Source organism: Elephas maximus, chromosome 1, assembly GCF_024166365.1.
Source record: "Elephas maximus indicus isolate mEleMax1 chromosome 1, mEleMax1 primary haplotype, whole genome shotgun sequence".
Taxonomy (NCBI): Eukaryota; Metazoa; Chordata; class Mammalia; order Proboscidea; family Elephantidae; genus Elephas; species Elephas maximus.
This window is the reverse complement of record NC_064819.1, coordinates 98,510,428-99,614,591: the sequence shown is the minus strand read 5'-3', so window position 1 is coordinate 99,614,591 and position 1,104,164 is coordinate 98,510,428. Positions and strand designations below refer to the sequence as shown.

The 1,104,164-nt window shown below is 41.2% G+C and overlaps 11 protein-coding genes and 10 pseudogenes across 20 annotated transcripts; 9 read left to right on the top strand and 12 right to left on the bottom strand.

Annotated features, from left to right (window-relative positions):
* Positions 1-37,778: 37,778 nt before the first annotated feature.
* On the top strand, positions 37,779-110,398 carry SRPK1 (SRSF protein kinase 1). 2 transcript variants are annotated; one of them, XM_049890514.1, is made up of 16 exons: positions 37,779-37,867; positions 38,396-38,456; positions 77,153-77,271; positions 78,372-78,480; positions 79,547-79,634; positions 81,003-81,090; positions 88,025-88,131; positions 89,705-89,870; positions 91,069-91,094; positions 91,525-91,735; positions 92,115-92,519; positions 92,890-92,990; positions 97,746-97,853; positions 103,538-103,607; positions 107,255-107,347; positions 109,127-110,398. In XM_049890514.1, the coding sequence occupies exons 1-16, from the start codon at positions 37,855-37,857 to the stop codon at positions 109,309-109,311; spliced, it is 1,950 nt and encodes a 649-aa protein (XP_049746471.1). In that variant the 5' UTR covers positions 37,779-37,854; the 3' UTR covers positions 109,312-110,398. The 2 variants fall into 2 exon arrangements, with proteins under 2 accessions (XP_049746471.1, XP_049746464.1); XM_049890507.1 differs by having other exon boundaries at positions 37,840-38,456.
* Positions 110,399-117,277: 6,879 nt separating this feature from the next.
* Positions 117,278-130,106, bottom strand: LHFPL5 (LHFPL tetraspan subfamily member 5). Its single transcript, XM_049871306.1, has 3 exons — positions 129,695-130,106; positions 124,725-125,001; positions 117,278-117,359 (listed from the first exon to the last, which is right to left on the bottom strand). The coding sequence occupies exons 1-3, from the start codon at positions 130,104-130,106 to the stop codon at positions 117,278-117,280; spliced, it is 771 nt and encodes a 256-aa protein (XP_049727263.1).
* Positions 130,107-170,805: 40,699 nt separating this feature from the next.
* CLPS (colipase) lies at positions 170,806-172,898 on the top strand. The gene is made up of 3 exons (XM_049894673.1): positions 170,806-170,915; positions 172,055-172,177; positions 172,625-172,898. The coding sequence occupies exons 1-3, from the start codon at positions 170,829-170,831 to the stop codon at positions 172,754-172,756; spliced, it is 342 nt and encodes a 113-aa protein (XP_049750630.1). The 5' UTR covers positions 170,806-170,828; the 3' UTR covers positions 172,757-172,898.
* Positions 172,899-193,135: 20,237 nt separating this feature from the next.
* CLPSL2 (colipase like 2) lies at positions 193,136-195,751 on the bottom strand. Its single transcript, XM_049871192.1, has 4 exons — positions 195,668-195,751; positions 194,607-194,729; positions 194,303-194,381; positions 193,136-193,311 (listed from the first exon to the last, which is right to left on the bottom strand). Exons 1-4 carry the CDS (start codon positions 195,749-195,751, stop codon positions 193,136-193,138), a joined length of 462 nt encoding a protein of 153 aa, XP_049727149.1.
* A 5,938-nt stretch (positions 195,752-201,689) lies between these two features.
* ARMC12 (armadillo repeat containing 12) lies at positions 201,690-219,847 on the bottom strand. Its single transcript, XM_049894900.1, has 7 exons — positions 216,205-219,847; positions 215,354-215,725; positions 214,338-214,483; positions 213,986-214,120; positions 206,553-206,726; positions 206,347-206,418; positions 201,690-204,422 (listed from the first exon to the last, which is right to left on the bottom strand). The coding sequence occupies exons 1-7, from the start codon at positions 216,242-216,244 to the stop codon at positions 204,093-204,095; spliced, it is 1,269 nt and encodes a 422-aa protein (XP_049750857.1). The 5' UTR covers positions 216,245-219,847; the 3' UTR covers positions 201,690-204,092.
* A 35,128-nt stretch (positions 219,848-254,975) lies between these two features.
* FKBP5 (FKBP prolyl isomerase 5) lies at positions 254,976-374,834 on the top strand. 4 transcript variants are annotated; one of them, XM_049891742.1, is made up of 11 exons: positions 254,977-255,111; positions 314,518-314,643; positions 317,729-317,873; positions 330,967-331,109; positions 332,053-332,167; positions 349,175-349,331; positions 354,439-354,529; positions 357,004-357,087; positions 363,391-363,576; positions 368,027-368,266; positions 369,067-374,834. In XM_049891742.1, exons 2-11 carry the CDS (start codon positions 314,539-314,541, stop codon positions 369,172-369,174), a joined length of 1,374 nt encoding a protein of 457 aa, XP_049747699.1. In that variant the 5' UTR covers positions 254,977-255,111; positions 314,518-314,538; the 3' UTR covers positions 369,175-374,834. The 4 variants fall into 4 exon arrangements, with proteins under 4 accessions (XP_049747887.1, XP_049747699.1, XP_049747757.1 ...); XM_049891800.1 differs by having other exon boundaries at positions 314,515-314,643; XM_049891860.1 differs by lacking the exon at positions 254,977-255,111 and adding an exon at positions 268,220-274,409.
* A 19,612-nt stretch (positions 374,835-394,446) lies between these two features.
* LOC126081159 (HLA class II histocompatibility antigen, DRB1 beta chain-like) lies at positions 394,447-683,146 on the top strand. Of its 2 annotated transcripts, none has more exons than XM_049892825.1 (7): positions 394,447-394,619; positions 403,850-404,119; positions 406,248-406,529; positions 407,230-407,340; positions 407,815-407,838; positions 496,188-496,230; positions 682,864-683,146. In XM_049892825.1, exons 1-6 carry the CDS (start codon positions 394,520-394,522, stop codon positions 496,199-496,201), a joined length of 801 nt encoding a protein of 266 aa, XP_049748782.1. In that variant the 5' UTR covers positions 394,447-394,519; the 3' UTR covers positions 496,202-496,230; positions 682,864-683,146. The 2 variants fall into 2 exon arrangements, 1 of the variants encoding a protein (XP_049748782.1); XR_007518295.1 differs by lacking the exons at positions 496,188-496,230; positions 682,864-683,146 and adding exons at positions 408,145-408,744; positions 557,943-559,521 and having other exon boundaries at positions 394,448-394,619.
* LOC126057267 (HLA class II histocompatibility antigen, DR alpha chain-like) lies at positions 434,415-443,121 on the bottom strand (annotated as a pseudogene).
* Positions 452,918-458,331, bottom strand: LOC126057263 (HLA class II histocompatibility antigen, DR alpha chain-like; annotated as a pseudogene).
* LOC126081386 (DLA class II histocompatibility antigen, DR-1 beta chain-like) lies at positions 484,038-683,146 on the top strand (annotated as a pseudogene).
* On the bottom strand, positions 514,521-516,123 carry LOC126068468 (HLA class II histocompatibility antigen, DR alpha chain-like; annotated as a pseudogene).
* On the top strand, positions 545,759-767,415 carry LOC126081476 (DLA class II histocompatibility antigen, DR-1 beta chain-like). Of its 4 annotated transcripts, XM_049893503.1 has the most exons (7): positions 545,759-545,901; positions 553,136-553,405; positions 555,458-555,739; positions 556,459-556,569; positions 557,042-557,065; positions 634,218-634,260; positions 682,864-683,146. In XM_049893503.1, the coding sequence occupies exons 1-6, from the start codon at positions 545,802-545,804 to the stop codon at positions 634,229-634,231; spliced, it is 801 nt and encodes a 266-aa protein (XP_049749460.1). In that variant the 5' UTR covers positions 545,759-545,801; the 3' UTR covers positions 634,232-634,260; positions 682,864-683,146. The 4 variants fall into 4 exon arrangements, with proteins under 4 accessions (XP_049749460.1, XP_049749560.1, XP_049749377.1 ...); XM_049893603.1 differs by lacking the exons at positions 634,218-634,260; positions 682,864-683,146 and adding an exon at positions 767,091-767,415; XM_049893420.1 differs by lacking the exon at positions 634,218-634,260 and having other exon boundaries at positions 682,821-683,146.
* LOC126057258 (HLA class II histocompatibility antigen, DR alpha chain-like) lies at positions 594,930-611,616 on the bottom strand (annotated as a pseudogene).
* On the bottom strand, positions 647,233-651,008 carry LOC126057253 (HLA class II histocompatibility antigen, DR alpha chain-like; annotated as a pseudogene).
* LOC126081427 (DLA class II histocompatibility antigen, DR-1 beta chain-like) lies at positions 670,835-683,146 on the top strand. The gene is made up of 6 exons (XM_049893283.1): positions 670,835-670,960; positions 678,155-678,424; positions 680,906-681,187; positions 681,906-682,016; positions 682,493-682,516; positions 682,821-683,146. Exons 1-6 carry the CDS (start codon positions 670,861-670,863, stop codon positions 682,832-682,834), a joined length of 801 nt encoding a protein of 266 aa, XP_049749240.1. The 5' UTR covers positions 670,835-670,860; the 3' UTR covers positions 682,835-683,146.
* On the bottom strand, positions 709,212-710,782 carry LOC126057251 (mamu class II histocompatibility antigen, DR alpha chain-like; annotated as a pseudogene).
* LOC126057247 (HLA class II histocompatibility antigen, DR alpha chain-like) lies at positions 727,856-734,320 on the bottom strand (annotated as a pseudogene).
* On the top strand, positions 754,467-999,564 carry LOC126081686 (DLA class II histocompatibility antigen, DR-1 beta chain-like). 2 transcript variants are annotated; one of them, XM_049893723.1, is made up of 7 exons: positions 754,467-754,541; positions 822,932-823,002; positions 830,177-830,446; positions 832,579-832,860; positions 833,562-833,672; positions 834,148-834,171; positions 999,235-999,564. In XM_049893723.1, exons 1-7 carry the CDS (start codon positions 754,513-754,515, stop codon positions 999,246-999,248), a joined length of 801 nt encoding a protein of 266 aa, XP_049749680.1. In that variant the 5' UTR covers positions 754,467-754,512; the 3' UTR covers positions 999,249-999,564. The 2 variants fall into 2 exon arrangements, with proteins under 2 accessions (XP_049749680.1, XP_049749763.1); XM_049893806.1 differs by lacking the exons at positions 754,467-754,541; positions 832,579-832,860; positions 833,562-833,672; positions 834,148-834,171; positions 999,235-999,564 and adding exons at positions 895,683-895,964; positions 897,153-897,263; positions 898,048-898,370 and having other exon boundaries at positions 822,838-823,002.
* LOC126057242 (HLA class II histocompatibility antigen, DR alpha chain-like) lies at positions 793,359-794,930 on the bottom strand (annotated as a pseudogene).
* A 14,432-nt stretch (positions 999,565-1,013,996) lies between the features above and the next one.
* LOC126068417 (HLA class II histocompatibility antigen, DR alpha chain-like) lies at positions 1,013,997-1,086,704 on the bottom strand (annotated as a pseudogene).
* On the top strand, positions 1,047,110-1,057,191 carry LOC126082424 (DLA class II histocompatibility antigen, DR-1 beta chain-like). The gene is made up of 5 exons (XM_049894974.1): positions 1,047,110-1,047,216; positions 1,051,919-1,052,184; positions 1,054,593-1,054,874; positions 1,056,063-1,056,173; positions 1,056,958-1,057,191. The coding sequence occupies exons 1-5, from the start codon at positions 1,047,122-1,047,124 to the stop codon at positions 1,056,969-1,056,971; spliced, it is 768 nt and encodes a 255-aa protein (XP_049750931.1). The 5' UTR covers positions 1,047,110-1,047,121; the 3' UTR covers positions 1,056,972-1,057,191.
* Positions 1,086,705-1,104,164: the final 17,460 nt, after the last annotated feature.

Genomic DNA, 1,104,164 nt, shown 5'->3' with positions numbered 1-1,104,164 from the left:
TAACTGATTAATGTGCTAAGGGTTTGTAATATTTGAGGAGGAGGAGGAATACTAGTAGTAGTGGCGGAACCTGTCTTGACTTCAGGGGGAATAACGTGAGTGAAGATCAACCCAAGGTTGACCCCTATGAGGGGGAAGTCACACATACCTCCACCCTCTAGTCCCTTTACCAATTCTGACACCAGCCGTCCCCACTTCTCTTCTGGGTTCAATAATCCATTGCAATGGCCATACAGAACTCACAAACCATACTTACAGTTAAGTGGTTTATTAAGGAAGCAACAGGGTACGACTCAGGATCAGGATCCTGAAGCTTGTAAGCAAAATTTCCCTTTTTCAGTGCAGGGCAGTTCTCTCAGCTCGTCTTGGCTCTGCAAGCAGGCAGGCCCTTCTCTCAGCTGTGCAGACCTCCTCTTGGCACCCGGGGACAAGCCTTCTCTAACCCCCTTGAGGACAGGCCTCCTCTTGGCCCTGCCTTCTGTCACCACCAACTCTGCCACAGGGCCCTTTCCTGGTGCATCACTGCCAGCTCTGCCACTGGGCTGCTTATGGGCCTGTCACTGTCTTCAGCGTTACAGCCTTTGACTGTGTTACAGCTCTTTTAGGAAGTTACTTGCCTCCTCTCTCTCTCCGCTGCTTCTCTCTTCTCTTTTCTTTCTTCTGCTTCTCTTCCTACTCTTTCTGTCTGAAAAAATTCTGTGAGGTTGGCTGACCCCTTGTCAATTTCAAGGCATGGTCCTTCCCAGCAGGGGCCACAAACTAACCAATCTCCTCTCGGTAGACCACAGACACTTCATTTGCATAGCCTATTGACCAGTCCCTGCAAGGTGCACACCAATCACAGGGAAGTCTATAGCCCAAGACCAGACAAAAAGTATCAAACAACAAGTTGTTTAGGGCTTAACCAGGAAATGTCAATCATCCTCAAGGCTCAGGGGAAAAAAAAATCCCTCAAGCCATTTTTCCAAAGAACCAAGGCAAAAGGCCACATAAAGGAACTCATTTCACCACAGGGTTCTAATGGAAAAACATGCAAGAACAGATGGATAATGTAAGCAGAGAGATGGAAACTCTAAAAATACTAGTAATAAACACTAACAGAAATGAAGAATGTCTTTATGGGCTCATCAGTAGACTGGACACAGCTGAGAAAAGAATCAGTGCACTTGAAAGTATGTCAATAGAAACTGCCCAAACTGAAAAGCAAAGAGAAAAAAAGATTGAAAAAAAAAGAAACAGAATATCTGTGAACTGTGGGACAGTTATCAAAGACGTACCAAATCAGTAATGAGAATACCGGAAGAAGAAACAGAATATTTGAAACAATAATGGCTGAGAATTTCCCCCAGAGTATGGGACCCTGCACCCAGTCTTGACACAGGTTCCACCTCCCAGGGCCCTAGATTGTAGCCGAGAAAACAAACTGTTGGGAATTTAGAGCATAGTCATTATTTTTTTAATTTTATGTATTTTGTTGTTGAGAATATACACAGCAAAACATACACCAATTCAACAATTTCTACGTGTACAATTCAGTGACATTGATTACATTCTTCAAGTTGTGCAACCATTCTCATTTTCCTTTTCTGAGTTGTTCCTCCCCCATTAACATAAACTCACCACCCTCAAAGGTTCCTATCTAGCCTTTCGAGTTGCTGTTATCAGTTTAATCCCATACAGACAGATCTTAAAGGATCACAGTGCTCAAGGCAGACATTTTTACTCATTAAACTAAACTATTGTTGGGTTTTAAGAAGAATTCAGGGGATATTTTTTGGTTTAAGGTTTAAAGATTATCTCAGGGCAATAGTTTCAGGGGTTCATCCAGCTTCCATGGCTCCAACGGAGCAGTCATTTTGACTTGGAGAAAAAAATAAATATAACATTTTATTTATCCAAATATATGGGGTTAGCAGAGGTGGAGACCCTTTCAGCTACAGAATACATCACTATAGGCCTTTAGTCTGTGTAAGTTTCCAGCAATCTCCATTTTATGCTCTGGGCTCTTCCAATGCCATGGTTGCAGACAGGAGTTGCTTAGCTTCAAAGAAATGTGCAGGAGTTGATGGATAAAAGCTTTGGGCTTCTTTTTCCTTAGGCAAACAATTACTGGAGCATTTTCAATGCATCTTCAGGAAGTCTCAGCAGAATTAAGCCCCTATTATCCACATCAGTTGGAGCCCTGGTGGCAGAGTGGCTAAGTGTTTGGCTTCAAAACAAAAAGTCAGCAGTTCGAATCCACCAACTGCTCCTTAGAAATTCTGTGGCACAGTTCTACCCTGTCCCGTAGGATTGCTGAGTCAAAGTCAACTTGTTGGCAACAGGTTCTTTTTTTTCTTTTTTTTACCCACATCAGTTACCAAATCAGCTGAAGCTTGCATGATAGAATTTTGCAAGACCAATGACTTATCAGTGGAAATACCTTTTTTCAACAACGTAAATGGTAACTATACTTGTGGACGTTGCCAGATGGAATACACAGGAATCAAATCAACTACATCTATGGAAAAATGATGGAGGAGCTCAATGTTGTCAGTTAGAACAAGGCCAGGAGCAGACCATCAATTGCTTACATGCGAGTTCAAGTTGAAGCTCAAGAAAAATTTTTTAAAAGTCCACAAAAGCCAAAGTACAACCTTGAGTATACCCCATCTGAATTTAGAGACTATCACAAGAATAGATTTGATGCATTGAACACTAATTACCAAAGACCAGATGAGTTGTGGGATAACATCAAGGGCATTTATGAAGAAAGCAAAAAGTCATTTAAAAAACAGGAAAGAAAGAAAAGACCAAAACGGATGTCAGAAGAGACTCTGAAACTTATTCTTGAACGTAGAGTAGCTAAAGCAAAAGGAAAAAATGATGAAGTAAAAGAGCTGAACAGAAGATTTCGAAGGGCAGCTCGAGAAGACAAAGTAAAGTATTATAATAAAATGTGCAAAGACCCAGAGTTAGAAAACCAAGAGGGAAGAACATGCTCAGCATTTCTCAAGCTGAAAAACTGAAAAAAAAAAAATTCAAGTATTGAGTTGTAATATTGAAAGATTATATGGGCAAAATATTAAATGACACAAGAAACATCAAAAGAAGATGGAAGGAATATACGAAGTCATTGTACCAAAAAGAATTGGTCAATGTTCAACCATTTCGGGGGGTAGCATGTGATCAAAAACCAATGGTGTTGAAGGAAGAAGTCCAAGCTACAATGAAGGCATTGGTGAAAAACAAGGCTCCAGGAATTGGTGGGATACCAACCGAGGTATTTCAACAAACAGATGCAATGCTAAAAGCACTCATTTGTCTATGCCAAGAAATTTGGAAGACAGCCACCTGGCCAACCAGTTGGAAGAGATTTATACATTTGCCCATTCCATTTGCAGAAATTATTGAACAGTATCATTAATATCACACACATGTAAAAAAAAATTTTTTTTAGTACTTTTTTTTTTAATTGAACTTTAGATGATGGTTTACAGAACAAACTGGTTTCTCATCAAACAGTTAGTACACACATTGTTGTATGACATTGGTTAACAACCCCGCGACATGTCAACACTCTCCTTTCTCAACCCTGGGTTCTCTATTACCAGCTTTCCTGTTTCCTCCTGCTTTCCAGTCCCTGCCCCAGGGCTGGTGCATCCCTTTAGTCTTGTTTTGTTCCGTGGGCCTGTTCAGTCTTTGGCTGAAAGGTGAACCTCAGGAGTGACCTCATTACTGAACTGAAAGGGTGTCCGGGGCCATACTTTCACGGTTTCTCCAGTCTCTCTCAGGCCAGCAAGTCTGATCTTTTTGAGTTAGAATTTTGTTCTACATTTTTCTCCAGCTCTGTCTGGGACCCTCTGTTGTGATCCCTGTCAGAGCAGTCAGTGGTGGTAGCCAGGCACCATCTCGTTGTACTGCACTCAGTCCGGTGGAGGCCATGGTAGATGTGGTCCATTAGTCCTTTAGACTAATCTTTCCCTTGTGCCTTTAGTTGTCTTCATTCTTCCTTGATCCCGAAGGGGTGAGACCAGTGGAGTATCCTAGACTGTTGCTCACAAGTAAAATTGTGCTGAAGGTAATTCAAAAAATAGCTGCAGCAGTACATTGACAGGGAACTGCCAGAAATTCAAGCTGGATTCAGAATAGGATGTCTGACAAGGGATATCATTGCTGTTGTTAGATGGACCTTGGCTGAAAGCAGAGAATACCAGAAAGATGTTTGCCTGTGTTTTATTGACTATGCAAAGGCATTCGACTGTGTGGATCATAACAAATTATGGATAACACTGTGAAGAATGGGAATTCCAGAACACTTAATTGTGCTTATGAGGAACCTGTCCATAGACCAAGAGATAATCATTTGAAAAGAACAAGGGGATACTGCATGGTTTAAAATCAGGAAAACTGTGTGTCAAGGCTGTTTTCTTTCACCATACTTATTCAATTTGTATGCTGAGCAAATAATCCGAAAAGGTGGACTGTATGAAGAAGAATGCGGCATCAGGATTGGAGTAAGACTCATTAGCATTCTGCGATATGCAGATGACACAACCTTGCTTGCTGAAAATGAAGAGGACTTGAAGTACTTCTGATGAAGATCAAAGACTACAGCCTTCAGTATGGATTACATCTCAACATAAGGAAAACAAAAATCCTCACAGCTGGACCAATAAGCAACATTATGTTAAAAAGAGAAAATACTGAAATTATCAAGGCTTTTATTTTACTTGCATCCACAATCAACACATATGGAAGTAGCAGTCAAGAAATCAAACAACTCACCTTTCAGCCAAAAATTAGACAGGCCCATAACACAAAACAAGACTAAATGGGCACACCAGCCCAGGGGCAAGGACAAGAAGGCAGGAGGGACAGGAAAGCTGGTAACAGGGAACCCAAGGTTGAGAAGCGGAGAATGTTGACGTGTCATGGAGTTGGCAACCAAAGTCACAAAACATAATGTGAAACTAATTTGTTCTGTAAACTTCATCTAAAGTACAATTTTTTTTTTAATGTGTATATATGTAGTAGAAATAAAAAGAATAATATATTGCATTGGGCAAATCTGCTGCAAAAGACTTCTTTAAAGTGTTCAAAAGGAAAGATGTCACTTTGAGGAAGGTGTGTTTGACCCAAGCCATGGTATTTTCAGTCACCTCATATGCATGTGAAAGCTAGACAACGAATAAGGAAAACCAAAAAAGAATCAATGCCTTTGAATTGTGGTGTTGGTAAAGAATATCAAATATACTATGGACCCCCTGGAGCCCTGGTAGCACAGTGGTTAAAAGCCACAGCCTGCTACGACTGTGAACCAAAAATGTTGGCAGTTCAGATCCACCAGCCACTCCTTGGAAACTCTGTGGAGCAGTCCTACTCTGTCCTATATGGTTGCTGAGAGTCAGAATCAACTGGCAGCAACAGGTCAGTCTATGGACTGCCAGAAGAATGAACAAATCTGTCTTGGAAGAAGTACAGCCAGAATGCTCCTTAGAGGCAAGGATGGCAAGACTTTATCTCACGTACTTTGGATATGTTATCAGGAAGGACCAGTCCCTGGAGAAGAAAGACATCAAGCTTGATAAAGTAGAGGGCCTGCAAAAAACAGAAAGACGCTCCATGAGATAGATTGACACAGTGGCTATAACGATGGGCTCAAAGCATAGCAACAATTGTGAGGATGGAGCAGGACCAGGCAGTGTTTCATTCTTTTGTGCATAGGGTCACTATGAGTCAGAACTGACTTGACGGAACCCAGCAACAATAACAGCAGCCCACTTCGGGGACACTGATTATACCCTTTCTTTCATCCCTGTGACCTTCTCCCTGTTTCTCAGGGCCACATCCCTTACACAAACAACCTGTACACTAGGTCCTTGTGTCAAGCTCTATTGTCAAGGGAATCTAGGCTAAAACAGAATTCAGACCTAATCTGATGAGGTATCAGCCTCTTACCTCAACCAAGCAGGATTTGGTTAAATATGTTTACAGCCAAGTGATGTAGGGAGTCCTTTTGGTTAAGAATCAGAGTTCTGATCTTAAGTACCATACACTGTTTGACTTAGTCAAGAAAGTCGCTTAATATTCACCTCAAATTCATTTAAGTCAACCAATTGTTGCCTACTACCACCAGGTTCTGCTACTATTCATAAGGTTTTCGCTGGCTAATTCTCTTCAGATTGAGAGATGTCAATCTGATTGAGGTTGTCAAGGATTTCATTTTACTTGGATCTATAATCAACACCCATGGAAGCAGGAGTCGAGAAATCAAAAGACACATTGCATTGAGCAAATCGGCTGCAAAAGACCTCTATAAAGTGTTGAAAAGCAAAGATGTTACCTTGAGGACTAAAGTGCACCTGACCCAAGCCATAGTGTTTTCAATCACTTCATATGCATGCAAAAGCTGGACAATGAATAAGGAAAACCAAAGAAGAACTGATGCCTTTGAGTTGTGTTGGTGAAGAATATTGAATATGCCATGGACTGAAAGAATGAACAAATCTGTCTTGGAAGAAGTACAATCAGAATGCTCCTTAGAAGCAAGGATGGCGAAACTACATCTCATATATTTTGGACATGTTATCAGGAGGGATGAGTCCCTGGAGAAGGATGTCATGCTTGGTAAAATGGAGGCTCAGCGAAAATGAGATGGATTGACACAATGGCTGCAACAACGGGCTGAAGCATAACAACAATTGTGAGGATGGTGCAGGACTGGGCAGTGTTTCCTTCTGTTGTGCATAGGGTCACTGTGAGTCAGAACTGACTCCATGGCACCTAACAACTACCACCACCCAGGTACTTGTCACATGGTAGATTACCTCATCTCAAGTATATGAAAGGAGAAAGTTCTAGGAGGATGTTGTTGTTAGGTGTCACCCAGCTGATTTCAACTAATACCTACCCCATGTGACAGAGTAGAACTTCCCCACACATCTTCTTAACTGTAATCTTTGTGGAAGCAGATCACCAGGTCTTTCTCCTGTGAAGCTGCTGGGTGTGAGTCAATTACCTGTAGCTCCTCCAGAATCAGAACACAGACAAGTTAGAGTTAATTCCAGAACTCCCCTGACTCAGGGGAAATCTAGGTCTCTCCAATTCTCTCTGGCTTCTCCCATGTCCTTCATTATTTGGCTACTAACCACTGAATAGGCTCCCAGTGTCTCATATTTTGCAGAACCAAGACCCTTTCCTCAAGAGCTCCACCTCTGTTAGGAAGCCTTTCTGGAACTTAACAGCAGGAGTGGAATGAGAGAGAGGGAAGGATTCCAATCTGTCCCCAGGAAACAGGCATTTGACAAGGGCTTGCTCACTCCCACACAGATCTCAAAAGGTATATTTTGAGGCAGATGAGGTTGTTCGTGATGCGCAAGTAGAAAAGATGGCCTAAGGCTGTTTAATTAGATGCTTCAGGGAAGAAGGTTTAGGAGAGGCACTGTATACATGTCTTAGGACTCCTGAGTCGTGTAAGCTACTATCTTAGCCTGGATTCTCTAGTGAAGCAAAACTAGTGAAGTGTATAAATATATGTGGAGAAAGATTTATATCAAGGGAATGGCTCATGCAGTTGTAAAGGCTGGACCCTGGGTCAGGCAGGAGGCTTCTTCCAACTCACGTAGCTGCAGGGGCTGGTGAACCCAAGATCAGCAGGTCGGACAGCAAGTAAGCTGCTAGCTCAAGTCCCAAGACCTAGAAGTCAGACCAACAGGAGCCAGCCACAGGATCCAGAGTGGGCAAAAGCCCATGAGCCTAGACAGAAAGTCCACCTATATTGGATGCAAACCACAGCCCCAAGGAAATTCCCTTTCAAATGACTGGCTACTTATAGCAGATCCCATCATGGAGGTGATCACATTATATCAGATCTCATCATGGAAGCGATTACATCATTGTACGACTACCAAACTACATCATGACTACCAGACCACTGAGAATCATGGCCCAGCCAAGCTGACATACAACCTTATCACAGTACGTATGTAGATATTAAGGGATTATTCAGGAAAGTTCACTTTGTGACTTTATCTGTGGAGCCACTAACCTCTAAGTGCCAACACTCAGTGGCAACATAAAATGTTCTTCAATCCTCCACTCCAGCCCACATCCTATACCATTCCATTAGAAACCTATACTTCAGAATTTCACAGCCAACCATAAGCATTTTAGAATCTTTTTTTATTGTGTTTTAAGTGAAAGTTTACAGTTCAAGTTAATTTCTCATACAAAAAATTATATATACATTGTTATGTGACCTTAGTCACTCTCCCTATAATGTGACGGCACACTCCTCCTTTCCACCTCGGATTTCCCATGTCATTCAACCAGCTCGTGTTTCTTTCTGCCTTCTCATCTCACCTCCAGGCAGGACCTGCCCATTTAATCTCATGTATCTACTTGAGCTAAGAAGCACACTCTACACGAGTATCTTTTTATGTCTTATAGTCTAGCCTAATCTTTGTCTGAAGAGTTGACTTTGGCAATGGTTTTAGTTTTGGGCTAACAGAGAGTCTGGGGGCCATGCCTTCCATGTCTCAGTCTCAGTCAGACCATTAAGTCTGGTCTTTTTACTAGAATTTGAGTTCTGTACCCCACTTTTCTCCTGCTCTGTCAGGGACTCTCTGTTGTATTCACTGTCAGGGCAGTCATTGGTGGTAGCCAGGAACCATCTAGTTCTTCTGGTCTGAGACTGATGGAGTCTCTGGTTTCTGTCTTTTGGGCTCATATTTTCCTTGTGTCTTTGGTGTTCTTCATTCTCCTTTGCTCCAGGTGGGCTGGGACAAATTGAGCATTTTGGAATCTTGCATGACCAGGTATCTGACGAATGTTCTATTTAATCACATAAGATCTTTCCCTGTAAATAACTCTGTACAGACCCTCAAGAGTAGGCATGAATAGGCATTAACAACCCAAAGTTACCCAGCACCTACGCAATTGAAGCCTTTCACTGAATACACTAGAACAATATTCAATGCTTCCCCTCAAAGTTAATTTCATATGAAAGGTAAAGCTTCACCAGTCATAAAGCTTTAATTCATAGTTAGAGCTTCTTAATATAGATCTACTCAATTACCACTTAATTATCTTGAGGCTGGTGAGTACCCCCATTAGACGTGTACATGTGCTTCTTTTGGTAAAACACTGAGTATGCCCTCAGAGGAGTCAGAATAAGTCAAGAAGGTTCTGGAAGGGTTCTCAAAAGAGAGATGGGCATTTTGCAACTTGAGCCACTTCAAGGATGCATACAAAAGACTAAGTCCAGGGTATACCCAGTTTGAAGGAGTTCATAGTTCATAGGAAAGATAGCCATCCTAAAAAATGTATCCAGATTCCTTATACAGCTGGTTTCAAGGTTTCTATTTCCCATAGTGAAGTCTCATAAGCCATGTTCAACTAATGTTACTGCAAATTATTTCTAGTTCTAAGAGCCACCTTTCTAATCTTAAAATTTCACCGAGTTTAGCTTTCCCTTTATTCATCAGATCTACTAAACAGCAGAACAGAATGGTCAGATAGAGGAAGATGGGAAATGCTGGGCAAAGGCTAAAATGTAAGGAAAGGCTAAAATCAGCAGGGACAGAAGAGGCCCGTCCCAGCAAGAGCAGAGTATTCGAACAAAAGTGGAGAGGGTGGTAGGAACCTCAGTCATTTCCTGCCCAAACCCAACTTCTCAGCAGCTCCAGGGTTTATAGAGTAGGTGTAGAGAAAGTCCCTGGTTTTCTCTGAAAAGAAAATGGTAGGTCTGGGCCTCACATCAAAGCATTTCTAACGAAATATTAGTTTCATTAATCTAAAGGTTTCCCACTAGTTTATTTCCTACACTTCTCATTTTGCAGGATCCTTTTAGCCCACCATCCCACTGTATAGCCAGTGCCAGGTAGATGAGACCTAACGGTAGGCGATGCCCTTTGGTTGTCACAGCCTATGTTGAAGCATTTGCCCTAATCTTTCAACTATATTCTGATCTGTCCAGTTCTGGTTCGTGATCTGATCCACTCTACTACTTATACCTTTGTCTTGCCTCTTCTTCCAGTGCCTGATACTGTTCCTTTGGAGAGGGCATTCCCCTTGAATAGGACAATTCATACTTGTCCCTTTAATCCCATACATGATTGTATGGTTACTTTCCTTTTGCTCATTCCGACTTTGCAGGTTTACCCAGCTACTTGTATAGAAGTTGGAACTGGATGACTCCAATAAGCCTGATCTTCTTTCTGTGAGTTTAGCAACCAAGACCTGATATTATACAGGTAAGATGGAAGATTCATTAGTTCTCTCTTCCGTGTTTCCAATCTCTACCACCACCTCTTCTTAAAAAAAAAAAAAAAATGTGATTAGCTGAGTCTCCAGCACGTAATGTCTCCCATTCTTTCAGTGAAATCAGGGCAGGTTCTACGCACATATTGCCCTTCAAGGAGGGGCATAGGCACTGCTCCCAAGCATGCTTACAGGGCTGCAGTGGTGTATAAATGTCACTGATCTACACTTACCCCAGCAGGTGGGTTTGCCATACTTCTGCCAAGCGCCATGCACATTTGTCTCTTTTCTTAACTGAATCATCTGTATCTTCATTTCTAAGTGTTTATGTAAAAGGTGTGGGTAGCTAATTAAACCAGAGGAAGAGATTGCTGCCAGCTGAGGATAAAAACAGGAATTCCCAGCTCTGGTTTGGGGGGTATCCCAAGAAAGTTTTCTCAAAGGTAATCATGAAATTCTCATGTCCATTCTTGCTTACTTTAGTGCCTGATACTTGACCCTAGCAATGGACAAGGTTAGGTGAGCATGTGCACATGAGCCCTCAGATGACAGTGATGCTCAAGAGACTGAAGTTTGGAACTGAGCTGACTCCAAGAGAGAAAGTTAAGAGTTAGGCTTCTCCTAAGAGACAGAAAGGGCCACATGAACCAGAGACCTACATCATCCTGAGACCAGAAGAACTAGTTGGTGCCGGCCACAATCGATGACTGCCCTGACAGGGAGCACGACAGAGAACCCCTGAGGGAGCAGGAGATCAGTGGGATGCAGACCCCAAATTCCCACAAAAAGACCATACTTAATGGTCTGACTGAGACTAGAGGAATCCCGGCGGTCATGGTCCCCAGACCTTCTGTTGGCACAGGACAGGAGCCATTCCCGAAGACAACTCATCAGACATGAAAGGGACTGGACAGTGGGTAGGAGAGAGATGCTGATGAAGACTGAGCTATTTGTATCAGGTGGACACTTGAGACTGTGTTGGCATCTCCTGTCTGGAGGCGGGATGGGAGGATAGAGTTGGAAGCTGGCAAAATTGTCACAAGAGACTGGAAGGGCTGACTCATTAGGAGGAAAGCAAGTGAGAGTACGGAGTAAGGTTTATATAAACTTATACGTGACAGTTTGACTTGATTTGTAAACGTTCACCTGAAGCTCAATAAAAGTTAATAAAAAAAAAAAAAGTTAGGCTTCCTGCATGCGGATACCGTAAAGATTGCCTGAGAAAGAAAGACTCTCCATTTCAGTTTGTGACAGCATTACCTGTGGCAATAGGGAATCAAACAACTTAAGTATGCATCACCAAAGGAGCATATAAGTAGGGAGATGTGCAAAACTAAACAAATAAGATCTATAGCACAATTCCACTTACGTAATTAAACATGCATCCACCATTACACTTTTTATATGAGAATACACAAACTTATTAGAATATTTGCCTATAGTGAGGAAATGAAGTAAAGAAGAATAACCTAAACAGAGGTCCTGCATGGACCAGGTGTGCTGTGAACTAATAAATATAACTACCGTGTATTCCTGAATGCCAAAAAGATTCCTCTTCTCTGAACAAAGGCAAGTATAAGAGTATCAGTGAAATCCATAACAGGAAGAAATTTAAGGTCCAGGAGACCTGTGTCTGATCCTGAGGAGCATAGGTCAAGCTCTCCATCATCCTTTGCTCCAATTAAACCCCAAGTATGAGCCACTGCAGAATCTTCAAGACAGGAACTTACCCATGAAGATAAACCACAATTGTCCTAGTGTTTTGTTGTTTTTGTTTTTAAACAATCTTAGAAGCTGAGAAATGTGGACCCTAGTCGGGGTACCTATTCTGTAGTATCTTCCATAGGATGACAAGATCACCCCCTCTTACTGATAAAAGTTCAGTGAGGATGAGTTTGGCATCTGGCCTGTTTTGTCATTCATGTGTCCGCATAATTGAGCTTTCCATTATTAGGAAGGAAGGAAGCAGTCATATCACATTTGGGACCTTTTACTTTAGTCTGAAGACTTCAACATAAATTTCTCCTCCAAGTCAAGAGGAATGTGTGCTACCTTGGTAGGTCCATCTTTGGGAAAGAGCCACTAGATGGGCAAAGGGAGAATTCCCCATTGGTTCCTTGTTAGTCTGTTAACCGGCTGATTTGTGAGCCTTGCCTAACTAGCAGCATGAGGCATTCCTAGCCAGGAAAGAAAAGAAAAAAGGCCATCACGTGTCAAACAGAGGCCTAGAGATCCTGTTGAGGGGAGGGTTGAGGTGGCAGATTAGAAACAGGATTCAAAAGTTGAACACAAGCATATTGTAGAACAGTGAGCTCTTCAAGTCCTTCCTATCCTAATATCCATCCTTTAAGCAATTGACACTTAAGGGACTTTGACTTAGATGAATTAGGAAGGCTAGAGAATCTTTTTTTTTCCGAGGGAGAGGGGTTGGGTGAGCTTTGGCCAAGTCTTGATTTTCAAGTTAATATAGGTGGCGCTCAATAACAACTCATAGCGACCCTATAGGACAGAGTAGAACTGCCCCATAGGATTTCCAAGGTGTGGCTGATGGACCTGAACTGCTGATCTTTTGGTTATCAGCTAAGGTATTAACCACTATGCCACCAGGGCCCCGGCAACAGGTTTTTGTGTTTTTTTTTAATTTTTGTTGTGCTTTAAGTGAGAGTTGACAAATCAAGCCAGTCTCTCACACAAAAACTTATATACACCTTGCTACATACTCCCAATTGCTCTCCCCCTAATGAGACAGCCCACTCCCTCACCCCACTCTCTCTTTTCCTGTCCATTTCTCCAGCTTCTAACCCCCTGTACCCTCTCATCTCCCCTCCAGGGAGGAGATGCCAACATACTTTCAAGTGTCCACCCGATCGAAGAAGCTCACTCATCACCAGCATCCCTCTCCAACCCATTGTCCAGTCCAATCCCTGTCTGAAGAGTTGGCTTCAGGAATGGTTCCTGTACTGGGCGAACAGAAGGCCTGGGGGCCATGATCACCAGGGTCCTTCTAGTCTCAGTCAGACCCTTAAGTCTGTTTTTTTTAAGAGAATTTGGGGTCTACATCCTACTGCTCTCCTGCTCCCTCAGGGGTTCTCTGCTGTGGTCCCTGTCAGGGCAGTCATTGGTTGTAGCCGGGCACCATCTAGCTCTTCTGGTCTCAGGCTGATGTAGTCTCTGGTTTATGTGGCCCTTTCTGTCTCTTGGGAAGGCTAGGGAACCTTGTTCTGAGCTGGAGTCCTTCCCAATAAAGACCCCTTTGCAGTGAACTGTTTGAATGGCAAGATCAATTAGACCATTTAGGTTGGGAGTCAGCCAAAGTTTGTTTTCCTACAAATGCACCAATCAGAAAACAATAGTTCACCTATGGCAGGGTACCAATAAACTGATGTAAGGAAACCATGCTGTCCCCCCAGAGAGCTCAAGTCTATGTAAATGACCAGGTCAGGTAGCACACAACTTCCAGTGGACTGAAACCATTTGTAAGTTGTGAGCCAGAAGGGAGAATCTGGCCTTAAAGAGTTATGAAGGGCTTTCTTTTCTAGTCACTCAGAAGATTTATATCCTACTTACTTTCTATTCAATTGCCGGACAACACATGAGCAAGCATTTGAGAAATTACTCTAGCAAACAAAGAACGGCATTTGTGAAAATCAGAAATTTCAGCTCTCCTTTCTAAGGAACAAGGGACAAGGAAGGTCTCTTGGAGAGTGACTGAAACAAGAAAATGTTAGTCCTCTCTGCCCTACGTTGATCCTGCAGGGCTGCTACTAAGGAAGGTCATTCTGGGGTAGCCCTGAAGGGTGGGTGTAGGGAACCAGAGACTGACAATAGTCAATGATTCTGAAAGAAGAATCTGAGGGATCAGAGCTGGGTTTGTTCTGACTTCAAAATTCCTGCAGAAGGACTTCCCAAAGAAAAAGAATGACAGAAGAGGCCATTTCTCCCCCCGGGCTACCTCTTAATTAGTCTGAAGCTTTCATGCAAATCCCCACACTATCCCCAATCATCTCAAGAGCTTGGGATGCTACGGTGCTGCCATCTTTGGGAAAGGTCATCAGACCAGACATGCTATGAACCAGTACAAAACTTACCCCAGGTCCATAGAGGGAGCCTGATGGCCTGGGGAGGGGAAGGAGAGCAGGAGTCAAGTCTTCAGACACCAGCCCATCTCTGGAGGAGGCTGTAGGCTACAAGTGGAGTCAGACTAAAGGGTGGGAGCCCCTACAGCTAGAGATTCCCCAAGACTGCCTCCTCTCCAAGGGCATAAAAAGGGAGGTTCCCTTATTCTTCAAGAGTAGCTTCTATTCTTCCTGCCAGAAGGCCTCAGCTTGGACAGGACCCAGCTACATAAATCTCCCTTCTCACAGCCACTCACCAACCACTGGTTCCAGAATAAGTCTGAGTTACCCAACCAAAGGCTATGCAGCTTAGTACTAAATAGGAGCACCAGGAGCCAACCTGGAAGAGGCAGATTGCTGCCCAAGTAAGGCTTCGGTGCAGCTTAAGCTCAAGGAATAGGGGTATGCAGAGAACAGGAGCCACCCTCAAATACCACACCTGGGACTGAGACCAGGTGACCTAGGCAGGGGAGGGGAGGGCTTTCAACGAGGCATTGATGACTTACTGGATTGGCCATGTGTCTGAGCTCCCTATCATTACTACTGAAGCCTCACAACCCAGAGATAGCACTTATTTTACCCATTTTAACAGGTCAGATGCTCAGAGAGCTTAAGCAACTCATCCAAGATACCAAAAGTCAGTGGCAGAATCCAGGATGAAACTACATCTGGCCCTGAAGATGTAGTGACTTCAGCCTTTAGGTTGTATGGCCCACCACACAATTTTCAGCCTTTGAGGATCGTTTAGGGAAAGCCTGGGAGCCAGCCTTTGTCACAAGCAGCTATCCTGTAGGGAATTCAGGATCTGGATTCTGCTTAGTTCTGGACCCATCACCTGCCTCCCCACTTGGACAGGAGAAGTTCTCCTGGGGCAAGTGAAGCAGGATACAGGAAGCTCAGACGAGCAATTGGATTTACCAGCCCATTATCAGCAATAGCTGACATCCCTGAGTTGGCCCTCATCACTCTTGCTCTGTAATCAGTATGCTCCTACCTGGATCCCAGCTGAGACCCTTCAGGATTATAACTCCTGATTATGTGGATTTAAGACTTATGATGTAGCACAGAGCCCAGTATTACCCAGATGAAGTTGGTCTGAGTGGCAGCCAAGATGAAGTAGCTCCTGGGCCTGTTCACACTCAGCCAAGCTGGACCTGGTTTTAAGTCACTGCCATGTGCCCACCACCTCGCTGCCCTTTCACCTGCCCAGGGACTTGCTGCCAAACTAAATGCTACAGCTGAATGTCTGTATGAGTTCCTGGGTATCTTCATGGTCCTTAACCAAAGAACAAGTTACAGCTGTGGCTACACAAGTATAAGCAAGGAATTCAGAGGTGACAGCAAGTGGCACCTGTAGACTGCAACGAGGAACAGGCAAATTTCTTGATCCGCAAGATTCTCTTCCTTCCCCTGTTTTGAGACTTTTCATTAAGGCAGCCAAGAGTTGTAAGTGAACCCTTCCAAATTCTTGGCCCAGGTCTGACATGCAAAATTCATTATCTACTTTGGACCCTGAGCAACTGACAAGCAGTTTTTCATCCATGCCTTAAAATATGCCATTTGAAGTAATTGCTTAAGACAAGAACACAGACATACAATCCAGATGCAAAGTCTGCGTGGGCAGGAGAGAGAGTGAAGTAGACATGAGATACCGTGCTGGTTTCAGAGCCTGCCAGGCTTCAGGGAGGTATAAGGAGTTTAGGTTCAAGTGACATTCTGTGACCAATAAACAACAGGAGGTTTATACTGTAGACAAAGCACAGGTGTCCAGTAAGACAAACATCCATGACAGAGCCCCACGAACTTGGCCCAGCCATCAGCTAACATTTACTGAGCACATACTATGTGATGGGCACTGCTCTACATCCAATCTTAGCTAATCTTCACAAAATTTCAGGGGAGGCCAGTTCCCAGGTTCAGTAACTTGCCCAAGTTCACAAAGCTAGTTATTGACAGAGCCAGAACAGGAACCCAGGGAGCTCAAGCTCATAGCCTCAACCACTGTCTGTTATATACTTGACTGCTATGAAAGCGTTCCCACATGAAGGACCAGGAAGTGATGCCCCTGCAAGAGTGGATCAGTTTTGCTAGTCCCAAATCCAGAACCCAACATTCCCACCTCCAATTTGAACACAAGTAACATCACTCGAAGCACTTAAAATGGCCTTCAGAAGCGATGCCTTAGGAATTTGGATTTAAGCTCTCATAAAGTTAGCCCAGAACTGACTCAGCTGGACATTCTCCACACTGACTGTCCTTGCCTGCTGTAATGTAGCAGCATCAGAAGCCATCTAAATTCACAGGAAGGAGAGAGAATCAAGATCATGATCAGCCCAAAGCTGATTCCTATGAGGCAGAGGTCAGACGTAGCTCCACTCTCCAAGCTTTTTACCAATTCTGGCACCAGTCATCCTCCCCATGGCACTCTCTACTTCTCTGCTGGGTTTGAGAATTCATTGGAATGGCCACACAGAACTCACAGACCATACTTACAATTATGGGGCTTATTAGGGAAGTAAAAGGCTACGAATGGGGATCAGGATCAACTTGGAGGTAACGGGAACAACTCAGGAGACAATATACAGTTCATCAATCAGAATGGCTTCCAGCCAAGATAGCTCTCAGCTTCTAGTCAGCTGTGCCCACAGGTAGGCCTCACTCTCACCCTGGCCTCTGCCACAGGGCTCCACTCAGGCAAGTATTACAGCTCTTGTGGCTGCGCCATCAAGTGCCTGGAGGTACCCCACTCACCAGAAAGCCTACTGCCCGAAGGCACCCAGCCTTCTTGCTGCGTGGGTCGGTAAGCCCACTGCTGCTGTCTCGCACCAGTCTCCTGGTTCTTACTGCTCATACAGCCTCATACCATCTCCAGTGTTACAACTTTTCTCTGTCTCCTGTGTCTAGGAGGTTCTCGGTGCAGGAATCCCAGGTCAAAAGATGCACTCCGCTCCTAGCTGTTCTTCTTGATGGTAGTGAGGTCCCCCTCAACTTCTGTGGGATTGGTCATTTTAAGCCCAGCAGGATGGCAAAACTGACCAATCCCCTAGGTAGGCCACAGTCAGCTAGTTTGCATAGCAGACTGTCCTATTGCTGCAAGGATTTTACACACTTTATTCGCACAGTAAACTGTTCAATCCCTGCAAGGGTTTTATACATCTTATTTGCATAGTAGACTAACCAATCCCTTTGCAAGATTGTGGCCTAGCACATCATCTTAGAGCTACAAACCCGGGGCCAGAAAGGCCAAAGATAAAGAGAAACTCATTGCCCTGCAGCCTACCCCGTGGCCTTTTTTGGCCACGGATTCTTATACGTACTTAATATTTGGAGGCTTACTTCCCTCTCCCAACATTTTACCAGTCCAAATCAGTCACAATTAGTCCTTTAGTAGGGCAAAACCTTCTTAGGGTGAGGTCACTCAGGTACCAGCCACTCAGGTCTGCTGTAGGCATCCATCTGATCTCGTCAGGTTCTCCAAAAGTCATCTCTGGTTCACCCTGTCTGGCCTCTGATAAAATTTAACTGAGGGAATATTATTCCCTTGCTCTGAGCCTCTCACGGTATCAGCATAGCAAAATCTTTAAGGGACTTTAGGCTCGGCCACTGTACTCTAGTCCAGCATTGTGCTTCCCCCTTATCTGCTTTTCAAGTAAGGTCAGCACTTCCCACTCTGTTTCCCAGGTCAGCAAGTTGGGCGGCCTCTGGGCCTCTGGTTCCCCTGCCTCTCAGGCCAGCCACAGCAAGTGGCCAGAGTTCCTCTTGTGTGCACTAGGACTTCATTTGCTTCTCCAGAGCCTTGTTCAGCCTGTTTGTGTTTGGCTTGGTACTAGACCTTCCAGACTAGACATGTTCTCTGGCCCCTAATGCACCTGGATTTCTCTGCCACCATACTGCACTAGGCCTGCACTGGGAGCTGCCAGGGAGAGCAGCCACTTACAGCTCTTGAGCAAGGAATGCTCATCTCAACAGAGGATGATGCAACACATGATTGAGACAGGCTAGTCTTTTCCTCCATAATACTGTTGATGCAGCGGTAGTCACAGCTTTAGTGTGGGCTCCCCAGGCTACTCCTCCTCCTCAGGTGAAATAGATTAGTGATAGCATCCCAACCTAGGCCAACAGGGAGCTTCCAGGAGTGTTTAGCTATGATTCTACTAGAAAAACTGCAGTCAGCAGCCCAGTTCCTACTTGGGCCCTCCTCAAGGATGGATTCCAAAGGGGAATTTGAATAGCACAACTCATAAGAGAAAATCCTCATCTTCACGGACTGATGACAATCCTACCAGTTCCGGCCGATGTTGTTATTTCTTCTCTTCGGCTAGAGGAGAGGGACATGTGGGTCTCCAGGCTCACTTTGGAAAGACTTTGTCAAATTTAGGTTCACATCTCTGTCTTAGCTTTTCCAATAGCACACCTGTCCCATTTTTGCAGAGAAATTCTGCAGTAGCTTATTCCCAAAGGAGGGCATCAGAAAGCTTAAAAGTTTAAAAGAGAAGCAAGCAAGAAGAGCTGCCATCTCCAAGATCTGGTCATAGAAACCAGACCACAGGTTTGCTCAGAACTGCAGGAGTTTGACTAAGAAAAGCAGGAAAGTCTCCAGTCTACTACCCTATGGGTGAGAAGGCAAAGGAAAAGTCACTGCCTGCCAGGCCTTGTTTGAATTTTTGGTTCATATGCTCCAATTCAGGCCCCCATCTATACAAGCTCATCCTATTAGGAAATAAAGTTGACAGCTATACAGTTTAGCAGAGGTAACTTTGTTGCCCTCTCCCACCCCTCTTTCTGAGAACACAAATGGAGCCATTACCTTCATTGAATGGCTAGTTCATAGAAAAAAGATCATTCCTCAGAGAAGGAATACCTTTCCCAAAAAAGGGAAAGTCTGTGGTCTTTCTTTTGCTACCAGAAGAGGATTTTAGGCCTTTTTCTCTAGTTTAGAGATGTAACCTCATTAAAAAGAGAGTTTTATTTATTTATTTTTTATTGTGCTTTAGGTGAAAGTTTATAGCTCAAGTTAATTTCTCATACAAAAATGTATACACATATTATTATGTGAAATTAGTGGCAGCACACTCCCCCTTTCCACCCTTGGTTCCCCATGTCTATCCAATCAGCTCCTGTCCCTTGCTGCTTTCTCATCCTGCCTCCAGACAGGAGCCACCCATTTGGTCTCCCATATCTGCTTGAACTAAGAAGTACACTCTTCACGAGTATTACTTTATGTTTTATAGTCCAGTCTAATCTTTGTCCAAAGAGTGGGTTTGGGGAATGGTTTCACTTCTGGGTTAAAAGGGCCTTGGCTTCAGGAGTTCCTCCAGTCTCAGTCAGATCATTGTCTGGTCTTTTCACGTGAATTTGAGTTCTGTTCCACACTTTTATCCTGCTCCATCAGGGACTTCCTGTTGTATTCCCTGTCAGGGTGGTCATTGGTGGTAGTCAGGCACCATCTAGTTCTTCTGGTCTCGGGCTGATGGAGTGTCTGGTTTATGTGGCCCTTTTGTGTCTTAGGCTAATATTTCCCTTGTGTCACTGGTGTTCTTCATTCTCCTTTGCTCCAAGTGGGTTGGCATCAATTCATGCATCTTAGATGGCCGCTCACAACCTTTTAAGACAATAGATGCCACTCACCAAAGTGGGATGTAGAACATTTAAAAAGAGAGGTTTTTCAGACATAAGCAAGCCGGCAGAAAAAGACTGGGAGTGGGCAGGAGCCTGTATTCTTATAACTCCAGGATATGAGCAGATACTACTCTGGTAATGGGGCCTCCTGCCTCTGGAGTTAGCCAGCTGGCCAGCCAGGACTCCAAGAGTCATGTGTATCAGGGCAAGCAGGGGGAGGTTGCTTCACCTCCCACATAGGACAAGGAGAAAAAGGACAGGAGAAAAAAATCCACACAGGAAAATGCAAAGAAAGGCTGGTTTTTACAGTTGGTTCTGTTACTGAACTCTTTCCCACTGGTAGAAAAACATTTGTTTCCTAATCAAAATACTTATCAGTTTTTCTGATTTCCTGTCTTTATTCTTGCTGTTTCTCAGCCAGGAATGTCCTTTCCCTCATCTCCACAAATTGAAATTCTAGCCATTCTTTGAGACTCAGCTGAGATACTACATCTTTGTGGATGGCTTTGCTGATCTTCCAGTTTGAATCCACCTGCTTGCCAATGTTGCCCAAACACTTTCTGAGATGTCAGGGGTTAGGCAATCAAGGTGGCTAAAGTCTGGTCTTCTCCCTAGAGAACCTCACAATCTGATTAATAAATTGGTCTTTGCTTTTGCTCTATCCTAGTATCCCTTGCACTTCCACATAACACATGCCCTGTTGTTGTTGTTGTTAGGTGCCGTCGAGTCAGTTCTGACTCATAGTGACCCTATGCACAACAGAATGAAACGCTGCCCGGTCCTGAGCCATCCTTACAGTCGTTGTAATGCTTGAGCTCATTGTTGCATCCACTGTGTCAGTCCACCTCGTTGAGGGTCTTCCTCTTTTCTGCTCACCCTGTACTCTGCCAAGCATGATGTCCTCCAGGGACTGATCCCTCCTGGCAACATGTCCAAAGTATGTAAGATGCAGTTTCGCCATCCCTGCCTCTAAGGAGCATTCTGGCTGCACTTCTTCCAAGACAGATTTGTTCGTTCTATTGGCAGTCCATGGTATATTTAATATTCTTTGCCAACACCACAACTCAAATGCGTCAATTCTTCTTCGGTCTTCCTTATTCATTGTCCAGCCTTCGCATGCATATGATGCCCCTGAAAATACTATGGCTTGGGTCAGGCGCACCTTAGTCTTCAAAGTGACATCTTTGCTCTTCAACACTTTAAAGAGGTCCTTTGCAGCACATTTACCCAATGCAATGGGTCTTTTGATTTCTTGACTGCTGCTTCCATGGCTGTTGATCGTGGATCCAAGTAAAATGAAATCCTTGACAACTTTCATCTTTTCTTAGTTTACCATGATGTTGCTCATTGGTCCAGTTGTGAGGGTTTTTCTTTTCTTTATGTTGAGTTGCAATCCATACTGAAGGCTGTGGTCTTTGATCTTCATTAGTAAGTGCTTCAAGTCCTCTTCACTTTCAGCAAGCAAGGTTGTGTCATCTGCATAACGCAGGTTATTAATAAATCTTCCTCCAATCCTGATGCCCCGTTCTTCTTCATATAGTCCAGCTTCTTGTATTATTTGCTCAGCATACAGATTGAATAGGTATGGTGAAAGAATACAACCCTGACACACACCTTTCCTGACTTTAAACCATGCAGTATCCCCTTGTTCTGTCCAAACAACTGCCTCTTGATCTATGTACAGGTTCCTCATGAGCACAATTAAGTGTTCTGGAATTCCCATTCTTTGCAATGTTATCAATAGTTTGTTACGATCTACACAGCTGAATGCCTTTGCATAGTCAATAAGACACAGGTAAACATCCTTCTGGTATTCTCTGCTTTCAGCCAGGATCCATCTGACATCAGCAATGATATCCCTGGTTCCATGTCCTCTTCTGAAACTGGCCTGAATTTCTGGCAGTTTCCTGTCGATATACTGCTATAGCCATTTTTGAATGATCTTCAGCAGAATTTTGCTTGCATGTGATATTAATGATATTGTTCTATAATTTCCACATTCAGTTGGATCACCTTTCTTGGGAATAGGCATAAATATGGATGTCTTCCAGTCAGTTGGCCAGGAAGGTGTCTTCCATATTTCTTAGCATAGACAAGTGAGCACCTCCACGCTGCATCTGTTTGTTGAAACATCTCAATTGATATTCCATCAATTCCTGGAGCCTTGTTTTTCGCCAATGCCTTCAGAGCAGCTTGGACTTCTTCCTTCAGTACCATCAGTTCCTAATCATATGCTACCTCTTGAAATGGTTGAACATCGACTAATTCTTTTTGGTATAATGACTCTGTGTATTCCTTCCATTTTCTTTTGATGCTTCCTGCATTGTTTAATGTTTTCCCCATGGAATCCTTCACTATTGCAACTCAAGGCTTGAATTTTTTCTTCAGTTCTTTCAGCTTGAGAAATGCCAAGCATGTTCTTCCCTTTTGGTTTTCCATCTTCAGCTCTTTGCACATGTCATTATAATACTTTACTTTGTCTTCTCGAGAGGCCCTTTCAAATCTTCTGTTCAGTTCTTTTACTTCACCAATTCTTCCTTTTGCTTTAGCTGCTCGACATTTGAGAGCAAGTTTCAGAGTCTCCTTTGACATCCATCTTGGTCTTTTCTTTATTTCTTGTCTTTTCAGTGACCTCTTGCTTTTTTCATGGATGATGTCCTTGATGCCATTCCACAACTCGTCTGGTCTTCAGTCACTAGTGTTCAGTGCGTCAAATCTGTTCTTGAGTTGGTCTCTAAATTCAGGTGGGATATACTCAAAGTCATATTTTGGCTCTCGTGGACTTGCTCTGATTTTCTTCAATTTCAGCTTGAACTTGCATATGAGCAATTGATGCTCTGTTCCACAGTCGGCCCCTGGCCTCGTTCTGACTGATGATATTAAGCTTTTCCATCATCACTCTCCACAGATGTGTCAGTTTGATTTCTGTGTGTTCCATCTGGTGAAGTCCATGTGTACAGACGCCATTTATGTTGGTGAAAGAAGGTATTTCAATGAAGAAGTCGTTGGTCTTGCAAAATTCTATCATCCCATCGCTGGCATTGTTTCTATCACCAAGGCCATATTTTCCAACTACTGATTCTTCTTTGTTTCCAACTTTCGCATTCCAATCACCAGTAATTATCAATGCATCTTGATTGCATGTTCGATCAATTTCAGACTGCAGCAGCTGATAAAAATCTTCTCTTTCTTCATCTTTGGTCCTAGTTGTTTGTGTGTAGATTTGAATAATAGTCGTATTAACTGTTCTTCCTTTTAGGTGTATTGATATTATCCTATCACTGACAGCGTTGTACTTCAGGGTAGATCTTGAAACGTTCTTTTTGATGATGAATGCAACACCATTCCTCTTCAAGTTGTCATTCCCAGCCTAGTAGACTATATGATTGTCTGATTCAAAATGGCCAGTGCCAGTCCATTTCAGCTCCCTAATGCCTAGGATATCGATGTTTATGCATTCCATTTAATTTTTGACAATTTCCAATTTTACTAGATTCATACTTTGTACATTCCAGGTTCCTATTATTAATGGGTGTTTGCAGCTGTTTCTTCTCATTTTGAGTCATGCCACATCAGCAAATGAAGGTCCCAAAAGCTTTACTCCATCCATGTCATTAAGGCTGACTCTACTTTGAGGAGGCAGCTCCTCCCCAGTCATCTTTTGAGTGCCTTCCAACCTGGGGGGTGCTCATCTTCCAGCACTGTATCAGACAATGTTCTGCTGCTATTCATAAGGTTTTCACTGGCTAATGTTTTTCAGAAGTAGACTGCTGGGTCCTTCTTCCTAGTCTGTCTTAGTCTGGAAGCTCAGCTGAAACCTGTCCTCCAAGGATGACCCTGCTGGTATCTGAATACCAATGGCATAGCTTCCAGCATCACAGCAATGCTCAAGCCTCCACAGTACAACAAACTGACAGACACATTGGGGACACATGCCCTATTTACTTTGTATTCGAGTTGCTATCATGTTTGTCTATATCACTATGTTGTAAACTCCTGGAGAGATGGTAGAATGACTTCAACTCTACCTAGAATGGGGTACAAGTACAGTATAGTATTCTTGAATAGTTGAATGGATGGATGAGAGAAGGAAGAAGACGAGGAGATGGCTGCACAAATATCAAATTCTGCCTTCAAGTGTTTTATCTGTTTTCCTCAAATTTGGGTCTTATAGTGACATGAGAGAAAGTTCTGGACTTCTTGGAGTATAGCAATGGCTCCAAGTCCATAAATTTGCCCTGCAGGATCAGCAAGAACAAAGGTGACCAGGATGATAGAGGAAAAAGAGACTTTAGGACAAGAACTATGGCTCCTGTCCCTTATGAGTTTAAGTCCTATCTGATACAATTATGAACAAACTTAGAGAACTGCAGAGGTGGTATAGTGTAGTGGTTAAACATGTAGACTCTAGGTTCATATACAGGCTCTGCCATTTACTAACCATGTGGCCTTATGTGACCTTATGCAAGTTACATAATATCCCTAGACTTCAGTTTCTTTATAGGTTAGATGGGGATAATCATGATTATAATAGTGCCCATGTGGCTGAGGGCTATGAGGACCATGGTCTCAGGGGGCATCTAGCTCAACTGGCATAACATAGTTTATAAAGAAAATGTTCTACATTCTACTTTGGTGAATAGCGTCTGGGGTCTTAAAAGCCTGTGAGCAGCCATCTAGAATACTCCACTGGTCTCACCTCTTCAGGAGCAAGGAAGAATGAAGGAAAGTAAAGATACAAGGGAAAGATTAGTCTAAAGGACTAATGGACCACATTTACCATGGCCTCCACCAGAACGAGTCCAGTACAATGAGATGGCGCCCGGCTACCATCACTGACAGCTCTGATGGGGATCACAATAGAGGGTCCCAGACAGAGCTGGAGAAAAGTGTAGAACAAAATTCTAACTCAAAAAGAAAGACCAGACTTGCTGGCCTGATACAGACTACAGAAACCCTGAGAGTATGGCCCCAGGACACCCTTTCAGCTCAGTAATGGGATCACTCCTGAGGTTCACCCTTCAGCCAAAGAATGAACAGGCCCATGGAACAAAACAAGACTAAAGGGGTGCACCAGCCCTGGGGCAGAAACTGGAAGGCAGGAAGGAACAGGAAAGCTGGTAATAGGGAACCCAGGGCTGAGAAGGGAGAGTGTTGACATGTCGAGGGGTTGTTAACTAATGTCATAGAACAATGTGTGTACTGTTTGATGAGAAACTAGTTTGTTCTGTAAACCTTCCTCTAAAGTACAACAAAAAAAAAAAAGTGCCCACGTCCCAAGATTATTACAAGGGTTAAATAAGTTAATAAATAGAAAGCAGTAAGTAATTCACATGCCCCAACTAAACAAAAAGTAAATTCAACACAGGTGTAGACCAAAGCCTAGGTGACCTAGACATACTGGGGATTGCTGAGGAGTTAAGGGGGTGCTTGGCAAGGACCTCTAACCCCTTAGAGGGGCACCCATACCTTTCCCATTTAGTCCATATGCTCCTGTAGGAGGCAAAGCCCTGAACATGAAGACCTTGTGTGGCTCAGGGTGGAGAGTCTAAATGATGTGTTTCTGTTCCTGCTATTGAACAAGATGACTTCTCATTCCTCTGCATTGAAATAACATAGATTATAAATGATTAATTTTGTCTGTGATGCATAATGGCATTGCATCATGGTGATTGTCATTGCCTAATAACAATAAGACAAAACAATCTTATTGGACTCTAGGTTCTGGAAGAAGATTCTGGAAGCCAAGGGAGTATATGGCCACTTTCTCCAAGGAGGACCTAACAAGCAGCTATGGGACTGGGGCAGCCACGGCAGGTGCGTACCTGTGGGGGAACAGAAGAGCAAACATCAAGCCTAAAACCAGCAGGCAGTCTGCTCCCATAAGGAAGTTCCCCAGTAAGACATCTGTGCCTGTGTGGGGGCCTTGGCAGAGACGGATAATTAGATTATTACTCACTGGTAGTGGTTGGCTGTGGTGTGTGTGAGTGTGTGGGAAGGGAGGGGTGGAAGCAGAGTAGAGAGATGAGGAGGCTGTTGTCAACAGGGCTTTGAACCTCTGCTGATAATTTGCATTTCTAACAAGTTCCCTGTTGATGCTAATGATGCTGGTTAGGAACAAATTCTGAGAACCACTAGTAGAGCAGTGGTTCTCAAAATTTATCATACATTGTTACCTGGGGATCTTGTTAAAATGTACATTCTGATTCAGTATATCTGGGGGGGGAATGCAAATTCTCAGCAGGGGTTCTAACTGGAACAAACCAGCCTGAAGCCCTGGCTCTGAAGACATTGGCTTCCTGTTGTGTCCCTGGCAGGATGGAGATAGTGGTCGCTCTCTGCCTGCTTCCAACTCTGTGCTTACCTGGAGTCTCAAGAGCATTCCTCTAAACCAGTGCCTTTTACACACTACTGTGCATATGAATCACCTAGGGATCTTGTTAAAGTCAGGTTCTGAATCAGTAGGTTGCAGTGGGGCCTAAGGTTCTGCATTTCTAACATGTTTCCAGGTGGTGCCCATGTTGCTGTCTTTGGACACACTTTGAATAGCAAGACTAAAGTATCCAGCAGTAGCTGTATCACCAGGGAACATGCTAGAAATGCAAATTCTTGGGCCCACCTCAGACCTTCTGAATCAGAACTTGTTTTAAGCTCTCCAGGTGATGCTGGTGCATGGTCAAGTTGAGAACCACTACTGTAGACTACACTTGCACTATTCTCATTGACAGGACAGATAGGGTTTGGAAAAATGGCATTCAACTAGCCAATTTGTTCCAGTTTGACCTCTGCTGAGAATTTGCTTTTCCACCCCAGGTATACTGAATCAGGATCTACAGTTTAACAAGATGCCCAGGTGATTCTTATGTATCCCCAGGTGATTCTTATGTATCCCAACCCACTCAAACTCACTGCCATCGAGTTAATTCCAACTCATAGTGACCCTAAAGGACAGAGTAGAACTGCTTCATAGGTTTCCAAGGCTGTAAATCTTTATGGAAGCAGACTGCCACATCTTTCTCCCCTGGAGCAGCTAGTGGGTTCAAACTGCAGACCTCTCAGTTAGCAGCCAAACGCTTACCCACTGGGCCACCAGCGCTTCTTTTTGTATATGGTTACATAGGTAGATACGTATGCATATATGTGTATAGTAAGGCATATGCAAGTAAATGCACATGCATGTACAGCTGTAGCTACAGGCACATGTATGTACACGCTTGTGTGTACTGCATATCTATCCATACATATAATAAAGCACATAAAAAAAAAAACCCACATAGAGGGCATAATTATGGAGACTTACTTGACATATCCAAGTAACTCATGTGATTGGTTTACTGGGTTAAAAGGCTTAGGACCATAGCCCGGTGGGACAAATTAGTCAATTGGCATAACATAGATCGTAACAATAATGTTCTACATCCTAGTTTGGTAAATAGCATCTTGGGTCTTAAAAGCTGGCGAGCAGCCATCTAAGATACAACTATTGGTCTCTACTTCTCTGGAGAAAAAGAGAATGAGGGAAACCAAAGACTCAGAGATGAAGCTAGTCCACAGAACTAAGAGCCCACATGAACCATGACCTCTTCTAACCTGAGACCAGAAGAACTAGATGGTGCCCAGCTACCACTACCGACCATTCTGACCAGGGACACAATAGAAGGTCCTGGATAGAATGGAAGAAAAATGTAGAACAAATTTCAAATTCCTAAAAAAGGCAAGCACTGGATCAAGAGAGACTAGAGGAACCTCTGAGACTATCACCCTAAGATACACTTTGAACTTGGAACTGAAACTGTTTCTGGAGGTCACCTGTCAGCCAAATAATAGATTGGCTTATAACACCCATGAGTAGTGTATCCCCTTAAACAATCAAGTATGTGAGACCAAATGGTCAACATTTACCCAAAAGGAAGATGAGAAGGCATGAAGAGGAAGGGAAGCTAGATCAATGGAAATAGAATAAACAGAATGGAAATAATGAGAATGCTGACACATTGTAAAAACCGTAACCAATGTCACAAAACAATTTGTATAAAAATTGTTAAATGGGAACCTAATTTGCTGTATAAAATTTCACCTAAAACACAATAAAATGCTAAAAAAAAAGAAAGGCGAACATAATAAAGGATAAACTTTAGCTATCTATATGGGATCAAATTGTTAACAGCCACTAGAAAGGTTAGACAAGAAGCTTAGGGGGAAGTGAGTTTATGTCAACAGGTATGGAACAAGTCAGAAAAGGAGGATGAGAATGGCTGCACAACTTGAAGAATGTAATCAATGTCACTGTATTGTACATGTAGAAATTGTTGAATTGGTATTTGTTTTGCTGTGTATATTTTCAACAACAATTAAAAAAAAAAAAAAAGGTGTGCCTTCATGGAACTATCCTTTCAAGAAGTAGTGGAGAATTTAGCTGCTATCAAGTTGGCTGCCAACTCATGGTGACCTCAGGCATCCAGGCCTTTCTTCCTAATCCGTCTTAGTCTGGAAGCTCTGCTGAAGCCTGTTCAGCATCATAGCAACACGCAAGCCTCTATGGACAGATGGGTGGTGGCTGCACGTGAGGTGTGTTGGCTGGGAATTTGACCCAGGATCTCCTCCTGCATGGAAGCCAAGAATGCTACCACTGACTGAATCACTAATGCTCTCACTCCCGGAGCGGTAGAGGCAGACAAAACAAACAAACAAAAACAAATGCCTCTTTTCCCTCCCCACTGAATCTTTCGGGAGTGCATTGCGAGGATGTGTAAAAACCTCCCAGGGGTCTAAATGAAGGCACATATTGGAATTCTGGAGGCTAGATTGAGAAAATGAGTGACTTAAATGACTGACTAATACGTCTTTTTGCAAATCAGATGGTTTCCAATTATTTGCTTTCAACAAAACCGAAGAGGGGCTCGTGGAGTTGTTAGCTGATGCGCCATTAAAATAAGCTTTGGTAATGATTACTGTGTGATCTGGGCACATGGTTCGGAAGAGGGTCAAAGAATTGGATGGTACTGCTACAGTAAAACCTTCCATTCCCATCCACTTATTTTATGTGAATGAGTTTTCTCAGCTATTATGTATGTATAGAAAAACTAACCAAAAAAAATTAGGAATAGCAGGATTCGTTGAGAAAAATCACTTACCATTGATTGCATTGAGATTCATGTGCAATAAACTTTCATTTATCAAAAATTATGCTATATATTGTTTTGATTAATCATGCAATAATAATACTTGTAACAATAGGGAAGAAATTTTTCAGAGGGTTATGGTTCCAGGAACTGTTACAAATTAAATTTCAATGTAAACGTACATTTTTGTGGTGAAGTATTATAAGATGATCAATAAAAGATTTTCAAGCACAATATTATATTACCTGAGGATAAACTTCTGTAAAGGGGAAAAAGAACTAAAATGTAAGTTCAAGGAGAAAAAGGAATAATTTAAAATTTCTCATGATTAAAAAGAGTTTTACCTTTTTTTTTTTTTTACATATATAAATGGACGATACCCACCACCCACTGCTGTCGAGTCAGTTCTAACTCCTGGTGACCCCACAGGGTTTCCAAAGCTGTAAATCTCTACGGAAGCAGACTGCCACATCTTTCTCCTGCAGAGTGGTGGTTTTGAACCACCAACCTTCCAATTAGCAGTTGATTGCTTTAACCACTGCACCCCAGGGCTCCTTAAATGGATGAAGGTGGGCATCAAATTGCTATAGGATTTAAATTCCATAGGATGGCATTCAGAACTATGATGTAACAGTTTAATTTTAAAATGTTAATTTCCTTTCCAATCCATTGCCTTTTATTTAATTTTCTTGCCTAGAACCTCCAGCACAATGTTGAGTAGACGTGGCAAGACGTTCCTGTCCTGTTCCTGATCTTAAGGGGAAAGTATTCAGTCTTTCACCCTTAAATCCTATGTTAGCTGTGGGTTTTCCATAGATGCCCTTTGTTAGGTTGAGGAAGTTCCCTTAATTCCCAGTTTATTGAGTGTTTTGTGTGGGGGCAGTTTTTTAAAAATTATTTTAGTGCATAAGGTAGCAAAAACGTTTGAAGGCTCAAGTTCAAGTTCCCTAGATGCTCTTTCCCTGCTGAACCCCCAGAACCAGGCACAGTGCCTGTACATAGAAGGGGCCCAATAATCATTTGTGGAGCAAACTATTCCCCGTTGTACTTCAGTGATACTACAGTATTTATGGTTCTCCCTACATGCCGTGCTATTTCCTCTAGCTAGTTTTCTTTTCTCCCTTTTATGCCCAGTTAATGCCTATTTATAGTTTCCAACTCTGCCGAAGTGTCATCTCATCCAGGAGATGCCTCTTTCCTCATTTATCCTCAAGACCTCAGCAGAGTGGACCTCTTTTGTGTGCATTGTGTGTGTGTGCTCCCATGGTACCGTGTGTATTTGCCATTGTGCATTGTTTAATTGTTTGCACATCCATCCCCCCAGTTAACTGGATAGGTGGCATAGTGTAGTGGTTAAGAACATGAATTCCATAGGTAGGCTGCCGAGATTCAAAACTCTGCCTAGTTTGTATGACCTTGATTGTACCTCAGTTTCCTCATCTGTCAAGCACAGATAAGTGCCTATCTCACGGGACCATTTGAGGGCTGATCGAGAAGAGTGTCTAGTAAGTAGTAAATATTAGAGAAGAGTTAACTATTAAGTCTTACAGGGCAAGGACTGTGTTTTTTCGTTATTTCTCACGGTCCTTAGTCCAATGCCTGCCACGTACTACGAGTACTCAATAAATGTTTGCCAGGAGGCCCTGAGCAGGGTGGAAATTATCCGAAGTAAGGTAAAGGAAAATGGATTCAACATTGCACAGCAACTGGAGATCAGAACTCAAATGTGTAAGCCATGTTGTCCATTTCTGTTATTTCTACATTGACTTCACTTTGCCCCTGAGCCTGCCAAGCTGCGGAAATTAAATCTTAGTCATTACTGGAGCTTTTCTCTCTAGGGTCGCACAAGAATCTGGGAGGTTTATCTACTGCTCAGAAAATAGGGAAAAACTTTTGATCTGCAGTCTATTCTCTTTATGGTCCAAGTCTGTGTGGCCTCTTGGGAACGTTGAGTGTAGCAGGGCATCTGTGCCTGACCTGGGAGCCTCCTGGGGGCACCCCATCTCATGATGTTTGTAGTTTACTGTAAAATACTTTGGCATTCATCCTTGGGATCAAGGCTGTCGTTGTTAGCTGCTGTTGAGTCAGTCCCTGACTCAAGGGAATTCCATCCATGGAACAAAACACTGCCCTGTCTTGCGCCATTCCCACGATCAGTCAGGGATTGGACCATTGTGATTCATAGTGTTTTTTTTTTTTTAAATATTATATTACGTTTTTGGTGAAAGCTTACACAACAAAATAGGTTCACATTTAACAATTTCCATACATATTGTTCAGTGACATTTGTTACATTCTTCACAATATATCAACATGCTCTTTATTTCCATTCTGGTTGTTCCCTTTCTATTACTCTAGCACTCTAGCTTTCCTGCCCCCTGCTCCCCTTACCTTCTCATCTTTGCTTTAGGGTAAGTGTTGACCATTTGGTCTCATTTAGATGATTTTCTTTCTTTTTTTTTTAAGAGCTCAATATTCACTAGGATCCATAGGGTTTTCATTGACTGATCTTTGGAAGTAGGTTGCCAGGCCTTTGGTCCTAATCTTAGACTAGAAACATCCCAGAAACCTGTTCAACATCATAGGAACTCACAATCCACCAATGACAGACTAACAAGTAGAGGCTGTGCACGAGATGCACTGGCTGGGAATCGAACCTGATTCCCACATGGAAGATGAGAATTCTACCACTGAGCCACCAATGCCTCACAGGGACCAAGGCTATGGAAGAATTTTCTAGGTGAGGGTGTTTAAGAAAGCTCTTCTGGTATTTCCAGAATCTTAGATAGGATCCAACATGTTCCTGCTTTGACAACTAACATAGAGGGGATATACTGGCTACTTAGCTATTCCCCCAACGTTGGACTTCCAGGTTGCGTTTTTTCGTTGGCATTTTAAAGAAATAACCACTTCTGCAAAAAAAGAGGCTGGCATATTAAAACTTTTGGCAAAGACAGCATGACATTTGATAGGTGCCAGTTACTTGAAGCTATACTCAGGTACTGCTTGCGTTCTCATCAGCAGTTACCAGGTCAGGAGTGGGTGGTCAGTGATTATTCTAACCAGAAAGGCCCCACTCCAGAGGTGCCTTCAACAAATTCACCAATCACAGCACTTTTCTAACATCCATTCCCAAATTAACAAGCAATTCATTTCACCAGTGAGAATCCATTTCTGTTAATATCTCTGGCATTGATCAGGATTGGAACAGCATAGTGGAGTATAAGGATTTAGGGTAGCAGGAAACTGCACCCTCAAGGTTGGCACTCAAGGATGGATCCAACTCTGGTTACCTGATGCCCACAATGAGAGAGACAGGGCCCTAACTCTGGGATATTGTTGCACCTGATTTGAGTCAACCTTTCATTCAAAAAAAAAAAATATATATTTTTTTTTTCATTCAAGCTGTCACTAAAACACCCTAAAGGACAGGGAGCTGGGGTTCTCAAAGGACTTACAAAACAGGTCATAGGAACTGTTCTGTGCCTGCCTGCTGGTGAATAAAGGTCATGTGTGTGGCAGATTTTAGTCTGAAACTTGTTTTCTCTACATCCTGGGTGTGAAGTTGTAGGTGAGGCAAATCCTCTTCCCTTCAACTTCTCTGGCAGGTATTGTCATCAACCAAAACGAAGTAAGCATTGGCCATGATCAGCTTAGGTCAGTTTGCAACACCTTGCTGCCTTTCCAGGGCACTATCAGAGAGCACAACAAGGGCACTACCTCCCTCAGGAACCATCTCAGTCACCCCGTTCTCAGAGAATCCTCTCCTCTCCCCTTTATTCTTCTATCTCCTCCTCCACTTACTCCCCACAACCTTTCACCCCGCAACACAATTTCCTTGTGAAGCTTAAAATTTTATAGAGCAAAGCCAGACAGGGGGCTATCGTCCAGCAGCTTCTGTTCTCAAGCCTCTCCAGGGATCAGAGGACCCAAGAGGCTGATTTACTCGCTTGGAAAGGGCTAGCTGGTTTGGGTGTATCCTGATTTGACTGCTCAGACAGGCTGTGCTGGATGTTCTCTGTTTGCCCCTCCACCCTTCTCCACCTTGTGGAGCCTGTGCCACGGGAAGCTGGCTCGTATAGACTGCATCACCCAGGCTTTCTTGCCTTCTAAGTTCCAGTTGGGTTCTGCCAATGGGAGGCATTAGCCTCAGAGGATGAGGAGAGAGAAGTTGCTGTAATAGAAATACCACAACTGGGTGGTTTTAAAGGACAGAAATTTATTTTCTCACAGTTTAGGAGGCTAGAAGTCAGAATCCAGGTTACTAGCTCTAGGGGAAATCTCTCTCTCTCTGCTTTCTCTGGGAGAAGATCTCTTTCAGTTTCTTAGACTCCACATTCCTTGACTCCTTGGCAATCTCCAAGTGGCATGTGTCTTTCCCTCCATTTATGCTTCTCAGGGCCTAATCTGCCCTTTTATATCTCAAAAGTAAGTAGGCTTCAGGACACACCCTACCTTGATATGGCCTTATTAACACAACAAAGAAAAACCTATTCCCCAAATGGGATTACATCCACAGGTATACCAATTGCCCTTGCCATCTAGTTGATTCATGCTCATAGCGACCCTATAGGACAGAGTTGAATCACCCCATAGGGTTTCCAAGGCTGTAATCTTCATGGAAGTGGACTGCTATGTCTTTCTCCCATGAAGTGACTGGTGGGATTTTAAGCGCTGACCGGCTTGGAGCCGAGTGCTTTAACCACTGCACCACCAGCGATCCTTCTTCACAGATATAGGGGTTAGGATTTACAAGACGTATTTTTTGGGGGACACAATTCAGTCTATAACAGCTGGGTATTTATTTCCCTGCTGGGCCATGGTTATGTCCCTTTATCAAAGGGCACAGCTGCTGTCAAGCAGCCGTTTCTTAAAGCTACACCTCTCACTGGGTTCTGGTAAAGGGTCCCCTCGATCCCCTTGTTGTTTTAGTCTTAGGGGTGGTAAAGACTCCCAGCTGTTGTTTGTCCCCAGATGCCTCACCTTCCCTTGTTGGTTCCCCTTAACACTATCCACACCTCTGTGCATACTGGTAGTCCCTTCATTAAACTCTCTTCAATTATCCTTTGTGTGTGCCATGCGTTTCCTGATACTCAAGAACAGAATGTTATTATATTTTCCTAATATACTTCACCAAGCATACGGCACCTAAGAACAACAACAATATACTTCATATAACTATCCCACATGACGACAGGATAGAGTTCCGTTGGTGTTCTCCAATTTTGCAAACATCTACTTTTTTTTTTTTTTTTTTTTACTGGGAATCTTATTTTATTTGAAATAAAGCACCTGATTAATCTTTGACTGTCTTCTGTTGTCCATTTCATCCTGAAAAACGTAGGGGAAGCCAAAAGGGAAGCGCTACTTTGGATTTGGATCAATACTTTGGACAAAGTATAAGTTTGTGATAAGCAAGGCAGGGAATGTTGCGTAATGAAACGTGTCCTAAACTTCAGAAAATCAGATTTCAAAAATTCCAAAGAAGAATTAAGGAAGCTCCTAGGACAGTCTTAAAAAGTAAGTTAAGTTCAAGAAGAATGGGATCTTTTCAGACATTAAATTCTGACAATGACAGTGAGTAGCCAAAAATACAACTGCTCATGCTCTCTGAATAATTCCACATTTAAAAGGACTCGCAGAAAAGCATTTGGGGGAGAGGGAGTGTGCCAGTAGCTGAGACTGATGGCCACCACCTTTAAGAAGGGTAAAATTCTGGAAAGGTAAAACCCAGAAGTGATTTTTAAAACTACATTTTAAAGCAAGAAGCACAAAGGAATGGATGGTTTTACAGTAGGAGGGGAAAAACTTGCTTATGCGAACAATTGAAGAGATCTTAGAAAGTGTGGAGAGCTGGAAGTATGCTAAGAGGATGAAGATAAGCAGGAAAAAAAAAAAGACAAAAAAATGATCAATTCTTGGAACTCAGTCCATCGAACTTTACATTTATTCTGGAAAAATTCTCAAGTGAGTTATTAAACAGATGGTTTGTAAGCTTTTAGAGAGAGAAGTAATAGTCACTCAGAATCAGAACAGGTATGACCGGATCCCGCCGTAACCCACCTGGATTTTAGCACGGCTCTCAGGTTGTGTCTCTCTCTCTTGTCTTGATCTTTCTCATAAACTACAGATCTGAATTCCCCAATATTTGCTAGGTGTTTCCACACGGATGCTTTGGAGAAAATTTTCATTTATTCTTTGATTAGACAAATATTTGGGCTAATAAGTACCAGACACTGTACTAGGCGCTGGGAATATACCAAGGCAAAAACAGAGCTCCTATCCTCATGAAGTTTACATTCTGGTGGGTAGTGCTTTCCTGATTTGGGACTTTTCCTCAGTCACCAGCTCTCTCCTGTCTTTTCTGAGCCACATGTAGTTTTCCTGGGTTATCAGAGTCCTCAGGCTCCAGGGCTTCACCTTCTGTCCTTACTCTCCTTTTTTTTTTTTTTTTTAATTGTGCTTTAAGTGGAAGTTTACAAATCAAATCAGTGTCTCATACAAACATTTATATCCACCTTGCTATATACTCCCAGTTGCTCTCCCCCTAATGAGACAGTACACTACCTCTCCCCACTCTCTATTTTCGTGTCCATTTGGCTAGCTTCTGTCCCCCTCTGCCCTCTTACCTCCCCTCCAGACAGGAGCTACCCACATAGTCTCATGTGTCTACTTGATCCGAGAAGCTCACTCTTCACCAGTATAATTTTCTATCCCATAGTCCAGTCCAATCCCTGTCTGAAGCGCCCTTACTCTTCTTTTGTCCTCAGTTTAGGATGATGAGGAGATGGGGCTGCAGTGTTCCTTGGTCAACAGGTACTATAAAAAATCAAGCACAAATCAAGTGTGCAGGCTTGGGTGGGACTTACTGAAAAAAATAAGTAATTTAGTCCAGCCAGGGAGGAGGCAGCTTTTGAGCTGGGTCTTGGGAATATGCCCAGAAATGCTATCATGCAGGTTCTATGCAACAGATATTAATTATCTAAGTTTCAAATTTGGCAGATGTATTGTCCAGCCTCACCTTCCAATTTAGCCCTTTAGTCATTACATGCTACAGGCCCTGCCCACAAGCTTCCAAGTCTATCTTTTTGCTCAATCGATTTTCTCAGCCAGTAATGTCTGACATGTCCTTTTCCAGCTATGGAAACCTGACACATTTCCCAAGACCCAGCTCAAAAACTGCCTCCCCCCGGCTGGACTGAATTACTTATTTTGCTTAGTAAGTGCTGCCCAAGCCCCCACACTTGATTTGTGCTGTACTGTGGTCTGTGGAGCAGATCTACTCTGTCCTATAGGGTCGCTATGAGTTGGAATTGACTGGAAAGCAATGAGTTTGGAGCCCTGGTGGCCCAGTGGTTAAGAGCTACTGCTAACCAAAAGGTTGGCAGTTCAAATCCACCAGCTGCTCCTTGGAAACCCTATGGGGCAGTTCTGCTCTGTTCTGTAGGGTTGCTATCAGTCAGAATCCACTTGGCAGCAATGGGTTTTTGGTATAGCACTTAGTTTCAACTTCCTTTCTCACAGTCAATTGATTTGTCTATCTTTCCTCATTAGAGTCTAACTTCTTTTAGGTCAAGGGTCTTCATGCACCTGCATGTAATACTTCACAATAAGTGTTGACAAATTAAGGACTAGAGCTAAGAATGGTTGAAAAAAAGATCAAAGGAAGGATAACATTTCCTATGATGTGAAAATTACATGAAATTCCTATTTCAGTACCCATAAATAAAGCCAGCCTATATTTTCTACGACAGCTTTTGAGTTCCAGTGGTAGAGTTGGGTAGTTGAGAAAGAGGTCTCATGGTGTGCAAAACCTAAACGTTTACTATATGATCCTTTACAGAAAAACTTTGTGATCTGCTTTACAATAAGGGTTTGATGACTGAGTCATTTGGTCAGGATACCGAGATTATAAGTCTTAGTTTCTTTGTGTAGTGGCAGTATTAAGTATCTTGCCTTACAAGTTGTCATGAACATCAAATAAGATAATGCATTTGAGACAGTATAAAACTATAAATGAAAGACAAGTCTGTTTACAATGTACTGAAAAGACAGAAAGTGGTAAAATGAGAAAACATTAAACGTTTTTGTTCTGCCATCGCTTTCTTTCCTTTTACAGCCTTCATTTAAACTTTAAAAATTTAAGAAAAAATTCACTTTTTAAGTTTCCGTTCTTTAGGTTACAATAGGTCACAGGTAACTTCCTTTCAGTCTTTCTTTTGTGTTCCCACTTCCTGTTCTTTCTCACATGTAATTCCCTCCCCCGCCCCCATTTTCTTTAAATAGTATCTCAACTGGCCCCTACAATAGGTCAGCGAAAGAACTGGGACACGTCTGATTAATTCCATTTTACACACCAGGAAACTGAGGCACACCCCAGTTGACTGCGGAGCTCTGACTCAGCACGCAGGGAATCCTCAAGGCCGCGCTCCTCTGCGCCTTTCCTAACCCCTCTCGGCAAACGAACCGGACCCGGCCGAGCTTTCAAGCCTAGGTGGCAAACACCTCTTTAGCGCTCAAACCCGGAGCTCCCTTTTCCCTTCCTCCTCCCACTCCCGACTGCCCCCCCTTTCTCAGGAGCAGGTGGTAGAATCCACGCTCAATACGCAGGCGCGTGGCGACGTGAGGCGGGGACGGGGCGGGGACGGGGGCGGGGACTGGGGGCGGGGTGGGCGCGGGCTCGATTTTGGGCCGCGGCGGGAGCCGGAGTCGCCGCCGCTCGAGTGCGCAGGCGCCTGGCGGTTACCGGTCTCGCCATGGAGCGGAAAGGTGAGCAGTGGAGCGGCCTTCGCCACGAGGGGCAACGGCCTCCAGGGCGAGGCCCGGGTCAGAGCCCGCAGCTGCGCCTAACCGCCGTGGTTGAGTCCCCGGGCGTGCGGCGCCCCTCCACTGAGGTGGCGACGCCCCTCACCCCCCGCTGCTGGGCTGCCGGTCCGCGCCCCCCAACCGGGGCGTCCGCCCGCGCCGGCCGTCATCGCCCCTTGTTCCCCGCCAGGCCGGCCGGAGCCTTGTGGTCACCGCGGGGCCCGGCCCTCGGCGGGCGAGGCAGACCCAAGCCTGCCGGCCCCCTTAACCGGCCCAAGCCCCCTCCGGCGCCTTCCGCCTGGTCGCTGCTCTGCGCCCCGTGGGCCGCCCGCCCCCCGGCCGACCGCCTCGCTGAAGCCGCGGCTCTCGCCCCGGAGCCGTCCCCGAGGCAGGCCCCGCAGCCGGGCCTGGCAGCCCTGCTAGGTCTCCACCCTCACCTTGGTCGCCTCCTTCCCTCCACATTCGCCCTTCATCAATCCCTCTCTCCTGCAGTGCTTGCGCTCCAGGCCCGAAAGAAAAGGACCAAGGCCAAGAAGGACAAAGCCCAAAGGAAGTGAGTCTTGTACCCCAACAACCCATTCTTTGGATTGCCTCCGGCATCTCCTGTCTAGTTTCCTATCTTGAACCTGCGCCGGGTTTGGGCACCCTGCGGCCCTAGCCACATGGCCTCGGAGCGGCCTTGGAGGGTCGCTCTCCGGTGTGGAAAGGAGCTTGTCTTTCTGAACAGCAGGCCTGGGTCTGGCCTGAGCAGCCCAAGGCCTGCAGGACAGGCCACTGGAGGGAGCAGAGCCCTCCTGGGACACAACTCCAGAGAGGAAGGCACAACCTCCTGTAGCTTGGGCCTCCCACCTGGAACTGGTAGATCATTATTAGGCTATTTGTGGACTCTGGACTGTTTTCAGTACCTGCTTCCCAGCGTCTTAACTTGCCTCCAACGTCAGCACAGTAGGCCGTCAGGAAATTCTTGAATGAATTTTCCATGTTTACTTTTGGTTCTGCCAACCACACGCTCCCTTTCATAGAGGGCATGAAGCTTTCTCCTGGCTAGTCAACTTCCTGAGCCTGCAAGGCGCATCTCGGTCCTTGCGGTGTGCAGGCAGACCACTTTGTGTACACAGGTAGCATCTGTTCTCTCTGAACCTCACACGGAATGCAGATACCCTCTGGAGGGGCCCTCACATAGTGATGGGAAGGCTCTTGAGCTAACTGACACTGTAGGTGATTCTGGTTTGGTGTATTAAGTGCCACATGTCCAGTTTTATCCGCAGGATGCGTCACAGTGGTTTAGCGCTATTGTGGGAAACACAAAGTTGGTCACAGCCTACTAGAAGCACCCGATAGAGGGCTTCTGCAAGTCAGGCTTAGTCTGAAGAACTTTTACGTGTACTAATATTTCATTGGAAAAGGTCTTGGAAACCAGCTTTTAGATAACTTGTATTCTCCATCTAATTCTTAGTTGTAGCTGCATTATGTTCTTGACACTTTGCCATTTACTCGATGTCTTGTGACTTTCTTTGCATTTCTGGTTTTTAGGTAGTCTGATTCTTTCTGTGCTGATCAAACACATTTCAAAGGCCTTCCTAGGTTACCCTACTGAATGACAATACCAGACCGTGTGTGTGTGTGTGTACATAATGACTTATTTTTCAGTAGTGCTAAAATGTAGGTGATCTCACCTCTTGCTCCATTCGTTATCTGTCTTAGGAAATTTTTTATTTTGCAATGCACTTGTTGACCAGGGCATTTAAGCATGAGTTTATATATATGTGAATATATTTACCACTCGATTATCCATATATGCATTGTTCACAATCAGTGGTTAATCCTAGATCGGTTTAATGAGAAGAGTAAGGACTTAACCCAATTCTAGTGTGCAGTGGAAATTTAGATAAGTTGCTCTTTTTTTCCATGCTTTAGTTTTGCTGTTCTTTGTGGGTCTGATAGGAACGTATTATAAAAAGTTTTGTTTTCTACTTGTGTAGAGAGGTTGTGATTTTATTATTCACTGTTATTTAGAAGTTATCTGTCCTGGACTCTCTTACTACTAGGGAATTAATCTTTATTTTAGCCTAAATCAGACTATAATTAGGGAGGTAAATGTACATAGATGATCATAAACTTTATTTTTAACACCAGACTTTCATTACTTTGGATTATCTATTTAGATCATATACTTTATTTTTAAAGCCAAATAGATGAATTTTGGATTATCTGTTACTTCTTCATTCACGAGCATCAGTAACCTACTGTTATTTGTGTTCTTAATTATTTCCATACTTGCACAAAAGGAAGGGACTAGTACAGATAATCTAGTAGTCATTTTACTGAATATTTCATCTTGCACAAGTTTGACTCCTGAAAGTATATGTGAATAAACTGCCCCGTTGACTTGTAATTAGTTGTTTTTAATTTGTTTTCAAGTAGTAGTTTTCTTTATAATTTTGACTTTTTTTTCTCCAGCCTCCATTTAAGTAGCTGAAATTATTAATTAACTTGGTTAGAGTGCTATAAAGTCAGAAGTTCAAGTCCCACCAGGCTTATGTAACTTGACTCTGTTCCATGCACTCCTGATGACTTCCAGTCATTTTACAAATGAAAGCTGCTGGTTACCAGCGATTAGTCAGGGAGAGGGTCTGGGGAAGGAACATGCCATAAAGTTTGGTCTTTGGAGTGAGACCTGTCTAAATCTTGAACTCTGGTTTTGCCACTTTTTAGCAGTCTGACCTTGGACAAGTCACTTAAGGAAACAGTCTCACATATTATAACTGGTAGCTTAGTTATAATGAAAATTGATGAGGACCTAAAGATACAAAAAGCAAGCATTTAAATGAAGAATTTTGGAAGTAAAATAAAACCTGTAAGAGCCAAATTCCATGGGACTGCCTTGTTTTCTGGGTATTACAAGTTTTCCAACTTTGACTGGGCACAGTCTTACCACTTTTCTGTTGCTCATTTTAGTGGAAAATATTTGAGTTTTACTTCTCTGACAGGTTTCCGCCTTACGTAGGTTCCGGCTTTTGCGGGTTTATGTGTAACAGTGAATGGCATCCCTAATTTATTCCCTTTTTAAAGGTAAGTGGGAGAGTAAATGGTGGGTAATTTAATCATGGTGTGGTACAGATGGAAAGAATTTTTGGTTCCTTGATTTTATAGATCTTAAAACTAGAACCCAGATACATGAAATAATGTATCCAGGGCTCCTGCCTGCCAGCTTAGTGCACTGTAGAATTTTTTTCCTTTGGGTTCTTTTCCTGTACTGAAATATTTTAGGGATTTTTAGTTGTCCTATTTGAATAATTCCTTCTCCATTTCACTTTTTGAGACGCTGTGCTTTTATTTACTGACATAAGCAAGTTGGTGATGATCTCCATTGTACTTTAAAGATTAGGAAACTGAGATATGCTAGGTCACTCCTGTAGAAAGTTGTAAAGCTGGGATTCAACCTCAGATCTCCAAAGCCCTGAGTACTAACTGTGCTGTCTCCAAGCGATAACTCCTTGTGGTGATTCTGAGAACAAAATAAGGTAGAGATTGAGTAATGAGGCTCCCTTTCATGGCCCAATGGCTTATGTCTCTGAAAGAGCACTGTGCTTTATCTCTCTTTAGTACTCAGTTTTCAATATGTATGCCAGGAGCTGTGTGTCTTTACCTGTCTGTCATAAGTTTTTATAATTTAACCCAGTTAAAATCTATTTTTTGATATTGCTTTCATGGGACATAATTTCAGAATGAATTTCATACCTGATTTTATTACTTAGCTCAGGAAATTAGTTTGGATAGTAATTTTCACCTTATTTGCAGTTAAAGACCTTTATGGGTTTAGTATAAATTTGGTAGTAAAACTATTTAATTGAGCCGGGGAAGTGCTTTTGCTCATTCTAGCAGTCACTGATCTTTGGAGTCAGGGGAGTTAGTGGTTTTACTTCGTAATTTTCAAAAAATGCAAAATGAGGATTTAGAAGGGAAAATACTTCAAAATTTTCAACATTTTTATCCAGAAGGCAATAGAAAGTGTCAACTTGGAAGAATTTTAAAAAATTAAATGGCATTGGATGTTTTTACACTTAACAGTGTGCCTTGGAAATTGGCTCTTTATCAGTTCCATTTAGTGTAGTCTTACTTAATTGTCTTAAGGTCTGCCCTTTTTCACCAAGTCTTAGGGATGGTTCCATATCAGGCCACGTGGAGTAGTCTCATCCAGCGTCAAGTGGGTGTGACATTTTTAACATTAAGTGAATGTACCGTAGTTTATCTTAGTTCCTAATAATATGTACGTATATATAGTATACATACGTACATACCGTTTAAGACAAAAATGGAATCATTGGGCCTATTTTTCCCACTTAACATTATCATAAACATTTCCCATAACATTAAATATTCTGTATCATTTTAAATGTTCCACTGTGGACTCTCCAGTTTTTCACAATTCACAGTGAAGATGAATGATGCTTTTGCACAAATCATTGCTCACACTGGTGATTATTTCCTTAGGATAAATTCTTAGAAGTATATTACTGGTGTGTACATTTTAAAGACTTTTAATATATATTTTCAAAAATTTGCTCCAGAAAGACATCCAGTTTAACTCCTATTCATTAAACAAATACAGTGAAACCTGTGAGAGCCAGAACTCAACGGGACTGCCTTGTTTTTCGGTCTTGCAAATTTTCCACGTTTGATGGTGCAGTCTTACCGCTTTTCTCTTGCTCTTTATTAGTGGAAAGTAGAGTTTTCCTTCTCTGACAGGTTTCTGCCTTACACAAGCTCTGGCTTTCACAGGCTTTACTCTAGTTTTTGAACACCTTCCATGTTCAAAGCTCTGTTCTACGTACATCAATGAAAAAAAATCCTGCCTTTGAGCTTTATTTTGGTAGAGGGAGACAGACAATAAACAATAGATATAATAAGTACATTACATAGTATACTAGGTAATGAATGTTACAGAAAAAATTTCAAAGTAGAGGATACCAGGGATTTGGGAAGAAGAGATGGGGTTACACGTTTAAATAGAGCGCTCAGGGGCACACTGAGAAGGTGACATTTGAACAAAGACTTGGACTACTTTCTGTCTCTATAGATCTGCTTATTCTAGATGTTTCATATAAAGGGAATCATACAATATGTGGTCTTCTGTGACTGACTGCTCTTTTTGATTGTTTCATCATTGGCCAGTTGGAGCCTCTTCATGATGGTTCCTGAGTCCGGTTGACTCAACTGACTTGTCTTTGCTAGCTTTTTTGCTCTCTGGTATGACAATATGTTCCGGGCTCATCTTGTACATTTTTTTGCACCTGACTAGGAAATAGCCCTTTCTCCAAGAAGTCTTAGCTTAAAAATCAGCCTAGGACCCAGGATTTTTCTTATCTTTTTTTGATTTACATCCCTGTCTCCTTTCTTCCATGCTGAAAACTCCAGTTGTCAACAGCACCAACATAGTTACTCATTTTCCTTTTCCCACAGTATACATACAACAGTCTCAGAATGACAGTGCCAATGCTCTGCTGACTATATGATTACCAAAGAAAGCTCACTACTTTTTTGTTTGTTCACAGGGATGTAGAGTCGGGTTACTGAGTTTTAAAGTTGCATGGGCTAGTTCCTGGTTCTGGGATTATGTCACCACTTTTTTTAGGTAGGAAGGAAGAGATTTGTATAATTTTGCTTTTAGTTTTATATCATCTTTGGCCTTTTTTTTTTTTTTCCCAGAATTATTTGGGTCATCTTTGTAGCTTAAAATGAATATTGTATGTAATTTTTGATTGTTGTGAGTTATTTTTTAAATATGGGTTTTGAAGCAAGCTATGAGTAAGACTAAAGAGAATGGTAGTTATTAGAATGCACAGAGTGGCCCTCTTCCTTCCTACCTAAAGTGAAAAAGGCTCTTTAGCTTCTGCTGGTTGCTCTGTGAGAGAGAAGATGAGTCCAGTGTTACTAGGTCTTCAGATTTTTTGAGAGAAACTGGATTCCTGGGTTTTTACGTGATTATCCAGATTGTTAAGTGTTTGTAATTATTTTGTCTTTTTTTTTTTTTTTTTTTTGAAGCCATTGTAAATGAAAGTTCAGGGACAGGAGTTGGTTTGTAGCCTGCCCTTTGTAATCTCAGCTCCAGGGTCTTTAGGATGAGAATTAGGCATTAATAGGCCTATTGTGTCAAGCATCCTCTCCCAAAGATATGGTAAATTGTGGAAGAGCCCTGTGGTTCTATGGGCCTCTTACTGAAGGATTAACAATGGAAATTTGAAAAAAGACCCATGAGATCAGCTGTGAAGACTAGAATATCCAGTTTTTCAACTAATTTAACAAGAAATTATTTCAGAAAGTTACCAAAAACCACAGAATAGTTTAAATATACTTTTGTTTACTTTTAGAGAGGTATAGTAGCGAAATAGTCCCACTGAACACAAAAATCAGTTGACAGGAACTAGATACATAAAAACCGTGTTGTTCATTTGTACCAGGGCTTGCCTTTAGTTGTATGGATGAAGGTTGAGTCTGGGTGTAATTCATTGCTTCATAAATTTATTGGTGGCTTAAATGCCTTGAACAAGTACTGTTGGGTATTTTAGGATAGTTTATCAAGAAAGTTTGGGATCATTTAATATGTATTTTAACTACCATATAACAATTGTCATGAATAGTGGTGAACAAACATCAGTGCCTTGAAGTTTAGTGTTGGTACCATAAGTCATGTCACTAACCTGTATGTAATATTTGATTTGCTCAATTCTTTGTTCTTAGTTTCTAGGCATATTTAACAAGGCTACCGAAAAATTTTTTTAGGTTACTGGACTTTATTTTTGAGAGCAGTTTTAGGTTTACAGAAAAATTGAGCAGAAAGTACAGAAAGTTCCCAAATACTCCCTCTCCCTACCCCCAGTTTCCCCTATTAACATTTTGCATTGATTATGGCCCATTTGTTATGATTGATGACCCAATATTGATACAGTATTATTAACTAACTGAAGACCATAGTTTACATTAGTTTCACTCTTTGTGTTGTACGGCCATATGAGTTTTGATAAATGTGTACCCCTGTGCCACACCTGTTCATTTCTCCCCTGCTTCCTCCCTCAACCTCTGGTACTTCCTCATCTTTTAAGTGTCTCTATAGTTTTGCCTTTTCTGGAATGTTATATAATTGGAATCAGACTGATTTTTTTCCCTTAGCAGTATTTATTTAAGCTTCCTTCATGCCTTTTCGTGGCTTGATAGCTCATTTCTTTTTTTGTTATTGTCAAGTAATATTCCATCGTATGGATGTACCACAGTTTATCTGTTCACCTATTGAAGAACATCTAGATTGCAAATTTTTGACAGTTATGAATAGTGTTGCTGTAAACACTTGTGTGCAGGTTTTTGTGTGGACATAAGCTTTCAACTCATTTTGGTTAAATGAAAAAAAAAATTAAATGCCTAGGATCATTTGGGGTACTTGTCCTTTTGGGGATGGTGTTTTGAATTTTTGTTTTCTGAAATCGTAGGATAGCCTCATTTTGTAGCTGACTATAAATGTAACTTATTGGGCAATGAAAATGGCTAGTATACCTCCATCCATACCTTTTCCTCATTCAGTTTGCTCTTAGTTGTGGTGTTATTCTTCGGCCTGTGACATTTCTTGAATGTCATTTCACCAAGCCGCTTGATCAAAGATGCCAAGTTCTCTACGTTCTGTCTACACATGAGATAGGTGGCAAGCTCCCTTGATACTCCTTGTCTCTTCTATGCTAATATTAAAAATGTAATGGGATAAGTTGGGTAACTAAAGGCTCATGTGGAAGAATAATACAGTTATATACTCACTGGAGTGGGCAGTCGGGGTTCAGTGGAAGAGTTCTTGTCTTTCATGTGGGTTTGCATAGAACACTTCCAAGGCTCAGCTTTGATTCCTGGCCAGTGCACCTCACGTGTAGCTACCAGCTTGCATGTAGTTATGATGCTGAACAGGTTTCAGCAGAGCTTTCAGACTAAGATGAATTAGGATGAAAGGCCTGGCAATCTACTCCCGAAAACCCAATGAAAACACAGTTGACCACGGGGATGGCACATGACCGGCAGTGTTTTGTTCCATTGTGTATGGGGTCGTCATGAGTCAGGGGCCAACTTAATTGGCAGCTAACAACAACAGCAACATACTCCCTGGGAATAGGAGCTATTTACGAAAAAGAGCCTGTCTTTTTGAATCACACAGTTGTGGGTTAAATGTGCCTCCAACACCATTGTTGGGTGAACTTAAACAGTTTCATTTGACTTTTAAGAGTCTGAGTTGGCCTTATTGCAGATGGTGAGGTTCTGAGGATGAGTGCCTAGCCCAGAGCTGAGTTGATGTGCTCTGATGACTGCTTTCTTTCACACCTTGGACCTTTATATGATATTTTTTCTTTTTTTAATTATGATTTTTTTTATTGTGCTTTAAGTGAAAGTTTACAACTCAAGTCAGTTTTTCATACAAAAACATATACACACACTGCTACGTGACCCTAATTGCTATCCCTACAGTGTGACAGCATACTCCTCCTCTCCACCCTATATTTCCTGTGTCCATTCAATCAGCTCCTGTCCCCCCTCTGACCCTCTCATCTCGCCTCCAAACAGGAGCTTCCCACACAGTCTACTTGAGCTAAGAAGCACACTCCTCACCAGTATCATTTTATGTCTTATAGTCCAGTCTAATCTTTGTCTGAAGAGTTGGCTTTAGCTTTGGGTTAACAAAGTCTGGGGGCCATGACCTCTGGGCTCCCTCCAGTCTCAGCCACACTATTGAACCTGGACTTTTTAGTAGAATTTCAAGTCTGCATCCCACTTTTCTCCTACTCCATCAGGGATTCTCTGTTGCGTTCCCTGTCAGGGCAGTCATTGGTGGCATATATGTGAAGTTTCTTAATTACTATTTGTGTATCAAACAAATAGTTTTAACTCATCTTTTGGTGTTTTCTATGTATGTGTCTGTATCAGGTCTATATTGGAGTGTATAGTCATCTAAAGATCAGGGATGGGTTATATTGAATGATTTTTATATAATACCTAATAAACTTAGGCATAAACTTATAAACTTGTTTTGATGTTGCCAAATCTTAGCTCCAGTTTAGAATTTCTGAATTGAAATTATTTGCGTATGTCTCAGAAATTAAGTTCAGATAAAATTAGCTTCATAAAGAAGTTGTAAAAGATTGTTACCTTGCAAAAGAAAGGAGTTTTCTGTCAGGAAGAATAGATGTGGAAAAAGTGTTGGTGGAAGAAATTCAGCATTTATTGAGCGCCACTGTATGCAGGTCCTGGAACTTAAAATAGTATCATATGTCATCTTTGTATCAGTTCTCAGTAGGTGTGATACTTTAGAAGGGATACAGAACCAACAACCAAAAAAAACAGAGATGACTAAAACACAGCCCTTATATTCAAGGGGCTTACAGTCTCTTAAGGGAGGTAAGGAAACCCTGGTGGCGTAATGGTTAAGTGCTACAGCTGCTAACAGAGATTGGCAGTTCATATCCACCAGGCGCTCCTTGGAAACTCTATAGTTCTACTCTGTCCTATAGGGTCGCTATGAGTCGGAATCGACTCGATGGCGGTGCGTTTTAAGGGAGGTAAATACACAAATATGATTTTCCTCCAGTTCCTAGAAGATAGCTTTCTGCATTAGGACATCCTACAATTCCCCTCTTCCCTGAGGCAGAAAGAAATAAAATATTACAGTTTACTTGTAAGTAACCTAGAGCTTCTAAGGTGCTTATTCCAGCCAGCTTTTAGTCTCTTATTTGAAGCCAGAGCAAAATCATTTCCAGGACCCTAGACACATTGTCTTCAAGTCAGTTTCTTCTCCTGAATTATTCCAGATTAAGCCCTACTGCCCCTTACCTCCGTCAAACTCAGATGTGAAAAATCGGTTCAAATGGCAACAGCATACTCTGTCTGCTTAACCCAACCTAATTTTTATTTATAGCCTGTCTTAGTCATCTCGTGCTGCTGTAACAGAAATACTACAAGTGGATGGCTTTAAGAAACAGAAATTTTATCCTCTCACAATCTAATAGGCTAGAATTGAGGGCATCAGCTCCAGCTGAAGGCTTTCTCTCTCTTTCGGCTATGGAGAGAGGTCCATGTCATCAATCTTCCCCTGGACTAGGAGCTTCTCCATGTAGGAACCCTGGGTCCAAAGGACATGCTCTGCTCCCGGCACTGCTTTCTTGGTGGCATGAGGTCCCCAACTCTTTGCTTGCTTCCGTTTCATTTTATCGCTTGTAAGATAAAAGATAGTACAGTTCACATCCCAGGGAAACTCCTTTTACATTGAATCAGGAATGTGACCTGAACAAGGGTGTTTCGTTCTCCCCTAATCCTGTTTAACCGCAGGCGAAGATTATGATTTATAACACAAGAAAATCACAAAATGGAGGACAACCACACAATACTGGGAATCATGGCCTAACAAAGTTGTCAATATTTTTGGGGGACACAATTCAATCCATGACATTCTACCCTTTGGGCCCCCAAAATTCATGACCTTGCCACATGTAAAACGTATTCACCCCATCCTATTGTTCCAGAAGTCTTAATTCAACTCCAAGTCCAAAATCCAAAAATTCCTCTTAATCTGTGAAATGTAGAATACAAGTTATCTGTTTCTAAAATACAATGGCAGAACAGGCATAAGCTACACATTGCCATTACAAAAAAGAAGAAATGGGAGGGAAAGAAGGCATAACAGGCACCAAGCAAGTCAGAACACATTACATTAGCCCTTAAGGCCTCGAAAATAATTGTTTGTTCTCTGAGACCATTTACACAATAGCCCTGCCCTCCAGACTCTAGATATTGGCCACACTCTCTAGATTCTGAGTGGAGAACCCTCGGCTTTGGGCTTCAGTTCTGCCTTCTAGGCCCACTGGGACAGCAATTCTGCTCCCTTGGCTTTAGGTTCACCATTCTCATCCATCTGAGTGGCGACTCCACCCTTAGAAACACCAGAGGCCATGGCTCCACCCTTTGAAACCCCAGTGGTCCTGGGCATACCTTTTGAAACTGAGGCAGCTCAGCTTCCTGTGTTCCTTGTCTCTTCAGCTTCTGCTTCCTGGTTCCTTGTCCTCTTGGCTCCTTGGGCCTCACACCCACATCTGCTCTGCTGGGGCAAGTGTTCCAGAGCTCTGTAGCTCCACCAGTAAGTGCCTGGAGGTACCCCACATCGCCAGTAAACTTCAGCCAGAAGGCACTCAGTGCTCTTGCTCCATGGGTCGGCAAGCCTAGCTCAACTGCTAAGTGCCCGGAGACACCCCACTCTACCAGGAAGCTGCCTGCGGCGCACAGGCAGTCAGCTCCATGCTACAGGAGTCGGCTCACTCCTGGCTCTGCTGCTGTCAGATCTCTGCTGCCGCCGGTCCTCGCCGTCTGCTTCATTTCCGCTGTTAACAGTTCTCAATTCCTTCTGAGTCCTCTATCCATTCAGTTTCAAAACCGCTTCCACATTTTAGGTATCTGTTAGAGCAGAAAGAAATAAAATATTACAGTTGACATGTAAGTAACCCAGGGTTTCTAAGCTGCTTATTCCAGTCAGCTTTTAGTCTGTTATTCGAAGCCAGAGCAAAATCATTTCTAAGACCCTAAACACGTTGTCTTCAAGTCAGTTTCTTCTGAATTATTCCAGATTGAGCCCTAGTGCCCCTTACCGCCTTCAAACCCTTACTCAGATGTGAAAACCTGATTTAAAGCGGCATCAGCACACTCTGTCCCCTTAACCCTACTTTTTTCTTTATAACTCTTCTCATAGCCTGACATTATAGAACACATATCACCTCAGAAGACATCGAGGTGTAGGACTGATAACTTTTGCTGTCCCAACTTTTGTAACTCACCAGCTAAAACTCAAGAACCAGATAAATTTGGGCTGATTGGTCACCTCATGCTAGAATGTAAACATGTTGGAGGCAGGGACTACTTTGTAGTTTATGGTTGCGTTTCCAGTGCATAGAAAAGTATCTGGCATACATATAGGCACTCAGCAAAAATTCGTTGAATGAATGAACAAGTATTTGAAGATTTATCAGACCAAGCACTGGATAAAGATATCCTCACAAGTTCCCTATGAAGTAGGTATTCCTGCCCTCATTTTACATGAGACAACTGAAGGGAATAAGGTCAGAGCTAATCGTTTGGGGGCAGTGAAGAGTCAGATCACGTAAGGTCTTGTAGGCCATTGTGAAAAATCTATTGTGATTGTAAAATGAGTCCCTAATAATTGTGCTTTATTGAAGATCTCCAGTTTTGTTAAAGTATGAAATCCAAACCCATTGCTGTTGAGTCTATTCTGACTCATAGCGACCCTATAGAACAGAGTAGAACTGCCCCATAAGGTTTCCAAGGCTGTAATCTTTATGGAAGCATACTGTCACATCTTTCCCCAGTGGAACAGTTGGTGGGTTCAAATCGACGACCTTGTGGTTAGCAGCCGAGTGCTTAACCACTGTGCCACCAGTGCCTAAAAGCATGCTGCTTGTGGAAACCCAGGCTCCAGAAATTAGGCAGTCACCAACAGGGTGCCATCTAATGGCTGTTAATCATGAATGTAGGCCGTGGAAACCCTGGTGGCCCAGCGGTTAAGAGTTCAGCTGCTAACCCGGATATCTGCAGTTTGAATATCCTCGAAGTGCTCCTTGCAAACCCTATGGGGCGGTTCTACCTGGTTCTGTAGAGTCACTCTGAGTCATAATCGACTGAACGGCAATGGGATAGAACAGGGTGCCATCTAGTGGCTGTTTATTATAAATGTAGGCTGTGAACCTTGCCGAAAATAAGGTCTCTCAAGCTTGTTGGCCAATCCAATCCTAAATGTGTAAGATGTGGATGCCAGAAAAAGCTTTGTTTTCTGAACTACTTAGAGTAAGTTACAGACATCATGCCCCTTTTTCCATAAATACTTAAGTATTTTCTTAGAACAAGGAGTTACTTACATAATCACAGTATCATCAAAATCAGCAAATGAAACATCACTTTGGCTTTATTACTTTATTACTTTGGCTTTATCTAAAGCTCCTGTTTAAATTTTGGCAATTGTCCCGATGTCCTTTATAGATAAAGGCTTTTTTTGGTCCAGAGTCCAGCACAGGATCACACATTGATTTTAGTTTTTATGTCTCTTTAAAACTTTGCACAGCCAGCTTTGTCTTTCCTGACAATGATTTCTTTGAAAAGTATGGGCCATTTCTTCTATAGGATGGCCCTCAATTTGGGTTTGTCTGTTTTCTTGTGACTTAGGTTATGCGTGTTGATACTACCTAAGTAAATTGTATCTTCCTTGTGGCATCTCCTCAGGAGGGATTCATATTTGTCCCAGTATCGGTGATGTTACCTTTGATTACTGCCAAGTTTCTCCGCCGTGACATGATGGTTTTTGTCTTTGTAATTAATGAGTAGTTTGTGGAGAGATTATTTGACCTGTATAAGTAATTTTTTCCTCATTGAAATTTCACAATTAGTTTTAGCTTTCATTGCTGGTTTTTGTCTAAATCAATTGTTAATATGATAGTTGCAAAATGATGATTATCTAATTATACTATTTCCTTATATAGTTATTGGTCAGCATAGTAGTACTAGGAAGAACTTTCCCCACTCATTTATTCATCATCATAGCCATCGTCATTGGTATGAACTAATGGAGCCTGTTTTTTTCAGTAGGCTTTAATCCATTGCTATCATTAAATTGATGTTCAAATTCTCTAATTTGGCCAGTGGGAACCCCTTCAAGCTGGCTTCTTATCTTTTTGACATGTCTCCTTCATTCTTTCAGCAGTTTTATACTTCCTGGGCAACAAGATGTCACAAATTCCTCTTGTCTTTTCCTTGCCTCATTCCTAGAATAAGCCATTTCTCTGAGGAGCCATGATTCCTTTTACTGGGATTTGGTATTTAGAAACCCAGATTCAGGCATGATTTTAAGCTCTTAAAAGTTTATGTTGGATACAAGAGAGGTTAGCACAACTGGACTAAACCAAAAGCAGAGAAGTTTCCTGAATACAACCAAACGCTTCAAAAGCCAAAGTAGTAGGGACGGGGGCTTGCAGACCATGCTTTCAGGGGAAAACTAGGTCAGTTGGCATAACAAAATGTATCAAAACATTCCGCATCCCATTTTGGTAAATGGCATCTGGGGTCATCAGCACTAACAAACAGCCATCTAAGATGCATCAATTGGCCTCAGCCTACCTGGAGCAAAGGAGAATGAAGAACACCAAAGAAATAAGGTAAAGATGCGTCCAAGAGACAGAAAGGGCCACATAAACCAGAGACTGCATCAACCTGAGATCGGAAGAACTAGATGGTACCCAGCTACCACTGATGACTGCCGACAGGGAACACAACAGAGAATCCCTGTTGGAGCAAGAGAGCAGTGGGATGCAGACCTCAAATTCTTATAAAAAGAAAAGACTTAATGGTCTGAGACTAGAGGGTCCTTAGAGGTCATGGTCCCCGGACCCTTTGTTAGCCCAAGACTGGAACCACTCCCAAAGCCAACTCTTCAGACAGGGATTGGACTGGACTATACCACAGAAAATGATACTGGTGAGGAATGGACTTCTTGACTCAAGTAGACACATGAAGACTATGTGGGTAACTCCTGTCTGGAGGCAAGATGAGAAGGCAGAGGGGGACAGGAACTGGTTGAATGGATACAGGGAATACGGGGTGGAGAGAAGGAGTATGCTGTCTCATTAGGGGGAGAGCAGCTAGGGGTACATAGCAAGGTGTGTATAAGTCTTTATATGAAAGATGGACTTGATTTGTAAACTTTCACTTAAAGCACACAAAAAAAGAAGTTTGTCGGGCAATTTGTTGCTATAGGTATAGTAATAGGTTTCCGTGATATCTCAGTCCTTTTATCTGTTGAAGATCTTAGGTGGCAGAAGCCATGATGTTATTTTTGGGCCCTTTCTTTGGGATTGCCCTACACTAAACAGAAGCTGGAACAACTAATTAATGCTTCTAGTAAAGTTCCCTATTTCCATTTTGGAAACAATTGTATTGCTGGGTGCGTATGAATAATAAGGAATCTAAAATATTTTAATACTTTGAGACGTACCCTAGTTTAGAAGACTCAGATTTACATGGCTGTTATTGAAGTTGATTCCAGCTCATGGCGACCCCATGTGTTACAGAGTACAACTGTTCCATAGGGCTTTCTTGGCTGTAATCTTAACTGAAGCAGATCGCCAGGCCTTTTCTTCCACAGTAACATAATAATTAGTTCTCCCTAAATTAATCGATATATTTTACATCCTAGTAAAAACAATATTCTGTTAAGAACTAAAGCAGATTCTCAACTTTATAGAAAAATTCAAATGTAAGAATAGCCAAGAATATTCTGGAAAAGTATAATAATAAGAATAGAGGTGGGATTCCCTACCAGATATTAAGATATACTGCAGAGTTATATTAGTTAAAATTGCTTGGTACTTGCCCTTAAGTAGACAAAGTAGTGGAACGGAATAGAGAGTCCAGAAGTAGAGCCAAACACATGGGAATTTAGTACCATAAAGGTTATATTTCAAATGAGTTCAGAAAAGAGGAATTATATAATTAGTACTTTTGGGATAATTGGGGTAAAAAAGGTAAAAAAAAATTATATCCCTACCTTGTTCTTTTTAACAAAATAAATTCCGGATGGGTCCAGAATTTAAACATTAGGGGAAAAACGAACAAAAAAGAAAAGAAACTGTGAAATATAAGAAAAAAAAAGTAAAAAGGTTAAAAATAGAAAATCTTGGTGTAGGGAAGGCCTTCTAAGCATGACCAAAAGCTGTGTGTGTGTGTGTGTATATATATACACACACACACATATATATAGAAAGATTGATGTATTTTATTACATAAGAATTTTTCAATAGGGGCAAAGAAAGAGGGGGGCATAAAGAAAGTTAAAACCAAACAAACTGGGAAAAAACTTTTCAACATATGCTGAAAATGTAATGTTCATTTGGCATAGTTCATTTGTTAGTGTTTGTATTCCATTTTGGATTCTCCTCACATCCTGGTTGGTTCTACTTGTTTATTTTGGGAGGTATAGGAAATATTACTGTAGATTTAAAGAGTCAAAATTATGCAAAAAAAAAAAGTACTCAGAAGTATACTGTATCGTCTTCATTCCTTCTACCCAGATCCCTTCCCCTCCTCTCTGCTTTCCCACTTACCCTCTAATCCCCTACTGCTTTAACCCTTTGCCTTTGACTCCATTCCAACTCATGGCGACCCCAGGTGTGTCAGTAGAATTGTGCTCCCTAGGGTTTTCAATGGCTGATTTTTTGAAAGTAGGTAACCAGGCCTTTCTTCCAAGGCACCTGTGGGTGAACTCAAACTTCCAACTTTTCTGTTAATTAACCATTTCCACCACCCAGAGAGTCTTCTATCACTTTAGTTTCTAGTTTATCCTTCTTGTATTTCTTTTTGCACAAATGAGCAGGTACATGTATTTATCTTTTTTGTATCTTCTTATTGCTTACATGAAAGGTAGCATGCTATAGATAGTTCTTTGCCCTTTGCTTTTCCATTTAGCAGCATGTCTTGGAAATCACTCCATATCTATTCTTAAAGGACTTCCTCATTATCTTTATTTATCTCTCTTATAGCGGCATAGCGCTCCATTGTGTGGATTTACCACTGTTTATTCCGCCACTGGCGCCCTGATGGTGCAGTGGTTAAGAACTCACTTGCTAACTGAAAGGTCAGCAGTTTGAATCCACCATTCGCTCCTTGGAAATCCTGTGGGACAAGTTTTACTCTGTCCTATAGGGTCACTATGAGTAGGAATCAACTCGATGGCAACAGATGTGGTTTGGTTTTATTCAGTCACTTTCCCATGTATGGACGATTAGGTTGTTTACGTTATTATCCAGTTACAGACAATGCTGCAATGAATAACTTTGTGCATATACATTTTCAGATTGTTGGAATCTTTAAGGGTAGATTTCCCAGAAGTAGGATTGCTAGGTTGAAAGGCAAGTCGTTTTATTCGGTATTGCCATATTTCCCTCCGGCAGTGTTGTACCATTTGCATTCTCACCAGCAGTGTATCAGAGTGCCTGTTTACCAACAGCCTCACAAACAGAGGAAACCCTGGTGGCATAGTGATTAAGTGCTACGGCTGCTAACCAAAGGGTCAGCAGCTCGAATCCACCAGGCGCTCCTTAGAAGCTCAATGGGGCGGTTCTACTCTGTCCTGTAGGGTCGCTATGAGTCAGAATCAACTCAACGGCATTGGGTTTGGTTTGGGTTTGGTGTGTGTAATGAGTTCATACATACTTCCTGTTCAGATAAACTTCAATTTTTCTTAACCTTCCCACATTCCATATTTGTGTATCCCTTTATAATGGATTGAATTATATCCCCTGAAAAATGTGTGTACCAGTTTGGCTAGGCCGTGATTCTCCATATTGTGTGATTTTCCTGTATGTTGTAAATCCTGCCTCTATGATGTTAATGAGGGAGGATGGGCTGTTGTGTTCCTGAGGCAGGACTCACAGGATTGGATTGTGTCTGGCTGGAGGCAGTCTCCTGAGATAGAAAGAAGAGAGCAGAGAGACAGGGGGACCTCAAAGCCACCAAGAAAGCAGTACCAAGAACAGAGTGCATCGTTTGGCCTCGGGATCCCTACACAGAGAAGCTCCTAGTCCGGGGAAAGATTGATGAGAAGGCTGACAGAGAAAGCCTTCCCCTGGAGCTGACCCCCTCAATTTGGACATTTAGACTACTTTACTGTGAGAAAATAAGTTTCTCTTTGTTAAAGCCATCCACTTGTATTTCTGTTACAGCGGCAGTAGATGACTAAGATACCCTTCTTCCTGGTTCTCAAGGACATCTATGTATTTCTTTTTCTTTCCTGTAGAATATACAAAAGAGTTTCAAGATTATTCACCAATAAAGTTCAAAATTCTTTGGTAGTTCTTTAAGTCCTCAGAATATATCCCACCTAAGGGTACACGATCAGAGAGCTGTGTCTGGTATTTCCTGAGTGTTTTTCTGTGGTTATTTTATCAATCTAATATAGCTAGGTTTATTTGTTCATCTGTTTGTATTCAGTTTTGGGCTTTTCTTTTTTTTTATGATTTTTATTTCATTTTATTTTATCAATTAAGACATGTATATAGTGCAAGAACTCTTGTTTCCACCTTATTCCCTACCTAAATAAAAATAACCGTTTCATCAATTCTGATCTATCTTCTTTTTGTAAAAGTAAGCAAATACATAGATATTATTTCTCCCTCTTTGTTATGCATAAAGCAGCAAGCATACTATATACATTCATTTGTACAGTACTTTTATTCCCCTAATCAGTAATTTCTGGATATCAGTCCATATCAGTTCTTAGCAATCTTCGTCATTCTTTTTTATGGATTCTCAGTTATTTTCAAGTTCTTACTTCACTTTAAAGAAACCACAACTTGGAAGGTATAGATGATACACATCATGGGTGTGATTGAAGCAAAAAGGGTGACTGTACGTCCACATGCCTGAGATCTGCATTAAAGATTGATGAATAACTGAATGTTCATTTGTATGTTTTAGGTTATAATATATATTTAAGGTATATATAATTTTCTCTGAGTCTCTGCTTTAACTGGCTTTTTCACTTAATCAACACAGCTACCAGTGTGATCAGCTTGAATTACAGGGCTTTTACCACACTTTGAGATTCTGTGCTTCGCTACCAGGTTGGTTTTGAAAAGGAGGTGGAGAAACAGTCAGTCATATGTTGCTGATGGGAGTGTAAATTGGCATAGCATCTATGAAGGACAATTTGACAATATGTATCAAAAAGTAAACTGCACATACCTTTGACCTGGTATTCCTCTTCTAGGAATTTGTGTCACTGATATACATGCTCATGTGTGTGGGAAAAAAAAATAAGAACAAGGTTATTCATGATTGATTGTGACATTGGAAACAACTGTCCACAGAGATTAAACTATTTTTAAAAATTGGGGTACATCCTTCCTTTGTTATGAAGCACTTCTATTAACTACTTAAGAAATGATTTCCAAATTGCTACTAAACGAAGAAAGGAATGCCTTGAACATTGTATTGTATGCTAACACTTGTTAAAAATACATGTGTGTGTGTCTGTACGTACACATATATGCACACACATACAAGTAAGCGTACATATATTAACACAGGTTGGCTGCCTGCCTCCTCCACATCAGCTCACCTTACCCTTTTTTTCTAGGTTGGCGGGACTTTGCTGTCTCTCACTATCTGTACATCTTCGTGGATTTATTTTAATTTTATTGGTTTTAAGCAAGGAGATAGTATAAATGCATAAATGATTGTGCAGTCCATCCTCTTGAAGTTTCTGTTTGTAGCTTTTTGCTGTAGTAAATGCCGTGATGAACTTCATCATATCTAAATCTTTATGTACATCTTAATTTTTAGGTTAAATACCTAGAAATGGAGTAGTTCAAAAGTTAATGTGCTTATGGCCAAACTGTATGTATGTATCTTGTTTAGAACCCTTCCTGTTCATAAATAACCAAATTGAAACTAGCTTAGTCTAGATCTAGTGGTTAGTAGGTAGGGAACTGTCCAGAATGCGGGGATCTGAATGTATCTCAGTAGATTTGCCTTTCTCTACCCCAGTCAATATGTGTTAACTTTATTTACCTATATTTGGACTTCATTCTCACAGATTCTATCCCCAAGTGGCAGCAGTAATCACCTCTGGCAACTCCTTGGTCCTCATTGCTTAAGATTTCAGAAATAGAGCTGTTCCCAGCATCCATATCAATTTCTCCAAAAAGGAATTCTAATTCTCACAAATTCTGATTGACCTTGCTTGGATCATATGGTTGGCAGCCTTGCCAGGTTATGGAGGGGCAGTTCGGGAAAGGAAATGATGCTGGGAGATGGAAAGGCTTGATATGAGAGTGGCATTCCTAGCACTTTTCCCAACCCAATAGTGAGTTGTGTTTTTAAAAGTATTTTGCCTATTTTTAAAATGATGCAAATATTTCATGAATAATTCTCATTGGGAGCGATTCCAACAATTCGTAGTTGTAATATATAGGACAAAATATGAAAACCTCCCCTTCTGTTCTCCCATATCCTTACTTCACTCTTTTCAAGGGGGAACCACTGTCAACAGTTGTCTGTATCCTTAAAATCCTCCTAAAAGTCCCCTTCTTGTGTGTTTATATACCAGTATATGTGCCTGTGTACATGTGTTTTTGGAAAATGATAAATGGATCATTATACATGTGTGTATGTCAGATTCTCATGGCAGCTATTTTCCTCATTCTATAGATGATGATAGAACAGGGATTCAGATGCAGGCTATCACCTCTAGCGCCTCTGCTCTTAACCATTCCTGTTTACTGCCTCCTGGCAGTAGGTTTACTCAGTCAAAGAACATGTGTATTTTAAAATTTAAACTACCAAATTCCCTTTCAAAAAGACTTCACCAATTTTAATCCCATCAACAGCGTATAAGAGTGCCTATCCACCCCCTCCAAACATGAGGAATTAATCCTTTTAATTCCTGCCAAGTCAGTGGACAAAAAATGATCTTTGTTTTGTTTCCCTGATTCTGTCGATGTTGAGGATCTTTTCATGGGTTCATGGACCATTTGAATCTTTTCTGTGAATTACTGTTGGTTTATGTAATGCTAGACTGCTGTATTATTTCCTGTTGTTGTCGTAAGAAACTGCTACAAACTCAGTGGCTAGAACAATACAAATTTATTATCTCACAGTTCTGGAGACCAAAAGTCTAAAATGTGTTGGCAGGGTTGCATTCCTCTGGAAACTCTAAGGGAGAATTAGTTTCTTTTCCTTTTCCAGCTTTTAGAGTCTGCCTGCATTCTTCGGCTTATGCCCCCTTTGTCATATCACTGGTCTCTGCTTCTATTGTCCTGTCATCGCATCTCCTCTGACTCTGACCTTCCCATCTCTCTCTTTTAATGACTTTTATGATTAAATTGGGTCCACCCGATGATCTAGGATGATCTCCCCATTTCAAGATCCTTTTGCCATATGGTAACATAGTCGCAGGATCCAGAGATTAGGACTTTGACGTGTTTGGGGGCCATTATTTTGTCTACCACAGTTGCTTTTATAGACCGAACAGTAATTCAGTGGCTTAGAAAAGATATTTCTCACATATTAGTAGTCCCAGGTGTCTTTACTGTCATTTGGGGACTTGAGCTCGACCATTCTTTAAAGCGTTGTCATTGTCTCAAGTCCACATTAGGATTTGGTGGATTTTAGGCAGTGGGTTAAAGAAAGCTGTATACATGGATGGATGTCGTAAGTCCCAGAACCTGAAGTGACATTCCCCATTTCTACTCAAGGTCCTTGGTAAGAAGTTAAACACAAACCCATATCCAGTGCAAAGGAGTCTAGAAAATGTAGTGTAGTTAAGTCTCTACCATAGGCTGTATATCATTGTGTTTTTAAAGAGCTCTTTGTATTCTCTGGGTACTCTTTGTTAAATATAGTCAGAAAAGGAGGGTGAAAATGGTTTCACAACTCCAATAACTTAGTGTCACTGAATTGCAGATGTAGAAATTACTGAATTTGTGTATGTTCAGCTGTGTATATTCTCAACAGCAACAAGATAAATTATATTAAAAATGTTTTGCAAATATTGTCTTGAAAGATGGCTTATCTTTTCATCTGGTTAATTGTCTGTTGGCATATAAAATTTTTTTCATCTTTATGAGGCTTCTGTGTTTTAGGTTTAGCTCCTTAGTGTATCTGAGGTTTGTATTTATGCGTGATAAGTGGTGGTGGTGATAGAGGGCATTTAACTTCTTTCCCAAATAGCCAATTTTCCCAGTGAATTAAATAAAGAGCTCTTTTTTCCCCCCATTGTTTTTAAATGGCATATTAATACTAAATTCCCGTATTTATTGTGTCAGTGTCTGGATTTCAATCTTACCCAGTACCAGTACTACAGGGTTATAATTATTATAACTGTTCATTGTATTTTGTTGTTCGTAGTTCAAATTTCCACTAATTTCTCTTTTTGAGAATTTTTTGGCAAGTTTTGCCAACTTCCTTTTCCAAAATTTAACTAGTCAGGTTCTACAAAATAACCTGTTGGTTACCATTAGATTACTTTGAATTTATAGATTACTTTAGGGAGAATTGGCCTGTTTGCAGTTTTGATTCTGCCCATTTAGAAACGTTCCATAGCTTTTCTTTCTTTTTGTTTGCTTTTTGTCTGTTTGTCTTTCTGTGTTTCTTTCATGCAAGGCTCCCTGCATGGCACAAATGGTTAATCTCTGGACAACTAGGAAAGGTTGGCGGTTCAAACCTTCAAATCCACCCAGAAGCTCCTTGGAAGGCAGGCCCAGTGACCTGCTTCTAAAGCCTTGAAAACCCTATAGAGCAGTTCTCTGCGCATAATGGGGTTGCCATAAGTTTAAAGCAACTTGACAACAACTAGCAACAACAACATACCCTTCAGACTTATGTATTTCTTGTACTTGTTCTTATATTTTAAAATTCATTTTACTACTATTGTAAATTGTCCTTTTTATCAAATTTTTTGTTGGTTATTGCTGGTGTGTGGAAACAGCATTGTATTTTTATTTTGTATGGTATCTACTCTTCTTGCTAAAGCCTTCCAGTATAGATTTCCTGTAAAACTTCGAAAAATAGCCATGAAACTGTGTTCTTGTAGTGAACATCTTTTGTCTTTTGTGGGAATGCTTCTAATATTTCACAATTAAGTATGATACTTTTATGGGTTTCTAGCCGATATCTTTAATTATGTTGAGTAAGCTTCCCTCTACTTTTTTCCTAGTTTACCAAGGGTTTCAATCTGAAATGCATTGTGAATTTTACCAAATGTCTTTATTTTTTTGTATCATTTTTCTCCTTTTGATATGTTTACGTAGTAAATAGCATTAATAGATTTCCTGAGGTTGAATTATCCTTTTGTGCCTGCTTTTATGTTATTTTCAGTAATGGTATATGTAGCTTATTAATGAGACTGACCAGTAGTTTTCTGTGTAGTGTGTGTGTATCTGAGTGTGCGTGTGTGTGTGTGTTATATTTTTCTCAAGGTTACGCAAGTGTCCTAGAATAACTGGAAAGCTTTTCCAACATTCAGGATATATTGGAACAGTTTATTAAAAAGAGGAATTATCCAGTTAACCCTTCTTTGAAAATGTAGTAGTACTTGACCTTAAAGCTCTCTAGACTTGTTCCCTTTTTAAGGGGAGGGGGGTGTATCTTCAGTTTTTGTTTTGTTTTTTATTGTGTTTTAGGTTAAAGTTTAGAGAGCAAATTAGTTTCTCGTCAAACAGTTAATGCACAAATTGCTTTGTGACATTGGTTGCCAACCCTGCAATGTGTCAGCAGTCACCCCTTCTCCACCCCAGTTTCTCTGGTTCCATTTGTCCAGTTTTCCTGTCCCATCCTGCCTTCTCATCTTTGCTTTTGGGCTGGTTTGCCCACTAGTCTCATGTACATGATTGAACTACAAAGCACATTCCTCACGTGTGTTAATGTTGGCCCTATAGACCTGTCTAATCTTTGGCTGCTGGGTGAACCTCAGGATTGACTTCAGTACTGAGTTAAAATGGTGGCCGGGGCCTATACTCTCAAGGTTTCTCTAATCTCTGGCAGACAAGCCAGCCTGATCTTTCTTTTTGTGATTTTGAATTTTGTTCTACATTTTTCTCCTGCTCTGTCCGGGATCCTCTATTGTGACCCCTGCCAGAGCAGTCAGTGGTGGTAACTTGGCACCTTCTAGTCTCGTGGAGGTTGTGGCAGTTGTGGTCCGTTAGTCCTTTGGACAAATCTTTCCCTGTGTCTTTGGATTTCTTCATTCTCCTTTACTCTAGCGAGGATGGGACCAGTAGATGTATCTTAGATGGCTGCTCTCAGGCTTTTTAAAGACCCCAGAGGCTACTAACCACAGTCAGATTTAGAACATTTTCTTTATAGACTATGTTACACCAACTGAGCTAGGTGTCTCCGTCCCTCAAAACCATGGTCCCCAGCCCTCAGCCTAGTAGCTCGTACCTCAGGGCATTTGGATGTGTCTGTGAAGCTTCTATGACTTTGCCGTGATCAAGTTGCGCTGACTTCCCCAGTTTTGGGTACTGTCTTACCCTTCACAGAAGGTACCATTTATCTATTATCTAGTTAGTATTTTTGCCTCCCCACCCTAACCTCCCTCATAACTACTGGAAGATTATTTCTTTCTGTGTGGAAACTTTTTCATGTGTTTTTATAACAGTGGCCTCATACAGTGTTTGTCTTTTTGTGATTGACTTATTTCACTCAGCATAATACCCTCCAGATTCATCCATGTTGTGAGATATTTCACAGATTCATCAGTGTTCTTTATAGTTGCATAGTATTCCACTGTGTATGTACCATAGTTTGTTTATCCATTCATCTGTTGATGGGCACTTAGTTTGTTTCCTTCTTTTGCTATTGTGAATAATGCTGCAGTGAACATGGGTGTGCATGTGTCTATTCATGTGACAGCTCTTATATCTCTAGGATATATTTCTAGGAGTGGGATTGCTGGATCATATGGTATTTCTATTACTAGCTTTTTAAAGAAGCAGCATATCATTTTTCAAAATGGTTGTACCATTTTGCATTCTCACTAGCAGTGCATAAGAGTTCCAGTCTCCCCTTAGCTTCTCCAACATTTGTTATTTTCAGTGTTTTTTTTTTTTTTTTTTTTTTATTCATGCCAGTAATGTTGGGATGAGATGGCATCTCATTGTAGTTTTCATTTGCATTTCACTAGTGGATAGTAATCGCAAGCATTTCCTTATGTGTCTGTTAGCCATCTGAATGTCTTCTTTGGTGAAGTATGTGTTCATAGTCCTTTGCCCATTTTTTAAATTGGATTATTTGTCTTCTTATTATAGAGGTATTGGTTTTTCCTATAGATTTTAGAGATGAGACATTTGTCGGATATATCATAGCCAAAATTTTTTTCCCAGCCTGTACATTCTCTTTTTATTCTTTTGGTGAAGTCTTGATGAACTTAAGGCTTAAGTTTTAGAAGATCTCATTTCTCTAACTTAACCTCTGGTATTTGTGTATTCTTAATTAAGATTTGTATCCTGCTGATGTTGTATGTTAAGGCGCATAACGCTGACCCCGTTTTTTCTTCCATGATCTTTATCGTTTTTGGTTTTACATTTGGGTCTTTGATCCATTTTTAATTAGTTTTTGTGTATGGAGGAAGGTATGGGTCCTATTTCACCTTTTTACAGATGAACATCACAGTTTTCCCAGTACCATTTGTAAAAAAGACTGTCTTTTCCCCATCTAATGGACTTTGGACCTTTGTTAAAGATCAGGTGGCTATAGGTAGATGGATTTACATCTGGGTTCTCGAATCCATTCTGCTGGTCAATGTGTCTGTCATTGCACCACTCCCAGGCTGTTTTCTCTATGGTAATTTTATAGTAGGTTCTGAGGTCAGTGCAAGGCCTCCTTTGTTCTTCTTCAGTAATGCTTTACTTATCCGAGGCCTCTTTCCTTTCCACATAAAGTTAATGATTAGTTTTTCCACCTCATTAAAGAACGCTGTTGGTATTGATTAGGATTACATTCCATTTGTAGAGTGCTTTGGGTAGAACCAGCATTTTCACATGATGAGTCTACCTATCCATGAGCATGGTATGTTTTTCCATTTATGTAGGTCTCTTGATTTCTTGCAGCACTGTTTTCTAGTTTTCTTTGTATGGGTCTTTTATGTCCCTGTTGTTGTTGCTGTTATTAGGTGCCGTTGAGCCAATTCCGACTCATGGAGACCCTGTGTACCACAGAACGAAACACTGCCTGGTCCTCTGCCATCCTTACAATCGTTGTTATGCATGAGTCCATTGTTGCGGCCGCTGTGTCAATCCATCTCATTGAGGGCCTTCCCCAGTCGTCTTTTGAGTGCTTTCCAACCTGGGGGGTGCTCATCTTCTGGCACTGTATCAGACAGTGTTCTGCTGCTATTCATAAGGTTTTCACTGGCTAATTGTTTTCAGAAGTAGACTGCCAGGTCCTTCTTCCTAGTCTGTCTTAGTCTGGAAGCTCAGCTGAAACTTGTACTCCGTTGGTGACCCTGCTGGTATCTGAATACTGGTGGCATAGCTTCCAGCATCACAGCAATATGCAAGCCCCCACAGTACGGCAAACTGACAGACATGGGGGGGTTTATGTCCCTTTGTTGTTGTTGTTGTTAGGTGCCGTTGAGTCGGTTCCGACCCATAGCAACCCTATGCACAACAGAACGAAACACTGCCCGGTCCTGCACCACCCTTAAAATCGTCGTTATGCTTGAGCTCATTGCTGTAGCCACTGTGTCGATCCACCCTGTTGAGGGTCTTCCTCTTTTCCGCTGACCCTGTACTGTGCCAAGCATGATGTCCTTCTCCAGGGACTGATCCCTCCTGACAACATGTACAAAGTCTGTAAGATGCAGTCTAGCCATCCTTGCCTGTAAGGAGCATTCTAGCCGCACTTCTTCCAAGACAGATTTGTTTGTTCTTTTGGCAGTCCATGGTATATTCAGTATTCTTCGCCAGCACCACAACTCAAAGGCATCAGCTCTTCTTCTGTCTTCCTTATTCATTGTCCAGCTTTCACATGCATGTGATGTGATTGAAAATACCATGGCTTGGGTCAGGCGCACCTTAGTCTTCAGGGTGACATCTTTGCCCTTCAACACTTTGAAGAGGTCTTTTGCAGCAGATTTGCCCAATGCAATGTGTCTTTTGATTTCTTGACTGCTGCTTCCATGGCTGTTGATTGTGGATCCAAGTAAAATGAAATCCTTGACAACTTCAGTCTTTTCCCCGTTTATCATGATGTTGCTCATTGGTCCAGTTGTGAGGATTTATGTTTTCTTTATGTTGAAGTACAATCCATTTCGGAGGCTGTGGTCTTTAATCTTCATTAGTAAGTGCTTCAAGTCCTCTTCACTTTCAGCAAGCAGGGTTGTGTCATCTGCATAACGCAGGTTGTTAATGAGTCTTCCTCCAATCCTGATGCCCCGTTCTTCTTCATATAGTCCAACTTCTCGTATTATTTGCTCAGCATACAAATTAAATAGGTGTGGTGAAAGAATACAGCCCTGACACACATCTTTCCTGACTTTAAACCATGTGGTATCCCCTTGTTCTGTCCGAACAACTGCCACTTGATGTATGTAAAGGTTCCTCGTGAGCACAATTAAGTGTTCTGGAATTCCCATTCTTCGCAGTGTTATCCATAGTTTGTTATCATCCACACAGTCGAATGCCTTCGCATAGTCAATAAAACACAGGTAAACATCCTTTTGGTCTTCTCTGCTTTCAGCCAGGATCCATCTGACATCAGCAATGATATCCCTGGTTCCACATCCTCTTCTGAAACCTGCCTGAATTTCTGACCGTTCCCTGTCGATATACTGCTGCAGCTGTTTTTGAATGATCTTCAGCAAAATTTTGCTTGTGTGTGATATTAATGATATTGTTCTATAATTTCCACATTTGGTTGGATCACCTTTCTTGGGAATAGGCATAAGTATGGATGTCTTCCAGTCAGTTGGCCAGGAAGCTGTCTTCCATATTTCTAGGCATAGACGAGTGAGCACCTTCAGCACTGCATCTGTTTGTTGAAACATCTCAATTGATATTCCATCAATTCCTGGAGCCTTGTTTTTCGCCAGTGCCTTCAGAGCAGCTTGGACTTCTTCCTTCAGTACCATCAGTTCCTGATCATATGCCACCTCTTGAAATGGTTGAATATCGACTAATTGTTTTTGGTATAATGACTCTGTGTATTCCTTCCATCTTCTGTTAATGCTTCCTGCGTCGTTTAATATTTTCCCCATGGAATCCTTCACTATTGCAACTCGAGGCTTGAATTTTTTCTTCAGTTCTTTCAGCTTGAGAAACATCGAGCATGTTCTTCCCTTTTGGTTTTCCATCTCCAGGTCTTTGCACATGTCATTATAATACTTTACTTTGTCTTCTCGAGAGGCCCTTTGAAATCTTCTGTTCGGTTCTTTTACTTCATCAATTCTTCCTTTTCCTTTAGCTGCTCAACGCTCAAGAGCAAGTTTCAGAGTCTCCTCTGACATCCATCTTGGTCTTTTCTTTCTTTCTTGTCTTTTCAGTGACCTCTTGCTTTCTTCATGGATGATGTCCTTGATGTCATTCACAACTCGTCTGGCCTGCGGTCACTAGTGTTCAATGCGTCAAATCTATTCTTCAGATGGTCTCTAAATTCAGGTGGGATATACTCAAAGTCATATTTTGGCTCTCGTGGACTTGCTCTGATTTTTTTCAATTTCAGCTTGAACTTGCATATGAGCAATTGATGGTCTCTCTGTTCCACATTGGGCCCCTGGCCTTGTTCGGACTGATGATATTGAGCTTTTCTATCGTCTCTTTCTACAGTGTAGTCAATTTGATTTCTTTGTGTTCCATCTGGCGAGGTCCATGTGTATAGTCGCCGTTTATGTTGGTGAAAGAAGGTATTCGCAATGAAGAAGTCGTTGGTCTTGCAAAATTCTATCATTTCGATCTCTGGCGTTGTTTCCATCACCAAGGCCATATTTTCAAACTGCTGATCCTTCTTCTTTGTTTCCAACTTTCGCGTTCCAATCGCCAGTGATTATCAATGCATCTTGATTGCATGTTTGATCAATTTCAGACTGCAGCAGCTGATAAAAATCTTCTATTTCTTCATCTTTGGCCCTAGTGGTTGGTGCGTAAATTTGAATAATAGTCGTATTAACTGGTCTTCCTTGGAGGCGTATGGATATTTTCCTATCACTGACAGCGTTGTACTTCAGGATAGATCTTGAAACGTTCTTGTTGACGAAGAATGCAGGACCATTCTTCTTTGAGTTGTCATTTCCAGCATAGTAGACTGTATGATTGTCCGATTCAAAATGGCCAATACCAGTCCATTTCAGCTCACTAATGCCTAGGATATCGATGTTTAATGCATTCCATTTCATTTTTGACGATTTCTAATTTTCCTAGATTGATACTTTGTACATTCCAGGTTCCTATGATTAATGGATGTTTGCAGCTGTTTCTTCTCATTGTGAGTCATGCCACATCAGCAAATGAAGGTCCCGAAAGCTTTACTCCATCTACGTCATTAAGGTCGACTCTACTTTGAGGAGGCAGCTCTTCCCCAGTCATCTTTGGAGTGCCTTCCAACCTGGGGGGGGCTCGTCTTCCAGCACTATATCAGACAGTGTTCCACTGCTATTCATAAGGTTTTCACTGGCTAATGCTTTTCAGAAGTAGACTGCCGGGTGCTTCTTCCTAGTCTGTCTTAGTCTGGAAGCTCAGCTGAAACCTGTCCTCCATGGGTGACAGACACGTGGGGGTTTACGTTCCTAGTTATATTTAATCCTAAGTTTTTGGGGTCTTTTTTAGGGGTTATTATAAATGGTACTTGCTTTCCTGATTTCCTTTTCATAGTTCTCTTTATTGATGTATAGGAATCACACTGATTTTTGTATGTTTATCTTGTATCCTGCTGCTCTGCTGAATCTTTCTGTTAAAGTAGTTTTCTTATGGAGTCTTTAAGGCTCTGTGTGTATAGTATATCATCTGTGTATAAGGGATGGTTTTACTTCTTACCAATTTCAACGCCCCTTATTTCTTTATCTTGCCTTGTTGCTGTAGCTAGGAATTCCAGTACAATGTTAAATAGGAGTGGTGATAAAGGGCACCCTTGTCTTGTTCCCATTCTCAGGGGGAATGTTTTCAGACTCTCCTTTGAGAATGATGGTGGCCGTTTGTTTTGTATATACTCAAATGAAAATCCACTGCTGTCGAGTCGATTCACTTAACCACTACGCCACCAGGGTTTTATTGTTTAGTATAGATCCCCTTTATTATGTTGAGGAATTTCCCTTCTATTCCTATCTTACTAAGAGCTTTTATCAGGAATGAGTGTTGGACTTTTTCAGATTCCTTTTCTGCATTGATATGATTTTTTTGTTTTATTTATGTGGTGGGTTATGTTGACTGATTTTTGTAATATCAAATCCTTCTTGCTTACCTAGTATGAATCTCTCTTGATCATGGGGTATTATTTTTTTTATATGGTGCTGAATTCTATTGGCTAGAATTTTGTTGAGAATTTTTACATCTATATTCATGAGAGATACTGGCCTGTAATTTTTTGGGGGGAAGCATATCTGTCTGGTTTTGGTATTAGGGTTATGCTGGCTGCATAGAATGAATTTGGAAATATTCCTTCCTTTTTTGTGTTCTGAGGTAGTTTGAATAGTACTGGTGTGAGCTCTTCTCTGAATGTTTGGTAGAGTTCTCCAGTGGAGTCATCTGGGCCAAGGCTCTTCTCTGTAGGGTTTTTTTTGTTTGTTTTAAATTACCTTTTCAGTATCTTCTTGTTGTAGATCTGTTCAGGTTTTCTACCTCAGTTTGTGTTATTTTGGGTGGATGGTGTGTTTCTGGAAATTTGTCCATTTCCTGTAGGTTTTCAAATTTGTGGAGTACAGTTTTTCATATTACCTTTCTTCTGGTGGCTATGGATTTCTTTTGCTGTTCTCTTTTTATTTGTTTGAGTTGTAAGGCTAACGTTTTGATTTTGTCTCTTTTTTGATGTGTGCACCTATTGCTATAAATTGACCTCTGAGTACTGCTTTTGCTGTGTCTCAGAGGTTTGGTATGATGTGTTTTCATTCTCATCTGATTCTAGAAATTTTTTGTTTCCACTTTTGATTTCTTCTATTACCCCAGTGGTCTTTAACCAGAGTGTTATTCAGTTTCCACGTATTTGAGCTTGTTTTTGTTTTTTTCTTGATTTTCCTGTTATTAATTTCTACTTTTATGATGTTCTGATCAGAGAAGATGGTTCGTATTATCTCAGTCTTTTGGATTTTGTTAAGGGTTGCTTTGTGGCCTAAGACGTGGTCTATTGTGGAGAACATTGCATGTGTGTTGGAAAGGAGTTATACTTTACTGCTGTTGAGTGAGCATTCTGCATATGTCTGTGAGGGTCAAGATGGTTGATTGTGGCCTTTAGCTCTTCTGTATCTTTGCTGAGTTTCTCGATGTTCTGTTCTTTACTGAGAGTGGTGTGTTGAATTCTCATACTACTTTTATTGTGGAACTGTCAGCTTCTCTTTTCATTGCTGTTAAAGTTTATGTATTTTCAAGCCCTGTCATTGGGTATATAGATGTTTATTATGATTATGTCATCACAGTGGATTGTCTCTTTAAGTATCATGTAATGTCCTTCCTTGTCTTTTATGGTGGACTTGCCTCAAAGTCTGTTTTATCTGAGATTAGTATTACCACTCCTTTTCTTGTTGGGTTGCTGTTTGCTTGATATATTTTTCCATCCTTTGATTTTTAATATATTTGTGTCTTTGTGTCTAAGATGTGTCTCTTGTAGACAGCATATTGATGGGTCATGTTTTTATATCCATTCTTTTACTTTTTGTCTCTTTGTGGGTGCATTTAAGCCATTTACATTCAGTGTGATTATTGATACGTATGAGTTGATTGCTGTCATTTTGTAGGGCTTTTTTTTTTTTTCCCCTGCAGTGCTGATGTTTTCTTTGTTTCTCTTACTCTCCTGTGCTGAGTTCCTTTAGTTTGTGAAATTTCTTTTTTTCTCTTGTTCTTGTAGATTTTGTGTTTACTGAGACTTTGTGTTTTCCTTCTTTATTTTGATGTGTAGGTTTGTTAACTTTCTTTGTGGTTACCTTGAAATTTACCCTTATCTTCCAAAGTTCAAACCAGTGTTTTATTACTTGATAACGCATTGACTTCTTTTCCATTTGAAAGTTCTATACTATACTGCATATTCCCCCTTTTATTGTTCTGACGTTGTCATCATTTATATATTGACGTCTCTAGTTCCCTGTTTTAAATCTTTTACCTAGGTTGATATTTGGCTGATAGTGACCTGTGTCCTAGATTCGGGTTGTTGGCTCTAACCGAAGGACACCCTTTAATAACTTTTGTAAAGTTTGGTTTGGTTTTTACAGATTCCCTTAACTTCTGCTTATCTGCAAATTTCCTAATTTTGCTATTATATTTGAGAGAGAGTTTTACAGGATACATTATTCTTGTTTGGCAGTTTCTTTCTTTCAGGGTTTTATATATGTCATCCCATTGCCTTCTTGCCTGCATGGTTTCTGCTGAGTAATCAAAGCTTAGTCTTATTGTTTCCCCCTTTTATGTGACTTTTTTTTTTTTTTCTCAAGCTGCCCTCCGGAGTCTTTGTCTTTGGTTTTGCCAAGTGTGGTTATGGTATGTCTTAGTGACACTCATTTGGGGTCTACCGTATATGGGGTTTGTTGAGCTTCTTGGATGGTGAGCTTTTCATCTTCCATGATATTATGGATGTTTTCTGTCAACAACTCTTCAGTGATATTCTCTATTTTCCATTTTCTCCCCTTGTTCTGGAACTCCAGCCACATGCAGATTTTTGCTCTTGGTTGTATCCCACATGGTTTTTAGATTTTCTTCATTCTTTTCTCTGGTTTTTCCTCAAACAAGTGGCATCCTTGAATTTGTCTTTAATTTCTCTGATTCTGTCTTCCATTGTTTCAAATCTGCCCCTAAAGCCTTCTATTGTGTTGTCCATTTCTGAAATTTTGTTGTTTATCTTTTGGATTTCTAATTACTGTTTTTGTATGATTCTAATTGTTTGTTTTGACATTTTGTTCTTGTATTATTTTCCTGAATCCTTCTATTGCTTTGTCTGTGTTTCCCTTAATTTGGCTATGTTTTGGTTGGTTTTGTCTGTGTTTTCCATAACTTTTTCTGCGTTGTCCTTGATCTCTTCCCTAATCTCTTGGAGAGCCCTGAATATTAGACTTTTGAATTCCTTATCAGGTAGTTCCAGGGCCTCTTCTTCTGCTGAAAGGTCACCTGGTGCTTTTTTCTGGTCACTTACTGATGCCATCTTATCTTTTTTTTTTTTTAAACAAGTTTTGATATTATCTGCTGTCTCTGAGACATTCAGGTATTATTTTCTTTATTGATTGTATGTTTGTTTGTTTCGTCCTGCTTTTTTGTTTTGTTATGTCTGGTGCAGGTGGACTGGGCATGCTTTGTTGCTTGCTTGTCTGTGAGCATGATGCTTTTCACCGCCTCGTCTAGGTGTGCAGGGTTCTTTGCACAGCTGTGGTGCAGCAGGTCAGGTCCAGTGGGGGTAAGGGGCAGAGATGGGTCATTTGTCTGCAGTGTGAAATGGCCAGGGGCTGGAGCGGGGCTGTGGTGGTCAGCAGGGATGTGGCATCCTGAGCCTGCAGGGTGGGGCCTGAGATCCAGGCTGGGTCCTCTTGGATCTGCTGTGGGCACCGGTGGTTGGTACAGAGATGGCAGAGAGGGGCCTGGGGTCTGGGTCAGCTTCCTTTGGGCCTGCGGTGGACGGCGAGAGGGGTCTGGAGCCGGCGTAGAAGGGCCTGAAGTCTGGGTCAGTTCCCCTCACAGCCAATGTAGGGGTTCAGAGCCAGAGAGGAAGGGCTTGGGGTCTGGGCTCCATCTCCTCAGGGGCGCAGCCAGCGGGGCAGAGGATGGGTAGAAAAGGGAGCAAAGGCAGGGCCAGAGGAGGTTAAATGGAGGAGGGCAATACGGTGGGTTGGTACTGTGGTTCCTAGCAGTTGGGGTTGCCGAGATGGGGTGATTATAGCTGTTGTCTGCCAGAGGGTGGGGATTGTAGGAGTGTTTCTGTGGTTACTAGGTAAGTCTGGGTTCCTACTTGAGTTGCAGCTAGCGAGCGTGGTCAGCCTTAGACCTGGGTGTGTCCATGCTGTACTTTTATCTCCTGTTGGGGATTCTGTAAAGGTGCCTTTGTTTGTGTGGGGTTGTTGGTTTTATTCCAAGTTGGCCACGCTGAGTCGTGTTGTTTAGCCAGGAACTTTTACCCTATATCTCTGTTCCTTCCCTGTTTTCTACCAGTTTCTTCTCTTCAGTAACTTCCAATCTAATAGTTTATCCCTTAATTTAAGGTTCAGGGTTCCAGGATTGATATTTGTACCTGTTTTACTTGGGTTTTTTGGTCTTTGTTGCAGCAGATGGCTCAGTGCACCTGGCTAGTCCTCCATTTTGTCTCTGCCTCGTTATCTTCAGTTTTTTAATGTCTATGACTGTGTTATATCCTTGTGGATTTATTAAAAACAATGCTGCTGTGAGCATGACCACACATGCTTCTCCTTTTGGAGTGTTCGTTAGCAGCATGAGTCATACCCAAAAAATGGAAACAGCCTGAATGTTCTGTCAGCTGCTGGGTGGATAAACAAAATGTGGTATATCAATACAATGGAATATTATTCAGCCATAAAAAGGAATGAAGTACTGTTTCATACTACAGTATGGACTTTTAATAACATCCTGTGAAAGTCAGTCAGTCATAAAAGACCACATATTATATGATTTCATTTATATAAAATGGCCAGAATGGACACCTTCATAGACAGGAAGTAGATTATTGGTTTCCAGGGACTGGAGAGAGGGGATAATGGCTAATGACTGCTAATGAGTTTGGGTTTTTTTTTTTTTTTTTTTTTTGTAGTGTGGGAGTGTTGAAAATTTTCTAAACTTAGGTCATGGTGAGATTGCACAACTCTAAAACCATTCATTGACTTGTACACTTTAAATGGGTGGGTTTATGTATACATGATGAATGTTAAGTGGGTGAATTATATCTCAATAAAGATGTTTTTAAAAAGAATTACTAGGTCAGTGTTTTTAAAAACCAATCCATTATTAGGTTATAAAACCAATGTAGTGAAGTTTTCTTAAAAAAAAAAAGGGAGGGGGAGAAAGGTGACTGGCGTAGTTAATTTGTGTATGTAGATTCATGAAACATTTAAGTGAAAACTCATAAACAGCATATTCTTTATGGTGATTGTGAATATACAGTATCTGCCCACAAAAGGTTCTTAGTAAATTCTCGTTTGATACTTTCATTTTACTATTTATTTTGGTAGTCTGGGTGAACCAAACCCAGTGCCATCGAGTCAATCCCGACTCATAGCGACCCTACAGGACAGAGTAGAACTGCCCCATAGAGTTTCCAAGGAGCACTTGGCAGATTTGAACTGCCAACCCTTTGGTTAGCAGCCGTAGCATTTAACCACTACGCCATCAGGGTTTCCGTCTGGGTGAAACATGGTTAGAAATGAGGATTATACCAGAAATGGAATCTGAGTTAAGAGAGTCCTTAAGAGATAAGAGGAAGCACTCCAACTCATTTGGCTTTTATCATCTCTCTGTTAACCTTCCAGAATGTCTGTGTCAAGTCCAGCTAGAAAATTACAAAGGCAAAACTGGCAAGCTTCTCTACCTCTTTCTTTTTCTGCCTTCCTCTCAGATTTTTGCCTTTGTTCTATTTTGTACCCTAGCTGAGTATATTACTTTTTCTTATATTACTGGTGTTTTGATCAGGTTTCAGAGGAATTAGATTCCTTTGAAAGCATACCATAATTAAAATTTGACCTGTTGTTCATTTCACATAGATGTATTGGGTTAAATTTTATACACTTTGAGAACATATATATATATATATATATATATATATATATATATATATATATATATATAATTTGTTTTGACATAGATTAGATACGAAGAGTTTAGAAACATAATTTTAGAACTCTCCTTTTATGTTTTAGGGAGAGTGATATTTATTTTAATGTTAATTAGCTGAAAATTCTTTCTGTGACATGTTTTAGATTTTTTTACGCTAACTCCTTGAAAAGATCTGGTAAACTTTCTTTTAACACCCATCATGGTTACAGTGACCTTGAATCCTTTTCTCACGTCATCTATTTACCTTCCTCATTACTTGGAGATCTAATAGTAACTGTCTCTGTTTCCTCAAATTTCTCTTTTCTGTTTTTGGTTTTTGTCTTTTTATGACAGAGGCTTTTTCTCAATTGTCTGATGTCCCTCGACTGACATCATATTTAAAGTGATGCGTTAGTAAAGAGCATGGACAGTTTGAGAAAGCCAAGACAATGCAAGGATCAGAAGGCAACTTAAAACTATAAATTGTATCCTCAAGATAAGAGAAGATCATGCATCATTGAAACAACACAGGAGTCTGTAAAAAAAAAAAAAAAAAAGGCACGTTCAAGAGCAAAAAGGTGTGGGAAATTAAAAATACGATAGAAGCTTAAAAAGAAAGATAAATCGAGAAAGTAGAAAAAAAAAAAAACCCATTGCCATCGAATCGATTCCTACTCATAGCGACCCAATAGGAGAGAGTAGAACTGCTCCAGGGGGTTTCTAAGGCTATAAATCTTTATGGAAGCAGACTGTCGCATCTTTCTCCCTAGCGGCTGGTGGGTTCAATCTGCTGACCTTTTGGTTAGCAGCCAAGTGCTTAACTACTGCGCCATCAGGGCTCCTTGAAGCAGGCCAGAGGGTACAATATTTGGGGGAGGGGGAAAAAGAAGCTCCAGAGTAGACAAAATGAAGGGAATTAAAATTTCAGTGAAACGCAGGAAATTTTCCCAGAACTTTGATTTCTTTAGTTTTTTTTTTTTAGCCTGAAGGACACACAAAGTACTTAGCAAAGTGGATTTTAAAAAAACTCATTCAGGAAATTTTTGAACTTGAGGACAAAATAAGATCCTTTAAATAAAAAAGCCCCATTTTGAGGATCAGGAATTGGAAGGCATTGATTATGTTTATCGGCAGCAGCCCTGGAAGCTAGAAGGCAACAGAGCGATTTCTTTTATACTCAGACTGGCAGTTAAGGATGAGGATAAAAAAAAGATGTGAGAGATCTGGATGAGTGTACCTCCCATGTGCGGTATGAAAATCAAGAAAAAGGAAGACTAAGGGATTAAGGAAAGAGGACACCTAAGATAGGAGAGAAATGACTGAATAGTAATGTAAACTAAAGCAATACACAGAAACTTATGACATGAAGTATTATTTAAAATTTGAAATTAAAAATGTTGGAAAAGAGGATCCCTCCACCCCACAGGTGATCTGTTTCTCCATTGATTTAGATTAAAAAGATTTTCTTTTGCATCAATACGGGACTTGTATTCCACATTGTGACGTGATTTATAGTTCAGTCTTGAATCCTGTCACTGGGAGAGATATTTAGTTGTGTTGAGTTTTATAACTCAGAACAACATTTCACAAGTATATGTGCTTCCAAAAATAGCTTCAATCTTTAAAAAATAACTTTTTTAACACAACTGCTTCCATGATACTTTTGGAATTTTAATATTCCAGCATTACGTGTTTGGCTTTCAGTACTTATTTTCACTGCTTTTCACAATTTTGTGATTGGCGTTTTTACTATCAAAATTAATTGTAAAAGGCAACAACATGCTGTCATTAAGTTTGAAACCAGAGAATCTGTTTCAGAATTCTGTCTTAATTTCAAATTTGGGAATGTTCATTCAGACACGTTATTTCTGCTTGGGAAAATGGGCCAGGTAATTCCATAGTAAATAAGTTTCAAAGCCTTGTTTTCACTAAGAATGAACACATTGACTCATGCATGCAGTTTTATAACAATTTGTTATAACGACTTGTTGTTAGTTGTCATTGAGTCAACTCCAGCTCATGGTGACCTTAACCTGTAACAGAACAAAGCATTGCCTAATCCTGCACCATCTTCATGACCATTGGTATTTTTCAGTCCATTTTTGTTGCTATTATGTCAGTCCATTTCATTGAGGGTTTCCCTAGTTTCATTGACTCTCTACTTTACCAAACATGATGTTCTTTTGTATACTTTTGTATACCCTAGGGGTGAAAAATCATACAAAGAATTAAGGCAGGTTGGAATGGCCACCAAAAGTCTAAGTCATCAGTTACACTGACCAAGGTATTTCTTATATCTCTTCAGCCTGGTAATACCATGTAAATGGTTTGCTGATAAATTTTTCTTTTGTCAAATTAAAACTTTTGGAAGAAACAATTTGATAAAAAAGTAAATAGATACTGAAAAAATGGAATGTAAAATTCCATTTCTTACAACTATTGAAAGGAATGCTGTGTACCCTGTTTTTCCTGCTTAAAGCTCTGTGAGGCAGGCAGTTAGCAGTAAGCATTAGGACCTGAACGCAAATCCAGGACTTTCTGCCTTCTGAACTTCTCAGTGTACAAAAATTATGGTATAATTAATTGATGACATGTGGAGAAAGGAATCACAAAATTATTGTTAATCATTATACCTATGAAAGAAGCTGTTTTCTGCACTTAGTAATAAGTCAATGCTGGAAGCCCATATATGGCTAGTGGAGATGTAACTCAGTACAACCTTTTGAAAAGCAGTCATACTGCATGACACTCTGTAAAATGTACATAGAGTCGCTATAAGCCAAAGCTGACTCGACAGTACCTAACAACAACAACAAAAATGTTTATGACCACAGACTAGAAGGAAATACTCAAAAAAAAATTAATAGTTGTTCAGATTATGGGTATATATGTTTTAAAATTAAGTATTTTTCAAATTTTCTACATTTAACATGCCACATTTATTAATGGGGAAAATACTTCTATCCCCATCTAATAGGGAAATAATTCTAAATACAGAGCAAGGATTATGCAGAAATACCTAACAGCTTTATTTTTAGAAGTGAAAAGTTACAAACAAGGTAAATGTCCAACTGAGGGGAATGTGCCAAAGTAAGTGGGAATACTTCCAAGGGACACATAAGATTAAAGAGATCGCATAGGAATGTAGGGAAAAAAGCTTACAATGTAATAGGAAAATCAGGATACAAATTTGTATGGTATATAATTACAGATAAGTATTTTTATAAAGATATAACAAAATACTGGAAGGTGTCCAGGGTTTATCAATGATTATGTTTGGATATTGGGATTCATGTAATTTTTCCCCTTTGTATTTTTATGTATCTTCCAGATTTTACTTAATTATCATATACTAACTTTTTATAATGCAGTCCTTTCCTTGCATAACTGGGGCCTTGGTGGTGTAGTGGTTAAGTGTTACAACTGCTAACCAAAAGGTCGGCAGTTTGAATCCATCAAGCGCTCCTTGGAAAACCTATGGGGCAGTTCTGTTCTGTCCTGTAGGGTTACCATGAGTCGGAATCAAGTTGACCGCAGTGGATTTGTTTTTTGGGGTTTTTTTCCCTAATGTGAGGTAAAGCTATACCTGATGTTTTCCTAGGCTGCCACTAGATAGCATTCCATCTATGTGATCTGAAGGCTTAGGGGGAGGAGGGCTAGAATGGATAATGACATTTTCTTGAAGTCCTATTTTCTTCAGTCCACATGGAATGAACATTTTTGTATCATTTCTTAGATCTGAAACTCAGCACCGAGGTTCTGCACCCCACTCTGAGAGTGATCTACCAGAGCAGGAAGAGGAGATCCTGGGATCTGATGATGATGAGCAGGAGGACCCCAATGATTATTGTAAAGGTGAGGCTTTCTGTAAGGCAATACTAAGTAAGACATGATCCATCTACTTGCAGGTTTCTCATTTGGTTGTTGGACCTATCAGTGTAAGCACAGTTTTGGTACTTTCTGCTTGTTGCATTCTTCTCTGTAAGGTATAGGAAATAGTATTTGCTCTTAGTTGGACTGAATTTATTAAAACCTACTTTTAGATTAAATGTCTTTACCTCCTTTAGCCTTAAAAAATGCTAAGGTATATTTATCTTTAAAAATTTCAGCAATACATTAAGCAAAAAGAAGAAAATAAAAATCCTCTGTAATCCTATCACCGAGAAGTAGGCAATGGTAACATTTTGGTGTGTAGATTAAAAAAAAAACTTCTTATTACTTTTTTCTCAGAGTTAGTTGCTAAGATAATTAAACTGGAGTTACAGATATTTAAACTGTGTCATAAAGTTGCCTGCTATCTTTTGTTTCTTTATGCGGCTTTCTAGGATCCTTGGTTAGGAACTTAAAACACTGTGCCATCTCTGAGAAGAACCTGGTCCTGATCCTCAGCAGGCAAAGATCGGTGTTAAAATACTTTGTTTCCCACCACTGTTGGTAGCCTTTTAAGGACTTGTTTGATTTTGATTTGATTTGGAGAAGCACATCCTCCTGTGTCCTTCCTCATTTTTTAAGCTAAATAAGTCGAAATTTGTTACTCTCCCTTCTGAAAAACAACCCCAGACTGCAACTATACATAGTTTTTTGTGTGTTTCGATAAATCTATTGGATTATTAAGGGGAAGAATATTGTGATACATAACCTTTGAGGATGACATTTCTGAAAGTACCTGGCTGTCCTACAGAGCAGCACTGGCTGAACATAAATAGTCTTACTGCTAAGATTTTTTTTTTTTTTTTTAATGAGCTCAGTAATACTGTGGGACTGACTTGGCTGGTAAAATTTTCTTCTGTTGAATTGATTATATAGAAGAAACAGTTTAGTTGATAAAAGGTCCATAGATGTTAAAAAACGGAATGTAAGATACCGTTCCTTACTCTTCATCATTTAAACAGTAATAGTTTCTTATCCTGCTTCTTCTCATGAAAGCTATATGTTCCTCCCGTTATTTCTTCTAGGAGGTTATCACCTGGTGAAAATTGGAGACCTATTCAACGGGAGATATCATGTGATCCGAAAACTGGGTTGGGGACACTTTTCAACAGTATGGTTGTCATGGGATATTCAGTAAGTTTTAGTTAGTAGTTCTGCAGAATACTTTGTTTAGGTGATACTTGGATGTTCTTATCTGATTTTTCCAGAAATGACTTGGGCTGCAGTCTAGCTTTAGACTGACTTCATGATCAGAATTCTTTTTTCTTTTTTAGAATTGTATTCTTGATGATAATCTTTATGTTCTTGGGCAAATTACTCTGCTGTCATGAAGAATCAGTTATATTTATCTGCCCCTCTACCTTAGCGAAAGGAAATTAATTAAATTAATATCAATAAAGCCTTTGGAACTCCCCGGTTCAAAGCATTACAGATATTCACTGGCAACATGGTGTGTGAATTAATAGTTGTCTTTTACTAGAGTTAAATTTTTAAGATAATTTCCTACACCATGCTTTGTGAAATTATTTTTTTTCTTCTATTTTCATAATAGATCTGCTCAGCCATGCTGTCTAGAGTTTTCTTCACAGTATAAATATCTGTTTAACATTGAATGTTTATCTACAAGTGTATGTTTGGTCTTTCATGCGACAGTAATTGCTATATATGCCCTTCACTTTTTATCATTTGATTTTTATGATTTTTGTCATTTTGTTTTCATCCAAATATTTCTTCCGGCTTCTTATAAGAAAGTATTGCAGCTTTTAATCTCTTAGCTTTTGCCATACAAATATACAGGATACTTCTGATTTGTGTTTGCCTTGTTTCTCCCCATTTCATGGTATCAATTGGGATTCAGGGAGACATTCAGAGGATGGATTTTAACTTAGAGAAAATGTTAGGTGACTGACATTATCTGAGAACAGATTTTCTTCCTGTAAATCAAACCTGGCTAGTTAGTATGATTAATGGTCATAGTGATCCCATAGAAATAACTTGTGTTCATGTACAGGGAAGCACAAAATCAGCATTTGTGCTGGTTCATGCTGCTTCCATTGCAGGGCGAGGAGAGTGATTAAGAAGGGCCTGTATATAACATCAGCGTTAGCCAGTGAGTATCATCTGCCAGTTAGAGCTAAATCTTAGCTTCCTAAAGTGAGGGTAGGATATTCATGCTTAATTGCCTGTGTTTGTTTCATAGAGGAAAGAAGTTTGTGGCAATGAAAGTAGTTAAAAGTGCTGAACATTATACCGAAACGGCACTAGATGAAATCCGGTTGCTGAAATCAGTGAGTATTAGATCACATGTGTGAACTGCAAAGCATTGTAATTAAAGTTTTATTGAATTAACACAAATACCAAGTGGTAGACTTTTCTAACATGGCTAATTTTGACCAGGAAACCCTGGTAATGTAGTGGTTAAGTGCTATGGCGGCTAACCAAAGGGTCGGCAGTTTGAATCTGCCAGACGCTCCTTGGAAACTCTATGGGGCAGTTCTACTCTGTCCTGTAGGGTCATTGTGAGTCGGAATCGACTCGACGGCACTGGGTTTGGTTTGGTTTGGTTTTTTTAATTTTGACCGTAAAGTCCAACATCCTTAAAAAGGCACAGGAAGACAATAACATTTACACCTTCAGTGCATGTAGTATAGAACTAGTGTGATGTGCTGTGATGGGGATTCCTCCCTCTGCCCCTCCCACACCAAACAAAACAAAACAAAAAACACCTCAAATAAACAAAAATGTTTACTGAACACATTTTATGTGCCAGGTGGCACTGCCGTACATGTTTTTCTTTCCTACTGTGGTTAAAAAGAAGGTTGTGAGAACAAATACGTAACATTTGTTTTTTAATAGATAGGTAGATATCTATCTATCTATCTATCTATATATATATAGATTAGATATATGTTATAACAAATATGCAATATAAAAATACTGTATTAATTCCACGTATACCTGGAAATTTAGGAAAATTTTATCAAGAGTTTCTTTGCCATTCTACTATAAATTAGGAAGCTGCCAGTGTGGTAACAGGAGTTTAACTCAGAGTTCAAAAAACCTGGGTTTAGGCCCAGCTGTGTCCTGGTATGTCCTGAAAGTCATCATTTTATTCCTTCTGAGCCTCAGATTTTTTACTTGTAAAGTGAGGGTGTCGGACCAGGAGAGGTCTAAGGTAGTGCTTTTCAGAGTGCCAGTCTGTGACAAGATACGGAGCTTGTAGCAAAAACTAAATCAACATATTGCTTCCTTCGTTGAGGAAGTTTTTCTATGGGAAAAAATATTGTCAGCTAAGTAAACAATGTGGTTTTTGCTGCAGCTGTTTTGCATCCTGTAAAAGCTCCTTAATTTTTCACGGCCTGGAAACCAGCAGCTTTCAATCTTCAGGCAGCACTTAAGCAGCAAAATGGTTGAATTAGGAAAAATAGTCCTTGTTAGTTGTATTTCTTCTTGTGAACTGTCTATTTAATAAATAAGTCTTTGCCTGTTGTGCTACTGAAATTTTAGTGTATCTCGTTACAAGTTTGTATGAGCTCTTTGAGCTATTAATCCTTTGTTGTATTTGCTGCAGGTGTTATCTTCAGCTGCACCCCTTTCCCCACTATTTTTATTTCCATGCTTTCCCTTTTCTGAATACTGTGTCTTCCCCATTATAGGTTCGAAATTCAGACCCTAATGATCCAAATAGAGAAATGGTTGTTCAACTACTAGATGACTTTAAAATATCAGGAGTTAATGGAACCCGTATCCTTTTATGAACCTATCTGAAAATCAGTTGTGTAATAACTTTATCCCAAGGAAAGGAACCACATCTGTGCCAATAGCATTGGTCTCTCTTCTCAAGGCCAACCATAGTAAAATCACCGTTTATTGTAAACTTCCGAACGCACACATGTGAATCATGTCTATCTTGTGTGATTTTTCAGGGCATTGCTTAGCTGTTTTCCTCCTTTCCAGGCAAATTAAACTAAAGTCAAAACATTTTTTTTAGGAAATACCTTATGTTACTAAGTAAAGGTTCTGTCACCTTTTTCAGCACAGAAATTTTAAGGGAAGCAATTTTTCATGATATATACTAGGCTAAACAAGAATCTAAGGCATGATTTTATTTCTTATCACCAGGCCTTAACGTTGAACAGCCTGTGCATGTAGATTGTGCTTAGAGTCTAAATAGGTGTGGTTGTTTATAGTCTGTCATAATGAAAAAACTGACTTGTTTTGTGTTTTTATCCAGCTTTTTAGAGCTGAAAGAAACCTTAGCTGATTTGTCTTCACAAGTCATTATCAAAGTTATGTGGCATTAATTAAAAAGTTGTTGTAACAACCATGCTTACAAAGGCCAATCAAATTTTTCAGAGTAAAAGATGAAATAGAATCTAATTTAGATTGGAGAATCCAAAATAACCTGTTCCTAAATTACTTAGAAATGTATAAGGAAAAACATGTCATTCTACTGCTCCTACATGTTTAGCTTAACACACATTTTTAATTCCAGTGGTAACTTTTCTTTTTAAGGAGACAGGCTGCAGAATAGTTTTGTAGTTTCATGTGGACTCTGGGAAGAGATTTTAACAGAGAGAAACCTGAAGAGGGGATGAAAAAGGAGGGAGAGCAGGTGATAATGTGAACTTCTTTTATCTATCATTTGAAGTTAGCTGTGAGTCAGTTGCTTGGAGAGGTACAGATCACAGATCCCTGGATTTCTAAGGAAGACTGCTATAAGAATTATCCATCTCATCTTAAAAACATCTTGTGCTTATTGTGGTCGCTTTGTAGATGGCTTACTCTTAGAGAGAGGAGAGTGTGTGTGTGTGTCTGTGTGTGTGTTTTATATTAAGAAAAAAAGTCCCTACCAAGAAATAAAAAGCTACACCGGAAGTCATGACGACCATCCGATTCTGCCGCCCTATTATTTTGTCTTGTGATATTTGTCATTAGGCGCAATTTCTTTTCTCCCATTGTCCTTAGCCATTTCTCTCCACCCTTCCTCCTACTGGTCCCGTTTGTCTCGGCTGCTGCATTATGTGCTGCTATTAGAGATTGTAAAGGGTGTAACTCGGAGTGCTGTGTTAAAGGTTAATGGAGTCTGTCATCCTCATATCTCAGGTCTCACAGGCGTGTCTGCATGGACGTATACATCCCTGGTTTTCTTTGTCTCTAGGCATCCTGCTTTTTCTGTGGAGCAGTGTGATTTCTCATATTGAAATAGAAAGGACCATGTACTACAAAGTAGCCATTGATGGCTACTGTAGACATCAATGTAAACTGGTTCATTCTACTTCCGTGGAGGGGTGAAGAATGATTAAGAAGGGACAACTAGTCTATATATGATATTGACATTAGCCAGTGAGTGTCGTTATTAGCCACCTGTGTGACCTATGGAAACCCTGGTGGCGTAGTGGTTAAGTGCTACGGCTGCTAACCAAAAGGTCGGCAGTTTGAATCCGCCAGGTGCACCTTGGAAACTCTATGGGGCAGTTCTACTCTGTCCTCCAGGGTCACTATGAGTCGGAATCGACTCGACGGCACTGGGTTTGGTTTTTTGGTTTTGGTGTGACCTATGTCTTTAGCATACTTTTTATTTCCAGTACGTACTTTGTCTCTTTTGCTAACTGTTCATAGTGCACCCTGAGTGTAGTTCTTAGTCAGTATTCAATTTCTACCCTTTTGTTTTTCTTCGCATTGTCTCCCCAAGAGTTTTATATTGCTACTTACAGTTTAACAAAGCATAAAATTGTCAAATTTTAATGCTTTTCACAAAAGTTAAGATTGAAGCTAGGCTATAAAAGAATAGCTTTAAAAAAAAATTTTTTTTTTTTTTTTTCTTAAGCAGTCTTCATTTTTTAAAAACTGGCTATGGTAAGTTTCAGACATACAAAAGTAGAATAGTTTAATAAATCCCCATATGTCTACTACTTATTTTAAGAATTATGACCTCATAGCCAATGTCTTTTTGTCTGTTCCCCCTCATAATTCTGTAGCAAATCTTATTTAATCCATAATTATTTCAGAATGTATCTCAGAAAGACAAAAACCAAAACCATTGCTGTTGAGTCTCATAGTGACCCTACAGTACAGAGTAAAACTGCCCCATAGGTTTCTAATGATTGGCTGGTGGATTTAAACTGCTGACCTTTTGGTTAGCAGCCATAGCTCTTAACCAGTGCACCACCAGGGCTCCTCTGGAAGACAAGGACTCTTTTAAAATACAACCTCAACACAATTGTTACACCTGAAGTAATTAGAACAATTTTTTAGTCATCAAGTATCTAATCAGTGTTTCAGTCTTTCCAAATGCCTCGTGGCCTTTTTTTTTTTTTTTTTTTAGTTTGTTTATTCTTATTTAAGTCAGGATCCACATAAGATCTGTACATTGCAAGTGGTTGATATGTCTCTTAAATCTCTTAATTTTTTTTTGACAGATTGATGTGTAGTTTATATACATTAAAATGCACTGCTTTTAATTGTATGGTTTGATGAGTTTTCATAAATGTTTACAGTCATATAATCACTACTTTAGTCGTGGTATAGAATATTTCCACCCCAAAAAGCTCCCTAATGCCCCTTTGGATGTCTTAATCTATGGATTCCTCTATCCTGTTCTTTCCCCACGCAGTTTATTTGAAGAAGCTAGATTCCGTGTTCATAGTCTCCCACATCAGGAGTTTGCTAATTGCATTCTTAGAGTGGCATTTAACAAGTTCTTCTGTCCCCCATATTTCCTGTAAATTAAAGGTTAGATGTAGGTCTAATAGGTGGTTAGATTCAGGTTTGGTATTTGGTTTGTTTTGCTTGCAAGGTGGTCTTTTGTACTTCTGTTAGTATCATAATGTCTGGTAGTCTGGTCTTTTTGTGAGGTTACAGCCATTGGTGATTGTTGCTTAGTTCCACTGATTTATCAAGAGTTGCAAAAGTCTGATACTCTTATTCTTTTTCTTTATTAGCTGGGATACTTCTGTGAAGAAAGCATTCCCTCTATCAACGTTTAGAGTTTTGACAAAAGTACGCACTCTCCCAAATCAAGATATAGGGGGCATTCTTTTTTGCCACCGGACTCCCTGACTCAGCTTTCCAATCCATCCCCCTTCATTGTAGATTAATTTTGCCATCATATAAATGGAGACATACAATATATATACTTTTGTGTGGCTTTTTTGCTCAACAGATTTTTGAAATTCATTCACATCATTTCCTCAACTGTAATTCATTCCTTCTTATTGCTCAAAAATACTCCATTTTTGGCTATAATAAATAAAGTTTTCATTTATCTTGGGTCCTTTTTTTCTTTTGCTATGTCCTGAGATATCTTTGACAGTTTCTTTATTATCTGGCACATAAAGATGCTCCAGACTCATCTCGTACCTTTCTTGTCCCAAACCTGGAATCAGCCATTTCTCTAAAGAGCCCTAATTCTTTTTAGTGGGAAATGATGCCCAGAATCTAAACACAGATTTAAATATGCACATTGCTTCTAGATTGGTCATTGTTTCTAGGCCTTTTCAATGCACAGAACAGATACTTTCACTTTCTTCACCCTCCACTCCCCATTTTAGGTCACTTAAAGTTATCCCAAGGAACCTTGGGGGCACATCGGTTAAGTGCTCAGCTGCTAACCGAAAGGTCAGCAAGTCAAACCTACCAGCCCTCCATGGGAGAAAGATGTGGTAGTTCGCTGCCTTAAAAGATTTACAGCCTTAGAAACCCCATGGGGGCAGTTCTGCTCTGTCTTACAGGGTCACTATGAGTTGGAATCAACTCGATGGCAATGAGTTTGGTTTCGAAAGTTATCTCACGGCTTACCGATGCTCTTTTGTAGATTTTTTTCCTCCTCTGTGTGTTTCATTTTGGATAGTTTATTGCAAATGCCTTCAAGTTCTCTAATCATCTTCTGCATTGTCTCAGTTTGCCATTAATCCCATCCATTGTATTTTTTGTATATCTTCCATGTCTCTAACTTTTTGAATGTATGGAATACGGTTATAACTATTTCATATCTTTGTCTGCCAGTTCTAATATCTGTGTCAGTTCCAGGTCGGTTTTGAATGATTGATTATACTTATTTTGGGTCATGTTTTCCTGCATCTTTACCCAGTGCCCCATGACTATGAATTTTTCCAGTCTGTTTGGTGGGAATAGGCACTGTTCCCAGCCCTGTGTGAATGTTGGGCATTGTTTCCTCTAATCCCTTTACATGGCTGTTTGCTCTGGTAATTTCCTCACATATTTATACTGGTTAGTATTCTGCTGAATACTTGAGGGAGACCCTCTACAGTTATTCATGGGTCTCTTTGTAGTTCTCTTACCTTGTTCTATGAACTCTAGCTACCTTGGTGTCTCCAGACTCTCAGCTCCATCTGTTCACCTTGAGACTGCTAGACTACTCCTTAGTCTATGTCCACCCCACCAACTTCAGCCTAGAAACTCTCTCAAGGCAGTAAGATGGGGATATTTGTAGGGCTCAACTCATTTGTTTCCCTTCTCTTCAGGATTATTGCGTTCGTTGCCTGATGTCCATGGTTTTAAAAACTGTTGTTTCATGTATTTTGTCTGTGCTTTGTTGTTGTAGTTGTTCCAGGCAAGAGGGTAGGTAAACCCAAACCCTGTTACTCCATCTTGGCTGGAAGCAGAAGTTTGTAGGTGTATGTTTAACTCTTAAGAAATCGCCAGTCAATTTTACAAAGAGGCTTACCATTTCCCACCTCCACCACCATTGTATGAGAGTTCCAGTTGCTCCACGTCCTCACCTACATTTAGCGATGTTAGTCTTTTTATCGTAGCCATTCTAGAGAGTTTGAAATGGTATCTCATTTTCATTTTGATTTGTGTTTACCTGAGGTTGTCATGTCCATTCAGTCTTCTTTAATGTAGAACAGTTCCTTTCATGACATTCACTTTTTTTTATCTTTTTTTTAAAGGAAACCAGGCCAGTTGCTTTGTTCCTTAATTTGGATTTGTCTGATTGTTTCCTCATGATTAGATTCAGGTTTGAGTCGGAAACAAATTGACAGCAATGGGTTTAGCCTTTTTTTTTTTTTTTTCTTAATATTGTATAGATGATGTTTTGTTCTTATTGTATTATATCAGAGGGCAAACCAAAACCAAACCCACTGCCTTTGAGTCGATTCCGACTCCTAGCGACCCTGTAGGACAGAGTAGAACTGCCCCATAGAGTTTCCAAGGAGCACCTGGTGGATTCAAACTGCGAACCTTTGGGTTAGTAGCCGTAGCACTTAACCACTACACCACCAGGGTTTCCACATCAGAGGGTGCATGATGGAAATTTGTCCCACCAGTGGTGGTGATAAGTTTGATCACTTGATTAAGGCAGTGTCTTTCAGATTTCCCCATTGTAAAAGTACCTTTTTTCTTTTATAATTAATAAATAATTTGTGGACTGGTATTCTGATGATCCTTTTCCCAAACAGTTTTTCGCCAAATGGTTTTAGTATTTATTGATTCTTACCTGGATCATTTATTACTATGGTGGTTATAAAATGGTGATTTTTCTATTTTTGTTATACTTTGTGTATTTATTACTTGGCTTTCTTCTCTAAAGATGACGTTTCCCTCATCTTCTCCCCCACTTATTTATTTTAGTATCAGTATGGTCTCATCCTATTTCTATATTAATGTTAACTTCACTATTTTGATGTTGAAATGTCCTTAAGTTTGGCCACTGACATTCTCTTCAAGTTGCTTCCTGTTTCCTCTTGATATGTTTTCGTACTTGCTGGCACAGCGAGGAGTTGCAGGTTCACTTTGTATTTTCCCTGTCCAGTAGTCCTGGATTTGGCCATTTCTCTAAGAGGCCCAGTTTTCTTTTAGTGGCTTTCTTTTGTCGTATTTAAAACAAAAGTCTGGATACTAGGTTATTACTATATATGTATATCTTGACTTTCTAATTTATGTAGAAGCTTCTGAGGGTGGAAGACACCAGTATTTTACTACTAAAATCTCTGCAGTACCTTACACACTAATAGGCTCAAAGATTATTCCTACTGTATGGTCTGATCAAGAAGTTCATACCTAAAGAGAACACATGGTGGCACTAGAACCAAGATTAGAAAGGCCTGGTGATCTACTTCTGAGAAATCAGCCACTGAAAACTGGAACACAGTTCTACTCTGACACATGGGGTCACCATGAGTCGGATTCGATTTGATGGCAAAGCATAAAGCAAGTCAGTTTTCTGTTTTGAAAAGATGTTGGTATTTATGGTTTCTAGGTTGTTTTTTTTTTTTTTTAGGTTTTGGTACATTATCTTCTACAGTTAAGGCAGAATATGTTTTTCCTTGCTTTGAGACTAGATTGAGACCAGTTGAGGGAGCTGTTGTTACCCTGGGTATTAGTTTAGACATCAGGGAAGAAACTGCTTTAAGCTTAGTGCTTTCACTAATTGCATTTACATGTTTCACTTTTCCTTTTAGCTCTAAGTGTTTGAATGTGCACAATTTTATCAGTAAACCAACCTCCTACCCTCTACCCCTCCGAATTTTCTGTTTTCAGTGCCTGCAGTGTTAACCTTTGGAATTTCACAATATTAACAGCTGTTTTTTCAGTTAAGTCATGTAATTTTTTATACTGAAAGAAAATAATATAAGAATTTTATTGGAGTGGAACATACCTTGTCTTGCCCTGTTCTTTGTGCCTTCCCTTTTCCTCCTTAACAAATCTCTAGATATCTGCATGGTGTTTGAAGTTTTGGGGCATCATCTCCTCAAGTGGATCATCAAGTCAAATTATCAGGGGCTTCCACTGCCTTGTGTCAAAAAAATTATTCAGCAAGTATGTATCTTAAACTCTTTCCTGTGTGGATTTTAGGCTGTTTTTTCTTTTAATACTCTTAAAGTATGAGTAGTTTCTTATTTCCATTAGAATTTTTCTTATTTTTAAAAACTGTTCTTAATTTCTAAAATTATGCATTCATGTTCAGCCCCTAGTGTTTAGTGTGTTCATTGTGTTTTAAAATGTTTAGCATAACCATTTTTCCCCAGGTTCATCTCCTATTATTAGAAGGGAAATTGTATGAGGTGTCAGACTTAGGAACACTGGAGCCCTTATTGAGAAGTTCTGATTGCAAACATTAATTATATTTTAATAGAGACTTGCTAGGTCAAATTATTACCACCTTTTTATATAACATTATTCAAGGACATGTTCTGGCTTTCTGAATAACCTTCATTTTTTTTTTTTACGATATAGAAATTACCATTAGAAAAATGAAAGTTTCAAAGGACAAATGATTTGCTTGGGTAATGCATCTTGGTAGAAGGAGCTCCAAACTGGAAAACCAGAGGCCTCGGTTTGAATTAGAAAATATCCAAATCTCTGTAATCACCTATATTTCAACACTTCAGAAGGGCATGTTGAACATTTGCTCTCTGTCTTTATAATGTACTTAGTTAGAGAATATCTCCAAATAGAATTAGCTTTGTGAAACATGGGAGAACTCTTTATTATCAGTAAATTCTGCTTTTCTGCATAGAGTTTACAGTTACAGGCAGTCCCCGATTACAAACGTCTGACTTAACGTACAGCCTGTAGTTATGAACCAACCTGTGTAAAGACTATTATATTAAAAATTCAAGGTACATACGATGGTTTGTAGTAACAAACAGGCACTACTTTGTGATGCGCATCAAAACATTATTACTATGGTAAAGATGTTCTAGCGTACAACTAGAAGTGTTTTTTTTAATGATTTTTGTGCATAGGAAGGTACACTATATACCACACCTTCTCACTTAACAACTGTCTCGTTATCCAACATTTCACATTTACAGTAGTAAATCTGTCTATTTTGCGTGGTAGTGTATGTCTGGCAGTAATGAATGTCGAGATGCGAGGGGAGAGTAACGCTGACTTTGATGGTTAAGGTTATATGTCACCTTGGCTGGGCCATGATTCACAGTGGTTTGGCGGTCATGTAATGATGTAGTTATCCTCTGTTTTGTGATCTGATGTGGTCATCCTCCATTTTGCATAACACCAATTTTACGTAACAACCCGGAACCTAAGTGTGTCAATAAGTGAGAAGAGGTGTATACAGTGAGAAAAACATTTGACTGACTAGTGTTAGATATGAATTGTACCTAACTGTTCTGACTTAAATACAAATTCTACTTAAAGACAGACTTAGGAATGGAACTCGTTTGTGATCTGGGACTGCCCGTAATACTTCTGGGAAAGTTTCTTTGTGCTTTAAAAAAAAAAAATGCTTTATTCTCTATTGAAAACTCTTACAGTATAGCTTTGGGTTTTTTTTGTTTTTGTTTTTTTTTATTTTAATGTGATGACTTCTTCCTTCTCCAGAAAGACTCGTATTGTGTGTTTGTAACACTTCTGTATTCCCATTCAGGTATTACAGGGTCTGGATTATTTACACACCAAGTGCCGTATCATCCACACTGACATTAAACCTGAAAACATCTTATTGTCAGTGAATGAGCAGTACATTCGAAGGCTGGCTGCAGAAGCAACAGAATGGCAGCGATCTGGAGCTCCTCCGCCTTCCGGATCCGCAGGTGTATTTTCTTTGGTGACTTTGCTCTTATTAGAAGAAGTTAAGAGAAATTCTTATTTTTATTCTAATTACCAGGCAGTTAAATAAAACACCATTCATTCATTTAATAATAAAATATAATAAGTGCTTATGTGTAAGAAATAGTCCCAGCCTTCAACAGGCTTGTTTTATTCTCAGTATTGTTCCCATATGGTAAAGAAAAGACTAGAGGTTTTGACTTTTAGGTACAGATAATTGTATATCACAGAAGCTGATTTGTGGCATTGTGTTAAAATGTTTTCTGTCATGTTTTGGTGGTCATTTTGATGTGTATACCTCTTACCATGATCACAGATGGTTACTGTGGATCAGCGATCTGTGCGGGGGCAAGATAACGTTGATATTAAGAACTTAGGTTTAGGCACTGGGATTGGACAGACCTGGTTTGAATCCTAGCTTCACCATTGGCTAGGTGACCTTGACCTTCATTTTCCCTTATGCAATCTACTGGGATTAAATTTCATGTTAAAGTACCTAGTGGTGTGCCACACAGTACTGTGTGCTAAATAAATGATTTATTACGGTTGTTGATCACGCTATGATTCTGGTGATATTTTTCCATTTGAGGTAATGATTTTAATTTTAGTAGTTTAATTGTATCTGACAAACTTCCCTGATACTCAGGTTGAACTATCAGTTATCACTGACTTCCTTTAAAAAGGAAGATTGAAGATTCTACCTCCTGCCTGGGCTGAACTAGCATCCATAACATGGTACAGAGCAACTTAATATAGTCCCTGGTGCTGCCTTGACTCCCCTGTGAAAACTGGCCACTTCCAAGAGGGAAGAATTGGAGATGGGGGCCCTAGAGGGGGACTTTCTACTTTAAGCAGCACAGGGGACTGGGAAATAAATTATTCTAACAGCACTAGTAGTGCAAACCAAAAAGGGAGACATGGTTCTGTGCATATATTGATGCTGTCTGGGCGAGAATTTAATCTACTCGAACTTCACTTTAAGTTTGTCAACTTTTATATACATTGTTTGTTTGTTTGTTTTAAATGATAGTGTGGCTTCTACTAAAGTTTTTTGTGCAATGTAAGTTCTGTAAGAATGAGACTTTTCATTCTGGTAGGATGTCTTATCTGAGCCTTAGTTTATATTGCCTGCTGAGTGCTGAGATTCTTACTTGGTTTTCTTTTCTTTCTCTCTTGTTTCAGTCAGTACTGCTCCCCAGCCTAAACCAGTAAGTATAAGGTGTTCCTAGATTTAATTCTGATCTGTGGGTGGCATGGGCTCTTCTGTTATGGATGATCACAGTTTGTTTAGAGATTGGAAATCAAGGAAAAAGATATTCCTGCGCTCCTGTAATTTTGTCCAATGAATTCCCATGCATCTTCAAGGAAGATTGTACTGATGAGGCGTCTATAAATTTGAGTGTGTCTTAGAGTATACCAGCCCCACAGGCTGCTCAGAAGACCAAGATTTGTTGCTAAATTGGTTTTTATTTGGTTTCATAAGAGTATCCTCATTTTTTAAGTTAATGAAAAACTGAAGTGCTTTGTTAGGGAAAGAGTGAAATTTAATAAGGAAGTAATTAAAGTTAACAGTTATCTCCAACTGGGGGTAATTGATTAGCCACCTGAAGGCTTTGTTTGTTTGTAATCTCCGCCCAGGCTGACAAAATGTCAAAGAATAAGAAGAAGAAATTGAAGAAGAAGCAGAAGCGCCAGGCAGAATTACTAGAGAAGCGAATGCAGGAAATTGAGGAAATGGAGAAAGAGTCGGGCCCTGGGCAAAAAAGACCAAACAAGCAAGAAGAATCAGAGAGTCCTGAAAGACCCTTGAAAGAGAACCCACCTAATAAAATGACCCAAGAAAAACTTGGTATAAATAGAGCATCACAAAATTTACTTTATAGCAAACTTTAACATTATTTATATTGTTACATAATATAATGGTTTCATGCATACAGTGCATCTCTGGGGGTGTCCTTACACAGTAAGAGTACAGAACTTGTGATAAATGTTAGGCAGGTAATATTCAAATGTAATTTCTAACTTTTCTCAGGAAATGGAACATAGGCTTCATTTAGCAGTTGGGTAAGGATAAGATTTTTGTCCTGTAAAAAACTTTTAGATGCTCAGTCATGTTTTACATCATTCAGTATAAATTCTAGAAAATGTTTTTAATCTTGTCAAGAAATTTTCCTGTTGTTTCACTCGCACACATACACATACATCCTTTTTGTTTGTTTGTTCCTTAGAAGAGGCAAGTACCATTGTCCAGGATCAGACACTTATGGAACATGGTGTAGAGGGTGGTGCAGCAGAAATTAATTGCAATGGAGTAATTGAAACCATTAATTATACTGAGAACAGTGATAAAGAAACATTGAGGCTTAAAGAGGATCTGCATAATGCTAATGACTCTGATGTCCAAAATTCGAAGCAGGAGCCTAGTTTCCTAAGCTCACAAAATGGAGACAGCAGCACATCTCAAGAAATAGACTCTTATATACCTGTAGCTTCTGAGACATCAGATACCATGGTTTGCCAGTCTTCCTCAAATGTAGACCAGGACATCAGCCAACTTCAAGAAAGCATTCGGGCAGAGATACCTTGTGAGGACGAACAAGAGCAGGAACATAATGGACCACTGGACAATAAAGGTACCTGTGCAGACGTACTTCCCCAACACCCCTTCCCTGAACAACATCTTCATGAATAACTAGACTAGAAATACCTTTGTTTTTATAAACGTAATTGTGCAGCAGGTGTCCGAGTCATCTTCAGTGTGTAAATCTGTAGCCACTTTGAATTTTATTGACCACTTACTGGGTGCACAGCAGTTCATTGTTGATATGAGGACAGAGGTTTTAATTCAAGAAACTCAAGGTGTTGCTATGTCCATTTTATCTTAGAAAATTTACTGTGGGTTGCCCTCTGGGAACCTGGGTGTATTACCTTGGAGAGCTTTATTAACCTTTCTATATTCGAGACTATGTTCATAGTCTTATTGATGGTACCTCTTGTCTGTAGGAAAATCCACTGCTGGAAATTTTCTTGTTAATCCCCTTGAACCAAAAAATGCAGAAAAGCTCCAAGTGAAGATTGCTGATCTTGGAAATGCCTGTTGGGTGGTAAGTTAAACTCGTCTCCTTGCTCTGTTGTGAAGTAATCTAGAATGGGTGAGAATTTGGACTTAGTTACGCTAAAAAAAGAAAGCATCTGCTATTCTACACCCAGTTGCCACTTAACATTTTAGTGAATGTTTTTGTTTTTTCCTCTCAGTATTTCTGTTTTAACCTTTTATTATGGAGAAGTTCAAATATATTTACAGAAGTAGAAAGGTATAGTGAAAACAATCCCCTCACCTTCCCACTCTGCGTACCCGGTATCACCCAGATTCATTAATGTCAACTTCTGGCCAGTCTTGTATTTATCTATATCCCCATCTGCTTTCATACTATCAACATCTGTATCCATACTATTTTCTCCCTGTTTTTAAAACTAGCATCTAACTTCACAAACTGTAACCTCCTTTTAATTTATTTAATGTGTTTTGTACACTTTGTCGACCAAAAATTTATATAACATTAAATTGATGACAATTTAGCCTGTAACCTTTATACGTATACCTTATACTTATACCTTTTTTCACAGTTCTGTGTATTAATACTATTGTTTTTTACTATGTGTGGTTATGATTGGGGGGTATTTTAAATAGACATCTTTTTAAAATCCACAGTACAGTGGTTTGCACATAAATGAGACTACTCAAGGAGCCATGTGCTTTGTCAACAGGAATGTTAAACACGGTTGAGGCAAAAACTGAGCTGCTGAAAATCCACTGTAGTAGGTTTTATGTATATTTTCATTGTGTCAAATTTCCTAATCCGTATGACATCCTGTACCTAACGGTTTATACTCCAAAAGGGTCTCACCTCCAATATTGATTCTAAAATACTGTGATGCACTTTTAGAAAAAATAAAGTTAGAGCTTGGCACTGACTGTTAAGGATGTGGAACAGCTCTCCAAGTAATTAAAATTACTTCACCACCTGGTCCCAACCACTGTATACTTTTGCCTGAATGACTGCCATAGCCTCCGCACTCTCTCCCTTCTGTGGCTTTTGCCACCTACTGACAGCACAATGATCCTGTTAAATACAAGTCAAGACAAGCGTTCTCAAAACCTTGCAGTGGGTTACCTCAGAATGAAAGTCAGAGTCCTTACCCTGGCTCACATACCACCAAGCAAAGAACACTTGCTGATTCCTCTGCCTGGGATCTTCTTCCCTGAGATATGTGTATAACTCACTCCCTCATTTTATCCAGGCTCCTATTCAGATGTCATCTTATCAGGGAGGTCTTCCCTTTACCACCTAACATAGGTGGTAAGCCACCACTCTCCAGATACATATACCGTCATCATTTTTTTTCATGTTTTTTCTCTTTCTCACCCTTATATATATATTTTTTTCTTCTGTAGCACTTACCACAATCTGATAGCCTACATTTGCTAGCTTAATGTCCATCTCCCTAGAATATAGGTTTCATCGCCACAGGAATTTTCTTGTTCACTGCTATATACATACATACAGTTCTTAGAACACAGCCTGTACATGAGTAGCTACTCAGAAAATAGGTAAATAAATTTTAGGGAAATATGTTGGCTCTTTACTAAATATAAATAGCACACTGTATAAATATCGAATGCTTGTTGGTTTACCGCCCACACCATGTTTCATGCTTCTGTGCCTTTGTGTCTGAACACCTTCCTCCATGCCTTCTTACACATCTGGAACAATTTTCTTTATTCTGGTGAAATCTTTCTAATTACTACTACTACAACAAAATTAATCACTCTTTTCAACTCTTACACTTGTTTTTTTTTTTTTTAACATGTCTCTCTCCACTAAAAGGACTTTACCTCCTTTTCACCCATTCACTCATTCAGCAAACATATTGGCACATACTCTGACCTGAGCAGTAGGACATGGTGGTGAACAGAACATGCACACTCTACCTGCTGATCCCGGCCAGAGCACACGTCTTGTTTGTATCTCCAGCACGGCAGCATTAGCGTTCAGTAATAGAACGTTACGTGATTTTTTTATATAGCTTGATTTGGGGCGGGGGGAGGGGGAACCCTGGTGGCCTAGTGGTTAAGTGCTACGGCTGCTAACCAAAGGGTCGGCAGTTTGAATCCGCCAGGCACTCCTTGGAAACTCTATGGGGCAGTTCTGCTCTGTCCTGTAGGGTCACTATGAGTCGGAATCAGCTCGACGGCACTGGGTTTGGTTTTTTTTAATATCAGACCTTTCCTTTTGCTTTTTTAAATTGAACGTTTATTTTTGCCGGTTGTGCATGTGCATAGAGACAAGTTATATAGATTTTAATTGGAAAATCTGTCCCCTTCCTTTGCCAGTTTTTCACTCCCCATGATAGTATGTCTTCATATCACTAATAGATAACGTGATTTTATTGTCCTTAATTTTTTTTTTCTTCCAATTTTAGGTATTATTTCTTCCTCCAGGAAAACAGGACTTATCTACCACCACTGCATCCGTACCCCCCACCTTTCCAATTTTAATCTGATTTGTGGTTAGAAGGTCATTTCAGGTTTACATTATTAGAACTCCGGAATGCAGTCCTCAGCTGAGCTGAGCATGTACCATGTAATGATTCCTTTTCCCTTCCTGCGTACCACTGCGTTTCATTTGCTTAGCTTTCCTTGTACTACTTATCATTTAATTCAACCCCATACCTTGACCCAGTGGTAAAAATGTTGTTTCAGTATATACAGATACATTGGGTTGTCATTTCAACTTTATCTTCTTGAAGAATTCTTTCCTGGAACCTGGAGTCTTCTGATCTGTGTTAGTCTGATTGGGTTGCCCCTGTTGGTCTGCTGCATTACTGCTGTTTGGGGTTTTCTTCACCATCTTCCTGGAGATTATTGTTTTCTGTCTTTATATCTCCTGTTTCCTATCTCTCCTGTCTTCTTCTTTCCTGGTTTTCTCTATAGTTTTTGTGGGGTAAGTACAGCCTGCAGTAGCTTCCTAAGAAAGGATGTATGTATGAGATTTTTAGGGGGACATATCTGGTAACGTCTTTATTGTGTTTTCACACTCGTTGGTTGTATGTAGAATTCTAGGTTGACAGTCAGAATGTTTTAAGGCATTGCTCCATTGTCTTCCAGTTTCCAGTCTTGTTGCTACTAAAGACTAATGATATTACGATTCTTGATTCTTTGTATGAAACCTTTTCCCCCTTCTGGAAGTCTGTAGGATCATCATCACCCCCAGCGTTTATCATTTTACGGAGATGTGCCTCACTAGGCCTGTTTTCATCTATTATGCTAGGGACACAGCGTGGACTTTGATTTTTGAAACTCTGATTCTTTGGTTTTTGACTCTTTCTTGAATTTTTTATTTTCTTCTCCTTGGTCTCAATCCTTTATTTCTGAAGTCTAGTTTTTCAAATGTCACACTTCCTATACAGTTTCTCTAGTTTTCTTACCTTTCTCCTGTTTCTGGCCACCAGGCAGAAGATTACTAGAATGATGTTCTCAGATGTCATATCAGTCTCCTTATAGCACAGTTTCCTGTTTAATAGTAATATGCAGTGGTTCTCTATTGTCTGCAGAATGGAACCTAAACTCCTTAACCTAAAGTATTTGGCTCACTTTAGCAGACTTTTTTCCATGCCTTTATTTGTGATGGTCCTTCTTCTGGAATACTTTTTGCCCTTTTGATCAATACTGGTTTTCTCTGTGAAGCTTTGTCCTGCCTCCTAATTTTCCCTTTCCACAAATATTTTACCTTTGTCTTTTAATTTCAGCAGAATTAGAGGATAGTTTTCCATACTTTTCTGTACATGTTTTAATATTATTTGAATTTTGTTTTCTGTGTATGACTCATTCTAAGCTTCTTTTTTTATTATTCATTTACTTTCTATTATATGAAAGTAGAGGTAATAGAATAATGAACTCCCATACTGTTGTCATCCAACTTCAGCAATTTTCAGCTCATTGCCAATGTTATCTCCACCCTGCCACTCACCCAGATTACTTTGAAACATATCCTAGGCATCTTCACATTTCCATTCATGAATATAGCTCTCTAACCTTGACGTCGTTATCACAGCTAAAAAAGTTGACAGTTCCCTAATACCAGATATTCAGTCAGCTTCCCCAGCTATCTCATAAACACCCTTTTAAGTTTGATTGCCAAAGCAAGATTCAAATAAAATCCATGAATGCAAAATTATACTGTGTCTCTTGAATTGCTTTTACTATAGAGATTTCTCTTTTGTCTTTTTTTTTACCCATAAAATTTATTTGTTGTAGAAACTTCAGTTGTTTTTCCGATTGCATCTCCAAGGTGCCTAACATGTTCTCTGTTCCCCCAAGAGTTCCTATATACTGGTATAGATTAAGGAGCTTGATTAGATTCAGGCTTGATATTTTTTAAGGGGCAGAGGGGAACAAGAGAGAATGAAGACAAGGATTTTTATAGGTAGTGGTGATAATAAGTTTCATGTAACTTGAAGTCTATATCTTATTTCCTCATAATGAGCACATCACAAGGAAAAGTTTAAATTGGACTCAGATTGGTGTCATTTATTTGTTGAAATGCGATTTATTAATTTTAGGCAAATGAGCAGCTTAATTTTTGTTTGAGGAGATAGTTTTCCATTTTTTAAAAAGCTACCACCATCTCCTACATCTGTGTATCTATATCACATTTAAACTCATCTGTTTGCAAAAATAATTAGGAGTAGACTGTGTAATTTGATTTGGGGGAACAACATTATTAAGCTCTCATATGAGTTGTTACATTTCAGAATAAATGAATTTTAAAGTTCTGTTTCCTTCTCCATTTATGCAGCACAAACATTTCACTGAAGATATTCAAACAAGGCAGTATCGCTCCTTGGAAGTTCTGATAGGATCTGGTTATAATACTCCTGCTGATATCTGGAGCACCGCATGCATGGTAATGTTTTTTTGCACTCGGCCTCCCCTTATTACATGGTAGTTACATACCTTTGCCTATTTGCTAATGTCAGTAGACCAGCAAATTAACAAGCAGAAAAGAAATTTGATGACTTATTATTGGCACTAAAACTCCACTGTCTGGAGAGGTCTGGCTCCAAACGCCTGTCATAAATACCTGGTGTTCCATTTGGTTCCTACCACGTTCCTGTTGGGTAAAGGAACTAAATGTTTCTTAAAATAAATTGTTGGTGAAGAAAGTTGAAAACCTCTAAGAAAAGCTCTAAGATGTTGTGTTTGATTAGGAGGTTATGAGTACCCTTGCCCTTTCAGCACTGATCTATTTTTGGACCACGGCAATCCCTGGAAACTGTTTCATTGTATATAGTTCAGCAGCTCCTCCGGCATCTTTGCAACTCACAAGAAGTCAAGCCCAGTCACTAATAGATTCATAAGCTTCTGCTTTGTCTCTGGTTATGATACTACTTGAGTGGTCAGATTTAGTTGATAATAAATAATTTCCCACAAATAGCCTCACATTGGAACGTGTTACATTGTTTCCTGAAATGGAGTATACCCTTCAAGATCTTATATCACAATTTATAATTGTGTTTGCTTACTGTTTTCTCTTCTAGTAGATTATAAGCTCCACGTGGGTAGGAATCATGTTTGTTACGTATAGCTAAGTATCTGGTTCACTGCCTATCACATTTTAAGTGGGTGCTTAATACGTATTTGTGGACCACCAAATGATGAACTAAACCAGAAACATAAAAATCTTATTGCAATTAACATTTGGTACTCACAGTCAGCTGTATTGCAGAGTTGGCACGTAAGTTCCTGCCACCCGTCTGAGAATCTGTTTTTCTCCTGAGCTGGGGAAACTTGAGACAGACTGGCAGCTCCAACTAAAACAGGTCTGAAGTAGAGTGAGGTTTGGTATCATGTGCACAAGATAAAAGAACATTGAAATAAAATCTCAAATTTATTTCTTGCCACACTTTAAAGTTTTATATTTTGAGGAATTTGAGTTGCTTTGCTAGAGGAAATCGTAAGTGATAGTGATGCAATCAGCTACAGAGTGTAGCTGGTTTATAGAGAGTCTGATGGATTCGATGTAGAGTGATTCTTAGTAGTGGATTAGTTGTTCGCTGTGAGAAAATGAGTATCTTAGTCTTTTTTTCTTTTTCCTTATTTCACTGTTTTGTTTGAGGGCAGAGGTCCTGCTTAACATGTTGTTTCCAATGTCAGGCTTAAGAAGTAAGTTAAAAAGAAAACAGGGGAATTAACCTTGCCCCCTAGTTCTGGACCACCTCATGTTTAGGAATTTTCTTGACCAAGGGATGAAAAACACTTACTGATGTGAGACAATGTCATAAAAACTTGAGCCCCATTTTCTCCAAGTTTCTCTCATTTTGCTGATAGACGCAGAAAATGTTGCTTTAGTTTGGCCGTACTCAGAAAGTAAACATAAATCCTGGAATATCAGAAGTGCCAAGAGAGATGGATCATCTTGCATCAAATGCAATTAATTGATGGAAAGATTGGGGCCCTTTCTGAGAGATAAAGAGACAAGAAGTTGAGAGATTGCCTGCCACACTAGAGACAGAGGCTACAAAGTCAGAAGGACAGCTATAAAGACAAACAGGAAAATATTTGTGAAGAACATTAAGAATTAATAAGGAATAGCTGTTTTAAAATTTTCCAAACATGTTGGACCATAGGTGGCAGGATGAGACTATATTTCTCCCTGGCTTTTGAATATCCTCCCCCTCACCTCATGGGGAAGTATATTTATAGCCCTCAGTTATATGCCTTTTTTGGCAGTTTCCTCCCTGGAGGTATTGGCTTTCTGGGACCTGTTCTTTCTTCTTTTATCTTTTTCTCTGAGATTCAGAGCAGGATTTGTACACTGGAATTTGTGGGAGGCTCTGTGAATGCAGCCACACATATTTTGAAAATTGGATAAATTGCACGTCCTTGTCCACTCCAGAAGTTGGTGCAAGGCTAATCAAGAGTGTATTTAGGGAAAATGCTAGAAAGCATAAATAATTCTTAGGCATTTTTAACAAGGAAATGGACCCTTGGGAAATAGGATCCATAACTGTTTCCTCTGTCCAGAACTCTTAAGGCTGCTAAAATGCCCTAAATCTGAATCTAAGTGCTGTAATTTATCATGCCATAGAGTTTTTTTTATCCACTGTCAGCAATCCTTATTCTGGTTTGGGGAAGAAGTATCAGATCTGAGGTACATGAAAGAACAGACAGATGTCTGCACTCGTTATAATTTCTAGCATTGTATACAATGGCCGTTTGGCTTCCACAAAGACTGTCACCTTTATTCAACAACAGTAAGCTACTGGAGATAAAGATAGAATACCATTTTAATAAATAATATTTTTAGTTCTCTTCAGTGCATTTCCTTATCCTATACAATGATGTTCACAGATTTGCTTTTGTTTTCAGTTTTATTGTTGCTGCCAGAACTTTTTGTAGGACAGAAAAGGCAACCACAAAAGAACTATAATCTTGTCTCTTTTGGAGTCAGTTTCTGTAATAAAATGGCCAGGATCCATGCCTCTGGAGTAGATTCCTACAGTTAGCATGTACGGATGATCTGAATTCCCAGACACTGCTGTCACTGAAGGGGAAGGGGAACTGAGCATTCGCTGCATGCGGTATAAACAGGGAAGGACCAGAGAGGAACTGAGAGAAGCACATGTTTGTTTCCCAAGGGCGATAGACTTGTAGCCGGTAGACTACAGGGCCTCCAGTGTAATCCCACTGGGGAGCACATAACTGGATAGCACGCAACTAACAGCAGCCTGGGGGCCGTAGATTGCTAGGGCAAAATAGTCTCTGTTTTTGGTCATGCTTATCTTCTACATGTCAGTTCACACAGCTGTGTGTTGGAGTATTGATTTTATAATGTTTCAATTACCTTTTAAAGGAAAGGATCGACTGAAGAAAGCTTTAAGTCTGTAGCAGTACCTCCTCCTTATTGTTCGTACCAGTTGGTAACGGGAACTTAGGTAGGCTCCTCCTCTTGACTGAAGAAGGACTTGCTTCTTGGCTTTCTTCTCTTTTTTTAGGGGGTCTCATTGAGTCCCAGTGCATCTCCAGCCTCAGCTTCCCTCCAGACTTCAGCCTTGTGTGTCCAGTTGTCTACTTGACAGCTCCGTTTGGATATCTGCTAAATGTCTCACATGTAACATTTTCAAAATAGAATGCTTTCCACACATACTTTCCCGTCTTTCTTGTTTTTGAAAATGACTCCACCATTCACCCAGTCACCCAGACCAAAACCTCAGGAGTCATCCTTGATTTTTATGTTTCCTTCTCACCCCCTACATGTAGTCCACCAGTAAGTTCTGTGTGTTCTACCTTCAAAATATATCCAGCATCAGCCACTTCTTACCTTTTCCATTAACCCAGTCTGGTCCATGCATTATCATTGTTCACACAGACCACTACATTGTTCTCCCAATTTATTTCTCCACTTCTCGTCTTTTCTCTTCATCGTCCATCCTCACCAGGCAGCCAGAGTGGTCTTTCTTAAATATTAATCAGATCATGTTATTCCCTATTTTAAACTCTCCAGTCGCTTTCCATTCCACTGAAAATGAAATGCAGCTTTTTTTCCTTAGCCGTGCCAAGCTCCCTCTCACCTTGGGACCTGTTTTCTTCTTTGCCTTGTGCAGGTCTCAGCTCAGATAGAACTCTTCCCAGATGCCTTCTTGACAACCCTATTTAAAGTAGGCCCCACCCTATCACTTTATTTTTCTTCATGTAACTTATTACCACCCAAATATGTGTGCATTTGGGTTGTGATAAATTACGTGAAGAAAAATATTTTCATGTTATATAATTATGTTTTATAAAATATCAGTTTTTTTCTGCATGAGGCAGGACTTTAGTCTGTGATTTTTAAATAGGGAGGGTGATGTGTGCAGTGGACAGATGCATTTTGGAAAAATTCCTCAGCAGTTGCCATGGTTGTAGACCTCTGATTAAGAACCACTTATTTGCCTCAACTGTTAAGATCACTTACACCTGTGTAAGTAAGCTCAAGGAAACTATTTAAAGCTGCAAGTGAGTGGTAGAATATATTTAGTATCCCCCCCAAAAATCATTCTTTTCAGCTGTGCAATTTGTAGTTTCCCAGCCATTCCTTTTGTTCTGTGAAATGTTTACATACGGTGCGGTTGGCTTGTTCATCTGCCTTCTGTCTGTTGTAACCGTCTTTCAGCCTCTGTACTCTCTTCCTGAGCAATTTGCTGACTGTTAAGACATCTGTCATTTGCCTCATTTTCCTGGAGTTGGTTATTTGCAGGGCAGTAAGCACGAGGTATTTAACAGTGTCATTTCTCTATATTCAATAGCAGTAAGTAGACTTTTAAACACAAATTGAACAAAACTTAGCATTCCTGGTTTGAAATGAGTGTAAAAAGCATCCTTAATTTAATGTCTTCATGATTGGAACAATGAAATATCCTTAGTAACAGAAATGAGGCAGAATAGCCACCTGATCATTCAATAAGGATAAATGCTCTTCAGATGTTTTTAGAAAGAATTCTCGTCATTGTAGTAAAAAAATTAATTTCCTTTTTTTTTTTTTCCTTAAACAGACTTTCTTCTTCCAGCCTCCAGCCCTACTCTGGAATTTTGCTTTCCTCTCTAGAGATTGTTAAAGACAGACAATTTGAGTTGTCTTTTAATCTCTTTTCTCTAAAATAGCATGTCCAGAACTTCAGTCCTTCCTCATGTCAGGCCCGAGGTCAAAATCAGGGCCCTTAAGTTGGTACATTGAGCACATCTGTAGCTCCAGGGCAGGAAACATCATGACTCTGTCCTGACTTGTCTTTTCCACCAGATAAGAGAGCAAATGGCCAGCCCATTAATACAGATGGCAGACGTGTTATCTTAGAGAAACAGCTCTAACCAGAAAGTCCTTGTTTTCTGTTTGGTGTTCCTGCACAGCACTCTGCCTGTGGGACGCTGGGCTGCCTTGTAAGCTGTGTCCGTAGTCCTTTCTGCTACATTTTTATGCCATTTTTCTCTAAGGCTGTAGGGTTGAGAAAGTTGACAAAGGATGTTACTCTGGACTTTTAAAAAAGAATTACTGTCTCTGCTTTTAACAGCTATCTTTCCATACTGTTTGGCGCTTATTTCAAAGGAAATCACTTCTTAAGATCCTCTTGAATACTGACTCCTGTTTCTAAGAGGTTTTCTTGTTGTAAGAAACACATGCTTTTCTTTTCCTGGTGAGTGAATGCAAACTTGCTGATCAAATAGTATAGGAGTGGCTCCTGACTCCGCTTAAACTTACCTCTTCTGGTTTTCTGCAGAACTAGAAAATGGGAACTCTCCATCTGAGACAATGAGGGAGTGCTTTCCACAGCAAAGGTTAAGAACGTACTATTTGCCAAACACTAAAAAGTTCTAGGTAGAAAGATATCTGAAGGTTTTAGTTTTAGCAACAGAATTGCAGTGTTTAGCCTTGTAGAATTACAACTTGGCTCTACATGATTAATCAAGACCTGCAACTCTTTTGGAATAATTTTAGACTTTTAAAAAAATGATCATTTGCAGGATTTTTGAAGAAAAAAATTAATATTGAATCAAATACCAATAAGCTCTCTGGCCTTCTTTGATGCTTTCATATGCTGTTCTTCTTTTTCTTAGGCCTTTGAACTGGCTACAGGCGACTATTTGTTTGAACCTCATTCAGGGGAAGAGTACACTCGAGACGAAGGTGAGTCCCCTGACAGAGGACACCTGTGTGTTACAGTTACACTTCCCAGATGTGGCTAACACCATGTTAGTACTGAACAGCTTTAGTCTTTTTACTGTGCTAAGTACATATAAAATCCTAGAGAAGATAGAAATATAAAAGATATTTTATAGTAGATACGCTAGATATTTAATACCCAAGCCCAGTGCCATCGGGTCAATTCCAACTTATAGCGACCCTATAGGACAGTGTAGAACTGCCCCATAGAGTTTCCAAGGAGCGCCTGGTGGATTTGAACTGCCAACCCTTTGGTTCGCAGCTGTAGCACTTAACCACTACGCCACCAGGGTTTAGATATTTAATAAGAGATATTAAAGATCTCTAGTAGACGATTAGACAAAAGGCCAAAATTGGTTAAACTAAAACTTCCGTTTGCCGGTAATTTCTTCTTCAACATCTGGTTTTCTTCTTTTCTGTAAATACCAGTGATTCATTCTTCGCCCAGCTTGAATTTCCGTGCTCATCAACTTTGTGTTCAATTACGCTTTCTTTATTTGGAAGTCACTAATTTTAATGTACAGAGACAATATACTATTTATCTTTGTAAGTTCTACAACATTCAGCATTCTTTTTTCTTCTTTCTGAAAATTGAAGCCATAATTTTTTTCTTTTTAAGTGATAACAAAAACTTAGGAATCCATGTTTTAAACAAAATGCAGTTGATTTCTATTTTGTGATTGCCAGTGGGAAAGCCCAAGCTGTCAGTTGATCTGTCTGAGAAACTGTGGAAACAGATAGCTGTATCTGTCTGATATTTCTCTGATGATGTCATTCAGATAACTAGTTACCGAGTCAGTAACTTGAATGAAAAAATGATTAAAGGAACGTTTTGCTGTCTTTACTATACAATTTCGGCAGCTTTTATTTTGTTTGCGGGATGAAAGAGAATTATTCTGAGAGAGCACTAGCAATATACCCTCTCAATGTGGAAAATATGTTCTTTACTTTCTGTGCTTTCCTCGATTCTTTGGGAAATCAGGTTTTGTGTTCCGTGGAACCAAGAATGTTCTCTGTTTCCTAATCTGTGGCTCTCTGGGATATTAATAGGCAGTGTTAGTAGTGCCTGCTAATATTCCTTTACAGTTTGGAAAATGCGGCAGTAATTCCCATAGCCAAATGCCTGTTTTGACAGGTACGTATTAGACATGTTTGCATACACCAGCCCCTTGTAAGAAGATACTGTAATTACAAGTACACACTTGTAATTACATGTACACACTTGATTTTCCATGTTCTCCGTTTGTCCTTTTTCCAAGTTACAAGTTTGGGGTTGTAGAATTTTAGAAATACCCCACTGTATCTGTGTTTGGGAAGGAGGTTAATTTTTTTCTCTTTACTTTTCTTGACCACCCCATACGTATTGGTGTGTTGTACAAAACACATATAGTGGCTAGGGTTATACTAGGTAGGCCCTTATGCTGACTGCAAATTGAAATGTGTATGAAATGTTTCAAATACACGGGCAAGGGAGAGTTATTTACCCTAGGTATTTGGGTCCTAATTTGTTTTCTCCAGTACCAGTCAGTATTAATAGTCTTTATAGCAAGCCTCAAACTCCCTGTACTGTTCTACTGTACTTTGTCCCATAAGAACAGGAAAAACCAAGCCTTGTACCTTGGCTAGAGCATACAGAGTTTGTTGCAAGTCACAGTAGGACTGGGGCCTACGTAGCATGGCCCCTGTTGTTGACCCCCTACAGCCGTGACTTTTGGAATAATACTTGATAATTTAGCCTATCAAGTACAATCCTGTGATTAAATGTTAAGCCAGAGACAGATTTCTGGAATTAAATGTAAAATAATATTTCTGAAGGAAAACTAATTCTGCAGAATAGGAAAATATTGAAACAACCAGTACTTGGAAGTTTATGGTAAGAGAAGCTATATTTGAACTTTTTTGTTGGTATTCTCACTTTGGTTGTTGTTTATGGTAATTCAAACAAAAGACATTTATTTGCAGATTCTACCTAAAACAGGCAGAAATGTCTTGACAGCCAGGTGCTTGTTACCAAACCATAAATTGAGTCAAAGCTGCCCAAAGATTAGAGTGAATTCATAAGTGTAAAGCCCTCTTAAAGTGACACCACTGAGCCCTTCACATGAGAAAGGAGTGTATGATCTGAGACCTTTAATAAATCCCCAGGTAGGTTAATGTCTCTAACATGTCATTCGCCTATAAGGCACGAAATTGGAAGGTTTTTTTTAAGTGACATCTCTTGAGTCTTAACGATTCTGTAACTAAGGGATTACAGTCATTTATAAAGCTCTTTTCCAGCTAGGAGCCATCACTTCTTAAAACTTATTTATATTGCTAGTTTCTTTCCCCTGCAGTGGAGGAGTGGGAGCTGGCTGGTCCCAGGCGCCCCTCCTGGCTAACAGACTACAAGCCATCCTGGCAGTGTACACGGTCCATGCCAGTGCTGTGACAGCTACGACTCACCATATGACTTAGCCATTCAGTGACTGACAGACAAGTAGCTGTGTTTATGCTAGTTCTTACTAAAAATGTCAGTTTTTGAGAAAGCTCTGAGCTAGACATGATAGATGTGGGTTTTCATTTGAGCTCTAGCTCTTGTTAACAGTGTAGCTTCAAGTAAACAAACAAAAAAGCTCATTGCCATCGAGTCAATGCCAACTCATAGCAACCATATAGAACAGTTTCCAGACTTATTTTTTACAGAAGCAGACTACCATATCTTTCTTCTGCAACTTCAAGTAGGCCACTTATTTATTCTCTCTGAGGCTCCATTTTCTCATCTTTAAAATGGGCCATTACTCTTTGGTGCGTTTTACAGGATGATTGTGAAAACTCAATAATATGTGAGTGCTTTAACTACTGTGAACGTTCTTATATAAGGAGTATTATTACTACTTGAAGCTCAAAGCAGTGTTATAAGTGACATTTCTAGAATGCCTAAAACATGTTGACACAGTTTTTAACCTTACCTAAAGAACCTACCTGAACTGGATATACAAAGTGCAAGTAAAGATGTAGACAAGCCTTCAAATTCCAGACTGGGATTTTCCAGTGACTGTCAGGTGACCAGCCACCTGAAATAAGTCTTGGCCTTCCCAGTCTCGCCTCGAGTATCCTTGGTTTTATTTGTAGTTACTTTTAAACAGCTAGTCTTTGAAAAAGCTATTCATAGAAAAAACCTCTTTCACAGCTTGTCCTTGATCCTGTTCTTCTTAACCCTTCTATTTTAGACCACATTGCACATATTATAGAGCTGATAGGCAGAATTCCAAGACACTCTGCCTTCAGTGGGAAATATTTACAGGACTTCTTCAGTCGCAGAGGTAGTATTGTTAACATTAGTTCTCATCTAGGCCCCAGGGATACAACTTCAGGAAGCAGAGCATTCACACTACAATTATATTTAGTTATCACTGAGATCCCACTCGAGTGAGCACCTGATTTTTATGCTTTTCTGGGTTCTCCATTAGATGGATAGAATCCCCCTCTTCCCATTTAAGACAGAAAGAAAGCCTGAGACGCTTTACAAAGAGGTGTGCATGCTACTCTTTCTGCCAGTGTCTGGAGCTACAGTTGTTACTCCTGTTATGTATGTCCTTTTTTTTCCCTCTTGAAATGTTTGAAACATACAGATCACATTGCATTGATCATAGAACTTCTGGGGAAGGTGCCTCGCAAGCTGATTGTGGCAGGAAAATATTCCAAGGAATTTTTCACCAAAAAAGGTAAAATAAATGTATTTGTTTCCTGACTTTAAGGGGGCACAGTATTTTAAAATGAACAGGTAAGTATAGTTGGGTACATTTTTCCAGCCCTTAGAGAAAGCTGGTCCTATCAGGAATGCTGCACTGTGACTTACCAAGAGAGGGGGAATAACGCAGTCAGTAGCAAACTGGAGCTAGACTGCCTGGGTTCTAATCCCAGCTGCTCCACTAGCTATATAACCTTTGACACCACCTCTCTGTGTCTCAGTTTGCTTGTCTTTGAATGGAGATAATAATAGTGTTTACCTCCTGTTGAATTAGTTAATATGTGTATAGTGCCTGGTGCACAGTTGATTGGTGATTACACCTACTATAGCACTTCTGAGAACCAAAAAAAACCAAACCTGTTGCCTTCGAGCCAACTCTGACTCGTAGTAACCCTATAGGATAGTGGACACATTTTTGCTGGTATTTGGTTTAAGAACTGCCTCAACCAAAGGTCAGATGAGTTTAAGCTTCTTAAGGGAAAGGGACTGGGACTGTGTCTCACTTATCTTTGTATCTCAGGTGACCCTAACAGTGTCACTTAAACACGCTAGTCATACAAATGAACTTTTATTGTTTTCAGCTTGATACGTTCATGTTAACCTTTTTTTTTTTTAATTTTGTCGTTGTTGAGAATATGCACAGCAAAACATACACCAGTTCAACAGTTTTTACATGTACAATTTAGTGACATTGATTACATTCTTCAAGTTGTGCAGCCATTCTCACCCTGCTTTTCTGAGTTGTTCCTCCCTCATTAACATGGTGCCCCCTAAGGTTCCTGTCTAATCTTCTGAGTTGCTGTTGTCATGTTCTCTGTTATTAATGAAGGAAACAGAAGCAAAGATAAAACTTTCATCTCAAATTTTTCGCTTGACAGTATATGCTGATACATCTAAGTATGTATTTCTTATAATTCTAAATAAAACTTAGAAGCTGAGATGTGAACTAACCACAAAAAAAAAAAAGGAGACTTCAAATAAGTGTCACATACGAAAAACCTGGAAAGCAGCATTTGCCGTAGTAAGTGTGATGCTGCTGTATCTGAAAGCTGCATAGGGTTTGTTCTTTTAGTTTTGTTGCTTTTAACATGTTTAACATGGCATTAGCATCTTATTTTTAAATGACTGCCTCATTTTGAAGCAACATTTACTAGACTATTGAGCCAAAAAAAGAATATGAGTAAATTATTCTTGGTATGTGGTGATACCAAAAAAAACCCAGATAGAGTGCCTCTAAATACTCTGGGAGACAATGTTGAGCATATAAGCACTTAGTATTCACTGTAGAGAGTACCTAGTTTCTGATAAAAAACCAGAAAACCAAACCCATTGCTATCGAGTTGATTCAAAACTCATAGTGACCCTATAGGGTAGAGGAGAGCTGCCCCGTCAGGTTTCCGGGGAGTGATTGGTAGATTCGAACTTCCACCCTTTTTGTTAGCAGCCGTAGATCGCCATAGCTCTTAACCGTTGTGTAGTTCTTGATAGGCTTGCTCAGTTTGACTGGGAAAAACATCCTAGATTGGGAGAGAAGACAAATGTTCTTAAATTTTTAGGCCCTCATGAAAAAATAGAGATACTTTTTTGCAAGGAATACATAAGAGAAGAGGTGTTTTGTGAATGGAGAAGGATTAGATTCTGATTGCAAAATTTGATTCTTTATAGACTGCCTGGATTAGTTCCTGGATTTCCACAAGAGGATCTTGTCACTTGTCAATGTTGGTCAGTTGCTTTTGTACTGTCTTCACCGCAGGTGACCTGAAACACATCACGAAGCTGAAACCCTGGGGCCTTTTTGAGGTTCTAGTGGAGAAGTATGAATGGTCTCAGGAAGAGGCAGCTGGCTTCACGGATTTCTTACTGCCTATGTTGGAGCTGATCCCCGAGAAGAGAGCCACCGCTGCCGAGTGTCTCCGGCACCCCTGGCTCAACTCCTAAGCCCAGGCCCAGCACCACAGCAGAGATCATACGCTGACCCTTCTCTCCTCCTCTCCAGGCATTTCCGTCTTCCCTTTTCAGGGTGAAGCTCTTCCTTCGAGGGTTTCTAGAATTTTTTTTTTTTTTTAATCCAACATGTTCATTTGGGTTTGCTTACTTGACCCTGTGGAGATCCCACAGCTATTGGGCATCCTAGGTGAATTTGGCCTTAGTTGGGCTCTGCCAAAGACTAATAGACTGAAATGTGAAACAGCCTCTTGCCCTGTACCCTTGCCTTTCCATTAGGACATCCTTTAAACTATAAGCATCCTTTTTAAAAAGAGCTATGAAGAAGTATGAGCCCATCCTTTTATTCACTGACTCTAAGAGTCAAATTTTCTAGTGTGTATCCAATTGCCAGCATAAGGATGAGGGGGGAACGGGTGTCAATTCTGTGTACAGCAGAGACATTAAACTTGCTGTCTCCAGGCTGCATCATCTTCCTGGATTATTTCTGTTGTTCTTCATGTTCACATTTTTTCCTGCGACTTTTAACCTATCTTCCTAGATGGGCTGAATAAATGCCAAGTTTGGGTCCCATTTTCTCACTGTTGAAAGCACTGTCAGATTCCTTTCATCCTTTAATAACTCTAAGATCCTTGAATCCTCAGTCTGATTAATAATGGAAACAAAACGGAGCCAGCGAGTAGCAGTTTCTTCAGACCACAGGTGTTCTGCAAGCAGTGCTTTCCTATATGTCCTCTTTCGCCCTGAGAGCAGAGTTACTTTGATTGGCTTTCTGTTTTTTGCTTTTTTAATTCCTGGCTGGCACTTTGCTCGTTGCACTTGAGTTTATTGCCCCTTAACTAAAGAATTCAGGATGACTCTAGAAACGAGATCTGGGTTTCAGAGCTTCCGCATCTAAGAAGAAAATGTCCCATAGCTCTTGACTCTTTTCCAAACAATCCTGGTTATTTATGGCTTTTTCTTTACCTTGCCCAAGATTGGCCTTGAAGCAGCTTTTTTCTGTGGCTTTCTTTGCCCTTCTCATTTTCTCAGAGGCTTGGGATCTTAGATGGAACCCCCGGATAAAAGAACCAAGGGGAGGGGTGGGATGGGACTTCTTTTGGGGGGTAGGGGGGTTGGTTGGTTTTTAAAATTAGCCATTCTCTGCTGCTATTTCCTTGTATAATGTAAGTTTTAACCTTAGTTTTGGAGATGATTGAGATGTACTTGAGGCTTTTTTTTTTTTTTTTTAATGAGAAAATGCTTTGTGAATTTTATTTTAGGATGGTCCTCTCCCAAACTTGCGCTAGACATTACATATTCTTTGGGTCTTGTTGAAAAGCAAAAGTCGGGCAAGATTGGGGTCACAGCCCTTTGTTCAGCATGGACCAAGCGGGCCTTGGGGATTATAGCATCTCTGGAAGTGGCTACAGAACTCTAATTTACACAGAAAGCCAAGGAGGTGCTACTTGGGGCTGTAATAGCAGAGCTCCCAGTGAGACTGTTGGGTAGTCAGTTTTCTATATGAGAGATTGGAATCTAGTTTTTATCATCCACCAACAATGGCAAAGGACAAAGTGGCGCAATTATGCAATCCATTTAACTCATAAACATATTACCCTGAGTAACTGTGGCCAGCCATTCATCTCATCCTTGATTGGGTACTCGTGAAATCAGACGTGTTCCTGTAGAAAGAATTTTAAATCGGGCTGTCTATGCACCTCTCAAGAAAAGAGAGAATAGGTCGTATCAAACAACGGCAGGGAAATACTTCAGCAATTCTAATCCACCTTGGGTTTTCAGCTGTATCTACGTCTAAAGCAATAGCACACAAGGACTGAATTCTCTTCTGCACTGTAAAATCATAATTGTGGAATTACAGGGATTCTGGTGAGGATATTAAGGTGAAATAACCAAAACAAAAACCAGGAGGCCCCATTTTAACAAACAGTTGACAAGAAAGGAAATTTTAATGAGAGAGAGAACCTATAACTTCATTTTGGAAATGTTTCTCTACCACATAAGGGCTTTTTTCCCTCTCACGTAAGGAGCCAGATGAATTTAGAAGACGTGAAAAGAGGCAGCTGTAGAACTTGGTCTTCCAAGTACCTGCGTACCTTTATTGAGCTTAATCATCGTCATGTCAAATTGCCATGATCTCACTAAAGGATTTCTATTTGCCGTCAGTTAAAAATACATCCCTGAGAGTACATTTTTATTCTTTCTACTGGGTGCATTGTCTGTTTTCTTTGTAAATTCAGTACAATAAACAAATTATTTAATAACCTACATGTTTCCAGAAGCTTTCTGTTCATTTGTTGCCCAAGTTGGTCTGACCCAGGACTCAGAGTGGGAGGAAAGGATTAGTTGAATAAACTTTTTAAATTATGCAATGAAACTATACAGCTTGAGCATATGTCATTTTGTGGTGTTGGTAGCTTTGCTTCTAACTTTAAACTGGGGGCAGGGTGGGGATATCAAAACACATTTTGGAAAGTTCTGAGGCAATTATTATTCTCTACAACCTTTTCCTATAACATTTGTAGGGGTATTTTGTTTGTTTTTCTCAGAGTACAAAACTCAGTGTGTACAAAATGCAGAAGACTTGGGAACAGACTGTTACTACAGTACTGGCACGATGACTACTACTGTACACAGGTTTTCATACACTTGTCTGATTCACTCCTTAGGGTGAATTCTTAGAAATACAATTGCTGGGCCAAAGAGTAAGCACATTTTTAAGGCTTTTAGCAAATGTTACTTATCTGGAGAACAGGTGGACTGTGTACCAACAGTGTTTGAACCAGTCTGTTGTAATCTCACTTGCTTTTTTTTCCTAATAGCCAGTTTGATTGCAAACAAAAACTAAAGCCACTTGAAAAGAGCAGATAAGCAGTTACTATCTTGTTTTAATTTGCATATAAGATTATTAGGTAAAAAACTTGTTTTATGGGTCTTTGGAAGTTTTTATTGAAGTCCAGTGTTTGTCATTTATTCATAAAAAAATTGCCATTTCAACCATTTTTAAGTCTACAACTGAGTGACATTAATTACATTTACTGTGTTGTGCGACCGTCACCACTGTTCATTGCCAACAGTTTCATATCGCCCCAAACAAACTCAGCACCCCTTAAGCAGTAACTAACCATTCCCTTCTCTTAACTAGCCTCCCCTCCCCCCAGCCCTGGTAACCTCTTAAGAAATTTTTGACTCTATGCATTGGCCTGTTCTAGGTATTTCATAGAGGTGGAATCCTACAGTATTTGCCCTTTTGTGTCTGACTTATAATGTTTACAAGGTTCATTCATGTCATAGCATGTATCAGAATTTAGTTTTTCTTTATGGCTGAATAATATTCCATTGTGCTACATTTTGTTTCATCTGTTGGACACTTGGGTTGTCTACCTTTTGGCTATTGTGAATAATGCTGCAGTGATACTAGTATACAAGTATTTTGAACCTCTGCTTTCAGTTTTTTGGGGTATATACCTATGAATGGAATTGCTGGGTCATATGGTAATTCTGTGTTTAACTTTTTGAGCAGCTGCATCATTTTACAATCCTACCAGCAATGAATGAGGGTTCCAATATCTATCTCCACATCCTCACCAACACTTGTTATTTTCTGTTTTTATGATAATAGCCATCCTAGTGGGTGTTTCCATGTGTTTTACTGGTCATGTGTATTTTTTGCTCATTTACCTAAAATTACCAGCTTTTTTTTTTTTTTTGGCATCCTTTTTTTGATGATTTTTGTCATTTTTAATTAATATACTTTACCAGTTTTTAATTTGCCTTTTTATTGGTAGTAGTCCTAGAAAGTCCTGTTGTAGTTAGTTTTAATTGTGCAGTACTTAAAGACATATATAGCATGTTTATAGTGTTGACCAAAAAAAAAAAATGGAATTCATAGAACTAGTGTTCACCAGACTGACAATCTGGGCAGTCCCACGAAGCCTTATGTTAAATATAGACCTGGAACTATGGGTTTTGGAAAACTGTAGTGCTGTTCTAGGCAAGCATATAGCTATCTCAAAAAAACCAGTGCACTGGTCTTGCTGTTACAACCCCACCTTTAACTCTGAATTTACTGGGCCCCACGTGACTGTCCACAGGGAAACCATTTAGCTGCTCCAGACAGGCCAGTTATAAATGGACTTTATTACTGCCCATTCTGTATTTTTGGTCCTGTAGAGTTCAGCCTTACTTTATCACAGAAAATTGGTGCTTTACAGATAATAGAAGCTGAACTTCTGTGCTCCAAAAATAAGGCCTTTTGACATCAGAAAAGCATAAATAGTCCTTTGAGTTTTGCCCACCAATTTGGGGCCTTTGGAGTTGGCAGGGCACTCACTGGTAACTTGAAGTCCTCAGTCTTCAAAACTTTGATATATGATTGGGACAAAAACCTTGAGGCCTGATGAGAAGGAAGTTTGTTTTTTTTTTTTAATGTCGATAAAGACCTTTTTTAAAAGTTGGGAGTTAAAAAACTATACGATAATGGATTTATCTTTAAATTCTTGTGCAAATATTAATCCACTCCAGATCCTTGTGATAGCACAGAAATATCCCAGTTTAGAAGCTAGAAAACCTGAGATCAAGGAAGTTGTTTAGGAGTTTTAAGCAAGTTTACCTTCTTACCTAGTTCTGTTTATAGACTATGACTCCCTGGTAAAGGGACCAAAAACCAAATCCATTGCCATCAAGCCAATTCCAACCCACAATAACTCCATATGTTACAGAGTACGGCTGCTCCATAGGGTCTTCTTGGCTGTAATCTTTATGAAAGCAGATTGGCAATCATTTTGTGGCACCTACCTGGGAGAGGTCAGACGGCCAACCTTTAAGTTAGGTACTGATCGCAAACCACTTGTGCCAGAGATCTTTGTGAATGGAAGAGGGTTTCTGAAACAGATGTTCAGTTTTATAGCCTCCCGAGTTCACTTTTTATCTTAATCATTCCTCCCCTTTGTCCTTAATTCAGATCTAGTTTTTGCCCATTTTTAATATGACAAGCCTTGTCCTGCAGAGGCAGAACTGGACATTGTTACAGAGATGTATCAGCTGCCTGACATTTGAGCTACATTCTTAGAAGTTGTGCCTTTAAGACAGCATTGTTGGGTTTGGTTATTTTTGGATTTACTAGATAAAGAGGAGAGTATGGTGGAGGTTGGAAATAAGTTTAGCCAACCCAGCAGTCCCTGGGTGGTGCAAACAGTTAAGCTCTAGACTGTTAGCCGAGATGTTGGTAGTTCAAATCCACCTAGAGACACCTAGAAAGACCGGCCTGGCAGTCTCCTTCAGAAGGGTCAGCCTTGAAACCTATGAAGCGGTTCTGCTCTGCACACGTGGAGTCAACATGAGTCGGAATCAACGGCAGCTAACAACTAAAAAAAAAAACAACCATACAGGGTAATTTCAGATCCGCTTTGAGGTTAAGGTAGCAAAGTGAGATGAGTTTTGGGGTCTTGTGCTTTCATCTTCAGCAACTTAATTTACTATAAAACACACATGTATCCATGAGCATGTAAGTCTACTAAAATCTAACCTTTGTCCCAATAAAGCATTCTGATAGACACTTGTTTCAGCAGAAAATTAAACTAATTTAACTATGAATAAATTGGGCTGTTTTAATGACCCCCACCCCATAGTATTCAAACACTTGGGTGATTCCCTCCCCTTGCATGTGGGCTGGACCTAGTGATCTTCTAATAAACAGGGCAAAAGTGATGGGATGGCACATCTGAGACTGGGTTAGAAAGGGGTTGTGGCTTCCGTTTATGCACCCTCTTAATTTGAGGAAGCAAGTGGCCGTGGGAGTAACTCTATAGAAAGGCCCACCTGGCAAAGAACCGGAGAAAGCCAAAAGCTGTTGAGGAATTGAAGCCCTCAGTCCAACCCATGAGAAACTAGAACTGCAAACACCCACTATGCTTGGAAGCAGATCCTCCCCCAGTTAAGCCTTCAGTTGAGACTTCTGTCCCTGCCAACACCTTGATTGCAGCCTGGTGAGAAAATGAGGCAGAGGCATTCAGCTAAGCCTTGCAGGGATTCCTAATTCACAGAAACAAATGTTTGTCATTTTAAACCACGGAGTCCTGGGGTAATTTGTTAGGCAGCAATAGGTAACACTGGGTTGTCAGATATTGAACACACACAAGAGTCCTTTCCAGTTCACTTTTCAGCTATAAGCGAGTGGTCCTTCCTCTCATCTCTTCTGGGGGCTGTTATTGTTGATGAAGTTTGGGCAGCACAACTTTCCCCGCGCCCCAGCCCAAGGCAGAGGCAAGCAAGAGGTGAGGAAGAAATATGACAAATTGGTAAGAGGAGAAAAGAGGAGGGCTGGTATTTATTTTTGTCTACGTTCAAACTTGAGATTCCAGGTGACTTTAAGAACAATTTCTTTAAAGCCGCTTGAAAAGAGCTGATAAGCAGTTGCTAGGTATCTAAACCAAAATAATTCCTGCTAATGGAAAGATTGAATTCTTAGTTTCTTTGAATATAAAGCAAAAGGTAAAGCGTTCGGTCATCTGACTCATAAACAGACTTGCAGGCTCTGCCCCAGGGCTGGTATTGGTAAACTGACTCCCGCTTTGTCGAAATCCACTCTTCCTGTGAGCTCATGGCAGATGCACCGTAAGCCCCGCAGTAGCTTCTGTGGACCGGTGTAGTTGCTATTTCAGTGAAAAACATCTTGAGGGTAAAGAAGCTTTTAGAAAATTTTCTTATACCTCTTTAGATAAAAAGTAAAATTAAGAGGAGAAATAGATGAACAAATTAGGAAAAGTCACTCAACTATAGAACTTCTCAAATTCTGTTCAGGTTCACAGAAAGCAGGTGCCTGGCTATGAATTAAATGATTTTATCACACAAAATATGAATGTGATCATTTTTATAAACCGGCTGCTGTGGGCCAAGTGACAAGATCAAATCCCATTATAATAGTCCCACCATCAACAGTCTATTAACTGGGGCAAGGCTGGAGGACTCCTCTAAGCCACCTGACTAGATGACAACATGCTGATTGGTTAGAGAAATGTGCCATACAACCCAGGAATACGAAGAAAACTATTCCCATGACGCGAATTGCTGCTTGATCAAGCAACAAGATTCATGACAGTTCTATTCAGCATTTATCCACCTTCCACCAGGTATTCCCTTTTCTGAATAACTGTAAACGGACAATGACCAGAAAAAGCACGTGTTCCCCAGGATCATTCACTGCAGTACGTTACCGTCTTCCTTAATAATAGCTGTCACTTACTGAGATCCCCGTGTCTGTGGCCCACCCCCCTGGCAGGGGCAGCCGTAAGAACCTCTCTGTGTCTTGGCATTTGCTACAATGAAGTATTACCGAAACTGAGTTCCCTGTAGAGGCTGGCAGAAGGAAGATTTACCATTTACTATGCCAAATCTAATTTTTTTTTTTTTTTTTTTTACAAGAAATGTCATCTAGTAACTGAATTTATTTGGATGTAAATAACAACTTTCTGAAGCTGGTAGGCAGTTCTGGTTGAGTCAATGTGGGCACTGTGAGGAAATGTGATTTTTTGGCCCCAAGGGAGTAGAAATCAACTTAATGTCAAGTGTTTTAGATCCTATGTTCACTCAATCTTTAAAAGACTTCCTCATGAATATTAAAGGATTCAGGTTCTCATGGCCTATCCACTCTACCGCTTCTAAACAGCAATAAGAAAACAAAATGTTAGAAGGGAGAACAAGGCTCCCTAAATCTCAGTCTGCAATGATCCAGCATGCTTACAGCCAGCTCTGCAACAGCCCACTTAGAACTGTTTCTAAATGGGGGAAGTTTGTGTGTGTGTCTTCAAAGGAGTGTATCCCCAGTTATTAGGCTGTCAGAGACAGAGCTGGGAGGCCCCTAGAGATGGACTCATTCAGCTTTCTCATTCTACAGAAGAGGGAGCCTAGAGGGTGAAGTGATTGGGGAGTTAGGGACCAGGGAGAGTACTTGGGTTCCCAGTCAGGTGAGCACCCCCACACCACTCGGCTTCTGAGTATCTTTGATGCGGTCACTGCAGTTCTGCTTCACCTGAAAGAGTTGTCTGTATGCAAGTAGGAGGTCTTGTTTCAGGAGACTGTCAGGTTCTAATCCTACAATGAAGGCTTCAAAGCTTCAGACCTATGGGAGCCAGGGTCAGGGAAGCTGGGAAGGAACAGGTTTTTATGTCTGAAGAATTAGACTCCCTAGTTTTCCATTATCTGGGAAATAGATGACCTGGAGTGTAAGAAAAACAAAACAAAGGATTGTAAGATTATAAAATCTGACATTTAAAAAGCCAACATAAAAATCACTTTCCTGTGTATACACTCATATTTTGACTTCACTGCTACCCAGACATGCAGACTTTCTCCTTGCTGTATAGGATAGTATTCACTGTCCTTCACAGTGAAAACTCAAATGTTTTGACTTCACTTCTACCCAGACATGCAGACTTTCTCCTTGCTGTACAGGATAGTATTCACTGTCCCTCACATGAAAACTCAAATGTCTTAAAATGTAGTGCCACAGAAGGGGGAAGGAGGGGCGGAATAGACGTGTAGTTATCCTTTCATTCAGCGGTTCCACTGCTGAAGTTATCAGCAGAGGCAAAAAGCTATTACCTGTGATAGCAACTATTTGTCTAATGCCCAAGGTCTGGTTTAGTAATTCAGGGTACACCAGTGTTGGGGAGTTTGTGGCGTTTTTAATCAACACTGTAGAAACATGAGAAAATGTTCATACCCAAATACTTTGCTACCCAAAGTTTGTTCCAGCAACCTATCACCAGGGATCTGGTTAGAAATGCTGCCTGTGCCCCCCGGCCCCTCCCTCAACTGAATCAGAATCTGCAGTTTAACAAGATCCCCAGAGATGCACTTTAAAGTTTGAGAAGCATGCTCTAATAAGCGTGTGTGGTGCAGGGACAGTGCTAATTTATAATTATCCAAAAAGTATATCCACGTGGTCAAAAATTGGAAGGTACTTTGCAAAAATAAAAAGACCTTGAGTAGAGATAATCCCTCCTACCCGTAAGAAGCACCTGGCTTGCTGTAGAGCCTCAATAAAAATAACAAAACCTGGTGCCCAAGTTGTTTCCAGCTCATAGTGACCCTATAGGACAAAGTAGAACTGCCCACTATGGTTTCCAAGGAGCAGCTGGTAGATTCAAACTGCTGCCCTTTTGGTTAGCAGCCGTATCTCCTTAGGCACAGCACCACCAGGGCTCCATAAGTGACAGCTATTATTAAGGAAAGGAGTCCCGGAGGCGCAGTGGTTAAGTGCTTGGCTGCTAACCTCAAAGTTGGCAGTTCTAACCCACTAGGTGCTCTGTGGATTTACAGCTCTGGAAACCTTATGGGGCAGGTCTGTTCTGTCCTATAACTCACTGTGAGTTGGACCTTGATGTCGGTGGGGTTTTGGTATCATTAAGGAAGGTGGTAGGTACTGTTGTGGGGCCTTTTTTTTTTTTTAATGTGTTCCTTAATCTTGTTAAATCACAGTTTAGAAACTTAAAAGACAATAAAATTAATACGCTGTGTTTCCTTTAGAACTAGACGTTAAAACTGGTTAACTTCTTGTGTTTTTCTTTTGCCTCAGTTATCAGGAAGCCTAGAGCTAAATTTAATACTCAGTACATTAATTCTATGAGCCTATCTTTCTGGAATATTTGCTTTCCTCTCTCTAACTTATATTTTCTATTTTATTAGGTTTTCTAGGCTGTCTCTTATAAATCACTTAAAATTCTTTCTGAAAATAAGGGTCCAAATTACAATAATGACTTTTAAAAAATCTTTTATTTGCCAGGCTCCACAAAGAGATGAGTTTATGAAACTAGCCACCTGCCTGCTTTAAATTACTTTTCTCCCTGTTTTTTTTCCACTTCTCAGGATACAAGTAAAACTAAAAGTTTCCTGGTTGCCTGCCCCTCCAGCGAAGGTCTCAGATGCCAGATAGCTCTGGAGGGTTGTTACTTCTCTTTCTTCCTTCCCAGACCACTGCAGGCCCTACAGCCCAGCCCCATGAGTCATTCCGCCTGCGGATTCGTTAAGGAAGAAGAGAGGCCACAGGCCTTTCTAAAGGCACGTAGACCACCCTCCAATAGCATTACTCACCGACCCTTCAGCTGCTTCAGACTTCCTCTGTAGTTGAAAAAGAGAGAGAAAAGTACGTGCTTACAACCACACCTCGTTTTTAGGATAATTCCTTGCATGCTACTATGTTCCCAAAGTAGATCGGATTCCTCTCCTTCAGTCTCGTGAACTTTTATCAGCCTGTAAACTCCAATTTCGGCTTCTTCACTCATATTCCTAGAGCTTAATGGTGTCTGGCCCTGGGGCTGGAGCCCAGTAGCCATTATTGGGTAGGCGGGTGGATGATGTAAAAAGGTGGAGATGCAGGAAAGATAGAAGGGGGAAGAGAACTATACTCTCTGATCACCTGTAATGTCCAGGCATTGGTAGGGCTTTATGTATGTTTAATCCTCAGCACAATCTTTATTTTTTTAATTGAGATACAATTCGCATAACAAAATTTCCCCGTTTCAAATGTACAAAACTCAGTATGTTCACAGAGTTGAACGATCATCACCACTATCTAATTCCAGAACATTTCCATTACTCTAAAAGGAAACCCATTAGCATCATTCTCACTTCTTCCCTCTTCCCAGACCCACTAATCTACTTTGTGTCTGTATGGGTTTGTATATTCTGGATATTTCATGTAAGTGAAATAATACAGCATATGGCCTTTTGTGTCTGCCTTCTTTCACTTAGCATAATGAATTCAAGGTTCATCAATATTGTAGCATGTATCAGTACTTCATTCCTTCTTATGGCCGAGCAATATTCCATTAGATAGATACATACATTTTGTTTATCCATTTTTCAGTTGCTGGGTTTTCACATTTTGACCATTATGACTAATGCTGCTATGAGCATTAATTTGCAAGTTTTTTGTCAACGTATGTTTTCAACCCCTTTGTGTATATACCGAGGAGTGGACTTGCTGGGTCATATGGTGACTATGTTTAACCATCTGAGGAACTGCCAGACTGTTTTGCAAAGCAGCTGTACCATTTTAAATTCCCACCAGCAATGCATAAAGGTTCCAGTTTGTCCATATCCTTGCCAATGCTCGTTATTGTCTATATTTTTTATTCTAGCCATCCTAGTGGTATGAAGTAGTTTCTCATTGTAGTTTTGACTTGCATTTCCCTTATGACTAATGTGCTTTTCTTTTCATGTACTTATGGTCATTTGTCTATCTTTTTTGAGAACTGTGTATTCAAATCCTTTGCCCATTTTAAAAAACAGGTTACTTTTCTTTTTATTGTTGAGTTATAAGACTTCTTTACATATTCTGGATACTAGTTGTTGTTGTTAGGTACTATTGAGTACCTAACAACAGAATGAAATGCTGCCTGGTCCTGACCATCCTTACAGTCACTGCTATGTTTGAGCCTACTGTTGCAGCAACTGTGTCGGTCCATCCTGTTGAGGACCTTCCTCTTTTTCACTGACCCTCTACTGTACAAAGCATGATGTTCTTCTCCAGGGACTGGTCCAAAGTATGTGAGACAAAGTCTCGCTATTCTTGCTTCTAAGGAGCATTCTAGCTGTGCTTCTTCCAAGACAGATCTGTTTGTTCTTCTGGCAGTCCATGGTATATTCAATATTCTTTGCCAACACCATAATTCAAATGCATCAATTCTTCTTCGGCCTTCCTTATTTGTCCAGCATTCACAAGCAAATGAGGCAATTGAAAATACCATAGTTTGAGTCAGATGAACCTTAGTCATCAAAGTGCTTTTTAACACTTTAATGAGGTCTTTTGCAGCAAATTTATTTGCCCAATTCAATATGTCATTTGATTTCTTGACTGCTGTTTCCATGGTTGTTGACGGTGGATCCAAGTAAAATGAAATCCTTGACAACTTCACTATTTTCTGTTTATATGATGACTACAACCTTCAGTACGGATTACACCTCAACATAAAACAAAAATCCTCACAACTAGATAGCTGATAAGTGATTTGCAAATATTGTCTGTCATTCTTTGAGTTGTCTTTTCACTTCATTGATAATATCCTTTAAAACACAAAAATTTTTAATTTTTACAAAGTTCAGTTTATCTATTTTTCCCTTCCTTTGTTGTACTTTAGGTATCATATCTAAGAAACCACTTCAAGGTTACAAAGATTTACACCTATGGTTTCTTATAAGAATTTTATAGTTTTAGCTCTTACACTTAAGCCTTTGATCTATCTTGAGTTAATTTTTTTTATATGGTGTGAAGCAAGGGTCCAATTTCATTCTTTTGCAGGTGAATATCTGGTTGTTCCAATACCATTTGTTAAAAGACTATTCTTTCCCCATTGAACAGTTTCGAGGCCTTTGTCAAAAATCAATTGACTGCTGGAAACAACCTAAATGTCCCTCAGCAGATGAATGGATAAACAAAATGTGGTATATACATACATGGACAATGGAATTCAAGCCTTGAAAACATCGTGCTGAGCAAAACAGATCAGTTGTAAAAGGACAAATACTGTATGATCTTCCTTATATGAAATAAGCAGACATATAGCAAACAAAGATTATTAGTGGTTAACAAGGATGGGAAGGAGAGGGAAAGGAGGAGTTTTTGCTTAGGGGCATTGAGTTTATGTTGATGGTAATAAAATGATTTGAAAAAGAATAGCAAAAATGGTTGCACACTTGAAGACATAGCCAATGTCACTGAATTTTACAAGTAGAAATTGAGTTGCCCTATGTTTTGTTACAGGAAATGCTGGTGGCTTAGTTAAGATCTACCACTGGTATCCAAAAGGTCAGCAGTCCAAAGCCACCAGGTGCTCCTTAGAAACCGTATGGGGCAGTTCTACTCTGTCCTATAGGGTCACTATGAGTTGGAATCAACTCGATGGCAATGGGTGTTGTTGTTTGTTTTGTTATGCATATTTTCACAATTAAAAAAAAGAAATTAATTGGCCATAAATGTTTGAGTGATCCAAATGAACATCCTTATCTTGTTCCTATGCGTAATCTTTTGAAGCAGCTATTTTTTACAAATGAGTAAAAATACCTGCCCCCCAGCCCTGTGGAAATGAGGCTCAGATGAGGAAATTGAGGCCCAGACAAGTAAGTAACCTGTTCAAGGTCACATAGCTAGTTAACAATGGAGCCAAAATTTAAACCCAGCTCTGACTCCACATTCCATACTTATTCCCCTCTGCCTCCTTATCCCCTAAGGAGTGGATCAGCAACTGAGAACTTCTGCAAGGTTTCTTTTCTGCTTTCATTGTCTCTTTCAAACCACGCAATAATGAGTGGTGGTAGTGTGGGGGTTAGTGTTCCTTCTTTTACAGAAAAGGACACTGAGGCCTAATGAAGTAAAGTGCCTTGGAAGAAGTGGGAGTCAAACTCAGCTCACCTGACTCAACTTTGTGGTCTGACAGAAGGAAGAGGGACCTTCACTGAGTAGTTAGATGTATTCAGAAAGGCTATGTGGGGGTTTTCTAAAAAGGAATAAATAAAAGATATAACACAAACCCTGAACAATAGTAGAGGAACAAAAGTGTGCAGAGAAAAAAGCAGAAAAGCTTGAGGACAAGGTGTATGGGATGTGAAAGGGAAGGGACAAGGAAGGAGAGGAAAATGAATTGACATTTTGATTAGTAAAGAAAATGTCAAAGGAAAAAAACCATCTCTTTACATGAAAGAACTTTTAAGAGGATTTGCATTTTTTTTTTTTTTTTTTTTTGCTAAAAGAATCTCTTCTGAAAGAGAGAGAATGCAAATAGGTAATATAAAAATACTTTGTGAATTTGCCCAGGTGGATCTAAAGGTGGCCCTGCCTTGAGGCTGAGAGCTAGAGCTAGATAGAGCACCTTCAGTATCTCCTGCTGAGCCCTCTAGAAGAAGCTCCATCACTGGAGAGGGAGCTCTTTGTGCAGATTGCAGCTGGAATCCCCAACTTTCTTCACAGGGCTGGTCTAAAAAACACCCAGTGCCGTCGAGTCAATTCCGACTCATAGCGACCCTATAGGACGGAGTAGAACTGCCCCATAGAGTTTCCAAGGAGCACCTGGCAGATTAAAACTGCCGACCCTTTGGTTAGCTGTAGCACTTAACCACTACGCCACCAGGGTTTCCACAGGGCTGGTGGAAGGATTAAATAAAAATGCCACGGAAAAAACTCACTCTTGCACGTGGAAGAGGCTCTGGAAATACTAGTTCCATTTCCCTTTCCTTTATGGGACGCTTATGAGACCCAGGCCCTAAGAGTTCCCCTGACATGAGATTCCAGGAATAGATTGTACTGCACTGGAAACAAGTGGCCCTCATCTCTCCTCTTTGGCCCAGTTCTTTCTAGCAATGTGCTTTCCATCTTTAACCAAATAACTTACATATGGAAGCCTCTCCTGCCCCCAAAGAAGGCTGAGATGGTTCAGATTCTCCCTATGGAGAAGTGGGCCCTGGACTAAGCACCTCTGGGGAGTGTCCTTCAGGCTTTCAGTCCTTCATCTGGGAAGGATAGGGGACAGTAGAGTTTGGCTGCTGCTGCCAGTGCAGGTCCAGGGGCTGATGTGAAGACAACTGGGGGGTCGGGGGAAGAAGGCCAGAGAGGCTCCTGAGGTGCAACAGGCCCCTGATGGTGGTCACCTGCTGAGAGGAGGCATTTTGGGATTCACAGAGGTGTGACACAGGTCAAGCCCCTCTGATTAGGAGATGAAAGTTACTCTTTGGGAGAGTTAGCCTCTCAAAGCAGACAGGGGAAGAGCCTAATGAAAGTGGAATAGGAATCACCCTAGGAAGAAGGGAGGTCAAGGAGAAGGCTTCCAGGAAGGGTCTGCCCGGGCCTCGAGGGTCAGCTACAGCTGAAATTTATGACAGGTGGGCAGATTTTGACAAGAGGGGATTGCAACAGGCTGGGCGTACCGAGAAACCCAAGGCTGCCTGAATCCAAGGGAGCTCAGGCTGTGTCATCTGCACTCCAGAGCTGTCACTCTGCACCCTCCCTGGCTTTTCTCAGCATATCCCACATACTAACCTGCCTTTCTCCTCTCCCACAATTCATCCTCACTCTGCTCCCTTGGTCCTACTCTCTCTGCCTAGCAAACTCCCATGCTTATTTCAAGACACAGCCCCAGTGTCTCCTTCTAGGGGAGGCCTCTCTTGGCTTCCAGGCTAGAGTAGGGCTCTTTCTTCTACAGACCTGAGAGGACAGTGGGATGGGGGGCACCTCTCTATTACAGACAGCGTCTGCCACACAGGCCTGCATGCCTGATCACCTGCTTCCTGGCAACCCTCCATTGGCTTTCAGCCTCTGGGAGGATAGGGCTGTATCTGATTGGTCTTAGTGCTCCCACCCCTTGGCCAGGGGCCAAGCCTCAGGTGACTGGCTATGAGGAACTCCCCACCCCCACCCTGAGGACCATTGGGGGCTGGGGGCTGCAGGCAGGTTACCATTTCCATCAGCCTTGTAGTCATCAGGGAGGAGCTTGTCCTGCCGGTAGCCCAGTATGAAGGCCAGGAAGGAGAGAATGAGGGCATCGCCAATGCTGAGAATGGCCAGCATGAAGGCCCAGCGGATGGTGCAGTGGCCCAGTGTATACTTGCCCGTCTGCTCCCCGCACATGCGCCGTACCTCACTTGAGTCCCAACCATCTGGGTAGACCAGGCAGCCAATCATTAGGCCTGTAGCTGAGAGGGCAAGAGGGGGTGCAGATGGTGTCAGACAAGTGAGCCCAGCCTGCTACCACCCCTCCCCTTGCACTGCTGTCTTGTCATCTCTTGTCTCCTTGTGTCAGTAGCCTGAGAGGCACAGCTCCTACCATCCTTCTTGTCGAGCATGGGTGAGAAAACTGAGGCTCCAAGAGCTACAGTCAGTGACTTGCTCCTGGGACCAGTAGTCAAGGGCAGAGGCAGAGAGTGAGCTCCTCAGCCCAGGAAGTGTTCTCCACCACACCAGGCCATCCTACCAGACCTTTAGCCACTTTCCTCCTCTTGGACTCAACCAGTCACTCTGTACCCTGGCTTCAGAGCCCTCCAGAGAACTCATTGCTCCTAAACGATGCACACCTGTTTGCATTTCAACATCTCTGAAATTAGAATTGTCTTATGCTCAGTGTAATAAGAAAGCCTCAGGTCATAATTTGGTTAATGTTTTTTCTTTTTACAGTACATAAAATAACAATGCGGCACACGAGTCAGGTATTTCATTCAACGAATGAATACAGGAGGCTTTCCAGCCCCACCACCTGTTGCTTCCTTCATGAACCTACCACTCATGCAAACCATTCGCCTCACCCTTACCCAGTACAGCACAGTGCCGCTGCCCACACTTCCCTCAATTTAAGAATCCCCTGGGATATTTGGTTAATATGCTGATTCCCAGGTGTCTTCCCTGGGAATTCAGTTTCAGAAGGTCTGGGCTGGGCTCAGGAATTTATGATTTTAAAACAGCACCAGGTAATTCAGTAAGCAAGTCTGGGAAACACTAGGCTAGACTGCTGGATTTCAAGCCTCTCCACTAACTAGCTGGGTGACTCAGAGCAAGCTACTTCAGCTTTCTTTGCTACAGTTTCCTCATCTGTGAAATTGGGATTCTAATAGAACCTACCTGTTGGAGTTACAGTGAGGCTCAAGTGAGTTAACATTGGTGAGGTGCTTAGAACAGTGCCTGCTACATACTTAACGCTTCATTATCCCATCCTATGGGTACACCTTCACTGGAGCCCCTGTGTGGTGCAGTTAACATGCTCTGCTGCTAACCAAAAGTTTGGAAGTTCAAGTCCACCCAGAGGCACCTCAGAAGAAATGCCTTGTGATCTACTTCTGAAAAATCAACCATTGAAAACCCTATGAATTACACTTCTACACTGACACACATGGGGTCACCATGAGTCAGAGCCAACTCCCTGACAACTGGTAAATGCTTTCATTGACTTGTTATTTAAAGCTAAACATTCATTTTCTCCTACCTTACCCCACTTCTCCCATCCCATCCCATTAAACCACTCTAAAGTCCATTCCTCCCACCCCCAAACTGTGACATCTCTCCAAAGGGCTGAAGGTATTTAGTGGTGATATTTCAGGCTTAGTGACAAACTGAGAGTGTTTCAAGAAAATATTTAGGGTGGGGGAGGGGAGCCCTCCCAGAGCTCTGTGGTCAAACCTATGTAGCTAGGCCCTTCCCCACTTGATGTGAGACCAGCCCTTCCGTGCCTAGCATGGCCTCAAGCTTAAAGGGGACCCCCACAAGTGCTCAGTGTATAGGCAAATGTGGAAAGGAAGCTGTCTTTCTGGACTTGCCATTCTCCCCACCACTTCTCCCCTTGGCCTCCGTTTTCCATAGCATCTCCCTATGAGAGCTCCAGAGAAGAGCCTTTTACTTGGAAATAGGTTGTGAGCACCCTACCCACCCACCTATGGCTCTGGGGTACATTGGGGATCTTCCCCGTTTTTGGTCTCGGGGCTCTAAGTAGAGGCCTGCCCAGTGTTCTTAGGCAATTTACTTACCCTTTCTGACTTCCATTCTCTCATCTGCAAAATAGGAATAACAATGCCTGTCTTATTAGGGGTTATAAAGATTAAGTGTGATCATGTATGGAAAATGCTTGCTACAGTGTCTGGCACGTGGTAAGTGGCCAATTAATCTTAGTTGTTGCTATTACTATTGGCATTGAAGTCCAATGGAAGCAACCTTGATGAATGTGGATGTCATTAGAGCTGTTCACGAATGTTCCAGGTACATATGAGTCGGAATCTACTGGACGGCGATTGGTTTGGGTTTTTTTTTTTTTTTTGGTCCTTCTTCCCCTCCCTACACTTGAAGTTAGGCAAGGCCATGTGCATCCTCTGGCCAATGAAATGTAGGCAGAAATGTGTGCACTTCCAGGCCAGAGCATTTAATTGCTGGTACAAGACCTTCCAGGGCCCCCTTTCCTTTTGTAATAAGAACAGCCAGATTGTAGCTGCTCTAGCCCAGGTCTCACAGGAGAACAGTGAGAGCAGAGCCCCCAACCAAGCTTCACTGAGCATGTACTATGAGTAGGAAATAAACCCTTGTTTGAAGCCACTAAGATTTGGAGTGTTGGTTCTTACTGTGGCATCTCCTCCTCCATCCTGACTGATAAAGTTGATTTTTCTGTGTTTCACACTTACCAAGCACATAATATGTACGCTGCTGGCATAGTGGTTAAGAGCTACAGCTGCTCGCCAAAAGGTTGGCAGTTCGAATCCACCAGGCACTTCTTGGAAACCCTATGGGGCAGTTCTGCTCTGTCCTATAGGGTTGCTATGAGTTGGAATCAACTTCATAGCAGCAGGCTTTTTTTTTTTTTTTACTATGTACCAGGCCAAGTATTTTACATGCATTATATCATGTGATTTTCACATGAACCCTGTGAAAGGGGGTACTGCTGCCACATTCTATAGATAAGGTTACCAAGGCTCAGAGAAGACAAGCCACTTGTCCTGCCTGTGTTCCTAGGGGTTGGGACCTACACTTGGCAGCCAGAAGCTCCATCAGTATTGTTAAACTGCAGCCTCACACTGCCACTGGCATCAGTCCACCTCCCTTTCTCCCTCCCTTCTCTGGTCCCAGCTCTTGGCAAGGCTAATCTCACCAGTTTTAGGCCTCTTCAAATGGCTGCATCTACCAGCGGCTGGCTGTGGGCCCACTCTCCCTGCTTCTCTCCCTTCCCCCATGCCACAGAATGGAACATGATTCCACCTTCATCTTCCTCCAACATAAATGTTTCATAGGACGGCACCTGGTCACCGCTGCTATCAGTGTCTCCAGCTCTGTGGCCCAGATGGAGCTGGACTCAGATGGCCTGTTGGCCCTCCCTACTCAACACGCCACCCCCGTCCTCTGGCAATGCCTGCTCAGCAAATGGCACCTGGGGGGGTGGGTGGAGGGCGACATAGATTTCTGGCTCCATCCTCCACCAACTCCCACACCTCCATCCCTTGTCCTGCCTCCTCCTCCACCAAAGTGCTCCACCATATGTTCTCACTCCCAGTTCAAGAGGCTCCTGACTCTTCTGCTCACCTCCAGTACCTCCCTCGTCCCCACCTGTCTGCCATTCAGCTTTCTAAAGTGCCGTCCTGACCAAGGAGCTTCAGCCGCCTAGAAAATCAAGTTCAAATTCCTCACCCTTACTTGCAAAGACCTGATCCCAGCCTATATTCACTTGAGAAAAAAGTTTACCAAGCCCCTTCTATGTGCCAGACGCTGTGCTGGAGGTACAAAGACGAGTAGACAAGGGACAAGGTTGCTCCTCACAATAGAGATCACAATAGAGGGGGAGAGAGAAATACTGATCTGAAGGCCTCAACTTCCTTCCTTCTGTCTCTCACCTATGTACACACCAACCCTAATCTTTTCAAGATCCTGATATTGCACTTAATCTCCTGCTATACAGACTCATATTTTCATGTCACAACCAACAGATTACACTGGCACATCTGCCCTAGGCATGGCAAATCAGTGTCATGCTCTACCTGGGGCAGCTATTCCTGCCCCAGTGCCTGTTCCCTTCAGAACCTTGCCCTCCCCAGCCATCCAAGGCCTGCCCTTGGCAATCTCAAAGAAAAGTAAGTGGTAAATGCATTCATCCAAATAGCCTAGGCCCCACCCTGGCATACTGGACCAGAATCTCCAGGGGTATTTCTTTTGAAAGCCCAACCAGGCTTAAGATCTAATGTGTTAGTGACACTATGTCACCTCTCCCAAGAGTAGTCACAGGAATGAGGCAATCCTAACTCAAAGGAGTGTCTCTTTGATGGTGACTCTAAGGCACTCTGAAGCCTAGTTAGCAAATATGTTTCTGGAGCATGTGTAGTGGGGGTTAGGACAGTAGAGAGAATGAAAGGGATGGTTATGTCTCCAGCATTCCATGACCTTGATATGAAGGACCGGAGTCCATTCAACTCCTCTTTGGTGCAAAGCTGCTAAATCTTCCTTTCCCCTTCTTACTTAATATGGTCTACCCTCCACCTTTCTTCCCAATGCCCACTCCAAGATTTGCCTCACCCCTCCTCCACTCTCTCCCTGATCATACAGAGAACGTGCAGAGGTGAGTGAGATAGGGGCCAGGAGGAGGCAGCTCTGAAGGCAGGCAAGTGGCCTGAGTGCAAGATTTGGCATCAAAGATTCTGTCCCTCACTACCTGTGTGCTCAAAGTCAAGTTACCTGCAGAGCCTTATCTATAAAATGAGAGGACTATTCACTTCCCTGGATAGTGGTGAGGCTCTTCCAGATGATATATGTGAAAGCACTTTGTAAATTGTTACACGTATGTAAATGTGTGCCTCATTAAAAATGTCTCTGGAACACAGTTTCTTGAGACCTGTTGCCCCCGTCTGCCCTCCCACCATCCCTGCTCACCAGCAGCCAGCTGCATCCATGCGCAGATCTTGTAGACGGTCGCTGTGTTGCAGACGAAGAACAGGCTGAAGCAGATGATGGAGCCTATGATAAGGAACATGGCCAAGGCCACAAAGAACATGGCAGTCTTGAAGGCTCTGGAGGGGATGGAGGAGAAGTCCAGCGGGCCGCCTTTACAGATAAGCTCGGAGGACAGCACGTTGCCCACGCAGTAGGAGAAAAGGCCGAAGTATCCCGCCTGGGGTGTGTTGACACTGTCACCGATCCAGTAGGGTTGGATGAAGAGAGCCATGACCAGCACAGAGAAGCAGATGGTGAGCGTGCCCCACATCACACCTATGGCCCTCGAGTTCCGCACATAGTTGGTATGGTAAATCTTGGCTGCCTCTTGGGCAGGCAGCAACTTCACCATGATGAGAGCAGAGGGCCCTGGGCTGGGGGCCCGAGGGCTGGAAGTCGCTGACTTTGTGGATGGAGGCCCAGAAGTAGGCCCGTCCTCAGCTGGGTTTAGAGAAGAAGAGGTTGAGGTCAGGACACGAGGTGAAGGTCCCTCCAAGGCAGGGGAAAGGGGATTGATAAGGCAGGGAGGACAACTTCGACCTCTTCAGGGGAAACTTGCCCGGAGCCTGGGTCCGCTGTAGCCGGGCCTGTCTTCTATCTCCTGCCTCCTCGCAGGCCCGCCAAGGTCTCAGGCCTGCCAGCGCGGCCCAGCCCCCCTTTCCAGCTCGGAGCTCCGGAGAGCTCCGCCCCCTTCGCCCGGGCCCGGCTCCTCCTCGCTCCCTCCTCGGCGAGGGAGTGTTTCAGCACCGCGGCCAGCGCCCCGGGGCTCCGGGAGGAGGGGGCAGGGCTCGGCTGCCGCTGAGAGAGGAAAGGAGCCGACCGGCCCGGGGAGGCGCGGGGAGCCACTTGAACCACCCAGACTCAACCGGAAACCGATACTCGCTTCGCCCTCCTGAACGGAGATGGCAAGAATCGGGAGGGTGAAGTTGCGGCTGCCACCTTCCTCCCGCTCAATTACTGCCACGAAACCGCTTCCCGAGCGCCATTCCCACCCCAACCCAGCCCTCCCTGCTCCCCCGTTGCTTTCCCGCAACTTCCAGCCCGCTCGGGGCCAGCTTCTCTCCTAGTTCTGGCTTCCGTCACTGGTTTCTCGTCCTCGTCATTCAGTCAGTAACTACTAAGAGCCTGTTATGTGTTAAACCCTATATTGGAGAGTATCTTCCCCAAGCAAGAACCGCAGAGATTAAAACACAGGGCTCCCGCCCTCAAGACAGTGAGGGCCTCGCCCTCAAAACGCTGTTTATGAGCTTTCTCAGACCTTAGCGTATGTTTTTTTGCTCAGTGTCTTTCTCCCCTTGTTTATGAGTGCTGCAGATTTAGTTTTTATTATTATTTAAATTTTTTTTTTCCTGATTTTATAGGTAATGTTTCTTGTAGAGAACTAGGAAAATTCAGGAAAGTATAGGCAAAGAACCGAAATCACTCATAATCCCAACATCAGGAGAGACAAGATCATCTTAAGAACATGGATTTTGGCTTCAGACAGACTTGAATTGGAGCCTGCCTTACTCCTGAGCCTCAGTTTCTTCATTTTTAAGGTGGAGAGGGGATTAGGTAAAATAGCATACGTAGAATGTTTAGAATGTTTAGCCCAGTGCCTCGTGTTGTTATTTACTAGGTAGCACTACCAACATTTTGATTTATTTCTGTTCTGTGCATACTGCTTTACACGGTTGGATAATAACGTATAAACAATTTTGTATTCAAGTTTTTCACGTAGCATTACGCCATTACTATTTTCTCACGTTACGTTTTTCCAAAAAAAAAAATAATAAAGCATGGTTTTAATGCTTATGTAATGACGCAGAATATGTATATACCACAATTATTTAGTCATTTCCCCATTTTTGGGTGTTTTGATAGGTTCCAATTTTCCACTACTAAAAACAACCCTGCCTTAATCATATTTGTGACGTTACCTATGTTTCCTCAACACCGTATGGCTGAGTTTAGAGCTTCCCCTCCCATAAGGTTCATGCCTCCCATATGGTTTATGCCAGCCATAAACTCAATTACAATTAAAAAAAAAGCAAGTAAGAAATAGTATGGCTTGTTTTATTTTTAGAACTTAACATGCTAATACTTAATTTCATGAGGAAAAACACATTTCTCAGTGAAATTTTTGCAAAAGAAGCTTAATGAGGACTAACTCAATAATATGCTAAAAGATATTGTACATCTGTTTTAATAAATTCATTTTTTGGTATTGAATCATAGTTGTTTAAATACCGTAGTGAAACAGAGTCTAGAATTAAACACCAAAACACTTAATGTTTAAGATAAATGGAGATTGATTCCTGCCTTATTAACATAACTGCCGATAATCCCACCTCATTAACATCATGGAGGCAGGATTTACAACACATAGGAAAATCACATTAGATAACAAACAAAATGGTGGACAATCACACAATACTGGGAATCATGGATTAGTCCCATTTTGGGGAGATACAATTCAACCCATAGCAATATGTCTTAATTTTCATTTTTTAAAACAATTAAGAATGTGATCCACTGTGCTTTTTCTGGACTTGGATTTTAGAACTCCTGTAACTCCTCCAGCATCCAGTGGCCTAACTGAGAGGAAGCTGGTTTCTGACAACAGTGAGGCAGTGTTGCAGTCAAAATACTCTCTGGTGTATGATAGAGCATCTAAGAAGGCACTCTCCAATCCCTGCTTACATTTCGCCATCCTCACAGCCATTATGCTTTAGACCATTTTTGTAGCCACTGTGTCAATCCATCTCATTGAGGGTTTTCTTCTATTTTGCTAACCCTCCACTTTGCTAAGCATGATGTCCTTCCCCAGGGACTGGTCCCTCCTGATAACATGTCCAAAGTATGTGAGATGATGCCTTGCCCTGCTTGCTTCTAAGGAGCATTCTGGTTGTACTTCTTCCAAGACAGATTTGTTTGTTCTTTTCGTAGTCCACGGTATATTGGATATTCTTCGCCAACACCACAATTCAAAGATGTCAGTTCTTCTTCAATTTTCCTTATTCATCGTCCAGCTTTCACGTGCATATGAGACGTTTGAAAACACCATGGCTTGGGTCAGGTGCACCTTAGTCTTCTGACATCTTTGCTCTTCAACACTTTCAAGAGGTCCTTTGTAGCAGATTTACCCAATGCAATGCATCTTTTGATTTCTTGACTGCTGCTTCCATGGCTGTTGATTGTGGATCCAAGTAAAATGAAATCCTTGACAACTTCAGTCATTTCTCCATTTATCATGATATTGCTCATTAGTCCAGTTGTGAGGATTTTTGTTTTCTTTATGTTGAGGTGCAATCCATACTGAAGGCTGTGGTCTTTGATCTTCATTAGTAAGTGCTTCAAGTTCTCTTCACTTTCAGCAAGCAAGGTTGTGTCATCTGCATAACGCAGGTTGTTAATGAGTCTTCCTCCAATCCTGATGACATGTTCTTCTTCATAAAGTCCAGCTTCTCAGATTATTTGCTCAGCATACAGATTGAGTACATATGGTGAAAAGATACAACCCTGACTCACACCTTTCCTGACTTTAAACCATGTAGTATCTGCTTGTTCTATGTGATCCATGTACAGGTTCCTCACGAGCACAATTAAGTGTTCTGAAATTCCCACTCTTCACAATGTTATTCATAATTTGTTATGATCCACACAGTCGAATAACTTTGAATAGTCAATAAAACACACATAAACATCTTTCTGGTATTCTCTGCTTTCAGCTAGGATCCAACTGACATTGGCAATGACATCCCTGGTTCCACATCCTCTTCTGAATCCAGCTTGAATCTCTGGCAGTTCCCTGTCCATATACTGCAACCACTTTTGAATGATCTTCAGCAAAATTTTACTTGTGTGTGATATTACTAATGATATCGTTCTATAATTTCCACATTTGGTTGGATCACCTGTCTTGGGAATAGACATAAATAAGTAACTCTTCCAGTTGGTTTGCCAGGAAGTTGTCTTCCAAATTTCTTGGCATAGGCCAGTGAGCACTTCCAGCACTGCATCTGTTTATTGAGCCATCTCAGTCAGTATTCCATCAATTCCTGGAGCCTTGTTTTTCGCCAGTGCCTTCAGTACATCTTAGACTTCTTCATTCAGTACCATAGATTCCTGATCATATGCTACCTCCTGAAACGGTTGAATGACAACTGATTATTTTTGGTACAGTGACTCCATGTATTTCTTCCATCTTCTTTTGATACTTCCTGCATCGTTTACTATTTTTCTTGTAGAATCCTTAAATATTGGAACTCGAGGCTTGATATTTCATGAGAATTTGAAATTTTTATTTCTCATTCCCTCTTGCCTCCCTCCTCCCTGCATTTTGGTCAGGATTTGTCTCTAGAATCATTGATCAAAAGGTTTAGTAATGGTTGCCAGGCATCATACAATTCTGGTCTCGTGGCAAAGGAAGCAGTTGTTCATAGAGGCAATTATCCACACAATCCATTTCCTCCTCCTATTACTGACTCTCCTTCTTCCTCTGTTGCTCCAGGCAAATAGAAACCAATTTTTGTGTCTTGGATGGCGCTGACAAGTTTTTTTCCTTTTTTAATTATTATTGTAATTTAGTTGAAGGTTTAGAGAAGAAACTAGCTTCTCATTAAACAATTAGTACACATTATTTTGTGACATTGGTTACCAACTCCATGACACGTCAACATTCTCCCCTTCTCTACCTCAGCTTCCCCATTACCAGCTTTCCTGTCCCTTCCTGCCTTCTCGTTCTTTCCCCTGGGCCAGTGTGTCCATTTAGTCTTATTTCTCAGAGTTTCTTAATTTTTTTCATTCTTTTCTCTGATTTTTCCTCAAACAAAGTGGTATCCAAGGATTGTCTTCAATTTCACTGATCCTGTCTTCCATCGTTTCAAACCTACTCCTCAAACTCTATGGCACTGACCATTTCTGAAATCTTGTTATCTTTTGCATTTCTAGTTGCTGTTTTTATATCATTTCTAGTTGTTTGTTTGTTTTGACATTTTGTTCCTGTATTATTTTTCCTGAATTCTTCCATTGTTTTGTCGGTCTTTTCCATGATTTTATCTATTTTTTCCTCATTTCTGTCTGCTTTTTCCTTCAACTCTTGGATAGCTCTGAATATTAGAGATCTGAATTCCCTATCAGGTAGTTCCAGTGCCTTTTGTGCTGCTGGATGGTCATCTGGTGTTTTATTTTGGATGACTACTGGAACCATCCTGTTTTTTCTTTTTTAATATTTGATATTGTTTGCTGTCTTTGGGACATTCAGAAGTTATTTTCTTTGTTTATTGATGTAGATTTGTTTGTTTCTTCCTGCTTTTTTGTTTTATTTGGTTATGTCTGAGCAGGCAGGCTGGGTGTTCTTTGTTATTTGCTCAGCTGTGGGAATGATACTTCTCACCACCTTGTCCAATGGGCAGGGTCAGTCGCTCAGCTATGGTGCAGCAGGGCATGTCCAGCAGAAGGGGAAGGGCTTGCATGGGCTGTTTGTGGCATGTACTGGGGTCAACAGGGCTGGGCCAGGGGTCAGTGCAGGGCAGGTTCCAGTAGACTGTGCCTGTGCTGCTTGGGGGTGAAATGCTCAGTGCATGGTGCAGATAGGCAAGAGGGAGGGGGAGGCTGTGGTGTGTGGAGCAAAGTGAGCATGGGAGACAAGAGAAAGAGGAGAGAGAAATGGAAAACAAAAAAAAGGTGTTGAGGGAGTCTGCCATTGGAGCGTCACAGACCCAGGGAAGCCATGGTGCCAGTGGCTCTCTAGCCAGGCAGTAAGGCACAGCCCATCAAGAAGGAACAGATATAGCACATGCTGCTAGGTGGGTGGGACAAAGGAAGGAAGGGAGAGCGAGATAAGAAACTAGATAAAAAAGAAAAGGAGAGAGAACGGCCGCTTGGCTAAAAAAAAAAAAAAAAGGCTAGGTGGTTGGAAAAAAGGAATGGAAGGAATGTAGAGAGAGAGAAGAAATTGAGAAAAAAACAGATACCAAGTGGTTGGGAGGAAGGAAAGCAAGAAGGTAGAGAGAGACATGAAACTAAGAAAAAGAATGCCCCAAGGGACCCCTGCCGGAAGCAGGTCCCCAGCCAAATGGTGCTGCACAGCCCATTGAGAAAAAGTGGAGATTGCACATGGCACCAGGTGTTCGGGAGAAGGGTAAAGAAGGAAGGTAGATAGAGACAAGAAACCAAGAAAGAAAAAAAAAGAAAGAAAGAAAAGAAAAATGCCTCAAGGGAGCCCACCTGAAGTGGGTCCCCAGCTGAGCAGTGATGCACAGCCTGTTAAGAAGAAGCAGAGATGGCACATGGTGCCAGGTGTTCAGAAGAAGGGTAATGAAGGAAAGTAGAGACAAGAAACCAAAAAAGAAAAGAAAAAAAAATGCCCCAAAGGAGCCCACCGGAAGTGGGTCCCCAGCTGAGTGGCACTGCACAGCCCATCCAGAAGGAGCGGAATGGCACATGGCACCAGGTGTTCAGAAGAAGGGTAAGGAAGGAAGGCAGAGACAGACAAGAAACTGGGAAAAGAAGAAAGAAAAAAAAAAAAAAAAACCCAAGGGAGCCCACTGGTGTGGTGGTGCAGACTGGGGATATGGCTCCCCAGGTGCATGGCACTGCACAGACCATCTAGAAGGAGCAGAGATAGCACACAGCACCAGGTTTTCAGGAGAAAAGATGGGAAAGATGTTAAAGATGAGAAATTGAGAAAACAAAAGAAAAAAATCCCTAAGGGAGCCCATTGGCTTGGCAATGTGGACTGTGTAAGTGGCTCCCAAGCCAAGCGGCAACACACAGCCCATGTAGAAAGGGTGGAGCTGGCATACAGTGCCAGGTATTCAGGAGACAGAATAAGAAGGAAAGCAGAGAGAGACGAGAAACTGAGAAATGAAGAACAGCAAAAAGGAAAAAGAAAAAAAGAATGCCCCCAGGGAGCCCACCGGCATGGCAGCTCAGACTGGGGAAGTGGATCCCCAGCCAAGAGGCACTTCACAGCCTGTCAAGAAGAAGCAGAGATGACACATGGAGCCAAGTGTTCAAGAAAAAGGAAGGGAAGGGGTTGAGAAAGAAGAAGCCAAAAGAAGCTGAGAAAAGAAACAACAGTAATAAAAAAATCACTCTGAAGGAGCTGACTGGTATGGGTAGGGCGAATCCAAGCAGCAATGAGCTGGCACCTTCTGGCCAAATGAACTTGGCCCAGTGGGAAACAGGTTCGGGGGATGGGAAAGTGTGTCTCGCTAGTTACCAGGTGCTCTGTCTCCTGCTGGGAGCTCCTTGAAGCTGTCTTCCCATACTTCCTGTCCACCATTCTTGGTGACTGAGCAGTCCAAGATGGTGAATACATGCCATGTTAGCTCCATATCTCTCCTCACCCTCTGTTCTCTGTCAGTTTCTTATTCCATTTGGTGCTACGTTGAGTTCTTTATCTCTTCATTTGACACTTAGGGTTCCAGGATTGATGTTTGTCTGCTTTACTTGTCTTTTTTAGGTTGTGAAGGGATGGCATGGTGCTTCTGTCTATAGTGCCGTGTTGGTTTCACCTATAATCACCTCTATCTATTCCTGCTTCCCAGTGGTAGAACCATTTCTGTGGCTCTAAAGATGTGAGTGCATCGAGATAGAATTGTAGAACTTCATACTCTTATTACCCCAACTATCCCATTGCTATTCCCCAATCTATCCATACTACTTTGAATCTCATTTTCTCTCAGAGTAAACAAGAATAATAACTAGCTAACATATATTGAAGGCTAAGTTCCAGTCACTGTTTTACAGATTTTAATTGCATCAATTTGCACATAACCTTAAGAGGTAAGTTACTATTATTATCTCTCTTTATAGGTGAGAAGAAAACCCTGGTGGCATAGCGGTTAAGTGCTATGGCTATTAACCGAAGGGTCGGCAGTTTGAATACAACAGGTGCTCCTTGGAAACTCTGTGGGGCAGTTCTACTCTGTCCTATAGGGTCGCTATGAGTCAGAATTGACTCGACAGCACTGGTTTTTGTTTTTTGTTTTGTTTTGTTTTTTGGTTTTATAGGTGCAAAAACTGAGGCACAGAGGAATTAAAAAAAAAAAAAAAAAAAACTCCTGGGACCATACAGTAAAAGACAGAACATGGATTTGAACCCAGCCATCCTGGCACTAGAAAGCATGCTTTTAATTAAACACTCCATGCCTTGCAAAGACTTGTAAACACTTTGACAATGAATAACGGTTTCGATTATCAAGAAAACTAGAATTTTACTCATGCCTCTCAAATCTAATGAGTTTGTGTTGTAAGGATTAAACTCAAGGCCATTACATACTGCTTACTATGGCCACAGTATCAGCTCTGAGGGAGGCCTGCCCAAGACTTGAGCCTGGGTTTGAAGAGAGACAGAAAGACAGCCAAGCAAAAGTTACTCTATCTTCCTGACTCTCCATCTTTTCTCTCCTAGTGGAGCCTGTGGTGAGTGTGTATCCAGCAAAGACTCAGCCCCTGCAGCACCACAACCTCCTGGTCTGCTCTGTGAATGGTTTCTATCCAGGCCACATTGAAGTCAGGTGGTTCCGGAATGGCCAGGAAGAGGAGGCTGGGGGTGTCTCCACAGGCCTGATCCAGAATGGAGACTGGACCTTCCAGATCCTGGTGATGCTTGAAACCATTCCTCAGGGTGGAGAGGTTTACACCTGCCAAGTGGAGCACCCAAGCCTGATGAGCCCTCTCACAGTGGAATGGAGTGAGAAGCTCTCTTACCTCATTAGTTCCTCATTCAGCAAGAAGGAGGCTTTGAGTATCCCTGACTATAGGGTTTCTCCTCTTCCAACACTGTGTTTTCATTTGGTGCATGTTCTCCTCTCCTTCAGCACAGGTCACTGAGGGTAACAGCCCTGTGATCCTTTCCACAAACACCTATTCCCCCTGCGGAGGTAATGATGCCTGTCAGGCTGTAATGAGGTTGTCCCTGTTTTGAATCTTCTCATGATATCACAGGACACAGTCACCCTCTTGGCCCTGGGTACCAGGCCCCTGCTTCCTGGGCTGGGTTTCTGCTTCTGGTGCTGTTGCTCTGAGTTGTATAGATGGTCATTGTGATCTGAGGAGAGGAGCGTCCTCTACAATGCAGGGCCCTTCCTGACCTGAGGGGAATGCAATCTCAGCTCTGCCCTTTATTAGCTCTGTCACTCTAGACAAGCTACTGAACCTCACTGAGTCCCAGGCTCCTCACACATCAGCTGTGTGGTCAAACCTCATGTCAGGGCCGTGATGTTTAATGAGTTCAGTGCCTCAACCTTGTACCTCCTCAACAAGATTGTGAAAACTTTATTGTCCTCAAGTGACCAGTTATTCTATTTTGCAGAACAGACTTCTTCCCCCATTCTCAAAGCTCTGAATCTCAGAGCCTCAAATAGAGAAGCTGGATTTGGGGTAAAAATCACTAAAGCTGGCTTCTTCTCTTAGGGGCACAATCTGGATCTACACAGAGCAAGGTGCTGAGTGGAATCAGGGGCTCGGTTCTGGGTTTGCTGTTCCTTGGGGCGGGGCTGTTCATCCACTTCAGGAACCAGAAAGGTAAGGAACCTGGTGGTAACTGGGATTCTCCATGGACTTCTCTGAGGGATGAAATATGGCTTTTTCAAGTTAGTTTTCTATATCGTGGTGATCCTGCATAAAGCTTTTGTTTTCCAGTCAATCCCAAATTTTGGGACACCCAGAAATAAAGAGCCCATGGTTCCTTTGTCAAAGTATAAGGGTCATAACCTGTGGCAGATAAAAGAAAGGCTACTGTGCATGGAGACCTTGGGTCAAGATCCTGGAGCGAACGAAAGAGGATCACAGAGGCTAATAAAATTATGCTGGATTTCTGTGGCAGAAGCTTCATAGATTGCAGACTCTCAGACTCTGCTCTCTTCTCTGCCCTCATGTGATATGGGTTGTGGTATCAGAAAAATCTCAGGTAGGAGATCTAGGACTGAGGACGTGGTATGAGTAGACAGATGTGTTTCTGTATCTTACAAACATACATCTTTCTGTCTTTTTCCTAGGACACTCTGGACTTCAGCCAACAGGTAATGACCTTTAATCCTCTTTTAGAATTAAATTTGATTCTCCTAGAATTGATAGTCGAGCTGACTAGACAGGAGACAGAAATATCAGGAAAGACTTTGGATTCAGACTTTTGATCAGGCAGTTTGTACTAAAGATTCTTCTCTCTGTTTAAAAGTCCAGTGCTATCCAGCAATCCCACTCCTTGGAATATATCCTAGAGAAATAAGAGCCTTTACACGAACAGATATATGCACACCCATGTTTATTGCAGCACTGTTTACAATAGCAAAAACATGGAAGCAACCAAAGTGCCCATCAACGGATGAATAGATAAATTATGGTATATTCACACAATGGAATACTATGCATTGATAAAGAACAGTGAGAAATCTGTGAAACATTTCATAACATGGAGGAACCTGGAAGGCATTATGCTGAGTGGAATTAGTCAGTTCCAAAAGGGCAAGACCACTATTATAAGAACTTGAGAAATAGTATAAACTGAGAAGAGAACAGTTTTTTGTGGTTACGAGAAGGGGGAGGGAGGGAGGGTAGGAAAGGGGTATTCACTAATTAGATAGTAGATAAGAACTACTTTAGGTGAAGGGAAAGACAGCACGCAATACAAGGGAGGCCAGCACAATTGAATTAAACCAAAAGCAAAGAAGTTTCCTGAATAAACTGAATGCTTCAAAGGCCAGCATAGAAGGGGCAGGGGTCTGGGGACCATGATTTCAGGGGACATCTAAGTCAATTGGCATAATAAAATCTATTAACAAAACATTCTGCATTCCACTTTGAAGAGTGGCGTCTGGGGTCTTAAACACTAGCAAGCAGCCATCTAAGATGCATCAATTGGTCTCAACCCACCTGGATCAAAGGAGAATGAAGAACACCAAGGACACAAGGCGATTACGAGCCCAAGAGACAGAAAGGACCACATGGACCAGCGACTACATCATCCTGAGACCAGAAGAACTAGATGGTCCCCAGCCACAACCAATGACTGCCCTGACAGGGAACACAACAGAGAACCCCTGAGGGAGCAGGAGAGCAGTGGGATGCAGACCCCAAATTCTCATAAGACCAGACTTAATGGTCTGACTGAGACTGGAAGGACCCTGGTGGTCATGGCCCCCAGACCTTCTGTTGCCCCAGGACAGGAACCATTCCCGAAGCCAACTCTTCAGACGTGGATTGGACTGGACAATGGGTTGGAGAAGGATGCTGGTGAGGAGTGAGTTTCTTGGATCAGGTGGACACTTGAGACTATGTTGGCATCTCCTGCCTGGAGGGGAGATGAGAGGGTGGAGGGGTTAGAAACTGGTGAAAAGGACATGAAAAGAGAGAGTGGAGGGAGACAGCGGGCTGTCTTATTAGGGGGAGAGTAATTGGGAGTGTGTAGCAAGGCGTATATGGGTTTTTGTGTGAGAGACTGACTTGATTTGTAAACTCTCACTTAAAGCACAATAAAAATTATTAAAAAAAAGTTCAGTGCTCCAGAGCAGCCTTGGGTCGCAGAGACTTAAGGCTTTTTTTTTTTTTTTTGCTTTCTTCTGACTGGGTTGCTATAATGCAAGGTTGAGAGAGGGGGGAAAGAAGTTGCTTGTAGAGATTTTTTTGGCAACAACACTCTATCTTCTTCAGGACTCCTAAGCTAAAGTGAAAATGATAACTCTCAAGGAAGAACGCTCTGTTCCAGCTTCCTCATAGATTGAGAAGATTTCATGCTTTGCTCTTATTCTCCCACAGAGAGAATGCTTCTTCAGGATCTGGCTCACTCCTGGTTCAGAGACCCTGTAGAAAACGTCCTCTTTGATGCATTTCCTCAGCCCCTGGTCTTGGCCTGGTGGTTCCCAATATTGCTTATAGAAACTTGTATTCATTTTTTCCTGGTTTCCTTTTTATTCAGCCCTTGCTCCTTCCCATTTGTCTGAACTTACCTTCTGCTCACATTGCTTTGTAAAAAGTTTTCTCAAATAAGCATGGAGTGAAAATCATCTCTTTCCTACAGCTTCAGGAAAAGAGAGGTAGAAAAAAAGGAGAAAAGGAGGATTAAAATACAATAATTGCTTTCACTTATGTTCCTGAAGTTTGGTCAGATGTGAATCTGGAAGATTTCTTTGCCTGCTTTTATTTGGTTTTCTGTATTCTGTAATAAGAAATATTTAACTGAGCTAGGAGAAAGCCCTTTAATGCGCCCAAATCATGGTGGTCTCCTTCATCCTTACCTCATCAAAGACAGTTCGCTTTGCTCCATGGGCTACAGATGGGAGACAAACATGAGAAACTGTTGTGTCTGGAAGTATTGTCAATATATTTAATTCATTTCTTCATGAAGTCCTGTATATTATTGCTGGGCAATATCAATTTATGGTTTGAGTCTTTTTGTGTGTGTGTGTGTGTGTGAACATATTGAATAATAAACACCACCCATAACCTAATTACAAAAAAAAAAGCAAATAGGCAAGAGTATCGTTTGTTAGACTTTTAGAACATTACATGCTGGTACTTAATTTTATGAGGAGAACTCTATTTTCAAGGGATTTTTTTTAAAAAAAAAGAAGCATAATGAGGAGTGACCAACTCTATAATATGCTAAAACATATTATACATCTATTTTAGTAAACACATTTTTGGTATTGATTCATTGTTGGTGAAATGCACCAGTGACAGTCTACAACTGGATGCCAAAACATTTGAGTTTTACTTTAAGAGGAGAGTTTCTAATTGTTAATAAGATCTATCCTAAACTCATTCCTTTCGACCAAATATAAAGTACAAAATTAATAAAACAGATATTATTTATTATTATTTTTATTACTATTATCATTTTTATATCTAGGCTTAAGAATTTTAAAAAATACCTTTCTAAACCCTGATGGATTGCTGGTGGAAATGTATGATATTACAACCACTTTGGAAAACTGGCAATTTCTTAAAAACTTAAACATACATCTGTTACGTTGTTATTAGGTGACATCGAGTAGGTTCTGCTGACTCATAGTGACTTTATATGTAACAGGTCAAAGCGTTGCATGATCCTGCGCCATCCTCACAATTGGTGTTGTGTTTGAGCCCACTGTTGCAGACGCTGTCTCAATCCATCTTGTTTAGGGTCTTTCTCTTTTTTACTGATCGTCTACTTTACCAAGAAATGTCTTTCTCCAGGGATTGGTCCTTCCTGATAACATGTCCAATGTAAGTGAGATGAAGTCTCGCCATTCTTGCTTCTAAGGAGCATTCTAGCTGTACTTCTTCCAAGACAGATTTTTTTGTTCTTCTGGCAGTCTATCATATTCAATATTCTCTGCCAACACCGTAATTCAAAGGCATCAATTCTTCGGTCTTCCTTATTCATTGTCCAGCTTTCACATGTACATGAGGCGATTGAAAATACCATGGTTTATGTCTGGAGCACCTTAATCCTCAAAGTAACATCTTTGTTTTTTAACACTTTAAAGAGGTCCTCTGCAGCAGACTTGCCCAATGCAATGCGTCTTTTGATTTCTTGACTGCTGCTTCCATGGGTGTTGATTGTGGGTCCAAGTAAAATGAAACCCTTGACAACTTTAATATTTTCTTCGTTTATCAAGATGTTGTCATATGACCTAGCAATTCCACTTCTTGGAACTTACCCAGTGGAAATGAAAACATATGTCTTCACAAAGTTAGATATGCAAATTTTTATAGAAGCATAAGTCATAATAGCCCCAAACTGGAAACAATCAAATATCCATCAACTAGTGAATGCTAAACAAAATGCACTATATCCAACAATGGAATACTCTTCAATAAAAAGGAAAAAATGCTGATACATGCTACAAAATGGATGAGATTCAAAGTGAAAAAAGCCAAATACAAAAGACTATTTGTCGTATGATTCTGTTTATGTGAAATGTTTAGAAAAGGCAAATTTATAGACATAGAAATCAGATTAGTGGGTGCCTAGGGCTTGGGGTGGGGCTGTGATTTAACTGTAAACAGGAAACTCTTTGGGGTGGTGAAAATGTTCTAACTCTGGATTGCGGTGATAATGGCACAAATCTATAAATTTACTAAAGTCATTGAAGTTTACACGTACAATAAATGAATTCTGTGGTACACAGTTTATATCTCAATAAACCTGTTAAAATAATCTCGAAAGAAAAAAAAGTCTAATCAAGAAAAAAAAAATCCAGAAAATATAAAGGAAAAATATATTTGAATAAAAATTTTAAATTTCTTTGCATAGAGAAATTAAAGGAATGTGCAAACTTCAGGAAAAAATTTGCAACAGATAAGGCAGATGCTAGACTACATTTCTTATTATGTAAAATTATCAACAAGTCAACAAATGAATGAACAAGAATCCAGCAGAAAATTGGGCAAAAGATATAAACTATTTCCAAAACCGAACCAAATCCACTGCTGTCCAGTTGATTCCAACTCATAACGACTCTATAGGACAGAGTAGAACTGCTCCAAAGGGTTTCTAGGGCTTTAAATCTTTATGGAAGCAGACTGCCACGTCTTTCTCTTGTGGAGTTGCTGGTTGGTTTGAACCACTGACCTTTCAGTTAGCAGCTGAGCACTTAACCACTATCCAACCAGGGTGCCTATTTACATAAAGAATATGTCAATGGCAATAGAATATATGCTCAAGATCACTAATAATCAGAAAAATGCAAATCCAAATAGCAATATGATGAAATATTTCTCACCCCAAGTGGGCAAATATAACAGGTTTTTTTTGTTTTGTTTTGTTTTGTTTTTAAATCAAGGATTTATAAGACTTCATGGGAATGGAGTCTCTCATATACTGTTATTAGTAGGATTGTGAATGGGTGGCAGCTTGGAGTTATCTATTCAAATTCAAAATGCAAATGTAACATGAATGACAACAAAAATCCACTCTTGATATCTATCCTAAAATATCAGCCCCATAATGAGTCTAAAGAGACTAAATTGAATATTTCTTGTACCAGGGTCTGGAATATTAAAGATATTTCCAAATTCTAAAAGACTGATAAATTTGCCTAATTTATAAAAATATCTACATCAAAAAATGAAAATACATGAGATGACAACATATTGCAGGATGACATTTTGGTATTGTGTTTGAGGTTGTGAGTGTAAACTGGTTTGGGTAATCCAGTATTTCCATCCTAGGTGTTTGTGCTGTAGATAAATTCTCACATGCATGCCCAAGGTTGGATATAAAAAATGGATTCAAATGCAAAGCTGGGAGTGGGGGATGGGAAGCCCAGCAAAGGAAACAGAAATTTTCAATACAGCATTGTGGGGGAGGAAGCCAGGCAAAGAAAACTTGATTTTTAGTACAGCATTGTAGGGGCTGTTGTAGGGTAAAAAATATCACAAAGTTTAGTAAAGCAAAAAGAAATTTTTTCAGCATACGTTCAAAAAGGCAAAAGTAGGGAGTGGACAAGCATGTTGCTAGAGCCATGTCTGCCCGAGTCTAAGAAAATACTACAGAATAAGCAAGAATAGGAAAATGGACAAGATTGCTGCCATAACCATGTCTGCCCTTGTCCAAAGAAAATTACAGAGTCATCAGTGTATATTAACATTACAAAATAGGCAAAACCATTGAAAGCTTCACCTTTTCACAGATTGGCTAGAAACTATGATCCTACATTTTGAATTGTCTTTCTTAACAATCATTTCAGTAACTGACAGTCAGGAGTGTCTTTATTGGTCCAATAAATTTTCTATTCACTAAATGCTAATAGAAAATATTAAGAGTAGAAGTCTTTTGTGTTCTGGATTATGTGAAAAGTTCCCTAAAATATAATTTCCAAGATTGTCCCATCTATTATCTTTAACTCAGGGCCCAGTAGGTGTGTCCTTGTGAGTCCTTATGGGCCCAGCTCCAGCTGGGTCACATTCTCTGTGCTCAAGGACAGGGAATAATGATTCCAATATTATTTTCTAAATCAGGGCTTTATCTCAAACCCACCAGTCAGGGCCCCCTGGCACAAGGGAGTGGTACTAAAGACTCCTGATGGACTCCACCCGCAACACCAAGCCACCCACCTGCGGGGCTTCATCTTTCATCAGCCTAATCCTGACTGAGGCCACACAGGGTGGAAGACACCTGCCTGTTCCCAGGTCCTTTGATCTATTCCTGCATAGATACTTGGCTGGAGACCTCCAAGTTGGAGCCAGATGAGGATTTGCCCTCCTCCCTGCTGTATACACCACCTTTTCCTGAAGGCTCCCCTCCTGTCACCTCCCACAGTACTTCAGCTGTTCTTCTAAACACTTCCTACCTCCTCCATTCTGTAGACACTTCTTTAGTCTTGACCTGTGCCAGCTCTGTGCTGCCCCCCGGGGATCCAAATGTGGGGAAAACAGATTTCTCCCAACCACTCAGGGAGCTTAAATTGTAGTGAAAGTAGGAGATAAAAGCCAAACATGTAACCGAAAGAGCATTCTTTTCCTGTCCTATTAGCTGATCAAAAGAAGATGGACGCCACACCACCAGTTGCAAGGGAAACAGAAAATGAAAATTTATTGTTTGGGCAAACAAGGAGCAACATGGGGCTTAGCAGCCGAAAGACCATGTGCTCCCTGTCTGAGGGGATTGGGGGCTTTTTATTTCCAATGGTGTCTGGGGCTTAAGTTTAGTGCCCGAAACTCTCCGTCTTAGCCCTCCCATGTCCACATTTGGAAGTCCAGATGTTGAATTGTGTCGGTGATGTTCAGGTCCAAGAACAGATTGAGGACACAGCACTTCAGGTCCTGAGCATGCTCCAAAATCCTGGTTCGCCCATGCATGGGATTCTGGCATCAAATTCAAACTGCAGTTAGGGCTGCAGCATGGTCCGGCCAAACCCCAGTTAGAAGCCGTGGCTCTGCAGGCTGCAGGAGTGGAGGAGGGAACTGCGGGGGAGAGGGGGGATGTCTCAGCAGAGGCTTCAATCCCCTCCTCTAACAGGTTCCTTTTAATCTTAAAAAGGGTTTAGGGCCAAAGGTCTCATCTGCTGTAGCTTCTTGATGGCTAGGGGCACTAGCATAGAGCTGGGCTCTAGCTGGGACCTGCTCGGGTGATATCCCTGTCGCAGCATCATCTGCAGGTGGAACTTCTGGAAGACACAAACTTTACTAAAAGTTTAGACAAACAAGGCCCAAATACAAACAGCAGGATGACCATGGCCAAGGATCTTAGAAGGGAAAGACACCATGTTAAGTCTGGGACTGCTGCCTTTACTATATCCCAGATATCCTGTGAAGTTGGATCTTGGTTGAACTTGTGTAGCCATTTATTATGGAGGGACTCAAACCCTCAACAAGGCAGCCACAGAGGGACTTGAACCCTTCCCAAGGGGCCAGGAGCCCTATTACTGCACCTGTCCCAGTTAGGATTAAACCCAGTACCCTCTTTAGTCTACAGCCTGAAGCTTGGCTGGAGGCCCAGTACGTGCAGACACTGGTGCCTGAGAGGAACAAAAATTCTAGAGAACATTGACCAGTGGTTGTGACAGGGACGATGTAAGGAGCTCACAGCCAGGGCAATGACAAGCTGGGCTGTGGTCACCCGGGCACAAGTCGGAGCCACACACTCAGACACATCCAAGTTATAGAGGAGGGGACACCTATACATAATCTCAAAAAGGCTTACCTTAAGTTGGGTTTGAGCTGCAACCCTAGTCCTGAACAGAGCCAAGTGAAGGGTCTTAGCCCATGTTAATCAGGTCTTCTTGTAAGGTTTGGCCTAGTAGGCTTCAACAGTCTAGTTTACCTTTTTCCCACAATCGTCTTCTGGAACATATTCCTGGTGCTTAGTCCCCTCTTACGCTGCTGAGAAGTTCTTATTGCCTCTTTTTTTTTTTTTTTCAAGTAGTGGTCTTTAATACTGAGAGGGGCCATACAGAGTGGCAAGCGGTGCAGAAACAGCTGTTCATAAGACTCTAAAACCTGATCCAGTAGCAGAATAAATTAATATATTTACATTTAGGTTTTTCATGGAAACCCAGGGCAGTTCAGTCAGGAGCCATCCCTCCCTTTTTTCCCTATCTTCCTACTTCCTTCTCACCTATCTTTCACTTCCTTAGTCTTTGTTCCTTTCTCTCTGTTTTTCCTTGTCTAGCTATTCTCTACTTCTTTTCTTCTCTGCCTTTTCCTTTTCTGCCTTTCTGTTTTCTCTTCATTCTTCTTGTTCTCTACCCTTTTACTCCTCCAAGGCTCCTCAGTTGTTTCTTCCCTGTCTGGACCCTATTTTTGCAACTGTTACAAATGGGCCAAATAAAGGTCTTCTATAGCTTGTGGAAAGCTAGAATCAGTCACTGCTGCTACTGGGGGTCACAGTTCTAGCCACCCACTTGGCCTCTAAGTCAGCCCTTTGATGGCCTTGGGCCACTAGTGTATCTTCCTGTTGATGTCCTTTGCAGTGTACCACAGCCAGAGTGGCAGGGAGTGACACCATCTCAAGGAGTTGTAAAATATGTTGGCTGTGTTTGATTTCTTCACTGGCCCAATTTAAAAGCTCCCATTGCTTCCACAAAGTCCTGTATACATGTAAAACTGACAACACGTGCTCCAAATCTATATAAATGGTCACTCACTTGGACTTGGCCAGCCCCAAGGCCTGGATCACTGCAACCAGCTTGGCTTTTAGGGCTGAGGTTCCATTTGGGAGAGCATTTGCCTCGAGGACCTCGGTGTGGCTGACAACTGCGTAGCCCGCTTTCCTCTGGCCACCCTCAACGAAGCTACTCCAACCTATGAAGTTCTCTAAACTGGCATCTGCTAGAGGCTGATTTTGTGGGTCTGGACAGCTGGCATGAACCAGGCCCACCATCCAGACACAGCCATGGTGGACAGAGTCTCCCAGGGACAGAGTGGGAAGAAGGATGGCCAGATCTGGAGCGGCAACAGATTGGACCGATGTGCTGGGGTTACCCACTAAAGAGGTCTAGTATTCAGTTACTTGGTACTCACTTTCTCTTGGGACTGTCTCTTTGCCAGTGGCCCTCCTGCTCACAATATGCACACTAGCTCTCTCCCAGCGGGGGTCAGGGCTGGGCTTTGCTAGGGTTCGAGGGTCTTTTCCTCCTAGGGGGCCTATACCATTTCTGTACTCTTGCTGCTGTTACCGGTAGGGCAACCTGGCACTTCCTGCCTTTGTCTCCTTCCCTGTTGCTATAGACCTTGAATGCCAACTTGACTAGGTGTTCAATACTCATAGTTACTCCTCCTTCTATTTTGTGAAGTTCGTTCTCAATATCTGGGGCACGCTGTCTTATAAAAATACTATTGACCATGTGAGCATTTGCCGGGTCCCCTGGATCCTGATCAGTATATTGTCTAAAAAAAAAATAAAGGCTCTATAAACTCTTTTGAGGAAGGGTGCATGGTCCTCATCTTTACGCTGGTTAATTTCATATACTTTGTTCCAGTCTAAGAAGTTAGGCACTCCACATCTAAGACTCACTAAAAGACAGTCCCAATATTGGGTTAGCCTACTGTATTTCGCTGTGCACTTGTGGTCCCAGTAGGGGTCTTAAAGGGGGAAGATGTCACTGACTGCATCTCTGGTTGGTCGAGCATCATGTTGTCTCTGGGCTTCCTCTTGAACCTTGTCTAGGACCATCTTCCTCTCTTCTTGGGGGAGGAAGGTGCTTAAGAGAGATTGACATCCTGCCCAGGTGGAATCAAAAGAGTTAAAGATGGCAGTAAATAGTTCATACAATTTTTTTGGTTTCTCTCGACATCCTGAGGTGTTATTCTTCCAGTTAATAAGGCCCGCTGTGCTAACGGGAACCTGGCCCCTATTCGCCACCAGAGTTGTTAGGTGGAGGGGATACTGGCCGGGGGCTAGCCCTCCCTGTTGGCTCTGTTCTGGCTTTGGGGCACCCGGGGCCACATTTGTCCCTCCATAGGATATCCCACCCCCTCATATGGGGCAATGGCAGGGGAAAATTCCCAGGGCATTTGAACTGCCTTCCCTGGTTAATTCTCCACCCTTCCTTCCCTCTCCCACCCATCCCCCGCCCCAGCACAGGTCTACGAGGTGAGTCTCACACGCTGGAGTTGTAAGGTCTATTCTTGTAAGGTCTATTCGTCACTAACCCTGGCAGCGGCATGGTGGACTTTCCCTTTTTCCCACGATCACAACCAAATTTATCCCAGTTCTCTGAAGTACACCTTATGGGTGAATGCTTTGGAATGCTTTTAGGATTATCCTTGTTCCTACACCTACACACTCTCCCAAAGACGCATGGACAAAGAACACCAGTTTTAAACACATTCAGACAGGACATCCCCCCAACCTAGAGGAGTGCCCACTAGACAGACAAAGAATACCAATGCAAAAGGACATCCCCTAAACCAAAAACCAAAACCAGGACTTAACCAAAATCAATGACTGTAAATTAAATTACCCATTTTCTGCTGTCGGAGAACAGAGATAGAAAGGGAAAGAGGAAAAGAGTGTTCAGAAACAAAGATTGTCACAATGGCAGGGCAAACTCTGGGGACTTAAATATCCTCTATCAACTACCGATTAACCTTGGGTGATAACAGACGGACAAAGATCATCGCCGATGGCAGGGTGGCCTGATACTCTTGGTTTCAGATGGGGCGAGTGACCCCATCTAGGCTGAGGATAGGTCCCAGGGACCATGACCCCACTTCCTCATTTTACAACCCACGGGATCAGGTCTTAGGACTATGCTGTTGCTACACTCTTCTTTTCCTAGCTCTCCAGGGGGAATATAACCCCCTCAGGGGGTAATTTAACCCCCCTCAGATGACCAGTAGACCAACCTGGTCCCACCTGCTGACCTTAATTCAGAGGCCTTTCCCATTCAGTTTCCAGTTTCTGAACTGAGATGGGGACCCAGTGGACCTGTCCTGGGGTGGGGATCGTGGTGGCCACCCCAAACTCGTTACCCACCAAATGGGGCAGAGGTATGCCTTAGGGAGTCGTAGGGGTCCCGGTACTCACCGCCTAGTTTTCGGAGTCCACCAGTCCCACTGAAAACCCCAATCAACACCCCCCCCACCCCTTCTTTGTCTTGCTAACCACAAGCTTGCTTTGAGCAACATTTTTCAGGAAGCTGCAGCAGGTAGTGGCTCCATCCACTGAACTAGCCCAAGCTACACCTTGAAACATGCTCAGATTGGAGAGATCACGTTCTTCAACCCACCGGGGACACCATTGTCTTCGGAAGGAAGCCCATGATTTCAGCCCGATGATTTCCCAGCCCATGATTTCACCCGATTCCATTTTAGAAGCGAGGGGTCCCACTACACACATTCGATGGAAGATGATTTAGTATCCGGACCCCCAAGTATGGGCATGGGAGGGCTAAAGGCAGAGAGTTTGGGGTACCAAACCCAACCCCAACGCCACTGGAAACAAAAAGCTCCCCAGCCCCCTTAGACGGGGAACACGTGACATTATGGTCACTAGACGCCCCCCCCCTTGTCTGCGCAAGCAATAAATTTCCTCTTTGTTTCGCTTGCAACTGGTGGTGTGGCGTCCGTCTTATTTCGATCGGCTAATAGGACAGGACACGAACCTTTGTTCGGTTATACCACCAGTCTCCAAATCGGTAACCGAACGAGGGTTCTCATCCTGTCCTGTTAGCCGATGGAAATAAGATGGACGCCACACCACCAACTGCAAGGGAAACAGAAAGTGGAAATTTATTGTCTGCGCAGACAAGGAGCAACGCAGGGTCTAGCGACCATAAGGCCACACGCTCGCTGTCTGAGGGGGTTGGGAAGCTTTTTATTTCCAATGGCATCTGGGGGTTGGGCTTGGTGCCCAGGACTCTCTGCCCTTAGCCCTCCCATGTCCACATTTGGAGGTCCGGATGTTGAATTAATGTCGGTGATGTTCAGGTCCAAGGACAGATTGAGGGCACAGCACTTCAGGTCCTGCGCAGGCTCCAAAATCCTGGTTCGCGCACACGCAGGATTCTGGCACCAAATTCATACTCCGGTTAGGGCTGCAGTGTGGTCAGGCCAAACCGCAGTTAGAAGCCCTGCCTCGGTGGGCTTGGGGTGGGGGGAGAACAGTGGCAGGGCAGGGATGCGGGGAGGGGGGGGACGGGAAATGGCTCGCAGAGGCTTCAAACACAGAAGAGTGTGACCCCAATACTCCCCAGCATGTTTTCTCCTTTTTCAAAATGGGCAAGTGAGACCTTAACATAACTAAGGCCATGACAAACATAAATTGTTCTTCCTCTGCCTGACTCCTTCACATACCTCTGTTAATGACTTTGTCTTCACCAATGTTAACGACATTGTTCTTTGTTTTAAACTGATGCAAATAACCTTTTGTTCTGTCCAGACTACCTGTGGCATACAAACCCCACAGGAAAGTTGGAGCCCAGGTATCAGATATGTATATCTTCAGCCTAATAAAGAAATGTCTGGCAGGGGACTACAAAGACACTTCTAACCCTTGTAAGATTCTATACGAGCTCTAGTGTAAAATTGATATTTGGGCCTCCACAGAGACAACTTGTGTTGCTGCTGGGTCCCCGGTGATGTATGTATGCATCTCCTTAATAAACTTTCTCACTCTTTCTGACTTGGAGTATGTTTCATTGGCTCGACTGCTCCAGGGCACAGACCCTAATTGGGTAACAAGAGTTTTTACAAGAGTGAGAAATGTCAAAAAAGAGGAAGGGTAAAGTTCTGTGTCAGGGAATAATGGTATGACCTAGATTGTCTTAGGGCGCCAGAGAAGGAAGGACTCTCTGAAAAGTGACATTTAAAATGATGCTATGGATTGATACGTGTTCCCTTAAAAAATGTGTTGTAAATTCGAATTGTTATAACTGTGGTTATAATCCCATTTGGGAATGGGTTTTCTTTGTTATGTTGAAGGTGTGTATCTTAAGTAAATCTCTTTTGAGATATAAAAAGAGCAGATTGAGCAAGCCAGAAGCAAGCAAGCAGAGATGGGAGAAGATATGTGTCAAGCCACATGAAGATCCCCAAGGAACAGAAGCTCGAAAGAGACACCGACCTTCCTCCAAAACCGACAGGGAGAGAAGGTCTTCTCCAAGGGCCAGCACCCTGAAGTCAGACTCCTAGCCTCCTAACTGTGAGAAAATAAATTTCGGTTTGTAAATTAAAGCCACCCACTTGTGGTATTTCTGTTACAGCAACACTAGATAACTAAGACATGAATAGAAGAGAGGCATATTTCAGGTAAAGGCAATAACATGTGCAAAAGCTTCAAAGAATTGAACTTCGAGAAACCAGAAGAAAAGACTTCACTGAAGCACAAATAATGAGGGAAAGGTGGAGAAAAGATTAGATGGGAGAAATCACATGGAGCCAAGTACTTAAAAGCCTTGTAGGTGATGTACACAGACCAAGAGGTAGTCGTTCGAACAGAACAAGGGAATACTGTGTGGTTTAAAATCAGGAAAGGTGCGCATCAGGGTTGCATCCTTTCACCACACTTATTCAATCTGTATGCTGAGCAAATGATCCAAGAAGCTAGACTACCTGAAGAAGAACTAGGCATCAGGATTGTAGGAACACTCATTAGCAACATTCCATATGCAAATGACAAAACCATGCTTTGCTGAAAGCAATGAGGACTTGAAGCACTTACTGATGAAGATCAAAGCCTTCAGTATGGATTGCACCTCAACATAAAACAAAAATTCTCACAACTGGACCAATAAGGAAAACATCATGATAAACGGAGAAAAGATTGAAGTTGTCAAGAATTTCATTTTACTGGCATCCACAATCAACACTCATGAAAGCAGCAGTCAAGAAATCAAATGACATATTGCATTGGGCAAATCTTCTGCAAAAGACCTCCTTAAGGTGCTGAAGAGCAAGGAGGTTGAAAAAAGATATTTGCGATGAATAAGTCGTTGATCTTGCAATGTTCTGTCATGAGATCTCTGGCCTCGTTTCTATAACCAAGGTCATATTTTCCAACTACCAATCCTTCTTTCTTTCCAGCTTTCTTATTCCAATCACCAGTAATTATCAATGCATCTTAATTGTATGTCTGATTTACTTCAGACGGCAGAAGGTAAAAATCTTCCATTTCTTCACCTTTGGCATTAGTGGTTGGTGTGTAAATTTGAATAATGGTTTATTAATTGGTCTTACTTGTAAACATATGGATTTTATCCTATCACTGACAGCGTTGCACTGCAGGACAGAACTTGAAATGTTTTGATGATGAATGTAACACCATTCCTCTTCAATTTTTCATTCCTAGCATAGTAGACCATATGATTGTCTGATTCAAAATGGCTGATACCAGTCCATTTCAGCTCACTAATGCCTAAGTTATAGATCTTCATGCACTCCATTTCATCTTTAATGACATCCATTTTCCTAGATGCATACTTCACACATTCCATGTTCTGATTATTAATGGATATTTGCAGCTGTTTCTTCTCATTTTGAGTCTTGCCACATCAGCAAATGAAGGTCCATGTCATTAAGGTCAACTCCACTTTGGGGAGGCAGCTGTCCCCCGGTCTTATCTTAAGTGCCTTCCAACCTGAGGGGCACATCTTCCTGCACTATATCAGACAATGTTCTGCTGCTATTCATAAAGTTTTCACTAATCAAATTTTTTCAGAAATAGCCAGGTCCTTCATCCTAGTCTGCCTTAGTCTGGAAGCTCTGCTGAACCCTGTGCATCACTGGTGACCCTACTGGCATTTGAAATTCAGGTGGCATAGCTTCCAGGATCACAGCAACATGTAAGCCACATGACCAACTGACAGACGTGGAGTGGGAATAAGAAGAATTGATGCCTTTGAATTATGTTGTTGGCCTAGTACGTTGAATATACCATGGGCTGCCAGAAGAACAAACAAATCTGTCTTGGAAAAAGAACAGCTAGAATGCTCCTTAGAAGAGAGGATGGAGAGACTTCATCTTGAGTACTTTGGCCATGTTATCAGGAGGGACCAGTCCCTGGAGAAGGACATTGTCTTAGCCCACATTCTTTAGAGAAGCAAAACCAGTAAAGCATATAAAAATATATGGAGAGAGATTTTTATTAAGGAAATTGCTCACACCATTGTAGAGGCTGGAAAATTTCAATTCTGTGGGTCAGGCTGGAGGCCTGATACATCCTTATTCATGTAGTTGCAGGGGCTGACAAACCCAAGATTGGCAAGTCAGACAGCAGGGCTCTGGCTCACAGGCTTCGAAGACCAACAGGCAAGTGAATTGGAAGGTGTGTGCATGTATAACATGTGAGTCTAGAACTTCTACAAGTGGCAGAGCATTAACAAGTGTTTGTAACCTTGGCTTTATTGACACTTTGGACTAAATAATTCTTCATTGTGGAGGGCTCTCCTAGGCATTGTGGGATGGTTAGCAGCATCCCTGGTCACTACTCACTAGATACCAATAGTATCTCAAGTTGTGACAAAGAAAAATGTCTCCAGACATTGCCAAGTGTCTCCTGAGGGACAAAATTGTCCCTGGGTGAGAATCACTGGTGAAAACCATCAGAAAAGTCTGTGGTGAAAAAGTCAATGTTAATTATGAAGTAGATGAAAATTACTTGGAAAATTGCGCCAAATTACATCTGATGAAAACCTTAGTGAAGAACAAATTTATTTTGCTGGAGAAAAAGATCTGTACTGGGACTGGATTCTTAAAGAAACAGAAAATTCGTAATGTCTAAGGACAGAGTAGAAAAAGCGCTGATGGATTCTAACAGCAGGTGTGCTAACACTCACTTTCTCCCCAAACACAGTGAGCAGTACTCAGTGTCACCGAACTGTTCATGCAGAGACTGTTAAATTGATGCATGTTTGTGGTGTATATTTTCACCACAATGAAAACAAAAAAGGGGGCAATCAATGGAAAAAGCCAAAATCCAGGATGTCTGAAAGGAGTATTTTACTAGCACTTAAATTTTCAAAAAGGAAAACATGGAGAACCAGAGATCTGATTTCTGTCTGGTTTATTCATCACTTTCTATCAGTGGCTTAAGTTCAGTATACCAAAAAAACCCAAACCCACTGCCATTGAGTTGATTGAAATGGGAGAAAACTATAAAATTGTATTGTCTGTGTACAACTGCTCCACACACACTCCTTCCTGAACTTTGTGTAAAAAGTAAAGTTTATGGCTTTTAATTTCTCCCAGTGACACGTCTGTATTGAAGCCTGTGTCCAAGGACTCTATTATCCCATGAGGAAACACATTGCTGTCGAGCCAATTGCAACTCATAGCAACTCTATAGCACAGAGTGGAACTGCCCCATGGGGTTTCCAAGGCTGTAATCTTTATGGAAGGAGCCCTGGTGGCATAATGGTTAAGCACTAGGCTGTTAACCAAAAGACTGACAGTTCAAACCCACCAGCTGCTCCATGAGAGAAAAGGCCTGAAGATCTTCTCCTATAAGGATTTCAGCTTGAGAAACCCTTAGGGGCAGCTCTACCCCATCATATAGGGTGGCTATGGATTGGAATTGACTCGACGGCACACAACAATAACAACCATCTTTACGGAAGCACAGCACCACATCTATCTCCCACTGAATGGTTGTGGGTTTGAATCTTTAGTGGTTGTGGTTTTGAATTTATAGCCCAGTGCTATAAACAGTTTTTGAGCTCTATGTCTGCTACAGTTTACAAATGTCTAGGAATCCAAAACTTTCTGAAAAAAGTCAATTGCTAGTGCTTGTTAACATGCTAATAATTAATAAATCAATCTTAACAAACCTCTGGCACTGAATTCAGGCCCAATTAGCATAGAAAGTCTGCCATTTATCCAAGTAGAATATTCTCAGCAGTTTTCAGGTCAGCTGCCACCGCTTATCTGTAATTTGATGTGACAAGCAGGTAACTAGTCCCTATATTGGAACCCTGGTGGAGCAGTGGTTAAGAGCTCGGCTGCTAACATGCAATCAGGATGCATTGATAATTATTGGTGATTGGAATGCAAAAGTTGGAAACAAAGAAGAAGGACTGGTAGTTGAAAAATACAGCCTTGGTGATAGAAATCATGCCAGCGATCACACGATAGAATTTTGCAAGACAAACAACTTCACTGCATATACCTTTTTTGGAAGTTGTCAAGGATTTCATTTTACTTGGATCCACAATCAACACCCATGGACACAGTAGTCAAGAAATCAAAAGATGGATTGCATTGGGCAAATCTGCTGCAAAAGATCTCTTTAAAGTGTTAAAAAGCAAATATATCACCTTGAGGACCAAATTGTGCCTGACAGTGTTTTCAGTCGCCTCCTATGCATGCAAAAGCTGGACAATGAATAAGGAAGACCGAAGAAGAATTGACGCCTTAGAATTGTAGTGTTGGTGAAGAATATTGAATATACCATGGGCTGCCAAAAGAACGAACAAACCTGCCTTGGAACAAATACATCCAGAATGCTCTTTAGAAGCAAGAATGGTGAGACTACATCTTACATACTTTGGACATGTTATCAGGGGGATCAGTCCCTGGAGAAGGACTTCATGCTTGGTAAAGTACAGGATCAGCAGAAAAGAGGAAGACCCTCAATGAGATGGATTGACACAGTGGCTGCAACAATGGGCTCAAGCATAACAACGACTGTAAAGATGGCACAGGACTGGGCAGGGCTTCGTTCAGTGATACGTAGGGTCGCTGTGAATTGGAACCAACTCGATGGCACCTAAAAACAACAACATTCTCTCTTTAACACCTTATTCTCTCCTCTAAATTTATATATTACTGTTGTTGGATATTTAATTATATATTATTTTTAAACTCTACTGGACAACATTATTATTGTTTTATACAGCTGATATAATTTTGAATGACTACATATTTACCACTCTCTTGTTCTTCATTCCTAATTTCATCTCAGACTTTCTATCTGGGGTCATTTTCCTTCTGCCTGAGGTACATCCTTCAGAATTTTCTTCAGTAAAATTTGTTGGTAGCAAATGATCTGAATTTTTGTTCATCTGAAAATGTTTTTCTCTGTATTGAAGAGATTCCAGACTGGCAGTTATTTTCATTCATCACATTGAACACATCACTGAATCTGGCTCCCATCATTGCTTCTGACAAGTCAGCAGTTATTCTAAGTTTCTTCTTTGAAGGTATTCTGCCTTACCCACTTCTGGCTACTTTTAAGGTATTCTCTTTGTCTTAGGTATTCTATGATTTCACTAGGATATTTCTAGGGTGTTTTCCTTTTTATTTATACTGATTGGAGTGTTTTGAGCTTCTTGAATATGTGAATTGGTGTTTCATCAGTTCTGGAAGCCATTTTCAGAAGAGGTAAGCTGCATGATCGGTGCTCATGAAGCGTTCTTCAACCTCTTCCAGTGCCTTGCACTAGCATCTGGCTGTCTGTCTGTGGTACAGGTTAAGCTGTTACTAGATGGTCTGTTCACCTATTAGCAGCTTATGGCTACCACAGTCACCACAGGGAAATACTGTACCCTCCGTCCAATGGTTGCTGTATGTTCCACATATGTTCCATGCAGGCTTTTCATGGCACTGGGATGGCCCATGGTCCGTACTTGGGTGATAGTGTTACAGTGATTAACGGTAACAAAATTGCTGTGGAGTTTAATGGTTGTTCTTTTCAAGTTTTCCACATCTACTCAGGTGAAAAGACCAGGACATTGTAACCCAGTTACTTTTGGTCAGCTTTATATCATACGCATTATAAAAATATATCATCTCTAGAAATCCATGTTTGAGGTACAGGTTTTCTGGCAAAATGAATTGAAGATGTTAAAAGACAGCTCCCGGTTTCAGGATTTTCTATAGGAGCTTGAAACCACAGATCCCTTGTTAGACACTTATACAAAACTTTCCAGTAACAAAATGCTTCATAACCTAGGGAACCCTTCCTTACTACTCTATTGTCAACATTAGAAAAAAAAAATTTTTTTTTTTTGGTGGGTTTGAAGACAATACAAAGTTAAGAGTACTGGTGTACTTACGAAGGATATTTTTCATCTTTTTGATCCTGATATATGGCACAGCGATGTTTACTCGCTGTTGAACCTGTGCAGAATCCACTAACAGGCACCTCATGGACACAATGGCAGCAACCTGCTTTCTACTGGACTCAGTGCATCTCTGCACAGAGATCACAGGGCCACTGAGATATAAGGTGTGTGATGTTTAAGATTGTGTGTCCACTTGGCTGGACCATGATTCTCAGTGTTTACATATGATCACTCCCACGGCGGGATCTGCTATGAGTAGCCAATCAGTTGAAAGGGAGTTTCCTTGGGGGTGTGGCCTGCATCCAAATATAAGCAGATGTTCTGGCTTTTTGCTCCCTCTGGATCCTGTAGCTGCCTCCTGTCCGTCTGACCTCCAGCTCTTGGGACTTGAGTTATCAGCTTATCTGCCGACCTTGGGATTCATGGATCTTCACCGCCTGTGAGTGCAGCCATGCAGTAGTAGTTTCTTGCAGTAGTGCTTTGTAGTTTTCTTTCCACAGCTCTTTATATCCCTGGTTAAATGTATTCCTAAGTTTTTTTGTTTTTTTTTTTAGGGGCTATTATAAGTGGTATTGTTCTCCTCATTTCCTTTTCATCATTCTCTTTATTGGTGCATAGGAATCCAACTGATTTTCGTATGTTTATCTCATATCCCGCTGCTCTGCTGAATCTTCTATTAGTTCCAGTAGTTTTCTCATGGAGTCTTTTGGGTTCTCTATTATCTGCAAATAGGACAGTATAACTTCTTCATTACTAACCTGGATTCCCTTTAGTTCTTTTTCTCACCTTATTGCTCTAGCTGGGTCTTCCAGCACAATGTTAAATAGGAGTAGTGATAAAGGGCATCCTCGTCTTGTTCCTGTTCTCATGGGGCAATGTTTTCAGCCTCCCTCCATTAAGAATTATGTTGGCTGTTGGTTTTGCATAGATGCCCTTTATTATGTTGAGAAATTTCCCTTCTATACCTATTTTATTGAGGGTTTTTTTTTTTTTAATCAGGAATGGGTGTTGGACTTTGACGACTGCCTTTTCTGCATTGATTGAGGTGACCATGTGATTCTTTCCTTTTATTTTTGTGGTGGATTACATTGATTGATTCTCTAATGTTGAACCATCCTTGCATACCTGGTATAAATCCCACTTGGTCGTGGAGTTATTTTTTTGATATGATGCTGTTGCATCTATATTCATGAGAGATATTGGTCTTCATGGTGTCTTTGCCTGGTTTTGGTATCAGGGTTCATAGAATGAATTTGGAAGTATCTCTTCCTTTTTTATGTTCTGAAATAGTTTGAGTAGTGCTGGCGTAAGCTCTTCTTTGAATGTTTGGTAGAATTCTCCAGTGAAGCCATCTGGGCCAGGGCTTTGTTTTTTTTGTTGGGAGTTTTATATATTACCTTTTCAATCTCTTCTATTGTTATGAGTCTGTTCAGATTTTCAGCACCACTTTGTGTTAGTTTGGGTAGGTAGTGTTTCTAGAAATTTGTCCATTTCTTCTAGGTTTTCAAATTTGATGGAGTATAGTTTTTTCGTAGTACTCTGTTAGATCCTTTTTGTTTCAGTTGGGTCTGTTGTAAGGTCCCCCATTTCATTTCTTATTTGGGTTATTTGCATCCTCTCCTGTTTTTCTTTTGTCAATGTGGCCAGTGGTTTGTCGATTTTGTTGATCCTTTCCAATAACCAACTTCTGGTTTTGTTGATGCTTTCTATTGTTTTTCTATTCTCTATTTCATTTATTTCTGCTCTGATCTTTATCATTTCCTTTCTTCTGGTGTCTGTGAGCTTCTTTTGCTGATCTCTTCCTATTTGTAGGTTTTGTAGGTAATGTTTTGATTTTGTTTGTTTCTTATTTTGATGTATACATCTATTGCTATAAATTGACCTCTGATCACTGTCTTGGCTGTGTTCCAAAGGTTTTGGTATGATGTGCTTTCATTATCATTTGATTCTAGGAATTTTTTTATTTCATCTCTAATTTCTTCTATTACCCGGTGGTTATTAAGCAGGTGTTATTCAGTTTCCATGTAACTGATATTTTTCCCTTGCTTTTCCTGTTGTTAATTTCTACTTTGATGGCATTGTGCTCAGAGAAGATATTTTGTATTATTTCAATGTTTTGGATTTTGTTGAGGGTTGCTTTGTGGCCTAAGATGTGGTCTATTCTGGAGAACGTTCCATGTGCGTTAGAAAAGAATGTGTACTTTGCAGCTGTTGGGTGGAGTGTTCTATATATGTCTTTGACATCTGGCTGGCTGATTGTGCTCTTTAGCACTTTCATATCTGTCATGATTGAATTATGTCCCCCCAAAAATGTGTGTATTAACTTGGTTAGGACATGATTCCCAATATTCTGTGGTTGTCTTCTATTTTGTGATTGTAATTTTATGTTAAAGAGGACCAGGTTGGGATTGTAACACCACCCTTACCCAGGTCACATCCCTGGTGCAAATTAAAGGGAGTTTCCCTGGGGTGTGGCCTGCACCACCTTTTATCTCTAAGAGATAAAAGGAAAGGGAGGCAAGCAGAGAGTTGGGGACCTCATACCACCAAGAAAGCAGCACCAGGAGCAGAGCGTGTCCTTTGGACACAGGGTCCCTGTGCCTGAGAAGCTCCTTGACCAGTGGAAGATTGAGGACAAGGACCTTTGTCCAGAGGTGACAGAGATAGAAAGCATTCCCTTGGAGCAGACATGCTAAATTTGGACTTGTAACCTACTACATGGTGAGAAAATAAATTTCTGTTTGTTAAAGCCATCCGCTTGTGCTATTTCTGTTATAGCAGCACTATTTTTTTTTTAGATGACTAAGTATCTTTGTTGAGTTTCTTTCTATATATTCTGTCCTTTACCAAGAGTGGTGTGTTGAAGTCTCCTACTATTATTGTGGAAGTGTCAATTTCTCTTTTCAGTGCTGTTAGAGTTTGTTTTATGTATTTTGTAGCCCTGTCATTGGGTGTGTAGATGTTTTTTATGGTTAAGTCTTCATGATGGATCATCCCTTTAATCATTACATAGTGCCCTTCTTTGTCTTTTATGGTGGATTTTGTTTTAAAGTGTATTTTATCTGAGACTAGTATTGCCACTCCTGCTCTTTTTTGATAGTTATTTGCTTGATATATTTCTTTCCATCCTTTGATTTTTAATACATTTACATCTTTGTTTCTAAGGTCTGTCTCTTGTAGACAGCGTATTTATGGATCTTGTTTTTTTTTTTTTAATCTATCCAGTCACTCTCTGTCTCTTTATGGGTGCATTTAGGTCATTTACATTCGATGTAATTATTGATAGGTGTGAATTTATTGCTGGCATTTTGTAGTGCCTTTTTTTTTTTGTGGTGCTGACTTTTCTTTGTTCCTCTTACTCTCCTGTGCTGAATTCTTTTTGTTTGTGGATTTCTTTTTCATTTCTTTTTTTTTTAGAGAGACTTTATGTTTTTCTTCTTTATTTTGATGAGTAGGTTTGTTAAGTTTCTTTGTGGTTACCTTGAAATTTACCCTTATCTTCCTATATTTGAACCAGTCTATTATTACTTGGTATCACCTTGCCTTCCTCTCCATTAGAAAGTTCTGTACTTACACCATTCATTCCCTCTTTTACTGTTTTGATGTTGTTGTTTACAGATTAGCCTCTCTGGGTTCCTGTTGCAATTCTTTTGGTTTTGGATAGTCCTTGAGAGTTCATTTTCTAGGTTGGTATCTGGCTGGTATAATATTGTGTCCTAGATTCAGGCTGTGGTCTGATGTTGTTTGTTCTCAGGCCGAAGTGCTCCCTTAAATAATTCTTGTAAGTTTTGGTTTGGTTTTTACATATTCCCTTAATTTCCGTTTATATGGAAATGCCCTGATTTCACCATCATATTTGAATGAGAGTTTTGTAGGATATATTATTCTTGGTTGGCAATTGATTTTCTTTCAAGATTGTGTATATGTCATCCCATTGCCTTCTTGCCTGCATGGTGTCTGCCAAATAATCAGAGCTTACTCTTATTGTTTCTCCTCCCTGTGTGACTTTTTATTTTTCTTGAGCTTCTCAGGAGTTTGTCTTTGTCTTTGGTTTTAGTGAGTGTGATTATGATATCCCTTGGTGATTTTCTTTTGGGGTCTATCCTATATTGGGTTCATTAAGCTTCTTGGATGATCAGCTTTTCATCTTTCATGATATTAGGGAAGTTTTCTGTCAGCAATTCTTCAATGATCCTCTCTGTGTTTTCCATTTTCTCCCCCTGCTCTGGAACTCTGAACACCCATAATTTTTTTCTTTTGATTGTATCCCACATAATTGTCAGAGTTTCTTAATTTTTCTTTCTTCTTTTTTCTGATTTTTCCTCAAACAGAATTGTATGCAAGTGTTTGTCTTCACTTTCACTGATCCTGTCTTCCATCATTTCAAACATGCTCCTCGTTCCTTCTGTGACACTGTCCATTTCTGAAATCTTGTTATCTTTTGGATTTCTAATTGTTGTTTTTGTATGATTTCTAGTTGTGAATTTGTTTTGGTATTTTGTTCCTGTATTATTTTCCTCAATTCTTCCATTTTTTTTTTTTTTCTGTATTTTCCACAAATTTGTGTGTCTTTTCCTTATTTTTGTCTGCTTTTTGCTTCAACTCTTGGATAACTCTGAATTTTAGAGATTTGAATTTCCTGTCAGGTAGTTATAGTGCCTTTTCTTCTACTAGAATGTCATCTGGTGTTTTATTTTGTATGCCTACTGGAACCATCCTGTCCTTTTTTTTTTTTTTTTTTTAATATGTTTTGATATTGTCTGCTGTCTTTGGGACATTCGGTAATTATAGTCTTCATTTATTGATTGTAGATCTGGTTGTTTCATCCTGCTTTTTTGTTTTACTTGGTTACGTCTGAGCAGGTGGGCTCTGTGTTCTTTGTTGTTTGCTTGTCTGTGGTCATGGTACTTTTCACCTGCTTGTTCAATGGGCAGGGCCAGTCACTCAGCTATGCTGCAGCAGGACAAGTCCAGTAGAAGGGGTGTGGCTAGGATGGGTTGTTTGTGGCATGTACTAGGGCTGAAAGGGTGGGCCGGGAATCAGTGTTGGGCAGGTTCCAGCAGCCCTTGCCTGTGCTGCTTAGGGTTGTGAAGTTCAGCACACGGTGCAGTTAGGCAGGAACGAGGGGGGGAGGTTGTGATGTATGGAGTTAATATGGGTATGGAAAAGAGGAGAGAGAAACAGGAGCCAAAAACAAACAAACAAAAAAAGAGTGCTAAGGGAGCTTGCTGTTGGAGTGGAGAGGTAAGAAACCAAGAAATGGAGAAAAACCAAAAGGAAAAAAGGGAGGAGGGGGAAGCTAGATAAAAATTTGGAAAAAAAAAGAAAGAGAAGAAAAGCCCCCAAGGGTCCTACTGGTGCTGCTGCGAAGTGGCTCCCAGGCTGCATAGTATAGCCTGGCTAGAGGGGGTATAGATGTCACACAGTGCCAGGTATTCAGGAGACAGGAAAAGAAGTTAAGTATAGAGAGACAAGAACGGAGAAATGAAAAAGACAGAAAGGAAAAAGGAGAGAAAGAAAAAAGAAATGCCCCCGGGGGCTGTGCAGACTGGGTAGTGGCTCCTAAGCTGTGCAGTGCAGCCTGGCTAGAAGAGGCTCCCATGCAGAGAAAAGAAAAAACAACAAACAAACAGAACAAAGCAAAATAAAGCCAAAAACAAAAAAAAAACCTGTGGATCCCACCAGCATGGTGTGGTGGGCCGGAGAGTTCCCCATTGAGCAGCACTTCACAGCTTTTCAAGAAGAAGCAAAGATGGCACACGGAGCAAGGTATTCAAGAGAAAGGAGGAGGAAGTGGTGGGAGGCATGGAAGAAACCATTACAAACAGAAAAAAAAAAAAACATCAGCAACAGAGAAATACCACTGAGGGAGCCAGCCATCGTGGGCGGGGTGAATTCAAGCAGCCTGGGCCGAAGCAGTTGCCTTCTGGCCAAGAGACTGTGGCCAACGTGAAGCAGAGGAGGCCTAAAGGGGGTGGAGAAGGGTGAGGGTTAGGAAAGCATATATCGCTGGTTACTGGGTGCTCTGTCTCCTGCTGGGAATTTCGTGAAGCTGCTTTCCGGCACTCCCTGTCTGCTGATCTCTGATGTAGGCAAGGTGAATCCAAGTGGCACAGATGCTGTACTTCCTGGCCAGCTGAGTCACTGCTGCCAGCCAGGAAGCACAGAGGTAGAGCAGTGGGGAGGGGATGGGGGTAATAAGAATGTGTTGCTGTTTACTGGGTGCTCTGTCTCCTACTGGGAGCTCCATGAAGCTGCTTTTCCATGCTGCCTGTCTGCTGATTTCTGACAGGAGCCCAAGATGGTGAATCCGTGCTGAGTTCGCTGATAGGTGACCTCCACACATATTTCTCCTCACTCTCTGTTCTGTGTCAGTTTCTTATTCCATTCGGTGTTTGGGTGAGCTCTTTATCTCTTCATTTGACAGTCTGGGTTCCAGGAATGATGTTTGTCTCTGTTTTACTTAATTTTTCAGGTCTTTGCTGTGGAGGGACGGTGTGGCATCATGTTACCCAGAAGTCCAGCCTTACATTTTAGATGCTTTTTTAAAAATTCCACAAAAGGTCTAATATAATGTAAAATTATAACTCTATATTTATTCATTTTGAAAAAATAAGGTGAATATTAATGAACTAATAATTCGTCCCTTGAAGTTAAGAAAAGTAAAGTCAACTTAATGAAATTAGGGAGATTTGAACACTAAAGTGAGAGTAGAAATTAAGGGCTTTAAAAATGTAAGATAATACAAAATTTTGTGCTTAAGAAGTTATATCATAGACACAGAGGTATTTTAAAGAACATAAGAAAAAATCAGACAAGACTATATACCAAAAAAATTTAAATAATGTGGATAATTTTGTGTGAAAGAAAAATCCCCTAAATTAGTAGAAGAAAATAAGAGAAATAGAATAGGAAAGTAACTATGAATTATATTTAAACATTTTTAAATTGTCCCTAATAAATGTACCAGGCCTATTTCATGTAGTTTTCTTAATTTTTTTTCCAGAGTAAGAATAATTTTCCTACCACATCAGCTATCAAAAGTTCTTCCATTGCATAGAATAGATTGATTTTATTATATAGCGCTAGAAAAGTGTTAATACCCAATCCAGAGAAAGACAGGAAAAAACACACTCATAAGCCAATCACATTTAATAATGTAGATTCTGTCTTGCTTCTCCATCTCTCTCCCTAATAAATAACTAATACAACATATTGTGTGAATTCATGGAGTCAATCCCATTGAAATCATGAATTCAGAGTGCACGTAAGCTGCTATCAAATAGTGCAGCGGCATCCCTAGGGGGTGCGGGGGTGTGGACCTCCCAGGGTGACACTGTCAGACAGAGTGACACGAAAATGACTGTCTATAAAATTTTTGTGCAGTGTTTCAGCAGAAATTTATTATTTTTTAGAAAAATATCCCCGTAGTTAATTATAACAACAAAAACATTTCTTGTAAGCCCAGTTTACATATATCAATATACTTACAAGGCTAAAACTCTATGCTCATTCACTTTTTAAACCTTCTAATGCACTGTCATTAGGAAACCCTGGTCCTATAGGGTCGCTATGAGTCAGAATCGACTCGACGGCAGCGAGAATGCACTGTCATTATTACCCAATTACAATGACGCTTTGAATTATGTGGTTTTGTCTGCATGTGCCACCACCACATACTACCAGCACACACTACCAGCTACCAGCTGCCAGCTATCGGCATGTACTACCAGCTACCAGCTACCAACACATGCTACTAACACGTGCTACCAGCACCTGCTACCGGCTACCAGCTTGTGCTACCAGCTACCAACATATGCTACTAACACGTACTACAAGCTACCAGCTACCAGCAAGTGTTAACAGCTACCATCTATCAGCATGTGCTACCAGCCACCAGCAAGTGCTACCAGCTACCAGCAGGTGTTATTAGCATATGCTACCAACTACCGGCATGTGCTACCAGCTACCAGCGCTGTTGTTTTTGTTGCTGCGGACTCTGTCTGGTCTGGTAGGGAAGGAGGTTCATGGGCATGGGGGAGGGGATGCATCATGAGTTACAACACTGGGTGTCACCAACCCTAATGCACTGGGTGACACAACCCAGCACCAAATTCTTAGGCCAGTAACTTGGTGTAAGAACCATGAGAGGTGCCCAGAACACTGCAGCTGGTTTTGTCTCAAGAACATTTGCCCAACAAGGTGAACAGAGGAGCTTTGTCTCTCTGCAAAGGCTGAGGGCCCTCACAACTGGGAAGTCAAGTGAAGATTCCCCATCAGTCTGAGTGGGGGCTGAGTGTGCACGTGGCAGGGAGGAGGTCACAGGAGGGGAAGCCTATGAGAACCTGAAATAGGCCCTTACTCGAATTTGCAGAATATCCCCTTCAAAAGAGCCGTAGTTGCTCTTGCCACTGGGGAGTTTAGGAAATTTAAATAACTTGCCCAAGGTCATGTAGCTAGTAAGAGGCAGTGCTGAGTTTTAAAGCCAGGTCTGTGTGGATCAAAGTTGCGCTCAGGCAACCCAATCTGATGCCTCCAAGTGGAGTTTTCTTCCATCTCCTAGGCTGTGGTGGTGGGTGCGGCTGAGCAAGGAGGGGGATGGTGTCTCTGGCTGCAATGACCAGTCCTTCAGAGAATGCTGCTCTGTTCCCACGCTGAGCAAACTCAGGCAGCTGTGCCCTTCCCAGGTCTCCTCAGTCTCAGCCAGGGCTAAGGACTGTTCACACTCACAGGAGGCCTTGGGGTGGGGGCAGAGTGAGGGGAGGCCTTAACCAAAGGGACGTGTCTTTAATGATGGAATTGCAGATATTAAGTGAGGAGGAAAGAAAAGGGGAGAGAGTCATTTCAGTAGGACCTGCTACTCCCCCAAAACAAAACAAAACCCATGGCCATTGAGTTGATTCCAACTCATAGCGACCTTATAGGACAAAGTAGAACTGCCCCATAGGGTTTCCAAGGCTGTGATCTTTAGGGAAGCAGACTGCCACATCTTCCTACTGTGGAGTGGCTGGTGGGTTCAAACCAACAACCTTGTGGTTAGCACCCGACTGCTTTAACCACTGCGTTACCAGGGCTCCCAGATTCTGCTAAAGAAAACCAAAAACAAACCCAAACCCATTGCTGTCAAGTCAATTTCTACTTATAGCGACCCTACAGGACAGAGTAGAACTGCCCCATAGGGTTTCCAAGGAGCACCCCATGGATTCAAACTGCCGACTTTTTGGTTGGCAGCCATAGCTCTTAACCACTATGCTGCCAGGGTTTCTAGGTCCTGCTTAAAAAAAAAAAAAAAATCACTCTTAAGGGCAGACTCCTAAGAGTGGGTAACACCTGGTATGAAAACACACCTCTCCCAGTCCCAGAGCTGCAGAACTGGCCAGCCTCAGGGACCTGGGCCCTTCCTAGAATCCCCCAAAGGGGCCTGGAAGGAAGGTTGGGGAGTGGGGAGCCTCACGGCACCTGACACTGCCAGATGCCTGGGTTTGGGTGGGCAGAAGGCAGGGCCCAGACTAGGGTGGGGCAAAAGAGGTGCCTAAGAAGCAAAATTTAAGGAGGTGCTCATTCCTTAAACTTTGTACCCTATGTACCTCTGTTGCCTCACGCTAGTCCCAGGCCTGCCCAGGAGCTCAGGGTATACAAGAGGAAAAACAACACAGTTAACAATAACAGCCAACATTTACATACCGCGTACATACACATAGGCCCTGTTCTAAGCACTATAAATATGCTCTTATATGTTGTATCTATATATACATACATTTCCTGTTAGCTGCTGTCAAGTCAGCTCATGGCAACCTCACACACAGCAGAACAAAAGTGCTGCTCACTCCTACATCATCCCATAGTTACAGATCGACCTTTGTGATCCATAGGTTTTTCACTGGCTGAGCTTCCGAAGTATATAGCCAGGCCTTTCTCCTAGTCCATCTTAGTCTGGAAGCTCCACTGAAACCTGTTCAGCATCATAGCAACACACAAGCCTCCCCTGACAGATGGGTGGAGACCGTGCATGAGATGCACTGGCCAGGAATCCAGGGCCTCCTCATGAAAGGCAAGAATTGGATCACTGAACCACCACTGCTCCCACTATATATATACAGTGAAACCTGTCAAAGCCAGAATGTGACTGGACTGCCTTGTTTTTCTGGGGCTCACAAGCTTTCAGCCTTTGACAGAGTACAGTCTTACCACCTTTCTATTGCCCGTTTAAGTGGAAAATATTTGAGTTTTCTTTTTATGACAGGTTTCTGCCTTACATAGTTTCCAAATTTCACAGGATTTTAAATATAAATATATATATATATATATATATTTACTTGGGAAACCCTGGTGGCGTAGTGGTTAAGTGCTACGGCTGCTGACCAAAGGGTCGGCAGTTCGAATCCACCAGGTGCTCCGTAGAAACTCTATGGGGCAGTTCTACTCTGTCCTATAGGGTTGCTGTGAGTCAGAATCGACTCGACGGCACTGGGTTTTTTGGGTTATATATTCACTTAACCCTAACCCTAACCCTCGTGATTCTTGAAATCATCCTCAGTTGACAGAGAAGGAAACTGAAACGTAGAACAGTTCAATAACTTGCCTAGCTAATAACTTATACAGTTAAAAGTTTTCCAGGGTCAGAGCAAGAGGAAGGAGAGTCAGGAATTAGCAATGTGTTGCTAACAGCCTCCAGGGACAACTCCTTTGCCTTGAGTCCAGAACCGGATGGTGCCCAGCTACCATTACTGGGCATTTTGATCAAAGATTTTTATAGAAGAATTCTGATCAAAATGGGGAAAATGCAAAACAGAATTTCAAATCTTCATGGAATCTGAACTTTCTGAAGCCATGGAGGCTGGATGAACCCCTGAAACTATTGTCAAGAAACAATCTTTAAACCTTAAACTAAAGAATAACCCCTGAAGTCTTTTTAAAACCAAATAATAGTTTAGCTTACCTAGTAAAGAATATCTGCCTTGGCGCCTGGGGTCTTAAAAGTAGCAAGTGCCCATCAAAAATGCATCAATTGGTCTCAACCCACCTGGAGCAAAGGAAAATGAAGAACACCAAAGACACAAGGAAAATATAAGCCCAAGAGACAGAAAGGGGCACATAAATCAGAGACTCCATCAGCCTGAGACCAGAAGAACTAGATGGTGCCCGGCTACCACCAATGACTGCCCTGACAGGGAACACAAAAAAGAATCCTTGATGGAGCAGGAAAAAGTGGGATGTAGACATCAAATTGACTGAGACTGGAGGGACTCCAGAGGTCATGGCCCCCGGACTCTCTGTTAACCCAAAACTAAAACCATTCCCGAAGCCAACTCTTCAGACAAAGATTAGACTGGACTATAAGGCATAAAATGATGCTGGTGAAGAGTATGCTTCTTAGCTCAAGTAGACACATGAGACTGTGTGGGCAGCTTTTGTCTGGAGGCGAGATGAGAAGGCGGGAGTTGGGGGACAGGAGCTGGCTGAATGGACATGGGAAATACAGGGTGGAGAGGAGGAGTGTGCTGTCACATTGTACGGAAAACAACTAGGGTCACATAACAGTGTGTGTAAATTTTCATATGAGAAATTGACTCGAATTGTAAACTTTCACTTAAAACACAATTCCAAAAAAAGTCTGCCTTGAGGATTGTATTTCTTTAAGAACTATCTATATGGGATCAAACAGACAACAGCAACCGGAAAGATTAGACAGGAAATTTATGGGGCAATGAGTTTATGTTAATGGGAGAGAAACAACTTGAAAAAGGGGAGTGAGAATGGTTGCACAACTCGAAGACTGTAATCAATGTCACTGAATTATATATGTACAAATTGTTGAACTGGTGTATGTTCTGCTGTGTATATTCTCAGCAACAAAAATAAAGTAAATTATTTAAAAAAGTGTTGCAGGGTTCACATTCTTAACCACAAGGCAGTACTGCCACCCTTCCCCCACACACACGCGCGAGAGGCTGCAGGGTGCCTGCCCAGCTGCCTTATCAGGAGCCCCCCACTCCCTCACAGCAGATTGGCCACAGCTGTGCCTCTGCTCACGGCAGGCTCTACAGGACAGGAAAGGTGGGTCACATGCGAACGGGGCCCCTTTTATAGCTCCATCACCCCAACTGGCTCTATCCTCTGCCACCTGACCTGCTGGTTACTTGCTGTGCCCACTTGTCATGGAGAAGGTCCTTGTCTTTCTGTTCATCGCCCTCTTGGCAGTTGCCTATGCGGCTCCTAACCCCCGAGGAATCATTATCAACCTGGTAAGAGGGTCTGCAGGGTAGATGTTCCTGATGTCCCCACCTGGGGCTGGCCAGGGCTGGGAGGTGCGGCATCTCTTCTCTCGCTGCCTCATGCCCTGTCCTGCGCCTCTTTCTCAGGGGCCCCCAGAAAAGGCCAGCTAGCTCCTCAAAAGCTCTGACTGGAGCATCTCAGATAAGTGCTTCATCCTGGCTATGAGGGGCTTTATAAAAATCCAGAGTCCTGGGCTCCCACCCTGGAAGCCCTGACTTAGCAGGTCCAGGAGTTTAAAAAGCTTCCCCAATGATTCTGGCTCCTGACCCAGGATGGGAGGTGGAGGAAGAGCTGGCTTAAATATCGCCTCTCCTGGGGGAATCTGACAGAGCCATTCGTCTAATACTCACGGAACACTTGCTGTGTGCTAGTCCCCATTCTAAATGCCTCAGGAATATTTACTCAGTTCGTCCCCATAATAACCATGTGAGGTGGGTACTATTTATATGAACCTGTTTTCAGATGGAGAGCTGAAATAGGGGGAGGCTAAGCAGCCTGCTTGAAGTCATCCAGCAGAAAAGTGGTTGAGCTGGGCCTGGAACCCAGGCAGTCTGGCCCTAGATCCTGCTCTCACCACTGCCCCACACTGCCTCTCCATCCCAAGTCAGCAAACCCTTTGGGGTCACCTAGTTCAAAGTTTGTTCACATAAGGCCCAGGGTCCCCCTGAAATTACGTGTAGATGCCTGTGGGAAGGGAGCTTTCCAGGGAGAAGGTACTCAATTTTCACAGGCTTCTCAAAGGAGTGTGGGGCTCCAGAGAGGTTTAGCGACCCTGTTCTTGAGCCACACACGCACATTCCAGATGGGAACATTGCCCTGGGGTGGGGCAGCGACTTGTCCAGCGTCACTTAGAGAGTTGACAGTGCAGCTGGTACTAGAACAAAGGTGTTCTGGACCTCAGCCCAGGCTGCTTCCCTGGCACCCCACTGCCTGCTTCTCATGTGGGCTGGTGATGGGCAGAAAGCCTGCCACACCCAGGGGTTGAATTCCTTCACAAACGCACCCGTGGCGGGGGGGGGGGGCACTGTCAAGGCCGTGGGTGGCAGGGTGGGGACCGTGTGGAGAAGGGGACTAGGGGAAGGCCCTGGGCTGACTAGCTGCCCTGCAGGAAAACGGCGAGCTCTGTGTGAACAGCTACCAGTGCAAGAGTCAGTGCTGCCACCATGACTCCGCGCTGAGCCTCTCCCGCTGCACTGCCAAGGCCCGCGAGAACAGCGAGTGCTCTACCAAGGTGAGTGCCTGGGGGCTGGGGGGCAGAGATATCTCAGGAAGAGGATTGGGGATGGGGGTCAGGAAGGAGGGTCGGCCTGGTGTTGAATGCTGAGGGAATGAGGTGAAGGAGGTCAACAAGCCTCAGAGCACCTTCACATTCCATCATCTCTCTTGACCTTCTCAACTGACCAGTGAGACTGGTGGGAACAGGGATTTGTTACGCCCATTTCATGGACAGGTAAATAGAGGCTTCAGAGGGATCAAGTTAGTAAGAGCGAGCGAGTCACAGAATGGAGGCCAGAGCTGGGGTCTCCCAGACCCACAGTGCTCTCTGGGGGAAGTGACCAGGAGAAGGACCATCTGAAAAAACAGACTAGCCTGCTGGTTCTTGGGGTCAGGCAGGGGCAAATGATGCCTAAGGCAGCCTCCCACAGCCCGTGATTTCATTGGCTCTGTGTCTCTGCAGTCGATCTATGAGGTTTACTACAAGTGTCCCTGTGAAAGTGGCCTAACCTGCAACGCGAACAAGACCCTTGTGGGCTCCCTCACCAATACCAACTTTGGTATCTGCCAAGATGTTGGACGCTCCAAGCAGTGAGACCACCCACACACCCCTGCACCCAGCCCAGTGTGCCCCAGGATGCTTGGCCAGGGCCACCACTGTCCTCCTTTACCCGCTTGACCAGTACCTCTGTTTTCTGATTGGGTTCTTGGCAATTAAAGCCCTTCCTGCAAACCTTTCTCAGGTTCCTGGATGTTCTTACTGTCAGTGTCCTCCTGATGTTACATCAAGCCTCTGCCCCACTGGGGCAGGCCAGAGGAAGAAGGGATGGGGCTAGGGAGGGTGTGGCCGGACAGACTGGAGACTGGGGACAAGGTTGTGAAGAAGAACCTGCTGGGTTGGGAGCCTCTCCGTTTCTGGGGAGCAGCCACACTTGCCTAGGATGTCTTTCTTGCCCTTCAAATTCTCAGAGATATATACACACTCACATACACAGCTCCCAAAAAAACCCAATGCCGTCCAGTCAATTCCGACTCATAGCAGTGAGTACACAGCTCCAGTGAGGTGTTATAATAGCTTATATTCTCTACTTGGCATCAAAACTTACCAACATGTAAAAATTATTTGTGAGATATTTTACGTTTTTTCTTTCTGTAATAAATCTTTGAAACTCAGTTTGTATTTTACACTTACCTCAATTCAGACATGCCACAGTCTAAGTACTCAACATGTACACGTGGCTGGTTAGTAGCTACTGTATTAGACAGAACAGGTCTCCAGGGCCCAGCATTAAGAATTTTTTATGAATTCAAAGCTACAAATACCTCTGCTTTTATAGCTGAATATCTATCAGATCTAGAAAGAAGACTATTGAAATGATAATGTTTTTTATATATGGATTACATGAATATTATAAAAATGGATTCCACTTGCTTCTTTTTCCTTTTTTTAAGATGGCCACTAGAAAATGTTGAATTACATATGTAGCTTGCATTTTATTTTTATTGGGCTGTGCTGTTGTAGACTCTCAATATCTGTTGCTTTTCAGATTCAGAGGCCTGCCTGCTTTTCTTCATAGCGGAGGTACAGTCTAACCACAGCCCAAAGTGCTTTTCTCCCCACAAACTTCTCTCGATTCCGGCCTTTATCAGTAACCACTTTCACATAGGCGCAGCTAAGTCTCCACAGCTTGGAACCAGTTTATTCATGTCAGCCACATATCTTTTTTCTCTTGAACTTCTAACTTCTTAAGACATTTCAGAGTCTAGAGTTGAGGAGAAGGAGAGAAGGATCAGGATTGGCAGTAGCCACTTGGACTCTTGCCACTAACTCACCCACTTCCCCCTCCTACCTGCCCTTCCCCAACCTCCCTGTCAATTCTTCCCAGAGTAGCTGCTGTTGATGTTGTTAGCTGCTGTCCAGTTGATTTCGACTCATAATGACCCCATGTGACAGAGTAGAACTGCCCCACAGGGTTTTCTAGGTTGTAATCTTTACGGGAGCAGATTGCCAGGTCTTTCTCCTGTGGAGCAGTTGGATGGGTTCAAACTGCCAATCTTTCAGTTAGCAGCTGAGCTCCTTAACCATTTTGCCACCATGGCTCCTTCCCTGAGTGGCTAGAAGAATTTTTTTTTCCAAAGGTAAATCCCATCATATCACTCTGTGTCAAAGCCTCCAAAGACTTCCCAGGGCATTTAGAAATAGAAACTCTTGACCTGGCCTGCTACAGGGCCTACACTTTTTGGAGCTGCCTGCCCCTTGCTAGATCTGATTCCCTCCTCCCCAAAACACACACATACACTCAAGCCACAGCCCTCACTACTAGAAGAATCCACCCAGCTGGCCTGGCCCTGGGGCGTTTGCACCTGCTGGTCCCCCTGCACAGAACACCCTGCCCTCTAATCTCTGTCTGACTGCCTCCCTTTCCTGCCTCAGCCTGAGGCCTTCCGGGTCACCCAGACAGAGCAGTCCCACCACCTTGCTTCACTGTGTTCACAACACTATGACTCTCTGAAATTATTTTCTTATCTATTTTGTTTTTTTTTTAGCCATCTGTCTCCCCCTGCTAAAGCCTCAACTCCAGAAGGGATGGGAATCTCTTGCTATCGTGTTTGCTGCTGTAGTTCTTAGCCCCGAGGACTAAACTCTGTGCACACAGGAGATGCTCAATGCATAAACTCTGAATAAGTGAGAATACTGTAATACTGTACTCCTTTTCTGTCTCTGACCTTATCTAGTATTTCCCCTCTCCCTCACTCCTCTTTGCTGTACCTTGGGTATGCCAGGCACATTCCCGCCTCTTGAGCTTTGCGCTGGCTGTTCCCTCCACCCAAAATGCTCTTCCCCCAAATGTCTGGAAGAAAGGCCTGATGATCTGCTTCTGTAAAGATCACAGTCAAGAAAACCTTACAGAGCAGTTTCACTCTGTAGTGCCTGGGGTCGCCATGAGTCGAAGTCAACTCAACGGCAACAGGTTTTTTGTTTTTTTTTTCAGTCATGATTGCATTGTATTTGTAAACCCTTTTGGGTAGAATTGTCATTTTCACATTGTTGAGTCTACCTATCCATAAGCATGGTGTGTTTTACCATTTATGTAGATCTCTTTTTTTTTTTTGCAATAGTGTTTTGTAGTTTTCTTTGTATAGGTCTTTTACATTCCTTGCTAGATTTATTCCTAAGTCTTTTTTTTTTTTTTTTTAGGGGCTATTATAAATGATGTTGTTTTCCTGGTTTCCTTTTCATCATCCTCTTAATTGGTGTATAAGAATTCAACTGATTTTTGTATGTTTATCTTGTATCCTGCTGCTCTGCTGAATCTATTAGCTTCAGTAGTTTTCTCATGGAGTCTTTTGGGTTTTCTGTGTATAGTATCATGCCATTCACAAATAGGGACAGTTTAACTTCTTTATTACCATTTTGGATGCCCCTTATTTCTTTTTCTTGCCTTATTGCTCTAGCTAGAACTTCCAGCACAATGTTAAATAGGAGTGGTGATAAAGGGCATCCTTGTCTTGTTCCTGTTCTCAGGGGGAATGTTTTCAGCCTCTTTCCATAAAGAATGATGTTGCCCATTCATTTTACATTGATGGCTTTTATTATGTTGAGAAATTTCCCTTCTACAGCAGAAATGGGAAACCAAAAGGGAAGAACACGCTTGGTGTTTCTCAAGCTGAAAGAATTGAAGAAAAAATTCAAGACTCGAGTTGCAATACTGAAGGATCCTATGGGGAAAATATTAAACGATGCAGGAAGCATCAAAAGAAGATGGAAGGAATACACAGAGTCATGACACTAAAAAGAATTAGTCAATGTTCAACCATTTCAAGAGGTAGCATATGATCAGGAACCGATGGTACTGAAGGAAGAAGTCCAAGTTGCTCTGAAGGCATTGGCGAAAAACAAGGCTCCAGGAATTGATGGAATATCAATTGAGATGTTTCAACAAACAGATGCAGCGCTGGAGGTGCTCACTCGTCTATGCCAAAAAATATGGAAGACAGCTTCCTGACCAACTGACTGGAAGAGATCCATATTTATGCCTATTCCCAAGAAAGGTGATCCAACCAAATGTGGAAATTATAGAACAATATCATTAATATCACATGCAAGCAAAATTTTGCTGAAGATCACAATATATGGCTGCAGCAGTGTATCGACAGGGAACTGCCAGAAATTCAGGCTGGTTTCAGAAGAGGACATGGAACCAGGGATATCATTGCTGATGTCAGATGGGTCCTGGCTTCGGACAGAACAAGGGGATACTGCATGGTTTAAAGTCAGGAGAGGTGTGCACCAGGGTTGTATTCTTTCACCATACCTATTCAATCTGTATGCTGAGCAAATAATCCGAGAAGCTGGACTATGTGAAAAACAACGGGGTATCAGGATTGGAAGAAGACTCATTAACAACCTGTGTTATGCAGATGACACAACCTTGCTTGCTGAAAGTGAAGAGGACTTGAAGCACTTACTAATGAAGATCAAAGACCACAGCCTTCAGTACGGATTGCACCTCAACATAAAGAAAACAAAAATCCTCACAACTGGACCAATGAGTAACATCATGGTAAACGGAGAAAAGATGGAAGTTGTCCAGGATTTCATTTTACTTGGATCCACAATCAACAGCCATGGAAGCAGCAGTCAAGAAATCAAAAGACCCATTGCATTGGGTAAATCTGCTTCAAAGGACCTCTTTAAAGTGTTGAAGAGCAAAGATGTTGAAGACTAAGGTGCGCCTGACTCAAGCCATGGTATTTTCAATCACATCATATGCATGTAAAAGTTGGACAATGAATAAGGAAGGCCAAAGAAGTGATGCCTTTGAATTGTGGTGTTGGCGAAGAATATTGAATATACCATTGAATATACCATGGACTGTCAGAAGAACGAATAAATCTGTCTTGGAAGAAGTACAACCAGAATGCTCTTTAGAGGCAAGGATGGCGAAACTGTGTCTTACATACTTTGGACATGTTGTCAGGAGGGATCAGTCTCTGGAGAAAGACATCATGCTTGGCAAAGTACAGGGTCAGCGGAAAAGAGGAAGACCCTCAACGAGGTGGATTGACACAGTGGTTGCAACAATGGGCTCGTGCATAATAAGGATTGTAAGGATGGCGCAGGACTGGGCAGTGTTCCGTTCTGTTGTGCATAGGGTCGCTAAGAGTCGGAACCGACTCGACAACACGTAACAACAACAACAATAGCTGTTTTATTGAGAGTTTTTATCAGGAATGGGTGTTGGACTTTGTCAAATGCCTTTTCTGCATTGATTGAGATGATCATGTGATTCTTTTTATTTACGTGGTGGATTACATTGATTGATTCTCTAATGTTGAGCCATCCTTGCATACCTGGTATGAATCCCACTTGGTCGTGGTGTATTATTTTTTTCAATATGATGTTGAATTCTATTGGCTAGAATTTTGTTGAGAATTTTTGCATCTATATTCATGAGAGATATTGGCCTGTCATTTTCTTTTTTTGTGGTGTCTTTGCCTGGTTTTTGTATCAGGGTTATGCTGGCTTCACAGAATGAATGTGGAGGTATCGCTTCCTTTTCTGCATTCTGAAATAGTTTGAGTAGTACTGGTGTAAACTCTTCTCTGAATGTTTGGTAGACTTCTCCAGTAAAGCCATCTGGGCCAGGGCTTTTTTTTTGTCGGGAGTTTTTTTTTTTTTTAATCTTTTCAATCTCTTCTCTTGTTATGGGTCCATTTAGATTTTCAACATCATTTTGTGTTAGTTTGGGTAAGTAGTGTGTTTCTAGAAAAATGTCCATTTCCTCTAGCTTTTCAAATTTGTTGGAGTATAGTTTTTCATAATGTTCTGTTATGATCCTTTTTATTTCAGTTGGATCTGTTGTAACGTCCCCCAATTCATTTCTTAGTTGGGTTATTTGCACCCTCTCCTGTTTTTCTTTTGTCAGTTTGACCAGTGGTTTGTCGATTTTGTTGATCCTTTCAAAGAACTAGCTTCTGGTTTTGTTGATTCTTCCTATTGTTTTTCTATTCCCTATTTCACTGATTTCTCTCTTATCTTTATTATTTCCTTTCTTCTGGTGGCTGTGGGCTTCTTTTGCTGTTCTCTTTCTATTCGTTCAAGTTGTGTAGCTAATGTTTTTATTTTGTCCCTTTCTTCTTTTTTGATGTGTGCATCTATTGCTATAAATTGACCCGAGCACTGTCTTGGCTGTGTCCCAAAGGTTTTGGTATAATGTGTTTTCATTCTCGTTTGATTCTAGGAATTTTTTGATTCCATCTCTGATTTCTACTATTACCCAGTGGTTTTTAAGCAGGGTGTTATTCAGTTTCCATGTAATTGATATTTTTCCCTTGCTCTTCCTGTTGTTAATTTCTACTTTGATTGCGTTGTGGTCAGAGAAGATACTTTGTATTATCTCAATGTTTTGGATTTTGTTGAGGGTTGCTCTGCAACCTAAGATATGGCCTATTCTGGAGAATGTTCCATGTGCATTAGAAAAGAATGTGTAGTTTGCAGCTGTTGGGTGGAGTGTTCTCTATATATCTATGAGGTCAAGCTGGCTGATTGTGTCCTTTAGCTCTTCTCTATCTTTACTGAGTTCCTTTTTAGATGTTCTGTCCTTTGCTGAGAGTAATGTGTTGAAGTTTCTTACTATTATTGTAGAACTGTCAATTTCTCTTTTTAGTGCTGTTAGACTTTTTTTTTTCTTTTTTTTAATGTGTTTTGGAGCCCTGTCATTAGGAGCATAGATGTTTATTATGGATAAGTCTTCTTGATGGATCGTCCCTTTAATCATTATATAGTTCCCTTCTTTGTCTTTTATGCTGGATTTTATTTTAAAGTCTATTTTATCTGAGATTAGTATTGCCACTTCTGCTCTTTCTTCGAAGTTATTTTTTGACATATTTGTTTCTATCCTTTGATTTTTAATAAATTTACATCTTTGTTTCTAAGGTGTCTCTTGTAGACAGCATATTGATGGAGCTTGTTGTTTAATCCATTCTGACACTCTCTGTCTCTATATGGGTGCATTTAGGCCATTTACAGTCAGTGTAATTATTGAGAGGTGTGAGTTTACTGCTGTCATTTTGTAGTGCTGACATTTGCTTTGTTCCTTTTACTCTCCTGTGTTGAATTCCTTTTGTTTATGGATTTTTTTTTTTTTTTGGATTTTGTTTTTATTGAGACTTTGTCTTTCTTCTTTATTTTGATGAGTAAGTTTGTTAAATGTCTTTGTGCTTACCTTGAAATTTATCTTTATCTTCCTAGATTTGAACCAGTCTATTAATAATAATTGGTATCGCCTTCCCTTCCTCTCCATTAGAAAGTTCTACGCCTACACCGTTTATCCCCTCTTTTATTGTTCTGACTTTGTTGTCATTTACAGATTAACCTCTCTAGTTCCCTGTTGTAATTCTTTTGGTTTTGGGTAGTCTTTGAGAGTTCATTTCCTAGGTTGGTATCTGGCTGGTACAACCTTGCATCCTAGATTCAGGCTGTGATCTGATGTTGTTTGTCCTCAGACCAAAGGACTCCCTTAAATAATTCTCGTAAGTTTGGTTTGTTTTTTACATATTCTCTTAATTTCTGTTTATCTGGAAATGTCCTAATTTCACCATCACATTTGAATGAAAGTTTTGTAGGATATATTACTCTTGGCTGGTAATTTTTTTCTTTCAAGGTTTTATATATGTTATTGCATTGGCTTCTCACCTGCATGGTTTCTGATGAATAATCAGAGCTTAGTCTTATTGTTTCTCCTCTGTTTGTGACTTTTTTTTTTTTTTTCCTCAAGCTGATCTCAGGAGTTTGTCTTTGGTTTTAGTGAGTGTGATTATGATATGCCTTGGTGGTTTTTTGCGGGAGGAGGTGAGTCTATCCTATATGAGGTTCATTGAGCTTCTTGGATGGTCAGCTTTTCATCTTTCATGATATTAGGGAAGTTTTCTGTCAGCGATTCTTCAACGATCCTCTCTGTGTTTTCCATTTTCTTCCTCTGTTTTGGAACTCCAATCACTCACAGATCTTTGCTTTTGATTGTGTCCTACATAACTGTCAGGGTTTCTTCATTTTTCTTCATTCTTTTTCCCTATTTTTCCTCAGAGTTGTGTCCAAGTGTTCGTCCTCAGTTTCTCTGATCCTGTCTTCTATCACTGCAAACCTTCTCCTCAGCCTTTCTGTTATGCTGTCCATTTCTGAAATCTTGTTGTTTATCTTTTGGATTTCTAGTTGGTGTTTTTGTATGATCTAGTTGTGAATTCATTTTGGCATTTTGTTCTGGTATTATTTTCCTGAATTCTTCCATTTTTTTTGGTCTGCATTTTCCATAAATTTGTCTATTTTTTCCTCGTTTTTGTCTGCTTTTTGCTTCAACTTTTGGATAGCTCTGAATGTTAGAGATTTGAATTCCCTATCAGGTAATTCTAGTATATTTTCTTCTACTGCAAAGTCATCTGGTGTTTTTATTTTGGACACCTACTGGAACCATCCTGTTCTGTTTTTTTTTTTTAATATATTTTGGTATTGTCTGCTGTCTTTGAGACATTAGTAGTTATTTTCCTCCTTTATTGATTGTAGTTCTGTTTGACTCGTCCTGCTTTTTTGTTTCATTTGGTTATGTCTTAGCAGGTGGGCTGTGTGTTCTTTGTTGTTTACTCATCTGTGGCCCTGATACTTTTCACCTTCTTGTCCGGTAGGCAGGGCCAGGCACCCAGCTATGGTGCAGCAGGGCAGGTCCAGTGGGTGCTCTGCCTCCTGCTGGGAACTTCGTGAAGCTGCTTTGCTGTACTCCCTGTCTGCCAATCACTGATGTAGGAGGGGTGAATCCAAGTGGCACAGACGCTGCTCTTCCCAGCCAGCTGAGCCACCACTGCCAGCCAGGAAGCACAGAGGTAGAGCAGAGCAGAGAGGATGAGGTGTGGGAAAGCATGTATCACTGGTTACTGGGTGTTCTGTCTCCTTCTGGGAGCTCCAAGAAGCTGCTTTCTCATGCTCCCTGTCTGCCAGTCTCTGAAAGGAGTCCAAGATGGCAAATCCATGCTGCATTAGCTGACAGGGGACCTCCACATGTAACTCTCCTTTCTCCCTGTTCTCTGTTAGTTTCTTATTCTGTTTGGTGCTTGGGTGAGTTCTTTATCTCTTCATTTGGCACTTCAGATTCCAGGATGACCTTTGTTTCTGTTTTACTTAGTTTTTTGGGTCTTTGCTGTGAAGGGATGGTGTGGTGCTTGTATGGCACCATGTTGGCTAGAAGTCTTTTATTTTTTTTTATTACTCACATGATGGGACTTTCTGGGGTAGCAGGCAGGCACAAGTAGGGTGCAAGAGCAAAGGGGGCAGGTGGTTTTAACTTTTTTTGGCTTGAGGTGAGGTCAGGGTGAGGGTTCCTTATGCAGAGTGGTGTTTTCATGGTTTGAACTTCCTACCAGGACCAAGGGAGGGAGTTCATGGGTTTTCTGCTCATGTTGCCCAGAAGTGGGGTAAGAGGAGTGGGACAAGGTGGAGCTTAAAAGCTGTCATCAACCAAAGATTAAAAATGGAGTCTTCTTTTTTGTTACATTACACTTGCTCTTCTATGCTGGGGCCCAGCAGTTACACATGCTACTTGCACCTGAGGCTCACCGGCCAGAAAATTCACACAGCCAACTACCTGAAGGAAGGCAGTCCTTCTGGGCACTGAGGAAGAAGAAAAGGAAACAGGCTTTGGTGTATTCATAGCATCGTTTCTGCCATGTGTTGAAAAAAGAAAGAAAAAATAAAGGGATAGACACCTCACCTTAGAAACGTGCATTTTCAGAGAGGGACTGGAAGCCCAGGGTTATTATACGCAGAGTCACTATGAGTCAGAATTGACTCCACAGCAATGGGTCTGGCTTGGGGCTTTTAGGGACCATAGAAATAAGTGGAGAGAGATGTGGCTAAATTAAAATGGCCTGGAACTTCTGCCCTCTCAATATTAAGATTATTCCACATCTCTAAAACTTCTGAATGAGGAACATATTAACATTTGAACATCCAGACACAGAAAAACAATGCCTCTGAATCTGCATATTAACTCCCATAGAGAAAGCAAACAAGTATTTTATTACTACAATAGGAAAGGGAGATTCTAAAAAGTTTTTCATTGTCAGGGGATAGGGAATCAGTCAGGATTTACTTGGTTACAAGTGACAGAAACCTAACCCAAGCTGGTTCAGTAAAAAAGTGAATTTACTAGCTTAACGTAGCTTAAAAGTCCAGGGGTAGAGCTGTCTGGCTTAAAGCACAGCTTGTTCTAGGGCTAAAATGAAGACAGTATAATCTAGCTCCACTCACCTCTGTGTTGGCTTCATTTTGACTCCATAAGGTGATACGATGGCTGCCAGTAGCCACAGAACTACTTCCTCCCAAACCCAAAAGAAAAGGAAGTATCTCTTCTTGGTAACTGTTATATAAATCCTGGCCTTTACTTGACTAGACAAAATGGGTCATATGCCCATTTCCAATCCTAACGCTGAGGCCTCATGACCACCTACTGAACCAATCCCTGTGTCCAGAGGATTCAGTGCTCTGATGTGGATGGAGCCCCACTCAGCCTCATGGACTGAGAATTGAGGGGGGTGAGTGGTTCCCTCAAAGAAAATTCAGGGTTACCAGAGAAAGAGAACAATGGATCTTTGGCAGGAAAAATCAGTAAATGTTCCTTATATTTAGAAATAGGAATTTATAGTGGTAGCACAGTGGTTAAGAGCTTGGGCTTCTAACCAAAATGTTGGCAGTTCAAATCCACTAGTTACTCCTTGGAAATTCTATGGGGCAGTTCTACTTTGTCCTATAGAGTTGCGATGAGTTGGAATTGACTCGACAGCAACAGGTACCCATTGCATCAAGAAGCCCTGGTAGCACAGTGGTTAAAGTGCTCAGCTGCTAACCAAAAGTTTGGTGGCTCGAATTCACCAGCCACTCAGTGGCAGAAAGATGCGGCAGTCTGCTTCCGTAAAGGTTACAGCCTTAGAAACCCTGTGGAGCAGTTCTAGTCTGTCCTATAGTGTCGCTGTGAGTTGGAATTGACTCATTGGCAATGGGTTTTGGTCTTGACCTATTGTGTCTGTTGTATGGTGAAAAATATCACAAAGTTTAGTAAAGCAAAAAGAAAGGTTTATTCAGCATATATTCAAAAAGGGAAAAGTGGGAAGCAGATGAGAATGCTGCTAAAGCCATGTCTGTCCAAGTCCACAGAATATTACAGAATAGGCAAGAATGGGAAAATGGACAAGCATGCTGCCACAGCCATGTCTGCCCGAGTCCAAAGAACAGTACAGTGTCATCAGTATACATTAACATTACAAAATGGGCAAAACCACCGAACACTTCACTTTTTCACAGATTGGCTAGAAACTGTGATCCTACATTTTGGATTGTGTTTCTTAATAATCATTGGTTCAGGCTTCAGTAAGGACAGTCATGAGGGTCTTCACAGGTCCAACAAATTTTCTATTCACTAAATGCTAATAGGAAAAGAAGAATGGAAAGTCTCCTGTTCTGTTAGATTGGCTTATGTGAAAGTTTCCATAAAAGATTTTTTCCAAGATTATCTTATCTATTTATAGCTCAGGGCCCAGGTAATGTGTCCTTTTGAGTCCTTGTGAGCCCAGCTCCAGCTAGGTCACATTCTCCATGCTCAAGGACAGAGAAGAATGATTCCAATATTATTTCCTAGATCAGTTTAATTTAAAGCAATGCAAATGCTACTGGCACAAACTTTATTTAGTGTATGGAGTCTTTATTGGTTTTAAATTTTATCGAAGTAAAAGTATTTACAAGACTTTTCATAAGTTACTACCAACTTCAGACCTCTTTCCAAAGCAACTGTTCGTTTGTGTCATAGTGTTTCGATCAAATTCTACTCATCTGGGGAAGACTTAGTGTTCTGGAGTCAACTTTACCTATACTTGGAAGGTTTCCTTCTCCATCAGTCAGTGTCTAGTCAGGAAAACAGAAACTACCTCGGTGTTTGAAATGGATACACAGGTAATGGAGGAGTTGGGAAACCAAACGGGATGGTGAGGCAACCAGGAAATTAGCAACAGCAGGAAGACATCAATGTCCCTACCTCTGGAGGGACAACATGATGAGACGGTGTGACTGGAGTCCTTGGACAGTACAGAGGGAGGGGCTAAAGGAAGGAGCTGTGGAGGAGACACTGGGGCTGCTGGAGACATCACCTGAAAGGAAGGGGAACAACTTCCTGACATCCCTCTTTCTCCATCCCCTCCAATCTTCAGCCAGTCCTGGAAGCCAGATGACAAAGGAGACTGGGAAATGTAGTTCCCAGGGATAAAGAGCACAGCAGGAAGTGGGTAAACAGGCAAATGACTGGCACACCATCCTCCCAAATCTACCCCGACCTGTCTTGCTCCTCTCCTTCCCCTACTCTTCAAGCTTGGCTTTACGGTGCTTTACTTGTAGGTGGATTTGGGAGGAGGAGGTAGTCATATCTGCTACATCATGCTTAGGGGTGGCAAGATTTAAATGTTTGGGGTACAGACCCATCACCCTGTGAAAGGACGCTCATAATTTTCCTTTGTTTTCATTCTCAATCATCGTGGAAATTTTGCCATTTTCACCTCTTGCAGAAAAGACAACTATGACTTGGTCACAGATGAAAGAGCCCTGGTGGCACAGCGGTTAAAGCGGTCCATCAAGTAAAATATGGCGCACACATAGAATAAAAATTGGTAGTCATTATCGATAAATTTTAAAATATAAATAAATGTCTTAGAGCAGAAATAGAGTAATGGTGACAAAGAATTGAAAAGATACAGGGACATAAAGAGGGCAGGAAACAGAATCAGACAAAGACAGAGAAACAGAAATGGAGAGGCAAAAAGACAGATGGAGAGAGACAGTGAGAGAAAGAAAGCACACTTTGAAATTATTAATACTGTTTCTCTTAGTTTGTCTATTTCTTATTATTTTTTCCTGCAATAAACAAGTATTATTTATGTAATACTTGAAATGAATAAATGAAATAATAAATGAAAAAAAAATTAGGCAGTCACTAATGTTTTAAAGGCATCCCCGGGTGGTGCAAATAGTTAATAGTTAATGTTATTAACCTTAAGGTTGGAGGTTCGAGTCCACCCAGAAGCACCTTGGAAGAAAGGCCTGGCAGTCTACTTGCAGATAATCAGCCGTTGAAAACCCTGTGGAGCACAGATCTACTCTGATACATATGGGGCCGCCGTGAGTCAGAATTGACTGGATGGCAAACGACTACCATATGCTGACTTAAGTACTGAGACTGTTAAACATTTTTTGCCAACCAAAGCCCACCCCCACTCCCAGGAATTTTCATAAGCGCTAGGATAATTTCTTTAACACGGTGCTGTAAAAAAAAAAAAAATTAGCCTAGCACTTACAAAAATACCTCACGGAGGGAGGGCACGGTTGGCAAAAAAATGTATAACATGTACTTTATTTGTATTAAAATACACTAATTTTAAAAAATAATTAATTTTGTTGTAGTGCTTGAGCATATACACAGCAGAACATACACCAATTCAATTTCTATGTGTACAATTCAGTGACACTGAGTACATTCTTTGAGTTGTGAAACCATTCCCACCCTCTTTTTCCAAGTTGTTCCTCCACCATTAACATAAACTCATTGCCCCGTAAGTGTCCTATCTAATCTTTCAAGTTACCATTGTCAATTCAAGCCTCGAGTTGCAGTAGTGAAGGATTCTATGGCGAAAATATTAAATGACGCAGGAAGCACCAAAAGAAGATGGAAGGAATACACAGTCATGACACTAAAAAGAATTAGTCGGTGTTCAACCATTTCAAGAGGTGGCATATGATCAGGAACCGATGGTACTGAACGAAGAAGTCCAAGCTGCTCTGAAGGCATTGGCGAAAAACAAGGCTCCAGGAATTGATGGAATATCAATTGAGACGTTTCAACAAACAGATGCAGCACTGGAGGTGCTCACTCGTCTATGCTAAGAAATATGGTAGGCAGCTTCCTGACCAACTGACTGGAAGAGGTCCATATTTATGCCTATTCCCAAGAAAGGTGATCCAACCGAATGTGGAAATTATAGAACAATATCGTTAATATCACACACAAGCAAAATTTTGCTGAGGATCATTCAAAAAGGGCTGCAGCAGTATATCGACAGGGAACTGCCAGAAATCCAGGCTGGTTTCAGAAGAGGACGTGGAAGCAGGGATATCATTGCTGATGTCAGATGGATGCTGGCTGAAAGCAGAGAATACCAGAAGGATGTTTACCTGTGTTTTATTGACTATGCAAAGGCATTCGACTGTGTGGATCATAACAAATTATGGATAACGTTGCGAAGAATGGGAATTCCAAAACACTTAATTGTGCTCATGAGGAACCTTTACATAGATCAAGAGGCAGTTGTTCAGACAGAACAAGGGGATAACTGCATGGTTTAAAGTCAGGAAAGGTGTGCGTCAGGGTTGTATTCTTTCACCATACCTATTCAATCTGTACGCTGAGCAAATAATCCGAGAAGCTGGACTATATGAAGAAGAACGGGGCATCAGGACTGGAGGAAGACTCATTAACGACCTGCGTTATGCAGATGACACAACCTTGCTTGCTGAAAGTGAAGAGGACTTGAAGATCAAAGACCACAGGCTCCAGTATGGATTGCACCTCAACATAAAGAAAACAAAAATGCTCACAACTGGACCAACGAGCAACATCATGATAACCGGAGAAAAGATTGAAGTTGTGAAGGATTTCATTTTACTTGGATCCACAATCAACAGCCATGGAAGCAGCAGTCAAGAAATCAAAAGACGCATTGCACAGGGTAAATCTGCTACAAAGGACCTCTTTAACGTGTTGAAGAGCAAAGATGTCACCCTGAAGACTTAGGTGCGCCTGACCGAAGCTGTGGTATTTTCAATCGCATCATATGCATGTGAAAGCTGGACAATGAATAAGGAAGACCGAAGAAGAATTGACGCCTTTGAAATGTGGTCTGTCTTGGAAGAAGTACAACCAGAGTGCTTCTTAGGAGCAAGGATGGCGAGACTGCATCTTACATACTTTGGACATGTTGCCAGGAGGGATCAGTGTCTGGAGAAGGACTTCATGCTTGGCAAATTACAGGGTCAGTGGAAAAGAGGAAGACCCTCAACGAGGTAGATTGACACAGTGGCTGCAACAATGGGGTCAAGCATAACAAGGATTGTAAGGATGGCGCAGGACCGGGCAGTGTTTCATTCTGTTGTGCATAGGGTCACTATGAGTCGGAGCCGACTTGATGGCACCTAACAACAACAACATTGTCGATTGATCCCAGATAGATCTTAAAAGAGCACAATGCTCAAGGCAGATATTCTTTACTAGTTGATCTAAAGTATAGTTTGGTTTTTTTCAACATTTTGTGTTTTAAAGTTTACACAGTAAATTAGTTTCCCACTCAACAAGTCATACACAAATTGTTCCCTGACATTGGTTGCTATCCTTGCAATGTGTCAGCACTCCCCCATTCCCACCCTGCCTTCCCCTTTTCCATCCCTCCGGTTTCCCTGCGCATCCTTGCCTTCTCATCTTTGCTTTTGGCCAAATGTTACGCATTTGGTCTCGTATAGTTGATTGTTCTAAGAAGCACATTCCTCACAGGTGTTATTGTTTATTTTATAGGCCAATCTATTATTTGGCTGAAAGGTGAACTCCGAGAGTGCCTTCAGTTCCAGTTTAAAAAGGTGTCTTAGGACAATAGTCTCAAGGGATCCTCCAGTCTCTATCAGTCCAGTAAGTCTGGTCTTTTTAATGAATTTTCCTTCTACATTTTTCTCCCATTCTAACCAGGACCTTCCATTGTGTCCCTAGTCAGTACTGTTGGTAGTCGTAGCCAGGCACCATTTAGTTCTTTTGGTCTCAGGCTAGAGGAGGCCATGGTTCCTGTGAGCCATTAGTCCTGTGGACTAACTCCTTCCTGGAGTCTTTGGTTTCCTTCACTCTTCTCTGCTCCAGATGGGAAAGGACCAATAGTTGTATCTTGGCCACTCGCAAGCTTTTAAGACCCCAGACTCTACTCACCAAACTAGGATGTAGACTATTACTTTTATGAACTATGTTATGCCAATTGACTTAGATGTCCCCTGAGACTATGGTCCTTAGCTTTGAAGCCCAGTAACTCAGTCCCACAAGGTGTTTGGATGTGTCTCAGAAGTTTCCATAACTGTGCTCCCTATGTGCTCTATTATATATATGAATATATATGCAGCATATACAAATATGTATATATAAATGGCCACAACTATACCTATATATGGAGCCCTGGTGGTGCAGTGGTTAAGAGCTCGTTTGCTAACCAAAAGGTCGGCAGGTGGAATCCACCAGCCAGCCTTTGGAAACCCAACAGGGCAGTACTACTCTGACCTACAGAGTCGCTATGAGTTGGAATCAACTCAGTGGCAATAGGTTTGGTTTTTTGGTTTTATACCTGTATATGCATGTGCACGTACTCCCATATGCCCTCCCACACCTATATAGCATGCATATCTACCTATGTAACCACTCACAAATTTGTGGTTGTTATTACTGTTGTTGCAGAATTGTATACGTTATAGCATTTACCATAGTTGTCCTTTACTCTTTCATGCCTCTCAGTGTCTTCATTTACCTTGGTCACATTGTGCTGACTTTCTCCATACTGTGTATTACCTTCCTGGTCACACAAATTAGTAGGTGATTCTCCTCTCCCCTCCTCCCATCCCTGGTAACCGTCAAAGAATTTTGCTTTCTGTGTCTAGACCTATTCTGGACTTTATAAAGGTGGTGTCATGCAATATTTGTCCTTTTTATTACTGACTTATTTCACTCTGCATAATGCCCTTCAGAGGAGCCCTGGTGGTGCAGTGGTTAAGTACTTGGCTGCTAACCAAAAAGGTCAGTGGTTCAAATCCACCAGCTCATGGCAGGAGAAAGATGTGGCAGTCTGCCTCCGTAAAGATTTACAGCCTTGGAAACCCTATGGGGCAGTTCTATTCTGTCCTGTAGGGTCGCTATGAGTTGGACTTGACTTTTTTTAATGTCCTGAGATTCATCCATGTTGTACGATGTTTCACCAACTCATTATTCTTTATCGTTGGATAGCATTCCATTGTAGGTATGTTCTACATTTTGCTTATCCATTCATCTGATGAACATGTAGGTTGTTTCCATCGTTTTGCTATTATGAATTACACTGCAATGAACACGGGTGTGCATATGTCTATTTGTGTCACTGCTCTTAAAATTTCTCTAGGATAAACACCTAGGAGTGGGATTGCTGGATCATATGGTATGTCTATTTCTAGCTTTTTGAGGAAGTGCCATACTGTTTTCCATAGTGGTTGTACCATTTTACAATCCCATCAGCAATGTATAAGAGTTCCAATCTCCCCATAACCTTGTCAGCATTTGTTGTTTTCTGTTTTTTTGATCAGTGCCATTTTTGCAGGGGTGAGATGGTATTTCATTGTAGTTTTGCTTTGCATCTAATGGCTAATGACTCACATTTTTTAATGGCTAATGATGGCGAGCACTCTTCATGTGTGTTAGCTGCCTGAATGTCTTCTTTGTTGAAGTGGCTGTTCATGTCTTTTGCCCCTTTTTTGATTGGATTTTTTTTGTCTTTTTGTTTTTCAGGTATTGAAGTTTTCTATATATTTTAGAGATTAGACCTTTGTCAGGTATGTCATTGCAAATTTTTTTTTCCCAGTCTGTAGATTCTCTTGGTAAAACCTTTTAATGAGCATAAATATTCAGTTTTTAGGAGATACTAGTTATCGAGTTTATCTTCTGTTGTGTATTTTTAGTTATGTTCAATAGTGTGTTTATGCCATAAATTAGGATGCCTAGCTTTGTTCCTATGTTATCTTCCAGGAATTTTATAGTTTTAGGTTTAACATTTAGGTCTTTGATCCATTTCGAGTTAGTTTTCTTGTATGGTATTGATCCTGTTTCATTTTTCTGCAAACGGATATACAGTTTTGTCAGCACCATTTGTTGAAGAGACGATCTTTTCCACATTGAAAGGACTTCAACCCTTTGTCAAAGATCAGCTGCCTACCACTGGATGGGTTTACTTCTGGGTTCTCAATTCTGTTCCTTTGGTCTATGTGTCTGTCGTTGTACCAGTACCAGGCTGTTTTGACTACCGCAGCCATGTAGTAAGTTCTGGGAAGTGCAAGGCCTCCTACTTTGCCCTTCAATAATCCTTTAGCTATTCAGGGCCTCTTTTCTTTCCATATAAAGCTGGAGATTAGTTTTTCCATTTCATTAAAGAATGTTACTGGGATTTGCATAGGGACTGCATTATATCTATAGACTACTTTGGGTAGTTATTTACATTTGCACAATGTTAAGTCTTCCTATCCAACTGCATGGTATGTTTTTCCATGTACGTAGGTCTCTTTTGGATTTTTGCAGTAGTATTTTGTAGTTTTCCTTGTATAAGGCTTTTACTTCCCTGGTTAGATTTATTCCTAGGTATTTTATCCTTTGGGGGTTATTGTAAACAGTACTGTTTTTTCAATTTCCTTTTCAGAGTTCTCCTTGTTAGTCTAGAAGAATCCAACTGATTTTTGTGTTGCTCTTGTACCCCACCACTTTGCTGAAACTTTCTTCTAGTTCCAGTAACTTCCTTGTGGAATCTCTGGGATTTTCTATGTATAGGCTCATGTCATCTGCAAATAGGGATAGTTTTACTTCTTCCTTACCAATTTGGATATCCTTTATTTCTCTTTCTTGCCTTATTGCTCTGGCTAGGACTTCCAGTACAATATTGAATAAGAGTGGTGATAATGGGTATCCTTGTCTCATTCAGGTTCTCAAGGGGAATGCTTTCAATCTCTCTCCATTGAGAATAATGTTTGCTGTTGGTTATTGTTTGGTTTTAAGAAGATGTCAGGGGATGTTTTTGGTTTAAGGCTTAAAGATTATCTCAGGGCAATAGTTTCTTGAGCTTATCCAGCCTCTATGGCTCTAAAATGTCTGGATTCCATGAGAATTTGAAATTCTGTTCTACACTTTCCCCCTTTTGATCAGGATTCTTCTATAAACTCTTTGATCAAAATGCTCAGTAGTGGTAGCCAGGCACCACCAGTTCTTCTGGTCTCATGGCAAAGGGGGCAGTTGTTCATGGAGGCAATTAGCCATGCACTCCTTTTTGTCCTCCTATTCCTAACTTTCCTTCTTCCTCTATTGTTCTGGTGAATATTTTTAAAAATACGTTGGTGACATAGAGGAAATGACCAAGAGATAATGATACAAGAGAAAAAACAAGTCCTGCCTCTGAGTGAAGCAAAGGATCTCTGAGCTACACTGAGGTTATGTCCGGTGAGGGGTGGCAAGTAGTCTGAGCTTGGGGTGATATAGGGTCTCAGGGTACCAGTGTGACCCAGGAGAGTGGGTCTAGACATCAGAGCTGAGACCAAGACACCTTCATCAGAATCTGACCAGGGAAGGAAGTAGAGTTCTGAGTTTCCACTGGAGGGGAGGACTTGCTGGTTATGGAACATGCATGTTATATCTACATCACTCGCTTCAGAATTTGGGAAGCTGGCTTCATCCCTGCACATAACCCAGCCTGAGCCAATCAGCAAAATTCCACCATAGTGATTGGCTCAGGGGGTAGCAAGCAGACTAAGCCAATCCAATCAAAACTAGTCTTAGGATGTTTGCTGAGAATTATGGGACAGAAGTATTTCCTTTCTTTAGAAGGCACAGTATGGAGATGTGAGGTGGATTTATGGTTAGGAGCCTGGCTTGTGAAGTGAGACTGCCTGGGTTCAAATCCCAGCCCTCTCCTTACTAAGAGGGAAACTTTGAACCTCAATACCCTATCTTTAAAATAGGGAAAATTATACCAGTTACTAGCTGCCATTGAGTCAGTCTTACTCATGGTGACCCCCATGGGTGTCAGAGTAGACCTGTGCTCCACAGGGTTTTCAATGGCTGATTTTCCAGAAGATCACCAGGCCTTTCTTCTGAGGCACTTCTGTGTGGATTCAAACTGACAACCTTTCCATTAGCAGCCAAGTGCCATTAACAGTTTGCATCACCCAGGGACTCGAGGGATAATTATATTACCTACAGTAGCATTCTTTCGACAATAAGATGAGTTAGTATACGTAAAGCACTTTGTGCAGTGCCTGGCATGGAGTAAGTATTCAATAAATATTACATATTATTATTAGATGACACTGAAACTTCTGCAGCTTCCTGGAGGCCACGGAGCTGCCCTGCCTCTGGACTTCCGTTTCTGACCACCAATAAACCAATTTGAGGTGGTTTTTCAGATACCCGCACAGAAAGAGTCCTCACTGAGGACTGAGTGATACGACCCAATGGTATGACCTTGGGCAAGTGTCATGTAGCTCCTCTGAGCCTCAGTTTCCTCATCTATAAAAAGGAAATGATATATCTGAGAGAGTGGAGACATTTCATACATCAGGTGCCTTCCCACCACAGGCATGGATGTGGGTGGACTCCAACCTCCAACTTTTTGGTCAGCAGCTGAGAGAGTTAACCATTTTGCATTTATGCTTCACATACATATTCTCACAAACACTCTCGCAATGACCTCCACCCTTCTGCTCCCCTCACAGACTGTTGAGATGCCCCCATTTAGTCTCTCCCCACCACACACTCAAACACCCACATCCTAGCACACATTCTCCAGGCATATTCTTTAACCCTGCCCCTCCCACACAACCCCCTCATTCCAAGACATGGCCTCTTCCTGGACCCAGCCTCACTTCACCCACAGTCCCCCTGCCCTGTTCCCTTCCTGAAGTTCCGGCCCTGAGGCCACCATGCCTTCAGACAGGGCCAAACTCCTCCATGCCTCCCTGCCTCGAGTGTCCTCTTTCTCGTGCCCCCGGACTGTGACCAGTCCCCACCAGGGCCCCTCTCCCAGGAAGTTCAGGCAGAGACCAGAGACTGGAAGTAACTTTAATATCCCAGGAGCTGGTTCAGAGCAGGGTAGGGGCACCCAAAGCCTCTGGCTCCAAGGAGGGAAGGAGAGGTGATAGTGACCAGCCTGGGTACCCCTCTAAAGCACATGACACCGGCGGGGACACAGCAAGTCCCTGGCTATGCAACTCAAGCCCAGTCGGCAGGGGCAGATGATGTTGGTGGCCCCCTTGGTCTGTGGGAAGGAGGTATGAGAGTTGAGAGTCACCAAGGTACAGGGAGAAAGGAGCCTTAAACTTCCTGGGGAGCAGGAGCAAGAGCACAAGTGCTAGGGTGAGACAGATCTGGGGTCCAATTCCAGTTCTACAGCTTATACCTGGATGATCCTGGGCAAGTTAATTAGCTTCTCTGGCTCAGTTTCCTCATCTGTCAAATTGGAATAATTACAGAACTCACCTCACAGGGTTTTTGCAAGGATTAAATGAGATGAAGTAGGTCAAGGGCCTGTAATAAAAATACCTTGGTGGTGCAGTGGTTAAGCACTCACTGCTTATAGAAAGGTCAGTAGTTAAAATCCACCAGCAGCTCCATGAGAGAAAAATGTGGCAGTCTGCTTCTGTAAAGATTACAACCTTGGAAACCCTATGGGGCAGTTCTACACTGTCCTATAGGGTTGCTACGAGTCAGAATTGATTTGATGGCAACGGGTTTGGTTTTTTTTTTTTTTTTTTCTGGCCATTTCAGGCTGGTTCCTTAAGGCAATGCCATCTCCCCAGGCAGGGACATGGAGGCCAGGCTCATCCTCCTTAGAAAGGTTTGGGCCCAGAGCCAGATGAGAGATAGCCAAGAAAAACAAGATGTATTCTGTCTTCTCCTTCTGCTCCTGCGTTTCCACAGCCAATAACAACCATGCTTGACTGAGCACCACTTATGGGCAGGAGTAGCCTGGTGATGTAGGTATGTCAGCCCATTTTACAGATGAGGAAAGTAAGGCCCAGAAAGTGGAAGTGACCTGTATGAGGTCACACAGACGGGGGTGCCAAAGCCAGGTTTTAACTCAGGTCCATCTTCAAAGCTTTAGTCCTGCCATCGCAGTGCCATGCTCCTTTCAAGAAATTAGGTTCTTATGGCAGGGAGATGGGGAGTGGTAGGGGGAAGAAGGTCTTTTTCTAACTAAAAAAAATAGTAATATTCACTCATTCGACAAACATTTGTTGAGCACCTACTATGTGCAGGCACCAGGCTGGGAGTAGGGGATTCAAAGATGAGTAAGACACCATCCCTGCCCTTGAAGAGCTCCAACCAGTAGGGGAAGCAAGGAGAAGCCATGGCTGAAGTTATGACCCAAGCAAGAGTGTGGGAGCTCCGAAACGGTGGCTGGAGTTGAGTCTTGCAAGAGTTTGCCAGGTGGAGAAGGAGGAAGGGCACTTCTAGGCAGAGGGAATGTGCAAAAGCAGGTAGGGCCTTATGTCTTCTTTTACTTCCCCCACCCTGCTTGCCAGAAGGGGCTGCCCCACCCCAGAGCCTCACCTGGGGCAAGCACATCATGGTATACCCGGCCTTGGGGGCACAGAAGGCACCACCGTTGTCAAAGTCGATGAGGCAGCAGTCACTGTGGCATTCAGAGTGGTGGGAGCATTCAGCCCCATCGATCTGTGGGGACAGGCAGGACCTCTGCCAGGCTGGGGACAGCCCCTGGATCACCAGTTCTCTGGCTGTGTATGTGCATGAGGGGTGGAGGATTGGTTCCCTGCATTGCCAAAGAGCCCTGGGGGTCCAGGAGGGAAAGCCATGAAAGGGTCACTACAAGCCCCACCTCTACTGCACCCCCCCCAGCAGGACTCAGTGGGGCAGGGGAGATGAAGGGTGGGGGCTTAGCATTTTTCCTCTGCCTTCCCTTTCCTGGGCCCCCTTTTACCTCTGTGGGTCCCAAAGGGGGCGTTTTGTTGTTAGGTGCCATGGAGTCGATTTTTGATCTTTGGCTCCTAGGGACCTCATGTGAGAGAGTAGAACTGCTCCCATAGGGTTTTCTAGGCTGTAGCCTTTATGGGAGCAGATCACCAGGTCCTTCTCCCATAGAGCCTATGGGCGGGTTGGGGGTGGGGCAAATACTCCCAAATCACACTTCAGTAAGGAGTTGGGCAGAAAGGGAGAAAGAGAAGGGGAAGGAAAGAAAGAGCCATTGTGTCTAGAGGGTCACTGTGGGGGGTAGGGGGGAGGGTGAGGAGGGAAACTAGAGCAGGTAGGGAGGATTTGGCTGGGGATCTTCCAAGAGGGTAAGTGGCTGGAGAGGGGCATTGGGTGAGGGGAGCGTGTGTCAGGACAGAGCGTGTGGGGAGGGGTGGGGTGCTGATCATAAGGGCACTTTCACCTCCGGGGCCACCGGGGGAAAGATGAGGTAGGGCTTTGAAGTCTGTTTGGGAGTCCCCTAAGCCTCCTGGGAACAAATCCCAAATTCGCGTGGTTTCTGCTCCCACTCCTCCCTCCAAACCCAACCAGTGCCTTCTAGCTCAACTGTCTGCGATCCCTGGGCCACCCCCTCTCCACCTAGTATTACAGCGTAAGGTCCCGGAAACGCTCTTTTGGCTCACCTTCAACAACACTCTTCTAAACCGCAGGGGCTCGCCCCAGCAGAGGAGCAGGACCCCTGCGAGGAGGGCGAAGGCTGTGGCCATGGGCTTGGACGGCAGAGATCAAGCGGGGCTCCTGAAAGACCGGGCAGGATAAACTCCTTTCCCCTGCCACTTGACCCTCCACCGCGGGGGCCCGCCCCCGGTGGGGGGGTGGAGGGCGAGGGAGTTAATAGGTCAAAGGCGTCCCCGCCCCGACGGGGTGAGCCTCCCAACTCCTCTTTTGCTGGAGGGGAAGCCAGACAGCTCAGCGGAAGACTCTCCAAACCTCAAGAAGGGATGGACCAGGGAAAGGTGTTCAAGGGAGACCTGGCTGGAATGTGTTCGAGCCTTGGATGTGCAGGGTGGTGGGCTGGCGGGGAGGGGCTGCAGGTGCTTTTCCAAATAAAAGCTTTTTAAACTGGAAAATAAAACTTTCTGTTAAAAAATTACACAAAACTTAACTTATATGCTGAAATGAAAAAAGCTTCCTTCTTGTTATCTTGACTCTCTCCCTCTGCCCCTGCTGTTCAGTTGTATCAAGCTCTCCCCTGCTCCCTTCATTCCTTTTTGGGACTCTCACTCAGCGCCTGACCCCCTCCTTTTACCCTCCCCAGGCCCAGTCTCCTCATCTGTGAAGAATCAGGAGGTAGGACAAGATGGCTTCTAAGACCTAGAGCTCTTCCAGTCGGGATGATTCTATTAATTGTATGAAAGTCAAGGTGTCGGGACAAAATGGCATTGCGGAGCTGGAAAACTCAGAGGAGTGGAAGGAGGATAAGGGAAACCTGCTATAGCAATCAGTGGAATTGGGGAAAAGCCGGCCTTCCTCGACTTCCTTCTAGATGAAGTCTCCACCCCTCCCCGTACCTTGCTTGCCTCCGCTTTTAAAATTTTGCTCTCAAGAAAAGATCTTAGTACCTCTCTTAGGTCTTTTCTCCAAGAATCACAGCTCCCACAGTACTCCAAGGGCTTTTTGTCCATTGTCTCAATTAGCCGTCTGCATATTAGAGGTCCCTGGGTGGCGCAAATGGTTTGCACTTGACTACTAACTGGAGGGTTGGTGGTTTGAACCCACCCAGCAGTGCCACAGAAGAAAGGTCTGATGTTCTGCTTCTGTAAAGATTATAGCCAAGAAAACCCTATAGAGCAGCTCTACCCTGTCACACATGGGGTTGCTATGAGCCAGAATTAACTTGAAGGCAATGGGTTTGGTTTTTGGTTTTGGTATTATTTAGAGTAACACTAGCCATCACAACAGATAACTCTTGAAATGTCAGTGGCTTGTCATGATGTTGCTTTACTTATCACTCAGGAAAAGTCTGATAGGGAGAAGGAGGCCCTCTTCCATCTCATTACCATGCCATCTGGAAGACTGGCCTCCTAGGTCATTATGGAAGTGGAAAGAGAGAAAATGGAGGAAGCTCCTGGACACTTAAATGTCTTAGCCCTGTGTGACACACACCTCTTCTGCTCGCAGACCACTAGCCAGAACTAGTCACATGATCTCAACCATTTGCAAGGATGTCTGGGAGACTCAAGGGAATCTTAGAATATTTATTGCTTCTGCTTCATCACTCCTACGCCCATTTTACAGATGAGGAACCTGAAGGCTCAAGGTGAAGTAACTTGCCCAAGTCACACGATTAAGTGGCAGGGCTAGGATATACATCCAGGGCATTCTAGAGCCCAAGCCCAAGCTCTTACCGTTTCTCTACACTGCCTTGGGCAGCCAGAAGACTTTGTTCCCAGGAAAGGGACTCCTGTCATCACTACATCCTCTCGCTCCAGCAGTCATGATCTGAAACTCTCCTCAGATATGTGTCCTGCTGCCTTGGTTGGCTGGTTACCTGTCTTTACATCTCATCCTGTCTCCCAGCTCCACTGCGAACTGGAGGGGAGCCCCAGGGAGTAATAATTCTTTATACAGCTTCACCACTTCCCTGAGGTATTTGGCCCATGCCCTTATGAGTGTTAGATACTTCCTTGGTAAATTTTGGCAACTGCTCAGGAAAGGGGCAGAACTGAGGGCAAGAGGCCAGCAGCTGTGTGTCAGGGCTGGCAGTAACTGGGGGTTCTTGTTCCGGGGTCCAGGGGCCCCCAAGAAGTCCACCAAAGGCTGGAAGTGGTGAATTCCCTGAAATTCTATGCAAAATAATCTGTGTATGGTTTTTTTTTTTTTTTTAAACAGAGGGCTGCAGTTTTCCTCAGAAATGACTCAAAACTGGCTCAGACTCTACTTTAAGGTGAGAAAACTGAGGCCCAGAGAGGAAAGACATTCCTCAGCTGACTGAGCTGGTGAATAACAGAGTTAGGCTAGACCCGGGCTCCCAACTCCAGGTACTGTACCCTTTCTCCTATATCAATAGCCTCTTTCCAAGATCAGCCAGCTTTGGTCACAAGCACAAGTCCAGGACGCCTCTGCAGTGTGAGAAGGTGGGGGGTCACTAAGCCACATGAACTGTGAGCACGGCCACAGCTCTGCCCTTTGCCTGAGGCCCAAACCTCACCACCCCAGTCTTTTATGAGGAGAATGGGGGTCAGTTCAGAGCAGAGGAGCGCCTTACTGGTAACATCTGATCTCCCCACCATTCCCAGCCCTTTGACTCCCTCTCCTTTAACATTCCCCAACATCTTTCTTGTCTTTCCATATCTTTGTGGTGGCCTGGAGCCATGGTTTCTATGGCGATATTCTCACTGGTCTACAGCAAAGTGAAAAAAAAAAAAAAAAGAACAATGGGGTTTTTTTGTTGTTGTTAAAGATAAATGTATTTAATTTAAAGAACTTTTCTATTATCCTGAAATTACATCCTCCTTACTGTTTCATTGTGAAAAAATGCTTTTATGGCATTGAGTTTCTGTTGATGGTGATGGAAAAATTGGCAATGGATATTGGTAATGGTTGCACAACACGGTTAATGTAATTGATGTCACTAAATCGTACATGTGAAAAATGCTAAATTGGCAAATGTGTGATATGTATTTTTACAGCAATAAGAAAAAGAGCCTTTATGGTAATAATACAATAGTAATTTTGTTTGGTTTTCATGTTCTTACTTGGCCAATAATTTTTCTTCCCTAGTTGTTGTTGTAGAAACACAACAGTGGAGCCTCCCTTAGCCTGGGTCCCTGAGTGCAGATGATATGTATATACGATATTTATATAAATTCTGTCAATCCTCAATAATTTTTGGAAGTTTTATCAGTCTTTGAAATCCAGAATAAAATTCTAGGGAAAACTGACCTGGTGGAAATCGCCCATGATTCACTTCATTCTGGAAGGAATTCTCAAAATAATCCGTAGAGAAAGATGATCAGTAGGTAGAGTTTGAGATGCTGGGATAGATCAGTAAAGCTTCCTAGGGGAGAGGACACTGCAGTGAGAAGTGTTTGGAAGTGAAGAGGTGGAGGCGCTGAGGTCTTACACAGAATACCCAGGACAGCCCAGGTCTCAGCAGGAGTGCTTTTTTGCTAAGAGAGTAGAGAGTGAGCAAGGGCTTGGAGGTGAGAATGAGTAGAGTATGTGGAGCAAGCAGCAGGAGAAGATGTCTGCTTGTGAGGGGATGCAGAGTGGAGAGACTAGGGCAGTCAGTGGATATGGTTCATGAGAGTAACCCCAGTTGAGGCGACTCCTCATGGAAAACTGGGCTAATAATGGTGGCAGTGTTGGAGTCCCCAGCCTGGGAGCAAGAGGCATAGAGCAGGGAGGTGCTGCCCTGCTCTATCTGTGAGGACAGGAGGGGTCACCTAAGAGAGACAGAAAGGCCCAGCATGACCTGAGGAAGTCAACCCATGCCCAGTGCCAGTGCTGTCATTAATGCTATTCATCAAATATTTCTAGTTCTTCCTTGGACACGCGGGAAGATTAATCTTTCCTACCTACTCCCTGGAAACCCTCGTAGCATGGTGGTTAAATGCTATGGCTGCTAACCAAAAGGTTGGCAGTTCAAATCTACCGGGCACTCCTTGGAAACTCTATGGCACAGTTCTACTCTGTCCCATGGGGTTGCTATGAGTCAGAATTGGCTTGACAGCAATGGGTTTGGGCTTGGTGTTTGGGGTTTACCTAACCCCTTCGGCCAATGACACGTGAGCAGAAGTGGTGAGTGTCATTTATGGTTGGAACTTTTAAGAGCCCGTTATCACTGCCACATTCCCTTTTTCTTCCCTAGTTGTTGTAAAAACACAACCATGGAGCCTCCCTCAGCCTGGGTCCCTGAGTATGGATGACATGGAGCAGACACCTGTACCTCTCCACCAGCAGCAGGGCTTGGAACACACAGCTCCCCTCTTGTTTCCTGCCAGAACAGATTGGGCCTTATGAGGGGGTGTGTGCTTAGCTGGGGAGGACAACAGGCCTGGAGGGAGAGCAGCCTCTTCCAGATCTAGCCAGCCCTTAAACCTTGAGGCTTCTGCTCAGAGGACAGAGATGGGCAGTCATACCTAGTACGACCAGGTATGCCACCCTGTCTTGCCCTCCACCCATGGGAGGGGATTGGGCTTCTCTCTGTAGGTTGGCCTATGACAAGGGCCTTCCCCAGAGGGGCTGGGACAACTCCCTGCAACCTCTCTGCTCAAGTCAAATATTCATATAGGAGAAAGGTTCTCAGAGAGCCTCAGGCAGCTCCAAACATAGCAGAGAGGGTGGCCGGCCCACACCGCCTAAGTGTAGGTGGCCTGAGTAGACTCACTGGCATCAGATGACTGGAGTTTCTTCCTTCTCCCACTTACTGAGCCTCCGGGCCACATTAGTACCCAGTTGCTTTGGCAACATGGGCCTCCTGTCTGCCTCAAGGAGCCATGAGGTAATCAGGACTCCTTCAGCAGCATGTAAAAGAAACCCAAGCCAAACTAATTTATTTTTAAAAATAAAAACAAAAGGGAACAGTATTGATCCAGAAACAGGGTAAAGCTGGCCTCAGGGTCCTGAGACATTACGATAAAGGCATTAGGTGTCTTTCTCCTCTGCTTCTGCCTTTGGGTGGCCTCATTCTCTCCTCCTACAGATGGACTCTCTCTTTCTCTCTCTCGGCAGTGGGAGTGTGAGGGCAAAGCTGTATAAAAGTTCGAAGTACCTCCTTTCAGCACCATATATAAAACCACCAAACCAAGCCCATTGCCTTTGAGTCAATTCTGACTTCTAGCAACCTTGTAGGACAGAGTAGGGCTGTCCCATTGGGTTGCCAAAGGTGTAAATCTTTATGGAAGCAGACTGTCACATCCTCCCCTACCCCCCAGCCCAGAAGCAGTTGGTAGTTTGAATCACCTGATCTTCTGGGTCGGTTAGCAGCTGAGTGATTTAACCACCAAGCCACCAGGGCTCCCTAAAAGAGCCCAAGCTGGGCCAATTACTGTGGCCAGGTGGACCAGGGACTGTTATTGGCAGAATCTCATTGAACCTGGGAAGAGCAGACTCCCAAAGGTGGAAGGTGGGCTGGGGAGTTGCTGGTTCCTGGGGAATGGGAAATGGATGCTGAACAAGCAGAAATACAGATGTCTATAATATCTCATTTCCCCACGCTTGTGATTACTCTGCTTAAGACCATACTTGTCTTCAGGAAGGACTCTTCCAGTGGCAGTAAAGAGCCAAGGATGTGGTTCTTTAGCTAGAGGCAATGTCAAAGGAAGGGTCCACAGAAACTTATATTTACTGCCTCCTCCCCACAAGAAGCCTTAAGCTACATTCCGTGGATTTTCCTTTTTTTTTTTTTTTACCATAATCCACAGTAAGAGATAAATTCTACACAGGTACTCAGTCGATGAATAGTCCTTGGGTGGCACAAATGGTTAAGTGTACTGTCCAAAAAGTTGGATGTTCAAACCCACCCAGAGGTACCTTGGAAGACAGGTTGGTGATCTGCTTCCAAAAGGTCACAGCCTTGAAAACCCTATGGAGCAGTTCTACACTGCAACACATGCCATGAGTCAGAATCAACTCAGCTCAAAGGCAACTATCTTAGTCATCTAGTGCTGCTGTAAGAGAAATACCACAAGTAGATGGCTTTAACAAACAGAAGTTTATTCTCTCATAGTCTAGTAGGCTAGAAGTCTGAATTCAGGGCACTAACTCCAGAAGAGGGCTTTTGTTCTGTTGGCTCTGGAGGAAAGTCCTTGTTGTCAATCTTCCCCTGGTCAGGGAGCTTCTCAGCCCAGGAACCCTGGGTCCAATGATGTGCTCTGCTCCTGGTACTACTTTCTCAGTGGTATGAGGTCCTCCTGTCTCTCTGCTTGCTTCTGTCTTTTATAGCTTAAAAGAGATTAACTCAAAAAACTCAAAATACAACCTAATCTTGTAGATTCAGTCCTGAGTCATTAACATCATAAAGGTAGGATTTACAACACATAGGAAAATCACATCGGATGACAAAATGGTGGATAATCACACAATACTGGGAATCATGGCCTAGCCAAATTGAAACACATTTTTGGGGGACACAATTCAATCCATGACAGCAACTAACAACAATTCAGATGACTGGTAGCTTATCACTGGCATCCATTCCAATGGTTAGCATCTGTATCATGCTGCTTGTTAAATATTTTATCATCACTACTGCAAATGTGTGTGCGTGTGTACAACACGAGGAAATAGCAAGAGATTTAACCTCAGTTCATGGACTTAGATCTTTTTTGCCCTCCTTCCTTTTTCTCACTCTATTGTATATAACTAGGCTACTGCATCTCAAACAATACATGACCTATTTTTTAAAATTACATTTCTTTGTTTTTCTAATGCTATTTGTTTGCTCCTTGCTTGTTCATTTTGCCATCTGTTACTCATCAGCAGATAAGCTGTGGCAGGTACCAAACATTTAGGGGAAAAAAAAATGGGAGAAAGCATCAATTTACTTAATTTATTCCTCCCAATTAAAAAAAGATAAATATCACTTAGTTTTGGTCATGGGACTCCTTGGGCCAGCTCATGGAAAGGAGGTGTTCTAAGGTGCTCTAATGCAGCCTCTGGGTGGTGCAAGTAGTTAACGTGCTCAGCTGCTAACCAAAAGGTTGGTGGTTTGAGTCAATCCAGAAGCACCTCAGAAGAAAAGCTTGGCGATCTACTTCCAAAAAATCAACCACTGAAAGCCCTGTGGGATTGTCGTGAGTATTAACTGACTCAATGGCAACAGTTGGTTTACTATTTGTCTGCCAGTAAGGACTCACAGGTAACACAACGACCAAACAAGTGGGAAATACAAATTAATGGGAAAATCTGAAAATGGATGAATGTATTTGGTTTTACAGTCTTTGTGTTTCTGGAGACTTGATGGTTATGGTTTTATATGACCTGCACAACTGTTTTGGTTTCCAAAGCTAAGATCCGGTGGTGTTTCAGAGTGCTCCATAAAGGGCCTCGGGACTCCCCAGTGCCTGTAACCCAGAAACTGGAGAAACATCAGGTTTGATGTTCTCCAGGGCCCTTTCCAGTGCTAGTCATTCATTTTCTCAATGATGATTTCATAGCTCCTCAGCCAATCTTTGATGAACACCTTCTGTGTGCATTGTGCTAAGCATCTTTCTTACATTAACTCACATAGCCCTCCCAGCAGCCTTATGGAATAAGTGCTATTATTATAGTCATTTTACAGATGATGAGGCTGAAGCTCAAATAGGGTAAAGGGCTTGCCCAAGGTCACTTAACTAGTAAGTGACAGCTAGGATTTGAACCTAGGAGTCTGATTCCAGAGCTCTCACTCTTAACCAATATGTCTGCATTGCTCTGCTCACCAAACATTTCCAGTTCTTTAATGCTGTTCACCAAATATTTCCGGTTCTTCCTTGGACACATGGGAAGATTAATCTTCCCTACCTACCCGCTTTGGCTAATGACACATGAGCAAAAGTGGTGTCATTTCTGGTTGGAACTTTTAAGAGCCCATTTTAACTGCCACATTCCCTTTTTCTTCCCTAGGAGTTCTAGAAACAGAACATGGGAGTATCCCTCAGCCTGGGTCCCTGAGTGAGGATGATGGGGAGTACACACCTATTCCTCCTTGCTCAGCTGACCTATAAATGGAATGTAGTGCAAGTAAGAAACAAAACTTTGTCATTCTAAGCCACTATGATTTTGGGGTTGCTTGTTACTGCAGCGTAGTCTAGCTCATGCTGACTATTCAATGCTATATTGCCTCCTGTCCATTATTTTTGTCCTTAGTCCTCAAACCCGCCCTCTCCCAACTCTCTGAAAGCACTGGCTCCACATTCAAACTTGAAAAGCAGCAAGAGGAGAATCTGTCCCCTTAAGAGTGTGCATAGAAGTGGGATGTGTTTGGGGACATGTGCCCATGCTGGGCCATGCTCTAGGGCAGGGGCTACACTGGATGAAATCTATACCCAGCCCTGGAAAGCCCCTGACAGACGCTACCCCTCCAGCTTCTCTCCCATACTCATTTATTGGCTCTCCTTAATTTTATTCCCCACTATTAAAGAAGGACGAACTGCGCTGGCAGGAGGGCCGGGCTCTCAAGTCCTGGGGGCATTGCAGGCTGACTATGACCTTGCAGGCCTGGATCTGAACCTCCTCCTCAGGGTGAATGACCAGAGCAAGCAATCTATCTGCCAGTCGCGACTCATCCCCAAAGAGAGCTTCATGCAGAGACTGTTCATTGTAGTGCCATTTCACTGCACGGTAGTGGGGTGAGTTCCGGCCTTCGCTCAGACGCTCAGCAAACAACAGCACCTCGAACAGCAAACTCCCAGGCTGTGTGGACTGAAACAGGGTCAAGAAGTTGGACTGCACCTGCAGTGGGGATGGGAGGAAGATGGGGATGAAATTCCAGGTAAGTATCAGGATGCCCTTCTGAGGTTACTTTCATCCCCTTACGATCTCAACTTCCCAATGAGCCTAAGTTTCAGGTTCAAATATACAGGGGCTTTTTAGTTTTCCTTTCAGTATCATCCTCCAACTTAATTGCATTGTGTTCATGAAACATGAGTGACATGATAATAATATTGATTCTGGGAAATTTGTTGAGACATTAACTTTAAGGCTTAGTGTGTGGTTAACTTTTTTTTTTTTTAATTTTTGTTGTGCTCGAAGTGAAAGTTTACAAATCAAGTCTGTCTCCCGTACGAAAATTTATATACACCTTGCTATATACTCCTAATTGCTCTCCCTGTAATGAGACAGCACAGTCCTTCCCTCCACTCTCTCTTTTCGTGTCCATTCCACCAGCTTCTGACCCCTTCTGCTCTCTCATCTCCCCTCCAGACAGGAGATTCTTCACCACTATCATTTTCTATCCCATAGTCCACTCCAATCCCTGTCTGAAGAGTTGGCTTTGGGAATGGTTCCCGCCTTGAGCTAACAGAAGGTCTGGGAACCATGATTTCCAGGGTCCTCCTAGTCTCAGTCAGACCATTAAGTCTGGTCTTTTTATGAGAATTTGAGGTCTGCATCCCACTGCTCTCCTGCTCCCTCAGGGGTTCTCTGTTGTGTTCCCTGTCAAGGCAGTCATTGGTTGTAGCTGGGCACCATCTAGTTCTTCTGGTCTCAGGCTGATGTAGTCTCTGGTTTATGTGGCCCTTTCTGTCTCTTGGGCTCGTACCTACCTTGTATCTTTGTTCTTCATTCTCCTTTGCTCCAGGTGGGTTGTGGTTAACTTTTATAAATGTTTTGTGTGTACTTGACAGGAATGCACATTTGATAATCATAGAGTGCAGGGTCCTAGGTATGGCTCAAGCTTGTTATCTGTAGCCAGTATGACCTTATAGGTCCCTGAGTGGCTCAAATAATTTGTGCTCAACTACTAACCTAAAGGTTGGCAGTTCAAATCCACCCAGCAGTGCCACAGAAGAAAGCCCCGGCAATCTGCTTCCATAAAGATTACAGCCAAGAAAACCTATGAAGCAGTTCCACTCTGTAACACAGGGGTCACCATGAGTAGGACTCAACTCCACAGCAACAGGTTAGGTTTGGTTCTTTTTATCGCCTTACTAGTTTTCGATTTTTATCAGTTGCAGAAAGAGTATTTAAATCTCCCACTATGGTGGTAGATTTGTCAATTTCTCCTTGTAATTCTATCAAGTTTTGCCATCTGTATTTTGAAGTTATGTTATTAGGTGACATACAAATTTAGAGTTACTTTAGCCTTCCAGTAAGGAGCACTGGTGACACAGTGATTAAGCACTCAGCCGCTAACCAAAAGGTTGGCTGTTCGAACCCACCAGCTGCTTCCCAGGGGAAAAGATGTAGCGGTCTGCTTCTGTAAAGATTACAGCCTTGGAAACCCTATGGGGCAGTTCTGCTCTGTCCTATAGGGTCACTGGGGATCAGAACTGACTCAATGACAACAGGTGTTTTAACTGGGTATCCTTCCAGCGAACTGAACCCCTGATGATTATGTAGTGATCCTTCCTATCCTTAATAATGCTTCTTGCCTCAAGTCATTTTTTCCTGCTCTCAAAATGTCTACCTACATTGGCTTTTGTTTTGTTTCCCTCAGAGTTCAGAAAGCCCCTCAAAAGGAGAACCCCCTCTCACCAGATGGATTCTCATTTTAGCGAGGGAAGGGAAGAGGGGATGATTTTCAATATACCTAGATCAGAAGTAGGAGGAGAAACAAGACAATCTCCTCAGGGCTAAGTGTCTGGAGAATCTATGATTCTTCCATTCCCAGTACCTGAGTTGGCATCCATCAGCCCCTCTTCAGTTCCCTCCTCACCTGGCAGTTGAGAATGTCATAGAGAAGGTCGTTCTTCTGTGCCAGATAGCTCAGCAGCCGTACAACTTGTACCTGGATAGAGGAAAACAAGAGAGGGCAGATGAGTGTGGGTTTGAGCAGGGAAGACACAATCTCTGCTCCATCCCCCAGGGTCTGTTCCCAGGGCTGCCTGGGAGGGTGGGGCCTCAGGCACGTGCTCCAGGCACCTGTGCCAGGATGTAGTCACACTGGAGAATCTCCATCAAGGCGGGCATCACCCGTCGCAGCTGTGGGTGCACAAAGTCGGGCAGTGGTAGGTTGTTGAGGAGTCTAAGGCCAGCAATGTGCAGCTCCGAGTCCCAGATGGTGGAAATCAGTTCCAGCACCTTGATGGAATGCTCCTGGAGTAGGGGGAAGAGAAGCATCTGTTCTTATGTGGTGATCCCCCACCTCCATCCCAGCTTCTGTCTTCACTCTCCACTGTCCTAATCCATGGCACCTGGGCCAAGCCCAACAGACAATTCTCACTTGAACTCTCAACATCATTTGACCCACTGGACCACTCCCACTTCACTTGGCTTCTCTTTCAGACTTCTTTTCTGGTTCTCCCGCTCAATCTCCTCTTCTCTGTCTACATCACTCCCCTCATGATATCATCCAGACTCACAGTGTTAAATGCTATCCATATGCTGACGACCTTCATGTTCACATCCCCAACCCAGACCACTCCCTTGAACTCCAGACTCATATATTCAATTGCCAGTTCCACTTCTCTCCTTGAATGTCTATTAGATGCCTCACAGTTAACCCACATTCCCCAATAAACCTGCTCCTTCCACTGCCTTTCCTGTTTCAGCTCTTGGTAACACCTTTCTTCCGGTTGCTCAGGCCAAAAACCTGCAGTCATCATCCTTGACCCCCTTCTTTCTCTCACACCCCTTTTCCTTCAGGAAATCCCATTGGTTCTACCTTCACAATGTCTCAACACTCAAGTCACTTCTCATGACCTCCACGTCTACCACCCTGTTGCCTCTCACCTAGATTTCCACAATAGCTTCCTGTCTCCCTGCTTCTACCCTTGCCCCTACAACCACAGCACAGTAGTCATCTTAGACATGTCACTCCTTTGCTCAAGAGCTTCCATTTCATTCAGAGTAAAAGCTAAAGTCTTTACAGTAGTTTACAAGGTCCATATGATCTATCCTTCTCCCCCACTATTTCTTTGACCTCATCTCCTATTCTCTCTCTTGCTCCTGCCACAGTGGCCTCCTAGCTATTCCTTGAACATGCCAGGTACACGCCTATCTTCAGGTTTTTGCACAGGCTGTTCCCTCTGCTTGGGATGCTCTCCCCCCAGATATTCATTATCTCCTTCAAGACTTTTCTTATTGTCACCTTCTCAATGAGGCCTTGCCTGACCACCTCCATCCCAGCCTTCTTTATCCCCCACCTTTATTTTTCTCCATAGCCCTGTAACACGTAACACACTCTGTAAACTTTATATTTTGAAAGAATTATAAATTCACAGGAAGTTGCAAAGACAGTACAGCGAGAGTCCATGTACTCTTCACCCAGTTTCCCCCAACAGTTACATCTTACATAATTATAGTACAACATCAAAACCAGAAAATAGATATTGGTACGATGCATCTGTGTAGCTCAATGTCATTTCATCACATGTGTAGATTTGTGTAACCACCACCACAATCAAGATACAGAACGATTCCATCACCACAAAGATCTCCATTCTACCCCTTTATAATCATACCAACATCCTTCCTGCCCCCACTCCATCCCTAACCCCTGAGAACCACTCATCTGTTTTCCATCTCTATAATTTTGTCATTTTGAGAACGTTATATAAATGGAATCATACAATATGTGTCCTTTTGAGTTTGGCTTGTTTTCACTCAGCAATGCCCTTGAGGCCCATCCAAGTTGTGTGTATCAATATTTGTTCCTTTTTATTGCTGAGTAGTATCACATGCATGAATGTACCACAGTTTGTTTAGCCACTCACCTATTGAGGGACATTTCGACTGCTTCCAGCTTTTGGCTATTACAAATAAAGCTGCTATGAACGATTGTGTAGGTTCTTACTTTTCTAGGATAAATGCCCAGGAGTGCAAATGCTAGCTTCTATGGTAAATGTATATTTCGTTTTTTTTTTTTTTAAACTGCCAAACTATTTTCCAGAGTGGCTATCCCATCAACAATGTAAAACAGATCCAGTTTCTACACATCCTCACCAGCATTTGGCATTTTCACTGTTTTTAATGTAACTGTTCTAATTGTTGTTGTTAGTTGCTGTCCAGTCGATTCTGACTCATGGCGACCCTGTGGGTGCAGAGTAGAACTGTGCTCTAGGACTTTCAAGATTTTGACCTTTCTGAAACAGATCATCAGGTCTGTCTTCTGAGGGGCCTTTGGGTGAGTTTGAACCACCAACCTTGCGGTTTGTAGTTCAGTGCTTAACCATTTGTACCACCCAGGGATTCAATAAAAATAATTCTAATAGATGCAGTAATATCTCATCATGGTCTTAATTTCCTTGTTCCCGGGTGATGCAAAGAGTTAACATGCTCATTTGCTAACCTAAAGGTTGAAGGTTTGAGTCAACCCAGAGACACTTCGGAAAAAAGTGACACCTACTTCTAAAAAAACCAGCCACTGAAAACCCTGTGGAGCACAGTTCTACTCTGACACACATGTGGTTGCCATGAGTTGGAATCAGCTCAGTGGCAATACCTGTTGCCGTCGAGTCCAACTCACAGTGATCCTATAGGACAGAGCAGAACTGCCCTATATGCTTCCCAAGGTGCACCTGGTGGATTCGAACTGCTGACCTTTTGGTTAGCAGCTGTAGGTCTTAACCATTACGCCACCAGAGTTTCCAATAGTGTTTGTTTTTTTTAATGACTAGCAAAGATGTACATCTTTTCATGTGTGAAAACGACTTGAAGCACTTACTAATGAAGATCAAAGACCACAGCCTTCAGTATGGATTGCACCTCAACATAAAGAAAACAAAAATCCTCACAACTGGGCCAATGAGCAACATCATAATAAACGGAGAAATGATTGATTTTGTCAAGGATTTCATTTTACTTGGATCCGCAATCAACAGCCATGGAAGCTGCAGTCAAGAAATCAAACAATGCATTGCATTGGGCAAATCTGCTGCATAGGAGATCTTTGAAGTGTTGAAGAGCAAAGATGTCACCTTGAAGACTAAGGTGCACTGACCCAGGCCATGGTATTTTCAATCACATCATATGCATGTGAAAGCTGGACAATGAATAAGGAACCGAAGAAGAATCGATGCCTTTGAATTGTGGTGCTGACGAAGAACATTGAATATACCATGAACTGCCAAAAGAACGAACAAATCTGTCTTAGAAGTACAACCAGAATGCTCTTTAGAAGCAAGGATGGAAAGGCTGCATCTTACATATTTTGGACATGTTGGAGAAGGACATCATGCTTGGCAAAGTACAGGGTCAGTGGAAAAGAGGAACACCCTCAACGAGGTGGATTGACACAGTGGCTGCAACAATGAGCTCAAGCATAACAACGATTGTAAAGATGGCGCAGGACCGGGCAGTGTTTCGTTCTGTTGCGCATGGGGTCACTGTGAGTTGGAACTGACTTGACGGCACCTAACATATCATCTTCAGTGAACTATTTCTTCATGTCTTTTGCCCATTTTCTAACAGAATTTTTTTTTTAGTATTGAGTTTTCAGAGTTCTTTATATAATCTAAATATGAGTCCATTGTCAGATCATTTTCAAATATTTCCTCCTAGTCTGTATCTTCTCTCTTCATCTGGTTAACTGCAATGCCACCCTCATCCCAATCTTCCTTATTCCACTTCATTATTTTCCTTTGTAGCAGCTGTCACATGGAACACACTACGTTGTTGTTAGTTGCCATCAAGTCTATTCCAACTCATGGCAACCCCATGTGCTTGTGTTACAGAGTAGAACTGAATCATAGGGTTTTCTTGGAGTCCCTAGGTGTTACAAATGGTTAAGCCCTTGACTACTAGCTGAAAGGCTGGCAGATCAAACCCACTCAGAGGCACCTGGGAAAACATGCCTAGCAATCTGTTTCTGAAAGGTCACACCCTTGAAAGCCCTATGGAGCAGTTGCACACATTGAGTTGGCGAAGAGTCAGAATCAACTCCACAGCAGCTAATGACAGCAACAGCAACCTTAACAGAAGCAGATTGCCAGGACTTTTCTTTCACAGTACTCAGTGGGTTTGAACCCCCAGCCTTCGGGTTAGCAGTCAAGCACAAACCTCAGAACACACTGTATATTTTACTTATTTGTTGATTGCCTCCCTTGCTTGCCCTGCTAGAAATAAGCTCCACCAGCACAGGGATCTTTTCTGTTTTGTTCACTGCTGTATCCTCAATGCTAGAACAGGGCCTTGGTGCATAGTAGGTGCTCAATATACTTTTGTTGAATGAATAAAGGGATCTTGGGCTTTGGAGGCAAGATGGTTGGACTGAGAGATATTACCAAAAACAGGTAACCTCACCTGTACCTTTGTGAGTCATATAAAAGCAAAGCAAGAATTCTGGAGTAGGAGCCATAATTCCATTAGTACCCTGCCCCCAGCCCCCCCGTCTGCTGAGACCTGAAGGACGGGTTGTTGTTGTCAGGTGCTGTTGAGTCTATTTCAACTCATAGTGATCCCACGTGACACAGTGGAACTGCCTCATAGGGTTTTCTAGGCTGTAATCTTTGTGGAAACACTATGGGGCAATTCTATTCTGTCCTAGAGGGTGGCTATGAGTTAGAATTGACTTCACGGCAATGGGTTTTTTTTTTTTTTTTTGTAATCTTTATGGGGGCAGTTCACCAGGTCTTTCTCCCATGGAGTGGCTGGATGGGTTCAAACCGCCAACCTTTTTTGCACCACCAGGGCTCTGTGAAGGACAGGTAGGAGTTAGCAAGTCTGGGGAGGGTTTTCAGGCAGAGGGAACAGGATGTGCAATGGCCACAAAGTGGGAGATCATGAAACATTCAGCGTTAAGTGGCTGGGGTTGGGCCAAGAGGGAGCCCTGAAGACTGAGCAGGAGGCCAGCAGAATCAGATCCCTCCGGAAAGGGTGGTCTGACTTAGCTCAGCCCCACTTTGGACGCACTGGATTAGGGAGCTTCAGGGCCATCTAAGAGAATGTGCCCAGAGGCAGTTGGTCATGCTCTGTCTCTGCAGACACCCAGGAAAGCACATACAGATGGAAACCGAGATCAAGGAGTGGGTGCTCTCACCCAGAGAGAGGAGAACAGGGTCAGGTCCTCAGGATACAGACTTTAGGGAGGGGCAAAGGGACAGTGGTGCTCAGCCAGCTGCATCAGAATTTCCTGGGTGGGGGAAGGTGTGTGAAAAACATAGTTGCCCTGTTCAGCTGGACTGTCTGGCTGTGGGGCCCAGAAATCTTCGTTTGAATCAGCTCTCCAGGCAATTCTGATATGTGAGAGAGTCACCATCTCAGGGGAACTGAGAAGGCTGAGGATGAATAGAAAAAGCCAGCAAGTGGAGACCTGGAGACCTTCCCCGTCCCCACAACGAAAAAAAAAAAAAAAAAGGTTTAATGGCAAAAATTTTAAGCGTGAAAATATCAAGTGTTGGTGAGGTTATGACACAGTAGGAATACTCATACAGGGCTGGTGGGGGCATAAATGGACACAACCCTTCTGCAAAAGTTGGGCAAACCCTTTGACCCAGCCATTCCCCTCCTGCATACATACCCTAGAGAAACTCTCGCAAGAATGTTAACAGCATAATGTGGGTGCAATGAGAACCTAGAAACGACTCAAATATCTACCAGTGGGCAAACGGATAAATAAAACTGCAGGGTATTCATACAATAGAATACTACACAACAGTGGAAAAGAAAGAACTAGTAGGTAAGTACTGGACTACTAGCCAAAAGGCTAGCAGTTCAAACCCACCCAGAGGCACCTCGGAAGACAGGCTTGGACATCTGTTTCCAAAAGGTCACAGCCTTGAGTTCTCCATGGAGCACAATTCTACTCTGCACACACAGGGCCACCAGGAGTTGGAATTGACTCAACGGCAGCTAACTGCAACAACAGAGCTACTACCTACATCAGTAAGAGTGAATCTTTCAATGTGAGGGGGCAAAATGACAAACCACAGAATGCAAACTGCATTCTTCCATATATACGAAGTTTGTATTTTATTTAGTTTATTGCCCATCTTGCCCTGTTAAAATATGCAGGGATACATGCATATGTGGTAAAACTATAAAGAAAATCCAGGAATTGATCAACAAAATGCAGGTAGGGTTGGGAGAGGAAGGAAGAAGGAAGCTGGGACTGGGAAGGGCCATATGAGACCATCTAAAGTATTGGTCATGTTCTGCTTCTTAGCCCGAGTTGTGTGCATGCAGGCTTTGTTTTATTGCTATTTTTTCTACCTTACACAGAGATTATAAATTTTTGTAGGTTTTAAATAATTTAGTTAGTTTTAACATGGGAGAGATAGACCATCTGCCAGAGGGAGACTTGGAGGTCAAGGAAGAGTTTTGGCTTTGTTTTTTTAAGACGGAAGGGATTAAAAAACCAAACCCATTGCCATTGAGTCAATTCCGACTCATAGTGACCCTATAAGACAGAGTAGAACTGTCCCATAGGGTTTCCAAGGCTGTAAATCTTTATGGAAGCAGTTTGCCACATTTTTCGCCCATGGAGCAGCTGGTGGGTTTGAACTGCCGACCTTTTGATTAGCCGCTGAGTGCTTAACCACTACTCCACCAGGGCTCCTCTGGATGAAATTACTCATTACTTGTTGCCATGGGATTACAGCATGCTAAATGCTTATGGGAAGGAGACAGGGAAGCCTTATTTGACAGACAGAATAATCAAAGAGAGGGGATGGGATCCAGGACTAAGATGGACATTGACATTAAAACAAACACACACCAGTTTCCATCAAGTTGATTCCGACTCATGGTGACCCCCTGTGTGTCAGAGTAGAACTGTGCTCCACAGGTTTTTCAATGGCTGATTTTTCAGAAGTAGATCACCAGGCCTTTCTTCCAAGGTACCTCTGGATGGACTCAAACCTCCAACCTTTCAGTTAGCAATAGAGTATGTTAACCTTTTACACCACCCGGGACTCCCAACATTGACCACAGAGAAAAAAAGCTTTTTTTCCCCCATGGCACCTGCAGGAAAGAGGAAAGGATAGGTGTGGAAACAGGTAAGCCTGGGGGCTGGATAGCAGGCAGCTGGGGAAGCTGACATTTGGTGGCTTGTATTTTCTCTACGTGGTAGTGGTGGAGGCGTCTGTGGCCCAGTCATACCTCTGACCAACACAGGCATGGGGGATTTTGGGGATTCAGAGATGCTTCTAGCATGCTAGTTCAGTTTCATCCTGAGATTCAAAGGCTTTTAGGACCCTGTTGGGAATCTGACCACCATTTCCTCACTTACTTCCAGGGAAAAATTATTTCTGGGTTATAAACCCAGACCGAAACAATCTTCTAGAAAATGACCCATTTGTCCTCTGCCAATCAACAGCCCCCCAGACTACAGCCATCCTGTGTGCTCTGCCAATTAACAGCCCCCCAGACTACGGCCATCCTGTGTGCTCTGCCCCACCACTTGTTCCTGGGCTCACCTGGATCTTCAGCCTGAATTTTCTGATGCCAGAGAAAGCTTTCAGCGTGTTCAGAGCCTGGATTTTGACACTGTTGTCCTCGTCATCCAGCATGTATCCCACCAACCTGATGTCATCCACAGTACACGCAGAGGCCTAGAGCGTGTGGGGAGAGGTGCGAGAGGCAGGAGAAGCAGGCGTCCTGGGCCCGCTGCCCATCTGTTGCCAAGACCCCTCAGCATACCCCTCCCACTATCAGTCACGGAGAAACAGGTCCAAGGACCAAATCTGACCAGTCAGGGGGTCAGGGAGGCAGCCGCAGCGACCAGAGGCCAGGCTGGCTGAGAGGGACCTCCTGACTCCCTTCCCTCACCTCAGCCTCCAGCAAGTACACACACCGCGTGATACTGTGCAGAATCATACTCTTGGCGTACTCATCCTGTTTGCACTCCAAAGAGTTGAAGAGTCTCCGGAGCTCGCCTGAGTCTCGTCCATGCCGTTCTCGCTCGATTGCCAGGCCTAGACAGCCACCCAGCCCAATTCAAGCTGTGGACTCACAGGCTATGAAAGAATGGGGTTGGGGAACTGGGGAGAGGGACTGGGGACAAAGCTGGTTGGCCTTTTCTGAAGAGAAGTCTTCTTGCTAAGTGCAGGACTACTGCGTACAGTTGAACAGGGAGTGTACTGCACAAGGGCACCATATATCATAAATGTCTTAGACTTATATATTTATTATGACAATTTTCCGTTATACGGCACTAACACATTGTGTTCCAGCGTAATCACTGTACAGCAATAATATTCCAGCAGATGGCAGTAAAGAGGATTTGCAGAAGGGGCGCCTTTTTCTAATCTGCACAAAGGCGCCATATGGATTAGTGGAGGCTGTAGTCATGTACCCAAAAAAACCAAACCCACTGCCGTCGAGTCAATTCCGACTCATAGTGACCCTATAGGACAGAGTAGAACTGCCCGATAGAGTTTCCAAGGAGCGCCTGGTGATTCGAACTGTCAACCTCTTGGTTAGCAGCCGTAGCACTTAACCACTATGCCACCAGGGTTTCCTCTAGTCATGTCCCAGCCCAGCCCATTGCCTTCGAGTTGATTTCAACTCACTAGTCATGTAGGTCCCCAAATTTTCCCTTTCCTTAAAGCCTTTAGTTTTCAGTTAGGAAAGGAGGGAGATGCTGACGTCAAGTTTCCAAGCAGTGGGCTCCTGAGAGCCAGAGTGAATGTAGTATTTGGAGAGCTGCCAGATGAGACCTGAGGATCCAGTAGAACCCACTGGGGACTGAACTAGCATCTCTAGTGGGGCCTTACCTAGGGGGCTGCAGGGTGAGGAAGACAGGGAAGAGAAAGTGGAAGGACATAGGAACTTTGAGGAGTCACCTTTGGACCCTCCCACAGAGGAGGCCTCAGAAGCGGGTGCCCCCTGGGGCAGAGCCCTCTCCCTAGGGACCGGACACTCACGGGCGATGCAGATGGGCGAGTTGGTGCAGATGGGTGGCTGGCATTTGATGCCGGCCTTGATGGCCTTGTAGAGCAGGTAGATGGCCCCCGCGCCCGTGGCCAGGCCCACTACACCCTTGCGGATGTCCAGTTGCCCCAGGCACTCGGGAATGCTCATGCCCATGTCTTCAGTGCTGCCTTGCGGGCATGAGCTGGGCCCGAGGCACCTGGGAAGGGGCCTTCTGGAACCAGAACTTTCTGGCAGGGCCAGGAGCCAGGGTACCAGAATCGGAACCCAGGCAACAAAGGGAACTAGGGAGACAGTGGGATGGAGGGTGGAGAATGGTGGTCAGGGAAAAGGGGCTGCTGGAGCACTTGGGAGGAATAAGGTTCAGCTACAGAGGCTATAGGAAATGAGGCTGGAGGCTCTCAGGGAATAAAAAGGCTGGGACAGGAGGGTCCTTTGCTTCCCCCTTTTCTTTAGGGGAGCCAGGTTGGTGGGGCCCTCCCATCCAACAGAGGGCAGCAGAGGCCCATTTCTGGGCTGGGGCCTTGGGCCTTTCAGGGAGGGGCATTTGGGGTGTGCCCACTGGGAGCCCTGTTCCCTCATGTCCCTGGCCCACCCATCTTTGATCTCTGCACCAAAGACCCATCCCTTGCTCAGGGTGTTTCTGAAGGCAGGGCTCCCCCACTGGAGAACAAATAGGAGGGGAGCACTTTTCAAGTTTTGCAGTCTTGAGGCAGACCCATCTTTTCTAGCATCTGCCTGTTCCCTTGTAGTTTGTACTTACCTGTCTGAACAAGAACTCTTGAGGGCAGTTGTCTTTGCATCCCCAGCACCAAGCACAAAATCTTGCACTCAGCAGGGACTCAAGTCAGGCTCTGCCATTCTTTGAGAGGGCAGTGACAGAGAGTCTGGGAACTGGGGTTTCAGGCCCATCCAACCAGTGCGACCCTGGAGGGGGAAGGGTCTCATTTTCTCTATTTGTATCCTGAAGGGATCCAGATTTACTTTTTTAAAACCCCAGGATTAAAATTTGGGTAGGTCTGGCCCTTTAAGCCATAACCGTTATAAAAACCCGTTGCCGTTAAGTCAATTCCGACTCCTAGTGACACCATGGGACAGAGTAGAACTGCCCCATGGAGTTTCCAAGGAGCACCTGGTGGATTTGAACTGCCGACTTTCTGATTAGCAGCTGAAGCATTTAACCACTATGCCACCACGGTTTCCCTTTAACCCATGGGAGGCCTAAATATGGAAGTACCACCTCCTAGCCTCCCTAAGCCCCACTGTGTGGGATGAGTCTTGAGGCCTCCTCTGAAATCTATAAGATGTCATCCCTGAGGAGGAGAGCCTTGCTCTCCACCCGTGGGATGGCACATGTGAAACCAGACACCACTTGCTTCTCTGGAGTCTCCTCACACCCTCTGTCCTCACCCTCTGGTACAGGACAGGTGACAAACCCTAAACCAGGGTCAGACCCAGAGCTGGTGCTGAGCAGGGTTGAGCCAGAACCTGCCTGGCTTCAAGCTCCTGCTGGGAGAGCTGGGACAGAAGGCTTTGTCCTGTACCTGGGCCAAGGGGAGGTGGGGAAACACGGAAGTGGCTGCCTGCAAGGATGCTGCAGCCAGTTAGGCCCGTCCATGCCGAGCCTTGGCTTATCACACTCCAGGCTGTGGGCAGGGGACAGTCGGCACTCCTGGGCAGCCATTCTCTTCTTTTCCTCTCTTCCATCCTTAGCCCTCCTGAAGGGTCATTCCTGGCATTCTACCCAGGCCTGAGATGGGTAACTACATGGACTCCCTCTAATAGGGGTGAGTAGAGGCCCAGGGAAGCCTCTCTACTGCCATAGGAGCACCCATCACATCCAATGAACTTTGGGCAGGAAAGAGCTGCCTGATGGGGACTGTCACTCTAAGTTCTAAGACAGCCCTGGTGGATCTGAGGATAGCTCCCTCAAGACAAGGTCCCTGCTCTGTGCTGCTTGGGGATTGGGGAGGGGGAGAGGGAGGAACCCAGAGTTACTGCCCCCTCCATCCCATGAAGTTGATTCTGCAACCCTCACATCCCAGGTAAACATAGTGCTCACCTGGTTCATAAAGACCTCCAAAGAAGAAAAGTTCTTTCTTGGGTCTAACCTAACTCCCTCCTGTTCTGCCCTCAGATGATTCAGAGAGCTCAGAAGGAGAGTCATCCATAGGGTGGCATTTTCAGCAGTCCACAGCACAATGAAAAAATAAATACAGGAACGTCTATTTGTAGGTGTGAAGTTGATGACTGTCCTTTCTTGGGAATGACTGTTCTTGATTGAGAGATGGTATCGTCCCTATTTTGAGGAAGATAAAAATGTCCTTTCTTTTATGAAAAATGGTTGTTGTGTTTTAAATGTTCTTTGTGGTTGTTGTGTGCCCTTGAATCAATTCTGACTCATAGTAACCCTATAGGACAGAGTAGAACTGCCCTATAGGGTTTCTTAGGCTATAATCTTTATGGGAGCAGATGGCCAGGTCTTTTCTTCTGCTGACCTTTCCGTTAGGCCAAACTAAAACCAAACCCATTTGCCATCGATTCCAACTAATAGCAACCCTATAGGACAGAGTACAATCTACCTTAAAGGGTTTCCAAGCAGACAGCCACAACTTTCTCCCACAGAGAGGTTGGTGGGTTCCAACTACCAACCTTTCAGTTAGCAGCAGAGTGCTTAACCATTGTGCCACCAGGGCTGCCCTTAAATTAAAAGCTAGCAACTCTATGCGGGAGCTTGATTTTTGTGTGTTTGTTTTCTTTTGCCAAATCAAAAAATCTGGAACCACTGGCCGGGGAGAAGTCTGAGAGTCCATATACACACTAGGATCTGGTCTAGTTCCTCTGAATTCCTTACCTGCCCTTCCTTACCAAGGCGAGAGGACACAGGCTGTCTTAGCATACCCCTCTCTGCCATCTGTGTCAACTTTTCACCTTCAAGGCTGATGTCATCATCATGTTAAAGGCAGTTTAATTTAGTGAATGAGAGTGTGGAATCTGGTCAGACTGCCAGAGTTCAAAATCAGTTCAGCCACTGATTTAGCTATGTGATCTTTGTGCCTCAGTTTTCCAATCTGTAAAATAGGTATAATAATAATTCCTAACCTATTTTACTTCCTTGAACAACTTGGGAAGCCCTCTTTCAAAAAAAAAAAAAAATAGACCAGGAACACTGTTCTCCCCATTCCAGTGAGCCACTTTGTCCCTAAAACCTATCCGCCCACCTGTGAAACCCTATAGCTACTTCCTCATTCTCTTTACCAGGCCCCTGGCAATGACTGTTTCAGCCTAGTCAATTAGAGAAGTACCACATCCTTCTTTGGTGCCTAAGATGGTCCTCACAGAGGGTGATGCTGGAGGGGCCCAGAGCTTTAGGGCACAAGAGAAGCAAAGGAAAACAACCTACTCTACACTCTGAGGAGTTGCTGGGTGGTGCAAATGGTTAAATGCTCAACTACTAGTCAAAAGGTTGGCAGTTTGAATCCACCCAATGTGCCACCCAAAGGCGCATCAAAAGTCAGGCCTGGCGACCTGCTTTTGAAAGGTCACAGCTATAAAGCAGTTGTACTCTGCACAGGTGAGGTCGCCATGAGTCAAAATCAACTGGACGGCAACCAACAACAACACACACCTAATGAAAGCCCGTTGAAATCCAATGGACTTGAGTTCAAATACCAGGAGTGTGGGGCTTGGGATAACTCCATAACCCGAGTCTCAGTTTCCCCATCCTGAATACAGATTTGCTAATATCTATCTGTACAGTCACTATGAGTTGGAATTGACTGGAGGGCAACCGGTTTGTTTTCCCTTTTTGTTTCAAAATATCCATCTGAATGGTGCAAACCGCTAACCCACTTGACTGCTAACCAAAAAGCTGGAGGTTAGTCCACTAGAGGTGCCTCAAAAGAAAGGCCTGGGGATCTACTTCGGAGAAATCCGTCACCGAAAACGCTATCGAGCACAGTTCTACACAGGCGGTCGCCAAGAGTGGGAATCAACTCAAAGGCAACTGGTTTAATATAGATGTACTACCTGGACGTGCTGCTGTCAGGACTGAATGAGAGCATGTGTGTTGTGACTCTCAGAGCACAGGACACGCTTCACACGTGCGAGTTTCCCCAGCAGAAATCCGAGTGCCGCAAGGCGGGGGCTGGCCCATGCCCAGATGTGGATCCCACACTCTCTGAAGCCGCCCCATCCCTGCCTACCGCTTACCCTGGCCTGGAAAACAACTTCTGGGATTTCGGGGTAGCCTGTTACTCAAGCGACAGCATAGGGAAGCGACAGCATAGGGACTAGCAGAAACCGAGCAAAAGCCGGGGGAGCGGAGGAGGCGGCGCCCCTAGAGGAGCAGGATGGGGTGGGGGGTGCGAGGCCGCGCCTTTCCCCGCCCCAAGCCTCCCTATATTGCCCGCCCTCCCCCGACTACTCCTCCCCACCCCTTTCATCCGGCGGCGGGCACAGGAAGTTCTTTTGCTCGCGCACCCCCTCCCGCCCCGCTCTCACTTTCCCTTCCCTCCCCTCCCCCGTCCCTCCGACCGGCACCTTGTTTAACTCCTTCCCTGCCGCGCTCTGTGGCGCCCGGGCGCCCCTTCGGGGTCCCCTTTCCCGCCTGCCGGGGAAGGGACGAGGCTGGACTGAGGCCGGGGATACACTGGCCTGTCAGGGGTAAGGGGTGAAGAGGGACACGGCGACCCAGGCCCGCATTCTTAGGACGCCTGCCAGTTCACCGGTGCGGGGCTCGGGGGATGCCCGCACTCAAGCGCGCTGCGTGCCCACAAGTGGGCGTCGTTAGCTCCGAGCCTGGCGACGGGCGGGTAGGCTCCACTATTCCCAACCTCATCCTCCCCCCAGGCTCGGGGAAGAAGGGGCGCAAGAGATGCCAGAGGATGGCGAGAGGCCACGCCCCTCGTGTTGACGTCACCGTTTCTACGGCAACCCGGGGGCGGGAAGCGGACTGGAGATGGAGAGACCTTAGAGAGAGGAGCATGCCAGAGGCGTTGGGCCCGGGGTGGAGTAGGGGACGGAGGGGCCCGGCATTTGAATCTATGCTTCTTCACTCACTGACACTCCAATAAGCTGAGTCTGGGCAAGGTTCTGTTCCTTCATTCAACATTTACTGAGCTCTAACTGTGCTCTGAAACCTTGGTGGCATAGTGGTTAAGAGCTACGGCTGCTAACCAAAAGATCGGCAGTTCAAATCCAACAGGCGCTCCTTGGAGGCCCTATGGGGCGGTTCTACCCTGTCCTATATGTTGCTATGTGTTGGAATCTACTCGACTGCAACGGGTTTGGTTTGGTTGTTGTTGTTAACTGTGCTGGTGCTATGCTTTTAGGCAGATACAGTTGCGCTCTATGCCAACCCTTCCCTGCCTCCCTGGTCATCCAGAGTTAGGGTAAGGTGGCCATGCCTCCCACCTTACATCTGTGGAACCGGTGTAATTATTAATAGTGCCCCTTTCACGCTTAAAAGTGTCCGGGTATGGGCTGTAATTATGGGAGAGCTTGTCCCCCAACTCAGGGAAGGCTCCAGTTTAGGGAAAAAGAAGACAACTATTGTCTGCTCACTATGCAATAGGCACTTTTCTGGTACTCTGCATTGTTTCTGCTTTCTAATCTTTGCCCCTTATTCTGCGAGGTAATATTACTAGCTCCTTTTTCAGATGAAGGAACTGGCTCAGAGAGGCTGAGACTTGCCCAAGGCCAACAGCTAAGGGTTGAAACCAGGATCCAGACCCAGGTCTACACAGCCTACGAAGCTGGAGTGCCTTATCTCATGCTTCCTTAAGAAATAGACTACACAAAATGAATTTAACAGACACTGTCCCTGCCATCAAGGAGTTTATAATCTATGTGGGTTGAAAAGATGATAGGACATAACTAAGCAATAACAGAAAAAATAGAAGGCAGCTCATAAGACTCAAAGGGTAGATGGTGATAATATGAGCAGAGTGGGGTGGAGATCATTAGAAGCTGCCTGCTGGAGGTGGATTTTCAGCTGGGTCATGAGGTGACGATGGGGCCAGGATCACTGGGTGTTTGTGTATGGGGGAAAGGGGTGGGGAGATATGGTGCCAAGGAAGAGAACAGTCTGGGGGGCATTAGACTAGGGGTCCAGAACTAAGCAGGCTACAATCTCCCAGTGGAGAGAAAATCCCTCTGTAAACCCCAAAGCCATTGGTCAAACCCACTCTCCTTACCTCTTTCCACCCTCCTCCCTGGTTTTCTGTCTCCTACAGGAGCAGAGGCTCCCAGCAGGCAGCTGCACTCATTCCACTCTGCACCCAAGGTCTTTGCAGTTGGTATGTAGCATAAACCCCCTGATAATAACCTGGATGTCAGCTTTTCCCTTCCCTAACCCCCTCTGAAGATTCTGGAGCAATTGAAAAGTGGCTTCTCAAAACAAAAGGGTCAAGTGAGCATTAGGAAGCCAATAGGATTGGAGGAATGGGGAGACCAAGTCCAGAGAAAGAACTGGAAGGATGAGAAGGGAGACCAAATGGATCATCCACTTGAGGCATATTTGCAGCTCTTGTGCTATATGCTAAGCCCTGCACCAGACTCTGCAGCCTGGACATGCCATGAATGAATCCAGGGAGCAAACAGGTTAGCAGCTGGTGTACCCAGTGTGCTTGGTTGAGGAGTCTGAATTTGATAACATACACAATAAAAGGTGTTTGAGAAAGATTATCCCAGAAGGGTGTGTAGGAGGAAGGAAAAACCTAGGTCAGAAAGGACAGTGTGGCAGCCACTGCAGGAATTTAGGCCAAAGGTGGAATCTATGAGGTTTGGAAAAGAAGGGGGGAAGGAGAAAAGTATCCAACTTAATCTATCTCGTAATAAAAGCAACAAAGCGAAGTCTGCAGAATTTGGTAACAGATTGAATATAGGATAGTGAAAGAGAGAAAGGAGTTAAAAGTTAATCCGTTTTCGTGGTGAGTTTGGAGGATGGAGGATCATGATGGGCAATTGGGAGGAGCTGGTATGAAGGACGAGGTCCTTGGGTGGTGCAAACAGTTTACACTTGACTACTAACCTCAAGTTTGGCGATTCCAACTCACCCAGCAGTGCCATGGGAGAAAGGCCTGGCAATCAGCTTCCGTGAAGATTACAGCCAAGAAAACTCTACGAAGCAGTTCTACTCTGTAACACATGCGGTCGTCATGAGTTGGAATCAACTTGATGGCAAAGGTTTGGTTTGGTTTGGTAGGAAGGACATGAGAATGACTTTGGTCACTTCCCAGCCATCTGAGGGAAGATGTCTGTAGGTGACTGGACCCAGAGAGAGGGAAGTCCTTGTCAGCTACTTCATGAGGGTGTCCCTGTCACTGTAGGTGTGCAGTCAACTTCATAGCAATCACTGACCTGGGATATCCTAGTGGATTTCACGCATCAGGCAGAAGGTTGGATGACATTAAGCTACTTTTTTTTATTAACTGGGAGATTCCATTAGGTGGTGTTGGCTAGAAGAATGTGTGGTATGACAGAATGTGTGGGAAGGTGGTCCATGGCCCACGCATGTGTTGGCCTCTATCTCCCCACCTTTGGCTACAGAGGGTGCCAGAGATGCCATCAGGTGGGCTAGAGGCCCAGCTAAGGCACTTCAGCAGCCTGGGGTCCCTCCCCCAGCTCCACCCTGAAGGCCCTGGAGCCCAGGCCTATGCTGACTGCCAGGGCCTTTCCTGGAACTCCGCAGAGGAGGAGCCCCTCCCTGCCTGCCCTGGCACTCTCCAGGCACAGCACGTCCTGGGGCACCTTGCAGACACCCCAGGAGGCTGGGGTGTGGGAAAGTTCCCCCATCCGCCAGGAAGAGCAATGCTGTGGGCTGCCTCCTGTCTAAGCTCCTTGCCCCTGGAGTTGCCATGCTCGCAATGGCCCCACCAGACCACAGAAGACAGCAGGCACAGAGGAGGAAGGAGGAGCTTTGTGGCTGGGTAGCAGGATTCTCAGGTCTTTGCTGTGGCTTTGGGTGGGAGGGTGGGTAAGGCAAAGAAGCAGGGTCTCAGGCTTCAAGGAACCTCCCCACCTGCTGCTCCCTCCCGCAGAGGAAATCTTCAGGGGCCTAGTGGTTTTGAGGGGAGGGAACAGGAAGAGACTCTGAACTCTAGGTCAGCTGAGGACAGAAATGGGGGAGATCTCACCCTATCACCCATTCCTCCCAGGCTTCTCTTCACCCACTCCCCCCCTACCCCCATCCCCACACCCACTACCCTGACTAGAACAAACCCTTTCCTTTGTCTGAACCTCTGTGACATCCCTCATACCACGACCTCTACAGGGGTGCCAGAGTGATAGGGCTTGGGGAAAACAGGGCATGTACACAAGCAGCTGTTTGCCTGGCCTCATCTGTCGGGCGGAGCGAGGAGAGTACCTCTCCCAGGTGGGCTGAGCCTGCTCTCCTTAGGCTGGGGGCTCCGAGACTCCTTAACAGAGGAACAAGAAGACAGGGGGATGCCCCAACAAGCCACGTGGAGGTCCCGCGCGGCAGGCTGGGGCGGGAGCCGAGAAGGGGCTGTGCGCCTGCCCCTCCCGCTTGAAAGAGCCGCTGAGTGTTGGGTCTTCGCTGACCGCAGGCTGCGAGAGCGGTTGATTTGGTGAGCTAGCACACCCACTTACCCAGCTGCTGAGTCAGGCTGTTCTCGCTCCCGGCTCGCCCGCCCGCCCGTCCGCCCGCTCGGGACATTGTGTTCCAGCCCCAGCGCGCTGGCACGGGGCCCAGGCGCTCACACCAGCCTCCTCGCCCTGTTTGTGCTCGCGGCTTGCGCTCGGCGCGCAGCCTCCCCGCCGCCGCCGCTGCCGCAGCCCTGCGTGTGTGCGCGCTTGGGCGGGGGCGCGGCGCCGAGCCCAGGGACAGCCCGGGCCGGGGGCTGACGTGCAACCCCCGGGCCGCGCTCCCGGGCCAGTGGCCCCGCCGCACTGCCTGGTCACCTGCCTTAGAGCTCCTAGGCCTAGCCATCCCTCGTCTGGCCCCTGGTCTGGGACCCCAGGCGCTTGTGGGACCTGGATTAACACAGTTGGGGAGGGGGCAGGTGTTCGTGGCCGTATGACGGAGGAGGACCGCCCCCGCCCAGCGCTCTGCCCAGCAGTCCGGAGGAGAATAGCTGGGAGTGCGCCAGCCCAGGAATTGTGAGACCTGGGATAGAATCACGTGACAACGAAAGCCCGTGTAGAGGGGCCAACTCAAGCCACCCCCAGGAGAAGCCTCCCCTTTCCTCGCCTCCCTTTCCTGATCTTTCCTTCACAGAAGCCTGGAACGCGGAGACTCCAGGGATTTCCAGGGGCTGGCAGACCAAGCCCGGCCTTTTTGGACAGTTTGGGAAACCCCTGGCAGGATGCCAGGAATGGGGAGCGCCCAGACACTAGCGGGTGGGAGTGTGACGGTAGAGTGGAGAAAGATGATCCCAAATTGTCCTTGGAGCCTGACCCCCTCTCCTTGTCCACTCCAAGCCCTGGTTCATTCAGAGCCACATTTTCTCCTTACCCATCCTTCCGTGGAAGGACATCACCAAGTGGTGGTCTGGAACGTTCCACCTCCAAACCAAGGAGAGAAAGAAAGCACCTACCATGTGGGCGGCTCTGCGATGAATGCGGCTAAGGATGTCATTAATAAGTGTAAGACAAATGCTAAGGTCCTTTATTCTCCCTCCTTCTTACCTCCACAGGTTGCCTGTGCCTCTTCCTGTGCCCGGAGCTTCATGTCTACCTTTCTCTGAAGCTCCTGCTCAAATCTGATTTCTCTCTCTGAACGCCCAGCACACTCCATTTGTACCTTTCTCACAGTACAGCATATGGCCTGCCTTTTGTTCTAGCGATCTGTTTACTAATCCTGTTCTTCTAACCAGATTAAAACATCTTTGAGGCAGAAACAAAGTCTGCTTCATCTTTGAGGCCTCCCCCCACCGCTCTGGTTCGTATCCCTCAGGCCGTTGGAGTTGATGTCCAATTATGTTGGGTGTACTGCAATGACTCCCTGCTTTTGGGGAGTTTGCAGGCCAGTTGAAGAGACAAACACACTGAGTGTGAGGTTAAATAATAAATAACCCAAGCCAGCAGGTGGTGAGTGGCGAATGAGTGTAACAGTTATACAGCCTCAGAAGGAAGAAGGTGATAATATGGGAGGTGGATCTCAGGAGGTTCTAGGCTTTGAGCTGTGTGGGAGACGGGAGGAGTGGAGGTGACTCATTTTGGTTGACATCACTACAAAACAGCCTCCATGCTAAGCATTTTACATGTGTTATCTCCAATATTTAAGGAGGAGTGGCAAACTTGAGAGGGGTAGAGGGGTCAGTGTGGAAGCCAGACCCGCCCGGAGCCAACTAAAGCACATAGAGGCAGCCCTGGAGCTGGGCTCCCCACCCTCAGTCCCTGGGCACTGCCTGTTCCCTGGCCTGCCACTCCCACACACTACACCCAAGAGAGCTGCCCAGCATTGCCCAACTCTGGATGCACGCGGGTCCCACCCTGGTGAACAACTGGCTGTGTGACCTTGGGCAAGGCACTTCCTTCCCTGTACCTCACCATCGTCTGTACCTCCCTTGCAGCCCTCCTATGCTCTAAGGGTGCGTCAGTGGCCCAGTGATGCTCACAACCTCCCCTGAGGTTGCTTGGGCTGCTGTGGCTGCCTGTACCCCACACCTCCCCTGCAGCATGCACACTCATTGCTCCCTCCCAGTCTGGGGCTCCTGAGAGGAACGCTGGGTACAGAGTGTGAGCAGGGATGGTAGGTTTCCTGTGGTTGCAAAAGGAACATCGGGACTTTCCCTGCGGTGCTTGAGCTGTGGGAGAAGTGGGGGAGGAGGAGGCAGAGCCAACCTCCCAGGAACCTCTGCTGTCTTCCCTCACCTCCTCAGTGCTCCCAGCTCTCAAAAAGGCTGGTACAGTTTGTTACGCTGGGGCCAGAATGTACCGTGTGTTTCGTATGGCCTCTGTCCAGTCCTACACTGGCGGCTTTATATTTATACTTCCTTCTCCAGCCTTGCATCCTGCTGTCAGCCTTCCCCGCTCACATCTGCCGGCCTCCCACCTGGGCCCCTTCCCCGTCCCACCCCACCCCTACAAAAAGCAAATTTCCTGCCCCCACAGTCATTGAGTGCTAAAGTCTTGAGAAGGGAGGGTGTGCAGAGAGAGCCCTGGAGGAGGAAAGTTGGACTCCAGAAGGGTGAAGCCCCAGCTCCCTTTCTTTCTCCCATCTCCCAGCCTGAAACTGACCCTATGGCTATTGAGTCTCCAAAGAGGGTTTTAACATCCTCTGGACTTTTGAAGTTGCCACCCCCCTCCCCCCACTTTGCCACCCTCATTTTTCTGAGCACTTCTGCAGTATTCTTGAGCTCAGCTAGACGTGTGAGCTGAGGGCTCTGTTTAAACTGCCCCCAAAAGCTTGGCAGACCTGGTTATTAAGGACCTTCATTCATTGACCACAGAGAACACGAGTGGAGGTTCACCCCCTCACCCCCAGGAGTCATACATTCCTAGCAGGAGCTCCAAAATAGAATTTGACACTTGGTGATTTCTTAGTGATTTTCTGAATTGTGACCAATTTAATTTCCTCAAGGTGGCTTAGATATTCAGAGATCAATATGTTCATTATCTGGCCCTCTTCCCCCAGGAACAGGTGATATTATTATTCCCAATAATGGCTAATATCGATTAAGTGCTTGTTTGAGGCCAAACGTTGGGCTCAGGGCTTTATACACATGAGCTCATTTACTGTACTCTTGGGAACAACTCTGGGGGATAGGTGCTATTGTTAGTCCCCTTTGACAGTTAAGGAAACGAGCTCAGCTGGGATTCACACTCAGGTCTGTCTGACGTCAAAGCCAACACTTCTAAACGGCCTGCTAGATTGCTTAGATCGTGTACCTAAACTATAAACCCTCCCTTTCTCAAGCCTCAGAGTTTTATTCCCTTTTCCTTTCAAATAATTCCAGGAACTCTGCCTCCTTAGAGCCCATACATGCCTTGAGGTGTGGTCTGACAGCCAGAAAACCATTTTCAGCCCATTTGACAGGCCGAGATCCAGAGATTAGTGCAGTCCCAGTAATGGCACTGGGTGGAGGACATGCTGAGTGGTGGGGCTGGTATGGTCAGACCTGCTGACTGTGGACAGCCCGGGCCTGTCTCTTGGCCAGCCAGCGTGCCTCCTGGCCCTCATCCCCTCACCCAGGAATAAACTTTGCCTCCTCGTATTGATCTGACACTGGGATCCAATAACTGGGATTCCAGGAGTGAGCCTGGGTGCCAGGGCTCCGAGTTTGGGTCTGTCCATGGCACCCAGTGACACAGTGACACGGCCTGTCCTAGGACCCATTCACGCCAGGGTTTTGGGGGAAATCACAGTTATGTCAATCCCTGGCATTTGTATCAGGCTGTGTACCTTTCATTTACACGTCACAGCTCAGTCTGATTTATAATGTTCCTCTAAAGTAAGGGGAGGAGGCCCTGGGTGGCACAAAGGCTTAAACACTCAGCTGCTAACTGAAAGGCTGGTGGTTTAAATCCACCCAGAGGCACCTGAGAAGAAAGGCATGGCGATCTACTTCTGAAAGGTCACAGCCATTGAAAACCCGATGTGCAGTTCTACTCTGACACACATGGGGCCGCCATGAGTCGGAATCAACTCGATGGCAATTAGTGTTTTTGTTTGTTTGTTTAAAGTAAGGGGAATAGTATCCACTTTCCTGATGAGAAAACCAAGGCATGAGCGGTTAAGTTGCTCATCTAAAGGCAAGAAACCAGGTTCGTGACCGTGATATCTAGAATGCCTTGTTCCATGTCATAGAGCCTCTCCTAAGCTAAGAGAAGATGGGTTTCCTGAAACCTCTTAATGTGGCCTTTCGCCCAGCCCTATCACCCTAGGAAGGGACCACAGCACCCCACTGCCTGTGCCATCCTTATCTACCCTAGCGGATGAAGCAAGGGCACCAGACATCCTGTATTTAGTGGCCTGTCCTGGTCTCTGGCTTCCTGTCCTCTGTGGCTCTCATGGGTACATTGTGTCCCCTCTGAGCCTGGTACTTTCTTCTTCCTCTTTTACCCTCCCTTCTCTCTTTCTCCTCGCTCACCAAGAGCCCTGTTTATAGGCCTCTATCCATCTGTGTTTGCTTTTTTCTTTTTTTTTTTTGCTCTTTATCTTTCCAGTGTCTTGGGAAGTTCCCCAAGGTCTTCTCTGCCTTCTTCCTTCTGACACCGTCTTGCTTCTGTGGCAGCATTTTCTACTCCTGCCGTAAACCCCCACTCCTCTCCTAGCCCCAAGACAATCTCACAAGCTTTTGCCAGTGGCAGATTGCTCAGGCTCATGTATTCTGTGGGTATTTAATGAGCACTTATTGTGATCCTGAGTGGCACAAACAGTTAAGCACTCGAGTACTATGAGTCAGAATCGACTCAATGGCAATGTGTTTACTAACTGAAAGGTTGGCAGTTTGTACCCAGAAGTGCCTCAGAAGAATGGCCTGGCAATCTGCTTCTGAAAGGTCACAACCTGGAATCCCCTACGGAGTACAGTTCTACTCGGCAGCACATAAGTCAACTGGTTCAGTTGTTTTGACTGTGTGTACCAGGCATTGTGCTTCGATCTGGGGACACAAAGCCCAAAAGCTAGTTGCTGTCCTCAAGACCCTTGGGCTACTCAGGAAGCAGCACCAAAAAAAAAAAAAAAAAAAAGATCATTATAATGGCCTGGGCCCTATGGGTACTCTGGGAAGTTGGGGGCTGGCTGTGGCTAGAGCAGAGGGATCAGAGAGGGACCCTCAGAGGAGGTGAGTCTGCAAGTCTAAGGGGAACTAACTAGTCAGGCAGAGCAAGGGTGCGGGGTGTTCCAGGTAGAAGGGACAGTATATATAAAGGCACACAGCCGTAAAGTAGACCCACATGTTCTCTGCCTGCCACTCGGAGTTGTTTGGTCTGGCTAGATGTGGAGTGCAGGTTGGGGAGCCTGAGGAGATGAGGCCAGAGGCAGGCAGGCCCAGACGGTACAGAACCTCATGTTCCAGCAAAGGGGTTGACCTTTATCCTGGAGCAGCCGTGGCTCACTGCAGCCTGGGAGCTGCAGGGCTGGGCCTGGGCCCAGGCCAGGGCCAAAGAGCTCTCCTGAATCCCCACCAACCCATATTTTCTGCCCTTTGGCTCAGCGAGGCCTGTGGGAGGATCAGACATTTAAATATAATGCTGTTTCCAAAGCACTTATTTATTCATTCATAAATGTTTAGCAAGCTGTGATGTTTGCCAAGTGCTTCTCTGAGCACTGGGGATGGAGCATTGAACCCCACTGACTTCCCAGCTCTCAAGAAACTTATATCCTTGGCAGCTGGTGAAGGGGACAGGCCATAAACAACCAAACAAAACAAATAAATTAGCAAGATAATTCCAAATTGTGCTAATTGATAAGAAGAAAAATAGAATGACGCAAGTAAGAGTGACAGGGTGGGTTGGGTGATCTGGGAGAGCCCTGAGGAAGGTTCGTTATGTTTGAGCTGAGACCTGGATGACAAGAACAAGCCAATCATGTGAATATCTGGGATTCTAGGCCCAGGAAACAGCAAGTGCAAAGACCCTGAGGTAGGAAGGAGCTAGGTGTTTTCCAGGTTTGGGAAAAAAAAAAAAACCCAGTGTGGTCAAGTCGATTCTGACTCATAGCGACCCTATAGGACAGAGTAGAACTGCCCTATAGAGTTCCAAGGAGCGCCTGGCGGATTCGAACTGCTGACCCTTTGATTAGCAGCTGTAGCACTTAACCACTATGCCACCAGGGAAAAAAAGCAGTATTTAAATCCATTACTCCCCAGCAATCCCATATGAGCATTATTGTACCCATTTTATAGACATGGAAACTGAGGCTCAGAATAGTTAAGTTCGTTGCTCAAGATCAAAACTGGTAGTGCAAATTTTGGCTCTAAAGTGACTCTCCTTCAGAGTATCAAGTGAGGCAACCATGTGTTCCAAATTATTTAGAACAGGCTCAGTTTCCAAAATTCTGTCTCATTCTCCCCTGAACAGTCATCCTGGACATTCTCTGTGTCCTCAGTCATGACTTGGTGCATTATCTGTCACGTACTACCCGTGAGACCCTAGACAAGAACTTCAGAAACATAAGCCTCAGTTTCTTCATCTGTAAATCACAGCGTTGCTGGGAAGATTAAATGAGATAATCCATGTAAGATTACATGGTAGTTCTTCTTTATTGTTACCTTGGGAAACTAAGGTCACCTGTAGAATGAACCTATCCCCAAGGAATCTGTTTTCTAGCTGGGGACCCCAAGACAGACACAAAGAGGGTAACAATGGGAGGTCTCTGAGGTGTGAGGCAGAGAGACTGTGGGAGGAGAGAGGGCCGCTAGGAGGGCCGCCTCTTCCTTTCCCTTTACTCAGCCTCTCCCTCCTCGGGCCGGGATCTCACATTGACACATCTTGTACTTCCCGTTTCCAGGGAAATTCCTCACCGCTGGACTGTGCCCGCCCTTGAGGACCTCCCCATCTCTTTGGGCAGAGCGGAAGCCACACAGAGAGGACACTGTGAAGCGACAATCCCTGGCGCTATGTGCCAAGAGCCCCCAGAGGCAAGCGCTGTGCTACAGGAGGGCAGAGGCCACGGAGGGGGCCTGGTGTGAGCTGCGGGGACAGAGCGTTTCTCAGAGGAGGTGGGGACCCCGTGGAGTACGTGACTCCCGCCCCTCTAGTCTGCACGCTCCACATAGCAGGACAGAGACCCCTCCCTACCCGTCCCCAACCTTCCCTGGCTTCCTGCTCTGCTCTGAGGTCCTGTCACTACATACGCACACGCGCGCGCGCGCGCGCACACACACAGACACACACCCCAGCAACCCTGAGAGGACCAGCTGTAGCTGGGGGTTGGCGGAGCAGCTGGGGAGAGTACAGCCAGGGTTCTCAGAGCCCCAGCTTCCCTCTACCACCCTTCCCTCATCCCCTCAACTGCTGAGCTGCATCTAGGTTTAAAGCAAAACACGATTCTATCCTTCCTTCCTGCGGCTCAGTGGCAGTGCTGCCTGGGGTTATTTTTAGCAGAGATGCAGGGAAGGCACATTTCTCCTTGACTTTCACTGGGGACATCCTCCCGCCTGCCCGGGGAGGCCAGTACAGAAACCCCCTCCCAGAAAGGGGAACGGGCTTGTTTTCTGTTCCCTCACCTCACCAGAAAAGGACTTGTAATCAAGCTTGGGGTTGCACTGAGGAAAAATGCCTAGGTCCTGAAGCCGTTGGGCCCCACCCCATCCCTGGTCCCTGAGTCCCCATAAATCCAGGCACTTAGTGTCTGGAATCAAGGTGCCCAGTCTGTGGATGTTGGGGCCCCACGGGGAACTGCTTGGTTATAGCCAGGTACTGTGGACACCCTGAGGGCACCAGGCATGGAGGGTGGTAGATACACAGGTACTCTCTATAATTCATTAAACTGGGCATTTTTGTTCTATGTATTTTTCTGTATGAATGTGTCTCAGATGGTAGCAGCACTTTATTGAAATACATACAGTGAAATGCACACATCTTAAGTGTACATCTTGATTAATTCTGACAAATGTTTATGTGTGTGTAACCATCAGCTAGATCAAGATTTTCAGCCTTTTCAGCACCCCTAAGAGTTCCTGGGTGGTGCAAACAATGAAGCACTCAACTATTAGCTGAAAGGTTTGTGGTTCAACACTCCCCACCCTCCTGCCCAGAGGCACCTTGGAAGACAAGCCTAGCGTCTGCTTCTGAAAGGTCACAGCCCTGAAAACTCTAAGCAGCAGCTCTCGTCTGTACACATGGGGACACCATGAGTCAGAATCAACTCCACGGCAACCAACGACAACAAAGTTCCCTCGTGCGCCCTCCCAGTCAGTCCCCACCCCAGAGGCACCGCGATTCTGAGTGCTATCACCATAGATTATTTTCGTGTGTTATTATTATTATTATTATTTTTAATAAGGTTAAAAAAAAACACGGCTGCAATGATAGGAGAGGGGAAGAGGCAATAAAAATTTCCCCGTGGAAAAGGGAATATCCCTCAAAAAAGGAGGGCTATTCAAACTTTAAAAAATGAAGGACTGGCTGGCGTGGGAAACATGAAGTTCCCGAGCCAGTCTAGCCCCTTGGGGTTGGGGCAGGAGGGCTTGGGACACTTCTTGAAACGGAGAGGCAGTGAGTAGGGACGGGAGGAGGGAGGTAGGGAGAGAGGCTGCCAGCACTCCTCCTGGGTCCAGCTGCCCCCATGTTCTGCTCCGGGTTCGAGCCCCTTCTCCAGCCACCTCATCACAGCAGCTTTCAGCAAGGCCCAGACTGCAAGGAAGCGCATCTGGCCAGAGACAGACACAGGGAGAAGTCAGGGCCCCTGTGCAGTGAGGCTATTTATCTACCCTGCCTTCCCTTTTAAGGTCTTTATGATTCAGGGCCTCCTTCACCCTTTTCTTGTCTGGAGGGAAGAGGCTGAGGTTCTCTCCGCTTGGATGACAATAGGGTGAGTAGGGGAAGGGGTAATGGAGCTCATCCTTCCTGTGTTCATTCATTCAAAAACATTTCCTTAAGCACCCACATTGTGCTGTAGCTTCTACCAAAAAAAAAAAAAAAAAGCAAAACCAAACCCGTTGCCATCAAGTCAATTCCGACTCATAGCAACCCTATAGGACAGGGTAGAGCTGCCGCATAGAGTTTCCAAGGAGCGTCTGGTGGATTTGAACTGCTGACATTTTGGGTAGCAGCCATAGCTCTTAAGCGCTATACCACCAGGGTTTCCAGCTCCTCTCAAAGCATCATGGAATTACTTGTCGTTTCTCCAACACACCGTGCTGGTGTACACCTCTGAGCCTTCGTACATGCTGTTCCTCCTGCATGGAATGCCTGTCCACTCCTTGAGCTAGCAAGGATCTCCTCATCTTTCTAGCTAGGTGCTGGGGATAGGAGGGTAAGTAAGACAAATTTTCACTACTATGGTAATGGAGCCAGAGCTGGCATCCCAGGCTGTGGTGTCACTAATGGGGTATAGGGGCTGCAGAAAGAACCAGGTAACACTGTCAGAGAGGGTGACACCAAATGACTGTCTATAAAATTTCTGTGCAGTGTTTCAGCAGAAATTTACTATTTTTTAATAAAATATCCCTGTAGTTAGCTATAAGAAGAAAAACATTTTTCATAAGTTCAGCTTACATGTATCACTATACCTACAAGGCTAAAACTCTATGCTCATCTACTTTTTGAACCTTCTAATGCTCAGAGCTGTCACTATTACCCAGTTACAATGACGCTGGAATCACGTGGTTTCATCTGCTCTCGCTATACATACACCCTGTTGTTTTCGTTGCTGTCGGTGTTCTTATGGTCACTGCTTTTGTCAGCTTTTCTGGTGTTTCAGCTACAATATTGTGGTAATTAGTATTTGTGAACCTGTATCAATAGCTTTTTTGAGAATGAAGTAGCATTTAAAGGAAACCAAAAAACCAAACCTGTTGCCACCGTGTCGATTCCAACTCATAGTGACCCTATAGGACACAGTAGAGCTGCCCCATAGCGTTTCCAAGGAGTGGCTGGTGGATTCGAACTGCTGACCTTTTGATTAGCAGCCAAGCTCTTAACCACTGCGCCACCAGGGCTCCATTAAAGGAAAAGAAGGAGTGATATATGAGAATTAAAATTTACAAGTAACATTAGTACAAAAAACATTACTAAGGATTCTGTATGGTCTGGTATGGGAGAAGGTCCATGATGGGGGGGATACCATGAGTTACTGCACTGGGTGACACCAAACCTAGTGATGCTGGTGATTCCAGGGTGAGGTGAGGCCTTATGCCTCCTTCATATTGGAGTTAAGGGGCCCAGAGAGGTAAAGCGACTTAATCTGTAGCTGCTGACAGAGGGAGGCAAAGAACTGAGAAACCTGACTTAGTTGGGGATTAGAAAGCAAAATCGACAACCTGGCACTCTCCCAGCTTTCTGGGGTAGCAGAAAGAGCACTGGCCTGGAAGTTAGGAGACCTCATTTTAGCTCCTAGGTCTTAGGAATACTTCCTCTCTCTCAGCCTTTGTTTTCTCCTACGTAGAATGAAGGAGACAGCCTCAAGAATCTTTAAGGTTCCTTTTAATTCTGACTTTCTCAGGCACATCCTGCATTTTCCTGCCTCCGTGCCTTTGCTGTTTCTGGCACCCGGAATGCTCCCCTTTCCATTCCACCTCCTACCCATGACACTCTCCCAAGCATTTGTGACCTAATTCAAGTGCTGCCTTCTCCCTAAGGCCTTGGCCCAGTCTTTGGGGATCTGTTGAGTGGTGTCACTTAGGTCTCCACTGTCAAAATAGACTGAGCTTCCCCCATCCTTGTGAACCTCCCACACTGGGCCAAGGCCTCCCACGGTGAAGGTACCTGCTCCCAGCCCATGCTTCACAGGCCCCTTTCAACTTTCAGGGTCTGTAATGGATTGTGCCTTCCTCCTGGGAAGGGCCAGCCAGCCTACCCCAGGGCATCACACTTGGGCACTTGCAGCAGAGGTGACAACTTTAAGAGGTGGCCCCAGGATGCCTGTCCCACCTCACTTGTCCTGTCCTCATGGGCAAACACCTGGGTGGAAATCTCCTCTCCCAACAAATACAAGGCTCCTGCTGCCATACCCACACTCAAACCCGCTCCTACCTCCCTGCGCACAAACAGACTAGCAAGTTGTAGACATGTGCTCCACTGTTCCCTTTGCTCCCCTGCCTCTCTGCTGGGCAGGCATCACACACACACGCACAGTCATATGCACATGTACATTCACACACGCACGCACACGGGCAACACATGGTCACACATGCATATATACACATGTGCATGCATGGGCCCCATGAGTGTGCACATGGGTATACAATCATGCCAGTCATGCCACTATGCATATCCATATGTGCATGTGGGCACACAGGCATGCCCATTAGGTACATACACCCAATACATGTATTACAAACATGCATGTACACATGGACACACAGACACACAATGCAAGCACACAGGGGTGCACATATATACACATTCGTACAGTCCCTTGCATGCTGTGGGGCTCCTCTACCCTCAGCTCTCAGATCAACCCAGCCTTATACTTGTTGAGCTGAGACCGCTTCAGGGGAATGCGGGATTAGGAAAGACCCCAGTTGCCAGCTTCTGGCTGCCTCTGGATTTATATCACATAGGGTCTTTTGTGTGAATTTACCTTGCTTGTGGCTCTATGGGAAGCAGATGAGGCCCCAAGAGCTGTGGGTTCACTCCAGGGCCGCACCCTGCTTGGGGGACTGGTAGGAATGGGTGGTAGAGTCAGGATTCCATCACTTCTGTGAACGAATGTCCCCAAGGAGCCGCCATTTTGTGAAGCCAGTGACTGCGAGGCTGGTCTTCTCTTGGCTTTCACTGTCACACTCCTCACTTCATTTCATCCATTCTTCTCATTGCTACAGAGGCCTTAGGCCCATGTTCTCTTCCTGCAGAGAAGTGGGAACGCCTTCGAAGAGGGTCCAGCCCTTAGGTTGCTGTGGCAGCACTGACAGCAGGGTCCTGGGCAGGCTAACCCCCTCAAATGAAAAGGTGGCTCCTCTCCAGGTTCCTCCAGGTCGGCACAGCAGTAAGCCAGAGACAGGCAAAGTAGAAAGGTTGAGTTTGTGACACAATTACCAGATTTAGAGGGTTGGGCAGAGTCCTTGGGTAGTGTAAACAGCTAACATGCTTGGCTGCTAACTGAAAGGTTGGAGGTACAAGCAGTAGCATATCTATGGAAAATAGCGCTATGGCAATTAGTTTTAACTTGCTGGATGATCTCTCACAGTTGGCAATGGAAACTGCAATGGCCAATAGAAGCTGCTCATCGGCGCCACCCGCCCCCCCGCACAAATGTCACCCAGGACACGTGTCCTACCTGCCATACCATAGATACACCTCTATGTAAAGCCCGCCCACAGGCACCTCAGAAGAAAGGCCTGGTGATCTACTTCTGGAAAACCAGTCATTGAAAACCCTATGGAACACAGGTCTGCTCTGACAGACATGGGGTCGCCATGAGCTGGAGTCAACTCAATGGTGACTGGATTAGAGAATTGGGCAGGGAGGAAGCCTCGGTTCCAATAAACTCAGTTGAGCTGCAGTTTTTGAGCACAGACAGACCATGTACCTGAAGTGGCGCTGGAGACATAGGGAACGTGCGGGGGAAGGTGAGGGGGAAGATACAGCAATGAGTAAGGCATACTAACCGTCTTTTAAGAGACAGTGAGTGTGTGTGAGTGTATGTGAGTGACTGTGTGTGAGCTGTGGATGTGTGTCTCGGGCAGGGGGATGGGGAACATCACACAGGCAAAACAACCCCAGACTGTGGAACTCAAACATAACATGCCCCATGCTGATGCCATCACCTCTGCTCCCCCACCCCCCAGAGTGTTAACAAATGCCACCAACTGTCTGATCCTGCTGCTGTATTTCCTATATTGGTCAATAACCCACGTGGTGGGCCAGAGCAGAAACTTGGAGGCTGCCCCAGATCCTGCCCTCTCCCACCCCATCCAGTTAGTCCCCATTCACCCTAGATTATCCTTGCTTCATCCCTCCCGTCCACTCCCTCCTCTCAGGCCTCACTGCCCAGGCATCTCTCCCCTCCTCCCTCCCAGGGCTTCTAATCAGGGGGCCCTACCTCCAGGTTTATGCCACCCCCACTCTGCATCTTCCACACTGCTTCCAGAATGATCTGTCTCAAACACACAGCTGATCTTAAAACCCTTCACTGCCTCCCCATTACCATCAGAATGAGGGCCCACATACCTGGCACAGCACAGACAGCCATCCAGAGCCTGCCCAGCCCCTGTACCTTTGGTTCCAGCATCACGGAATTACTAGTGGTTCCCTCAACTTCCCATGCTGATATATACCTCTGAGCCTTTGTACATGCTGTTCCTCTTGCCTGCAACGCCCTTCCCTTCCTTGAGCTAGTAAAGATTTCCTTATCTTTCCAGACTTAGGCTTAGGGGTCTCACTCTTGGTCTCTGTTAGAACACACTTTGTAACAGTGCTGACAATAATGATTGAAAAGCCAATACTTCTGTAGGCACATACTAGGTACAGTTCTGATTCATATATGTATTAGCACATTTGGTCCTCATAACAACCTTGATAGGAACTGTCATTATCACCTCCATTTTGTAGGTGGAAAAACTGATACATAGAGAGTTTAAGTGAGTTAGCTTAGGCTAAGGTGTCAGCTTTAACTAAGGTGACATGCCTTGCTAGTGGTAGAGTGGGATTTTAACACAGGCAGTTCAGTGCCCTGGTCTACCCTGCCTTGCTCACTGTTCTTAAATATTTGCCAATGTATTTAGTTTTGAGCAACCAGCATTGGTTAATGTCTGATGAATGAATGAATAAACTCATTAAAAATTAATGGAATAAAGAAGCACGGCTCCACCCTCATTATGCAAGATTTCTGACATGCTGAAGCTATTTTATTTTTCTAGAAAATAGAACATTTTAAAGAAAATAGATTTTGACAGGAAAATCTCATACATCATGTTTCAGCCTACCTTCTTACTTTTTAAATGGAATTTATATGGATCTCCAGGCCTAAGATTTTTCAAGCCAATGAAGGGCAATGTCCTCTTAAGACCCACTTCCCCATGGATGGGGATCAGCTACATACTGAGAGACACCAGTGGTTACGCCACCAGGGAGGACAGACCTACCAGGAAGTGACCTAATGCAAGGTGAATTCTGACCGTTGCTGAAAGAGCAGCCTATCTCAGTGCCTGGGCCAGGAGGAGAGCTGTTCCAACCAGGAATGTCTGTGAGGGTGTGTTGGGAGAGGTAAGGTTTGGGCTGAGTCTTGAAAAATTTTGATAATGGGAGAGAAGGGAGAAGGGTGGGGAAGTCTAGAGCAGATTCAGGCCCCAGCGGGGAGGAGGGCAAGGCAGGAAGATAGGACAGAGAATATGTGATGGTGGTGAGACCCAAGAGGCAGGTAACAGCTGCATGGCGGAATGGTAGGGGCTGACACTGCCTTCACTTCCACCTGGGCAGCTGTACATTTTTGGACAAGTGACTGATTTTTCATGTTCTCTGCTACCCTCCATGCAGAAAAAGCTCAAATGAGAATCCTCAGGGCTGGAGAATTTGCTGATCCCCCATTCTAACATGTTTGGCTCCCCACCTAAGCAGCCAACAGCTTCAGCCTCCCTACTCTCACTGAGCCTACCTACACTCACTTCTGAGAGGTTGTGTGGCTTAGAGGAAAAGCCACAACTCTGCTACTTGCTAACTGGGCAAGTCATTTAACTTCTCTGTGCCTCAATTTCCTTACCTGTCAAAGGGCGATAGTATCTACCTCATAAGGTTGTATTTGAAGATTAAATTAATCAAGACATTTAAAGCATCTAGAATATGGCCCAGCTTCCAGTAAGAAAAGACAGTAGACATTAGCTCCACCACCTGTCTGTCAGTTTGTCATACTATGGTGGCTTTCATGTTAGCTACTATGATGCTGGAAGCTATCCTACCAGCATTTCAAATACCTGCGCGGTCACCCATAGTAGACAGGTTTCTGTGGAGCTTTCAGACTGAGACAGGCTAGGAAGAAAGTCCTGGCAATCTACTTCTGAAAATTATCCAGTGAAAACCCTGGAGATCACAGCAGAGTATTGTCCGATATAGTGCTGGAAGATGAGCCTCCTGGGTTGGAAGACACTATACAATAGCCTCAATGGACTCAAATGTACTAATGATCATGAAGATGGCTAAGGAGTGGCCATGGCGAATGTTTTGTTGTGTTGTTGTTGTGTTATCCTGTGATGGTTAAGGTTATGTGTCAACGTGGCTAGGCCATGATTCTCATTGGTTTGGCAAATATTATGTAATCATCCTCCATTTTGTGATCTGTGAGCAGCCAGTCAATTGAAAGTGGAGTTTCTTTGGGGGTATGGCCTGCATCCAATATATATGGATGTTCTGGCAAAGTTCCCTCTCTCTCTCTCTCTCTCGATCCTGCATCTGACTCATCAACCTCTTGTTCTTGGGAAACGAGCCAGCAACCTTCTGCCTGACTTGCCAATTTTGTGTTTATCACCCCCTACAACCATGTGAGTCAGGAGAAGCCTCCAGCTGGATGCCTGTCCCGTGGATTTGGTACTTGCCCATCTCCACAACTGCATGACCCATTTCCTTGAAATAAATCTCTCTCTCTATATATTTATAGAGAGCCCTAGTGGTGCAGTGGTTAAGAACTTAGCTGGTAACCAAAACGTCGGCAGTTCAAATCCACCAGCTGCTCCCTGGAAAGCTTTTGGAGCAGTTCTACTCTGTCCAATATAGGCTTGCTATGAGTTGGAATCCACTTGATGGCAATGGGTTTGGTTTTTTTGCTTGTTTGTTTATATATATTTATATATACACTTTCTGCAAAAAAACTCTTTAAAGTGTTAAAAAGCAAAGATGTCACTTTAAGGACTAAGGTGTGCCTAACCCAAACCATGGCATTTTTAATGGCCTCATAAGCATACAAAAGCTGGGCAATGAATAAAGAAGACCAAAGAGGAATTGATGCCTCTCAATTATGGCGTTGGTGAAGAATATTGAATATACCATGGACTGGCAGAAAAACGAACAAATCTGTCCTAGAAGAAGTACAGCCAGAATGCTCCTTAGAAGCAAGGATGACGAGACTTTGTCTCACACACTTTGTACCTGGAGAAGGACATCATGCTTGGTAAAGTAGAAGGCCAGTGAAAAAGAAGAAGACCCTCAACGAGATGAATTGACACAGTGGCTACAACAGTGGGCTCAAGCATAACGATGATTGTGATAATGGCACAGGACTGGGCAGTGTTTCATTCTGTTTGCACATAGGATTGCTATGAGTCAGAATCAACTCGATGGCACCTAACAACATATATACACTATCTTAGTCATCTAGTGCTGCTATAACAGAAATACCACAAGTCGATGCTTTAACAAAGAGAAATCTATTCTCTCACAGTCCAGGAGGCTAGAAGTCCTATGTCAGGGGGCCGCTTCCAGGGGAAGGCTTTCTTTCTCTGTCAGCTCTGGGGGAAGGTCCTTGTCATCAATCTTCCCCATTCAAGGAGTTTCTCAGCACAGGGACCCCAAGGTCCAAAGGACTCCCTATTCTCCTGGCTCTTGTTTCTTGATGGTATGAAGTTCCCCTGTCTCTCTGCTCGTGTCCCTCTTTTATTTCTCGAAAGAGATTGACTCAAAATACAACCTAATCTTGTAGATTGAGTCCTGCCTCATTAATATAACTGCCTCTAATCCTGCCTCTTAACATCATAGAGGCAGGATTTACAACACATAGGAAAATCATATCAGATGACCAAATGGTGAACAATCACACAATACTGGAAATCATGGCCTAGTCAAGGGGACACAATTTAATTCATAACATGCACTTCACTGATTTTGCTCCTCTGGAGAACCCAGCCTAAGACATATACATAAGGTCACCATGAGTCAGAACCAACTTGACAGCAACTAACAACAACAGCAACAAAGACATTAGCTAATATTGTCACTGTAGTCAGGGGCTTTCATAATCATGCAAAATTTTATGAGGTTATCCCTCTGCTAGGCCACAGGATTTGGCCTTTGCTGCCACCTCTCTCTGGCCTCAGGGTTCTCCCCACAAGTGTGGTTCCTGTTGACCTGTCTACCCAACAAACGCTTCAAGTCAGTCACTCCCTCTTTTTGCTCCTGTCTGCTTACGTCCACTATTGACTTCTTGGGATAAGATTAGTTCTGCTTTGTACCCGCAGGGCCTGGACAGGGACGCAAGACTGGATGAAACCCAAGTAAATGCTTTCTGGGAATGCACAGGACACCCAGACATCTTCGGTTCCTGGGTCAGCCAGGTTCCTGACATTGGATCTAAATGGCCAGAGAGAAGGCCCTGGTGCCTCAGTGGCTCCCCAGGGGCAGCCAGCTCACAGCCCTGCATGTACCCAGATCTGGGAAATACCTGTTAGTTGTTTGCTCCATCGGCCAGAACAGCATCCAGCTATGCAAAGACAGCCCCCAGATCTCCAAGAACAAGGCTGGGATCAGATACAACTCTGCCTTGTCACAGCAGAGGGGCAGGTGGGAAATGGTGGATTGGCTTACAGAACAAAGCCCGGGCCCTTTCCCAGCTCCAGGCCCGACTGGCTGCTCCTCAGCAAATTGGGAGGGTCTTGGCAATTCTCTTTGAACTCCCAGGTTCACTTCGCCCCCGCTCCCGCCCTTCTTACCCACTCTTGGGGCTTTCTCCTAACACCCCCGTACATTGTAAAGCCTTCTCTAAGAGCTCCTAAGCCAGAGTTTCTCTTTATTGCTGGTTTTTAGCGATTTGATTATGGCGTACCTTGGTAAGGTTTGCTTTGTGTTTATCCTGCTTGGGGTTCATTCACTAAATTTAGAAAAATTTCAGTCATTATTTCTTTGAAATGTTTTCAGTATTCCTACTGTCCAACTAGTGTCCCTGGAGCAAGTGGTTAAGTGCTTGACTACTAACCGAAAGGTTATCAGTTCGAATCCACTCAGAGGAACCTCAGAAGAAGGGCCTGCCCATCTGCTTCTGAAAGGTCATAGACTTCAGAACCCTGTGAAGTACAGTTCTACTCTATGCACATGGGATCGCCATGAGTTGTAATCAATATGAAGGCACCTTTTTTTTTTTTTCTTCTTTTTTTGATGTCCAACCAGTGCCTCTGGTTATGTTTCTCAGAGATGGTCTGCACAGGTGTGCACCTGGTGTTTGCTAACAAGGCTCCACTTGAATCAAAATCTCCAAGGAGCCTAGGAGTCTGTGTTTCAAACAAGTTCCAGAAAGGGACTTAGGCCCAGTGTTCTGAGTCCAATTGGCTGGGACTGTGAGTGCCTTAATGGCAGGGCCTGGTTAATTGAATGGAACACTCAGCTGCAAGGGTGACACTTCAGTCACTGAGTCAGCAAGATTTGTGCCCTTTCCCTGCCTGGGCCCTAAAGCCTAATGCTAAAAGGATAATACTTGGACTCATGAATTTCAGACATCAGCCAGCATAGGAAAAAGATTCTTTGGGGGCTTTGAGGGGCTCCCTCAAATCCCACCAAGGAGGCCTCCAGGCTCTGCTCTCTGTAAAACGGAGATAAACATTTCTGTGGTGAGGGCCGAGGTGATCTGTTGTTGCTGTCAGGTGCTGTCGAGTTGGTTCCAACTTAGTGATCTTATGCACAACAGAACGAAATTCTGCCCAGTCCTGCGCCATCCTCACAATCGTTGTTATGCTTGAGCCTGTTGTTGCAGCCACTGTATTGATCCATCTTTTTGAGAGTCTTCCTTTGTTTCAATGACCCTCTACTTTACCAAGCATGATATCCTTCTCCAGGGACCGATCCCTCCTGATAACATGTCCAAAGTATGTGAGACATAGTCTCGCCGTCCTTGCTTCTAAGGAGCTTTCTGGCTGCATTTCTTCCAAAACAGATTTGTTCGTTCTTTTGACAGTCTGTAGTATACTCAGTACTCTTTGCGGACACCATAATTCAAAAGCCTCAGTTCTTTGGTCTTCCTTATTCATTGTTCAGCTTTCACATGCATATCAAGCAATTGAAAACACTATGGCTTGGGTCAGGTGTACCCTAGTCTTCAAGGTGACATCTTTGCTTTTCAATACTTTGAAGGGGTCCTTTGCAGCAGATTTGCCCAATGCAGTACGTCATTTGATTTCTTGACTCTTGCTTCCATGGGTGTTGATTGCAGATCCAAGTAAAATGAAATTCTTGATAACTTCAATCTTTTCTCCGTTTATCATGATGTTGCTCATTGGTCCTGTTGTGAGGATTTTTGTTTTCTTTATGTTGAGGTGTAATCCATACTGAAGGCTGTAGTCTTTGATCTTCATCAGTAAGTGCTTCAAGTCCTCTTCACTTTGAGCAAACAAGGTTGTGTCATCTACATATCACAGGTTGTTAATGAGTCTCCCTCCAATCCACATGCCCCATTCTTCTTCACATAGTCCAGCTTCTCGGATTATTTGCTCAGCATACAGATTGAATAAGTATAGTGAAGGGATACAACCCTGATGCACACCTTTCTTGGTCCAGTCATCCTTAAATGTTAGAAAATCCCTGTGACAGATTTAATTCACTTTGGGGTAGGGGATAAAAAAGAATAGAGGGGGAAAAAAAAAACTCAGCAGGTAAGAAATGACAGAGAGAAGCAGAAAGCAGAAAGGTAATATACCAGATTAGTAAATGAGCACACACATTGTGCGTGTCTTAGATCAGCTAACCTTGTTGTGGTTGTTAGTGGCCATCAAGTTGATTCCAACTCATAGCCACCCCATGTGTGCACAGTAGAACTTCTCCATAGGGTTTTTAAGGCTGTGACCTTTCAGAATTAAGCTGCCAGGTCTGTCTTCAGAGGTGCCTGTGGGTGGGTTTGAAGCACCAAGCTTTCGGCTAGTAGTTGAGTGCTTAATCATTTGTGCCACTCAAGGACTCCTTAAATATGCTTATAAAGCTAAAAATATACACAAATACATAAAAGGGGGAAATTAACCATAGTTTTACCAAATAATTATTTAAAATGTAAATCATTCTATTATTAAGTAGTTTTAATTTTTCGAGTATTTTTAAGTTAGCTTTTGAATAAGCAATATTTGCACGTGGCAAAAAATTCAAACTATACATTCTTCCAGAAAAGGTGGCTGCATACAAAAACATAGATAGAGGTACATGAATTTTTCTTTTAAAAATAGTACCACGCTGTATACGTTGCTCTGCACCTTGATTTTTTCATTTAACAATTTATATTGGAAATCATTCCGCATCATTATATATGTTAGTTAGATTAGGTTCAGTTGCGAATGACAGAAAACTCAAAATACCAGTGCCTTAAATAATTAGACCTTTTTTTTTCTCTCTCACCAAAGGAGTCCAGAGGTAAGTATCGGGGCAATACCAGGACTCTACAATCATCAGAGATCCAGGTTCCTTCTTTCTTTTGCTGTGTCATCCTTAATATGAGGGTCCAACCTCATGGTTCAAAATGGCTGCCTGAACTCCTGCTATTACATCTGCATTCTGGCCAGCAGAAAGAAGAACGAAAGAGAGGGAGCTGCTTCCTCCCATTAAGGACACTTGCTGTGACATTTCTGCTCACAGCCTGTTGATCAGAATAAATGAACATACTTAGCTGCAAGAAAGACTGGGAAATGTATTCTTTAATCCAGGTAGCCATGTACCCAGATCAAGAATCATGGGAGAAGAGAACGGATATTAGGATTGACTAACAATTTCTGCTACAGAATACGTAGATTTGTCTCATTTAAAAAAATGCTACGTAGAATTCTACTGTATGTTGCTGCTGTTAGGTGCCATCTAGCCGACTTTAGGTATAACAGAAAGAAATGTTGCCTGGTCTTGTGCGAGCCTCACAATTGTGGCTGTGTTTGGGCCCATTGTTGCCGCTACTGTTTGTCAATCCATCTTAATAAGGATCTCATTTTTTGTAAACTTTACCAACATGATGTCCTTCTCCAGTGACTGGTCCTTCCTGATTATGTGTCTATTATATTAGTGAACCATAATTTTTTTTTTCATTAATTTTTATTGTGCTTTAAGTGAAAGTTTACAAATCAGGTCAGTCTCTCATATAAAAATTTACATACACCTTGCTAAACCAAAAGCTATACACTCCTAATTGCTCTCCCCCTAATGACACAGCACAGTCCTTCCCTCCACTCTCTTTCCTCGTGTCCATTAGGGAAGCTTCTGGCTCCCTCTGCCCTCTCATCTCCCCTCCAGACAGGAGATGCCAACACAGACTCATGTGTCTACTTGATCCAAGAAGCTCATTCTTCACCAGGATCATTTTCCAGCCCATATTCTGGTCTAATCCCTGTCTGAAGAGTTGGCTTTGGGAATGATTCCTGTCTTGGGCTAATAGAAGGTCTGGGGACCATGGCCTCCAAGTTCCTTCTAGTCCCAGTCTTTTTACGGGAATTTGGGGTCTGCATCCCACTGCTGTCCTGCTCCCTCTGGGGTTCTCTGTTGTGTTCCCTTCCAGGGCAGTCATCAGTTGTAGCCAGGCACTATCTAGTTCTTCTGGTCTCAGGCTGATGTAGTCTCTGGTTTGTGTGGACCTTTCTGTCTCTTGGGCTCATAATTACCTTGTGTCTTTGGTGTTCTTCATTCTTCCTTGCCCTAGGTGGGTTGAGACCAATTGATGTGTCTTAGATGGCCACTTGCTAGTGTTTAAGACCCCAGACAACACTCTTCAAAGTGGGATGCAGAATGTTTTCTTAATAGATTTTATTATGCCAATTGACTTAGATGTCCCCTGAAACCATGGTCCCCAAACCCCTGCCCCTGCTATGCTGGCCTTCGAAGCATTCAGTTTATTCAGGAAACTTCTTTGCTTTTTGTTTAGTCCCGTCGTGTTGACCTCTCCTGTATCGTGTGTTGTCTTTCCCTTCATCGAAAATAAAACTTATCTACTATCTAATTAGTGAAAACCCCTTTCCCTCCCTCGCTCCCTCCCCATCTCGTAACCATCAAAGAGTATTTTCTTCTCTGTTTAAACTATTTCTCCAGTTCTTATAATAGTGGTCTTACACGATATTTGTCCTTTTGCAACTGACTAATTTCACTCAGCATAATGCCTTCCAGATTTCTCCATGTTATGAAATGTTTCACGGATTCATCATTGTTCTTTATTGATGCGTAGTATTCCATTGTGTGAATATATCATAGTTTATTTATCCATTCATCCGTTGATGGGCACCTTGGTTGCTTCCAACTTTTTGCTATTGTAAACAGTACTGCAATGAACATGGGTGTGCATATATCTGTTCCTGTAAAAGCTCTTATTTGTCTAGGATATATTCCAAGGAGTAGGATTGCTGGATCGTATGGTAGTTCTATTTCTAGTTTTTTAAGGAAGTGCCAAATCGATTTCCAAAGTGGTTGTACCATTTTACATTCCCACCAGCAGTGTGTAAGTGTTCTAGTCTCTCCACAGCCTCTCCAATATTTATTATTATGTGTTTTTTGGATTAATGCCAGCCTTGTTGGAATGAGATGGAATCTCATTGTATTTTTGATTTGTATCTCTCTAATGGCTAATGATCATGAACATTAGTGAACCATAATTTATTTAACCAGTTCCCAGTTGACTGACCTTAAGTTGTTTATATTCATTACAGTATTACAAAAATGCAGCAATTTCTTAGGGAGAAAATGATATCTTTGTCTGGTTAGGGGAAAATGGTTTTGATTTACATTGCTCTTATTGCAGGTTAGCTTCAGCCTGTTGTCACATGCACCAAAACCAAACCAAACCACATATTGACAGGTCTATACCTACTCATAGCAACCCTATAGGACAGAGTAGAACTGCCACACAGGGTTTCCAAGGCTGTAATCTTTACGGAAGCAGACTGCCACATCTTTCTCCCGTGGAGTGGCTGGTGGGTTCAAATGGCCAACCTTTCGATTAGCAGCCCAGTGCTTTAACCATGACTCCACCAGGGCTCCTGTCATATGTATCAGTGATTTAAATTATAAAAGTAATTCAACTATCTTGTAAAACAGTCAAACAATACAAACAGGAATACAACAAAAATCAGCTCTTCTTTCTACTCCAGACTCCCAGGTCCCCCTTTTAGGGATAACAACCATTAAGTTTCTTGTATATTTTTCTATAAATCTTCAGTGGAAAAAAAAAAATATATATATATATTCACATTTTTAAAAAATAGAAGTGGAAATGGAAATATCCTTTATGTTCTTCACTTTGCTTTTTAAATCTAATATATTTTGTACATCTTTCTATGTTAGTACATAGAGAAATATTTTCTTTTAAATTGCTGCATATATTTTATGGAAATACCATAATTTATTAAGACAATTCCCCGCTGATAATGAAATTGCCTTCAGTTTCTTGCTGTTACAAATACTGCAGTGAACATCCTTGTACATGTAGCTTTGCCAACATGTGGGAAGATAGCCATAAAACAAATTCTTGGAAGTAGAATATTGGGTCATTGAGTATGTGGGTTTTAAAGTTTGATAAATATTGCTAAATAGCCTGTCAAAGACGTTACGCAATCTTCATTCCTATCAACAGAAAATAATTGTGCTTTATTTCCTACATCCTTAGTGTCTTAGAAACCCTGGTGTTGTTGTGGTTAAGTGCTACGGCTGCTAACTAAAAGGCTGGCAGTTCGAATCCACTAGGCGCTCCTTAGAAACTCTTTGGGGTGATTCTACTGTCTATAGGGTCGCTATGAGTCAGAATCAACTCGACGGCAATTTTTTTTTTTTTTTTTAGCGTCTTAGCTATCTAGTGCTGCTATAACAGAAACACCACAAGTGGGTGGCTTTAACAAACAGAAATTAGTTTTTCCACAGTTTAGGAGGCTAGATATCCGAATTCAGATAGCTGGGTAGAGGGAAAGGCTTTCTCTCTCTGTGGACTCTGGAGAAAAGCCCTTGTTTCTTCAGCTTCTGCTTCCTGGTTCCTTGGAGATCTCCATGTGTCTTGGCATGTATCTTACCCCATCTCTGTCTCTGCTCGCTTGTTTAACCTCTTTTTATGTCTCAAAAGAGATTGACTCAAGATACACCCTACACTAATCCTGCCTCATTAACGTAACAGAGACAACCCAATCCCAAATGGGACTATAGCCACAGGCATAGAGGTAAGGGTTTACAACACATATTTCTGGGTGACATAATTCAATCCATAACACTTAGCTCCATTGTATACTATGAAACTTTTAAATAATGAAATAGATGAAAATTGTGTATCATTATTTTAAATTGCATAGTTTTTATTATGAATGAGGTTTAATATCCTTTTCTGTATCTATAAACTACTTGTTTTTCTTTCTGGAAGCTGCTTGTTCATATCCTATACCCATTTTCTTTGGAATTGTGGGTCTTACTGATTTGTAAGAGCTGTTTGTATATTAAGGAAATTTACCCTTTGTCATAAGTATTATTAACATTTTCTAAGGTTTTAATTTGTCTTTTGACTTTGTTGATGGTGTTTCACATATTTAAAAAGTCAAATTTATCTATCTTTTCCTCTATGGCCTCTTATGTCTTACTTGAAAAAGCCTTCTCCACTACAAGATTTTAAAAGTAAACTCACCCATGTTTTCTTACAGTACCTCTATAATTTCATCTTTTAGCTTAAGATCCTTGATCTATCTGAGATATTTTCGGTATAAAGAAATGAGATAAGAATCTAGCTTTATATTTTTTCCAAATGGCTAACCATTTTTCTCAACATTATTTATGAAATATTCAAATGTTTCTCTGTTGTTCTGAAATGCCTGTAGGCAGTTAGGGCTACTTCTGTATTTTGTTGATCTATCTTTTCAGATACCAGGATCAACTGTTTTAGTGGTAGTAGTTTTAATATCTGGTAGAGCAACATTGGTCCACTTCTTCAGAATTTTCTTGGCAATTTTTACACGTTAATTTTTCCAAATGAATTTTGGAATCAGTTTGTCCAGATGCTTACACAGGGGGGAGAAAAACCATATCGCTAGTGAGATTGCAAGCAATATGTATTTTTGCATCTCAATCTACAAAAACATACAATTGAGCAATTTCTAAATAAAGGCCTGTTTTTTAAGTACTATATGGTTAACTATAAATCCCAAACATCGTGATGACAAGCTATCAGCCCTTCTCCTGAGGCTCTCAATGATCTTCGTATTTCAGAGCAGCTTCCGCAATTGGGAGGTTGACCCAGGAGATAAATCCAGGCACCCAGCTATGTTCTTAGTTTTTGGAGCATTAAGGATGGGAAACCATTCTTTTCCCTTGAGATATTAGCACATTCTCAAGAACAGTCCAACCAAGTGAAAATGGCAGGTGCTACACTGGAGCTGAGCCCCCCAGAAAGCAGAGGGAAGAGCTGCTTCAGATGTGGCAATGGTCACCTGGGAAACCACAGTGGCCAACAGGCCTCTTTGGGTCCCTCCATCTATGGTCTTTGTACTCTAGACTTGAGAGCCCAAAGGACCTTTCTAGATGTCCCAATGCTTTCAGTGCACAGAGGTGGAAATTGAGGTAGGGGAAGGGACAGGAGAGGAATTTCGTAAGGTCATGCAGCTATGTAGTGAAAGATCAGGACCTAGAAGCCAGGTATATCATTAAAGGGTCTTAGTTGCAAACAAAACAGAATCTTTTCTGACCAGAGTGAGCAGAAAAGGGGCTTATCTCAGATTATTAGGTAATTTATAAAATCATTGGAAGGTCTGGAGAAACAGATTCCAGACTAAGCTTCTAGGAGCAATGCCTAAAACCACATTACAGAGAAAATGGCTGCCACCACCATTGCTGAGCACTGATGACAAGAAATTGACTTTAGCAAACTGTCACTGCCTCCCACAGGAATGCCAAGTTCTGCTTTAGGAACTTGACCTTACGACTCCTGAGAAACAACCTGTGCTATCACTGTGACCAAGAAAAATTCTAAGTTTTTACAGCTACTTGTCCAGTGAAAAATGGAAGCCCCACACTAAGCCTCATGTTGTACACTTCCAAATTGAGGTCTCCCCTGATTGTGTGATTGGTAGAGCTAGGTCACATGCCTATGTTCTAGCTGCAAGGAAGGCTGGGGATTTGAGTTCTGACTTCTAGGTTCAAGGGCAGGGGAATAGCCCCAAGTACAGAAAGAACATTCAGAATTTTGACCAATCTTCCTGTCAAAGACAGTTATTTATGCTAGATAAATAATTTTAAATTTTCTTAAAAGCATCAAAAATCTAACAAGATAGTGAGGAATTACTGGACCAAGATATAGGAAAAATAGGAGTCCAGAAAAGTTAAAGTTGCCAGATAAAATATAGGACTCCTAGTTAAATTTTAATTTCAGGGAAGTAACAAATACCTTTTTAGTATAAATGAGTCCCAGCTAAATTTGAATTTCAGATAAGCAACAAATAATTATTTTAGTACAATGAATATGCCCATGCAATATTTTCGGATCTACTCAATATTTTGTGACATGTTTTTATTTGCTGAATCTCCAACCCTACCAGAGAGATGAGTCCACCACTTAGGTCTGCTTTTGCCCAAGGGCATTTGCTATCTGAAAAGGCAGCAGAGAGGTGTTTTGGGACTAGGGACAAATTCAGAGAATGGGGCCTATCAAGGCTGGAGACTCTGATAAACCACGATTGTGGCTAACAATTACTTTCATGACCCCCAGTGAACCATGGCTCTGGGTATTCATGCCTCTTCTATGCTTTCTGACTCTGAGCTGGCCCTGTGACCTGCTTTAACCAATAGAATGTGGCAGAAGTGATGTGTCAGTTCTGGCCTCAGCCTTAAGAAGGTCTGGCAGTTGCCTTGTTTTGGCTCTGGGGGAAGCCAATTGCCATGTAAGAAGTCTGAGTATCCCGAGAACTGGAACCTAATCAAGGAACCATGCCCAGCTGGATGTCAGTATTGCTATGGACCTGTGACTGCTGTGTGCCGCCATTTCCTCTTTTTTTTTTTTTTCCTCTCTCTCTCTCCTTTTTGAATGGAGGCATCTATAGCAATTTTGGAAACCCTGGTGGCGTAGTAGTTAAGAGCTATGGCTGCTAACCAAAAGGTGGGCAGTTCGAATCCACTCCTTGGAAACTCTATGGGGCAGTTCTACTCTGTCCTGTAGGGTTGCTATGAGTCGGAATAGACACAATGGCAACAGATATAGCCATTTTCCTTTCCCCACCTCACCATCGTATGTTGGGCAAGTGGGGAGCAGATGAGTTAGTTGTCTCTTCTATTCGGAGGTCTTCAGACTGAGAGGAGCAGCACTTGAGAAACCTCATTTATACCCGCGCCTGATTTCGATGATACAATACATCAACTGTATGTTCCGTATCTAAGGAGAGAAAAGCCAACCTTGAAAATTATAGCAGGGAACTAGGAGATATAAGAAGTGACACAGCAGATGTGAAAAAGAACCTAATAGAAATTCTAGAACTAAAAAATAAAATAACCAAATTATAAGAGCTAAAAAAAGAAAAAGAAAAAGCTGAAGAGAGAAATAATGAACTGAAAAATAGAGGAAACTTACCAGAACAAAGAATCCAAAAAAAACCCAGTGCCTTTGAGTGGATTCCGACTCATAGCAACCCTATAGGACAGAGTAGAACAGCCCCACAGAGTTTTCAAGGAGCATCTGGCGGATTTGAACCGCTGACTCTTTGGTTAGCAGCCGCAGCACTTAACGACTATGCCACCAGGGTTTCCAAACAAAGGATAGAAGGACAAAATATTGAAAAAACAGACGGAGCGGATGGAGTGAGAAAGTTTTATGTGTTTCAATTGTAGCCACAGAAGGAAAGAAGGAAAGGGACAGAAACAATATTTGAACAAATGATGGCTGAGAATTTTTCAAAACTGATGAAAAGCTATTCAAAAGGTAGTAGGCAGCCATGAAATGACAGCGATCCATTCCACTAGGTGTTCTAACTCTTAAAATAGTACACACTTTGTGTACCAAGCTGCCTTTGAAAAGATTCTGAAACCAGAATGGAGTAGCTCCATAGTGAATAATAGGGCTTGCGTGCACAGTTCAAGTACAAGTTCTATCATTTTCTAGCTGTGCAGCTTTCCCAACTAGCAAATGGGAGTCTCTGGGTGGTGCAAATGGTTAATATGCTTGGCTGCTAACCGAAAAGTTGGAGGTTCGAGTCAACCCAGAGGTGCCACAGAAGAAAGGCCAGCCATTGAAACCCTATAGAGTGCAGTTCAGCTCTGCAACACATGAAGTTGCCATGTGTCAGAATGGACTCAGTAGCAACAGTTTTTGTTTTTTTTTTAATGGGACTAGTAATAATGACCTTTCGTGAGGATCAAGTGATACAATACGCGTGAACAAAATTAGTAAATGCCAAGTGCTTTAAATATGAGCTGTGGTTTGAGCAGCGCCAGGCTGGCCACAAGCATGCCCAGGGGCATGAACAGTGACGGGTAGGACTGGCTACATAATTTGTGAGGCCCAGTGCAAAATGAAAACATGGGGGCTCTTGATGAAAAATTAAGAGTTTCAAGATGGTGATTGCAGAGCATTAAACTAAGTGCAGGGTCCCTCTAAGTGCAGGGACCTGTGGGACTACACACGTCACATGCCCATGAAACCAGCCTTGAAACCAGACCCTGTGAAGAACTACGGTGTGTGGTAGGACAGGGCTGCTCGTCCCACACCCAGGTGTCTGCAGCTGTGGCCCACGTCATCTTTGGATTCTGAAGGGCAGCAATGTTTAGGGAAAATGCAAGCACACGAGTTTCTAAATGCCAAGGAGGGCAAGTGCAGTGACCGGAGTGGTTTTCTGAGGGAGTGGGTGGGGCCAGCCAGGCTGCCGTCGGAACTGTAGAACTGACTGTTCCCCACAGACTCCAGCCTAGGAACAAAAAAAAAAAAAAAAGGCTGCAGCTGTATTGACAGGGCCTGTTGTTGTTTGCTGCGGTGTGTTACAACACAGCCTGGCAGCCTCCCGGGCCTTTCTGTCTTCCTCCTGGAAGAGCCTGGTCCCCGAACATGTGACGCAGCCACACAGTCCTGCAGATTTGTCCTCGGCGTTCCCTCAACCACCAGAGCTGCCTGATTTTTCTCATACTATCCCTCCACTGCCTGGGAGTCCCTGTCCTTCCTCTCCCATGTCCCTCTATCTTCGTCTGGCAAACACCTACTCCATCTTTTAAGACTCTGCTCCAGTGTCACTTCCTCAATGAAGTCTTCTCTGGCTCCCCCAGGGAGAGCTGACTCCTCCTCCTGAGGACCCTCTACTGTATACTATATAGACATCTGTCGCAGCCCCTGTAATCTGAGGAGCACTGACATGCTATGTGGATGCCACTGTCACCTAGGCTGAAGCCCTCAGCTAGAGCAATGTCTTCTCACCTCTGTATACCCTACACGTAGCACAGTACTTAATACTTGCTGTCATAAAGCAAACTGGATGCTTAATGCACGAATGGTTACATGCTTGACTACTAGCCAAAAGGCTAGTGGTTCAAACACACCCAGAGGCGCTTCAGAAGACAGGCTTGGCCATCTGCTTCTGAAAGATCACAGCCTTGAAAACCTTATGGAGTAGTTTCACTCTGACACATATGGGGTCGCTATGAGTCGGAATCGATTTGACGGTAACTAACAACAAATGCTTAAATTGGTGTTAGTATGAAGAGTAGTTTTGTCTTGCTAAATTAATGTAAGAACAAAGTGTCCCAGGAACTCTTCCCAGCAGCTGCAGAGAGGGGAAGCTGCTAGGCACTGAAAAAAAAAGGAGACATAAAATGACTAAGACAGGGTCCTTGCCCTTGAGGAGGTTTTAGTGTTGGCCCTATGTCTTTTCTGCAGCCACCACCTTTTGAAGGCAAGGAACAACTAGGTACCACCCAGCATGGTGACTTGTAGTAAAGGCTCTTCATAAAAACTTAAATGGCCAACACCATATAGTGGAAAGAAGGCAGATTTGGAACTAGGAGGTGTGAGTTCTGACCTAGCTATGGGACAATAGCTTTCCAAAGGTAATTATTAGATCTCATAGGTATCTAAGGAGCCCTGGTGGTGCAGTGGTTAAGTGCTCAGCTGCTAACTGAAAGGTCAGCTGTTGGGACCCACCAGCCACTCTGAGGGAGAAAGATGTGGCAGTCTGCTTCCTCAAAGACTACAGCCCAGGAAACCCTGTGGGGTGGTTCTACTCTGCCCTATAGGGTTGCTATGAGTCCGAATCGACTTGATGGCAACGGGCTTGGTTATGGTATAGGCAACTAGCCGTGAGACTTTAGGGATGTTTGCTCAGAAATGAGGGACTTGAGCTATATAGTTCCTAAGGCCCAGGAACCCCTCATGACTATGGGAGCTACTGGGGAAGCCCATCTAGTTTGAGGGTGGGGTTCTCTTGAAGTTGACCTTGCTTAGCAGGCCTGCCCTTTTTTGGGGTGGGGGAAGAGGTAGAGCAATTTTTAAGGTCCCTTCCTGTCTCAGTTGCCTGGGATCTCATGTTTGAAAGGTAGAAAGCCATGGGAAAGCATGGCCCTGGCAGTCACTGGTGAGGTGCTGTGTGCTAAATTGGTTCTTGAGGTGCGGTTTCTTCAGTCTTGGCTGGGCGTCTTCGACTTCATGGGGTCATTTCCTGGGGCTGACCTGGCCTGCCCCTCTCCGTCCTCAGGGCACGCCTGGTGGTCAGATAAAAAGGACAGAGTTTTCGGAGAGGCGATATGGGTGTTAAGTCAACTAGCTTGTTTAGGCGTAATTTCTCTGGAGGTGAGGGAAAGTGTGTGTGTGTGGGGGGGTCGGTCAGCTCCCTCCATCCTGTCCCTCAGACCCCCACAAAGGTCCAGGGCCAGACACGTGGGCTGGTGAGGGGAGGCGGAGGTAGCATTAAGGCGGAGATGCAAATGAACGGGGCGGGGCCTGATTTACATGGACGGCGCACGGCCACCAATCCGGACACGCAGGGAGACAGCCCGCGCGCCTTTTGGGGGCGGACTGACAGCCCCAGGGCCCTATGGAAGGCGGGTCCTGCGGCCGGCGGGGGCGGGACAGCGCCGGGCGCTGCCCGGGGGATTGGGGCCGGCTCGCAGGCGCTGCCAGTCTCGGGTGGCGGCGTCCGGCGCGCGGGCGGGTGGCCTGCTGGGCGGGCTGAGGAGCGAGCGGCGCGCGGGTGAGGCGGAGAGCGACGGATCCGGCGAGCCACCGCAGCGACAGGTACCAGCGCCATGGCCGCAGGGATGGGGCGGGCGGCGCCCCGGGAGCCGAATTCCCTCATTCCGGGTCCCGCCACGGCCGCGCCGCCTTCTCGCCCCTCACGCAGGTCCCCAGCCCGGGAGCGGCTCGCGGGGCTCGCGGGGCCGGGGGAGCCTCGAGCCGAGGGCGCCAGGACGCCCAGCCCCCCTGCGGGCCCCTAGCGGCCCCGCCGACCTCGGGGCCGGACCTCGCTCCGGGAGGCGCGGGAGCCGCTCCGCCCCCGCTGCGCGCCCCCTGGTCCTCACCCGGCTTTTGTTTCCCGCCCGGGCTGACAGGTCCCGGCTCCCGCTCCTGTCTGCGACCCCGGCTGCCCGAAGGCAGGCGGACCCGTGACCGCGGAGCGGCGCCGCGGCCGCCGGGAGGAGCGTGAGTAGCCGCCGCCGCCGCCGCCAGCCGGAGAGAAACTTCGCCTTCCGGGGCCCGGGGCGGCGGGAGAAGTGGAGCCCGGGCTTGAGCTGCGCGCCGGGACGCTCGGCGGGCACGAGCCAGGCTCCCTCCCGCGGCGGGGCCCGTGGAGGGCGAGGATAACGGAGCGTCCCCGCGGCTGCCCTCCGCGCCAGTTCGCGCTCTCCCGGCGTAGCCAGCCCGATGGGTGTGGATGGGCGTGCCGCCTTCACCTGCCGCCCGGGAGCGGCGTCTGGAAGCAGCATCCCTGCGCCTCGGCCACTTGTTGGAGGGGCCGGTGCACGGCTCCTTGAACTCGTGATTCAGTTATGCGCTGGGCTGCTAACCTAAAGGTGGGCGGTTCGAACCCACCCAGCAGCTCCGCGCAAAACGACCTGGCCATCTGCCTCGTGAAGATTACAGCCTAGAACACCCTAGGGGCAGTTCTGCCCAGCCAGATGGGGTCGCTGTGAGTCGAAATGGACTCCACGGGCACCTAACAGCAGGGCCAGATGAAAGCCAGTTAAAAGTTGTTTTAGGATTCCTCCTTCTGTTCAGCCCTGGCGCTAAAGCCTTCTACTTTTTATCTGTCTTCTAAAGATGTGCTGGCGAGGAGTGTATGAGTCAAAACCAGGATTGAGACAAACAGTTTGAGGGTCAGGGTGTAGATTGCCTTTTCGACTCACAAGCCAGGAGGAACATTTTAGTCTCCTTTCAAAAATGGGTTTCTGCAGTGGTGGGGAAGGCGTAGTAAGGTACGAGTTGTAAGTGGAGACTGCAGGACTCCAGATCGCCTTCCGTGTGGTTCGGAACAGCGTGTACAGCCTTTGGCCGCCATTCAGTAAATTCTGCATGGAGCAGTTGGAGCTCGTGGTTTGGATTGACTCTTCAGGAGTGTGTTTTCCAGTGGACTAAGGTTTAACGTTGAATGGGAGCTTTCTTTGCCTTTCTGAGGGTAGACTCATACAGGAGTGTTTATTTTTATTGTCTTTGCATTTTGTTAGATTGTGGACTAGGGAAAAGTTAAGGCATATTTTGGTTAATTATTTTTAAGTCTGTGGGAGTTCCATTCCCATTCCCCCCCGCCTCCCCATATCAAGATTTTTACTTTAGAGAGTTATAGTAGCTGCTTCTCTTGGGGTTGAATCAAAATGCAAGGATAGACTTAAAAAAATTCTTATTCTGGTGGGATTTTTTTTTTTCCTGTCATACCCTCACTTACCATTTTCTATTTGTCTCTTTCTCAGCGGACTTCTGCCTAACAATCTGCAATTATGGCCGTGACCAGTTTAGGGCATCTATAGAAATAATCTCATATAGGGTCGCTATGAGTCGGAATCGACTTGACGGCACTGGGTTTGGCTTTTTTGTTTGTTTGTTAAAAGAAATAATACATTTTTAAAATTTGGGTTATTAATAACACTTGTCTTTCGTGAGAAACACTTTAGTTTACTCAGTTTCTTTTTCTTCAGCGTCATTGTATTGGACATGATTTACACTTTAGAGATTTAGCTTTTTAAGAACAAAGTTACTAATTTTGATTTAGATGAGTTATGCTACTTTGTTAGTGTTTTATTGAATGATAATTTTACTTATTTACCTAGGAACATCATTGTAAAATGGACACTTTTGTCAACAGGTTAGTCGTGACTATTTCAGATTTAAAAAAAGTCTATATACATTTGGTTTTTAAAATGTTTTATTTCTCTAAAACACCAGGCTTATATATTATGAGGTCTTTCTCTTTCCAGCATTTAGTTATGGGAATTTGGGGTGAATTTCTTTTTTAAAACAATATTAACCAGTTAAAAAATGAAAAGCTTAAAATACTGGATTAGACAATTAAATCTTAAATTTTCTGTTTATTTTTGGATTGGAGTAGATTACATATTTCTGGTTTTTTAGATTCCTGTAGGGTTGCTATAAGTCGGAATTGACTCAACGGCAACAAGTTTTTTTTTTTTTAAAGTCAGTTGAGGATGAATTAGTCCAGAGAAAAGAGGACGTGTTTTTCTATAACTAAACTACTGCTATAAAAAACTGAGTTGGCTTTTTAACGTTTAGTGAGGATACATTGATTGAATAGTGAGTCCTTATGTAAACTGGGTTCTGTTCTGTATAAAGAATTGTGAGGAAACTTACAAGATGGGCTGTAGTTGTTCTGAGAGATTTATATAATTGTTCTTTAAAATGTATAGGAATGTGCTACTTTAAATACAACTAAGTGTAATAGAAACTATAGTCCTTGTCCTATGATGAATAATTAAATATCATAAGTTAAAGTTATATTTTGTAGATTTATACAAAAGCATATTTTAGGTGATTTAAATATGAAGTACCTTTTAATTAAGGGCTCATCTTAAAATTCAGTTTTTAGATCATTTAATTACTGAATTTTGTCCACTTAAATTTGTGGTAGACTATATTATAAAATCACCAACACACATTTCAGTTTCAAAATTAATCGTAAGTTGGATTCTTGCATCTACACAGTAAACACTGGGAGTGTTTTAAAGTCAGTTTACCTCTAGGGTCGCTTTGAGTCAGAAATGACTCGATGGCAATGGGTTTGGGTTTTTTGTTTTTACCCTCAGATATGACTTCTTTTGAGTTGGGGTGTGTGTGAATAATTTTGAATGAGTAAAGCTACAAAAAACAAGAGCTTATATTAAAACCCTAGTGGCGTGGCGGTTAAGTGCTACGGCTGCTAACCGAAGGGTCGGCAGTTCGAATCTGCCAGGTGCTCCTTGGAAACTCTAGGGGGTCGGCAGTTCTACTCTGTCCTGTAGGGTCGCTATGAGTCCGAATCGACTCGACGGCAGTGGGTTTGGTTATTTTTGGTTATATTAAAACAGCTAAATTAGAGGAAAATCAAATGACACCGTTTCAGACATCAATACTCCTTTATTTAACGGTAATATGCGTGTTGTACCTCACCTGAAGAGTATCCTCTATAGATCCTTAATATAATTGTTCACAATTACTAAAGAAGAACCTATATCCTGGCACACTAAATCTGTAATTACGCCAAACAATTAAGGACATTTTATACTTCGGAAAGGATTTGAACTTTCTGACGTAGCTGATTAGTAATTAGATTTTGTTTTTTTGACATTTTATATTTCTGACTTTTTACAGTACATTTTTAGCGCATCTTGCCGCTTCTTGGAAATCCTATGGGGCAGTTCTACTCTGTCCTATAGGCTTGCTGTGAGTCAGAATCGACTCAACGGCAACGAGTTTGGATTTTGGTTTTTAACCTCTGGTATTATATCCCTAAAAGTGTAAAGAAAATTAAATCTATTTGCATCAGAGACTTGTTGGATATTGGTATGTAAATCACATGACTATTATTTTTAAAACAATAACCACTTATGTGTGATTTAATTTGCAAATGGGATTACTGTGCAAAAGTAAAATTTAGGGAATTAAAAAGAATTTTTGCATTTGTAAAAGTTAGGGCATATCCAGATGCTAGGGCTTTAAGCGCTTGGCAGCTAACCATTAAGAATGTAGTATATTTGAATTGTATGTTTTTAAAATTGCTTGTTTTTTGGAAGGAGGAATAAAAGATGAATAGACTAAAGAATAAGTGAGGCGTTCTCCCCCTCCCCAATTTTGTAGTTGCAAACCCTTTCTAATGAAGGCAGTGGTAAATTTCTAGAACCATTAGTAGCATCCTGCCTCTGTCTTAGCAATTTATAGATGATAAACAAGGAGCCACGCCTAGTCCCCTGGAAATGGGCATCTGATTATCAAAAGCAGAGTTGCAAATTTCAAATCGATCTCTTAAAATGTTACATTTGTGTGTGTGTTTCTCAGTGTTCCTATCTCTGGATATTAAAGATCTTCCTTTACCGTTGGCTAAAAATTTCACAGTGGAATTTGAAAGTTAAAATGTCTCTATCACAGACAAAGTGAGTCTTTATCAGAATATATTCTGAATGAGGCTGAAATATTCTTTGCCCATGTTAAATATTAACCAATGAAATTATTTCCATGTTTAACTTTTTAAAAAACCAAGACAATAAAACAATCTTGTAATCCTAACACATTTTTTTTTTTTTTTGCCCCAGCATAAAAAAATGATTATATGGTGAACTGTAGTAACAAATTTAAAAAAAAAAATGTTTTGAAATTCCTGTTTGGGAGGGATGTTTGTTAGAAGAAGACTGTGTTTCACTGAAGCAGAACAGAGTAATTTACATGGAGAGAAATTTGTTTCTCTTTTGAATTATTCTTAGATTAAAAGATAATTCTTACTAAGAAAAACTGAGGCTGTCATTCTTAGGTTGGATTTATTTTCACTATGAACTTTATAAGTTTTTCAAAAAAATATCTTTTTTGATCCTAGGTTAACTATATATATATATATATATGTGTATAGATTAATCTATCCATCTGTCTGTCCTGCATTTATTTCCCAGATTTATTTATATGTTAAACCTTTTTTTTTTTTTAATGAAAATCTTGTTGCACCAAGAGGAATATAAGTATATGTCTTCCAAAAGACTGGTATAAGAATGTTCATAGCAGCCTTACCACGATAGGAACGAACAGCTGATCACAGAACAACATACATGTATCTCAAATATTATGCAGAGCCAGAGAAGTCAGACACAAATGGGTATGTACTATATAATGTCATTTGTAAAAATGGTGTGGCAGGGACTTCTGAGCTCCTCTGACTTCACAAAGAGGAAGGAGAATCAAGATGAACAGCCCAAGGCTGATTTCTTACTAGGCGGAGGTCAGACATGCCTCCACCTCCAAACCCTTTACCAGTACTGACACCAGCCAGCCCTCCAACAGCACTCTCTACTTCCCTCCTGGGTTCGATAATTTCTTCCAGTGGCCACACAGGACTCACAGACTGTACTCACGGTTATGGGGTTTATTAGGGAAGTAACAGATTACCGTTCAGGTTCAGGAACACTCAGGATAAAGTTCTTTGATTGGGACAGCTGCTTTCCACAGACAGGTCTCTCTGATCCCTGGCCCCTTAGCCTGGCCTCTGCCCTGATGGGGCAAGTGTTACAAAGGCACCTGACTGCCTGTGAGCCTTGGCCTGAAGGCATTCAGCTCTAGCTCTGTGGGTCAGCAAACCTAGCTCCACCTAGTGCCTGGAGGTACACTACTTAGCCAGCAAGCCTCTTGCCAGAAGGTGCTCAGCTTTCTCACTGGGCTAGGAAGCCCACCATGCACTCTCCTGCAAATCCCCTGCCTCTGCTGCCATTTCTCTGCTGCCACTTCTTGCCATCTTCAGTGTTAAAGCTGTCTCTCCTGTTCTTCTGGTTCCAGGAGCTTCTCAATGGAGTGATCCCAGGTCCTAAGGACACGTTCCACTCCTAACTCTTCTTTCTGGGTGGTGGTGACATTCTCCCATCTAACCTCTAAGATGGCTCATTTTAATCCTAGTGGGATGGTGAAACTGACCAATCCCCTTGTTAGGATTTCATACACCTTATTTGCAAGGTCCCACCCCCACAAAGGTGCCACACACCTTATTTACATTATTAGCAAGTTTTCTAGTCCCTGTGGTGGGCCACAAGCACCTCATTTGCATAGTCCCATCCAGTCATTTGGTGAGAGTTACAAAGACTAAGGCTAGAAGGGCCATATTAGGTGATTCACTACGCCACACACATTTATATAAAATACAAGAACAGGCAAAGCTAATATATGGTGATAGAAATCAGGACAGTTGTTGCCTCTGGGAAGGAATTCTCATTGACTGGAAAGGGGCACAAAGGAACTTTCTGGAGTGATGGAAATATTTTAAAGCTTGATTTGGGTGATAATAATTCAAGGGTATACTTTTATGGTAACTTAATTTTGATATGACTTTTAACTGAAAAAAGTTATAAGACTAGTACAAGTAATTTCCTTATACCTTTATTCAGACTCACCAATTGTTGATGAGCTAAAACATAGTGAGCTAAATGCTTAAGATTTGCACATTTTATGGTATGTAGGTTTTATTTGGGCAAATCTGTTGCAAAAGACCTCTTTAAAGTGTTAAAAAGCAAAGATGTCACTTTGAGGACTAAGGTTTGCCTGACTCAGGCCATGGTATTTTCTGTTGCGTCATATGCATGTGAAAGCTGGACAGTGACTAAGGAAGACTGAAGAAGAATTGATGCCTTTGAATTACGGTGTTGGTGAAGAATATTGAGTATACCGTGGATTGCCAGAAGAATGAACAAATCTATCTTGGAAAAAGTACAGCCAGAATGTTCCTTAGAAGCAAGGGTGGCAAGACTTCTTCTCACATACTTTGGACATTTTATCAGGAGGGATCAGTCCCTGGAGAAGAACATCATGCTTCATAAAGTAGAGAGTCAGTGAAAGAGAGGAACACCTTCAACAAGATGAGATTGACACGCTGGCTGCAACAATGGGCTCAAACATAACGATTGTGAGGATGGCGCAGGACTGGGCGGTGTTTTGTTCTGTTGTGCATAGGGTTGCTATGAGTCGGAAGTGACTCAAGGGCACGTAACAAGTTTTATTTTAATGAAGGAAAAAAAAAACAAAACTAAAGGAATATTTATTGAAGATGAAGAGAATGATCTTGTTATCTGAATAAAGTGCAGTACCTTGATTAGGAATTAGAATTGTTGACAGTCTTTTTCTCTACATGTATATGTATGCTGTTGCTCATGAACATTTCTTGCTGATGTGTTAGTTAGAAGAAACAACTGCCAGAGAGGAAACCCTGCTTTATTTTATCATCTTGATACATATCACCTGGGAATTAGGCTGATGTCTAGCAATAACTTCTGGGAATTGAAGGTGGTGATTATTCCTATTTAAAAGAGCTCTGTACACAGAGTGCGAGGTTTTGCACAGACATGTAAAGTCTTTACTGTCCTGGAACTTTCCAGCCGAAGACGAGGGGGAAGCAAACAAATCTGGTTGTCATTTCTGGGTGGTGCTGTTTATCACAGAGAGGAAAGGTTGGTGCTTGTAAACCATACCAACTCTTCTTGATCGTCGATAAGGGGGCAGTCTGTGGCTCTCTTAATTTGAGTACTGCCGTAGCCTTAATAGATGGCTGTGATTTACATTAAATCTGTTTAAATCACAGCTTAACTTGTGATAATTGTTAAAAACTTTAGACTTTTTCTCTCATTGTTTTATGTAATTTAAAATATGTATTGTTTCCAATATAGGGTGAGGTATAATTTATGAATAATATAAACTGTATACTTATAATCATTAGTTCATTTTTCTAAATCTAATTTTTTTTGCATCTGCATGAGGAAGTCGTTTTGTTGGTTATTCACCAGAGTGGCTGCTGTTTGGAGTAGCTGGAGGGCTAACCGGCCGGTTCAACAAATTAACCACTGATATCGGGGATTGTTGTTGGCGTTAGCTGCCGTGGAGTCGGCTCTGACTCGTGGGGATTTTATGTGTGACAATGAAATGCTGCCCAGTCCTTGCTGTCTTCACAATGGGTATTGGGGATAGACATTTATTTTGCAAAATTGTAAAAGTATGCTAACCAAAACCATACATTTCTACCACCTATATATTTTTCTTCAACAAAAACATGAGTTTATTGAAGAGAAAAATCGCAGATGTCCAACGTTAGCCAACATTGACAAAAGTACTGCATTTTCCATTTAATGAACATCTTGTCCCTCTGAAATGACAAACGGAGACTTTCCTGTCTCACATATACAACTAAATTCCATTGTTCTGTCAAGAATTAAGAGGACAGGATTTGAAAAGTTTCTGCCTGCTAGAATTTTGTTTCAAGTTGTCAGCCTTTAACTGCAGATAGAATTTAAGACATATCTGTAGGCAGATTTTTTTTAGATTTTCTATTATGAAAGTTTCAAACATACCAAAAAGTGGAGAGAATAGTATAATAAACCTTCATGTAACCATTTACCAGAGTCATTAATTATCTACATTTTGGTTAATGTGCTGTTTTGAAAATTGTTAAATTCTCACAAATATTGTAAAATAGTAGTATTGGCATATGAAAAAAAATTTCTCAATTTTTTGAAAAGTTTTTTTTTTTTTTTTATGCTGTAGATAGAGAAATTTGAAAAGTAGTGTGCTTTAGCTTAGAGACTTGACTTTGGACAAATGGTAATTATGAAACTATTTTTGTCCTTGGCTTTTTTTTTTTCCTTCTTTTTCTGCTCTGGTGGTACATGAGAAAGCTTTGTTTTTCCTTGGTAGAAGGTGCAGATATGGCTGGCATAGCCCTCTCCTCTGCCTCTTCCTGCCTTGACTATAAAATGTGATGACTGGAGCTATAGCAGCTATTTTGTAATCATGAAAAAAAGGCCAAGAACCTGGTTACTCATTGTGGTCTGTGGGTCAGATTGTTAAAAATGCTAAATCTTAGGCTCCAAGCCAGACCTGCTGAATCAAAATCTACATTTTAACAGGATCCGCTTGTGACTTGTGTTTGCACATTTTTTTTTTTTAGTGTGTTTTAGGTGAAAGTTTACACAGCAGTTTAGGTTCCCATTTAACAATTTATATACAGATTGTTCTGTGACATTGGTTACAGTTTTTACGGTATGTCAGCATTCTAATTATTTCCATTGTTCTATTTCCGTTGATTTAGCTTCCCTTCCCTTCCGTGTCTTCTCATCTTTGCCTTTGGGTAAATGTTGTCCGTTTGGTCTCGTACAGTTGATTGTTTAAGGGAGCACATTACCTATGGCTGGTATTTATTTCATAAGCCCATCTTGGCTGAAGAAAGGTGACTTCTAGAAATAGCTTCATTTCTAAGTTCAAGGGTGTCTTAGGGTGATAGTCGCAGGGGCTCCTCTCTATCAGTCCAGTAGCTCTGGCCATTTTTAGGAATTTGTATTTTGTTGTACATTTTTCTTGTATTCCATCCAGAACCTTCTATCGTGTCACTGGTCACAACAGCCGGTAGTGGTAGCCAGGCACCTTCTTGTTCTTCTCGTTAGAAGAGGCCGTGGTTCGTGTGGGCTGTTAGTCCTGTGAACTAGTTTCTTCTCTGAGCTTTTGATTTCCTTCGTTCTCTTTTGCTCCATACTAGCAGAGACGAATAGTTGTGTCTTAGATGGCTGCTCACAAGCTTTTAAGACCCCAGATGCTACTCACCAAACTAGGGTGTAGAACATCATGAGATAAGTTGATGAAGTTGTCACCCGAGACTATGGTCCTAAGCTTTCTAAACCAGTAAACCAATCCCGCGAGTTATTTGTATATGTCCAGGAAGCCTCCGTAACTGTGCCCCCATGCGCTTTTTTGTGTGTATGGTATATGCAGCACGCTGTGGTGTGTATGCAGGTGCCTACAGATAACACCTATACCTGCGTGTGCATTTACTTGCATATGCCTCCGTATACACACATATGCGTACATATCTACCTGCATAAACACACACTTTTTTTGGTTTGTGTTACTGTTGTTTCGAAATTGTGTATAATATAGCATTTACTGAAATTGTCTCTTTTTCTTGTGTACTTCTTAGTGTCTTTATTTACCTTGATCAGGTTGTGCTGACTTCACTCATATTTGGTATAGCTTTTCCCATCACCAGAAGTAAGTATCTACTATGTATCAAGTCATTTCCCCTCCCTCTCATCCCTCCTAACATCAAAGAATGTTGCTTTCTGTGTATGTATCTGTTCTTGACTTTTTGTAATAATGAGACCATACAACATTTGTCCTTTTGTGATTGACTTATTGTACTCAGCATAATGTCCTCCAGATCCATCCATGTTATGTTTCATGCACTTCTCATTGTCTTTATAGTTGCGTAGTATTCCGTTGTATGTATGTACCACAATTTGTTTATGCATTCATCCGTTGATGGGCGCTTAGGTTGTTTTCCATGTTTTTGCTATTGTGAACAACGCTGCAGTGAACATGGGTGTGCATATGTTTATTCATTTCGGGGCCCTTATATCCCTTGGATATATACCTAGGGGTAGGATTGCTGAATTATAAGGTATTTCTATTTCTAGGGTTTTGAGGAAGCACCATACCATTTTCCATAGTGGTTGTACCATTTTATAATCCCATCAGCAATGTATAAGATTTACAATCTCCCAGGATTTGTTTTCTGTTTTTTTGATCTTTGCCATTTTGCTGGGGTGAGATGGTATCTCATAGTTTTAATGGCTAATGATCCTGAGCATCTTTTCATTTATTTGTTGGCTACCTGAATGTTCTCTTTGGTGAAGTGTCTGTTCATGTTCTTTGCTCATTATTTGATTGGATTGTTTGTGGTTTTGTTATTGAGTTGTTGAAGTTTTCTATATATTTTAGGGATTAGACCCTTATCGGATATGTGGTTGCCAGATACTTTTCCCAGTCTGTAGGTTCTCATTTTACTCTCTCGGTAAAGTCTTTTGATGAGCATAAGTATTTAATTTTTAGAAAGTCCCAGTTATCTAATTTATCTTCTGTTGTTCATGCATTTTTAGTTGTGTTTGATAGGCTATTTATGCCAAAAATTAGGCCCTGCAGCCTTATCCCTTTGTTACCTTAAGGAATCTTCATACTTTTAACATTTAGGTCTTTGGTCCATTTTGGGTTAGTTTTTGTGCATGGTTTGAGGTATGGATCCTGTTTCATTTTTCTGCAAATGGATATCCACTGTTGCCAGCACCATTTATTAAGCAGACTTTCCTCCCACATTGAATGACACTTTGTTGAACATCAGCTGCCTGTAGATGGATGGATTTTCTTCTGGGTTTGCAATTCTATCCCATTGGTTTATCTATGAGTTGCCATTGAACCACTGCTAGGCTGTTTTGATTACCATGACTGTATAGTAAATTTTGAAATCAGAAGTGTGAGGCCTCTTACTTTGTTCTTTGTCTTCAGCATTGCTTTAGCTATTTGGGGGCCTCTTTTCTTTCCATATAAAGTTGGAGACTAGTTTTTCCATTTCATTAAGGAATGTTGTTGGGATTTGGATCAGGATTGTGTTATATCTGTAGATTGCTTTGGGTAGTATTGACATTTTCACACGGAATATTTTTCCATTTATGTAGATCTCTTTTAGTTTCTTGCAGTAGTGTTTTATAGTTTTCATTGTATAAGTCTTTTATGTCCCTGGTTAGGTTTATCCTAGTATTTTCTCCTTTTGGGTGCTGTTGTAAATGGTGCCCTTGGCTTCTTTCTAGCAATTTATAGCCTGGAAAAGAAAATTAATTTGTTAGCTTTTCATCTAGAATACATTATTCCAAATATTCTGCATTTATAGAATTAGGTACTCTTCATCTAGAAAGTTAAAGTGTCTGTAAAATAACAGTTGTCTGAATGCTCTTTTGTTACCTTCTCTTTCTCTAAAAACTCAGCCATTGCAGTACTTTAACTGCCACTCCTTTTTAAACCCCCAAAATATATGTCTTTCTAAACTTGAGGTCCAAATTTTCACCTGTGCCTTGAAATTAAGTATGTTTAAATACCATTTCTGTAGCTGCACATGCAGACAATATGCATAGGTAATCATTATATTTAAACCAAGGCAATATGGAAGATTTCCAAATCACTTAGCTCAAATAACCTGGTCAGTGGTAGCTGGTAGGGCCCACAGTTTATCAGGGGACTTGAGCAGCAGACTTTCTTAGATCACAGAAATTGCCCAGGGATGAGTTCCTTCCACCCAAAATATCTGCAAGTGCTTTACAATAGGAGAAATGCTGAATTGAATGTATATAACACATTTTCAAACTTTGCAGTGTTTTTATTGCTACAGGTACAGGTCTGTGGCTTTACCAGGGGGCTCTTCCCGTATCCCTTGTCCCGTATTTGTTGAAAGCGACGTGATACTGTATTTCATTACTTTCCCTTCACTGCACCTCCTCCATCCCACCCCCAAAATAAGAGGTCCTAGGAATTGAAGTTCTTCAGAAAGGTAGGAACCTGAGGTTAGTTGGAAGGCTTTAAGGTAGAAAAGGGAGAATAATTGGTATGTAGTGTGCTTCCTACTAGCAGTCATCCAGCCTCCAGGGTACTTGGGCCTTATTTCTTTCCAGAGGGGTTATAGTTTGTCAGCTTAGCTGCTTTGGGTCAGCTTATGGAGATCTTTCTCTGTACTCTTCTGGGAAGTATTTGGGTTTTTTTTCCTGGTAGGAATGAAGGGAATAAGAGAATGGAATATTATATTGTCCTAGATAACTCAGATCATTTTCTTCTAAGGGAGCTAGGAATAACATGGAGATTCTGAAATGCTTGTGTAGAAATTAACTTAATGGGTATTGAAGGTGGAAAAAGGAGGAGAGAAATGTAAAAAATACATTCCTAGGAAGCTTGGTGTGCTGGAGACATTGGGATGAGATTCAGTTGCTACTGTCTGATCTTGGGCAAGGTACTTAGCCTTCCTGAGCCTCACTGTAATTGTAAAAATTGGTGAGTTGGATTAGATAGTACTTTAAATTTCCTTTGCAGCTCAGAAATTCTGAGAATGAGTGGTTTCCCAGAAAAAAAAAAAAAGCTTCCTAATTTATATACTTTTCCTACATTGTAATTACTCAGTGGCTGTTTCACATACTTACTTTTCCATTTCCGTTAGAATTTAGGGAAAGAAATAAAGGAATCATCATTCATAAAATGAATTAGATTTTAGTGTTTTCATTTATATACGTCTCTCCACTGAATTTATTCTGGAGCCTTACTTTTACCTTCCCATGTCTTTTTTTTTTTTTTTAAATCAACTTCAACTTCACATTAAAGCGTGATTTTCATATTCTTCTTTTTTCTGCTTCTTGATGCTGCTGGTTTCTCCCTACCCTTCATTTTCCATATTTCATTATGGGCGTGGAATTCATCAAGTAAACCTACATTCCTAGCTATCATTAATTTAAATTCAGAAATCTCAGTGGTTGTCAGGATTGGTGGAACCAATGCAGTACTCTATAGTATAGCAATTAGAGAGATAAGCCCTAGGGTAAAGGGAGTAGGGGAGCCTAAAGGGAGAAGGAGTGGTAATAATAGAGAATTCTCAAAGATTATTTTTATTTTACCCCTAAAATATAAGCTAAAGTTTTAAGTTTTTGTGATGGTGACTGTGCTAGCGATATCAGAGTCCCGGAGTCTCAGTGCACTGAGTTTTTTGAAGGCAGCAACTGTACCTTTAGTTCTGAATCTTCAGCCTCCAGCATAGTGCCTGCTGGAGTAAGTGCAAGTTGAAATTAATTTTTGTTAGGACTGGTTCTTTCTTCAGGATGTTTTGTGGTAGACTGGGAAGGCATAGTTCCGTAGAAATTAAAAGTATGGTGTAGATTCTGAAGTAAGACTGTTGGGGTTTGAATCTCACCTCTACCACTTGGTGATATTGGATAAGATATTTAGCTTCTGTAAGCCTGTTTCCTCATCTATGGTATGGGCGAGGGGGAACATTAATACCTATCTTAAGGTTATTGAGAGAGTTAAATGAGACAAAACATGTAAAGCACTTAGCCCAGAGCTTGATGTATGTCTTCAGTAAATATTAAATACTGCTGTAGTTTCTAGATATTGAGGTTGTCAAGGATTTCCTTTTACTTGGATCCACGGTCAATGCCCACGGAAGCAGCAGTCAGAAATCAAATGACATTCTGCATTGGGCAAACCTGCTGCAAAAGACCTTTAAAGTGTTAAAAAGCAAAGATGTGACTTTGAGGACTAAGGTGCGCCTGACTCAAGCAATGGTATTCTCATTTGCCTTATATGCATGAAAGCTGGACAGTGCATAAGGAAGACCTAAGAGGAATTGATACCTTTGAATTATGGCATTGGTGAATAGTATTGAATATAGCATGGACTGCCAAAAGAACAAACAAATCTGTCTTGGAAGAAGTACAGCCAGATGTTCCTTAGAGGCAAGGATGGCAAGACTTTGTCTCATGTACTTATGGACATGTTTTCAGGAAGGACCAGTTCCTGGAGAAGGACATCATGCTTGGTAAAGTAGAGGGTCAGCGAAAAAGAGGAAGACCTTCATAGAGATGGATTGACAAAGTGGCTCCAACAGTGGGCTCAGACGTAGCAACGATTGTGAGGATGGTGCAAGGCCAGGCAGTGTTTTGTTCTGTTGTATGGTCTCTGTTTGTTCTCTTGCTCTCTGTGAGTCAGAACCGACTCAGTGGCACCTACCAAAAACAACATTATTTTTTCATTAATAAGCACTCCCAGCAAGAGGGAGCAGCAGTGGTTTAGTGGTAGAATTCTCGCCTTCCCTACAGGAGTTTGATTTCTGGCCAGTGTACCTCAAGCACAGCCACCATTTGTCTGTCATTGGAGGCTTGCGTGTTGTGTGTTGCAGGTTTCAGTGGAGCTTCGAGACTTAAGATGAACTAGGATGAAAGGCCTGGCAATTTACTTCCAAAAGTCAGCTAGTGAAATTCCTGTGGATCACAGTGGTCCCATCCTGTTGTGCATAAAATTGGCATGAGTTGGGGGCGAGTGGACAACAGCTAACAACAACAATGTAACAGATATTTATTAAACTCTGTTAAGTTCTAAGTGATAATTGTTACAAAAGAAATAAGGCACAGACTTGCTCTCAGAAAAGCTAGAACATGTTCAGTAAAGATAACCTACCAGGCCCATGGTAAGTGGCGAAATGTGTGGTTTACTTAAGGGCTCAAGAGACAGGAGTGATTGCTGAGCAGAGGAAAACTTCAGGAAGGTGACAGAACTTGACCAGAGCTTTGAAGGATCAGTGTAGCAAGTAAGAGGACCCCTCCTTGGAGCTAGACTGCCTGTGTTAATCCTAGCTCTGCTACTGTGTAATCTTAAACAAATTACTTAACCACCTTCCTAGGATTCTTCAGAAAATTAAATGGGTAATACGTGTAAAGCACTTAGAACTGTGCCTCACACATGATTAGAACTTGATCAGTTATTATAAGTTGAGAGAAGGGAGAATTCATTTTAGGTAGAGAGAACATGGAGTGATAATAAGGGGAGATACTTAAATGTGTTTGAAATGAGGCCAAATTGGCTGGATTGGATAACCTTGGGAAAATAGTAGGTGATTACATTAGGGCCTTTCTTCAGTTAGGACTCTGGGTAGACTCTAACCTCCAACTTTTTAGTTAGTAGCTGAGCATGTGAACAGTTTGTAGCACCCAGGGCCTGGCGATCTACTTCCAAAAAATTAACCACTAAAAACCCTATGGAGGACAGTTTACTCTGACACACATGGGGTCGCCAGGAGTTGGAATTGACTGAATAGCAGCTGGTCGGTTGGTTTTGTTGGGGCAGAATTATGAATGACTAAGCCAGGGAGTATGACATCTCTTTCACAGGCACTGACAGACATTGGGAGGATTTCTTGGGTTATTTACAAGTCTTTATCTCTAGCATTTCTCACTATTTTATCTGATTTCAGTGTAACTGAAACTTCAAGCTAATTTTGAAAATGAATCTCATGATCTATCCTGAATTATTATGCTTCTTTAATTTGCTCATTTCTTCTGTAAACATGTGTTCTTGCCTTACTTTCTCTTTTTCACTCCATATTACAGTTGTTTACATAATTCTTATTCCTCTTCTCCAAAGGCTAGTGGGTGTCTGCTACTGTTTTCCTCTCTGTCCTACTGTTTTCCTTTGAAAACCTCTGTCTAGATCCTAAACCACAAAGCCATAAACATGGAAAGGGACAGTGAGAGTGAGAAAGGGAGAGAAAGGGAAGGAAATATCTCCTAGGCCAGCCATTTTGTTTTACAGATGAAGAAATTGAGGCCCAGAGAAAGTAAAGTCTTGTGCTCAAGAGCCACAGCTAATTAATGATCAGGCCTGTACCTTTCAGGGTTAATCCAGGACTGTTTTTTACTATCAGCCCAGTGTGATTCTCATCCATCTGGTTGGGAATTACAGTAGTATTCTCAATTTTGTGCTATAGCTATTTAACACCAAGATAAACAATTTTACTATCATGAGGAGACCATGATTGCCCTTCTTGGACAGCGTCTCAGGCTGAGTTCTCTAGAGAAACAAAACCAGGAAAAAGTATAAATATATATTTATATCGAGGAGATGGCTCACGCAGTTGTAGAGGCTGGAATGTCCCAAGTCCGTGGGTCAGGATAGAGGCATCTTCTGATTCATGTAGCTGCAGGGTCTGGGGAACCCAAGATTGGCAGATCGGACAGCAGAGCTGTTGCTCACAGGCTGTGAAGATTGATGAATCCCAAGATCAGCAGGCAAGACGGCAGGTAGTCAGATGAATAGGAGCCAGCTGCAGAATCTAGAGTGAGCAAAAGCCTGTGAGCATTGCCAGAAAATCCACTTAGAGTCTATGCAGGCCACACTCAAGGAAACTCTCTTTCAGCACATTGTATCAGATCTTATCATGGAAGTGATCATATCATCATATGACTGCCAGACTGCATTGTAACTGCCACACCACTGAGAATCATGGCCCAGCCAAGTTGACATATAACCTTAACAATCACAGAGTATCACTATTCTTAAAGTTATGTTTAAAACCAAGACTGCCAGATCCACTTTGAGGAGAAAAGAGTTTCTTTCTTTCCATTTTTAGAGTTGTTGTAAATTATGATAATTCAGTAAACATAAATAACATTCTCCAAGGGGTGGGGAGGGAAAAACAGTAACTAGACGATAGGTAAGTGGTACCTTTGATGAGGGGTAAGACAGTACACAATACTGGGGAAGTCAGCACAGCTTGACCAAGGCAAGGTCATGGAAGCTTCATGGACACAGCCAGACTCCCTGAGGGCCTGAATTACTGGGCTGAGGGCTGTGGACTATGGTTTCAGGGAACATCTAGCTCAATAGGCATGGCATAGTTCATAAAGAAAATATTCTACATCCTACTTTGCCAAGTAGCGTCTGGGATCTTAAAAGCTTGTCAGTGACCATCTAAGATACTCTACTGGTCCCACCCCATCTGGAGCAAGTGACAATAAAGAAAACCAAAGACACAAGGGGAAGATTAGTCCAAAGAGCTATTGGACCACAAGTACCACAGCCTCCATCAGACTGAGTCCAGCACAACTAGATGGTGCCTGGCTAGCACCTCTGACAGGGAACACAAAAGAGGGTCCTGGACAGAGCTGGAGAAAAATGTAGAACAAAATTCTAACTCACAAAAAAATTAAAAAAAAAAAAAAAAGGCCAGACTGGTCTGACAGAGACTGGAGAAGCTCCAAGAATATGGCCCCCAGACACCCTCCGTACTGAAGTCACTCCTGAGGTTCACCCTTCAACCAAAGATGAGACAGGCCCATAAAACAAAATGAGACTAAATGGGCACACCAGCCCAGGGACAAGGATGAGAAAGCAGGAGGGGACAGGAAAGCTGGTAACACGGAACCCAAGGTCGAGAATTCATGGGGTTGGCAACCATTGTCACAAAACATTATGTGTATTAATTGTTCAGTGAGAAACTAATTTGCTCTGTAAACCTTCCTCTAAAGTATAATAAATATTTATGTATTTATGATTATATACAGCACATAGGTTTATAACATTTGATAAGATGACCTTTATTAGGTGTGTGTCATGGGTAAGAGAACCCTCTTTTTTCATAAAGCAAAATGTAATTTTATTTCACACATAAAAAGTTAATTTGATATAGCAAATTCTATGTAATCGTAAATCTGAGAAATACAAAGCAGTGTTAAACCATAACTTGTTGTTGTTAAATAAAAAATAACAATAATAACATTCTGTAAAAAGTGGACTTTTTGTTTCTACTGTAGTGGAATATAGGTTCTTTTATGGAGCAATCGATGGGACAATATTAAGGCATGAAAAGCTGAGAATCGTAGTATCATCTCACAGTCTGTGGTTCTAAACTTCTGCCATTGCAGTAGCCTCTAAGCTTATATCTTCAGCTTCTTAGAATTTAATATATGCTATACATGGTTTTTTTTTTTTTTGGTTACACCCTTATTTATGTGTTGTTTTCTTCTACGTTGTTTTCCTACCTAGACGCAATGTGACACATCGTATTTAAAGCCCCAAGCTTAGTGCCTGATGCGGTGCTATGAATTACTTAACATGACCCTCCTAGCCATTTTTTTTTTTTTTTTTTTTTTTTTTTTTTTAGCCATAGTCTTCATGACTCATGATAGTTGAGTCCAAAAACAAAACCCAGTGCCGTCGAGTTGATTCCGACTCATAGCGACCCTATAGGACAGAGTAGAACTGCCCCACAGAGTTTCCAAGGAGCGCCTGGCGGATTCGAACTGCTGACCCTTTGGTTAGCAGCCATAGCACTTAACCACTACGCCACCAGGGTTTCCAGTAGTTGAGTGGGACTATGCAAATAAGGGGTATACAGCTTGTGATGATTGGGGTTATGTGTCAACTTGGGTAGGCCATGGTTCACAGTATGGTATGGTTGTCCTCACATTTTGTGATCTGATGTAATTATCCTCCATGTTGTGATGTGTTGTGAATCCTAACCTCTGTGCCTGTGGTTGTGTTAATGAGACAGGATTAGGGATGTGTCTTGAGTCCCCACCATCCTAGAGTGTGTAATTTAAGTCACCACCCTTACTCCAGTCACTACTTTTACTAAAGGGTGTGACTCAAGTCATGGCCTTCTCAAGTAGGGGGAGTTTTCTTGAGGGTGTGGTCTGCATCGAATGGATATGAATGCTCTGAGGAAGTTCTCTCTCTCTCACTCTGTGGATTCCCCATCTGGTTTGTAATCATCTGATCTCCAGATCCTGGAACTTGAGCCAGTAGCCTGCCATCTGACTACCAATTCTGGGATTCGCCAGCATCCGCAGCCTCTTGAGCCAGCAGCCTATCGTCTGACCTGCTGGTTTGGATTCAGCAAGCAGCTTGTTGTCTGACCTGCCAGTTTGGGTTCATTAGCCCCTGTAGCCATATGGGTTGGGAGAAACCTCCAGCCTGACACCTGACCCACGGATTTGGGACTTGCCAGCCTCCACAACTGCGTAAGCCATTTACTTGAGATACAGTTCATGAGTTCTGTGAGACGCTGCAATGAATTATGGAACCCAGAGACGGGAGAGAGGGTACTGAGGGGAAGAGGAGTAGTTGATGTTAGAGATGATGGAGTGGTGCAGTAGTTTGGAAAAGTTAGACATTTGAGACACCTTTAACCTCTGCCTCACAGAAACCAGCTTTGTGCTGATCTTTATAAAAGAAATTATTCATTCACCTGGCCACACTACACAGTTGCTCAATAAATACTCCTTTTTCTTTCCTGCAGGTAATTTTTTCTCATGTGTAAATAATGTCAGTTCCAAATCACCAATTCACTTATTATACCCCTTCCTTTTTCTTCCCTTGAAATGTATTGTTTTAACTGTAGCAAGATGCCCTGCTGTTGAAAATTTGCACGGTGTACAAATAAATTTTAGTCACTTTAAGCATAATTTTACCATGAAATCATTTTACTACTGGTAATCTTTTTATGTCCTGTATTCTTTCCCCATGATTAAAGAAAGAAAAGTTTCAGTGGTTACATAGAGTGTCCCAGACCTCTGCAAATCCTGCCACATTCCTTCAAGAAATCGGGCTTCTGGACTAGATTTATTTTGACTGAAATGCCAGTTTTCTTTATCATTTTTAACACTGTGAAGTTGAATTGCATAATTCACTAATGTCTATACAAAAAAAAAAAAAAGTCCACACAGTACCTTATATCAGATTGCTTATTTATATTTCCCAAAATCGTTTGGTTTCTTTTTCATGCCTTCATTTTCTGAAGAGAAAAAGTTTTTCCTCTTCTGATCTGATCTGCTTTCTATTTGGATGATTATCCTATATAACAGGTTTTAACCTCTAATTGTGCTACCGAGAGGGAAGGGAAATGCTTAAAAATTAGATTTTGGATACTTTTTTGGGACTGAATTTGTGTGTGTGTGTGTGTGTAGAAAGCCCCTTTATGTAATACAGACAATTTTCTGTTTCTATTTTGTTAATGTTTTATTATGCTGGGTGATTTTATTGCTGTTTAAAAAAATTGGTTAAATTTATATATAACATATTTATATATGATTTATTAAATTTATGTATTCAAAATATATAAACTTTATATATTTATAATATATATTTATGGGTAGTTACTAGCCCTTCTAAATTTATACAATAATAAATTTTGCTGTTAAAGTTACCTTCAGACTTAATATTTTGTAGTTGAACTTCCTTGGGTATAAGCTCCGCAATTCTCATTTTGAGAAAGGGACAATTAATCTTTGCTTTTTTTTTACTTTCATTATATGCCTTATTTGGGTACCTTGCACATTCCATTTATTATCCTTTTCTAGTTTTTATTTGTGCCTCCTAAAAATGGGGAGCTTTAATATATGTTCTGCATTTTTATAGACTATCATTTCCATTATGTATTCATTGTCCAACACGTGTTAATTTCTCTTTCTTATATTTAATATGTCTATTTCATCATTCTGTTATTAAAAAGAAAATTACCATTGGCATTTCTAAAAGTGAGTCATGAATTATGTGAAATAATTAACTTAAAAAAGAGGAAAATAAAGATAAATTCTGGAACTTACATTTTAAAAAATGGGTTAACAAATTATTCAGTTATGTGGGGATATAATCTTTTTAAGTTCAGTTTCTTTTGCTGTTTAATTTATATTCATCTATTCATTGAAAAGAAGCTCTGGTGGCACAATGGTTAAAGCACTTGGCTGCAAACTGGAAGGTCGGCAGTTCGAACCCACCAGCCGCTCCTTGGGAGAAAGATGGGGCAGTTTGCTTCCGTTAAGGTTACAGCCTTGGCAACCCTGTGGGGCAGTTCTACTGTCAAATAGGACACTATGAGTCAGAACCGACTCGATGGCGATGGGTTTTTGGGTTTTGATATTCATTGAAAAGTATTTGATAGTTATAATTAAGTTAAAAATAAAGTCAGAAAATGAGCATAAATTACATGAGAAATAATGGGGTGGATGAGAAGGTGGGAAGAAATCTTTACATCGGTAATCTAAGGCAAGGTAGTTACTACACTTGAACGTTAAATTTAGCTCTGAGCTTCCTGGCAAGCAAGAGAAAAAAGGAAACAGGATGGGTTTTATAGTTATTGCCTGAAAAAGAAAGCTTATCAGTGTTTTTAGGACAGAGAAACTTTTTCTGAGTTTTAAGTTATAAAAGCAGCTTGCTTTGTTAGTTCTTATAAAAGGGACATAATTTATATTTCCATTTTTATAAATTGTTAAGTTTTTGCTGTTGTAGTCTTGGGTTCCTTATACCATTTATATGCACTGCATATTTGGTCATATTAAGCTCATGTCTACGGTTGTCAGAATTGGAAGTACCGTGGCTGGAGTGTGTTTATGTATTGCCCCTAGAATTGTAGCCATTGACAAACAGGAAGCTGAAAGCTAAAAGTTCAGGCAATGTATTTCAACTGTGTGGAAAATATATATATGGTGGTCGTTTAAAGACTGAACATTTTATATATGTATTAAGTTAGAGATGAACTAGGGATTCTTATAACAATCTTGTCAGATGCTTAAATATAATAGATACAGTATGTGCATTGTAGGCCAGGAAGATTGTGCAATGCTAGAAAAAAATTGCAGCAGATTATTGTATGTGTTCAGCTATACTCTTTCAAGAAATAAAGCAGCTGGCACGTCAGTTGAATTCTTCAAGGATGTCTTATTTTCAGAGAATTACAGAGTTTTAGTTTAGTTCCAGGAAAGGGGAGGTCCCTGATTTACAAGATAGCTTATTTTACTCTTAGGAAGTTCTTCTCATGGTTAAGCTTTATTTTCTTAGATCGAATTAAACTTTGTTCCCCTGAAATTTATCGGTCTATAGTTTTCTTAGTGTGGTAAGAAAGAAAGTGGTTGATTGGTCAAAATTGTTTTAAAAAGTTAAACGTGTTTCAAATGTTTTCTTAGGAATTGTAGCATTTTAGGTGTTTCGTAATGTATTACCCATATTTTCTTTATTTTTGAAGTTTTAAAATATTTTTGAAGTTAAAAATAATTCTGTCAGAGGGGATATGATTAACATATAAGCCTGGTAGACCAGTGTTTTCTGTTTCTAAATGTAGCTATTTTAACAGGACAGGATTTACATTATTTATATATGCTTTGAGGCAAGCGTGAAGTTTTAATAGCTTCTTAGAAATGAGAATTTTCTAATATTTTAGTTTTATTGCTGCGCCATTGCTGTGTATTTTAGCAAAAGAGGTAACTTATGACTATTTCGCTGCCAGTTTTATGGTTTGAAATTATAGCCACATAGAAACATTAAGAGGGGACATTAAGTGAAAATTCTATTTATTACAAAGTTCTTAGATATTTTAGCTATATTATATGTCATTAATTATAATCCTTTTAATAGCTGCATAACATTAGTCTCTTTTCAGGATTGATTTTGGTTTGGGTCTCTTAGGGCCATGTGTTCACCCTTGAACTTTTGTGGCCAAGGAGATGGAAAGTGCTGGTTGGCAAAGACTGGGACCTGGACCCACCCCAGAAGAAAGTGACAGAATGCTGTTTCCAGAAGAAGGGGGAATGGGCTCTGTAATAAACAAAAACAAGAAATCTCAGCAAGGCCAGACCATAAAGGGGCTGGTATAGCAGGTTAAGTAATTGGGTTTTATCTAGTCGGTGACCACGTTTCACTCAAGGGTTCTTTTGAAGAATAACGTTACTTTACTCTTATTACAGTACGTGTTCATGGTAGAAAAATCTAGTAAACATATATAAATAGATAAAGAAAATAAAAATTTCCTGTAACCATTTTTTTTTTTGCCTCTTTGTATGTTCTCTGTTCGTTTCCTTTAAACTTCACTTAATAGCTACGTAGTTTACTTCTTTCTATTTGTTTGTTTGAAAAGGGTACTTGTTAAATTTTTTCCCACAAATTGTGCTTCTAATGATCTTCAAAGTTAATTATAAAGGAAGTGGGCATTAATTTTTAAATCCTCTTTCCTTGTTTGATACAGTGATTGTATTAATTAGTATCTGTTATGGGAAACCCTAGGCATAATATAGATCTCACATAGCATTAGGGCTTTGGCCCTAATGAAAACACAGACCTGGAAGTCAGAGTGGTTCTTACAGGGGAAACAGAAAAAATTGAGACTGAGAAGTCCTTTCTGTAAGGCCTTTCAGAACAGGACCAGATTGTTCTTATTCACTATTATATTACTGTCATCAGGCACAGTACCTGCCACACAGGAAGTATTCCTTAGTTGTTGACTGAATGGATGAATTTCTCATTAAGCAGTTTAGTTGGCTCGTATTTCCTGCCCTGTGGATTATCAAGATCAGTTATGTTCATCCAAGGTTAAGAGCCTGTGCCGTATGCACACCTTTTCTCTTTTTTCAAATTATAATTTATCAAACGGTATATTTCTTTAAAAATGTGTGTACATATACACACAAACATACAGGAAAAAACAAAACAAAAAGTGAAAAATCCCTTGTTCCCGCCCCCCCCCCCCCCCGCCCCGCCCCGGCCAAATCCCACTCTTCAGAAGTAGCTGCTATTAATGATTTGGTATATTCCTTCCTAGATATTTCTCTGCATTTACAAATGCATATATATTTTCCTCACAAATAGAATAATATTTTCTGTTCTATAACTTGCTTTTTTTCCTTCATGCCATTCTGAAACATTTTTTTTGAAGTAAATTCACACAACGTAAAATTAACCAATTTTAAGCATGCAGTTAATTAGCATTTAGTATGTTCACACTGTTGTGCAAAACCACCACCTTTATTTAGTTTCAAAACATTTTCATCACCCCAAAAGAAAGTCCTGTGCCCGTTGTGTAGTCACTCCCTAGTCTGTCTTCTCCTCAGCCTCTGGCAACCACAAATCTGCTTTCTGTCTATGGATTTACGTGTTCTGGATATCTTATAAATGAACCCATGTAATATCTGACCTTCAGTATGTGGCTGCTTTCACTCAGCGTAATGTTTCTACTGTTCGTCCACATTGTAGCATATAGAAGTACTTCATTCCATTTTATCGCTGGGTCATATTCCACTGTATGTGTATACCATATTTTGTTTTTCCATTCATAAGTTGATGGACGTTGTTGTCAGTTCTTTTGGGTATATACCTAGGAGTGGATTTGCTGGGTTGTTATGATAATTCTATGTTTAACTTTTCCTTTCATGTGCTTGTTTTGGCTGTTCGTATGTCTTCTTTGGAGAAATGCCTGTTCAAGCCCTGTGCCCATTTTTAAATGTAATTACTGTCCTTTTTGTTGAGTTGTAGGAGTTCTTTATTTATTCTGGCTATTAAACCTTTATCAGATATATGGTTCCCAAACACTCTCTTCTATTCTGTAGATTATCTCTTCACTTTCTTGATTAAGTCTTTTAATCCAAAGTCACGAAGATTTACCTCACATGTTTTCTTCTAAGAGTTTTACAGTTTTAGATTTTACATTGAGATCTCTGAATCATTTTGGATTAATTTTTGTATATGGTGTGAAGAAGGGATCCAGATTCATTCTTCTGCGTGTGGAGATTCAGTTGTCCCAGCACCATTTAGTGAAGAGACTATTCTTTCCCCCATTGAATGGTCTTGACATCTTTGTCAAAAATTAATTGGCCATAGACGTATGAGTTTATTTCTGGACTCCCAGAATTGAGAAGTTTGAGATTGTTGTGCTGAGTAACTATTTAGAGACCTTGGATTGGGGTGTGATGTGAACATACTGTATAGCAGAGGCTTTATTGGCGGTATATGTGGAATGAGTGGAAGTCAGTGAGAAGGCTGGAGGTAGGCAGGTCAGTTAGAGAACTGTGGTAATCCAGGAAGAAAAAGAAGAAAACCCACACTATGATTATAGCTATAGACTTAGAAAATAAGATAGCAGGAAGCAGGCCCTGTTGATAAAATGGAGAAGAATCGTATCAAAGTTGTAAACCTAGGAGAATTGCCAGATAATACAGGTCATGAAGTAAATAGAGAAGGGTCCAAGTTTTGAAAAATATAATTTTCTTTAAAAATGCAGGAATATGGAAGGGTTCTGAAGTTCCTACAGCCAGGCATTTAGAGAGCAAAGACTGGAGAAGGGGAGAGGGAGAAATCATGACTAGGTTTGGGAGTTATTTAAAAAGAGGTGGTAGTTTCAGTTAAGAGTAAATAGGTTATGGTATAAAGTGTTTGACAGGGAAATGCTGCTGATCGAGAACTACATTTTGAATAATGTGAGAAGAATCAGAACCAGAAATATTACTGAGACTTCACCTTTATTCTTTTACTCCGTATACAACACTATATTTATTGGATGTTTTCCAGGTAGAGTTCTTCCTTTGGAAGTAATACCTCAAAAATTTTTGATGGTTATTTTAAAGATGGAGCTAAGTTTTATTCTTGAAATTGAATATTATATTTGAAAAAGTCTTGGCAGTTTTGGTGTCACAGTGTGTTCCTTCTAGTTACATAAAATCTTTTCATCTTGTTTGGCTATCTGTGGGTCTAAAAAAGAAAAAATGCAACTAACTGTTGAACAGGTAAAAGTCCAGATACTGTGTGCATTTTAATCATATAAAAAATGTTTCCAGCCTTTTCAAACTTTGCTAATAACAAGTTATAAAAATCCATATCTTTTTAGAAGAGCATAGCATGAATTCAGGATTTTTACTCTTAGTGCCTGTCAGCATGGAGCTTGTTCACAGGAAAGGGTTTAGATTCAAAGTCAGGGACCCGTGATGCTAACAGAGAGGTAGTATGTGCAATAGTTAGAGTACAGGCTCAGGATTCATCCTGCCTCGTTCCACTATTTACTAACAATGCATCCATGGATAAACTGCTCAATTTCTCTTCTCCTTAGTTTCTCCATCTGGAAATGGCAGTAATAATAGCTCCTGTATCTCATAGGGTTATTGAGAGGATCCATCATGGAGCTTACATTCTACTAAGAGTGAAAGGCAGTGTACAAATAAATGACGTGCCAGGTGGTAAATGGAGGAAGAAAAGAGTGGAGCTGGTAGAGTTTCTTACACTTTTATATCAGGTGACACGGGAGGCCTGTCTGATAAGGAAATACTTGAACAGAGACCTGAAAGAAGTGAGGAGCAAGCTATACAGCTCTCTAGGGGAAGAGTTCCAAGCAGAGAGAACAGCAAGTGAAATGGCCCTGAGTTGGACGGTGTTTGGCATATTGGAGGGGGTAGCAGAGGAGGCCAGTGTAGCTAAAGCAGAGTGAGTGAGGGGAAGAGCAACAGGAAGAAGTAAGTTCAGAGACAGTGGCCAGAATGTAGGATTTTAAACATAAAACCATTACCCATTTCCGTCGAGTCGATTCTGACTCACAGCGACCCTATAGGACAGAGTAGAACTGCCCCATAGAGTTTACGAGGATTGCCTGGCGGATTTGAACTGCCGACTTCTTGGTTAGCAGCTGTAGCACTTAACCACTACACCACCAGGATTTTAAACATAACTGGGTTTTATTCTGTGTGGATTTTGTTTTGCATGAGATGGGAAATCATAGGAATGTTTGGATCAAGTAAGTACATGGCCTGATTTGTCTTAAGAGGATCCCTCTGACTGCTGTGAAGAGCATAGACCATAGAGGGCAAAGGCTGAATAAGAGCCAGTTAGGAGACTTAGAGTAATTCAGGGTAAGTTAGTTAATACATGCCAGTCACCTACAGTGTTAACTGGCATATTGCTCTCTGTTAGTATCACCTGTTGCTGCTCTAGTTGTTGCAGCATGCTAATTTCACCTTCTTTCATCATCATTATAGACATCATGACCTAGTGAAGAGATCCGGGATTAGCACTGTGACCAGGTCAGTAAACCAGATTCAGGTGGGCATTACACCTGGTCCAAAAATACAGGCTGAGTGAAAATAAGGAATAGCAGAATAACCATTGTGAATCAGCAGAGCAAGACTTAAAATCTGAATTCTTTTGTTTTGCTGCACTCTCTCACCTCTCAGTCCCCTGGCTCCTCTTCCTTGGCTTGTTTGTTCCTTCCAGTGCTGCCCCTTTCAGTGTTTGTATTTCCTGGGTTTAGTTCCTAGTGATTGTTGTTCCTCACTCTGTGTGCTTTTCCTTGGTGATTGCATCAAACTAACGTGTAGGCTTCAACTACCACCTATAAGCAAGTGGTGCCCAAATCTTCAGAGCTTTGCCTTTCTCTTTAGACCCAAATTTTCAACTACCTGCATCTCATAAGGAAACCCTGGTGGTGTAGTGGTTAAGTGCTACAGCTGCTAACCAAAAGGTCTGTAGTTTGAATCCACCAGGCGTTCCCTGGAATCTCTATTGGGCAGTTCTTCTCTGTCCTATAAGGTCGCTATGAGTCGGAATTGACTCGACAACAATGGACATCTCATAAATAGCTAAAACTTTAAACAGCTGTACACACACACACACACACACACACACACACACAGAGAACAGCCTGTTTTTCCTTCTGTATACATCATCATGCTGAATGATGCCCAAATCCATTTGCCACTGTGCTTTGGGAATCATTCTAGAATCTTGCCTCCTCACCTTCTCTCATCATCCCTCATAACCAAATCATTACTGTTTGATTCTCTTCCCTAAATTTTCCTGCTGTCTGTACCTTTACATCTCCGGTATCGTAGTGTAGAACCTCAGAACTTACCTCTTATATTACTGCTACAATCTTCAGATCCAGTCAGGACTCCATAGTTTGCCAAGTGACAGCAATTCACTTCCTTTACCTTAGGCAAAAAAAAAAAAAAAAAAGGAAAATATATAAGATCACAAAATCCAAAGAATAATTGAATAACTAAACCCACAGGATGGACAGGAATGCAGCTGGGCCTCAGAATGACTTGAATCAGAGACTTTGGTGCCACTATGACATCGCCTGTCTCTTAGTCGCTTTTTTTCTCTGTGCTACCACCACTCATGTGTCAGTTTGTGCTACTATGGTAGCTCGAGTGTTGCTATAATGTTGGAAGCTAAGCTGTCTGTGTTTAAAAATACCAGCAGGGTCACCCACGTTGGACAGATTTCAGCAGAACTTCTAGACTAAGAAAGGAAAGAAAGGCCTGGTAATCTACTTTGAAAATTAGCCAGTGAAAACCCTGTGGAATTACAGCAGAATATTGTCTGAGACAGTGCAGGAAGATAAGCCTCTTAGGCTGGAAGGAACTCAAAATACACAGTGGATGCAGCAATGAACTAGAACATACCAACTATTGTGAAGATGGCATAGTACAGGACAACATTTTGTCCTCTTGTACATAGGGTCACCATGGGTCAGAGCCGGCTGGAGGGCAGCTGACAACAAGCCTCATTATCTCTCACCACAGACCAGTTTCATCAAGTTCTACCCTTGTGCCTGTGTCACTGCAGAAGAGCCAACGTTCAGTTCCAGTTTGAAGAATACTGGGGAAGAACTCTGACTGATCTGGCTTGAGCTACTTTTCACTTCATCCGTTAGGGACAGGGTAAGAGGTCTTAGGAGAAAATGGCAGCTTCCAAACTAGCTACAAGAAGGAGTAATTCCCAAGGGAAGTGGCTGTTGGGTGTACGGTACCTTAGGTATCCTCTATACCTGCTGATTAGACTCCCTGTTTCCTGACTTAAGTTTCCTCTAACAGCTGACACAGAGTCAAGTATTTAGCATTGTTGGGTACCATAGAGTCGATGCCAATTAATAGAAACCCCATGTGACAGAGTAGAACTGCCCCGTAAGATTTTCTTGGCTGTAACCTTTATGGGAGCAGATCACCAGGTCTTTGTCCCACAGAGCCATTGGGTGGCTTCAAACCACCAACTTTTTAGTTAGCAGCCAAGTGCTTAACTGTTGCATCACCAGGGCTCCTTAAGTATTTAGTAGGTGCTCAGTAAATATTTGTTGAGTGAAACTTGCCACCATAAGGTCGCTGTGAGTCAGAGCCAAGTTATGGCAGCTAACAGCAATAACAGCAACAATCCTCCATGTTCTTGCCAGAGTAATTTTTTTTTTTTTAAGCCAGTCTGATTGTCTCACTTCTTTACTTAAAAATACTTCACTTGCTCTTGATTTCCTTCGGAATAAAGTTCAAATGTTTTATTCTGGCACACAAGATCCTTCACAGTCAGGCTGCCTCATCCTGTCTTTTTTTTTTTAAAGCATCATCTGCCTCTTTCCCACGTGTACCCTCCAATTTAGCCAAATTGGATTACATGCAGTTCCCTGGATGGGTCATGATGATTTGTGTCTTTGTGTCTTTCTGCAGGCCATTTGCCCTATGGGAACCCCCCCGCCCCCCGCAATTCACAAAGTACTGGCTCTGTTTTAGAGGGTCCTCTCTGTGCTCTTAGAGCATAGAGTACCTTGTTCTCCTGCCATTTCCTCTCCTAGTCACTTTGTAATCAGGCCACACAGGCTTGGAATGTGCTGTGTTCTTTCACTCAGCCTTGATTTTACACTTGCCACACCCTTGCCAGTTGAAATTATGCCCGTGCTTCAAAAACCAGCTTAAACCCTGTCATCTTTTCCCTCCTTTGAACCCTTATAAATACTTTGTAGCTCTCTTACACCTAATTATAGTGCTATCATTTTATTTTATTTTTGCCTTAACCCACAGAAAATCCTTGGGCTGACTCATTTTGGTTTCATTTTTAGCCCCCAGTAAAGGGTCTTTCGCACATTTCAGGTTTGGTAGGTATTTGTGGTGTGTAAGATTAATAGGATAATTAGCAAACGATTGAGTTTCAGTCTACAATGGACCAAAGGCAGCAAAAGTGAACAAACAAAATGAGATTACCTATTAGCAAAACAAATTTACTATAAGATAATGTCGTTGATGGCATGGTAGCCCTGAGTCTCTGGTGTATTTACTACTGAGACCAAAAATTAGTACATCTGCTCTGATATGTAGTTTGGTGAAATGTATTCAGATACATAAATGTTTGTAGTTTTTTGACTCAATCACAATACTTTTGGAAATCATCTTAAGAAAATAATACAAATAAAGATGACAATTATCAGAATAACAGCTACTAATGCTACAAATGTTGAAAGTTTATTATGTGACAGGCACCATGCAAAGCACTTTATATGCAGTACTTGATATAATCCTTAGTAATCTCAAGAGAAGGGAGTCCGGGTGGTACAGTGGTTAAGCACTGGGCTGTTAACCGAAAGGATGGCAGTTCGAATCCATCAGCCACTCTGTCGGACAAAGATGTGGCAGTCTGCTTCCCTAAAGATTTACAGCCTTGGAAACCCTATTAGGGTCGCTATGAGTTGGAATTGACTTGATGGCAATGTGTTCGGTTTTGGTTTTAACCCAATAGATGGGAATACTATTTTTTAAATAATTTATTTTATTTTAGGTGGTGGTGTTGAGAATATACGCAGTAGAACATATACCAATTCAACAATTTCTACATGAGCAATTCAGTGACATTACTTTCTTTGAGCTGTGCAACCATTCTGACTCTCCTTTTCTAAATTGTCCTTCCTCCAGTAACATAATCTCACTGGCCCCTAAGTTTCCTATCTAATCTTTCAAGTGGCTTTTGTTAACTTGATCCCATATAGATAGATCTTAAAAGAGCACAATGCTTAAGGCAGACATTCTTTGCTAGTTAAACTAAACTGTTATTTGGTTTTAAGAAGACTCCAGGGGATATTTTTGATTTAAGGTTTAAAGATTATCTCAGGGCAATAACCTTCAAGGATTCTTTTAGCCTCCATGGCTCCAGAAAGTCTGGATTCCACAGGAATTTGGAATTCTGTTTTGTATTTTTCACTTTTTAATCAGGATCCTTCTATAGAATTTTTGATCAGATCGTTCAGTAGTAGTAGCTGGGCACCATCCAGTTTTTCAGGTCTCATGGCAAAGGGGGCAGTTGTTCATACAGGCAATTAGCCACATACTCCATTTTCTTCTATTTCTGACTCTCCTCCTTCCTCTTTTGCTCCAGGAGAACAGAGACCCATTGTTGTGCCTTGGACGGCCACTTGCACCATTCTAAGACCCCAGGCATGATACAATGAACTAGGAGGTAGAACAGAAGCACTAAACATGATATTAGGGCAATTAACTGGGATGTCCCATGAAACCATGACCCTAAATCTCCAAACCAAGGAATCAAATCCCATGAGCATTTGGTTATGCATAAGGAGCTTCAGCAGCTACTCTTTTTTTCGGAGGGGTCATTGTTGTAAATGTATTTGTCGTATAGGTGTAACAACATATTGACAGCAGTTATGTTACTCGTCTGTGCAGCCCTACCCTTATCAGTGCAATTTTTTGATCACTGTGAAATTCAGTACTCCACAAACAATAACCCCCCTAACCCGTACCTCTTCCCTCTTGTTCAAAATGTGAATACTATTAACCTCATGTCATAGATGGGGAAACCGAAGCACAGAGAAGTGACTTGCCCAAGGTCATACAGCTGCTTTGTTGTCAAGCCAGCATTCACACTCAGGCAGACTGTTTCAAGAACCTGTGCTCTTAATTATATGATATGATGAGAACTTCTGCACAAAAATGTTCATGGTAAGTTTATGTAGTGTGGATAAATCAGAAGCAGTGTATATCATGAACTGTGGTACATCCATTCAATAGAATGTTTTTATAGCTGTTTTATTGAGATAACATTCACAATTTTCAATATATTCACAGAGTTGTGCAAGCATCACCACCATCCAACTTCAGAACATTTTTATCACATCAAAAAGACGTGGTGTATCCATTAGCAGTCACTACGCATTTCTCCCCATGCCCCCTAACCCCAGGCAACCACTAATCTACTTTCTGTCTCTATGAATTCACCTGTTCTGGACATTTCATATAAGTGGAATCATATAATATGTGGTCCTTTGTGGCTGGTTTCTTTCACTTAAGGTTCATCCGCGTTGTAGCATGGATGACTACTTTTTTTTTTTTTTTGCTGAATAACCCACTTGGGTCACTATGAGTCGAAATCGACTCGACAGCACTGGGGTTTAACACACTTGATGACTACCACATTTGTTCATTCGTCCATCAGTTGATGGACTTTTGGGTTGTGTCTACCCTTTGGCTATTATGAATAGTGCTACAAACATTTGTGTACAAATTTGTGGACATATTCTTTAATTTCTCTTGGGTATATACCTAGTAGTGGACTTGCTGAATCAAAAAGTAACTCTGTGTTTAACTTTTTGAGGACCTGCCATACCGTTTTCCAAATTGGTTGCACCATTTTACATTCCCACAAGCAGTGTACGAGGGTTCCAATTTCTCCCCATTCTCACCAACACTTGTTATATATTTGGGATACAAGCCCCTTGTCAGATATATGAATGGCAAATATTTTCCCCCATTCTGTGGATTGTCTTTTTCATGTTCTTGATGGTATCCTTTGAGTTCGAAATTCTTAATTTTTATGAAGTTCCATTTATTTTTTATTTTATTACTTGTACTTTTGGTGTTACATCTAAGAAGCCTTTGCCAAATCCAAGACCATGAAAATTTACCACATTTTTTTCCCTAAGGGTTTTATAGTTTTAGATCTGACATTGTGATCTTTGATCCGTTGTGAGTTAATTTTTGTATAAGATTTGAGGTAGGGGTCTATCTTCATCCTTTTGCATGTGAATATCCAGTTGTTCTAGCACCATTGTCGCAATAACTGTGTTTTCCCATTTGGTTATCTTAGCACTCTTGTTGAAAATCAATTGACCATAAATGCATGAGTTTATTTCTAGACTCTCAACTCTGTTCCATTGATCTGTAGGTCTGTCTTCATGCCATACCACACTGTGTTGATTACTGTAGCTTTGAGGTAAGTTTTGAAATTGGGAAGTGTGAGTTCTCCAACTTCGTTCTTCTTTTTAAGGTTTTTTGGTTACTCTGGTTACTTTGCATTTCTATATGAATTTTAGGATCAGCTTGACAATTTCTGTGAAAAAGCCAGTTGATCACTTCTACAAATGAGACAAATGTAGATATTCCAAGGCTCAGGCAAAAGAGGGCAAGACTAGAGAAGGAGCTGGAATATAGGTGGCCGCTCCCAGGAAAAGTAAAATGAAATAAAATAGAAAGGAAGCTGCAATTCACGAAAAAGCTTTTATATGGGAATAAGAAATGGGATGAAGGTATCAGGGTGTTGCGTTTTCAATTTGTATTCTTGAATAATTCAGCCTTTGAAACTATGCGATGGTATCATTTGATTTTAAAGTAAATATTAAACAGTCCAACAGCTCAAGAAAAAAAAATCTGATGGTAGAAATAGTTGCCCCACTTGTTTTCACTAGGAGTCACTGGGTGGTGCAAATGGTTAACGCTTGGCTGCTAACTGAAGGGTTGGTGGTTCGAGTCCACCCAGAGGCATTTTAGAAGAAAAACCTTGAGATCTGTTTCCGAAATATCAGCCATTGAAAACCCTATGGAGCACAGTTCTACTCTGACACACATGGGGTCGCCAGGAGTCAGAATCGACTTGTCAGTGGTATTGTTTTCACTGTAAATGTAAATACGGAGCTCAGTTAGTTAAATGAGAAAGTCTTTATTAAGCTCCTTATGCATTATAACTGATGTTGTGTAAGGCACTATAGGAAATAACTCCCCTGCCCCCCCCAAAATGTATCTGGATACTATTTTAAGATATTTATTTTTTTTCTTATTTATATTTTTTGTTTCTCCTCTCCTTCCAGTAAATATCCCCCACCCTAGCTCCAGTCCAATTAAGAAGAAAAGAAAAGAAAAGAAAAAAAGCCATCTGGGATTTTGTTGAATCTGTAGATCAGTTTGGGAAGTATTCAATAGCATATTATGCAACCATTTTAAATTATCATTATGAAGGCAATAACCCAAAACAAAACAAAACGGTCAAAAAAATCTGCTGCTGGCGAGTTGATTCTGACTCATAGCAACCCTATGGGACAGAGTAGAACTGCAGAGTTTCCAAGGAGTGGCTGGTGGATTCGAACTGCCGATTTTTTGGTTATCAGCCTAGTGCTTAACCACTGTACCACCAGGGCTCCATAAAGACAGTAGAAACATTTAAAAATGTGCCTAGTGTTAAGTTGGGAAGAGCAGAATATAATGTACACTGTGATTGCAGCTATATGAAAAATGCATATGAAAAAAGGCTATTTGTTAAAGTGTCCTTAAATTGTAATATTACAATTATGGTGAATTATTTTTTCTTCTGTTTCCCAAACTTTCTGTAATATGTACCTGTATTACATTTTTAATTTAAAAAATTTAAGTTTTGGCTAATCAGATAATTTGTTAAATCAATAGGCAACTTTCAAAAAGCAGAGTTACCTAATTTTCTAGGAAGACTGTGAAAAGGGGAGGAGCTGGAGCAAAAGGTTATGGTTAGAATGAAGTAGTCTCAGATTGAACACTCAGCTCCTTGAATTTCTTTCTCCAGCCAGTTTTGTTCCGCTTCTCCACCTTCTCACTATTGAAAGCCTTTCCCTGACTCCCTAATTTAGGAATTTTTTAGAACTTTTAGGTGAAATTTTGGGAATCTGGCTAGTTTATGTAATTGCCAGTGATAAGAAGAATGAATGGTGGCAAAGTAACTTTGAGAGCAAGGATCCAGACAATGTAGAATCTTAGCCACAGAAGCCGCTTTGATGGAAGGTGACTTGGGGAGGAGAGAGAGGAGGTTGCCCAAGGAGAGCTTCTCTCCTGCTGTGTTCTGTCAGTTCCTTTGAATCTTTGTATGTTATTTTCTTATGAGATCATATGCTCTTTAAAGATATGGACTGTAGACAATATCTTTGTAGGGGTTCCCCCCCCCAACTTTTTTTTGGCCCCTCTTAGTGCCTTAGTAAAGGAACCCTGGTGGCACAAAGGTTAAGGACTGGGCTGATAAACCAAGGTCAGTGGTTTGAACTCACCAGCCACCCTGCAGGAGAAAAGACCTGGCCATTGCTCCCATAAAGTATATAGCCTAAGAAACCCAATGGGGCAGTTCTACTCTATCCTGTAGGGTTGCTGTGAGTCAAAATTGACTTGATGGAATACATAACAGTGCCTGAGTAAGCATTCTGTTGAATTGCATAGATAGGACAGTGACTGGCATAACCTGCAGATGGTGCTAGGACTAGTTAAGAGTTTAAATAGCACATAGGGAAGTGAACTGTGTGGCTCAGTGATTAACTGCTGTTCACATGTTTGCAAGTGCCACAGAGTGTGTTCTCATTAGTTTGGGGGCTTTCTAGCTTAAGCAGTATTAAAATCTCAGCATATAAAAACATTGTAAGTCTTGCATATAATAAGTGGGCATCTGTGGTTTGTTCCAAAACAAAAGCAAGATTTAAAGACCTGCCAAAAACCATTCATGTCAGCATCAACCAGAAGCCAATTTTTGTAGTATTCTGACTATGTTTAAGTATATGGCTCTTTCTGTTATTTACACTGTATAAATTTTTCAGTTGATTGCATAAAAAAAAAAGAAATTTTTAACTTAGATTTTTATTTTTAAATGTTTAAATACATTACTGATTATTAATGGACTTTAAAATGTAAAAGTCACAATTTTTCATTCAGCTTTCCACGTAAGGTTTAAAATAATCATTGCTTGTATAGGTTAAAAAAATGAGAGGTTGCACTTTACCAGACTTCCAGAAATATGCACAAAACCAAAGTTTTGACTGCTATTTTAAAATAAAAGTATCTGCCATTTTAAGAAAGAGATTTGCTATCATCAGTTACAGCTTTGACTTTCCTAGCATCATGGAAAATCTATACACTTCAAATTTCAAACCATCAAGATTTCTTCTAAACAGTGTTTATTTTATAACACACTTCCCACACCCGTCCCCAACTTGAAACTCTACACATGATACCTATATCTTTCTACTATGTGTTTTTATCTTTGTGGCTTAAAAATGTACTCATGAACTTTTGATTCCAACTAAGGTGGAGTAACAGAGACCTGATTTACGCTTTTGGCTGTAACAACAACAAAAACTAGACAAAATATATGAAACAACAGTTTCAAACACTGAACAACAGGCAGCAAAGAATGATTTCTGAGAGAGTAGAAACAAACCAGGCAAGCCCTACAATTATAAAGCTTACTGCCTGGAGAAAGTTTCCAGGCTGCAGGGTAGGGAGGGAGAACACCAGCAGATCACAGCTATCTCCTTGAGTGGAGAGGACAGAGCTCTAGTCCAGGGAGGCTAAGGTGGCTAGAGTTTGAAGAGGAGAGGGCTGCACAAGGAGAGAGCTCCAGGAATCTGCACAGGGTCGCCCTTAAGGCTTCAGATGAGTACCAATCAGTGCATGTGTTGTACGGACTCTACCTAAAGCCAGAGAAGGAACCACCCGAAAGGATTAGAAGCAACAACGCTGATTCTTGCTGAGGCTTGGGAATATTTGTATTCCCACCAGTCGGAATGGAAGAATTTCGTAAGTCACAGAACATGGGTAGAATACTCAGCAACGTTCTTAAACTATTAAAAGAATTGTCAACCTACAGCTCTACACCCAGCAAAAGTATCTTTTAAAAATTAAGGCGAAATGAAAGACTTTTCTAAACATGCAAAGATGGAAATAATTCATCACTTAAAGAGGTAATTGTTAAAAGGAAAATGATGATGTATTGTGGAGTTTATACTGTATAAAGGGGCCCTGGTGGCACAGTGGTTAAAGCACTTGGATGCTAACCTGAAGGTTGGCGGTTCGAATCCACCAGCCATTCCATGGGAGAAGGACTTGGCAGTTTGCTTTTGTAAAGATTTACAGCCTTGGAAACCCTATGGGACATTTCTACACTGTCCTATAGGGTTACTATGAGTTGGAATCGACACGATGGCAGTGGGTTTTTGGGTTTATAGATGTGAAATGCATGACAACAAAAGCACAAAGATTAAGAGGGGGACATGGAAGTATATTCTTGTAAGATTTTTATATAATATATGAGGTGGTATAATATCACTTAGAGGGTGAACTGTGATGAGTTAAAGGTATATACTTAAGTAAAACAACAACTAAAAAGTTACTTTTAATAAGCCAACAAAGGAGATAGAATGGAGTTTAAATGGTACTCAATATAAACAAAGTAAGAAAAAGAACAGATGGAACAAATAGAAAACAAACAGTAAGATGGTGTATTTACACGAACCAGTACCAATTGCCGTTGAGTTGATTACAACTCATGGTGACCCCAAGTGTGTGTCAGAGTAAACTGTGCTCCATGGGGTTTTCAATAGCTGATTTTTTGGAAGTAGATTGCCAAACCTTTCTTCCAAGGTGCTGCTGAGTGGACTGGAACCACCAACCTTTCAGTTAGCAACCAAACATGTTAACCGTTTACACCGTCCAGAGGCTCCATATTTAAACCAAACCATATCAACAGTCATATTAAATAAAATTGATCTAAATGCCTCAATTAAAAGACAAGATTAGTAGATTGGATTAAAAAGAAAGACCTACCTATAGCTGTCTGCAAAACATAAAGATGCAAATAGGCTAAAAGTAAAAGGTTGGAAAAGACTATTCCACGCTGACACTAATCAAAAGGAAAGTGGAATGGCTGTATTAATTTCAGATAAAATGGACTTTAGAGTAAAGATTATTATTATAAGGAATAAAGAGGGTCATTTCATAAATAATCAGTTCAAGTGGAATTAGCAGTCCTATGTACTCCTAATAACAGAGCTTCAAAATACATGAAGCAGAAACTGATAGAACTGAAAGGAGAAGTAGATTCACAATTATAGTTGGAGATTTCTGCACCTCTTTCTCAATAATTGATAGACGTATAAGACAGAAAATCAGTAATTTATAAGATTTGAAGAACCTACAAACCAGCAAAACTAATTGACATTTACATAGCATGCTACCCAGCACAGGCAGGATACACAAGCAGGATTCACAAGCAGGATACACGTTTTCTTTTCAATTACATACAGAATATTTACTAGGATCACATTTTGGGCCATAAAACAATGTTAATAAACTTAAATGGTGATTTAAATAATACGAAGTATATCCTCTGAGCAAAAGCGAATTAAATTAGAAATCAGTAATAGGAAGATATCTGGAAAATACCTAAATATTTAGAAACTAACATATTTCTAAGAAAGGAAAAATAAAAAGTAAATTTAGAAGGTATACTTTTACCGAATGGAATGAAAACACAGCGTATCAAAACCTGTGGGGGCGTAGCTAAAGCAGTGCTCAGATTAAGTTTATAACACGAAATGCTTACATTAGAGAAAAAATAAGGTCGGAAATCAATGCCTCTCAGCTTCCACCTTAAGAAACTAGAAAAAGAAGAGGAATTTAAACCAAAAGTAAGCGGAAGAAATTAGTTAAATATAAAAGCTAAAATCGGTAAAACAGAAAAAAGTAGATAAAGTCAATGAAATAAAAAGCTAGTTCTTTGAGAATACCAATAAAATAGGTAAACCTATAGCCCGACTAATCAGGAAAAAGAGAAGATACAAATTACCAATATCAGGAATAAGATGGATGACATAGCTACAGATTCTATAGTTCTTAAAAGATTAATATGAGTTACTTTATGTCAGTATATTAGACACTGAGATGAAATGGGAAGATTCCTTGAAAGACACAAATTACTGAAGTTTGCTCAAGAAGGAGTTGATAATCCAAACAGTTCTGTATCTATTGAAGAAGTTGAATTTGTAGTTAAAAACATTCCCACAAAGAAAACTCCAGGCCTAAATGACTTCTCTGATGAATCCTACCAAACATTTGAGGAGGGCATAATACCAATTCTACATGAACTCCTCCTTGAAATTGGTGAAGAGGGAATACTTCTTAACTCATTTTGCCAGACTGGCATTACCTGGATACCCAAACCAGATAAACACATTGCAAGAAAAGAAAATTACACATCGATATCCCTCATGAACATAGTTGTAAAATTCTTAACAAAAAATTAGCAAATCAAATCCAACAATATATAAAAAAAAATTTTTTTTTTTTTTAAAGGATAAAATACATCATAACCAAGTGGGGTTTATCCCAGGAGTACAAGGGTGGTTTAGCATTTGAAAAGCAATCAATGTAATTTACTACATTAGCAAAGTTAAAAAAAAAAATACATGGTCAACTCAGTAGATGCAGAGAAAGCATTTGACAAAATTAGACATCCATTGTTGATAAAAACTCTGCACAAACTAGGAATAGAACGGAACTTCCTCAACCTAATAAAAGGGCATCTATGAAAAACCTATAGCTGACACATACTTAAGGGTGAAATACTGAATGCCTTCCTTTCAGGAAAAAGTCAAAGATGTCCATTATCACCACTTCTGTTCAACATTGTACTACTGGAAGTTCTAGCCAGTGCAATCAGGCAAGAAAAGGAAATGAAAGGCATCCACGTTGGAAAGGCAAAAGTATAACTATCTTTATTCACAGATGACGTTGCCTGTGATTTCTAAAAAAATGCAATTAGAATAATTAAGTGATCTTGGCAAAGTTGTAGGACACAGATCATATTGAAAAGTCAATTGTATAAACAATCGGAAGTTGAAATGTTAAAAGAATACAACTTATAGTAACATCAAAAATATGAAATGCTTAGGGATAAATTTTATAAAAGATGTGCAAGACTGGTATACTGAAAACTATAAAATTGCTAAGAGAAATTAAAAAAAAAAAACCTAAGTAAATAGAGAGGTATTGTGGTCAAAGTTTCGAAGACTCAATAGTTATTGTTAAGATGTAAGTTTCCCCCAAAGATACAGAGTCAGTGAATCCCAATCCAAGGGGACAAGCTAATTTTTTTTTGCATTAACAAAGAGAAATAAATTTTCTCACAGTCTAGTTAGGCTAGAAGTCCAAATTCAGGGCATCAGTTCCAGGTGAAGGCTGTCTCTCTGGCTCTGGAGGAAGTCCTTCTCATCAATCTTCCCCTGGACTAGGAACAAGTTGATTTTAAAATGTATATGGAAATGCAAAGGGCCTAGAATGGCTAAAACTTACCAAGTTATATATTTTAAATATATGCAATTTATTGTTTGTTAACTATACCTTGCTAAATCTGCAAAAAAAAAAGAAAAAGTACTTATCTATGTTCTTCAACGTTTATATCATGCTGCTCAAATCTAAGTCACTAAGGGGCTCAGAATACTTTTAAAAATAAAAATTTCAGTGAATGAGTTTGATTAGGGTGGGGAAAATGCAAGCGTTGTCTATATCAAGTTCACTTACAAACTTTTAAAAATATTTTTATTGTAAAATATATACAAAATTTGTCATTTTAGGTTAGCCATTTTCAAGTGTACAATTCAGTGGTATTAATGAAACTCACAATGTTGTGAAATCATCACCACTGTTTGTCTCCAGAACTTCTGATCACCCCAAACAGAAACTCTGTACCCATTAAGCAATTACATCCTATTCCTCCTTCCCCCCAGCTCATGGCAATACACTTCCTGTCTTTACGCATTCATCTATTCTAGATACTTCGTATAAATGGGATGGTACAATATTTGTCTTTTTGTTTCTGGCTTATTTCACTTAACATGTTTTCAAGCTTCATCCATGCCATAGCATGTATTACAACTTTGTTCCTTTTAATGGTGGAATAATATTCCATTGTATGTATATACCACATTTTGTTTATTCATTCATCAGTTGATGGATGCCTAGGCTGTTTCCACCTTTTAGCTATTGTTTTCCTCTTTTTAATTGTACTTTAGAGGAAGGTTTACAGAGTAATCTAGTTCTCGTTCAACAATAAACATACATATTGTTTTGTGACACTGGTTGCCAACCCTACGAAATGTCAACACTCCGCTTCTCTACCTTAAAAAAAAAAAAAAAAGGCAAAACATTGCCGCTAAGTCAATTCTAACTCATAGTGACTGTATAGGACAGAATAGAACTGCCCCATAGAGTTTCCATGGAGCAGCTGGTAGATTTGAACTGCTGTCCTTTTGGTTAGCTGCCGTAGCTCTTAACCACTGTACTGCCAGGTCTCGACTTTGGGTTCCCCATTACCAGCGTCCCGGTCCCCTCGTGCCGTCTAGTCCTTGCCCCTGGGCTGGAGTGTCCATTTAGTCTCCTTTTGTTTTATGGACCTAATCTTTCGCTGAAGGGTGAACTTCAGGAGTGACTTCATTACTGAGCTGTTGGGGGTGTCCAGGGCCATACTCTTGGGGTTTCTCCAATCTCTGTCAGATCAGTAAGTCTGGTCTTTTTTTCTTGTGGGTTAGAATTTTATTCTACATTTTTCTCCAGCTCTGTCTGGCACCCTCTGTTGTGATCTCTGTCAGAGCAGTCTGTGCTAGTAGCTGGGTACCATCTAGTTGTGCTGGACTCAGTCTGGTGGAGGCTGTGGTGATTGGGATCCATTAGTCCTTTAGACTAATCTTTCTTTTGTGTCTTTGTTTTCTTCATTCTCCTTGCTCCAGATGGGGTGGGACCAGTAGAGTATCTTAGATGGCCTCTCGCAAGCTTTTAAGACCCCAGATACTACTCACCAAAGTTGAACGTAGATCATTTTCTTTATAAACTGTGTTGTGCCAATTGAGCTAGATGTTCCTGGAGACCATGGTCCCCACAGCCCAGTAATTTGTTCCCCCAAGGAGTTTGGAAGTATCTGTGGTGCTTCCATGACCTTGTCTTGGGCAAGTTGTGCCGGCTTCCCCAGTATTGTGTACTGTCTTCACCAAAGTTACCACTTATTTATTGCCTATTTAGTGTTTTTCCCTTCCCACTTCTCCCCTCCTTTGTACTCATCAAAGTTTATTTCTTTTTGTGTGTAAACCTTTTCATGAATTTTTATAGTAGTGGTCTCATGCAATATTTGTCCTTGTGTGATTGACTTATTTCCCTTAGCATGATGGCCTCCAGATTCACCCATGTTGTGAGATGCTTTGAGATTCATCATTGTTCTTTATCATTGTGTAGTATTCCATTGTGTGTATGTACCGTAGTTTGTTTATCCATTCATCTGTTGATGGGCGTCTAGGTTGTTTCCATCTTTTTGCTGTTGTGAACAATGCTGCAGTGAACATGGGTATGCATATGTCTATTTGTGTGACAGCTCTTATTTCTCTAGGATCTGTTCCTAGGAGTGGGATTGCTGGATAATATGGTATTTCTATTTCTGGCTTTTTAAGGAAGTGCCATATTGTTTTCCAAAATGGCCGTACCATTTTGTATTCCCACTTGCAGTGCTTAAGAGTTCCAGTCTCCCTGCAACCTCTCCAACATTTGTTATTTTTTGTTTTTTTGATTTGTGCCAGTAATGTTGGGTTGAGATGGTATCTCATCGTGGTTTTGATTTGCATTTCTCTAATGGCTAGTGATCTCGAGCATTTCCTCCTGTGTCTATTAACCACCTACATGTCTTCTCTGGTGAAGTGTCTATTCATATCCTTTGCTCACTTTTTAACTGGATTATTTGTCTTTTTGTTGTAGAGGTGTTGGATTTTCCTGTAGATTTTAGAGATTCAACCTTTGTCGGATTTGTCATAGCCAAAAAATTTTCCCAGTCTGTAGGTTCTCTTTTTACTCTTTTGGTAAAGTCTTTTGATGAGCATGTGTTTAATTTTTAGAAGATCACGGTTATCTAGCTTGTCTTCTGGTGTTTGTGTATTGTTAGTTATGGTTTGTATACTGTTAATTCCCTTGTATGGGGCCTCTAGCATTGATCCTGGTTTTTCTTTTATGATCTTTATAGTTTTTGGTTTTATATTTAGGTCTTTGATCCATTTTGTATTACTTGTTGTGTATGGTGTGACGTATGAATCCCGTTTCATTGTTTTTCAGATGAACATCCAATTTTGCCAGCACCATTTGTTAAAGAGACTGTCTTTTCCCCATTTGATAGACTTTGGGCCTTTATCGACGATCAGGTGACTGTAGGTAGATAGGTTTACATCTGGGTTCTCAATTCTGTTCCATTGGTCAATGCATTTGTCGTTGTACCGGTATCAGCCTGTTTTGACTACTGTAGCTGTATAGTAGGTTCTGAAGTCAAGTAGTGTGAGCCCTCCTACTTTATTCTTCATTAGTGCTTTAGTTATCTGGGGCCTCTTCCCTTTCCATGTAAAGTTAATGATTAGTTTTTTCATCTCTTTAAAGAATGCTGTTGGTATTTGGATTGGGATTGCATTGTTTTTTGTAGATGGTTTGGGTACCTATCCATGAGCATGGTACATTTTTCCATTTATGTAGGCCTCTTTTGGCTATTATGAATAATGCTACAATGAACATTGGTGTACAAATATTTGTTTGAGTCCCTGCTTTAAATTCTTCTGGGCATATACCCAGGAATGGAATTGCTGGGTCATAGATATTTCTGTGTTTAACTTTTTGAGGAACCACCAGACTGTTTTCCACAGCAGCTGCACCATTTTACAATCCTACCACCAATGCACAAGGGTTCCACTTTCTCTACATCTTCACCAACATTTCTTATTTTCCATTCTTTTGATAATAGCCAACCTGGGGGTCGGGGAGTGAAGGGGTGAGAGTGAAGTAGTATCTCACTATGGTTTTGATTTATATTTCCCTATTAGGGGTATTGGCATTTTGAATTGCGCAGTCATATGGTCTACTATGCTGGGAATGACAAATTGAGGAGGAGTGGCACTGCATTTATTGTCAAAAAGAACATTTCAAGATCTAGCTGAAGTACAACATTGTCAGTGATATGGTAATATCCATATGCCAGTTAATAAGGACTATTATTCAAATTTACGTCCAACCACTAAGCCCAAAGATGAAGAAATTGAAGATTTTTTACCAACTTCTGCAGTCTGAAATTGATCTAACATACAATCAGGATGCATTGATAATTACTGGTGATTGGAATGTGAATGTTGGAAACAAAGTAAAAGGATTGGTAGTTGGAATATTAGTAGGTGACAGAAACGATGCTGGAGAGCACATGATAGGATTTTGCAAGACCAAGGACTTCTTCATCACAAATACCTTTTTTCAACAACATAAACGGCGACTGTATACATGGACCTTGCCAGATGGAGCACACAGGAATCAAATCGACTACATCTGTGGAAAGACACCATGGAAGCGCTCAATATCATCAGTCAGAACAAGGTCGGGGGTTGACTGTGGAACGGACCATCAATTGCTCATTTGCATGTTTAAGTTGAAGAAAATTAAAACAAGTTGACGGGAGCCAAAGTGCAACCTTGAGTATATCCCACCTGAATTTAGAGACCATCTCAAGAGTAGATTTGACACGTTGAACACTAATGACTGAAGACCAGATGAATTGTGGAATGACATCAAGGACATCATATGGAGAAGAAAGCAAGAGGTCATTAAAAAAACAAGAAAAAAAGAAAAGACCAAAATGGATGTCAGAAGAGACTCTGAAACTTGCTCCTGAATGTCGAGTAGCTAAAGCAAAAGGAAGAAATGATGAAATAAAAGAGCTTAACAGAAGATTTCAAAGGGCGGCTCGAGAAGACAAAGTAAAGCACTATAATGACATGTACAAAGATCTGGAGATAGAAAACCAAAAGGGAAGACCCACTCGGTGTGTCTCAAGCTGAAAGAACTGAAGAAAAAATTGAAGCCTCGAGTTGCAATATTGAAGGATTTTATGGGGAAAATATTAAATGGCTCAGGAAGCATCAAAACAAGATGGGAGGAATACACAGAGCCATTATATGAAAAAGAATTGGTCGACTTTCAACTATTTCAAGAGGTGGCATATGATCAGGAACTGATGGTACTGAAGGAAGAAGTCCAAGTGCACTGAAGGCATTGGTGAAAAACAAGGCTCCAGGAATTGACGGAATACCAATTGAGATGTTTCAGCAAATGGATGCAGCGCTGGAAGTGCTCACTCGTCTATGCCAAGAAATTTGGAAGACAGCTATCTAGCCAACCGACTGGAAGAGATGCGTATTTATGCCTATTCCCAAGAAAGGTGATCCAGCCAAATGCAGAAGTTATAGAACAATATCACTAATATCACAGGCAAGTAAACTTTTGCTGAAGATCATTCAAAAGTGGCTACAGCAATGGATCCTGGCTGAAAGCAGAGAATACCAGTGTTTTATTGACTATGCAAAGGCATTTGACTGTGTGGATCATAACAGATTATGAGTAACATTGATAACATTATGGATAACATTAACATAATGAGAATTCAAGAACACTTAATGTGCTTATGAGGAACCTGTACATAGATCTGGAGGCAGATGTTCAAACAGAACAAGAGACTATCGAACCATTTAAAGTCAGGAAAGGTATGCATTAGGGTTGTATCCTTTCACCATACCTATTCCCTGAGCAAATAATCTGAGAAGCTGGACTAAGAAGAACAGGGCATGATGATTGGAGGAGCATTCATTAACAACTTGCGTTATGCAAATGTCACAACCTTGCTTGCAGAAAGTGAAGAGGACTTGAAGCACTTACTGATGAAGATCAAAGACTGCAGCCTTCAGTATGGATTGTACTTCAACATAAAGAAAACACAAATCCTCACCACTGGACCAGTATGCTAGCAACATGATGATAAACAGAGAAAAGATTTGAAGTTGTCAAGGAGTTAATTTTACCTGGATCCACAATCAACACCCATGGAAACAGCAGTCCAGAAATCAAATGATGCGTTGCATTCAGCAGATCTGCTGTGAAAGACCTCTTTAAAGCGTTGAAGAGCAAAGATGTCACCTTGAAGACTAGGGTGCGTCTGACCCAGGCCGTGGTGTTTTTGGTTGTCTCATGTGCGTATGAAAGCTGGACAGTGAATAAGGAAGACTAAAGAAAATGCATTTGTATTGTGGTGTTGGCGAAGAATATTGAATATACCATGGACTGCCAAAAGAATGAACAAATCTGTCTTGGAATAAGTACAACCAGAATGCTCCTTAGAAGCAGGGATGGCAAGACTAAGTCTCACATACTTTGGATGTGTTATTAAGAGGGATCAGTCTCCGGACAAGGACCATCATGGTTGGTAGAGAGTTAACAAAACAGAGGAAGACCCTCAATGAGATGGATTGACACAGTGACTGCAACAGTGGGCTCAATCAAGCATTACGTCAAGTGTGAGGATGTGCAGAACCAGGCAATGTTTTGTTCTGTTGTATATAGGGTCGCTGTTAGTCAGAAGGGACTTCAAGGCACCTAACACCAATGATGAATAATTAAGTAACCTGGTTGCGCAGTAATTAAGCACTTATCTGCTAACCTGAAGGTCAGCAGTTCAAACCCACACAGCAGTTCCACGGGAGAAAAGACCTGGTGACCTGCTCCCATAAAGATTACAGCCTAGGAAACCCTATGGGCAGTTCTACTCTGTCCCATAGAGTTGCTATTTTTTGGAATTCACTTGAAGGCACACAACAGTAACTAATGTTGTTGAGCATCTTTTCATGTGCTTATTGGAGAAATGTCTGTTCGAGTCCTTTTCTGTTTTTAAATTAAGTTATAAAATTTTTTGTTGTTGATTTGTAGGAGTTCTTTATATAGTCTACTTACAGTTTTAACTCATTACACTATTGAGAAGCTGAGTAAAATGTTCCAGATTTAACCATTTTCAAGTGTACAGTTGTTTTCTGAAATTCTGTAGGAATTTGCAGAGTGACATATATCAAATTTTTATTTTGTTCTACTGTAAAATTAGAACATTGTTATCCAACTGGATGATAAAAGATAGAACCCTGAGTATGAAATGGAGGAAGTCAGTGGAATTCTAGGCTTCAGAGAAATTCTTATGATTTTGATTGGATGACTAGGTATCTGTGGTAGGTAGAATAATGGCCCCTCGAAGATATCTATGTCCTAATTCCAGGAATTTGTGAATATGTTACCTTATAGGGCAAAAGGGACTTGGCAGATATGATTAGGGTTAAGGACTTTGAGATGGGGAGATTCTCCTGAGTTACCTAGGTAGTTCCAACCTAATCACATAATTTCTTAAAAGCAGAGAAACTTTCTCAGCTGCTGTCAGAAGAAAATGTGCTGTGGAAGAACAGTCAGAGAGATGCAATGTTGCTAGCTTTGAAACTGGAGGAAGGAGGTCATGAGCCAAGGAGTACAAGTGGCCTCTAGAAGCTGGAAAAGGCAAGGAAACCGCTTCTCTTCTAGAACCTCCAGATAAGAAAGCAGCCCTGCTGACACCTTGAATTTAGCCCAGGGAGACCCATTTTGAATGTTTGATCTCCAGAACTGTAAGATAATAAATTTGTATTGTTTAAGCTGGGAAATTTGTGGTAATATGTTATGGTAGTCATAAAAAACTAATACAGTATCTGTCTTAGTCATCTAGTCCTGCTATATCGAAAATACCGCAAGTGGATGGCTTTAACAAAGAAAAATGTATTTTCTCACAGTCAGTAGGTTACAAGTCCAAATTCAGGGCGTTGGCTCCATGGTTTCTCTCTCTGTCTGCTCTGGAGGAAGGTCCTTGTCCTCAGTCTTCCCATGATTGAAGAACTTGTCAGGTGCCGGGACCCCAGGACCAAAGGATGTGCTCTGCTCCTGGTGCTGCTTTCTTGGTCGAATGAGGTCCCCAACTCTCTGCTTGCTTCCCTTCCCTTTTATCTCTTGAGAGATAAAAGTTGGTGCAGGCCACACCCCAGGGAAACTCCCTTTACCTTGGCTCAGGGGGGGTGACCTGAGTAATCCTTTTAACCACGGGCAGACGTTGTGATTTATAACACATAGGAAAATCACAAAATGGAGGACAACTAGACATGGCCTAACCAAGTTGACACATTTTGGGGGATACAATTCAATCCATTGCAGTATCTAAGAGGGAAAAGCTCAGATTTGATAATGTTTTGCCAGAGGGTTGCAAAGGAAAGTGAACCGTGAAAAACTAAATAATAATCTCCTTTCCCTAGTAATTTCTTTTCCTTCCATATATTAGCATCATTTCCCCTTAAAGTAAAATATGTATTTACTCATTAAAAATAACTTTAAATATAAAATATTAGATTTGGGAATAAACCCACCATTGTAGTCTAACCCCCTGAAATTTACAGATGGAAAAACTGAGTTGAGGGCCAAACATTCTACACCTAGGCCTCCTGGCATTGTTCAGTGTACCCTTTATTTGGGTTCCAGGATCGTGGAATATCTGAGTCACTCCTGAGGGTATTTACTTGGGGAGATGAATCTTCATCTAGTTGACAGGATTTGTTGACAGGATTAATTAACGAGATTAAGTTGTCACCTTGGGAGGCTTTAAGACCCTGACTTTGAGGAGGTGGAGTAAGTCATATTAACAACAACCTTAACTGGTCAGGAGCTGTATCTGCATACAGGAGAGGGTACCCACCCTGGGTGGAGGAGTTTAATAGATGGTAGGGACACATCAAAAACACGCTTTATTTCTTCCTGCCATGTAAATTCCATTTCCTCCCAGACTGTTTTCTTCCCAAACACTGAGTCTCCCCAGTGGTGGAATATCCACCTTTGTCAAAACCCAGTGGCTAGAGATTCTGGTCTTGAACTTGAGAGCAGTGTTCTCTCCCTTCTCTCTCCTCAGGTGGGCATTTAAGGTGGCCATGGTTTTTGTTCCTTGTATTTAAAGGTCTAAGACCCAAAATACCATTCTTGTACAGTTTTTCTCTTGGAGACATGATGGATCTTGGGAAAAATATAGTGAAGCCAAGTTTTAAATCTGCTTAATTTATATTATAGTGTTTTTATCTTATTTTAGCTCATAATTTAGACTTTTGAAACTTTTAATGAGAGAATCCTGTATAGTATAAAGGATGCAGTATTACAGAGAATAGATTATGTACAGCCAGCTTGTATCCCAGGCTTCTTTCCTCTGCAGTCCAAGTCTCTGAACCATCTCTTCCTCTAGCTGTTAGTTAATACATACTCAGTGATGGATGGCTAGGTGTAGACCCCCAGTTCTTGGCTGTCAAACCAAAATTGTTATTATGATAAATCTGCTATGTGTTTGTGTATGCAAAGGCATATCCTTAAAATGCATTTCGGGGAGAGATTAATTATGCTTAGATTTTCTTAATTACCACTCCTCCTGGTTAGAACAGAAAATTATTTTTATATTTACACTTGAAAAGTACATTATCATTCTCCAGATTAAAATTTTCAGAGTAGATTTAGAAAGGAATATAGTCAATTCGTAATGGCATTTCAGCACTGATTCCTTATATTGTCTGATATTTCCCTGACTTTATATTGACTGTTTTTGAAAATGACAATTCAACATTTACTGACTGCCAATTATATACCAATTACACTAGGTGATGGGGGTACAGAATGAGTAGGACTGAGTCTCCTTTGGAGGTGATGAAAGTGTTCTGCAACCAGATAGATGTGTTGGCTGTACAACATTGTGAATGTATGTAGTGCCACTTTAAAATGGCCGATTTCATGTTATGTGAATCTCATCTTAATGAAAAAAAAAAAAAGAAGAAAGAATGGCATGCATTCTCCACCTATTCAGTGTTTACAGACTTTATGCCATATGGTACCTTGTTGGCCTGTCTTTGAAATCGCCAGCAGATTTAGAACCAAACAGACCCTAATGAATCAACCCAAGCTAGTAATTTACCCCTGTGATACTGTATGACCCAGCAATTCCACTCTTGGGTATATATGCAAGAGAAATGAAAATATATGTTCACACAAAAACTTGTACATGAATGTTTGTAGCTGTATTATGCGTAATAGCCAGAAGGTGGAAACAACCTCAATATCCACCAGTTGAGGACTAGATAAACAAAATGTGGTATATCCATACAGTGGAGTATTATTTGGCCATAAAAAGAAATGAAGTACTGATGCATGCTACTACATGTATGAGCCTTCGAGCATGCTAATTAAAGGAAGCCAATCACAAAAGACCACATATATGATTTCATTTATATGAAATGGCTAAAATAGAGAAATTTAAAAGAGACAGTAATTTTAGTGATTGCTTAGGGCTGGAGGGCTGGGTAGCTAAAAGGTACAGGCTTTCTTCTTGCGGTGATGAAATTATAAAATTGACCGTGGCGATGGTTACACATATCTGTGAGTATACTAAAAACCACTGAATTGTGCACTTAAAAGGGTGAATTTTATGACATGTTAATTGTCTCAGTAACAATTAAAAAAATAGTGAGGGCAAATAAAGAGACTTTCAGATATATATGAACTCAGTTTATTTATGTACCTTATGAAAAAAATTAGGTAGGTAGTTCAGCAAAATGAAAAATGAATCTAAGATAGATGAGTTTTTAAAAAAGAAAAAAAGCTTAGAAGCTAAATTTCCTTTACTTTTGGTGAACTTCAGTAGACAAGATGGTGACTACCCTGTGCACCAAGGAGAGAAAGAAGCCTACGTGGCCTGACTAATCCCAGCCCTGGTCTGCTGTTTCCTCAGCCCGGGCTCTCCAGTTAATTTCCTGTGGCTCCCTCCTGCTTTCTGTGAGGCTGACCCCAGGCTCCTTTGGGAAGAGCTGTTCTTACAGTTGGTGTTAGGAAGGCAATTTGCTCTTCTTTGTTCTCTCCTTTGGTCTGACCTCATCTGCTTCCTGACTTCCAGGAATTCCCCCAAATTTTTGGCTCACCAAGGAGACACCTTATTTTCCATCTCAGAAGCTTATAAATTTAAAAAATCTTTTTTGGTCATTTCAGCATCATCTTGGAGAGAGTTGGTAACTTAGTACTCCCTTTCAACCTTCTTGAGGCCAAGTAGGGTAAAAGCATGTTAAGCGGAAAAATACTGTATTTGGGTTCATTCTGTATTGTCTAATAATATTTGGATCGTGCTAATATTTTTTAATTTTTTTTGTTTTAATACTTACATAAGTCTTTGCCTTCTGCTTGCTTGAGAACAGTAACTCACCCAATGTATGGGGTTGCCATGAGTCGGAATTGTCTCAATGGCAACTAACAACAACTCGTCAAAGGAAGCAGAGAGAGACAAAGCTAATTTTAATTTGGTCTATTACCTTTGCTTTCTTCAATAATGACTTGTACTGAGAAGAATAAGAGATACAATAAAGGAAGAAATAATTCGTAGCTAAAAGGCAGTGGTTCCATTTAGGGTTTCCTTTCCTCTCCTGGGTTAAGACTTCTAAGAGCCTTTGGTCCGTGGAGAACTAACTCGTGGCAATCAGCAATCACTGGTGGAGGCTTGACTCAGAATTTTGGGAGTGCGTTGGAAATGTGAAAGGCGTAATCGGTTAAGGGGAAGGTAGGAGGATTAAGGAGAAAAAAAGAAAGAGTTAAGTCTGGCCAACTATTCTGTTAATATAATCCTGTCTACTCTGGCCACTGGTTTCTTTTTCAAAGGGGCAAAAATAAGTGTATGAGTATGTATAGGACTATTTTTCTTCATCTCCCCATTCCTCACCCCACTGTGGAGGAAGGAAATTACCTTGGGCAAAGCAGGTGAATAAATATAATGTGCAGTTTTATATAGATGAATAGTTCATATTGAGGAGCCTTGATGGTGCAGTGGTTAAGTGCTCAGCTGCTAACTGAAGGTTGGGGTTTGAACCCCAGCTGCCCCTTGGGGAGAAGAATGTAGCAGTCTGCTTTCATAAAGATTACAGCTTTGGAAACCCTATGGGGCAGTTCTCCCCTGTCCTGTGGGGTCACTATGAGTCCGAATTGACTCGATGGCAACAGTTAAATAGTCTATATTTATTGTGTTTCCTTGCATATTTACCTTTTTAAAGATGTATATCGTATCTAAAAATAGATAACTACTCCTGTGTTATTGTATATGAAAGTTTGAGAGGGGCCTGGTGTTGAAAGTAAAGGAGGGCTTTCCAGTCCACTCCTACATGGAGATTTTCAAAGTCAAGCTCAGTTTGTGTTGCATTCTGTTATGAGCCCTAGGCATACTTCCTTCCTTGTGTTTTCTTTCTCTCTTTTGTGCGTTAGTTATAGGAAGCTGAAAGCCTGTGTGGCCCAGACAGACATCCGTGGTGCTTAGAAAGAATGCTGCTGCAGCTTTTTGGGCTTCAAACAAAGTAGCCAGCTCCTATATTCTTTTTCTTTTCTTTCTGAAAACTGTCCTGTTAGACAGTGGGATAATCTGATGCAAGAGATCTATTTTATAACAGAGAAAACAACAACACAGTAAGTAATATACACGGGGAATTAGTGGATGAGGCTTTAAAATGACCTCTCATTTGGGGGGAATCTGACAATTTAGTTACGTTAACGGAAGTGTTCAGTACACTCTTGGTGAAATATTAGGCGTTTTCTCATTTTTCTGTTATGTCTCAGGTGTTTACTGACTAGCATTTTGGAGAGTACATGCTTATCTGGCATGTCCATAACAGAAGGAACTGTGTGTTCCCTCTCTGATGACCTGGGTAGCAATTTCGTCCCTTTGGACAGTTCAACACAGCAAGCTTTATCGTAGATTAATATCCATAGCTACATAGTGATTTTAAATCCAGAATAAACCTAGGGTAGGGGAAAGAAGAAAAGGCTCTCTTAGGAAAACAGTGAAACTTTCTCAGTGTGACTTACAGGTTTTTAGGAATTGTCTGTTCTTGTTGTTGCTTTTTTTCATGTACAACTAGATCAAGGAGAAAGAAGTTTTTTAGTTACGTTTTGTTTGTTTATAAAAACCCATACCCCAAATAGCATAACTGGAATTAAGGGATAGTACTTGCAGAATTCCATTTTTTTTTATTCTTTCAGATTTATTTTTAAATAAATGTGAAAGTTCAAAAAAGTTTATTTTTGCCTTTATCTTTATTCATGCTACCACTGTTAATATGGACTCCGTACTCCTGATGAGAGCCATCCTTTGAGATTACTAAGAATAATTTCTATCCATCGAAATGTCAGAACCAGAAATGAAGAGCAAGTTCCTATTTCAGATGGGACCTATAAAACTAGCAGGTCAATTTATACAAGTTCCCCATTTATTTGAGATTACGTCATTGTCTGCAAAGCAGCATGGTTAGAACCAAAAGAAAAAGTTTGGAGTTTGTGTGTGTGTGTGTGTTTTAATTAAAAAAATTTTATTGTGGTGAAATATGTTTAACAAAACATTTCAGCCAGTTTTACGTGTACAGTTCAGTGGCATTAATTACATTCACCATGTTGTGCAACAGTCACCACTATCCATTTCCCAATTTTTTCCTTACCCTTAACCAAAACTGTGCTGTACCACTTAAGCAATATCACCTCCCCACCCCCCTTACCCCCGTTCTCCCTCCTGTCTGCCCCAGGTTACCACTAGTGAACTTTCTCTGTGCCTTTGCCTCTTCTGGATATCTCATGTAAGTAGGATCACACAGCATTCGTCCTTTTGTGTCTGACTTATTTCACTCAGCATAAATTTTGAAGGTTCATCCATGTCATAGCATTCATTAGAGTTTTATTTTCTCTTTATGACTGAATAATATTTCATTGTATGTATATACCACATTTTGTTCATTCACCCCATCGATGGACATTTGGGTTGTTTCCACCTTTCGGCTACAGTAAATAGTGCTCAGTGGACACTGGTGTTTAAGTATCAATTTGCATTTCTGCTTTCAGTTCTTTTGGGTGTGTATGCTGGGTCATAAGGTATTTCTCTTAGCTTTTTGAGGTGCCGCTGAACTGTTTTCCATAGCGGCTACACTACTTTACAATCCCATCAGCGGTGGATGAGGGTTCAGTTTCTCCACATCCTTGCCAACACTTGTTATTTTCCATTTTTCTGATAACAGCCACCTTAGTGGCACAAATGGCTAACACATTCAGCTGCTAACTGAAGGGTTGACAGTTTCAGTCTACCCAGAGGCTCCTAGGAAGAAAGGCTGTCTGCTTCCAAAAAATTAGTCATTGAAAACCAGCTACTCTGGCACACAGGGGGTCGCCAGGGGTTGGAATCAACTCTACGGCAACTAGTTTAGTAGGGGTGAAATGGTATCTCATTGTGGTTTTATTTGCATTTCCCTAATGAGTAATGGGGTTAGGCATCTTTTCATGTGCTTATTGGCTATTTGTATATCTTCTTTGATGAAATATCTATTTAAGTTCCTTGCCAATTTTTTAATTGACTTATTTGTCCTTTGTTGTTGAGCTGTGGAGTTCTTTATATATTCTGGGTATTAAACCCTTATCAGACATGTGGTTCCCAAATATTTTCTCCCAATCGGTAGGTTGTTTTTTAACTTTGCTGATAAAGTCCATTGATCCACAGAAGTTTCTAATTTTGATGAAATCCCATTTGTCTGTCTTTTATTACTCCTGCTCGTGGCGTCATACCTGAAACCCATTGTTGAAAACTAGTCTTGATGTATTACTTCTGTGTTTTGTTCTAAGAGTTTTATTTTTAGTTGTTACAATTCAGTCTTTGGTCCATTTTGAGATAATTTTTATATATGGTGTGAGGTATGGGTCCAATGTTATTTTTTTGCATGTGGGTATCCAGTTGTCCCCGTACCATTTATTGAAGACTATTATTTCCTCATTGGATAGACTTAGCACCCTTGTAAAAAGTCAGTTGGCTATAAATGTATGGGTTTATTTCTGGGTTTTCAATTCTCTTCCATTGGTCTATGTGTCTGTTATCATAGCAGTACCAGACTATTTTGATTATTGTAGCTTTATTGTATTTTTGAGATTGGGAAGTGCGAGTCCTCCAACTTTGTTCTTTTTCAAGATTGCTTTGGCTATTTGGGTCCCTTGCAGTTTCATATAAATTTGAGGATTGGCTTTTCTATTTCTGCAAAGAAAAGCTGTTGGAATTTTAATAGGGATTACACTGAATGTACAGATCACTTTGGGTAGTATTGGCATCTTAACGATATTACGGCTCCCAGTCTGTGAACATGGAATGTCTTTCCACTTATTTAGGTTTTCTTTATTTTTTTTTTCCAGCAATACTTTATAGTTTTTTAGTGTATAGGTTTTTCACCTGTAGTTAAATTTATTCCTAGGTATTTTATTCTCTTAGATGCTGTTGTAAATGGAATTATTTTCTTAATTTCTTTTTCAGATTGCTCATTGTTGGCATATAAAAACCCAACTGATTTTTGTATGTTGGCATTGTACCCTTCCACTTTGCTGACTTCATTTATTAGCTCTAGTAGCTTTCTTGTGGAGTCTTTGGAATTTTGTATATATAGGATCATGTCATCTGTAAGTAAAAAAAAAAAAAAAGTTTTTATTTATTTATTTATTTATTAAAAAATTTTTTGGATTAAAAAAACCTACTTTTTCCTTCCCAATTTGGATACCTTTTATGTTGTTTTCTCGCCTAATTGCTCTGGCTGTGATTTCCAGTACAATATTGAATGGCAGTGGTGAGAGTGAGCTTGCTTATCTTGTTCCTGATCTTAAGGGGAAAGCTCTCAGTCTTTGGCCATTGAATATGATGTTAGGTGTGGGTTTTTCCAAATGCCCTTTACCATGTTGAGAAAGAAAAAGGGTTTTGATTGACAATATTTTCATTAAAAAATTTAGCTGAATCTGTGGTCTTAAAAGCCTGTGAGTGGCCGTCTAGGTTACTCCACAGGTCTCATCCCTTTGGGAGCAATGAAGAAAACTAAAGATACAAGGGAAAGATTAGTGCAAAGGACTAATGGACCACATCTACTATGGCCTCCACCAGACTAAGTCCAGTACAGCTAGATGGTACCTGGCTACCACCACTGATTGCTCTGACAGGGATTATAATAGAGGGTCCCGGACAGAGCTGGAGAAAAGCAATAGAACAAAATTCTAACTCAAAAAGGAAAGACCAAACTTGCTGGCCTGACAGAAACTGGAGAAACCCTGAGACTATGGCCCCCAGACACCCTTTCAGCTCAGTAATGAGGTCACTCCTAAGGTTCACCCTTCAGCCAAAGTTTGTACAGGCCCATAAAACCAAATGAGACTAAAAGGGCACACCAGCCCAGGGGCAAGGACTAGAAGGCAGGAGGGAACAGGAAAGCTGGTAATAGGGAACCCAAGGCTAAGAAGAGAGAGTGTTGACATGTTGTGGAGTTGTAAACCAATGTCATAAAACAATATGTGTACTAACTGCTTAATGAGAAATTGTTCTACAAACTTCATCTAAAGTACAGTAAAAATATTTTTAAAAAATTTAGCTGAACCCCAAATGATGAGTATTCAAAAGAAATGTATCACCTTTGGATGTGTTGAGGTCATTCTTGCTCGATGCTTCGTTTTTAGTTTTTTGAGACATTTGGGTGCATACTCTCTGTCTCTTAAATGTTCTGAAAGTAAGTGGCAAACATGATGACACTTCATCCCTAAATACTCCACCATGTACCTCCTAAGAAAAGGATATTCATCTACATAAAACTACAATACCATATCACACTCCAGAAAACGAACATTATACAGAAATATTCTAATATACAATCTGCTTTTCCAAAATTTTCTAATTCTCTAAGAAATGCCCTTTTAACTTAAATTTTTTTTTATTGTGCTTTATGTGAAAGTTTACAGTACAGATTCCTCATTCAAAAATATATATGCAAATTGTTTTGTGACATTGGTTGTAATCCCTACAATGTGACAGCTGCTCTCACCTTTCCACCCCATGTTTCCCATATCCATTCATCCAGTTTTCCTGTCCCTTCCTGCTTTGGGGCAGGAGTTGCCCATTTGGTCTCTCATGTTTGATTGAACTGAGAAGGCTTTTATAACTTTTTGTCCCGCTAATCCAAGGTCCAGCCAAGGATCACACATTGCATTTGGTTGTTGTGTCTCTTCAGTCACTTCAATCGAAAATAGGCCCTCTGTATGTTTTTGGCCTTTAATGACTTCAACATTTTTGACAAAGCTAGGCCAGTTGTCTTACAGAATGTTTCACAATCTTATTTTGTCTTTTCTTCTTGATTAACTTCAGGTTAGACATTTTTGATAGGTGTATCACATAGGTGATGTTATATACTTTCCATTATATTACAATGGGAAGTTGTCTCATTATTGGTGATGCAGAAGTAAGTTATGATTGCATGTAACTTGTTAAGGGGGTATTAATCAGATCACTTCATTGGAAGGGCTTTTTGTCTTTTTAAACAATCAGTAATCTGTGGAGTGATACTTTGAGTATGTGTGGCTGTCCTGTTCCCCAAAACCCTTTCACCTGGTGGTTTTAATTTGCTCAGTGCTTTAAATCAGGGTTTGCCCAGGAGTATATTGATGGATGTCATTGTATCTGTGAAGCCCTTGGATTTTTTTTTTTTTAATGTGAGTGCATTTTTCTATTGATACCATCTGTGACCCACAAAAAATTTAAAAGATCTTTTTCCATCTGTTTTTGAAGAACCTTTTACATGTTCCTGTGCATTGGAAAAGTCTTTTATAACCTGAGGATCCACCCTGTTCATGTAATTTTCCTAATTATCTAGCCCAGCACCATGTATAGCTAGGCACTTAATTTTTGTTGTTTGTTTAAGAACGGTTTGTTCTGTCCTTTCACTTATTCTGGGCCAAGCATTTGGGGTTTTTTTTTTGTTGTTGTTGTTTGCTGGTATAAACTGTCCTAGAAATTAAAGCAAAGGGGCTTAGCCCTTGGTTTTTGGTATTCTCTCTGAAGATTTTTAGGCACAGCAAAGTTTGGTTTATGTCTTTGTTGACACTAAAGATCAACTGGAAGTGGGTTAAAACACTCATATAGTTTTAGTTGCCTAATTATTAGTTGTATCAGTAAGATATTTTTCACAAGTGCAAAATAGCTCTTTTTGACTATGTAGACAAAAGGGCCTAGCAGGTGACTTTAGGGAACCTTAAGTCTCGTATTAGACTAATGTGGAATAGCTTTAGAAGTGGTTAATTCTTGACTCCATGGTCATCTAGGAGAACAGAATAGAATTATCATGGCAGCTGGCAATGAGGCATGTTTTGTTTAGGCTATTGGTTTAACACTGGTTGCCCTTCTTGTAAAAGTGTCTCTTGGGTTACTGACAATAGCAATAAGAAATAGTATTTGAACAGTGCGCTTTTAAAATAGGCATTGTCCGCTTTAGTCTAAAAAGTAGATATTGTTTTATTTTTATCCTAGTTGCATAGGTAGGAAAAGGGCTTAGAGAGGTTAAAGTGCCAATATCAAACAGCTTGTAAGGAGCAGAGGAACAACCCCTACTTTCTTTCATTCCAGATTTTTTGCCCTTTTTGTTTTACAGTCTAAGAGGTGGAGACATTCTAAGGAATCTAGATATGAACAAAGCATGCTCCTTGTTCTCAAGGATCTTTTAAATCCAGCAGGGGATGGGATATAAGCTGTGTCTACTTATAAATATATTGTAGACGACAAATTGAAGGAAGTGCTAAGGAAGTACAGAAAAGGGCAAGACAATATCCAAATATAGGGTCAAGGCTGGTATCATGATGAAGGAAGGATTTGAGGGAGAAGAATGTTTTGGGAAGAAGGAAAAGAGTGACCAAAATCATAGCGATGGGAAAGCACAGGGCTCGTTACGGGAATGGAATTGGTCTCGTTTGGTTGGAACATAAGCTTCCTGAAGGGAAGTAGTGGGAGCTAGAACTGAAAGACAGGTTAGGGTCAGATCATGAAAGGCTTTGAATGCCCTGTGGAGGAAGAACCTCATTTTGTAGGTATTCAGAGTAGGAAATCAAAAACTGTGTCCCTGTCGAAGACCCGATAAAAATGATGATAAATGCTTACATTTTTTAAGTCATGACCCTCTGCACATCTTTTAGCATACATTATCTCATTAATGCCTCACAGTAACTCTATGAGCAGTGTACTATGTTCATTTTGCAGATGAGAAGCTGTATCCCTCAGAAGGATTAAGTAACTTTGCAAATGTCAAGCTGATATTGTGGAGCTAGGCCTCAGACTCAGGGCTGTCAGATTCTAAAGCCTGTTCTGTTTACCACTGTGGTCATTTGTCATTTCTTTTATCAGATTACCTGATAAGCTCTTAATTCTTTGTCAAGAATTCGACTGTAGGAAAAGGACATTTCAAAGTGCTAAGAGGACTACTCCTCAGTGTGTAATCATCTTCAGGCATATATATAATCACTACCAATTCTGACTTTACTGTTCTCCCCCTGGGGACCAGAGCTGAATGGGAAATTGAAGAGTTGGATGATGTTTTATTTACCGGACTGATGACATCAATACATGATCTTAGCAAATGTTTTTGTTTTTGTTTCAGCGTCTAACCTTATTGGCTCTAAGTAAATCTTAGGTTGGGTCAAGCCCAGTTCCCAGGAGCATTTAAGATGCATATAATAGTGATATTTTTCCTTACTAAAGTATGTTTCTTCTCAGCAGGTTTTCTACTTGTAAAAGACAATGACTACTGATGAAGGTGCCAAGAACAATGGAGAAAGCCCAGCAGCAGCTGTTGCTGAACGAGGAGAGGATATTACCTCCAAGAAGGACAGAGGAGTATTAAAGGTGAGGCTACAGGGATGAATGACACATACAGAAAATTGCTACTTGGAAAGATTTTTTATAAAAACATTTTGGGGGAGCTGCTAGGGGACTGGAAATCCTGGTGGCGTAGTGGTTAAGTGCTACGGCTGCTAACCAAAGGGTCGGCAGTTCAAATTCACCAGCTGCTCCTTGGAAACTGTCTGGGGCAGTTCGGGTTGCTATGAGTCTGAATCAATTCAGCAGTGGGTTTGGTTTTGGTTAGGGGACTAGTGGATAATGTTCATTGAGGCCTGCTAGGCGCCAGATTCTACAGATAGTTTCTCATTTCATCTTTATAACTCTGAGATTTGTTTTCAATCCCAGATGATAGGTAAGAAAACGGAAGTCCAGCGAGATAAAGTACCTTGCCCAGTATCATATACCTTAGTGAATACAGATCTGGGGTTCAGGCTCCGGTTGTATCTGACACAAAAGGCTGTGTCTCACTATTCTCAGAGTATAAAAATGGGATACTGTTTTAAAATCACATTTAAGTACAATAAAGCTAGGTAATGACAGTTTAAAAGGCTTTTTTTTTTTAAAGGAAAAAAGTTGTCTTGCAAAGTTGAAAAAGGATTTATTTTTACATAAAAATAGTGTTCCTCTGTACAATGAAGATATTTTTTGAAGTTTCCTCAGAGAATATAACTTGGTTTTGAAGTCTCTTTTTTCCTTATTAAAATACTATGTATGTTTTTTACACTCTGTAATCATTTTCACATGTATTTTCTTGTTTGTGTCTATAATGGTGTTGTGAGGCAAGCAGAACAGCCATTGAGTCTTTCATTTATAAGTGAATAAACTGGAGCTGAGAGAAGTTAAAGGCCTTTAGTCATAATAAGGACAAGTGCTATTTCTCCCACACTGTTGTTATACATCTAAGTTTTGTATAGTTAGTTTTTCTTTTACTGAAGAGATTATTTTACACGTGCATTCTAAATATTACTACTATCCTGAATTTTAATATCTTCTTTTGTCAGCAGTAGCAAATGAGAGTTTTTTAGTTTGCCTAATCTTGCTTATATGAAAGCCTTTTCTTTTTTTTCTGGTGCAGGAATCTCTTCAGAATATACACGTATTGCTATTAGCTTACTATGTGCCAAGCCAAACTTTAGAGACTTGCAGCTATAGAGAACAGAGCCTTTATGCTGTAGATCCGTATCATGATACCTTCTTTCAGATGGCTTCTCGACCTTGTAACTATATGAGTTGCTATGTGCGGTCGAGTCGATTCCGACTCATAGCAACTCATCCCAATCTCCATGATGCTTCTAGAAATGGTGGAAATTTTGCAGATTGTCCTCAGCATCCCCCTGCCTCTATTTATGTTTTTTCTCGTTCATCTTTTCAGAGTACCCATACTAAGAACACATTCCCCAACTTGCCTTAGACCCTGCTTTGTTCTAGGGAATAAATAATAAGAATTTTAGGCTTGTAAGAAACATTTTGAGTTTGGAAGTCTTTTAAATCATGCCATTTATCACTGTATAGAGGTTCATGTTTCATTGTGAGGCTTTTGGTTAACATTAAATAGGCCGACTAACTGTGTGACCTCGGGCAATTTAGTGAACCTCTCTGTGATTAAGTTTCCACATTGGTAAAACTGGAGTAACAACACCATCTGTCTCATAGAGTTATGAGGATTGTGGAAAGCACTTAGCACAGTGCCTAGCCTATAATAATCGCTCTTTTAACCATTACATATTTTTTAAAAAGGAAAGACCAAGGCAGGTTTGGGAAGTCAGTAATTGCCCAGGGAGATAAAATTAGAGCTTATACTTTTAAAATGAATTGCGACTGTATTGTATTCTCAAGGCAATTCCAGATTTAGACACAAATTCATCTTGCTGGGGAAACCCTAAAGTGATTCCATAGTATCACTTGTAGGTGACGGACTCTGATAGGCCCATTCGTTGTTTATTATCCTAGAAATGCAGACTCTCTCCATGTGAGGCTGCCAGTTGATTGGTCATAGGCTCTCAGATACCTCATGCAGATCTTGAACATGACTACTTTTAGACTTTGGTGTGATAAGATTACTTCTATGAAACTTTTTTTCTTTTTCTTTTAAGTCCTAGAAGGACAGTAATGATTTTTTTCTTTAAAGAATGTTTGGACTCTTGAGTAAAAACAAGGTGTGGAATCTAAAAGTTCACCTGTTTGTACGGTAATATGGGAGCGGGGCAGAGGATACATCAGAGAATTTAGGAGCAAATAACTGAATTCTTTAGATAAAAATTCAGACCCCCCCCCCCCGCCAAAAGGATGTTAATGGACATCAGCTACCATCCTCTGTTTTCTGATAAAAATTATTAATTTGGCATAGATGATTGACAGAATACATCACACCACCGTGCTCCTGGATTCGATTTTCTTTTCCCAGAACTGACCCACTGCATTAGTGGCTTGCTCTGCCAAGAACGAAATAAATATACTGGATTTAATGATAGCTAAGTATTTTTTTTTCAGCTTGGAGCTTTTTTGGCCTTTTGTTTACTGGAAAACAAGTTATTCAGTATTGTATCAAACTGTGCAATGATACTAATGTTTTTTACAGATTGAATAGTCTTCAAATGATGGGAAATATAACCTGTTGTACCAGGAAATTGGGAATTCTGAAATTAAACCATTGCAAAGCAAAAGGAGGGAAGTAAATAAAATCTGACCTTTGAAATTTTGTGTTAGGCATCTTTTTAAATGAATAAAAGCCCAACCATCTTTTTAGTCTAATTCCATTTGTATATGGACTAGCTCTCAAGTCTTTGTTTTGAGTAATTTTAGTGTCAAAGTATGGGGCATTAAACCAATTGGTTAATTCTTTTGAGGGAATAAATAATATGATCAGGGATAAAGCTAAATATAGCATAAAAGATTTAGATTTATAAAAGATAATTTTCTAGCAGTGAAGGTTATTGAGAGAAATGTGAAAGAAGCCTTTAGAAAGGACAGACGATAGTTCATTTGTAACTCTACCTAAGTGATGTTGAATGGACTTTGTGACGTTTTTTATTCCCTGATTAAAAGTAAAAAGTTCCACCTCCTTTTTCTTGATGTTGGTCTCTTCTAGATTGTCAAAAGAGCAGGGACTAGTGAGGAAACGCCAATGATTGGAGACAAAGTTTATGTCCATTACAAAGGAAAATTGTCAAATGGAAAGAAGTTTGATTCCAGTCATGATAGAAACGAGCCATTTGTCTTTAGTCTTGGCAAAGGTAAGAGTATTTTTTGAGTTATGTTTTGCTTAGACTTATTATGGTTTGTATTAACAGAAGCAACGGATCCTATCCTTGCCAGAAGTAAAGATATTTTAAAACGGTAGTTCTCAAAGTATGGTCCATGGACCCCTGGAGATTGGTGAGATTCTTCTAGGGCATCCGTGATGTCAAAATTATTAATAATACTAAGATGTTATTTGCCCTTTTACTGTGTTGATGTTTGCACTGATGATAAAAAGTTACAGTGGTTAAAATTCCTGGTGCCTTAGCATAAATCAGGACAGTGACAGCAAACTTACCTTAATTGTGGCTTTCCCACCGCCACTTATTCACTGTGTAGAAAAAAAGAAAAAAAAAAGCTAGCTTCACTTAATGTGCTTGCGATAAAGCAATAGAAATTATTAATTTTATTAAATCTCAACTCTTATTTACACATTGTTTTGATATCCTGTGATGGAAAGGGAAGCCCACATAAAGTAGAATATACTGGCTGTCTCAAGGACAGGCACTGTGCACTTGTTTTAGCCGCAAGCTGAACTAGCTGCGCCTTTTTCATGAAACACTTTTTGCTTGGAAAAACAACTGACGGGCAAACTATGATTATTCAGACTTTGGTGTTTGGCAGATATTTTCCTGAAAATGATTCAAGTGAGCCTGTCACTTCAAGGAAAACAACTAATAATATCTCTTGCCACTGATAAAATTTGAACTTTCAAGTGAAAATTACAATCTTGGAAAATTTGTATTTGCTACTGTGAGTTTGACAGCTTCCCCAAACTTAAAAGACTTCTGATGAGATCAGTAGTAGTATTAATGAATGTGATCTTTAATATTGTATATGAAATTACCAACATTTAGGAGATCTGAATAACTTAGTAACCAATATTTTCTCAGTGACCCCTATAAGATATTATAAAATTATGCATGGATAAATGATCTATTCAAAGTGCAAGATAGACCAATAGATTTTTATGTTGTTGTTAAAGTATAGTTTTTTTTTAATTATTTTATTTTTCCTTGTTGAGAATGTACGCAACAGAATATACACCAATTCAACATAGACCAACAGATTTTGATGTAACAGAGCATGAAAAGTTCATTGATATGGTTTCAGATTCCAAATGCAGCGAAACTTTATGGAATTGCCACTTGTCAGTTTTGATGTGGTATCAGATGAATTCTTTTCACAATTAACTGAAAATGCTGCCTTTTCCAACATGGTGAAACCTGTGAGCTGGAATTGCCTTGTTTTTCAGGTCTTAGTTTTCTGCCTCTGACAGGGTACAGTGTTACCACTTTTCTGTCAGTCTCAATTAGTGGAAAATACTGAAGTTCTCCTTCTCTGACAGGTTTTTTGACCTTACACACTTTCTGGTTTTCACAGGTTTTACTCTATATGTCTTTGTGGGGCTGTATTTTTTCCATGTACTTCAACCAAAGTTACAACAGATTGAATGCAAAAGTAGATTTAAAAATCCAGTTGTCTTCTGATGTTAAAGAGATTTGTAAAAATGTAAAACAGTGCCGCTTTGGAAAATATTGTTATTTTTCATCAAAATTAACTACTTATGTAACATATAATGGGGATATTGTTATTTTGAAATGAATTAGTAAGTAAATATTTTTTATTTCTAATGTGTTATATATCAGTAGTTATAAATCATATAAGCAAAAGCTCTTGTTAAGTCCTCAGGTTTTTAAGATGTAAAGAAGTTCTGAGAGATAAAGGTGAAGAAACAACTGTTCACAAGTCTTAAATGTGTTTTTTACTGATATCTTTTCTAATGCTTTTAAATGTCCAGTTAATTTAGTGTCCTTATTTTTTAATCTTGTAAGGAGAATAATAGGACATACATCAAAGTGAACTTTTTGAACCATGTGTCTTGCTGGAAGTTGATGGCTGAATGGTTGTTGTTATGTGCCGTTGAGTCAGTTCCGACTCATAACGACCCTACGTACAACAGAATTAAATCATTGTTCTACCTGAGAGCATTATTGTAGCCACTGTGTCAGTCCATCTTGTTGAGTCTCTTCCTCTTTTTTGCTGACCCTCTACTTTATCAAGCATGATGTCCTTCTCCAAGGGACTGGTTCCTCCTGATAACATGTCCAAAGTATGTGAGACGAAGTCTCGCCATCCTTGCTTCTAAGGAGCATTCTGGTTGTAATTCTTCTAAGACAGATTTGTTTGATCTTTTGGCAGTCCATGGTGTATTCACTATTCTCCGCCAACACCATAGTTCAAAGGTGTCAATTCCCAGATTAAGTATGAGAGGAAAGGGGTAATCTCCCTGTCCACCTCCATGGCTCAATGTTGACTATAAATCTCTTTTCCTAACTCAGTACCTAGTTGAGTTGCTCACTAAGCATGGATCTTGGAAAGGATATAGCAAGTGAGGAAGTAAGAAGTTAAACTGTGCCTCTCTGGCTTCCCTGGGACCTCTAGTCACTTGCATGTCATGGTGGCTTCTGTTCCCTGTCCACTGTATTCTTTCCAGTCTCTAGTGCTAGCCGGCTATACTACTGCTTTCTTGTCTTTTGGGTCCTTAGTGAGTTAATGGCTCGTGTGAGATTAATCTTGTGTCAAGTGAGATAGCAATCACAATCAAACAGACTCTTTTTCTTGACATAGCAGCTAATTATGGCAGTTAATTTTTTTCATTTTTGTTGATTTAGGGATGTGACTCCTCAGGACTACCGGCATGCCTATCATGTCATTATTTCATTTAGATGACCTCAGAGTGACAGGCCTCTTTAGACCTCTTTGTTCCTGCTGCCCCCCAGACCCTCACTGTATCTTTAGAATTTTTCTCTGAAAGAAGTTGATAGATTTGAGATGACAGGTCTTCTCTCAGCAGTTATCTTGGCAAGTGGAGTTGGAAATTTATGCTGCCACCTTCTCTACCCAGATTTTTACAGTAAAAACTTGGTGGTAAATGAGTCTTTCATGTTTATTAGAATCTTGAACAGAATGAAAAATTTTTCTGAGTTCTTTTTTTAAAATACAAGTTGAGAGAGAAAAGGGGCAATTTTTAGGTGGCTCAGTACCTTTGGCGCCTTTCTAGAGACTGTGGGAAGTACACCCAGCTAGGTGATAGGAAGCCAGAGTCCCTGTCTTCATTGCTCCCTGTGGTGTGTTAACTTGAGTAAGCCATTTAACCTTCCCTGCTCCTTGTATCCTCCTCTGTAAAGGGAAAGAATCTGTAGGAGTGCTTTAGGACTAGTCCAGAGGCTGTGATTCTATTCTTGTACCTCTGTAAAGAGTACAGGAACAAAAAAATCATGTATTTGCCCTGTTAAGATGATAATTAGAAACATTAGGATAGATACATATACTTCTGGTAAAACTTTTATAACGTAATGTGTTTAAACCAACCAAACCCAGTGCCATTGAGTCGATTCCGACTCATAGCGACCCTATAGGACAGGGTAGAACTGCCCCATAGAGTTTCTCAGGAGCACCTGGTGGATTCGAACTGCCGACCCTTTGGTTCGCAGCTGTAGCCCCTAACCAGTGCGCCACCAGGGCTTCCGTAATGTGTTTAGTTGCCTATAAAATAAGAAACATTGGTTAGGGAATTTATAGTTTTATAGTTATATTTTATAGTAGTAGTTACATCATCAGAATGCCGAAAAATAATATAAACGGACGTAGCATAAATATTGTCCTTTGAATTCTGTATATTTTACTTCTCGCAAGGGAATAAATACAAATATTTCAATGGGAAGTCATGCTAATTTGGGAATTCTTTTGTGACCTCAATATTTAAAATAGAATTTTAAGAGTATATCTATAAAAATCATATTAAGAAATACGTACATCATAGATTTTACATATATAATTTTTATCTATACCGACACATTGTTTGTGTCTGTGTCCATTTTTCTTTCTGTATCACCTTTTGAACTCTGTGCTTTAGTTTCCTCACCTATAAAATGGGAATATTATTAAGTTGAGGATTAAATAAGATAACGCACACCAGTGCTTAGCACTCAGCCTAACTCATAGTAAGCGCTGAAATGTTTGTTACTGCTGTTGTTACAGTATTAGGATTATTTGCTGCGACAAGAACTGTGTTACAGCAGTTTGGGCCCTAACGGCCCTTGTTTACCGTGCCTGCATACAAACCTTTGAAACAATGCTTAATCATCTTTTCTAACCCCAGAAAGTCTTGAAAGACAAGCACTAAATCTAAGAGAACTGATTGGTACTACTGTGGAATCTGTTTCAGAAATTAGAAAGAAGAGTTGATTGTTCCCCTCACTGGGTTTTCTTAACTACATCTTTATTGCATGTTCTGAATTACTAGAATTGTATCCATACCTCATTTTAAAATAAGTTGAAGTAAGAATGGTTTAGAATTTTCATGTATGTATATTTTTTCGTAATAGGGCTTCTGTTCTTTTCCTCCCTTCCCCTAGCAAATATGTTACCACTAAAATGGTGGGGGAGGGGGGAGATAGATTTTTGGGATGAAAGAGTTATTTCTACCCCTGTTCTTATAAGTAAATCCAGGAACACAAAAATTATACATAACATTACACACACACCCTTGCCCACCTCTGTAAAGGTCTGGTGATACCTGATAAAAGCTGCTTCACTGAAGTTGTTTTTGGTGCTTTGGCCTGTGACTAACGTGGCTGGGGATTATGAAGGTAAAAATCTAATCTATTATATTACTCCCCCAGATTTGAGGAGAAGAGAAACAATCATTTTGGATTCTTCACATTACCTATATTTCCCTCTCACTTTTAAGAGTAAACCGTAATGAAGCAAATATCAGTGATCTTCCATTAACATTAATAGAACTTTATTTGTTGCATGATGATCTGTGATCATTAGTCAAAATACCTGTTGATCTAGTCACCGTTAGCATATTGGGGTAAGAGGAGGGATATATGTGTTGGAAGGCTAATAGCCAGTGCTTTGAAGGATTTGCAATGTCAGGCCCAGGGCTTTGAACCAGCAAGTTGGTTCAAACCCCTGCTGAGAATTTGCATTTCTAACAAGTTCCTAGGTGATGCTGGTGCTGCTGCCTAGGGACCAATTCTTAGAACCGCAAGTAGAGCAGTGATTCTCAAAATTTGTTATACGTAAGAGTCACCTGCAGATTTGTTAGAATGTAGATTCTGATTTGGTATATCTGGGGTGGAAATGCAACTTCTTATCAGGGGATCGAACTAGAATGAACTAATTCGAAGCCCTGGCCAGGCCAAGGGTGTTTACATGGATTATCTCATTCAATCCTCATACCAGTCCTATTAGATACTACTATTCTTGTTTTTTAAAGATTCTTTGTACAATTTATTTAGGATCGTTAGGTAGCAATTAGTGATATTACCATTTGTTTCTAAGTCTCTTTGAATTTTTATTGAGGTATTACTTACATATAATAAGATTCACCCGTTTTAAGTGTACAATTTGATGTACCACCACCACACCAAGTACATCGAAGTCCAGAATAGTTCCCTCACCCTAAAACGTTTTCTTGTGCTCTATTGCAGTCATTCTTTTCCAGGCAATCACTAATCTGCTTTCTGTCAACTACAGTTTTGCCTTTTGTAGAATTTCATAAAATGAAACCATATGTTGTCTTTGGTGTTTGACTTCTTTCACTTACCGGAATGATTCTGAGATTCATGCACATTGAAGAGCTGAGTAGTATTCCGCAGTAGAGATACCCCAATTTGTGCATCCACTCAAATCGGACATTGGGATTGTCTCCAGTTTGTGGCTATAGTGAATAATATTGCCCTGAACATTCACATACGAGTCTGTGTGAATATATGTTTTCATTTGTTTTGAGTAAATAAATACCTAGAAATGGACGTGCTGGTCATATAGTTAGGTATATGTTTATCTTTACAAGATATTGCCGTACTGGTTTTCAAAGTGGCTGTGCCATTTTCCATTCCCACCAGCCATTTTTATTTTTTTTAGTTGTGCTTTAGATGATGTTACAGAGCAAACTAGTTTCTCATTAGACAATTAATACATATATTGTTTGGTGACATTGGTTACCAACCCTGTGACTTGTCAACACTCTCCCCTTCTCGACCTTGGGTTCCCCATTTCCATTTGTCCAGCTTTCATGTCCCGTCCTGCCCTCTCATCCTTGTCCCTGGGCTGGTGTGCCCATTTTGTCTCATATACATGGTTGAGCTACGTGTATTATCATTTGTTTTGTGGGCTTGGCTAATCTTTGGCTGAAGGGTGAACCTCAGGAATTACTTCAGTACTGAGTTAAAAGGGTGTCCAGGGGGCATACTCTTGGGGTTTCTTCAGTCTCTGTCAGACCAGTAAACTGGCCTTTTTTTGTGAGTTTGAATTTCCTTCTACATTTTTCTCTAGGTCTGTCTGGGACCCTCTATTGTGATCCCTGTCAGAACAGTCGAATATTGTCAGTTTTTTTTAACTTCAGCCATTCCCATGCATAGGAAGTGGTATCTCAATGTGGTTTTAGTGTCTTTTGCTCATTAAAAAAAAATCATTTGTCTTCTTCTTGAGTTGTATTCAATAAGACAAGCCCTTGTTAGATATGTTTTGTAAATATATTCTCCCAGTCTCTGGCTTGCCTTTTCATTTCCTTAATTGGTCTTTCAAGGAGGAAAAGTTTCTAATTTTCAATTTATAGCTACTATAATTAACCTTTTTTTGGTCTACATATAAGGAAACTAAGGTACAGAGAAATTAAGTAATTTGCCCAAAGATAGATAGTAAGTGGCAGAGTTAGGATTCAAATTCAGGCCGTGCCAAGTTACGATAGTCCCAAAAGGTTTAAAACACAGCCTGAGCAAGGTATAAAAACAAAGTAGGTCCTTGTCCAGCAGTATTTACTGAGAATCTGCTCTACACCAGACATTTTCCTTAGAGGAATGATATATGAGGTTTACCAAAAGCAAAATGATTGCTGCTACGTGCTTGACATTGTGGGCCTAGTTCCTATTTTTAGTGTTTTGTTGGGTTTTTCTTTTCTTTTGATTTTTTTAATAGAGATATTTTATTTTTGTCATGTACCTTTAAGCCTTGGCAAAATTTATAATTAGTAAAATACACTAGAGGAATGGGCTCAAACGTATCTATGAGTGTGAGGATGGTTTAGGACCCGGCAACATTTCATTCTCTTGTACGTAGGGTCACAATGAGCTGACTGGACAGCACCTAACAACAAACTAACAGTAGTAATGTGTAACTTGTAGCCAACTTCATATGAATTGTTTGTGGTTTAGCTGTGCGTTCCATTTTAATTTCTATTGATACTTTCAGCTGTTGTGTTCTTGTTATGTGCCACTGAGTGGGTTCCGACTCATAGTGACCCTGTGTACAACAGAACGAGACACTGTCAGGTCCTGTGCCATCCTCACAATCATTGCTATGCTTTAGCCCATCGTTGCAGCCACTGTGTCAGTCCACCTCATTGAGGGGACTCTTTTCACTGACCCTTTACTTTATCAAGCATGATGTCTTTCTTCAGGGACTGGTCCCTCCTGATCACATATCCAAAGTACGTGAGACAAAGTGTCTTCAATTCTTGCCTCCGAGGAGCATTCTGGTTGTACTTCTTCCAAGACAGATATGTTTCTTCTTTTGGCAGTCCATGGTATATTCAATATTCTTTGCCAGCACTGTAATTCAAATGAATCAATTCTTCTTCCATCTACTTTATTTGTTGTCCAGCTTTTGCATGTGTATGAACCAATTGAAAATACCATGGCTTGGGTCAGGTGCACCTTAGTCCTCAAAGTGACATCTTTGCTTTTCACCTATTCCCACTTCAATGTATTCTTAAGGTCTTTTTACTTAACTTTTAGGAGCATGCAGAATTTGGAAGGGTGATTTTTAAAACCAAAATACTTAATTTTTCTAGTTCTCCCCAAAAGTGTGAGCCAGATAGACAGCAAACTTTAAGAAGTACTTTGGCTTTTGCTGGTACTTTGCAACAGACACGAATACTTCCCATTTCTGTTGCTGTGTGGGGATCAGAGAGAACCACGTTAGGCAGGGGCTGAGAGCAGAATGGGGGAATCTAAGCAAATTTATGGCTCCATTTGAATTAGATATCGCAGCATAACTGTTCCTTTATTGAGTACAATATTGTGGTGTTACAGGTCTTTGGGAAATAGAAAATAACGAAGACATGATATCTGTCTTCAAGTGCCTAATGGTTTAGCCTGTCAGAGTAGATCATGAAAAGCTTGCAGCTTTGAAAACCCTATGCAGTACATACAGTTCTACTGTGCACAAATGGGATTGCCATGAGTTGGAATCAGCTCTGTGGCAATTAGTTAAACAAATGGAATAGGACCCCCAAAATTGATAAAATAGTATTTGAGCTAATAAAGCTTTGATTAGCTGTAAGAATAAATTGCATTTATATATTCTGGTGTATTATACCTACTACCTTTGATCCTAAAGATCAAGAATCTTAAAAATGTTTATGCTCTTTGACCCCATAATTCTACTTCTGGGAATTTAACTTAAGGATTTATGGTAGAAGCTCACCTAACCAACTCCAGACTGATACTCTCCATTTTGTTAGTAAACATACAGAGTGATACCACTTGTTTATTGTTTTGTGGTGTGGTCCCACACTGCTCCCACCATTTAGTGGCCTTGTCGATGCTTTCCAGCCAGAGACCACCAGGAACACACCTATAGTTGAACAAGTTGGAATTATTACTTGTTGAGGCTAGGGAGAATGTGCAGCATTTGGGAACCATTGGGTATCTCAGGAAGAGAAAGTTAGAAAGGAGTTATTATAGGGTTTAGGCTTGTGTTAGGTGGTTTGGGGAGAGTTGAAGAAGTGTGATCTTGCTCAGGATTGGATGCTGTTGAGGATGTGGGGAGATTCAGTGCTTGAGTATCTGAAATTTTCTCCAAGAGGAGGGCAGACTAGAGTGGTACTCAAGCAGAACTGCTAGAGAAGCAGCAGTCACTCACGTGAGCCAGGAGAGGGGGGTGTTTGGTATTTTGTCGGTTGCACAGTGACCTTGTTTTTGTCTGTGCTTAGACAGTATTTTGAAGTGGTCTTGTTTTGTCTCACTTTTATGTGGTCTCGGAGTGACCTTATCTTATGTTGATGTTTTGTGAGATTGTTGATGTCCAACAGGAGTATAACTCTAACTTTGAGCCCTAGGGCAGCCGCAAACAACACTGAGGCCTTGCTGTAAGTGTCCAGCCAGTTTCCAGATGCAGGAGCTGCTTTTTTTCTTTCTCAGATTCTTACTAAGAGTTGGTTAAAACTTTCTTATGCCCTTTGTATTTTTTGTAATTTTGTGATTTCATTAGATATTAGATAAAAGACTGAATGAGTGTAAAAAGAAAGAGGAATTACTCCTATGAAAACTAGGTTGAATGCTTTGGAAAGACTTATTAACGTGAGTTGCTGAAAGCATTTTTTAAAATGGCTGTTGAATTAGGGGTAGGTGTAGGGTCGCAGTGAGTCAGCATACGCTCCACGGCACAACAACAACAACAACAAAAATATAGGTGAAATAACTAGGCCTTTCAGAACAGATTTTCACCAGAAGAATTCTGCTCATCGATTGCTTTACAAGTGTCTTCTGGTCCTGGCTCCACTTAAAAGAAGCTCACATTGTAAATTGTAGATAATACATCGTGAACGTGATTTAAGTAGTGGAGCTGATAGGGCACTCTTATCACTGAAGCCGCTTAGAGACAAGGCCTTTGCCTTCCAACACAAGGCTAGTGAATTAAGATACTATTCTTATGTGTATTAGGTTAAAAAAAAGTTTGAGGTATGTATACAGTGATTCCTCCCTTAGAGTAGCATTTTTGATTAACCTACCAACCATAGTTCTGATTATGTCAGGTATGAGGCTTTTATAGTATAAAGAAATTCACATAAAGATTTAGGTGAAACTTTATAATAGTAAAAAAAAAAAAAAAAGAATTGAACAACCTAAATGTTTGTTAATGGGGAGTGATGAAATTATGGTATATTCATAAGGTGGAATAATATATAGTTATTAAAAGTCATGCTTTCAGTTATTTATCAACAAGAAAAATTCTCATATACTGTGAAATACAAAGAGCAGGCTACAAAACCAAATAAAGTATGATCCCAGTTTTAAGATTGTATATATAAACATTCAATATGCAAATAATGTGTACATACATAATTGGAAGAAAATGAATTAAAAAAATAGATAATAGTTGTTCCCAGATGCTGGAATTTTGGAGGTTTTTAATTGTGTTCTTTATGCTTTTCTATATTTCCAAGTGTTCTATAATGAATATTGTTACTTTTTAAAATCAAGGGAAATGCTTTTTAAGAGAGCCCCAAGGTTGGCAGGGCTTTTTGCTCAGTGAGTTTCATTCAGTACCTGAAGCTCTGTGTAAAAGAACCTTTAATGTTTCCAATTGAGAAGAAAAGCAAAGGCACAGGCCTGATTTATTTAGCCTGGGGCTCCTGTGGATTTAATTGACAGGCTGATGTTTCCAACTTCAAAGGCTTAGCATAGATATCATCTATGAATTAAGCTTTTGCTGACTGCCCCCATCCTCACCCCTAGGCAGAATTATTCATTCCCTCTTCCATTCCCCTTGTTTACACTCTATTTTAGTGTTTGCCGGTGAAAGACCTGAAAATCTGCTCCTGTAAAGATTACAGCCAAGAAAACCCTACGGGGCAGTTTTTCTCTGTCACAGGGGGTCTCTAAGAGTTGGAATCGACTTGAAGGCACCCAACAATAGCCACCCTACACCGTGTGTTCCTTGGAAGGAAAAATGGAATGGTTACTTTTATAGTCGTAGTACCTAGCACAAAGCATTGTTCCTCAGAAATTGGCTGAATGTCTTGAACAATGTACAGTAGTACCTTCACAATATAAAAATATTTTTGAAGAGGCATGTAAGGTATTTGCCTTAAGATATCAGAGTTGACAGTAAATATTACACACACACATATTCTGAATGGCTCACATTAATCATGGCGTGGTCCTTTAAGAGAAGCCTGTCAATAGCAGACTTTGAATTTCTTCTGATGATTCTGGACTGTTTTCACAGTATAACCATGTGTGGAGGGAATATAAATTCTTTTAGCCATTTTGGAAGGGCACTGGGTAATATCTGTCAAATTTAAAATGCATATCACTTTTGTTTTTCTAGAAATTTACTTTCCAAATATACTTACCTCTCCAAACCAAACTCACTGCTGTTGAGTCAATTCTGACTCATAGTGTCCCTATAGGACAGCGTGGATCTGACCCATGGGGTTTCCAAGGAGTGGCTGGTGGATTTGACCTGCCAACCTTGCAGTTTGCCACCCAACTCTTAACCACTGTACCCCCAGCTCTCCACAGGGACTGTTTGGTTTACAGCCATGGCTCCATCAGGGCTCCAAATACACTCACACAAGTAGGCAAGCACATATGAATATGCATCCTCGTTTGAGCACTGTTGCTAATGTTTCTCAATAGGGCATTGACTGGAATATTATGTAGCCATTAAGAATGAGGTAGATCTATTGTATTGAGGTGACAACCATGATGATGATGATGGTGACGGCTGAGGTTTGTTAAATACATATTATATGCCAGGCACTGTGCCAGGCATTTGACATATCAAATAATTCTTATAACTCTCTATGAAAGGTACTGTTATTATCTTCATTTTGTAGATGAGGAAACTGAGGCACAGAGATTAAATAACTTGCCCCAGTTCACACAGCTAGTGAGGGGCAGACCAAGTGGTCAAATCCAGTTAGTCTGAGTTCAGAGCAGACTGCACTTCTAAACACTAAGCTGCACATCCTCCTTTCTGCTGATAGAAAAGAATGATCCAGATATATAGTAAATGGAAAAAAAAAGATATATATTAAGTGAAAACACAGTTCAGAACAAAGTATAATATGCTGTCATTTGTGTTTAAAAAATATTTTTTTTTAAGTGACAGCTCATTCTAGAAGAATACAAAAGAACAACAGTGGTTTTGTCTGGATGACCTTTCACTTTATATCCTCGTGTGTTTTTAAATAATAGGCATGTATTATATAAATTTTTAACTAAGATAAGTATAGCTGATGTTTTGAAAAGTTGTAATAACTTAATGAAGACTAAGCTGAAGTCATTGGCCACAAATGCCTTATCTACCCCTACCTACATCCCTTTACGCAGGGCTTCCCTAATCCCAGTGTTCTTGTACCAGTGTTTAGAACACTAATCCCAGTGTTCTCTCAACCCAAGACAACAGCTGTCTTCCAAATTTACTTCCTCTGGGGTTCCTTGTTTACCTGATACCACTTTGAATGCTTAAGCTTTTGTTCGACACAGCACTTCAAGTTTGTGCTTTATCCCTTTAAATTGCCTAGATTTTCTGTTCTGTTTCCCAAAGAATTTAAGGCTGCTTTTACAATAAGGTATACTTAAGGATATATATAAGAGGAACTGTAATTAAATAGGCTAATATAGTTCTGCAATTGAGCAGTAAATTTAACTTTTAGTTTCCTGGAAGTAGGGCAAAAAATAAAATATTCTGAGCTCTAAAGTTCTTGTGATTTGACAAAAGGATACATTACCATTTGGTTTAGAAAAAAGTGTTTTTTTCTGATACTAAATTTTGTGAAGAAATTTGTTTCATGGACCCTTTAATGCAATTTATATTTTTCTAGTTGTTTTTGTTTGTTGGTTTTCTCTACCCAACTAAATCATAAGCTTCCTTATGACAAATTTCATTTTCTGTAGTACTTTGGTTCTGCCTCTGCCTAGAAAACATGCCTTATTATTATGGTTGAAATTATGAATTAAGTAACAACTACAACCTAGCCACATTTGATGGATTATGTTACTGCCCCTTTTCAAAGACCATTAATCTTTGAGAAACTGATTTAAATATGTTTTGGAAATTGATACTGCTTTCGCCTTCCTCAGCAGAGAATCTTCTCTGATACCCCTCAAAGAATCATAATTTACTTCTCATGTGTAGCTTTTACTGAATTCTGTCATTTTGTAGCCCATACTTTCTAGTGTAGTATGAGAAGTTAGAAATTGGTTTGAATTTTTGTTTTATGGAAGTTAAGTCCTTTAAAATATGGTTTATAGCTTCCAACTGTCTTTTCCTTTCTCTTAGGCCAAGTTATCAAGGCTTGGGACATTGGAGTGGCTACCATGAAGAAAGGAGAGATCTGCCACTTACTGTGTAAACCAGAATACGCATATGGCTCAGCTGGCAGTGTCCCCAAAATTCCCTCGAATGCTACTCTCTTTTTTGAGGTACGTATGTGTTGTGATGCTGTCTTGTCAGCATCTGCCCTACTATGGCCCTGCCTTTGAGACAACAGTCAGTGAAACAAGGAACTAAGTTTGCTCTTTAGAATCAGATCCAACTTATTTATTTTGGAGCTTGGGTTCTTGAATTATTTCCCACAAACCCAAAGGGTGTCTGCCAGTGCTTTCTTAGAAACTGTCTCTGGCATAAAAAGATCATATCCAAATAAACAATACCAGACTTGGAAATAAAGGTTCTGGTCAGTGGTGTGAGTATGACATGCTCAAAATTGACCAGAAGACAGGATGGAAAGGTTGGAGATAATATTGAAATATGCCCAAACCAGCTTGTAAGGTGTTTGCATATTATAAAGGTTTACAGATTGTCACAGATCTCACTTCTTCATTAGAAGTGGTAGATGGTAATAATATGTATTCATCCTGTGTTGAATTACACGTATTTGGCAAAACCTGATTTAAAAAATAATTGAGAAAATGCTTGGACCATCCTAACTAGATAAAATAAACCTGTTTCGTAGGCCTGATTTATAGGATTTGTTCTTACATTTTAAGATGAGAACTCCAAGAATCCGGGGTGGAAAAGTGGTGGCTTCAGAGTCAGACAAAATAGTTCTGTGCCAGCACCTCGTAGCTCTGGCTTTTTGCCCACAAAGCAGTTTTCCTAGTATTTCCTGTCTGTCTTTGCGCCACAGCCCCACAGGATGTAGTCCTAGACATTATCATTACATGAAGGCTCTTTCCAGGTATTCAAAAGTGCAGTGTTTTTTTTTTTTTTTCCCTACTTTTCCACTAACTAAGATGTATAGATAAATATTTTAATAGATTTTTTTATTTCATAAAATGAAAGAATAGGGTTGCCCTTGCTTTTACCTATATTAAATTGACTTTGTTTGGTCTTTTCTCAGTCAAATCCCTTTTTCCTTTCTAGATTGAGCTCCTCGATTTCAAAGGAGAGGATTTATTTGAAGATGGAGGCATTATCCGGAGAATCAAACAGAAGGGAGAGGGATACTCAAACCCAAACGAAGGAGCAACAGTAGAAAGTAAGTACTGCTATGAGAGAGAATAAGTCCTTAAAAGTTGGATTCCACTTATATGGATGAAATAGAGATTTAAAAAATATATATATATTTATAGAAATAAGCATATTGAGTATATCAAGAATAGCCTTAAACATTTATTTAATAATGACTTCATTTGGTAATATTAACATGTTATGTGCCAGGCACCATACCAGCCTCTACAGACTCAAAGATAAATAAAAGATAATCCCATACCTCGAGGAATTCTCAGTCTGTTGACTCCTGTGGTGTGCCAGCAACTGCATTAATCACTTCACATATTTATGTATATCTTTTTCACAGTAGCCTTATGAGGTATTATCTCCAGTGGGAAGGTTCAGAGAAGTTATATAAATTGGCCCAGGTTACAGAATTACTTAACAGAACAAACAGTAGATTGTAATCACCTCCAAGACTCTCCAGCCCATCGCACTGCTGTCATCAAGATAAAAAACAGTTTATCACACGAGCTTAATGAAAATTAGATAATAGTGTTCATTCTAGTCTACATCAGGAGGGCTAGGTTCAAGTCCTGCTTTGTTGTTTACCGCGTGATCTGAAGCTATTCCATTTCTTCATTTGCCAAGTGGGAGAATGGACAGCTCTGAAGACTGGTATTCCCTCCCAGAGCACTTTGCATGTAGCGCTGAGTACACTGTTGTCGCTTTGTATCATAATCAGTGTTTGCCCGCTTTCCTCAGTATAGAGGGAGAGCACGGGGAACAGTCTTTCCTCACCTTTATGTTTCCAGTATCACCTACAGTGCCTGACACACATTTGGTATTTAGTTGGAGGCTTTCTGCATGGGTAAATGTTTAGAAGGTGCCATTACTGAGCGAAAGTCTTTCTAGAAAGAGAATTGTGAGAAAACAGAGAAAGAGAGAAAAGCTTTTATTAAGAAAAAAGTCAGATCACTAAATAAGGATGGATGGGAACATGAACTTTTAGATAAAAAACAAAAAACCCCTTGCTGTCGAGTCAATGCTGACTCTCACAGTGACCGTATAGGGCCACTTAGATAAAAGACCTATTTAAGATATAAAGAGATCATTTAAAACAGTAAACTAAAGTAGTTGCTTATTTTTAATGTTGTATATATTACTGGACCCATATTTCATTTTCGTGAATCTGGCAGATTAATTTGAATTTAGTTGGTAATTTTATTGTAAGTGTCTATAAATACTGTTATTATATTATTGCAGTTGAAATGTTTAGACAATTGTTCACGATAAGTTTTAGGATAAAGAGGAGCTCATATACCTAATGTGGGAGAAGTAACTGCAGACCAAGCGTCAGGAGATCGGGGTTCCAGGCTCAGCCCTGGCCTCTGCTGACTCTAATTAGACCTCCCCTCCCTGGGATTCACTGGATGGCACAAATGATGAAGCACTTGGCTGCTAACCAAAAGGTTGGGGGTTCAAACCCACCCAGAGATGCCTAGCAATTAGTTTCTGAAAGATCACAGCCATGAAAATTCTGTAGAGCGCAGTTCTACTCTGCAACACGTAGGTTGCAGAATCAACTCAACTGCTACTGGTTGGTTTCTCTGGGTTTTAGTTTCCTTCCTATCCAGTGGGGCAGGGTTGGACCTCTTGATTTCTGAGTTAACTACTAGCCTTAAAAATTCTATGATGTAATTTGAAATGTTTATGGAAGTTATAGGGTTGATAGAAAGTTATCTTTAGTATATTAATAAGCCCTTAAGCAGTTTGCCTACAAGTATTTTTTTCTACAAGTATTTAAAATTTTTATTACGAAAATTATCAAATTTATACAAAAATTTTTTTGTTATGATATAGTGACCCCCAAATTAAATAGTTTATAATATATATTTTTAAACTGGTTGTTTTTGTAGATTAAAATTAAAAGGAAAAACTTTTTCTCAATTATAGACACTACCACAAAACAACCACCATAGAAGTAGGGGACTTTGAATTGAAGCAAACTAAGTTAATATTTTCGATGGGAGTCTTTTTTTTAACTTTTTGTTTTGAAATAATTTTAGACTTACAGAAGTTACAAAACTAGTACAGAGAGTTCCCTTATCCCCTTCACGGAGCTTCCGCTAGTGTTAACATTTTGCCTACCATAGAACATTTACGAAAATCAGGAATTAACATAGATACAATACTGTTAACAAATCTGGAGATCTTATTTGAATTTCACTAATTGTCACATTAATTTCCTTTTTCTGGTCCAGGATCCAACATTGTGTTTACTTGGCATGTCTCCTTAGTCCTCTCCAATCTATGACAGCTCCTCTGGCCGTGCCACATTTGAAGACAACTGGCCAGTTATATTCTAGAATGTCCCTCAGTATGGGTTTGTGTGATGTTTCCCCATGATTAGCTTGAAATTATGCAGGTTTTGAAAAATGCCATGTATTGTGCCTTCCTCGGTTAATCATTATCAGGTGGTACATGATGGTTGCCATCTCAGTGTTAACTTAGTTAACTGATGTTAACTTGGATCAGTTGGTTAAGGAGGGGGTCTGCCAGGTTACTATTTTTCTCTTTATAATTACTAAGTGTCTGGTTGGGAGATACTAGGAGACTATACAAATATCCTGTTTTACATTACACCTTCACACACTAATTTTAACACCCATTAATGATTTTTACATGCAACATTTATTACCATGGTATTTGCCTAATGGTAATTTTTCTATTTCCATCATTCCTTCTGCGTTTATTAATTGGAATTTTACTCTAAAGAAAATCTGTCCCTTCTCCCCAGCCTATTTATCCAGTAATTTATATCAGTATGAATCCATGGATATTTATTTTGTAGATTATTAGTCATTACTATTCTTTTTATTGTGCTGCTCCAATTGTCCTAGATTTGGCTTTTGGAAACTCCTTCAGGTTGGTTCTTGTGTCCTTTCAACCTGCCCTTACTGTTTTTAAGCACTTTCTTACTTTCTGGCACCAAAGATGTCCTAGGATCAACTTGTAACTTCCCTACCCTAACCCTGGAATCGATGATTTATGTAAGAAGTGCTGATTTCTTTTATTGGAGAGTAGTATTTAGAAGCTGACATCTGGATGTTTGGTGTGCTCGTGCCATGGGATGTCATTGTTTCTAGATCCTGGTAGTTGACAGCTAGGAAAATCAATGTGACTCAACATGCATTCACACACATCTGTGACATATTTTTATATTCATATATTTTATATCTTTATATGCTAAAAACTTAAGTTCATACCGACACTTCCAATTCCAGTCCAACACCACAGGTTTGTTCTAGACTTCTCTCTTTGTTCATTTGAAACTCCTTTCTCTGACAGTGAGAAACATGGCTCTCATTATCCACAATTATCCTTTTATTTGCTCAGTCCTAGTATATACATAAGGAGCCCTGGTGGCACAGTGGTTAAGTGCTCAGCTGCCAACCAAAAGGTTGGTGGTTTGAACCCATCAGATGTGGCAGTTTGCGTCCGTAAAGACCCTGTGGGGCAGTTCTACTCTGACCTATAGGGTTGCTATGAGTTGGAACTGACTCTGTGGCAATGGGTTTAATATAAACAAATATATATATATATACACACACACACACACACACACATATAAAGTGCTCCTGGTGGTACAATGGTTAACCACTTGGCTGCTAATGGAAAGATCAGCAGTTTGAACCCACCAGCTGCTCTTGTGGGAGAAAAGACCTGGCAATCTCCTCCTGTAAAGATTACAGCCTAGGAGACCCTATGGGGCAGTTCCACTCTGTCATATAGGGTTGCTATGATTTGGAAGAGGAGCCCTGGTGGTGCATTGGTTAAAGTTCTTGGCTGCTATCCAAAAGGTTGGTAGTTTGAACCCACCAGCTGCTCCATGGGAGAAAGATATGGCAGTCTGCTTACTTAAAGATTACAGCCTTGGAAACCTTATGGGGCAGTTCTGCTCTGTCCTTAGCGTTGCTATGAGTCGAAATCAGCTCCACAGCAATGGGTTTGGTTTATGAGTTAGAGTCTATTCGACAGCAAACAACAACCGTACATGAAGTAGTTTCAGAATTCTAAACCATACCCCTATAAAAAACAAACTTCTGAAGTAGGAAATATTTTTGTAAAGTTGTTTTTTGTCATTAGCCTTACAGTGTACTTAAAACACTGTTTGCCAACTTAGGTTAGTTTTTTTCTTCCTTACTGCTTTCAGTGTGGTTATGAGATTCATTTGTAATACAATTAGGTTCATTTGTTACTATCTGTTTTCCATTTTGGGTTCCCCTCACACTCTGATTTTATTTATTTACTTATTTGTATTTGAAGTGTGGGAACTGTTATCATAGTTCTAAACTGTACACAGAGGTATATTGAGAAGTACTATTCTCCTCTCATCCCCTCTACCCCATTTCCGTTTCCCCATTTTTTTCTCACCTCGTTCCTACCTACCCCCTGTAGGTAGCCAGCCTCATTAGTTTCTGGTTTATTCTTCTGTTTCTCTTTTGCAGAAATGAGCAGATGCCTGTATGTATATATATTTTTCTCTTATGTCTACTTTCTTTTTGCTTGGAGGGTAGTGTATTATGGATGGAATTTTTTAAATGTATTTGAATAATCCTTCATGTAACTGTATTTTTTTTTTTTTTTCTGTTTCCAAGTATATTAAAGGGCAGTGACTGATCTTTTGTTTCTCATTTTGTTAGCATGCTGTTTTCTGGGGAATTTTAGAGTAAAAGATTAATTTTATTTTTTCTCCCAAAAGCCCTTTTTGGTTTTCTGGAACAAATCAATTTTATGAAAATGGAAATTTATTGTACTGTATTTTCCTTTATCAAGGTTTAGGTGACCGGCTTTCACTCTTTGAAACAAGTTAGCTATGTGGGAGAGGAGGACAGAGGGTGCCTTAAAGGTGGTCCCTGTCAGAAACCAAGATCACATTGTTCTTTTTGAGATCCCAGTTTTACTAGTTTACCTTTCTTTGTAGCATCACCCATATTAGATTCAAAACAAAGTATAAATTATAGTGAAAGAGAACAATAGACACTGATCATTCATTACAATATACCATCGTAGATACATAAGAGTTACTATGTTTCTGTCACTTTCTGTAAAGGTACAGTGAAGTAGTTGGGGTAAACACAGACTTTGCACGTAATAGACTTGAATTGTGAATCTTGGAATCACTACTTAATATTTTTATGACTTTAGACAAGTTACTTGACCACAATGAGCATCCAGTTTTCTCATCTGTAAAATGGGAGTAGTGGTCTTTTACTCCCACAGAGGTGTGAGAGTTAAATGGAGAAGAGTGCCTAGCACAAGGTAGACACTTAATTTCATTTTTTCTACCCTCTGTTTACCCTGGAGACCCTGGTGGCGTAGTGGTTAAGTGCTACAGCTGCTAACCAAAAGGTCGGCAGTTCAAATCTACCAGGCACTCCTTGGAAACTGTATGGGGCAGTTCTACTCTGTCCTGTAGGGTTGCTATGAGTCAATATCGACTCAATGGCAACAGGTTTGGTTTTTTTGGGGGGGTTCTGTTTATCCTGGGTGGCGTAAACAGTTAAGCACTCAACTACTAACTGAAAGGTTGGTGGTTTGAACCCACCCAGGGGTGCCTCAGAAGAAAAGCCTGGAGATCTGCTTCCAAAATGTTGCAACCTTGAAAACTTCATGGGCAGTTCTTTTATGCAACACATAGGGTCACTATGAGTCTGAATGGAATGGACGGCAGCTGGTTTGGTTTTATCTTGTGTTTGTATAATCTGCTTTTCTTCTCTCAAATTCATTTAAGGGGAGAAATCCTTGACTCCTTTCTCTTATATTCTATATCTAATCTATCAGCAAATCTTTTTGGTTCTATCAGGGTTGACCTACAACCCATTGTTAGTTTGTCTTTGTCTTTAATAACAGACTTCAAATGAATTATATATATTCTCAATAGTAATCTCATCTAGATCATATTTCTCCAGTTTTTTGGAGGGTGAGTAGGGGCGTAACATTATGTACTGAATCAAAAGACTTACTGTATTATGATCTTTTGCCTTTTTTCCCATAATTTGTTTGCTTCTGTGTGAAAGAGAGAACTTAGGTTAGTTTGACAGGATTGATTTTTTTCTCAAAGGTGTTGATTTTTTACTGTCTTATGTCAGAATCCTAGTGCTTTCAAATCAATTTTTAGATTGTGTTCCAGTATGCTTTTTCACTTGTGTCAAATTAAGATGACAATCTTGTAATTTTTATTCAATATTGTCCTTTTTCTATAAAAAAGAAAAGGTTACTGTGTTCTAAGGTATTCTAACGGACAGTATTATGATGACTGATACTTCAGTCATCACGCTTCAGTTTAATTGCCAGTAGTGGCTACATCATTATTTTCAAGCTTTGTTTTCTTAGAAAATCCTGACTGACATAAAGCTCTAAATAGCTACCAGTTTCTCTTCCCCCCACTCTCAGTCTCCCACATCTGATTTCTAATTGTTAGAGTAAGTACAGCAAAATGCTGGCTGTGTGTGGCTCTCTCAGCTGCAGTGCTTTCAGCCACATTTGAATGCAAAGAATGCAGACAATCAGCAGTATAGTCATGTGTCCCTTGGGCAACGCCCGACCCATATATGTACGTAGTCCCATAAGGCCATAATAAACCCAAAACTCACTGCTATTGAGTCGGTTCTGACGCAGTGACCCTGTAGGACAGAGTAGAACTGCCCCATAGGGATTCCAAGGCTGTGATCTTTATGAGGGTAGACTGCCGCAGGTTTCTCCCACGGAGTAGCTGGTGGTTTGAACGGCCGACCTTTTGGTTAGTAGCCGAGCACTTAACCACTGTGCCATAAGAGAGTTCAGAAATCCTGATCAGAGAACAGGACGTAAATCTGATGTAGCGAATGCAACAGCTTCCCACACACAACCGTGTATCTCATGTCTCCTGTATACAAAGCATTTGCACTGCCAGGAGTATAATGGTACCAAAACCAAATCAAACTCATTGCCATCAAGTGGATTCCAACTCACACTGTTGTTGTTAGGTGCCTTCAAGTCAATTCCGACCCATAGCAACCCTACGTACAACAGAACGAAACACAGCCCAGTCCTGCACCATCCTCACAATCGTTGTTATGCTTGAGCTTGTTGTGCAGCCACTGTGTTAATTCATCTCATTGAGGGTCTTCCTCTCTTTTGTTGACCCTCTACTTTACCAACCAAAAGGTTGGCAGTTTGAATGCACCAGCTGCTCCTTGGAAGTCTTATGGGGCAGTTCTACTCTGCCCTGTAGGGTTACTGTGAGTTGGAATTGATTCGATGGCAGCGGGTCTGCTTTACCAAGCATGTTGTCCTTCTCCAGGGACTGATCCCTCCTGATAACATGTCTAAAGTATGTGAGACGTAGTCTCGCCATCCTTGCTTCTAGGGAGCATTCTGGCTGTACTTCTTCCAAGACGGATTTGTTCGTTCTTCTGGCAGTCCATGGTATATTCAGTATTCTTCGCCAGCACCATAGTTCAAACATGTCAACTCTTAGGCCTTCCTTATTCGTTGTCCAGCTTTTGCATGCCTATGAGGCAATTGAAAATGCCATGGCTTGAGTCAGGTGCACCTTAGTCTTCAAGGTGACATCTTTGCTTTTTTAACACTTTAAAGAGGTCTTTTGCAGCAGATTTGCCCAGTGCAGTACTGCATACGTTGTTTGATTTCTTGACTGCTGCTTCCATTGGTGTTGATTGTGGATCCAAATAAAATTAAATCCTTGACAACTTCAGTCTTTTCTCCATTTATCATGATGCTGCTTGTTGATCCAGTTGTGAGGATTTTTGTTTTATGTTCAAGTGTAATCCATACTGAAGGCTTTAGTCTCTGATCTTCATCAGTAAATGCTTCAAATTCTGTTCACTTTCAGCAAGTAAGGTTGCTGAAAGGTTGATTCCGACTCATAGCGACCCTATAGGACAGAGCAGAACTGCCCCGTAAGATTTCTGAGGAGCAGCTGGTAGATTCAAACTGCCGACCTTTTGGATAGCAGCCAGATGCTTAACCACGGTGCTACATATAACGGTATAGTACATATATAACCTATAATACATATATCTTGATAGTCATAATAAACGCCTATGTTACTATCTTATATATGTACTGTACTTTCCATCCACATAAAAAGTTTACCATTTAACAGTGTATGTTTCGACTTGTAGGCAGCAGCATCCAATTTCATTCTTGAGTGTTGTAGCATTATTCTGTCTGTTTAGTTTTCTTTTGAAAATACTTCCTTGAAGTGCATCATGGCTTCCAAATGCAGCAAAACCAGTGCTAGTGATAGCAGCAGCAAGAGGCAAAGGAGAAGTATCAGTTCGGAAGTGAAACAAAAGGTTATTTACACAACAGAAGGTGGAAAATCAGTGAATGCTATTGCTTGTGATTTAGGCATGTTCACACAACATCCAGATCACAGTGTCCTATTTCACAGAATGTGGATGTTAAGTGACACATGATTGCATTTTCAAATGTGAAAATTTCAACAGAGTGATCTGCAGAGTCAAGTTGTTAGAGCACTTTCCTTCCCTCTCACCTAGAAAATAATCTTAAAAAGAGAAATAAGTCCATAATAGTGCTGGAAAATAGGGAGAATACAAGAAGTGGGTCAGAAATTATGAAGAATTTCTGGAATATATGAAGTAGGTGAAATTGGACTGATGGAAAACGTAGTGAGGAAACCCAACCCAAAGCAGGTGTAGAGAAGACCTCTGCAGAGGTACATACTGTTCTCAACAAGCTCGGGCAGAACTCCAAGCTCAGTCAGCTGGTGCAAGGGAGCCAAAGCAGTCTATGGGGCAATCACCCGGGTTGTTATAAAACAATATGGAACAGCTGGACCAGTAAACCTCTAGTGCAGTAGTTCTCAACTTTGGAGGCATTTAGAATCACCTGGGGAGCTTTAAAAAATCCTGACGCCCAGGCCTCAGCCCAGACCAGTTAAATAAGAATCTCAGAGGTTGGAACTCTAGGAGTAGTTTTTAAATCTCTCCACGTGATTCTAGTTTGCACCCAAGGATTGAGAATTACTTCTCTTGGGCCTGGCTGTTGACTTTTGCCCCCAAGCTAAAGCCACCAGGAATACTGGGTTTCTAAATAAAATAGGGATCTTCCTCAGAAGACTCCAAGTGTTGGCAAGGCCATTGTGTGTGTTGTCAAGTGGATTCCAACTCATAGTGACTCTACAGGACAGAGCAGAACTGCTCTTTGGGCTGTAATCTTTATGGGAGTAGATTGCCAGGTCTTTTCTCCCATGGAGAATTTGAATCTAAAGTATCTTTGAACCTTTAAACTGGATTTGGAGAAGAAAAAAAAAAGTGAAAGGCAGCTGTGCAGAGCAGTAAATATTCTAAAGTACTCTGCTCCTGAAGTAAAACTTTTTCATGCCTGAGCAGTGGGGAAGGGTGCCCCCATCCATCTTGTGCACGTCATCCTTAGCATAATAAGCACTCAGTAAATATTTGTGACATTTTCACCCATGGATCCCCACCATCAGCACTCCTTTTTGGGAAAAGATCTGCTACGGAAACACATCCAACTGTTTAGAAAATCTGTGCCATGTAACTATAATCATTTGGTCATTCTCAATCTCCTTTTATAATATGATCAGACCACAAAGAATCATTAGACAAATATCATGAAAAAGAAATGCCAAGATGGATTAAGAGAAGAAATAGGAGGGAACTAATTACTGTCTTCAGAGATATTTAACAGGATATTAAATTCATAAGTCAAAATATCAGAGTCTTAGTTATCTAGTGCTGCTATAACAGAAATACCTCAAATGGATGGCTTTAACAAAGAGAAATTTATTCTTGCACAGTCCAGGAGGATAGAAGTCCAAATTCAGGGCACTAGCTCCAGGGGAAGGCTTTCTCTCTCTGTTAGTTCTGGGAGAAGGTCCTTGTCATCAATCTTTCCCTGGTTTATGGGCTTCTCAGCATAGGGACCCTGGGCCCAAAGGACGTATCCCTTTCCCAGCTCTTCTTTCTTGGTGGTATGAGGTCCCTATCTCTCTGCATGCTTCTTCTACTTTGATCTCTTGTGCGATGCAGGCCACACCCCAGGGAAACTCCCACTACATTGGATCAGGGCTATGACCTGAGTTAAGGATGTTGCATCCCACCCTAATCCTCCTTAACATAGCCTGATCTTGCCTAATTAACCACAGGCAGAGATTAAAATGTACAGCACATAGGAAAATTACATCAGACCACAAAATGGAAGACAGTCACACAATACTGGGAATCATGACCTAGCCAAATTGACACACATTTTGGGGGAACACAATTCAATCCATAACAATCAGCTTCTCTGAAATACCAAAGGAAAGACCAGAAAGGTTCTGAAAAGTAAGAATATGATCATCGAAATTGAAACTCAGGTTGAGAGCAAAATGGATCGTCCTTGCCATCTGAATTGATGATCTGAATGGTCTGAATGATAGTCCAGGATATCTCAGAACACAGAGCAAAAGACAGAGATGAAAGGTGAAAGAAGAACTAGAAGACATGGATGATAAATCCAGGAGAGGCCATCACATCTAATCAAACGTGTGATAGAAGAAAATTTCCTAGCGAAGACAGAAAGATTGAAAGGGCCAGTTGATAACTGGCAAGTAGAAATGGGAATGCTTTTTCATCACGATATATCCTGGTGAAATGTCTGAATTTCAAAGTTAAAAAGAAAATTCTGAAGTCTTCCAGAGAGGAACAAGCTATGTGCAAAGTAATGTGATTCAGACTGCATCAGACTTCTCATCTGTGACACTAAACACTAAAAGACAATACTCTGAGCACTGTCTATAGCTATGAGTATTTAGAATGTAGAATTCTATACTTAGTAAAGCTATCATTTAAATATGAGAACAAAATTAAATTTTTTAAATGTATAGACTCATACCATTTCTGGAAAAAAATACTGGAGGATATTTCTAAAGCATCACAAAAAATAAAGCCAAGAAGGAAAAACTTCAGGAATAAGAAATAGCAAAAATGATAATTTCTGTAATGACAGTGAAGTTGGATACATTTATTCTGGAAGATTCCTGAAATGGTAGAGCTGTAATGTTAAAAGTAATATTAATAGTTTAACAGTCCAGACCTACAGTTCTGGGTCATTTTAACAAAATATGGTAGGGGTGGGTAGTGATAAGGGGAGGCAAAATTGTCTGAAATTATTTTCTTATTCCAGGGGAGATTAATTCTTGATACCAATAGAAATATATCTACCTTTAAATAAATTGTTAAAAATGTAATAGAAGGTACTAATAAGAATGGCATATAGAACTTGGAAACCATCTGGTGTGGGTTAGGGAAGTAGAGTAACAAGGAAAACTTGATCAATCTAGCAAAAGTCATAGAAGAAAAAGAACGGAAAACATTGTACAGAAAACCTAAAATAAGATGGTAGGAATAAAACCAGTCATATCAGTGATATATATATATATATGATAAAGTCACTTATTAAAGGCAGACATTCTCATAAGGTTAAAACAACAATGATAACAACAAGATCTAGCTATATGCTCTTCATGAATGAAATGCCAAAAAATGGTGCCAACATTTGAAAACAGAGTAAAGATTTCATGTACGCCCATGTTGAGATCTGGTCAGGGTCAGGCTGTAAGGGTTTGCTTGTTTGTTTTTCACATGTTTTTGAAGTATTTATGAATGGCAAATAAGTTGAGGAAGAGAGAGCAAATTCTTGAGATCATTTTATTATATGTTTTCCACATAATAATGTAGTATGCCACTTGGTCTAAAATGGACACACAGTGTTATTCTATTGAGTATTTGGGATTTATGTAGCCCCTTTCTACTAAGAAAGTATTTTCAAGGCAGAGTAAAATCTTGGTAGAGAATAGTCTTGTTTTGTTCCATAAAACCTACCTAGTGGATCACTTTTTTTTAGAATAGTATGTTAAAAAAAAAAAAAAAGTTCCATATCAGAAAAGAATTTCAGTAGCCTCCTAGAATTTATTAAAATAAGAGAACTAATAGATTCAAAAAGGAAAATTTCCATAAATTAGTGGGAATTACTACCCTTTTTCTTAATGCCCTGTTTTCGGATTAGTCATTAAATAAATATTTATTTTCTGGCCCTGAACTGTGATGGGCACTGTGAAGTACAAAAGAAGTGTAAGACATTGCTTTTGCCCACTGGAAATTTTATTCATACTTTCATAGCTTTCTCTGTGGAGCCATTAAGTATTTTTCTTATACAGAGTTCTAAAACATGTTTAATCTGGTATAATTTACCACTGATTGCAGGAAAATAATCATAGCTAACATCCATTGAGTTTACCCCTGTATATCCACACATGACAAGGTGTTTTCGTATGGTAGATGCCCCAACATATGAATGCAGGAATTCCAGGTACTGGGCTAAAAGCCTGAAGTCAGTACCTAATTTAATCCACTCAACAATTATTACTTAGCTAACATTATCATCTGTATTTTATAATGAAGAAATTGAATTTCATCTGATTTAAATTACCATGCCCAAAGCTACAATTGTTAGTGGCAGAATGGGACTGGAATCCAGGTCCATACCCTTAAGTGCTGTACTGGTGTGAGGAGAGGAATGTGAGGATTTGTGTTGGTGTAGGAATTTATTGCTGGGTCTATTCTTCCTGTTTAGATTAAAGAATGTAAGTCATTTGCATATGTGTTTTTCTATTGAAGAAGCCAGGTTCCTTTGGTGCCCTCAGTTTGCATGTGACCCTCAGTTCCAGAAGCCATCTTACAGTGGTGGTTGTTCATCTCAAACGGTGTGACATGGGTACAGCGGAGGAAGGGGGGCAGTTTCGGGTTTGGCCACCTTGCTGGGAACTGTTTCTCTTTTACTCTTCGAGTGCAGTATGCATCTGCTGCTTTTAGAAATCCATTTCTGCTTCCTCATTTGCTTTTTCAGGGGGTTATTGAGATTCCACTATCTCCTGGATACTCTTATTAGGCAGGAAATACAAGGGGAGAGAAAGTCATTTGGCCGGAATTAGGCAGCAGAGAGAAAACTTGCCGAGTGGGAGTAACCTGTCACAACCTGGTTTTCTCTGGCCAAATGACCGGTCTTGTCTGGTAGTAATGCCATTACAACATTCCCATTCAAATCCCCATGACCCAGTAATTGTTTTGGGAATGAGTGCAAAGCTATCAGACACCAACTACTATAATTAGAAAAGGGAAAAACAGACACTTACCAGACCAAACGTCTTTAGGCTGGAGCGCCTACAGCACTTTTTTTTTAAATTTTAAGTTAAGGAGCCTCTTTCTCAGTTTTGCTTCCTACAACACAAATTGTACAGTTTTTGGGTTCTTGCATTCCAGTTTTTGTTACTGCTGTGCATTCTCTTTCCTTTTTCCCCCTATTTTAATCGGAGTACAAATTGCTGTCAGCACATCGAGTTCATGTGCCAGCCACATTCAGAACAGGGTGTTCTGTGCTCTTCAAAACAAAATTGCTCTAGGGCAGTAAGAGAACAATAAGTCAGAGCTCCAGTTTAAGTGATGTTTTGCAGGCAGACGGAGCTCACTTGATGTGGTTACACTCGGATTGCACAGTTAAACTAGGATAATTTGGTTTGGTTCAGCTTTAGGGTTTGGACGACCCCCCCTCCCTTTAAGTTACCCAGACTTTAAGAAGAAAAAATGTTGTCTCTTTTTAACTTGTTTATTTCTTTCTCTACCCAAAAAGCCCTAAGTAGAAGCATCCTGTATGTACTTTTATTCTCCTTGGGCACGTCATAGATCATTTATTTCCCGTAAATCATGTTGGTTGGGATTAGCAACAGACCTCCTGAGCCCTAGAGGCCGAGCTCCCAATGAGTCATGATGGTTATTATTAAATATTTATTAAGTGAGTATTTGCACTGAGAGATGCAAGGTCAAAAGCAACCACAGGTCTTCCACAGCCAGAACTGCCACGGCTCTTTGGTAGCAGTTGTTGGGACAGTATAAAGAGAAATAACTGAATCTAATAAGCTTGTCTGCATCTATCACCAAGAGGGAGGGCCCTACTGTGGCAACTGCAGGCGTTTCTGTGGCTCCAAGGTGATGTGTGAGTTCTTGTCAGCAGTCTTGTAGAACTTGTCACACCAGTGTTCCAAGTTTAGAAACCAGTTAACGGAGTGATAGTCTTTGCTACTTGAGGATGTAAAGACTCAATGGGCTGTATTCACCCTGAGGCTATACCTCCTCTTGCTTTGACATTCCAGATAAGTCAGTATTGAAAGATTTTATAAATACATATGTGTTTGTGTCTAAGATTTTATGTTACTGTAGGTAGTGCTTGTTCAGGTCCAATTTGGAAGAGTTAGATTTACCAGGAAAAAAAAAAAATTAGTCCGTATATGAGGTAGCAAGTATTTTATAAGAGCTATTGCAAAATTTTACCTTTTTACTGGGTGGCCACAAGCATTGGCTCTATCATTTATTGTCTGTGTGAGATCAGCTGCAATGAATGTTTTGTTTTGCTGTCTGAATTATGCCTTCATTGTAGTAGTTTGACTTGCTTTTTATTTTTTTTTTTGCTTGTTATTTTTGACAGCATGCTTGTTTTTTTTTTTAACATGATGGGTTATCACTTCTAAAGAGCACTTCTGAAATTACTCGTGTATAATTTTAATATCAAATACATGCATAAAGTGTAAAACCAGCCTAGGAAACTGACACACAGGCAGGAATCCTTTCCGAGTCTCTGGATTTCCTGTTTTGAAAACATATTCAAAGTTGATCAACCAGAAGCCGCAACGAATGTACTGATAGTTTCCTCCCCCACTAAATGTACTCTCCTCTAGGGAGGAAGATGATACTTCTAACAATAAACCTCAGACAAAAAGACCGTGTTAACTAGTTGTGAGCTGTTAGAATAGTAAGTATCATTACTTGAGATATTCCACATAACGTGGGCTGAAATTCACTTTGCTGAGCACATCGTTTTTCATGAAAAGTGTCACCTGTTAGTCTAAATTAAATTTCTTGGGCAGCTTTTAAAATATTTAGGAACACAAACTTTTTTAAGAACTCTCAACCCCTTTAGAAACATGAGCTTTTACTCTAGTAAAAATATCTTAAGCCTTAGGCTCCCTGGAGAACCTGTCTACTATGCATGTATTTAAAAAAATAAAGTTGAATTTATTTTTTAAGTATTTTCCAATTCAGAAGAACTTTCGGTTTGTTGCAAATTAAGTTTTTATTTTATCTAGAGTATTCTAGAAGTGAGCGTAACAAAGGGAATCATCTGTACTTAGGACTATGGGACATGGAACAAAATGCCTATAAGCCAGCTCCACCCGGAGAGCCAGCCTAGCCCTAGCGCTCATTTGGAGGTGCTGACTCTGGAGTTTGGCCCAAGCTTCCTAGACTCCACCTATGTCTTTAATGGGGACCAACCAAGACAATATTAATCCTAGTGAATTAGAAAAGGGTAGAGAGCTTCAAAGCATAAATGTTCAGGTGACATTTTGGTCCCTAGTGTCTACACTGCTGCTGTTTACTCTTCAAAGTTTCTCTCCTTCTCCAGGCCTAGGCTAAAGGTAATCTGATCAAATGATTAACTACAGTAATTAGCTTTGAAGCTGTTTTCGGGCCTATATCAAGAGTTATATTACTGGGTCATAGAAGCATAGAATTTTAGAGCTCCAGGGGACCTTTGAGATCATGTAGTTCAAAAGTAGAGTGAGTTGGAATTGAATTTGTATTTGGTCAGCAGTAATTGTCTTATTGGACATGAAATGAGTTTACCAGAACAAGTGAGTTTTTAGTTTCTTTAAAGCAAGTTATTGATCTAAAAGTAGATCAACCAGTCTTAGGAAAAAGAGGCATTTTAGGAAATGAGGCCATTACATTATAGAAGTAGGAGTAAAAACTTTTTTGTGAAAGACAAATTATTTTATTGCTTGGTGAGTGTTATGCTAGCATACAAGCCATATATTTTACTTACTGAGTCAAAGACCTAAATAAAAAGGAATAAATATCCCTAATATTAAAAGTATTTCGACATTTCAGAGAACTGTTTGTCCTAGAAAAAAAGAGAGTAACTGATCAAGAAAAAAATATATCTGTATGCATTTTTCCTATCTTGGTCTTGAAATAAAAGTCCCTTATTTAACATGAAATCACCCTGGGAATGAGCCGAGTGAGTTTGAGTGAGGTGGGGAATTAGGCCCCAAGAAGTTGACCCCCTCACTTTAACATTTGAGAGATTACTGAGAAATTTGACTTATGAGGGTTTAAGAAACTATCGGTCCCTTCACACTTAATATTTGTTACTTCTGCTACCAGCTGTAGCTAAGTTGCTTATTGATGACGTTGCCTCTGGATTTTCTAGTTTTATTCTAATAAACTTTGGAATGAGATTAGGACTCTTGAAGAAAAGAGCTTCGGTATTCAGTTAAACTTTATTTATTATTGGGAAAATAGCCACTCAATTGTTTTTTCACTCAAGCATCTGAAGCCAAGATGCAGATATAGATAGATGTCTAAGCCAGTATATACTTGATGTAAAATTTTGACATTTTGATAATTATCTATTAAATAATGTAGTATTTCTTGACCCTATTCTGGGTGAGAAAACCAATGTCATAAAGTGTTGTTAGGTGCTGTTGAGTCAGTTCCGACACATAGTGAGCGACCCTACAGGACAGGGTCCAACTCCCCCATAGGGTTTTCAGTGAGCTGCTGGTAGATTTGAACTGCCCACCTTCTGGTTAGCAGCCAAGCTCTTAACCACTACACCACCAGGGCTCCCATGTCATATAGTAGGCCTATATTAAACCTATGTTTCCAGTTTGTTTCATTAGCTGCTAAGCTATCTTATTGATACGGTTATCAGTAATATGGCTATTCTTAACTTTTATAACCGGGCACACTAAGCTTCAACAAGACATACCAAGCCTGTCTCTTAATGAAATGGGAAAGGGAAAATGCTATTTGCTACATTGTCAGCAACTTATTTATTACTTCACTGACTTAGCCAGTCCTAAGGAGCAGCTTTATTGACTGTCCTGTCTCCTCTCCTTTAGTCCACCTGATTGGCCACTGTGGTGGACGGCTGTTTGATTGCAGAGATGTGACATTCATTGTTGGTGAAGGAGAAGATCACGACATTCCAATTGGAATCGACAAAGCCCTGGAGAAGATGCAGCGGGAAGAACAATGTATTTTATATCTTGGACCACGGTAAGCAGGATGCCAGTTCAGTACACAGTGAAGTCATCTGTAGAACTCGCATTTTCAGCATTCAACATTTTCAGTGAAGTTAAGGCTAACAGTGGAAACAATGAATGAAATCAGGCTACAGTTAGTCATCGAGTGAATTCATAGGTCGTACAATCACAAAGGTTGCAAATTGTGAGCATGTTTACTTGACTGATGTGTGTTGAGAGTAGGAATGACAGGCAAGTTTTGCTTTTTTGTTTGCTTTGCTTCCCGTATTGCCAGGACAAGCAGCTATTGGCCCTTGTCACATGGTTCTCTGGCCCTCTCTTCCTTTTTCTGTAAATTAGGCAGGAGGCAATAAAACATGTGGGGGGTGGGAATAGAAGAAGCATTTAGATGATTTATTGCCACTTAAATTTGTGCCATCTGTTCTTATACAGAGCCCTTAAAAGAAATGTGTTCTTCCTGGATCTAAAGATGGCCGAAGCGACTCATTTGCGCCTAAATTTTTCTCCTGAGAAGGATATCCATTAGCACTTCCAAGCTTAGAACTATCAAACCCGAACAGCCTCTCTTTATGAAAACATGTTTGGTATTATTATTATTATTTTTTTTGGTATTATTTTTAGATCTAAAATTATACCATGAATCCAACCCTTCTATCTTGAGAAATGGACCCTAGAGAGGAAGCAGGGTGTTTTGGTTTTGTTTGCATGAAAGTTCATTGTTGTATCTAGTGTATTCTCCTGTTGGCTCCATGATGGAGTTCAGTCAGGATTTTGAGTTACTGGAAATCTTGGTGACCTGTACTTGCCAAAAGGTAATGTTGTGCCTTTTGTACAGTCTTTTACCTTTGTGTAGCCTTTGTAGTAATCCAGTGCCTTATGCTTGAGTCATAATCATATTTCTCAGATGATGTTTTAGCCATGTTAAAGTCCTTCCAGAATGCTGTCTTGAACTCTCTAAAGGCTTCACTGAGCCACCTTTTATATAATACCTTCTTTTTCTCTCCCCATCCCGTTTTCCATTCTTACGTTCTCCACTTCAGTATGTTTTGTTTATATATACTGCATATTTGAAGTTCATTCTTACCTAAACCTCTCTCTGTCTGTAAGGAACTTTTTGTTTTTTCCAAGTACAGCGTCAATAAAGCTATCTTCTTCTTATCCAAATAGTCTCTAATTATTTTTAATATGGCATTCCAGAATTATAGTACTTTTAAACTCATATAAAGAGAGCAGTATTTGTATGTTTAATGTATGTTTTCATATTTAAGCTCCTTGAAGATAAGTTCTATATACATTGTGAGTATATAGTATTAATACAAATCAGGTCATTACATTTTAACCTAGCTGACAAGGCAACCATGGAGGCAGATACCTCAAGCTTAATGGAAAAGAGAATCAGACATTGTTCTGCTGCTGCCCCTCATTTGTCCTTACATTTACGATTGCAGGTAGTTCCTTGCAAGTTTAAATCGTTGTCTCGTTAGTGGTTAAAGGAGAATGTAAGAGTGGAAAATGGAATAGGGGAGAGAAAAAGAAGAAGATATTATATCAAAGATGGCTTGGTGAAGCCTTCAGAGAGTTCAAGGTAGAGCATTTTGGAAGGATTTTAAAGAGGACAATGGCATAGCTAAACCCTGCTATGCAACTTACCAGCTGTGTGTGCTTGGGCACTCACTTAACTCTCCTGAGTTTCACTTTCCCCTTCTCTAAAATGGGAATGACAGTATCTACCTCATAAAGTTGTGGGGGACTAAATAAGACAATGCATGTGAAGCATTTAGCAAAGTGTCTGACACAGATAAGCCCTCAATATGTTAGCTGTTATCGTTTTTGCGATGACATTATCCTTCTCTTCCATTTTACCCTCAGACCACAAAAAAAAGGGAAATCCTATTTTAACATACAGTAGAGTTTTCAGGTCTTTCTTGGGAAATTTTCAGTCATAAAAGTAGCCAACATGTTTTCCTAAGTTTCTAGGTTTAAAAGTTTTTCATAGGTTTTGTGGAAATAATTTAGCATAGTAAGAAAGGAGTAAGTTACGTTCTGTTTACAGTGTTGGTTAGTATGTTTAGGAGTTACGTAAAGTGCCTACGCTGCAGTAGGAGATGGTCCACATAAGCACCGTGTAACGTTATGCACAGATGCAGAAAATCCCTACACATTGGGCATGTTTTGAATGCGTGCAATGAATGTGCTTGTCTTATTCAGACTCCCACTTTCCACAGAATGTAGTATCTGAGAGTGACTGTAAATACGGCTGTTGCGTATACAGGCTCTGTATTACTCTTAGTGTCATTTTTATTTTCTTCTCCAAAAGATGTTCCAGGCATTCCTTCTTTTTGCCTCTTTGATTCTGATGAGTCTCTTTCAGACTCATTCTCCTTGGCAGAATGTTTTCATTGTAAGAAATTCATAAACACATCCAAAAGCAGCAGAAATCACCAAGAACCCATTTTCTCTCCCTCATCAGAACAGTGTTTTCTCTTTTTATTGTTTCAAATACCGTGACTCATTAATCTTTTTCATTTTAGGTAAAGTGTGGCTTGTTCTAACTTTTCTCTTTTTCCTCTCCTTATGTTTCTGTCCTGCACTGACCCTAAACAACAACAAAAAAACACAGGATGCCAAGAACCATGGTATCTAATTATGAGGCAGCATGGGTCAAAAAAACTAAGCCATTTCCTGGGAACATACAGGATCTGGATTTAAATCCTTGCTTTACTACTGCCTCTTTGTGTGACTCCCAGGAAGCACTTCTTTCTGAGCCTCAGTTTCTTCATATCTAAAAAGGAAGTAATTGGTATAGACTTATGGTACAAGTGCTTCTTGTATGCCTGTAAAGGCTTAATGGTCATTAATAGTTGTTACTATTTGTATCTCTACTGCCTGGAGACAACTGTTAGTTCAAGGACATTCATACTGTAGTCTAGCTTGTCTTTTGGTTAAGTCCTGGAATTCCATTTGTGGTGTTTTATATTTCAGTCAGGTGAATTTGCGTGCGGTGGTCCTTGCCCAGGCTGATCTCGCGTACGTCATACAACTTCCTGTATCACATGGCAGTTGAGTTAGATGCTCCCTCACAGTTCGGGCGGGCTTATACCTGCCCCAGGATGATGTGCTCTGCAGACATCTGGACAGAGCCTCTTCCAGGAGAGATTTTAGAAGCAATGCCCTTCTTCCGTCGTCTTTAGCTCGTTGATAATCAGGATGCTTTGGCATCTTCCTCGACTCAACGCCTATACCACCACCATCACCACTGCTGCCACCACTGCTGGCCTGCCACTGTCCCACTAAGGTGGGATTTCTCATTTTTGGCACTATTGACATATTACAAGAACCAAACCAGTTGCTGTCGGTCGATTCATTGACGTATTAGGCCAGATAATTCTTTGTTGTGGGACTGTCCTGTGCATTGTCAGATGTTTAGTAGTATCCCTGGCCTCCACTCACTAGATGCCTGCCATGATAATCAAAAATGTCTCTAGACATTGCCAAGTGTCCCCGGAGGAGCGGGAGGCAAAGCATTCCAGTTGAGAACCACTGGTCTAAAGCACATGCCAAATCATCTGTCACGTTTCTGTCTGCGTAGCACAGGGCTCCAAATATTACTTGCTCTCAGTAACCATGTGCTTATCTACCTACCTTCTTCCTCAGTGGTTAAGGAATGCTGTTTGTTTACCAGGTGGGCAGAAACAAAATAGGAGATACGTAGACCTAAGAGCTCAAAGTAGAAAACTAGTTACCACTTCCTAAAACTGGCCACTGGTAATTATGTCCTCTTTCTTCTCTTTCCTTGCTGAAGATACCCTTTGCCCTGCTATTAAAACCACCACACCCCATTCCTACCAGCTCTCATTGTATCTCTATGTCTCTCTGTGGCTCCAGCTTATGTTTTCTTGTGTAACAGTGGAGGTGAGTGAGTAAGCATTTTGTTCCTGAAAGAGTCAAGCAAGGGGTAAAGAATGCAGTGCAAGCAACAAGATATGAGTGTTCATGTTCCCGCTCTGGTCTTTTTGCCCCAGAGAAAATCAGAAGTATGAGCATCAACCTGGTTTTGATATCTTTTTAACTTATACCTCGAAAGTTTGGGAAAGAGAAAGAGAAAGACATGTATGTCCCAAGTTTTTTGTAATGCCATTTCCTGTATTAAAGAGTAGTTTGGATGGAAACAAATGGGAACAAAATGTATTCGGGTGAACACTACTCTCTGCTGGTCGTTCTTCTAGATGCTGGGACACCACTGAACAAGACAGACAGAGCTCTCTCTACTGGAGCTTCCATTCTAGTACATGGATGCTCCTCTAATGCACTTAATGTGTTAAATATCTTACATACCCTAAACAGATTTCTATATCCCTAGTTATTTTATTCCATAAGTTTTGGCTAAAAGGTGTAGTGTTCTACAGTGTTGATAGCTGCAGAGCTGTAGGAGTATTTCTCTTGATGAGGTGTTGGAGTTTGCTGTGACTGTTATTTTTTATTATGTATTTGTTATATCATTTACGTTCTCTGATGGTCTTTTTAAAAACCTTGGAGAAATACTGTGAGAACATATTCTTCTCTGATGTGTCAGCCTTTCCTCCATTTGTCTGCCTGGAAGTGGTACCACTGGAAAGTGACACCACTTTAAAATTAAAACATGCCTCTAACAAACACTGTTAAAACAGTTACAGTAGCTGTGTCTTTCTCTGTCCTCCCTGCTGATAAAACCCGGGGAAAAAGTCCAAATAGCCAGTCAATGGCCATCATTTTATATATATATATATAGTGGCCACTATAGATATGACGTATATACAAAGAAGTCGATATAAAATGAAGCAGAAAAAAAGGCAGCGACATTTAAAATCACATTAAGCAAGCTGTCCCAAGGAGTACAGGTGTTGCATTGCATATGAATGTGGAGAAGAAAGGAAAACTAAAAAGAGCCCAGTGTCCAAAAAAAAAATTTGCGGCAGTGATACTTGACACCTCTGATCAACATCTGGTTTGTCTTTAGGGTCTCTGATGTGTGATAGATGCGGATGATAGTTCAGTGGTAATGTGATGCCTCAGAATCCCAAAGGGAGTGCCTGGAAATACACCAGTTCTTTTAAAGTTTTGTTTTTTACTCTCCATTTCAGATATGGTTTTGGAGAGGCAGGCAAGCCTAAATTTGGCATTGAACCTAATGCTGAGCTTATATATGAAGTTACACTTAAGAGCTTCGAAAAGGTGAGAAAATACCAACTTCTCTGAAATCATGGTAGATTTCTACTCCACCTACTTCCTATAAACCAGTATCTTGTATTAGTAGGTGTTATAGATAGTGTTTATTTGTATGTTGTGCTTTTCATCATCAAGTTTGTCTTGTCTCTGAGGCTGCTAGAGCACAGGACAACTGATGCAGCACAGCTGATACACAACGAAAGAGCTCCGTGTTCTTATTTTGTTCCTATGTGTCAGCCTTTTTTTTTTTTAACTTTTTGGGTAGAATCCAAGACTTGTTCCCTTATTTGTTCCTAGACTTGTTCTTTTTGTACTTTTATTTTTTTCCTGAGTTGAGGACAAAAAGGTTCGTGATCTGCCAAGCAGCTCCTTGAGGGGGTGGAGTGCAGTTTTTTTTGTGCTGAACGGATTGTCCCCTTTATAGAAGTCATGAAGTGGCCTTCACTATGGCTGCAAGTTATTATCCAGTATGCAAGACCTCACGGGCCACCAGGCTCTGTGTAAAGGACACAAGAGACAAACCTGCTAGCCCTAGGCCTTGTCTTTACATACCTGTCCAAATGGAGAAAAGGCAGAGTTTGCCAGTTGCCTTGGGTTCCAGAAACATTATGCCTAATTGAGCATATTTCCATCTCAGGCCCACCTCTGGAGGCTCCCAGCAGCGGTTTAACTGGAGAAGCACAAAGCATATGCCTGAGCTAGGTATGCTGTCGTCTTCAGCTAAATCCCCACTTGCATCACCAAAGCCCCACCTTCCCGGAGCCCCCCAAGGACTGCATTTTGCATTCCTTTTTTTATTCCCTCAGTGCTTACATCCATTTTCTGTACATTAAGCTTTTGACTGGAAACATGACCATTTATATTTTATTAGACTCAGAAGTGGAATCATTGTCCTGTGAACCTAAGAAAGTGAGGGAAGGACTGCTTTGGGTTTGCCCCCAACAGTGACGTTGCTAATCACACACCTCATGTTCCCCAAAACAAATATATGCTCTTGACGTGTCATCGCTGAAGGCCTGCTTGCTCAACACTGATCCTCTAATGCTGTCTTCATAGCTCATAGTTTTTTTTTTTTTTAATTACTGTTAAGAAGAGAGAAAATAATCATTGACATATGGTTATTTAGACCTTTGGCCTCCCTATTTCCATTTTTATAAAGTAACCCTCTGCCCCTTCCCAGCCATGGCCAGTGGACACTGCTTATTTATGAGCATTCTCACTGTGGTGTGCCATGAGCCTGCTCTCTGTCATCGTGCTCAGAACATATCCCACCCCTGTTTGGTGTACTTGAAACCATGTGAAGGTGTGTGATGTTATTGGGGACCATGAGATTTAATTTGCTGCCTTGTAGTATTAAGAATATATTTATACTCTGTGAAGATTGAAGCCAATATGAAAAATGGAAAGGGTTCGTGTTTCTCAGTTTTTAAATAATTAAGCTAAGTCGTTAGGGAGCAACATGGGGTTGCCAAAAAGACTAGTAACTTTCTCTTTATTCCTTTGAAAAAGAAAGGAAGGAAAGAAGAATGGAAGGATGAAGGAAGAAAAGGCTCTGACACAGAAGTACACCACTATATACCTTTTGAATAGAAAGAATTTTAGTTGCCCACTTAAACTTCATAATCCATAGACAGTAAATAGCACTGGCCACGCCCATTGTCACTTTTTAAAGGATCCCAGATTGTTCTGCTGACTCTGATCCTTCTGAATCCAGCTGGTCATATGGAAAGTGTAGTTGCCTCTGGATTTGTATCTATAATGGTAGAGACTAATGATACACAAAACAGAAACTAGCAGGTGATAATGAAATCATTTATCAATGGCCCTAAATTGGTGTTTCTGTATCAGCTTTACCCTGCTAATTATATTTTACTTGAAATTCCCCACATAGACATCTGCAAATTAGTACAGTTAGGAGGCCTTGGTATATCAGGTTGTTTCGGGGGTGGGAAGACAACCTCATGACCTAGCATTTTGAAAATTCTGTATGAAAATACAACTGTAACTTGACTAAAATAGTGTTCCCATTTTAGAGTTAAAAAACTGAGGCTTGAGAGACACAGCTTGGTAAAACTACAATAGTAGCTTAGTGGAGAGACTTGCAAGAGGAAAATAAGAGGGGTCGCTATAAGTCGTAATCGACTCAACGGCACTGGATTCTGGGAGCTTTCATTATATGGCCTTACCTTGTAATTCTGAGGACACACTCTTCAACAATTCTCAACCGTTTATGTTCCTTACTATAGTTTTGCCTGCTCCTCTCACTTTGGCAATAGCTTTGTTATCACGGAAAATGAGTTCTTGAAACAATATAAAGAACACTAGCCTATCAGTGAATTAGCAGTGGCACATAATTTGAAAAGCCAACGTGTTTTGAGGTGGGGTTATTTTCTAAATGTAGCTACTGTTTGTTCTTAAGGACATCAGCTGATGCTTTTCCTTCTCTGTTCAGCTAACCATTGTCACAAATTTACACACAGGCCAAAGAATCCTGGGAGATGGATACCAAAGAAAAATTGGAGCAGGCTGCCATTGTCAAAGAGAAGGGAACCGTGTACTTCAAGGTGTGTTAGTCCCTGTACAGTCCTTTCCATCTCAGAAAATTTACTCAAGTGTCAATGAATTGTGCTGATTTTCCCTACTCTGAATTCTATCAATACCCTCCTTGGTAAGAATGAGCCTGAATTTTTACAAGTCTGTCATCTCAGTATAAGAGATGATGGGAAAGAATGAATAAATGTGACTAAAAACACAAATACCTCTTACATATTCTACTCTAGATTGTAACCTTCCATTAAAGGCAGACCACCCATCACTATATCATTCAAGGCCTATAGTGTCTTGCTTGGCACATAGTCGGTACAAGTACTTGTGGAGTGAAAGAATGAATAGAATAATTATTAGCAAGTAATAGAATTCACTGGGATAAGTTTCACATCATTTTTCTTTGCACACTGTCTTGGTGAAATCACCAAGACACATGACAAAAGAAAAGAGAACATGCCCAATTTCAAAAGAACCTGACAAGAGGAGGAGAGTATTAGTTTCTTCTAATGGCCAGGATGATCCCTGCCATACGTGCTTTTGTCAGGAATCCTCAGAAAACCCCCACGAATGTTCATCATAGATTGCTTCTCTGAAACCCTTTTCGTAGTATCTAGGAATATATTTTCTACTTAGATCTTAAACCCTCATGTGTAAGGAAAAAAGAAATAGCACTTTGTTCAGTTTTATCAGTGCTGTATCCTTCGCTTCCCGCCCCCAAATATGTGCTATTTTTCTCTTTGTGAACCAGAAAGTCTTAGTGAGAAGGAGAGTTAGAAAGAGGAGGAGAGCTTTGTCGGGGTGGGTTTCTTTCTTTCTTTTCCCATGGTAGTTCATGATCAGAAATTAGATGACGTTTTTCAACAGCGTAAAGCAGTGATGTATAAATGCCCTTCAAGTCCTCATGGAGCATCTTATCTGAAGGTTGGGGAGGCAGCATTATCCCAGCTGAACCAACTAAAGCGTTAGGAAAAAAAGTATAATCAGCACAAAATTAACACAGCCAGAGGGCAACATGTATGGTTATTGTTTTTGAAACTTTGAGTTGAGACCCATTATTGGGTCCTGAAATCATTTTAGTGGAAGTGTATTGTATTATATATTAAGGATAAGTTTGACTTCATAAAACTTCTGTTTGTTCAGTTGTGTGTGAATGGGTAGTGGATGGTGATTTAAATTTAGTATTGCTTACTGTGGGCAAGGTCAAGTAAGTTTGAAATCCATTGATGTAGATAATATATTTATTTATTTATAGTTACTTATTATAGGGTCCCCATGAGTCGCAATTGGCTTGACAGCAAGAGGTTTTTTGGTTTTTATTGTAGCCACTAAAATAATGTATGGCTCACCAGAAAGCACTGGGGTGTGATAGAATGAGCTCTGATTGGGAAACTGGGTTCTGTGGCTTTCCAAATGATTTAAAGTCCAAAGAGGTTATTTTTTCATGTGAAAAGTGAAGGGAGTTAGACTAGATGATCCCCAGATTTCTTTCCAGCCCTACAATTCTGTTGGTTTCCAAACTCTTGAGAGTAAGTTTGACTTAATTCTAGTGGAGGTATACTGGATAAAAAAAAAAAAGATACTTCTTTTCAATTAAGATTCCAAGTGGGTTGTGTTGTATACCCATGTGTACACTACAGTAGGAAAACCTGGTGACGTAGTGGTTAAGAGCTACGGCTGCTGACCAAAGGCTGGCAGTTCAAATCTATCAGGTGCTTCTTGGAAACTATGGGGCAGTTCTACTCTGTCCTATAGGGTTGCTATGAGTTGAAATCGACTCAACAGCAACGGATTTGGTTTTTTAGTTTGGACGTTACAATAAAATGAAAATGTTTTGTAAAATCCCATAACACCTTAAGTCATGAATTGTGTTTCCTCTATTCATCTTTACCTATATATATTTCCCAAAACTGCTACATAGAATATTAACAATTTGGGGGGTTTGAAGCTTTTGGCATTTGACTAGAATTATTATCAACTCCGTGTAGTAAGGAAGCTGACCTATTCAGAAGCTCCTATTGGTTGCTGAAGATGAAGAACTCCGGAGAACATTACTGGTAATGAAATAATGTCACGAAGCCGTGTGTCATAGAACTGTGTCCTGGATATGTACAGAGAGATGGCCAGAATTAGGTGATTAGCAATGGAAGGCAGTGTGTAAGTGTCTGTACAATTACTTAACTTTATTGCTTGTTAGCCTCACAACTGCAACACTGATTTGCGTATTTCATAATATTAGGAACCTTCTAAAAATTACTGACCTTTGGATAAAATCTAGGTTAGCAGTCATACTTATGGAGCAAATTATTTTTAACATGTAATTTGATAGACAAAATCTTTCAAAACTTCAGTCCATTGGGGAAAAATTAATGAAAAGTTCAAAACCACTGATCTAAAACTTTTCTCCCAGAATGTCTCTGAACATTTTGTACTATTAAAAACTCCCCTGGGGGCACCTTCATAACTATAGGTAAAAGATCCCAGCACTGATCTTAGTTTCCACTGTAAGATTTTTCAAAATGGTAGGTAGGTAGTTCCCGAACACATTCCCTTTTTAAATTTCAGGGCAGGTTTCTATCTGCCACAGGGCCCTCCCGGGCCTCATCTTTCCAGGGTGTTTGACTTGGCACCTTGAACACATGCAGAGTCCAGATGTGTGGGTGGGGGGAAGGGGGAAGTGCAAATCTATGTTTTATGCCAGCAGCACATTGGAGCTCCATTTCCTTTGACCTGACAGTGTGGTTTACACCTAAGTGGGTAGATCTCTGCCCTTGTTGTTGGTGTTTGCCACCAAATGGATTCCAGCTCATAGCAACCCTACAGGACAGAGTAGAGGCGCCCATAGGGTTTCCCAGGAGCAGATCACTTGGTCTTTTCTCCTGTTGCTGAGGGGTTTGAACCTCCAACCTTTTGGTTAGCAGCAGAGCACTTTAACCATTGTGCCACCAGGGCTCCTTATCTCTCCTCTCAGTGGTGCTGAATTATACTTTTTTTTTTTTGAATGGGAATGATTTTGCTCTTTAGACTGTAAAATCCTCATTTCAACCTCTAAACACTAACAAGAAAAGTAGGAAAGGACTCTTGGTTTGGCTGTGAAAATAATTACTAAGCACAGATAAGAACATGATATTATGCCAGACATTGTGTGAGCCAGTCAGGCAGATGAGGGTTTTGCCGTCATAGCTGACAGTATTTTGCAGGACAAGAGCATTCGTTGTCACAACTCCTTGGTGCTTTGCTTTTCTGACTTGGAGGAAGGCTGAGGACACTGCTGAGCTTTCCTTCATGATATGGAGTTTTTGCGCCACCTTGTGGTCGTCGGCAGAAAGCATTCTGTTCTTACCCCTAAGCCGTTGCTGAGTGGTTTCCAACTCATAATGACCCTGTAGGACAGAGTAGAACTGCTCCATAGGGTTCCCAAGGCTGTAAATCTTTATAGGAGCAGACTACCACATCTTTCACCTGTGGAGCAGCTGGTGAGTTCAAACCATCCACCTTTCAGTTAGCATAGAACTTAACCACTACACCACCAAAGCCCCTGTTCTTAAGATCCCTAAAATAACCACTGAGCCCTTTTCAGACAAACCAAGCTTTGCTAAGTTTTCACCACTTTGCTGAACCAAGAGATTTAGAAACAAGTCATCTGCGACACTAGTTTAAAAAAAAATAGGTTTGAAAAACCTCATAAGAACAGAGTCCACAATGCCTTTTTTCTCTTTCCTTCATTCTTTTGGTATAGGGTTTCTCAACCCTTACACTATGGACATTTGGGGCCAGATAATTCTGTGTTGTGGGCTGTCCTGTGAATCATAGGATGTTTAGCAGCATCCCTAGCCCCTACCCATTTGATACCAGTAGCACCCTCCCCCCACCCCATTGTGACAACCACAGATTTCTCCAAACACTGCCAAATGTCCCCTGGGCAACAAAATCATCCCTATTTGGGAATTACTGTTTTAGTACATCAGCAGCAGGAATACTGCAAAGCAAGGACTTTTGCTCATTGGAAGTTGCTGTCTGATTAAAATGATATTCAATAGATAGATGAATGAGCTTTCTAAAAGTAATAATACTCTACCATGTGAGGAAACTATTATGAAGTCTTTTTTTTTAAGAAATCATAGCCTTACCGTTCTGATCATTCAGAGCCTACTGAACTGATAATGTGATAAGCTCTGGGTCTTTGTGCTCTCTCCTCCTCTTCTTTTTCTTTTCCTAAAGCAGTATATTAGAAAATAGTCAGAAAATTTAATAAGTATATTAAACATGAAGGAGTAGGGAGGAAGAACAAACTAGATATGAGAGGGAAAATGGTTGTCTTTCTTACCTAATCTAAATGAAACGACCTTTCATTTCTACCCACACCTCCATATCTAATCTCAATGATAGAAAAAGTGCATCTTATTTGCTTTGATTCCATAATTATATTCCTTTGACCGTAATATTTATCCAGCAGACCTTTATTAAGGGCCTCTGTGTGCTAAACCCTGTATATTCCAAAAGGGACATGTTTTCTGTCCTCAAAGAGCTCAAAGTCCAGTGGGAGAAAAACCAGTGACAGAGAGAAAACGCCAAACCCTGACATTGGTAAGATCTTTGTTCTTGTTCTTTTGTAGTGCCCAAAAAAGGAGTGGTAGGCCTAAGGCTATGACAAAAATATTAGTATTATAAAATTTCGTCAAGAATCTCAGCATTTATTATGAAAGGGCCTGGTTTCTATTTTTTAATTCCTGAGCAGAAAGGGTAATAAACTCGTTTCTGGTGCCCTTTTCCTTCATAACACCTCAGAATCCTTTTGCATTGGCTTCCTGCAGAAGGACTGGTGAACCCTGTAAGTCTTCCCTTACTTAAACAAGTGATTGGAGAAGATGGGTGGGGTAGGAGGAGGCAGGTAGCATCGTCCTGATTCAGACCCAGACCCCCAGTTGGAGCAGGTCTACCTCATCCTCATCACCAGAATATTGACACTGGGGCTTCTTTTCTCCAGGAAGAGCTCATTTCTTATGCCAGCTACTTGAGGTCCTCTACAACAGGAACACTCTCTTAGATCTCTGATTTTTCTCTTCTTACTCAAAGTCATTGGATGGGGGGTGTACATGGGGAGACATAACTCTACCCTGAGATGTTTTGATGGCTTTGACTGTGGTAAATCCTAGTATCATTGGTCAAACATTGAACTTACTGTCTTAATGGTCTGGCTGCTCTTCTGCCCTCTGGTAAGATATGTCATCTATGTGTTCAAGTTTATGGTCATCTCCTGCAAAGGAGAGCCCTTACCTGTACTCCCATTTTATTTGTGTTTTTACCAACTATCACTCCTGTCTTTCATTCATTTTTAAATGGCAGTGAACACATTTTCTCTGCCGAAGCATTTCTTATATAGAGCATATATGTAATTCATGTGATCATTCACAGCTTTTAGAATTTCGCCAACCACGTGAAAGAGCAAAAATATGATTCAGAGGAAGATTTTTCTCACATAGTTAGCTGACTGATACCTATGTGATTTATGTTGCTTTATAATTATTATTTACATCAGATGCTGCTGTTCAACTATTTATATTCCCATGGCCTATAGTTTAGATCACGGGTTGGCATACTGCAGCCTGTGGGTCACATTTGGCCTGCAGCCTGTTTCTGTAAATGAAGTTTTACTGGAACACAGGCACACCCATTCATTTATCTGTTCTCTGTAGTTTTTCTTGTGCCACAAACGATGAAGTTGAGTGGTTACAACAGAGACTGTTTGGCCACCAAAGCCTAAAATATGTATTATGTGCCCCTTTACAGAAAAAGTTTACCAACTTCTGGCTTAGGTAACTATGGTGTTTCTGTGTTTCAAACTGGCACTTGCCAGAATGCAGTGCTGAATGTCAGGAGAAAAGAGAGTCATCTACTAGTTACCATTCAAAGAAAAGTAACTTCCCCTTCAAGTAAACTGGTGACGTAATAAACTGCTTACCATTCTTTTGAAAGAATGATAAATGTTAGCACCAAAAATGTAGCCCAAAAGCCTTGATTCCCTTCTGCTGAAAGAACTGCCCATCTGAAAAGGATGGAATGGTAAATGCGAGCAAACAACATTATATATAGTGCACGTCCTGATCCAGCTTGTAGGTCACTGGGACTTCAAAAAAGAATGGGAAAAGGTGCCTGCATGGCCACCTCTGGAGAGCAGAAAGAAATGATCAAGCACCATGGTAGAAGGAGGGGATTGTTTTATTCTGAGGACTTGGTTTTCTGAGGGAAGGCTGTGACTTATACTTCTTTTGTTCCCCTACAGAGTCTAGTACAACAAATAAATGTTTGTGTTTTTATCCTAGGGAGGCAAGTACATGCAGGCGGTGATTCAGTATGGAAAGATAGTGTCCTGGCTAGAGATGGAGTATGGTTTATCCGAAAAAGAATCGAAAGCTTCTGAGTCGTTTCTGCTCGCTGCCTTTCTGAACCTGGCCATGTGCTACCTGAAGCTTAGAGAGTACCCCAAAGCTGTGGAATGCTGCGATAAGGTAAAGAGCCTCCTGGGCGATGGGCGCTAGAGATTCCAGAGCCCTCTCCCCGTCCCCACACGTAGTCATCTCTTGCTGCTTCTCAACCAAAGGTTGGACAGTTTTTTATTTTCCTCTGCTTTATTTCTATGTTTGGGGATCGTTTCTCAATACAAAATGGGAATTTTTTTTTAAAAAGATTTTGTTTATAGTCAGACTTTTCTGATGCCTACACTATTTGTAATGATCCATTATGAATGAAAATTTTGATAGAGTTAAACTGTTCTTAGAGTTAACTGTTCTTATCTTTAGCCTTCCTTAAACCTGTGACATTTGGTATCAGATGAGACACTTAACTCCTCAGGTTCAGATTAATAAGAATAGATTTAACTTAAGCCTTTCAGGACTTTAATAGGCTGCAACTGTTTACACAAAGGGTATATACAGGTCATTTTTTATTATAGTCATATTTATTCACTGATTAAGAGTACATGTAAATAAAGGCCCATGAAGCATCAGTAGCCTGCTCCCTATTCACAAATGTATTATTAATACTGTTACTGGTCTTTTAGTACTTTTGTATGTCTCCAGGACAATGGTTTATTATATGTACTACTCTGGTATTTCTGTATACCAGCAGATGCTGACAAGTATTTTAGGTGTTTGGTCTCAGGGTGAGCAGTGTATATTACATTATGAGTAAAATCTAATAATTAGATACATCTTAAAGATAGACATGAAAGGATAAGAAAAGGAAGAAGCCATTCTGTTTCTTACATTCTTTGTAAGATTCTTTTTGAATTTTGCCTGAGAAAGGGATGTTATTGTTAATTACCTTTTTAAAATTTTATGCTTCTTTATTATTATTGCTCTGAAACATGTTCTTGAGTGTAGGGTAGCTAAAGCAAAAGTAAGAAATGATGAAGTCAAAGAGCTGAACAGAAGATCTCAAAGAGCGGCACAAGAAGTAAAGTTCTGTAATAAAGTGTACAGAGACCTGGAGTTAGAAAACCAAAAGGGCAGAACAGGCTCAGCATTTCTCAAGCTGAAAAAACAACTGAAGAAAAAATTCAAGCCTTGAGTTGCAATATTGAAGGATTCTATGGGTGCATCAAAAGAAGATGGGAAGAATATACAGAGTCACCCTATCAAAAAGAATTGGTTGACATTCAGCGATTTCAAACCAAAAACTCACTGTCATCGAGTTAATTCTGACTCATAGTGACGCTATGGAACACAGTAGAACTGCCCATAGGGCTTCCAAGCTTGTAAATCTTTATGGAAGCAGACAGTCACATCTTTCTCCTGCAGAGCGGCTGGCGGGTTTGAACTGCTGACCTTTCGGCTGGCAACCGAATGCTTTAACCACTGTGTCACCAGGGCTCCTGACTCAACCATTTCAGGAGGTAGCTATGATCAAGAACCGATAGTACTGAAGGCATTTGCAAAAAACAAGGCTCTAGGAATTGACGGAATACCAGTTGAAGTGTTTTAAGAAACAGACGCAACGCCGGAAGTGCTCACTCTTCAATGCCAAGAAGTTTGAAAGAAGCTACCTGGTCAGCCAACTGGAAGAGATGCATATTTGTGCCCATAAAGTGCTCATGAACCAGAAAGATGTTTACCTGTGTTTTATTGACTACACAAAGGCATTTGACTGTGTTAGCCAAAATTATGGATAACACTGCGAAGAATGGGAATTCCAGAACACTTAATTGTGCACATGCAGAACCTGTACATAGACCAAGAGGCAGTTTTTCCAACAGAACAAAGGGATACTGCATGGTTTAAAATCATGAAAAATGTACATCAGGGTTGTATCCTTTCACCGTACTTATTCAATCTTTATGCTGCGCAGATAATGCGAGAAGCTGGACTGTATAAGGAAGAACACGGCATCAAGATTGGAGGAAGACTCATTAATAGCCTGCGATATGCAGATGACACAAATATCCTTGCTGTAAGTGAAGAGGACTTGAAGCACTTAACTGATGAAGATCAAAGACTACAGTCTACAGTATGCATTACACCTGAACATAAAACAAAAATCCTCACAACTGGACCAATAAGCAACATCACGATAAATGAGAAAAGGTTGAAGTTGTCAAGGATTTCGTTTTACTTAGACCCATAATCAACGCCCATGGAAGCAGCAGTCAAGAAATCAAACAATATATTGCATTAGGGATGTCTGCTGCAAAAGACCTCTTTTAAGTATTAAAAAGCAAAGATATCACTTTGAGGACTAAAAAAAAAAAAGCATGCCTGATCAAGCAATGGTGTTTTTAGTCGCCTCATATGCATGCAAAAGCTGGACAATGAATAAGGAAAACCACGGAAGAACTGATGCCTTTGAATGTGGTGTTGGCGAGGAAAATTGAATATACAACGGACTGTCAGAAGAAGGAACAAATCTGTCTTGGAAGAAACACAGCTAGAATGCTCTTCAGAAGCCAAGACGGCAAGACTGTGTCTCACTACTTTGGAAATGTTATCAGGAGGGACCAGTTCCTGGAGAAGGACATCATGCTTCATAAAGTAAGAAGATGAGTGAAAAAGAGGAATATCCTCGATGGGATGAATTAACACAGTGGTTGCAACAGTGGGCTCAAACTAATGACCATTGTGAAGACGGTGCAGGACCAGGCAGCGTTTTGTTCTGTTGTACATAGGGCCGCTATGAGTCAGAACCAACTCAAAGTACAGCGCCTAACAACAACAGTATTATGAAAGTAATATAAAATTATTTAAAACTCACACATTACAGAAATACACAAAAAAGTGAAAGTCCACTCAAAATTTTGTTGGCCCTCTCTCCTAAGCCCGCAGTCATCACTTCATATACACATTCACATTCCTTCTGTTTTTTCCATACATATAATAGCACATATGTGAATATATTTTTTAGATGAGAATATATATAGGTTTAAATTGAGATGTATAGTTTTAGAAAACAAGGACATCTTTCTGCATCTCATCAGCCCATATAGCACCCCCTCATTCTCTTTAACAGCTATATAGCACCCCTTGTATGCAGCTATCATCCACTTTGGTACATTTCCCGGTTTTTGATTATACAGCATCTCTCTTGCACACCTGTGAGATCGTTTCTATGGGATAAATTCCTAGAAGTGGAAATATTGGGTCAAAAGGCATGAACATTTTCAATTTAAATACATAAAATGTTATCCTTGAGTATTGTTAGTGCTTTTCCTTTTTTGTCATTGTTGTTGGGAAAAAAAATTCCTGATTTCCATTTTTACTTCTTGGTCGCTAGTGAAGCTGCACATCTTTTTGTTATTTACTAGCCATTTATATTTCTTCTCTAAATTGCCCTTTCACATCCTTTGACTAGATTCTTTGTCTCTTTTCTGTTGATTGACATAGTCCTTATCAACCCTTTGTCTGACAGATAGGGAGCCTGTTCTCATTTGTCTTTTAACTTTATTGATGGTATCTTTCTCTGTTAAGAAAGCTTTAACATTTATGTAGTTAGAACTGTCCTCTCCTTTCTATTTAGAAAGATCTTCCCTATCATGTTGTTGTGTGCCATTAAGTTGATTCCAGTTTGTAGTGACCCTACTATAAGATTATAAAAATAACCCTGTTGTATTTTATGAGTTCTTTTACATATGACTATGTCGTTGTTGTTGTTACGTACTGTCAAGTCGGTTCCGACTCATAGCGATCCTATGCACAACAGAACGAAACAGTGCCCGGTCCTGCACCAGCCTGACAATCGTTGTTATGCTTAAGCCCATTGTTGCAGCCAGTGTATCAGTCCACATTGTTGAGGGTCTTCCTCTTTTCTGCTGACCCTGTACTTTACCGAGCATGATGTCCTTCTCCACATAATTGGTTGAAAATTTATTTTTGTTGTTATGATATAAAGTAGATGTTTAACTCTTTTATTTTCTATGTTAGTAGCCACCATCTCGACCCCATTTATTGCAAAGTTAATCCTTTCCCCACTGACTTGTATTACCTTTGTCGTTACTAAATTTGTTTATACACGTTTGTGACTGTTTCTAAAATCTTTGTTCTGTTCCAATGACCTGTTTCCATGTGCCAGCAACTGAACTGTTTTAATTTCAGTAGTTTTATAGTGTGTTTTTTCCTCTGATAGGACTAGTCTCTTCTCGTTATTTTCCTTTTTTATTTTTTCCCTGCAAAATTTTCTCAGCCATCCTTGGGCATTTGCTGGTTCTGATAAACTTTCAAATGTACTTCGCAGGAGCCTCCTTCCCAGGTCCTCTTGGGAGTCTTTATAAGAATTGCATTAAATACAGAAATTAATTTGGGGAGTTTTTTTTTTTTTTTGTATTTTGGTAAGTAGTATATAATTATTTTGTACACTGTCTTTTCAGTATGCCTCTTCTAACTCCCTTGGCCAAAGAGTTTTGATAAGTTATTTAGAAAGATAAGAAGAGTTACATTCTATCTTCCTAAAATGTAGACCATCTATTCATAGGCCCTTGGACTGGACAGTGCCAATGAGAAGGGCTTGTACAGGAGGGGTGAAGCCCAGCTGCTTATGAATGAGTTCGAGTCAGCCAAGGGTGACTTTGAGAAGGTGTTGGAAGTGAATCCCCAGAATAAGGCTGCAAAGCTGCAGATTTCCACGTGCCGGAAGAAGGCTAAGGAGCACAATGAGCGGGACCGCCGGATATATGCCAACATGTTCAAGAAGTTTGCAGAGCAGGATGCAAAGGTATGTGCAGGAGCCACCTGCCTTCCGGTAGATCAGTAACTGACCTTCCCCCTTTGATTTTTTGTTCTAAGAAGGTTAAGGGTAGGGCAGGGGGACAGGTGGACAACCCTAGAAACACCAGAACAGGGAAAATGACTTGTGATATGAAGCCGGTTTGGATTCAGAGGTTTAATACAGCTGTTTCCACTCATCAAGGGCACATACTTGTGAGGCCTTGGCATGTCCATGCGAGAGATGAAGAAAATAAAGTCCCTAAAGAAGTACTAAAGCTTTTGTCATTTTAAAAAATCATAAATGCATTTCATACACCACCCCCACCCCCCAAACTAATACCTCCTTGTTGAGACTTCTGATTTTCCCAGGAAATGGTCTATTATATGGAAGCCCCATCATCATGCCCTCTGCCTTGAGGTTCTGGGGCCAGCCTGGCAAATGTGATAGGAAAGGTCTGCGTAGAGAGAGGTCAGCCTCCCCTTGCGGCATGGTTGTAGCCTGGTCCTGAGTGCTTCCTCAACTCCCCAACCCCCTTTGTCACGTGGACTTGACTGTTAAACAGCAGCAAGACAGTCATTTTAACTAGGGAAAAGTGAAAGCTCCCACTGTCACTATTGGGAGCACAGCCCTGGCTTACCCAAATGGACAAACCTAGATAAAGTTATTGTAATGCACTCTCTTGTGTTTTTATTTTATTTTTTAATGCACTCTCTTGTACTTGATAAACAGTTTGGAGGAGCCAGAAGTTAATTGAACATCTCACTTCTTTCATCTTTAACCCTCTCAATTTCTTATTCCATCTTCAGGAAGAAGCCAGTAAAGCAATGGGCAAGAAAACTTTAGAAGGAGTCACCGATGAAAAAGGAACAGAAGGTCAAGTGATGGAAGAAGAGAAACCTGAAGGCCGTGTATGACCCCACGCTAAGGAGGGAAGAGAGGCCTAATGAACTCAGCCCCCTCCTCAATAGGCTTTCACCCAACTCAGGACTAAGCAGTGTTTAATGTAAAGTTTGTTATAGTCTATGTGATTCTGGAAGCAAATGGCAAAACCAGTAGCTTCCCCAAAACAACCACCCTGCTGCTGCCCAGTGCACTCATCGAGGGGTGGCATGGGACCACTCTAGGTGGCGCAAAACATGGAAATGACTGTTGGTGTGGAGAGAGTGAACCAACAGACCAAGTCCGGCTCATTTCAGTTTGTCAACTTTCAGTATCCAGTTCAGGGTCCCTCGAGATAATCATAAGTTGGGGCTGTCTGTTGTGTTTTACATTTGATTGCATTTGATTGAACTTTAATAGCACTGCCGAAACCTGAAAAAAAAAAAAAAAATGCTCAATGAATTTCTCCTTTACTGTAGTTGGGTGGGGTGGGGGAAGGGGGGTGAGGCTTTGTTTTTTAAATGAGTGAAGTGCTACAAATGCAACCTGTTGCATTTTTAACCAACAGAATCCACAGTAAAGGGTCCGATCTCCCCTCAGGTACACAGTGGTGTCACAGACTTGGAAGCCAGAACTGCAGAGGCCACTCGCTCGCTGCCTTAACCTCCTCCTAACCCCCCTCGTTAGCACAGCCTCCTTGTGAAGTGGGTTTCTACCAGGCCCCGCTTGTCCCTCGGGGAGGAATTCTGTCATTCCCAAAGCACTTCTGCAATGATAGTGAGCAGACGGGTGTTTCTGGATTGGCTTTCCCTGTTTTGTATGAGGTTCTGAGTTGCTGAAATGTGAAAGTAGCAATTAGAATTGTGCTTTCCCCCCTTCTCTATTCCTTTTAAATAATGAGTACAGTCCTGCCTGCTTGCATTGCTACTGTTCAGTTTCTTGTTTCCATTCTAATTTTTGTTACTAAGAACTTCAGACTTGTTCTTATAATATCTGAGACCTGGAGTGGATTTATTTACATATCCATTTAGGATTGATGCAGCTTTTTTGTCTTCTTTTTTAAATTACTGGCACATAGACATATATATACTGGTTTATGGAACTTCATTTACACTCCTATATCATGCCAAAAACATTGACTTCTTACTAAGTAGTTTAATTTTTAAAAACAGAATCTGTGGGGCCGGGGAAAAAAGTAGTTCCTCTTCTACATTAAGGGTTTTACTTGCAGGTTTGACACGCAGTTGCTTTTGCCCCTGCGCTGATAGCTTCTTTGTTCTGGTGTAAGTTGTGGAAAGAAGGATGGAAAACAGTTTCCCATGCAGGTACATCTAACCCAAATCTCCAGTACTTGGGCATTGAATTAGGGCAAGTCTTAAATATGTACGTGTAGCTGAATTTTAGTCCTTACGGGTAAATGAGATTGAGCATGGCTTTCCGTTTCCACAGCCTAAGAAATGCTCATGGGACTGCATTTGGTAACCCATGGAACGGTTCACTTAAACCTGGGACATCTCAGTTTTCTAAACCTTAAAGGAACACTGGCAGTTATGTTTTAGATTATTTTTTTATTTTTCTGGTGGTTTTAACCAAACGCTTTCATTGTTAGGTTAGGACACACCTTAAAACCTAAAGATGAAGTTGTTTCCTTTTATACCAGTTTTTTTCTCCATGAACAAATGGAATTAAGTTTTGAGTTTTTTCCTTTCATTGTAACTAAAACCCCTCTAGTTTCCAATTTATGCTTTTGTCTCTTTTGTGAACTATTTCTTATAAAGTCCCAATCTTACCTAAGAAATACGAAAAGCAAAAATTGATTTTGCTTATTTTCTTAACTGTTTGATATTTGTAGCTCTGTTGACTAGAGCATGATTCCAAGGAGGCCAAGAGTGAGATTTGATCCCCAAAAGGCCGGTTAGCTTTTAGCAGGTAACAGATAAAAATACTATTCCAAAAATCAGAGTATCGCAGCTAGCTGTCTCCCAAGTGTGTGTTATGGGTCAGAAGAGGGGCCTGGGTAAGACTGTGGAGGAGGGAGGGAGTTGGGGGAGAAAGTGTGTGAGTGGCTCTCAGCAGGTGATTAAGATGTGCCCATCACCACTCAAGAAAAAGCAAGTTCACATATTCTTGTATCAAATTCAATAATCTTAAAACAGTTTGTGGAGAAATCGCTGATACCTTTGAACCGTCTTTTTAGACTGCACACAGAGTGAGGAGTCAGCATATGATGAATTAAAAACAAATTCTTTTGTTTTTTAAACCATCATTTAGATGTACTTTTTTGTGTCCCCTAAATAAATTGGAAAAAAAAAGGTGATTTCCCATTGTTCTTTGTTTTGCTTAAATAGCCTTCAGGGAAAGTTGTTTTGGTTGGAAAGCTGTGGTGGGGCAAAGTTGAAGAAATGAGACATCAGAAAAATTGGAAAGAGACAATATTTTCATGCTCTTTAATATACAACCTGAAATCACTATTGGGGTAGAGGCAGGGGAATTATGCATCCTTGTTAAAATGAACCAAATAATTGGGAAAATAAGATTTTGTTTTTTTTATTAGCTGGTGGATAACTCTACCTTTTAAACTGATTTTAAGGTAGGTTCAGTTTTTTTTTTTGTGCCCTTTAGTAAATATGTGAATTAGCATATAAATAAGCATATTTGAGGCAATGTTCTATGTTAAGTGTCCTTTCTTAAGTAGCATATTTCATCAGATACTCACTGGTAATAGACTCCGAAGGCCTAAGGAGATGATGCCTCCTACACTTCAATCCTAATTGACACTGCAAAGGCAAGGTGTGAGGTGCTGGGAGGGTGCGGGCCTTTCACAAATGGGAGGGGAAAAAAGTAACCATTTTGAAATAGTGCTCAAGGGAAACTCCTTTACCAGGGCCTAACCAAAAAAGAGGAAGGACCCCAGTGGTGCATTGGTTAAGAGTTCGGCTGCTAATCAAAAGATTGGCAGTTCGAATCCACCAGCTGCTCGTTGGAAACCCTATGGGACAGTTCTACGCTGTCCTATAAGCTTGCTATGAGTTGGAATCGACTAGAAGGCAGCAGGTCTGGTTTTCCTTTTTGTTTTACCACTGAGGCCTTACAGACTGGTTGACACAGGTTCAAAGCCCCCTTTGGTCTCAGAGTTCGTTGCTTCATCTCTGCATTTGAATTAAACTCTTCCCTCCTTAAATTATTTGGCAATGAAATAATTTCCTTTATTTGCATATTTTTTCTAAACACATAGTGGTTATACAAGGGACCTGGAGGATGAGCAAGGGAAAATTTTCTAGCTGTCAATTCGTGATGTCAGTAATCCAGAGGCAGCCTGCACCGCGTTCAAGGACAAGGAGCACTGCCAAGAGCTTTGCCTGTGCTTCTTGGGCTTGTTCTTGATTTTTTGTTTCGTTTTTTTGTTTTTCTGGCAGCACTTTGAACTCCCTTCTTTGGTGTGGTGCTTTGGAACCCTAACCCTAACCCAACCCGGGGAGACTGTCACCACCACTGGTGACAAAATGCGTTGAACTTGAGCTGGTTTGTCAAAATCCCAGAACTCTGAACTCCCCTACCTAGCTGGACCTTTTTTCTATCTCCTGGCTGCTTAGGCATTTGAATAGCAGTGACTGACAAGTGTGCATATAAGGGCATCCTCTAATGGTTGGAAAAAGCTTCTGGGACCTTCAGTGTTACTCTTCAGATTTCCGCTCTTACATGTCTGACATAGAGGATTTCTGTGGGAGGTAGGAGGGATGTATGAAAAGAAGACACTGTCATCCTGACACTGCTACTTGCATAATTTTCTGTTGACCCGTAATTGTGCATAATCTACATGTGTGACCCTAATAATGCATTACAAGAAAGGGTGTCACTGAAAGTAACTCCCAAGGCCTTTGACAGCCTTCTGTTGCAGCTGACTTCTGCCTCCTGATGGAACAACTCCAGCATAGCCCAGAATGCAGGGGTTCTGTGTCAGCCGCAAGTGAGGGGACCCAGGAAGGGGAGGCAGCCAGCCCATGGTCATCCAGTGTCCCGAGCCCATACACAATTCCAACATAGTTTTTCATTTTTGTTTTTTCCTAGTCTGAGGCATGATTCTCTTGACATACGGATTGAGATGTTGGTAGTTCCTTAAAATCTCCAAGCATTTGGTAGAATTGAAATGACAGCAGAGCCACAGGCCTCTTATTCTACTTTGGAATTGAGCTAATGTGGGAAATTCACCCAAGTGTAATAAGGACAGGTAGTGGATTTGTTTTTTAAAGCATGCGCTGGGTAAAGAAACTTCTGTGTTTGGGGTTCTTGTCTTTTCAGGTCCTTTATAACTCCTCACCACCCATCACCGTGGAATCCTGATTAGAGCAAGAAAAAAGAAAAGGTTTTCCTCTGCACTCTGCCAGTTTGAGCACACACTTGGATACCCATGCCTGAAGGGATGCCACTTTTTTCCTAACATAAGCTCAAGGGCAAGTAGTGAAATCCTTAGTGATCTGTGCCCACCAGCCAGGCATCGACAAGGGTAGGGTAGGTATGAGCTGCTGCAGACAATGCAGAGGACAATGCCCTGCAGCAGCAGATGAAAACTGGTCACAGCTTCCATTTGCTGAGTACTCGCTAGATGCCAGGCACTTAAGTCCTCTTTCCACTCACCTTCCAAATACAAAAAGAAGGTGGCTGCTGCATTTCCACCTTCCGAAGGAATTCTGAGGCACATATTTCCAATTTGGCTTAGCTGACAACATAGGCCATAGTCTCTAAGCCTTTCCTGACATGTTAAATACTTCCAACCTGTGTCTTCTTTGGGATAATGAGTTTTCATAAGGTAACGCCTTGCTGTGATGTGTGCTGTCGAGTCAACTCAGATTCACAGCGACCCTATAGGACAGAGTAGAACTGCAGCAAATGTTTTCAAGGCTGTAAATCTTTACAGGAGCAGATCTCCAGGTCTTTTCTCCTGCAGAGCAGCTGCTGGGTTTGAACCGCTGACATTTCTTTTGCTTAGCAGCTGAGTGCTTAACCATTGTGTCACCAGGGATTCTTCACCTTGCTGTCAGCCTTACGATTTGGCCTGCAGTTATCTCCTTAAAGTTTCTGACCAAAGAGGGAAAGTGAGAACAGGAAGTTAATGGTTAATGTCTTAGTTATCTACTGCTGGGGCTATAACAAAATTACCACAAGTGGATGGCTTTAATAAAGAGAAATTTATTCTCTCACAGTCTAGTAGGCTAGATGTTCAAATTCAGGGAGTCAGCTCCAGGGGAAAGCTTTCTCTCTCTGTTGGCTCTGGAAGAAGGTCCTTATCATCAATCTTTTCTTGGTCCAGGAACTTCTCAGTGCAGGAACCCTAGGTCCAAAGGATGTGCTCTGCTCTGGGCATTGCTTTCTTGGTGGTACGAGGTCCCCCTGTCTCTGCTAGATTCTCTTTTATGTCTCAGAAGAGATTGACTTTAGACACAACCTGATCTTTAGATTGAATCCTGCCTCATTAACATAACTGCCTGTAATTCTGCCTCCTTAACATCATAGAGGCAGGATTTACAACACAGGAAAATCATATCAGATGACAAAATGGTGGCTAATCACACAACACTAGGAATCATGGCCTAGCTAAGTTGGCATTCTTGGGGGACACAGTTCACCCCATAGCAGTATTTGAGGATACGATGATTAATTCTAGTCACTCTAGTCCTACCTACTAAGTTATCTATGACTTTGTATCAAATCTGCATAACCATGTTTCCATACTGAAGACTCCAGATCTTTTTCCACAGTCCAGAAACTTAAGCCCACGTGTGTACTGTAGGTCTCTGTTGATACCAGTCTTCCTACAGCCTGAACACTTAGAGTGGTTTCTAAAATCATGTGCTCCCATCCCCCCACTGAAAGGCATGGGAACTCCTTCATTCCTTTACTCCTCACCATCCCCAGGACCTAGAACATAGTAAACGAAGAAAAGAAAGACCAAACCCATTGTTGTTGAGTCTGTTCCAATTCACGGTGACTCTGACTACCCCATAGGGTTTCCAAGGAGCGCCTGATGGATTTGACCTGCCGACCTTTTGGTTAGCAATAGATCTCAACACTACACCACCAGGGTTTCCAAAGTAGATAATAAATGAGGGTTCTTGAGCTTTCTCGTAAAGCAGCCTCTCATCTCAACCTCAGTGGCCCGTCTACATCCTTGTGACTGACTTTTTTTGAGATGTGGAGGCCAGAACCACACAGTCCTCCAGCTATCCCTGCAACATGCTTTTGTGTCTTCAATTTCTTTCCAGGTGATGAACCAGCAACAACTTGACTTTTGGAGGGGCCATAACTGCAAAGTTCATGATCTTAGGGCCACAATGATCCTAAATCTATTTCTAGGTCACAAAACTAAAGAGTTCATCAGCCTAAACAGATCAAATGTGAAGAGATTTTTCCTTACAAGTGTTTCTAGGACCATACTCCTGGCCCTGGTGCCCTGGTCAGCCAGCCAGGTAGACCCCAAACATTTATGGCCACTGTTGCAAACTAGGAAACCCTGGTGGTGTAGTGGTTAAGGGCTATCTATGGCTGCTAACCAAAAGGTAGGCAGTTCGGATTGACCAGGCACTCCTTGGAAACTCTGTGGGGCAGTTCTGCTCTGTCCTACAGGGTGGCTATGAGTCGGAATTGACTCCATGGCAACTTTTTTTTTTTGGTTGCAAACTAGGCACTGTTCCACATGCCAGGGACACAGAGGTGAAGGCCACGGTCGCTTGCACTTACGCAGCTCACTGACAAGTGAGAAATGAGGCACGCGGATGGCTTGCCCCTGCAGATCATCTGCTACTGATACCTACAAAACCTGGGGAACACAGCAGACAGCTCCATGCTGCCGCTTCTGCTTCCCTGCTCAGTCTGTCTTGCTGGGGGCTGGTCAAGCTGGGGCCCACCCACAGCTCTTGTCAGACCCTTATTTGGCATGTGACCTTCCGCAGTCCCCTCTCCAGCCGGCCACTGTTCCCCTTCATGCTCCTTTCCTGGGGTCTGGGCTGCAAAAAATGCTCTGATACGAAATACCCCCAGGCCCACCCTGGGCTCCACTGGGCCCTCTGGTGCTGGGCTCAGCCTGAGTGGCTTCTCCTGGGGGCAGAATCTTAATCTCCTCCTCAGAGCAGGCCCTCACTTTTACAAGGTACTCCAGGCAGAAGTCTGGGGAACAGTGAGCAACTATGCCCTTAGGTCCATTTTTCAGTTATCTGCCCGCTGGACTGCAGCTGCAAAAGACCCAGAAGCTTCCTTTATTTTCAAAGCAACAGGACAGGCACACCAGGCCTAATGTTTACTACACAGCATTGGGTTTCAGGAAAACATGTTTTTCATATGTCTTAATTAGAGCTAGAACTAAGCCCCTCAGAGGGGTGTCATTTCCTGACTATCCCTGGGAAGCACCACACCCCTGGCTGCCAACATGCTCTGCACAGAAAGCTGCTCTGTTCTTCCTCTTCCCTTTCTCTCTCTCTCACATATACACAAAGTCACTCATGGTGTAAGTTACTGTATGGGTTTCTAAGCTTTCTCTGAGCCCAGCTATGTCTTGTTGACAGAGTGAGTTGTGAATATGAGTGTACAGTGAGGCTCTGCACCCTTTAGTTGTTACCAAACATGATATTAAATAAACAAGCCATGCCACTTCTGGGCTGTGAGTCTTGACACTGGGGCACCCTGAGTCGGCTAGTTGATGGCCAAGACCAGACTTCCTGTAGATGGTGCTACTCACCTCTGTGATGTGATCTCCTGGTCCCAGCTCCAACATGGCTGTCCCTCAGAGGGTCCTCAATTTGAGGAACCCAAAAGTATTGCCTACAGGCCTCTGATGCGGTGGCAGGAACACTGGATGAGGTTCCAACTCTGTGTTGACAGGAAGTGATTTTGGCCAAGTCACTCCCTCCTTCATAAGACCTCGGTTTCCTCACCTGTAAAATAGTAATAGCTGATATGTATTAGGAAACCTTGGTGATATAGTGGTTAAGACCTACGGCTGCTAACCCAAAGGTTGGCAGTTCGAATCCACCAGGCGCTCCTTGGAAACCGTATGGGATAGTTTTACTCTGTCCTATAGGGTCGCTCCGAGTCAGAATCGACTCGATGGCAACAGGTTTAGTAGGATTATTTATTAAGGTAACAACACCATATGCCAGGAACTATGCTCAGGGCCAAACAGACACATGGTAACCCTGGCAGGCTAACAATGTGGTGCCTTATCAAACCCATAGCCTTCAAATGTTTGTTCAATGTTTATTTGATAGAGGGAGCAGTGAGAACTTGATTTCCTGTTACTAAAAATTATAGACAGAAAGATGCACTCATTCACTTTTACTGGCCACAGTAGAGTCAGTTGTCTGAACAAAAGTGGATTTTTTTTTTTAAACAAAATATTGCCCTTTTTTTTTTTTTTAAGATTTTTTTTCCTTCAGTTTTTGGCTCTGCTTTTCCAAACCAGGTAACTTCTTGGGAGGCATATTGAAAAAACTCAGCATTTCAATAATGAAATGAGTCACTCCTTCCCTGAGCATTATTCAGGCTCCCAATTTCAGCCGAGCACCCCCGCCAACTTTCAGCAGACGGAGAGGGAGCCTGCACGGGAGCACTGGAAAACACTCAAAAGATAGGTGGGCGCTATTTGATCAAGCAAAGCTTTCATACTTCGCTGGCTGCACAGGATCCATTTACATTTCAATAGTTACATAAGGAGACATCTGCAGAGATCTGAGTTAACTGACACATACTTTGATTTATTGAAGTGATTTTGAAAAAAAAAAAAATTAGGGAATATTTCTAACGTGCAGATGAGTAGAGAAAATAATGATGCCCATGTACCCGTCACCAAGATTAAACATGGTCACATTTTTGCTATCTTTGCTTAAAAAAGGATTTATTTTTAAGAAATAAAATGTTACAGATACAACTGAAGCAAGTCCCACGTCTTTTCCCCCACCCACCCCTCATCGGAGGAGCTGGTGGGTGTCATTCCCGTGAACGATTTTGCACTTTTACTGCCCGTGCGTGAATCCGCAAACAATCTGGTCTATTGCTTTGGGTGTTTGTAGGTTTTACATGCATGATAGTTATACAGTCATCTGTCATTCTTTTGGCTGCTGAGCGTGTGAGTCTGCCTTGTATGTAGGAGGCAGAGAACACTAGAGAAGCTAAAAGGCCAGCTCCACTCTTGCAGCCAAGGAATGGCATGTGACCTAGGCTCTGCCAATCAGACCCACTACCCCTAGTGTAACAAGCCCTGGTGGAGCAAATGGTTAAGTGCTCAGCTGCTAACCAAAAGGTTGGCATTTTGAACCCATCCAGGGGCTCCACGGGAGAAAAGACCTGTTGGCCTGCTCTCATAGAGATTACAGCCTGGAAAACCCAATGGGGCAGTTATACTTGGTCACATGGAGTTGCTATGAATTGAAAATGGACTCGTGGGCACCTCATAAAAACCCCTAAGGTGGAATCCTGCACAAGTGCTGCAGAGAAGCAGGGGTCACTCAGAGGCAGAGCAGTTGTGGAATAGATGATTTCCAGGAAGCACAGGAAATAGTTCCAGAGGCAGCTTTTACTGTCTGAATCCAACAGTGACGGTGGTGGGACCTGGGGTTTGACTGCAGTCCCAGGGTTTAGTCTCGGCGCTTTGTTCTTTGGCGTCCCTGGGTGGTGCAAATGGTTAATGTGCTCAGCTACTAACTGAGAGGCTGGTGGTTCAAGTCCACCCGGAGGCACCTTGGAAGAAAGGCCTGGTGATCTACTTCCAAAAAATCAGCCACTGGAAACCCGATGGAGCACAGTTCCACCCTGACACACATGGGGTCACGTAAGTAGGAACTGAGTCAGCAGCAACTGGTTTCTCCATCCGTCAGCTCTCCTGGTGGTTCTGTGAACTGCCCAGTATACCTCCAATCAATCCTTTTTCTTTGTAAATCAGAAGAATTTTCTGTTGCTTACAGTTAAAAACCTGCTTGAAAAAGTGTTATCCTTTTGCAACTTGCCGTTTTCATTCAACATTATGTTTTTTCATATTCAAATTGACATATGTGTTTTATTCATTTTAACTGCTGTTACTAATTTCACGTTGTTGTTGTTAGGTGACGTTGAGTTGGTTCTAACTCATAGCGACACTATGTACAACAGAACAGAACACTGCCCGGTCTTTCGCCATCCTCACAACTGTTTCTGTGTTTGAGCCCATTGTTGCAGTCGCTGTGTCAGTCCAGTTCATTGAGGGTCTTCCTTTTCAGTGACCCTCTCTTTTACCAAGCATGATGTCCTTCTACAGGGGCTTTTCCCTCTTGATAACATATTCAAAGTACATGACACAAAGTCTTGCCACCCTGGCTTCTGAGGACCATTTTGGCTGTACTTCTTCCAAGACAGGTTTGTTCGTCTTTCTGGCACTCTATGGTATGTATAGTCGATATTCCTCGCCAACACCACATTCAAATGCATTAATTCTTCTTCAGTCTTGCTTATTCATTGTCCAGCTTTTGTGTGCATTTGGGAGATTGAAAACACCATGGCTTGGGTCAGGTGCCCTGTAGTCCTCAAAGTGACGTCTTTGCTTTTTAACACTTTAAAGAGGTCCTTTGCAGCAGATTTACCTACTGCAATGCATCTTATGATTTCTTGACTGCTGCTTCCATGGCTGTTGATTGTGGATCCAAGTAAAATGAAATCCTTGACAACTTTAATCTTTTTCTCCATTTATCATGATGTTGCTTCTTGGTCCAGTTGTGAGGATTTTTTTTTTTTTTTATGTGGAGGTGTAATCCATACTGAAGGCTGTGGTCTTTGATCTTCATCAGTAAGTGCTTCAAGTCCTCTTCCTTTTCAGCAAGCAAGGTTGTGCGTCCGCATATCGTAAGTTGCTATTGAGTCTTTCTCCAATCCTGATGCCCTGTTCTTTTTCATATAGTCCAGCATCTCGAATTATTTTTTCAGCATACAGATCTAATAAGTATGGTGAAAAGATACAACCCTGAAGCACACCTTTCCTGATTTTAAACCACACAGAATCCCCTTGTTCTGCAAACAACTGCCTCCTGGTCTATGTACAGGTTCCTCATGAGCACAATTAAGTGTTCTGGAATTTCTATTATTTGCAGTGTTATCCATAATTTGTTATGCTCTACGCAGTCGAATGCCTTTGTAGAGTCAATAAAACACAGTTAAACATCTTTCTGGTATTCTCTGCTTTCAGCCAGGATCCAGCTGACATCAGCAGTGATATTCCTCGTTCTACGTCCCCTTCTGAATCGGGCCTGAGTCCTGTAGATGTACTGCTGCAAATGCTTCTGTGTTACCTTCAGCAAAATTTTACTTGTGTGTGATATTAATGATGTTGTTGGACAATTTCTGCATCCTATTGTATCACCTTTCTTTGAAATGGGCACAAATATGAATCACTTCCAGTCAGTTGGCCAGGTAGCTATCTTCCAAATTTCTTGGCACAGACGAGTAAGCGCGTCAAGTGCTGCATCCGTTTGTTGAAACATCTCAATTGGTATTCTGTCATTTCTTGAAGCTTTGTTTTTTTACAGTGCATTTTTTTTTTTTTTTCAGTGCAGCTCGGACTTCTTCCTTTAGTACCGTCAGTTCTTGATCATATGTTACCTCCTGAAATGTCTGAATGTTGACCAATTCTTTTTGGTACAGTGACTCTGTATATTCCTTCCGTCTTCCCCACCCCTCCATCTTCTTTTGATGCATCCTGTGTCATTCAGTTTTTTGCCCATAGAATCCTTCAGTATTGCAGCTGGAGACTTGAATTTTTTCTTTAGTTCTTTCTACTTGAGAAATGCCAAGCGTGCTCTTCCCTTTTGGTTTTCTAACTCCAGGTCTTTGCACATCTCATTATAATACTTTACTTTGTCTTCTCTAGCCACCCTTTGAAATCTTCTGTTCAGCTCTTTTTACTTCATCATTTCTTCCATTTGCTTTAGGTACTCTGTGTTCAGCAGCAAGTTTCAGAGTCTCTTCCGACCTCCAACACTTACTATACTGTACTACAATTTGTTTATGTCTGTCCTTCCACTTGAGTATAATAACTTGAGGACCTTGATTATATTTTTACATATTGCTGAATTTCAATTTCCTTATGTCGTACATGCTCAACAAATGATTGTTGAATGAATAAAGTAGAGGTGAACTCTAAAATAATGAATGTGGCGTTTGGAGAAGCTGTTACTAAATCTAAATAAGGAACATAGAATGCACCCATCAAATTCATGAGGTTTATATCTTCAAAATCCAGCTGCAGTGAGATTTTAAAAAGTAACATGTTCTGATAATTTTTAAAGCAGCAAGATACCAACATTGGTGCGATTTCAGTTTCCCCCACAAATTCACTTTAAAAATCAGATACGTAGTTCTTATTCACTGAAGAAAAAATTTTAAATATATAAAAAGCAAAAAGGAGGAAAAATCACCCATAACCCCATGACAGGTATCTGTCCCATGGATCCAAAATTAATTGATACTTCTTTCATCCAATGCTTCACAGCTTCAGAGTTGTGCTCTACTACCTCAGGCTACCCCCATAATAAGTAACATGTATTATCTAGTGTCAATGAATGGAAGAAGTAAGAGCAGGATAACATATCCCTGGTCCATAATGTCCTTGAGTCTGGGCTGCCTCGGTATTTGAAGTGTCAGTCTCCAATATGTATGGATATATCAAGTTGGCTTGTATTAAGACATTCCTTCCATTTCACAACACTCAGGGCATGGCTGGAGTTCAGGTGAATTCTGACCCTTCATCAGGAGATTGATGGGGGCTGGTTAGACTAATTGTTGAGGTTCAAAATAAAAAGACATTAGTCATCACTGGAATGAATACCTACGATATTTTTGAGAGGCTGTGAGCTGCGGAGGTTTCACTTCAGCACCCCTAGATGGCGCAGTGGTGAGTTTTTGTTAAGTGGAGCAAAGCCTGGGCAAGAGACTTATTGAAATATATAACCCAGATTAAAGTAAGCATGTCAATTAAGTACATCACATTCTTTCCCTTAGCTCTGCCCAACCTAATCCCCTCCTCCCTGACTCTAGGAGATCATACAAGTTGTAAATAATGGGATTTTGGAGTACAGTGAGGTTGTGAATAGCCCCATTAGCCTGAATTCCATTAAAAAGATGGTTGTGAAATGACTGCTTGTGTAATACGCGATTTGTTATTGTTCTCTAGTTTCGTAAAATGTTACCATTTAAGAAAACAAGATAAAGGGTACAAGGATCTCTATTATTTCTTGAACTACATGTGAATTTGCAATTATCTTGAAATAAAAGGTTTAATTAAAAAATGATCCCCACTATAGTAATAAATTATGGCAGACGAAATGATGGTACATACTTTCATGGATAATTATTTAGCCCTTAAAAATATTATTTATAGACGTACAATAAAGACATGGGTAAAATTACTTAAAATATATAGTGTTAAGCTACCTGTGCAAGATCAAAACATTCCTATGTGATAAAGATGTTTTATAAAAAACAGATGTATTGTTTTAGAAAAAAAGACTAAAAAAAATACACCAAAATGGTCATAATCATTTTTTAAGATGGAGCAAAAAGAGATTAGTTTGTCTTTTTTACTAAATTTATGGACGTCTACATCTTCAGTGAGCAGGATTTACTAATATAATAAGAAAATATATCTTAATTTTCACTTTTTAAAACAATTAAGAATGTGATCCACTGTACTTTTTCTGGACTTGGATTTTGAAAGTCCTGGAACTCCTCCAGCTGCCAATGGTCTAACTGAGAGAAAGCTGGATTCTGACAACAGTGAGGCACTGTTGGCAGTCAAAATACTTTGTTATACATGATAGAGCCTCTAAGAAGGCATTGTCCAATCCTTAATGGTTTCATTCTGGGTCGAGTCTTAAGTCACAAAGTAGAACTCCATTACATGGCAACTGATATTTTCTTTCCAACACTGAAGATGGTAGACCACTTGGTCATTTCTCTTCTGCCTTGACAGACGTCCCTATATTCTAGGGAGAGCTACGGTTACACTCAAATAATTCAATTAATCGATCTCTGGTTTCACACGTGGTATGATCCATATTTCCAACCCCTAGTTCATACATAAAAGCAGGATTTCCAGTTTTTCACCCTTGTCTAAGAACTGGAGAGTCTAGAATATTTTGAAGTCATGCATCTGTGATAGAAACACAAGTACCCATGCCAGACTTTCAGAGAAGTATTTACATGGAGTTACCAAGAAGGCGACCAATAATTCTACTAACCAATAGTTCATTTAATCAGAGAGTAGATTGGAATGTTGGTTGACTACATAATTATGAAACCTAAGCTACAAAGTTTCTTGTCTAATTTGTGAGACTTGCATTTTACACCCATAATTCTACATTAAGTGACAAAGAGTGCTGGTTTAACTCCTGAATTCCAGTTACTCCAAGAATGACTTAAACAAATAATGTCCTCATCTTGCCTCTAAGGGAATGATTAAATAAGAATCCCAAAAGGACTATTATTTTTATTAGTTAATATTATTTCAGCCATTTTGAGGAATAAATTTTCTCTGGCCTGATTAAAAAAATAGATCTTTATTTTTGTTGTTGAAGTTGGTTTTCAGATCATTCTCTTTCCGTTTCTAGAACTATTTCCAGCTACTGAAATAGCCATGACATTGGAATGAAAATTAAATATTTATTAGTAGTTATGTTCCAGGAACTCAACTGGGTGGTAACGTGAGCGATTATGTAACGTATCCTTCATTCTAGTGATGAGGAAAGAGAAGCTCAAAAGAGTAAATCATTTGACCAAGCTATGGAGCAAGTGTCCCACGACTCTGAACACAATGCTGTTTCCACTCTACCACGTAACTATGTTCATTAACTGAGATCCAGAGTATGTCTGATTAAGTGAAATATTGTTTTGTGTTGGGGGGTTGTTGGAAGGGAAGATAGTAAATTGAAGTGTGTGGAATTCATGGAATGAAAATTCACTTCACTTTTATTCTAGACCCTCTGCTGATCTCAGATAAACTAATACTTTTAATTCCTGGACTTTGGATTTAGGCAAAACTGGACTTTAATGCTAATAATATGTTAATAATTACTACCTCGGGCCTCTTAAAAGCACTACTGCTTAGTCTCCTACCTATTTATTAATTAATTTGACAAATATGTGCTGAGTGCCTAGAACTGTTCTAGGAGGTAAAGCCTTAAGTTCGTTATGACGATTAAATGAAATACTACATCTGGAAGCGCTGCTTGGTGAGAGAAAGATAATCAGTGCGTGATAATAGGGTTTTCTCTCAAGTCGTCTTAGGAAAATCAGCAGGTGGGCTCATGAACTTCTTCACAATGTCTGTATTCCCACCACAGGTGCTCGTGCGTCACTAGCAGGGAGAGTACAGCGTTAAAACCATTTCTTGTTCTTTGCAAACTGACCAGGGACTTCCCACAGATGCATGAAAAATTTCAGGTACTCTCACCCCAAACAGTAAATACTTAGATCCTCACTCCCTAACCTGCTTCACAACTGCAAAATGTGGTCTCTTAGCTCTCCATACAACCACATCTTGTTTCCTTCCATGAAAGGAGGTTGTCAGATGTTCCTCTTGACCAAACATACGTCAATCATCCCGCGCCTCCTCCACCGCCTGGGACCGAACCGTCTCAGTAAATATACCTGCTGGAAACAAGTGATGCTGCTTCACTCTCTATCCCCATTGGTTGAAGAAAATGTCCGTGGGAGCAGACCTTCTTGGTAGTACATCTGCTGGAGACAAGTGATGCTACTTCATTCTCTATCCCCATTGGTTGAAGGAAATGTCAATGACTGGATGGGGATTTCCATTAATGCTTTTCTTCCTTAAAATGCCTCAGTGCAAAAAGCTTAATTCCAAAATGGAATTAAGTTGGACAGAGACTGATGAGAAAGATTTGGGGTTTGAGAACTGAACTTGTGGGTGCTGCTTCCGAAAAGAGATGAGGCATTCCTTCCAAAAGGAATGACACATCAGTCCTTCTGTTATCAAATGACGTTTCCTAGGGCAATTATGGGAATAGTGAAATTGCCCCATAAATCCAAACTCTCCATTCTAACTGTCACTTCCTAGTTTGTAACTATACTCGGGCTACCAAAGAAAACATTTTCCTGGCTGATTTCCCTTTCTATCTCCAGCTAACCAATTCTTTTGCCTTTGTTGGTATGGCTTCACTCTGCATACCCCTCCCAGTTTTTAAGAAGGACTTTCCCTCACATCAGACAGGACTTCTCTGTAATCACCACTTCCTGCCCTCATCCTCCATGCATTGTCCCTGCCTGTAATTTCATTATTCCTTGCCCCTTCTGTTGTCTTAATCAATCTGAAGCATACTCCCTTTCTCTTTTTTATAAATCTTGTGTTCTCACCACACTGAGAACTCCAATCTTTAATTTTTAATGTATTCATAGGCTGGTACAACATTTTAAAATTTGCCCACTTTTGAAAACTAACGTCCCCATCAGTTTGTGTTTCCATTGTACTTTATGAACAAATCTATCACCGCTCTTGCTGCACTGATTATAGCAGTTTTACATAGGCTCTGAACTCTTAGGACACAAGATCTGGAGACCCCATTAATTTGTATAATGCCAGCACCTTGAAGAACACTTGGTACAAGAGGAGCACTAATACATTTAAATCAATATATATTCCCCAAAAGGCGTAAATACTTTTTCTTTTGGAAGTTAGGATGTATTTCCCATCTTCCCACTGTCACCTCCCAAAGTGGTGTAAAATGTTATTTGCAGAGAAGATTAAAGGAGATAACCGGAAAATGCCTAAGCAAGACCTAAACTGTGATTTCATTTCCCAATATTGTCCCTGCACTTTCCTGTCATAACCAGCAGGTGGGGAGATGGCCCTCAATCAGTCTCTGTCTGTCTTTTCTGTCTTCTCTTTCTTTCTTCAATCTTCTGATCTGCATCAAAGAGATTAATTTGCTGCCAGCAATGAGATACCAGCATCATGGCAATTTTCTTTCCATTTAATTCTGGTCAGAGGCTTTGTACTGACGCCTGAAAAGGAACAAATATCCTTATTCCAGCATTCAACAACCATCGAAGCCATGCTTAAAAACTGGAAAGGGGAGAGTTCTTGACAACCCACATAGCCACATCCTGTTTCTTTCCACAACTCCGGGTATTTGACCATCTCAGCCTGACTCATAATCTGCCGCTTTCCCACCTTCTCACAGAGGCTTGGAGCCAGGCTAAGGCTAGTACTAATGCTATAGAATCATTTGCTGGAGACAAATGTACTTTACTCCTTGGTTGTATAGGAAGGCAGCTGATAAGTAATGAGGATTTCCAGAAAGGCCTTTGTCCAGCAAACTGGTCTGCTTCATCCTGAAAGACAGAGCCTAGAACTCAGAATAGAGAGGCAACACGGTGTTCAAGGACAGAGTCTTTGGCTACCTCTGCAAAAAGAAAAGAGACAGTTCTAAAAAGCTCCACATTTTCTTTCACTACTTATCCAATAGTACCTCACATAATTTTTGGAAGGCTCAAGACTCTCAGTACTACTAGCCTTCCAGTCTTACTGTCCTTTCCCTAATCTTGAAGCTGTTCCTGCAACTGTGGGACAGCTGGGTTACCAACAGTTCATATTGCTGCTTTACATGTCAATTCAGTAGAGAAGTAACTGCTCTGCCCAGCACCTAAGGCCTTTCCTGCAGCTGGTCCTCTCCGTTCTTTAATGTGGACTTTCAATCTGGTCAATAGGTCTTCTCCCTAATGCACGTCCTCTTCTAACTCCACCCAGTACTGCTCTTACTTATGTGGTTCGTGACTGTTCCTTTTCCCCTGATGTTTTTCTGAATCATCTTCCTTCCTTTTTGCTTCAGGTCTCACTTCTGCAAATGAACTACATTTTCTAGTTTCCTCTAAATATGCCCACCTATATGGGATTCTCTCTTCTCTGATATTCCTAAATTTTGTTACTTTCAAATTAATACCCTTTTGTATTTTCATTGTAATTTATACATGTCTATATTTATTCTCTGGATATTGTGTATTAAGTCAACAACTATTAACAATTACTCTGAACCAGGTTTTATTCTAGGAACTGAGGAGAGAAGAGTACACAAAGGATATAACTTCTCTGACTCATGGATTTAATGTTTTATGCATGTTTTTTTCTTTCCTAGTGGGTATTGATCTTCCTGAGATTTTCATCCTGGTATTCCCAGCCCCTAGCACATTCTTTTGAACATAGGAGGTGTTCAAATAAGTGTTTGCTTTTGAAATTTTACTTGTTATATACCATGGTTCTATAGTCCACACAGGACTTATAATGCTGGACATTTGTAGGTAACCAGTTAAAATGTGCTATTTAGTTGATATCTTTTCATCAAGAGGAAAGTGAGATGACCATTAAGGAACATTTTCCTTTTCTGACTTTGAAAGTGATGATCAGGCAGGTAAATTTCTGCCGCCACTCTCCCCTCCCCACTTTGCATTTGCATATTTCAGTTTATCAGCTGTTTTTTAAGGAAATCCAATAAGGGTGAAACCTGCTTAATTTATGGAAAGGAATAGTTTAGTGACCAAAAATTTTGACTGGACCTGTATGCTAGAAAATACTGAACTTACTTAATTGTCAATCAAGAAATATTCCTTGAGCCTTCTGAGTATCCTTCACTCATTCCTTTTCTTCAACTTTAATTAAAAAAAAAAAATTCATCAACGTCTGTGCTGATGTTCCTCAGATTTACCTGCCCCTTTCCTTTCTGCGATTTCCAAAATATCTGAGGGGGCATTCCTCTGTCGTCTTTATTTCTCTTTTTCCTAATCACAAATATTGGAGCCCAGGCAGGTGAGAGGCTCCTAGCATCAGCATTACACAGTCATTTTAGGTTCTCATCAGGAGCTCCGAGTACACCACGTGGCACTCACTGGTCTTTCCTGGTCATTTCTCAGTGTCCTGATTTAAATATATTATACTTGTGACCACTGGATAATCATTGGTTGTTTTCTTTATGATTAATTAATTTTGGATCTTATTTTAAGACTCTTTTTCTACTTCAGGGTCATGCAGATATTCGCTAATGTAATCTTTTAGAAGTTTTATTATAATTTTTTATATAGAGTTATACAAGGAATTATTTTTGTGTATCATGTCAGATAATTGTTAAAATTCCTTTTTTCCCAGTAAAGACATCCCACTAATCCAGCAGCATTTATTGACAAGACCATCCTTTCCTGGCTGCTCAACTGAAAACAATTAGATCATAAAAGAGAACATACTGTACGATTCATTTCACGTAATGTCATTAATCATGTTAAGAGATGAGTATTAGTTTGTAAAGGTACACAGAAAAGCAAGGAAGTAATTGCTATACAAGTCTGGATGGAGGGTTATCTCGGGGCAGGCGGGGGAGGCAGGGGAGTGTGGATAGGAAGGAGCACGTGAAGGGCTTCTGGGGTGTTGTCCCAGTGCTCTGTTTCTTGATCTGGGTGGTGGTTCTGTGGATGTTGGCATGATAATAATTGATTAAGTAGTACATTCATGCTTTATATTTTTTGTGTGTGTGTTGTATTTCATCACAACGTGTTAAAAATATAAAATATTTAACTTCTCGATCAGTCCTTTGTTATCAGTATTTATTGACTACTACAAAGTTATTAGCATATTTCAAGGCCCTGGGGATGTATCAGTTAACTGAAAACATAGTGATACAATATGCCCATTGCAAAGCTCTACTGAGAATTCAATAAAATAAAGTATCTGGAAGTGCATAACTCAAAGCCTGGCAGAGAATAGGGATAATTCATTTTTTGATTTCCCCTTAGTTTGTCCCATGACAACCAGAGTTGGGGTAATACATCTCTTTCACAGTCTCCATCTCGTTGCTTATAAGACTAACATAGCTTTTTATTTGTACTTTTAATCGTAGCCAAGGAATTCCCATAGAGGCATGCAAAGTCAGACATCATGTCTCATCGGTCTAGATGCCTAGCTCCTCCAAACCTCCTTCCACACTTTGCTTCACTCTGCAGAGTGTGGTTTACAAGCTAACCACCTAACCAAGTCTAAATTCAGTCCTTTTTTTCCTCATTTAACCTAGTCATCATGCCCTCCCCCACCTTCTCCCCAAGGCTTCAAATAAGACCTTCTGAGCATATGTATCTGCTGGAGACAAGTGATGCTACCTCACTCTTTATCCTCATTGGTTACAGCAAAAAGAAAATAGTTATCTGAAAAGGGGTGGGGATTTCCAGTAAAGCTCTCTCTTTTTCCTCCAAAGTGATTCACCTAGAAAAAAAGAAAAAGTCCAGCGCTGATATGAGGACAGAGCCTCTGGTTGCTACCTTCAAAAGGAAAGAAAATGTATTTCTTTTAAATACCTCATGCTCCGCCCTTATTCATCAAATACCAGTTTCAAATGCACATCTGGGAATCCAAATTGTGCATAGTAAATACCCACCTTCCATTCCCATTGTCACCCCACTAATCTTTATGCCCAACCCCTCACAAATAACCTTGGGTTGCTAGAAGTTTCCCTAGTTAATATCGTTTTCAGTTGCCATTCTCATCTTTCTAGCTGTAACTTTTTTGCCAATTTTTCAATACCTTTACTAGTATAGTTCAACTCTGCATATCCATTCCGGTCCCCCACCACTATTTAACAAGAAATTCCAGTGCCAGTCAAACAAGACTCCTCTCTATCTACCACCTCCAGACCGTACCCTCCAGACCCTAATGTGTTTTTCATTATTGTTATTTTCCCAGCTGGTCTCTTATCAACCTGAAACATAACCTCTTCCTCTAAGTTTCACTTCCTCTGGGAACTCACAGCTATACAAATGTTTCCTTTTTGTTATAAATATAAGTTCATCACTAAGCTTAAACATTTTGTTCTGTCTTTAAAATGAATGACTTCAATTTGTGTTTTGATTGTATTTTTTAGATGCTTACGTTGTAGATCTTGCCACACTGTTTTGTATTAACTGCGTAGGTCTGTGTTTACTGTGGGCTCTAGTTTCCCAAACAGCAGGATCGAAACCCTATGTATCTTTGTGTCCTCATGTTAGAAGAGTCCTTTGCACATAGGAAGCACTTAATAAACTTTTTGTAGATTGAATATCCCCAAGTAGATTGTATTATGTCGATACACTTATGGTGGGTTCTCAGTTAAAATGGTAAATGATTAAAATATATGAGAAATAGATATCAAGAATATTTTTCTGTGTGAGGGTATTAGATTCAGAAATACACAAAAGAGATACAATTCCTTCTGCAAAACTCTTTTCACCGAATTACTGTTCACTGTTGCTGTCCCGTGTGGCTCCAACAACAACTTCTGCTCTGTGGAAATGAATAACTATTCCTTCCTAGAAACAAAGAATGGACTGACTAGTGGCCAGAGATTAATCAGCCCCAGAATCATATCCTGAATGATACTCCATACTCCTCATTTCATCATTCAAGTATCAGTACAAAAAGTCTTCTAGATGCTGGTGGTTTGGATCGTCTAAAAAACCCACCTGCTGTCGAGCCGATCCCATATGTGTCAGACTAGACCTGTGCTCCAAAAGGGTTTTCAGTGGCTTACTAAAAGTGAGTCCCATTCTGTGACAACTAACTGAACTCAGAAATTCTAGCGCTACAGAATTCAACCTGCCTGTTTTCAATAGAAAGTTTATGCTTCTGATTTCACCTGTTTGTTCCTAAAGGTGTTGGAAATTTCCTGCAAATTTCCCATCAATTAACAAACTAACAGTCTTATGTATCATTTTCAAAATGAATTTAAATGGTTTGTGAAATGTATGTCTAATTTATATGAACAAATTTTGTTAGAGTTCTCTTTAACTGTACTTCAGCATGTTCTTGATATAGAATTACTTTTCTTTCCACTAGGGTGAACTTTATCTTTGTTTTCCCAGATTGTCACATGTTACAATTAGCACAAATTATAATTTTCTGCTTGTGAAATGATGTAATATCTTCCTAGTTGCAATTACACCCTTGCCAACAATCCTGATTTATCATTGCGGTCCAGGGACATAGTTTCTTCTCGAATACGGGGACAATAGTGACTTATACACAATCTTTCCAAGAAATTTTGAACCTTCTACCTTAACAGAAATATATTTTTCCAGAGTGAGACACTCTTTCTATTCTGAGATGGTCAGCCTGCATCTGAAGTATTGTACTACATTATGGTAAGAAATCTGAAATAATGACTGAGAATAGGTTGGATTTAAGAATTTTGAGGTCACTGTTAATTTTTAATAACAAAGAGAATATGGACATCATTACATAAGATAAGTTCAAATTTTGCCCATTTCCAGAGAAGAGTAATGATAGCGACAAGGGGAATCTTTTGAAGAAACTAGATTACTATAAAGAAGCTGCCCTAAATTATATAAGATGCTGCCATTCATTAAAAGGAATAGTCTTACTGACTACTCAAATTCATGAACTGAAGTGATAAAAATACTTTTAATATAAAAGACACCATTGTCTTCAGACATTGAATGTGAGGTAGTATGATACAATGACTGAGCTCATTGGGTTTGGAATCACATATAACTTAATTGAACCTGGAATGTACAATTTGTTAGCCTTGTATCCTTGCAAAAATTGTTTAATCTCTATCATTTTATTCTTTTTTGCCTGTAGGGATTATAATGGTACTCATCTCACCGGGCTGATGTGAGAATTAAATAAAAATATGATGCATAAAAACCTCTCAGTACCATTCTTAGTACAAAATAAAATACTCAAGAATCTCTCAACAAAGTATAATCAGTTTTTATTGCAGGATATTAAGTCCCCTATCACTAGAATATCAAGGCCCATAAAGAAAGACTGCTTGTCAGAAGCGTTGTAGACAGGAATTAATGCATAACTTTATTACTTATTTATTTTCATTGTGCTTTAGGGGTAAGTTTACAGAGCAAATTAGTTTCTTATTAAATAATTAATACACAATTGTTTTGTGACATTGGTTGCCAACCTCGTGACGTGTCAACACTCTCCCCTTCTCGACCTCCGGTGCCTCATTTCCATTCATCCAGTTTTCCTGTCCCTTCCTGCCTTCTCGTCTTTGCTTTTGGGCTGGTGTGTCCATTTAGTCTACATGGTTGAACTATGTGTGCTATTGTTTCTTTTATAGGTCTGTCTAATCTTTGACCGAAGAGTGAACTTCAGGAGTGACTTCAGTATTGACTTAAAAGGGTGTTGGGGGCCATACTCTCTGGATTTCTCCAGTCTCTGTCAGGCCAGTAAGTCTGGTCTTTTTTTGTGATTTTGAATTTTGTTCTACAATTTTTTTCCAGCTCTGTCTGGGACTATCTACTGTGATCCCTGTCAGAGTAGTTGGTTGTGGTAGCTGGACACCATCCAATTGTGCTAGACTCAGCCTGGTGGAGGCTGTGGTAGCTGTGGTCCATTAGTCCTTTGAATTAATCTTTCCCTAGTGTCTTTGATTTTCTTCATTCTCCCTTGCTCCAGATGGGGTGGGACCCATGAAGTATCTTAGATGGCCAGTCACAAACTTTTAAGACCCCAGACACTACTCACCAAAGTAGGATGTGGAACATTTTCTTTATAAGCTATGTTATGCCAATTGAGCTAGATGTCCCCTGGAACTTTAGTCCCCAGTCCTCAGCCTAGTAACTTGGTCCCTCAGGGAGTTTCAACGTGTCCATCAAGCTTCTATGACTTGGTTTTGGTCATGTCGTGCTGACTTCCCCAGTATTGTGTACTATCTTACCCTTTACCAAAGTTACCGCTTACCTGTGGTCTAGTTAGCATTTTTCCTTCCACACCTCATCCCCTCCCTTGTAAAGATCAAAGATTGTTTCTTTCTTTGTGTAAACCTTTTCATGAGTTTTTATAACAGCGATCTTATATAGCATTTGTCCTTTTGTGATTGACTTATTTCACTCAGCATAATGCCTCCAGGTTCACCCACATTGTGAGATGTTTTTCGGATTCATCATTGTATCATTGAGTGGTATTCCATTGTGTGTATGTGTGTATGTACCAGGGTTTGTTTATCCATTCATATGTTGAAGGGCACTTAGGTTGTTTCCATCTTTTTGCTATGAATGCCAAACTTTAGTTGCAGTGGTTGTTATCTAAAGTTTATTCTGAATCTGAGATGACACATTTATTTTAATATCTTTGATAATTATCTCAAGGTAAAATGATGTGTTTAAAAATCTATGATTACATCAAAGGATGCAATTCATAGTTTTCCCATAGTTTTCTATTTCCTGTGTATTCTGTAACATATTCATTAGCAAAGTCTTCTTATATCATTCTCTAGGGTAAAGCAAGGGAAGAGGATCAATTCAAAAAACATCCCTAGGTAAGTGAGAAAATCATAATGGGAACTGAGAGCAAGGGACTGAACACTTTCCCACACAAATATTAATTATTCTAAAGCAGACGTGTGCCAAAGGCTGACTTTGAGTCCCTTATTGATCTTTCAGCCCCTTGCTTCCTTTGATTTGAACCGTTTACCTTATTACATTGTTAGGTTAAGTGCTGTGCAAAGGTGCCTTTGAGACCCTCCATTCCACACCGATTGCCTCCCATGTATTCTGGAGGTGCCACTAAACTCAGTGATGGTATCAAGAAACAAACCTGAAAAAACTTTTCACTCAGGTTAAATTATTGACTAACTTTCAATTTCCTTTTGTTTGTCAGAGACACCTTATCTCTAAGGAGGCACAGACTATGCTCTCCAATCAAAAGCTGTAATTCTGTTACATCATCAGTTACCAGGCAATGCTGCTTCTTGAGGAGCCTCCTAAGTTTTCCAAGGATCACAGCATTTTCAAGTATTGAGATTCCTGAAAAAATCACAATGTCTTCATTGCGCCTGTGAAAAGTTAATTTTCCCAAATCTACAGCACTAAGTGATGCTGATTAAGATTAAAGATCTCCTGACTTGCAGGCATCTTTCCTCCACCACCTCTCCTCCCAAACACACTCCCATTCACTCGACCAAACAGCTCTGTCTCCAACCATAGGAGAGACTAAGGCTCCTAAAGGGCTTAAACTTGTGTGTACACATCACTGACCAGCACAGGCTGCCTCACAACAGGGGCCAATTGAAAGGTTTTAGATGCAGTTGGATCAAATCTTTAAAGTGCAAAATTGAAATAATCCTTTTAATGAAGTAAATCTAAGTTTCAGAAGAGGACCTTCATACTAAGTAGCTGACCAGCAACTGATGATGCTATTCCTGTCAAATGCTGATTGGTTCTCAATACCGAGGTTACCCAATCCAGAGGCAATGCAATGAGTTCCTTGGCTCCTGTTATTTGGAATGTGGGTGGAGGGTCATAGGCCTCATTGAGGGAGACTTGCCTGCTCCTCTCTTACCCTGTGCTCTCCTGTTCTCCAGCATGGTGTGCTTATGGTTCCCCAGGGGCACCAGGATGGCAGCTCTGACTCTGATACTGATGGTGCTGAGCCCTCCTCTGGCTTTGTCCAGGGACACCCGATGTAAGTGCACACTTTGGGTGGTAGCTATTATGGGGTGGGATGAGTAGGAAAAGAGTTAACTTTTGTCCAGGCTATGTGAAGTCAAGTTCTTTAAAAAAAAAATTGTGGGATTTTCTTCAATGATTATCTATCGTATGAATCCAAAATTCTTTCGACAAGTGACTGGGGAACGGTCCCTGAGAAAATCACGTTTTGCTGAGGCATGAATGATGAGAAGAAGCCAGCCATGTGAAGATCTAAGGGACAAGTGCTCAAGGGAGAGGAAACTACAGGAAAAAGGTCTAAATGTGGTAGGATGTTTGCTACGTTTAAGGGAGAGGAAGAAGGCTAGAGTGACTGAGCATAGCGAGCAAGGGGGAGAGTAGCATAAGATGAGGTTGCAGAGGGAGTCAGAAGCCAAATCATTAAAGCCCTGACAGCCATGGTAAGAAATCTGAATTTTGCTTAAAGAGATATGTGAAGCCACTGGAGGGGTATATGGAGAGGTAATTTATATTTATTTTTAAAAATAATTTTAGCTACTATGTTGAAAATAGATTGTAGGGTTCACAAATGGAGGCAAGTAAACAGTTAAGGAACATTGTAGAATTCTACAGGGAAGTCATGCTTGTGGCTTCATTTACTGCTCTAGTGATAAAGACAGACAAGTGGACAATTTTAAGATATATTTGGGATGACTTATGGATGGATAAAATGTGAGTGGGGAGGGAAAGCAGAAAATCAAACTTATCTCTAAGGATTTTGTCTTGAATAACTAGGTAGATGTCCATGCTCTTTATTGAGCCAGGGCACATCAAGGGAGGAAATTATTTGAAGTGGGAGGCTATAAATAAATGTTTTGTTTAAGCGAGGTTTGATATGTCATTGTGACATTCATGAGAAGTTATCAAGAGGTCAATTAAATATATGAGACTTGAACTTAGGGAGAGTGCAGGACTGGAGATATACAAGTTGGTGTCTGTCTTAGTTATCTAGCCCTGCCATAACAGAAATACCACAAGTGGATGGCTTTAACAAAGAGAAATTTATTTTCTCACAGTCTAGTAGGTTACGAGTCCAAATTCAGGGCATCGGCTCCAGGGTGAGGCTTCCTCTCTCTGTCGGCTCTGGAGGAAGGTCCTTGTCCTCAGTCTTCCCCCAGTTGAGTAGCTTTCTCAGGTACAGGAACCCTGGGTCCAAAGGGCGCTCTCTGTTCCTGGTGCTGTTTTCTTGGTGGTACAAAGTCCCTAACTCTCTGCTTGCTTTCCTTTCCTTTTTAACTCTTGAGAGATAAAACGTGGTGCAGGCCACACCCCAAGGAAATTCCCTTCACATTGGATCAAGGATGTGACCTGGGTAAGGGTGGTGTCACAATCCCACCCTAATCCTTTTAATGTAATTAACAAAATTACGATCACAAAATGGAGGACAACCACACAATGCTGGAAATCACGGCCCAACCAAATTGATACACGCATTTCTTGGGGAACATAATTCAATCCGTGACATTCTACCCTTTGGCCCCCAAAAAATCACATCCTTGCACCATGCAAAACATACCTTGTCATATCATAGTGAAAGTCTTAACTCCAAGTCCAAAATAAAAAAAATTCCTCTTCATTTGTGAAATCTAAAGAATATAAGTTACCTGCTTCCAATGGTACAATGGCAGAACAGGCACAAGCTAGACATTTCCATTACCAGTGGGAGAAACTGGAGGAAAAGAAGGGACAACAGACACCAAGCAAGTCAGCAGAACACATTACATTAGCCCTCAAGGCTTTGAAAATAATCCTCTGTTCTCTGAGATGATTTATACAATGGACCTGCCCTCCAGCCTCTACGTATTGGCCACACTCTCCAGATTCTGAGTGGAGGCCCCTGGGCCCTGGGCTTCAGTTCTGCCTTCCAGGCCCACTGGGACAGCAACTCTGCTCCCTCAGCTTTAGGGTCACCATTCTCCTAGTCCATCTGAGTGGCAACTCCACCCTTAGAAACACCAGAGGCCGTGGCTCCAACCTTTGTAACCCCTGAGGTCATGGCCATACCTTTTGAGACTGAGGCAGCTTGGCTTCTTGTATTGTCTCTCCAGCTTCTGCTTCTTGTGTTCTTGACCTTTCTGCTTCTCGGGCCTCACACCCGCATCTGCCCTGCTGGGGCAAGTGTTCCAAAGCTCTGTAGCTCCACTGATAAGTGCCCGGAGGCACCCCACTCCGCCAGGAAGCATCCTGCTCACAGGCACTCAGCTCTTTCGCTCTGTGAGATGCTTGCGCTGGTCTCCTGGTTCTGCTGCTGTTGGTTCTCTGCTGTTGCCGCTTCTTTGCTGCTGCAGGTTCTCTGTTGCGCTGGTCCTCTGCTGCTGTCACAACTCTGTCCATCACAACTCTGTCCATTCACAGTTTCAAAACTGCTTTCACATTTTAGGTATCTGTTAGAGCAGTACCCCACTCTCGCAGTACCAAATTCTGCCTTAGTCAACTAGTGCTGCTATAACAGAAATACCACATGTGGATGGTTTTAACAAAGAGAAGCTTATTTTTGCGCAGTAATGTAGGCTGAAAGTCTAAATTCAGGGTGTCAGCTCCAGGGGAAGACTTCCTCTCTCTGTCGGCTCTGGAGGAAGGTCTTTCTCTTAAATCTTCCCCTGGACTAGGAGCTTCTCTGCGCAGGAACCCCTGGTCTAAAAGATGCGCTCTGCTCCTGGTGCTTCTTTCTTGGTGGCATGAGGTCCCCAGCTCTCTGCTTGCTTCCCTTTCCTTTTATCTCTTGAGAGATAAAAGGTGGTGCAGGCCACACCCCAGGGAAACTCCCTTCACAATGAATCAGGGATGTGGCCTGGGTAAGGGTAGTGCTACAATTCCACCCTAATATTTTAATATAAAATTATGATCACAAGACGGAGGACAGCCACGCAATGCTGGAAATCACGGCCCAGCCAAATTGACACACACATTTTTGGGGGGACATAATTCAATCAGTGACAGTGTCATCAATACATGGATTGTATTAAGTGCAAGAAAGTAGAGGAGGTCACATATGGAGAGACAATATGGATAGAAAACAAGAAGAGGGTCAAGGGCCAAACACAGAGGCATCTTCACGTTAAAAGTTGACCTAAGAAGAATGAGTCAGCCAGGGACACTGAGAAGGAGAACAGTGGTGTTTGTTGGAGGAAAGCTAAGAGAATGTGATGATGCACAGAAGCCAAGGAAAGAAAATTGGTGACAAGAAGGGGGGAGTGGTCAGCTCTGGTGGATACCACTAAGAAGTGGCTGAGGTGAGAACATGACAGAGAAGTGAGCACTGGGTTTGGTGGACTTGACATTGGCAGACTCAGTGGTACATCCAGGCTGGGGACTGAACTGTTCGAAGAGAGAGTGGGGGGTTAAGAAGTGAACCCAGGATTATAGATGACTCTTTTGAGTATGTGGTCTCAGGGAAGGACTGTGCTCTGGAATCAGAAAATCAACAGCACTTAAAATATAAAAGGGCCTGAAGAGAAGCTGGGAGGAACTGAGAACCAGAAATGTTTAGAGAATAGCAAGGAAGCGCTAAAGTGTCTTTGTATGTGATGTTGACTGGTTAGGCACAAAATCAGTAACTCGCACAACAAGCATTTATTATTAGTGACCTAAAATGCACCAATCGCTGCCCTAGGTGAAAAGGACAGGGTGATGAGCAAAGCAAATCTGGTCTCTGTTAGCACAAAGCATAGTAATATATGACACTTACTAGGTACAAGGCCTATAACAAGGCCTATAAATGGAAGGGTTGAAAATTCAGATATAGGTGTGTAGAGTGAAATTAGCAGAGTTCCTGTGTGACACTTGTGTCCTGACTACATTATGGTTTGGGAGAACGTGGGATGAAAAACAGGGAGTGAAAAAGTCTCAGTATTTGAAAAGTTTGCCAAGTTTAGAAGATGTGGTGGTCAGTACTGTTGAAAGCTGTTGATAAATTGATTGAGAACCATCTATTGAATTTAGGAACTGTGAGGTCACTGTCAGTCTTCACTAAGGAGGACGCTGGCACAGCAGCTGTGGTACAAGGCACAGAACATGTAATTAATCACTTGCAGGAAGTTAGAATAGTGTCCTGGTGAAGTGCTAGGATGCTGGAGCCAGATTCCCTGAGTTCTAATCCTTGCTTCACCTGCCATGAAATATTTGACTACGATCAAGTCATTTAGCCCCTCTGGGCTTTCGTTGCTTCAATTGTAAAATGAGGAGAATTGTATCTCCTTCATGGAATTGTTCTGAGGATTAAAAGATATGACCTATGTAAAGCATTAGAAATAGTTCCTGCTACACCTTTTTTTTACACTCTAGTCTTACATCAATGCAAGCTATGATTTTTCTCTCCATCCACATATCCATGGATGCTATGCACAAAATAGCCCTCAAGTCTGCCCACCACCTTCTAGGTACCAGTCTACCACCATTGTTCAGGCCGCTGTCATCCTGTGCCTGGATTATTCTAGTAGCCCCCAAACTCGTCTCTTTTCTTCCATTCTTGCCTTTTTCCATGTCCACTTCACTGTTTACTCTGTTGTCAGTGATGTCTGAAAACATGTACAGATCTAGAATTCTATTTCTGAAATTCTTAGAGCCAGATGACCTTTAGAAGTTAGAAGTCTGGATTTTAAAAATTAATTTTCCCAACAAATTACAAACACCTGCAGTGCAATAAAAGAGAAATAACCTATAACCAAACACAACAATATTTCTACACCCAAACCTCTGAGTACTCACACTTATGGAAGAATAACAATATGTGGTATTGGAGATGATTTTCATAATAAGAAATAGCAAATGAAACAGTGAGGTAAATACAGAATAAATATTCCAATACGTTTTTCTTAGAGAAAATATTCAGTAACACTTCCAACTTACCTATGACTCGCATTAAGCTAAATATTAAGCTAATACGTATCCATGCTTATTACATCCTATTGCTTGAGGATCTCGGAGTAGTAGGTAAATCAGGGTCATTATTCTCTTCATCATCAAGTTGGGTTGGACAATTCATTTTTTCCAGGAATGAAATTCACAAAGGATGAAGCAGCACTCCCTAGACTGTCATTTTAAAGCTCCTTGCAGCACCATCGCAGCTCTGTGTCAGCAGTGTCTCCCTCACTGAGGAAGCTGCGACACTCAGGCTCTGTAGTGAATGCCCCTGTTCAAGGCTGTTAATTAACTGATCCCCTGTTCTCACCATATCACCTTTGGGGACCTTTCCACCTGAGCTCTCCATGTCACCACTGCCATGCTCCTGTCACCCCAGGAAAGCCCAGCAGGGGCCTCATTGTCAGTGCTCAGTAATTTTGATGGCAGCTTCCTCTGACTTATTGAAACTTTTCCCTGAAAAACTGCCATCATATATTGAAGTTTGATATCAGTTTCTTCTCCTTAGTGACGTGACAGTTTTTCAAACCGTCATCTGCTAGGTCATTTGCAAAGTCAGGACAGCTCAAAGTCTGTGCCAAATATTTGTAAAGGTTAATTGATTAATCTTAGCATGTTAGCAATTGACTTTCTCCAGAAAGTTTTGGATTCTTCGGCATCTGCAAACTCCGGCAATATAGAGTTTAAAAACTGTTTATAGCTCTGGGCTGCTAGCCTAAAGGTCGGTGGTTCAAACCCACTAACTGCCCTGCAGGAGATAGATGTGACAATCTACTTCCATAATTGTTGTTGTTGTGTGCCGCTGAGTCAATTCAGATTCATAGCGACCCTAAATGACACAGTAGAACTGCCCCAAAGGGTTTCCTAGGCTGAAATCTTTGCAGGAGAAGATCCCCAGGTATTTTCTCGCATGCAGCGGCTGGATGGTTTGAACTGCCAGCCTTTTGATTAGAAGCTTATTTCCTCACCATTGTGCAACACGGGCTCCAAGATTCCAGCCTTGGAAACCCCATGGGGCAGTTCCACACTGTCCTATAGTGTCGCTGTAAGTTGTAATTGACTCGACGGCAAGAGGTTTCTTCATGGGACAAAAGAGTCCTCGGACACAGGCTTCAATACAGATGTGTCACTGGGAGAAATTAAAAGCCATAAACTTTACTTTTCACACAAAGTTCAGGAAGGAGTGTGTGTGGAGCAGTTGTACACAGACAATACAATTTTATACTTTTCTCCCATTTCAATCAACTCGATGGCAGTGGGTTTGGTGTTTTTGGTTTACTGAACTTAAGCCACTGCTAGAAAGTGATTAATAAACCAGACAGAAATCAGGTCTCTGTTTCTCCGTGTTTTTCTTTTTGAAAATTAAAGCACAAGTATAATACTTAGTCCTTTCAGACATCCCGGATTTTGGCTTTTCCATTGATTGCCCCCTTTGTTTTCACTGTGATGAAAATATGCACCACAAAACAGGCACCCATGTCACAGTCTCTGCGTGTACAATTCAGTGACACTGAGCTCTGCTCACTGTGTTTGGGGAGAGCGTGAGCGTTAGCACACCTGCTGTGAGAATCCATCGGAGCTTTTTCTACTCTCCTTAGACATCATGAATTTTCTGTTTCTTTAAGAATCCAGTCCCAGTAAAATAAATTCTTTTTCCAGCGAAATGAATTTGTTCTCCGCTAAGGTTTTCATCAGATGTAATTTGGCACAACTTTCCATGTAATTTTCATCTACTTCATAATGAACATGGACTTCTTCACCACAGACTTCAGATGGTTTTCACCAGTGATTCTCACCCAGGGACAATTTGTCCCTCAGGAGGCACTTGGCAATGTCTGGAGGATTTTTTTTTTTGTCACAACTGAAGATGCTATTGGTATCCAGTGGGTGAGACCAGGGATGCTGCTGAACATCCACAATGCGTAGGAGAGCCCTCCACAACGAGGAATTATTCAGTCCAAAATGTCAATAGGTTGTAAACACTGGCTCACACTGTGCTGCTTCTGAAAGTTCTAGGCTCATAGGTTAGACATACACACACCTCCTAACTCACTTTTTCATGGTTTATTTTAGCTTGTTTCCCTGCAAAAACATTAGAAAATTTACCACTTTGTAGTTGCATTTATTCAATCAATGCAAGTTCAAGATTTTAGCTTTTTTCTGCCTTATGCAATGCTTTTCAATATTTCCTGAGTTCTTGGTCATCAGCATCTCTGCTAACTTTCAACAACTTGCCTTTATGCTGTTAAGTCATCCATGGGGGTGACTGGCACGAGTATTTTTAACTCTAATGCCTCAAAGGCCTGCAGTGATTCTATATTCCATACTTTAACATCTGACGTGTCCTTTTATTTTTATCATTTTAAACTATGAGGTTATTCTTTAATTTTTTTTTTTTTTGACGTTTACCAGTTCATAGTCAATTAAACTTAGAAACAAACCCCAGAAGAATGTACAGAAGCATGTATGGTACATCAGAGCTCTGACACACATCTCACGCCTTATCTCATCAGGTCAGATTTGCCAAATGAGTTTTGGCACCAAAGCTAAAAAATGTTTTTTGCTTTTCATTTTCAGAAATTTTTGGATTTTGAAATGTAGATAAGGGATAGCTTACCTGTATTAGATCATGGTATTAATCTGCTCAAAATGATAGTTTCTCAGTTCCTATTGCATTCGATATAAATCCCAAATCCTAACATCACCTACAAGGCTTTAAGTACCTGGCTCCATGTGATTTCTCCAACCGGATCTTTTCTGTCCCTTTCCCTTCACTCTCTGTGCTTCAGTGAGGTCTTTTCTTCTGGTTTCTTGAAGAAGTTCATTGGATCTTTCGAGGTTTTGACATGGTATTTTTTTTATTACCTTTACCAGCAATGTGCCTCCCTTTTAGCTCAAACTCCACACATGCTCCACTCTTCCCCTAGCTCACATCAGCTTAGTATTTCATGGCATCTGCCTTAGTTATCTAGTGCTGCTATAACAGACATACCACAAGTGGGTGGCTTTAACAAACAAAAATCTATTTTCTCACAGTTTAGGAGACTACCAAGAAACCAAACCTGTTGCTATCCAGTCGATTCTGACATAGTGACCCTGTAGGACAGAGTAGAACTGCCCCATAGGGTTTCCAAGGAGCACCTGGTGGATTCGAGCTACCAACCTTTTGGTTGGCAGCCATAGCTCTTGACCACTGTGCCACTAGGGTTTCCATTTAGGGGACTAAAAAAAAGCCATCTGAAATCTGGGTGCTGACTCCTGGGGAAGGGTTTCTCTCTCTGTTGGCTCTGGAGAGAAGTTCTTTTCTCTTTGAATTTCTCTTCCTGGGAGATCTAAATGTGGCTTGGCATTTGTCTTCCCCCATGTCTGCTTGTTGTTCAATCTGCTCTTTTTATATCTCAAAAGGGATTGACTTAAGACACACCCTACAGTCATACTGAGCCATTAACATAACAAAGAAAACTCATTAGGGTTTACAACACATGTTTTGGGGGACACAATTGAATCCCTAAAATCATCTTAAATGTCACTTTTCAGAGCGTCCTTCCTTCCCTGGCACCCTAAGGTAATCTAGATCACACGATTATCCTCTGTATAGAAGGCCACACTTCTCCTTTTTTGACAGTTCTCACTCCTGTGTAATGTCTTGTGTGTTTGGTTTTTATGTGGCACTTTCACTACAATTTCAGCTCCCTGAGTGGAGGACAGAAATTCTGATTTTCCCTCCTTTGGATTCCCAGGGGCAGCACAGGGGGCACAGGTCAGGACTAAAGAAGTGTCTACAGAATGGAGGAAGTGGGAAGTGTTCAGGGAAACATGTGAAGAACTGTGGGAGGTGAGAGGACGGGAGGCTTCAGGAATGGGTGGTGTAGACCCGAAACCAAAAATCAAACCCGTTGCGGTCCAGTGGATCACGACGCATAGCGACCCTATAAGACAGAGTAGCACTGCCCGGTAGGGTTTCCAAGGAGCACCTGGTGGATTTGAACTGCCGACCTTCTGGTTAGTAGCCTAGCTGTTAACCACTAGCCACCAGGTTTTCCGTAGACGGCAGGGATGGGGGCAAATCCTCATCTGGCCCCGACCTGGAGGTCTCCAGCCCAGTGTCTAAGCAGGAGAGGATCACAGAACCTGGGACCAGGCGGGCGCCCTCCGCCCTGCGAGGCCTCCGTCAGGATCAGGCGGGTGAAAGAAGAAGCCGCACAGGCCGGTGGCTTGGTGTTGCGGGTGGAGCCCCTCAGGGGTCTTTAGTGCCGCCACCTCGGGCCAGGGGCCCCTGACTGGTGGCTTCCCCGTCAGTTTCTTCCCGAGAGGCCGCCGGTGACCGGATGTTTCCTGTCCCCACAGCACGTTTCCTGCGGCAGTATAAGGCTGAGTGTCACTTCACCAACGGGACGGAGCGGGTGCGGTTTGTGGACAGAAGAGTCCATAACCGGGAGGAGGTCCTGCGCTTCGACAGCGACTTGGGGGAGTTCGTGGCGGTGACGGAGCTGGGGCGGCCGGAAGCCGAGGCCTGGAACCGCCAGAAGGAGATCCTGGATAAGAGGCGGGCCGCGGTGGACACTTACTGCAGACACAACTACAGGGTTGTTGAGAGCTTCACGGTGCAGCGGAGAGGTGAGCGCTGGGGGGGGGGGGGGGGGGGACTGTGTGTGTGTGTGTGGGTGTGGGTGTGTGTGTCTGTGGTGTAGGCTGGGGTGTGAGGGGCAGAGGGAGGCAGAGTGTGGTGTGAGGGGCAGAGGGAGGCAGAGTGTGGTGTGTGGGGTGCGGGTGCAGGAGGGGGTCCCTCAGGTTGTCCTGGGGCCACTGTGGGGAGAGCTGAGGGGGAGGGGAGATGGGAGAGTCAACATCTGGGATAAAGTGAGGCTCCTCCCAGGGGTCCTTAGCACAGGACCTTCTCAGCCATGAATCCCTGAAATAAAAAGTGTGCGCTGTTTGTTCCTTTCCGTAAGTATTTCACTGAGGAGAAAGTACCAGAGTAGTTTATTTATTTATCTTTTGTGGAGTGGAGGAGAAGGACATTCTGAAGCACCTCTGACCTTTCTGAGGCTTCTTTTAGGCCTAAATTTCTTGCTATTTTTGCCGTTTTTTTAATGTATATATTTTAACATGGTTGAAATAATTCCAAAACTAGCTTTTTTGAAGTATAATTTTTTACTAGCATACTGATGTTCCAATTTTTATAATACTATCATTCAACTAGCTTCATATTATTGTTTTGTAGTAGTCTCCTTTCTTAGGTCTTTTTTTTTTTTTTAATATTGCTGAATATTCAGTTGAAATTTTCTTTTTTATTTTTAATTTCTATTTCTTTATTTCTCAGGCTCTTAAATGTTTTTTCATATATTTATTGGCCAATTTTAATTACTACTCTAAGACTTATTTATTGACTATTATCTCTAGGGTTCTAGCTTTTTTTCAGAGAAATGGGTTCTCTAGGAAGTAAGATTACTAACCTATTGCTGCTATTTGATTCCGCATTTTCTTCACTTGCTTGTTTATACTTTGACTGTTGTTTTCAACGTTAAGAATTTAAACATTTTGATTGAATGAAATGCTTTGCAAAATTGTTGGTAATGATTTACTATCAATCTTAAATCTACTACTTTGTGGTATCATGAAAAAGTTGTCTCCCAAGTTTCTCCTTCTTTTGAAAAAATAGTTGTATTTACTGAGGATCTGCTAGTCTCCAAGATTGTCCAAAACCTTAAGCACATATATTAATGAGCCCCAGACACTGCCCTGACCTCAAATGTCAGTTTGGAAAGAGAGACAGTTGTAAAAGGGAAACAATTCCAATACTAAATATGTTTGTTTTGAAAAAGGAGAGACATTGAACAGAGGACAGTACATATTAGAACTTTTTTGAATGAATGACTTCCCTTATGATTTTATCCCACCAGACCCGCCTGCTTTCCTTGGGACTCAACTCACAGAGATAGAGAATCACCTCTGTCTATTCCTGCCTCCTAGTGGCAGAACCTTTTCTATGGCTCTAAAGGTGTGAGCGCATCCAGACAGCATTCTAGGACTTCATGCTCTTATCTCCCCACCTGTCCCACTGCTGTTCCCCAATCTCTCCACACTGCTTTGAATCACCTTTTCTCTCAGAGTAAGCAAGGATAATAAGTAACAAACATATATAGAATACTAAGTCCAGTCACTGTTTTATGTATTTTAATTGCATCAATTCTCACATAACATTAAGACATAAGTTAATATTATTATTCCTCACTACAGGTGAGAAAGTTGAAGCACCAAGGAATTAAAAAACCCTCCCAGGAACATCCAGTAAGAGGCAGAGCCTCGATTTGAACCCAGCCACCTTGGCACTTAAAGCCACGCTTTTCATTAAACACTACATGCTTTACGAAGATTGTAACAGTGAATAACTTTTTCAATTATCTAAAAACCTACAATGTCGCCAATGTCTCTCAAATTTAACAGATTAAATTCAAGACCCATGAAATACTGACTGATCTGGCCAGAAGGCCAGCTTGAGGGAGGCCTGGCCGAGCCTTGGTGGCGTAGTGGTTAAGAGCTCAGCTGCTAACCAAAAGATTGACAGTTCGAATCTACCAGCCTCTCCTGGGAAACCCTGTAGGGTTGCTATGAATCAAAATCCACTAGACAGCAATTAAAAAAAAAAAAAATATGTCGGACTAGGCTTGAAGAGAGACACAAAGACAGCCAAGAAGACTTACTATGACTTCCTCACTTACTCTCTCTGCCTTATCTCTCCTAGTTGAGCCTGTGGTGACTGTGTATCTGGCAAAGACTCAGCCCCTGCAGCACCACAACCTCCTGGTCTGCTCTGTGAATGGTTTCTATCCAGGCCGCATTGAAGTCAGATGGTTCCGGAACGGCCAGGAAGAGGAGGCTGGGGTTGTCTCCACAGGCCTGATCCAGAATGGAGACTGGACCTTCCAGATCCTGGTGATGCTTGAAACCGTTCCTCAGAGTGGAGAGGTTTACACCTGCCAAGTGGAGCACCCAAGCCTGATGAGCCCTCTCACAGTGGAATGGAGTGAGAAGCTCTCTGACCTCATTAGTTCCTTACTCACCAAGAAGGGAGCTTTGCTTATTCTCTTCCCACACCATGTTTTCATTTTTTCCATGTTCTCCTCTCCTTCAGCACAGGTCACTGAGGGTAGCAGCTCTGTGATCCTTCCCACAAATACCTATACCCCCTGGGGAGGTAATTATGCCTAGCAGGCAGTAATGAAATAGTGCCTGTTTGAATGTTCTCATGATATCACAGGACACAGTCACCCTCTTGGCCCTGGGTACCAGGACCCTGCTTCCTGGGCTGGGCTTCTGCTTCCTGTGCTGTTGCTCTGAGTTGTACAGATGGTCATTGTGATCTGAGGAGAGAAGCGTCCTCTACAATGCAGGGCCCTTCCTGACCTGAGGGGAATGCAATCTCAGCTCTGCCCTTTATTAGCTCTGTCACTCTAGACAAGCTACTGAGCCTCACTGAGTCCCAGGCTCCTCTCACATCAGCTGTGTGGTCAAACTTCATGTCAGGGTGTGATATTAATGAGTTCAGTACCTCAACCTTGTACCTCCTCAGTGAGATTGTTAAAACTTTGTCGTCCTCAGGCACCAGTTATTCTATTTTACAGAGCAGACTTCTTCCCCCCATTTTCAAAGCTCTGAATCTCAGAGTCTCAATTAGAGAAGTTGGATTTGGGGTAAAAATCACTAAAGCTGGCTTCTTCTCTTAGGGGCACAATCGGGATCTGCACAGAGTAAGATGCTGAGTGGAATCGGGGGCTTGGTTCTGGGTCTGCTGTTCCTTGGCGCGGGGCTGTTCATCCACTTCAGGAACCAGAAGGGTAAGGAAGCTGGTGGGAGCTGGGGTTCCCCATGGACTCCGCTGAGGAGGAAATAGGGCTTTGGTCAACTTATTTTTCTATAAGGCAATGATCTTGTATAATGCTTTTGTTTTCCTGTCAATCCCAAATTTTGGGGCATTCAGAAATAAAGAGCCCATGGTTCTTTTGTCAAAGCACAGGGGTCATAACCTGTGGCAGGTAAAAGAAAGGCTACTGAGCATGGAGATCTTGGGTCAGGGTCCTGGGGCAGATGAAGGAGGAACTACTGAAGCTAAATAAATGATACTGGATTTGGGTGGCAGAAGCTTCACAGATGGCGGGCTCTCAGACTCGGCCCTCTTCTCTGCCGTTATGTGATATGGGTTGTGGTGTTAGAGAAATCTCAGGTGGGAGACCTAGACCTGAGGACGTGGTGTGTGGGGACAGATGTGCCTCTATACCTTATAAACATACATCTTCTTCTCTCTTCCCCAGCACGCTCTGGACTTCAACCAACAGGTAACACACTTTCATTCCCTGTTAGAATGAGATTTAGTTCTCCTACAATTATAGTGGAGGAGACAAGACAAGAGACAGAAATATCAGGAAAGACTGAATTCAGACTTCTGATCAGGCAGTTTGTACTGAGATTCTTCTTTCTGCTTAAAAGCCCTGTGCTCTAGAGTAGCATTGGGTCACGGAGACTTAAGGCATTTGTTTCTTTCTTCTGACTGCATTGCTATAACCTGAGGGTCTGAGAGAGGGGAAAAAGCATTTGTTCATAGAGTTAGGTTTGGAAACCACACTGTTCTCTGTCTTCTTCAGGATTCCTGAGCTGAAGTGAAGATGGTGACACTCAAGGAAGAACCTTCTCTCCCAGCTTCTTCACAGCACGAAAAGATTGAGCTTCACTCTTATTCTTCCACGAAGAGAATGCTTCTTCAGGATCTGGCTCACTCCTGGTTCACTGGCCCTGTAGAAAATGTTGTCATTGATGAGTTTCCTCAGCCCCTGGCCTTGGCCTGTAGGTCCCCGATGTTGCTTAGAGCACCTTGTGTTCCTTTTTCCCCAGTTTCCTTTTTATTCATCCTTACTCTCCCCCATGTATCTGAACTCATTGCTCACATTGCTTCATAAAAGTTTTCTCAAATCAACATGGAGTGAAAATCATCTTTTTCCTACAGCTTTAAGTAAAAGAAGTAGAAATAAGAGAGAAAATGAGGATTGCATTGTAATACAGTAATTGCTTTCACTTATATTCCTGAATTTTGGACACATGTAGATTCAGAAGATTTCCTTGCCTGCTATTTCTTGGGTTTTCTGTGTCCTCTAAGGAACATTTCACTGTGCTAGGAGAAGGCCCTTTAAGGCACCCAGATCATGGTGGTCTCCTTCACCTTTGCGTCATCAAAGATAAATACACAGGTCCCTTTCTACCATGGGCTACAGATGAGAGAGGACAAACATGAGAAACTGTGGTGTCTGGAACTATTAGGTTGCCAGTATTTTTACTTCATTTCTGCATGAAGGCGTATATATTCTTGCCAGGCAGCCTCAATTCATGTTTTGAATCTTTTTTTTTTTTTTGGTGAACATATCGAGTATGGAACACCAGCCATAAACCCAATTACAATTTTAAAACAAGCACACAATGGTATTCCTTCTTTGTTTTATTTTTAGAACTGAAAGTGCTGATACGTAATTTTATGGGAAAAACTATATTTTCCAAGGGAATTTTATTAAAAAGAAGCACAATGAGGAGTGATCAACTCCATAGTATGTTAAAACGTATTATACATCGATTGTAGTAAACACGCCTTTGGTATTGATTCATTGTTGGTTAAATGCTCCAGTGACATGGAGATGAATAGAAATTAGATGCCAAAACATTTGAGGTTTACTTTAAGATAAATAGAGAGTTTTAGAAAAGTCCATGCTAAACTTATTCCTTTCAACAAAATATAAAGAAAGTATAAAATTAATAAACAAATATTATTTTTATTATTATTATCACCATTTGTATATCTAAACCTTTCTAAACACCGATGCATTCTGGTCGAAATATATGATGTTACAACCCCTTAGGAAAACAGTTTGTCAAATTCTTAAAAACTTATACAACTGTCATGTTGTTTTGTTAGGCAACATGGAGTTGCTTCTGACTCATAGTGACCTTATGTATAACAGATCAAAACGTTGTCTGGTCCTGCACCATCCTCGCTATTGGTGCTACTTCGGAGCCCATTGCTGCAGACACTAGGCCACTGTCAATCCGTCTTGTTGAGGGTTTTCTTCTTTTTATTGACCCTCTACTCTAACAAGTACAATGCCCTTTTCGAGGGATTGGCCCCTCCTGATAACATGTCCAATTAAGTGAGATGAAGTCTTACCTCCTCGCTTCTAATGAGCATTCTGTCTGTACTTTTTCCAAGACAGCTTTGTTGGTTCTTCTGGTAGTCCATGGTGTATTCAATATACTTTGCCAGGGCCATAATTCAAAAGAGTCAATTCTTCTTCTGTATTCCTTATTCAGTGTTCAGCTTTCACATGCACATGAGGCGACTGAAAATACCTTGGCTTGGTCAGGTGCACCTTAATATTCAAAGTGATATCTTTGCATTTTAACACTTCAAAAAACTCTTTTGCAATAGATTTTCCAAATGGAATACTTTATTTGTTTTCTAGACTGCTGCTTCCATTGGTGTTGATCGCGGATCCACGCAAAGGAAATCCTTGACAACTTGCATATTTTCTCAGTTTATCATGATGTTCTCCCATGACCCAGCAATGCCAGTCCTTGACATATATGTTGACTACAGCCAATAGCTACAGAATATATTTAGAACTGCTAATTGCACAATGAATACTCATGAGATAAACCCTATGGTAGGCTGTAAAAGAAGTGTCAATAAATTTCACAGGATTGAATTCCTACAGAATATATATTCTGGCCACAAACTTATTCAATTACAAATCAATAAGACTAAGAAAATACTTAAACTTTTGGAAGTGAAGCAACACACTTGTAAATAACCCATAGTGTACTGGAGAAGAAATCAAAAGGGAAATTAGAAAATATTTTAAAATAAAGGAATATTCAGTTTTTTCACCAAAGTTTTTGGAGAATACGTAAAGCAGTTCTTCCAGGGAAATTTATGGCTTAAATGCTTATACTGTAAAAGAAGAAATCTATAAAAATCAGAAAGCTAAGCTTAATCTAGGAAAAGAGTGGATTTAACTAAAAACAAGTAGAAGAAAGGAAGTAGTAGAAGTAAGTGAGGAAACTAATAAAATTGAAAAGAGAGGTATAATAAAGAAAATCAGCAGAACCAGAAGTTTTATTTTAGTTTGTTTATTTGATAAACCACTTGCAAGACTTAAAAGGAAAAAGAAAAAAAATCCAAATTACAAATTTATCAACATCTGGAATGGAAAAAAAAAAAAAAAAAAGACATTCCTGCAGATCCTACAGACATTATAAGGATACTAAGATGATATTATATTTTTGTGTCAATAGATTTCACATCTTAGGTGAAACTCCTTGAATACTACAATGTTTCATTTTATAAATCTTTGTAACAAATAATCAGAAAGCTTAGTGGTTTAAAACTACAGCCATTGCATGATTTCTCACAGCTCTGGGAGTTGATTAAGCTCAGCTGAGTGATTCTCATTGTCTCTCATGTGGTTGCAGAAAGGTAGCAGGTGGGGCTGGGATCCTTGGAGGCTGAACTGGGACGCTGACACACTCTCCATGTGCATTGCAGATCCAGGCCTCTAGCGTGGCCTGTGTGGTCTCACCAGCAGGGAAGACAGGCTTCTTAGCTGATGGCTCAGGACTTAGAAGAGCATGTTTTCCAGGAGGAAAGTAAAAGCTGCAAAGACCTAGCTCAGAAATTTTGTGGCATAATTTCCACAACATTTCATAGGAGCTCTAGTGGCACAATGGTCAAGCGCACAGCTGCTAACTGAAAGATTGGCATTTGATCCGAGCCACCCAATCTGCCTCCTCAAGATTACAGCAAAGGAAACCAACCCTGTGGGGCAATGCTGTTCTGCAATGCATGGGGTCAACATGAGCTGGAATTAACTCCATGGCAACTGATTCAGTGAGGGTTTTTTGGACTCCATGAGTTGAATGGCAAATATTTTGCACCCTTTTTGAATCTCCCCCACATAATTTATCAAAACTGAAAGAGACACAAAAGATAGAGAATCTGTATAGCCCTACATCTGATAAAGCAATTATAACTATTAATAAAATCATCTCTCAAAAGGAAGTTCAAGCTGTAATTAGCTTTAATGTTAAATAATAATACCTATTTTCAATTCATGTGGAATTGATTTTTATTGCTGGTTTGAATAGGTGTCACAGTAAATTTTCTCAAATGGATATCCAAGTGACCTAGCAACATTTATTGAAAAGATCATCTCTTCCCACAATGCTCTGCAGCACCACCACAGACCAGGGCACTATATTTGAGAAGGGATCTGTTTCTAGAATTTCTATTCTGTTCCCTTGTCTTGTTTGCCACACTTGAGCCAATATCATGCCATATTAAGTAGTATAGCTTTATAGTAGGTCTTTTTTTCTTGGACTGAGTTTCCTTATTTTTCAAAATTTCCTTAACTAATCTAAGACCTTGCCATTTACATATGAATTTGAAACTCACCTTGACAATTTCCTCTGCCACCCAAAATAAGAAAGAGAAGAAATATAATGAATTAAACAAAACAAGCACGCAAGAAAGCAAACAAAACACCTTGCGATGATTGTCAGCAGAATTTTCCAAAATATAGATTTGGAGAGAAAGAATATGTTTTAAAATATTTAGTCATAAAATTCTTATATTGGGTATTCCCTCCATTTATTCAGTTATGTTAATGTCTCCCAATGATATTTTATAGTTTTTCAATACAGAACTCTCAATCATTTTGGTGGATTTATTCCTAGATGTTTGATATAATTGGATGCTATTGTGAATGGTTATCATTATCTTGACTTTGTTTTCTATTCATTTCTGGTAGAGCAGAATATCATTACTTCATGTATATTAGCATGTACCCAAGAACATTGGTAAATTTACTTATTAAATCTATTAGTGTGTCTATAATTTTTATATTCTAAGGACATGATCATTTACAAGACATTTAAAAGAGTAAGTGATTGCAAATTTCCCCTCCTTTGTAGAGTCGCTATGAGTTGGAATCGACTCGACGGCAGTGGGTTTGGTTTGGTTTGGTTGCAACCCATATAATATTTATTTATTTTTCTTGACATTTTTCATTGCCTACAACTTCCACTACTCCAGATATCAAGGAAAAAGTTTTAAACATTTAACCATTGAGTCTGATGCATACAGTAGGGTAGTTATCTTTTCTCAGATTGAGAAAATTCCTTTATAATACCAGTTTCCAAATATACATATTTTTTAAAATCAAGAACATGTGCTGACTTCTATCAAGATGGTTTTATGGCTTTTCTCCTTCCTTTAGTTAATGTGGTGAATTGCATTGATTCTCGAATGTTTAAACAACCTTGAATTTCTGGAATAAAACCAACTTGGTCATGATGTATTATTCTTTTTATATATAGTTGGCGGTGTCCCCCTCACCTGGGCTTTGAGTATATGTGACTAATAAACTCTCAATCTCATCTGTCAATATCAGATTTTGTGTGCTGGGCCATCTTGTACTATTACAATGGGATTGTTCGCCCATGGGGCGAATAGTAGGTGGTCTGAAAATATGCAGACCAGAAAGAAAGAAAGAGTACTATCCTATTCTCAGCTGACATGAAGATCTACATGAAAATTCCCAAAGAATCTGTGAAAAAGAAATTTCCTAGAATAAGGGAGTTTGGACATTTGCAGGATTCAAGATTAACAAAAAAATCTATTTCATTCTATACACAGCAATGAAGACATAAAAATTTTTAGATATAATACCATTCGTAATCAAGCAAAAGCAAAAAAAAACTTAAGTATAACTCTAACAAAACATGTAGGGAACTTGTATGCTGAAGTGCTGATGAAAGAAATCAAACAATACCTAAATAAGTAGAAAGACATGTTGTGTTCATCATCTAGAAAACAGAACACAGTAGAGATACCAATTCTCCCCCAATTGCCCAAACTCATATCCAGGTTTAATGCAATTTCTGTCTAAATCCCAGCAAAAATTTTAGTAGATGTAGACAAAGTTATTCTAATATATATATATATATATATATATGGAAAAGCAAAGGAACTAGAATATCTAAAACAAATTTGGTAATATAAAATAAAGTTGGAAGAATCGCTCTAACCATACTTACATAGGTACAGCAATCAAGGCTGACTGGTACTTGCAGAGGAACAGACATTCAGATCCATGGAACAGTATAGAGAACCCAGAAGAAGCCCAGCACCAGTATGCCTATTTGTGACAAAAGCGCAACACAATTCAATAGAGGACGGATAGTCTTTTCAAACGAAGGTGCTGGAGCAAATGAATATCTGTAGGCAAAAAAGAGAGAAAGAAAAAGAAAAAAAAACCACAACTAACTCAACCTAATTATCACAGCTTATACAAATTTCACTTAAAATAGATTACAGATTTAAATGCAAAACTTTCACACACACACAAAAAAAAAAACAGGAGAAAATCTTGAGAACCTAGGGTTTCGTGAAGAGTTCTTAGACATGTCACCAAAAGCACAATCCATAAAAGTAAAACATCAATAGATTGGGCTTTATCAAAATTGAAAACTTTTGTTCTGCAAGATAGCCTATTGAGGGGATGAAAAAAGTAGCTACGGACACAGAGAAAATATTTGCAACCCACATAACTCACCAAGGACACGTATCTAGAAAACATAAAGAACTGTCAAAACTGTACATGTGAAGATGGTAGAAATGACAAATTTTCCCCCATTAGTTTATCACAATAAGAATAAAGACTATAAGAAGGTGACCCTATAATAGCGGTATATACTAGTAACAATATTAGTTAAAAGGTATGACACTTACTATAGATGGCATTCATATGTACTTTTTCATATCTATCATAGAAAGTTATGAAAATCTGATTTTTAACATAAATAAAACACAAGTTTGTTCCAAAAAAATTTCAATAGAAAAAGAATCCAATTTAAACATGGGCAAAAGTCATAAAGATGCATTTTATCAAAGAGAATGAAAAGATAGTCAATGCCATTAGCGATTAGAGAAATGCAGATTGAAAACATGGTACCACTAAACAGCTAAAAAACAACAAAAAAAAAAAGCCGTGATAATGACAAATAGTGACGAGGGTGTGGAGAGACTGGATCACCCTCACACTGATGGTTGGAATATAACCTGTAAAGGCACTCTGGAAAGCAGTTTCTTAAAAAGTAAAATACACTTACCATACAACCCAGCAATCACAGTCCTGACATTTGTGCCTGAGAAACGAAAACTTCTATTCGCACAAAAACCTCACATGAATGTTCACAGCAGTTTTATTTCTTGCTGTTTTTGTTAGATGCCGTTGCACAGGCCTGACTCATAGCGACCCTACGCACCACAGAACGAAACCCTGCCCTGTGCCGTCCTCACAAGTACTGTTACGCTTGAGCCTGTTGTTGCAGCCACTGTGTCAATACGTCTCACTGAGGGTCTTCTTTTTCGCTGATCCTCTACTTTACCAAGCAGGATGTCCTTTTCCCGAGACTGATCCCTCCCGTTACATGTCCAAAGACTGTGACACGAAGTCTCGCCATCCTTAAGGGAATTCTGGTTGTACTTCTTCCAAGACCTGTTTGTTCGTTCTTTTGGCAGTCCGTGGTACTTTCAATATTCTTCCCCAGAACCACAGTTCAAAGGCATCAATTCTTCTTTGGTTTTCCTTATTCATAGTCCAGCTGTTACAGCATATGAGGCTATTTCACTTCTAATAGCCCCTAATTAGAAATAACTAAAATGCCCTCCAGTAGGTGAATAGGCAAACGAACCATGGTACACCGGTCCCACGGGATACTACTCTGCAGTAAAAAAAGAACTAACTATCGATGCACGCAGAAGCTTAGATAGACTCAAGGGAGTTTTACGGAGGGAAAAAGGCCAATCACAACACATCACATACAGTAGGATTCCATTTATATAACAGCCTCAGAATGACAAAATTATAGGCGGAGAGCGGATTAGTGGTGGTCAGGTGTTAGGTGGAAGTGTGAGGAGGGCGGTGGTGTGACTACACAGGGGGAGCATGAGAGACCTGTGTGGGGAGGGGATAGTTCTGTGCTTGATTGTGGTGGTGGTTACACACACTGCACGTGGAATAAAATGACATAGAACTACATACACACATTGCACCAATGTCAGTTTTCTAATTTTGATAAAGATTACAACCTTGGAAACCCTATGGGGCAGTTCTACTCTGTCCTGTAGGGTCGCTACGAGTCAGAATCGACTTGATGGCAGCGGGTATAACCTTCTGGAAAAACTGGGGAAGAGTTCACAGGATCTCTCTGTACCATCTTTGTAACTTCCCCTGAATCTCTAATTACTTCAAAATACAAGGTTTTAGTAAAGTGCCTTTCTGGCTGAAATTCTAAGCACTGACAGCACCAAATGCTGGAAAGGCCGTGAAATAATAGAACTGTCCTTCATTGCTAGTGGAAATGCAAACTGATCAGCTAGTCTGGAAGAGAGTCCAATGATTTTTTACAAAGCTAAGCAAAGGCTTACCATATAATCCAGTAAATACCATACTCCTAGGTATTCACCCAAATGAGCTGAAAACTTAAGTCCACACAAAAACCTGCACACAAATGTTTATAGAAGTTTTATTCATAATTACCAAAACTTGGGAACAGCCAAGATGTTCTTCAGTGGGTGAATGGATAAAAAATTTCATACAATGGAGTATTACCTAATGATGGAATGAGCTATCACACTATGAAAGACATGGAAGAACCTTAAATGCAAATTATGAAGCAAAAAAGCCAATCTGAAAAGCTACATACTCTGTGATTCCAACTATATGACTTTGTGGTAAAGACAAGGTTATAGAGATAGCAAAAAGATCAATAGTGGCTAGGATCCAGGGGGTGAAGGGGGGATTAATAGGTGGAGCACAGGGCATTTTTTTAAAAAATATTTTTTATTGAGCTTTAAGTGAACGTTTACAAATCAAGTCAGTCTGTCATATATAAGCTTATATACACCTTACTCCATACTCCCACTTACTCTCCCCCTAATGAGTCAGCCCTTCCAGTCTCTCCTTTCCTGACAATTTTGCCAGTTTCTAACCCTCTCTACCCTCCTATCTCCCCTCCAGACAGTAGATGCCAACACAGTCTCAAGTGTCCACCTGATACAAGTAGCTCACTCTTCATCAGCATCTCTCTCCTACCCATTGTCCAGTCCCTTCCATGTCTGATGAGTTGTCTTCAGGAATGGTTCCTGTCCTGGGCCAACAGAAGGTTTGGGGACCATGACCACTGGGATTCCTCTAGTCTCAGTCAGACCATTAAGTCTGGTCTTTTTATGAGAATTTGGGGTCTGCATCCCACTGTTCTCCTGCTCCCTCAGGGGTTCTCTTTTGTGCTCCCTGTCAGGGCAGTCATCTGTTGTGGCCGGACACCATCTAGTTCTTCTGGTCTCAGGATGATGTAAGTCTCTGGTTCATGTGGCCCTTTCTGTCTCTTGGGCTCACAGTTATAATGGACCTTGGTATTCTTCATTCTCCTTTGATCCAGGTGGGTTGAGACCAATTGATGCATCTTAGATGGCCGCTTGTTACCATTTAAGACCCCAGATGCCACATTTCAAAGTTGGATGCAGAATATTTTCATAATAGAATTATTTTGCCAATTGACTTAGAAGTTCCCTTAAGCCATAGTCCCCAAACCCCCTGCCCTTGCTCCGCTGACCTTTGAAGCATTCAGTTTATCCCAGAAACTTCTTTGCTTTTGGTCCAGTCCAGTTGAGCTGACCTTCCGTGTATTGAGTATTGTCCTTTCCTTCACCTAAAGTAGTTCTTATCTACTAACTAATCAGTAAATAACCCTCTCCCACCTTCCCTCCCAACCCCCCTCGTAACCAGAAAAGTATGTGTTCTTCTCAGTTTATACTGTTTCTCAAGATCTTGTAATAGTGATCTTATACAATATTTGTCCTTTTGCCTCTGACTAATGTCGCTCAGCATAATGCCTTCCAGGTTCCTCCATGTTATGAAATGCTTCACAGATTCATCACCGTTCTTTATCGATTCGTAGTATTCCATTGTGTGAATATACCACCATTTATTTAACCATTCATCTGTTGATGGACACCTTGGTTGCTTCCAGCTTTTTGCAATTGTAAACAGAGCTGCAATAAACATGGGAGTGCATATATCAGTTCGTGTAAAGGCTCTTATTTCTCTAGGGTATGTTCTGAGGAGTGGGATTTCTGGGTTGTATGGTAGTTCTATTTCTAACTTTTTAAGAAAACACCAGATAGATTTCGAAAGTGATTGTACCATTTTACATTCCCACCAGCAGTGTATAAGAGTTCCAATCCCTCCGCAGCCTCTCCAACATTTATTATTTTGTGTTTTTTGGATTAATGCCAGCCTTGTTGGAGTGAGATGGAATCTCATCGTAGTTTTAATTCGCATTTCTCTAATGGCAAATGATCAAGAGCATTTTCTCATGTATCTGTTAGCTGCCTGAATATCTTCTTTAGTGAAGTGCGTGTTCATATCCTTTGCCCACTTCTTGATTGGATTGTTTGTCTTTTTGTGGTTGAGATTTAACAGAATCATATAAATTTTAGAGATCAGATGCTGGTCGGGGATGTCATAAATGAAAATTCTTTCCCAGTCTGTAGATGGTCTTTTTACTCTTTTGGTGAAGTCTTTAGATGAACATAGGTGTTTGATTTTTAGGAGCTCCCAGTCATCTGGTTTCTCTTCGTCATTTTTGGTAATATTTTGTATTCTGTTTATGCATTGTATTAGGGCTCCTAACGTTGTCCCTATTTTTTCTTCCGTGATCTTTATCGTTTTAGTCTTTATGTTCAGGTCTTTGATCCACTTGGAGTTAGTTTTTGTGCATGGTGTGAGGTATGGGTCCTGTTTCATTTTTTTGCAAATGGATATCCAGTTACGCCAGCACCATTTGTTAAAAAGACTATCTTTTCTGCAGTTAACTGACACTGGGCCTTTGTCAAATATCAGCTGCTCATATGTGGATGGATTTATATCTGGGTTATCAATTCTGTTCCATTGGTCTATGTGCCTGTTGTTGTACCAGTATCAGGCTGTTTTGACTACTGTGGTGGTATAATAGCTTCTGAAATCAGGTAGAGTGAGGCCTCCCACTTTCTTCTTCTTTTTCAGTAATGCTTTAATTATCTGAGGCTTCTTTCCCTTCCATATGAATGAAGTTGGTGATTTGTTTCTCCATCACATTAAAAAATGTCATTGGAATTTGGATAGGTAGTGCATTGTATGTATAGATGGCTTTTGGTAGAATAGACATTTTTACTATGTTAAGTCTTCCTATCCATGAGCAAGGTATGTTTTTCCACTTAAGTAGGTCCTTTTTAGTTTCTTGTAGTAGTACTTTGTAGTTTTCTTTATATAGGTCTTTTACATCTTTGGTAAGATTTATTCCTAAGTATTTTATCTTCTTGGGGGCTACTGTGAATGGTATTGATTTGGTTATTTCCTCTTCGATATTCTTTTTGTTGATGTAGAGGAATCCAAGTGATTTTTGTATGTTTATCTTGTAACCTGAGACTCTGCCGAACTCTTCTATTAGTTTCAGTAGTTTTCTGGAGGATTCCTTAGGGTTTTCTGTGTATAAGATCATGTCATCTGCAAATAGAGATATTTTTAATTCCTTCTTGCAATCCAATGCCCTTTCTTTCTTTGTCTAGCCTAATTGCTCTGGCTAGGACCTCCAGCACAATGTTGAATAAGAGCAGTGATAAAGGGCATCCTTGTCTGGTTCCCATTCTCAAGGGAAATGCTTTCAGGCTCTCTCCATTTAGAGTGATGTTGGTTGTTGGCTTTGTATAGATGCCCTTTATTATGTTGAGGAATTTTCCTTCAATTCCTATTTTGCTGAGAGTTTTTATCATGAATGGGTGTTGAACTTTGTCAAATGCCTTTTCAGCATCAATTGATAAGATCATGTGGTTTTTGTCTTTTGTTTTATTTAAATGATGGATTACATTAATGGCTTTTCTAATATTAAACCAGCCTTGCATAAAAAAAAAAAAAAAACCTGGTATAAATCACACTTGGTCGTGGTGAATTATTGTTTTGATATGTTGTTGAATTCTATTGGCTAGAATTTTGTTGAGGATTTTTGCATCTATGTTCACGAGGGATATAGGTCTGTAATTTTCTTTTTTTGTGATGTCTTTTACCTGGTTTTGGTATCAGGGATATGGTGGCTTCATAGAATGAGTTAGGTAGTATTCCATCATTTTCTATGCTTTGAAATACCTTTAGTAGTAGTGGTGTTAACTCTTCTCTGAAAGTTCGGTAGAACTCTGCATTAAAGCCATCTGGGCCAGGGCTGTTTTTTTTGTTGGGAGTTTTTTGATTACCTTTTCAATCTCTTTTTTTGTTATGGGTCTATTTAGTTGTTCTACTTCTGATTGTGTTAGTTTAGGTAGGTAGTGTTTTTCTAGGAATTCATCCATTTCTTCTAGGTTTGCAAATTTGTTAGAGTACAATTTTTCATAATAATCTGATATGATTCTTTTAATTTCAGTTGGGTCTGTTGTGATGTGGCCCACCTCGTTTCTTATTCGGGTTATTTATTTCCTTTCCTGTATTTCTTTAGTCAGTCTGGCCAATGGTTTATCAATTTTGTTAATTTTTTCAAAGAAACATCTTTTGGCTTTGTTAATTCTTTCAGTTGTTTTTCTGTTCTCTAATTCATTTAATTCAGCTCTAATTTTTATTCTTTGTTTTCTTCTGGTGCCTGATGGATTCTTTTGTTGCTCACTTTCTATTTGTTCAAGTTGTAGGGACAGTTCTCTGATTTTGGCTCTTTCTTCTTTTTGTATGTGTGCATTTATCAATATAAATTGGCCTCTGAGCACTGCTTTTGCTGTGACCCAGAGGTTTTGATAGGAAGTATTTTCATTCTCGTTGCATTCTATGAATTTCCTTATTCCCTCCTTGATGTCATCTATAACCCAGTCTTTTTTCAGGAGGGTATTGTTCAGTTTCCAAGTATTTGATTTCTTTTCCCTAGTTTTTGTGTTATTGATTTCCACTTTTATGGGCTTGTGGTCTGAGAAGATGCTTTGTAATATCTCAGTGTTTTGGATTCTGCAAAGCTTTGTTTTATGACCTCATATGTGGTCTATTCTAGAGAATGTTCCATGTGCACTAGAAAAAAAAGTATACTTTGCAGCAGTTGGGTGGATTGTTCTATATAAGTCAATGAGGTCAAGTTGGTTGATTGTAGCAATTAGGTCTTCCGTGTCTCTATTCAGCTTCTTACTGGATGTCCTGTCCTTCTCCGAAAGTGGTGTGTTGAAGTCTCCTACTATAATTGTGGAGGTGTCTATCTCACTTTTCAGTTCTGTTAAAGTTTGTTTTATGTATCTTGCAGCCATGTCATTGGGTGCATAAATATTTAATATGGTTATATCTTCCTGGTCAATTGTCTCTTTAATCATTATGTAGTCTCCTTCTTTATCCTTGTGGTGGATTTAACTTTAAAGTCTATTTTGTCAGAAATTAATATTGCTACTCCTCTTCTTTTTTGCTTATTGTTTGCCTGATATATTTTTTTCCATCCTTTGAGTTTTAGTTTTTTTGTGTCTCTAAGTCTAAGGTGTATCTCTTGTAGGCAGCATATAGACAGAGCCTGAGACTCTCTGTCTCTTTATTGGTGCGTTTAGTCCATTTACATTCAGCGTAATTATAGATAAGTTTGTGTTTAGTGCTGTCATTTTGATGCCTTTTTATATGTGTTGTTGACGATTTCATTTTTCCACTTACTTTTTTGTGCTGAGATGTTTTTCTTTGTAAATTGTGTGTTCCTCAGTTTCATAGTATTTGACTTTATGTTTGCTGAGTTGTTATGTTTTTCTTGGTTTTTATTTTGAGTTATGGAGTTGTTATACCTCTTTGTGGTTACTTTAATATTTACCCCTATTTTTCTAAGTAAAAACCTAACTTGTATTGTCCTATATCGCCTTGTATCCCTCTCCATATGGCAGTTCTATGCCACCTGTATTTAGTCCCTCTTTTTGGTTATTGTGATCTTTTACATATTGACTTCAATGATTCCCTGTTTTGGGCGTTTTGTTTTTTTTAATTAATCTTACTTTGTTTTTGTGATTTCCCTATTTGAGTTGATATCAGGATGCTCTGTTCTGTGACCTTGTGTTGTGCTGGTATCTGATATTATTGGTTCTCTGACCAAACAATTGTCTTTAGTATTTCTTGTAGTTTTGGTTTGGTTTTTGCAAATTCTCTAAGCTTGTGTTTATCTGTAAATGTCTTAATTTCGCCTTCATATTTCAGAGAGAGTTTTGCTGGATATATGATCCTTGGCTGGCAGTTTTTGTCCTTCAGTGCTCTATATATGTCATCCCATTGCTTTTTTGAGTGCGTGGTTTCTGCTGAGTAGTCTGAACTTATTCTTATTGATTCTCCCTTGAAGGAGACCTTTTTTTTATCCCTGGCTGCTTTTAAAATTTTCTCTTTATCTTTGGTTTTGGCAAGTTTGATGATAATATGTCTTGGTGATTTTCTTTTTGGATGAATCTTAAATGGGGTTCGATGAGCATCTTGGATAGATATCCCTTCGTCTTTCATGATGTCAGGGAAGTTTTCTGCCAACAGATCTTCAACTATTCTCTCTGTGTTTTCTGTTATCCCTCCCTGTTCTGGGACTCCAATCACATGCAAGTTATTCTTCTTGATAGAGTCCCACATGATTCTTACGGTTTCTTCAATTTTTAAAATTCTTTTATCTGATTTTTTTTCAGCAATATTGGTGTCAATTCCCCGGTCCTCCAGATCTCCCGCTCTGCATTCTAATTGCTTGAGTCTGCTCCTCTGACTTCTTATTGCGTTGTCTAATTCTGTAATTTTATTGTTAATCTTTTGGATTTCTGAATGCTGTCTCTCTATGGATTCTTGCAACTTATTAATTTTTCCACTATGTTCTTGAATAATCTTTTTGAGTTCTTCAACTGCTTTATCAGTGTGTTCCTTGGCTTTTTGTGTAGATTGCCTTATTTCATTTCTGAAGTCATCCCTGATGTCTTGAACCATTCTGTAAATTAGTGTTTTATATTCTGTATCTGGCAATTCCAGGATTGTATCTTCATTTGGGAAAGATTTTGATTCTTTAGTTTGGGGAGTTGTAGAGCAGTCATGGTCTGCTTCTTTATGTGGTTTGATATCGACTGCTGTCTCCGAGCCATCACTAAGATATAGTAGTGATTTATTCTATATTTGCTCACTGAGTCTTGTTTTGTTTTCTTTCAATATATGTAGATGGGCTACTAGATTCCATTGTCTTGATTGTTGTAGCCCTTGAATCACTTATGTCCTATTACCAGCTGGTTTGGGCTGTTACCAGATATATAAGCCTGAGTCCATTCACTATTCTTGAGTAGAATCTGATTTTGTGTCATCAAGTGCGTGGTGCAGCCTGTCACCTATCCACCTAGAGAAGTAGTGGTGAGAGTTGTGTGCACCAGATTCTAGTAGCAGCTGGGGTTCACACTCCGGGAGGGGGGGCAGGATGCTGACAGGCTTCCCCCAAGTGTCAGTGAGGTAGGTGTGTCTCTATTCCTAAAGCACCTTGGTGGGTGGGCTCTGCAGCTGTACCTTAGGCCCCCAATGCAAGTACCTCTACAGATTGGTAAGTGCCACCCTCCTTAGACCCCTAAGGCAGGATGCTAGGTGGTCTGGGGGGAGCTTCAGCCCTCAGTTCCCTGTTTTGGGTCAGTGAGGGCTCTGCTGAATACGCAGAGATATCAGACCTGGGAAACTTGTCTTTCCAGTAATCTGCTAAAACAATTACAGTCAGATCCCTATCAGAAATGCCTTTGCATTATATTAGCCACCTTGTTCCCTGTAGGGATGAAAGCCCAAGACTGTGGATCACATATCCTTAGCTTGAGCTGGTTCTGTGTTTTTAGTCCAATTAGGGAAGGATTTTTGGTCCCTGGGTTTTTTGTAGCTGCTTCTCTCAGGCCAGGAGAATGGGTTAGGAAAAGACCAAAAAAAAAAAAGAAGAAGAAAGAAAAACCGCAGAGCAGTTCACTCTCTGGCTCAGGAAATTCCAATGTTAATGAAGCCACCTGGGAAGGGGAGGGAACGGTTCAGAAAAATAGGAGAGAGTGGCACCCCGGAATATAGACAAAGTTACTTATCTTGCTTCGGATGACTGTTTTATCTGAGATTCCTGAGGGGCGCCTCGACTGTGTGCGCTGGCTGGGTAGAGATTGCCCCCGAGGGTCAGGCCCACGTCCGGTGCTTGTGCTGTCTCAGAAGCCGCGGTTAGTTCCTCCACTCCCAGTCCAAAGCCCAGCGCCAAGGTTCCCTGGCTGGGACGCCACACTCCTGGCTCCAAAACCAGTTGCTGCCTCCCGGTGACTTCTCCTCCCATCAGCCGCGTCACTGCACTGCCTGTGTGCACTGGCTGGGCTTTCCCCGAGGTCAGTTCAGGGGGCTGGGGCTGCGCACCGTGTTTTTGCCGTCTCAGGATGCCGTGCTCAGCTCCCCTGTGCCCAGTCCAGAGCCCAGCGCCAAGGATTCCTGACTGGGACGCTGGCTTCAGGCTCCGAAAACAGTCGCTGCTGCCCCGTGGTTGTTCGTTCTCAGTCTCTGTCACTCAGGTCAACTCTTTGGATCTGTGTTTGATGGTCAGGGTTCGTAGATTGTCACGTATGAGATCGATTCACTTGTGTTTCCGTGTCTTTGTTGCAAGAGGGATCTGAGGTAGCGTCTTCCTAGTCACCCGTCTTGGCACCACCCCCTCTGCACAAGTCATTTTTAGGGCAGTGAAACTATTCTACTTGATACTGCCGTGGTGAATACAGGACATGATGTATTTGTCAAAACCCTTAGGATTTTACAATACAAAGAGGAAACCCAAATGGGAATTGTGGACTTCAGTAAGCAATAATGTATCAATATTGGTTCATCAGTTGTAACAAACAGATGACACTAATGTGAGATGCTAGTAACAGGAGAAACTGTGTGCTGTGTGTTGGGGGAGGGTTTGGATCTCTGTATTGTTTGCAGAGGTCCCTGGGTGGTGTGAACAATTTGTGCTTGGCTACTCACCAAAGTGTTGGCAGTTCAAATCAACTCAGCAGCACCACAGGAGAAAGGCATGGCAATCTACTTCCAAAAGGTCACAGGCATTGAAAATCCTATGGGATGCAGCTCTATTCATGGGGCATCCAAGGGACGAATCAACCTGATAATGATAGGGTTTGTTTTTTGGTTTGTATTTTCCGTAGCATTTTTCTGTGAACCTGAAACTGTTCTGAAAAATAAAGTTTATTTAAAAAATAAAACAAAAAACAGACTTTCCCACATTGGAGGATCTGATTTAGTTTTTGCTTTTTTTTATTCCATACTTGTCTGAGTTTTAGTGTATTCTCTATTGTACATCTATTTATTTTACAATCAGAAAAAATGTAGCTACGCATATGAAACACCAGTGCGTGATGTGTCTCCATTTTTCTCAAGAGTCTACTCTGAATCTCTAAACCAGAGGTACAGAAACTTGCTATTTACTGGTAAGGTCGTGCCCTCTGAAGTTGTGCTTGTTTTGTTTTGCTTCGCTCTGTTTTACAGGGCGGCTGAAAGTCAGAATCAACTAGATGGCAACGGTTGTCTTTTTCTTCTTTTTTTAATTTTAACACAAAGCTGCAGAAATTTTGAAGAACAGCAAAATTAATAATTTTTGCAACATCGTTACTGCTAAGCATGGTATCTGACAGCTCTGTTTGCATATTCTTTTTTTAATTCCCACAATAGCTAAATGTAGTAAATATTAACATCAGTATTTTCATAAGAGGAAGCAGAGGCCAAGTTGTGGTAAGTAAAGTCCCAGTGAATACATAGCCAGTAAGTAAATGATGGAGCCAAGCTGAAGTCTAAGTCTAACTCATTCCAGCAGCACGTATTTGTTAGTCTACCACATTGTCATGGATAATTCACCTTTGTGGTTTGGGGTAGGTTCTAGTAAACACTTTAGACATCAGTATTCAGCTATTGTTTCATATTCAAATGAGCAACAGCTCACTGAGTCTCAAATATTCTTTCCTCTCTTTTTTATGCCATAGCCTCCTCTTTTCACAGTTTCTCCACTCAAGGGAACATCTTCAAATATAAGATGGTTCCAAGAAATAAACTGGGATATTCTGCTGGTGATGACACAGGCATCAGAGACTATGTCTAATGAAATGGATAATTCCAATTTTAGTGTCCAGTTCTTAAGTCTGAAATGAGTGATGTTGATATATATAAATCCTGGAACATACGTGGATCCTTCTCTCATTTCTCTCCCCATCTGACTTCTATCTTATCCTCATCACCTGTCTCACCCATTATCGGAGGCCAAAACATGGAGCCTGAGATTCAATCTACTGAAGATCCAGATATCTCATTGAATTGGAGGCTCAAGAACCAAAAACCAATCCTGAACCTATTGCTCAAGAGAGATTCCCCAACAAACAAACCACACTCTAGGGTTTTCCAGAAGACTGGACCACAGCAACTGGTTTGCCTATATAGATACTCAGAATTATACCAAGTCCTAATGAAAATGGATATTTATGACTAATTCCAAAACTTAAAATATACTTTGAATATTCGGACATTTCAGGATGGAGGAATAACATATATTCCCAGCCTCTGTGAAGAACTGGATCAGACACTGAAAACTCCACTGAAGAGCTATCCAATAGTTTATAATATTAAAAAAAAAATTATTTTGGAGAAACCTCAAGCGGTAAGTATACTAGAGGTGACCTTGTGAAAGGTTCAGAAGATTCCGTGGCAGAGAAAGGATCCTATGGGGTCTATTCCAGATGCATCGCACAGTGGTAAAGTGATGGTGGGAAGTGGAAGAACAAAGATACAGGAAGGGGTAATAGACATAAGTGCAATACATATTAGAGCATGGAGATATTGGGGAAGGCATCGTTGCTCATGGGGTGGATGTTAGAGCTGGAAAGTGCTGAAGAATGACTGTCTTCACAGAGGTGAACGATTGGAGTTCTGCTGACATTGTAAAGCTATTAAAGCAGAAAATTTGCAAAATGGCAGACTAGACAGACACTTCCAAAGAGCCCTCTTTACCACAAAGACCAAAAAAAACAAGTGAAACGAGTATGTTTATGACAAGCTAGGAGCCCTGAGCATCAAAGGCAAGCTTAGAAAATGAACTGAGGGGCAGGTGGAGGAAGAGGCTGTTCAGAAGCGAAGAGCAGTTACCAGACCTGAATCGCAGGGAGCCCTCAGGCACCATTCCCAGAGCGGTGGTGGTGGGCTGGTACTAGCGTTAGGCTGCAGTTTCCTCAGGGAGAAGCAGCCAGCCGCAGAGCCTACTCACATCTCCGGAACCAGAGAAGAACGGCCATCTCAGCAAAAGCTAAGTACTTGCGTATACTTTACTGTGCCCACACACCCAAGCTGGCTTCAGTGGCTGAATTCCCTCGTCCTGAGACAGGCCCTGTTGAGCACCTAGAGTCATCTTCGCAGCCTTGGAGAAGGAATACATTTGCAATTGGGGGAAAAGATAATTTGCCACCTCCACTAACCAGGGGAGCTCAGGACAGAAGTGGCTCCTTTCTAGGCATAAACAGTCTGTGGACTTTGAGTACCTTTCCCCTCTGCATGGACCTGTGTGGGCCTATTTCAGAAGAATAGGCACTTGTTGGCAGACTGCAACTGTTTTAGTTGTGCAGTGGAGAGGTGGGTGTTTTTTGTTTGATGTTGCTTTGCCTATTAAATACCACCCTCACCTACCCTCATCAGGGGCCAAAGCTCCACTCAGGTCCCTCGGCCACCCACGACAGGGGTACAAGGATAACTGGTACCTCCCAGTCCTTACAACCAAAAACATTGGGTGCCCATGGTCCATCTGCAGAGCTCACCTACCTCTACACTTTAGGGAACAGGGACACGCTTTCCTCAGAGACATGTGGGGGATGATTCACAGTTCTCTGCCTTGTCCAGAGTGTGACCCCTGGCTGCAACCAGATACTGGTAGCTACACCAATCACCTATGCCCTTCTAAGGCTGTAGGACAGAGCCTGAACCACACACTTGATGAGCAGCTACCTGGACACCCGAGCTGAACTTATACAAGAAAAGTGAATGGTCTCCCAGACTGATATACATGATAACAGCTCTAGCCATCTGGGGACAGGACGTCAGAGCTCCAAAGGTGAAAATAATCAAGCTAGCTACTCAAGCAACCCATTTAGGCATATGAAAACAAAACAAAGCAAGAAGCTACGACACAGTAAACAAACATAAAATAAACTAATAAAATAACTTATAGATGGCTCAGAGACAACACTCAATATCAAGTCACATAAAGAAACAGACCATGATCGTCTCTTTGTTCTTTGTGCAAAGAACAAAGAACCCGGGATCTTAAGATGAAAGTGAATTCCTGGAATTACCAGAGGCAGAATACAAAAGATTAATATATAGAACCCTTCAAGACATCAGGAGGGAAATGAGGCAATAAGCAGAATGAGCCAAGGAACACAGAGATAAAGCAATTGAAAAAATTAAAAAGATTATTCAGGAGTGTAATGAGAAATTTAATAAGCTGGAAAAATCCATAGACAGCAATCAGAAATTCAGAAGATTAACAATCAAATTACAGAAGTAGACAACTCAATAGAAAGTCAGAGAAGCAGATTTGAACAAGTGGAAGGCAGAATTGGTGAAATTGAAGATAAAGCACTTGGCACTAATATATTTGAAGAAAAATCATACAAAAGAATTAAAACAAAAAAAAAACCCCAAAGAAACCTTAAGAATCACGTGGGACTCTATCAAGAGAAATAACCTACGAGTGATTAGAGTAAAAGAACAAGAAAAGATAACAGAAATACAGAGAGAATTGTTCAAGATTTGTTGGCAGAAAACTTCCCTGATATCGTGAAAGATGAGAAGATATCTATCCACGACGCTCATTGAATTCCACATAAGGTAGATGTTAAAAGAAATTCACCAAGACATATTATAACGAAGCTTGCCAAAACCAAAGATGAAGAGAGAATTTTAAGAGGGGCTAGGGATAAACAAAAAGTCACCTACAAAGGAGAGCCAATAAGAATAAGCTCGGACTATTTGGCAGAAACCATGCAGGGAAGAAGGTAATGGGATGACTGATAAAAAAAATTGAAGGAAAAAAATGGCCAGCCAAGAATCATATGTCTCTCAAATATGAAGGTGAAATTAGGACATTTCCAGACAAACAGAAGTTTAGGGAATTTGTAAAAATGAAACCAAAACTACAAGAAATGCTAAAGGGAGTTCTTTTTTAGAAAATCAGTAGTATCAGGTATCAACCCAAGACTAGAACACTGGGCAGAGCAATCAAAAGTTAACCGAGACAGGGAAATAAAAAAAATAAATCAAGACAAAAAAAAAAAAACGCTCAAAACAGGGAAACAGCGATGCTATTACATAAAAGAAGACAACACTAAAACAAAGAAGAGGGACTAAGAAATGCAGTCATAGATCTTCCATATGGAGAGGAAGATAAGGCGATATGAAGAAATAAATGTTAGGCTTAAATTTAGAAAAATAGGGGTAAATAATAAGGTAACCACAAAGGAGACAAACCATCCTACACATCAAAATCAAATACAAGAAAAAATAGAGACTGAGCAGAAACAAAATCAACAAAAACAAATATGAGGAAAGGACAATATATAAACTTAATCTACTCAGCACATAAAATTAAGTGGGAAGAAGAAACAGTCAACAACACACACAAAAAGACATCAAAGTGATAGCACTAAATTCATACCTATCCATAATTACCCTGACTGTAATTGGACTAAATGCACCAATAAAGAGACAAAGAGTGGCAGAATGGATTAAAAAATAAGATCCATCTACATGCTGCCTACAAGAGACACACCTTAGACTTAGAGACACAAACAAACTAGAACTGGAAGGATGGAAAAAAAAACATATCATGCAAACAACAATCAAAAAAGAGCGGGAGTGGCAATATTAATTTCTGACGAAACAGACTTTAAAGTAACATCCATCATAAAGGATAAGGAAGGGCACTATATAATTATTAAAGGGACAATATACCAAGAAGATATAACCACATTAAATATTTATGCACCCAATGACAGGGCTGCAAGATACAGAAAACAAACTGTTTCAGTATTGAAAACTGAGATAGACAGCTCCACATTCATGGGAGGAGATGTCAACACACCACTTTCGATGAAGGACAGGGCATCCAGAAAGAAGTTCAAGAAAGACACAGAGGATCTAAATGCCACGATCAACCAACCTGACGTCATAGACATATACAGAACACTCCATCCAACAGCAACCAAGTATACTTTCTTTTCTAGTGCGTGTGGAATTTTCTCTAGAATAGACCACATATTAGGTCATAAAGCAAGCCTTAGCAGAATCCAAAACATTGAAATATTGCAAAGCATCTTCTCTGACCATAAGGCCATAAAAGTGGAAATCAATAATAGAAAAAGCAGGGAAAAGAAATTAAACGCTTGGAAACTGAACAATAAATACCCTGCTCAAAAAAGACTGGATTATAGAAGACATTAAGGATGGAATAAAGAAATTCAGAGAATCCAATGAGAATGAAGACACTTCCTATCAGAACCTTTGGGATACAGTGAAAGCAGTGTTCAGGGGTCAATTTATATCCATAAATGCACACATACAAAAAGAAGAAAGGGCCAAAACCAAAGAATTATCTCTACAACTTGAAAAAATAGAAAGAGAACAAGAAAAGAAACCCTCAGGCACCAGAAGAAAACAAAGAATAAAAATTAGAGTAGAACTAAATGAAATAGCAGAAAAACAACTGAAAGAATTAACAAGACCAAAAGCTGGTTCTTTAAAAACAATCAACAAAACTGATAAACCATAGGCCAAACAGACAAAAGAAAAACTGGAGAGGAAACAAATCACCCAAATAAGAAATGAGATGGGCGGTATTACAACAGACCCAACTGAAATTAAAAGAATCATAGCAGATTACTGTGAAAAATTGTACTGTAACAAATTTGAAAACCTAGAAATGGATGAATTCCTAGAAACACACTACCTACCTAAACTAACACAAACAGAGGTACGACAACTAAATATACCCATAACAGAAGAAGAGATTGAAAAGGTAATCAAAAAACTCCCAACAAAAAAAAGCCCTGGCCCAGACGGCTTCACTGCCGAGTTCCACCAAACTTTCAGAGAGGAGTTAACATCACTACTACTCAAGGTATTTCAGTGCATAGAAAAGGCTGGAATACTCCCAAGCTCATTCTATGAAGCTACCATATCCCTGATAGTAAAGACACCATAAAAAAAGAAAAAAACAAACCTATATCCCTCATGAACACAGATGTAAAAATCCTCAAAATTCTAGCCAATGGAATTCAACAACATGTCAGAAAAATAATTCACCATGACCAAGTGGGATTCATACCAGGTATGCAGGGATGGTTCAACATTAGAAAAACAATTAAAGTAATCCCTCATATAAATGAAACAAAAGACAAGAATCACATGATTTTATCAATTGATACAGAAAAGGCATTTGAGAAAGTTCAACACCCATTCATGATAAGAACACTCAGCAAAATAGGGATAAAAGGAAAATTCCTCAGCATAATAAAGGGCATTTATACAAAGCCCATAGCCAACATCATCCTAAATGGAGAGAGTCTGAAAGCATTCCCCTTGAGATAGGGAACCAGACAAGGATGCCCGTTATCACCACTCTTATTCAACATTGTGCTGGAGGTCCTAGCCAGAGCAATTAGGCTAGATAAAGAAATAAAGGGCATCCAGATCGGCAAAGAAGAAGTCAAAGTATCTCTATGTGCAGATGACATGATCTTATACACAGCAAACCCTAAGGAATCGTCCAGAAAACTACTGAAACTAATAGAAGAGTTCAGCAGAGTATCCGAACACAAGAGAAACATGCAAAAATCAGTTGGATTCCTCTACAGCAACAAAAAGAACATCTAAGAGGAAATCACCAAATCAATACCATTTACAGTAGTCCGGAAGAAGATAAAATATTAGGAATAAATCTTACCAGAGCTGTAAAAGACTTATACAAAGAAAACTACAAAATGCTTCTGCAAGAAACCAAAAGAGACCTACGTAAGTGGAAAAGCATACCTTGCTCATGGACAGGAAGACTTAACATAGTAAAAATGTCCATTCTACAAAAAGTGATCTATAGATTTAATGCAATTCCGATCCAATTTCCAATGACATTTTTTTATGAGATGGAGAAACAAATTACCAACTTCAAATGGAAGGGAAAGAGGCCCCGGATAAATATAGCATTACTGAAAAAGAAGAGCAAAGTGGAAGGCCTTACTCTACCTGATTTTAAAACCTATTATACCGCCACAGTAGTCAAAACAGCCTGGTACTGGTACAACAACAGATACATAGACCAAAGGAACAGAATCAAGAATCCAGACATAAATCCATCCACATATGAGCAGTTGATATTTGACAAAGGCCCCAAAACTGTTAAATGGGGAAAAGACAGTCTTTTTTACAAACAGTGCTGACATAACTGGGTAGTCATCTGCAAAAAAATGAAAAAAGACCCATACCTCACTCCATGCACAAGAAGAAGCTCAAAATGGATCAAAGACCTAAACATAAAATCTAAAACGATAAAGATCATGGAGGAAAAAATAGGGACAACGTTAGGAGCCCTACTACATGGCAAAAACTGTACACAAAACATTACTAACAATGCAGAAGAAAACTAGACAACTGGGAGCTCCTAAAAATCAAACACCTATGCTCATCCAAGGACGTCACCAAAAGAGTAAAAAGATTACCTACAGACTGGGAAAAACTTTTTAGCTATGATATTTCCGATCAGCGCCAGATCTCTGAAATCTACATGATATTGCAAAAAGACAAATAACCCAATTAAAAAATGGGCAAAAGATATGAATAGACACTTGACTAAAGAAGACATTCACGTAGCTAACAGATACATGAGGAAATGCTCACGATCATTAGCCATTAGAGAGACGCAAATCAAAACTACAATGAGATTCCATGTCACTCCAACAAGGCTGGCGTTAATAAAAAAAACACAAAATAAGAAATGTTGGAGAGGTTATGGAGAGAGTGGAACACTTATACACTGCTGGTGGGAATGTAAAATGTTACAACCACTTTGGAAATTGACTTGGCACTTCCTTAAAAAGCTAGAAATAGAACTACCATATGATCTAGGAATCCCACTCCTTGAAATATATCCTAGAGAAATAAGACCCTTTATAGAAACAGATATATACACACCCATATTTATTGCAGCACTGTTTGCAATAGCAAAAAGATGGAAGCAACCAAGGTGCTCATCAACAGATGAATGGATAAATAAATTATGGTACATTCACACAATGGAATACTACGCATCTGTAAAGAACAGTGAGGTATCTACGAAACATTTCATAACATGGAGGAACTTGAAAGGCATTACGGTGAGTGAAATTAGTCAGTTGCAAAAGGACAAATATTGTATAAGACAACTATTATGAGAACTCGAGAAATCTTTTAAACAGAGAAGAAAATACTCTTTGATGGTTACGACAGTGGGGAGGGAGGGAAGGTGGGAGAGGGGTATCCCCTAATTAGACAGTAGATAAGAATTACTTTAGGTGATGGGCAAGACAACACACAATACAGGCAAGGTCAGCACAACTGGACGAAGCCAAAAGCAAAGAAGATTCCTGAACAAACTGAAAGCTTTGAAGGCCAGCGTAGCAGGGGCAGGGGCTTCGGGACCATGCTTTCAGGGGACATCTAAGTCAATTGGCATAACGAAATGTATTAAGAAAACACTCTGCATCCCACTTTGGAGAGTGTTGTCTGGGGTCTGAAATACTAGCAAGCGGCCACCTAAGGTGGATCAATTGGTCTCAACCCACCTGGATTGAAGGAGAATGAAGAACACCTAGGAAACAAGGTAATTATAAGCTCAAGAGATAGGAAGGGCCACATAAACCAGTGACTACATCAGCCTGAGACCAGAAGAACTAGATGGTGTCCGGCTACAACCGATGACTGTCCTGACAGGGAACACAACAAAGGACCTCTGAGGGAGCAGGAGAGCAGTGGGATGCAGACCCCAAATTCTTGTAAAAAGACCAGACTCAACGGTCTGACTGAGACTAGAAGGACCCCAGTGGTCATGCCCCCAGACCTTCTGTTGGCCCATAACAGGAACCATTCCTGAAGCCAACTATTCAGACAGGGATTGGACTGGACAATGGGTTGGAGAGGGACGCTGGTTAGGAGTGAGCTTCTTGGACAATGTGGACACTTAAGACTTTGTTGACATCTCCTGCCTGGAGGGGAGAAGAGAGGGTGGAGGGTATTAGAAGCTGGCAAAATGGACACTACAAGAGAGAGTGGAGGGAGAGAGTGGGCTGTCTCATTAGGCGGAGAGCAATTGGAAGTATGTAGCAAGGTGTATATAAGTTTTTGTGTGAGAGACTGACTTGATTTGTGAACTTTCACTTAAAGCACAATAAATGTTAAAAATAATAATAATAAAAGTTCAAATCGGAAAAAAAAAAAGCAGAAATTTCTTCATTGGTCTTCTCTAAGAAAGTCCATAACCTGTAGTAGGACACACAGAGTTACTAAAGAGTTTAAAATGACTCTTTTGAGCTCCCTTCGTCAGATTCCTTCCTCTCTTCCCTTAAGTTTTTTACTTTGGAAAAGTCTCTTAAGATCATCAGACCACTAGTAAACATAACTCCTCTGACATGAACTGCTGTACCATACTCTCCAGGGGAGCATGAATGAACTGGCCACGTGCTACCTTCTTTTAGAGCATCTAACACCACTTGTCAGACTGCAGAAGCTGAAACAGGCATTGGACTCCATGAGATTTCTACTGCATGAAATGAATCTATGCCAACACCAATGGAGCCAGCTCTGGAAATGCTGCCCAACTGACAGCCTGCTTTAGGAAACAGGTTCTCTGTTGTCTCTGGGAGGAATTTGGCATTTCAAACTCTTGGAAAAAAATAAAACAGAACACAGGGTAATGAATGATGGTAGGGAAAGCACTTAGTAGCAAATGTAAGTTACTTAGTCAAGACAACAGTTATTAATACATTAAAGAAGAGGAATATAAAATAAATTACTCAAGGAATTGCAGAGTAGTGAGGAAGCTGATTAATGGCAGAAGACAAGGTATATGGATTTTACCAAATGGTACAAAGCAGTTATGGCACTCTGGGTCCCAAGGGACCAGACACATGCATCATCTGAGGAAACCATGAAACAAAGGAGATTGAAGGATGGTTCATACCCCAGTGCTTGAGGAGCACCTTGTCGAGTCCCCAGTGATCCACTTGGCAGTCACAGAAGTCCTCTTTTGAGGGTAGGAAGGAGAGACAGTAGAACTTGGAGAAAAAGTGGTCTTCCCTGGGCAGGAAGACTGTCTCTGAAACTCCTGTGATAACAGGTTTTCCATTTTTAAGCCTTGTGACTTTGAGCATTGGTGGGGAGAATTTGTCAACAAAACAGATGAGGATGTTGGGCTGTAGAAATTCTGCAGGGCTGTTCAAAATCGGTGTCCCTTCTGGAGATTCTGGGGGAGTCGGCACATGACAGAAATTAGACTTGCATGCTGAGACTTGTCCCTTCCTCTCCCTCCCTGAAATGTGGTCCAAAGGACATTAAAAGAGCAGTTGAAGTTGTGTCCTGAGGACTCTATGCCATGGACTCAGATACCAATCTCTGACTCTGTCAGCCTGGAACTTGAACCAAAATTGAGGTGTAAGATATCCAAGGACCTACTTCTGGCTCCTTTCACAAGCCATGGATTCAGGGTTGTGACTTTTGTGAGTGGCTGTGCATGACAGAGACAAGACATGCATACATAAAGGAGGAAACAAACTCATTGGGCGCGTAATGCTGGGCTGGCTTATAACAAGTTTTTTGTTGTTGTTAGTTGCCATCAAGTCAATTCCAACTCATGGCGACCCCACGTGGCCCCTTGTAACTCCACGGGGAAATTCAGTCACAATAATGACATAAAGAGCTGAAGCATTTATTTTAAAGCTACAGATCCCATGCCTAGGAAAGCAGTAGAGAGAGGTACCATTGATGCTCGGTGTGTGGTTGGACCATTTCATCACGACATACAGGTTGGCTTTGTCCACAGCTATATTGGCCCAATGCACTCTGAGCCTCAAAGCTGGCAAAATGTTCAAATTCTTTAAGCCACCAGACTGTCTCCTTCTTTTCCACAGTGGCATGGAAAATCTCATCACCATCAAATTCAAGCATAAAGTCAGCTGATTGGGGCTGAGATAGAACTCAGCCTGGATGGTCACGTGCTCCTCTGAAATGGCAAGAAAGGGAGTTAGGGTGAGAATGAGGAGAGACAGGTGAAGAAGAACCCAGGGCATGAGACACATACATGTGGGCAGGAGGTGATGGAGAGGTTTAGGGCCCAGTGGAACGGAGCAGTGAGGGACACTAGGAGTGAGCTTGGAAAGCTGAGGCCTGAGTGAAGGATATGCTTGTTGAACAGTGCTGGAGAAGACATAGAAGGGGGCAGAGTCAGAGAAGGTGGATTGAAGGCGATGAAGGCTAAAAAGCTCAGAGACTTGTGAAGTTGTTTTTTGGCTCCATGTTACTAGCTGAGAAATAAAACCCTTTTAAGAAATGCAGCATGGGTCCCCAAAAGAGAAATGTTCTTTCACTCTTTTCACAGCTTTTACAGAGGCTTTAAATACACGAACAGGTCAGAGATCCTGGCATGTCTTTCTGGGGACACTGTACTCTAAGAAGCAAACACCGTTTAGAAAGAGGGAAACACGGGTTAAAAGGTTGAGTTCTGAGTTTTGGAGTCAAGTCAAATCTGGAATTCTTATTCAGCTACTTACTTGTTGAGCAATCTTAAGGAAAATATTCTACCTATTGATGTATAGTTTTCTAATTACAGTTCTGTTGTGGTTTTACTTCCTCCGTAGGAGTGTTTTAAAGGTTAAATGAAACAAGGTAAGTAAATTACTAGTATACATCAGGTCTGCAGCAAGCACTGTTGACTATTTACGGTTGGAGGCTGCTTTGTATCTCAGAAAAATACAACTGGGGCCTGGAATACCCAGAAAGCTAAGATCAAGACCATGTGGTGGTATAGATCACCCATTTACCTAGGTCTACACCACACCACAGACACATCTATGAGAAGCATTATGTTTGCATTGACCTTAACAATGCACTTTTGTATCTTGATGCTCCTTAGATTGGGACTATCGTTATTGGACCTACTGTATTCTATATGGTTGATACTGAGAATAATCAACACCAAGGGGATAATCTACCTGAAAATGGAAACCTACACTTGGAGAGAACGCATGCTGTATGGTGTGTGTACGTGGGATGGGAACTGTTTCAGTACTCTGTCTTCAGAAACACGTGAGGTTTTTTAAGGTTTGACTGTATATTAATAAACCTAGGGATTGATTTAACATTTGTAACTCTACACACACACACAAATATTCTAGCTTCCCTTTCCAAACTAAGAGCCTTGATCTTTCCAGGTGAGCATCCTCATTCGCCGCTCTTTGTGGGCAATGGAAACTACAATTGCCACCAGGGGTGTTAAGCCTCGGACACTACTTTGCTTATTTCCAGTGTTCACGTTACCTTCTGTGGGAGTCACTCCGAATGAAGAATACTTCTTCACAACACCTCTTCTCAATAGGACAAATGTTTGCTGTGCAGATGGCAGAGAAAAAAATCAGATCCCTCAATTCCTTATTCATTTTTCTACTCTCTGGAAAATATCACTATATATCCATGACTTCAGATCACTGTAAGAGCCACTGCATTGTGGATTATCACTGTCATAATACAAACCAAAACGAAAAATAATGTCGAGGTCTAGTGAATTCCGACTCATAGCGAACGTATAGGACAGGGTAGAACTGCCCCAGAGGATTTCTAGGGAGCACTTGGTTGATTTGAACTGCTGACCTTTTGGTTAGCAACAGAGCTCTTAACAACTGCACCACCAAGGCTCCAACATCACTGTTCTAGGAAGGAGTAATTCGGTGCAATTGACATCAGCATTCCTTTGCTCCCAGTCTCTCTTGGGTTCATTGTTGCTCTTTGTTGACCTTCCCTTCTAGTGATCTTCAGTACAATGTCTGTGCTCACAATATGTTGACATAATTCACATGCCAAAAGAAATTACCATCAAGTGAATTCCATCTCATGGAAACCCTGTGTGTCAGAATAGAACTGTACCCCATAGGGTTGTCGAATATTGTGACCTTCGGAAGTAGATTGCCAGGCCTTTCTTCCAAGGTGCCTCCAGGCACTTATTGGCAGAGCTAAAAGAGCTTTGTAACACTTGCCTGAGAAGGGCAAAGGCTGAGTCAGCCCAAGAGGACTAAGATGTAGGGGCTGAAGGCCAGAGAGAAGCCCGTCTGTGGCACAGCTGGAAAGAGGCCGTGCTGATCAAAGAACAGTATCCTGAGTGTTCCTGAACCAGGACTGTAACCTCTTACTTCCCTAATAATCCACTTAACTGTAAGTACAGTTTGTGAGTTCCGAGCGGCCATTGCAAGGAGTTATTGAACCCAGCACAGAAGTAGAGAGAGCCGTGGGAGGGAAGGTTGGTGTCAGAAGTGTGAAAAGTTTGGAAGGAGGGAGTGTCTGGCCTTCACCTCATAGGAATCAGCCCTGAGCTGTTGGTACCGATAATAATTCTACTCCCTCCTGTGAATATAGAGGAGGTCACACGTCCCCACCACCGCGCCATTTTTACACATGTGATCCAGCAATCCCACTCGTGGGCATATCCCCCAAAGAATTAACAGCAGAATGAAAGCAGATCTTTGTAAAACCGTGTTCATTGCAGCCGTAGTCACAATAGCCAAAATGTGGAAATAGTGGAAATGTCCACCAACAGATGAGTGGATGAACAAAATGTGGTACACACATACAGTGGAATATTACTCCGCCATAAAGAGAAAGGAAGTTGATACTCACCACCACATGCATGAACCTTGAAAAGATTTTGCTGAGTGGGATAAGTCATTCACAAAAGGACAAACACTGTATTATCCCACTTATAGGAAATATCTGGAATAGGCAAATGTATAGAGATCAAAATTTATTAGTGATTACCAGGGGCAGGATGGAGGGAGGGGGAAAGGAAGACACAACACTTAGGGGACATTGAGCTTCTTCTGTTCAGGGTGATGGAAATACGTGGGAATGATGATGGTTGACCAACATGGTGAACATATTTAATGTCACTCGATTGTACCTGTGAAGATTGTTGAAACGGAAAACGGTTTGTTACCATATATTTTCCACAATCCTAAATGAATGAATGACAATTAAAATCTAGTATCTAGTAATCTCCGAAAAGACTGAGAATGTCCCTTTCCCTTACCCTAATAAATGGCTGCAGGATCCTCTAAGGAAAGCTCGGCAGACAGTTAACAGGACATGTTTATGCAATTTTGCAAGGTCCCGCCTCAAGGGAAACCTGGTCTTGATTCAATCAAAGGGACTCTGGGTCTACGAATGAACTTAGGCCCAGAAACTGGGTGAGAGGCTGCAACAGCTTTTGTGGCAACTACCTTGGGGGTCTGGCTACCAGACCTGAAGCTTTTCTGTTCTACAGATCAAGTCATATTTTATTTAGTTTATTTTTTTCCTTTTCTTAAAAATTGAATTTTAGATGAAGGTTTATAGAACAAACTAGTTTCTCATCAAAGAGGTAGTACACCCTGGGTTCCCTATTACCAGCTTTCCTGTTCCTTCCTGCCTTCCAGTCCTTGCTCCAGGGCTGGTGCACCCCTTTAGTTTTGTTTCGTTCCGTGGGCCTGTTCAATCTTTGGCTGAAGGATGAACCCCAGGAGTGACCTGTTTTCTGAGCTGAAAGGGTGTCCAGGGGCCATGCTCTCAGGGTTTCTCCAGCCTCTGTATGAGGCCAGCAAGTCTGGTCCTTCTTTTGAGTTATAATTTTGTTTTACATTTTTCTGCAGCTCTGTCCAGGGCCCTCTATTGTGATCCCCGTCAGAGCAGTCAGTGGTGGTAGCCGGACACTATCTAGTTGTGCTGAACTCAGTCTGGTGGAGGCCGTGGTAGATGTGGTCCTTTAGTCCTTTGTACTAATCTTTCCCTTGTGTCTTTAGTTTTCTTCATTCATCCTTGCTCCTGAAGGGCTGAAAAGAGTGGCATATCCTAGATGGCCATTCACAAGCTTTTAAGGCTCCAGACGCTATTCACCGAAGTAGAATATAGAGCATTATCTTTATAAGCTATGTTATGCCAGTTGAGTTAGATGTTCCCTGAGACCATGGTCCCCACAGCCCTCAGCCCAGCAATTTGGTCCCTCAGGGAGTTTGGATGTGTCTATGGAGCTACCATGACCTTGCCTTGTATAGGTTGTGGTGGCTTCTCCAGTATTGTGTACTGCCTTACTTTTCACCAAAGTTGCCACTTATCTATTGTCGAGTTTTTCCATCCCACACCTCCCGCCCCGTAAACATCAGAGAGTGTTTCTTTTTGTGAGTAAAACTTTTTGTGAGTTTTTACAGTAGTAGTCTCATACAATCAAGGAATATTTTAGTAGGTTGTCCATCTACTTTATTTCTAGGATCACCATGGTGCATTATTAAAAAAAAAAAACCCTGTTGCTGTTGAGTCAATCTGAACTCATAGCGACCCTATAGGACAGAGTAGAGCTGTCGCATAGGGTTTCCAAGGAACACCTAGTGGATTTGAACTGCTGACCTTTTGGTTAGCATGCGTACCTCTTAACCACTTTGCCTCCAGGGTTCTAATCATTCATCAGCCACCATCAAAATCCCTGCAGGTTAAAATATTTTGTAGGCTTTTTCTGATTACCATTCCCCAACGCCCATTATGTCTGTGGGGGTGAATGCTGACACTTGGCCTCTGCCACTCCAGGATTCCAAGGAGCCCTGATCGCACCATGGTTAAGAGCTCAGCTGTTAACAGGAAAGTTGGCGTTTGGAACCCACCCAGCTGCTCCGTGGGAGGAAGACTTGGTGATCTGCTTCTGTGAAGATCACAGCCGAAAAAACACTATGGGGCAGTTCCACTCTGTCACATGGGGTCACGAGGAGTAGGACTCAACTTGATGGCACCCAACAACTCCAGGATTCTAGCATTTCCAGAATGTATAGTGCCCATCTCACTGGTGGCTCTCCCACTTTGACCCTAGGCCAATGGAAACAGTCAGGACAGAGCTTCTCAAGGACACTGGTTCTCCCCTAACTAAGGTTGGCTGCGCCTTCAGGGACTTCTCAGGGGGTGTAATGTGGAGTGGATGTCCGGATCACACTTAATATATTCACATCAAAGTTTCTACCTTCCTTAATGTTTGGGCCCCTTCTTCTATGTTATTTCAGGGAGTTCCAGCATCTCAGCCTCCCTGACTGTAGGTTATTGCTGAGTTCAAGTTTTAGTCAATCAACCAGGCAAATTGCTAACCCCTCTACCAGCATCACAGGCTAACATACTGCAGTAGATTGAGAAAAAAAAAAAAAAAAAACTAACCTAGAAATTCTTCCCATCCCTGTGTGTGCACCGCTTTGCCATGTAACTTTACTGCTCTTCCCATCAAGAGGCGGAATCTATTTATTTCTTCTTTTTTACTGTAGTAAAATATATACAACAAAAAAGTGTCATTTTAACCATTTCAAGTGTACACTTCAGTGACATTAATTGCAGTCACAATGTGACTGCAACCCTCACCACTATCTCCAAAAGCTTTTCATCACCTCAAACAAAAACTCAGTTTCCCTTAAGCAGTAAGTCCCCATTTCCCCTCCCCCAGCTGCTCGTAACCACTAACCAATTTTGTCTCTATGCATTTGCCTGTTCTAGATATTTTATACAAATCGGATTATACAATATTTGTTTTTTTGTGACTGACTTTTGTCACTCAGTGTAATGTTTTCAACGTTCATCCATATAGCAGCATGCATCAGAACGTCATTTTTACGGCTGAATCAAGCTCTATTGTATCTATGTACTGCATTTTGTTTATCCATTCACCTGGTGGTGGACGCTTGGCTGTTAGGAGTAATGCTGCAGTGGACATTGGTGTGTAAGTATCTGTTTGACTCCCTGCTTCAATTCTCTGGGTAAACACGTAGTAGTGGAATTGCTGAAAAAAATAAAAAAATAAAAAATAAATTTTTTTTTTAATGGTAATTCTGTGTTTATCTATTTCAGGAACCACCAAACTGTTTTCCACAGCATGTAGGCCATTCTTGAGTCCAAGTTTTAGCCACTCAATCATATGAATTCCTAGAAGCTAGCACACTGCAGTAGATTGCAAAAACAACAACAACAACAACAACAACAAAAAACCCCACATAATCCTCCCATCCCGGAATGCACACCCCTTTGCAGTGTGACTACTGTTCCTCACATCAAGAGGTGGAGTCTATTTCTCAACTCCTTAAATCTGAGTAGTAATGTGGCATGCTGTGACCAATAGACTGGGGCAGAAGTGGCTTTGTGGGAGTTCTGAGCCCAAGTCACCAGAGGTCTGAGGCTTCCACTCTTTCTCTTGCTGCCCTGAAACACCCTGGCCTACATCCTTGAGCACAGGAGAGCACATAGACAGCCAGGCCCAACTGATGGCCAGTACCAACTGGCCAACTATCTTAGGTCATCCACCTCCAGATGAGCTACCAGATGAAGATGAGTTCTACTGCATGAAAACGACCACGAGGTCATACCTGACCATGAGATCATACCTGACCATGAAGTCACACCTGACATGAGGTCATACCTGACCATGAGGTCATATCTGACCGTGAAGTCATACCTGATGTAAGATGAAGTGCAGGATCACTGGAGGAGAGTGGTCAGGGGACTGAGGGTCCAGGGCGTGGAAAGAATCATCTATGTGACACTGACAGCATTGACAATTATGGCAAGAGTGGTGCTAGTGAAAATGGTGGTGAGTCAGGTGCTATAATCCTCAAGGAATGAGGAGTGGCCCAACTGAAAACTAAACTCCTTGCTGTCAAGCTGATTTCAACTCCTGGCGATGCCACGTGTTAAAGAATAGAGTTGCTCCATAGGGTTTTCTTGGCTGTAACCTTTACAGCAGCAGAGAACCAGGCCTTTCTTCCACAGTGCCACTGGATGGGTTCAAACCACCAACCTTTAGGTTAGTAGAGGAGTGCAAACAATTTGCACCACTCAGGGGCCTGAGGTCCTTAAATGTCTGCGACAATGGTATTGTCAAATAGCAGGAAACTCAAAGCTGGAAGTTTAGGGGGAGAGGAAAGACGATATTCTGGAAGAGATAATGAGGAGTAAGGAGGTCACTGACCCCCCTTCCCGGCCAGTGGCAGGAGAGCGAGGGGGGAAAACAGCCACCATTTGCAGCAGTGGTAGAGGAAGCAGTGTCCTTGGGGAGAGCCAGGCTTCCAGAAGAGCTAGAAGGCGAAGGAAATGTTCAAAGACAGGAAATTCTGGGGCCCCTCCCATGCCCGGGTCCTTGGGTGCTGCAATGGTTAATGGGCTCATCTGCGAACTGAAAGGCTGCAGGCTGAAGTTCACCTAGAGGCACCTCAGAAGAAAGGCCTGGTGACCTGCTTCCAAATAATCAGCCACTGAAAACCCTACAGAGCACAGTTCTACTCTGACACACACTGGGTTGCTGTGAGTTGGAATCTACTCAATAGCAACTAGGTTTTTTCCCCCATCCCTGAGTTCTAGGCAGCACGGTGGAGCTCTAGGAGGCTGAGTTCTGAGGAGGAGTGGGAGATGTGATCAGAGTCCGGGAACTCTTGTGGGGATGGAATAAACATATTAAAGGGTGTAATGGGATTAGTCCTGCTGGTCTGCAGCAGAGGGGGGAACTGTGAGTGGCTGGAAGGCTGTTAGGGAGAAAAGCAACAATCCCATCTTTGCACTCGGAGGGCCTTGCTAGGAGCCTGCCTTAATCTGGGCCACTTGTCCTTCAAGTCTGGCCAATGACACGGGGAGGGGCGGGTCTATCCAGAACTGTTCCTCCTGCCACATCTGTCCACCAATGTTCAAGAAAATGATGAAGAAGTCAGTGAGACAGAATAAAGTACACAACAGGTCCCAACATATATTTAATGTATAACAACAGTGGAATTTCAATTCAGTGAGAACCCCCAACCTCTTACCAAAAAAACCAAAAAACCAAATCCATTGCCGTCCACTAGATTCTGACCCACAGTGACCCTACAGGACAGAGTAGAACTGCCCACACAAAGCCTTTCCAAGGAACTGCAGGTGGATTAGAACTGCTGACCTTTTGGATAGCAGCCAGGCTCTTAACTCAGCACAACAGGGCTCCTACGTCTTACCGTGATCATATAAAAACTAAATTCCAGATGGTTTGAACACATAAAGGTAATCAACGTTCAGGAAATACAAACATATATTCAGAAAGACCTTTTATAACAAAGAACAGAAAGCCAGAGCTGTAAGAAAAAGATTTCAGTACCAGTTGCTGTTCAATGGATTCTGACTCAAGGCAACTCAGGTGTGTCAGAGTAGAACTGTGCTCCACGGGGCTTTCAATGGCTGAGTTTTCGGCAGCAAATCGACAGGTCTTTATTTGAGGCACCTCTGGGTGGACTACACTCTGTAACCTTTCAGTTAGTAGGTCAGCAGGTAACAGTCTGTGCCATCCAGGGGCGGGGTGAAAGAAAAAATGTAGGATGAAATCCTCAGGGTAGAGAAAGATTTCTTTTCATGACACTAAATCACCAACCGTGAATGAAAATGTTGACAAATTTAGCGTCGTTAAGATTAATGGCCACCCGTCTGTTACTTTGTCATAGTGTGGTGACTTGCATGTCTCTGATGTGCTGGAACCTATGGCACCTGTACTTCAAATACCAGCAGGGTCACCCATGGTGGACAGGTTTCAGTGGAGCCTCCAGACTAAGACAGACCGGGAAGAAAGGCCTGGTGATCTACGTCCGAAAATCAGCCACTGAGAAGTTTATGACCAACAACAGAACATTGTCCGACACAGGGCTGGGAGATGAGGCCTTCAGGCTGGAAGTCACCAGAATATGACTGGCGAACAGCTCACTCCTTAAAGTAACCTTGACCTTAAAGACAAAGACGGAGTAAGGCTTCAAGACTTTGTGCCATTCAGGTGCGTTTGTGTTATTTACTGATATTGAACAACTGAAAATGAGACCAGCTGCAAACATCCATTATCCAACATACCAACAATCATGAAGATGGGCAGGACTGGGCCATGTTGCTTTCTGTTACACACAAGGTCCCCATGAGGTGGAGCCTACCCCATGGCAACAAACAACAACAATAAGATTAATAAATAGTTTCAATTCATAAATCTCCATAAAAACCCCATTGCCTTCAACTCAATTCCGATTCATAGCGACTCTATAGGACAAAGTAGAGCAGCCCCATAGGGTTTTCTAGGCTGAAATCATGACGGAAGCAGACTGCCACATCTTTCTCCCATGGAGCAGCTGGTGGCTTCAAACCTCTGACTTCTTAGTTAGCAGCTGAGTGCTTCACTGCTGCACCACAGGACTTCTAAAACCCCATAACAGGCAAAATTAATCCATAGTGTTCAGGGAAGCACACTTAGGTTGAAAGTATCTAGAAAATCAAGGAAGTGACTACAATAAATGTCAGGGTGGTGGTTCCCTTTAAAGGGGGTCCGGGGCTTGTGCCAGGAAAGGAGCAGGTGGGGGGCTTTTGGAGCCTGACAATGTTCTCTTTCTTGACCTAGATAGGATTACAGGAGAGATTGCTTTATAATAATGCATTAAGTTGTACACATATTGCTCTGTATGTGTTATATTTCACATAAAGATTTTAAGGGAAAAAAATCTTTCCACGTGACTGTGTTGAACCACCATGTTTAGGGAACCCTTGTCTAGTGCTGTAGGGGGACACTATATGTGTCATGTCAGTTTCAAACAACAGAAGCCAACCCAGACTCGCATATCTCAGAGTGAGTCATGTATTTGATAAATCTAGAGAATAGTTTCAGGAATGGCTGGATCCAGGTGTTACATCAAGATCATTAGGAATCTGTCTCTCTTTGTGTCTATGCTCAGCTTTTCTCATCCTGGAGGCACTCCTCCCAGGACAGGCCCCAGTGAGGTCAGGCATATGTCCCTCTGGTGAGTCACCTGAGCAGAAAGAAAACGTCTCCTTCTCTGGAGTCTCAGCAACAGTTGTAGGGTTGGCTCTTACTGGAGCCCCACCCATCCCTGACCAATTGCTGTGGCCAGAGGCTTGAAATACGATTACTGTCCAGATGTGGGTCACGGGCCTGGCCCTGGAGTTGGGTAGGGTGGAGTCAGCTGAAATAGAATCACAAGGATTATCCAAGTGGGGAAAAAATGAATAAACCCTAAAGGAAAACATGGGTTCCCCTACCAAAAGAAAGAGGGAAAGATGCTTGGGTAGAAGAATTGGGACTGATGGGCTGGAAGTCTCAAAGGAGTGAAAGGAAAGTGTTGTGCAGCTGAATGAGTAAGGCCCAGAGGGCAGAGACTGTCATCAGAGAGTGGGATGTCGGAGTTGTCATCTCAGGTGGAGCAGTTTCAGGTGATGAGAGCATGTAGGGTGTGACCACGGCATTGGGAGACGAGGATGTCAGGGAACCAAGACACCAGGGTGTTAGGGGCTCAAGAGCCGTGTGTCCAAGTCTCCGTTAATACGAGTGTAGCCTAATAAAGCTCAGTCCCATGGGATTCAGTCTGAGAATAGTATCTGATTCCAGAAATGCTGCTCAATAAACTAATTAAAAAAGAATTTCACTCTTTACTCATGTCACTCAAAGGACTTTAAAGAGATTCTTACACATAGTTCACCCGCACTTGTCTGTCAGTTGGTTGTATTGTGGGGGCTTGCGTGTTGCTGTGACGCTGGAAGCAATGTCACCAGTATTCAGATACCAGCAGGGTCACCCATGAAGGACAGGTTTCAGCTGAGCTTTCAGACTAAGACAGACAAGGAAGAAGGACCCAGCAGTCTACTTCTGAAAAGAGTTAGCCAGTGAAAACCTTATGAATAGCGGTGGAACATTGTCTGATATGGTGCCGGAAGATGAGCGCCCCCCCCCCCCAGTTGCAATAGTGAAGGATTCTATGGGAAAATATTAAACAGTGCAGGAAGCATCAAAACAAGATGGAAGGAATACACAGAGCCATTATACGAAAAAGAATAGGTCAACTTTCAACCATTTCAAGAGGTAGCATATGATCAGGAACTGATGCTACTTAAGGAAGAAGTCCACTGAAGGCACTGGTGAAAAACAAGGCTCCAGGATTGGACGGAATATCAACTGAGATGTTTCAACAAAGGGATGCAGCACTGGAGGTGCTCACTCGTCTATGCCCAGAAATATGGAAGACAGCTTCCTGGCCAACTGACTGGGAGAGATCAATATTTATGCCTATTCCCAAGAAAGGTGATCCGACCAAATGCGGAAATTATCAAACAATGTCATTAATATCACCCGCAATCAAAATTTTGCTGAAAGTCTTTCAAAAGTGGCTGCAGCAGTATATTGACAGGAAACTGTCAGAAATTCAGGCTGGATTTAGAAGAGAACGTGGAACCAGGGATATCATTGCTGATGTCAGATGGATCCTGGCTGAAAGCAGAGAATACCTGAAGGATATTACCTATGTTTTATTGACTATACAAAGGCACTCGACTGTGTAGATTATAACAAATTATGGATAACATTGAAAAGAATGGGAATTCCAGAAGACTTAATTGTGCTCATGAGGAACCTGTACATAGATCAAGAGGCAGTTGCTCGGACAAAACAAGGGGATACTGAGTGGTTTAAAGTCAGGAAAGGTGTGTGTCAGGTTTGTATCCTTTCACCATACCTATTCAATCTGTATGCTTAGCAAACAATCTGGGAAGCTGGACTATACGAAGAAGAATGGGGCATCAGGACTGGAGGAAGAATCCATAACAACCTTGTTATACAGATGACACAGCCTTGCTTGCTGAAAGTGAAGAGTACTTGAAGCGCTTACTGATGAAGATCAAAGACCACAGCCTTCGGTATGGATTACACCTCAACATAAAGAAAACAAAAATCCTCACAACTGGATAAATAAGCAACATCATATTAAATGAAGGAAAGATTGAAGTTGTCAAGGATTTCATTTTACTTGGATCCATAATCAACAGCCACGGAAGCAGCAGTCGAGAAATCAAAAGACACATTACATTGGGCAAGTCTGCTGCAAAGGACCTCTTTAAAGTGTTGAAAAGCAAAAATGTCACCTTGCAGATTAAGGTGTGCCTGACCCAAGCCATGGCATTTTCAGGTGCATCATATGCTTGTGAAAGCCCGGCAATAAATAATTGATGCCTTTGAACTGTGGTGCTGGCGAAGAATATTGAATACATCATGGGCTGCCAAAAGAACAAATATGTCTCGGAAGAAGTACAACCAGAATGCTCCTTAGAAGCAAGGACATTGAGACTGCATCTTACATACTTTGGACATGTTGTCAGGAGGGATCAGTCTCTGGAGAAGGCCACCATGCTTGGTAAAGTACAGGGTCAGCAGAAAAGAGGAAGACCCTCAAGGAGGTGGATTGACACAATGGGTGCAACAACGGGCTCAAGCATAACAACAACTTTAAGGATCGCGCAGGACCGAGCAGTGTTTTGTTCCTTTGTGCCTAGGGTCACTATGAGTCGGAACTGACTCGATGGCACCTAACAACAACAACAACATACATAGTTCACAGGCAAACTAATTAAAATTTCGTGTCTTTTCCTCTTTTTCTCCCTCTTACTCCGAAGCTGCTCTGATCCTCTCATTTCCGTCTCCATCTCCCAGCAAGAAAACTCTCCTCTTCCACACCCAGCTCAGTCTGGTCACTTGTACTGCATGGGAATCTCAGTCTTCTTTAGGTAGGGAGGAAGGGTGGAGGAGAAATTGGACCCGCAATTACAGGGCTCTTTTTGGTGGGCCAGGGAAGGGAAAAGTCTGTGCCCAGCCTCTCCTAACCATTTTTGTCCCATCACAAGGGGAGTGACCCTAGAGTTACATGGGCACAGCCACTGGGGGACCAGTAGGGGGCACAGCAAAAAGATATGAGTCTGAAATGAACAGCGGTTCCATCTCTCCACCTTGAGACCAAGGAGCCCTGGTGGTGCAGTGGTTAAACATGGTTGATCTTTTGGCTGCTAACTGCAAGGTCAGCGGTTCTAACCCATCAGTTGTTCCAGGGGAGAAAGATGTGGCAGTTGGTTCTGTAAAGTGTCCTATAGGGTCACTATGAGTCAGAATCGACTTGATGGCAACTAGCTGTACCTCAAGAGCCTCCATTTGAGAACCTGGAATTTCTCCCTTCCTCTGCCACTGAGGCAGGAGAACAAAGCTTATGCTGAATAAACAGGAACAATCAGGTAAAAGCTCAAAGAAGAGCTATTTTCTCTTCCTCGAAAATAGACCTGGTAGTTTTACTAATTACTAGAACAGTAAACATGAATTTGTTTTATTTGGTATAATAAATTGGGAGTGGAAAGGCTTTATACTGTTTGAGTCATAACAAATTATGGATAATATTGTGAAGAATGGAAATTTCAGAACTCTTAACTGTGTACGTGTAGAACCTGTGCATAGACCAAGAGGCAGTCATTTAAACACAAAAAGGGGATACTGCATGGTTTAAAATCAAGAAAGGTATGTGTCAGACTTGTGTCTTTTCACTATACATATTCAGTCTGTATGCTGAGCGAGTAATCAGAGAAGCTGGGCTCTATGAAGAAGAATGCGGCATCAGGATTGGAGGAAGACTCATTAACAACCTGCGGGACCCAGAGGACACAACCTTGGTTGCTGAAGACAAAGAGGGCTTGAGGCATTTACTGAAGAAGAGCAAAGATTTCAGCCTTTAGTGTGGATTACATCTCAACATAATCAAAAATAATTCTCACAACTGGACCGAAAAGCAACATCATGATACATGGAGAAAAGAGTGCAGTTGCCCAGGATTTCATTTTACTTGATCCACAATCTACACCCATCGAAACAACAGTCAAGAAATCAAATGACATATTTCATTGGGCAAATCTGAGGCTTCTTTAAAGTGTAAAGAGCAGAAATCTTACTTTGAGGACGAAGATGCACCTGACTCAGGCCATGGTGTTTTGAATCGCCTCACATGTCTGTGAAAGCTGAACAATGAAGCTGAAGAAGAACTGACACCTTTGAACTATGGTGTTGGCAAAGAATATTGAATATACTGTGGACTGCCAGAAGAACGACAAATCTGTCTTGGATGAAGTACAGCCAGAATGCTCATTAGAAGCAAGGATGGCAAGAATTTGTCTCACTTATTTTAGACATGTTATCAGGAGGGACCAGTCCCTGGAGAAGGACATCATGCTTGGTAAAGTAGAGGTCAGAGAAAAAGATGAAGACCCTCAATGTGATTAACAGTGAGCTCAAACATGGCAACAACTGTGATCTTATAAATTTTAAGGCAAACTTAAATACCTACCAAATTAAAAAAAAATAACCTATTAAATAGACAAAATAAGGAAACTAATGAAACCTAAATTTGGCAGTCACTGGGAAAAAGTATATTCATAAATTATGAGTACAACTCTGTCGTGGGGGGGAATTGGCGATATTAATCAAATACCACACAATATGTATTCACAAAGTCTCTGAAAAGATAAAGAAAGACACATTTCCCTCCTTGCTGCCACCACCCTCCAGGGCTGGGCAGACACTGTGTCATCTTTCTTTTGGGGCCTGGCTTCTAGATCAGAGGGTATTCAGAGTTTGGTGGGATTCGCTCTGTGACCTTGAGGAAGTCACCCTCTGGCTCCGGAAGCAGATCCATGTTTTCAAAACAGGGGCTCTTGTTAACCACATACATTCCCAGGTCTCTTTTCCTGGGAGATTCTAATTTGGTGCCCGGCCTGGGGACTGGGAATTTGGAATTCTCCTTAAAAGAGCCTCAGGTGATTTGTAGAGTCAGACAGCTTTAGGAACCACAGGACTGGATTTCCACAGGGCCTTGCAGCTCTGACCTTCTGTGACCTCAGGAGTTAAGAGACTAATCTGGAGCCAAACTGAAAAGAAATCAGACTCCATGTGGTGCGTATTCTGACTCCAAGAGACCCTGTAGGACAGAGTACAAGTGCTTCATAGGGTTCTCAAGGGTGTAAATCTTCACGGAAGCTGACTGCCACGTCTTTCTGCCCTGTAGCACTGAGAGGGTGGTGGGTTCCAGTAGAAGACCTTTTGGTTAGCAGCTGAGCGCTTTAACCACTGCCCACCAGGGCTCTGGAGTCAGACTGACTGGGTTCAAATCCTAGTGCTGCCAGTTACTAGCTGCACCACCTCCGTTTCTTCACCTTCTGAAGAGACTAATGGCACCTAGAAACGAAATGAAATATGTAAAGAACTTAGCATATACCGACTACTGAGGGGAAAAAAAGGTTTTTGTTAAACCTTTGTATTATTCCCAAATAACGTGTATTCCCCTTAGGCCTGGCTGGTGTCCTCTCCCAGACAGTGGGTTTCTCGCCATCTTGTGGTCAATATATGTCATTGCGCTCGTGCGTTCACAGTGCCACTTGCCCCTCCCTCAATCAACCTGCCCATCACAAGCCCCTTTCAGAAATGTCAAGTCCCATGAGAAAAGTTCAAGGCAGAAGAGACTGGGATGGAGCACCTGACAGCCTTGCCCATACAGGACTCCCCAAACCAAACCCATTGCCATCGAGTTGATGCTGACCCTGTAGGACAGCATAGACCTCCCCCACAGGGCTTCCAAGGCTGAATCTTTATGGAAGCAGAGTGCCATGTATTTCTGCCATGGAGTGGCTGGTGGGTTTGATACGCTGACCATTGGCTTAGGAGATGAGCGCTATAACCAGTGCACCACCAGGGCTCCTACAGGACTCCCAGCAACCCAAGAGTCCATTCCAGAAATGGTGAGTTGTCAGGGCCTCTCTGCCTCCCTGGTAGCCCTGCTCAGACCTGAGCCTGTGGCTAGGGCCTAGATGGTCCCACCTCCTCTTTCATAGTAAGGATGTGTGCCAGCTCTGTGCTCAGACTGAACTATAGCAACTGGTTTGCCTATAGATACTCAGAAGTATACCGAGCCCTAACGAAAGTGGATATTTATGACTAATTCCAAAGCTTATAATATATATTCAACATTCAAACATTTCAGGATGGAAGAATAACAGATATTTCCCGCCTCTGGGAAGAACTGGATCAGACACCTAAAACTCCACCTAAGACCCACCCAATAGTTTATAATATTCAGAAAAAAATCAGTTTGGAGAAACGTCAAGCAGTAAGTTTACAAGAGGTGACCTTGTGAAATGTTCAGAAGATTCCATGGCAGAGAAAGGATCCTATGGGGTTTATTCCAGGTACATTGCATGGTGCAAAATGATGGTAGGAAATGAAGGGAAAATAGATACAAGAAGGAGTAATAGACAGACAAGTCCAATAGATGTTAGAGCATGGGGATATCAAGGGAAGGCATCATTGCTCTTGGGGTGGATGTTTGGGCTGGAAAGTGCTGAAGAACGCTTGTCTTCACAGAGGTGAAAAATTGGAGTCCTGCTGACATCGTAAAGCTATTAAAGCAGAAATTTCTTCATTGATCTTCTCTAAGAAAGCCCATAACCTGTAGTAGGATGCACAGAATTACTAAAAAGCTTAACATGACTCTTTTGAGCTCTCTTCTTCAGATTCCTTCCTCTCCTCCCTTAATTTTTTGACTTTGGGAAAGTCTCTTAAGATCATCAGGCCACTAGTAAATATAAGTCCTCTGACATGAACTGCTGTACCATACTGTCCAGGTGAGCATGAATGAACAGGCCATGTGCGACCTTCTTTCAGAGCATCCAACACCACTTCTATGACGGCAGAAGCTAACACAGGCATTGGATTCCATGAGGTTTCTATGGCATGAAGTGAATCTATGCTAACACCGAAGAACCAATCTCAGGAAATGCTGTCAAACTGGCAGCTCCCTTTAGGAAACAAGCCAGGAAGTGCCCAAATCTTGCTGCTGGCTTTCCTAGATCACTGACTTGGTATTCTAATGTGAAACAATGCTATTAGGCACTGGAGAGAATTTCCAGTGCTTAATTTGGGATGAGGGACCCTGGAGTTTTGGGATGCCAGATGATACCCATGTCTGACTCTGTCCTAGGAAAGCAAATCAAGAACCACATTCTCTTAAAGGCACAACATATCCTCTTGCCCACTCTGCTTAACACACTCAGAAAACTCCGTATGTGTCTTCCTATGACCACATCAAAGCCACCTCCAGTTGCCTCACAGAAGCCCAAAGCATTCAACGGCATTGCTTTTGCACATGTCCTTGATGATGAAGATGGTACCAGCGATGATGCCCACCACACCCACAACCAGGCCCAGGATGCACACACCAGATTCTCTGTTGTCTCTGGGAGGGATTTGACATTTCAAACACTCGGGAACAAATAAAAGAGAATAGAGGGTAATGAAGGATGTTAGGGAGAAGCACTTAGTAGAAAATGTAAGTTACTTAGTCAAGAGAACAGCTATTAATTGATTAAAGAAGAAAATAGAATGACAGATTCAAGGAATTGCAGACTGGAAGGGGGAAGTTGAATAATGGCAGAAGACAAGGTAAACAGATTTTACCAAATGGTACAAAGCAGTTATGGCACTCTGGGTCCGAAGGGACCAGACACATGCATCATCTGAGGAAACCATGAAACAAAGGAGATTGAAGAATGGGTCATACCCCAGTGCTTGAGGAGCAGCTTGTTGAGTCCCCAGTGATCCACCTGGCAGTCACAGAAGTCCTCTGTTGAGGGTAGGAAGGGGAGATAGTAGAAGTTGCAGAAAAAGTGGTCTTCCCTGGGCAGGAAGAGTGTCTCTGAAACTCCTGTGATAATAGGTTTTCCATTTTTAAGCCTTGTGACTTTGAGCATTTGTGGGGAGAATTTGTCAACAAAACAGATGAGGATGTTGGGTTGTACAAATTCTGCAGGGCTGTTCTAAAGCAGTGTCCCTTCCAGAGATTCTGGGGGAGTGGGCACATGACAGAAATTAGGCTTCTGTGCTGAGACTTGTCCCTTCCCTTCCCTCACTGAAATGTGGTCCAAAGTATGTTAAAAGAGCAGTTGAAATTGTGTCATGGGGACTCTATGCCATGGTCTCAGATAACAATCTCTGACACTGTCACCTTGGAACTTGAACCAAAATTGAGGTGTAAGATATCCAAGAACCTTCTTTCTGGCTTCCTCCACAGCCCATGGATTCAGGGTTGTGACTTTTGTGAGTGACTGTGGATGGCATAGACAAGACACGTGCAGATAAAGGAAGAAACAAACCCATTGGGCTTGTGGCATGGTAATGTTGGGCTTGCTTATGACAAGTTTCTTGTTGTTGTTGATGACAGGTTGTTGTTAGTTGCCATTAAATCAATTCCAACTCATGGCAACCCCATGTGACCCTATGTAACTCCATGGGAAAAGTCAGTCACAATGATATGACACAAAGAGCTGAAGCATTTATTTTAAAGCTACAGATCTGAAATCTAGGAAAGCAGAACAGAGAGGTACCACTGATGTTCGGTGTGTAGTTGAAGAGTTTCATCATGGCGTCCAGACTGGCTTTGTGCACAGTTATACTGGCCAATGCACTCTGAGCCTCAAAGCTGGCAAAACGATCAAACCCTTTAAGCCATCAGGCCGTCTCCTTCTTTTCCATATTCATATGGAAAATCTCATCACCATCAAAGTCAAGCATAAACTCACCTGGTTGATTGGGGCTCAGAGAGAGCTTGGCGTGGATGGTCACATGTTTCTCTGAAAAGACAAGAAAGGGAGCTAGGGTGAGAATGAGGAGAGATAGGTGAAGAAGAACCCAGGGCATGAGACACATACATGTGGGCAGAAGGTGATGGAGAGGCTTAGGGCCCCATGAAACTGAGGAGTGAGGGACACTGGGAGTGAACTTGGAAAGCTGAGGCCTGAGTAAAGGATACGCTTGTTGAACAGTGCTGGAGAAGACATAGAAGGGGGCAGAATCAGAGAAGGTGGATTGTAGGTGATGAAGGCTAAAAAGCCCAGAGACTTGTGAAGCTGTTTTTTGGCTCCATGTTACTATTTGAGAAACAAAGCCTTGTTAAGAAATGCAGCATGGGTCCCCAAAAGAAAACTGTTCTTTCACTATTTTTACCCAGGCTTTAAAAACACGAATAGGTCAAGTTCTTGGGCATGTGTTTCTCAGGACACTGTGTTCTAGGAAGAGGGAAACACTGTTTACTCTAGGAAGAGGGAAACAAGGTTTACTCTAGGAAGAGGGAAACACTGTTCACTGTATGAAGATGGAAACACTGTTCACTCTAGGAAGAGGGAAACACTGCTTACTCTGTTGTTGTTGTTAAGTGCCGTGGAGTCGGTTCCGACTCATAGCGACCCTACGCACAACAGAACGAAACACTGCCTGTTCCTGCGCCATCCTTACAATCATTGTTATGCTTGAGCTCATTGTTGCAGCCTTTGTGTCAATCCACCTCGTTGAGTGTCTTCCTCTTTTCCATTGACCCTGTACTCTGTCAAGCATGATGTCCTTCTCCAGGAACTGATCCCTCCTGACAACATGTCCAAAGTATGTAAGATTCAGTCTCGCCATCCTTGCCTCTGAGGAGCATTCTGGCCGCACTTCTTCCAAGACAGATTTGTTCGTTCTTTGGCAGTCCAGGGTATATGCGATATTCTTTGCCAACACCACAATTCAAAGGCTTCAACTCTTCTTCGGTCTTCCTCATTCATTGTCCAGCTGCACACGATGTGATTGAAAATACCATGGCTTGATCAGGCGAACCTTAGTCTTCAGGGTGACATCTTTGCTCTTCAACACTTTAAAGAGGTCCTCTGCAGCAGACTTGCCCAATGCAATGTGTCTTTTGATTTCTTGACTGCTGCTTCCATGGCTGTTGATTGTGGATCCAAGCAAAACGAAATCCTTGACAACTTCAATCTTTTCTCCATTTGTCATGATGTTGCTCGTTGGTCCAGTTGTGAGGATTTTTGTTTTCTTTATGTTGAGGTGTAATCCATACTGAAGGCTGTGGTCTATGATCTTCATTAGTAAGTGCTTCAAGTCCTCTTCACTTTCAGCCAGCAAGGTTGTGTCATCTGTATAACGCAGGTTGTTAATGAGTCTTCCTCCAATCCTGATGCCCCATTCTTCTTCATATACTCCAGCTTCTCGGATTATTTGTTCAACATACAGATTAAATAGGTATGTTTAAAAAATACAACCCTGACCTTAGTGACGTAGATGGAGTAAAGCTCTCAGGACCTTCATTTGCTGATGTGGCATGACTCAAAATGAGAAGAAACAGCTGCAAACATCCATTAATAATCGGAACCTGGAATGTAAGAAGTATGAATCTACGAAAATTGGAAATTGTCAAAAATGAAATGGAACGCATAAACACTGATATCCTAGGCATTAGTGAGCTGAAATGGACTGGTATTGGCCATTTTGAATCAGACAATCATATAGTCTACTATGCTGCGAATGACAACTCAAAGAGGAATGGTGTTACATGCATCGTCAAAAAGAACATTTCAAGATCTATGCTGAAGTACAATGCTGTCAGTGATAGGATAATATCCATATGCCTACAAGGAAGACCAGTTAATACGACTATTATTCAAATTTACACACCAACCACGAGGGCCAAAGATGAAGAAATAGAAGATTTTTATCAGCTGCTGCAGTCCGAAATTGATCGAACATGCAATCAAGATGCACTGAAAATTACTGGCGATTGGAATGGGAAAGTTGGAAACAAAGAAGAAGGATCAGTAGTTGGAAAATATGGCCTTGGTGACAGAAACAATGCTGGAGATCGAATGATAGAATTTTGCAAGACCAACGACTTCTTCATTGCAAATACCTTCTTTCACCAACATAAACGGATACTATACACATGGACCTTGCCAGATGGAACACACAGAAATCAAATTGACTACATCTGTGAAAAGAGACAATGGAAAAGCTCAATATCATCAGTCAGAACAAGGCCAGGGGCTGACTGTGAAACAGACCATCAATTGCTCATATGCAAGTTCAAGCTGAAACTGAAGAAAATCAGAGCAAGTCCACGAGAGCCAAAAATATGACCTTGAATATACCCCACCTGAATTTAGAGACCATCTCAAGAATAGATTTGACGCATTGAACACTAGTGACTGAAGACCAGATGAGTTGTGGAATGACATCAAGGACATCATCCCTGAAGAAAGCAAGAGGTTACTGAAAAGACAGGAAAGAAAGACTACTCTAGGAATAGGGAAACAAGGTTTACTCTAGGAAGAGGGAAACGAGGTTTACTCCAGGAAGAGGGAAACACTGTTCACTCTAGGAATAGGGAAACAAGGTTTACTCTAGGAAGGGGGAAACAAGGTTTACTCTAGGAAGAGGGAAACAGCGTTTACTCTAGGAAGAAGGAAACACTGTTCACTCTAAGAAGAGGGACACACTGTTTACTCTAGGAAGGGGGAAACAAGGTTTACTCTAGGAAGAGGGAAACACTGTTCACTCTAGGAAAAGGGAAACACTGTTTACTCTAAAAAGAGGGAAACAGTATTTACTCTAGGAAGAGGGAAACACTGTTTACTCTTGGAAGAGGGAAATACTGTTTACTCCAAGAAGAGGGAAATGCTGTTTATCTAGGAAGAGGGAAACACTGTTAGGAAGAAGGAAACACTGTTTACTCTAGGAAATGGGAAACAGTGTTTACTCTAGGAAGAGGGAAATTCTGTTTACTCTAGGAAGAGGGAAACATCGCTTAACAGGTTGAGCTCCGAATTCTGGGATCAAGTCATATCTTGGACTGTTATTCGGCTACCTACTTGCTGAGCAGTCTTGAGCAAAATATTCTACCTATTCGTGTACAGTTTTCTAATAATACTTCTGTTGTGGTTTTGCTTCTTCCATAGGTTTGTTTTGAACGTTAAATGAGACAAGGTAAGTAAATTACTAGTATACATCAGGTCTACAGCAAGCACTATTCATTATTTAGGGTCAGAGTCTGCTTTGTACCTAAGAAAAATACAGCTGGAGCCTGGAATACCCAGAAAGCTGAGATTGAGATCTTGTGCTGGTGTAGATCACGTGTTTACCTACTCTGTATCACACCATAGACATCTCTCTGAGAAGCATTATGTTTGCATTGACCTTAGCAATGCACTTTTGTATCTTAATGCTCCTTAGATTGGAAATATCATTATAGGACCCGCTGTATCCTAAATAATTGATACTGACAATAATCAACACCAAGTGAAAAATCTACCTGAAAATGGAAACCTGTAATTGGAGAGTATGCATACTCTATGGTTTGTGTATGTGGGATAGGAATTGTTTCTTTACTCAGCCTTCAGAGACACATGAGTTTTTTTAAGGTTTGGCTGTCTATTAAAAAACCTGGGGATTAATTTAACATTTGTAACTCTAAACACACACACACACACACACACACACAAATATTCTAGCTCCCCTTTCCAACCTAAGAGCCTCTATCTTTTCAGGTGAGCATCCCCATATGCAGCTATTCCTGGGCAATGGAAACTACAGTTGCAACCATGGGTGTAAAGGCTGGGACACTACTTCGCTTATTTCCAGTATTCAGGTAACCTTCTGTGGGAGTCACTCTGGATGAAGAATACTTCTTCAAAACACATCTTCGCAATAGCACAAATGTTTGTTGTGCAGATGGCAGAAAAAAATACCAGATTCCTCAAATCTTTATTCATTTTTCTACTTTCCGGGAAATATTACTATATAACGGTGACTTCAGATCACTGTAAGAGCACCACAGGGTGGATTATCACTGTTACAAAACAAAACAAAAGTTGAGGTCTAGTCAATTCCGACTTATAGTGAACGTATAGGACAGGTAGAACTGCCCCAGAGGATTTCCAGGAGCACCTGGTAGATTCGAGTTGCTGGCCTTTTGGTTAGCAAACTTTTGGTCTTAGCCACTGCAACACCAGGGCTCCAACATCACTGTTGTAAGAAGGAGTAATTAGGTGGAATTGACATCAGCATTCCTGTGTTCCCAGTCTCTCTTGGGTTCATTGTTGCTCTTTGTTGACCGTCCTTTCTAGTGATCTTCAATACAATGTCTGTGCTCACAATATGTTGACATAATTCACATGCCAAAAGAAATTACCATCAAGGGAATTCCAACTCATGGAAACCCTATGTGTCAGAATAGAACCTTATCCCATAGGGTTTTCAATTGTTATAACCTCTGGAAGTAGATTTCCAGGCCTTTCTCCCGAGGTGCCTCCAGGCACTTATTGGCAGAGCTAAAACACCTTTGTAACACTTGCCTGAGAAGGGCAGAGGCTGAGGCAGCCCAAGAGGTCTAAGATGTAGGAGCCAAAGGCCAGAGAGAAGGCTGTCTGTGGCACAGCTGGAAAGAGGCCATGCTGATCAAAGAACAGTATCCGGAGTGTTCCTGAACATGGAGTGTAACCTCTTACTTCCCTAATAATCCACTTAACTGTAAGTACAGTTTGTGAGTTCTGTGTGGCCATTGCAGGAGCTATTGAACCCGGCACAGAAGTAGGGAGAGCGGTGGGAGGGAAGGTTGGTGTGAGAAGTATAAAAAGTTTGGAAGGAGGGAGTGTCTGGCCTCCACCTCATAGGAGTCAGCCGTGGGCTGTTGGTGCTGATAATGATTCTCCTCCCCCCTGTGAAGTTAGAGGAGGTCAGACCCCCCATGCCGCCATTTTTACACATGTGGCCCAGCAATCCCACTAGTGGGCATATGCCCCAAAGAATTAACAGCAGGAATGCAAGCAGATATTTGTAAAACCATATTCATTGCAGCAGTAGTCACAATAGCCAAAAGGTGGAAATGGTCTAAACATCCACCAACAGAGGAATGTGGTACACACATACAAGGGAAGAGTACTCCAACATAAAGAAAAATAAAGTTGATATTTGCCATGACATGCATGAACCTTGAAAAGATTATGCTGAGTGAGATAAGTCAGTCACAAAAGGACAGATATTATATGGTCCCACTTATGGAAAATATCTAGAATAGGTTAATGTATCCAAAGAAAGAAAAGAAAACAACCAAACCCAGTGCCGTTGAGTTGATTCTGACTCATAGCGACCCTATAGGACAGAGTAGAACTGCCCCCTAGAGTTTCCAAGGAGCGCCTGGTGGATTCCAACTGCTGGCCCTTTGGTTAGCAGCCGTAGCACTTAACCACTACTCCACCAGGGTTTCCATGGCTAATGTATATATATATATATATATAAAAAAAAAGTGTATAGAGAACAAAATTTATTAGTGGCTATCAGGGGCAGGAGGGAGGGAGGGGGAAAGGAAGACACAAACAACACTGTGGGGACATTGAGCTTCTGTTAAGGGTGATGGAAAATTTTGGGAATGATGATGGCTGACTAACATGGTGAACATATTTAATGTTACTAGACTGTACCTGTGAAGATTAGTGAAATGGAAAATGGTTTGTTACCTTATATTTTCCACAATCATAAATGAATGAATGACAGTTAAAATCCAGTTATCTAGTACACTCCAAAAATCCTGAGAATGTCCCTTTCCCTTACCCTAATAAATGGCTGCAGGGTCCTTTAAGGCAAGCATGGCAAAAGGTTTACAGGACATGTTTGTGGAATTGTACAAGGTCCTGCCTCAAGGGAAACCTGGCCTCGATTCAATCAAATGGGCTCTAGGTCTATGAACAAAATTAGGCCCAGAAACTGGGTAGGAGGCTGCAACTGTTATCGTGGCAACTAACTCAGGGGTCTGGCTACCAGACTTGAAGCTTTTCTGTTCTATAGATCAAGTAATATTGTAGTAGGCTGACCATCTATTTTATTCCTAGGATGACTATGGTCCCTTAGCCACCATCGAAATCCCTGTAGGTTAAAACATTTCATAGGCTTTTTCTGATAACCATTTCCCAACGCCCATTATGTCTCTGGAGGTGAATGCTGACACTTGGCCTCTGCTTCTCCAGGATTCCAAGGAGCCCTGATGGCACCATGGTTAAGAGCTCAGCTGCTAACCGGAAAGTTGGCGTTTGGAATCCACCCAGCCGCTCTGTGGGAGAAAGACTTGGTGATCTGCTTCCATGAAGATTCCAGCCAAGAAAACACTATGGGGCAGTTCTACTCTGTCACACGTAATCACTATGAGGAGGAATCAACTTGATGGCACCCAGCAACGACTCCAGGATTCCAGCATTTCTACAGATGTATGGGGCCCATCTCACTGGTGGCTCTCCCACCATTACCCCTGGCCAATGGAAACAGCCAGCACAGAGCTTTTCAAGGACACTGGTACTCTCCTTCCTAAGGTATTTCCAATGCCATAGGATTGGCTGTGTCCTCAGGGACTTCTCAGGGGGTGTAATGTGGAGGGGATGTGCAGGTTGCATTTAATATACTCACTTCAATGTTTCTATCTTCCTACATGTTTGGACCTTTTCTTCTATGTTATTCCAGAAGTTCTAGCACCTCAACCTCCCAGACTGTAGGTCATTGTTGAATTCAAGTTTTAGTCAATCAACCAGGTCAAATGCTGACCCCTCTACCAGCAGCACAGGCTAACATACTGTGGTAGATTGAGAAAAACAAAACAAAAAAAACCAAGAAATTCTCCCAAACCCTGTGTGTGCGCCATCAAAACGTGGAATCTGTTTCCTTCTTTCTTTTTCATTGTAGTAAAATATATAACAAAAATGTATCATTTTAACCATTTTAAGTGTACAATTCAGTGACATGAATTGTAGTCACCACATGACTGCAACCATCACCACTATCTATGTCCAAAAGCTTTTCATCACCCCAAACAGAACTCAGTTTTCCTGAAGCAATATCTCCCCATCTCCCCTGAACCCAGCTGCTTGTAACCACTAACCAATTTTTGACTCTATGCATTTGCCCATTCTACATATTTCGTTAGATATTTCATTCTAGATATTTCATTAGATATTTCATATAAATTGGATCATACAATATTTGTTTTTTTGTGACTGACTTTTGTCACTCAGCGTAATGTTTTCAACATTCATCCATTTGGCAGCATGCATCAGAACTTCATTTTTATGGCTGAGCAATACTCTATTGTATCTATGTACTGCGTTTTGTTTATCCAGTCCCCTGGTGAAGGACACTTGGCTGTTAGGAGTAATGCTGCAGTGAACACTGGTGTACAAGCATCTGTTTGAGTCTCTGCTTCAATTCTCTGGGTATACACTTAGGAGTGGTTGCTGGGCCATATGGTAATTCTGCGCTTATCTATTTCAGGAACCACCAGTCTGTTTTCCCGAGACTGTAGGCCATTATTGAGTGCAAGTTTTAGTCACTCAATGAAGTAAATTGCTACAAGCTAACACACTGCAGTAGATTGCAAAGGAAAAAAAAAATGTCCACAAATTCCTCCCATCCCTGAAAGCACACCCCTTTGCAGAGTGACTACTGCTGCTCCCATCAAGAGCTGGATTCTACTTCTCAATCCCTTAAATCTGAGTTGTAATGTGGCATGCTGTGACCAACAGAATGTGGCAGAAGTGGCTTTGTGGGAGTTCTGAGCCCAAGTCACCAGAGGTCTGAGGCTTCCACAGTTTCTTTTTCTGCCCTGAAACACCCTGGCCTACGTCCTTGAGCACAGAAGAGCACATGGACAGCCAGGCCCAACTGATGGCCAGCACCAACTGGCCAACTATCTTAGGTCATCCACCTCCAGATGAGCTACCAGATGAAGATGACTTCTACTGCATGAAAATGACCACGAGGTCATACCTGACCATAAGGCCATACCTAATCATGACATCGTACATTATGTCAGGTGACAGGCAGGATAACCAGAGGACAGCAGTCAGGGGACTGAGAGGCCAGGACGTGGGAAGGATCGTCTATGTGATCACTGACAGCATCGAAAATTATGGCAGGAATCGTGCAAGTGAAAAGTGCAGTGAGTCCAGTGCTATAATCCTCAAGGAATGAGGAGTGATCCAACTAAAAACTAAACTCCTTGCTGTCAAGCTGATTTCAACTCCTGGCGATGCCACGTGTTAAAGAATAGAGTTGCTCCATAGGGTTTTCTTGGCTGTAACCTTTACAGCAGCAGAGAACCAGGCCTTTCTTCCACAGTGCCACTGGATGGGTTCAAACCACCAACCTTTAGGTTAGGAAAAGAGTGCAAACAATTTGCACCACTCAGGGGCCTGAGGTCCTTAAATGTCTGCGACAATGGTATTGTCAAATAGCAGGAAACTCAAAGCTGGGAGTTTTGGGGGAAGAGGAAAGATGATATTCTGGAAGAGATAATGAGGAGTAAGGAGGTCACTGACCCCCTTCCCGGCCAGTGGCAGGAGAGCGAGGGGGGAAAACAGCCACCACTTGCAGTAGTGGGAGAGGAAGCAGTGTCCTTGGGGAGAGCCAGGCTTCCAGAAGAGCTAGAAGGCGAAGGAAATGTTCAAAGACAGGAAATTCTGGGGCCCCTCCCATGCCTGGGTCCTGGGGTGCTGCAGTGGTTAATGGGCTCATCTGCGAACTGAAAGGCTGCAGGCTGAAGTTCACCTAGAGGCACCTCAGAAGAAAGGCCTGGTGATCTGCTTCCAAATAATCAGCCACTGAAAACCCTATGGAGCACAGCTCTACTCTGACACACACGGGGTTGCCGTGAGTTGGAATCTACTCAATAGCAACTAGTTTTTTTCCCCCATCCCTGAGTTCTAGGCAGCACAGTGGAGTTCTAGGAGGCTGAGTTCTCAGGAGGGGTGGGAGATGGGATCAGAGAGGGGAACAGGGCCAGATGGGGATTAGATGCAGGGAAGAGGGCTGACCTGGAAGTCCGGGAACTCTTGTGGGGACTGACATAAACAGGATAAAAGTTGTAATGATATTAGCCCTCCTGGCCGGAAGCAGAGTTGGGAACTGTGAGTGGCTGGAAGGCTGTTAGGGAGAAAAGCAACAATCCCATCTCTGCACTCGGAGGGCCTTGCTAGGAGCCTGCCGTAATCTGGGCCACCAGCCCTTCAATTCTGGCCAATGACACGGGGAGGGGAGGGTCTATCCAGAATTCTGACTCCTGCCAACACCTGTCCACCAACGTTCAAGAAAATGATGAAGTCAGTGAGACAGAATGGAGTACAGAACAGATCCCAACATATATTTAATGTATAACAACAGTGGAATTTCAATTCAGTGAGAACCCCCAACCTCTTACCAAAAAAACCAAAAAACCAAATCCATTGCCGTCCACTAGGTTCTGACCCATAGTGACCCTACAGGACAGAGTAGAAGTGCCCTGTCCATAGCCTTTCCAAGGAGCGGCAGGTGGATTTGAACTACAGACCTTTTGGACAGCAGCCAGGCTCTTAAGTCTGTGCCACCAGGGCCCCTACATCTTACCATGACTACATAAAAAGTAAATTCCAGATGGTTTGGACACAGAAATGTAACCAATATTCAGGAAATATAAGCTATATATTCAGAAAGACCATTTATAACAAAGACCAGAAAGCCAGAGCTGTAAGAACAAAGATATAAGTACCGGTTGCTCTTGAACGGATTCTGACTCAAGGCGACCGCGAGTGTGTCCGAGCAGAACTGCTCCACAGGGTTTTTAGTGGCTGATTTTTCAGCAGCAGATTGTCAGGTCTTTATTTGAGGCGCCTCTGGGTGGACTACACTCTGTAACCTTTCAGTTAGTAGGTCAGCAGGTAACAGTCTGTGCCATCCAGGGACGGGGTGAAAGAAAAAATGCAGGATGAAAGCCTCAGGGTAGTGAAAGATTTCTTTTCATGACACAGAAGCACCAACCGTGAATGAAATTGCTGACAAATTTGGCTTCGTTAAGATTAGTAGCCACTTGTCTGTCACTTTGTCATAGTGTGGTGACCTGCATGTCTCTGAGATGTTGGAAACTATGGCACCTGTACTTCAAATACCAGCAGGATCACCGACGGTGGACAGGTTTCAGTGGAGCCTCCAGACTAAGACAGACCAGGAAGAAAGGCCTGGTGACCTACTTCCGAAAATCAGCCACTGGGAAGTTTATGAACAACAACAGGACATTGTCCGACACAGGGCTGGGAGAGGAGTCCTTCAGGCTGGAAGTCACCAGAATATGACTGGTGAACAGCTCACTCCTTAAAGTCACCTTGACCTTAAAGACAAAGACGGAGTAAAGGCTTCAAGACTTTGTGTCATTCACGTGCTTTTGTGTTATTTGCTGATACGGAACGACTGAAAATGAGACCAGCTGCAAACATCCATTATCCAACATACCAGCAATCGTGAAGATGGGCAGGACCGGGCCATGTTGCTTTCTGTTACACACAAGGTCCCCATGAGGTGCAGCCTACCCCATGGCAACAAACAACAACAACAATATTAGTTATTAGTTTCATTTCATAAATATCCATAAAAAAAGAAAATCCTTGCTGTGGAGTCAATTCCGATTCATGGCGACTCTATAGGACAAAGTAGAGCAGCCCCACAGGGTTTTCTAGGCTGGAATCTTTACGGAAGCAGACTGCCACATCTTTCTCCCATGGAGCAGCTGTTGGCTTCAAGCCTCCGACTTCTTGGTTAGCAGCTGAGTGCTTAACCACTGCACCACCAAACCAAAAACCCAAACCCACTGCCGTCGAGTCGATTCTGACTCCTAGTGACCCCAGGGGACAGAGTTGAACTGCCCCATAGAGTTTCCAAGGAGTGCCTGGCGGATTCAAACTGCCGACCTCTTGGTTAGCAGCCATAGCACTTAACCACTATGCCAACGGGGCTCCTAAATCTGCATAACAGGAAAAATTAAACCATAGTGTTCAGGGAAGCATATTTAGGTTGAAATTATCTAGAAAAGCAAGGAAGTGACTCCAATAAAGGTCAAGGTGGTGGTTCCCTTTAAAGGGAGGCGGGTCTTGTGCCAGGAGAGGAGCTCGTTGGGGGCTTTTGGAGCCTGATAATGTTCTCTTTCTTGACCCAGATAGGATTACAGGAGTCATTGCTTTGTAATAATGCATTAAGTTGTACACATTTTGTTCTGTATGGGTTATACTTCACATGAAGATTTTAAGGGAAAAAAATCTTTCCACATGACTGTTGAACAACCATATTTAGGGAAACCTTGTCTAGCACTGTAGAGGGAAACTGTATGACTCATGTCAGTTTCAAACAACAGAAGCCAACGCAGACTGGCACATCTCAGAAAGTGAGTCATGTATCAGATAACCCCAGGGAATAGTTTCAGGAATGGCTGGATCCAGGTGGTACATCAACAATATGTGGGTTCTCCTGTGTAAAGAAAGGCGGAAAGATGTTTGGCTAGAAGAACTGGGATCGATGAGCTGAAAGTCCAAATGGGGTCAAAGGAGAAGTGTGGTGGAGGTGAGTGAGTAAGGCCAGAGGGCGGAGACTGTAATCAGAGAGTGGGATGCCTGAATTGTCATCTCAGGTGGAGCAGTTTCAGGTGATGACAGTGTGCAGGGTGTGACCATGGTGTTGGGTGGCAAGAATGTCAGGAAACCAAGACAGCAGGGTGTCAGATGCCTGATAGCCACATGCCCAAGTCTAAATTAATAAGAGTGTAACCCTAATACAGCTCAGTCCCATGTGATTCAGTCTAAGAATAGTGTCTGATTCAAGAAGTGCAGCTCAATAAGCTAAAGTAATTAAAAAAGAATTTCATTCTTTACTCATGTTACTCAAAGGACTTAAAACAGTTCTTATACACAGTCCACAGGCAAACTAATTACAATTCCATTTCCTCTCCTGTCTTTTTCTCTCTCACCCTGAGGCTGCTCTGGGCCACTTATTTCAGTCTCCATCTCACACCAAGAACTCTCCTCTTCCACACCCTGCTCAGCGTGGCAACTTCTCCTGAAGGGGAGACTCAGTCTTCATTAAGGAAGGGAGGAGGAGTGGAGGAGAAATTGGAGCAGCAGTTACAGGGCTCTTTTTGGTGGGCCAGGAAAGGGGGAAAGTTTGTGCCCAGCCTCTCACTGATCCTTTTTGTCCCATCACAAGGAGAGTGACCCTAGAGTTATATGGTCACAGCCACTGAAGGACCAGTAGGGGGCACAGCAAAAAGATATGAGTCTGAAATGAACAGCGGTTTTTACATGATCGGGCCCCAATTCCATCCCTCCGCCTTGAGAAGAAGGAGCCCTGGTGATGCAGAGGTTAAACATGGTTGACACTTTGGCTGTTAACTGAAGGTCAATGATTCAAGCCCACCAGTTGCTCCATGGGAGGAAGATGTGGCAGTGTGCTTCTGTGAGGATTACAGCCTTGGAAACCCTGTGGGGAAGCTCTATTCTGTCCTATAGGGTTACTACGAGTTAGAATCAACTTGACAGCAACAGGTTGTACCTTGAGAGCCTCCATTTGAGAACCTGGAGTTTCTTCCTTCCTCTGCCACAGAGGCAGGAGAACAAAGCTTATGGTGAATAAACAGAAACAATCAAGGCAGAAGCTCAAAAAAGAGCTATTTTTTCTTCCTCAAAAATAGACCTACCAATTGTACTGATTACTGTAACAATAAACATTAATTTGTCTTATTTGGTAAAATAAATTGGGAATGCAAAGGCATTCTACTGTGTGAGTTATAACACGTTATGGATAACATCGTGAAGAAGGGAAATTCTAGAACACTTAATTGTGCTCATGTGGAACCTGTGCATAGACCAAGAGGCAGTCATTCAAACAATAAAAGGGGACACTGCATGGTTTAAAATCAGGAAAGGTATGCAGCAGAGTTGTGTCTTTTCGCTATACATATTCAATCTGTATTCCGAGCAATTAATCAGAGAAGCTGGTCTCTGTGAAGAAGAAGGTGGCATCAGGATTGGAGGAAGTCTCCTTAACAACCTGCATCACCAAGATGACACAACCTTGCTTGCTGAAAACAAAGAGGACTTCAAGCACTTACTGATGAAGATCAAAGACTACAGCCTTCAGTAAGGATTACATCTCAACATAAGGAAAAAAATCCTCACAACTGGATCGATAAGCAACATCATGATACACCGAGAAAAGAGTGAAGTTGTCAAGGATTTCATTTTACTTGATCCACAATCAATGCCCATGGAAACGGCAGTCAAGAAATCAAATGACATATTTCATTAGGCAAATCTGTGGCAAAAGTCTTCTTTAAAGTGTAAAGAGCAGAAATCTTCCTTTGAGGAGGAAGATGCACCTGACTCAGGCCATGGTGTTTTCAGTGGCCTCACATGCCTGCAAAAGCTGAACAATGAATAAAGAAGACTGAAGAAGAACTGACACCTCTGAACTACGGTGTTGGCGAAGAACATTGAATACACCATGGACTGCCAGAAGAACAACAAATCTGTCTTGGATGAAGTACAGCCAGAATGCTCATTAGAAGCAAGGATGGCAAGACTTTGTCTCACTTATTTTGGACATGTTATCAGGAGGGACCGGTCCCTGGACAAGGACATCTTGCTTGGTAAAGCAGAGGTCAGAGAAAAAGATGAAGACCCTCAACGTGATGGATTGACACAGTGGCTACAGCAATGGGCTGAAACATAGCAACAACTGTGATCTAATAAATTTTAATACAAACTTAAACACCTATCAAATTAAAAAAAAAAATTAAGTAGAAAAAATAAGTAAAATAATAAAACTTAAATTGAGTACACTTACTGGGGAAAAGCATATTCATAAATTATTAGTATAATTCTGTTGTTGGGGGGAGTTGGCAAAGTTAATCAAATCCACACAATATGTATTCACAAAGTCACTGAAAAGATGAAGAAAGACACATCTCCCTCCTTGCTGCTACCACTGTCCGGGGCTGGGCAGGCACTGTCTCATCTTTCTTCTGGGGCCTGGCTTCTAGATCAGAGGGTATTAAGAGATTGGAGGGATTAGCTCTCTGACCTTAGGCCAGTCACCCTCTGGCTCTGGGAGCAGATCCATGTTTCCAAAACAGGGACTCTTTTAACCACATATATTCAGAAGTCTCTTTTCCTGGGAGATTCTAATTTTGTGCCTGACCTGGGGACTGGGTATTTAGAATTCTCCTTAAAAGAACCTCAGGTCACCTTTACACGAACAGATACAGGCACACCCATGTTTATTGCAGCACTGTTTACAATAGAAAAAAGCTGGAAGCAGCCAAGGTGTCCATCAACAGATGAATGGTTAAATAAATTGTGGTATATTCACACAATGGAATACTACGCATCGATAAAGAACAGTGACGAATCTCTGAAACATTTCATAACATGGAGGAACCTGGAAGGCATTATGCTGAGTGAAATTAGTCAGAAGCAAAAGGACAAATATTGTATAAGACCACTATTATAAGATCTTGAGAAATAGTACAAACTGAGAAGAACACATTCTTTTGTCCTTACGAGGTGGGGAGGGAGGGAGGGTGGGAGAGGGTTATTTACTGATTAGTTAGTAGATAAGAACTACTTTAGGTGAAGGGAACGACAATACTCAATACACGGAAGGTCAGCTCAACTGGACTGGACCAAAAGCAAAGAAGTTTCCGGGATAAAGTGAATGCTTCAAGGTCAGCGGAGCTAGGGCAGGGGTTCGGGGACTATGGCTTAAGGGGACTTCTAAGTCAATTGGCAAAATAATTCTATTATGAAAACATTCTGCATCCCGCTTTGAAAGGTGGCGTCTGGGGTCTTAAAGGCTAACAAGTGCCCATCTAAGATGCATCAATTGGTCTCAACCCACCTGGATCAAAGGAGAATGAAGAACACCAAGGTCACACGATAACTATGAGCCCCAGAGACAGAAAGGGCCACATGACCCAGGGACTTACATCATCCCGAGACCAGAAGAACTAGATGGTGCCCGGCCACAACCACTGACTGCCCTGGCAGGGAGCACAACAGAGAACCCCTGAGGGAGCAGGAGAACAGTGGGATGCAGACCCCAAATTCTCATAAAAAGACCAGACTTAATGGTCTGACTGAGTCTAGACGAATCCCGGCGGTCATGGTACCCAGACCTTTTGTTGGCCCAGGAGAGGAACCATTCTTGAAGACAACTCATCAGACATGGAAAGGACTGGACAATGGGTTGGAGAGAGATGCTGATGAAGAGTGAGCTACTTGTATCTGGTGCACACTTGAGACTGTTTTGGCATTTCCTGCCTGGAGGGGAGATGAGAGGGTAGGCGGGAGTAGAAGCTGACAAAATGGACACTAAAATAGAGAGTGGAAGGAGGGAGTGGGTTGACTCATTAGGGGGAGAGTAAGTGGGAGTATGGAGTAAGGTGTATATAAGCTTATAGGTGACAGACTGATTTAATTTGTAAACTTTCAATTAAAGCACAATAAAAATTATTAAAAAAAAAAAAAAAAAAGAGCCTCAGGTGATTTGTAGAGTCAGACAGGTTTAGGAACCACAAGAATGGATTTCCACAGGGCCTTGCAGCTCTGACCTTCTGTGACCTCAGAAGTTAAGAGACTAATCTAGAGCCAAACTGAAAAGAAACCAAACCCACTGAGGTGCATCGATTCTGACTCAAAGAGACCCTGTAGGACAGAGTAGAAGTGCTTTGTAGGGTTCCCAAGGCTGAAAAGCTTTAGGGAAGCTGACTGCCACATCCTGCTACATCTGTCTCCCCTGTAGTGTTGAGCGGGTGGCAGGTGCCAACAGAAGACCTTTTCGTTAGCAGCTGAGCGCTTTAACCACTGCGCACCAGGAGTCTGGAGTCAGGCTGACTGGGTTCAAATCCAGTGCTGCCAGTTACTAGCTGCACCACCTCCATTTCTTCACCTTCTAAAGGAGGCTGATGGTGCCCACCACAGGACTGTTGCAAGAAATGAAATGAAATAATGTAAAGAACTTAGCATATACCAAGTACTGAGGGGAAAAAAAGTCCTTGTTAAATCTTTATATTATTCCCAAATAACTTGTATTCGCCTTAGGCCTGGCTGGTGTCCTCCCCAGGTGAGTGGGGTTCTCGCCATCTTGTGGTGAGTGTATGTCATTGTGCTCCTGCGCTCACAAGGCCACTTATCCCTCCCCCAATCGCCTGCCCATCACAAGCCCCCTTCAGAAATGTCAAGTCCCTTGAAAAGAGTTCAAGTCAGAAGGGGCTGGGATGGGGCACCAGGCAGCCTTGCCCCTACAGGACTCCCCAAATCAAACCCATTACCGTCGAGCTGATTCTGACTCATACTGACCCTACAGGAGAGCATAGAACACCCCATAGGGTTTCCAAGGCTGAAATCTTTATGGAAGCAGACTGGCACGTATTTCTTCCATGGAGTAGCGGGTGAGTTGGAACTGCTGACCTTTGGGTTAACAGATGAGCACTATATCCACTGCACCACCAGGGCTCCTGCAGGACTCCAAACAGCCGGAGAATCCATTCCAGTGATGGCCGCTCTGCCTCCGTGGTGGCCCTGCTCAGACCTGAGCCTGTGGTCAGGGCCTAGTTGGCTTCACCTCCTCTTTCATTGTCAGGATGTGTGCCAGCTCTGCGATCAGGGCCTTAGGGACATCGCCTTATTGGGCCCTCTCAACTCCTTCGTAAGTTAAGGGAACTTACTATACCTTTCCACAGATGGGGAAATTGAGGCTCAGAGAAGTTAAGTGACTGGTACAAAGCCACACAGCTCAAACCCAGGCTAATATTAACCCACAGCTCCTTCTACTAAGTCACAGGCCTCTGAACTAGTAGCCCCTCACCTTGGCTGGATGCTGAATTTACCTGGGGAGCTTTAAATAATACTGAGGCCTGGGCCCCACCCCAGAGATTCCGGTTTAACCGGTCTGGGTGGTGGCCTGGGCATCAGGACTTTGTAAAGCTCAGGAGGGATTCTAATGTGCAGCCAGGCTGAGAAACACTGCTCCCAACTCGCCCTTCCTGTTCCCGCTTTTGGGGCTCTGCCCTCACTATGGGCTGGTGTCCTGTCCCAGACTCAGTCTACACCAGGAGGCCTGGGTTTCCTGCATGAAGTATGGTGGGCTAGGATGTGCTCCACAGCCAACCAGCACCGCCCCTAAGTGAGGTCATGGATGTGGGAGCCTAGGGTCCTGCTGCATATTAGCTGTGTGGCCTTGGGCAAGTGACTACACCTCTCTGTGAAATTTCCACATATATAAAATAGGGATGAAAGTAGCATCTACCCCATAAGATTGTTGTATTAAACATACATGTTTGAACTATGTACAAAACACTTAGAACAATGGCCAGAACACAGCAAGCACTCAATAAATGTTACAACTACTGCTGCTGTTATTATTACTCCTGGCTCTATCAATAGCTCCCTGCGTGGACTACTGTCAGGTGATCTGAAGTAGGGAATTCCTCTGTTCCTATTTAGAACTACCATTCTCCCAGGGTGAGGGTATCCATCAAAGACAGCCCCGCCCAGGATAGGCACATGACTCGAGCTGGCCAATCAGAGTATCCCCTCCACTGGGCAGAAACCAATTAAGCCAAGGGAAGACAAGTGAGCCCTGTTGGGGGACTTGAGAGAGAGAGAGACCAGAGAACACCTTTTGAGCCCCTGTGTGTACCCATTCCTGAAGGTGACAGTGCATGCAGACATCCCAGTATGAGGCCAATCAATTCCCTCCCCCCCCTTTTTTGGGGAGTGAAAGGATACCCACCAAATCATCAGCCAACACAACAACTTCTTCACTGACAATTCAGTGACACTGATTGTATGTCTCATGTTGTGCCACCATTATCTCTATCCTAACCCAAAACGTCACACCACCATTAACATAGATTCAAAGCCTCCCCCAAACAAAAACTCTCCTTTCTCCCCCACACATAACTCTGCTAACTATTAATAACCTTTGGTTTCTATAAATTTGCTTATTTCATTTAAGGGAGATTATGCAATATTTGTCCTTTTGAGACTGACTTATTTCACTTAGCATGTTTTCAAGGTTCATTCATGTTGTGGCGTGCATCACAACTTCATTTCTCTTTATGGCTACTGAATATATACACCACATTTTGCCCACCCATTCTACTGTTGATGGATATTTCCAGGGTTTCCACATTTTGGCTATTGCAAAAATTGCTGTAATGAACATTGGTGCACAGGTTTCTGTTTTGCATTCCTTCCTTTACTTCTTCTGGGTATATTCCTAGAATGGGATTGCTGAGTCATACAGTAATTCTGTGTTCAACTTTTTGAGGAACCACCAAACGGTTTTCCAAAGGGACGACACCATTTTACAAATCCACTGTATGGATTAGGGTTCCAGTTTCTCCATAACCTCACCACCATTTTCTGATTTCTGTTTCTGTGATCACTGCCATTCTAATGGAGGTGAGGTGATAACTCATTGTGGTTTTGATTTGCATCTCCTGAGGAACCCTAGTAGAGCCCTGGTGGTGCAGTAGTTAAGTGTTTGGCTGCTTACCAAAAGGTCAGCAGTTGCAATCCACCAGCTGCTCCTTGGAAACCCTATGGGGCAGTTCTACTCTGTCCTATAGGGTCACTGTGACTCAGAATGGATGCAACGGCGATGGGGGTTAAGGAGCCTTAAGGGCCCTGGTGGTACAATGGTTAAGAGCTCAGCTGCTAAGCAAAAGGTAAGCAGTTGAAATGCACCAGCCATTGTCTGGAAGACAAGACCTGACAGTCTTCTCTCATAAAGATTTCAGCCTAGAAAACCCTATGGGGGAGTTCTACTCTGTCATGTTGTGTCGCTGTGAGTCACAATTGACTCAACAGCACACAACAGCAATGACTAATGATGTTGAGCATCATTTTATGTGCTTGTTGGCCATTCAAATATCCCTTTTGGTGAACTATCTGTTGAAGTTCTGTGCCCATTTTTTGAGTGGGCTATTTCTATTACTGTTGTCAATTCCCATTTGAGCTTATGCTGAATTTATGTTGGACTTCTGTCAAAGACACCTGCCTGGTGTAACATGGTGTTCACAGTCCCTGCTCATCCCCAGGGCCACTGGGATTCAGGTGAGATGATGTCCAGGGAGTGGTGTCTTATGTGAAATTTAGCTTGTGAAGGCAGCTCACAAATTGTATTAACTGTCCATAATTGATAATCACATGCAGCAAAATGACCGTGACAATCCCTCATAGTTTGAAGAGGACTGAAGAGACATGGAGCCCTGGTGGCACAGTGATTAAGAGCTCGGCTACTAACCAAAATATTTGCACTTCAAATCCACCAGCTTTAGAAACCCTATGGGGTAGTTGTACTCTATCCTGTAAGTTCCCTGTGAGTCAGAATCGACTCAGTGGCAATGGATTTTTTTTTTTTTTCCCCTGGTTGGAGGGCTGAGGGGGTGAATAGGGGACAACACAAACACAGGCCTTCAGCCTCCCTGGGGATTGGAGGAAGGATGAGTGTGTTGGAAGGTGGACTTTAGCTCCATTAGGTCCTTTCTTTTTCTACCAACCACCACCCATTTCCAGGGGACCTGGGGATTCCTGTCCCCACACTGAAACCTCTTCAAATTAAGAAGAAGGGGGCTTCAGCAGCAGAAGGGACAAATATGAGAAAGGCAAAGAAGGAAGGTGAGCCTGGTCTGTGAAGGAGCAGGGGACCCTGGATGTGGGGTATTGGGACCCTTTCCCATCCATACATGCAGGGCATGGTGAGGTTGACAAGGACCCCTCAGTGAGCCCAGCTAGAGTGAGGAAGAAGACCCGAGTAGCCAAGTTTATGGTCAGGGAAGGTGGCCAAGCACAGAAGGCTTAGAGGAAGAAAATGGGGTGGCGTTGACCTCTCTTGCCTGACTTGGTGAGGCAGTCCTTGGGGGTGGAGATCTGGGGGACCCACACATCATGTGGTGCAGTGCAGGGTAAAAACTGTGGGATCTAAAGTCAGAAGCAGAGTTCAGGCACCAATCAGCATAAGCTGAAGGGAGCAGGAGAGAAGGGTCCAAATGGGGAGAGAAAATGACAAGTCTTTGAGAAACAAGTTTCCAACAGAGGAGATGTCACCATGTGAGCAGGGCTCAGGTCCTAGCTTTGTAGGTTTATTAATTTGTGCAGTAGTAGTCAGGTCTTGGTGGGTTGATACACATTAACCAAGATCACCAGATGCTGATGTATAAACTGAAAGGCCAGTTTATTATCTCCCAGAAGGAATATAACAGCAGAGTAGCGTTCATACAGTAGGCCCTCGAGATTCACAGCCATGGAAGTGTTTGAGTAAGCTCTGCTTTCTCCATATCACAGCCCAAACATAGCTTAAAGTTATCCAAGTTTTTTTCTGGAGGAGCCTACAGTGGAGAGTGGACACGCTGGGCATGATGACTAAGGGCCTGCTCCCCACACCAGCCTCGCCTCACACACAGGGCAGACCTACACTCCGCAAAAACGACCAACCACAACACAGCAAGGCTTCCTGGAGGCTCACAATTAGCACTTAATTCTCCAATGCACATATGCAGGTTGGCAGTCTGTTCTCTCCCTGTGGGAAAGATGGACTTAGAATCTTGGTTCTCCTTCTGGTGAGGGATACGACATGAGGGCAAAGGGCACAGGTTTGTGAGAAGAGAAGGGGAGTCATGAGGTTCCCAGTCCAGGCCAGGCAACCCAACAGTCTTAGTCAACAAGATTGTTACTAGGGGTTTCTCAATGAGCAAACCAAAACCAAACCCATTGCCGTCAAGTTGATTCTGACTCATCGAGACTCTAAGTGTTACAGAGTGGAACTGCAGCAGAGGGTTTTCTTGGGTGTAATCTTTTTTTTTTCCTTTATAGCCAGAAATGCTCCTAAGAAAGGAGGATGATGAGAACTTTGTCTCACATACTTTGAACATGTTATCAGGACAAACCAGTCCCTGGAGAAGGACATCATCCTTGATAAAGTAGAAGGTCAGTGAAAAAGAGGAAGACCCTCAATGTGATGGATTGCCACAGTGGCTGCAACAGTGGGCTCAAGCATAGCAACAATTGTGAGGATGGTGTAGGACTAGGCAGTGTTTTGTCCTGCTGTGCATGGGGATGTTCTGAGTTGGAGTCGAGTCAACAATAGCTAACAGCAACAACAACTAGAAATGACAACATGCATAATTAAGTCCAAATGGAATCATTTTCTTTCCCAAATATTAGATAACATGAAGATCATAGAATCCTCATAATCTATCTTCTCATTTTCATCTAAGAGCTTATTCTTTCCTCTAAATTTATATATTATTATGTTGGTGATAGACTTATGTATTATTTTTAAACTTTATCAGACAATATTATTATTGTCTTATACAGTTGATATAATTTGGAATGACCACATATTCACCACTCTCTTTGTTCTTCATTCCTCATTTCATCTCAGAGTTTCTATCTCGGGTCATTTTCCTTCTGTCTGAAGTGCATCCTTTAGAATTTGCTTCAGTAAAAATTTTTGGTTGCAAATGATCTGGCTTTATGTTCATCTGAAAATGTTTTCTCAGTACTGAGGGGATTCCAGACTTGCAGTTATTTTTATTCAGCACATTGAACATATCACTGGGCTATTTCTGGCTCCCGTCATTGCTTCTGAAAAGTTAGCATTTGGAATAACCCACCTCTGGCTGCTTTTAAGATATTCTTATGTGTTCTATGGTTACACTATGATATAGCTGGGATGTTTTCCTTTTTATTTATACTGATTGGGGTATTTTTTGCTTGTTGAATATGTAAACTGATGATTCATCAGTTCTGGAAACTATTTCCAGAAGAGGTAGGCGGCATCATCAGTGCTCATGAAGCATTCTTCAACCTTTTCCAGTATCTTTCACTGGCATCTGGCTGGCTGGCTGGCTGTGGTACAGGCTAAGCTTTTACTAGAGGGCCAATTGACTTATTACCAGCTCATGGCTACCACATTCACCTCAGGGAAATTCTACATCCTCCATCCAATGGTTGCTGCATGTTCCTGGGTGTATCTAGACAGAAAACTTTTCATGCCATTGAGATGGACGATAACACCTGCTTGGGGGATGGTGTTATGAGGATTGTTGTTGTTATTGTGCTTTCAAGTCGGTTCCAACTCATAGTGATTCTATGTACAACAGAATGAAACACTGCCTGGCCCTGCACCATCCTACAATCCTTGCTAGATTTGAGCCCATTGTTGCAGCCATTGTGTCAATCTATCTTGTTAAAGGTCTTCATCTTCTTCTCTGACCCCTCCACTTTACTGAGCCTGATGTCCTTCTCCAGGGACTGGTCCTTACAGATAATATGTCCAAAGAATGTGAGACAAAGTCTTGCTGGTCTCCCTTCTTAGGAGCATTCCAGCTGTATTTCTTCCAGGGCAGATTTGCTTGTTCTTCTGGTAGTCCATGGCATATTCAATACCCTTTGACAACACCGTAATTCAAATGCATCAATACATCCTTGGTCTTCCTTATTCATCTTGCACATGCACATGAGGCAATTGAAAATACCATGGCTTGGGTCAGGTGCACCTTAGTCCTCTAAGTGAAATCTTTGCTTTTTCACACTGTAAAGACGTCTTTTGCAGCAGATTTGCCCAATGCAATGCCTGGTTTGATTTCTTGGCTGCTGCTTCCATGGCTGTTGATTGCGGATCCAAGTAAAATGAAATTCTTGACAACTTCAGTCTTTTCTGCATTTCTTATGGTGTTGTTTATTGGTTCAGTTGTGAGGATTTTTGTTTTGTTCATACTGAGGTGTACTCCGTACAGAAGACTGTAGTCTTTAGTCTTTATCAGTAACTGCTTCAAGAAGTCTTCACTTTCAGCACGCAAGGTTATGTCACCTGCAGAACTTAGGCTGTTAATGAGTTTTCCTCCAATCTTGATGGCAAGTTCGTCTTTATATAGTCCAGCTTCTCAGATGATTTGCTCAGCATACAGATTGAATAAGAATGTTGAAAGGATACAACGCTGATGTACACCTTTCTTGATTTTAAACCATGCAGTATTCCCAAGTTCTGTTCAAAAGACTACCTCTTAGTCTATGTTTCCATGAGCAAAGTAAAGGGTTCTGGTATTCCAATTCTTCACAATGTTATCTATAATTTTTTTATACTCCACACAATCGAATACCTTTGCATAGTCAATAAAACACAGGTAAACATCTTTCTTGTATCTCTATAATGAAGAATGGTACCAAAATTGCTGTGGAGTTTAGTAGCTTTATTTCAATTTTTCCACATCTTCTAAGGTGAAAAGACCAGAATATTATGACAGAGGAACCTTTAGCCGGCTTTATACCATAAACATTATCAATATATATGCTCTCCAGCAATTCTTGATTGATATACTGGTTTTCTGGCAAAATGAATTGAAGATGTTGCTGAAAGACAACTGTCGGTTTCAGAATTTTTCACAGAAGCTGGGAACCAGTGATGCCTCGTTAGGCATTTATTCAAAGATTTCTCGTTTCAAAATGCTTCATAATCTAGTGAACCCTCCATTAGTATTCTACTGTCAAGCTTAGGGAGCCCTGTTGATGCAGTGGTGAAGAGCTTGTCTGCTAACCTAAAGGTCAAAACTTTGAATCCACAGCCGCTCCTTGGAAACCTTATGGGGCATTTCTACTCTGTCCTATAGGGTAGCTATGAGTCAGAATCAGCTTGATGGCAATGGTCTATGTGTGTGTGTGTGTGTTTATTTTGCACAGGCTTAGAGACTTTTGTCTTATTTTGGTGGGTTTGGAGACAATACGAAGACATAGTTAAGAGTAATTGTGTTCCTACCAAGGCTATTTTTCATCTTTCTGATCAGGGTTATGGCACAATGATGTTTACTCGCTGTCGAACCTGTGCAGAGACCACTAACAGGCATCTTATGGACACACTGACAGCAGCCTGCTTTCCAGTGAATTCAGTGCATGTCTGCACAAGGATCACTGCACAAGGTCACTGAGTTATATGGTGTTTAGCATTTTAAGAACGATGTGACTGCACACTTTGGAGGCTATTTGGACATCCATTATGGGATTCTTCCCAGTTTCCAGCTGGGTTTCATTGCAACTCTTGCCACTCAATATACAGAGAAGATTCTCAGCCTTGGTCCCATGTTATCAGCCTGAATCATGCCAAGTCTCCTGATTTCTCTGGGAGGAAATTTCACAACTTAGAAAAGTTATACAGATTCACAACTGTCCTAAGACTCTTGGTTTAGGAAGCCTGTGGAGAGGCTGAGCATATCTCCTCACCTTCCCAAGTAGTTTATGCTGAGACCTTATAGGTGATATTATGCAGTGATGTGCCAAGATTGTGCAAAGATTCCTGCATGCCTCCAATTTCTCCCAACATCTTCATGGCCTGCCTGACCATTCTTTAGCTCATTTGGAATTTTACAAGTCACTTGGCAGTTAAATTCTTGAGCGTGATAATGACTCGCTTTTAAACTTAAAAAAATAATAATAAAAAAAAGAAGTTACCATCAAGTGATTCTGACTCATAGCAACCCTAAATAAAGACAGAGAAAAACTGCCCCATAGGGTTTCTAAGGAGCAGTTGGTGGATTCAAATTGCCAACCTGTTTGTTAGCAGCCAAGGTCTTAATAACTGAGATACCCTTAGAAGCCTGTTTCTTCTATTTAATCCATTGCACAGAAATAACCTTTAAACCATGAATCAAACCTATCCCACAAAGGCATCTTTAAACTAAACAACTTTTCAGCTCCATTAATAAAGAATGCCTGCTTTTATCATTGAACTCTTTTAAAGAATTATCTGTATGAGATCAAATTGGCAAGAGCAGCTCTGAAACACAGATGAGAACCTTAAGGGGCAGCTAGTGTAAGTAATTGGTAGTGAAGCCATCTGGGTAGAGATGGTGAGAATAGTGACAGAATGTGAGGAATGTAACCCATTTTCATTGAGCTGCACGTGTACGAATTGTTGAATGGGTGTATGTTTTGTTGTGTGCATTTTCATCAAAAATAAAAATAAAAAAACCTTTCTAGATGAACACACCAGTAAATGGCAAGTATGGGAGCACAACAAGGAGTTTGAGTTTGATGGTCTGAAGTCACATGGCCATAGGTGGGAAGACTATGAACAAGATTAAAGAGATCACAAGTTGGCAATAACACAGAGGGAAATGTTGGCAGTTAAAACACTTCAGGGTTTAACATTTCCTCTGGAAGAAAAATAAACCAAAGACTATACATTTTCCCTAGGTGGTAGAACTTATTGCCTCCCCTAAAGTCTTTTAATTCTTGTACTGACCCTTGTGCTTTTTTATTTTTCATAGCTTTCAAAACTGTAAAAGCAATAAGGATTCCTCACTTCTTGAGAAGCTTAAAATGTCTAATAGATATTCTGCTGTGGTTGTTAGAACCTATTTTCCCTTTGGTTAATAATGGAGCCATGGTTTGGATGTATATATATATATATATATATATATATATATATATATATATTTTTTTTTTTCTAGTTAACTGGAACCTTTATTTTGTCTTTAACATCTGACCGGACAACTCTAGTAGCACTTTTTTTTTAAGGTCAGGCCCCCAATTTTGAACTTCAGAGACTAACAGGTTATTTTTTTGCACCCAGACCATCTTTAGCATCTGTAGGTGGCTCTGTAGTACCATCAAGTTTTGCTCCTTTATCTTGTTTGTGTAAACTTATGAAATTGCACATAGAAAAAAAATAGGAATACTACCAAAAATTAATGAGACTGGTATGCTTCAAGTTTCTTTAAATGGTTCTACAATATTGAAAGAGTTGATTTGTTTGACAGGCACAACATGTCAAAGGACTTGTCCAGACAAGTCTTCTCCCCCTTGGGGAACCTTTTATAAATATTAAAGTTGATTTCATTTAGGTAGTTTGGCTTTGGAGGATGGGTAGAAGTTTTCCATCTACAGGGGTGAACTCTCAGCAAAATAAGTCCTAAATGATATTATTTGTTTTGGAGAAAACAAACAGCAACATTCCAGGTATACACTTTACAAGGAGCCCTACAAAACAGATGGTAAAGAAGTTGGTACAGCTCAACAGATTGATCAATTTCTTCATTGGTGAAAGCACCTCAAATTATTAGATTGTGGCCTAGAGGAACGCCAAACTGGATTTTGAAAAATAACAGTCAGTTCTGTGCTGGATAAAGAGGCAGACGCCTTGTCGTAGCATAATGAACCCAAGCTCCAGGGCAAAGAGAAAAAAATGAACTCTTCCTGCATACAACGTGAATGGCAGGTCTATGATAATTCTAGTTGCTCTCTGTATGACTACTGTATGGCAAACTTTCTGGTGCAAAAGAAAAACGCCGTGAGAAATTATTATAAAACAATGACAATTTGAGTCAAAGAATGACATTCACGATGGCAGAAGCCCTGTCACCTGACTTAGACAATGATGGAAGACATCACTGAGCTACCACTGGAAATGGCCTTACCAAGCCTGTCACATGGCGCAGTCTTCTGTTGAAAAAGATGGTTTTTCCATGCAAAGAAGAAATTGGCTTGTTTATCCATTTCTTATTATTCATATTTATTTTTTCCTTAAACATAGGGACTAATGGCCTGCTTCTCACTTCAGGTTGACCTGAAAATTCCTGAGAATATCCTACTGTGACAAGTGACAGACTTTCTATGCTAGTTGTGCCTTACTGATATCTAAAACAGCCCACTTTCCAATATTTACTGCAACCCCTCAGGTTTACTAAAAGTGAGTCCCATTGTATGACAACTTATTGGACTTAGAAATTCTAATAATACAAAATTCATTCTGCCTCTTTTCAGTAGAAAGTTTATGTTTCTGATTTTACTTATTTGTCCCCAAATGTATTGGGACTTACCTCCCATAACTGCAAACCTACAGTCTCATGTATCGAGATCACAGACTGTAGAACTTCTGTACTGAGAACCACTTTCCTCCAGGACCGAATTTAACTGCCTTCTCCTCAGAAATAAACCCTTAAATGACACCTCTCATACATGGCCAGAGTGGAGCAGAAGAGCTTCTCCTCTCACTTCCATCAAAAAAGTTCAGCCTGGTGATCACCACTGGGATGGATAGTTTGCTGATAGTTACTATAATGTTTTACTAAGCTATGTTTACTTTGAATATATATTGAAAAGCATATGAGGTATCATTTTGAAAGGAGTACGTTTTTATTACTTATAAAGGTATACAACATACAGAATTTAGATATTAGTTGGTGTCCCTTTCTTTTTCAAAATAAATTCAAATGGTTTGTAAATTGTGTGTCAAATTCATAGGAACACGTTTTGTTAGAGTTCTCTTTAACTATGTAACACTAAGGTGAACTTTAGCTTGGCTTTCCCAGATTATCACACATTACAATGAGCACAAAGTACAGTTTTCAGCTTGTGAAATGAAATGTAATACCCCCTGGCTGCATCTGCACCCTTACCAACAATCCTGAATTATCCTTGGGGTCTAGAGACACAGTTTCTTCTCTAATACAGGGATAGTTGTGGCCTCTATGCAATCTCTGCAGGATATTTTGAACCATCCATATTGACAGAAATATACTTCTCCAAAATGAGACTCTATTTCTATTCAATTCTGAGATGGATAAACTGCACTTGAGGTGTTCCACTGCATTGTGGTGAGAAAGCTGAAATAATGGCTGAGAACAACAGTCTGGATTTAAGAATGTTGAGGTCACTGTTAATCTTTAATAACAAAGAGACTATGGATGTCACTACATAAGTTCAAATTTTGTCATTTCTAGAGGAGAGTAAGGATGGTGATAAGGGGAATCTTTTAAAGAAAGTAGAATTGCTATGAAGAAGCTCCCCTAAATGATAGAAAATGCTGCCATTCATTAAAAGGAATAGCCTTACTGACTAGTCAAATCCATGAATTAAGGTGATAAAAATATTTTTAATATAAGGGACACTTTTGCCTTCAGACATTGAATGTAAGGTGGTATAATGACTGAGCTCGTGGAGTTTGGAATCACGTATAACTTGATTCAACCTGGAATGTACCATTCATTAGCCTTGTATCTTTACAAAACTTTTTTAATGTCCATCATTTTTTTCTTTTCATCTGCAGGGATAAAAAGGGTATCAACTCAAGTGAGAATTAAATAAAAATATGATGCCTAAAAAGCTCTCAGTACAACTCTTAATAGAAAGTAAAATGCTCAGAAATTGCTCAATAAAGTTTTACCAGCTTTTATTGTAGAATATTGAATATCTTGTCACTAGAATATTAATTAAGTCACACAAAGACTGCTTGTCAGAAGTGTGGTAGATGTGAATTACTGCAGAACTTTCGATGTAGTAGTTGTTATCTAAAGTTTATTCTGAGCCACAGTTGTTGCACTTATTTTGATGTCTTTAATAGTTACCTAAAAGTCGAATGACGTGTTTCAAATTATATGATGACATCAAAGGATGCAATTCCTAGTTTTTCCACTGTTTTCTATTTCCTGACTGTTCTATGAGGTATTAATTAGCAAAGTCTCCTTATCTCATTCCCTAGGATTAAGCAAGGGAAGAGGGTTAATTCGGAAAAATATCCCCAGGTAAAGGAGAAAATCATAATGGGAGCTGAGAGCAAGGGACTGAACGCTTCCCACACAAATATTAATTATTCTCAAGCAGGCTTCTTGTGCCAGAGGCTGACCCTGAGTCCTTTATTGATGTCTCAGCCCCTTGCAGCCTTTGATTTGAACCATTTACCTTATTACATTATTAGGTTCAGTGCTGTGCAAAGGTGCCTTCAAGACCCTCCATTGCACATAGATTGTCTCCCATGTATTCTGGAGGTGCCTCTAAACAGTGACAGTATCACGAGAAAAACATGAAAAATCTTTTCACCCAGGTTAGATTATGGAGAGACTTTCAATTTCCTTTTGTTTATCAGAGGCATCCCTACCTCTAAGGAGGTACAGACTATACTCTCCAATCAAAAACTATAATTGTGTCAGCTCCTCAGTTACCAGGGAATGCTGCTTCTTGAGGGGGCTCCCAAGGGCTCAAAGAACCACAGCATTTTCTAGTATTGAGATTCCTGAAGAAAAATCACCATGTCTTTATTTGTCCTGTGAAAAGTGAATTTTCCCAAATCTACAGCACAAAGTTATGTTGACCAAGATTAAAGGTCTCCTAACTTGCAGTCATCTTTCCTCCACCACCTCTCCTCCTAAACACACACACATATGCTTGTCCAAACAGTTCCTTCTCCAACCATAGGAGAGATGAAGGCTTCTAAAGGGCTTAAACTTGTGTGTACACATGGCTGACCAGCACAGGCTGCCTCACAACAGGGGCCAATTAAAAGGCTTTAGATGTAGTTGGATCAAATCTTTAAAGTACTAACTTGAAAAAACCCTCTGAATGAAGGAAAGTCCAAGCTTCAGAAGAGGACCTTCATACTAAGTAGCTGACCAGCAACTAATGATGCTTCTCTTCTCGAACGCTGATTGGTTGTCAATGCTGAGGCTACCCAATCCAAAGGGAATACAATGACTTCTTTGGGATGTGAGTGGAGGAGGGTCACAGGTCTCCTTGAGGGGACTTGCCTGTTCCTCTCTTATCCTGTGCTCTCCTGTTCTCGAGCATGGTGTGCTTGTGGTTCCCCACGGGCACCTGGATGGCAGCTCTGACTCTGATACTGATGATGCTGAGTCCTCCTCTGGCTTTGTCCAGGGACACCCCACGTAAGTGCTGACTTTGGCTGGTAGCTGTTATGGGGTGGGAGGAGTAGGGAAAGAGTTAACTTTGTCACTCTGTCCAGGCTATGTGAAGTCAAGTTCTTTAAAAAATATTGTGAGATTTTCTTTAGTGATTATCTATGTCTATTGTATGGATCCCAAAATCTTTCTACAATCAGTGAATAGGGAATTCTCCCCGAGAAAGTCACCTTAGGCTAAGATATGAATGCTGAGAAGAAGCCAGCCATGTGAAGATCTAAGGGACAAGTGCTCCAGGGAGAGGGGACTACAGGATAAAGATCTAAATGAGGTAGGATGTTTGCTGTGTTTAAAGGTCAGAAAGCAGTCTAAAGTGACTGGAGCATAATGAGCAAGGGGGAGTGTGGCATAAGATGAGGTTGGAGAAGAAGTCAGGAGCCAAATCATTTAAGGCCCTGACAGCCATGGTAAGAAATTTCATTTTTATTTATAAATAGATTGGTGAAGCCACTGGAGGGTTATATGAAGAGGTAATTTATATATATATATATATATATATATATATATATATATATACATATATATATATATATTCTATTTGTGGAATGGATTGTAGGGTACACAAATGGAGGCAAGTAAACAGTTAAGGAAGGTTGTAGAATTCTACAGGGAAGTCATGCTTGTGACTTCATTTAGTGCTCTAGTGATAAAGACAGAAAAGTGGACAATTTTAGGATATATTTGGGATGACTTAGTCTTGAATAACTAGGTGGATGTTGGTGCCCTTTACTGAGCCAGGGAACACTGAGGGAGGAAATGATTTGAAGTGGGAGGCTATAAATAAAAATTTTGTTTAAGTGAGGTTGGATATGTCATTTTGACATTCATGAGAAATTATCAAGAGGTCGGTTAAATATAAGAGACTTGAACTTAGGGAGAGTCGAGGGCTGGAGATACACAAGTTGGTGTCATCAATACACGGATTCTATTAAATGCAGGAAGGTGGAAGAGGTCACATAGGGAGAGACAATATAGATAGAAAATAAGAATAGGGCCAAAGGCCAAACACAGAGGCATCTTCGCATTAAACATTGACCTAAGAAGAATGAGTCAGCCAGGGACACTGAAAAGAAGTACCAGTGATGTTTGTTGGAGGAAAACTAAGAGAATGTGATGATGCACAGAAGCCAAGGAAAGGAAATTGGTTACAAGAAGGGGGGAGCGGCCAGCTCTGGTGGATACCACTAAGAAGTGAGTGAGGCGAGAACATGACAGAGAAGTGAGCACTGGGTTTGGTGGACTTGACATTGGCAGATTCAGTGGTATATTTAGGTTGGAGACTGAACTGTTTGAAGAGAGAGTGGGAGTTAAGAAGTGAACTCAGGATTAAAGATGAATCATTTCAGCAGGTGGCCTCAAGAAAGGACTATGTTCTGGGATCAGAGAGTCAGCTGGACTTAAAATATAAGAATAAAAGGAACTGAAGAAAAGCTGGGAGGAACTGAGATATTCGGACAATAGCAAGGAAGCACTAGAGTGTCTTATTATTCAGTGTTGACTAGTTAGGCACAAAATCAGTAATTCTCACAAGAAACGATTATTATTAGTGACCGAAAATACACAAATCATTGCCCCTAGGTGAAGAGGACAGGGTGATGAGCAAAACAAATCTGGTCTCTGTCAGCATAAAGCATAGTGACATTTTATAGTTACTGAGTACAAGATGTATAAATGGAAGGATTGAAAATTCACATATGGGTGTGTAGAGTGAAATTAGCAGAGTTCCTGTGTGACGCCTATGTACCGACTACATTATGGTTATGAGAACCTGGGATGAAAAAGGGGAAGTGAAAAAGTCTAAGTATTTGAACAGTTTGGTAAGTTTCGAAGATGTGGTGGCCAGTGTTGAAAGCTGCTGAGAAATTGAAATGATGACTGAGAACCATCTATTGAATTTGGAATAATGAGGTCACTGTCAATCTTTACGAAGAAGAACACTGGCACAGAAGCTGTGGCAGAAGGCACAGAACATGTAAATGATGACTTTCAGGGAGTTAGAATCTTGTCCTGGTGAAGTGCTAGGACGCAGGAGCCAGATTTCCGGAGTTCTAATCCTTGCTTCACCTGCCATGAAATACTTGGCTATGGGCAAGTCATTTAGCCCCTCAGGGGTTTTGTTGCTTCAATTGTAAAATGAGGAAAATACTACCTCCTTCAAGGAGTTGTTCTGAGGATTTATAGAGGCGGTGTATGTAAAGCATTGGAAATACTTCCTGATGCACTGTACTCTTAATTCAGCGCAGGCTATGATTTTTCTCTCCATCCACATATCCATGAATGTGACATCCAAAATAAGTCTCGAGTCTGCCCACCACCTCTAGGTCCCCGTCTATTGCCATTGTTCAGGCCGCTGTCATCTTGTGCCTGGATTATTCTAGAAGCCCCCAAACTCATCTCTTTTCTTCCACTCTTGCCTTTGTCCATATCTGCTTCACTTTTTACTGTGTTGTCAGTGATGTCTGAAAATATATACAGATCTAGAATTTCATTTCTGAAATTCTTAGAGCCAGATGTCCTGCGGAAATTAGAATTTTGGATTTTAAAAATTAACTTTCCCAATTAATTACAAACATCTTCACTGGAATAAAGAGGAGTGACCTATAACTAAACACATCAATATTTCTACACCCAAAGCTCTGAATACTCAGGTTTATGGAAGAATAGCACTATGTAGTATTGGAGATGATTTTCACAGTAAGAAAAAGCAAATGAAATAGGTAAATATAGAATATTCCAATATGTTTTTCTTAGAGAAAATATCTAGTAACGCTTCCAACTTACATATGACTTGCGTTAAGCTAAATATTAAGCTAATATTTATCCATATTTATTACATCCTGTTACTTGAGGATCTCAGAGAGGTAAGTAAATCAGGTCATTATTCTCTTTATCATCAAGTTGGGTTGGACAATTCATTTTTTCCAGGAAGGAAATTCACAAAGGATGAAGCAGCACTCACTAGATTGTCATTTTAAAGCTCCTTGCAGCACCATTGCAGCTCTGTGTCAGCAGCGTCTCCCTCACTGAGGAAGCTGCGACACTCAGGCTCTGTAGTTGTTCAAGGCTGTTAATTAACTGATCCCCTGTTCTCACCATATCACCTTTGGGGACCTTTCCACCTGAGCTCTCCATGTCACCACTGCCATGCTCCTGTCACCCCAGGGATGCCCAGCAGGGGCCACATTGTCAGTGCTCAGTAATTTTGATGGCAGCGTCCTCAGACTTATTGAAACTTTTCCCTGTTGAACTTCCATCATATATTGAAGTTTGATATCATTTTCTTCTCCTTAGTGACGTGACAGTTTTTCTAACCTTCATCTGCTAGCTCATTTGCAAAGTCAGGACAGCTCAAAGTCTGTGCCAAACATTTGTAAAGGTTGATTTCTTAATTTTAGCATCTTAACAAGCACCAGCAGTTGACTTTTTCCGGAAAGTTTTGGATCCCTTGACATCTGTCGACTGCAGCAATACAGAGTTTAAAAACTGTTTATAGCTCTGGGCTGCTAGCCTAAAGGTCGGCGGTCCAAACCCACCAACTGCCCTGCAGGAGATGGATGTGACAAACTACTTCCATAATTGTTGTTGTTGTGTGCCGCTGAGTCAATTCAGATTCATAGCGACCCTATATGACACTATAGAACTGCCCCAAAGGGTTTCCTAGGCTGAAATCTTTACGGGAAAAGATCACCAGGTATTTTCTCCCGTGGAGGCTAGAAGGTTTGAACTGCCAGACTTTCAATTAGCAGCTTATTGCTTAACCATTGTGCAACCAGGGCCCCTTGCATAAATATTACAGCCTTGGAAACCCTATGGGGCAGTTCTATAGAGTCGCTGTAAGTTGTAATTGACTCAAGGGCAGCAGCTTTCTTCGTGGGACAAAAGAGTCCTCGAACACAGGCTTCAATACAGATGTGTCAGTGGGAGAAATTAAAAGCCATAAAGTTTACTTTTTACACAAAGTTCAGGAAGGAGCGTGTGTGGAGCAGTTGTACACAGACAATAAAATTTTATACTTTTCTCCCATTTCAATCGACTCAAGGGCAGCGGGTTTGGTGTCTTTTTTTTTTTGGTATACTGAATTTAAGCCACCGCTAAAAAAAAAAAAAAAAGCCACTGCTAGAGAGCGGTTAATAAACGAGACAGAAATCAGGTCTCTGGTTCTCCATGTTTTTCTTTTTGAAAATTAAAGCACAAGTATAATACTTACTCCTTTCAGACATCCCAGATTTTTGCTTTTTCCATTGATTGCCCTCTTTTTGTTTTCATTGTGGTGAAAATATGCACCACAAACATGCACCCATCTCACAGTCTCCGCATGGACAATTCAGTGACACTGAGCCCTGCTCACTGTGTTTGGGGAGAACGTGAGCGTTAGCACACCTGCTGTGAGAATCCATAGGAGCTTTTTCTACTCTCTCCTTAGACATCAGGAATTTTCTGTTTCTTTAAGAATCCAGTCCCAGTAAAATAAATTTTTTTTTCCAGCAAAATAAATTTGTTCTCCACTAAGGTTTTCATCAGATGTAATTTGGCACAATTTTCCATGTAATTTTCATCTACTTCATAATGAACATGGACTTCTTCACCACAGACTTTTCAGATGGTTTTCACCAGTGATTCTCACCCAGGGACAATTTGTCCCTCAGGAGGCACTTGGCAATGTCTGGAGAGATTTTCTTTGTCACAACTGAAGATGCTATCGGTATCTAGTGGGTGAGACCAGGGATGCTGCTGAACATCCACAATGCGTAGGAGAGCCCTCCACAACGAGGAATTATTCAGTCCAAAATGTCAATAGAGTTACACACACTGGCTCACACTGTGCTGCTTCTGAAAGTCCTAGGCTCATAGGTTAGACAGACACACACCTCCCAACTCACTTTTTCATGGTTTATTTTAGCTTGTTTCCCTGCCGAAAGTTTAGAAAATTTACCACTTTGTAGTTGCATTTACTCAGTCAAAGCAAGTTCAAGGTTTTAACTTTTTTTTCTGCCTTATGCAATGGTTTTCAATATTTTATGAGTTCTTGGTCATCAGCATCTCTGCTAACTTTCAACAACTTGCCTTTATGTTGTCAAGTCATACATGGGGGTGACTGGCACAAGTATTTTTAACTCTAATGCCTCAAAGGCCTGCAGTGATTCTATATTCTATACTTTAACGTCTGATGTGTCCTTTTATTTTTATCATTTTAAGGTACGAGGTTATTCTTTAACTTTTTTTTTTTTTTCACAGTTTCACAGTTCATAGTCAATTAAACTTAAAAACAAAACCCAGAAGAATGTACAGAAGCATGTACGGTACATCAGAGCTCTGACACACATCTCACCCCTTATCTCATCAGGTCAGATTTGCCAAATGAGTTTTGGCACCAAAGTTAAAAAATGTTTTTTTCTTTTTGTTTTCAGAGATGTAGATAAGGGATAGGGTACCTGTATTAGATCATGGTATTAATCTGCTCAAAATGATAGTTTCTCAGTTCCTATTACATTTGATATAAATCCACAATCCTAACATCACCTACAAGGCTTTAAATACCTGGCTCCATGTGATTTCTCCAACCGGATCTTTTCTGTCCCTTTCCCTTCACTCTCTGTGTTCCAGTTAAGTCTTTTCTTCTGGTTTCTTGAAGAAGTTCATTGATTCTTTCGAGCTTTGGGGCATGGTATTACCTTTACCTGCAATGTGCCTCCCTTTTAGCCCAAACTCCACACGGGCCCCACTCTTCCCCTACCTCACATAGCTTAGTATTTCATGTCGTCTGTCTTGGTTATCTAGTGCTGGTATAACAGACATAGCACAAGTGGGTGGCTTTAACAAACAGAGATCTATTTTCTCACAGTTTAGGAAACTACCAAAAAACCAAACCTGTTGCTATCCAGTCGATTGTGACATAGTGACCCTGTAGGACAGAGTACAACTGCCCCATAGGGTTTCCGAGGAGCACCTGGTAGATTCAAGCTACCAACCTTTTGGTTGGCAGCCATAGTTCTTGACCACTGTGCCACTAGGGTTTCCATTTAGGGGACTAGACATCTGAAATCTGGGTGCTGACTCTTGGGGAAGGGTTTCTGTCTCTGTTGGCCCTGGAGGGAAGTTCTTGTGTCTTTGAATTTCTCTTTGGGGAGATATAAATGTGGCTTGGCATCTGTCTTCCCCCATGTCTGCTTGTTGTTCAATCCGCTCTTTTTATATCTCAAAAGGGATTGACTTAAGACACACCCTACAGTCATACTGAGTCATTAACATAACAAAGAAAACTCATTAGGATTTACAACACATATTTCGGGGGGGGGGGACACAATTGAATCCCTAACATCATCTTAAATGTCACTTTTCAGAGTGTCCTTCCTTCTCTGGCACCCTAAGACAATGTAGATCCCACCATTATCCTCTGTACAGAAGGCCACACTTTTCCTTTTTTGACAGTTCTCACTCCTGTATAATGTCTTGTGTGTTTGGGTTTTATGTGGCACTTTCACTACAATTTCAGCTCCCTGAGTGGAGGAGAGAAATCTGATTTTCCTTCCCTTGGATTTCCAGGGGGCAGCACAGGGGTCACAGGTCAGGACTACAGAAGTGTCTACAGAATGGAGGAGATGGGAAGTGTTCAGGGAAACAGGTGAAGAGCCGTGGGAAGTGTGAGGACGGGAGGCTTCAGGATTGGGTGGTGTAGACCTGAAACCAAAAATCAAACCCGTTGCCATCCAGTGGATGCGGACATATAGCGACCCTATTTTTTTTTTATCAGACATAGTAGAACTGCCCCATAGGGCTTCCAGGGAGCGCCTGGTGGATTTGAACTGCCGACCTTCTGGCTAGTAGCCTAGCTGTTAACCAGGGTTTCCGTAGACATCAGGGATGGGGGCAAATCCTCATCTGGCCCCGACCTGGAGGTCTCCCGCCCAGTGTCTAAGCAGGAGAGGATCACAGGACCTGGGACCAGGCGGGCGCCCTCCGCCCTGCTCGGCCTCAGTCAGGATCAGGCGGGTGAAAGATGAAGCCGCACAGGCCGGTGGCTTGGTGTTGCGGGTGGAGCCCCTCAGGGGTCGTTAGTGCCGCCACCTCGCACCGGGGGCCCCTGACTGGTGGCTTCGCCCTCAGTTTCTTCCCGAGAGGCTGCCGGTGACCGGATGTTTCCTGTCCGCACAGCACGTTTCCTGGAGCAGTTTAAGGGTGAGTGTCACTTCACCAACGGGACGGAGCGGGTGCGGTTTTTCCAGAGACTCATCTACAACCGGGAGGAGTATGCGCGCTACGACAGCGACGTGGGGGAGTACAGGGCGGTGACGGAGCTGGGGCGGCCGGACGCCGAGGCCTGGAACGGCCAGAAGGAGCTTCTGGATAAGAGGCGGGCTGAGGTGGACACTTACTGCAGACACAACTACAGGGTTGGTGAGAGCTTCACGGTGCAGCGGAGAGGTGAGCGCTGGGGGGGGGGGGGAGACTTTGTGTGTGTGGGTGTGTGTGTGTGAGTGTGTGGTGCAGGCTAGGGTGTGAGGGGCAGAGGGAGGTAGACTGTGGGTGTGTGTGTGTGAGTGTGTGCTGCAGGCTGGGGTGTGAGGGGCAGAGGGAGGCAGAGTGTGGGTGTGTGTGTGTCAGTGTGTGGTGCAGGCTGGGGTGTGAGGGGCAGAGTGTGTGTGTGTGTCAGTGTGTGGTGCAGGCTGGGGTGTGAGGGGCAGAGGGAGGCAGAGTGTGGGTGTGTGTGTGTGAGTTGTGGTGCAGGCTGGGGTGTGAGGGGCAGAGTGTGTGTGTGTGTGTGTGGTGCAGGCTGGGGTGTGAGGGGCAGAGGGAGGCAGAGTGTGGGTGTGTGTGTGTGAGTGTGTGGTGCAGGCTGGGGTGTGAGGGGCAGAGTGTGTGTGTGTGTGTGTGTGTGTGTGTGTGGTGCAGGCTGGGGTGTGAGGGGCAGAGGGAGGCAGAGTGTGGGTGTGTGTGAGTGGTGCAGGCTGGGGTGTGAGAGGCAGAGGGAGGCAGAGTGTCGGGTTGTGTGTGTGTGTGTGAGTGTGTGGTGCAGGCTGGGGTGTGAGGGGCAGAGGGAGCAGAGTGTGTGTGTGGGGTGTGGGTGCAGGAGGGAGACCCTCAGGTTGTCCTGGGTCCACTGGGGGCAGAGCTGAGGGGGACAGGAGATGGGAGAGTCAACATGTGGGATAATGTGGGGCTCCTCCCAGGCTGTCCTTAGCACAGGACCTTCTCAGCCAGGAATCCCTGAAATAAAAGGTGTGTGTTGTTTGTTTCCGTAAGTATTTCATTGAGGAAAAAGTGCCAGAGTACTTTATTCATTTATCTTTTGGGGGGTGGATGAGAAGGAAATTCTGAGGCACCTCTGACCTTTCTGAGGCTTCTTTTAGGCCTAAATTTCTTGCTATTTTTGCTGTTTCTTTAATGTATATATTTTTACATGGTCGAAATAACTCCAAAACTAGGTTTTTTGAACTATAATTTTTTGCTAACATACTGATGTTGCAATTTTTATAATACTATTATTGAACTAGCTTCATATTATTGTTTTGTATGGTTGTAACACAATTTACCCTGTAGTCTCCTTTGTTAGGTCTTTTTTTTTTTTTTTTTAATACTGCTGAATATTCAGTTGAATTTTCCTTTTTTTATTTTTAATTTCTGTTTCTTTATTTCTGAGGCTATTAAATGTTTTTTCATGTATTGTTTGGCCAATTTTAATTACTACTCTAAGAATTATTTATTGACTATTATCTCTAGGGCTCTAGCTTTTTTTCAGAGAAATGGGTTCTCTAGGAAGTAAGATTACTAACCTATTGCTGCTATTTGATTCCGCATTTTCTTCACTTTCTGGTTTATACTTTGACTCTCTTATTTTCAATGTTAAGAATTTAAACATTTGGATTAAATGAAATGCTTTGCAAAATTGTTGGTAATGATTTACTATCAATCTTAAATCTATTACTTTGTGATACTGTGAAAAAGTTGTCTCCCAAGTTTCTCCTTCTTTTTAAAAAATAGTTGTATTTACTGAGGATCTGCTAGTCTCCGAGATTGTCCAAAGCCTTAAGCACATATATTAATGAGCCCCAGACCCTGCCCTGACCCCAAATGTCAGTCTGGAAAGAGAGACAGTTGTAAAAGAGTAAAAATTCCAAAACTAGATATGTTTGCTTTGAAAAAGGAGAGACACTGAAGAGAGGACAGTACATATTAGAACTTCTTTGAATGAATGATTTCCCTTATGACTTTATCCCACAAGACCCCCTGCTTTCCTTGGGACTCAACTCACAGAGTTAGAGAATCACCTCTGTCTATTCCTGCCTCCCAGTAGTAGAACTAATTCTATGGCTGTAAAGGTGTGAGCGCATCAAGACAGCATTCCAGGACTTCATGCTCTTATCTCCCCACCTATCCCACTGCTGTTCCCCAATCTCTCCACACTACTTTGAATCACCTTTTCTCTCAGAGTAAACAAGGATAATAAGTAACAAACATATATAGAATACTAAGTCCAGTCACTGTTTTGCGTATTTTAATTGCATCAATTCTCACATAACACTAAGAGATAAGTTAATATTATTATTCCTCACTACAGGTGAGAAACTTGAGGCACCAAGGAATTAAAAAACCCTCCCAGGAACATCCAGTAAGAGGCAGAGCCTGGATTTGAGCCCAGCCACCTTGGCACTTAAAGCCACGCTTTTCATTAAACACTAAATGCTTTACGAAGATTATAACAGTGAATAACTGTTTCAATTATCTAAAAACGCACAATGTTACCAATGTCTCTCAAATCTAATGGTTTAAGTTCAGGGCCCACGACATACTGACTCATATGGCCACATGGCCAACATGAGGGAGACCTGAGCAAGACTTGGGAGCCTTGGTGGCGTAGTGGTTAAGAGCTCAGCTGCTAACCAAAAGATTGACAGTTCGAGTCCACCAGCTGCTCCTGGGAAACCATGTAGGGTTGCTATGAGTCAAAATCCACTAGATAGCAATTTTTTTAAAAAATATGTCAGACTAGGTTTGAAGAGAGACAAAAAGACAGACAAGAAGACTTACTATGATTTCCTTACTTATTCTCTCTGCCTTTTCTGTCCTAGTTGAGCCTGTGGTGACTGTGTATCTGGCAAAGACTCAGCCCCTGCAGCACCACAACCTCCTGGTCTGCTCTGTGAATGGTTTCTATCCAGGCCACATTGAAGTCAGATGATTCCGGAATGGCCAGGAAGAGGAGGCTGGAGTTGTCTCCACAGGCCTGATCCAGAATGGAGACTGGACCTTCCAGATCCTGGTGATGCTTGAAACCATTCCTCAGAGTGGAGAGGTTTACTCCTGCCAAGTGGAGCACCCAAGCCTGATGAGCCCTGTCACAGTGGAATGGAGTGAGAAGCTCTCTGACCCCATTCTCTCACCAAGAAGGGGGCTTTTCTTATCCTTGACTGTAGGTTTTCCCCTCTTCCCACACAGTGTTTTCATTTCTTCTATGTTCTCCTCTCCTTCAGCACAGGTCACTGAGGGTAGCAGCCCTGTGATCCTTTCCACAAATACCTATACCCCCTGGGGAGGTAATTATGCCTAGGAGGCAGTAATGAAATAGTCCCTGTTTGAATCTTCTCATGATATCACAGGACACAGTCACCCTCTTGGCTCTGGGTACCAGGTCCCTGCTTCCTCGGCTGGGCTTCTGCTTTCTGTGCTGTTGCTCTGAGTTGTATAGATGGTCATTGTGATCTGAGGAGAGGAGCGTCCTCTACAATGCAGGGCCCTTCCTGACCTGAGGGGAATGCCATCTCAGCTCTGCCCTTTATTAGCCCTGTCACTCTAGACAAGCTACTGAGCCTCACTGAGTCCCAGGCTCCTCACACATCAGCTGTGTGGTCAAACCTCATGTCAGGGATGTGATGTTTAATGAGTTCAGTGCCTGAACCTTGTACCTCCTCAGTGAGATTGTGAAAACTTTGTCGTCCTCAAGTGACCAGTTATTCTATTTTGCAGAACAGACTTCTTCCCCTATTCTCAAAGCTCTGAGTCTCAGAGTCTCAATTAGAGAAGTTGGATTTGGGGTAAAAACCACTAAAGCTGGCTTCTTCTCTTAGGGGCACAATCTGGATCTGCACAGAGCAAGATGCTGAGTGGAATCGGGGGCTTGGTTCTGGGTCTGCTGTTCCTTGGGGCGGGGCTGTTCATCCACTTCAGGAACCAGAAGGGTAAGGAAGCTGGTGGGAGCTGGGACTCCCCATGGACTCTGCTGCGGAGAAAATAGGGCTTTGTTTAACTTATTTTTCTATATACCAATGGTCTTGTATAATGCTTTTGTTTTCTGTCAATCCCAAATTTGGGGGCATTCAGAAATAAAGAGCCCATTGCTCTTTTGTCAAAGCACAGAGGTCATGACCTGTGGCAGATAAAAGAAAGGCTACTGTGCATGGAGATCTTGGGTCAGGATCCTGGGGTAGATGAAAGAGGAACTACTGAAGCTAAATAAAATGATACTGGATTTGTGTGGCAGAAGCTTCACAGATTGCAGGCTCTCAGGCTCTGCCCACTTTTCTGCCGTTATGTAATATGGGTTGTCGTGTTAGAGAAATCTCAGGTGGGAGATCTAGAACTGAGGACATGGTGTGTGGGGACAGATGTGCCTCTATATCTTATAAACATACATCTTCTTCTCTCTTCCCCAGCACGCTCTGGACTTCAACCAACAGGTAATACACTTTCATTACCTTTTACAATGAGATTTGGTCCTCCTAGAATTATAGTAGAGGAGATAAGACAGAGACAGAAATATCAGGAAAGACTGAATTCAGACTTCTGATCAGGCAGTTTGTACTGAGATTCTTCTTTCTGCTTAAAAGCCCTGCTCTAGAATAGCACTGGGTCAGGGAGACTTAAGGCATTTGTTTCTTTCTTCTGGCTGCATTCTGAGGGTCTGAGAGAGGGGAAACAGCATTTGTTTATAGAGTTAGTTTCAGAAACCACACTGTTTTCTGTCTTCTTCAGGATTCCTGAGCTGAAGTGAAGATGGTGACACTCAAGGAAGAACCTTCTCTCCCAGCTTCGTCACAGCAAGAAAAGATTTGTGTTTCACTCTTATTCTTCCGTGAAGAGAATGCTTCTTCAGGATCTGGCTCACTCCTGGTTCACTGACCCTATAGAAAATGTTGTCATTGATGAGTTTCCTCAGCCCCTGGCCTTGGCCTGTAGGTCCCCGATGTTGCTTAGAGCACCTTGTGTTCCTTTTTCCCCAGTTTCCTTTTTATTCATCCTTACTCCTTCCCATATATCTGAATTCATTGCTCACACTGCTTCATAAAAGTTTTCTCAAATAAACGTGGAGTGAAAATCATCTTTTTCCTATAGCTTTAAGAAAAAGTAGTAGAAATAAGAGAGAAAATGAGGATTGCATTGAAGTACAGTAATTGCTTTCACTTGTATTCCTGAATTTTGGACATATGTAGATCCAGAAGATTTCCTTGCCTGCTATTTCTTGGGTTTTCTGTGTCCTGTAAGGAACATTTCACTGGGCTAGGAGAAGGCCCTTTAATGCACCCGGATCATGGTGGTCTCCTTCACCTTTGCATCATCATAGATAAATACACAGGTCCCTTTCTACCATGGGCTACACACGGGAGAGAACAAACATAAGAAACTGTGGTGTCTGAAACTATTAGGTTGCCAGTATTTTTAATTCATTTCTGCAAGAAGGCGTATATATTCTTGCCAGGTGGCAACAATTCATGTTTTGAATCTTTTTTTTTTTGGTGAACATATCGAGTATGGAATGCCAGCCATAAACCCAATTACAATTTTAAAATGAGCAAACAAGAGTATGGCTTCTTTGTTTTATTTTTAGAACTGAAAGTGCTGATACGTAATTTTATGAGAATAACTATATTTTCCAAGGGAATTTTATTAAAAAGAAGCACAATGAGGAGTGACCAACTCTATGTTAAAACATTTTATACATCGGTTTTAGTAAACATGCTTTTGGTATTGATTCATTGTTGGGTAAATGCACCAGTGACATAGAGATGAACAGAAATTAGATGCCAAAACATTTGAGGTTTACTTTAAGATAAGTAGAGAGTTTTAGAAAAGCCCATGCTAAACTCATTCCTTTCAACAAAATTAAAGAAAGTATAAAATTAATAAGCAGAAATATTATTTTTATTACTATTATCATCATTTGTATATCTAAACCTTTCTAAACTCTGATGCATCGCTGGTCGAAATGTATGATGTTACAACCCCTTAAGGAAACAGTTTGTCAAATTCTTGAAAACATACATCTGTCATGTTGTTTTGTTAGGCGACATGGAGTTACTTCTGACTCATAGTGACCTTGTGTGTAACAGATCAAAACGTTGTCTGGTCCTGTACCATCCTCACTATTGGTGCTATTTCGGAGCCCATTGCTGCAGACACTAGGCCACTGTCGATCTGTCTTGTTGAGGGTCTTCTTTTTATTGACCCTCTACTCTACCAAGTACGATGCCCTTTTGCAGGGATTGGCCCCTCCTGATAACATGTCCAATTAAGTGAGATGAAGTCTTACCTCCTCGCTTCTATTGAGCATTCTGTCTGTACTTTTTCTAAGACAGCTTTGTTGGTTCTTCTGGTAGTCCATGGCATATTCAATATTCTTTGCCAATGCCATAATTCAAAAGCGTCAATTCTTCTTCTGTATTCCCTATTCATTGTTCAGCTTTCACATAAACATGAGGTAATTGAAAATACCTTGGCTTGGTCAGGCACACCTTAATATTCAAAGTGATATCTTTGCATTTTAACACTTCAAAAAGAGCTTCTGCAATAGATTTTCCAAATGGAATACTTTATTTGTTTTCTAGACTGCTGCTTCCATTGGTGTTGATTGTGGATCCAAACAAAGGAAATCCTTGACAACTTGCATATTTTCTCAGTTTATCATGATGTTCTCCCATGACCCAGCAATGTCACTCCTTGACTTATATGTTGACTACAGCCGATAGCTACAGAATATATTTATAACTGCTAATTGCACAATGAATATTCATGAAATAAACCCTATGTTAGGCCATAAAACAAGTGTCAATAACTTTCACAGGATTGAATTCCTACAGAATACATTTTCTGGCCACAAACTTATTCAATTACAAATCAGTGAGACTAAGAATATACTTAAAATTTTAGAGGTGAAACAACACACTTGCAAATACCCCATAGTGTGTGGAAGAAGAAATCAAAAGGGAAATTAGAAAATATTTTAAAATAAAGGAATATTCAGTTTTTTCACCAAAGTTTGTGGGGAATAAGTAAAGCAGTTCTTCCAGGGAAATTTATGGCTTAAATGCTTATATTATAAAAGAAGAAATCTATAAAAATCAGAAAGCTAACCTTAACCTAGGAAAAGAGTAGATTTAACTACAAACAAGTAGAAGAAAGGAAGTAGTAGAAGTAAGGAAACTAATAAAATTGAAAAGAGAGGTATAATAAAGAAAATCAGCAGAACCAGAAGTTTTCTTTTAGTTTGTTTATTTGATAAACCACTTGCAAGACTTAAAAGGAAAAAGAAAAAAAAAATCCAAATTACGAATTTATCAACATCTGGAATGGAAAAAAAAAAAAGGCATTCCTGCAGATCCTACAGACATTATAAAGATACTAAGATGATACTATATTTTTGCGTGAGTAGATTTCTCATCTTAGATGAAATTCCTTGAATAATACAATGTTTCAAATGTTTCATTTTGTATTTCTTTGTAACAAATAACCCGAAAGCTTAGTGGTTTAAAACTACAGCCATTGCATGATTTCTCACAGCTCTGGGAGTTGATTAAGCTCAGCTGGGTGGTTCTCACTGTGTCTCACGTGGTTGCAGAAAGGTAGCAGGTGGGGCTGGGATCCTTGGAGGCTGAACTGGGACACTGACACACTCTCCATGTGCATTGCAGTTCCAGGCCTCTAACGTGGCCTCTGTGGTCTCATCAGCAGGGAAGACAGGCTTCTTAGCTGATGACTCAGGACTTAGAAGAGCATGTTTTCCAGGAGGAAAGTAAAAGCTGCAAAGACCTAGCTCAGAAATTTTGTGGCATAATTTCCACAACATTTCATAGGAGCTCTGGTGGCACAATGGTCAAGTGCACAGCTGCTGACTGAAAGATTGGCATTTGATCCCAACCAGCCAATCTGCTTCCTCAAGATGACAGCAAAGAAAACCAACCCTGTGGGGCAATGCTGTTCTGCAATGCATGGGGTCAGTGAGGGTTTTTTGGACTCCAAGAGATGAATGGCAAATATTTTGCACCCTTTTTGAATCTCCCTCACATAATTTCTCAAAACTGAAAGAGACACAAAAGATAGACAATCTGTATAGCCCCTACATCTGATAAAGCAATTATAACTATTAATAAAATCATCTCTCAAAAGGAAATTCAAGCTGTAATTTGCTTCAGTGTTAAATAATAATACCAATTTTCAATTCATGTGGAATTGATTCTTATTGTTGGTTTGAATAGGTGTCACAGTAAATTTTCTCAAATGGATATCCAAGTGACCTAGCAACATTTATTGAAAAGATCATCTCTTCCCACAATGCTCTGCAGCACCACCACAGACCAGGGCACTGTATTTGAGAAGGGATCTGTTTCTAGGATTTCTATTCTGTTCCCTTGTCTTGTTTGCTACACTTGAGCTAATATCATGCCATATTAAGTAGTATAGCTTTATAGTAGGTGTTTTTTTCTTGGACTGAATTTCCTTATTTTTCAAAATTTCCTTAACTAATCTAAGACCTTGCCATTTACATCTGAATTTGAAACTTACCTTGTCAATTTCCTCTGCCACGCAATGTAAGAAAAGAGAAGAAATATAATGAATCAAAACAAAACCAGCATGCAAGAAAGCAAACAAAACGCCTTGCTATGATTGTCAGCAGAGTTTTCCAAAATATAGATTTGAAGAGAAAGAATATGTTTTAAAATATTTAGTCATGAAATTCTCATATTGGGTATTCTCTCCATTTATTCAGTTATGTTAATGTATCCCAATGATATTTTATAGTTTTCAATACAGAACTCTTGGTCATTTTGGTAGATTTATTCCTAGATGTTTGATATAATTGGATGTCATTGCGAATGGTTATCATTATCTTGACTTTGTTTTCTATTCATTTCTGGTAGAGCAGAATATCATTACTTCATGTATATTAGCTTGTATCCAGCAACATTGGTAAATTTACTTATTAAATCTATTTGTTTGTCTATAACTTTTATATTCTAAGGACATGATCATTTAAACTTTTATATTCTAAGGACATGATCATTTACAAGACATTTTAAAGAGTAAGTGATTGCAAATTCCCCCTCCTTTGTAGGGTCGATATCAGTCAGAATCGACTCGACGGCAGTGGGTTTGGTTTGGTTTGGTTGCAACCCATATAATATTTATTTATTTTTCTCAACATTTTTCATTGCCTACAACTTCCACTACTCCAGATATCAAGGAAAAGTTTTAAACATTTAACCATTGAGTCTGATGCATACAGTAGAGTAGATATCTTTTCCCAGACTGAGAAAATTCCTTTATAATACCAGTTTGCAAATATACATATTTTTAAAAATCAAGAACATGTGCTGACTTCTATCAAGATGGTCTTATGGCTTTTCTCCTTCCTTTAGTTAATGTGGTGAATTGCATTGATTCTCAAATGTTTAAACAACCTTGAATTTCTGGAATAAAACCAACTTGGTCATGATGTATTATCCTTTTTATATATGGTTGGCGGTGTCCCCCTCACCTGGGCTTTGAGTATATGTGACTAATAAACTCTCAATCTCGTGTGTCAATACCAGGTGTTGTGTGTTGGGCCATCTTCTACAACTGAAAAAAAATTACAATGGGGTTATTCACCAATGGGGTGAATAGTAGGTGGTCTGAAAATATGCAGACCCAGAAAGAAAGAAAGAGTACTATGCCATTGTCAGCTGACATGAAGATCTACATAAAAATTCCCACAGAATCCATGAAAAATAAATTTCCTAGAATAAGGGAGTTCAGACACTTGCAGGATTCAAGATTAACAAAAAATCTATTGCATTCTATACACAACAATGAAGACATAAAAATTTTAAAATATAATACCATTTGTAATCAAGCCAAAGCAAAAAGAAACTTAAGTATAACTCTAACAAAACATGTACGGGACTTGTATGCTGAAGTGCTGATGAAAGAAATCAAACAAGATATAAATAAGTAGAAAGACATGTTGTGTTCATCATCTACAAAACAGAACACAGTAAAGATACCAATTCTCCCCCAATTGCCCAAACTTGTACCCAGGTTTAATGCAATTTCTATCTAAATCCCAGCAAAAATTTTAGTAGAGGTAGACAAAGTTATTCTAATATATATATATACACATATATATATGGAAAACAAAGGAACTAGAATATCTAAAACAAATTTGATAATATAAAATAAAGTTGGAAGAATCACTCTAACCATACTTATATAGGTATAGCAATCAAGGCTGACTGGTACTTGCAGAGGAATAGACATTCAGATCCATGGAACAGTATAGAGAACCCAGAAGAAGACCCGCACCAGTATGCCTATTTGTGACAAAAGTGCAACACAATTCAATGGAGGACAGATAGTCTTTTCAAACGAAGGTGCTGGAGCGAATGAATATCTGTAGGCAAAAAAAAGAGAAAGAAAAAAAAACTAACTCAACCTAATTTTCACAGCTTATACAAATTTCACTTAAAATAGATTATAAATTTAAATGCAAAACTTTCAGAAAAAAAAAAAAAACAGGAGAAAATCTTCAGAAGCTAGGGTTTGGTGAAGAGTTTTTAGATATGTCACCAAAAGCACAATCCATAAAAGTAAAACATCAATAAATTGGGCTTTATCAAAATTGAAAACTTTTGTTCTGCAAGATAGCCTATTGAGAGGATGAAAAAAGTAGCTACGGACACGGAGAAAATATTTGCAACCCACATAACTCACCAAGGACACATATCTAGAAAACATATAAAACTCTCAAAACTGTACATGTGGAGATTGTAGAAATGACAAATTTTCCCCCATTAGTTTATCACAATAAGAATAAAAACTATAAGAAGGTGATCCTATAATAGCGGTATATACTAGTAATATTATTAGTTAAAAGATATGACACTTAGTACAGATTGCATTCATATGTACTTTTTCATATCTATCACACAAAGTTATGAAAATCTGATTTTTAATATAAATTTGTTCCCAAAAAATTTCAATAGAAAAAGAATCCAATTTAACCATGGGCAAAAGTCATAAAGAGGCATTTTATCAAAGAGAATGAAAAGTCAATGCCATCAATGATTAGAGAAATGCAGATTGAAAACATGGTATCACTAAACAGCTAAAAAAAAAAAAAAAAAGCCCTGATAATGACAAATGGTGACGAGAGTGTGGAGAGACTGGATCACCCTCACACTGATGGTTGGAATATAACCTGTAAAGACACTCTGGAAAACAGTTTCTTAAAAAATAAAATACACTTACCATACAACCCAGCAATCACAATCCTGACATTTGTTCTTGAGAAATGAAAACTTCTATTCACACAAAAACCTCACATGAATGTTCAGAGCAGTTTTATTTCTTGTTGTTTTTGTTAGATGCTGCTGAACAGGTCTGACTCATAGCGACCCTATGCACAACAGAACGAAACCCTGCCCTGCCCTGCACCGTCCTCACAAACACTGTTATGCTTGAGCCTATTGTTGCACCACTGTGTCAATACGTCTCATTGAGGGTCTTCTTTTTCGCTGATCCTCTACTTTACCAAGCAGGATGTCCTTTTCCTGAGACTGAGCCCTCCTGTTACATGTCCAAAGACTGTGACACGAAGTCTCGCCATCCTTAAGGGAATTCTGGTTGTACTTCTTCCAAGACTCATTTGTTTGTTCTTTTGGCAGTCCGTGGTACTTTCAATATTCTTCCCCAGAACCACAATTCAAAGGCATCAATTCTTCTTTGGATTTCCTTGTTCATAATCCAGCTGTTGCATGCATATGAGGCTATTTTACTTGTAATAGCCCCTAAATAGAAATAACTAAAATGCCCTTCAGTAGGTGAATAGGCATACGAACCGTTGTACACCCATACCACGGGATACTACTCTGCAATCAAAAAGAACAAACTATTGATGCACGCAGAAACTTAGATAGATTCAAGGGAGTTTTACGGAGGGAAAAAGGCCAATCACAACACATCACATATAGTAGGATTCCATTTATATAACACCCTCAGAATGACAAAATTATACACGGAGAGCAGGTTAGTGGGAGTCAGGTGTTAGGTGGGAGTGTGAGGAGGGCGATGCTGTGACTACACAGGGGGAGCATGAGGGACCTGTGTGGGGAGGGGATAGCTCTGTGCTTGATTGTGATGGTGGTTACACAAACTGCACGTGGAATAAAATGACATAGAACTACATACACACATTGTACCAACGTCAGTCTTCTAATTCTGATAAAGATTACAACCTTGGAAACCCTATGGGGCAGTTCTACTCTGTCCTGTAGGGTTCCTATGAGTCAGCATCGACTTGATGGCAGAGGGTATAACAGTTTGGAAAAACTGGGGAAGAGTTCACAGGATCTCTCTGTACCATCTTTGTAACTTCCCCTGAATCTCTAATTACTTCAAAATACAAGGTTTTAGTGAAGTGGCTTTCTGGCTAAAATTCGAAGCACGGACAGCACCAAATGCTGGAAAGGCTGTGAAATAAAAGAACTGTCCTTCAGTGCTAGTGGAAATGCAAATTAATCAGCTAGTTTAGAAGAGAGTCTAACGATTTTTTACAAAGCTAAGCAAAGGCTTACCATATAATCCAGGAAATACCATACTCCTAGGTATTCACCCAAATGAGCTGAAAACTTAAGTCCACACAAAAACCTGCCCACAAATGTTTATAGAAGTTTTATTCATAATTACCAAAACTTGGGAACAACCAAGATGTTCTTCAGTGAGTGAATGGATACAAAATTTCATACAATGGAGTATTACCTAATGATGAAATGAGCTATCAAGGTATGAAAGACATGGAAGAACCTTAAATGCAAATTATGAAGCAAAAGAAGCCAGTCTGAAAAGCTACATACTCTGTGATTCCAACTATAGGACATTGTGGTAAAGGCAAGGTTATAGAGATAGCAAAAAGATCAACAGTGGCTAGGATCCAGGGGGTGAAGGGGGGATTAATAGGTGGGGCACAGGGCATTTTTAGGGCAGTGAAACTACTCTCTACAGGATACTGCCATGGTGAATACAGGACATGATGTATTTGTCAAAACCCATAGGATTATACAACACGAAGAGGAAACCCAAATGGGAATTGTGGACTTCAGTAAGCAATAATGTATCAATATTGTTTCATCAGTTGTAACAAACAGGTCACACTAATGTGAGATGCTAATAACAGGAGAAACTGTGTGCTGTGTGTTGGGGGAGGGTTTGTATCTCTGTATTGTCTGCAGAGGTCCTTGGGTGGTGTGAACGATTTGTGCTTGGCTACTCACCAAAGGGTTGGCAGTTCAAATCAACTCAGCAGCACCACAGGAGAAAGGCATGGCAATCTACTTCCAAAAGGTCACAGGCATTGAAGATCCTATGGAATGTGGTTCTATTCATGGGGTGTCCAAGGGACGAATCAACCTGATAATAATGGTTTTGCTTTTTTGGTTTGTATATTCTGCAGCATTTTTCTGTGAATCTAAAAGAGTTCTGAAAAATAAAGTTTATTAAAAAAAAAAAAAGGACTTTCCTACATGGGAGGATCTGGTTTAGTTTTTGCTTTTTTTTTTTAATTCCATACTTGTCTGAGTTTTAGTGTATTCTCTATTGTACAACTATTTATTTTACAATCAGAAAAAACATAGCTACATAAATGAAACACCAGTGCATGATGTGTCTACATTTTTCTCAAGGTTTTACTCTCAATCTCTAAACCAGAGGTACAGAAACTTGCTATTTACTGGCAAGGTCATGCTGTCTGGAGTTGTGTTTGTTTTGTTTTGCTTCATTCTGTTTTACAGGGCGGCTATAAGTCAGAATCAACTAGATGGCAACAGTTTTTTCTTTTTTTAAATTTTAACCCAAAGATGCAGAAATTTTGAAGAACAGCAAAATTAATAATTTTTGCAACATCATTACTGCTAAGCATGGTATCTAACAGCTCTGTTTGCATGTTTTTTTTTAATTCTCACAATAGCTAAATGTAGTAAATATTAACATCAGTATTTTCATAAGAGGAATCAGACGCCAAGTTGCGAGAAGTAAAGTACCAGTGAATACATAGCCAGTAAGTGAGTGATGGAGCCAAGCTGAAGTCCAAGTCTAACTCATTTCAGCAGCACACAGTTGTCAGTCTACCACATTGTCATCGATAATTTACCTTTGTGGTTTGGGGTAGGTCCTGCTAACCATTTTAGACATCGGTATTAAGCTATTGTTTCATATTGAAATGAGCAACAGCTCACTGTGTCTCAAATATTCTTTCCTCTCTTTTTTATGCAACAGCCTCCTCTTTTCACAGTTTCTCCACTCAGGGGAACATCTTCAAATATAAGATGATTCCAGGAAATAAATTGGAATATTCTTGTGATGACACAGGCATCAGGGACTATGTCTAATGAAATGGATAATTCCAATTTTAGTGTCCAATTCTTAAGTCTGAAATGGGTGATGTTGATATATGTAAATCCTGGAATATATGTGGATCCTTCTCTCATTTCTCTCCCCACCTGACCTCTATCTTATCCTCATCACCTGTCTCACCCATTATCGGAGGCCAAAACATGGAGCCTGAGATTCGATCTACTGAAGATCAGGATACCTCATGGAATTGGAGGATCAAGAGCCAAAAACCAATTCTGAACCCATTGCTCAACAGAGATCCCCAAACAAAACAAACCATACTCTAGGGTTTTCCAGAAGACTGGACCACAGCAACTGGTTTGCCTATAAATACTCAGAATTATACCAAGTCCTAATGAAAAGGGATATATATGACTAATTCTAAAACTTATAATATACATTGAATATTAGGACATTTCGGGATGGAGGAATAACATGTATTCCCAGCCTCTGTGAAGACATGGATCAGACACTGAAAACTCCACTGAAGATCTATCCAATAGTTTATAATATTCAGAAAAAAATTGGTTTGGAGAAACCTCAAGCAGTAAGTATACTAGAGGTGACCTTGTGAAACATTCAGAAGATTCCATGGCAGAGAAAGGATCCTATGGGGTCTATTCCAGATGCATTGCATGGTGGTAAAATGATGGTAGGAAATGGAAGGACAAAGATACAGGAAGGGGTAATAGGCAGAAGTCCAATAGATGTTAGAGCATGGAGATGTCAGGGGAAGGCATCATCGCTCATGGGGTGGATGTTAGAGCTGGAAAGTGCTGAAGAATGACTTTCTTCACTGAGGTGAACAATTGGAGTCCTACTGACATCGTAAAGCTATTAAAGCAGAAATTTTGCCAAATCATTAGGCAGAGCCAAGATGGTGGACTAGACACACACTTCCAGGGAGCCCTTTTTACAACAAAGACCTGAGAAAACTAGTGAAACGAGTATGTTTATGACAAGCTAGGAGCCCTGAGTATCAAAGGCAAGCTTAGAAAATGAACTGAGGGGTGGGGGAGGAAGAGACCATTCAGAAGCAGAGAGGAGTTACTGGACCTGAATTGCGGGGAGCCCTTAGTCACCATTCCCAGAGCGGCAGCAGTGGGCTGGTACTAGTGTTAGGCTGCAGTTTACTCAGGGAGAAGTAGCTAGCCACACAGCCTGAACCTCCAGAACCACAGAAGAACGGCCATCTCCGAAAAACCTAAGTACCTTGTATATTTTACCATGCCCCCCATCCCCAAGCCGGCTTCACCAACTTAATTCCCTGATCCTGAGATCGGCACTGTTGAGGGCCTAGAGCCATCCTCGCAGCCTTGGAGAATGAATACATTTGCAATTTGGGGAAAAGATAATTTGCCACCTCCGGGGAGCTCAGGACAGAAGTGGCTCCTGTCCAGGCACGAATGGCCTTTGGAATCTGAGTACCTTTCCCCTCTTCATTGACCTGTGTGGGCCTATTTCAGAAAAATAGGCACCTCTTCACAAACTCCAACCATTTCAGCTGTGTGGCAGAGAGATGGGTGTTTTTTGTTTGTCTTTGCTTTGCCTATTAAACACAGTCCTTAACTACCCACATCAGGGGCCTAAGGACCGGTAGCTCCACTCAGGTCACTCAGCCACCTGTGACAGGGGTACAAGGATAACTGGTACCTCCCAGTCCTTACAACCCAAAACATTGGGTGTTCATGGTCCGTCTACAGAACTCACCTACGTCTACACTCTAGGGAACAGGGTCACACTTTCCTCAGAGACACTTGGCAGATAATTCACAGCCCTCTGCCTTGTTCAGAGAGTGACTCCTGGCTGCAACCAGATACTGGTACCTACACCAATCACCCCTGCCCCTCTAAGACTGTAGGACAGAGCCTGTACCACACACTTGATGATGAGCTACCTGTGCACCTGAGCTGAATTCATACAAGAAAAGTGAATGGTCTCCCAGACTGATAGACCTGGTAACAGCTCCAGTCATCTGGGGACAGGATGTCAGAGCTCCAAAGGTGAAAATAATCAAGCTAGCTCATTCAAGCAACCCATTTAGGCATATCAAAACAAAACAAAGCAAGAAGCTAGGACATAGTAAGCAAACATAAAATAAACTAATAAAATAACTTATAGATGGCTCAGAGATGACAGTCAATATCAAGTCACATAGAGAAACAGAATATGATTGCCTCAACAAGCTCTCCAAACAAAGAATCCAGGGATCTTCTAGATGAAAGCGCCTTCCTGGAATTACCAGAGGCAGAATACAAAAGATTGATATATAGAACCCTTCAAGACATCAGGAGGGAAATGAGGCAATAAGCAGAAAAAGCCAAGGCACACAGAGATAAAGCAATTGAGGAAATTGAAAAGCTTATTCAGGAATGTAATGAAAAAATTAATAAGCTGGGAAAATCCATAGACAGACAGCAATCCAAAATTCAGAAGATTAACAATAAAATTACAGAAGTGGAAAACTCAATAAAAGTCAGAGAAGCACATTTGAGAAAGTGGAAAGCAGAATTGGTGAAATAGAAGATAAAGCACTTGGCACTAATATATTTGAAGAAAAATCAGAAAAAAATTAAAAAAAAAAAAACAAAGAAACCTTAAGAATCATATGGGACTCTATCAAGAGAAATAACCTACCAGTGATTGGAGTACCAGAAGAAGGAGGGATAACAGAAAATACAGAGAGAATTGTTGAAGATTTGTTGGCAGAAAACTTCCCTGATATTGTGAAAGATGAGAAGATATCTATCCAACATGCACATTGAACTCCACATAAGGTAGATGTTAAGGAAAGTCACCAAGACATATTATCATCAAGCTTGCCAAAACCAAAGATAAAGAGAGAATTTTAAGAGCTGCTAGGGATAAATGAAAAGACGCCTACAAAGGAGAGGCAATAAGAATAAGCTCGGACTACTCGGCAGAAACCATGCAGGGAAGAAGGCAATGGGATGACTTATATAAAAAATTGAAGGAAAAAAATTGCCAACCAAGAATCATATATCCAGCAAAACTGCCTCTCATATATGAAGGTGAAATTAGGACATTTCCAGATAAACAGAAGTTTAGGGAATTTGTAAAAACCAAACCAAAACTACAAGAAATACCAAAGGGAGTTCTTTGCTTAGAAAATTAATAGTATCAGGTATCAATCCAAGACTAGAACACTGTGCAGAGCAATCAGAAGTTAACCCCGACAGGGAAATAAAAAAAAGAAATCAAGGCAAAAAAAAAAACCTCAAAACAAGGAAAAAAAGATGTTATGATATAAAAGAAGACAACACTAAAACAATGAAGAGGGACAAAGAAATGTAGTCATAGATCTTCCATATGGAGAGGAAGATAAGGCGATATGAACAAATAAGTTAGGTCTAAATTTTAAAAAATAGGGGTAAATAATAAGGTAACCACAAAGTAGACAAACTATCCTACACATCCAGTTAAAATACAAGAAAAAAATCGAGACTCAGCAGAAATAAAATCAATAAAAACGAATATGAGGAAAGGACAATATATAAAGGTAATTTACTCAGCACATAAAATTAAGTAGGAAAACGAAACTGTCAACAACACAGAAAAAAAGACATCAAAACAATAGCACTAAATTCATACCTATGCATAATTACACTGAATGTAAATGGACTAAATGCACCAATAAGGAGACAGAGAGTGGCAAAATGGAATAAAAAAAAACATGATCCATCTGTATGCTGGCTACAAGAGACACACCTTAGAAACACAAACTAAAACTCAAAGGATGGAAAAAAATATATCAAGCAAACAACAATCAAAAAAGAGCAGGAGTGGCAGTATTAATTTCTGACAAATTAGACTTTAAAGTTACATCCATCATAAAGGATAAGGAAGGACACTATATAATTATTAAAGGGACAATATACCAAGAAGATATAGCCATAAATATTTATGCACCCAATGACAGGGCTGCAAGATACATAAAACAAACTCTATCAGTATTGAAAACTGAGATAGACAGCTTCGCATTAATAGTAGGAGATGTCAACACACCACTTTTGATGAAGGACAGGACATCCAGAAAGAAGTTCAAGAAAGACAAGGAAGATCTAAATGCCACAATCAAACAACTTCACCTCATAGACATATACAGAACATTCCACCCAACAGCAACCAAGTATACTTTTTTTTCTAGCGCAGGTGGAACATTCTCTAGAATAGACCACATATTAGGTCATAAAGCAAGCCTTAGCAGAATCCAAAACATTGAAATATTACGAAGCATCTTCTCTGACCATAAGGCCATAAAAGTGGAAATCAATAATAGAAAAAGCAGGGAAAAGAAATAAAACACTTGGAAACTGAACAATAAATACCCAGCTCAAAAAAGACTGGATTATAGAAGACATTAAGGATGGAATAAATAGAATCCAGTGAGAATGAAAACACTTCCTATCAGAACCTTTGGGATACAGTGAAAGCGGTGCTCAGAGGTCAATTTATATCCATAAATGCACACATACAAAAAGAAAAAAGGGCCAAAATCAAAGAATTATCTCTACAACTTGAATAGAAAGAGAAGAAGAAAAGAAACCCTCAGGCACAAGAAGAAAACAAAGAATAAAAACTAGAGCAGAAATAAATGAAATAGAAAACAGAAAGACAATTGAAAGAATTAACAAGACCAAAAGCTGGTTCTTTAAAAACATCAACAAAATTGATAAACCATTGGCCAAACAGACAAAAGAAAAACTAGAGAGGAAGCAAATTACCTGAATAAGAAATGAGATGGGCAATATTACAACAGACCCAACTGAAATTAAAAGAATCATATCAGATTACTATGAAAAATTGTACTGTAACAAATTTGAATACCTAGAGGAAATGGATGAATTCCTAGAAACACACAACCTACCTAAACTAACACAAACAGAGGTAGAACAACTAACAGAAAAGAGATTGAAAAGGTAATCAAAAAACTCCCAACAAAAAAAAAGCCCTGGCCCGGACGGCTTCACTGCCGAGTTCTACCAAACTTTCAGAGAAGAGTTAACACCACCATACTAGAGGTATTTCAGAGCATACAAAAAGTTGGAATACTCCCAAACTAATTCTATGAAGCTACCATATCCCTGACACCAAAACCAGGTAAAGACACCATAAAAAAAGGAAAAAACAGACCTATATCCCTCATGAATATAGATGCAAAAATCCTCAACAAAATTATAGCCAATAGAATTCAACCACACATGAAAAAAATAATTCATCATGACCAAGTGGAATTCATACCAGGTATGCAGGGATGGTTCAACATTAGAAAAACAATTAAAGTAATCCATCATATAAATAAAACAAAAGACAAGAATCACATGATTTTATCAATTGATGCAGAAAAGGCATTTGACAAAGTTCAACACCCATTAATGATAAAAAACTCTCAGCAAAATAGAAATAGAAGGGAAATTCCTCAGCATAATAAAGGGCATTCATACAAACCCAATAGCCGACATCATCCTAAATGGAGAGAGCCTGAAAGCATTCCCCTTGAGATTGGGAACCAGACAAGGATGCCCTTTATCACCACTCTTACTCAACATTGTGCTGGAGGTCCTAGCCAGAGAAATTCGGCTAGATAAAGAAATAAAGGGCATCCAGATTGGCAAAGAAGAAGTCAAAGTATCTCTATTTGCAGATGACATGGTCTTATACACAGAAAATCCCAAGGAATCCTCCAGAAAACTACTGAAACTAATAGAAGAGCTCAGCAGAGTATGGGAACACAAGATAAACATGCAAAAATCAGTTGGATTCCTCTACACCAAAAAAAAGAACATGGAAGATGAAATCACCAGATCAATACAATTTACAGTAGTCTGGAAGAAGATAAAATATTAGGAATAAATCTTACCAGAGATGTAGAAGACTTATACAAAGAAAACTACAAAACTCTTCTGCAGGAAACCAAATAGACTTACATAAGTAGAAAAACATACCTTGCTCATGGACAAGAAGACTTAACACTGCAAAAATGGCTATTCTACAAAAAGTGATCTATAGACTCAATGCAATTCCGATCCAAATTCCAATGACATTTTTCAATAAGATGGAGAAACAAATCATCAACTTCAAATGGAAGGGAAAGAGGCCCCAGATAAATATAAAAAAAAATTTTTTTTTTTTTTTTTACTAGCATTACTGAAAAAGAAGAACAAAGTGGAAGGCCTTACTCTACCTGATTTTAAAACCTATTATGCCGCCACAGTAGTCAAAACAGCCTGGTACTGGTACAACAACAGATACGTAGACCAATGGGACAAAATTGAGAATCCAGACATAAATCCATCCACATATGAGCGGTTGATATTTGACAAAGGCCCCAAAACTGTTAAATGGGGAAAAGACAGTCTTTTTAACAAACGGTACTGGCATAACTGGGTAGCCATCTGCAAAAAAATGAAAAAAGACCCATACCTCACTCCATGCACAAAAACAAGCTCAAAATGCATTGAAGACCTAAACATAAAACCTGAAAAGATAAAGATCATGGAGGAAAAATAGGGACAAAGTTAGTAGCCCTAATACATGGCAACAACTGTATATGAAACATTACCAACAATGCAGAAGGAAAACTAGATAAGTGGGAGCTCCTACAACTCAAACACCTGCGCTCATCCAAAGACGTGACCAAAAGAGTACAAAGGTTACCTACAGACTGGGAAAAAGTTTTTAGCTATGTTATTTCCGATCAGCGCCAGATCTCTGAAATCCACATGATATTGCAAAAGCTCAACTGCAAAAAGACAAATAACCCAATTAAAAAATGGGCAAAAGATATGAATAGACACTTCACTAAAGAAGACATTCAGGTAGCTAACAGATACATGAGGAAATGCTCACAATCATTAGCCATTAGAGAAACGCAAATCAAAACTACAATGAGATTTCATGGCTCTCCAACAAGGCTGGCGTTAATCAAAAAAACACAAAATAAGAAATGTTGGAGAGGTTATGGAGAGAGTGGAACACTTATACACTGCTGGTGGGAATGTAAAATGGTACAACCACTTGGTAAATTGACACTTCTTTAAAGAGCTAGAAATAGAACTACCGTATGATCTAGCAATCCCACTCCTTGAAATATATCCTAGAGAAATAAGACCCTTTACACAAACAGATATATACACACCCATATTTATTGCAGCACTGTTTACAATAGCAAAAAGATGGAAGCAACCAAGGTGCCCATCAACAGATGAAAGGATAAATAAATTATGGTACATTCACATAATGGAATACTACTCACCCATAAAGAACAGTGATGAATCTGCGAAACATTTCATAAGATGGAGGAAGCTGGAAGGCATTATGGTGAGTGAAACTAGTCAGTTGCAAAAGGACAAATATTGTATAACACAACTTTTATGAGAACTCGAGAAATAGTTTAAATAGAGAAGAAAATATTCTTTGATGGTTATGAGAGGGGAGAAGGGGGTGGGAGAGGTGTATCCCCTAATTAGATAGTCGATAAGAACTGCTTTAGGTGACAGGCAAGACAACACACAATACAGGCAGGGTCAGCACAACTGGACTGAGCCAAAGACAGAGAAGATTCCTGAATAAACTGAAAGCTTCGAAGGCCAGCGTAGCAGGGCCAGGGGTTTGGGGACCATGGTTTCAGGAGACATCTAAGTCAATTGGCACAATGAAATGTATTAAGAAAACATTCTGCATCCCACTTTGGAGAGTGTTGTCTGGGGTCTGAAACACTAGCAAGCGGCCATCTAAGATGCATCAATTGGTCTCAACCCACCTGGATTGAATGAGAATGAAGAACACCAAGGACACAAGGTAATTATGATCCCAAGAGACAGAAAGGGCCACATAAACCAGAGACTACATCAGCCTGAGACCAGAAGAACTAGATGGTACCCAGTTACAGCCGATGACTGTCCTGACAGGGAACTCAACACAGAACCCCTGAGAGAGCAGGAGAGCAGTGGGATGCAGACCCGAAATGCTTGCAAAGAGACCAGACTTAATGGTCTGACTGAGACTAGAAGGACCGCAGTGGTAATGCCCCCAGGACTTCTGTTGGCCCATAACAGGAGCCGTTCCTGAAGCCAACTATTCAGACAGGGATTGGACTAGACAATGGGTTGGAGAGGGACGCTGGTTAGGAGTGAGCCTCTTGGATCAGGTGGACACTTGAGACTATGTTGGCATCTCTTGCCTGCAGGGGAGATAAGAGGATAGAGGGGAGTAGAAGCTGGCAAAATGGACACTTAAAGAGAGAGTAGAGGGAGAGAGTAGGCTGTCTCATTAGGGGAAGAGCAATTGGGAGTATGTAGCAAGGCGTATATAAGTTTTTGTGTGAGAGACTGACTTGATTTGTAAACTTTCACTTAAAGCACAATAAATATTAAAAAAATAATAATAAAAGTTCAAATCAGAAAAAAAAATAGCAGAAATTTCTTCATTGATCTTCTCTAAGAAAGCCCATAACCTGTAGTAGGACACACAGAGTTCAAAATGACTTTTTTGAGCTCCCTTCGTCAGATTCCTTCCTCTCTTCCCTTAAGGTTTTTATTTTTGGAAAAGTCTCTTAAGATCATCAGACCACTAGTAAACGTAACTCCTCTGACATGAACTGCTGTACCATACTCTCCAGGTGAACATGAATGAACAGGCCACGTGCTACCTTGTTTTAGAGCATCCAACACCACTTGTCAGACTGCAGAAGCTAAAACAGGCATTGGACTCCATGAGATTTTCTACTGCATGAAATGAATCTATGCTAACGCCAAAGGAGCCAGCTCTGGAAATGCTGCCCAACTGACAGCCTGCTTTAGGAAACAGGTTCTCTGTTGTCTCTGGGAGGAATTTGGCATTTCAAACTCTTGGAAAAAAATAAAACAGAACACAGGGTAATGAATGATGGTAGGGAAAGCACTTAGTAGCAAATGTAGGTTACTTAGTCAAGACAATAGTTATTAATAGATTAAAGAAGAGGAACATAGAATGACATATTCAAGGAATTGCAGAAGAGTGAGGAATCTGATTAATGCCAGAAGACAAGGTATATGGATTTTACCAAATGGTACAAAGCATTTATGGCACTCTGGGTCTCAAGGGACCAGACACATGCATCATCTGAGGAAACCATGAAACAAAGGAGATTGAAGGATGGTTCATACCCCAGTGCTTGAGGAGCGGCTTGTCGAGTCCCCACTGATCCACTTGGCAGTCACAGAAGTCCTCTGTTGAGGGTAGGAAGGGGAGATAGTAGAACTTGGAGGAAAAGTGGTCTTCCCTGGGCAGGAAGACTGTCTCTGAAACTCCTGTGATAACAGGTTTTCCATTTTTAAGCCTTGTGACATTGAGCATTGGTGGAGAGAATTTGTCGACAAAAGAGATAGGATGTTGGGCTTTAGAAATTCTGCAGGGCTGTTCAAAAGCAGTGTCTCTTCTGAAGATTCTGGGGGAGTGGGCACATGACAGATATTAGACTTGCATGCTGAGACTTGTCCCTTCCTCTCCCTCATTGAAATGCGGTCCAAAGCACATTAAAAGAGCAGTTGAAGTTGTGTCCTGAGGACTCTATGCCATGGTCACAGATACCAATCTCTGACTCTGTCAACCTGGAACTTGAACCGAATTTCAGGTGTAAGATATCCAAGGACCTACTTCTGGCTCCTTCCACAAACCATGGATTCAGGGTTGTGACTTTTGTGAGTGGCTGTGCATGACAAAGACAAGACATGCATACGTAAAGGCGGAAACAAACTCATTGGGCGTGTAATGCTGGGCTGGCTTATAACAAGTTTCTTGTTGTTGTTAGTTGCCATCAAGTCAATTCCAACTCATGGCGACCTCACGTGGCCCCATGAAACTCCACGGGGAAAGTCAGTCACGATAATGACATAAAGAGGTGAAGCATTCATTTTAAAGCTACAGATCCCATGCCTAGGAAAGCAGCAGAGAGAGGTACCACTGATGTTCGGTGTGTGGTTGGACTGTTTCACCATGACATCCAGGTTGGCTTTGTCCACAGCTATATTGGCCAATCCGCTCTAAGCCTCAAAGCTGGCAAAATGTTCAAAGTCTTTAAGCCACCAGACTGTCTCCTTCTTTTCCATACTCACATGGAAAATCTCATCACCATCAAAGTCAAGCATAAACTCACCTGTTTGGGACTCAGATAGAACTCGGCCTGGATGGTCACGTGCTCCTCTGAAATGGCAAGAAAGGGAGTTAGGGTGAGAATGAGGAGAGAGAGATGAAGAAGAACCCAGGACATGAGACACATACATGTGGGCAGGAGGTGATGGAGAGGCTTAGGGCCCAGTGGAACTGAGGAGTGAGGGACACTAGGAGTGAGCTTGGAAAGCTGAGGCCTAAGTGAAGGATATGCTTGTTGAACAGTGTTGGAGAAGACATAGAAGGGGGCAGAGTCAGAGAAGGTGGACTGAAGTTGATGAAGGCTAAAAAGCTCAGAGACTTGTGAAGTTGTTTTTTGGCTCCATGTTACTAAAAAATACTAGCTGAGAAATAAAACCCTTTTAAGAAATGCAGCATGGGTCCCCAAAAGAGAAATGTTTTTCACAGCTTTTACAGAGGCTTTAAATACACGAATAGGTCAGAGTTCCTGGCATGTCTTTCCGGGGACACTGTATTATCAGACGCAAACACCGTTTACTCTAGGAAGAGGGAAACACTGCTTAAAAGGTTGAGTTCTGAGTTCTGGAATCAAGTCAAATCTGGAATTCTTATTCAGCTACTTACTTGCTGAGCAATCTTAAGCAAATATTCTACCTATTGATGTATAGTTTTCTAATTATAGTTCTGTTGTGGTTTTACTTCCTCCATAGGTGGGTTTTGAATGTTAAATGAGACAAGGTAAGTAAATTACTAGTATACATCAGGTCTACAGCAAGCACTGTTGACTATTTATGGTTGGAGGCTGCTTTGTATCTTAGAAAAATACAACTGGAGCCTGGATTACCCAGAAAGCTGAGATCGAGACCTTGTGGTGTTGTAGATTACACATTTACCTGGTCTGCACCACACCACAGACACATCTATGAGAAGCATTATGTTTGCATTGACCTTAGCAATGCATTTTTGTGTCTTAATGCTCCTTAGATTGGGACTATCGTTATTGGACATACTGTATTCTATATGGTTGATACTGAGAATAATCAACACCAAGGGGATAATCTACCTGAAAATGGAAACCTACACTTGGAGAGTATGCATGCTGTATGGTGTGTGTATGTGGGATGGGGATTGTTTTCTTCGCTCTGTCTTCAGAAACACATGAGGTTTTTTAAGGTTTGGCTGTATATTAATAAACCTAGGGATTAATTTAACATTTACAACTCTAAACACACACACACACACACACAAATATTCTAGCTTCCCGTTCCAACCTAAGAGCCTCTAACTTTCCAGGTGAGCATCCTCATACACCGCTCTTCCTGGGCAATGGAAACTACATTTGCCACCATGGGTGTAAAGGCTGGGACACTACTTTGCTTATTTCCAGTGTTCACGTGACCTTCTGTGGGAGTCACTCTGGATGAAGAATACTTCTTCACAACACCTCTTCACAATAGCACAAATGTTTGTTGTGCAGATGGCAGAGAAAAAAAATCAGATTCCTCAATTCCTTATTCATTTTTCTACTGTCTGGAAAATATCACTATATATCCATAACTTCAGATCGCTGTAAGAGCCACTGCAGTGTGGATTATCACCATCATAATACAAACGAAAACAAAAAAAAAAATGTTGAGGTCTAGTGAATTCCGACTCATAGCAAACGTATAGGACAGGGCAGAACTGCCCCAGAGGATTTCTAGGGAGCACTGGGTTGATTTGAACTGCTGACCTTTTGGTTAGCAATGGAGCTCTTAACAACTGCACTACCAAGGCTCCAACATCACTGTTGTAGGAAGGAGTAATTCGGTGCAATTGACATCAGCATTCCTTTGCTCCCAGTCTCTCTTGGGTGCATTGTTGCTCTTTGTTGACCTTCCTTTCTAGTGATCTTCAATAAAATGTCTGTGCTCACAACATGTTGACATAGTTCACATGCCAAAAGAAATTACCATCAAGTGAATTCCGTCTCATGGAAACCCTGTGTGTCAGAATAGAAATGTACCCCACAGGGTTGTCAAATGTTTTGACCTTCGGAAGTAGATTGCCAGGCCTTTCTTCCAAGGTGCCTCCAGGCACTTATTGGCAAAGCTAAAAGAGCTTTGTAACACTTGCCTGAGAAGGGCAGAGGCCGAGGCAGCCCAAGAGGTCTAAGATGTACGGGCTGAAGGCCAGAGAGAAGCCCGTCTGTGGCACAGCTGGAAAGAGGCCATGCTGATCAAAGAGCTGTATCCTGAGTGTTCCTGAGCCAGGACTGTAACCTCTTATTTCCCTAATAATCCACTTAACTGTAAGTACAGTTTGTGAGTTCTGTGTGGCCATTGCAGGAGCTATTGAACCCAGCACAGAAGTAGAGAGAGTCGTGGGAGGGAAGGTTGGTGTCAGAAGTGTAAAAAGTTTGGAAGGCGGGAGTGTCTGGCCTCCACCTCATAGGAATGAGCCCTGGGTTGTTGGTGCCGATAGATAATGATTCTCCTCCCCCCTGTGACGTTAGAGGAGGTCAAAAGCCCCCAGCACCGTGCCATTTTTACACACGTGATCCAGCAATCCCACTCGTGGCATATGCCCCAAAGAATTAACAGCAGGAATGCAAGCAGATGTTTGTAAAACCATGTTCATTGCAGCAGTAGTCGCAATAGCTAAAAGGTGGAAACAGTCTAAATGTCCACCAACAGAGGAACGGATGAACAAAATGGGGTACACACATACAGTGGAATAGTTCTCCGCCATAAAGAGAGGGGAAGTTGATACTCACCACGACATGCATGAACCTTGAAAAGATTATGCTGAGTGAGATAAGTCATTCACAAAAGGACAAACATTGTATTATCCCACTTATAGGAAATATCTAGAACAGGCAAATGTATAGAGATCAAAGTTTATTAGTGATTACCAGGGGCAGGGAGGAGTGAGGGGGAAAGGAAGACACTGCACTTAGGGGACATGGAGCTTCTGTTAAGGGTGATGGAAATATTTGGGAATGAGGGTGGTTGACCAACATGATGACCATATTTACTGTCACTCGATTGTACCTGGGAAGATTGTTGAAATGGAAAACGGTTTGTTACCTTATGTTTTCCACAATCATAAATGAATGAATGACAATTAAAATCCAGTATCTAGTAATCTCCGAAAAGCCTGAGAAAGTCCCTTTCCATTACCCTAATAAATGACTGCAGGGTCCTTAAGGAAAGCTCGGCAGAAAGTTAACAGGACATGTTTCTGGAATTTTGCAAGGTCCTGCCTCAGGGGAAACCTGGTCTTGATTCAGTCAAAGGGGCTCTGGGTCTGTGAATGAACTTAGGCCCAGAAACTGGGTGAGAGGCTGCAACAGCTTTTGTGGCAACTACCTCGGGGGTCTGGCTACCAGACCTGAAGCTTTTCTATTCTACAGATCAAGTCATATTTTATTTACTTTTTTCCTTTTTGAAAAAATTGAATTTTAGATGAAGGTTTATAGAACAAACTAGTTTCTCATCAAAGAGTTAGTACACACATTGTTGTATGACCTTGGTTAAAAAACCTCATGGCATTTTACACTGTCTTTTTTTGTGGGTTTTCTCAACCCTGGGTTCCCTATTACCAGCTTTCCTGTTCCTTCCTGACCTTCAGTCCCTGCCCCAGGGCTGGTGCGCCCCTTTGGTCTTGTTTCTATCCATGGGCCTGTTCAATCTTTGGCTGAAGGATGAACCTCAGGAGTGACCTGTTTTCTGAGCTGAAAGGGTGTCCAGGGACCATACTCTCAGGGTTTCTCCAGCCTCTGTGTCAGGCCAGCAAGCCTGGTCTTTCTTTTGAGTTATAATTTTGTTCTACATTTTTCTGCAGCTCTGTCCAGGACCCTCTATTGTGATCCCTGTCAGAGCAGTCAGTGATGGTAGCTGGACACTATCTAGTTGTGCTGGACTCAGTCTGGTGGAGGCCGTGGTAGATGTGGTCCTTTAGTCATTTGTACTAATCTTTCCCTTGGGTCTTTAGTTTTCTTCATTCATCGTTGCTCCTGAAGGGGTGAGACTAGTGGCATATCCTAGATGGCCGTTCACAAGCCTTTAAGGCCCTAGACAATACTTACCAAAGTAGAACATAGAGCATTTTCTTTATAAGCTATGTTATACCAGTTGAGTTAGATGTTCCCTGAGACCATGGTCCCCACAGCCCTCAGCCTAGCAATTTGGTCCCTCAGGGAGTTTGGATGTGTCTATGGAGCTACCATGACCTTGCCTTGTATAGGTTGTGGTGGCTTCCCCAGTAGTGTGTACTGCCTTACCTTTCACCAAAGTCGCCACTTGTCTATCGTCTATTAAGAGTTTTTCCATCCCACACCCCCACCCTGTAACCAGCAGAGAGTGTTTCTTTTTGTGAGTTTTTACAGTAGTGGTCTCATACAATCAAGTAATATTTTAGCAGTTTGCCCATCTATTTTATTTCTAGGATCACCACAGTCCATTAGTAAAAAAAAAAAAAAAACAAAAAACCTGTTGCTGTCGAGTCAATTTGAACTCATAGCGACCCTATAGGTCAGAGTAGAGCTGTCGCATAGGGTTTCCAAGGAGCACCTACTGGATCTGAACTGCCTACCTTTTGGTTAGCATCTATATCTCTTAACCACTTTGCCTCCAGGGTTCTAATCATTCATTAAAAAAAAAAAAAAAAAAAAATCGATTAGCCACCATCAAAATCTCTGCAGGTTAAAACATTTCGTAGGCTTTTTCTGATTACAATTCCCCAACACCCATTATGTCTCTGGTGGTGAATGCCGACACTTGGCCTCTGCCACTCCAGGATTCCAAGGAGCCCTGACGGCACCATGGTTAAGAGCTCAGCTGCTAACTGGAAAGTTGGTGTTTGGAACCCACCCAGCTGCTCTGTGGGAGAAAGACTTGGTGATCTGCTTCCGTGAAGATCACAGCCATGAAAACACTATGGGGCAATTCCACTCTTTCACATGGGGTCACTAGGAGTAGGACTCAACTTGATGGCACCCAAGAACTCCAGGATTCTAGCGTTTCCAGAATGTATAGGGCCCATCTCACTGGTGGCTCTCCCACCTTGACCCCAGGTCAATGGAAACAGCCAGTACAGAGCTTCTCAAGGACACTGCTGTTCCCCTCACTAAGGTTGGCTATGCCTTCAGGGACTTCTCAGGGGGTGTAATGTAGAGTGGATGTCCAGATCACATTTAATATATTCATGTCAAAGTTTCTACCTTCCTCAATGTTTGGACCCTTTCTTCTGTTATTCCAGGGAGTTACAGCATCTCAGCCTCCCTGACTGTAGGTCATTGCTGAGTCGAAGTTTTAGTCAATCAACCAGGCAAATTGCTAACCCCTCTACCAGCATCACAGGCTAACATACTGCAGTAGATTGAGAAAAAAAAAAAACTAACCTAGAAATTCTTCCCATGCCAGTGTGTGCACCTCTTTGCCATGTGACTTTACTGCTCTTCCCATCAAGAGATGGAATCTATTTCTTTCTTCTTTTTTACTGTAGTAAAATATATATAACAAAAAAGTGTCATTTTAACCATTTCAAGTGTACAATTCAGTGACATTAATTGCAGTCCCCATGTGACTGCAACCATCACCACTATTTATGTCCAAAAGCTCTTCATCACCCCAAACAAAAACTCGGTTTCCCTTAAGCAATAAGTCCCCATTTCCTGTCTCCCCAGCTGCTCGTAACCACTAACCAATTTTGTCTCTATGCATTTGCCCATTCTAGATATAAATCAGATCATACAATATTTGTTTTTTTGTGACTGACTTTTGTCACTCAGTGTAATGTTTTCAACGTTCATCCATTAAGCACCATGCATCAGAACCTCATTTTTATGGCTGAGTAATGCTCTATTGTACCTATGTACTGCATTTTGTTTATCCTTTGCCCTGGTGATGGAGGCTTGGCTGTTAGGAGTAATGCTGCAGTGAACATCGGTGTATAAGTATCTGTTTGAGTCCCTGCTTCAATTCTCCGGGTATACACGTAGGAGTGGAATTGCTGGGTCATATGGTAATTCTGTGTTTATCTATTTGAGGAACCACCAAACTGTTTTCCACAGCATGTAGGCCATTCCTGAGTCCAGGTTTTAGTCACTCAATCGTGTAAATTGGCTACAAGCTAATGCACTGCAGTAGACTGCAAAAAAAAAAAAAAAAAAAAAGCCCACAAATTCCTCCCATCCCTGAATGCACACCCCTTTGCAGTGTGACTACTATTCCTCGCATCAAGAGGTGGAGTTTATTTCTCAACTGCTTAAATCTGACTTGTCACGTGGCATGCTATGACGAATAGACGGGGGCAGAAGTGGATTTGTGGGAGTTCTGAGCCCAAGGCTCCAGAGGTCTGAGGCTTCCACTTTCTCTCTTGCTGCCCTGAAACAGCCTGGGCTAAGTTCCTTGAGGATAAGAGAGCACATGGACAGCCAGGCCCAACTGACGGCCAGCACCAACTGGCCAACTATCTTAGGTCATCCACCTCCATTTAAGCTACCAGATAAAGATGAGTTCTACTGCATGAAAATGACAATGAGGTCATACCTGACCATGAGGTTATACCTGACCATGAGGTCATACCTGTCTATGAGGTCATATCTGACCGTGAAGTCATACCTGATCATGATGTCATACCTGATGTAAGGTGAAGTGCAGGATCACAGGAGGAGAGCGGTCAGGGATCTGAGGGGCCAGGGGGCGGGAAGGATCGTCTATGTGACACTGACAGCATCGACAATTATGGCAGGAATGGTGCTAGTGACAATGGTGGTGAGTCAGGTGCTATAATCCTCAAGGAATGAGGAGTGACCCAACTAAAAACTAAACTCCTTGCTGTCAGGTTATTCTGACTCATGGCGATACCACGTGTTAAAGAATAGAGTTGCTCCATAGGGTTTTCTTGGCTGTAACCTTTACAGCAGCAGAGAACCAGGCCTTTCTTCCACAGTGTGAGTGGCTGGGTTCAATCTGCTAACCTTTAGGTTAGTAGATGAGTGCAAACAATTTGCACCACTCAGGGGCCTGAGGTCCTTAAACGTCTGTGTCAATGATATTGTCAAATAGCAGGAAACTCAAAGCTGGGGGTTTAGGGGGAAGAGGAAAGATGATATCCTGGAAGAGATAATGAGGAGTAAGGAGGTCACTGACCCCCTTCCCGGCCAGTGGCAGGAGAGCGAGGGGGGAAAACAGCCACCACTTGCAGTAGTGGGAGAGGAAGCAGTGTCCTTGGGGAGAGCCAGGCTTCCAGAAGAGCTAGAAGGCGAAGGAAATGTTCAAAGACAGCAAATTCTGGGGCCCCTCCCATGCCCGGGTCCTTGGGTGCTGCAGTGGTTAATGGGCTCATCTGAGAACTGAAAGGCTGCAGGCTGAAGTTCACCTAGAGGCACCTCAGAAGAAAGGCCTGGTGATCTGTTTCCAGATAATCAGCCACTGAAAACCCTACGGAGCACAGTTCTACTCTGACACACACGGGGTTGCCGTCAGTTGGAATCTCCTCAATAGCAACTAGTTTTTTTCCTCCATCCCTGAGTTCTAGGCAGCACAGTGGAGTTCTAGGAGGCTGAGTTCTCAGGAGGGGTGGGAGATGGGATCAGAGAGGGGAACAGGGCCAGATGGGGATTAGATGCAGGGAAGAGGGCTGACCTGGAAGTCCGGGAACTCTTGTGGGGACTGACATAAACAGGATAAAAGTTGTAATGGGATTAGCCCTCCTGGCCGGAAGCAGAGTTGGGAACTGTGAGTGGCTGGAAGGCTGTTAGGGAGAAAAGCAACAATCCCATCTCTGCACTCGGGGGCCCTTGCTAGAAGCCTGCCATAATCTGGGCCACCAGCCCTTCAATTCTGGCCAATGACACGGGGAGGGGCGGGTCTATCCAGAACTCTGACTCCTGCCAACACCTGTCCACCAACGTTCAAGAAAATGATGAAGTCAGTGAGACAGAATGGAGCACAGAACAGATCCCAACATATATTTAATGTATAACAGGAGTGGAATTTCATTTCAGTGAGAACCCCCAACCTCTTACCAAAAAAACCAAATCCATTGCTGTCCACTAGATTCTGACCCACAATGACCCTATAGGACAGAGTAGAAGTGCCCCACACAAAGCCTTTCCAAGGAGTGGCAGGTGGATTAGAACTGCTGACCTTTTGGATAGCAGCCAGGCTCTTAACTCTGCGTCACCAGGGCTCCTACGTCTTACCATGACCATATAAAAAGTAAATTCCAGATGGTTTGAACACAGAAATGTAAACAATATTCAGGAAATATAAACTATATATTCAGAAAGACCTTTTATAACAAAGACCAGAAAGCCAGAGCTGTAAGAACAAAGACATAAGTACCGGCTGCTGTGGAATGGATTCTGACTCAAGGCGACCGCGAGTGTGTCCGAGCAGAACTGGGCTCCACAGGGTTTTAGTGGCTGATTTTTCAGCAGCAGATTGTCAGGTCTTTATCTGAGGCGTCTCTGAGTGGACTACACTCTGTAACCTTTCAGTTAGTAGGTCAGCAGGTAACAGTCTGTGCCATCCAGGGACGGGGTGAAAGAAAAAATGTAGAATGAAAGCCTCAGGGTAGTGAAAGATTTCTTTTCATGACACAAAAGCACCAACTGTGAATGAAAATGCTGACAAATTTGGCTTCGTTAAGATTAGTAGCCACCTGTCTGTCTCTTTGTCGTAGTGTGGTGACCTGCATGTCTCTGAGATGTTGGAACCTATGCCACCTGTACTTCAAATACCAGCAGGATCACCGACGGTGGACAGGTTTCAGTGGAGCCTCCAGACTAAGACAGACCAGGAAGAAAGGCCTGGTGACCTACTTCTGAAAATCAGCCACTGAGAAGTTTATGAACAACAACAGGACATTGTCCAACACAGGGCTGGGAGACGAGGCCTTCAGGTTGGAAGTCACCAGAATATGACTGGTGAACAGCTCACTCCTTAAGGTAACCTTGACCTTAAAGACAAAGACGGAGTAAAGGCTTCAAGACTTTGTGCCATTCAGGTGCTTTTGTAATGTTTGCTGATATCGAACGACTGAAAATGAGACCAGCTGCAAACATCCATTATCCAACATACCAACAGTCATGAGGATGGGCAGGGCCGGGCCATGTTGCTTTCTGTTACACACAAGGTCCCCAAGGGATGGAGCCTACTCAATGGCAACAAACAACAATTAGATTAATAAATAGTTTCAATTCATAAATCTCCATAAAAACCCCATTGCCTTCAACTCAATTCCAATTCATAGGGACTGTATAGGACAAAGTAGAACAGCCCCACAGGGTTTTCTAGGCTGTAATCTTTACGGAAGCAGGCTGCCACATCTTTCTCCCATGGAGCAGCTGGTGGCTTCAAACCTCTGACTTCTTGGTTAGCAGCTGAGTGCTTCACTGCTGTACCACAGGACTTCTAAAACTCCATAGCAGACAAAATTAAACCATAGTGTTCAGGGAAGCACACTTAGGTTGAAAGTATCTAGAAAATCAAGGAAGTGACTACAATAAATGTCAGAGTGGTGGTTCCCTTTAAAGGGGGTTCGGGGCTTGTGCCAGGAAAGGAGCAGGTGGGGGGCTTTTGGAGCCCGACAATGTTCTCTTTCTTGACCTAGATAGGATTACAGGAGAGATTGCTTTATAATAATGCATTAAGTTGTACACATTTTGTTCTGTATGTGTTATATTTCACATAAAGATTTTAAGGGAAAAAAATCTTTCCACGTGACTGTGTTGAACAACCATGTTTGGTGAACCCTTGTCTAGTGCTGTAGGGGGACACTATATGCGTCACGTCAATTTCAAACAACAGAAGCCAACCCAGACTCGCATATCTCAGAGTGAGTCATGTATTCGATAAATCTAGAGAATAGTTTCAGGAATGGCTGGATCCAGGTGCTACATCAAGATCATTAGGAATCTGTCTCTCTTTGTCTCTATGCTCAGCTTTTCTCATCCAGCAGGCAATCCTCCCAGGACAGGCCCCAGTGAGGTCAGGCATATGTCCCTCTGGTGAGTCACCTGAGCAGAAAGAAAACGTCTCCTTCTCTGGAGTCTCAGCAACAGTTGTAGGGTTGGCTCTCGCTGGAGCCCCACCCATCCCTGACCAATTGCTGTGGCCAGAGGCTTGAAATACCATGACTGTCCAGATGTGGGTCATGGGGCTGGCCCTGGCCCTGGAGTTGGGGAGGGTGGAGTCAGCTGAAATAGAATCACAAGGATTAGCCAAGCGGGGAACAAATGAATAAACCCTAAAGGAAAACATGGGTTCCCCTACCAAAAGAAAGAGGGAAAGATGCTTGGGTAGAAGAATTGAGACTGATGGGCTGGAAGCCTCAATGGAGTGAAAGGAAAGTGTTGTGTAGGTTAGTGTGTAAGGCCCAGAGGGCGGAGACTGTTATCAGAGAGTAGGATGCCGGAGTTGTCATCTCAGGTGGAGCAGTTTCAGGTGATGAGAGCATGCAGGGTGTGACCACGGCATTGTGTAGCAAGGATATCAGGGAAGACACCAGGGTGTTAGCGAGTCTAGAGCCACATGCCCAAGTCTACATTAATGAGTGTAGCCTAATAAAGCTCAGTCCCATGTGATTCAGTCTAAGAATAGTATCTGATTCCAGAAATGTTGCTCAATAAACTAATTAAAAAAGACTTTCACTCTTTACTCATGTCACACAAAGGACTTTAAAGACATTCTTACACATAGTTCACCCGCACTTGTCTGTCAGTTGGTTGTGTTGTGGGGGCTTGCGTGTTGCTGTGATGCTGGAAGCAATGTCACCGGTATTCAAATACCAGCAGGGTCACCCATGGAGGACAGGTTTCAGCTGAGCTTCCAGACTAAGACAGACTAGGAAGAAGGACCCAGCAGTCTACTTCTGAAAAGAGTTAGCCAGCGAAAACCTTATGAATAGCGGTGGAACATTGTCTGATATAGTGCCGGAAGATGAGCCCTCCCCCCAGTTGCAATAGTGAAGGATTCTATGGCGGAAAATATTAAACAGTGCAGGAAGCATCAAAACAAGATGGAAGGAATACACAGAGTCATTATACGAAAAAGAATAGGTCGACTTTCAACCATTTCAAGAGGTAGCATATGATCAGGAACTGATGCTACTTAAGGAAGAAGTCCACTGAAGGCACTGGTGAAAAACAAGGCTCCAGGATTGGACAGAATATCAACTGAGATGTTTCAACAAAGGGATGCAGCACTGGAGGTGCTGACTCGTCTATGCCCAGAAATATGGAAGACAGCTTCCTGGCCAACTGACTGGAAGAGATCCATATTTATGCCTATTCCCAAGAAAGGTGGTCCAACCAAATGTGGAACTTATCCAACAACATCATTAGTATCACCCGCAAGCCAAATTTTGGTGAAGGTCTTTCAAAAGTGGCTGCAGCAGTATATTGACAGGGAACTGTCAGAAATTCAGGCTGGATTCAGAAGAGGACGTGGAACCAGAGATATGATTGCTGATGTCAGATGGATCCTGGCTGAAAGCAGAGAATGCCTGAAGGATATTACCTATGTTTTATTGACACTACAAAGGCGCTCGACTGTGTAGATTATAACAAATTATGGATAACATTGAAAAGAATGGGAATTCCAGAAGACTTAATTGTGCTCATGAGGAACCTGTACATAGATCAAGAGGCAGTTGCTCCGACAAAACAAGGGGATACTGAGTGGTTTAAAGTCAGGAAAGGTGTGTGTCAGGTTTGTATCCTTTCACCATACCGATTCAATCTGTATGCTTAGCAAACCATCTGGGAAGCTGGACTATATGAAGAAGAATGGGGCATCAGGACTGGAGGAAGAATCCATAACAACCTTGTTATACAGATGACACAGCCTTGCTTGCTGAAAGTGAAGAGGACTTGAAGCACTTACTGATGAAGATCAAAGACCACAGCCTTCAGTCTGGATTACACCTCAACATAAAGAAAACAAAAATCCTCACAACTGGACAAATAAGCAACATCATATTAAATGAAGGAAAGATTGAAGTTGTCAAGGATTTCATTTTACTTGGATCCATAATCAACAGCCACGGAAGCAGCAGTCGAGAAATCAAAAGACACATTGCATTGCCAAGTCTGCTGCAAAGGACCTCTCTTTAAAGTGTTGAAAAGCAAAAATGTCACCTTGCAGATTAAGGTGTGCCTGACCCAAGCCATGGTATTTTCAGGTGTATCATATGCTTGTGAAAGCCGGACAATAAATTATTGACGCCTTTGAACTGTGGTGCTGGTGAAGAATATTGAATATACCATGGACTGCCAAAAGAACAAATATGTCTTGGAAGAAGTACAAACAGAATGCTCCTTAGAAGCAAGGATGGCGAGACTGCGTCTTACATACTTTGGACATGTTGTCAGGAGGGATCAGTCCCTGGAGAAGGCCATCGTGCTTGGTAAAGTACAGGGTCAGCAGAAAAGAGGAAGACCCTCAAGGAGGTGGACTGACACAATGGGTGCAACAATGGGCTCAAGCATAACGACGATTGTAAGGATGGCGCAGGACCGAGCAGTGTTTTGTTCCTTTGTGCCTAGGGTCGCTCTGAGTCGGAACTGACTTGATGGCACCTAACAACAACAACAACATACATAGTTCACAGGCAAACTAATTAAAATTTCGAGTCTTTTCCTCTTTTTCTCCCTCTTACCCCGAAGCTGCTCTGATCCTCTCATTTCAGTCTCCATCTCCCAGCAAGAAAACTCTCCTCTTCCACACCCAGCTCAACCTGGCCACTTGTCCTGCACGGGAAACTCAGCCTTCTTTAGGTAGGGAGGAGGGGTCGAGGAGAAATTGGACCAGCAATTACGGGGCTCTTTTTGGTGGGCCAGGGAAGGGAGAAGTCTGTGCCCAGCCTCTCCTAACCCTTTTCGACCCATCACAAGGGGAGTGACCCTAGAGTTACATGGGCACAGCCACTGGAGGACCAGTAGGGGGCACAGCAAAAAGATATGAGTCTGAAATGAAGAGCGGTTTTTACATAAGCAGGTACCAATTCCATCCCTCCACCTTGAGACCAAGGAGCCCTGGTGGTGCAGTGGTTAATCGTGGTTGATCTTTTGGCTGCTAATTGCAAGGTCGGCAGTTCAAACCCATCAGTTGTTCCGTGGGAGAAAGATGTGGCAGTTGGTTCTGTAAAGTATCCTATAGGGTCACTAGGAGCCAGAATCAACTTGATGGCAACTAGTTGTACCTCAAGAGCCTCCATTTGAGAACCTGGAATTTCTCTCTTCCTCTGCCAGTGAGGCAGGAGAACAAAGCTTATGCTGAATAAACAGGAACAATCAGGTAAAAGCTCAAAGAGGAGCTATTTTCTCTTCCTCAAAAATAGACCTAGTAGTTTTACTAATTACTAGAACAGTAAACATGAATTTGTTTTATTTGGTATAATAAATTGGGAGTGGAAAGGCTTTATACTGTTTGAGTCATAACAAATTATGGATAACATTGTGAAGAATGGAAATTTCAGAACTCTTAACTGTGTACATGTAGAACCTGTGCATAGACCAAGAGGCAGTCATTTAAACACAAAAAGGGGATACTGCATGGTTTAAAACCAAGAAAGGTATGTGTTAGACTTGTGTTTTTCACTATACATATTCAGTCTGTATGCTGAGCGAGTAATCAGAGAAGCTGGGCTCTATGAAGAAGAATGCGGCATCAGGATTGGAGGAAGACTCATTAACAACCTGCATGACCCAGAGGACACAACCTTGCTTGCTGAAAACAAAGAAGACTTGAAGCACTTACTGATGAAGAGCAAAGATTTCAGCCTTTAGTGTGGATTACATCTCAACATATAAGCAAAAAAAAAAAAAAAACCCTGACAACCAGACTGATAAGCAACATCATGATACACAGAGAAAAGAGTGAAGTTGTCAAGGATTTCATTTTACTTGATCCACAATCAATGCCCATGGAAGAGGCAGTCAAGAAATCAAATGATGTATTACCTTGGGGAAATCTGAGGCAAAAGGCTTCTTTAAAGTGTAAAGAGCAGAAATCTTACTTTGAGGACAAAGATGCACCTGACTCAGGCCATGGTGTTTTCAATCGCCTCACATGTCTGTGATAGCTGAATAATGAAGCTGAAGAAGAACTGACACCTTTGAACTATGGTGTTGGCGAAGAATATTGAATACACCATGGACTGCCAGAAGAACAACAAATCTGTCTTGGATGAAGTACAGCCAGAATGCTCATTAGAAGCAAGGATGGCAAGACTTTGTCTCAGTTATTTTGGACATGTTATCAGGAGGGACCAGTCCCTGGAGAAGGACATCATGCTTGGTAAAGTAGAGGGCAGAGAAAAAGATGAAGACCCTCAATGTGGTGGATTGACACAGTGGCTGCAACAATGGGCTCAAACATAGCAACGACTGTGATCTAATAAATTTGAATACAAACTTAAACACCCATCAAATTAAAAAAAAATTCAGTAGAAAAAAACAAGTAAAATAATAAAACCTAAATTGAGTACAGGTACTGGGGAAAAGTATATTCATAAATTATTAGTATCATTCTGTTGTGGGGGGAAATTGGCAATGTTAATCAAATCCACACAATATGTATTCACAAAGTCAGTGAAAAGATGAAGAAAGACACATCTCCCTCCCTGCTGCTACCACCCTCCAGGGCTGGGCAGGCACTGTCTCATCTTTCTTTTGGGGCCTGGCTTCTTGATCAGAGGGTATTAAGAGACTGGAGGGATTAGCTCTGTGACCTTAGGCCAGTCACCTTCTGGCTCTGGGAGCAGATCCATGTTTCCGAAACGGGGACTCTTTTAACCACATATATTCAGAAGTCTCTTTTCCTGGGAGATTCTGATTTTGTGCCTGACCTGGGGACTGGGAATTTGGAATTCTCCTTAAAAGAGCCTCAGGTGATTTGTAGAGTCAGACAGCTTTAGGAACCACAGGACTGGATTTCCACAGGGCCTTGCAGCTTTGACCTTCTGTGACCTCAGGAGTTAAGACACTAATCTGGAGCCAAACTGAGAAGAAACCAAACCCACTGAGGTGCATCGATTCTGACTCAGAGAGACCTTGCAGGACAGAGTAGAAGTGCTTCGTAGGGTTCTCAAGGCTGAAAAACTTTAGGGAAGCTGACTGCCACATCCTGCCACATCTGTCTCCCCTGTAGTGTTGAGCGGGTGGCAGGTGCCAACAGAAGACCTTTTCGTTAGCAGCCGAGCGCTTAAACCACTGCCCACCAGGAGTCTGGCGTCAGGCTGACTGGGTTCAAATCCAGTGCTGCCACTTACTAGCTGCACCACCTCCATTTCTTCACCTTCTAAAGGAGGCTGATGGTGCCCACCACAGGACTGTTGCAAGAAATGAAATGAAATAATGTAAAGAACTTAGCATATACCAAGTACTGAGGGGAAAAAAAGTCCTTGTTAAATCTTTATATTATTCCCAAATAACTTGTATTCGCCTTAGGCCTGGCTGGTGTCCTCCCCAGGTGAGTGGGGTTCTCGTCATCTTGTGGTGAGTGTACGTCATTGTGATCCTACAGTCACAGGGCCACTTACCCCTGCCCCAATCGTCTGCCCATCGCAAGCCCCCTTCAGAAATGTCAAGTCCCTTGAAAAAAGTTCAAGTCAGAAGGGGCTGGGATGGGGCACCAGGCAGCCTTGCCCATACAGGACTCCCCAAACCAAACCCATTGCCGTCGAGCTGATTCTGACCCATACTGACCCTACAGGAGAGCATAGAACTACCCCATAGGGTTTCCAAGGCTGAAATCTTTATGGAAGCAGACTGGCACGTATTTCTTCCATGGAGTAGCTGGTGAGTTGGAACTGCTGAGCTTTTGGTTAACAGATGAGCGCTATATCCTCTGCACCACCAGGGCTCCTGCAGGACTCCAAGCAGCCAGAGAGTCCATTCCAGTGATGGCCGCTCTGCCTCCGTGGTGGCCCTGCTCAGACCTGAGCCTGTGGCCAGGGCCTAGTTGGCTTCACCTCCTCTTTCATTGTCAGGATGTGTGCCAGCTCTGGGATCAGGGCCTTATAGACATCACCTTATTGGGCCCTCTCAACTCCTTTGTAAAGTAAGGGAACTTACTATACCTTTCCGCAGATGGGGAAATTGAGGCTCAGAGAAGTTAAGTGACTGATACAAAGCCACACAGCTCAAACCCAGGCCAATATTAACCCACAGCTCCTTCTACTAAGTCACAGGCCTCTGAACTAGTAGCCCCTCACCTTGTCTAGATGCTGAATTTACCTGGGGAGCTTTAAAGCATACTGAGGCCTGGGCACCACCCCAGAAGTTCTGCTTTAATTGATCTGGGTCGTGGCCTGGGCATCAAGACTCTGTAAAGCTCAGGAGGGATTCTACTGTGCAGCCAGGCTGAGAACCACTGCCCCCAACTCGACCTTCCTGTTCCCGCTCCTGGGGCTCTGCCCTCACTATGGGCCGCTGTCCTGCTGCCCCAGACTCAGCCTGCACCAGGAGACCTGGGTTTCCTGCATGAAGTATGGTGGGCTAGGATGTGCTCCACAGCCAACCAGCACCGCCCCTGACTGGGGTCATGGATGTGGGAGCCTAGGGTCCTGCCGTGTATCGGCTGTGTGGCCTTGGGCAAGTGACTACACCTCTCTGTGAAATTTCCTCATATATAAAATAGGGATGAAAGAAGCATCTACCCCATAAGACTGTTGTATTAAACATACATATGAACTATGTACAAAACGCTTAGAACAATGGCCAGAACACAGCAAGCACTTAATAAATGTTACAACTACTGCTGCTGTTATTATTACTCCTGGCTCTATCAATAGCTCCCTGCGTGGACTCCTGTCAGTTGATCTGAAGTGGGGAATTCCTCTGTTCCTATTTAGAACTACCATTCTCCCAGGGTGGGGGTATCAATCAAAGAAAGCCCCGCCCAGCATAGGCACATGATTCGAGCTGGCCAATGAGAGTATCCCCTCCTCTGGGCAGGAACCGTTTAAGTCAAGGGAAGACAAGTGATCCCTGTTGGGGAACTTGAGAGAGAGAGAGACCAGAGAACACCTTTTGAACCCCTGTGTGTACCCATTCCTGAAGGTGACAGTGCACCCAGACATCCCAGTATGAGGCCAAGCAATTCCCTCCTTCCCTTTTTTGTGGTGAAAACATACCCACCAGATCATCAGCCAACACAACAACTTCTGAATTGACAATTCAGTGACACTGATTGTATGTCTCAGGTTGTGCCACCATTACCTCTATCCTAATCCAAAACGTCTCACCACCACTAACACAGATTCAAAGCCTCCCCCAAACAAAAACTCCCCTTTCTCCCCCACACATGCCTCTGCTAACTATTAATAATCTTTGGGTTCTATAAATTTGCTTATTTCATATAAGTGAGATGATGCAATATTTGTCCTTTTGAGACGGACTTATTTCAGTTAGCATAATGTTTTCAAGGTTCATTCATGTTGTGGCATGCATCACAACTTCATTTTTGTTTATGGCTACAGAATATATACACCACATTTTGCCCACCCATTCTGCTGTTGGTGGATATTTCTGGGGTTTCCACAATTTGACTATTCAAAAAGTGCTGTAATGAACATTGGTGCACAGGTTTCTGTTTTGCATTCCTTCCTTTACTTCCTCTCGGTATATACCTAGGAATGGGATTGCTGAGTCATACGGTAATTCTGTGTTCAACTTTTTGAGGAACCGCCAACCTATTTTCCAAAGGGACTGCAGCATTTTACAAATCCGCTGTATGGATTGGGGTTCCAGTTTCTACATAACCTCACCACCATTTTCTGATTTCTGTTTCTGTGATCACTGCCATTCTAATGGAGGTGAGGTGATAATTCATTGTGGTTTTGATTTGTATTTCCTGAGGAGCCCTAGTAGAGCCCTGGTGGTACAGTAGTTAAGTGTTTGGCTGCGTCCCAAAAGGTCAGCATTTGCAATCCACCAGCTGCTCCTTGGAAACCCTATGGGGCAGTTCTACTCTGTCCTATAGGGTCACTGTGACTCAGAATAGATGTAACAGCGATGGGGGGTTAAGGAGCCTTAAGGACCCTGGTGGTACAATGGTTAAGAGCTCAGCTGCTAAGCAAAAGGTAAGCAGTTCAAATACACCAGCCATTGTCTGGAAGAAAAGACCTGATGGTCTTCTCTCATAAAGATTTCAGCCTAGAAAACCCTATGGGGCAGTTCTACTCTGTCAGGTTGTTTTACTATGAGTCAGAATTGACTCAACAGCACACAACAGCAATAGCTAATGATGTTGAGCATCATTTTATGTGCTTTTTGGACATTCGAATATCCTTTTTGGTGAACTATCTGTTGTAGTTCTGTGTCCACTTTTTGAGCGGGCTATTTAAAAAAAATTTTTTTTTTTTTTATTTCTCTTATTGTTGTCAATTCCCATTTGAGCTTATGCTGCATTTATGTTGGACTTCTGTCAAAGACACTTGCCTGACATGACATGGTGTTCACAGTCCCTGCTCATCCCCAGGGCCACTGGGATTCAGCTGAGATGATATCCAGGGAGTAGTGTCTTATGTGGAATTTAGCTTCCGAAGGCAGCTCACAAATTGTATTAACTGTCCATAATCGATAATCACATGCAGCAAAATGACCCTTGACAATCCCTCATAGCTTGAAGAGGACTGTAGAGACATGGAGCCCTGGTGGCACAGTGATTAAGAGCTTGGCACATCAAATCCACCAGCTTTAGGAACCCTATGGGGTAGTTGTACTCTATCCTGTAAGTTCCCTGTGAGTCAGAATCAACTCAGTGGCAATGGATTTTTTTTTTTCCCACTTGGTCAGAGGGCTGGGGGGTGTATAGGGGCCAAGACAAACTGAGGCCTTCAGCCTCCCTGGGAATTGCAGGAAGGATGAGTGGGTTGGAAGGTGGGCTTCAGCTCCAATAGGTCTCTTTTTCTACCGACCACCACCCATTTCCAGGGGACCTGGGGAGTCCTGTCCCCATGCCAAAACCTCTTCAAATTAAGAAGAAGAGGGCTTCAGCAGCAGAAGGGACCAATATGAGGAAGACAAAGAAGGAAGGTGAGCCTGGTCCATGGAGGAACAGGGGACCCTGGATGTGGGGAATTGTGACCCTTTCCCATCCATACATGCAGGGCATGGTGAGGCTGACGAGGACTCCTCGGTGAGCCCAGCTAGAGTGAGGAAGAAGATCCGGGTAGCCATGTTTATGGTCAGGGAAGGTGGCCAAGCACAGAAGGCTTAGAAGTAGAAAGGGGGTGGCGTTAACCTCTGGTGCCCTGACATGGTGAAGCAGTCCTGGGGGTGGGGATCTGGGGGACCCACACATCATGTGGTGCTGTGCAGGGTAAAAACTGTGGGATCTAAAGTCAGAAGCTTTGAGGACACCTTGATACCCACTTCAATAGCTGTGAGCAGGTGTCTTAATGTTTCTGAGGCTCTGAAAATAATAATACAGGCCTGACCCCCTGCGGTTGTGGGAAGGCTCCAAGTGACACACGGGAGTTGAAAGTTCTTTGTAAGCCATGAAGTGCTCCACCAGGGTAAGAGATCAACAGGCTTGTATCCCGCCGTCCCCACCCATGTCCTGGTACCTCCGAAGGCCCAGAAGAAAAGCCTAAGAAGGTAGAAGAGGAGGAGGAGGAGGTGACAACAGTGGTGGCCAAGAACAGCAGTCAGAAGGGCAATGTGAAAGGAAAAGCAAAAAGGTTAGTACCCAGAGGTGAAGGACCTCCACATGTGGGCTTGCCATGAGTTTAATGGACTCAAGAACAACTTACACAACACAATAGTAGTAGCTAACCCTTTTAGTATGCTTACCATGTCCTCAGCTCCAGACCCCTGGGGAAGCAATGGCGGGGGACTAGAGGTGGGGGACTAGATTCTGGGACCTCCTGGGCTGGAATTTTGGAGCTACTTGGGTTAGAATCTTGGCTCCCTATCATGTAATGACTAGGATATGAGGACTAAGTGTGCCAGGACCTTCCAAACCTTCTCACAATCCAGCAACTGAAGGGCTAACTGTAAAGGCTGCTAACAGTCTCCAACTGGAGGCTGTCAGAGTCCTCCAACATCCTACCCCAGGTCACCCAGGCTCTTAAGGCAGGACTTCCCATGGGCACAAAACAGGGTGGTAATTCTTTTTGAATATTGCCCCTGTCCACAAGCAGGGTTGAGGCACCAGTTAGCATAAGCCGAAGGGAGCAGGAGAGAAGGGTCCAACTGGGGAGAGAAAACGACAAGTCTTTGAGAAACAACTTTCTGACAGTGGAGATGTCACCGTGTGAGCAGGGCTCAGGTCCTAGCTTTCTAGGTTTATTAATTTGTGCAGTAGTAGTCAGGTCTTGGTGGGTTGATACACATTAACCAAGATCACCAACTGAAAAGCCAGTTTATTATCTCCCAGAAGGAATATAACAGCAGAGCAGCCCTTATACAGTAGTAGGCCCTCGAGATTCACAGCCATGGAAGTGTTTGAGTAAGCTCTGCTTTCTGCATATCACAGTCCAAACATAGCTTAAAGTTATCCAAGTTTCTTCTGGAGCAGCCTAGAGTGGAGAGTGGACGCGCTGGGCATGATGACTAAGGGCCTGCTCCCCGACATCAGCCTCACCTCATACACAGGGCAGACCTACACTCAGCCAAAACGACCAACCACAACACAGCAGGGCTTCCTGAAGGCTCACAAATAGCACTTAATTCTCCAATGCACTTATGCAGGTTGGCAGTCCATTCTCTCCCTGTGGGAAAGATGGACTTAGAATCTTGGTTCTCCTTCTGGTGAGGGATATGACATGAGGGCAAAGGGCACAGGTTTGTGAGAAGAGAAGGGGAGTCACGAGGTCCCCAGACCAAGCCAGGCAACCCAACAGTCTTAATCAAGAAGTTTGTTACTAGGGGTTTCTCAGTGAGCAAACCAAAACCAAACCCATTGTCCTCAAGTTGATTCTGACTCATCAAGACTCCATGTGTTACAGAGTGGAACTGCAGCAGAAGGTTTTCTTGGGTGTAATTTTTTTTTTTTTTTTTTTCTTTTTAGCCAGAAATGCTCCTAAGAAAGGAGATTGATGAGAACTTGGTCTCACATACTTTGAACATGTTATCAGGATGGACCAGTCCCTGGAGAAGGACATCATCCTTGGTAAAGTAGAAGGTCAGTGAAAAAGAGTGAGATGGATTGACACAGTGGCTGCTACAATGGGCTCAAGCATAGCAACAATAGTGAGGATGGTGTAGGACTAGGTGGTGTTTTGTTCTGCTGTGCATGGGAATGTTCTGAGTTGGAACTGAGTCAACAATAGCTAACAACAACAACTAGAAATGACAACATACATAATTATGTCCAAACTGAATCATTATCTTTCCCAAATATTAGATAACATGAAGATCATAGAATCCTCATAATCTATCTTCTTGTTTTCATCTAAGAGCTTATTCTTTCCTCTAAATTTATATATTACTATGTGGGTGATAAAGTTATGTATTATTTTTAAGCTTTATCAGACAATATTATTATTGTCTTATACAGTTGATACAATTTGGAATGACCACATATTCACCACTCTCTGTGTTCTTCATTCCTCATTTCATCTCAGAGTTTCTATCTCGGGTCATTTTCCTTCTGTCTGAAGTACATCCTTTAGAATTCTGTTTAGTAAAAATTTTTGTTGCCAAATGATCTGGCTTTTTATTCATCTGAAAATGTTTTTCTCAGTATTGAGGGGATCCCAGATTCGCAGTTATTTTTATTCAGCACATTGAACATATCACTGAGCTGTTTCTGACTCCCATCATTGCTTCTGAGAAGTTAGCAGTTGGAATAACCCACCTCTGGCTGCTTTTAAGATATTCTCTTTGTCTTAGGTGTTCTATGGTTACACTGTAATATAGCTGGGATGTTTTCCTTTTTATTTATACCGATTGGGGTATTTTTTGCTTGTTGAATATGTAAACTGATGATTCATCAGTTCTGGAAACTATTTCCAGAAGAGGTAGGCAGCATCATCAGTGCTCATGAAGCATTCTTCAACTTCTTCCAGTATCTTTCACTGGCATCGGGCTGGCTGGCTGGGTGCGGTACAGGCTAAGTTTTACTAGAGGGCCAATTGACTTATTACCAACTTATGGTTACCATTTTCACCTCAGGGAAATTCTACATCCTCCATCCAATGGTTGCTGCATGTTCCTGGGTGTATCTAGACGGAAAACTTTTTAGGCCATTGAGATGGACGATAGCACCTGCTTGAGGGATGGTGTTATGATTATTGGTGTTGTTATTGTGCTTTCAAGTCAGTTCCAACTCGTAGTGATTGTATGTACAACAGAGTGAAACACTGCCTGGTCCTGCACCATCCTACAATCCTTGCTAGATTTGAGCCCATTGTTGCAGCCATTCTGTCAATCTATCTTGTTAAGGTTCTTCCTCTTCTTCTGGGATCCCTCGACTTTACCGAGCATGATGTCCTTCTCCAGGGACTGGTCCTTCCAGATAATATGTCCAAAGAATGTGAGACAAGGACTTGCTGTTCTCCCTTCTTAGGAGCATTCCAGCTGTACTTCTTCCAAGGCAGATTTGCTTGTTCTTCTGGTAGTCCACGGCATATTCAATACCCTTTGAGAACACCATAATTCAAATGCATCAATACTTCCTTGGTCTTCCTTATTCATCTTCCAGCTTTCACATGCACATGAGGCAGTTGAAAATACCATGGCTTGTGTCAGGCATACCTTAGTCCTCTAAGTGAAATCTTTGCTTTTTCACACCTTAAAGATGTCTTTTGCAGCAGATTTGCCAATGCAATTCCTGGTTTGATTTCTTGGCTGCTGCTTCCGTGGGTGTTGATTGTGGATCCAAGTAAAATGAAATTCTTGACAACTTCAGTGTTTTCTCTGTTTCTTATGGTGTTGTTTATTGGTTTAGTTGTGAGGATTTTTGCTTTGTTCTTATTGAGGTGTACTCTGTACCGAAGGTTGTAGTCTTTATCAGTAACGGCTTCAAGAAGTCTCCACTTTTAGCAAGCAAGGTTATGTCACCTGCATAACACAGGTTGTTAATGAGTTTTCCTCCAATCTTCATGCCAAGTTTGTCTTTACTCCAGCTTCTGAGATTATTTGCTCAGCATAGAGATTGAATAAGAATGTTGAAAGGATACAACGCTGATGTACACCTTTCTTGATTTTAAACCATGCAGTATTCCCAAATTGTGTTTAAAAGACTACCTCTTAGTCTATGTTTCCATGAGCAAAGTCCAGGGTTCTGGTATTCCAATTCTTCACAATGTTATCTATAAGTTTTTTATAATTCACATAATCAAATATCTTTGCATAATCAATAAAACACAGGTAAACATCTTTCTTGTATCTCTATAATGAAGAATGGTACCAAAATAGATGTGGAGTTTAGGAGCTTTATTTCAACTTTTCCCCATCTTCTAAGGTGAAAAGACCAGAAGTCTTTTGTGACACAGTTACCTTTAGCCAGCTTTATACCATAAACATTATCAAAATATATGCTCTCCAGAAATTCTTGATTGATATACAGGTTTTCTGGCAAAATGAATTGAAGATGTTGCTGAAAGACAACTGTCGGTTTCAGAATTTTCCGTAGAACCTGGGAACCAGTGATGCCTCGTTAGGCACTTACTCAAAGATTTCTTGTTTCAAAATGCTTCATAATCTAGTGAACCCTTCGTTAGTACTCTACTATCAAGCTTAGGGAGCCCCGGTGACGCAGTGGTGAAAAGCTTGTCTGCTAACCAAAAGGTCAACACTTTGAATCCACAGCCGCTCCTTGGAAACCCTATGGGGCAGTTCTACTCTGTCGTATAGGGTAGCTATGAGTCAGAATCAACTTGATGGCAATGGTCTGTGTGTGTGTGTGTGTGTCTGTCTGTCTGTCTGTGTTTGCTCAGGTTTAGAGACTTTTGTTTTATTTTGGTGGGTTTGGAGACAATACCAAGACATAGTTAAGAGTAATTGTGTTCCTACCAAGGATATTTTTCATTTTTCTGATCAGGGTATATGGCACGATGATGTTTACTCGCTGTTGAACCTGTGCAGAGACCACTAATAGGCATCCTATGGACACACTGACAGCAGCCTGCTTTCCAGTGAATTCAGTGCATGTCTGCACAAGGATCATAGGGTCACTGAGATATAAGTTGTTTGGCATTTTAAGAACGATGTGACTGCACACTTTGTAGACTATTTAGGCATCAATTATGGGATTCTTCCCAGTTTCCAGCTGGGTTTAATTGCAACTCTTGCCGCTCAATATACAGAGAAGATCCTCAGCCTTGGTCCCATGTTATCAGCCTGAATCATGCCAAGTCTCCTGATTTCTCTGGGAGGAAATCTCACACCTTAGGAAAGTTATACACATTCACAACTGTCCTGAGACTCTTGGTTTAGGAAGCCTGTGGAGAGGCTGAGCATATCTCCTCACCTTCCCAAGCAGTTTATGCTGAGACTTTATAGGTGATATTATGCAGTGATGTGCCAAGATTGTGCAAAGATTCCTGCATGCCTCCAATTTCTCCCAACATCTTCATGGCCTGCCTGACCATTCTTTAGCTCATTTGGAATTTTTCAACTCATTTGGCAGTTAAATTCTTGAGCATGATAGTGACTCGTTTTTAAACTTAAAAATAATAATAATAAAAAAAGAATTTACCATCAAGTGATTCTGACTCATAGCAACCCTAAATAAAGGACAGGGTAGAACTGCCCCATAGGGTTTCTAAGGAGCAGCTGGTGGATTCAAACTGCCAACCTTTTGGTTAGCAGCCAAGGTCTTAATAATTGAGATACTTTTAGAAGCCTGTTTCTTCTATTTAATCCATTGCACAGAAATAATCTTTAAACCATGAACCAAAACTATCCCACAAAGTCATCTTTAAACTAAACAACTTTTCAGCTCCATTAATAAAGAATGCCTTCTTTGATCATTGAACTCTTTTAAAGAATTATCTGTATGAGATCAAATTGACAAGAGAAACTCTGAAACACAGATGAGAACCTTGCAGGCAGCTAGTGTAAGTTATTGGTGGTGAAGCCATCTGGGTAGAGATAGTGAGAATAGTGACAGAATGTGAAGAATGTAACCCATTTTCATTGAGCTGCACGTGTAGGAATTGTGGGATGGGTGTATGTTTTGTTGTGTGCATTTTCATCAAAAATAAAAAAACCTTTCTACATGAACACACTAGTGAATGGCACCTACAGGAGCATAACAAGGAGTTTGAGCTTGATGGTCTGAAGTTACATGCCTGTAGGTGTGAAGACTATGGACAAGATAAAAGAGATCACAAGTTGGCAACAACACAGAGGGAAATGTTGGCAGTTAAAACACTTCACGGTTTAACATTTCCTCTGGAAGGAAAATAAACCAACTACTATACATTTTCCCTAGGTGGCAGAAGTTATTGCGTTCGCCAAAGTCTTTTAATTCTTGCACTGACCCTTGTTGTGCTTTTGTATTTTTCATAGCTTTCAAAATTTAAAAGCAGTAAGGATTCCTCACTTCTTCAGAAGCTTAAAATGTCTAATAGATACTCTGCTGTGGTTTTTAGAACCTATTTTCCCTTTGGTTAATAATGGAGCCATGGTTTGGAGATATATATATATATATATATATATATATTTTTTTTTTTTTAGTTAACTGGAACCTTTATTTTTGTCTTAACATCTGACCAGACAACTCTAGTAGCACTTTTTTTTAAGGTCAGGCCTCCAATTTTGAACTTTAGAGACTAATACGTTATTCTTTTGCACACAGACCATTTTGAGCATCTCTAGATGGCTGCGTAGTACCATCAAGTTTTGCTCCTTTATCTTGTTTGTGTAAACTTATGGAAATGTACATAGAATAAAAATAGGAATGCTAGCAAAAATTAATGAGACTGGTATGCTTCAAGTTTCGTAAAATGGTTCTACAATATTGAAGAAGTTGATTTGCTTGACAGGCACAACATGTCGAAGGACTTCTCCAGACAAGTCTTCTCCCCTTTGGGGAACCTTTTATAAATATTCAAGTTGATTTCATTTAGGTAGTTTGGGTTTGGAGGATGGGTAGAAGGTTTTTCATCTACAAGGGTGAACTCTCAACAAAATAGTCCTAAATGATTTTATTATTTGTTTTGGAGAAAACAAATAGCATTCCAGGTATACACTTTACTAGGAGCCCTACAAAATAGATGGTAAAGAAGTTGGTACGGCTCAACAGATCGATCAACTTCTTCATTGCCGAAACCACCTGGAATTAGTAGATTGTGGCCTAGAGGAAAACCAAAGTGGATTTTGAAAAATAATAGTCTGTTCTGTGCTGGATAAAGAGGCAGACACCTTGTCATAGCACAATGAACCCAAACTCTAGAGCAAAGAGAAAAAAACAAACTCTTCCTACATACAATGTGAACGGGCAGGTATATGAGGATTCTAGTTGCTCTCTGTATGACTACTGTATGGCAAACTTTCTGGTGTGAAAGAAAAACACTGTGGTAAATTATTATAAAACAATGACAAATTGAGTCAAAGAATGACATTCACAATGGCAGAAGCCCTGTCACCTGACTTAGACACTGATGGAAGACATCACTGAGCTACCACTGGAAATGTCCGTACCAAGCCTGTCACATGGCACAGTCTTCTGTCGAAGAAGATGATTTTTCCATGGAAAGAAGAAATCGGCTTGTTTATCCATTTCTTATTATTCATTTTTTTTTTTTTTCTTAAACATAGGGACTAGTGGCCTGCTTCTCACTTCACGTTGACCTGAAAACTCCTGAGAATATCCTACCGGGACAAGTGACAGACTTTCTATGCTAGTTGTGCCTTACTGATATCTAAAACAGCCCACTTTCCAATATTTACTGCAACCCTTCAGGTTTACTAAAAGTGAGTCCCATTGTATGACAACTTACTGGACTCAGAATTTCTAATAATACAAAATTCATTCTGCCTCTTTTCAGTGGAAAGTTTATGTTTCTGATTTTACTTATTTGTCCCCAAATGTATTGGGACTTACCTCCCATAACTGCAAACCTACAGTCTCGTGTATCGAGATCAGAGACTGTAGAACTTCTGTACTGAGAACCACTTTCCTCCAGGACAGAATTTAACTGCCTTCTCCTCAGAAATAAACCCTTAAATGACACCTCTCATACACAGGCAGAGTGGAGCAGGAGAGCTTCTCCTCTCACTTCCATTGAAAAAGTTCAGCCTGGAGATCACCACTGGGATGGATAGTTTGCTGATAGTTACTATAATGTGTTACTAAGCTATGTTTACTTTGAATATATATTGAAAAGCATATGAGATATAATTTTGAAATGAGCACATTTTAATTACTTATAAAGGTATACAACATACAGAATTTAGATCATAATCGGTGTCCCTTTCTTTTTCAAAATAAATTCAAATGGTTTGTAAATTGTGTGTCAAATTCATAGGAACAAATTTTGTTAGAGTTCTCTTTAACTATATTTCAGCATGTTCTTGTTATAGAGTCACTTTTCTTTTCCATCCCATTGTGATCTATAACACTAAGGTGAACTTTAGCTTCGCTTTCCCAGATCATCACACATTACAATGAGCACATATTACAGCTTTCTGCTTGTGAAATGAAATGTAATATCCACCGGTTGCATCTACACCCTTGCCAACAATCCTGAATTATCCTTGGAGTCTAGAGACACAGTTTCTTCTCTAATACAGGGATAGTTGTGGCCTCTATGCAATCTCTGCAGGATATTTTGAACCATCCATATTCATAGAAATATACTTCTCCAAAATGAGATGCTATTTCTATTCAATTCTGAGATGGTCAAACTGCGCTTGAGGTGTTGCACTGCATTGTGGTGAGAAAGCTGAAATAATGATTGAGAACAACAGGCCGGATTTGAGAATGTTGAGGTCACTGTTAACCTTTAATAACAAAGAGACTATGGATGTCACTACATAAGTTCAAATTTTGTCATTTCTAGAGAAGAGTAAGAATGGTGATACGGGGAATCTTTTAAAGAAAGTAGAATTGCTATGAAGAAAAAAAAAATTTTTTTTTTTTTGAAGAAGCTCCCCTAAATGATAGAAAATGCTGCCGTTCATTAAAAGGAATAGCCTTACTGACTAGTCAAATCTATGAATTAAGGTGATAAAAATATTTTAAATATAAGAGACACTTATGCCTTCAGACATTGAACGCAGGTGGTGTAATGACTGAGCTCGTGGAGTTTGGAGTCACGTATAACTTGATTCAACCTGGAATGTACCATTTATTAGCCTTGTATCTTTTCAAAACTTGTTTAATCTCCATCATTTTTTTCTTTTCATCTGCAGGGATAAAAAGGGTACTCAACTCAAGTGAGAATTAAATAAAAATATGATGCATAAAAAGCTCTCAGTACAATCCTCAGTAGAAATTAAAATACCCAGAAATTGCTCAATAAAGTTTAATCAGCTTTTATTGTAGATTATTGAGTATCTTGTCACTAGAATATTAATTAAGTCACACAAAGAAAGACTGCTTGTCAGAAGTGTGGTAGATGTGAATTACTGCAGAACTTTAGATGTGGTAGTTGTTCTCTAAAGTTTATTCTGAATCAGAGATGTTGCATTTATTTTGATGTCTTTAATAGTTACCTAAAAGTCGAATGATGTGTTTCAAATTATATCAAAGGATGCTGTTCCTAGTTTTTCCACAGTTTTCTATTTCCTGACTGTTCTATGAGGTATTAACTAGCAAAGTCTCCTTATCTCATTCCCTAGGATTAAGCAAGGGAAGAGAGTCAATTCAGAAAAATATCCCCAGGTAAGGGAGAAAATCATAATGGGAGCTGAGAGCAAGGGACTGAACGCTTTCCCACACAAATATTAATTATTCTAAGGCAGGCTTCTTGTGCCAAAGGCTGACCCTGAGTCCTTTATTGATCTCTCAGCCCCTTGCAGCCTTTAATTTGAACCATTTACCTTATTACATTATTAGGTTCAGTGCTGTGCAAAGGTGCCTTCAAGACCGTCCATTCCACATAGATTGCCTCCCATGTATTCTGGAGGTACCTCTAAACAGTGACAGTATCAGGAGAAAAACATGAAAAATCTTTTCACGCACGTTAAACTATGGAGTAACTTTCAATTTCCTTTTGTTAATCAGAGGCATCCCTGTCTCTAAGGAGGTACAGACTATACTCTCCAATCAAAAACTAGAATTGTGTCAGCTCCTCAGTTACCAGGGAATGCTGCTTCTTGAGGGGGCTCCTAAGGGCTCCAAGAATCACACCATTTTCCAGTATTGAGATTCCTGAAAAAAATCACCATGTCTTTATTTCTCCTGTGAAAAGTGAATTTTCCCAAATCTACAGCACAATGTTGATCAAGATTAAACATTAAAGGTCTCCTAACCTGCAGTCATCTTTCCTCCACCACCTCTCCTCTTAAACACACACACATATGCTTGTCCAAACAGTTCCTTCTCCAACCATAGGAGAGATGAAGGCTTGTAAAGGGCTTAAACTTTTGTGTACACATCACTGACCAGCATAGGCTGCCTCACAGCAGGGGTCAATTAAAAGGCTTTAGATGTAGTTGGATCAAATCTTTAAAGTACTAACTTGAAAAGACCCTCTGAATGAAGGAAAGTCCAAGCTTCAGAAGAGGACCTTCATACTAAGTAGCTGACCAGCAACTGATGATGCTGTTTATCTCGAATCCTGATTGGTTATCAATGCCGAGGCTACCCAATCCAGAGGCAATACAATGAGTTCTTTGGGATGTGAGTGGAGGAGGGTCACAGGTCTCCTTGAGGGGACTTGCCTGTTCCTCTCTTACCCTGTGCTCTCCTTTTCTCGAGCATGGTGTGCTTGTGGTTCCCCAGGGACACCTGGATGGCAGCTCTGACTCTGACACTGATGATGCTGAGTCCTCCTCCGGCTTTGTCCAGGGACACCCGACGTAAGTGAACATGTTGGCTGGTAGCTCTTATGGGGTGGGATGAGTAGGGAGTTAACTTTGTCACTGTGTCCAGGCTATGTGAAGTCAAGTTCTTAAAAAAAAATTGTGACATTTTCTTCAGTGATTTTCTATCTCTATCATATGGATCCCAAATTCTTTCTACAATGAGTGAACAGGGAATTCTTCCTGGGAAAGTCACGTCAGGCCGAGACATGAATGATGAGAAGAAGGCAGCCATGTGAAGATCTAAGGGACAAGTGCTCCAGGGAGAGGGACTACAGGGGAAAGGTCTAGATGAGGTAGGATGTTTGCTGTGTTTAAAGGTGAGAAAGAAGGCTACAGTGACCGAGCACAGTGAGCAAGGTGGGCAGTGGCATTCAGTGAGGTTGGAGAAGGAGTCAAGAGTCAAATTATTTAAGGCCCTGACAGCCATGGTAAGAAATATATATATGTTTTAGCTACTATATGTAGAATGGATTGTAGGGTTCACAAATGGAGGCAAGTAAACAGTTAAGGAACATTGTAGAATTCGACAGAGAAGTCTTGCTTGTGGCTTCATTTAGTGCTCTAGTGAGAAAGACAGAAACATGAACAATTTTAGGATATATTTGGGATGACTTATGGGTGAATAAAATGTAAGTAGTGAGGAAAAGCAGAAAATCAAATTTATCTCTAAGGATTTTGTCTTGAATAACTAGGTGGATGTTGGTGCCCTTTATTGAGCCAGGGAACATCAAGAGAGGAAATGATTTGAAGTGGGAGGCTATAAATAAAAGTTTCGTTTAAGTGAGGTTTGATATGTCATTTTGACATTCATGAGAAATTATCAAGAGGTCAGTTAAATATGAGTCTTGAACTTAGAGAGAGTCCAGGGCTAGAGATATACAAGGTGGTGTCATCAATACATAGATTGTATTAAATGCAAGAAAGTGAAGGAGGTCACATAGGGAGAGACAACATGGAGAGAAAACAAGAAGAGGGTCCAAGGCCAAACACAGAGGCATCTTCACATTAAAAGTTGACCTAAGAAGAATGAGTCAGCCCGGGACACTGAGAAGGAGAACCTGTGATGTTTGTTGGAGGAAAACTAAGAGAATGTGATGATGTACAGAAGCCAAGGAAAGGAAATTGGTTACAAGAAGGGGGGAGCGGTCAGCTCTGGTGGATACCACTAAGAAATGGCTGAGGTGAGAACATGACAGAGAAGTGAGCACTGGGTTTGGTGTGCTTGACACTGGCAGATTGAGTGGTATATTTAGGTTGGAGACTGAAGTGCTTGAAGAGAGAGTAGGGGTTAAGAAGTGAACTCAGGATTAAAGATGAATCTTTTGAGTAGGTGGCCTCAAGAAAGGACTGGGATCAGAGAGTCAGCCGGACTTAAAATATAAGAATAAAAGGGCTTGAAGAGAAGTTCGCCATCATTCGATAGCGCTGGGTTTGGTTTTTTTTTTGGTTTGAAGAGAAGTTGGGAGGAACTGAGAACCAGAGATGTTTGGCCAATAGCGAGGAAGCACAGGAGTATCTTTGTATGCAATGTTGACTGGTTGGGCACAAAATCAGTAATTCTCACAACAAACATTTACTATTAGTGACCTAAAATACACAAATTGTTGCCCCTAGGTGAAGAGGACAGGATGATGAGCAAAACAAATCTGGTCTCTGTCAGCATAAAGCATAGTAACATTTTACAGTTACTGAGTACAAGAGGTATAAATGGAAGGGTTGAAAATTCAGATATGGGTGTGTAGAGTGAAATTAGCAGAGTTCCTGTGTGACGCCTGTGTACTGACTGCATTATGGTTATGAGAACCTGGGATGAAAAACAGGAAGTGAAAAAGTCTAAGTATTTCAAAAGTTTGGTAAGTTTAGAATATGTGGTGGCCAGTGTTGAAAGTTGCTGAGAAATTGAAATGATGATTGAGAACCATCTATTGAATTTGGAATAATAAGGTCACTGTCAATCTTTCCTAAGGACACAGGCACAGAAGCTGTGGTAGAACATGTAATTGAGGACTTGCAGGAAGTTAGAATCACGTCCTGGTGAAGTGCTAGGATGCCGGAGCCAGATTTCTGGAGTTCTAATCCTTGCTTCACCTGCCATGAAATATTTGACTATGGGCAAGTCATTTAGCCCCTCAGGGGTTTTGTTGCTTCAATTGTAAAATGAGGAAAATAATATCCCCTTCATGGAGTTGTTCTGAGGATTAATAGAGGCGATGTATGTAAAGCATTGGAAATAATTCCTAAAGCATTGTACTCTTAATTCAGTGCAAGCTGATTTTTCTCTCCATCCACATATCCATGAATGTGACATCCAAAATAACTCTCAAGTCTGCCCACCACCTCTAGGTACCCGTCTACTGCCATTGTTCAGGCCGCTGTCATCTCGTGCCTGGATTATTCTAGAAGCCTCCAAACTCGTCTCTTTTCTTCCACTCTTGCCTTTGTCCATATCCATTTCACTTTCTACTGTGTTGTCAGTGATGTCTGAAAATATATACAGACCTAGAATTTCATTCTGAAATTCTTAGAGCCAGATGTCCTGTGGAAATTAGAATTTTGGATTTTAAAACTTAACTTTCCCAATTAATTACAAACATCTTCACTGGTATAAAGAGAAGTAACCTATAACCAAACACATCAAAATTTCTACACCCAAACCTCTGAATATTCAGGCTTATGGAAGAATAGCACTATGTAGTATTGGAGATGATTTTCATAATAAGAAAAAGCAAATGAAATAGGTAAATATAGAATAAATATTCCAATATGTTTTTCTTAGAGAAAATATTTAGTAATGCTTCCAACTTACATATGACTTGCGTTAAGCTAAATATTAAGCTAATACATATCCACACTTATTACATCCTGTTACTTGAGGATCTCAGAGTGGTAGGTAAATCAGGGTCATTATTCTCTTCATCATCAAGTTGGGTTGGACAATTCATTTTTTCCAGGAATGAAATTCACAAAGGATGAAGCAGCACTCCCTAGACTGTCATTTTAAAGACTCCTTGCAGCAGCATTGCAGCTCTGTGTCAGCAGCGTCTCCCTCACTGAGGAAGCTGCGACACTCTCAGGCTCTGTAGCGAATGCACTTGTTCAAGGCTGTTAATTAACTGATCCCCTGTTCTCACCATATCACCTTTGGGGGCCTTTCCACCTGAGCTCTCCATGTCACCACTGCCATGCTCCTGTCACCCCAGGGATGCCCAGCAGGGGCCTCATTGTCAGTGCTCAGTAATTTTGATGGCAGCGTCCTCTGACTTATTGAAACTTTTCCCTGATGAACGTCCATCATATATTGAAGTTTGATATCAGTTTCTTCTCCTTAGTGATATGACAGTTTTTCAAACTGTCATCTGTTAGCTCATTTGCAAACTCAGGACAGCTCAAAGTCTGTGGCAAACATTTGTAAAGGTTGATTTCTTAATTTTAGCGTCTTAACAAGCACCAGCAATTGACTTTTTCTGGAAAGTTTTAGATTCCTTGACATCTGTAAACTGCAGCAATACAGAGCTTAAAAACTGTTTATAGCCCTGGGCTGCTAGCCTAAAGGTCAGCGGTTCAAACCCACCAAGGGCTGTGCAGGAGATAGATGTGGCAATCTACTTCCATAATTGTTGTTGTTGTGTGCCGCTGAGTCAATTCAGATTCATAGCGACCCTATATGACACTGTAGAACTGCCCCAAAGGGTTTCCTAGGCTGAAATCTGTATGGGAAGAGATCGTCGCCAGGTATTATCTCCCATGGAGACTGGAGGGTTCAAACTGCCAGCCTTTTGATTAGCAGCTTATCACTTAACCATTGTGCAACCAGGGCTCCTTCCATAAAGATTACAGCCTTGGGAACCCTATGGGGCAGTTCTGTACTGTCCTATAGAGCCACTATAAGTTGTAATTGACTCAACGGCAGCAGCTTTCTTCGTGGGACAAAAGAGTCCTCTGACGCAGGCTTCAATACCGATGTGTCAGTGGGAGAAATTAAAAGCCATAAAGTTTACTTTTCACACAAAGTTCAGGAAGGAGTGTGTGTGGAGCAGTTGTACACAGACAATACAATTTTATACTTTTCTCCCATTTCAATAGACTCGATGGCAGCGGGTTTGGTTTTTTTGGTATACTGAACTTAAGCCACTGCTGGAAAGTGATTAATAAACCAGACACAAATCAGATCTCTGGTTCTCCATGTTTTCCTATTTGAAAATTAAAGCCCAAGTAAAATACTTAGACCTTTCAGACATCCCGGATTGTGGCTTTTTCCATTGATTGCCCCCTTTTTTGTTTTCATTGTGGTGAAAAGATACACCACAAAACGTGCACCCATGTCACAGTCTCTGCATGGACAATTCAGTGACACTGAGCACTGCTCACTGTGTTTGGGGAGAACGTGAGTGTTAGCACACCTGCTGTGAGAATCCATTGGAGCTTTTTCTACTCTCTCCTTAGACATCATGAATTTTCTGTTTCTTTAAGAATCTAGTCGCAGTACAGATCTTTTCTTTAAGCAAAATAAATTTGTTCTCCACTAAGGTTTTTATCAGATGTAATTTGGCACAATTTTCCAAGTAATTTTCATCTACTTCATAATGAACATGGACTTCTTCACCACAGACTTTTCAGATGGTTTTCACCAGTGAGTCTTACCCAGGGACAATTTGTCACTCAGGAGGCACTTGGCAATGTCTGGAGAGATTTTCTTTGTCACAACTGAAGATGCTATCGGTATCTAGTGGGTGAGACCAGGGATGCTGCTGCACATCCACAATGCATAGGAGAGCCCTCCACAACGAGGAATTATTCAGTCCAAAATGTCAATAGAGTTACACACACTGGCTTACACTGTGCTGCTTCTGAAAGTTCTAGGCTCGTAGGTTATACATACACACACCTCCCAACTCACTTTTTCATGGTTTATTTTGTTTTCCTGCCAAAACTTCAGAAAATTTACCACTTTGTAGTTGCATTTATTCAGTCAAAGCAAGTTCAAGGTTTTAACTTTTTTTCTGCCTTATGCAATGGTTTTCAATATTTCATGAGTTCTTGGTCATCATTATCTCTGCTAACTTTCAACAACTTGCCTTTATGTTGTTAAGTCATCCATGGGGGTGACTGCCACAAGTATTTTTAACTCTAATGCCTCAAAGGCCTGCAGTGATTCTATATTCTATACTTTAACGTCTGACTTGTCATTTTATTTTTATCATTTTAAACTGCGAGGTTATTCTTTAACTTTTTTTTTTTTTGACAGTTTCACAGTTCATAGTCAATTGAACTTAAAAACAAAACCCAGAAGAATGTACAGAAGCATGTATGGCACATCAGAGAGAGCTCTGACACACATTTCACCCCTTATCTCATCGGGTCAGATTTGCCAAATGCGTTTTGGCACCAAAGTTAAAAAATGTTTTTTTCTTTTTGTTTTCAGAAATTTTTGGATTTTGAAATGTAGATGAGGAATAGGGTACCTGTCTTAGATCATGGTATTAACGTGGTCAAAATGATAGTTTCTCAGTTCCTATTACATTTGATATAAATCCACAATCCTAGCATCACCTACAAGGCTTTTAAGTACCTGGCTCCATGTGATTTCTCCAGCCGGGTCTTTTCTGTCCCTTTCCCTTCACTCTCTGTGCTTCAGTGAGGTCTTTTCTTCTGGTTTCTTGAAGAAGTTCATTGATTCTTTCGAGGTTTTGGACATGGTATTACCTTTACCTGCAATGTACCTCCTTTTTTAGCCCAAACTCCACACGGGCCCCACTCTTCCCCTAGCTCACATCAGCTGAGTATTTCACGTCATCTGTCTTGGTTATCTAGTGCTGGTATAACAGACATACCACAAGCGGGTGGCTTTAACAAACAGAAATCTGTTTTTTCACAGTTTAGGAGACTCCCAAAAAACCAAACCTGTTGCTATCCAGTCGACTGTGACATAGCGACCCTGTAGGACAGAGTAGAACTGCCCCATAGGGTTTCCGAGGAGCACCTGGTGGATTCAAGCTACCAACCTTTTCGTTGGCGGCCATAGCTCTTGACCACTGTGCCACTAGGGTTTCCATTTAGGGGACTAAAAAAAAAAAAAAAACTTTTTTTTTTTTTTTTTTTCCATTTAGGGGACTAGACATCTGAAATCTGGTTGCTGACTCTTGGGGAAGGGTTTCTGTCTCTGTTGGCCCTGGAGGGAAGTTCTTGTGTCTTTGAATTTCTCTTTTGGGAGATCTAAATGTGGCTTGGCATTTCTCTTCCCCCATGTGTGCTTGTTGTTCAGTCTGCTCTTTTTATGTCTCAGAAGGGATTGACTTAAGACACACCCTACAGTCATACTGAGTCATTATCATAACCAAGAAAACTCATTAGGATTTACAACACATATTTGGGGGGACACAATTGAATCCCTAACATCATCTTAAATGTCACTTTTCAGAGTGTCCTTCCTTCTCTGGCACCCTAAGGCAATCTAGATCACACCATTATTCTCTGTACAGAAGGCCACACTTTTCCTTTTCTGACAGTTCTCACTCCTGTATAATGTCTTGTGTGTTTGGTTTTTATGTGGCACTTTCGCTAGAATTTCACCTCCCTGAGTGGAGGAGAGAAATCTGATTTTCCTTCCCTTGGATTTCCAGGGGGCAGCACGGGGGTCACAGATCAGGACTACAGAAGTGTCTACAGAATGGAGGAGGTGTCAAGTGTTCAGGGAAACAGGTGAAGAGCTGTGGGAGGTGAGAGGACGGGAGGCGTCAGGATTGGGTGGTGTAGACCTGAAACCGAAAATCAAACCCGTTCCTGTCCAGTGGATCCCGACATATAGTGACCCTATCAGACATAGTAGCACTGTCCGGTAGGCTTTCCAAGGAGCACCTGGTGGATTTGAACTGCCGACCTTCTGGTTAGTAGCCTAGCTGTTAACCACTAGCCGCCAGGGTTTCCGTAGACGGCGGGGATGGGGGCAAATCCTCATCTGGCCCCGACCTGGAGGTCTCCCGCCCAGTGTCTAAGCAGGAGAGGATCACAGGACCCGGGACCAGGCGGGCGCCCTCCGCCCTGCGCGGCCTCAGTCCGGATCAGGCGGGTGAAGGATGAAGCCGCACAGGCCGGTGGCTTGGTGTTGCGGGTGGAGCCCCTCAGGGGTCTTTAGTGCCGCCACCTCGCGCCAGGGGCCCCTGACTGGTGGCTTCGCCGTCAGTTTCTTCCCGAGAGGCCGGCGGTGACCGGATGTTTCCTGTCCCCACAGCACGTTTCCTGGAGCAGTTTAAGTCTGAGTGTCAGTTCACCAACGGGACGGAGCGGGTGAGGCTTGTGGACAGTTACATCTACAACGGGGAGGAGAGAGCGCGCTTCGACAGCGACGTGGGGGAGTACAGGGCGGTGACGGAGCTGGGGCGGCCGGACGCCGAGGCCTGGAACGGCCAGAAGGAGATCCTGGATGATGCGCGGGCCGCGGTGGACACTTTCTGCAGACACAACTACGGGGTTGTTGAGAGCTTCACGGTGCAGCGGAGAGGTGAGCGCTGGGGGGGGGGGGGGGGGGGGGAGACTGTGTGTGGGGGGGGTGTGGGTGCAGGAGGAGGGCCCTGAGGTTGTCCTGGGGCCACTGTGGGGAGAGCTGAGGGGGAGGAGAGATGGGAGAGTCAACATGTGGGATAATGTGAGGCTCCTCCCAGGGGTCCTTAGCACAGGACCTTCTCAGCCATGAATCCCTGAAATAAAAAGTCTGTGTGGTTTGTTCGCGTAAGTATTTCATTGAGGAAAAAGTGCCAGAGTAGTTTATTTATTTATCTTTTGTGGAGTGGAGGAGAAGGAAATTCTGAGCCACCTCTGACCTTTCTGAGGCTTCTTTTAGGCCTAAATTTCTTGCTATTTTTGCAGTTTTTTTAATGTACATATTTTTACATGGTTGAAATAATTCTAAAACTAGCTTTTTTGAAGTATAATTTTTTTATTAACACACTGATGTTGCAATTTTTATAATGCTATTATTCAACTAGCTTCATATTATTGTTGTGTATGGTTGTAACACGATCTACCCCATAGTCTCCTTCCTCAGGTCTTTTTTTTTAATACTGCTGAATATTCAGTTGAAATTTTCTCTTTTTATTTTTAATTTCCGTTTCTTTATTTCTGAGGCTCTTAAATCTTTTTTCATATATTTATTGGTCCATTTTAATTCCTACTCTAAGACTTATTTATTGACTGTTATCTCTAGGGTTCTAGCTTTTTTTCAGAGAAATGGGTTCTCTAGGAAGTAAGATTACTAACGTATTGCTGCTATTTGATTCTGCATTTTCTTCACTTTCTGTTTTATACTTTGACTCTGTCATTTTCAATGTTAAGAATTTGAACATTTTGATTAAATGAAATGCTTTGCAAAATTGTTGGTAATGATTTACTATCAATCTTAAATCTACCACTTTGTGGTATTGTGAAAAAGTTGTCTCCCAAGTTTCTCCTTCTTTTTAAAAAATAATTGTATTTACTGAGGATCTGCTAGTCTCCGAGATTGTCCAAAGCCTTAAGCACGTATATTAATGAGCCCCAGACCCTGCCCTGACCTCAAATGTCAGTTTGGGAAGAGAGACAGCTGTAAAAGGGTAACAATTCCAATACTAGATATGTTTGTTTTGAAAAGGGGGAGACATGGAACAGAGGACAGTACATATTAGGACTTTTTTAAGTGAATGCCTTCCCTTATGACTTTATCCCACCAGACCCCCGTGCTTTCCTTGGGACTCAACTCACAGAGTTAGAGAATCACCTCTGTCTATTCCTGCCTCCCAGTGGCAGAACCATTTCTGTGGCTCTAAAGGTGTGAGGCATCCAGACAGCATTCTAGGACTTCATGCTCTTATCTCCCCACCTGTCCCACTGCTGTTCCCCAATCTCTCCACACTACTTTGAATCACCTTTTCTCTCAGAGTAAACAAGGATAATAAGTAAAAAACATACATTGAATACTAACTCCAGTCACTGTTTTGTGTATTTTAATTGCATCAATTCTTACGTAACACTAAGAGATAAGTTAATATTATTATTCCTCACTACAGGTGAGAAAGTTGAAGCACCAAGGAATTAAAAAACCTCCCAGGATCATCCAGTAAGAGGCAGAGCCTGGATTTGAACCCAGCCACCTTGGCACTTAAAGCCATGCTTTTCATTAAACACTATATGCTTTACAAAGATTAGAACAGTGAATAACGAGTTTCAGTTATCTAAAAACCCACAACGTTACCAATGTCTCTCAAATCTAATGGTTTAAGTTCAAGGCCCATGACATACTGACTCAAACGGCCACATGGCCAACTTGAGGGAGGCCTGAGCAAGACTTGGGAGCTTTGGTGGCGTAAAGGTTAAGAGCTAAGCTGCTAACCAAAAGATTGACAGTTCGAGTCCACCAGCCACTCCTGGGAAACCATGTAGGGTTGCTATGAGTCAAAATACACTAGACAGCAATTAAAAAAAAAAAAAAAGTCAGACTAAGTTTGAAGAGAGACAAAAAGACAGCCTAGAAGACGTACTATGACTTCCTCACTTATTCTCTCTGCCTTTTCTCTCCTAGTTGAGCCTGCGGTGACTGTGTATCTGGCAAAGACTCAGCCCCTGCAGCACCACAACCTCCTGGTCTGCTCTGTGAATGGTTTCTATCCAGGCCACATTGAAGTCAGGTGGTTCCGGAACGGCCAGGAAGAGGAGGCTGGGGTTGTCTCCACAGGCCTGATCCAGAATGGAGACTGGACCTTCCAGATCCTGGTGATGCTTGAAACCATTCCTCAGAGTGGAGAGGTTTACTCCTGCCAAGTGGAGCACCCAAGCCTGACAAGCCCTGTCACAGTGGAATGGAGTGAGAAGCTCTCTGACCTCAGTAGTTCCTTACTCACCAAGAAGGGGACTTTGCTTATCCTTGACTGTAGGGTTTCCCCTCTTCCCACACCATGTTTTCATTTTTTCCATGTTCTCCTCTCCTTCAGCACAGGTCACTGAGGGTAGCAGCTCTGTGACCCTTCCCACAAATACCTATACCCCCTGGGGAGGTAATTATGCCTAGCTGGCAGTAATGAAATAGTCCCTGTTTGAATCTTCTCATGCTATCACAGGACACAGTCACCCTCTTGGCCCTGGGTACCAGGTCCCTGCTTCCTCGGCTGGGCTTCTGCTTCCGGTGCTGTTGCTCTGAGTTGTATAGATGGTCATTGTGACTTGAGGAGAGGAGCGTCCTCTACAATGCAGGGCCCTTCCTGACCTGAGGGGAATGCGATCTCAGCTCTGCCCTTTATTAGCTCTGTCACTCTAGACAAGCTACTGAACCTCACTGAGTCCCAGGCTCCTCACACATCAGCTGTGTGGTCAAACCTCATGTCAGGGTGTGATGTTAATGAGTTCAGTGCCTCAGCCTTGTACCTCCTCAGTGAGATTGTGAAAACTTTGTTGTCCTCAAGGGACCAGGTGTTCTATTTTGCAGAACAGACTTCCTCCCCCATTCTCAAAGCTCTGAATCTCAGAATCTCAATTAGAGAAGTTGGATTTGGGGTAAAAATCACTAAAGCTGGCTTCTTCTCTTAGGGGCACAATCGGGATCTGCACAGAGCAAGATGCTGAGTGGAATCGGGGGCTTGGTTCTGGGTCTGCTGTTCCTTGGGGCGGGGCTGTTCATCCACTTCAGGAACCAGAAGGGTAAGGAAGCTGGTGGGAGCTGGGGTTCCCCATGGACTCCGCTGAGGAAAGAAATATGGCTTTGGTCAAGTTAGTTTTCTGTATAGCGGTGACCTCGTATAACGCTTTTGTTTTCCAGTCAATCCCAAATTTTGGGGGTGCTCAGAAATAAAGAGCCCATGATTCTTTTGTCAAAGCATAGGGTTTATAACCTATGGCACATAAAAAAGGCTACCATGCCTGGAGACCTTGGGTCAGGATCATGGGGCAAATGAAAGAGGAACTACTGAAACTAGTAAAATTATGCTCCATTGTATGGCAAAAGCTTAGTAGGTTTGCAGCGTCTCAGACTGCTCTTTTCTCTGCCATCCTGTGACGTGGGTTGTGGTGTTAGAGAAATCTCAGGTGGGAAATCTAGAACTGAGGATGTGGTGTGTGGGGACAGAAGTGCTTCTCTATCTTATAAACACACGTCTTCCTCTCTCTTCTCCAGCACACTCTGGACTTCAACCAACAGGTAACGCACTTTAATTATCTTTTGGAATTAGATTTGGTTCACCAAGACTTATAGTAGAGGAGACAGAAATATCAGGAAAGACTGAACTCAGACTTCTTATCTTCTTTCTGTTTAAAAGCCCCGTGCTCTAGAGCAGCGTTGGGTCATGGAGACTTAAGGCATTTTTTTCTTTCTTCTGACTGGATTGCTATAACCTGAGGGCCTGAGAGAGGAAGGAAAGAATTTGTTCATAGAGTTAGGTTTGGAAACAACATTCTTCTCTATCTTCTTCAGGACTCCTGAGCTGAAGTGAGGATGGTGACACTTAAGGAAGAACCTTCTCTCCCAGCTTCTTCACAGCACGAAAAGACATGAGATTCACCCTTATTCTTCCACAAAGAGAATTCTTCTTCAGGATCTGGCTCACTCCGGGTTCACCGGCCCTAGAGAAAATGTCAACCTTGATGAGTTTCCTCATCCCCTGGCCTCGGCCTGGAGGTCCCCAATGTTGCTTAAACTGCCTGGTGTTCCTTTTTCCCAGTTTCCTTTTGTTTCATCCTTATTCCTCCCCATGTATCTGAACTCACCATCTGCTCACATTGCTTCATAAAAGTTTTCTCAAATCAACATGGAGTGAAAATCATCTTTTTCCTATAGCTTCAAGAGAAAGAAGAAGAAATAAGAGAGAAAATGAGGATTGCATTGTAATACAGTAATTGCTTTCACTTATGTTCTTGAATTTTGGACACATGTAGATCTGGAAGCTTTCCTTACCTGCTTTTTCTTGGGTTTTCTGTGTCCTGTAAGGAACATTTCACTGTGCTAGGAGAAGGCCCTTTAATGCACCCAGATCATGGTGGTGTCCTTCACCTTTGCATCATCAGAGATAAATACACAGGTTCCTTTCTACCATGGGCTACAGATGGGAGAGAACAAACATGAGAAACTGTGGTGTCTGGAAGTATTAGTTTGCCAGTATTTTTAATTCATTTCTGCATGAAGGCCTATATACTCTTACCAGACAGCATCAGTTCATATTTAGAATCTTTTTTTTTGTGTGAACATGTCGAGTATGGAACGCCAGCCATAAACCCAATGACAATTTTAAAACAAGTAAACAAGAGTATTGCTTGCTTGTTTTATTTTTAGAACTCAACATGCTGATACTTAATTTTATGGGGAAAACTATATTTTCCATGGGAATTGTATTAAAAAGAAGCATAATGGGGAGTGACCAACTCTCTAATATGCTAAAACATGTTATACATTGATTTTAGTGAGCACACTTTTGGTCTTCATTCGTTGCTGGTTAAATGCACCAGTGAAACAGAGTCTAGAATTGGATGCCAAAACATTTGAGGTTTACTTTAAGAGAAATGGAGAGTTTATAGTAACGTCTATCCTAAGCTCATTCCTTTCAATAAAATATAAAGTATAAAATTAATAAGCAGAAATATTATTTTTATTACTATTATCATCATTTGTATATCCAAACCTTTCTAAACCCTGATGCATTGCTGGTAGAAATGTATGATGTTACAATCCCTTAGGAAAACAGTTTGTCATTTCTTAAAAATTTATACATCTGCCATGTTGTTTTGTTAGGTGACACAGAGTTGCTTCTGACTCATAGTGACCTTATGTATAACAGATCAAAATGTTGTCTGGTCCTGCACTATCCTCCCTATTGGTGCTATGTCTGAGCCCATTGCTGCAGACACTGTGTTAATGTCAATCCGTCTTGTTGAGGGTCTTCTTCTTTTTACTGACCCTCTACTTTACCAAGTATGATGTCCTTCTCCAGGGTTTGACCCCTCCTGATAACATGTCCAAATTAAGTAAGATGAAGTCTTACCATCCTCACTTCTAAGGAGCATTCTGGCTGTACTTTTTCCAAGATAGCTTTGTTGGTTCTTCTGGTAGTCCATGGTATATTCAATATGCTTTGCCAACACCACAATTCAAAAGCGTCAATTCTTCTTCAGTCTTCCTTATTTAACGTCCAGCTTTCGCATGCACATGAGGTGATTGAAAATACCTTGGCTTAGTCAGACGCACCTTAGTATTCAAAGTGGCAACTTTTCTTTTTAACACTTTAAAGAGGTTTTTTGCAGTAGATTTTCCAAATGCAATACGTTATTTGTTTTCTAGACTGCTGATTCCATGTGTGTTCATTGTGGATCCACACAAAGGAAATCCTTGACAAATTGCATATTTTCTCTGTTTATCATGATGTTGTCATATGACCCAGCAATGGCACTCCTTGGAACTTACACAAGGGAAATGAAAACATATGTCTCCACAAAGACAGATACGGAAATGTTGATAGATGCCCACAGTCATAATAGCCCAAAACTGGAAACAAATATCCATCAACCACTGAATGCATGAACAAAACATGCTATATGCATGCAATGGAATACTGTTCAACAATAAAACATGCTCATATATGCTACAAAATGGATGAACTTCAACAACATTTTACTAAGTGAAAAAAGGCAGACACAAAAGACTATTTGTCGTATGATTCCGTTGATGTGAAATGTTCAGAAAAGGCAAAAATTGCAGACACAGAAAGCAGATCAGTGGGTGCTGTGCCTTGGGGTGGAGACGTGATTTATCTGTAAACAGGAATCTCTTTGAAGTGATGAAAATATTCTAAAACTGGGTTGTGGTGACGGTGGCACAAGTCTATACTTTTACTAAAATCATTGGAGTTTACATGTACGATGAGTGTATTTTGTGGTACATAAATTATATCTGAATGAAGCTGATAAAATAATCTTTATAGAAAAACATCTTTCTAATCAAGAGAAAAAAATCCGGGATCTGTATGGAAAAAAAAATATATTTGAATACAAATTTAAAATTTCTTTGCGTGGAGAAAATGAAAACATTAAAGAAATATATAAACCTTGGGGGAAAATTGCAACAGACAAGGCAGATGTTAGGCTAAATTGCTTATTATGTAAAATTGTCAACAAGTCAATAAATGAGTGAACAAGAATCCAAGAAAAAATTGGGCAAATGATATAATCTATTTATAGACGAGAATATGCCAATGGGCAATAAAATATGTGCTCAAGCTCACCAATCAGAAAAATGCAAATCCAAATAGCAAGGTGATGAAACATTTCTCCCTCCAAACTAGGAAACATAATCATTTTTTTTTCTTTAAATCAAGGAATTTGAAGGCTCTTTGGGAATGGAGAGTCTCATATACCGTTATTAGAAATGTGAACGGGTGGCAGCTTGGAGGTATCTATTCAATTTCAAAATGCAAAGGTAACATGATTGACAAAAACAACAAAATCCACCCTTGATATGTATTCTAAAATAGCAGCCCTGTATGAGCCCAAGGAGCCTAGAAATGAAAGCTTGTTTTACCAGGATTTGGAATATTAAAAAGATATTTCCAAATTCTAAAGGAAAAGATTGGTAAATTTGTCTTGTCTATAAAAATTCTGTACTTCAAAAAAACTATAAGATATACAAGATAACAACATATTGCAGGATGATATTTGGGTATTTGCATGGTGATGTGGGTATAAACTGGTATACTCCTTTGGGTGTTTTTGGATAATCCAGCATTTCCATCCTAGGTGTTCACACTCTAGATAAATTCTCAGATGCATGCCCATGATGACATATAAAAAATGGTTTATTGTGCCACAGTAACAGAAGTGAAAAGAAACATTCTGAATTTTCAGATAGAGAATGGATAAATTGTGGTATACCCATTCAAAGGAATAATATATAGAGCTTTAAATAAATGGGTTAAGACTCTGAACAGTAATAAGAAAAAAAAAAAAAAAGCTGTAGATGCAAACAAGCCTAAAAACTCCACATTCTAGGATGGACAAATTCTGCTTAGCTGAGCAGACACAGATTTCCTTTCTCCTTCCTTTGGTCAACTGCTGTATCTCAACATTGGTGAGATTGGTTCTACCACAGAAAGGGAGATTATGAGGGAGTAATGAGAAACCAGCAAAGTTTTCAATACCTGTGGGCTTATGTCGTAGATTGGAATCTGTAGAGGCTCCAAATATAAAACTAATTTTCCCTTCTGGCTGATTCTCCTCCCAGAATTTTTGTCGAGCTCATGATGGTGGTGTGGGAACTTATGAAGTGGATAGATGGCAGAAAAATACCTCTATAGTTTCAGGAAGCAATTATCAGTGAGGAAATCAAAGCTTTAAATACTTTCAACCATCTTGACCTAATGGACATTTGTAACTGACATGCATGTTGACTACAGCCTAATAACTATAGAATATGTTTATTACTGCCAATTGCACAATGAATACTCATGAAAGAGACCATATGTTGGGTCATAAAACAAGTATCAATAAGTCTCACAGGATTGAAATCATACAGAATATATTTTCTGGCCACAAACTTATTAAATTACAAATCAATAAGACTGAGAATATACTTAAACTTTTTGGAAGTGAACCAACACACTTGTAAATAATCCAAGGTGTATCGAAGAAGAAATCAGAAGGGAAATTAGAAAATATTTTAAAATAAAGGAATATTAAATTAGCTTTTTCAGTTTGTTAGGTATAAGCAAAGCAGTTCTTCCAGGGAAATTTTTGGCTTAAATGCTTATATTATAAAATAAAAAATATATAAAAATCAGGAAGCTAACCTTAATCTAGAAAAACAAGTAGAAGAAAGGAAGTAATAGAAGTGAGGAAATTAATAAAATTGAAAAGAGAGGTATAAAAAGAGAATCAACAGAAACAGAAGTTTTTTCTTTTAGTTTTTCTGATTACTTGATAAACCACTTGCAAGACTTAAAGGAAAAAGCAAAAAAAAAAAAAAAATCCAAATTACAAATTTATCAACATCTGGAATAAAAAAAAGAAGACATTCCTACTGATCCTACAGACATTATAAAGATACTAAGATGATATTATAAAGATTTTTGTTTCAGTAGATTTCACATCTTAGATGAAATTCCTCGAATAATACAATGTTTCATTTTGTATTTCTTTGTAACAAATAACCAGGAAGCTTAGTGGTTTAAAACTACAGCCATTTCATGATCTCTCACAGCCCTGGGAGTTGATTAAGCTCAGCTGGGTGATTCTCCCTGACTGTCTCTCATGTGGTTGCAGAAAGGTAGCAGGTGGGGCTGGGATCCTTGGAGGCTGAACTGGGACACTGACACACTCTCCGTGTGCTTTGCAGTTCCAGGCCTCTAACGTGGCCTATGTGGTCTCATCAGCAGGGAAGACAGTTTTCTCAGCTGATGGCTCAGGACTTACAGGAGCATGTTTTCCAGGAGGAAAGTAAAATCTGCAAAGACCCAGCTCAGAAATTCTGTGGCATAATTTCCACAACATTTCATAGGAGCGCTGGTGGCACAGTGGTCAAGCACTCAGCTGCTAACTGAAAGATTGGCATTTGATCCCAACCAGCCAATCTGCTTCCTAAAGATTACAGCAAAGAAAACTAACCCTGGGGGGTGGGGGGGGGGGCAACGCTACTCTGCAATGCATGGGGTCAACATGAGTCAGAATTGACTCCGTGGCAACTGATTCAGTGAGGGTTTTTTTGGACTTCATGAGATGAATGGCAAATATTTTGCACCCTTTTTGAATCTCCCTCACATAATTTATCAAAACTGAAATAGACACAAAAGAGAGACAATCTGTATAGCCCTACATCTCATAAAGCAATTATAACTGTTAATAAAATCATCTCTCAAAGGAAATTCAAGCCTTAGTTTGCTTCAAAGTAACATAATAATATGCATTTTCAATTCATGTGGAATTGATTTTTATTGTTGGTTTGAATAGGTATCACAGTAAATCTTCTAAAATGGCTATCCAAGTGACCTAGCAACATTTATTGAAAAGATCATCTCTTCCCACAATGCTCTGCAGCACCACCACAGACCAGGGCCCTGTATTTGAGAAGGGATCTGTTTCTAGAATTTCTATTCTGTTCCCTCGTCTTGTTTCCTACACTTGAGCCAATATCATGCCATATTAACTAATACAACTTTATAGTAGGTCCTTTTACTTGGACTGAATTTCCTTATTTTTCAAAATTTCCTTAACTAATCTAAGACCTTGCCATTTACATATGAATTTTGAAACTCAGCTTGACAATTTCCTCTGCCACCCAAAACAAGAAAAGAGAAGAAACATAAAGAAGCAAAACAAAACAAGCATGCAAATAAGCAAACAAAACACCTTGCCATGATTATCAGAGGAATTTTTCAAAATACAGATTTGGAGAGAAGGAATATCTTTAAAATATTTAGTCATAAAATTCTCATATTGGGTATTCTGTCCATTTATTCAGTTCTGTTAATGTCTTGCAATGATGCTTTATAGTGTTCAATATACAGCTCCTGCTCATTTTGGTAGATTTATTCCTAGATATTTGATATAATTGGATGTTATTGCGAATGGTTATCATCATCTTGACTTGTTTTCTATTTGTTTCTGGTAGAGCAGAATATCATTGCTTCATGTATATTAGCTTGTATCCAGCAAAACTGGTAAATTTACTTATTAAATCTATTAGTGTGACTATAATTTTTATATTCTAAGGACATGATCATTTACAAGACATTTAAAAGAGTAAGTGATTGCAAATTCCCCCTCCTTTGCAACCCATATAATATTTATTTATTTTTCTTGCTATGTTTCATTGCCTACAACTTCCACTACTCCAGATATCAAGGAAAAAGTTTTAAACGTTTGACCACTGATTCTGATGCATACAGTAGGGTGGCTATCTTTTCTCAGGCTCAGAAAATTCATTCATAAAACCAGTTTGCAAATATATATATTTTTAAAAATCAAGAACATGTGCTGACTTCAATCAAGATGGTCTTATACCTTTTCTCCTTCCTTTAGTTAATGTGGTGAATTGCATTGATTCTTGAATGTTTAAACAACCTTGAATTTCTGTAATAAAACCAACTTGGTCATGAGGTATTATCCTTTTTATATATGGTTGGTGGAGTTCCCCTCACCTGGGCTTTGAGTATATGTGACTAATAAACTCTCAATCTCATCTGTCAATATCAGGTGTTGGGTCATCTTGTACTATTACAATGGGGTTATTCACCAATGGGGTGAATAGTAGGTGGTCTGAAAATATGCAGACCAGAAAGAAAGAAATAGTATTTTCCTATTCTCAGCTGACATGAAGATCTACATAAAAATTTCCAAAGAATCTTTGAAAAATAAACTTCCTAGAAGAAGGGAGTTTAGAAGTTGGCAAGATCCAAGATTAGCAAAAAAATCTGCTGCATTTCTGTACACAGCAATGAAGACATAAAAATTTTAAAATTTAATACCATTCGTAATGAAACAAAAGAAAAAAACTTAAATATAACTCTAACAAAACATGTATGGGACTTGTATGCTGAAGTGCTGATGAAAGAAATCAAACAAGATCTAAATAAGTAGAAAGACGTGTTGTATTCATCATCTAGAAAACAGAACACAGTATAGATGCCAATTCTCCTGCAATTGCCCAAACTGATATCCAGATTTTGTGCAATTTCTACCTAAATCCCAGCAAAAGTGTTAGCAGATGTTGACAAAGTTATTCTAAAATACATATGGAAAAGCAAAGAAAGTAGAATATCTAAGACAAATTTGATAATATAAAATAAAGTTGGAAGAATTACTCTAACCAAACTTATGTATCTGCAACAATCAAGGCTGATTGATATTTGCAGAGGAATGGACATTCATATCCATGGAACGGTATAGAGACCCTAGAAGTAGACACTCACCAGTGTGCCTATTTGTGACAAAGGTGCAACACAATTCAATGGAGGACAGATAGTCTTTTCAAACAAAGGTGCTGGAGCAAATGGTTATCCATAGGCAAAAAAGACAGAAAGAAAAAGAAAAGAACAAGGCGATATAGGACCATACAAGTTAGGTTTTTACTTAGAAAAATAGGGGTAAATACTAAGGTAACCACAAAGAGGTATAACAACTCCATAACTAAAATAAAAACCAAGAAAAAGGTAATGACTCAGCAAACATAAAGTCCAATGCTATGAAAATGAGGAACACACAAGTTACAAAGAAAAACATCTCAGCACAAAAAAGTAAGTGGAAAAATGAAATTGTCAACAACACACATAAAAAGGCATCAAAATGACAGCACTAAACACATAAAAACCCAATACTTATCTATAATTAGGCTGAATGTAAATGGACTAAATGCACCAGTAAAGAGACAGAGAGTCTCAGACTGGATAAAGAAACACGATCCGTCTATATGCTGCCTACAAGAGACACACCTTAGACTTAGAGACACAAACAAACTAAAACTCAAAGGATGGAAAAAAATATATTAAGCAAACAATAAGCAAAAAGAGCAGGAGTAACAATATTAATTTCTGACAAAATAAACTTTAAAGTTAAATCCATCACAAAGGATAAAGAAGGACACTACATAATGATTAAAGGGACAATTGACCAGGAAGATATAACCGTATTAAATATTTATGCACCCAATGACAGGGCTGCAAGATACATAAAACAAACTTTAACAGAACTGAAAAGTGAGATAGACACCTCCACAATTATAGTAGGAGACTTCAACACACCACTTTCAGAGAAGGACAGGACATTCAGTAAAAAGCTCAATAGAGACACGGAAGATCTAATTACTACAATCAACCAACTTGACCTCGTTGACTTATACAGAACTCTCCACCCAACTGCTGCAAAGTATACTTTTTTTTCTAGTGCACATGGAACATTCTCTAGAATAGACCACATATTAGGTCATAAAACAAACCTTTGCAGAATCCAAAACATCGAAATATTACAAAGCATCTTCTCAGAACACAAGGTCATAAAAGTGGAAATCAATAACAGAGAAATTAGGAAAAGAAACCAAATACTTGGAAACTGAACAATACCCTCCTGAAAAAAGACTGGGTTATGGAAGACATCAAGGAGGGAATAAAGAAATTCATAGAATGCAACGAGAATGAAAATACTTCCTATCAAAACCTCTGGGACACAGCAAAAGCAGTGCTCAGAGGCCAATTTATATCGATAAATGCACATATACAAAAAGAAGAAAGAGCCAAAATCAGAGAACTATCCCGACAACTTGAAAAAATAGAAAGTGAGCTACAAAAGAATCCATCAGGCACCAGAAGAAAACAAATAATGAAAATTAGAGCTGAACTAAGTGAATTAGAGAACAGAAAAACAATTGAAAGAATTAACAAAACCAAAAGCTGGTTCTTTGAAAAAATGAACAAAATTGATAAACCATTGGTCAGACTGACTAAAGAAATACAGGAAAGGAAACAAAAAACCCGAATAAGAAACGAGATGGGCCACATCACAACAGACCCAACTGAAATTAAAAGAATCATATCAAATTATTACGAAAAATTGTACTCCAACAAATTTGCAAACCTAGAAGAAATGGATGAATTCCTGGAAAAACACTACCTACCTAAACTAACACAATCAGAAGTAGAACAACTAAATAGGTCCATAAAAAAAAAAAAAAGAGATTGAAACGGTAATCAAAGAACTCCCAACAAAAAAAAGTCCTGGCCCGGCTTCAGTCAGAACGAGGCCAGGGGCCGACTGTGGAACAGATCATCAATTGCTCATATGCAAGTTGCAGATAAAACTGAAGAAAATCAGAGCAAGTCCACGAGAGCCAAAATATGACCTTGAGTATATCCCACCTGAATTTAGAGACCATCTCAAGAATAGATTTGACGCATTGAACACTAGTGACAGAAGACCAGAGGAGTTGTGGAATGACATCAAGGACATCATCCATAAAGAAAGCAATAGGTCACTGAAAAGACAGGAAAGAAAGAAAAGACCAAGATGGATGTCAGAGGAGACTCTGAAACTTGCCCTTGAGTGTCAAGCAGCTAAAGCAAAAGGAAGAATTAATGAAGTAAAAGAACTGAACAGAAGATTTCAAAGGGCCTCTCGAGAAGACAAAGTAAAGTATTATAATGACATGTGCAAAGAGCTGGAGATGGAAAACCAAAAGGGAAGAACATGCTCGGCGTTTCTCAAGTTGAAAGAACTGAAGAAAAATTCAAGCCTCGAGTTGCGATAGTCAAGGATTCCATGGGGAAAATATGAAACAACGCAGGAAGCATCAAAAGAAGATGGAAGGAATACACAGAGTCATTATACCAAAAAGAATAAGTCGATATTCAACCATTTCAACAGGTGACATATGGTCAGGAACCGATGGTACTGAAGGAAGAGTCCAAGTTGCTCTGAAGGCATTGGTGTAAAACAAGGCTCCAGGAATTGATGGAATATCAATTGAGATGTTTCAACAAACAGATGCAGTGCTGGAGGTGCTCACTCGTCTATGCCAAGAAATATGGAAGACAGCTTCCTGGCCAACTGACTGGAAGAGATTCATATTTATGCCTATTCCCAAGAAAGGTGATCCAACTGAATGTGGAAATTATAGAACAATATCATTAATATCACATGCAAGCAAAATTTTGCTGAATATCATGATATACAGCTGCAGCAGTATATTGACAGGGAACAGCCAGAAATTCAGGCTGGTTTCAGAAGAGGACGTGGAACCAGGGGTATCATTGCTGATGTCAGATGGATCCTGGCTGAAAGCAGAGAAGATCAGAAGGTTGTTTACCTGTGTTTTATTGACTATGCAAAGGCATTCGACTGCGTGCATCGTAACACACTATGGATAACACTGTGAAGAATGGGAATTCCAGAACACTTAATTTTGCTCATGAGGAACCTTTACGTAGCTCAAAGAGGCAGTTGTTCGGACAGAACAAGGAAATACTGATTGGTTTAAAGACAGGAAAGGTGTGAGTCAGGGTTGTATTCTTTCACCATACCTATTTTATCTGTATGCTGAACAAATAGTACAAGAAGCTGGACTACATGAAGAAGAATGGGGTATCGGGATTGGAAGAAGACTCATTAACAACCCACATTATGCAAATGACACAACCTTGCTTGCTGAAAGTGAAGAGGAGTTGAAGCACTTACTAATGAAGATCAAAGACCACAGCCTTCAGTATGGATTACACCTCAACATAAAGAAAACGAAAATCCTCACAACTGGACCAATGAGCAACATCATGATAAATGGAGAAAAGATTGAAGTTGTCAAAGATTTCATTTTACTTGCATCCACAATCAACAGCCATGGAAGCAGTGGTCAAGAAATCAAAAGATGCATTGCATTGGGTAAATCTGCTGCAAAGGACCTCCTCAAAGCATTGAAGAGCAAAGATGTCACCCTGAAGAGTCAGATGCACCTGACCCAAGTCGTGGTATTTTCAATCGCATCATATGCACGTGAAAGCTGGACAATGAATAAGGAAGACCGAAGAAGAGTTGACGCCTTTAATTGTGGTGTTGGTGAACAATGTTGAATGTACCATGGACTGCCAAAAGAACGAACAAATCTGTCTCGGAAGACGTGTGCCCAGAATGCTCCTTAGAGGCAAGGATGGAGAGACTGAGTCTTGCATACTTTGGACTTGTTGTCAGGAGGGATCAGTTCCTGGAGTAGGACATCACACTTGGCAGAGTACAGGGTCAACAGAAAAGAGGAAGACCCTCAACAAGGTGGATTGACACAGTGGCTGCAACAATGAGCTCAAGCATAACAACGATTGTAAGGATGGCGCAGGACTGGGCAGCGTTTCATTCTGTTGTGCATAGGGTAGCTATGAGTAGGAACCGACTCCATGGCACCTAACAACAACAACAATTGTTCTCATGTGGAACCTGTGCATAGATGAAGAGGCAGTCATTCAAACAAAAAAAGGGGTACAGCATGGTTTAAAATCAGGAAAGGTATGCGTCAGAGTTCCATCTTTTCACTATACATATTCAATCTGTATGCTGAGCAAATAATTAGTGAAGCTGGAATATATGAAGGAGAATGTGGCATCAGGATTGGAGGAAGGCTCATTAACAACCCGCAAAACCCAAATCACACAACCTTGCTTGCTGAAAACAAAGAGGACTTGAAGCACTTACTGATGAAGATTAAAGACTACAGCCTTCAGTAAAGATTACATATCAACATAAGTAAGAAAAATCCTCACAATTGGACCAATAAGCAACATCATGATACATGGAGAAAAGAGTGAAGTTGTCAAGGATTTCATTTTACTTGATCCACAATCAACGCCCATGGAAGCAACAGTCAACAAGTCAAATGACATATTACATTGGGCAAACCTGTGGCAAAAGACTTCTTTAAAGTGTAAAGAGGAGAAACCTTTCATCGAGGAAGAAGACACACGCTACTCAGGCCATGGTGTTTTCAATCGCCTCACATGCCCGCAAAAGCTGAACAATGAATGCAGAAGACTGAAGAAGAACTGACACCTTTGAATTATGGTGTTGGCAAAGAATATTGAATATACTGTGGACTACCAGAAGAACCAAAAATCTCTCTTGGATGAAGAACAGCCAGAATGCTTATTAGAGGTGAGGATGGCAAGACTTTGTCTCACTTATTTTGGACATGTTATCAGGAGAAACCAGTCCCTGGAGAAGGACATCATGCTTGGTAAAGTAGAGGTCAGAGAAAAAGACGAAGACCCTCAATGTGGTGGATTGACACAGTGGCTGCAACATTGGGCTCAAACACCAACAACTGTGATCTAATAAATTTTAATGCAAACTTAAACACCTATGAAATTAAAAAAAAAAACCTATTAAGTAGAAATAATAAAACCTAAATTTGGTAATGCTACTGGGGAAAAGTATATTCATAATTTATTAGAACAATTCTATTGTGGGGGAAACTGGCAATATTGATCAAATTCCACACAATATTTATTCACAAAGTCATTGAAAAGATGAAGAAAGACACATCTCCCTCCTTGCTGCTACCACCCTCCAGGGCTGGGCAGACACTGTCTCATCTTTCTTTTGGGACTGGCTTCTAGATCAGAGAGTATTCAGAGGTTGGTGGGATTAGCTCTGTGACCTTGGGGAAGTCACTCTCTGGCTCTGGGAACAGATCCATTTCCAAAACAGGGACTCTTGTTAACCACATATATTCCCAGGTCTCTTTTCCTGGGAGATTTTAATTTAGTGCCTGATCTATGGACTGTAAATTTGGAATTTTCCTTTAGAGAGCCTCAGGTGATTTGTAGAGTCAGACAGCTTTAGGAACCACAGGACTGGATTTCCACAGGGCCTTGCAGCTCTGACCTTCTGTGACCTCAGGAGTTAAGAGACTAATCTGGAGCCAGACTGAAAAACCAAGCCCACTGCGGTGCGTAGATTTCGACTCAAAGAGACCCTGTAGGACAGAGTAGAAGTCCTTCATAGGGTTCCCAAGTCTGTAAACCTTTAGGGAAGCTGACTGCCACATCCTGCCACCTCTTCTCCCCTGTAGCGTTCAGCGGGCGGTGGGTGCCAACAGAAGACCTTTTGGTTAGCAGCGGAGCACTTTAACCACTGGCACCGGGAGTCTAGAGTCAGACTTACTGTGTTCAAATCCTAGTGCTGCCACTTACTGGCTGCACCACCTCTATTTCTTCACCTTCTGAAGTAGGTTAATGGCGCCTACCACAGGACTGCTGCATGAAATATGTAAAGAACTTAGCATATACCGACTACTGAGGGGAAAAAAAAATTCTTGCTAAATCTTTGTATTATTCCCAAATAACTTGTATTCGCTTTAAGCCTGCTTGGTGTCCTCTCCCAGAGAGTGGGTTTGTCGCCACCTTGTGGTCAATGTATATCATTGCGCTTGTGCATTCACAGAGCCACTTGCCCCTGCCCCAATCACCTACCCGTCAAAAGCCCCTTTCAGCAATGTCAAGTCCCTTGACAAAAGTCCAAAGCAGAAGGACCTGGGATGGGGCACCTGGCAGCCTTACCCATACAGGACTCTCTAAACCAAACCCATTGCCATTGAGTTGATTCTGACTCATACTGACCCTGTAGGACAGCATAGAACTACCCCATAGGGTTTTCAAGGCTCAAAGGGTTATGGAGGCAGACTGCCAAGTATTTCTCCCACAGAGTGGCTGGTGGGCTCGAACAGCCGACCTTTGGGTTAGCAGACGAGTTTTATGACCAGTACACCACCAGGGCTCCTGAAGAACTCCCAGAAGCCGGAGAGACCATTCCAGGATTGGTGAGTCTTCAGGGATCCTCTGCCTCCCCGGTGGCCCTGTTCAGACCTGAGCCTGTGGCCAGGGCCTAGTCGCCTCCACCTCCTCTTTCATAGTAAGGATGTGTGCCAGCTCTGTGCTCAGGGCCTTACAGACACCATTTCATTGGGCTCTCACAACTCCTTTGTAAGGTAAGGTAACTTACTGTACCTTTCCACAGATGGGGAAATTGAGGCTCAGAGAAGTTAAGTCACTGGTACAAAGTAACACAGCTGAAACCCAGCTGGATATTAAGGCACAGGTCTTTCCATTAAGCCACAGGCCTTTCCACTAAGCCACAGGCCTCTAAACTAGTGGCACCTCACCTTGGCTGGATGCTGAACTTACCTGGGGAGCTTTAAAGAATACTGATGCCTGGGCCCACCCCAGAGGTTCTGCTTTAACCGGTCTGGGTCATGACCTGGGCATCAGGACTTTGTAAAGCTCAGGAGGGATTCAAATGTGCAGCCAGGCTGAGAACCATTGCTCCCAGCTTGCCCTTTCTGTTCCTGCTCCTGGGGCTCTGTCCTCACTATGGGCTGGTGTCCTGCTCCCCAGACTCAGCCTGCATCAGGAGACCTGGGTTTCCTGCATGAAGTATGGTGGGCTAGGATGTGCTCCACAGCTGACCAGCACAACCTCTGAGTGGGGCCATGGATGTGGGAGCCCGGGGTTCTGCTGCATATTGGCTGCGTGACCTTGGGCAAGTGACTACACGTCTCTGTGAATTTCCTCATATAAAAACAGGGATGAAAGTAGCATCTACCCCATAAGATTGGTGTATTAAACATACATGGATGAACTACGTACAAAACGCTTAGTGCCCAGAACACAGCAAGCACTCAGTAAATGTTACAACTACTGCTGCTGTTATTATTACTCCTGGCTCTGTCAATAGCTCCCCGTGTGGGCTACTGTCAGTTGATCTGAAGTAGGCAATTCCTCTGTTCCTATTTAGAACTACCATTCTCCTAGGGTGGGGGTATCAATCAAAGAAAACCCCGCCCAGTATAGGCACATGACTCAAGCTGGCCAATCAGAGTACCCTCTCCTCTGGGCAGAAACTGATTAAGCCAAGGGTAGGCACGTGACCCCTGTTGAGGGACTTGAGAGAGAGAGAGACCAGAGAACACTTTTTTAGCCCCTGTCTGTAGCCATTCTTGAAGGTGATAGTGCACCCAGACATCCCAGTATGGGGCCAATCAAGTCCCTCGCCCCTTTTGGGGGGGGGTGAAAACATACACACCAAATCATCGGCCAACACAACAACTACTTCACTGGCAACTCAGTGACACTGGTTCTATTTCTCACGTTGTGCCACCATTATCTCTATCCTAATCCAAAACATTGCCCCAGAGGCAGGGCCAAGATGGCTGACTAGGTGGAAGCTACCTCGGATCCCTCTTGCAACAAAGACTCTGAAAAACAAGGGAATTGATCACATACATGACAATCTACAAACCCTGACCATTAAACACAGATCTAAAGAGTCGACCTGAGTGACAGAGACTGAGAATGAACAACCACTGGGAAGCAGCGACAGCTCTGGAAGCCTGGAGCCAGCGTCCCAGTCAGGAAACCTTGGCACTGGGCTTTGGACTGGGCGCAGGGGAGCTGAGCACGGCATTCTGATTCAGCACAAACATGGGATGCAGCCCTACCCCCAGAAGTGACCTCGGGGGAAGCCCAGCCAGTGCACGCAGACAGTGCAGCGACGCAGCTGACAGGAGGAGAAGTCACCGGGAGGCAGCGACTGGTTTTGGAACCTGGAGTGCAGCGTCCCAGCCAGGGAACCTTGACGCTGGGCTTTAGACTGGGAGCAGAGGAACTGACCACGGCTTCTGAGACAGCAAAAGAACGGGACGTGGGCATGACCCTCGCGGGCAATCTTGACCCAGCCAACGCACACAGGCTACACACCCCTCGGGAATCTCGAATAAAACAGTCATCACCAAACAAGATAAGTAACTTTGTCTATATTCCAGGGTGCTACTCTCCCCTATTTATCTGAACCCTCCCCTCCCCTTTCCCGGCGGCTTCAGAGAGTGAAGTGCGCTGTGGTTTTTCTTTTCATTCTTTCTTTTTTTGTTTTTTTGATCTTTTCCTAACCCATTCTCCTGGCCTGAGGAAGCAGCTACAAAAAACCCAGGGACCAAAAATCCTTCCCTAATTGGACTAAAAACACAGAACCAGCTCCAGCCAAACATATGTGATCCACAGTCTTGGGATTTCATCCCTACAGGGAACAAGGTGGCTATTATAATGCAAAGGCAATTCTGATAGGGATCTGACTGTAATAGTTTTAGTGGATTACTGCAAGGACAAGTTTCCCAGATCTGATAACTGCATATTCAACAAAGCCCTCACTGACCCACAACAGGGAACTGAGGGCTGAAGCTCCCCCCACACCACCTAGCCTCCTGCCTTAGGGGTCTAAGGAGGGTGACACATACAAATCTGTAGAGGTACTTGCATTGGGGGGCCAAAGATACAGCTGCAGAGCCCACCCACCAAAGTGCCTTAGGAATAGAGACACACCTACCTCACTGGCACTTGAGGGAAGCCTGTCAGCATCCTGCCCTGCCCCGGAGTGTGAAACCCTGCTGCTACTAGAATCTGGTGCACACAACTATCACCACTACTTCTCTAGGTGGATACGTGACAGTCTGCACCACACACTTGATGACCCAAAATCAGATCCTACTCAAGAATAGTGACTGGAATCTTAAGCTTATATATCTGGTAACAGCCCAAACCGGCTGGTAATAGGACATAAGTGATCCAAGGGCTACAACAATCAAGACAGCGCAATCTAGTAGCCGATCTATGTATATTGAAAGAAAACAAAACAAGATAAGACTTAGTGAGCAAATATAGAATAAGTCACTACAATATCTTAGTGATGGCTCGGAGACAGCAGTCGATATCAAACCACATAAAGAAGCAGACCATGATTGCTTCTACAACTCCCCAAACTGAAGAATAAAAGTCTTTCCCAAATGAAGATACAATCCTGGAATTGCCAGATGCAGAATATAAAAACCTAATTTACAGAATGCTTCAAGACATCAGGGATGAACTCAGAAATGAAATAAGGCAATCTACAGAAAAAGCCAAGGAACACACTGATAAAGCAGTTGAAGAAATCAAAAAGATTATTCAAGAACACAGTGGAAAAATTAATATCCTGCAAGAATCCATAGAGAGACAGCATTCAGAAATCCAAAAGATTAACAGTAAAATTACAGAATTAGACAACTCAATAGGAAGTCAGAGGAGCAGACTCGAGCAAACGGAATATAGGGTGGGGGATCTGGAGGACAAGGGAATGGATTCCAACATAGTTGAAAAAAAATCAGATAAAAGAATTAAAAAAATGAAGAAAGCCTAAGAATCATGTGGGACTCTATCAAGAAGAATAACTTGCGTGTGATTGGAGTTCCAGAACAGGGAGGGATACCAGAAAACACAGAGAGAATAGTTGAAGATCTGTTGGCAGAAAACTTCCCTGACATCATGAAAGACGAAAGGATATTTATCCAAGATGCTCTTCGAACCCCATTTAAGATTGATTCAAAAAGAAAATCACCAAGACATATTATCATCAACCTTGCCAAAACCAAAGATAAAGAGAAAATTTTAAAGGCAGCCAGGGATAAAAAAAAAAGGTCTCCTACAAAGGAGAATCAATAAGAATAAGTTCAGACTACTCAGCAGAAACCATGCAGTCAAGAAGGCAATGGGATGACACATATAGAGCACTGAAGGAGAAAAACTGCCAGCCAAGGATCATTTATCCAGCAAAACTCTCTCTCAAATATGAGGGTGAAATTAAAACATTTACAGATAAACACAAGCTTAGAGAATTTGCAAAAACCAAACCAAAGCTACAAGAAATACTAAAGGAAATTGTTTGGTCAGAAAACCAGTAATACCCGATACCAGCACAACACAAGGTCACAGAACAGAACATCCTGATATCAACTCAAATAGGGAAATCACAAAAACAAATTAAGATTAATTTTAAAAAGAAAAAAACACTCAAAACAGGTAATCATTGAAGTCAATATGTAAAAGATCACAATAATCAAAAAGAGGGACTAAATACAGGTGGCATAGAACTGCTATATGGAGAGGGAAACAAGGCGATATAGGACAATACAAGTTAGGTTTTTACTTAGAAAAATAGGGGTGAATATTAAGGTAACCACAAAGAGGTCTAACAACTCCATAACTCAAAATAAAAAACAAGAAAAACATAACAACTCAGCGAACGTGAAGTCAAATACTATGAAAATGAGGAACACACAATTTACAAAGAAAAATGTCTCAGCACAAAAAAGTAAGTGGAAAAATGAAATTGTCAACAACACACATAAAAAGGCATCAAAACGACAACACTGAACCCATACTTATTTATAATTACGCTGAATGTAAATGGACTAAGTGCACCAATAAAGAGACAGAGAGTCTCAGGCTGGATAAAGAAACACGATCCGTCTATATGCTGCCTACAAGAGACACACCTTAGACTTAGAGACACAAACAAACTAAAACTCAAAGGATGGAAAAAAATATATCAAGCAAACAACAAGCAAAAAAGAGCAGGAGTAGCAATATTAATTTCTGACAAAAAAGACTTTAAAGTTAAATCCACCACAAAGGATAAAGAAGGACACTACATAATGATTAAAGGGACAATTGACCAGGAAGATATAACCATATTAAATATTTATGCACCCAATGACAGGGCTGCAAGATACATAAAACAAACCTTAACAGAACTGAAAAGTGAGATAGACACGTTCACAATTATGGTAGGAGACTTCAACACACCACTTTTGGAGAAGGACAGGCCTTCCAGTAAGAAGCTCGATAGAGACACGGAAGACCTAATTACTACAATCAACCAACTTGACCTCATTGACTTATACAGAACACTCCACCCAACTGCTGCAAAGTATACTTTTTTTTCTAGCGCACGTGGAACATTCTCTAGAATAGACCACATATTACGTCATAAAACAAACCTTTGCAGAATCCAAAACACCAAAATATTACAAAGCATCTTCTCAGAACACAAGGTCATAAAGTGGAAATCAATATCAGAAAAATCAGGGAAAAAAAATCAAATACTTGGAAACTGAACAATACCCTGCTATAAAAAGACTGGGTTATACAAGACATAAGGAGAGAATAAAGAAATTCATAGAATGCAAAGAGAATGAAAATACTTCCTATCAAAACCTCTGGGACACAGCAAAAACAGTGCTCAGAGGCCAATTTATATCGATAAATGCACATATACATAAAGAAGAAAGAGCCAAAATCAGAGAACTGTCCCGAAAACTTGAACAAATAGAAAGTGAGCAACAAAAGAATCCATCAGGCACCAGAAGAAAACAAATAATAAAAATTAGAGCTGAACTAAGTGAATCAGAGAACAGAAAAACAATTGAAAGAATTAACAAAGCCAAAAGCTGGTTCTTTGAAAAAATTAACAAAATTGATAAACCATTGGTCAGACTGACTAAAGAAATACAGGAAAGGAAACAAATAACCCGAATAAGAAATGAGAAGGGCCACATCACAACAGACCCAACTGAAATTAAAAGAATCATATCAGATTATTACGAAAAATTGTACTCCAACAAATTTGCAAACCTAGAAGAAATGGATGAATTCCTGGAAAAACACTACCTACCTAAACTAACACAATCAGAAGTAGAACAACTAAATAGACCCATAACAAAAAAAGAGATTGAAAAAGTAATCAAAAAACTCCCAACAAAAAAAAGCCCTGGCCGGGACAGCTTCACTGCAGAGTTCTACCAAACTTTCAGAGAAGGGTTAACATCACTACTACTAAAGGTATTTCAAAGCATAGAAAATGTTGGAATACTACCTAACTCATTCTATGAAGCCACCATATCCCTGATACCAAAACCAGGTAAAGACATCACAAAAAAAGAAAATTATAGACCTATATCCCTCATGAACATGGATGTGAAAATCCTCAACAAAATTCTAGCCAATAGAATTCAACAACATATCAAAAAAATAATCCACCACGACCAAGTGGGATTTATACCAGGTATGCAAGGCTGGTTTAATATTTGAAAAACCATTAATGTAATCCACCATATAAATAAAACAAAAGACAAAAACCACAAGATCTTATCAAGGCATTTGACAAAGTCCAACACGCATTTATGATAAAAACTCTCAGCAAAACAGGAATTGAAGGAAAATTCCTCAACATAATAAAGGGCACCTATAAAAAGCCAACAGCCAACATCACTCTAAATGGACAGAGCCTGAAAGCATTTCCCTTGAGAACAGGAACCAGACAAGGATGCCCTTTATCACCGCTCTTATTCAACATTGTGCTAGAGGTCCTAGCCAGAGCAATTAGGCTAGACAAAGAAAGAAAGGGCATCTGGATTGGCAAGGAGGAAGTAAAATTATCTCTATTTGCAGATGACATGATCTTATACACAGAAAACCCTAAGGAATCCTCCCGAAATCTACTGAAACTAATAAAAGAGTTTGGCAGAGTCTCAGGTTATTAGATAAACATACAAAAACCACTTGGATTCCTCTACATCAACAAAAAGAACATCGAAGAGGAAATAACCAAATCAATACCATTCACAGTAGACCCCAAGAAGATAAAATACTTTGGAATAAATCTTACCAAAGATGTAAAAGACCTATACAAAGAAAACTACAAAGTACTACTACAGGAAACTAAAAAGGACCTACTTAAGTGGAAAAACATACCTTGCTCATGGATAGGAAGACTTAACATAGTAAAAATGTCTATTCTACAAAAAGCCATCTATACATACAATGCACTTCCGATCCAAATTCCAATGACATTTTTTAATGTGATGGAAAAACAAATCACCAACTTCATATGGAAGGGAAAGAAGCCCCGGATAAATACAGCATTACTGAAAAAGAAGAAGAAAGTGGGAAGCCTCACTCTACCTGATTTTAGAACATATTGTACAGCCACAGTAGTCAAAACAGCCTGGTACTGGTACAACAACAGGCACATAGACCAATGGAACAGAATTGAGAACCCAGATATAAATCCATCCACATATGAGCAACTGATGTTTGACAAAGGCCCAATGTCAGTTAATTGGGGACAAGATAGTCTTTTTAACAAACGGTGCTGGCATAACTGGATATCCATTTGCAAAAAATTGAAACAGGATCCATACCTCACACCATGCACAAAAACTAACTCCAAGTGGATCAAAGACCTAAACATAAAGACTAAAACGATAAAGATCATGGAAGAAAAAATAGGGACAACATTAGGAGCCCTAATACAAGGCATAAACAGAATACAAAGCATTACCAAAAATGACGAAGAGAAACCAGATAACTGGGAGCTCCTAAAAATCAAACACCTATGCTCATCTAAAGACTTCACCAAAAGAGTAAAAAGACCACCTACAGATTGGGAAAGAATTTTCAGCTATGACATCTCCGACCAGCGCCTGATCTCTAAAATCTATATGATTCTGTTAAAACTCAACCACAAAAAGACAAACAACCCAATCAAAAAGTGGGCAAAGGATATGAACACACACTTCACTGAAGAAGATATTCAGGCAGCTAACAGATACATGAGAAAATGCTCTCGATCATTAGGCATGAGAGAAATGCAAATTAAAAGTAAGATGAAATTCCATCTCACTCCAACAAGGCTGGCATTAATCCAAAAAACACAAAAGAATAAATGTTGGAGAGGCTGCGGAGAGATTGGAACTCTTATACACTGCTGGTGGGAATGTAAAATGGTACAACCACTTTGGAAATCTATCTGACGTTTTCTTAAAAAGTTAGAAATAGAACTACCATATAACAGAGAAATTCCACTCCTCGGAATATACCCTAGAGAAATAAGAGCCTTCACATGAACAGATATATGCATACCCATGTTTATTGCAGCTCTGTTTACAGTAGCAAAAAGCTGGAAGCAACCAAGATGTCCATCAAAGGATGAATGGTTAAATAAATTGTGGTATATTCACACAATAGAATACTATGCATCGGTAAAGAACAGTGACGAATCTGTGAAACATTTCATAACATGGAGGAACCTGGAAGGCATTATGCTGAGCAAAATTAGTCAGAGGCAAAAGGACAAATATTGTATAAGATCACTATTATAAGATCTTGAGAAATAGTATAAACTGAGAAGAACACATACTTTTGTGATTACGAGGTGGGGAGGGAGGGAGGGTGGGAGAGGGTTACTTACTGATTAGATAGTAGATAGGAACTACTTTAGGTGAAGGGAAGGACAATACTCAATACACGGAAGGTCAGCTCAACTGGACTAGAACAAAAGCAAAGAAGTTTCCGGGATAAACTGAATCCTTCAAAGGCCAGCGGAGCAAGGGCAGGGGTTTGGGGACTATGGCTTAAGGGGACTTCTAAGTCAATTGGCAAAATAAATTCTATTATGAAAACATTCTGCATCCCACTTTGAAATGTGGCCTCTGGGGTCTTAAATGCTAACAAGCGGCCATCTAAGATGCATCAATTGGTCTCAACCCACCTGGATCAAAGGAGAATGAAGAACACCAAGGTCACACGGTAACTATGAGCCCAAGAGACAGGAAGGGCCACATGAACCAGAATCTTACATCATCCTGAGACCAGAAGAACTAGATGGTGCCCGACCACAACCGATGACTGCCCTGACAGGGAGCACAACGGAGAACCCCTGAGGGAGCACGAGATCAGTGGGATGCAGACCCCAAATTCTCATAAAAAGACCAGACTTAATGGTCTGACTGAGACTAGAGGAATCCCGGCTGTCATGGTCCCCAAACCTTCTGTTGTCCCAGGACAGGAACCATTCCCGAAGACGACTCATCAGACATGGCAGGGACTGGACAATGGGCTGGAGAGAGATGCTGATGAGGAGCGAGCTACTTGTATCTGGTGGACACTTGAGACTGTGTTGGCATCTCCTGTCTGGAGGGGAGATAGGAGGGTAGAGAGGGTTAGAAACTGGCAAAATTGTCAGGAAAGGAGAGACTGGAAGGAGGGAGCGGGGTGACTCATTAGGGAAAGAGTATGGAGTAAGGTGTATATAAGGTTATATGTGACAGACTGCCTTGATTTGTAAACGTTCACTTAAAGCTCAATAAAAATTATTAAAAAAAAAAAGAAAAGAAACAAACTCAACCTAATTATCACACCTTATTCAAAAATTCACTTAAAATAGATTGTGAATTTAAATGTAAAACTCTAAAATTTTTAGAAAAAACAGGAGAAAATCTTCAGGACCTAGGGCTTGGTGAAGAGCTCTTAGACATGTCATCAAAAGCACAATCTATAAAAGTAGAACATCAATACATTGGGCTTTCTCAAAATTAAAAACTTTCATTCTGCAAGATAACCTAATGAGAGGATGAAAAGAGAAGCTTCAAACACGGAGAAAATTTTTGCAACCCACATAACTCACAAAGGACACGTATCTAGAAAACATAAAGAACTCTCAAAACTGTACTTGTGAAGATTGTAGAAATGACAAATTTTCCCCCTATATGTTTATCACAATAAGAAAACAGACTGTGAGAAGGTGATCATATAACAGCAGTATATACTAGTAATATTATTAGTTAAAAGTTATGACCCTTACTACACATTGCATTAATATGTACTTTTCTGTATCTATTTTAGAGAGTTATGAAAATCTGATTTTTAACATAAATAAAACATAAATTTATTCAAAAAAATTCAATGGAAAAATAATCCAATTTAAACATAGGCAAAAGTCATAAAGAGGCATTTTATCAAAGAGAATGAAAGCTAGTCAATGCCATCAACCATTAGAGAAATGCAGATTGAAAACATATCACTAAACAGCTAAAAAAAAAAAAAAAAAAGTCCTGACGATGACAAAAGCTGATGAGGACGTGCAGAAGTTGGATCACTCACACTCTGGTGGTGGGACTATAACCTACAAAGACACTCCGGAATGTAGTTTCTTAAAGTACCAAAATACACTTACAGCCCAGCAATCACACTCCTGATATTTGTCCTTGAGAAAGGAAACTTCTGTTCACACAAAACTTTACATGAATGTTCAGAGCAGTTTTATTTCTTGTTGTTGTTGTTAGGTGCCGTTGAGCGAGTCCTTCTCCTAGAAACCCTGCATACTGCCCAGTTCTGCAGCATCCTCACAATTATTGTTATGCTTGAGCCTATTACTGCAGCCACTGTGTCAATCCATCTCCTTGAGGGTCTTCTTCTTTTTTTTCTGACCCTCGACTTTACCAAGCAGGATGTCCTTCTCCAGGAGCTGATCTCTCCTGATACATGTCCAAAGTCTCTGACATGAAGTCTCTCCATTCTTACTTCTAAGGGGAATTCTGGTTGTATTTCTTCCAAAAATGATTTATTCATTCTTTTGGCAGTTCATGGTACATTCAGTATTCTTCCCCAGCACCACAATCCAAAGGCATCAATTCTTTGGTTTTCCTTATTCATCGTCCACCTTTTGCACACGTATGAGGCTATTTTACTTGTAATAGCCCCAAATTAAAAATAACTAAAATGCCTTTCAATAGGTGAATAGGTCAACAAACTGTGGTACATCCATACCACGGGATACTACTCTGCAATTAAAAAGGAACAAACTATTGATGCACTTAGATAGACTTAAGGGCGTTTTACGGAGGGAAAAAGGCCAATCACAACACATCACATACAGTAGGATTCCATATATATAACTACACTCAAAGTCACAAAATTATAGACGGAGAGCAGATTAGTGGTAGTCAGGTGTTAGGTGGGAGTGTGAGGAGGGCGTTGGCTGTGACTACAAAGGGGGAGCGTGAGAGACCTGTGTGGTGACGGAATAGGTCTGTGCTTGATTGTGGTGGAGGTTACACAAACTGCACATGGAATAAAATGACATAGAACTATGCACAGCCATTGTACCAATGTCACTTTTCTAGTTTTGGTAAAGATTACAACCTTGGAAACCCTATGGGCACTTCTACTCTGTCCTGTAGGATCGCTATGAGTCAGAATCGACTTGACGGCAATGGGTATAATCGTTAGGAAAAACTGAGTGAAGAGTTCCCAGGATCTCTCTGTACTGTCTTTGCAACTTCCTATTTAATTCAGGCTAAAATGCAGAACACTGACAACACCAAATGCTAGAAACTCTGTGATACAAAACAACTGTCATTCACTGCTAGTGGAAATGCAAACTGATCAGCTACTGTGGAAGACTGTCTGGCAATTTTTCACAAAGGAAAGCAAAGGCTTGCCACGTAATCCAGCAGTGGCATTCCTAGGTGTTTACCCAAATAAGCTGAAAACTTCTGTCCACACAAAAACCTGCAGATAAATGTTTATAGGAGTTTTAGTCATAATTACTAAAAGATGTCCTTCAGTGTGTGAATGGATAAAAAAACTGTGGTGCCTAAATACAATGGAGTATTATTCAACGATAAAATGAGATGACCTATCAAGCTATGAAGGACATGGAAGAACCTTAAATGCATATTACGAAGCAAAAGAAGCCCCCCCTGAAAAGCTACATGATGTTGGTTCCAACCATACAAAAAGGCAAGGTTATAGAGATAGCAAAAAGGTCAGTGGTGGCCAGGATTCAGGGGGTGAGGGAAGGCTTAATAGGTAGAGCACAGGGTATTTTCAGGACAGTGAAACTACATGATACTGCAATGGTGAATACAGGACATGATGTGTTTGTCAAAACCCATGGGATTATACAACACAAAGAACAAACCCAAACGTGAGTTGTGGACTTCAGCTAATGCTAATGTATCAACATTGCCTCATCAATTGTAACGAATACATCACACTAAAGGAAGATGTTAATAATCGAAGAAGCTCTGTGCGGTGTGTGTGTGTCGGGGGGGAGGGTTTGGACTTCTATTTTCTGCAAATGTCCCTGGGTGGTGTAAACGTTGGTGCTTGGCTACTAACCCAAAGTATGACAGTTCAAAACAACTCAGCAGCACCACAGAAGAAAGGCATGGCAATCTACTTCCAAAAGGTCACAGGCATTGAAAAGCCTATGGAATGAAGTTCTACCCTGACACATGTGGGGTCTCCATGAGTCAGAATCAGCTTGATAATAATGGGTTTGATTTTTTGATTAGCATTTTTGTTGGTGATGTACTTTAGGTGAAAGTTTACAACTCAAGATAATCTCTCAAACAAAATTTTTATACACATATTGCCATGTGACACTAGCTGCAATCCCTACAATGTGACAGCACACTCCCCCTTTCTACCCTGGGTTTCACAGGTCCATTCAACCAGCTCCTGTCCCTTCCTGCCTTCTCATTCTGCTTCCAGACAGGAGCTGCCCATATGGTCTCATGTATCTGCTTGAACTAAGAAGCACACTCTTCACGAGTGTTATTTTATGTTTTAGAGTCCAGTCTAATCTTTGTCTGAAGAGTGGTCTTTGGGAATGGCTTTAGTTCTGGATTAACACTGTGTCTGGGGGCCATGGCCTTGTGGGTTTCTCCAGTCTCAGTTAGACCATTAAGCCTGGGCTTTTTATGTGCGTCTGAAATTTGTTCCATACTTTTCTCCTACTCAGCCACAGTCTCTCTGTTGTTTTTTCTGTTAGGGCATTCATTGGTGGTAGCTGGGCACCATCTAGTTCTTCCGGTCTCAAGCTGACGGAGTGTCTGGTTTATGTGGCCCTTTTGTCTCTTCGTCTAATATTTTCCATGTGTCTTTGGTGTTCTTCATGCTCCTTTGCTCCAGAAGGGTTGGGACCAATTGATGCATCTTAGATGGCCACTCCCAAGCTTTTAAGACCCCAGACGCCACTCACCACATCAAGATGAAGAACATTTTCTTAATAAACTTTGTTATGCCAATTGACCTAGATGTCCCCCAAAACCATGGTCCTTAGGCCCCAGCCCCAGCTACCCTGTCCCTCGAAGTGTTTGGTTGTATTCAGGAAACTTCTTAGATTTTGGCTTACTCCAGTTGTGCTGACTTCCCCTGTATTGAGTGTTGTCCTTCCTTTCACCTAAGATGATTCTTTTCTACTATCTGTTTAGTGAATTCCCCTCTTCCTCTCTCCCCACCTTTGTAAACTTCAAAGAATTCTTTCTTCCGTGTTTAAACCTTTTCTTGAGTTGGTTTGTATTTTCTGCACCGTTTTTCTGTGGACCTAAAATTGTTCTAAAAAATAGACTATTTGAAAAAAGTGACTTTCTTACATGGGAGGACATGGCTCAGGTTTTTTTAATTCTACACTTGTCTGAAGTTTAGTGTATTCTCTATTGTACATCTATTTATTTTATAATCAGAAAAATTAGAGCTCTGTAACTGAAACACCAGAGCCTATTGTGTCTCTAATTTTCTCACGATTCTACTCTGAATCTCTAAACCACGGGAACAGAAATCACTTATTTACTGGTAAGGTCGTGCTGTCTTGATTTGTGCTAGTTTTTTCTGCCTCTCTCTGTTTTATAGGGTTGCTGTGAGCTGGAATCGACTCGATGGCAACGGGTTTGTTTGTGTGTATGTGTTTTATTTTTTAACACCAAGCTGTAGAGATTTTGAAGAAAAACAATGGAATTAATAATTTTTGCAACAATATTATCACTAAGCATGGTACCTAACTGCCCTGCTTGAACTGTTTTTTTTTTTTTTTTACTTCTCACAATAGGTAAATGTAGTAAATATTAATATCAGTATTTTCATAAGAGGAAGAAGAGGTCAAGTTGTGTTAAGTAAGATACCAGTGAATACATAGCAAGTAAGTGACAGAGCCAAGACGAAGTAAAAAATCTAACTCAATTCAGCAGCACACATTTGGCAATCTTCCACACTGTCATGGATAATTTACCTTTTTGGGGGGGTAGGTTCTGGTAACCGTTTTAGACATAAATATTCAGCTATTGTTTCATAGACATATCAGCAACAGCTCACTGAGTCTTAAATATTCTCTCCTCCTTTTTTTTTTATGCCATATCCTACCCTTTTCTCAGTTTTTCCACTCAAGGAAACATCTTCAAATATAAGATGGTTCCAAGAATAAATTGGAATATTCTCCTGGTAATGACACAGGTAATGGGGCTATGTCTAATGAAATGGGTAACTCCAATTTTAGGGTCCAATCCTCAAGTTTGAAATGGTTGATGTTTATATGTATAAATCATGAAACGTATAAACCTCATCTTATCCCCATTATCTGTCTCACCCATTATCAGGGGCCAATATGTGGACTTTGAGATTCACTCTACTGAAGATCCAGGTATCTCATTGAATGGGAAGCTCAAGAACCAAAAGCCAATTGTGAACCCATTGCTCAGTAGAGATTTCCCACCAAACCACACTCCAGGATTTTCCAGAAGACTGGACCACAGCAGTCGGTTTTCCTACAGATACTCAGAATAATACCAAACCCTAATGAAAATGGATATTTATGACTCATTCTAAAGCTTATAATATTCATTCAACATTGAGACATTTCAGGATGGAAGAATAACATATATTCCAGCCTCTGGGAAAAACTGGATCAGACACTGAAAACTCCACCTAAGACCCACTCAATAGTTTATTGTATTCAGAAAAAAACTAGTTTGGAGAAACTTCAAGCAATAAGCTTATAGGAGGTGACCTATAAAAGATTTCACAGTAGAGAAAGAGTTCTATAAGGTCTATTCCAGATGCATTGCATGGTGGTAAAATGATGGTAGGAAATGGAGGAAAAGTAGATAAATGAAGGGGTAATAGACATAAGTTCTGTAGATGTTAGAACATGGAGATATCAGGGGAAGGCACCATCGCTCATGGGGTGGATGTTGGGGCTTAAAACTGCTGAAGAATGGTTGTCTTCACTGAGGTGAACAACTGGAGTCCTGCTCACGTTATAAAACTGTTAAGGCAGAAATTTCTTCATTGATCTTCTCTCTATGAAAGGCTATAACCTGTAGTAGGACACACAGAGCTACTAAAGACTTTAAGATGAATATTTTGAGCTCTCTTCTTCAGATTCTCTCCTCTTCTCTGTTAATTTTTTTTTTATTAACTTTTATTGAGCTTCAAGTGAACGTTTACAAATCAAGTCAGTCTGTCACATATAAGTTTATATACACCTTACTCTGCACTCCCACTTCCTCTCCCCCTAATGAGTCAGCCCTTCCAGTCTCTCCTCACGTGACAATTTTGCCAGCTTCCAACTCTCTCTATCCTCCCATCCCCCCTCCAGACAGGAGATGCCAACACAGTCTCAAGTGTCCACCTGATATAATTGGCTCACTCTTCATCAGCATCTCTCTCCCACCCACTGTCCAGTCCCTTTCATGTCTGATGAGTTGTCTTCGGGAATGGTTCCTGTCCTGTGCCAACAGAAGGTTTGGGGACCATGACAGCCGGGATTCCTCTAGTCTCAGTCAGACCATTACGTATAGTCTTTTTATAAGAATTTGGGGTCTGCATTCCACTGATCTCCTGCTCCCTCAGGGGTTCTCTGTTGTGCTCCCTGTCAGGGCAGTCATCGATTGTGGCCGGGCACCAACTAGTTCCTCTGGTCTCAGGATGATGTAGGTCTCTGGTTCATGTGACCCTTTCTGTCTCTTGGGCTCTTAGTTATCCTGTGACCTTGGTGTTCTTCATTCTCCTTTGCTCCAGGTGGGTTGAGACCAATTGATGCATCTTAGTTGGCCGCTTGTTAGCATTTAAGACCCCAGACTCCACATTTCAAAGTGGGATGCAGAATGTTTTCATAATAGAATTATTTTGCCAATCAACTTAGAAGTCCCCTTAAACCATGGTCCCCAAACCCCCACCCTTGCTCTGCTGACTTTTGAAGCTTTCATTTTATCCCGGAAACTTCTTTGCTTTTGGTCCAGTCCAGTTGAGCTGACCTTCCATGTATTGAGTATTGTCCTTCCCTTCACCTAAAGCAGTTCTTATCTACTAATTAATCAGTAAAAAAACCCTCTCCCACCCTGCCTCCCTCCCCCCTCGTAACCACAAAAGTATGTGTTCTTCTCAGTTTATATTATTTCTCAAGATCTTATAATAGTGGTCTTATACAATATTTGTCCTTTTGCCTCTGACTAATTTCGCTCAGCATAATGCCTTCCAGGTTCCTCCATGTTATGAAATGTTTCACAGATTCGTCACTGTTCTTTATCGATGAGTAGTATTCCATTGTGTGAATATACCACAATTTATTTAACCATTCATCCATTGATGGACACCTTGGTTGCTTCCAGCTTTTTGCTATTGTAAACAGAGCTGCTATAAACATGGGTGTGCATATATCCGTTTGTGTGAAGGCTCTTATTTCTCTAGGGTATATTCCGAGGAGTGGAATTTCTGGGTTGTATGGTAGTTCTATTTCTAACTGTTTAAGATAAAGCCAGATAGATTTCCAAAGTGGTTGTACCATTTTACATTCCCACTAGCAGTGTATACGAGTTCCAATCTCTCCGCAGCCTCTCCAACATTTATTCTTTTGTGTTTTTTGGATTAATGCCAGCCTTGTTGGAGTGAGATGGAATCTGATCATAGTTTTAATTTGCATTTCTGTAGTGGCTAATGATCGAGAGCATTTTCTCATGTATCTGTTAGCTGCCTGAATATCTTCTTTAGTGAAGTGTGTGTTCATATCCTTTGCCCACTTCTTGATTGGGTTGTTTGTCTTTTTGTGGTTGAGTTTTGACAGAATCACATAGATTTTAGAGATCAGGCACTGGTCGGAGATGTCATAGGTGAAAATTCTTTCCCAGTCTGTAGGTGGTCTTTTTACTCTTTTGGTGAAGTCTTTCGATGAGCATAGGTGTTTCATTTTTAGGAGCTCCCTGTTATCTGGTTTCTCTTCATCGTTTTTGGTAATGTTTTGTATTCTGTTTATGCCTTGTATTAGGGCCCCTAGGGTTGTCCCTATTTCTTCTTCCATGATCTTTATCATTTTAGTCTTTATGTTTAGGTCTTTGATCCATTTGGAGTTAGTTTTTGTGCATGGTGTGAGGTATGGGTTCTGTTTCATTTTTTTGCAAATGGATATCCAGTTATGCCAGCACCATTTGTTAAAAAGACTATCTTTTCCCCAATTAACTGACACTGGGCCTTTGTCAAATATCAGCTGCTCATATGTGGATGGATTTATATCTGGGTTCTCAATTCTGTTCCACTGGTCTATGTGTCTTTTGTTGTACCAGTACCAGGCTGTTTTGACTACTGTGGCTGTATAATAGGTTTTGAAATCAGGTAGAGTGAGGCCTCACACTTTGTTCCTCTTTTTCAGTAATGCTTTCCTTATCCGAGGCTTTTTTCCCTTCCATATGAAGTTGGTGATTTGTTTCTCTATCACATTAAAAAATGTCATTGGAATTTGGATTGGAAGTGCATTGTATGTATAGATGGCTTTTGGTAGAATAGACATTTTTACTATGTTAAGTCTTCCTATCCATGAGCAAGGTATGTTTTTCCACTTAAGTATGTCCTTTTGAATTTCTTGTAGTAGAGCTTTGTAGTTTTCTTTATATAGGTCTTTTACATCCTTGGTAAGATTTATTCCTAAGTATTTTATCTTCTTGGGGGCTACTGTGAATGGTATTGATTTGGCTATTTCCTCTTCGATGTTCTTTTTGTTGATGCAGAGGAATCCAAGTGATTTTTGTATGTTTATCTTATAACCTGAGACTCTGCTGAACTCTTCTATTAGTTTCAATAGTTTTCTGGAGGATTCCTTGGGGTTTTCTGTGTATAAGATCATGTCATCTGCAAATAGAGATAATTTTACTTCCTCTTTGCCAATCTGGATACCCTTTATTTCTTTGTCTAGCCTAATTGCTCTGGCTAGGACTTCTAGCACAATGTTGAATAAGAGCGGTGATAAAGGGCATCCTTGTCTGGTTCCCGTTCTCAAGGGAAATGCTTTCAGGCTCTCTCCATTTAGAGTGATATTGGCTGTTGGCTTTGCATAGATGCCCTTTATTACGTTGAGGAATTTTCCTTCAATTCCTATTTTGGTGAGAGTTTTTATCATAAATGGGTGTTGGACTTTGTCAAATGCCTTTTCTGCATCAATTGATAAAATCATGTGGTTTTTGTCTTTTGTTTTATTTATATGGTGGATTACATTAATGGTTTTTCTAATATTAAACCAGCCTTGCATACCTGGTATAAATCCCACTTGGTCATGGTGAATTATTTTTTTGATATGTTGTTGAATTCTATGGGCTAGAATTTTGTTGAGGATTTTTATATCTATGTTCATGAGGGATATAGGTCTGTAATTTTCTTTTTTTTGTGATGTCTTTACCTGGTTTTGGTATCAGGGAGATGGTGGCTTCATAGAATGAGTTGGGTAGTATTCCGTCATTTTCTATGCTTTGAAATACCTTTAGTAGTAGTGGTGTTATCTCTTCTCTGAAAGTTTGGTAGAACTCTGCAGTATAGCCATCCGGGCCCAGGCTTTTTTTTGGGGGAGTTTTTTGATTATTGTTTCAATCTCTTTTTTTGTTATGGGTCTATTTAGTTGTTCTACGTCTGATTGTGTTAGTTTAGGTAGGTAGTGTTTTCCCAGGAATTCATCCATTTCTTCTAGGTTTGCAAATTTGTTAGAGTACAATTTTTCATAATAATCTGTTATAATTCTTTTAATTTCAGTTGGGTCTGTTGTGATGTGGCCCATCTCGTTTCTTATTTGGTTTATTTGTTTCCTTTCCTGTATTTCTTTAGTCAGTCTAGCCAATGGTTTATCAATTTTGTTAATTTTTTCAAAGAACCAGCTTTTGGCTTTGTTAATTCTTTCAATTGTTTTTCTGTTCTCTAATTCATTTAGTTCAGCTCTAATTTTTATTATTTGTTTTCTTCTGGTGCCTGATGGATTCTTTTGTTGTTCACTTTCTATTTGTTCAAGTTGTAGGGACAGTTCTCTGATTTTGGCTCTTTCTTCTTTTTGTATGTGTGCATTTATCGATATAAATTGGCCTCTGAGCACTGCTTTTGCTGTGTCTCAGAGGTTTTGATAGGAAGTATTTTCATTCTCGTTGCATTCTATGAATTTCCTTATTCCCTCCTTAATGTCTTCTATAACCCAGTCTTTTTTCAGGAGGGTATTGTTCGTTTTCCAAGTATTTGATTTCTTTTCCCTAGTTTTTCTGTTATTGATTTCTAGTTTTATTGCCTTGTGGTCTGAGAAGATGTTTTGTAATATTTCGATGTTTTGGATTCTGCAAATGTTTGTTTTATGACCTAATATGTGGTCTATTCTAGAGAATGTTCCACGTGCGCTAGAAAAAAAAGTACACTTTGCAGCTGCTGGGTGGAGAGTTCTGTATAAGTCAATGAGGTCAAGTTGGTTGATTGTAGTAATTAGGTCTTCCGTGTCTCTATTGAGCTTCTTACTGGATGTCCTGTCCTTCTCCGAAAGTGGTGTGTTGAAGTCTCCTACTATAATTGTGGAGGTGTCTATCTCACTTTTCAGTTCTGTTAAAATTTGATTTATGTATCTTGCAGCCCTGTCATTGGGTGCATAAATATTTAATATGGTTATGTCTCCCTGGTCAATTGTCCCTTTTATCATTATGTAGTGTCCTTCTTTATCCTTTGTGGTGGATTTAAGTTTAAAGTCTATTTTGTCAGAAATTAATATTGCTACTCCTCTTCTTTTTTGCTTATTGTTTGCTTGATGTATTTTTTTCCATCCTTTGATTTTTAGTTTGTTTATGTCTCTAAGTCTAAGATGTGTCTCTTGTAGGCAGCATATAGACGGATCGTGTTTCTTTATCCAGTCTGAGACTCTCTGTCTCTTTATTGGTGCATTTAGTCCATTTACATTCAGCATAATTATAGATAAGTAATAGTGTTGTCATTTTGATGCCTTTTTATGTGTGTTGTTGACAATTTCATTTTTCCACTTACTTTTTTGTGCTGAGACGTTCTTCTCTGTAAATTGTGAGATCCTCATTTTCATAGTATTTGACTTTATGTTTGTTGAGTCGTTACATTTTTCTTGGCTTTTATTTTGAGTTATAGAGTTGTTATACCTGTTTGTGGTTACCTTAATATTTACCCCTATTTTTCTAAGTAAAAACCTAAGTTGTATTGTCCTATATCACCTTGTATCCCTCTCCATATGGCAGTTCTTTGCCACCTGTATTTAGTCCCTCTTTTTGATTATTGTGATCTTTTACATATTGACTTCAATGATTCCCTGTTTTTAGCTTTTTTTTTTTTTTAATTAATCTTAATTTGTTTTTGTGATTTCCCTATTTGAGTTGATATCAGGATGTTCTGTTCTGTGACCTCGTGTTTTGCTGGTATCTGATACTATTGGTTTTCTGACCAAACAATTTCCTTTAGTATTTCTTGTAGCTTTGGTTTGGTTTTTGCAAATTCTCTAAGCTTGTGTTTATCTGTAAATATCTTAATTTCGCCTTCACATTTCAGAGAGAGTTTTGCTGGATATATGATCCTTGGCTGGCAGTTTTTCTCCTTCAGTGCTCTGTATATGTCATACCATTGCCTTCTTGCCTGCATGGTTTCTGCTGAGTAGTCTGAACTTATTCTTATTGATTCTCGCTTGAAGGAGACCTTTCTTTTATCCCATTGCCTTCTTGTCTGCATGGTTTCTGCTGAGTAGTCTGAACTTATTGTTATTGATTCTCCCTTGAAGGAGACCTTTCTTTTCTCCCTGGTTTCTTTTAAAATTTTCTCTTTATCTTTGGTTTTGGCAAGTTTGATGATAATATGTCTTGGTGTTTTTCTTTTTGGATCAATCTTAAGTGGGGTTCGATGAGCATCTTGGATAGATATCCTTTCATCTTTCATGATGTCAGGGAAGTTTTCTGTCAGCAGATCTTCAACTATTTTCTCTGTGTTTTCTGTCACCCCTCCCTGTTCTGGGACTCCAATCACAAGCAAGTTATCCTTCTTGATAGAGTCCCACATGATTCTTAGGGTTTCTTCATTTTTTTAAATTCTTTTATCTGATTTTTTTTCAGCTATGTTGGTGTTAATTCCCTGGTCCTCCAGATTTCCCAGTCTGCATTCTAATTGCTCGAGTCTGCTCCTCTGACTTCCTATTGCGTTGTCTAATTCTGTAATTTTATTGTTAATCTTTTGGATTTCTGCATGCTGTCTCTCTACGGATTCTTGCAACTTATTAATTTTTCCACTATGTTCTTGAATAATCTTTTTGAGTTCTTCAACTGTTTTATCAGTGTGTTCTTTGGCTTTTTCTGCAGTTTGCCTTATTTCATTTCTGAGGTCATCCCTGATGTCTTGAAGCATTCTGTAAATTAGTTTTTTATATTCTGTATCTGATAATTCCACGATTGTATCTGCATTTGGGAAAGATTTTGATTCTTTTGTTTGGGGGGTTGTAGAAGCTGTCATGGTCTGCTTCTTTATGTGGTTTGATATCGACTGCTGTCTCCGAGCCATCACTAAGGTATAAAAAGAAAAAGGTATAGTAGTGATTTATTCTATATTTGTTCACTGAGTCTTATCTTGTTTTGTTTTCTTTCAGTATACGTCGATGAACTACTAGATTGTGCTGTCTTGTTTGTTGTAGCCCTTGACTTACTTATGACCTATTACCAGCTGGTCTGGGCTGTTGCCAGATATATATGCCTGAGTCTATTCACTATTCTTGAGTAGAATCTGATTTGGGGTCATCAAGTGTGTGCTGCACCCTAAGACCTATCCACCTCGAGAAGTAGTGGTGATAGTTGTGTGCACCAGATTCTATTAGCAGCTGGGGTTCACACTCCGGGAGGGGAAGGATGCTGACAGGCTTCCCCCAAGTGTCAGTGAGGTAGGTGTGTCTCTATTCCTATAGCACCTTGATGGGAGGGCTCTGCAGCTGTACCTTGGGCCCCCAATGCAAGTATCTCTACAGATTGGTAGGTGTCACCCTCCTTAGATCCCTAAGGCAAGAGGCTAGGTGGTGTGGGGGGAGCTTCAGCCCTCAGTTTCCTGTTGTGGGTCAATTAGGGCTCTGTTGAATAAGCAGAAATATCAGACCTGGGGAACTTGTTTGTCCAGTAAATCTGCTAAAAAAAAAATGCAGTCAGATCCCTATCCAAACTGCCTTTGGATTTTAACAGCCACCTTGTTCCCTGTAAGGATGAAGGCCCAAGCTTTGGACCATATATGCTTGGCTGAAGCTGGTTCTGTGTTTTCAGTCCAATTAGGGAAGGATTTTTGGTTCCTGGGTTTTTTGTGGTTGCTTCTCTCAGGCCGGAAGAATGGGTTAGGAAAAGACCAAAAAAAAAAAAAAAAAAAAGGAAAAGCAAAGCCATGGAGCCGGAGCTGTTCTCCCCCTAGCTGAGGAAATTCCAGTGTTAATGAAGCCGCCTGGGAAGGGGGGGTTCAGAAAACAGCAGAGAGTAGCACCCAGGAATATAGCCAAAGTTGCTTATCTTGCTTGGGATGACTATTTTTTCTGAGATTCCCGAGGGGCGTGTCGCCTATGTGTGCTGGCTGTGTGGAGATTTTCCCTGAGGGTCTGACCCACTGAAGCCTCGGTCAGATCCTCCATTGCCAATCCAAAGCCCAGGGTCAACGTTCCCCTGCTGGGACGCTGCACTCCCAGCTCCAAAATCAGTCGCTGCCTCCCGGGGACTTCTCGTCCTGCCAGCCGAGTTGCTGCGCTGCCCTCCCGGGCTGGCTGGGCCCCCTCCCGGGGTTAGTTTAGGGGAGTAGGGCTGCGCCCTGTGTTTGCACCGTGACCAGATGCCACGTTCAGCTCTCCTGCACCCAGACCAAAGCCCAGCGCCAAGGTTCCCTGGGTGGGACGCTGCACTCCCGGCTCCGAAACCAGTCACTGCCTCCCGGGGATTTCTCCTCCCACCAGCCGCGCGTGGCCATACTGCCTGCACGGACTGGCTGGGCCCCCTCCCGGGGTCAGTTTAGGGGGCTAGGGCTGCGCCCCGTGTTTGCGCCATCACAGATGTCTGTTCAGCTCCCCTGCGCCAGTCGTAAGCCCGGCGCCAAGGTTACCTGACTGGGACGCTGGCTCCAGACTCCGAAAACAGTCGCTGCTTCCCCGTAGTTGTTCGTTCTCCATCTCTGTCACTCAGGTCACCTCTTTAGATCTGTGTTTGTTGTTCAGGGTTAGTAGATTGTCACGTATGTGATGGATTCACTTGTTTTTCCGAGTCTTTGTTGCAAGAGGGATCCGAGGTAGCGTCTACCTGGTCAGCCATCTTGGCCCTGCCTCCTCCTTTGTTAATTTTTTGACTTTGAAAAAGTCTCTTAATATCACCTAACCTCTAGTAAATATAACTCCTCAGACATGAACTGCTATATCCTACTCTCCAGGCAAGCATGAATGAACAGGCCACACATTACCTCATTTTAGAGCACCCAAAACCACTTCTCTGACTGTAGGAGCTAAAACAGGCACTGGACTCCATGAGATTTCTATTGCACGAAATGAATCTATGCTAAAGCCAAAGCAGCAATCTCTGGAAATGCTGCCAAACTGACAGCCTGGTTTAGGAAACAAGCCAGGAAGTGCCCAAATCTTGCAGCTGAATTTCCTAAATAACTGGACTTGGTATTCTAGTGTGAAACAACGGTCTTAGGCTCTGAAGATAATTTACAGGACTTAGGTTGTGGTCTACGTGCACATCTGTGAAAAGGGATGAGGGACCCTGAAGTTTTGGGATGCCAGATGATATCCATGTCTGACTCTGTCCTAGGAAAGCAAACCAAGAACCACAGCTTTGTCTACCCATTTCCCTTAAAGGAACCGTGTATCCTTTAGCCCACTCTGATTAACACACTCAAAAAACTCCATATATGTCTTCCTCTGACCACACCAAACCCACCTCCATTGGCCTCACAGAAGCCTAAGGCATTCAGCAGCATTGCCTCTGCACACACCCTTGGTGACGAAGATGGTACCAACAACGAGGCCCACCAGGCCCACAGCCAGGCCCAGGATGCACACCAGATTCTCTGTTGTCTCTGGGAAGGGGGGTTAGTGTTTCAAACTCTTGGGAAAAATAAAAGAGAATACAGGGTAATGAACGGTAGTAGGGAGAAGCACGTAATAGCAAATGTAAGTGACTTAGTCAAGAGACTAGTTATTAATAGACTAAAGAAAAGGAAAATAGAATGACATTTTGAAGGAACTACAGACTAGACAGTGGGGAAGCTGAGTAATGGCAGAAGACAAAGCATACGGATTTTACCGTTGGTACAAAGCAGTTAGGACACTCTGGGTCCCAAGGGGTCAGACACTTGCATCATCTGAGGAAACCATGAAACAAAGAAGATGGAAGGGTGGTTCATACCCCAGGGCTTGAGGAGCAGCTTGTCGAGGCCCCAGATATCCACCTGACAGTCACAGAAATCCTTTGTTGAGGGCAGGAAGGGGAGATAGTAGAACTTGCAGAAAAGGTGGTCTTCCCTGGACAGGAAAGCTGTCTCTCAAACTCCTGTGGTAACAGGTTTGCTACTTTTAAGCCATGTGACATTGAGCACTGGTGGAGAGAATTTGTCGACAAAACAGATGAGGATGTAGGGCTGTCCAACTTTTGGAGGGCTGTCCAAAAGTAAGCATAACTTCTGGAGACTCTGGGAGATCAGGCACATGGCAGAAATTAGACTTCCATGCTGAGGCTTGTCCCTTCCCATCCACTCACCGAAATGTGGTCCAAAGCTATGCTAAAAGAGTAGTTGCGATTGTGCCCTGAGAACTTTATGCCACAGTCTCAGATACCAATCTCTGACACTCTCACCCTGGAACTTGAACCAATATTGAGGTACAAAGTATCCAAGGACCTTATTCCTGGCTCCCCCAACATAGATTCAGGGTAATGACTTTTGTGGGTTCCTGTGGATGGCAGAGACAAGACATGTGTACATAAAGGAAGAAAGAAACCCATTGGGCTTGTGGCATGATAATGTTGGCTTGCTTATGACAGGTTTGTTGTTGTTAGTAGTCATCAAGTCGATTCCAAATTATGGCGACCCCATATGACCCCATGTAAGTCCATGAGGAAAGTCAGTCACAATAATATGACACAAAGAGCTGAAGCATTTATTTTAAAGCCACAGATCTCATGTCTAGGAGAGCAGCAGAGAGAGGTACCATTTTTGTTCTGTGTGTAGTTGGAACATTTCATCATGGTGTCCAGGTTGGCTTTGTCCACAGTTATATTGGCCAATGTACCCTAAACCTTAGAGCTGGCAATATGTCCAAATTCTTTAAGCTGCCAGACAGAAGGAGACATACTTTTCCATTTTCATGTGGAAAATCTCATCACCATCAAAGTCAAACATAAACTCACCTGATTGGTCAGGGGTCTGACAGAACTCAGCCTGGATGATAGCATGCTCCTCTGAAAAGGCAAGAATGGGTGTTAGCATGGGAATGAGGAGAGAGAGAGATGAACAAGAGACCACGACCTGAGACACATACATGTGGACAGGAAGTGGTGGAGAGGGATGGGACCCCATGGAAAGGAGGAGTGAGGGACACTAAGAGTGAGCTTGGAAACCTGAGGCCTGAGTGAAGCATATGCTTGTTGAAATATGCTGGAGAGGAGATTGAAAGGAGCAGAGTTAGAGAAGGTGGATTGAAGGTGATGAGGGCTAAAAAGCCCAGATTCTTGTGAAGTTGTCATTTGGCTCCATGTTACTAGCTAAGAAATAAAACTTTTTTAAGAAATTCAACATGGGTCCCCAAAAGATATATACTGTATTCTATTATGGTTGATACTGAGAATAATCAACACCAAGGGAATAATCTACTGAAAATGGAAAACTACAACTGGAGAGTATGCACGGTCTATGGTGTGTGCACGTGGAATGGGGATTGTTTCTGTACTTAGTCTTCAGAAACACGTGAGGTTTTTTAAGGTCTGACTGTATATTAATAAACCTACAGATTAACATTTGTAGATCAAAACACACACACATGCACAAATATTCTAGCTTCCCTTTCCAACCTAAGAGAAGAGCCTGTATCTTTTTAGGTGAGCATCCTTGTATACGCCTCTTTCTGGGCAATGGAAACTACAATTGCCACCATGGGTGTAAAAGCTGGGCCACTACTTTGCATATTTCAGTATACATGCGACCTTCTGTGGGAGTCACCCTGGATGAAGAATACTTCTTCATAACACGTCTTTGTGATAGCACAAATGTTTGTTCTGGAGATAGCAGAAAAAAAAGTCAAGATTCCTTATTCATTTTTCTACTCTCTGGGAAATACCACTATATAACAGTGACTTCAGATCACTGCAAGGGCCACTAGTGGGTGAATTATCACTGTCAAACAAAACAAAACAAAAAGTTGAGGTAGAGTCAATTCTGACTCACAGTGAACGTATAAGACAAGAAAGAATTACCCCAGAGGGAGCAGCTTGTGGATTCGAACTGCCGACCTTTGGTTAGCAGCCGAGATCTTTACTATTGCACCACCAGGGCTCCAACATCACTATCATAGGAAAGAGTAACTGGCTACAATTGACATCAGCATTCCTGTGCTCCCTGTCTCCCTTGGGTAGATTGTTGCTCTTTGTCGACCTTCCTTCCTAGTGATCGTCAATACAATGTCTGTGCTCACAATATGTTGACAGGATTCACAAGCCAAAAAAATAGAGAGATAACCATCAAATCAATTCCAACTTGTGGTGACGCTGTGTGTGTCAGAATAGAACTGTACCCCATAATGTTTTCAATTGTTGTGACTTTCAGAAGTAGATTGTCAGGTCCTTCTTCCAAGGTGCCTCCAGGCACTTACTGGCAGAGCTAAAAGAGGTTTGTAACACTTGCCTGAGAAGGGCAGAAGCTGAGCCAGCCCAAGAGATCTAAGAAGTAGGGGCTGAAGGCCAGAGAGAAGCCTGCCTTGTGCACAGCTGGAAAGAGACCATGTTGATCAAAGAACTGTATCCTGAGTGTTCCTGAACCAGGGCTGTATGTAACCTCTTACTTCCCTAATAATCCACTTAACTATAAGTACAGTTTGTGAGTTCTGTGTGGCCATTGCAAGGAGCCAATGAACCCAGCACAGAAGTAGAGAGAGCTGTGGGAGAGAAGGTTGGTGTCAGAAGTGTAAAAAGTTTGAAAGGAGGGGATGTCTGGCCTCCATCTCATAGGAATCAGCCCCGGGCTGTTGGTGCCGATAATGATTCTCCTCCCCCCTGTGACGTTAGAGGAGGTCACACGCCCCCACCACCGTGCCATTTTTGCACAAATGATCCAGCAATTCCACTTTTAGGTATGTGCTCTAAAGAATTAACAGCAGGAATGCAAGCAGATATACGTAAATTTTCAGCACTATTCACAATAGCCAAAAGGTAGAAACAGTCTAAATGTCCACCATCAGATGAATGGATGAACAAAATGTGGTACACACATATACAATGGAATAGCGCTCTGCCATAAAGAGAAAGGAAGTTGATACTCACCACGACAGGCACGAACCTTAAAAAGATTATGCTGAGTGAGATAAGTCATTCACAAAAGGACAAACATTGTATTATCCCACTTATAGGAAATATCTAGAATGGGCAAATGTATAGCGATCAAAGTTTATTAGTGATTACCAGGGGCAGGATGGAGGGAGGGGGAAAGAAAGACACAACACTTAGGGGACATTGAGGTTCCATTAAGGGTGATGGAAATATGTGGGAATGATGATGGATGACCAAGATGGTGAACATAATTAATGTCACTAAACTGTACCTGTGAAGATTGTTGAAATGGAAAATGGTTTGTTACCTTATATTTTCCACAATCATAAATGAATGAATGACAATTAAAACCCAGTATCTAGTAATCTCCAAAAAGCCTGAGAATGTCCCTTTTCCTTACCCTAATAAATGGCTGCAGGATCCTTTAAGGAAAGCTCGGCAGAAGATTTACAGGACATGGTTATGGAATTGTGCAAGGACCTGTCTCAAGGGAAACCTGACCTGGATGCAATCAAAGGGGCTCTGGGTCTATGAACAAGCTGGGTAGGAGGCTGCAACTGTTATTGTGGCTACTAACTCAGGGTTCTGGCTACCAGACCTGAGGCTTTTCTGTTCTATAGATCAAGTAATATTTTAGTAGGTCGCCCATCTATTTTATTCCCTCGATCACTATGGTCCATTAGGCATCATTGAAATCCCTGCAGGTTAAAATTAATCCACAGGCTTTTTCTGATTACCATTCTCCAACGCCCATTATGTCTCTGGTGGTGAATGCTGACACTTGGCCTCTGCCACTCCAGGATTCCAAGGAGCCCTGATGGCACAATGGTTAAGAGCTCAGCTGCTAACTGGAAAGTTGGCATTTGGAACCCACCTAGCCGCTCCGAGGGAAAAAGGCTTGGTGATGTGCTTCCGTGAAATTACAGCCAAGAAAACACTATAAACCAAAAACCAAACCCAGTGCCATCAAGTCGATTCCAACTCATAGCGATCCTAGAGGACAGAGTAGAACTGCCCCACAGAGTTTCCAAGGAGTGCCTGGCAGATTCGAACTGCTGACCCTTTGGTTAGCAGTTGTAACACTTAACCACTACTCCACCAGTTTCCAGAAAACACCATGGGGCAGTTCTACTCTGTCACACGTAATCACTATGAGTAGGAATCAACTTGATGGCACCCAACAACGACTCCAGGATTCCAGCATTTCTACAGCTGTATGGGGCTTACCTCACTGATGGCTCTCTCACCATTACCCATGGCCAATGGAAACAGCCAGCGCAGAGACCACCAGGGCTCCTATGTCTTACCATGACCATATAAAAAAATAAATTCCAGACGATTTGAACACGTAAATGTAAACAATATTCAGGAAATGTAAACTATGTATTCAGAAAGACAAAGGCCAGAAAGCCAAAGCTGTAAGAAAAAAGGTACCAGTACCAGTTGCTGTGGAACGGATTCTGATTCGTGATGACCCCATGTGTGTGAGAGCAGAACTGTGCTCCACAGGGTTTTCAGTGGCTGATTTTTTGGCAGCAGATTGTCAGGTCTTTATTTGAGGCGCCTCTGAGTGGACTGCACCCTGTAACCTTTCAGTTAGAAGGACAGCAGGTAACAGTTTGTGCCATGCAAGGATGGGGTGAAAGAAAAATGTAGCATGAAAGCCTCAGAGTAGTGAAAGATTTCTTCTCATTACACAAAAGCACCAACCAGGAATGAAAATGCTGACAAATTTGGCTTCATTAAGACGAGTAGCCACCTGTCACTTGGTCATAGTGTAGTGACTTGCATGTCTCTGAGATGTTGGAAGTTATGCCACTGGTATTTCAAATACCAGCAGGGTCACCATGGTGGACAGGCTTCAGTGGAGCTTCCAGACTAAGACAGTCTAGGAAAAAGGCCTGGCGATCTACTTCCAAAAATCAGCCACCGAAAAGTTCATGAATAACAACAAAACATTGTCTGATACAGTGCCAGAAAACGAGTCCATCAGGTTGGAAGTCACCAAAATATGACTGATGAACAGCTCACTCCTCAAGGTAACCTTGACCTTAAGGACAAAGACAGAGTAAAAGCTTCAAGACTTTGTGTCATTCACGTTCTTAGTTCTTAGTTGCTGATATTGAACGACTGAAAATGAGACCAGCTGCAAACATCCATTATCCAACATACCAACAAATCATGAAGATGGGCAGGACCGGGAAATGTTGCTTTCTGTTACACACAAGGTCCCCATGAGATGGAGCCTACTCAATGGCAACTAACAACAACAAAAAGATAAATTAATAGTTTCATTTCATAAATCTCCATAAAAAATCCCTTCCAATCGAGTGAATTCCGATTCATAGCGACTCTATAAGACAAAGTAGAACAGCCCCATAGGGTTTTCTAGGCTGTAATCCTTACAGAAGCAGACTGCCACATCTTTCTCCCATGGTGCAGCTGATGGCTTCAAGCCTCCGACTTCTTGGTTAGCAGCTGAGTGCTTAACCACTGCACCACAGGGCTCCTAAATCTCCATAAAAGGCAAAATTAAACCATAGTGTTCAGGAAAGCATACTTAGGTTGAAATTTTCTAGAAAAGCAAGGAAATGACTACAATAAATGTCTGGGTGGTGGTTCCCTTTTAAGGGGGTCAGGGGCTTGTGCCAGGAGAGGAGCACATGGGGGGCTTTTGGAGCCTGGCAATATTCTCTTTCTTGACCTAGGTAAGATTACAGGAGAGGTTGCTTTATAATAATGCATTAAGTTGTACACATTTTGTTCTGTATGTGTTCTATTTCACATAAAGATTTTAAGGGAAAAAAAATCTTTCCACATGACTCTGTTGAACAACCATGTTTAGGGAACACTGGTCTAGCACTCTCGAGGGACACCATATGAGTCATGTCAGTTTCAAACAACAGAAGCCAACCCAGGCTCACATATCTCAGAAAGTGAGTCACGTATTTGATAAATCCAGGAAATAGTTTCAGGAATGGCTAGATCCAGGTGCTACACCAAGGACATTAGGAATCTGCCTCTCTTTGTATCTTTCCTCAACTTTTCTCATCCTGCAGGCACTCGTCCCAAGACAGCCTCCAGTGAGGTCAGGCATATGTCCTTCTGGCTGAGTCACCTGAACAGAAAGAGAACATTTCCTTCTCTGGAGTCTCAGCTACAGTTGTAGGGTTGGCTCTCACTGAACCCACACCCATTCCTGATCAATTGCTGTGACCAGAGGCCTGAAATATGATGATTATCTAGTTGTGGGTCATGGGCCTGCCCCTGGAGTTGGAGAGGGTAGAGTCAGCCAAAATAGAAGCACAAGAATTATCCATGTGAACAAAAAATGAATAAACCCTAAAAGAAAATGTGAGTTCCACCACCAAAAGAAAGGGGGAAAGATGTTTGGGTAGAAAAATTGGGACTGATGGGCTGGAAGTCTCAATGGAGTCAAAGGAAAGGGTTGTGTAGGTGAGTGTGTAAGGCACAGAGGGCAGAGAGGGTCATCAGAGAGTGGGATGCCTGAGTTGTCATTTCAGGTGGAGCAGTTTCAGGTGATGAGTGAATGTGCAGGGTGTGACCACAGCATTGTGTAGCAAGTATATCAGGGAACCAAGACACCAGAGTATAGGGGCTTGAGAGCCACGTGCCCAAGTCTACATTAATGAGTGTAACCTAATAAAGCTCAGTCCCATGTGATTCAATCTAAGAATAGTATCTGATTCAAGAAATGCAGCTCAGTAAACTAAGGTAATTAAAAAAGAATTTCATTCTTTACTCGTGTCACTCAAAAGACTTTTAAGAGATTCTTATACATAGCCCACCTGCACGTGTCTGTCAGTTGGTTGTATTGTGGGGGCTTGCGTGTTGCTGTGATGCTGGAAGCAATGTCACCGGTATTCAGATACCAGCAGGGTCACCTATGGAGGACAGGTTTCAGCTGAGCTTCCAGACTCAGACAGACCAGGAAGAAGGATCGGGAAGTCTACTTCTGAAAAGAATTAACCTGTGAAAACCTTATGAATAGCAGCGGAACATTGTCAAATACAGTGCCGGAAGATGAGCCCCCCAGTTGCAACAGTGAAGGATTCTATGGGGAAAATATTAAACGATGCAGGAAGCATCAAAAGAAGATGGAAGGAATACACAGAGTTATTATATGAAAAAGAGTTGGTCGACTTTCAACCATTTCAAGAGGTAGCATCTGATCAGGAACTCATGCTACTGAACGAAGAAGTCCACTCAAGGCACTGGTGAAAACAAGGCTGCAGGGATTGACAGAATATCAACTGAGATGTTTCAACAAAGGGATGCAGCAGTTGGAGGTGCTCACTCGTCTCTGCCAAGAAATATGGAAGACAGCTTCCTGGCCAACTGACTGGGAGAGATCCATATTTATGCCTATTCCCAAGAAAGGTGATCAAACCAAATACGGAAATTATCAAACAATATCATTAATATCACACTCAAGCAAAATTTTGCTGAAGATCATTCAAAAGCGGCTGCAGCAGTATGTTCAGCAGGGAACTGCCAGAAATTCAGGCTGGATTCAGAAGAGAACATGGAACCAGGGATATCATTGCTGATGTCAGATGGGTCCTGGCTGAAAGCAGAGAATACCAGAAGATATTTACCTATTTTTTCTTAACTATGCAAAAGCATTTGACTGTGTGGCTCATAACAAATTATGGACCACATTGGAAAGAATGGGAATTCCAGAACACTTAATTGTGCTCATGAGAAACCTGTACATAGATAAAGAGGCAGTTGTTCGGACAGAACAAAGGGATACTGAGTGGTATAAAGTAAGGAAATGTGTGTGTCAGGGTTGTATCATTTTAACATACTTATTCAATCTGTGTACTGAGCAAATCATCCGAGAAGCTGGACTATATGAAGAAGAACGGGGCATCGGGATTGGCGGAAGACTCAATAACAACCTGCATCATGCAGATGCCACAACCTTGCCTGTTGAAAGTGAAGAAGACCTGAAGCACTTACTGATGAAGATCGAAGACCACAGCCTTCAGTATGGACTGTACCTCAACATAAAGAAAACAAAAATCCTCACAACTGGACCAATGAGCCATATCATGATAAACGGAGAAAAGATTGAAGTTGTCAAGGATTTCATTTTACCTGAATCCACAATCAACACCCATGGAAGCAGCAGTCAAGAAATAAAAAGATGCATTGCATTGGGCAAACACGCTTCAAAGGACCTCATTAAAGTTTTGAAAAGCAAAGATGTCACCTCTAAGACTAAGGTGCACCTGACCCAAGCCATGGTGTTTTCAATTGCATCATACTCATGTGAAAGTGGGACGATGAATAAGGAAGACTGATGAAGAATTGACACTTTTGAACTGTGGTACTGGCGAAGAATATTGAATATACGTACCATGGACTGCCAAAAGAACGAACAAATCTGTCTTGGAAGAAGTACAGCCAGATTGCTCCTTAGAAGCCAGGATGGTGAGACTGGGTCTTACATACTTTGGACATGTTGTCAAGAGGGATCAGTCTGTGGAGAAGGACCTCATGCTTGGTAAGGTACGGGGTCAAAAGAAAAGAGGAAGGCCCTCAATGAGGTACATTAACACAGTGGCTGCAATAATGGGCTCAAACATAACAACAATTGTAAGGATGGCGCAGGACCAAGCAGTGTTTCGTTCCGTGGTACATAGAGTCACTATGAGTCGGAGCTGACTCGATGGCAACTAACAACAACAGCAACATACATAGTGCACAGGAAAACTAATTAAAATTCCGTGTCCTCTCCTGTCTCTTTCCCTCTTACCCCGAAACCGTTCTGGGCCACTCATTTCGGTTTCCAACTCCCAGCAAGAAAATTCTCCTCTTCCACACCCAGGTCAGTGTGGCCACTTGTCCTGCAGGGGAAACTCAGTCTTCTTTAGGAAGGGAAGAGGGGTGGAGGAGAAATTGGAGCACCAATTACAGGGCTCTTTTTGGTGGGCCAGAGGAGGGGGAAAGTCTATGCCTAGCCTCTGACTGACCCTTTTTGTCCCATCACAAGGGGAGTGACCCCAGAGTTACATGGTCACAGCCACTGGGAGACACTAGGTGGCTCAGAAAAAGGCATGAGTCTGAAATAAGCAGCGGTTTTTACATAAGAGGGTACCAGTTCCATCCCTCCACCTTGAAAACAAGGATCCCTGGTGGTGCAGTGGTTATATATGGTTGATCTTTTGGCTGCTAACTGAACGAGCAGCAGTTCCAATCCACCAGTTGCTCCACGGGAAGAGGATGTGGCAGTCTGCTTCTGTTAAGATTACAGCCTTGGAAACCCTATGGGGCAGTTCTACTCTGTCCTGCAGGGTCACTATAAGTCACAGTCCACTTGATGGCAACAGGTTTTACATTGACATCCTCCATTTGAGAACCTGGAGTTTCTTCCTTTCTCTGCCACTGAGGCAGGACAACAAAGTTTATGCTGAATAAACAGGAACAACTAGGCAGAAGCTCAGAGAAGAGCTATGTTTGCTTCCTCAAAAATAGACCTAGCAGTTTTACTGATTACTGTAACAATAAATATTTATTTGTTTTATTAGACATAATAAATTGGGAATGCAAGGCGCCATTCAACTGTGTAGATGATAACACATTATAGATAACATCGTGAAGAATGGAAATTTCAGAACTCTTAATTGTTCTCATCCCGCACATGTCTGTCAGTTTGTCATACTGTGGGGGCTTGTGTGTTGCTGTGATGCTAAAAGTTATGCCACAAGTATTCAGATACCAGCAGGGTCACCCATGGAGGACAGCTTTCAGCTGAGCTTCCAGACTAACACAGACTAGGAAGAACGACCTGGCAGTCTACTTTTGAAAAGCATTAGCCAGTGAAAACCTTATGAATAGCAGCGGAACATTGTCTGATATAGCGCTGGAAGATGAGCCCCCCAGGTTGGAACGCACACAAAAGATGACTGGAGAAGAGCTGCCTCCTCAAAGTAGAGTCAACCTTAATGACGTGGATGGATTAAAGCTTTTGGTACCTTCATTTGCTGATGTGGCACGACTCAGAATGAGAAGAAACAGCTGCAAACATCCATTAAAAATCAGAACCTGGAATGTATGAAGTATGAATCTAGGAAATTTGGAAATCGTCAAAAATGAAATAGAATGCATAAACATCGATCTCCTGGGCTTTAGTGAGCTGAAATGGACTGGTATTGGCCATTTTTAATCAGACAATCATATAGCCTACTATGCTGGGAATGACAACTCGAAGAGGAATGGTGTTGCATTCATAGTTAAAAAGAACACTTCAAGATCTATCCTGAAGTACAACACTGTCAGTGATAGGATAATATCCATATGCCTACAAGGAAGACCAGTTAATACGACTATTATTCAAATTTTTGCGTCAACCACTAGGGCCAAAGATGAAGAAATAGAAGATTTTTATCAGCTGCTGCAGTCTGAAATTGATCGAACATGCAATCAAGATGCATGGATGATTACTGGTGAATGGAATGCAAAATCTGGAAACAAAGAAGAAGGATCAGTAGTTGGGAACATGGCCTTGGTGACAGAAAAAATGCCGGAGACTGAATGAGAGAATTTTGCAAGACCAAAGACTTCTTCATTGCAAATACCTTCTTTCACCAACATAAATGGCGACTTTACATCTAGACCTCGCCAAATGGAACACGCAGAAATCAAATTGACTACATGTGTGGAAAGAGACGATGGAAAAGCTCAATATCATCAGTCAGAACGAGGCCAGGGGCCGACTGTGGAACAGACCATCAATTGCTCATATGCAAGTTCAAGATAAAACTGAAGAAAATCAGAGCAAGTCCATGAGAGCCAAAATATGACCTTGCGTATATCCCACCTGAATTTAGAGACCATCTGAAGAATAGATTTGATGCATTGAACACTAGTGACCGAAGACCAGAGGAGTTGTGGAATGACATCAAGGACATCATCCATGAAGAAAGCAAGAGGTCACTGAAAAGACAAGAAAGAAAGAAAAGACCAAGATGGATGTCAGAGGAGACTCTGAAACTTGCTCTTTAGTGTCAAGCAGTTAAAGCAAAAGGAAGAATTGATGAAGTAAAAGAACTAATCAGAAGATTTCAAAGGGCCTCTCAAGAAGACAAAGTATTATAATGACATGTGCAAAGAGCTAGAGATGGAAAACCAAAAGGGAAGGACACGCTTGGCATTTCTCAAATTGAAAGAACTGAAGAAAAATTCAAGCCTCGAGTTGCAATAGTCAAGGATTCCATGGGAAAATATGAAATGATGCAGGAAGCATCAAAAGAAGATGGAAGGAATACACAGAGTCAGTACGCCAAAAAGAATTAGTCGGTATTCAACCATTTCAAGAGGTGGCATATGATCAGGAACCGATGGTACTGAAGGAAGAAGTCCAAGCTGCTCTGAAGGCATTAGCGAAAAACAAGGCTCCAGGAATTGATGGAATATCAGTTGAGATGTTTCAACAAACAGATGCAGTGCTGGAGGTGCTCACTCATCTATGCCAGGAAATATGGAAGACAGCTTCCTGGCCAACTGACTGGAAGAGATCCATATTTATGCCTATTCCCAAGAAAGGTGATCGAACCAAATGTGGAAATTAAAGAACAATATCATTAATATCGCATGCAAGCAAAATTTTGCTGAATATCACGATATACAGCTGCAGCAGTGTATCGACAGGGAACTGCCAGAGATTCAGGCTGGTTTCAGAAGAGGATGTGGAACCAGGGATATCATTGCTGATGTCAGACGGATCCTGGCTGAAAGCAGAGAAGATCAGAAGGATGTTTACCTGTGTTTTATTGACTATGCAAAGGCATTCGACTGTGTGGATCGTAACAAACTATGGATAACACTGTGAAGAAAGGGAATTCCAGAACACTTAATTTTGCTCATGATGAACCTTTACGTAGATCAAAGAGGCAGTTGTTCGGACAGAACAAAGGGATAATGATTGGTTTAAAGTCAGGAAAGGTGTGCGTCAGGGTTGTATTCTTTCACCATACCTATCTTATCTGTATGCTGAACAAATAGTACCAGAAGCTGGACTACATGAAGAAGAATGGGGCACCGGGATTGGAGAAAGACTCATTAACAACCCACATTATGCAGATGACACAACCTTGCTTGCTGAAAGTGAAGAGGAGTTGAAGCACTTACTAATGAAGATCAAAGACCACAGCCTTCAGTATGGATTACACCTCAACATAAAGAAAACAAAAATCCTCACAACTGGACCAATGAGCAACATCATGATAAATGGAGAAAAGATTGAAGTTGTCAAGGATTTCATTTTACTTGGATCCACAATCAACAGCCACGGAAGCAGCAGTCAAGAGATCAAAAGACGCATTGCATTGGGCAAATCTGCTGCAAAGGACCTCTTCAAAGCATTGAAGAGCAAAGACGTCACCCTGAAGACTAAGGTGCGCCTGACCCAAGTCGTGGTATTTTCAATCGCATCATATGCATGTGAAAGCTGGACAATGAATAAGGAAGACCGAAGAAGAGTTGACGCCTTTAATTGTGGTGTTGGCGAACAATGTTGAATATACCATGGACTGCCAAAGAAACAAACAAATCTGTCTTGGAAGACGTGTGCCCAGAATGCTCCTTAGAGGCAAGGATGGTGAGACTGAGTCTTACATACTTTGGACATGTTGTCAGGAGGGATCAGTCCCTGGAGTAGGACATCATGCTTGGCAGAGTACAGGGTCAACAGAAAAGAGGAAGACCCTCAACAAGGTGGATTGACACAGTGGCTGCAACAATGAGCTGAAGCATAACAACGATTGTAAGGATGGCGCAGGACTGGGCAGCGTTTCATTCTGTTGTGCATAGGGTCGCTATGAGTAGGAACCGACTCGATGGCACCTAACAATAACAACAATTGTTCTCATGTGGAACCTGTGCATAGATGAAGAGGCAGTCATTCAAACAAAAAAAGGAGGTACTGCATGGTTTAAAATCAGGAAAGGTATGCGTCAGAGTTGTGTTTTTTCACTATATGTATTCAGTCTGTATGCTGAGCAAATAATTAGAGAAGCTGGAATATATGAAGGAGAATGTGGCATCAGGATTGGAGGAAGGCTCTTTAATAACCTGCAAAACCCAAATGACACAACCTTGCTTGCTGAAAACAAAGAGGACTTGAAGCAGTTACTGATGAAGATCAAAGACTGCAGCCTTCAGCAAGGATTACATATCAACATAAGTAAGAAAAATCCTGACAACTGGACCAATAAGCAACATCATGATACATGGAGAAAAGAGTGAAGATGTCAAGGATTTCATTTTACTTGATCCACAATCAATGCCCATGGAAGCAACAGTCAAGAAATCAAATGACATATTACATTGGGCAAATCTGTGGCAAAAGACTTCTCTAAAGTGTAAAGAGCAGAAATCTTTCATCGAGGACGAAGACGCACCTTACTCAGGCCATGATGTTTTCAATCGCCTCACATGCCTGCAAAAGCTGAACAATGAATGCAGAAGACTGAAGAAGAACTGACACCTTTGAATTATGGTGTTGGCAAAGAATATTGAATATACTGTGGACTACCAGAAGAACCAAAAATCTCTCTTGGATGAAGAACAGCCAGAATGCTTATTAGAAGTGAGGATGGCAAGACTTTGTCTCACTTATTTTGGACACGTTATCAGGAGAAACCAGTCCCTGGAGAAGGACATCATGCTTGGTAGAGGTCAGAGAAAAAGATGAAGACCCTCAATGTGATGGATTGACACAGTGGCTGCAACGATGGGCTCAAACAGCAACAACTGTGACCTAATAAATTTTAATGCAAACTTAAACACCTATGAAATTAAAAAAAAAAAAAACCCTGTTAAGTAGAAAAAATAAAATAATAAAACCTAAATTTGGTAAAGTTACTGGGGAAAAGTATATTCATAAATTATTAGAATAATTCTATTGTGGGGGAAACTGGCAATATTGATCAAATTCCACACAATATTTATTCACAAAGTCATTGAAAAGATGAAGAAAGACACATCTCCCTCCTTGCTGCTACCACTCTCCAGGGCTGGGCAGACACTGTCTCATCTTTCTTTTGGGGCCTGGTTTCTAGATCAGAGGGTATTCAGAGGCTGGTGGGATTAGCTCTGTGAACTTGGGGAATTCACCCTCTGGCTCTGGGAACACATCCATGTTTCCAAACCAGGGACTCTTCTTAACCACTTATATTCCCAGGTCTCTTTTCCTGGGAGATTTTAATTTAGTGCCTGACCTGGGGACTGGGAATTTGGAATTCTCCTTAAAAGAGCCTCAGGTGATTTGTAGAGTCAGACAGCTTTAGGAACCACAGGACTGGATTTCCACAGGGCCTTGCAGTTCTGACCTTCTGTGACCTCAGGAGTTAAGAGACTAATCTGGAGCCAGACTGAAAAGAAACCAAGCCCACTGCGGTGCCTAGATTCCGACTCAAAGAGACCCTGTAGGACAGAGTAGATGTGCTTCATAGGGTTCCCAAGACTGTGAACTTTTAGGGAAGCTGACTGCCACATTCTGCCACATCTTCTCCCATGTAGCATTCAGCGGGTGGTGGGTGCCAACAGAAGACCTTTTGGTTAGCAGCAGAGCGCTTTAACCACTGCCCACCAGGAGTTTAGAGTCAGACTTACTGTGTTCAAATCCTAGTGCTGCCACTTACTGGCTGCACCACCTCTATTTCTTCACCTTCTAAAGCAGGTTAATGGCACCTACCACAGGACTGCTGCATGAAATATGTAAAGAACTTAGCATATACCGACTACTGAGGGGAAAAAAAAATTCTTGCTAAATCTTTGTATTATTCCCAAATAACTTGTATTCGCCTTAAGCCTGCCTGGTGTCCTCTCCCAGTGAGTGTGTTTGTCGCCACCTTGTGGTCAATGTATGTCATTGCGCTTGTGCATTCACAGAGCCACTTGCCCCTCCCTCAATCACCTACCCATCAAAAGCCCCTTTCAGCAATGTCAAGTCCTTTGACAAAAGTCCAAAGCAGAAAGACCTGGGATGGGGCACCTGGCAGCCTTACCCATACAGGACTCCCTAAACCAAACCCATTGCCATTGAGTTGATTCTGACTCATACTGACCCTGTAGGACAGCATAGAACTACCCCATAGGGTTTCCAAGGCTGAAAACGTTGTGGAAGCAGACTGGCACGTATTTCTCCCATGGAGCGTCTGGTGGGTTTGAACTGCCGACCTTTGGGTTAGCAGACGAGTTTTATGACCAGTACACCACCAGGGCTCCTGAAGAACTCCCAGAAGTCAGAGAGACCATTCCAGGACTGGTGAGTCTTCAGGGCTCCTCTGCCTCCCTGGTGGCCCTGCTCAGACCTGAGCCTGTGGCCAGGACCTAGTCGGCTCCACCTCCTCTCTCCTAGTAAGGATGTGTGCCAGCTCTGTGATCAGGGCCTTACAGACACCATTTCATTGGGCTCTCACAACTCCTTTGTAAGGTAAGGGAACTTACTATACCTTTCCACAGATGGGGAAATTGAGGCTCAGAGAAGTTAAGTGACTGGTACAAAGTAACACAGCTCAAACCCAGGTGGATATTAACCCACAGGTCTTTCCACTAAGCCACAGGCCTCTAAACTAGTGGCACCTCACCTTGGCTGGATGCTGAACTTACCTGGGGAGCTTTAAAGAATACTGGTGCCTGGGCCCACCCCAGAGATTCTGCTTCAGCTGGTCTGGGTTGTGGCCTGGCATCAGGACTTTGTAAAGCTCAGGAAGGATTCTAATGTGCAGCGAGGCTGAGAACCACTGTTCCCAACTCGCCCTTCCTGTTCCTGTTCCTGGGGCTCTGCCCTCACTGTGGGCTGCTGTTCTGCTGCCCAGACTCAGCCTGCAGCAGGAGGCCTGGGTTTCCTGCACGGAGTGTGGTGGGCTAGGATGTGCTCCACAGCCAACCAGCACAACCTCTGAGTGGGGCCATGGATGTGGAAGTCCGGGGTTCTGCCGCATATTGGCTGTGTGACCTTGGGCAAGTGACTACACCTCTCTGTGAAATTTCCTCATATACAAAACAGGGATGAAAGTAGCATCTACCCCATAAGATTGGTGTATTAAACATACATGTATGAACTGTGTACAAAACGCTTAGTGCCCAGAACATAGCAAGCGCTCAATAAATGTTACAACTGCTGCTGCTGTTATTATTACTCCTGGCTCTGTCAATAGCTCCCTCTGTGGACTACTGTCAGTTGATCTGAAGTAGGGAATTCCTCTGTTCCTATTTAGAACTACCATTCTCCCAGGGTGGGGGTATTAATCAAAGAAAACCCTGCCCAGGGTAGGCACATGACTCGAGCTGGCCAATCAGAGTACCCCCTCCTCTGGGCAGAAACCGATTAAGGCAAGGGTAGGCACGCGACCCCTGTTGGGGGACTTGAGAGAGAGAGCAGAGAACACTTTTTTTAGCCCCTGACTGTAGCCATTCTTAAAGGTGATAGTGCAACCAGACATCCCAGTATGGGGCCAATCAAGTCCCTCCCCCCTTTTTGGGGGGGTGAAAACATACACACCAAATCATCAGCCAACACAACAACTTCTTCACTGGCAACTCAGTGACACTGGTTCTATTTCTCACGTTGTGCCACCATTATCTCTAACCTAATCCAAAACATTGCCCCAGAGGCACGGCCAAGATGGCTGACTAGGTAGAAGCTACCTCGGATTCCTCTTGCAACAAAGACTCGGAAAAACAAGTGAATTGATCACATACATGACAATCTACAAACCCTGACCATCAAACACAGATCTAAAGAGTTGAACTGAGTGACAGGGGAGCAAAAACTGCACCCTGAAGCAGTGACCGCTTCTGGAACCAGTGACCCGTGCCACAGCCTTGAGCCCTCGCGGTTCCCAGGTACTGAGTGGCGGGGCTGATTGCGGCTTGTTAAGGTGGGGCAGGCACCGGACACAGCCCTAACCCTTAGCCCCTGGGGTAACCTCCGTAGAGACTCAGCCAGCACAAGCAGGCTGCACACTGACGGGGCTAACGAGAGAGAGAGCAACCACGGTGAAGCAGCGACTGTTTCCGGAGCCTGGAGCCAGCATCCCAGTCAGTAAACCTTGGTGCCGGGTTTTGGACTGGATGCAGGGGAGCTGAGCAGGGCATCCTGAGACGGCGCAAACACAGGACGCAGCCCTAGCCCCCAGAAATGACCTCATGGGAAGCCCAGCCTGTGCACGCAGGCAGCGCAGCAATGCATCTCAGAAGAGGAGAAGTCACCGGGAGGCAGCAACTGGCTTTGGAGCCTGGAGTGCGGCGCCCCAGCTGGGGAACCTTGGCACTGGGCTTTGCACTGAGAGCGGAGGAACTGACCACGGCTTCTGAGACAGCACAAGCACAGGACCTGGGCCTGACCCTCTGTCGCAATCTTGACCCAGCCAATGCACAGAGGCTACACGCCCCTCCAGAATCTCAGATAAAACAGTCATCACCAAGCAAGATAAGTAACTTTGTCTATATTCCTGGGTGCTACTCTCTCCTATCTATCTGATCCCTCCCCTCCCCTTCCCAGGTGGCTTTGTTAACATTGGAATTTCCTGGGCCAGAGAGTGAAGTACTCTGCTGTTTTTTTTTTTTTTTTTTTTTGTCTTTTCCTAATCCATTCTCCTGCCCTGAGAGAAGCAGCTACAAAAAACCCAGGGACCAAAAATCCTTCCCTGACTTCCCAAAATTGGACTAAAACCACAGAACCAGCTCCAGCCAAGCATATGAGTTCCACAGTCTTGGGTTTTCATCCCTACAGGCAACCAGGTGGCTATTATAATGCAAAGGCAATTCTGATAGTGATCTGACTGTAATTGTTTTAGCAGATTACTGGAAAGACAAGTTTCCCAGGTCTGACATCTCTACCTGTTAAACAGAGCCCTCACTGACCCACAACAGGGAACTGAGGGCTGAAGCTCCACCCAAACCACCTAGTCTCCTGCCATAGGGGTCTGAGGATAGTGACACCTACCAATCTGTAGAGGTACATGCATTGGGGGCCTAAGGTACAGCTGCAGAGCCCACCCACCAAAGTGCTTTAGGAATAGAGACACACCTACCTCACTGGCACTTGGGGGAAGCCTGTCAGCATCCTCCATCTCCTGGAGTGTGACCCCCTGCTGCTACTAGAATCTGGTGCACACAACTATCACCACTACTCCTCTAAGTGAATAGGTGACAGTCTACACCACACACTTGGTGACCGAAAATCAGATTCTACTCAAGAATATTGAATAGACTCTTAGGCTTATATATGTGGTAACAGCCCAAACCAGCTTTAATAAGACATAAGTGATTCAAAAGCTACAACAATCAAGACAGCGCAATCTACTAGCCCATCTACGTATATTGAAAGAAAACAAAACAAGATAAGACTCGGTGAGCAAATATAAAATAAATCATTACAATATCTTATAGATGGCTCAGAGACAGCAGTAGATATCAAACCACATAAAGAAGCAGACCACGATTGCTTCTACAACTCCCCAAATTAAAGAATCAAAATCTTTCCCAAATGAAGATACAATCCTGGAACTGCCAGATAGAGAATATAAAAAACTAATTTACAGAATGCTTCAAGTCATCAGGGATGACCTCAAAAATGAAATAAGGCAATCTACAGAGAAAGCCAAAGAACACACTGATAAAGCGGTTGAAGAAATCAGAAAGATTATTCAAGAACATAGTGGAAAAATTAATAAGCTGCAAGAATCCATAGAGAGACAGCATTCAGAAATCCAAAAGATTAACAGTAAAATTACAGAATTAGCTCAATAGGAAGTCAGAGGAGCAGACTCGAGCAATTGGAATGCGGGGTAGGGGAGGTGGACGATAAAGAAATTGACACCAATATAGTTGAAGAAAAATCAGATAAAAGAATTAAAAAAAATGAAGAAACCCTAAGAATCATGTGGGACTCTATCAAGAAGAATAACTTGCATGTGATTGGAGTTCCAGAACAGGGAGGGATAACAGAAAATACAGAGAGAATAGTTGAAGATCTGTTGGCAGAAAACTTCCCTGACATCATGAAAGACGAAAGGATATCTATCCAAGATGCTCACCGAACCCCATATAAGATTGATCCAAAAAGAAAATCACCAAGACATATTATCATCAAACTTGCCAAAACCAAAGATAAAGAGAAAATTTTAAAAGCAGCCATGGATAAAAGAAAGGTCTCCTTCAAGGGAGAATCAATAAGAATAAGTTCAGACTACTCAGCAGAAACCATGCAGGCAAGAAGGCAATGGGATGACATAGACAGAGCACTGAAGGAGAAAAACTGCCAGCCAAGGATCATATATCCAGCAAAACTCTCTCTCAAATATGAAGGTGAAATTAAAACACTTACAGATAAACACAAGCTTAGAGAATTTGCAAAAACCAAACCAAAGCTACAAGAAATACTAAAGGAAATTGTTTGGTCAGAAAATCAATAATATCAGATGCCAACACAACACAAGGTCACAGAACAGAACATCCTGTTATCAACTCAAATAGGGAAATCACAAAAACAAATTAAGATAATTTTAAAAAGAAAAAAATGCTCAAAACAGGGGATCATTGAAGTCATTATGTAAAAGACCACAATAATCAAAAAGAGGGACTAAATACAGGAGGCATAGAACTGCCATATGGAGAGGGAAATAAAATGATATAGGATGATACAAGTTAGGTTTTTACTTAGAAAAATAGGGGTAAACATTAAGGTAACCACAAAGAGGTCTAACAATTCCATAACTCAAAATAAAAACCAAGAAAAACATAACAACTCAGCAAACATAAATTCGACTACTATGAAACTGAGGAACACACAATTTACAAAGAAAAACATCTCAGCACAAAAAGAAAGTGGCAAAATGAAATAGTCAACAACACACACAAAAAGGCATCAAAATGACAGCACTAAACACATACTTATCTATAATTACTCTGAATGTAAAAGGACTAAATGCACCAATAAAGAGACAGAGAGTCTCAGACTGGATAAAGAAACCAATGCATCTATATGCTGCCTACAAGAGACACACCTTAGACTTAGAGACACAAACAAAGTAAAACTCAAAGGATGGAAAAAATATATCAAGCAAACAACAATCAAAAAAGAGCAGGAGTGGCAATATTAATTTCTGACGAAATAGACTTTAAACTTAAATCCACCACAAAGGATAAGAAAGGACACTACATAATGATTAAAGGGACAATTGACCAGGAAGATATAACCATATTAAATATTTATGCACCCAACCCAGCGGCAGGGCTTCAAGATACATAAAACAAACTTTAGCAGAACTGAAAAGTGAGATAGACACCTCCACAATTATAGTAGGAGACTTCAACACACCACTTTCGGAGAAGGATAGGACTTCCAGTAAGAAGCTTGTTAGAGACACAGAAGACCTAATTGCTACAATCAACCAACTTGGCCTCACAGACTTTTACAGAACACTCCACCAAATAGCTGCAAAGTATATTTTTTTTCTAGTGCACATGGAACATTCTCTAGAATAGATCACATATTAGGTCATAAAACAAACCTTTGCAGAATCCAAAACATCAAACTATTACAAAGCATCTTCTCAGACCACAAGGCCATAAAAGTGGAAATCAATAACAGAAAAATCAGGGAAAAGAAATCAAATACTTGGTAACTGAACAATACCCTGCTCAACAAAGACTGCATTATAGAAGACATTAAGGATGGAATAAAGAAATTCATAGAATGCAACTAGAACAAAAACAGTTCCTATCAAAACGTCTGGGACACAGCAAAAGCAGTGCTCAGAGTCAATTTATATGGATAAATGCACACATCCAAAAAGAAGAAAGGGCCAAAATCAGAGAACTGTCCCTACAACTTGAACAAATAGAAAGCGAGGAACAGAAGAATCCATCAGGCACCAGAAGAAAACAAATAATAAAAATTAGAGCTGAATTAAATGAATTAGAGAACAGGAAAACAATTGAAAGAATTAACAAAGCCAAAAGCTGGTTCTTTGAAAAAATTAACAAAATTGATAAACCATTGGCCAGACTGACAAAAGAAATACAGGAAAGGAAACAAATAACCCGAATAAGAAACGAGATGGGCCATTTCACAACAGACCCAACCGAAATTAAAAGGATCATATCAGATTATTACAAAAAATTGCACTCTAACAAATTTTTAAACCTAGAACAAATGGATGAATTCCTAGACAAACACTACCTACCTAAACTAACACAATCAGAAGTAGAACAACTAAATAGACCCATAACAAAAAAAGAGATTGAAACGGTAATCAAAAAACTCCCAACAAAAAAAACCCTGGCCCGGACGGCTTCACTGCAGAGTTCTACCAAACTTTCAGAGAAGAGTTAACACCACTACTACTAAAGGTATTTCAGAGCATAGAAAATGACGGAACACTGCCTAACTCATTCTGTGAAGCCACCATATCCCTGATACCAAAACCAAGTAAAGACATCACAAAAAAAGAAAATTACAGACCTATATCCCTCATGAACATAGATGCAAAAATCCTTAACAAAATTCTAGCCAATAGAATTCAACAGCATATCAAAAAAATAATCCACCACCATCAAGTGGGATTTATACCAGGTATGCAAGGTTGGTTTAATATTAGAAAAACTATTAATGTAATCCACCATATAAATACAACAAAAGACAAAAACCACATGATCTTATCAACTGATGCAGAAAAGGCATCTGACAAAGTCCAACACCCATTCATGATAAAAACTCTCAGCAAAATAGGAATTGAAGGAAAATTCCTCAGCGTAATAAAGGGCATCTATACAAAGCCAAAAGCCAACATCATTTTAAATGGAGAGAGCCTGAAAGCATTTCCCTTGAGAACGGAAACCAGACGACGATGCTCTTTAACAGCGCTCTTATTCAACATTGTGCTAGAGGTCCTAGTCAGAGCAATTAGGCTAGACAAAGAAAGAAAGGGCATCCGGATTGACAAGGAAAAAGTCAAAGTATCTCTATTTGCAGATGACATGATCTTATACACAGAAAACCCTAAGGAATCCTCCAGAAAACTACTGAAACCAATAGAAGAGTTTGGCAGAGTCTCAGGTTACAAGATAAACATATAAAAATCACTTGGATTCCTCTACATCAACAAAAAGAACATCGAAGAGGAAATAGCCAAATCAATACCATTCACAGTAGCTCCCAAGAAGATAAAATACTTAGTAATAAATCTTACCAAAGATGTAAAAGCCCTATATAAAGAAAACTACAAAGTACTAGTGTAAGAAACTAAAAGGGACCTACATAAGTGGAAAAACATACCTTGCTCAAGGATAGGAAGACTTAACATAGTAAAAATGTCTATTCTACCAAAAGCCATCTATACATACAATGCACTTCCCATCCAAATTCCAATGTCATTTTTTAATGTGATGGAGAGACAAATCACCAACTTCATATGGAAGGGGAAAGAAGCCCCAGATAAGTAAAGCATTACTGAAAAAGAAGAAGAAAGTGGGAGGCCTCACTCTACCTGATTTTGGAACATATTATACAGCAACAGTAGTCAAAACAGCCTGGTACTGGTACAACAACAGGCACATAGGCCAATGGAACAGAATTGAGAACCCAGATATAAATCCATCCACATATGAGCAGCTGATATTTGACAAAGGCCCAATGTCAGTTAATTGGGGAAAAGATAGTCTTTTTAACAAATGGTGCTGTCTTAACTGGATATCCATTTGCAAAAAAATGAAACAGGACCCATACCTCACACCATGCACAAAAACTAACTCCAAATGGATCAAAGACCTGAACATAAAGACTAAAATGATAAAGATCATGGAAGAAAAAAATAGGGACGTTAGGAGCCCTATTACAAGGCATAAAGAGAATACAAAACGTTACTAAAGATGACGAAGAGAAACCGGATAACTGGGAGCTCCTAAAAATCAAACACCTATGCTCATCTAAAGACTTCACCAAAAGAGTAAAAAGACCACCTACAGACTGGGAAAAAAATTTCAGCTATGACATCTCCGACCAGCGCCTGATCTCTAAAATCTATATGATTCTGTTAAAACTCAACCACAAAAGACAAACAACCCAATCAAAAAGTGGGCAAAGGATATGAACACACACTTCACTAAAGAAGATATTCAGGCAGCTAACAGATACATGAGAAAATGCTCTCGATCATTAGCCACTACAGAAATGCAAATTAAAACTATGATCAGATTCCATCTCACTCCAACAAGGCTGGCATTAACCCAAAAAACACAAAATAATAAATGTTGGAGAGGCTGCGGAGAGATTGGAACTCTTATACGCTGCTGGTGGGAATGTAAAATGGTACAACCACTTTGGAAATCTATCTGGTGTTTTCTTAAAAAGTTAGAAATAGAACTACCATACAACCCAGAAATCCCACTTCTCAGAATATACCCTAGAGAAATAAGAGCCTTTACAAGAACAGATATATGTACAGACATGTTTATTGCAGCACTGTTTACAACAGCAAAAAGCTGGAAGCAACCAAAGTGTACATCAACGGATGAATGGTTAAACAATTTATGGTATATTCACACAATGGAATACTACGCCTCGATAAAGAACAGTGACAAATCTGTGAAACATTTCATAACATGGAGGAACCCAGAAGGCATTATGCTGAATGAAATTAGTCAGATGCAAAAGGACAAATATTGTATAAGACCACTATTATGAGATCTTGAGAAATAGTATAAATTGAGAAGAACACATTCCTTTGTGGTTACGAGAGGGGGGAGGGAGAGAGGGTGGGAGAGGGTTATTTACTGATTAGTTAGAAGATAAGAAGTACTTTAGATGAAGGGAAGGGCAATACTCAATACATGGAAGGTCAGCTCAACTGGACTGGACCAAAAGCAAAGACATTTCTGGGATAAACTGAATGCTTGAAGGTCAGCGGAGCAAGGGCAGGGGTTTGGGGACTATGGCTTAAGGGGACTTCTAAGTCAATTGGCAAAATAAATTCTATTATGAAAACATTCTGCATCCCACTTTGAAGTGTGGCATCTGGGGTCTTAAATGCTAACAAGCGGCCATCTAAGATGCATCAATTGGTCTCAACCCACCTGGATCAAAGGAGAATGAAGAACACCAAGGTCACACGATAACTATGAGCCCAAGAGATAGAAATGGCCACAAGAACTAGAGACTTACATCATCCTGAGACCAGAAGAACTAGATGGTGCCCGGCCACAACCGATGACTGCCCTGACAGGGAGCACAACAGAGAACCCCTGAGGGAGCAGGAGAACAGTGGGATGCAGACTCCAAATTCTCATTAAAAGGCCAGACTTAATGGTCTGACTGAGACTAGAAGAATCCCAGCAGTCATGGTCCCCAAGCCTTCTGTTGGCCCAGGACAGGAACCATTCCCGAAGACGACTCATCAGACATGGAAGGGACTGGACAATGGGCTGGAGAGAGATGCTGATGAAGAGTGAGCTACTTGTATCTGGTGGACACTTGAGACTGTGTTAGCATCTCCTGTCTGGAGGGGAGATGGGAGGGTAGAGAGGGTTAGAAACTGGCAAAAGGGTCACGAAAGAAGAGACTGGAGGGAGGAAGCGGGCTGACTCATTAGGGGAAGAGTAATGGGAGTATGTAGTAAGGTGTATATAGGCTTATGTGTGACAGACTGACTTGATTTATAAACTTTCACTTAATGAACAATAAAAATTATTTAAAAAAAAAAAAAAAGAGTGAGCAAATCTGCCTTGGAAGAAGTACAGCCAGAGTGCTTCTTAGAAGCGAGGATGGCAATACTTCGTCTCATGTACTTTGGGTATGTTATCAGGAGGAACCAGACCCTGGAGAAGGACATCATGCTTGATAAAGTAGAGGGTCAACTAAAAAGTGAAAGACCCTGAAGAAGATGGATTGGCACAGTAACTACAATGGTAGGCTCAAGCATAACAACTATTGTGAGAATGGCACATGGCTGGGCAGTGTTTCATTTTGTTGTATGTAGGGTTGCTATGACTCGGAACTGATTTGACAGCACCTAAAAACAACACTAAATAAAAATGTTTCCTGAAATCTTGAAAAAAAAAAAAGCATATGAAGGGCCATCTTAGGTACTTCACCGGTCCCACCCCATCTGAAGCAAGGGAGAATGAAGAAAACCAAAGACACAAGGGAAAGATTACTCCAATGGACTAAAGGACCTCAACTACCACAGCCTTCATCAGACTGAATCCAGCACAACTAGATGGTGCCCAGCTACCACCACAGACTGCTCTGACAGGGATCACAATAGAGGGTCCCTGGTAGAGCTGGAGAAAAATGTAGAACAAAATTCTAATTCACAAAAAACGACCAGACTTACTGATCTGACAGAGACTGGAGAAACCTCGAGAATATGGCCCCAGGACACCCTTTTAACTCGGTACTGAGGTCATTCCTGAGGTTCACCTTTCAGCCAAAGATTAGACAGGCCCATAAAACAAACAAGAATACACATAGCTCGAACGTGTACAGGAGACTAAATGAGCACACCAGCCTAGCGGCAAAGACAGGAAGGCAGGTGGGGACAGGAAAGCTGGAGGAACGGAAATGGGGACCCAAGGTTGAAATGAGAAGGGGAGAATGTTAACACATTGTGGGGTTGGCAACCGATGTCACAAAACAACATGTGTATTAATTGTTCAGTGAGGAACTAAATTGTTCTGTTAACCTCCATCTGAAGTACAATTAAAAAAAAAAAAAGGCGAAGGAAAAAAATTATTTAAAAAAAAATGTTCTTTGTAAACCATGCAGTGCTTCACCACGGTAAGTGGTCAACAGGCTTGTCTGCTGCCCTCCCTGACCATGTCCTGGTATTTCCAAAGGCCCAGAAGAGGAGCTGAAGGAGGAAGAAGAATAGCAGGAGGAGGTGGAACTGTGGTGACCAAGAACAGCAGTCAGAAGGGCAAAGCTAAAGGAAAAGGCAAAAAGTTTGGGACCCAGAGGTGAAGGATCTGCACATGTGGGGTTGTCATGAGTTTAATCAACTCAAGAACAACTGACACAACAATATTAGTAGTAGCTAAACCGTCTAGTGCGATTACCATACCCTCTGCTTCAGTCCCTTCTGGGAGCAGTGACAGGGGCCTGGACATGGGGGACTAGATTCTGGAACACCCTGGCCTGGAATTTTGGAGTTACTTGGGGTTAGAATCTTGACTCCCTACCATATGATGGATAGAATATGAGGACCAATGCCACGAGGACCTCCCAAACCTTCTCACAATCCAGCAACTGAAGAGCTAATTGTCAGGGCTGTTAACAGTCGCCAACTGGAGGCTGTCAGGGGCCTCCAACATCCTCCCCCAGGTCGCCCAGTGTCTATTCTAACTGGGGACTTCCCATGGGCACAAAACAGGATGTTAAATCTTTTTCAATACTGCCTCTGTACACAAGCAGGGCTCAGATACAAACAAGCATAAGCTTTAGTGAGCAGGAGAAAAGGGTCCAACTGGGGAGAGAAAATGACCAGTCTTTGAGAAACAAGTTTCTACCAGAGAAGATGTCACCACGTGAGCAGGGCTCAGGTCTTAGCTTTGTAGGTTTATTAATTTGTGCAGTAGTAGTCAGGTCTTGGTGGGTTGATACACATTAACAAGGATCACCAGATGCTGATGTATAAACTGAAAGGCCAGTTTATTATCTCCCAGAAGGAATATAACTGCAGAGCAGCCTTCATACAGTAGGCCCTTGAAATTCACAGCCATGGAAGTGTTTGCATAAGCTCTGCTTTCTCCATATCACAGTCCAAACACAACTTAAAGGTATCCAAGTTTCTTCTGGAGCAGCCTAGAGTGGGGAGTAGACACATTGGGCACGATGACTAAGGGCCTGCTCCCCCACACCAGCCTCACCTCACACACAGGGCAGACCTACCCTCAGCAAAAAGGACCAACCACAACACATCAGGGCTTCCTGGTGGCTCACAAATAGCATTTAATTCTTCAATGCACATTTGCAGGTTGGCAGTCCATTCTTTTTCCTGTGGAAAAGATGGACTTAGAATCTTTGTTCTCCTTCTTGTGAGGGATATGACATGAGGGCAAAGGGCACAGGTTTGTGAGAAGAGAAGGGGAGTGATTAGGTCCCTGGACCAGGCCAGGCAACCCAACTATCTTAAGCAATGAAATTTTTACTAGGGGTATCTCAATGAGCAAACCAAAACCAAACCCATTGCCATCAAGTTGATTCTGACTCATCAAGACCCCATGTGCTACAGAGTGGAAGTGCTAAAAAGGGTTTTCTTGGGTGTAATCTTTTTTTTTTTTTTTCCTTTTACACCCAGAATGCTCCTAAGAAATAATGGCAAGACCTTGGTCTCACATACTTTGGACATGTTATCAGGACAGACCAGTCCCTGGAGAAGAGCATCATGCCTGATAAAGTAGAAGGTCGGTGAAAAAGAGGAAGACCCTCAATGATGTGCATTGACACAGTGGCTGCAACAATGGGCTCAAGCATAACAACGATTGTGAGGATGGCACAGGACTGGGCAGTGTTTCGTTCTGCTGTGCAGGGGGATGCTCTTAGTTAGAACCAAGTTGAAAGCACCTAACAACAACAACTAGAAATTACAACATGCATAGTCAAGTCCAAATTGAATCCTTATCTTCCCCAAATATTAGGTACTATGAGGATCTTAGAATCCTCATATTCTCTGTTCTTGTTTTCATCTATGAGCTTATTCTCTCCTCTGAATTTATATATTGTTATTTTGGTGATATAGCAACTCGAAGGCACTCGGTTAGTTACATATTATTTTAAAAATTTATCAGACAGTATTATTATTGTCTTTTACAGTCAATATAATTTGGAATGGACACATATTCATCACTGTCTTTTTTCTTCATTCTTCGTTTCATCTCAGGGTTTCTATCTGGGCTCATGTTCCTTCTGCCCGAAGTGCATCTGTTAGAATGTTCTTCAGTAAAAGTTTTTGGTGGCAAATAATCTGGCTTTTTGTTTATCTGAAAATGTTTTTCTCAGTATTGAAGGGATTCCAGACTGGCAGTTATTTTTATTCAGTACATTGAGCACATTAGTGAACTATTGCTGACTCCCATCATTTCTTCTGAAAAGTTAGCAGTTGGAATAACCTTCACCTTTGAAGCTATCCTGCCTTTCCCACCTCTGGCTGCTTTTAAGATATTCTCTTTGTCTTAGGTGTCCTATGGTTACATTATGATATAGCTAGGGTGCTTTCCTTTTTATTTGTATTGATTGGGGTATTTTCAGCTTGATGAACACACGAATTGGTGTTTCATCAGTTCCGGAAACTATCTTCAGAAGAGGTAGAAAGCATCATCAGTCCTCATGAAGCATTCTTCAACTTCTTCCAGTACCTTTCACTAGCATCTGGCTGGCTGGCTGGCTGTGGTACAGGCTCAGCTTTTACTAGACGGCCAATTGACTTATTACCAGCTTATGGCTACCACGTTCACCACAGGGAAATTCTATGCCCTCCATCCAATGGTTGCTGTATGTTCCCGGGAGCATCTAACGTCTAAGCATCATGCCACTGAAATGAAAGATACCACCTGCTTGGAGGATGGTGTTATAATGATTGTTGTTGTTACTGTGCCTTCAAATTGGTTCCAACTCATAGCGATTCTATGTACAACAGAAAGAAACACTGCCTGGCCCTGCACTATCCTACAATCCTTGCGAGATTTGATCCCATTGTTGCAGCCACTGTGTCAATCCATCTTGTTAGGGGTCTTCTTTTTCGCTGACCCCTCTACTTTACTGAATATCATGTCCTTCTCCAGGGACTGGTCCTTCTAGATAATATGTCCAAAGAATGTGAGACGAAGTCTTGCTGTCCTCCCTTCTTAGGAGCATTCCACCTGTATTTCTTCCAACACAGACTATTTTGTTCTTCTGGTAGTCCATGGCATATTCCATATCCTTCGACAACACTGTAATTAAAATGCATCAATTTTTCCTCAGTCTTCCTCATTCAGTGTCCATCTTCCACATAAATATGATGCAATTGAAAATACCATGGCTTGGGTCAGGTGTACCTTAGTCCTCTAAGTGAAATCTTTGCTTTTTAACACTTTAAAGACATCTTTTGCAGCAGGTTTGCCCAGTGCAATACTTGGTTTGATTTCTTGGCTGCTCCTTCCATGGGTGTTGATTGTGGATCCAAGTAAAATGAAATCCTTGACAATTTCAATCTTTTCTCCATTTATTATGGTGTTCTTTATTGGTTCACTTGTAAGGATTTTTGTTTTGTTTATATTGTGGTGTAATCCGTATTGGAGGTGTAATCCATATTGGAGGTTGCAGTCTTTGATCTTCATCAGTAGCTGCTTCAAGAGGTCTTCACTTTTAGCAAGCAAGGTTGTGTCACCTGCATAAAGCAGATTGTTAACGAATCTTCCTCCAATCTTGATGCCAAGTTCGTCTCCATATAGTCTAGCTTCTCGGATTATTTGCTCAGTATACAGATTGAATAAGTTTGTTGAAATGGTATGACCATGATGCACTCCTTTCCTGATTTTAAACCATGGAGTATTCCCAAGTTTCCTTCAAAAGGCTACCTCTTGGTCTATGTTCCCAAGAGCACAGTAGAACGTTCTGGGATTCCAATTCTTCACAATGTTATCCATATATTTTTTATAATCCACACAATCGAATACCTTTGCATAGTCAATAAAACACAGGTAAATATCTTTCTTGTACTCTCTATAATAATGAATGGTATCGAAATTGCTGTGGAGTTTAATAGCTTTCATTTCACCTTTTCCACATCTGCTAAGGTGAAAAGACCAGAACATTGTGACACAGTTACCTCTGGCCACTTTTATACTGTAAACATTATCAAAATATATGATCTCTAGAAATTCATGATTAACATACAGGTTTTCTGGCAAAATGAATTGAAGATGATGCTGAATGACAACTGTCGGTTTCAGAATTTTCCATAGGAGCTGGGAACCAGTGATGTCTCATTAGGCGCTTATTCAAAGTTTTCCCATTTCAGAATGCTTCATAACCTAGTGAACCCTTCATTAGTACTCTACTGGCAACTTAGGAGCTCTGGTGGCACAGTGGTTAAGAGCTTGTCTGCCAACCAAAAGGTCAACACTTTGAATCCACAGCCATTCCTTGGAAGCCCTATGGGGCAGTTCTACTCTGTTCTATAGGATCACTGTGAGTCAGAATTGACTTGATGGCCATGGTGTGTGTGTGTGTGTGTGTGTGTGTCTTTTTTTTTTTTTTTTTTGCTCATGCTTAGAGACTTTTATTTTGGTAGGTTTGAAGACAATATGAAGACATAATTAAGAGTAATTGTGTACCTACCAAAGACACTTTTCATCTTTTTTGATCAGGGTATATGGCACGATGATGTTACTCACTGTTGAACCTGTACGGAGACCACTAACAGGCACCTTATGGACACATGGACAGCAACCTGCTTTCTAGTGAACTCAGTGCATCTCTGCACAAAGATCACAAGGTCACTGAGATATACGGTGTTTCGCATTTTAAAAAAGATGTGACTGCACACTTTGGAGACTATTTAGACATCAATTATGGGATTCTTCCCAGTTTCCAGCTGGGTTTAATTTCAACTCTGGATGACCAATATACAGAGAAGACTCTCAGCCTGGGTCCCATGTTATCAGCCTGAATCATGCCAAGTTTCCTAATTTCTCTGGGAGGAAATCTCACAACTTAGGAAAGTTATACAGATTCACAACTGTCTGAAGACTCTTGGTTTAGGAAACCTGTGGTGACATTGAGTATATCTCCTCACCTTCCCAAGTAGCTTGTGCTTAGACCTCAGAGATGATATTATAGCAGTGATGTGCCACGATTGGGCAAAAATTCCTGCATGCCTCAAATTTCTCCCAACATCTTCATGGCTGATCTGACCATTCTTTACCTCATTTGGAATTTCACAAGTCCCTTGGCTATTAAATTCTTGAGCATGATAGTGACTCCTTTTAAACTTAAAAAAAAAAAGTTACCATCGGTGATTCTGACTCATAGCAACTCTACAGGACAGAGTAGAACTGCCCCATACGGTTCCTAAGGAGCAGCTGGTGGATTCAAACTGCCAACCTTTTGGTTAGCAGCCAAGCTCTTAACCACTGAGATACCCTTAGAAGCTTATGTCTTCTATTTAATCTATGGCCCAGAAATAATGTTTAAACCGTGAATCAAAACTATCCCACAAAGTCATCTGTAAACTAAACAACAGTTCAGCTCCATTAATAAAGAATGTCTGCTTTGATCATTGAACCCTTTTAAAGAATTATCTGTATGAGATCAAATTGACAACAGAAACCCTGAAGCACAGATGAGAACCTTAAGGGGCACCTAATGTAAGTTAATGGCCATGAAGCAATTTGTGAGGAATGTAACCAATTTTCATTGAGCTGCACATGTAGAAATTGTTGGATGGGTATGTGTTTTGTTGTGTATATTTTCATACACAACAGTGAATGGCACATACAGGAGCACAACAAAGAGTTTGTTTTTCATGGCCTGAAGTCACATGGCCATAGCTGGGAAGATTACGGACAAGATGTAAAAGATCACAATGTTGGCAACAACACAGAGGGAAATGTCAGCAGTTAAAATACTTCACAGTTTAACTTTTCCTCTGGAAGGAAAATAAACCAACTACTAAGCACTTTACCTAGATAAAACCTACTGCCTCACCCTAAAGTCTTTTCATTCTTGCGCTGACTCTCATTGTGCTCCTGTATTTTTCATAGCTTTCAAACCTGTAAAAGCAATGAGGATTCCTCAATTCCTCAGAAGCTTAAAATTTCTAATAGACATTCTGCTGTGGTTGTTAGAAAGTATTTTTCCTTTGGTTAATAGTGGAGCCATGGTTTGGATCATTTTTTTTTTTAGTTAACTGGAATGTTTATTTTTGTCTTTAACATCTGACCAGACTCCTCTAGTAGCTCATTCTTTAAGGTCAGGCCCCAAATTTTGAACTTTAGAGACTAACAGGTTATTTTTTGTACCAGGCCATCTTTAGCATCTCTGAAGGGCTATGTAGTACCATCAAGTTTTACTCCTTTATCTTGTTTGTGTAACTCGTGAAATTGTGCATAGAAAAAAACAGCAATGGTAGCAAAAATTAATGAGACTGGTATACTTCAAGTTTCCTAAAACGCCTCTACAATATTAAAAAAGTTGCTTTGTTTGACAGGCACGCCATGTAGAGGGAGTTGTCCAGATAAGTTTTCTTCCCCTTGGGAAACCTTTTATAAATATTCAAGTGGATTTCATTTAGGTAAAGTTTTTTTGCTGTGAATAAGTCCTAACAATGTTTACTTCAATGTTTGCTTTCAAGGATGGATAGAAGGTTTTTCATCTACAAGGGTGAACTCTCAGCAAAATAACTGCTGAATGATTTTGTTACTTGTTTTGGAGAAAACAAATAGCATTCCAAGTATACACTGTACAAGGGGCCCTACGAAATAGATGGGAAAAAAGTTGGTACAGATCAACAGATTTATCAATTTCTTCATTGCTCAAACCACCTGGAATTATTAGATAGTGGCCTACAGGAACACTAGAGTCGATTATGAAAAATAACATAGTCAATTTTGTGCTGGATAAAGAGGCAGACACCTTATTATACCACGATGAACCCAAGCTCTAGAGCAAAGAGAAAAAAAAAAAAAACGAACTCTTCCTACATACAATGTGAACGGGCAGGTCTATGAGAATTCTAGTTGCTCTCTGTATGACTACCGTATGGCAAACTTTGTGATGCAAAAGAAAAACGCTGTGGTAAATTATTATAAAACAATGACAAGTTGAGTCAAAGAATGACATTCACAGTGGCAGAAGCCCTGTCACCTGACTTAGACACTGATGGAAGACATCACTGAGCTACCACTGTCACATGGCACAGTCTTCTGTCAAAGAAGATGATTTTTCCATGGAAGGAAGAAATTGGCTTCTTTATCCATTTCTTATTAATTTTCTTTCTTAAATATAAGGACTAGTGGCCAACTTCTCACTCCAAGTTGACCTACTTCTCACTCCAAGTTGACCTGAAAACTCCTGAGAATATCCTACTTGGAAAAGTGACAGAATTTTTATGCTAATTGTGCTTTACTGATATCTAAAACAGCGCACTTTCCAATATTTACTGCAACCCCTCAGGCTTACTAAAAGTGAGTCCCATTGTATGACGACTTATTGGACTCGGGAATTCTAATGCTACAAAATTCAATCTGCCTGTTTTCAAAAGAAAGTTTATGCTTCCGATTTCACTTATTTGTCCCCAAAAGCATTGTGACTTATATCCCATAACTAAAACCTACAGTCTCAGGTATGGAGATCAGAGACTGCAGAACTTCTGTACTGAGAACCACTTTCCTCCAGGACCGAATTTAACTGCCTTCTCCCCAGGAATAAACCCTTAAATGACACCTCTCATCCATAGCAGGAGTGGAACAGGAGAGCTTCTCCTCTCACTTCCATTGAAAAAGTTCAGCCTGGAGATCACCACTGGAATGCATAGTTTGCCGACAGTTGCTATAATGTTTTACTAAACTATGTTGTTGTTAGGTGCCGTCGAGTCAGTTCCAACTCATAGCAACCTACGTACAACAGAACGAAACACTGCCCGGTCCTGCGCCATCCTTACAATCATTGTTATGCTTCAGCTCGTTGTTGCAGCCACTGTGTCAATCCACCTCGTTGAGGGTCTTCCTCTTTTCTGTTGACCCTGTACTCTGTCAAGCATGATGTCCTTCTCCAGGGACTGATCCCTCCTGGCAACATGTCCAAACATTGTAGGACGCAGTTTCACCATCCTTGCCTCTAAGGAGCATTCTGCCACACTTCTTCCAAGACATATTTGTTCGTTCTTTTGGCAGCCCATGCTATATTCAATATTCTTCGCCAACACTACAATTCAAAGGCGTCAACTCTTCTTCAGTCTTCCTTATTCATTGCCCACCTTTCACATGCATATGATGTGATTGAAAATACCATGGCTTGGGTCAGGTGCACCTTAGTCTTCAGGGTGACATCTTTGCTCTTCAACACTTCGAAGAGGTCCTTTGCAGCAGATTGGCCAATGCAATGCATCTTTTGATTTCTTGACTGCTGCTTCCATGGCTGTTGATTGTGGACCCAAGTAAAATGAAATCTTGACAAATTCGATCTTTTCTCTGCTTATCATGATGTTGCTCATTGGTCCAGCTGTGAGTATGTTTGTTTTCTTTATGTTAAAGTGTAATCCATACTGAAGGCTGTGGTCTTTGATCTTCATTAGTAAGTGCTTCAAGTCCCCTTCACTTTCAGCAAGCAAGGTTGTGTCATCTGCATAACGCAGGTTGTTGATGAGTCTTCCTCCAATCCTGATGCCCCCTTATCCTTCATATAGTCCAGCTTCTCATATTATTTGTTCAGCATACAGATAAAATAGGTATGGTGAAAGAACACAACACTGACGCATACCATTCCTGACTTTAAACCACTCAGTATCCCCTTGTTCTGTCCAAACAAGATCTATGTCCTCTTGATCTATGTAAAGTTTCCTCATGATCACAATTAAGTGTTCTGGAATTCCCATTCTTTGCAATGTTATCCATAGTTTGTTAAGATCCACACAGTCAAATGCCTTTGCATAGTCAATAAAACACAGGTAAACATCCTTCTGGTATTCTCTGCTTTCAGCCAGGATCCATCTGACATCAACAGTGATATCCCTGAATGGACCCCTAGACTGATATACCTGATAACAGCTCTAGCCAGCTGGGAACAGGACACCAGAGCTCCAAAGGCAAAAATAATCACGCTAGCTCACTCAAGCAACCCATAGGGGTATATCAAAACAAAACAAAGCAAGCAGCTACGACACAATAAGCAAGCATAAACTAATACAATAACTTATAGATGGCTCAGAGACAACAGTCAATATCAAGTCACATAAACAGACCATGATCACCTCAACAGGCTCTCAAAACAAAGAATACAGGGATCTTCTAGATGAAAGTGCATTCGAGGACTTACCAGATGCAGAAAACAAAAGTTTAATATATAGAACCCTTCAAGACATCAGGAACGAAATGAGGCAATACACAGAACAAGCCAAGGAACACACAGATAAAGCAACTGAAGAAATTATAAAGATTATTCAGGACCATAATGAAAAGTTTAATAAGCTGGAAAAATCCATACGCAGACAGCAATCAGAAATTCAGAAGATTAACAATAAAGGTACAGAGTTAGACAACTCAATAGAAAGTCAGAGGAGCAGAATTGAGCAAGTAGAAGATAGAATTTCTGAACTCGAAGATAAATCACTTGGCACTAACATATTTGAAGAAAAATCAGATAAAAAGAATTAAAAAAAAATGAAGAAACCTTAAAAATCATGTGAGACTCTATCAAGAGAAATAACTTACGAGTGATTGCAGTACCAGAACAGGGAGGGATAACAGAAAATACAGAGAGAATTGTTGAAGATTTGTTGGCAGAAAACTTCCCTGATATTGTGAAAGATGAGAAGATACCTATCCAAGATGCTCATCGAACTCCAAATAAGGTAGATCTTAAAAGAAAGTCACCAAGACGTATTATAATCAGACTTGCCAAAACCAAAGATAAAGAGAGAATTATAAGAGCAGTGCGGGATAAACGAAAAGTCACCTACAAAGGAGAGCCAATAAGAATAAGCTCAGATATGTGACAGACTAACTTGATTTGTAAACTTTCACTTAAAGCACAATAAAAATTATTTAAAAAAAAAAAGAAGAAGAAGAAGAAGAAGCTCGGACTACTCGGCAGAAACCATGCAGGCAAGAAGGCAATGGGATGACATATTTTTAAAAATTAAAGGAAAAAATTGCCTGCCAAGTATCATATATCCATCAAAACTGTCTCTTAAATATGAAGGTGAAATTAAGACATTTCCAGATAAACACAGGTTGAAGGAATTCGTAAAAACCAAACCAAAACTACAAGAAATACTAAAAGGGGTTCTTTGGTTAGAAAATCAATAATATCAGGTATCAACCCAAGAGTAGAACACTGGGCAGAGCAACCAAAAGTCAGCCCAGATGGGGAAATCCAAAAAAACAAAGCAACATTATTGAAAAAAAAAAAAAAGCCCAAAACAGGGTAATAGTCACCAAGGAATTAAAAAAAATCTCCCATGAACATCCAGTAAGAGGCAGAGCCTGGATTTGAACCCAGCCACCCTGGCACTAAAAATCGTGCTTTTCATTAAAGACTGCAAGCCTTACAAAGATTATAACAGCGAATAACTGTTTCAATTATCTAAAAACCCACAATGCTGCAAATGTCTCTCAAATTTAACAGATTAAATTCAAGGCCCATGACATACTGACTCGTATGGCCACATGGCCAGCTTGAGGGAGGCCTCGCCAAGACGTGGCAGCCTTGGTGGTGTAATGGTTGAGAGCTCAGCTGCTAACCAAAACATTGACAGTTGGAGTCCACCACCTGCTCCTTGGAAACCCGGTAGGGTTGCTATGAGTCAAAATCCACTAAACAGCAAAGACTCTTTTTTCCCAAGACTTGAGCCTGGGTTTGAAGAGAGACAAAAAGGTAGCCAAGAAAGAACTACTTCTCTTCCTCACTTTTTCTCTCTGCCTTTTCTCTCCTAGTTGAGCCTGTGGTGACTGTGTATCCGGCAAAGACTCAGTCCCTGCAGCACCACAACCTCCTGGTCTGCTCTGTGAATGGTTTCTATCCAGGCCACATTGAAGTCAGGTGGTTCCGGAATGGCCAGGAAGAGGAGGCTGGAGTTGTCTCCACAGGCCTGATCCAGAATGGAGACTGGACCTTCCAGATCCTGGTGATGCTGGAAAGCATTCCTCAGGGTGGAGAGGTTTACTCCTGCCAAGTGGAACACCCAAGCCTGACGAACCCTGTCACAGTGGAATGGAGTGAGAAGCTCTCTGACCTCATTAGTTCCTCACTCAGCAAGAAGGGGGCTTTGCTTATCCCTGACTGTAGGGTTTCTCCTCTTCCCACACTGTGTTTTCATTTTTTCCATATTCTCCTCTCCTTCAGCACAGGTCACTGAGGGTAACAGCCCTGTGATCCTTTCCACAAACACATATACCCCCTGAGGGGGTAATGATGCCTGTCAGGCAGTAATGAGGTTGTCCCTGTTTTGAATCTTCTCATGATATCACAGGACACAGTCACCCTCTTGGCCCTGGGTACCAGGCCCCTGCTTCCTCGGCTGGACTTCTGCTTCCTGTGCTGTTGCTCTGAGTTGTACAGATGTTCATTGTGATCTGAGGAGAGGAGTGTCCTCTACCTGAGGGCAATGCAATCTCAGCTCTGCCTTTTAGTAGCTCTGTCACTCTAGACAAGCTACTTAACCTCACTGAGTCCCAGGCTCCTCACACATCAGATGTGTGGTCAAACCTCATGTCAGGGATGTGATATTTAATGAGTTCAGTGCCTGAACCTTCTAGCTCCTGAATGACATTATTAAAACTTTGTTTTCCAGAAGTAACCAGTTATTCTATTTTGCAGAACAGACTTCTTCCCCCATTCTCAAAGCTCTGAATCTCAGAGCCTCAATTAAAAAAGTTGGATTTGGGGTAAAGATCACTACAGCTGGCTTCTTCTCTTAGGGGCACAATCGGGATCTACACAGAGCAAGATGCTAAGTGGAATCGGGGGCTTGGTTCTGGGTCTGCTCTTCCTTGGGGCAGGGCTGTTCATCCACTTCAGGAACCAGAAGGGTAAGGAAGCTGGTGGTAGCTGGGGTTCCCCATGGACTCCGCTGAGGAGGAAATAGGGCTTTCTTCAACTTATTTTTCTATATGGCAATGATCTTGTATAATGCTTTTGTTTTCCTGTCAATTCCAAATTTGGGGGCTTTCAGAAATAAAGAGCCCATTGTTCTTTTGACAAAGCTTAGGGGTCATAACCTGTGGCAGATAAAAGAAAGGCTACTGAGCATGGAGATCTTGGGTCAGGATCCTGGGGTAGATGAAAGAGGAACTACTGAAGCTAAATAAAATGATACTGGATTTGTGTGGCAGAAGCTTCACAGATGGCAGGCTCTCAGACTCGGCCCTCTTTTGTGCCGTTATGTGATATTTGTTGTGGTGTTAGAGAAATCTCAGGTGGGAGACCTAGAACTGAGGACGTGGTGTGTGGGGACAGATGTGCCTCTATACCTTATAAACATACATCTTCTTCTCTCTTCCCCAGCACACTCTGGACTTCAACAAACAGTAACACATTTTAATTCCCTGTTAGAATGAGATTTAGTTCTCCTACAATTATAGTAGAGGAGACAAGACAAGAGACAGAAATATCAGGAAAGACTGAATTCAGACTTCTGATCAGGCAGTTTGTACTGAGATTCTTCTTTCTGCTTAAAAGCCCTGTGCTCTAGAGTAGCATTGGGTCACGGAGACTTAGGGTATTTTTTTTTTTTTTCTTTCTTCTGACTGCATTGCTATAACCTGAGGGTCGGAAAGAGGGGGAAAAGAATTTGTTCATAGAGTTAGGTTTGGAAACCACACTGTTCTCTGTCTTCTCCAGGACTCCTGAGCTGAAGTGAAGATGGTGACACTCAAGGAAGAACCTTCTCTCCCAGCTTCTTCACAGCACAAAAAGATTTGAGCTTCACTCTTATTCTTCCATGAGTAGAACGCTTCTTCAGGATCTGGGTCACTCCTGGTTCACTGGCCGTATAGAAAATGTTACCATCGATGAGTTTCCTCAGCCCCTGGCCTTGACCTGAAGGTCCCCGATGTTGCTTAGACCACCTTGTGTTCCTTTTTCCCCAGTTTCCTTTTTATTCATCCTTACTCCTCCCCGTGTATCTGAACTCACCATCTGCTCACATTGCTTCATAAAAGTTTTCTCAAATCAACATGGAGTGAAAATCATCCTTTTCCTACAGATTCAAAAAAAAGAAGCAGAAATAAGAGAGAAAATGAGGATTGCATTGTAATACAGTAATTGCTTTCACTTGTATTCCTGAGTTTTGGACATATGTAGATCCAGAAGATTTCCTTGCCTGCTATTTCTTGGGTTTTCTGTGTCCTGTAAGGAACATTTCACTGTGCTAGGAGAAGGCCCTTTAATGCACCCAGATCATGGTGGTCTCCTTCACCTTTGCATCATCAAAGATAAAAACACAGGTCCCTTTCTACCATGGGCTACAGACGGGAGAGAAAAAACATGAGAAACTGTGGTGTCTGGAACTCTTAGGTTGCCAGTATTTTTAATTCATTTCTGCATGAAGACCTATATATTCTTACCAGGCAGCATCAGTTCATATTTTGAATCCTTTTTTTTGTGTGTGTGAACATGTTGAGTATGGAACACCAGCCATGAACCCAATGACAATTTTAAAACAAGTAAACAAGAGTATTGCTTGCTTGTTTTATTTTTAGAACTCAACATGCTGGTACTTAATTTTATGGGGAAAACTATATTTTCCATGGGAATTTTATTTAAAAAAAGCATAATGGGGAGTGACCAACTCTATAATATGCTAAAACATGTTATACATTGATTTTAGTGAGCACACTTTTGGTCTTCATTCTTTGTTGGTTAAATGCACCAGTGAAATGGACTCTAGAATTAGATGCCAAAACATTTGAGGTTTATTTTAAGATAAATGGAGAGTTTATAGTAAAGTCTATCCTAAACTCATTCAACAAAATATAAAGAAAGAGAAAATAAGCAGAGATATTGTTTTCATTACTATTATCATCATTTGTATAGCCAAACCTCTCTAAACACTGATGCATTGCTGGTAGAAATGTATGATGTTACAAACACTTAGGAAAACAGCTTGTCAATTTCTTGAAAACTTATACATCTGCCATGTTGTTTTGTTAGGTGACACAGAATTGGTTCTGACTCATAATGACCTTTCGTATAATAGATCAAAATATTTTCTGGTCCTGCATCATCCTCACTATTGGTGCTATGTCTGAGCCCATTGCTGCAGGCACTGTGTCAATGTCAATCCATCTTGTTGAGAGTCTTCTTCTTTTTACTGACCCTTTACTGGACCAAGTATGATGTCCTTCTCCAGGGTTTGGCCCCTCCTGGTAACGTGTCCAAATTAAGTGAGATGAAGTCTTACCATCCTCACTTCTAAGGAGCATTCTAGTTGTACTTCTTCCAAGACAGATTTATTCGTTCTTTTGGCAGTCCATGGTACATTCAATATTCTTCCCCAGCACCACAATTCGCAGGCATCAATTCTTCTTTGGTTTTCCTTATTCATCATCCAGGTTTGCATGCATATGAGGCTATTTTACTTGTAATAGCCCCAAATTAGAAACAGCTAAAACTTCTTTCAGTGGGTGAATAGGTAAACTGTGGTACAACCATACCACAGAGCACTACTCTACACAGAAAGTAAGATAGACTCAAGGGCATTTTATTGAGTGAAAAAAGCCAATCACAACACATCACATACAGTATAATTTCACGTATATAACATGCTCAAAGTCGCAAAATTATAGACAGAGAGCAGCTTAGCTGTAGTCAGGTGTTAGGTGGGAGTGTGAGGAGGGCGGTGGCTGTGACTACACAGGGGGAGCATGAGAGACCTGTGTGGGGAGGGGATAGTTCTGTGCTTGATTGTGATGGTGGTTACACAAACTGCACGTGGAATAAAATGACATAGAACTACATACACACATTGTACCAATGTCAGTTTTCTAATTTTGATAAAGATTACAACCTTGGAAACCCTATGGGGCAGTTCTACTCTGTCCTGTAGGGTCGCTAGGAGTCAGCATCGACTTGATGGCAGAGGGTATAACCGTTTGGAAAAACGGGAAGAGTTCACAGGATCTCTCTGTACCATCTTTGTAACTTCCCCTGAATCTCTAATTACTTCAAAATACAAAGGTTTTAGTGAAGTGGCTTTCTGGCTAAAAGTCAAAGCACGGACAGCACCAAATGCTGGAAAGGCCGTGAAATAAAAGAACTGTCCTTCATTGCTAGTGGAAATGCAAACTGATCAGCTAGTCTGGAAGAGAGTCCACCGATTTTTTACAAAGCTAAGCAAAGGCTTATCATATAATCCAGTAAATACCATACTTCTAGGTATTCGCCCAAATGAGCTGAAAACTTAAGTCCACACGAAAACCTGCACACAAATGTTTACAGAAGTTTTATTCATAACTACCAAAACTTGGGAACAACCAAGATGTTCTTCAGTGGGTGAATAGATAAAAAATGTCATACAGTGGAGTACTATCTAATGATGAAATGAGCTATCAAGCTGTGAAAGACATGGAAGAACCTTAAATGCAAATTATGAAGAAAAAGAAGCCAATCTGAAAAGCTACATACTCTGTGATTCCAACTATATGTCATTGTGATAAAGGCAAGGTTATAGAGATAGCAAAAAGATCAACAGTGGCTAGGATCCAGGGGGTGAAGGGGGGATTAATAGGTGGGGCACAGGGCATTTTTAGGGCAGTGAAACTACTCTACAGGATATTGCCATGGTGAACACAGGACATGATGTATTTGTCAAAACCCATAGGATTATACAACACAAAGAGGAAACCCAAATGGGAATAGTGGACTTCAGTTAGTAATAATGTATCAATATTGGTTCATCAGTTGTAACAAACAGATCACACTAATGTGAGATGCTAATAACAGGAGACACTGTGTGTGTGGGCGGGGGGTTGGATCTCTGTATTGTCTCCAGACGTCCTTGAGTGGTGTGAACGATTTCTGCTTGGCTACTCACCAAAGGGTTGGCAGTTCAAATCAACTCAGCAGCACCATAGGAGAAAGGCATGGCCATCTACTTCCAAAAGGTCACAGGCATTGAAAATCCTATGGAGTGCCGTTCTATCCATGGGGTCTCCAAGAGACGTATAAACCTGATAATAATGGATTTTGTTTTTTTGGTTTATATGTTCTGCAGCATTTTTCTGTGAACCTAAAACAGTTCTGAAAAATAAAGTTTATTAAAAAAAAAAATGACTTTCTTACATGGAAGGATCTGGTTTAGTTTTTGCTTTTTTTTTATTCCATACTTGTCTGAGTTTTAGTGTATTCTGTATTGTACATCTATTTATTTTACAATAAAAAAAAAAAAAGTAGCTACAAAATGAAACACCAGTGCATGATGTGTCCCCTTTTTCTCAAGATTCTACTCTGAATCTCTAAACAGAGGTACAGAAACTCGCTATTTACTGGTAAGGTCATGCCCTCTGAAGTTGTGCTTGTTTTGTTTTGCTTCACTCTGTTTTACAGGGCAGCTAAAAGTCAGAATCAACTCGATGGCAACAGGTTTTTTTTTTTTTTTAATTTTAACAAGAAGCTGCAGAAATTTTGAAGAATAGCAAAATTAACAATTTTTGCAACGTTGTTACTGCTAATCATGGTATCTAACAGCTCTGTTTGCATATTCTTTTTTCATTCTCACCATAGCTAAATGTAGTAAAAATTAACATCAGTATTTTCATAAGAGGAATCAGAGGCCAAGTTGTGGGAAGTAAAGTACCAGTGAATACACAGCCAGTAAATAAGTGATGGAGCCAAGCTGAAGTCCAAGTCTAACTCATTCCAGCAGCACGCAGTTGTTAGCCTACCACATTGTCATGGATAATTTACTTTTGTGGTTTGGGGTAGGTCCTGGTAACCATTTTAGATATCAGTATTCAGCTATTGTTTCATATTCAAAAGAGCAACAGCTCACTGTGTCTCAAATATTCTTTCCTCTCTTTTTTATGCCATAGCCTCCTCTTTTCACAGTTTCTCCACTCAAGGGAGCATCTTCAAATATAAGATGGTTCCAAGAAATTAATTGGAAATTCTGCTGGTGATGACACAGGATTCAGGGATTATGTCTAATGAAATGGATAATTCCAATTTTAGTGTTTAGTTCTTAAGTCTGAAATGAGTGATGTTGATATATATAAATCCTGGAACATACGTGGATCCTTCTCTCATTTCTCTCCCCGCCTGACTTCTATCTTATCCTCATCACCTGTCTCACTCATTATTGGAGGCCAAAACATGGAGCCTGAGATTCGCTCTACTGAAGATCCAGATATCTCATTGAATTGGAGGCTCAAGAACCCAAAACCAAATCTGAACCTATTGCTCAAGAGAGATTCCCCAACAAACAAACCACACTCTAGGGTTTTCCAGAAGACTGGACCACAGCAACTGGTTTGCCTATAGATACTCAGAATTATACCAAGTCCTAATGAAAATGGATATTTATGACTAATTCCAAAACTTAAAATATACTTTGAATATTCGGACATTTCGGGATGGAGGAATAACATATATTCCCAGCCTCTGTGAAGAACTGGATCAGACACTGAAAACTCCACCTAAGAGCTATCCAATAGTTTATAATATTCAGAAAAAAATTGGTTTGGAGAAACCTCAAGCACTACGTATACAAGAGGTGACCTTGTGAAATGTTCAGAAGATTCTGTGGCAGAGAAAGGATCCTATGGGGTCTTTTCCAGATGCATTACATGGTGGTAAAATCATGGTAGGAAATGGAAGGACAAAGATACAGGAAGGGGTAATAGACATAAGTCCAATACATGTTAGAGCATGGAGATATCAGGGGAAGGCATCATTGCTCATGGGGTGGATGTTAGAGCTGGAAAGTGCTGAAGAATGACTGTCTTCACAGAGGTGAACGATTGGAGTCCTGCTGACATTGTAAAGCTATTAAAGCAGAAAATTTGCAAAATCGTTAGGCAGAACCAAGATGGCGGACTAGACAGACACTTCCAGTGAGCCCTCTTTACCACAAAGACCCGAAAAAACAAGTGAAATGAGTATGTTTATGACAAGCTAGGAGCCCTGAGCATCAAAGGCAAGCTTAGAAAATGAACTGAGGGGCAGGTGGAGGAAGAGGCTGTTCAGAAGCGGAGAGGAGTTACCGGACCTGAATCGCAGGGAGCCCTCAGGCACCATTCCCAGAGCGGCGGTGGTGGGCTGGTACTAGCATTAGGCTGCAGTTTCCTCAGGGAGAAGCAGCCAGCCACAGAGCCTACTCACATCTCCAGAACCAGAGAAGAACAGTCATCTCAGCAAAAGTTAAGTACTTGCGTATATTTTACTGTGCCCACACGCCCAAGCTGGCTTCAGTGGCTGAATTCCCTGGTCCTGAGACAGGCCCTGTTGAGCACCTAGAGCCATCCTTGCAGCCTTGGAGAAAGAATACATTTGCAATTGGGGGAAAAGATAATTTGCCACCTCCACTAACCGGGGGAGCTCAGGACAGAAGTGGCTCCTGTCTAGGCATAAATGGTCGGTGGACTTTGAGTACCTTTCCCCTCTGCATGGACCTGTGTGGGCCTATTTCGGAAGAATAGGCACTTGATGGCAGACTCCAACTGTTTCAGCTGTGCAGCAGAGTGGTGGGTGTTTTTTGTTTGATATCACTTTGCCTATTAAACACCACCCTCACCTACCCTCATCAGGGGCCAAAGCTCCACTCAGGTCACTCGGCCACCCACGACAGGCATACAAGGACAACTGGTACCTCCCAGTCCTTATAACCAAAAACATTGGGTGTCCATGGTCCATCTGCAGAGCTCACCTACCTCTACACTCTAGGGAACAGGGACACGTTTTCCTCAGAGACATGTGGGGTATGATTCACAGTCCTCTGCCTTGTTCAGAGTGTGACCCCCGGCTGCAACCAGATACCGGTAGCTACACCAATCACCCATGCCCCTCTAAGACTGTAGGACAGAGCCTGTACCACATACTTGATGATCAGCTACCTGGACACCTGAGCTGAATTCTTATAAGAAAAGTGAATGGTCTCCCAGAGTGATATACATGATAACAGCTCTAGCCGTCTGGGAACAGGATGTCAGAGCTCCAAGGTGAAAATAATCAAGCTAGCTACTCAAGCAACCCATTTAGGCATATCAAAACAAAACAAAGCAAGAAGCTATGACACAGGAACCAAACATAAAATAAACTAATAAAATAACTTATAGATGGTTTGGAGACAACACTCAATATCAAGTCACATAAAGAAATGGACTATGATCTCCTCAACAAGCTCTCAAAACAAAGAACCCAGGGATCTTAAGATGAAAGTGCATTCCTGGAATTACCAGAGGCAGAATACGAAAGATTAATATATAGAACCCTTCAAGACATCAGGAGGGAAATGAGGCAATAAGCAGAATGAGCCAAGGAACACAGAGATAAAGCAATTAAGGAAATAAAAAAGAGTATTCAGGAATGTAACGAGAAATTTAATAAGCCGGAAAAATCCATAGACAGACAGCAATCTGAAATTCAGAAGATTAACAATCAAATTACAGAAGTAGACAACTCAACAGAAAGTCAGAGAAGCAGATTTGAGCAAGTGGAAAGAAGAATTGATGAAATAGAAGATAAAGCACTTGGCACTAATATATTTGAAAAAAAAAAACAGACAAAAGAATTTAAAAAAATCAAAGAAACCTTAAGAATCATGTGGGACTCTATCAAGAGAAATAACCTACGAATGATTGGAGTAACAGAACAAGAAAAGATAACAGAAAATACAGAGAGAACTGTTCAAGATTTGTTGGCAGAAAACTTCCCTGATATCGTGAAAGCTGAGTAGATATCTATCCACGATGCTCATTGAACTCCACAAAAGGTAGATGTTAAAAGAAATTCACCAAGACATATTATAATCAAGCTTGCCAAAACCAAAGATAAAGAGAGAATTTCAAGAGGGGCTAGGGATAAACAAAAAGTCACCTACAAAGGAGAGCCAATAAGAATAAGCTTGGACTGTTTGGCAGAAACCATGCAGGGAAGAAGGCAATGGGATGACTTATATAAAAAATTGAAGGAAAAAAATTGCCAGCCAAAAATCTTATATCCAGCAAAGCTGTCTCTCAGATATGAAGGTGAAATTAGGACATTTCCAGATAAACAGAAGTTTAGGGAATTTGTAAAAATGAAACCAAAACTACAAGAGGTACTAAAGGGAGTTCTTTTTTAGAAAATCAGTAGCATCAAGTATCAACCCAAGACTAGAACACTGGGCAGAGCAATCAAAAGTTAAAGGAGATAGGGAAATACAAAAAATAAATCAAGACAAAAAAAAAAAAAAACCCTCAAAACAGGGAAACAGCGATGTTGTTAAGTAAAAGAAGACAACACTAAAACAAAGAAGAGGGACTAAGAAATGTAGTCATAGAACGTCCATATGGAGAGGAAGATAAGGCGATATGAAGAAATAAATGTTAGGCTTAAATTTAGAAAATCAGGGGTAAATAATAAGGTAACCACAAAGGAGACAAACTATCCTACACATCAAAATAAAACACAAGAAAAAATAGAGACTGAGCAGAAACAAAATCAACAAAAGCAAATATGAGGAAAGGACAGTATATAAACGTAATCTACTCAGCACTTAAAATTAAGTGGGAAGAAGAAACAGTCAACAACACACAAAAAAAGACATCAAAGTGATAGCACTAAATTCATACCTATCCATAATTAACCTGAATGTAAATGGGCTAAATGCACCAATAAAGAGGCAAAGAGTGGCAGAATGGATTAAAAAACAAGATCCGTCTACCTGCTGCGTACAAGAGACACACCTTAGACTTAGAGACACAAACAAACTAGAACTGGAAGGATGGAAAAAAACATATCATGCAAACAACAATCAAAAAAGAGCAGGAGTGGCAATATTAATTTCTGACGAAATAGACTTTAAAGTTCCATCCATCATAAAGGATAAGGAAGGGCACTACATAATTATTAAAGGGAGAATATACCAAGAAGATATAATCATATTAAATATTTATGCACCCAATGACAGGGCTGCAAGATACAGAAAACAAACTCTATCAGCATTGAAAAGTGAGATGGACAGCTCCACAATAATAGAAGGAGACTTCAACACACCACTTTCGGTAAAGGACAGGACATGCGGAAAGAAGTTCAAGAAAGACACGAAAGATCTAAATGCCACGATCAACCAACTTGACATCATAGACATATACAGAACACTCCATCGAACAGCAACCAAGTATACTTTCTTTTCTAGTGCGTGTGGAACATTCTCTAGAATAGACCACATATTAGGTCATAAAGCAAGCCTTAGCAGAATACAAAACATAGAAATATTCCAAAGCATCTTCTCTGACCATAAAGGCATAAAAATGGAAATCAATAATAGAGAAAGCAGGGAAAGAAATTAAACACTTGGAAACTGAACAGTAAATACCCTGCTCAAAAAAGACTGGATTATAGAAGACATTAAGGATGGAATAAATAGAATCCAATGAGAATGAAAACACTTCCTATCAGAACCTTTGGGACACAGCGAAAGCAGTGTTCAGAGGTCAATTTATATCCATAAATGCACACATACAAAATGAAGAAAGGGCCAAAATCAAAGAATTATCTCTACAACTTGAAAAAATAGAAAGAGAACAAGAAAAGAAACCCTCAGGCACCAGAAGAAAACAAAGAATAAAAATTAGAGCAGAACTAAATGAAATAGAAAGCAGAAAAACAACTGAAAGAATTAACAAGACCAAAAGCTGGCTCTTTAAAAACAATCAACAAAATTGATAAACCATTGGCCAAACAGACAAAAGAAAAACTGGAGAGGAAACAAATTACCCAAATAAGAAATGAGATGGGCGATATTACAACAGACCCAACTGAAATTAAAAGAATCATATCAGATTATTATGAAAAATTGTACTGTAACAAATTTGAAAACCTAGAAGAAATGGATGAATTCCTAGAAACACACTACCTACCTAAACTAACACAAACAGAGGTATGACAACTAAATAGACCCATAACAAAAGAAGAGATTGAACAGGTAATCAAAAAACTCCCAACAAAAAAAAGCCCTGGCCCGGACTGCTTCACTGCCCAGTTCTATCAAACTTTCAGAGAAGAGTTAACACCACTACTACTCAAGGTATTTCAGAGCATAGAAAAGGTTGGAATACTCCCAAACTCATTCTATGAAGCTACCATATCCCTGATACCAAACCCAGAAAAAGACACCAGAAAAAAAGAAAAAAACAGACCTATATCCCTCATGAACACAGATGTAAAAATCCTCAAAAATCTAGCCAATGGAATTGAACAACATATCAAAAAAATACTTCACCATGACCAAGTGGGATTCATACCAGGTATGCAGGGATGGTTCAACATTAGAAAAACAATTAAAGTAATCCATCATATAAATGAAACAAAAGACAAGAATCATATGATTTTGTCAATTGATGCAGAAAAGGCATTTGACAGAGTTCAACACCCATTCATGATAAGAACACTCAGCAAAGTAGGGATAAAAGCAAAATTCCTCAACATAATAAAGGCCATTTATACAAAGCCAATAGGCAACATCATCCTAAATGGAGAGAGCCTGAAAGCATTCCCCTCTAGATTGGGAACCAGACAAGGATGCCCGTTATTACCACTCTTATTCAACATTGTGATGGAGATCCTAGCCAGAGCAATTAGGCTAGATAAAGAACTAAAGGGCATGCAGATTGGCAAAGAAGAAGTTATAAAGTATCTCTATTTGCAGATGACATGATCTTATACACAGCAAGCCCTAAGGAATCCTCCAGAAAACTACTGAAACTAATAGAAGAGTTTAGCAGAGTGCGGGAACACAAGATAAACAAGCAAAAATCAGTTGGATTCCTCTATAACAACAAAAAGAACATTGAAGAGGAAATTACCAAATCAATACCATTTACAGTAGTCCTGAAGAAGATAAAATATTAGGAATAAATCTTACCAGAGATGTAAAAGACTTATACAAAGAAAACTACAAATGCTTCTACAAGAAACCAAAAGAGACCGACGTAAGTGGAAAAACATACCTTGCTCATGGACAGGAAAATTAAACATTATAAAAATATCTATTCTACAAAAAGTGATCTATAGATTTAACGCAATTCCAATCCAAATTCCAATGACATTTTTTTATGAGATGGAGAAACAACTCACCAACTTCATATGGAAGGGAAAGAGGCCCCAGATAAATATAGCATTACTGAAAAAGAAGAACAAAGTGGGAGGCCTTACTCTACCTGATTTTAGAATCTATTATGCCGCCCCAGTAGTGAAAACAGCCTTGTACCGGTACAACAACACATATATAGACCACTGGAACAAAATTGAGAATCCAAACATAAATCCATCCACATAGGAGTGGTTGATATTTGACAAAGGCCCCAAAACAGTTAAATAGGGAAAAGACAGTCTTTTTAACAAACAGTGCTGGCATAACTGGATAGCCATCTGCAAAAAAATGAAACAAGACCCATACCTCACTCCATGTGCAAAAAGAAGCTTAAAATGGATCAAAGACCTAAACATAAAATCTAAAACGATAAAGATCATGGAGGAAAAAATAGGGGTAATGATAGAAGCCCTAATACATGGCAAAAACTGTATTAAAACATTGCTAACAACACAGAAGAAAAACTAGATAAGTAGGAGCTCCTACAACTCAAACAAAGACGTGACCAAAAGAGTAAAAAGGTTACCTACAGACTGGGAAAAAGTTTTTAGCTATGATATTTCTGATCAGCGCCAGATCTCTAAGATCTACATGATACGGCAAAAACTCAACTGCAAAAAGACAAATAACCCAATTAAAAAATGGGCAAAAGATATGAACAGACACTTCACTAAAGAAGACATTCAGGTAGCTAACAGATACATGAGGAAATGCTCACGATCATTAGCCATTAGAGAAATGCAAATCAGAACTACAATGAAATTTCATCTCACTCCAGCAAGGCTAGCATTAATCCTAAAAATACAAAATAATAAATGTTGCAGAGGCTGTGGAGAGATTGGAACACTTGTACACTGCTGGTGGGACTGTAAAATGGTACAACCACTTTGGAAATTGACATGGCACTTTCTTAAAAAGCTAGAAATAGAACTACCATACAATCTAGCAATCCCACTCCTTGAAATATATCCTAGAGAAATAAGACCCTTTACACAAACAGATATATACACACCCATATTTATTGCAGCACTGTTTACAATAGCAAAAAGATGGAAGCAACCAAGGTGCCCATCAACAGATGAATGCATAAATAAATTATGGTACATTCACACAATGGAATACTACTCACCTATAAAGAACAGTGATGAATCTGTGAAACATATCATAATATGGAGGAACCTGGAAGGCATTATGGTGAGTGAAATTAGGCAGTTGCAAAAGGACAAATATTGTATAAGACAACTATTATGAGAACTCGAGAAATCTTTTAAACAGAGAAGAAAATATTCTTTGATGGTTACGACAGTGGAGAGGGAGGGAGGGTGGGAGAGAGGTATCCCCTAATTAGATAGTAGATAAGAATTACTTTAGGTGACGGGCAAGACAACACACAATACAGGCAAGGTCAGCACAACTGGACGAAGCCAAAAGCAAAGAAGATTCCTGAATAAACTGAAAGCTTCAAAGGCCAGCATAGCAGGGGCGGGGTTCTGGAGACCATGGTTTCAGGGGACATCTAAGTCAATTGGCATACTGAAATGTATTAAGAAAACATTCTGCATCCCACTTTGGAGAGTGTTGTCTGGGGTCTGAAATACTAGCAAGCAGCCATCTAAGATGGATCGATTGGTCTCAACCCACCTGGACTGAAGGAGAGTGAAGAACACCAAGGAAACAAGGTAATCATGAGCTCAAGAGATAGGAAGGGCCACATAAACCAGTGACTACATCAGCCTGAGACCAGAAGAACTAGATGGTGTCTGGCTACAACCGATGACTGTCCTGACAGGGAACACAACAGGGGACCTCTGAGGGAGCAGGAGAGCCGTGGGATGCAGACCCCAAATTCTTGTAAAAAGACCAGACTTAATGGTCTGACTGAGACTAGAAGGACCCCAGTGGTCATGCCCCTAGACCTTCTGTTGGCCCATAACAGGAACCATTCCTGAAGCCAACTATTCAGACAGGGATTGGACTGGACAATGGGTTGGAGAGGGACGCTGGTTAGGAGTGAGCTTCTTGGATCAGGCGGACACTTAAGACTTTGTTGACATCTCCTGCCTGGAAGGGAGAAGAGAGGGTGGAGGTATTAGAAGCTGGCGAAATGGACAGTAAAAGAGAGAGTGGAGGGAGAGAGCGGGCTGTCTCATTACGAGGAGAGCAAGTGGGAGTATGTAGCAAGGGATATATAAGTTTTTGCGTGAGAGACTGACTTGATTTGTAAACTTTCACTTAGAAACACAATAAATATTAAAAAAAAATAATAAAAGTTCAAATCAGAAAAAAAAAAGCAGAAAATTCTTTGTTGATCTTCTCTAAGAAAGTGCATAACCTGTAGTAGGACACATAGAGCTACTAAAGAGTTTAAAATGACTCTTTTGAGCTCTCTTTGTCAGATTTCTTCCCCTCTTCCCTTAAGTTTTTTACTTCGGAAAAGTCTTTTAAGATCATCAGACCACTAGTAAACGTAACTCCTCTGATATGAAGTGCTGTACCGTACTCTGCAGGGGAGCATGAATGAACAGGCCACGTGCTACCTTCCTTTAGAGCATCCAACACCACTTGTCAGACTGCAGAAGCTAAAACAGGCATTGGACTCCATGAGATTTCTACTGCATGAGATGAATCTATGCTAACGCCAATGGAGCCAGCTCTGGAAATGCTGCCAAACTGACAGCCTGCTTTAGGAAACAGGTTCTCTGTTGTCTCTGGGAGGAATTTGGCATTTCAAACTCTTGGAAAAAAATAAAACAGAACACAGGGTAATGAATGATGGTAGGGAAAGCACTTAGTAGCAAATGTAAGTTACTTAGTCAAGACAATAGTTGTTAATACATTAAAGAAGACGAATACAAAATAAATTATTCAAGGAATTGCAGAATAGTGAGAAAGCTGATTAATGGCAGAAGACAAGGTATATGGATTTTACCAAATGGTACAAAGTAGTTATGGCACTCTGGGTCCCAAGGGACCAGGCACATGCATCACCTGAGGAAACCATGAAACAAAGGAGATTGAAGGATGGTTCATACCCCAGTGCTTGAGGAGCAGCTTGTCGAGTCCCCAGTGATCCACCTGGCAGTCACAGACGTCCTCTGTTGAGGGTAGGAAGGGGAGATAGTAGAACTCGGAGAAAAAGTGGTCTTCCCTGGGCAGGAAGACTGTCTCTGAAACTCCTGTTATAACAGGTTTTCCATTTTTAAGCCATGTGACATTGAGCATCGGTGGGGAGAATGTGTTGACAAAAGAGATGCGGATGTTGGGCTGTAGAAATTCTGCAGGGCTGTTCAAAAGCAGTGTCCCTTCTGGAGATTCTGGGGGAATGGGCACATGACAGATATTAGACTTGCATGCTGAGACTTGTCCCTTCCCCTCCCTCCCTGAAATGTGGTCCAAAGGACATTAAAAGAGCAGTTGAAGTTGTGTCCTGAGGACTCTATGCCATGGTCACAGATACCAATCTCTGACTCTGTCACCCTGGAACTTGAACCAAAATTGAGGTGTAAGATATCCAAGGACCTTCTTCCTGGCTCCTTCCACAACCCATGGATTCAGGGTTGTGACTTTTGTGAGTGGTCGTGCATGACAGAGACAAGACATGCATACAGAAAGGAGGAAACAAACTCATTGGGCGTGTAATGCTGGGCTGGCTTATAACAAGTTTGTTGTTGTTGTTAGTTGCCATCAAGTCAATTCCAACTCATGGCGATCCCCAATGGCCCCTTGTAACTCCACGGGGAAAGTCAGTCACAATAATGACATAAAGAGGTGAAGCATTTATTTTAAAGCTACAGATCCCATGCCTAGGAAAGCAGCAGAGAGAGGTACCACTGATGTTCGGTGTGTGGTTGGAGCGATTCATCATGACATCCAGGTTGGCTTTGTCCACAGCTATATTGGCCAATGCACTCTGAGCCTCAAAGCTGGCAAAATGTTCAAATTCTTTAAGCCACCAGACTGTCTCCTTCTTTTCCATAGTCACATGGAAAATCTCATCACCATCAAAGTCAAGCATAAACTCAGCTGATTGGGGCTTAGATAGAACTCGGCCTGGATGGTCACGGGCTCCTCTGAAATGGCAAGAAAGGGAGTTAGGGAGAGAATGAGGAGAGAGAGATGAAGAAGAACCCAGGACATGAGACACATATATGTGGGCAGGAGGTGATGGAGAGGTTTAGGGCCCAGTGGAACTGAGGAGTGAGGGACACTAGGAATAAGCATAGAAAGCTGAGGCCTGAGTGAAGGATATGCTTGTTGAACAGTGCTGGAGAAGACGTAGAAGGGGGCAGAATCAGAGAAGGTGGATTGTAGGTCATGAAGACCTTTTGGTTAGCATCCGTACCTCTTAACCCCTTTGCCTCCAGGGTTCTAATCATTCATTAGCCACCATCAAAATCCCTGCAGGTTAAAACATTTCATAGGATTTTTCTATTACCATTCCCCAACACTCATTATGTCTTTGGGGGTGAATGCTGACACTTGGCCTCTGCCACTCCAGGATTCTAAGGAGCCCTGATGGCACCATGGTTAAGAGCTCAGGTGCTAACTGGAAAGTTGGCTTTTGGAACCCACCCAGCCGCTCCGTGGGAGAAAGACTTGGTGATCTGCTTCCGTGAAGATCACAGCCAAGAAAACACTATGGGGCAGTTCCACTCTTTCACATGGAGTCACTAGGAGTAGGACTCAACTTGACAGCACCCAACAACTCCAGGATTCTAGCATTTCCAGAATGTATAGGGCCCATCTCACTGGTGGCTCTCCCACCTTGACCCCAGGCACATGGAAACAGCCAGTACAGAGCTTCTCGAGGACACTGGTGCTCCCCTCACTAAGGTTGGCTACGCCTTCAGGGACTTCTCAGGGGGTGTAATGTGGAGCGGATGGCCAGATCACATTTAATATATTCACTTCAAAGATTCTACCGTTCCTCAGTGTTTGGACCCTTTCTTCTATATTATTCTAGGGAGTTCCAGCATCTCAGCCTCCCTGACTGTAGGTCATTGCTGAGTCCAAGTTTTAGTCAATCAACCAGGCAAGTTGCTAACCCCTTTACTAGCAACACAGGCTAACATACTGCAGTAGATTGAGGGAAAAAAAACTAACCTAGAAATTCTTCCCATCCCTGTGTGTGTACCCCTTTGACTTTACTGCTCTTCCCATCAAGAGATGGAATCTATATCTTTCTTCTTTTTTACTGTAGTAAAATATATATAACAAAAATGTGTCATTTCAACCATTTCAAGAGTACAATTCAGTGACATTAACTGCAGTCACCATGTGACTGCAACCCTCACCACTATTTCCAAAAGCTTTTCATCACCTCAAATGCAAACTCAGTTTCCCTTAAGTGATAAGTCCCCACCCCTCTCCCCAGCTGCTCATAACCACTAACCAATTTTGTCTCTACACTTTTGCCCATTCTAGATATTTTATACAAATCAGATCACACAATATTTGTTTTTTTGTGACTGACTTTTGTCACTCAGCGTAATGTTTTCAACGTTCATCCATATAGCAGCGTGCATCAGAACTTCATTTTTATGGCTGAGTAACGCTCTATTGTATCTACGTACTGCATTTTGTTTATCCTTTGCCCTGGTGATGGAGGCTTGGCTGTTCGGAGTAATGTTGCAGTGGACACTGGTGTATAAGTACCTGTTTGAGTCCCTGCTTCAATTCTCTGGGTATACACGTTGGAGCGGAATTGCTGGGTCATATGGTAATTCTGTGTTTATCTATTTGAGGAACCACCAAACTGTTTTCCACAGCATGTAGGCCATTACTGAGCCCAAGTTTTAGCCACTCAATCATGTAAATTCCTACAAGCTAAGACACTAGCAGACTGCAAAAAAAAAAAAAGAAAAAAAACCCCACAAATTCCTCCCATCCCTGAATGCACACCCCTTTGCAGTGTGACTACTGTTCCTCGCATCAAGAGGTGGAGTTTATTTCTCAGCTCCTTAAATCTGAGTTGTCATGTGGCATGCTGTGACCAATACACCGGGGTAGAAGTGGATTTGTGGGAGTTCTGAGCCCAAGGCTCCAGAGGTCTGAGGATTCTCTTTCTCTCTCGCTGCCCTGAGACAGCCTGGGCTAACTTCCTTGACGATAAAAGAGCACATGGACAGCCAGGCCCAAATGATGGCCAGCACCAACTGGCCAACTCTCTTAGGTCATCCACCTCCAGTTGAGCTACCAGATGAAGATGACTTCTACTGCACGAAAATGCCCATGAGGTCATCCCTGACCATGAGGTCATCCCTGACCATGAGGTCATCCCTGACCATGAGGTCATCCCTGACCATGAGGTTGTATCTGACCGTGAAGTCGTCCCTGATCATGACGTCATACCTGATGTAAAGTGAAGGACAGGATCACCCGAGGGGAGCGGACAGGGGACTGAGGGGCCAGGGTATGGGAAGGATCATCTATGTGACACTGACAGCATCGACAATTATGGCAAGAGTGGTGCTAGTGAAAGTGGTGGAGAGTCAGGTGCTATAATTCTCAAGGAACGAGGAGTGACCCAACTAAAAACTAAACTTCTTGCTGTCAAGTTATTCCGACTCATGGCAATGCCACGTGTTAAAGAATAGAGTTGCTCCATAGGGTTTTCTTGGCTGTAACCTTTACAGCAGCAGAGAGCCAGGCCTTCCTTCCACAGTGCCACTGGTTGGGTTCAAACCACCAACCTTTAGGTTAGTAGATGAGTGCAAACAATTTGCACCACTCAGGGGCCTGAGGTCCTTCAATTTCTGTGACAATGGTATTGTCCAATAGCAGGAAACTCAAAGCTGGGAGTTTAGGGGGAAGAGGAAAGATGATATCCTGGAAGAGATAATGAGGAGTAAGGAGGTCGCTGACCCCACTTCCCGGCCAGTGGCAGGAGAGCGAGGGGGGAAAACAGCCACCACTTGCAGTAGTGGGAGAGGAAGCAGTGTCCTTGGGGAGAGCCAGGCTTCCAGAAGAGCTAGAAGGAGAAGGAAATGTTCACAGACAGCAAATTCTGGGGCCCCTCCCATGTCTGGGTCCTTGGGTGCTGCAATGGTTAATGGGCTCATCAGGGAACTGAAAGGCTGCAGGCTGAAGTTCACCTAGAGGCACCTCAGAGGAAAGGCCTGGTGATCTGCTTCCAAATAATCAGCCACTGAAACCCCTACGGAGCACAGTTCTACTCTGACACACACGGGGTTGCCGTGGGTTGGAATCTACTCAATAGCAACTAGGTTTTTTTCCCCCATCCCTGAGTTCTAGGCAGCACAGTGGAGTCCTAGGGGGCTGAGTTCTGGGGAGGGGTGGGAGATGGGATCAGAGAGGGGAACAGGGCCAGATGGGGATTAGATGCAGGGAAGAGGGCTGACCTGGGAGTCCGGGAACGCGTGTGGGGTCTGATATAAACAGATTAAAGGGTCTATTGGGATTAGTCCTGCTGGTCTGCAGCAGAGTTGGGAACTGTGAGTGCCTGGAAGGCTGTTAGGGAGAAAAGCAACAATCCCATCTCTGCACTCGGAGGGCCTTGCTAGGAGCCGGCCTTAATCTGGGCCACCTGTCCGTCAAGTCTGGCCCATGAAACAGGGAGGGGCGGGTCTATCAGAACTGTGACTCCTGCCAATACCTGTCCACCAACGTTCAAGAAAATGATGAAGAAGTCAGTGAGGCAGAATAGAGTACAGAAGAGATCCCAACATATATTTAATGTATAACAACAGTGGAATTTCAATTCAGTGAGAACCCCCAACCTCTTACCAAAAAACCAAATTCATTGCTGTCCAGTAGATTCTGACCCATAATGACCCTATAGAACACAGTGGAACTGCCCCTACATAGCCTTTCAGAGGAGGGGCAGATGGATTCGAACTGCTGACCTTTTGGATAGCAGCCAGGCTCTTAACTCTGCACCACCAGGGCTCCTACATCTTACCATGACCACCTAAAAGGTAAATTCCAGATGGTTTGAACACAGAAATGTAGCCAATATTCAGGAAATATAAGCTATATATTCAGAAAGACCTTTTATAACAAAGACCAGAAAGCCAGAGCTGAAAGAAAATAGATTTCAGTACCAGGTGCTCTTCAAAGGATTCTGACTCAAGGCGACCGCAAGTGTGTCCGAGCAGAACTGGGCTCCACAAGGTTTTTAGTGGCTGATTTTTCAGCAGCAGATTGTCAGGTCTTTATCTGAGGCGCCTCTGGGTGGACTACACTCTGTAATCTTTCAGTTAGTAGGTCAGCAGGTAACAGTCTGTGCCATCCAGGGACGGGGTGAAAGAAAAAATGTAGAATGAAAGTCTCAGGGTAGTGAAAGATTTCTTTTCATGACACAAAATCACCAACCAGGAATGAAAATGCTGACAAATTTGGCTTCGTCAAGATTAGTAGCCACCTGTCTGTCACTTTGTCGTAGTGTGGTGACCTGTATGTCTCTGATATGTTGGAACCTATGCCACCTGTACTTCAAATACCAGCAGGATCACCCATGGTGGACAGGTTTCCATGGAGCCTCAAGACTAAGACAGACCAGGAAGAAAGGCCTGGTGATCTACTTCCAAAAATCAGCCACTGAGAAGTTTATGAACAACAACAGGACATTGTCCGACACAGGCCTGGGAGACGAGGCCTTCAGGTTGGAAGTCACCAGAATATGACTGGTGAACAGCTCACTCCTTAAAGTAACCTTGACCTTAAAGACAAAGACGGAGTAAAGGCTTCAAGACTTTGTGCCATTCAGGTGCTTTTGTGATATTTGCTGATACTAAACAACTGAAAATGAGACCAGCTGCAAACATCCATTATCCAACATACCAACAGTCATGAAGATGGGCAGGACCGGGCCATGTTGCTTTCTGTTATACACAAGGTCCCAATGAGGTGGAGCCTACTCAATGGCAACTAACAACAACAAAGAGATGAATTAATAGTTTTATTTCATAAATCTCCATGGAAAAAACCCTTGCTGTGGAGTTAATTCAGATTCATAGCGACTCCATAGGACAAAGTAGAGCAGCCCCACAGGGTTTTCTAGGCTGTAATCTTGACGGAAGCAGACTGCCACGTCTTTCTCCCATGGAGCAGCTGATGGCTTCAAACCTCCGACTTCTTGGTTAGCAGCTGAGTGCTTAACCACTGCACCACCAAACCAAAAACCCAAACCCACTGCCGTCGAGTCAATTCTGACTCCTAGTGACCCTATGGGACGGAGTTGAACTGCCCCATAGAGTTTCCAAGGAGAGCCTGGCGGATTCAAACTGCCGACCTCTTGGTTAGCAGCCATAGCACTTAACCAGTATGCCAACGGGGCTCCTAAATCTGCATAACAGGAAAAATTAAACCACAGTGTTCAGGGAAGCATATTTAGGTTGAAATTATCTAGAAAAGCAAGGAAGTGACTACAATAAAGGTCAGGGTGGTGGTTCCCTTTAAAGGGAGGCGGGGGCTTGTGCCAGGAGAAGATCTCGTTGGGGGCTTTTGGAGCCTGACAGTGTTCTCTTTCTTGGCCTAGATAGGATTACAGGAGAGATTGCTTTATAATACTGCATTAAGGTGTACACATTTTGTTCTGTATGGGTTATACTTCACATAACGATTTTAAGGGAAAAAAAAATCCTTCCACATGAGTGTTGAACAACCATATTTAGGAAAACCTTGTCTAGTGCTGCAGAGGGACATTGTATGAGTCATGTCAGTTTCAAACAAGAGAAGCCAGCGCAGACTGGCATATCTCAGAAAGTGAGTCATGTATCAGCTAACCCCAGGGAGTAGTTTCAGGAATGGCTGGATCCAGGTGCTACAACAACAATATGTGGGTTCTCCTGTCTAAAGAAAGGGGGAAAGATGCTTGGCTAGAGGAATTGGGACCGATGAGCTGGAAGTTCCAATGGGGTCAAAGTAGAAGTGTGGTGGAGGTGAGTGAGTAAGGCCCAGAGGGCAGAGACTGTCATCAGAGAGTGGGATGCCTGAATTGTCATCTCAGGTGGAGCAGTTTCAGGTGATGACAGTGTGCAGGGTGTGACCATGGTGCTGGGTGGCAAGAATGTCAGGGAACCAAGATGGCAGGGTGTCAGATGCTTGAGAGCCACATGCCCAAGTCTACATTAATAAGAGTGTAACCCTAATAAAGCTCAGTCCCATGTGATTCAGTCTAAGAATAGTATCTGATTCAAGAAGTACAGCTCAATAAGCTAGAGTAAATAAAAAAGAATTTCATTCTTTAGTCCTGTCACTCAAAGGACTTTAAAGAGTTCTTATACACAGTCCAAAGGCAAACTAATTAAAATTCCATGTCCTCTCCTGTCCCTTTCCCTCTGACCCTGGAGCTGCTCTGGGCCACTGATTTCAGTCTCCATTTCACAACAAGAAAACTCTCCTCTTCCACACCCAGCTCAGCGTAGCCACTTCTGCTGCAGGGGAGACTCAGTCTTCTTTAGGAAGGGTGGAGGGGTGGAGGAGAAATTGGAGCAGCAGTTACAGGGATCTTTTTGGTGGGCCAGGAAAGGGGGAAAGTCTGTGCCCAGCCTCTCACTGACCCTTTTTGTCCCATCACAAGGGGAGTGACCCTAGAGTTAGAGGGTCAGGGCTACTGAAGGACAAATGGGGGCACAGCAAAAAGATATGAGTCTGAAATGATCAGCGGTTTTTACATGAGCGGGTACCAATTCCATCCCTCCACCTTGAGAACAAGGAGCCCTGGTGATGCAGAGGTTAAACGTGGTTGACATCTTGGCTGCTAACTCAAGGTCAATGATTCAAGCTCACCAGTTGCTCCATGGGAGGAAGATGTGGCAGTCTGCTTCTGTGAAGATTACAGCCTTGGAAACCCTACGGGGAAGCTCTGTTCTGTCCGACAGGGTTACTACGAGTTAGAATCAACTTGACGGCAACAGGTTGTACCTTGAGAGCCTCCATTTGAGAACTTGGAGTTTCTTCCTTCCTCTGCCACTGAGGCAGGAGAACAAAGCTTATGGTGAATAAACAGAAACAATCAGGGCAGAAGCTCAAAAAGCTATTTTTTCTTCCTCAAAAATAGACCTACCAATTGTACTGATTACTGTAACAATAAATATGAATTTGTCTTATTTGGTAAAATAAATTGGGAATGCAAAGGCATTCTACTGTGTGAGTTATAACAAGTTATGGATAACATCGTGAAGAAGGGAAATTCTAGAACACTTAATTGTGCTCATGTGGAACCTGTGCATAGACCAAGAGGCAGTCATTCAAACAATAAAAGGGGACACTGCATGGTTTAAAATCAGGAAAGCTATGCATCAGAGTTGTGTCTTTTCGGTATACATATTCAATCTGTATTCTGAGCAATTAATCAGAGAAGCTGGTCTCTGTGAAGAAGAATGTGGCATCAAGATTGGAGGAAGTCTCCTTCACAACCTGCATCACCCAGATGACACAATCTTGCTTGCTGAAAACAAAGAGGACTTGAAGCACTTACTGATGAAGATCAAACACTATAGCCTTCAGTAAGGATTACATCTCAACATAAGGAAAAAAATCCTCACAACTGGACCGATAAACAACATCATGATACATGGAGAAAAGAGTGAAGTTGTCAAGGATTTCATTTTACTTGATCCATAATCAATGCCCATGGAAGAGGCAGTTAAGAAATCAAATGATGTATTACATTGGGCAAATCTGTGGCAAAAGGCTTCTTTAAAGTGTAAAGAGCAGAAATCTTCCTTTGAGGAGGAAGATGCACCTGACTCAAGCCATGGTGTTTTCAGTGGCCTCACATGCCTGCGAAAGCTGAACAATGAATGAAGGAGACTGAAGCAGAACTGACACCTCTGAACTATGGCATTAGCGAGGAATATTGAATACAGCATGGACTGCCAGAAGAACGACAAATCTGTCTTGGATGAAGTACAACAAGAATGCTCATTAGAAGCAAGGATGGCAAAACGTTGTCTCACTTATTTTGGACATGTTATCAGGAGGGACCAGTTCCTGGAGAAGGACATCATGCTTGGTAAAGTAGAGGTCAGAGAAAAAGATGAAGACCCTCAATGTGACGGATTGACACAGTGGCTACAACAATGGGCTCAAACATAGCAACGACTGTGATCTAATAAATTTTAATACAAACTTAAACACCTATCAAATTAAAAAAAAAATTAACTAGAAAAAATAAGTAAAATAATAAAACCTAAATTGAGTACTGTTACTGGGGAAAAGTATATTCTTAAATTATTAGTGTAATTTTGTTGTGGGGGGAAATTGGCAATGTTAATCAAATCCACACAATATGTATTCACAGTCTTTCAAAAGATAAAGAAAGACACATCTCCCTCCCTGCTGCTACCACCCTCCAGGGCTGGGCAGGCACTGTCTCATCTTTCTTCTGGGTCCTGACTTCTAGATCAGAGGGTATTAGGAGACTGGAGGGATTAGCTCTGTGACCTTAGGCCAGTCACCTTCTGGCTCTGGGAGCAGATCCATGTTTCCAAAACAGGGACTCTTTTAACCACATATATTCAGAAGTCTCTTTTCCTGGGAGATTCTAATTTTGTGCCTGACCTGGGGACTGGAATTTGGAATTCTCCTTAAAAGAGCCTCAGGTGATTTGTAGAGTCAGACAGCTTTAGGAAGCACAGGACTGGATTTCCACAGGGCCTTGCAGCTCTGACCTTCTGTGACCTCAGGAGTTAAGAGCCTAATCTGGAGCCAAACTGAAAAGAAACCAAACCCACTGAGGTGCATGGATTCTGACTCAGAGACCCTGTAGGACAGAGTACAAGTGCTTCGTAGGGTTCCCAAGGCTGAAAAACTTTAGGGAACCTTACTGCCACATCTTGCCACATTTTTCTCCCCTGTAGTGTTGAGTGGGTGGTGGGTGCCAACAGAAGACCTTTTGGTTAGCAGCTGAGCGCTTTAACCACTGCCCACCAGGAGTCTGGAGTCAGGCTGACTGGGTTCAAATCCCAATGCTGCCACTTACTAGCTGCACCACCTCCATTTCTTCACCTTCTAAAGGAGACTGATGGTGCCCACCACAGGACTGTTGCAAGAAATGAAATGAAATAATGTAAAGAGCTTAGCATATACGGAGTAGTGAGGGGAAAAAAAGGCCTTGTTAAATCTTTGTATTATTCCCAAATAGCTCATATTCGCCTTAGGCCTGGCTGTGTCCTCCCCAGGTGAGTGGGTTTCTCGCCACCTTGTGGTGAGTGTATGTCATTGTGGTCCCGCACTCACAGGGCCACTTACCCCTCCCCCAATCGCCTGCCCATCACAAGCCCCCTTCAGAAATGTCAAGTCCCTTGAAAAAAGTTCAAGTCAGAAGGGGCTGGGATGGGGCACCAGGCAGCCTTGCCCATACAGGACTCCCCAAACCAAACCCATTGCCATCGAGCTGATTCTGACTCATACTGACCCTTCAGGAGACCATAGAATTACCCCATAGGGTTTCCAAGGCTGAAATCTTTACGGAAGCAGACTGGCACGTATTTCTTCCATGGAGTAGCTGGTGAGTTGGAACTGCTGACCTTTGGGGTAATGGATGAGCGCTATATCCACTGCACCACCAGGGCTACTGCAGGACTCTAAGCAGCCGGAGAGTCCATTCCAGTGATGGTCTCTCTGCCTCTGTGGTGGCTCTGCTCAGACCTGAGCCTGTGACCAGGGCCTAGTCGGCTTCACCTCCTCTTTCATTGTCAGGATGTGTGCCAGCTCTGTGATCAGGGCCTTACAGACATGGCCTCATTGTGCCCTGTCAACTCCTTTGTAAGGTAAGGGAACTTACTATACCTTTCCACAGATGGGGAAATTGAGGCTCAGAGGAGTTAAGTGACTGGTACAAAGCCACACAGCTCAAACCCAGGCCAATATTAACCCACAGCTCCTTCTACTAAGTCACAGGCCTCTAAACTAGTAGCCCCTCACCTTGGCTGGATGCTGAATTTACCTGGGGAGCTTTAAAGAATACTGAGGCTTGGGCCCCACCCGAGAAGTTCTGCTTTAACGGCTCTGGGTCGTGGCCTGGGCATCAGGACTTCGTAAAGCTCAGGAGGGATTCTAATGTGCAGCCAGGCTGAGAAACACTGTTCCCAACTTGCCCTTCCTGTTCCCGCTCCTGGGGCTCTGCCCTCACTATGGGCTGGTGTTCTGCTGCCCAGACTCAGCCTACACCAGGACACCTGGCTTTTCTGCATGAAGTAAGGTGGGCTAGGATGTGCTCCACAGCCGACCAGCACAACTTCTGAGTGGGGTCATGGATGTGGGAGCCCAGGGTCCTGCTGCGTATTGGCTGTGTGGCCTTGGGCAAGTGACTACACCTCTCTGTGAAATTTCCTGTTATATAAAATGGGGATGAAAGTAGCATCTGCCCCATAAGATTGTTGTATGAAACATATGTGTATGAACTATGTACAAAACACTTAGAACAATGGCCAGAACACAGCAAGCACTCAATAAATGTTACAACTACTCCTGTTGTTATTATTACTCCTGGCTCTATCAATAGCTCCCTGCGTGGACTACTGTCAGTTGATCTGAAGTAGGGAAATCCTCTGTTCCTGTTTAGAACTACCATTCTCCCAGGGTAGGGGTATCCATCAAAGAAAGCCCTGCCCAGGATAGGCACATGACTCAAGCTGGCCAATCAGAGTATCCCCTCCTCTGGGCAGAAACCGGTTAAGCCAAGGGAAGACAAGTGATCCCTGTTGGGGGACTTGAGAGAGAGAGAGACCAGAGAACACCTTTTGGGCCCCTGTGTGTACCCATTCCTGAAGGTGACAGTATACCCAGACATCCCAGTATGAGGGTAATCAATTCCCTCCCCCCCTTTTTTATGGTGAAAACATACCCACCAAATCATCAGGCAACACAACAACTTCTTCATTGACAATTCAATGACACTGATTGTGTGTCTCATGTTGTGCCACCATTACCTCTATCCTAATCCAAAACATCGCACCACCATTAACACAGATTCAAAGCCTCCCCCAAACAAAAACTCCCCTTTCTCCCCTACACATGCCTCTGCTAACTATTAATAATCTTTGGTTTCTATAAATTTGCTTATTTCATATAAGTGAGATGATGCAATATTTGTCCTTTTGAGAGTGACTTATTTCAGTTAGCATAATGTTTTCAAGGTTCATTCATGTTGTGGCGTGCATCACAACTTCATTTTTGTTTATGGCTACAGAATATATACACCACATTTTGCCCACCCATTCTACTGTTGATGGATATTTCAGGGGTTTCCACATTTTGGCTATTGCAAAAAGTGCTGTAATGAACATTGGTGTACTGGTTTCTGTTTTGCATTCCTTCCTTTACGTCTTCTGGGTATATACCTAGGAATGGGATTGCTGAGTCATATGGTAATTCTGTGTTCAACTTTTTGAGGAACCGCCAAACTGTTTTCCAAAGGGACTGCACCATTTTACAAATCCGCTGTATGCATTAGGGTTCCAGTTTCTCCATAACCTCACCACTATTTTCTGATTTCTGTTTCTGTGATCACTGCTATTCTAATGGAGGTGAGGTGATAACTCATTGTGGTTTTGATTTGCATCTCCTGAGGAGCCCTAGTAGAGCCCTGGTGGTACAGTAGTTAAGTGTTTGGCTGCTTACCAAAAGGTCAGCAGTTGCAATCCACCAGCTGCTCCTTGGAAACCCTATGGGGCAGTTCTACTTTGTCGTATAGGGTCACCGTGACTCAGAATGGATGCAACTTTGCGATGGGGGGTTAAGGAGCCTTAAGGACCCTGGTGGCACAATGCTTAAGAGCTCAGGTGCTAATCAATAGGTAAGCAGTTGAAATGCACCAGCCATTGTCTGGAAGAAAAGACCTGACAGTCTTCTCTCATAGAGATTTCAGCCTAGAAAACCCTATGGGGGCAGTTCTACTCTGTCAGGTTGTGTCACTATGAGTCAGAATTGACTCAACAGCACACAACAGCAATGGCTAATGATGTTGAACATCATTTTATGTGCTTGTTGGACATTCAAATATCCTTTTTGGTGAACTGTTAAAGTTCTGTGCCCACTTTTTGAGTGGGGTATTTCTCTTACTGTTGTCAATTCCCATCTGAGCTTATGCAGAAGACACCTGCCTGAAGTAACATGGTGCTCACAGTTTCTGCTCATCCCCAGGGCCAGTGGGATTCAGCTGAGATGATGTCCAGGGAGTGGTGTCTTATGTGGAATTTAGCTTCTGAAGGCAGCTCACAAACTGTATCAACTGTCCATAATTGATATTTACATGTAGCAAAATGACCCTTGACAAGCCCTCATAGCTTGAAGAGGACCGAAGAGACATGGAGCCCTGGTGGCACAGCGATTAAGAGCTCGGCTGCCAACCAAAATATTCACACTTCAAATCCACCAGCTGCTCCTTAGAAACCCTATGGGGTAGTTCTGCTCTATCCTGTAAGATCCCTGTGAGTCTGAATCGACTCAGTGGCAATGGATTTTTTTTTTTTTCTTGGTCAGAGGGCTAGGGGGTTTATCGGGGCCAAGACAAACAGAGACCTTCCCCCTCCCTGGGGATTGGAGGAAGGATGAGTGGGTTGGAAGGTGGACTTCAGCTCCATTAGGTCCCTTCTTTTTCTACCAACCACCACCCATTTCCAGGGGACCCGGGAAGTCCTGTCCCCACACCAAAACCTCTTCAAATTAAGAAGAAGGAGGCTTCAGCAGCAGAAGGGACCAAGATGAGAAAGACAAAGAAGGAAGGTGAGCCTGGTCTGTGGAGGAGCAGGGGACCCTGGATGTGGGGGATTGTGACCCTTTCCCATCCATACATGCAGGGCATGGTGAGGCTGACAAGGACCCCTCAGTGAGCCCAGCTAGAGTGAGGAAGAAGATCCTAGTAGCCATGTTTATGGTCGGGGAAGGTGGCCAAGCACAGAAGGCTTAGAAGAAGAAAAAGTGGGGTGGCGTTGACCTCTGTTGCCTGACTTGGTGAGGCAGTCCTGGGGGTGGGGATCTGGGGGACCCACACATCATGTGGTGCAGTGCAGGGTAAAAACTGTGGGATCTTAAGTCAGAAGCAGGGTTCAGGCACCAATCAGCATAAGCTGAAGTGAGCAGGAGAGATGGGTCCAACTGGGGAGAGAAAACGACAAGTCTTTGAGAAACAACTTTCCGACAGAGGAGATGTCACCATGTGAGCAGAGCTCAGGTCTTAGCTTTGTAGGTTTATTAATTTGTGCAGTAGTAGTCAGGTCTTGGTGGGTTGATACACATTAACCAAGATCACCAGATGCTGATGTATAAACTGAAAGGCCAGCTTATTATCTCCCAGAAGGAATATAATGGCAGAGCAGCCTTCATACAGTAGGCCCTTGAGATTCACAGCTATGGTAGTGTTTGAGTAAGCTCTGCTTTCACCATACCAGAGCCCAAACATAGCTTAAAGTTATCCAAGTTTCTTCTGGAGGAGCCTAGAGTGGAGAGTGGACACCCTGGGCACGATGACTAAGGGTCTGCTCCCCCACATCAGCCTCACCTCACACACAGGGTAGACCTACACTCAGCAAAAACGACCAACCACAACACAGCAGGGCTTCCTGGACGCTCAGAATTAGCACTTAATGCTCCAATGCACATATGAGGGTTGGCAGTCCATTCTCTCCCTGTGGGGAAGATGGACTTAGAATCTTGGTTCTCCTTCTGGTGAAGGATATGACATGAGGGCAAAGGGCACAGGTTTGTAAGAAGAGAAGGGGACTCATGAGGTGCCCAGAGCAGGCCAGGCAACCCAACAGTCTTAGTCAACAAAATTGTTACTTGGGGTTTCTCAATGAGCAAACCAAAACCAAACCCATTGTCATATAGTTGATTCTGACTCATAGAGACTCCATGTGTTACAGAGTGGAACTGCAACAGAGGGTTTTCTTGGGTGTAATCTTTTTTTTTTTTTTTTTTTCCTTTGACAACCAGAAATGCTCCTAAGAAAGGAGATTGATGAGAACTTGGTCTCACATACTTTCAGCATGTTATCAGGACGGACCAGTCCCTGGAGAAGGACATCATCCTTGGTAAAGTAGAAGGTCAGTGAAAAAGAGGAAGAACCTCAATGAGATGGATTGACACAGTGGCTGCAACAATGGGCTCAAGCATAGCAACAATTGTGAGGATGGTATAGGCCGAGGCAGTGGTTTGTTCTGCTGTGCATGGGGATGTTCTGAGTTGGAACTGAGTCAACAATACCTAACAACAACAACAACTAGAAATGACAACATGCATAATTAAGTCCAAAGGGAATTATTATCTTTCCCAAATATTAGATAACATGAAGATCATAATATCCTCATAATCTATCTTCTCATTTTCATCTAAGAGCTTATTCTTTCCTCTAAGTTTATATAATATTATGTTGGTGATAGAGTTATGTATTATTTTTAAACTTTATCAGACAATATTATTATTGTCTTATACAGCTGATATAATTTGGAATGACCACATATTCACCACTCTCTTTGTTCTTCATTCCTCATTTCATCTCAGAGTTTCTATCTCAGGTCATTTTCCTTCTGTCTGAAGCACATCCTTTAGAATTCTCCTCAGTAAAAATTTTTGGTGGCAAATGATCTGGCTTTTTATTCATCTGAAAATGTTTTTCTCAGTACTGAGGGGATTCCAGACTTTCGGTTATTTTTTATTCAGCACATTGAACATATCACTGGGCTATTTCTGACTCCCATCATTGCTTCTGAAAAGTTAGCAGTTGGAATAACCCACCTCTGGCTGCCTTTAAGATATTCTTTTTATCTTTTGTGTTCTATGGATACACTATGATATAGCTAGGATGTTTTCCTTTTTATTTATACTGATTGGGGTATTTTTGTGCTTGTTGAATATGTAAACTGATGATTCATCGGTTCTGGAAACTATTTCCAGAAGAGGTAGGCAGCATCAGCAGTGCTCATGAAGCATTCTTCAACCTCTTCCAGTACCTTTCACTGGCATCTGGCTGGCTGGCTGGCTGTGGTACAGCCTAAGCTTTTACTAGAGGGCCAATTGACTTATTACCAGCTTATGGCTACCACATTCACCTCAGGGAAATTCTACATCCTGCATCCAATGGTTGCTGCATATTCCTGGGTGTATCTAGGCAGAAAACTTTTGATGCCATTGAGATGGATGATAGCACGTGCTTGGGGGATGGTGTTATGATGATTGTTGTTATTGTGCTTTCACATCGGTTCCAACTCGTAGTGATTGTATGTACAACAGAAAGAAACACTGCCTGGCCCTGCACCGTCCTACAATCCTTGCTGGATTTGAGCCCATTGTTGCAGCCATTGTGTCAATCTATCTTGTCAAGGGTCTTCTTTTCTGACCCCTCAACTTTACTGAGTATGATGTCCTTCTCCAGGGACTAGTCCTTCCAGATAACATGTCCAAAGAATGTGAGACAAAGTCTTGCTGGCCTCCCTTCTTAGGAGCATTCCAGCTGTATTTCTTCCAGGGTAGATTTGCTTGTTCTTCTAGTAGTCCATGGCATATTCAATATCCTTTGACAACACCATAATTCAAATGCATCAATACTTCCTTGGTCTTCCGTATTCATCTTCCAGCTTTCGCATGCATATGAGCCAATTGAAAATACCATGGCTTGGGTCAGGTGCACCTTAGTCCTCTAAGTGAAATCTTTGCTTTTTCACCCCTTAAAGATGTCTTTTGCAGCAGACTTGCCCAATGCAATTCCTGGTTTGATTTCTTGGCTGCTGCTTCCATGGGTGTGGATTGTGGATCCAAGTAAAATGAAATTCTTGACAACTTCAGTCTTTTCTCTGTTTCTTATGGTGTTGTTTATTGGTTCAGTTGTGAGGATTTTTGTTTTGTTCATATTGAGGTGTACTCCGTACCGAAGGTTGTAGTCTTTATCAGTAACGGCTTCAAGAAGTCTTCATTTTCAGCAAGCAAGGTTATGTCACCTGCATAACACAGGCTGCTAATGAGTTTTCCTCCAATCTTCATGCCAAGTTCGTCTTTAGTCCAGCTTCTCAGATTATTTGCTCAGCATACATATTGAATAAGATATGTTGAAAGGATACAACCCTGATGTACACCTTCCTTGATTTTAAGCCATGCAGTATTCCCAAGTTATGTTCAAAAGACTACCTTTTGATCTGTGTTTCCGTGAGCAAAGTAAAGGGTTCTGGAATTCCAATTCTTCACAATGTTATCTGTAAGTTTTTTATAATCCACACAATCAAATACTGTTGCATAGTCAATAAAACACAGGTAAACATCTTTCTTGTACCTCTATATTGAACAATGGTACCAAAATAGCTGTGGAGTTTAGTAGCTTTATTTCAACTTTTCCACATCTTCTAAGGTGAAAAGACCAGAACGTTGTGACACGGTTACCTTTAGCCATCTTTCTGAACAGGGTATATGGCATGATGATGTTTACTCACTGTTCAACCAGTGCAGAGACAACTATCAGGCATCTTATGGACACACGGACAGCAGCCTGTTTTCTAGTGAATTCAGTGCATGTCTGCACAAGGATCACAGGGTCACTGAGATACAAGGTTCTTAGCATTTTAAGAACTATGTGACTGCACACTTTGGAGACTATTTAGACATCAGTTATGGGATTTTTCCCAGTTTCCAGCTGGGTTTAATTGCAACTCTTGCTGCTTAATATACAGAGAAGATTCTCAGCCTTGGTCCCCTGTTACCAGCCTGAATCATGCCAAGTCTCCTGATTTCTCTGGGAGGAAATCTCGCAACTTAGGGAAGTTATACACATTCACAACTGTCCTAAGACTCTTGGTTTAAGAAGCCTGTGGAGAGGCTGAGCATATCTCCTCACCTTCCCAAGCAGTTTATGCTGAGACCTTATAGGTGACATTATGCAGTGATGGGCCAAGATTGTGCAGATTCCTGCATGCCTCCAATTTCTCCCAACATCTTCATGGCCTGCCTGACCATTCTTTAGCTCATTTGGAATTTAACAACTCACTTGGCAGTTAAATTCTTGAGCATGATAGTGACTCGCTTTTAAACTTAAAATAATAAATAAATAAAAAAGAAGTAACCATCAAGTGATTCTGACTCATAGCAACCCTAAATAAAAGACAGAGTAGAACTGCCCCATAGGGTTTCTAAGGAGCAGCTGGTGGATTCAAACTGCCAACCTTTTGGTTAGCAGCCAAGGTCTTAATAACTGAGATACCCTTAAAAGCCCTGTTTCTTCTATTTAATCCATTGCCCAGAAATAATCTTTAAACCATGAATCAAAACTATCCCACCAAGTCATCTTTAAACTAAACAACATTTCAGCTCCATTAATAAAGAACGCCTTCTTTGATCATTGAACTCTTTTAAAGAATTTTCTGTATGAGATCAAATTGACAAGAGAAACTCTGAAACACAGATGAGAACCTTAAGGAGCAGCTAGTGTAAGTTATTGGTGGTGAAGCCATCTGGGTAGAGCTAGTGAGAATAGTGACAGAATGTGCGGAATGTAATCCATTTTCATTGAGCTGCATGTGTAGGAATTGTGGGATGGGTGTATGTTTTGTTGTGTGCATTTTCATCAAAAATACAAATAAAGAAAACCTTTCTAGATAAACACACCAGTGAATGACACGTACAGGAGCACAACAAGGAGTTTGAGCTTGATGGTCTGAAGTTGCATGGCCATAGGTGGGAAGACTGTGGACGAGATAAAAGAGATCACAAGTTGGCAACAACACAGAGGGAAATGTTGGCAGTTAAAACACTTCACAGTTTAACATTTCCTCTGGAAGAAAAATAAACCAACGACTACACATTTTCCCTAGGTGGCAGAACTTATTGCCTCCTCTAAAGTCTTTTAATTCTTGTGCTGACCCTTGTGCTTTTGTATTTTTCATAGCTTTCAAAATTGTAAAAGCAATAAGGATTCCTCAGTTTTTCAGAATCTTAAAATGTCTAATAGATATTCTGCTGTGGTTGTTAGAACCTATTTTCCCTTTGGTTAATAAAGGAGCCATGGTTTGAATATATATATATATATATACATATATATGTATGTTTAGTTAACTGGAACCTTTATTTTTGTCTTTAACATCTGACCAGACAACTCTAGTAGCACTTTTCTTAAGGTCAGGCCTCAAATTTTGAACTTTAGGGACTAACAGGTTGTTCTTTGCACCCAGACCATCTTTAGCATCTCTAGATGGCTGTGTAGTACCATCAAGTTTTGCTCCTTTATCTTCTTTGTGTAAACTTATGAAATTGCACATAGAAAAAAAATAGGAATGCTAGCAAAAATTAATGAGACTGGTATGCTTCGAGTTTCTTAAAATGGTTCTACAATATTGAAAGAGTTGATTTGTTTGACAGGCACAACATGTCGAAGGACTTGTCCAGACAAGTCTTCTCCCCCTTGGGGAACCTTTTATAAATGTTCAAGTTGATTTCATTTAGGTAGTTTGGCTTTGGAGGATGGATAGAAGGTTTTTCATCTACAAGGGTGAACTCTCAGCAAAATAAGTCCTAAATGATTTTATTATTTGTTTTGGAAAAACCAAATAGCAACATTCCAGGTATACAATTTACAAGGAGCCCTACAAAATAGATGGTAAAGAAGTTCGTACAGCTCAACAGATTTATCAATTTCTTCATTGGCCAAACCTCCTGGAATTATTAGATTGTGGCCAAGAGGAACACCAAAGTGGATTTTGAAAAATAACAGTCAGTTCTGTGCTGGATAAAGAGGCAGACACCTTGTCATAGCACAATGAACCCAAGCTCTAGAGCAAAGAGAAAAAAACAAACTCTTCCTACATAAAACGTGAATGGGCAGGTCTATGAGAATTCTAGTTGCTCTCTGTATGACTACCATTTGGCAAACTTTCTGGTCCGAAAGAAAAACACTATAGTAAATTATTATAAAACAATGACATGTTGAGTCAGAGAATGACATTCACAAAGGTAGAAGCCCTATCACCTGACTTAGGCAATGATGGAAGACATCACTGAGCTACCACTGGAAATGGCCTTACCAAGCCTGTCACATGGCACAGTCTTCTGTTGAAAAAGATGGTTTTTCCATGGAAAGAAGAAATTGGCTTGTTTACCCATTTCTTATTTTTCATATTTATTTTTTTCTTAAACATAGGGACGAGAGGCCTGCTTCTCACTTCAAGTTGACCTGAAAACTCCTGAGGATATCCTACCGGGACAAGTGACAGACTTTCTATGTTATTTGTGCTTTCCTGATATCTAAAACAGCCCACTTTCCAATATTTACTGCAACCCCTCAGGTTTACTAAAAGTGAGTCCCATTGTATGACAACTTATTGGGCTCAGAAATTCTAATAATACAAAATTCTATCTGCCTCTTTTCAGTACAGAGTTCATGTTCGTGATTTTCCTTAATTGTCCCTAAAAGTATTGGGACTTACATCCCATAACTACAAGCCTACAGTCTCAAGTATCGAGATCAGAGACTGTAGAACTTTTGTACTGAGAACCACTTTCCTCCAGGACAGAATTTAACTGCCTTCTCCTCAGAAATAAACCCTTAAATGACACCTCTCATACACAGCCAGAGTGGAGCAGGAGAGCTTCTCCTCTCACTTCTGTTGAAAAACTTCAGCCTGGAGAATACCACTGGGATGGATAGTTTGCTGATAGTTACTATAATGTTTTACTAAGCTATGTTTACTTTGAATATATATTGAAAAGCTATGAGGTATCGTTCTGAAAGGAGCACATTTTTACTAATTATAAAGGTATACAACATACAGAATTTAGATCATAGTCGGTGTTCCTTTCTTTTTCAAAATTAATTCAAATGGTTTGTAAATTGTGTGTCAAATTCATAGGAACAGATTTTGTTAGAGTTCTCTTTAACTATGTTTCAGCATGTTCTTGTTATAGAGTCACTTCTCTTTTCCATCCCATTGTGATCTATAACACTAAGGTGAACTTTAGCTTCGCTTTCCCAGATTATCACACATTACAATGAGCACAAATTACAGTTTTCTGCTTGTGAAATGAAATGTAATATCCCCGTGGTTGCATCTGCACCCTTGCCAACACTCCTGAATTATCCTTGGGGTCTAGAGACACAGTTTCTTCTCTAATACAGGGACAGTTGTGGCCTCTGCGCAATCTCTGCAGGATATTTTGAACCATCCACATCAATAGAAATACACTTCTCCAAAATGAGACGCTATTTCTATTCAATTCTGAGATGGTCAGACTGCACTTGAGGTGTTCCACTGCATTGTGGTGAGAAAGCTGAAATAATGGCTGAGAACAACAGGCTGGGTTTGAGAATGTTGAGGTCACTGTTAATCTTGAATAACAAACAGACTATGGATGTCACTACATGAGTTCAAATTTTCTCATTTCTAGAGGACAGTAAGGATGGTGATAAGGGGAATCTTTTAAGGAAAGTAGAATTGCTATGAAGAAAAAAAAAAGAACAAGCTCTGCTAAATGATAGAGAATGCTGCCATTCATTAAAAGGAATAGCCTTACTGACTAGTCAAATCCACGAATAAAGGTGATAAAAATATTTTTAATATGAGGGACACTTTTGCCTTCAGACATTGAATGTAAGGTGGTATAATGACTGAGCTCGTGGAGTTTGGAATCGCACATAACTTGATTCAACCTGGAATGTACCGTTCATTAGCCTTGTATCTTTACAAAACTTGTTTAATCTCCATCATTTTTTTCTTTTCGTCTGCAGGGATAAAAAGGGTACTCAACTCAAGTGAGAATTAAATGAAAATATGATGCATAAAAAGCTCTCAGTACAATCCTTAGTAGAAAGTAAAATGCTCAGAAATTGCTCAATAAAGTTTAATCAGCTTTTATTGTAGAATACTGAGTATCTTGTCACTAGAATATTAAGTAAGTCACACAGAGAAAGACTGCTTGTCAGAAGTGTGGTAGATGTGAATTACTGCAGAACTTTAGATGTAGTAGTTGTTATCTAAGGTTTATTCTGAATCAGAGATGTTGCATTTATTTTGATGTCTTTAATAGTTACCTAAAAGTCGAATGATGTGTTTCAAATTATATGATGACATCAAAGGATGCAATTCCTAGTTTTTCCACAGTTTTCTATTTTCTGACTGTTCTATGAGGTATTAATTAGCAAAGTCTCCTTATGTCATTCCCTAGGATTAAGCAAGGGAAGAGGGTCAATTCAGAAAAATATCCCCAGGTAAGGGAGAAAATCATAATGGGAGCTGAGAGCAAGGGACTGAACACTTGCCCACACAAATATTAATTATTCTAAAGCAGGCTTCTTGTGCCAAAGGCTGACCCTGAGTCCTTTATTGATCTCTCAGCCCCTTGCAGCCTTTGATTTGAACCATTTACCTTATTACATTATTATGTTCAGTGCTGTGCAAAGGTGCCTTCAAGACCCTCCATTCCACAGTGATTGCCTCCCCTATATTCTGGAGGTGCCTCTAAACAGTGACAGTATCAGGAGAAAAACATGAAAAATCTTTCCACCCAGGTTAGATTATGGAGAGACTTTCAATTTCCTTTTGTTTATCAGAGGCATCCCCACCTCTAAGGAGGTACAGACTATACTCTCCAATCAAAAACTATAATTCTGTCACCTCCTCAGTTACCAGGGAATGCTGCTTCTTGAGCGGGCTCCTAAGGGCTCAAAGAACCACAGCATTTTTCCACTATTGAGATTCCTGAAAAAAATCACCATGTCTTTATTTGTCCTGTGAAAAGTGAATTTTCCCAAATCTACAGCACAAAGTTATGTTGATCAAGATTAAAGATTAAAGGTCTCCTAACTTGCAGTCATCTTTCCTCCACCACCTCTCCTCCTAAACACACACACGTGCTTGTCCAAACAGCTCCTTCTCCAACCACAGGAGAGATGAAGGCTTCTAAAGGGCTTAAACTTGTGTGTACACATCACTGACCAGCACAGGCTGCCTCACAACAGGGGTCATTTAAAAGGCTTTAGTTGTAGTTGGATCAAATCTTTAAAGTACTAACTTGAAAACACCCTCAGAATGAAGGAAAGTCCAAGCTTCAGAAGAGGACCTTCATACTAAGTAGTTGACCAGCAACTGATGATGCTATTTGTCTAGAATGCTGATTGGTTGTCATTGCCGAGGCTACCCAATCCAGAGGCAATACAATGAGTTCTTTGGGATGTGAGTGGAGGAAGGTCACAGGTCTCCTTGAGGGGACTTGCCTGTTCCTCTGTTACCCTGTGCTCTCCTTTTCTCCAGCATGGTGTGCTTGTGGTTCCCTGGGGGCACCTGGATGGCAGCTCTGACTCTGATACTGATGATGCTGAGTCCTCCTCTGACTTTGTCCAGGGACACCCGATGTAAGTGAACACGTTGGCTGGTAGCTATTATGGGGTAGGCCGAGTAGGGAGTTAACTTTGTCACTGTGTCCAGGCTATGTGAAGTCAAGTTCTTCAAAAAAAATTCTGACATTTTTTTCAGTGATTTTCTATCATATGGATCCCAAATTCTTTCTACAATGAGTGAATAGGGAGTTCTCCCTGAGAAAGTCACGTCAGGCTGAGACATGAATGATGAGAAGAAGCCAGCCATTTGAAGATCTAAGGGACAAGTGCTCCAGGGAGAGGGGACTACAGGGGAAAGGTCTAGATGAGGTAGGATGTTTGCTGTGTTTGAAGGTGAGAAAGAAGGCTGCAGTGACTGAGCACAGTGAGCAAGGTGGAGAGTGGCGTTCGATGAGGTTGGAGAAGGAGTCAAGAGTCAAATCATTTAAGGCCCTGAAAGCCATGGCAAGAAATATATATATGTTTTAGCTACTATATGTAGAATGGATTTTAGGGTTCACAAATGAAGGCAAGTAAACAGTTAAGGAACATTGTAGAATTCGACAGAGAAGTCATGCTTGTGGCTTCATTTAGTGCTCTAGTGAGAAAGACAGAAACATGGACAATTTTAGGATATATTTGGGATGACTTATGGATGAATAAAATGTAAGTGGTGAGGAAAAGCAGAAAATCAAATTTATCTGTAAGGATTTTGTCTTGAATAACTAGGTGGATGTTGGTGCCCTTTATTGAGCCAGGGAACATCAAGAGAGGAAATGATTTGAAGTGGGAGGCTATAAATAAATGTTTTGTTTAAGTGAGGTTTGATATGTCATTTTGCCATTAATGAGAAATTATCAAGAGTTCAGTTAAATATGAGTCTTGAACTTAGGGAGAGTCCAGGGCTGGAGATATACAAGGTGGTGTCATCAAAATCATCAATACATAGATTGTATTAAATGCAAGAAAATGGAGGAGGTCACATGGGGAGATACAATATAGATAGAAAACAAGAAGAGGTTCCAAGGCCAAACACAGAGACATCTTCACATTAAAAGTTGATCTAAGAAGAATGAGTCAGCCAGGGAGGGACACTGATAAGAAGTACCAGTGATGTTTGTTGGAGGAAAACTAAGAGAATATAATGACGCACGGAAGCCAAGGAAAGGAAATTGGTTACAAGAAGGGGGGAGTGGTCAGCTCTGGTGGACACCACTAAGAAGTGGCTGAGGTGAGAACATGACAGAGAAGTGAGCACTGGCTTTGGTGGACTTGACATTGGCAGATTCAGTGGTATATTTAGGTTGGAGACTGAAGTGTTCGAAGAGAGAGTGGGGGTTAAAAGGTGAACTCAGGATTAAAGATGAATCTTTTGAGCAGGTGGCCTCAGAAAGGACTGGAATCAAAGAGTCAGCCGGACTTAAAATATACGAATAAAAGGGCCTGAAGAGAAGTTCGTCATCATTCGACGGCACTGGGTTTGTTTTTTTTGGTTTGAAGAGAAGTTGAGAGGAACTGAGAACCAGAGATGTTTGGCCAATAGCAAGGAAGCACTAGAGTATCTTTGTAGGCGATGTTGACTGGTTAGGCACAAGACCAGTAATTCTCAGGAGAAACACTTACTATTAGTGACCTAAAATACACAAATCATTGCCCCTAGGTGAAGAGGACAGGGTGATGAGTAAAACAAATCTGGTCTCTGTCAGCATAAAGCATAGTGACATTTTACAGTTACTGAGTACAAGAGGTATAAATGGAAGGGATGAAAATTCAGATATGGGTGTGTAGAGTGAAATTAGCAGAGTTCCTGTGTGTCGCCTGTGTACTGACTACATTATGGTTATGAGAACCTGGGATGAAAAAGGGGAAGTGAAAAAGTCTAAGTATTTCAACAGTTTGGTAAGTTTAGAAGATGTGGTGGCCAGTGTTGAAAGCTGCTGAGAAATTGAAATGATGATTGAGAACCATCTATTGAATTTGGAATAATGAGGTCACTGTCAGTCTTTACTAAGGACACAGGCACAGAAGCTGTGGCAGAACATGTAATTGAGGACTTGCAGGAAGTTAGAATCATGTCCTGGTGAAGTGCTAGGATGCTGGAGCCAGATTTCTGGAGTTCTAATCCTTGTTTCACCTGCCAGGAAATATTTGACTATGGGAAAGTCATTTAGCCCCTCAGGGTTTTGTTGCTTCAATTGTAAAATGAGGAAAATACTATCTCCTTCATGGAGTTGTTCTGAGGATTAAAAGAGGCGATGTATGTAAAGCATTGGAAATACTTCCTGATGCACTGTACTCTTAACTCAGTGCAGGCTATGATTTTTCTCTCCATCCACATATCCATGAATGTGACATCCAAAATAACTCTCAATTCTGCCCACCACCTCTAGGTACCTGTCTACTGCCATTGTTCAGGCCACTGTCATCTCATGCCTGGATTATTCTAGAAGCCCCCAAACTCGTCTCTTTTCTTCCACTCTTGCCTTTGTCCATATCCATTTCACTTTTTACTGTGTTGTCAGTAATATCTGAAAATATATACAGATCTAGAATTTCATTTCTGAAATTCTTAGAGCCAGATGTCCTGTGAAAATTAGAATTTTGGATTTTAAAAATTAACTTTCCCAATTAATTACAAACATCTTCACTGGAATAAAGAGAAATAACCTGTAACCAAACACATCAATATTTCTATGCCCAAACCTCTGAATACTCAGGCTTATGGAAAAATAGCACTATGTAGTATTGGAGATGATTTTCATAATAAGAAATAGCAAATGAAATTGGTAAATATAGAATAAATATTCCAATACATTTTTCTTAGAGAAAATATTTAGTAATGCTTCCAACTTACCTATGACTTGGGTTAAGCTAAATATTAAGCTAATACATATCCTTACTTGTTACATCCTGTTACTTGAGGATCTCAGAGTGATAGGTAATTCAGGGTCATTATTCTCTTCATCATCAATTTCGGTTGGACAATTCATTTTTTCCAGGAATGAAATTCACAAAGGATGAAGCAGCGCTCACTAGACTGTCATTTTAAAGACTCCTTGCAGCACCATTGCAGCTCTGTGTCAGCAGCGTCTCCCTCACTGAGGAAGCTGCCACACTCAGGCTCTGTAGTGAATGCACCTGTTCAAGGCTGTTAATGAACTGATCCCCTGTTCTCACCATATCACCTTTGGGGGCCTTTCCACCTGAGCTCTCCATGTCACAACTGCCATGCTCCTGTCACCCTAGGAATGCCCAGCAGGGGCCACATTGTCAGTGCTCAGTCATTTTGATGTCAGCTTCCTCTGACTTATTGAAACCTGATAAACTGCCATCATATATTGAAGTTTGATATCAGTTTCTTCTCCTTAGTGACGTGACAGTTTTTCAAACCTTCATCAGCTAGCTCATTTCCAAAGTCAGGACAGCTCACAGTCTGTGCCAAACATTCATAAAGCCTGATTGATTAATCTTAGCATGTTAGCAATTGATTTTCTCCAGAAAGTTTTGGATTCTTCGACATCTGCAAACTCCGGCAAGAGAGTTTAAAAACTGTTCACAGCCCTGGGCTGCTAGCCTAAAGGTCGGCGGTTCAAACCCACCTACTGCCCTGCAGGAGATAGATGTGGCAATCTACTTCCGTAATTATTGTTGTCGTGTGCGGTTGAGTCAATTCAGATTCACAGCGACCCTATAGGACACTGTACAACTGTCCCAAAGGGTTTCCTAGGCTGAAATCTTTGCAGGAGAAGATCCCCAGGTATTTTCTCCCATGGAGCGGCTGGATGGTTTGAACTGCCAGCCTTTTGATTAGAAGCTTATCCCTTAACCATTGTGCAACGCGGGCTCCAAGATTCCAGCCTTGGAAACCCCATGGGGCAGTTCCACACTGTCCTATAGTGTCGCTATAAGTTGTAATTGACTCGACTGCAACAGGTTTCTTCATGGGACGAAAGAGTCCTCGTCCACAGGCTTCAATACAGATGTGTCACTGGGAGAAATTAAAAGCCATAAACTTTACTTTTTACACAAAGTTCAGGAAGGAGTGTGTGTGGAGCAGTTGTACACAGACAATACAATTTTACCATTTTCTCCCATTTCAATCGACTCGATGGCAGCAGGTTTGTTTTTTTTTTGCTATACTGAACTTAAGTAACTGATAGAAAGTGATTAATAAACCAGACAGAAATCAGGTCTATGGTTCTGCATGTTTTCCTTTTTAAAAACTAAACCACAAGTAAAATACTTCATCCTTTCAGACATCCCGGATTGTGGCTTTTCCATTGATTGCCCCCTTTTTTGTCTTCATTGTGGTGAAAATATGCACCACAAATATGCACCCATCTCACAGTCTCCGGGTGGACAATTCAGTGGCACTGAGCTCTGCACACTGTGTTTGGGGAGAACGTGAGCATTAGCACACCTGCTGTGAGAATCCATCGGAGCCTTTTCTACTCTCTCCTTAGACATCATGAATTTTCTGTTTCTTTAAGAATCCAGTCCCAGTAAAATAAATTTTTTTTTTCCAGCAAAATAAATTTGTTCTCCACTAAGGTTTTCATCAGATGTAATTCAGCACAATTTTCCATATAATTTTCATCTACTTCGTAGTGAACATGGGCTTCTTCACCACAGACTTCTCAGGTGGTTTTCACCAGTGATTCTCACCCAGGGACAATTTGTCCCTCAGGGGGCACTTGGCAATGTCTGGAGGAATTTTCTTTGTCACAACCGAAGATGCTATTGGTATCCAGTGGGTGAGACCAGGGATGCTGCTGAACACCCCACAATGCGTAGGAGAGCCCTCCACAACGGGGAATTATTCAGTCCAAAATGTCAATGGAGTTACACACACTGGCTTACACTGTGCTGCTTCTGAAAGTTCTAGGCTCATAGGTTAGTCATACACACACCTCCCAACTCACTTTTTCATGGTTTATTTTGTTTCCCTGCCAAAACATTAGAAAGTTTACCACTTTGTAGTTGTATTTATTCAGTCAATGCAAGTTCAAGATTTTAACTTTTTTTCTGCCTTATGCAATGGTTTTCAATATTTCGAGTTCTTGGTCATCAGCATCTCTGCTAACTTTCAACAACTTGCCTTTATGTTGTTAAGTCATCCATGGGGGTGACTGGCACAAGTATTTTTAACTGTAATGCCTCAAAGGCCTGCAGTGATTCTATATTCCATACTTTAACATCGGACGTGTCCTTTTATTTTTATCATTTTAAACTATGAGGTTATTCTTTAATTTTTTTTTTTTTTGACGTTTACCGGTTCATAGTCAATTAAACTTAGAAACAAAACCCAGAAGAATGTACAGAAGCATGTATGGTACATCAGAGCTCTGACACACATCTCACCCCTTATCTCATCAGGTCAGATTTGCCAAATGAGTTTTGGCACCAAAGCTAAAAAATGTTTTTTACTTTTCATTTTCAGAAATTTTTGGATTTTGAAATGTAGATAAGGGATAGGGTACCTGTATTAGATCATGGTATTAATCTGCTCAAAATGATAGTTTCTCAGTTCCTATTGCATTCGATATAAATCCCAAATCCTAACATCACCTACAAGGCTTTAAGTACCTGGCTCCATGTGTTTTCTCCAACCGGATCTTTTCTGTCCCTTTCCCTTCACTCTCTGTGCTTCAGTGAGGTCTTTTCTTCTGCTTTCTTGAAGAAGTTCATTGGATCTTTCGAGGTTTTGACGTGGTATTTTTTTTATTACCTTTATACCTGCAATGTGCCTCCCTTTTAGCCCAAACTCCACACAAGCTCCACTCTTCCCCTAGCTCACATCAGCTTAGTATTTCATGGCATCTGCCTTAGTTATCTAGTGCTGCTATAACAGACATACCACAAGTGGGTGGCTTTAACAAACAGAAATCTATTTTCTCACAGTTTAGGAGACTACCAAGAAACCAAACCTGTTGCTCTCCAGTCGATTGTGACATAGCGACCCTGTAGGACAGAGTAGAACTGCCCCATAGGGTTTCCGAGGAGCACCTGGTGGATTCAAGCTACCAACCTTTTGGTTGGCAGCCATAGCTCTTGACCACTGTGCCACTAAGGTTTTCATTTAGGGGACTAAAAAAAAGCCATCTGAAATCTGGGTGCTGACTCCTGGGGAAGGGTTTCTCTCTCTGTTGGCTCTGGAGAGAAGTTCTTGTCTCTTTGAATTTCTCTTCCTGGGAGATCTAAATGTGACTTGGCATTTGTCTTCCCCCATGTCTGCTTGTTGTTCAATCTGCTCTTCTTATATCTCCAAAGGGATTGACTTAAGACACACCCTACAGTCATACTGAGTCATTAACATAACAAAGAAAACTCATTAGGGTTTACAACACATATTTTGGGGGACACAATTGAATCCCTAAAATCATCTTAAATGTCACTTTTCAGAGTGTCCTTCCTTCCCTGGCACCCTAAGGTAATCGAGATCACATCATTATCCTCTGTACAGAAGGCCACACTTTTCCTTTTTTGACAGTTCTCACTCCTGTGTAATGTCTTGTGTTTTTGGGTTTTATGTGGCACTTCCACTACTATTTCAGCTCCCTGAGTGGAGGAGAGAAATCTGATTTTCCCTCCTTTGGATTCCCAGGGGGCAGCACAGGGGGCACAGGTCAGGACAACAGAAGTGTCTACAGAATGGAGGAGGTAGGAAGTGTTCAGGGAAACAGGTGAAGAACCATGGGAGGTGAGAGGACGGGAGGCTTCAGGAATGGGTGGTGTAGACCAGAAACCAAAAATCAAACCCATTGTGGTCCAGTGGTTCCCGACGCATAGCGACCCTATAAGACAGAGTAGAACTGCCCCATAGGGTTTCCAAGGAGCACCTGGTGGATTTGAACTGCCAACCTTCTGGTTACTAGCCTAGCTGTTAGCCACTAGCCACCAGGGTTTCCGTAGCCACCAGGGTTTCCGTAGACGGCAGGGATGGGGGCAAATCCTCGTCTGGCTCCGACCTGGAGGTCTCCGGCCAAGTGTCTAAGCAGGAGAGGATCACAGGACCTGGGACCAGGCGGGCGCCCTCCACCCTGGGCGGCCTCAGTCAGGATCAGGCGGGTGAAAGATGAAGCCGCACAGGCCGGTGGCTTGGTGTTGGGGGTGGAGCCCCTCAGGCGTCTTTAGTGCCGCCACCTCGCGCCAGGGGCCCCTGACTGGTGGCTTCGCCCTCAGTTTCTTCCCGAGAGGCCGCCTGTGACTGGATGTTTCCTGTCCCCACAGCAGGTTTCCAGTGGCACGGTAAGGCTGAGTGTCACTTCACCAACGGGACGGAGCGGGTGCGGTTTGTGCAGAGATACATCTACAACCGGGAGGAGCTCCTGCGCTTCGACAGCGACGTGGGGGAGTTCGTGGTGGTGACGGAACTGGGGCGGCCGGACGCCGAGGCCTGGAACCGCCAGGAGGAGCTCCTGGATGACAGGCGAGGCGAGGTGGACAGGTTCTGCAGACACAACTACGGGGTTGCTGAGAGCTTCACGGTGCAGCGGAGAGGTGAGCGCTGGGCGGGGGGAGACTGTGTGTGTGTGTGTGTGTGTGTGTCTGTGTCTGTGTCTGTGTGTGGGGGTTGCAGGCTGGGGTGTGAGGGGCAGAGTGTGTGTGTGTGTGTTGCAGGCTGGGTTGTGAGGGGCACAGGGAGGCAGAGTGTGTGTGTGTGTGTGTGTGTGTGTGTCTGTGGTGTAGGCTGGGGTGTGAGGGGCAGAGGGAGGCAGAATGTGGTGTGTGGGGTGCGGGTGCAGTGGGGGGCCCTCAGGTTGTCCTGGGGCCACTGTGGGGAGAGCTGAGGGGGAGGGGAGATGGGAGGGTCAACATGTGGGATAATGTGAGGCTCCTCCTAGGCTGTCCTTAACACAGGACCTTCTCAGCCATGAATCCCTGAAATAAAGTGTGTGCTGTTTGTTCCTTTCCTTAAGTATTTCACTGAGGAAAAAGCACCAGAGTAGTTTATTTATTTATCTTTTGTGGAGTGGAGTAGAAGGAAATCCTGAGGCACCTCTGACCTTTCTGAGGCTTCTTTTAGGCCTAAATTTCTTGCCATTTTTGCCGTTTTTTTAAATGTATATGTTTTTACATGGTTGAAATAATTCCAAAACTAGCTTTTTTGAAGTATAATTTTTTACTAGCATACTGATGTTGCAGTTTTTATAATACTATCATTCAACTAGCTTCATATTATTGTTTTGTAATAGTCTCCTTTGTTAGGTCTTTTTTTTTTTTTTTTTTTAATACTGCTGAATATTCAGTTCAAATTTTTTTAATTTCTATTTCTTTATTTCTGAGGCTCTTAAATGTTTTTTCATATATTTATTGGCCAATTTTAATTACTACTCTAAGAATTATTTACTCACTATTATCCCTAGGGTTCTAGGTTTTTTCAGGGAAATGGGTTCTCTAGGAAGTAAGACTACTAACATATTGCTGCTATTTGATTCCGCATTTTCTTCACTTTCTCGTTTATACTTTGACTGTTGTTTTCAATCTTAAGAATTTAAACATTTTGATTAAATGAAATGCTTTGCAAAATTGTTGGTAATAATTTACTATCAATCTTAAATCTACTACTTTGTGGTATCATGAAAAAGTTGTCTCCCAAGTTTCTCCTTCTTTTTAAAAAATACTTGTAGTTACTGAGGATCTGCTAGTCTCTAAGATTGTCCAAAGCCTTAAGCACATATATTAATGAGCCCCAGACACTGCCCTGACCTCGAATGTCAGTTTGGAAAGAGTGACACTTGTAAAAGGGTAACAATTCCAATACTAGATATTTTTGTTTTGAAAAAGGAGAGACATTGAACAGAGGACAGTACATATTAGAACTTTTTTGAATGAATGACTTCCCTTTTGACTTTATCCCATCAGACCCCCCGCTTTCCTTGGGACTCAACTCACAGAGTTAGAGAATCACCTCTGTCTATTCCTGCCTCCCAGTGGCAGAACCTTTTCTGTGGCTCTGAAGGTGTGAGCGCATCCAGACAGCATTCTAGGACTTCATGCTCCTATCTCCCCACCTATCCCACTGCTGTTCTCCAGTCTCTCCACACTACTTTGAATCACCTTTTCTCTCAGAGTAAACATAGGACTTCATGCTCTTATCTCCCCACCTATCCCACTGCTGTTCCCCAATCTCTCCACACTACTTTGAATCACCTTTTCTCTCAGAGTAAACATAGGACTTCATGCTCTTATCTCCCCACCTATCCCACTGCTGTTTCCCAATCTCTCCACACTACTTTAAATCACCTTTTCTCTCAGAGTAAACATAGGACTTCATGCTCTTATCTCCCCACCTACCCCACTGCTGTTGCCCAATCTCTCCACACTACTTTGAATCTCCTTTTCTCTGAGTAAGCAAGGATAATAAGTAACAAACATATATAGAATACTAAGTCCAGTCACTGTTTTATGTATTTTAATTGCATCAATTCTCACACAACACTAAGAGATAAGTTAATATTATTATTCCTCACTACAGGTGAGAAACTTGAGGCACCAAGGAATTAAAAAACCCTCCCAGGAACATCCAGTAAGAGGCAGAGCCTGGATTTGAGCCCAGCTACCTTGGCACTTAAAGCCACGCTTTTCATTAAACACTACATGCTTTACGAAGATTGTAACAGTGAATAATTGTTTCAATTATCTAAAAACCTACAATGTTGCCAATGTCTCTCAAATTGAACAGATTAAATTCAAGACCCATGAAATACGGACTGATATGGCCAGAAGGCCAGCTTGAGGGAGGCCTGGCCGAGCCTTGGTGTCGTAGTAGTTATGAGCTCAGTTGCTAACCAAAAGATTGACAGTTCAAGTCTACCAGCCTCTCCTGGGAAACCCTGTAGGGTTGCTATGAATCAAAATCCACTAGACAGCAATTTTTAAAAAAAAATATGTCAGACTAGGTTTGAAGAGAGACAAAAAGACAGCCAAGAAGACTTACTATGACTTCCTCACTTACTCTCTCTGCCGTTTCTCTCCTAGTGGAGCCTGTGGTGACTGTGTATCCGGCAAAGACTCAGCCCCTGCAGCACCACAACCTCCTCGTCTGCTCTGTGAATGGTTTCTATCCAGGCCACATTGAAGTCAGATGGTTCCGGAATGGCCAGGAAGAGGAGGCTGGGGTTGTCTCCACAGGCCTGATCCAGAATGGAGACTGGACCTTCCAGATCCTGGTGATGCTTGAAACCATTCCTCAGAGTGGAGAGGTTTACTCCTGCCAAGTGGAGCACCCAAGCCTGACGAGCCCTGTCACAGTGGAATGGAGTGAGAAGCTCTCTGACCTCATTAGTTCCTTACTCACCAAGAAGGGGGCTTTGCTTATCCTTGAGTGTAGGGTTTCCCCTCTTCCCACACCATGTTTTCATTTTTTCCATGTTCTCCTCTCCTTCAGCACAGGTCACTGAGGGTAGCAGCTCTGTGATCCTTTCCACAAATACCTATACCCCCTGGGGAGGTAATTATGCCTAGCAGGCAGTAATGAAATAGTCCCTATTTGAATCTGCTCATGATATCACAGGACACAGTCACCCTCTTGGCTCTGGGTACCAGGCCCCTGCTTCCTCGGCTGGGCTTCTGCTTCCTGTGCTGTTGCTCTGAGCTGTATAGATGGTCATTGTGATCTGAGGAGAGAAGTGTCCTCTACAATGCAGGGCCCTTCCTGACCTGAGGGGAATGCAATCTCAGCTCTGCCCTTTATTAGCTCTGTCACTCTAGACAAGCTACTGAGCCTCACTGAGTCCCAGGCTCCTCTCACATCAGCTGTGTGGTCAAACCTCATGTCAGGGTGTGATGTTAATGAGTTCAGTGCCTCAACCTTGTACCTCCTCAGTGAGATTGTGAAAACTTTATTTTCCTCAGGTGACCAGTTATTCTATTTTGCAGAACAGACTTCTTCCCCATTCTCAAAGCTCTGAATCTCAGAATCTCAATTAGAGAAGTTAGATTTGGGGTAAAAATCACTAAAGCTGGCTTCTTCTCTTAGGGGCACAATCGGGATCTGCACAGAGCAAGATGCTGAGTGGAATCGGGGGCTTGGTTCTGGGTCTGCTCTTCCTTGGGGCAGGGCTGTTCATCCACTTCAGAAACCAGAAGGGTAAGGAAGCTGGTGGTAGCTGGGGTTCCCCATGGACTCCACTGAGGAGGAAATAGGGCTTTGTTTAACTTATTTTTCTATATAGCAATGATCTTGTATAAATCTTTTGTTTTCCAGTCAATCCCAAATTTTTTGGGCATTCAGAAATAAAGAGCCCATTACTCTTTTGTCAAAGCATGAGGGTCATAACTTGTGGCAGATAAAAGAAAGGCTACTGTGCATGGAGATCTTGGGTCAGGATCCTGGGGTAGATGAAAGAGGAACTACTGAAGCTAAATAAAATGATACTGGATTTGTGTGGCAGAAGCTTCACAGATGGCAGGCTCTCAGACTCGGCCCTCTTTTCTGCCATTATGTGATATGGGGTGTGGTGTTAGAGAAATCTCAGGTGGGAGATCTAGAACTGAGGACATGGTGTGTGGGGACAGATGTGCCTCTATATCTTACAAACAAACATCTTCTTCTCTCTTCCCCAGCACGCTCTGGACTTCAACCAACAGGTATTACACTTTCATTGCCTTTTACAATGAGATTTGGTTCTCCTAGAATTATACTAGTGGAGATAAGACAAGAGACAGAAATATCTGGAAAGACTGAATTCAGACTTCTGATCAGGCAGTTTGTACTGAGATTCTTCTTTCTGCTTAAAAGCCCTGCTCTAGAGTAGCACTGGGTCACGGAGACTTAAGGCATTTTTTTCTTTCTTCTGACTGCATTGCTATAACCTGAGGGTCTGAGAGAGGGGAAAAAGCATTTGTTCATAGAGTTAGGTTTGGAAACCACACTGTTCTCTGTCTTCTTCAGGACTCCTGAGCTGAAGTGAAGATGGAGACACTCAAGGAAGAACCTTCTCTCCCAGATTCTTCACAGCACGAAAAGATTTGAGCTTCACTCTTATTCTTCCATGAAGAGAATGCTTCTTCAGGATCTGGCTCTCTCCTGGTTCACTGACCCTATAGAAAATGTTGTCATTGATGAGTTTCCTCAGCCCCTGGCCTTGGCCTGTAGGTCCCGGATGTTGCTTAGAGCGCCTTGTGTTCCTTTTTCCCCAGTTTCCTTTTTATTCATCCTTACTCCTCCCCATGTATCTGAACTCATTGCTCACATTGCTTCATAAAAGTTTTCTCAAATAAACATGGAGTGAAAATCATCTTTTTCCTATAGCTTTAAGAAAAAGCAGTAGAAATAAGAGAGAAAATGAGGGTTGCATTGTAATACAGTAATTGCTTTCACTTATATTCCTGAATTTTGGACATATGTAGATCCAGAAGATTTCCTTGCCTGCTATTTCTTGGGTTTTCTGTGTCCTGTAAGGAACATTTCACTGTGCTAGGAGAAGGCCCTTTAATGCACCCGGATCATGGTGGTCTCCTTCACCTTTGCATCATTAAAGATAAATACACAGGTCCCTTTCAACCATGGGCTACAAATGAGAGAGAAAAAACATGAGAAACTGTGGTGTCTGGAACTATTAGGTTGCCAGTATTTTTAATTCATTTCTGCATGAAGGCCTATATATTCTTGACAGACAGCATCAGTTCATGTTTTGAATCTTTTTTTTTTTTTTTTTTGGTGAACATATCGAGTATGGAATGCCAGCCATAAACCCAATTACAATTTTAAAACAAGCAAACAAGAGTATTGCTTCTTTGTTTTATCCTTAGAACTGAAAGTGCTGATACTTAATTTTATGGGAAAAACTATATTTTCCAAGGGAATTTTATTAAAAAGAAGCACAATGAGGAGTGATCAACTCCATAATATGTTAAAACATATCATACATGGATTGTAGTAAACACGCTTTTTGTATTGATTCATTGCTGGTTAAATGCACCAGTGAAATAGAGATAAATAGAAATTAGATGCCAAAACATTTGAGGTTTACTTTAAGATAAATAGAGAGTTTTAGAAAAGTCCATGCTAAACTCATTCCTTTCAACAAAATATAAAGAAAGTATAAAATTAATAAGCAGAAATATTATTTGTATTACTATCATCATCATTTGTATATCTAAACCTTTGTAAACCCTGATGCATCGCTGGTCGAAATGTATGATGTTACAACCCCTTAGGAAAACAGTTTGTCAAATTCTTAAAAACTTATACATCTGTCATGTTGTTTTGTTAGGCGACATGGAGTTGCTTCCGATTCATAGTGACCTTATGTATAACAGATCAAAACGTTGTCTGGTCCTGCACCATCCTCCCTATTGGTGCTATTTCTGAGCCCATTGCTGCAGACACTAGGCCACTGTCAATCCGTCTTGTTGAGGGTCTTCTTCTTTTTACTGACCCTCTACCAAGTACGATGCCCTTCTCCAGGGATTGGCCCCTCCTGATAACATGTCCAATTAAGTGAGATGAAGTCTTACCATCCTCACTTCTAAGGAGCATTCTGTCTGTACTTTTTCCAAGACAGCTTTGTTGGTTCTTCTGGTAGTCCATGGTATATTGAATATTCTTTGCCAAGGCCATAATTCAAAAGCGTCAATTCTTCTTCTGTATTCCTTATTCAATGTCCAGCTTTCACATGCACAAGAGGTGATTGAAAATACCTTGGCTTGGTCAGGTGCACCTTAATATTCAAAGTGATATCTTTGCATTTTAACACTTCAAAACGGTCTTTTGCAATAGATTTTCCAAATGCAATACTTTATTTTCTAGACTGCTGCTTCCATTGGTGTTGATTGTGGATGCAAGCAAAGGAAATCCTTGACAACTTGCATATTTTCTCAGTTTATCATGATGTTCTCCCATGACCCAGCAATGCCACTCCTTGACATATATGTTGACTACAGCCAATAGCTACAGAATATATTCATAACTGCTAATTGCACAATGAGTACTCATGAAATAAACCCTATGTCAGACCATAAAGCAAGTGTCAATAATTTTCACAGGATTCAATTCCTACAGAATACATGTTCTGGCCACAAACTTATTCAATTACAAATCAATAAGACTAAGAATATACTTAAACTTTTGTAAGTGAAGCAACACACTTGTAAATAACCCATAGTGTACCGAAGAAGAATTCAAAAGGGAAAATATGAAAGATTTTAAAATAAAGGAATATTCAGTTTTTTCACCAAAGTTTGTGGGGAATAAGTAAAGCAGTTCTTCCAGGGAAATTTATGGCTTAAACGCTTATAAAAGAACAAATCTATAAAAATCAGAAAGGTAAGCTTAATCTAGGATAAGAGTGGATTTAACTAAAAACAAGCAGAAGAAAGGAAGTAGTAGAAGTGAGGAAACTCATAAAATTGAAAAGAGAGGTATAATAAAGAAAATCAGCAGAACCAGAAGTTTTCTTTTAGTTTGTTTATTTGATAAACCACTTGCAAGACTTAAAAGGAAAAAGAAAAAAAAAATCCAAATTACAAATTTATCAACATCTGGAACGGAAAAAAAAAAAGACATTCCTACAAATCCTACAGGCATTATAAGGATACTAAGATGATATTATATTTTTGTGTCAGTAGATTTCAAATCTTAGATGAAATTCCTCGAATAATACAATGTTTCATTTTGTATTTCTTTGTAACAAATAACCCAAAAGCTTAGTGGTTTAAAACTACAGCCATTGCATGATTTCTCACAGCTCTGGGAGTTGATTAAGCTCAGCTGGGTGATTCTCACTGTCTCTCACGTGGTTGCAGAAAGGTAGCAGGTGGGGCTGGGATCCTTGGAGGCTGAACTGGGACGCTGACACACTCTCCGTGTGCATTGCAGTTCCAGGCCTCTACCGTGGCCTCTGTGGTCTCATCAGCAGGGAAGACAGGCTTCTAAGCTGATGTCTCAGGACTTAGAAGAGCATGTTTTCCAGGAGGAAAGTAAAAGCTGCAAAGACCTAAACAAAAAAATAGCTCAGAAATTTTGTGGCATAATTTCCACAACATTTCATAGGAGCTCTGGTGCACAATGGTCAAGCGCTCAGCTGCTAACTCAAAGATTGGCATTTGATCCCAACCAGCCAATCTGCTTCCTCAAGATCACGGCAAAGAAAACCAACCCTGTGGGGCAATGCTGTTCTGCAATGCACGGGGTCAACGTGAGTTGGAATTGACTCCATGGCAACTGATTCAGGGAGGGTTTTTGGACTCAGTGAGATGGATGGCAAATATTTTGCACCCTTTTTGAATCTCCCCCACATAATTTATCGAAACTGAAAGAGACACAAAAGAGAATCTGTATAGCCCTACATCTGATAAAGCAATTATAACTATTAATAAAGTCATCTCTCAAAAGGAAATTCAAGCTGTAATTTGCTTTAATGTTAAATAATAATACCTATTTCCAATTCATGTGGTATTGATTTTTATTGTTGGTTTGAATAGGTGTCACAGTAAATTTTCTCAAATGGATATCCAAGTGACCTAGCAACATTTATTGAAAAGATCATCTCTTCCCACAATGCTCTGCAGCACCACCACAGACCAGGGCACTGTATTTGAGAAGGGATCTGTTTCTCGAATTTTTTTCTGTTCCCTTGTCTTGTTTGCTACACTGCAGCCAATATCATGCCATATTAAGTAGTATAGCTTTATAGTAGGTCTTTTTTTCTTGGACTGAATTCCCTTATTTTTCAACATTTCCTTAACTAATCTAAGACCTTGCCATTTACATATGAATTTGAAACTCACCTTGACAATTTCCTCTGCCACCCAAAATAAGAAAAGAGAAGAAATATAATGAATCAAAACAAAACAGGCATGCAAGAAGGCAAACAAAACACCTTGCTATGATTGTCAGCAGAATTTTCCAAAATATAGATCTGGAGAGAAAGAATATGTCTTAAAATATTTAGTCATAAAATTCTCATATTGGGTATTCTCTCCATTTATTCAGTTATGTTAATGTCTCCCAATGATGTTTTATACTTTTCAATACAGAACTCTTGGTCATTTTGGTAGATTTATTCCTAGATGTTTGATATAATTGGATGCTATTGTGAGTGGTTATCGTTCTCTTGACTTTGTTTCCTATTTATTTCTGGTAGACCAGAATATCATTACTGCATGTATATTAGCTTGTATCCAGCAACATTGGTAAATTTACTTATTAAATCTATTAATGTGTCTATAATTTTTATATTCTAAATACATCATCATTTACAAGACATTTAAAAGAATAAGTGATTGCAAATTTCCCCTCCTTTGTAGGGTTGCTATGAGTCGCAATCGACTTGACGGCAGTGGCTTTGGTTTGGTTTGATTGCAACCCATATAATATTTATTTATTTTCCTCAACATTTTTCATTGCCTTCAACTTCCATTACTCCAGATATCAAGGAAAAAGTTTTAAACATTTAACCATTGAGTCTGATGCATGCAGTAGGGTAGATATCTTTTCTCACATTGAGAAAATTCCTTTATAATACCAGTTTACAAATACATATTTTTTTAATTAACTTTTATTGAGCTTCAAGTGAACGTTTACAAATCAAGTCAGTCTGTCACATATAAGTTAATATACATCTTACTCCTTACTCCCACTTGCTCTCCCCCTAATGAGTCAGCCCTTCCAGTCTCTCATTTCGTGACAATTTTGCCAGCTTCCAACTCTCTCTATCCTCCCATCCCCCCTCCAGACAGGAGAAGCCAACACAGTCTCAAGTGACCACTTGATATAATTAGCTCACTCTTCATCAGCATCTCTCTCCTACCCACTGTCGAGTCCCTTTCATGTCTGATGAGTTGTCTTCGGGAATGGTTCCTGTCCTGTGCCAACAGAAGACTGGGGACCATGACCGCCGGGATTCCCCTAGTCTCAGTCAGACCATTAAGTATGGTCTTTTTATGAGAATTTGGGGTCTGCATCCCACTGATCTCCTGCTTCCTCAGGGGTTCTCTGTTGTGCTTCCTGTCAGGGCAGTCATCGATTTTGGCCAGGCACCAACTAGTTCTTCTGGTCTCAGGATGATGTAGGTCTCTGGTTCATGTGGCCCTTTCTGTTTCTGGGGCTCTTAGTTGTCGTGTGACCTTGGTGTTCTTCATTCTCCTTTGCTCCAGGTGGGTTGAGACCAATTGATGCATCTTAGATGGCCGCTTGTTAGCATTTAAGACCCCAGACGCCACATTTCAAAGTGGGATGCAGAATGTTTTCATACTAGAATTATTTTGCCAATTGACTTAGAAGACCCCTTAAACCATGGTTCCCAAACCCCCGCCCTTGCTTCGCTGACCTTTGAAGCATTCATTTTATCCCGGAAACTTCTTTGCTTTTGGTCCAGTCCACTTGAGCTGACCTTCCATGTGTTGAGTGTTGTCCTTCCCTTCACCTAAAGCAGTTCTTATCTGCTAATTAATCAGTAAAAAACCCTCTCCCACTCTCCCTCCCTCACCCCTCGTAACCACAAAAGTATGTGTTCTTCTCAGTTTATACTATTTCTCAAGATCTTATAATAGTGGTCTTACACAATATTTGTCCTTTCGCCTCTGACTAATTTCGCTCAGCATAATGCCTTCCAGGTTCCTCCATGTTATGAAATATTTCACAGATTAGTCACTGTTCTTTATCGATGCGTAGTATTCCATTGTGTGAATATACCACAATTTATTTACGCATTCATCCGTTGATGGACACCTTGGTTGCTTCCAGCTTTTTGCTATTGTAAACAGAGCTGCAATAAACATGGGTGTGCATATATCTGTTTGTGTGAAGGCTCTTGTTTCTCTAGGGTATATTCCGAGGAGTGGGATTTCTGGGTTGTATGGTAGTTCTATTTCTAACTGTTTAAGATAACGCCAGATAGATTTCCAAAGTGGTTGTACCATTTTACATTCCCACCAGCAGTGTATAAGAGTTCCAATCTCTCCGCAGCCTCTCCAACATTTATTCTTTTGTGTTTTTTGGATTAATGCCAGCCTTGTTGGAGTGAGATGGAATCTCATCGTAGTTTTAATTTGCATTTCTCTAATGCCTAATGATCGAGAGCATTTTCTCATGTATCTGTTAGCTGCCTGAATATCTTCTTTAGTGAAGTGTGTGTTCATATCCTTTGCCCACTTCTCGATTGGGTTGTTTGTCTTTTTGTGGTTGAGTTTTGACAGAATCATATAAATTTTAGAGATCAGGCGCTGGTCGGAGATGTCATAGCTGAAAATTCTTTCCCAGTCTGTAGGTGGTCTTTTTACTCTTTTGGTGAAGTCTTTAGATGAGCATAGGTGTTTGATTTTTAGGAGCTCCCAGTTATCTGGTTTCTCTTCGTCATTTTTGGTAATGTTTTGTATTCTGTTTATGCCTTGTATTAGGCTCCTAAGGTTGTCCTATTTTTTCTTCCATGATCTTTATCGTTTCAGTCTTTATGTTTAGGTCTTTGATCCACTTGGAGTTAGTTTTTGTGCATGGTGTGAGGTATGGGTCCTGTTTCACTTTTTTGCAAGTGGATATCCAGTTATGCCAGCACCATTTGTTAAAAAGACTATCTTTTCCCCAATTAACTGACTCTGAGCCTTTGTCAAATATCAGCTGCTCATATGTGGATGGATTTATATCTGGGTTCTCAATTCTGTTCCACTGGTCTAAGTGCCTGTTGTTGTACCAGTACCAGGCTGTTTTGACTACTGTGGCTGTATAATAGGTTCTGAAATCAGGTAGAGTGAGGCCTCCCACTTTCTTCTTCTTTTTCAGTAGTGCTTTGCTTATCCGAGGCTTCTTTCCCTTCCATATGAAATTGGTGATTTGTTTCTCTATCACCTTAAAAAATGACATGGAATTTGGATCGGAAGTGCTTTGTATGTATAGATGGCTTTTGGTCGAATAGACATTTTTACTATGTTAAGTCTTCCTATCCATGAGCAAGGTATGTTTTTCCACTTAAGTAGGTCCTTTTTAGTTTCTTGTAGTAGAGCTTTGTAGTTTTCTTGGCTTTGTTAATTCTTTCAATTGTTTTTCTGTTCTCTAATTCATTTAGTTCAGCTCTTTTACATCCTTGGTAAGATTTATTCCTAAGTATTTTATCTTCTTGGGGGCTCCTGTGAATGGTATTGATTTGGCTATTTCCTCTTCAATGTTCTTTTTGTTGATGTAGAGGAATCCAAGTGATTTTTGTATGTTTATCTTATCACCTGAGACTCTGCTGAACTCTTCTATTAGTTTCAATAGTTTTCTGGAGGATTCCTTGGGGTTTTCTGTGTATAAGATCATGTCATCTGCAAATAGAGATAATTTTACTTCCTCTTTGCCAATCCGGATACCTTTTATTTCTTTGTCTAGCCTAATTGCTCTGGCTAGGACTTCTAGCACAATGCTGAAAAAGAGCGGTGAAAAAGGGCATCCTTGTCTGGTTCCCGTTCTCAAGGGAAATGCTTTCAGGTTCTCTCCATTTAGAGTGATGTTGGCTGTTAGCTTTGCATAGATGCCCTTTATTGTGTTGAGGAATTTTCCTTCAATTCCTATTTTGGTGAGAGTTTTTATCATAAATCGGTGTTGGACTTTGTCAAATGCCTTTTCTGCATCAATTGATAAGATCATGTGGTTTTTGTCTTTTGTTTTATTTATATGGTGGATTACATTAATGGTTTTTCTAATATTAAACCAGCCTTGCATACCTGGTATAAATCCCACTTGATCATGGTGAATTATTTTTTTGATGTGTTGTTGAATTCTATTGGCTAGAATTTTGTTGAGGATTTTTGCATCTATGTTCATGAGGGATATAGGTCTATAATTTTCTTTTTTTGTGATGTCTTTACCTGGTTTTGGTATCAGGGAGATGGTGGCTTCATAGAATGAGTTGGGTAGTATTCCGTCATTTTCTATGCTTTGAAGTACCTTCAGTAGTAGTGGCATTAACTCTTCTCTGAAAGTTTGGTAGAACTCTGCAGTATAGCCATCCGGGCCAGGGCTTTTTTTTCTTGGGAGTTTTTTGATTACCTTTTCAATCTCTTTTTTTGTTATGGGTCTATTTAGTTGTTGTACTTCTGAATGTGTTAGTTTAGGTAGGTAGTGTTTTTCCAGGAATTCATCCATTTCTTCTAGGTTTGCAAATTTGTTAGAGTACAATTTTTCATAATAATCTGATATGATTCTTTTAATTTCAGTTGGGTCTGTTGTGATGTGGCCCTTCTCGTTTCTTATTCGGGTTATTTGTTTCCTTTCCTGCATTTCTTTAGTCAGTCTGGCCAATGGTTTATCAATTTTGTTAATTTTTTCAAAGAACCAGCTTTTGGCTTTGTTAATTCTTTCAATTGTTTTTCTGTTCTCTAATTCATTTAGTTCAGCTCTAATTTTTATCATTTGTTTTCTTCTGGTGCCTGATGGATTCTTTTGTTGCTCACTTTCTATTTGTTCAAGTTGTAGGGACAGTTCTCTGATTTTGGCTCTTTCTTCTTTTTGTATGTGTGCATTTATCGATATAAATTGTCCTCTGAGCACTGCTTTTGCTGTGTCCCAGAGGTTTTGATAGGAAGTATTTTCATTCTCGTTGCATTCTATGAATATCCTTATTCCCTCCTTGATGTCTTCCATAACCCAGTCTTTTTTCAGGAGGGTATTGTTCAGTTTCCAAGTATTTGATTTCTTTTCCCTAGTTTTTCTGTTATTGATTTCTAGTTTTATTGCCTTGTGGTCTGAGAAGATGCTTTGTAATATTTCGATGTTTTGGACTCTGCAAAGGTTTGTTTTATGACCTAATATGTGGTCTATTCTAGAGAATGTTGCATGTGCGCTAGAAAAAAGTATACTTTGCAGCAGTTGGGTGGAGAGTTCTGTATAAGTCAATGAGGTCAAGTTGGTTGATTGTAGTAATTAGGTCTTCCATGTCTCTGTTGAGCTTCTGACTGGATGTCCTGTCCTTCTCCGAAAGTGGTGTGTTGAAGTCTCCTACTATAATTGTGGCGGTGTCTATCTCAATTTTCAGTTCTGTTAAAATTTGATTTATATATCTTGCAGCCCTGTCATTGGGTGCATAAATATTTAATATGGTTATATCTTCCTGATCAATTGTCCCTTTTATCATTATGTAGTGTCCTTCTTTATCCTTTGTGGTGGATTTAAGTCTAAAGTCTAATTTGTCAGAAATTAATATTGCTACTCCTCTTCTTTTTTGCTTATTATTGGCGTGATATATTTTTTTCATCCTTTGAGTTTTAGTTTGTTTGTGTCTCTAAGTCTAAGGTGTGTCTCTTGTAGGCAGCATATAGACAGATCATGTTTCTTTATTCAGTCCGAGACTCTCTGTCTCTTTATTGGTGCATTTAGCCCATTTACATTCAGTGTAATTATAGATAAAGTGTTTAGTGTTGTCATTTTGATGCCTTTTTATGTGTGTTGTTGACAATTTCATTTTTCCACTTTTGCTTTTTTGTGCTGAGACGTTTTTCTTAGTAAATTGTGAGATCCTCATTTTCATAGTGTTTGATTTTATGTTTGTTGAGTCATTATGCTTTTCTTGGCTTTTATCTTGAGTTATGGAGTTGTTATACCTCTTTGTGGTTACCTTAATTTTTACCGCTATTTTTCTAAGTAAAAACCTAGCTTGTATTGTCCTATATTGCCTAGTATCACTCTCCATATGGCAGTTCTATGCCACCTGTATTTAGTCCCTCTTTTTGATTATTGTAATCTTTTACATATTGACTTCAATGATTCTCTGTTATGAGCATTTTTTTGTTAATTAATCTTAATTTGTTTTTGTGATTTCCCTATTTGAGTTGTTATCAGGATGTTCTGTTTTGTGACCTTGTGTTGTGCTGGTATCTGATATTATTGGTTTTCTGACCAAACAATTTCCTTTAGTATTTCTTGTAGCTTTGGTTTGGTTTTTGCAAATTCTCTAAGCTTGTGTTTATCTGTAAATATCTTAATTTCACCTTCATATTTCAGAGAGAGTTTTGCTGGATATATGATCCTTGGCTGGCAGTTTTTCTCTTCCAGTGTTCTGTATATGTCATCGCATTGCCTTCTTGCCTGCATGGTTTCTGCTGAGTAGTCTGAACTTAATCTTATTGATTCTCCCTTGAAGGAGACCTTTCTTTTCTCCCTGGCTGCTTTTAAAATGTTCTCTTTATCTCTGGTTTTGGCAGGTTTGATGATAATATGTCTTGGTGTTTTTCTTTTTGGATCAATCTTAAATGGGGTTCGATGAGCATCTTGGATAAATATCCTTTCGTCTTCCATGATGTCAGGGAAGTTTTCTGTCAGCAGATCTTCAACTATTTTCTCTGTGTTTTCTGTCCTCCCTCCCTGTTCTGGGACTCCAATTACATGCAAGTTATCCTTCTTGATAGAGTCCCACATGATTCTTAGGGTTTCTTCATTTTTTTTAATTCTTTTATCTGATTTTTTTTCAGCTATGTTGGTGTGAATTCCCTGGTCCTCCAGATTTCCCACTCTGCATTCTAATTGCTTGAGTCTGCTCCTCTGACTTCCTATTGCGTTGTCTAATTCTGTAATTTTATTGTTAATCTTTTGGATTTCTACATGCTATCTCTCTATGGATTCTTGCAACTTATTAATTTTTCCACTATGTTCTTGAATAATCTTTTTGAGTTCTTCAACTGTTTTATCAGTGTGTTCCTTGGCTTTTTTTGCAGTTTGCCTTATTTCATTTCTGATGTCTTGAAGCATTCTGTAAATTAGTTCTTTATATTCTGTATCTGATAATCCCAGGAATGTATCTTCATTTGGGAAAGATTTTGATTCTTTTGTTTGGGGGTTTGCTGAAGCTGTCATGGACTGCTTCTTTATGTGGTTTGATATCAACTGCTGTCTCTGAGCCATCACATAGTAGTGGTTTATTCTATAATTGCTCACTGAGTCGTATCTTGTTTTGTTTTCTTTCAATATATGTGGATGGGCTACTAGATTGTGCTGTTTTGTTTGTTGTAGCCCTTGACTTACTTATGACTTATTACCAGCTGGTTTGGGCTGTTGCCAGATATATATGCCTGAGTGTATTCACTATTCTTGGGTAGAATCTGATTTTGGGTCATCAAGTGTGTGCTGCACCCTAACACCTATCCACCTCGAGAAGTAGTGGTGATAGTTGTGTGCACCAGATTCTATTAGCAGCTGGGGTTCACCCTCCGAGGGGGCAGGATGCTGACAGGTTTCCCCCAAGTGTCAGTGAGGTAGGTGTGTCTCTATTCCTATAGCACCTTGGTGGGTGGTCAGTGCAGCTGTACCTTAGGCCCCCAATGCAAGTACCTCTACTGATTGGTAGGTGTCACCCTCCTTAGACCCCTAAGGCAAGAGGCTAGGTGGTCTGGGGGGAGCTTCAGCCCTCAGTTCCCTGTTGTGGGTCAGTTAGGGCTCTGTTGAATAAGCAGAGATATCAGACCTGGGAAACTTGTGTTTCCAGAAAATCTGCTAAAAAAAAAAAAATGCAGTCATATCCCTATCAGAACTGTCTTTGGACTATAACCGCCACCTTGTTCCCTGTAAGGATGAAAGCCCGAGATTTGGATCATATATGCTTGGCTGTAGCTGGTTCTGTGTTTTTAGTCCAAGTAGGGATGGATTTTTGGTCCCTGGTTTTTTTGTGGTTCCTTCTCTCAGGCCGGAAGAATGGGTTAGGAAAAGACCAAAAAAAAAAGGGGGGAAAGCAAAGCTGCTGCGGAGCCGGAGCCGTTCTCCCTCTGGCTCAGGAAATTCCAATGTTAATGAAGCCGCCTGGGAAGGGTGGGGGAGGGTTCAGAGAAACAGGAGAGTAGCACCCTGGAATATAGCCAAAGTTGCTTATCTTGCTTGGAATGACTATTTTATCTGAGATTCCCAAGGGGCGTGTCGCCTATGTGTGCTGTCTGTGTGGAGATTGCCCCCGAGGGTCTGGCCTGCTGAAGCTGCGGTGAGATCCTCCACTGCCAGTCCAAAGCCCAGCGTCAAGGTTCCCCTGCTGGGACGCTGCACTCCCGGCTCCAAAATCAGTCGCTGCCTCCCGGGACTTCTCATCCTGCCAGCCGCGTCACCGCACTGCCTCCGCGGACCAGCTGGGCCCCCTCCCAGGGTTAGTTCAGGGGAGTAGGGCTGCACCCCGTGCTTGTGCCGTGACAGCACCCAGTCAAAAACTCGGTGCCAAGGTTCCCCGGCTGGGACACTGCACTCTCGGCTCCAAAACCAGTCACTGCATCCCGGGGACTTCTCCCACCAGCTGCATCACCACGCCACCCACATGGACCAGCTGGGCCCGTTCCTGGGGTCAGTTCAGGGGGGTAGGGCTGCGCCCCTTGTTTGCGCCATCACAAGATTTTATATTCACCTCCCCTGAGCCCAGATCTAAGCCCGGCGCCAAGGTTACGTGACTGGGACACTGGCTCCAGGCTCCGAAAACAGTCGCTGCTTCCCTGTATTTGTTCGTTCTCCATCTCTAAATCTATGTTTGTTGTTCAGGGTTTGTAGATTGTTATGTATGTGATCGATTCACGTGTTTTTCCGAGTCTTTGTTGCAAGAGGGATCCAAGGTAGCATCTACCTAGTCCGCCATCTTGGCCCCCAGCAATACATATATTTTTAAAAATCAAGAACATGTGCTGACTTCTATCAAGATGGTCTTAGGGCTTTTCTCTTTCCTTTAGTTAACGTGGTGAGTTGCATTGATTCTTGAATGTTTAAACAACCTTGAATTTCTGGAATAAAACAACTTGGTCATGATGTATTATCCTTTATATATATGGTTGGCGGTGTCCCCCTCACCTGGGCTTTGAGTATATGTGACTAATAAACTCTCAATCTCACCTGTCAGTATCAGGTGTTGTGTGTTGGGCCATCTTGTACTATTACAATGGGGTTATCCACCAAACGGGTGAATAGTAGGTGGTCCGAAAATATGCAGGAAAGAAAGAAATAATACTATCTTATTGTCAGCTGACATGAAGATCTACATAAAAATTCCCAAAGAATCTGTGAAAAACAAACTTCCTAGAATAAGGGAGTTCAGACGTTTGCAGGATTCAAGATTAACAAAAAAATCTATTGCATTCTATACACAGCAATGAAGACATAAAAACTTTAAAATATAATACCGTTTGTAATCAAGCAAAAGCAAAAAGAAACTTAAGTATAACTCTAACAAAACATGTACGGGACTTGTATGCTGAAGTGCTGATGAAAGAAATCAAACAAGATCTAAATAAGTAGAAAGATATGTTGTGTTCATCATCTAGAAAACAGAACACAGTAAAGATACCCATTCTCCCCCAGTTGCTCAAACTCATATCCAGGTTTAGTGTAATTTCTGCCTAAATCCCAGCAAAATTTTTAGTAGACTTAGACAAAGCTAATCCAATATATATATATGGAAAAGCAAAAGGAACTAGAATATCTAAAATGAATTTGCATTATATAAAATAAAGTTGGAAGAATCGCTCTAACCATACTTATATAGGTACAGCAATCGAGGCTTATTGGTATTTGCAGAGGAATAGACATTCAGATCCATGGAACAGTATAAGAGACCCCAGAAGAAGCCCTGCACCAGTATGCCTATTTGTGACAAAAGTGCAACGCAATTCAATAGAGGACAGATAGTCTTTTCAAACGAAGGTGCTGGAGCAAATGAATATCCGTAGGCAAAAAAGAGAGAAAGAGAAAAAAAAAAAAACTAACTCAACCTAATTATCAGAGCTTATACAAATTTCACTTAAAATAGATTACAAATTTAAACGCAAAACTTTCAGAAAAAAAAATAGGAGAAAATCTTCAGAAGCTAGGGTTTGGTGAAGAGTTCTTAGACATGTCACCAAAAGCACAATCCATAAAAGTAAAACATCAATAGATTGGGCTTTATCAAAATTGAAAACTTTTGTTCTGCGAGATAGTCTATTGAGAGGATGAAAAAAGTAGCTATGGACACGGAGAAAATATTTGCAACCCACATAACTCACCAAGGACACGTATCTAGAAAACATAAAGAACTCTCAAAATTGTACAAGTGAAGATTGTAGAAATGACAAATTTTCCCCCATTAGTTTATCACAATAAGAATAAAGACTATAAGAAGGTGATCCTATAATAGCGGTATATACAAGTAATATTATTAGTTAAAAGATATGACACTTCGTACAGATTGCATTCATATGTACTTTTTCATATCTATCATACAAAGTTATAAAAATCTGATTTTTAACATAAATAAAACATAACTTTGTTCCAAAAAAATTTCAATAGAAAAAGAATCCAAACACGGGCAAAAGTCATAAAGAGGCATTTTATTAAAAAGAATGAAAAGATAGTCAATGCCATCAACGATTAGAGAAATGCAGATTGAAAACATGGTACCACTAAACAGCTAAAAAAAAAAAAAAGCCCTGATAATGACAAATGGTGACGAGGGTGTGGAGAGACTGGATCACCCTCACACTAATGGTTGGAATATAACCTGTAAAGACACTCTGGAAAACAGCTTCTTAAAAAATAAAATACACTTACCATACAACCGAGCAATCACAATCCTGACATTTGTTCTTGAGAAATGAAAACTTCTATTCACACAAAAACCTCACATGAATGTTCACAGCAGTTTTATTTCTTGTTGTTTTTGTTAGGTGCCATTGAACAGGCCTGACTCATAGCGACCCTACGCACAACAGAACGAAACCCTGCCCTGCCCTGTGCCGTCCTCACAAACACTGTTACGCTTGAGCCTGTTGTTGCAGCCACTGTGTCAATACGTCTCACTGAGGGTCTTCTTTTTCGCTGATCCTCTACTTTACCAAGCAGGATGTCCTTTTCCCGAGACTGAGCTCTCCCGTTACATGTCCAAAGACTGTGACACGAAGTCCCGCCATCCTTAAGAGGATTCTGGTTGTACTTCTTCCAAGACCCATTTGTTCGTTCTTTTGGCGGTCCACGGTACTTTCAATATTCCTCCCCAGAACCACAATTCAAAGGCATCAATTCTTCTTTGCTTTTCCTTATTCATAGTCCAGCTGTTACAGCATGTGAGGCTATTTTACTTGTAATAGCCCCTAAATAGAAATAACTAAAATGCCCTTCAGTAGGTGAATAGGCAAATGAACCGTGGTACACGCATACCACGGGATACTACTCTGCAATAAAAAAACAACCAACTATTGATGCACGCAGAAGATTAGATAGACTCAAGGGAGTTTTACGGAGGGAAAAAGGCCAATCGCAACACATCACATACAGTAGGATTCCATTTATATAACACCCTCAGAATGAGAAAATTATAGGCGGAGAGCAGATTAGTGGTGGTCAGGTGTTAGGTGCGAGTGTGAGGAGGGCGGTGGTGTGACTACACAGGGGGAGCATGAGAGACCTGTGTGGGGAGGGGATAGTTCTGTGCTTGATTGTGGTGGTAGCTACACGAACTGCACGTGGAATAAAATGACATAAAACTACATACCCTCACTGCACCAATGTCAGTTTTCTGATTTTGATAAAGATTACAACCTTGGAAACCCTATGGGACAGTTCTACTCTGTCCTGTAGGGTCGCTATGAATCAGAATCAACTTGATGGCAAGGGGTATAACTGTTTGGAAAAACGGGAAGAGTTCACAGGATCTCTCTGTACCATCTTTGTAACTTCCCGTGAACCTCTAATTACTTCAAAATACAAGGTTTTAGTAAAGTGGCTTTCTGGCTAAAATGTCAAAGCACTGACAGCACCAAATGCTGGAAAGGCCGTGAAATAAAAGAACTGTCCTTCATTGCTAGTGGAAATGCAAACTGATCAGCTAGTTTGGAAGAGAGTCCAACGATTTTTTACAAAGCTAAGCAAATGCTTATCATATAATCCAGTAAATACCTTACTCCTAGGCATTCACCCAAATGAGCTGAAAACTTAAGCCCACAAAAAAACCTGCACACAAATGTTTATAGAAGTTTTATTCATAATTACCAAAACTTGGGAACAACCAAGATGTTCTTCAGTGGGTGAATGGATAAAAAATTTCATACACTGGAGTATTACCTAAGGATGAAATGAGCTATCAAGCAATGAAAGACATGGAAGAACCTTAAATGCAAATTATGAAGCAAAAGAAGCCAGTATGAAAAGCTACATACTCTGTGATTCCAACTATATGACATTGTGGTAAAGGCAAGGTTATAGAGAGAGCAAAAAGATCAACAGTGACTAGGATCCGGGGGGTGAAGGGGGGATTAATAGGTGGAGCCCAGGGCATTTTTAGGGCAGTGAAACTACTCTACATGATACTGCCATGCTGAACACAGGACATGATGTATTTGTCAAAACCCATAAGATTATACAACACAAAGAGGAAACCCAAACGGGAATTGTGGACTTCAGTAAGCAATAATGTATCAATATTGGTTCATCAGTTGTAACAAAGAGATCACACTAATGTGAGATGCTAATAACAGGAGAAACTGTGTGCAGTGTGTGTGTGTGTGTGGGTGGGGAGGGTTTGGATCTCTGTATTGTCCACAGAGGTCCTTGGGTGGTGTGAACAATTTGTGCTCGGATACTTACCAAAGGGTTGGCAGTTGAAATCAACTCAGCAGCATCACAGAAGAAAGGCATGGCCATCTACTTCCAAAAGGTCACAGGCGTTGAAAATCCTATGGAATGCAGTTCTATTCATGGGGTCTCCAAGGGACGAATCAACCTGATAATAATTTTGTTTTTTTGGTTTGTATTTTCCGTAGCATTTTTGTGTGAACCTGAAACTGTTCCGAAAAATAAAGTTTATTTAAAAAAAAAAAAAATTTTCCTACATGGGAGGATCTGGTTTAGTTTTTGCTTTTTTTTATTTCATGCTTGTCTAAGTTTTAGTGTATTCTCTATTGTACATCTATTCATTTTACAATGAGAAAAAAAGTAGCTACATAAATGAAACACCAGAGCGTGATGTGTCTCCATTTTTCTCAAGATTCTACTCTGAATCTCTAAACCAGAGGTACAGAAACTTGCTATTTACTGGTAAGGTCGTGCCCTCTGAAGTTGTGCTTGTTTTGTTTTGCTTCGCTCTGTTTTACAGGGCGGCTGAAAGTCAGAATCAACTAGATGGAAACGGTTGCTTTTTTCTTCTTTTTTTAATTTTAACACGAAGCTGCAGAAGTTTTGAAGAACACCAAAAATAATAATTTTTGCAACGTCGTTACTGCTAAGCATGGTATCTAACAGTTCTGTTTGCATATTCTGTTTTAATTCTCCCAATAGCTAAATGTAGTAAATATTAACATCAGTATTTTCATAAGAGGAGTCAGAGGCCAAGTTGTGGTAAGTTAAGTCCCAGGGAATGCACAGCCATTAAGTGATGGAGCCAAGCTGAAGTCCAAGTCTAACTCATTCCAGCAGCACGCAGTTGTCAGTCTACCACATTGTCATGGATAATTTACCTTTGTGGTTTGGGGTAGGTCCTGGTAACCATTTTAGACATCAGTATTCAGCTATTGTTTCATATTCAAATGAGCAACAGCTCACTGTGTCTCAAATATTCTTTCCTCTCTTTTTTATGCCATAGCCACCTCTTTTCACAGTTTCTGCACTCAAGGGAACATCTTCAAATATAAGATGGTTCCAAGAAATAAATTGGAATAGTCTGCTGGTGATGACACAAGCATCAGGGACTATGTCTAATGAAATGGATAATTCCAATTTTAGTGTCCAGTTCTTAAGTCTGAAATGGGTGATGTTGATATACATAAATCCTGGAACATATGTGGATCCTTCTCTCATTTCTCTCCCCACCTGACTTCGATCTTATCCTCATCACCTGTCTCCCCCATTGTCGGAGGTCAAAACATGGAGCCTGAGATTCGCTCTACTGAAGATCCAGGTATCTCATTGAATTGGAGGCTCAAGAACCAAAACCCATTTCTGAACCTATTGCTCAATAGAGATCCCCCAGCAAACAAACCACACTCTAGGGTTTTCCAGAAGACTGGACCACAGCAACTGGTTTGCCTATAGATACTCAGAATTATACCAAGTCCTAATGAAAATGGATATTTATGACTAATTCCAAAACTTAAAATATGCATTGAATATTCGGACATTTCGGGATGGAGGAATAACATATATTCCCAGCCTCTGTGAAGAACTGGATCAGACACTGAAAACTCCACCTAAGAGCTATCCAATAGTTTATAATATTCAGAAAAAAATTGGTTTTGAGAAACCTCAAGCAGTAAGTATACAAGAGGTGACCTTGTGAAATGTTCAGAAGATTCCGTGGCAGAGAAAGGATCCTATGGGGTCTATTCCAGATGCATTGCATGGTGGTAAAACAATGGTGGGAAGTGGAAGAACAAAGATACAGGAAGGGGTAATAGACGTAAGTCCAATAGATGCTAGAGTATGGCGATATCAGGGGAAGGCATCATCACTCATGGGGTGGATGTTAGAGCTGGAAAGTGCTGAAGAATGACTGTCTTCACAGAGGTGAACGAATGGAGTCCTGTTGACATCGTAAAGCTATTAAAGCAGAAAATTTGCGAAATCGTTAGGCGGAGCCAAGATGGCAGAGTAGACAGACACTTCCAGTGAGCCCTCTTTACCACAAAGACCTGAAAAAATAAGTGTAACGAGTATGTTCATGACAAGCTAGGAGCCCTGAGCATCAAAGGCAAGCTTAGAAAATGAACTGAGGGGCAGGTGGTGGAAGAGGCTGTTCAGAAGCGGAGAGGAGTTACCGGACCTGAATCGCAGGGAGCCCTCAGGCACCATTCCCAGAGCGGCGGTGGTGGGCTGGTACTAGCATTAGGCTGCAGTTTCCTCAGGGAGAAGCAGCCAGCCGCAGAGCCTACTCACATCTCCAGAACCAGAGAAGAACGGCCATCTCAGCAAAAGCTAAGTACTTGCGTATACTTTACTGTGCCCACACCCCCAAGCCTGCTTCAGTGGCTGAATTCCCTGGTCCTGAGATAGGCCCTGCTGAGCACCTAGAGCCATCTTCGCAGCCTTGGAGAAGGAATACATTTGCAATTGGGGAAAAGATAATTTGCCACCTCCACTAACCGGGGGAGCTCAGGACAGAAGTGGCTCCTGTCCAGGCAAAAATGGTCTGTGGACTTTGAGTACCTTTCCCCTCTGCATGGACCTGTGTGGGCCTATTTCAGAAGAATAGGCACTTGTTGGCCGACTCCAACTGTTCCAGCTGTGCAGCAGAGAGGTGGGTGTTCTTTGTTTGATATTGCTTTGCCTATTAAACACTGCCCTCACCTACCCTCATCAGGGGCCAAAGCTCCACTCAGGTCACTCAGTCACCCAAGAGAGGGGTACAAGGATAACTGGTTCCTCCCAGTCCTTACAACCAAAAACATTGGGTGTCCATGGCCCATCTGCAGAGCTCACCTACCTCTACACTCTAAGGAACAGGGACACGCTTTCCTCAGAGACATGTGGGGGATGATTCACAGCCCTCTGCCTTGTTCAGAGTGTGACCCCCGGCTGCAACCAGATACCGGTAGCTACACCAATCACCCGTGCCCCTCTAAGACTGTAGGACAGAGCCTGTACCACACACTTGATGATCAGCTACCTGGACAACTGAGCTGGATTCATAAAGAAACGTGAATGGTCTCCCAGACTGACATACATAACAGCTCTAGCCATCTGGGGACAGGATGTCAGAGCTCCAAAGTTGAAAATAATCCAGCTAGCTACTCAAACATCCCATTTAGGCATATCAAAACAAAACAAAGCAAGAAGGTATGACACAGTAAGCAAACATAAAATGAACTAATAAAATAACTTAGATGGCTCAGAGACAACATTCAATATCAAGTCACATAAAGAAATGGACCATGATCACCTCAACAAGCTCTCAAGACAAAGAACCCAGGGATCTTAAGATGAAAGTGCATTCCTGGAATTACCAGAGGCAGAATATAAAAGATTAATATCTAGAACCCTTCAAGACATCAGGAGGGAATTGAGGCAATAAGCAGAACGAGTAAAGGAACACACAGATAAAGTAATTGAAGAAATTAAAAAGATTATTCAGGAGTGTAATGAGAAATTTAATAAGCTGGAAAAATCCATAGGCAGACAGCAATCTGAAATTCAGAAGATTAACAATCAAATTACAGAAGTAGACAACTCAATAGAAAGTCAGAGAAGCAGATTTGAGCAAGTGGAAAGCAGAATTGGTGAAATGGAAAATAAAGGACTTGGCACTAATATGTTAGAAGAAAAATCAGATAAAAGAATTTTAAAAAAAACCCAAAGAAACCTTAAGAATCATGTAGGACTCTATCAAGAGAAATAACCTACGAGTGATTGGAGTACCAGAAGAAGGAGGGATAACAGAAAATACAGAGAGAATTGTTGAAGATTTGTTGGCAGAAAATTTCCCTGATATCGTGAAAGCTGAGAAGATATCTGTCCACGATGCTCATTGAACTCCCCATAAGGTAGATGTTAAAGAAATTCACCAAGACATATTATAATCAAGCTTGCCAACACCAAAGATAAAGAGAGAATTTTAAGAGGGGCTAGGGATAAACAAAAAGTCACCTACAAAGGAAAGCCAATAAGAATAAGCTTGGACTATTTGGCAGAAACCATGCAGGGAAGAAGGCAATGGGATGACTTATATAAAAAATGGAAGGAAAAAAATGGCCAGCCAAGAATCATATATCCAGCAAAGCTGTCTCTAAAATATGAAGGTGAAATTAGGACATTTCCAGATAAACAGAAGTTTAGGGAATTTATAAAAATGAAACCAAAACTACAAGAAACACTAAAGGGAGTTCTTTTTTAGAAAATCGGTAGTATCAGGTATCACCCCAAGACTAGAACACTGGGCAGAGCAATCAAAAGTTAAACGAGACAGGGAAATAAAAAAAATAAATCAAGACAAAAAAAAAAAAAAACGCTCAAAACAGGGAAACAGCGATGTTATTACATAAAAGGAGACAACACTAAAACAAAGAAGAGGGACTAAGAAATGTAGTCATAGATCTTCCATATGGAGAGAAAGATAAGGCGATATGAAGAAATAAATGTTAGGCTTAAATTTAGAAAAATAGGGGTAAATAATAAGGTAACCACAAAGGAGACAAACCATCCTACACATCAAAATCAAATACAAGAAAAAATAGAGACTGAGCAGAAACAAAATCAACAAAAACAAATATGAGGAAAGGACAATATATAAACGTAATCTACTCAGCACATAAAATTAAGCGGGAAGAAGAAACAGTCAACAACACACAAAAAAAGACATCAAAGTGATAGCACTAAATTCATACCTATCCATAATTAACCTGAATGTAAATGGGCTAAATGCACCAATAAAGAGACAAAGAGTGGAAGAATGGATTAAAAAACAAGATCCGTCTACATGCTGCCTACAAGAGACACACCTTAGACTTAGAGACACAAACAAACTAGAACTGGAAGGATGGAAAAAAGCTTATCAGGCAAACAACAATCAAAAAAGAGCAGGAGTGGCAATATTAATTTCTGACAAAATAGACTTTAAAGTTACATCCATCATAAAGAATAAGGAAGGGCACTATATAATTATTAAAGGGACAATATACCAAGAAGATATAACCATATTTAATATTTATGCACCCAATGACAAGGCTGCAAGATACATAAAACAAACTCGACCAGAATTGAAAAGCGAGATAGACAGCTCCACAATAATAAAAGGAGACTTCAACACACCACTTTCGGTGAACGACAGGACATGCGGAAAGAAGTTCAAGAAAGACATGGAAGATCTAAATGCCACGATCAACCAACCTGACATCATAGACATATACAGAACACTCCATCCAACAGCAACCAAGTATACTTTCTTTTCTAGTGCGTGTGGAACATTCTCTAGAATAGACCACATATTAGGTCATAAAGCAAGCCTTAGCAGAATCCAAAACGTTGAAATATTCCAAAGCGTCTTCTCTGACCATAAGGCCATAAAAGTGGAAATCAATAATAGAAAAAGCAGGGAAAAGAAATTAAACACTTTGAAACTGAACAATAAATACCCTGCTCAAAAAAGACTGGATTATAGAAGACATTAAGGATGGAATAAAGAAATTCAGAGAATCCAATGAGAATGAAAACACTTCCTACCAGAACCTTTGGGACACAGCGAAAGCAGTGTTCAGTGGTCAATTTATATCCATTAATGCACACATAAAAAAGAAGAAAGGGCCAAAATCAAAGAATTATCTCTAACTAGAACAAATAGAAAGAGAAGAAGAAAAGAAACCCTCAGGCACCAGAAGAAAACAAAGAATAAAAATTAGAGCAAAGGTGAATGAAATAGAAAACAGAAAAACAACTGAAAGAATAAACAAGACCAAAAGCTGGTTCTTTAAAAACAATCAACAAAACTGATATACCATTGGCCAAACAGACAAAAGAAAAACTGGAGAGGAAACAAATTACCCAAATAAGAAATGAGATTGGCGATATTACAACAGACTCAACTGAAATTAAAAGAATCATATCAGATTACTATGAAAAATTGTACTGTAACAAATTTGAAAACGTAGAAGAAATGGATGACTTCCTAGAAACACACTACCTACCTAAAGTAACACAAACAGAGGTACGACAACTAAATAGACCCATAACAAAAGAAGAGATTGAACAGGGAATCAAAAAACTCCCAACAAAAAAAAGCCCTGGCCCTGAAGGCTTCACTGCCGAGTTCTACCAAACTTTCAGAGAAGAGTTAATACCACTTCTACTAGAGGTATTTCAGAACATAGAAAAGGTTGGAATACTCCCAAACTCATTCTATGCAGCTACCATATCCCTGATACCAAAAACAGGTGAAGACAGCACAAAAAAAGAAAAAAACAGACCTATATCCCTCATGAACACAGATGTAAAAATCCTCAAAATTCTAGCCAATGGAATTCAACAACATATCAAAAAAAGAATTCACCATGACCAAGTGGGATTCATACCAGGTATGCAGGGATGGTTCAACATTAGAAAAACCATTAAAGTAATCCATCATATAAATGAAACAAAAGACAAGAATCACATGATTTTATCAATTGATGCAGAAAAGGCATTTGACAAAGTTCAACACCGATTCATGATAAAAACTCCCAGCAAAATAGGGATAAAAGGGCAATTCCTCAACATAATAAAGGGCGTTTATACAAAGCCAACAGGCAACATCATCCTAAATGGAGAGAGCCTGAAAGCATTCCCCTCGAGGTTGGAAACCAGACAAGGATGCCCGTTATCACCGCTCTTATTCAACATTGTGCTGGAGTTCCTAGCCAGAGATATTAGGCTAGATAAAGAAGTAAAGGGCATACAGATCGGCAGAGAAGAAGTCAAAGTATCTCTATTTGCAGATGACATGATCTTATACACAGCAAACCCTAAGGAATCCTCAAGAAAACTACTGAAACTAATAGAAGAGTTCAGCAGAGTATTCGAACACAAGAGAAACATGCAAAAATCAGAAGGATTCCTCTACACCAACAACAAGAACATTGAAGAGGAAATCGCCAAACCAATACCATTTACAGTAGTCCGGAAGAAGATAAAATATTAGGAATAAATCTTACCAGAGATGTAAAAGATTTATACAAAGAAAACTACAAACGCAACTACAAGAAACCAAAAGAGACATACGTAAGTGGAAAAACATACCTTGCTCATGGACAGGAAAACTTAACATTATAAAATCTTTCTACAAAAAGTGATCTATAGATTTAATGCAATTCTGATCCAAATTCCAACGACATTTTTTAATGAGATGGAGAAACAAATCACCAACTTCATATGGAAGGGAAAGAGGCCCCAGATAAATATAGCATTACTGAAAAAGAAGAACAAAGTGGAAGGCCTTACTCTACCTGATTTTAGAATGTATTATGCCGCCACAGTAGTCCAAACAGCCTGGTACTGGTACAACAGATATATAGACCGATGGAACAAAATTGAGAATCCAGACATAAATCCATCCACATAGGAGCGGTTGATATTTGACAAAGGCCCCAAAACAATTAAATGGGGAAAAGACAGTCTTTTTAACAAACTGTGCTGGCATAACTGGATAGCCATCTGCAAAAAAATGAAACAAGACCCATACCTCACTCCATGCACAAAAAGAAGCTCAAAATGGATCAAAGACCTAAACATAAAATCTAAAATGATAAAGATTATGGAGGAAAAAGTAGGGACAATGTTAGGAGCCCTAATACATGGCAAAAACTGTATACAAAACATTACTAACAACGCAGAAGAAAAACTAGATAAGTGGGAGCTCCTACAACTCAAACACCTATGCTCATCCAAAGACGTGACCAAAAGATTAAAAAGGTTACCTACAGACTGGGAAAAAGTTTTTAGCTATGATATTTCTGATCAGCGCCAGATCTCTAAAATCTACATGAAACTGCAAAAACTCAACTGCAAAAAGACAAATAACCCAATTAAAAAATGGGTAAAAGACATGAATAGACACTTCACTAAAGAAGACATTCAGGTAGCTAACAGATACATGAGGAAATGCTCACGATCATGAGCCATTAGAGAAATGCAAATCAGAACTACAATGAAATTTCATCTCACTCCAGCAAGGCTGGCGTTAATCCTAAAAACACAAAATAATAAATGTTGGAGAGGCTGTGGAGAGATTGGAACACTTGTACACTGCTGGTGGGAATGTAAAATGGTACAACCACTTTGGAAATTGACGTGGCACTTCCTTAAAAAGCTAGAAATAGAACTACCATACGATCTAGCAATCCCACTCCTTGAAATATATCCTAGAGAAATAAGATCCTTTACACAAACAGATATATACACACCCATATTTATTGCAGCACTGTTTACAACAGCAAAAAGATGGAAGCAACCAAGGTGCCCATCAACAGATAAATGCATAAATAAATTATGGTGTATTCACACAATGGAATATTACTCACCTATAGAGAGGAACCGGGAAGGCATTACGGTGAGTGGCATTAGTCAGGTGCAAAAGGACAAATCTTGTCTAAGACAACTATTACTATTATGAGAACTCGAGAAATCTTTTAAACAGAGAAGAAAATATTCTTTGATGGTTACGACAGTGGAGAGGGAGGGAGGGTGGGAGAGGGGTATCCCCTAATTAGATAAAAAAAAAGAATTACTTTAGTTAACGGGCAAGACAACACACGATACAGGCAAGGTCAGCACAAGTGGACAAAGCCAAAACCAAAGAAGATTCCTGAACAAACTGAAAGCTTTGAAGGCCAGTGTAGCAGGGGCACGGGTTTCAGGACCATGGTTTCAGGGGACATCTAAGTCAATTGGCATAATGAAATGTATTAAGAAAACATTCTGCATCCCACTTTGGAAAGTGTTGTCTGGGGTCTGAAATACTAGCAAGCGGCCATCTAAGATGGATCAATTGGTCTCAACCCACCTGGATCGAAGGAGAATGAAGAACACCAAGGAAACAAGGTAATTATGAGCTCAAGAGATAGGAAGGGCCCCATAAACCAGTGACTACATCAGCCTGAGACCAGAAGAACTAGATGGTGTTGGGCTACAACTGATGACTGTCCTGACAGGGAACACAACAGAGGACCTCTGAGGGAGCAGGAGAGCAGTGGGATGCAGACGCCAAATTCTTGTAAAAAGACCAGACTTAATGGTCTGACTGAGACTAGAAGAACACCAGTGGTAATGCCCCCAGACCTTCTGTTGGCCCATAAAAGGAACCATTCCTGAAGCCACCTATTCAGACAGGGATTGGACTGGACAATGGGTTGGAGAGGGACGCTGGTTAGGAGTGAGCTTCTTGGATCAGGCGGACACTTAAGGCTTTGTTGACATCTCCTGCCTAGAGGGGAGATGAGAGAGTGGAGGGTATTAGAAGCTGGCGAAATGGACACTAAAAGAGAGTGGAGGAAGAGAGCGGGCTGTCTCATTATGAGGAGAGCAATTGGGAGTACGTAGGAAGGTGTGCATAAGTTTTTGTGTGAGAGACTGACTTGATTTGTAAACTTTCACTTAAAGCACAATAAATATTAAAAAAAAATAATGAAATTTCAAATCAGAAAAAAAAAAAGCAGAAATTTCTTCATTGATCTTCTCTAAGAAAGTCCATAACCTGTAGTAGGACACACAGAGTTACTACAGAGTTTAAAAGGACTCTTTGAGCTCCCTTCGTCAGATTCCTTCCTCTCTTCCCTTAAGTTTTTTACTTTGGAAAAGTCTCTTAAGATCATCAGACCACTAGTAAATGTTAACTCCTCTGACATGAACTGCTGTACCATACTTTCCAGGGGAGCATGAATGAACAGGCCATGTGCTACCTTCTTTTAGAGCATCCAACACCACTTGTCAGACTGCAGAAGCTAAAACAGGCGTTGGACTCCACGGGATTTCTACTGCTTGAAATGAATCTATGCTAACACCAATGGAGCCAGCTCTGGAAATGCTGCCAAACTGACAGTCTGCTTTAGGAAACAGGTTCTCTGTCGTCTCTGGGAGGAATCTGGCATTTCAAACTCTTGGAAAAAAATAAAACAGAACACAGGGTAATGAATGATGGTAGGGAAAGCACTTAGTAGCAAAGGTAAGTTACTTAGTCAAGACAACAGTTATTAATACATTAAAGAAGAGGAATATAAAATAAATTATTCAAGGAATTGCAGAATAGTGAGGAAGCTGATTAATGGCAGAAGACAAGGTATATGGATTTTACCAAATGGTACAAAGCAGTTATGGCACTCTGGGTCCCAAAGGACCAGACACATGCATCATCTGAGGAAACCATGAAACAAAGGAGATTGAAGGATGGTTCATACCCCAGTGCTTGAGGAGCACCTTGTCGAATCCCTAGTGATCCACATGGCAGTCACAGAAGTCCTCTGTTGAGGGTAGGAAGGGGAGATACTAGAACTTCGAGAAAAAGTGGTCTTCCCTGGGCAGGAAGACTGTCTCTGAAACTCCTGTGATAACAGGTTTTCCGTTTTTAAGCCTTGTGACTTTGAGCATTGGTGGGGAGAATTTGTCAACAAAAAGGATGAGGATGTTGGGTTCTACAAATTCTGCAGGGCTGTTCAAAAGCAGTGTCCCTTCTGGAGATTCTGGGGGAGTGGGCACATGACAGAAATTAGGCATCTGTGCTGAGACTTGTCCCTTCCCCTCCCTCACTGAAATGTGGTCCAAAGTACATTAAAAGAGCAGTTGAAGCTGTGTCCTGAGGACTCTATACCATGGTCACAGATACCAATCTCTGACTCTGTCAACCTGGAACTTGAACCAAAATTGAGGTATAAGATATCCAAGGACCTTCTTCTGGCTCCTTCCACAAACCATGGATTCAGGGTTTTGACTTTTGTGTGTGGCTGTGCATGACAGAGACAAGACATGCATACATAAAGGAGGAAACAAACTCATTGGGCGTGTAATGCTGGGCTGGCTTATAACAAGTTTGTTGTTGTTGTTAGTTGCCATCAAGTCAATTCCAACTCATGGCGACCCCACGTGGCCCCTTGTAACTCCACGAGGAAAGTCAGTCAGAATAATGACATAAAGAGGTGATGCATTTATTTTAAAGCTACAGATCCCATGCCTAGGAAAGCAGCAGAGAGAGGTACCACTGATGTTCGGTGTGTGGTTGGACTGTTTCATCATGACATCCAGGTTGGCTTTCTCCACAGCTATATTGGCCAATGCACTCTGAGCCTCAAAGCTGGCAAAATGTTCAAATTCTTTAAGCCACCAGACTGTCTCCTTCTTTTCCATAGTCACATGGAAAATCTCATCACCATCAAAGTCAAGCATAAACTCAGCTGATTGGGGCTCAGATAGAACTCGGCCTGGATGGTCACGTGCTCCTCTGAAATGGCAAGAAAGGGAGTTAGGGTGAGAATGAGGAGAGAGAGATGAAGAAGAACCCAGGACATGAGACATATACATGTGGGCAGGAGGTGATGGAGAGGTTTAGGGTCCAGTGGAATGGAGGAGTGAGGGACACTAGGAGTGAGCTTGGAAAGCTGAGGCCTGAGTGAAGGATATGCTTGTTGAACAGTGCTGGAGAAGACATAGAAGGGGGCAGAATCAGAGAAGGTGGATTGAAGGTGATGAAGGCTAAAAAGCCCAGAGACTTGTGAAGTTGTTTTTTGGCTCCATGTTACTAGCTGAGAAATAAAACCCTTTTAAGAAATGCAGCATGGGTCCCCAAAAGAGAAATGTTCTTTCTCTCTTTTCACAGCTTTTGCAGAGGCTTTACATACACAAATAGGTCAGAGTTCCTGGCATGTCTTTCTGGGGACACTGTACTCTAAGAAGCAAACACGGTTTACTCTTGAAAGAGGGAAATGCTGGTTAAAAGGTTGAGTTCTGAGTTTTGGAGTCAAGTCAAATCTGGAATTCTTATTCACCTACTTACCTGCTGAGCAATCTTAAGCAAAATATTCTACCTATTGATGTATAGTTTTCTAATTATAGTTCTGTTGTGGTTTTACTTCCTCCATAGGAGTGTTTTGAAGGTTAAATGAGACAAGGTAAGTAAATTACTAGTATACATCAGGTCTACACCAAGCACCGTTGACTATTTATGGTTGGAGGCTGCATTGTACCTAAGAAAAATACAACCGGAGCCTGGAATACCCAGAAAGCTAAGATCAAGACCTTGTGGTGTTGTAGATCACCCATTTACCTAGGTCTACACCACACTGCAGACACATCTATGAGAAGCATTATGTTTGCGTTGACCTTAGCAATGCACTTTTGTATCTTGATGCTCCTTAGATTGGGACTATTGTTATTGCACATACTGTATTCTATACAGTTGATACTGAGAATAATCAACATCAAGGGAATAATCTACCTGAAAATGGAAAACTACACTTGGAGAGTATGCATGCTGTATGGTGTGTACATGGGATGGGGATTGTTTCTGTATTCTGTCTTCAGAAACACATGAGGTTTTTTAAGGTTTGACTGTATATTAATAAACCTAGGGATTAATTTAACATTGGTAACTCTAACCACACACACACACACACACACACACACACACAAATATTCTAGCTTCCCTTTCCAACCTAAGAGCTTTTATCTTTCTAGGTCAGCATCCTCATACACCGCTCTTTCTGGGCAATGGAAACTACAATTGCCACCATGGGTGTAAAGGCTGGGACACTACTTTGATTATTTCCAGTGTTCATGTGACCTTCTGTGGGAGTCACTCTGGATGAAGAATACTTCTTCACAACACCTCTTCGCAAAAGCACAGATGTTTGTTGTGCAGATGGCAGAGAAAAAAATCAGATTCCTCAATTCCTTATTCATTTTTCTACTCTCTGGAAAATATCACTATATATCCGAGACTTCAGATCCCTGCAAGAGCCACTGAAGTGTGGATTATCACCATCATAATACAAACCAAAATGAAAAATAATGGTGAGGTCTAGTGAATTCCGACTCATAGCAAACGTATAAAATAGGACAGGGTAGAACTGCCCCAGAGGATTTCTCTGGAGCACCGGGTTGATTTGAACTGCTGACCTTCTGGTTAGCAACAGAGCTCTTAACAACTGCCTCACGAAGGCTCCAGCATCACTGTTGTAGGAAGGAGTAATTCGGTGCAATTGACATCAGCATTCCTGTGCTCCCTGTCTCCCTTGGGTTCATTGTTGCCCTTTGTTGACCTTCCTTTCTAGTGATCTTCAATACAATGTCTGTGCTCACAATATGTTGACAGAATTCGCATGCCAAAAGAAATTACCACCAAGTGAATTCCGTCTCATGGAAACCCTGTGTGTCAGAATAGAACTCTACCCCACAGGGTTTTCAAATGTTGTGACCTTTGGAAGTGGATTGCCAGGTCTTTCTTCCAAGGTGCCTCCAGGCACTTATTGGCAGAGCTAAAAGAGCTTTGTAACACTTGCCTGAGAAGGGCAAAGGCTGAGCCAGTCCAAGAGGTCTAAGATGTAGGGGCTGAAGGCCAGAGAGAACCCCATCTGTGGCACAGCTGGAAAGAGGCCGTGCTGATCAAAGAACTGTATCCTGAGTGTTCCTGAACCAGGACTGTAACCTCTTACTTCCCTAATAATCCACTTAACTGTAAGTACAGTTTGTGAGTTCTGAGCGGCCATTGCAAGGAGTTATTGAACCCAGCACAGAAGTAGAGAGAGCCGTGGGAGGGAAGGTTGGTGTCAGAAGTGTAAAAAGTTTGGAAGGAGGGAGTGTCTGGCCTCCAACTCATAGGAATCAGCCCTGGGCTGTTGGTGCCGATAATAATTCTACTCCCTCCTGTGATGTTAGAGGAGGTCACATGCCCCCACCACTGCGCCATTTTTACACATGTGATCCAGCAATCTCACTCGTGGGCATATGCCCCAAAGAATTAACAGCAGGAATGCAAGCAGATGTTTGTAAAACCATGTTCATTGCAGCAGTAGTCACAATAGCCAAAAGGAGGAAACAGTCTGAATGTCCACCAACAGAGGAATAGATGAACAAAATGCAGTACACACATATAGTGGAATAGTACTCCGCCATAAAGAGAAAGGAAGTTGATACTCACCACGACATGCATGAAGCTTGAAAAGATTATGCTGAGTGAGATAAGTCATTCACAAAAGAACAAACATTGTATTACCCCACTTGTAGGAAATATCTAGAACAGGCAAATGTATAGAGATCAAAGTTTATTAGTGATTACCAAGGGCAGGATGGAGGGAGGGGGAAAGGAAGACACAACACTTAGGGGACATTGAGCTTCGGTTCAGGGTGATGGAAATAGGTGGGAATGATGATGGTTGACCAACATGGTGAACATATTTAATGTCACTAAATTGTACCTGTGAAGATTGTTGCAATGGAAAATGGTTTGTTACCTTATATTTTCCACAATCATAAATGAATGAATGACAATTAAAATCCAGTATCTAATAATCTCCGAAAAGCCTGAAAAAGTCCCTTTCCCTTACCCTAATAAATGGCTGCAGGGTCCTTTAAGGAAAGCTCGGCAGAAAGTTAACAGGACATGTTTATGGAATTTTGCGAGATCCTGCCTCAAGGGAAATCTGGTCTTGATTCAATCAAAGGGGCTCTGGGTCTATGAATGAACTTAGGCCCAGAAACTGGGTGAGAGGCTGCAACAGCTTTTGTGGCAACTACCTTAGGGGTCTGGCTACTAGATCTGAAGGCTTTTGTTCTACAGATCAAGTCATATTTTCTTTAGTTTATTTTTTTCCTTTTAAAAAAAATTGAATTTTAGATGAAAGTTTATAGAACAAACTAGTTTCTCATCAAAGAGGTAGTACACACATTGTTGTATGACATTGGTTAAAAAACCTCATGGCATTTTACACTGTCTTTTCTCAATCCTGGGTTCCCTATTACCAGCTTTCCTGTTCCTTCCTGCCTTCCAGTCCCTGCCCCAGGGCTGGTGCGCCCCTTTAGTCTTGTTTCGTTCCGTGGGCCTGTTCAATCTTTGGCTGAAGGATGAACCTCAGGAGTGACCTGTTTTCTGAGCTGAAAGGGTGTCCAGGAGCCATACTCTCAGGGTTTCTCCAGCCTCTGTATCAGGCCAGCAAGCCTGGTCTTTCTTTTGAGTTATAATTTTGTTCTGCATTTTTCTACTGCTCTGTCCAGGACCCTCTTTTGTGATCCCTGTCAGAGCAGTCAGTGGTGGTAGCTGGACACTACCTAGTTGTGCTGGACTCAGTCTGGTGGAGGCCGTGGTAGATGTGGTCCTTTAGTCCTTTGTACTAATGTTTCCCTTGTGTCTTTAGTTTTCTTCATTCATCCTTGCTTCTGAAGGGATGAGACCAGTGGCATATCCTAGACTGCCTTTCACAAGCTTTTAAGGCCCCAGATGCTATTCACCGAAGTAGTATATAGAGCATTTTCTTTATACGCTGTTATGCCAATCAAGTTTGATTTTCCCTGAGACCTTGGTCGCCACAGCACTCAGCTTAGCAATTTGGTCCCACAGCGAGTTTCGATGTGTTTTTTTATGGAACTACCATGATCTTGCCTTGTATAGGTTGTGGTGGCTTCCCCAGTATTGTGTACTGACTTACTTTTCACCAAAGTTGCCACTTATCGATTGTCTGTTAAGAGTTTTTCCGTCCTACACCTCCCGCCCCTTAACCAACAGAAAGTATTTCTATTTGTGAGTAAAACTTTTTGTGAGTTTTTACAGTAGTGGTCTCATACAATCAAGTAATATTTTAGTACTTTGTACATCTATTTTATTTCTAGTATCACCATGGTGCATTATTAAAAAAAAAAAACAAAAAAAACCCTGTTGCTGTCGAGTCAATCTGAACTCATAGCAAACCTATAGGACAGAGTAGAGCTGTCGTGTAGGGTTTCCAAGGAACACCTAGTGGATTTGAACTGGTGACCTTTTGCTTCGCATCCATACCTCTTAACCACTTTGCCTCCAGGGTTCTAATCATTCTTTAGCCACCATCAAAATCCCTGCAGGTTAAAACATTTCATAGGATTTTTCTGATTACCATTCCCCAACGCCCATTATAACTTTGGGTGTAAATGCTGACACTTGGCCTCTGCCACTCCAGGATTCCAAGGAGCCCTGATGGCACCATGGTTAAGAGCTCAGCTGCTAACTGGAAAGTTGTCGTTTGGAACCCACCCAGCTCCTCCGTGGAAGAAAGACTTGGTGATCTGCTTCCATGAAAATCACAGCCAAGAAAACACTATGGGGTAGTTCCACTCTGTTACATGGGGTCACTAGGAGTAGGACTCAACTTGATGGCACCCAACAACTCCAGGATTCTAGCATTTCCAGAATGTGTAGTGCCCATCTCACTGGTGGCTCTCCCACTTTGACCCCAGGCCAATGGGAACAGCCAGTACAGAGCTTCTTAAGGACACTTGTGCTCCCCTCACTAAGGTTGGCTATGCCTTCAGGGACTTCTCAGGGGGTGTAATGTGGAGTGGATGTCCAGATCACATTTAATACATTCATGTCAAAGTTTCTACCTTCCTTAATGTTTGGACCCTTTCTTCTATGTTATTCCAGGGAGTTCCAGCATCTCAGCCTCCCTGACTGTAGGTCATTGCTGAGTCCAAGTTTTAGTCAATCAACCAGGCAAATTGCTAACCCCTCTACCAGCATCACAGGTTAACATACTGCAGTAGATTGAGAAAAAAAAAAACTAACCTAGAAATTCTTCCCATCCCTGCATGTGCACCTCTTTGCCATGTGACTTTACTGCTCTTCCCATCAAGAGATGGAATCTATTTCTTCCTTCTTTTTTACTGCAGTAAAATATATGTAACAAAAATGTGTCATTTTAACCATTTCAAGTGTACAATTCAGTGACATTAATTGCAGTCACCATGTGACTGCAACCATCACCACTATGTCCAAAAGCTTTTCATCGCCTCAAACAAAACCTCAGTTTCCCTTAAGCAATAAGTCCCCATTTCCCCTCCCCCAGCTGCTCGTAACCACTAACCAATTTTGTCTCTATGCGTTTGCCCATTCTAGATATTTTATACAAATGAGATCATACAATATTTGTTTTTTTAGTGACTGACTTTTGTCACTCAGCGCAATGTTTTCAGTGTTCACCCATATAGCAGCATGCATCAGAACTTCATTTTTATGGCTGAATAACGCTCTATCTTATCTATGTACTGCATTTTGTTTATCCTTTGCCCTGTTGATGGACGCTTGGTTATTAAGAGTAATGCTGCAGTGGACAAGTATCTGTTTGACTCCCTGCTTCAATTCTCTGGGTAAACACATAGGAGTGGAATTGCTGGGTCATATGGTAATTCTGTGTTTATCTATTTGAGGAACCACCAAACTGTTTTCCACAGCCTGTAGGCCATTACTGAGCCCAAGTTTTAGTGACTCAATCATGAAAATTCCTACAAGCTAACACACTAGTAGACTGCAAAAAAAAAAAAAAAAATCCCCATATTCCTCCCATCCCTGAATACACACCCCCTTTGCAGTGTGACTACTGTTCCTCGCATCAAGAGGTGAAGTTTATTTCTCAACTCCTTAAATCTGAGTTGTCATGTGGCATACTGTGACCAATACACCAGGGCAGAAGTGGATTTGTGGGGGTTCTGAGCCCAAGGCTCCGGAGGTCTGAGGCTTCCACTCTCTCTCTCGCTGCCCTGAGACAGCCTGGGCTAACTTCCTTGAGGATAAGAGAGCACATGGACAGCCAGGCCCAACTGATGGGCAGCACCAACTGGCCAACTATCTTAGGTCATCCACCTCCAGTTGAGCTATCAGTAAAGATGAGTTCTACTGCATGAAAATGACCATGAGGTCATACCTGACCATGACGTCATATCTGACCGTGAACTTGTACCTGATCTTGACATCATACCTGATGTAAGGTGAAGGACAGGATCACCCGAGAGGAGCGGTCGGGGGACTGAGGGGCCAGGGCGCGGGAAGAATCGTCTATGTGACACTGACAGCATCCACAATTATGGCAAGAGTGGTGCTAGTGAAAACGGTGGTGAGTCAGTGGTATAAACCTCAAGGAATGAGGAGTGTCCCAACTAAAGACTAAACTCCTTGCTGTCAAGTTATTCCGACTCCTGGCGATGCCACATGTTAAAGAACAGAGTTGCTCCATAGGGTTTTCTTGGCTGTAACCTTTACAGCAGCAGAGAACCAGGCCTTTCTTCCACAGTGTGAGTGGTTGGGTTCGAACCAGTACCTTAGTAAAAAAAAAAAAAAATTAGGTTAGTAGATGAGTGCAAACAACTTGCACCACTCGGGGCCTGAGGTCCTCAAATGTCTGCGACAATGGTGTTGTCAAATAGCAGGAAGCTCAAAGCTGGGAGTTTAGGGGGAAGAGGAAAAGATTATACCCTGGAAGAGATAATGAGGAGTAAGGAGGTCACTGACCCCCCTTCCCGGCCAGTGGCAGGAGAGCGAGGGGGGAAAACAGCCACCACTTGCAGTAGTGGGAGAGGAAGCAGTGTCCTCGGGGAGAGCCAGGCTTCCAGAAGAGCTAGAAGGTGAAGGAAATGTTCAAAGACAGCAAATTCTGGGGCCCCTGCCATGCCTGGGTCCTTGGGTGCTGCAATGGTTAATGGGCTCATTAGGGAACTGAAAGGCTGCAGGCTGAAGTTCACCTAGAGGCACCTCAGAAGAAAGGCCTGGTGATCTGCTTCCAAATAATCAGCCACTGAAAACCCTACGGAGCACAGCTCTACTCTGACACACACGGGGTTGCCGTGAGTTGGAATCTCCTCAATAGCAACTAGGTATTTTCCCCCCTGTCCCTGAGTTCTAGGCAGCACAGTGGAGTTCTAGGAGGCTGAGTTCTCGGGAGGGGTGGGAGATGGGATCAGAGAAGGGGAAACAAGACTAGATGGGGATTACTTGCAGGGAAGAGAGCTGACCTCGGAGTCTGGGAACTCCTGTGGGGACTGAATAAACAGATTAAAGGGTGTAATGGGATTAGTCCTGCTGGCTGGCAGCAGAGGGGGGAACTGTGAGTGGCTGGAAGGCTGTTAGGGAGAAAAGCAACAATCCCATCTCTGCACTCAGAGGGCCTTGCTAGGAGCCTGCCGTAATCTGGGCGACCTGTCCTTCAAGTCTGGCCAATGACACGGACAGGGGCAGGTCTATCCCGAACTGTGACTCCTGCCACACCTGTCCACCAACGTTCAAGAAAATGATGAAGAAGTCAGTGAGACAGAATAGAGTACAGAACAGGTCCCAACATATATTTAATGTACAACAACAGTGGAACTTCAATTCAGTGAGAACCCCCAACCTCTTACCAAAAAACCAAAAAAACCAAATGCATTGCCGTCCACTAGATTCTGATCCATAGTGACCCTATAGGACAGAGTAGAAGTGCCCTGTCCATAGCCTTTCCAAGGAGCAGCAGGTGGATTTGAACTGCTGACCTTTTGGATAGCAGCCAGGCTCTTAACTCAGCGCCACCAGGGCTCCTACGTCTTACCATGACCATATAAAAAGTAAATTCCAGATGGTTTGAACACATAAAAGTAACCAATATTCAGGAAATATAAACATAGATTCAGAAAGACCTTTTATAATGAAGAACAGAGAGCCAGAGCTGTAAGAAAAAGATTTCAGTACCAGTTGCCGTTCAGTGGATTCTGACTCAAGGCGACTCATGTGGGTCAGGGCAGAACTGTGCTCCACAGGGCTTTCAATGGCTGCTTTTTCAGCAGCAAATCGACAGGTCTTTGTTTGAGGCACCTGTGGGTGGACTACACTCTGTGACCTTCCAGTTAGTAGGTCAGCAGGTAACAGTCTGTGCCATCCAGGGACAGGGTGAAAGAAAAAATGTAGAATGAAAGCCTCAGGGTAGTGAAAGATTTCTTTTCATGGCACACAAGCACCAACCAGGAATGAAAATGCTGACAAATTTGGCTTCGTTAAGATTAGTAGCCACCGTCTGTCACTTTGTCATAGTGTGGTGACCTGCATGTCTCTGAGATGTTGGAACCTATGGCACCTGTACTTCAAATACCAGCAGGGTCACCCACCGTGGACAGGTTTCAGTGGAGCCTCCAGACTAAGACAGACCAGGAAGAAAGGCCTGGTGATCTACTTCTGAAAATCAGCCACTGAGAAGTTTATGAACAACAACAGGACATTGTCCGACACAGGGCTGGGAGACGAGGCCTTCAGGTTGGAAGTCACCAGAATATGACTGGTGAACAGCTCACTCCTTAAAGTCACCTTGACCTTAAAGACAAAGACGGAGTAAAAGCTTCAAGACTTTGTTCCATTCAGGTGCTTTTGTGATATTTGCTGATACGGAACAACTGAAAATGAGACCAGTTGCAAACATCCATTGTCCAATGTACCAACAATCGTGAAGATGGGCAGGACCGGGCCATGTTGCTTTCTGTTACACACAAGGTCCCCAAGGGATGGAGCCTACCCCATGGCAACTAACAACAACAATAAGATTAATACATAGTTTCATTTCATAAATCTCCAGGAAAAAACCATTGCCTTCGAGTCAATTCCGACTCATAGCGACTCTATAGGACGAAGTAGAGCAGCCCGACAGGGTTTTCTAGGCTGTAATCTTGACGGAAGCAGACTGCCACATCTTTCTCCCATGGAGGAGCTGATGGTTTCAGACCTCTGACTTTTTGGTTAGCAGCTGAGCGCTTAACTGCTGCACCACAGAACTCCTAAAATTCCATAAGAGGCAAAATTAGACCACAGTGTTCAGGGAAGCACACTTAGGTTGCAATTATCTAGAAAAGCAAGGAAGCGACTACAATAAATGTCAGGGTGGTGGTTCCCTTTAAAGGGGGCCTGGGGCTTGTGCCAGGAAAGGAGCAGGTGGGGGGCTTTTGGAGCCTGACAATGTTCTCTTTCTTGACCTAGATAGGATTACAGAAATGATTGCTTTATAATAATGCATTAAGGTGTACACATTTTGTTCCGTATGTGTTATATTTCACATAAAGATTTTAAGGGAAAAATCTTTCCCCATGACTCTGTTGAACAACCATGTTTAGGGGGCCTTGCTCTAGTGCTGGAGAGGGGCAGTGTATGAGTCATGTCAGTTTCAAACAACAGAGGCCAACCCAGACTCACATATCTCAGAGTGACTCATGTATTTGATAAATCTAGAGAATAGTTTCAGGAATGCCTGGATCCAGGTGCTACATCAAGATAATTAGGAATCTTCCTCTCTTTGTCTCTATGCTCAGCTTTTCTCATCCTGCTGGCAATCCTCCCAGGACAGGCCCCAGTGAGGTCAGGCGTATGTCCTTCTGGCTGAGTCACCTGACCAAAAGAAAACCTCTCCTCTGGAGTCTCAGCAACAGTTGTAGGGTTGGCTCTCACTGGAGGCACACCCATCCCTGACCAATCGGTGTGGCCAGAGGCTTGAAATACGATGATTGTCCAGATGTGGGTCATGGGCCTGGCCCTGGAGTTGGGGAGGGTAGACTCAGCTGAAATAGAATCAGAAGGATTATCCACGTGGGGAAAAAATGAATAAACCCTAAAGGAAAACATGGGTTCCCCTACCAAAAGAAAGGGGGAAAGATGCTTGAGTAGAAGAATTGAGACCGATGGGCTGGAAGTCTCAAAGGAGTGAAAGGAAAGTGTTGTGTAGGTGAGTGTGTAAGGCACACAGGGAGGAGACTGTCATCAGAGAGTGTGATGCCTGAATTGTCATCTCAGGTGGAGCAGTTTCAGGTGATGAGAGCGTGCAGAGTGTGGCCATGGCATTGTGTAGCAAGGATGTCAGGGAACAAAGACACCAGGGTGTTAGGGGCTCAAGAGCCACGTGCCCAAGTCTCCATCAATAAGAGTATAGCCTAATAAAGCTCAGTCCCATGTGATTAAGCCTAAGAATAGGATCTGATTCCAGAAATGCTGCTCAATAAACTAAAGTAATTAAAAAAGAATTTCATTCTTTATTCATGTCACTCAAAGGAGTTTAAAGAGATTCTTACACGCAGTTTCCCCGCGTTTGTCAATCAGTTGGTTGTATTGTGGGGGCTTGCGTGTTGCTGTGATGCTGGAAGCAATGTCAGCGGTATTCAGATACCAGCAGGGTCACCCATGGAGGACAGGTTTCAGCTGAGCTTCCAGACTAAGACAGACTAGGAAGAAGGACCCAGCAGTCTACTTCTCAAAAGAGTTAGCCAGTGAAAACCTTATGAATAGCGGTGGAACATAGTCTGATATAGTGCCGGAAGATGAGCAAAAGTGAAGGATTCTATGGGGGAAAATATTAAACGGTGCAGGAAGCATCAAAACAAGATGGAAGGAATACACAGAATCATTATAGGAAAAAGAGTTGGTGGACTTTCAACCATTTCAAGAGGTAGCATATGATCAGGAACTGATGCTACTTAAGGAAGAAGTCCACTGAAGGCACTGGTGGAAAACAAGGCTCCCGGATTTGACAGAATATCAACTGAGATGTTTCAACAAACATGCAGCACTGGAGGTGCTCACTCATCTATGCCCAGAAATACGGAAGACAGCTTCCTGGCCAACTGACTGCGAGAGATCCATATTTATGCCTATTGCCAAGAAAGGTGATCCAACCGAATGTGGAACTTATCAAACAACATCATTAGTATCACCCGCAAGCCAAATTTTGGTGAAGGTCTTTCAAAAGTGGCTGCAGCAGTATATTGACAGGGAACTGTCAGAAATTCAGGCTGGATTCAGAAGAGGACGTGGAACCAGAGATATGATTGCTGATGTCAGATGGATCCTGGCTGAAAGCAGAGAATACCTGAAGGATATTACCGATGTTTTGTTGATTATTCAAAGGCACTCGACTGTGTAGATTATAACAAATTATGGGTAACACTGAGAAGAATGGGAATTCCAGAAGACTTAATTGTGCTCATGAGGAACCTGTACATAGATCAAGAGGCAGTTGTTCGGACAGAAAAAGGGGATACTGAGTGGTTTAAAGTCAGGAAAGGTGTGTGTCAGGTTTGTATCCTTTCACCATACTTATTCAATCTGTATGCTTAGCAAATAATCTAGGAAGCTGGACTATATGAAGAAGAATGGGGCATCAGGACTGGAGGAAGAATCCATAACAACCTTCTTATACAGATGACACAGCCTTGCTTGCTGAAAGTGAAGACGACTTGAAGCACTTACTGATGAAGATCAAAGACCACAGCGTTCAGTATGCATTATGCCTCAACTTAAAGAAAACAAAAATCCTCACAACTGGATAAATAAGCAACATCATATTAAATGAAGGAAAGATTGAAGTTGCCAAGGATTTCATTTTACTTGGATCTATAATCAACAGCCATGGAAGCAGCAGTTGAGAAATCAAAAGACACATTGCATTGGGCAAGTCTGTTGCAAAGGACCTCTTTAAAGTGTTGAAAAGCAAAAATGTCACCTTGCAGATTAAGGTGTGCCTGACCCAAGCCATGGTATTTTCAGGTGTATCATATGCTTGTGAAAGCCGGACAATAAATAATTGACGCCTTTGAACTGTGGTGCTGGCGAAGAATATTGAATACATCATGGCCTGCCAAAAGAACGAACAAATATGTCTTGGAAGCAGTACAACCAGAATGCTCCTTAGAAGCAAGGACATTGAGACTGCATCTTACATACTTTGGACATGTTGTCAGGAGGGATCAGTCCCTGGAGAAGGCCATCATGCTTGGTAAAGTACAGGGTCAGCAGACAAGAGGAAGACCCTCAAGGAGGTGGATTGACACAATGGGTGCAACACTGGGCTCAAGCATAACAAAGATTATAAGGATGGCGCAGGACTGAGGACTGTTTCGTTCTGTTGTGCCTAGGGTCGCTCTGAGTTGGAACCGACTCGATGGCACCTAATAACAACAACATACATAGTTCACAGACAAACTAATTAAAATTTCATGTCTTTTCCTCTTTTTCTCCCTCTTACCCCAAAGCTGCTCTGATCCTCTCATTTCTGTCTCCAATTCCCAGCAAGAAAACTCTCCTCTTCCACACCCAGCTCAACCTGGCCACTTGTCCTGCATGGGAAACTCAGTCTTCTTTATGTAGGGAGGAGGGGGAGAGGAGAAATTGGACCAGCAATTATGGGGCTCTTTTTGGTGGGCCAGGGAAGGGAAAAGTCTGTGCCCAGCCTCTCCTAACCATTTTTGTCCCATCACAAGGGGAGTGACCCTAGAGTTACATGGGCACAGCTACTGGAGAACCAGTAGGGGTTGCAGCAAAAAGATATGAGTCTGAAACGAACAGCGGTTTTTACATAATCAGCTACCAATTCCATCCCTCCACCTTGAGACCAAGGAGCTCTGGTGGTGCAGTGGTTAATCATGGTTGATCTTTTGGCTGCTAACTGCAAGGTCAGCAGTTCAAACCCATCAGTTGCTCCATGGGAGAAAGATGTGGCAGTCGGCTTCTGTAAAGTGTCCTTTAGGGTCACTAAGAGCCAGAATCAACTTGATGGCAACTAGTTGTACCTCAAGAACCTCCATTTGAGAACCTGGAATTTCTCCCTTCCTCTGCCATTGAGGCAGGAGAACAAAGCTTATGCTGAATAAACAGGAACAATCAGGTAGAAGCTCAAAGAAGAGCTATTTTCTCTTCCTCAAAAATAGACCTGGTAGTTTTACTAATTACTAGAACAGTAAACATGAATTTGTTTTATTTGGTATAATCAATTGGGAGTGGAAAGGCTTTATACTGTAACAGTCATAACAAATTATGGATAATATTGTGAAGAATGGAAATTTCAGAACTCTTAACTGTGTACATGTGGAACCTGTGCACAGACCAAGAGGCAGTCATTTAAACACAAAAAGGGGATACTGCATGGTTTAAAATCAAGAAAGGTATGTGTCAGAGTTGTGTCTTTTCACTATGCATATTCAATCTGTATGCTGAGGAAGTAATCAGAGAAGCTGGGCTCTATGAAGAACGCAGCATCAGGATTGGAGGAAGACTCATTAACAACCTGCATGACCCAGAGGACACAACCTTGCTTGCTGAAGACAAAGAGGGCTTGAGGCACTTACTGATGAAGAGCAAAGATTTCAGCCTTTAGTGTGGATTACATCTCAACATAAGCAAAAAAAAATCCTCACAAATGGAGTGAAAAGCAAGATCATGATACAGGAAGAATGAAGTTGCCCAGGATTTCATTTTACTTGATCCACAATCAACACCCATGGAAACAGCAGTCAAGAAATCAAATGACATATTATACTGGGCAAATCTGAGGCAAAAGGCTTCTTTAAAGTGTAAAGAGCAGAAATCTTCCTTTGAGGAGGACGATGCACCTGACTCAGGCCATGGTGTTTTGAATCGCCTCACACGCCTGCAAAAGCTGAGCAATGAATAAAGAAGACTGAAGAAGAACTGACACCTTTGAACTATGGTGTTGGCGAAGAATATTGAATATACTGTGGACTACCAGAAGAACGACAAATCTGTCTTGGATGAAGTACAGCCAGAATGCTCATTAGAAGTGAGGATGGCAAGACTTTCTCTCCATTATTTTAGACATGTTATCAAAAGGGACCCATCCCTGGAGAAGGACATCATGCTTGGTAAAGTAGAGGTCAGCGAAAAAGATGAAGACCCTCAATGTGATAGATTGACACAGTGGCTGCAACACTGGGCTCAAACATGGCAACAACTGTGATCTTATAAATTTTAAGGCAAACTTAAACACCTATCAAATTAAAAAAAAAAAACCTATTAAATAGACACAATAAGGAAAATAATGAAATCTAAATTTGGTAGTCACTGGGGAAAATTATATTCATAAATTATGAGTATAACTCTGTTGTGGGGAGGAATTGGTGATATTAATCAAATACCACACAATATATATTCACAAAGTCTCTGAAAAGATGAAGAAAGACACATCTCCCTCCTTGCTGCTACCACCCTCCAGGGCTGGGCAGGCACTCTCTCATCTTTCTTTGGGGGCCTGGCTTCTAGATCAGAAGGTATTCAGAGTTTGGTGGGATTTGCTCTGTGACCTTGAGGAAGTCACCCTCTGGCTCTGGGAGCAGATCCATGTTTTCAAAACAGGGGCTCTTGTTAACCACATACATTCCCAGGTCTCTTTTCCTGGGAGATTCTAATTTTGTGCCTGACCTGGGGACTGGGAATTTGGAATTCTCCTTAAAAGAGCCTCAGGTGATTTGTAAAGTCAGACAGGTTTAGGCACCACAGGACTGGATTTCCACAGGGCCTTGCAGCTCTGACCTTCTGTGACCTCAGGAGTTAAGAGACTAATCTGGAGCCAAACTGAAAAGAAACCCCACTCCCTGTGGTGCGTATTCTGACTCCAAGAGACCCTGTAGGACAGAGTAGAAGTGCTTCATAGGGTTCCCAAGGGTGTAAATCTTCACGGAAGCTGACTGCCACATCTTTCTCCCCTGTAGCACTAAGAGGGTGGTGGGTTCCAGTAGAAGACCTTTTGGTTAGCAGCTGAGCGCTTTAACCACTGCCCACTAGGGCTCTGGAGTCAGACTGACTGGGTTCAAATCCTAGTGCTGCCAGTTACTAGCTGCACCACCTCCATTTCTTCACCTTCTGAAGAGACTAATGGCACCTAGAAACGAAATGAAATATGTAAGGAACTTAGCTTATACCGAGTACTGAGGGGAAAAAAGGTTCTTGTTAAATCTTTGTATTATTCCCAAGTAACTTGTATTCCCCTTAGGCCTGGCCCGTGTCCTCTTCGGGTGAGTGGGTTTCTCACCATCTTGTGGTGGGTGTATGTCATTGTGCTCCTGCAATCACAGAGCCACTTCCCCCTGCCCCAATAGCCTGCCCATCACAAGTCCCCTTCAGAAATGTCAAGTCCCTTGAAAAAAGTTCAAGGCAGAAGGGGCTGCGTTGGAGCACCAGGCAGCCTTGCCCATACAGGACTCCCCAAACCAAACCCATTGCCGTCGAGCTGATTCTGACTCATACTGACCCTACAGGATTGCATAGAACTACCCCATAGGGTTTCCAAGGCTGAAATCTTTATGGAAGCAGAGTGCCATGCATTTCTCCCATGAAGTGGCTGGTGGGTTTGATATGCTGACCATTGGGTTAGCGGATGAGCGCTATAACCAGTGCATCACCAGGGCTCCTACAGGACTCCCAGTAGCCCGAGAGTCCTTTCCAGAGATGGTGAATTGTCAGGGCCTCTCTGCCTCCCTGGTAGCCCTGCTCAGACCTGAGCCTGTGGCTAGGGCCTAGATGGCCCCACCTCCTCTTTTATAGTAAGGATGTGTGCCGGCTCTGTGCTCAGACTGGACTACAGCAACTGGTTTGCCTATAGATACTCAGAAGTATACTGAGCCCTAACAAAAGTGGATATTTATGACTAATTCCAAAGCTTATAATATATATTCAACATTCAGACATTTCAGGATGGAAAAATTACATATATTTCAGCCTCTGGGAAGAACTGGATCACACACTGAAAACTCCACCTAAGACCCACCCAATAGTTTATAATATTCAGAAAAAAATCAGTTTGGAGAAACGTCAAGCAGTAAGTTTACAAGAGGTGACCTTGTGAAATGTTCAGAAGATTCCATGGCAGAGAAAGGATCCTATGGAGTCTATTCCAGGTACATTGCATGGTGCAAAATGATGGTAGGAAATGGAGGGAAAATAGATACAAGAAGGAGTAATAGAGAGATAAGTCCAATAGATGTTAGAGCATGGGGATATCAGGGGAAGGCATCATCGCTCTTGGGGTGGATGTTTGGGCTGGAAAGTGCTGAAGAATGCTTGTCTTCACAGAGGTGAAAAATTGGAGTCCTGCTGGCATCGTAAAGCTATTAAAGCAGAAATTTCTTCATTGATCTTCTCTAAGAAAGCCCATAACCTGTAGTAAGATGCACAGAGTTACTAAAAATTTTAACGTGACTCTTTTGAGCTCTCTTCTTCAGATTCCTTCCTCTCCTCCCTTAATTTTTTGACTTTGGGAAAGTCTCTTAAGATCATCAGACCACTAGTAAATATGACTCCTCTGACATGAACTGCTGCAAAATACTGTCCAGGTGAGCATGAATTAACAGGCCATGTGCGACCTTCTTTTAGAGCATCCAACACCACTCCTATGACAGCAGAAGCTAACACAGGCATTGGATTCCATGAGGTTTCTATTGCGTGAAGTGAATCTATGCTAACACCAAAGAACCAATCTCAGGAAATGCTGTCAAACTGACAGTTCCCTTTAGGAAACAAGCCAGGAAGTGCCCAAATCTTGCTGCTGACTTTCCTAGATCACTGGACCTGGTATTCTAATGTGAAACAATGCTATTAGGCTCTGGAGATAATTTCCAGTGCCCGATTTGTAGAAAGGGATGAGGGACCCTGGAGTTTTGGGATGCCAGATGATACCCATGTCTGACTCTGTCCTAGGAAAGCAAATCGAGAACCACATTCCCTTAAAGGCACAACATATCCTTTTGCCCACTCTGATTAACACACTCAGAAAACTCCAATGTGTCTTCCTATGACCACATTAAAGCCACCTCCAGTTGCCTCACAGAAGCCCAAATCATTCAATGGCATTGCCTTTGCACACACCCTTGATGATGAAGATGGTACCAACAATGATGCCCACCACACCTACAACCAGGCCCAGGATGCACACCAGATTCTCTATTGTCTCTGGGAGGGATTTGGCATTTTGAACTCTCCGGAACAAATAAAAGAGAATAGAGGGTAATGAATGATGGTAGAGAGAAGCACTTAGTAGAAAATGTAAGTTACTTAGTCAAGAGAATAGTTATTAATAGATTAAAGAAGAAAATAGAATGACAGATTGAAGGAATTGCAGACTGGATAGGCAGAAGCTCAGTAATGGCAGAAGAGAAAGTATATGGATTTTACCAACTGCTACAAAGCAGTTATAGCACTCTGGGTCCCAAGGGACCAGACACATGCATCATCTGAGGGATCCATGAAACAAAGGAGATTGAAGGATGGTTCATACCCCAGTGCTTGAGGAGCAGCTTGTTGAGTCCCTAGTGATCCACCTGACAGCCACAGAAGTCCTCTGTTGAGGGTAGGAAGGGCAGACAGTAGAACTTGGAGGAAAAGTGGTCTTCCCTGGGCAGGAAGACTGTCTCTGAAACTCCTGTGATAACAGGTTTTCCATTTTTAAGCCATGTGACATTGAGCATTGGTGGAGAGAATTTGTCAACAGAAGAGATGAGGATGTTGGGCTGTAGAAATTCTGCAGGGCTGTTCAAAAGCAGTGTCCCTTCCAGAGATTCTGGGGGAGTGGGCACATGACAGAAATTAGGCTTCTATGCTGAGACTTGTCCCTTCCCCTCCCACACTGAAATGTGGTCCAAAGTATGTTAAAAGAGCAGTTGAAATTGTGTCATGGGGACTCTATGCCATGGTCTCAGATAACAATCTCTGATGCTGTCACCCTGGAACTTGAACCAAAATTGAGGTGTAAGATATCCAAGGACCTTCTTCCTGGCTCCCTCCACAGCCCATGGATTCAGGGTTGTGACTTTTGTGAATGACTGTGGATGGCATAGACAAGACACAAACCCATTGAGCTTGTGGCATGGTAATGTTGCGCTTGCTTATGACAAGTTTCTTCTTGTGGTTAGTTGCCATTAAGTCAATTCCAACTCATGGCAACCCCATGTGACCCCATGTAACTCCATGGAAAAAGTCAGTCACAATAATACAACCCAAAGAGTTGAAGCATTTATTTTAAAGCTACAGATCCGAAATCTAGGAAAGCAGAACAGAGAGGGACCATTGAGGTTCGGTGTGTAGTTGAAGCGTTTCACCACGACGTCCAGATTGGCTTTGTCCACAGCTTTATTGGCCAATGCACTCTGAGCCTCAAAGCTGGCAAAACGTTCAAATCTATTAAGCCACCAGGCCGTCTCCTTCTTTTCCATATTCACATGGAAAATCTCATCACCATCAAAGTCAAGCATAAACTCACCTGATTGATTGGGGTTCAGATAGTGCTCGGCGTGGATGGTCACATGCTCCTCTGAAAAGACAACAAAGGGAGTTAGGGTGAGAATGAGGAGAGACAGGTGAAGGTGAACCCAGGGCATGAGACACATACATGTGTGGAGGAGGTGATGGAGAGGTTTAGGGCCCCATGAAACTAAGGAGTGAGGGACAGTAGGAGTGAGCTTGGAAAGCTGAGGCCTGAGTAAAGGATATTTATGCTTGTTGAACAGTGCTGGAGAAGACATAGAAGGGGGCAGAATCAGGGAAGGTGGATTGTAGGTGATGAAGGCTAAAAAGCCCAGAATTTGTGAAGTTGTTTTTTGGCTCCATGTTACTACTTGAGAAATAAAGCCCTGTTAAGAAATACAGCATGGGTCCCCAAAAGAGAAATGTTCTTTCACTCTTTTTACTCAGGCTTTAAAAAAACGAATAGGTCAAGTTCTTGGGCATGCGTTTCTCAGGACACTGTGCTCTAGGAAGAGGGAAACACTGGTTACTCTAGGAAGAGGGAAACAAGGTTTACTCTAGGAAGAGGGAAACACTGTTTGCTCTAGGAAGAGGGAAACATTGTTTACTCTAGGAAGAGGGAAACAAGGTTTACTCTAGGAAGAGGGAAACAAAGTTACTCTAGGAAGAGGGAAACACTGTTTACTCTAGGAAGAGGGAAACACTGTTCACTCTAGGAAGAGGGAAACATTGTTCGCTCTAAGAAGAGGGAAACGCTGTTTACTCTGTCGTTGTTGTTAGGTGCCATGGAGTCGGTTCCGACTCATAGCGACCCTATGCACAACAGAACGAAACACTGCCCGGTCCTGCGTCATCCTTACAATCGTTGTTATGCTTCAGCTCATTGTTGCAGCCATTGTGTCAATCCACCTTGTCGAGGGTCTTCCTCTTTTCCGTTGACCTGTACTCTGTCAAGCATGATGTCCTTCTCCAGGGACTGATCCCTCCTGACAACATGTCCAAAGTATGTAAGATGCAGTCTCGCCATCCTTGCCTCTAAGGAGCATTCTGGCCGCACTTCTTCCAAGACAAATTTGTTCGTTCTTTTGGCAGTCCATGGTATATTCAATATTCTTCACCAACACCACAGTTCAAAGGCTTCAACTCTTCTTCGGTCTTCCTTATTCATTGTCCAGCTTTCACATGATGTGATTGAAAATACCATGGCTTGATCAGGTGCACCTTAGTCTTAGGAGTGACATCTTTGCTCTTCAACACTTTGAAGAGGTCCTTTGCAGCAGATTTGCCCAATGCAATGCATCTCTTGATTTCTTGACTGCTGCTTCCATGGCTGTTGATGGTGGATCCAAGTAAAATGAAATCCTTGACAACTTCAATCTTTTCTCCATTTATAGTGATGTTGCTCATGGGTCCAGTTCTGAGGATTTTTGTTTTCTTTATGTTGAGGTGTAATCCATACTGAAGTCTGTGGTCTTTTATCTTCATTAGTAAGTGCTTCAAGTCCTCTTCACTTTCAGCAAGCAACGTTGTGTCATCTGCATAACGCCGGTTCTTAATGATTCTTCCTCCAATCCTGATGCCCTGTTCTTCTTCATATAGTCCAGCTTCTTGGATTATTTGTTCAGCATACAGATTAAATAGGTATGGTGAAAAAATACAACACTGACCTTAGTGACATAGGTGGAGTAAAGCTCTCAGGACCTTCATTTGCTGATGTGGCACGACTCAAAATGAGAAGAAACAGCTGCAAATGTCTGTTAATAATCGGAACCTGGAATGTAAGAAGTATGAATCTAGGGATTGGAAATCATCAAAAGTGAAATGGAATGCATAAACATCGATATCCTAGTCCTTAGCGAGCTGAAATGGACTGGTTTTGGTCATTTTGAATCACACAATCATATAGTCTACTACGCTGGGAATGACAACTCGAAGAGAAATGGTGTTGCATTCATCATCAAAAAGAACATTTCAAGATCTATCCTGAAGTACAACGCTGTCAGTGATAGGATAATATCCCTACGCCTACAAGGAAGACCAGTTAATACGACTATTATTCAAATTTACGCACCAACCACTAGAGCCAAAGATGAAGAAATAGAAGATTTTTATCAGCTGCTGCAGTCTGAAATTGATCGAACATGCAGTCAAGATGCATTGATAATTACTGGCAATTGGAGTGCGAAAGTTGGAAACAAAGAAGAAGGATCAGTAGTTGGAAAATATGGCCTTGGTGACAGAAACAATGCTGGAGACCGAATGATACAATTTTGCAAGACCAACGACTTCTTCATTTCAAATACCTTCTTTCACCAACATAAACGGTGACATACACATGGACCTCACCAGATGGAACACACAGAAATCAAATTGACTGCATCTGTGAAAAGAGACCATGGAAAAGCTCAATATCATCAGTCAGAACAAGGCCAGGGGCCGACTGTGGAACAGACCATCAATTGCTCATATGCGAGTTCAAGCTGAAACTGAAGAAAATCAGAGCAAGTCCACGAGAGCCAAAATATGACCTTGAGTATATCCCACCTGAATTTAGAGACCATCTGAAGAACAGATTTGGTGCATTGAACACTAGTGACTGAAGACCAGATGAGTTGTGGAATGACATCAAGGACATCACCCCTGAAGAAAGCAAGAGGTCACTGAAGACAGGAAAGAAAGAAAAGACTGTTTATTCTAGGAATAGGGAAACAAGGTTTACCCTAGGAAGAGGCAAACAAGGTTCACTCCAGAAAGAGGCAAACAGTGTTCACTCTAGGAATAGGGCAACAAGGCTTACTCTAGGAAGAGGGAAACACTGTTTGCTCTAAGAAGAGGGAAACACTGTTCACTCTAGGAAGAGGGACACTCTGTTTACTCTAGGAAGAGGGAAACAATATTTACTCTAGGAAGAGGGAAACACTGTTTACTCTTAGAAGAGGGAAATACGGTTTACTCCAAGAAGAGGGAAATGCTGTTTATCTAAGAAGAGGGAATCATTGTTTTCCTAGGAAAAGGGAAACACTGTTTACTCTAGGAAAAGGGAAACAGTGTTTACTCTAGGAAGAGGGAAACAGCGTTTACTCTAGAAAGAGGGAAACTCTGTTTACTCTAGGAAGAGGGAAACATTGCTTAACAGGTTGAGCTCTGAATTCTGGGATCAAGTCATATCTTGAACTGTTATTCGGATACCTACTTGCTGAGCAGTCTTGAGCAAAATATTCTACCTATTCGTGTACAGTTTTCTAATAATACTTCCGTGGTGGTTTTGCTTCTTCCATAGGTTTGCTTTGAACATTAAATGAGACAAGGTAGGTAAATTACTAGTATACATCAGGTCTCCAGCAAGAGCAGTTCATTATTTAGGGTCAGAATCTGCTTCGTACCCAAGAAAAATACAGCTGGAGCCTGGAATACCCAGAAAGCTGAGATTGAGACCTTGTGGTGGTGTAGATCTCGCATTTACCTAGTCTACAACACACCATAGACATCTCTCTGAGAAGAATTATGTTTTCATTGACCTTAGCAATGCGCTTTTGTATCTTAATGCTCCTTAGATTGGAAACATCATTATAGGACCTGCTGTATTCTAAATAATTGATACGGAGAATATTCAACACCAAGGGAATAATCTATGTGTAAATGGAAACCTGTAATTGGAAAGTATGCATGCTCTATGGTTTGTGTATGTGGAATGGGGATTGTTTCTTTACTCAGCCTTCAGAGACACGTGAGGTTTTTAAAGCTTTGGCTGTATATTAATAAACCTAGGGATTAATTTAACATTTGTAGCTCTGAACACACACACACACAAATATGCTAGCTTCCCTTTCCAACCTAAGAGCCTCTATCTTTTCAGGTGAGCATCCCCCCATATGCAGCTCTTCCTGGGCAATGGAAACTACAATTGCAATCATGGGTGTAAAGGCTGGGACACTACTTCGCTTATTTCCAGTATTCATGTGACCCTCTGTGGGAGTCACTCTGGATGAAGAATACTTCTTCAAAACACGTCTTTGCAGTAGTGCAAATGTTTGTTGTGCAGATGGCAGAAAAAAAATACCAGATTCCTCAAATCTTTATTCATTTTTCTACTTTCTGGGAAATATTACTATATAACAGTGACTTCAGATCACTGTAAGAGCCACCACAGGGTGGATTATCACTATTACAAAACAAAACAAAAGTTGAAGTCTAGTCAACTCTGACTCATAGTGAAAGCATAGGATAGGTAGAACTGCCCCAGAGGATTTCCAGGAGCACCTGGTAAATTTGAGTTGCTGGCCTTTTGGTTAGTAACCGAGGTCTTAGCCACTGCACCACCAGGGCTCCAACATCACTGTTGTAAGAAGGAGTAATTAGGTGGAATTGACATCACCATTCCTGTGCTTCCATCTCCCTTGAGTTCATTGTTGCTCTTTGTTGACCTTCCTTTCTAGTGATCTTCAATACAACGTCTGTGCTCAGAATATGTTGACAGAATTCACATGCCAAAAGAAATTACCATCAAGTGAATTCCAACTCATGGAGACCTTTGTGTCAGAATAGAACCTTACCCCATAAGGTTTTCAAATATTGTGACCTTCAGAAGTAGATTGTCAGACCTTTCTCCCAAGGTGCCTCCAGGCACTTATTGGTGGAGCTAAAAGAGCTTTTAACACTTGCCTGAGAAGGGCAAAGGCTGAGCCAGCCCAAGAGGTCTAAGATGTAGGGGCTGAAGGCCAGAGAAAAGCTTGTCTGTGGCAGAGCTGGAAAGAGGCCATGCTAATCAAAGAACAGTATCCTGAGTGTTCCTGAACCAGGAGTGTAACCTCTTACTTCCCTGATAATCCACGTAACTGTAAGTACAGTTTGTTAGTTCTGAGTAGCCGTTGCAGGAGCTATTGAACCCAGCACAGAAGTAGAGAGAGCCGTGGGAGGGAAGGTTGGCGTCAGAAGTGTAAAAGGTTTGGAAGGAGGGAGTGTCTGGCCTTCACCTCATAGGAATCAGCCCTGGGCTGTTGGTGCTGATAACGATTCTCCTTCCCCCTGTGACATTAGAGGAGGCCACCCCGCATGCCACCATTTTTACACATATGGTTCAGCAATCCCACTCGTGGGCATATGCCCCAAAGGATTAACAGCAGGAATGCAAGCAGATGTTTGTAAAACCATGTTCATTGCAGCAGTAGTCACAATAGCCACAAGGTGGAAAAGGTCTAAATGTCCACCAACAGATGAATGGATGAACAAAATGTGGTACACACATACAAGGGAACAGTACTCCGGCGTAAAGAGAAATAAAGTTGATATTTGCCATGACATGCATGAACCTTGAAAAGATTACGCAGAGTGAAATAAGTCAGTCACAAAAGGACAGATATTATATGGTCCCACTTACCAGAAATATCTAGACTAGGCTAATGTATCCAAAAAAAAAGAAAAGAAAACAACCAAACCCAGAGCCGTTGAGTTGATTCTGACTCATAGCGACCCTATAGGACAGAGTAGAACTACCCCCTAGAGTTTCCAAGGAGCCCCTGGTGGATTCCAACTGCCGACCCTTTGGTTAGCAGCCGTAGCACTTAACCACTGAGCCACCAGGGTTTTCATGGCTAATGTATAGAGATCAAAATTTATTAGTGGCTACCAAGGGCCAGGAGGGAGGGAGGGGGAAAGGCAGACACAACACTTTGGGGACACTGAGCTTTTGTTACAAGTGATGGAAAAATTTGGGAATGATGATGGTTGACCAACATGGTGAACATATTTAATGTCACTAGACTGTACCTGTGAAGATTAGTAAAATGGAAAACGGTTTGTTACCTTATATTTTCCACAATCATAAATGAATGAATGACAGTTAAAATCCAGTTATCTAGTAAACTCCAAAAATCCTGAGAATGTCCCTTTCCCTTACCCTAATAAATGGCTGCAGGGTCCTTTAAGGCAAGTGTGGCAAAAGGTTTACAGGACATGTTTGTGGAATTGTACAAGGTCCTGCCTCAAGGGAAACCTGGCCTCGATTCAATCGAATGGGCTCCAGGTCTATGAACAAAATTAGGCCCAGAAACTGGGTAGGAGGCTGCAACTCTTATTGTGGCAACAATCTCAGGGGTCTGGCTACCAGACTTGAAGCTTTTCTGTTCTATAGATCAAGTAATATTATAGTAGGTTGACCATCTATTTTATTCCTAGGATCACTATGGTCCATTAGCCACCATCAAAATCCCTGTAGGTTAAAACATTTCATAGGCTTTTTCTGATTACCATTTCCCAATGCTCATTATGTCTCTGGGGGTGAATGCTGACACTTGGCCTCTGCTTCTCCAGGATTCCAAGGAGCCCTGATGGCAACATGGTTAAGAGCTCAGCTGCTAACCGGAAAGTTGGCGTTTGGAACCCACCCAGGTGCTTTGTGGGAGAAAGATTTGGTGATCTGCTTCCATGAAGATTCCAGCCAAGAAAACACTATGGGGCAGTTCTACGCTGTCACATGTAATCGCTATGAGTAGGAATCACCTTGATGGCACCCAACAACGACTGCAGGATTCCAGCATTTCTACAGATGTATGGGGCCCATCTTACTGGTGGCTCTCCCACCATTACCCCTGGCCAATGTAAACAGCCAGCACAGAGCTTTTCAAGGACACTGGTACTCCCCTTCCTAAGGTATTTCCAATGCCATAGGATTGTCTGTGTCCTCAGGGACTTCTCAGGGGGTGTAATGTGGAGGGGATGTGCAGGTCGCATTTAATATACTCACTTCAATGTTTCTATCTTCCTACATGTTTGGACCTTTTCTTCTATGTTATTCCAGAGAGTTCTAACACCTCAACCTCCTTGACTGTATAGGTCATTGTTGAATTCAAGTTTTAGTCAATCAACCAGGTCAAATGCTGACCCCTCTACCAGCAGCACAGGCTAACATACTGTGGTAGATTGAGAAAAAAAAAACAAGAAATTCTCCCGAACCCTGTGCGTGCGCCATCAACACGTGAAGTCTGTTTCCTTCTTTCTTTTTCATTGTAGTAAAATATATAACAAAAATGTATCATTTTAACCACTTTAAGTGTACAATTCAGTGACATTAATTGTAGTCACCACATGACTGCAACCATCACCACTACCTATGTCCAAAAGTTTTTCATCACCCCAAACAGAAACTCAGTTTCCCTGAAGCAATATCTCCCCATTTCCCCTGCCCCCAGTTGCTTGTAACCACTAATCAATTTTTGACTCTATGCATTTGCCCGTTCTAGATATTTCATTAGATATTTCATATAAATTGGATCATACAATATTTGTTTTTTTGTGACTGACTTTTGTCACTCAGCATAATGTTTTCAACATTCATCCATTTGGCAGCATGCATCAGAACTTCATTTTTATGGCTGAGCAATACTCTATTATATCTATGTACTGCGTTTTGTTTATCCAGTCCTCTGGTGATGGACACTTGGCTGTTCGGAGTAATGCTGCAGTGAACATTGGTGTACAAGCATCTGTTTGAGTCCCTGCTTCAATTCTCTGGGTATACACTTAGGAGTGGAATTGCTGGGTCATATGATAATTCTGCATTTATCTATTTGAGGAACCACCAGTCTGTTTTCCACAGCCTGTAGGCCATTATTGAGTGCAAGTTTTAGTCACTCAATCAAGTAAATTCCTACAAGCTAACACATTGCAGTAGATTGCAAAGGAAAAAAAAAAAAAGTCCACAAATTCCTCCCATCCCTGGAAGCACACCCCTTTGCAGAGTGACTACTGCTGCTCCCATCAAGAGCTGGAGTCTATTTCTCAACCCCTTAAATCCGAGTTGTAATGTGGCATGCTGTGACCAACAGAATGTGGCAGAAGTGGCTTTGTGGGAGTTCTGAGCCCAAGTCACCAGAGGTCTGAAGCTTCCACTCTTTCTCTTGCTGCCCTGAAACACCCTGGCCTATGTCCTTGAGCACAGGAGAGCACATGGACAGCCAGGCCCAATTGATGGTCAGTACCAACTGGCCAACTATCTCAGGTCATCCACCTCCGGATGAGCTACCAGATGAAGATGACTTCAACTGCATGAAAATGACCACGAGGTCATACCTGACCATAAGGCCATACCTGACCATGAGGCCATACCTGACCATGAGGTCATACCTGACCATGAGGTCATACCTGACCATGAGGCCATACCTGACCATACCTGACCATGAGGCCATACCTGACCATGAGGCCATACCTGACCATGAGGTCATACCTGACCATGAGGTCATACCTGACCATGAGGCCATACCTGACCAAGAGGTCATATCTGACCGTGAAGTCGTACCTGATCATGACGTCATACCCGATGTAAGGTGAAGGACAGGATCACCCGAGGAGAGCTGTCAGGGGACTGAGGGGCCAGGGCGTGGGAAGGAACATCTATGTGACACTGACAGCATCGACAATTATGGCAAGAGTGGTGCTAGTGAAAATGGTGGTAAGTCAGGTGCTATAAACCTCAAGGAACGAGGAGGAGTGACCCAACTAAAAATTAAACTCGTTGCTGTCAAGCTGATTTCAACTCCTGGCGATGCCACATGTTAAAGAATAGAGTCGCTCCATAGGGTTTTCTTGGCTGTAACCTTTACAGCAGCAGAGAACCAGGCCTTTCTTCCAGAGTGTGAGTGGCTGGGTTCAAACCACTACCCTTAGGTTAGTTGATGAGTGCAAATAATTTTCACCACTCAGAGGCCTGAGGTTCTTAAATGTCTGCCACAATGGTACTGTCAAATAGCAGGAATCTCAAAGCTGGGAGTTTAGGGGGAAGAGGAAAGATGATATCCTGGAAGAGATAATGAGGAGTAAGGAGGCCACTGACCCCCTTCCCGGCCAGTGGCAGGAGAGCGAGGGGGGAAAACAGCCACCACTTGCAGTAGTGGGAGAGGAAGCAGTGTCCTTGGGGAGAGCCAGGTTTCCAGAAGAGCTAGAAGGAGAAGGAAATGTTCAAAGACAGCAAATTCTAGGGCCCCTCCCATGCCTGGGTCCTTGGGTGCTGCAGTGGTTAATGGGCTCATCTGCGAACTGAAAGGCTGTAGGCTGAAGTTCACCTAGAGGCACCTCAGAAGAAAGGCCTGGTGATCTGCTTCCAAATAGTCAGCCACTGAAAACCCTACGGAGCGCAGTTCTACTCTGACACACACGGGGCTGCCATGAGTTTTTCTGAGTTCTAGGCAACACAGTGGAGTTCTAGGAGGCTGAGTTCTCGGGAGGGGTGGGAGATGGGATTAGAGAAGGGGAAACAGGGCCAGATGGGGATCACTTGCAGGGAAGAGAGCTGACCTGGGAGTCTGGGAACCCCTGCGGGGACTGAATAAACAGATTAAAGCCTGTCATGGGATTAGTCCTGCTGGTGGGCAGCAGAGGGGGGAACTGTGAGTGGCTGGAAGGCTGTTAGGGAGAAAAGCAACAATCCCATCTCTGCACTCAGAGGGCCTTGCTAGGAGTCTGCCTTAATCTGGGCCACCAGCCCTTCAAGTCTGGCCAATGACATGGTGAGGGGCAGGTCTATCCAGAACTGTGACTCCTGCCAACACCTGTCCACCAACGTTCAAGAAAATGATGAAGAAGTCAGTGAGGTAGAATAGAGTACAGAACAGATCCCAACATATATTTAATGTACAACAACAGTGGAATTTCAACTCAGTGAGAACCCCCAACCTCTTACCAAAAAAACCAAATCCATTGCCGTCCACTAGATTCTGATCCATAGTGACCCTACAGGATAGAGTAGAAGTGCCCTATACATAGCCTTTCCAAGGAGCGACAGGTGGTTTTGAACTGCTAACCTTTTGGATAGCAGCCAGGCTCTTAACTCTGTACCACCAGGGCTCCTATATCTTACCATGACCATATAAAAAGTAAATTCCAGATGGTTTGAGCACATAAATGTAACCACTATTCAGGAAACATAAACATATATTCAGAAAGACCTTTTATAACAAAGACCAGAGAGCCAGAGCTGTAAGAAAAAAGATTTCAGTACCAGTTGCTGTTCAATGGATTCTGACTCAAGGCAACTGATGTGTGTCAGAGTAGAACTGGGCTCCACAGGGCTTTCAATGGCTGATTTTTTGGCAGCAAATCGTCAAGTCTTTCTTTGAGGCGTCTCTGGGTGGACTACACTCTGTAACCTTTCAGCTAGTAGGTCAGCAGGTAACAGTCTGTGCCATCCAGGGACGGGGTGAAAGAAAAAATGTAGAATGAAAGCCTCAGGGTGGTGAAAGATTTCTTTTCATGACACAGAAGCACCAACCGTGAATGACAATGCTGACAAATTTGGCTTCGTTAAGATTAGTAGCCACCTGTCTGTCACTTTGTCGTAGTGTGGTAACCTGCATGTCTCTGAGTTGTTGGAACCTATGGCATCTGTACTTCAAATACCAGCAGGGTCACCCACGGTGGACAGGTTTCAGTGGAGCCTCCAGACTAAGACAGACCAGGAAGAAAGGCCTGGTGATCTACTTCTGAAAATCAGCCACTGAGAAGTTTATGAACAACAACAGGACATTGTCCAACACGGTGCTGGGAGACAAGGCCTTCAGGCTGGAAGTCACCAGAATATGACTGGTGAACAGCTCACTCCTTAAAGTAACCTTGACCTTAAAGACAAAGACGGAGTAAAAGCTTCAAGACTTTGTGTAATTCAGGCACTTTTGTGTTATTTGCTGATATTGAACAACTGACAATGAGACCAGCTGCAAACATCCATTATCCAACATACCAACAATCATGAAGATGGGCAGGGCCGGGCCATGTTGCTTTCTGTTACACACAAGGTCTCCAAGGGATGGAGCCTACCCCATGACAACTAACAACAACAATAAGATTAATACATAGTTTCATTTCATAAATATCCATAAAAAAAAAAAAAAACCCTTGTTGTGGAGTTAATTCAGATTCACAGCGACTCTATAGGACAAAGTAGAACAGCCCCACAGGGTTTTCTAGGCTGTAATCTTGACGGAAGCAGACTGCCACATCTTTCTCCCATGGAGCAGCTGGTAGCTTCAAGCCTCTGACTTCTTGGTTAGCAGCTGAGTGCTTAACCACTGCACCACCAAACCAAAAACCCAGGCCCACTGCCATCGAGTCGATTCTGACTCCTAGTGACCCTATGGGACAGAGTTGAACTGCCCCATAGAGTTTCCAAGGAATGCCTGGCGGATTCAAACTGCCGACCTCTTGGTTAGCAGCCATAGCACTTAACCACTATGCAACAGGGCTCCTAAATCTGCATAACAGGAAAAATTAAACCATAGTGTTCAGGGAAGCATATTTAGGTTGAAATTATCTAGAAAAGCAAGGAAGTGACTACAATAAAGTTCAGGGTGGTGGTTCCCTTTAAAGGGAGGCGGAGGCTTGTGCCAGGAGAGGAGCTCATGGGGGGCTTTTGGAGCCTGACAATGTTCTCTTTCTTGACCTAGATAGGATTACAGGAGAGATTGCTTTATAATAATGCATTAAGTTGTACACATTTTGTTCTGTATGGGTTATATGTCACATAAAGATTTTAAGGGAAAAAAATCTTTCCACATGACTGTTGAACAACCATATTTAGGAAAACCTTGTCTAGTGCTCCAGAGGGACACTGTATGAGTCATGTCAGTATCAAACAACAGAAGCCAGCCCAGACTGGCATATCTCAGAAAGTGAGTCATGTATCAGATAACCCCAGGGAATAGTTTCAGGAATGGCTGGATCCAGGTCCTATATCAACAATACGTGGGTTCTCCTGTCTAAAGAAAGGGGGAAAGATGTTTGGCTAGAAGAACTGGGACCGATGAGCTGGAAGTTCCAGTGGGGTCAAAGGAGAAGTGTGGTGGAGGTGAGTGAGCAAGGCACAGACGGTGGAGACTGTCATCAGAGAGGGGGATGCCTGAATTGTCATCTCAGGTGGAGCAGTTTCAGGTGATGACAGTGTGCATGGAGTGACCATGGTGCTGGGTGGCAAGAACGTCAGGGAACCAAGACAGCAGGGTGTCAGATGCTTGAGAGCCACATGCCCAAGTTTAAATTAATAAGAGTGTAACCCTAATAAAGCTCAGTCCCATGTGATTCAGTCTAAGAATAGTATCTGATTCAGGAAGTGCAGCTCAATAAGCTAGAGTAATTAAAAAAGAATTTCATTCTTTACTCATGTCACTCAAAGGACTGTAAAGAGTTCTTATACACAGTCCACAGGCAAATTAATTAAAATTCCGTGTCCTCTCCTGTCCCTCTCCCTCTCACCCTGAGGCTGCTCTGGGCCACTCATTTCAGTCTCCATCTCACAGCAAGCAAACTCTCCTCTTCCACACCCAGCTCAGCATAGCCACTTCTCCTGCAGGGGAGACTCAGTCTTCTTTAGGACGGGAGGAGGAGTGGAGGAGAAATTGGAGCACCAGTTACAGCGCTCTTTTTGGTGCACCAGGAAAGGGGGAAAGTCTGTGCCCAGCCTCTCACTGACCCTTTTTGTTCCATCACAAGGGGAGTGACCCTAGAGTTATATGGTCACAGTCACTAAAGGACCAGTAGGGGGCACAGCAAAAAGATATGAGTCTGAAATGAACACCGGTTTTTCCATGAGCGGGTACCAATTCCATCCCTCCACCTTGAGAACAAGGAGCCCTGGTGATGCAGAGGTTAAACATGGTTGACATTTTGGCTGTTAACTGAAGGTCGATGATTCAAGCCCACCAGTTGCTCCATGGGAGGAAGATGTGGCAGTGTGCTTCTGTGAAGATTACAGCCTTGGAAACCCTATGGGGAAGCTCCATTCTGTCCTATAGGGTTACTACGAGTTAGAATCAACTTGATGGCAACAGGTTGTACCTTGAGAGCCTCCATTTGAGAACCTGGAGTTTCTTTCTTCCTCTACCACTGAGGCAGGAAAACAAAGCTTATGGTGAATAAACAGAAACAATCAGGGCAGAAGTTCAAAAGAGAGCCATTTTTTCTTCCTCAAAAATAGACCTACCAATTGTACTGATTACTGTAACAATAAACATTAATTTGTCTTATTTGGTAAAATAAATTGGGAATGCAAAGGCATTCTACTGTGTGAGTTATAACAAGTTATGGATAACATCTTAAAGAAGGGAAATTCTAGAACACTTAAGTGTGCTCATGTGGAACCTGTACATAGACCAAGAGGCAGTCATTCAAACAATAAAAGGGGACACTGCATGGCTTAAAATCAGGAAAGCTATGCATCAGAGTTGTGTATTTTCACTATACATATTCAATCTGTACTCTGAGCAATTAATCAGAGAAGTTGGTCTATGTGAAGAAGAATGTGGCATCAGGATTGGAGGAAGTCTCCTTAACAACCTGCATGACCCAGATGACACAACCTTGCTTGCTGAAAACAGAGAAGACTTGAAGCACTTACTGATGAAGATCAAAGACTTCAGTCTTCAGTAAGGATTACATCTCAACATAAGGAAAAAAATCCTCACAACTGGACCGATAAGCAAGATCAGGATACATGGAGAAAAGAGTGAAGTTGTCAAGGATTTCATTTTACTTGATCCACAATCAATGCCCATGGAAACAGCAGTCAAGAAATCAAAAGACATATTTCATTAGGCAAATCTGTGGCAAAAGTCTTCTTTAAAGCGTAAAGAGCAGAAATCTTCCTTTGAGGAGGAAGATGCACCTGACTCAGGCCATGGTGTTTTCAGTGGCCTCACATGCCTGCGAAAGGTGAACAATGAATAAAGAAGACTGAAGCAGAACTGACACCTCTGAACTATGGCGTTGGCAAAGAATATTGAATACACCATGGACTGCCAGAAGAAGGACAAATCTGTCTTGGATGAAGTACAGCAAGAATGTTCGTTAGAAGCAAGGATGGCAAGACTTCCTCTCACTTATTTTGGACATGTTATCAGGAGGGACCAGTTCCTGGAGAAGGACATCTTGCTTGGTAAGGTAGAGGTCAGAGAAAAAGATGAAGACCCTCAATGTGATGGACTGACACAATGGCTACAGCAATGGGCTCAAACATAGCAATAACTGTGATCTAATAAATTTTAATATAAACTTAAACACCTATCATATTAAAAAAAAACATTAAGTAGAAAAAATAAGTAAAATAATAAAACCTAAATTGAGTACAGTTACTGGGGAAAAGCATATTCATAAATTATTAGTATAATTGTGTTGTGGGTGGAAATTGGCAATGTTAATCAAATCCACACAATATGTATTCACAAAGTCATTCAAAACATGAAGAAAGACACATCTCCCTCCTTGCTGCTACCACTCTCCAGGGCTGGGCAGGCACTGTCTCATCTTTCTTTTGGGGCCTGGCTTCTAGATCAGAGGGTATTAAGAGATTGGAGGGATTAGCTCTGTGACCTTAGGCCAGTCACCCTCTGGCTCTGGGAGCAGATACACGTTTCCAAAACAGGGCCTCTTTTAACCAAATATATTCAGAGGTCTCTCCTCCTGGGAGATTTTAATTTAGTGCCTGACCTGGAGACTGGGAATTTGGAATTCTCCTTAAAAGAGCCTCAGGTGGTTTGTAAAGTCAGATAGGTTTAGGCACCACAGGACTGGACTTTCACAGGGCCTTGCAGCTGTGACCTTCTGTGACCTCAGGAGTTAAAAGCCTAATCTGGAGTCAAACTGAAAAGAAATCAAACCCACTGAGGTGCATCGATTCTGACTCAGAGAGACCCTGTAGGACAGAGTGGAAGTGATTAGTAGGGTTCCTAAGGCTGAAGAGCTTTAGGGAAGCTGACTGCCACATCCTACCACATCTTTCTCCCCTGTAGTGTTGAGTGGGTGCCGGGTGCCAACAGAAGACCTTTTCGTTAGCAGCTGAGCGCTTTAACCACTGCGCACCAGGAGTCTGGAGTCAGGCTGACTGGGTTCAAATCCAGTGCTGCCAGTTACTAGCTGCACCACCTCCATTTCTTCACCTTCTAAAGGAGACTGATGGTGCCCACCACAGGACTGTTGCAAGAAATGAAATGAAATAATGTAAAGAACTTAGCATATACTGAGTACTGAGGGGAAAAAAAGTCCTTGTTAAAACTTTGTATTATTCCCAAATAACTTGTATTTGCCTTAGGCCTGGTTGGTGTCCTCCCCCAGTGAGTGGGTACCTTTGGTGAGTGTATGTCATTGTGCTCCTGCAGTCACAGGGCCACTTACCCCTCCCCCAATCGCCTGCCCATCACAAGTCCTCTTCAGAAATCTCAAGTCCCTTGAAAAAAGTTCAGGTCAGAAGGGGCTGGGATGGGGCACCAGGCAGCCTTGCCCATACAGGACTCCGCAAACCAAACCCATTGCCTTCGAGCTGATTCTGACTCATACCGACCCTACAGGAGAGCATAGAACTACCCCACGGGATTTCCAAGGCTGAAATCTTTATGACAGCCGACTGCCACATATTTCTTCCATGGAGCGGCTCGTGAGTTGGAACTGCTGACCTTTGGGTTAACAGATGGGCGCTATATCCACTGCACCACCAGGGCTCCTTCAGGACTCCAAGGAGCCGGAGAGTCCATTCCAGTGATGGCTGCTCTGCCTCGGTGTTGGCCCTGCTCAGACCTGAGCCTGTGGCCAGGGCCTAGTCGGCTTCACCTCCTCTTTCATTGTCAGGATGTGTGCCAGCTCTGTGATCAGGACAGTGCACCCAGACATCCCAGTATGAGACCAATCAATTCCCTCCCCCTCTTTTTTATGGTGAAAACATACCCACCAAATCATCAGCCAACACAACAACTTCTTCACTTACAATTCAATGACACTGATTTTATGTCTCAGGTTGTGCCCCATTACCTCTATCCTAATCCAAAACATCGCACCACCATTAACATAGATTCAAAGCCTCCCCCAAACAAAAACTCTCCCTTCTCCCCCACACATGCCTCTGCTAACTATTAATAATCCTTGGTTTCTATAAATTTGCTTATTTCATATAAGTGAGATTATGCAATATCTGTCGTTTTGAGACTGACTTATTCAATTAGCATAATGTTTTCAAGGTTGATTCATGTTGTGGCATGCATCACAACTTCATTTCTGTTTATGGCTACAGAATATATACACCACATTTTGCCCACCCTTTCTACTGTTGATGGATATTTCAGGGGTTTCCACATTTTGGCTATTGCAAAAAGTGCTGTAATGAACTTTGGTGTACTGGTTTCTGTTTTGCATTCCTTCCTTTACTTCTTCTGGGTTATACCTAGGAATGGGATTGCTGAGTCATATGGTAATTCTGTGTTCAACTTTTTGAGGAACCGCCAAATGGTTTTCCGAAGGGACTGTAGCATTTTACAAATCCGCTGCATGGATTAGGGTTCCAGTTTCTCCACAACCTCATCACCATTTTCTGATTTCTGTTTCTGTGATCAGTGCCATTCTAACGGAGGTGAGGTGATAACTCATTGTGGTTTTGATTTGCATCCCCTGAGGAGCTCTAGTAGAGCCCTGGCAGTACAGTAGTTAAGTGTTTGGCTGCTTACCAAAAGGTCAGCAGTTGCAATCCACCAGCTGCTCCTTGGAAACCCTATGGGGCAGTTCTACTCTGTCCTATAGGGTCACCGTGACTCGAAATGGATGTAACGGCGATGGGGGGTTAAGGAGCCTTAAGGACCCTGGTGGCACAATAGTTAAGAGCTCAGACGCTAACCAAAAGGTAAGCAGTTGAAATGCACCAGCCATTGTCTGGAAGAAAAGACCTGACAGTCTTCTCTCATAAAGATTTTAGCCTGGAAAACCCTATGGGGCAGTTCTACTCTGTCAGGTTGTGTCACTATGAGTCAGAATTGACTCAACAGCACACAACAGCAATGGCTAATTTTTGATGTTGAGCATCGTTTTATGTGCTTGTTGGACATTCACATATCCTTTTTGGTGAACTACCTTTTGAAGTTCTATGTCCACTTTTTGAGTGGGCTATTTCTCTTACTGTTGCCAATTCCCATTTAAGCTTATCCTTTATTTATGTTGGACTTCTGTCAAAGATACCTGCCTGACGTAACATGGTGTTCACAGTCCCTGCTCATCCCCAGGGCCAGTGGGATTCACCTGAGATGATGTCCATGGAGTGGTGTCTTATGCGGAATTTAGCTTCTGAAGGCAGCTCACAAATTGTATTAACTGTCCATAATTGATAATCACATGCAGCAAAACAACCCTTGACAATCCTTCATAGCTTGAAGAGGACTGAAGAGACATGGAGCCCTGGTGACACAGTGATTAAGAGCTTGGTTACTAACCAAAATTTTCACACTTCAGATCCAACAGCTCTAGAAACGCTATGGGGTAGTTGTACTCTATCCTATAAGTTCCCTGTGAGTCAGAATCAACTCAGTGGCAATGGATTTTTTCTTTTCCTGGTCAGAGGGCTGAGGGGTGTATAGGGGCCAAGACAAACAGAGGCCTTCCCCCTTCCTGGGGATTGGAGGACAGATGAGTGGGCTCGAAGGTGGGCTTCAGCTCCAATAGGTCCCTTCTTTTTCTACCAACCACCACCCATTTCCAGGGGACCTGGGGAGTCCTGTCCCCACACCAAAACCTCTTCAAATGAAGAAGAAGGGGGCTTTAGCAGCAGAAGGGACCAATATGAGAAAGACAAAGAAGGAAGGTGAGCCTGGTCTGTGGAGGAGCAGGGGACCCTGGATGTGGGGAATTGTGACCCTTTCCCATCCATACATGCAGGGCATGGTGAGGCTGACAAGGACGCCTCAGTGAGCCCAGCTAGAGTGATGAAGAAGACCTGAGTAGCCATGTTTATGGTCGGGGAACGTGGCCAAGCACAGAAGGCTTAGAAGTAGAAAGGGGGGTGGCGTTGACCTCTGGTGCTCTGACATGGTGAGGCAGTTCTGGGGGTGGGGATCTGGGGGACCGACACATCGTGTGGCGCTGAGCAGGGTAAAAACTGTGGGATCTAAAGTCAGAAGCTTTGGGGATACCTCGATGCCCACTTCAATAGCTGTGAGCAGGTGTCTTAACATTTCTGAGGCTCTGACAATAATAATACAGGCTTGACCCCCTGCGGTTGTGGGAAGGCTCCAAGTGACACACGGATGTTAAAAGTTCTTTGTAAGCCATGAAGTGCTCCACCAGGGTAAAAGGTCAACAGGCTTGTATGCCGCCCTCCCCACCCATGTCCAGGTACTTCCAAAGGCCCAGAAGACAAGCCTAAGAAGGTAGAAGAGGAGGAGGAGGAGGTGGCAACTGTGGTGGCCAAGAACAGCAGTCAGAAGGGCAAAGTGAAAGGAAAAGGCAAAAAGGTTGGTACCCAGAGGTGAAGGACCTCCATATGTGGGCTTGCCATGAGTTTAATCGACTCAAGAACCACTGACACAACAATAGTAGTAGCTAAACCTTCTAGTATGCTTACCATGTCCTCAGCTCCAGACCCCTGTGGAACCAATGGCAGGGGACTAGAGGTGGGGTGCTAGATTCTGGGACCTCCTGGGCTGGAATTTTGCAACTACTTGGGTTAGAATCTTGGCTCCCCATCATGTAATGACTAGGATATGAGGACTAAGGGCACAAGGACCTCCCAAACGTTCTCACAATCCAGCAACTGAAGGACTAACTGTCAGGGCTGCTAACAGTCTCCAACTGGAGGCTGTCAGAGGCCTCCAACATCCTACCCCAGGTCACCCAGGCTTCTAAGTGAGGACTTCCCATGGGCAGAAAACAGGATGGTAAATCTTTTTGAATATTGCCCCTGTCCACAAGCAGAGTTCAGGCACCAATTAGCATAAGCTGAAGGGAGCAGGAGAGAAGAGTCCAACTGGGAAGAGAAAATGACAAGTCTTTGAGAAACACCTTTCCGACAGAGGAGATGTCACCGTGTGAGCAGGGCTCAGGTCCTAGCTTTGTAGGTTTATTAATTTGTGCAGTAGTAGTCAGGTCTTGCTGGGTTGATACACATTAACCAAGATCACCAGATGCTGATGTATAAACTGAAAGGCCAGTTTATTATCTCCCAAAAGGAATATAACGGCAGAGCAGCCGTCGTACAGTATTAGGCCCTGGAGATTCATAGCCATGGAAGTGTTTGAGTAAGCTCTGCTTTCTCCATATCACAGTCCAAACATAGCTTAAAGTTATCCAAGTTTCTTCTGGAGCAGCCTAGAGTGGAGAGTGGACACACTGGGCACGATGGCTAAGGGCCTGCTCCCCCACACCAACCTCACCTCACACACAAGGTAGACCTACACTCAGCAAAAATGACCAACCACAACACAGCAGGGCTTCCTGGAGGCTCACAAATAGCACTTAATTCTCCAATGCACATATGCAGGTTGGCAGTCCATTCTCTCCCTGTGGGAAAGATGGACTTAGAATCTTGGTTCTCTTTCTGGTGAAGGATACGACATGAGGGCAAAAGGCACAGGTTTGTGAGAAGAGAAGGGGAGTCATGAGGTCCCCAGACCAAGCCAGGCAACCCAACAGTCTTAATCAACAAGATTGTTACTAGGGGTTTCTCAGTGAGCAAACCAAAACCAAACCCATTGTCATCAAGTTGATGCTGACTCATCGAGACTCCATGTGTTACAGAGTGGAACTGCAACAGAGGAAAAAAAAAAAAGATTACACCTGAGATATAAGGCATTTAGCATTTTAAGAACGATGTGACTGCACACTTTGGAGACTATGTAGACATCAATTATGGGATTCTTCCCAGTTTCCAGCTGGGTTTAATTGCAACTCTTGCCGCCCAATATACAGAGAAGATTCTCAGCCTTGGTCCCATGTTATCAGCCTGAATTTTGCCAAGTCTCCTGAGTTCTCTGGGAGGAAATCTCACAACTTAGGAAAGTTATACAGATTCACAACTGTGCTAAGACTCTTGGTTTAGGAAGCCTGTGGAGAGGCTGAGCATATCTCCTCACCTTCCCAAGCAGTTTATGCTGAGACCTTATAGGTGACATTATGCAGTGATGTGCCAAGATTGTGCAAAGATTCCTGCATGCCTCCAATTTCTCCCAACATCTTCGTGGCCTGCCTGACCATTCTTTAGCTCATTTGGAATTTTACAACTCACTTGGCAGTTAAATCCTTGAGCATGATAGTGACTTGCTTTTAAACTTAAAAAAAGAAAAAAAAAAAAGAATTTACCATCAAGTGATTCTGACTCATAGCAACCCTAAATAAAGGACAGGGTAGAACTGCCCCATAGGGTTTCTAAGGAGCAGCTGGTGGATTCAAACTGCCAACCTTTTGGTTAGCAGCCAAGGTCTTAATAACTGAGATACCCTTAGAAGCCTGTTTCTTCTATTTAATCCATTGCCCAGAAATAATCTTTAAACCATGAATCAAAACTATCCCACAAAGTCATATTTAAACTAAACAACATTTCAACTCCAATAATAAAGAATGCCTTCTTTGATCATTGATCTCTTTTAAAGAATTATCTGTATGAGATCAAATTGACAAGAGAAACTCTGAAACAGAGATGAGAACCTTAAGGGGTAGCTAGTTTAAGTTATTGGTGGTGAAGCCATCTGGGTAGAGCTAGTGAGAATAGTGACAGAATGTGAAGAGTGTAACCCATTTTCATTGAGCTGCACATGTAGGAATTGTGGGATGGTTGTATGTTTTGTTGTGTGAATTTTCATCAAAAATACAAAGTAAAAAACCTTTCTAGATAAACACAGCAGTGAATGGCACGTACAGGAGCACAACAAGGAGTTTGAGTTTGATGGTCTGAAGTCACATGGCCATAGGTGGGAAGACTATGGACAAGATAAAAGAGATCACAAGTTGGCAACAACACAGAGGGAAATGTTGGCAGTTAAAACACTTCATGGTTTAACATTTCTTCTGGAAGGAAAATAAACCAATGACTATACATTTTCCCTAGGTGGCAGAACTTATTACTTCCCCTAAAGTCTTTAATTCTTGCACTGACCCTTGTTGTGCTTTTGTATTTTTCATGGCTTTCAAAATTTAAAAGCAATAAGGATTCCTCACTTCTTGAGAAGCTTAAAATGTCTAATAGATATTCTGCTGTGGTTGTTAGAACCTATTTTCCCTTTGGTTAATAATGGAGCCATGGTTTGGAGATATATATATATATATATTTTTTAGTTAACTGAAACCTTTATTTTTGTCTTTAACATCTGACCGGACAACTCTAGTGGCACTTTTTTTAAGGTCAGGCCTCCAGTTTTGAACTTTACAGATTAACAAGTTATTTTTTTGCACCCAGACCATTTTGAGCATCTCTAGATGGCTGTGTAGTACCATTAAGTTTTGCTCCTTTATCTTGTTTGTGTAAACTTTTGAAATTGCAGATAGAATAAAACTAGGAATGTTAGCAAAAATTAATGAGACTGGTATGCTTCAAGTTTCTTAAAATGGTTCTACAATATTGAAGAAGTTGATTTGTTTGACAGGCACAACATGTCGAAGGACTTCTCCAGACAAGTCTTCTCCCCCCTGGGGAACCTTTTATAAATATTCAAATTGATTTCATTTAGGTAGTTTGGCTTTGGAGGATGGATAGAAGGTTTTTCATCTACAAGGGTGAACTCTCAGCAAAATAAGTCCTAAATGATTTTATTATTTGTTTTGGAGAAAACAAATAGCATTCCAGGTATACACTTTACAAGGAGCCCTACAAAATAAATGGTAAAGAAGTTGGTACGGCTCAACAGATTGATCAAGTTCTTCATTGCCGAAACCACCTGGAATTATTTGATTGTGTCCTAGGGGAAAACCAAAGTGGATTTTGAATAGTAACAGTCAGTTCTGTGCTGGATAACGAGGCAGACACCTTGTCATAGCACAATGAACCCAAGCTCTAGAGCAAAGAGAAAAAAACGAACTCTTCCTACATACAACGTGAACGGGCAGGTCTATGAGAATTCCAGTTGCTCTCTGTATGACTACCGTACGGCAAACTTTCTGGTGCAAAAGAAAAACACTGTGGTAAATTATTATTAAACACTGACAAGTTGAGTCGAAGAATGACATTCCCAATGGCAGCAGCCCTGTCACCTGACTTAGACAGTAATGGAAGACATCACTAAGCTACCAATGGCCTTACCAAGCCTGTCACATGGCACAGTCTTCTTTCGAAGAAGATGATTTTTCCACGGAAAGAAGAAATAGGCTTGTTTATCCATTTCTTATTATTCATATTTTTTCTTTTCTTAAACATAGGGACTAGTGGCCTGCTTCTCACTTCAGGCTGACCTGAAAACTCCTGAGATATCCTACTAGGACAAGTGACAGACTTTGTATGCTAGTTGTGCCTTATTGATATCTAAAACAGCCCACTTTCCAATATTTACTGCAACCCCTCAGGTTTACTAAAAGTGAGTCCCATTGTATGACAACCTATTGGACTCAGAATTTCTAATAATACAAAATTCATTCTGCCTCTTTTCAGTAGAAAGTTTATGTTTCTGATTTTACTTATTTGTCCCCAAATGTATTGGGACTTACCTCCCATAACTGCAAACCTACAGTCTCATGTATCGAGATCAGAGACTATAGAACTTCTGTACTGAGAACCACTTTCCTCCAGGACAGAATTTAACTGCCTTCTCCTCAGAAATAAACCCTTAAATGACACCTCTCATACACAGCCAGAGTGGAGCAGGAGAGTTTCTCCTCTCACTTCCTGTGAAAAACTTCAGCCTGGAGATCACCACTGGGGTGGATAGTTTGCTGATAGTTACTATAATGTTTTACTAAGCTATGTTTACTTTGAATATATATTGAAAAGCATAAGAGATATAATTTTGAAATGAGCACTTTTTAATTACTTATAAAGGTATACAACATACAGAATTTAGATCATAGTCGGTGTCCCTCTCTTTTTCAAAATAAATTCGAATGGTTTGTAAATTGTGTGTCAAATTCATAGGAACAAATTTTGTTAGAGTTCTCTTTAACTATATTGCAGCATGTTCTTGTTATAGAGTCACTTTTCTTTTCCATCCCATTGGGTTCTACAACACTAAGGTGAACTTTAGCTTGGCTTTCCCAGATTATCACACATTACAATGAGCACAAATTACAGTTTTCTGCTTGTGAAATGAAATGTAATACCCACCGGTTGCATCTGCACCCTTGCCAACAATCCTGAATTATCCTTGGAGTCTAAAGACACAGTTTCTTCTCTAATACAGGGATAGCTGTGGCCTCTATGCAATCTCTGCAGGATATTTGGAACCATCTATATTAATAGAAATATACTTCTCCAAAATGAGACGCTATTTCTGTTCAATTCTGAGATGGTCAAACTGCACTTGAGGTGTTGCACTGCATTGTGGTGAGAAAGCTGAAATAATGATTGAGAACAACAGGCTGGATTTAAGAATGTTGAGGTCACTGTTAATCTTTAATAACAAAGAGACTATAGATGTCACTACATAAGTTCAAATTTTGTCATTTCTAGAGGACAGTCAGGATGGTGATAAGGGGACTCTTTTAAAGAAAGTAGAATTGCTATGAAGAAGCTCCCCTAAATGATAGAAAATGCTGCCATTCATTAAAAGGAATAGCCTTACTGACTAGTCAAATCCATGAATTAAGGTGATAAAAATATTTTCAATATGAGGGACACTTTTGCCTTCAGACATTGAATGTAAGGTGGTATAATGACGGAGCTCGTGGGGTTTGGAATCACGTATAACTTGATTCAACCTGGAATGTACCATTCATTAGCCTTGTATCTTTACAAAACTTGTTTAATCTCCATCATTTTTTTCTTTTCATGTGCCGGGATAAAAAGGGTACTCAACTCAAGTGAGAATTAAATAAAAATATGATGCCTGAAAAGCTCTCAGTACAATCCTTAGTAGAAAGTAAAATGCTCAGAAATTGCTCAATAAAGTTTAATCAGCTTTTATTGTATCTTGTCACTAGAATATTAATCAAGTCACACAAAGAAAGACTGCTTGCCAGCAGTGTGGTGGATGTGAATTACTGCAGAACTTTAGATGTGGTAGTTGTTCTCTAAAGTTTATTCTGAATCACAGATGTTGCATTTATTTTGATGTCTTTAATAGTTACCTAAAAGTCGAATGAAGTGTTTCAAATTATATGATTACATCAAAGGATGCAATTCCTAGTTTTTCCACAGTTTTCTATTTCCTGACTGTTCTATGAGGTATTAACTGGCAAAGTCTCCTTATTTCATTCCCTAGGATTAAGCAAGGGAAGAGGGTCAATTCAGAAAAACATCCCCAGGTAAGGGAGAAAATCATAATGGGAGCTGAGAGCAAGGGACTGAACGCTTTCCCACACAAATATTAATTATTCTAAAGCAGGCTTCTTGTGCCAAAGGCTGACTTTGAGTCCTTTATTGATCTCTCAGCCTCTTGCAGCCTTTGATTTGAACCGTTTACCTTATTACATTATTAGGTTCAGTGCTGTGCAAAGGTGCCTTCAAGACCCTCCATCCCACATAGATTGCCTCCCATGTATTCTGGAGGTGCCTCTAAACAGTGACAGTATCAGGAGAAAAACATGAAAAATCTTTTCACCCAAGTTAGATTATGGAGTAACTTTCAATTTCCTTTTGTTTATCAGAGGCATCCCTACCTCTAAGGAGGTACAGACTATACTCTCCAATCAAAAAGTATAATTCTGTCAGCTCCTCAGTTACCAGGGAATGCTGCTTCTTGAGGGGGCTCCTAAGGGCTCAAAGAATCACAGCATTTTCCAGTATTGAGATTCCTAAAAAAAATCACCATGTCTTTATTTCTCCTGTGAAAAGTTAATTTCCCCAAATCTACAGCACAAAGTTATGTTCATCAAGATTAAAGATTAAAGGTCTCCTAACTTGCAGTCATCTTGCCTCCACCACCTCTCCTCCTAAACACACACACATAAAAAAATAAAACTTTTTTTTTTCTTTTTGTTACACGCATACTCTCGTCCAAACAGCTCCTTCTTGAACCATAGGAGAGATGGTGGCTTCTAAAGGGCTTAAAGTTGTGTGTACACATCACTGTCCAGCACAGGCTGCCTCACAACAGGGGTCAATTTAAACTCTTTAGATGTAGTTGGATCAAATCTTTAAAGTACTAACTTGAAAAAATCCTCTGAATGAAGCAAAGTCCAAGCTTCAGAAGAGGACCTTCATACAAAGTAGCTGACCAGCAACTGATGATGCTATTTTTCTCAAATGCTGATTGGTTGTCAATGCTGAGGCTACTCAATCCAAAGGCAATACAATGATTTCTTTGGGAAGTGAGTGGAGGAGGGTCAAGGTCTCCTTGAGGGGACTTGCCTGTTCCTCTGTTACCCTGTGCTCTCCTGTTCTCCAGCATGGTGTGCTTGTGGTTCCCCAGGGGCACCTGGATGGCAGCTCTGACTCTGACACTTACTGATGATGCTGAGTCCTCCTCTGGCTTTGTCCAGGGACACCCGACGTAAGTGAACACGTTGGCTGGTAGCTGTTATGGGGTGGGAGGAGTAGGGAAAGAGTTAACTTTGTCACTCTGTCCAGGCTATGTGAAGTCAAGTTCTTTAAAAAATATTGTGAGATTTTCTTTAGTGATTATCTATCTCTATTGTATGGATCCCAAAATCTTTCTACAATCAGTGAATAGGGAATTCTCCCCGAGAAAGTCACCTTAGGCTAAGACATGAATGATGAGAAGAAGCCAGCCATGTGAAGATCTAAGGGACAAGTGCTCCAGGGAGAGGGGACTACAGGGGAAAGGTCTAAATGAGGTAGGATGTTTGCTGTGTTTAAAGGTCAGAAAGCAGTCTAGAGTGACTGGAGCATAGTGAGCAAGGGGGAGTGTGGCATAAGATGAGGTTGGAGAAGAAGTCAGGAGCCAAATCATTTAAGGCCCTGACAGCCATGGTAAGAAATTTCATTTTTATTTATAAATAGATTGTTGAAGCCACTGGAGGGTTATATGAAGAGGTAGTTTATATATATATATTCTATGTGTAGAATGGATTGTAGGGTACACAAATGGAGGCAAGAAAACAGTTAAGGAAGATTGTAGAAATCTACAGGGAAGTCATGCTTGTGACTTCATTTAGTGCTCTAGTGATAAAGACAGAGAAGTGGACAATTTCAGGATATATTTGGGATGACTTAGTCTTGAATAACTAGGTGAATGTTGGTGCCCTTTATCGAGCCAGGGAACATTGAGGGAGGAAATGATTTGAAGTGGGAGGCTATAAATAAAAATTTTGTTTAAGTGAGGTTGGATATGTCATTTTGACATTCATGAGAAATTATCAAGAGGTCAATTAAATATAAGAGACTTGAACTTAGGGAGAGTCGAGGGCTTGAGATATACAAGTTGGTGTCATCACTACACGGATTCTATTAAATGTAGGAAAGTGGAGGAGGTCACACAGGGAGAGACAACATGGAGAGAAAACAAGAACAGGGCCAAAGGCCAAACACAGAGGCATCTTCACATTAAAAGTTGGCCTAACGTCTGGGGTCTCAAATGCTAACAAGCGGCCATCTAAGATGCATCAATTGGTCTCAACCCACCTGGAGCAAAGGAAAATGAAGAACACCAAGGTCACATGACAACTAAGAGCCCAAGAGACAGAAAGGGCCACATGAACCAGAGACCTACATCATCCTGAGACCGGAAGAACTGGTTGGTGCCCGGCCACAACCGATGACTGCCCTGACAGGGAGCACAACAGAGAACTCCTGAGGGAGCAGGAGATCAGTGGGATGCAGACCCCAAATTCTCATAAAAAGACCATACTTAATGGTCTGACTGAGACTAGAGGAATCCCGGTGGCCATGGCCCCCAGACCTTCCGTTGGCACAGGACAGGAACCATCCCCAAAGACAACTCATCAGACATGAAAGGGACTGGTCAGCGGGTGGGAGAGAGATGCTGATGAAGAGTGAGCTAATTATATCAGGTGGACACTTGAGATTGTGTTGGCATCTCTTGTCTGGAGGGGGGATGGGAGGATAGAGAGAGTGGGAAGCTGGCAAAATTGTCACGAAAGGAGAGACTGAAAGGGCTGACTCATTAGGGGGAGAGCAAGTGGGAGTACGGAGTAAGATGTATGTAAACTTATATGTGACAGACTGATTGGATTTGTAAACGTTTACTTGAAGCTTAATAAAAGTTAAAAAAAAAAAAAAGTTGGCCTAAGAAGAATGAGTCAGCCAGGGACACTGAAAAGAATTACCATTGATATTTGTTGGAGAAAACCTAAGAGAATGTGATGATGCAAAGAAGCCAAGGAGAGGAAACTGGTTACAAGAAGGGGGGAGTGGTCAGCTCTGGTGGATACCACTAAGAAGTGAGTGAGGCGAGAACATGACAGAGAAGTGAGCACTGGGTTTGGTGGACTTGACATTGGCAGATTCAGTGGTATATTTAGGTTGGAGACTGAAGTGTTTGAAGAGAGAGTGGGAGTTAAGAAGTGAACTCAGGATTAAATATGAATCATTTCAGCAGGTGGCCTCAGGAAAGGACTGTGCTCTGGGATCAGAGAGTCAGCTGGACTTAAAATATAAGAATAAAAGGGACTGAAGAAAAGCTGGGAGGAACTGAGATATTCGGACAATAGCAAGGAAGCACTAGAGTGTCTTATTATGCAATGTTGACTAGTTGGGCACAAAATCAGTAATTCTCACAAGAAACGTTTATTATTAGTGACCTAAAATACACAAACCATCGCCCCTAGGTGAAGAGGACACGATGATGAGCAAAACAAATCTGGTCTCTGTCAGCATAAAGCATAGTAACATTTTACAGGTACTGAGTACAAGACGTATAAATGGAAGGGATGAAAATTCAGATATGGGTGTGTAGAGTGAAATTAGCAGAGTTCCTGTGTGACGCCTGTGTACTGACTACATTATGGTTATGAGGACCTGGGATGAAAAAGGGGAAGTGAAAAAGTCTAAGTATTTGAACACTTTGGTAAGTTTAGAAGATGTGGTGGCCAGTGTTGAAAGCTGCTGAGCAATTGAAATGATGACTGAGAACCATCTATTGAATTTGGAATAATGAGGTCACTGTCAATCTTTACTAAGAAGGACACAGGCACAGAAGCTGTGGCAAAAGGCACAGAACGAGTAATTGATGACTTGCAGGAAGTTAGAATCATGTCCTGGTGAAGTGTTAGGACGCCAGAGCCAGATTTCTGGAGTTCTAATCCTTGCTTCACCTGCCATGAAATATTTGACTATGGGCCAGTCATTTAGCCCCTCAGGGGTTTTGTTGCTTCAATTGTAAAATGAGGAAAATACTATCTCCTTCATGGAGTTGTTCTGAGGATTAATAGAGGCGATGTATGTAAAGCATTGGAAATACTTCCTGATGCACTGTACTCTTAATTCAGTGCAGGCTATGATTTTTCTCTCCATCCACATATCCATGAATGTGACTTCCAAAATAACTCTCAAGTCTGCCCACCACCTCTAGGTACCCGTCTACTGCCATTGTTCAGGCCGCTGTCATCTCGTGCCTGGATTATTCTAGAAGCCCCCAAACTCGTCTCTTTTCTTCAATTCTTGCCTTTGTCCATATCCACTTCACTTTTTACTGTGTTTTCAGTGATGTCTAAAAATATATATACAGATCTAGAATTTCATTTCTGAAGTTCTTAGAGCCAGATGTCCTGTGGAAATTAGAATTTTGGATTTTAAAAATTAACTTTCCCAGTTAATTACAAACATCTTCACTTGGTTAAAGAGAAGTAACCTATAACCAAACACATCAATATTTCTATACCCAAACCTCTGAATACTCAGGCTTATGGAAGAATAGCACTATGTAGTATTGGAGACGATTTTCATAATAAGAAAAAGCAAATGAAATAGGTAAATATAGAATAAATATTCCAATACATTTTTCTTACAGAAAATATTTAGTAATGCTTCCAACTTACATATGACTTGGGTTAAGCTAAATATTAAGCTAATACATATCCACACTTATTACATCCTGTTACTTGAGGATCTCAGAGTGATAGGTAAATCAGGGTCATTATTCTCTTCATCATCAAGTTGGGTTGGACAATTCATTTTTTCCAGGAATGAAATTCACAAAGGATGAAGCAGCACTCACTAGACTGTCATTTTAAAGCTCCTTGCAGCACCATTGCAGCTCTGTGTCAGCAGTGTCTCCCTCACTGAGGAAGCTGCGACACTCTCAGGCTCTGTAGTGAATGCATCTGTTCAAGGCTGTTAATTAACTGATCCCCTGTTCTCACCATGTCACCTTTGGGGGCCTTTCCACCTGAGCTCTCCATGTCACCACTGCCATGCTCCTGTCGCCCCAGGAATTCCCAGCAGGGGCCTCATTGTCAGTGCTCAGTAATTTTGATGGCAGCTTCCTCTGACTTATTGAAACTTTTCCCTGATGAACATTCATCATATATTGAAGTTTGATATCATTTTCTTCTCCTTAGTGATGTGACAGTTTTTCAAACCGTCATCTGCTAGCTCATTTCCAAAGTCAGGACAGCTCAAAGTCTGTGCCAAACATTTCTAAAGGTTGATTTCTTAATTTTAGCATCTTAACAAGCACCAGCAATTGACTTTTTCCAGAAAGTTTTGGATTCCTTGACATCTGTAAACTGCGGCAATACAGAGTTTAAAAACTGTTTATAGCCCTGGGCTACTAGCCTAAAGGTCGGTGGTTCAAACCCACCAACTGCCCTGCAGGAGATGGATGTGGCAATCTACTTCCATAATTGTTGTCGCTGTGTGCCGCTGAGTCAATTCAGATTCATAGCGACCCTATATGACACGTAGAACTGCCCCCAAAGGATTTCCTAGGATGAAATCTTTATGGGAAAAGATTGCCAGGTATTTTTTCCCATAGAGACTGGAGGGTTCAATCTGCCAGCCTTTTGATTAGCAGCTTATCGCTTAACCATTGTGCAACCAGGGCTCCTTCCATAAAGATTAGAGCCTTGGAAACCCTATGGGGCAGTTTTATACTGTTCTTTTTTTTATAGTGTCACTATAAGTTGTAATTGACTCAACGGCAGCAGCTTTCTTCATGGGACGAAAGAGTCCTTGGACACAGGCTTCAATACAGATGTGTCACTGGGAGAAATTAAAAGCCATAAACTTTAGTTTTTACATAAGTTTCAGGAAGGAGTGTGTGTGGAGCAGTTGTATACAGACAATACAATTTTATACTTTTCTCCCATTTCAATCGACTCGATGGCAGCAAGTTTGGTTTTTTGTTTTTTGGTTTTTTTTGGTATACTAAACTTAAGCCACTGAAAGAGAGTGATTAATAAACGATGCAGAAATCAGGTCTCTGGTTCTCCCTGTTTTCCTTTATGAAAATTAAAGCACAAGTATAATACTTACTCCTTTCAGACATCCCGGATTTTGGCCTTTTCCATTGATTGCCCCCTTTTTTGTTTTCATTCTGGTGAAAATATGCGCAACAAAACATGCACCCATCTCACAGTCTCCGCATGGACAATTCAGTGACACTGAGCTCTGCTCACTGTGTTTGGGGAGAACGTGAGCGTTAGCACACCTGCTGTGAGAATCCACCGGAGCTTTTTCTACTTTCCTTAGACATCAGGAATTTTCTGTTTCTTTAAGAATCCAGTCCCAGTAAAATAAATTTTTTTTTCCAGCAAAATAAATTTGTTCTCCACTAAGGTTTTCATCAGATGTAATTCAGCACAATTTTCCATATAATTTTCATCTACTTCGTAGTGAACATGGACTTCTTCACCAGAGACTTTTCAGATGGTTTTCACCAGTGATTCTCACCCAGGGACAATTTGTCCCTCAGGGGGCACTTGGCAATGTCTGGAGGAATTTTCTTTGTCACAACTGAAGGTGCTATTGGTATCCAGTGGGTGAGACCAGGGATGCTGCTGAACATCCCACAATGCGTAGGAGAGCCCTCCACAACGAGGAATTATTCAGTCCAAAATGTCAATAGAGTTACACACACTGGCTTACACTGTGCTGCTTCGGAAAGTCCTAGGCTCATAGGTTAGACATACACACACCTCCCAACTCACTTTTTCATGGTTTATTTTACCTTGTTTCCCTGCCAAAACATTAGAAAATTTACCACTTTGTAGTTGCATTTATTCAATCAATGTAAGCTCAAGATTTTAACTTTTTTTCTGCCTTATGGAGTGGTTTTCAATATTTCATGAGTTCTTGGTCATCAGCATCTCTGCTAACTTTCAACAACTTGCCTTTATGTTGTTAAGTCATCCATGGGGGTGACTGGCAGAAGTATTTTTAGCTATAATGCCTTAAAGGCCTGCAGTAATTCTATATTCTATACTTTAAAGTCTGACGTGTCCTTTTATTTTTATCATTTTAAACTACGAGGTTATTCTTACCTTTTTTTTTTTTTTTTTTTTTGACTGTTTACCAGTTCATAGTCAATTCAACTTAAAAACAAAACCCAGAAGAATATACAGAAGCGTGTATGGTACATCAGAGCTCTGACACACATCTCACCCCTTGTCTCATCGGGTCAGATTTGCCAAATGAGTTTTGGCGCCGAAGTTAAAAAATGTTTTTTTCTTTTTGTTTTCAGAAATTTTTGGATTTTGAAATGTAGATAAGGGATAGGGTACCTGTATTAGATCGTGGTATTAATCTGCTCAAAATGATAGTTTCTCAGTTCCTATTACATTCGATATAAATCCACAATCCTAACATCACCTACAAGGCTTTAAGTACCTGGCTCCATGTGATTTCTCCAGCTGGATCTTTTCTGTCCCTTTCCCTTCACTCTCTGTGCTTCAGTGAGGTCTTTTCTTCTGGCTTCTTGAAGAAGTTCATTGATTCTTTCAAGGTTTTGGACATGGTATTACCTTTACCTGCAATGTGCCTCCCTTTTAGCCCAAACTCCACACATGTCCCACTCTTCCCCTAGCTCACATCAGCTTAGTATTTCATGTCATCTGTCTTGGTTATCTAGTGCTGGTATATAACAGACATATCACAAGTGTGTGGCTTTAACAAACAGAAATCTATTTTCTCACAGTTTAGGAGACTCCCAAAAAACCAAACCTGTTGCTATCCAGTCGATTCTGACATAGCGACCCTGTAGGACAGAGTAGAACTGCCCCATAGGGTTTCCGAGGAGCACCCGGTGAATTCAAGCTACCAACCTTTTGGTTGGCAGCCATAGGTCTTGACCACTGTGCCACTAGGGTTTCTGTTTAGTGGACTGGATATCTGAAATCTGGGTGTTGACTCTTGGGGAAGGGTTTCTCTCTCTGTTGGCCCTGGAGGGAAGTTCTTGTGTCTTTGAATTTCTCTTCCTGGGAGAGCTAAATGTGGCTTGGCATTTGTCTTCCCCCATGTCTGCTTGTTGTTCAGTCTGCTCTTTTTATATCTCAAAAGGGATTGACTTAAGACACACCCTACAGTCACACTGAGTCATTAACATAACAAAGAAAACTCATTAGGATTTACAACACATATTTGGGGGACACAACTGAATCCCTAACAATATCTTAAATGTCACTTTTCAGAGCGTCCTTCCTTCTCTGGCAATCTAGATCACACCATTATCCTCTGTACAGAAGGCCATACTTTTCCTTTTTTGACAGTTCTCACTCCTGTATAACGTCTTGCGTGTTTGGTTTTTATGTGGCACTTACACTACAATTTCAGCTCCCTGAGTGGAGGAGAGAAATCTGATTTTCTCTCCCTTGGATTTCTGGGGGCAGCGCAGGGGTCACAGGTCAGGACTAAAGAAGTGTCTACAGAATGGAGGAGGTGGCAAGTGTTCAGGGAAGCAGGTGAAGAACCGTGGGAGGTGAGAGGATGGGAGGCTTCAGGAGAAGGTGGTGAGATGGCAGAAGCCAAAAACCAAACCGGTTGCGGTGGCGTGGATCCCGACCCACAGCCACCCTGTGTGTAAGATGAGTAGAACTGCAGCCATAGGTTTTCCAAGGAGCGCCTGGCGAATTCGAACTGCAGACCTTTTGGTTAGTAACGTAGCTCTTAACCAGGGTTTCCGTAGACGGCAGGGATGGGGGCAAATCCTCATCTGGCCCCGACCTGGAGGTCTCCAGCCAAGTGTCTAAGCAGGAGAGGATCACAGGACCTGGGACCAGGCGGGCGCCCTCCGCCCTGCGGGGCCTCAGTGAGGATCAGGCGGGTGAAAGATGAAGCCGCACAGGCCGGTGGCTCGGTGTTGCGGGTGGAGCCCCTCAGGGGTCTTTAGTGCCGCCACCTCGCGCCAGGGGCCCCTGACTGGTGGCTTCGCCCTCAGTTTCCCCCCGAGAGGCCGGCGGTGACCGCATGTTTCCTGTCCCCACAGCAAGTTTCCTGGTGCAGGGTAAGTCTGAGTGTCACTTCACCAACGGGACGGAGCGGGTGCGGTATTTCCAGAGATACATCTACAACCGGGAGGAGTTCGTGCGCTACGACAGCGACGTGGGGGAGTACGTGGCGGTGACGGAGCTGGGGCTGCCCGTAGCCGAGTACTGGAACGGCCAGGAGGAGCTCCTGGATCAGAGGCGGGCCGCGGTGGGCAGGTTCTGCAGACGAAGCTACCAGGTTGGTGAGAGCTTCACGGTGCAGCGGAGAGGTGAGCGCTGGGCGGGGTGGAGACTGTGTGTGTGTGGGGGGGGGGTGCAGGCTGGGGTGTGAGGGGCAGAGTATGTGTGTGTTTGTGGTGCAGGCTGGGGTTTGAGGGACAGAGTGTGGGTGTGTGTGTGGTGCAGGCTGGGGTGTGAGGGGCAGAGTGTGTGGGTCTGTGTGTGTGTAGGCTGGGGTGTGAGGGGCAGAGTGTGTGGGTCTGTGTGTGTGGTGTAGGCTGGGTTGTGAGGGGCAGAATGTGTGGGTCTGTGTGTGTGGTGCAGGCTGGGGTGTGAGGGGCAGAGTGTGGGTGTGTGGGTGTGTGGGTGCAGGAGGGGGGCCCTCAGGTTGTCCTGGGGCCACTGTGGGGAGAGCTGAGGGGGAGGGGACATGGGAGAGTCAACATTTCGGATAGTGTGAGGCTCCTCCCAGGCTGTCCTTAACACAGGACCTTCTCAGCCATGAATCCCTGAAATAAAGTGTGTGCTGTTTGTTTGTTTCCGTAAGTATTTCACTGAGGAAAAAGTACCAGAGTAGTTTATTTATTTATCTTTTGGGGGATGGAGGAGAAGGAAATTCTGAGCCACCTCTGACCTTTCTGAGGCTTCTTTTAGGTCTAAACTTCTTGCTATTTTTGCTGTTTTTTTAATGTATATATTTTTACATGGTTGAAATAATTCTGAAACTAGCTTTTTTGAAGTATAATTTTTTACTAACATACTGATGTTGCGATTTTTATAATACTATTATTCAACTAGCTTCATATTATTGTTTTGTGTGATTGTAACACGATTTACCCCATAGTCTCCTTTGTTAGGTCTTTTTTTCTTTTTTTTAATACTGCTGAATATTTATTTAAAATTTTCATTTTTTAATTTTAATTTCTATTTATTTCTGAGGCTCGGAAATGTTTTTTTCATATATTTATTGGCCAATTTTGATTACTACTCTAAGAATTATTTATTGACTATTATCTCTAGGGTTCTACCTTTTTTCAGATAAATGGGTTCTCTAGGAAGTAAGATTACTAACGTATTCCTGCTATTTGATTCCGCATTTTCTTCATTTTCTGGTTTATACTTTGACTCTGTTATTTTCGATGTTAAGAATTTAAACATTTTGATTAAATGAAATGCTTTGCAAAATTGTTGGTAATAATTTACTATCAATCTTAAATCTACTACTTTGTGGTATTGTGAAAAAGTTGTATCCCAAGTTTCTCCTTCTTTTTAAAGAATAGTAATATTTACTGAGGATCTGCTAGTCCCCGAGATTGTCCAAAGCCTTAAGCACATATATTAATGAGCCCCAGACCCTGCCCTGACCTCAAATGTCAGTTTGGAAAGAGAGACAGTTGTAAAAGGGTAACAATTCCAATACTAGATATGTTTGTTTTGAAAAAGGAGAGACATTGAACAGAGGACAGTACATATTAGAACTTTTTTGAATGAATGACTTCCCTTTTGACTTTACCCCACAAGACCCCCTTGCTTTCCTTGGGACTCAACTCACAGAGTTAGACAATCACCTCTGTCTATTCCTGCCTCCCAGTGGTAGAACCGTTTCTGTGACTCTGAAGGTGTGAGCGCATCCAGACAGCATTCTAGGACTTCATGCTGTTATCTGCCCACTTCATGCTCTTATCTCCCCACCTGTCCCACTGCTGTTCCCCAATATCTCTACACTACTTTAAATCACCTTTTCTCTCAGAGTAAACATAGGACTTCATGCTCTTATCTCCCCACCTATCCCACTGCTGTTCCCCAATCTCTCCACACTACTTTGAATCACCTTTTCTCTCAGAGTAAACAAGGATAATAAGTAACAAATATATATAGAATACCAAATCCAGTCAATGTTTTATGTATTTTAATTGCATCAATTCTCACATAACACTAAGAGATAAGTTAATATTATTATTCCTCACTACAGCTGAGAAACTTGAGGCACCAAGGAATTAAAAAACCCTCCCAGGAACATCCAGTAAGAGGCAGAGCCTGGATTTGAACCCAGCCACCTTGGCACTTAAAGCCACACTGTTCATTAAACACTATATGCTTTACGAAGATTATAACAGTGAATAACTGTTCCAATTATCTAAAAACCCACAACGTTATCAGTGCTCCTCAAATCTAACGGTTTAAGTTCAAGGCCCATGACATACTGACTCGTATGGCCACATGGCCAACCTGAGGGAGACCTGAGCAAGACTTGGGAGCCTTGGTGGCGTAGTGGTTAAGAGCTCAGCTACTAACCAAAAGATTGACAGTTCGAGTCCACCAGCCTCTCCTGGGAAACAGTGTAGGGTTGCTGTGAGTCAAAATCCACTAGACAGCAATTTTTTAAAAAAATATGTCAGACTAGGTTTGAAGAGAGACAAAAAGACAGCCAAGAAGATTTACTATGACTTCCTCACTTATTCTCTTTGCTTTTTCTCTCCTAGTTGAGCCTGCGGTGACTGTGTATCCTGCAAAGACTCAGCCCCTGCAGCACCACAGCCTCCTGGTCTGCTCCGTGAATGGTTTCTATCCAGGCCACATTGAAGTCAGATGATTCCGGAATGGCCAGGAAGAGGATGCTGGGGTTGTCTCCACAGGCCTGATCCAGAATGGAGACTGGACCTTCCAGATCCTGGTGATGCTTGAAACCATTCCTCAGACTGGAGAGGTTTACTCCTGCCAAGTGAAATACCCAAGCCTGAAGAGCCCTGTCACAGTGGAATGGAGTGAGAAGCTCTCTAACCTCATTAGTTCCTTACTCACAAAGGAGGGGGCTTTGCTTATCCTTGAGTGTAGGGTTTCCCCTCTTCCCACACCATGTTTTCATTTTTTCCATGTTCTCCTCTCTTTCAGCACAGGTCACTGAGGGTAGCAGCTCTGTGATCCTTTCCACAAATACCTATGCCCCCTAGGGAGGTAATTATGCCTAGCAGGCAGTAATGAAATAGTCCCTGTTTGAATCTTCTCATGATATCACAGGACACAGTCAGCATCTTGGCCCTGGGTACCAGGCCCCTGCTTCCTCGGCTGGGCTTCTGCTTCCTGTGCTGTTGCTCTGAGGTATATAGATGGTCATTGTGATCTGGGGAGAGAAGCGTCCTCTACAATGCAGTGGCCTTCCTGACCTGAGGGGAATGCAATCTCAGCTCTGCCTTTTGTTAGCTCTGTCACTCTAGACAAGCTACTTAACCTCACTGAGTCCCAGGCTCCTCACACATCAGATGTGTGCTCAAACCTCATGTCTGGGCTGTGATATTTAATGAGTTCAGTGCCTCAACCTTGTACCTCCTCAGTGAGATTGTTAAAACTTTATCGTCCTCAAGGGACCAGTTATTCTATTTTGCAGAACAGACTTCTTCCCCCCATTCTCAAAGCTCTGAATCTCAGAGTCTCAATTAGAGAAGTCGGATTTGGGGTAAAAATCACTAAAGCTGGCTTCTTCTCTTAGGGGCACAATCGGGATCTGCACAGAGCAAGATGCTGAGTGGAATCGGGGGCTTGGTTCTGGGTCTGCTCTTCCTTGGGGCGGGGCTGTTCATCCACTTCAGGAACCAGAAGGGTAAGGAAGCTGGTGGTAGCTGGGGTTCCCCATGGACTCCGCTGAGGAGGAAATAGGGCTTTCTTCAACTTATTTTTCTATATAGCAATGATCTTGTATAATGCTTTTGTTTTCCTGTCAATCCCAAATTTTGGGGCATTCAGAAATAAAGAGCCCATGGTTCTTTTGTCAAAGCACAGGGGTCATAACCTGTGGCAGATAAAAGAAAGGCTACTGAGCATGGAGATCTTGGGTCAGGATCCTGGGGTAGATGAAAGAGGAACTACTGAAGCTAAATAAAATGATACTGGATTTGTGTGGCAGAAGCTTCACAGATGGCAGGCTCTCAGACTCTGCCCTCTTTTCTGCCATTATGTGATATGGGGTGTGGTGTTAGAGAAATCTCAGGTGGGAGACCTAGAACTGAGGACGTGGTGTGTGGGGACAGATGTGCCTCTATATCTTATAAACATACATCTTCTTCTCTCTTCCCCAGCACGCTCTGGACTTCAACCAACGGGTAATACACTTTCATGGCCTTTTACAATGAGATTTGGTTCTCCTAGAATTATAGTAGAGGAGACAAGACAAGAGACAGAAATATCCGGAAAGACTGAATTCAGACTTCTGATCAGGCAGTTTGTACTGAGATTCTTCTTTCTGCTTAAAAGCCCTGTGCTCTAGAGTAGCATTGGGTCATGGAGACTTAAGGCATTTGTTTCTTTCTTCTGACTGCATTGCTATAACCTGAGGGTCTCAGAGAGGGGAAAAAGCATTTGTTCATAGAGTTAGGTTTGGAAACCACACTGTTCTCTGTCTTCTTCAGGATTCCTGAGCTGAAGTGAAGATGGTGACACTCAAGGAAGAACCTTCTCTCCCAGCTTCTTCACAGCACGAAAAGATTGAGCTTCACTCTTATTCTTCCACGAAGAGAATGCTTCTTCAGGATCTGGCTCACTCCTGGTTCACTGGCCCTGTAGAAAATGTTGTCATTGATGAGTTTCCTCAGCCCCTGGCCTTGGCCTGTAGGTCCCGGATGTTGCTTAGAGTGCCTTGTGTTCCTTTTTCCCCAGTTTCCTTTTTATTCATCCTTACTCTTCCCCATGTATCTGAACTCATTGCTCACATTGCTTCATAAAAGTTTTCTCAAATAAACATGGAGTGAAAATCATCTTTTTTCTACAGCTTTAAGTAAAAGAAGTAGAAATAAGAGAGAAAATGAGGATTGCATTGTACTACAGTAATTGCTTTCACTTATATTCCTGAATTTTGGACACATGTAGATCCGGAAGATTTCCTTGCCTGCTATTTCTTGGGTTTTCTGTGTCCTATAAGGAACATTTCACTGTGCTAGGAGAAGGCCCTTTAAGGCACCCAGATCATGGTGGTCTCCTTCACCTTTGCATCATCAAAGATAAATACACAGGTCCCTTTCTACCATGGGCTACAGATGAGAGAGGACAAACATGAGAAACTGTGGTGTCTGGAACTATTAGGTTGCCAGTATTTTTATTTCATTTCTGCATGAAGGCGTATATATTCTTGCCAGGCAGCCTCAATTCATGTTTTGAATCTTTTTTTTTTTTTTTTGGTGAACATATCGAGTATGGAACACCAGCCATAAACCCAATTACAATTTTAAAACAAGCACACAAGGGTATTGCTTCTTTGTTTTATTTTTAGAACTGAATGTGGTGATATGTAATATTGTGGGAAAAACTATATTTTCCAAGGGAATTTTATTAAAAAGAAGCACAATGAGGAGTGATCAACTCCATAATATGTTAAGACGTATTATACATCAATTGTAGTAAACACGCCTTTGGTATTGATTCATTGTTGGTTAAATGCACCAGTGACATGCAGATGAATAGAAATTAGATGCCGAAACATTTGAGGTTTACTTTAAGATAAATAGAGAGTTTTAGAAAAGTCCATGCTAAAGTTATTCCTTTCAACAAAATATAAAGAAAGTATAAAATTAATAAACAAATATTATTTTTATTACTATTATCACCATTTGTATATCTAAACCTTTCTAAACACCGATGCATTCTGGTCTAAATATATGATGTTACAACCCCTTAGGAAAACAGTTTGTCAAATTCTTAAAAACTTATACAACTGTCATGTTGTTTTGTTAGGCAACATGGAGTTGCTTCTGACTCATAGTGACCTTATGTATAACAGATCAAAACGTTGTCTGGTCCTGCACCATCCTCGCTATTGGTGCTACTTCGGAGCCCATTGCTGCAGACAGTAAGCCACTGTCAATCCATCTTGTTGAGGGTTTTCTTCTTTTTATTGACCCTCTACTCTAACAAGTACAATGCCCTTTTCGAGGGATTGGCCCCTCCTGATAACATGTCCAATTAAGTGAGATGAAGTCTTACCTCCTCGCTTCTAACGAGCATTCTGTCTGTACTTTTTCCAAGACAGCTTTGTTGGTTCTTCTGGTAGTCCATGGTGTATTCAATATTCTTTGCCAACGCCATAATTCAAAAGAGTCAATTCTTCTTCTGTATTCCTTATTCAATGTTCAGCTTTCACATGCACATGAGGCGACTGAAAATACCTTGGCTTGGTCAGGTGCACCTTAATATTCAAAGTGATATCTTTGCATTTTAACACTTCAAAAAAGTCTTTTGCAATAGATTTTCCAAATGGAATACTTTATTTGTTTTCTAGACTGCTGCTTCCATTGGTGTTGATTGTGGATCCACGCAAAGGAAATCCTTGACAACTTGCATATTTTCTCAGTTTATCATGATGTTCTCCCATGACCCAGCAATGCCACTCCTTGACATATATGTTGACTACAGCCAATAGCTACAGAATATATTTAGAACTGCTAATTGCACAATGAATACTCATGAGATAAACCCTATGGTAGGCTATAAAAGAAGTGTCAATAAATTTCACAGGATTGAATTCCTACGGAATATATATTCTGGCCACAAACTTATTCAATTACAAATCAATAAGACTAAGAAAATACTTAAACTTTTGGAAGTGAAGCAACAGACTTGTAAATAACCCATAGTGTACTGAAGAAGAAATCAAAAGGGAAATTAGAAAATATTTTAAAATAAAGGAATATTCAGTTTTTTCACCAAAGTTTTTGGGGAATACTTAAAGCAGTTCTTCCAGGGAAATTTATGGCTTAAATGCTTATATTGTAAAAGAAGAAATCCATAAAAATCAGAAAGCTAAGCTTAATCTAGGAAAAGAGTGGATTTAACTAAAAACAAGTAGAAGAAAGGAAGTAGTAGAAGTGAGGAAACTAATAAAATTGAAAAGAGAGGTATAATAAAGAAAATCAGCAGAACCAGAAGTTTTATTTTAGTTTGTTTATTTGATAAACCACTTGCAAGACTTAAAAGGAAAAAGAAAAAAAAATCCAAATTACAAATTTATCAACATCTGGAATGGAAAAAAAAAAAAAAGACATTCCTGCAGATCCTACAGACATTATAAGGATACTAAGATGATATTATATTTTTGTGTCAATAGATTTCACATCTTAGATGAAATTCCTTGAATACTACAATGTTTCATTTTATAAATCTTTGTAACAAATAACCAGAAAGCTTAGTGGTTTAAAACTACAGCCATTGCATGATTTCTCACAGCTCTGGGAGTTGATTAAGCTCAGCTGGGTGATTCTCACTGTCTCTCACGTGGTTGCAGAAAGGTAGCAGGTGGGGCTGGGATCCTTGGAGGCTGAACTGGGACGCTGACACACTCTCCATGTGCATTGCAGATCCAGGCCTCTAGCGTGGCCTGTGTGGTCTCACCAGCAGGGAAGACAGGCTTCTTAGCTGATGGCTCAGGACTTAGAAGAGCATGTTTTCCAGGAGGAAAGTAAAAGCTGCAAAGACCTAGCTCAGAAATTTTGTGGCATAATTTCCACAACATTTCATAGGAGCTCTGGTGGCACAATGGTCAAGCACACAGCTGCTAACTGAAAGATTGGCATTTGATCCGAGCCACCCAATCTGCTTCCTCAAGATTACAGCAAAGGAAACCAACCCTGTGGGGCAATGCTGTTCTGCAATGCACGGGGTCAACGTGAGTTGGAATTGACTCCATGGCAACTGATTCAGGGAGGGTTTTTGGACTCCATGAGATGGATGGCAAATATTTTGCACCCTTTTTGAATCTCCCCCACATAATTTATCAAAACTGAAAGAGACACAAAAGATAGAGAATCTGTATAGCCCTACATCTGATAAAGCAATTATAACTATTAATAAAATCATCTCTCAAAAGGAAGTTCAAGCTGTAATTAGCTTCAATGTTAAATAATAATACCTATTTTCAATTCACGTGGAATTGATTTTTATTGCTGGTTTCAATAGGTGTCACAGTAAATTTTCTCAAATGGATATCCAAGTGACCTAGCAACATTTATTGAAAAGATCATCTCTTCCCACAATGCTCTGCAGCACCACCACAGACCAGGGCACTATATTTGAGAAGGGATCTGTTTCTAGAATTTCTATTCTGTTCCCTTGTCTTGTTTGCTACACTTGAGCTAATATCATGCCATATTAAGTAGTATAGCTTTATAGCAGGTCTTTTTTTCTTGGACTGAGTTTCCTTATTTTTCAAAATTTCCTTAACTAATCTAAGACCTTGCCATTTACATATGAATTTGAAACTCACCTTGACAATTTCCTCTGCCACCCAAAATAAGAAAGAGAAGAAATATAATGAATTAAACAAAACAAGCACGCAAGAAAGCAAACAAAACACCTTGCAATGATTGTCAGCAGAATTTTCCAAAATATAGATTTGGAGAGAAAGAATATGTTTTAAAATATTTAGTCATAAAATTCTTATATTGGGTATTCCCTCCATTTATTCAGTTATGTTAATGTCTCCCAATGATATTTTATAGTTTTTCAATACAGAACTCTCGATCATTTTGGTGGATTTATTCCTAGATGTTTGATATAATTGGATGCTATTGTGAATGGTTATCATTATCTTGACTTTGTTTTCTATTCATTTCTGGTAGAGCAGAATATCATTACTTCATGTATATTAGCATGTACCCAAGAACATTGGTAAATTTACTTATTAAATCTATTAGTGTGTCTATAATTTTTATATTCTAAGGACATGATCATTTACAAGACGTTTAAAAGAGTAAGTGATTGCAAATTTCCCCTCCTTTGTAGAGTCGCTATGAGTTGGAATCGACTCGACGGCAGTGGGTTTGGTTTGGTTTGGTTGCAACCCATATAATATTTATTTATTTTTCTTGACATTTTTCATTGCCTACAACTTCCACTACTCCAGATATCAAGGAAAAAGTTTTAAACATTTAACCATTGAGTCTGATGCATACAGTAAGGTAGTTATCTTTTCTCAGATTGAGAAAATTCCTTTATAATACCAGTTTCCAAATATAGATATTTTTTAAAATCAAGAACATGTGCTGACTTCTATCAAGATGGTTTTATGGCTTTTCTCCTTCCTTTAGTTAATGTGGTGAATTGCATTGATTCTCGAATGTTTAAACAACCTTGAATTTCTGGAATAAAACCAACTTGGTCATGATGTATTATTCTTTTTATATATAGTTGGCGGTGTCTCCCTCACCTGGGCTTTGAGTATATGTGACTAATAAACTCTCAATCTCATCTGTCAATATCAGATTTTGTGTGCTGGGCCATCTTGTACTATTACAATGGGATTGTTCGCCCATGGGGCGAATAGTAGGTGGTCTGAAAATATGCAGACCAGAAAGAAAGAAAGAGTACTATCCTATTCTCAGCTGACATGAAGATCTACATGAAAATTCCCAAAGAATCTGTGAAAAAGAAATTTCCTAGAATAAGGGAGTTTGGACATTTGCAGGATTCAAGATTAACAAAAAAATCTATTTCATTCTACACACAGCAATGAAGACATAAAAATTTTTAAATATAATACCATTTGTAATCAAGCAAAACCAAAAAAAAACTTAAGTATAACTCTAACAAAACATGTACAGGACTTGTATGCTGAAGTGCTGATGAGAGAAATCAAACAAGATCTAAATAAGTAGAAAGACATGTTGTATTCATCATCTAGAAAACAGAACACAGTAGAGATACCAATTCTCCCCCAATTGCCCAAACTCATATCCAGGTTTAATGCAATTTCTGTCTAAATCCCAGCAAAAATTTTAGTAGATGTAGACAAAGTTATTCTAATATATATATATGGAAAAGCAAAGGAACTAGAATATCTAAAACAAATTTGATAATATAAAATAAAGTTGGAAGAATCGCTCTAACCATACTTATATAGGTACAGCAATCAAGGCTTATTTGTATTTGCAGAGGAATAGACGTTCAGATCCATGGAACAGTATAGAGAACCCAGAAGAAGACCTGCACCAGTATGCCTATTTGTGACAAAAGCACAACACAATTCAACAGAGGACGGATAGTCTTTGCAAAAGAAGCTGCTGGAGCAAATGAATATCCATAGGCAAAAAAGAGAGAAAGAAAAAGAAAAAAAAAAAACACAACTAACTCAACCTAATTATCACAACTTATACAAATTTCACTTAAAATAGATTACAAATTTAAATGGAAAACTTTCAGAAAAAAAAAAACACGGGAAAATCTTCAGAACCCAGGGTGTGGTGAAGAGTTCTTAGACATGTCACCAAAAGCACAATCCATAAAAGTAAACCATCAATACATTGGGCTTTATCAAAATTGAAATCTTTTGTTCTGCAAGATAATCTATTGAGAGGATGAAAAAAGTAGCTACGGACATGGAGAAAATATTTGCAACCCACATAACTCACCAAGGACACGTATCTAGAAAACATAAAGAACTGTCAAAACTGTACAAGTGAAGATGGTAGAAATGACAAATTTTCCCCCATTAGTTTACCACAATAAGAATAAAGACTATAAGAAGGTGATCCTATAATAGCGGTATATACTAGTAACAATATTAGTTAAAAGGTATGACACTTACTATAGATGGCATTCATATGTACTTTTTCATATCTATCATAGAAAGTTATGAAAATCTGATTTTTAACATAAATAAAACACAAGTTTGTTCCAAAAAAATTTCAATAGAAAAAGAATCCAATTTAAACATGGGCAAAAGTCATAAAGATGCATTTTATCAAAGAGAATGAAAAGATAGTCAATGCCATTAGCGATTAGAGAAATGCAGATTGAAAACATGGTACCGCTAAACAGCTAAAAAACAAAACAAAAAAAAGCCCTGATAATGACAAATGGTGACGAGAGTGTGGACAGACTGGATCACCCTCACACTGATGGTTGGAATATAACCTGTAAAGGCACTCCGGAAAGCAGTTTCTTAAAAAGTAAAATACACTTACCATACAACCCAGCAATCACAACCCTGACATTTGTGCCTGAGAAACGAAAACTTCTATTCGCACAAAAACCTCACATGAATGTTCACAGCAGTTTTATCTCTTGTTGTTTTTGTTAGATGCTGTTGCACAGGCCTGACTCATAGCGACCCTACGCACAACAGAACGAAACACTACCCTGTCCTGCGCCATCCTCACAAATACTGTTATCCTTGAGCCTATTGTTGCAGCCACTGTGTCAGTACGTCTCATTGAGGGTCTTCTTTTTCGCTGATCCTCTACTTTACCAAGCAGGATGTCCTTTTCCAGAGACTGATCCCTCCCGTTACATGTCCAAAGACTGTGACACGAAGTCTCGCCATCCTTAAGGGAATTCTGGTTGTACTTCATCCAAGACCCATTTGTTCGTTCTTTTGGCAGTCCGTGGTACTTTCAATATTCTTCCCCAGAACCACAGTTCAAAGGCATCAATTCTTCTTTGGTTTTCCTTATTCATAGTCCAGCTGTTACAGCATATGAGGCTATTTCACTTCTAATAGCCCCTAATTAGAAATAACTAAAATGCCCTCCAGTAGGTGAATAGGCAAACGAACCATGGTACGCCCGTCCCACGGGATACTACTCTGCAGTAAAAAAAGAACTAACTATTGATGCACACAGAAGCTTAGATAGACTCAAGGGAGTTTTACGGAGGGAAAAAGGCCAATCACAACACATCACATACAGTAGGATTCCATTTATATAACAGCCTCAGAATGACAAAATTATAGGCGGAGAGCAGATTAGTGGTGGTCAGGTGTTAGGTGGAAGTGTGAGGAGGGCGGTGGTGTGACTACACAGGGGGAGCATGAGAGACCTGTGTGGGGAGGGGATAGTTCTGTGCTTGATTGTGGTGGTGGTTACACACACTGCACGTGGAATAAAATGACATAGAACTACATACACACATTGCACCAATGTCAGTTTTCTAATTTTGATAAAGATTACAACCTTGGAAACCCTATGGGGCAGTTCTACTCTGTCCTGTAGGGTCGCTACGAGTCAGAATCGACTTGATGGCAGCGGGTATAACCTTCTGGAAAAACTGGGGAAGAGTTCACAGGATCTCTCTGTACCATCTTTGTAACTTCCCCTGGATCTCTAATTACTTCAAAATACAAGGTTTTAGTAAAGTGCCTTTCTGGCTGAAATTCTAAGCACTGACAGCACCAAATGCTGGAAAGGCCGTGAAATAATAGAACTGGCCTTCATTGCTAGTGGAAATGCAAACTGATCAGCTAGTCTGGAAGAGAGTCCAATGATTTTTTACAAAGCTAAGCAAAGGCTTACCATATAATCCAGTAAATACCATACTCCTAGGTATTCACCCAAATGAGCTGAAAACTTAAGTCCACACAAAAACCTGCACACAAATGTTTATAGAAGTTTTATTCATAATTACCAAAACTTGGGAACAACCAAGATGTTCTTCAGTGGGTGAATGGATAAAAAATTTCATACAATGGAGTATTACCTAATGATGGAATGAGCTATCACACTATGAAAGACATGGAAGAACCTTAAATGCAAATTATGAAGCAAAAAAGCCAATCTGAAAAGCTACATACTCTGTGATTCCAACTATATGACTTTGTGGTAAAGACAAGGTTATAGAGATAGCAAAAAGATCAATAGTGGCTAGAATCCAGGGGGTGAAGGGGGGATTAATAGGTGGAGCACAGGGCATTTTTTTAAAAAATATTTTTTATTGAGCTTTAAGTGAACGTTTACAAATCAAGTTAGTCTGTCATATATAAGCTTATATACACCTTACTCCATACTCCCACTTACTCTCCCCCTAATGAGTCAGCCCTTCCAGTCTCTCCTTTCCTGACAATTTTGCCAGTTTCTAACCCTCTCTACCCTCCTATCTCCCCTCCAGACAGTAGATGCCAACACAGTCTCAAGTGTCCACCTGATACAAGTAGCTCACTCTTCATCAGCATCTCTCTCCTACCCATTGTCCAGTCCCTTCCATGTCTGATGAGTTGTCTTCAGGAATGGTTCCTGTCCTGGGCCAACAGAAGGTTTGGGGACCATGACCACTGGGATTCCTCTAGTCTCAGTCAGACCATTAAGTCTGGTCTTTTTATGAGAATTTGGGGTCTGCATCCCACTGTTCTCCTGCTCCCTCAGGGGTTCTCTTTTGTGCTCCCTGTCAGGGCAGTCATCGGTTGTGGCCGGGCACCATCTAGTTCTTCTGGTCTCAGGATGATGTAAGTCTCTGGTTCATGTGGCCCTTTCTGTCTCTTGGGCTCACAGTTATCATGGACCTTGGTGTTCTTCATTCTCCTTTGATCCAGGTGGGTTGAGACCAATTGATGCATCTAAGATGGCCGCTTGTTACCATTTAAGACCCCAGACTCCACATTTCAAAGTTGGATGCAGAATATTTTCATAATAGAATTATTTTGCCAATTGACTTAGAAGTTCCCTTAAGCCATAGTCCCCAAACCCCCTGCCCTTGCTCCGCTGACCTTTGAAGCATTCAGTTTATCCCAGAAACTTCTTTGCTTTTGGTCCAGTCCAGTTGAGCTGACCTTCCGTGTATTGAGTATTGTCCTTTCCTTCACCTAAAGTAGTTCTTATCTACTAACTAATCAGTAAATAACCCTCTCCCACCTTCCCTCCCAACCCCCCTCGTAACCAGAAAAGTATGTGTTCTTCTCAGTTTATACTGTTTCTCAAGATCTTGTAATAGTGATCTTATACAATATTTGTCCTTTTGCCTCTGACTAATGTCGCTCAGCATAATGCCTTCCAGGTTCCTCCATGTTATGAAATGCTTCACAGATTCATCACTGTTCTTTATCGATGCGTAGTATTCCATTGTGTGAATATACCACCATTTATTTAACCATTCATCTGTTGATGGACACCTTGGTTGCTTCCAGCTTTTTGCAATTGTAAACAGAGCTGCAATAAACATGGGAGTGCATATATCAGTTCGTGTAAAGGCTCTTATTTCTCTAGGGTATGTTCTGAGGAGTGGGATTTCTGGGTTGTATGGTAGTTCTATTTCTAACTTTTTAAGAAAACACCAGATAGATTTCGAAAGTGATTGTGCCATTTTACATTCCCACCAGCAGTGTATAAGAGTTCCAATCCCTCCGCAGCCTCTCCAACATTTATTCTTTTGTGTTTTTTGGATTAATGCCAGCCTTGTTGGAGTGAGATGGAATCTCATCGTAGTTTTAATTCGCATTTCTCTAATGGCAAATGATCAAGAGCATTTTCTCATGTATCTGTTAGCTGCCTGAATATCTTCTTTAGTGCAGTGCGTGTTCATATCCTTTGCCCACTTCTTGATTGGATTGTTTGTCTTTTTGTGGTTGAGATTTAACAGAATCATATAGATTTTAGAGATCAGATGCTGGTCGGGGATGTCATAGCTGAAAATTCTTTCCCAGTCTGTAGATGGTCTTTTTACTCTTTTGGTGAAGTCTTTAGATGAACATAGGTGTTTGATTTTTAGGAGCTCCCAGTCATCTGGTTTCTCTTCGTCATTTTTGGTAATATTTTGTATTCTGTTTATGCATTGTATTAGGGCTCCTAACGTTGTCCCTATTTTTTCTTCCGTGATCTTTATCGTTTTAGTCTTTATGTTCAGGTCTTTGATCCACTTGGAGTTAGTTTTTGTGCATGGTGTGAGGTATGGGTCCTGTTTCATTTTTTTGCAAATGGATATCCAGTTATGCCAGCACCATTTGTTAAAAAGACTATCTTTTCTGCAGTTAACTGACACTGGGCCTTTGTCAAATATCAGTTGCTCATATGTGGATGGATTTATATCTGGGTTATCAATTCTGTTCCGTTGGTCTATGTGCCTGTTGTTGTACCAGTACCAGGCTGTTTTGACTACTGTGGTGGTATAATAGCTTCTGAAATCAGGTAGAGTGAGGCCTCCCACTTTCTTCTTCTTTTTCAGTAATGCTTTAATTATCTGAGGCTTCTTTCCCTTCCATATGAATGAAGTTGGTTATTTGTTTCTCCATCACATTAAAAAATGTCATTGGAATTTGGATAGGTAGTGCATTGTATGTATAGATGGCTTTTGGTAGAATAGACATTTTTACTATGTTAAGTCTTCCTATCCATGAGCAAGGTATGTTTTTCCACTTAAGTAGGTCCTTTTTAGTTTCTTGTAGTAGTACTTTGTAGTTTTCTTTATATAGGTCTTTTACATCTTTGGTAAGATTTATTCCTAAGTATTTTATCTTCTTGGGGGCTACTGTGAATGGTATTGATTTGGTTATTTCCTCTTCGATATTCTTTTTGTTGATGTAGAGGAATCCAAGTGATTTTTGTATGTTTATCTTGTAACCTGAGACTCTGCCGAACTCTTCTATTAGTTTCAGTAGTTTTCTGGAGGATTCCTTAGGGTTTTCTGTGTATAAGATCATGTCATCTGCAAATAGAGATATTTTTAATTCCTTCTTGCAATCCAATGCCCTTTCTTTCTTTGTCTAGCCTAATTGCTCTGGCTAGGACCTCCAGCACAATGTTGAATAAGAGCAGTGATAAAGGGCATCCTTGTCTGGTTCCCATTCTCAAGGGAAATGCTTTCAGGCTCTCTCCATTTAGAGTGATGTTGGTTGTTGGCTTTGTAGATGCCCTTTATTATGTTGAGGAATTTTCCTTCAATTCCTATTTTGCTGAGAGTTTTTATCATGAATGGGTGTTGAACTTTGTCAAATGCCTTTTCAGCATCAATTGATAAGATCATGTGGTTTTTGTCTTTTGTTTTATTTAAATGATGGATTACATTAATGGCTTTTCTAATATTAAACCAGCCTTGCATAAAAAAAAAAAAAAAAACCTGGTATAAATCACACTTGGTCGTGGTGAATTATTTTTTTGATGTGTTGTTGAATTCTATTGGCTAGAATTTTGTTGAGGATTTTTGCATCTATGTTCACGAGGGATATAGGTCTGTAATTTTCTTTTTTTGTGATGTCTTTTACCTGGTTTTGGTATCAGGGATATGGTGGCTTCATAGAATGAGTTAGGTAGTATTCCATCATTTTCTATGCTTTGAAATACCTTTAGTAGTAGTGGTGTTAACTCTTCTCTGAAAGTTCGGTAGAACTCTGCAGTGAAGCCGTCCGGGCCAGGGCTTTTTTTTGTTGGGAGTTTTTTGATTACCTTTTCAATCTCTTTTTTTGTTATGGGTCTATTTAGTTGTTCTACTTCTGATTGTGTTAGTTTAGGTAGGTAGTGTTTTTCTAGGAATTCATCCATTTCTTCTAGGTTTGCAAATTTGTTAGAGTACAATTTTTCATAATAATCTGATATGATTCTTTTAATTTCAGTTGGGTCTGTTGTGATGTGGCCCACCTCGTTTCTTTTTCGGGTTATTTATTTCCTTTCCTGTATTTCTTTAGTCAGTCTGGCCAATGGTTTATCAATTTTGTTAATTTTTTCAAAGAAACATCTTTTGGCTTTGTTAATTCTTTCAGTTGTTTTTCTGTTCTCTAATTCATTTAATTCAGCTCTAATTTTTAATTATTTGTTTTCTTCTGGTGCCTGATGGATTCTTTTGTTGCTCACTTTCTATTTGTTCAAGTTGTAGGGACAGTTCTCTGATTTTGGCTCTTTCTTCTTTTTGTATGTGTGCATTTATCGATATAAATTGGCCTCTGAGCACTGCTTTTGCTGTGACCCAGAGGTTTTGATAGGAAGTATTTTCATTCTTGTTGCATTCTATGAATTTCCTTATTCCCTCCTTGATGTCTTCTATAACCCAGTCTTTTTTCAGGAGGGTATTGTTCAGTTTCCAAGTATTTGATTTCTTTTCCCTAGTTTTTGTGTTATTGATTTCCACTTTTATGGGCTTGTGGTCTGAGAAGATGCTTTGTAATATCTCAGTGTTTTGGATTCTGCAAAGCTTTGTTTTATGACCTAATATGTGGTCTATTCTAGAGAATGTTCCATGTGCACTAGGAAAAAAAGTATACTTTGCAGCAGTTGGGTGGATTGTTCTATATAAGTCAATGAGGTCAAGTTGGTTGATTGTAGCAATTAGGTCTTCCGTGTCTCTATTCAGCTTCTTACTGGATGTCCTGTCCTTCTCCGAAAGTGGTGAAGTCTCCTACTAAAATTGTGGAGGTGTCTGTCTCACTTTTCAGTTCTGTTAAAGTTTGTTTTATGTATCTTGCAGCCATGTCATTGGGTGCATAAATATTTAATATGGTTATATCTTCCTGGTCAATTGTCTCTTTAATCATTATGTAGTCTCCTTCTTTATCCTTGTGGTGGATTTAACTTTAAAGTCTATTTTGTCAGAAATTAATATTGCTACTCCTGCTCTTTTTTGCTTATTGTTTGCCTGATATATTTTTTTCCATCCTTTGAGTTTTAGTTTGTTTGTGTCTCTAAGTCTAAGGTGTGTCTCTTGTAGGCAGCATATAGACAGAGCCTGAGACTCTCTGTCTCTTTATTGGTGCGTTTAGTCCATTTACATTCAGCGTAATTATAGATAAGTTTGTGTTTAGTGCTGTCATTTTGATGCCTTTTTATATGTGTTGTTGACGATTTCATTTTTCCACTTACTTTTTTGTGCTGAGATGTTTTTCTTTGTAAATTGTGTGTTCCTCAGTTTCATAGTATTTGACTTTATGTTTGCTGAGTTGTTATGTTTTTCTTGGTTTTTATTTTGAGTTATGGAGTTGTTATACCTCTTTGTGGTTACCTTAATATTTACCCCTATTTTTCTAAGTAAAAACCTAACTTGTATTGTCCTATATCGCCTTGTATCCCTCTCCATATGGCAGTTCTATGCCACCTGTATTGAGTCCCTCTTTTTGGTTATTGTGATCTTTTACATATTGACTTCAATGATTCCCTGTTTTGGGCGTTTTGTTTTTTTTAATTAATCTTACTTTGTTTTTGTGATTTCCCTATTTGAGTTGATATCAGGATGCTCTGTTCTGTGACCTTGTGTTGTGCTGGTATCTGATATTATTGGTTCTCTGACCAAACAATTGCCTTTAGTATTTCTTGTAGTTTTGGTTTGGTTTTTGCAAATTCTCTAAGCTTGTGTTTATCTGTAAATGTCTTAATTTCGCCTTCATATTTCAGAGAGAGTTTTGCTGGATATATGATCCTTGGCTGGCAGTTTTTCTCCTTCAGTGCTCTATATATGTCATCCCATTGCCTTTTTGAGTGCATGGTTTCTGCTGAGTAGTCTGAACTTATTCTTACTGATTCTCCCTTCAAGGAGACCTTTCTTTTATCCCTGGCTGCTTTTAAAATTTTCTCTTTATCTTTGGTTTTGGCAAGTTTGATGAGAATATGTCTTGGTGATTTTCTTTTTGGATGAATCTTAAATGGGGTTCGGTGAGCATCTTGGATAGATATCCCTTCGTCTTTCATGATGTCAGGGAAGTTTTCTGCCAACAGATCTTCAACTATTCTCTCTGTGTTTTCTGTTATCCCTCCCTGTTCTGGGACTCCAATCACATGCAAGTTATTCTTCTTGATAGAGTCCCACATGATTCTTACGGTTTATTCAATTTTTAAAATTCTTTTATCTGATTTTTTTTCAGCTATATTGGTGTCAGTTCCCCGGTCCTCCAGATCTCCCGCTCTGCGTTCTAATTGCTTGAGTCTGCTCCTCTGACTTCTTATTGCGTTGTCTAATTCTGTAATTTTATTGTTAATCTTTTGGATTTCTGAATGCTGTCTCTCTATGGATTCTTGCAACTTATTAATTTTTCCACTATGTTCTTGAATAATCTTTTTGAGTTCTTCAACTGCTTTATCAGTGTGTTCCTTGGCTTTTTGTGTAGATTGCCTTATTTCATTTCTGAAGTCATCCCTGATGTCTTGAACCATTCTGTAAATTAGTGTTTTATATTTTGTATCTGGCAATTCCAGGATTGTATCTTCATTTGGGAAAGATTTTGATTCTTTAGTTTGGGGAGTTGTAGAGCAGTCATGGTCTGCTTCTTTATGTGGTTTGATATCGACTGCTGTCTCCGAGCCATCACTAAGATATAGTAGTGATTTATTCTATATTTGCTCACTGAGTCTTGTTTTGTTTTCTTTCAATATATGTAGATGGGCTACTAGATTCCATTGTCTTGATTGTTGTAGCCCTTGAATCACTTATGTCCTATTACCAGCTGGTTTGGGCTGTTACCAGATATATAAGCCTGAGTCCATTCACTATTCTTGAGTAGAATCTGATTTTGCGTCATCAAGTGCGTGGTGCAGACTGTCACCTATCCACCTAGAGAAGTAGTGGTGATAGTTGTGTGTACCAGATTTGAGTAGCAGCTGGGGTTCACACTCCGGGAGGGGGGGCAGGATGCTGACAGGCTTCCCCCAAGTGTCAGTGAGGTAGGTGTGTCTCTATTCCTAAAGCACCTTGGTGGGTGGGCTCTGTAGCTGTACCTTAGGCCCCCAATGCAAGTACCTCTACAGATTGGTAGGTGTCACCCTCCTTAGACCCCTAAGGCAGGATGCTAGGTGGTCTGGGGGGAGCTTCAGCCCTCAGTTCCCTGTTTTGGGTCAGTGAGGGCTCTGTTGAATACGCAGAGATATCAGACCTGGGAAACTTGTCTTTCCAGTAATCTGCTAAAACAATTACAGTCAGATCCCTATCAGAAATGCCTTTGCATTATATTAGCCACCTTGTTCCCTGTAGGGATGAAAGCCCAAGACTGTGGATCACATATCCTTAGCTTGAGCTGGTTCTGTGTTTTTAGTCCAATTAGGGAAGGATTTTTGGTCCCTGGGTTTTTTGTAGCTGCTTCTCTCAGGCCAGGAGAATGGGTTAGGAAAAGACCAAAAAAAAAAAAAAGAAGAAGAAAGAAAAACCGCAGAGCAGTTCACTCTCTGGCTCAGGAAATTCCAATGTTAATGAAGCCACCTGGGAAGGGGAGGGAACGGTTCAGAAAAATAGGAGAGAGTGGCACCCCGGAATATAGACAAAGTTACTTATCTTGCTTCGGATGACTGTTTTATCTGAGATTCCTGAGGGGCGCCTCGACTGTGTGCGCTGGCTGGGTAGAGATTGCCCCCGAGGGTCAGGCCCACGTCCGGTGCTTGCGCTGTCTCAGAAGCCGCGGTTAGTTCCTCCGCTCCCAGTCCAAAGCCCAGGGCCAATGTTCCCTGGCTGAGACGCCACACTCCTGGCTTCAAAACCAGTTGCTGCCTCCCGGTGACTTCTCCTCCCATCAGCCGCATCACTGCACTGCCTGCGTGCACTGGCTGGGCTTCCCCTGAGGTCAGTTCAAGGGGCTGGGGCTGCGCACCGTGTTTTTGCCGTCTCAGGATGCCGTGCTCAGCTCCCCTGTGCCCAGTCCAGAGCCCAGCGCCAAGGATTCCTAACTGGGACACTGGCTTCAGGCTCCGAAAACAGTCGCTGCTGCCCCGTGGTTGTTCGTTCTCAGTCTCTGTCACTCAGGTCAACTCTTTAGATCTGTGTTTGATGGTCAGGGTTCGTAGATTGTCACGTCTGAGATCGATTCACTTGTGTTTCCTTGTCTTTGTTGCAAGAGGGATCTGAGGTAGCGTCTTCCTAGTCACCCATCTTGGCACTGCCCCCTCTGCACAAGTCATTTTTAGGGCAGTGAAACTGTTCTACATGATACTGCCATGGTGAATACAGGACATGATGTATTTGTCAAAACCCTTAGGATTTTACAATACAAAGAGGAAACCCAAATGGGAATTGTGGACTTCAGTAAGCAATAATGTATCAATATTGGTTCATCAGTTCTAACAAACAGATGACACTAATGTGAGATGCTAGTAACAGGAGAAACTGTGTGCTGTGTGTTGGGGGAGGGTTTGGATCTCTGTATTGTCTGCAGAGGTCCCTGGGTGGTGTGAACGATTTGTGCTTGGCTACTCACGAAAGTGTTGGCAGTTCAAATCAACTCAGCAGCACCACAGGAGAAAGGCATGGCAATCTACTTCCAAAAGGTCACAGGCATTGAAAATCCTATGGGATGCAGCTCTATTCATGGGGCATCCAAGGGACTAATCAACCTGATAATGATAGGGTTTGTTTTTTTGGTTTGTATTTTCCGTAGCATTTTTCTGTGAACCTGAAACTGTTCTGAAAAATAAAGTTTATTTAAAAAATAAAACAAAAAACAGACTTTCCCACATTGGAGGATCTGATTTAGTTTTTGCTTTTTTTTATTCCATACTTGTCTGAGTTTTAGTGTATTCTCTATTGTACATCTATTTATTTTACAATCAGAAAAAATGTAGCTACGCATATGAAACACCAGTGCGTGATGTGTCTCCATTTTTCTCAAGATTCTACTCTGAATCTCTAAACCAGAGGTACAGAAACTTGCTATTTACTGGTAAGGTCGTGCCCTCTGAAGTTGTGCTTGTTTTGTTTTGCTTCGCTCTGTTTTACAGGGCGGCTGAAAGTCAGAATCAACTAGATGGCAACGGTTGTCTTTTTCTTCCTTTTTTAATTTTAACACAAAGCTGCAGAAATTTTGAAGAACAGCAAAATTAATAATTTTTGCAACATCGTTACTGTTAAGCATGGTATCTGACAGCTCTGTTTGCATATTCTTTTTTTAATTCCCACAATAGCTAAATGTAGTAAATATTAACATCAGTATTTTCATAAGAGGAAGCAGAGGCCAAGTTGTGGTAAGTAAAGTACCAGTGAATACACAGCCAGTAAGTAAATGATGGAGCCAAGCTGAAGTCTAAGTCTAACTCATTCCAGCAGCACTTATTTGTTAGTCTACCACATTGTCATGGATAATTCACCTTTGTGGTTTGGGGTAGGTTCTAGTAAACACTTTAGACATCAGTATTCAGCTATTGTTTCATATTCAAATGAGCAACAGCTCACTGTGTCTCAAATATTCTTTCCTCTCTTTTTTATGCCATAGCCTCCTCTTTTCACAGTTTCTCCACTCAAGGCAACATCTTCAAATATAAGATGGTTCCAAGAAATAAACTGGGATATTCTGCTGGTGATGACACAGGCATCAGAGACTATGTCTAATGAAATGGATAATTCCAATTTTAGCGTCCAGTTCTTAAGTCTGAAATGAGTGATGTTGATATATATAAATCCTGGAACATACGTGGATCCTTCTCTCATTTCTCTCCCCATCTGACTTCTATCTTATCCTCATCACCTGTCTCACCCATTATCGGAGGCCAAAACATGGAGCCTGAGATTCAATCTACTGAAGATCCAGATATCTCATTGAATTGGAGGCTCAAGAACCAAAAACCAATCCTGAACTTATTGCTCAAGAGAGATTCCCCAACAAACAAACCACACTCTAGGGTTTTCCAGAAGACGGGACCACAGCAACTGGTTTGCCTATATAGATACTCAGAATTATACCAAGTCCTAATGAAAATGGATATTTATGACTAATTCCAAAACTTAAAATATACTTTGAATATTCGGACATTTCAGGATGGAGGAATAACATATATTCCCAGCCTCTGTGAAGAACTGGATCAGACACTGAAAACTCCACTGAAGAGCTATCCAATAGTTTATAATATTCAAAAAAAAATTATTTTGGAGAAACCTCAAGCAGTAAGTATACTAGAGGTGACCTTGTGAAAGGTTCAGAAGATTCCGTGGCAGAGAAAGGATCCTATGGGGTCTATTCCAGATGCATCGCACAGTGGTAAAGTGATGGTGGGAAGTGGAAGAACAAAGATACAGGAAGGGGTAATAGACATAAGTGCAATACATATTAGAGCATGGAGATATTGGGGAAGGCATCGTTGCTCATGGGGTGGATGTTAGAGCTGGAAAGTGCTGAAGAATGACTGTCTTCACAGAGGTGAACGATTGGAGTTCTGCTGACATTGTAAAGCTATTAAAGCAGAAAATTTGCAAAATGGCAGACTAGACAGACACTTCCAATGAGCCCTCTTTACCACAAAGACCCAAAAAAACAAGTGAAACGAGTATGTTTATGACAAGCTAGGAGCCCTGAGCATCAAAGGCAAGCTTAGAAAATGAACTGAGGGGCAGGTGGAGGAAGAGGCTGTTCAGAAGCGAAGAGCAGTTACCAGACCTGAATCGCAGGGAGCCCTCAGGCACCATTCCCAGAGCGGTGGTGGTGGGCTGGTACTAGCGTTAGGCTGCAGTTTCCTCAGGGAGAAGCAGCCAGCCGCAGAGCCTACTCACATCTCCGGAACCAGAGAAGAACGGCCATCTCAGCAAAAGCTAAGTACTTGCGTATACTTTACTGTGCCCACACGCCCAAGCTGGCTTCAGTGGCTGAATTCCCTGGTCCTGAGACAGGCCCTGTTGAGCACCTAGAGTCATCTTCGCAGCCTTGGAGAAGGAATACATTTGCAATTGGGGGAAAAGATAATTTGCCACCTCCACTAACCAGGGGAGCTCAGGACAGAAGTGGCTCCTTTCTAGGCATAAACGGTCTGCGGACTTTGAGTACCTTTCCCCTCTGCATGGACCTGTGTGGGCCTATTTCAGAAGAATAGGCACTTGTTGGCAGACTGCAACTGTTTTAGTTGTGCAGTGGAGAGGTGGGTGTTTTTTGTTTGATGTTGCTTTGCCTATTAAATACCACCCTCACCTACCCTCATCAGGGGCCAAAGCTCCACTCAGGTCACTCGGCCACCCACGAGAGGGGTACAAGGATAACTGGTACCTCCCAGTCCTTACAACCAAAAACATTGGGTGCCCATGGTCCATCTGCAGAGCTCACCTACCTCTATACTTTAGGGAACAGGGACACGCTTTCCTCAGAGACATGTGGGGGATGATTCAAAGTTCTCTGCCTTGTCCAGAGTGTGACCCCTGGCTGCAACCAGATACCGGTAGCTACACCAATCACCTATGCCCTTCTAAGGCTGTAGGACAGAGCTTGAACCACACACTTGATAAGCAGCTACCTGGACACCCGAGCTGAACTTATACAAGAAAAGTGAATGGTCTCCCAGACTGATATACATGATAACAGCTCTAGCCATCTGGGGACAGGACGTCAGAGCTCCAAAGGTGAAAATAATCAAGCTAGCTACTCAAGCAACCCATTTAGGCATATGAAAACAAACAAAGCAAGAAGCTACGACACAGTAAACAAACATAAAATAAACTAATAAAATAACTTATAGATGGCTCAGAGACAACATTCAACATGAAGTCACATAAAGAAACAGACCATGATCGTCTCTTTGTTCTTTGTGCAAAGAACAAAGAACCCAGGATCTTAAGATGAAAGTGAATTCCTGGAATAACCAGAAGCAGAATACAAAAGATTAATATATAGAACCCTTCAAGACATCAGGAGGGAAATGAGGCAATAAGCAGAATGAGCCAAGGAACACAGAGATAAAGCAATTGAAAAAATTAAAAAGATTATTCAGGAGTGTAATGAGAAATTTAATAAGCTGGAAAAATCCATAGACAGCAATCAGAAATTCAGAAGATTAACAACCAAATTACAGAAGTAGACAACTCAATAGAAAGTCAGAGAAGCAGATTTGAACAAGTGGAAGGCAGAATTGGTGAAATTGAAGATAAAGCACTTGGCACTAATATATTTGAAGAAAAATCATATAAAAGAATTAAAACAAAAAAAAAAACCCAAAGAAACCTTAAGAATCACGTGGGACTCTATCAAGAGAAATAACCTACGAGTGATTAGAGTAAAAGAACAAGAAAAGATAACAGAAATACAGAGAGAATTGTTCAAGATTTGTTGGCAGAAAACTTCCCTGATATCGTGAAAGATGAGAAGATATCTATCCACGATGCTCATTGAATTCCACATAAGGTAGATGTTAAAAGAAATTCACCAAGACATATTATAACGAAGCTTGCCAAAACCAAAGATGAAGAGAGAATTTTAAGAGGGGCTAAGGATAAACAAAAAGTCACCTACAAAGGAGAGCCAATAAGAATAAGCTCGGACTATTTGGCAGAAACCATGCAGGGAAGAAGGCAATGGGATGACTGATATAAAAAATTGAAGGAAAAAAATGGCCAGCCAAGAATCATATGTCTCTCAAATATGAAGGTGAAATTAGGACATTTCCAGACAAACAGAAGTTTAGGGAATTTGTAAAAATGAAACCAAAACTACAAGAAATGCTAAAGGGAGTTCTTTTTTAGAAAATCAGTAGTATCAGGTATCAACCCAAGACTAGAACACTGGGCAGAGCAATCAAAAGTTAAACGAGACAGGGAAATAAAAAAAATAAATCAAGCCAAAAAAAAAAAAAAAAACCCTCAAAACAGGGAAACAGCGATGCTATTACATAAAAGAAGACAACACTAAAACAAAGAAGAGGGACTAAGAAATGCAGTCATAGATCTTCCATATGGAGAGGAAGATAAGGCGATATGAAGAAATAAATGTTAGGCTTAAATTTAGAAAAATAGGGGTAAATAATAAGGTAACCACAAAGGAGACAAACCATCCTACACATCAAAATCAAATACGAGAAAAAATAGAGACTGAGCAGAAACAAAATCAACAAAAACAAATATGAGGAAAGGACAATATATAAACTTAATCTACTCAGCACATAAAATTAAGTGGGAAGAAGAAACAGTCAACAACACACACAAAAAGACATCAAAGTGATAGCACTAAATTCATACCTATCCATAATTAACCTGAATGTAAATGGACTAAATGCACCAGTAAAGAGACAAAGAGTGGCAGAATGGATTAAAAAACAAGATCCGTCTACATGCTGCCTCCAAGAGACACACCTTAGACTTAGAGACACAGACAAACTAGAACTGGAAGGATGGAAAAAAAAACATATCATGCAAACAACAATCAAAAAAGAGCGGGAGTGGCAATATTAATTTCTGACGAAACAGACTTCAAAGTTACATCCGTCATAAAGGATAAGGAAGGGCACTATATAATTATTAAAGGGACAATATACCGAGAAGGTATAACCACATTAAATATTTATGCACCCAATGACAGGGCTGCAAGATACAGAAAACAAACTGTTTCAGTATTGAAAACTGAGATAGACAGCTCCACATTCATAGGAGGAGATGTCAACACACCACTTTCGATGAAGGACAGGACATCCAGAAAGAAGTTCAAGAAACACACAGAAGATCTAAATGCCATGATCAACCAACCTGACATCATAGACATATACAGAACACTCCATCCAACAGCAACCAAGTATACTTTCTTTTCTAGTGACTGTGGAATTTTCTCTAGAATAGACCACATATTAGGTCATAAAGCAAGCCTTAGCAGAATCCAAAACATTGAAATATTGCAAAGCATCTTCTCTGACCATAAGGCCATAAAAGTGGAAATCAATAATAGAAAAAGCAGGGAAAAGAAATTAAACACTTGGAAACTGAACAATAAATACCCTGCTCAAAAAAGACTGGATTATAGACGACATTAAGGATGGAATAAAGAAATTCAGAGAATCCAATGAGAATGAAGACACTTCCTATCAGAACCTTTGGGACACAGTGAAAGCAGTGCTCAGAGGCCAATTTATATCCATAAATGCACACATAGAAAAAGAAGAAAGGGCCAAAACCAAAGAATTATCTCTACAACTTGAAAAAATAGAAAGAGAAGAAGAAAAGAAACCCTCAGGCACCAGAAGAAAACAAAGAATAAAAATTAGAGTAGAACTAAATGAAATAGCAGAAAAACAACTGAAAGAATTAACAAGACCAAAAGCTGGTTCTTTAAAAACAATCAACAAAACTGATAAACCATTGGCCAAACAGACAAAAGAAAAACTGGAGAGGAAACAAATTACCCAAATAAGAAATGAGTTGGGCGATATTACAACAGACCCAACTGAAATTAAAAGAATCATAGCAGATTACTGTGAAAAATTGTACTGTAACAAATTTGAAAACCTAGAAGAAATGGATGAATTCCTAGAAACACACTACCTACCTAAACTAACACAAACAGAGGTACGACAACTAAATAGACCCATAACAAAAGAAGAGATTGAAAAGGTAATCAAAAAACTCCCAACAAAAAAAAGCCCTGGCCCAGACGGCTTCACTGCCGAGTTCCACCAAACTCTCAGAGAGGAGTTAACATCACTACTACTCAAGGTATTTCAGTGCATAGAAAAGGTTGGAATACTCCCAAGCTCATTCTATGAAGCTACCATATCCCTGATAGTAAAGACACCACAAAAAAAGAAAAAAACAGACCTATATCCCTCATGAACACAGATGTAAAAATCCTCAAAATTCTAGCCAATGGAATTCAACAACATGTCAGAAAAATAATTCACCATGACCAAGTGGAATTCATACCAGGTATGCAGGGATGGTTCAACATTAGAAAAACAATTAAAGTAATCCCTCATATAAATGAAACAAAAGACAAGAATCACATGATTTTATCAATTGATACAGAAAAAGCATTTGAGAAAGTTCAACACCCATTCATGATAAAAACGCTCAGCAAAATAGGGATAAAAGGAAAATTCCTCAGCATAATAAAGGGCATTTATACAAAGCCCATAGCCAACATCATCCTAAATGGAGAGAGCCTGAAAGCATTCACCTTGAGATAGGGAACCAGACAAGGATGCCCGTTATCACCACTCTTATTCAACATTGTGCTGGAGGTCCTAGACAGAGCAATTAGGCTAGATAAAGAAATAAAGGGCATCCAGATCGGCAAAGAAGAAGTCAAAGTATCTCTATGTGCAGATGGCATGATCTTATACACAGCAAACCCTAAGGAATCCTCCAGAAAACTACTGAAACTAATAGAAGACTTCAGCAGAGTATCCGAACACAAGAGAAACATGCAAAAATCAGTTGGATTCCTCTACAGCAACAAAAAGAACATCTAAGAGGAAATCACCAAATCAATACCATTTACAGTAGTCCGGAAGAAGATAAAATATTAGGAATAAATCTTACCAGAGCTGTAAAAGACTTATACAAAGAAAACTACAAAATGCTTCTGCAAGAAACCAAAAGAGACCTACGTAAGTGGAAAAGCATACCTTGCTCATGGACAGGAAGACTTAACATTGTAAAAAGGTCCATTCTACAAAAAGTGATCTACAGATTTAATGCAATTCCGATCCAATTTCCAATGACATTTTTTTATGAGATGGAGAAACAAATTACCAACTTCAAATGGAAGGGAGAGAGGCCCCGGATAAATATAGCATTACTGAAAAAGAAGAACAAAGTGGAAGGCCTTACTCTACCTGATTTTAAAACCTATTATACCGCCACAGTAGTCAAAACAGCCTGGTACTGGTACAACAACAGATACATAGACCAATGGAACAGAATCAAGAATCCAGACATAAATCCATCCACATATGAGCGGTTGATATTTGACAAAGGCCCCAAAACTGTTAAATGGGGAAAAGACAGTCTTTTTAACAAACGGTGCTGACATAACTGGGTAGACATCTGCAAAAAAATGAAACAAGACCCATACCTCACTCCATGCACAAGAAGAAGCTCAAAATGGATCAAAGACCTAAACATAAAATCTAAAACAATAAAGATCATGGAGGAAAAAATAGGGACAACGTTAGGAGCCCTACTACATGGCAAAAACTGTACACAAAACATTACTAACAATGCAGAAGAAAACTAGACAACTGGGAGCTCCTAAAAATCAAACACCTATGCTCATCCAAGGACGTCACCAAAAGAGTAAAAAGATTACCTACAGACTGGGGAAAATGTTTTTAGCTATGATATTTCCGATCAGCGCCAGATCTCTGAAATCTACATGATATTGCAAAAACTCAACTGCAAAAACACAAATAACCCAATTAAAAAATGGGCAAAAGATATGAATAGACACTTGACTAAAGAAGACATTCATGTAGCTAACAGATACATGAGGAAATGCTCACGATCATTAGCCATTAGAGAGACGCAAATCAAAACTACTATGAGATTCCATGTCACTCCAACAAGGCTGGCGTTAATAAAAAAAACACAAAATAAGAAATTTTGGAGAGATTATGGAGAGAGTGGAACACTTATACACTGCTGGTGGGAATGTAAAATGTTACAACCACTTTGGAAATTGACTTGGCACTTCCTTAAAAAGCTAGAAATAGAACTACCATATGATCTAGCAATCCCACTCCTTGAAATATATCCTAGAGAAATAAGACCCTTTATAGAAACAGATATATACACACCCATATTTATTGCAGCACTGTTTGCAATAGCAAAAAGATGGAAGCAACCAAGGTGCTCATCAACAGATGAATGGATAAATAAATTATGGTACATTCACACAATGGAATACTACGCATCTGTAAAGAACAGTGAGGTATCTACGAAACATTTCATAACATGGAGGAACTTGAAAGGCATTATGGTGAGTGAAATTAGTCAGTTGCAAAAGGACAAATATTGTATAAGACAACTATTATGAGAACTCGAGAAATCTTTTAAACAGAGAAGAAAATATTCTTTGATGGTTACGACAGTGGGGAGGGAGGGAAGGTGGGAGAGGGGTATCCCCTAATTAGACAGTAGATAAGAACTACTTTAGGTGACGGGCAAGACAACACACAATACAGGCAAGGTCAGCACAACTGGACGAAGCCAAAAGCAAAGAAGATTCCTGAACAAACTGAAAGCTTTGAAGGCCAGCGTAGCAGGGGCAGGGGCTTCGGGACCATGGTTTCAGGGGACATCTAAGTCAATTGGCATAACGAAATGTATTAAGAAAACACTCTGCATCCCACTTTGGAGAGTGTTGTCTGGGGTCTGAAATACTAGCAAGCGGCCACCTAAGATGGATCAATTGGTCTCAACCCACTTGGACTGAAGGAGAATGAAGAACACCTAGGAAACAAGGTAATTATGAGCTCAAGAGATAGGAAGGGCCACATAAACCAGTGACTACATCAGCCTGAGACCAGAAGAACTAGATGGTGTCCGGCTACAACCGATGACTGTCCTGACAGGGAACACAACAGAGGACCTCTGAGGGAGCAGGAGAGCAGTGGGATGCAGACCCCAAATTCTTGTAAAAAGACCAGACTTAACGGTCTGACTGAGACTAGAAGGACCCCAGTGGTCATGCCCCCAGACCTTCTGTTGGCCCATAACAGGAACCATTCCTGAAGCCAACTATTCAGACAGGGATTGGACTGGACAATGGGTTGGAGAGGGACGCTGGTTAGGAGTGAGCTTCTTGGACAAGGTGGACACTTAAGACTTTGTTGACATCTCCTGCCTGGAGGGGAGAAGAGAGGGTGGAGGGTATTAGAAGCTGGCAAAATGGACAGTAAAAGAGAGAGTGGAGGGAGAGAGTGGGCTGTCTCATTAGGTGGAGAGCAATTGGAAGTATGTAGCAAGGTGTATATAAGTTTTTGTGTGAGAGACTGACTTGATTTGTGAACTTTCACTTAAAGCACAATAAATGTTAAAAATAATAATAATAAAAGTTCAAATCAGAAAAAAAAAAAAGCAGAAATTTCTTCATTGGTCTTCTCTAAGAAAGTCCATAACCTGTAGTAGGACACACAGAGTTACTAAAGAGTTTAAAATGACTCTTTTGAGCTCCCTTCGTCAGATTCCTTCCTCTCTTCCCTTAAGTTTTTTACTTTGGAAAAGTCTCTTGAGATCATCAGACCACTAGTAAACGTAACTCCTCTGATATAAACTGCTGTACCATACTCTCCAGGTGAGCATGAATGAACAGGCCACGTGCTACCTTCTTTTAGAGCATCTAACACCACTTGTCAGACTGCAGAAGCTGAAACAGGCATTGGACTCCATGAGATTTCTACTGCATGAAATGAATCTCTGCTAACGCCAATGGAGCCAGCTCTGGAAATGCTGCCAAACTGACAGCCTGCTTTAGGAAACAGGTTCTCTGTTGTCTCTGGGAGGAATTTGGCATTTCAAACTCTTGGAAAAAAATAAAACAGAACACAGGGTAATGAATGATGGTAGGGAAAGCACTTAGTAGCAAATGTAAGTTACTTAGTCAAGACAACAGTTATTAATACATTAAAGAAGAGGAATATAAAATAAATTACTCAAGGAATTGCAGAGTAGTGAGGAAGCTGATTAATGGCAGAAGACAAGGTATATGGATTTTACCAAATGGTACAAAGCAGTTATGGCACTCTGGGTCCCAAGGGACCAGATACATGCATCATCTGAGGAAACCATGAAACAAAGGAGATTGAAGGATGGTTCATACTCCAGTGCTTGAGGAGCACCTTGTCGAGTCCCCAGTGATCCACTTGGCAGTCACAGAAGTCCTCTTTTGAGGATAGGAAGGAGAGATAGTAGAACTTGGAGAAAAAGTGGTCTTCCCTGGGCAGGAAGACTGTCTCTGAAACTCCTGTGATAACAGGTTTTCCATTTTTAAGCCTTGTGACTTTGAGCATTGGTGGGGAGAATTTGTCAACAAAACAGATGAGGATGTTGGGCTGTAGAAATTCTGCAGGGCTGTTCAAAATCGGTGTCCCTTCTGGAGATTCTGGGGGAGTTGGCACATGACAGAAATTAGACTTGCATGCTGAGACTTGTCCCTTCCTCTCCCTCCCTGAAATGTGGTCCAAAGGACATTAAAAGAGCAGTTGAAGTTGTGTCCTGAGGACTCTATGCCATGGTCACAGATACCAATCTCTGACTCTGTCAGCCTGGAACTTGAACCAAAATTGAGGTGTAAGATATCCAAGGACCTACTTCTGGCTCCTTTCACAAGCCATGGATTCAGGGTTGTGACTTTTGTGAGTGGCTGTGCATGACAGAGACAAGACATGCATACATAAAGGAGGAGACAAACTCATTGGGCGCGTAATGCTGGGCTGGCTTATAACAAGTTTTTTGTTGTTGTTAGTTGCCATCTAGTCAATTCCAACTCATGGCGACCCCACGTGGCCCCTTGTAACTCCACGGGGAAATTCAGTCACAATAATGACATAAAGAGCTGAAGCATTTATTTTAAAGCTATAGATCCCATGCCTAGGAAAGCAGTAGAGAGAGGTACCATTGATGCTCGGTGTGTGGTTGGACCATTTCATCACGACATACAGGTTGGCTTTGTCCACAGCTATATTGACCCAATGCACTCTGAGCCTCAAAGCTGGCAAAATGTTCAAATTCTTTAAGCCACCAGCCTGTCTCCTTCTTTTCCACAGTCGCATGGAAAATCTCCTCACCATCAAAGTCAAGCATAAACTCAGCTGATTGGGGCTCAGATAGAACTCAGCCTGGATGGTCACGGGCTCCTCTGAAATGGCAAGAAAGGGAGTTAGGGTGAGAATGAGGAGAGAGAGATGAAGAAGAACCCAGGGCATGAGACACATACATGTGGGCAGGAGGTGATGGAGAGGTTTAGGGCCCAGTGGAACTGAGGAGTGAGGGACACTAGGAGTGAGCTTGGAAAGCTGAGGCCTGAGTGAAGGATATGCTTGTTGAACAGTGCTGGAGAAGACATAGAAGGGGGCAGAGTCAGAGAAGGTGGATTGAAGGCGATGAAGGCTAAAAAGCTCAGAGACTTGTGAAGTTGTTTTTTGGCTCCATGTTACTAGCTGAGAAATAAAACCCTTTTAAGAAATGCAGCATGGGTCCCCAAAAGAGAAATGTTCTTTCACTCTTTTCACAGCTTTTACAGAGGCTTTAAATACATGAACAGGTCAGAGATCCTGGCATGTCTTTCTGGGGACACTGTACTCTAAGAAGCAAACACCGTTTAGGAAGAGGGAAACACGGGTTAAAAGGTTGAGTTCTGAGTTTTGGAGTCAAGTCAAATCTGGAATTCTTATTCAGCTACTTACTTGCTGAGCAATCTTAAGGAAAATATTCTACCTATTGATGTATAGTTTTCTAATTATAGTTCTGTTGTGGTTTTACTTCCTCCGTAGGAGTGTTTTAAAGGTTAAATGAAACAAGGTAAGTAAATTACTAGTATACATCAGGTCTACAGCAAGCAGTGTTGAGTATTTACGGTTGGAGGCTGCTTTGTATCTCAGAAAAATACAACTGGAGCCTGGAATACCCAGAAAGCTAAGATCAAGACCATGTGGTGGTATAGATCACCCATTTACCTAGGTCTACACCACACCACAGACACATCTATGAGAAGCATTATGTTTGCATTGACCTTAACAATGCACTTTTGTATCTTGATGCTCCTTAGATTGGGACTATCGTTATTGGACCTACTGTATTCTATATGGTTGATACTGAGAATAATCAATACCAAGGGAATAATCTACCTGAAAATGGAAAACTACACTTGGAGAGAACGCATGCTGTATGGTGTGTGTACGTGGGATGGGAACTGTTTCAGTACTCTGTCTTCAGAAACACATGAGGTTTTTTAAGGTTTGACTGTATATTAATAAACCTAGGGATTGATTTAACATTTGTAACTCTACACACACACACAAATATTCTAGCTTCCCTTTCCAAACTAAGAGCCTTGATCTTTCCAGGTGAGCATCCTCATTCGCCGCTCTTTCTGGTCAATGGAAACTACAATTGCCACCAGGGGTGTTAAGCCTCGGACACTACTTTGCTTATTTCCAGTGTTCACGTGACCTTCTGTGGGAGTCACTCCGAATGAAGAATACTTCTTCACAGCACCTCTTCGCAATAGGACAAATGTTTCTTGTGCAGATGGCAGAGAAAAAAATCAGATCCCTCAATTCCTTATTCATTTTTCTACTCTCTGGAAAATATCACTATATATCCATGACTTCAGATCACTGTAAGAGCCACTGCAGTGTGGATTTTCACCGTCATAATACAAAACAAAACAAAACAAAATGTTGAGGTCTAGTGAATTCCGACTCATAGCGAACGTATAGGACAGGGTAGAACTGCCCCAGAGGATTTCTAGGGAGCACTTGGTTGATTTGAACTGCTGACCTTTTGGTTAGCAACAGAGCTCTTAACAACTGCACCACCAAGGCTCCAACATCACTGTTCTAGGAAGGAGTAATTCGGTGCAATTGACATCAGCATTCCTTTGCTCCCAGTCTCTCTTGGGTTCATTGTTGCTCTTTGTTGACCTTCCCTTCTAGTGATCTTCAGTACAATGTCTGTGCTCACAATATGTTGACATAATTCACATGCCAAAAGAAATTACCATCAAGTGAATTCCATCTCATGGAAACCCTGTGTGTCAGAATAGAACTGTACCCCATAGGGTTGTCGAATATTGTGACCTTCGGAAGTAGATTGCCAGGCCTTTCTTCCAAGGTGCCTCCAGGCACTTATTGGCAGAGCTAAAAGAGCTTTGTAACACTTGCCTGAGAAGGGCAAAGGCTGAGTCAGCCCAAGAGGACTAAGATGTAGGGGCTGAAGGCCAGAGAGAAGCCCGTCTGTGGCACAGCTGGAAAGAGGCCGTGCTGATCAAAGAACTGTATCCTGAGTGTTCCTGAACCAGGACTGTAACCTCTTACTTCCCTAATAATCCACTTAACTGTAAGTACAGTTTGTGAGTTCTGAGCGGCCATTGCAAGGAGTTATTGAACCCAGCACAGAAGTAGAGAGAGCCGTGGGAGGGAAGGTTGGTGTCAGAAGTGTGAAAAGTTTGGAAGGAGGGAGTGTCTGGCCTTCACCTCATAGGAATCAGCCCTGAGCTGTTGGTACCGATAATAATTCTACTCCCTCCTGTGAATATAGAGGAGGTCACACGTCCCCACCACCGCGCCATTTTTACACATGTGATCCAGCAATCCCACTCGTGGGCATATCCCCCAAAGAATTAATAGCAGAATGAAAGCAGATGTTTGTAAAACCGTGTTCATTGCAGCCGTAGTCACAATAGCCAAAATGTGGAAATAGTGGAAATGTCCACCAACAGATGAGTGGATGAACAAAATGCGGTACACACATACAGTGGAATAGTACTCCGCCATAAAGAGAAAGGAAGTTGATACTCACCACCACATGCATGAACCTTGAAAAGATTTTGCTGAGTGGGATAAGTCATTCACAAAAGGACAAACACTGTATTATCCCACTTATAGGAAATATCTGGAATAGGCAAATGTATAGAGATCAAAATTTACTAGTGATTACCAGGGACAGGATGGAGGGAGGGGGAAAGGAAGACACAACACTTAGGGGACATTGAGCTTCTTCTGTTCAGGGTGATGGAAATACGTGGGAATGATGATGGTTGACCAACATGGTGAACATATTTAATGTCACTCGATTGTACCTGTGAAGATTGTTGAAATGGAAGACGGTTTGTTACCATTTATTTTCCACAATCGTAAATGAATGAATGACAGTTAAAATCTAGTATCTAGTAATCTCCGAAGAGCCTGAGAATGTCCCTTTCCCTTACCCTAATAAATGGCTGCAGGATCCTCTAAGGAAAGCTCGGCAGACAGTTAACAGGACATGTTTATGCAATTTTGCAAGGTCCCGCCTCAAGGGAAACCTGGTCTTGATTCAATCAAAGGGACTCTGGGTCTACGAATGAACTTAGGCCCAGAAACTGGGTGAGAGGCTGCAACAGCTTTTGTGGCAACTACCTTGGGGGTCTGGCTACCAGACCTGAAGCTTTTCTGTTCTACAGACCAAGTCATATTTTATTTAGTTTATTTTTTTCCTTTTCTTAAAAATTGAATTTTAGATGAAGGTTTATAGAACAAACTAGTTTCTCATCAAAGAGGCAGTACACCCTGGGTTCCCTATTACCAGCTTTCCTGTTCCTTCCTGCCTTCCAGTCCTTGCTCCAGGGCTGGTGCACCCCTTTAGTCTTGTTTCGTTCCGTGGGCCTGTTCAATCTTTGGCTGAAGGATGAACCCCAGGAGTGACCTGTTTTCTGAGCTGAAAGGGTGTCCAGGGGCCATGCTCTCAGGGTTTCTCCAGCCTCTGTATAAGGCCAGCAAGTCTGGTCCTTCTTTTGAGTTATAATTTTGTTTTACATTTTTCTGCAGCTCTGTCCAGGGCCCTCTATTGTGATCCCTGTCAGAGCAGTCAGTGGTGGTAGCCGGACACTATCTAGTTGTGCTGAACTCAGTCTGGTGGAGGCCGTGGTAGATGTGGTCCTTTAGTCCTTTGTACTAATCTTTCCCTTGTGTCTTTAGTTTTCTTCATTCATCCTTGCTCCTGAAGGGCTGAAAAGAGTGGCATATCCTAGATGGCCGTTCACAAGCTTTTAAGGCTCCAGACGCTATTCACCGAAGTAGAATATAGAGCATTTTCTTTATAAGCTATGTTATGCCAGTTGAGTTAGATGTTCCCTGAGACCATGGTCCCCACAGCCCTCAGCCCAGCAATTTGGTCCCTCAGGGAGTTTGGATGTGTCTATGGAGCTACCATGACCTTGCCTTGTATAGGTTGTGGTGGCTTCCCCAGTATTGTGTACTGCCTTACTTTTCACCAAAGTTGCCACTTATCTATTGTCGAGTTTTTCCATCCCACACCTCCCGCCCCGTAAACATCAGAGAGTGTTTCTTTTTGTGAGTAAAACTTTTTGTGAGTTTTTACAGTAGTAGTCTCATACAATCAAGGAATATTTTAGTAGGTTGTCCATCTATTTTATTTCTAGGATCACCATGGTGCATTATTAAAAAAAAAAAAAAAAAAACCCTGTTGCTGTTGAGTCAATCTGAACTCATAGCGACCCTATAGGACAGAGTAGAGCTGTCACATAGGGTTTCCAAGGAACACCTAGTGGATTTGAACTGCTGACCTTTTGGTTAGCATCCGTACCTCTTAACCACTTTGCCTCCAGGGTTCTAATCATTCATCAGCCACCATCAAAATCCCTGCAGGTTAAAATATTTCGTAGGCTTTTTCTGATTACCATTCCCCAACGCCCATTATGTCTGTGGGGGTGAATGCTGACACTTGGCCTCTGCCACTCCAGGATTCCAAGGAGCCCTGATGGCACCATGGTTAAGAGCTCAGCTGTTAACGGAAAGTTGGCGTTTGGAACCCACCCAGCCGCTCCGTGGGAGGAAGACTTGGTGATCTGCTTCTGTGAAGATCACAGCCGAAAAAACACTATGGGGCAGTTCCACTCTGTCACATGGGGTCACGAGGAGTAGGACTCAACTTGATGGCACCCAACGACTCCAGGATTCTAGCATTTCCAGAATGTATAGTGCCCATCTCACTGGTGGCTCTCCCACTTTGACCCTAGGCCAATGGAAACAGTCAGGACAGAGCTTCTCAAGGACACTGGTTCTCCCCTCACTAAGGTTGGCTGTGCCTTCAGGGACTTCTCAGGGGGTATAATGTGGAGTGGATGTCCGGATCACACTTAATATATTCACGTCAAAGTTTCTACCTTCCTTAATGTTTGGACCCCTTCTTCTATGTTATTTCAGGGAGTTCCAGCATCTCAGCCTCCCTGACTCTAGGTTATTGCTGAGTCCAAGTTTTAGTGAATCAACCAGGCAAATTGCTAACCCCTCTACCAGCATCACAGGCTAACATACTGCAGTAGATTGAGAAAAAAAAAAAAAAAAACTAACCTAGAAATTCTTCCCATCCCTGTGTGTGCACCGCTTTGCCATGTAACTTTACTGCTCTTCCCATCAAGAGGCGGAATCTATTTATTTCTTCTTTTTTACTGTAGTAAAATATATACAACAAAAAAGTGTCATTTTAACCATTTCAAGTGTACGCTTCAGTGACATTAATTGCAGTCACAATGTGACTGCAACCCTCACCACTATCTCCAAAAGCTTTTCATCACCTCAAACAAAAACTCAGTTTCCCTTAAGCAGTAGGTCCCCATTTCCCCTCCCCCAGCTGCTCGTAACCACTAACCAATTTTGTCTCTATGCATTTGCCCGTTCTAGATATTTTATACAAATCGGATTATACAATATTTGTTTTTTTGTGACTGACTTTTGTCACTCAGTGTAATGTTTTCAACGTTCATCCATATAGCAGCATGGATCAGAACTTCATTTTTACGGCTGAATCACACTCTATTGTATCTATGTACTGCATTTTGTTTATCCATTCACCTGGTGATGGACGCTTGGCTGTTAGGAGTAATGCTGCAGTGGACTTTGGTGTATAAGTATCTGTTTGACTCCCTGCTTCAATTCTCTGGGTATACACGTAGTAGTGGAATTGCTGAAAAAAATAAAATTTTTTTTTTAATGGTAATTCTGTGTTTATCTATTGCAGGAACCACCAAACTGTTTTCCACAGCATGTAGGCCATTCTTGAGTCCAAGTTTTAGCCACTCAATCATATGAATTCCTAGAAGCTAGCACACTGCAGTAGATTGCAAAAAAAAAAAAACCCACATATTCTTCCCATCCCTGAATGCACACTCCTTTGCAGTGTGACTACTGTTCCTCACATCAAGAGGTGGAGTTTATTTCTCAACTCCTTAAATCTGAGTTGTAATGTGGCATGCTGTGACCAATAGACTGGGGCAGAAGTGGCTTTGTGGGAGTTCTGAGACCAAGTCACCAGAGGTCTGAGGCTTCCACTCTTTCTCTTGCTGCCCTCAAACACCCTGGCCTACATCCTTGAGCACAGGAGAGCACATAGACAGCCAGGCCCAACTGATGGCCAGTACCAACTGGCCAACTATCTTAGGTCATCCACCTCCAGTTGACCTACCACATGAAGATGACTTCTACTGCATGAAAATGACCACGAGGTCATACCTGACCCTGAGATCATACCTGACCATGAAGTCACACCTGACATGAGGTCATACCTGACCATGAGGTCATATCTGACCGTGAAGTCATACCTGATGTAAGATGAAGTGCAGGATCACTGGAGGAGAGTGGTCAGGGGACTGAGGGTCCAGGGCGTGGAAAGAATCATCTATGTGACACTGACAGCGTCGACAATTATGGCAAGAGTGGTGCTAGTGAAAATGGTGGTGAGTCAGGTGCTATAATCCTCAAGGAATGAGGAGTGGCCCAACTGAAAACTAAAGTCGTTGCTGTCAAGCTGATTTCAACTCCTGGCGATGCCACATGTTAAAGAATAGAGTTGCTCCATAGGGTTTTCTTGGCTGTAACCTTTACAGCAGCAGAGAACCAGGCCTTTCTTCCACAGTGCCACTGGATGGGTTCAAACCACCAACCTTTAGGTTAGTAGATGAGTGCAAACAATTTGCACCACTCAGGGGCCTGAGGTCCTTAAATGTCTGCCACAATGCTATTGTCAAATAGCAGGAAACTCAAAGATGGGGGTTTCGGGGGAAGAGGAAAGATGATATTCTGGAAGAGATAATGAGGAGTAAGGAGGTCACTGACCCCCCTTCCCGGCCAGTGGCAGGAGAGCGAGGGGGAGAAAACAGCCACCACTTGCAGTAGTGGGAGAGGAAGCAGTGTCCTCGGGGAGAGCCAGGCTTCCAGAAGAGCTAGAAGGCGAAGGAAATGTTCAAAGACAGCAAATTCTGGGGCCCCTCCCATGCCCGGGTCCTTGGGTGCTGCAGTGGTTAATGGGCTCATCTGAGAACTGAAAGGCTGTTCACCTAGAGGCACCTCAGAAGAAAGGCCTCGTGATCTGTTTCCAAATAATCAGCCACTGAAAACCCTACGGAGCGCAGGTCTACTCTGACACACACTGGGTTGCCGTGAGTTGGAATCTACTCAATAGCAACTAGGTTTTTTCCCCCATCCCTGAGTTCTAGGCAGACTGGTGGAGCTCTAGGAGGCTGAGTTCTGAGGAGGAGTGGGAGATGCGATCAGAGTCCAGGAACTCTTGTGGGAACGGAATAAACATATTAAAGGGTATAATGGGATTAGTCCTGCTGGTCTGCAGCAGAGGGGGGAACTGTGAGTGGCTGGAAGGCTGTTAGGGAGAAAAGCAACAATCCCATCTTTGCACTCAGAGTGCCTTGCTAGGAGCCTGCCTTAATCTGGGCCACCTGTCCTTCAAGTCTGGCCAATGACACGGGGAGGGGCGGGTCTATCCAGAAATGTGACTCCTGCCACATCTGTCCACCAATGTTCAAGAAAATGATGAAGAAGTCAGTGAGACAGAATAAAGTACACAACAGGTCCCAACATATATTTAATGTATAACAATTCAATTCAGTGAGAACCCCCAACCTCTTACCAAAAAAACCAAAAAACCAAATCCATTGCCTTCCACTAGATTCTGACCCACAGTGACCCTACAGGACAGAGTAGAACTGCCCACACAAAGCCTTTCCAAGGAACTGCAGGTGGATTAGAACTGCTGACCTTTTGGATAGCAGCCAGGCTCTTAACTCAGCACAACAGGGCTCCTACGTCTTACCGTGACCATATAAAAACTAAATTCCAGATGGTTTGAACACATAAACGTAACCAACGTTCAGGAAATACAAACATATATTCAGAAAGACCTATTATAACAAAGAACAGAGAGCCAGAGCTGTAAGAAAAAGGTTTCAGTACCAGTTGCTGTTCAATGGATTCTGACTCAAGGTAACTCAGGTGTGTCAGAGTAGAACTGTGCTCCACGGGGCTTTCAATGGCTGAGTTTTCGGCAGCAAATCGACAGGTCTTTATTTGAGGCACCTCTGGGTGGACTACACTCTGTAACCTTTCAGTTAGTAGGTCAGCAGGTAACAGTCTGTGCCATCCAGGGGCGGGGTGAAAGAAAAAATGTAGGATGAAATCCTCAGGGTAGAGAAAGATTTCTTTTCATGACACTAAATCACCAACCGTGAATCAAAATGTTGACAAATTTAGCATCGTTGAGATTAATGGCCACCCGTCTGTTACTTTGTCATAGTGTGGTGACTTGCATGTCTCTGATGTGCTGGAACCTATGGCACCTGTACTTCAAATACCAGCAGGGTCACCCATGGTGGACGGGTTTCAGTGGAGCCTCCAGACTAAGACAGACCGGGAAGAAAGGCCTGGTGATCTAAGTCTGAAAATCAGCCACTGAGAAGTTTATGAACAACAACAGGACATTGTCCGACACAGTGCTGGGAGACAAGTCCTTCAGGTTGGAAGTCACCAGAATACGACTAGTGGACAGCTCACTCCTTAAAGTAACCTGGACCTTAAAGACAAAGACAGAGTAAAAGCTTCAAGACTTTGTGCCATTCAGGTGCTTTTGTAATGTTTGCTGATATTGAACAACTGACAATGAGACCAGCTGCAAACATCCATTATCCAACATACCAACAACCATGAAGATGGGCAGGGCCGGGCCATGCTGCTTTCTGTTACACAGAAGGTCCCCAAGGGATGGAGCCTACTCAATGGCAACTAACAACAACAATAAGATTAATAAATAGTTCCAATTCATAAATCTCCATAAAAACCCCATTGCCTTCAACTCAATTCCAATTCATGGCGACTCTATAGGACAAAGTAGAGCAGCCCCACAGGGTTTTCTAGGCTGTAATCTTGATGGAAGCAGACTGCCACATCTTTCTCCCATGGAGCAGCTGGTGGCTTCAAGCCTCCGACTTCTTGGTTAGCAGCCGAGTGCTTAACCACTGCACCATCAAACCAAAAACCAGACCCACTGCCGTTGAGTTGATTCTGACTCCTAGTGATCCCAGGGGACAGAGTTGAACTGCCCCATAGAGTTTCCAAGGAGCGCCTGGCGGATTCAAACTGCCCACCTCTTGGTTAGCTGCCGTAGCACTTAACCACTATGCCAACGGGGCTCCTACATCTGCATAACAGGAAAAATTAAACCATAGTGTTCAGGGAAGCATATTTAGGTTGAAATTATCTAGAAAAGCAAGGAAGTGACTACAATAAAGGTCAAGGTGGTGGTTCCCTTTAAAGGGAGGTGGGGGCTTGTGCCAGCAGAGGAGCTCGTTGGGGGCTTTTGGAGCCTGACAGTGTTCTCTTTCTTGGCCTAGATAGGATTACAGGAGTGATTGCTTTATAATAATGCATTAAGTTGTACACATTTTGTTCTGTATGGGTTATATTTCACATAAAGATTTTAGGGGAAAAAAAACCCTTCCACAGGACTGTTGAACAACCATATTTAGGAAAACCTTGTCTAGTGCTGCAGAGGGACACTGTATGAGTCACATCAGTTTCAAACAACAGAAGCCAATGCAGACTGGCATATCTCAGAAAGTGAGTCATGTATCAGATAACCCCAGGGAATAGTTTCAGGAATGGCTAGATCCAGGTGGTACATCAACAAATGTGGGTTCTCCTGTCTAAAGAAAGGGGGAAAGATGTTTGACTAGAAGTATTGGGACCGATGAGCTGGAAGTCCCAATGGGGTCAAAGGAGAAGTGTGGTGGAGGCAAGTGAGTAAGGCCCAGAGGGCAGAGACTGTCATCAGAGAGTGGGATGCCTGAATTGTCATCTCAGGTGGAGCAGTTTCAGGTGATGACAGTGTGCAGGGTGTGACCATGGTGTTGGGTGGCAAGAATGTCAGGGAACCAAGACGGCAGGGTGTCAGATGCTTGAGAGCCACATGCCCAAGTCTACATTAACAAGAGTGTAACCCTAAGAAAGCTCAGTCCCGTGTGATTCAGTCTAAGAATAGTATCTGATTCAGGAAGTGCAGATCAATAAGCTAGAGTAATTAAAAAAGAATTTCATTCTTTACTCCTGTCACTCAAAGGACTTTAAAGAGTTCTTATACACAGTCCACAGGCAAACTAATTAAAATTCCGTATCCTCTCCTGTCCCTCTCCCTCTCACCCTGAGGCTGCTCTGGGCCACTCATTTCAGTCTCTATCTCACAGCAAGGAAACTCTCCTCTTCCACACCCAGCTCAGCACAGCCACTTCTCCTGCAGGGGAGACTCAGTCTTCTTTAGGAAGGGAGGAGGAGTGGTGGAGAAATTGGAGCAGCAGTTACAGGGCTCTTTTTGGTGGGCCAGAAAAGGGGAAAAGTCTGTGCCCAGCCTCTCGCTGACCCTTTTTGTCTCATCACAAGGGGAGTGACCCTAGAGTTATATGGTCACAGCCACTGGAGGACCAGTAGGGGGCACAGCAAAAAGATATGAGTCTGAAATGAACAGCGGTTTTTACATGAGCGGGCACCAATTCCATCCCTCCACCTTGAGAACAAGGAGCCCTGGTGATGCAGAGGTTAACGTGGTTGACATTTTGGCTGTTAACCGAAGGTCAATGATTCAAGCCCGTCAGTTGCTCCATGGGAGGAAGATGTGACAGTCTGCTTCTGTGAAGATTACAGCCTTGGAAACCCGATGGGGAAGCTCTAATCTGTCCTATAGGGTTACTACGAGTTAAAATCAACTTGACGGCAACAGGTTGTACCTTGAGAGCCTCCATTTGAGAACTTGGAGTTTCTTCCTTCCTCTGCCACTGAGGCAGGAGAACAAAGCTTATGGTGAATAAACAGAAACAATCAGGGCAGAAACTCAAAAAAGAGCTATTTTTTCTTCCTCAAAAACAGACCTCGCAATTGTACTGATTACTGTAACAATAAACATTAATTTGTCTTATTTGGTAAAATAAATTGGGAATGCAAAGGCATTCTACTGTGTGAGTTATAACAAGTTATGGATAACATCGTGAAGAAGGGAAATTCTAGAACACTTAATTGGTCTCATGTGGAACCTGTGCATAGACCAAGAGGCAGTCTTTCAAACAATAAAAGGGGACACTGCATGGTTTAAAATCGGGAAAGGTATGCAGCAGAGCTGTGTCTTTTCGCTACATATATTCAATCTGTATTCTGAGCAATTAATCAGAGAAGCTGGTCTATGTGGAGAAGAATGTGGCATCAGGATTGGAGGAAGTCTCCTTAACAACCTGCATGACCCAGATGACACAACCTTGCTTGCCGAAAACAGAGAAGACTTGAAGCACTTACTGATGAAGATCAAAGACTACAGCCTTCAGTAAGGATTACATCTCAACACAGGGAAAAAAATCCTCACAACTGGACTGATAAGCAACATCATAATACACGGAGAAAAGGATGAAGTTGTCAAGGATTTCATTTTACTTGATCCACAATCAATGCCAATGGAAGCAGTAGTCAAGAAATCAAATGACATCTTACACTGGGCAAATCTGAGGCAAAAGGCTTCTTTAAAGTGTAAAGAGCAGAAATCTTCCTTTGAGGACGAAGATGCACCTGGCTCAGGCCATGGTGTTTCAATCACCTCACATGCCTGCGAAAGCTGAACAATGACTGAAGGAGACTGAAGCAGAACTGACACCTCTGAACTATGGCGTTGGCGAAGAATATTGAATACACCATGGACTGCCAGAAGAAGGACAAATCTGTCTTGGATGAAGTACAGCCAGAATGCTCATTAGAAGCAAGGATGGCAAGACTTTGTCTCACTTATTTTGGACATGTTATCAGGAGGGACCGGTCCCTGGAGAAGGACATCATGCTTGGTAAAGTAGAGGGCAGAGAAAAAGATGAAGACCCTCAATGTGATGGATTGACACAGTGGCTGCAACAATGGGCTCAAACATAGCAACGACGGTGATCTAATAAATTTTGAAACAAACTTAAACACCTATCAAACTAAAAAAAAAAACATTAAGTAGAAAAAATAAGTAAAATAATAAAACCTAAATTGAGTACACTTACTGGGGAAAAGTATATTCATAAATTATTAGTATAATTCTGTTGTGGGGGGAAATTGGCAATGTTAATCAAATCCACACAATATGTATTCACAAAGTCATTCCAAAGATGAAGAAAGACACATCTCCCTCCCTGTTGCTACCACCCTCCAGGGCTGGGCAGGCACTGTCTCATCTTTCTCTTGGGGCCTGGCTTCTAGATCAGAGGGTGTTAAGAGATTGGAGGGATTAGCTCTGTGACTTTAGGCCAGTCACCCTGTAGCTCTGGGAGCAGATCCATGTTTCTAAAACAGGACCTCTTTTAACCACATATATTCAGAAGTCTCTTTTCCTGGGAGATTCTAATTTTGTGCCTGACCTGGGGACTGGGCCTTAGGTGATTTGTAGAGTCAGACAGCTTTAGGAAGCACAGGACTGGATTTCCACAGGTCCTTGCAGCTTTGACCTTCTGTGACCTCAGGAGTAAGAGACTAATCTGGAGTCAAACTGAAAAGAAACCAAACCCACTGAGGTGCATCGATTCTGCCTCAGAGAGACCCTGTAGGACAGAGTAGAAGTGCTTCGTAGGGTTCCCAATGCTGAAAAGCTTTAGGGAAGCTGACTGCCACATCCTGCCACATCTTTCTCCCCTGTAGTGTTGAGTGGGTGGTGGGTGCCAACAGAAGACCTTTTGGTTAGCAGCTGAGCGCTTTAACTACTGCCCACCAGGAGTCTGGAGTTAGACTGACTGGGTTCAAAACCTAATGCTGCCAGTTACTAGCTGCACCACCTCCATTTCTTCACCTTCTAAAGGAGACTGATGGTGCCCACCACAGGACTGTTGCAAGAAATGAAATGAAATAATGTAAAGAGCTTAGCATATACCGAGTACTGAGGGGAAAAAAAAAGTCCTTGTTAAATCTTTGTATTATTCCCAAATAACTCCTATTCGCCTTAAGCCTGGCTGGTGTCCTCCCCCAGTGATTGGGTTTCTCGCCACCTTTTTTGGTGAGTGTGTCATTGTGCTCCTGCAGTCACAGGGCCACTTACCCCTTCCCCAATCGCCTGCCCATCAGGAGCCCCCTTCAGAAATGTCAAGTCCCTTGAAAAAAGTTCAAGTCAGAAGGGGCTGGGATGGGGCACCAGGCAGCCTTGCCCTTACAGGACTCCCCAAACCAAACCCATTGCCGTCGAGCTAATTCTGACTCATACTGACCCTACAGGAGAGCATAGAACTACCCCCATAGGGTTTCCAAGGCTGAAATCTTTATGGAAGCAGACTGGCAGGTATTTCTTCCATGGAGTAGCTGGTGAGTTGGAACTGCTGACCTTTGGGTTAACAGAAGAGCCCTATATCCACTGCACCACCAGGGCTACTGCAGGACTCCAAGGAGCCAGAGAGTCCATTCCAGTGATGGCCGCTCTGCCTCCATGGTAGCCCTGCTCAGACCTGAGCCTGTGGTCAGGGCCTAGTTGGCTTCACCTCCTCTTTCATTGTCAGGCTGTGTGCCAGCTCTGCAATCAGGGCCTTACAGACATCGCCTTATTGGGCCCTCTCAACTCCTTTGTAAGGTAAGGGAACTTACTATACCTTTCCACAGATGGGGAAATTGAGGCTCAGAGAAGTTAAGCAACTGGTACAAAGCCACACAGCTCAAACCCAGGCCAATATTAACCCACAGCTCCTTCTAGTAAGTCACAGGCCTCTAAACTAGTAGCCCCTCACCTTGGCTGGGTGTTGAATTTACCTGGGGAGCTTTAAAAGATACTGAGGCCTGGGCCCACGCCAGAGGTTCTTCTTTAACTGGTCTGGGTCGTGGCCTGGGCATCAGGACTTTGTAAAGCTCAGGAGGGATTCTAATGTGCGGCCAGGATGAGAACCACTACTCCCAACTCACCCTTCCTCTTCCTGTTCCTGTTCCTGTTCCTTGGGCTCTGCCCTCACTATGGCCTGGTGTTCTGCTGCCCAGACTTAGGCTGCAGCAGGAGGCCTGGGTTTCCTGCACGGAGTATGGTGGGCTAGGATGTGCTCCACAGCAGACCAGCACAACTTCTGAGTGGGGCCATGGACGTGGGAGCCCGGAGTCCTGGTGCAAATTGGCTCTGTGACCTTGGGCAAGTGACTACACCTCTCTGTGAAATTTCCTCCTATATAAAATAGGGATGAAAGTAGCATTTACCCCATAAGATTGTTGTATTAAACATATATGTATGAACTACGTACAAAACACTTAGAACAATGGCCAGAATACAGCAAGCACTCAATAAATGTTACAACTACTGCTGCCGTTATCATTACTCCTGGCTCTATCAATAGCTCCCTGCGTGGACTGCTGTCAGTTGATCTGAAGTAGAGAATCCCTCTGTTCTTATTTAGAACTACCATTCTCCCAGGGTCGGGGTATCCATCAAAGAAAGCCCTGCCCAGGGTAGCCACATGACTTGAGCTGGCCAATGAGAGTATCCCCTCCTCTGGGCAGGAAACAGTTAAGCCAAGGGAAGACAAGTGATCCCTGTTGGGGCACTTGAGAGAGAGACCAGAGAACACCTTTTGAGCCCCTGTGTGTACCCATTCCTGAAGGTGACAGTGCACCCAGACATCCCAGTATGAGGCCAATCAATTCCCTCCCTCCCCCTTTTTTTTATGGTGAAAACATACACACCAAGTCATCAGGCAACACAACAACTTCTTCATTGACAATTCAATGACACTGATTGTATGTCTCAGGTTGTGCCACCATTACCTCTATCCTAATCCAAAACATCGTACCACCATTAACATAGATTCAAAGCCTCCCCCAAAGAAAACCTCCCCTTTCTCCCCCACACATGCCTCTGCTAACTATTAATAATCTTTGGTTTCTATAAATTTGCTTATTTCATATAAGTGAGATGATGCAATATTTGTCCTTTTGAGACTGACTTATTTCAATTAGCATAATGTTTTCAAGGTTCATTCATGTTGTGGCATGCATCACAACTTCATTTCTGTTTACGGCTACAGAATATATACACCACATTTTGCCCACCCATTCTACTGTTGATGGATATTTCAGGGGTTTCCATGTTTCAGCTATTGCAAAAAGTGCTGTAATGAACATTGGTGTACTGGTTTCTGTTTTGCATTCCTTCCTTTACTTCTTCTGGGGATATACCTAGGAATGGGATTGCTGAGTTATATGGTAATTCTGTGTTCAACTTTTTGAGGCACCACCAAACTGTTTTCCAAAGGGACTGCACCATTTTGCAAATCCGCTGCATGGATTAGGGTTCCAGTTTCTCCACAACCTCACCACCATTTTCTGATTTCTGTTTCTGTGATCACTGCCATTCTAATGGAGGTGAGGTGATAACTCATTGTGGTTTTGATTTGCATCTCCTGAGGAGCCCTAGTAGAGCCCTGGTGGTACAGTAGTTAAGTGTTTGGCTGCTTACCAAAAGGTCAGCAGTTGCAATCTACCAGCTGCTCCTTGGAAACCCTGTGGGGCAGTTCTACTCTGTCCTACAGGGTCACGGTGACTCAGAATGGATGTAACGGCGATGCGGGGTTAAGGAGCCTTAAGGACCCTGGTGGTACAATGGTTAAGAGCTCAGCTGCTAACCAAAAGGTTAGCAGTTCAAATGCACCAGCCATTGTCTGGAAGAAAAGACCTGACAGTCTTCTCTCGTAAAGATTTCAGCCTAGAAAACCCTATGGGGCAGTTCTACTCTGTCAGGTTGTGTTACTATGAGTGAGAATTGACTCAACAGCACACAACAGCAATGGCTAATGATGTTGAGCATCATTTTATGTGCTTGTTGGACATTCAAATATCCTTTTTGGTGAACTATCTGTTGAAGTTCTGTGTCCACTTTTTGAGTGGGCTATTTCTCTTATTGTTGTCAATTCCCATTTGAGCTTATGCTGAATTTATGTTGGACTTCTGTCAAAGACACCTGCCTGACGTAACATGGTGTTCATATTCATAGTCCCTGCTCATCCCCAGGGCCACTGGGATTCAGCTGAGATGATGTCCAGGAAGTGGTGTCTTATGTGGAATTTAGTTTCTGAAGGCAGCTCACAAATTGTATTAACTGTCCATAATTGATAATCACATGCAGCAAAATGACCCTTGACAATCCCTCACAGCTTGAAGAGGACTGTAGAGAGATGGAGCCCTGGTGGCACAGTGATTAAGAACTTGGCTACTAACCAAAATATTCGCACTTCAAATCCACCAGCTTTCGAAACCCTATGGGGTAGTTCTACTCTATCCTGTAAGTTCCCTATGAGTCAGAATCAACTCAGTGGCAATGGATTTTTTTTTTTTTTCCTGGTCAGAGGGCTGGGGGGTGTATAGGGGTCAAGACAAACAGAGGCCTTCCCCTCCCTGGGGATTGGAGGAAGGATGAGTGGGTTGGAAGGTGGGCTTCAGCTCCAATAGGTCCCTTCTTTTTCTACCAACCACCGCCCATTTCCAGGGGACCTGGGGAGTCCTGTCCCCATGCCAAAACCTCTTCAAATTAAGAAGAAGGGGGCTTCAGCAGCAGAAGGGACCAATATGAGAAAGACAAAGAAGGAAGGTGAGCCTGGTCTGTGGAGGAGCAGGGGACCCTGGATGTGGGGAATTGTGACCCTTTCCCATCCATACATGCAGGGCATGGTGAGGCTGACAAGGACGCCTCAGTGAGCCCAGCTAGAGTGATGAAGAAGATCCGAGTAGCCATGTTTATGGTCAGGGAAGGTGGCCAAGCACAGAAGGCTTAGAAGTAGAAAGGGGGGTAGCATTGACCTCTGGTGCCCTGACATGGTGAAGCAGTCCTGGGGGTGGAGATCTGGGGGACCCACACATCATGTGGTGCTGTGCAGGGTAAAAACTGTGGGATCTAAAGTCAGAAGCTTTGAGGACACCTCGGTACCCACTTCAATAGCTGTGACTAGGTGTCTTCACATTTCTGAGGCTCTGACAATAATAATACAGGCTTGACCCCCTGCGGTTGTGGGAAGGCTCCAAGTGACACATGGGTGTTGAAAGTTCTTTGTAAGCCATGAAGTGCTCCACCAGGGTAAGAGATCAACAGGCTTGTATCCCGCCATCCCCACCCATGTCCAGGTACTTCCGAAGGCCCAGAAGAAAAGCCTAAGATTTAGAAGAGGAGAAGTAGGAAGTGACAACAGTGGTGGCCAAGAACAGCAGTCAGAAGGGCAATGTGAAAGGAAAAGCAAAAAGGTTGGTACCCAGAGGTGAAGGACCTCCACATGTGGGCTTGCCATGAGTTTAATGGACTCAAGAACAACTGACACAACAACAGTAGTAGCTAACCCTTCTAGTATGCTTAACATGCCCTCAGCTCCAGACCCCTGGGGAAACAACGGCAGGGGACTAGAGGTGGGGGACTAGATTCTGGGACCTCCTGGGCTGGAATTTTGGAGCTACTTGGGTTAGAACCTTGGCTCCCCATCATGTAATGACTAGGATATGAGGACTAAGGGTGCCAGGACCTTCCAAACCTTCTCACAATCCAGCAACTGAAGGGCTAACTCTCAGGGCTGCTAACAGTCTCCAACTGGAGGCTGCCAGAAGCCTCCAACATCCTACCCCAGGTCACCCAGGCTCCTAAGTGAGGACCTCCCATGGGCACAAAACAGGGCGGTAAATCTTTTTGAATATTGCCCCTGTCCACAAGCAGGGTTCAGGAACCAATTAGCATAAACTGAAGGGAGCAGGAGAGAAGGGTCCAACTGGAGAGAGAAAATGACAAGTCTTTGAGAAACAACTTTTCGCAGAGGAGATGTCACCTTGTGAGCAGGGCTCAGGTCCTAGCTTTGTAGGTTTATTAATTTGTGCAGTAGTAGTCAGGTCTTGGTGGGTTGATACACATTAACCAAGATCACCAGATGCTGATGTATAAACTGAAAAGCCAGTTTATTATCTCCCAGAAGGAATATAACGGTAGAGCAGCCTTCATACAGTAGGCCCTCGAGATTCATAGCCATGGAAGGGTTTGAGTAAGCTCTGCTTTCTCCATATCCCAGCCCAAACATAGCTTAAAGTTATCCAAGTTTCTTCTAGAGGAGCCTAGAGTGGAGAGTGGACACGCTGGGTATGATGACTAAGGGCCTGCTCCCCCACACCAGCCTCACCTCACACACAGGGTAGACCTACACTCAGCAAAAACAACCAACCACAACACAGCAGGGCTTCCTGGAGGCTCACAATTAGCACTTAATTCTCCAATGCACATATGCAGGTTGGCAGTCCATTCTCTCCCTGTGGGAAAGATGGACTTAGAATCTTGGTTCTCCTTCTGGTGAGGGATATGACATGAGGGCAAAGGGCACAGGTTTGTGAGAAGAGAAGGGGAGTCGTGAGGTCCCCAGACCAGGCCAGGCAACCCAACAGTCTTAGTCAACAAGATTGTTACTAGGGGTTTCTCAATGAGCAAACCAAAACCAAACCCATTCTCATTAAGTTGATTCTGACTCATCAAGACTCCATGTGTTACAGAGCGGAACTGCAGCAGAGGGTTTTCTTGGGTGTAATCTTTTTTTTTTTTTTTCCCCCTTTTTAGCCAGAAATGCTCCTAAGAAAGGAGATTGATGAGAACTTGGTCTCACATACTTTGAACATGTTATCAGGACGGACCAGTCCCTGGAGAAGGACATCATCCTTGGTAAAGTAGAAGGTCAGAGAAAAAGAGGAAGACCCTCAATGAAATGGATTGACACAGTGGCTGCAACAGTGGGCTGAAGGATAGCAACAATTGTGAGGATGGTGTAGGACTAGGCAGTGTTTTGTTCTGCTGTGCATGGGGATGTTCTGAGTTGGAACCGAGTCAACGATAGCTAACAACAACTAGAAATGACAACATGCATAATTAAGTCCAAATGGAATCATTTTCTTTCCCAAATATTAGATAACATGAAGATCATAGAATCCTCATAATCTATCTTCTTGTTTTCATCTAAGAGCTTATTCTTTCCTCTAAATTTATATAGTATTATGTTGGTGATAGAGTTATGTATTATTTTTAAACTTTATCAGACAATATTATTATTGTATTATACAGTTGATATAATTTGGAATGACCACATATTCACCACTGTCTTTGTTCTTCATTCCTCATTTCATCTCAGAGTTTCTATCTCAGGTCATTTTCCTTCTGTCTGAAGTGCATCCTTTAGAATTCTCTTCAGTAAAAATTTTTGGTGGCAAATGATCTGGCTTTTTGTTCATCTCAAAATGTTTTTCTCAGTATTGAGGTAATCCCAGATTCGCAGTTATTTTTATTCAGCACATTGAACATATCACTGAGCTGTTTCTGACTCCCATCATTGGTTCTGAAAAGTTAGCACTTAGAATAACCCACCTCTGGCTGCTTTTAAGATATTCTCTTTGTCTTAGGTGTTCTATGGTTAGACTATGATATAGCTGGGATGTTTTCCTTTTTATTTATACTGATTGGGGTATTTTTTGCTTGTTGAATATGTAAACTGATGATTCATCAATTCTGGAAACTATTTTCAGAAGAGGTAGGCAGCATCATCAGTTCTCGTGAAGGATTCTTCAATCTGTTCCAGTACGTTTCACTGGCATCTGGCTGGCTGGCTGGCTGTGGTACAGGCTAAGCTTTTACTAGAGGGCCAATTGACTTATTACCAGCTTATGGCTACCACATTCACTTCAGGGAAATTCTATATCCTCCACTCAATGGTTGCTGCATGTTCCTGGGTGTATCTAGACAGAAAACTTTTCATGCCATTGAGATGGATGATAGTACCTGCTTGAGGGCTGGTGTTATGATGATTGTTGTTATTGTGCTTTCAAGCCAGTTCCAACTCGTAGTGATTCTATGTACAACAGAATGAAACACTGCCTGGCCTTGCACCATCCTACAATCCTTGCTAGATTTGAGCCCATTGTTGCAGCCATTCTGTCAATCTATCTTGTTAAGGGTCTTCTTCTTTTCTGACTCCTCAACTTTACCGAGCATGATGCCCTTCTCCAGGAACTGGTCCTTCCAGATAATACGTCCAAAGAATGTGAGACAAAGTCTTGCTGGCCTCCCTACTTAGGAGCATTCCAGCTGTATTTCTTCCAAGGCAGATCTGCTTGTTCTTCTGGTAGTCCATAGCATATTCAATATCCTTTGACAACACCATAATTCAAATGCATCAATACTTCCTTGGTCTTCTTATTCATCTTCCAGCTTTTGCATGCATATGAGGCAATTGAAAATACCATGGCTTGGATCAGGTGCACCTTAGTCCTCTAAGTGAAATCTTTGCTTTTTCACACCTTAAAGAGGTCTTTTGCAGCAGATTTGCCCAGTGCAATTCCTGCTTTGATTTCTTGCCTGCTGCTTCCATGGGTGTTGATTGTGGATCCAAGTAAAATGAAATTCTTGACAACTTCAGTCTTTTCTCCATTTATTATGGTGTTGTTTATTGGTTCAGTTGTGAGGATTTTTGCTTTGTTCATATTGAGGTGTACTCCATACTGAAGGTTGTAGTCTTTAGTCTTTATCAGTAACTGCTTCAAAAAGTCTTCACTTTCGGCAAACAAGATTATGTCACCTGCATAACACAGGTTGTTAACGAGTCTTCCTCTAATCTTGATGCCAAGTTCGTCTTCATACAGTCCAGCTTCTCGGATTATTTGCTCAGCATAGAGATTGAATAAGAATGTTAAAAGGATACAACCCTGATGTACACCTTTCTTGATTTTAAACCATGCAGTATTCCCAAGTTCTGTTCAAAAGACTACCTCTTGGTCTATGTTTCCATGAGCAAAGAAAAGGGTTCTGGATTTCCAATTCTTCACAATGTTATCCAAAACTATTTTATAATCCACACAATCAAATACTTTTGCATATTCAATAAAACACAGGTAAACATCTTTCTTGTATCTCTATAATGAAAAATGGTACCAAAATTGCTGTGGAGTTTAATAGCTTTATTTCAACTTCTCCACATCTTTTAAGGTGAAAAGACCGGAACATTGTGACACAGCTACCTTTAGCCATCTTTCTGATCAGGGTATACGGCATGATGATGTTTACTCGCTGTTGAACCTGTGGAGAGACCACTAACAGGCATCTTATGGACACACTGACAGCAGTCTCCTTTCCAGGGTATTCAGTGCATGTCTGCACAAGGATCACAGGTTCACTGAGGTACAACGTGTTTAGCATTTTAAGAACGATGTGACTGCACACTTTGGAGACTATTTAAACATCAATTATGGAATTCTTCCCAGTTTCTAGCTGGGTTTAATTGCAACTCTTGCCGCTCAATATACAGAGAAGATTCTCAGCCTTGGTCCCATGCCAAGTCTCCTGATTTCTTTGGGAGGAAATCTCACAACTTAGGAAAGTTATACAGATTCACAACTGTCCTAAGACTCTTGGTTTAGAAAGCCTGTGGAGAGGCTGAGCATATCTCCTCACCTTCCCAAGTAGTTTATGCTGAGACCTTATAGGTGATATTATGCAGTGATGTGCCAAGATTGTGCAAAGATTCCTGAATGCCTCCAATTTCTCCCATCATCTTCATGGCCTGCCTGACCATTCTTTAGCTCATTTGGAATTTTACAACTCACTTGGCAGTTAAATTCTTGAGCATGATAGTGACTCTCTTTTAAACTTAAAAAAATAAAAAAGAAGTTACCATCAAGTGATTCTGACTCATAGCAACCCTAAATAAAAGACAGAGTAGAACTGCCCCATAGGGTTTCTAAGGAGCAGCTGGTGGATTCAAACTGCCAACCTTTTTGTTAGCAGCTGAGGTCTTAATAACTGAGATACCCTTAGAAGCCTCTTTCTTCTATTTAATCCATTGCCCCAAAATAATCTTTAAACCATGAATCAAAACTATGCCACAAAGTCATCTTTAAACTAAACAACATTTCAGCTCCATTAATAAAGAATGCCTTCTTTGATCATTGAACTCTTTTCAAGATTTATCTGTATGAGATCAAATTGACAAGAGAAACCCTGAAACACAGATGAGAACCTTAAGGGACAGCTAGTGTAAGTTATTGGTGGTGAAGCCATCTAGGTAGAGATAGTGAGAATAGTGACAGAATGTGAGGCAATGTAACCCATTTTCATTGAGCTGCACGTGTAGGAATTGTGGGATGGGTGTATGTTTTGTTGTGTGCATTTTCATCAAAAATAAAAATAAACCCTTCGAGATGATCACAGTAGTGAATGGCACATATGGGAGCACAATAAGCAATTTTAGCTTGATGGTCTGAAGTCACATGGCCATAGGTGGGAAGACTATGGACAAGATTAAAGAGATCACAACTTGGCTTTGCCAACACAGAGGGAAATGTTGGCAGTTAAAACACTTCATGGTTTAACATTTCCTCTGGAAGGAAAATAAACCAACGACTATACATTTTCCCTAGGTGGCAGAACTTATTGCCTCTCCTAAAATTTTTTAATTCTTGCACTGACCCTTGTTGTGCATCTGTATTTTTCGTAGCTTTCAAAGTTGTAAAAGCAATAAGGATTCCTCACATCTCCTAAAGCTTAAAATGTCTAATAGATATTGTACTGTAGCTGTTAGAATCTATTTTCCCTTTGGTTAATAATGGAGCCATGGTTTAGAGATATATATATATAGACATACATATTTTAGTTAACTGGAACCTTTCTTTTTGTCTTTAACATCTGACCAGACAACTCTAGTAGCACTTTTTTTAAGGTCAGGCGTCCAATTTTGAACTTTAGAGACCAACAGGTTATTTTTTTGCACCCAGACCATCTTTAGCATCTCTAGATGGCTGTGTAGTACCATCAAGTTTTGCTCCTTTATCTTGTTTGTGTAAACTTATGAAATTGCACATAGAAAAAAATTAGGAATGCTAGCAAAAATGAATGAGACTGGTATGCTTCAAGTTTCTCAAAATTGTTCTACAATATCGAAGGAGTTGATTTGTTTGACAGGCACAACATGTAGAATGACTCGTCCAGACAAGTCTTCTCCCCCTCGGGGAACCTTTTATAAATATTCAAGCTGATTTCATTTAGGTAGTTTGGCTTTGGAGGATGGGTAGAAGTTTTTCATCTACAAGGGTAAACTCTCAGCAAAATAAGTCCTAAATGATTTTATTATTTGTTTTGGAGAAAACGAATAGCATTACAGACATACACTTTACAAGGAGCCTTACAAAATAGATGGTAAAGAAGTTGGTACAGCTCAACAGATTGATCAATTTCTTCATTGCTGAAACCACCTGGAATTATTAGATTGTGGCCGAAAGGAACACCAAAGGGATTTTGAAAAATAACAGTCAATTACGTGCTGGATAAAGAGGCAGACACCTTATCATAGCACAATGAACCCAGGCTCTAGAGCAAAGAGAAAAAAACGAACTCTTCCTGCATACAACGTGAACGGGCCGGTCTATAAGAATTCTAGTTGCTCTCTGTATGACTACCGTATGGGAAACTTTCTGGTGCAAAAGAAAAACATGGTGGTAAATTATTATAAAACAATGACAAGTTGAGTCAAAGAATGACATTCACAAAAGGCAGAAGCCCTGTCACCTGACTTTGACAATGATGGAAGACATCACTGAGCTACCACCGGAAAGGGCCTTATCAAGCCTGTCACATGGCACAGTCTTCTGTCTTCTGTTGAAAAAGATGGTTTTTCCATGGAAAGAAGAAATTGGCTTGTTTACCCATTTCTTATTATTCATATTTATTTTTTTCTTAAACATAGGGACTAGCGGCCTGCTTCTCACTTCAGGTTGACCTGAAAACTCCTGAGGATATCCTACTAGGACAAGTGACAGACTTTCTATGCTTGTTGTGCCTTACTGATATCTAGAACAGCCCACTTTCCAATATTTGCTGCAACTCCTCAGGTTTACTAAAAGTGAGTCCCATTGTATGAAAACTTATTGGGCTCAGAAATTCTAATAATACAAAATTCTGTCTGCCTCTTTTCAGTAGAAAGTTTATGTTCCTGATTTTACTTATTTGTCCCCAAAAGTATTGGGACTTAATCCCATAACTGCAAACCTATAGTCTCATGTATCGACATCAGAGACTGTAGAACTTCTGTACTGAGAACCCCTTTCCTCCAGGACTGAATTTAACTGCCTTCTCCTCAGAAATAAACCCTTAAATGACACCTCTCATACACAGCAGGAGTGGAGCAGGGGAGCTTCTCCTCTCACTTCCGTTGAAAAAGTTCAGCCTGGAGATCACCACTGGGATGGATAGTTTGCTAATAGTTAGTATAATGTTTTACTAAGCTATGTTTACTTTGAATATATATTGAAAAGCTATGAGGTATCATTTTGAAAGGAGCACAGTTTTACTAATTATAAAAGTATACAACATACAGAATTTAGATCATAGCCGGTGTCCCTTTCTTTTTCAAAATAAGTTCAAATGGTTTGTAAACTGTGTGTCAAATTCATAGGAACAAATTTTGTTAGAGTTCTCTTTAACTATATTTCAGCATGTTCTTGTTGTAGAGTCACTTCTCTTTTCTATCCAATTGGGTTCTATAACACTAAGGTGAACTTTAACTTGGGTTTCCCAGATTATCACACATTACAATGAGCACAAAGTACAGTTTTCTGCATGTGAAATGAAATGTAATATGACCCTGGTTGCATCTGCACCCTTGCCAACAATCCTGAATTATCCTTGGGGTCTAGACACACAATTTCTTCTCTAATACTGGGATAGTTGTGGCCTCTATGCAATCTCTGCAGGATATTTTAAACCATCCACATTAATAGAAATAGACTTCTCCAAAATGAGACGCTATTTCTATTCAATTCTGAGATGGTCAAACTGCACTTGAGGTGTTGCACTGCATTGTGGTGAGAAAGCTGAAATAATGGTTGAGAACAACAGGCTGGATTTGAGAATGTTGAGGTCACTGTTAATCTTTAATAACAAAGAGACTATGGACGTCACTACATAAGTTCAAATTTTGTCACTTCTAGAGGAGAGTAAGGATGGTAATAAGGGGAATCTTTTAAAGAAAGTAGAATTGCTATGAAGAAGCTCCCCTAACTTCTAAGTCAATTGGCAAAATAATTCTATTATGAAAACATTCTGCATCCCACTTTGAAATGTGGCGTCTGGGGTCTTAAATGCTAACAAGCGGCCATCTAAGATGCATCAATTGGTCTCAACCCTCCTGGATCAAAGGAGAATGAAGAACACCAAGGTCACATGATAACTAAGAGCCCAAGAGACAGAAAGGGCCACAGGAACCAGATACCTACATCATCCTGAGACCAGAAGAACTAGTTGGTGCCCGGCCACAATTGATGACTGCCCTGACAGGGAGCACAACAGAGAACCCCTGAGGGAGCAGGAGAACAGTGGGATGCAGACCCCAAATTCTCACAAAAAGACGATACTTAATGGTCTGACTGAGACTAGAGGAATCCCGGCTGTCATGGTCCCTAAACCTTCTGTTGGCACAGGACAGGAACCATTCCCGAAGACAACTTATCAGACATGAAAGGGACTGGACAGAGGGTAGGAGAGAGATGCTGATGAAGAGTGAGGTAATTATATCAGGTAGACACTTGAGACTGTGTTGGCATCTCCTGTCTGGAGGGGGGATGGGAGGATAGAGAGAGCTGGAAACTGGCAAAATTGTCACGAAAGGAGAGACTGGGAGGGCTGACTCATTAGGGGGAGAGCAAGTGGGAGTACGGAGTAAGGTGTATATAAACTTATATGTGACAGTCTGACTTGATTTGTAAACGTTCACTTGAAGCTCAATAAAAGTTAATTAAAAAAAAAAAAAAAAACCTCAGTGGGCTCCAAAGGGTCAACATTTACCTTAAAGCAAAGATGAGAAGGTAAAGAGGGGCAGGGAAGCTAAATTGATGGAAACAGAGCAAACAGAATGGAAATGATGAGAATGCTAATACATTGTGAAAAACATAAAATAGAAAATTTTTTCTATTTTAATACATTGAGAAAAACATAACCAATGTCTTGGAACAATCTGTACAAAATTGTTAAAAGGAAACCTAATGTTCTGTGTAAATGTTCACCTAAAACAATAAAATATAGTTAAAAAAAAAAAGAAGCTCCCTTAAATGATAGAAAATGCTGCCATTCATTAAAAGGAATAGCCTTACTGACTAGTCAAATCCATGAAATAAGGTGATATAAATATTTTTAATATAAGGGAAACTTCTGCCTTCAGACATTGAATGTAGGTGGTATAATGACTGAGCTCGTGGGGTTTGGAATCATGTATAACTTGATTCAACCTGGAATGTACCATTTATTAGCCTTGTATCTTTACAAAACTTGTTTAATCTCCATCCTTTTTTTCTTTTCATCTGCAGGGATAAAAAGGGTACTCAACTCAAGTGGGAATTAAATAAAAATATGATGCATAAAAAGCTCTCAGTACGATCCTTAGTAGAAAGTAAAATGCTCAGACATTGCTCAATAAAATTTAATCCGCTTTTATTGTAGAATATTGAGTATCTTGTCACTAAAATATTAAGTAAGTCACACAAAGAAAAACTGCTTGCCAGAAGTGTGGTAGATGTGAATTACTACAGAACTTTAGATGTAGTAGTTGTTATCGAAAGTTTATTCTGAATCACAGGTGTTGCATTTATTTTGATGTCTTTAATAGTTACCTAAAAGTAGAATGATGTGTTTCAAATTATATCAAAGGATGCAATTCCTAGTTTTTCCACAGTTTTCTATTTCCTGACTGTTCTATGAGGTATTAACTAGCAAAGTCTCCTTATCTCATTCCCTAGGATTAAGCAAGGGAAGAGGGTCAATTCAGAAAAATATCCCCAGGTAAGGGAGAAAATCATAATGGGAGCTGAGAGCAAGGGACTGAATGCTTTCCCACACAAATACTAATTATTCTAAAGCAGGCTTCTTGTGCCAAAGGCTGACCCTGAGTCCTTTATTGATCTCTCAGCCCCTTGCAGCCTTTGATTTGAACCATTTACCTTATTACATTATTAGGTTCAGTGCTGTACAAAGGTGCCTTCAAGACCCTCCATTCCACATAGATTGCCTCCCATGTATTCTGGAGGTACCTCTAAACAGTGACAATATCAGGAGAAACACATGAAAAATCTTTTCACCCCGGTTAAATTATGGAGTAACTTTCAATTTCCTTTTGTTTATCAGAGGCATCCCTACCTCTAAGGAGGTACAGACTATACTCTCCAATCAAAAACTAGAATTGTGTCAGCTCCTCAGTTACCAGGGAATGCTGCTTCTTGAGGGGGCTCCTAAAGGCTCAGAGAATCACAGCATTTTCCACTATTGAGATTCCTGAAAAAAATCACCATGTCTTTATTTCTCCTGTGAAAAGTGAATTTTCCCAAATCTACAGCACAAAGTTATGTTGATCAAGATTAAAGATTAAAGGTCTCCTAACTTGCAGTCATCTTTCCTCCACCACCTCTCCTCCTAAACACACACACGTGCTTGTCCAAACAGCTCCTTCTCCAACCACAGGAGAGATGAAGGCTTCTAAAGGGCTTAAACTTGTGTGTACACATCACTGACCAGCACAGGCTGCCTCACAACAGGGGTCATTTAAAAGGCTTTAGTTGTAGTTGGATCAAATCTTTAAAGTACTAACTTGAAAACACCCTCAGAATGAAGGAAAGTCCAAGCTTCAGAAGAGGACCTTCATACTAAGTAGTTGACCAGCAACTGATGATGCTATTTGTCTAGAATGCTGATTGGTTGTCATTGCCGAGGCTACCCAATCCAGAGGCAATACAATGAGTTCTTTGGGATGTGAGTGGAGGAAGGTCACAGGTCTCCTTGAGGGGACTTGCCTGTTCCTCTCCTACCCTGTGCTCTCCTGTTCTCCAGCATGGTGTGTGTGTGGTTCCCCAGGGGCACCTGGATGGCAGCTCTGACTCTGATACTGATGATGCTGAGTCCTCCTCTGGCCTTGTCCAGGGACACCCTACGTAAGTGAACACTTTGTCTGGTAGCTATTATGGGGTGGGATGAGTAGAGAGTTAACTTTGTCACTGTGTCCAGGCTATCTGAAGTCAAGTTCTTCAAAAAAAAATTGTGACATTTTCTTCAGTGATTTTCTATCTCTATCATATGGATCCCAAATTCTTTCTACAATGAGTGCATAGGGAATTCTTCCTGAGAAAGTCACTTCAGGCTGAGACATGAATGATGAGAAGAAGCCAGCCGTGTGAAGATCTACGGGACAAGTGCTCCAGGGAGAGGGGACTAGAGGGGAAAGGTCTAGATGAGGTAGGATGTTTGCTGTGTTTAAAGGTGAGAAAGAAGGCTACAGTGACTGAGCACAGTGAGCAAGGTGGAGAGTGGCGTTCGATGAGGTTGGAGAAGGAGTCAGGAGTCAAATTATTTAAGGCCCTGACAGCCATGGTAAGAAATATATATATGTTTTAGCTACTATATGTAGAATGGATTGTAGGGTTCACAAATGGAGGCAAGTAAACAGTTAAGGAACATTGTAGAATTCTACAGAGAAGTCATGCTTATGCCTTCATTTAGTGCTCTAGTGAGAAAGACAGAAACATGGACAATTTTAGGATATATTTGGGATGACTTATGGGTGAATAAAATGTAAGTGGTGAGGAAAAGCAGAAAATCAAATTTATCTCTAAGGATTTTGTCTTGAATAACTAGGTGGATGTTGGTGCCCTTTTTTGAGCCAGGGAACATCAAGAGAGGAAATGATTTGAAGTGGGAGGCTATAAATAAATGTTTTGTTTAAGTGAGGTCTGATATGTCATTTTGACATTCATGAGAAATTATCAAGAGGTCAGTTAAATATGAGTCTTGAACTTAGGGAGAGTCCAGGGCTGGAGATATACAAAGTGGTGTCATCAATACATACAAAAAAAAAAAAAAATAGATTGTATTAAATGCAAGAAAATGGAGGAGGTCACATAGGGAGAGACAATATAGGTAGAAAACAAGAAGAGGTTCCAAGGCCAAACACAGAGACATCTTCACATTAAAAGTTGACCTAAGAAGAATGAGTCAGCCAGGAACACTGAGAAGGAGAACCTGTGGTGTTTGTTGGAGGAAAACTAAGAGAATGTGATGATGCACAGAAGCCAAGGAAAGGAAATTGGTTACAAGAAGCGGGGAGTAGTCAGCTCTGGTGGATACCACTAAGAAGTGGCTGAGGTGAGAACATGACAGAGAAGTGAGCACTGGCTTTGGTGGACTTGACATTGGCAGATCCAGTGGTATATTTAGGTTGGAGACTGAAGTGTTTGAAGAGAGAGTGGGGGTTAAGAAGTGAACTCAGGATTAAAGATGAATCTTTTGAGCAGGTGGCCTCAAGAAAGGACTGGGATCAGAGAGTCAGCCAGACTTAAAATACAAGAATAAAAGGACCTGAAGAGAAGTTCGTCATTATTCGACAGCACTGGGTTTGGTTTTTTTTTTTTGGTTTGAAGAGAAGTGGGAGGAACTGAGAACCAGAGATGTTTGGCCAATAGCAAGGAAGCACTAGAGTATCTTTGTAGGCGATGTTGACTGGTTAGGCACAAAATCAGTAATTCTCACAACAAACATTTATTATTAGTGACCTAAAATACACAAATCGTTGCCCCTAGGTGAAGAGGGCAGGATGATGAGCAAAAGAAATCTGGTCTCTGTCAGCATAAAGCGTAGTAACATTTTACAGTTACTGAGTACAAAAGGTATAAATGGAACGGTTGAAAATTCGGATGTGGGTGTGTAGAGTGAAATTAGCAGAGCTCCTGTGTGACGCCTGTGTACTGACTACATAATGGTTATGAGAACCTGGGATGAAAAAGAGGAAGTGAAAAAGTCTGAGTATTTCAACAGTTTGGTAAGTTTAGGAGATGTGGTGGCCAGTGTTGAAAGCTGCAGAGAAATTGAAGTGATGATTGAGAACCATCTACTGAATTTGGAATAATGAGGTCACTGTCAGTCTTTACTAAGGACACAGGCACAGAAGCTGTGGCAGAACATGTAATTGAGGACTTGCAGGAAGTTAGAATCATGTCCTGGTGAAGTGCTAGGATGCCAGAGCCAGATTTCCGGAGTTCTAATCCTTGCTTCACCTGCCATGAAATATTTGACTATGAGCAAGTCATTTAGCCCCTCAGGGGTTTTGTTGCTTCAATTGTAAAATGAGGAAAATACTATCTCCTTCATGGAGTTGTTCTGAGGATTAATGGAGACGATGTATGTAAACCATTGGAAGCACTTCCTGATGCACTGTACTCTTAATTCAGTGCAGGCTATGATTTTTCTCTCCATCCACATATCCACGAATGTGACATCCAAAATAACTCTCAAGTCTGCCCACCACCTCTCGGTACCCAACTACTGCCATTGTTCAGTCCAGTGTCATCTCGTGCCTGGATTATTCTAGAAGCCCCCAAACTCGTCTCTTTTCTTCCACTCTTGCCTTTGTCCATATCCACTTCACTTTCTACTGTGTTGTCAGTGATGTCTGAAAATATATACAGATCTAGAATTTCATTTCTGAAATTCTTAGAGCCAGATGTCCTGTGGAAATTAGAATTTTGGATTTTAAAAATTAACTTTCCCAATTAATTACAAACATCTTCACTGGAATAAAGAGAAGTAACCTATAACCAAACACATCAATATTTCTACACTCAAACCTCTGAATACTCAGGCTTATGGAAGAATAGCACTATGTAGTATTGGAGACGATTTTCATAGTAAGAAATAGCAAATGAAATAGGTAAATATAGAATAAATATTCCAATATGTTTTTCTGAGAGAAAATATTGAGTAATACTTGCAACTTACATATAACTCGCATTAAGCTAAATATTAAGCTAGTACGTATCCATACTTATTACATCCTGTTACTTGAGGATCTCAGAGAGGTAGGTAAATCAGGGTCATTATTCTCTTCATCATGAAGTTGGGTTGGACAATTCATTTTTACCAGGAATGAAATTCACAAAGGATGAAGCAGCACCCACTAGACTGTCATTATAAAGCTCCTTGCAGCACCATTGCAGCTCTGTGTCAGCAGTGTCTCCCTCACTGAGGAAGCTGCCACACTCTCAGGCTCTGTAGTGAATGCACCTGTTCAAGGCTGTTAATTAACTGATCCCCTGTTCTCACCATGTCACCTTTGGGGACCTTTCCACCTGATCTCTCCATGTCACCACTGCCATGCTCCTGTCACCCCAGGAATGCCCAGCAGGGGCCTCATTGTCAGTGCTCAGTAATTTTGATGTCAGCGTCCTCTGACTTATTGAAACTTTTCCCTGATGAACTTCCATCATATAGTGAAGTTTGATGTCATTTTCTTCTCCTTAGTGACGTGACAGTTTTTCAAACCGTCATCAGCTAGCTCATTTCCAAAGTCAGGACAGCTCACAGTCTGTGCCAAACATTTGTAAAGGTTGATTTCTTAATTTTAGCATCTTAACAAGCACCAGCAATTGACTTTTTCCAGAAAGTTTTGGATTCCTTGACATCTATAAACTGCGCCAATACAGAGTTTAAAAACTGTTTATAGCTCTGGGCTGCTAGCCTAAAGGTCGGCGGTTCAAACCCACCAACTGCCCTGCAGGAGATAGATGTGGCAATCTACTTCCATAATTCTTGTTGTTGTGTGCCGCTGAGTCAATTCAGATTCACAGCGACCCTATATGACACATAGAAGTGCCCCCAAAGTGCTTCCTAGGCTGAAATCTTTATGGGAAAAGATAGCCACGTATTTTCTCCCATGGGGACTGGAGGGTTCAAACTGCTAGCCTTTTGCTTAGCAGCTTATCGCTTAACCATTGTGCAACCAGGGCTCCTTCCTTAAAGATTACAGCCTTGGAAACCCTGTGGGGCAGTTCTGTACTATAAGTTGTAATTGACTCAACGGCACCAGCTGTCTTCGTGGGACAAAAGAGTCCTCGGACACAGGCTTCAATACACATGTGTCACTGGGAGAAATTAAAAGCCATAAAGTTTACTTTTTACACAAAGTTTAGGAAGGAGTGTGTGTGGAGCAGTTGTACACAGACAATACAATTTTGTACTTTTCTCCCATTTCAATCGACTCGATGGCAGCGGGTTTGGTTTTTTGGTATACTGAACTTAAGCCACTGCTAGAAGTGATTAATAAACCACACAGAAATCAGATCTCTGGTTTCTCCATGTTTTCCTTTTTGAAAATTAAAGCACAAATATAATACTTAGTCCTTTCAGACATCCCGGATTTTGGCTTTTCCATTGATTGCCCCCTTTTTTGTTTTCATTGTGGTGAAAATATGCACCACAAAACAGGCACCCATCTCACAGTCTCCGCATGGACAATTCCGTGACACTGAGCCCTGCTCACTGTGTTTGGGGAGAACCTGAGCGTTAGCACACCTGCTGTGAGAATCCATCGGAGCTTTTTCTACTCTCTCCTTAGACATCATGAATTTTCTGTTTCTTTAAGAATCCAGTCCCAGTAAAATAAAAATTTTTTTTCCAGCAAAATAAATTCGTTCTCCCCTAATGTTTTCATCAGATGTAATTTGGCACAATTTTCCATGTAATTTTCATCTACTTCATAGTGAACATGGACTTCTTCACCACAGACTTTTCAGGTGGTTTTCACCAGTGATTCTCACCCAGGGACAATTTGTCCCTCAGGAGGCACTTGGCAATGTCTGGAGAGATTTTCTTTGTCACAACTGAAGATGCTATCGGTATCCAGTGGGTGAGACCAGGGATGCTGCTGAACATCCACAATGCGTAGGAGAGCCCTCCACAACGAGGAATTATTCAGTCCAAAATGTCAATAGAGTTACACACACTGGCTTACACTGTGCTGCTTCGGAAAGTTCTAGGCTCATAGGTTAGACATACACACACCTCCCAACTCACTTCTTCATGGTTTATTTTAGCTTGTTTCCCTGCCAAAACATTAGAAAATTTACCACTTTGTAGTTGCAATTATTCAATCAATGCAAGTTCAAGATTTTAACTTTTTTTCTGCCTTATGGAGTGGTTTTCAATATTTCATGAGTTCTTGGTCATGAGCATCTCTGCTAACTTTCAACAACTTGCCTTTATGTTGTTAAGTCATCCATGGGGGTGACTGGCACAAGTGTTTTTAACTGTAATGCCTCAAAGGCCTGCAGTGATTCTATATTCTATACTTTAACATCTGACTTGTCCTTTTATTTTTATCATTTTAAACTATGAGGTTATTCTTTAACTTTTTTTTTTTTTTACACTTTCACAGTTCATAGTCAATTAAACTTAAAAACAAAACCCAGAAGAATGTACAGAAGCATGTATGGTACATCAGAGGTCTGACACACATCTCACCCCTTATCTCATCGGGTCAGATTTGCCAAATGAGTTTTGGCACCAAAGTTAAAAAAAGGTTTGTTTTCTTTTTGTTTTCAGAAATTTTGGGATTTTGAAATGTAGGTAAGGGATAGCGTACCTGCATTAGGTCATGGTATTAATCTGCTCAAAATGATAGTTTCTCAATTCTTATTACATTCTATATAAATCCACAATCCTAACATCACCGACAAGGCTTTTAAGTACCTGGCTCCGTGTGATTTCTCCAGCTGGATCTTTTCTGTCCCTTTCCCTTCACTCTCTGTGCCTCAGTGAGGTCTTCTCTTCTGGTTTCTTGAAGAAGTTCATTGATTCTTTTGAGGTTTTGGACATGGTATTACCTTTACCTCCAATGTGCCTCCCTTTTAGCCCAAACTCCACACATGCCCCACTCTTCCCCTAGCTCACATCAGCTTAGTATTTCATGCCATCTGTCTTGGTTATCTAGTGCTGGTATAACAGACATACCACAGGTGGGTGGTTTTAACAAAGTTTAGGAGACTCCCAAAAAAGCAAACCTGTTGCTATCCAGTCGATTCTGACACAGTGACCCTGTAGGACAGAGTAGAACTGCCCCATAGGGTTTCCGAGGAGCACCTGGTGGATTCAAGCTACCAACCTTTTGGTTGGCAGCCATAGCTATTGACCACTGTGCCACTAGGGTTTCCATTTAGGGGACTAAAAAAAGCCATCTGAAATCTGGGTGTTGACTCTTGGGGAAGGGTTTCTCTCTCTGTTGGCCCTGAAGGGAAGTTCTTGTGCCTTTGAATTTCTCTTTTGGGAGATCTAAATGTGGCTTGACATCTGTCTTCCCCCATGTCTGCTTGTTGTTCAATCTGCTCTTTTTATATCTCAAAAGGGATTGACTTAAGACACACCCTACAGTCATACTGAGTCATTAACATAACAAAGAAAACTCATTAGGATTTACAACACATATTTGGGGGCACACAATTGAATCCCTAACATCATCTTAAATGTCACTTTTCAGAGCGTCCTTCCTTCTCTGGCACCTAAGGCAATCTAGGTCACACCATTATCCTCTGTACAGAAGGACACACTTTTCCTTTTTTGACAGTTCTCACTCCTGTATAATGTCTTGTGTGTTTGGTTTTTGTGTGGCACTTTCACTACAATTTCAGCTCCCTGAGTGGAGGAGAGAAATCTGATTTTTCCTCCCTTGGATTCCCAGGGGGCGGCACTGGGGTCACAGGTCAGGACTACAGAAGTATCTACAGAATGGAGGAGGTGGGAAGTGTTCAGGGAAACAGGTGAAGAACCCTGGGAGGGGAGAGAATGGGAGGCTTCAGGAATGGGTGGTGTAGACCTTAAACCAAAAATCAAACCCGTTGCCGTCCAGTGGATCCCGAAGCATAGTGACCCTATAAGACAGAGTAGCACTGCCCCATAGGGTTTCCAAGGAGCACCTGGTAGATTTGAACTGCCGACCTTCTGGTTAGTAGCCTAGCTGTTAGCCACTAGCCACCAGGGTTTCCGTAGACGGCAGGGATGGGGGCAAATCCTCATCTGGCTCCGACCTGGAGGTCTCCCGCCCAGTGTCTAAGCAGGAGAGGATCACAGGACCTGGGACCAGGCGGGCGCCCTCCGCCCTGCGGGGCCTCAGTCAGGATCAGGCGGGTGTAAGATGAAGCCGCACAGGCAGGTGGCTTGGTGTTGGGGTGGAGCCCCTCAGGGGTCTTTAGTGCCGCCCCCTCGCCAGGGGCCCCTGACTGGTGGCTTCTTCGTCAGTTTCTTCCCGAGAGGCCGCCGGTGACCGGATGTTTCCTGTCCCCACAGCACGTTTTCTGTATCAGTTTAAGTCTGACTGTCAGTTCACCAACGGGACGGAGCGGGTGCGGTTTGTGGAGAGACACGTCTACAACCGGGAGGAGTACGCGCGCTTCGACAGCGACGTGGGGGAGTACAGGGCGGTGACGGAGCTGGGGCGGCGGAGTGCTGAGTACTGGAACGGCCAGAAGGAGCTCCTGGATTACAAGAGGGGGCAGGTGGACAATTACTGCAGACACAACTACGGGATTGGTGAGAGCTTCACGGTGCAGCGGAGAGGTGAGCGCTGGCCGAGGGGCGTGGGAGACTGTGTGTGTGTGTCTGTGTGTGTGTGTGTGTGTGTGTGTGTGTGTATGTGGTGCAGGCTGGGGTGTGAGGGGCAGAGGGAGGCAGAGGGTGGTGTGTGGGGTGCGGGTGCAGGAGGGGGGCCCTCAGGTTGTCCTGGGGCCACTGTGGGGAGAGCTGAGGGGGAGGGGAGATGGGAGAGTCAACATTTCGGATAAAGTGAGGCTCCTTCCGGACTGTCCTTAGCACAGGACCTTCTCAGCCATGAATCCCTGAAATAAAATGCGTGTATTGTTTGTTTCCCTAAGTATTTCACTGAGGAAAAAGTACCAGAGTATTTTATTTATATATCTTTTGGGGGGTGGAGAAGGAAATTCTAATCCACCTCGGACCTTTCTGAGGCTACTTCTAGGCCTAAATTTCTTGCTACTTTTGCTGTTTTTTTAACGTATATATTTTTACATGGGTGAAATAATTCTGAAACTACCTTTTTTGAAGTATAATTTTTTACTAACATACTGATGTTGCAATTTTTACAATACTATTATTCAACTACCTTCATATTATTGTTTTGTATGGTTGTTAAACGGTTTACCCCATAGTCTCCTTCCTTAGGTCTTTTTTTTTTTTTTAGTACTGGTGAATAGTCAGTTGAAATTTTCTCTTTTTATTTTTAATTTCTATTTCTTTATTTCTGAGGCTCTTAAATGTTTTTTCATATATTTATTGGCCAATTTTAATTACTACTCTAAGAATTATTTATTGACTATTATCTCTAGGGTTCTAGATTTTTTTCAGAGAAATGGGTTCTCTAGGAAGTAAGATTACTAACGTATTGCTGCTATTTGATTCCGCATTTTCTTCACTTTATGGTTTATACTTTGACTCTGTTATTTTCAATGTTAAGAATTTAAACATTTTGATTAAATGAAATGCTTTGCAAAATTGTTGCTAATTATTTACTATCAATCTTAAATCTACCACTTTGTGGTATTGTGAAAAAGTTGTCTCCCAAGTTTCTCCTTTTTAAAAAATAATTGTATTTACTGAGGATCTGCTAGTCTCCAAGACTGTCCAAAGCCTTAAGCACATATATTAAAGAGCCCCAGACCCTGTCGTGACCTCGAATGTCAGTTTGGGAAGAGAGACAGTTGTAAAAGGGTAACAATTCCAATACTAGATATTTTTGTTTTGAAAAAGGAGAGACATTGAACAGAGGACAGTACATATTAGAACTTTTTTCAATGAATGACTTCTATTATGACTTTATCCCACCAGACCCCCCTGCTTTCCTTGGGACTCAACTCACAGAGTTAGAGAATCACCTCTGTCTATTCCTGCCTCCCAGTGGTAGAACCATTTCTGTGGCTCTAAATGTGTGAGTGCATCAAGACGACATTCTAGGACTTCATGCTCTTATCTGCCCACCTATCCCACTGCTGTGCCCCAATCTCTCCACACTACTTTGAATCCCCTTTTCTCTCAGAGTAAACAAGGATAATAAGTAGCAAACATATATTGAATACTAAGTCCAGTCACTATTTTGTGTATTTTAATTGCATCAATTCTCACATAACACTAAGAGATAAGTTAATATTATTATTCCTCACTACAGGTGAGAAAGTTGAAGCACGAAGGATTTAAAAAACCCTCCCAGGAACATCTATTAAGAGGCAGAGCCTGGATTTGAACCCAGCCACCTTGGAACTTAAAGCCACGCTTTTCATTAAACACTATATGCTTTACGAAGATTGTAACAGTGAATAACTGTTTCTATTATCTAAAAACCCACAATCTTGCCGATGTCGCTCAAATCTAATGGTTTAAGTTCAAGGCCCCTGACATACTGACTCATATGGCCACATGGCCAACTTGAGGGAGACCTGAGCAAGACTTGGGAGCCTTGGTGACATAGTGATTAAGAGCTCAGCTGCTAACCAAAAGATTGACAGTTCGAGTCCACCAGCCGCTCCTGGGAAACCGTGTAGGGTTGCTATGAGTCAAAATCCACTAGACAGCAATTTTTTAAAAAAATATGTCAGACTAGGTTTGAAGAGAGACAAAAAGAAAGCCAAGAAGACTTACTATGACTTTCTCACTTATTCTCTCTACCTTTTTTCTCCTAGTTGAGCCTGTGGTGACTGTGTATACGGAAAAGACTCAGCCCCTGCAGCACCACAGCCTCCTGGTCTGCTCTGTGAATGGTTTCTATCCAGGCCGCATTGAAGTTAGATGGTTCCGGAATGGCCAGGAAGAGGAGGCTGGGGTTGTCTCCACAGGCCTGATCCAGAATGGAGACTGGACCTTCCAGATCCTGGTGATGCTTGAAACCATTCCTCAGAGTGGAGAGGTTTACTATTGCCAAGTGGAACACCCAAGCCTGACGAGCCCTCTCACAGTGGAATGGAGTGAGAAGCTCTCCGACCTCATTAGTTCCTTACTCACCAAGAAGGGGGCTTTGCTTATCCTCTTCCCATACAATGTTTTCATTTTTTCCATGTTCTCCTCTCTTTCAGCACAGGTCACTGAGGGTAGCAGCTCTGTGAGCCTTTCCACAAATACCTATACCCCCTGGGGAAGTAATTATGCCTAGCAGGCAGTAACGAAATAGTCCCTGTTTGAATCTTCTCATGATATCACAGGACACACTCACCCTCTTGGCCCTGGGTACCAGGCCCCTGCTTCCTTGGCTGGGCTTCTGCTTCCTGTGCTGTTGCTCTGAGTTGTATAGATGTTCATTGTGATCTGAGGAGAGGAGCGTCCTCTACAATGCAGTGGCCTTCCTGACCTGAGGGGAATGCAATCTCAGCTCTGCCCTTTATTAGCTCTGTCACTCTAGACAAGCTACTGAACCTCACTGAGTCCCAGGCTCCTCTCACATCAGCTGTGTGGTCAAACCTCATGTCCGGGTGTGATATTTAATGAGTTCAGTGCCTGAACCTTGTACCTCCTCAGTGAGATTGTGAAAACTTTGTTGTCCTCAAGTGACCAGTTATTCTATTTTGCAGAAAAGACTTCTTCCCCCATTCTCAAAGCTCTGAATCTCAGAATCTCAATTAGAGAAGTTGGATTTAGGATAAAAATCACTAAAGCTGGCTTCTTCTCTTAGGGGCACAATCGGGATCTGCACAGAGCAAGATGCTGAGTGGAATCGGGGGCTTGGTTCTGGGTCTGCTGTTCCTTGGGGCGGGGCTGTTCACCCACTTCAGGAACCAGAAGGGTAAGGAACTTGGTGGTAGCTGGGGTTCCCCATGGACTCTGCTGAGGAGGAAAAAGGGCTTTATTTGACTTATTTTTCTTTATAGCAATGATCTTGTATAAAGCTTTTGTTTTCCTGTCAATTCCAAATTCTGGGGCATTCAGAAATAAAGAGCCCATGGTTCTTTTGTCAAAGCACAGGGGTCATAACCTGTGGCAGGTAAAAGAAAGGCTACTGAGCATGGAGATCTTAGGTCAGGATCCTGGGGGAGATAAAAGAGGAACTACTGAAGCTAAATAAAATGATACTGGATTTGTGTGGCAGAAGCTTCACAGATGGCAGGCTCTCAGACTCTGCCCTCTTTTGTGCCATTATGTAATATGGGTTGTGGCATTAGAGAAATCTCAGGTGGGAGATCTAGAACTGAGGACGTGGTGTGTGGGGACAGATGTGCCTCTATATCTTATAAACATACATCTTCTTCTCTCTTCCCCAGCACGCTCTGGACTTCAACCAACAGGTAATACACTTTCATTGCCTTTTACAATGAGATTTGGTTCTCCTAGAATTATAGTAGAGGAGATAAGACAAGAGACAGAAATATCAGGAAAGACTGAATTCAGACTTCTGATCAGGCAGTTTGTACTGAGATTCTTCTTTCTGCTTAAAAGCCCTGTGCTCTAGAGTAGCATTGGGCCACGGAGACTTAAGGCATTTTTTTCTTTCTTCTGACTGCATTGCTATAACCTGAGGGTCTGAGAGAGGGGAAAAAGCATTTGTTCATAGAGTTAGGTTTGGAAACCACACTGTTCTCTGTCTTCTTCAGGATTCCTGAGCTGAAGTGAAGATGGTGACACTCAAGGAAGAACCTTCTCTCCCAGATTCTTCATAGCACGAAAAGATTTGAGCTTCACTCTTATTCTTCCATGACGAGAATGCTTCTTCAGGATCTGGCTCACTCCTGGTTCACTGACCCTATAGGAAATGTTGTCATTGATGAGTTTCCTCAGCCCCTGGCCTTGGCCTGTAGGTCCCAGATGTTGCTTAGAGTGCCTTGTGTTCCTTTTCCCCCAGTTTCCTTTTTATTCATCCTTACTCTTCCGCATGTATCTGAACTCATTGCTCACATTGCTTCATAAAAGTTTTCTCAAATAAACATGGAGTGAAAAATCATCTTTTTCCTATAGCTTTAAGAAAAAGAAGTAGAAATAAGAGAGAAAATGAGGATTGCATTGTAATACAGTAATTGCTTTCACTTGATTCCTGAATTTTGGACATATGTAGATCCGGAAGATTTCCTTGCCTGCTATTTCCTGGGTTTTCTGTGTCCTGTAAGGAACATTTCACTGTGCTAGGAGAAGGCCCTTTAATGCACCCAGATCATGGTGGTCTCCTTCACCTTTGCATCATCAAAGATAAATACACAGGTCCCTTTCTACCATGGGCTACAGACGGGAGAGAACAAACATGAGAAACTGTGGTGTCTGGAACTATTAGGTTGCCAGTATTTTTAATTCATTTCTGCATGAAGGCGTATATATTCTTGCCAGGCGGCATCAGCTCATGTTTTGAATCTTTTTTCTTTTTGTGAACATATCGAGTATGGAATGCCAGCCGTAAACCCAATTACAATTTTAAAAGAAGCACACAAGAGTATTGCTTCTTTGTTTTATTTTTAGAACTGAACTTGCTGATACTTAATTTTATGGGAAAAACTATATTCTCCAAGGGAATTTTATGAAAAAGAAGCACAATGAGGAGTGACCAACTCTATAATGTGTTAAAACATATTATACATCGATTGTAGTAAACACGCTTTTGGTATCGATTCATTGTTGGGTAAATGCACCAGTGAAGTAGAGATGAATAGAAATTAGATGCCAAAACATTTGAGGTTTACTTCAAGATAAATAGAGAGTTTTAGAAAAGTCCATGCTAAACTCATTCCTTTCAACACAATATAAAGAAAGCATAAAATTAATAAGCAGAAATATTATTTTTATTACTATTATCATCATTTGTATATCTAAACCTTTCTAAACCCTGATGCATTGCTGGTCGAAATGTATGATGTTACAACCCCTTGGGAAAACAGTTTGTCAAATTCTTAAAAACTTATACATCTGTCATGTTTTGTTAGGCGACATGGAGTTGCTTCTGACTCGTAGTGACCTTATGTATAACAGATCAAAATGTTGTCTGGTCCTGCACCATCCTCACTATTGGTGCTATTTCAGAGCCCATTGTTGCAGACACTAGGCCACTGTCGATCTGTCTTGTTGAGGGTCATCTTCTTTTCATTGACCCTCTACTCTACCAAGTATGATGCCCTTCTCCAGGGATTGGCCCTTCCTGATAACATGTCCAATTAAGTGAGATGAAGTCTTAACTCCTCACTTCTAAGGAGCATTCTGTCTGTACTTTTTCCAAGACAGCTTTGTTGGTTCTTCGGGTAGTCCGTGGTATATTCAATATTCTTTGCCAAGGCCATAATTCAAAAGCGTCAATTCTTCTTCTGTATTCCTTATTCAATGTTCAGCTTTCACATGCACATGAGGTGATTGAAAATACCTTGCCTTGGTTAGGTGCACCTTAATATTCAAAGTGATATCTTTGCATTTTAGCACTTCAAAAAGGTCTTTTGCAATAGATTTTCCAAATGGAATAGTTTGTTTTCTAGACTGCTGCTTCCATTGGTGTTGATTGTGGATCCACGCAAAGGAAATCCTTGACAACTTGCATACTTTCTCAGTTTATCATGATGTTCTCCCATGACCCAGCAATGCCACTCCTTGACATATATGTTGACTACAGCCAATAGCTACAGAGTATATTTAGAACTGCTAACTGCACAATGAATACTCATGAAATAAACCCTGTGTTAGGCCATAAAACAAGTGTCAATAAATTTCACAGGTTTCAATTCCTGCAGAATACATTTTCTGGCCACAAACTTATTCAATTACAAATCAATAAGACTAAGAATATACTTAAACTTTTGGAAGCGAAGCAAAACACTTGTAAATAACCCATGGTGTATTAAAGAAGAAATCAAAAGGGAAATTAGAAAATATTCTAAAATAAAGGAATATTCAGTTTTTTCACCAAAGTTTGTGGGGAATAAGTAAAGCAGTTCTTCCAGGGAAATTTATGGCTTAAATGCTTATATTATAAAAGAAGAAATCTATAAAAATCAGAAAGCTAAGCTTAATCTAGGAAGAGTGGATTTAACTGAGAACAAGTAGAAGAAAGGAAGTAATAGAAGTAAGTGAGGAAACTAATAAAATTGAAAAGAGAGGTATAATAAAGAAAGTCAGAAGAACTAGAAGTTTTCTTTTAGTTTGTTTATTTGATAAACCACTTGCAAGACTTAAAAGGAAAAAGAAAAAAAAAATCCAAATTAAGAATTTATCAACATCTGGAATGGAAAAAAAAAGAAGACATTCCCACAGATCCTACAGACATTATAAGGATACTAAGATGATATTGCATTTTTGTGTCAGTAGATTTCACATCTTAGATGAAATTCCTTGAATAATACAATGTTTCCTCTTGTATTTCTTTGTAACAAATAACCAGAAAGCTTAGTGGTTTAAAACTACAGCCATTGCATGATTTCTCACAGCTCTGGGAGTTGATTAAGCTCAGCTGGCTGGTTCTCACTGTCTCTCACGTGGTTGCAGAAAGGTAGCAGGTGGGGCTAGAATCCTTGGAGGCTGAACTGGGACACTGACACATTCTCTGTGTACATTGCAATTCCAGGCCTCTAACGGGGCCTATGTGTTCTCATTAGCAGGGAAGACAGGCTTCTTAGCTGATGGCTCAGGACTTAGAAGAGCATGTTTTCCAGGAGGAAAGTAAAAGCTGCAAAGACCTAGCTCAGAAATTTTGTGGCATAATTTCCACAACATTTCATAGGAGCTCTGGTGGTACAATGGTCAAGTGCACAGCTGCTAACTGAAAGATTGGCATTTGATCCCAACCAGCCAATCTGCTTCCTCAAGATTACAGCAAAGAAAACCAACCCTGTGGGGCAATGCTGTTCTGCAATGCACGGGGTCAACATGAGTTGGAATTGACTCCATGGCAACTGATTCAGTGAGGGTTTTTTGAACTCCTTGAGATGGATGGCAAATATTTTGCACCCTTTTTGAATCTCCTGCACATAATTTATCAAAACTGAAAGAGACATAAAAGATAGACAATCTATAGAGCCCTGCATCGGATAAAGCAATTATAACTATTAATAAAATCATCTCTCAAAAGGAAATTCAAGCTGTAATTTGCTTGAATGTTAAATAATAAAACCTATTTTCAATTCATGTGGTATTGATTTTTATTGTTGGTTTGAATAGGTGTCACTGTAAATTTTCTCAAATGGATATCCAAGTGACCTAGCAACATTTGTTGAAAAGATCATCTCTTCCCACAATGCTCTGCAGCACCACCACAGACCAGGGCACTGTATTTGAGAAGGGATCTGTTTCTAGGATTTCTATTCTGTTCCCTTGTCTTGTTTGCTACACTTCAGCCAAGATCATGCCATATTAAGTAGTATGCTTAGGTCTTTTTTTCTTGGACTGAATTTCCTTATTTTTCAAAATTTCCTGAACTAATCTAAGACCTTGCTACTTACATATGAGTTTGAAACTCACCTTGACAATTTCCTCTGCCACCCAAAATAAGAAAAGAGAGGAAATGCAATGAATCAAAACAAAACAAGCATGAAAGAAAGCAAACAAAACACCTTGCTATGATTGTCAGCAGAATTTTCCAAAATATAGATTTGGAGAGAAAGAATATGTTTTAAAATATTTAGTCATAAAATTCTTATATTGGGTATTCCCTCCATTTATTCAGTTATGTTAATGTCTCCCAATGATATTTTATAGTTTTCAATACAGAGCTCTCGGTCATTTTGGTAGATTTATTCCTAGATGTTTGATATAATTGGGTGCTATTGTGAATGCTTATCATTATCTTGACTTTGTTTTCTATTCATTCCTGGTAGAGCAGGATATCATTACTTCATGTATATTAGCTTGTATCCAGCAACATTGGTAAATTTACTTATTAAATCTATTAGTGTGTCTATAATTTTTATATTCTAAGGACATGATCATTTACGAGACATTTAAAAGAGTAAGTGATTGCAAATTTCCCCTCCTTTGTTGGGTCACTATGAGTTGGAATCGATTCGACGGCAGTGGGTTTGGTTTGGTTTGGTTGCAACCCATATAATATTTATTGATTTTTCTCGACATTTTTCATTGCCTACAACTTCTACTACTCCAGATATCAAGGAAAAAGTTTTAAACATTTAACCATTGAGTCTGATGCATACAGTAGGGTAGCTATATTTTCTCAGATTGAGAAAATTCCTTTATATACCAGTTTACAAATATATATATATTTTAAAAATCAAGAACATGTGCTGACTTCTATCAAGATGGTCTTATGGCTTTTCTCCTTCCTTTAGTTAATGTGGTGAATTGCATTGATTCTCGAATGTTTAAATAACCTTGAATTTCTGGAATAAAAACAACTTGGTCGTGATGTATTATCCTTTTTATATATGGTTGGTGGTGTTCCCCTCACCTGGGCTTTGAGTATATGTGACTAATTAACTCTCAATCTCATCTGTCAATATCAGCTGTTGTGTGTTGGGCCATGTTGTACTATTACAATGGGATTGTTCGCCCATGGGGCGAATAGTAGGTGGTCTGAAAATATGCAGACCCAGAAAGAAAGAAAGAGTACTATCCTATTGTCAGCTGACATGAAGATCTACATAAAAACTCCCAAAGAATCTGTGAAAAAGAAATTTCCTAGAATAAGGGAGTTTGGACATTTGCAGGATTCAATATTAACAAAAAAATCTATTGCATTCTATACACAGCAATGAAGACATAAAAATTTTTAAATATAATACCATTTGTAATCAAGCAAAAGCAAAAAGAAACTTAAGTATAACTCTAACAAAACATGTAGGGGAGGGGGCCAAGATGGCGGACTAGGCAGACGCTACCTCGGATCCCTCTTACAACAAAGACACGGAAAAACAAGTGAATCGATCACATACATAACAATCTATGAACGCTGAACAACAAACACAGATTTAGAGACGGAGAACGAACTAATACGGGGAAGCAGCAATTGTTTTCAGAGCCTGGAGCCAGCGTACCAGTCAGGTATGGCACAAGCACAGAGAGCTGCTCCACCCCCCTGAACCAAAACTGGGAGGGGGCCCAGCAGGTTCGCGCGGGTGGCATGGCGAAGCAGCCGGTGGGAGAAGTCCCCGGGAGGCAGTGACTGATCTTGGAGCGGGGAGAGCAGCATCCCAGCCGGGGAACCGTCCTGCCGGGATTTGGACTGAACGCAGATTTTCTGGAAAAACTAGTTTCCCAGTGATGTCTCGGAGACAGCAATCCATATCAAACCACTTAAAGAAGCAGACCATGACAGCTTCTCCAACCCCCCAAACAAAAGAATCAAAATCTTTCCCAAATGAAGATACAATCCTGGAATTATCAGATACAGAATATAAAAAACTAATTTACAGAATGCTTCAAGACATCACAAATGAAATAAGGCAAACTGCAGAAAAAGCCAAGGAACACACTGATAAAACTGTTGAAGAACTCAAAAAGATTATTCAAGAACATAGTGGAAAAATTAATAAGTTGCAAGAATCCGTAGAGAGACAGCATGTAGAAATCCAAAAGATGAAAAATAAAATTACAGAATTAGACAACGCAATAGCAAGTCAGAGGAGCAGACTCGAGCAATTAGAATGTAGACTGGGACATCTGGAGGACCAGGGAATCAACACCAACATAGCTGAAAAAAAATCAGATAAAAGAATTTAAAAAAATGAAGAAACCCTAAGAATCATGTGGGACTCTATCAAGAAGGGTAACCTGCGAGTGATTGGAGTCCCAGAACAGGGACAGAAAACACAGAGAAAATAGTTGAAGAACTCCTGACAGAAAACTTCCCTGACATCATGAAAGACGAAAGGATATCTATCCAAGATGCTCATCGAACCCCATTTAAGACTGATCTAAAAAGAAAAACACCAAGACATATTATCATCAAACTCGCCAAAACCAAAGATAAACAGAAAATTTTAAAAGCAGCCAGGGAGAAAAGAAAGGTTTCCTTCAAGGGAGAATCAATAAGAATAAGTTCAGACTACTCAGCAGAAACCATGCAGGCAAGAAGGGAATGGGACGACATATACAGAACACTGAAGGAGAAAAACTGCCAGCCAAGGATCATATATCCAGCAAAACTCTCTCTGAAATATGAAGGCGAAATTAAGATATTTACAGATAAACACAAGCTTAGAGAATTTGCAAAAACCAAACTAAAGCTACAAGAAATACTAAAGGATATTGTTTGGTCAGAAAACCAATAATATCAGATATTAGCACAACACAAGGACACAAAACAGAACGTTCTGATATCAACTCAAATAGGGAAATCACAAAAACAAACAAATTAAGATTAATTAAAAAAAAATACACATAACAGGGAATCATGGAAGTCAATAGGTAAAAGGTCACAATAATCAAAAAGAGGGACTAAATACAGGAGGCATTGAACTGCCATATGGAGAGTGATACAAGGCGATATAGAACAATACAAGTTAGATTTTTACTTAGAAAAATAGGGGTAAATAATAAGGTAACCACAAAAAGGTATAACAAATCTATAACTCAAGGTAAAAGCCAAGAAAAACGTAACGACTGAACTAACATAAAGTCAAACACTATGAAAATGAGGATCTCACAATTTACTAAGAAAAACGTCTCAGCACAAAAAAGTATGTGGAAAAATGAAATTGTCAACAACACACATAAAAAAGCATCAAAATGACAGCACTAAAAACTTATTTATCTATAATTACCCTGAATGTAAATGGACTAAATGCACCAATAAAGAGACAGAGAGTCACAGACTGGATAAAGAAACACGATCCATCTATATGCTGCCTACAAGAGACACACCTTAGACTTAGAGACATAAACAAACTAAAACTCATAGGATGGAAAAAAATATATCAGGCAAACAATAAGCAAAAAAGAAGAGGAATAGCAATATTAACTTCTGAAAAAACAGACTTTAGACTTAAATCCACCACAAAGGATAAAGAAGGACACTATATAATGATACAAGGGACAATTGATCAGGAAGACATAACCATATTAAATATTTATGCACCCAATGACAGGGCTGCAAGATACATAAATCAAATTTTAACAGAATTGAAAAGTGAGATAGACACCTCCACAATTATAGTAGGAGACTTCAACACACCACTTTCGGAGAAGGAGAGGACATCCAGTAAGAAGCTCAGTAAAGACACGGAAGATCTACTTACAACAATCAACCAACTTGACCTCATTGACTTATACAGAACTCTCCACCCAACTGCTACAAAGTATACTTTTTTTTCTAGTGCACATGGAACATTCTCTAGAATAGACCACATATTAGGTCATAAAACAAACCTTTGCAGAGTCCAAAACATCAAAATATTACAAAGCATCTTCTCAGACCACAAGGCAATAAAACTAGAAATCAATAACAGAAAAACTAGGGAAAAGAAATCAAATACTTGGAAAATGAACAATACCCTCCTGAAAAAAGACTGGGTTATAGAAGACATCAAGGAGGGAATAAGAAAATTCATATAAAGCAACGAGAATGAAAATACTTCCTATCAAAACCTCTGGGACACAGCAAAAGCAGTGCTCAGAGGCCAATTTATATCGATAAATGCACACATACAAAAAGAAGAAAGAGCCAAAATCAGAGAACTGTCCCTACAACTTGAACAAATAGAAAGTGAGCAACAAAAGAATCCATCAGGCACCAGAAGAAAACAAATAATTAAAAATTAGAGCTGAATTAAATGAATTAGAGAACAGAAAAACAATTGAAAGAATTAACAAAGCCAAAAGCTGGTTCTTCGAAAAAATTAACAAAATTGATAAACCATTGCCTAGACTGACTAAAGAAATACAGGAAAGGAAACAAATAACCCGAATAAGAAACGAGAAGGACCACATCACAACAGAACCAAATGAAATTAAAAGAATCATTTCAGATTATTATGAAAAATTCTACTCTAACAAATTTGAAAACCTAGAAGAAACGGATGAATTCCTTGAAAAACCCTATCTACCTAAACTAACACATTCAGAAGTAGAACAACTAAATAGACCCATAACAAAAAAAGAGATTGAAATGGTAATCAAAAAACTCCCAGCACAAAAAAGCCCTGGCCCGGACGGCTTCACTGCAGAGTTCTACCAAACTTTCAGAGAAGAGTTAACACCACTACTTCTGAAGGTATTCCAAAGCATAGAAAATGACGGAATACTACCCAACTCATTCTATGAAGCTACCATCTCCCTGATACCAAAACCAGGTAAAGACATTACAAAAAAAGAAAATTATAGACCTATATCACTCATGAACATAGATGCAAAAATCCTCAACAAAATTCTAGCCAATAGAATTCAACAACACATCAAAAAAATAATTCACCCTGACCAAGTGGGATTTATACCAGGTATGCAAGGCTGGTTTAATATCAGAAAAACCATTAATGTAATCCATCACATAAATAAAACAAAAGATAAAAACCACATGATCTTATCAATAGATGCAGAAAAGGCATTTGACAAAGTCCAACACCCATTTATGATAAAAACTCTTACCAAAATAGGAATTGAAGGAAAATTCCTCAACATAATAAAGGGCATCTATGCAAAGCCAACAGCCAGTATCACTCTAAATGGAGAGAACCTGAAAGCATTTCCCTTGAGAACGGGAACCAGACAAGGATGCCCTTTAGCACCGCTCTTATTCGACATCGTGCTGGAAGTCCTAGCCAGGGCAATTAGGCTAGACAAAGAAATAAAAGGTATCCGGATTGGCAAGGAGGAAGTAAAGTTATCACTATTTGCAGATGACATGATCTTATACACAGAAAACCCTAAGGAACCCTCCAGAAAACTATTGAAACTAATAGAAGAGTTTGGCGGAGTCTCAGGTTATAAAATAAACATACAAAAATCACTTGGATTCCTCTACATCAACAAAAAGAACACCAAAGAGGAAATAACCAAATCAATACCATTGACAGTAGCCCCCAAGAAGATAAAATACTTAGGAATAAATCTTAACAAAGATGTAAAACACCTATACAAAGAAACCTACAAAGCTCTGCTACAAGAAATTCAAAAGGACATACTTAAGTGGAAAAACATACCCTGCTCATGGATAGGAAGACTTAACATAGTAAAAATGTCTATTCTACCAAAAGCCATCTATACATACAATGCACTTCCGATCCAAATTCCAATGTCATTTTTTTAATGTGATGGAGAAACAAATCACCAACTTCATATGGAAGGGAAAGAAGCCTCGGATAAGTAAAGCATTACTGAAAAAGAAGAAAAAAGTGGGAGGCCTCACTCTACCTGATTTCAGAACCTATTATACAGCCACAGTAATCAAAACAGCCTGGTACTGGTACAACAACAGGCACATAGACCAATGGAACAGAATTTAGAACCCAGATATAAATCCATCCACATATGAGCAGCTGATATTTGACAAAGGCCCAGTGTCAGTTAATTGGGGAAAAGATAGTCTTTTTAACAAATGGTGCTGGCATAACTGGATATCCATTTGCAAAAAAATGAAACAGGACCCATACCTCACACCAAGCACAAAAACTAACTCCAAGTAGATCAAAGACCTAAACATAAAGACTAAAACGATGAAGATCATGGAAGAAAAAATAGGGACAACCCTAGGAGCCCTAATACAAGGCATAAACAGAATACAAAACATTACCAAAAATGATGAAGAGAAACCCGATAACTGGGAGCTCCTAAAAATCAAACACCTATGCTCATCTAAAGACTTCACCAAAAGAATAAAAAGACCACCTACAGACTGGGAAAGAGCATCTCCGACCAGCGCCTGATCTCTAAAATCTACATGATTCTGTCAAAACTCAACCACAAAAAGACAAACAACCCAATCAAAAAGTGGGCAAAGGATATGAACACGCATTTCACTAAAGAAGATATTCAGGCAGCTAACAGATACATGAGAAAATGCTCTCGATCATTAGCCATTAGAGAAATGCAAATTAAAACTACGATGAGATTCCATCTCACACCAACAAGGCTGGCATTAATCCAAAAAACACAAAAGAATAAATGTTGGAGAGGCTGCGGAGAGATTGGAACTCTTATACACTGCTGGTGGGAATGTAAACTGGTACAACCACTTTGGAAATCTATCTGGCGTTATCTTAAACAGTTAGAAATAGAACTACCATACAACCCAGAAATCCAACTCCTCGGAATATACCCTAGAGATACAAGAGCCTTCACACAAACAGATATATGCACACCCATGTTTATTGCAGCTCTGTTTACAATAGCAAAAAGTTGGAAGCAACCAAAGTGTCCATCAACAGATGAATGGGTAAATAAATTGTGGTATATTCACACAATGGAATACTACGCATCGATAAAGAACAGTGACGAATCTCTGAAACATTTCATAACATGGAGGAACCTGGAAGGCATTATGCTGAGTGAAATTAGCCAGAGGCAAAAGGACAAATATTGTATAAGACCACTATTATAAGATCTTGAGAAATAGTAAACCTGAGAAGAACACATACTTTTGTGGTTACGAGGGGGGGATGGAGGGAGGGTGGGAGAGGGTTTTTTATTGAATAATCAGTAGATAAGAACTGCTTTAGGTGAAGGGAAAGACAACACTCAATACATGGAAGGTCAGCTCAATTGGACTGGACCAAAAGCAAAGAAGTTTCCGGGATAAAATGAATGCTGCAAAGGTCAGTGGAGCAGGGGTGGGGGTCTGGGGAACATGGTTTGCGGGGACTTCTAAGTCAATTGGCAAAATAATTCTATTATGAAATCATTCTGCATCCCACTTTGAAATGTGGCATCTGGGGTCTTAAATGCTAACAAGCGGCCATCTAAGATGCATCAATTGGTCTCAACCCACCTGGAGCAAAGGAAAATGAAGAACACCAAGGCCACACGACAACTAAGAGCCCAAGAGACAGAAAGGGCCACATGAACCAGAGACCTACATCATCCTGAGACCAGAAGAACTAGTTGGTGCCCGGCCACAATTGATGACTGCCCTGACACGGAGCACAGCAGAGGACCCCTGAGGGAGCAGGAGATCAGTGGGATACAGACCCCAAATTCTCATAAAAAGACCAAACTTAACGGTCTGACTGAGACTAGAGGAATCCCGGTGGCCATGGTCCCCAGACCTTCTGTTGGCACAGGACGGGAACCATCCCCGAAGACAACTCCTCAGACATGAAAGGGACTGGTCAGCGGGTGGGAGGGAGATGCTGATGAAGAGTGAGCTAATTATATCAGGTGGACACTTGAGATTGTGTTGGCAACTCTTGTCTGGAGGGGGGATGGGAGGATAGAGAGAGAGGGAAGCCGGCAAAATTCTCACGAAAGGAGAGACTGAAAGGGCTGACTCATTAGGGGGAGAGCGAGTGGGAATACGGAGTAAGATGTGTGTAAACTTATATGTGACAGACTGATTGGATTTGTAAGCGTTCACTTGAAGCTTAATAAAAGTTAATAAAAAAAAAAATGTAGGGGACGTGTATGCTGAAGTGCTGATGAGAGAAATCAAACAAGATCTAAATAAGTAGAAAGACATGTTGTGTTCATCATCTAGAAAACAGAACACAGTAGAGATACCAGTTCTCCCCCAATTGCCCAAACTCATATCCAGGTTTAGTGCAATTTCTATCTAAATCCCAGCAAAAATTTTAGTAGATGTAGACAAAGTTATTCTAATACATATATATGGAAAAATAAAGGAACTAGAATATCTAAAACAAATTTGATAATATAAAATAAAGTTGGAAGAATCGCTCTAACCATACTTATATAGGTACAGCAATCAAGGCTTATTGGTATTTGCAGAGGAATAGACGTTCAGATCCATGGAACAGTATAGAGAACCCAGAAGAAGACCTGCACCAGTATGCCTATTTGTGACAAAAGGGCAACACAATTCAATAGAGGACGGATAGTCTTTGCAAAAGAAGCTGCTGGAGCAAATGAATATCCATAGGCAAAAAAGAGAGAAAGAAAAAGAAAAAAAAAACACAACTAACTCAACCTAATTATCACAACTTATACAAATTTCACTTAAAATAGATTACAAATTTAAATGGAAAACTTTCAGAAAAAAAAAACACGGGAAAATCTTCAGAACCCAGGGTGTGGTGAAGAGTTCTTAGACATGTCACCAAAAGCACAATCCATAAAAGTAAAACATCAATACATTGGGCTTTATCAAAATTGAAAACTTTTGTTCTGCAAGATAGCCTATTGAGAGGATGAAAAAAGTAGCTACGGACACGGAGAAAATATTTGCAACCCACATAACTCACCAAGGACACGTATCTAGAAAACATAAAGAACTCTCAAAACTGTACATGTGGAGATTGTAGAAATGACAAATTTTCCCCCATTAGTTTATCACAATAAGAATAAAGACTATAAGAAGGTGATCCTATAATAGCCGTATATACTAGTAATATTATTAGTTAAAACATGTGACAGTACAGATTGCATTCATATGTACTTTTTCATTATCTATCATACAAAGTTATGAAAATCTGATTTTTAACATAAAACATAAATTTGTTCCCAAAAAATTTCAATAGAAAAAGAATCCAATTTAAACATGGGCAAAAGTCATAAAGAGGCATTTTATCAAAGAGAATGAAAAGATAGTCAATGCCATCAACGATTAGAGAAATGCAGATTGAAAACATGGTATCACTAAACAGCTAAAAAAAAAAAAAAAGCCCTGATAATGACAAATGGTGATGAGGGTGTGGAGAAACTGGATCGCCCTCACACTGATGGTTGGAATATAACCTGTAAAGGCACTCTGGAAAACAGTTTCTTAAAAAATAAAATACACTTACCATACAACCCAGCAATCACAACCCTGACATTTGTGTCTGAGAAATGAAAACTATTCGCACAAAAACCTTACATGAATGTTCACAGTAGTTTTACTTCTTGCTGTTTTTGTTAGATGCTGTTGAACAGTCTGACTGATAGCGACCCTACGCACAACAGAACGAAACACTACCCTGTCCTGTGCCATCCTCACAAATACTGTTATCCTTGAGCCTGTTGTTGCAGCCACTGTGTCAATACGTCTCATTGAGGGTCTTCTTTTTCGCTGATCCTCTACTTTACCAAGCAGGATGTCCTTTTCCAGAGACTGATCCCTCCCGTTACATGTCCAAAGACTGTGACACGAAGTCTCACCATCCTTAAGGGAATTCTGGTTGTACTTCTTCCAAGACCCATTTGTTCGTTCTTTTGGCAGTCCGTGGTACTTTCAATATTCTTCCCAGAACCACAATTCAAAGGCATCGATTCTTCTTTGGTTTTCCTTATTCATAGTCCAACTGTTACAGCATGTGAGGCTATTTTACTTGTAATAGCCCCTAAATAGAAATAACTAAAATGCCCCTCAGTAGGTGAATAGGCAAACGAACCATGGTACACCCATACCATGGGATACTACTCTGCAATAAAAAAAACAACCAACTATTGATGCACACAGAAGCTTAGATAGACTCAAGGGAGTTTTATGGAGGGAAAAAGGCCAATCACAACACATCACATACAGTAGGATTCCATTTATATAACACCCTCAGAATGACAAAATTATACGCGGAGAGCAGGTTAGTGGTGGTCAGGTGTTAGGTGGGAGTGTGAGGCGGGCGGTGGTGTGACTACACAGGGGGAGCATGAGAGACCTGTGTGGGGAGGGGATAGTTCTGTGCTTGATTGTAGTTGTGGTTGCACAAACTGCACGTGGAATAAAATGACACAGAACCATGGACACACATTGCACTAATGTCAGTTTTCTAATTTTGATAAAGATTACAACCTTGGAAACCCTATGGGGCAGGTCTACTCTGTCCTGTAGGGTCGCTGTGAGTCAGAATCGACTTGATGGCAAGGGGTATAACCGTTTGGAAATACTGGGAAAGAGTTCACAGGATCTCTCTGTACCATCTTTGTAACTTCCCCTGAATCTCTAATTACTTCAAAATACAAGGGTTTTAGTAAAGTGGCTTTCTGGCTAAAATTCAAAGCACAGACAGCACCAAATGCTGGAAAGGCCGTGAAATAAAAGAACTGTCCTTCATTGCTAGTGGAAATGCAAACTAATCAGCTAGTTTGGAAGAGAGTCCAACGATGTTTTACAAAGCTAAGCAAAGGCTTACCATATAATCCAGTAAATACCATACTCCTAGGTATTCACCCAAATGAGCTGAAAACTTAAGCCCACACAAAAACCTGCACACAAATGTTTATAGAAGTTTTATTCATAATTACCAAAACTTGGGAACAACCAAGATGTTCTTCAGTAAGTGAATGGATAAAAAATTCCATAATGAGCTATCAAGCTATGAAAGACATGGAAGAAGCTTAAATGCAAATTATGAAGCAAAAGAAGCCAGTATGAAAAGCTACATACTCTGTGGTTCCAACTATATGACATTGTGGTAAAGGCAAGGTTATAGAGAGAGCAAAAAGATCAACAGTGGCTAGAATCCAGGGGGTGAAGGGGGGATTAATAGGTGGAGCACAGGGTATTTTTAGGGCAGTGAAACTACTCTACATGATACTGCCATGGTGAATACAGGACATGATGTATTTGTCAAAACCCATAGGATTATACAACACAAAGAGGAAACCCAAGCGTGAACTGTGGACTTCAGTAAGCAATAATGTATCAATATTGGTTCTTCAGTTGTAACAAACAGGTCACACTAATGTGAGATGCTAATAACAGGAAAACTGTGTGCTGTGTGTTGGGGGAGGGTTTGGATCTCTGTATTGTCTGCAGAGGTCCCTGGGTGGTGTGAACGATTTGTGCTTGGCTACTTTTTTTTTTTACTCACCAAAGGGTTGGCAGTTCAATTCAACTCAGCAGCACCACAGGTGAAAGGCATGGCCATCTACTTCCAAAAGGTCACAGGCATTGAAAATCCTATGGAATGCAGCTCTATTCATGGGGTCTCCAAGGGTCGAATCAACCTGATAATAATGGGTTTTGTTTTTTTGGTTTGTATATTCTGCAGCACTTTTCTGTGAACCTGAAACTGTTCTGAAAAATAAAGTTTATTTAAAAAAAAAAAACTGACTTTCTTACATGGGAGGATCTGGTTTAGTTTTTGCTTTTTTTTTAATTCCATACTTGTCTGTGTTTTAGTGTATTCTCTATTGTACATCTATTTATTTTACAATCAGAAAAAAATGTAGCTACATAAATGAAACACCAGTGCGTGCTGTGTCTCCATTTGTCTCAAGGTTTTCCTCTGAATCTCTAAACCAGAGGTACAGAAACTTGCTCTTTACTGTAAAGTCGTGCCCTCTGAAGTTCTGCTTGTTTTGTTTTGCTTCGCTCTGTTTTACAAGGTGGCTGAAAGTCAGAATCAGCTCGACGGGAACAGTTCTTTTTTTTTTTTTTAACACCAAGCTGTAGAAATTTTGAAGAACAGCAAAATTAATAATTTTTACAACATCGTTACTGCTAAGCATGGTATCTGACAGCTCTGTGTGGATTTTCTTTTTTAATTCTCACAATAGCTAAATGTAGTAAATATTAACATCAGTATTTTCATAAGAGGAATTAGAGGCCAAGTTGTGGTAAGTAAAGTCCCAGTGAATACATAGCCAGTAAGTGATGGAGCCAAGCTGAAGTCCAAGTCTAACTCATTCCAGCAGCACACATTTGCAGCCTACCACATTGTCATGGATAATTTACCTTTGTGGTTTGGGGTAGGTCCTGGTAACCATTTTAGACATCAGTATTCAGCTATTGTTTCGTATTCAGAAGAGCAACAGCTCACTGTGTCTCAAATATTCTTTTCTATGTCATGTTGTTGTTGTTAGGTGCTGTCGAGTCGGTTCCAACTCATAGCGACCCTATGCACAACAGAATGAAACACTGCCCGGTCCTGAGTCATCCTTAAAATCGTTGCTATGCTTGAGCTCATTGTTGCAGCCACTGTGTCAATCCACCTCGTTGATGGTCTTCCTCCTTTCCGCTGACCCTGTACTCTGCCAAGCATGATGTCCTTCTCCAGGGACTGATCCCTCCTGACAACCTGTCCAAAGTATGTAAGACGCAATCTCGCCATCCTTGCTTCTAAGGAGCATTCTGGTTGTACTCTTCTAAAACAGATTTCTTGATTCTTCTAGCAGCCCATGGTATATTCAATATTCTTCGCCAGTACCGCAACTCAAAGGCGTCAGCTCTTCTTTGGTCTTCCTTATTCATTGTCCATGCATATGATGCGATTGAAAATACTGTGGCTTGGGTCAGGCACACCTTAGTCTTCAGGGTGACATCTTTGCTTTTCAACACTTTAAAGAGGTCCTTTGAAGCAGATTTACCCAATGCAATAAATCATTTGATTTCTTGACTGCTGCTTCCATGGCTGTTGATTGTGGATCCAAGTAAAATGAAATCCTTGACAACTTCAATCTTTTCTCTGTTTATCATGATGTTGCTCATTGGTCCAGTTGTGAGGATTTTTGTTTTCTTTATGTTGAGGTACAATCCAAACTGAAGGCTGTGGTCTTTGATCTTCATTAGTAAGTGCTTCAAATCCTCTTTACTTTCAGCAAGCAAGGTTGTGTCATCTGCATAACGCAGGTTGTTCTTCTTCATATAGTCCAGCTTCTTGGATTATTGCTCAGCATACAGATTGAATAGGTATGGTGAAAGAATACAACCCTGATGCACACCTTTCCTGACTTTAAACCAATCATCATCCCCTTGTTCTGTCCAAACAACTGCCTCTTGATCTATGTAAAGGTTTCTCATGAACACAATTAAGTGTTCTGGAATTCCCATTCTTCACAATGTTATCCATAGTTTGTTATGATCTACACAGTCAAATGCCTTTGCATAGTCAATAAAACAGAGGTAAACATCCTTCTGGTATTCTCTGCTTTCAGCCAGGATCCATCTGACATCAGCAATGATATCCCTGGTTCCACATCCTCTTCTGAAACTGGCCTGAATTTCTGGCAGTTCTCTGTCTCTATACTGCTGCATCTGTTTTTGAATGATCTTCAGCAAAATTTTGCTTGTGTGTGATATTAATGATATTCTTCTATAATTTCCACATTCGGTTGGATCACCTTTCTTGGGAATAGGCATAAATATGGATTTCTTCCAGTCAGTTGGCCAGGAAGCTGTCTTCCATATTTCTTGGCATAGACAAGTGAGCATCTCTAGTGCTGCATCTGTTTGTTGAAACATCTCAATTGATATTCCATCAATTCCTGGAGCCTTGTTTTTCACCAATGCCTTCAGAGCAGCTTGGACTTCTTCCTTCAGTACCATTGGTTCCTGATCATCTGCCACCTCCTGCAACGGTTAAACATCAACTAATTCTTTATGGTATAGTGACTCTATTTTCCTTCCATCTTCTTTTGATGCTTCCTGCTTCATTTAGTATTTTCCCTATGGAATCTGTCACTATTGCAACTCAAGGCTTGAATTTTTTCTTCAATTCTTTCAGCTTGAGAAATGCCGAGCGTGCTCTTCCCTTTTGGTTCTCCATCTCCAGCTCTTTGCACATGTCATTATAATACTTTACTTTGTCTTCTCGAGAGGCCCTTTGAAATCTTCCTTTCAGTTCTTTTACTTCATCAATTCTTCCTTTTGCTTTAGCTGCTTGACGTTCAAGAGCAAGTTTCAGAGTCTCCTCTGACATCCATCTTGGTCTTTTCTTTCTTTCCTGTCTTTTCAATGACCTCTTGCTTTCTTTAGGGATGATGTCCTTGATGTCATTCCATAACTCCTCTGGTCTTCAGTCACTAGTGTTCATTGCATCAAATCTGTTCTTCAGATGGTCTCTAAATTCAGGTGGGATATACTCAAGGTCATATTTTGGCTCTCATGGACTTGCTCTGATTTTCTTCAGTTTCAGCTTGAACTTGCATATGAGCAATTGATGGTCTGTTCCACTGTCGGCCCCTGGCCTTGTTCTGGCTAATGATGTTGAGCTTTTCCATTGTCTCTTTCCACAGATGTAGTCAATTTGATTTCTGTGTGCCCCTTCTGGCGAGGTCCCTGTGTATGGTCGCCATTTATGTAGGTAAAAGAAGGTATTTGCAATGAAGAAGTCGTTGGTCTTGCAAAATTCTATCATGCAATCTCCGGCATTGTTTCTATCACCAAGGCCATATTTTCCAACTACTGATCCTTCTTCTTTGTTTCCAACTTTCGCATTCTAATCGCCGGTAATTATCAATGCATCTTGATTGCATGTTCGATCAATTTCAGACTGCAGCAGCCGATAAAAATCTTCTGTTTCTTCATCTTTGGCTCTAGTGGTTGGTGCGTTAATTTGAATAGTAGTCGTATTAACTGGTCTTCCTTGTAGGCGTATGGATATTATCCTATCGCTGACAGCGTTACGCTTCAGGATACATCTTGAAACGTTCTTTTTGACAACGAATGCAACACCATTCCTCTTCGAGTTGTCATTCCCAGCATAAAAAAATAGTAGACTATAAAATTGTCCAATTCAAAATGGCCAATACCAGTCCATTTCAGCTCACTAATGCCTAGGATATCTATGTTTATGTGTTCCATTTCATTTTTGATGATTTCCAATTTTCCTAGATTCATACTTCGTACATTCCAGGTTCCAATTATTAATTGATGTTTGCAGCTGCTTTTTCTCATTTTGAGTCATACCACATCAGCAAATGAAGGTCCCGAAAGCTTTCCTCCATCCACGTCATTAAGGTCAACTCCACTTTGAGGAGGCAGCTCTTCCCCAGTCATCTTATGAGTGACTTCCAACCTGGGGGGCTTATCTTCCAGCACTGTATCAGACAATGTTCCGTTGCTATTCATAAGGTTTTCACTGGCTAATGCTTATCAGAAGTAGACTGATGGGTCCTTCTTCCTAGTCTGTCTCAGTCTGGAAGCTCAGCTGAAACCTGTCCTCCATGGGTGACCCTGCTGGTATCTGGGGTTCACTCTACTGAAGATCCAGTTATTGAATTGGAGGCTCAAGAACAAAAAACCAATTGTGAGCCCATTGCTCAGTAAAGGTTCCCCAACAAACAAACCATACTTCAGGATTTTCCAGAAGCCTGGACCACAGCAATCGGTTTGCCTACAGATACTCAGAATAATACCAAGCCCTAATGAAACTGGATATTTATGACTAATTCTAAAGCTTATAATATACATTCAACATTCAGACATTTCAGGATGGAAGAATAACATATATTCCAGCCTCTGGGAACAACTGGATCAGACAATAAAAACTCTACCTAAGACTCACCCAATAGTTTATTGTATTCAGAAAAAAATTAGTTTGGAGAAATTCAAGCAGTAAGTTTACAAGAGGTGACCTCATGAAATGTTCAAAAAATTCCATAGCAAAGAAAGAATCCTATAAGTTCTATTCCACACACATTGCATGGTGGTAAAATCATGGGAGGAAATGGAGGAAAAATAAATACAGGAAGGGGTAATAAACCTAAGTTCGATAGATGTTAGAACATGGAGATATCAGGAGAAGTCATCATCACTTTTGGATGTTAGAACTGGAAAGTACTGAAAAATAGTTGTCTTCACTGACGTGAACAATTGGAGTACTGCTGACATTGTAAAGTTATTAAAGCAGAAATTTCTGCATTGATCTTCTCTCTAAGAAAGGCCATAACCTATAGCAGGACACACAGAGTTACTAAAGACTTTAAGATAAATATTTTGAGCTCTCTTCTTCAGATTCCCTCCTCTTCTCCGTTAATTTTTTGACTTTGTAAAAGTCTCTGAATACAATCAGACCTCTAGCAAATATAACTCCTCTGACATGAACTGCTATACCCTACTCTCCAGGCGAGCATGAATAAACTTGCCACACATTACCTCATTTTAGAGCATCAAACACCGCTTCTCTGACTGGAGAAGCTAAAACAGGCATCGGACTCCATGAGATTTCTAATTCATGAAATGAATTTATGCTAACTGCAAAGGAGCCAGCTCTGGAAATGTTGCCAAACTGACAGCGTGCTTTAGGAAACAAGCCAGGAAGTGCCCAAATCTTGCTGCTGACTTTCCTAGATCACTGGAGTTGGTATTCTAATGTGAAACAATGGTGTTAGGCACTGGAGATAATTTCCAAGAGTTCAGTTGTGTTCTAGGTGCACATCTGTGGAAAGGGATGAGGGGCCCTGAAGCTTTGGGATGCCAGATGATACCCATGTCTGACCCTGTCCTAGGAAAGAAAATCAAGAACCACAGCTTTGTCTATACATTTCCCTTAAAGGCACCACATGTCCTTTTGCTCACTCCGATTAACCACACTCAGAAAACTCCATATATGTCTTCCTATCACCACTAAACCCACCTCCACTTGCCTCACAGAAGCCCAAGGCGTTCAACAGCATTGTCTTTGCACACACCTTTGATGATGAAGATGGTACCAACAGTGATGCCCACCAGACCCACAATCAGGCCCAGAGCGCACACCAGATTCTCTGTTGTCTCTGGGAAAGATTTGGCATTTCAAACTCTCGGGGAAAAAAAGAGAATACAGGGTAATGAATGATGGTAGGGAGAAGCATTTAGTGGCAAATAAAAGTTACTTAGTCAAGAGACTAGTTATTAATAGTTTAAAGAAGAGGAAAACAATGACATATTCAAGGAATTGCAGACTAGGTAGTGGGGGAAGTTGATTAATGGCAGAAGACAAGGTATATGGATTTTACCAAATGGTACAAAACAGTAAGGGCACTCTGGGTCCCAAGGGACCAGACACATGCATCATTTGATGAAACCATGAAACAAAGGAGATTGAAGGATGGTTCATACCCTAGTGCTTGAGGTGCAGCTTGTCAAGGCCCCAGTGATTCACCTGGCTGTCATAGAAGTCCTCTGTTGAGGCCAGGAAGGGGAGATGGTAGAACTTGCAGAAAAAAAGTGGTCTTCCCTGGGCAGGAAGATTGTCTCTGAAACTCCTGTGGTAACAGGTTTTCCATTTTTAAGCCTTGTGACATGGTACATCGGTAGGGAGAATTTGTCAACAAAACTGACAAGGGTGTTGGGCTGTACAACTTCCACAGGGCTGTTCAAAAGCAGTGTGACTTCTGGAGATTCTGGGGAATCAGGCACATGACAGAAATCAGACTTTCATGCTGAGGTTTATTGCTTCCCCTCCGTCACTGAAAGGTGGTCCAAAGTATGTTAAAAGAGCAGTTGAAATTGTGCCCTGAGGACTCTATGCCACAGTTTCAGATAACAATCACTGACACTGTCACCCTGGAACTCGAACCAATATTGAGGTGTTAGGTATCCAAGGACCTCATTCCTGGCTTCCCCAGCATGGGTTCAGGGTTGTGACTTTTGTGAATGGCTGTGGATGGCAGAGACAAGACATGCATACACAAAGGAAGAAAGAAACCCATTGGGCCTATGGCATGGTAATGTTGGGCTCACTTATGACAAGTTTGTTGTTGTTAGTTGCCATCAAGTCAATTCCAAATCATGGCAACTCTATGTGACCCCATGTGACTTCATGGGGAAAGTCAGTCACAATAATATGATGCAAAGAGCTGAAGCATTTATTTTAAAGCTACGGATACCATGTCTAGGAAAGCAGCAGAGAGTGGTACCATTGATATCCAGTGACATCCAGGTTGGCTTTGTACACAATGATATTGACCAATACACTCTGATCCTCAAAGCTGGCAAAACTTTCAAATCCTTTAAGCCACCAGATGGAAGGAATACACAGAGTCATTATACCAAAAACAATTAGTCAGCGTTCAACCATTTCAAGAGGTAGCATATGATCAGGTGCTGACGGTACTGAAGGAAGAAGTCCAAGCTACACTGAAAGCATTGTCAAAAAACAAGGCTCCAGGAACTGACAGAATATCAATTGACATGTTTCAACAAACGGATGTAGCACCTTGCCAAGAAATATAGAAGATATATAGCTTTCTGGCCAACTGACTGGAAGAGATCCATGTTTATGCCTATTCCCAAGGAAGGTGATCCAACTGAATTTGGAAATTATGGAACTATACCATTAATATCAAACACAAGCAAAATTTTGCTGAAGACCATTCAAAAATGGCTACAGCATTATATTGATTGGGAACTGTCAGAAATTCAGGCTGGCTTCAGAAGTGGATGTGGAACCAGAGATATCATTTCTTATGTCAGATGGATCCTGGCTGAAAGCAGAGAATACCAGAAAGATGTTTACCTGTGTTTTATTGACTATGCAAAGGCATTTGACCACGTGGATCATAACAAATTATGGATGACATTGCAAAGAATGGGAATTCCAGAACATTTAATTGTGCTCATGAGGAAACTTTACATAGATCAAGAGGCAGTTGTTAGGGCAGAACAAGTGGATACTGAGTGGTTTAAAGTCAGGAAAGGTGTGTATCATGGTTGTATCCTTTCACTATACCTATTCAATCTGTATGCTGAGCAAATAATCCAAGAAGCTGGACTATATGAAGAAGAATGGGGCATCAGGATTGGAAGAAGACTCATTAGTAACCTGCATTATGCACATGACACAACCTTGATTGCTGAAAGTGAAAAGGACTTGAAGCACTTACTGATGAAGATCAAAGACCACAGCCTTCAGTATGGATGACACCTGAACATAAAGAAAACAAAAATCCTCACAACTGGACTGATGAGCAACATCATGATAAATGGAGAAAAGTTTGAAGAGTCAAGGATTTCATTTTACTTGGATCCACAATCAACAGCCATGGAAGCAGTAGTCAAGAAATCAAACGATTTATTGCATTGGGTAAATCTGCTGCAAAGGACCTCTTTAAAGTGTTGAAAAGCAAAGATCTCACCTTGACAACTAAGGTGTGCCTAACTCAAGCCATGGCATTTTCGATCACATCATATGAATGTGAAAGCTGGACAATGAATAAGGAAGACCAAAGAAAAATTGATGCCTTTGAACTATGGTGTTGGCAAAGAATGAACAAATCTGTCTTGGAAGAAGTACAACCAGAATGCTCCTTAGAAGCAAGGATGGTGAGGCTGTGTCTTACATACTTTGGACATGTTGTCAGGAGGGATCAGTCCCTGGAGAAGGACATCGTACTTGGCAGAGTGCAGGGTTAGCAGAGAAGAAGAAGACCCTCAATGAGGTAGATTGACACAGTAGCTGCAACAATGAGCTCAAACATAACAACGATTTTAAGGATGGCTCAGGACCGGGCAGTGTTTCGTTCTGTTGTGCATAGGGTCGCTATGAGTTGGAAGCAACTTGATGGCTCCTAACAACAACACAACACACCATAGATACCTCTATGAGAAGCATTATGTATGGATTGACCTCAGCAATGGACTTTTGTATCTTGATGCTCCTTAGATTGGGACTATCATTATAGGACATAGTGTACTCTATATGACTGATACCAAGAATAATCAACACCAAGGGAATAATCTACCTGAAAATGGAAATGTATAACTGGAAAGTATACATGGTCTATGGTGTGTGCACATGGGATGGGGATCATTTGTCTACTTAGTCTTCAGAGACACATGATTTTTTTTAAAGGTTTGACTATATATTAACAAACCTAAGGATTAATTTAACATTTGTAGCTCTAAATACAGACATGCACACACAAATATTCTAGCTTCACTTTCAACCTAAGTGACAAGCCTGTATCTTTTCAGGTGAGCATCCTTGTATATGGCTCTTTCTGGGCAAAGGAAACTAGAATTACCACCATGGGTGTGAAAGCTGGGCCACTACTTTGCGTATTACAGTATTCATGCGACCTTCTGTGGGAGTCACTCTGGATAAAGAATACTTTGCAAAACGTATTCGCAATACCATGAACGTTTGTTGTGCAGATGGCAGAAAAAAATATGAGATTCCTCAATTCCTTATTCATTTTTCTACTCTCTGGAAAATATCACTATGTAACAATAACCTCACATCACTGTAAGAGCCACTGTAGGGTGGATTACCATGGTTATAAAAAAAAACAAAAAAAATGGAGGCCAAGTCAATTCTGACTCATGGGAAATGTATAGGGCAGGGTAGAACTGACCCAGAGGCCTTCCAGGGAGCAGCTGGTGGATTCAAACTGCTGGCCTTTTGGCTAGCAGCTCTGCTTTTAACCACTGTGCCCCCAGGGCTCCAACATCACTGTCATAGGAAGGAGTAATTGGGTGCAACTGACATCAGCACCCCATCTCCCTTGGGTGCACTGTTGCTCTCTGTCAACCTTCCTTTCTAGTGATCTTCAATGCAATGTCTGTGCTCAGAACACTTTGACAGGATTCTTCATAGGAACCGGCCTTGGGCTGTTGATACTGACAATGATTCTCCTCCCCTCTGTGAAGTTAGAGGAGGTCACCCCCCCGCCACTGCACCATTTTTACACATATGGTCCAGCAATTCCACTCGTAGGTAAATGCCTGAAAAAATTAACAGCAGGAATGCAAGCAGATATTTGTAAAACCGTGTTCATGGCAGCACTATTCACAATAGCCAAAAGGTGAAAACCATCTAAATGTCCACCAACAGATGAATGGATGAACAAAATGGGGTACATACATACAATGGAATATTACTTAGCCATAAAGAGAAATGAAGTTTATACTTGCCACAACATGCATGAACCTTGAAAAGATTATGCGAGTAAGATAAGTCAGTCACAAAAAGACAGATATTGTATGATCCCACTTACGGGAAATATCTAGAATAGGCAAATGTATAGAAATCAAAGTTTATTAGTGGCTACCAGGGGCAGGAGGGAGGGACAAGGAAAGGAAGACACAACACTTAGGGAACACTGACCTTCTGTTAAGGGTGATGGAAATATTTGGGAATGATGATGTTTGACCAACATGGTGAACATATTGAATGTCACTAAACTGTACCTGTGAAGACTGCTGAAATGGAAAATGGTTCATTACCTTGTATTTTCCATAATCATAAATGAATGAATGACAGTTAAAGTCCAGTATCTGGTAATCTCCAAAAAGTCTGAGAATGTCACTTTCCCTGACCCTAATAAATGGCTACAGGGTCCTTTAAGGAAAGCTTGGGAGAAAGTTAACAGGTCATGTTTATGGAATTTTGCAAAGTCCTGTCTCAAAGGAAACCTGGTCTTGATTCAATCAAAAGGGCTCTATGTCTATGAATGACTTCAGGCCCAGAAATTAGATAAGAAGCTGCAACAGTTATCATGAAAACTAACTCCAAGGTCTGGACACCAGGCCTGAAGGTTTTCTGTTCTATAGATCAAGTAATATTTATTTTATTTTTCTCCATTTTTTAAAATTGAACTGTAGATGAAGGTGTATAGAACAAACTAGTTTCTCATCAAACAATTAGTACACACATTGTTGTACTACTTTGGTTAACAACCTCACAACCTCTTCTCAACCCTGGATTCCCTATTACCGGCTTCCTTCTTCCCTCCTGCCTTGCAGTCCCTGCCCCAGGGCTGGTGTGCCCCTTTAGTCTTGTTTTGTTCCATTGGCCTGTTCAATCTTTGGCTGAAGGATGAACCTCAGGAGTGACCTCTACTGAGCTGAAAGGGTGTCTAGGGGCTATACTCTCAGGGCTTCTCCAGTCTCTGTCAAGCCAGCAAGCCTGGTCTTTCTTTTGAATTAGAATTTTGTTATACATTTTTCTCCACCTCTGTCCCAGACCCTCTATTGTGATCCCTGTCAGAGCAGTTAGTGGTAGTAGCTGGGCACCATCTGGTTGTACTGGGCTCAGTCTGGTGGAGACCATGGTAGATGTGGTTCATTAGTCATTTAGACTAATCTTTCCCTTATATCTTTGGCTCCCGAAGGGGTGAGACAGGTGGAGTATCCTAGATGGCCACTCACAGGCTTTTAAGACCCCAGAGACTACTCACCAAAGTAGAATGTAGAACATTTTCTTTATAAATTACATTATGCCTACTAAGTTAGTGTTCCCCAAGACCATGGTCCCCACAACCCTCAGCCCAGCAATTTGGTCCCTCAGGGAGTTTGGCTATGTCTATGGAGCTACCATTACCTTACCTTGTATAGGTTGTGCTGGCTTCCCCAGTATCGTGTACTGTCTTACCCTTCACCAAAGTTACCACTTGTCTATTGTCTATTAAGTGTTTTTCCATCCCCCACCCCACAACCATCAAAGACTGTTTCTTTTTGTGAGTAAACCTTCATGTGAGTTTTTACAGCAGTGGTCTCATACAATCAAGTAATATTTTAGTAGGTTGTCCATCTATTTTATTCCTAGGTTCACCATGGTCCATTAAAAAAAAAAAAAAAAAAAACCGTTGCATTGATTCCAACTCATAAAGACCCTATAGGACAGAGTAGAACTGCCCTATAGAGTTTCCAAGGAGCGCCTAGGGAATCTGAAATGCCGACCTCTTGGTTAGCATCCATAGCTTTTAATCACTATGCCTCCAGGGTTCTAGTGGTTCATTAGCCATCAAAATCCTTGCAAGTTAAAACACTTCATAGGCTTTTTCTGATTACCAATCTCTGATGCCCATTATATCTCTAGTGATGAATGCTGACACTTGGCCTCTGCTACTCCATGATTCCAAGGAGCCTGCTGCTGCAAAGGTTAAGAGCTCAGCTGCTAATCAGAAGGTTGGCATTTCAGCTCCCCCCCACCCCCCATCCGCCACCCTGTAGCTCCTTGGGAGAAAGACTTGGTGACTTGCTTCCATAAAGATTACAACCAAGAAAACACTATGGGGCAGTTCTACTCTATCACATGGGGTCACTCTGAGTAGGACTCAACTTGATGGCACCAAACAACAACTCCAGGATTCTGGCATTTCCAGAATGCATAGGGCCCATCTCACTGGTGGCTCTCCCACCTTGACCCCAGGCCAGTGGAAACAGTCAGCACAGAGCTACTCAAGGACACTGGTGCTCCCCTCACTAAGGTATTTCCAGTGCCATAGGGCTGGCTGTGCCCTCAGGGACTTCTCAGGAGGTGTAATGTGCAGGGGATGTGCAGGTCACATTTAATATATTCACCGCAGTGTTTCTATCACCCTACATGTTTGGACCCTTTCTTCTGTGTTATTCCAGGGAGTTCCAGCATCTCAACTTTCTTGACTGTAGGTCATTGCTGAGCCCAAGTTTTAGTCAATCAACCAGGCAAATTGCTAACCCCTCTTTTAGCAGATTGAGAAAAAAAAAAAAATCTAGAAATTCTTTCAGTGTGTGCACCTCTTTGCCATGTGACTTTACTGCTCTTCCCATCAAGAGATGAAATCTATTTCTTTCTTCTTTTTTATTGTAGTAAAATATACATAACAAAAAATTTGTCATTTTAACAATTTTAAGTGTATAATTCAGTGACATTAACTGCAGTCACCACATGACTGCAACCTTCGCCACTATTTCCAAAAGATTTTCATCACCCCAAACAGAAAGTTTCCCTGAAGCAGTATCCCCTCACTTCCCCTCCCCCCAGCTGCTTGTAACCACTAATCAATTTTTGTCTCTATGCATTTGCCTGTTCCAGATATTTCATATAAATCCTATCATACAATATTTGTTTTTTGTGACTGACTTTTGTCACTCAGCGTAATGTTTTCAATGTTCATCCATATAGCAGCATGCATCAAACATCATTTTTATGGTTGAATAATACTCTATTGTATGTCTGCACTACATTTTGTTTATCCATTCCCCTGCTGATGGATGCTTGGCTGTTAGGAGTAATGCTGCAGTGAACATTGGTATATAAGTATCTGTTTGAGTCCGTGCTTCAATTCTCTGGGTATACACGTAGGCATGGTTGCTGGGTCGTATGGTAATTCTGTGTTTGTCTATTTGAGGAACCACCAAACCATATTCCAAAGCATGTAGGCCATTATTGAGTCCAAGTTTTAGCCACTCAATCAAGTAAATTGCTACCTCCTTGCCAGCTGCAGTAGATTGCACAAAAAGAGAACAAAAAAGTACACAAATTCCTCCCATCCCCGAATGCACACCTTTGCAGTATGACTACTGTTCCTCCCATCAAGAGGTGAAGTTTATTTCTCAACTCCTTAAATCTGAGTTGTGATGTGGCATGCTGTGACCAATAGAATGTGGCAGAAGTGGATTTGTTGGAGTTCTGAGCCGAAGTCTCCAAAGGTCTGAGGTTTCCACTGTCTCTCTTGCTGCCCTGAGACAGCCTGGGGTAACCCCCTTGAGGATAAGAGAGCACATGGACGGCCAGGCCCAACCGATGGCCAGCAGCAACTGGCCACCTATCTTAGGTCATCCACCTTCAGTTCAGCTACCAGATGGAGATGATTTCTACTGCACTAAAATGACCACGAGGTCATACCTGACCATGAGGCCTGACCATGAAGTCGTACCTGGTCATGACATCATACCTGATGTCGGGTGAAGTGCAGGATCACCCGAGGAGAGCAGTCAGGGGACTGAGAGTTCAGGGAGTGGGAAGAATCATCTACGTGAACATTGACAGCATTGAAATTTATGGCAGGAGTGGTGCTAGTGAAAATGGTGCTGTAATCCTCAAGGAATGAGGAGTGACCCAAGTAAAAACTAAGCTCGTTACTGTCAAGTTGATTCCGACTAATGGCGATGCCACATGTTAAAGAATAGAATTGCTCCATAGGGTTTTCTTGGCTGTAACCTTTACAGCAGCAGAGAGCCAGGCCTTTCTTCCACAGTGCCACTGGTTGGGTTCAAACCGTCAACCTTTAGGTTAGTAGATGAGTGCAATGAATTTGCAGTACTCAGGGGCCTGAGGTCCTTAATGTCTGCAACAGTGGTATTGCCAAATAGCAGGAAACTCAAAGCTGGGCATTTTGGGGAAAGATGGAAAGAGATAATAAGGAGTAAGGAGGTCACTACCCCACTTCCTGGCCAGTGGCAGGAGAGCAAAGGAGAGAAAATGGCCACCGCTTGCACTAGTCCTAGAAGAAGCAGTGTCCTTGGGGAGAGCCAGGTTTCTGGAAGAGCTAGAAGGCAAAGCAAATATTCAAACATGGCAAATTCTAGGGCCTCTTCCATGCCTGGGTCCTTGGGTGCTGCAATGGTTAATGTGTTCAACTGCTAACTGAAAGGTAGCAGGTTCAAGATCACCTAGAGGCACCTCAGAAGAAAGCCCTGGCGATTTGTTTCCAAAAAATCAGCCACTGAAAACTCTGTGGAGCACAGTTCTTCTCTGACACACATGGAGTCACCATGAGTTGGAATTAAGTGAATTAATTCCCCATGCCTGAGTTCTAGGAGGCTGAGTTCTAGGGAGGAGTGGGAGATGGGATCAGGGAAGGGGAAACAGGGCCAGATGGGGATCAGATGCAGGGAAGAGGGCTGACCTGGGAGTCTGGGGCATCTTGTGAGGACTGATATTAACAGGATAAAGGGGGTAATGGGATTAGTCCTGCTGGTCTGTAGCAAAGAGGGGAACTATGAGTGGCTGGAAGGCTGTTAGGGACAAAAGCAACACTCCCATCTCTGCACTATGAGGGCCTTGCTAGGATCCTGCCGTGATCTGTGCTACCTGCTGTTCGAGTCTGGCCAATGACACGGGGAGGGGCGGGTTTATCCAGAACTGTGACTCCTGCCAACACCTGTCCACGATTGTTCAAGAAAATGGTGAAGAAGTCAGTGAGATAGAATGGAGTACACAACAGGTCCGAACATATATTTAATGTATAATAACAGTGGAATTTCAATTCATTGAGAACTACCTCTTACCAAAAAACCAAATCCATTGCTGTCCAGTAGAGCCTGACTCATAGTGACCCTATAGGACAGAGTACAACTGCCCCCTTTTGTTTCCAAAGAGCGGCAGGTAGATCTGAACTGCTGACCTTTTGAATAGCAGCCAAGTTCTTAACCACTTCACAACCAGGCCTCCTACCTCTTACGATGACCATATAAAAAATAAATTTCAGATAGTTTCAGTGCATAAATGTAAACAATATTTGGGATATATAAACTATATATTCAGAAAGACCCTTTATAACAAAGACCAGAAAGCCAAAGCTGTAAGAAAAAAGATATAAGTATCAGTTGTTGTGGAATGGATTCTGACTCATGAAGACCCCATGTGTGTCAGAGTAGAACTGTGCTCCACAGGGCTTTCAATGGTTGATTTTTCAGCAGCAAATCCACAGGTCTTTATTTGAGGCACGTCTGGGTGGACTGCACTCTGTAACCTTTCAGTTAGTAGGTCAGCAGGTAACAGTCTATGCCATCCAGAAAAAAAAAAATGACGGGGTGAAAGAAAAAATGGAGGATGAAAGTCTCCGGGTAGTGAAAGATTTCTTTTTATGACACAAAGGCACCAACCATGAGTGAAAATGCTGACAAATTTGGCTTCATTAAGGTTAATGGCCACCCGTCTGTCACTTTGTCATGGTGTGGTGACTTGCATGTCTCTGATATGTTGGAACCTATGGCACCTGTACTTCAAATACCAGCAGGATCACCCACGGTGGACAGGTTTCAGTGGAGCCTCCAGACTAAGACAGACCAGGAAGAAAGGCCTGGTGACCTACTTCTGAAAATCAGCCACTGAGAAGTTTATGAACAACAACAGGACATTGTCCGACACAGGGCTGGGAGACGAGTCCTTCAGGTTGGAAATCACCAAAATATGACTGGTGAACAGCTCACTCCTTAAAGTAACCTTGACCTTAAAGACAAAGACGGAGTAAAAGCTTCAAGACTTGGTGTCATTCCGGTGCTTTTGTGTTATTTGCCAATATTGAACGACTGAAAATGAGACCAGCTGCAAACATCCATTATCCAACATACCAACAATCATGAAGATGGACAGGACTGGGCCATGTTGCTTTCTGTTACACACAAGGTCCCCAAGGGATGGAGCCTACCCCATGGCAACTAACAACAAGGTTAGTTAATGGTTTCATTTCACAAATCACCATAAAAAAGTCCTTGTCATCGAGTTAATTCTGACTCATAGCGACTCTATAGGACAAAGTAGAGCAGCCCCACAGGGTTTTCTAGGCTGTAATCTTTACGGAAGCAGACTGCCACATCTTTCTCCCATGGAGCAGCTGTTGGCTTCAAACCTCCGACTTTTGGTTAGCAGTTGAGTGCTTAACCACTGCATCACAGGGCTCCTAAATCTCCATAACAGGCTAAATTAAACCATAGTGTTCAGGGAAGCATGCTTAGATTGAAATTATCTAGAAAAGCAAGGAAGTGACTACAATAAAGATCAGGGTGGTGGTTCCCTTTAAAGGGGGTCTGGGGCTTGTGCCAGGAGAGGAGCTGGTGGGGGGCTTTTGGAGCCTGACAATGTTCTCTTTCTTGACCCAGATAGGATTACAGGAGAGATTGCTTTATAATAATGCATTAAGTTGTACACATTTTGTTCTGTATGTGTTATATTTCACATAAAGATTTTAAGGGAAAAAAATCTTTCCATGTGACTCTTTTGAACAACCACGTTTAGGGAATCCTAGTCTCAGACTATAGAGGGACACTGTATAAGTCATGTCAGTTTCAAACAACAGAAGCCAACCCAGACTCGCATATCTCAGAAAGTGGTCATGTATCTGAAAAACCCAGGGAATAGTTTCAGGAATGGCTGGATCCAGGTACTACACCAAGGTCATTAGGAATCTGCCTCTCTTTGCCTCTTTGCTCAGCTTTTCTCATCCTGCAGGTACTCCTCCCAAGACAGCCTCCAGCAAGGTCAGGCATATGTCCTCTGGCTGAGTCACCTGAACAGAAAGAGAACATTTCCTTCTCTGGAGTCTCAGAACAGTTGTAGGGTTGGCTCTCACTGGAGCCACACCCATCCCTGACCAATTGTTGTGGCCAGAGGCTAGAAATATGATGATTGTCCTGATGTGGTTATGGGCCTGGCCCTGGAGTTGGGGAGGGTGGAGTCAGCTGAAATAGAATCATAAGGATTATCCATGTGAGGAAAAAAATGAATAAACCCTAAAGGAAAATCTGAGTTCTACTACCAAAAGAAAGGGGAAAAGATGTTTAGGTAGAAGAACTGGGACAGATGAGCTGGAAGTCCTAATGGGGTCAAAGGAGAAGTGCGGTGGAGATGAGCAAGTAAGGCACAGAGGGCAGAGACAGTCATCAGAGAGTGTGATGCATGAATTGTCATTTCAGGTTGGAGCAGTTTCAGGTTATGACAGTGTGCAGAGTGTGACAGGGTAGAAGAGTCTCAGGGAACCAAGACAGCCGGGTGTCAGAGGCTTAAGAGCCACGTGCCCAAGTCTACATTAATAAGAATGTAACCCTAATAAAGCTCAGTCCCATGAGATTCAGTCTAAGAATAGTATCTGATACAAGAAATGCAGCTCAATAAACTAAGGAAATTATAAAAGAATTTCACTCTTTACTCATGTCACTCAAAGGACTTTAAAGACTTTCTTATACATAGTCCACCCGCACATGTCTGTCAGTTTGTCGTACTGTGGGGGCTTGCCTGTTGCTGTGATGCTGGAAACTATGCCAGCGGTATTCAGATAACCAGCAGGGTCACCCATGGAGGACAGGTTTCAGCTGAGCTTCCAGACTAAGACAGACTAGAAGGACCCGGCTGTCTACTTCTGAAAAGCATTAACCAGTGAAAACCTTATGAATAGCAGTGGAAGATTGTCTGATATAGTGCTGGAAGATGAACCCTCCAGTTGCAATAGTGAAGGATCCTATGGGGAAAATATTAAACAGTGCAGGAAGCATCAAAAGAAGATGGAAGGAATATACGGAGCCATCATAAGAAAAAGAATTGCTCTACGTTCAACCATTTCAAGAGGTAGCATCTAAGCAGGAACTGATACTACTGAAGGGAAGATGTCTACTGAAGGCACTGGCGAAAAACAAGGCTCCAGGGACTGACGGAATATCAACTGAGATGTTTCAACAAACAGATGTAGCATTGGAAGTGCTCACTCGTCTATGCCAAGATGTGTGGAAGACAGCTCCCTGACCAATGGACTGGAAGAGATCCATATTTACGCCTATTCCCAAAAAAGGTGATCAAGCCAAATACGGAAATTATCAAACAATATCATTAATATCACATGCAAGCCAAATTTTGCTGAAGATCATTCAGAAATGGCTGCAGCAGTATATTGGCAGGGAGCTGCCAGAAATTCAGGCTGGCTTCAGAAGAGGACGTGGAACCAGGAATATCACTGCTGATGTCAGATGGATCCTAGCTGAAAGCAGAGAACACCAGAAGGGTATCTACCTATGTTCTCTTAACTATGCAAAGGCATTCGACTGTGTGGCTCACAACAAATTATGGGCTACATTGCAAAGAATGGGAATTCCAGAACACTTGATCGTGCCCGTGAGGAACATGTACATAGATTAAGAGGCAGTTGTTCGGACAGAACAAAGGGATACTGAGTGGTATAAAGTCAGGAAATGTGTGTGTCAGGGTTCTATCCTTTCACCATACCTATTCAACCTGTATGCTGAGCAAATCACCAGAGAAGCTGGACTACACGAAGAAGAATGGGCATCAGGGTTTGAGGAAGACTGAATAACAACCTGTGTTATGCAGATGACACAACCTTGTTTGTTGAAAGTGAAAAGGACTTGAAGCACTTACTAATGAAGATCAAAGACCACAGACTTCAGTATGGATTACACCTCAACATAAAGAAAACAAAAATCCTCGCAACTGGACCAATAAGCCACATCATGATAAACGGAGAAAAGACTGAAGTTGTCAAGGATTTCATTTTACTTGGATCCGCAACCAACAACCAAGGAAGCAGCAATCAAGAAATCAAAAGACGCGTTGCATTGGGCAAATCTGCTGCAACGGACCTCTTTAAAGTGTTGAAAGCAAAGATGTCACATTGAAGACTAAGGTGCGCCTGGCCCAAACCATGGCGTTTTCAATTGCATCATATGCAAATGAAAGCTGGACAATGAATAAGGAAGGCTGATGAAGAATTGACGCCTTTGAACTGTGGTGTTCGTGAAGAATAGTGAATATACCATGGACTGCCAAAAGAATGAACAAATCTGACTTGGAAGAAATACAGCCAGAATGCTCCTAAGAAGCAAGGATGGTGAGACTGCGTCTTACATACTTTGGACATGTTGTCAAGAGAGATCAGTCCGTGGAGAAGGATATAGTGCTTGGTAAGTACAAGGTCAGCAGAAAAAAGGAAGACTCTTAGTGAGGTGGATTGACACAGTGGCTGCAATAATGGGCTCAAGCATAACAACGATTGTAAGGATGGCGCATGACAGGGCAGTGTTTCGCTCTGTGGTGCATAAGGTCACTATGAGTTGGAACCAACTCAATGGCATCTAACAACAACAACATAATACATACATAGTCCACAGGCAAACTAATTAAAATTCCGTGTCCTCTCCTGTATCTTTCTCTCTTACCCCGAAACTGTTCTGGGCCACTCATTTCAGTCTCCATCTCCCAGCAAGAAAATTCTCCTCTTCTACACCCAGCTCAGCGTGGCCACTTGTCCTGCAGGGGAGACTCAGTCTTCTTTAAGAAGGGAGGAGGGGTGGAGGAGAAATTGGAGCACCAATTACAGGGCTCTTTTTGGTGGGCCAGGAATGGGGGAAAGTCTATGCCCAGCCTCTCACTGACCCTTTTTGTCCCATCACAAGGGTAGTGACCCCGGAGTTACATGGTCACAGCCACTAGAAGACCACTAGGTGGTGCAGAAAAAGACATGAGTCTGAAGTAAAGAGCGGTTTTTACATAAGAGGGTACCAATTCCATCCCTCCACCTTGAGAACAAGGATCCCTGGTGGTGCAGTGGTTAAATACGGTTGACCTTTTGGCTGCTAACTGAAAGGTCAGTGGTTCAAACCCACCAGTTGCTCCATGGGAGGAGGATGTGGCAGTCTGCTTCTGTAAAGATTACAGCCGTGGAAACCCTATGGGGCAGTTCTACTCTGTCCTACAGGGTCACTATGAGTCAGAATTGGCTTGACGGCAACAGGTTTTACCTCGAGAGCCTCCATTTGAGAACCTGGAGTTTCTTCCTTTCTCTGCCACTGAGGCAGGAGAACAAAGCTTATGCTGAATAAACAGGAACAATTGGGCAGAAGCTCAAAAAAGAGCTATTTTCACTTTCTCTGAAATAGACCTAGTAGTTTCACTGATTACTGTAACAATAAATATTAATCTGTTTTATTTGCTAAAATAAATTAGGAATGCAACAGCATTCTACTGTGTGAGTCATAACTACTTATGGATAACATCATGAAGAATGGAAGCTCCAGAACACTTAATTGTGCTCATGTGGAACCTGTGCGTAGACAAAGAGGCATTCATTCAAACAAACAAAAAAAAGGGATACTGCATGGTTTAAAATTAGGAAAGGTATGGGTCAGAGTTGTGTCTTTTCGCTATACATATTCAATCTGTATGCTGAGCAAATAGAGAAGCCGGACTCTATGAGGAAGCACTGGTGGCGTAGTGGTTAAGTGCTATGGCTCCTAACCAAAACATCGGCAGTTCAAACCCACCCGGTGCTTCTTGGAAACTCTATAAGTCAGTTCTACTCTGTCCTGTAGGGTCTCTATGAGTTGGAGTCGACTCGATGGCAATGGCTTTGGTTTTTTGGTTTGGACTATATAAAGAAGAATGTGGCATCAGGATTGGGGGAAGACTCATTAACAATGACCCAGATGACACAACCACGATTGCTGAAAACAAAGAGGACTTGAAGCACTTACTGATGAAGATCAAAGACTACAGCCTTCAGTAAGGATTATATCTCAACATAAGGAAGAACAATCCTCACAACTGGACCAATAAGCAACATCATGATACATGGAGAAAAGAGGAAGTTGTCAAGGATTTCATTTTACTTGATCCACTATCAATGCTCACGGAAGCAGCACTCAAGAAATCAAATGACATATTATATTGGGCAAATCTGTGGCAAAAGTCTTCTTTAAAGTGTTAAAGGGCCAAAGTCTTACTTTGAGGAGGAAGATGCACCTGACTCAGGTCATGGTGTTTTCAATCATCGCCTCACACGCCTGGAAAAGCTGAACAGTGAATAAAGAAGACTGAAGAAGAACGGACACCTTTGTATTATGGTGTTGGCGAAGAGTATTGAATATACCATGGACTGCCAGAAGAATGAACAAATCTGTCTTGGATGAAGTACAGCAAGCATGCTCATTAGAAGTGATAATGGAAACACTTTGTCTCACTTTATTTTGGACATGTTATCAAGAGAAACCAGTCCCTGGAGAAGGACATCATGCTTGGTAAAGTAGAGGTCAGAGAAAATGATGAAGACCCTCAATGTGATGGATTCACACAGTGGCTGCAACAATGGGCTCAAACAGCGAGAACTGTGATCTAATAAATTTTAATGCAAACTTAAACAGCTATTAAATTTAAAAAAGCAATTAAATAGAAAAAATCAAATAAAACCTGAATTTGGTAAAGTTACTGAGGAAAAGTATATTCAATAAATTATTAGTACAATTCTGTCTTGGGGGGAATTGGCAAGATTAATTAAATTCCACATAGTATCTATTCACAAATTCATTGAAAAGATGAAGAAAGACACATACATCTTCGTCTTTGCTACTACCACCCTCCAGGGCTGGGCAAACACCGTCTCATCTTTCTTTTGGGGCCTGGTTTCTAGATCAGAGGGCGTTAAGAGGTTGGTGGGGTTAGTTCTGTGACCTTGGGGATGTCATCCTCTGACTCTGGGGACAGATCCATGTTTCCAAAACAGCGGCTGTTGTTCACCACATACATTCTCAGGTCTCTTTTCCTGGGAGATTCTAATTTTGGGCCAGACCTGGGGACTGGGAATTTGCAATTTTTCTTAAAAGAGCTGCAGGTAATTTGTATAGTCAGATAGGTTTAGGAACCACAGGACTGGATTTCCACAGGGCCTTGCAGCTCTGACCTTCTGATACAAAAACCACTGGGGTGCATAGATTCCGACTCAGAGAGACCCTGTAGGACAGACTGCTTCATAGGGTTCCTAAGGCTGTAAACCTTTAGGGAAGCTGACTGCCACATCCTGCCTCATCTTTCTCCCCTGTAGTGTTGAGCGGGTGGTGGGTTCCAACAGAAGACCTTTTAGTTAGCAGCCAAGCGCTTTAGTCCACTGCCCACCAGGAGTGTGGAGTTAGATTGACTGGGTTCAAATCCTAGTACTGCCAGTTACTAGCTACACCACCTCCATTTCTTCACCTTCTAAAGGACAGAAAATGGCACCTACCACAGGCCTGTTGCATGAATTGAAATTAAATAGGTAAAGAACTTAGCATATACCGAGTACTGAAAAAAAAAAGGAGGGGGGGAAGTCCTTGTAAAATCTTTGTATTATTCCCAAATAAATTGTATTCACCTTGGGCCTGGCTGGTGTCCTCTCCCAGACATTGGGCTTTTCGCCACCTTGTGGTCAATATATGTCATTGTGCTCGTGCATTCACAGAGCCACTTACCCCTCCCTCAATCACCTGCCCACCACAAGCCCCCTTCAGAAATGTCAAGTCCCTTGACAAAAGTTCAAGGTAGCAGGGGCTGGGATGGGGCACGTGGCAGCCTCCCCATACAGGACTCCCCAGACCAAACCCATTGCCATCAAGTTGATTCTGGCTCATACTGACCCTGTAGGACAGCATAGAACTACCCCGTAGGGTTTCCAAGGCTGAAATCTTTATGGAAGCAGACTGCCACATATTTTTCCCATAGAATGGCTGGCGAGTTCGAACCGCCGCCCTTTGGCTTAGCAGACGAGTGCTATAACCAGTGCACCACTAGGGCTCCTGCAGGACTCCAAACAGCCCAAGAGTCCATTCCAGTGACGGTGAGTTGCCAGGGCCCCTCTGCCTCCTTCGTGGCCCTGCTCAGACCTGAGCCTGTGGCCAGGGCCTAGTCAGCTCCACCTCCTCTTTCATTGTCAGGATGTGTGCCAGCTCTGTGCTCAGGGCCTTACAGATACCATCTCATTGGGCTCTCACAACTTCTTTGTAAGGTAAGGGAACTTACTATACTTTTCCACAGATGGGGAAATCAAGGCTCAGAGAAGTTAAGTGACTGGTACAAAGTAACACAGCTCAAACCCAGGTGGATATTAACCCACAGCTCTGTCCACTAAGCCACAGGCCTCTAAACTAGTGGCCCCTGACCTCGGCTGGATGCTGAATTTACCTGGGGAGCTTTAAAGAATACTGAGGCCTGGGCCCACCCCAGAGATTCTGCTTTAACTGCTCTGGGTTGTGGCCTGGGCATCAGGACTTTGTAAAGCTCAGGAAGGATTCTAATGTGCAGCCAGGCTGAGAACCACTGCTCCCAACTCGCCCTTCCTGTTCCCGCTCCTGGGGCTCTGCCCTCATTATGGGCTGCTGTTCTGCTGCCCATACTCAGCCTGCAGCAGGAGGCCTGGGTTTCCTGCATGGAGTATGGTGGGCTAGGATGTGCTCCACAGCTGACCAGCACAACCTCTGAGTGGGGTCATGGATGTGGGAGCCCAGGGTTCTGCTGCATATTGGCTGCGTGACCTTGGGCAAGAGAATGCACCTCTCTGTGAAATTTCCTTGTATATATAACAGGTATGAAAGTAGCATCTACCCCATAAGATGGATGTATTAAACATACATGTATGAAGTACATACAAAATGCTTAGAACAGTGCCCAGAACACAGCAGGCACTCAATAAATGTTACAACTACTGCTGCTGTTATTATTATTATTATTACTCCTGGCTCTGTCAATAGCTCCCTGGGAGGACTACTGTCAGTTGATCTGAAGTAGGGAATTCCTCTGTTCCTATTCAGAACTACCATTCTCCCAGGGTAGGGGTATCAATCAAAGAAAGCCCCGTCCAGGATAGGCACATGACTAGAGTTGGCCAATTAGAGTATCCCCTCCTCTGGGCCAAAACCCATTATGCCAAGGGTAGGCCAGTGATCCCTGCTGGGGGACTTGAGAGAGACAGAGACCAGAGAACACCTTTTGAGCCCCTGTGTATAGCCATTCCTGAAGGTGACAGTGCACCCAGACATCCCAGTATGAGGCCAATCAATTCCCTCCCCTCTTAAGGATCCTGGTGGCACAATGGTTAAGAGCTCAGCTGCTAACCAAAAGTTAAATATTTTTGAATATTGCCTCTGTCCACAAGCAGGGCTCAGGGACCAACAAGCATAAGCTGAAGTGAGCAAGAGAGAAGGGTCCAAACGGGGAGAGAAAATGACAAGTCTTTGAGAAACAAGTTGCCAACAGAGGAGATGTGACCATGTGAGCAGGGCTCAGGTCTTAGCTTTGTAGGTTTATTAATTTGTGCAGTAGTAGTCAGGTCTTGGTGGGTTGATACACATTAACCAAGATCACCAGATGCTGATGTATAAACTGAAAGGTCAGTTTATTATCTCCCAGAAGGAATATAACAGCAGAGTAGCGTTCATACAGTAGGCCTTCGAGATTCACAGGCATGGAAGTGTTTGAGTAAGCTCTGCTTTCTCCATATCACAGCCCAAACATAGCTTAAATTTATCCAAGCTTCTTCTGGAGCAGCCCAGAGTGGAGAGTGGACACACTGGGCACGATGACTAAGGGTCTGCTCCCCCACATCAGCCTCACCTCACACACAGGGTAGACCTACACTCAGCAAAAACGACCAACCACAACACAGCAGGGCTTCCTGAAGGCTCACAAATAGCACTTAATTCTCCAATGCACATATGCAGGTTGGCAGTCCATTCTCTCCCTGTGAGAAAGATGGACTTAGAATCTTGGTTCTCCTTCTGGTGAGGGATACGACATGAGGGCAAAGGGCACAGGTTTGTGAGAAGAGAAGGGGAGTCGTGAGGTCCCCAGACTAGGCCAGGCAACCCAACCGGCTTAACGAACAAAATTGTTACTAGGGGTTTCTCAGTGAGCAAACCAGAACCAAACCCATTGCCATCAAGTTGATTCTGACTCATCAAGACTCCATGTGTTACAGAGTGGAACTGCAACAAAGGGTTTTCTTGGGTGTAATCTTTTTTTTTTTTTCTTTTTACAGCCAGAAATGCTCCTAAGAAAGGAGATTGATGAGAACTTGGTCTCACATACTTTGAACATGTTATCAGGACGAACCAGTCCTTGCTTCATAAAGTAGAAGGTCAGTGAAAAAGAGGAAGACCTTCAATGAGATGGATTGACACAGTGTCTGCAACAATGGGCTCAAGCATAGCAACAATTGTGAGGATGATGTAGGACTAGGCAGTGGTTTGTTCTGCTGTGCATGGGGATGTCCTGAGTTGGAACCGAGTTCAGAGCACCTAACAACAACTAGAAATGACAACATGCATAGTTAAGTCCAAATGGAATTGTTATCTTTCCCAAATATTAGATAATATGAGGATCATAGAATCCTCATATTCTCTCTTCTTGTTTTCACCTAAGAGCTTATTCTCTCCTCTAAATTTATATATTATTATGTTGTTGATAGAGTTATATATTATTTTTAAACTTTATCAGACAATATTATTATACAGTTGATATAGTTTGGAATGACCACATATTCACCACTGTCTTTGTTCTTCATTCCTCATTTCATCTTAGAGTTTCCATCTGGGGTCATTTTCCTTCTGCCTAAAGTGCATCCTTTAGAATGTTCTTCAGTAAAAGCTTTTGGTGGCAAATGATCTGGCTTTTTGTTCATCTGAAAATGTTTTTCTCAGTATTGAAGGGATTCCAGACTGGTAGTTGTTTTTATTCAGCATGTTGCACACATCACTGAGCTATTTCTAACTCCCATCATCACTTCTGAAAAGTTAGCAGTTGGAATAACCTTCACCTTTGAAGCTATTGTGCCTTTCCCATTTCTGGCTGCTTTTAAGATAGTCTCTTTGACTTAGGTGTTCTATGGTTACACTATGATATAGCTAGGGTGTTTGCCTTTTTATTTATACTGATTGGGGTATTTTTAGCTTCTTGAATATATAAATTGGTGGTTCATCAGTACTGGAAACTATTTCCAGAAGAGGTAGGCAGCATCATCAGTGCTCATGAAGCATTCTTCAACTTCTTCCAGTACCTTTCACTGGCATCTGGCTGGCTGGCTGGCTGGCTGTACTACAGGCTCAGCTTTTACTACACGGCCAATTGACTTATTACCAGCTTATGGCTACCACGTTCACCACAGGGAAATTCTACACCCTCCATCCAATGGTTGCTGTATGTTCCTGGGAGCATCTAAACAGAAAACTTCTCATGACACTGAGATGAAAGATACCACCTGCTTGGAGGATGGTGTTATAATGATTGTTGTTGTTACTGTGCCTTCATGTTGGTTCCAACTCATAGCGATTCTATGTACAACAGGAAAAGAAACACTGCCTGACCCTGCAGCATCTAACAATCCTTGCTAGTTTTGATCCCATTGTTGCAGCCACTGTGTCAATCCATCTTGTTAAGGGTCTTCTTCTTTTTCGCTGACCCCTCTACTTTACTGAATATGATGTCCTTCTTCAGGGACTGGTCCTTCCAGATAATAGGTCCAAAGTATGTGAGATGAAGTCTTGCTGCCCTCCCTGCTTAGGAGCATTCCACCTGTATTTCTTCCAAGACAGATTTGCTTGTTCTTCTGGTAGCCCATGGCATATTCCATATCCTTCAACAACACCATAATTCAAATCCATCAATACTTCCTTGGTCTTCCTTATTCATCTTCCAGCTTTCGCATGCATATGAGGCAATTGAAAATACCTTGGCCTAGGTCAGGCACACTGTAGTCCTCTAAGTGAAATCTTTACTTTCTAACACTTTAAAGATATCTTTTGCAGCAGATTTGCCCAATGCAATGCCTGGTTTGATTTCTCAGCTGCTGCTTCCATGAGTGTTGATTGTGCATCCAAGTAAAATGAAATTGTTAACTTCAATTTTTTCTCCATTTATTACAGTGTTGTTTATTGGTTCAGTTGTGAGGATTTTTGTTTTATTTATATTGAGGAGTAATCCGTACTGGAGGTTGTAGTCTTTACTCTTCATCAGTAACTGCTTCAAGAAGCCTTCACTTTCAGCAAGCAAGGTTGTGTCACCTGCATAAAGCAGGTTGTTAATGAGTCTTCCTCCAATCTTGATGCCAGGTTCGTCTTCATATAGTCCAGCTTCTCAGATTATTTGCTCAACGTACAGATTGAATAAGAATGTCGAAAGAATACAACCATGACCCACACCTTTCCTGATTTTAAACCATGCAGTATTCCCAAGTTCTGTTCAAAAGGCTACCTCTTGGTCTATGTGCGCATAAGCACAGTACAGCGATCTGGAATTCCAAGGCTTCATGATGTTATCCATAAGTTTTTAATAATACATACAGTTGAATACCTTTGCATAGTCAATAAAACACAGGTAAACTTCTTTCTTGTATTCTCTATAATCATTAAGGGTGACAAAATTGCCGTGGAGTTTAATGGCTTTCATTTCAACTTTTCCACATCTTCTAAGGTGAAAAGACCAGAACATTGTGACGCAGTTACCTTTAGACAGCTTTATACTGTAAACATTATCAAAATATGTGATCTCTAGAAATTCCTGACGGACATACAGGTTTTCTGGCAAAATGAATTGAAGATGATGCTGAAAGACAACTGTCGGTTTCAGAATTTTCCATAGGAGCTGGGAACCAGTGATGCCTCATTAGGAACTTATTCAAAGTTTTCCCATTTCAGAATGCTTCATAACCTAGTGAACCCTTCATTAGTACTCTACTGGCAACTTAGGAGCCCTGGTGGCACAGTGGTTAAGAGCTTGTCTGCTAACCAAAAGGTCAACACTTTGAATCCACAGCCACTCCTTGGAAACCCTATGGGGCAGTTCTACTCTGTCCTATAGGGGAGCTATGAGTCAGAATCCACTTGATGGCAAAGGTGTGTGTGTGTGTGTGTGTGTGTGTGTGTGTGTGTGTGTGTGTGTGTGTGTGTGTGTGTGTGTGCGTTTTGCTCAGGCTTAGAGACTTTTATTTTATTTTGGTGGGTTTGATGACAATATGAAGACATAGTTAAGAGTAATTGTGTACCTACCAAGGATATTTTTCATCTTTTTGATCAGGGTATATGGCACGATGATGTTTACTCGCTGTTGAACCTGTGCAGAGACCACTAACAGGCACCTCATGGACACACTGACAGCAACCTGCTTTCTAGTGAACTCAGTGCATCTCTGCACAAAGATCACAGGGTCACTGAGATGTACGGTGTTTACCATTTTAAGAACGATGTGACTGCACACTTTGGAGACTATTTAGACATCAATCATGGGATTCTTCCCAGTTTCTAGCTGGGCTTACTTTCAACTCTGGATGCCGAATATAAAGAGAAAACTCTCAGCCTATGTCGCATATTATTAATCTGAATCATGTCAAGATTCCTGATTTCTCTGGGAGGAAATCTCACAACTTAGGAAAGTTCTACAGATTCACAGCTGTCCTAAGACCCTTGGTTTAGGAAACCTGTGTAGAGGCTGAGTATATCTCCTCACCTTCCCAAGTAGTTTATGCTTAGATCTCATAGGTGATATTATAGCAGTGATGTGCCCAGAGTGTCCAAAAACTCCTACATGCCTCAAATTTCTCCCAACATCTTCATGGCTGACCTGACCATTTTTTTTGTTTGTTTGTTTGTTTGTTTTTAAGGAGTAACTGCATTTTTTTTTTAATGATTTTTATTGAGCTTTAAGGGAAAGTGTACAAATCATGTCAGCCACTCACACAAAAACCCATATACACCTTGCTACACACTCCCAATTACTCTCCCCCTAATGAGACAGTCTGCTCTCTCCCTCCATTCTCTCTTTTCGTGTCCATTTTGCCAGCTTCTAACCCCTTCCACCCTCTCATCTCCCCTCCAGGCAGGAGATGCCAACATAGTCTCAAGTGTCCACCTGATCCAAGAAGCTCACTCCTCACCAGCATCCCTCTCCAACCCATTGTCCAGTCCAATCCACGTCTGAAGAGTTGGCTTTGGGAATGGTTCCTGTCCTGGGCCAACAGAAGGTCTCAGAGCCATGACCACTGGGGTCCTTCTAGTCTCAGTCAGACCATTAAGTCTGGTCTTAGGAGAATTTGGGGTCTGCATCCCACTGCCCTCCTGCTCCCTCAGGGGTTGTCTGTTGTGTTCCCTGTCAGGGCAGCCTTCGGTTGTAGCCGGGCACCATCTAGTTCTTCTGGCCTCAGGATGATGTAGTCTCTGGTTCATGTGGCCCTTTCTGTCTCTCGGGCTTGTAATCGCCTTGTGTCCTTGGTGTTCTTCATTCTCCTTTGATCCAGGTGGGTTGAGACCAATTGATGCATCTTAGAAGGCTGCTTGCTAGCATTTAAGACCCCAGACGCCACTCTTCAAAGTGGGATGCAGAATGTTTTGTTAATAGTTTTTATTATGCCAATTGACTTAGATGTCCCCTGAAACCATGGTCCCCAGGCCCCTGCCCCTGCTACACTGGACTTTGAAGCATTCAGTTTATTCAGGAAACTTCTTTGCTTTTGGTTTAGTCCAATTGTGCTGACCTCCCCTGTATTGTGTGCTGTCTTTCCCTTCACCTAAAGTGGATCTTATCTACTATCTAATTAGTGAATTCTCCTCTCCCATCCTGCCTCCCTCCCCCGTCTCGTAACCACAAAAGAATGTTTTCTTCTCAGTTTAAGCTATTTCTCAAGGTCTTATAATAGTGGTCTTATACAATATTTGTCCTTTTGCAACTGACTGATTTCACTCAGCATAATGCCTTCCAGGTTCCTCCACGTTATGAATGTTTCACAGATTCCTCACTGTTCTTTATCGATGGGAAGTATTCCATTGTGTGAAGGAATATACCATAATTTATTTATCCATTCATCCGTTGATGGGCACCTTGGTTACTTCCACCTTTTTACTATTGTAAACAGTGCTGCAATAAACATGGGTGTGCATGTATCTGTTCGTGTAAAGGTCTTATTTCTCTAGGATATATTCCAAGGATTGCTGGATCCTATGGTAGTTCCTTTTCTAGCTCTGTAAGGAAGCGCCAAATCAATTTCCAAAGTGGTTGTACCATTTGACACTCCCACCAGCAGTGTAGAAGTGTTGCAATCTCTCCACAGCCTCTCCAACATTCATTATTTTGTGTTTTTTGGATTAATGCCAGCCTTGTTGGAGTGAGATGAAATCTCATTGTACTTTTGATCTGCATTTCTCTAATGGTTAATGACCGTGAACATTTCCTTATATATCTGTTAGCTGCCTGAATATCTTCTTTAGTGAAGTGTCTATTCATATCTTTTGCCCATTTTTTAATTGGGTTATTTGTCTTTTTGCAGTTGATTTCATGTAGATTTTAGAGATTAGGCACTGATCAGAAATGTCATAGTTAAAAACTTTTTCCCAGTCTGTAGGTAGTCTTTTTACTCTTTTGGTGAAGTCTTTGGATGAGCATACGTGTTTGATTTTTAGGAGCTCCCACTTATCTAGTTTTTCTTCTACATTCTTCATAATGTTTTGTATATTGTTTATGCCATGTATTAGGGCTCCTAACGTTGTCCGTATGTTTTCTTCCATGATCTTTATCGTTTTAGATTTTATATTTAGGTCTTTGATCCATTTTGAGTTAGGTTTTTATGCATGGAGTGATGTATGGGTCTTGTTTCTTTTTTTTGCAAATGGATATCCAGTTATGCCAGCACCATTTGTTAAAAAGACTGTCTTTTCCCCAGTTAACTGTTTTGAGGCCTTTGTCAAATATTAGCTTTTTTTATATGTGGATGGATTTATGTCTGGATTCTCAATTCTGTTCCACTGGTCCATGTATCTGTTGTTGTACCAGTACCAGGCTGTTTTGACTACTGTGGCGATGTAATAGGTTCTGAAATCAGGTAAAGTAAGGCCTCCCACTTTGTTCTTCTTTTTCAGTAACGCCTTATTTATCCGGGACCTCTTTCCCTTCCATATGAAATTGGTGATTTGTTTCTCTATCTCATTAAAGAATGTCCTTGGGGTTTGGATCCGAATTGCATTAAATGTATAGATCCCTTTTGGTAGAATAGACATTTCTATAATGTTAAGTCTTCCTATCCACGAGCAAGGTATGTTCTTCCACTAATGTAAGTCTCTTTTGGTTTCTTGCAGAAGTGTACTGTAGTTTTCTTTGTAGAAGTCTTTTACATCTCTGTAAGATTTATCCCTAAGTATTTTATCTTCTTGGGGGCTACTGTAAATGGTATTGATTTGGCGATTTCCTCTTCAATATTCTTTTTGTTGGTGTAGAGGAATCCAACTGATTTTTGTATGTTTATCTTGTATCCCGATACTCTACTGAACTTTTCTATTAGTTTCAGCAGTTTTCTGGAGAATTCCTTAGGGTTTTCTGTGTATAAGATCATGCCATCTGCAAATAGAGATACTTTGACTTCTTCTTTGTGAATCTGGGTGCCCTTTATTTCTTTATCTAGCCTAATTGCTCTGGCTAGGACTTCCAGCACAACGTTGAATAAGAGTGGTGATAAAGGGCATCCTTGTCTGGTTCCTGATCTCAATGCGAATGTTTTCAGGCTCTCTCCATTTAGGGTGATGTTGGCTGTTGGCTTTGTATAGATGCCCTTTATTATGTTGAGGAATTTTCCTTCTATTCCTATTTTTCTGAGAGTTTTTATCATGAATGGGTGTTGAACTTTGTCAAATGCCTTTTCTGCATCAATTGGCAAAATCATGTGATTCTTGTCTTTTGTTTTATTTATGTGGTGGATTACATCAATTGTTTTTCTAATGTTGAACCATCCCTGCATACCTGGTATGAATCCCACTTGGTCACGGTGAATTTTTTTTTTTTTATATGTTGTTGAATTCTATTGGCTAGAATTTTGTTGAGAATCTTTGCATCTACATTCATGAAGGATGTAGGTCTAAAATTTTCTTTTCTTGTGGTGTCTTTACCTGGTTTTGGTATCAGGAATATGGAGGCTTCATAGAATGAGTTTGGGAGTATTCCGTGTTCTTCTATGCTCTGAAATACCTTTAGTAGTAGTGGTGTTAACTCTTTTCTGAAAGTTTGGTAGAACTGTGCAGTGAAGCCGTCCGGACCAGGGATTTTTTTTGTTGGGAGTTTTTTGATTACCTTTTCAATCTCTTCTTTTGTTATGGGTCTATTTAGTTGTTGTACCTCTATTTGTGTTAGTTTAGGTAGGTAGTGTGTTTCTAGGAATTCATCCATTTCTTCTAGGTTTTCAAATTTGTTTGAGTATAGTTTTTCATAGCAATCTGGTATGATTCTTTTAATTTCAGTTGGGTCTGTTGTAATATCACTCATCTCATTTCTTATTTGGGTTCTTTGCTTCCTCTCCTGTTTTTCTTTTGTCATTTTGGCCAGTGGTTTATCAATTTTGTTGATTTTTTCAAAAAACCAGCTATTGGTCTTGCTAATTCTTTCAATTTTTTTTCTATTTCATTTAGTTCAGCTCTAATTTTTTATTATTTGTTTTCTTCTGGTGCCTGGGGCTTTCTTTTGTTGCTCTCTTTCTATTTGTTCAAGTTGTAGGGATAATTCTTTGATTTTGGCCCTCTCTTCTTTTTGGATGTGTGACTTTATTGATATAAATTGGCCTTTGATCACCGCTTTTGCTGTGTCCCAAAGATTCTGATAGGAAGTGTTTTTATTCTCATTGGATTCTATGAATTTCTTTATTCCATCCTTAATGTGACCTGACCATTCTTTAGCTCATCTGGAATTTTACAACTCACTTGGCAGTTAATTTCAAGAGCATGATAGTGGCTCACTTTTAAATTAAAAAAAAAAAGTCACCGTTGAGTGATTCTGACTCATAGCAACCCTATGGGACAGAGTGGAACTGTCCCATAGGGTTTCTAAGGAGCAGCTGGTGGATTCAAACTACCAATCTTTTGGTTAGCAGCCAAAGTCTTAGCCACTGAGATACACTTAGAAGCCTATTTCTTCTTTTGGTCTATGGCCCAGGAATAATCTTTAAACCGTGAATCAAAACTATCCCACAAAGTCATGTCTAAACAACAGTTCAGCTCCATTAATAAAGAATGCCTGGTTTGATCATTGCCATCTTTTAAAGAATTATCTGCATGAGATCAAATTGGCAACAGAAACTCTGAAGCACAGATGAGAACCTTAAGGGGCAGCTCGTGTAAGTTAGTGGTGGTGAAGCCATCTGGGTAGAGATAGTGAGAATAGTGACAGAATGTGAGAAATGTAACCAGTTGTCAAAGAGCTGCATGTGTAGAAATTGTTGGATGGGTGTATGTTTTGTTGTGTATATTTTCATCAAAAGAAAAATTTTTAAAAAACCTTTCTAGATGAACACACCAGTGAATGGCACATACAGGAGCACAACAAGGAGTTTGAGTTTGATGGTCTGAAGTCACATGACCATAGGTGGGAAGACTATGGACAAGATTAAAGACATCAAAATGTTGGCAACAACACAGCAGGAAATGTTGGCAGTCAAAACACTTTACAGTTTAACTTTTCTTCTGGAAGGAAAATAAACCAACTACTTTGTGTTTTCCCTAAATGATATTTTTAAAGTCTTTTCATTCTTGCACTGACTGTCATTGTGCTCTTGTATTTTTTGTAGCTTTCAAAATTGTAAAAGCAGTAAGGATTCCTCACTTCCTCAGAAGCTTAAAATTTCCAATAGATATTGTGCAGTGATTGATAGAAAGTATTTTTCCTTTGGTTAATAGTGGAGCCATGGTTTGGATCTTTTTTTTTTTTTTTTGGTAACTGTAATGTTTATTTTTATCTTTAACATCTGACCAGACTCCTCTAATAGTTCTTTCTTTAAGGTCAGGCCCCAAATTTTGAACTTTAGAGACCAACAGGTTATTTTTTGTACCCAGACCATCTTTAGCATCTCTGGAAAGCTATGTAGTACCATCAAGTTTTGCTCCTTTATCTTGTTTGTGCAACTCATGAAATTGTGCTTAGAAAAAAATAGGAATGCTAGCAATAATTAATGAGACTGGTATGCTTCAAGTTTCTTACAATGGCTCTACAATATTGAAAGAGTTGCTTTGTTTGACAGGTACACCATGTAGAAGGAGTTGTCCAGACAAGTCTTCCTCTTCAGGAACCTTTTATAAATATTAAAATTGATTTCATTTAGGTGAAGTTTTATTGCCATGAAGAAGTCCTAATAATGTTTACTTTAATGTTTGGCTTTTGAGGATGGATAGAAGGTTTTTTATCTACAAGGGTGAACTCTCAGGAAAATAACTGTTGAATGATTTTGTTACTTCTTTTGGAGAAAGCAAATAGCATTCCAGTTACACACTTTACAAAGAGCCCTACAAAATAGATGGTAAAGAATTTGGTACAGCTCAACAGATTGATCAATTTCTTCATTGCCCAAACCACCTGGAATTATTAGATAGTGGTCTAGAGGAATACCAAAGTGGATTTTGAAAAATAACAGTCAATTTTGTGCTGGATGAAGAGGCAGACACTTGATCATAGCACAATGAACACAAGCTCTAGAGAAAGGAGGGAAAAAAACTAACTCTTCCTACATACAATGTGAGCGGGCAGGTCTATGGGAATTCTAGTTGCTCTCTGTATGACTACCGTATGGCAAACTTTCTGGTGCAAAAGAAAAACCCTGTGGTAAATTACTAGAAAACAATGACAAGTTGAGTCAAAGAATGACATTCACAATGATAGAAGCCCTGTCACCTGACTTAGACACTGATGGAAGACATAACTGAGCTACCACTGGAAAGGGCCTTACCAAGCCTGTCACATGGCACAGTCTTCTGTCAAAGAAGATGATTTTTCCACGGAAAGAAGAAATTGGCTTCTTTATCCTTTTCTTATTAGTAATATATTTTTTTTTTCTTAAACATAGGGAATAGTGACCAGCTTGTCACTTCAAGTTGAACTGAAAACTCCTGAGAGTACCCTACTGGGACAAGTGACAGACTTTCTATGCTAGTTGTGCCTTACTGATATCTAAAAGAGCCCACTTTCCAATATTTACTGCCATCCCTCAGGCTTACTAAAAGTGATTCCCATTGTATGACAACTTATTGGACTTAGAAATTCTAATGCTACAAAATTCAATCTGCCTCTTTTCAATAGAAAGTTTATGCTTATGGTTTTACTTATTTGTCCCCAAAAGTATTGGTACTTATATTCCATAACTACAAATCTACAGTCTCATGCATGGAGATTAGAGATGGTAGAACTTCTGTACTGAGAACCACTTTCCCCAGGACGAAATTTAATGGCCTTCTCCTCAGAAATAAACCCTTAAATGACACCTCTCATACACAGCCAGAGTGGAGCAGGGGAGCTTCTCCTCCCACTTTCGCTGAAGAAGTTCAGCCTGGAGATCACCGCTGGGATGGATAGTTTGCTGATAGTTACTATAATGTTTTACTAAGCTATGTTTACTTTGAATATATATTGAAAAACATATGAGATATCATTTTGAAAGGAGCACATTTTTACTAATTATAAAGGTATACAACATACAGATCTTAGCTCATAGTCGCTGGCCCTTTCTTTTTCAAAATAAATTCAAATGGTTTGTGAATTGCATGTCAAATTCATGTGAACAAGTTCTGTTAGAGTTCTTTTTAACTATATTTCAGTACATTCTTGATATAGAATCACTTTTGTTTTCCATCCCATTGTGTTCTATAATACTAAGGTGAACTTTATCTTGGCTTTCCCAGATTATCACACATTACAATGAGCACAAATTACAGTTTCCTGATTGTGAAATGAAATGTGATATCCCCCTGGTTGCATCTGCACCCCTGCCAACAATCCTGAATTATCCTTGGGGTCTAGAGACACAGTTTCTTCTCTAATACAGGGATAATTTGGCTTCTGTGCAATCTCTGCAGGATATTTTTTAACTTCCACATTAATAGAAATATACTTTTCCAAAAAGAGACACTATTTCTGTTCTATTCTGAGTTGGTGAAACTGCACTTGAGGTATTAAACTGCATTATGGTAAGAAATCTGAAATAATGATTGAAAACAACAGGTTGGATTTGAGAATGTTGAAGTCACTGTTAATCTTTAATAACAAAGACTATGGATGTCACTACGTAAGTTCAAATTTTGTCGTTTCTACAGGAGAGTAAGGATGGTGATAAGGGGAATCCTTTGAAGAAAGTAGATTTGCTATGAAGAAGCTCCCCTAAATGATAGAAAATGCTGCCATTCATTAAAAGGAATAGTCTTACTGACTACTCAAATCCATGGATTAAAATGATAAAAATATTTTAATACAAGGGACACTATCGCCTTCAGACATTGAATGTAAGGTAGTATGATATAATGACTGAGCTAGTGGGGTTTGGAATCACATATAACTTGATTCAACCAGAAATGTACCATTTATTAGCCTTGTATCTTTGCAAAAATTGTTTAATCTCCATCATTTTATTCTTTTCATCTGTAGGGATCAAAAGGGTACTCACCTCACTGGGCTGATGTGAGAATTAAATAAAAATCTGATGCATAACAAGCTCTCAGTACAATTCTTAGCACAAAATAAAATGCTCAGCAATTACTCAATAAAGTTTAATCACTTTTTATTGCAGAATATTGAGTACCCTGTTACCAGAATATTAATTAAGGCCCAAAAAGAAAGACTGCTTGTCAGAAGTATGGTAGATATAAATTAATGGAGAACTTTAGATGTAGTAGTTGTTGTCTAAAGTTTATTCTGAATCAGAGATGTTGCATTTATTTTAATATCTTTAATAATTATCTCAAAGTACATTAATGTGTTTAAAATTACATGATTACATCAAAGGATCCAATTCATAGTTTTTCCATAGTTTTCCATTTCCTGAATGTTCTTAATGTATTAACCTGCAAAGTCTTCTTATAACATTCCATAGGATAAAGCAAGGGAAGAGGGTCAATTAAAAAAATATCCCCATCCTGAGGGAGCAGGAGAGCAGTGGGATGCAGACCCCAAATTCTCATAAGACCAGACTTAATGGTCAGACTGAGACTGGAAGGACCCCGGTGGTGATGGCTCTGAGACCTGTTGCCCCAGGACAGGAACCATTCCCCAGCCAACTCTTCAGACATGGATTGGACTGGACCATGGTTTGGAGAGGGATGATGTGAAGAGTGAGCTTCTTGGATCAGGTGGACTCTTGAGACTATGTTGGCATCTCCTGCCTGGAGGGGAGATGAGAGGGTGGAGGGGGTTAGAAACTGGCAAAATGGACACGAAAGAGGAGAGTGCAGAGAGAGAGTGGGCTGTCTCATGAGGGGGAGAGTAATTGGGAGTGTGTGGCAAGGTGTATATGGGTTTTTGTGTGAGAGACTGACTTGATTTTTAAACTTTCTGTTAAAGTACAATAAAAATTATTTTAAAAAGAAAAAAAAAATCCCCAAGTAAATGAGAAAATCACAATGGGAACTGAGAGCAAGAAACTGAAAACTTTCCCACACAAATATTGCTTATTCTAAAGCAGACTTGTGCCAAAGGCTGACTCTGAGTCCATTATCAATCTTTCAGCTCCTTGCAGCCTTTTATTTGGATTTTTTACCTTATTACATTATTAGGTTAAATGCTGTACAAAGGTGCCTTCAAGGCCTCCATTCCACATAGATTGCCTCCCATGTATTCTGGAGGTGCCACTAAACTCATTGATGGCATCAGGAGACAAACCTGAAAAATCTTTTCACCCAGGTTAAATTATGGACTATCAATTTTCTTTTGTTATATCAGCGACATCTCTACCTGTAAGGAGTTACAGACTCTACTCCCTGATCAAAAACTATAATTCTCTCAGCTCCTCAGGTACCAGGGAATGCTACTTCTTGAGGTGGCTCCCAAATTTTCAAAGAATTACAGCATTTTCCAGTATCCAGATTCCTGAAAAAATCACAATGTCTTTATTTCTCCTGTGAAAAGTTAACTTTCCCAAATCTACAGCACTAAGTTTTGTTGATCCAAATTAAACATCTCCTGACCTGCAGTCATGTTTCCTCCACCACCTCTCCTCCTAAACACACTCACATAAGCTTGTCCAAAGGCTCGTTCTCCAACCATACAGGACACGAAGGCTCCTAAAGGGCTTAAACTTGTGTGTACACATCACTGACCAGCACAGTCTGGCTCACAACACGGATCAGTTAAAAGCCTTTAGATGCAGTTGGATCAAATCCTTAAAGTACTAAATTGAAATAATCCTCTTAATGAAGCAAAGTCTAAGTTTCAAAAGAGGACCTCGATACTAAATTGCTGACCAGCAACTGATGATGCTAATTCTCTCAAATGCTGATTGGTTCTCAGTGCCGAGGCTACCCAATCCAGAGACGATACCACCAGTTCCTTAGGATGTGAGTGGAGAAGAGTCATAGGTCTCATTGAGGGAGGCTTACCTGTTCCTCTCTTAACTTGTGCTCTCGTGTTTTCCAGCATGGTGTGCTTGTGGTTCCCCAGGGGCACCTGGATGGCAGCTCTGACTCTGATGCTGAATCCTCCTCTGGCTTTGTCCAGGGACACCCGACGTAAGTGCACACGTTGGGTGGTAGCTGTTATGGGGTGGGATGAGTAGGGAAAGAGTTAACTTTGTCACTTTGTGCAGGCTATGTGATGTCAAGTTCTTAAAAAAAAAAAAATTGAGATTTTCTTCAGTGATTATCTATCTTTATCGTAGGGATCCCAAATTCTTTCTACAATCAGTGAATAGGGAATTTTTCCTGAGAAAGTCACATTAGGCTGAGATATGAATGATGAGAAGAAGCCAGTCATGTGAAAATCTAAGGGACAAGTCCTCCAGGAAGAGGGGACTACAGGAGAAAGGTCTAAATGAGGTAGGATGTTTGCTGTGTTTAAAGGTGAGAAAGAAGGCTAGAGTGACTGGAGCATAGCGAGCAAGGGGGAGTGTGGTGAAAGATGAGGTTGGAGAGGGAGTCAGGAGCCAAATCATTTAAGGCCCTGACAGCCATGGTAAGAAATTTGATTTTTATTTATAAATAGATTGGTGAAGACACTGGAGGGTTACAGGAAGAGGTAATTTATATATATACACACACACTATGTGTACAATGGATTATAGAGTTCACAAATGGAGGCAAGTAAACAGTTAAGAAACACTGTCGAATTCTACAGGGAAGTCACGCTTGTGGCTTCATTTAGTGTTCTAGCGATAAAGGCAGAAAAGTGGACAATTTAAGGATCTATTTGGGATGACTTAAAGATGAATAAAATGTAAGTGGTGAGGAAAAGCAGAAAATCAAACTTATCTCTAAGGGTTTTGTCTTGAATAACTTGGTGAATGCTGGTGCCCTTTATAGCCAGGGAACATCGAGGGAGGAAATGATTTGAAGTGGGAGGCTATAAATAAAAGTTTTGTTTAAGTGAGGTTTGATATGTCATTTTGACATTCATGAGAAATTATCAAGAGGTCAATTAAATATAAGAGACTTGAATTTAGGGAGAGTCCAGGGCAGGTGATATACGAGTTGGTGTCATCAATACATGGATTGTATTAAATGCAAGAAAGTGGAAGACGTCACTTACGGAGAGACAATATGAATAGAAAACAAGAAGAGAGTCCAAGGCCAAACACAGAGGCATCTTCACATTAAAAGTTGATTTAAGAAGAATGAATCAGCCAGGGACACAGAGAAGAAGTACCAGTGGTGTTTGCTGGAGGAAAACTAAGAGAATGTGATGATGCACGGAAGCCAAGGAGAGAAACTGGTTACAAGAAGGTGGGAGTGGCCCGCTCTGGTGGATACCACTAAGAAGTGGCTGAGGTGAGAACATGGCACAGAAGTGAGCACTGGCTTTGGTGGACTTGACATGGGCAGATTCAGTGGTATATTTAGATTAGAGGCTGAACTGTTTGAAGAGATAGTGGGGGTTAAGAAGTGAACTTGGGATTAAAGATGAATCTTTTGAGCAGGTGGCCTCAAGAAAGGACAGTACTCTGGGATCAGAGAGTCAGCAGGACTTAAAACATAAGAATAAAAGGGACTGAAGAGAAGCTGGGAGGAACTGAGAACCAGAGATGTTTGGACAATAGCAAGGAAGCACTAGAGTGTCTTTGTATGCAATGTTGACTGGTTAGGCACAAAATCAGTAATTCTCACAACATTTATTACTAGTGACCTAAAATACACAAATCGCTGCCCCTAGGTGAAGAGGACAAGGTAGTAAGCAAAACAAATCTGGTCTCTGTAAGCATAAAGGATAGTAACATTTTATAGTTACTGTGTACAAGACGTATAATTGGAAGGGTTGAAAATTCAGGTATAGATGTGTAGAGTGAAATTAGCATAGTTCCTGTGTGACGCTTGTGTCCTGACTACATTATGAGTATGAGAACCTGGGATGAAAAAGGGAAAGTGAAAAAGTCTAAGTATTATAAAATTTTGATAAGTTTGGAAGATATGGTGGCCAGTACTGTTGAAAGCTGCTGAGAAATTGAAATGATGATTGAGAACCATCTATTGAATTTAGGAACTGTGAGGTCACTGTCAATCTTTAGCAAGAAGGACACTGGCACTGGAGTTGTGGCACAAGGCACAGAACATGTAATTAATCACTTCCAGAAAGTGTCCTGGTGAAGAGCTAGGATGCTGGAGCCAGATTTCTTGAGTTGCAATCCTTGCTTCACCTGCCATGAAATACTTGACTATGATCAAGTCATTTAGCCCGGCTGTGCTTTTGTTGCTTCAGTTGTAAAATGAGGAGAATTATATCTCCTTCATGGAATTGTTCTGAGGATTAAAAGATATGACCTATGTAAAGCATTAGAAATAGTTCCTGCTACACTCTAGTCTTACATCAGTGTAAGCTATGATTTTTCTCTCCATCCACATATCCATGAATGCTATGCACAAAATAGCCCTCAAGTCTGCCCACCACCTTCTCAGTACCAGTCTACCACCATTGTTCAGGCCGCTGTCATCCTGTGCCTGGATTATTCTAGTAGCCCCCAAACTTGTCTCTTTTCTTCCATTCTTGCCTTTTTCCATGTCCACTTGACTGTTTACTCTGTTGTCAGTGATGTCTGAAAACATGTACAGATCTAGAATTCTATTTCTGAAATTCTTAGAGCCAGATGACTTTTGGAAATTAGAATTTTGGATTTTAAAAATTAACTTTCCCAATTAATTACAAACATGAGTTCCTGGTCATCAGCATCTCTGCTAACTTTTAACAACTTGCCGTTATGCTGTTAAGTCATACATGGTGGTGACTGCCGCAAGTATTTTTTCAGTATAATGCCCCAAACACCTGCAGTAATTCTACATTCTATACTTTAATAATGTCTGATGAGTCTTTTTATTTTCATCAATTTAAACACAAGGTGATTCATTAACTGTTTTGTTTTTTTTGACAGCTTCACAGTTCATAGTTCAGTTCAACTTAAAAACAAAACCCAGAAGAATGTACAGAAGCATGTATTGTACATCAGAGCTCTGACACACATCTGACCCCTGACATCAGGTCAGATTTGCCAAATTAGCTTTGGCACCAAAGTTTTAAAAATTTTTTTCTTTTTGTTTTTGGGAATTTTTTGGATTTTGAAATGTAGATAAGGGCTAGGGTACCTGTATTGGATCATGGTATTAGCCTGCTTAAAAATGATAGCTTCTCAGTTCCTATTACATTCCGTATAAATCCACAATCCTAACATCACCTACAAGTATTTTAGGCACCTGGCTCCATGTGATTTCTCCAACGGGATCTTTTGTGCTCCTTTCCCCTCACTCTCTGTGCTTAAGTGAAGTCTTTTCTTCTGATTTCCTCAAGAAGTTCATCAATTCTTTCGAGCTTCTGCATATGCTATTACCTTTACCTGCAATGTGCCTACCTGTTAGCCCAAACTCCACACGTGCCCCACTCTTCCCCTACTTCACATCAGCTTAGTATTTCATGTTGCCTGCCTTAGTTATCTAGTGCTGCTATAACAGAAATACCACAAATGGGTGGCTCTAACAAACAGAAATTTATTTTCTCACAGTTTAGGAGACTACCAAAAAACCGAAACCTGTTTCCATTGAGTCGATTCCGACTCATAGCTACCCTGTGGGACAGAGTAGAAGTGCCCCCACAGGGTTTCCAGGGAAGCCTGGTGGATTTAAACCACAGACCTTTTGGTTGGCTGCCATAGCTCTTAAAAGACTACGCCACCAGGGTTCCATTTAGGAAACTAGACTTCTGAAATCTGAGTGCTGGCTCTTGCAGAAGGGTTTCTCTCTCTGTTGGCTCTGGAGGGAAATTCTTGTGTCTTTTGATTTTCTCTTCCTCTGAGATCTAAGCGTGGCTTGGCACCTGTCTTCCCTATGTCTGCTTGGTTGTTCAGTCTGCTGTTTCTATATCTCAAAAGGGATTGACTTAAGACACACCCTATAGTCCTACTGAGTCATTAACATAAAGAAAACTCATTAGGATTTACAACACATTTTTGGGAGGACACAATTGAATCCATAACGTCATCTTAAATGTTGCTTTTCAGAGAGTCCTCTCACTGGCACCCTAAGGCAATCCAGATCACGCCATTATCCTCTGTGTGAAACTCCACAATTTTCTTTTTTTGACAGTTCTCACTTCTGTGTAAATTCTTGTGTGTTGGCTTTTATCTGTTACTTACAATTTCAGCTTCCTGTGTGGACGGAAGAAATCTCTTTTTCTCTGCTTTGGCTTCCTAGGCGGCAGCACAGGGCTGGCACAGGTTAGGACTTATTAAGTGTCTACAGAATGGAGGAGGTGGGAAGTGTTCAGGGAAACAGGTGAAGAACTGTGGGAGGTGAGAGGACGGGAGATTTCAGGAAAAGGTGGTGAGATGGCAGAAGCCAAAAACCAAACCGGTTGCGGTCGAGTGGATCCCGACTCACAGCCACCCTGTAAGATAGAGTAGAACTGCCCCCATAGGATTTCCAAGGAGCGCCTGGCGGATTCGAACTGCAGACCTTTTGGTTAGTAGCGTAGCTCTTAACCAGGGTTTCCGTAGATGGCAGGGATGGTGGCAAATCCTCACCTGGCCCCGACCTGGAGGTCTCCCGCCCAGTGTCTAAGCAGGAGAGGATCACAGGACCTGGCACCAGGCGGGCGCCCTCCGCCCTGCGCGGCCTCAGTCAGGATCAGGCGGGTGAAAGATGAAGCCGCACAGGCCGGCGGCTTGGTGTTGCGGGTGGAGCCCCTCAGGGGTCTTTAGTGCCGCCACCTCGCGCTGGGGGCCCCTGACTGGTGGCTTCCCCACAGCAAGTTTCCTGTGGCAGGCTAAGGCTGAGTGTCACTTCACCAACGGGACGGAGCGGGTGCGGTATTTGGACAGATACATCTACAACCGGGAGGAGTACGCGCGCTTCGACAGCGACGTGGGGGAGTACAGGGCGGTGACGGAGCTGGGGCGGCGGAGTGCTGAGTACCTGAATGGCCAGAAGGAGCTCCTGGAGGAGAGACGGGTCGCGGTGGACACTTACTGCAGACCTAACTACGGGGTTGGTGAGAGCTTCATGGTGCAGCGGAGAGGTGAGCGCTGGCCGGGGGGGCGTGGGAGACTGTGTGTGTGTGTGTGTGTGTGTGTGTGTGTGTGTGTGTGTGTGTGTGTGTGTGTGTGTGTGTGTGTGTGTGTGAGGGGCAGAGGGAGGCAAAGTGTGGGTGTGGGTGTGTGTGTGTGTGGTGTAGGCTGGGGTGTGAGGGGCAGAGGGAGGCAGAGTGCGTGTGTGTGTGGTGTAGGCTGGGGTGTGAGGGGCAGAGGGAGGCAAAGTGTGGGGGGGGTGTGTGTGTGTGTGTGGTGTAGGCTGAGGTGTGAGGGGCAGAGGGAGGCAGAGTGTGTGTGTGTGGTGTAGGCTGGGGTGTGAGGGGCAGAGGGAGGCAGAGTGTGTGTGTGTGGTGTAGGCTGGGGTGTGAGGGGCAGAGGGAGGCAGAGTGTGGGTGTGTGGGGTGCGGGAGGGGGGCCCTCAGGTTGTCCTGGGGCCACTGTCAGGAGAGCTGAGGGGGAGGGGAGATGGGAGAGTCAACATTTGGGATAATGGGGGGCTCCTCCCAGGCTGTCCTTAACACAGGACCTTCTCAGCCATGAATCCCTGAAATAAAAAGTGTGTGTTGTTTGTTTGCATAAGTATTTCACTGAGGAAAAAGTACCAGAATAATTTATTCACTTATTTTGCCGGGGGGGAGGCGGGGTGGAGGTGAAGGAATTTCTGAGGCACCTCTGACATTTCTGAGGCTTCTTTTAGGTCTAAATTTCTTGCTGTTTTTGTTGTGTTTTAATGTATATATTTTTAGATAGTTGAAATAATTTTTGAAGTATAATTTTTACTAACATACCAATGTTGCAATTTTTATAATACTAGTAGTATTTAGCTAGTTGCAGATTATTGCTTTGTATGGCTGTAACACGATTTACCCCATAGCCTCCTTTGTTGGGTCTTTTTTTTTTTTTTAATTGCTGAATATTCAGTTCAAATTTTCTTTTTCTTTTTAATTTCTATTTCTTTATTTCTGAGGCTTTTAAATTTTTTTTCATATATTTATTGGCCAGTTTTAATTACTACTCTAAGAATTATTTGTTGACTATTAATTCTAGGGTTCTAGGTTTTTTTTTTTTCCCAGAGAAATGGGTTCTATACAAAGCAAGATTACTAACATGTTGCTGCTATTTGATTCCACATTTTCTTCAATTTGTGGTTTATAAGTTTGACTCTGTTATTTTCAATGTTAAGAATTTAAACATTTTGATTAAATGAGATGTATTGCAAAATTGTTGGTAATGATTTACTAACAATCTTAAATCTGCCATTTTGTGGTATGGTAAAAAAAAGTTGTCTCCCAAGTTTCTCCTTCTTTTTAAAAAATATTTGTATTTACTGAGAGTCTGCTAGTGTCAGGGATTGTCCAAAGCATGAAGCACATATATTAATGAGCCCCAGACCCTACCCTGACCTCAAATGTCAGTTTGGAAAGACAGACAGTTGTAAAAGGGTAACAATCCCAATACTAGATTCATTTGTACTGAAAAAGAAGAGGGGTTGATCAGATGAGAGTAAATACTAGAACTTTTTTGAACGAATGGCTTTCCTTGTGACTTTATCCCTCCTTTAGACTTCATGCTTTATTTGGGACTCAACTCACAGAGTTAGAAAATAAGTTTTTGCTTCCCAGTGGTAGAGCCATTTCTGTGGCTCTAAAGGTGTGAGCGCATCAAGATAGCATTCTAGGACTTCATGCTCTTATCTCCACACTTAACCCCCTGCCATTCCCCAATCTCTCTGTACTACTTTGAATCACATTTTCTCTCAGAGTAAACAAGGATAATAACTAGCTAACATTACTGAATGCTACGTTCCAGTCACCGTTTTACATATTTTAATCACATATAATTCTCATATAACACTAAGAGGTAAGTTACTATTATTATCCCTCTTTATAGGCAAGAAAATTCAGTCAACAAGGAATTAAGAAACTCTCCCAGGACCATCCCATAAGAGGCAAAGGCTGGATTTGAACCCAACCACCCTGGCTCTAAAAATCACGCCTTTCTTCAAACACTACATGCCTTGCAAAGATTATACTAGTGAACAAGTGTTTCAATTATCAAAAAGCCCACAATCTTACTAATGTCTCTCAAATATAATGAGTCCATGTCTTAAGGATTAAATTCAAGGCCCCTGACATACTGACTCATATGGCCACATGGCCAGCTTGAGGAAGGCCTGGCCAAGACTTGGGAGCCTTGGCGGTATAGTGGTTAAGAGCTCAGCTACTAACAAAAAGATTGACAGTTTGAGTCCACCAGCCACTCCTTGGAAACACTAAAGGGTGGCTATGAGTCAAAATCTGCTAGACAGCACAGATTTTTTTTTTTCCAAGACTTGAGCCTGAGTTTGAAGAGAGACAGAAAGACAGCCAAGCAAGAGTTATTATGATGTCCTCACTCTTTCTCTCTGACTTTTCTCTCCTAGTTGAGCCTGCTGTGACTGTGTATCCTGCAAAGACTCAGCCCCTGCAGCACCACAACCTCCTGGTCTGCTCTGTGATTGGTTTCTATCCAGGCCACGTTGAAGTCAGGTGGTTCCGGAATGGCCAGGAAGAGGAGGCTGGGGTTGTCTCCACAGGCCTGATCCAGAATGGAGACTGGACCTTCCAGATCCTGGTGATGCTGGAAACCATTCTTCAGAGTGGAGATGTTTACTCCTGCCAAGTGGAGCACCCAAGCCTGACGAGCCCTGTCACAGTGGAATGGAGTGAGAAGCTCTCTGGCCTCATTAGTTCCTCACTCAGCAAGAAGGGGGCTTTTGTTATTCCCTGAGTATGAGGTTTCTCCTCTTGCAACATGTTTTTTCATTTGCTCCATGTTCTCCTCTCCTTCAGCACCAGTTACAGAGGTTAGCAGCTCTGTGATCAAATACCTATACATCTGGGGAGGCAATTATGCCTGGTAGGCAGAAATGAGGCTGATTCTGATTTGAATCTTCTCATGATATCACAAGACACGGTCACCCTCTTGGCCCTGTGTACCAGTTCCCTACCCATGGGGCTGAGCTTCTGCTTCCGGTGCTATTGCTCTAAGTTCAATAGATGTTCATTGTGATCTGAGGAGAGGAGCGTCCTCTACAATGCGGGGCCCTTCCTGACCTGAGGGGAATGCAGCCTCAGCTCTGCCTTTTATTAGCTCTGTCACTCTAGACAAGCTGCTTAACCTTACTCAGATGTGTGGTCAAACCTTAGGTCAGGGCTGATATTTAATGAGTTTCAGTACCTGAACCTTGTATCTCCTCAATGTGATTTTTAAAACTTTGTTTTCCAGAAGTGACCAGTTATTCTGTTTTGCAGAGCAGACTTCTTGCTCCATTCTCAAAGCCCTGAATCTCAGAGTCTCAATTAAAGAAGTTAGATTTGGGGTAAAAATCACTAAATCTGGCTTCTTCTCTTAGGGGCACAATCTGGATCTACACAGAGCAAGATGCTGAGTGGAATCGGGGGCTTGGTTCTGGGTCTGCTCTTTCTTGGGGCTGGGCTTCTGCTTCCTGTGCTATTGCTCTGAGTTGTATAGATGGTCATTGTGATCTGAGGAGAGGAGCGTCCTCTACAATGCAGGGCCCTTCCTGACCTGAGGGGAATGCAGCCTCAGCTCTGCCTTGTATTAGCTCTGTCACTCTAGACAAGCTACTTAACCTCACTGAGTCCCAGGCTCCTCACACATCAGATGTGTGGTCAAACCTCATGTCGGGGCTGTGATATTTAATGAGTTCAGTGCCTGAACCTTGTATCTCCTCAGTGAGATATTTAAAATTTTGTTTTCCAAAAGTAGTCAGTTATTCTATTTTGCAGAGTAGGCTTCTTCCCCCATTCTCAAAGCTCTGAATCTCAGAGTCTCAACTAGAGAAGTTGGATTTGGGGTAAAAATCACTAAAGCTGGCTTCTTCTCTTAGGGGCACAATCTGAATCTGTGCAGAGCAAGATGCTGAGTGGAATCGGGGGCTTGGTTCTGGGTCTGCTCTTCCTTGGGGAGGGGCTGTTCATCCACTTCAGGAACCAGAAAGGTAAGGAAGCTTGTGGTAGCTGGGGTTCCCCATGGACTCCGCTGAGGAGGAAATAGGGCTTTGTTCAACTTACCTTTCTGTAGAGCAATGACCTTGTATAAAGCTTTTGTTTTCCAGTCCATCCCAAATTTCGAAGCATTCAGAAATAAAGAGCCCATTGCTCTTTTGTCAAAGTATAGGGGTCATAACCTGTGGCAGATAAAAGAACAGCTACTGTGCATGGAGATTTTGGGTCAGAATCCTGGAATAGATGAAAGAGGAACCACTGAAACTAAATATACTGGATTTGTGTGGTAGAAGGTTCATAGACTGAAGGCTCTCAGACTCCACTTTCTTCTCTGCCATGGTGTGATATCTGTTGTGGTGTTAGAGAAATCTCCGTTGGGAGATCTAGAACTGAGGACGTGGTGTGTGGGGACGGATGTGCCTCTATATCTTATAAACATACATCTTCTTCTCTCTTCCCCAGCACACTCTGGACTTCAATCAATCTCTTTTAGAATGAGATTGGTTTCTCCTAGAATTATGGTAGAGGAGACCAGACAGGACACAGATATATCAGGAAGGACTTTGCATTCAGACTTCTGATCAGGCAGTTTGTACCAAAGATTCTTCTCTCTGCTTAAAAGCCCTGTGCTCCAGAGCAGCACTGTGTCACAGGGACTTAAGGCATTTTTTTCTTTCTTCTGACTACATTGCTATAACCTGAGGGCCTGAGAGAGGGGGAAAAGAATTTGTTGGTAGAGTTTGGTTTGGAAACAACACTCTTCTCTGTCTTGTTCAGGACTCCTGAGCTGAAGTGAAGATGGTGACACTCAGGGAAGAACCTTCTCTCCCAGCTTCTTCACACCATGAAAAGATGTGAGCTTCACTCTTTTTCCTCCCCAAAGAGTGTGGTTCTTCAGTATCCGGCTCACTCCTGGTTCACTGACCCTAGAGAAAATGTCAACCTTGATGAGTTTCCTCATCCCCCGGCCTTGGTCTGGAGGTCCCCAATGTTGCTTAGAGTGTCTTGTTTTCCTTTTTCCCAGTTTCCTTTTTATTCATCCTTACTCCTCCCCATTCATCTGAACTCACCATCTGCTCACATTGCCTCATAAAAGTTTTCTGAAATCAACATGGAATAAAAATCATCTTTTTCCTACAGCTTCAAGAAAAAGAAGTAGAAATAAGAGATAAAATGAGGATTGCATTGTAATACAGTAATTGCTTTCACTTATATTCCTGAATTTTGGACATATATAGATCTGGAAGCTTTTCTTGCCTGCTTTTTCTTGGGTTTTCTGTGTCCTGTAAGGAACATTTCACTGTGCTAGGAGAAGGCTCTTTAATGCACCCAGATCATGGTAGTCTCCTACACCTTTACATCATCAAAGATAAATACACAGGTCCCTTTCTAGCATGGGCTACAAATGAGAGACAACAAACATGAGAAACTGTGGTGTCTGGAACTATTAGGTTGTCAGTATTTTTAATTCACTTCTGCATGAAGGCCTATATATTCTTGCCAGGCAGCATCAGTTCATGTTTTGAATTTTTGTGTGTGTGTGTGTGAACATACTGAGTATGGAACACCACGCATAAACCCAATGACAATTTTAAAACAAGTAAACAAGAGTATTGCTTGCTTGTTCTATTTTTAGAACTCAACATGCTGATACTTAAAAAATTTTTTTAAGAAAACTGTATTTCCCAAGGGAATTTTATTAAAAAGGAGCATAATGAGGAGTGACCAACTCTATAATATGCTAAAATATATTATACATCGGTTTTAGTAAACAGGTTTTTGGTATTCATGGTTGGGTAAATTCATCCATGAAACTGAATCTAGAATTAGATGCCAAAATATTTGAGGTTTACTTTAAGATAAATGGAGAGTTTCTGGTAAGGCCTATCCTAAACTCATTCCTTTCAACAAAATATAAAGAAAGTATAAAATTAATAAGCAGAGATATTATTTATTATCTTTATTACTATCACCATCTTTTGTATATCTAAACCTTTCTAAACCCTGATGTATTTCTGGTGGACATGGATGATGTTACAACCACTTCGGAGAACAGTTTAGGAATTTCTTAAAAACTTAAACATCTGTCATGTTGTTTTGTTAGGTGACATCAAGTCAGTTCTGACTCACGGTGACTTTATGTATAACAGATCAAAGCGTCTGGTCCTGCACCATCCTCACAACTGGTGAGATGTTTGAGCCCATTGTTGCAGACACTGTGTCATTGTCAGTCCATCTTGTTGAGGGTTTTCTTCACTTTCACTGACCCTCTACTTTTCCAAGTATGGTGTCTTTCTTCAGGGATTGTCCCCTCCTAATTATATGTCCAGAATAAGTGAGATGAAGTCTCACCATTCTCACTTCTAAGGAGCATTCTGGCTGCACTTCTTCCAAGACAGATTTGTGGTTCTTCTGGGAATCCATGGCATATTCAATATTCTTTGCCAACACCATAATTCAAAAGCTCCAGTTCTTCTTTGGTCTTCCTTATTCATTGTCCAGCTTTTGCATGCACATAAGGCAATTGAAAATACCATGGCTTGGGTCAGGCCCACCTTAATATTCAAAGTGACATTTTTGCTTTCTAACAATTTAAAGAAGCATTTTCCAGTAGATTCTCCAAATGCAGTACATTATTTATTTTCTTGACTGCTGCTTCCATGCGTGTGGATTGTGGATCCAAAGGAAATCCTTGACAACTTCAGCATTTTCTCCGTTTATCATGATGTTGTCATATGACCCAACAATCCACTACATGAAACTTACACAAGGGAAACGAGAACATATGTCTTCACAAAGATAGATATGCAAATGTTAATAGATACACATACTCATAATTGCCCAAAACTGGAAACAAATATCCATCAACCAGTGAATGCATAAACAAAACGTGCTATATCCAAGCAATGGAATATTGTTCAACAGTAAAAAGGAAAAAATGCTGATAAATGCTACAAAATGGATGAACTTCAAAACATTTTACTAAGTGAAAAAAGCCAGACACAAAAGACTATTTGTCATATGATTCCATTTATACGAAATGTTCAGAAAAGGCAAAATTATAAAAGGCATATCAGTGGGTGCCTAGGGCTTGGGGGTGGGGACATGATTTATCTGTAAACAGGAACCTCTTCGGGTTGATGAAAATATTCTAAAACTGGATTGTGATGATAGTGGCACAAATCTATAACTTTATTAAAATCATTGAAGTTTACATGTACAATCAGTGTATTTTGTGGTACATAAATTATATCTCAATAAACCTGTTAAAATAACCTTGAAAGAAAAAAAATCTAATCAAGACAAAAAATTCAGAAGACATAATGGAAAAAAATTTTTGAAAATTTAAAATTCCCTTGCCTGGAGAAAATCACAAAGAAATATGTAAAGAACGGCAGCAGGCAAGGCAGATATTAGGCTAAATTCCTCATTATGTAAAATTGTCAACAAGTCAATAAATAAGTGAACAAGAATCCAAGAGAAAATTGGGCAAAGGATATAAACTATTTACAGAAGAGAATATGCTGATGGGCAATAAAATATATGCTCAAGCTCACTAAGAATCAGAAAAATGCAAATCCAAATAACAATATGATGAAATATTTCTCCCCACAAATTGGAAAATGTAATTCTTCATTTGTTTTTCTAATCAAGGGATTATAAGACTCTATGGGAATGGAGTATCTCATGTACTGTTATTAGAATTGTGAATGGGTGGCAGCTTGGAGGTATCTATTCAGATTCAAAATGCAAATGCAACATGATTGACAAAAACAACAAAATCCACCCTTGATATGTGTTCTAAAATATCAGCCCTATATGAGCCCAAGGAGGTTAGAATTGAAAGCTTGTTTTACCAGGGTTTGGAATATTAAAGATATTTTGAAATTCTAAAGGAAAAGATTAATAAATTTCTCTTGCTTGTAAAAATTCTGTACTTTAAAAAACTATAAAATACATGAGATAACAACATATTGCAGGATGATATATGGGTATTTGCATGGCGATGTGGGTGTAAACTGGTGTACTACTTTGGTGTTTTGGATAATCCAGTATTTCCACCCTAGGTGTTCATACTCTAGATAAATTCTCACATACATGCCCAAGATTACATATTTAAAAAAATGATTAATTGTACCACAGTAATAGAAAAGAAACATTCTGAATTTTCAGATAGAGAATGGATAAATTGTGGTATACCCATTCAAAGGAATAAATAGAGAGCTTTAAATAAATGGGTTAAGACTCCCAACAGGAAAGAAGAAAAAAAAAATCATACGCTGTGGATGCAAACAAGTCTAAAAACTCCACATTCCAGAGTTGGACAAATTCTGCTTAGTTGAGCGGGAACAGATTTCCACTCTCCTCCCTTGGCTCATCTGCTGAAACTCAACATCGGTGAGATTGGACCTACCACAGAAAGGGAGATTTTGATGGGGTTATGAGAAGGCTGCAAAGTTTTAAATAGCCTGTGGGCTTGTGTGATGGTTTGGAATCTATAGAGGCTCTAAATACAAAACTAGCTTAACCCTACTGGCTGGTTTTCCTCCCAGAAATTTTGCTGAGCTCATAAGGGTGGTGTGGGAACTTGGGAGGTGGGTAGCATGGAGAAAAACCTCTCTATAGGTTCATAAAAAGAAACATCATTAAGGAAACCAAAGCTATACTTTCAGCCATCTTGACCTAACTGACATTTAAAACTGACATATATGTCCACTACTGCCCATAACTACAGAATATATTTATTCCTACTAATTGTGCAAAGAAGATCCATGAAATAGACCATATGTTAGCCCATAATAAAAGTCTCAATAAATTCCAGAGGATTGAAATCATACAGAATATATTCTCTGGCCACAAACTTATTACATTACAAATCAATAAGATTCAGAAAATACTCAAACTTTTGGAAGTGAACCAACGTTCTTGTAAATAATCCAAGGTGTGTTGAAGAAGAAATCAAACAGGAAATTAGAAAATATTTTAAAATAAAGGAATATTAAAACAGCTTTTCAAAGTTTGTGAGGTATAAACAAAGCCGTGCTTACAGGGAAATTTATAGCTTAAATACTTATATTATAAAAGAAGAAATATATAAAACTCAGAGGGCTAAACTTAATCTAGCAAAAGAAGAGTGAATTTAACTGAAAAAAGTAGAAGAAAGGAAATAATAAACATAAGTGAGGAAATTAATAAAGTTGAAAAGAAATGTAGGATAAAGACAATCAACAGAGCCAGAGCTCTTGCTGTTAGCTAAAAGCTAGTAGTTATTTAGTTAGTTTGATTGATACACAGCTTGCAAGCCTTATAAAGAAAAAGATAGAAAAAAATCCAAATTACATATTTGCAACACTTGGAATGAACAAAATGGCATTCTACAGATCCTACAGACATTAAAAAGATAATATTACAAAGAATTTTGTGCCAGTAGATTGGACATCTTAGATGGAATTCCTTAAATAACACAATGTTTCATTTTGTTTTTCTTTGTGACAAATCACTCAAAAGCTTAGCAGTTTAAAACTACAGCCGTTTCATGATTTCTCACAGCTCTAGTTGATTAAGCTCAGCTGGGGGGTTCTCACTGGATCCTCTAAATGGTTGCAGAAAGAGGAAAGTACTAGGCTAATACCAAGTCATTAACATAACAATAAAACTCATTAGGATTTACCACATATCTTAGGGCTGGACACAATTCAATCTATAACATCACCTTAAAAGTCACTTTTCAGAGAGTCCTTTCTTCTCTGGCACCCTAAGGCAATCTAGATCATACAATTATCCTCTGTACAGAACTCCACACTTTTCCTTTTTTGATATTTCTAATTTGTGTATAAATTCTTGTGTGTTTGGTTTTTATCTATCACTTTCACTACAATTTAAGCTCCCCGAGTGGATGGGAGGAATCTGTTTTTCCCTCCTGTGGATTCCCAGGGGACAGCGCAGGGCTGGCACAGGTCAGGGCTACAGAAGTGTCTACAGAATGGAGGAGGTGGGAAGTGTTTAGAGGAACAGTTGAAGAGCTGTGGGAGGTAAGAGGAGAGAAGGCTTCCGGAAAAGGTAGTGTGGACTACAGGGATGGGGGCAAATCCTCATCTGGCTCCGACTTGGAAGTCTCCAGCCAAGGTTCTAAGCAGGAGTGGATCAAAGGACCTGGGAACAGGCCGGTGTCCTCCGTCGTGCGCGGCCTCGGTCAAGCATCAGGCGGATGAAAGATGAAGCCGCACAGGCGGGTGGTTTGGTGTTGACGGTGGAGCCCATCAGGAGACTTTGGTGCCGCCACCTCGCGCCAGGGGCCGCTGAATGGTGGGTTTCGCCATCAGTTTCTCCCCAGAGGCCGCCCGTGACCGGACCTTCAGGTCCCCACAGCGCATTTCCTGAGGCAGTTTAAAGCTGAATGCTATTACACTAATGGAACGGAGCAAGTGCGATTTATGGAACGACAACGTCTGTAACCGGGAGGAGCACCTGCGCTTTGACCGCGACGTGGGTGAGTACAGGGCGATGACAGAGCTGGGGCGGCCTGAGGCCACGTACTGAAACAGCCAGAAGGAGCTCCTGGTTGATGCGCGGCCCCAGGTGGAAACCCACTGCAGATACAACTACAGGGTTGTGGAGAGCTTCACGGCGCAGCGGCAAGGTGAGCGCCGAGTGGGGAGTAGGGGGTCCGTGCAAACAGGGGGCACCCTGTGTGTGTGTGACAGAGACAGAGACAGAGGAAGGGAGAGCGCGAGGTGGGTGAGTGTGGGCTTGTGAGGAGTCGTGAAATTGTGAGGATACATGTGAGAGTGTGTGTTGTTGGAGAGATGGTGAATATTGTGTCAGTGACTGTGAGATAGGAGAGTGTGAGAGGGTGGACCTGTGAGGTAGGGGGTGCCAAAGAGAGAGAGAGAGAGAGAGAGTGTGTGTGTGTGTGTGTGTGTGTGTGTGTGTGTTTGCGCGGGGGGGGGGCGCTGGGATGTGAGAGGGAAGAGGAAGGGAGAGTGTGGGGGGGGTGTGGGTGCAGGAGGGGGTGGTCAGGTTGCCCTGGGGGCCACTGTGGGGAGAGCTGGGGGTGGGGTGGGAAATGGGAGAGTCAACATTGGGAATAAGGCCAGGCTCCTCCCAGACTGTCCTTAACACAGGACCTTCTCAGCCATGAAATTCCTGAAATAAAAAGCCTGAGTTGCTTGTTTGTTTGCATAAATATTTCACTGAGAAAAAGTACCTGAGTAATTTATTTATTTATCTTTTGGGGGGTGGAGGTGAAGGAAATTCTGAGGCACCTCTGACCTTTCTGAGGCTTCATTTAGGTCTTAATTTCCGGCTATTTTTGTTGTTTTTTTAATGTATATATTTGTACATAGTTGAAATAATTGTGAAACTAGATTTTCTGAAGTATGATTTTTTTACTAACATACCAAAGTTGCAATTTTTTTATTAACTTTTATTGAGCTTCAAGTGAACGTTTACAAATCAAGTCAGTCTGTCACATATAAGTTTATATGCACCTTACTCCGTACTCCCACTTGCTCTCCCCCTAATGAGTCAGCCCTTCCAGTCTCTCCTTTCATGACAATTTTGCCAGCTTCCCTCTCTCTCTATCCTCCCATCCCCCCTCCAGACAGGAGATGCCAACACACTCTCAAGTGACCACCTGATATAATTAGCTCACTCTTCATCAGCATCTCTCTCCTACCGGCTGACCAGTCCCTTTCATGTCTGATGAATTGTCTTCGGGGATGGTTCCTGTCCTGTGCCACCAGAAGGTCTGGGGACCATGGCCGCCCGGATTCCTCTAGTCTCAGTCAGACCATTAAGTATGGTCTTTTTATGAGAATTTGGGGTCTGCATCCCACTGATCTCCTGTTCCCTCAGGAGTTCTCTGTTGTGCTCCCTGTCAGGGCAGTCATCGATTGTGGCCGGGCACCAACTAGTTCTTCTGGTCTCAGGATGATGTAGGTCTCTGGTTCATGTGGCCCTTTCTGTCTCTTGGGCTCTTAGTTGTCGTGTGACCTTGGTGTTCTTCATTCTCCTTTGCTCCAGGTGGGATGAGACCAATTGCTGCATCTTAGATGGCCGCTTGTTAGCATTTAAGACCCCAGACGCCACATTTCAAAGTGGGATGCAGAATGTTTTCATAATAGAATTATTTTGCCAGTTGACTTAGAAGTCCCGTTAAACCATGGTCCCCAAACTCCCGTCCTTGCTCCGCTGACCTTTGAAGCATTCAGTTTATCCCGTAAACTTCTTTGCTTTTGGTCCAGTCCAATTGAGCTGACCTTCCGTGTATTGAGTGTTGTCCTTCCCTTCACCTAAAGCAGTTCTTATCTACTAATTAATCAATAAAAAACCCTCTCCCACCCTCCCTCCCCACCTCGTAACCACAAAAGTATGTGTTCTTCTCAGTTTATACTATTTCTCAAGATCTTATAATAATGGTCTTATACAATATTTGTCCTTTTGCCTCTGACTCATATCGCTCAGCATAATGCCTTCCGGGTTCCTCCATGTTATGAAATGTTTTACTGATTCGTCACTGTTCTTTATCGATGCATAGTATTCCATTGTGTGAATATACCACAATTTATTTACCCATTCATCTGTTGATGGACACCTTGGTTGCTTCCAGCCTTTTGCTATTGTAAACAGAGCTGCAATAAACATGGGTGTGCATATATCTGTTTGTGTGAAGGCTCTTGTTTCTCTAGGGTATATTCTGAGGAGTGGGATTTCTGGGTTGTATTTTTTTTATGGTAGTTCTATTTCTAACTCTTTAAGATAACGCCAGATAGATTTCCAAAGTGGTTGTACCATTTTACATTCCCACCAGCAGTGTATAAGAGTTCCAATCTCTCCGCAGCCTCTCCAACATTTATTATTTTGTGTTTTTTGGATTAATGCCAGCCTTGTTGGAGTGAGATGGAATCTCATCGTGGTTTTAATTTGCATTTCTCTAATGGCTAATGATTGAGAGCATTTTCTCATGTATCAGTTAGCTGCCTGAATATCTTCTTTAGTGAAGTGTGTGTTCATATCCTTTGCCCACTTCTTGATTGGGTTGTTTATCTTTTTGTGGTTGAGTTTTGACAGAATCATATAGATTTTAGAGATGAAACGCTGGTCGGAGATGTCATAGCTGAAAATTCTTTCCCAGTCTGTAGGTGGTCTTTTTACTCTTTTGGTGAAGTCTTTAGATGAGCATAGGTGTTTGATTTTTAGGAGCTCCCAGTTATCTGGTTTCTCTTCTTCATTTTTGGTAATGTTTTGTATTCTGTTTATGCCTTGTATTAGGGCTCCTAAGGTTGTCCCTATTTTGTCTTCCATGATCTTCATTGTTCTAGTCTTTATGTTTAGGTCTTTGATCCACTTGGAGTTAGTTTTTGTGCTTGGTGTGAGGTATGGGTCCTGTTTCATTTTTTTGCAAATGGATATCCAGTTATGCCAGCACCATTTGTTAAAAAGACTATCTTTTCCGCAATTAACTGACACTGGGCCTTTGTCAAATATCAGCTGCTCATATGTGGATGGATTTATATCTGGGTTCTAAATTCTGTTCCACTGGTCTATGTGCCTGTTGTTGTACCAATACCAGGCTGTTTTGACTACTGTGGCTGTATAATAGGTTCTGAAATCAGGTAGAGTGAGGCCTCCCACTTTCTTCTTCTTTTTCAGTAATGCTTTGCTTATCCGAGGCTTCTTTCCCTTCCATATGAAGTTGGTGATTTGTTTCTCTATCACCTTAAAAAATGACATTGGAATTTGGATCGGAAGTGCATTGTATGTATAGATGGCTTTTGATAGAATAGACATTTTTACTGTGTTAAGTCTTCCTATCCATGAGCAAGGTATGTTTTTCCACTTAAGTATGTCCTTTTCTTTTTTTTAATTTCTTGTAGTAGAGCTTTGTAGTTTTCTTTGTATAGGTCTTTTACATCCATGGTAAGATTTATTCCTAAGTATTTTATCTTCTTGGGGGCTACTGTGAATGGTATTGATTTGGTTATTTCCTCTTCGAAGTTCTTTTTGTTGATGTAGAGGAATCCAAGTGATTTTTGTATGTTTATCTTATAACCTGAGACTCTGCCAAACTCTTCTATTAGTTTCAGTAGTTTTCTGGAGGATTCCTTAGGGTTTTCTGTGTATAAGATCATGTCATCTGCAAAAAGAGATAATTTTACTTCCTCCTTGCCAGTCCGGATGCGTTTTATTTCTTTGTCTAGCCTAATTGCCCTGGCTAGCTAGGACTTCTAGCACAATGTTGAATAAGAGCGGTGATAAAGGGCATCCTTGTCTGGTTCCCGTTCTCAAGGGAAATGCTTTCAGGTTTCTCCATTTAGAGTGATGTTGGCTGTTGGCTTTGCATAGATGGCCTTTATTATGTTGAGGAATTTTCCTTTAATTCCTATTTTGGTAAGAGTTTTTATCATAAATGGGTGTTGGACTTTGTCAAATGCCTTTTCTGCATCAATTGATAAGATCATGTGGTTTTTGTCTTTTGTTTTATTTATGTGATGGATTACATTAATGGTTTTTCTAATATTAAACCAGCCTTGTTTTTCTTGCATACCTGGTATAAATCCGACTTGGTCGTGGCGAATTGTTTTTTGATATGTTGTTGAATTCTATTGGCTAGAATTTTGTTGAGGATTTTTGCATCTATGTTCATGAGGGATATAGGTGTGTAATTTTCTTTTTTTGTGATGTTTTTACCTGGTTTTGGTATCAGGGAGATGGTGGCTTCATAGAATGAGTTGGGTAGTATTCCGTCATTTTCTATGCTTTGAAATACCTTTAGTAGTAGTGGGGTTAACTCTTCTCTGAAAGTTTGGTAGAACTCTGCAGTGAAGCCGTCCGGGCCAGGGCTTTTTTTTGTTGGGAGTTTTTTGATTACCGTTTCAATCTCTTTTTTTGTTATGGGTCTATTTAGTTGTTCTACTTCTGAATGTGTTAGTTTAGGTAGGTAGTGTTTTTCCAGGAATTCATCCATTTCTTCTAGGTTTGCAAATTTGTTAGAGTACAATTTTTCGTAATAATCTGATATGATTCTTTTAATTTCAGTTGGGTCTGTTGTGATGTGGCCCTTCTCATTTCTTATTTGGGTTATTTGTTTCCTTTCCTGTATTTCTTTAGTCAGTCTAGCCAACGGTTTATCAATTTTGTTAATTTTTTCAAAGAACCAGCTTTTGGCTTTGTTAATTCTTTCAATTGTTTTTCTGTTCTCTAATTCATTTAGTTCAGCTCTAATTTTTATTATTTTTCTTCTGGTGCCTGATGGATTCTTTTGTTGTTCACTTTCTATTTGTTCAAGTTGTAGGGACAGTTCTCTGATTTTGGGTCTTTCTTCTTTTTGTATGTGTGCATTTATCGATATAAATTGGCCTCTGAGCACTGCTTTTGCTGTGTCCCAGAGGTTTTGATAGGAAGTATTTTCATTCTCGTTGCATTCTATGAATTTCCTTATTCCCTCCTTGATGTCTTCTATAACCCAGTCTTTTTTCAGGAGGGTATTGTTCAGTTTCCAAGTATTTGATTTCTTTTCCCTAGTTTTTCTGTTATTAATTTCCAGTTTTATTGCCTTGTGGTCTGAGAAGATGCTTTGTAATATTTTGATGTTTTGGATTCTGCAAAGGTTTGTTTTATGACCTAATATGTGGTCTATTCTAGAGAATGTTCCATGTGCACTAGAAAAAAAAGTATACTTTGCAGCAGTTGGGTGGAGAGTTCTGTATAAGTCAATGAGGTCAAGTTGGTTGATTGTTGTAAGTAGGTCTTCCGTGTCTCTATTGAGCTTCATACTGGATGTCCTGTCCTTCTCCGAAAGTGGTGTGTTGAAGTCTCCTCCTATAATTGTGGAGGTGTCTATCTCACTTTTCAGTTCTGTTAAAAATTGATTTATGTATCTTGCAGCCCTGTCATTGGGTGCATAAATATTTAATATGGTTATGTCTTCCTGATCAATTGCCCCTTTTATCATTATGTAGTGTCCTTCTTTATCCTTTGTGGTGGATTTAAGTTTAAAGTCTATTTTGTCAAAAATTAACATTGCTACTCCTCTTCTTTTTTGCTTATTGTTTGCTTGATATATTTTTTTCCGTCCTTTGAGTTTTAGTTTGTTTGTGTCTCTAAGTCTAAAGTGTGTCTCTTGAAGGCAGCATATAGACGGATCGTGTTTCTTTATCCAGTCGGAGACTCTCTGTCTCTTTATTGGTGCATTTAGTCCATTTACATTCAGCGTAATTATAGATAAATAAGTGTTTAGTGTTGTCATTTTGATGCCTTTTTGTGTGTGTTGTTGACAATTTCATTTTTCCACTTACATTTTTGTGCTGAGACGTTTTTCTTTGTAAATTGTGAGATCCTCATTTTCATAGTATTTGACTTTATGTTTGTTGAGTCTTTACGTTTTTCTTGGCTTTTATTTTGAGTTATGGAGTTGTTATACCTCTTTGTGGTTACCTTAATATTTACCCCTATTTTTCTAAGTAAAAACCTAACTTGTATTGTCCTATATCGCCTTGTATCACTCTCCATATGGCAGTTCTATGCCACCTGTATTTAGTCCCTCTTTTTGATTATTGTGATCTTTTACATATTGACTTCAATGATTCCCTGTTTTGAGCATTTTTTTTTAATTAATCTTCATTTGTTTTTGTGATTTCCCTATTTGAGTTCATATCAGGATGTTCTGTTTTGTGACCTTGTGTTGTGCTGGTATCTGATATTATTGGTTTTCTGACCAAACAATTTCCTCTAGTATTTCTTGTAGCTTTGGTTTGGTTTTTGCAAATTCTCTAAGCTTGTGTTTATCTGTAAATATCTTAATTTCGCCTTCATATTTCAGAGAGAGTTTTGCTGGATATATGATCCTTGGCTGGCAGTTTTTCTCCTTCAGTGCTCTGTATATGTCATCCCATTGCCTTCTCACCTGCATGGTTTCTGCTGAGTAGTCTGAACTGATTCTTATTGATTCTCCGTTGAAGGAGACCTTTCTTTTCTCCCTGGCTGCTTTTAAAATGTTCTCTTTATCTTTGGTTTTGGCAAGTTTGATGATAATATGTCTTGGTGTTTTTCTTTTTGGATCAATCTTAAATGGGGTTCGATGAGCATCTTGGATAGCTATCCTTTCGTCTTTCATGATGTCAGGGAAGTTTTCTGTCAGCAGATCTTCAACTATTTTCTCTGTGTTTTCTGTCCTCCCTCCCTGTTCTGGGATTCCAATAACATGCAAGTTATCCTTCTTGATAGAGTCCCACATGATTCTTAGGGTTTCTTCATTTTTTTTTAATTCTTTTATCTGATTTTTTTTCAGCTATGTTGGTGTTAATTCCCTGGTCCTCCAGATTTCCCAGTCTGCATTCTAATTGCTCGAGTCTGCTCCTCTGACTTCCTATTGCGTTGTCTAATTCTGTAATTTTATTTTAATCTTTTGGATTTCTGCATGCTGTCTCTCTATGGATTCTTGCAACTTATTAATTTTTCCACTATGTTCTTGAATAATCTTTTTGAGTTCTTCAACTGTTTTATCAGTGTGTTCCTTGGCTTTTTCTGCAGTTTGCCTTATTTCATTTCTGAGGTCATCCCTGATGTCTTGAAGCATTCTGTAAATTAGTTTTTTATATTCTGTATCTGATAATTCCAGGATTGTATCTTCATTTGGGAAAGATTTAGATTCTTTTGTTTGGGGGGTTGTAGAAGCTGTCATGGTCTGCTTCTTTATGTGGTTTGATATCAACTGCTGTCTCCGAGCCATCACTAAGAAGATATAAAAAAGAAGATATAGTAGTGGTTTATTCTATAATTGCACACTGAGTCTTGTTTTGTTTTCTTTCAGTATATGTGGATGGGCTACTAGATTGTGCTGTCTTATTTGTTGTAGCCCTTGACTTACTTATGACCTATTACCAGCTGGTTTGGGCTGTTGCCAGATATATATGCCTGAGTCTATTCACTATTCTTGAGTAGAATCTGATTTTGGGTCATCAAGTGTGTGATGCACCCTAACACCTATCCACCTTGAGAAGTAGTGGTGATAGTTGTGTGCACCAGATTCTATTAGCAGCTGGGGTTCACACTCCGGGGGGGCAGGATGCTGACAGGCTTCCCCCAAGTGACCGTGAGGTAGGTGTGTCTCTATTCCTATAGCGCCTTGGTGGAGGGGCTCTGCAGCTTTACCTTAGGCCCCCAATGGAAGTACCTCTACTGATTGGTAGATGTCACCCTCCTTAGACCCCTAGGGCAAGAGGCTAGGTGGTCTGGGGGGAGCTTCAGCCCTCAGTTCCCTGTTGTGGGTCAGTTAGGGCTCTGTTGAATAAGCAGAGATATCATACCTGGGAAACTTGTTTTTCCAGTGAATCTGCTAAAGAAAATGCAGTCAGATCCCTATCAGAACTGCCTTTGGATTATAACTGCCACCTTGTTCCCTGTAAGGATGAAAGCCTTAGATTTGGATCATATATGCTTGGCTGGAGCTGGTTCTGTGTTTTTAGTCCAAGTAGGGAAGGATTTTTGGTCTCTGGGTTTTTTGTGGTTGCTTCTCTCAGGTCGGAAGAATGGGTTAGGAAAAGACCAAAAAAAAAAAAAAAACCGGAAAAGCAAAGCCGCTGCGGAGCCGGAGCCGTTCTCCCTCTGGCTCAGGAAATTCCAATGTTAATGAAGCTGCCTGGGAAGGCGGGGGGGGGGGTTCAGAAAAACAGGAGAGTAGCACCCCGGAATATAGCCAAAGTTGCTTATCTTGCTTGGGATGACTATTTTATCTGAGATTCCCGAGGGGTGTGTTGCCTATGTGTGTTGGCTGTGTGGAGATTGCCCCTGAGGGTCTGGCCCGCTAAAGCCGCAGTCAGATCCTCCGCTGCCAATCCAAGGCCCAGCGTCAAGGTTTCCCTGCTGGGACGCTGCAGTCCCGGCTCCAAAACCAGTCACTGCCTCCCAGGGACTTCTCGTCCTGCCAGCCATGTCGCCGCGCCACCCCCGCGGACCAGCTGGGCCCCCTCCCGGGGTTAGTTTAGCGGAGTAGGGCTGTGCCCCGTGTTTGTGCCGTGAGCGGATGCCATGTTCAGCTCCCCTGCACCCAATCCAAAGCCCGGTGCCAAGGTTCCCCGGCTGGGACGCTGCACTCCCGGCTCCAAAACCAGTCACTGCCTCCCGGGGACTTCTCCCACCAGCGGCGTGGGCACGCCGCCCGCGCGGACGGCTGGGCCCCCTCCCGGGGTCAGTTCAGGGGGGTAGGGCTGCGCTCCTTGTTTGCGCCATCACAAGATTTTGTGTTCAGCTCTCCTGGGCCCAGTCCTAACCCCGGCGCCAAGGTTACCTGACTGGGACGCTGGCTCCAGCCTCCGAAAACAGCCACTGCTTCCCCGTTTTTGTTTGTTCTCCGTCTCTGTCATTCAGGTCAACTCTTTAAATCTGTGTTTGTTGTTCAGGGTTCGTAGATTGTTATGTATGTGATCGATTCACTTGTTTTTCCGAGTCTTTGTTGCAAGAGGAGTCCGAGGTAGCATCTACCTAGTGAGCCATCTTGGCCCCGCCTCAGGATTTTCATTTTTTTATGTTGAGGTGTAATCCATACTGAAGGTCATAGTCTTTGATCTTCATCAGTAAGTGCTTCAAGTCCTCTTCACTTTTAGTAAGTGAGGCTGTGCATTTGCATAACACAGACTGTTAATGAGTGTTCCTCCAATCCTGATGTTGAATTCTTCTTCATATACTCCAGTTTCTCAGGTTATTTGCTCAGCATACAGATTGAATAAGTATGGTGAAGGGATACAACCCACCATATGCCTACAAGGAAGTTCAGTTAATAAGACTATTATTCAAATTTATGCACCAACCACTAAGATCAAGGATGAAGATATTAAAGATTTTTATCAACTTCTGCAGTCTGAAATTGATTGAACAAGCAGTCAGAATGCATTGATAATTACTGGTGATTGGAACGTGAAAGTTGGAAACAAAGGAGAAGGACTGGCAGTTCAAAAATATGGCCTTGGTGATAGAAACGATGCTGGAGATACCATGATAGAATTTTGCAAGACCAACGACTTCTTCATTGCAAATATCTTTTTTCAACAACATAAAGGACAACTATACACATGGACCTCATCAGATGGAATACACAGGAATCAATCCACTACATCTGTGGAAAGAGAGGAAGGAGAAGCTAAATATCACCAGTCAGAATAAGGCCAGGAGCTGACTGTGGAACAGGTCGTCAATTGCTCATATGCAAGTTCAAGCTGACACTGAAGAAAATTAGAATAAGTCCACAAGAGCCAACGTATAGCCTTGAGTATATTCCACCTGAATTTAGAGACCATCTTAAGAATAGATGTGATGCACTGAACACTAATGACTGAGACCAGATGCGCTGTAGAATGACATCAAGGACATAAAACATGAAAAGAGAAAGAGGTCATTAAAAAGACAGGAGAGAAAGAAAAGACCAAAAAGGATGTCAGAAGAGACTCTTAAAGTTGCTTTTGAACTTTGAGTAGCTAAAGTGAAAGGCAAAATGAAAAATTAAAAGAGCTGAACAGGAGATTTCAAAGGGCAGCTCTAGAAGACAAACTAAAGTATTAAAATGACATGTGCAAAGACCTGAAGATAAAAAACCAAAAGGGAAGAACTTGCTTGGCATTTTTCAAGCTGTAAGAACTGAAGAAAAAATTCAAGCCTCAAATTGTAATGTTGAAGGACTCTAGAGCGAAAATATTAAACAACGCATGCAGGAAGCATCAGACGCAGATAGAAGGAATACACAGAGTCACCACACCAGAAAGAACAGATGGATGTTCAACTATTTCAAGGGGTAGCATATGATCAGGAGCCAATGGTATAGAAGAAAGAAGTCCAAGCTACACTGAAGGTATTGGTGAAAAACAAAGCATCAGGAATTGACTGAATACCAATCGAGATGTTTCAGCAAATGGATGCAGAGCTGGAAGTTCTCACTCGTCTATGCCAAGAAATTTGGAAGATAACATCCTGGCCAACCAACTGGAAGATATCCATATTTATGCTTAACCACAAAAAGGTGATCCAAACAAATGCAGAAAAGGTCGAAGAACATCATTACTATCACATGCAAGTAAAATTTTGCTGTTGTTAGGTGCCATCGAGTCAGTTCCAACTCATAGCAACCTATGCACAACAGAATGAAACAACACCCGGTCCTGCGCCATCCTTACAATCCTTGTTATGCTTGAGCTCATTGTTGCAGCCACTGTGTCAATACACCTCATCGAGGGTCTTCCTCTTTTCCACTGACCCTGTACTCTGCCAAGCATGATGTCCTTCTCCAGGGACTGATCCCTCCTGACAACATGTCCAAAGTATGTAAGACGCAGTCTCGACATCCTTGCTTCTAAGGAGCATTCTGGTTGTACTTCTTCTAAGATAGATTTGTTCGTTCTTTTGGCAGTCCATGGTATACTCAATATTCTTCGCCAAAACCACAATTCAAAGGCGTCAACCCTTCTTCAGTCTTCCTTATTCATTGTCCAGCTTTCACATGCATATGATGCGATTGAAAACACCATGGCTTGGGTCAGGCACACCTTAGTCTTCAGGGTGACATCTTTGCTCTTCAACACTTTGAAGAGGTCCTTTGCAGCAGATCTGCCCAGTGCAATGCGTCTTTTGATTTCTTGACTGCTGCTTCCATGGCTGTTGATTGTGGATCCAAGTAAAATGAAATCCTTGACAACTTCAATCTTTTCTCCATTTATTATTATGTTGCTCATTGGTCCAGTTGTGAGAATTTTTGTTTTCTTTATGTTGAGGTGTAATCCATACTGAAGGCTGTGGTCTTTCATCTTCATTAGTAAGTGCTTCAAGTCCTCTTTACTTTCAGCAAGGAAGGTTGTGTCATCTGCATAACACAGGTTCTTAATGAGTCTTCCTCCAATCTTGATGCCCCGTTCATCTTCATATAGTCCAGCTTCTCGGATTATTGCTCAGCGTACAGATTAAAAAGGTATGGTGAAAGAATACAACCCTGACGCACACCTTTCCCACTTTAAACCAATCAGTATCCCCTTGTTCTGTCTGAACAACTGCCTCTTGATCTATGTAAATGTTCCTCATGAGCACAATTAAGTGTTCTGGAATTCCAGTCTTCACAGTGTTATTCATAGCTTGTTATGATCCACACAGTCAAATGCCTTTGCATAATCAATAAAACACAGGTAAACATCCTTCTGGTATTTTCTGCTTTCAGCCAGGATCCATCTGACATCAGCAATCATATCCCTGGTTCCACATCCTCTTCTGAAACTGGCCTGAATTTCTGGCAGTTTCCTGTCGATATACTGCTGCAGCCGTTTTTTAATGATCTTCAGCAAAATTTTGCTTGTGTGTGATATTAATGATATTGTTCTATAATTTCCACATTTGGTTGGATCACTGAAAATCAGAGCAAGTCCACGAGAGCCAAAATATGACCTTGAATATATCCCACCTGAATTTAGAGACCATCTCAAGAATAGATTTGACGCATTGAACACTAGTGACCAAAGACCAGACAAGCTGTAGAATGACATCAAGGACATCACCCATGAAGAAAGCAAGAGGTCACTGAAAAGACAGGAAAGAAAGAAAAGACCAAGGTGGATGTCAGAGGAGACTCTGAAACTTGCTCTTGAGTGTCAAGCAGCTAAAGCAAAAGGAAGGATTGATGAAGTAGAAGAACTGAACAGAAGATTTCAAAAGGCCTCTTGAGAAGACAAAATAAAATATAATGACATGTGCAAAGAGCTGGAGATGGAAAACCGAAAGGGAAGAACACACTCGGCATTTCTCAAGCTGAAAGATTTGAAGAAAAAATTCAAGCCTCGAGTTGCAATAGTGAAGGATTCCATGGGAAAAATATTAAATGATGCAGGAAGCATCGAAAGAAGATGGAAGGAATACACAGAGTCATTATACCAAAAATAATTAGTTGATATTCAACCATTTCAAGAGGTGGCATGTGATCAGGAACCGATGGTACTGAAGGAAGAAGTCCGAGCTGCTCTGAAGGCATTGGCGAAAAACAAGGCTCCAGAAATTGATGGAATATCAATTGGGATGTTTCAACAAACAGATGCAGCACTGGAGGTGCTCACTCATCTATACCAAGAAATATGGAAGACAGCTTCCTGGCCAACTGACTGGAAGAGATCCATATTTATGCCTATTCCCAAGAAAGGTGGTCCAACCGAATGTGGAAATTTTGCTGAAGATCATTCAAAAGCAGCTGCAGCAGTACAGCAACAGGGAACTGCCAGAAATTCAAGCTGGATTCAGAAGAAGACATGGAACAAGGGATATCGTTGGTGATGTCAGGTGGATCTGGACTGAAAGCAGAGAATACCTGTGTCAAAAGCAAAGCCATTTGACTGTGTGGATCTTAAGAAATTATGGATAACGTGGCAAAGAATGAGAATTCCAGAACACTTAATTGTGCTCATGAGAAACCTGTACATAGATCAAGATGCCCAAGATTACATATGAAAAATGGCTTATTTACCAGAGTGATAGGAGAGAAATGAAACATTCTGAATTTTCAGATAGACAATGGCATACTCATTCAAAGGAATAATATACAGAGCCTTCAATAAATAGGCTAAGAATATCAACATGGATAGGAAAAAAAAAATCATAAGCCATAGTGCCAGTGAGAATGTAGAAAGTTATAACTGCCATCATTGCCATACTAAGGACAAGAAAAAAATGTATATATAAACCTAATGAAATGGATAACTAGGAAAAATTTTATTTTTACAGCCTTCAAAGAGTTGTAGATGCAAACAACTCTAAAAACTTCACATTTCAAAAATGCCCAAGTTCTGCTTAATTGAGTAGGGACAGATTTCTACTCTCCTCCCTTCAGTCATCTGCTAAATCTCAACATTGGTAGAATACTGGACCGGTCACAGAAAGGGAGATTTTGGTGGGCTAATGAGAAACCAGCAAAGTTTTAAATAACCTGTGGATTTGTGTGATGGATTGTAATCTACAGAGACTCCAAATACAAAGCCAGTTTTCGCTGCCAACTGATTCTCCTCCCAGAATTTTCACTGAGGCCATGATGGTGGTGTGGGAACTTGGAATGCAGGTAGAAGGCAGAAAAACATCCCTACAGTTTCATGAAAAACGTCAGTAAGGAAATCAAAGCTATAAATACTTTCAACCATCTTGACCTTACTGACATTTATAACCGACATACATGTTGGCTACAGCCAATAACTACAGAATATATTTATTTCTGTTAAATGCACAAAGAATACCCATGAAGTAGACCGTATGTTAGGCCATCAAACAAGTTTTGATAAATTTCACAGCACTGAAATCATACAGAATATATTCTCTGGCCACAAACTTATTAAATAATAAAACAGTAAGATTAAGAAAATACTCAAACTTTTGGAAGTGAACAAACACACTTCTAAATAATCCAAGGTGTGTCGAAGAAGAAATCAAAAGGGAAATTAAAAAATATTTTAAAATAAAGGAATATTAAAAGAGCTTTCTCAAAACTTGTGAGATATAACCAAAGCAGTTCTTACAGAGAAATCTATAGCTTAAATGCTTATATTATAAAAAGAAATATATAAAAACCAGAGGGAGAAGCTTAATCTAGGAAGAGTGAATTTAACTAAAAAAAATAGAAGGAAATAGTAAAGGTAAGTCAGAAATTAATAAAATTGAAAAGGGATGTATAATAAAGACAATCACAGAGCCAGAAGCTTTTTCAGTTAGTCAGTCAGTCAGTTAGCTAGTTAGTTAGATTGATTGATAAACCACTTGCAAGTCTCATAAGGAAAAAGACAGAAAAAAGTCCAAATTACAAATTTATCAATACCTGAAATGAAAAAAATAACATTCCTACAGATCCTATAGACATTAAAAAGACACTAAGATGATATTATAAAGAATTTTGTGCAGCAGATTGGACATCATAGATGAAATCCCTTCAATATAATCATCTAAAAACGTAGCGGTTTAAAACTACAGCCATTTAATGATTCCTCACAGCTCTGGGAGTTGATCGAGCTTAGCTGGCTAGTTCTCAGTAGATTCTCTCGTGTGGTTGCAGAAAGATAGCAGCTAGGGCTGGGATCCTTGGAGGCTCAACTGAGACACTGAAACACTCTCCCTCTGCATTGCAGTTCCAGGGCCTCTAATGTAGCCTATGTGGTCTCGTCAGCAGGGAAGACAGACCTCTCTCCTGATGGCTCAGGGCTTCCAAGAGCATGTTTTCCAAGAAAAAGATCTAGCCTCAGAAATTGTGTGGCATCCATCATTTCACCACATTCCATAGGAGTTCTGGTGGCACAATGGCCAAGCACTCGGCTGCTAACTGAAAGGTTGACTTTTAAACACACCCAGGTGATCTGCTTCCTAAAGATTACAGCCAAGAAAACCCTATGGGGCAATTCTACTCTGCAACACATGGGATCTCCATGAGTCGGAATTGACTCCATGGCAACTGGTTTGGTGGTTTTTTTGGTCTCCATGAGATGAACAGCAAATACTTTGCACCCTTTTTTAATCTACTCCATATAATTTATCAAAACAGAAATAGACACAAAAGATAGACAATCTGCATAGTCCTACATCTGATAAAGAAATTGTAATTATTAGTAAAATCATGTCTCAAAGGAAATTTAAGACTTAGTTTGCTTCAATGTTAAATAATAATAAATATTTTTGATTTATGTGGAATTGATCTTTATTGTTGGTTTGAATAGGTGGCATTGCAATTCTTTCTCAAATGGATATCTAAAAGAGCTAATAAATTTTTGTTTAAAGACCATCTCTTCTTACATTGCTATGCAGTGTCACCACAGACCAGGGCATTGTATTTGAAAGGTGTCTGTTTCTAGAATTTCTGTTTTGTTTCTCTTTCTAGTTTGCTACACTTAAGACAATATCACATCATATTAACTAATATAGCTTTACAGTAGGTCTTGGTGTCCTGTGGTAACCCTAGTGGTGTAGTGGTTAGGAGCTACGGCTGCTTACCAAAAGCTCAGCAGTTCGAATCCACCAGGCACTCCTTGGCAAATCCATGGGGCAGTTCTACTTTGTCCTATAGGGTTGCTGTGAGTCAGAATTTTTTTTTTTTTTTTTTTGGTGTCCTGTACTGAATTTCCTCCAGTTTTGTTCTTACTTTTCAAAATTTCCCTGGCTAATCTAAGACTTTGGTATTTGCATATAAATTTTTTAAATTCAGCTTGACAATTTCCTTACCACCGAAAAAGAAAAGGAACGTAAAGAAACAAAACAAGCACGCAAGCAAGCAAACAAAACACCTTACCATGATTTTCAATGGAATTTTACCAAGCATAGATTTGGAGAGAATGAACATCATAAAATACTTGTCTTACAATTCTCAAATTGGGAATTCTCTTTATTTAGTTCTATTAATTTCTCCCAATAATGTTTTATAGTTTTCAGTATAGAAATCCCATTCATTTTTGTTAGATTTATTCCTAGATATCTGAAACAATTGGATGCTATTAAAAAAAAAAAAAAAAAAAAAAAACTTTTTTTTTTTTTATTGTGTATGGTATCATTTTCTTGACGCTGTTTTCTATTTGTTTCTGGTAGAGCAGAATATCATTGCTTTACATATATTAGCTTGTATCCAGCAACATTGCTAAATTTGCTTATTAAATCTTAGTGAGTCTATAATTTTTATTTTCTAAGTACATGATAATTTACAAGATACAAGTTAGAACCTCCGGCTTAACTGCAACCCATAGCTATGAACCAACCCCCATAAAGCCTATTATATTAAAAATTTGAGGTACATACAATGGTTTGTAACAACAAAGGAGTGCTACTATGCTGTGTACATCAAAACATTATTAATATTATTGTATTATGTTAAACATATTTTAATGTATCTGGAAGTCTTTCTTTAATGCTTTTATGCATAAAAGGCACTCTATATACTATATACTATGACAAACATTTGACTAACTGAAGTTACATACAAACCATACCCAACTCTTCCGCTTATGTACAAATTCGACTAAAGACAGTCTTAGGAACTGATCTCGTTCAAAATCCAGAGGCTGCCTGAATTTAAAAGAGTAAGTGATTGCAAACTTCTCCTCTCTTGCAATCCATATATTATTTGTTCATTTTTCTTTGCCTGCAATTTCCACTACTCCAGATATGAAGGGAAAAACTTTAAATATTTAACCACTGAATCTGATGTGTACAGTAAGGTAGCTAGCTATCTTTTCTCAGATTGAGAAAATTTCTTTTTCTCGTTTGCTAATATATTTTTCTAAAAAGAATCAGGAACGGATTTTGATTTCTCTCAAGATGGTCATATGCCTTTCTCTTTCTTTCTGTTAATGTGGTGGGTTGCATTAATTGATTCTCAAATGTTTAAATGACCTTGAATTTCTGGAATAAAATCAACTTGATCATGATGTATTATCCTTTTTATATATGGTAGTTGTTGTCCCCCTCACCTGAGCTGTGTGTACATGTGACTAACAAACTGTCATTCTCATCGGTCAAAGTTGGGTGTTGTGCATTGGGCTATCCTGTACTATTTATGGTAGGATTATTCATAAATAGGGTGAATAGAAGGTGGTCAGAACCAGGGGTGGATTAGCCAGTCAGCAAGGTAAGCACCGGCTTTCTTGTGCACACTTACTAATCTGTTGCAAAATATTTCACATGAATTAAAAAATTCACCACATGAAACCCATGTGAAATTGTTCGCTACAAATGATCTGGTAAGCAAGGTAATCACCGTGCTCATCTTCCCTATCGGATAATCCACCCCTGTTCAGAACATATGCAGACCATGAAGAAAGAAAGAAAACTATTCCTATTCTCAGCTGACATGATGGTCCACATAAAAATTCTCAAAGAGCCTACAAAAAATAACCTCTTAGAATAAGGGAGTTCAGCAAGTTTGCAGGATTCAAGATCGACAAAAAATCAATTGAATTTCTATATACAGCAATAAAGACATAAAAATTAAAACAAAAAATATAATACCATTTAAAGTCACTCAAATAAAAGAAAAAAGAAACTTAAGTATAACCCTAACAAAACATGTATGGAACTTGTATGCTGAAGTGCTGATGAAAGAAACAAAACAATATCTAATTAAATGGAAAGACATACCATGTTCATTGACTAGAAAACCGAACATAGTAAAGATGTCAATTCTCCCCAAACTGATATCCAGGTTTAATACAACTTCTATATAAATCCTAGCAAAAATGTATAGTACATGTAGACAAAGTTATTCTAAAATATATTTATGGAAAAGCAAAGGAACTAGAATAACTAAAACAAATTTGATATAGTAAAATAAAGTTGGAAGAATCACTCTAACAATACTTACATAACCACAGTAATCAAGGTTTATTGGTATTTGCAGAGGAATGGAAACACACGTCCATAAAACAGTATAACCCATTGCCATTGAGTCATTCCAACTCATAGCGACCCTGTAAGACAGAGTAGAACTGCCCCACAGAGTTTCCAAGTGCCTGGTGGATTCAAACTGCCGACCTTTTGGTTAGCAGCCTTAGCACTTAACCAGTACGCCACCAGGGCTTCCAACATAAAACAGTATAGACAGTCCAGAAATAGACCCACGCCAGTATGCCTAGTTCATTTTTTACAATGGTGCAACAAAATTCAATGGTGGAAGGATGGTCTTTTCAAATGATGGTGTTGGAACAAGTGAATATCCATAGGAAAAAAGGAGAGAGAAAAAAGAAAAAGAAACTCCACCTGATTCTCACAGCTTATACAAAAATTCACACAAAATAGATCATAAATTTAAATGTAAAACTATAAATCTTTTAGAAAAAAACATTGGAGAAAATCCTTAGGGCCTAGGGCTTGGTGAAGAGTTCTTAGACATGACACCAAAAGCACAATCCGTAAAAGAAAAACATCAATAAATGGGGCTTTACAAAATTAAAAACTTTCGTTCTGCAAGATTTTCTGCTGAGAGGATGAAAAGATAAGCTACAGATGGGAGAAAATATTGGCAACCCATGTACCTCACAAAGGACAGGAATCCAGAAAATATAAAGAACTCTCAAAACTGTACATGCGAGGGTTGTAGAAATTACAAATGTTTCATCACCTATATATTTACCACTATAAGAAAAGAACATAAGAATGTGATCCTGTACTAGCATTATATACTAGTGAATATTATTACTTAAGAGGTATGTAGCTTCATATACATTGCATTAATATGTACTTTTTATCCCTATTATATAGGAGACCCTGGTGGCGTACTGGTTAAGTGTTACAGCTGCTAACCAAAAGGCTGGCAGTTCGAATCCACCAGGCACTCCTTGGAAACTCTATGGGGCAGTTCTACTCTGTCCTATAGGGTCGCTATGAGTCGGGATCGACTTGACGGCAAAGGGTTTTACATAGAGAGCTATGAAAATCTGATTTTTTAACATAAATAAAACATAAATTTGTCCCCCAAAAATCCACAGTAAAAAAAATTCAACTTCAACATAGCCAAAAGACATAAAGAGGCATTTTTTCGAAGAGGATGAAAGAATATTCACCATCATCAACCATTAAAACCCACTACCATCGAGTCGATTCTGACTCATAGCGACCCTATAGGACAGAGTAGAACTGCCCGATAGAGTTTCCAAGGAGCGCCTGGCAGATTCGAACTGCCGACCTCTTGGTTAGCAGTCGTAGCACTTAACCAGTACGCCTCCAGAGTTTCCCATCAACCATTAGAGAAATGCAAATAGAAAACATGATGAGATATCACAATACATCTATTAGAACAGCTAAAGTTAAAAAAAAAAAATCCTGACAATGATAAATGCTGATGAGAATGTGGAGAAACTGGATCACTCACACATTGATGGTGGAAATGTAAACTATAAAGACCATCTAGATAATAGTTTCTTTAAAAACTAAAAATACACTTACCACACAATCCAGCAATCAGACTCCTGGGCATTTATCCTAGAGAAATTAAAACTTATGTTCACACAAAAATCTTACATGAATATTCAGAGCAGTTTTATTTGTAACAGCTCCAAAGTAGACATAACTAAAATGTACTTCAGTAGGTGAATAGGTAAGCAAACTGTGGCACAACCATACCACCAGATACTACTCAGCAATAAAGAAAGAACAAACTATTGATATATGCAGAAACTTAGATAGATCCTAAGGGCATTTCATTGAGCGAAAAAAAGCCAATCTCAAACAACAACCTACTGTATGATTCCATTTATGTAGCACTCTCAAAATGACAAAATTATAGACGGAGAGCAGATTAGTGGTAGTCAGATGTTAGGTGGGAGTGTGAGCAGGACGGTGGCTGTGACTACAAAGGGGGAGCATGAGAGACCTGTGTGGTGAGGAAATAGGTCTGTGCTTGATTGTGGCGATGGTTACACAAACTGCACATGGAATAAAATGACAAAGAACTATGCACAGCCATTGTACCAATGTCAGTTTTCTAATTTTGATAAAGATTACAGCCTTGGAAACCCCATGGGGCAGTTCTACTCTGTCCTAAAGAGTTACTAAGAGTTGGAATCGGCTCAACAGCAATGAGTATAACCGTGTGGAACAACTGGGTGAAGTTTTCGTGGGATATCTCTGTATTGTCTTTGCAGCTTCCTGTGTAACTATAATTCCTTCAAAATAAAAAGTTTTTATAAAGTGGCTTTCTGGCTAAAATCCAAAACACCGACAATGCCAAATGCTGGAAAGGGTGTGAAACAAAAGAACTGTCATTCATTAATAGTGGAAATGCAAACTGATCAGCCACTTTGGAAGACAGTCTGGCAATTTTTTACAAAGCTAAGCAAAGGCTTACCATATAATCCAGCAATCACACGCCTAGGTATTTACCCAAGTGTGTTGAAAACTTATGCCCACACAAAAACCTGCACACAAACATTTATAGAAGTTTTATTTATAATTGCCAAAAATTGGAAGCAACCAAGATGCTCTTCAATGGGTGAATGAATTAAAAAACCAGTGGTACCTCCATATAATGGAGTGTCATTAGTGAAAAAATGAAAAGAGCTATCAAGCTATGAAAGACATGGAAGAGCCTTAAAGGCATATTACGAAGCAAAAGAAGCCAGTCTGAAAAGCTACATACTGTATGATTCCAACTATATGACATTCTGAAAAAGGCAAAGCCATACAGATAACAAAAAGATCAGTGGTGACTAGGGGTTCAGGGGGTGAGAGAAAGATTAATAGGTGGAGCACAGGGCATTTTTAGGGCAGTGAAAATACTCTATGTGATACTGCAATGGTGAACACATGACGTGATGTATTTGTCAAAACGCATAGGATTATACAACACAGAGTGAACCAATGTGAACTGTAGACTTCAGTCAATAATAATGTATCAATATTGGTTCAGCAATTGGGCTGGCGAATCCATGATGGGCAGGTCAGACAGCAAGGCTCTTGTTCACATGCTTCAAAGATAGACAAATCCCAAGATCGGTAGGCAAGACAGCAGGTAAACTGCTAGCTCAAATCACAAAAACCAGAGGTCAGATGAACGGAGCCAGTTGCAGGATCCAGAGCGAGCAAAAGCCCCCAAGACTTGCCAGAAAGCCCACATATTATTCAATGCAGGCCACATGCCGAAGGAATCTCCCTTTTAACTGATTGGCTACTCACAGCAGATCCCATTATGAAGATGATCACATTACATCAAATCTTATCATGGAAATGATCACATCATCATATAACTGCCAAACTACATCATAATGGCCAAACCACTGAGGCTCATGGCCAAGCCAAACTGACACACAGCCTTAGGAATCACACCTTGAGCCTCAAAGTTGGCAAAACGTTCAAAATCTTTAAGCTGACGGACCGTCTCTTTCTTTTACATATTCACTTGGAAAATCTCACCACCAACGTCAAACATAAATTCGCCTGATTGGCCAAGGACCTGATAGAACGTGGACTGAATGCTCACATGCTCCTATGAAAAGGCAAGAAAAGGAGTTTGGGTGGGAATGAGGACAGAGATGAAGAAGAACCCAAGACATGAGACATAAACTTGTGGGCAGGAGGTGGTGGAGAGGGATAGGACCCAGTGGAATGGAGGAGTGAGGGGCACTAGAAGCAAGTTTGGAAAGCTGAGGCCTGAGTGAAGGATATGCTTGTTGAACAGTGCTGAAGAGGAGATAGAAGGGGGCAGAGTTAAAGAGGGTGGATTGAAGGTGATAAGGGCTAAAAAGCCCAGAGTCTTGTGAAGCTGTTGTCTGGTTCCATGTTACTAGCTGAGAAATAAGACCCTTTCAAACAATCCAGCATAGGTCCCTAAAAGAGAAATGTTCTCTCACTCTTTTTATGGAGGCTTTAAATACATTAATAAGTCAGAGTTCCAGGGCAAGTCTTTCTCAGAACACTGTACTCTAAGAAGAGGGAAACACTGTTTAAATTCTGGAATTCTAGAATTAAGTCAAATCTTGAATTCTTATTCAGCTGCTTACTTGCGGAGCATCTTGACAAAATTTTCTACTTATTTACTTGTAGCTGAATCAACTCTATGGCAATGGGTTTTTTGTTTACGTTAGTTTTCTAATTAGAATTGAGTCATGGTTTTGCTTCTTCCATAGGTTTGTTTTGAAGGTTAAATGGGACAAAGTAAGTAATTTACTAGTATATATCAGGCCTACAACAAGTTCAGGTCACTATTTAGGGTCAGAGGCTGCTTTGTTTTTAAGGAAAATATAACAGGAGCCTGGAATATCCAGAAAGTTAAGATTGAGACCTTCTGGTATTGTAGATCACCCATTTACCTAGCTCTACACCGCACCATCATATGCATGTGAAATGTGGGTAATGAATAAGAAAGACCAAAGAAGAATTGAATTATGAATCCTTTGAATTATGACGTTGGTGAAGAATATTGAATATACCATGGACTGCCAAAAGAATGAACAAACTTGGAACTTGGAAGAAGTACAGCCAGACTGTTCTTTAGAAGCAAGAATGGTGAGACTTCTTCTCACATACTTTGGACATGTTATCAGGGGGGTCAGTCCCTGGAGACGGATATCATGCTTAGTAAAGTAGAGGGTCAGCAAAAAAAGAAAAAAGAAAGATCCTCAACGAGGTGGATTGACGCAGTGGCTGCAACAATGGGCTCAAGCAAAACAATGATCATGAGGATGGTGCAGGAGCAGGCACTATTTTGTTCTGTTGTACATAGGATCACTATGAGTTGGAACCGACTTGACAGCATCTAACAACAACAACACACCATAGAAACCTCTATGAGAAGGATTATGTTTGGATTGACCTCAGCAATGCACTTTTGTATCTTAATGCTCCTTAAATTGGGACTATCATTATGAGACATACTGCATTCTATTGTAGTTGATACTGAGAATAATCAGCACCAAAGGAATAATCAACTTGAAAATGGAAAATTACAGTTGGAGGGTATGGATGCTCTATGGTGTGCATAAACAGGATGGGAATTCTTTCTTTACTTATTCTTCAGAGACAGGAGACATATTTTAAGGTTTGATTGTATATTAATAAGCCTAGGAATTAATTTAACATTTGCAGCTCTCAACACACATACACGCGCGCGTGCACACACACACACACACAAATATTCTAGCTTCCCTTTCCAACCTAACAGAAGAGACTCTATATTTTCAGGTGATCATCATCTTATACGGCTCTTTCTGGGCAATGGAAACTACAATTGCCTTCGTGATGAAAGAGCTAGGTCACTACTTTGCATATTTTCAGTATACATGGGACCATCTGTGGGAGTAACTGTGGATTAAGAATATTTATTCACAACACATCTTCACAATACGACATGTTTGCTCTAGAGATGGCAGGAAAAAATATCAAATTCCTCAATTCCTCATTCATTTTTCTCCTATCTGGGAAACATCATAATATAACAGTGACCTCAGATCACTGTAAGACCCACTGTAGGGTGAATTATCACTGTCATAAAACCAAAAAACCAAACCTGTTGCCGTCCAGTCAATTCCGATCATAATAACCCTATAGGACAGAGTAGAATTGCCCCCATAGAGTTTCTAAGAAGCCCCTGATGTATTCGAATTGCCGACCTTTTGGTTAGCAGACATAGCTCTTAACCACTATGCCACCAGGGTTTCCATCACTGTCATAGGAAGGGGAAAATTAGATGGAATTTATATCATCACTTCTGTGTTCCCCACATCCCTGTGTAGACTGTTGCTCTTTGGTGATCTTCCTTCTAGTGATCTTCAATACAATGTCTGTGTTCACAATATGTTGACTAGATTCACAAAAAAAATAAAATAAAACAGCTGCCATCAAGTCAAATCCAACTCATGGTGACCACAGTTCATTTCTCTAATGATCTCAGAGCCTATTGTCTTTAATTTTGGTTCTCTCAGCACCTACCTTTGGTAGCCCATGATTGATGAGAGCTCATCAGGACAGCCACAGTGAAAAATACTAGTACCAGGACTCCACTTCGGGCCATTGTCTTCATGCATGCTTTGACAGAAGCCAGTAGAGCTCAAGATTGAGGCAATACAGACAAGAAGAAAAGAGATTTGGGGTATAATAGAGTACAGCACAGTTAAAATTCAGCTCAGTTGAGCTGCTGCCAATCAGAAAAATTCTTTGAGATGACATTCCTCTTGCTAAGGAAAGGGTTCAAGTAAAGAGCCCAAGAAAGGACATATTATTTACTTCATTAGATACAAAGAAAAGTCCTTAATCAATCACACAAATACGCAAACAAATAATAAAGTTTTTGACAATATTGGGGAATCACTCATAGATTCTTCCATCCCAGACTAAGCCCTGGAAAGGAATATACCTGAAGCACATTAGTGAGGATAGAATCAATGGAAGCATCCTAAAATGAGAGCCAAGTACAGATCATGCCTCTGTGCTGTGAAAGCTGAGGAGCTTTTTTAGAGACAACAAAACACCTAAAGAGCAGGTGAACTGTCAGGCCATGGAGAATGCCTGAATCCTGGCAGGAATACGTGACAAGGTTTATTGCTTCATGTTTCTCCTCTAGTTTCCTAAAACTTAGGATTGCCAACTCAGCCCAAGAGCTTGGGATATCTGGAAACATGCTATCCTTACAAAATATCAAAGGAGAAACTCTGAGTTTCAACAAGTGGCGAGGGATGGAAAGCTATACTTTGGAACACAGGAAGTGATTACTGAAAACTGTGGGCTGTAAAAGGAGTACCTTCTCTTAATCCCTACCATCTTAAATATGACCAGAGGTCAAAGTCAACAGTAGGAGACACATCTCATTTGAGAACCCAGGTCACCTAATATGGTGGGTTAACTTGAAAAGACTGCATTTTACTGGGAAGGCTAGAGACAATGAACCGCAGGAGAGCTTTATCGTTCCTTCCATCATGTCATAAGGCTATTGAAGTTCTGATTCAGCGACTATATTTCAATGTTTACCAACCATAGAAAAGACTGAAAGTTATGACACTCTGACTCTCATGTTTCTGAAAATCCAGTAGAGTAGAAAGGAATATGTTCGACCATGCATAGAAAGGACAGTTGAAAGCGTTGAGATCCAAATGTTACTAATGAAGGCAAACCGGGCAGTGAAGTGGCCCATCAGATGGTGAGTCCGTCTTTTAACATCAGTCGTGACACATGACCTTATTCTGCTATGCAGCTTGTTTCACAAGTTGTGAGGCAAACACCCTAAAGAGACTCACATTATCTGATCACATCTAAGGGCTTTGAACATCCTTTGACACTGACTCCTCCATCACTAAGAGGAGACCCACAGTACAGTTCAGCCCTAGAATTATCAAAGAGGCAGAGAATGGGCCAATTGGGAGTTCTACAGTATCAGTCTATGCTGAGAGTCTAATCCTATGTCTGGGGGCAAAGCCAAGTTAAATTTTCCATGCCTACTCTTTGCTAGCTGTCACAATGCCTGGTTTTTAGAAGGTACTCAGTGAATATACGGTAAACTTAAAAATATTTTACAGAAAGATATTTTACATGTTGTATTAGAATCTTGAATCCAAGATGTTGCTCGGCAACTTATGGTATTGTTTAGTCCTAAAACACTGGTTGGTTTTCTCACGAGGCTATTAAATTTGGGAGACGTTAGAAAAGTTCCTTTTCTCTGTGATAGGACAGCAATTGCCGTTTGTACACCATTAATGTTTCCCTATTCTCTCTGAAACTCTAGCTTTCAGTGTGTTTGAGGGAATCTCTGAGGGTCACTGAATGAAGACTTCTTGGGGACAATAAATTGCAAGGAATCTCAGAAATCACTGTAGGCATTTTAAACAAAATTGAATATATATTGCAGAAAATTGTGCCTTACCACAGTTAGGAAGTCTTGAGGAGCAGAAGTCAGTGCAGAACCCTAACTTTAAGAAGCCAGGAATCTGTTGGAAGCCACTGCAGATGTCACAGCTCCTCTAGAGCCCCAAGGGAGTGGAATGTCTTGGGAATACAAGGCTGCTGCCAAAACTCATGTCTGTGAAACCCAGGAGTCCACTGCATAAGATGGCTTCTGCCTAACTTCCACCTTCCAAATCTCATAATAGTAAGCTTCACTGGCAAACATATGCAACATTCAGAAACCTGAGAGCAAAAAGAGTCTGGAAAACATAATTTGTTATATTTCCTTTCTCTAACCTATAGACAAGCTCTGGTGGCACAGTGGTTTAAAGCTTGGCTGCTAACCAAAAAGTCAGCAGTTCAAATCCACCAGCTCCTCCTTCGAAACCCTGTGGGGCAGTACTGCTCTATCTTGTAGGGTTGCTATGAGTTGGAATTGACAACAATGGGTTTGTTTTTTAGTTAACACACTGACAAGACCATAGAACTGAATGAAAAAAAATTTTTTAATACTAATAATAAATGTAATATATAATCATATCACCAGGGATAATATTTTTTGGGTGTATTTGAGTTAGAGCTTAGAAATGAGAACTGGATCCAGGTCAAGTCTGGATTTTCATGAGGTTTGAGTTCTGAGAACCTGCATCTCCTTACTTTAGCTTCCTTTCCCATTTGTATTCCCTAGAACTCTGAGTCCTCAAGGTATTCTCTCCTACTAAAGATTTAGGAGGTAACTTAGGGGCTAGAGTTTTGAGAACTGACCAAGTCCGGACAATAGTGCAGTTATTCCTGCCACCATTTCCTTGAGAATACCAAAAAAAAATAGGGTCGCTATGAGTCCTTGGGAATAGGTAGCATTATTTGGAAATGTTTCTCCAGTAAGTGTGATCTCTGCACGTTTCTGTAGATGGTAAGAATGTCTGTATAGCAGTCCTCTTCTACTCTTAAACTTGGAGGATGAGAGACTGAAAACTTGAAGACGGTTCATTTAATGTATTTGGTGAGAAATCATTGTAAAGGTCCTGGTTTACAAATCTGCAAAACTCTTGCTGAAGAGAATTAAGAAGACAAGAAACATGAAGAAAAGAAATAAAGAAATGTGAAGAACAATCACTAGGACTTGCTGATTGACAGGATAAGGAAGGTTGTAGAAATGATCAAAAAGAGCACTAAGTAATTAAAATTTCAACACTGAGTGTCGTGGATGAGTGAACAAAATTTTAACCAAAAAATAGAAGCCATGCAGAGAAGGTGGCTCTTGTCTGAATGGAGTATTGTGGTTGTTAGGTGCCATCAAGTCAGTTCCGACTCATAGCGACCCTATGTACAACAGAACGAAACACTGCCTGGTCCTGTACCATCCTCACAATCGTTGTTATGCTTGACCCCATTGTTGCAGCCACTGTATCAGTCCATCTTGTTAAGGGCCTTCCTCTTTTTCGCTGACCCTTTACTTTACCAAGCATGAGGTCCTTGTCCAGGGATTGGTCCCTCCTGATAACCGTCCAAAGTACATGAGGCAAAGTCTCGCCATCCTTAATTTTAAGTACCATTCTGGCTGTACTTCATTCAAGGCAGATTTGTTTATTCTTCTGGCAGTCCGTGGTATATTCAATATTCTTCTCCAACACCATAATTCAAAAGGATCAATTCTTCTTCCATCTTCTTTACTCATTGTCCAGGTTTGAGGAGATTGAAAATACCATGCCTGTGTCAGTCTCACCTTAGTCCTTAAAGTGACATCTTTGCTTTTTAACACTTTAAAGAGACCTTTTGCAGCAGATTTGCCCAATGCAATATGTTGTTTGATTTCTTGACTGTTTTTTCCATGGGCATTAACTGTGGATCCAAGTAAAATGAAATTCTTTGAGTAGGGCATGGTTCAATGACAGAATGTAGGTGGAAAATTAGTTAAGTTATCACAATAGAACAGGGAAAACATGAGAGAATAAATGTCATCTAAAATATAATTCCAAGACTTCTATGGGATAATATTTGAGGAGCAATCAGTGCTGCAAAATGTTTTAGAAAAACCAAGAGTTTTAGAAAAATATACCAAGCAAGAACCTAATGTATTTCAGATTTCTTAGGTTACTTTTGAACTTTGACATTTTTAAGGTAAAAAGAAACTTGAGAAATAGACTAGAGGTTTGTTACTGCTTTTAGTAAGTCATTTTTTAAAATATATACCCTTTCTCACTCACCAATTAAAAATACTAATAAAAATAGATATTATTTTAAATCTTAACCATAGACCGATATACTTACTGAGAACATCATATTCACTGGATCATAATTGTATTCCCATTGTATCCTGAGAAACCTGGACTTTTTGGTCAAGGAAACTAGAAACTTTTGGTAAAGGGAAACCAGAAAATGGGAACTGTGGTATTCTCAATCAAGGCTCTCTACCCCTGTAACCAGTAATATGCGAACTCCTAGAATGAGTTTGCATTTCAAACCCTACAAACCCTTCAACCACAAATATAGCCTCGGCTTGGGACAATGGTTGTTTTGCCTTCTACACTGTAGGCAAATATTTCAAAAGTTCTAAGGACATATCTCCTTCCCTTGATTTTCTAACCTATAGTATAAGCTAGACTAGTTTCCATTTGTGGTAGACAGCATTTAATTCTTTATATACTTTTTGACACTGAGTGTTCAGACAACTTGTGAAAGGTCAAGGATTTCTTAATTCAGGATGCTTCAACTAATTTTTTACTCATGTGTGTTTGACCTAATTAGGTTTTTCAAATGGTTTTCAACTCTAATATGTTTGAAGTCTTTTATACTAAGAATCATCATGCCATTTTTGGATAAATAAAGAAAATATACAATATCTTTCTTTTAAATAATTAAAAAAATTAAATGATAATTTTAAAGCTGAAAAATTAACTATAAATCACTTTGACTCTTGTTGGTAAATGTCTAATAACACCCTTTCTCCTCTGTGACAAATCTGATCCTAGGCTAATTTTCTAGCTCTGTTTTCTGGAAACCCAATAAAGCTAAAATATCAGCTGGATTTCTAGGCAATGTTGCTTATGGTAAAAATGCCCTCTGATTGGCAAATTGTGTCTTTACTGAGAGGGATAAACTCCTGAAAAAGAAATCTCCAGACTCAGATGGCTTCATTGAATAATTCTACAAAACGTTTAAAGAGGAGTTAGCACCAATTCCACACAATTTCTTAGAGAAATCACAAAAAGAAAATACTTTCCAACTAATTTTATGAAGCCAGTGTTACATTGATTCCCAAATCAGAGAAAGACAGTATAAAATTGAAAATTACAAATTGATATACCTCATAAATACAGAGAAAAAATCATTAACAGAATATTATCAAACATTCAGTAGTATATAAAAAGAACTATGCTCCATGACCAATTGGGGTTTATTCTAGGTCTCCAAGGTTGGTTCCATATTTGACAATTTAATTTGGCATATTAACAAACTAAAGAATCAAAATCACGTGATCATATCCACTGATTGAGAAAAAACAGTTAGCAAAATTCAGCACCCATTCATAATAAAAACTCTGAGAATATTAGGATTAAAAGGTGTGATGGTTAAGGTTATGTGTCAGCTTGGCTAGGCCATGATTCTCAGTGGTTTGGCAGTAATATAATGATGTAACTTGGCACTTTTGAAATGATGTAGTTTGGCAGTTGTGTAATGAGGTAATTTGGCAGTTATGTAATGATGTAGTTATCTTCCATTTGTTATATAATGTAATCACCTCCATCATGTGATCTGATGTGATCAGCCAATCAGTTGTAAGGGGAGTTTCCTCTGGGGTGTGGTCTGCATCCAGTATATATGGATATTCTGGCAAAGTTCACTGGCTTTTGCTCTCTCGAGATCCAGCATCCAGCTTGTCATCATCTGACCTCTGATTCTTGGGACTTGAGTCAGCAGCCTTCCTTACTGCCTGCCGATCTTGGGATTCACCAGCCTGTGAGCCAGCAGCCTGTCATCTGACCTGCTGATCTTCAGTTCCTCAGCCCCTTCAGCTATGTGAGTCAGGAGAAGCCTCTAGCCTGATGCCTGAACAATGGATCAGGACTTGCCAACCTCTACAACTGTGTGAGCCATTTCCTTGAGATAAATCTCTCTCTCTCTCTGTATCTCTCTCTCTCCATATATATATGCTTCACTGAAGAACCCAGCTTACTACAGAAGGAAACTTCTTCAACTTGATAGAGAAAATCTATTTTAAAAAACACAACTAATATTATACTTAAAAGTAAAAGACTGAATGCTTTCCCCTTAAAGTGGGAACAAGGCAAGAATGTCTGTTCTCATCATTTTTATTCAATATATATAGCACTGAAGGTCCTGCCAATCACAATAAGGCCAGAAAGGGAAACAAAAGGCAAATTAATCAAAAAGAAAGAAATAAAATAAAACTGTCTCCATTTACCAAAAAAAATGATGGTTTATGTAGAAAATCCATGCAATTTAAAAAAGAAAAAAAAACCTAAAATAATAATTGAGTTCAGCAGGTTCACATGATATAAACAGACAAAAAAATCAATTGTTTTTTTGGTTTTATATATATACTAGTAATGGGCACATAGAAACCAAATTTAATAATGAAATAATATCTACAATTGCTCAAAAAAAAAGAAAAAAATAGGTACAAATATAATCAAGCATACGCATGACTTGTATGCTGAAAACTAAAAAATGCTTATAAAAGTAATCAAAAAGGATCTAAATACGTAGAGAGACATTTTGTGTACATGGATCAGAAGACTCAATAGGAAAGATGTCAATTTCCCCCCCAAATGATATACAGGCTTAATGAAATTCTTATAAAAATACCCAGAAAGATATTTATCGGTATAGAGAACATTATTCTGAAACAAGTAGATATCCAGAGGCCCAACACAAAACAAAAAGAACCTTGGTCAAACCTCACACCTTATACAAAAAACAACTCAAAATGGACCACACATTTGAATAAAACCATAAAACTTTTGGAAGAAAATCTAGATCTTGGAGAAGAGTTTTGGGACATAATATCAAAAACACAAGACATTGAAGAAAAAAATTGATAACTGGACTTCATCAAAATTAAAATCTTTTGCATTGCAAAAGACCATGTTAATAAGATGACAAGAAAAACTATAGACTGAGAAAATATTTTCAAACCACATATCTGACAATGGTCTGTCTAGAATAGAAAAGGAACTCTGTGTTATCAAGTCTTTAAACAAACAACACAGACATAAAGAAGAAACTTCAAAGCAACAAGCCAATTATAGAATGGGCAAAGAACAAGAAGAAAATTTTACCAAAAAAGAATATATGTATTGCAAATAAACCCACGGAAAGATGTTCAACATTATTACTTATTAGTGAAATTCAAATTAAGAACATAGTGAACTATCACCACACCTATTAAAACAGCTCAAACTTAAAAAAATAGTGAAAATATCAAATGCTGGTGAAGATGTGGTAAAACTAGATCTCTCATACACTGCTGGTAGGAATGTAAAATGGCATAGGCACTATGGAAAATTGTTTGGCTGTTTCTTAAAAATCTGCATGTATACTTATCATATGACCCAGAAATCACAGTTCTAGACATTCATCCTAAAGAAATAAAAATTTATATCCACAGAAAAATCTGTACATGAATGTTTGTAGTATGTTTACTTGTAACAGACGAAAAGTAGAAACACCTATAATGTTTCTTAATAGATGAATGGTTAAACGAACTGCTGTGCGTTAGCACCATGAAATATTATTTAGCAATATAAAAGAACATAATATTGATTATGTATGAAAACTTGGATGTATATCAAGGGCATTATACTGAGTACAAAAAGCCAATTTCAACAGGCTACATTCTGTATGATTCCATTTATATAACATTTCCAAAATAACAAAATTGCAGATATGAAGAGATTGGTGGTTGGCATAATAGGTTAGGGATGGTGGGGGTGAGGGGTGTGTGTGACTATAAAGGGGCAGCATGACAGATACCTTTGTGGTGATGGAATAGTACTGTAATTTGATCACAATGGTAGTTATAGGAATCTACAACTGTGATAAAATAGCAAACTACACAAATACATTGTATTAATGCCAATTTTTTGGTTTTGGTACTGTGTTGTTGTTGGGTGCTATAGAGTCGATTTCAACTCATAGCAACCCCATGTGACAGAATATACCATAGTTATATAAATTAGAACCATTGGGGGAAACTTGGTGAAGGGTACAAGGGACTTCTCTGTATTATTTTCACAATTTCCTGTGAATGTGTAATTGTATCAAAATAAAAATTTAAAAATCATGATACATTCAAAGTCTTTTAAACTTTGCACTAAAGAAAGTTTACAATAGCAGTAGCTGGTTGCACTTCTAACAACATTGAGTGTTCTTTATTTTAGATTTGTGTATTATTTCATAAAAGTTCTATCTCATTAAAAAAAAAGTTTTTTACATTTATGTGCCTTAAAGATGATTTAGTCTGACTGAATTTAAAAACAACACTAAAACAAAGAACACCACTCATGGTATTTCAAACATCCAATCAGTAAAACCAGTAACCATTGCGTCAATTCTGACCCCTGGAGATCCCAGGTGTGTCAGAGTAGAACTGTGCTCCAAAGTGTCAATGGCTGATTATTCTAAAGTAGATAGCCAGGCTTTTCTTCTGAGGTATCCCTGAGTGAACTTGAACCTACCGCCTTTCGACTAGCAGTGGAGCAGGTTAACCATTTGCACTATCTGGGAACATTTCAAGCACAGAGAGATGCAATACAGTGAAGTGGACTGCAAAGCTTTGTAAGGACAGTAAGACTAAAACTGTGTTTCCAGAGATCAGGAGCTGCAGGAGACTACTATTGGCCCCGCAGCAGTAAACAAATCCACACAAGTAGGGGTGGCTGCTACTTGGTGCAAGTAACAAAATGGCAGCTATTTTCCACCTGCTTTCCAATGACACACGAATACCTCTTAGAGCAAGGGAGTGTGGGAAAGGTTCTGTCCAGGCTTTCAGCTCCATGTGATACAGAAGAAAGCACAAAAGAAAAAAATGGAAATTTTTTTTTGCCAAAGGTAGTACCATCAACCCAAAATTTCTTGAACATTAATTCATAAATACATTAACATTTTCTAAAACTTCCTTTGTCAATTTTCTTTATTTGCCCATATATCTGATAAATTTTTTTTATTGTGCTTTAGATGTAGGTTTACAGAGCAGATTAGTTTCTCATTAAACAATTAATACACATATCATTTTGTGACATTGGTTGTCAAACCCACGACATGTCAACACTCTCCCTTTCTCGACTTTGTTTTCCCTATTTCCATTCATCCCGCTTTCTTATCCCCTCCTGCCTTCTTGTCCTTGCCCCTGGGTTGGTGTGCCCGTTTAGTCTTACATACATGGTTGAGCTGCACGTACTATTGTTTGTCCATCTAACCTTTGGCTAAAGGGTAAACCTCAGGAATGACTTCAGTACTGAGTTAAAAGGACGTCCAGGGGCCATACTCTTGCGGTTTCTCCAGTCTCTGTCAGACCAGTAAGTCTGGTCTTTTTTTGTGAGTTTGAATTTTGTTCTACATTTTTCTCCAGCTCTTTCCAGGACCTTATATTGTGATCCCTGTCAGACCAATCAGTGGTGGTAGCCGGGCACCATCTAGCTGTGCTGGACTCAGCCTGGCAGAGGCTGTGGTAGTTGTGGTCCATTAGTCCTTTGGACTAATCTTTCCATTGTGTCTTTGGTTTTCTTCATTCTCCCTTGCTCCAGATGGGTGGGACCAGTGGAGTATATCTGATGGATTTTTAAACAATTTTACTACATTTTATTAATTCTATATCCAATAGGAATACTAATCCTTTTATATTAATTGCACCAAGTATAACATTATTTAGTATTTAAAAAAAAAAAAAAAAAAAAAACCTGTTGCCATGGTGTTGATTTTGACTCATAGCAACTGATAGAGTAGAACTGCTCCATGGAGTTTCCAAGGAGTGGCTGGTGGATTCAAACTGCCAACCTTTTGGTTAGCAGCCAAGCTTTTAACCACTACTCCACCAGGACTTCTAGTTTAGCAGATGTTAAATGTGACTAATCAAATATTATCCTATTGGATTTTCTCTTAGAGCGAAAACACACACTCTATAAAAGTAAAATCAAAGACTGTCCAGAGACAATTAGGCTGGGAGGGAAGATGTCCAAAAATCACAAAGGGAAAATGGAAAGTCCAGAGAGCAACAAAGCACACATTCTTACACAAAGAGGGAACTAAAACTACAATATTAGGGTTGGCTGAAAGGCAATAGAAGTAGTTGAAAGCAGGCTATCTGAAAGTGAGGGCTTAGTGGGGATTAGTGCATAACATATATGTGGGATTATATGATTGGTTAAGGGCACATACTTGCAAGCATACGTGCTTTCCACATAATTACAGGCTAGTCCCAGGACAACCACATGCCATGTTTTCCTGGGAACATGTTATTAAAACTGCTTTCTCAAGCATGTCTTTTCCTGAGGATCTATTATAAGGACGATTTGTTAATAACGCTGTGTGTCAAGACCCTTCAGGCATAGGCTATCGCATCCTGCATCTGTTTGGCCATAGAGAAAAGACCCCGTGGGAACAGGCTGTGACATCCTGCACCTGCTCAAGCACGGGGAAAAAATATTTCCTTAGGATATATAGCTAGGTTAGCACAAAGGTTAAGCACAGGAGAGAAAAACTGCTGTTTGAAAGACAATTTAAAATTCAACATGGAGCCGGGGCCAAGATGGCAGAGTAGTCAGATGCTTCCTGTGGTCCCTCTTACAACAAAGACCTGAAAAAGCAAGTGAATCAATTATATATGACAATCTAGGAGCCCTGAACATCAAAGGCAAAGTTGAGGAATTAGACTGAGTGGTGTGGCGGGGAGAGACTGTTCAGAAGTAGCGAGGTGTTGCCAGATCTGACCCAGTGAGAATTGGTACCCCACAGGCCAGATCCACTGGCACGAGTACAGTGAGGCAAGCAGTGGCATCTGGGACATGTTTTCCACATTGGGAGAGACCGAGCATCTGAGAGTCCACTCATGCCTCCGGAATCAGTGAAAAGTGGTGCTCAATCAGCAAAAGATAAGTACATGCATCTAACCTACTGCATGGATTAAAAAATACCCTTGTGGGAACAAATCTCTTCCATTTACCTGCCCACTTCCCACTGTGCACTGGGTCCAAGCAGGCTTTAGAGATTGTCATGTCCCCTGGGCCGGAAGTAGGACCTGCCACGTGCCCTGAGCCATTCTTCCAGCTTTGGAGAGGGAACAAATTAACAAACAGGGAAAAAATAATCTGCCAGCTCTCCTAAGTTGGGAACTCTGGGCAGGCAGAGTTCCTTTGCTTAGACACAGGCATAAGGGGTCCACAGACATTGAATGCCTTACCCCCACAGACAGCTGTGTGGGACCATTTCAACAGCTATGGCAAGTTCGAGACAGTTGACATGGCTCTGCCTATTAAGCAGAGTCCTCACCTACACACATCAGTGGCCTGAGGACTGGTGGCTCCACCCATGCCACCTAGCTACCCATGACAGGGGAGTGGTGCCTCCCAGTCCTTACAGCCAACGACATTGGGCGCCCATACTCTAGTTGCAAAACTCACCCACAAATGCATTCTAGGGAACAGAAACATGCTTTCCTCCCAGACACTCAGGGGCAGCAGTCAGCCCCCTGCCTTCCTCAGTACATGATCCCTACTGCAGCTAGACACCTGTGCCTACATCATCACCCCTGCCCATCTAGGACTGTAGGTGAGAGCCTGCATAACACACTTGGTGACCAACTACCTAGACACTTAAGCTGAATCCATACAAGAAAAATAAATGAACTCATGGACTCACATACCTAGTAACAACTCTACCCACCTGGTAACAGGACTTTAGAGCTTCAAAGGCAATAATAAGCAAACTAGTTCACAGGAGCAGCCTATTTGGGAATAACAAAACAAAACAAGAAGCTAAGACACAGTAAGCAAACATAAAATAAATAAATACAATAACTGGTTGATGGCTTGGAGACAACAGTCAATATCAAATTACATGAATAGGCAGACCATGGTGGCTTCACCAAGTTCCTAAAACGAAGAATCAAGAAATCTTCTGGATGACGAGAACTTCCTGGAATGACTGGAGGTAGAATACAAAAGATTAATATACTGAACTCTTCAAGAGATCAGGCAAAACGCAGAACAACCAAGGAGCACACAGACAGAGCAATAGAGGAACTAAGAAGAGGATAATGACAAATTTAACAGGCTGCAAGAATCCATAGAGAGACAGCAAACAGAAATCCAGAAGACTAACTGCAAAATTTTAGAATTAGACAACTCAATAGAAAGTCTGAGGAGTAGAATTGAGGCAACAGAAGTCAGAATTAGTGAGATTGAAGATGAAGCTCTTAACACCAACGTATTTGAGAAAAAAACAGATAAAACAATTTTAAAAAATGAAGAAACCCTAAGAATTATGTGGGACTCTATCAAGAGGAATAATCTATGAGTGATTGGACTGCCAGAACAGGAGGGGATAACAGAAAATACAGAAAGAATTGTTGAAGATTTGTTGCCAGAAAATTTCCCTGATATCATGAAAGATGAAATGATATCTATCCAAGATGCCTATTGAACCCCACACAAGGTGGATCTCAAAAGAAAGTCACCCAGACATATTATAATCAAACTTGCCAAAACCAAAGATAAAGAGAGAATTTTAAGAGGGACTAGGGTTAAATGAAAAGTCATCTATAAAGAAGAGTCAGTAAGAATAATCTTGGACTACTCAGCAGAAACCACGCAGGCAAGAAAGCAATTGAATGACATATGTAAAGCCTTGAAGGTAAAAATATTTCCAGCCAAGAATTATGTATCCAGCCAAACTGTCTCTAAAATATGATGGCGAAATTAGGACATTTCCACATGAACAGAAGTTTTGGGAATTCACAAAAACCAAACCAAAATTACAAGAAATACTAAAGGGAGTCCTCCAGTTAGAAAATCAATAACATCAATTAACAACCCAAGACTAGAACACAGGACAGAGCAACCAGATAACAACCCAGATGGAGAAATCAAAGAAATATATCAAAGTTAAGACACTGAAAATAGGGAAACAGAGATGTCATTATCTGAAAGATGACAACAATTAAAACAAAAAAGAGGGACTAAAAAATGTAGTCATAGATCTTTCATATGGAGAAGAAGTCATGGTGATACAAATAAATAAAAGATTGTTTTAAACTTAGAAAAACAGAAGTAAATATTAAGGTAACCACAAAGGAAACTAACAATCCTGCACATCAAAATAAAAAAAAGAAAAGAAAAGAAAAGAAAACCGTAAAGACTCAGCAAATACAAAATCAACAACAAAGAAAAAAGAAAATACATTTAAAAAATGACTCGGATCAGAAAATTAAGTGGAACAAAGAAACTGTCAACAACACACAAAAAAAAGACATCAAAATGACAGCACTAAACTCATATCTACCCATAATTACTCTGAATGTAAAAGGACTAAATCCACCAACAAAGAGACAGAGAGTGGCAGAATGGATTAAAAAAACACCATCCGTCTATATGCTGCCTACTAGAGACACACCTTAGACTTAAAGACAAAAACAAACTAAAACTCAAAGGATGGATAAAATATTTCCAGCAAACAACAATCAAAAAAGAGCAGGAGTGGCAATATTAATTTCTGACAAAATAGACTTTAAAGTAAAATCCACTACAAAGGATAAGGAAGGACACTATATAATGATTAAATGGTCAATATACCAGGAGGACATAACCATATTAAATATTCACACACCCAACGACAGGGCTTCAAAATACATAAAACAAACTCTATCAGCACTGAAAAGACATATAGAATATTCCACCATAACAGTAGGAGACTTCTACACACCACTTTCAGTGAAGGACATAACATCCAGAAAGAAGCTCAATAAAGAAACAGAAGGTCTAAATGCCACAATCAACCAACCTGACCTCAAAGACATACAGAACACTCCACCCAACAGCAGCCAAGTATACTTTGTTTTCCAATGCACTTGGAACATTTTCCAGAATAAACCACACATTAGGCCATAAAGCAGACCTTAACAGAATCCAAAACATCGAAATATTGCAAAGCATCTTTTCTGACCATAAAATATAAAAGTAGAAATCAATAACAGAAAAAGCAGGGAAAAGAAATCAAACACTTGGAAACTGAACAATACGCTGCTCAAAAAAGACTGGATTATAGAAGACATTAAGGATGGAATAAAGAAATTCAGAGAATCCAATGAGAATGAAAACGCTTCCTATCAGAACCTTTGGGACACAGTGAAAGCAGTGCTCAGAGGTCAATTTATATCAATAAATGCACACATCCAAAAAGAAGAAAGGGTTAAAATCAAAGCATTAACCCTACAACTTGAACAAGTAGAAAGAATACAGCAAAAGAAGCCCTCAGGCACCAGAAGAAAGCAAATAACAAAAATTAGAGAAGAATTAAATGAAATAGCGAATAGAAGAAGAATTGAAAGAGTTAACAAGACCAAAAGCTGGTTCTTTGAAAAAATTAACAAAATCAATAAACCATTGGCCAAACTTACAAAAGAAAAACAGGAGAAGAAACAACCAGAATAAGAAATGAGACAGGCGGTATCACAACAGATCCAACTGAAATAAAAAGAATCATAAGAGAATACTATGAAAAATTGTACTCTAATAAATTTGAAAACCTACAGGAAATGGTAAAATTTCTAGAAAGACACTACCTACCTAAACTAACACAAACAGAGACAGAACAACTAAATAAGCCTATAACAAAAGGAGAGATTGAAAAGATCATTTAAAAACTGTCAACAAAAAAAAACCCAGCCCTGACGTTTCACTGGAGAATTCTACTAAACTTTCAGAGAAGAGGTAACACCAATAGTACTAAAGGTATTTCAGAAAACAAAAAAGGATGGAATACTCCCAAACTCATTCTATAAAGCCAGCATAACCGTAATACCAAAACCAGGTAAAAAAAAAAAAAAAAGACACCACAAAAAAAGAAAATTACAGACCAATATCCTGCATGAACTTAGATGAAAGCATTTGCATTGAGAACAGGAACTAGACAAGGGTGTCCTTTACCACCACTCTTATTCAACATTGTCGTAGCCAGAAAATTAGGCTGGAAAAAGAAATAAAGAGCATCCAAATTAGTAAGGAAGAAGTAAAAGTATCTCTATTTGCAGATTATATGATCTCATACAGAGAAAACCCTAAAGAACCCACAAGAAAACTACTGGAACTAATAGATGAGTTCAGCAAAGTAGCAGATTAGAAGAGAAACATACAAAACTCAGTTGGATTCCTCTACACCAACAAAGGGAACGTCAAAGAGGAAATCACCAAATCAATACCATTTACAATAGCCCCCAAGAAGATAAAATGCTTAGGAATAAATCTAACCAGAGATGTAAAAGACCTATACAAAGAAAACTACTACAGGAAACCAAAAGAGATCTACATAATTGGAAAAACATACCTCGTTCATGGATAGGGAGGTTCAACATTGTGAAAATGCCAATTCTACCCAAAGCAATCTACAGATACAATGCAATCTCCATCCAAATTCCAATGACATTTTTTAATAAGATGGAGAAACAAATCACCAACTTCATATAAAAGGAGAAGTCCTCAGATAAGTAAACCAGTACTGAAGAAGAAGAACAAAGTGGGAGGCCTCACACTACCAGATTTTAGAACCTATTATACAGCCACAGTAGTAAAAACAGCCTGGTACTGGAACAACAACAGATACATAGACCCATGGGACGGAAATGAGAATTCAGACGTAAATTCATCCACCTATGAGCAGCTGATATTTGACAAAGGTCCAAAGTCCATTAATTGGGGGCAAAGACAGTCTTTCTAACAAGTGGTGCTGGCATAACTGGACATCCAGCTGCAAAAAAATGAAACAAGGTCTATACCTCACACCAGGCACAAAAACTAACACAAAATGGATCAAAGATCTAAATATAAAATCTAAAACAACAAAGATCATAGAAGAAAAAATTGGGACAATGCTAGGAGCCCTAATACGCAGCATAAACAGAACACAAAACATTACCAACAATGCACAAACACCAGAAGAGAAACTAGATAACCAGGAGCTCTTAAAAATCAAACACTTATGCCCATCAAAAGGCCTCACCAAAAGAGTAAAAAGACACCCTACAGACTGGGAAAAAATAAATTTGGCTATGACAAATCCAGTCAGCGTCTAATCTCTAAAATCTACAAGATACTGCAAAACCTCAACAACAAAAAGACAAATAATGCAATTAAAAAAATGGGCAAAGAATATGAATAGGCACTGCACCAAAGAAGACATTCAGGTGGCTAACAGACACATGAGGAAATGCTCACTATCATTAGCCATTAAAAACCAAAAAACCCGTGGCCGTCCAGTCGATTCCAACAGTTGTTGTCTGTCTGTACTTACCTTCTGTCTCCTGAATACCTGGTGCTGTGTAACATCTATAGCCCCTCTAGCCAGGCTATACTGCACAGCGTGGGAGACCTCCCCCATCTTCTTGGCTGCACCAGTGGAATCCCTGGGGGCTTTTCTTTTCTTTTTTCCAAATTTTTATCTACCTTTTTTTTCCTTTTTCCTTTTCTCCATTTCTCATCTCTCCACTCCAATGCAAGCTCCCTTTGCACCCTCTTTTTTTCCTCTTTGTTTGTTGTTTATTTTTGGCTCTTGTTTCTCTCTCCTGTTTCCCATACCCATATTAGATCCATACATCACAACCTCATCCCTCTTTCCTTCCTACCTGAACCATGCTCTGAACATCACACCTCCAAACAGCATGGGCAGGGCGTACTGGAACCTGCCTGGCACTGATTCCTGGCCTACCCTGTCAGCCCTAGTGTGTGCCATAAACAACCTATCCCAGCCCCTCCCCTTCAGCAGTATCTGCCTTGCTGCACCATAGCTGAGTGACTGGCCATGCCCATTGGACAAGGAGGCAAAAAGTACTGTGACTACAGATGAGCAAACGGCAAAGAATGCACAGCCTGCCTGTTCAGACATAATGAAATAAAATCAAAAACCAGGATGAAACAAACAAATCTACAGTCAAGAAAGGAAGAAAATAACTACTGAATGCCCTAAAGACAGCAAACAATATCAAAACATATTTTTAAAAAAGGACAAGATGATTCCAGTATACATCCAAAGTAAAACACCAGACGACTTTCCAGTAGAAAAAAAGGCTCTAGAAATACCTGACAGAGAATAAAAATCTCTAATATTCAGAGCTATCAAAGAGTTGAAGCAAAAAGCAGACAAAAATAAGGGAAAAATAGATTTATGGAAAAGGCAGACAAATTCATGGAAAATACAGACAAGAAATGGAATAATTCAGGAAAATAATACAGGAACAAAATGCCAAAATAAATTCACAGCTAGAAATCATACAAAAATGACAATTAGAAATCCAAAACACAAACAGTGATATTTCAGAAATGGACAGTGTCATACAAGGGCTGAGGAGCAGGTTTGAAATGATGGAAGATCAGTGAAATTGAAGACAAACACTTGGATACAACTCTGTTAAAGGAAAAGTCAGAAAAAAGAATGAAGAAAAATGAGGAAACCTTGAGAATTATGTGGGATACAATCAAAAGCAAAAATTTACAAGTGATCAGAGTTCCAGAAAAAGGAGAGAAAACACAGAGAGGATCATCAAAGAATTGCTGACACGAAGCTTCCCTAATATCACGAATGATGAAAAGCTGACCATCAAAGAACCTCAACAAAACCCATATAGGATAGACCCCAAAAGAAAAACACCAAGGCATATCATAATCACACTCACCAAAGACAAAGAAAAAATCCAACAAGCAGCTCGAGAAAAACAAAGAGTCACATACAAAGGACAAAGAATAAGACTAAGCTCTGATTATTTGGCAGAAACCATGCAGGTAAGAAGGCAATGGGATGACAAATAAAACCTTGAAAGAAAAAATTGCCAACCACAGATAATATATCCTGCAAAACTTTCATTCAAATAAGATGGTGAAATTAGGACATTTCCAGATAAATAGAAATTAAGGAAATATGTAAAAACCAAACCAAGCCTACAAGAATTATTAAAGGGGGTCCTTTAGTCTGAGAAAAAAAACCTCAGACCACAGCATGAATCTAGGATACAAGATGTACCAGCCAGATACCAACTAGGAAATGAACACACAAGGACTATCCAAAACCAGAAGAATTGCAACAGGCAACCAGAGAGGTTAATCTGTAAATGACAACAATGTCAGAACAATAAAAGAGGGAATAAATGGTGTAGGTATAAAACTTTCTAATGGAGAGGAAGGCAAAGCGATACCAAGTAAGAATAATAGACTGGCTCAAACCTAGGAAGATAACGGTAAATTTCAAGGCAACCACAAAGAACCTTAACAAACCTACTCAACAAACTTAAGATGGAAAACATAAAGTCTCAGTAAAAAAAAAAGAAAAAGCTACAAAAACAAAAGAAATCCACAAACAAAAGAAACTCCGCACACGGGACTAAGAGGAACAGAGAAAATGTTAGCACCACAAAAAAAGCACTACAAAATGACAATAATTACACTGAATGTAAATGGCTTAAATGCACCCATAAAGAGACACAGTAACAGAATGGATAAAAAAAAAACAGGATCCATTAATATGATGTCTCCAAGAGATACGCCTTAGAAACAAAGACATAAATTTATTAAAAATCAAAGTATAGAAAAAAATATATCAAGCAAATAACTATGAAAAAAGAGCAGGAGTAGCAATACTAATCTCAGATAAAATAGACTTTGAAACAAAATCCACCGTAAAAGACGAGCACTATGTAATGATTAAAGAGACGATCCATCATGAAGGCTTAGCCATAATAAACATCTATGCACCCAATGACAGGGCTCCAAAATACATAAAACAAACTCTAACAGCACTGGAAAGAGAAATGGACAGCTCCACAATAATAGTAGAAGATTTCAACACCACCCTCGGTAAAAGACAGAACATCTAGAAAGGAACTCAGCAAAGATACAGAAGAGCTAAAGGGCACAATTAGCCACCATGACCTCACAGGCATATATAGAACACTCCACCCAACAGCTGCGAAGTACACATTCTTTTCCAACGCACATGGAATGTTCTCCAGAATAGAACACATCTTAGGCCACAGAGGAAACCTCAACAAAATCCAAAACACTAAGATAATACAAAGTATCTTCTCTAACCACAATGCCATCAAAGTAGAAATTAACAACAGGAAGAGTAAGGAAAAAGAATAATTACATGGAAACTGAATAACACCCTGCTTAAAAACCACTGGATAATAGAAGAAATCAGAGATGGAATCAAAAAATTCCTAGAATCAAATGAGAATGAAAACACGTCATACCAAAACCTTTGGGACACAGCAAAGGCAGCCCTCAGAGGTCAACTTATAGCAATATATGCACACGTCAAAAAAGAAGAAAGGGACAAAATCAAAACATTAGCTAAACAACTTGAACACTTAGAAAGAGAACAGCAAAAGAAGCCCACAGCCACCAGAAGAAAGGAAATAATAAAGATCAGAGCAAAAATAAATGAAACAGAGAATAGAAAAACAATAGAGGGAATCAACAAAACCAAAAGCTGGTTCTTTGAAAGGATCAACAAAATCAACAAACCACTGGCCAAACTGACAAAAGAAAAACAGGAGAGGAAATAAGAAATGAAATGGGGGACGTTAAAACAGACCCAACCAAAATAAAAAGGATCATGACAGAGCATTACGAAAAAACTCTACTCAATCAAATTTGAAAACCTAGAGGAAATGGACAAATTTCTAGAAACACAATACCTACCCAAACTAAAACAAAATGATGTTGAAAATTGAACACACCCATAACAAGAGAAAAGATTGAAAAGGTAATTTTAAAAAAATCCCTGCCAAAAAAAAGCCCTGGCCCAGATGCCTTTACTCGAGAATTCTACCAAACATTCAGAGAAGAGCTTACACCAGTACTACTCAAACTATGTCAGAACATAGAAAAGGAAGCTATACTTCCAAATTCATTCTATGAAGCCAGCATAACCCTGATACCACAACAAGGCAAAGACACCACAAAAAAAGAAAATTACAGAACAGTATCTCTCATGAATATAGATGCAAAAATTCTCAACAAAATTCTTGCCAGTAGAATTCACCAGCATATCAAAAACGTAATACACCACGACCAAGTGGGATTCATACCAGGTATGTAAGGATGGATAAACATTAGAAAATCAACATAATCCACCACATAAATAAAAGGAAAAAAATCACATGATCATCTCAATCAACACAGAAAAGGCATTCAACAAAGTCCAGTGCCAATTCCTGATAAAAACTCTCAACAAAATAGGTATAGAAGGAAAATTTCTAAACATGATAAAGGGCATCTATGCAAAACCAACAGCCAACACCATTCTTAACAGAGAGAGGCTGAAAACATTCCCCTTGAGAACAGGGACAAGACGAGATGCCCTCACCACTCATATTTAACATTGTGTTGGAAGTCTTAGCTAGACTAATAAGGCAAGAAACAAATAAATGGCATCTAAATCGGTAATGCAGATGTTAAACTCTCTCTATTTGCAGATGATATGATACTATACGTAGAAAACCCAAAAGACTCCATGAGAAAACTACTGGAACTAATACATTCAGCAGAGTAGCAGGGTACAAGACAAACATCTAAAAATCAGCTGAATTCCTATACACCAATAAAGAGAACGATGAAAAGGAAATCAGGAAAACAATACTATTTATAATATTCCCTAAAAAAATAAAATACTTGGAAATAAATCTAACCAGAGATGTAAAACACCTATACAAAGAAAACTACAAAATACTACTGCAAGAAACAAAAAGAGATCTACATAAATGGAAAAACATACCATGGTCATGGATAGGTAGACTTAACATTGTGAAAATAACAATTCTACCCAAAGCAATTTATCAATACAATCCAATACCAATCCAAATACCAACAACATTCTTTAAAGAGATGGAAAAACTTATCATTAACTTAATATGGAAAGGAAAGAGGCCCTGGATAAGTAAAGCACTATTGAAGAAGAAGGATATTTCTGTTATAGCAGCACTGGATGACTAAGACACCTGGGCCCCACCCCAGAGATTCTGCTGTAACTGGTCTGGGTCGTGGCCTGGGCATCAGGACTTTGTAAAGCTCAGGAGGGATTCTAATGTGCAGCCAGGCTGAGAACCACTGCTCCCAGCTCTCCCTTCCTGTTCCCGCTCCTGGGGCTCTGCCCTCATTATGGGCTGCTGCTGTTCTGCTGCCCAGACTCAGCCTGCAGCAGGAGGCCTGGGTTTCCTGCATGGAGTATGGTGGGCTAGGATGTGCTCTACAGCTGACCAGCACAACCTCTGAGTGGGGCCATGGATGTGGGAGCCTGGGCAAGTGACTGCACCTCTCTGTGAAATTTCCTCATATACAAAACAGGGATGAAAGTAGCATCTACCCCATAAGATTGATGTATTAAACATACATGTATGAACTACGTACAAAACACTTAGTGCCCAGAACACAGCATGCGCTCAATAAATGTTATAACTACTGCTGTTATTATTATTATTATTACTCCTGGCTCTGTCAATAGCTCCCCGTGTGGACTACTGTCAGTTGATCTGAAGTAGGGAATTCCTCTGTTCCTATTTAGAACTACCACTGTCCCAGAGTGGGGCTATCAGTCAAAGAAAGCCCCTACTCAGGATAGGCACATGACTTAAGCTGGCCAATCAACATACTCCACCAAAGGTCAATTAAGCCAAAGGTAGGCAAGTGATCTCTGTTGGAGGGCTTCAGAGAGAGAGAGAGACCAGAGAACATCTTTTGAGGCCCTGTGTGTAGCCATTCCTGAAGGTGATTGTGCACCCAGACATCCCAGTATGGGGCCAATCAACTCCCCTGTCTTTTTCATTGTGGTGAAAACATACACACCGAAACATTGGGCAACACAACAAGTTCTACATTTACAATTCAATGACATTGTTTACAATTTTCATGTTGTGCCACCATTATCTCTATCCTCATCAAAAACGTTGCACCACCATTAACATAAATTCAATGCCTCCCCAAACAAAAAAAAAAACTCCCCCTTCCCCCTCCCTCACTGTTAATAATCTTTAGTTTTTAAAAACTGACTGGTAACTGTTATCTTTAAACAGTTTTTATATATTTGCTTATTTCATATGAGATCATCCAATATTTGTCTTTTACAGACTGACTTATTTCACTCAGCGTAATGTTTTCAAGGTTCATTCATGTTGTGTCATGCATCACAACTTCATTTTTCTTTATGGCTACAGAATATTCCATCATATGTACTGCTTACCATGCCCTCAGCTTCAGTCCCCTTGGGGAGAAGTGGCAGGGACGTGGACTTGGGGTACTAGATTCTGAGACCTCCTGGACTAGGATTTTGGAGTTACTTGGGCTAGAATCTTGGGGCTTGCCATCATGTGATGGATAGAATATGAGGACCAAGGGCACCAGGAACTCCCAAATCTTCTCAAAATCCAGTAACTGAAGCGTTGGCTGTCAGGTGCCTCCAACATCCTCCTCAAGGCCATCCAATGTCCACTCCAACTGGGCACTCCCCACAGACACAAAACAGACTGTTAAATCTTTTTTAATATTGCCCCTGCCCACAAGCAAGGCTCAGGCACCAACATGTACAAGCCGAAGTGAGCAGAAGAGAAGGGCCAATTGGGGAGAGCAAATGACAAGTCTTTGAGAAACAAGTTTCCACCAGAGAAGAAGTCACCACGTGAGCAGGGCTGAGGTCTTAGCTTTGTAGGTTTATTAATTTGTGCAGTAGTAGTCAGGTCTTGGTGGGTTGACACACATTAACCAAGATCACCAGATGCTGATGAATAAACTGAAAGGCCAGTTTAGTATCTCCCAGAAGGAATATAACTGCAGAGCAGCCTTCATACAGTAGGCCCTTGAGATTCACAGCCATGGAAGTGTTTGAGTACGCTCTGTTTTCGCCAAGTCACAATCCAAACATAGCCTAGTGTATCCCAAGTTTCTCCTGGAGCAGCCTAGAGTGGAGAATGGACACGCTGGGCAAAACGACTAAGGGCCGGCCTCACCTCACACACAGGGCAGACCTACTCTCAGCAAAAATTACCAACCACAACACATCAGGGCTTCCTGCTGGCTCACAAATAGCATTTAATTCTCAAATGCATATATGCAGGTTGGCAGTTCATTCTCTCTCCGGAGTTAGAATCTTGGTTGTCCCTCTTGAGAAGGGATAAGATATGAGGGTAAAGGGCACCAGGTTTGTGGGAACAGAAGGACCACTCATGTGGTCCCCAGTCCAGGCCAGACAACCAAACAGCCTTAAGCAACTAAACTGTTACTTGGAGTTTCTCAATGAGCAAACCAAAACCAATCATGTTGCCATCAAGTTTATTCTGACTCATGGAGACTCCGTGCGTTACATAGTAGAACTGCTCCAGAGGATTTTCTTGGTCATAATTTTTTTTTTTTAATTGTGCTTTTAGGTGAACGTTTACAGAGCAAATTGTTTCCCATTAAACAATTAATACATATATTGCTTTGTGACATTGGTTGCCAACCCCGCGACACATCAACACTCTCACCTTCTCGACCTCAGATTCCCTGTTTCCGTTCATCCAGCTTTCTGTTCCCTCCTGCCTTCTCATTCTTGCCCCTGGACTTGTGTGCCCATTCAATCTCCCATACATGGTTGAACTACATGTGTTATTGTTTGTTTTATGGGCCTGTCCAATCTGTGGCTGCAGGGTAAACCTTAGGAGTGATTTCAGTAATGAGTTAAGAGGGTGTCCGGGGATCCTACTCGCGGAGTTTCCCCAGTCTCTGTCAGACCAATAAGTCTGGTATTTTTTTGTGAGTTAGAATGTTGTTCTACATTTTTCTCCTGCTCTGCCTTTTTCTGTCTGGGACCCTCTGTTTTATTTTATTTATTTATTTATTGTGCTTTAAGTGAAAGTTTACAATTCAAGTCAGTTTCTCATACAAAAACTTATACACACATTTTTATGTGACCCTAGTTGCTCTCCCTACAATGTAGAAGCACACTCCTCTCCACTTTGTATTTCCCAATTCCAGCTCCTGTCCCCCTCTGCCTTCTCATCTCACCTCCAGACAAGAGCTCCCCACATAGTCTCATGTGTCTACTTGAGCTAAGAAGCACACTCTTCACTAGCATCATTTTATGTCTTATAGTCCTGTCTAGTCTTTGAAGAGTTGGCTTTGGAAATGGTTTTAGTTTTGGGCTAACAGAGAGTTCAGGGGCCATGACCTCTGGGGTTCCCTCCAGTCTCTATCAGACCATTAAGTCTGGACTTCTTACTAGAATTTGAGGTCTGTATCCCACTTTTCTCCTTCTCCGTCAGGGCTTCTCTGTTGTGTTCCATGTCAGGCTGATGGAGTCTCTGGTTTGTGTAGCCCTTTCTGTCTCTTGGGCTCATGTTTTCCTTGTGTCTTTGGTATTCTTCATTCTCCTTTGCTCCGGGTGGGTTGAGACCAATTGATGCATCTTAGATGGCCACTTGCTAGCTTTTATGGTCCCAGACACCACTCCCCAAAGTGGGATACAGAACATTTTCTTAATACACTTCGTTATGCTAATTGACCTAGATGTTCCCAAAACCATGGTCCTCAGACCCCTGCCCCTGCTACTCTGTCCCTTGAAGTGTTTGATTGTGTTCAGGAAACTTCTTAGCTTTTGGATTAGTCCAGTTGTGCTGACTTACCCTGTATTGTGTGTTGTCCTTCCCTTTATCTAAAATAACTCTTGTCTACTATCTAATTGAATACCCCTCTCCCTCCCTCCCCACCCTTGTAACCATCAAAGAATGTTTTCTTCTGTGTTGGGACCCTCTACCGTGATCCCTACCAGAATAGTCAATGGTGGTAGCCAGGCACCATCTAGTTGTGCTCACTCAGTCTGGTAGAAGCTGTGGTAGTTGTGGTTCATTAGTCCTTTAGACTAATCTTTCCCTTGTGTCCTTCATTTTCTTCATTCTCCCTTGCTCTAGATTGGGGTGGGACCAGTAGACATACCTTAGGTAGCCACTCACAAGCTTTTAAGACCCCAGATGCTACCCTCCAAAGTAGAATGTAGAATATTTTCTTTATGAACTATGTGTCACGGATTGAATTGTGTCCCCCTAAAATATCTGTCAGCTTGGCTAGATCATGATTCCCTTGTATGATTATGATTGTCTACCATTTTATCTTCTGATGTTATTTCCCCGTGTGTCGTAAATCCTATTACTATGATATAATAAGTTGGATTAGTAGCAGTTATGTTGATGAGGTCTATAAGATTAGGTAGTGTCTTAAGCCAATCACTTTTGAAATATAAAAGAGAGAAGTGAATAGAGAGACATGGGAACCTCATACCACCAAGAAAGCAGTGCCAGGAGCAGAGTATGTCCTTTGGACCTGAGGTTCATGTGCTGAGATGTTCCCAGACCAAGGTAAGACTAGTGACAAGAACCTTTCTCCAAAGCTGACAGAGAGATAAAGCCTTCCCCTGGAGCTGGGACCCTGAATTCGGACTTGAAGCCTACTGGATTGTGAGGGAATAAACTTCTCTTTGTAAAAGCCATCCACTTGTAGTATATCTGTTATAGCAGCACTCAATGACCAAGACACTATGTTATGCCAATTGAGCCAGATGTCACTCAAGACCATGGTCCCCAGTAACTCAATAACCCAGCCCAGTAATTCAGCCCCTCAGAGGGTTTGGATGTGTCTATGAAGCTTCTATGACTTTGCCTTGATCAAGCTGTACTGACTTCCCCAGTATCGTGTACTATCTTACCTTTCACCAAAGTTACCACTTAACTGTTGTCTATATTGGTTGCCGTAGAGTTGATGCCAACTCATAGTGACTCTATAGGACAGAGTAGAACTGCCCCACAGAATTTCTAAGGAGCAGCTGGGGGATTCAAACTGCCAACCTTAGCCACCATGCCACCAAAGCTGCATTTATTGTCTAGTTAGTGTTTTTCCCTCCCGACCCCCATAACCGTCAAAGATTGTTTCTTTCTGTATGTAAACCTTTTCATGAGTTTTTAATACAGTAGTTTCTTAAGCGTTTGTCCTTTTGTGGTTGATTTATTTCACTCAGCATAATGCCCTCCAGATTCATCCATGTTGTGAGATGTGTCACAGATTCATTATTTTTCTTTATAGTCGTGCAGTATTCCACTGTGTGTATGTACAATTTGTTTATCCATTCATCTGCTGATGGGCACTTAGGTTGTTTCCATCTTTTTGCTATTGTGAATAATGCTGCAATGAATGTGAGTAGGCATATGTCTATTCTTGTGACTGCTCTTATTTCTCTAACATATATTCCTAGGAGTAGGATTGAAGGATCCTATGGTGTTTCTATTTTGAGCTTTTTAAGGAAGTGCCATAACATTTTCCAAAATGGTTGTACCATTTTGCATTCCCACCAGCAGTGCATCCGAGTTCCAATCTCCTCACAGCCTCTCCAACATTTGTTATTTTCAGTTTTTTTTTTTTTAATTCGTGCCAGTAAATGTTGGGGTGAGATGGTATCATTGTAGTTTTGATTTGCGTTTCTGGCTGGAGGTCATGAGCATTTCCTCATGTGTCTGTTAGCCACCTGAATGTCTTCTTTGATGAAGTGTCTGTTCATACCCCTTGCTCACTTTTTGATTGAGTTATTTGTCTTTTGTTGTATAGGTGTTAGATTTTCCTATAGATTTTAGAGATTATACCTTTGTTGGATATGTCACAGCCAAAAAATTTTTTGCCAGTCTGTAGGTTCTGTTTTTACTGTTTTGGTGAAGCCTTTTGATGGGCATAAGTGTTTAATTTTTAGAAGATACCAGTTATCTGTCTTATCTTCTGGTGTTTGTATATTGTTAGTTATGGCTTGTATCCTATTTATGCCATACATTCAGGCCCCTAGAGTTGACTCTATTTTTTCTTCCATGATCTTTATAGTTCTTAGTTTTATATTTAGATCTTTGATACATTTTGAATTAGTTTTTGTGTATGGTGTGAGCTATGGGTCCTGTTTCATTTTTTTACAGGTGGACATCCAGTTTTGTCAATATCATTTGTTAAAAGACTGTCTTTTCCTCATTCAATGGACTTTGGGACTTTGTCAAAGATCATGTCTTTGGCTGGGTTCTTAAAGAGGCAAAACCAATAAAGCATATAGATATATAAAGGGAGATTTATTTCAAGGAAATGGTTCCTGTGGTTGTAGAGGTTGGAATGTCCCATGTCCATAGGTCAGGATAGAGGCTTCTCCTGATTCAAGTATCTTTAGGGGCTGGTGAACCCAAGATTGGCAAGTCAGAGAGCAGGGCTCTTGCTTGCAGGCTGCGAACATCAATGAATCCCAAGACTGGCAGGCAAGATTGCAGGTAAGATCCTAGCTCAAGTCCCAAGAATGGGTCAGATGAACAGGAGCCAGTTCCAGGATCCAGAACAAGCAAGAGCCCCCGAGACTTGCCAGAATGTCCACTTATATTCGATGTAGGCTACATGCCCAAGGAAACTCCCTTTCAACTGTTTCACTATTCAAGGCAGAACCCATCATGGAGGTGATCACATTATGTCAATTCTCATCATGCAAGTGATCACAACATCATACGACTGCCTAACCTCTAAGAGTCTTGGCCCAGCCAAGTTGACACACAACTAACCATCACAGTCCACCCTTTGTCAACTTGACACCTGTACACATCTCCTTAAACCATACATAATCTCCGAATAAAGACAATTACAAAGCCATACTTGCACCTAACATGATACAACGAACACACGTACAACCAAAAATGTTCTAACCCTGTTTACATATTATATCTTATAATTGAAAAAAACAAAAATACTTGATGCACGCATACAAAGCAGAAATACTCATAACAATTACATTCCTTATTTCTGCAACTGGTCACGTGGTTGTAACTGGTATTTAGAACTACCTTCTTCTACCATCCATTCCACAAACCCTTTGTCCTCAGCAAGCATCTCAGCTGATCATGGTTCTTTGCTTGATGGGGTGACTCAAACCTTCATTCCTGAAGCGTCTGGGCCCTTAAAGTCATGTCTGAATTGGGTTGCTGTAGTTTTCCATTGATTCAAATCGCAGGCCATTGCAGTTCTAAGAGACACTCTAAGGGATCTCCTGCATTCCAGACATAGTGTTCTTCATCTCCATCATGGAATATAAATCCATTTTCTTCTTGGTAATCAGGATCACCACGTGGTAATCAGCCAGTGTGGTAACTCCCTTCTTTGCCTATTGAGCCAGAGGCATAAGGAACCCAAAATGGGTAAGTGGCATTATTAGCTTCCAGTTAAATGGAATCAGTGATGTGTCTCCAGGTGTGAGCTTTCCTCCCTTTGGACTAAAACCTCTAGACACAAAGAGTATAAGGTTGCAGGGATAGGAAGCAAAAATCTGGCGATTGAGTGACTGGGGTAATAGAGAATGGTACCACTCTCATTGCCACCCTTTGATTCCTGGACCCATGAATCCTGGCTCTGGGAGAAACAGCACCATATATGGGACCCTGGTTTAGAGCATATACAGCCTCCTGAAGAACACTGCCCAAACACTGCAAGGTATTGCCACCTAGCTGGTGCCATAATTGTGTTTTTAGAAGGTCATTCCATCATTCTATCAAGCCAACTGCTTCAGGATAATGGGGAACAAGGTAAGACAAGTGAATTTCATGACCTTGGACCCATTTCCACACTTCATTTGCTGTGAAGTAAGTCCCTTGATCCAAGGCGATGCTGTGTGGAATACCATGAGGGTGGATAAAGCATTCTTTAAGTCCATGGATGTAGTTTTAGCAGGAGCACTGTGTGTAGGGAAGGCAAATCTATATCCAAAGTAAGTGTCTATTCCAGTAAGAACAAAACTCTGCCCTCTCCAAGATGAAAGTGGTCCAATGTAATCACCTTGCCACCAGATTGCTGGCTGGTCATCTCAAGGAATGGTGCCACATGGGGACTCAGTGTTGGTCTCTGCTGCTGGCAGATTGGGCACTCAGCAGTGGCTGTAGCCAAGTGCACCTTGATGAGTGGAAGTCCATGTTGCTCAGCCCATGCATAACCTCCATCCCTGCCACCATGGCCACTTTGTTCATAAGCCCATTGAACAATGACAGGAGTAGCTGGAGAAAGAGAATGACTGGTTTTCAAAGAACGCATCATCCTATCCACTTGATTCTTAAAATCCTCCTCTGCTGAGATTACACTCTGGTTAGCATTCACATGAGACACAAATATCTTCATGCCTTTGGCCTATTCAGAGAGGTCCATCCAAGTATCTCCTCCCCATATCTCCTTGCCTCCAATTTCCCAGTCAATGTCCTCCCGAGTCCCTGACCATCCAGCTAAACCAGTATATAATTACACATCTGGCTATTTCTCCAAGGAAAGTGAACAACCAGGTGCACTACTCAAAAGTCCTGCCATTGGGAAGGTTTCCCTTCACCACTGTCCTTCAGGGAGGTCCCAGAAAGGGGCACTGCAGCTGTCCACTTTCAAGTAGTTCGTACATATCACACAGAACCATCTGTAAATCAGGCATGAGTTTTCACTTCCTTAGTCAACTAAACATAAGGAACTCCCCATAAGGTCATAGGTGCAGATTGGGAGATGGAAGATAATGTGACAGGCGTGGAAACCATGGGTCACTTCCTCATACAACTTACTTGTGCCCTCAGATCCTGCTCAGGCTTGATATCGTACATACCACTTTCATTTAATGATGGACCACTGCTTGGCACGTCCAACCTTATGACTCTGTGGGTCAGACAACAACCAGTTCATGACGGGCAATTCAGGCCACTTGGTAACTTGGTGTTCCACGGTTAAGTGTTTAGTCCCTACTAAGGCCCAGTAACAAGCCAAAATCTGCTTCTCAAAAGGACAGTAGGTATCTGCAGAGGAAGGCTGGGCTTTGCTTCAAAATCCTAAGGGTCTGTATTGTAATTCACCAATAGAAGCTTGTCAAAGACTCCAAACAGCATCTCTATCTGCCACTGACACTTCAAGCACAATTGGGTCAGCAAGATCTTATGGCCCAAGGGGCAGAGCAGCTTGCACAGCAGCCTGGACCTGTGGCGGAGCCTTCTCTTGCTTTGAAACCACAGAAAACTAGCAGCTTTTAGAGTCACTTGATAAATAAGCCAGCATATCTCACCCAAATGAAGAATATGTTGCTGCCAAAATCCAAAGAGGCCCACTAGGCATTGTACCTCCTTTTAAGTTGTGGAAGGAGCCAGATGAAATAACTTATCCTTCATTTTAGAGGAATATCTTGACATACCCCACACCATTAGATCCCTAGAAATTACACTGAGGTAGAAAAAAAAAAAGGTGACTGAATTTTGGGGGGACTAATTTCCCACCTTCTAGCATGCAAATTTTTTACCAATAAGTCCAAAGTCATTGACTCTATTTGTTGCTGTTGTTACATGTTTTGAGCTGGTTTCAACTCATAGCAACAGCATGAACAACAGAATGAAACACTGCCTGGCCCTGAGCCATCTTTACAATCATTGTTATGCTTGACTCCATTGTTGCAGCCACTGTGTCAATTCATCTTATTAAGGATCTTCCTCTTTTTTGCCGACCCTCTACTTTACCAAGCATGATGTCCTTCTCCAGTGGCTGATCCCTCCTGATAATGTGTCCAAAGTATGTGAGACAGAGGCAGAGCCAAGATGGCAGAATAGACAGGTGCTTCCGGCAAGCCATCTTACGACAAAGATCAAAAAAAAAAAAAACAAGCGAAACGAGTATATTTATGACAAGCTAGGAGCCCTGAACATCAAAGGTAAGCTTAGAAAATGAACTGAGGGGCAGAGGGAGGAAGAGACAGTCCAGAAGCAGAGAGCAGTTACCGGACCTGAATCACAGGGAGCCCTCAGGCATCATTCCCGGGAGCAGCGGTGACAGGCTGGTACTAGCATTCAGGTGCAGTTTCCTCAGGGAGAAGCAGCCAGCCACACAAACTACTCAAACCTCCGGAACCAGAGAAGAACGGTGCTCCCAGCAAAAGCTAAGTACTTGCGTATATTTTGCTGCCCACCCCCTCAAGCTGGCTTAGAGGCTGATTTCCCTGGGCCTGAGGTAGGCCCTGTTGAGCACCTAGAGCCATCCTACCTGCCTTGGAGAAGGAATAAATTTGCAGTTGGGGGAAAAGATAATTTGCCAGCTCCACTAATCAGCAGAGCTCAGGATAGAAGCTGCTCCTGTCCAGGCATAAACGGTCCATGGACTTTGAGTACCTGTCCCCTCGTCATGGACCTATGTGGGCCTATTACAAGAGAATAGGCCCTTGTTGGCAGACTCCAACCATTTCAGCTGTGTGGCGGAGAGGTGGGAATTTGATGTTTGACATTGCTTAGCCTATTAAACAGGGCCTTTACCTACCCACATCAGGGGTCTAAGGACTGGGGGCCCCACTCAGATCACCCAGCCACCCATGACAGGGGTCCAAGGGTAACAGGTACCTCCCAGTCCTCACAACCAAAAATATTGGGTTCCCATGGTCCATCAGCAGAACACACCTACCTGTACACTCTAGGGAACAGGGACATGCTTTCCTCAGAGACACGTGCGGGATGATTCTCAGTTCCCTGCCTTGTTCAGAGTGTGACCTCCTGCTTCAACCAGATACCAGTATCTATGCCAATCACCCCTGCCCCTCTAAGACTGTAGGACAGAGCCTGTACCACACACTTGATGATTACCTACCTGGACACCTAAGCTGAATTCATATAAGAAAAGTGAATGGACTCCTAGACTGATATACATGATAAACAGCTCTAGCCATCCGGGGACAGAACATCAGAGATCCAATGGTGAAAATAATCAAGCTAGCTCACTCAAGCAACCCATCTGGGCATATCAAAACAAAACAAAGCAAGAAGCTACAACACAGTAAACAAACATAAAATAAACTAATACAGTAATTTATAGATGGCTCAGAGACAGCAGTCAATATCAAGTCACATAAAGAAATACACCATGATCACCTCAACAAGCTCTCAAAACAAAGAATCAAGGGATCTTCTAGAGGAAAGTACCTTCCTGGAATTACCAGAGGCAGAATACAAGAGATTAATATACAGAACCCTTCAAGACATCAAGAAGGAAATGCAGCAATACGCAGAACAAGCCAAGGAACACACAGATAAAGCAATTGAAGAAATCGAAAAGATTATTCAGGAACATAACGAAAAGTTTAATAAGCTGGGAAAATCCATAGACAGACAGCAATCAGAAATTCAGAAGGTCAACAATAAAATTACGGAAGTAGACAGCTCAATAGAAAGTCAGAGGAGCAGAATTGAGCAAATGGAAGGCAGAAGTTCTGAACTTGAAGATAAAGCACTTGGCACTAATATATTTGAAGAAAAATCAGATAAAAGAATTTTAAAAAATGAAGAAAACTTAAGAATCATGTGGGACTCTATCAAGAGAAATAACCTATGAGTGATTGGAGAACCTGAACAGGGAGGGAGAACAGAAAATACTTAGAGAAATGTTGAAAATTTGTTGGCAGAAAACTTCCCTGATATCGTGAAAGATGAGAAGATATTGATCCAAGATGCTCATCCAACTCCACATAAGGTAGGTTTTAAAAGAAAGTCACCAAGACATATTATAATCAAACTTGACAAAACCAAAGATAAAGAGAGAATTTTAAGAGCAGCTAGGGATAAATGAAAAGTCACCTACAAAGGAGAGTCAATAAGACTAAACTCAGACTGCTCAGCAGAAACCATGCAGGCAAGAAGGCAATGGGATGACTTATATAAAAAATTGAAGGAAAAAAATTGCCAGCCAAGAATCCTATATCCAGCAAAATTGTCTCTCAAATATGAAGGTGAAATTAAGACATTTCCAGATAAACAGAAGTTTAGGGAATTCGTAAAAACCAAACCAAAACTACAAGAAATGCTAAAGGGAGTTCTTTGGTTAGAAAATCAATAATATCAGGTATCAACCCAAGACTAGAATACTGGGCAAAGCAATCAGAAGTCAACCCAGATAGGGAAATCACAGAAATAAATCAAGATTAAAAAACGCTCAAAACATGGAAACAGCGATGTAGTTACGTAAAAGAAGACAGCATTAAAACTATAAAGAGGGACTAAGAAATGTAGTCATAGATCTTCCATAAGAGAGGAAGACAAGGAGATACAAAGAAATAAAAGTTAGGTTTAAACTTAGAAAAGTAGGGGCAAATAATAAGGTAATCACAAAGAAGGCAAACTATCCTACACATCAAAATAAAATACAAGAAAAAAATAGAGATTCAGCAGAAACAAAATCAACAACAATGAATATAAGGTTATAAAGATAATCTACTCAGCATATAAAACTAAGTGGGAAAAAGAAACTGACAACAACACACAAAAAAAAGACATCAAAATGATAGCACTAAATTCATACTTATCCGTAATTACCCTGAACTAAATGCACCAATAAACAGAGAGTGGCAGAATGGATTAAAAAACAAGATCCGTCTATATGCTGCCTACAAGAGACATACCTTAGACTTAGAGACACAAACAAACTAAAACTCAAAGGATGGAAAAAAATGTGTTAAGCAAACAACAATCAAAAAGGAGCAGGAGTGGCAATATTAATTTCTGACAAAATAGACTTTAAAGTTAAATCCATCAGAAAGGATAAGGAAAGACACTATACAATGATTAAAGGGACAATATACCAAGAAGATATAACCATATTAAATATTTATGCACCCAATGACAGGGTGCAAGATACGGAAAACAAACTCTATCAGCATTGAAAAGTGAGATAGATAGCTCCACAATAATAGGAGACTTCAACACACCACTTTCGGTGAAGGACAGGACATCCAGAAAGAAGCTCAATACAGGCACTGAAAAGCTAAATGACACAGTCAACCAACTTGACCTTATAGACATATATAGAACACTCCACCCAACAACAACCAAGTATACTTTCTTTTCTAGGTCGCGTGGAACATTCTCTAGAATAGATCGCATATTAGGTCATAAAGCAAGCCTCAGCAGAATCCAAAACACTGAAATATTACAAAGCATCTTCTCTGATCATAAGGCCATAAAAGTGGAAATCAATAACAGGAAAAGCAGGGAAAAGAAATCAAACACTTGGAAACTGAACAATACCCTGCTCTAAAAGACTGGATTAGAGAAGACATTAAGGATGGAATAAAGAAATTCACAGAATCCAATGAGAATGAAAACACTTCCTATCAGAACCTTTGGGACACAGCCAAAGCGGTGCTCAGAGGCCAATTTATATCAATAAATGCACACATCCAAAAAGAAGAAAGGGCCAAAATCAAAGAATTATCCTTACAACTTGAACTAATAGAAAGAGAGCAACAAAAGAAACCCCCAAGCACCAAAAGAAAACAAGCAATAAAAATTAGAGCAGAACTAAATGAAGTAGAAAACAGAAAAACAATTGAAAGGATTAACAAGACCAAAAGCTGGTTCTCTGAAAAAATCAAAAAAATTGATAAACCATTGGCCAAACTGACAAAAGAAAAACAGGAGAGGAAGCAAATAACCTGAAAAAGAAATGAGATGGGTGATATTACAACAGACCCAACTGGAATTAAAAGAATCATATCAGATTACTATGAAAAATTATACTCTAAAAAATCTGAAAACCTAGAAGAAATGAATTCCTAGAAACACATTACCTACGTAAACTGACACAAACAGAGGTAGAACAACTAAACAGACCCATACAAAAGAAGAGATTGAAAAGGTAATCAAAAAACTCCCAGCCAAGTATGAGACATAGTCTCTCCATCCTTGCCCCTAAGGAGCATTCTCGTTTTACTGCTTCTAAGAAAGATTCGTTCGTTCTTTTAGCAGTCTACGGTATGTTCAATATTCTTTGTCAACGCCACACTTTAGAGGTGTCAATTCTTCTTTGGTCTTCCTCATTCATTGTCCAGCTTTCACATGGATATGAGGGGATTGGAAACACCATGACTTGGATAAGGCACACCTTAGTCTTCGAGGTGACATCTTTGCTTTTCAATGCTTCAAAGAGGTCTTTGCAGCAGATTTGCCCAATGCAATGATTCTTTGATTTCTTGACTGCAACTTCTATGGATGTTGATATTGTGGATCCAGGTAAAATGAAATCCTTGACAACCTCCATCTTTTCTCCATTTATTATGATGTTGCTTACTAGTCCTGTTGTGAGGATATTTATTTTCTCTATGTTGAGGTATAATCCATACTGAAGGTTGTGGCCTTTGGTCTTCATCAGTAAGTGCTGCAAGTCCCCTGCACTTTCAGCGAGCAAGGTTGTGTCATTTGCATATCACAGGTTGTTCATGAGTCTTCCTCCAATCCTGATACCACTTTCTTCTTCATATAGTCCAACTTCTCAGATTACTTGTTCAGCATTAGATTGAATAGGTATGGTGAATGGATACAGCATTGACTCACATGTTTCCTTCCTTTAAGCCATGCAGCATCCCCCTGTTTTGTTCCAAAGACTGCCTCTTGGTCTATGTACAGGGTCCCCATGAGCACGATTAATTGTTCTGGAACTCCCATTCTTTGCAAAAAAAAATGTTTGCAGTGAAGAAGTCATTGGTCTTACAAAATTTTATCATGGATCTCTGGCATCATTTCTATTACCAAAGCCATATTTTCCAACTTTTAATTTCAATCATCAGTAATTATCAATAGATCTTGATTGCATGTTTGATCAATTTCATACTGGAGAAGTTGGTAAAAATCTTCAATTTCTTCATCTTTAGCCTTAGGGGTTGTTGCATAAATTTGAAGGTTTTCCTTGTAGGTGTATGGATATTATTCCATCACTGACAGTGTTGTACTTCAGGACAGATCTTGAAATATTCTTTCTGATGATGAAAGCAACACCATTCCTCTTCAAATTGTCATTCCTAGCATAGAAGACTATATGATCATCCAATTCAAAATGACTAGTACCAGTCCAGTTCAACTCACTAATGCCTAGGAGATTGATGTTTATGCGTTCCATTTCATTTTTGATGATTTCCCGTTTTCCTAGATTCATACTTTGTACATTTCATGTTCTGATTGTTTATGTTATAGAGATTTTCAGTTGTTTCTTCTCATTTTGAGTCATGCCACATCAGCAAATGAAGGTCTCAAAAGGTTGACTCCATTCATATCATTAAGGTTGACTCTACTTTGAGGAGGCAGCTCTTCTCCAGTTCTATTTTGAGTGCCTTCCAATCTGAGGGGCTCATCTTCTGGCACTATATCAGACAATGTTCCACTGCTATTCAGAAGGTTTTCACTGGCTCATTCTTTTCAAAAGTAGATGTCTGGGTCATTCTTCCTAGTTTGTCTTAGTCTAGAAGCTCATCTGAAACCTGTCCAACACGGGTGACCCTGCCGGTATTTGAATACCAGTGGCATAGCTTTCAGCATCACTGCAGCAAAAGGACTTCTTCCTTACTAGATCCAATTAGCATAATATCATTGATGTAATGGACCAATGTGATGTCTTGTGGAAGAGAAAGATAATCAAGGTCCCTGAAGACTAAATTATGACATATGGCTAGAGAGCTAATATACACTGCGGTAGGACAGCGAAGGCATATTGCTGGCCTTGCCAGCTGAAGGCAAACTGCTTCTGATAGTTTCAAAACAGGGTATGGAGAAAAAGGCGTTAGCCACGTCAGTGGCTGCATACCAGCTAACAGAAGATGTGTTCTTTTGCTCAAGCAATGAAACTACATCTTGCACAGTAGCTGCAATTGGAGCCGCCACCTGGTTAAGCTTTTGATAATCCACTGTCATTCTCCAAGATCCACCTGTTTTTTGCACAGGCCAAATAGGTGAGTTGAACGAGGATGTGGAGGGAATCACCACCTCTGCATCCTTCAAGTCCTTGATGGTGGTAGTAATCTCTGCAATCCCTCCAGGAATATGGTGTTGCTTTTGGCTTACTGTTTTCCTAGGTAGAGGCAGTTCTAACGGCTTCCACTTGGCTTTTCCTACCATAATAGCTCTTGCTCTATTTGTCAAGGATCCAATGTGGGAGTTCTGCTCATTGCTGAGTATAGCTATTCCAATTATGCATTCCTGAACTGCGGAAATCACTACAGGATGTGTTCAGGGACCCAATGGATCTACTGTGAGAGGGACACTAGCTAAGAGTCCATTAATAACCTGAACTCCATGCCCCTACTCTGACTTCTGGGCCATAATGACAATTTAAGTCTCCTAGAATTAGTGTCTATTTAGAGCCAGTATCCAGTAATCCCCCAAAAGTCTGATTATTTCCTTTTCCCCAATGAACAGTCACTGATAAAAGGCTGTAGAACCCTTTGAGGAAGACTGTGAGGAAAATTAACAGCATAAGTTTTTGTCAGTGTTTTGGACTCCTTCCTCAAGGGGACCCAGCCTCACCTTCATTCAAGGGGCTGTGGGTCTTTAAACTCGCTCAAGTCTGGGAATTGATTGAGGGGTCGTGATTTTTCTTCTGGCAATTTGAGTTAGACTGCTGTTCGCTTGACCTAGAATTCATCCACCTGTACAAATCAAGTAAATATTTAGTAGATTTCCCATCTATTTCACTCCTAGAGACACCGTGACTAAGTAGCCAATATCATAAGTACACACGAGTCAGACTATCCTAATTACTGCTTTGACTCTGCTGTCCATTACAATAACCATGCCCACCTTGTCTTTGTCAATCTGGTGCCACCACTTGGGCCCTACTACCATGGGGTCCAATCAGACCTATTGTAGTTAGGTGTCTTAATTCAGTTAGGGCAGTTCCCATTGTCAAATCTGACTATCGTAAAATAGCAATCACAGCAGTCTTCAGAGATGCTGGGACTCCCTTCACAAATTTGTTGCCTACCATTGTGGTACAAGCTGTGTCCTCTGGGCACTCCATGTGTGGGTCTGTGGGTCTAACCTGACATATCCACTCTAGTGTGCCAATTTTCCTAAGCCTTTGGATACCTTCTTCTACAGTATACCAAGGCAGGTCTGGTACTTCAACTTGATTTAGTGTAGGCCACCATGTAATCCATGCTTCAGTGACCCAACCAAATAAACTATAAGACCCTTTCCTAACTTCTCGAGCTGAAACATTGAGTAAAGAATCTGTGCTTAGTGGGCCTGTGTTGTTGCTGTTGTTGTTAGGTGCCATCAAGTCGGTTCCGACTTGTAGCGACCCTATGCACAACAGAACGAAACTCTGCCCGGTCCTGCACCATCCTTACAATCGTTGTTATGCTTCAGCTCATTGTTGCAACCACTGTGTCAGTCCACCTCGTTGTGGGTCTTCCTCTTTTCCGCTGACCCTGTACTCTGCCAAGCATGATGTCCTTCTCCAGGGACTGATCCCTCCTGACAACATGTCCAAAGTATGTAAGACACAGTCTTGCCATCCTTGCCTCTAAGGAGCATTCTGGCTGCACTTCTTCCAAGACAGATTTGTTTGTTCTTTTGGCAGTCCATGGTATATTCAATATTCTTTACCAACACCACAATTCAAAGGCGTCAACTCTTTTTTGGTCTTCCTTATTGATTGTCCAGCTTTCACATGCATATGATGTGATTGAAAATACCATGGCTTGGGGCGGGTGCATCTTAGTCTTCAGGGTGACATGTTTGCTCTTCAACACTTTGAAGAGGTCCTTTGCAGCAGATTTGCCCAATGCAATGCGTCTTTTGATTTCTTGACTGCTGCTTCCATGGCTGTTGATTGTGGAGCTAAGTAAAATGAAATCCTTGACAACTTCAATCTTTTCTCCATTTATCATGATGTTGCTCATCGGTACAGTTGTGAGGATTTTTGTTTTCTTTGTGTTGAGGTGTAATCCATACCGAAGGTTGTGGTCTTTCATCTTCATTAGTAAGTGCTTCAAGTCCTCTTCACTTTCAGCAAGCAAGGTTGTGTCATCTGCATAACGCAGGTTGTTAATGAGTCTTCCTCCAATCCTGATGCCCCATTCTTCTTCATATAGTCCAGCTTCTCATATTATTTGTTCAGCATACAGATTAAATAGGTATGGTGAAAGAATACAACCCTGACGCACACCTATAGAAGACAGCTTCCTGGCCAACTGGCTGGAAGAGATCCATATTTATGTCTATTCCCAAGAAAGGTGATCCAACTGGAATTGCAAATTATAGAACAATATCATTAATATCACATGCAAGCAAAATTTTGCTGAAGATCATTCATATGGCTGCAGCAGTATATTGACAGGGAACTACCAGAAATTCAGGCCAGTTTCAGAAGAGGACGTGGAACCAGGGATATCATTGCTGATGTCAAATGGATCCTGGCTGAAAGCAGAGAATACCAGAAGGATGTTTACCTGTGTTTTTTGACTATGCAAAGGCATTCAACCGTGTCGATCATAACAAACCTCCCATCTTATGTATCGAGATCAGAGACCGTAGAACTTCTGTGCTGATAACCACTTTCCTCCAGCCCATATTTAACTACCTTCTCCTCAGGGAATAAATCCTTCAATGAAACCTCTCATACACAGCAGAAGTGGAGCAGGAGAGCTTCTCCCTTCACTTTCATTGAAAAACTTCAGCCTAGAGATCACCAATAGGACGAATAGTTTGGTGTCAGTTGCTACAACGTTTTACTAAGCTATGCTCACTTTGAGCTGATATTGAAAAACTGTATGAGAATAATTTTGAAAGAAGCATATTTTTATTACTCATAAAGGTATACAGCATACAGAACACAGGTCATAGATGTTGGACTTTTGTTTTTCAAAACAAATTTAAATGGTTAGTAAATTGCATCTCAAATTTATATGAACAAGTTTTGATAGAGCTCTCTTTATGTTTCAGCATGTTCTTGATATAGAATTATTTTTCTTTTCCATCACGTTTTGTTCTATAATACTAAGGTGAACTTTACCTTGGTTTTCCCAGATTATCACACATTACAATTAGTATAAATTATGATTTTCTGCTTGTGAAATAAAATGTGATATCTTCCTGGTTGCAATAGCACCCTTGCCATCAATCCTAAGTTATCACTGGGGTCTAGGGACATAGTTTCTTTTTGAATACAGGAATAAAAGCGACTTCTATGAAATCCATCCAAAAATTTTGAAACTTCCACATTAATAGAAACCTATTTTTCCAAAGTGGGATGCTATTTATATCCTATTCTGAGATGGACAAATTGGACCTGAAGTGTTGCACTACATTATGGTGAGAAATCTGAAATAATGGCTGAGAACAGTAGGTTGGATTTAAGAATTTTGAGGTCACTGTTAATCTTTAGTAACAAAGAAACTAGGGGTGTCATTACATAAATTCAAATTTTGTCATTTCCAGAAGCGAATAACTATAACAATAAAGGGAATATTTTTTAAAAACTGCAATAGCTATAAGGAAAAAAATAAATAAATAAGGAATCTCCCCTAAATTATAGAAAATGCTGCCGTTCATTAAAAGGAGTGGTCTTACTGACTACTCAAATCCATAAATTAAAGTGATGAAAATATTTTTAATATAACGGACGCTATTGCCTTCAGATACGGAATGTGAGGTAGTATGATATAATGACTGAGCTCGTGGGGTTTGGAATTACGTATAACTTGATTCATCCTCTAATGTACAATTTATTAGCCTTGTATCCTTGCAAAAGTTGTTTAATCGCTATCATTTTATGCTTGCCAACTGTAGGGATAAAAAGGCTACTCATCTCACTGGGCTGATGTGAGGATAAACAAAAATATGATGCATGAAAACCTCTTAGTACAAGTCTTAGTAGAAAATAAAATGCTCAAGAATCTCTCAATAAAATTTAATCAGTTTTTACTGCAGCACATTGAGTACCCTGTCACTAGAACATTAAGACACATAAAGAAAGACTGTCAGAACTATGATAGATGTGAATTAATGCAGAACTTTGGATGTAGTGGTTGTTATCTGAAGTTTATCCTGAATCTGAGAGGTTACATTTATTTTAATACCTCTAATAATTATCTAAAAGTAGAATTATGTATTTAAAATGATATGATTGCATCAAAGGATGCAATTCATAGTTTTTCAGTGGTTTTCTATTTCCTGAATATTCTATAATGTATAATTAGCAAAGTCTTCTTATATCCCTAGGATAAAGCAAGGGAAGAGGATCAATTCAGAAAAATATCCCCTTTAAATGAAAAAATGATAATGGGAACTGAGAGCAAGGGACTAAACACTTTCCCATACAAATATTTATTATTCTAAAGCAGACGTGCGCCAAAGGCTGACTTTGGGTCCTTTATTGATCTCGCAGCCCCTTGCATCCTTTGATTTGAACCGTCTACCTTATTACATTGTTGGGTTAAGTGCTGTACAAAGGTGCCTTCAAGACCGTCCATTCCACACAGATTGCCTCCCATGAATTCTGGAGGTGCCACTAAACACAGTGACAGTATCAGGAGGCAAACTTGAAAGAACTTTTCACTCAGGTTAAATTATTGACTAACTTTTCATTTCCTTTTGTTTATCCAAGACACCCCTACATCTAAGACCAGACTATACTCTTCAAACAAGACTTATAATTCTGTCAGCTCCTCAGTTACCAGGGAATGCTGCTTTTTGAGGAGGCTTGTAAGTGTTCAAAGAATTGCACCATTTTCCAGAATCAGGATTCCTGAAAAAAATCACAATGTCTTCATTTGGCCTGTGAAAAGTTAATTTTCCCAAATCTACAGCACTAAATTATGCTGATTAGGATTAAAGATGAAAGGTATCCTGATTTGCAGTCATCTTTCCTCTACCACCTCTACCCCTAAACACATGTTCTTGTCCAAACAGCTGTCCCCAACCATAGGAGAAACTAAGCCTCCTAAATGGCTTAAACTTGTATGTACTCATCACTGACCAGCACAGAGCTGGCTCACAACAGGGGCCATTTAAAAGTCTTTAGATGCAGTTGGATCAAATCTTTAAAGTACTAAATTGAAATAATCCTCTTAATGAAGGAAAACCTAAATTTTAGAAGAGGACTTACATACTAAATCATTGTCCAGCAACTGATGATGCTATTTCTCTCAGATGCTGATTGGTTCTCAGCACTGAGGTTACCCAATCCAAAGGCAAAGCAATGAGTTTCTTGGTTGCTATTATTCGGGATGGGAGTGGAGGAGGGTCATAGGCCTCATTGAGGGAGACTTGCCTGTTCCTCTCTTACCCTGTTCTCTCCTGTTCTCCAGCATGGTGTGCTTGTGGTTCCCCAGGGACACCTGGATGGCAGCTCTGACACTGATACTGATGGTGCTGAGCCCTCCTCTGGCTTTGTCCAGGGATACCCGATGTAAGTGCACACCTTGGGTGGTAGCTATTAGGGGTTGGGTTAAGTTAGGGAAAGAGTTAACTTTGTCACTGTGTCCAGGGCACATGAAGTGATGGCCTTTAAAAAAAAAATGTGGTATTTTCTTCAGTGATTACCTATCTTTATTGTATGGATCCCAAATTCTTTCCACAACAAGTGATTAGGGAACTCTGCCTGAGAAAGTGACATTTAGCTGAGACATGAATGATGATAAGAAGCCAGCCATGTGAAGATCTAAAGGACAAGTGCTCCAGGGAGAGGGAACTACAGAAAACTTGAAGTGTGGTAGGATATTTGCTGTGTTTAAGGATGAGAAGGAAGGCTAGAGCGATTGGAGGGAGTCAGTTGTCCAATCATTCAAGGCCCTGACAGCCATGGTAAGAAATTTAAAATTTTATTTAAAGAGACAGGTAAAGCCAATGGAGAGATAATTTATATTTGTTTTTAAAAATAATTCTAGCTACTATGTGTAGAATGGATTGTAGGTTTCACAAATGGAGCTAAGAAGACTGTTTAGAACATGGTAGAATTCTCCAGGGAGGACATGCTTGTGGCTTTGTTTAGTGTTGTAGTGATAAAGATGGAGAAAAATGAGCAGATTTGGCCTTACTTATTGGTAGATAAAATGTGAGTGGTGAGGAAAAGCAGAACATCAAGCTTATCTCTGGCAATTTTGTCTTGAATAACTAGGTGGATGTTGGTGCTCGTTACTGAGACAGGGAAGATCAAGGGAGGAAATGATTTGAAGTTGGAGGCTATAAATAAATGTTTTGTTTAAGTGACATTTGATATGTCATTTTGACATTCATGAGGGGTCAAGAGGCCAAATAAATATATAAAACTTGAGCTTATGGAGAGTCTAAGGCTGAAGATACAGAAGTTGGTGTCATCAATACATGGATCATATAAAATTGCTGGAAAGTACAAGAGGTTACATAGGGAGAGACAATATGGCTAGAAAACAAGAAGAGGGTCAAAGGCCAAACACAGAGTCATCTTTATATTAAAAGTAGATCAAAGAAGAATGAGTCAGCCAAGGAGACTGAGAAGAAGTACTAGTGATGTTGGAGAAAATCAAAGAAAATGTGATGATGCATAGAAGCCAAGGAAAGTAAATTTGTTTCAAGAAGGAGGACGTGGGAGGCGGAGACAACGTGGCACTGTAGACAGAAGCACCATGCTGTCCCTCTGCAGCAAAGACCCAAAAAACTAAGTAAAACAGATACAAACATCAATCCTGGAATCTTAAGTATCAAATGAATGGATAAAGCACTCGATCATGCCCAACCCCACAGGTTGGCTCCTTCAGCACCATTTTTGTTGTTGTTGTTGTTGTTATTGATTTTTTTTCCTTTCTTTTATTTCTTCTCTCTCTGTCTCTTCTTTCCTTTCTTCCCACCCTGACAACCCCATGTGCCGTCCCCTCCCCTTCTTGATGAGCTGTCCCACACCTCTTGGCTAGACAGCCACTGGCACTCAGGCTCCCCAGACGCATGTCACCCCCACCAGCAGGCTCCCTCAGCACCATCTTTTTTCCAGTTTCTTCTCTCTCTCTCCTTTTCTTTCTTTCCTGTCTCCCACCCGCATAGCCCTCTATGTGGCCACTGCCCCTTCTCAAAGGGCTATGCTGCACCACTAGCCTAGACAGTCATTGCACACGGCCTCCCCAGGTCTGCACAGTTGCCACCAACCAGCTCTATTGCCCCCATTTTTGTTTGTTTGGTTGCTTGGTTTTGCCCTTTTTTCTTTTTTTATATTGCTGTTTCATCTCTCTCTCTCTCTCTGTGTCTCTCTCTCTCCCTACCTTCTCTTATTTCCTTTCTTCCACCCATCTAGCATCATGCACTGCCCCCCTCCTTCTTGATGGGCTGTGCTGTACCACTCAGATAGACAGCCTCTGGCACACAGATTCCACAGATCTGTGCTGCCCCCACAGGCCAGCTACCTTGGTGCAATATTTTTAATTTTACTTTATATTTCTCGTCTCTCTTTTCCTTCTTCCTCCCACGTAGGCCCTGTGCTGCCTCCACCCCTTCCCGATGGGCTGTGCCACGCCTCCTGGCAAAAGAAACATCAGCTCGCCATCACCCAAATTCTGCCCTGCCCCCAATGGTCAGCTCCCCAGCACCATATTTTTTTTATGTTGTTTTCATTGTTTTGTTTTGTTTCTTCAGTCTCTTTCCCTTCTTTCCTATCCTTTCTCCCCACATCTAGCCCCATGCGCTGCCCATGCCCCTTCTCAAGAGGCCAAACTGCATCACTTGGCTAGAAAGCCACCAGCACACAACCTTGCCAGGCCTGCCTTGCCCCCACCCACCAAATTTTATTTACCTTTTTTATTTTCCCTTCAATTTTTGGCTTTTTTTTTTTCTGTTTCTCTCTCTTCTTTCTCTCACCCACTTAACTCCACACATCGTATCCTCTCCCTTCCTTCCTACCTATCTGCACCACGTGCTGAGCACCATGCCCCAAGTGGCATCAACACAGACCTCTGGGTCCCCAGACCCCACCCTGCACTGTCCCACCAGCCCTGCCCACTCGGGCCCCAGTTAATGCCACGAACAACCCATTCCTGCCCCTCCCCCCCCACCAGACCTGCCCTGCTGCACCATAGTTGAGCAATTGGCCATGCCCTCCTGGACAAGGTGGTGAGAAATATCATGCACACAGACCACCAAGCAACAAAACATGCCCAGCCCTCCTGCCCAGACATAACAAAGCAAAAAAAGCTGGATGAAACAAACAAATCTACAATCAATAAACAAAGAAAATAATTCTTGAATGTCCTGCAGACAGCAGACACTATCAAAACATACAAAAAAAAAAAAAGGACAGGATGGCTCCAGAAATTGACAAAAATAAAACAACAGATGATCTTCTGGTAGAAGAAAAGGCACTGGAACTACCTGACAGGAAATTCAAGACTCTAATATTGAGGACTGTCCAAGACATTAGGAAAGTGATGAAGGAAAATGCCTACAAAAAGAAAGAACAGGGAAAATGCAGACAAAGCAATGGAAGAATTACGAAAATAATAAAGGAACAAAATGTCAAAATAAATACACACCTAGAAATCATACAAAAACAGCAATTAGAAATCCAAAGGATAAACAAGAAATTTTTAAAAATGGACAATGCATTAGAAGGTTTTATGAGCAAATATGAAACAACAGAAGACCGGATTAGAAAAACTGAAAATAAATTTCTGGATAGCACTTTGAAGAAAAATCAGAGAAAGGAACAAAAAAAATGAAGAAACCCTGAGAGCCATACGGGATACAATCAAAAGCAAAAATTTGTGTGTGATCAAAGTTCCATAACAGGGAAAGAATAGAAAACACAGAGAGGATCATTGAAGATATACTGACAGAAAAACTTTGCTAATATCATGAAAGATGAAAAGCTGACCATCCGAGAAGCTCAGCATAACCCACATAAGATAGACCGCCCCAAAAAATCACCAAGACTTATCATAATCGTAGTCATTAAAACCAAAGACAAAGAAAGAATCCTGCAAGCAGCTTGAGAAAAACAAAGAGTCACAAAGGGGAAACAATAAAACGAAGCTGTAATTACTGGGCAGAAACCATGCAGGCAAGAAGGCAATGGACTGACATATATAAAACCTCGGAAAAAATTGCCAACTGAGAGTAATACATCCTGCAAAACTCTTGCTCAAATATGATGGCAAAACTAGGGCATTTCCAGATAAGTAGAAATTAAGGGAATATGTAAAAACCAAACCAATCTTATATGAATTATTAAAGGTAGTCCTTTGGTTAAAGAACAAACAACATCAGACAACAACCTGAATCTAGGACACAGCACAGCACCAGCCAGATACTAACCAAGGAAATGAACTCTCAAGGATAAAACAAAACTAAGGATTTACAACAAGGAGCTGGAGAGGTCAATCTGTAAATGACAACATCAGGACAATAAAAGAGGAAATAAATGGTGTAGGTATAGAATGTTCAAATGGAAAAGTCAAGGTTATATCAAGTAAGAAAACACTGGTTTAAACTTGGGAAGAAAGGAGTAAATTTGAAGGTAATCATAAAAAAAAAGTTGACAAACCTACTCATCAAAATAATAGTCTCAATAAACACAAAATCTACAAAAACAAAAGAAACAAGAAAAAAAAACCCTACAAACAAAAGGAATTCAGCACAGGAGGGTAAGAGGAACAAAGAAAACGTCAGCACCACCAAAAAAAGCACTACAGAATGACAGCATTAAACTCACAGCTATCAATAATCATACTGAACATAAATGGCTTAAATGCAATCAAAAATTGACAGAATGGATAAAAAAAAAAACAAGGCCCATCAATATGCTGTCTAAAATACGTAAATATATTAAAAATCATAGGATGGAAAAAAACATATCAAGCAAACAGCAACCAAAAAGCAGCAGGAATGGCAATACTAACCTCAGATAAAATAAACTTTAAAGCAAAATCTACCATAAAAGACTAGGAAGGACATTATATAATGATTAAAGGGACAATCCACCATGAGGACATAACCATAATAAATATCTATGCACCCAATGAAAGAGCTAAAAAATACATAATACAAATTCTAACAGCACTGAAAAGAGAAATTGACAGTTATACAATAGTTGTAGGAGATTTCAATACACCTGTCTTAGTAAATGACACAACATCTAGAAAGAAACTCAAAAAAGATACAGAATACCTGAAGGCCACGATCAACCAACTGGACCTCGTAGACATTTATAGAACATACCACCCAACAGCAGCAAAGGATACATTCTTTTCCAACACTATTGGAACGTCCTCCAGAATAGACATCCTAGGCCAAAAAAGGAACCCTCAACAAAATCCAAAACACTGAGATAATACAAAGTCTCTTCTCTGATCGCAATGCCATAAAAATAGAAATTAAAATCAGGAAGAGCAAGGAAAAAAAAAATCAAATACATGGAAACTGAATAACACCCTGCTTAAAAAACACAGAGCAATAGAAGAAATCAAAAAGGGAATAAAAAAAAAATTCTAGAATCTTTAAACTGGACTATAAGACATAAAATGATACTAGTGCTTCTTAGCTCAAGTAGATACAGGAGACTAAATAGGCAGCTCCTGTATGCTGTCACATTGTAGGGAGAGCAACGAGGGTCACATAACAATGTGTGTATAAATTTTTGTATAAGAAACTAACTTGAACTGTAAACTTCCACTAAAAGCATAAAAAAAAAAAAAAAAAAGAAAAGAAATTCCTGGAATCAAATGAGAATGAAAACATGTCATACCAAAACCTTTGGGACACAGCAAAGGCAGTCCTCAGAGGCCAATTTGTAGTAATAGAGGCACACATCAAAAAAGAAGAAAGGAACAAAATCAAAACATTGGCTACACAGCTCAAACAAATAGAGAACAGCAAAAGGAGCCCACAGCCACCAGAAGAAAGGAAATAATACAGGTCAGGGCAGAAATAAATGAAACGAAGAATAGACTAACAAGAGAAGAGACTGAATAAGTAACAACAACAAAAAAAAACCTTCCAAAACAACAAAACAGAGGCGGAGCCAAGATGGCGGACTAGGCAGACGCTACCTCGGATCCCTCTTACAACAAAGACACGGAAAAACAAGTGAATCAATCACATACATAACAATCTACGAACCCTGAAAAACAAACACAGATTTAGAGACAGAGAACGAACTAATACGGGGAAGCAGCGATTGTTTCCAGAGCCTGGAGCCAGCATACCAGTCAAGTACGGCGCAAGCACAGAGAGCTGCTCCACCCCCCTGAACTAACCCCAGGAGGGGGACCAGCCGGGTCGTGCGGGCGTGTGGGACGCAGCCTGTAGGAGAAGTCCCCGGGAGGCAGCGACTGGTATTGGAGTGGGGAGAACAGCGTCCCAGCTGCGACACTCGGTCACGGCACAAGCACGGTGAGCTGCTCCACCCATCTGAACTAACCCCGGGAGGCGGCCCAACTGGTTCTCGGGGGCGGCACGGCCACGCGGCTGGAGGGACGAGAAGTCCCCAGGACGCAGCGACTGATTTTGGAGTCGAGAGTGCATCGTCCCAGTAGGGGAGCCTTGACGCTGGGCGTGGGGCTGGAAGCGGAGGATCTGACCGTGACTCCAGCGGGACAGACCCCCCGGGGGCAATCTCCACACAGCCAGCACACATAGGCGATGCGCCCGCGGGAATCTCAGATATAATAGTCATTCCAAGCAAGACAAGCAACTCTGGCTATATTCTGAGGTGCTACTCTCCTATCTCTCTGTTCCCTCCCCCACTCTCCCCAGGCGGCTTCATTAACATCTGAATAGCCTGAGCCAGAGGGAGAACTCTGATAGGGATCTGACTGCACTTTTTTTTAGCGGATTTTCTGGAAAAACTAGTTTCCCAGTGATGGCTCGGAGACAACAATCCATATCAAACCACTTAAAGAAGCAGACCATGACAGCTTCTCCAACCCCCCAAACAAAAGAATCAAAATCTTTCCCAAATGAAGATACAATCTTGGAATTATCAGATACAGAATATAAAAAACTAATTTACACAATGCTTAATGATATCACAAATGAAATTAGGATAACTGCAGAAAAAGCCAAGGAACACACCGATAAAACTGTTGAAGAACTCAAAAAGATTGTTCAAGAACATAGTGGAAAAATTAATAAGTTGCAAGAATCCATAGAGAGACAACATGTAGAAATCCAAAAGATTAACAATAAAATTACAGAATTAGACAACGCACTAGGAAGTCAGAGGAGCAGACTCGAGCAATTAGAATGCAGACTGGGACATCTGGAGGACCAGGGAATCAACACCAACATAGCTGAAAAAAAAATCAGATAAAAGAATTTAAAAAAATGAAGAAACCCTAAGAATTATGTGGGACTCTTTAAAGAAGGATAACCTGCGGGTGGTTGGAGTCCCAGAACAGGGAGGGGGGACAGAAAACACAGAGAAAATAGTTGAAGAACTCCTGACACAAAACTTCCCTGACATCATGAAAGACGAAAGGATATCTATCCAAGATGCTCATCGAACCCCATTTAAGACTGATCCAAAAAGAAAAACACCAAGACATACTATCATCAAACTCACCAAAACCAAAGATAAACAGAAAATTTTAAAAGCAGCAAGGGAGAAAAGAAAGGTTTCCTTCAAGGGAGAATCAATAAGAATATGTTCTGACTACTCAGCAGAAACCATGCAGGCAAGAAGGGAATGGGACGACATATACAGAACACTGAAGGAGAAAAACTGCCAGCCAAGGATCATATATCCAGCAAAACTCTCTCTGAAATATGAAGGCGAAATTAAGATATTTACAGACAAACACAAGTTTAGAGAATTTGCAAAAAACAAACCAAAGCTACAAGAAATACTAAAGGATATTGTTTGGTCAGAGAACCAATAATATCAGATATTAGCACAACACAAGGTCACAAAACACAACGTCCTGATACCAACTCAAATAGGGAAATTACAAAAACAAACAAATTAAGATTAATTAAAAAAAAATTACACATAACAGGGAATCATGGAAGTCAATAGGTAAAAGATCACAATAATCAAAAAGAGGGATTAAATACAGGAGGCATTGAACTGCCATATGGAGAGTGATACAAGGCGATATAGAACAATACAAGTTAGGTTTTTACTTAGAAAAATAGGGGTAAATAATAAGGTAACCACAAAAAGGTATAACAACTCTATAACTCAAGATAAAAACCAAGAAAAACGTAACGACTCAACTAACATAAAGTCAAGCACTATGAAAATGAGGATCTCACAATTTACTAAGAAAAACGCCTCAGCACAAAAAAGTATGTGGAAAAATGAAATTGTCAACAACACACATAAAAAGGCATCAAAATGACAGCACTAAAAACTTATTTATCTATAATTACCCTGAATGTAAATGGACCAAATGCACCAATAAAGAGACAGAGAGTCACAGACTGGATAAAGAAACACGATCCATCTATATGCTGCCTACAAGAGACACACCTTAGTCTTAGAGACACAAACAAACTAAAACTCAAAGGATGGAAAAAAGTATATCAAGCAAACAATCAGCAAAAAAGAAGAGGAGTAGCAATATTAATTTCTGACAAAATAGACTTTAGACTTAAATCCACCACAAAGGATAAAGAAGGACACTATATAATGATAAAAGGGACAATTGATCAGGAAGACATAACCATATTAAATATTTACGCACCCAATGACAGGGCTGCAAGATACATAAATCAAATTTTAACAGAATTGAAAAGCGAGATAGATACCTCCACAATTATAGTAGGCGACTTCAACACACCACTTTCAGAGAAGGACAGGACATCCAGTAAGAAGCTCAACAGAGACACGGAAGATCTAATTACAACAATCAACCAATTTGACCTCATTGACTTATACAGAACTCTCCACCCAACTGCTGCAAAATATACTTTTTTTTCTGGCGCACATGGAACATTCTCTAGAATAGACCACATATTAGGTCATAAAACAAACCTTTGCAGAGTCCAAAACATCGAAATATTACAAAGCATCTTCTCAGACCACAAGGCAATAAAACTAGAGATCAATAACAGAAAAACTAGGGAAAAGAAATCAAACACTTGGAAACTGAACAATACCCTCCTGAAAAAAGACTGGGTTATAGAAGACATCAAGGAGGGAATAAGGAAATTCATAGAATGCAACGAGAATGAAAATACTTCCTATCAAAACCTCTGGGACACAGCAAAAGCAGTGCTCAGAGGCCAATTTATATCAATAAATGCACACATACAAAAAGAAGAAAGAGCCAAAATCAGAGAACTGTCCCTACAACTTGAACAAATAGAAAGTGAGCAACAAAAGAATCCATCAGGCACCAGAAGAAAACAAATAATAAAAATTAGAGCTGAACTAAATGAATTAGAGAACAGAAAAACAATTGAAAGAATTAACAAAGCCAAAAGCTGGTTCTTTGAAAAAATTAACAAAATTGATAAACCATTGGCTAGACTGACTAAAGAAATACAGGAAAGGAAACAAATAACCCGAATAAGAAATGAGAAGGACCACATCACAACAGAACCAAATGAAATTAAAAGAATCATTTCAGATTATTATGAAAAATTATACTCTAACAAATTTGAAAACCTAGAAGAAATGGATGAATTCCTGGAAAAACACTACCTACCTAAACTAACACATTCAGAAGTAGAACAACTAAATAGACCCATAACAAAAAAAGAGATTGAAAAGGTAATCAAAAAACTCCCAACAAAAAAAAGCCCTGGCCCGGACGGCTTCACTGCAGAGTTCTACCAAACTTTCAGAGAAGAGTTAACACCACTACTACTAAAGGTATTCCAAAGCATAGAAAATGACGGAATACTACCCAACTCATTCTATGAAGCCACCATCTCCCTGATACCAAAACCAGATAAAGACATTACAAAAAAAGAAAATTATAGACCTATATCCCTCATGAACATTGATGCAAAAATCCTCAACACAATTCTAGCCAATAGAATCCAACAACACATCAAAAAAATAATTCACCCTGATCAAGTGGGATTTATACCAGGTATGCAAGGCTGGTTTAATATCAGAAAAACCATTAATGTAATCCATCACATAAATAAAACAAAAGACAAAAACCACATGATCTTATCAATTGATGCAGAAAAGGCATTTGACAAAGTCCAACACCCATTCATGATAAAAACTCTTACCAAAATAGGAATTGAGGGAAAATTCCTCAACATAATAAAGGGCATCTATGCAAAGCCAACAGCCAATATCACTCTAAATGGAGAGAACCTGAAAGCATTTCCCTTGAGAACGGGAACCAGACAAGGATGCCCTTTATCACCGCTCTTATTCAACATCGTGCTGGAAGTCCTAGCCAGGGCAATTAGGCTAGACAAAGAAATAAAAGGTATCCGGATTGGCAAGGAAGAAGTAAAGTTATCACTATTTGCAGATGACATGATTATATACACAGAAAACCCTAAGGAATCCTCCAGAAAACTACTGAAACTAATAGAAGAGTTTGGCAGAGTCTCAGGTTATAAAATAAACATACAAAAATCACTTGGATTCCTCTACATCAACAAAAAGAACACCGAAGAGGAAATAACCAAATCAATACCATTCACAGTAGCCCCCAAGAAGATAAGATACTTAGGAATAAATCTTACCAAGGATGTAAAAGACCTATACAAAGAAAACTACAAAGCTCTACTACAAAAAATTCAAAAGGACATACTTAAGTGGAAAAACATACCTTGCTCATGGATAGGAAGACTTAACATAGTAAAAATGTCTATTCTACCAAAAGCCATCTATACATTTCACGCACTTCCGATCCAAATTCCAATGTCATATTCTAAGGGGATAGAGAAACAAATCACCTATTTCATACGGAAGGGAAAGAAGCCCCGGATAAGCAAAGCACTACTGAAAAAGAAGAAGAAAGTGGGAGGTCTCACTTTACCTGACTTCAGAACCTATTATACAGCCACAGTAGTCAAAACAGCCTGGTACTGGTACAACAACAGGCACATAGACCAATGGAACAGAATTGAGAACCCAGACATAGATCCATCCACGTATAAGCAGCTGATATTTGACAAAGGACCAGTGTCAATTAATTGGGGAAAAGATAGCCTTTTTAACAAATGGTGCTGGCATAACTGGATATCCATTTGCAAAAAAATGAAACAGGACCCATACCTCACACCATGCACAAAAACTAACTCCAAGTGGATCAAAGACCTAAACATAAAGACTAAAACGATAAAGATCATGGAAGAAAAAATTGGGACAACCCTAGGAGCCCTAATACAAGGTATAAACAGAATACAAAACATTACCAAAAATGATGAAGAGAAACCAGATAACTGGGAGTTCCTAAAAATCAAACACCTATGCTCATCTAAAGACTTCTCCAAAAGAGTAAAAAGACCACCTACAGATTGGGAAAGAATTTTCAGCTATGACATCTCCGACCAGCGCCTGATCTCTAAAATCTACATGATTCTGTCAAAACTCAACCACAAAAAGACAAACAACCCAATCAAGAAGTGGGCAAAGGATATGAACACACACTTCACTAAAGAAGATATTCAGGCAGCCAACAGATACATGAGAAAATGCTCTCGATCATTAGCCATTAGAGAAATGCAAATTAAAACTACCATGAGATTCCATCTCACACCAGCAAGGCTGGCATTAATCCAAAAAACACAAAAGAATAAATGTTGGAGAGGCTGCGGAGAGATTGGAACTCTCATACACTGCTGGTGGGAATGTAAAATGGTACAACCACTTTGGAAATCTATCTGGCGTTATCTTAAACAGTTAGAAATAGAACTACCATACAACCCAGAAATCCCACTCCTGGGAATATACCCTAGAGATACAAGAGCCTTCATACAAACAGATATATGCACACCCATGTTTATTGCAGCTCTGTTTACAATAGCAAAAAGCTGGAAGCAACCAAGATGTCCATCAACGGATGAATGGGTAAATAAATTGTGGTATATTCACACAATGGAATACTACGCATCGATAAAGAACAGTGACGAATCTCTGAAACATTTCATAACATGGAGGAACCTGGAAGGCATTATGCTGAGCGAAATTAGTCAGAGGCAAAAGGACAAATATTGTATAAGACCACTATTATAGGATCTTGAGAAATAGTAAACCTGAGAAGAACACATACTTTTGTGGTTACGAGGGGGGGAGGGAGGGAGGGTGGGAGAGGGTTTTTTATTGATTAATTAGTAGATAAGAACTGCTTTAGGTGAAGGGAAAGACAACACTCAATACATGGAAGGTCAGCTCAATTGGACTGGACGAAAAGCAAAGAAGTTTCCGGGATAAAATAAATGCTTCAAAGGTCAGCGGAGCAAGCGCAGGGGTCTGGGGAACATGGTTTGCGGGGACTTCTAAGTCAATTGGCAAAATAATTCTATTATGAAATCATTCTGCATCCCACTTTGAAATGTGGCGTCTGGGGTCTTAAATGCTAACAAGCGGCCATCTAAGATGCATCAATTGGTCTCAACCCACCTGGAGCAAAGGAAAACGAAGAACACCAAGGCCACACGACAACTAAGAGCCCAAGAGACAGAAAGGGCCACATGAACCAGAGACCTACATCATCCTGAGACCAGAAGAACTAGTTGGTGCCCGGCCACAATCGATGACTGCCCTGACAGGGAGCACAGCAGAGGACCCCTGAGGGAGCAGGAGATCAGTGGGATACAGACCCCAAATTCTCATAAAAAGACCAAACTTAATGGTCTGACTGAGACTAGAGGAATCCCAGCAGCCATGCTCTCCAGACCTTCTGTTGGCAAAGGACAGGAACCATCCCCGAAGACAACTCATCAGACATGAAAGGGACTGGTCAGTGGGTGGGAGAGTGAGCTAATTATATCAGGTGGACACTTGAGATTGTGTTGGCACCTGCTGTCTGGAGGGGGGATGGGAGGATAGAGAGAGAGGGAAGCTGGCAAAATTGTCAAGAAAGGAGAGACTGAAAGGGCTGACTCAAGAGGGGGAGAGCAAGTGGGAGTAGGGAGTGAGATATATGCAAACTTATATGTGACAGACTGGATTTGTAAACGTTCACTTGAAGCTTAATAAAAGTTATTAAAAATAATAATAATAAAATAAAAATAAAAAAGCCTTTCTAGTTGAACACACCAGTGAATGGCACGTATGGGAGCAGAACAAGCAGTTTGATCTTGATGGTCTGAAGTCACATGGCCATAGGTGGGAACACTGTGGACAAGATTAAAGAGATCACAACTTGGCTTTGCCAACACAGGGGGAAATGTTGGCAGTTAAAACACTTCACTGTTTAACATTTCTTCTGGAAGGAAAATAAACCAACGACTATACATTTTACCTAGGTGGCAGAACTTATTGCCTCCCCTAAAATCTTTTAATTCTTGCACTGACCCTTGTTGTGCACCTGTATTTTTCGTAGCTTTCGAAGTTGTAAAAGCAATAAGGATTCCTCACATCTCCAGAAGCTTAAAATGTGTAATAGATATTGTACTGTGGCTGTTAGAACCTATTTTCCCTTTGGTTAATAATGGAGCCATGGTTTAAACTAGTTTAGAGACATATATATATATATATATATATATATATATATACATATATATATATATATATATACATATTAGTTAACTGGAGCCTTTATTTTTGTCTTTAACATCTGACCAGACAACTCTAGTAGCACTTTTTTTTAAGGTCAGGTGTCCAATTTTGAACTTTAGAGACTAACAGGTTATTTTTTTACACCCAGACCATCTTTAGCATCTCTAGATGGCTGTGTAGTACCATCAAGTTTTACTCCTTTATCTTGTTTGTGCAAACTTATGAAATTGCACATAGAAAAAAAATAGGAATGCTAGCAAAAATTAATGAGACTGGTATGCTTCAAGTTTCTTAAAATGGTTCTCCAATATTGAAGGAGTTGATTTGTTTGACAGGCACAACATGTAGAATGACTTGTCCAGAGAAATCTTCTCCCCCTTGGGGAAACTTTTATAAATATTCAAGTTGATTTCATTTAGGTAGTTTGGCTTTAGGATGGATAGAAGTTTTTCATCTACAAGGGTAAACTCTCAGCAAAATAAGTCCTAAATGATTTTATTATTTGTTTTGGAGAAAACAAATAGCATTCCAGGCATACACTTTACAAGGAGCCCTACAAAATAGATGGTAAAGAAGTTGGTACAGCTCAACAGATTGATCAACTTCTTCATTGCCGAAACCACCTGGAATTAGTAGATTGTGGCCTAGAGGAATACCAAAGTGGATTTTGAAAAATAACAGTCAGTTCCGTGCTTGATAAAGAGGCAGACATCTTGTCATCATAGCACAATGAACCCAAGCTGTGGAGCAAAGAGAAAAAAACGAACTCTTCCTACTTACAACGTGAACAGACAGGTCTATGAGAATTCTATTTGCTCTCTGTATGACTACCGTATGGCAAACTTTCTGGTGCAAAAGAAAAACACAGTGGTAAATTATTATAAAACAATGACAAGTTGAGTCAAAGAATGACATTCACAATGGCAGCAGCCCTGTCACCTGACTTAGACAGTAATGGAAGACATCACTGAGCTACCACTGGAAATGGCCTTACCAAGCCTGTCACATGGCACAGTCTTCTGTTGAAAAAGATGGTTTTTCCATGGAAAGAAGAAATCGGCTTGTTTACCCATTTCTTATTATTCATATTTATTTTTCTTAAACATAGGGACTAGTGGCCTGCTTCTCACTTCAGGTTGACCTGAAAACTCCTGAGAATATCCTACTAGGACAAGTGACAGACTTTCTATGCTTGTTGTGCCTTACTGATATCTAAAACAGCCCACTTTCCAATATTTGCTGCAACCCCTCAGGTTTACTAAAAGTGAGTCCCATTGTATGACAACTTATTGGGCTCAGAAATTCTAATAATACAAAATTCCATCTGCCTCTTTTCAGTAGAAAGTTTATGTTCCTGATTTTACTTATTTGTCCCCAAAAGTATTGGGACTTACATCCCATAACTGCAAACCTACAGTCTCATGTATTGAGATCAGAGACTGTAGAACTTCTGTACTGAGAACCCCTTTCCTCCAGGACTGAATTTAACTGCCTTCTCCTCAGAAATAAATCCTTAAATGACACCTCTCATACACAGCCAGAGTGGAGCAGGAGAGCTTCTCCTCTCACTTCCTTTGAAAAAGTTCAGCCTGGAGATCACCACTGGGATGGATAGTTTGCTGATAGTTACTATAATGTTTTACTAAGTTATGTTATTTTGAATATATATTGAAAAGCTATGAGGTATCATTTTGAAAGGAGCACATTTTTACTAATTATAAAGGTATACAACATACAGAATTTAGATCATAGTCGGTGTCCCTCTCTTTTTCAAAATAAATTCGAATGGTTTGTAAATTGTGTGTCAAATTCATAGGAACAAATTTTGTTAGAGTTCTCTTTAACTATATTTCAGCATGTTCTTGTTATAGAGTCACTTTTCTTTTCCATCCCATTGGGTTCTATAACACTAAGGTGAACTTTAGCTTGGCTTTCCCAGATTATCACACATTACAATGAGCACAAATTACAGTTTTCAGCTTGTGAAATGAAATGTAATACCCCCTGGTTGCATCTGCACCCTTGCCAACAATCCTGAATTATCCTTGGGGTCTAGACACACAATTTCTTCTCTAATACAGGGATAGTTGTGGCCTCTATGCAATCTCTGCAGAATGTTTTGAACCATCCATATTGATAGAAATAGACTTCTCCAAAATGAGATGCTATTTCTATTCAATTCTGAGATGGTCAAACTGCACTTGAGGTGTTGCACTGCACTGTGGTGAGAAAGCTGAAATAATGGTTGAGAACAACAGGCTGGATTTGAGAATGTTGAGGTCACTGTTAATCTTTAATAACAAAGAGACTATGGACGTCACTACATAAATTCAGATTTTGTTACTTCTGGAGGAGAGTAAGGATGGTGATAAGGGGAATCTTTTAAAGAAAGTAGAATTGCTATGAAGAAGCTCCCCTAAATGATAGAAAATGCTGCCATTCATTAAAAGGAATAGCCTTACTGACTAGTCAAATCCATGAATTAAGGTGAAAAAAATATTTTTATTATAAGGGACACTTTTGCCTTCAGACTTTGAATGTAAGGTGGTATCATGATGGAGCTCGTGGAGTTTGGAATCACTTATAATTTGATCCAACCTGGAATGTACCATTTATTAGCCTTGTATCTTTACAAAACTTGTTTAATCTCCATCATTTTTTTCTTTTCATCTGCAGGGATAAAAAGGGTACTCTACCCAAGTGAGAATTAAATAAAAATATGATGCATAAAAAGCTCTCAGCACAATCCTTAGTAGAAAGTAAAATGCTCAGAAATTGCTCAATAAAGTTTAATCAGCTTTTATTGTAGAATATTGAGTATCTTGTCACTAGAACATTAAGTAAGTCACACAAAGAAAGACTGCTTGTCAGAAGCGTGGTAGATGTGAATTACTGCAGAACTTTAGATGTAGTAGTTGTTCTCTAAAGTTTATTCTGAATCACAGATGTTGCATTTATTTTGATGTCTTTAATAGTTATCTAAAAGTCAAATGATGTGTTTAGAATTATATGATTACATCAAAGGATGCAATTCCTAGTTTTTCCACAGTTTTCTATTTTCTGACTGTTCTATGCGGTATTAATTATCAAAGTCTCCTTATCTCATTCCCTAGGATTAAGCAAGGGAAGAGGGTCAATTCAGAAAAATATCCCCAGGTAAAGGAGAAAATCATAACAGGAGCTGAGAGCAAGGGACTGAACACTTTCCCACACAAATATTAATTATTCTACAGCAGGCTTCTTGTGCCAAAGGCTGACCCTGAGTCCTTTATTGATCTCTCAGCCCCTTGAAGCCTTTGATTTGAACCATTTACCTTATTACATTATTAGGTTCAGTGCTGTGCAAAGGTGCCTTCAAGACCCTCCATTCCACATAGATTGCCTCCCATGTATTCTGGAGGTGCCTCTAAACAGTGACAGTATCAGGAGAAACACATGAAAAATCTATTCACCCAGGTTAGATTATGGAGTAACTTTCAATTTCCTTTTGTTTATCAGAGGCATCCCTACCTCTAAGGAGGTACAGACTATACTCTCCAATCAAAAACTAGAATTGTGTCAGCTCCTCAGTTACCAGGGAATGCTGCTTCTTGAGGGGGCTCCTAAGGGCTCAAAGAACCACAGCATTTTCCACTATTGAGGTTCCTGAAAAAAAATCACCATGTCTTTATTTCTCCTGTGAAAAGTGAATTTTCCCAAATCTACAGCACAACGTTATGTTGACCAAGATTAACGATTAAAGGTCTCCTAACTTGCAGTCATCTTTCCTTCACCACCTCTCCTCCTAAACACACACGCATACGCATGTCCAAACAGCTCCTTCTCCAACCATAGAAGAGACAAAGGCTTCTAAAGGGCTTAAAGTTGTGTGTACACATCACTGACCAGCACAGGCTGCCTCACAACAGGGGTCAATTAAAAGGCTTTAGCTGTAGTTGGATCAAATGTTTGAAGTACTAACTTGAAAAAAACCCTCTGAATGAAGGAAAGTCCAAGCTTCAGAAGAGGACCTTCATACTAAGTAGCTCACCAGCAACTGATGATGCTATTGTCTCGAATGCTGATTGGTTGTCAATGCAGAGACTATCCAATCCGAAGGCAATACAATGAGTTCTTTGGGATGTGAGTGGAGGAGGGTCACAGGTCTCCTTGAGGGGACTTGCCTGTTTCTCTGTTACCCTGTGCTCTCCTGTTCTTCAGCATGGTGTGCTTGTGGTTCCCCAGGGGCACCTGGATGGCAGCTCTGACTCTGATACTGATGATGCTGAGTCCTCCTCTGGCTTTGTCCAGGGACACCCGACGTAAGTGAACACGTTGGCTGGTAGCTATTATGGGGTGGGATGAGTAGGGAGTTAACTTTGTCACTGTGTCCAGGGTATGTGAAGTCAAGTTCTTCAAAAAAAATTGTGACATTTTCTTCAGTGATTTTCTATCTCTATCATATGGTTCCCAAATTCTTTCTTCAATGAGCGAATAGGGAATTTTCCCTGAGAAAGTCACGTCAGGCTGAGACATGAATGATGAGAAGAAGCCAGCCACGTGAAGATCTAAGGGACAAGTGCTCCAGGGAGAGGGGACTAGAGGGGAAAGGTCTAGATGAGGTAGGATGTTTGCTGTCTTTAAAGGTGAGAAAGAAGGCTACAGTGACTGAGGACAGTGAGCAAGGTGGAGAGTGGTGTTCGATGAGGTTGGAGAAGGAGTCAGGAGTCAAATTATTTAAGGCCCTGACAGCCATGGTAAGAAATATACGTATGTTTTAGCTACTATATGTAGAATGGATTGTAGGGTTCACAAATGAAGGCAAGTAAACAGTTAAGGAACATTGTAGAATTCTACAGAGAAGTCATGCTTGTGGCTTCATTTAGTGCTCTAGTGAGAAAGACAGAAACATGGACAATTTTAGGATACATTTGGGATGACCTATGGGTGAATAAATGTAAGTGGTGAGGAAAAGCAGAAAATCAAATTTATCTCTAAGGATTTTGTCTTGAATAACTAGGTGGATGTTGGTGCCCTTTATTGAGCCAGGGGACATCAGAGAGGAAATGATTTGAAGTGGGAAGCTATAAATAAAAGTTTTGTTTAAGTGAGGTTTGATATGTCATTTTGACATTGATGAGAAATTATCAAGAGGTCAGTTAAATATGAGTCTTGAATATAGGGAGAGTCCAAGGCTGGAGATATACAAGGTGGTGTCATCAATGCATAGATTGTATTAAATGCAAGAAAATGGAGGAGGTCACATAGGGAGAGACAATATAGATAGAAAACAAGAAGAGGTTCCAAGGCCAAACACAGAGACATCTTCACGTTAAAAGTTGACCTAAGAAGGATGAGTCAGCCAGGGACACTGAGAAGGAGAACCAGTGGTGTTTGTTGGAGGAAAACTAAGAGAATGTGATGATGCACAGAAGGCAAGGAAAGGAAATTGGTTACAAGAAGGTAGCAGTGTCCAGCTCTGGTGGATACCACTAAGAAGTGGCTGAGGTGAGAACATGACAGAGAAGTGAGCACTGGGTTTGGTGGACTTGACATTGGCAGATTCAGTGGTATATTTAGGTTGGAGACTGAAGTGTTTGAAGAGAGAGTAGGGGTTAAGAAGTGAACTCAGGATTAAAGATGACTCTTTTGAGCAGGTGGCCTCAAGAAAGGACAGTACTCTGGGATCAGAGAGTCAGCTGGACTTAAAATATAAAAGGGCCTGAAGAGAAGTTCGTCATCATTCGATGGCACTGGGTTTGGTTTTTTTTGCTTTGAAAAGAAGTTGGGAGGAACTGAGAACCAGAGATGTTTGGCCAATAGCAAGGAAGCACTAGAGTATCTGTGTAGGCGATGTTGACTGGTTAGGCACAAAACCAGTAATTCTCACAAGAAACATTTATTATTAGTGACCTAAAATACACAAATTGTTGCCCCTAGGTGAAGAGGACAGGGTGATGAGCAAAACAAATCTGGTCTCTGTCAGCATAAAGATTAGCAACATTTTACAGTTACTGAGTACAAGACATATAATTGGAAGGGTTGAAAATTCAGATATGGGTGTGTAGAGTGAAATTAGCAGAGTTCCTGTGTGACGCCTGTGTATTGACTACATTATGGTTATGAGAACCTGGGATGAAAAAGGGGAAGTGAAAAAGTCTAAGTATTTCAACAGTTTGGTAACGTTAGAAGATGCGGTGGCCAGTGTTGAAAGCTACAGAGAAATTGAAATGATGATTGAGTACCATCTAGTGAATTTGGAATAATGAGGTCACTGTCAATCTTTACTAAGGATACAGGCAAAGAAGCTGTGGCAGAACATGTAATTGAGGACTTGCAGGAAGTTAGAATCATGTCCTGGTGAAGTGCTAGGACGCCGGAGCCAGATTTCCAGAGTTCTAATCCTTGCTTCACCTGCCATGAAATACTTGGCTATGGGCAAGTCATTTAGCCCCTCAGGGGTTTTGTTGCTTCCATTGTAAAATGAGGAATATACTATCTCCTTCATGGAGTTGTTCTGAGGATTAATAGAGGCGATGTATGTAAAGCATTGGAAATAATTCCTGATGCACTGTACTCTTAATTCAGTGCAAGCTATGATTTTTCACTCCATCCACATATCCATGAATGTGACATCCAAAATAAGTCTCAAGTCTGCCCACCACCTCTAGGTCCCTGTCTACTGCCATCGTTCAGTCCGCTCTCATCTCGTGCCTGGATTATTCTAGAAGCCCCCAAACTCGTCTCTTTTCTTCCACTCTTGCCTTTGTCCATATCCACTTCACTTTTTACTCTGTTGTCAGTGATACCTGAAAATATACACAGATCTAGAATTTCATTTCTGAAATTCTTAGAGCCAGATGTCCTGTGGAAATTAGAATTTTGGATTTTAAAAATTAACTTTCCCAATTAATTACAAACATCTTCACTGGAATAAAGAGAAGGAACCTATAACCAAACACATTAATATTTCTACACCCAAACCTCTGAATACTCAGGCTTATGGAAGAATAGCACTATGTAGTATTGGAGACAATTTTCATAATAAGAAATAGCAAATGAAATAGGTAAATATACAATAAATATTCCAATATGTTTTTCTTAGAGAAAATATTGAGTAATGCTTCCTACTTACATATGACTTGCGTTAAGCTAAATATTAAGCTAATACATATCCGTACTTATTACATCCTGTTCCTTGAGGATCTGAGAGTGGTAGGTAAATCAGGGTCATTACTCTCCTCATCATCAAGTTGGGTTGGACAATTCATTTTTTCCAGGAATGAAATTCACAAAGGATGAAGCACCACCCACTAGACTGTCATTTTAAAGCTCCTCACAGCACCATTGCAGCTCTGTGTCAGCAGTGTCTCCCTCACTGAGGAAGCTGCGACACTCTCAGGCTCTGTAGTGAATGCACCTGTTCAAGGCTGTTAATGAACTGATCCCCTGTTCTCACCATATCACCTTTGGGGACCTTTCCACCTGAGCTCTCCATGTCACCAGTGCCATGCTCCTGTCACCCCAGGAATGCCCAGGAGGGGCCACGTTGTCAGCGCTCAGTAATTTTGATGTCAGCGTCCTCTGACTTATTGAAACTTTTCCCTGATGAACTTCCATCATATATTGAAGTTTGATATCATTTTCTTCTCCTTAGTGACGTGACAATTTTTCAAACCGTCATCAGCTAGGTCATTTGCAAAGTCAGGACAGCTCAAAGTCTGTGCCAAACATTTCTAAAGGTGGATTTCTTAATTTTAGCATCTTAACAAGCATCAGCAATTGACTTTTTCTAGAAAGTTTTGGATTCCTTGACATCTGTAAACTGCGGCAATACAGAGTTTAAAACCTGTTTATAGCTCTGGGCTGCTAGCCTAAAGGTCAGCGTTTCAAACCCACAAACTGCCCTGCAGGAGATAGATGTGGCAATCTACTTCCATAATTGTTGTTGTTGTGTGCCATTGAGTCAATTCAGATTCATAGGGACCCTGTATGACACTGTAGAACTGCCCCAAAGGGTTTCCTAGGCTGAAATCTTTACGGGAAAAGATCACCAGGTATTTTCTCCCGTGGAGGCTAGGTTTGAACTGCTAACCTTTCGATTAGCAGCTTATCCCTTAACCATTGTGCAACCAGGGCTCCTTCCATAAAGATTACAGCCTTGGAAACCCTATGGGGCAGTTCCACACTATCCTATAGAGTCGCTGTAAGTTGTAATTGACTCAACGGCAGCAGCTTTCTTCATGGGACAAAAGAGTCCTCGGACACAGGCTTCAATACAAATGTGTCACCAGGAGAAATTAAAAGCCATAAAGTTTACTTTTTACACAACGTTCAGGGAGGCGTGTGTGTGGAGCAGTTGTACACAGACAATACAACTTTATACTTTTCTCCCATTTCAATCGACTCGATGGCAGCTGGTTTGGTTTTTTTTTTTTTTTTTTTTTTTTTTTTTTGGTATAATGAACTTAAGCCACTGATTTTTTTTTCAGTGATAGAGAGTGATTAATAAACGAGACAGAAATCAGATCTCTGGTTCTCCATGTTTTTCTTTTTGAAAATTAAAGCACACATAAAATACTCCTTTCAGACATCCTGAATTTGGGCTTTTCCATTGAATACCCTCTTTTTTTTTCATTGTGGTGAAAATACGCGCCACAAAACAGGCACCCATGTCACAGTCTCTGCGTGGACAATTCAGTGACACTGAGCCCTGCTCACTGTGTTTGGGGAGAACGTGAGCGTTAGCACACCTGCTGTGAGAATCCATCGGAGCTTTTTCTACTCTCTCCTTAAAAACATCATGAATTTTCTGTTTCTTTAAGAATCCAGTCCCAGTTCAGATCTGTTTTTCCAGCAAAATAAACTTGTTCTCCACTAAGGTTTTCATCAGATGTAATTTGGCACAATTTCCCATGTAATTTTCATCTACTTCATAGTGAACACGGACTTCTTCACCACAGACTTTTCAGGTGGTTTTCACCAGTGATTCTCACCCAGGGACAATTTGTCCCTCAGGGGGCACTTGGCAATGTCTGGAGGAATTTTCTTTGTCACAACTGAAGATGCTATCGGTATCCAGTGGGTGAGACCAGGGATGCTGCTGAACATCCCACAATGCGTAGGAGAGCCCTCCACAACGAGGAATTATTCAGTCCAAAATGTCAATAGAGTTACACACACTGGCTTACACTGTGCTACTTCAGAAAGTTCTAGGCTCATAGGTTATACATACACACACCTCCCAACTCACTTTTTCATGGTTTATTTTAGCTTCTTTCCCTGACAAAACATTAGAAAATTTACCACTTTGTAGTTGCATTTATTCAATCAATTCAAGTTCAGGATCTTAACTTTTTTTTTTTTTTGCCTTATGCAATGGTTTTCAATATTTCATGAGTTCTTGGTCATCAGCATCTCTGCTAACTTTCAACAACTTGCCTTTATGTTGTTAAGTCATCCATAGGGGTGACTGGCACAAGTATTTTTAACTGTGATGCCTCAAAGGGCTGCAGTGATTCTATATTCTATACTTTAACATCTGACGTGTCCTTTTATTTTTATCATTTTAAACTACGAGGCTATTCTTTAACTTTTTTTTTTTTTTTACAGTTTCACAGTTCATAGTCAAATAAACTTAAAAACAAAACTCAGAAGATGTACAGAAGCATGTATGGTACATCAGAGCTCTGACACACATCTCACCCCTTATCTCATCAGGCCAGATTTGCCAAATCGGTTTCGGCACCAAAGTTACGAAATGCTTTTTATTTCTTCTTGTTTTCAGAAATTTTTGGATTTTGAAATGTAGATAAGGGATAGGGTACCTGTATTAGATCATGGTATTAATCTGCTCAAAATGATAGTTTCTCAGTTCCTATTACATTCGATAGAAATCCACAATCCTAACATCACCTACAAGACTTTTAAGTACCTGGCTCCATGTGATTTCTCCAGCCGGATCTTTTCTGTCCCTTTCCCTTCACTCTCTGTGCTTCAGTGAGGTCTTTTCTTCTGGTTTCTTGAAGAAGTTCATTGGATCTTTCAAGGTTTTGGACATAGTATTACCTTTACCTGCAATGTGCCTCCCTTTTAGCCCAAACTCCACACATGCCCCGCCCTTCCCCTAGCTCACATCCGCTTAGTATTTCATGTCGTCTGTCTTGGTTGTCTAGTGCTGCTATTACAGACATACCACAAGTGGGTAGATTTAACAAACAGAAATCTATTTTCTCACAGTTTAGGAGACTACCAAGAAACCAAACCTGTTGCTATTCAGTTGATTCTGACGTAGCGACCCTGGAGAACAGAGTAGAACTGCCCCATAGGGTTTCCGAGGAGCACCTGGTGGATTCGCGCTACCAACCTTTTGATTGGCAGCCATAGCTCTTGACCACTGTGCCACTAGGGTTTCCATTTAGGGGACTAGATATCTGAAATCTGGGTGCTGACTCTTGGGGAAGGGTTTCTCTCTCTGTTGGCCCTGGAGGGAAGTTCTTGTGTCTTTGAATTTGTCTTTTGGGAGATCTAAATGTGGCTTGGCATCTGTCTTCCCCCATGTCTGCTTGTTGTTCAATCTGCTCTTTTTATATCTCAAAAGGGATTGACTTAAGTCACACCCTACAGTCATACTGAGTCATTAACATAAGAAAGAAAACTCATTAGGATTTACAACACATATTTGGGGGGGGGGACAAGATTGAATCCTTAATATCATCTTAAATGTCACTTTTCAGAGTGTCCTTCCTTCTCTGGCACTCGAAGGCAATCTAGGTCACACCATTATCCTCTGTACAGAAGGCCACACTTTTCCTTTTTTGACAGTTCTCACTCCTGTATAATGTCTTGTGTGCCTGGTTTTTATGTGGCACTTTCACTACAATTTCAGCTCCCTGAGTGGGGGAGGGATATCTGATTTTCCCTCCCTTGGATTCCCAGGGGCAGCACAGGGGTAACAGGTCAGGTCTACAGAAGTGTCTACAGAATGGAGGAGGCGGGAAGTGTTCAGGGAAACAGGTGAAGAACTGTGGGAGGTGAGAGGACAGGAGGCTTCAGGAATGGGTGGTATAGACCCGAAACCAAAAATCAAACCCATTGCAGTCTAGTGGATCCCGACTCATAGCGACCCTATAAGACAGAGTAGCACTGCCCCATAGGGTTTCCAAGGAGCACCTGGTGGATTTGAACTGCCGACCTTCTGGTTAGTAGCCTAGCTGTTAACCACTAGCCGCCAGGGTTTCCGTAGATGGCAGGGATGGGGGCAAATCCTCATCTGGCTCCGACCTGGAGGTCTCCAGCCAAGTGTCTAAGCAGGAGAGGATCACAGGACCTGGGACCAGGCGGGCGCCCTCCGCCCTGCGCGGCCTCAGTCAGGATCAGGCGGGTGAAAGATGAAGCCGCACAGGCCGGTGGCTTGGTGTTGCGGGTGGAGCCCCTCAGGGGTCTTTGGTGCCGCCACCTCGCGCCAGGGGCCCCTGACTGGTGGCTTCGCCGTCAGTTTCTTCCCGAGAGGCCGCCGGTGACTGGATGTTTCCTGTCCCCACAGCACGTTTCCTAGAGCAGTTTAAGCACGAGTGTCACTTCACCAACGGGACGGAGCGGGTGAGGCTTGTGGTGAGAAACATCTATAACCGGGAAGAGTACGTGCGCTACGACAGCAACGTGGGGAAGCACGTGGCGGTGACGGAGCTGGGACGGCGAGACGCCGAGGCCTGGAACCGCCAGAAGGAGTTCATGGATAAGAGGCGGGCTGAGGTGGACACGGTGTGCAGACACAACTACAGGGTTGGTGAGAGCTTCACGGTGCAGCGGAGAGGTGAGCGCTGGGGGGGGGGGGACTGTGTGTCGGCGGAGTGGGTGGGTGTGTATGTGTGTGTGTGTGGTGCAGGCTGGGCTGTGAGGGGCAGAGTGTGTGTGTGTGTGTGTGTGTGTGTGTGTGTGTGTGGTGCAGCCTGGGGTGTGAGGGGCAGAGTGTGTGTGTGTGAGTGTGTGTGTGTGTGTGGTGCAGGCTGCGGTGTGAGGGGCAGAGGGAGGCAGAGTGTGGTGTGTGGGGTGTGGGTGCAGGAGGGGGTCCCTCAGGTTGTCCTGGGCCACTGTGGGGAGAGCTGAGGGGGAGGGGAGTTGGGGGAGTCAACATTTGGGATAAAGTGAGGCTCCTCCCAGGCTGTCCTTAACACAGGACCTTCTCAGCCATGAATCCCTGAAATAAAAAGTGTGTGTGGTTGGTTTGTTTCCGTACTATTTCACTGAGGAAAAAGTACCAGAGTAGTTTATTTATTTATCTTTTGAGGGGTGAAGGACAAGGAAATTCTGAAGCACCTCTGACCTTTCTGAAGCTTCTTTTAGGCCTAAATTTCTTGCTATTTTTGCTGTTTTTTTAATGTATATATTTTTACATGGTTGAAATAATTCCAAAACTAGCTTTTTTGAACTATAATTTTTTTACTAATATATTTTTTTTTATACTGATGTTGCAATTTTCATAATACTATTATTCAGCTAGCTTCATATTATTGTTTTGTATGGTTGTAACACAATTCACCCCATAGTCTCCTTTGTTAGGTCTTTTTTTTTTTTAATACTGCTGAATTTTCAGTTGAATTTTTCTTTTTTTATTTTTAATTTCTATTTCTTTATTTCTGAGGCTGTTAAATGTTTTTTCATATATTTATCGGTGAATTTTAATTACTACTCTAAGAATTATTTACTGACTATTATCTCCAGGGTTCTAGCTTTTTTTCAGAGAAGTGGGTTCTCTAGGAAGTAAGATTACTAACGTATTGCTGCTATTAGATTCCGCATTTTCTTCATTTTCTGGTTTATACTTTGACTTTCTTGTTTTCAATGTTAAGAATTTAAACATTTGGATTAAATGAAATGCTTTGCAAAATTGTTGGTAATGATTTACTACTATCAATCTTAAGACTACTACTTTGTGGTATTGTGAAAAAGTTGTCTCCCAAGTTTCTCCTTCTTTTTAAAAAATAGTTGTATTTACTAAGGATCTGCTAGTCTCCGAGATTGTCCAAAGCCTTAAGCACATGTATTAATGAGCCCCAGACCCTGCCCTGACCTCAAATGTCAGTTTGGGAAGAGAGACAGTTGTAAAAGGGAAACAATTCCAATACTAGATATGTTTGTTTTCAAAAAGGAGAGACATTGAGCAGAAGACAGTACATATTAGAACTTTTTTCAATGAATGACTTCCCTTATGACTTTATCCCACCAGACGCCCCTGCTTTCCTTGGAACTCAACTCACAGAGTTAGAGAATCACCTCTGTCTATTCCTGCCTCCCAGTGGCAGAACCATTTCTGTGGCTCTAAAGGTGTGAGCGCATCCAGACAGCATTCTAGGACTTCATGCTCTTATCTCCCCACCTCTCCCACTGCTGTTCCCCAATCTCTCCACACTACTTTGAATCACCTTTTCTCTCAGAGTAAACAAGGATAATAAGTAAAGAACATATATTGAATACTAAGTCCAGTCACTGTTTTATGTATTTTTATTACATCAATTCTCATATAACACCAAGAGATAAGTTAATATTATTATTCCTCACTACAGGTGAGAAAGTTGAAGCACCAAGGAATTAAAAAAAACCCTCCCAGGAACATCCAGTAAGAGGCAGAGCCTGGATTTGAACCCAGCCACCTTGCGACTTAAAGCCACGCTTTTCATTAAACACTATATGCTTTATGAAGATTATAACAGTGAATAACTTTTTCAATTATCTAAAAACCCACAATGTTGCCAATGTCTCTCAAATTTAAAAGATTAAATTCAAGACCCATGAACTACTGACTCATATGGCCACAAGGGAGGCCTGGCCAAGGCTTGGGAGCCTTGGTGGCATAGTGGTTAAGAGCTCAGCCGAGAACCAAAAGATTGACAGTTCGAGTCTACCAGCCGCTCCTGGGAAACCCTGTAGGGTTGCTATGAGTCAAAATCCACTACATAGCAATTAAAAAAAAAAAAAAGTCAGACTAGGTTTGAAGAGAGACAAAAAGACAGCCAAGAAGACTTACTATGACTTCCTCACTTATTCTATCTGCCGTTTCTCTCCTAGTTGAGCCTGCGGTGACTGTGTATCTGGCAAAGACTCAGCCCCTGCAGCACCACAACCTCCTGGTCTGCTCTGTGAATGGTTTCTATCCAGGCCACATTGAAGTCAGGTGGTTCCGGAACGGCCAGGAAGAGGAGGCTGGGGTTGTCTCCACAGGCCTGATCCAGAATGGAGACTGGACCTTCCAGATCCTGGTGATGCTTGAAACCATTCCTCAGAGTGGAGAGGTTTACTCCTGCCAAGTGGAACACCCAAGCCTGAGGAGCCCTCTCACAGTGGAATGGAGTGAGAAGCTCTCTGACCCCATTAGTTCCTCACTCAGCAAGAAGAGAGCTTTGCTTATCTTTGACTGCAGGGTTTCTCGTCTTCCCACACCATGTTTTCATTTTTTCCATGTTCTCCTCTCCTTCAGCACAGGTCACTGAGGGTAGCAACTCTGTGATCCTTTCCACAAATACCTATACCCCCTGGGGAGGTAATTATGCCTAGCAGGCAGTAATGAAATAGTCCCTGTTTAAATCTTCTCATGATATCACAGGACACAGTCACCCTCTTGGCCCTGGGTACCAGGCCCCTGCTTCCTCGGCTGGGCTTCTGCTTCCTGTGCTGTTGCTCTGAGTTGTATAGATGGTCATTGTGATCTGAGGAGAGGAGCGTCCTCTACAATGCAGGGCCCTTCCTGACCTGAGGGGAATGCGATCTCAGCTCTGCCCTTTATTAGCTCTGTCACTCTAGACAAGCTACTGAACCTCACTGAGTCCCAGTCTCCTCACACATCAGCTGTGTGGTCAAACCTCATGTCAGGGTGTGATATTTAATGAGTTCAGTGCCTCAACCTTGTACCTCCTCAGTGAGATTGTGAAAACTTTGTCGTCCTAAAGGGGCAGTTATTCTATTTTGCAGAACAGACTTCTTCCCCATTCTCAAAGCTCTGAATCTCAGAGTCTCAACTAGAGAAGTTGGATTTGGGGTAAAAATTACTAAAGCTGGCTTCTTCTCTTAGGGGCTCAATCGGGATCTACACAGAGCAAGATGCTGAGTGGAATCGGGGGCTTGGTTCTGGGTCTGCTGTTCCTTGGGGCGGGGCTGTTCATCCACTTCAGGAACCAGAAGGGTAAGGAAGCTGGTGGTAGCTGGGGTTCCCCATGGACTCCGCTGAGGAGGAAATAGGGCTTTGTTCAACTTATTTTTCTATATAGCAATGATCTTCTATAAAGCTTTTGTTTTCCTGTCAATCCCAAATTTTGGGGCATTCAGAAATAAAGAGCCCATTGCTCTTTTGTCAAAGCACAGGGGTCATAACCTGTGGCAGATAAAAGAAAGGCTACTGAGCATGGAGATCTTGGGTCAGGATCCTGGGGTAGATGAAAGAGGAACTACTGAAGCTAAATAAAATGATACTGGATTTGTGTGGCAGAAGCTTCACAGATGGCAGGCTCTCAGATGCTGCCCTCTTTTCTGCCATTATGTGATATGGGGTGTGGTGTTAGAGAAATCTCAGGTGGGAGACCTAGAACTGAGGACATGGTGTGTGGGAACAGATGTATCTTATAAACATACATCTTCTTCTCTCTTCCCCAGCACGCTCTGGACTTCAATCAACGGGTAATACACTTTCATTGCCTTTTACAATGAGATTTGGTTCTCCTCGAATTATAGTAGAGGAGATAAGACAAGAGACAGAAATATCAGGAAAGACTGAATTCAGACTTCTAATCAGGCAGCTTGTGCTGAGATTCTTCTTTCTGCTTAAAAGCCCTGTGCTCTAGAGTAGCGTTGGGTCACAGAGACTTAAGGCATTTTTTTTCTTTCTTCTGACTGCATTGCTATAACCTGAGGGTCTGAGACAGGGGAAAAAACATTTGTTTGTAGAGTTAGGTTTGGAAGCCACACTGTTCTCTGTCTTCCTCAGGATTCCTGAGCTGAAGTGAAGATGGTGACACTCAAGGAAGAACCTTCTCTCCCAGCTTCTTCACAGCACAAAAAGATTTGAGCTTCACTCTTATTCTTCCACAAACAGAATGCTTCTTCAGGATCTGGCTCACTCCTGGTTCACTGACCCTATAGAAAGTGTTGTCGTTGATGAGTTTCCTCAGCCCCTGGCCTTGGCCTGTAGGTCCCGGATGTTGCTTAGAGTGCCTTGTGTTCCTTTTTCCCCAGTTTCCTTTTTATTCATTCTTACTCCTCCCCATGTATCTGAACTCATTGCTCACATTGCTTCATAAAAGTTTTCTCAAATCAACATGGAGTGAAAATCATCTTTTTCCTATAGCTTTAAGAAAAAGAAATAGAAATGAGAGAGAAAATGAGGATTGCATTGTAATACAGTAATTGCTTTCACTTATATTCCTGAATTTTGGAAATATGTACATCCAGAAGATTTCCTTGCCTGTTATTTTTTGGGTTTTCTGTGTCCTGTAATGAACATTTCACTGTACTAGGAGAAGGCCCTTTAATGCACCCAGATCATGGTGGTCTCCTTCACCTTTGAATCATCAAAGATAAATACACAGGTCCCTTTCAACCATGGGCTGCGGGTGGGAGAAAACAAACATGAGAAACTGTGGTGTCTGGAACTATTATGTTATCAGTATTTTTAATTCATTTCTGCATGAAGCCGTATATATTCTTGCCGGGCAGCATCAATTCATGTTTTGAATCTTTTTTTTTTTTTTTGGTTAACGTATCGAGTTTGGAATGCCAGCCATAAACCCAATTACAATTTTAAAACAAGTAAACAAGAGTATAACTTCTTAGTTTTATTTTTAGAACTGAAAGTGCTGATACTTAGTTTTATGGGAAAAACTATATTTTCCAAGGGAATTTTATTAAAAAGTAGCACAATGAGGAGTGACCGACTCTATAATATGTAAAAATATATTATACATCGATTGTAGTAAACATGTTTTTGGTATTGATTCATTGTTGGGTAAATGCACCAGTGAAATAGAGATGAATAGAAATTAGATGCCAAAACATTTGAGGTTTACTTTAAGGTAAATAGCAAGTTTTAGAAAAGTCCATGCTAAACTCATTCCTTTCAATAAAATATAAAGTATAAATTAATAAGCAGAAATATTAGTTTTATTACTATTATCATCATTTGTATATCTAAACCTTTCTAAACCCTGATGCATCACTGGTCGAAATGTATGATGTTACAACCCCTTAGGAAAACGGTTTGTCAAATTCTTAAAAACTTATACATCTGTCATGTTGTTTTGTTAGGCGACATGGAGTTGCTTCTGACTCATAGTGACTTTATGTATAACACATCAAAACATTGTCTGGTCCTATACCATCCTCGCTATTGGTGCTATTTCGGAGCCCATTGCTGCAGACACTAGGCCACTGTCAATCTGTCACGCTGAGGGTCTTCTTCTTTTTATTGACCCTCTACTCTACCAAGTACAATGCCCTTCTCCACCGATTGGCCCCTCCTGATAACATGTCCAATTAAGTGAGATTAAGTCTCACCTCCTCGCTTCTAATGAGCATTCTATCTGTACTTTTTCCAAGACAGCTTTGTTGGTTCTTCTGGCAGTCCATGGTATATTCAATATTCTTTGCCAAGGCCATAATTCAAAAGCATCAATACTTCTTCTGTATTCCTTATTCAATGTTCAGCTTTCACAAGCACATGAGGTGATTGAAAATACCTTCGCTTGGTCAGGTGCACCTTAATATTCAAAGTGATATCTTTGAATCATTTTAACACTTCAAAAAGGTCTTTTGCAATAGATTTTCCAAATGGAATACTTTATTTGTTTTTTAGACTGCTGCATTTTAACACTTCAAAAAGGTCTTTTTTTTTTTTAACTTTTATTGAGCTTCAAGTGAACGTTTACAAATCAAGTCAGACTGTCACATATAAGTTTATATACACCTTACTCCATACTCCTGCTTGCTCTCCCCCTAATGAGTCAGCCTTTCCAGTCTCTCCTTTCGTGACAATTTTGCCAGCTTCCAACTCTCTCTATCCTCCCATCCCTCCACCAGACAGGAGATGCCAACACAGTCTCAAGTGTCCACCTGATACAAATAGCTCACTCTTCAGCATTTCTCTCCTACCCACTGTCCAGTCCCTTCCATGTCTGATGAGTTGTCTTCGGGAATGGTTCCTGTCCTGGGCCAACAGAAGGTTTGGGGACCATGACCGCCAGGATTCCTCTAGTCTCAGTCAGACCATTAAGTATGGTCTTTTTGTGAGAATTTGGGGTCTGCATCCCAAGGAGCTCCTGCTCCCTCAGGGGTTCTCTTTTGTGCTCCCTGTCAGGGCAGTCATCGGTTGTGGCAGGGCACCAACTAGTTCTTCTGCTCTCAGGATGATGTAAGTCTCTGGTTCATGTGGCCCTTTCTGTCTCTTGGGCTCATAGTTATCCTGTGACCTTGGTGTTCTTCATTCTCTCAAAAAGGTCTTTTGCAATAGATTTTCCAAAGGGAATACTTTGTTTTCTAGATTGGTGTTGATTGTGGATCCAGGCAAAGGAAATCCTTGCCAACTTGCATACTTTCTCAGTTTATCATGATGTTCTCCCATGACCCAGCAATGCCACTCCTTGACATATATGTTGACTACAGCCAATAGCTACAGAATATATTTAGAACTGCTAATTTCACAATGAATACTCATGAAATAAACCCTATGTTAGGCCGTAAAACAAGTGTTAATACATTTCACAGGATTGAATTCTGACAAAATACATTTTCTGGCCACAAACTTATTCAATTACAAATCAATAAGACTAAGAATATACTTAAACTTTTGGAAGTGAAGCAACACACTTGTAAATAACCCATAGTATATGGAAGAAGAAATCAAAAGGGAAATTAGAAAAGATTTTAAAATAAAGGAATATTCAGTTTTTTCACCAAAGTTTGTGGGGGATTAAGTAACGCAGTTCTTCCAAGGAAATTTATGGCTTAAATGCTTATATTATAAAAGAAGAAATCTATAAAAATCAGAAAGCTAAGCTTAATCTAGGAAAAGAGTGGATTTAACTAAAAATAAGTAGAAGAAAGGAAAAAGTAGAAGTGAGGAAACTAATAAAATTGAAATGAGAGGAATAATAAAGAAAATCAGCAGAACCAGAAGTTTCTTTTAGTTTGTTTATTTGATAAACCACTTGCGAGACTTAAAAGGAAAAAGAAAAAAAAAATCCCAATTACAAATTTATCAACATCTGGAATGGAAAAAAAAAAGACATTCCTACAGATCCTACACACATTATAAGGGTACTAAGATGATATTACATTTTTGTGTCCGTAGATTTCACATCTTAGATGAAATTCCTTGAATAATACAATGATGCATTTTGTATTTCTTTGTAACAAATAATCGGAAAACTTAGTGGTTTAAAACTACAGCCATTGCATGATTTCTCACAGCTCTGGGAGTTGATTAAGCTCAGCTGGGTGGTTCTCACTGTCTCTCACGTGGTTGCAGAAAGGTAGCAGGTGGGGCTGGGATCCTTGGAGGCTGAACTGGGACACTGACACACTCTACATGTGCATTGCAGTTCCAGGCCTCTAATGTGGCCTCTGTGGTCTCATCAGCAGGGAAGACAGGCTTCTTAGCTGACGGCTCAGGACTTAGAAGAGCATGTTTTCCAGGAGGAAAGTAAAAGCTGCAAAGCCCTAGCTCAGAAATTTTGGGGCATAATTTCCATAACATTTCATAGGAGCTCTGGTGGCACAGTGATCAAGCGCACAGCTGCTAACTGAAACATTGGCATTTGATCCCAACCAGCCAATCTGCCTCCTCAAGATGACAGCAAAGGAAACCAACCCTGTGGGGCAGTGCTGTTCTGCAATGCACGGGGTCAACATGAGTTGGAATTGACTCCACGGCAACTGATTCAGTGAGGGTTTTTTGGACTCCATGAGATGAATGGCAAATATTTTGCACCCTTTTTGAATCTCCCCCACATAATTTATCAAAACTGAAATAGACACAAAAGATAGACAATCTGTATACCCCTGCATCTGATAAAGCAATTATAACTATTAATAAAATCATCTCTCAAAAGGAAATTCAAGCTGTAATTTGCTTTAATGTTAAATAATAATACCTATTTTTAATTCATGTGGTATTGATTTTTATTGTTGGTTTGAATAAGTGTCACAGTAAATTTTCTCAAATGGATATCCAAGTGACCTAGCAACATTTATTGACAAGATCATCTCTTCCCACAACGCTCTAAAGCACCACCACAGACCAGGGCACTGTATTTGAGAAGGGATCTGTTTCTAGAATTTCTATTCTGTTCCTTTGTCTTGTTTCCTACACTTGAGCCAATATCATGCCATATTAAGTAGTACAGCTTTATAGTAGGTCTTTTTTTCTTGGGCTGAGTTTCCTTATTTTTCAAAATTTCCTTAACTAATCTAAGACCTTGCCATTTACATAGGAATTTGAAACTTGCCTTGACAATTTCCTCTGCCACTCAAAATAAGAAAAGAGAAGAATTGCAATGAATCAAAACAAAACAAGCACGCAAAAAAGCAAACAAAACACCTTGGCATGATTGTCAGCAGAATTTTCCAAAATATAGATTTGGAGAGAAAGAATATGTTTTAAAATATTTAGTCATAAAATTCTCATATTGGGTATTCTCTGCATTTATTCAGTTATGTTAATGTCTCCCAATGATGTTTTATAGTCTTCAATACAGAACTCTCGGTCATTTTGGTAGCTTTATTCCTAGATGTTTGATATAATTGGATGCTATTGTGAATGGTTATCATTATCTTGACTTTGTTTTCTATTCATTTCTGGTAGAGCAGAATATCATTACTTCATGTATATTAGCTTGTATCCAGCAACATTGGTAAATTTACTTATTAAATCTATTAGTGTGTTTATAATTTTTATATTCTAAGGACATGATCGTTTACAAGACATTTAAAAGAGTAAGTGATTGCAAATTTCCCCTCCTTTGTATGGTCGCTATGAGTCGGAATCGACTCGAAGGGAGTGGGTTTGGTTTGGTTGCAACCCATAAAATATTTATATATTTTTCTCGACATTTTTCATTGCCTACAACTTCCACTACTCTTGATATCAAGGAAAAAGTTTTAAACATTTAACCATTGAGTCTGATGCATACAGTAGGGTAGATATCTTTTCTCAGATTGAGAAAATTCCTTTATAATACCAGTTTGCAGATATATACATTTTTAAAAATCTAGAAGACGTGCTGACTTCTGTCAAGATGGTCTTAGGGTTTTTCTCCTTCCTTTAGTTAATGTGGTGCATTGCATTGATTCTCGAATGTTTAAACAACCTTGAATTTCTTGGTCATGATGTATTATCCTTTTTATATATGGTTGGCAGTGTCCCTCTCACTTGGGGTTTGAGTATATGTGACTAATAAACTCTCAATCTCATCTGTCAATATCAAGTGTTGTGTGTTGGGACATCTTGTACTATTACAATGGGGCTATTCACCAATGGAGCAAATAATAGGTGGTCTGGAAATATGCAGACCAGAAAGAAAGAAACAATACTATCCTATTCTCAGCTGACATGAAGATCTACATAAAAATTCCCAAAGAATCTGTGAAAAATAAATTTCCTAGAATAAGGGAGTTCAGACAGTTGCAGGATTCAAGATTAACAAAAAAATCTATTTCATTCTATACACAACAATGAAGACACAAAAATTTTTAAATATAATACCATTTGTAATCAAAGAAAAGCAAAAAGAAACTTAAGTATATCTGTAACAAAACATGTACGGGACTTGTATGCTGAAGTGCTGATGAAAGAAATCAAATAAGATCTAAATAAGTAGAAAGACATGTTGTACTCATCATCTAGAAAACAGAGCACAGTAAAGATACCAGTTCTCCCCCAATTGCCCAAACTCATATCCAGGTTTAATGCAATTTCTATCTAAATCCCAGCAAAAATTTTAGTAGATGTAGACAAAGTTACTCTAATATATATATATGGAAAAGCAAAGGAACTAGAATATCTAAAACGAATTTGATAATATAAAATAAAGTTGGAAGAATCTCTCTAATCATACTTACGTAGGTACAGCAATCAGGGCTTATTGGTATTTGCAGAGGAATAGACATTCAGATCCATGGAACAGTATAAAGAACCCAGAAGAAGCCCTGCACCAGTATGCCTATTTGTGACAAAAGTGCAACACAATTCAATGGAGGACAGATAGTCTTTTCAAACGAAGGTGCTGGAGCAAATGAATATCCCTAGGCAAGAAAGAGAGAAAGAAAAAGAAAAAAACAAAACTAACTCAACCTAATTATCACAGCTTATACAAATTTCACTTAAAATTGATTGCAAATTTAAATGCAAAACTTTCAGAAAAAAAAAAAAACAGGAGAAAATCTTCAGAACCTAGGGCTTGGTGAAGAGTTCTTAGACATGTCACCAAAAGCACAATCCATAAAAGTAAAACATCAATAAATTGGGCTTTATCAAAATTGAAAACTTTTGTTCTGCAAGACAGCCTATTGAGGGGATGAAAAAAGTAGCTACGGACACGGAGAAAATATTTGCAACCCACAGAACTCACCAAGGACACGTATCTAGAAAACATAAAGAACTCTGAAAACTGTACCTGTGGAGATTGTAGAAATGACAAATATTCCCCCATTAGTTTATCACAATAAGAATAAAGACTATAAGAAGGTGATCGTGTAATAGCGGTATATACTAGTAATAATATTAGTTAAAAGATGTGACACTTAATACAGATTGCATTCGTATGTACTTTTTCATATCTATCATACAAAGCTATGAAAATCTGATTTTTAACATAAAACATAAATTTGTTCCCGAAAAATTTCAATAGAAAAAGAATCCAATTTAAACATGGGCAAAAGTCATAAAGAGGCATTTTATCAAAGAGAATGAAAAGATAGTCAATGCCATCAACGGTTAGAGAAATGCAGATTGAAAACATGGTATCACTAAACAGCTAAAAAAAAAAAGCCCTGATAATGACAAATGGTGACGAGGGTGTGGAGAGACTGGATCACCCTCACACTGATGGTTGTAATATAACCTATAAAGACACTCTGGAAAACAGTTTCTTAAAAATAAAATACACTTACCATACAACCCACCAATCACAATCCTGACATTTGTTCTTGAGAAATGAAAATTTCTATTCACACAAAAACCTCACATAAATGTTCACGGCAGTTTTATTTCTTGTTGTTTTTGTTAGATGCTGTTGAACAGGTCTGACTGATAGAGACCCTATGCACAACAGAACGAAACACTGCCCTGTCCTGTGCCATCCTCACAAGTACTGTTATGCTTGAGCCTATTGTTGCAGCCACTGTGTCAATACGTCTCATTGACAGGCTTCTTTTTCGCTGATCCTCTACTTTACCAAGCAGGGTGTCCTTTCCCCGAGACTGATCCCTCCCTTTACATGTCCAAAGACTGTGACACGAAGTCTCGCCATCCTTAAGGGAATTGTGGTTGTACTTCTTCCAAGACCCATTTGTTTGTTCTTTTGGCAGTCTACAGTACTTCCAATATTCTTCCCCAGAACCACAATTCAAAGGCATCAATTCTTCTTTGGTTTTCCTTATTCATAGTCCAGCTGTTGCATGCATATGAGGCTATTTGACTTGTAATAGCCCCTAAATAGAAATAACAAAAATGCCCTTCAGTAGGTGAATAGGCAAATGAACCGTGGTACACCCATACCACGGGATACTACTCTGCAATAAAAAAGAACCAACTACTGATGCACACAGAAGCTTAGATAGACTCAAGGGAGTTTTACAGAGGGAAAAAGGCCAATCAAAACACATCACATACAGCACGATTCCATTTATATAACACCCTCAGAATGACAAAATTATAGGCGGAGAGCAGGTTAGTTGTGGTCAGGTGTTAGGTGGGAGAATGAGGAGGGCGGTGGTGTGACCACACAGGGGGAGCATGAGAGACCTGTGTGGGGAGGGCATAGTTCTGTGCTTGATTGCGGTCGTGGTTACACAAACCGCACGTGGAATAAAATGACACACAACCATGGACACACATTGCACCAATGTCAGTTTTCTAATTACACAAACTGAACACGGAATAAAATGACATAGAACTACATACACACATTGCACCAATATCAGTTTTCTAATTTTGATAAAGATTACAGCCTTGGAAACCCTATGGGACAGTTCTACTCTGTCCTGTAGGGTCGCTATGAGTCAGCATCAACTTGATGGCAGAGGGTATAACCGTTTGGAAAAACTGGGGAAGAGTTCACAGGATCTCTCTGTACCATCTTTGTAACTTCCCCTGAATCTCTAATTACTTCAAAATACAAGGGTTTTAGTAAAGTGGCTTTCTGGCTAAAATTCAAAGCACTGACAGCACCAAATGCTGGAAAGGCCGTGAAATAAAAGAACTGTCCTTCATTGCTAGTGGAAATGTAAGCTGATCAGCTAGTTTGGAAGAGAGTCCAATGATTTTTTACAAAGTTAAGCAAAGGCTTATCATATAATCCAGTAAATACCATACTCCTAGGTATTCACTCAAATGAGGTGAAAACTTAAGTCCACACAAAAACCTGCACACAAATGTTTATAGAAGTTTTATTCATAATTACCAAAACTTGGGAACAACCAAGATGTTCTTCAGTGAGTGAATGGATAAAAAATTTCATACAATGGAGTATTACCTAATGATGAAATGAGCTATCAAGCTATGAAAGACATGGAAGAACCTTAAATGCAAATTATGAAGCAAAAGAAGCCAGTCTGAAAAGCTACATACTCTGTGATTCCAACTATATGACATTGTGGTAAAGGTAAAGGCAAGGTTATAGAGAGAGCAAAAAGATCAACAGTGGCTAGGATCCAGGGGGTGAAGGGGGGATTAATAGGTGGGGCACAGGGTATTTTTAGGGCAGTGAAACTACTCTACATGATACTGCCATGGTGAATACAGGACATGATGTATTTGTCAAAACCCATAGGATTATACAACACAAAGAGGAAACCGAAACGTGAATTGTGGACTTCAGTAAGCAATAATGTATCAATATTGCTTCATCAGTTGTAACAAACAGGTCACACTAATGTGAGATGCTAATAACAGGAGAAACTGTGTGCTGTGTGTTGGGCGAGGGTTTGGATCTCTGTATTGTCTGCAGAGGTCCCTGGGTGGTATAAACGATTTCTGCTTGGCTACTCACCAAAGGGTTGGCAGTTCAAATCAACTCAGCAGCACCACAGGAGAAAGGCATGGCCATCTACTTCCAAAAGGTCACAGGCATTGAAAATCCTATGGAATGCAGCTCTATTCATGGGGTGTCCAAGAGACGAATCAACCTGATAACAATGGGTTTTGTTTTTTTGTTTTGTATATTCTGCAGCATTTTTCTGTGAACCAGAAACTGTTCTGAAAAATAGTTTATTTAAAGAAAAAAAAAACTGACTTTCCTACATGGAGGATCTGGTTTAGTTTTCACTTTTTTTTATTCCATACTTGTCTGAGTTTTAGTGTATTCTCTATTGTACATCTATTTATTTTACAATCAGAAAAAAATGTAGCTACATAAATGAAACACCAGTGCGTGCTGTGTCTCCATTTTTCTCAAGGTTTTCCTCTCAATCTCTAAACCAGAGGTACAGAAACTTGCTATTTGCTGTAAAGTCGTACCCTCTGAAGTTCTGCTTGTTTTGTTTTGCTTAGCTCTGTTTTACAGGGCGGCTAAAAGTCAGAATCAACTAGATTGCAACAGTTTTGTTTTTTTTTTAATTTTAACACCAAGCTGTAGAAATTTTGAAGAACAGCAAAATTAATAATTTTTACAACATCGTTACTGCTAAGCATGGTATCTGACAGCTCTGTTTGGATTTTCTTTTTTAATTCTCACAATAGCTAAATGTAGTAAATATTAACATCGGTATTTTCATAAGAGGAATCAGAGGCCAAGTTGTGGTAAGTAAAGTACCAGTGAAACCATAGCCAGTAAGTAAGTGACGGAGCCAAGCTGAAGTCCAAGTCTAACTCATTCCAGCAGCACGCAGTTGTCAGTCTACCACATTGTCATGGATAATTTACCTTTGTGGTTTGGGGTAGGTCATGTAGCCATTTTAGACATCGGTATTCAGCTATTGTTTCATATTCAAAAGAGCAACAGCTCACTGTGTCTCAAATATTCTTTTCTATGTCATGTTGTTGTTGTTAGGTGCTGTCGAGTCGGTTCCGACTCATAGCAACCCTATGCACAACAGAACGAAACACTGCCCGGTCCTGAGCCATCCTTAAAATCGTTGCTATGCATGAGCTCATTGTTGCAGCCACTGTGTCAATCCACCTCGTTGATGGTCTTCCTCCTTTCCGCTGACCCTGTACTCTGCCAAGCATGATGTCCTTCTCCAGGGACTGATCCCTCCTGACAACATGTCCAAAGTATGTAAGACGCAATCTCTCCATCCTTGCTTCTAAGGAGCATTCTGGTTGTACTCTTCTAAAACAGATTTCTTGATTCTTCTAGCAGCCCATGGTATATTCAATATTCTTCGCCAGTGCCACAACTCAAAGGCGTCAGCTCTTCTTTGGTCTTCCTTATTCATTGTCCATGCATATGATGCGATTGAAAATACTGTGGCTTGGGTCAAGCACACCTTAGTCTTCAGGGTGACATCTTTGCTTTTCAACACTTTAAAGAGGTCCTTTGCAGCAGATTTACCCAATGCAGTAAATCATTTGATTTCTTGACTGCTGCTTCCATGGCTGTTGATTGTGGATCCAAGTAAAATGAAATCCTTGACAATTTCAATCTTTTCTCCGTTTATCATGATGTTGCTCCTTGGTCCATTTGTGAGGATTTTTGTTTTCTTTATGTTGAGATACAATCCAAACTGAAGGCTGTGGTCTTTGATCTTCATTAGTAAGTGCTTCAAATCCTCTTCACTTTCAGCAAGCAAGGTTGTGTCATCTGCATAACGCAGGTTGTTCTTCATATAGTCCAGCTTCTCGGATTATTGCTCAGCATACAGATTGAATAAGTATGGAGAAAGAATACAACTCTGATGCACACCTTTCCTGACTTTAAACCAATCATCATCCCCTTGTTCTGTCCAAACAACTGCCTCTTGATCTATGTAAAGGTTCCTCATGAGCACAATTAAGTGTTCTGGAATTCCCATTCTTCACAATGTTATCCATAGTTTGTTATGATCTACACAGTCGAATGCCTTTGCATAGTCAATAAAACACAGGTAAACATCCTTCTGGTATTCTCTGCTTTCAGCCAGGATCCATCTGACATCAGCAATGATATCCCTGGTTCCACGTCCTCTTCTGAAACTGGCCTGAATTTCTGGCAGTTCTCTGTCTCTATACTGCTGCAGCCATTTTTAAATGATCTTAAGCAAAATTTTGCTTGTATGTGATATTAATGATATTGTTCTATAATTTCCACATTCAGTTGGATCACCTTTCTTGGGAATAGGCATAAATATGGATCTCTTCCAATCAGTTGGCCAGGAAGCTGTCTTCCATATTTCTTGGCATAGACAAGTGAGCATCTCCAGCGCTGCATCTGTTTGTTGAAACATCCCAATTGATATTCCATCAATTCCTGGAGCCGTGTTGTTCGCCAATGCCTTCAGAGCAGCTTGGACTTCTTCCTTCAGTACCATCGGTTCCTGATCATCTGCCACCTCCTGAAATGGTTAAACATCAACTAATTCCTTATGGTATAGTGACTCTATTTTCCTTCCATCTTCTTTTGATGCTTCCTGCTTCATTTAATATTTTCCCTATGGAATCCTTCACTATTGCAACTCGAGGCTTGAATTTTTTCTTCAATTCTTTCAGCTTGAGAAACGCCGAGCGTGCTCTTTCCTTTTGGTTTTCAATCTTCAGCTCTTTGCACATGTCATTATAATACTTTACTTTGTCTTCTCGAGAGGCCCTTTGAAATCTTCTGAACAGTTCTTTTACTTCATCAATTCTTCCTTTTGCTTTAGCTGCTTGACATTCAAGAGCAAGTTTCAGAGTCTCCTCTGACATCCATCTTGGTCTTTTCTTTCTTTCCTGTCTTTTCAATGACCTCTTGCTTTCTTCATGGATGATGTCCTTGATGTCATTCCATAACTCCTCTGGTCTTCCGTCACTAGTGTTCATTGCTTCAAATCTGTTCTTCAGATGGTCTCTAAATTCAGGTGGGATACACTCAAGGTCATATTTTGGCTCTCGTGGACTTGCTCTGATTTTCTTCAGTTTCAGCTTGAACTTGCATATGAGCAATTGATGGTCTGTTCCACTGTTGGCCCCTGGCCTTGTTCTGGCTAATGATATTGAGCTTTTCCATTGTCTCTTTCCACAGATGTAGTCAATTTGATTTCTGTGTGTCCCTTCTGGCGAGGTCCCTGTGTATGGTCGCCGTTTATGTAGGTAAAAGAAGGTATCTGCAATGAAGAAGTCGTTGGTCTTGCAAAATTCTATCATGCAATCTCCGGCATTGTTTCTATCACCAAGGCCATATTTTCCAACTACTGATCCTTCTTCTTTGTTTCCAACTTTTGCATTCCAATTGCCGGTAATTATCAATGCATCTTGACTGCATGTTCGATCAATTTCAGACTGCAGCAGCTGATAAAAGTCTTCTATTTCTTCATCTTTGGCTCTAGTGGTTGGTGCGTAAATTTGAATAGTAGTTGTATTAACTGGTCTTCCTTGTAGGCGTATGGATATTATCCTATCACTGACAGCGTTATGCTTCAGGATACCTCTTGAAACGTTCTTTTTGGCAACGAATGCAACACCATTCCTCTTCGAGTTGTCATTCCCAGCATAGTAGACTATAAGATTGTCTGATTCAAAATGGTCAATACCAGTCCATTTCAGCTCACTAATGCCTAGGATATCTATGTTTATGTGTTCCGTTTCATTTTTGATGATTTCCAATTTTCCTTGATTCATACTTCATACATTCCAGGTTCCAATTATTAATTGATGTTTGCAGCTGCTTCTCATTTTGAGTCACATCACATCAGCAAATGAAGGTCCTGAAAGCTTTACTCCATCCACGTCATTAAGGTCAACTCTACTTTGAGGAAGCAGCTCTTCCCCAGTCATCTTTTGAGTGACTTCCAACCTGGGGGGCTCATCTTCCAGCACTATATCAGACAATGTTCCAATGCTATTCATAAGGTTTTCACTGGCTAATGCTTATCAGAAGTAGACTGACGGGTCCTTCTTCCTAGTCTGTCTCAGTCTGGAAGCTCAGCTGAAACCTGTCCTCCATGGGTGACCCTGCTGGTATCTGGGGTTCACTCTACTGAAGATCCAGTTATTGAATTGGAGGCTCAAGAACAAAAAACCGCTTGTGAGCCCATTGCTCAGTAGAGGTTCCCCAACAAACAAACCATACTTCAGGATTTTCCAGAAGCCTGGACCACAGCAATCGGTTTGCCTACAGATACTCAGAATAATACCAAGCCCTAATGAAATTGGATATTTATGACTAATTCTAAAGCTTATAATATACATTCAACATTCAGACATTTCAGGATGGAAGAATAACATATATTCCAGCCTCTGGGGACAACTGGATCAGACAATGAAAACTCTACCTAAGACTCACCCAATAGTTTATTGTATTCAGAAAAAAAATAGTTTGGAGAAATTCAAGCAGTAAGTTTACAAGAGGTGACCTCATGAAATATTCAAAAAATTCCATAGCAAAGAAAGAATCCTATAAGGTCTATTCCACACACATTGCATGGTGGTAAAATCATGGGAGGAAATGGAGGAAAAATAAATACAGGAAGGGGTAATAAACCTAAGTTCGATAGATGTTAGAACATGGAGATATCAGGAGAAGTCATCCTCTTTTGGGGTGGGTGTTAGAACTGGGAAGTGCTGAAAAATAGTTGTCTTCACTGAGGTGAACAATTGGAGTACTGCTGACATTGTAAAGTTATTAAAGCAGAAATTTCTGCATTGATCTTCTAAGAAAGGCCATAACCTATAGCAGGACACACAGAGTTACTAAAGACTTTAAGGTAAATATTTTGAGCTCTCTTCTTCAGATTCCCTCCTCTTCTCCGTTAATTTTTTGACTTTGTAAAAGTCTCTGAATATAATCAGACCTCTAGCAAATATAACTCCTCTGACATGAACTGCTATACACTACTCTCCAGGCGAACATGAATAAACATGCCACACTTTACTTCATTTTAGAGCATCAAACACCGCTTCTCTGACTGGAGAAGCTAAAACAGGCTTTAGACTCCATGAGATTTCTAATTCATGAAATGAATTTATGCTAACTGTAAAGGAGTCAGCTCTGGAAATGTTGCCAAACTGACAACGTGCTTTAGGAAACAAGCCAGGAAATGCCCAAATCTTGCTGCTGACTTTCCTAGATCACTGGAGTTGGTATTCTAATGTGAAACAATGGTTTTAGGCACTGGAGATACTTTCCAAGACTTCAGTTGTGTTCTAGGTGCACATCTGTGGAAAGGGATGAGGGACCCTGAAGCTTTGGGATGCCAGAGGATACCCATGTCTGACCCTGTCCTACGAAAGAAAATCAAGAACCACAGCTTTGTCTACGCATTTCCCTTAAAGGCACCACATGTCCTTTTGATCACTCCGATTAACCACACTCAGAAAACTCCATATATGTCTTCCTATCACCACTAAACCCACCTCCACTTGCCTCACAGAAGCCCAAGGCGTTCAACAGCATTGTCTTTGTACACACCCTTGATGATGAAGATGGTACCAACAGTGATGCCCACCAGACCCACAACCAGGCCCAGGATGCACACCAGATTCTCTGTTGTCTCTGGGAGAGATTTGGCACTTCAAACTCTCGGGGAAAAAAAGAGAATACAGGGTAATGAATGATGATAGGGAGAAGCATTTAGTGGCAAATAAAAGTTACTTAGTCAAGAGACTAGTTATTAATAGTTTAAAGAAGAGGAAAACAATGACATATTCAAGGAATTGCAGACTAGGTAGTGGGGGAAGTTGATTAATGGCAGAAGACAAGGTATATGGATTTTACCAAATGGTACAAAGCAATTAGGGCACTCTGTCCCAAGGGACCAGACGCATGCATCATTTGACGAAACCATGAAACAAAGGAGATTGAAGGATGGTTCATACCCTAGTGCTTGAGGTGCAGCTTGTCAAGGCCCCAGTGATTCACCTGGCTGTCATAGAAGTCCTCTGTTGAGGCCAGGAAGGGGAGATGGTAGAACTTGCAGAAAAAAAGTGGTCTTCCCTGGGCAGGAAGATTGTCTCTGAAACCTCTGTGGTAACAGGTTTTCCATTTTTAAGCCTTGTGACATGGAACATCGGTAGGGAGAATTTGTCAACAAAACTGATGAGGGTGTTGGGCTGTACAACTTCCACAGGGCTGTTCAAAAGCAGTGTGACTTCTGGAGATTCTGGGGAATCAGGCACATGACAGAAATTAGACTTCCATGCTGAGGTTTATTACTTCCCCTCCGTCGCTGAAAGGTGGTCCAAAGTATGTTAAAAGAGCAGTTGAAATTGTGCCTCTTGAGAACTCTATGCCACAGTTTCAGATAACAATCACTGACACTGTCACCCTGGAACTTGAACCAATATTGAGGTGTTAGATATCCAAGGACCTCATTCCTGGCTTCCCCAGCATGGGTTCAGGGTTGTGACTTTTGTGAAAGGCTGTGGATGGCAGAGACAAGACATGCATACACAAAGGAAGAAAGAAACCCACTGGGCCTATGGCATGGTAATGTTGGGCTCACTTATGACAAGTTTGTTGTTGTTAGTTGCCATCAAGTCAATTTCAAATCATGGTGACTCTATGTGACCCCATGTGACTTCATGGGGAAAGTCAGTCACAATAATATGATGCAAAGAGCTGAAGCATTTATTTTAAAGCTACGGATACCATGTCTAGGAAAGCAGCAGAGAGTGGTACCATTGATATCCAGTGACATCCAGGTTGGCTTTGTCCACAATGATATTGACCAATACACTCTGATCCTCAAAGCTGGCAAAACGTTCAAATCCTTTAAGCCACCAGATGGAAGGAATACACAGAGTCATTGTACCAAAAACAATTAGTCAGCGTTCAACCATTTCAAGAGGTAGCATATGATCAGGTACTGACGGTACTGAAGGAAGAACTCCAAGCTACACTGAAAGCATTGTCGAAAAACAAGGCTCCAGGAACTGACGGAATATCAATTGAGATGTTTCAACAAACTGATGTAGCCCCGGAGGTGCTCACTCGTCCTTGCCAAGAAATATAGAAGATATATAGCTTCCTGGCCAACTGACTGGAAGAGATCCATATTTATGCCTATTCCCAAGGAAGGTGATCCAACTGAATTTGGAAATTATGGAACTATATCATTAATATCAAACACAAGCAAAATTTTGCTGAAGACCATTCAAAAATGGCTGCAGCATTTTATTGATTGGGAACTGTCAGAAATTCAGGCAGGCTTCAGAAGTGGATGTGGAACCAGAGATATCCTTTCTGATGTCAGATGGATCCTGGCTGAAAGCAGAGAATACCAGAAAGATGTTTACCTGTGTTTTATTGACTATGCAAAGGCATTTGACCACGTGGATCGTAACAAATTATGGATGACATTGAGAAGAATGGGAATTCCAGAACATTTAATTGTGCTCATGAGGAAACTTTACATAGATCAAGAGGCAGTTGTTAGGGCAGAACAAGTGGATACTGAGTGGTTTAAAGTCAGGAAAGGTGTGTATCATGGTTGTATCCTTTCACTATACCTATTCAATCTGTATGCTGAGCAAATAATCCGAGAAGCTGGACTATGTGAAAAAGAATGGGGCATCAGGATTGGAAGAAGACTCATTAATAACCTGCATTATGCACATGACACAACCTTGATTGCTGAAAGTGAAAAGGACTTGAAGCACTTACTGATGAAGATCAAAGACCACAGCCTTCAGTGTGGATTGCACCTCAACATAAAGAAAACAAAAATCCTCACAACTGGACTGATGAGCAACATCATGATAAATGGAGAAAAGATTGAAGTGTCAAGTATTTCATTTTACTTGGATCCACGATCAACAGCCATGGAAGCAGTAGTCAAGAAATCAAACGATTTATTGCATTGGGTAAATCTGCTGCAAAGGACCTCTTTAAAGTGTTGAAAAGCAAAGATCTCACCTTGACAACTTAGGTGCGCCTAACTCAAGCCATGGCATTTTCGATCACATCATATGAATGTGAAAGCTGGACAATGAATAAGGAAGACCAAAAAAAAATTGATGCCTTTGAACTATGGTGTTGGCGAAGAATATTGACTATACCATCGACTGCCAAAAGAATGAACAAATCTGTCTTGGAAGAAGTACAACCAGAATGCTCCTTAGAAGCAAGGATGGTGAGACTGCGTCTTACATACTTTGGACTTGTTGTCAGGAGGGATCAGTCCCTGGAGAAGGACATAGTACTTGTCAGAGTGCAGGGTTAGCAGAGAAGAGGAAGACCCTCAATGAGGTGGATTGACACAGTAGCTGCAACAATGAGTTCAAACATAACAACGATTTTAAGGATGGCTCAGGACCGGGCAGTGTTTCGTTCTGTTGTGCATAGGGTCACTATGAGTTGGAAGCAACTTGACGGCTCCTAACAACAACAACTCAACACACCATAGATACCTCTATGAGAAGCATTATGTATGGATTGACCTCAACAATGGACTTTTGTATCTTGATGCTCCTTAGATTGGGACTATCATTATAGGACATACTGTATTCTATATGACTGATACCAAGAATAATCAACACCAAGGGAATAATCTACCTGAAAATGGAAATGTATAACTGGACAGTATACATGGTCTATGGTGTGTGCACATGGGATGGGGATCATTTGTCTACTTAGTCTTCAGAGACACATGATTTTTTTAAAGGTTTGACTGTATATTAACAAACCTAAGCATTAATTTAACATTTGTAGCTCTAAACACAGACATGCACACACAAATATTCTAGCTTCACTTTCAACCTAAGTGACAAGCCTGTATCTTTTCAGGTGAGCATCCTTGTATATGGCTCTTTCTGGGCAAAGGAAACTAGAATTACCACCATGGGTGTAAAAGCTGGGCCACTACTTTGCGTGTTACAGTATTCATGCGACCTTCTGTGGGAGTCACTCTGGATGAAGAATACTTTGCAAAATGTATTTGCAATACCATGAATGTTTGTTGTGCAGATGGCAGAAAAAAATATGAGATTCCTCAATTCCTTATTCATTTTTCTACTCTCTGTAAAATATCACTATGTAACAATAACCTCACATCACTGTAAGAGCCACTGTAGGGTGGATTACCATGGTTATAAAAAAAACAAAAAAAGTGGAGGCTGAGTCAATTCCGACTCATGGGAAATGTATAGGGCAGGGTAGAACTGACCCAGAGGCATTCCAGGGAGCAGCTGGTAGATTCAAACTGCTGGCCTTAACCACTGTGCCCCCAGGGCTCCAACATCACTGTCATAGGAAGGAGTAATTGGGTGCAACTGACATCAGCATTCCTGCGCACCCCATCTCCCTTGGGTGCACTGTTGCTCTCTGTCGACCTTCCTTTCTGGTGATCTTCAATGCAATGTCTGTGCTCAGAACACTTTGACAGGATTCTTCATAGGAACCGGCCTTGGGCTGTTGATACTGACAATGATTCTCCTCCCCTCTGTGAAGCTAGAGGAGGTCGCCCCCCGCTTCCACTGCACCATTTTTACACATATAGTCCAGCAATTCCACTCGTAGGTAAATGCCTGAAAAAATTAACAGCAGGAATGCAAGCAGATATTTGTAAAACCGTGTTCATGGCAGCACTATTCACAATAGCCAAAAGGTGAAAACCATCTAAATGTCCACCAACAGATGAATGGATGAACAAAATGGGGTACATACATACAATGGAATATTACTTAGCCATAAAGAGAAATGAAGTTTATACTTGCCACAACATGCATGAACCTTGAAAAGATTATGCGAGTAAGATAAGTCAGTCACAAAAAGACAGATATTGTATGATCCCACTTACGGGAAATATCTAGAATAGGCAAATGTATAGAAATCAAAGTTTATTAGTGGCTACCAGGGGCAGGAGGGAGGGACAAGGAAAGGAAGACACAACACTTAGGGGACACTGACCTTCTGTTAAGGGTGATGGAAATATTTGGGAATGATGATGTTTGACCAACATGGTGAACATATTGAATGTCACTAAACTGTACCTGTGAAGACTGCTGAAATGGAAAATGGTTCATTACCTTGTATTTTCCATAATCATAAATGAATGAATGACAATTAAAGTCCAGTATCTCGTAATCTCCAAAAAGTCTGAGAATGTCACTTTCCCTGACCCTAATAAATGGCTACAGGGTCCTTTAAGGAAAGCTTGGGAGAAAGTTAACAGGTCATGTTTATGGAATTTGGCAAAGTCCTGTCTCAAAGGAAACCTGGTCTTGATTCAATCGAAAGGGCTCTATGTCTATGAATGACTTCAGGCCCAGAAATTAGGTAAGAAGCTGCAACAGTTATCATGAAAACTAACTCCGAGGTCTGGACACGAGGCCTGAAGGTTTTCTGTTCTATAGATCAAGTAATATTTATTTTATTTTTCTCCATTTTTTAAAATTGAACTGTAGATGAAGGTGTATAGAACAAACTAGTTTCTCATCAAACAATTAGTACACACATTGTTGTACGACATTGGTTAACAACCTCACAACCTCTTCTCAACCCTGGATTCCGTATTACCGGCTTCCCTCTTCCCTCCTGCCTTGCAGTCCCTGCCCCAGGGCTGGTGTGCCCCTTTAGTCTTGTTTTGTTCCATTGGCCTGTTCAATCTTTGGCTGAAGAATGAACCTCAGGAGTGACCTCTACTGAGCTGAAAGGGTGTCTGGGGGCTATACTCTCAGGGTTTCTCCAGTCTCTGTCAAGCCAGCAAGCCTGGTCTTTCTTTTGAATTAGAATTTTGTTATACATTTTTCTCCACCTCTGTCTGGGACCCTCTATTGTGATCCCTGTCAGAGCAGTAAGGGGTAGTAGCTGGGCACCATCTAGTTGTACTGGGCTCCGTCTGGTGGAGACCATGGTAGATGTGGTTCATTAGTCATTTAAACTAATCTTTCCCTTATATCTTTGGTTTTCTTCATTCTTCCTTGCTCCTGAAGGGGTGACACCAGTGGAGTGTCCTAGATGGCCACTCACAGGCTTTTAAGACCCCAGAGGCTACTCACCAAAGTAGAATGTAGAACATTTTCTTTATAAATTACATTATGCCTACTAAGCTAGATGTTCCCCAAGACCATGGTCCCCACAGCCCTCAGCCCAGCAATTTGGTCCCTCAGGGAGTTTGGCTATGTCTATGGAGCTACCATTACCTTACCTTGTATAGGTTGTGCTGGCTTCCCCAGTATCATGTACTGTCTTACCCTTCACCGAAGTTACCACTTGTCTATTGTCTATTCAGTGTTTTTCCATCCCCCACCCCACAACCATCAAAGAGTGTTTCTTTTTGTGAGTAAACCTTTATGTGAGTTTTTACAGTAGTGGTCTCATACAATCAAGTAATATTTTAGTAGGTTGTCCATCTATTTTATTCCTAGGTTCACCATGGTCCATTAAAAAACAAACAAAAAAACCTTTGAGGTTGCATTGATTCCAACTCATAAAGACCCTATAGGACAGAGTAGAACTGCCCTATAGAGTTTCCAAGGAGTGCCTAGTGAATCTGAAATGCCGACCTCTTGGTTAGCATCCATAGCTTTTAATCACTATGCCTCCAGGGTTCTAGTGGTTCATTAGCCATCAAAATCCTTGCAAGTTAAAACACTTCATAGGCTTTTTCTGATTATCAATCTCTGATGCCCATTATGTCCCTAGTGATGAATGCTAACACTTGGCCTCTGCTACTCCATGATTCCAAGGAGCCTGCTGGTGCAAAGGTTAAGAGCTCAGCTGCTAATCGGAAGGTTGGCACTTCAGCTCCCCCCCTCCACCCACCACCCTGTAGCTCCTTGGGAGAAAGACTTGGTGATGTGCTTCCATAAAGATTACAACCAAGAAAACACTATGGGGCAGTTCTACTCTATCACATGGGGTCACTCTGAGTAGGACTCAACTTGATGGCACCCAACAACAACTCCAGGATTCTGGCATTTCCAGAATGCATAGGGCCCATCTCACTGGTGGCTCTCCCACCTTGACCCCAGGCCAGTGGAAACAGTCAGCACAGAGCTATTTAAGGACACTGGTGCTCCCCTCACTAAGGTATTTCCAGTGCCATAGGGTTGGCTGTGCCCTCAGGGACTTCTCAGGAGGTGTAATGTGCAGGGGATGTGCAGGTCACATTTAATATATTCACTTTAGTGTTTCTATCACCCCACATGTTTGGACCCTTTCTTCTGTGTTATTCCAGGGAGTTCCAGCATCTCAACTTTCTTGACTGTAGGTCATTGCTGAGTCCAAGTTTTAGTCAATCAACCAGGCAAATTGCTAACCCCTCTTTTAGCAGATTGAGAAAAAAAAAAAAATCTAGAAATTCTTCCGGTCGCTGTGTGTGCACCTCTTTGCCATGTGACTTTACTGCTCTTCCCATCAAGAGATGGAATCTATTTCTTTCTTCTTTTTTATTGTAGTAAAATATACATAACAAAAAATTTGTCATTTTAACAATTTTAAGTGTATAATTCAGTGACATTAACTGCAGTCACCACACGACTGCAACCTTCGCCACTATTTCCAAAAGTTTTTCATCACCCCAAACAGAAAGTTTCCCTGAAGCAGTATCCCCTCACTTCCCCTCCCCCCAGCTGCTTGTAACCACTAATCAATTTTTGTCTCAATGCATTTGCCTGTTCCAGATATTTCATATAAATCCTATCATACAATATTTGTTTTTTTGTGACTGACTTTTGTCACTCAGCGTAATGTTTTTAACGTTCTTCCATATAGCGGCATGCATCAAACATCATTTTTATGGCTGAATAATACTCTATTGTATGTATGCACTACATTTTGTTTATCCATTCCCCTGCTGATGGACGCTTGGCTGTTAGGAGTAATGCTGCAGTGAACATTGGTGTTTAAGTATCTGTTTGAGTCCGTGCTTCAATTCTCTGGGTATACACGTAGGCGTGGTTGCTGGGTCGTATGGTAATTCTGTGTTTATCTATTTGAGGAACCACCAAAACCATTTTCCAAAGCGTGTAGGCCGTTATTGAGTCCAAGTTTTAGCCACTCAAACAAGTAAATTGCTAACTCCTTGCCAGCTGCAGTAGATTGCACAAAAAGAGAACAAAAAAGTACACAAATTCCTCCCATCCCTGAATGGACACCTTTGCAGTGTGACTACTGTTCCTCAGATCAAGAGGTGAAGTTTATTTCTCAACTCCTTAAATCTGAGTTGTGATGTGGCATGCTGTGACCAATAGAATGTGGCAGAAGTGGATTTGTGGGAGTTCTGAGCCAAAGTCTCCAAAGGCCTGAGGTTTCCACTGTCTCTCTTGCTGCCCTGAGACAGCCTGGGGTTACCCCCTTGAGGATAAGAGAGCACATGGACAGCCAGGCCCAACTGATGGCCAGCAGCAACTGGCCACCTATCTTAGGTCATCCACCTCCAGTTCAGCTACCAGATGGAGATGATTTCTACTGCACTAAAATGACCACGAGGTCATACCTGACCATGAGGCCTGACCATGAGGTCATACCTGACCATGAAGTCATACCTGGTCATGACATCATACCTGATGTCGGGTGAAGTGCAGAATCACCCAAGGAGAGCAGTCAGGGGACTGAGAGTTCAGGGCGTGGGAAGAATCATCTACGTGAACATTGACAGCATTGAAATTTATGGCAGGAGTGGTGCTAGTGAAAATGGTGCTGAGTCAGGTGCTATAATCCTCAAGGAATGAGGAGTGACACAAGTAAAAACTAAGCTCGTTACTGTCAAGTTGATTCCGACTCATGGCGATGCCACGTGTTAAAGAATAGAATTGCTCCATAGGGTTTTCTTGGCTGTAACCTTTACAGCAGCAGAGAGCCAGGCCTTTCTTCCACAGTGCCACTGGTTGGGTTCAAACCGTCAACCTTTAGGTTAGTAGATAAGTGCAATGAATTTGCACTACTCAGGGGCCTGAGGTCCTTAATGTCTGCAACAGTGGTATTGCCAAATAGCAGGAAACTCAAAGCTGGGCATTTTGGGGGAAGATGGAAAGAGATAATAAGGAGTAAGGAGGTCACTAACCCCACTTCCTGGCCAGTGGCAGGAGAGCAAAGGAGAGAAAATGGCCACCGCTTGCGCTAGTCCTAGAAGAAGCAGTGTCCTTGGGGAGAGCCAGGTTTCCGGAAGAGCTAGAAGGCAAAGCAAATATTCAAAGATGGCAAATTCTAGGGCCTCTTCCATGCCTGGGTCCTTGGGTGCTGCAATGGTTAATGTGTTCAACTGCTAACTGAAAGGTAGCAGGTTCAAGATCACCTAGAGGCACCTCAGAAGAAAGCCCTGGTGATTTGTTTCTGAAAAATCAGCCACTGAAAACTCTGTGGAGCACAGTTCTTCTCTGACACACATGGGGTCACCATGAGTTGGAATTAAGTGAATTAATTCCCCATGCCTGAGTTCTGGGAGGCTGAGTTCTAGGGAGGAGTGGGAGATGGGATCAGGGAAGGGAAAACAGGGCCAGATGGGGATTAGATGCAGGGAAGAGGGCTGACCAGGGAGTCTGGGGCATCTTGTGAGGACTGATATTAACAGGATAAAGGGGGTAATGGGATTAGTCCTGCTGTTCTGTAGCAGAGAGGGGAACTATGAGTGGCTGGAAGGCTGTTAGAGACAAAAGCAACACTCCCATCTCTGCACTATGAGGGCCTTGCTAGGATCCTGCCGTGATCTGTGCTACCTGCTGTTCAAGTCTGGCCAATGACACGGGAGGCGGGGGGGTTTATCCAGAACTGTGACTCCTGCCAACACCTATCCACGATTGTTCAAGAAAATGGGAAGAAGTCAGTGAGATAGAATGGAGTACACAACAGGTCCCAACATATATTTAATGTATAACAACAGTGGAATTTCAATTCATTGAGAACTACCTCTTACCAAAAAGCCATACCCATTGCTGTCCAGTAGATCCTGACTCATAGTGACCCTATAGGACAGAGTACAACTGCCCCCTTTTGTTTCCAAAGAGCGGCAGGTAGATCTGAACTGCTGACCTTTTGAATAGCAGCCAAGTTCTTAACCACTTCACAACCAGGCCTCCTACCTCTTACGATGACCATATAAAAAATAAATTCCAGATAGTTTCAGTGAATAAATGTAAACAATATTTGGGATATATAAACTATATATTCAGAAAGACCCTTTATAACAAAGACCAGAAAGCCAAAGCTGTAAGAAAAAAGATATAAGTATCAGTTGCTGTGGAATGGATTCTGACTCATGACAACCCCATGTGTGTCAGAGTAGAACTGTGCTCCACAGGGCTTTCAATGGTTGATTTTTCAGCAGCAAATCGACAGGTCTTTATTTGAGGCACCTCTGGGTGGACTGCACTCTGTAACCTTTCACTTAGTAGGTCAGCAGGTAACAGTCTATGCCACCCAGGGATGGGGTGAAAGAAAAAATGGAGGATGAAAGTCTTCGGGTAGTGAAAGATTTCTTTTTACGACACAAAGGCACCAACCATGAGTGAAAATGCTGACAAATTTGGCTTCATTAAGGTTAATGGCCACCCATCTGTCACTTTGTCATGGCGTGGTGACTTGCATGTCTCTGAGATGTTGGAACCTATGCCACCTGTACTTCAAATACCAGCAGGGTCACCCACGGTGGACAGGTTTCAGTGGAGCCTCAAGACTAAGACAGACCAGGAAGAAAGGCCTGGTGATCTACTTCTGAAAATCAGCCACTGAGAAGTTTATGAACAACAACAGGACATTGTCCGACACAGTGCTGGGAGACGAGTCCTTCAGGTTGGAAGTCACCAGAATATGACTGGTGAACAGCTCACTCCTTAAAGTAACCTTGACCTTAAAGACAAAGACGGAGTAAAGGCTTCAAGACTTGGTGTCATTCAAGGGCTTTTGTAATTATTTGCTGATATTGAATGACTGAAAATGAGACCAGCTGCAAACATCCATTATCCAACATACCAACAATCATGAAGATGGGCAGGACCGGGCCATGTTGCTTTCTGTTACACACAAGGTCCCCATGAGGTGGAGCCTACTCAATGGCAACTAGCAACAACAAGATTAGTTAATGGTTTCATTTCATAAATCACCATAAAAAAGTCCTTGCCATCTAGTTAATACCAACTCATAGGACTCTATAGGACAAAGTAGAACTGCCCCACAGGGTTTTCTAGGCTGTAATCTTTACGGAAGCAGACTGCCACATCTTTCTCCCATGGAACAGCTGTTGGCTTCAAACCTCCGACTTTTGGTTAGCAGTTGAGTGCTTAACCACTGCACCACAGGGCTCCTAAATCTCCATAACAGGCTAAATTAAACCATAGAGTTCAGGGAAGCATGCTTAGATTGAAATTATCTAGAAAATCAAGGAAGTGACTGCAATAAATGTCAGGGTGGTGGTTCCCTTTAAAGGGGGTCAGGGGCTTGTGCCAGGAAAGGAGCAGGTGGGGGGCTTTTGGAGCCTGGCAATGTTCTCTTTCTTGACCTAGATAGGATTACAGGAGAGATTGCTTTATAATAATGCATTAAGTTGTACACATTTTGTTCGGTATGTGTTATATTTCACACAAAGATTTTAAGGGAAAAAAATCTTTCCATGTGACTCTGTTGAACAACCATGTTTAGGGAATCCTAGTCTCGCACTGTAGAGGGACACTGTATAAGTCTTGTCAGTTTCAAACAACAGAAGCCAACCCAGACTCGCATATCTCAGAAAGTGGTCATGTATCTGAAAAACCCAGGGAATAGTTTCAGGAATGGCTGGATCCAGGTACTACACCAAGGTCATTAGGAATCTGCCTCTCTTTGCCTCTTTGCTCAGCTTTTCTCATCCTGCAGGTACTCCTCCCAAGACAGCCTCCAGCAAGGTCAGGCATATGTCCTCTGGCTGAGTCACCTGAACAGAAAGAGAACATTTCCTTCTCTGGGAGTCTCAGAACAGTTGTAGGGTTGGCTCTCACTGGAGCCACACCCATCCCTGACCAATTGTTGTGGCCAGAGGCTAGAAATATGACGATTGTCCTGATGTGGTTATGGGCCTGGCCCTGGAGTTGGGGAGGGTGGAGTCAGCTGAAATAGAATCACAAGGATTATCCATGTGAGGAAAAAAATGAATAAACCCTAAAGGAAAATCTGAGTTCTACTACCAAAAGAAAGGGGAAAAGATGTTTAGGTAGAAGAATTGGGACAGATGAGCTGGAAGTCCTAATGGGGTCAAAGGAGAAGTGCGGTGGAGATGAGCAAGTAAGGCACAGAGGGCAGAGACAGTCATCAGAGAGTGTGATGCATGAATTGTCATTTCAGGTTGGAGCAGTTTCAGGTTATGACAGTGTGCAGAGTGTGACAGGGTAGAAGGGTCTCAGGGAACCAAGACAGCCGGGTGTCAGAGGCTTAAGAGCCACGTGCCCAAGTCTACATTAATAAGAATGTAACCCTAATAAAGCTCAGTCCCATGAGATTCAGTCTAAGAATAGTATCTGATACAAGAAATGCAGCTCAATAAACTAAGGAAATTATAAAAGAATTTCACTCTTTACTCATGTCACTCAAAGGACTTTAAAGACTTTCTTATACATAGTCCACCCGCACATGTCTGTCAGTTTGTCGTACTGTGGGGGCTTGCCTGTTGCTGTGATGCTGGAAACTATGCCAGCGGTATTCAGATAACCAGCAGGGTCACCCATGGAGGACAGGTTTCAGCTGAGCTTCCAGACTAAGACAGACTAGAAGGACCCGGCTGTCTACTTCTGAAAAGCATTAACCAGTGAAAACCTTATGAATAGCAGTGGAAGATTGTCTGATATAGTGCTGGAAGATGAACCCTCCAGTTGCAATAGTGAAGGATCCTATGGGGAAAATATTAAACAGTGCAGGAAGCATCAAAAGAAGATGGAAGGAATATACGGAGCCATCATAAGAAAAAGAATTGCTCTACGTTCAACCATTTCAAGAGGTAGCATCTAAGCAGGAACTGATACTACTGAAGGGAAGATGTCTACTGAAGGCACTGGCGAAAAACAAGGCTCCAGGGATTGACGGAATATCAACTGAGATGTTTCAACAAACAGATGTAGCATTGGAAGTGCTCACTCGTCTATGCCAAGATGTGTGGAAGACAGCTCCCTGACCAATGGACTGGAAGAGATCCATATTTACGCCTATTCCCAAAAAAGGTGATCAAGCCAAATACGGAAATTATCAAACAATATCATTAATATCACATGCAAGCCAAATTTTGCTGAAGATCATTCAGAAATGGCTGCAGCAGTATATTGGCAGGGAGCTGCCAGAAATTCAGGCTGGCTTCAGAAGAGGACGTGGAACCAGGAATATCACTGCTGATGTCAGATGGATCCTAGCTGAAAGCAGAGAACACCAGAAGGGTATCTACCTATGTTCTCTTAACTATGCAAAGGCATTCGACTGTGTGGCTCACAACAAATTATGGGCTACATTGCAAAGAATGGGAATTCCAGAACACTTGATCGTGCCCGTGAGGAACATGTACATAGATTAAGAGGCAGTTGTTCGGACAGAACAAAGGGATACTGAGTGGTATAAAGTCAGGAAATGTGTGTGTCAGGGTTCTATCCTTTCACCATACCTATTCAACCTGTATGCTGAGCAAATCACCAGAGAAGCTGGACTACACGAAGAAGAATGGGCATCAGGGTTTGAGGAAGACTGAATAACAACCTGTGTTATGCAGATGACACAACCTTGTTTGTTGAAAGTGAAAAGGACTTGAAGCACTTACTAATGAAGATCAAAGACCACAGACTTCAGTATGGATTACACCTCAACATAAAGAAAACAAAAATCCTCGCAACTGGACCAATAAGCCACATCATGATAAACGGAGAAAAGACTGAAGTTGTCAAGGATTTCATTTTACTTGGATCCGCAACCAACAACCAAGGAAGCAGCAATCAAGAAATCAAAAGACGCGTTGCATTGGGCAAATCTGCTGCAAAGGACCTCTTTAAAGTGTTGAAAGCAAAGATGTCACATTGAAGACTAAGGTGCGCCTGGCCCAAACCATGGCGTTTTCAATTGCATCATATGCAAATGAAAGCTGGACAATGAATAAGGAAGGCTGATGAAGAATTGACGCCTTTGAACTGTGGTGTTCGTGAAGAATAGTGAATATACCATGGACTGCCAAAAGAATGAACAAATCTGACTTGGAAGAAATACAGCCAGAATGCTCCTAAGAAGCAAGGATGGTGAGACTGCGTCTTACATACTTTGGACATGTTGTCAAGAGAGATCAGTCCGTGGAGAAGGATATAGTGCTTGGTAAGTACAAGGTCAGCAGAAAAAAGGAAGACTCTTAGTGAGGTGGATTGACACAGTGGCTGCAATAATGGGCTCAAGCATAACAACGATTGTAAGGATGGCGCATGACAGGGCAGTGTTTCGCTCTGTGGTGCATAAGGTCACTATGAGTTGGAACCAACTCAATGGCATCTAACAACAACAACATAATACATACATAGTCCACAGGCAAACTAATTAAAATTCCGTGTCCTCTCCTGTATCTTTCTCTCTTACCCCGAAACTGTTCTGGGCTACTCATTTCAGTCTCCATCTCCCAGCAAGAAAATTCTCCTCTTCTACACCCAGCTCAGCGTGGCCACTTGTCCTGCAGGGGAGACTCAGTCTTCTTTAAGAAGGGAGGAGGGGTGGAGGAGAAATTGGAGCACCAATTACAGGGCTCTTTTTGGTGGGCCAGGAATGGGGGAAAGTCTATGCCCAGCCTCTCACTGACCCTTTTTGTCCCATCACAAGGGTAGTGACCCCGGAGTTACATGGTCACAGCCACTAGAAGACCACTAGGTGGTGCAGAAAAAGACATGAGTCCGAAGTAAACAGCGGTTTTTACATAAGAGGGTACCAATTCCATCCCTCCACCTTGAGAACAAGGATCCCTGGTGGTGCAGTGGTTAAATATGGTTGACCTTTTGGCTGCTAACTGAAAGGTCAGTGGTTCAAACCCACCAGTTGCTCCATGGGAGGAGGATGTGGCAGTCTGCTTCTGTAAAGATTACAGCCGTGGAAACCCTATGGGGCAGTTCTACTCTGTCCTGCAGGGTCACTACGAGTCAGAATTGGCTTGACGGCAACAGGTTTTACCTCGAGAGCCTCCATTTGAGAACCTGGAGTTTCTTCCTTTCTCTGCCACTGAGGCAGGAGAACAAAGCTTATGCTGAATAAACAGGAACAATTGGGCAGAAGCTCAAAAAAGAGCTATTTTCACTTTCTCTGAAATAGACCTAGTAGTTTCACTGATTACTGTAACAATAAATATTAATCTGTTTTATTTGCTAAAATAAATTAGGAATGCAACAGCATTCTACTGTGTGAGTCATAACTACTTATGGATAACATCATGAAGAATGGAAGCTCCAGAACACTTAATTGTGCTCATGTGGAACCTGTGCGTAGACAAAGAGGCATTCATTCAAACAAACAAAAAAAAGGGATACTGCATGGTTTAAAATTAGGAAAGGTATGGGTCAGAGTTGTGTCTTTTCGCTATACATATTCAATCTGTATGCTGAGCAAATAGAGAAGCCGGACTCTATGAGGAAGCACTGGTGGCATAGTGGTTAAGTGCTATGGCTCCTAACCAAAACATCGGCAGTTCAAACCCACCCGGTGCTTCTTGGAAACTCTATAAGTCAGTTCTACTCTGTCCTGTAGGGTCTCTATGAGTTGGAGTCGACTCGATGGCAATGGCTTTGGTTTTTTGGTTTGGACTATATGAAGAAGAATGTGGCATCAGGATTGGAGGAAGACTCATTAACAACTTGCATGACCCAGATGACACAACCACGATTGCTGAAAACAAAGAGGACTTGAAGCACTTACTGATGAAGATCAGAGACTACAGCCTTCAGTAAGGATTATATCTCAGCATAAGGAAGAACAATCCTCACAACTGGACCAATAAGCAACATCATGATACATGGAGAAAAGAGGAAGTTGTCAAGGATTTCATTTTACTTGATCCACTATCAATGCTCACGGAAGCAGCACTCAAGAAATCAAATGACATATTATATTGGGCAAATCTGTGGCAAAAGTCTTCTTTAAAGTGTTAAAGGGCCAAAGTCTTACTTTGAGGAGGAAGATGCACCTGACTCAGGTCATGGTGTTTTCAATCATCGCCTCACACGCCTGGAAAAGCTGAACAGTGAATAAAGAAGACTGAAGAAGAACGGACACCTTTGTATTATGGTGTTGGCGAAGAGTATTGAATATACCATGGACTGCCAGAAGAATGAACAAATCTGTCTTGGATGAAGTACAGCAAGCATGCTCATTAGAAGTGAGAATGGAAACACTTTGTCTCACTTTATTTTGGACATGTTATCAAGAGAAACCAGTCCCTGGAGAAGGACATCATGCTTGGTAAAGTAGAGGTCAGAGAAAATGATGAAGACCCTCAATGTGATGGATTCACACAGTGGCTGCAACAATGGGCTCAAACAGCGAGAACTGTGATCTAATAAATTTTAATGCAAACTTAAACAGCTATTAAATTTAAAAAAGCAATTAAATAGAAAAAATCAAATAAAACCTGAATTTGGTAAAGTTACTGAGGAAAAGTATATTCAATAAATTATTAGTACAATTCTGTCTTGGGGGGAATTGGCAAGATTAATTAAATTCCACATAGTATCTATTCACAAATTCATTGAAAAGATGAAGAAAGACACATACATCTTCGTCTTTGCTACTACCACCCTCCAGGGCTGGGCAAACACCGTCTCATCTTTCTTTTGGGGCCTGGTTTCTAGATCAGAGGGCGTTAAGAGGTTGGTGGGGTTAGTTCTGTGACCTTGGGGATGTCATCCTCTGACTCTGGGGACAGATCCATGTTTCCAAAACAGCGGCTGTTGTTCACCACATACATTCTCAGGTCTCTTTTCCTGGGAGATTCTAATTTTGGGCCAGACCTGGGGACTGGGAATTTGCAATTTTTCTTAAAAGAGCTGCAGGTAATTTGTATAGTCAGACAGGTTTAGGAACCACAGGACTGGATTTCCACAGGGCCTTGCAGCTCTGACCTTCTGATACAAAAACCACTGGGGTGCATAGATTCCGACTCAGAGAGACCCTGTAGGACAGACTGCTTCATAGGGTTCCTAAAGCTGTAAACCTTTAGGGAAGCTGACTGGCACATCCTGCCTCATCTTTCTCCCCTGTAGTGTTGAGCGGGTGGTGGGTTCCAACAGAAGACCTTTTAGTTAGCAGCCAAGCGCTTTAGTCCACTGCCCACCAGGAGTGTGGAGTTAGATTGACTGGGTTCAAATCCTAGTACTGCCAGTTACTAGCTACACCACCTCCATTTCTTCACCTTCTAAAGGACAGAAAATGGCACCTACCACAGGCCTGTTGCATGAATTGAAATTAAATAGGTAAAGAACTTAGCATATACCGAGTACTGAAAAAAAAAAAAGGGGGGGGGGGAAGTCCTTGTAAAATCTTTGTATTATTCCCAAATAAATTGTATTCACCTTGGGCCTGGCTGGTGTCCTCTCCCAGACATTGGGTTTTTCGCCACCTTGTGGTCAATATATGTCATTGTGCTCGTGCATTCACAGAGCCACTTACCCCTCCCTCAATCACCTGCCCACCACAAGCCCCCTTCAGAAATGTCAAGTCCCTTGACAAAAGTTCAAGGTAGCAGGGGCTGGGATGGGGCACGTGGCAGCCTCACCCATACAGGACTCCCCAGACCAAACCCATTGCCATCAAGTTGATTCTGGCTCATACTGACCCTGTAGGACAGCATAGAACTACCCCGTAGGGTTTCCAAGGCTGAAATCTTTATGGAAGCAGACTGCCACATATTTTTCCCATAGAATGGCTGGCGAGTTCGAACCGCCGCCCTTTGGCTTAGCAGACGAGTGCTATAACCAGTGCACCACTAGGGCTCCTGCAGGACTCCAAACAGCCCAAGAGTCCATTCCAGTGACGGTGAGTTGCCAGGGCCCCTCTGCCTCCTTCGTGGCCCTGCTCAGACCTGAGCCTGTGGCCAGGGCCTAGTCAGCTCCACCTCCTCTTTCATTGTCAGGATGTGTGCCAGCTCTGTGCTCAGGGCCTTACAGATACCATCTCATTGGGCTCTCACAACTTCTTTGTAAGGTAAGGGAACTTACTATACTTTTCCACAGATGGGGAAATCAAGGCTCAGAGAAGTTAAGTGACTGGTACAAAGTAACACAGCTCAAACCCAGGTGGATATTAACCCACAGCTCTGTCCACTAAGCCACAGGCCTCTAAACTAGTGGCCCCTGACCTCGGCTGGATGCTGAATTTACCTGGGGAGCTTTAAAGAATACTGAGGCCTGGGCCCACCCCAGAGATTCTGCTTTAACTGCTCTGGGTTGTGGCCTGGGCATCAGGACTTTGTAAAGCTCAGGAAGGATTCTAATGTGCAGCCAGGCTGAGAACCACTGCTCCCAACTCGCCCTTCCTGCTCCCGCTCCTGGGGCTCTGCCCTCATTATGGGCTGCTGCTGTTCTGCTGCCCATACTCAGCCTGCAGCAGGAGGCCTGGGTTTCCTGCATGGAGTATGGTGGGCTAGGATGTGCTCCACAGCTGACCAGCACAACCTCTGAGTGGGATCATGGATGTGGGAGTCCAGGGTTCTGCTGCATATTGGCTGCGTGACCTTGGGCAAGAGAATGCACCTCTCTGTGAAATTTCCTTGTATATATAACAGGTATGAAAGTAGCATCTACCCCATAAGATGGATGTATTAAACATACATGTATGAAGTACATACAAAATGCTTAGAACAGTGCCCAGAACACAGCAGGCACTCAATAAATGTTACAACTACTGCTGCTGTTATTATTATTATTATTATTATTATTATTATTATTATTATTATTATTATTATTATTATTATTACTCCTGGCTCTGTCAATAGCTCCCTGGGAGGACTACTGTCAGTTGACCTGAAGTAGGGAATTCCTCTGTTCCTATTCAGAACTACCATTCTCCCAGGGTGGGGGTATCAATCAAAGAAAGCCCCGTCCAGGATAGGCACATGACTAGAGTTGGCCAATTAGAGTATCCCCTCCTCTGGGCCAAAACCCATTATGCCAAGGGTAGGCCAGTGATCCCTGCTGGGGGACTTGAGAGAGACAGAGACCAGAGAACACCTTTTGAGCCCCTGTGTATAGCCATTCCTGAAGGTGACAGTGCACCCAGACATCCCAGTATGGGGCCAATCAATTCCCTCCCCTCTTAAGGATCCTGGTGGCACAATGGTTAAGAGCTCAGCTGCTAACCAAAAGTTAAATATTTTTGAATATTGCCTCTGTCCACAAGCAGGGCTCAGGGACCAACAAGCATAAGCTGAAGTGAGCAAGAGAGAAGGGTCCAAACGGGGAGAGAAAATGACAAGTCTTTGAGAAACAAGTTGCCAACAGAGGAGATGTGACCATGTGAGCAGGGCTCAGGTCTTAGCTTTGTAGGTTTATTAATTTGTGCAGGAGTAGTCAGGTCTTGGTGGGTTGATACACATTAACCAAGATCACCAGATGCTGACGTATAAACTGAAAGGTCAGTTTATTATCTCCCAGAAGGAATATAACAGCAGAGTAGCGTTCATACAGTAGGCCTTCGAGATTCACAGGCATGGAAGTGTTTGAGTAAGCTCTGCTTTCTCCATATCACAGCCCAAACATAGCTTAAATTTATCCAAGCTTCTTCTGGAGCAGCCCAGAGTGGAGAGTGGACACACTGGGCACGATGACTAAGGGTCTGCTCCCCCACATCAGCCTCACCTCACACACAGGGTAGACCTACACTCAGCAAAAACGACCAACCACAACACAGCAGGGCTTCCTGGAGGCTCACAAATAGCACTTAATTCTCCAATGCACATATGCAGGTTGGCAGTCCATTCTCTCCCTGTGGGAAAGATGGACTTAGAATCTTGGTTCTCCTTCTGGTGAGGGATACAACATGAGGGCAAAGGGCACAGGTTTGTGAGAAGAGAAGGGGAGTCGTGAGGTCCCCAGACCAGGCCAGGCAACCCAACCAGCTTAACGAACAAAATTGTTACTAGGGGTTTCTCAGTGAGCAAACCAGAACCAAACCCATTGCCATCAAGTTGATTCTGACTCATCAAGACTCCATGTGTTACAGAGTGGAACTGCAACAAAGGGTTTTCTTGGGTGTAATCTTTTTTTTTTTTTCTTTTTACAGCCAGAAATGCTCCTAAGAAAGGAGATTGATGAGAACTTGGTCTCACATACTTTGAACATGTTATCAGGACGAACCAGTCCTTGCTTCATAAAGTAGAAGGTCAGTGAAAAAGAGGAAGACCCTCAATGAGATGGATTGACACAGTGTCTGCAACAATGGGCTCAAGCATAGCAACAATTGTGAGGATGATGTAGGACTAGGCAGTGGTTTGTTCTGCTGTGCATGGGGATGTCCTGAGTTGACCGAGTTGAGAGCACCTAACAACAACTAGAGATGACAACATGCATAGTTAAGTCCAAACTGAATCATTATCTTTCCCAAATATTAGATAATATGAGGATCATAGAATCCTCATATTCTCTCTTCTTGTTTTCACCTAAGAGCTTATTCTCTCCTCTAAATTTATATATTATTATGTTGTTGATAGAGTTATATATTATTTTTAAACTTTATCAGACAGTATTATTATGCAGTTGATATAGTTTGGAATGACCACATATTCACCACTGTCTTTGTTCTTCATTCCTCATTTCATCTCAGAGTTTCCATCTGGGGTCATTTTCCTTCTGCCTAAAGTGCATCCTTTAGAATGTTCTTCAGTAAAAGCTTTTGGTGGCAAATGATCTGGCTTTTTGTTCATCTGAAAATGTTTTTCTCAGTATTGAAGGGATTCCAGACTGGTAGTTGTTTTTATTCAGCATGTTGCACACATCACTGAGCTATTTCTAACTCCCATCATCACTTCTGAAAAGTTAGCAGTTGGAATAACCTTCACCTTTGAAGCTATTGTGCCTTTCCCATTTCTGGCTGCTTTTAAGATAGTCTCTTTGACTTAGGTGTTCTATGGTTACACTATGATATAGCTAGGGTGTTTGCCTTTTTATTTATACTGATTGGGGTATTTTTAGCTTCTTGAATATATAAATTGGTGGTTCATCAGTTCTGGAAACTATTTCCAGAAGAGGTAGGCAGCATCATCAGTGCTCATGAAGCATTCTTCAACTTCTTCCAGTACCTTTCACTGGCATCTGGCTGGCTGGCTGGCTGTAGTACAGGATCAGCTTCTCCTAGAGGGCCAATTGACTTATTACCAGCTTATGGCTACCACGTTCACCACAGGGAAATTCTACACCCTCCACCCAATGGTTGCTGTATGTTCCTGAGAGCATCTAAACAGAAAACTTCTCATGCCACTGAGATGAAAGATACCACCTGCTTGGAGGATGGTGTTATAATGATTGTTGTTGTTACTGTGCCTTCATGTTGGTTCCAACTCATAGCGATTCTATGTACAACAGAAAAAGAAACACTGCCTGGCCCTGTACCATCTAACAATCCTTGCTAGTTTTGATCCCATTGTTGCAGCCACTGTGTCAATCCATCTTGTTAAGGGTCTTCTTCTTTTTCGCTGACCCCTCTACTTTACTGAATATGATGTCCTTCTCCAGGGACTGGTCCTTTCAGATACTATGTCCAAAGTATGTGAGATGAAGTCTTGCTGGCCTCCCTGCTCAGGGGCATTCCACCTGTATTTCTTCCAAGACAGATTTGCTTGTTCTTCTGATAGCCCATGGCATATTCCATATCCTTCAACAACACCATAATTCAAATCCATCAATACTTCCTTGGTCTTCCTTATTCATCTTCCAGCTTTCGCATGCATATGAGGCAATTGAAAATACCTTGGCCTAGGTCAGGCACACCTTAGTCCTCTAAGTGAAATCTTTGCTTTCTAACACTTTAAAGATATCTTTTGCAGCAGATTTGCCCAATGCAATGCCTGGTTTGATTTCTCGGCTGCTGCTTCCATGAGTGTTGATTGTGCATCCAAGTAAAATGAAATTGTTAACTTCAATTTTTTCTCCATTTATTACAGTGTTGTTTATTGGTTCAGTTGTGAGGATTTTTGTTTTATTTATATTGAGGAGTAATCCGTACTGGAGGTTGTAGTCTTTAATCTTCATCAGTAACTGCTTCAAGAAGCCTTCACTTTCAGCAAGCAAGGTTGTGTCACCTGCATAAAGCAGGTTGTTAATGAGTCTTCCTCCAATCTTGATGCCATGTTCGTCTTCATATAGTCCAGCTTCTCAGATTATTTGCTGAACGTACAGATTGAATAAGAATGTTGAAAGAATACAACCATGACCCACACCTTTCCTGATTTTAAACCACGCAGTATTCCCAAGTTCTGTTCAAAAGCCTACCTGTTGGTCTATGTGCACATAAGCACAGTACAGCGATCTGGAATTCCAAGCCTTCATGATGTTATCCATAAGTTTTTAATAATACATACAGTTGAATACCTTTGCATAGTCAATAAAACACAGGTAAACTTCTTTCTTGTATTCTCTATAATCATTAAGGGTGACAAAATTGCCGTGGAGTTTAATGGCTTTCATTTCAACTTTTCCACATCTTCTAAGGTGAAAAGACCAGAACATTGTGACGCAGTTACCTTTAGACAGCTTTATACTGTAAACATTATCAAAATATATGATCTCTAGAAATTCCTGACGGACATACAGGTTTTCTGGCAAAATGAATTGAAGATGATGCTGAAAGACAACTGTCGGTTTCAGAATTTTCCATAGGAGCTGGGAACCAGTGATGCCTCATTAGGAACTTATTCAAAGTTTTCCCATTTCAGAATGCTTCATAACCTAGTGAACCCTTCATTAGTACTCTACTGGCAACTTAGGAGCCCTGGTGGCACAGTGGTTAAGAGCTTGTCTGCTAACCAAAAGGTCAACACTTTGAATCCACAGCCACTCCTTGGAAACCCTATGGGGCAGTTCTACTCTGTCCTATAGGGTAGCTATGAGTCAGAATCCACTTGATGGCAAAGGTGTGTGTGTGTGTGTGTGTGTGTGTGTGTATGTGTGTGTGTGTTTTGCTCAGGCTTAGAGACTTTTATTTTATTTTGGTGGGTTTGATGACAATATGAAGACATAGTTAAGAGTAATTGTGTACCTACCAAGGATATTTTTCATCTTTTTGATCAGGGTATACGGCACGATGATGTTTACTCACTGTTGAACCTGTGCAGAGACCACTAACAGGCACCTCATGGACACACTGACAGCAACCTGCTTTCTAGTGAACTCAGTGCATCTCTGCACAAAGATCACAGGGTCACTGAGATGTATGGTGTTTACCATTTTAAGAACGATGTGACTGCACACTTTGGAGACTATTTAGACATCAATCATGGGATTCTTCCCAGTTTCTAGCTGGGCTTAATTTCAACTCCGGATGCCGAATATAAAGAGAAAACTCTCAGCCTATGTGGCATATTATCAATCTGAATCATGTCAAGTTTCCTGATTTCTCTGGGAGGAAATCTCACAACTTAGGAAAGTTCTACAGATTCACAGCTGTCCTAAGACCCTTGGTTTAGGAAACCTATGGAGAGGCTGAGTATATCTCCTCACCTTCCCAAGTAGTTTATGCTTAGATCTCATAGGTGATATTATAGCAGTGATGTGCCCAGAGTGTCCCAAAACTCCTACATGCCTCAAATTTCTCCCAACATCTTCATGGCTGACCTGACCATTTTTTGTTTGTTTGTTTGTTTGTTTGTTTTTAAGGAGTAACTGCATTTTTTTTTTAATGATTTTTATTGCGCTTTAAGGGAAAGTGTACAAATCAGGTCAGCCACTCACACAAAAACCCATATACGCCTTGCTACACACTCCCAATTACTCTCCCCCTAATGAGACAGTCTGCTCTCTCCCTCCATTCTCTATTTTCGTGTCCATTTTGCCAGCTTCTAACCCCTTCCACCCTCTCATCTCCCCTCCAGGCAGGAGATGCCAACATAGTTTCAAGTGTCCACCTGATCCAAGAAGCTCACTCCTCACCAGCATCCCTCTCCAACCCATTGTCCAGTCCAATCCACGTCTGAAGAGTTGGCTTTGGGAATGGTTCCTGTCCTGGGCCAACAGAAGGTCTCAGAGCCATGACCACTGGGGTCCTAGTCTCAGTCAGACCATTAAGTCTGGTCTTAGGAGAATTTGGGGTCTGCATCCCACTGCCCTCCTGCTCCCTCAGGGGTTGTCTGTTGTGTTCCCTGTCAGGGCAGCCATCGGTTGTAGCCGGGCACCATCTAGTTCTTCTGGCCTCAGGATGATGTAGTCTCTGGTTCACGTGGCCCTTTCTGTCTCTTGGGCTTGTAATCGCCTTGTGTCCTTGGTGTTCTTCATCCTCCTTTGATCCAGGTGGGTTGAGACCAATTGATGCATCTTAGAAGGCTGCTTGCCAGCATTTAAGACCCCAGACGCCACTCTTCAAAGTGGGATGCAGAATGTTTTGTTAATAGTTTTTATTATGCCAATTGACTTAGATGTCCCCTGAAACCATGGTCCCCAGGCCCCTGCCCCTGCTACACTGGACTTTGAAGCATTCAGTTTATTCAGGAAACTTCTTTGCTTTTGGTTTAGTCCAATTGTGCTGACCTCCCCTGTATTGTGTGCTGTCTTTCCCTTCACCTAAAGTAGATCTTATCTACTATCTAATTAGTGAATTCTCCTCTCCCATCCTGCCTCCCTCCCCTGTCTCGTAACCACAAAAGAATGTTTTCTTCTCAGTTTAAGCTATTTCTCAAGGTCTTATAATAGTGGTCTTATACAATATTTGTCCTTTTGCAACTGACTGATTTCACTCAGCATAATGCCTTCCAGGTTCCTCCATGTTATGAATGTTTCACAGATTCCTCACTGTTCTTTATCGATGGGAAGTATTCCATTGTGTGAAGGAATATACCATAATTTATTTATCCATTCATCCGTTGATGGGCACCTTGGTTACTTCCACCTTTTTGCTATTGTAAACAGAGCTGCAATAAACATGGGTGTGCATCTATCTGTTCGTGTAAAGGTCTTATTTCTCTAGGATATATTCCAAGGATTGCTGGATCCTATGGTAGTTCCTTTTCTAGCTCTGTAAGGAAACGCCAAATCAATTTCCAAAGTGGTTGTACCATTTGACACTCCCACCAGCAGTGTAGAAGTGTTGCAATCTCTCCACAGCCTCTCCAACATTCATTATTTTGTGTTTTTTGGATTAATGCCAGCCTTGTTGGAGTGAGATGAAATCTCATTGTACTTTTGATCTGCATTTCTGTAATGGTTAATGATCGTGAACATTTCCTTATATATCTGTTAGCTGCCTGAATATCTTCTTTAGTGAAGTGTCTATTCATATCTTTTGCCCATTTTTTAATTGGGTTATTTGTCTTTTTGCAGTTGAGTTTTTGCAATATCATGTAGATTTTAGAGATTAGGCACTGATCAGAAATGTCATAGTTAAAAACTTTTTCCCAGTCTGTAGGTAGTCTTTTTACTCTTTTGGTGAAGTCTTTGGATGAGCATAGGTGTTTGATTTTTAGGAGCTCCCACTTATCTAGTTTTTCTTCTACATTCTTCATAATGTTTTGTATATTGTTTATGCCATGTATTAGGGCTCCTAACGTTGACCCTATGTTTTCTTCCATGATCTTTATCGTTTTAGATTTTATATTTAGGTCTTTGATCCCTTTTGAGTTAGGTTTTTGTGCATGGAGTGAGGTATGGGTCTTGTTTCTTTTTTTTGCAAATGGATATCCAGTTATGCCAGCACCATTTGTTAAAAAGACTGTCTTTTCCCCAGTTAACTGTTTTGAGGCCTTTGTCAAATATTAGCTTTTTTTATATGTGGATGGATTTATGTCTGGATTCTCAATTCTGTTCCATTGGTCCATGTATCTGTTGTTGTACCAGTACCAGGCTGTTTTGACTACCGCAGCGATGTAATAGGTTCTGAAATCAGGTAAAGTAAGACCTTCCACTTTGTTCTTCTTTTTCAGTAACACCTTATTTATCCGGGACCTCTTTCCCTTCCATATGAAATTGGTGATTTGTTTCTCTATCTCATTAAAGAATGTCCTTGGGGTTTGGATCTGAACTGCATTAAATGTATAGATCCCTTTTGGTAGAATAGACATTTCTATAATGTTAAGTCTTCCTATCCACGAGCAAGGTATGTTCTTCCACTAATGTAAGTCTCTTTTGGTTTCTTGCAGAAGTGTACTGTAGTTTTCTTTGTAGAAGTCTTTTACATCTCTGGTAAGATTTATCCCTAAGTATTTTATCTTCTTGGGGGCTACTGTAAATGGTATTGATTTGGCGATTTCCTCTTCAATATTCTTTTTGTTGGTGTAGAGGAATCCAACTGATTTTTGTATGCTTATCTTGTATCCCGATACTCTACTGAACTCTTCTATTAGTTTCAGTAGTTTTCTGGAGAATTCCTTAGGGTTTTCTGTGTATAAGATCATGCCATCTGCAAATAGAGATACTTTGACTTCTTCTTTGTGAATCTGGGTGCCCTTTATTTCTTTATCTAGCCTAATTGCTCTGGCTAGGACTTCCAGCACAACGTCGAATAAGAGTGGTGATAAAGGGCATCCTTGTCTGGTTCCTGATCTCAATGTGAATGTTTTCAGGCTCTCTCCATTTAGGGTGATGTTGGCTGTTGGCTTTGTATAGATGCCCTTTATTGTGTTGAGGAATTTTCCTTCTATTCCTATTTTTCTGAGAGTTTTTATCATGAATGAGTGTTGAACTTTGTCAAATGCCTTTTCTGCATCAATTGGCAAAATCATATGATTCTTGTCTTTTGTTTTATTTATGTGGTGGATTACATCAATTGTTTTTCTAATGTTGAACCATCCCTGCATACCTGGTATGAATCCCACTTGGTCATGGTGAATTTTTTTTTTTTTTTATGTTGTTGAATTCTATTGGCTAGGATTTTGTTGAGAATCTTTGCATCTACATTCATGAAGGATGTAGGTCTAAAATTTTTCTTTCTTGTGGTGTCTTTACCTGGTTTTGGTATCAGGAATATGGTGGCTTCATAGAATGAGTTTGGGAGTATTCTGTGTTCTTCTATGCTCTGAAATACCTTTAGTAGTAGTGGTGTTAACTCTTTTCTGAAAGTTTGGTAGAACTGTGCAGTGAAGCCGTCCGGACCAGGGATTTTTTTTGTTGGGAGTTTTTTGATTACCTTTTCAATCTCTTCTTTTGTTATGGGTCTATTTAGTTGTTGTACCTCTATTTGTGTTAGTTTAGGTAGGTAGTGTGTTTCTAGGAATTCATCCATTTCTTCTAGGTTTTCAAATTTGTTTGAGTATAGTTTTTCATAGCAATCTGGTATGATTCTTTTAATTTCAGTTGGGTCTGTTGTAATATCACTCATCTCATTTCTTATTCGGGTTCTTTGCTTCCTCTCCTGTTTTTCTTTTGTCATTTTGGCCAGTGGTTTATCAATTTTGTTGATTTTTTCAAAAAACCAGCTATTGGTCTTACTAATTCTTTCAATTTTTTTTCTGTTTCATTTAGTTCAGCTCTATTTTTTTATTATTTGTTTTCTTCTGGTGCCTGGAGCTTTCTTTTGTTGCTCTCTTTCTATTTGTTCAAGTTGTAGGGATAATTCTTTGATTTTGGCCCTCTCTTCTTTTTGGATGTGTGCCTTTATTGATATAAATTGGCCTTTGAGCACCGCTTTTGCTGTGTCCCAAAGATTCTGATAGGAAGTGTTTTTATTCTCATTGGATTCTATGAATTTCTTTATTCCATCCTTAATGTGACCTGACCATTCTTTAACTCGTTTGGAATTTTACAACTCACTTGGCAGTTAATTTCAAGAGCATGATAGTGGCTCACTTTTAAATTAAAAAAAAAAGTTACCGTTGAGTGATTCTGACTCATAGCAACCCTATGGGACAGAGTGGAACTGTCCCATAGGATTTCTAAGGAGCAGCTGGTGGATTCAAACTACCAAACTTTTGGTTAGCAGCCAAGGTCTTAACCACTGAGATACCCTTAGAAGCCTATTTCTTCTTTTGGTCTATGGCCCAGGAATAATCTTTAAACCATGAATCAAAACTAATCCCACAAAGTCATGTCTAAACAACAGTTCAGCTCCATTAATAAAGAATGCCTGATTTGATCATTGCCATCTTTTAAAGAATTATCTGCATGAGATCAAATTGACAACAGAAACTCTGAAGCACAGATGAGAACCTTAAGGGGCAGCTCGTGTAAGTAGGTGGTGGTGAAGCCATCTGGGTAGAGATAGTGAGAATAGTGACAGAATGTGAGAAATGTAACCAGTTGTCAAAGAGCTGCATGTGTAGAAATTGTTGGATGGGTGTATGTTTTGTTGTGTATATTTTCATCAAAAGAAAAAATTTTTAAAAACCTTTCTAGATGAACACACCAGTGAATGACACATACAGGAGCACAACAAGGAGTTTGAGTTTGATGGTCTGAAGTCACATGACCATAGGTGGGAAGACTATGGACAAGATTAAAGACATCAAAATGTTGGCAACAACACAGCAGGAAATGTTGGCAGTCAAAACACTTTACAGTTTAACTTTTCTTCTGGAAGGAAAATAAACCAACTACTTTGCGTTTTCCCTAAATGATAAAACTTATTGTCTCACCCTAAAGTCTTTTCATTCTTGCACTGACTGTCATTGTGCTCTTGTATTTTTTGTAGCTTTCAAAATTGTAAAAGCAGTAAGGATTCCTCACTTCCTCAGAAGCTTAAAATTTCCAATAGATATTGTGCAGTGATTGATAGAAAGTATTTTTCCTTTGGTTAATAGTGGAGCCATGGTTTGGATCTTTTTTTTTTTTTTTTTTGGTAACTGTAACATTTATTTTTATCTTTAACATCTGACCAGACTCCTCTAATAGTTCTTTCTTTAAGGTCAGGCCCCAAATTTTGAACTTTAGAGACCAACAGGTTATTTTTTGTACCCAGACCATCTTTAGCATCTCTGGAGAGCTATGTAGTACCATCAAGTTTTGCTCCTTTATCTTGTTTGTGCAACTCATGAAATTGTGCATAGAAAAAATAGGAATGCTAGCAATAATTAATGAGACTGGTATGCTTCAAGTTTCTTACAATGGCTCTACAATATTGAAAGAGTTGCTTTGTTTGACAGGTACACCATGTAGAAGGAGTTGTCCAGACAAGTCTTCCTCTTCAGGAACCTTTTATAAATATTAAAATTGATTTCATTTAGGTGAAGTTTTATTGCCATGAAGAAGTCCTAATAATGTTTACTTTAATGTTTGGCTTTGGAGGATGGATAGAAGGTTTTTTATCTACAAGGGTGAACTCTCAGGAAAATAACTGTTGAATGATTTTGTTACTTGTTTTGGAGAAAGCAAATAGCATTCCAGTTACACACTTTACAAGGAGCCCTACAAAATAGATGGTAAAGAAGTTGGTACAGCTCAACAGATTGATCAATTTCTTCATTGCCCAAACCACCTGGAATTATTAGATAGTGGTCTAGAGGAATACCAAAGTGGATTTTGAAAAATAACAGTCAATTTTGTGCTGGATGAAGAGGCAGACACTTGATCATAGCACAATGAACACAAGCTCTAGAGAAAGGAGGAAAAAAACTAACTCTTCCTACATACAATGTGAGCGGGCAGGTCTATGGGAATTCTAGTTGCTCTCTGTATGACTACCGTATGGCAAACTTTCTGGTGCAAAAGAAAAACACTGTGGTAAATTATTAGAAAACAATGACAAGTTGAGTCAAAGAATGACATTCACAATGATAGAAGCCCTGTCACCTGACTTAGACACTGATGGAAGACATAACTGAGCTACCACTGGAAAGGGCCTTACCAAGCCTGCCACATGGCACAGTCTTCTGTCAGAGAAGATGATTTTTCCACGGAAAGAAGAAATTGGCTTCTTTATCCTTTTCTTATTAGTAATATATTTTTTTTTTCTTAAACATAGGGAATAGTGACCAGCTTGTCACTTCAAGTTGAACTGAAAACTCCTGAGAGTACCCTACTGGGACAAGTAACAGACTTTCTATGCTAGTTGTGCCTTACTGATATCTAAAACAGCCCACTTTCCAATATTTACTGCCACCCCTCAGGCTTACTAAAAGTGATTCCCATTGTATGACAACTTATTGGACTTAGAAATTCTAATGCTACAAAATTCAATCTGCCTCTTTTCAATAGAAAGTTTATGCTTCTGGTTTTATTTATTTGTCCCCAAAAGTATTGGTACTTATATTCCATAACTACAAATCTACAGTCTCATGCATGGAGATTAGAGTCGGTAGAACTTCTGTACTGAAAACCACTTTCCCCAGGACGAAATTTAATGGCCTTCTCCTCAGAAATAAAAACCCTTAAATGACACCTCTCATACACAGCCAGAGTGGAGCAGGGGAGCTTCTCCTCTCACTTTCACTGAAGAAGTTCAGCCTGGAGATCACCGCTGGGATGGATAGTTTGCTGATAGTTACTATAATGTTTTACTAAGCTATGTTTACTTTGAATATATATTGAAAAACACATGAGATATCATTTTGAAAGGAGCACATTTTTACTAATTATAAAGGTATACAACATACAGATCTTAGCTCATAGTCGCTGGCCCTTTCTTTTTCAAAATAAATTCAAATGGTTTGTGAATTGCATGTCAAATTCATGTGAACAAGTTCTGTTGGAGTTCTTTTTAACTATATTTCAGTACATTCTTGATATAGAATCACTTTTGTTTTCCATCCCATTGTGTTCTATAATACTAAGGTGAACTTTATCTTGGCTTTCCCAGATTATCACACATTACAATGAGCACAAATTACAGTTTCCTGATTGTGAAATGAAATGTGATATCCCCCTGGTTGCATCTGCACCCCTGCCAACAATCCTGAATTATCCTTGGGGTCTAGAGACACAGTTTCTTCTCTAATACAGGGATAATTTGGCTTCTATGCAATCTCTGCAGGATATTTTTTAACTTCCACATTAATAGAAATATACTTTTCCAAAAAGAGACACTATTTCTGTTCTATTCTGAGTTGGTGAAACTGCACTTGAGGTATTACACTGCATTATGGTGAGAAATCTGAAATAATGATTGAGAACAACAGGTTGGATTTGAGAATGTTGAAGTCACTGTTAATCTTTAATAACAAAGACTATGGATGTCACTACAGAAGTTCAAATTTTGTCATTTCTAGAGGAGAGTAAGGATGGTGATAAGGGGAATCTTTTGAAGAAAGTAGATTTGCTATGAAGAAGCTCCCCTAAATGATAGAAAATGCTGCCATTCATTAAAAGAAATAGTCTTACTGACTACTCAAATCCATGAATTAAAATGATAAAAATATTTTAATACAAGGGACACTATCGCCTTCAGACATTGAATGTAAGGTAGTATGATATAATGACTGAGCTAGTGGGGTTTGGAATCACATATAACTTGATTCAACCAGAAATGTACCATTTATTAGCCTTGTATCTTTGCAAAAATTGTTTAATCTCCATCATTTTGTTCTTTTCATCTGTAGGGATCAAAAGAGTACTCACCTCACTGGGCTGATGTGAGAATTAAATAAAAATCTGATGCATAACAAGCTCTCAGTACAATTCTTAGCACAAAATAAAATGCTCAGCAATTACTCAATAAAGTTTAATCACTTTTTATTGCAGAATATTGAGTACCCTGTTACCAGAATATTAATTAAGGCCCAAAAAGAAAGACTGCTTGTCAGAAGTATGGTAGATATAAATTAATGGAGAACTTTAGATGTAGTAGTTGTTGTCTAAAGTTTATTCTGAATCAGAGATGTTGCATTTGTTTTAATATCTTTAATAATTATCTCAAAGTACATTAATGTGTTTAAAATTACATGATTACATCAAAGGATCCAATTCATAGTTTTTCCATAGTTTTCCATTTCCTGAATGTTCTTAATGTATTAACCTGCAAAGTCTTCTTATAACATTCCATAGGATAAAGCAAGGGAAGAGGGTCAATTAAAAAAATATCCCCACCCTGAGGGAGCAGGAGAGCAGTGGAATGCAGACCCCAAATTCTCATAAGACCAGACTTAATGGTCAGACTGAGACTGGAAGGACCCCGGTGGTGATGGCTCTGAGACCTGTTGCCCCAGGACAGGAACCATTCCCCAGCCAACTCTTCAGACATGGATTGGACTGGACCATGGGTTGGAGAGGGATGATGTGAAGAGTGAGCTTCTTGGATCAGGTGGACTCTTGAGACTATGTTGGCATCTCCTGCCTGGAGGGGAGATGAGAGGGTGGAGGGGGTTAGAAACTGGCAAAATGGACACGAAAGGGGAGAGTGCAGAGAGAGAGTGGGCTGTCTCATGAGGGGGAGAGTAATTGGGAGTGTGTGGCAAGGTGTATATGGGTTTTTGTGTGAGAGACTGACTTGATTTTTAAACTTTCTGTTAAAGTACAATAAAAATTATTTTAAAAAGAAAAAAAAAATCCCCAAGTAAATGAGAAAATCACAATGGGAACTGAGAGCAAGAAACTGAAAACTTTCCCACACAAATATTGCTTATTCTAAAGCAGACTTGTGCCAAAGGCTGACTCTGAGTCCATTATCAATCTTTCAGCTCCTTGCAGCCTTTTATTTGGATTTTTTACCTTATTACATTATTAGGTTAAATGCTGTACAAAGGTGCCTTCAAGACCTCCATTCCACATAGATTGCCTCCCATGTATTCTGGAGGTGCCACTAAACTCATTGATGGCATCAGGAGACAAACCTGAAAAATCTTTTCACCCAGGTTAAATTATGGACTATCAATTTTCTTTTGTTATATCAGCGACATCTCTACCTGTAAGGAGTTACAGACTCTACTCCCTGATCAAAAACTATAATTCTGTCAGCTCCTCAGTTACCAGGGAATGCTACTTCTTGAGGTGGCTCCCAAATTTTCAAAGAATTACAGCATTTTCCAGTATCCAGATTCCTGAAAAAATCACAATGTCTTTATTTCTCCTGTGAAAAGTTAACTTTCCCAAATCTACAGCACTAAGTTTTGTTGATCCAAATTAAACATCTCCTGACTTGCAGTCATGTTTCCTCCACCACCTCTCCTCCTAAACACACTCACATAAGCTTGTCCAAAGGCTCGTTCTCCAACCATACAGGACACGAAGGCTCCTAAAGGGCTTAAACTTGTGTGTACACATCACTGACCAGCACAGTCTGGCTCACAACACGGATCAGTTAAAAGCCTTTAGATGCAGTTGGATCAAATCCTTAAAGTACTAAATTGAAATAATCCTCTTAATGAAGCAAAGTCTGTTTCAAAAGAGGACCTCGATACTAAATTGCTGACCAGGAACTGATGATGCTAATTCTCTCGAATGCTGATTGGTTCTCAGTGCCGAGGCTACCCAATCCAGAGACGATACCACCAGTTCCTTAGGATGTGAGTGGAGAAGAGTCATAGGTCTCATTGAGGGAGGCTTACCTGTTCCTCTCTTAACTTGCGCTCTCCTGTTCTCCAGCATGGTGTGCTTGTGGTTCCCCAGGGGCACCTGGATGGCAGCTCTGACTCTGATGCTGAATCCTCCTCTGACTTTGTCCAGGGACACCCGACGTAAGTGCACACGTTGGGTGGTAGCTGTTATGGGGTGGGATGAGTAGGGAAAGAGTTAACTTTGTCACTTTGTCCAGGCTATGTGAAGTCAAGTTCTTAAAAAAAAAAAAAAAATTGAGATTTTCTTCAGTGATTATCTATCTTTATCGTAGGGATCCCAAATTCTTTCTACAATCAGTGAATAGGGAATTCTCCCTGAGAAAGTCACATTAGGCTGAGATACGAATGATGAGAAGAAGCCAGTCATGTGAAAATCTAAGGGACAAGTCCTCCAGGGAGAGGGGACTACAATGTTTGCTGTGTTTAAAGGTGAGAAAGAAGGCTAGAGTGACTGGAGCATAAGCGAGCAAGGGGGAGTGTGGTGAAAGATGAGGTTGGAGAGGGAGTCAGGAGCCAAATCATTTAAGGCCCTGACAGCCATGGTAAGAAATTTGATTTTTATTTATAAATAGATTGGTGAAGACACTGGAGGGTTACAGGAAGAGGTAATTTATATATATACACACACACTATGTGTACAATGGATTATAGAGTTCACAAATGGAGGCAAGTAAACAGTTAAGAAACACTGTAGAATTCTACAGGGAAGTCACGCTTGTGGCTTCATTTAGTGTTCTAGCGATAAAGGCAGAAAAGTGGACAATTTAAGGATCTATTTGGGATGACTTAAAGAGGAATAAAATGTAAGTGGTGAGGAAAAGCAGAAAATCAAACTTATCTCTAAGGGTTTTGTCTTGAATAACTTGGTGGATGCTGGTGCCCTTTATAGGCAGGGAACATCGAGGGAGGAAATGATTTGAAGTGGGAGGCTATAAATAAAAGTTTTGTTTAAGTGAGGTTTGATATGTCATTTTGACATTCATGAGAAATTATCAAGAGGTCAATTAAATATAAGAGACTTGAATTTAGGGAGAGTCCAGGGCAGGTGATATACGAGTTGGTGTCATCAATACATGGATTGTATTAAATGCAAGAAAGTGGAAGACGTCACTTACGGAGAGACAATATGAATAGAAAACAAGAAGAGAGTCCAAGGCCAAACACAGAGGCATCTTCACATTAAAAGTTGATTTAAGAAGAATGAATCAGCCAGGGACACTGAGAAGAAGTACCAGTGGTGTTTGTTGGAGGAAAACTAAGAGAATGTGATGATGCACGGAAGCCAAGGAGAGGAAACTGGTTACAAGAAGGTGGGAGTGGCCCGCTCTGGTGGATACCACTAAGAAGTGGCTGAGGTGAGAACATGACAGAGAAGTGAGCACTGGCTTTGGTGGACTTGACATTGGCAGATTCAGTGGTATATTTAGGTTAGAGGCTGAACTGTTTCAAGAGAGAGTGGGGGTTAAGAAGTGAACTTGGGATTAAAGATGAATCTTTTGAGCAGGTGGCCTCAAGAAAGGACAATACTCTGGGATCAGAGAGTCAGCAGGACTTAAAACATAAGAATAAAAGGGACTGAAGAGAAGCTGGGAGGAACTGAGAACCAGAGATGTTTGGACAATAGCAAGGAAGCACTAGAGTGTCTTTGTATGCAATGTTGACTGGTTAGGCACAAAATCAGTAATTCTCACAACATTTATTACTAGTGACCTAAAATACACAAATCGCTGCCCCTAGGTGAAGAGGACAAGGTGATGAGCAAAACAAATCTGGTCTCTGTAAGCATAAAGGATAGTAACATTTTATAGTTACTGTGTACAAGACGTATAATTGGAAGGGTTGAAAATTCAGGTATAGATGTGTAGAGTGAAATTAGCATAGTTCCTGTGTGACGCTTGTGTCCTGACTACATTATGGGTATGAGAACCTGGGATGAAAAAGGGAAAGTGAAAAAGTCTAAGTATTATAAAATTTTGAAAAGTTTGGAAGATATGGTGGCCAGTACTGTTGAAAGCTGCTGAGAAATTGAAATGATGATTGAGAACCATCTATTGAATTTAGGAACTGTGAGGTCACTGTCAATCTTTACCAAGAAGGACACTGGCATTGGAGTTGTGGCACAAGGCACAGAACATGTAATTAATCACTTCCAGGAAGTGTCCTGGTGAAGAGCTAGGATGCTGGAGCCAGATTTCTTGAGTTGCAATCCTTGCTTCACCTGCCATGAAATATTTGACTATGATCAAGTCATTTAGCCCGGCTGTGCTTTTGTTGCTTCAATTGTAAAATGAGGAGAATTATATCTCCTTCATGGAATTGTTCTGAGGATTAAACGATATGACCTATGTAAAGCATTAGAAATAGTTCCTGCTACACTCTGGTCTTACATCAGTGCAAGCTATGATTTTTCTCTCCATCCACATATCCATGAATGCTATGCACAAAATAGCCCTCAAGTCTGCCCACCACCTTCTCGGTACCAGTCTACCGCCATTGTTCAGGCCGCTGTCATCCTGTGCCTAGATTATTCTAGTAGCCCCCAAACTTGTCTCTTTTCTTCCATTCTTGCCTTTTTCCATGTCCACTTGACTGTTTACTCTGTTGTCAGTGATGTCTGAAAACATGTACAGATCTAGAATTCTATTTCTGAAATTCTTAGAGCCAGATGACTTTTGGAAATTAGAATTTTGGATTTTAAAAATTAACTTTCCCAATTAATTACAAACACGAGTTCCTGGTCATCAGCATCTCTGCTAACTTTTAACAACTTGCCTTTATGCTGTTAAGTCATACATAGTGGTGACTGCCACAAGTATTTTTTCAGTATAATGCCCCAAACACCTGCAGTAATTCTACATTCTATACTTTAATAATGTCTGATGAGTCTTTTTATTTTCATCAATTTAAACACAAGGTGATTCATTAACTGCTTTGTTTTGTTTTTTTTTTTTGACAACTTCACAGTTCATAGTTCAGTTCAACTTAAAAACAAAACCCAGAAGAATGTACAGAAGCATGTATTGTACATTAGAGCTCTGACACACATCTGACCCCTGACATCAGGTCAGATTTACCAAATTAGCTTTGGCACCAAAGTTTTAAAATTTTTTTTCTTTTTGTTTTTGGGAATTTTTGGATTTTGAAATGTAGATAAGGGCTAGGGTACCTGTATTGGATCATGGTATTAGCCTGCTTAAAAATGATAGCTTCTCAGTTCCTATTACATTCCGTATAAATCCACAATCCTAACATCACCTACAAGTATTTTAGGCACCTGGCTCCATGTGATTTCTCCAATGGGATCTTTTGTGCTCCTTTCCCCTCACTCTCTGTGCTTAAGTGAAGTCTTTTCTTCTGGTTTCCTCAAGAAGTTCATCAATTCTTTCGAGCTTTTGCATATGCTATTACCTTTACCTGCAATGTGCCTACCTGTTAGCCCAAACTCCACACGTGCCCCACTCTTCCCCTAGTTCACATCAGCTTAGTATTTCATGTCGCCTGCGTTAGTTATCTAGTGCTGCTATAACAGAAATACCACAAATGGGTGGCTCTAACAAACAGAAATTTATTTTCTCACAGTTTAGGAGACTACCAAAAAACTGAAACCTGTTTCCATTGAGTCGATTCCGACTCATAGCTACCCTGTGGGACAGAGTAGAAGTGCCCCACAGGGTTTCCAGGGAAGCCTGGTGGATTTAAACCACAGATCTTTTGGTTGGCTGCCATAGCTCTTAAAAGACTACGCCACCAGTGTTCCATTTAGGAAACTAGACTTCTGAAATCTGAGTGCTGGCTCTTGCAGAAGGGTTTCTCTCTCTGTTGGCTCTGGAGGGAAGTTCTTGTGTCTTGATTTTCTCTTCCTCTGAGATCTAAGCATGGCTTGGCACCTGTCTTCCCTATGTCTGCTTGGTTGTTCAGTCTGCTGTTTTTATATCTCAAAAGGGATTGACTTAAGACACACCCTATAGTCCTACTGAGTCATTAACATAAAGAAAACTCATTAGGATTTACAACACATTTTTGGGAGGACACAATTGAATCCATAACGTCATCTTAAATGTTGCTTTTCAGAGAGTCCTCTCACTGGCACCCTAAGGCAATCCAGATCAGGCCATTATCCTCTGTATGAAACTCCACAATTTTCTTTTTTTGACAGTTCTCACTTCTGTGTAAATTCTTGTGTGTTGGCTTTTATCTGTCACTTTCACTACAATTTCAGCTTCCTGTGTGGACGGAAGAAATCTCCTTTTCTCTGCTTTGGCTTCCTAGGCGGCAGCACAGGGCTGGCACAGGTTAGGACTTATTAAGTGTCTACAGAATGGAGGAGGTGGGAAGTGTTCAGGGAAACAGGTGAAGAACTGTGGGAGGTGAGAGGACGGGAGATTTCAGGAAAAGGTGGTGAGATGGCAGAAGCCAAAAACCAAACCGGTTGCGGTCGAGTGGATCCCGACTCACAGCCACCCTGTAAGATAGAGTAGAACTGCCCCCATAGGATTTCCAAGGAGCGCCTGGCGGATTCGAACTGCAGACCTTTTGGTTAGTAGCGTAGCTCTTAACCAGGGTTTCCGTAGACGGCAGGGATGGGGGCAAATCCTCGTCTGGCTCCGACCTGGAGGTCTCCCGCCCAGTGTCTAAGCAGGAGAGGATCACAGGACCTGGGACCAGGCGGGCGCCCTCCGCCCTGCGGGGCCTCAGTCAGGATCAGGCGGGTGAAAGATGAAGCCGCAGAGGCCGGCGGCTTGGTGTTGCGGGTGGAGCCCCTCAGGGGTCTTTAGTGCCGCCACCTCGCACCAGGGGCCCCTGACTGGTGGCTTCCCCACAGCAAGTTTCCTGTGGCAGGCTAAGGCTAAGTGTCACTTCACCAACGGGACGGAGCGGGTGCGGTATTTGGACAGATACATCTACAACCGGGACGAGTACGTGCGCTTCGACAGCGACGTGGGGGAGTACAGGGCGGTGACGGAGCTGGGGCGGCGGAGTGCTGAGTACCTGAATGGCCAGAAGGAGTTCCTGGAGGAGAGACGGGCCGCGGTGGACACTTACTGCAGACCTAACTACGGGGTTGGTGAAAGCTTCATGGTGCAGCGGAGAGGTGAGCGCTGGCCGGGGGGCGTGGGAGACTGTGTGTGTGTGTCTGTGTGTCTGTGTGTCTGTGTCTGTGTGTGTGTGTGGTGCAGGCTGGGGTGTGAGGGGCAGAGGGAGGCAGAGTGTGTGTGTGTGTGTGTGTGTGTGTGTGTGTGTGTGTGTGTGTGTGGTGCAGGCTGGGGAGTGAGGGACAGAGGGAGGCAAAGTGTGGGTGTAGGTGTGTGTGTGTGGTGTAGGCTGAGGTGTGAGGGGCAGAGGGAGGCAGAGTGTGTGTGTGTGTGTGGTGTAGGCTGGGGTGTGGGGGCAGAGGGAGGCAAAGTGTGGGTGTGTGTGTGTGTGTGTGGTGTAGGCTGGGGTGTGAGGGGCAGAGAGAGGCAGAGTGAGGGAGTGTGGGGTGCAGGAGGGGGGCCCTCAGGTTGTCCTGGGGCCACTGTGGGGAGAGCTGAGGGGGTGGGGAGATGGGAGAGTCAACATCTGGGATAATGTGGGGCTCCTCCCAGGCTGTCCTTAACACAGGACCTTCTCAGCCATGAATCCCTGAAATAAAAAGTGTGTGTTGTTTGTTTGCATAACTATTTCACTGAGGAAAAAGTACCAGAATAATTTATTCACTTATTTTGCCGGGGGGGAGGCGGGGTGGAGGTGAAGGAATTTCTGAGGCACCTCTGACATTTCTGAGGCTTCTTTTAGGTCTAAATTTCTTGCTGTTTTTGTTGTGTTTTAATGTATATATTTTTAGATAGTTGAAATAATTTTTTGAAGTATAATTTTTACTAACATACCGATGTTGCAATTTTTATAATACTAGTAGTATTTAGCTAGTTGCAGATTATTGCTTTGTATGGCTGTAGCACGATTTACCCCATAGCCTCCTTTGTTGGGTCTTTTTTTTTTTTTTTAATTGCTGAATATTCAGTTCAAATTTTCTTTTTCTTTTTAATTTCTATTTCTTTATTTCTGAGGCTTTTAAATTTTTTTTCATATATTTATTGGCCAGTTTTAATTACTACTCTAAGAATTATTTGTTGACTATTAATTCTAGGGTTCTAGGTTTTTTTTTTTCCCAGAGAAATGGGTTCTATACAAAGCAAGATTACTAACATGTTGCTGCTATTTGATTCCACATTTTCTTCAATTTGTGGTTTATAAATTTGACTCTGTTATTTTCAATGTTAAGAATTTAAACATTTTGATTAAATGAGATGTATTGCAAAATCGTTGGTAATGATTTACTAACAATCTTAAATCTGCCATTTTGTGGTATGGTAAAAAAGTTGTCTCCCAAGTTTCTCCTTCTTTTTAAAAAATATTTGTATTTACTGAGAGTCTGCTAGTGTCAGGGATTGTCCAAAGCATGAAGGACATATATTAATGAGCCCCAGACCCTACCCTGACCTCAAATGTCAGTTTGGAAAGACAGACAGTTGTAAAAGGGTAACAATCCCAATACTAGATTCATTTGTACTGAAAAAGAAGAGGGGTTGATCAGATGAGAGTAAATATTAGAACTTTTTTGAACGAATGGCTTTCCTTGTGACTTTATCCCTCCTTTAGACTTCATGCTTTATTTGGGACTCAACTCACAGAGTTAGAAAATAAGTTTTTGCTTCCCAGTGGTAGAGCCATTTCTGTGGCTCTAAAGGTGTGAGCACATCAAGATAGCATTCTAGGACTTCATGCTCTTATCTCCACACTTAACCCCCTGCCATTCCCCAATCTCTCTGTACTACTTTGAATCACATTTTCTCTCAGAGTAAACAAGGATAATAACTAGCTAACATTACCGAATGCTACGTTCCAGTCACCGTTTTACATATTTTAATCACATATAATTCTCACATAACACTAAGAGGTAAGTTACTATTATTATCCCTCTTCATAGGCAAGAAAATTCAGTCAACAAGGAATTAAGAAACTCTCCCAGGACCATCCCATAAGAGGCAAAGGCTGGTTTTGAACCCAACCACCCTGGCTCTAAAAATCACGCCTTTCTTTAAACACTACATGCCTTGCAAAGATTATACTAGTGAACAAGTGTTTCAATTATCAAAAAGCCCACAATCTTACTAATGTCTCTCAAATATAATGAGTCCATGTCTTAAGGATTAAATTCAAGGCCCCTGACATACTGACTCATATGGCCACATGGCCAGCTTGAGGAAGGCCTGGCCAAGACTTGGGAGCCTTGGCGGTATAGTGGTTAAGAGCTCAGCTACTAACAAAAAGATTGACAGTTTGAGTCCACCAGCCACTCCTTGGAAACACTAAAGGGTGGCTATGAGTCAAAATCTGCTAGACAGCACAGATTTTTTTTTTTTCCAAGACTTGAGCCTGAGTTTGAAGAGAGACAGAAAGACAGCCAAGCAAGAGTTATTATGATGTCCTCACTTTTTCTCTCTGCCTTTTCTCTCCTAGTTGAGCCTGCTGTGACTGTGTATCCTGCAAAGACTCAGCCCCTGCAGCACCACAACCTCCTGGTCTGCTCTGTGAATGGTTTCTATCCAGGACACATTGAAGTCAGATGGTTCCGGAATGGCCAGGAAGAGGAGGCTGGGGTTGTCTCCACAGGCCTGATCCAGAATGGAGACTGGACCTTCCAGATCCTGGTGATGCTGGAAACCATTCTTCAGAGTGGAGATGTTTACTCCTGCCAAGTGGAGCACCCAAGCCTGACGAGCCCTGTCACAGTGGAATGGAGTGAGAAGCTCTCTGGCCTCATTAGTTCCTCACTCAGCAAGAAGGGGGCTTTTGTTATTCCCTGAGTATGAGGTTTCTCCTCTTGCAACATGTTTTTTCATTTGGTCCATGTTCTCCTCTCCTTCAGCACCAGTTACAGAGGTTAGCAGCTCTGTGATCAAATACCTATACATCTGGGGAGGCAATTATGCCTGGTAGGCAGAAATGAGGCTGATTCTGATTTGAATCTTCTCATGATATCACAAGACACGGTCACCCTCTTGGCCCTGTGTACCAGTTCCCTACCCATGGGGCTGAGCTTCTGCTTCCGGTGCTGTTGCTCTAAGTTCAATAGATGTTCATTGTGATCTGAGGAGAGGAGCGTCCTCTACAATGCGGGGCCCTTCCTGACCTGAGGGGAATGCAGCCTCAGCTCTGCCTTTTATTAGCTCTGTCACTCTAGACAAGCTGCTTAACCTTACTCAGATGTGTGGTCAAACCTCAGGTCAGGGCTGATATTTAATGAGTTTCAGTACCTGAACCTTGTATCTCCTCAATGTGATTTTTAAAACTTTGTTTTCCAGAAGTGACCAGTTATTCTGTTTTGCAGAGCAGACTTCTTGCTCCATTCTCAAAGCCCTGAATCTCAGAGTCTGAATTAAAGAAGTTAGATTTGGGGTAAAAATCACTAAATCTGGCTTCTTCTCTTAGGGGCACAATCTGGATCTACACAGAGCAAGATGCTGAGTGGAATCGGGGGCTTGGTTCTGGGTCTGCTCTTTCTTGGGGCTGGGCTTCTGCTTCCTGTGCTGTTGCTCTGAGTTGTATAGATGGTCATTGTGATCTGAGGAGAGGAGCGTCCTCTACAATGCAGGGCCCTTCCTGACCTGAGGGGAATGCAGCCTCAGCTCTGCCTTGTATTAGCTCTGTCACTCTAGACAAGCTACTTAACCTCACTGAGTCCCAGGCTCCTCACACATCAGATGTGTGGTCAAACCTCATGTCGGGGCTGTGATATTTAATGAGTTCAGTGCCTGAACCTTGTATCTCCTCAGTGAGATATTTAAAATTTTGTTTTCCAAAAGTAGTCAGTTATTCTATTTTGCAGAGTAGGCTTCTTCCCCCATTCTCAAAGCTCTGAATCTCAGAGTCTCAACTAGAGAAGTTGGATTTGGGGTAAAAATCACTAAAGCTGGCTTCTTCTCTTAGGGGCACAATCTGGATCTGTGCAGAGCAAGATGCTGAGTGGAATCGGGGGCTTGGTTCTGGGTCTGCTCTTCCTTGGGGCGGGGCTGTTCATCCACTTCAGGAACCAGAAAGGTAAGGAAGCTTGTGGTAGCTGGGGTTCCCCATGGACTCCGCTGAGGAGGAAATAGGGCTTTGTTCAACTTACCTTTCTGTAGAGCAATGACCTTGTATAAAGCTTTTGTTTTCCAGTCCATCCCAAATTTCGAAGCATTCAGAAATAAAGAGCCCATTGCTCTTTTGTCAAAGTATAGGGGTCATAACCTGTGGCAGATAAAAGAACAGCTACTGTGCATGGAGATTTTGGGTCAGAATCCTGGAATAGATGAAAGAGGAACCACTGAAACTAAATATGCTGGATTTGTGTGGTAGAAGGTTCATAGACTGAAGGCTCTCAGACTCCACTTTCTTCTCTGCCATGGTGTGATATCTGTTGTGGTGTTAGAGAAATCTCAGTTGGGAGATCTAGAACTGAGGACGTGGTGTGTGGGGACGGATGTGCCTCTATATCTTATAAACATACATCTTCTTCTCTCTTCCCCAGCACACTCTGGACTTCAATCAATCTCTTTTAGAATGAGATTGGTTTCTCCTAGAATTATGGTAGAGGAGACCAGACAGGACACAGATATATCAGGAAGGACTTTGCATTCAGACTTCTGATCAGGCAGTTTGTACCAAAGATTCTTCTCTCTGCTTAAAAGCCCTGTGCTCCAGAGCAGCACTGCGTCACAGGGACTTAAGGCATTTTTTTCTTTCTTCTGACTACATTGCTATAACCTGAGGGCCTGAGAGAGGGGGAAAAGAATTTGTTGGTAGAGTTTGGTTTGGAAACAACACTCTTCTCTGTCTTCTTCAGGACTCCTGAGCTGAAGTGAAGATGGTGACACTCAAGGAAGAACCTTCTCTCCCAGCTTCTTCTCACCATGAAAAGATGTGAGCTTCACTCTTTTTCTTCCCCAAAGAGTGTAGTTCTTCAGTATCCGGCTCACTCCTGGTTCACTGACCCTAGAGAAAATGTCAACCTTGATGAGTTTCCTCATCCCCCGGCCTTGGTCTGGAGGTCCCCAATGTTGCTTAGAGTGTCTTGTTTTCCTTTTTCCCAGTTTCCTTTTTATTCACCCTTACTCCTCCTCATTCATCTGAACTCACCATCTGCTCACATTGCCTCATAAAAGTTTTCTGAAATCAACATGGAATAAAAATCATCTTTTTCCTTTAGCTTCAAGAAAAAGAAGTAGAAATAAGAGATAAAATGAGGATTGCATTGTAACACAGTAATTGCTTTCACTTATATTCCTGAATTTTGGACATATACAGATCTGGAAGCTTTTCTTGCCTGCTTTTTCTTGGGTTTTCTGTGTCCTGTAAGGAACATTTCACTGTGCTAGGAGAAGGCTCTTTAATGCACCCAGATCATGGTAGTCTCCTACACCTTTACATCATCAAAGATAAATACACAGGTCCCTTTCTAGCATGGGCTACAAATGAGAGACAACAAACATGAGAAACTGTGGTGTCTGGAACTATTAGGTTGTCAGTATTTTTAATTCACTTCTGCATGAAGGCCTATATATTCTTGCCAGGCAGCATCAGTTCATGTTTTGAATTTTTTTGTGTGTGTGTGTGAACATACTGAGTATGGAACACCACGCATAAACCCAATGACAATTTTAAAACAAGTAAACAAGAGTACTGCTTGCTTGTTTTATTTTTAGAACTCAACATGCTGATACTTAAAAATTTTTTTTAAGAAAACTGTATTTCCCAAGGGAATTTTATTAAAAAGGAGCATAATGAGGACTGACCAACTCTATAATATGCTAAAATATATTATACATCGATTTTAGTAAACAGGTTTTTGGTATTCATGGTTGGGTAAATTCATCCATGAAACTGAATTTAGAATTAGATGCCAAAACATTTGAGGCTTACTTTAAGATAAATGGAGAGTTTCTGGTAAGGCCTATCCTAAACTCATTCCTTTCAACAAAATATAAAGAAAGTATAAAATTAATAAGCAGAGATATTATTTATTATCTTTATTACTATCACCATCTTTTGTATATCTAAACCTTTCTAAACCCTGATGTATTTCTGGTGGACATGGATGATGTTACAACCACTTCGGAGAACAGTTTAGGAATTTCTTAAAAACTTAAACATCTGTCATGTTGTTTTGTTAGGTGACATCAAGTCAGTTCTGACTCACGGTGACTTTATGTATAACAGATCAAAGCGTCTGGTCCTGCACCATCCTCACAACTGGTGAGATGTTTGAGCCCATTGTTGCAGACACTGTGTCATTGTCAGTCCATCTTGTTGAGGGTTTTCTTCACTTTCACTGACCCTCTACTTTTCCAAGTATGGTGTCTTTCTTCAGGGATTGTCCCCTCCTAATTATATGTCCAAAATAAGTGAGATGAAGTCTCACCATTCTCACTTCTAAGGAGCATTCTGGCTGCACTTCTTCCAAGACAGACTTGCGGTTCTTCTGGGAATCCATGGCATATTCAATATTCTTTGCCAACACCATAATTCAAAAGCTCCAGTTCTTCTTTGGTCTTCCTTATTCATTGTCCAGCTTTTGCATGCACATAAGGCAATTGAAAATACCATGGTCAGGCCCACCTTAATATTCAAAGTGACATTTTTGCTTTCTAACACTTTAAAGAAGCATTTTCCAGTAGATTCTCCAAATGCAGTACATTATTTATTTTCTTGACTGCTGCTTCCATGCGTGTGGATTGTGGATCCAAAGGAAATCCTTGACAACTTCAGCATTTTCTCCGTTTATCATGATGTTGTCATATGACCCAACAATCCACTACATGAAACTTACACAAGGGAAATGAGAACATATGTCTTCACAAAGATAGATATGCAAATGTTAATAGATGCACATACTCATAATTGCCCAAAACTGGAAACAAATATCCATCAACCAGTGAATGCATAAACAAAACGTGCTATATCCAAGCAATGGAATATTGTTCAACAGTAAAAAGGAAAAAATGCTGATAAATGCTACAAAATGGATGAACTTCAAAACATTTTACTAAGTGAAAAAAGCCAGACACAAAAGACTATTTGTCATATGATTCCATTTATACGAAATGTTCAGAAAAAGCAAAATTATAAAAGGCATATCAGTGGGTGCCTAGGGCTTGGGGGTGGGGACGTGATTTATCTGTAAACAGGAACCTCTTCGGGTTGATGAAAATATTCTAAAACTGGATTGTGATGATAGTGGCACAAATCTATAACTTTACTAAAATCATTGAAGTTTACATGTACAATCAGTGTATTTTGTGGTACATAAATTATATCTCAATAAACCTGTTAAAATAACCTTGAAAGAAAAAAAATCTAATCAAGACAAAAAATTTAGAAGACATAATGGAAAAAAAAAATTGAAAATTTAAAATTCCCTTGCTTGGAGAAAATCACAAAGAAATATGTAAAGAACAGCAGCAGGCAAGGCAGATATTAGGCTAAATTCCTCATTATGTAAAACTGTCAACAAGTCAATAAATAAGTGAACAAGAATCCAAGAGAAATTTGGGCAAAGGATATAAACTATTTACAGAAGAGAATATGCTGATGGGCAATAAAATATATGCTCAAGCTCACTAAGAATCAGAAAAATGCAAATCCAAATAACAATATGATGAAATATTTCTCCCCACAAATTGGAAAATGTAATTCTTCATTTGTTTTTCTAATCAAGGGATTATAAGACTCTATGGGAATGGAGTATCTCATGTACTGTTATTAGAATTGTGAATGGGTGGCAGCTTGGAGGTATCTATTCAGATTCAAAATGCAAATGCAACATGATTGACAAAAACAACAAAATCCACCCTTGATATGTGTTCTAAAATATCAGCCCTATATGAGCCCAAGGAGGTTAGAATTGAAAGCTTGTTTTACCAGGGTTTGGAATATTAAAGATATTTTGAAATTCTAAAGGAAAAGATTAATAAATTTCTCTTGCTTGTAAAAATTCTGTACTTTAAAAAACTATAAAATACATGAGATAACAACATATTGCAGGATGATATTTGGGTATTTGCATGGCGATGTGGGTGTAAACTGGTGTACTACTTTGGTGTTTTGGATAATCCAGTATTTCCACCCTAGGTGTTCATACTCTAGATAAATTCTCACATACATGCCCAAGATTACATATTTAAAAAAATGATTAATTGTACCACAGTAATAGAAAAGAAACATTCTGAATTTTCAGATAGAGAATGGATAAATTGTGGTATACCCATTCAAAGGAATAAATAGAGAGCTTTAAATAAATGGGTTAAGACTCCCAACAGGAAAGAAGAAAAAAAAAAAATCATACGCTGTGGATGCAAACAAGTCTAAAAACTCCACATTCCAGAGTTGGACAAATTCTGCTTAGTTGAGGGGGAACAGATTTCCACTCTCCTCCCTTGGCTCATCTGCTGAAACTCAACATCGGTGAGATTGGACCTACCACAGAAAGGGAGATTTTGATGGGGTTATGAGAAGGCTGCAAAGTTTTAAATAGCCTGTGGGCTTGTGTGATGGTTTGGAATCTATAGAGGCTCTAAATACAAAACTAGCTTAACCCTACTGGCTGGTTTTCCTCCCAGAAATTTTGCTGAGCTCATAAGGGTGGTGTGGGAACTTGGGAGGTGGGTAGAATGGAGAAAAACCTCTCTATAGGTTCATGAAAACAAACATCATTAAGGAAACCAAAGCTATACTTTCAGCCATCTTGACCTAACTGACATTTAAAACTGACATATATGTCAACTACTGCCCATAACTACAGAATATATTTATTCCTACTAATTGTGCAGAGAAGATCCATGAAATAGACCATATGTTAGCCCATAATAAAAGTCTCAATAAATTCCAGAGGATTGAAATCATACAGAATATATTCTCTGGCCACAAACTTATTACATTACAAATCAATAAGATTCAGAAAATACTCAAACTTTTGGAAGTGAACCAACGTTCTTGTAAATAATCCAAGGTGTGTTGAAGAAGAAATCAAACAGGAAATTAGAAAATATTTTAAAATAAAGGAATATTAAAACAGCTTTTCAAAGTTTGTGAGGTATAAACAAAGCCGTGCTTACAGGGAAATTTATAGCTTAAATACTTATATTATAAAAGAAGAAATATATAAAACTCAGAGGGCTAAACTTAATCTAGCAAAAGAAGAGTGAATTTAACTGAAAAAGGTAGAAGAAAGGAAATAATAAACATAAGTGAGGAAATTAATAAAGTTGAAAAGAAATGTAGGATAAAGACAATCAACAGAGCCAGAGCTCTTGCTGTTAGCTAGCTAGTAGTTATTTAGTTAGTTTGATTGATACACCGCTTGCAAGCCTTATAAAGAAAAAGATAGAAAAAAATCCAAATTACATATTTGCAACACTTGGAATGAACAAAATGGCATTCTACAGATCCTACAGACATTAAAAAGATAATATTACAAAGAATTTTGTGCCAGTAGATTGGACATCTTAGATGGAATTCCTTAAATAACACAATGTTTCATTTTGTTTTTCTTTGTGACAAATCACTCAAAAGCTTAGCAGTTTAAAACTACAGCCGTTTCATGATTTCTCACAGCTCTAGTTGATTAAGCTCAGCTGGGGGGTTCTCACTGGATCCTCTAAATGGTTGCAGAAAGAGGAAAGTACTAGGCTAATACCAAGTCATTAACATAACAATAAAACTCATTAGGATTTACCACATATCTTAGGGCTGGACACAATTCAATCTATAACATCACCTTAAAAGTCACTTTTCAGAGAGTCCTTTCTTCTCTGGCACCCTAAGGCAATCTAGATCATACAATTATCCTCTGTACAGAACTCCACACTTTTCCTTTTTTGATATTTCTAATTTGTGTATAAATTCTTGTGTGTTTGGTTTTTATCTATCACTTTCACTACAATTTAAGCTCCCCGAGTGGATGGGAGGAATCTGTTTTTCCCTCCTGTGGATTCCCAGGGGACAGCGCAGGGCTGGCACAGGTCAGGGCTACAGAAGTGTCTACAGAATGGAGGAGGTGGGAAGTGTTGAGAGGAACAGTTGAAGAGCTGTGGGAGGTAAGAGGAGAGAAGGCCTCCGGAAAAGGTAGTGTGGACTTCAGGGATGGGGGCAAATCCTCATCTGGCTCCGACTTGGAAGTCTCCAGCCAAGGTTCTAAGCAGGAGTGGATCAAAGGACCTGGGAACAGGCCGGTGTCCTCCGTCGTGCGCGACCTCGGTCAAGCATCAGGCGGATGAAAGATGAAGCCGCACAGGCGGGTGGTTTGGTGTTGGCGGTGGAGCCCATCAGGAGACTTTGGTGCCGCCACCTCGCGCCAGGGGCCGCTGAATGGTGGGTTTCGCCATCAGTTTCTCCCCAGAGGCCGCCCGTGACCGGACCTTCAGGTCCCCACAGCGCATTTCCTGAGGCAGTTTAAAGCTGAGTGCTATTACACTAATGGAACGGAGCAAGTGCGATTTATGGAGCGACAACGTCTGTAACCGGGAGGAGCACCTGCGCTTTGACCGCGACGTGGGGGAGTACAGGGCGATGACAGAGCTGGGGCGGCCTGAGGCCACGTACTGAAACAGCCAGAAGGAGCTCCTGGTTGATGCGCGGCCCCAGGTGGAAACCCACTGCAGATACAACTACAGGGTTGTGGAGAGCTTCACGGCGCAGCGGCAAGGTGAGCGCCGAGTGGGGAGTAGGGGGTCCGTGCAAACAGGGGGCACCCTGTGTGTGTGTGACAGAGACAGAGACAGAGGAAGGGAGAGCGCGAGGTGGGTGAGTGTGGGCTTGTGAGGAGTCGTGAAATTGTGAGGATACATGTGAGAGTGTGTGTTGTTGGAGAGATGGTGAATATTGTGTCAGTGACTGTGAGATAGGAGAGTGTGAGAGGGTGGACCTGTGAGGTAGGGGGTGCCAAAGAGAGAGAGAGAGAGAGAGAGTGTGTGTGTGTGTGTGTGTGTGTGTGTGTGTGTTTGCGCGGGGGGGGGGCGCTGGGATGTGAGAGGGAAGAGGAAGGGAGAGTGTGGGGGGGGGTGTGGGTGCAGGAGGGGGTGGTCAGGTTGCCCTGGGGGCCACTGTGGGGGGAGTTGGGGGTGGGGTGGGAAATGGGAGAGTCAACATTTGGGATAAGGCCAGGCTCCTCCCAGACTGTCCTTAACACAGGACCTTCTCAGCCATGAAATTCCTGAAATAAAAAGCCTGAGTTGCTTGTTTGTTTGCATAAATATTTCACTGAGAAAAACTACCTGAGTAATTTATTTATTTATCTTTTGGGGGGTGGAGGTGAAGGAAATTCTGAGGCACCTCTGACCTTTCTGAGGCTTCATTTAGGTCTTAATTTCCGGCTATTTTTGTTGTTTTTTTAATGTATATATTTGTACATAGTTGAAATAATTGTGAAACTAGATTTTCTGAAGTATGATTTTTTTACTAACATACCAAAGTTGCAATTTTTTTATTAACTTTTATTGAGCTTCAAGTGAACGTTTACAAATCAAGTCAGTCTGTCACATATAAGTTTATATGCACCTTACTCCGTACTCCCACTTGCTCTCCCCCTAATGAGTCAGCCCTTCCAGTCTCTCCTTTCATGACAATTTTCCCAGCTTCCCTCTCTCTCTATCCTCCCATCCCCCCTCCAGACAGGAGATGCCAACACACTCTCAAGTGTCCACCTGATATAATTAGCTCACTCTTCATCAGCATCTCTCTCCTACCCGCTGACCAGTCCCTTTCATGTCTGATGAATTGTCTTCGGGGATGGTTCCTGTCCTGTGCCAACAGAAGGTCTGGGGACCATGGCCGCCCGGATTCCTCTAGTCTCAGTCAGAGCATTAAGTTTGGTCTTTTTATGAGAATTTGGGGTCTGCATCCCACTGATCTCCTGTTCCCTCAGGAGTTCTCTGTTGTGCTCCCTGTCAGGGCAGTCATCGATTGTGGCCGGGCACCAACTAGTTCTTCTGGTCTCAGGATGATGTAGGTCTCTGGTTCATGTGGCCCTTTCTGTCTCTTGGGCTCTTAGTTGTCGTGTGACCTTGGTGTTCTTCATTCTCCTTTGCTCCAGGTGGGATGAGACCAATTGATGCATCTTAGATGGCCACTTGTTAGCATTTAAGACCCCAGACGCCACATTTCAAAGTGGGATGCAGAATGTTTTCATAATAGAATTATTTTGCCAGTTGACTTAGAAGTCCCGTTAAACCATGGTCCCCAAACTCCCATCCTTGCTCCGCTGACCTTTGAAGCATTCAGTTTATCCCGTAAACTTCTTTGCTTTTGGTCCAGTCCAATTGAGCTGACCTTCCATGTATTGAGTGTTGTCCTTCCCTTCACCTAAAGCAGTTCTTATCTACTAATTAATCAATAAAAAACCCTCTCCCACCCTCCCTCCCTCCCCACCTCGTAACCACAAAAGTATGTGTTCTTCTCAGTTTATACTATTTCTCAAGATCTTATAATAATGGTCTTATACAATATTTGTCCTTTTGCCTCTGACTCATTTCGCTCAGCATAATGCCTTCCGGATTCCTCCATGTTATGAAATGTTTTACTGATTCGTCACTGTTCTTTATCGATGCATAGTATTCCATTGTGTGAATATACCACAATTTATTTACCCATTCATCCGTTGATGGACACCTTGGTTGCTTCCAGCCTTTTGCTATTGTAAACAGAGCTGCAATAAACATGGGTGTGCATATATCTGTTTGTGTGAAGGCTCTTGTTTCTCTAGGGTATATTCTGAGGAGTGGGATTTCTGGGTTGTATTTTTTTTATGGTAGTTCTATTTCTAACTCTTTAAGATAACGCCAGATAGATTTCCAAAGTGGTTGTACCATTTTACATTCCCACCAGCAGTGTATAAGAGTTCCAATCTCTCCGCAGCCTCTCCAACATTTATTATTTTGTGTTTTTTGGATTAATGCCAGCCTTGTTGGAGTGAGATGGAATCTCATCGTGGTTTTAATTTGCATTTCTCTAATGGCTAATGATTGAGAGCATTTTCTCATGTATCAGTTAGCTGCCTGAATATCTTCTTTAGTGAAGTGTGTGTTCATATCCTTTGCCCACTTCTTGATTGGGTTGTTTATCTTTTTGTCGTTGAGTTTTGACAGAATCATATAGATTTTAGAGATGAAACGCTGGTCGGAGATGTCATAGCTGAAAATTCTTTCCCAGTCTGTAGGTGGTCTTTTTACTCTTTTGGTGAAGTCTTTAGATGAGCATAGGTGTCTGATTTTTAGGAGCTCCCAGTTATCTGGTTTCTCTTCGTCATTTTTGGTAATGTTTTGTATTCTGTTTATGCCTTGTATTAGGGCTCCTATGGTTGTCCCTATTTTGTCTTCCATGATCTTCATTGTTCTAGTCTTTATGTTTAGGTCTTTGATCCACTTGGAGTTAGTTTTTGTGCTTGGTGTGAGGTATGGGTCCTGTTTCATTTTTTTGCAAATGGATATCCAGTTATGCCAGCACCATTTGTTAAAAAGACTATCTTTTCCGCATTTAACTGACACTGGGCCTTTGTCAAATATCAGCTGCTCATATGTGGATGGATTTATATCTGGGTTCTCAATTCTGTTCCACTGGTCTATGTGCCTGTTGTTGTACCAATACCAGGCTGTTTTGACTACTGTGGCTGTATAATAGGTTCTGAAATCAGGTAGAGTGAGGCCTCCCACTTTCTTCTTCTTTTTCAGTAATGCTTTGCTTATCCGAGGCTTCTTTCCCTTCCATATGAAGTTGGTGATTTGTTTCTCTATCACCTTAAAAAATGACATTGGAATTTGGATCGGAAGTGCATTGTATGTATAGATGGCTTTTGATAGAATAGACATTTTTACTGTGTTAAGTCTTCCTATCCATGAGCAAGGTATGTTTTTCCACTTAAGTATGTCCTTTTCTTTTTTTTAATTTCTTGTAGTAGAGCTTTGTAGTTTTCTTTGTATAGGTCTTTTACATCCATGGTAAGATTTATTCCTAAGTATTTTATCTTCTTGGGGGCTACTGTGAATGGTATTGATTTGGTTATTTCCTCTTCGAAGTTCTTTTTGTTGATGTAGAGGAATCCAAGTGATTTTTGTATGTTTATCTTATAACCTGAGACTCTGCCAAACTCTTCTATTAGTTTCAGTAGTTTTCTGGAGGATTCCTTAGGGTTTTCTGTGTATAAGATCATGTCATCTGCAAATAGAGATAATTTTACTTCCTCCTTGCCAGTCCGGATGCGTTTTATTTCTTTGTCTAGCCTAATTGCCCTGGCTAGCTAGGACTTCTAGCACAATGTTGAATAAGAGCGGTGATAAAGGGCATCCTTGTCTGGTTCCCGTTCTCAAGGGAAATGCTTTCAGGTTTCTCCATTTAGAGTGATGTTGGCTGTTGGCTTTGCATAGATGCCCTTTATTATGTTGAGGAATTTTCCTTTAATTCCTATTTTGGTAAGAGTTTTTATCATAAATGGGTGTTGGACTTTGTCAAATGCCTTTTCTGCATCAATTGATAAGATCATGTGGTTTTTGTCTTTTGTTTTATTTATGTGATGGATTACATTAATGGTTTTTCTAATATTAAACCAGCCTTGTTTTTCTTGCATACCTGGTATAAATCCGACTTGGTCGTGGCGAATTATTTTTTGATATGTTGTTGAATTCTATTGGCTAGAATTTTGTTGAGGATTTTTGCATCTATGTTCATGAGGGATATAGGTGTGTAATTTTCTTTTTTTGTGATGTTTTTACCTGGTTTTGGTATCAGGGAGATGGTGGCTTCATAGAATGAGTTGGGTAGTATTCCGTCATTTTCTATGCTTTGAAATACCTTTAGTAGTATTGGGGTTAACTCTTCTCTGAAAGTTTGGTAGAACTCTGCAGTGAAGCCATCCGGGCCAGGGCTTTTTTTTGTTGGGAGTTTTTTGATTACCGTTTGAATCTCTTTTTTTGTTATGGGTCTATTTAGTTGTTCTACTTCTGAATGTGTTAGTTTAGGTAGGTAGTGTTTTTCCAGGAATTCATCCATTTCTTCTAGGTTTGCAAATTTGTTAGAGTACAATTTTTCGTAATAATCTGATATGATTCTTTTAATTTCAGTTGGGTCTGTTGTGATGTGGCCCTTCTCATTTCTTATTTGGGTTATTTGTTTCCTTTCCTGTATTTCTTTAGTCAGTCTAGCCAACGGTTTATCAATTTTGTTAATTTTTTCAAAGAACCAGCTTTTGGCTTTGTTAATTCTTTCAATTGTTTTTCTGTTCTCTAATTCATTTAGTTCAGCTCTAATTTTTATTATTTTTCTTCTGGTGCCTGATGGATTCTTTTGTTGTTCACTTTCTATTTGTTCAAGTTGTAGGGACAGTTCTCTGATTTTGGGTCTTTCTTCTTTTTGTATGTGTGCATTTATCGATATAAATTGGCCTCTGAGCACTGCTTTTGCTGTGTCCCAGAGGTTTTGATAGGAAGTATTTTCATTCTCGTTGCATTCTATGAATTTCCTTATTCCCTCCTTGATGTCTTCTATAACCCAGTCTTTTTTCAGGAGGGTATTGTTCAGTTTCCAAGTATTTGATTTCTTTTCCCTAGTTTTTCTGTTATTAATTTCCAGTTTTATTGCCTTGTGGTCTGAGAAGATGCTTTGTAATATTTTGATGTTTTGGATTCTGCAAAGGTTTGTTTTATGACCTAATATGTGGTCTATTCTAGAGAATGTTCCATGTGCGCTAGAAAAAAAAGTATACTTTGTAGCAGTTGGGTGGAGAGTTCTGTATAAGTCAATGAGGTCAAGTTGGTTGATTGTTGTAATTAGGTCTTCCGTGTCTCTATTGAGCTTCTTACTGGATGTACTGTCCTTCTCCGAAAGTGGTGTGTTGAAGTCTCCTACTATAATTGTGGAGGTGTCTATCTCACTTTTCAGTTCTGTTAAAAATTGATTTATGTATCTTGCAGCCCTGTCATTGGGTGCATAAATATTTAATATGGTTATATCTTCCTGATCAATTGCCCCTTTTATCATTATGTAGTGTCCTTCTTTATCCTTTGTGGTGGATTTAAGTTTAAAGTCTATTTTGTCAGAAATTAACATTGCTACTCCTCTTCTTTTTTGCTTATTGTTTGCTTGATATATTTTTTTCCGTCCTTTGAGTTTTAGTTTGTTTGTGTCTCTAAGTCTAAGGTGTGTCTCTTGTAGGCAGCATATAGACGGATCGTGTTTCTTTATCCAGTCCGAGACTCTCTGTCTCTTTATTGGTGCATTTAGTCCATTTACATTCAGCGTAATTATAGATAAATAAGTGTTTAGTGTTGTCATTTTGATGCCTTTTTGTGTGTGTTGTTGACAATTTCATTTTTCCACTTACGTTTTTGTGCTGAGACGTTTTTCTTTGTAAATTGTGAGATCCTCATTTTCATAGTATTTGACTTTATGTTTGTTGAGTCGTTACGTTTTTCTTGGCTTTTATTTTGAGTTATGGAGTTGTTATACCTCTTTGTGGTTACCTTAATATTTACCCCTATTTTTCTAAGTAAAAACCTAACTTGTATTGTCCTATATCGCCTTGTATCCCTCTCCATATGGCAGTTCTATGCCACCTGTATTTAGTCCCTCTTTTTGATTATTGTGATCTTTTACATATTGACTTCAATGATTCCCTGTTTTGAGCATTTTTTTTTAATTAATCTTCATTTGTTTTTGTGATTTCCCTATTTGAGTTCATATCAGGATGTTCTGTTTTGTGACCTTGTGTTGTGCTGGTATCTGATATTATTGGTTTTCTGACCAAACAATTTCCTCTAGTATTTCTTGTAGCTTTGGTTTGGTTTTTGCAAATTCTCTAAGCTTGTGTTTATCTGTAAATATCTTAATTTCGCCTTCATATTTCAGAGAGAGTTTTGCTGGATATATGATCCTTGGCTGGCAGTTTTTCTCCTTCAGTGCTCTGTATATGTCATCCCATTGCCTTCTCGCCTGCATGGTTTCTGCTGAGTAGTCTGAACTTATTCTTATTGATTCTCCGTTGAAGGAGACCTTTCTTTTCTCCCTGGCTGCTTTTAAAATTTTCTCTTTATCTTTGGTTTTGGCAAGTTTGATGATAATATGTCTTGGTGTTTTTCTTTTTGGATCAATCTTAAATGGGGTTCGATGAGCATCTTGGATAGCTATCCTTTCGTCTTTCATGATGTCAGGGAAGTTTTCTGTCAGCAGATCTTCAACTATTTTCTCTGTGTTTTCTGTCCTCCCTCCCTGTTCTGGGATTCCAATAACATGCAAGTTATCCTTCTTGATAGAGTCCCACATGATTCTTAGTGTTTCTTCATTTTTTTTTAATTCTTTTATCTGATTTTTTTTCAGCTATGTTGGTGTTAATTCCCTGGTCCTCCAGATTTCCCAGTCTGCATTCTAATTGCTCGAGTCTGCTCCTCTGACTTCCTATTGCGTTGTCTAATTCTGTAATTTTATTTTAATCTTTTGGATTTCTGCATGCTGTCTCTCTATGGAATCTTGCAACTTATTAATTTTTCCACTATGTTCTTGAATAATCTTTTTGAGTTCTTCAACTGTTTTATCAGTGTGTTCCTTGGCTTTTTCTGCAGTTTGCCTTATTTCATTTCTGAGGTCATCCCTGATGTCTTGAAGCATTCTGTAAATTAGTTTTTTATATTCTGTATCTGATAATTCCAGGATTGTATCTTCATTTGGGAAAGATTTAGATTCTTTTGTTTGGGGGGTTGTAGAAGCTGTCATGGTCTGCTTCTTTATGTGGTTTGATATCGACTGCTGTCTCCGAGCCATCACTAAGAAGATATAAAAAAGAAGATATAGTAGTGGTTTATTCTATAATTGCACACTGAGTCTTGTTTTGTTTTCTTTCAGTATATGTGGATGGGCTACTAGATTGTGCTGTCTTATTTGTTGTAGCCCTTGACTTACTTATGACCTATTACCAGCTGGTTTGGGCTGTTGCCAGATATATATGCCTGAGTCTATTCACTATTCTTGAGTAGAATCTGATTTTGGGTCATCAAGTGTGTGATGCACCCTAATACCTATCCACCTTGAGAAGTAGTGGTGATAGTTGTGTGCACCAGATTCTATTAGCAGCTGGGGTTCACACTCCGGGGGGGCAGGATGCTGACAGGCTTCCCCCAAGTGACCGTGAGGTAGGTGTGTCTCTATTCCTATAGCGCCTTGGTGGAGGGGCTCTGCAGCTTTACCTTAGGCCCCCAATGCAAGTACCTCTACTGACTGGTAGATGTCACCCTCCTTAGACCCCTAGGGCAAGAGGCTAGGTGGTCTGGGGGGAGCTTCAGCCCTCAGTTCCCTGTTGTGGGTCAGTTAGGGCTCTGTTGAATAAGCAGAGATATCATACCTGGGAAACTTGTTTTTCCAGTGAATCTGCTAAAGAAAATGCAGTCAGATCCCTATCAGAACTGCCTTTGGATTATAACTGCCACCTTGTTCCCTGTAAGGATGAAAGCCTTAGATTTGGATCATATATGCTTGGCTGGAGCTGGTTCTGTGTTTTTAGTCCAAGTAGGGAAGGATTTTTGGTCTCTGGGTTTTTTGTGGTTGCTTCTCTCAGGTCGGAAGAATGGGTTAGGAAAAGACCAAAAAAAAAAAAAAAAACCGGAAAAGCAAAGCCGCTGCGGAGCTGGAGCCGTTCTCCCTCTGGCTCAGGAAATTCCAATGTTAATGAAGCTGCCTGGGAAGGCGGGAGGGGGGGGTTTCAGAAAAACAGGAGAGTAGCACCCCGGAATATAGCCAAAGTTGCTTATCTTGCTTGGGATGACTATTTTATCTGAGATTCCCGAGGGCTGTGTTGCCTATGTGTGTTGGCTGTGTGGAGATTGCCCCTGAGGGTCTGGCCCGCTAAAGCCGCAGTCAGATCCTCCGCTGCCAATCCAAAGCCCAGCGTCAAGGTTTCCCTGCTGGGACGCTGCAGTCCCGGCTCCAAAACCAGTCACTGCCTCCCAAGGACTTCTCGTCCTGCCAGCCATGTCGCTGCGCCATCCCCGCGGACCAGCTGGGCCCCCTCCCGGGGTTAGTTTAGCAGAGTAGGGCTGTGCCCCATGTTTGTGCCGTGAGCGGATGCCATGTTCAGCTCCCCTGCACCCAATCCAAAGCCCGGTGCCAAGGTTCCCCGGCTGGGACGCTGCACTCCCGGCTCCAAAACCAGTCACTGCCTCCCGGGGACTTCTCCCACCAGCGGCGTGGGCACGCCGCCCACGCGGATGGCTGGGCCCCCTCCCGGGGTCAGTTCAGGGGGGTAGGGCTGCGCTCCTTGTTTGCGCCATCACAAGATTTTGTGTTCAGCTCTCCTGGGCCCAGTCCTAAGCCCGGCGCCAAGGTTACCTGACTGGGACGCTGGCTCCAGCCTCCGAAAACAGTCACTGCTTCCCCGTTTTTGTTCGTTCTCCGTCTCTGTCATTCAGGTCAACTCTTTAAGTCTGTGTTTGTTGTTCAGGGTTTGTAGATTGTTTTGTATGTGATCGATTCACTTGTTTTTCCGAGTCTTTGTTGCAAGAGGAGTCCGAGGTAGCATCTACCTAGTGAGCCATCTTGGCCCCGCCTCAGGATTTTCATTTTTTTATGTTGAGGTGTAATCCATACTGAAGGTCATAGTCTTTGATCTTCATCAGTAAGTGCTTCAAGTCCTCTTCACTTTTAGTAAGTGAGGCTGTGCATTTGCATAACACAGACTGTTAATGAGTGTTCCTCCAATCCTGATGTTGAATTCTTCTTCATATACTCCAGTTTCTCAGGTTATTTGCTCAGCATACAGATTGAATAAGTATGGTGAAGGGATACAACCCACCATATGCCTACAAGGAAGTTCAGTTAATAAGACTATTATTCAAATTTATGCACCAACCACTAAGATCAAGGATGAAGATATTAAAGATTTTTATCAACTTCTGCAGTCTGAAATTGATTGATCATGCAGTCAGAATGCATTGATAATTACTGGTGATTGGAACGTGAAAGTTGGAAACAAAGGAGAAGGACTGGCAGTTCAAAAATATGGCCTTGGTGATAGAAACGATGCTGGAGATACCATGATAGAATTTTGCAAGACCAACGACTTCTTCATTGCAAATATCTTTTTTCAACAACATAAAGGACAACTATTTTTTTTTTTTAAAGGACAACTATACACATGGACCTCATCAGATGGAATACACAGGAATCAATCCACTACATCTGTGGAAAGAGAGGAAGGAGAAGCTAAATATCACCAGTCAGAATAAGGCCAGGAGCTGACTGTGGAACAGGTCGTCAATTGCTCATATGCAAGTTCAAGCTGACACTGAAGAAAATTAGAATAAGTCCACAAGAGCCAACGTATAGCCTTGAGTATATTCCACCTGAATTTAGAGACCATCTTAAGAATAGATGTGATGCACTGAACACTAATGACTGAGACCAGATGCGCTGTAGAATGACATCAAGGACATAAAACATGAAAAGAGCAAGAGGTCATTAAAAAGACAGGAGAGAAAGAAAAGACCAAAAAGGATGTCAGAAGAGACTCTTAAAGTTGCTTTTGAACTTTGAGTAGCTAAAGTGAAAGGCAAAATGAAAAATTAAAAGAGCTGAACAGGAGATTTCAAAGGGCAGCTCTAGAAGACAAACTAAAGTATTAAAATGACATGTGCAAAGACCTGAAGATAAAAAACCAAAAGGGAAGAACTTGCTTGGCATTTTTCAAGCTGTAAGAACTGAAGAAAAAATTCAAGCCTCAAATTGTAATGTTGAAGGACTCTAGAGCGAAAATATTAAACAACGCATGCAGGAAGCATCAGATGCAGATGGAAGGAATACACAGAGTCACCACACCAGAAAGAACAGATGGATGTTCAACTATTTCAAGGGGTAGCATATGATCAGGAGCCAGTGGTATAGAAGAAAGAAGTCCAAGCTACACTGAAGGTATTGGTGAAAAACAAAGCATCAGGAATTGACTGAATACCAATCGAGATGTTTCAGCAAATGGATGCAGAGCTGGAAGTTCTCACTCGTCTATGCCAAGAAATTTGGAAGACAACTTCCTGGCCAACCAACTGGAAGATATCCATATTTATGCTTAACCACAAAAAGGTGATCCAAACAAATGCAGAAAAGGTCGAAGAACATCATTACTATCACACGCAAGTAAAATTTTGCTGTTGTTAGGTGCCATCGAGTCAGTTCCAACTCATAGCAACCTATGCACAACAGAACGAAACAACACCCGGTCCTGCGCCATCCTTACAATCCTTGTTATGCTTGAGCTCATTGTTGCAGCCACTGTGTCAATACACCTCATCGAGGGTCTTCCTCTTTTCCACTGACCCTGTACTCTGCCAAACATGATGTCCTTCTCCAGGGACTGATCCCTCCTGACAACATGTCCAAAGTATGTAAGACGCAGTCTCGACATCCTTGCTTCTAAGGAGCATTCTGGTTGTACTTCTTCTAAGATAGATTTGTTCGTTCTTTTGGCAGTCCATGGTATACTCAATATTCTTCGCCAAAACCACAATTCAAAGGCGTCAACCCTTCTTCAGTCTTCCTTATTCATTGTCCAGCTTTCACATGCATATGATGCGATTGAAAACACCATGGCTTGGGTCAGGCACACCTTAGTCTTCAGGGTGACATCTTTGCTCTTCAACACTTTGAAGAGGTCCTTTGCAGCAGATCTGCCCAGTGCAATGTGTCTTTTGATTTCTTGACTGCTGCTTCCATGGCTGTTGATTGTGGATCCAAGTAAAATGGAATCCTTGACAACTTCAATCTTTTCTCTATTTATCATTATGTTGCTCATTGGTCCAGTTGTGAGAATTTTTGTTTTCTTTATGTTGAGGTGTAATCCATACTGAAGGCTGTGGTCTTTGATCTTCATTAGTAAGTGCTTCAAGTCCTCTTTACTTTCAGCAAGGAAGGTTGTGTCATCTGCATAACACAGGTTCTTAATGAGTCTTCCTCCAATCTTGATGCCCCGTTCATCTTCATATAGTCCAGCTTCTCGGATTATTGCTCAGCATACAGATTAAAAAGGTATGGTGAAAGAATACAACCCTGACACACACCTTTCCCGACTTTAAACCAATCAGTATCCCCTTGTTCTGTCTGAACAACTGCCTCTTGATCTATGTACAGGTTCCTCATGAGCACAATTAAGTGTTCTGGAATTCCAGTCTTCACAGTGTTATTCATAGCTTGTTATGATCCACACAGTCAAATGCCTTTGCATAATCAATAAAACACAGGTAAACATCCTTCTGGTATTTTCTGCTTTCAGCCAGGATCCATCTGACATCAGCAATCATATCCCTGGTTCCACATCCTCTTCTGAAACTGGCCTGAATTTCTGGCAGTTTCCTGTCGATATACTGCTGCAGCCGTTTTTTAATGATCTTCAGCAAAATTTTGCTTGTGTGTGATATTAATGATATTGTTCTATAATTTCCACATTTGGTTGGATCACTGAAAATCAGAGCAAGTCCACGAGAGCCAAAATATGACCTTGAATATATCCCACCTGAATTTAGAGACCATCTCAAGAATAGATTTGACGCATTGAACACTAGTGACCAAAGACCAGACAAGCTGTAGAATGACATCAAGGACATCACCCATGAAGAAAGCAAGAGGTCACTGAAAAGACAGGAAAGAAAGAAAAGACCAAGGTGGATGTCAGAGGAGACTCTGAAACTTGCTCTTGAATGTCAAGCAGCTAAAGCAAAAGGAAGGATTGATGAAGTAGAAGAACTGAACAGAAGATTTCAAAAGGCCTCTTGAGAAGACAAAATAAAATATAATGACATGTGCAAAGAGCTGGAGATGGAAAACCGAAAGGGAAGAACACACTCGGCATTTCTCAAGCTGAAAGAATTGAAGAAAAAATTCAAGCCTCGAGTTGCAATAGTGAAGGATTCCATGGGAAAAATATTAAATGATGCAGGAAGCATCGAAAGAAGATGGAAGGAATACACAGAGTCATTATACCAAAAATAATTAGTTGATATTCAACCATTTCAAGAGGTGGCATGTGATCAGGAACCGATGGTACTGAAGGAAGAAGTCCAAGCTGCTCTGAAGGCATTGGCGAAAAACAAGGCTCCAGAAATTGATGGAATATCAATTGGGATGTTTCAACAAACAGATGCAGCACTGGAGGTGCTCACTCATCTATACCAAGAAATATGGAAGACAGCTTCCTGGCCAACTGACTGGAAGAGATCCATATTTATGCCTATTCCCAAGAAAGGTGGTCCAACCGAATGTGGAAATTTTGCTGAAGATCATTCAAAAGCAGCTGCAGCAGTACAGCAACAGGGAACTGCCAGAAATTCAAGCTGGATTCAGAAGAAGACATGGAACAAGGGATATCGTTGGTGATGTCAGGTGGATCTGGACTGAAAGCAGAGAATACCTGTGTCAAAAGCAAAGCCATTTGACTGTGTGGATCTTAAGAAATTATGGATAACGTTGCAAAGAATGAGAATTCCAGAACACTTAATTGTGCTCAGGAGAAACCTGTACATAGATCAAGATGCCCAAGATTACATATGAAAAATGGATTATTTACCAGAGTGATAGGAGAGAAATGAAACATTCTGAATTTTCAGATAGACAATGGCATACTCATTCAAAGGAATAATATACAGAGCCTTCAATAAATAGGCTAAGAATATCAACATGGATAGGAAAAAAAAAATCATAAGCCATAGTGCCAGTGAGAATGTAGAAAGTTATAACTGCCATCATTGCCATACTAAGGACAAGAAAAAATGTATATATAAACCTAATGAAATGGATAACTAGGAAAAATTTTATTTTTACAGCCTTCAAAGAGTTGTAGATGCAAACAACTCTAAAAACTTCACATTTCAAAAATGCCCAAGTTCTGCTTAATTGAGTAGGGACAGATTTCTACTCTCCTCCCTTCAGTCATCTGCTAAATCTCAACATTGGTAGAATACTGGACCGGTCACAGAAAGGGAGATTTTGGTGGGCTAATGAGAAACCAGCAAAGTTTTAAATAACCTGTGGATTTGTGTGATGGATTGTAATCTACAGAGACTCCAAATATAAAGCCAGTTTTCGCTGCCAACTGATTCTCCTCCCAGAATTTTCACTGAGGCCATGATGGTGGTGTGGGAACTTGGAATGCAGGTAGAAGGCAGAAAAACATCCCTACAGTTTCATGAAAAACGTCAGTAAGGAAATCAAAGCTATAAATACTTTCAACCATCTTGACCTTACTGACATTTATAACCGACATACATGTTGGCTACAGCCAATAACTACAGAATATATTTATTTCTGTTAAATGCACAAAGAATACCCATGAAGTAGACCGTATGTTAGGCCATCAAACAAGTTTTGATAAATTTCACAGCACTGAAATCATACAGAATATATTCTCTGGCCACAAACTTATTAAATAATAAAACAGTAAGATTAAGAAAATACTCAAACTTTTGGAAGTGAACAAACACACTTCTAAATAATCCAAGGTGTGTCGAAGAAGAAATCAAAAGGGAAATTAAAAAATATTTTAAAATAAAGGAATATTAAAAGAGCTTTCTCAAAACTTGTGAGATATAACCAAAGCAGTTCTTACAGAGAAATCTATAGCTTAAATGCTTATATTATAAAAAGAAATATATAAAAACCAGAGGGAGAAGCTTAATCTAAAAAAATAAATAAATAAATAATCTAGGAAGAGTGAATTTAACTAAAAAAAATAGAAGGAAATAGTAAAAGTAAGTCAGAAATTAATAAAATTGAAAAGGGATGTATAATAAAGACAATCACAGAGCCAGAAGCTTTTTCAGTTAGTCAGTCAGTCAGTTAGCTAGTTAGTTAGATTGATTGATAAACCACTTGCAAGTCTCATAAGGAAAAAGACAGAAAAAAGTCCAAATTACAAATTTATCAATACCTGAAATGAAAAAAATAACATTCCTACAGATCCTATAGACATTAAAAAGACACTAAGATGATATTATAAAGAATTTTGTGCAGCAGATTGGACATCATAGATGAAATCCCTTCAATATAATCATCTAAAAACGTAGCGGTTTAAAACTACAGCCATTTAATGATTCCTCACAGCTCTGGGAGTTGATCGAGCTTAGCTGGCTAGTTCTCAGTAGATTCTCTCGTGTGGTTGCAGAAAGATAGCAGCTAGGGCTGGGATCCTTGGAGGCTCAATGAGACACTGAAACACTCTCCCTCTGCATTGCAGTTCCAGGGCCTCTAATGTAGCCTATGTGGTCTCGTCAGCAGGGAAGACAGACCTCTCTCCTGATGGCTCAGGGCTTCCAAGAGCATGTTTTCCAAGAAAAAGATCTAGTCTCAGAAATTGTGTGGCATCCATCATTTCACCACATTCCATAGGAGTTCTGGTGGCACAATGGCCAAGCACTCGGCTGCTAACTGAAAGGTTGACTTTTAAACACACCCAGGTGATCTGCTTCCTAAAGATTACAGCCAAGAAAACCCTATGGGGCAGTTCTACTCTGCAACACATGGGATCTCCATGAGTCGGAATTGACTCCATGGCAACTGGTTTGGGGGTTTTTTTGGTCTCCATGAGATGAACAGCAAATACTTTGCACCCTTTTTTAATCTACTCCATATAATTTATCAAAACAGAAATAGACACAAAAGATAGACAATCTGCATAGTCCTACATCTGATAAAGAAATTGTAATTATTAATAAAATCATGTCTCAAAGGAAATTTAAGACTTAGTTTGCTTCAATGTTAAATAATAATAAATATTTTTGATTTATGTGGAATTGATCTTTATTGTTGGTTTGAATAGGTGGCATTGCAATTCTTTCTCAAATGGATATCTAAAAGAGCTAATAAATTTTTGTTTAAAGACCATCTCTTCTTACATTGCTATGCAGTGTCACCACAGACCAGGGCATTGTATTTGAAAGGTGTCTGTTTCTAGAATTTCTGTTTTGTTTCTCTTTCTAGTTTGCTACACTTAAGACAATATCACATCATATTAACTAATATAGCTTTATAGTAGGTCTTGGTGTCTTGTGGAAACCCTAGTGGTACAGTGGTTAGAAGCTACGGCTGCTTACCAAAAGCTCAGCAGTTCGAATCCACCAGGCACTCCTTGGCAAATCCATGGGGCAGTTCTACTCTGTCCTATAGGGCTGCTGTGAGTCAGAATTTTTTTTTTTTTTTTTTTGGTGTCCTGTACTGAATTTCCTCCAGTTTTGTTCTTACTTTTCAAAATTTCCCTGGCTAATCTAAGACTTTGGTATTTGCATATAAATTTTTTAAGTTCAGCTTGACAATTTCCTTACCACCTAAAAAGAAAAGGAACGTAAAGAAACAAAACAAGCACGCAAGCAAGCAAACAAAACACCTTGCCATGATTTTCAGTGGAATTTTACCAAGTATAGATTTGGAGAGAATGAACATCATAAAATACTTGTCTTACAATTCTTGAATTGGGAATTCTCTTTATTTAGTTCTATTAATTTCTCCCAATAATGTTTTATAGTTTTCAGTATAGAAATCCCATTCATTTTTGTTAGATTTATTCCTAGATATCTGAAATAATTGGATGCTATTTAAAAAAAAAAAAAAAACTTTTTTTTTTATTGTGTATGGTATCATTTTCTTGACCCTGTTTTCTATTTGTTTCTGGTAGAGCAGAATATCATTGCTTTACGTATATTAGCTTGTATCCAGCAACATTGCTAAATTTGTTTATTAAATCTTAGTGAGTCTATAATTTTTATTTTCTAAGTACATGATAATTTACAAGATACAAGTTAGGACCTTAGACTTAACTGCAACCCGTAGCTGTGAACCAACCCCCATAAAGCCTATTATATTAAAAATTTGAGGTACATACAATGGTTTGTAACAACAAAGGAGTGCTACTATACTGTGTACATCAAAATATTATTAATATTATTGTATTATGTTAAACCTATTTTAATGTATCTGGAAGTCTTTCTTTAATGCTTTTATGCATAAAAGGCACTCTATATACTATATACTATGACAAACATTTGACTAATTGAAGTTACATATAAACCATACCCAACTCTTCCGCTTATGTACAAATTCGACTAAAGACAGTCTTAGGAACAAATCTCGTTCAAAATCCAGAGGCTGCCTGAATTTAAAAGAGTAAGTGATTGCAAACTTCTCCTCTCTTGCAATCCATATATTATTTATTTATTTTTCTTTGTCTGCAATTTCCACTACTCCAGATATGAAGGGAAAAACTTTAAATATTTAACCACTGAATCTGATGTGTACAGTAAGGTAGCTAGCTATCTTTTCTCAGATTGAGAAAATTTCTTTTTCTCGTTTGCTAATATATTTTTCTAAAAAGAATCAGGAATGGATTTTGATTTCTCTCAAGATGGTCATATGCCTTTTCTCTTTCTGTCAGTTAATGTAGTGGGTTGCATTAATTGATTCTCGAATGTTTAAATGACCTTGAATTTCTGGAATAAAATGAACTTGATCATGATGTATTATCCTTTTTATATATGGTAGTTGTTGTCCCCCTCACCTGAGCTGTGTGTATATGTGAATAATAAACTGTCATTCTCATCGGTCAAAGTTGGGTGTTGTGCATTGGGCTATCCTATACTATTTATGGTAGGATTATTCATAAATAGGGTGAATAGAAGGTGGTCAGAACCAGGGGTGGATTAGCCAGTCAGCAAGGTAAGCACAGGCTTTCTTGTGCATACTTACTAATCTGTAGCAAAATATTTCACATGAATTAAAAAATTCACCACATGAAACCCATGTGAAATTGTTCACTACGAATGATCTGGTAAGCAAGGTAATCACCGTGCTTATCTTCCCTATCGGATAATCCACCCCTGCTCAGAACATATGCAGACCATGAAGAAAGAAAGAAAACTATTCCTATTCTCAGCTGACATGATGGTCTACATAAAAATTCTCAAAGAGCCTACAAAAAATAACCTCTTAGAATAAGGGAGTTCAGCAAGTTTGCAGGATTCAAGATCAACAAAAAATCAATTCAATTTCTACATACAGCAATAAAGACATAAAAATTAAAACAAAAAATATAATACCATTTAAAGTCACTCAAATAAAAGAAAAAAGAAACTTAAGTATAACCCTAACAAAACATGTATGGCACTTGTATGCTGAAGTGCTGATGAAAGAAACAAAACAATATCTAATTAAATGGAAAGACATACCATGTTCATTGACTAAAAAACTGAACATAGTAAAGATGTCAATTCTCCCCAAACTGATATCCAGGTTTAATACAATTTCTATATAAATCCTAGCAAAAATGTATAGTACATGTAGACAAAGTTATTCTAAAATATATTTATGGAAAAGCAAAGGAACTAGAATAACTAAAACAAATTTGATATAGTAAAATAAAGTTGGAAGAATCACTCTAATAATACTTATATAACCACAGTAATCAAGGTTTATTGGTATTTGCAGAGGAATGGAAACACACATCCATAAAACAGTATAACCCATTGCCATTGAGTCATTCCGACTCATAGCGACCCTGTAAGACAGAGTAGAACTGCCCCACAGAGTTTCCAAGAAGTGCCTGGTGGATTCAAACTGCCGACCTTTTGGTTAGCAGCCTTAGCACTTAACCAGTACGCCACCAGGGCTTCCAACATAAAACAGTATAGACAGTCCAGAAATAGACCCACGCCAGTATGCCTAGTTCACTTTTTACAATGGTGCAACCAAATTCAATGGTAGAAGGATGGTCTTTTCAAATGATGGTGTTGAAGCAAGTGAATATCCATAGGAAAAAAGGAGAGAGAAAAAAGAAAAAGAAACTCCACCTGATTCTCACAGCTTATACAAAAATTCACACAAAATAGATCATAAATTTAAATGTAAAACTATAAATCTTTTAGAAAAAAACATTGGTGAAAATCCTTAGGGCCTAGGGCTTGGTGAGGAGTTCTTAGACATGACACCAAAAGCACAATCCGTAAAAGAAAAACATCAATAAATGGGGCTTTACAAAATTAAAAACTTTCGTTCTGCAAGCTTTTCTGCTGAGAGGATGAAAAGATAAGCTACAGATAGGAGAAAATATTTGCAACCCACGTACCTCACAAGGACAGGAATCCAGAAAATATAAAGAACTCTCAAAACTATACATGTGAGGGTTGTAGAAATTACAAATGTTTCATCACCTATATATTTACCACTATAAGAAAAGAACATAAGAATATGATCCTGTAATAACATTATATACTAGTGAATATTATTACTTAAGAGGTATGTAGCTTCATATACATTGCATTAATATGTACTTTTTATCCCTATTATATAGGAAACCCTGGTGGCGTAGTGGTTAAGTGTTACAGCTGCTAACCAAAAGGCTGGCAGTTCGAATCCACCAGGCACTCCTTGGAAACTCTATGGGGCAGTTCTACTCTGTCCTATAGGGTCGCTATGAGTCGGGATCGACTTGACGGCAAAGGGTTTTACATAGAGAGCTATGAAAATCTGATTTTTTAACATAAATAAAACATAAATTTGTCCCCCAAAAATCCACAGTAAAAAAAATTCAACTTCAACATAGCCAAAAGGCATAAAGAGGCATTTTTTCAAAGAGGATGAAAGAATATTCACCATCATCAACCATTAAAACCCACTGCCATCGAGTCGATTCTGACCCATAGCGACCCTATAGGACAGAGTAGAACTGCCCAATAGAGTTTCCAAGGAGCGCCTGGCAGATTCGAACTGCCGACCTCTTGGTTAGCAGTCGTAGCACTTAACCAGTATGCCTCCAGGGTTTCCCATCAACCATTAGAGAAATGCAAATAGAAAACATGATCAGATATCACAATACATCTATTAGAACAGCTAAAGTTAAAAAAAAAAAATCCTGACAATGATAAATGCTGATGAGAATGTGGAGCAACTGGATCACTCACACATTGATGGTGGGAATGTAAACTATAAAGACCATCTGGATAATAGTTTCTTTAAAAACTAAAAATACGCTTACCACACAATCCAGCAATCAGACTCCTGGACATTTATCCTAGAGAAATTAAAACTTATGTTCACACAAAAATCTTACATGAATATTCAGAGCAGTTTTATTTGTAACAGCTCCAAAGTAGACATAACTAAAATGTGCTTCAATAGGTGAATAGGTAAGCAAACTGTGGCACAACCATACCACCAGATACTACTCAGCAATAAAGAAAGAACAAACTATTGATATATGCAGAAACTTAGATAGATCCTAAGGGCATTTCATTGAGCGAAAAAAAGCCAATCTCAAACAACAACCTACTGTATGATTCCATTTATGTAGCACTCTCAAAATGACAAAATTATAGACAGAGAGCAGATTAGTGGTAGTCAGATGTTAGGTGGGAGTGTGAGCAGGACGGTGGCTGTGACTACAAAGGGGGAGCATGAGAGACCTGTGTGGTGAGGAAATAGGTCTGTGCTTGATTGTGGCGATGGTTACACAAACTGCACGTGGAATAAAATGACAAAGAACTATGCACAGCCATTGTACCAATGTCAGTTTTCTAATTTTGATAAAGATTACAGCCTTGGAAACCCCATGGGGCAGTTCTACTCTGTCCTAAAGAGTTACTAAGAGTCGGAATCGGCTCAACAGCAATGAGTATAACTGTGTGGAACAACTGGGTGAAGTTTTCGTGGGATGTCTCTGTATTGTCTTTGCAGCTTCCTGTGTAACTATAATTCCTTCAAAATAAAAAATTTTTATAAAGTGGCTTTCTGGCTAAAATCCAAAACACCGACAATGCCAAATGCTGGAAAGGGTGTGAAACAAAAGAACTGTCATTCATTAATAGTGGAAATGCAAACTGATCAGCCACTTTGGAAGACAGTCTGGCAATTTTTTACAAAGCTAAGCAAAGGCTTACCATATAATCCAGCAATCACACGCCTAGGTATTTACCCAAGTGTGTTGAAAACTTATGTCCACACAAAAACCTGCACACAAACATTTATAGAAGTTTTATTTATAATTGCCAAAAATTGGAAGCAACCAAGATGCTGTTCAATGGGTGAATGAATTAAAAAACCAGTGGTACCTCCATATAATGGAGTGTCATTAGTGAAAAAATGAAAAGAGCTATCAAGCTATGAAAGACATGGAAGAGCCTTAAAGGCATATTATGAAGCAAAAGAAGCCAGTCTGAAAAGCTACATACTGTATGATTCCAACTATATGACATTCTGAAAAAGGCAAAGCCATACAGATAACAAAAAGATCAGTGGTGACTAGGGGTTCAGGGGGTGAGAGAAAGATTAATAGGTGGAGCACAGGGCATTTTTAGGGCAGTGAAAATACTCTATGTGATACTGCAATGGTGAACACATGACGTGATGTATTTGTCAAAACCCATAGGATTATACAACACAGAGTGAACCAATGTGAACTGTAGACTTCAGTCAATAATAATGTATCAATATTGGTTCAGCAATTGGGCTGGCGAATCCATGATGGGCAGGTCAGACAGCAAGGCTCTTGTTCACATGCTTCAAAGATAGACAAATCCCAAGATCGGTAGGCAAGACAGCAGGTAAACTGCTAGCTCAAATCACAAGAACCAGAGGTCAGATGAACGGAGCCAGTTGCAGGATCCAGAGCGAGCAAAAGCCCCCAAGACTTGCCAGAAAGCCCACATATTATTCAATGCAGGCCACATGCCGAAGGAATCTCCCTTTTAACTGATTGGCTACTCACAGCAGATCCCATTATGAAGATGATCACATTACATCAAATCTTATCATGGAAATGATCACATCATCATATAACTGCCAAACTACATCATAATGGCCAAACCACTGAGGCTCATGGCCAAGCCAAACTGACACACAGCCTTAGGAATCACACCTTGAGCCTCAAAGTTGGCAAAACGTTCAAAATCTTTAAGCTGACGGACCGTCTCTTTCTTTTACGTATTCACTTGGAAAATCTCACCACCAACGTCAAACATAAATTCGCCTGATTGGCCAAGGACCTGATAGAACGTGGACTGAATGCTCACATGCTCCTATGAAAAGGCAAGAAAAGGAGTTTGGGTGGGAATGAGGAGAGAGATGAAGAAGAACCCAAGACGTGAGACATAAACATGTGGGCAGGAGGTGGTGGAGAGGGATAGGACCCAGTGGAATGGAGGAGTGAGGGGCACTAGAAGCAAGTTTGGAAAGCTGAGGCCTGAGTGAAGGATATGCTTGTTGAACAGTGCTGAAGAGGAGATAGAAGGGGGCAGAGTTAGAGAGGGTGGATTGAAGGTGATAAGGGCTAAAAAGCCCAGAGTCTTGTGAAGCTGTTGTCTGGTTCCATGTTACTAGCTGAGAAATAAGACCCTTTCAAACAATCCAGCATAGGTCCCTAAAAGAGAAATGTTCTCTCACTCTTTTTATGGAGGCTTTAAATACATTAATAAGTCAGAGTTCCAGGGCAAGTCTTTCTCAGAACACTGTACTCTAAGAAGAGGGAAACACTGTTTAAATTCTGGAATTCTAGAATTAAGTCAAATCTTGAATTCTTATTCAGCTGCTTACTTGCGGAGCATCTTGACAAAATTTTCTACCTATTTACTTGTAGCTGAATCAACTCGATGGCAATGGGTTTTTTGTTTACGTTAGTTTTCTAATTATAATTGAGTCATGGTTTTGCTTCTTCCATAGGTTTGTTTTGAAGGTTAAATGGGACAAGGTAAGTAATTTACTAGTATATATCAGGCCTACAACAAGCTCAGGTCACTATTTAGGGTCAGAGGCTGCTTTGTTTTTAAGGAAAATATAACAGGAGCCTGGAATATCCAGAAAGTTAAGATTGAGACCTTCTGGTATTGTAGATCACCCATTTACCTAGCTCTACACCGCACCATCATATGCATGTGAAATATGGGTAATGAATAAGAAAGACCAAAGAAGAATTGAATTATGAATCCTTTGAATTATGATGTTGGTGAAGAATATTGAATATACCATGGACTGCCAAAAGAATGAACAAACTTGGAACTTGGAAGAAGTACAGCCAGACTGTTCTTTAGAAGCAAGAATGGTGAGACTTCTTCTCACATACTTTGGACATGTTATCAGAGGGGTCAGTCCCTGGAGACGGATATCATGCTTAGTAAAGTAGAGGGTCAGCAAAAAAAGAAAAAAGAAAGATCCTCAACGAGGTGGATTGACGCAGTGGCTGCAACAATGGGCTCAAGCAAAACAATGGTCATGAGGATGGTGCAGGAGCAGGCACTATTTTGTTCTGTTGTACATAGGATCACTATGAGTTGGAACCGACTTGACGGCATCTAACAACAACAACACACCATAGAAACCTCTATGAGAAGGATTATGTTTGGATTGACCTCAGCAATGCACTTTTGTATCTTAATGCTCCTTAAATTGGGACTATCGTTATGAGACATACTGCATTCTATTGTAGTTGATATTGAGAATAATCAGCACCAAAGGAATAATCAACTTGAAAATGGAAAATTACAGTTGGAGGGTATGGATGCTCTATGGTGTGCATAAACAGGATGGAAATTCTTTCTTTACTTATTCTTCAGAGACAGGAGACGTATTTTAAGGTTTGATTGTATATTAATAAGCCTAGGAATTAATTTAACATTTGCAGCTCTCAACACACATACACGCGTGCGCACGCACACACACACACACACAAATATTCTAGCTTCCCTTTCCAATCTAACAGAAGAGACTCTATATTTTCAGGTGATCATCATCTTATACGGCTCTTTCTGGGCAATGGAAACTACAATTGCCTTCGTGATGAAAGAGCTAGGTCACTACTTTGCGTATTTTCAGTATACATGGGACCATCTGTGGGAGTAACTGTGGATTAAGAATGCTTATTCACAACACATCTTCACAATACGACATGTTTGCTCTAGAGATGGCAGGAAAAAATATCAAATTCCTCAATTCCTCATTCATTTTTCTCCTATCTGGGAAACATCATAATATAACAGTGACCTCAGATCACTGTAAGACCCACTGTAGGGTGAATAATCACTGTCATAAAACCAAAAAACCAAACCTGTTGCCATCCAGTCAATTCTGATCATAATAACCCTATAGGACAGAGTAGAATTGCCCCCATAGAGTTTCTAAGAAGCCCCTGATGTATTCGAATTGCCAACCTTTTGGTTAGCAGACATAGCTCTTAACCACTATGCCACCAGGGTTTCCATCACTGTCATAGGAAGGGGAAAATTAGATGGAATTTATATCATCACTTCTGTGTTCCCCACATCCCTGTGTAGACTGTTGCTCTTTGGTGATCTTCCTTCTAGTGATTTTCAATACAATGTCTGTGCTCACAATATGTTGACTAGATTCACAAAAAAATAAAATAAAACAGCTGCCATCAAGTCAAATCCAACTCATGGTGACCACAGTTCATTTCTCTAATGATCTCAGAGCCTATTGTCTTTAATTTTGGTTCTCTCAGCTCCTACATTTGGTAGCCCATGATTGATGAGAGCTCATCAGGACAGCCACAGTGAAAAATACTAGTACCAGGACTCCACTTCGGGCCATTGCCTTCATGCATGCTTTGACAGAAGCCAGTAGAGCTCAAGATTGAGGCAATACAGACAAGAAGAAAAGAGATTTGGGGTATAATAGAGTACAGCACAGTTAAAATTCAGCTCAGTTGAGCTGCGGCCAATCAGAAAAATTCTTTGAGATGACATTCCTCTTGCTAAGGAAAGGGTTCAAGTAAAGAGCCCAAGAAAGGACATATTATTTACTTCATTAGATACAAAGAAAAGTCCTTAATCAATCACACAAATACGCAAACAAATAATAAAGTTTTTGACAATATTGGGGAATCACTCATAGATTCTTCCATCCCAGACTAAGCCCTGGAAAGGAATATACCTGAAGCACATTAGTGAGGATAGAATCAATGGAAGCATCCTAAAATGAGAGCCAAGTACAGATCATGCCTCTGTGCTGTGAAAGCTGAGGAGCTTTTTTAGAGACAACAAAACACCTAAAGAGCAGGTGAACTGTCAGGCCATGGAGAATGCCTGAATCCTGGCAGGAATATGTGACAAGGTTTATTGCTTCATGTTTCTCCTCTAGTTTCCTAAAACTTAGGATTGCCAACTCAGCCCAAGAGCTTGGGATATCTGGAAACATGCTATCCTTACAAAATCTCAAAGGAGAAACTCTGAGTTTCAACAAGTGGCGAGGGATGGAAAGCTATACTTTGGAACACAGGAAGTGATTACTGAAAACTGTGGGCTGTAAAAGGAGTACCTTCTCTTAATCCCTACCATCTTAAATATGACCAGAGGTCAAAGTCAACAGTAGGAGACACATCTCATTTGAGGACCCAGGTCACCTAATATGGTGGATTAACTTGAAAAGACTGCATTTTACTGGGAAGGCTAGAGACAATGAACCGCAGGAGAGCTTTATCGTTCCTTCCATCACGTCATAAGGCTATTGAAGTTCTGATTCAGGGACTATATTTCAATGTTTACCAACCATAGAAAAGACTGAAAGTTATGACACTCTGACTCTCATGTTTCTGAAAATCCAGTAGAGTAGAAAGGAATATGTTCGACCATGCATAGAAAGGACAGTTGAAAGCGTTGAGATCCAAATGTTACTAATGAAGGCAAACCTGGCAGTGAAGTGGCCCATCAGGTGGTGAGTCCGTCTTTTAACATCAGTCATGACACATGACCTTATTCTGCTATGCAGCTTGTTTCACAAGTTGTGAGGCAAACACCCTAAAGAGACTCACATTATCTGATCACATCTAAGGGCTTTGAACATCCTTTGACACTGACTCCTCTATCACTAAGAGGAGACCCACAGTACAGTTCAGCCCTAGAATTATCGAAGAGGCAGAGAATGGGCCAATTGGGAGTTCTACAGTATCAGTCTATGCTGAGAGTCTAATCCTATGTCTGGGGGCAAAGCCAAGTTAATTTTTCCATGCCTACTCTTTGCTAGCTGTCATAATGCCTGGTTTTTAGAAGGTACTCAGTGAATATATGGTGAATTTAAAAATATTTTACAGAAAGATATTTTACATGTTGTATTAGAATCTTGAATCCAAGATGTTGCTCGGCAACTTATGGTATTGTTTAGTCCTAAAACACTGGTTGGTTTTCTCACAAGGCTATTAAATTTGGGAGACGTTAGAAAAGTTCCTTTCCTCTGTGATAGGACAGCAATTGCCGTTTGTACACCATTAATGTTTCCCTATTCTCTCTGAAACTCTAGCTTTCAGTGTGTTTGAGGGAATCTCTGAGGGTCACTGAATGAAGACTTCTTGGGGACAATAAATTGCAAGGAATCTCAGAAATCACTGTAGGCATTTTAAACAAAATTGAATATGTATTGCAGAAAATTGTGCCTTACCACAGTTAGGAAGTCTTGAGGAGCAGAAGTCAGTGCAGAACCCTAACTTTAAGAAGCCAGGAATCTGTTGGAAGCCACTGCAGATGTCACAGCTCCTCTAGAGCCCCAAGGGAGTGGAATGTCTTGGGAATACAAGGCTGCTGCCAAAACTCATGTCTGTGAAACCCAGGAGTCCACTGCATAAGATGGCTTCTGCCTAACTTCCACTTTCCAAATCTCATAATAGTAAGCTTCACTGGCAAACATATGCAACATTCAGAAACCTGAGAGCAAAAAGAGTCTGGAAAACATAATTTGTTATATTTCCTTTCTCTAACCTATAGACAAGCCCTGGTGGCACAGTGGTTTAAAGCTTGGCTGCTAACCAAAAAGTCAGCAGTTCAAATCCACCAGCTCCTCCTTGGAAACCCTGTGGGGCAGTACTGCTCTATCTTGTAGGGTTGCTATGAGTTGGAATTGACAACAATGGGTTTGTTTTTTAGTTAACACACTGACAAGACCATAGAACTGAATGAAAAAAAATTTTTTAATACTAATAATAAATGTAATATATATCACCAGGGATAATATTTTTTGGGTGTATTTGAGTTAGAGCTTAGAAATGAGAACTGGATCCAGGTCAAGTCTGGATGTTCATGAGGTTTGAGTTCTGAGAACCTCAATCTCCTTACTTTAGCTTCCTTTCCCATTTGTATTCCCTAGAACTCTGAGTCCTCAAGGTATTCTCTCCTACTAAAGATTTAGGAGGTAACTTAGGGGCTAGAGTTTTGAGAACTGACCAAGTCCGGACAATAGTGCAGTTATTCCTGCCACCATTTCCTTGAGAATACCAAAAAAAAATAGGGTCGCTATGAGTCCTTGGGAATAGGTAGCATTATTTGGAAATGTTTCTCCAGTAAGTGTGATCTCTGCACGTTTCTGTAGATGGTAAGAATGTCTGTATAGCAGTCCTCTTCTACTCTTAAACTTGGAGGATGAGAGACTGAAAACTTGAAGACGGTTCATTTAATGTATTTGGTGAGAAATCATTGTAAAGGTCCTGGTTTACAAATCTGCAAAACTCTTGCTGAAGAGAATTAAGAAGACAAGAAACATGAAGAAAAGAAATAAAGAAATGTGAAGAACAATCACTAGGACTTGCTGATTGACAGGATAAGGAAGGTTGTAGAAATGATCAAAAAGAGCGCTAAGTAATTAAAATTTCAACACTGAGTGTCGTGGATGAGTGAACAAAATTTTAACCAAAAAATAGAAGCCATGCAGAGAAGGTGGCTCTTGTCTGAATGGAGTATTGTGGTTGTTAGGTGCCATCAAGTCAGTTCCGACTCATAGCGACCCTATGTACAACAGAACGAAACACTGCCTCGTCCTGTACCATCCTCACAATCGTTGTTATGCTTGACCCCATTGTTGTAGCCACTGTGTCAGTCCATCTTGTTAAGGGCCTTCCTCTTTTTCGCTGACCCTTTACTTTACCAAACATGAGGTCCTTGTCCAGGGATTGGTCCCTCCTGATAACCGTCCAAAGTACATGAGACAAAGTCTCGCCATCCTTAATTTTAAGTACCATTCTGGCTGTACTTCATTCAAGGCAGATTTGTTTATTCTTCTGGCAGTCCGTGGTATATTCAATATTCTTCTCCAACACCATAATTCAAAAGGATCAATTCTTCTTCCATCTTCTTTACTCATTGTCCAGGTTTGAGGAGATTGAAAATACCATGCCTGTGTCAGTCTCACCTTAGTCCTTAAAGTGACATCTTTGCTTTTTAACACTTTAAAGAGACCTTTTGCAGCAGATTTGCCCAATGCAATATGTTGTTTGATTTCTTGACTGTTTTTTCCATGGGCATTAACTGTGGATCCAAGTAAAATGAAATTCTTTGAGTAGGGCATGGTTCAATGACAGAATGTAGGCAGAAAATTAGTTATCACAATAGAACAGGGAAAACATGAGAGAATAAATGTCATCTAAAATATAATTCCAAGACTTCTATGGGATAATATTTGAGGAGCAATCAGTGCTGCAAAATGTTTTAGAAAAACCAAGAGTTTTAGAAAAATATACCAAGCAAGAACCTAATGTATTTCAGATTTCTTAGGTTACTTTTGAACTTTGACATTTTTAAGGTAAAAAGAAACTTGAGAAATAGACTAGAGGTTTGTTACTGCTTTTAATAAGTCATTTTTTAAAATATATACCCTTTCTCACTCACCAATTAAAAATACTAATAAAAATAGATATTATTTTAAATCTTAACCATAGACCGATATACTTACTGAGAACATCATATTCACTGTATCATAATTGTATTCCCATTGTATCCTGAGAAACCTGGACTTTTTGGTCAAGGAAACTAGAAACTTTTGGTAAAGGGAAACCAGAAAATGGGAACTGTGGTATTCTCAATCAAGGCTCTCTACCCCTGTAACCAGTAATATGCGAACTCCTAGAATGAGTTTGCATTTCAAACCCTACAAACCCTTCAACCACAAATATAGCCTCGGCTTGGGACAATGGTTGTTTTGCCTTCTACACTGTAGGCAAATATTTCAAAAGTTCTAAGGGCATATCTCCTTCCCTTGATTTTCTAACCTATAGTATAAGCTAGACTAGTTTCCATTTGTGGTAGACAGCATTTAATTCTTTATATACTTTTTGACACTGAGTGTTCAGACAACTTGTGAAAGGTCAAGAATTTCTTAATTCAGGATGCTTCAACTAATTTTTTACTCATGTATGTTTGACCTAATTAGGTTTTTCAAATGGTTTTCAACTCTAATATGTTTGAAGTCTTTTATACTAAGAATCATCATGCCTTTTTTGGATAAATAAAGAAAATATACAATATCTTTCTTTTAAATAATTAAAAAAATTAAATGATAATTTTAAAGCTGAAAAATTAACTATAAATCACTTTGACTCTTGTTGGTAAATGTCTAATAACACCCTTTCTCCTCTGTGACAAATCTGATCCTAGGCTAATTTTCTAGCTCTGTTTTCTGGAAACCCAATAAAGCTAAAATATCAGCTGGATTTCTAGGCAATGTTGCTTATGGTAACAATGCCCTCTGATTGGCAAATTGTGTCTTTACTGAGAGGGATAAACTCCTGAAAAAGAAATCTCCAGACTCAGATGGCTTCATTGAATAATTCTACAAAACGTTTAAAGAGGAGTTAGCACCAATTCCACACAATTTCTTAGAGAAATCACAAAAAGAAAATACTTTCCAACTAATTTTATGAAGCCAGTGTTACATTGATTCCCAAATCAGAGAAAGACAGTATAAAATTGAAAATTACAAATTGATATACCTCATAAATACAGAGAAAAAATCATTAACAGAATATTATCAAACATTCAGTAGTATATAAAAAGAACTATGCTCCATGACCAATTGGGGTTTATTCTAGGTCTCCAAGGTTGGTTCCATATTTGACAATTTAATTTGGCATATTAACAAACTAAAGAATCAAAATCACGTGATCATATCCACTGATTGAGAAAAAACAGTTAGCAAAATTCAGCACCCATTCATAATAAAAACTCTGAGAATATTAGGATTAAAAGGTGTGATGGTTAAGGTTATGTGTCAGCTTGGCTAGGCCATGATTCTCAGTGGTTTGGCAGTAATATAATGATGTAACTTGGCACTTTTGAAATGATGTAGTTTGGCAGTTGTGTAATGAGGTAATTTGGCAGTTATGTAATGATGTAGTTATCTTCCATTTGTTATATAATGTAATCACCTCCATCATGTGATCTGATGTGATCAGCCAATCAGTTGTAAGGGGAATTTCCTCTGGGATGTGGTCTGCATCCAGTATATATGGATATTCTGGCAAAGTTCACTGGCTTTTGCTCTCTCGAGATCCAGCATCCAGCTTGTCATCATCTGACCTCTGATTCTTGGGACTTGAGTCAGCAGCCTTCCTTACTGCCTGCCGATCTTGGGATTCACCAGCCTGTGAGCCAGCAGCCTGTCATCTGACCTGCTGGTCTTCAGTTCCTCAGCCCCTTCAGCTATGTGAGTCAGGAGAAGCCTCTAGCCTGATGCCTGAACAATGGATCAGGACTTGCCAACCTCTACAACTGTGTGAGCCATTTCCTTGAGATAAATCTCTCTCTCTCTCTGTATCTCTCTCTCTCCATATATATATGCTTCACTGAAGAACCCAGCTTACTACAGAAGGAAACTTCTTCAACTTGATAGAGAAAATCTATTTTAAAAAACACAACTAATATTATACTTAAAAGTAAAAGACTGAATGCTTTCCCCTTAAAGTGGGAACAAGGCAAGAATGTCTGTTCTCATCATTTTTATTCAATATATATAGCACTGAAGGTCCTGCCAATCACAATAAGGCCAGAAAGGGAAACAAAAGGCAAATTAATCAAAATGAAAGAAATAAAATAAAACTGTCTCCATTTACCAAAAAAAATGATGGTTTATGTAGAAAATCCATGCAATTTAAAAAAGAAAAAAAACCTAAAATAATAATTGAGTTCAGCAGGTTCACATGATATAAACAGACAAAAAAATCAATTGTTTTTTTGGTTTTATATATATACTAGTAATGGGCACATAGAAACCAAATTTAATAATGAAATAATATCTACAATTGCTCAAAAAAAAAGAAAAAAATAGGTACAAATATAATCAAGCATACGCATGACTTGTATGCTGAAAACTAAAAAATGCTTATAAAAGTAATCAAAAAGGATCTAAATACGTAGAGAGACATTTTGTGTACATGGATCAGAAGACTCAATAGGAAAGATGTCAATTTCCCCCCCAAATGATATACAGGCTTAATGAAATTCTTATAAAAATACCCAGAAAGATATTTATCGGTATAGAGAACATTATTCTGAAACAAGTAGATATCCAGAGGCCCAACACAAAACAAAAAGAACCTTGGTCAAACCTCACACCTTATACAAAAAACAACTCAAAATGGACCACATATTTGAATAAAACCATAAAACTTTTGGAAGAAAATCTAGATCTTGGAGAAGAGTTTTGGGACATAATATCAAAAACACAAGACATTGAAGAAAAAAATTGATAACTGGACTTCATCAAAATTAAAATCTTTTGCATTGCAAAAGACCATGTTAATAAGATGACAAGAAAAACTATAGACTGAGAAAATATTTTCAAACCACATATCTGACAATGGTCTGTCTAGAATAGAAAAGGAACTCTGTGTTATCAAGTCTTTAAACAAACAACACAGACATAAAGAAGAAACTTCAAAGCAACAAGCCAATTATAGAATGGGCAAAGAACAAGAAGAAAATTTTACCAAAAAAGAATATATGTATTGCAAATAAACCCACAGAAAGATGTTCAACATTATTACTTATTAGTGAAATTCAAATTAAGAACATAGTGAACTATCACCACACCTATTAAAACAGCTCAAACTTAAAAAAATAGTGAAAATATCAAATGCTGGTGAAGATGTGGTAAAACTAGATCTCTCATACACTGCTGGTAGGAATGTAAAATGGCATAGGCACTATGGAAAATTGTTTGGCTGTTTCTTAAAAATCTGCATGTATACTTATCATATGACCCAGAAATCACAGTTCTAGACATTCATCCTAAAGAAATAAAAATTTATATCCACAGAAAAATCTGTACATGAATGTTTGTAGTATGTTTACTTGTAACAGACGAAAAGTAGAAACACCTATAATGTTTCTTAATAGATGAATGGTTAAACGAACTGCTGTGCGTTAGCACCATGAAATATTATTTAGCAATATAAAGGAACAAACTATTGATTATGTATGAAAACTTGGATGTATATCAAGGGCATTATACTGAGTACAAAAAGCCAATTTCAACAGGCTACATTCTGTATGATTCCATTTATATAACATTTCCAAAATAACAAAATTGCAGATATGAAGAGATTGGTGGTTGGCATAATAGGTTAGGGATGGTGGGGGTGAGGGGTGTGTGTGACTATAAAGGGGCAGCATGACAGATACCTTTGTGGTGATGGAATAGTACTGTAATTTGATCACAATGGTAGTTATAGGAATCTACAACTGTGATAAAATAGCAAACTACACAAATACATTGTATTAATGCCAATTTTTTGGTTTTGGTACTGTGTTGTTGTTGGGTGCTATAGAGTCGATTTCAACTCATAGCAACCCCATGTGACAGAATATACCATAGTTATATAAATTAGAACCATTGGGGGCAACTTGGTGAAGGGTACAAGGGACTTCTCTGTATTATTTTCACAATTTCCTGTGAATGTGTAATTGTATCAAAATAAAATTTTAAAAATCATGATACATTCAAAGTCTTTTAAACTTTGCACTAAAGAAAGTTTACAATTGCAGTAGCTGGTTGCACTTCTAACAACATTGAGTGTTCTTTATTTTAGATTTGTGTATTATTTCATAAAAGTTCTATCTCATTAAAAAAAAAGTTTTTTACATTTATGTGCCTTAAAGATGATTTAGTCTGACTGAATTTAAAAACAACACTAAAACAAAGAACACCACTCATGGTATTTCAAACATCCAATCAGTAAAACCAGTAACCATTGCATCAATTCTGACCCCTGGAGATCCCAGGTGTGTCAGAGTAGAACTGTGCTCCAAAGTGTCAATGGCTGATTATTCTAAAGTAGATAGCCAGGCTTTTCTTCTGAGGTATCCCTGAGTGAACTTGAACCTACCGCCTTTCGACTAGCAGTGGAGCAGGTTAACCATTTGCACTATCTGGGAACATTTCAAGCACAGAGAGATGCAATACAGTGAAGTGGACTGCAAAGCTTTGTAAGGACAGTAAGACTAAAACTGTGTTTCCAGAGATCAGGAGCTGCAGGAGACTACTATTGGCCCTGCAGCAGTAAACAAATCCACACAAGTAGGGGTGGCTGCTACTTGGTGCAAGTAACAAAATGGCAGCTATTTTCCACCTGCTTTCCAATGACACACGAATACCTCTTAGAGCAAGGGAGTGTGGGAAAGGTTCTGTCCAGGCTTTCAGCTCCATGTGATACAGAAGAAAGCACAAAAGAAAAAAATGGAAATTTTTTTTTTGCCAAAGGTAGTACCATCAACCCAAAATTTCTTGAACATTAATTCATAAATACATTAACATTTTCTAAAACTTCCTTTGTCAATTTTCTTTATTTGCCCATATATCTGATAAATTTTTTTATTGTGCTTTAGATGTAGGTTTACAGAGCAGATTAGTTTCTCATTAAACAATTAATACACATATCATTTTGTGACATTGGTTGTCAAACCCATGACATGTCAACACTCTCCCTTTCTCGACTTTGTTTTCCCTATTTCCATTCATCCCGCTTTCTTATCCCCTCCTGCCTTCTTGTCCTTGCCCCTGGGTTGGTGTGCCCGTTTAGTCTTACATACATGGTTGAGCTGCACGTACTATTGTTTGTCCATCTAACCTTTGGCTAAAGGGTAAACCTCAGGAATGACTTCAGTACTGAGTTAAAAGGACGTCCAGGGGCCATACTCTTGCGGTTTCTCCAGTCTCTGTCAGACCAGTAAGTCTGGTCTTTTTTTGTGAGTTTGAATCTTGTTCTACATTTTTCTCCAGCTCTTTCCAGGACCTTATATTGTGATCCCTGTCAGACCAATCAGTGGTGGTAGCCGGGCACCATCTAGCTGTGCTGGACTCAGCCTGGCAGAGGCTGTGGTAGTTGTGGTCCATTAGTCCTTTGGACTAATCTTTCCATTGTGTCTTTGGTTTTCTTCATTCTCCCTTGCTCCTGATGGGTGGGACCAGTGGAGTATATCTGATGGATTTTTAAACAATTTTACTACATTTTATTAATTTTATATCCAATAGGAATACTAATCCTTTTATATTAATTGCACCAAGTATAACATTATTTAGTATTAAAAAAAAAAAAAAAAAAACCTGTTGCCATGGTGTTGATTTTGACTCATAGAAACCGATAGAGCAGAACTGCTCCATGGAGTTTCCAAGGAGTGGCTGGTGGATTCAAACTGCCAACCTTTTGGTTAGCAGCCAAGCTTTTAACCACTACTCCACCAGGACTTAGCAGATGTTAAATGTGACTAATCAAATATTATCCTATTGGATTTTCTCTTAGAGCGAAAACACACACTCTATAAAAGTAAAATCAAAGACTGTCCAGAGACAATTAGGCTGGGAGGGAAGATGTCCAAAAATCACAAAGGGAAAATGGAAAGTCCAGAGAGCAACAAAGCACACATTCTTACACAAAGAGGGAACTAAAACTACAATATTAGGGTTGGCTGAAAGGCAATAGAAGTAGTTGAAAGCAGGCTATCTGAAAGTGAGGGCTTAGTGGGGATTAGTGCATAACATATATGTGGGATTATATGATTGGTTAAGGGCACATACTTGCAAGCATACGTGCTTTTCACATAATTACAGGATAGTCCCAGGACAACCACAGGACATGTTTTCCTGGGAACATGTTATTAAAACTGCTTTCTCAAGCATGTCTTTTCCTGAGGATCTATTATAAGGAAGATTTGTTAATAACGCTGTGTGTCAAGACCCTTCAGGCATAGGCTATCGCATCCTGCATCTGTTTGGCCATAGAGAAAAGACCCCGTCGGAACAGGCTGTGACATCCTGCACCTGCTCAAGCACAGGGAAAAAATATTTCCTTAGGATATATAGCTAGGTTAGCACAAAGGTTAAGCACAGGAGAGAAAAACTGCTGTTTGAAAGGCAATTTAAAATTCAACATGGAGCCGGGGCCAAGATGGCAGAGTAGTCAGATGCTTCCTGTGGTCCCTCTTACAACAAAGACCTGAAAAAGCAAGTGAATCAATTATATATGACAATCTAGGAGCCCTGAACATCAAAGGCAAAGTTGAGGAATTAGACTGAGTGGCGTGGCGGGGAGAGACTGTTCAGAAGTAGCGAGGTGTTGCCAGATCTGACCCAGTGAGAATTGGTACCCCACAGGCCAGATCCACTGGCACGAGTACAGTGAGGCAAGCAGTGGCATCTGGGACATGTTTTCCACATTGGGAGAGACCGAGCATCTGAGAGTCCACTCATGCCTCCGGAATCAGTGAAAAGTGGTGCTCAATCAGCAAAAGATAAGTACATGCATCTAACCTACTGCATGGATTAAAAAATACCCTTGTGGGAAAAAATCTCTTCCATTTACCTGCCCACTTCCCACTGTGCACTGGGTCCAAGCAGGCTTTAGAGATTGTCATGTCCCCTGGGCCGGAAGTAGGACCTGCCACGTGCCCTGAGCCATTCTTCCAGCTTTGGAGAGGGAACAAATTAACAAACAGGGAAAAAATAATCTGCCAGCTCTCCTAAGTTGGGAACTCTGGGCAGGCAGAGTTCCTTTGCTTAGACACAGGCATAAGGGGTCCACAGACATTGAATGCCTTACCCCCACAGACAGCTGTGTGGGACCATTTCAACAGCTATGGCAAGTTCGAGACAGTTGACATGGCTCTGCCTATTAAGCAGAGTCCTCACCTACACACATCAGTGGCCTGAGGACTGGTGGCTCCACCCATGCCACCTAGCCACCCATGACAGGGGAGTGGTGCCTCCCAGTCCTTACAGCCAACGACATTGGGCGCCCATACTCTAGTTGCAAAACTCACCCACAAATGCATTCTAGGGAACAGAAACATGCTTTCCTCCCAGACACTCAGGGGCAGCAGTCAGCCTCCTGCCTTCCTCAGTACATGATCCCTACTGCAGCTAGACACCTGTGCCTACATCATCACCCCTGCCCATCTAGGACTGTAGGTGAGAGCCTGCATAACACACTTGGTGACCAACTACCTAGACACTTAAGCTGAATCCATACAAGAAAAATAAATGAACTCCTGGACTCACATACCTAGTAACAACTCTACCCACCTGGTAACAGGACTTTAGAGCTTCAAAGGCAATAATAAGCAAACTAGTTCACAGGAGCAGCCTATTTGGGGATAACAAAACAAAACAAGAAGCTAAGACACAGTAAGCAAACATAAAATAAATAAATACAATAACTGGTTGATGGCTTGGAGACAACAGTCAATATCAAATTACATGAATAGGCAGACCATGGTGGCTTCACCAAGTTCCTAAAACGAAGAATCAAGAAATCTTCTGGATGACGAGAACTTCCTGGAATGACTGGAGGTAGAATACAAAAGATTAATATACTGAACTCTTCAAGAGATCAGGCAAAACGCAGAACAACCAAGGAGCACACAGACAGAGCAATAGAGGAACTTAAGAAGATTAAAGAAGAGGATAATGACAAATTTAACAGGCTGCAAGAATCCATAGAGAGACAGCAAACAGAAATCCAGAAGACTAACTGCAAAATTTTAGAATTAGACAACTCAATAGAAAGTCTGAGGAGTAGAATTGAGGCAACAGAAGTCAGAATTAGTGAGATTGAAGATGAAGCTCTTAACACCAACGTATTTGAGAAAAAAACAGATAAAACAATTTTAAAAAATGAAGAAACCCTAAGAATTATGTGGGACTCTATCAAGAGGAATAATCTATGAGTGATTGGACTGCCAGAACAGGAGGGGATAACAGAAAATACAGAAAGAATTGTTGAAGATTTGTTGCCAGAAAATTTCCCTGATATCATGAAAGATGAAATGATATCTATCCAAGATGCCTATTGAACCCCACACAAGGTGGATCCCAAAAGAAAGTCACCCAGACATATTATAATCAAACTTGCCAAAACCAAAGATAAAGAGAGAATTTTAAGAGGGACTAGGGTTAAGTGAAAAGTCATCTACAAAGAAGAGTCAGTAAGAATAATCTTGGACTACTCAGCAGAAACCACGCAGGCAAGAAAGCAATTGAATGACATATGTAAAGCCTTGCAGGTAAAAATATTTCCAGCCAAGAATTATGTATCCAGCCAAACTGTCTCTAAAATATGATGGCGAAATTAGGACATTTCCACATGAACAGAAGTTTTGGGAATTCGCAAAAACCAAACCAAAATTACAAGAAATACTAAAGGGAGTCCTCCAGTTAGAAAATCAATAACATCAATTAACAACCCAAGACTAGAACACAGGACAGAGCAACCAGATAACAACCCAGATGGAGAAATCAAAGAAATATATCAAAGTTAAGACACTGAAAATAGGGAAACAGAGATGTCATTATCTGAAAGATGACAACAATTAAAACAAAAAAGAGGGACTAAAAAATGTAGTCATAGATCTTTCATATGGAGAAGTCAAGGTGATACAAACAAATAAAAGATTGTTTTAAACTTAGAAAAACAGAAGTAAATATTAAGGTAACCACAAAGGAAACTAACAATCCTGCACATCAAAATAAAAAAAAAAAAAAAGAAAACCGTAAAGACTCAGCAAATACAAAATCAACAACAAAGAAAAAAGAAAATACATTTAAAAAATGACTCGGATCAGAAAATTAAGTGGAACAAAGAAACTGTCAACAACACACAAAAAAAAAGACATCAAAATGACAGCACTAAAGTCATATCTACCCATAATTACTCTGAATGTAAAAGGACTAAATGCACCAACAAAGAGACAGAGAGTGGCAGAATGGATTAAAAAAACACCATCCGTCTATATGCTGCCTACTAGAGACACACCTTAGACTTAAAGACAAAAACAAACTAAAACTCAAAGGATGGATAAAATATTTCCAGCAAACAACAATCAAAAAAGAGCAGGAGTGGCAATATTAATTTCTGACAAAATAGACTTTAAAGTAAAATCCACTACAAAGGATAAGGAAGGACACTATATAATGATTAAATGGTCAATATACCAGGAGGACATAACCATATTAAATATTCACACACCCAACGACAGGGCTTCAAAATACATAAAACAAACTCTATCAGCACTGAAAAGACATATAGAATATTCCACCATAACAGTAGGAGACTTCTACACACCACTTTCAGTGAAGGACATAACATCCAGAAAGAAGCTCAATAAAGAAACAGAAGGTCTAAATGCCACAATCAACCAACCTGACCTCAAAGACATACAGAACACTCCACCCAACAGCAGCCAAGTATACTTTGTTTTCCAATGCACTTGGAACATTTTCCAGAATAAACCACACATTAGGCCATAAAGCAGGCCTTAACAGAACCCAAAACATCGAATATTGCAAAGCATCTTTTCTGACCATAAAATATAAAAGTAGAAATCAATAACAGAAAAAGCAGGGAAAAGAAATCAAACACTTGGAAACTGAACAATACCCTGCTCAAAAAAGACTGGATTAGAGAAGACATTAAGGATGGAATAAAGAAATTCAGAGAATCCAATGAGAATGAAAACTCTTCCTATCAGAACCTTTGGGACACAGTGAAAGCAGTGCTCAGAGGTCAATTTATATCAATAAATGCACACATCCAAAAAGAAGAAAGGGTTAAAATCAAAGCATTAACCCTACAACTTGAACAAGTAGAAAGAATACAGCAAAAGAAGCCCTCAGGCACCAGAAGAAAGCAAATAACAAAAATTAGAGAAGAATTAAATGAAATAGCGAATAGAAGAAGAATTGAAAGAGTTAACAAGACCAAAAGCTGGTTCTTTGAAAAAATTAACAAAATCGATAAACCATTGGCCAAACTTACAAAAGAAAAACAGGAGAAGAAACAACCAGAATAAGAAATGAGACGGGCGATATCACAACAGATCCAACTGAAATAAAAAGAATCAGAAGAGAATACTATGAAAAATGGTACTCTAATAAATTTGAAAACCTACAGGAAATGGTAAAATTTCTAGAAAGACACTACCTACCTAAACTAACACAAACAGAGACAGAACAACTAAATAAGCCTATAACAAAAGGAGAGATTGAAAAGATCATTTAAAAACTGTCAACAAAAAAAAACCCAGCCCTGACGTTTCACTGGAGAATTCTACTAAACTTTCAGAGAAGAGGTAACACCAATAGTACTAAAGGTATTTCAGAAAACAAAAAAGGATGGAATACTCCCGAACTCATTCTATAAAGCCAGCATAACCCTAATACCAAAACCAAGTAAAAAAAAAAAAAAGACACCACAAAAAAAGAAAATTACAGACCAATATCCTGCATGAACTTAGATGAAAGCATTTGCATTGAGAACAGGAACTAGACAAGGGTGTCCTTTACCACCACTCTTATTCACCATTGTCGTAGCCAGAAAATTAGGCTGGAAAAAGAAATAAAGAGCATCCAAATTAGTAAGGAAGAAGTAAAAGTATCTCTATTTGCAGATTATATGATCTCATACAGAGAAAACCCTAAAGAAGCCACAAGAAAACTACTGGAACTAATAGATGAGTTCAGCAAAGTAGCAGATTAGAAGAGAAACATACAAAACTCAGTTGGATTCCTCTACACCAACAAAGGGAACGTCAAAGAGGAAATCACCAAATCAATACCATTTACAATAGCCCCCAAGAAGATAAAATGCTTAGGAATAAATCTAACCAGAGATGTAAAAGACCTATACAAAGAAAACTACTACAGGAAACCAAAAGAGATCTACATAATTGGAAAAACATACCTCGTTCATGGATAGGGAGGTTCAACATTGTGAAAATGCCAATTCTACCCAAAGCAATCTACAGATACAATGCAATCTCCATCCAAATTCCAATGACATTTTTTAATAAGATGGAGAAACAAATCACCAACTTCATATAAAAGGAGAAGTCCTCAGATAAGTAAACCATTACTGAAGAAGAAGAACAAAGTGGGAGGCCTCACACTACCAGATTTTAGAACCTATTATACAGCCACAGTAGTAAAAACAGCCTGGTACTGGAACAACAACAGATACATAGACCCATGGGACGGAAATGAGAATTCAGACGTAAATTCATCCACCTATGAGCAGCTGATATTTGACAAAGGTCCAAAGTCCATTAATTGGGGGCAAAGACAGTCTTTTTAACAAGTGGTGCTGGCATAACTGGACATCCAGCTGCAAAAAAATGAAACAAGGTCTATACCTCACACCAGGCACAAAAACTAACACAAAATGGACCAAAGATCTAAATATAAAATCTAAAACAACAAAGATCATAGAAGAAAAAATTGGGACAATGCTAGGAGCCCTAATACGCAGCATAAACAGAATACAAAACATTACCAGCAATGCACAAACACCAGAAGAGAAACTAGTTAAAAATCAAACACTTATGCCCATCAAAAGGCCTCACCAAAAGAGTAAAAAGACACCCTACAGACTGGGAAAAAATAAATTTGGCTATGACAAATCCAGTCAGCGTCTAATCTCTAAAATCTACAAGATACTGCAAAACCTCAACAACAAAAAGACAAATAATGCAATTAAAAAAATGGGCAAAGGATATGAATAGGCACTGCACCAAAGAAGACATTCAGGTGGCTAACAGACACATGAGGAAATGCTCACTATCATTAGCCATTAAAAACCAAAAAACCTGTGGCCGTCCAGTCGATTCCAACAGTTGTTGTCTGTCTGTACTTACCTTCTGTCTCCTGAATACCTGGTGCTGTGTAACATCTATAGCCCCTCTAGCCAGGCTATACTGCACAGCGTGGGAGACCTCCCCCATCTTCTTGGCTGCACCAGTGGAATCCCTGGGGGCTTTTCTTTTCTTTTTTCCAAATTTTTATCTACCTTTTTTTTCCTTTTTCCTTTTCTCCATTTCTCATCTCTCCACTCCAATGCAAGCTCCCTTTGCACCCTCTTTTTTTCCTCTTTGTTTGTTGTTTATTTTTGGCTCTTGTTTCTCTCTCCTGTTTCCCATACCCATATTAGATCCATACATCACAACCTCATCCCTCTTTCCTTCCTACCTGAACCATGCTCTGAACATCACACCTCCAAACAGCATGGGCAGGGCGTACTGGAACCTGCCTGGCACTGATTCCTGGCCTACCCTGTCAGCCCTAGTGTGTGCCATAAACAACCTATCCCAGCCCCTCCCCTTCAGCAGTATCTGCCTTGCCGCACCATAGCTGAGTGACTGGCCATGCCCATTGGACAAGGAGGCAAAAAGTACTGTGACTACAGATGAGCAAACGGCAAAGAATGCACAGCCTGCCTGTTCAGACATAATGAAATAAAATCAAAAACCAGGATGAAACAAACAAATCTACAGTCAAGAAAGGAAGAAAATAACTACTGAATGCCCTAAAGACAGCAAACAATATCAAAACATATTTTTAAAAAAGGACAAGATGATTCCAGTATACATCCAAAGTAAAACACCAGACGACTTTCCAGTAGAAAAAAAGGCTCTAGAAATACCTGACAGAGAATAAAAATCTCTAATATTCAGAGCTATCAAAGAGTTGAAGCAAAAAGCAGACAAAAATAAGGGAAAAATAGATTTATGGAAAAGGCAGACAAATTCATGGAAAATACAGACAAGAAATGGAATAATTCAGGAAAATAATACAGGAACAAAATGCCAAAATAAATTCACAGCTAGAAATCATACAAAAATGACAATTAGAAATCCAAAACACAAACAGTGATATTTCAGAAATGGACAGTGTCATACAAGGGCTGAGGAGCAGGTTTGAAATGATGGAAGATCAGTGAAATTGAAGACAAACACTTGGATACAACTCTGT

Excerpts from the sequence above, each read along its gene's own strand:
- FKBP5 (XM_049891742.1), top strand. The coding sequence starts at position 314,539 with ATGACTACTGATGAAGGTGCCAAGAACAATGGAGAAAGCCCAGCAGCA. Across the intron at positions 331,110-332,052 it reads ATGCTACTCTCTTTTTTGAG|ATTGAGCTCCTCGATTTCAA; the intron begins GTACGTATGTGT and ends TTTCCTTTCTAG. Across the intron at positions 363,577-368,026 it reads CTGTGGAATGCTGCGATAAG|GCCCTTGGACTGGACAGTGC; the intron begins GTAAAGAGCCTC and ends ATCTATTCATAG.
- LOC126081159 (XM_049892825.1), top strand. The coding sequence starts at position 394,520 with ATGGTGTGCTTATGGTTCCCCAGGGGCACCAGGATGGCAGCTCTGACT. Across the intron at positions 394,620-403,849 it reads TTTGTCCAGGGACACCCGAT|CACGTTTCCTGCGGCAGTAT; the intron begins GTAAGTGCACAC and ends CTGTCCCCACAG. Across the intron at positions 407,341-407,814 it reads CCACTTCAGGAACCAGAAGG|CACGCTCTGGACTTCAACCA; the intron begins GTAAGGAAGCTG and ends TCTCTTCCCCAG.
- CLPS (XM_049894673.1), top strand. The coding sequence starts at position 170,829 with ATGGAGAAGGTCCTTGTCTTTCTGTTCATCGCCCTCTTGGCAGTTGCC. Across the intron at positions 170,916-172,054 it reads GAGGAATCATTATCAACCTG|GAAAACGGCGAGCTCTGTGT; the intron begins GTAAGAGGGTCT and ends GCTGCCCTGCAG. Across the intron at positions 172,178-172,624 it reads ACAGCGAGTGCTCTACCAAG|TCGATCTATGAGGTTTACTA; the intron begins GTGAGTGCCTGG and ends GTGTCTCTGCAG.
- LOC126081427 (XM_049893283.1), top strand. The coding sequence starts at position 670,861 with ATGGTGTGCTTGTGGTTCCCTGGGGGCACCTGGATGGCAGCTCTGACT. Across the intron at positions 678,425-680,905 it reads CTTCACGGTGCAGCGGAGAG|TGGAGCCTGTGGTGACTGTG; the intron begins GTGAGCGCTGGG and ends TTTCTCTCCTAG. Across the intron at positions 682,017-682,492 it reads CCACTTCAGAAACCAGAAGG|CACGCTCTGGACTTCAACCA; the intron begins GTAAGGAAGCTG and ends TCTCTTCCCCAG.
- LOC126081686 (XM_049893723.1), top strand. The coding sequence starts at position 754,513 with ATGGTGTGCTTGTGGTTCCCCAGGGGCAC. Across the intron at positions 830,447-832,578 it reads CTTCACGGTGCAGCGGAGAG|TTGAGCCTGTGGTGACTGTG; the intron begins GTGAGCGCTGGC and ends TTTTTCTCCTAG. Across the intron at positions 833,673-834,147 it reads CCACTTCAGGAACCAGAAGG|CACGCTCTGGACTTCAACCA; the intron begins GTAAGGAACTTG and ends TCTCTTCCCCAG.
- LOC126082424 (XM_049894974.1), top strand. The coding sequence starts at position 1,047,122 with ATGGTGTGCTTGTGGTTCCCCAGGGGCACCTGGATGGCAGCTCTGACT. Across the intron at positions 1,047,217-1,051,918 it reads TCCAGGGACACCCGACGTAA|TTTCCTGTGGCAGGCTAAGG; the intron begins GTGCACACGTTG and ends CCCCACAGCAAG. Across the intron at positions 1,052,185-1,054,592 it reads CTTCATGGTGCAGCGGAGAG|TTGAGCCTGCTGTGACTGTG; the intron begins GTGAGCGCTGGC and ends TTTCTCTCCTAG.
- LHFPL5 (XM_049871306.1), bottom strand. The coding sequence starts at position 130,106 with ATGGTGAAGTTGCTGCCTGCCCAAGAGGCAGCCAAGATTTACCATACC. Across the intron at positions 125,002-129,694 it reads ATGGATGCAGCTGGCTGCTG|CTACAGGCCTAATGATTGGC; the intron begins GTGAGCAGGGAT and ends TTGCCCTCTCAG. Across the intron at positions 117,360-124,724 it reads AGCCCCCAATGGTCCTCAGG|ACAACTCTTTCAGGTGAAGC; the intron begins GTGGGGGTGGGG and ends ACTTGCATACAG.
- ARMC12 (XM_049894900.1), bottom strand. The coding sequence starts at position 216,244 with ATGCAAAGACAACTGCCCTCAAGAGTTCTTGTTCAGACAG. Across the intron at positions 214,484-215,353 it reads CTCTGTGGGAGGGTCCAAAG|GCCTGGCAATCGAGCGAGAA; the intron begins GTGACTCCTCAA and ends GTGGCTGTCTAG. Across the intron at positions 206,727-213,985 it reads AATTCAGGCTGAAGATCCAG|GAGCATTCCATCAAGGTGCT; the intron begins GTGAGCCCAGGA and ends CCCCTACTCCAG.
- CLPSL2 (XM_049871192.1), bottom strand. The coding sequence starts at position 195,751 with ATGGCCACAGCCTTCGCCCTCCTCGCAGGGGTCCTGCTCCTCTGCTGG. Across the intron at positions 194,730-195,667 it reads TTAGAAGAGTGTTGTTGAAG|ATCGATGGGGCTGAATGCTC; the intron begins GTGAGCCAAAAG and ends CTGTCCCCACAG. Across the intron at positions 193,312-194,302 it reads CAGCCTGGTGCCTGCACATA|ACCAAGGGGGCCACCAACAT; the intron begins GTAGGTGCTCAA and ends TCCTTCCCACAG.
- SRPK1 (XM_049890507.1), top strand. The coding sequence starts at position 37,855 with ATGGAGCGGAAAGGTGAGCAGTGGAGCGGCCTTCGCCACGAGGGGCAA. Across the intron at positions 88,132-89,704 it reads TCAAAAAAATTATTCAGCAA|GTATTACAGGGTCTGGATTA; the intron begins GTATGTATCTTA and ends ATTCCCATTCAG. Across the intron at positions 92,991-97,745 it reads TTGGAAATGCCTGTTGGGTG|CACAAACATTTCACTGAAGA; the intron begins GTAAGTTAAACT and ends CCATTTATGCAG.
- LOC126081476 (XM_049893603.1), top strand. The coding sequence starts at position 545,802 with ATGGTGTGCTTGTGGTTCCCCAGGGACACCTGGATGGCAGCTCTGACT. Across the intron at positions 545,902-553,135 it reads TTTGTCCAGGGACACCCGAC|CACGTTTCCTGGAGCAGTTT; the intron begins GTAAGTGAACAT and ends CTGTCCCCACAG. Across the intron at positions 556,570-557,041 it reads CCACTTCAGGAACCAGAAGG|CACACTCTGGACTTCAACCA; the intron begins GTAAGGAAGCTG and ends TCTCTTCTCCAG.